Below are 1153433 nucleotides of genomic sequence, written 5' to 3'. Positions count from 1 at the left end.
AGGCTGCATCTGTCAGTAATGACAGGGCAGCCTTCACTGAACGGGATTGAGAAGTCAGAGAAAAGAGTGGTAGGGGTAAATACACATTTCATACCCTGCCATCCTCTTGCATTACCATCATACTGTAGGTACATAGCTGAATTTCTATGTTCAGCAACTCGAAATAGGTTTATTTTTCTACTGACGCATTTCGCATTGCGTTCATTCATGGTGTGTCCAATCAGGAGCTTATTGGGAACCAACTGGAGGTTAGGTAGCCAAATATAATTTGATTTGTGGTTGGTCTTACTGAAGTGTTTCCAATTTTGCAAATCAGGCCCAATGTGTGACACTGTCATTTGGACCTTAAAGGGTTTAAGTGCACATATTTTCTACTAAAATCTTTTTTTTCAGTTGGGTTTATATAAATTTGTAATACTGTTTGAAATCTGTAGCCTGTGTGTTTTCCACTGTCTGTTGCTGCCTGCAGAATGGTCTCATGGGAGGATTTGCAATTCTTTTATCTGTCTTTCTCTGAGTTCCTCCAACTGATTTCTGACCATCGACCACTTCACAGTTAAGTGTGCAGGGAAACAAAGAGCCTGTGAATGTCAAACAGGGCAAACATTTTAATGAAACCCAATTGCAAAATTGAGTTTTAGACCCAAATACACGAATTTAAGTATAAAAAAAGAAATTGTTCCAAAAGTTTGAACACCGTCTTAACCAGTTCAGGATTGGGTCATTTTCCCTTGTTCATGACCAGGCACAATTTAATTTTTGTCTCTCCAGTTTTATAAAACTTTTTGCCTCTTTTTCATATATACAAGTGCTTCTCACAAAATTAGAATATCATCAAAAAGTTAATTTATTTAATAAAAAAAGTGAAACTAATATATTATATAGAGTTATTACAAACAGACTGATCGATTTCAAGTGTTAATGTTGATGATTATGGCTTACAGATTGGTGAAGTAAGTATTGAGCTTTAAAAAAAAATTGTGGACGTGAACAACCCCTTTTCTGCTTTCCACTGTGTTACACATTAAACAAATCATACTTTCTACATAATAATTTCCCATAGCACATACTGAAAATGAAATGAGTTTATGGTTGACAGATTACTCAGTACTAAAATGTCTATCCAGTAGGAATTGTCTCTAGTAATTGCGCGAGCCTTGGATCATCAGCTTGCTTTGGGTGGATCAACCTTGTCTGACTTGAAGTGGACAGGATTAACAGCAATGTGTCATCTTTAACAACTATTACTTAACATTTTTTTAGGCAATCCATAAAACCAAGTCTCTACTTAGAGATGTCAATCACTTTCGCTTAAGTTTCTTTTCATATGCAGCGAGGTCAGTGAATCGGTCAAGAGGCAAATGTCGCTGAAAATGAAAATTCATATAATTTAATTTCAGAGGCAACTTCAAGATTTGACTTTGACAGAGGTTCTTAATGTTAAGTGAAAACTATTAAAGGTCCGATGGAGAAACTCCTACTGCACATACGTATTTTTCATGGTTGACCACCAAATGTAACTTTTTTTTTTTAACGATGGCCATTCTCTGGTCTTTTTTGCAATATGCATCTGTTAAGGATCAATCATATTTGAGAAGTTTGGTAAGGTCATCACTATACCACTTAGTTTGACTGTAAAAAGTATATATCCTTATTTTGCCAGGTTCTGAGCTACTACCAAAAAAGCCTCAATTATTACAATTATCACTATAATCTTGGCTGACCTAACAGCCTCCATACACATTAGAAAAAAGTCTATCAAACTCACCTGCTTGCGGGACTGGATGGCCATCTATTGTGTATTGGGATCCCTCAAATCATCCAGATCATTTCAGAGGCGAGGAAGAATGGCATGATGAATTTCTTTTTCTCCTGGCGTGGCAGCGGCCATTCTCCCGATTGAGGAGATATACATGTTCTGCCAACAAGTGTCTGTCAGACAGATATCTATGGTGTATGGGCATCTAAAGGTACTTGATCAAACTAGTCGCATAATAAAAAGACCAAGATAGCCTAAGATTAATGACTAGGATTTAAAGATCATTGTCTATCTATAAAAGATTATTGATCGCTGAGAGTATTGCATTAGCTTCAATACAATAGAACATTTCATTTTAGTAGAATAATGGCTTTACTTGGAATCATCATTTATCTTAAAGGTGTTGGCCATGTTTGGGAAGAAAGTGTGCACCGTAGGAATGCGAATTTCATACATGCAGTCACATGTCAATTAGACATTCATGGCCCCACTCAGATCACTTGCATTGAGCAAAGCAGCTCATGTCTAATTGAAATGTGGCCAGAAATCAGCAAATTGCATACTTGTGGTCACGTAACATTTTCACCAGACTGTGCAATGTGCACGCTGTGAGGATTCAGAAGTCTGCAGTCACATAGAGTGAATGCAGACTTTCATCTAAAACGTGGACAACCTCTTTCAGTCTAGACTTCTGGTAAGTTTAGACACTGATGATCCTGTTCCCACATGGCACAGACAGGAATGATTTTATTTATTTGGTGACTATATTATTTGGGGCAGTTTTCTGAATGCTTATTTTTTTCATTTTGCTGTTTTGCTTTATTCCGCTTTATTCCTTTCTTTTTCTTTTTTTTTTTGTTTTCATTTCTTCTGTTTGATTATCTCTTATTCTTTTGTATGTATTCATGTTTTTATTTATTTATTTATTTTTTAAATGCCACATTGTAATTTGGTGCCATGTGAGAGTTCCCAATTTGACCATGACTTGGAGCCACGACTTGCGCACTTTTTAAGCTTTATTTTTTATTGTTTTTAAAAAACTATTGTAATTGTTGCCTTCTAAATTGCACTCATATGTTCAGTATAATAAAAGCTCCTTTCTTGTAACCTTGAATATGCAGCCTTCTATTTGTGGGTGTTTGTTCTTCGTGGTACTAATGTGATTTATTGACACACGAAGGTCTAGGGCTCCATTTCATTATCTGTGGCATCTCTTTGGCTTCGGTACATTAGGTGTTCTATTTCAAAGGTAATAAAAATTTCATAACGCACATAGCAAACTAAGCAAAGGCTGTTAAAAATTCATACATTTATTGACAAACCAAAAAATAGGGAAATCTTAGCTGATGTCTGTAATAAAAAAATTGGGGGGATGATCTGGGAATTTTTCAGAGCTAGAGACGATTGTGGAGATTATTGTGATCATAAAATCATCATTTTATAGGTCACAGTAAATGCTTTATACTAGTATTCATACTTCTATTCCATATTAATCCCTTTCTTTCCCCTTACACCTGTGAACACTTTTTCATTATGTAATTGTTTTCTATTTGTTGGATTTGGTTTTAAAAGCATGTATGCCTTGACCGAAATCACTCCTTGAGAAAGCTTAGTAAGGCGAAACGTTCGTCTGAGTTCTCACTCTGTTCAACTCCTCATTTGACACATGGTGTTAGCATTTCATAGCTACATCTACTTGCACCTCAACCCATTGTGGTGTAGTATAATGTACATATACTATATATTGTATTTATTACATATATCGTATTTATTATCACTCCATTCATAGATTGTCTATCGCACCGGCACTTTATATAATATTGAGCATTTTTTAACCATTTATGTTATACCTATATTTATGATATTTTTTTCACAATTTTCCTCTTTATGACTCTTTCCATTTTTAACATCGCTTTTTATGTCATTTTTTGTATGTTCTAAATAAATTGAATTATAGTTGCTATTTATTCTTTGTAGATTCCTACAGTCCAATAACCACTCACTTTCTAATTGATTGATCTAGTTTTTTGTAGGTAATATTCATGCCCATAGACATTTTTTCCTGTTTTTATAATTGTTTCAGACTTTTTGGTTTATTTATCCAGAAAAAAATAAATTAAAGCTTTAGTCACACTAAACGACTTACCAACGATCACGACCAGCGATACGACCTGGCCGTGATCGTTGGTAAGTCGTTGTGTGGTCGCTGGGGAGCTGTCACACAGACAGCTCTCTCCAGCGACCAACGATCAGGGGAACGACTTCGGCATCGTTGAAACTGTCTTCAACGATGCCAAAGTCCCCCTACAGCACCCGGGTAACCAGGGTAAACATCGGGTTACTAAGTGCAGGGCCGTGCTTAGTAACCCAATATTTACCCTGGTTACCATTGTAAAAGTAAAAAAAAAAAAACACTACATACTCACATTCTGATGTCTGTCACGTCCCCCGCCGGCGTCCACAGGGTTAAAACTGCTTTCGGCAAGAGCGCTGCTAATGCACGCGCTGCTGCCGAGAGCTTCCCTGCACTGACTGTCAGCGCCGGAAGTAACAGCGGTGACGTCACCGCTGTGCTCTGCTTTACGGCCGGCGCTAACACATTAACAGCGCTCCTGCCGAAAGCAGTTTTAACCCTGTGGACGCCGGGGGACGTGACAGACATCAGAATGTGAGTATGTAGTGTTTTTTTTTTTACTTTTACAATGGTAACCAGGGTAAATATCAGGTTACTAAGCACGGCCCTGCGCTTATTAACCCGATATTTACACTGGTTACCAGTGAACACATCACTGGATCGGCGTCACACACGCCGATCCAGCGAAAAAATGGTCATGATCATTCCCCAACGACCAACGATCTCCCAGCAGGGGCCTGATCGTTGGTCGCTGTCACACATAACGAGATCGTTAGCGGGATCGTTGCTACGTCACCAAAAGCGTGACGTTGCAACGATATCGTTAACGATATCGTTATGTGTGACTCCAGCTTTACTAATCCGAATTTGGACATTGAAGTTCAACATCACCTTTTTTACCAGGTGTAAATGCCACTGGTTTCTTAAATCCGGCGTTTCCTTTCTTTTGTTCCTGCACCTCTCCATTCTGTTTGACAAATCTTGCATTTTAGCCAGGTGGGCATGGTTAACAACGTTTCATGCTGGCCACTCTCAGTTGGCTAACAAGACAAGATTTTTCTACAGGTTTACATACAGAGAAGAGAGAACAATTTCTCAGGAACAATGAGGAGCAGGAGAAAAAAAACAATTACAAATTCCGGGAAACAGAACAATTTACACGAGGTTAAAGGTTAAAAAGAATACATGAATGAAGAATAACAATGTATGCTATATTATGCTTGTTGTAAAAAATGCTGGATCAAACAGGAACCCTGCCCAAGAGTGAACAGTGATACAAGTGTCAATGGCCATCTGGGGTCTACATAATTGATCTTATTGGATAACATTAATTAGATTGGCAATATCACAATATTTGTTTTTAAAGATTCTTCACATCAAACTAATTATATCATTACAAGACACTAGAGATGGGCGGACCCTGGATGTTCGGTTCCAGCCGAACAGTTAAAAAAAAGTTCAAGTTCGGGTACCAGAACAGTACCTGAACCCAAACCCGGATCCCATTCACTTGAATGGGGTACCTGAACATCCAGTGTTTGCCATGCTGTCATGTGCATGATAGTGCGGCAAACACTGCCTCTGATAGGAGGCAAAATCAAATGACAGCATGAGCCCGCACTGTGATCAGCGGTAAAAAGTTTACCTACGATCACAGTAATTGCGTAATTTGACTACTACTCCCATCAGCCTACACTTGCTGCCACTAATAACAGTGAAAGAAGGTGGTTGCTGATGGGAGTGTACATCAGCCGGCGCCTGCGCTATTAATAAATAATTTTAAAGAAATGGGGTGGGTTCCCCTGTATTTTTTATAACCAGCCAGGTAAAACTGACAGGCTGCAACCCTCAGCTGTCAGCATTAGCAAGGCTGGTTATCAAGAATAGGGAGGCCCCTACACAATTGTATTAAATTATTTAAATAAATTACTTAAAAAAATAGCGTGGGGTTCACCCCCATTTTTGACAACCAGCCAAACTAAAGCAGACAGCTGGGAGCTGGTATTCTCAGTCTCGTAAGGGGCCATAGGTATTGGCTTCTCCAGCCTAAAAATAGTAGCCCGCAGCCAACCAGAAAAGGCGCATCTATTAAATGCGCCAATTCTGGCGCTTTGCCCGGCTCTTCCCACTTGCCCTGTGGCGGCAGCAAGTGGAGTTCATATTTGTGGGGTTGATGTCATCTTTGTATTGTCCGGTGACACCAATTCTATGACTTAGTATTGGAGAAGCCTCTATACATAGACATGGGTTACGGCGTGGGACAGTACAACGGACAGGTGTGTGTTGTTTTTTATTTTTGTTATTTTACAGTAGACTATGGAATTGGGCATTAGGTGAATATGACTGTTTTTGTTATTTTTAAATAGAAAAGTAAAAGTGTCTTTTTCTTATATCAAAAATAATTCTGGCTGTGTGTTTATTTACAAAATTACTAGAGATTTAGTAATGGATAAGCATATTATACATGCCTCTCCATTACTAAGCTGTGCGCTTGATGCCACTGGGCAATACAAAGGTGACATTAACCCCACTTGCCACCGCCACAGGGCAAGTGGGAAGAGCCGGATTGGGTACAAGAATTGGTGCATCTAATAGATGTGCCTTTTCTGGGTTCCTGCGGGCTACCATTTATATCAACTAGCCCCTTACAAGACTGAGAATGCCAGCCCCAGCTGTCTGCTTTATCTTGCCTGGTTGCCATAAGTGGGGGAGATCCCAAGCCATTTTTTAAAATGAGTTATTTAAATAATTTAAAAAAATGACGTGGGGACCCCCTCTATTTTTGATAACCAGCCTTGCTAACACTCACAGCAGAGTGCTAACTCTCACATCCACCCGCTATTGATTTGAATAGGGGCGGCTCTGGCCACTATACAGTCTACTGAGCTGTGCAGCTCCACAACTGAGCAGTTCCGACCTCTGCCGACACCAGGAACAGTTGATCAGTGGGTTTACAAGTATCGCACCCCCACTGATCAGAAATGGATGACCTATCCTAAAGATATACCATCGATGACCTTCCTTAAGGATAGGCCATCAATGTTAATGTCCCGGACAACCTCCTGAAAATCTCAATTACGGTACACAACAACTGAAACAAAATCAGGTTCAATTATAGAAAACCCACCGCAAACACAGGGTAATGGATTTAGCGCTATTCTTCATGCAACATTTATTATTTCCTTCTCAACCTATCAAACCACGAAAAGAAGCAGCTTTTGGAATAACAACCCGGAATGTCAAAATATTGCTAATTTCTGTTTACGTCTTGGTTTAATTGCTGCCATTCTTGATGATGATTTTAATTACTTACAGATGTTCGAGGGCTGAACTCATTTAGCTGATACCTAGTTTTCCTTCTCTTATGTTTTTTTTTTTCCTTCCAGTATATTTTACACAGCAATTGCAAGGTTCTTTAATTAAAAAAAAATGTGCCTTTTGTCTCGGAATTACGCGGAACACACTGGTGCGATACTGCGCAACGCCTTTAGGCTTATGACCAATTAATAAGCTATTTTAAGCCACTTCCTTGCAGTACCGTGATATGTAACAAAATTGGGCAACAGAACAATAATTTGTCTTCAATTTGGAAAATAGATGCGAGGGACAATAAGGTCACATATCTATTCAAAAAGACAGCTGTAGCCTACGAGATTTCTGTTTAATAATAATAGCCTGGTTATAGCAAACCACACCATGGCTAAAATGTGAAAAGGCCTTTTCTGATAAGCTAAAGAGATTATGAGAAATCAGGCAGATTCTGAAAGAGAATGGTGTGTAAATGAGAGGTTTTATCTAACTCAATCTGGCAGCTCCATTTTTGTTATGGGGAAAATATCTGTATTATTTACTAAGGAGATTAAGACTGAATTGGAAGAGAGGCCGGTTGTTGTGTGGAGATACAGATAAGATAAGGGAACTTTACCTTCCCAGCACAAGGCCAAATGCAAGACACACAGGGATGTTATCAGGCTGAGAGCCCTGGCTGACACATTAAAGGACCAGTTTTATTCAGACAGAGAATTTTTTTTTTCTCCGAACTAAAATGCCTTTGCTTTCGCTGCTATATCCAGATCATAAAAGTGAGTTTCCATTCTGGAAAAAAAAATATAGCAAATATCATACAATGGAAAGCAATATAACTCTGGGGATTATATAATAGAAACAACATCAGAATGTTAATAATTTCCAGTAAGAAAAACCAAACAAACAAATTGTGAATCTATCATCAAATTCTGATGCTTTTAAATTGTTTAGTGTTTGCTTTTTATTTGTTCTTTTAATTTATTTTTATTGAAGCAAAAATTAGTTAAAAAGCTATTGCTATTTTTTACATTCATGGCTATGGATATGGATGGTGTGAGGCAGTGCGGGGGAACATATGCGAGGGTCGATCCCCAGGATGCGGACGGAGTCCTATTAAACCCGCTTGAGTGTCCAAATAGTTCACCCAGTCAGATTTTTAGGAAAACTCGTCAAGTATTTTTAGAGGAATTTACAGGTTGGGTAGTGGGGCGAAACTCTCTCTCCACTCCGGGTTTTGGAAGTGGCTCGGTGGCTGCGATTCCATTTAAATATGTCAATTTTGACTTGGGTGTGTCAGTTTGGAGTTTGCAAGCTGCAGAGCAGGAGGCTCTGTGCACCCAGGCCTTTGTGGAGCTAACACTGGAACTTCAAAGCGGCTGATACACCCAAGAGACACGGCGGTGCCATTTCCCATGGCAACAGGTTTTGAACACGGACTGTATTTGTGGAAACTCTGCTGCGATCCTGAGGATATCACTCCTGGTATGTGAGTCTGAGAATAAAGACACTCTTTATGTTGATCTTTTTGTGGTCCCTGCCTATCTGTCACACTGCACCATCCCCGCTGCACTGCAATGAATTTATGGATATGACATAAATGCATTGATATTCATCTACAGGTGCTTCTCACAAAAATAGAATATCATCAAAAAGGTAATTTATTTCAGTTCTTCAATACAAAAAGTGAAAATCATATATTTTATAGAGTGATTACAAACAGAGTGATCTATTTCAAGAGTTTATTTCTGCTAATGATGGCCTACTGAAATGTATGTTCAATAAATGCACGAAGGCGATCAGCCTGTGACACTGCTGGGGTGTTATGGAAGCCCAGGTTGCTTTGATAGCTGCCTTCAGCTCGTCTGCATTGTTGAGTCTGGTGTCTCTCATCCTCCTGTTGACAATACCCAGAGATTCTCTATAGGGTTAATGTCAGATGAGTTTGCTGCCAATCACGCACAGTGATACTGTTGTTTTCAAACAAGGTATTGGTACTTTTGGCAGTGTGGACAGGAGCCAAGTCCTACTGGAAAATTCAATCTCCATCTCCAAAACGCTTGTCACACCTTGTACACCTAATGCAGCTTGGATTGTGGTCTCTCCACTCTTCCTCCAGACTCTGGGACCTTGATTTCCAAATTAAATGCAAAATTTACTTTCATCTAAAAACAACACCTTAGGCCACTGAGCAATAGTCCAGTCCTTTTTCTCCATAGGCCATGTCCTGAATACGTCTGTGTGTGTGGTGACTCTTGAAGCAATGATTCCAGCAGCTGTCCACTCCTTGTGAATCTCCCCCAAATTTTTGAATGGCCTTTTCTTAACAATCCTTTTAAGGCTGCGGCTTGTGCACCTTTTTCTACCACACTTTTTCCTTCCATTCAACTTTCCATTAATATGCTTGGATACAGCACTCTGTGAACAGCCAGCTTCTTTAGTCATGACCCTTTGTTGCGTACCCTCCTTGTGGAGTTTGTCAGTGACTGCCTTCTGGACATCTGTCAAGTCAGTAGTCTTTCCAATGATTGTGGAGCTACTGAAACAGACTAAGGGACCTTTTTAAATGCTTTGGAAGCCTTTGCAAGTGTTTTTTGGTCATTATTCTAATTTACTGAGATAATGACTTTTGGGTTTTCATTGGCTGTAAGCCATAATCATCAACATTAACAGAAATAAACACTTGAAATAGATCACTCTGTTTGTAATGACTCTATATAATATATATATATATATATATATATATATATATTATATAAGAATCACTTTTTGTATTGTAGAACTGTAATAAATTAACTTTTTTATGATATTCTAATTTTGTGAGAAGCAACTGTGCCTACATTGAAGGACCATGTATCAGGCTCCATCATCCTCTGCTGTCAGTGGAGAGGTGGTCGTGCATGAAGGACTCACTCTACTTGCTCGGCAATTTTTGGATTTCCAAAATAAATCAATGGGAAGAGTTACACTCGGCCGCCAGCCACCTCTTTGCTGGTAGAATCTGGACAATAGGGTCTTTCTCGTGAGACAGATGTGGTCCCCAGTAGTGAAACACTTGTCTATTACACATTTATGATATATTCTGTGTACAAGATATGAGTAATTATATATTGCCAAATGTAGTGTTTTCTCTCCCTCTACAGTGAATAATGGCCACTGAAACAGCAAAAGAAAAGTTATCCTACCTCTCAATATTTTATAGAGGAACGATGCATGGACCAATGTCTAAATTGATAGTTGGCCAAGAAGTAAGATCTTCTATGATTAGACATTAATCATTGGCATATCCAATCAGTTAGCTCTTAAAGAGCTATAAAAATAATTTTCCTTTAACAGAGCCATCTGCATTAAAGGTTATAAAAGTTTGAATACTATCCCATTGAAATTGAGGGCACAGGACCACCACTCTTGTGACTTTTGGGGATTGGAGCTGTCACACCTTTATCCGCTATACTATGGATAAAGGTTATTATTATGATCTATTATTATAGTGCCATTTATACCATGGCGCTTTACATGTGAAAAGTGGTATACATAATAAAAAACAAGTACAATAATCTTGAACGATACAAGTCATAACTGGTACAGGAGGAGAGAGGACCCTGCCCGTGAGGGCTCACAGTCTACAAGGGATGGCTGACAATTCAGTAGGTGAGGGTAGAGTTGGGCATGCAGCGGTATGATGGAACAATGATTACTGTAGGTTGTAGGCTTATTGGAAGAGGTGGGTCTTCAGGTTCCTTTTGAAGGTTTCCACGGTAGAAAGAGTCTGATATGTTAAGCTAGAGAGTTCCAGAGTAGGGGGGATACACAGAAAAAAAAACTTTTATGCGATTGTGGGAAGAGAAGATAAGAGGGGAGTAGAGAAGGAGATCTTGTGAGGATTGGAGGTTGCGTGTAGGTAAGTACTGGGAGACGAGGTCACAGATCTATGAATGAGAAAGGCTGTTGATGGCTTTGTATGCCATGGTTAGAGTTTTGAACTGGAGTCTCTGGGCAATGGGGAGCCAGTGAAGGGATGGACAGTGGGGAGAAGCCAGGGAATAGCGGGGGGGGGGGGGGGGGGGTTGGATTAGGCAGGCAGCAGAGTTTAGTATAGATTGGCACGGGTGTAATAGTAAGGGAGGCCACAGAGCAGAAGGTTGCAGTAGTCGAGGCGGGAGATGATTAGGGCATAGACTAGAGTTTTTGCAGATTCTTGATTAAGTACTGCTTGGTTCTGGGAAATATTTTTCAGTTTGAGTTAGCAGGAAGTGGAAAGGGCTTGGATATGTAGTTTGTAGGAGAGTTCAGAGTCCAGGGTTATGTCGAGGCAACAAGCTTGCAGGACTGGGGAGAGTGAGCAGCTTTGACTTTGATGGATTGGTCTGTTGGGGTAGTTGAGTGAGATGGGAAAAGATGATGAATTCTGTTTTGTCCATGTTAAGTTTTAAAAAATTAGCAGAGAAGAAGTAACAGTGGAAAGATATTTTGGGATTCTGGCTAGTAAGGAGATCATATCGGGTCCAGAGAGGTAGATCAACATAGCGGTGATGGTAAAAGCTCTCGGAGTCTATGAGCTGTCCCAGGCTGAAGGTGTAAATGGAGAAGAGCAGGGGCCTGAGAGCTGAACCTTGGGGGACTCCGACAGATAGGGGCCAAGATGAGGAGGTGGTGTGTGAGTGGGAGATGCTGAATGTCTGGTCTGTTAGGTATGAAGACATGCAAGATAGGGCCAGGTCTGTGATGCCAGGACTTGCGAAGAATCTGTAGTTAGAGGGAATGGTCGATTGTGTCAAAAAGAGAGAACAGAGTAGTGTCACTTGGATTTAGAAGTTAGTAGGTCATTGGTGACTTTAGTCAGGGCAGTTTCAGTGGAGTGATGCCGTCAGAAGCAAATGGTCAAGTAGGGAGCAGGAGGAGAGGTGGGAGGACAGTTCAAGATGGAGCGTGCTGTTCCATTAGTTTTGAGGCATAGAAGAGAAGTCATAGGGGTGATAGCTAGACACAGAGGATGAGTCAAGAGAGGTTTGTTCACACTGCACAATTATCATGATTAAGTGTTTCCAAGAATGCTTGTTTCACAAAAGTCATGTAGTCTAAGCTAAGCTGCCAATATCCCAAACGTACAAGCAAAGTGCCCAAAAGGCATCGTTCTCGCATCACATCAACTTGTGTAAATAAGATCTGTGCTACCGAGAGCAATGTCAGCCAATGTGCGCTGGCCGATTATGGTAAATATAGAATCAGATGGTGGTCATTTAGTGCCGCTAGTCGTTAGTCGTAAATGTGCTTTAAAGTGGTTGTCGGGGACTTTAACATTGGTGGGGGTGCGACACCCAAAACCTATGCCTATCAGCTAAGGATAGGCCATCAATATTAAAGCTCGGACAACCCCTCTATGTTGTGGCTGTGGTACAAGCTCTTAAGGTAAAATTTCTTTTCTGAAAAAAAACTGTCTAAGCATGATAGTGTGTATATACACAAATCTGTTTATATATATATATATATATATATGTACATGCCACATATTTTTTATTTCTAATTCTAACCCTTCATTACTAGTTCTAGTTATCATTACAGCTTCACAACCATATGCCGCTCTTATCAGTTTATATGCCGCCAATACATGCTGCAATAATTGAAGCACTGTCAGGCAATTGTCCTGATATTGTAGTTTGGGGCTGTCACAGAGACCATTGATTGAAAGTGCCAGAGTTAAATGGTGTAAAAACTGGATCATCATCCAGACGGATCCTTAGACAACACTTGTTAATCAGTTCAAAAGAACTTCACCTATCATTTGTAATGTTGGCAGCTGGATATTCATAAGGAGCTTCACTGCTGCGATGATGGAGACACCTCTTTTTTTTTTGGCAGAATTTCTTTAGGTCAATGGAAATGAATGTATTTGTATCATGTATTACATTATGTTCTGTTCTGTTATATTGAATTTTGCACTATATCTATTTATTTTTGGAATTATGTTCCATTACAATTGTTATTCAGCAGATCATTTTCTACGTGGGCAATGATGAGTAAAATGGCATTATTTGTGACAAAACCTTATGCCTGATCTAACATCCAGGAAAATCTTTAATAAAAATAAATCTTTCCCTTAAAAAAAGACAAGTTTAGTCTTAAAAGGGATTGTAAAACTTCTACATGTAAGCATATGAATGTGGGTGGGGATCTGCAGGGTGATTGACAGTTCTGATCCAAGATCCTGTGCCATGCTTGTCCTACTCTACCAGACATCGCTATTATAAAAGACAAAGAAGCATAACTAGATACAAACCATTAATAGGTGTCCTTCACAATGAGGTATCCAAAAAACTTATAAAAAAAAAACTTAACAAATCTGACTGTTCAATTTGGATAATTTTTCCATTTTTTTCCATTGTTGTTGCTGTATAGTTTCATTTTGCTCCATAATTATCAGTTTGTCTATTGTTCATCCACATTTGTTTAGTTTTTTTGTTAAAATGTTGATATTTTTTATTGTTTTTATAATGTATCTGACGTTATAGATGAATTAAATACTTACCTGCAAAATTAGCAAAAACAGAACTTGCGCGTTTAAAAGCAATTAAAGGACTTCAGTGGTTAATAAACATGAGCCACACAGATTCATTGGAATATTCTGTTTGTGCAGGTATATGCCATGAGCTAAAAGGCTCTTTCAGATGTCAGTGTGTCTGGTACGAGTGGTGACAGTTTTCACACATTTCGGAGACACTTACACATGTAGACCCATTCAAGTGAATCGGTCTGTGCACATGTCAGTGTTTCCAGGGACCAGGTGTCATTGAGCAAAACACGCTAACATTTCCGATTTTTAACAGCAGCACGGGTCACAAAACGTTCAGCACTAATGCACACTGATGACACACGGTTGTCATCAATGTGACACGTACCGGCTCCCGGCAATCAGCGGTACTGTTAGAGCTGTTCCCAGGCACTGGGTGCTGAAGACAGCAGTCATCATTTTCACCTGCTAATGTTACGATCAGCGGTAGCAGTGGAGAATGTTGAGAGTTGCATTCAGCTGATAATAGCCTGCATTATAAATAAATACAGTGGGGCAAAAAAGTATTTAGTCAGTCAGCAATAGTGCAAGTTCCACCACTTAAAAAGATGAGAGGCGTCTGTAATTCACATCACAGGTAGACCTCAACTATGGGAGACAAACTGAGAAAAAAAAATCCAGAAAATCACATTGTCTGTTTTTTTAACATTTTATTTGCATATTATGGTGGAAAATAAGTATTTGGTCAGAAACAAAATTTCATCTCAATACTTTGTAATATATCCTTTGTTGGCAATGACAGAGGTCAAACGTTTTCTGTAAGTCTTCACAAGGTTGCCACACACTGTTGTTGGTATGTTGGCCCATTCCTCCATGCAGATCTCCTCTAGAGCAGTGATGTTTTTGGCTTTTCGCTTGGCAACACGGACTTTCAACTCCCTCCAAAGGTATTCTATAGGGTTGAGATCTGGAGACTGGCTAGGCCACTCCAGGACCTTGAAATGTTTCTTACGATGCCACTCCTTCGTTGCCCTGGCGGTGTGCTTTGGATCATTGTCATGTTGAAAGACCCAGCCACGTTTCATCTTCAATGCCCTTGCTGATGGAAGGAGGTTTGCACTCAAAATCTCACGATACATGGCCCCATTCATTCTTTCATGTACCCGGATCAGTCGTCCTGGCCCCTTTGCAGAGAAACAGCCCCAAAGCATGATGTTTCCACCACCATGCTTTACAGTAGGTATGGTGTTTGATGGATGCAACTCAGTATTCTTTTTCCTCCAAACACAACAAGTTGTGTTTCTACCAAACAGTTCCAGTTTGGTTTCATCAGACCATAGGACATTCTCCCAAAACTCCTCTGGATCATCCAAATGCTCTCTAGCAAACTTCAGACGGGCCCGGACATGTACTGGCTTAAGCAGTGGGACACGTCTGGCACTGCAGCATCTGAGTCCATGGTGGCGTAGTGTGTTACTAATGGTAGGCCTTGTTACATTGGTCCCAGCTCTCTGCAGTTCATTCACTAGGTCCCCCCGCGTGGTTCTGGGATTTTTGCTCACCGTTCTTGTGATCATTCTGACTCCACGGGGTGGGATTTTGCGTGGAGCCCCAGATCGAGGGAGATTATCAGTGGTCTTGTATGTCTTCCATTTTCTAATTATTGCTCCCACTGTTGATTTCTTCACTCCAAGCTGGTTGGCTATTGCAGATTCAGTCTTCCCAGCCTGGTGCAGGGCTATAATTTTGTTTCTGGTGTCCTTTGACAGCTCTTTGGTCTTCACCATAGTGGAGTTTGGAGTCAGACTGTTTGAGGGTGTGCACAGGTGTCTTTTTATACTGATAACAAGTTTAAACAGGTGCCATTACTACAGGTAATGAGTGGAGGAAAGAGGAGACTCTTAAAGAAGAAGTTACAGGTCTGTGAGAGCCAGAAATCTTGATTGTTTGTTTCTGACCAAATACTTATTTTCCACCATAATATGCAAATAAAATGTTAAAAAAACAGACAATGTGATTTTCTGGATTTTTTTTTCTCAGTTTGTCTCCCATAGTTGAGGTCTACCTTTGATGTAAATTACAGACGCCTCTCATCTTTTTAAGTGGTGGAACTTGCACTATTGCTGACTGACTAAATACTTTTTTGCCCCACTGTAAATTAAATTAACGGCATGGGTTCCCCTGTATTTTTGATAACCAGCCAGGAAAAACCATCAGCTGTGGTCTGCAACCCTCACCTGTCAGCTTCAGCAAGGCTGGTTATCAAGAATACAGGGGTCCCAAGCCGTTTTTTAAAATTATTTAAATAAATAATTAAAAATAACAATGTGGGGTCCCCCCATTTTTGATAACCAGCATTGCTGAAGCAGACATCTGGGAGATGGTATTTTCAGGCTGTAAGGGGCCATGGATATTCCCCTCCAACCTAGAAACAGCAGCCCGCAGTCACCCAAAAAAGGCGCATTTATTAGATGTGCTAATTCTGGTGCTTTGCCCAGTTCTTATAATTTGCCCAGTGGCGGTGGTAAGCAGGGTACATATTTCTGGGGTTGATGTCATCTTTGTATTGTCTGGTGACATCGAGCCCACGGATTAGTAATGGAGAGGCATCTATAAGACACCTATCCATTACTAATCCATTACTAATTCTATGGTTGTATTGTAAATAAACACACAGTCAGAATGAAGTCTTTTACTTGAAATAAAAACAAAACACACTTTTACATTTTTAATTAGAAATAACAACCACAGTTATACTCACCTAACTCCTATTCCACAGAAGCCTTCGTCCTCCTGTAATAAAACAAGAATAAAAAACAACCATATCCCTCCCCTGCCTGACGTTCTGTCCCATGCTGTATTCCATGTCTGGGGATAAACAGTTTTCAGCCTGAGCAGTGACAAGATGCGACCATCTAGGCTGAGACCAACTGATGAATGAGATGCTGCGAATGCAGAATCAGTGACCGGCGGTGATGTAACATAGTAACATAGTAACATAGTTAGTAAGGCCGAAAAAAGACATTTGTCCATCCAGTTCAGCCTATATTCCATCATAATAAATCCCCAGATCTACGTCCTTCTACAGAACCTAATTGTATGATACAATATTGTTCTGCTCCAGGAAGACATCCAGGCCTCTCTTGAACCCCTCGACTGAGTTCGCCATCACCACCTCCTCAGGCAAGCAATTCCAGATTCTCACTGCCCTAACAGTAAAGAATCCTCTTCTATGTTGGTGGAAAAACCTTCTCTCCTCCAGACGCAAAGAATGCCCCCTTGTGCTCGTCACCTTCCTTGGTATAAACAGATCCTCAGCGAGATATTTGTATTGTCCCCTTATATACTTATACATGGTTATTAGATCGCCCCTCAGTCATCTTTTTTCTAGACTAAATAATCCTAATTTCGCTAATCTATCTGGGTATTGTAGTTCTCCCATCCCCTTTATTAATTTTGTTGCCCTCCTTTGTACTCTCTCTAGTTCCATTATATCTTCCTGAGCACCGGTGCCCAAAACTGGACACAGTACTCCATGTGCGGTCTAACTAGGGATTTGTACAGAGGCAGTATAATGCTCTCATCATGTGTATCCAGACCTCTTTTAATGCACCCCATGATCCTGTTTGCCTTGGCAGCTGCTGCCTGGCACTGGCTGCTCCAGGTAAGTTTATCATTAACTAGGATCCCCAAGTCCTTCTCCCTGTCAGATTTACCCAGTGGTTTCCCATTCAGTGTGTAATGGTGACATTGATTCCTTCTTCCCATGTGTATAACCTTACATTTATCATTGTTAAACCTCATCTGCCACCTTTCAGCCCAAGTTTCCAATTTATCCAGATCCATCTGTAGCAGAATACTATCTTCTCTTGTATTAACTGCTTTACATAGTTTTGTATCATCTGCAAATATCGATATTTTACTGAGTAAACCTTCTAGCAGATCATTAATGAATATGTTGAAGAGAAAAGGTCCCAATACTGACCCTTGCGGTACCCCACTGGTCACAGCGACCCAGTTAGAGACTATACCATTTATAACCACCCTCTGCTTTCTATCACTAAGCCAGTTACTAACCCATTTACACACAATTTCCCCCAGACCAAGCATTCTCATTTTGTTTACCAACCTCTTGTGCGGCACGGTATCAAACGCTTTGGAAAAATCGATATATACCACGTCCAATGACTCACCGTGGTCCAGCCTATAGCTTACCTCTTCATAAAAACTGATTAGATTGGTTTGACAGGAGCGATTTCTCATAAACCCATGCTGATATGGAGTTAAACAGTTATTCTCATTGAGATAATCCAGAATAACATCCCTCAGAAACCCTTCAAATATTTTACCAACAATAGAGGTTAGACTTACTGGCCTATAATTTCCAGGTTCACTTTTAGAGCCCTTTTTGAATATTGGCACCACATTTGCTATGCGCCAATCCTGCGGAACAGACCCTGTCGCTATAGAGTCCCTAAAAATAAGAAATAATGGTTTATCTATTACATTACTTAGTTCTCTTAGTACTCGTGGGTGTATGCCATCCGGACCCGGAGATTTATCTATTTTAATCTTATTTAGCCGGTTTCGCACCTCTTCTTGGGTTAGATTGGTGACCCTTGATATAGGGTTTTCATTGTTTCTTGGGATTTCACCTAGCATTTCATTTTCCACCGTGAATACCGTGGAGAAGAAGGTGTTTAATATGTTAGCTTTTTCCTCGTCATCTACAACCATTCTTTCCTCACTATTTTTTAAGGGGCCTACATTTTCAGTTTTTATTCTTTTACTATTGATATAGTTGAAGAACAGTTTGGGATTAGTTTTACTCTCCTTAGCAATGTGCTTCTCTGTTTCCTTTTTGGCAGATTTAATTAGTTTTTTAGATGAAGTATTTTTCTCCCTATAGTTTTTTAGAGCTTCAATGGTGCCATCCTGCTTTAGTAGTGCAAATGCTTTCTTTTTACTGTTAATTGCCTGTCTTACTTCTTTGTTTAGCCACATTGGGTTTTTCCTATTTCTAGTCCTTTTATTCCCACAAGGTATAAACCGCTTACACTGCCTATTTAGGATGTTCTTAAACATTTCCCATTTATTATCTGTATTCTTATTTCTGAGGATATTGTCCCAGTCTACCAGATTAAGGGCATCTCTAAGCTGGTCAAACTTTGCCTTCCTAAAGTTAAGTGTTTTTGTGACTCCCTGACAAGTCCCCCTAGTGAAAGACAGGTGAAACTGTACAATATTGTGGTCGCTATTTCCTAGATGCCCGACCACCTGCAGATTTGTTATTCTGTCAGGTCTATTAGATAGTATTAGGTCTAAAAGTGCTGCTCCTCTGGTTGGATTCTGCACCAATTGTGAAAGATAATTTTTCTTGGTTATTAGCAGAAACCTGTTGCCTTTATGGGTTTCACAGGTTTCTGTTTCCCAGTTAATATCCGGGTAGTTAAAGTCCCCCATAACCAGGACCTCATTATGGGTTGCACCTTCATCTATCTGCTTTAGAAGTAGACTTTCCATGGTTTCTGTTATATTTGGGGGTTTGTAACAGACCCCAATGAGAATTTTGTTACCATTTTTCCCTCCATGAATTTCGACCCATATGGACTCGACATCCTCATTTCCTTCGCTAATATCCTCCCTTAAAGTGGACTTTAGACAAGACTTTGCATAGAGACAAACCCCTCCTCCTCTCCGATTTTTACGATCCTTTCTAAACAGACTGTAACCCTGTAAGTTAACTGCCCAGTCATAGCTTTCATCTAACCATGTCTCGGTTATTCCCACTATGTCAAAGTTACCTGTAGATATTTCTGCTTCTAGTTCTTCCATCTTGTTTGTCAGGCTTCTGGCGTTTGCGAGCATGCAGTTTAGAGGATTTTGTTTTGTTCCAATCTCCTCGCTGTGGATGTCATCGAGGTTACCGTGGGTCACTGAGGCTGCATTCTTAGTCAGGATGAACTGTGGTGACCTTAGCAAAGTGAGAAAAAGTCACTGAGTTCACCGCAGTTCAGCTCAGTGAATTCACTAAGATCACCGTGAGAATGGTACTGGGACTGTTTTTTCCGGTACCGGCAATATCAGGATGTGTGAAAGAACCCTAAGAAAGCATGTAAAAAATAAAAATGTGAATAAAACCATTAAAGGGAATATGTCACCAAGTTTTTGCTATGTAATCTGATAGCAGCATGATGTAGGGTAAGTGTTGTGAATTCTGTTGTCGAGCTCCCTCCTGTGGTCATGAATGGTACTTCGGTGAGTTCAGTCCGTGGGCTCCCTCTGGTGGCTGTGAGTGGAGCTGCTGCTTCTGAGGTTCCTTACACAGGTGACGTGGTTTATCCTTTGGTTGGCTTCTCTATTTAACTCCACTCAGATCAATTAGGTTCTGTAGAAGGACGTAGATCTGGGGATTTATTATGATGGAATATAGGCTGAACTGGATGGACAAATGTCTTTTTTCGGCCTTACTAACTATGTTACTATGTTACTATGTTTCTCCATGCCAGCTGTCAATGTTTTAGCATTGGTTCAGTTCGCTCCTGGATCTGTCTGGTGTCCTGTCTTCTCCTGCAGAAGCTAAGTTCCTGATTGTTATTATTGTTCTTGTTTCTTTGTCCAGCTGGTTATCTTGATTTTGTCTTGCTAGCTGGAAGCTCTGGGATGCAGGGTGGCACCCCCGCACCGTGAGTCGGTGCGGAGGACCCTTTTGCACACTCTGCGTGGTCTTTTGTAGGTTTTTGTGCTGACCGCAAAGATTCCTTTCCTATCCTCTGTCTATTTAGTAAGTCGTGCCTCCCTTTGCTGAAACCTATCTCATTTCTGCGTTTGTGACTTTCATCTTTACTCACAGTCATTACATGTGGGGGGCTGCCTATTCCTTTGGGGAATTTCTCTGAGGTAAGGTAGGCTTTATTTTCTTCTCTAGGGCTAGCTAGCTCTTAGGCTGTGACGAGGAGGCGCCTAGGGAGCATCGGGAGCGCTCCATGGCTATTTCTAGTGTGTGCGATAGGTTTAGGGCTTGCGGTCAGCAGAGCTCCCACATCCCAGAGCTCGTCCTGTATGAGTTTAACTATCAGGTCGGGTGCTCCTAACCACCAGGTCATAACAGGTAAGAGACCCTAATTCCAGAGATGTGTTACTTAATAGGCTGGGTGTTGTTGTTTCAATAAGATCAGCCCTCACCAGCTTTCTGTCAACATACAGTGTACACAGAAAGCAGCCAATCAGTGGTGTGGGTGGGGTTATACAGGGTTAAACATCCAGAAAACTGGTAGATCTGCAGCAGAGAAAACTTTGCATCAAAATGACACCAAGCAGTCCAGTAAGTGACACATCGCTGGAATCAGAGTCTCTCCATCATGCTGCTCTCCAATTACATAGCAAAAACTTGTTGACATATTCCCTTTAACATAAGATAAATTAATGGATTCACATTACTTCAAAGATCTGTACAGGGTAGAGCCTAACTTGCATTTCAGAGCCCTGTTCTCAGAATCGGTCAAACACCCATTGTTCTGCAAGTTATTAGACATTAATGAATCTCCCAAAATTTTTTGGAGGGCAGAATTTGTCCATCACATTCACTTGTGTTCAAATAAAATCTGTTGAAATCAAAAGTCCCAAAAAAGACATCTATTATGCTCTGCTTTGAGGAGTCTCCTTATCTTACAACATATTAAATGGAGGGGTGGGAAGTGATAAAACAATAATAAACATTATTTACTCAAGCCTTCTAGGCTGCACCTTATCTGCCCTTATGCCACCGAAGCACCAAGGTTCCCTGAGCTGGCCCACTGATTTTCCCACGTACCCTTCCAGGTGCTAAGACCAATGATTTGCCTCACTAGGTTACTCTCCCCTGATGAAGCTGGCTTGACCAGTGAAACATGTGGTGATTAATCTCTGGCATTCTTTCATATTGACTTGGATCTCACATTATGAGTTTGACATAATTAATACCAGAGTTATACTTTATCCTACAGAGTATATAGCATTATATTATTACATTATTGACCAATAACCAGGTTCTTTATTATTACTATTTTCATTAAAATCAATACAACAGAAACACCTGAGAATCCCACCTTCATATAAAATTTAAATAAAAGACTATACATATGTGTATACATATAGTGATTACACAGGTGCTCTGTGAAAGTGAGTGAGGATCACTCAAATAATAGGGAACCAAGAGAAAATACCCAAGACAGTTGACTACCAGGAAATAAGAGACAAGGAATATTCTAATAAAATTACCTTTATTTCACAAAATTGGCAAACAGTAGTACTACATAAAAAGTATGTGCACGTATTAGGATTATAAATAAAAAAAATATACAAAAAAGTAAAAATGTATGTATAGATCCAATACTATAAATGGCGGACCAAAGGAATTGGACACATATAAAACAATAATTACCGTATATACTCGAGTATAAGCCGACCCGAGTATAAGACGACCCCCCTAATTTTGCAACAAAAAACTGGGAAAACTTAATGACTCGAGTATTAGCCTAGGGTGGGAAATGCAGCAGCTACCGGTAAATGCCAAAAGTAAAAATAGATACCAATAAAAGTAAAATTAATTGAGACATCAGTAGGTTAAGTGTTTTTGAATATCCATATTGAATCAGGAGCCCCATATAATGCTCCATAAAGTTTGATGGGCCCCATTAAATGCTCCATATTAAAATATGCCCCATATAATCCTACATAAAGCGTAATAAGGGCCCCATAAGATGCTCCATAGACACATTTGCCCAATATAATGCTGCACAAACGTTATGGCCCCATAAGATACTCCATACAGACACTTGCCCCTTATAGTGCTGCACAATCGTTATGGCCCCATAATGATCCATACAGTCACTTGCCCCATTATAGTGCTGCACAATCGTTATGGCCCCATAAGATGCTCCATACAGTCACTTGCCCCTTATAGTGCTGCACAATTGTTATGGCCCCATAAGATGCTCCATATAGTCACTGCCCCTTATAGTGCTGCACAATCGTTATGGCCCCATAATGATCCATACAGTCACTTGCCCCATATAATGCTGCACAAACGTTATTGCCACATAAGATGCTCCATACAGTCACTTGCCCCTTATAGTGCTGCACAATCGTTATGGCTAGTGTTGAGCGATACCTTCCGATATCGGAAAGTATCGGTATCGGTTTGGATCGGCCGATATTCAAAAAATATCGGATATCGCCGATACCGATACCCGATCCCAATGCAAGTCAATGGGACCAAAATATCGGAATTAAAATAAACCCTTTCTTTCCTTGTAGGTTCATTCTACCTGAAGGAAAACAACTAAGAATAATGTAGGATGTATGGGGGAGGTGGCGGAGACATTAAAGGCAATGAGGATTAGTCCAATCAAATAGAATAGCATGTTTTTTTTTTTTTTTTAAAGACGTTCGGATTGAAAAAGATATTGAGTATGTAAATTTTTTTTATTTTGTCAGATATTGATGTTTCACTATTCCACGCCCTTCCCCTTCTTTTTTTTCTTTTTTTTTTTTTCTTTTCCCACACTTTCATCTTCATCATCATCAGCATCCTTGACATCAACTTCTTCACCTTATTCATCTTCTTCTTCATCTTCTACCTATTTTTTTTTTTTATTACATTCTTCATATTCATTTTCTTCAACTATTATTATTCTTCCTATTCTACATATTCTTTTTATTCCACTGTTATTATTCTTCCTATTCTACTTCTTCATCATATTCTCATTTGTGACAGGCATTCCCGTAGTTGTTATCTATAAAAGTTGGAAGATTACACCTTCCGTTCTGCCAGTCACAAAAGTTACATTTGTCCGCGTTCAGTTTGGCCTGCAGCATCAGGCTTTATCCAGGGGCACCACGAGGAGGAACGGACTCACCCCCATACACTGCTTAGTCTTCTTCTGCATATAATTTAGATAATATCTTTTGCTCTGATATTAAGTCTTATGCTTAATGTTCTTCTGCTCTTTGTTCTGCAGCCTCTTGTTCTTCTGCTTCTCGGTCTTCCATGTTGTCGTCTCCAGGGTCTTCGTCTCCAGTGTCGTCATCTCCGCCGTCGTCGTCTCAGCCGTCGTCGTCTCCGCCGTCGTCGTCGTCGTCGTCATCGGGGTGGTCTTCCGGGTCGTCGTCATCGGGGTGGTCTTCCGGGTTGTCGACGTTAGGGTCTTCAACTTGGAAATGTAGCAGAAGGTACAAGAAGGCTGAGAAAATGCCAAGAACCAGCTGATGGAACTGGAACTCGGATGGCTACCCGAAGGTTCAAGAGCCTATGGAACTACCGAGGACCAGCTGACGTTACTGGAACCCGGTTACTAAGCAGGAGGTACCCGTGCTAAAAAGCACTACCAAGGACCGCCTGACGTTGGCGGAACTCGGATACCCAGAAGGAGGCACCTAAGCCAAAGGCTCTGCCCGGAACCAGATGACGTTACTGGAACCAGGATGGGGAGCAGAAGGTACAAGAGCAAAAGACACTGCCGAGAACCAGCTGACGGTACTGGAACCCGGATGGGTAGCCGAATGTCCAAGAGCCAATGGAACTACCAAGGACCAGCTGACGTTACTGGAACCCGGTTACTAAGCAGGAGGTACCCGTGCCTGAAAGCACTACCAAGGACCACCTGACATTGGTGGAACTTGGATACCCAGAAGGAGGCACCTAAGCCAAAGGCTCTGCCCGGAACCAGCTGACGGTACTGGAACCAGGATGGGGAGCAGAAGGTACAAGAGCAAAAGACACTGCCGAGAACCAGCTGACGGTGCTGGAACCAGGTGGTGGACCCGAAGGCCCACAGGAGAGGAGAGAACAGCTAGGCCGCGAGGCAGCCGCAGTTACCGAACCCCAACAGTCCTACAGGGGGAGCTGGGCCTACTGGCACTACAGAACCAGCCTTGACTACCAGTTCACGCAGCCCACATAGGAAGCTCCTAAACTGGAGGCACCCTGGAGTTGGCTAACTCGACCGCCCCACGACGGGGCAAGCATAGGCGTCTCAGTGAAGTTGACACAACCCGGAAACAGCTGACGGTGCTGAAACCAGGCTTGGCACGAGGGAGTACCTGTGACAAGAACACTGCCGAGAACCAGCTGGCGGTGCTGGAACCCGGATGCGTTGCCCCAGTGTGCAAGAGCCAATGGCACGACCGAGGACCAGCAGACGGTGCTGGAACCCGGTTACTAAGCTGTAGGTGCCCGCGCTTAAAAGCACTACCAAGGACCGCCTGGCGTTGGCGGAACTCGGATACCCAGGAGGAGGCACCTAAGCCAAAGGCTCGGCCCGGAACCAGCTGACGGTGCTGGAACCAGGTGGTGGACCCGAAGGCCCACAGGAGAGGAGAGAACAGCTAGGCCGCGAGGCAGCCGCAGTTACCGAACCCCAACAGTCCTACAGGGGGAGCTGGGCCTACTGGCACTACAGAACCAGCCTTGACTACCAGTTCACGCAGCCCACATAGGAAGCTCCTAAACTGGAGGCACCCTGGAGTTGGCTAACTCGACCGCCCCACGACGGGGCAAGCATAGGCGTCTCAGTGAAGTTGACACAACCCGGAAACAGCTGACGGTGCTGAAACCAGGCTTGGCACGAGGGAGTACCTGTGACAAGAACACTGCCGAGAACCAGCTGGCGGTGCTGGAACCCGGATGCGTTGCCCCAGTGTGCAAGAGCCAATGGCACGACCGAGGACCAGCTGACGGTGCTGGAACCCGGTTGCTAAGCTGTAGGTGCCCGCGCTTAAAAGCACTACCAAGGACCGCCTGGCGTTGGCGGAACTCGGATACCCAGGAGGAGGCACCTAAGCCAAAGGCTCGGCCCGGAACCAGCTGACGGTGCTGGAACCAGGTGGTGGACCCGAAGGCCCACAGGAGAGGAGAGAACAGCTAGGCCGCGAGGCAGCCGCAGTTACCGAACCCCAACAGTCCTACAGGGGGAGCTGGGCCTACTGGCACTACAGAACCAGCCTTGACTACCAGTTCACGCAGCCCACATAGGAAGCTCCTAAACTGGAGGCACCCTGGAGTTGGCTAACTCGACCGCCCCACGACGGGGCAAGCATAGGCGTCTCAGTGAAGTTGACACAACCCGGAAACAGCTGACGGTGCTGAAACCAGGCTTGGCACGAGGGAGTACCTGTGACAAGAACACTGCCGAGAACCAGCTGGCGGTGCTGGAACCCGGATGCGTTGCCCCAGTGTGCAAGAGCCAATGGCACGACCGAGGACCAGCTGACGGTGCTGGAACCCGGTTGCTAAGCTGTAGGTGCCCGCGCTTAAAAGCACTACCAAGGACCGCCTGGCGTTGGCGGAACTCGGATACCCAGGAGGAGGCACCTAAGCCAAAGGCTCGGCCCGGAACCAGCTGACGGTGCTGGAACCAGGTGGTGGACCCCAAGGCCCACAGGAGAGGAGAGAACAGCTAGGCCGCGAGGCAGCCGCAGTTACCGAACCCCAACAGTCCTACAGGGGGAGCTGGGCCTACTGGCACTACAGAACCAGCCTTGACTACCAGTTCACGCAGCCCACATAGGAAGCTCCTAAACTGGAGGCACCCTGGAGTTGGCTAACTCGACCGCCCCACGACGGGGCAAGCATAGGCGTCTCAGTGAAGTTGACACAACCCGGAAACAGCTGACGGTGCTGAAACCAGGCTTGGCACGAGGGAGTACCTGTGACAAGAACACTGCCGAGAACCAGCTGGCGGTGCTGGAACCCGGATGCGTTGCCCCAGTGTGCAAGAGCCAATGGCACGACCGAGGACCAGCTGACGGTGCTGGAACCCGGTTGCTAAGCTGTAGGTGCCCGCGCTTAAAAGCACTACCAAGGACCGCCTGGCGTTGGCGGAACTCGGATACCCAGGAGGAGGCACCTAAGCCAAAGGCTCGGCCCGGAACCAGCTGACGGTGCTGGAACCAGGTGGTGGACCCCAAGGCCCACAGGAGAGGAGAGAACAGCTAGGCCGCGAGGCAGCCGCAGTTACCGAACCCCAACAGTCCTACAGGGGGAGCTGGGCCTACTGGCACTACAGAACCAGCCTTGACTACCAGTTCACGCAGCCCACATAGGAAGCTCCTAAACTGGAGGCACCCTGGAGTTGGCTAACTCGACCGCCCCACGACGGGGCAAGCATAGGCGTCTCAGTGAAGTTGACACAACCCGGAAACAGCTGACGGTGCTGAAACCAGGCTTGGCACGAGGGAGTACCTGTGACAAGAACACTGCCGAGAACCAGCTGGCGGTGCTGGAACCCGGATGCGTTGCCCCAGTGTGCAAGAGCCAATGGCACGACCGAGGACCAGCTGACGGTGCTGGAACCCGGTTACTAAGCTGTAGGTGCCCGCGCTTAAAAGCACTACCAAGGACCGCCTGGCGTTGGCGGAACTCGGATACCCAGGAGGAGGCACCTAAGCCAAAGGCTCGGCCCGGAACCAGCTGACGGTGCTGGAACCAGGTGGTGGACCCCAAGGCCCACAGGAGAGGAGAGAACAGCTAGGCCGCGAGGCAGCTGCAGTTACCGAACCCCAACAGTCCTACAGGGGGAGCTGGGCCTACTGGCACTACAGAACCAGCCTTGACTACCAGTTCACGCAGCCCACATAGGAAGCTCCTAAACTGGAGGCACCCTGGAGTTGGCTAACTCGACCGCCCCACGACGGGGCAAGCATAGGCGTCTCAGTGAAGTTGACACAACCCGGAAACAGCTGACGGTGCTGAAACCAGGCTTGGCACGAGGGAGTACCTGTGACAAGAACACTGCCGAGAACCAGCTGGCGGTGCTGGAACCCGGATGCGTTGCCCCAGTGTGCAAGAGCCAATGGCACGACCGAGGACCAGCTGACGGTGCTGGAACCCGGTTGCTAAGCTGTAGGTGCCCGCGCTTAAAAGCACTACCAAGGACCGCCTGGCGTTGGCGGAACTCGGATACCCAGGAGGAGGCACCTAAGCCAAAGGCTCGGCCCGGAACCAGCTGACGGTGCTGGAACCAGGTGGTGGACCCGAAGGCCCACAGGAGAGGAGAGAACAGCTAGGCCGCGAGGCAGCCGCAGTTACCGAACCCCAACAGTCCTACAGGGGGAGCTGGGCCTACTGGCACTACAGAACCAGCCTTGACTACCAGTTCACGCAGCCCACATAGGAAGCTCCTAAACTGGAGGCACCCTGGAGTTGGCTAACTCGACCGCCCCACGACGGGGCAAGCATAGGCGTCTCAGTGAAGTTGACACAACCCGGAAACAGCTGACGGTGCTGAAACCAGGCTTGGCACGAGGGAGTACCTGTGACAAGAACACTGCCGAGAACCAGCTGGCGGTGCTGGAACCCGGATGCGTTGCCCCAGTGTGCAAGAGCCAATGGCACGACCGAGGACCAGCTGACGGTGCTGGAACCCGGTTACTAAGCTGTAGGTGCCCGCGCTTAAAAGCACTACCAAGGACCGCCTGGCGTTGGCGGAACTCGGATACCCAGGAGGAGGCACCTAAGCCAAAGGCTCGGCCCGGAACCAGCTGACGGTGCTGGAACCAGGTGGTGGACCCCAAGGCCCACAGGAGAGGAGAGAACAGCTAGGCCGCGAGGCAGCCGCAGTTACCGAACCCCAACAGTCCTACAGGGGGAGCTGGGCCTACTGGCACTACAGAACCAGCCTTGACTACCAGTTCACGCAGCCCACATAGGAAGCTCCTAAACTGGAGGCACCCTGGAGTTGGCTAACTCGACCGCCCCACGACGGGGCAAGCATAGGCGTCTCAGTGAAGTTGACACAACCCGGAAACAGCTGACGGTGCTGAAACCAGGCTTGGCACGAGGGAGTACCTGTGACAAGAACACTGCCGAGAACCAGCTGGCGGTGCTGGAACCCGGATGCGTTGCCCCAGTGTGCAAGAGCCAATGGCACGACCGAGGACCAGCTGACGGTGCTGGAACCCGGTTACTAAGCTGTAGGTGCCCGCGCTTAAAAGCACTACCAAGGACCGCCTGGCGTTGGCGGAACTCGGATACCCAGGAGGAGGCACCTAAGCCAAAGGCTCGGCCCGGAACCAGCTGACGGTGCTGGAACCAGGTGGTGGACCCCAAGGCCCACAGGAGAGGAGAGAACAGCTAGGCCGCGAGGCAGCCGCAGTTACCGAACCCCAACAGTCCTACAGGGGGAGCTGGGCCTACTGGCACTACAGAACCAGCCTTGACTACCAGTTCACGCAGCCCACATAGGAAGCTCCTAAACTGGAGGCACCCTGGAGTTGGCTAACTCGACCGCCCCACGACGGGGCAAGCATAGGCGTCTCAGTGAAGTTGACACAACCCGGAAACAGCTGACGGTGCTGAAACCAGGCTTGGTACGAGGGAGTACCTGTGACAAGAACACTGCCGAGAACCAGCTGGCGGTGCTGGAACCCGGATGCGTTGCCCCAGTGTGCAAGAGCCAATGGCACGACCGAGGACCAGCTGACGGTGCTGGAACCCGGTTACTAAGCTGTAGGTGCCCGCGCTTAAAAGCACTACCAAGGACCGCCTGGCGTTGGCGGAACTCGGATACCCAGGAGGAGGCACCTAAGCCAAAGGCTCGGCCCGGAACCAGCTGACGGTGCTGGAACCAGGTGGTGGACCCCAAGGCCCACAGGAGAGGAGAGAACAGCTAGGCCGCGAGGCAGCCGCAGTTACCGAACCCCAACAGTCCTACAGGGGGAGCTGGGCCTACTGGCACTACAGAACCAGCCTTGACTACCAGTTCACGCAGCCCACATAGGAAGCTCCTAAACTGGAGGCACCCTGGAGTTGGCTAACTCGACCGCCCCACGACGGGGCAAGCATAGGCGTCTCAGTGAAGTTGACACAACCCGGAAACAGCTGACGGTGCTGAAACCAGGCTTGGTACGAGGGAGTACCTGTGACAAGAACACTGCCGAGAACCAGCTGGCGGTGCTGGAACCCGGATGCGTTGCCTTGCCTATTAAAGATTGTCTTCCTAGAGCCCCAACTAGCGGTGTTGGAGCAAAGGGTAAGCAGGGGGAGATGAGTGTAGGCCGAAGCCTGCACTGGAGGCAGCTTTGTGTCTGCGTTGCGTTTGCAGGACACTTTGCCGGCTACACACTGGGGGAACAGCTGGCGTTGCTGAACCCCACTAACACAATGGCGTGTGTTTTTATCTGTGCAGCTAGCACTTGCGGGCAAAAACTAGCGATGTTAGAGCCCGTGTTGAAGCAGGAGGAGGAGGAGAGGAGCAGAGTGTAGGCCGAAGCCTAGTTGAACCAATTTCAAAGGAAACCTTTAACCCCCCCCTCAGGTGTTACAAAGTACAAGAGACACACCTTGTGCAGTATTAATGCTGCACAAGTGAAAGGTTGCTCTATTAATTTGTCTACTTGCACACGCTGAATGAAAGACATACACAATTTACCCCATTCTACAGTCAAACTGTAGTGGATGCGTGACTTGGTTTTTTGATGAGACGCAGCACAGGTGTCCAAAATAACGCCTTGGTGCTTGGCGCAGCTTCCTGAGCGTTGTTATTTGCTGTACAGGAGTCTGCGCTCTTGTGTTATCCCTTGGCAATGCCCTGTTAGCGCTGCCCATCTTATGACCTCATTTCATGTTGGCCGGTGCGGTTAACGATGGCCATAAATCCCAGACCCACAGTGTCTTTTCATAAAGCCACACTGCGGTGCTGGGATTCGTGGCCTTGAGCAGTAAATATTTTGGCCGCTCACACACGTCCTTACACCTGCTTCAGACTGGGCGGCCTCTGCTGATCCCTTCTCGCATGCCGCGGCCATGAGGCTGCACAGTCTGAAGAAGGCGGAAGGAGATGAGTTAAGACAGGCGAAGATATGCACTGCTCGTGCCCATCAATCACACCCTCGCAGTCAAAATAATTAAGACAACGAGGAGCATTTTATTCAGGCAGGGCGGACGAACAGGCGCAAGTAGCCAACCAATGATGTCAGAAGACGGGAAGCGCTACCAAGGGGGGTGCTGCGTATCATTAGAAAGGAAAGTCACACCTCAGGGACAGTGGAATGGTCTCAAAGAGACACATTTTGTACGTGTTGAGTTCCACGTGGGCAAGGAGAAAACATCAGCCACCTTGTACAAATGCAGCAGTACTGCTGTACAAGGTGGCTGTTATACATAGAAACACCTGGGGGTGGGGGCCAGGCTCCCTTCAATTTCAGTTCATGTGCCTGCGTGGCGTTTGCAGGTCACGTTGCAAGCTGCACAGCAGGGGAACAGCTGGCGGTGCTGAACCCCACTAACACATTGGCTGGTGTTTTTCTCTGTGCAGCTAGCATGTCCGGGCAGAAACTGGCGTTGTTTGAGCCCAGGGTCAGCAGGAGGAGGAGAGGAGCAAAGTGTAGGCCGAAGCCTGCACTGGTGGCAGCTTTTGTTCTGTTGTGCCAGCGTGGCTTGTGCTGGACACGTTGCCGACTACACAGCAGGGGAACAGCTGGCGGTGCTGAACCCCACTAACACATTGGCTGGTGTTTTTCTCTGTGCAGCTAGCATTTCCGGGCAAAAACTAGCGGTGTTTGAGCCCAGGGTCAGCAGGAGGAGTAGAGGAGCAGAGTGTTGGCCAAAGCCTAGTTGAACCAATTTCAAAGGTTACCTTTAACCCCCCCCTCAGGTGTTGCAAGGTACAAGAGCCACACCTTGAACAGCATTATTGATGCACAAGTCAAAGGTTGCTCTATTTAATTTTGCTCCTTGCACACGCTGAATTAAACACGTACACTATTTAGCCCATTATACTGTCAAACAGTAGTGGAGGCGTGACTACTAGTCTTTTTAAGGAGACGCAGCACAGGTGTACAAATTTACACCTAGGTGCTGTGCGCAGATTCCTTACCGTTGTTATTTGCAGTACAGGAAACTGCGCTCTTGTGTTATCCCTTGGCAATACCCTGTTAGTGCAGGCCGTCTCATGACCTCATTTCATGTTGGCCGGTGCGGTTAACGATGGCCATAAATCCCAGACCCACAGTGGCTTTTCCTAAAGTCACACTGCGGTGCTGGGATTCGTGGCCTTGTGCAGTAAATATGTTCGCCGCTCACACATGTCCTTACACCTGCTTCAGACTGGGCGGCCTCAGCTGATCCCTTATCGCATGCCGCGGCCATGAGGCCGCACAGTCAGAAGAAGGCGGAAGGAGGGGAGTGAAAACAGGGGAACATATGCACTGCTCGTGCCCATCAATCACACCCTCGCAGTCAAAATATATGAGACAACGGGGGGCGTTGTGTCGGGCAGGGGGGACGCACAGGCACAGCCAGCCAACCAATGATGTCAGGAGACGGGCAGCGCTAACAATGGGGGTGCTGCGTGTCATTAAAAAGGAAAGTCACACCTCAGGGACATTGTAATGGTCTGTAATGAGACACATTTTGTACTTGTTGAGTTCCACGTGTGCAAGGAGAAAAAGTCAGCCACCTTGTACAAATGCAGCAGTACTGCTGTACAAGGTGGCTGTTATACATAGAAACACCTGGGGGGGTGGGGGGCAGGCTCCCTTCAATTTCAGTTCATGTGCCTGCGTGGCGTTTGCAGGTCACGTTGCAAGCTACACAGCAGGGGAACAGCTGGCGTTGCTGAACCCCACTGACACATTGACTGGTGTTTTTCTCTGTGCAGATTGCATGTCCGGGCAAAAACTAGCGGTGTTAGAGCCCAGGGTCAGCAGGAGGAGGAGGAGAGGAGCAAAGTGTAGGACGAAGCCTGCACTGGTGGCAGCTTTTGGTCGGTTGTGCCAGCGTGGCTTGTGCTGGACACGATGCCGGCTACACAGCGGGGGAACAGCTGGCGGTGCTGAACCCCACTAACACATTGGCTGGTGTTTTTCTCTGTGCAGCTAGCATGTCCGGGCAGAAACTGGCGTTGTTTGAGCCCAGGGTCAGCAGGAGGAGGAGAGGAGCAAAGTGTAGGCCGAAGCCTGCACTGGTGGCAGCTTTTGTTCTGTTGTGCCAGCGTGGCTTGTGCTGGACACGTTGCCGACTACACAGCAGGGGAACAGCTGGCGGTGCTGAACCCCACTAACACATTGGCTGGTGTTTTTCTCTGTGCAGCTAGCATTTCCGGGCAAAAACTAGCGGTGTTTGAGCCCAGGGTCAGCAGGAGGAGTAGAGGAGCAGAGTGTAGGCCGAAGCCTAGTTGAACCAATTTCAAAGGTTACCTTTAACCCCCCCCTCAGGTGTTGCAAGGTACAAGAGCCACACCTTGAACAGCATTAATGATGCACAAGTCAAAGGTTGCTCTATTTAATTTTGCTCCTTGCACACGCTGAATTAAACACGTACACTATTTAGCCCATTATACTGTCAAACAGTAGTGGAGGCGTGACTACTAGTCTTTTTAAGGAGACGCAGCACAGGTGTACAAATTTACACCTAGGTGCTGTGCGCAGATTCCTTACCGTTGTTATTTGCAGTACAGGAAACTGCGCTCTTGTGTTATCCCTTGGCAATACCCTGTTAGTGCAGGCCGTCTCATGACCTCATTTCATGTTGGCCGGTGCGGTTAACGATGGCCATAAATCCCAGACCCACAGTGGCTTTTCCTAAAGTCACACTGCGGTGCTGGGATTCGTGGCCTTGTGCAGTAAATATGTTCGCCGCTCACACATGTCCTTACACCTGCTTCAGACTGGGCGGCCTCAGCTGATCCCTTATCGCATGCCGCGGCCATGAGGCCGCACAGTCAGAAGAAGGCGGAAGGAGGGGAGTGAAAACAGGGGAACATATGCACTGCTCGTGCCCATCAATCACACCCTCGCAGTCAAAATATATGAGACAACGGGGGGCGTTGTGTCGGGCAGGGGGGACGCACAGGCACAGCCAGCCAACCAATGATGTCAGGAGACGGGCAGCGCTAACAATGGGGGTGCTGCGTGTCATTAAAAAGGAAAGTCACACCTCAGGGACATTGTAATGGTCTGTAATGAGACACATTTTGTACTTGTTGAGTTCCACGTGTGCAAGGAGAAAAAGTCAGCCACCTTGTACAAATGCAGCAGTACTGCTGTACAAGGTGGCTGTTATACATAGAAACACCTGGGGGGGTGGGGGGCAGGCTCCCTTCAATTTCAGTTCATGTGCCTGCGTGGCGTTTGCAGGTCACGTTGCAAGCTACACAGCAGGGGAACAGCTGGCGTTGCTGAACCCCACTGACACATTGACTGGTGTTTTTCTCTGTGCAGATTGCATGTCCGGGCAAAAACTAGCGGTGTTAGAGCCCAGGGTCAGCAGGAGGAGGAGGAGAGGAGCAAAGTGTAGGACGAAGCCTGCACTGGTGGCAGCTTTTGGTCGGTTGTGCCAGCGTGGCTTGTGCTGGACACGATGCCGGCTACACAGCGGGGGAACAGCTGGCGGTGCTGAACCCCACTAACACATTGGCTGGTGTTTTTCTCTGTGCAGCTAGCATGTCCGGGCAGAAACTGGCGTTGTTTGAGCCCAGGGTCAGCAGGAGGAGGAGAGGAGCAAAGTGTAGGCCGAAGCCTGCACTGGTGGCAGCTTTTGTTCTGTTGTGCCAGCGTGGCTTGTGCTGGACACGTTGCCGACTACACAGCAGGGGAACAGCTGGCGGTGCTGAACCCCACTAACACATTGGCTGGTGTTTTTCTCTGTGCAGCTAGCATTTCCGGGCAAAAACTAGCGGTGTTTGAGCCCAGGGTCAGCAGGAGGAGTAGAGGAGCAGAGTGTAGGCCGAAGCCTAGTTGAACCAATTTCAAAGGTTACCTTTAACCCCCCCCTCAGGTGTTGCAAGGTACAAGAGCCACACCTTGTGCATCATTAATGCTGCACAAGTTAAAGGTTGCTCTATTTGTTTTGCTCCTTGCACACGCTGACTAAAACACGTACACTATTTAGCCCATTAAACTGTCAAACAGTTGTGGAGGCGTGACTTGTCTTTTTAACGAGACGCAGCACAGGTGTCAAAATTTGCACCTAGGTACTGGGCGCAGATTCCTGAGCGTTGTTATTTGCTGTACAGGAGTCTGCGCTATTGTGATCCCTTGGCCATGCGCTGTGAGCGCTTCCTGTCTTCTGACCTCATTTCATGTCGGCCGTTGCGGTTAGCGATGGACATGAATCCCAGACCCACAGTGTGTTTTTAAAAAATCACACTGCGGTGCTGGGATTCGTGCCCTGGTGCACTAAATATGTTTGCCGCTCACACATGTCCTTACACCTGCTTCAGACTGGGCGGCCTCATCTGATCCCTTATCGCCTGCCGCGGCCATGAGGACACCCAGTCTGAAGAAGGCGGAAGGAGATGAGTGAACACAGGCAAACATATGCACTGCACATGCCCATCAATCACACCCTCGCTGTCCAAAAAAATAAGACACCGAGGGCCGTTGTTTCGAGCAGGGGAGATGCACAGGCGCAGCCAGCTAACCAATGATGTCAAAAGACGGGCAGCGCTAACAAGGGTGGTGCTGCGTGTCATTACAAAGGAAAGTCACACCTCAGGGACATTGTAATGGTCTCTAATGAGACACATTTTGTACGTGTTGAGTTCCACGTGGGCAAGGAGAAAAAGTCAGCCACCTTGTACAAATGCAGCAGTACTGCTGTACAAGGTGGCTGATATACATAGAAACACCTGTGGGTGGGGGGCAGGCTCCCTTCAATTTCAGTTCATGTGCCTGCGTGGCGTTTGCAGGTCACGTTGCAAGCTACACAGCAGGGGAACAGCTGGCGTTGCTGAACCCCACTGACACATTGACTGGTGTTTTTCTCTGTGCAGATTGCATGTCCGGGCAAAAACTAGCGGTGTTAGAGCCCAGGGTCAGCAGGAGGAGGAGGAGAGGAGCAAAGTGTAGGACGAAGCCTGCACTGGTGGCAGCTTTTGTTCTGTTGTGCCAGCGTGGCTTGTGCTGGACACGTTGCCGACTACACAGCAGGGGAACAGCTGGCGGTGCTGAACCCCACTAACACATTGGCTGGTGTTTTTCTCTGTGCAGCTAGCATTTCCGGGCAAAAACTAGCGGTGTTTGAGCCCAGGGTCAGCAGGAGGAGTAGAGGAGCAGAGTGTAGGCCGAAGCCTAGTTGAACCAATTTCAAAGGTTACCTTTAACCCCCCCTCAGGTGTTGCAAGGTACAAGAGCCACACCTTGTGCATCATTAATGCTGCACAAGTAAAAGGTTGCTCTATTTGTTTTGCTCCTTGCACACGCTGACTAAAACACGTACACTATTTAGCCCATTATACTGTCAAACAGTTGTGGAGGCGTGACTTGTCTTTTTAACGAGACGCAGCACAGGTGTCAAAATTTGCACCTAGGTACTGGGCGCAGATTCCTGAGCGTTGTTATTTGCTGTACAGGAGTCTGCGCTATTGTGATCCCTTGGCCATGCGCTGTGAGCGCTTCCTGTCTTCTGACCTCATTTCATGTCGGCCGTTGCGGTTAGCGATGGACATGAATCCCAGACCCACAGTGTGTTTTTAAAAAATCACACTGCGGTGCTGGGATTCGTGCCCTGGTGCACTAAATATGTTTGCCGCTCACACATGTCCTTACACCTGCTTCAGACTGGGCGGCCTCATCTGATCCCTTATCGCCTGCCGCGGCCATGAGGACACCCAGTCTGAAGAAGGCGGAAGGAGATGAGTGAACACAGGCAAACATATGCACTGCACATGCCCATCAATCACACCCTCGCTGTCCAAAAAAATAAGACACCGAGGGCCGTTGTTTCGAGCAGGGGAGATGCACAGGCGCAGCCAGCTAACCAATGATGTCAAAAGACGGGCAGCGCTAACAAGGGTGGTGCTGCGTGTCATTACAAAGGAAAGTCACACCTCAGGGACATTGTAATGGTCTCTAATGAGACACATTTTGTACGTGTTGAGTTCCACGTGGGCAAGGAGAAAAAGTCAGCCACCTTGTACAAATGCAGCAGTACTGCTGTACAAGGTGGCTGATATACATAGAAACACCTGTGGGTGGGGGGCAGGCTCCCTTCAATTTCAGTTCATGTGCCTGCGTGGCGTTTGCAGGTCACGTTGCAAGCTACACAGCAGGGGAACAGCTGGCGTTGCTGAACCCCACTGACACATTGACTGGTGTTTTTCTCTGTGCAGATTGCATGTCCGGGCAAAAACTAGCGGTGTTAGAGCCCAGGGTCAGCAGGAGGAGGAGGAGAGGAGCAAAGTGTAGGCCGAAGCCTGCACTGGTGGCAGCTTTTGGTCGGTTGTGCCAGCGTGGCTTGTGCTGGACACGATGCCGGCTACACAGCGGGGGAACAGCAGGCGGTGCTGAACCCCACTAACACATTGGCTGGTGTTTTTCTCTGTGCAGCTAGCATGTCCGGGCAGAAACTGGCGTTGTTTGAGCCCAGGGTCAGCAGGAGGAGGAGAGGAGCAAAGTGTAGGCCGAAGCCTGCACTGGTGGCAGCTTTTGTTCTGTTGTGCCAGCGTGGCTTGTGCTGGACACGTTGCCGACTACACAGCAGGGGAACAGCTGGCGGTGCTGAACCCCACTAACACATTGGCTGGTGTTTTTCTCTGTGCAGCTAGCATTTCCGGGCAAAAACTAGCGGTGTTTGAGCCCAGGGTCAGCAGGAGGAGTAGAGGAGCAGAGTGTAGGCCGAAGCCTAGTTGAACCAATTTCAAAGGTTACCTTTAACCCCCCCCTCAGGTGTTGCAAGGTACAAGAGCCACACCTTGTGCAGCATTAATGCTGCACAAGTAAAAGGTTGCTCTATTTGTTTTGCTCCTTGCACACGCTGACTAAAACACGTACACTATTTAGCCCATTATACTGTCAAACAGTTGTGGAGGCGTGACTTGTCTTTTTAACGAGACGCAGCACAGGTGTCAAAATTTGCACCTAGGTACTGGGCGCAGATTCCTGAGCGTTGTTATTTGCTGTACAGGAGTCTGCGCTATTGTGATCCCTTGGCCATGCGCTGTGAGCGCTTCCTGTCTTCTGACCTCATTTCATGTCGGCCGTTGCGGTTAGCGATGGACATGAATCCCAGACCCACAGTGTGTTTTCAAAAAATCACACTGCGTGGCTGGGATTCGTGGCCTTGTGCAGTAAATAGGTTTGCCGCTTACACATGTCCTTACACCTGCTCCAGACTGGGCGGCCTCAGCTGATCCCTTATCGCCTACCACGGCCAGGAGGCCGCACAGTCTGAAGAAGGCGGAAGGAGATGAGTTAAGACAGGCGAACATATGCACTGCTCGTGCCCATAAACCACACCCTCGCTGACAAAATAAATATGACAACGAGGGGCGTTGTTTCTAGCAGGGCGGATGCACAGGCGCAGCCAGCTAACCATGATGACAAAAGACGGGAAACGCTACCAAGGGGGGTGCTGCGTATCATTACAAAGGAAAGTCACACCTCAGGGACAGTGGAATGGTCTCAATGAGACACATTTTGTACGTGTTGAGTTCCACGTGGGCAAGGAGAAAAAGTCAGCCACCTTGTACAAATGCAGCAGTACTGCTGTACTAGGTGGCTGTTATACATAGAAACACCTGGGGGGGTGGGGCCAGGTTCCCTTTTAATTTCAGTTCCTGTGCCTGCATGGCGTTTGCAGGTCACGTTGCCGGCTACACAGCAGGGGAACAGCTGGCGTTGCTGAACCCCACTAACACATTGGCTGGTGTTTTTCTCTGTGCAGCTAGCACTTCCGGGCAAAAACTAGCGGTGTTTGAGCCCAGGGTCAGCAGGAGGAGGAGAGGAGCAGAGTGTAGGCCGAAGCCTGCACTGGTGGCAGCTTTTGTTCTGTTGTGCCAGCGTGGCTTGTGCTGGACACGTTGCCGACTACACAGCAGGGGAACAGCTGGCGGTGCTGAACCCCACTGACACATCACCTAGTGTTTTTTTCTGTGTAGACAACACTTCCAGGTGGCAACTGACAGTGTTGAAACCCAGGGAATCAAAGAGGAGCAGAGTGTAGGCCGAAGCCTGCAGTGGAGCAAGTTGAAAGGGAACCTTTAACCCCCCCCCCCAGGCATTTGTTGCTGAAAGAGCCATCTTGTACAGCAGTAATACTGCACATGGAAAATGGTGGCTCCGAAAATTATGCTCCTTGCAAACGCTGAAGTACACACTCATATAATGTGTCCCCTCACACCGTCAAACCATCCCGGAAGTGGGACTTTCCTTTGTAATGTGACACAGCACAGCCGTCATTCCAACCCCCTTGGTGCCGGGCACCACCTCCTCAACGTTGTTTGGTTCTGTCACGGAGCCCGCACTGTAATGTTATCCCTTGGCCATGCACAGTTAGCGGTGCCCGTCTTCTGACATCATGTAGGTGTCAGGCTGGCAGTGCCTGTGCGTCCAAGCTGCCCGAGATCCAACCTTGCAGTGTCATCTAATGTAGTCCCACTGCGGGCCAGGGATCCATGGGCATGCGCAGTGCATATCATCGCCTCTCACTCACCTCCTTCCTGCTTCTTCAGACTGTGCGGCGTCACGGCCGTGGCATGCTATTAGGGATCAGCTGACGCCGCCTAGTCTGAAGAAGCGTGAAGAAGGGGAGTGAGAGGCTAGTATATGCACTGCGCATGGCCATGGATACCAGGCCCACTGTGGGATCACATTAGACGACACTGCGAGGTGTGATTTCGGGCAGCGTGGACGCACAGGCGCAGCCAGGACGACAACAAATGATGTCAGAGGACGGGCAGCGCAAACTGTGCATGGCCAAGGGATAACATAACAGCGCAGGGTCCATGACGGAATCAAACAACGCTAAGGAGGCAGCGCACGGTGCCAAGGGGGTAGCAATGACGGCTGTGCTGCGTCACATTACAAAGGAAAGTCCCACCTCCGGGACGGTTGGACGGTGTGAGGGGACACATTACATGAGTGTGTAGTTCAGCGTTTGCAAGGAGCATAATTTCAAGAGCGACCTTTCCCTTGTGCAGTATTAGTGCTGCACATGGTGGCTCTTTCAGTAACAAACGCCTAGGGGGGGCGGGGACAGGTCCCCTTACATTTTAGTTGTGCCAGCGTGGCGGTCGCATGACACGTTGCCGGATACACAGCTGGGGATCAGCTGACGTTACTGAACCCCAATAACAGAGGAGCGACTGTTGACTGTGCACACAGCACTTCCAGGCACCAACTGGCGGTGTTAGAGCCCAGGGACAGCAGGAGGAGCAGATTGGAGGTATTGCCGCACACACAGCTGGGGATCAGCTGACGTTACTGAACCCCAATAACAGAGGAGCGACTGTTGACTGTGCACACAGCACTTCCAGGCACCAACTGGCGGTGTTAGAGCCCAGGGACAGCAGGAGGAGCAGATTGGAGGTATTGCCGCACACACAGCTGGGGATCAGCTGACGTTACTGAACCCCAATAACAGAGGAGCGACTGTTGACTGTGCACACAGCACTTCCAGGCACCAACTGGCGGTGTTAGAGCCCAGGGACAGCAGGAGGAGCAGAGGAACAGAGTGTAGGCCGAAGCCTGATTGGAGCAAGTTGAAAGGAAACCTTTAACCCCCCCCCCCAAGACGTTTGTAGCTGAAAGAGCCATGTTGTGCAGCACTAAGGATGCAAAAGGAAAAGGTTGCTCTTTTAATTATGCTCCTTGCAAACACCGAAGTAAACACTAAAAATGTGTCCCTTTATACCGTTAAACCGTTCCGGAGGTGCGAATTTCCTTCGTAATGGGACACAGCACAGCTGTCATTCCTATCCCCTTGATGCCGTGCGCTGCCTCCTCAGCGTTGTTTTAAGCTGCCACGGAGCCTGCGCTGTTCTGTTAGCCTTTGGCCATGCCCAATTAGCGCTGCCTGTCTTCTGACATAATTTGGTGTCAGGCTGTCAGTGCCTGTGCGTCCACGCTGCTCCAGATCCCACCTCGCAGTCTCATCTAACGTAATCCCACTGCGGGCCTTGGAACCATGGGCATGCACAGTGCATAACCTCGACTCTCACTCCCCTCCTTCCCTCTTCTTCAGACTGTGCGGTGTCACGGCCGTGGCATGCTAGGGATCAGCTGACGGCGCACAGTCTAAAGAAGGCGGAGGGAAATGAGCGAGAGCCCGAGGGGAAGATATGCACTGCGCATGCCCATGGATCCCAGGCCCGCAGTGTGACTCAATCAGAAGACACTGCGAGGCGGGATCTCGGGCACCGCGGCCGCACAGGCGCAGCCAGCCTGACACCAAATTATGTCAGAAGACAGGCAGCGCAAATAGGGCATGCCCAAGGGATAACAGAACAGCGCAGGCTCCGTGACAGCTTAAAACAACGCTGAGGAGGCAGCGCATGGCACCAAGGGGGTAGGAATGACGGCTGTGCTGCGTCACATTACGAAGGAAAGTCCCAGCTCCGGGACGGTATAACGGTATCAGTGAACACATTTTATAAGTGTTAAGTTCTGCGTGTGCAAAGAGCTAAAAAAAAAGAGCTACCTTTTCCTTGCGCAGCATTACTGCTGCACAAGATGGCTCTTTCAGTAACAAACGACGGGGGGGGGGGGGGGGAGAGGTTCCCTTACATTTAGGTTGTTGTGCCAGCGTGGCGGTCGCAGGACACATTGCCGGCTACACAGCTGGGGATCAGCTGACGTTACTGAAACCCAATAACACTGGGTCGTATGTTTTTACTGTGCAGCCTGCACTTCTGAGCCGCAACTGGCGGTGTTGGAGCCCAGGAATAGCAGTTCAGGTGGTAGAAAGATGAACACAGCAGGAGACCTGGATGACACCCAATTACTTAATCAGGCAGAGGAGTGGCAAATTCCTGCGAGATCCAGGCCTGGTTCATTTTCAGGAAAGTAAGCCGGTCAACGTTATCGGAGGATAGTCGCATGCGACGGTCTGTTAGTACACCACCTGCGGCACTAAAGACACGTTCCGATAAGACACTAGCCGCAGGGCAAGCCAGCACCTCCAATGCATACTGGCTTAGCTCTGGCCATGTATCCAGCTTAGAGACCCAAAACTTGAACGGGGAAGAGCCGTCTGGGAGTACAGTAAGAGGGCAAGCCATGTAGTCTGTCACCATCTGACGGAACCGTTGCCTCCTGCTGACTGGAGCCGCCGGTGATGGTGTAGACATTTGGGGCGGGCACACAAAAGTGTGCCAGAGTTGTGCCATACTGGGCTTGCCTTGGGCAGAGGCACTGCTTCTGCTCCCTCTTTGGGCAGAGCCTCCCCCACTGCCTCGACGCACTGAGCTGCTTTGTAAAGCACTAGCAGCACTCCTCTCAGTTGGACAGGAGAAGATGATGGAATTCACCAGTGTGTCGTGGTACTCCCGCAATTTACGCTCCCGGGTCAACGCAGGGATGAGGTTTTGGACGTTGTCCCGGTAGCGAGGATCGAGGAGGGTGAACACCCAATAATCAGGCATGTTGAGAATGTGGTCGATGCGGCGGTCGTTTCTCAGGCACTGCAGCATGAAATCCACCATGTGCTGCAGAGTGCCAACCGGCCCAGAAACGCTGTCCCCTGCTTGAGACATGATCTCTGCCCGCTCGTCATCACCCCACCCTCGCTGTACACACTGACCACTGGACAATTGTGTCGCTCCCTCCTCTGGACGGAGCTCTTCCTCCTCCATTGACTCCTCCTCATCCTCCTCACAAATTGGCCCCTGCGTACCCCTTTGTGAGGAACCACGTGGCGCTGACTCTCCAGAAGCTGATGGAAAAGGTGACTCCTCATCCTCCACCTCTTCCACCACATCATCCCTTAACCCTTGCAAAGTTTGCTGAAGCAGGCAGATAAGGGGGACAGTCATGCTGACTAGTGCATCATCTGCACTTGCCATCCGCGTGGAATAATCAAAAGGACGCAAAACCTGGCAGACGTCCTTCATAGTGGCCCACTCTGTGGTTGTGAAGTCTGATCGGCGCTGACTGCGACTTCTTTGCGCCTGATGCAGCTGGTACTCCATAACTGCTTGCTGCTGCTCACACAACCGCTCCAACATATGTAACGTGGAATTCCACCGGGTAGGTAGGTCACATATGATGCGGTGTTCCGGAAGGCGGAATCGGCGCTGCAGAGCAGCAATGCGGGATCTGGCCAAGCTGGAACGCCGCAAGTGAGCACACTCTAGGCGGACCTTGTGCAGCAGGGCATCAAGATCCGGATAGTCCCTCAGAAAACTCTGCACAACCAAATTGAGCACATGTGCCAGACATGGGATGTGAGTGAGGTTGCCAAGGGCCAAAGCTGCCACCAGATTTCGGCCATTGTCACACACTACCATGCCTGGCTGGAGATTCGCTGGCAGTAACCACACATCGCTCTCCTGCTTTATGGCATTCCAGAGCTCCTGCGCTGTGTGGCTTCGATGCCCCAATGAAACTAGTTTCAAGACGGCCTGCTGACGTTTGGCCACGACTGTGCTCATGTCGGTCATAGGTAAACGTTCACGGGTCCATGTGGGGGTGGACTGTGACGGATCCTGCAGAGAGGAATCAGAGGAACTGGTGTAAGAGGAGGAGTCGATGCGTACAGACTGGATTCCTGCAATCCTTGGAGTGGGCAGGACACGTCCTGCGCCACTCGCACGATCTGTACCTGGCTCAACAACATTAACCCAATGGGCAGTGAGGGAAACATATCGCCCCTGTCCATGCTGACTGGTCCACGCATCGGTGGTGAGGTGGACCTTGCTACTGACGGCGTTCAGTAGCGCATGTTTTATGTTTGCCTCAACATGCCTGTGCAGGGCAGGGACAGCCTGCCTGCTGAAGTAAAAGCGGCTGGGCACCTTGTACTGTGGGACTGCCAATGCCATCAAGTCACGGAAGCTGTCAGTCTCCACCAGCCTGAACGAGAGCATTTCCAGGGACAACAGTTTGGCAATGCCTGCATTCAGAGCCTGTGCTCGGGGGTGGTTGGCCGAGAATGCCCGCCTTTTCTCCCATGCCTGGACTACCGATGGCTGTAGAGTAGACTGGGAGTGTGAGGATGACTGGGAAGGTGGTGCTGTGGGTGGAATTACACTAGGTCTCTGGGAGGAAGCCAAACCAGCTGTGCGTGAGCTGGAGGAAGAGGCAACACGAGCTGAAGAGGTGGTAGCTGCCGCTGTTGGTTGGCCTACATCTTCAGTGTGTTTCTGTAACTCCACCGCGTGCCTGGTCCGCACATGTTTCCACATATTTGTGGTATTGAGGTTGCTGACATTTTTCCCTCTTTTTACTTTATGATGACACAGCTTGCATTTGACAAAACAAATGTCATCTGCAACTGTGTCAAAAAAGGACCAGGCACTGCAAGTCTTGGGAGCGCCCTTTTTGGCTTTGGAAAGAGACAGGCTCCTAACGGGTGCCAAAGTGGAGGCTACAGGCTCCGCAGTCTTCCCCCTCCCTCTCCCTCTTTGGCCCGTAAGAGGAAGCTCTTCCTCTGAGCTGCTCCCACCACCTTCCTGTTCCTCACGCCACGATGGGTCAAGGACCTCATCATCTCCACTACCCTCTGCCACCAACTGCTCCTCCTGGGTAGTCTCAGCAGCACAGTACGCACGAGAAAGCGGCACCTGAGTTTCATCATCAGATGCGTACTGCGCTGTGGTCACCGGAGGCACTGGCCCACCTGCCTCTTCAGAGTCAGAGAGAAAAAGGTGTTGGGCATCACTGCACACTGCCTCTTCTTCCATTTCTCCAATGCTGCTTGGCTGGCCCCCTGTTTCCAAGCCAAGAGATTCAGAGAACAGAAGTAGAGACGGCTCCTGTCCTGGGCTCTCTGACTGCCTGGCCAATTTGGCAGGTGGTGAAGAGACAGATGGCTGCTCTCCAGTGCTCTGTGCCTGAGAGGATGTGGCACTAACTGAAGTCGATGCCGAGGCGTTAGCTGCCATCCACCCGACAACGGCTTCAATTTGGTCTTCACGCAGCAGCGGTGCACGGCGCTCTCCGACAAAGCTGCGCATGAAGGACTGTTCCCTGCTGAAACTGAGTGACGACGAGTCACCGGCGCCCGCAGCAGGCACAGAATCACCACGTCCTCTCCCTGCTCCTCTCCCTGCTCCGCGCCCACGCCCACGTGCCTTACTCCCTGCCCTCTTCATCTTGGTTGACAGATAAAGATAAGCAGAAAAGTACTAAGGCCTTAGTGTGCTTATTCCTGTAATGCTCCTCCTAACAGGTGTAAGAAACACTAATGTTGTAAATTGTGGACTAAACTTTATTATTTTTCAAATGTGGCCTACACAAGTGTAAGTTGTGTTTGGTGAACTTAACCTTTTTTTTGGTGCAGATCGGGCTACAGAGCTAGTTTAAATCACACGGAGACCGTGCAGACAGCCGTAAACGGCGCTGCAAGGCCAAGAAACCCTCCTCTAGGTTATCCTATATAGTGTTTTTCCACTATTTAGCTGGATACAAGTGGAAAGACACTAATAGGAATTTTTTTTTTCAAATTTTAAACTGGCTGCACTATTTGAAAAAAAGGAAATTGTTTTTCAAGGTATGAGGCAGTAACGCACCCTGAGCTGAATCCAACCGGCTATGGCTGCACACAGACTACAGGGCGAGCTGCGCTCACACAGAGACCGTGCAGACAGCCGTAAACGGCGCTGCAAGGCCCCCAAAAAAACCTCTAGGTTATCCTATGTAGTGTTTTTCCACAATTGAGCTGGAGACTGGTGGAAAGACACTAATAGGAATTTTTTTTTTTTTCAAATTTTAAACAGGCTGCACTATTTGAAAAAAAGAAAAATTTTTCTCAAGGTATGAGCCAGTAACGAACCCTGAGCTGAATCCAACCGGCTATGGCTGCACACAGACTACAGGGCGAGCTGGGCTCACACGGAGACCGTGCAGACAGCCGTAAACGGCGCTGCAAGGCCAAAAAACCCTCCTCTAGGTTATCCTATATAGTGTTTTTCCACTATTTAGCTGGATACGAGTGGAAAGACACTAATAGGAATTTTTTTTTCAAATTTTAAACAGGCTGCACTATTTGAAAAAAAGGAAAATTTTTCTCAAGGTATGAGCCAGTAACGAACCCTGAGCTGAATCCAACCGGCTATGGCTGCACACAGACTACAGGGCGAGCTGGGCTCACACGGAGACCGTGCAGACAGCCGTAAACGGCGCTGCAAGGCCCAAAAACCCCCCTCTAGGTTATCCTATGTAGTGTTTTTCCACAATAGAGCTGGAGACTGGTGGAAAAACACTAATAGGAAATTTGAGAAAAAATGTGCAGCAGGCTGCACTAAGAGCAAAAAAGAACAACTGTGTGAGGCAGTGTGAACCCCCCCTGAGCTGAATACAACCGGGTATATGGCTGCACACAGACTACAGAGTGAGCTGCACACACACACACACACACACAGAGACCTTGCAGAACGCTGTTAAAACAGCGCTGCAAGGCAAGAGCAAGGTGAACAGTGAAGAACACACAGCGTTTTGCTAAATTAGCCTTTGGAAAGGAAAATAAAGCAATTAGCTAGCTCAACTGGCCCTCAGTTAGAACACAGCGTCCTGTCCCTAACTGAAATCACAGCAGAGTGAGCGCAAAATGGCGGCAGCGCTTTTTTATAGTGCAGAGTGACATCATTTCAGCAGCCAATCCAAGCCTTGCCAGTACTTACATGCCCACCATGCTAAACAGGATGTGCCCACACTTTCATTCATTCCTCATTGGCTGCTGCGTTCAATTTGAATTCTGGGAACTTCCGATTCCGGTATCCGATACGCGGGAAGTATCGGAATTCAGTATCGGAATTCCGATACCGCAAATATCGGCCGATACCCGATACTTGCGGTATCGGAATGCTCAACACTAGTTATGGCCCCATAAGATGATCCATACAGTCTACAGTCACTGCCCCTTATAGTGCTGCACAATCGTTATGGCCCCATAAGATGCTCCATACAGTCACTGCCCCTTATAGTGCTGCACAATCGTTATGGCCCCATAATGATCCATACAGTCACTTGCCCCATATAATGCTGCACAATCGTTATGGCCCCATAAGATGCTCTATACAGACACTTGCCCCATATAGTGCTGCACAATCGTTATGGCCCCATAAGATGCTCCATACAGTCTACAGTCACTGCCCCTTATAGTGCTGCACAATCGTTATGGCCCCATAAGATGCTCCATACAGTCACTTGCCCCTTATAGTGCTGCACAATCGTTATGGCCCCATAATGATCCATACAGTCACTTGCCCCATATAATGCTGCACAAGCGTTATGGCCCCATAAGATGCTCGTTTGGGTGCGGCTCCGTCTAGCACTGACGTTCAGCAGAGGGCGCGCACTGACCACGTCATCGCGCCCTCTGACCTGAGCGTCACAGCCAGAGGATGCTGATGACGGAGCCGCACCGGAACGAGGAGAGGTAAATATCGCGCAGCGCTGCGCTCCCCCTCCCCGTATACTTACCTGCTCCTGGCGCAGTGCAGTCCCTGCTTCTCCCGGCGCTGCATATTCTTCCTGTACTGAGCGGTCACCGTTACCGCTCATTACAGTAATGAATATGCGGCTCCACCCCTATGGGAGGTGGAGCCGCATATTCATTACTGTAATGAGTGGTACCATGTGACCGCTCAGTACAGGAAGAATATGCAGCCCTGGAAGAAGCAGGGACCTGCAGGGACCGCGCCAGCAGTAGGTGAGTATAATTAGATAGCCCCCGCTCCCCCTCCCCTGCCGACCCCTGCGTATGACTCGAGTATAAGCTGAAAGGGGGACTTTCAGCCCCCAAAAATCTCGGCTTATACTCAAGTATATACGGTAGTTAAAAAATATACATGATCTCATACAGGGCCCCAAAACAATTGATTGAAAATACATATATAAAAAATATATATAATATATTTATATAAGGAAAGCCACAAAGGAGACCACAAATAATAGTGATTCACATCATCAAAAAATGTATATCTAGGGAAGTGAAAAATAAAAACTGCCAAAAGAAATAATCAAAATAAACATGTGGGGAGAGCTCACTCTCCAATAGAAACGATTTAAAGTGCAAGAAGCAAAAACAAAAGAGAGGCTAATGCAAAACATTAAGTGCTTTAAGTGCAACAAGTGAAAATGCAGAATCAATAGAAGGGGCTGTATACCTGGTCCGCCGGTTCCTAATAACACGCACACTCCTACGCGCGTTTCAGAATTAATTCCTTCATCATTCCCCTTTGACCAGTTTCCTGTGCCTTTGTAGCTCCCATGTGCAGCTTCCGGGCTGATGAGTGCAAATTTGCCTCCAGTATTTGCTGATAACGTGCTGCATTCATCTTTCCTTCAACTTTGACCAAGTTTCCTGTGCCTTTGTAGCTCACACATCCCCAAAACATCAGCGACCCACCTCTGTCCTTTACAGTAGGAATGGTGTTCCTTTCATCATAAGCCTTGTTGACATCTCTCCAAATGTAACGTTTATGGTTATGGCCAAAAAGTTCAATTTTTGTCTCAGCACTCCAAATTACCTTGTTCCAGAAGTTTTGAGGCTTGTCTCTGTGCTGTTTTCCCTATTGTAGGCGAGATACTTTATTGCATTTGCGCAGTAATGGCTTTCTTCTGGCGACTCGACCATGCAGCCCATTTTTCTTCAAGTGCCTCCTTATTGTGTATCTTGAAACAGCCACACCACCAGTTTTCAGAGAGTCCTGTATTTCAGCTGATGTTATTTGTGTGTTTTTCTTTAACATAGTAACATAGTTAGTAAGGCCGAAAAAAGACATTTGTCCATCCAGTTCAGCCTATATTCCATCATAATAAATACCCAGATCTACGTCCTTCTACAGAACCTAATAATTGTATGATACAATATTGTTCTGCTCCAGGAAGACATCCAGGCCTCTCTTGAACCCCTCGACTGAGTTCGCCATCACCACCTCCTCAGGCAAGCAATTCCAGATTCTCACTGCCCTAACAGTAAAGAATCCTCTTCTGTGTTGGTGGAAAAACCTTCTCTCCTCCAGACGCAAAGAATGCCCCCTTGTGCCCGTCACCTTCCTTGGTATAAACAGATCCTCAGCGAGATATTTGTATTGTCCCCTTATATACTTATACATGGTTATTAGATCGCCCCTCAGTCGTCTTTTTTCTAGACTAAATAATCCTAATTTCGCTAATCTATCTGGGTATTGTAGTTCTCCCATCCCCTTTATTAATTTTGTTGCCCTCCTTTGTACTCTCTCTAGTTCCATTATATCCTTCCTGAGCACCGGTGCCCAAAACTGGACACAGTACTCCATGTGCGGTCTAACTAGGGATTTGTACAGAGGCAGTATAATGCTCTCATCATGTGTATCCAGACCTCTTTTAATGCACCCCATGATCCTGTTTGCCTTGGCAGCTGCTGCCTGGCACTGGCTGCTCCAGGTAAGTTTATCATTAACTAGGATCCCCAAGTCCTTCTCCCTGTCAGATTTACCCAGTGGTTTCCCGTTCAGTGTGTAATGGTGATATTGATTCCCTCTTCCCATGTGTATAACCTTACATTTATCATTGTTAAACCTCATCTGCCACCTTTCAGCCCAAGTTTCCAACTTATCCAGATCCATCTGTAGCAGAATACTATCTTCTCTTGTATTAACTGCTTTACATAGTTTTGTATCATCTGCAAATATCGATATTTTACTGTGTAAACCTTCTACCAGATCATTAATGAATATGTTGAAGAGAACAGGTCCCAATACTGACCCCTGCGGTACCCCACTGGTCACAGCGACCCAGTTAGAGACTATACCATTTATAACCACCCTCTGCTTTCTATCACTAAGCCAGTTACTAACTCATTTACACCTCGAAAAATTGCATCTCGAAAAATTTTCCTGGCAGTTGTGGATAACATTTTTGTTGGTCTACCTGACCGTGGTTTTGTTTTTACAGAGCCCCTGATTTTCCATTTGTTAATCACAGTTTGAACACTGCTGACTGGCATTATCAGTTCCTTGGATATCTTTTTGTATCTCTTTCCTGTTTTAGACAATTCAACTACCTTTTCCCGTAGATCCGTTGACAATTCTTTTGCTTTCCCCATGACTCACGATCCAGAAACGTCAGTGGCTGGATGAAAGATGCAAGAGTCTGTCTGGATCCCAGAAACTCACTCAGCTTTTATGCACACACACTGATTACAAGCAAACAGGTCACAGGTGAGGATGTTACATTTAGTAGCCATTCAAACCCATTTGTGTCAACTTCTGTGAATGTTATCAGGCCAAAATCACCAGGGTATGTGAACTTTTGATCAGGGTCATTTGATTGTTGTGGGTCATCATTATGATTTAAAAAGAGAAAACACAGTAGTTTGACAATAAATGGCTTCACCCAACCACTAACCATGAGTGGAGAAAGTTTTGGTGTTATCATTCATATTCTCTGAAAAAAGGCCAAGAAAGCAAAAATTCTGTCAGAGTAAGTAAACTTTTGAGCACAACTGTATATATATTAATATATTAAAAATGAAGAATAATATGTATGAAAAATATAAAATATTTGTAACTGCCGTGTGAAAATATTTGCAATGTTCACACTGGCCACTGGGGCATTTTTTCAGACTCCAACTTCCTGTTGGTTCAGGAAATGTACATTAGCCACAATGAACAGAGTCTGACACTATCTTTCTTGGATGCTTAAAATAGAAGCATCTAATGATCGTGTGCAAAGGTCATTAAGTGAAGGTGAGCTTTGACATGATCTATTGTGATTGGTGGATCCTGTATTATCAACTATGTGAAGAGGTGCTACATGTCATTGTAATCCTTGCCTCTGATGATAATGAGACTGCTGAAGACTCTTCCTTAAAGGACAGGAAGTATGAGTCTAAAGGCCCCTTCACATTAAGCGACGCTGCAGCGATACCGACAACGATCCGGATCGCTGCAGCGTCGCTGTTTGGTCGCTGGAGAGCTGTCACACAGACCGCTCTCCAGCGACCAACGATGCCGGTAACCAGGGTAAATATCGGGTAACTAAGCGCAGGGCCGCGCTTAGTAACCCGATGTTTACCCTGGTTACCATGCTAAAAGTGAAAAAAAACAAACGCTACATACTTACCTACCGCTGTCTGTCCTCCAGCGCTGCGCTCTGCTTCTCTGCTCTCCTCCTGTACTGGCTGGGAGCCGGAAAGCAGAGCGGTGACGTCACCGCTCTGCTTTCCGGCTCACAGACAGTACAGGAGGAGAGCAGAGCACAGCGCTGGAGGACAGACAGCTGTAGGTAAGTATCTAGTGTTTGTTTTTTTTTACTTTTAGCATGGTAACCAGGGTAAACATCGGGTTACTAAGCGCGGCCCTGCGCTTAGTTACCCGATGTTTACCCTGGTTACCAGTGAAGACATCGCTGGATCGGTGTCACACACGCCGATCCAGCGATGTCTCCAGGGAGTCCAGCGACGAAATAAAGTTCTGGACTTTATTCAGCGACCAACGATCTCCCAGCAGGGGCCTGATCGTTGGTCGCTGTCACACAGAACGATTTCATTAACGATATCGTTGCTACGTCACAAATAGCAACGATATCGTTAACAATATCGTTATGTGTGAAGGTACCTTAAAAATGTCTGAAACTGGCAAGTTTAATCATTTTTTTTTTCAGAAAAATTATGGTGTTAGAAAAGATATTACCATTTTTTAAAAATATACATGTAACACACAAATCTGATTTAAATAATAGGTCATTTTTTGATTATAGCTTCCCTTGAATTATTTTTAATGTTTTGGTAAATTGGATGTATTTTTCTGAACTCTGTTGAGCTCAAAAAGGTACAGTAAAATAAGTGACAGACGTGCCATGGAGATAAATATGTAGTAAATAGGTGAAGTCCATCTATAGCATTTATCTGTAAATATCTTGAGATTCCTACTAAGCACCAGCCAGTCACAGAGTATCAGACTGTCCTGATTCCTTGGCTCTATAAGCCCGTCTGAGCATGTATGTTACCTCACTGTAGAGATCAGCGGGGGGATTAGTGCAAAATGTCAACATGAACCATGTTTCAAGGGCTATAAGTGATGTTGAAGGGAAACTCGGGATCACAACTTGATCTGCAGCATCTATGGAACATGAAAGACAATCATGATGAAACAGCATTAGCAGCAGAAGTCTTAGGATAAAACTGTTCCTCTACCCTACAATAAGTAACTATTTCTGCTGAAATAATAATGACAATATTTTACAAAAAATAAACAAAAATCTCAAGATTTGTGAATTTCCCACCAATGTTTAGCAAGAGGAGTAAAGTTACAAACAAAATAAATATGTAAAGTGTTAAAAAAAACCTAATAAACGGAGATATGAAATATAGCTTAGGTCATATTGATGTCATAGAGTTACATGTAATATTACATATAAGAAAAGTATGTCCTGTTTTTAGCTGAAGGATTTGTGAAGTCAGACCTGAAGCCAGACTTTATAAAGAAGAAAAAATATGAGGGATAAGGCATGCTTTGTGTGAAGAAGATTTTCATTTCTTATTAAGAACATTTTAATCCTTAAAGAGGTTGTCTGAGATATTTCAAAAATTGGCCAGGAGAAGGAAATGTGTTAAAGGGAATCTGTCAGTAGGACAAAACTTTCTAAGTCATATATGTGGACATTGGTCATTCCTGTGACCTATAGGAAGTTGAATAAAATTATATCTTGATATTTGCAATTCGATGTTTTATTCAAGAGTAATCCAAATTTTTCTTCTGGAGGCAGATTCTCAGGCAGATCTATGTCCAACCCATATATCAGCTCATTTATATATTAAAAAAATGTACCGTAGATTAAGTAAGGCATCAGATCACAGATATCAAGGTATGATTTTATTCAAGCTTCTATGACTTACATTACCATAAGGATGGTTTAGAGGGTTGATCCTACTGATAGATTCTCTTTAAATTAATATAATTACTTGCTTAACATCCCACTGGTATAGCTGACCCACTCTATAATTTTGGTGGCCACCACCGAACTTGCAGTAATGATGTTGCATCAATCATTCATGTGGCTGTGCGTTATGTGTCGAGTTCCCACCTCTGCACAGGGGGAATCTCAAACCACCTCCACTGCAGTCTCCCATTCTTCTCCAGCTGCAGTGGAGCCTGCTCAGTGGAGATGTCGATCCCAGCATCTAGCTCAGGTTGATACTGGGCGACTGGTTACTACTGTTCTTCCAGGCTCTGCCTTTGTAGCCAGTATTGGTCAGCGGCAGACGTCTCTGGGACTAAGTCCTGCTTTTACCCTTCTGAGCATGCCCAGGGTAAGACCTCTCATTGGAGGTTGGGGGTCACATGCTCAGATACTGCAGCAGCTCCCATTGGTCTTCTAGGAAGGTCCTGAAGTTGCTGCAGCTATAAAAGGTTCACATGGCCACACGGCCATGCGCTAGTATCAAAACAATGTCTATGAGCTCAGTGCCAGTGTGGTCATGTCTGGAAGCAGTTAGGGTTTGGCTGAAATAAGCTGCTCGAATACCTGTACCTCCGGTGAGGAGTTGCTTGTCTGTTTTCTCTGACTGCATGAACACAGCTCTGGTTGGTAGCTGCGTACGTCTGTAAGGTTAACAGGGCACAGCATCTTGTTCCTAGCGAATCTGTGGAGTTAACAGAGTTAGCTTATACCGCCATATAGCGCCGCCATTTGCCAGCAGAAGGTTCCTCTCCTGCACGGTGGACCCCAGGTTGCAAACACACCTAATAATACATATATATATATACTCGGTGCGTTCCGCCAACCCTAACTTAATACTAGCACCAGGGTCTTGCTACTAAATGGTGGATGAACAGCAATCCTTGCAGAACATCCAGCAGCTAGAGGGTAGGTTGGCGGCTCTCGAGCGCACAACCTCAGCTGCAGATGTTACTGCGGTTGCTTTTCTGTCTGCTAGCATGGCTGCAGCAACCTTGTCCACGGTCACCACTATTCCGACTCTATCTCGCCTCCCACTGCCAGAAAATTTTTTTGGTGATAGTAAATCTTGTAGGGGTTTCGTGAGCCAGTGCTCTATACATCTTGAGCTCCTGTTGGCACGTTTCCCCACACAGCGGGCAAAGGTGGGATTTATTGTGCCTCTCCTGTCCGATAGGGCGTTGGAGTCAGCTACCCTGCTATGGGAGCATGGTGTTCATGTGGTGCCGAGTGCTCTGCTGTTCTTGAGCACTCTGAAACAGGTAATTTTAGGGACTCGAGTCACCCATGATACGGTGCTCCAACTGTTGGCATTGATTCAGGGCTCGTCCTTGGTCAGCCATTTTGCTGTCCACTTCCGCACCCTAGCATCTGAGCTGGAGTGGTCGGATAAAGCCCTTATCCCTATATTTTGGAGGGGGCTGACTGACCACATGAAGGATGCTCTGGCCACAAGGGAGATTCTTGCCACACTGGAGGAGTTAATAGCTGTGTCTACCCGTATTGACCTCCGTTTTCACGAGCGGAGGTTAGAGCGGGCCAAGTGCAGGCAGAGGTTTCGGCTGGCTACCTCCTTCGCCAAACATTTGGAATCTCCGATCCTGGTCCCTGAGTGACATGAGGCCATGGAAGTGTCACGAGCTGGATCTAAGTCCCGGACCCCTCATGCATTCAAGGTCTGCCATGTTTGCCAGCAGTCAGGACATCTTGCCACCAGATGTTCACAGCAGTTGAGGAAACGTCAGCGTCTAGTGGTAGTATTTGGAGGTACGCTAGACACGACGACGTTTGCCTCCAAATTGTCCTTTAAGGTGACAATTACAATAAGCTCATTCACTCACTCAGTAGAGCTCTGCATGGATTCTGGAGCGGAGGGCAGTTTTATGTCTTCTGCCTTCGCCCAACATCATGCAATACCCCTGGTAATGCTAGCTCAATCAGTAACTGTACGAGTGGTGAATGGGTCGACAATGCCCTCACAGATTACACACCAGACCATCCCTTTCACTCTGTCCTTGTCGCCATCTCATCAGGAGATTATATCTCTGCTCATCATTCCTGAGGGAATTGATGAGGTCCTGTTAGGGATGCCTTGGCTACGGTATCACTCTCCTCATATCGAGTGGTCCACAGGCAGAATTTTGGGATGGGGTGAATCTTGTGGGGGTAGATGTCAGAGGGAGAGCGTTCAGGTTGCTACAACTGAGGTACCCGCAGATCAATCCTCTCTGCCCAAGCAATATTGGCCCTATGCGGACATGTTCTCCAAAAGGGCTGCGGAGACCCTTCCACTTCACTGTCCCTATGACTGTCCTATTGACCTCTTGCCTGGTGCTGAGCCTCCCCGGGGTTGAGTCTATCCGTTATCTCTCCCAGAGACAAAGGCAATGTCTCAGTACATCCAGGAAAATCTGGCAAGAGGATTCATTAGAAAGTCAGTGTCACCTGCAGGGGCTGAGTTCTTCTTCGTGCAGAAGAAGAACGAAGAACTACGTCCATGCATAGACTACAGGGGTCTTAACGCTATCACCGTTAAAAATAAATATCCTCTGGTTCTGATATCTGAGCTTTTTGATTGGCTTCTGGGAACAAGGGTGTTTACTAAACTAGATCTGTGGGGTGCTTACAACCTGATTCGCATCCGTGAAGGGGATGAATGGAAGACGGCTTTTAACACCAGGGATGGGCTCTATGAATATCTAGTGATGGCCTTTGGGTTCTGTAATGCCCCAGCCATTTTCCAAGACATTGTAAACGATATCTTCCGGGATATGCTCTCCACCTCAGTCATAGTCTATCTGGATGATATTCTCATCTTCTCTCCAGATATTGACTCCCACCGGAGAGACGTTTGCAGTCTTTGACCTCTTACAAACTAACTCCCTCTACGCCATGTTGGAGAAATGTGTGTTTGAGCAGGAGTCCTTACCTTTCCTGGGCTATATCATCTCTACCCAGGGATTGGCTATGGATCCTGCCAAACTACAGGCTGTGATGGACTGGCAAGAATCCCATTTTCTTAAAGCGGTGCAGTGCTTTATGGGGTTCATGAACTATTATTGCCAGTTCATCCCTCATTTCTCAACTTCGGTAGCTCCCTTGGTAGCCCTCACCAAGAAGGGAGCATATCCCAAATTGTGGTCTGAGGAAGTCTCCAAGGCCTTCACTTCTATTAAATCTCATTTTGCTAGCGCTCCAATCCTACATCGCCCCGATGTAGATAAGCCATTTATAATGGAGGTGGATGCCTCATCCGTTGGTGCTGGAGCAGTCCTCTTCCAAAAGGATGCTCAAGGTCGGAAGCATACTTGCTTCTTCTTTTCCAACACCTTCACACCAGCGGAGAGGAATTATTCCATTGGGGACAGGGAGTTGCTAGCAATGAAGTTGGCCTTCTCAGAGTGGAGACATCTCTTGGAGGGAACTCGCTTTCCCTTCCAAGTGTTCACAGACCACAAGAATTTGGTTTTTTTACAGACCACCCAGCGGCTAAATTCTCGCCAGGCCAGATGGTCCTTGTTCTTCTTTCGGTTCCATTTCACCCTCCATTTTTTTTCCTGGGAGAAGAACATTCATGCCGATGCTCTCTCTCGCTAGGTTGTATCATCTGAGGAGGAGGAAGAGGAGCCTTGGCTTATTGTCCCTTCTGAGAGCCTGAGAACTGTGGCCTCGCTTTCACTAGAGTCTGTGCCTCCGGGCAAGACTTTTGTACCATCCAGTTATCATCTGGAGGTTCTCTCTTGGGCTCACTCGTCTAGGGTGGGTGGACATTTCAGGACCAAAAGGCCATCTGAGCCACTGGCGAGGACACATTGGTGGCCGCATATGGCCCGTGACATCACAGACTATGTTCGGGCATGTGTCTCCTGCGCCAAGAACAAGTCTCCTCATCAACGGCCAGCTGGGTTGCTTCACCCCCTGCCGGTGGCAGACAGGCCCTGGGAGATGGTCGGGATGGATTTCGTGGTGGGCTTACCAAAGTCTCGTAGCTGCACCATTATTTGGGTGATCACCGACCATTTTTCCAAAATGGTTCATTTGGTGCCTCTTCCATGGCTACCTTCTACACGGGCTCTGGCGGCGTTGTTTATCAAACACATATTTCGCCTACACGGTATGCCAGACAAAATTGTCAGTGATCGGGGTCCCCAGTTTGCGTTTCGATTCTGGAGAGAGCTTTGTCGTCTATTCAGCATTGAGTTGAATCTCTCCTCAGCATATCATCCCGAGATGAATGGGTTGGTAGAGAGGGCCAACCAGACCCTAGTCACATATCTGCGACATTTTGTTTCTGCCAGGCAGGATGACTGGGCATTCTTGCTACCATTCGCGGAGTTTGCGCTTAACAACGCTGTAGCCGACTCCACCGGTCAGACTCCTTTCCTCCTTAATTACAGCCAGCATCCGCGGGACATTTGGAACCGCACTCAGGATGCCATCCGGGCCTCCAAGGAGAGAATGAGGTCCTCCGCCGATGCACATCGGCACCCTGCTCGAACCTTTGCTCCTGGCAACTTGGTGTGGCTTTCCGCCCGTAACATCAGGCTGCAAGTTGAGTCCACTAAGTTTGCACCTGGCCACTTGGGTCCCTTCAAGGTCCTCGAACAGGTTAACCCTGTGGTCTACCATCTGGTACTCCCTCCACACCTAGTTATCACCGACACCTTTCATGTGTCTCTCCTGAAGCCCACATACATGTCTCGGTTTTACGAGTCATCTGCCAGGACATCGGGTTCGTCTTCGGATGATTAGGACGTGAACGCCATTTTGGGGTGCAAGGTGGTACATGGCAAAAATTTTATTTGGTGGGCTGGAAGGGTTATGGGCCAGAGGACAGGTCCTGGGAGTCTGCTCAGCACATTAGAGCTCTGCAGCTCATTGCTGTCTTCGAGCTTAGCGAGGTCCAAGGAGGGGGGTAATGTTAGGTGTTGAGTTCCTGCCTCTGCACAGGGGGAATATCGAACCACCTCCGCTGCGGTTTCCCATTCTTCTCCAGCTGCAGTGGAGCCTGCTCATCGGAGACGTCGATCCCAGCGTCTGGCTCAGGCTGATACTGGGCGACAGGTTACTACTGTTCTTCCAGGCTCTGCTTTTGTAGCCAGTACTGGTCAGCGGCGAGCCTGCTTTTTCCCTTCTGAGCATGCCCAGGGTAAGACCTCTCATTGAAGGTAGGGAGTCACATGCTCAGATACTGGAGCAGCTCCCATTGGTCCCCTAGGAAAGTCCTGAAGTTGCTCAGGTACTGTAGCAGCTCCCATTGGTCCACTAGGAAGGTCCTGAAGTTGCTGCAGCTATAAAAGGTTCACATAGCCACACGGCCATGCGCTAGTATCAAACCAATGTCTATGAGCTCAGCACCAGTGTGGTCATGTCTAGATGCGGTTAGGGTTTGGCTGAAATAAGCCCCTAGAATACCGGCACCTTTGGTGAGGAGTTTGTATGAGTGTATTCAGGGCCTTGGCTGAAATAAGCCACTAGAATACCGGCACCTCCGGTGAGGAGTTGTTTGTCTGTTTTCTCTGCCTGCATGACCACAGTTTGCTCTGGTTGGTAGCTGTGTACCTCTGTGAGGTTAACAGGGCACAGCATCTTGTTCCTAGCGACTCTGTGGAGTTAACAGAGTTCGCTTATACCACCATATAGTGCCGCCATTTGCCAGCAGCAGGTTCCTCTCCTGCACGGTGGACCCCGGGTTGCGAACGCACCTAATAATACATACTGTATATATATTTATATATATACTCGGTTCATTCCGCCAACCCTAACACTGTGGCTGTCAATCAGTGGCCACAGCAGTCATGTTTGCATGTATAACTCCTTTGAGCTGAGTGAAGTCAATGTAACGTGGTGCAGGGCAGTAGCTGTGGGAGAGTACTCGTCTTCCAAGCCCTGGCATTCTACATGAAAATGAGGGTCTTGGCTGTGTGTGTGTGGCTCTTATTACCTGGACGATATGCCTGCAGACTGCATGGTGCCACTATATTAGGCAGGCCAGGACCAGATGTTAGAGAATGAATTGAGGGATACAAAAGTCCAACATTAAACTTGTTTTTACTGAATATGACCTGGAAAATAACTATGTACATCAGATAATAGTCATGTTTCATCACAAAGGTTTGTCTTGATTTAACCAGGCATGGACACTTCTCAGTTACATTTAATAACACTTTGTTTTTCTTGCACTTCACAGTTTTGCGTCTCATGTTTCTCTCCATCACGTTTCCTTGGTCCTTAGGATATATTATTTGATGTCCTTGGGTCTTCCCTCTTCACACACAACTAGTGATGAGAGTGTATACTCATTGCACGCTCGGGTGGTCTCCAAGTATTTGTTAGTGCTCGGAGATTTAGTTTTCGGGGCCACAGCTGCATGATTTGTGACTGCTAGACAGCTTGAATACATATGGGGATTCCGTAACAACCAGGCACCCCCCACATGTACTCAGGCTGGCTAGTAGTTGTAAATCATGCAGCTGCATCAACAAAAACTAAATCTCTGAGCAGTCATGAATAGGGTTGAGCGACTTTTACTTTTTTTGGATTGAGTCGGGTTTACCGAAACCCGACTATCTCAAAAGTCGAGTCGAGTGAAATCGGCCGATTATCGCAAAAAGTCGGGGATCGACCGAAACACGAAACCCAATGCAAGTCAATGGGGAAGCATAGTCGGCAGTGAGTGGGGGCCAGGAAAACACCTACAGTGCCCATTTTAATGGCAAAAACATCCATTCTTGTTACTGAAGCTTGTCAATCTTAATTTACCTTATAATAATAGTTAGGCATTGGAAATTTGGGGTCATTTGGCTAAAGTTGTGGGGGGTAGGGCTGGTTCAAGTATTTAGTGGGCCCAGGAAATGTGGACCACGTCACGGCAGTGGAGCAGGAAGAGGTAAGTATTTAAACTTTGCAAGTGCTTTGATCCTGAGCAAGCAGGGGGGGCCCACTCGTTGGCATTGGCACTGGCACAGGGCCCCTCAAAGTACGGCGATGTGTTTGCACGACCGGGGCGCCTCCCACCGGCAGCGACACTTTTGCGTACTATGAGGGGCCCTGTGCCAGTGACGTCGCCAACGAGTATTCCCCCCTACCTGATGAAGGAACCTGCACTTTCATCTGCACCTTCCTCTTTGTCCCCGTGTAAGGTGGTATGGTATGCGGGAAGAGGAACCTGACTTTCAGCAGGGTCACATTCTGGCTGTGTAGCGTGCACGGGGAATGTAGCGTTCTGGGTCAATGTACCAGCAGACTCATCTATCACTGGCTGGGCAATGGGCAGGATGAGGAGGAAACACAGATATAGGCCCAAAGAATAAAGTGGGCTAAATGCAGTTCAAAATTGGTAACAGGACTAACCAGGGGGCATTGCTTTGTTCAGTGGAGGACAACTGTAATGAGAGGCTGACACAGTGAGTAGGCCCAAATCAGTAAGTAGGCTAAATGCAGTTCAAAATTGGTAACAAAAGTAAACAGGCGGCACTGGTTTGTTCAGTGGACGAGAACAGCAAGGAGCGGCAGTTACTTCCTCTACTCTTTGCACAGCCCAGCAGACTACTTCAGAATCTTCCCTCGTTCTCAATAATGTTACTACCGTCCAGTAAGGAACAGTCCTTAACTCTATCTCTAACCCTCATCCCTTTCTCTGTAGGAGAATTTTCTGAGCCAATATGGCGGCTACTCAGCTTCTTTTTCTACTAATGCCTCTGGACTACCACATGGTGCATTTTCCCTTCATGTCGCTTCACTTTCCATTTTTGTTTCATTACCTTTCTGGCAGATAACTCCTTACAGTCCTGCTTGACTTCCTGCCCCAGGCCCAATACTTCTCCCTTCGCTTTCTCACTATTTCTGTCCCAACTCCAGACCTTTCTCTCCCTCTTGCCACAGGGACATCCACTCCATGTGGTTCTAGTAACTAGCCAGAACTGAGGTCTGCTACAGCTGCAAGCTATCTGACGTTCAACCAGGAAGTCTCCCCATATCTTTTCACTTAGCCCCATCATCATGGGCTAGTCCCAACTGTTAACTCTGTTGATTCCTACTCACTACCTGTCAGAGGGCAGAACACAACTTCATCACATGACAATACAAAATAGTAAATGTGCCAAACAATGCATTATATCAACGCAGATTCTTCAAGGGGTGTGAGCAGCATGTCCACCTCCAGACAAGACATAAGCAGATCGTTGAGCAGTGTCGATGACCCTGCTTACCTGTCTAGCTGCCCTGTGGCCATCATTGGGCTGTGAGCACAGGATCTGGAGGGGAGTCAGAGCAACGACATTAATAATGACTTTTTTTAATTGAGCTCCTCAATGTGCAGTGAGGTTGCCTACCTCCGCCTATCCTTCGTCCCAGCCCTGGTTGTTGGCCAACAGTATCAAGCCTTAACCATAGTGTCTTAACATGTGTTTTTTTTATAGATATAGGACAGTTCTAGGAAGAAAATACATTCACTACAATCCTTCTCCTCGACCCATTACATAAACCCCTAAGAGTTCTCAAAAGTAACCTCTGATAACTGATTTATCAAAGCATAAAAAATAGTTACTAAAGTAAAAATCAAGAGTCATTTTCAGTTCATCTTAGAAACTTTCCTGATGTATACCAAAATGACAATGCAGTGACTTAGTGACTTAATATATTGGAATATTTGTGATCGACTAGACAGATATGTGGAGGGGAGTGCATCAAAACATTCTTACTTGTTGATGTCTTGGAAATGTGGCGTACATGAGCAGAAAACACATTTTTCTGTATCACTCTCCGCTATGTTTTCTATTCTGACCAACGCAAACATTATGTTTTCAAACAAAGAGGAGCTAGACTTTAGAACATATGCTTCTGACTCGTTCTAAGAAGGTAACAAAGGATATATTCTATTTTCTTGTTGACCTTTGGAAAATGAATGGCATAAGAAGCATTAATTATTTCAGTTGCTATTGTGTCTGCTCTGCAGAAGACTTGTAAGAGCCCTTTAGGCAGACTCTGCAGCCTTCAGCAGATTAAAATCACCAGCCTTCCCATCAAGCGTTGGAGCAGCGAGTCCTTCACATTAATGGGGTCAGGGGGGGATGTTGATGAATACGTTGCACCTTACATCCAAACTACCGCAAAATCATATTCACTCAATCCCAAGAATATTCATCATCAAAAGGCTAGTCTGGTCATCTGGTCAAAAAAAAGCACAAACAAGAATAATTCAAGAATAATTCATCTAAAGCTAAAGCTACATATCAGATATATTTAAGGATACAGGGAGATTTAAAGCAGATTTGTTAGTAGATTTCACAATACAAACTTTATACACTTTCTTGCAAAAACAAATCATTTGCATGCTTTGCAGCCATATAGCTCTCTAAGACCTGATGAGCCCAATGTACTTTTAACATTTTTGTAAGTATAGCTGTACAATCCTGTATAATCCTGATCTTAAGGCAGGCACTTGAATTGGTCATATCAAATCAAATAGATATTGTTTAACCCCTTAGTGACAGAGCCAATTTTGCACTTAATGACCAGGACAATTTTTACCATTCCGACCACTGTCACTTTATGAGGTTATAGCTCTAGAGCGCTTCAACGGATCCCACTGTTTCTGAGAAAGTTTTTTCGTGACGTATTGTACTTCATGTTAGTGGTAAAATTTCTTCGATATGACTTGCGTTTATTTATGAAAAAATTGAAAATTTGGCAAAAATGTAAAACATTTTGCAATTTTCAAACTTTAAAATTTTTGTGCCCTGAATTCTGAAAGTAATATTGCACAAAACAGTTAATAAATAACATTTCCCACAAGTCTACTTTACATCAGCACAATTTTGGAAACATATATTTTTTTTTCATTAGGGCGTTAAAAGGGTTAAAAGTTGACCAGCGATTTCTCCTTTTTCCAACAAAATGTACAAAACCATTTTTTTTAGGGACCACATCACATTTGAAGTGAGTTTGGGGGGGTCAATATAACAAAAAAATACCCAAAAGTGACACCATTCTAAAAAAATCACCCCTCAAGGTGCGCAAAACCACATTCAAGAAGTTTATTAACCCTTCAGGTGCTTCACAAGAACTAAAGCAATGTGGAAGGAAAAAATGAACATTTTACTTTTTCACAAAAAGTTTACTTTGGGGCCAAACTTTTTTATTTTCACAAGGATATCAGGAGAAAGTGGACCACAAAATGTGTTGTGCAATTTCTTCTGAGTACGCCAATACCCCATATGTGGGGGAAATCCACTGATTGGGCGAGTGCCAGGGCTCAGAAGGGAGGGAGCATCATTTGACTTTTTGAAAGCCAAACTGACTGGAATCAATGGCAGGCGCCATGACGCATTTGGAGACCCCCTGACATGCCTAAACAGTGGAAACCGCCCCATTCTAACTCCAACCCTAACACAGCCCTAACCTCTACCCTAACTCCAGCACACCCCTAACCCTAAGCCCAACCCTAACACAACACTAACCCCAACACCCTAACCCCAACACAACCCTAACCCCAAAACAACCTTAAACCAAACCATAACCCTAGCCCCAAACCTAACCCTAGCTCTAATCCTAGCCCCAACCCTAACCCTAGCCCAACCCTAACCCTAGCTCTTAACCCAACCCTAGCCCCAACCCTAACCCTGGCTCTAACCCTAACCCTAGCCCCAACCCTAACCTTAGCTCTAACCCTAACCCTAGCCCTAACCCTAACCCCAACCCTAACCTTAATGGAAAAACGGAAATAAATACATTTTTTTTAATTATTTTACCTAACTAAGGGGAAGATAAAGGGGATTTGATTTACTATTTTTTTTTAATTTTGATCACTGTGATAGGGTCTTTCACACTGATCAAAATGAACCAATAGGAGAAATCTCCCATTGTTTACGGGTGCCAGCAGGCAGATCTCGGTGGGTGCATTGCGCATGCACCCGCCATTTTCATCCCAGAAGAAGACGCCGAGGGCTGGGGGACATCACCTGGGAATGCAGGAGGTGCTGGAGGGGGCTCGGGGAACCCATTTCTCTTTCCTCTGATGTGCTAGATCATATCAGAGGAGAGTGAAATAAATAGGAAATCAGACTTTTTTTTACAGTCCCCATTATTCTGAGAATAATGGTGATCACAACACTTGGGATGGTTAAAACCAATCCGAATCATGTTCCGGGGTAGCTGAGACCCTGGAGAATTTCCAACGCTGGGGGCGTTATAATCTTATTTCTCAGCGCCATTAAATAGCGGCGCTGAGGAATAAGTACCTTTAACTGCTGCCATTAAAAGGCGCATTGGTGGTCTTTAAGGGGTTAACACTCTACGCAGTTTATATTGTAAAATATTTTGACTTGAGATGAGCAGATCACTTCATGGAGGATTGAGTTTGATTCAAATTTCCTGAAATTTACGGTTTCACGAGAATTTGAATAGCTTGAGATTTGATTTGAATATAAAAAAAACTTGCCCAGCCCCATTTCTCAACCTGCGGAAGCATCTGATAGTGGGATAATATCTTTTTGTGTGGCCTCCCCATGATGGGCTACAGCTATGACATCTAGCAGATTATCATTCCTTGAACAGTGGTGGTCATACTGGGGCTATCACACATCAGTGGTTCCCAGCGGAGCACAGTCTGTACGACATTCGTTTTCCTTCTGCAGAGTCACTGGGTCAGTCTCTCTCTTATAGAGTGTAAGATTTTATGATCAGTGGGGGTCTTCTTGCTCTCCTGTAGAGTGCATGCTCTAATGGGCAGTGGGGTCCTGACTCTCTTTCACATAGGGTGTAAGGTATTATGGTCAGTGGGGTCCTTTCTCTCTCTTGTAGAGTGTATGCTCTAATGGCCAGTGGGGTCCTCTCTCTCCTGTATAGTGTAAGCTCTTATGGTCAGTGAGGTCCTTTTTTTCCTGTAGAGTGTAAGCTCTTATGGTCAGTGGTGTACTCTCTCTCTCGCCACCCCCATCTTGAGCGCTACACATCCTTCCCTAATGCTTATTAAAAGTTGTTGCAGCTGTATCCTAGAGATTTGTGGCATAACCATGGAAAGAAACAAGAGTCTCACAGAAGTGGAACTCACACCTACTGTATATCGAGAATCAGGTCCTCTGATTCCTATTTTATGTACTCTGGAAAGGGGGAGCTTTGGAAAGCAGATAGAAGAGAGAATGCTATTGTTAGTATGACTTCTACAATATGGAGACACTATGCCCCTTGATCTCTTCTGCTACTTATGGGATATGCCACAAATGTCCAATATGGGAATGATTATAAAATCAACCCGGCACTCAACTTATGGTGAATCTATGGTAACGTGCTGCCTCCTGGAGCGGTGAATGGTGAGGCAGTGAAATTCTGCCAGTCCACCGCTTCGCCAGGACATATCTGTACCACAGCTCCTCTCAGGTCACCCACGTTACTCCAGACCCTGTCTCAGTCGGATCCTGTGAGCCTGCATTTATCTACTTCCCGAACTTACAACACTGGCCGAATTTCACTGCCTCACCATTCACCGCTCCAGTAGGCAGCACGTTACTGAGAAAGGCCAACATAGGCCGAAACGTTTATTTTCTCTCTTGCAAATAAATCCCAAGAGATTCACCATAAGTTGAGTGCCGGGTTTATTTTAAATTGATATATGGTGTGGGATCCTACCCGGGCACCTTCACAGGGTAGTGCATACGGTTTTCTTCCCAATATGGGAATGAGTCTTAAAGGTAAGGTCTACAAAGCAAGATTTTGTGGTACAGAATTTGATTCTCCATTGGATTCTTCAAATAAACACTAGTGATGAACGAGTATACTCGTTACTCGGATTTCCCTGAGCATGCTCGGGTGGTCTCCGAGTATTTTGGTGTGCTCGAAGAATTCCCTAACAAACAGGCAACCCCCACATGTATTCAGGCTGTCTAGCAGTCACAAATCATGCGGATGCGGCGATGAAAACTAAATCTCCGAGCATGCCAAAATACCACCCAAGCATGCTCGGGGAAACTCGAGTAACGAGTATACTGACTCATCACTAATAAGCACAACTGCAAACTTACATATTATGCAAAGTTGCAAAGTTTCTAGCTTTTTGAGAAAGCCAAAAGATTACTAACAATATTGTAACATTGAAGTTACATTCAAAACAAGGCTAATGCTGTGATGCTACGACGGCTTCTGCATTACCAATTGCCACTTGTAAACCCAGCCTAACTGAATATAAATTAAACTATGCAAATTACTGAGCAAAGAATAAATGTGCAACCTTACTGCTTTTAAATGATTCTGCTACCTTTAGATAACATTTTTAGTTGTAATCTGTTACATCTCCAGGTTTATGAGCAAAAATAATGAAGCCAAAGTAGTATGAAATTAGAATATTGTAACGCTGTCTGGGTTAATTTCCAATCTATATTTGAACGCAACGTTTGAGATGTTTTATAACATTGAGTGGTGGAATAAAATATGCTCCTGGATATGAGGATAGTAAGAGCTTTGTATTGAGCTGCAATGAAGTTTGATTAGAGGTGTATGAACCTCCCAACTCATAGGGAAGCATACAAAGGTGTTTTCGTTTCGAGTCTGTACAACTTCAAGAGAAGAAATTAAAGTCCATGAGTGTGGAAGGAAGTATCCTTCCTAGAAACCTTACATCTAGGGAGGAATATCTACATACAGAATCTGACAATGGCAATATGGCATCTCATCAGTGGGGTAACTAAAGTCTGAAGGGCCCGATGCAAGATTTCGACCGGGCCTCCCCATCCTGATTATATATGTCCTCCATCATGGTATATATGTCCCTTAGGCCGGAGTCACACTACAGCGAGATACGGCAGAGTCTCGCAGGTTAAAACCAAGCTCTGGCACCGGCACTCCGGAGCGGAGCGTGCGGCTCCATGTGTTGCTGTGCGGCCGCATGCTCTGCTCTGGAGTGACGGTGCCAGAGCTTGGTTTTAACATGCGAGACTCGGCCATACCTCGCTGTGTGTGATCCTGGCCTTATTCTGATATACACTGCTCAAAAAAATAAAGGGAACACTTAAACAACAGAATCTAACTAAAAATAAATCAAACTTCTGTGAAATCAAACTGTCCACTTAGGAAGCAACACTGATTGACAATTTAACATGCTGTTGTGCAAATGGATTAGACAACAGATGGAAATTATTGGCAATAGGCAAGACACCCTCAATAAAGGAGTGGTTCTGCAGGTAGGGACCACAGACCACATCTCAGTACCAATGCTTTCTGGCTGGTGTTTTGGTCACTTTGAATGTTGGTTGGGCTTTCACACTCGTGGTAGCATGAGATGGACTCTACAACCCATACAGGTGGCTCAGGTAGTGCGATGCCACATCAATGCGAGCTGTGGCAAGAAGGTTTGCTGTGTCTGTCAGCGTAGTGTCCAGAGGCTGGAGGCACTACCAGGAGACAGGCCAGTACACTAGGAGATGTAGAGGGGCCGTAGGAGGGCAACAACCCAGCAGCAGGACCGCTACCTCCACCTTTGTGCAAGGAGGAACAGGAGGAGCACTGCCAGAGCCCTGCAAAATGACCTCCAGCAGCCCACAAATGTGCATGTGTCTGCACAAATGGTTAGAAACTGACTCCATGAGGATGGTCTGATGGCCCAATGTCCACAGATGGGGGTTGCGCTCACAGCCCAACACCATGCAGGTCGCTTGGCATTTGCTACAGAACACCAGGATTGGCAAATTCGCCACTGGTGCCCTGTGCTCTTCACAAATGAAAGCAGGTTCACACTGAGCACATGTGACAGATGTAACGAAGTCTGGAGCTGCCATGGAGAGTGATCTGCTGCCTGCAACATCCTTCAGCATGACTGGTTTGGCAGTGGGTCAGTAATGGTGTGGGGTGGCATTTCTTTGGAGGGCCGCCCAGCCCTCCATGTGCTAGCCAGAGGTAGCCTGACTGCCATTAGGTACAGAGATGAGATCCTCAGACCCCTTACAAGACCATATGCTGGTGCGGTTGTAATAGTTAAAATAGGAGGGGCATGTTTGTTAAGGCAGGAAGAACTTCCTTATAGATCTCAGTTGGGGCCAGGGCGACCGTGCAGCTCACTTGGGCTAACTAGCCCCGGGCAACACCATGTCACGCAACGTTGGAGCAGTATAAGGCCCAGCCATATAGCATCCCTGACCAGGACTACATCAGAAGGAGCAACAGCAACAGTGCTAGTGGTGCAGTATTAGTTGCTAGAAAAGGCTAAGCAGTATGGGCAGGTCGCTCATCATGTGGCAGATTATTGTGTGGACTTACATCCTCAGAAGTGGAGCGAAATGGCTGAGGGAGTCCCCAAATGGAGTAAGGCTGAGCAGAGCGGACGCTGAGGGATCGAAAGGTACATTCTGTTCCGGAAGCGAGCTTAGCGACAGAGAGAGAAGGACAGGGACAGAAGGAGAGTTCCACGTTGTAAAACCTGATGTTGATACTGGACAGAATTTGGATATGCTGGGTACAGAACCAAGTAAAGCTCTTGTTGTTAAAGTTGAACTGGACTGTATCTCCGTTTGTGCGGTACCGTCTACCAGAAGATTCCGACAGCCCAGAGTGGACCCAGATGTTGCGGAGACCCAGATCACAGGTATGCAGAAGAATGGACATTGTTGTATTGTGAGGGGAGGCCAGGGTGTGATACAGGGTTTGCTCTTAGCCATGACTACCGCCCTGGCTCACCCTAATACTGTATATATATTTATATATAGTTATGCTCAAAAGTTTACATAGCCTGGAAGAATTTTTGCTTTCTTGGCATTTTTTCAGAGAACATGAATGATAACACCAAAACTTTTTTGCTACTCATGGTTAGTGGTTAGGTGAAGCTATTTGTTGCCAACCCAAAATATCCAAATGAACCTGATCAAAAGTTCACATACCCCATTTCTTAATGCAGTGTATTGCCCCCTCTAACTTGAAGTCTTTTGTGGTAGTTCTTTATTTTATCAGATGTAAAGCTGCCCATTCTCCTTGGTAAAAAAGACTCCAGTTCCTGTAAATTCCTGGGCTGTCTGGCATGAACTGTGCACTTGAGATCTCCCCAGAGTGGCTCAATGATATTGTGGTCAGTAGACTGTGATAGCCACTCCAGAACCAGAATCTTCACTTTGTTCTGCTGTAGACAATGACTTGGCCTTGTAATTTGAATTGTTGTCATTTTGGAACGTCCAAGTAAATCAAATGTGCAGCTTCCGGGCTGATGAGTGCAAATTTGCCTCCAGTATTTGCTGATAACGTGCTGCATTCATCTTTCCTTCAACTTTGACCAAGTTTCCTGTGCCTTTGTAGCTCACACATCCCCAAAACATCAGCGACCCACCTCCGTGCTTTATGGTAGGAATGGTGTTCCTTTCATCATAGGCCTTGGTGACATCTCTCTCCAAATGTAACGTTTATGGTTGTGGCCAAAAAGTTCTATTTTGGTCGCGTCACTCTAAATTACCTTGTTACAGAAGTTTTGAGGCTTGTCTCTGTGCTGTTTTGCGTATTGTAGGCGAGATACTTTGCAGCATTTGCGCAGTAATGGCTTTCTTCTGGCGACTCGACCATGCAGCCCATTTTTATTCAAGTGCCTCCTTATTGTGCATCATGAAACAGCCACACAACTAGTTTTCAGAGAGTCCTGTATTTGAGCTGATTTTATTTGTGGGTTTTTCTTTGCATCCCGAACATTTTTCCTGGCAGATGTGGACAACATTTTTGTTGGTCTACCTGACCATGGTTTTGTTTTTACAGAGCCCCTGATTTTCCATTTGTTAATCACAGTTTGAACACTGCTGACTGGCATTATCAATTCCTTGAATATCTTTTTGTATCTTTCCTATTTTATACGCGGTGATTGGGGATCATAGGGATGGGGAGCAGAGGGATGGTGAGTCTTTTTTTTAAATCAGTGAGTGCACGGTGGCCATTTTACTACAAGGATGGCTATGGACTGTGCATTAATGTATATACACGAGTATAAGCTGAGTTTTTCAGACCATTTTTTTGTGCTGAAAACACCCTCTTAGCTTATGCTTGATTCATTGTCCCAGAAGATGGAGGGAGAGTGGAAGTGGTGGAGCAACGGGTCACAGGAGGCAGGAGACGGCTGCTGCAGCTAACTTAAAATTTATATAATTTATACAATGTGATTTTCTGGATTTTATTTTTGATATTATATCTCTCAATGCTAAAATTAACCTACCTGTAAAATTATAGATTGTTCATGTCTTTGTCAGTGGGCAAATTTACAAAATCAGTAAGGGATCAAATACTTATTTCCCCCACTGTATGATGGGCCACATATATTGCTCCAAACAGGATTGGCCCCATAAGATGCTCCATATGTAATTGACCCCATAAGATGCTCCATATGTAATTGGCCCCATATACTGCTCCATTTGTAATCAACCCCATAAGATGCTCCATATGTAATTGGCCCCATATACTGCACAATATATGTAATTGGCCCCATAAGATGCTCCACATGTAATTGGCCCCATAAGATGCTCCAAATAGTAAAAAAAGAAATTCTCACCTCTCCTCGCTGGCCACTGCTCTGTTCCAGACCTAACAGCGTCACCGTCTTTCAGCTCTCTACACTGTGACTGCTAAGGCAGAGAGCACACAGTACTGACATCATTGTGCCCTCTGACCTGAACTTCACAGTCAGACTCGGCAGAAGATGTCGCAGCAGTGGAACCGAGAAAGGTAAGTATCGCAAGTGCCAGGGTCCGGAGCAGGCGGGGGGCCCTGGCACGCCCGTGTCCCTGATGGCAAGTGGGCCTCCCTGCCTGCTCAAGGCCCCTGCACTTGCCCTGGTCCACCGGGTGCTGACAAAGCTCTGTCTACAACCCACAGAAGTTGCTCAGGTAGTGCAGCTCATCCAGGATGGCACATCAATGTGAGCTGTGACAAGAAGGGTATATGTGTCTGTCAGCACAGTGTCCAGAGCATTGAGCAGATACCAGGAAACAGGCCAGTACACCACGAGACGTGGAGGGGGCCGTAGGAGGGCAACAACCCAGCAACAGGACCGCTGCCTCTTTTTTTGTGTTTTGTGCAAGGAGGAACAAGAGGAGCAGTGCCAAAGCCCTGGAAAATGACATCCAGCAGGCCACTAGCATCAATTTGTCCACTCAAACTGTCAGAAACAGGCTCCATGAGGGTGGTACGAGGGCCCGACATCCACAAGTGTGGACTACATGCAGGGTGATTGTCATTTGCCAAAGAATACCGAGATTGGCAGATTAGACATTGGCGCCCTGTGCACTTCACAGATGAGAGCAGGGTCACTCTGAGCAGATGTGAGAGATGTGACAGAGTCTGGAGATGCCTTGGAGAAAGTTCTGCTGCCTGCAACATCCTCCAACATGACTGGTTTGGCAGTGGGTCACTATTGGTATTGGGAGGCATTTCTTTGGTGGGTTGCTCCACCCTCCATGTGCTAGCCAGAAGTACTCTGACTAACATTAGGTACCGGAATGACACTCTCAGACCTATTGTGAGACTATATGCAGGTGCAGTGGGCATTGGGATTCTTCCAATTCATGACAATGCTAGGCCTCATGTGGCTGAAGTTTGTCAGTATTTCCTACATGATTAAGGCAATGATGCTATAGACTGACCTGCCTGTCCCCTAGACCTAAATCCAATGAAGCACATCTGAGACATCATATCAAATTACATATACCAATGCCACGTTGCACCAAAAACTGTCCAGGAGTTGACTGATGCTTTAATCCAGGTCTTAGAGGAGATCTCTCAGAAGACCATCCGCCGCCTCATCAGGAGCATTCCCAGGAGTTGTAGGGAGGTCATACTGGCACGTGGAGTTTACACACTCTTCCGAGCATCATTTCCTTGTCTTGAGGAATTTCCATTGAAGTTGGATCAGCCTGGAATTTGATTTTCCACATTGATTTTGAGCATCATTCCAAATCCAGACATCCTTGGGATATTAATTTTGATTTACATTGATCATTTTTATGTTTTATTGTTCTGAACGCATTCCAAAATGAAATGAATATAGATTTTCAACTGGAATATTTAATTTGGTGATATCTAGGATGTAGTATTTTAGTGTTCCCTTATTTTATACCTATATAAACTGCTCAAAAAAATTAACACTAAAATACCACATCCTAGATATCACTGAATGAAATATTCCAGGATGCAGAGCATATATCTATATATATGTTTATATTTGTTCTGCATCCTGGGGTTCTGGCTTGTTTCCCTGTTGTATCTGCCTACAATTGTGTTTGCTCACTGATATGGTATCCGTTGTTTCAATCATGGTTCCAATTTAACTAAATCCGTTGTCTGGATCCAACAACTATTGGAAATCATTATAAGGGTTGCGACTTTCGTACATAACAGTTTCGGACTTTAAAGCACCATAAGGGGGACGCTGCACCTCAGGCTAGTTGGCATCAATTTTGTATATTTAGAATCAATAATGGGAACCAAATCATAAGTAACAGATGTGGAAATCCCATATGTGCAATCTACAAAGAGACCCTGTAGGCAAGTGGGCCTAATGCTATTTAATAAAAAGAAGAAAAATGGGGCTCCCTAGTATCTAATTGGGGCTTATTTTATTTACATTGATGTCTTTTATTTATTGGGGCAACAGCATCAAAAAAAGATATATTTAGATCGCAATGATTATGATAGTCTAAATCATCAAATTAGTAGTTGGAAAGGGGCACATGCCATACTGTTCTTGCCTAGGAGCCCATTTCCTGTTAATGCTTGCCCTTCTTAGTGGATCATAGCTGCAATGACAAAAAATCTACAGTATAAGTGGAGAACTTTTTATCTAATATTTGCACCACAGTCCTGTGGAGCTTGAATAGCATGGATGTAGCCATGACTGAAGTGCGCATCCTCACCCCACTATGCTAAAGGATTATGGGGATCCTGGCTGGGTGTGTACGCTACTACCTTGGTGATACACCGCTGCAGACCTCATGCTGCATCTTGACATGGCAGACCATGGCCAGATGGTATAGAGATGAATGAGAGAGGCCAAAGTCCAAAAATAAACTTTTCTCTTTCGAACAACTTGTTGAGAAATATATACATCAGATATCAGGCACAACAATTCATGAACGCTTCTTCTGCACAATCCAGAGGTGGGAACTTCATTGTGACATTACAGTGCATTACTTCCAATGCATGTTAAATAAGTCCTGCAAACTATTATGGGAAGGTCTGTCTTCCTCTATGGAACTGAAAAGGTCAAGGCGTGTCTCTACAGCCTCTCACTGCTAGTGACAACTCCAAGTTGATTTGTGAGGACATCACTGGCTGAGGTGTATCACTACAACTCCTCACTACTACTCTAAAAGTCCATTCGATGAGGGTCACACACTCCTTGCATTGTCACTGCATTTTCAGTTCTTTGTAGGAGAACTTGTGTCCCAGCCTGGCCATCTTTTCCTCTATGTCCCTCAGTCCTGACTACACTTTATCTTTTTATCTGTATAGATAATCGTTTGCTTAAAGGTACCTTCACACATAACGATATTGTTAACGATATCGTTGCTATTTGTGACGTAGCAACGATATCGTTAATGAAATCGTTATGTGTGACAGTGACCAACGATCAGGCCCCTGCTGGGAGATCGTTGGTCGCTGAATAAAGTCCAGAACTTTATTTTGTCGCTGGACTCCCTGGAGACATCGCTGGATCGGCGTGTGTGACACCGATCCAGCGATGTCTTCACTGGTAACCAGGGTAAACATCGGGTAACTAAGCGCAGGGCCGCGCTTAGTAACCCGATGTTTACCCTGGTTACCATGCTAAAAGTAAAAAAAAACAAACACTAGATACTTACCTACAGCCGTCTGTCCTCCAGCGCTGTGCTCTGCACTCCTCCTGTACTGGCTGTGAGCCGGAAAGCAGAGCGGTGACGTCACCGCTCTGCTTTCCGGCTCCCAGCCAGTACAGGAGGAGAGCAGAGAAGCAGAGCGCAGCGCTGGAGGAAAGACAGCGGTAGGTAAGTATCTAGTGTTTGTTTTTTTTAATTTTAGGATGGTAACCAGGGTAAACATCGGGTTACTAAGCGCGGCCCTGCGCTTAGTTACCCGATGTTTACCCTGGTTACCGGCATCGTTGGTCGCTGGAGAGCGGTCTGTGTGACAGCTCTCCAGCGACCAAACAGCGACGCTGCAGCGATCCGGATCGTTGTCGGTATCGCTGCAGCGTCGCTTAATGTGAAGGGGCCTTTAGACCCACTTGTCTGAGGTAAGAAATCCTTCCTCCACTTAGTCCATGCTTTGGGCCCCCTTGCCTAAGGCTACTTTCACACTAGTGTTTTCTGCAATCCGTCACAATGCGTCGTTTTGCAGAAAAAACGCATCCTGCAAAAGTGCTTGCAGGATGCGTTTTTTCCCCATAGACTTGTATTGACGATGCATTTGCGACGGATTGCCACACGTCGCATCCGTCGAGCGACGGATGCATCGTGCTTTTGCAGACCGTCGGGAGCAAAAAACGCATGCGCGGCCGGAACTCCGCCCCAAACTCCCCGCACCTTACAATGGGGCAGCGGATGCGCCGGAGAAATGCATCCGCTGCCTCCATTGTGCAGTACGTTAAACGCTAGCGTCGGAATCTCTCCCCGACGCATTGCGACAGGGAGATTCCGACGCTAGTGTGAAAGTAGCCTTAGTTAAGGAATCCTTCAGCCACTAGGTCCTTGCTTCCATCAGAACGTGTTATCCGATATATGGTCTCCCCCTTCCTAGATCCGTTTCAATGCAGGGCTGCTACATTAGGTCCAAAGGTCCTCTTCCCTATCTGACTAGCAGAAAACTACATTTCCTTGTTCCCATGAACTTCCCCCATCCTGGGCTGAACCCAATAGTTAACCTTGTCTGCAGCTAACCCACAGCTGCAGACCACAAACCAGATAAAACAAAATTTAAAACATAGCAATGTATTACAATTGTGCTCAAAAGTTTACATACCCTGGCAGATTTTTGCTTTCTTGGCCTTTTTTTTCAGAGAATGTGAATGATAACACCAAAACTTTTTCTCCACTCATGGTTAGTGGATGGGTGAAGCCATTTATTGTCAAACTACTGTGTTTTCTCAAGCGGGTGTGGGCAGTTTCTCCACTCCTTTACATACAGTGGGGCAAAAAAGTATTTAGTCAGTCAGCAATAGTGCAAGTTCCGCCACTTAAAAAGATGAGAGGCGTCTGTAATTTACATCATAGGTAGACCTCAACTATGGGAGACAAACTGAGAAAAAAAAATCCAGAAAATCACATTGTCTGTTTTTTTAACATTTTATTTGCATATTATGGTGGAAAATAAGTATATGGTCAGAAACAAAATTTCATCTCAATACTTTGTAATATATCCTTTGTTGGCAATGACAGAGGTCAAACGTTTTCTGTAAGTCTTCACAAGGTTGCCACACACTGTTGTTGGTATGTTGGCCCATTCCTCCATGCAGATCTCCTCTAGAGCAGTGATGTTTTGGGCTTTTCGCTTGGCAACACGGACTTTCAACTCCCTCCAAAGGTTTTCTATAGGGTTGAGATCTGGAGACTGGCTAGGCCACTCCAGGACCTTGAAATGCTTGAAATGCTTCTTACGAAGCCACTCCTTCGTTGCCCTGGCAGTGTGCTTTGGATCATTGTCATGTTGAAAGACCCAGCCACGTTTCATCTTCAATGCCCTTGCTGATGGAAGGAGGTTTGCACTTAAAATCTCACGATACATGGCCCCATTCATTCTTTCATGTACCCGGATCAGTCGTCCTGGCCCCTTTGCAGAGAAACAGCCCCAAAGCATGATGTTTCCACCACTATGCTTTACAGTAGGTATGGTGTTTGATGGATGCAACTCAGTATTCTTTTTCCTCCAAACACGACAAGTAGTGTTTCTACCTAGAGTTGAGCGACCTTGACCTTTTTAGAGTCGAGCCGGGTTTCGCGAAACCCGACTATCTCAAAAGTCGGGTCGAGTGAAATCGGCCGATTATGACGTAAAGTCGGGATCGACCGAAACACGAAACCCAATGCAAGTCAATGGGGCAGCATAGTCGGCAGTGAGTGGGGGCCAGGAAAACACCTAGAGTGCCCATTTTAATGTCAAAACCATCCATTCTTCTTAATGAAGCTTGTCAAGCGTAATTTACCTTATAATAATTGGAAGGCATTTGAAATTGGGGGTCATTTGGCTAAAGTTGTGGTGGGTAGGGCTGGTTCAAGTAATTAGTGGGCCCAGGAAATCTGGACCACGTCACGGCAGTGGAGCAGGGAGAGGTAAGTATTTCAACTTTGCAAGTGCTGTGAACCTGAGCAAGCAGGGGGGGCCCACTCGTTGGCATTGGCACTGGCACAGGGCCCCTCAAAGTACAGCGGTGTGTTTGCACGGCGGGGGCGCCTCCCACCGGCAGCAACACTTTTGCGTACCATGAGAGGCCCTGTGCCAGTGACGTCGCCAACTAGTATTCCTCCCCCCACCTGATGAAGGAACCTGCACTTTCATCTGCACCTTCCTGTTTGTCCCCGTGTAAGGTGGTATGGTATGCGGGAAGGGGGACCTGACTTTCAGCAGGGTCACAATCTTGCAGTGTAGCGTGCACGGGAAATGTTGCGTTATGGGTCAATGTACCAGCAGACTCATCTATCACTGGCTGGGCAATGGGCAGGATGAGGAGGAAACACAGATATAGGCCCAAAGAATAAAGTGGGCTAAATGCAGTTCAAAATTGGTAACACAGGACTAATCAGGGGGCATTGCAATGAGAGGCTGACACAGAGAGTAGGCCCAAATCAGTAAGTAGTCGAAATGCAGTTCAAAATTGGCAACCGTAGTAAACAGGCGGCACAGCTTTGTTCAGTGGAGGAGAACAGCAAGGAGTGGCAGACACCGATAGTAGGCCCCAACCCAACTAGTAGGCCAAATGCAGTCTAACATTAACAACTACTTAACGAGCGCCTGAAAACGGAATTTTAGGACAGGAAACCAGGAGAACAGCAAGGAGCGGCAGACACCGATAGTAGGCCCCAAACCAACTAGTACGCCAAATGCAGTTGTTCCGTTTAACCACAATTTAATGAGAGCCTGAAGATAGAAGTTCAGGAAAGGCAACCTGGAGAACACCTTGGAGTGGAACACACCATCTCTCTACACCCCATACCCAATTTGTAGGTCTAATGCAGCGTAGTTTCCAACAACTACTAAACGAGAGCATGATGATCGAAGCATTGGCGAGGAAACCTGGGGAACACCTTGGAGTGGAACACACCATCTCTCTACACCCCATACCCAATTTGTAGGCCTAATGCAGCGTAGTTTCCAACAACTACTAAACGAGAGCATGATGATCGAAGCATTGGCGAGGAAACCTGGGGAACACCTTGGAGTGGAACACACCATCTCTCTACAGTGGAACACACCATCTCTCTACACCCCATACCCAATTTGTTGGCCTAATGCAGCGTAGTTTCCAACAACTACTAAACGAGAGCCGGAAGATCGAAGCAATGGAGAGGAAACCTGGGGAACACCTTGGAGTGTAACACACCATCTCTCTACACCCCATACCCAATTTGTAGGCCTAATGCAGCGTAGTTTCCAACAACTACTAAACGAGAGCCGGAAGATCGAAGCAATGGAGAGGAAACCTGGGGAACACCTTGGAGTGTAACACACCATCTCTCTACACCCCATACCCAATTTGTAGGCCTAATGCAGCGTAGTTTCCAACAACTACTAAACGAGAGCCGGAAGATCGAAGCAATGGAGAGGAAACCTGGGGAACACCTTGGAGTGTAACACACCATCTCTCTAAACCCCATACCCAATTTGTAGGCCTAATGCAGCGTAGTTTCCAACAACTACTAAACGAGAGCCGGAAGATCGAAGCAATGGAGAGGAAACCTGGGGAACACCTTGGAGTGTAACACACCATCTCTCTACACCCCATACCCAATTTGTAGGCCTAATGCAGCGTAGTTTCCAACAACTACTAAACGAGAGCATGATGATCGAAGCATTGGCGAGGAAACCTGGGGAACACCTTGGAGTGGAACACACCATCTCTCTACAGTGGAACACACCATCTCTCTACACCCCATACCCAATTTGTAGGCCTAATGCAGCGTAGTTTCCAACAACTACTAAACGAGAGCCGGAAGATCGAAGCTCAGGAAAGGCAACCTGGAGAACACCTTGGAGTGGAACACACCATCTCTCTACACCCCATACCCAATTTGTAGGCCCAATGCAGCGTAGTTTCCAACAACTACTAAACGAGAGCCGGAAGATCGAAGCAATGGAGAGGAAACCTGGGGAACACCTTGGAGTGTAACACACCATCTCTCTACACCCCATACCCAATTTGTAGGCCTAATGCAGCGTAGTTTCCAACAACTACTAAACGAGAGCCGGAAGATCGAAGCAATGGAGAGGAAACCTGGGGAACACCTTGGAGTGTAACACACCATCTCTCTACACCCCATACCCAATTTGTAGGCCTAATGCAGCGTAGTTTCCAACAACTACTAAACGAGAGCCGGAAGATCGAAGCAATGGAGAGGAAACCTGGGGAACACCTTGGAGTGTAACACACCATCTCTCTACACCCCATACCCAATTTGTAGGCCTAATGCAGCGTAGTTTCCAACAACTACTAAACGAGAGCATGATGATCGAAGCATTGGCGAGGAAACCTGGGGAACACCTTGGAGTGGAACACACCATCTCTCTACAGTGGAACACACCATCTCTCTACACCCCATACCCAATTTGTAGGCCTAATGCAGCGTAGTTTCCAACAACTACTAAACGAGAGCCGGAAGATCGAAGCTCAGGAAAGGCAACCTGGAGAACACCTTGGAGTGGAACACACCATCTCTCTACACCCCATACCCAATTTGTAGGCCCAATGCAGCGTAGTTTCCAACAACTACTAAACGAGAGCCGGAAGATCGAAGCAATGGAGAGGAAACCTGGGGAACACCTTGGAGTGTAACACACCATCTCTCTACACCCCATACCCAATTTGTAGGCCTAATGCAGCGTAGTTTCCAACAACTACTAAACGAGAGCCGGAAGATCGAAGCAATGGAGAGGAAACCTGGGGAACACCTTGGAGTGTAACACACCATCTCTCTACACCCCATACCCAATTTGTAGGCCTAATGCAGCGTAGTTTCCAACAACTACTAAACGAGAGCCGGAAGATCGAAGCTCAGGAAAGGCAACCTGGGGAACACCTTGGAGTGTAACAAACCCTCTCTCTACACCACGGAAGGGCTGATTCTTAGGAAGGAAGGCTGTCGGAAAGAAGCAGGGCGCGTCCGAGGGTGATTATATTCTTATTAGGTATATACTCACCCTCGGACGCGCCCTGCTTCTTTATTTGTAATGAATGTTTATTTGCAATGTGGTTTTGACTTACTCTATTTTTTTGGTAAATAATGATTTTATTATTTTCATTGTTTTGCATCTTCTTGGCAATAATATAAAGAAGACGCGACAGGACAACACTCGGTGGATGCCATATCGGTGTTTAAAATTGAAAAAACCTTTCAGTTAACTACTTGCAGGAGAAAGTTATTGTAGCTGGTGGCCATTTTTAGTACTGTACCAGATTTTTGTTGTATGTGTTTGTTTTTAATGTTAAAATGTCTGCATTTGATATCTCTCCAGTATTTTCTTTTTTATAAGCAAAATACTTATTTTTATATTTTCTGATGTTGGTTCCAGGGGTACACGGGCAGCAGTGGTGTGGTCAGTGGAGGCCTAGTGGAAGGAGTGACCGCAGACAGGCATCGAAGGCCTAAAATAATAACACATGGCTGTAGGCAATTTTAAATTGGTTACAGGGGTACACGGGTAGCAGTGGTGTGGTCAGTGGAGGCCTAGTGGAAGGAGTCACCGCAGACAGGCATCGAAGGCCTAAAATAATAACACATGGCTGTAGGCAATTTTAAATTGGTTACAGGGGTACACGGGCAGCAGTGGTGTGGTCAGTGGAGGCCTAGTGGAAGGAGTGACCGCAGACAGGCATCGAAGGCCTAAAATAATAACACATGGCTGTAGGCAATTTTAAATTGGTTACAGGGGTACACGGGCAGCAGTGGTGTGGTCAGTGGAGGCATATTGTAAGGAGTGACTGCAGACAGGCATCGAAGGCCTAAAATAATAACACATGGCTGTAGGCAATTTTAAATTGGTTCCAGGGGTACACGGGCAGCAGTGGTGTGGTCAGTGGAGGCCTAGTGGAAGGAGTCACCGCAGACAGGCATCGAAGGCCTAAAATAATAACACATGGCTGTAGGCAATTTTAAATTGGTTACAGGGGTACACGGGCAGCAGTGGTGTGGTCAGTGGAGGCCTAGTGGAAGGAGCGACCGCAGACAGGCATCGAAGGCCTAAAATAATAACACATGGCTGTAGGCAATTTTAAATTGGTTCCAGGGGTACACGGGCAGCAGTGGTGTGGTCAGTGGAGGCCTAGTCGAAGGAGTGACCGCAGACAGGCATCGAAGGCCTAAAATAATAACACATGGCTGTAGGCAATTTTAAATTGGTTCCAGGGGTACACGGGCAGCAGTGGTGTGGTCAGTGGAGGCCTAGTGGAAGGAGTCACCGCAGACAGGCATCGAAGGCCTAAAATAATAACACATGGCTGTAGGCAATTTTAAATTGGTTCCAGGGGTACACGGGCAGCAGTGGTGTGGTCAGTGGAGGCCTAGTGGAAGGAGTGACCGCCGACAGGCATCGAAGGCCTAAAATAAAAACACATGGCTGTAGCCAATTTTAAATTGGTTCCAGGGGTACACGGGCAGCAATGGTGTGGTCAGTGGAGGCCTAGTGGAAGGAGTGACCGCAGACAGGCATCGAAGGCCTAAAATAATAACACATGGCTGTAGGCAATTTTAAATTGTTTCCAGGGGTACACGGGCAGCAGTGGTGTGGTCAGTGGAGGCCTAGTGGAAGGAGTCACCGCAGACAGGCATCGAAGGCCTAAAATAATAACACATGGCTGTAGGCAATTTTAAATTGGTTCCAGGGGTACACGGGCAGCAGTGGTGTGGTCAGTGGAGGCCTAGTGGAAGGAGTCACCGCAGACAGGCATCGAAGGCCTAAAATAATAACACATGGCTGTAGGCAATTTTAAATTGGTTACAGGGGTACACGGGCAGCAGTGGTGTGGTCAGTGGAGGCCTAGTGGAAGGAGTGACCACAGACAGGCATCGAAGGCCTAACATAACAAAAATGTCAATACAATGGTATTGTCAGTGGCAGGCATTGAAGGATGTCAGCGCATAGACTAAACATTGGTGGAGCTGTGAGATAATTTTGCAAGTGGTAGAGCACTGTTTGAGCTGGGGTGGGGGGAAACTGTCTTGTGGCCGGCGGTACAGGCCCAGGGCCCCTCATATTACAACGGTGTGTCTGACGTTGGGTGCGCACCACCACCGCCAGAGACACTTTATTGTACTAGGAGGGACCCAGTGGCAGTGCCGTCGACCAAAAGCGGGCTCACCCACCTCTTCAGACAAACTGCACTCTCACGGGTGCTGTCGCCAAGTGTCGATACCACGGCCCCGTGTGGGGAGTTTGGCCATTTAGTGAGGTGTAAACATGTCGTATGCTGGACAATCAGGTGCAGAAAATTACGAGATTGGAAAAGGCATTCAGAATAGTCCACAGGCAAGACCTTTTCATAGGAAAGCTAGGTGTCAGCCGGGCAAGGTGGGGCAAAAGATTTCGAAATCCAGTTGTGGTTCATTTTAATGAAGGTTAGATCATCTACATTTTGGGTAGCCAGACGAGTCCTTTTTTCTGTTAGTATTGAACCTGCAGCACTGAATACTCTTTCTGATAGGACACTAGCTGCCGGGCAAGCAAGCTCCTGCAATGCATATTCTGCCAATTCTGGCCAGGTGTCTAATTTTAATGCCCAGTAATCAAATGGGAATGACGGTTGAGGGAGAACATCGATAAGGGATGAAAAATAGTTTGTAACCATACTGGACAAATGTTGTCTCCTGTCACTTTGAATTGATGCTGCAGTACCTGTCCTGTCTGCGGTCATAGCAAAATCACTCCACAACCTGGTCAGAAAACCCCTCTGGCCAACGCCACTTCTGATTTCTGCCCCTCTAACTCCTCTGGTCTGTTGGCCCCTGCAGCTCGTGTGAGAACGATCACGGGCGCTGTGTGCAGGGAATGCCAGAAGCAAACGGTCAACAAGAGTTGATTGTTTGGTTGCTAATATTAGTTCCAAGTTCTCATGTGGCATTATATTTTGCAATTTGCCTTTATAGCGAGGATCAAGGAGGCAGGCCAACCAGTAATCGTCATCATTCATCATTTTAGTTATGCGTGTGTCCCTTTTGAGGATACGTAAGGCATAATCCGCCATGTGGGCCAAAGTTCCAGTTCTCAAATCTGCGGTTGTGCTTTGTTGAGGGGCAGTTTCAGGCAAATCCACGTCACTTGTGTCCCTCAAAAAACCAGAACCCGGCCTTGCCGCGCCACCAATTTCCAGTGGCCCCGGAAAAGCTTCCTCATTAAAAATATAATCATCCCCATCATCCTCCTCGTCCTCCTCCTCCTCTTCGCCCGCTACCTCGTCCTGTACACTGCCCTGGCCAGACAATGGCTGACTGTCATCAAGGCTTTCCTCTTCCTCAGCTGCAGACGCCTGATCCTTTATGTGCGTCAAACTTTGCATCAGCAGACGCATTAGGGGGATGCTCATGCTTATTATGGCGTTGTCTGCACTAACCAGCCGTGTGCATTCCTCAAAACACTGAAGGACTTGACACATGTCTTGAATCTTCGACCACTGCACACCTGACAACTCCATGTCTGCCATCCTACTGCCTGCCCGTGTATGTGTATCCTCCCACAAAAACATAACAGCCCGCCTCTGTTCACACAGTCTCTGAAGCATGTGCAGTGTTGAGTTCCACCTTGTTGCAACGTCTATGATTAGGCGATGCTGGGGAAGGTTCAAAGAACGCTGATAGGTCTGCATACGGCTGGAGTGTACGGGCGAACGGCGGATATGTGAGCAAAGTCCACGCACTTTGAGGAGCAGGTCGGATAACCCCGGATAACTTTTCAGGAAGCACTGCACCACCAGGTTTAAGGTGTGAGCCAGGCAAGGAATGTGTTTCAGTTGGGAAAGGGAGATGGCAGCCATGAAATTCCTTCCGTTATCACTCACTACCTTGCCTGCCTCAAGATCTACAGTGCCCAGCCACGACTGCGTTTCTTTCTGCAAGAACTCGGACAGAACTTCCGCGGTGTGTCTGTTGTCGCCCAAACACTTCATAGCCAATACAGCCTGCTGACGTTTGCCAGTAGCTGCCCCATAATGGGAGACCTGGTGTGCAACAGTGGCAGCTGCGGATGGAGTGGTTGTGCGACTGCGGTCTGTGGACGAGCTCTCGCTTCTGCAGGAGGACGAAGAGGAGGAGGAGGGGGTGCGAACGGCTACAGCCAATTGTTTCCTAGACCGTGGGCTAGGCAGAACTGTCCCAAACTTGCTGTCCCCTGTGGACCCTGCATCCACCACATTTACCCAGTGTGCCGTGATGGACACGTAACGTCCCTGGCCATGCCTACTGGTCCATGCATCTGTTGTCAGGTGCACCTTTGTGCTCACAGATTGCCTGAGTGCATGGACGATGCGCTCTTTAACATGCTGGTGGAGGGCTGGGATGGCTTTTCTGGAAAAAAAGTGTCGACTGGGTAGCTCGTAGCGTGGTATAGCGTAGTCCATCAGGGCTTTGAAAGCTTCGCTTTCAACTAACCGGTAGGGCATCATCTCTAACGAGATTAGTCTAGCTATGTGTGCGTTCAAACCCTGTGTACGCGGATGCGAGGCTAAGTACTTCCTTTTTCTAACCATAGTCTCATGTAGGGTGAGCTGGACTGGAGAGCTGGAGATCGTGGAACTAGCGGGGGTGCCGGTGGACATGGCAGACTGAGAGACGGTGGGAGATGGTATTGTTGCCACCGGTGCCCTAGATGCAGTGTTTCCTACTACGAAACTGGTGATTCCCTGACCCTGACTGCTTTGGCCTGGCAAAGAAACCTGCACAGATACTGCAGGTGGTGCGGAAAATGGTGGCCCTACACTGCCGGAAGGGATGTTGCGTTGCTGACTAGCTTCATTGGCCGAGGGTGCTACAACCTTAAGGGACGTTTGGTAGTTAGTCCAGGCTTGCAAATGCATGGTGGTTAAATGTCTATGCATGCAACTTGTATTGAGACTTTTCAGATTCTGACCTCTGCTTAAGGTAGTTGAACATTTTTGACAGATGACTTTGCGCTGATCAATTGGATGTTGTTTAAAAAAATGCCAGACTGCACTCTTTCTAGCATCGGATACCTTTTCAGGCATTGCAGACTGAGCTTTAACCGGATGGCCACGCTGTCCTCCAACAGGTTTTGGCTTTGCCACGCGTTTTGGGCAAGATACGGGCCCGGCAGATGGAACCTGTTGCGATGTTGATGCCTGCTGCTGCCCCTCCTCCTCCGCTTCAGAACTGCTGCCGCCTGCACCCTGTTCCCCCAATGGCTGCCAATCGGGGTCAAGAACTGGGTCATCTATTACCTCTTCTTGTAGCTCGTGTGCAACTTCATCTGTGTCACCGTGTCGGTCGGTGGTATAGCGTTCGTGATGGGGCAACATAGTCTCATCAGGGTCTGATTCTTGATCAGCACCCTGCGAGGGCAATGTTGTGGTCTGAGTCAAAGGACCAGCATAGTAGTCTGGCTGTGGCTGTGCATCAGTGCACTCCATGTCAGATTCAACTTGTAATGGGCATGGACTGTTAACTGCTTCACTTTCTAAGCCAGGGACGGTATGTGTAAAGAGCTCCATGGAGTAACCCGTTGTGTCGCCTGCTGCATTCTTCTCTGTTGTTGTTTTTGCTGAAGAGGACAAGGAAGCGACTTGTCCCTGACCGTGAACATCCACTAACGACGCGCTGCTTTGACATTTACCAGTTTCATGAGAGGAGGCAAAAGAGCTAGAGGCTGAGTCAGCAAGATAAGCCAAAACTTGCTCTTGCTGCTCCGGCTTTAAAAGCGGTTTTCCTACTCCCAGAAAAGGGAGCGTTCGAGGCCTTGTGTAGCCAGACGACGAACCTGGCTCCACAGCTCCAGACTTAGGTGCAATATTTTTTTTCCCACGACCAGCTGATGCTCCACCACTACCACTACCCTCATTACCAGCTGACAATGAACGCCCCCGGCCACGACCTCTTCCACCATACTTCCTCATTGTTTTAAAAACGTAAACAAACTAACGGTATTTGTTGCTGTCACACAAATTACACGGTGAGCTATAACTTCAGTATGATTTAGCTACCCCTTTACAGGTGAGTGAGACCACAACGAAAATCAGGCACAATGTTACACACTCTGTTGTTGGTGGCAACAAATGAGAGAGATGCCACACACGCAGGACTGTCACTGAAGCACAAATGTAAATATTAATCTCCCACTGATTTGATTTTTTTTTTTTTTTAAGGGAGACTTTAGGAAAAAAAAATAATAGAATAAAATGATTTTTTCAGGAAGAATTTAGAAACCAAATAAAATAAAATGATTTTTTCAGGGAGAATTTAGAAAACAAATAAAACAAAAAAAGGCTTTCTATGGCCCACTGAATGAGAGATGACGCACACAGGAGTCAGGAGTGGCACACAAGCCCAGAGGCCAATATTTATCTCCCACTGATTGATGTAGTGATTTTTTCAGGTAGATTTTGGAACCCAAATCAAGCTAAAAAAATAATAGGCTTTCTATGGCCCACAATTGGAGAGAGAGAGAGAGATGGCACACCCAGGAGTCAAGACTGGCACACAAGCAGAAAGGGCAATATTAATCTCCCACTGATTTGTTTTTTTGTTTTTTTTTTTTCAGGGAGACTTTAGGAAAAAAAAAAATAGAATAAAATGATTTTTTCAGTAAGAATTTAGAAACCAAAGAAAATAAAATGATTTTTTCAGGGAGAATTTAGAAAACAAATAAAACAAAAAAAGGCTTTCTATGGCCCACTGAGTGAGAGATGACGCACACAGGAGTCAGGAGTGGCACACAAGCCCAGAGGCCAATATTTATCTCCCACTGATTGATGTAATGATTTTTTCAGGTAGATTTTGGAACCCAAATCAAGCTAAAAAAAATAATAGGCTTTCTATGGCCCACAATTGGAGAGAGAGAGAGAGAGATGGCACACCCAGGAGTCAAGACTGGCACACAAGCAGAAAGGGCAATATTAATCTCCCACTGATTTGTTTTTTTTTTTTGTTTTTTCAGGGAGACTTTAGGAAAAAAAAAATAGAATAAAATGATTTTTCAGGAAGAATTTAGAAACCAAAGAAAATAAAATGATTTTTTCAGGGAGAATTTAGAAAACAAATAAAACAAAAAAAGGTTTTCTATGGCCCACTGAGTGAGAGATGACGCACACAGGAGTCAGGAGTGGCACACAAGCCCAGAGGCCAATATTTATCTCCCACTTTTTTTTTTTTGTTCCAGGGAAAATTTATAAACCCAATAAAAAAAATAATAAATAGGCTTTCTATGGCCCACTATCTGAGAGACAGAGAGAGATGGCACGCTTAGGACTGGCACACAGAAGCCCAAAGGCCAATATTAATCTCCCTTTTTTTTTAAGGGAGAATTTATAAAACCAAAAAAAAATAAATAAATAGGCTTTCTATGGCCCACTATTTGTGAGAGAGATGGCACGCTCAGGACTGGCACACAAGCCCAGAGGCCAATATTAATCTCCCACTTTTTTTTTTTTTCCAGGGAAAATTTATAAACCCATTAAAAAAAAAAAAAAAAAAAAATAGGCTTTCTATGGCCCACTATCTGAGAGAGAGAGATGGCACGCTTAGGACTGGCACACAAGCCCAAAGGCCAATATTAATCTCCCTTTTTTTTTAAGGGAGAATTTATAAAACCAAAAAAAAATAAATAAATAGGCTTTCTATGGCCCACTATTTGTGAGAGAGATGGCACGCTCAGGACTGGCACACAAGCCCAGAGGCCAATATTAATCTCCCACTTTTTTTTTTTTTCCAGGGAAAATTTATAAACCCATTAAAAAAAAAAAAAAAAAATAGGCTTTCTATGGCCCACTATCTGAGAGAGAGAGAGATGGCACGCTTAGGACTGGCACACAAGCCCAAAGGCCAATATTAATCTCCCACTGATTGATTTATTGATTTTTTCAGGTAGAATTTAGAACCCAAATAAAGCAAAAAAAAAAAAAAAAAGGGCTTTCTATGGCCCACTGAGTGAGTGATGATGCACACAGGAGTCAGGAGTGGCACACAAGCCCTGAGGCCAATATTTTTCTCCCACTGATTGATGTAGTGATTTTTTCAGGTAGATTTTATAACCCAAATCAAGCAAAAAAATAAATAGGCTTTCTATGGCCCACTGAGTGAGAGATGACACAGACAGGGATGGCACTCTAGCAGAAATGTCAATCTTAATCTCCCACAAAAAAAAAAAAAAAAAACAGGGAGTGTCCTTCAATTACTATCTCCCTGCAGTAATCTCAGCCAGGTATGGCAGGCAGCAATAAGGACTGGACTGATGCACAAATTAAATAAAAAGTGTGTACAAACCAAAAAGATAGCTGTGCAGAAAGGAAGGAACAAGAGGATTTGTGCTTTGAAAAAAGCAGTTGGTTTGCACAGCGGCGTACACACAGCAATGCAGCTATCAGGGAGCCTTCTAGGGCAGCCCAATGAGCTACAGCGCTGAGGGGGAAAAAAAAAAAAATGTAGCTTCCACTGTCCCTGCACACCGAAGGTGGTGTTGGGCAGTGGAAATCGCTACAGCACAAGCGGTTTGGTGGTTAATGGACCCTGCCTAACGCTATCCCTGCTTCTGACGAAGCGGCAGCAACCTCTCCCTAAGCTCAGATCAGCAGCAGTAACATGGCGGTCGGCGGGAACGCCCCTTTATAGCCCCTGTGACGCCGCAGACAGCAAGCCAATCACTGCAATGCCCTTCTCTAAGATGGTGGGGACCAGGACCTATGTCATCACGCTGCCCACACTCTGCGTTTACCTTCATTGGCTGAGAAATGTCGCTTTTCGCGTCATTGAAACGCGACTTTGGCGCGAAAGTCGCGTACCGCATGGCCGACACCGCACAGGGGTCGGATCGGGTTTCATGAAACCCGACTTTGTCAAAAGTCGGCGACTTTTGAAAATGTTCGACCCGTTTCGCTCAACCCTATTTCTACCAAACAGTTCCAGTTTGGTTTCATCAGACCATAGGACATTCTCCCAAAACTCCTCTGGATCATCCAAATGCTCTCTAGCAAACTTCAGACGGGCCCGGACATGTACTGGCTTAAGCAGTGGGACACGTCTGGCACTGCAGGATCTGAGTCCATGGTGGCGTAGTGTGTTACTTATGGTAGGCCTTGTTACATTGGTCCCAGCTCTCTGCAGTTCATTCACTAGGTCCCCCCGCGTGGTTCTGGGATTTTTGCTCACCGTTCTTGTGATCATTCTGACCCCACGGGGTGGGATTTTGCGTGGAGCCCCAGATCGAGGGAGATTATCAGTGGTCTTGTAGGTCTTCCATTTTCTAATTATTGCTCCCACTGTAGATTTCTTCACTCCAAGCTGGTTGGCTATTGCAGATTCAGTCTTCCCAGCCTGGGTGTTTCTGGTGTCCTTTGACAGCTCTTTGGTCTTCACCATAGTGGAGTTTGGAGTCAGACTGTTTGAGGGTGTGCACAGGTGTCTTTTTATACTGATAACAAGTTTAAACAGGTGCCATTACTACAGGTAATGAGTGGAGGAAAGAGGAGACTCTTAAAGAAGAAGTTACAGGTCTGTGAGAGCCAGAAATCTTGATTGTTTGTTTTTGACCAAATACTTATTTTCCACCATAAAATGCAAAAAAAGATAAAAAAACAGACAATGTGATTTTCTGGATTTTTTTTTCTCAGTTTGTCTCCCATAGTTGAGGTCTACCTATGATGTAAATTACAGACACCTATCATCTTTTTAAGTGGTGGAACTTGCACTATTGCTGACTGACTAAATACTTTTTTGCCCCACTGTATGTAGTCTTTCAGACGGCCATCCAAAGTTAAAAATCTCTCTTAAAACCGCCACTTAAAGAGGAGGATTTCGGAAAATCTACTCTACTAGAACTTCTAACATTGTGTCCATAGTATCCCCCCATGTACATTAGATAACTGCGGGCCAAATGATGATTCACTCTCTCCTAATATCCTCCATAAGTAAAGACGATCAGCTTATCCAATAAAGCTGGTAACAGACTCCTCCACCGTTGGAAATATTTCACTCCCTCATCATCATCTGTTGGTGGCGAGTCGGGAGGCCCTCTAATTTTACATTAAAGACGATCCAACTGGCGAATTTGGACAACTTGAGCCTTAAGCGTAACAAGAATAAAGCATTTTAAAAAGCTATCCAAAAGTCAGCATTTGCACATATTAGAAGTAAAGAATAAAGAAAAGAGTACAAAGTATTCTAATCAAAGCATTAACTACAGATGGCTGCTAAAGATCTGACCCATAGCCGTGGATAAATCCAGATCATTTTCAAAATGAAAAATGAATAATATCATTTTTATGGTCAAAGTTCAGTGTAAGGTTTAATAGAAATCACATCAATTACCTTCATCTTTCTCAACAGTCCTGTGTAGTACCTTGGTCACAATTAATTTAATACGGATTATAAACTTAAGTGATTATAAAATTAAATATGCCGTGCGTCTGCATTTTCTTTTACAGCTTTTACTAGCTTCATATTGGAATGTTTCCTCGGAAGACATATAATTAATATTTTTGATATACAAAGAACATTAACAGATTTTTTATGTACTTTCCATTTTATTCTTGGATGCTGATTTGTGGTGCGAATGTTGGAGAAAAACACAGTGGAGCACACCATATGGGTTACACGGCGGCTACGATTTTCCCCTGTAGTCCAGGGTTCGAATCTGACAAAAGACAAACTCTGCATTGAGCTGATGTGTCCACTGTGTGTTTGCAAAATGTGTCTTCAGTGAAGACATATTTTCTCATTACTGAGACAGGAGATGACAATTGATGCTCATTAAGTTTTATGGAGAATTGTAAAGCTATGTTCACACGTTGCTTTTTTTTATTAGTTTTTTTCCACAAGCAAAACCTGCTGAAATAAGCAACGTTAAAAAAGCAGGTGAGTGTTTGCTGCGTTTTGGGTGCCTTTTGTTACCGCGTTTTTGTCAGGGTACATTTGTCTCATGTGCATGCTGATAAAGTTTAGTGCATAAAAAATAATCTGATTCAACTTCATCAGGTTTTGGCACCAAAAACTCAGCAAAACCTGATACCTGCGTTTTTTTTTCAGCGTGTTTTGCACTACCCATTGCTTTCAAGGGGTGAAAAACGCTGCAAAAGCACTGAAAGAAGTGACATGCTGCATCTAGCAAAAACACAGCTCTTTGACAAAACAGTCAGAAAAAAACCCAAGTTGGTTGCATGAGATTTCGTCTTAAATCTCATAGACTTTGTTGGTACTATGAAATGTAGCTGAAAATTTGCATTAAAAAACGCTGCAAAAGTGCAACTTGTGATCGTAGCCTAACTGTCGCTTAATGAGAAACAGCAGCAGAATGTCTGCGTTCTGTTTGCTTCTAGCTCCTCCCTTCTGCTTCCTCCTTCCTTCTCCATGGATTTTTAAAAGCACCAACCGCCATCTCCTATCTCAGTAAGGCCAATCTCACACGTCCAGATAATTCCGGTACCGGAAAAATCGGTACCGGAATTATCCGTGTCCGTGTATCCGTGTGCTCCCATGGTACATCAGTGTGGTACAAGTGCGGCACACGTGTGCCGCCCGTGTGCCGACTGGGTACCACACGGAGCATGCAGGAGACAGCGCTAGAGATAAGCGCTGTCCCCTGCATCTGGTGCTGAAGCAGCCATTCATATCTTCTCTCCAGCAGCGTTCGCTGGAAAGAAGATATGAAAAATCCTTTTTTTTTTGTCCTTGTGTTTAAAATAAAAATCCCTGTCGCCAAACCCCCTCCCACCCCCTGTGTGCCCCCCCGCTGTTACTAAAATACTCACCCGGCTCCCTCGCAGCATCCTGTCCTCGCCGCACCTTCTCCTGTATGAGCGGTCACATGGTGCCGCTTATTACAGTAATGAATATGCAGCTCCACCGCTATGGGAGGTAGAGCCGCATATTCATGACTGTAATCGGCGGCCCCACGTGACCGCTCATACAGGAGAAGGTGCGGCGAGGACAGGACGCTGCGAGGGAGTCGGGTGAGTATTTTAGTAACAGCGGGCGGGCGCACAGGGGGTGGGAGGTGGCTGGTGACAGGGATCTTTATTTTAAACACGAGGACAAAAAAAAAAGGATTTTTCATATCTTCTTTCCAGCGAACGCTGCTGGAGAGAAGATATGAATGGCCGCTTCAGCACCACGTGGGGGGGACAGCGCTTGCAGTAGCGCTGTCTCCTGCACGGCACACAGACTGCACACGGACAGCACGTGTTTTACACGGACCCATTGACTTTAATGGGTCCGTGTAATCCGTGCGCTCCCACGAACACTGACATGTCTCCGTGTTTTGCACACGGACACACGGTCTGTGAAAACACGCTGACATGTGCAGTGACACATTGATTTCAATGTGTCTACGTGAGTCAGTGTCTCCGGTACGTGAGGAAACTTACCTCACGTACAGGAGCCACTGACGTGTGAAACCGGCCTCATGAGAAAGCCTCTCTAAATTGAATACAGATTTTGCCTATAAATTGAGAGTGATAGATCAGTCCAGGAGGGGAAAGAACACATTTCTCTGATAAGATATACTACAAAGTTGCTTATTTTCATCTGTTCTTTTGATTTATGAAATAAAAATGAAGACTCTAAATAATCTGTGCGAAAGTTGTTGGCCAGAAACACTGCTTAAACTTTTGCTAAGTGCTAAATCTTAACCCCTTAACGTCCAATGATTGACACCGTCCGTCATTGGACGCCTCCCCCTGTTTGGTGCGGGCTTCTGCGATGAGCCCGCACCTTTCCCGGCACATGACAGCTGATCTGTGCTAGTGCTGTATAAATCGAGGTAGAAGTGATCAAGCTGTATATAGTCTACTATATAAAGCTGAATGTGTGTGTGTGTGTGTGTGTGTGTGTATGTCCGGGATTGGCATCTGCACCGTCGCAGCTACAGCCACAAAATTTTGCACAGTCACACATCTGGACCCCGAGAGCGTCATAGGCTATGTTGTGAGGTGAAATTTTAACCCCGCGCGTTCCAATTCATCAAACAATTTTGCCCCTATCTACATAATGGGGAAAAAAGTGAAAGGAAAAGTGTTGGAAGCGTCGCAGCTACAGCAACGAAATATTGCACAGTCACACGTCTGGACCCTGAGAGCGTCATAGGATATGTTGTGTTTGGTGATATTTTAACCCCGCGCTTTCCAATTCACCAAACAATTTTGCCCCTATCTACATAATGGGAAAAAAGTGAAAGGAAAAGTGTTGGAGGGGTCGCAGCTACAGAAACAAAATTTTGCACAGTCACACGTCTGGACCCTGAGAGCGTCATAGGCTACGTTGTGAGGTGAAATTTTAACCCCGCGCTTTCCAATTCACCAAACAATTTTGCCCCTATCTACATAATGGGGAAAAAGTGAAATGAAAAGTGTTGGAGGCAAATCGACAGCTGCCAGATGTGAACAAGGGGGACTTAAAGAATGAGAGCGATGGCGCCAAAGAGTATATACCGATCAGTTGCTAAGGTGGGGCCCCGACATGGGATACTCACCACACATGGGGATATGAACACACACAAAATGCGCCACACACTACCACGTGCTTGAACACATATACCACTCTCAGCACACATTTCACCACACATACACTAACCTCGCCACATAAAAGTCGAAACACAAAAGTCGCCGCTCAAAACTCGCCACGCGCAAAACTCGCCACATGCAAAAACTAGGCTCACGCAAAACTCGCCACAAGTGCAAAACTCACCTCATGGAAAACTTGCCACACGCAAAACTTGCACACGCAGAAAAATTGCCACATGCACAAAATTTGCAACACATGCAAAAGTTGCCTCACACAAAACTTGCACATACTCAAAAGGCACCAGACATAAAACTCACCACGCGCAAAACTCGCCATGCGCAATACTTGCTGCACACAACTTGCTACACTAACCTGTTACATGCAACTCGACACACAAAAAGTTGCTACACGCATGTTGCCACACAAAACTCATCTCACAAAAGTCGCTACATGCATGTCGCCACACAGAACTCAACACACACAACTTGACAAACGAAACTCGCCCTAAAACACACACAAGTCTGGTATTAGCCTTCAAAAATAAAAATCTGATTAATAAGCAGACAAACTACAAGAGCAACAAATGTACCATATAGGAAATACAGTAGCTGTCAGTCACATGACCTGTCTATTATGTGTATGTGTGAGCTAATATATACTGCCAGGGGGAGGGCTTCCTGTTGGCTGGGGATTTATCAGGCTGCCAATTTATCTTACAAATACTGAAGTAAAAATACTGAGCAAATAACGTGTTAACGAGGTCTAATACAGGAGATCACACAGGTATATACTATATACAGGGGAGATGACACACAGATATATACTATATACAGGAGAGATAACACACAGGTATATACTATATAGAGGAGGAGATGACATACAGGTACATACTATATACAGGAGAAGATGACATACAGGTATATACTAAATACAGGAGGAGATGACACACAGGTATATACTATATACAGGAGCAGATTACCTACAGGTATATACTATATACAGGAGGAGATGACATACAGGTATATGCTATATATAGAAGATGACATACAGGTATATACTATATACAGGAGGAGATGACACAGATATATACTATATACAGGGGAGATGACACACAGGTATATACTATATACAGGAGGAGATGACATACAGGTATATACTATATATAGAAGGAGTTGACATACAGGTATATACTATATATAGGAGGAGATGACATACAGGTATATACTATATATAGGAGGAGATGACATACAGGTATATACTATATACAGGGGAGATGACACACAGCAGGTATATACTATATACAGGGGAGATGACATACAGGTATATACTATATACAGGAGATGACATACAGGTGTATGCTATATATAAGGGAGATGACAAACATGTATATACTGAGGTGAAAATGAGAGGTGTGAGGTGAAAATGAAAAGGTGTGAGTACAAAATGAGAGGAGTGAGGGAAAATAGTGTAGTGATCGGAAAATGACAGATGTGAGGTCGAAATGACAAGTGTTAGGGGGAATGAGAGGTGTGAGGGAGAAAATGAGAGATGTGAGGGGGAAAATGAGAGGCGTGATGGGAAAATAAGAGAAGTGACGTGCTATAACTAACCACAGATATTTACTATGCTCAGGCAACGCCGGGCTCTTCAGCTAGTCTAATATATAAAGCTGAATGTGTGTGTGTGTGTGTATGTATGTCCGGGATTGGCATCTGCACCGTCGCAGCTACAGCCACAAAATTTTGCACAGTCACACGTCTGGACCCCGAGAGCGTCATAGGCTATATTGTGAGGTGAAATTTTAACCCCGCGCATTCCAATTAACCAAACAATTTTGCCCCTATCTACATAATGGGGAAAAAAGTGAAAGGAAAAGTGTTGGAGGCGTTGAAGCTACAGCCACAAAATTTTGCACAGTCACATGTCTGGACCCCGAGAGCGTCATAGGCTATGTTGTGAGGTGAAATTTCAACCCCGCGCGTTCCAATTCACCAAACAATTTTGCCCTTATCTACATAATGGGGAAAAAAGTGAAAGGAAAAGTGTTGGAGGCGTCGAAGCTACAGCCACAAAATTTTGCACAGTCACACGTCTGGACCCCGAGAGCGTCATAGGCTATATTGTGAGGTGAAATTTTAACCCCGCGCGTTCCAATTAACCAAACAATTTTGCCCCTATCTACATAATGGGGAAAAAAGTGAAAGGAAAAGTGTTGGAGGCGTCGAAGCTACAGCCACAAAATTTTGCAGTCACACGTCTGGACCCCGAAAGCGTCATAGGCTATGTTGTGAGGCGAAATTTTAACCCCGCGCGTTCCAATTCACCAAACAATTTTGCCTCTATCTACATAATGTGGAAAAAAGTGAAAGGAAAAGTGTTGGAGGCGTCGAAACTACAGCCACCAAATCTTGCACAGTCACACGTCTGGACCCTGAGAGCGTCATAGGCTATGTTGTGAGGTGAAATTTTAACCCCGTGCTTTCCAATTCACCAAACTATTTTGCCCCTATCTACATAATGGGAAAAAATGAAAGGAAAAGTGTTGGAGGCAAATTGACAGCTGCCAGATGTGAACAAGGGGGACGTAAAGAGTGAGAGCGATGGCGCCAAAGAGTATATACCGTACAGTTGCTAAGGTGGGGCCCCGACATGGGATACTCACCACACACGGGGATATGAACACACACACAAAATGCGCCACACACTACCCCGTGCTTGAACACATATCACCCTCAGCACACATTTCACCACACATTCTCCAACCTCGCCATATAAAAGTCGAAACACAAAAGTCGCCGCTCAAAACTCGCCACGCACAGAACTCACCACATGCAAAAACTAGGCTCTTGCAAAACTCGCCACAAGTGCAAAACTCACCTCATGGAAAACTCGCCACACGCAAAACTTGCACACGCGGAAAAATTGCCACATGCACAAAAGTTGCAACACATGCAAAATTTGCCTCACACAAAACTTGCACATACTCAAAAGGCACCACACACAAAACTCGCCACGCGCAAAACTCGCCATGCGCAAAACTTGCTGCACACAAGTTGCTACACTAACCTGTCACATGCAACTCGACACACAAAAAGTTGCTACACGCATGTTGCCACACAAAACTCATCTCACAAAAGTCGCTACATGCATGTCGCCACACGCAACTCAACACACACAACTTGACAAACGAAACTCGCTCTAAAACACACACAAGTCTGGTCTTATCCTTCAAAAATAAAAATCTGATTAATAAGCAGACAAACTACAACAAATGTACCATATAGGAAATACGGCAGCTGTCAGTCACATGACCTGTCTATTATGTGTATGTGTGAGCTAATATATACTGCCAGGGGGAGGGCTTCCTGTTGGCTGGGGATTTATCAGGCTGCCAATTCAGCTTACAAATACTGAGGTAAAAATACTGAGCAAATAACGTGTGAACAAGGTCTAATACAGGAGGAGATGACACACAGGTATATACTATATACAGGGGAGATGACACACAGATATATACTATATAGAGGAGGAGATGACATACAGGTACATATATATACAGGAGGAGATGACATACAGGTATATACTATATACAGGAGGAGATGACACACAGGTATATACTATATACAGGAGCAGATGACCTACAGGTATATACTATATACAGGAGGAGATGACATTCAGGTATATGCTATATATAGAAGATGACATGCAGGTATTTACTATATACAGGAGGAGATGACACACAGATATATACTATATACAGGGGAGATGAGACACAGGTGTATACTATATACAGGAGGAGATGACATACAGGTATATACTATATATAGAAGGAGATGACATTCAGGTATATACTATATATAGGGGAGATGACACACAGCAGGTATATAATATATACAGGGGAGATGACATACAGGTCTATACTATATACATGAGATGACATACAGATGTATACTATATATAAGGGAGATGACAAACATGTATATACTGAGGTGATGAGGTGAAAATGAGAGGTGTGAGGTGAAAATGAAAAGGTGTGAGTGCAAAATGAGAGGAGTGAGGAAAAATAATGGAGTGATCAGAAAATGACAGATGTGAGGTTGAAATGACAAGTGTTAGGGGGGAATGAGAGGAGTGAGGGAGAAAATGAGAGATGTGAGGGAGAAAATGAGAGATGTGAGGGGGAAAATGAAAGATGTGATTGGGAAAATGAGAGGTGTGATGGGAAAATAAGAGAAGTGAGGTGCTATAACTAACCACAGATATTTGTTATGCCCAGGCAACGCCGGGCTCTTCAGCTAGTTAGGTTATATAAGTCAATAGTCAGTTAAACCTAAACTTTAACAGCTCCTGTGTTTATGGCTTTTTGTGAATATATTTTTGTGCTCTAGTAGCAATGCTAGAAAAAAAAAAGTATTTTTAAAAAGTCCCCAAACAAGCTTAATCTCATTAGGAATTTGACTAGAGCTTTGAATACCATTCATATATAGGTGTTACATTACATAAAATGAAGTTGGACGCTGCAGTTGGGTTTATTCTATGCTGAAGAATTAATAATTAATCAAAGCTGTAAATACAGAAAACACAGCACATCCATTAAAGCATGAAGATAAAAACAATAATAAAACATCAAATGACTCACGTTGAGGAGCTTGATTGCAGGCTCTACATATACCCCCTGGGTGTGCAGGATCATAGTCTTGAGTTATTCATGATGTTAGAAGAGATGCTTATGGCCCCGGATGGTAGAAATCCAGCAGGACTGCACTGTGTGAGCCCAGCCTTACAGGAACGAAAAAAGCAAAACATCTAAAAATGCCATTTTTTGAATAAAGGAGAAGTTAACATCACTCTCATCACTGTGTGTATTAGCAGGCTTGGACTGGCCCACAGGACAACAGGGGAATTCTCCGGTGGGCCACCACCCTCGTATATGAACAGCACTTGGAACTATATACTGGAATCAATATGTGCAGGCAAAGGTGACATCATATCTACCCCAAAATTATATCAACAGAAACATCAGCTCTTGTTGCAAAAAAATAAGCTCCAGATCCTGAAAATTGAAAATGTTATGGCTCTCTGAAAATGGCAATACAAGTGATATTTTTTTTTTTACAATTTTTAAAAAATGTTTCACCACTAAAATAAAAGTTTGTACTGACCTGGAGAATTGACAGATCATTTTTAATGCAAAATGAAGAAGGTAAATAAAAAAAATTGCAAAAATGCATTTTCTCTTGCTATTTTGCCACACTTTTTTTCTGCTTTCCAATGCATCAAGTAATAAAATGCATCGTGTCATTCAAAAGTACAACTTGTCCCCCTAAACACAAGTCCTCATACGGCCATGTTGATGGAAAAATAAAAAAGTTCTGACTCTTGGAATATGGATGGGGGAAAAATTAAAAGCGCAAAAATGAAAAACCGCCCAGTCCTTAAGGAGTTAAGAAGTGATAAAAAGAAAGTTTACCAACTACGCTGTGACTAGTTTAATGCTAAAGTTTTATGTTAAATGGAAAAATATTTAGAATTGAGAGTCCTCAGTGGTTGATACCTTTTAATGGCTAACTGAAAAGATGGTAACAAATTGCAAGCTTTCGAGACTACATACGTCTCTTCATCAGGCAAAGACTAAAACAAATTCTGAAGAATCACATATTTATGCTCAAGATAGTATAGAAAAAAAAGAGGGAAAAAAACCATGGATAAGCCAGGTGACATGAAGCAGAATTACCATGGGTGATAAACAGTTACGTCCATAAATATTGGGCCAATTCTTAGATAAGGATTGTTTTATTGTCCTGTGATTAGGGTCTCTGTTGTGATGACCCCACATGATCTGATGGGCAAGTTCCTTAGTTGATGTAAAAAGACATAAATCCGTGCGACACATTCATTCCTGCAGTTAGAGTGTCAAAGGTCGTCATCAGTTTATATTCCCAGACTCTTCTGTCTTTCTGCGATTTGAAGTTACCTTTTAGTACAAGTAATTTCATGTCCATAATGTTATGATTTGGGAGACAGAAATGTATTGCCACAGGTAGATCCATCCTTTTTTCTCTTATTGTATGGCGGTGAGAGTTCATCCTTGTTCTCAGTTTCTGCCCTGTCTCCCCCACATACAGACATACGGTACCAAGATATATTTCTTTCCTGTATGATAAATGGAAGAATTTTTGAAACATGAAACAACCAATGAAAGATAAAACTAAGAAAAGCAGTGAACAGATATTGAGAAAACTGCAGCTCTCCACAACCATAAAATAACTCTAGGACAGCCTAAAATAAGTAGTCCACAAATATTAAAAAAAATGGCATCCCCTTTAATATAAAAAAAAGACTATTTCCTCCATTATGTAATATGGAATAGGACACTCACTACTGACACTTATTTAATAAGATATTCTCACTTGCTACATGACTGCAGACTGTACGAGCATTAAAAAAAAATAATAAACTAATAAAAAAAGGTAAAAAAAAGGTCGAAAAATATTAATGGTAAATGTTAATTTCAAGTATCTTGTAGCTTTGCTGCTCGCTGCGTGACATTCTCGGTTTATTGTCGTCGGTGTTCTGAAAACCAGGTTGCCATCTCCAGCTGGTTGACCTTGTTGTAGGTATAATTAGACCACCTTTTAACGCCTGCTGTGAGGTGTGACAAGACACGGTGTAACACCAGCATTTATTCAATGCGTCTAACACCGCTGCTGCAAATGGAGATTTTCTTCGGTACAAAGAAAAAAAGAATAATCAAACCATTTATGAATTAAGAGCAGTAGATATATGTGTATTCTTAGGGGAAAAAATGTATACCTAGTAAATAAGTACACCTCTATAAATCTGCTAACCTGGGGAATGACAAAGTACTGGACTAGTTTTAGTCCAAAGTTTGGTTAAAATCATTTTGTTATCATTTTATTTTATTTTTTTTTCCAGAATATTGTCATAGGTTGTTTTTTTGACAGTGTCTAATGCCAGCAGTACACTTGAGAAAATCAAATGTCTGGCAGCTATTTCTCCCACCTTATCCCCCGACACGCTAGGTATGTTCCTTTCAACAGGGAGACTTGAGTAAGACACTTTTAGGCACTTCTAGTAGCAAAACATGCCCCTCATGAACAAAGGATCTGGCATGTTGAAAATCCATCATGGCTGATCCACCATTACCCCAAATGCTCCAGTTAGGATACATTTAGGAAGTCAGAATTCTGACTTCTATCTCAATTTTCTGGCCAGCTTAACCTACTTGTGTCCAAAGCTCCTTACCCCTGATCATAGGATCCTTCGAATTTCCTGCTTCTTTACTTAATATTTCACAAGTAGAAATTTTCTGACCTTAAATATGATCCACTATCGTGATTGGTAAAAATTTGCCAGTGAGGAGACTTATAAGTCATGCATGCGCCTCTGGGAAATTATATATGCAAATTGTCTAATACAATATGCAAGAAGCAAAAGAGAGCACTCACCATCCGGAGAAAACTTCAGTCTTTATTGTGGCAATAAAACATAGCAAGGTCTTACAGGAGAACGAAAGGTGTCAAGAGACGACGGCCGTTTCGCGCTGCCGCGCTTCTACGGGTCTGAATTTGATATATGCAAATTGTCTCTTCAGAGACAAAGAGGACTGGAAATGTTGGCACTAGAGTTCCAGTTCTCTTCCTGTCTAAAGAGACAATTTGCAGACTTTATTGAAAAATGTTTTTTTTTAAGTTCGTTTTTTTTAATATATACACTGTACTTTATTCGATGCACCTCTACATCAGTTCTTCATATGAGATGTAATCGATCTGCAACTCAAGATATAAAAGTATCCAATCATGGCCTAGAGGTTTGGTTGCTGTTCACACCATAAATCTGAATCAGGAAAAAATGTGGTCAAAGCAAAGTTGGATGAGGCCTGGCCATGAACAAAAAATTGGTATCAGGGAGATGAGGCCTGGCCATGAACAAAAAATTGGTATCAAGGAGGAGACATAAATGCAAGCAATTCTGGAGGGTCACTGCTAAGTTCTGTTGCTTGGAGTAACTGCAAAGTACTGGCAGAACATGGTGGGGGTAGGGAGGTAACTCTAAGGGATGCAGAGGTATTAGTCACTCTGACCACCCTGATCCCTAAGGAGATCCAAAGATCCTTGTCCACATAAGAAGTCACAAATGTTATAAACATCACATGATATATTGTGGCCATACAAAGATTTTGTATTGGAGCTCAGTAACGTGGTGCCAGGCTTGATAAAGGCACGTGGACAATTCCTTTTTTTCTTCTACCTATATTACATCCCTTGGTCTTAAGTGATTATAACTATAGAATAATTATTGATTCAATATGAAGTATATTGTTCATTTCAAAAAGTGCTGGCTTCCTATAATTTTCATTCATAGTAATATGTAGTGATTCCAAAGAATGGACCTCAGGACATAAAAAACATTCAGTGAGTTCTCAAGTTCTTATTATTTTTCTTGCTTGCAATTTGTTACCATCTTTTCAGTTAGCCATTAAAAGGTATCAACCACTGAGGACTCGCAATTCTAAATATTTTTCTATCTACTGGCTAACACGGTACCAAGATATTTATCTTTCCTGTATTTTTCTTGCATGCAGTTTTAATTTTTCTCTTGTTTTGTTATTCTAATATTTTTTGCCTATTTTGTTTGTAATTTTTTTTTATTTATATAGCGTCAAGAGAAAAAAACAAAATATGTGTCTGTTTTTCATTTTGTTCTAAAGTGCTAAGTGGTAAATGCTACTGAAATACATCTTAATTTGTGTTCTCCTTTCTGTTGCAAATATTTTTATAGGGGGTTTGATTAAAACAGGTAGTGCCTTTCTTCTTTTTTATATTTTGTTTTATTTCTTCATTTTTTTATTTCATTTTTCTTTATATATTGCCCCTTTGGGATCATCTAACCATTAATATGTATGTATTATTACTTTGTATTATTTTACTATTTTCGTTATTTTATATAATTATATATAATTATATAATAATTATATATATACTTTCTATATATATGTGTGTATATATATGTATGTACTGTGTATATATATATATATATATATATACAGTGGGGCAAAAAAGTATTTAGTCAGTCAGCAATAGTGCAAGTTCCACCACTTAAAAAGATGAGAGGCGTCTGTAATTTACATCATAGGTAGACCTCAACTATGGGAGACAAACTGAGAAAAAAAAATCCAGAAAATCACATTGTCTGTTTTTTTATCATTTTTTTTGCATTTTATGGTGGAAAATAAGTATTTGGTCAGAAACAAACAATCAAGATTTCTGGCTCTCACAGACCTGTAACTTCTTCTTTAAGAGTCTCCTCTTTCCTCCACTCATTACCTGTAGTAATGGCACCTGTTTAAACTTGTTATCAGTATAAAAAGACACCTGTGCACACCCTCAAACAGTCTGACTCCAAACTCCACTATGGTGAAGACCAAAGAGCTGTCAAAGGACACCAGAAACAAAATTGTAGCCCTGCACCAGGCTGGGAAGACTGAATCTGCAATAGCCAACCAGCTTGGAGTGAAGAAATCAACAGTGGGAGCAATAATTAGAAAATGGAAGACATACAAGACCACTGATAATCTCCCTCGATCTGGGGCTCCACGCAAAATCCCACCCCGTGGGGTCAGAATGATCACAAGAACGGTGAGCAAAAATCCCAGAACCACGCGGGGGGACCTAGTGAATGAACTGCAGAGAGCTGGGACCAATGTAACAAGGCCTACCATAAGTAACACACTACGCCACCATGGACTCAGATCCTGCAGTGCCAGACGTGTCCCACTGCTTAAGCCAGTACATGTCCGGGCCCGTCTGAAGTTTGCTAGAGAGCATTTGGATGATCCAGAGGAGTTTTGGGAGAATGTCCTATGGTCTGATGAAACCAAACTGGAACTGTTTGGTAGAAACACAACTTGTCGTGTTTGGAGGAAAAAGAATACTGAGTTGCATCCATCAAACACCATACCTGTGTGCCTTGTTATCTGCTCATGTTTAATGTATTTGTCTATATTTGCCCCGTATTCACATGTAAAGCGCCATGGAATAAATGGCGCTATAAAAATGTATAATAATAATAATAATAATACCTACTGTAAAGCATGGTGGTGGAAACATCATGCTTTGGGGCTGTTTCTCTACAAAGGGACCAGGACGACTGATCCGGGTACATGAAAGAATGAATGGGGCCATGTATCGTGAGATTTTGAGTGCAAACCTCCTTCCATCAGCAAGGGCATTGAAGATGAAACGTGGCTGGGTCTTTCAACATGACAATGATCCAAAGCACACCGCCAGGGCAACGAAGGAGTGGCTTCATAAGAAGCATTTCAAGGTCCTGGAGTGGCCTAGCCAGTCTCCAGATCTCAACCCTATAGAAAACCTTTGGAGGGAGTTGAAAGTCCGTGTTGCCAAGTGAAAAGCCAAAAACATCACTGCTCTAGAGGAGATCTGCATGGAGGAATGGGCCAACATACCAACAACAGTGTGTGGCAACCTTGTGAAGACTTACAGAAAACGTTTGATCTCTGTCATTGCCAACAAAGGATATATTACAAAGTATTGAGATGAAATTTTGTTTCTGACCAAATACTTCTTTTCCACCATAATATGCAAATAAAATGTTAAAAATACAGACAATGTGATTTTCTGGATTTTTTTTTCTCAGTTTGTCTCCCATAGTTGAGGTCTACCTATGACGTAAATTACAGACGCCTCTCATCTTTTTAAGTGGTGGAACTTGCACTATTGCTGACTGACTAAATACTTTTTTGCCCCACTGTATATATATATATATATATGATAAGGCTGGTCGATTCTCTCCAGTTACAGGGCAAAGTCAGCATATTATATCCACTACAGACCTGATCATCTGTTAAGACCCAGCAGCATCTGCTTCTTTACAGAACTCAGCAATTACATGATAGCTGGGATGAGAGAAGGAAGCCATGTTTGTGCTTCCTATAATGTATGCACATAGTTTATTCAACAATGTGTATACAGCAAAAAGGAAGGCAGAGATGGTTAAAGGGAACCTGTCACCCCCAAAATCGAAGGTGAGCTAAGCCCACCAGCATCAGGGGTTTATCTACAACATTCTGTAATGCTGTAGATAAGCCCCCGATGTATCCTGAAATTTGAGAAAAAGAGGTTAGATTATACTTACCCAGGGGCGGTCCCGGTCCGGTTCTGGTCCGATGGGCGTCGCGGTCCGGTCCGGGGCCTCCTATCTTCTTATGATGACGTCCTCTTCTTGTCTTCACACTGCGGCTCCGGCGCAGGCGTACTTTGTCTGCCATGTTGAGAGCAGAGCAAAGTACTGCAGTGCGCAGGCACCGGGCCTCTCTGACCTTTCCCGACGCCTGTGCACTGCAGTACTTTGCTCTGCACTCAACAGGGCAGGCAAAGTACGCCTGCGCCGTAGCCGCAGCAGGAATGCAAGAAGAGGACATCATCGTAAGAAGATGGGAGGCCCCGGACCGCGACACCCACCGGACCAAAACCGGACCTAGACCGCCCCTGGGTGAGTATAATCTAACCTCTTTTTCTCATCTTTCAGGATACATCGGGGGCTTATCTACAGCATTGCAGAATGCTGTAGATAAGCCCCTGATGCTGGTGGGCTTAGCTCACCTTCGATTTTGGGGGTGACAGGTTCCCTTTAAAGATAATCTCTATTTTCTCTATGGTGATTTTGGATGTCTCTAACAATCAACTCCCAACTTCTGCAGCTCCAGTATCTCCGTTGAGCTGCTGAATCTGCATTATTACATGGGTGAACATGTATGTCATTATAGGATCTGGAATGCTACAATGGCCCATACATCTGAGCAACATGCAGTTGGGGCCCCGGTGAAAATTTTGCATTGGGGTCCAGCAGGCTCTAGTCAAGCCACTGATTCTAAATATTTGTCTATAAGAAACTCTTGTGACCTCAGACACCCAAAAATTTGAAACATTAACTTTACTATGGACAGCAAGGCCAGATTTTCAAAAGTTTTGAGACATAATTCTGAGACATAATGCAATCTTTAGTATTGTCATATCTATCAGTAAATTATAGGAGCCAGTTCTACTTTTACGTGGCAAAATCGTAAGAACTTATTGATATCACTAGAAAACAACCCCAAACCATAGATGTCAATATGTCAATCCAAAGCATATTGAAGCCTCTTGTATTTTCTTAACTAAGGTTCACTTTCCTTTCCATCACTGTCTCCTATCAGTAAATAATACAGTATTTGATTCTATTGATTTCTTGAAATGACATGACACATGACACAGATGCTGCTGCCACTTTTTATAACACCACAATAACAACAACACTCGATTCGGCCACCCCACTCATGCATAGTAAAACTCGTACAATTAACAGGCAGCCCTGGCTGACCAGCCTGACCAAGGAATTGAGACGGGCTTCCAGGATTGCTGAGCGGAGATGGAAGCGATCCCACTCTGCCGACCACTTCACTGCATACAAGCAGTCCCTCGCCAGCTTCAAGTCTGCGCTCACTGCCGCAAAACAAACTTACTTCTCATCCCTCATATCCTCCCTGTCCCACAACCCTAAACAGCTTTTCAACACTTTCAATTCTCTACTCCGTCCCCCCGCACCTCCTCCCTCCCCCCTCATTTCTGCTGATGACTTCGCCTCTTTCTTTAAACAGAAGATCGATACGATCAGAGAAAGCTTTGGCCCACAGCGCCCACTGCCCCTCTTAGCTGCTCAACCCTGCTCCTCCAAAACCAGCTTCTCCACCATGACAGAAGATCAGCTCTCCACCCTCCTGTCAAGATCACACCTCACCACCTGCACGCTTGACCCGCTCCCATCACACCTCATCCCTAACCTTTCCACGGTCTTCATCCCAACCCTAACACACCTCTTCAACCTCTCACTCACAACAGGTGTCTTTCCCTCATCCTTCAAGCATGCCAAGATCACACCCATCCTCAAAAAGCCCTCCCTCGACCCATCCTCTGTGTCTAGCTATCGCCCAATATCTCTTCTCCCTTATGCCTCCAAATTGCTGGAGCAACACGTCCATCTTGAACTGTCCTCCCACTTCTCCTCCTGCTCCCTCTTTGATCGGTTACAATCAGGCTTCCGTTCCCATCACTCAACTGAAACTGCCCTAACTAAAGTCACCAATGACCTACTAACTGCCAGGAGCAAGCGACACTACTCTGTCCTCCTTCTCCTGGACTTGTCTTCTGCCTTTGACACTGTAGACCACTCCCTTTTGCTACAAATCCTCTCATCCCTTGGCATCACAGACTTGGCCCTTTCCTGGATCTCGTCATATCTGACAGACCGAACATTCAGTGTCTCCCTCCACCACACCACCTCCTCACTTCGCCCCTTGTCAGTCGGTGTTCCTCAAGGCTCTGTTCTAGGACCCCTACTCTTCTCCATCTACACTTTCGGCCTGGGACAGCTCATAGAATCCCACGGTATGCAGTACCATCTCTACGCTGACGACACGCAGATCTACCTCTCCGGACCTGACCTCTCCTCCTTGCTTACCAAAATCCCGCACTGTCTGTCTGCCATTTCAGCCTTCTTTTCTGCTCGCTTTCTACAACTGAACATGGACAAAACAGAATTCATCATCTTTCCCCCATCTCACTCTACCCCTCCACCAGACCTATCCATCAATGTCAATGGCTGCTCACTATCCCCAGTCCCACACGCCCGGTGCCTCGGGGTGATCCTCGACTCTGCCCTCTCTTTCAAGCCACATATCCAAGCCCTTGCCTCCTCCTGTCGTCTCAAACTCAAAAATATTTCCCGGATCCGTGCTTTCCTTGACCGCAACACTGCAAAAACGCTAGTGCATGCCCTTATCATCTCCCGCCTCGACTACTGCAACCTCCTACTCTCTGGACTCCCCTCTAACACTCTGGCACCACTCCAATCCATCCTACACTCTGCTGCCCGACTAATCCACCTGTCCCCCCGCTATTCCCCAGCCTCTCCCCTGTGTCAAGCCCTTCACTGGCTTCCTATCGCCCAGAGACTCCAGTTCAAAACCCTCACACTGGCATACAAAGCCATCCACAACCTGTCTCCTCCATACATCTGTGACATGGTCTCCCGGTACCTACCTACACGCGACCTCCGATCCTCCCAAGACCTCCTTCTCTACTCCCCTCTCATCTCTTCTTCCCATAACCGCATCCAAGACTTCTCCCGTGCTTCCCCCATACTCTGGAACTCTCTACCCCAACACATCAGACTTGCGCCTACCATAGAAACCTTCAAAAAGAACCTGAAGACTCATCTCTTCCGACAAGCCTACAGCCTGCAGTGATCCTCAACCTACTGAACAGCCGTACAGCCAGCTCTTCCCTCTCCTAGTGTATCCTCACCCACCCCCTGCAGACTGTGAGCCCTCGTGGGCAGGGTCCTCCCTCCTTATGTACTCGTGTGCCTTGTTATCTGCTCATGTTTAATGTATTTGTCTATATTTGCCCCGTATTCACATGTAAAGCGCCATGGAATAAATGGCGCTATAAAAATGTATAATAATAATAATAATGAATAGTCTAAAAACCTGTGTTCACGCGTATGTTCACTCCATCTCAAACCTTACAGGCCTTATTTGAAGTCATTCTCTTTTTCCCCCCTCTAATTATTTACTAAAATTGAAATCCTTATTGTTTACAACTCGGGGTCATTGAGATTCCGCGATGGACAGATATAGCTCGTTTACACCAGTGTCAAGATCTTAAAATGAGTTTGTATGAGCAAATGCACAATTACCATTGAACTGTGAAGGCTGGCGGCTGATGACATTCCAGGCATTTTGTGAAGAAATTGTATTGTTCTCACACGTTTATTGTGTATTTTGTATTGTAGAAAAAGTTCAAAAGTTCGAGTTCTAAGTGTAGAAAAAAAACATGAATTGTAACACCTTAGGGTTATAACTGTCTATGGTGTCAATCTCATTGCTGAGTGCCAGAATCAAATTGCTCTTAATTTTCTAGAAATCAGTGAAAGCTAATAGAAAAGGTAAAAAAAATCAAAATAGTTCTATTTTGTTTATTTATGTTTTACAAGAAAGCTACAATTTTGCCAACGCAATTGGTGAATTTCGCATTACCAACTTTGAAAAGCAAATGTCCAACAGATAAGTGGTAATCTACCAATGTTACCTACACACTACCTTTCCATGTTTTTGGAGATACACATAAGCAGGCCAACATCATTCATCAGACCGTTATCTCTCCTGATTCTCCCATACTTGGCTAAACATGTTTTCAATGGGAATCAGGAAAATAACAACATCAGGCATTAAAATTTCGACCTTAATGTTGTTGGCTTGTGATGCCAAGATCATCGGATTTGGTAGACGTTCATTAGATATGGGGGTTTTTGAAGAAGACCTCCCTCTTTGAATCAATTTTCTATACGTGGATCATTTCTGGAGGGTTGTCCCTTGCTAAATAACCACTTTAAAGCATAAACAATTATCCCTGATATTTTGGGCTGAAAACTTCTGATACAAAAAAGCCTATCATATAGTTTTGCAGCATGATATCACCCAAATTGATGCTTGAATTAACATTTAAAAACAAGAGAAGAAATACTTAAAGATGTATACTCTTTGTAAACCAGTTTTAAGGCGATATTTAAAAAAATAAAACTAATAAGTGTGCAATTAATCTTGATTAAAAATGTCCCCTTTTTGTGTACATGTAGACTTACGTATCTCCATTTTTGGAAACTGCAAACAAATTCTGCAAATAGTCTGATCCTGAATTATGTGTTACTATCTTCCATCTCCTACTGTTTGACTGTGTGTAGGTTACCAATAACTGGGAGTAGAGGGATTGGAATAAATCTGGTCACATATATTTAAAAGGAACCCAACAGCTGATATATGCTGCCCAAGCTATGAACAGCATGCATCAGCCAGGGCAGCATGTATCAGTCAGGGCATCATGTATCAGTCAGGGCAGCATGTATCAGCCAGGGCTGTATGTATCAGCCAGGGCAGTATGCATCAACCAGGACAGCATGTATCAGCCAGGGCAGCATGTATAAACCAAGACAGCATGCATCAGCCAGGGCAGCATGTATCAGCCAGGGCAGCATGTATCAGCCAGGGCAGCATGTATAAACAAGGACAGCATGTATCAGCCAGGTCAGCATGCATCAGCCAGGTCAGCATGCATGAGCCAGGTTAGCATGCATCAGCCAGGTCAGCATGCATCAGCCAGGTCAGCATGTATCAGCCAGGGCAGCATGTATCAATCGAGGCAGCATGTATCAGTCAGGGCAGCATGTATCAGCCAGGGCAGCATGCATCATTCACTAGCCAAAGTATGCCATCCAGGTATGTCTTACTCTGAAACACTAGTGGGCAGGTCCCCAGCGGCTTCTCCCCACCTGTTGAGCATGACTGAGAGGTCTCTACCTTATGTGCACATAGGCAGAGACCTGTCAGTCATTGTGCAGGGAGAAGTCGATGGGAACACACTAGTCTGACTAGTTCTTGGTCCCTGTCAGCTAATAAGGCATGTTTTTCTCTGAAACGCTGCATCATTTCAGTGACAAACATACCTGGCTGGGATATTACAGCCAGTGACTGATACAGTGCCTTGCGAAAGTATTCGGCTTCCTGGAACTTTTCAACCTTTTCCCACATAATCATGCTTCAAACATAAAGATACCAAATGTAAATTTTTGGTGAAGAATCAACAACAAGTGGAACACAATTGTGAAGTTGAATGAAATTTATTGGTTATTTTAATTTTTTGTGGAAATTCAAAAGCTGAAAAGTGGGGCGTGCAATATTATTCGGCCCCTTTAGCTTAATACTTTGTTGCTCCACCTTTTGCTGCGATTACAGCTGCAAGTTGCTTAGGGTATGTCTCTATCAGTTTTGTACATCGAGAGACTGAAATTCTTGCCCATTCTTCTTTGGCAAACAGCTCGAGCTCAGTGAGGTTTGATGGAGATCGTTTGTGAACAGCAGTTTTCAGCTCTTTCCACAGATTCTCGATTGGATTGAGGTCTGGACTTTGACTTGGCCATTCTAACACCTGGATACGTTTATTTGTGAACAATTCCATTGTAGATTTTGCTTTATGTTTGGGATCATTGTCTTGTTGGAAGACAAATCTCTGTCCCAGTCTCAAGTCTTTTGCAGACTCCATCAGGTTTTCTTCAAGAATGGTCCTGTATTTGGTTTCATCCATCTTCCCATCAATTTTAACCATCTTCCCTGTCCCTGCTGATGAAAAGCAGGCCCAAACCATGATGCTGCCACCACCATGTTTGACAGTAGGGATGGTGTGTTCAGGGTGATTGGCATTGTTGCCAAAAAGTTCGATTTTGGTTTCATCTGACCAGAGCACCTTCTTCCACATGTTTGGTGTGTCTCCCAGGTGGCTTGTTGCAAACTTTAAACAACACTTTTTATGGATATCTTTGAGAAATGGCTTTCTTCTTGCCAGTCTTCCATAAGGCCAGATTTGTGCAGTGTACAACTGATTGTTGTCCTATGGACAGACTGTCCCACCTCAGCTGTAGATCTCTGCAGTTCATCCAGAGTGATCATGGGCCTCTTGGCTGCATCTCTGATCAGTCTTCTCCTTGTTTGAGAGGAGTTTAGAGGAATGTCGGGGTCTTGGTAGATTTGCAGTGGTATGATACTCCTTCCATTTCAATATGATCGCTTGCACAGTGCTCCTTGGGATCTTTAAAGTTTTGGAAATTATTTTGTATCCAAATTTGGCTTTAAATTTCTCTACAACAGTATCACAGACCTGCCTGTTGTGTTCCTTGGTCTTCATGATGCTCTCTGTGCTTCAAACAGAACCCTGAGACTATCACAGAGCAGGTGTATTTATGCGGAGACTTGACTACACACAGGTGGATTATATTTATCATCATTAGGCATTTAGGAGAACATTGGATCATTCAGAGATCCACAATGAACTTCTGGAGTGAGTTTGCTGCACTGAAAGTAAAGGGGCCCAATAATATTGCACGCCCTACTGTTCAGTTTTTGAATTTCCTCAAAAATGTAAAATAACCAATAAATTTCGTTCAACTTCACAATTGTGGTCCACTTGTTGTTGATTCTTCACCAAACATTTACATTTGTTATCTTTGTGTTTGAAGCATGATATGTGGAAAAAGGTTGAAAAGTTCCAGGGAGCTGAATACTTTCGCAAGGCACTGTTCATGTTGGCCATGGTTTGGAAAGCATGTATCAACAGTCAGGTTCCTATTTGACTCCTCAAAGAAGCGAGGATCCATTTTTACCCTATTTGGTAAAGTAAAAAAAAAATGGTTTGGCAGCGGCATATCCTTTGTGGAGAAAAATAGAATCGACATGGTGAAATCCTGTACGCCTGATGCTTTGTTCCCTGAACACCACCTCTTAAGGGACATTCAGGAGGCGCCTGTGCAAAGGCAAGTCCGGCTAAAATATCAGATAAATAGCCAGCTTCAGGATTCGACTACACAGAAGGTTTGTGTAGTCTGTGACCATGGAGACATATAGATAAGCATTGGAGCTGTGGATACAAAATGGTATAATGGTTATAATCAAAACTAAGAGCAAACTTGCTTCATTGCTTATTTCAGATGTATCCAACGAATGTAAAATAGTGCATTTCCTTTTTAGCATTAGCTGAAAATGTATAATTAGAAATTGAAATTGTAATGTAAACTCAAAAAAGGTTTAAAAATTAGAATGACCTTTTCTTGCCACCAAACCTTCCAGTCCTCACCCTGGATGGTTTACACTTCCTTCCTTATGACCAAAGGGTAGACCCCTGCAGCTCACACTAATCCTGGATACCACATTCCTAGCACATGTATTCACACATAACCCTTTGTCCTTTTACCCGACTCTCTGCATTTCTGACTTCGTTTTCAAAGAGGATTACCATACAGTGATACCATAAAATGTGCATGTATACTCATAAGAAGTTTAATGAAATCTTTGCCAGCTCCACAGGTAGAACAAATGAAGCTCTAATAATCACCTGACTTCTTATTTTAGTCATAGAAGAAAATGCATTGAGATCTAGTATAGGGCATTACAATGCACTTATGAACTTCAATATATTTCTTCAGGGGTAGTTTTCTAAGGGTTATCATGTTGCATTCCAAAGGGTGTGCATGCCACCTGCTTTCTTAAGGCAGCCGCCATCAATTGTAACACAGATTTAACCAGAATACCTTTCATGAAAGCACTAATCCATGCTGGATAAAATAAGTAATGCAATGTTATAGAAATAAGGATTGAAATCCTAAAGTCCATGAATTGTGGACTTCATGGGCTTTATGCAGAGATGGAGATGTTTAAGATCAGTCATAATAATTTTAAAAAGTTATCTTATGAAAACAACCATTTTCCATATGCCCTATTCAGTAGAGACGAGCAAATAAGTTAGAGTGGAATTGAATTCTAGTCAAATTTTAAAAAAATCTGCATTCAAGAAAATGCAAATTTTTAGTACCTCGCTACCACACAAACTCAGCAAAATGTAGGCCAGTTTTCTCAACCATAAACAACCATCAAAATGTTAACAAAAAATCTTTATACTCGCCATACTTCACCTCTCCTGCCCATTACCGTTACCCATTCCAGTCTTCATTACATCTTCTGATCCTCACCGCTAATGCTGAAATCCAAAAGGCAGTTATGTGCGCACAAGGTCACAGCACATGTCATAGTGCTGTGGCCTTTCCCCGGACTTCTGCAGAATCCTCTAAGGCCTTATCAGAGCCAAGCTGTCATGATCCAGACTGGGTTTTGAGTCCTGTTTTCCCTTTTACCTGGCCTGGTCATGTCAAGAGTTAACCTTTCTCAGTCTCTTTCTGGGTTCAGGTTGGCTATTTATTGCTGCTGCTTTCTGCAGGCAATATCAGTTATAGTTTTTGCCTAATGCTGCTGTAGCTGACTCTGATTGCTCTGATTTGATCCTGCAGCGTTTGCTGTCTGAACCCGTGTCTCTGTTTTCCCCATTCCTGTCTTGACTCCGTGTTTCCCTTTAGTGTGTGCTGACTCCCTGGTTTTGACTTGGCTTGTATCCTGACCTGTTTCTGCCCTTTGTCTTTTGGCTTTTCTGCTCCTGACCGTTACTGACCCCCTGGCTTGTCTCTGACTGTGAGTTTGCTTATTCCTTTGGTACTGCGCTACAGTTTAAGATTTTACCCGACTTGTTTGACTAATCTGCTGCCACCTTTGGTGGCCTCACTGCTGCACTGCAGGCCAGCTCTGTTTAGATACAGTCCTGCTTCCACTCTACTGCCATCTGGTGGAGTCTGCACCTACCTGCATTGCAGCAGCGTGACACAGGCATTGCAGTATAGTGGAAGAGGCCTGGGAATTTCAGCATGAGTGAAAGGGATCAGAAGATGTGACAAGGACCGGATCGATGATGGTGAGGAGTGGATGGCTGGAGAGGTGAGTGTAAGGATATTTTTTATTTTTTACACCTAACATTGATTGTGCTCTGGGATCTAGAAAGATCCTAGAATTAGAGATGAGCGACCCCATGGATGTTCAGGTTCTCCAGGTTCTACGAATATACAGTTCGGGGCCAAATTTATCCTCGAACTTGACCACTGACCTGAATCAATACTGTAGAAGTCAATGGAGACCTGAACTTCGGTGCTTAAAATGGCTGTAAAATGGTCATAGTCAGGGATAGGGGGCTGCAAAACGAAGCTAAATGGAGTAAGAGCAGAACAATTGCCCAGGCCAATAATAGGAAGAAATTGAGTGCACTGATGCCCAACCACTTGTTCTGTTGGAGTATTAGTACTTGGGAGGGGTAGTGCACACTGTCAGTGGACCACTGCAGCACATCTCTGATGACGATGAAACACAGGTGTCAACTCCTGCAGCTCTCTGCTATGTGTAGTCTGGCAAGGAGAGCAGGGATAGGGACTAGGTAGAAAATAATGCAGAGGATTATTATTATTAGTAAACTTTTTTAGGGCACCATTGATTCCATTGTGCTGTACATGAGGAGAGGTTACATGCAAAACGCAAATAGAAATTACAATGAACAAACTAATAGTGACAGACAGGTACAGAAGGCAAAGACCCTACCCATGTAACCTTATATTCTACAGGATTTAGGGGTAAGGAGACAATAGGTTCAGGGGCTGCAGCAGTTCTAGTGTTATTGAGGTGGATGCAGGTCATTGCAGGCTGTAAGCTGTTCTGAAGATATGGGTTTTCAAGATCCGCTTGAAATTTCAGAATGTAAGGGATAATCGGATGTGTTGGGCCACAGAATTCTACAGGATGGGGGATACTTGGGAGAAGACTTGCAGGCAATTGGATGAGGAACATACAATTGTGGAGGAGAGAAGGAGGTCTTGGAATGACCAGAAATTACGTGGTGGGAGATATCGGGAGATTAGTTCAGATATATGTGGAGGAGACAGATTATGGATGGCTTTGTAGGTCAATGTTTGAAGTGGATATGTTGTAGAACTGAGAGATAATGAAGTGATTAGAAGAGGGGAGAAGCGGAGGTGTAGCAATGACACAAGTATATTAGTAGGGCAACAGAGTTAAGGACAGGCAGGAGAGGTATGATGATACAATGGGGGATACTGAGGTTGTAGACCCCACATGGAATCTAAGCCATCCGAGTGATGGCGACAGATTGTAGGAAGAGGTGATGATCACGCTGCCCCAGTTGCACAACAAAAGAGGAAGGAGGGTGCAAAAGCGCTGAGGCTGGCCCCTAGTCATTAAGTTGGCTTCTACTGTGCACTGTAGCCAGCCCATAAACATTAAGTCAGCTTTATCTGTTCAAGTTGCCGCCTTCTCTTACTCCGCTTCCTCCACCATCTCCTCATCTGGTCACAAATTGCGGGCCGTCTATGCACACTCTTGTCGTTCTCACTCAGCTACCGCTTGCCTGTCTGCAGTGCAGCATCACTTCTGCAATCATGCTCCCGCCTCATATGTGACATACCAGCAAAGTGAAACTCCACCTTGCATATGCTAGAGAGACTGTGCGAGTAGCAGCAGGCGATAGTGGAGTTTGAGGTGCAGCAAGCACTGGTGAGTCATTCTGTGGAAGAACACCACTTCATAACTAAAGAGTGAGACGCCATGTAGGACATGTATGTTTCCGTGCGCTGCTTCGAATACTCCACAAACATGGCCAACACTGATGATGGCATCATCTTTGTTACTATCCTACTTCTATGCCTCCTAGAAAGACAAAGCTTTAGGCGTTCATGGATGAGGTGGTGGCACAGGAGAAAGAGGAGGAGGAACTGGGACCATTCACACCATTACTAGGCCAGGCATCCACATATGTCTTGGATGATGGGTTCCTGTTCCAACAGTGGCCAGATACACAAATATCCAACTAAGGGACAGTTTTAGAGGAGGAGGAGTTGGAGGAGGATGAGGAACAATTGTGTTCACAGCAGGGTGATACTCAGAGCAGCTCACAGTCTTCACTGGAGTGTGGCTGGGGGAATACAGACAATACAAAGGATTCAGATGATACATCACCCACCAAAGATAGCTTGTCCTTGCCTCTGGGCAGTCGGACACACATGAGGCAATACATGCTGCTGTACAAAGCCCAACGACCGCCGATTTGGCAGGATTGTTACAAGTGCTGACAGGGCCGGCTCCAGGTTTTCATGGGCCCTGGGCGAAAGAGTGACAGTGGGCCCCTTTAACACATTCCACAATTCACAATACTGCACCGATACGGCAGAGAAATAAAAGTATGGTACAATGCCAAAGATTTCACTTACTTCTTACATTACATGAGTGATATCTATTGTACATTCTACATTAGCTCAGAAACCGGACAGTATAGTTCTCTATACAGAATAATGAGCCCCATATATTGCCCCATACAGTATAATGGCCCCGTATAGTGCTCCATAGAGTATAATTGGCACCACATAGTCCTCTATACAGAATAATGAGCCCCATATATTGCTCCAAACAGAATAATGAGCCCCATATATTGCCCCATACAGTATAATGGCCCCATATAGTGCTCCATATAGTATAATTGGCACCACATAGTCCTCTAAACAGAATAATGAGCCCCATATATTGCTCCTAACAGAATAATGAGCCTCATATAATGCGCTCCATACAGTACAATGGGCACCACAGAGTGCTCCATACAGAATGAGCCGCATATATTGCTCCATACGGAATTGACCCCATATAATGCTTCATACAGTATAGTGAGCCACATATAATTCTCCATACAGTATATGATGGGCCCCATCTATTGTTCCATATATAATGGGCCTCATATAATGCTCCAGACAGTATATGATCGGCCCCATACAGTATACTGAGTCCCATATATTGCTCCATACAGAATGGGTCTATATAATGCTCCAAAAATAATTAACCCCATAAGATGCTCCATGTATAATGGGCCCCATATAATGCTCCATATATAATTGGCCATATAAAATGCTCCATATATAATTAGTCCCATAAGATGCTTCATATATTATTGGCCCCATATACTGCTCCATATGTTATTGGCCCCATATACTGCTCTATATTGAATTGGCCCCATAAGATGCTCCATATTAAACTGGCCCCATATAATGCTCCCTATAGAATTGGCAACATAAGATGCTCCCTACATTATTGGCCACATAAGATGCTCCATGTAGAATTAGCCCCATATAATGCTCCATATATGGGTCCCTTCTGATGGTCCCCATATATTGCTCCAAATATTAAAAAAAAATGAAATACTCACCTCTTGTTGCTTGATGCTGCTGCTCTGCTCTGGACTCCTCACCGTCGGCGTCTTCCTGCTCTCTGTGCTGCGACTGCTCAGGCAGAGGGCGTGCACTGGTGACGTCATCGTGCCCTCTGACCTGAACGTCACAGTCAGATGATGGAAGACGCTGCAGCGCTGGAACTGGGAGAGGTAAGTATCGCAAATGCTGGGGCCCGGAGCAGGTGGGGGGTCCACTCGCGGGGGCTGGTACTATAGCACGCCAGTGTCCCCGATGGCGAGTGGGCCCCCTGCCTGCCCGGGTGCTGATGCCAGCCCTGAGTGCTGATTACTGTGTGGCCACCCTGTTGTATTCCCACTACAAGCTCAACATGCCATCCTTACTTCAGTCACTACAGCGAGATTGCAAAATGTGGGAATGCAAGTGCACGCTGATAGATGCACTACTGAAGGCGTCCTCACCTAACAGCAGGGACTCAGTGTAAGCAGAAGGAAGTCACCAACAAAGCTGTGGAACTGTCTCCATCGCGGAATGGATGATTAGCATGGCAGAAATGGGTAAAACCTTACTCAGCACATCGCAACATCCAGCACCACCATCTGATATAAGTTCATATTAGCAGGAGGCAGAGTTTACATTAAGCCTGTGTAGCAAGTCACTCGGGATTAATAGGTTAGACACTAAAAAAAAAAACTATTGAGCCTGCCGGTTCCTGTACAGACTAGATATCCTGACACCGCAGTCCCTATTGGTGCTTGCAGGTACAAAGATAGCCCTAGCCAAAGAACTATTAGATGGGGACTGGGACCTAAACTCCCTAAATGTCTGTTGAGTTGCTTCACATTCCTCCTAAAGAACCAGAGGGCAGAACAGAGTGTGGACTAACTACTAGAGGAGAAGTGTGCTGAACAAAGGAAAGATGTTACAGTGAGTAAAGTAAATAACAAAATACCAATAGCATAATAAAGCATTTATTCTTAACAAATATACAGCCTACTTACTTAAAAAGAAGAGAGTATAGCAAGGAAACGACAAGGTGAAAATCATTAGCTCAAAGCTCACAGGCTGGCTCCAAACATCAATACATTGTCAGAACATTTAAAGAAATCTATCACCACGAGGAAATGCTCACCGGTGGAACAAAATATAAAGCTGCACTCAAAATATTGGTGGTGATAGGTGGACAAAGTAAAACACCTGTGTTAAGCTAGACAGACTGTAGCCAGAAAACAGAACCCAAACACACAGAGAAAAGGTGTGTTTCCTGTGTCCTGTGGCTCGGCAGAGCGAGAAGCTGACCACAAAACAAGCTCAAAGGATCAAATCCATGAGCATTACAGTTTTAAAAACATGGTGTAAGGGTACCGTCACACTATACCATTTTGATCGCTACGACGGTACGATTCGTGACGTTCCAGCGATATCGTTACGATATCGCTGTGTCTGACACGCAGCAGCGATCAGGGATCCTGCTGAGAATCGTACGTCGTAGCAGATCGTTTAGAACTTTCTTTCATCGCTGGATCTCCCGCTGTCATCGCTAGATCGGTGTGTGTGACACCGATCTAGCGATCTAGCGATGCGATCCAGCGATGTGTTCGCTTGTAACCAGGGTAAACATCGGGTAACTAAGCGCAGGACCGCGCTTAGTAACCCGATGTTTACCCTGGTTACAAGCGTAAAACTAAAAAAAAAAAAACAGCACATACTTACATTCTGGTGTCCGTCAGGTCCCTTGCCGTCTGCTTCCCGCACTGTGACTGCCGGCCGTAAAGTGAAAGCAGAGCACAGCGGCTGTGCTTTCACTTTCACTTTACGGCCGGCAGTCACTGAGTGCGGGAAGCAGACGGCAAGGGACCTGACGGACACCAGAATGTAAGTATGTGCTGTTTTTTTTTTTTTAGTTTAACGGTTGTAACCAGGGTAAACATCGGGTAACTAAGCGCGGTCCTGCGCTTAGTTACCCGATGTTTACCCTGGTTACCCAGGGACCTCGGCATCGTTGGTCGCTGGAGAGCTGTCTGTGTGACAGCTCTCCAGCGACCACACTACGATTTACCTACGATCACGGCCAGGTCATATCGCTGGTCGTGATCGTAGTTAAATCGTATAGTGTGACGGTACCCTAAGAGTATGGGTCCACACCTCTCCACTTACTAATTGATTTAACTTCTGGGTCTCCAAATTGGACACATGGCCTGAGCTTGCCCTTTATGCCTTGTTGGTGCTGGCCTGCCCTGCGGAAAGTGTACTGTTGGAACATATGTTTAGCATGAAAGGAGGTGTGATCACAGACAAGCGCATGTGACTGTGCACCACAGCCGTGTACAAGCTAACATTCATTAAAATGAACCAGATGTGGATTTCACAGGACTTGTCCATACCTTTGGCTGAATATAGAAGTATGTTATCCACACCCAATCATTATTAGACTGCACCGCAATTTGTTTGTGCTATTTTCCTTTTAAAATGTTTTGTGGCTTACCCAAATAGAAAAAGAGAGTGTTTTGCAGAGTACACCCACACAGGCTGTTTTGCAAAGCAGCCCAACAGAAGCTTACACACAGTACTGGCACAGGATTCCCACAGGCACGGGTGCAGAGTATAACTATTTTGTGGACACACAACTCTTACAGACACATCGGCAGAGTATAATTATTTTGTAGGCACACTACTCGCACAGACAAAGCTGCAGAGTACACAGAGAGGATTTTTGGCACAGTACACACATAGGCTTAGTACTCCCAGATGCTTTTTTGGCGCGCAGTACCAGATACGTTTTAGTTATTTTTTTGGCACAGCTACAACTCCTATACATTTTTTTAGACACTACTCACAAAAAGACAGCTGCACAATAAAGTACCTTTTTTGAAACAATACACGTATAGACACAAAGGTAGAATAAAATTATTTTTTTCAGTCCACGAAAGGGAAAGAAACGACTGCAGAGTAGTTTTTTTTAGACAAACTACTCTAAAAAAACACTGCAGAGTACACTTATTTTTTTACACACACTACTTGCAAAAAAGCTGCAGAGTAAACAGATTTTTTAGACACACTACTTGCCAAAAACCGCTGCAGAGTACACTAATTTTTTACACACACTACTCATATAGACACAGTGGTACAGTAGAATTATTAGTTTCGCCTAGAAATGGCAAGGATACGGATGATGACAAATGTTTATTTCAGACTACTAAAAAACACACACTGGTCCAAAACAATTTAGTTCTTTCGCCTTCAAAAGGCAATGAGATGGCTGATGACAATTGTTTTTTTCCAGACTATTAGAAAACACACACCAGTCCTGGAAAATTATTTCTTTGACAACTAATGAGACATCTGATGCTACTTATTTATTTCTCAGACCACTACAAAACACACAACATTCTAGAAAAATGCTGGTATTATAGGGGCTTATTTCAGCCAGGCCCTGAATCCACTCAGACAAAACTCCTCACCGGAGGTGCTGGTATTCTAGGGGCTTATTTCAGCCGAACCCTGAAACCACATACACATGACCGCACTGGCGCAGAACACACAACTTTGTTGATACTAGCGCATGGACGTTCGGCCATGCGAACCTTTTATAGCTGCAGCAACTACAGGACCTTCCTAGAGGACCAACGGGAGCTGCTACAGTACCTGAGCCACTTCAGGACCTTCCTAGAGGACCAATGGGAGCTGCTGTAGTACCTGAGAATGTGACCCCCGACCTCCAATGAGAGGACTTACCCTGGGCATACTCACAAGGGGAAAAGCAGGACTTAGTCCCAGAGATGTCTGCTCGCCGCTGACCAGTACTGGCTACAATGGCTGAGCCTGGAAAGGCAGCAGTAACCATCCGCACCATATCAGGATGAGCCAGATGCTGGAACTGAAGTCTCTGCTGAGCAGGCTCCAGAGTGGCTGGAGAAGAATGGGAGACCGCAGCAGAGATGGTTCGAGATTCCCCCTTTGCAGAGGCGGGAACTTGACCCCTAACAGATGGCTAATGCAAATTATTTATTTGTCAAAATACTAGAAAACACACACCGTTCCTGAAAAAATATTTTTGGGCCTATAAATGGAAATATGATGGTTGATGACAGCAGAGACGTCAGTCCCAGCTTCTTGCTCAGTCCGACTCTGTACAAAGAGTAACTACTGCTTTTCCTGCTTCTGCCATTGAAGCCAATGCTGGGCGTTGGCGAGCAGATACTTCTAGGACTAAGTACTGCTTTTCTCGTTCTGAGCATGCCCAGAGTAAGATCACTCAGTGGAGATCGAGGGTCGCATGTTCAGATACTGCAGCTAAGTCCATTGTTCCTTCTAGGAAGGTCCTGTAGGTGCTCTGGCTTTGTGGCAGCCTCTCATTGGTCCTTCTACTTGCTGCAACTATAAAAGGCTTGCATGGCCACACGGCCATGCACTAGTATCAATCCTAATATGTGCTTTGCGCCAGTGTGGTTATGTGTGAACGTATTCAGGGACCCGGCTGAAATAAGCCCCTAGAATTCCGGCACCTCCGGTGAGGAGATTGCGTGTGTGCATAACCACTGACTGCTATCAGTTCAGCAGCAAGCTTGTGCTCCTGTGAGGCTAACAGGGCACAGTGCTTTCCTCTTACGGCTACTCTTTGAGTTAACAGAGCTAGCCTATACCACCAAACAGTGCCACCATTCACTAGCAGCAGGTTCCTCCTGCACGGTGGACCCCGGGCTGCGAACGCACCATTTTTAATAAACATCTATATTTTCTTGGTGCGCTCCGCTAGCCCTAACAACTAGAAAGCACACACTATTCCTGAAAAATTATTTATTTGGCCCACTAATGGCAATGAGACAGGAGATGTCAATGACTACTACAAAACACAGTGGCTTAAAGAAACAGTACTCACACAGGCGGAGTGTGGGGGTGCAGAGTATACACATCAGCGTAAAGGTCAGTACTCCCACAGATATGGGTGCAGAGTACACACAGTGGCTTAAAGGACATTATTTCCACAGTCAGGGGAGTGTAGAGTACACACAGCTGCATAAAGGACAGTACTCCCACAGGGGGAGGTGCAGAGTACACAAAGTGGCTTAAAGACAGTACTCCCATAGGTTGGGGGATACAGAGTGCACAGAGGCTGTTGACACAGTGAAAGCACAGTACTACCACAGACATGGGAAGCAGAGTACCCACAGCATTTTTTTGCTGAGTGCACAGTCACTATCCATCCCTCATTCCAGCTGTGTCCTATCCCTTCACCAATGGGAGCATAATGATGGTGGCACTCGTGATCTGGCCTTTATACAGGCTGGGTCACGTGCTGCACCATCCAATCATAGCAATGCCAATATTTGGCATAGCTGTGATGGCTCTGGAAGTGCCTACAGTCTAAAAGCTTTTTGATTGGCTGTGCTGCAGCCTTTCAACAAGCTTTATTAGACTGGGGAACCAGAACAGGAAAACAGACATACAGTAAAAGGTTTGCTTATGCCTATCCATAACATAAGGGACATTAAATTCACAGAGAGTAGCTTCTCTATGAATCACATTTCCTGGAAAAATAACAATGCAAACAGGTGAATTCAAATTTTATCCGATCTCTTAATCTCTACTGTTCAGGCATGAAGCGGGCCGTAGAAGCCGTTTCCACAGGTGCAATATTCTTAGGGGTACAACATTTTGAAAGAAAAACAAACAAACAGAATGTACTACTTTCTTTTTTTTCTTTTGAAAATTTGTGCCCCTAAGAAATGGCCTGGTGAGTAGGCACAGGGGGCGCAGAACAAAGGTATCATTATTCTTTTGGAGCAGGCTCTCAGAAGGCATCACTGGTTTTGAAGGGGGTATTAACACTTTCTAAAGTGGCTAGTTAGGGGTTAGTATTTATCTCAAGAGCATACTCAGGGGGCATTATTATTGGCTATGGATGCAAGGATGGATGCAAGGGTATGGATGCAAGCTTATTTTAAATGAAGGTATGAGTTATCAGTGTGAGACATGTATATCAGGAGAGCAGACTGTCAGTCATTACATGTCTCACACTGGTAATTCCTCCTTCATTAACATAAGTTCCGGAGGCAGAATCTCCGGGAGACCTATGTGCGGTTCATAGATCTTAACACCTCATTTACTAAATAAGAAAACATGTTCTCTCAAGCATAAGACATGAGAACCTAGATATCAAGGTATCATTTTATTCAGCTTTCTATGACCTGCATGTCCATGTAGACTGGTTAGGAGGGTTTGATCTTACTGACAGGTTCCCTTTAATGACTCGATCTTGAGAAATCAGGACCCTAGACTTTTGTGACATGAGCTTAATTTTCAAAACTGGGTAACAATGCCCAGCAGGGAGGTTTAAAACTTATGGATCTCAGAAAAAAAATTAAAAACTCTTATGCCTTTAAAATTCTTTGAATAGCCAATCGGACACAGATGGCAGGCATTGGAACCAAAGATCATTTTCCCTGCAGTACATGACTTTGGCCATGTAAGGTTGAGTTCACATGATACAAATAGTAGCAGATTTTTTGCTATGATTTTCCAAAACTGCTGCAAAAATGTTGGTAAATTATGGTTAAAAAACTCTTTTCTCCCATCCTAACAGTGGTGCCCAGTGACTAATTGATACTCATGCAGTGGTGTGCTGGTGAATATTTCATTAATTTGAATAGGGCTTTAAAGGGAATGTTACATTTTTTTTTTCATATTGCTATCTATAGTAACTATAAAAACTTGATTTTTTTCATACAGGATTTTGGGGACTTTTTCAATTCATCCTTTGTGTTCTTTCAGAAAATATACACATACATTAGCTGCAATGAACAGACCCTGATCTAATCTTTTGCATTGAAGCATCTAAAGAACATGTGCAAAGTTCATCGTGAGGGAAGGGGGACCAGGGTCAGCTGTGACATCGCCCTTTGTGATTGGTGGATCCTGTGTTATCGTTTGTGTATAGAAGTGTTACCTTTCATTGGAATCCTACGCCTCTGCAGGTAAGGAGCCTGATGAAAACTATTCTTGTAAGGACAAGAATATGAGTCTAAAAATGCTGCAATGAATACTGTGAAAATTGCAAGATTACTAATTTGGGAAATGGCTAGGGGCACATTAAAAATGCAGTAGGGTGTTATCCAGATTACAGCGTGATGCAAAAGGCATTACCACTCACCTGATGTAGTTTTGTGAGACACAACAATGAAAAAGTATTATACAGGATTCCCTGCCGTCCCACAGGTTGGCAGATCCAACGTAGCATTTGGGCAGTTTGGAGATAGCAGGTAACGTGCACTGCTTGTATTTTAACCAATAAATTAGACCAATTTTTGAGAGAGGGTGTCAGTGCGGTTTATTCTTGTTGTGTTTCGCAGTGCTTCTTCTTCAGGACGCCCACAGAGGTATGGTTCTCCTGAGGAAGTATGAATACTTCGAAACGCGTTGAGAATAAACAACGTTGACACGTCTCTCGAATTGGACTCATTTATTGGCTGCAATACCAGCAGCGCAGGTTACCCGCTATCTCCAAACTGCCTAAAGATTAATAATTTAGTTTTTTTTTTTTTTAAATACAGATTGTGAGTGACATTAAAAAAAATGCTAAAAAATGAGAAAAAGTACACGTAGCACTAAAACCTGATTTAAATAGGTGATTGTTTTCAAGACCCATTCACTTTAACCCCTTCGTGACCTTGGGATTTTTTGTTTTTCCGTGTTCGTTTTTCGCTCCCCTCCTTCCCAGAGCCATAACTTTTTTATTTTTCCGTCAATTTGGCCATGTGATGGCTTATTTTTTGCGAGACGAGTTGTACTTTTGAACGACATCATTGGTTTTAGCATGTCATGTACTAGAAAACAGGAAAAAAATTCCAAGTGCGGTGAAATTGCAAAAAAAGTGCAATCCCACACTTGTTTTTTGTTTGGCTTTTTTGCTAGGTTCTCTAAATGCTAAAACTGACCTCACATTATGATTCTCCAGGTCAGTACGAGTTCATAGACACCAAACATGACTAGGTTATTTTTTACCTAAGTGGTGAAAAAAAATTCCAAACTTTGCTAAAAAAAAAAAAAAATTGCGCCATTTTCCGATACCCGTAGCGTCTCCATTTTTCATGATCTGGGGTCGGTTGAGGGCTTATTTTTTGTGTGCCGAGATGACGTTTTTAATGATAGCATTTCGGTGCAGATACGTTTTTTTGATCGCCCGTTATTGCATTTTAATGCAATGTCGCGGCGACCAAAAAAACGTAATTCTGACGTTTCAAATTTTTTCCCGCTACGTTGTTTAGCGATCAGGTTAATGCTTTTTTTTAATTGATAGATCGGGCGATTCTGAGCGTAGATATTATATATATGCGTAGATTTTATATTTTTTTTATTGATTTATTTTGATTGGGGCGAAAGGGGGGTGATTTAAACTTTTAAGTTTTTTTTATTTTTTTCACATTTTTTTTAACTAGTTTTTTTTACTTTTGCCATGCTTCAATAGCCTCCATGGGAGGCTAGAAGCAGGCACAACTCGATCGCCTCTGCTACAATGCAGCGATCTGCTGATCGCTGCTATGTAGCAGAAATGGAGGTGTGCTGTGAGCGCCAACCACAGGGTGGCGCTCACAGCCTCCGGCGATCAGTAACCATAGAGGTCTCAAGGACCTCTATGGTTACAATGGAGACGCATCGCCGACCCCCGATCATGTGACGGGGGTCGGCGATGATGTCATTTCCGGCCGCCCGGCCGGAAGCGGTAGTTAAATGCCGCTGTCTGCGTTTGACAGCAGCATTTAACTAGTTAATAGGTGCCGGCAGATCGCGATTCTGCCCGCGCCTATTACGGGCACATGTCAGCTGTTCACAACAGCTGACATGTCCCGGCTTTGGTGCGGGCTCACCGCGGAGCCCTGCATCAAAGCAGGGGATCTGACCTCAGACGTACTATCCCGTCCAAGGTCAGAAAGGGGTTAAGGAATCCATGAATATGTTGCACAAAAAGCTTATTTGACTGTATAACATAGATTTTTTTTTATTTTTCAGTCGTATAAATGTCTGCCTCAAATCTGCTGCCCGTGAACTCACTCCAAAATCCTTTAACAACATAAAATCAGGATCGTTCGCTTTAATTAGTGAATGAATTAATCACGGCTTTGTTTGTTATTTCAAGAATTCAGTTGACAAATCATTTTATAAGAGCGAGTATTTTCTTCTAGATGGTTTTCCCACATTCCAGGGCTATTATGTAGTTTCAAGTATGTCACAAGTCAGTCTTGTCAGGCTCATTTACAGATGACGTCTCAATTTATCTCACATGAATGAATCTTTAGAAAGGCCTGAAAATTACGTTAGGCCCAACTAGCAGCCAATACTCCGACATGAGGTCAACGTGTCGGACAGCTCTCTTAGAAAAGACAACAAAATGTCTTCAACTTTTCAGGGAGTGCTGGCAATTCCTGAATGAATAGATCTGGTTTACCTATGGGATTTCCTTCCTCTTTCCTCCATTTTTATTTTGCCATAGGGTTAATAGCTATACCGTGCAGGGTCATGGAAGACATCTGTGTCTCAGATAATATGCTTACTGTGATTACCACACATAATTGACTGACCTTCCCTCATTCTCTTGCTGCTGCAGGCCATGACTGATAGGCTGAGATGTTCATGAAAAGTAGATTTTCCATCTCTCTCCATTGTGTCACTGAGCAAACATTTTAGCGAAAGGTTTCAATGAATCACCTTTTCAAGCTCTTGCCTTAATAAGGAGACTGTGACCAATCTCATGACATTGGGCTTGAAATCTCGATAGTGAATTTCACGTTCGTCTAAACGAATTTACGTCGAGGCCAGATATAGAGCAATTTTCCCTTAATGCTTAGGTTATTACTGCCAATATACTGAAATCAAGCAAAATTTTGCAAAAAAAATAGCATTGTATGAAACGTACCTTGGGTTGAAACAACGGGAAAAACTGATCAATGCACATTTGTGTCAGACATCACACTTATGCCATAAATGTATCAGGAAAACATTTATCATTTATCAAGATGTTCTATCACTTTGTTGAAGGCTAACCTTTTTTTTTGCACAGATAGGGCTTGTTCACATGCTGTATTTTTGACACTTTTGTTTAATGCGTATTTTACAGTACCAACAAAGTGAATGAGATTTCTGAAATCTCGTGCACATGTTGCTTATTATTTCCTTGTACATTTGAACCTTCAAAAAGTCTTTTCAAATCTGGAGCATATTTCAGCCTTTTTGGACCATTTTTCACGCTATTGAATGAAAGGGACAAAAACATATGGAAAAAATGCATCAAAAGCGTACAGAAAAATCCAACTATTTTACACGGCATTTTTCCTGACAACGCTCTGGTTTTTGCTGCAATTTGCTGCACTTACCCTTAACATATAGGATAGATGTGAAATCACAGTGCAAATTCTTTGCATTACTTATCATATACTGATTTACAGTCTGTATTATAGTCCATTGCTGCACTCACCCTTCTAACAGCTTTGGAGCTGAAATCTTACAGCAATTGTTACAGTCTGTATAAAGCTTGCACTTGAGATCTGCTTTCTGGAAAATGTCATCAGGAATCCACAGTAGGTAAAACTAACTAGCTGGACAACATAATATATTTACAAAGTCACAATTATCCATATATATTGTGTTCAAAGATGACCTGTCAACAATTTTCACTCTTTATTTCTTCCTCTCCTCTGAGTATGCAATTTTTTTTTTACTCCACTGTATGGATCCAGAGATAAGTGTCCTTTTACTTATACCACCCAATGTATATAATTAAAAAAGCCTTCCTTCTCCCATCAATATTCTTATCCTCTTAATATATTGCATTCATCATATTATATAGCGCTGTGTACTTACAATTGCTCATTTTGCCTTTCTACCCAGGTAATTCTTCTCTTTTCCAATAGTATGTCTACGACATCACATGATTGAAAACTGACTAGCTGAATCCTTCTAAGCTCTATGAAAAAACAGGAAGTGTCCTTCCCCTGCATGAGTCATGAGTCACTGTAAAAGTCCCTGGCAGGGGAAGAAGGGAACAGCAGGGTAAGGAAATGAAGAGGAGGATGACTCATGCTAGGAAAACAGACTTCTTTTGTCTACATGGAGCAGAAAAAAGAAGCATTAAGTGGATTGAAAGGCAAAATGAGCAATTGTAAGTACAGAGTGCTAAATATGATGATTTCAATATATTAAGATGGCAAAAACTTTGATAGGAGTGTTGTTTTAAATTCTGCACAGAAGCCTAAAGATAGGGATCAGAAAATTGTTCCCCTCTTTTGAAAGACCTTAAAGATTAGCAAATTGAGATCATTAAATAAAAAGCAAATTTATGTATAGTTTTATAGGAAAAGATTTAGTATAACTTGTAATGCATTTATTCAAATTTCAGCTCTTTTTATGCTTGGAAGTCAAGTATGGGGTACTGCTAGCGATTGACAACTACTGTACCTCTGTCCTAGTCCTATAGCTTGTTAATCACAGAACAGGACCACCCACTGGTATACATGTAACACTATATGTCAATCTGCTCAGCTCCTTCTGATCTATAACAAGCTATCTACAGATCAGACACCATATTGAGACCTATTTAGCGGAATACATAATGGTCCTATAAATGATAAGGTCCCATACATATAGCTGTTGGTCAAACAATCTTTGGTTGGCAGATGACTCTCTCTTAGCCAAGCACTAATGTTCTTTAAGAGAGAGCCACTGCCATGCTACTCTGGCAGAGACTTATCTCCCTGCCCAACAAGAACTTCTACCTATGAAATTTTAATGACCAAATTCTTTCTTTCCCAACATCACCTGTCTGGGTAAAGTCCTCTCAATGCCATCATACACATTAGACTGTTGGTCAACCCTACCAAGTTTGTCCAATTTTAGTGTGTGTGCCACTAGACTAAAACAGTGGTGTTATCCCTATGCCTATAAGGTTTTTATAAACTCCAATGTTTTTCCATGATCTGGTTTACAGTAGATTTCCAATATTGTTGGCTATTTCACAGTAGTGGTATTTGTAATTTGCAATAAAAGACTATAAACTTACCTTAAACTCAAGATTACACTACTATTTGTGAAAATCTCAATCTTCGAAGGAGAGGCAAATAAAACACTAAAATCCCTGCCTAGTATAATATTCTAGTGTCTGTAATGGTTATTTCATTTGTACCTCTCCACAGGCTCAGTGTTCCTTGGGGCAACTTCCCACAAAGTTATGAGTTATCAGTAAATCCAGGAAACAGTATTTCCAAGGCACCAAAGTTATAGTTTCAGCCCTTTATTATCCAAAATTCATAATCTTGGTGATGTTTCAGCCAACAAGCGACCTTCTTCAAGTATAAGCAAATGGCAAATAAAGTGTTCTGCTTCTGCTTAAAAGAGGCTATTTGTTGGCCAAAACGTTGCCAAGATTATGCATTTTTGATAATAAAAGAACTAAACTACAACTGTCTTGGAAATATTCTGTTTTCTAGTACAATATTCTAGTTACAGAGTTACATTGACTCTTTTGCCAAACGTCTTTTTGAAGAAGAAATCAGTTTGTCATGGACAATAAAAAGAGCCAAGTCTGTATACATTGGTCCTGAGGAACCTCAAGGTCATTGCTCTTCAAAGTTTCCAGAGGTGGAGTTATGTGAAATACAATAGAGGAAGACTACAGCGTCCCCTCATCAGTGTAAGTGGCATTTTTTCCGATGAATACAGATTGAATTAAAAGGCAGGGTAAAGACAGAGACCACAGATTTTAGTTTCCTTTTAAACCCACACATCAAGCATGTCGATCAGTCTAAATGAATCCTAGATTTGTTCTCAATATTTGATCATGGTGCTTATGTTTTTTTTTTAAAAAGTCACTTAGAGTGTTCAGAAGATCTACAGGGTGGGCTATTTATATGGATACATCTGGGTGGGCCATTTATAAAGTTGCATTAAAAAATGGCTGACTTCAAAATGGTCGCCATGATCACCACCCATTTTGAAAAGTTTTCTCCCTCCCATATACTAATGTGCCACAAACAGATAGTTGATATCACCAACCATTCCCATTTTATTTAGGTGCATCCATATACATGACCCACCCAGGTGTATCCATATAAATGGCCCACCCTGTACTATGGTTATATGATTAATTACCTTCCCAATCCTTAAAGGAGTTGTCTACTACTAGGATAACCCCTTCTTGGTGTAAATAAAAAAGCTTATACTCATGTCCTGGCACCATTTCAGCCGTGTCGGCACTAGCGGTTCTTGTGTGGTTGTATGACACATGATGCCCAGCATCTAATCAGCGCTGGCGTCACTGTCACAGCGTTCGGACATTTTGAACATGAAGAGGAAGTCTAAGATCAGTTGCAATTCTGACTTCCTCGTCAAGTTCAAAACGTCTGAAAGCAGGGACAGTAACACCAGTGCTGATTGGGCACCAGGTTCTTATGTTAATAACAACCGCATGAGAGCCTCGGGAACACAAGCGCCAATACTTCTGGAATCGCAACAACAAGTGAGGTGAGAATAGGCTTTTTTATTTTATCGAGACCAAACATTTAGGTCAAGAAGGGGTTATCCTAGTAGTGGACAACCCCCTTAGGGGAATTAATTTGCACAAAGAGTTTTTTTTATTTGTGTTTTGAAGCCTCTTCACTTCAAATCAACAACAAAACTCTTTGAATATACTCTGACGTAGATTTCAAAGCAGATTAAAAAAACTCTGTGCGAACATAACCTAAATATCCATTTACACTGCCCAATGTTCAGCATTACACGACTGCCAACCGGTTACATGTTTACCGATTGGCTGTCATTTACTTGCCTATTTATGCAGACTGACCTTGGTTGATATAAGTCAAAATGATCTGTAATAGATCGTTAAGTGTGCATAGTCTGCAATTGTTCTTAGGAACACAGGTCCTCTTTACACAGGGTGATGTGCTACCGAGAACGATGATTTTATGCAGCAGAAAAGATAATTTCACTCGATGAACCAACATTTTGCTTGCATGTTGGGTGATCAGCACTCTGTTTAAATTGGCCAATTATTGTGAATGAGCATTCTTAGGAAAGTACAGTGTAACGGGACCTTCATTCTTTATGGGTAGGTCTTTTGCTGTTGTTCTGTATGGGGAAACTTTAAGCTGTTGATACATCAATAGATGGTTGCAGGCCGAACAATGATTTGGCCGATAATTAGGCCAACAGCTATCTCAGCCAACACTCCCATACACAGGAGCACACATTTGGCTGCATGTTCCCGTGTTCTCTATGAGAAGGTTGGCGACTGACATGTTAGCCAGTGGCTTATTTCTGGGAGAACAATGCAATTGACAGTCTGAAATTGAATATGCACAATCAACATCTCTCCTGACTACTAGCCAGCTGGCGCCATACACATTAGACCATTGTCCAAATCTATCGATATTAGCGGGTTTGGCAAATATTAGTCTAATGTGTACGGGGGGCCTTTTTTTAGTAACCACCTGGCCTGAATTACACAGGCATATTGTATCTGTGTTTATGTACCTGTATTTCCAATGTGATCCTCTGATTCGGACCCCTAACAGTTCGAATGGGCAGAGCATAGGGATCTATGAGTATTCCAGTCTAGCAGCACCAAGGGTGGCCCAGATGTGTCGCCCAAAATACGGAAAGTTAAACACGGGTAAAACATGACTGAATGAGTCCTACGGATTACACATTAGCCTATCTGAATTCTCATTTTTAATGCATTTTCATACTCCCTTTAAGCCCCACCAAGTAGCTTCAACATTAATATCACATTCACATTAGTACAATGCAAAATTCCAAGCTGTAATTACATCCTATCAGAATTTATCACGAATTGTTATCTTATACAAATTTTCCGGCTTATTCTTTTTACAAAAAAAACAAAAACAAAAATTGATAGTTTAAGAAAAAAAAAAAAACACTTTAAAAAGGAAAAAAAAAATATAAATATGGCAAACATAGGGGTGATCTTTAGAAATTGTCAGCATCACTTCATAATTATATACTACAAGTTTTAATTAACTAAAGCTCTGAAAATCATAATGCCTTATTAAAATGCAATTAATCCTTTGATTAAAAAACAAAAAGCACAAGTATTTACAACAAAAACACAAGTAGAATAATTACAAATATCATGTACCCATTTCTTTTATTTTGGTGTCACTTATAATGTCGCTATTCCCTTCATTAATTCAAATACACACATTATCTCAAATCCACAGCAGACTGACTGACAGTGGCCACCAAACACACAGAACTATATCCTATTGATTTTCGCAAATCCCGAACAATACCATTTGCATGCTTGTTTCTGTAATAATAAAGATATGCCATTCAGAATTAAAACACCGGCCAGACTTTTGGCAACTAATTGTGTTGTATGTAATGAGTGCAATTTCAATTTGATATAACCCTCAGCTTTTCTTGCAGCACTCGCTAAGTACTTTCAAGTCTTTGTGGGGAAATAATTGATTTTTTTGTGCTATGGGCACAAGAAAATTATTATGATCTTTTGAATAATGCCAAAGAAAGAACCATGAATGATTTAAATTGGTGTATGTAGAAGGCTTCACCGTGGCTGGCAGTTTGACTGACAATCTGCTAATGTAGCATCTAGATTAGAACATTTTAAGGAGGCAGCTAATGCAGAATTGGTAAAAACACATTTACACATATTTATTGATTGCTTTTGTCTTTTGTTGTATTTACAGCCGGGGATTTAGCAAATATTTCGCTGCATTTTAGACCATTTCCTTAGTGACTGCTGAGTATTTTTCAATTTTTTTTTTTAAAGAATCTCACATTACAGACATTTTTTTTTTTCAAACCAGTATCTGACATCCTAAAAGCATAGGTTCTATGAGGTTGTAATGCTAACACATAATCAAAACCTAATAGGGTAACTGGTAGAAAGCTGTGACATGCAAAAAAATAAAAAATAAATAAAAAAAAACATATATATATACATATATATATATATATATATATATATGTATATATATATATATTATATATATGTATATATATATATATATATATATATATATATATATAAAACACTTGCTCAGTAATATATTAAGCTAAAAAAGTGTAATTCTAATAATATAAATTGTAAATTCTAATACATTATTTAACCAATGTTGGAGGCATTATTTCTAGATTTTTTTAAATTATTTTTTTAATTTATTTATAATTTAATTATTATAATAATTTATTTATTTTTTAACATTTGTTTCAAAGTTTACAATGAAACTGATTTATTTATTTACAGTTACATTATTAATTTATTTATATATTACATTTTTAAAAAAGGTTTATTTTTTTAACTAATTTACTGAGTTATCTATCCATATTTTTTTTACAATTAAAAGTTTTATTTTTTATCTATTGATTCACAATTCAACAATTCATTCATTTAAGTTTAACATTGAAACTAATGATTTATTTATTGAATTGGCGTCTAATTTTTTTCATTTTTTTAATTGTCTTTGTTATACTTTCATTAATAGCTACTTTTAGTTTTTTTATTATCAGATGCAGATATTTATTGCATTTCTTATTAAATGTAGGTATGGTATTGATGATGATTTTCTAAACACGATAGCACATTGAAGGTTTTTAAGAGAAGTTTATCTTTAATAAGTTTTCAATAGAACAAAACGTATATAATGAGATTTGAGATTTAAATTCTAAAATTATTTACTTTGATTTAATTCTTTATGTTAAATATGACATAACTTACGATATATATTCTAAATAATCATGTTTTTGCTGTTATTGCTCTTTTTCTTATGACTACACTAATTTATTTTTTTAAAGTTATTGAGCAACAGTAAGCCACCTAAAAAGAAATTTGCCGAGACGAAATGTGTTAAAGCTTTTTTTTTTTTTTTTTACAAATTGAACTTTTTACTTTTTTTTTTTTCAATCATATTTTTTAAAGGAGAGAATCTTGTTAATTTACTTGGTCATAACTAAATAGTTGCTAATCTGGGGCAGGAGTCTGCTGAGAATATTGGACAGTTTAAAGGTTAATCACCGTCGCCTAGTTACATGAGTGAGGCAGAACTAATTCTTCCAAAGGCAAATGGCTTGCCGCTTTATCAGCGGTGCAGATTAGAAGTGTTAATATACAGAATAGAATGGATGCTCAAGGGCCAGTTTTCCCTTATCGGCAAACTTTGCAACAGAACTGAGCTACAGCAAAACCTCTGCACTTTCTATAATAAGGCCCCTCATTTTGCCTCTCGAGCAGAACTATCAAACAATCCTCCCCAAACTACTGCCACCAAAATCAGGGTATTACAGACCACAGCTAATTGGAAGATCACTATAATGAAGTAAAAGATAAAATACATTGGCTGCCGGCCTAAAACGTGGATCAGCACCATACTGGAAGCTATCTTGCAATGTCACACTCTGAGAGATTTACATAAACAATACACTAGAACCAAATGCCCTGAAAAAAAATACATCTCTGTCGATGACAACAAAATCTTCCTCAAACCTGAGCTGTAGAAAGGAATACATGATGCATTGGATTGCAAGCAACTTATTTTCCGCTTGGCTTGTTAAACATGGCACAACGTAAAGCTCTGTCCCCTTCCAACTCACCAACATCTTCATTAATAATTAATGGGGAAACTTTAAAGAGATACATTTTAATTCTAATTATCTGGATTTTTTTTAATATAATTTATAAACATTCAATATAATAATTCAATATTATCACTATTTAGATTATTTCAAGAACTCTGGCTTAAAATGTTATAAAGACTACATCATGAATACCGTTACATAAACTTGACTTTAACGTGAACCTAATTATTATAGATATTGATAAATACCAAAGATTTTATGTGTCAATACTGCTAAATAGACCTACTATACAATATAAAATGATATGTAATCATATAATACCCTAAAATACAAATTTTATTAAATATTATTAAAATGCCAACAACCTATGGCTTAAACACAGGCTCACAACCTATCGAGATGCATGACATGAAATCGGGCCTCCTGATGAGCCAGAGAGGCGAAACGCGTTGAGGCTAATTATATACTAGGCGGGCTGCATTGCACGTGAACGATGAGTATCAACTCTATTTATATGCTCTAGCTCCTGCAATGTATTGTGCATTTGAATTTGGCAGAAGCTTATTGGCTATAGATTGATCAAGTATATCTGCATTGTTTGGTGTTCACCTTCTTTTCTATTCAACATGATGTTGGCATGAGATATATATTTATTTGTGATCTAGTCCAGAGAGCATTTATCGTTGGTTTTCTGGTCACAACTTAAGGTACCTTCACACTAAGCGACGCTGCAGCGATACCGACAACGATGTCGATCGCTGCAGCGTCGCTGTTTGGTCGCTGGAGAGCTGTCACACAGACCGCTCTCCAGCGACCAACGATGCCGGTAACCAGGGTAAACATCGGGTTACTAAGCGCAGGGCCGCGCTTAGTAACCTGATGTTTACCCTGGTTACCATCCTAAAAGTAAAAAAAACAAACACTACATACTTACCTACCGCTGTCTGTCCCCGGCGCTTTGCTTCTCTGCTCTGGCTGTGAGCGCCGGGCAGCCGGAAAGCAGAGCGGTGACGTCACCGCTCTGCTTTCCGGCCGCTGTGCTCACAGCCAGAGCAGAGAAGCAGAGCGCCGGGGACAGACAGCGGTAGGTAAGTATGTAGCGTTTTTTTTTTTACTTTTAGGATGGTAACCAGGGTAACGATGCTGAGGTCCCCGGTAACCAGGGTAAACATCGGGTTACTAAGCGCAGGGCCGCGCTTAGTAACCCGATGTTTACCCTGGTTACCATCGTAAAAGTAAAAAAAACAAACACTACATACTTACCTTCAGCTGTCTGTCCCCGGCGCTCTGCTTCCCGCACTGACTGTGAGCACAGCGGCCGGAAAGCAGAGCGGTGACGTCACCGCTGTGCTTTCCGGCTGACCGGCGCTGACACATGATGCAGGACTGCAGAGAAGCAGAGCGCCGGGGACAGACAGCGGAAGGTAAGTATGTAGTGTTTGTTTTTTTTACTTTTACGATGGTAACCAGGGTAAACATCGGGTTACTAAGCGCGGCCCTGCGCTTAGTAACCCGATGTTTACCCTGGTTACCAGTGAAGACATCGCTGAATCGGTGTCACACACGCCGATTCAGCGATGTCTGTAGAGAGTCCAGCGACGAAATAAAGTTCTGGCCTTCTTGCTCCGACCAACGACATCACAGCAGGATCCTGATCGCTGCTGCGTGTCAAATTGAACGATATCGCTATCCAGGACGCTGCAACGTCACGGATCGCTATCGTTATCATTGTGAAGTTGTTTAGTGTGAAGGTACCTTTAATCCATTTGGTGAAAAATGTCATTTCAAATTGCATTGTAGTTAGGGTTAATGGAAATTGCAGTTATTTATACAAAAGACATCTTTGTTAAATATTATCTATCATCAGGGTTATAATTGCATTTTCATTGCCGTAAAACGCCTATGTACATGTTCTCTTATTGTTTTTATTTTGCACGGTGTGGGGTTTAGGTCTCCCTAGTTATAGGTGTGTTCTATGTATAGCCTATATGGGTACCTTTAGTGCATCATTGTGTGGGTAGAGGGACCCTGTGGGTCAATCAGGGTCAATCTAGGGACCCCAGGGCCAGCCATCGCGGAGCGGGGGCGCCAATACGTTTCCTCTAGGGTGCCAACCCCCGCAGACAGGCAGCTTTCAGCATAGACACACATTAGGGCATGTCTCTTTCCCTATCCCAGTTTTTTCACGTGTATTGTTTGTGTTTAAGCCATAGGTTGTTGGCATTTTAATAATATTTAATAAAATTTGTATTTTAGGGTATTATATGATTACATACAAAATTATTGCCCCACTGTATTTATTTAAACAATATAAAATGAGACTAAATGTATAGCAATAAGGACTGTAGCATGTCTTTTTGCTCTTTAGTAAGGATCAGGGCCAAATTTCCCATTTGGCACTAGAGGCTCCTGGTCTTTGAACTGCTGATTAATAGCTGTTGGATTGACAAACACTAACTTAATTATAAATATGATGCACTCAGAAATGTCATAGTACAGGGATAATGCACACAGTGTTGTCACAGTAGAAAGATAATAAAATATGAAAAAGTCTCGCACTCAACTTAAGCATCAATTCGTAGATTTATTAGTAGCTCTAGAAACGTTTCAGTCCAGAGGGACTTTCATCAGTCAAAGAATGCCGCTGTAATATAATATGATGTAGATAATAGAGAGAATGTTTTGAAGAAAACTTAAATGGTATGTAGTAGGCATGGAGCGAACACCACAGGAAGCCTATAGGTAAGCAGGGGCTACAGAGAGCCGTTAAGAGGTGAGGGGAACGTCCACCAGACACGAAATCCACCCGGAATTCTCCGTTGCGGTCTCCCATTCTTCTCCTGCCGCAGTGGAGTCTGCTCAGTGGAGGCTGCTCAGCGGAGGCGTGGGTCCCAGCGTCATGATCAGTCTGACACTGTGCGAAGGGTTACTGCTGTCCTTCCAGCTTCTGCCATTGTAGCCAGTACTGGTCAGCAGTGAGCAGACGTCTTTGGGACTAAGTCCTACTTTTCCCCTACTGAGCATGCCCAGGGTAAGATCTCTCATTGGAGATCAAGGGTCACATGCTCAGGTACTGCAGCTATTCCCATTGGTACTCTAGGAAGGTCCTGAAGGTGCTTAGGTTCTGTGGAAGTTTCCCATTGGTCCTTTTTTGGAAGGTCCTGTAGTTGCTGCAGCTATATAAGGTGCGCATGTCTGCACGGCCATGCGCTAGTATCTTTCTGAGTTATGTGCTTTGCGCCAGTGTGGTCATGTGAGACTGTATTCAAGGACCCAGCTGAAATAAGCCCCTAGAATACCGGCACCTCCGGTGAGGAGATTGTGTGTTTGAGTGTATTCAGGGACCTGGCTGAAATAAATCCTTAGAATACCGGCACCTCCGGTGAGGAGATTGTGTGCATGCATGACCACTAACTGCTCTCTGTTGGGCAGTTAGCCTGTGCTCCTGTGAAGTCTAACAGGGTGCAGTGCTCTCCTTTTATGGCTACTCTGTGAAGTAACAGAGCTAGTCTATACCGCCAAATAGTGCCACCATTTACCAGCAGCAGGTTCTCCTGCATGGTGGACCCCGGGCTGCGAACGCATCAATAATAATAAACATCTATATTTACTCGGTGCGTTCCGCTAGCCCTAACAGCTGTGATGTCACTAAAAATCCAACATGACACGGATATAGTTTGACCATTTGGTTAAGGATGGCACATTAGCATGGCATTGCACTGCATTTCCCACCTTTCATGCTCTGTGAGTAGTGAAGATAAGGACTTGGTTGCTTAGATTAGGCTTATTTTTAGTGGATTATGGTGCAAAGATGGCGTTAATAATTTGGAAGGGACACTAGTATTTTAACGTGGTTTTCCAGGCTTTTCACACAAATCTTCAGTTACTCTATTTGACTGCAGACTTGTGAGTCCTCACATCATGCGATTTTCTGATGCTGGCGGCAAGACTGAGTAGTCATGTGACTGGAAGTAGGCAATATGTATATGCCCAGCCACATTCTGATTAGATATGCACGGCCTCACTTAATTTACTAGTTGCATGTTATGTGAGGATTTTTCGGTGTTGGCCGCAAGTCCAAGCGGTCATGTTACCACAAGTATGCAGTATACCAACTCCCTCGCATTCCGGTTAGATGTGTGTGGCCTCACTCAATACAAGTGAATTGAGCAAGGCCCCTCACGTCTAGTTGGAATGTGGCCGGGAGTATGTATGTTGCATTTCTCCATGACAGCTGGGTCTCGCTGCTAGCACTGAGGAATCCTCACAGTGCTCGTTATGTGTAATTTGAAGATTCACGAGTCTGCAGTCACATAGACTTTTGTAAAAACCCTGTACAATTTTTTTAAGACTACTTTCATGGCCTGCTTGTTTCTTTTCTTGACATCATAGGAAAATCAAAATAAATCCACCAAGGCAAAAAGAATTGTCCCCTCACATCTTTGGGGGCAGTTTTGAAACTCTGAAAGTACATTTGTTCAAATGAGAATATGTAAGTGTAAGGGCACAGCATATTATGTTAATTAGCCAGATGTATATTTTCAGCAAGCCAGGAGACTGTTATCTATATGTTGACTTTTGAATTTATGTTTCGTTCTGGTTGGTCAAGAAAACACAGACTTTTGTTCGTATAAGCCTGTAATATTGACTTGTGAGTTGACATTTGATTTAACATATTGTGCTTTTATCCTGGATGACTAATAATGTTTGCTGATATGCTGATTAGACATTGTCCCAGCCAGTTAGTTTGTTGACTTGCAAAAGTGAGGAGGAAAAGCTATTCAAATAGATTACATAATCAAACAATGCGAGTTGATCTCGTCACCATTCTTCCCCGTTACCTGTGAATGCTGGCTTGAAGGACATTTGTTAACTATAAAAATGATTGATACCTCCATATACAGAGGTACTTCCAGACATTCAAACAGCCAACATATCCAGAGATCCAAAGAACCATAGACTCTCTACACGAGAGAAGCCAAGACATCAGGGTTCCATCATGAGGGACACAGATTTGTATTCTACAGAGGTCCAGCTTTGGGGACCATGGCCCTGGGTGGAAGAATACAGATCTGCTCCATTGACCATCGTGAATCCATGGTTTCATTTGGGGTAGTCAGGATTTGGACCCACAGGTCATCTGAGCCCCATGGATACGTTTGTGGGGGCCAAGAATGGGACCCACCGGTCACCTAGTTCCATGGAGCCTCAATGGACTTTCATCTTCCTAAGCTCTGTGTGTGCCGCAGGTGGAGTAGTCAGCTATTGAAGCTCTGAAGTAATCGCTGCTTTTATCCCTACAAGTCAGCAGAAGGGTGAGACTTTGTAATTTACACCATCTTGGGTATTTTTCTGAGACTGGTCTATGTCTGCTTTGTGGTTCAATAAAGTATTGCCACACTGTTTTACCCTCACCCTGTGTTGTTTGAGTAGCATTATGCCCACGGTAAAAGGAGAGCAGGCATTCGGTGGGATGATTCTTGGACCATAGCAGACTAGGTCACCCACTGACCCTCGTATCTTCACAGTAAGTTTATACATTATTGGACCATATCCATCATACTTTTCAAGAAGGAGACATGTTCTGTCTTCTAGAGATGTATCTACTTTGATGTGAAAAATACCAATCAATGCAAGAGCAGCAACAAACAATTCGAACCTGTAATGTCTTGCAACTTTTTAGAAACTGAAGGAAAAAGAAAAAGCATTGATATGAACTATGAAATGTGTCCCATATCAACCTTGGCTGAAAAGCTACTCAGCAAAGAAACCACTGCTCCAAAACAAGCATAAAACATAATGCTTGCAACTACATATGAGGCCAAATCATTTTTTTTTTTTTGAAAAGTCCTCTGATCTGAGCAACCAAAAATTCATTTTGATCATAATGACCATCATTATTTATGAAGGAAAAAGGTGGAGTAATCAAGCAAAAAAGCACCATCCCAACAGTGAAGCCTGGGCATGACAGCATCATGTTGTAGAAGTGTTTTGCTGATGGAAGGACTGGTCCACTTCACAGTATAAAAGGCATTATTAGAAAGTAAAATGATGTGAAGATTTAGAAATAACTAGACAAGAAGCCAAAGGGTGGGTACAAATGGGTTTTCCAAATGGACAATGATCTTAAGCATACTTCCAGAGTTGGGCAAAATGGCTTGAGGACAGCATTGTGAAGGCAATAGGTCACAAAGCCCTGCCCCCTACACAATAGAAAACTCATGAATCACTCCTTTTTTAAGAAAACAGTAACGTATACTACAAGACAAAAAGGTAATGTGACTTAAAGAAAAAAACAGATGATGAATCAGGCTATATATCTATAACTGTGAAGAGGAACATTTACATAGTGAAAATTTATGCTTTATGATATATTATTTCTCCCCCCAAAAAAATACAAAATATTAAAGCAGAGTTCAAGGTAGGTTTTCCTTTTCCCTGAGTTATGCAGATTAGCACTCTCACAGAATGAAATGTTCTATCTTGCAAAAAGTAACTACACTTTAGGTCAATGTCCAACCCATTAATGAACCTCGCTGCATGACCAGGGATAAATGTCAAGAGAAAAACTCATCTACAGACAACTGTTTCCATGTGTTTGCCCCTCATCAGCATAAAGCTGTTTGAGTGCAATGCCCCTGAGGCAACATGTGGGAAAAGTACTAGTCTTCTTAAAGGTAATGCTCCGTGGGAGAAAAGTATGAAAGTTAGCTTCTTTTATTCTACAATAGAGCCATCTTGCTAGTATAACCTAGAAGAGGAAGCCACCCTGTAGGTCAATTTTCAATCTTTAGGGAGCCTTACCCCATGATGAGGGATAAGCTGTAAGCCTGATATTCATCTACAGATAAACTTATCCAGGGTGTTTGCTGGCTGACAATGACACTCTTGAAGCAACAAGAGGTGCACCTTAAAGAGACCAGCTAAGTAATGAGTCTTAAAGACAATGTTTCATGAGAAAAATATGGAAATTAGATAGAATGAAGGAAACTATCAATCTATAAGTACCGACTGACCTTTTTACAATCTTTACAGCATTACCCGGGATAAATGTCCTCACTCATAACTTGACCAAATCTGCCTCAACTGTGCAACCTTCAGCCAGCCAGATTTTGCCCTACGCTGACGAAGGACACATTCTCCAAAACAACTGACGGTAGATAAGTGTTTTGCTTGGCATTTTTACAAATGGTATATGGTCATGACGTAAGGTTCTTTAAAGAGTAAGACATTGACTTATACGGTAGTTACCTCTTCCAAGTGGTGGAAGAATGATCTTCTGTGTCAGCATGAACACAATGGTGGAGCAGTGAGCCGTTAGCTACTTGCTCCACCATTCAGCTTATACAATTGATCCATCTCAGCAGATACCATGACATCACTAGATTGCACCTGCTGTATAAAGTCTCAGTCTGCATACAGCACAAACGGAAGCAGAGCATCATGAAAACAGGGCAAGAATTTTTTTTTTTTTTTAGAGTGACAGTGCATTTTTCTGATAGGGCAAAAAGGAATATTTCTGTATTGGTGGGAAATGTGGGAAAAGTATTCTGTTTTGGGAGGACACATTGAGGGCATCATACTGTATTGGGGACAAAATGGAGGCATCATACTGTGTTCAGAGGCACCTCGGGTGCATTATACTGTATTGTGTGCAAAATGGAGGCATCTTACTGTGTAGGGAAGCACAGTAAGGGCAACAAACTGTGCTGGGGAAACAGTGTGGGCATCATACTCTATCAAAGCAAAGCGAAAGTATCATCATTTATTGGGAGGTACAGTGGGGGCATCACGTTGTATTGGCATACACTGTGAGGGCATCATACTCTACTGGGGATGCACTGGAGGCATCATACTGTATTGGGAAGCACTATGAGTGCTTCATACCTTTCCTTTTTAATGAGCCACTGTGAGTGTATCATACTGTACTGGAGGCATACTGGTGACATCATCTCGTATTGGGAGCACAATTCTGTATTAAGAGGCATTGTAGAGGCAAAATACTGTATGGGGAGCACACTGCATCATATTGTTTTAGAAGCATGATGGGAGGATCATACTTTAATGAGGGCACTATCGGGGCATCATATTGTATTGGGGCATTGTGTGGGTGAATTCACAGTGGGGACAACACTGTTTGGAGGGACAGTGTGGAGCATCATACTGTGTTAGGAGGCACCATACTTTATGTACAGCATGAAAGGAGTATTGTACTGGGTGGGGACATTAAGTAATATATGTCATGGGGCAATTATTTGGTGGTGCCGTGACCCCACATGATACACTACTCAAAAAAATAAAGGGAACACTAATATACCACATCCTAGATATCTCTGAATTAAATATTCCAGTTGCAAATGTTTATTCATTGCATAGTGGAATGTGTTCAGAACAATAAAACATTACAAATATCAATGTAAATCAAAATGAATATCAAATGGAGGTCTGGATTTGGAATGATACTCAAAATCAAAGTGGAAAATCAAATTATAGGCTGATCCAACTTCAGTGGAAATACCTCATGACAAGGAAAAGATGCACAATAGTGTGTGTGGCCTTCAAGTGCCTGCATGACCTCCCTTCTGTACAATGCCTGGGCATGCTCCTTATGAGGTGGCAGATGGTCTCCTGAGGTATCTCCTGGACAGTCTGTGGTGCAACGTAATGTTAGTGGATAGAGTGAGACATGGTATCCCAAATGTGCTCAATGGGATTCAGGTCTGGGGAACAGGCGGGACAGTTCATAGCGTCAATACCTTCATCTTACAGGAACTGCTGACACACTCCAGCCACATGAAGTCTAGCATTGTCCTGCATTAGGAGAAACCCAGGGCCAACCGCACCAGCATATGGTCTCACAAGGGGTCTGAGGATCTCATCTCGGTGCCTAATGGCAGTCAGGCTACCTCTGGAAAGCACATAGAGGGCTGTGCGGCCCTCCAAAGAAATGCCACCCCACACCATTACTGACCCACTGCCAAACTGGTCATGCTGAAGGATGTTGCAGGCAGCAGATCGCTCTCCACGGCGTCTCCAGACTCTGTTACATGTGCTCAGTGTGAACCTGCTTTCATCTGTGAAGAGCACAGGGCGTCAGAGGCGAATTTGCCAATCCTGGTGTTCTGTCGCAAATGCCAAGCATCCTGCACGGTGTTGGGCTGTGAGCACAACCCCCATCTGTGGACGTCGAGCACTCAGACCATCCTCATGGAATCAGTTTCTAACCGTTTGTGCAGACACATGCACATTTGTGGCCTTCTGGAAGTCATTTTTGCAGGACTCAGTGCTTCTCCTGTTCCTTCTTGCACAAAGGCGGAGGTAGCAGTCCTGCTGCTGGGTTGTTGCCCTCCTACAGCCCCCTCCACATCTCCTGGTGTACTGGCCTGTCTCCTGGTAGCACCTCCAGCCTCTGGACACTACGCTGACAGACACAGCAAACCTTCTTGCCACAGCTCGCATTGATGTGCCATCCTGGATGAGCTGCACTACCTGAGCCACTTGTGTGGGTTTTAGAGTCCGTCTCATGGTACCATAAGTGTGAAAGCACAACCAACATTCAAAAGTGACCAAAACATTAGCCAGAAAGCATTGGTACTGAGATGTGGTCTGTGCCACTCTTTTTTTTGTGGATGTCTTGATAATTGGCAATAATTTCCATCTATTGTCTATTTGCACAACAGCATGTGAAACTGATTGTCAATCAGTGTTGCTTCCTAAGTGGACAGTTTGATTTCACAGATGTTTGATTTACTTGGGGTTATATTCTGTTGCTTAAGTGTTCCCTTAATTTTTTTGGGCAGTGTATATACTTTTGGGGAGGTGTCCCAAATGATAGTTTTGCTATAGGGCCCCACTATTTCAATGTGCACCACTAACCCTCACAAAAAGGATTGCTAGATCTCCTACATGGAACCCAGCATAGAGGAAATACCAGTAGTCTCACTATGGATATGTCCTTAATTAAACGCTATTGACAAGGCTATTGTCTTAGTTGTAACTATGTTCATAAAAACAAATGCATATCAAACTCCAACATTTAAAGGAAACCTGTCACCCCGTTTTTTGAGATTGAGCTATAAATACTGTTAAATAGGGCCTGCGCTGTGCGTTACTATAGTGTATGTAGTGTACCCTGATTCCCCATGTATGCTGAGAAATACATTACCAAAGTCGCCGTTTTCGCCTGTCAATCAGGCTGGTCTGGTCAGGTGGGCGTGTTCACAGCGCTCTTTTCTTCCCCAGCTTTCCGTTGGTGGCGTAGTGGTGTGCGCATGTCCAGAGTTCCGACTTCCCTGCGCCCACGTGAAGACACAGCGCGCAATCTGCGCTGTAATCCCTTGCATCGGTGGGGGCGGCCATCTTCCTGGGGCCGATGGAGTGCTCTGCTGCACGGGGCTTCAGGAAAATGGCCGCGGGATGCCGCGCGTGCGCATTAGAGATCGCGGCGGCCATTTTCCCAAAGCCGAGATGCAAACTCGGCTTTGGGAAAATGGCCGCCGCGATCTCTAATGCGCACGCGCGGCATCCCGCGTCCATTTTCCTGAAGCCCCGTGCAGCAGAGCACTCCATCTGCGCACGCACGGCCCCAGGAAGATGGCCGCCCCCACCGATGCAAGGGATTACAGCGCAGATCGCGCGCTGTGTCTTCACGTGGGCGCAGGGAAGTCGGAACTCTGGACATGCGCACACCACTACGCCACCAACGGAAAGCTGGGGAAGAAAAGAGCGCTGTGAACACGCCCACCTGACCAGACCAGCCTGATTGACAGGCGAAAACGGCGACTTTGGTAATGTATTTCTCAGCATACATTGTGGAATCAGGGTACACTACATACACTATAGTAACGCACAGCGCAGGCCCTATTTAACAGTATTTATAGCTCAATCTCAAAAAACGGGGTGACAGGTTCCCTTTAAATATAAAATAATAATAGATGTCAATTTGCTCTTCCTTCACCCAGTACCTGATTTATATTGCATGCATTTATCTATGTCTCAGGGTAGCCTTATAGCTAACCAGCATTTATGTTATTACACATTTAACCTCTAACCTCTGCTGAAGCTCGCTAATTTTCTATACGTTTTCAGCATGAAAAGGAAGCATAATAGACGTTTCATGTAACTTATTAAGATGCAAATGTTTTCTGCTGGCATACAGATGAAAAGGAGAAAGAGCAAGGCAGAGCGGCCCATAACTAATGATTTTATTTTCTGCAGGGTATTCGTAATATACATATGCCAAGCATGTTGCAGTAATTAGTTGATAGGTGAGTGCATAGCACCGCAGTCGGTTGCCATGGCTGAGGGCTGTGCGACCCTGTGATTGTGCGCTGCAAATTTATGTTTATTCAGGGATAATTCTCCTGCGGACAATGAGGGGGGTTTGTGTAGTGACACATTAGTGGTAGTCGGATCAGCCTTGAATAGTAAAGTCACAAGTCAGTGTCAGTGCAGCTCCATCTGGTAAATAATGGCTATAAAACGATGAATGGAGTGAATTATATTGCATCATACTTTGCATTAGATGCTAAAATTATTGTCAGGCAGTGCGATGCATTACTATAACCCTTGGGAAAATATAAATACTGGGTATCGTTCCGAGCTTTTAAGAAATTGCAACGTATTATTATTATTATTATTATTTTTAACTTATTTGTATAGATCTATTACCTTTTTTGAGAGAGCCATTCGAGCAGACAAGGAACTTTATCTACAGAGAGAGAAAGCTAACGCTCGGTAGCGCAAGACCAGCGCAAGACCAGGAAGGCATACAGTACCAAAGGATCAAAGAGATACGACGAAAGTTTCAACCAAACGTGATAGTGAATCAAACACCTTAAAAGGCGAAGTTGTTGCTGCGATAAAACTTTTGTCAAAAAACCAAGCGCCTGGGTATGACAATATTCCAATAGAGCTGAAGAAGCAATACTAAAAGTCAATATCGACTCTCTAATGAACTTAGGATAAAAGCCAAAACAAAAATCTCAATTTGCAGATACCGTGTTTCAGGGTTCTGCCCCCTCATCAGTGCAAAGTGTGTGATCTGGTTTGATCTGCAACATGTCAATTTTTATTGCGGGTACTCTGAGTTTTCTGTGCGGACTTTTCCCACAGACTTGCATTAGATGCGGAAAATCTGCAAGTAAAAAAACGCATGCAATCCGTACCTAAGTATATAAATAAAGTTTTGCCAAAGGTTAGAACGGAAAGTATAAAAAACAAAGCAGCTTTGACACAACCCACAAGAGACAGAAAACTCAGTCAAAAACATGAAAACGCATGTTAATAATAATAATCTTTATTTTTATATAGCGCTAACATATTCCGCAGCGCTTTACACACATTATCATCGCTGTCCCCGATAGGGCTCACAATCTAGAATCCCTATCTGTATGTCTTTAGAATGTGGGAGGAAACCGGAGTGCCCGGAGGAAACCCACGCAAACACGGAGAGAACATACAAACTCTTTGCAGATGTTGTCCTGGGTGGGATTAGAACCCAGGACCCCAGCGCTGCAAGGCTGCAGTGCTAACCACTGTGCCACCGTGCTGCCCAAAAAAAAAACACACACGAAAACGCAATGAAAAATGCAAGTAGCCTAATTTAAATAATTGGGCAGAAATGGTGCAAAAATTCTGCAGCTTGAAAAATGCTCCAAAAGCTCATCATGGGAACGTATCCTTAGAGTCCCAACAAAGAATGGTCACCTTGTTGTTGCTGGTGGGCACAGACAAATTGACCAATTAGTACACTAAGTGCCTCAATTTTAAAAGTAAACTCTATAAGGAAGTAATGCAGTTTATATTTCACACAATCAATGACTGCATACATCTTGATAGATTATAATGATGCTTATTTTTGTACCCAGATTAAGCTTTATCCCGCTCAATAGTGAACAGTGAGTATATAAAATGTCATGTATTGTTTGTATAGCATGCTGTCACTGTCTCATTTACATTATCATGCTGTAATCTTACTGTTATGTTAAGTCACTTTAAGCTTCCTCATCACGGTGTCATTTAGCTTAGTAAATGACACATTTGTAATGTGATGCTGAGGGACTTAAACATTCATTAAGTGTCTTCAGAATCTGGTCGATCTTGTCCCAATCTACCTTTTCACACCTTTCTGTACCTAATCCTAAATTAATTCCCTTATCTGTTTTGGTTCAGTATCTTTTGTTTAGTTAGATCCTTACCAATCAATCACCCAACTTATTTCTAGAATGATGTTTCATTTATTAATGGCTATAATAAATATTATTATTATGATAGATCTGTACAAACCTTGTTTTATGGCATTCTTGCCTATTAAATCACCTTATCTTGGGTTATCTTGACATTTGGGTCTCATACAGATGAATGTATTATAATGCTTTACACTTTTTATGAGGTACATATCTGTAATATGACAGTTATCCTATAAATATTTCAGTATTTCCAGGTAGAGATATGTTTTTTTGCAAAGACGTTTTGTATATTTTCTAGACCAATGTTCCTCAACTCCGGTCCTCAAGACCCACCAACAGGTCAAGTTTTCAGGATCTCTTAAGGTACTGTCACACTAGACGATATCGCTAGCGATCCGTGACGTTGCAGCGTCCTGGCTAGCGATATCGTCCAGTGGGACAGGCAGCAGCGATCAGAATCCTGCTGTGATATCGCTGGTCGGGGAAGAAAGTCCAGAACTTTGTTTCGTCGCTGGATCTCCCGCTGACATCGCTGAATCGGCGTGTGTGACGCCGATTCAGCGATGTCTTCGCTGGTAACCAGGGTAAACATCGGGTCACTAAGCGCAGGGCCACGCTTAGTAACCCGATGTTTACCCTGGTTACCATCGTTAAAGTAAAAAAAACAACCACTACATACTTACCTACCGCTGTCTGTCCCCGGCGCTGTGCTTCTCTGCTCTGGCTGTGAGCGCCGGGCAGCCGGAAAGCACAGCGGTGACGTCACCGCTCTGCTTTCCGGCCGCTGTGATGTCGGTATCGCTGCAGCGTCGCTAAGTGTGACGGTACCTTTAGTATTTCACAGGTGATAATTTCATCACCTGCTTCAGCATTAACTCCATCACCTATGGAAATCCTGAAAACATGGCCTGTTGGTGAGTCTTGAGTAGGGTTGAGCGACCTTCACTTTTATAGGATCGGGTCGGGTTTCACGAAACCCGACTTTTGGAAAAGTCGGGTCGAGTGTAATCGGCCGATCCTATAAAAAAGACGGGGTCGGGGTCGGCCGAAACTCGAAACCCAATGCAGTGCATTGGGTTTCCATGGTTCCCAGGGTCTGAAGGAGCAGAAACTCTCCTTCAGGCCCTGGGATCCATATTTAAGTGTAAAATATAGAATTAAAATAAAAAATATCCTTATACTTACCCTCTGACGCGCCCTGGTACTAACCGGGAACCTTCCTTCCTTAGAATCAGCCTTCCAGGACCTTCGGTGACGTCGCGGGTGACGTCGCGGCTTGTGATTGGCCGCGCGGCCGCCCATGTGACCGCTCGCGCGGCCAATCACAAGCCGCGACGTCACCCGCGACGTCACCGAAGGTCCTGGAAGGGCTGATTCTTAGGAAGGAAGGCTGTCGGAAGGAAGCAGGGCGCTTCCGAGGGTGAGTATATTCCTATTAGGTATATACTCACCCTCGGAAGCGCCCTGCTTCCTTCCGACAGCCTTCCTTCCTAAGAATCAGCCCTTCCAGGACCTTCGGTGACGTCGCGGGTGACGTCGCGGCTTGTGATTGGCCGCGCGAGCGGTCACATGGGCGGCCGCGCGGCCAATCACAAGCCGCGACGTCACCGCAACGTCACGGCAAGGTCCTAGAAGCGCGGATTCGAAGGAGGAAGGCTGCCGGTTAGTACCAGGGCGCGTCAGAGGGTAAGTATTGCAATATTTTTTATTTTAATTCTATATTTTACACTTTAATCTGAATTCCGATACCAATTCCCGATATCTTAAACATATCGGGAATCGGGATCGGAATTCCGATTCCAGATTCAAAAGATCGCCGACTTCATGGCCGACCCCCCCACTGGGGTCGGGTCGGGTTTCATGAAACCCGACCTTGCCAAAAGTCGGCGACTTTTGAACAATTTCGACCCGTTTCGTTCAACCCTAGTCTTGAGGACTGGAGTTGAGAAACACTGATCTAGACCATTTCAGAGACATGGCATGCACCATAAGAAGTTTTATGGAACGTGACCTTTTCCAATAGGCATCAACATAAACTCAAAACATTTTATCTTTCTATATGAACCTACAAAGACTACTACAATCAACAACAGTGAAATTGCAATCGCTGATGAGGATTGACCTCCTTTCCGGCCTCGATTGCTGTAGTGCTCTTCTCCATGATAGCCTTTGAGAGAGGTAGACTGAGGTCAATGAAGCACCTGTAGCTGGATGTGTGGTTTGTAGTCCAATATTGTGCCTTCCATTGGTGTGTGTTGACAATGTTTGATGCCTTAAACTTGGTATGTGATGTCGAATATCACTTGCAGTACAGAATAGATCAATTGTAGAATCCGTGGTACAACCAAATTTCCGAAACGTCCCAGGAGCCATTTTTCAACACAACAACAATAGGGCTGCATAATGCTCTTGCTACTGTGAGTAGTCTGCGCTCCTAAACCTGTTGCCATGACCTGTAGCATCTGTGGACTTGTCTCCCATCAAGCACTTCTGGGACATCATTGGTTGGCAATTGCAAAGAGAGCTGTCAGTAGTGGATCTTGATGATTAGTGTTCCCAAGTACATTCAACATGGCCCAACTATTAAGAACATCATACCATTTTGCTTCCAGTTTTTCATCATTTGTATATCATTATTATTGAATGTCTATCCATTCTGTGATTTCCCCAATTCTGCGACAATCCTTCTTGTACTATATTTGTGCCATCTCCCCTTTATTTTTAGACAAGATCCATACTAGACACCATAAAATTTTTTTAGTGAAAATGGTACCTGTATAGAATACCAAACACAATGGGACGCAATAAGAAAAATGTACATGTTTGTTTTTTTTCGGTCAGGACTAAAAGACTTAGTTTTCACAACTGTTTATTTGGTCTGTTGAATAGTTCTGGGGTCTTTTAGATTTGATGAAGGGTGCTGGGCTGTGCTTAAGGTTTTAAAGTCTGTTAGGTTTTAGGTCTGTTTGAAGATTCCTTGGGAGTGCTAGTTCTGTTTTAGAGTGATGTTGGCTGCTAATGATTATTGGATGCTAGTAAATGTCCCTGGAATAAGTTGTGGACGTCAAAAGGGTACTGGGCTCTGTTGAAGTTTGCTGGATTCTGTTGGGTCTGCTGGAATGTGCTCTGAAGTTTGCTTTCTGTAGCTGATTGGTCTGTTCTAGATTGCTATAGACTGCAGAAGGGTGGTGGCCTTTATTGAAGGTTGCTTGAGTCTGTTATATATCAAACCAAAAAAAGAAATGGATCTCAGCGCAATAAAAATTGAAATTTTATTGATGATTATATTAAAACAATTTTATCATCATACCAATGAATAAATACATTAAAAAAAACATATAAAAAAGAAACAAAAAGAAAAAGGGTTCAAGTGACACCTAGTGTCACGTCCGAAGGCGGTTGAATTGATCAAAAGGGCATAATTAAACTATATAAAAATATGTGCAAAAATAGCAAGATGAACAGTAAAGTTACTGATAAATAACATTTATAAGGCTACCAGCTACAAAGAAGTATGTGCAAAATGGCAAAAAAAGCAGAGAGGATAATGATTGTAAATATGTTGAATAACACTTATGAAACTGCCAAATACAGAAAATTCATAATGGCCTCCTATCCAATATAAAAATATAAACTAGCAAGTGCATAATATATATACGTACCCAAATGACACTCCGTTACCATGATAATTTACCAAAACCAGCCTGAAAAAGTCAGATTGTGATCCAATCCAGACCCCTTAAAGTGCATATGCATAATAGAAGGTAGCCATGATGAAAATCAAAATACCGATAGTAAACCAACCTTGAAAACGGACGTGGAAAACAGCCCTAAAAGACCCATCACCTTTTTTAAGGGTGATGGGTCTGTTATAGAATGCTGAAGACTCTTTAGGGCGGTGAACTTAGTTGAAAGCTGCTGGATTCTGTTGGTTTTGTTATAGTGTGCAGTGGGCTACTGAAGTGTGATGAGTGATGCTGACAATTGATGGGGTCTGTTGGTTCTGTTATAGAGTGCTTTGGACCTTTAAGGGTGTTGGCTGCTGTTGATTTTGGGTTCTATGGACTGTTGATAGATTGCAGAACTCTGATGATGGTTGCTGCTACCTGTTGATTCTGTCATAGGGAGGAATGTTGAACAATGATACAGTTAGGTCCATATATATTTGGACAGAGACAACATTTTTCTAATTTTGGTTATAGACATTACCACAATGAATTTTAAACAAAACAATTCAGATGCAGTTGAAGTTCAGACTTTCAGCTTTCATTTGAGGGTATCCACATTAAAATTGGATGAAGGGTTTAGGAGTTTCAGCTCCTTAACATGTGCCACCCTGTTCATAAAGGGACCAAAAGTAATTGGACAATTGACTCCAAGGTTATTTCATGGACAGGTGTGGGCAATCCCTTTGTTATGTCATTCTCAATTAAGCAGATAAAAGGCCTGGAGTTGATTTGAGGTGTGGTGCTTGCATTTGGAAGGTTTTGCTGCGAAGTAAACATGCAGTCAAAGGAGCTCTCCATGCAGGTGAAACAAGCCATCCTTAAGCTGCGAAAACAGAAAAAACCCATCCAAGAAATAGCTACAATATTAGGAGTGGCAAAATCTACAGTTTGGTACATCCTGAGAAAGAAAGAAAGCACTGGTGAACTCATCAATGCAAAAAGACCTGGGCGCCCATGGAAGACAATAGTTATGGATGATCGCAGAATAATCTCCATGGTGAAGAGAAACCCCTTCACAACAGCCAACCAAGTGAACAACACTCTCCAGGAGGTCGGCGTATCAATATCCAAGACTGCCATAAAGAGAAGACGGCATGAAAGTAAAAACAGAGGGTTCACTGCACGGTGCAAGCAACTCATAAGCATCAAGAATAAAAAGGCTAGACTGGACTTTGCTAAAAAAAATCTAAAAAAGCCAGCACAGTTCTGGAAGAACATTCTTTGGACAGATGAAACCAAGATCAGCCTCTACCAGAATGATGGAAAGAGAACAGTATGGCGAAGGCGTGGTCCAGCTCATGATCCAAAGCATACCACATCATCTGTACAACACGGTGGAGGCAGTGTGATGGCTTGGGCATGCATGGCTGCCAGTGGCACTGGGTCACTAGTGTTTATTGATGATGTGACACAGGACAGAAGCAGCCGAATGAATTCTAAAGTATTCAGAGCCATACTGTGTGCTCAGATCCAGCCAAATGCAGCCAAACTGATTGGTGGTCGTTTCATACTACAGATGGACAATGACCCAAAACATAAAGCCAAAGCAACCCAGGAGTTTATTAAAGCAAAGAAGTGGAATATTCTTGAATGGCCAAGTCAGTCACCTGATCTCAACCCAATTGAGCATGCATTTCACTTGTTAAAGACTAAACTTCAGACAGAAAGGCCCACAAACAAACAGCAACTGAAAACCACCACAGTGAAGGCCTGGCAGAGCATCAAAAAGGAGGAAACACAGCGTCTGGTGATGTCCATGAGTTCAAGACTTCAGGCAGTCATTGCCAACAAAGGGTTTTCAACCAAGCACCAAAAATGAACATTTTATTTAAAATTATTGAATCTGTCCAATTACTTTTGGTCCCTTTAAAAACAGGGTGGCACATGTTAAGGAGCTGAAACTCCTAAACCCTTCATCCAATTTTAATGTGGATACCCTCAAATGAAAGCGGAAAGTCTGAACTTCAACTGCATCTGAATTGTTTTGTTTAAAATTCATTGTGGTAATAATAAAAATCTTTATTTTTAATAATCTGGTAATGTTTGATAATATTTGGTAATGTCTATAACCAAAATTAGAAAAATGTTGTCTCTGTCCAAATATATATGGACCTAACTGTATACTCTATTGCTAATTGTTGGGGTTTCTTGGGTCTGTTAAAGGGTGAAGTGGGCTTCTGAAGGGTGCTGGGTGCTCCTCAAAGTTGCTGGGGTCTGTTGGGTCTTCTATAGTGTGCTGTTGACTTTTGAAGGGTGCTTAGCTCTTTAGAAGATTTCTAGTGTCTGTTGGCTTTTTTGTAGGATGTTGTGAACTGTTGAGGAATACATGTCTCTGTTCATGGTTGCTCAGCTCAGTTGGGTCTTATATAGGGTGCTGTGGGATGCTGAATGGCATTATAGTCTGGTTTCTTACATTTTGTGCCATGCGTAAAGACATATATATAGAACTGTTCTTGTCACTTCGAATAGTTCTGGTTCACAACCTTTCATTCAAGAGCACTTGTGGGTATTTTGGGAAAATGGCCTACACTGTCATGAGAATATTTGATTTCTATGGTTTTATGCATCAGGACATAACAAAATAAAATATCTAGTCCTTAGAAGGTTTTGAAAATAGATAAACCCAGCCTCAGATGAGCAGCAACATACAACAAATTACACCTTATCATTATTTGTTTAGCAAAAGGTATAACCAAATTGCAGGGGCAATGTGTAAAAATTATGTACACCTTTACTGCTTCCATAGGAATTAAGATGACGCTGCTAATCAAATACCTTTGATTAATTTTCACATTCAAGCTTGTATTAACAGAATGCCTGAGCAGAAAAACATCAGAGGTGATTTTCAAGACTATTGCTTTTGCCAAAGAATCTTGGAAAGGTTGAAGGTGCCTTTGCGAACAATTTGGTGTCCATCTTTCTACAGTGACAAAGACTATTCAATAGTGGAAAACATTCAAGATAGTTGACAACCTTCACAGAAGTGGATGTCCTTCCAACTCAAGGTCAGACCATGCAATAGCAAAAAAACAAAGTGATACAGCTCACACTCTAAAGGCCTTGGCATGTTACATGTTCAATATCATAACTGCACAATTAGAACAATATTAAACAAGTAGGGCTTATTTGGAAGAGTTTCAAGGAAAAAGCTTCTTATTTCTAAAAAAGAACATGGCAGCATGGCTAGTTTGCAAAGTTGCAGCTGAACAAATCACAAGACTTCTGCAACAATGTCCTTTGAGTAGATGAAACCAAAGTCCTGGATCTTTCAGCTCTTGCAATGGTGACAAAAAGGTGTGACGAGCAATGGACTGGTGACAGTGAGGTGAGACTGTAACTTTGAACTACCTTGGGTATTTTGCTGGGACTGTTCTATGCGTTATTTGCCTGTTTTGTGGTACAATAAATTATTGCCACACTGTTTTACCCCCTGCGTTATATGAGTAGTATTACTCTCAAAGTAAAAGGAGATCGGGAGTTCAATGTGATGAACCCTGATCCATGCAGCTTCAGCTAGCGGACTAGAGCACCCTCTGACCCCCCGTGTTTCCACACAATTCCATTATCCCTAGTTGAAGTATGCAGCCGTGGTTGCCTGCTTTGAACAATAATTTTTTAAAGGGAAACACTTTGGGCCCCCTGGACCCTAAGGCAACAGCACTGAGGAGGTGTCCCAAGGCAAAGGGACAAGCAGTGCCAGTAGCAAGCCTCGAGGAAGACCGCCAGCTGTATCCAAAATATAACTACCAGCTTTTTATCTTTCTATCTGTGCCTTCTCTACTGTATGCTACTGAAGATAAAAGTTTGGCTCTGTGGGGAAAATGTGAAAACAGGCTCTGTGAGTGACATTTTTAACTGGACTACCAATAGCAAACATGCGGTGGACCACTAGCTCGATCCAAGATCATACTTACAGAGGCGGCATTGGCAGCATTTGTAAAGTGCACTACGGATGCTGACATTTTGGAGCTGTAGGGGTACTCTGCCCCATGCTACATGGATGAAATTTATTATAAGGTTCTGTGGGGGTGCTATGCCCCATGCTTTGTGGGTGAAATGTGTAAGCTTCTGTAGGGGTACTGTGCCCCATGCTTTGTGGGGGAAATCTTTAACTGGATTGGCAGTAGCAAGCCTCAGTCTCTGTGATGAGACTGGTACATTTTTTATGTTATTCATTTACTGCCTATTTTACCATGATTGCTATGGTGACAGAATTCCTTTAAGTAATTTCCCCATCCACATTTGTTGGTAGGGTAATTGAACTTTTACCCCCATTTTTCTTCCTTTTGCAGCCCCTTAGCCCTTACTCTGTCAATTTTACAGCCATTCTACAGCACTGAAGTTCAGATCCCCTTTGACTTATATGGGGTTACAGGTCAGGAGTCAAGTTCGGGACTTTTTAAAAATTTGACCGAACCTGGCGAACCCGAACATCCACGGGTTCGCTCATCACTACTAGTAATTTGTCAAAAACAGCACAACTCTGCTTTGCTCAGATAATATAGACTGCGAGCACAGTGAGTAGTCTAGTTATACCTCCTGTGCAAAGAGGATCTGGGAGTAACATTGTAATGCAAGATGCAGTATACAGAGGGTTGAGAGAAGCAGTGTACTACAGGATGGGGCTGTATACAGAAGGGCTTAAGGAGAAATTTACTGCAGGATGGGGCTGTATATAGAGGGGGAGAGGAGTGATGTGCTGCAGATGAGGCTCTGTATGGAGGGGCTAACAGAAGTAACATATGTGGGAAACTGCTGTGTATAGGAGGCTGAGAGGAGTTGGGGGATGTCCAAAAAAGGGGAATTCTTAAAAAAAACAACTACAACAGCTCAGACAATACAGGCTGCCAGCACAGTCAGCTGTCTGGTAATACATCCTATTATCCTCTATGGAGAGCCAAAGAGGAGGATGAGCGAGGAGCAAAGTGAGAATACAGGGAGACACATAAAGATCATGCTGAGTTTTGTAACAAGTCAATTACAAATTATGAGATAGAGACTGCAGAGGGGAAAACTAGTGAACAGAACACTATAAAAGAAATCTAAAGGCCAGAATTCTTGTCATTTTTTTTATGCACACACTGGATAAGTTACTTAAAAATAAAGATACCCTTTAATAGAGCTGTGCATAAACAAATGCCAACGTTGTAAAAAAAAGTGGGCCAAAATTCCACCAAAATGATGTCAGAGACTGATAAAGCCAAACAAAAAAAAAAGATTACTCCAAGTTATTGCTGGCAAAGAGGGTTTAACAAGCTATTGATTCATGGGGCGTACTTATTTTTTCATACACTGTTTATCCATCTTGACTTAGTGCTTGTTACACTATGCAACTTATCATGTGTTGTTCAACTCATAATTCAACTTACCTAATATAAGAACCAGATTATTTTTTATTATTATTATTTCCTAATATATTAAACCTTAGACTCCAAAGGAGGTGTACTTAGTTTTTCTCCAGTCTGCATATAAATGGACAAAACTAGACCCGAACAGTTGGATCAAATGCAAGTAAAATTGCAAAGCAACATATCTTCAAGTTAATGGTCAGGCACAAAAACATAATGTCGCCATTTTTAGGGCAATAGTTTAGTAAGTAAAAAAAAATCTATCAATTGATTGCAGGATCAATGAGATTTTGTTGTTTCTTCCCATAAAACATTGCCGTGGAATAAACTGAAAAACAAAACATAGTTATTCCGGCAGAATATTTCCCCACCTGCTGTTCTGTATATTCAGTCCCTATCATCACTATGTAACCCTGCTGGGATCCGAGGTCTATCTGGTCATATATTTGCTTCATATTTCTATTCACGTTTATATCTTCACCAACTGTGTGGCTTGAAGGCTCTTTTCTTACCAGAAGTAAGATTCTATTGAAGCTGGGCTCTCCAATCCTCCCCAGACCAGGAGTGCGCATCTCTAATGTTCGACTACCTTTGTGTTGTTGTTTTTTTATTTTTTTTTTACTTACAATATGTATTAAGTTGTTTAAGCCCTAGGGTATATAACAATATGAGGCTGAAGAAGTGCTACCTCACATTAACCCAACCTCTGTGTGACCTTGCTCATTAGAATGGAGGAAATCCTAAGAAAATAAACACCAAAATGTCATTCTTTGACAATAAAATAGCTTTAACCTACGTGGCAAATAGCCAAAGAGATGACAATCAAAGCTATAATTAGTGACTGACTGTCATAAGGAATTTCCGAGGCAATCATTATTGTTTGCAGAAAATGCAAAATATTGAATACAGTACATATCAAGACGAAAATTCTTGTAAAATGACACCAATGGAATTAACAGAATTTTACTATTTTGCTGAACATTTTTATAGAAACGTTGTAAATCCAACAGTGCTCTGTACGTCAAATAAAATAAAGTATGTTCCAATAGTATTCTGCCGCAACATCCAAATCTGAAAGTCTTTTTTTAACCCTTTAATGACCGCCAATACGTTTTTTAACTGACCCGAGATATAAGAGAATAGCATCTCCATAGAGGTGAGAATCCAGCAGCTGTCGGCTGGACACTATAGATGACAACTCGCTGTATCAGCCACGATCAGTGTTTGCACCGTCCAAATCTGTTTAACCCCTGAGATGCTGCTGTCAATAGTGACTACATCGTTATAAATGGTTAACAGAGTGTGGCTTCTCCCTCTTTATCCCAATTGGTGCCCTCAGATCATGATTGTGTGGTCCTGATATTTGCAATGGCAATTCACAACCAAATATCGGCCTTACAGTCTGATGGCTGTTGTAACCTGTTCAGAAGTTAGTGGCATTTAGGTGGTTTTCATTTCTGTCATGCCACTTTTAATTAATCCCTGAAAAACACCTGAAGGGTTAATAAACTACCTGACTGCACTTTTCAATATGTCAGGGTGTGCTGTTTTTAAAATGGTATAACTTTTGGGGGTTTGCCAATATATAGGAGCCCTAAAGGCACTTTAATCCTGGATAGGTCCCTAAAAAAGTAAATTTTGTAAATTTCCTTGAAGAAATGAAAAAATGCTGCTACATTTTTAACCCCTTAGTGACCAAGCCAAATTTTTGAAATCTGACCAGTGTCACTTTATGTGGTAATAACTCTGCAACGCTTCAACAAATCCCAGTGATTTTGAGATTGTTTTTTCATGACACATTATACTTTATGATAATGGTAAATTTTGTTCAACATTTTTTGTGTTTATTTATAAAAAATATCAAAAATTTGAGAAAAATGTTAAAAAATTAGCAATTTTCTAAATTTGAATGATTATCCCTTTAATTCAGATAGTCATACCACAGCAGACCATGAATAAATAACATTTCCCACATGTCTGCTTTACACCAGCACCATTTGTAAAATGTTATTTTATTTTGTTAGCATTTTAGGAGGTTTAAAAATGTAGCAGCAATTTTTCATTTTTTCAAAGAAATTTACAAAATTTATTTTTTTAAGGACTTATCCATGTTTGAAGTGACTTAAGGGGTCCCATATATTGGGAAACCCACAAACGTGATACCATTTTAAAAACAGCACCCCTAAACATATTGAAAACTGCTGTCAGGTAGTTTACTAACCCTTCAGGTGCTTTACAGGAATTAATGCAAAGTGGTATGACAGAAATGAAAATGTGTATTTTTACCACCTAAATGTTGCTAACTTCTAAACAGATTACTACAGCCGTCAGACTCTAAGGCCACTATTTGGTCATGAATTGCCATGGCAAACATCAGGACAACAAAATCATGATCTGAGGGCACCAATTGTGACAAAGAAGAAGCCCCCACACTCTGTTAACCATTTATAATGATGTAGTCACTATTGACAGCAGCATCTAAGGGGTTAAACAGATTTAGATGGTGCAAATACTGATCGTGGCTGGTACAGCAAGTTGTCAGCTATAGTGTACAACCGACAGATGCTGGATTGTCATCTGTATGGGGATACTATTCTCTTATATCTAAGGTCAGTTAAAAGACGTATTGGCGGTCATTAAGGGGTTAAACCTCCTAAAATGCTAACAAAATAAAATAACATTTTACAAATGATGCTGATGTGAAGCCGACATGTGGGAAATGTTATTTATTAATGTTTTTGTGTGTTATGACTATCTGGATTAAAGGTGTAGCCATTCAAAGCTTGAAAATTGCTAATTTTTTACATTTTTCTCAAATTTCTGATATTTTTTATAAATAAACACAAAAAAGATATCGATCTAAAGTTACCATTATCATAAAGTATAATGTGCCACGAAAAAACAAACTCAAAATCACTGCGATATGTTGAAGCATTCCAGAGTTATTACCACATAAAGTGACACAAGTCAGATTTCAAAAATTTGGTTCCGTCACTAAGAGGTTAAGCTGAGTCAATATTGGTGTGCAGGATATGATGAATATGACCCTTCATTTTAGGTTTTCGTTACCTGTAAAAGAATAGAAAGCTAAAAAAAAAATGGTAACACATGGTGTTAGTTCTTTCTATGAATGAAAGATCAAATTTCTTCTTTTACAATCTAGGTTCCCAATCTAGTCAAATTTTCATATCACCAAAGAGTGTCAATCATCAGTAAATTTACGGACACTCAGCACAAAATAGGTGTTTTTTTCTACAGTCCGTATGGCAGAAAACAACACTATCTGTGATTTTTCAGAGCGCAGTCAGCATGAATGCGTACTCCCCCTTTGAAAAGAAGTAAAACTTTAATGAATATTTCACTAAACACAAGAACAATTTTCAAAATTTCACAACACCTGAGTTTCATAGAATATTTTTTTTTTTTATCCGTAACATGAAAGTAAGGTTTATAACATAACTTTCATTACAAAATCTTAAGCTTTACTCAAATTAGTTGATGAAAAAAAAAGCAAGTTCCACATCAAAACTACCACATCTAGCATCATGTCTTCTAGGCATGGAATGAACAAATTGGCGACATATTGCAACATATTTTTCATATTTTTTTAAGAACAACCTCTTTAGAGCCTGGATGCTGGATGCAGAGTAAACTTGTCTCTTCAGAACTCTCCATAGGTGTTCGGTTGGGTTCAGATCAGGAGACACTGAATCACTTTCACATTGTTCGTCTTCAGAAATTCAACAGATTTGTGTATTGGATCACTGTTATGTTGGAAAAGTGCATGTCTACCAAGGGCACGGAGTGATGGTGGCATCTTCTATTTCAGTATATACCAGTACATCTGTGACTTCCTGATACCAGAAATGAAGTGTAGGCCTCTGACACCAGCAGAACTCATGCAGCCTCAGATAAGGACACTGACACCACCATGTTTCACTGTAGGCACCATGCATTTAGAAAAATGAATTTAGAAAAATGCAGACTACCTACAGTGAAATTGATTTTGTGTTCAGTGAGATATTTGTAAAAAATTTTCACTTTTCAAAGGGGCTGTGCTCATTCATGCTGAGTACTGAACACATATATGCATACACACACACATATATATATATATTTATATATATATATATATATATATATATATATATACTGCTTAAAAAAATAAAGGGAACACAAACAACAGAGTATAACTCCTAGTAAATCAAACTTCTGTGAAATCAAGCTGTCCACTTAGGAAGCAACACTGTTTGACAATCAATGTCACATGCTGTTGTGCACATGGAATAGACAACAGATGGAAATTATTGGCAATTATTAAGACACACTCAATAAAGGAGTAGTTCTGCAGGAGGGGACCACAGACCACATCTCAGCAACAATGCTTTCTGGCTGATGTTTTGGTCACTTTTGAATGTTGGTTGAGCTTTCACACTCATGGTAGATGAAATGGACTCTACAACCCACACAAGTGGCTCAGGTAGTGCAGCTCATCCAGGATGGCACATCAATGCGAGCTGTGTCAAGAAGGTTTGCTGTGTCTGTCAGCGTAGTGTCCAAAGGCGCTACCAGGAGGCAGGCCAGTATCCAAGGAGACGTGGATGGGGCCATAGGAGGGCAATAACCCAGCAACAGGACCGCTACCTCCGCCTTTGTGCAAGGAGGAACAGGAGGAGCACTGCCAGAGCCCTGCAAAATGACCTCCAGCAGGCCACAAATGTGCATGTGTCTGCACAAACGGTTAGAAACCGATTCCATGAGGATGGTCTGAGTGCCCAATATCCACTGATGGGGTTGTGCTCCCAACCTAACACCGTGCAGGATGCTTGGCATTTGCCAGAGAACACCAGGATTGGCAAATTCACCACTGGCACCCTGTGCTCTTCACAGATGAAAGCAGGTTCACACTGAGCACATGTGACCGACGTGACAGAGTCTGGAGATGCTGTGGAGAGCCATCTGCTGCCTTTAACATCCTTCAGCATGACCGGTTTGGCAGTGGGTCAGTATTGGTGTGGGGCATCATGTCTCGCTCCATCCACCAACGTCACTTTGCACCACAGACTGTCCAGGAGTTGGCGGATGCTTTAGTCCAGGTCTGGGAGGAGATCCCTCAGGAGACCATCCGCCGCCTCATCAGGAGCAAGCCCAGACATTCTACAATAGGGAGGTCATACAGGCACGTGGAGGCCACAGACAATACTGATCATCTTTTCCTTGTCATGAGGCATTTCCACCACTGAAGTTGGATCAGCCTGTAATTTGATTTTCCACTTTGATTTTGAGAATCATTCCAAATCCAGACCTCCATGGGATATTCATTTTGATTTACATTGATAATTGTTATGTTTTATTGTTCTGAACACATTCCACTATGCAATGAATAAAAATTTGCAACTGGAATGTTTCATTCGGAGATATCTAGTATGTGGTATTTTAGTGTTCCCATTATTTTTTTGAACAGTGTATACAGTTAGGGCCAGAAATATTTGGACAGTGACACAATTTTCGCGAGTTGGGCTCTGCATGCCACCACATTGGATTTGAAATGAAACCTCTACAACAGAATTCAAGTGCAGATTGTAACGTTTAATTTGAAGGGTTGAACAAAAATATCTGATAGAAAATGTAGGAATTGTACACATTTCTTTACAAACACTCCACATTTTAGGAGGTCAAAAGTAATTGGACAAATAAACATAACCCAAACAAAATATTTTTATTTTCAATATTTTGTTGCAAATCCTTTGGAGGCAATCACTGCCTTAAGTCTGGAACCCATGGACAACACCAAACGCTGGGTTTCCTCCTTCTTAATGCTTTGCCAGGCCTTTACAGCCGCAGCCTTCAGGTCTTGCTTGTTTGTGGGTCTTTCCGTCTTAAGTCTGGATTTGAGCAAGTGACATGCATGCTCAATTGGGTTTAGATCTGGAGATTGACTTGGCCATTGCAGAATGTTCCACTTTTTGGCACTCATGAACTCCTGGGTAGCTTTGGATGTATGCTTGGGGTCATTGTCCATCTGTACTATGAAGCGCCGTCCAATCAACTTTGCAGCATTTGGCTGAATCTGGGCTGAAAGTATATCCCGGTACACTTCAGAATTCATCCGGCTACTCTTGTCTGCTCTTATGTCATCAATAAACACAAGTGACCCAGTGCCATTGAAAGCCATGCATGCCCATGCCATCACGTTGCCTCCACCATGTTTTACAGAGGATGTGGTGTGCCTTGGATCATGTGCCATTCCCTTTCTTCTCCAAACTTTTTTCTTCCCATCATTCTGGTACAGGTTGATCTTTGTCTCATCTGTCCATAGAATACTTTTCCAGAACTGAGCTGGCTTCTTGAGGTGTTTTTCTGCAAATTTAACTCTGGCCTGTCTATTTTTGGTATTGATGAATGGTTTGCATCTTGATGTGAACCCTTTGTATTTACTGTCATGGAGTCTTCTCTTTACTGTTGACTTAGAGACAGATACACCTACTTCACTGAGAGTGTTCTGGACTTCAGTTGATGTTGTGAACGGGTTCTTCTTCACCAAATTAAGTATGCGGCGATCATCCACCACTGTTGTCATCCATGGACGCCCAGGCCTTTTTGAGTTCCCAAGCTCACCAGTCAATTCCTTTTTTCTCAGAATGTACCCAACTGTTGATTTTGCTACTCCAAGCATGTCTGCTATCTCTCTGATGGATTTTTTCTTTTTTTTCAGCCTCAGGATGTTCTGCTTCACCTCAATTGAGAGCTCCTTTGACCGCATGTTGTCTGCTCACAGCAACAACTTCCAAATGCAAAACCACACACCTGGAATCCACCCCTGACCTTTTAACTACTTCATTGATTACAGGTTAACGAGGGAGACGCCTTCAGAGTTAATTGCAGCCCTTAGAGTCCATTGTCCAATTACTTTTGGTCCCTTGAAAAAGAGGACGCTATGCATTACAGAGCTATGACTCCTAAACCCTTTCTCCGATTTGGATGTGGAAACTATCATATTGCAGCTGGGAGTGTGCACTTTCAGCCCATATTATATATATAATTGTATTTCTGAACATGTTTTTGTAAACAGCTAAAATAACAAAACTTGTGTCACTGTCCAAATATTTCTGGCCCTAACTGTATATACATATATATACTAGATGTTGGCCCGATTCTAACGCATCGGGTATTCTAGAATATGTATGTATGTATGTATGTATATAGCAGCCACAAAGTATACAGCACAGGCCACGTAGTATATAGGAGCCATGTAGTATATAGCAGACAAATACTACGTGGCCTGTGCTATGCCCAAACAGTATATAATACTGCCCACGCAGTATATAACACTGGCCACATAATATATAGCACAGCCCACGCAGTATATAACACAGCCCACGCAGTATATAACACAGCTCACGCAGTATATAACACAGCCCACGCAGTATATAACACAGCTCACGTAGTATATAACAGCCCACGCAGTATATAGCAGCCACAGGCAACATAGTATATAACACAGGCCACGCAGTATATAACACTGGCCACGTAATACATAGCACAGCCCACGCAGTATACAACACAGCCCGCATAGTATCTAACACTGGCCAGGTAGTATCTAGCAGCCACGCAGTATATAACACAGCCCACGTAGTATATAGCAGGGTGGGCACCATATCACTGTTAAAAAAAATAATTAAAATAAAAAATAGTGATATACTCACCCGTCGGGATCCAGCGAAGCTGTGCCGATGCGCGCGCGGCTGCCGCCATCTTCTGTTCCCAGGATGCATTGCGAAATTACCCAGATGACTTAGTGGTCTCGCAAGACCGCTAAGTCTTCTGGGTAATTTCGCAATGCATCTCTGGGAATGGAAGATGGCGGCAGCCGCGCACGCCTCGCCGGACGACGGAAGGTGAGAATAGCAGGTTTTTTGTTTTTTTATTGTTTTTAACAAACATCTTTGACATCTTTTTACTATTGATGCTGCATAGGCAATTATATATATAAAACAGCAGCTCTGGGAGGATATATGTATATATATATATATATATATATATATATATATATATATATACATATATCCTCCCAGAGCTGCTGTTTTGATGTGAACTGCCTCCCACCCTCATAGATCTTTTGCTTGTTGATACTCCAATCCAAAGGTTCTCTATGGGGTTGAGGTCAGGGGAAGATGGTGGCCACACCATGAGTTTATCTCCTTTCATGCCCATAGCAGTCAATGACTCAGAGGTATTCTTTGCAGCATGATATGGTGCGTTGTCATGCATGAAGATGATTTTCCTCCAGAAGGCACGTTTCTGCTGTTTATACCATGGAAGAAAGTTGTCAGTCAGAAACTCTATATACTTTTCAGTGGTCATTTTCACACCTTCGGGAACCTTAAAGGGCCCTACAAGCTGTTTCTTCATGATTATGGCCCAAAACATGACTCCTCCACCTCCTTGCTGACGTCACAGCCTTGTTGGGACATGTTGGCCATCCACCAACCATCCACTACTCCATCCATCTGGACCATCCAGGGTTGCTCGACACTCATCAGTAAACAAGACTGTTTGGAAATTAGTCTTCTTGTATGTCTGAGCTCACTGCAACCGTTTCTGCTTGTGAACACTGTTTATGGGTGGCCGAATAGTAGGTTTATGCACCTCAGCAAGCCTTTGAAGGATCCTACACCTTGAGGTTCGAGGGACTCCAGAGGCACCTGCAGCTTCAAATAACTGTTTGCTGCTTTGTAATGGTATTTTGGCAGCTGCTCTCTTAATCCAATGAATTTGTCTGGCAGAAACCTTCCTCATTCTGCCTTTACCTGCATGAACTCTGTCTGTGCTCTGTTTCAGTCACAAATCTCTTCACAGTATGATGATCACTCTTAAGTTTTCGTGAAATATCTAATGTTTTCATACCTTGTCCAAGGCATTGCACTATTTAACGCTTTTCAGCAGCAGAGAGATCCTTTTTATTTCCCATATTGCTTGAAACCTGTAGCCTGCTTAATAATGTGGAACATCATTTTTAAGTAGTTTTCCTTTAATTAGATTCACCTGGAAAACTAATTATCACATGTGTTTAAGATTGATTTCAGTGATCCACTGAGCCCTGAGACACAATACAATCCATGAGTTTATTTGAAAAACAAAACAATTAAGTCTTTATTACACTTACTGTAAATCCAATTTGCATAATAATTTGGAACATGGTGTACATACAACCCCTGGCAAAAATTATGGAATCACCGGCCTTGGAGGATGTTCATTCAGTTGTTTAATTTTGTAGAAAAAAAGCAGATCACAGACATGGCACAAAACTAAAGTCATTTCCAATGGCAACTTTCTGGCTTTAAGAAACACTAAAAGAATTCAAGAACAAAAAATGTGGTAGTCAGTAATGGTTACTTTTTTAAACCAAGCATAGGGGAAAAGTTATGCAATCGACCTGTAAATTTTCATACCCAAGAATAACACCTGCATCAAATTAGATCTGCTCGTTAGTCTGCATCTTTTTAGAGTGATCACACCTTGGAGAGCTGTTCCACCAAGTGGACTGACATGAATGATGGCTCCAACAGGAGAGATGTCAATTGAAACAAAGGAGAGGATTATCAAATTCTTAAAAGAGGGTGAATCATCGCGCAATGTTGCAAAAGATGTTGGTTGTTCGCAGTCAGCTGTGTCAGATTCCTTACTGATCTTGTCGTTGGAAAAGCCCATTGGAAAACACATGAAAAACCACCATATACAAAGCATGCATGCAACACTGAAAAAAGTCACACAAATACATAATTTATAATTCATTTAAAACCTCCACAATGACTTACTGGTAACTTCCGCTGATAAAAACTCATTTAAAAAAATGCTATATGTGGAACCACCCTTAAAGATGACCTTTCATGGGATTTCCAATTGATGCTGACCCATTAATTCTGGAAGAAAAGTTTTTCTTTTTCTTCTTTACCCCTCTATTCCAAACTAATGCCCTCAGTAATAAAAGCGCTAATTTTCCCTTCAACCAACTGGGCGTGTAACACAAAACTTCTTTGTGGTGTTTACTTTTTCTCCTCTGATGCTGGCCAATCAAAACATTGCCATACCCACAAGGAAGTTCTGTAGTTCATGCCCAGTTAGTTCAGTGAAATATTTGCGCCATTGTTGCTGAGGCATAACATTGTAATGAAGGGACACAGAAAGAAAAGAAAAACTGTTCCAGAAAAAGTGGAGCAGCAGCAATTAGAGTAAGGACTCAGTTTAAGTTTAAAAAGGTCTTCTTCAAAAGCACCAGATGGTTCCCACATAATAGTACATTTTTCCCTAATACCGACATACACCATAAAATAATACTGCAATATTCTATTCCCATCATCAGGAGTACTTTGAGATATAGGGGTCTTTTGGGTGAGAGAGTTGAATTTTATTTGTTAATGTACTATCTATAAAAACACATGTAGATTGTGGCAGCATGTAACTATCATCGATGTATCCATACAAGAGAAGCTATGGTGATACACTATGATTGCATTCTCCGTTTTGTTTGGAAGGAAGATCAATAAAGGCTGCTATTTATGAATTATCACTGCGGAGTGCAGAGACGTAAAATCATCCACTTGTGATATTTTATTTCCTCAAAGAACTGCAATACTGGTCCCTGCTGATGTCTCATTAAAATATATCCACTTGTGGACAACAGAGCTGGGATGCTGCAAGCCTCCATTTAACTCCTACAAACACCACCCTATAATGTCAGCAGAGTGGGACTACGTCACGGACACCTGGAGTGTGACCTCAGGGGACGTGATTGTTAAACACATCATGAAGCTAAGATCTTCATTGTGCTACAGCACTAATTACCAAACTAATAATGCAAACTGTTTTGCAAGCAGATGAATAGATAGCCCAAGGGGGAAACCTAAGGTTGTCAGAATTACATTGATGCTCAATGGAGGGGCTAGTTAGCGTCTACCACCTTTCAGAAACAGCTTAAACCTTTTCTCTTGTTAATCAATTCTCCTGTTTGTCCTGAAACTCATGAGACACGTAATCAGGTGAATGGGAGCTGATATGCAATAATGTAAGTCTGGTCAACTGGAGAAGATACCAATGTACGTGAGGCCACCATCACACTAAGTTATGTCTAATTAGGCAAGCCTCTGTACCGGTCATTTGTGGTCCTTTACATGCAGTGATTATGAGATTGGTATTCCTACACCTTCATGTAAAAGTATGTAAATCTTGCCTTAAAAGGGTTCTCCAGCCAAAAATAAACTATTACACCAGGTGCCCTGATTCTCAGGTAGCGGCTTCAGTTATGAGCTCTTTACTTCCAGTCCTGTGCTAAGCACAAGACAGCATATCCTTTGTCACAACATGAGAGTTGTGTGTAAAAAGGGGCTGGCTGACTGCTCATTGACATTCAATCCATCAGCCATGACTCAAAAAAGGGGCTGGCTTAGAAATTAAAATTTGCCGTCAGCCAGCCCCTTTCACACAGAGCTCTAGTCACATGGTAGCACACGTAAAGCGGATAGGGAAACAGAGTGTCAACCTTATGAAGGGGGCACCTGGCATAACTTAACAACAGCAGCAGAAGCGGTGGCACAAGCTAAAATAGTCTGTGGCTCCACCAGGCTCAGCAGATTGGCAGCAGAACGATACAGTGACCGCTCTGCACACGTCTCCAAGCTGGAATGAGGCGGTGCAATGCGGTCGTCAAGAGGTCAGACTACGCACGTACTCACTGATTGGTGTGATCGGATGTCATTGTCCCATTGCGCCAATCAGTGGGGCTGCTGACACTGTTGTTCCCTAGCACCAGCCAATGATCGGTGCTGTTATAGCACTGATCATAGCAGGACATCAATGTTTCAGGCAATTCTATTTGTCGAAACATTGAAATCGCTGTGATTGGCTGTTCAGAATGGCTAAAATAATGAAGCAGGGACAAAAGTTGGAAATCTTTTCTTTTCCATTTCTCAAAACCGTGTTAAGAATTTAAACAATTGTCTAGATGAAATGCAAAAGTTACATCGAAGAACTTTACTTTCAAGCCATCTTTTAACAGAAATTCCCAACTGTGAACAACTAACGTAAAAAAACCTTTTGAAATGTCATATTTATACCTTTCTCAAGTCACCAACGTTACGAGCGGCATGCTGTGTATACGAATTACATGTGACCACACGCTCGGATATTAAAGATTGACAAACTAATGGCGAGTTACATAGGTTGCACTTATAGAAGGACCCACGGCTTGTCTACCACATGTCGCTTAATTGTGGAACAAAAATATACGTGTTGCATTGTTCCCAATAACTCACGTTTTATTCGCTGTTTACAGGTAAGTTGCCCACTGTGTGTAAAAGTCCCTCAAATTTTCTGTTATCATAAAGTATTATTATGTTCTATTTATTCCAGAACATCAAATAAAAAGGTTTGATTTGTCTAATGACGAATAAGAAAATCTCCAGTTCAAGCTAACATTTCACCATGTACACGGCTCAATCAATGTGATGTGTTAAAGGAATGGAAATGGAGAAAAGATTCTGAAATAACATACATTAGGAGTTTTTCGCTCAGCATTATATAGTGACTGAGAACAGGTTATATGGTATCATGGCACAACAAGTTTGATTAAAATTATACAGCGCAAAAGTGTTTTATACACAAATGATGCATATACTACATTCATAAGCCAGAATTACAGAACATTTAGAGTGCTTTAAAATGTGAAAAAGTGGTTTAAATAACATATTTTTCTGTCAACTCTGTGCCTCCGAGACAACATGTGAGCAGGAAGGAAGTTGTATCCTAGGGTATAGGCAAAAAAACCTTTACTTGTAACATCAGCAGTTATTATCTATCAATAGTGATACAGGTGCTTCTCACAAAATTAGAATATCATTAAAAAGTTATTTTATTTCAATTCTTCAATACAAAAAGTGAAACTCATATATTATATAGAGTCATTACAAACAGAGTTATGTATTTCAAGTGTTTATTTCTGTTAATGTTGATGATTATGGCTTATAGTCAATGAAAACCCAAGAGTCAGTAAATTAGAATACTTTATAACTTCAGCTTTAAAAATTATTTTAAAATCCAAAATGTTGGTCTACTGAAATGTATGTTCAGTAAATGCACTCAGTACTTGGTCGGGGCTCCTTTTACCTCAATTACAGCCGATTGAGCCAATCTACCACATTGTCTATTGTAATATCACTGTTTTAAATTATCCTTTTACTGTGATGTTCCGTTTGTTAGGAGAAACCAGCCACAAACAACTGATAACATACCTTTTCAAGCTTACTCGGGGGACCAGCAGTGTATGACTTGCAAAATCCTGGGTGCAACACCTGAAACAATCAGCATCATGGTGTAGAAAGGAGGACCGGGCTGCCAGGGCTGCTGAGGTGCCGGGTCTGCAACTGCTGGGGCCAAGCCTTCTGCTCCTGGGGGGAACGAGGATGCAGATGGAGCGAGCTGGTAACCATGGTGAAGGGGGCATAGCCAGGCTTAGTGAGGAAAAAGGGGTTGCATGGGAACTGCACAGGGCTTCCCGCCAGAACGCTGAGCAGGAGCGGATCGCAGCCACAGCAAGGAGGGCAGTACGCCACAGTGTGCAGTGACAGATCGGCTGCGTGAGAGACTCAACCACATCGGCGGGTGTGCAGAGGAATGCGCGAAACAGAGCATTGCAGCGCAAATGATCAGGTGTCGACTGACACACATAGGAGCACACAACGGGCAGAGAATTACAGTGCAGCTTTTCAGGTGACAGCGGCTTCTCAGGGAGACACGTATCAAGGGGACTCTTGGGAGAGCACTATCTTTTTGCTCTGCAGTTAAATGGACTAGGGGCTCAGAGGGCAAAACCAGTGACCACCCGCTGCCGCCAGAAGCGGGACTGTGTGTTGGGCGGGAACGCCTGAAGATTCTTCACCAACCTCCGCTGGTGTTCCATTGGCCACCGGACCTCCAGTGAGCAACAGACAGCGGAGCCACGATAAGTGAATCTGTTAAACAAAGGACTGTATAGTTAAACAACTGTCATACTGTTTTGTTTTGCAATCCTTTCCCCTGGATATCTCCCTGAGTACATCCCTATTGCATTATTAAATAATAGCTAACCACTGCTCTCCATGTCTTTGTCACTGCATCAAGTACCTATGTCTTACACTTGGCGTAGTTGGCAGGATGCAGTCCGTGGACACAGACGCTGCAGACCAGTCAACTATGGGTACCCCCCAGGTCCAGTTTGACTTTGGGGACAATGCTTAGTAACCTCCCAAAGTTCACGGGAAACAACATGATGTTATCGTATTGGACTTAAAGGGTCAAAAGCATGCTGCGGATGCCCCCATGACCCCTGCGCTGCAGGCAGAGATAGCGTCAATGACACTAGACTGTGAGACTCGGAGTTCCGTAATGTTCTGCCCTCCACGCTCATGTTGGAGAAAGTGGTACATATTTTGGAAGATATGCATAAGGATCCCACTGACGTTGGAGAGTTGCCCATGTGTTTAATTGGTTGCGTTCAGAGAGAAGGGGAGACGGTGGCGCATTATGTCAATGCATTGCAGGCGGTGCATGCACACATTATTAGAAGGGAAGACGTGGAAACTACCGAACCAGTATAGAGGAATCTAGTAATTACCTATTTACTCCCTCTCAATAGGGTGAGACCTCTCCTTTATACTGTATGTACTGTATAAATGCCTGTGTGTCGCATCGATCCCGTCAACAAAGTTGTGAAGGGTCTTCTACAGGAGTGCTGTTTACCATAGACTTACGGAAAGAGTAATGTGCAGGACTATACGCTGCTTAATATAGTTGACACCTCCTTAGGATTCACTTGTTACATACTCTGATCTTTGTTTTTGAGTGTGGTACTTGATAGCTCATTGTGATAATGTGGGACACACCATAAACTATAGGGTCTGACTGGTGGTAGCAGGTTGGCCCATGTACTCACAAAACCAGACTGCTTGCCTTAAAGGGATGACCATCTGACTGAAATGGTGCTAAGTATAAGCTGGCCCTGATCTAGCTGACCCTGATCTAGGTTTACATATATCCATTGCAGGAGAACCTTTGAGGGACTATTAATAATTGGATTATCTTATAATCTACTTTATTGTTACTTATCTATGGACATTATTAATGGTGGCAATAGCATGTGTATACATTGTTTTTTGGACACAGTATATACTATGTCTTAATCCTTGATTGAATTTTTTATTATTCTGTTGTTGGTATATAGCAAGCAATTTTGTATCATTGGTTTGTGGGTGTATGATTATTTGACTCTGTATTATGGATCTTTTTCTCAGTGCATTATCCACGTGTGATTTTTAAGTGTTTTTAAATGTACTGTTTGTTGCTTTCCAATAAAATTGTAATGGTGATCCATTGTGGGCTGCATATATCTTTTTCTTTTTCATTGAGACAGGTTGGTTGCGTGGCATGCCACTTTTTGTGCAGCACCTGCTATTTGTTTATGCATATGCCGATGTTCGAAGACTAGGGCAGGGTCTCTTGTGGGACATGAGAAAATAGCCTGCATAAAGTGGTCCATATAACCTGCCACATTGTGGTCTCTCACGGAGGCATAATTGTGGGACTTATACTTAGCATAGTTGATTGTTCCATACTTGCCTCCAAGTGATATTGTGTACAGACAAAGTTAGATATTGAATATAGAAAATATCAACTATTGCTATATATGGTATAACAAAAGGACTGGTGGTTCTTATAAAGAAGTCGTTCATAAATGATTGTGTTTAACCTGTTGGTGTTTGCTCCACTGTGTTTTTCCTAGCACCTTGCACTTTAGGAGAATAGAATTTTCCTTTTTTTGTGTTTTTAAAATTACTTATTAAAAGTTATATTTTATTCCAATACGCTGACATAACCAATATTAGTTGGATACAACCATTTGCTATAGAGAAATAAATGAATACATGGCTAAAAGAGATTTCACATTAGAAGAAGTGATAAGTATAATGTCCATCCCCAGATTTGCGATTTTAAGGGATTTTTCTGGCTACTCATTATTAGCAACTTAATGGGGTATTTTCAAGTATGGAAGTTATTCTTTATCTGTGAGGATAACTTCCTGATCACTTGTGGTCCCACTGATCCCAAGGTTCTGAAGAGCCCTGTGTGAATAGGTCAGAGGTCGATCATGGTTGAGACCGCTGTTTTCATTCTTATTTTATGGGAGTGCTGAAGACCGGCTGAGCATTCAGGTATCTCCAGTGGTCCTATTAAGAATAAATAGAGCAGCAGTGCACATGATCGACCACTGTGCTATTCACTTGGGGATCTTCATAACCCATGTGGTTATTGGTGGATGTCCCAACAGTCCAACCCATAATGATTTTACAGGGAATAACTTTTTAACTTGAGAATACCCCTTTTAGCAGAGCACATACATGAATTAATTTAAAAAAAATTCAAGCTCCCAGATACAATACATAGTTGTCTGCTGAAGGATGGTTTGGCCATTCATTCTGCTGGCAGCTATCTTTTCTGACTCCTCCACATACAGGAGCGCTCCGGTGTTCTCTATGAGAGCATCACTAGCCAAACTTATATGGGGGCAGCTTATCTCCTACAAAACAAAAGTATAAGCAAATGTAGCGCCCCTGAGGTCCGGTCGCCACAGATGTACTGCACCTCATCCAGAGGTGTGGCACTTCGCTCTCGGGTAAGGAGGGGACATTACCCAGGACCCACACACTTACATTCAACATCACATCACTTTAGCCTGGCAAGATGGGCAGACCCTAGAAAAAGGGGTGGGATCTCACTCAGGCAAGAAGGGTGGTGACAGTTGGAGGAGAGTGTGTAGTTAGTCTGCGGGGAGGTGGAGAGCAGAGCAGACATGATAGATTGTGAGAGGAAGTAGAACGAGTGAGACATGAAGATAGGAGCTCTGAGAGAGAGGGAGCTAGAGAAAGGTGAAGCTACAGAAAGAAGGTGTCCTAGGGGCACGGGTAGTGAGGAATCCACCCGTGGGGCCTGCATCCACGCTGACAATCGCCAGGTGGAGGGACTAGATCGCAGTGGGGGAACCGCCCCCCAAGACTAGTGGAGGACTACAAGGCTCAGCTAGCAAGCCGGAGGCTGTGGTATCTGTATGTGTCACATCAACACAAATTTGCTGGAAAGGCAGCCACATAGGACCAAGGGGACTAGACAGATGTCACCCAACAAGATCCGAGGTGGCTGGCTTGGGACACTGTGTGTGAAGGCGCAGGGCAAGAGGTGAGAGCCAGCGCAGCGAGACGGCCAGAAAGGAACATAAGAAAGGGGTCCTGGAAAAGTGCACCCAAACTACCTGAGATCAGGCTGGACCACAGACCTGGGGGGCACAGCACCCCGGCTGGGGACTGCATCTAAAAACTGTGAGTAAAGGTGTCAAAACTGCATCCTGCTGTGTCCTCTGAATTATTACTGTGTCACCTGCCCAGCACCAAAAACCACCATCACAGCTAAGGGTACCGTCACACTATACGATTTACCTACGATCACGACCAGCGATATGACCTGGCCGTGATCGTAGGTAAATCGTAGTGTGGTCGCTGGGGAGCTGTCACACAGACAGCTCTCCAGCGACCAACGATGCCGAGGTCCCTGGGTAACCAGGGTAAACATCGGGTAACTAAGCGCAGGACCGCGCTTAGTTACCCGATGTTTACCCTGGTTACAAGTGTAAAACTAAAAAAAAACAAACAGCACATACTTACATCTGGTGTCCGTCACGTCCCTTGCAGTCTCTGCTTCCCGCACTGTGACTGCCGGCCGTAAAGTGAAAGTGAAAGCACAGCCGCTGTGCTCTGCTTTCACTTTGCGGCTGGCAGTCACAGTGCTGGAAGCAGAGACGGCAAGGGACCTGACGGACACCAGAATGTAAGTATGTGCTGTTTGTTTTTTTTTAGTTTAACGCTTGTAACCAGGGTAAACATCGGGTAACTAAGCGCGGTCCTGCGCTTAGTTACCCGATGTTTACCCTGGTTACAAGCTAACGCATCGCTGGATCGCATCGCTAGATCGGTGTCACACACACCGATCTAGCGATGACAGCGGGAGATCCAGCGATGAAAGAAAGTTCTAAACGATCTGCTACGACGTACGATTCTCAGCAGGATCCCTGATCGCTGCTGCGTGTCAGACACAGCGATATCATAACGATATCGCTGGAACGTCACGAATCGTACCATCGTAGCGATCGAAATGTTATAGTGTGACGGTACCCTAACACCATAACTGCCCTGGGACTAAGCTCTACCTGTGGAGAGCTGTAACAACTCTGCTGCATCACCATCAGCCCCAGTGGTCTCTTTAGGCAGCGTTGGCCATCCCTAGCTGAGTACCACAGGTGGCGTCAAAAACTATTCCCCATAAACTTTATTTTCCCCTTTACTTGACTTTTTATTGGACGCCCTCTTCTGCAATCTTCACTCAGTGCAACAGATATCAAGGTGCATGTCATGAAGTGAAGATGTGCATCATGATGTCATGACGCACTTTCTTCGAACCCTACTCAGAACTTTAGGCAATTAATTTTGTGATGCACATGAGTCATATGTCAGTCACTATGCATGTCACCCGAGTCACTGACTAGGCCACAGGCAACCTCGTAATCACATCATGCAATTGTAATCTCTGAGACCTACTCATCGCCGGGCTTCTGAAGAATGTGGAAGGAGATGCTAGAGGAGGTGCAGTGAATCAGACGGTGAGCTGCAGTGGCTGGGAGATGTAAGTGGCAAACTGAGCTTTTTTCCCCCTCCATGTTTATTATGCTCTGGGGTCTATCTCACAATAAGGAACATTCAATTTGCATCAAATAACTATAATTAAAATTTCTTGCCAAATTTGGGCGATCTGCCGAATTTGAATATTGGCACATTCACTCATCTCGAGCAGTCTGAAATGAAACATGCCTAATCCTTCTTGACAACAAAATCTGCAGTTGGAGGAAATTGATTGGTTAGAACAAAATTGGTTAATCCAGGTGACTTTTTTCATGCCTACAGCTACCAAAATTGTATGTTTACATGGGAATGATACACCGTGGCCTTAATATTTTTGTTATTGTAGAAATGCCGCCGAATTGCAATATATTTGCAAAAGGTGAAATCCACTGTTAACTGGTTTAAAAATCCCTATTCAATATCAATTTATGCTTCAGATCACGTTTTTGGAGCATGCACATACTGTATTTGGAAAAAAAAATGGCCTCCACTTTGCTTGTGTTGTAATTAGTGTTAAGCGATACCTTCCGATATCCAGAAGTATCGGATTGGATTGGCCGATATCCAATAAATATCGGATATCGCCAATACCGATACCCGATACCAATGCAAGTCAAAGGGACACAAATATCAGAATGTAAATAAGCCCTTTCTGTTCTTCTACATCCTGATCCGGAGGGGGTAAGAGTGTGGGTGGTGCGTTGACGGACATTGTGCATGTCTGTGTATGCAGGCGGGGTCTGTGCATGCCTGATGGGGGTCTGTACGGGCCTGCTGGGGCTCTGTGTGGGCTGCGGGGGCTTTGTGCGGGCTGCTGGGGGTCTGTATATGCCTGCCGGGGGTCTTTGTGGGCCTGCCGGGGCTCTGTGTGGGCTGCCGGGGCTCTGTGCGGGCTGACGGGGGTCTGTACGTGTCTGCCGGGGCTCTGTGCGGGCTGCCAGGGCTCTGTGCGGGCCTGCCGGGGCTCTGTGGAGGCTGCCGGGGCTCTGTTCGGGCTGCCGGGGCTTTGAGCGGGCTGCCGTGGGTCTGTGCGTGCCTGCTATGGGCTCTGTGCGGGCTGCCAGGGCTCTGTGCGGGCTGCCGGCGCTCTGTGCGGGCTGCCGGGGCTCTGTGCGGGCTGCCGGGGGTCAGTGCGTGTGTGCAGGCATCGTCCGATGGGACTACAAGTTCCATCAGACGATGCCTGCTACAGTGACAGTGATTGACACATTAGCCAATGATGGGACAATAGTAGTCCCATCATCCGGCTAATGTGTTGAATGACAAAAAAAACACATACATACAACAAACATACTACATACATACTACATACATACATATATTACATACAATACATACATATAGACATACAGTACATTAAACATAGAGTACATACTCACTATTACTTGTCATTTTGATCCCCGAAGCCAGTGTCACCTGAAAAAAAGATGAAAATAACAAACAACCAATATACTACCTGTGCGCAGAAATCCACGAGCGTCCCACGACGATCTTCCGAGGAGAACGGCAGCATCAGCTGTTGCGACCGCTCTCCAGGGTCTCCAAGAACACAATGACGGGGGGAAGGTATCCTTCCGCACTGTATTCCTCCGCCGCTGTAAAAAAATAGTCCCTAGTCTCACTTTTCGCATTGCTGTGTGAGAAATTTTCCCATGCAACAATTGCCATAAAGTGAGACTTTGAACTAAAGTAACCTCAGTAATGTACTGCAGGAGCCATTGTCTCCTGTCAGTGTGTCACTGAGGGTCCTATAAAGCAGTGACATCACCTGATGTCACTGTTCTATAGGGGAGATCGTCATGGGACACTCGTTATTAATTGGACTACGGAGGACAGGTAGTGTACGGTTTATTATTTTACATTTTTTGCAGGCGCTGAAGTATGGTAAGTATGGTTAAATGAAGAATATTAAAATACTTTTTTCTTAATGTGTGTGTGTGTTTTATTAACCCTTTATTACTATTGGATTAATAATGGATAGGCGTCTTGTTGACGCCTCTCCGTTATTAACCCAGCTTAATTTCACCTTACAATAGCAAGGTGACATTAACCCCTTATTACCCCATATCCCACCACTACACGGGAGTGGGAAGAGAGGGGCTAAGTGCCGGAATTGGCACATCTTACAGATGCGCCATTTCTGGGGTGACTGCAGACTGGTATTTGTAGCCAGGGGGGCCAATATCCATGGCCCCTCTCTAGGCTATGAATATCAGCCCACAACTGTCTGCATAGCCTTTCTGGCTATAAAATATAGGTGGACCCCACATCATTTTTTGGGGGTCCCCCTATTTTAATAGCCAGTAAAGGCTACGCAGACAACTACGGGCTGATATTCATAGCAGGCTACAAATATTGGCCCCCGGCCCTCAGCTTTCCCCCTCTGGTGCAGAAAATTGCACGGGAGCCCACGCTGTTTTTTTCTGTTTTTTTTTTTTTTTTAAATTCTCTCGTGGATTTCTGCGGACAGGGAGTAAATTGGTTGTTTTTTATTGAAATCTTTTTTACAGATGACACTGGCTTTGGGGAACAAAGTGACAAATAATGGTGAGTATGTACTCTATGTTATATGTACTGTATGTCTATATGTATGTATTGTATGTAATGTATGAATGTGTTGTATGTAGTATGCATGTAGTATGCATGTATGTATGTAGTATGTATGTAGTATGTTAGTAGTATGTATGTAGTATGTATGTAGTATGTATGTATGTATGTATGTATGTAGTATGTATGTAGTATGTATTTAGTATGTATGTAGTATGTATATATGTAGTATGTATGTAGTATGTAGTGTATATGTAGTATGTATGTATGTATGTATGTATGTAGTATGCATGTATGTAATATGTAGTATGTATGTATGTATGTATGTATGTAGTATGTATGTAGTATGTAGTATGTATGTAGTATGTAGGTAGTATGTATGTAGTATGTAGTATGTATGTAGTATGTATGTATGTAGTATGTAGTATGTATGTAGTATGTAGGTAGTATGCATGTATGTAGTATGTTGTATGTATGTAGTATGTATGTAGTATGTAGGTAGTATGTATGTAGTATGTAGTATGTATGTAGTATGTATGTAGTTTTTTTTTTTCTACATTCAACACATTAGCCGGATGATGGGACTACTACTGTCCCATCATTGGCAAATGTGTCAATCACTGTCAGTGTAGCAGGCATCGTCTGACGGGACTTGTAGTCCCATCAGACAATGCCTGCACACACGTACAGACCCCCAGCAGCCCGCACAGAGCCCCGGTAGCCCACACAGAGCCCCAGCAGCCCGCACAGAGCCCTGGCAGCCTGCACAGAGCCCCGGCAAGCCCGCACAGAGCCCCGGCAGGCCCACACAGAGCCCCGGCAGCCCGCACAGAGCCCCGGCAGCCCCCACAGAGCCCCAGCAGGCCCGTACAGACCCATGGCAGGCACGCACAGACCCCCGGCAGGCCCGCACAGACCCCGCCCGCACACACACATGCAGTCTCCACCCACGCACCGCCCACACTCCACTATAGTGCATTATTGCACTATGGGAACTTCCGATTCCGGTATCCGATATCGCAAAAGTATCGGAACTCGGTATCGGAATTCCGATGCAGCGAATATCGGCCGATACCCGATATTTGCAGTATTGGAATGCTCAACACTAGTTGTAATATGTTGCGATTTTTCCATCCTGAATTCCCGAGGGCACAATCTCGATGTATGAACATCGCCTTAGAGTCTGAGCATTTACATTTTAACATTATTTCTTTTAAGTGCTGAAATTTGTTCCCATTCTAGAGACAATATGGAGCCCTGGAGGTAGAACATCCCTGATAACAAAGAGAAGGAGATTGTTTTTTTCATTCCTCTGTGGCTTCGCTTACAGTTAAACAGGCAGACACCTCATAAAATGTAATGTGATCTCTTAGGAAGAAGCTCCAGACATGAACATTCTTGTAGTGTTAGCCGGTGAAATCAGAGGTGCTGGCTTTACTCTAAATTGTATAAATGTGACATACCATCCTTTGGGCAAGATTACATTATGCAAAAGGAACTTTGCTTCTTTTCTTATACAGAGCTCCTAAAATTCTCAATTGACATTCAATTTAAAGAAGATTTCAGGCAATACCTTTTCTCTCACCATCGACTTTGCAAGGTTAAAATATTAATCTTATGTGTTACTCGCCTTCCCCAGGTCCTACACTGTATCTCCATCACTGCCTTGGCATTTGTTGACAGACTGCCTAACTACTGTGCACCAGACTGCTGCAGACGATCACTGGGCTCAGCGGCAAGTACCATTTACATTGGTAAAGCTGTAGATCCAAGCGATTAGCTGCAGCAACCATGTGAGCTCTAACATCCTGCATTGCAGCCTGTGAATAAATACCAATGCTGCCGTGAACATGCAGAACTGGACCTGGGGAGGATTACTAACACCTGAGGTTTTTATTTTAACCTAGTGGAAGTAGATGTGGTGGAAAAGATATTCTCAGAAAACATGAATTGCTAACTACCAACAGTATCCACTAGGGGGAGTTTAACAAGTTCCTGAGCAGTGTTTATATATTGAACTCAATAAAAAAAACAGTAAGCTACTAAACTCCCTCTAGAGGTGGCTAAAGAAAGTCAAAATTTTATCACTCACCTCTATGTTGGGAATTCATCAAGGACTGTATTCCACAATGCTGGTGTAAAAATAAAAAAATCTTACATTTGGGGACATGCTCCATTTTTTGCTACAACTTTTTTTAGGTTTTATGCTGCTCTTGCCATTTTTCAAAACATGTAGAGGGCTTAGCAGGATGATGGGTCCAATCATAGCTACACAAGCGACTCTAAAAAAATGTAGTCACTTAGTGAATCTTACTCTAGACTAGAGGCTTTTGTTTTAGTCTGTCAAAGAAACCCCATTCTTCATATGATCACCTCCTATATCAGAGTTTCGGACCTCTGGATGAAGATGGGTAAAAAGGGGAAAAACCTTCTTCCGAGGAAGCCCACTACGCAAAACGTGCGTCGGGGCTGCAGCAAACACGGTTCATCACATCTTCTCTCCTACATGGGTAAGCACTAGTGATTTATTGCACTATGAACAGCACTTTATACCTATGAAATGTAGATGCATACAAGTCATGTCATGCACCACTTTTTCATATGGCACTCTCCTATTTCTGGTTGTTACCTAATGCTACCTCTATGAGGTACATGTTTTAACTTTATTATGCTCTGTGCTGCTATTTTTTGAACATGAGACTTGCTGAAGATAAGTGTTGCTAGGTTTTTCCCCTTTTTACCCATCTTGTATTTTGTTTATGGGTTATTTACACCCTTACCTTGTATGTGAGTAAGTATTCAATAAAAATCTTTACATGTCACTGATATTACTGTCTCATCTCACTTCACGTCTCAGGGCACATTGCTCCATTGTTTTTGTAGGATTCTAGGATTTTGTAGGGAGTTGCCCTATTTTTGAACATTGGTTCTGGTCTGGAACTATACAAGTGCAGCGCCCCAGGGTCCTGGTCGTTGCAGTAATATCATTCTCCTCTAGGGGGGAGTGATGTTACGTTTGGAGGCAAAGAATGACAACCGAATCCAGGTATCACAAGCATACAACACATTTCGCACTCCAGGCCACCAGGGGGAGCTATGCTCCTATTTATTAGGGCACTCCTCACACTTAGGTAAAACTGGTTGCCTGGAGAGGAAGTTAGTTAGTTGCTGGCTGAGCTTCGCTCAGGTAGTTGGTCCCTGACAGGGGTGAGATCCTGTTAGAGGCCAAGACAGAAGGACACGGAGCTGCGCCTGTCCTGAGTACGGCAGTTTCTAGAAAGAGACATTGAAAGAGAACTGTATTGTAGAGAGGGTGAAGAAGTCGTAGCAAAGAAGTGGATATCAGAGGAGCTCTGCCCTGCACAGGCTGCCTCCTTCTGAGGCGCAAGATCCCGGTAGCCAGAACCCCAAGGGAGCAACAGTCCTTTATGCCTTGCTGCAGAGACCGGCAGGACAGCTAATTTCACGTTACCTGCCTGCCCTACACCCAGGAGGCAAGGTGGCACCCACGAGAGGCTGGGGCATGGTAGAGTCCCTGTAAAAAGCCTCAAGCCACCGGTCATACGGATTTGTCCTATCCATCTGGGGGACAGAGAGAGAGAGACATAACATCTGTAACATCTTCAACAGTTGTGAGGACCTTATGATAGGCTTAGCAGTAATGTACTACAACACACGGCGCTAGAGAAAGGCTACTGATTTCTACCTGGATAAGGGGACTCTGAATTTGCCTCCAAACCGGCCGGACTCTGCCTACCTCGTGGTCTGTACTCTGGACTGTGGATGCTGAAGCCTTCAGTAAAAGGTAAAGAGACTGCAACCTTGTGTCCTCGTTCTTCACTGCGCCTCACACCATCCACCATCTATACACTGGGAAGCCCAGGGGATACACTTCACCTGTGTGAAGGTATATCATCTAGCTTCCATAACATCACCCCAGCGGACCCCTTAGCAGCGTCGGTCACCCTGACCGAATACCACAGGTGGCATCATGAACATATCCCTTTAAAGACCTTTCCCTTTCACAAAACGGATGTCCCAGGGCCACAGACTGGGTCATCCACCATGACATCCCCCCGAGAACCGAAGGACCCGGTACCGAGTACCCCACTGCCCTTGGGGGCGCTCCACATGCACTAAGCAGTGAACAAAACATTTAATTGAAAAAGTTCCAAAATTAGAATATCATTTTTTTAGGGTTGCCTTGAAATCATACATAAATTCACAAGAGTATTATGTGGATATTTTGGACTGATTTTAATCATAAAAAATAATTAACATTATTCCAAATATTTTTTTTTATTTATGACCTTTAAGAAACAGCCATTGCAAGTTGCAAAAACCTATATTGAACTTGGGCCATCTTTTTATGTGAATGAACAGGGTAACACATGTCCTAATTAGATATGATCAAATCTTTAGAAATTCAAATTTGCCAATTTTGACACATTTTACCAAAGCCTCTAATTACCTTGAAAAGATGTGTATAGAATCTGAGATTTCTTAGGACTGAACCCAACTGTTTTAAAGTCCTTTAGCAAAAACACAGCCTTAGTAATGTCAAAGTGACCTCACCAGAAAAACAGTAGTAACCAACAGTCCTTTTAATAACACAGCACACTGATAGACTTAACATTAGTAATGAGCGAGTGTGCTCGTTGCTCGAGTTTCTCCGAGCATGCCCGGGTGGTCTCCGAGTATTTTGGCGTGCTCGGAGATTTAGTTTATGTCGACGCAGCTGAATGATTTGCGTCTGCTAGGCAGCTTGAATACATGTTGGGGTTGTCTGTTTGTTAGGCAATCCCCACATGCATTCAAGCTGTCTAGCAGCCGCAAATCAGGCAGCTGCGTCGACATAAACTAAATCTCTGTGCACACCAAAATACTCGGAGACCACCCTAGCAGGCTTGGAGAAACTCGAGTAATTAGCAAACTTGCTCATCACTACTTAACATGTTTTTTTAATTAAAAAAAATTGTCCAAAAATGATCCCTTTTAGTCATTTGTGATCAGACAGACCATTCTATGTAGAATACTAACTCAAACTTAAAGTGTCACTATCAGAGGTAACATTAGTGCTATGAGTGAGATGAGTACTCCATAACAACCTTCACTTCCTCCTCACTAATATACTTTCCAGAGGCAAAGGAGGTCAGTTGTTTCCTGCATTTGGTAGTACTACTGCCTGGATGTCTTATGCCAGTGGTGGTAGTGAATCTGCGGTTGCTAACAGCTGACACATTCTTAGTCATGGTATGTTTTTTTTACTGTTATCTTGTTTTCTTTTACTATACACTTCTCAAAAAATAAAGGGAACACTAAAATCCCACATCCTAGATATCACTAAATGAAATATTCCAGTTGTAAATCTTTATTCATTACATAGTGGAATGTGTTAAGAAATAAATAAATAAAACCTAAAAATTATCAACGTAAATCACAACTAATATCCCACAGAGGTCTGGATTTGGAATGATGCTCAAAATCAAAGTGGAAAATGAAGTTACAGGCTGATCCAACTTCAGTGGAAATGCCTCAAGACAAGGAAATGATGCTCAGTAGTGTATGTGGCCTCCACGTGCCTATATGACCTCCCTACAATGCCTGGGCATGGTCCTGATGAGGCGGCGGATGGTCTCCTGAGGGATCTCCTCCCAGACCTGGACTAAAGCATCCGCCAACTCCTGGACAGTCTGTGGTGCAACGTTACGTTGGTGGATGGTGCGAGACATGATGTTCCAGATGTGTTCAATCGGATTCAGGTCTGGGGAACGGGCGGGGCAGTCCATAGCTTCAATGCCTTCATCTTGCAGGAACTGCTGACACACTCCAGCCACATGAGGTTTGGCATTGTCCTGCTTTAGGAGGAACCCATGGCCAACCGCACCAGCATATGGTCTCACAAGGGGTCTGAGGATCTCATCTTGGTACCTAATGGCAGTTAGGCTACCTCTGGTGAGCACATGGAAGACTGTGCAGCACTCCAAAGTAATGCCACCCCACACCATTACTGACCCACTGACAAACCGGTCATGCTGAAGGATGTTGCAGGCAGCAGATTGCTCTCCATGGCGTCTCCGGACTCCATCTGTGAATGTTGGGCACTCAGACCATCCTCATGGAGTTGGTTTCTAACCGTTTGTGCAGGCACATGCACATTTGTGGCCTGCTGGAGCTTATTTTGCAGGGCTCTGGCAGTGCTCCTCCTGTTCCTCCTTATACAAAGGCTCAGGTGGCGGTCCTGCTGCTGGGTTGTTGCCCTCCTATGGCCCCCTCCATGTCTCCTGGTGTACTGGCCTGTCTCCTGGTAGCGCCTCCAGCCTCTGGACACTACGCTGACAGACACAGCAAACCTTCTTGCCACAGCTCGCATTGATGTGCCATCCTGGATGAGTTGCATTATCTGAGCCACTTGTATGGGTTGTAGAGTCCGTCTCATGCTACCACGAGTGTGAAAGCACAACCAACATTCAAAAGTGACCAAAACATCAGCCAGAAAGCATTCGTACTGAGATGTGGTCTGTGGCCCCACCTGCAGAACCACTCCTTTATTGAGTGTGTCTTTATAATTGCCAATAATTTCCATCTGTTGTCTATTCCATTTGCACAACAGCATGTGAAATTGATTGTCAAACAGTGCTGCTTCCTAAGTGGACAGTTTGATTTCACAGAAATTTGATTTACTAGGAGTTATATCTGTTGTTTAAGTGATCCCTTTATTTTTTGAGCAGTGTATATTTTGTACAAGTTTTGACAATCTTTTCAACCCAAATTATTCAACACTTGCCAAAAAGCAGGTAATAAGTTATGCTAAGTAGGTAGGTACATATACAGAAAGCAAAATGTAGCAGCAGGCCACAGGATAAGTGTTGCAAGTATGATTGTCATATTGCATTAGTAAAACAACTGTTCAACAATAGGGATGCACAGTTAAGGTACCGTCACACATAGCGACGCTGCAGCGATACCGACAACGATCCGGATCGCTGCAGCGTCGCTGTTTGGTCGCTGGAGAGCTGTCACACAGACAGCTCTCCAGCGACCAACGATCCCGAGGTCCCCGGTAACCAGGGTAAACATCGGGTAACTAAGCGCAGGGCCGCGCTTAGTAACCCGATGTTTACCCTGGTTACCATCCTAAAAAGTAAAAAAACAAACACTACATACTTACCTTCCGCTGTCTGTCCTCGGCGCTCTGCTTCTCTGGTCTGGCTGTGAGCGCCGGGCAGCCAGAAAGCAGAGCGGTGACGTCACTGCTCTGCTTTCCGGCTGACCGACGCTCACAGCCAGAGCAGGAGGAGAGCAGAGCACAGCGCCGGGGACAGACAGCGGTAGTTAAGTATGTAGTGTTTGTTTTTTTACTTTTACGCTGGTAACCAGGGTAAACATCGGGTTACTAAGCGCGGCCCTGCGCTTAGTTACCCGATGTTTACCCTGGTTACCAGCGAAGACATCGCTGAATCGGTGTCACACACGCCGATTCAGCGATGTCTACGGGGAGTCCAGCGACGAAATAAAGTTCTGGACTTTCTTCCCCGACCAGCGATCTCCCAGCAGGGGCCTGATCGCTGCTGCCTGTCACACTGGACGATATCGCTAGCGAGGACGCTGCAACGTCACGGATCGCTAGCGATATCGTCTAGTGTGACAGTACCTTTAAATGTCTACATTTTTTTCTTCTTAACAAAATTCAACACTCTTCACCACTAAAAATCAAGCACAAGCAATAGGGCTTTGTACCCGTGTTGCATGTGAGAAAATAAAATTTGACTAGTATTTGGCTAGTAAAACAAAAGTGCAAAAAAATTGCTTGTGACACACAAAATTTGTGAGGCTGACAGTCGCAGTTAGATAACTGGATTTGGGGAAATTTTCTTTTGTATTTTTAGAAAACAATTATTACCCCTTCACAAAAAAGAAATGCAAAATCTCAGTATGCTCGCTTGTGACAAGAAAGAACACCATGTGACATTTCAGATTTTCTTATCTCTGTAAACACTATTGTGCTGTCTTGCTACTGCTTTCCAGTGTATTAAGAAGAAAGAAAAAAAAATTCCACAAAACTGTTGTTTTAGCCCCATTTTTTTTTCATTTTCACAAGAATAGCAGGAAAAAGGGAACCCCCAAATTTGTTATGCAATTTCTTTCAATACAGTGATACCCCATATGTGGTTGAAAACTACTTTTGAGGCACAGTGCAAAGCTCAGAAGGGAAGAAGCTCATCATTATCCTCTCTGTTCTCAGACTTCTCACTCTGAAAGTCAAATTCCTCTTCCTAGCCTGAAAGCACAGTACAGTCCGTGTGTGCCTTGGGTATCTGCGCCTCATCAGAATCATCTCAACACCGAGAGTTAACGTCTGGTGACGAGGATTTGGATTCTGCTTGGACCCTACTTCTTCTGGTCCCGTAACCAACTGAAAAATTTTGGGGGCATTTATGCAGATGCTTTATTCCTCTTGAGTCTGTGAATCTTTGGAGCAGACCTTTGATGCCCATGGAATAGAATGTGTGAACAGCTCTACAGACTTGTACATTTGTGGCTCACCACAGACAGTTGGACAGTTGGAGAGTTGTGACGCTGGGGGTAAAAGGATAATTGGGGTGCCACCTCTAAGGACTGTACTGTGTGTGATGCTAATGTGGAGGAAGAGAAGAAGAGGTGACTTGATGCAGCGCCTGCCATCCACTGGAACACATGCTTTTTCTGGCCCTCATCTACAAGGCGTACCACTGCCAAACAAACTGTGTTGAGTAGCCCGTTCAGTAACAGAAGTTGTCAGTTTTCTTTGGATAGGACAAGCCTGCGTTTGTTCAGTAGAGCCTTCAGTAATATTACCACCTACTCCACGTATACTTTGAACACTAACCCTATTCCACCACGACCTCACTTTTTCCTACTCATGTTGGATGTACCCTTCCCCTTTTTTAACCAGCTGTTTCCCAACCTTGGATTCAGAAATGTGGCCTGGTGTCTGGACCACACTATTAGCAGAAATAATTTATATTCAGAAATGTAGTCTCTTGTCTGGACCCACTATTATCAGAAAGGATTTAGATTCTGAAATGTGTACTCCTGGCTGGACCAAACCATTAGCACAAACTAGATTGTGAAATGTGTACTCCTGGCTGGACCAAACCATTAGCACAAACTAGATTCTGAAATGTGGACTCCTGGCTGGACCACACTATTAGCAGAAAGGATTTAGATTTTGAAATGTGACCTGATGTTTGGACCACACTATTAGCAGAAAGAATTTAGACTCAGAAATGTGGCCTGGTGTCTGGATCACACTATTTGCAGAATGGATGTAGATTCTGAAATGTGGACTCCTAGCTGGACCATACTGTTAGCACAAATGATTTAGATTCTGAAATCCTAACTGCACCACAATATTAGCACAAATGATTTAGATGCTGGAAGGTCGATTTGACATAAGATCCTATCTAGCTGAACTAGCTGATAATAAACCACCTAGCTAACTATCTGACTACTTGCAGCAGCCTCACTGTGCTGTTACACTGACAAAATAGCATGAAAACAATGTGTCCGCATTTTAAATGGAGAGGAACATGTGACTTCGGCAGCAACGTCCCCCTGCTCATCATACAGCACCATTTTGCGTTTGGCGAACGTTTTCCAAACAAGTTCACTCATCTTTACTTTTTAATTTCTGTAAAATGATGAAAAGTACTTTGTCAGCAGATTATAACATGCTAAGGACTGATTTCTCACAATCAGTGGTTTATGCTGCGAAAAATACTGATAATGAGCCCTAAACTAACACATAAGACCCCAAACACTAAGTTGATGCAAAACATTAACTACAAAAGGCATATAATTAAAGGGAATCTTTCAATAAAATCTCCCTCCAAAAAACAAACCTGTAGTGAATATATGGGCAGTTGAAATGTAAATCATTCAACTCCTTTAAATGTTCTGTTGCTGCATTCCAGAGTAGTTAGAGTATCTATATATATAATTGTCTAAGGGGCACTTCCGTCTTTCTGTCGGCAACTTCCGTAACGGAAATCCCACGTCGCTGATTTGTCACGCCAGCTGCCTATCATGGCTGCCGCGACTAATCAGCAATGGGCACAGTCCAATTAGTCCCTCCCTACTCCCTGCAGTCAGTGCCCGGCGCCCGCTCCGTAATCCCCTCCAATCACCATCCCCTACTCCCCTGCAGTCAGTGCCTGGAGCCCGCTCCGTAATCCCCTCCAGTCACCGTCCCCTACTCCCCTGCAGTCAGTGCCCGACACCCGCTCCGTAATCCCCTCCAGTCACCGTCCCCTACTCCCCTGCAGTCAGTGCCCGGCGCCCACTCCGTAATCCCCTCCAGTCACCGTCCCCTACTCCCCTGCAGTCAGTGCCCGGCGCCCGCTCTGTAATCCCCTCCAGTCACCGTCCCCTACTCCCCTGCAGTCAGTGCCTGGAGCCCGCTCCGTAATCCCCTCCAGTCACCGTCCCCTACTCCCCTGCAGTCAGTTCCCGGCGCCCACTCCGTAATCCCCTCCAGTCACCGTCCCCTACTCCCCTGCAGTCAGTGCCCGGCACCCGCTCCGTAATCCCCTCCAGTCACCGTCCCCTACTCCCCTGCAGTCAGTGCCTGGAGCCCGCTCCGTAATCCCCTCCAGTCACCGTCCCCTACTCCCCTGCAGTCAGTGCCCGACACCCGCTCCGTAATCCCCTCCAGTCACCGTCCCCTACTCCCCTGCAGTCAGTGCCTGGAGCCCGCTCCGTAATCCCCTCCAGTCACCGTCCCCTACTCCCCTGCAGTCAGTGCCCGACACCCGCTCCGTAATCCCCTCCAGTCACCATCCCCTACTCCCCTGCAGTCAGTGCCCAGCGCCCGCTCCGTAATCCCCTCCAGTCACCACTCACACAGGGTTAATGCCAACGGTAACGGGCCGCGGGTACCACACTCCATTACCGCTTCTATTAACCCTGTGTGTCCCCAACTTTTTTACTATTGATGCTGCCTATGCAGCATAAATAGTAAAAAGATGTAATGTTAAAAATAATAAAAAACAAAAAACCTGCTATGCTCACCTTCTGTTGTCCGATGATGCGCCGGCCGCCATCTTCTGTTCCCAGAGATGCATTGCAAAATTACCCAGAAGACTTAGCGGTCTCGTGAGACCACTAAGTCATCAGGGTAATTTTGCAATGCATCTTGGGAACGGAAGATGGCGGCAGCCGCGCGTGCATTGCCAGAGTTTCGCTGGATCCCAGGGGGTGAGTATATAACTATTTTTTATTTTAATTATTTTTTTTAACAGGGATATTGTGCCCACACTGCTAAATACTGCGTGGGCAGTGTTATATACCGCGTGGCTGCTATATACTACATGGGCAGTGTTATATACTCTGTGGGCTGTGTGATATACTCCGTGGGCTGTGTGAAATACTCCGTGGGCTGTGCTATATACTACATGCCCTGTGTTATATGTTACATGGGCTGTGTCATATACTGCGTGGCTGCTATATACTGCGTCGCCTGTGTTATATTCTGCGTGGCTGCTATATACTGTGTGGGCTGTGTTATATAGTATATGGGCTGTGTTATATACTTCGTGGGCTGTGTGATATACTGTGTGGGCTGTGCTATATACTACGTGCCCTGTGTTATATACTGCGTGGCCTGTGTTATATACTGCGTGGCTGCTATATACTGCGTTTGTTGTGTTATATACTGTTTGGGCTGTGTTATATACTGCGTGGCCACTGTTATATACTGCTTGGCCTGTATTAACGCATCAGGTATTCTACAATATGTATGTACGTATATAGCAGCCACATAGTATATAGCACAGGCTATGTAGTATTTGCTATACACTACGTGGCCTCTGCTATATACTATGTGGCTGCTATATACATGCATACATACATATTCTAAAATACCCGATGCATTAGAATCAGGCCACCATCTAGTTTATCCATATGCAAATGAGGTGTTAAGAGCTCTGGGTGTGATGGAGCACTTAAAAAGACTCTGCCTTCCAAGATTGCTTACACGCCCAGCAGCAGCCTCTTTAGTTTAGTTGATAGTTGCCTGTGTGAAGTCAACTGGCATGTAAAGAAATCAGACAGTGAGCTATCAAGTATTTTAAGTGCTCTGTCACACCCAGAACACTAAATACATATTTTGCGTATGAATTAAAACACTAATAATTACTAATTAATGCAGCAATAGATAGAAGATGCTGATGGCGGTGTTGATGGACTTACATTTCAAATACTGCATGCCCATATATGTAGTTTGGAGGGGTTTAATTATATCCCCTTCGCAGTGGATATTATGCACTATCTTACTGACAGATTCACTTTAGCTATCTCTCTGATTTCTTAAAAAATGTTTATTTATAATACGGTAATAATTATTATCATCATCAAATGTTCACATGAAAAACTAAAAAGAATGGAATTTATTCTTCGGTGCTTACAGTTTCAATGCACACATATATTTATTCAGTAAAATAATGACATTCTCGATACAGTCTTTTAAGATTTTTGCAAATTTCCTAAATTGTACCATAAGTAAAAGTTTCATTACAATTCCATTATTACTTCACGTGATCCTTATAAAAATCACACCGCAAAAGTAACAAGCATTCAGAAATAGAGCAGAATTTTGACTAAAGCAGCAATGCTAAATATTTCATAATCTCATGGTGGTAAAGCACTGTGTTATTCTGGATTTACATGGGACTACAGGTAATCCTTCTGATCCTATCAATAGTATCTCAATAGCCATCTCATATCTATCTACCTATCAAGCTATTAATCTGTCTAATCTCTAAGTAGATGTGTAACTATATCATATATATCAATGCTTATTGGCAAATTACAAAATTAGACACACTTTGAGGGGGTAACTCTTTGTATAATCTATCATACAATGTCTGTCTACCTATCTGTCTATTTAAATGTATCCACCCATCCATCCAATTTCAGCATATGTCTCATAATAGTATGACATATTGACATATGGACTTGCTTTTTAACCCCTTTACCTCCTCAAGCCTGTTTTCACCTTCATGACCTAGTCAACTTTTACAATTCCGACCAATGTCATTTTGGAATGCTTCAACGAATCGCACTGATTCGGAAACTTTTTTTTTAGATATATTGTACTTCAATTTAGTGGTAAAATTTCCTCTATATGATTCACTATATGTGTGAAAAAATGTAAATTTGGTGAAACTGTTTTGAAAAATTTGCTTTTTTCAAGCATTTAATACCCTTAAATCGGAGAGTTATTTAATACAAAATAGTTAATTAGTTACATTTCCCAGATGTCTACTTTACATCAGCACAATTTTTGAAACTTTTTTGTTAGGAAGTTATAAGGATTAAAAACTGACCAGCAATTTCTAATTTCTTCAACAAAATTTACAAAACCATTTTTCTTGGGACCACATTACATTTGGTGTGACTTTGAAGGGTCTATATGACAGAAAATACCCCAAAATGACACCATCCTAAAAACTGCACCCCTAAAGGTGCTTAAAACCATGTTCAATAATCATTCCGGTGCTCCATATGAATTTTTGGAATGTGGAAGGACAAAATAAACGTTTAATATTTTTTTCACAAAAATTTCACTTTAGACCCACATTTTTTTATTTTCACAAGGATAACAGGAAAAAATGAACCCCAAACTTTGTTGTAAAATTTCTCTTGAGCATACTGATACCCCATATGTAGGGGGAAAAAACAATGTTTGGGCACATGGTAAGGCTTGGAAGTGAAAGAGCGCCATTTGAAATTTTTAATGCAAAAGTTGCTGGAATTTAGCATTTTCACAAGAGTAGCAGGATAAATTGCACCATACAGCTTGTTGTGTGATTTCTCCTCATTATGCTGATACCCCATATGTGGGGGAAAACTACTGTTTAGGTGCATGGCAGGGCTCGGAAGGGATGGAGCGCCGTTTGACTTTTTGAATGCAAAATTTGCTAGAATAATCAGCGGACGCTATGTCGCATTTAGAGAGCCCCTGATGTACCTCAGCAGTGAATACCCCACACAACTGACATCATTTTGGAAACTAGACTCCACAGGGAACTTATCTAGATGTGTGGTGAGTACCTTTAACCCCCAGGTGCTTCTCAGAAGTTTATAACATTGATCAGTGAAAATAAGAAATTCACATTTTTTACCACAGAAATGTTTATTTAGCTCCAAATTTTGCATTTTCATAGGGGTAACAGGACAAATTGTGCCATTCCATTTGTTGTGCAATTTCTCCTGAGTAAGCTGATACCCAATAGGTGGAGGAAAACCACTGCTTGGGCGCACAGCATGGCTTGGAAGGGAAGGAGTGGTATTTGATTTTATGAAAGCAAAATTTGCTGGAATAATTAGAGGACGCCATGCCGCGTTTGGCCAGCCCCTGATGTTCCTAAACAGTGGAAACCCCACACAAGTGACACAATTTTGGAAATTAAACCCCTCAGGGAACTTATCTAGATGTGTGGGTGGTGAGCACTTTTACCCTCAGGAGCTTCTCAGAAGTTTAGAACATTGAGCTGTGGAAATGAAAAAAATCAAATTTTTCCCACAAAAATATTTTTTTAGCCCAAAATTTTGCATTTTTGTAAGGGTAACAGGAGAAATTGCACTATATAGTTTGTTGTGCAATTTCTCTTGAGCATGCCGATACCCAATTTGTAGGGAAAAACTACTGTTTGGGTGTACAGCAGGGCTCAGACAGGAAGGAGTGACGATTTGGCGTGCAGACTTTGATGTAAATGCGTGTGGGTGTCAAGTTGTGTTTGGAGAGCCCCTGGTGTGCCTAAACAGTAAAAAACACAAATAACACCATTTTGGAAACTAGACCTCTCAGGGAACTTATCTAGATGTGTGGTGACTCACTTTTAACCCCAGGTGCTTCTCACAAGTTTAGAACATTGAGCCATGGAAATTAAAATAATCACATTTTTCCTACAAAAAAGTTTTTTGGCTCAAAATTTTGCAGTTTCACAAAGGTATCAAGAGATATTGCACCATACAATTTGTTGTGTGATTTCTCCTGATTACGCCGATACCCCATATGTGGGGGAATACTACTGTTTGGGCTAAGGATGGGGCTTGGAAGAGAAGGAGCACTATTTGACTGTGAATCCAAAACTTGCTGGAATAATTAGGGAACACCCTGTTGTGTTTGAAGAGCCCCTGAAGTGCCTAAACATTGGAAATCCCCCACAAGTGACACAATTTTGGAAACTAGACACCTCAGGGAACTTATCTATATGTGTGTTGAGAGCCTTGATCCCCCAGGTGCTTGTCAGAAGTTTATAATATTGAGCCATGAGAATAAAAAAAAATCACATTACTCCCACAAAACAATTTTTTAGTCACAAATTTTGCATTTTTGTAAAGGTAACAGGAGAAAATACACCATAGAGTTTGTTGTGCAATTTCTCATGAGTATGCCGATACCCAATTTGTAGGGGAAAACTACTGTTTGGGTGCATGGCAGGGCTCAGACAGAAAGGAGTTACATTTTGGAGCGCAGACTTTGATGGAAATGTTATGTTGTGTTTGGAGAGCCCCTGATGTGCCTAAACAGTTAAAAAAAACACAATTGACCCCATTTTGGAAACTAGACCCCTCAAGAAATTTAGCTAGATGTGTGGTGAGCACCTTGAACCCCAATGTGCTTCACAGAATTTTACAACATTGATCTGTGAAAATGAAAAAAAGCAATTTCCCACAAAACTGTTGTTTCAGCCCCAAGTTTTTTCATTTTCACAAGAATAGCAGGAGAAAATGTACCCCAAAATTTGTTGTACAATTTCTCTTGAGTACAATGAGGCATAGTGCACAGCTCAGAAGGGAAGGAGCTCCATATTGGAGTTTAGATTTTGTTGGAATGGTTTGAGGGTGCCATGTCACATTGGCAGTGCCCCTGAGGAACCAGAACAGTAGAATTCCCCCTTATGTGATATATTTTACAAACTATATTCCCCAATGAATTCATCTACGGGTACAGTGATCATATTGACACCACATGTGCCTCACAGAAATTTATACTATTGGGCTGTGAAAAAAGAATAATTCAATTTTTACTACTAAAATGTTGTTTTAGCCCCTAGTTTTTAATTTTCCTAAGGTCTAACAGGAAAAAGTGGACCTTAGTAACATAGTAACATAGTTAGTAAGGCCGAAAAAATACATTTGTCCATCCAGTTCAGCCTATATTCCATCATAATAAATCCCCAGATCTACGTCCTTCTACAGAACCTAATAATTGTATGATACAATATTGTTCTGCTCCAGGAAGACATCCAGGCCTCTCTTGAACCCCTCGACTGAGTTCGCCATCACCACCTTCTCAAGCAAGCAATTCCAGATTCTCACCGCCCTAACAGTAAAGAATCCTCTTCTATGTTGGTGAAAATACCTTCTATCCTCCAGACGCAAAGAATGCCCCCTTGTGCCCGTCACCTTCCTTGGTATAAACAGATCCTCAGCGAGATATTTGTATTGTCCCCTTATATACTTATACATGGTTGTTAGATCGCCCCTCAGTCGTCTTTTTTCTAGACTAAATAATCCTAATTTCGCTAATATATCTGGGTATTGTAGTTCTCCCATCCCCTTTATTAATTTTGTTGCCCTCCTTTGTACTCTCTCTAGTTCCATTATATCCTTCCTGAGCACCGGTGCCCAAAACTGGACACAGTACTCCATGTGCGGTCTAACTAGGGATTTGTACAGAGGCAGTGTAATGCTCTCATCATGTGTATCCAGACCTCTTTTAATGCACCCCATGATCCTGTTTGCCTTGGCAGCTGCTGCCTGGCACTGGCTGCTCCAGGTAAGTTTATCATTAACTAGGATCCCCAAGTCCTTCTCCCTGTCAGATTTACCCAGTGGTTTCCCGTTCCGTGTGTAATGGTGATATTGATTCCTCTTCCCATGTGTATAACCTTACATTTATCATTGTTAAACCTCATCTGCCACCTTTCAGCCCAAGTTTCCAACTTATCCAGATCCATCTGTAGCAGAATACTATCTTCTCTTGTATTAACTGCTTTACTGTTGAAAAAAATTGTGAGTGCGCCAATACCCTACATGCAAACAGGAAACACTTTTCAGGCACAGTGCAAAGCTCAGAGGGGAAGGAGCACCAAATTATATTACAGATTTTATTGTTATGGTTTGCGGGTACCATGACCCACTGGGAAAGCCCGTGAGGTGCCAGAGCAGCAGAACTCCTCATAAATAACCCCATTTACAAAATACATCTCTTAATGAATTAATCTAGGGCTGTGAAGACAAAATAATTACATTTTTACCACAAAAAATTTGTTTTTGCCTCAGATTTTAGATTTTCACCAAAATTTGTCACACAATTTCTTCTGAATGTAGAAATACCCCACATGTGGCTGTACAGAACTGCTTAGTCATACAGCAAGATTGGGAGGGCCATAGTGCTATTTGCTTCCTAGAGAGCAGATTTTTCTAGAATAATTTGCAGACTACATATACAGAGCCCCTAAGTGCTATAAGGGCACAATCCCTGAGGGATCTAATCACTATAAGTAGGCAGCAGAATTAGGCTGGGGTCACACTAGAGAGAAATACAGATGAGGGAGAGGCGCAAAAACAACGCATGGCACACAGACCAATGTTTCTCTATGGGGCAGCTTCCATCAGCCATATATTTCTCGGCTGTATTTTATGGGCTGAGAAAATCGCAACATGCTGCGATTGTCAGTGTATTCCTCCAAAAATACGCCAATGAAAGTCTATGGAGGCGAGAAAAATACGGATTACACACGGACCATGCGTGTGACTTGCGAGAAATACGCAAGACTTTTCCACATGACAGGAAATGGGTGAAGCCATTATCAGGAAGCTTAGACATGCAAATTAGCTCAAAAACCACTCCAGATATCCCGGAAGAACGCCTCCACGGAGTCCTGCAGCATGTCCTCATTTATCAATGTCATGGCCTCATTACATGCCTGGTTAACTGAAAGGCCTCATCTGCAACAAGGACATATGGCACAGATTCTTGATTGGAGCCTGGAAGCTGACATGGTGGTAGGTCCAACTGGTTATTGCGCAGCTGCCGACCCATAATGGAAGAATTGAAGACTCCAGTTCTCCCACAGGCCCCAATGTCTACAATTATAAACCTGTAGTGTCTGTCAACCAGAGCCAACAACAGAACAGAAAAATATTGTTTATAATTCTATAATTGGGACCCCGAGTTTGGCAGCTTACACACACGGATGTGTTTTCCATCAAGGGCTCCAATACAATTTGGAAATTGGCATTGCTCCTCAAATCCACAGGCAATCCGCAACCAATCTTCCATCTTGGGCACAGGCATGGCCACTTGAAGAAGTCTGGACCAGATTACAGAACAGGTAGCCCGGACTATGCCTGAGATTGTAGGCCTCCCAATCAAAAATTCATGATGGAGTGCTGCATACGAAAGTCCTGTTGTCAGGAAGCTGAAAGCACAAAAAAAGCATTTAAAATGTTTGAATGATTTATAACATTCATATAGACCACAAATACTGTGTTGAACTAACAAGACTGGCTATCAGTACCTTAAAAAATTTACACTGGCTATGTGAATTTAACATTAATAACATATTCTTAGTACTAGTTAGTAGGGTTGAGCGACTTTTCTTTTTATAGGATCGGGTCGGGTTTCACGAAATCCGACTTTTTCAAAAGTCGGGTTGAGTGAAATCGGCCGATCCTATGGAAAAGTCGGGGTCGGGGTCGGCCGAAACACGAAACCCAATGCAGTGCATTGGGTTTCTAATGGTTCCCAGGGTCTGAAGGAGAGGAAACTCTCCTTCAGGCCCTGGGATCCATATTTAAGTGTAAAATAAAGAATCAAAATAAAAAATATTGATATACTGTATTTTCTGGCGTATAAGACTACTTTTTAACCCCTGAAAATCTTCTCAAAAGTCGCGTATCGTCTTATACGCCAGGTGTCGTCTTATAGGGCAGATGCGGAGTAATCTGCAGTCGCCGCATATTGTGGAGGGAGCGACCCCAATGACAAGGAGAGGGGGCACCTCACCGGGAAGGTGTAAGTGAAGCAGAGGCAGAGAAGGAGATAATAGGATACAAGGGCGAGCCAGATGAGTGAAAGAGGAGTGTTTTTCTAGGCACAGCACCGCTCTCTCTCTCTTATTTGCATAACCCTGGCATCCCAGACGCTGACAGTTTGCTTCACTTACACCTTCCTGGTGAGGCGCTCCCTTACCTCGTCATCGGGACCACTCACCCCCACTATATACTTCGACTGCAGATTGCTCCGCACCCACCCTATAAGATGACACCCGGCAGATAAGACAACCCCTGACTTTTGAGAAGATTTTATATTTTAACTGGAAAAGTTGGGGGTCGTCTTATATGCCCAGTCGTCTTATACGCCGGAAAATACGGTACTTACCCTCGGACGCGCCCTGGTTCTCACCGGCAGCCTTCCTTCCTAAGAATGAGTGCCTGAAGGACCTTCGATGACGTCGCGGCTTGTGATTGGTCGCGTGAGCGGTCACATGGGCGTCACGTGACCAATCACAAGCCGCGACGTCATCTAAGGTCCTTCAGGCGCTGATTCTTAGGAAGGAAGGCTGCGGGTTAGAACCAGGGCGCGTCCGAGGGTGAGTATATCAATATTCTTTTATTTTTATTCTTTATTTTACACTTAAATATGAATTCCGATACCGATTCCCAATATCTTAAACATATCGGAACTCGGTATCGGAATTCCGATTCCAGATCAGAAGATTGCCGACCTCATGGCCGACCCCACACAGGGGTCGGGTCGGGTTTCATGAAACCCGACTTTGCCAAAAGTCGGCGACTTCTGAATCTGGCCGACCCGTTTCGCTCAACCCTACTAGTTAGTAGAAATTTTAGATATATTAATAATAAATTACGGTAACATCAGCTGGTAAGCATAACTAAATAACACATTTTTTAGAGACACATCATCTGAAAGGTTATCCCAGGGCGCACTCTTTCCAACAAAATATCAAAAGTGGCAAGGCTCATGCGACAATATTGGGAAAACTTGTCAGGATGTGTCCGCAGAGATGCATAGAGACGGTGGAAATGACCTTTAGTGAAGCATTGCCTCAAAAGCGGATGCACCCACATTCGTCTCCTCCTCCTCGGATCCACTATCACTGGGTATGGCTGGCCAAAGCGGCATGACAAAACCCAGTTGTATAAGACATGCTCAGTTGGGGTGAAATGAAGTAGGTCTGACATGTTGCCAACAAACCACCAATACACCAACACAAGCACAGCAACAAAATGGGCAGATTGGAGGCTGCCACCTGTTGTAGAGGCAATAAATAGGGTCGCTGATGATGATTTAAATTATTTTCAGGCCTCAAAACCGTTAAATGTCCATTTTGGAAGGTTGCAAGAAAAAAACGCTATACGGAAGACATACGGATGACATAAGGAGGATTACATGCGCAAAATATGCAACCACACCTTGCCAACAGATGATATAGATCACTGTTCAGGGAACATTTCTGCATATTAGGCCCGTAAAAAACGGTCCGTATTTTTATACGTTAGGTCTGACCCCGACCTCACTCTGGACTCTGTCCTCTGTTCAGCGGTGTCGTTCTTTTCAAAAGTGCACAAAACTATTTGGGACCCCGTTTTTATGCATGACTAAAAAGACGCACACTGATGGATTTATAGGCTAGACAGCGTCCAGAGTGTCTCGTTATGGGGAATCTATCTCCATGGATTCCATCTGAATCTTGTATTTCGAGATTTACGCGAAAACCTCAATGTAGAGTGCAGGATAAATGTGCGCCAAGCCTTACTGCGCTCTTTGGGAGGCAGAATCAAAAAAATCAACAGCAGGTGAAGAATTGTTTTATTTACTTTTTACGCCTTTCCTCGTGCGGTATAAGTGATTAGGTGACTTTATTCTTCGGCTCGGTGTGATTACAACGATTACAGATTTGCATAATTCTTTTATGTTTGACTGCTGTCACACACTAAAAGACGCTTTTTATTGCAAAAACGTATTTTGAGAGCTATACTTTTTCCATATTTAGGCTGACGAAGACATGTGAGGGCTAGCTTTTTGTGGGACGAGTTGACATTTTTATCGGTACCATTTTCAGTCACATAACATTTTTTGATCGCTTTCTACTCTGATTTTTTTGAGACAGAATGAACAAAAACCAGCAATTCAGGAATGGTTTTTTGCGAGTTCTTTTATGCCGTTTTGTGTGTGGTAAAATTGATAAGGCAGCTTTAGTATTTGGGTCAGTACGATTACAGCGATACCACATTTATATTTTTTTATGTTTTGACACTTTTACACAGTAAAAACTATTTTATAGAAAAATTATTATTTTTGCATCTTAGTATTTTGAGAGCTATCACTTTTTCATTTTTCAACTGGTGGAACTGTATGGTGGCTTGTGGAGCTGTATAGCGGCTTGATTTTTGCGGGACAAGATGATGTTTTCAGAGATACCATTTATATTTGCATTCAACTTCTTGATCGTGTTTTATTCCACTTTTTGTTCACCTATATAATGAAAAAACATGGTTTTTCTCCCCCTTCTTTTTCATGGTGTTCACTAAAGGGGTTAACTAGTGGGACAGTTTGATTGGGCGGATTGTCACAGACGTGGTGATATCAAACATGTGTACTATTTTGTTTATTTTTTTACATAAAAATAGAAATTTATCAGTACAATATATATTTTTTATTATGATTATTTTCTGATTTTTTTTCTATTTTTTTAAATCTTTTTTTTTTTTTAACTTTTTTACTTTGTCCCACTATGGGACTTTCACTTTCACCAGCCTGGTCACAGTTATCCATTGCAAAGCACGAGCAATGGATTAAAACTGTCATCTACGACACAAGGCCCTGAGATCATGCTATGAGCATGGTCTGAGGGACTTGCCATAGCCCGGTGATGACTGGGCTCCTGCCAATTGGAGTGCAGAGTGGGCTCTTTCACTCTGCATGCCTGGTAAATGCTGCAGTGGGTAGCGATCACACAGCATTTATGTGGCAGTAATTGTGCATGCACAGCTCGGTGCATGCAAAAATCACCTGGACATACTCAGTACATCTAAAGTCTCCAGGTCATTATGAGTTCACAGACACCAAACATGTCTAGGTTCTTTTTTATTTAAGTGGTGAAAAACAATCCAAAACTTGAAAAAAAAATAAAAATGGTGCCATTTTCCGAGACCCGTAGGGTCTCCATTTTTCGTGATCTGGGGCTGGTTAAGGGCTTATTTTTTGTGTGCTGAGCTGATGTTTTCATTGATACAATTTTGGTGTAGATACAATGGTTTGATCTCCCGTCATTGCATTTTATTACAATGTAACGGTGACCCAAAAACAGTAATTCTGGAGTTTTTAATTATTTTTCTCGTTACGTCGTTCAGCGATCGGGTTAATTATTTTTTTATATTGATAGGTCGGACGATTATGAACACGGCGACACCAAATATGTGTACATTTCAATTTTTTATTGTATTATTTTGAATGGGGCGAAGGGGGGGTGATTTGAACTATTACCGTATATACTCGAGTATAAGCCGACCCGAGTATAAGCTGACCCCCCTAATTTTGCCACAAAAAACTGGGAAAACTTATTGACTCGAGTATAAGCCTAGGGTGGAAATGCAGCAACTACCGGTGAATTTCAAAAATAAAAATAGATCATTATTTCCCCATAGCTGTGCCATATAGTGCTCTGCACCGTTCATTGTGCCCCCTAGCTGTGCCTTATACGGTGCTCTGCACCGTTCACTGTGCCCCATAGATGCTCCACATTAATCTGTGCTGCCGCTGCTACTGCTGCAATAAAAAAAAAAAAACACATACTCACCTCCCTTGATTGCAGCTCCCAGCGTCTCGTTCCGGCGCCTCCATCTTCCCGGCGTCTCTGCTCTGACTGATCAGGCAGAGGGCGCCGCGCACACTATATGCGTCATCGCGCCCTCTGCCTGATCAGTCAGAGAGCGCAGACGCCGGGAAGATGGAGGCGCCCGGCGGCTGGAACGAGGACAGGTGAATATGCTATACTCACCTAGTCCTGGCGATCCTCGCGCTGTCCCCTCCTGTCTTCGGTGCTGCAGCTCTTCCTGTCAGCGGTCACCGGCACTGCTGATTAGAGAAATGAATAAGCGGCTCCGCCCCTATGGGAGGTGGAGCCGCTTATTCATTTCTGTAATGAGCGGTCCCACGTGACCGCTGAAGAGAGGAAGAAGCTGCAGCGCCGAAGCCCGTGGGACGGCAGGGACAGCGCGAGGATCGCTGGGACTAGGTAAGTATACCCCAGCGCCCTCAGCCCCTCACCTGCCGACCCCACCGCTACCGTGACTCAAGTATAAGCCGAGGGGGGCACTTTCAGCCCTAAAATTTGGGCTGAAAATCTCGGCTTATACTCGAGTATATACGGTACATTTTTTTTTACATTGTAAAAAACCTTTTTTTACATTTTGGCATGCTTTATTAGTCTCCATGGGTTGGGAAACTAAAAGCTGCAGTACTTTAATCCCTTCTGCTACACATATGCGATGAACAGATAGCCTGTGTGTAGTATAAATGCTCACTTGCTATAAGCGCATATACATTGTTTTTATATATAAGATTTTTTTTTCTGCAGTGGAGAAGTATTTGATACACCGCCGATTTTGCAAGTTTTCCCACCTACAAAAAATTGAGAGGTCTGTAATTTTTATTGAACTTTTAATTGAAATTTTTATTCGACTGTGAGAGACAAAATCTAAAAAAGGAAAATCGCATTCTATGATTTTAACATAATTAAATTGCATTTTATTGCATGAAATAAGTATTTGATACAACAGAAAAACAACTTAATATTTGATTTGCAATTACAGAGGTCAGACTTTCTTGTAGTTCTTGACCAAGTTTGCGCACACTGCAGCAGGGATTTTGGCCCACTCCTCCATAGAGATCTTCTCCAGATCTTTCAGGTTTTGGGGCTGTTGCGGTGCCACTAGAGTTGAGCGACCTTGACCTTTTTAGAGTCGAGCCGGGTTTTGCGAAACCCGACTATGTCCAAAGTCGGGTCGAGTGAAATCGGCCGATTATGACGTAAAGTCGGGATCGACCGAAACACGAAACCCAATGCAAGTCAATGGGGCAGCATAGTCGGCAGTGAGTGGGGGCCAGGAAAACACCTAGAGTGGCCATTTTAATGTCAAAACCATCCATTCTTCTTAATGAAGCTTGTCAAGCGTAATTTACCTTATAATAATTGGAAGGCATTTGAAATTGGGGGTCATTTGGCTAAAGTTGTGGGGGGTAGGGCTGGTTCAAGTAATTAGTGGGCCCAGGAAATCTGGACCACGTCACGGCAGTGGAGCAGGGAGAGGTAAGTATTTCAACTTTGCAAGTGCTGTGAACCTGAGCAAGCAGGGGGGGCCCACTCGTTGGCATTGGCACTGGCACAGGGCCCCTCAAAGTACAGCGGTGTGTTTGCACGGCGGGGGCGCCTCCCACCGGCAGCAACACTTTTGCGTACTATGAGAGGCCCTGTGCCAGTGACGTCGCCAACTAGTATTCCTCCCCCCACCTGATGAAGGAACCTGCACTTTCATCTGCACCTTCCTCTTTGTCCCCGTGTAAGGTGGTATGGTATGCGGGAAGAGCAACCTGACTTTCAGCAGGGTCACAATGTTGTTGTGTAGCGTGCACGGGGAATGTTGCGTTATGGGTCAATGTACCAGCAGACTCATCTATCACTGGCTGGGCAATGGGCACGATGAAGTGGAAACACAGATATAGGCCCAAAGAAGAAAGTGGGCTAAATGCAGTTCAAAATTGGTAACACAGGAATAACCAGGGGGCATTGCAGTGGAGGACAACTGGAATGAGAGGCTGACACAGAGAGTAGGGCCAAATCAGTAAGTAGTCGAAATGCAGTTCAAAATTGGCAACCGTAGTAAACAGGCGGCACAGCTTTGTTCAGTGGAGGAGAACAGCAAGGAGTGGCAGACACCGATAGTAGGCCCCAAACCAACTAGTACGCCAAATGCAGTTGTTCCATTTAACCACAATTTAATGAGAGCCTGAAGATAGAAGCTCAGGAAAGGCAACCTGGGGAACACCTTGGAGTGTAACACACCATCTCTCTCCACCCCATACCCATTTTGTATGGCCTAATGCAGTGTACTTTTCTACAACTACTAAACGAGAGTCGGAAGACCGAAGCAATGGCAAGGAAACCTGGGGAACACCTTAGAGTGTAACACACCCTCTCTCTACACCCCATACCCAATTTGAAGGCCTAATGCAGTGTAGTTTCCAAGAACTACTAAACGAGAGCCGGAAGATCGAAGCTCAGGAAAGGCAACCTGGGGAACACCTTGGAGTGTAACACACCCTCTCGCTACACCCCATACCCAATTTGAAGGCCTAATGCAGCGTAGTTTCCAACAACTACTAAACGAGAGCCGGAAGATCGAAGCTCAGGAAAGGCAACCTGGGGAACACCTTGGAGTGTAACAAACCCTCTCTCTACACCCCATACCCAATTTGTAGGCCTAATGCAGCGTAGTTTCCGACAACTACTAAACGAGAGCATGAAGATCGAAGCTCAGGAAAGGCAACCTGGGGAACACCTTGGAGTGTAACACACCCTCTCTCTACACCCCATACCCAATTTGTAGGCCTAATGCAGCGTAGTTTCCGACAACTACTAAACGAGAGCCGGAATATCGAAGCTCAGGAAAGGCAACCTGGGGAACACCTTGGAGTGTAACACACCCTCTCGCTACACCCCATACCCAATTTGAAGGCCTAATGCAGCGTAGTTTCCAACAACTACTAAACGAGAGCCGGAAGATCGAAGCTCAGGAAAGGCAACCTGGGGAACACCTTGGAGTGGAACACACCATCTCTCTACACCCCATACCCAATTTGAAGGCCTAATGCAGAGTAGTTTCCAAGAACTACTAAACGAGAGCCGGAAGATCGAAGCTCAGGAAAGGCAACCTGGGGAACACCTTGGAGTGTAACACAACGTCTCTCTACACGACGGAAGGGCTGATTCTTAGGAAGGAAGGCTGTTGGAAATAAGCATTGCGCGTCCGAGGGTGATTATATTCTTATTAGGTATATACTCACCCTCGGACGCGCCCTGCTTCTTTATTTGGAATGAATGTTTATTTGCAATGTGGTGTTGACTTTCTCTATTATTTTGGTAATTAATGATTTTATTATTTTCATTATTTTGCATCTTCTCGGCAATAATATAAAGAAGACGCGACAGGACAACACTCGGTGGATGCCATATGTGTGTTTTCAATTTAAAAAAACTTTCAGTTAACTACTTGCAGGAGAAAGTAATTGTAGCTGGTGGCCATTTTTAGTACTGTACCAGATTAGAGTTGTGTGTTTGTTTTTAATGTTAAAATGTCTGCATTTGATATCTCACCAGTATTTTCTTTTTTATAAGCAAAATACTTATTTTTATATTTTCTGATGTTGGTTCCAGGGGTACACGGCCAGCAGTGCCCTGGTCAGTGTAGTAGTAGTTGAAAGAATGGACCGCAGACAGGCATCGAAGGCCTAAAATAATAACACATGGCTGTAGGCAATTTTAAATTGGTTCCAGGGGTACACGGACAGCAGTGGTGTGGTCAGTGGAGGCCTAGTGGAAGGAGTGACCGCAGACAGGCATCGAAGGCATAAAATAATAACACATGGCTGTAGGCAATTTTAAATTGGTTCCAGGGGTACACGGGCAGCAGTGACCTGGTCAGTGTAGTAGTAGTTGAAAGAATGGACCGCAGACAGGCATCGAAGGCCTAAAATAAAAAAATTGGGCTGGCTGTAGGCAATTTTAAATTGGTTCCAGGGGTACACGGGCAGCAGTGGTGTGGTCAGTGGAGGCCTAGTGGAAGGAGTGACCGCAGACAGGCATCGAAGGCCTAAAATAATAACACATGGCTGTAGGCAATTTTAAATTGGTTCCAGGGGTACACGGGCAGCAGTGACCTGGTCAGTGTAGTAGTAGTTGAAAAAATGGACCGCAGACAGGCATCGAATGCCTAAAATAATAACACATGGCTGTAGGCAATTTTAAATTGGTTACAGGGGTACACGGACAGCAGTGACCTGGTCAGTGTAGTAGTAGTTGAAAGAATGGACCGCAGACAGGCATCGAAGGCCTAAAATAAAAAAATTGGGCTGGCTGTAGGCAATTTTAAATTGGTTCCAGGGGTACACGGACAGCAGTGGTGTGGTCAGTGGAGGCCTAGTGGAAGGAGTGACCGCAGACAGGCATCGAAGGCCTAAAATAATAACACATGGCTGTAGGCAATTTTAAATTGGTTCCAGGGGTACACGGACAGCAGTGACCTGGTCAGTGTAGTAGTAGTTGAAAGAATGGACCGCAGACAGGCATCGAAGGCCTAAAATAAAAAAATTGGGCTGGCTGTAGGCAATTTTAAATTGGTTCCAGGGGTACACGGGCAGCAGTGACCTGGTCAGTGTAGTAGTAGTTGAAAGAATGGACCGCAGACAGGCTTAGAAGGCCTAACATAACAAACTTGGGCTGGCTGTAGGCACTTTTAAATTGGTTCCAGGGGTACACGGGCAGCAGTGGTCTGGTCAGTGGAAGTCTAGTGGAAGGAGTGACCGCAGACAGGCTTCCAAGGCCTAACATAACAAACTTGGGCTGGCTGTAGGCACTTTTAAATTGGTTCCAGGGGTACACGGGCAGCAGTGGTCTGGTCAGTGGAAGTCTAGTGGAAGGAGTGACCGCAGACAGGCTTCCAAGGCCTAACATAACAAACTTGGGCTGGCTGTAGGCACTTTTAAATTGGTTCCAGGGGTACACGGGCAGCAGTGGTCTGGTCAGTGGAAGTCTAGTGGAAGGAGTGACCGCAGACAGGCTTCCAAGGCCTAACATAACAAACTTGGGCTGGCTGTAGGCACTTTTAAATTGGTTCCAGGGGTACACGGGCAGCAGTGGTCTGGTCAGTGGAAGTCTAGTGGAAGGAGTGACCGCAGACAGGCTTCCAAGGCCTAACATAACAAACTTGGGCTGGCTGTAGGCACTTTTAAATTGGTTCCAGGGGTACACGGGCAGCAGTGGTCTGGTCAGTGGAAGTCTAGTGGAAGGAGTGACCGCAGACAGGCTTCGAAGGCCTAACATAACAAAATTGGGCTGGCTGTAGGCACTTTAAATTGGTTCCAGGGGTACATGGGCAGCAGTGTATGGTCAGTGGAAGTCTAGTGGAAGGAGTGACGGCAGACAGTCTTCGAAGGCCTAACATAACAAAATTGGGCTGACTGTAGGCACTTTTAAATTGGTTCCAGGGTAACACGGCCAGCAGTGGCCTGGTCAGTGTAGTAGTTGTAGAAAGAAGGGACCGCAGACAGGCTTCGAAGGCCTAACATAACAAAAATGTCAAAACAATGGTATTGTCAGTGCCAGGCATTGAAGGATGTCAGCGGCTAGACTACACATTGGTGAAGCTGTGAGAGATAATTTTGCTAGTGGTAGAGCACTGTTTGAGCTGGGGGGGGGGAACTGTCTTGTGGCCGGCGGTACAGGCACAGGGCCCCTCATATTACAACGGTGTGTCTGACGTTGGGTGCGCACCACCACCGCCAGAGACACTTTATTGTACTATGAGGGACCCAGTGGCAGTGCCGTCGACCAAAAGCGGCCACACCCACCTCTTCAGACAAACAGCACTCTCAAGGGTCCAAGCGCAAAGTGGCGATAGCACGGCCCCGTGTGGGGAGTTTGGCCATTTCGTGAGGTGGAAACATGTCGTATGCTGGACAATCAGGTGAAGAAAATTACGAGATTGGAAAAGTCATTCAGAATAGTCCACAGGCAAGACCTTTTCATAGGAAAGCTAGGTGTCAGCCGGGCAGGGTGGGGCAAAAGATTTAGAAATCCAGTTGTGGTTCATTTTAATGAAGGTTAGATCATCTACATTTTGGGTAGCCAGACGAGTCCTTTTTTCTGTTAGTATTGAACCTGCAGCACTGAATACTCTTTCTGATAGGACACTAGCTGCCGGGCAAGCAAGCTCCTGCAATGCATATTCTGCCAATTCTGGCCAGGTGTCTAATTTGGATGCCCAGTAATCAAATGGGAATGACGGTTGAGGGAGAACGTCGATAAGGGATGAAAAATAGTTTGTAACCATACTGGACAAATGTTGTCTCCTGTCACTTTGAATTGATGCTGCAGTACCTGTCCTGTCTGCGGTCATAGAAAAATCACTCCACAACCTGGTCAGAAAACCCCTCTGTCCAACGCCACTTCTGATTTCTGCCCCTCTAACACCTCTGGTCTGCTGGCCCCTGGAGCTCGTGTGAGAACGATCACGGGCGCTGTGTGCAGGGAATGCCAGAAGCAAACGGTCAACAAGAGTTGATTGTTTTGTTGCTAATATTAGTTCCAAGTTCTCATGTGGCATAATATTTTGCAATTTGCCTTTATAGCGAGGATCAAGGAGGCAGGCCAACCAGTAATCGTCATCGTTCATCATTTTTGAAATGCGTGTGTCCCTTTTGAGGATACGCAAGGCATAATCCGCCATGTGGGCCAAAGTTCCCGTTGTCAAATCTGCGGTTGTGCTTGGTTGAGGGGCAGTTGCAGGCAAATCTACGTCACTTGTGTCCCTCAAAAAACCAGAACCCGGCCTTGCCACGCCACCAATTTCCCGTGCCCCCGGGAAAGCTTCCTCATTAAAAATATACTCATCCCCATCATCCTCCTCATCCTCCACCTCCTCTTCGCCCGGTACCTCGTCATGTACACTGCCCTGACCAGACAATCGCTGACTGTCATCAAGGCTTTCCTCTTCCTCTGGTGCAGACGCCTGATCCTTTATGTGCGTCAAACTTTGCATCAGCAGACGCATTAGGGGGATGCTCATGCTTATTATGGCGTTGTCTGCACTAACCAGCCGTGTGCATTCCTCAAAACACTGAAGGACTTGACACATGTCTTGAATCTTCGACCACTGCACACCTGACAACTCCATGTCTGCCATCCTACTGCCTGCCCGTGTATGTGTATCCTCCCACAAAAACATAACAGCCCGCCTCTGTTCGCACAGTCTCTGAAGCATGTGCAGTGTTGAGTTCCACCTTGTTGCAACGTCTATGATTAGGCGATGCTGGGGAAGGTTCAAAGAACGCTGATAGGTCTGCATACGGCTGGAGTGTACAGGCGAACGGCGGATATGTGCGCAAAGTCCACGCACTTTGAGGAGCAGGTCGGATAACCCCGGATAACTTTTCAGGAAGCACTGCACCACCAGGTTTAAGGTGTGAGCCAGGCAAGGAATGTGTTTCAGTTGGGAAAGGGAGATGGCAGCCATGAAATTCCTTCCGTTATCACTCACTACCTTGCCTGCCTCAAGATCTACAGTGCCCAGCCACGACTGCGTTTCTTGCTGCAAGAACTCGGACAGAACTTCCGCGGTGTGTCTATTGTCGCCCAAACACTTCATAGCCAATACAGCCTGCTGACGTATGCCAGTAGCTGCCCCATAATGGGAGACCTGGTGTGCAACAGTGGCAGGTGCGGATGGAGTGTTTGTGCGACTGCGGTCTGTGGACGAGCTCTTGCTTCTGCAGGAGGACGAGGAGGAGGAGGAGGAGGGGGTGCGAACGGCTACAGACAACTGTTTACTAGACCGTGGGCTAGGCAGAACTGTCCCAAACTTGCTGTCCCCTGTGGACCCTGAATCCACCACATTTACCCAGTGTGCCGTGATGGACACGTAACGTCCCTGGCCATGCCTACTGGTCCATGCATCTGTTGTCAGGTGCACCTTTGTGCTCACAGATTGCCTGAGTGCATGGACGATGCGCTCTTTAACATGCTGGTGGAGGGCTGGGATGGCTTTTCTGGAAAAAAAGTGTCGACTGGGTAGCTCGTAGCGTGGTACAGCGTAGTCCATCAGGTCTTTGAAAGCTTCGCTTTCAACTAACCGGTAGGGCATCATCTCTAACGAGATTAGTCTAGCTATGTGGGCGTTCAAACCCTGTGTACGCGGATGCGAGGCTAAGTATTTCCTTTTTCTAACCATAGTCTCATGTAGGGTGAGCTGGACTGGAGAGCTGGAGATCGTGGAACTAGCGGGGGTGCCGGTGGACATGGCAGACTGAGAGACGGTGGGAGATGGTATTGTTGCCGCCGGTGCCCTAGATGCAGTGTTTCCTACTACGAAACTGGTGATTCCCTGACCCTGACTGCTTTGGCCTGGCAAAGATACCTGCACAGATACAGCAGGTGGTGCGCTAAATGGTGGTCCTACACTGCCGGAAGGGATGTTGCGTTGATGACTAGCTTCATTGGCCGAGGGTGCAACAACCTTAAGGGACGTTTGGTAGTTAGTCCAAGCTTTCAAATGCATGGTGGTTAAATGTCTATGCATGCAACTAGTATTGAGACTTTTCAGATTCTGACCTCTGCTTAAGGAAGTAGAACATTTTTGACAGATGACTTTGCGCTGATCAATTGGATGTTGTTTAAAAAAATGCCAGACTGCACTCTTTCTAGCATCGGATACCTTTTCAGGCATTGCAGACTGAGCTTTAACCGGATGGCCACGCTGTCCTCCACCAGGTTTTGGCTTTGCCACGCGTTTTGGGCAAGATACGGGCCCGGCAGATGGAACCTGTGGCGATGTTGATGCCTGCTGCGGCCCCTCCTCCTCCTCTGCTTCAGAACTGCTGCCGCCTGCACCCTGTTCCCCCAATGGCTGCCAATCGGGGTCAAGAACTGGGTCATCTAATAACTCTTCTTGTACCTCCTGCGCAACTTCGTCTGTGTCACCGTGTCGTTCGGTGGTATAGCGTTCGTGATGGGGCAACATAGTCTCATCAGGGTCTGATTCTTGATCAGCACCCTGCGAGGGCAATGTTGTGGTCTGAGTCAAAGGACCAGCATAGTAGTCTGGCTGTGGCTGTGCGTCAGTGCACTCCATGTCAGATTCAATTTGTAATGGGCATGGACTGTTAACTGCTTCACTTTCTAAGCCAGGGACGGTATGTGTAAAGAGCTCCATGGAGTAACCCGTTGTGTCGCCTGCTGCATTCTTCTCTGTTGTTGTTTTTGCTGAAGAGGACAAGGAAGTGACTTGTCCCTGACCGTGAACATCCACTAACGACGCGCTGCTTTTACTTTTACCAGTTTCACGAGATGAGGCAAAAGAGCTAGAGGCTGAGTCAGCAAGATAAGCCAAAACTTGCTCTTGCTGCTCCGGCTTTAAAAGCGGTTTTCCTAATCCCAGAAAAGGGAGCGTTCGAGGCCTTGTGTAGCCGGACGACGAACCTGGCTCCACAGCTCCAGACTTAGGTGCAATATTTTTTCCCCCACGACCACCTGATGCTCCACCACTACCACTACCCTCATTACCAGCTGACAATGAACGCCCCCGGCCACGACCTCTTCCACTAGACTTCCTCATTGTTTTAAAAACGTAACCAAACTAACGTTATTTGTTGCAGTCACACAACTTACACGGTGAGCTATAACTTCAGTATGATTTAGCTACCCCTTTACAGGTTGGTGAGACCACAGCGAAAATCAGGCCCAATGTTACACACTCTTTTTTTGGTGGCTGCAAATTAGAGAGATGCCCCACACGCAGGACTGTCACTGAAGCACAAATGTTAATATTAATGTCACACTATTATTTTTTTTTTATTTTTATTTTTTTCAGGAACACTTTAGAAACCCCCCAAAAAAAAAAAAATAGATTTTTGCAGGGAGAATTTAGAAAACAAATGTAACAAACTATATGCTTTCTATGGGCCACTGAGTGAGAGATGACGCACACAGGAATCAGGAGTGGCACACAAGCCCAGAGGCCAATATTTTTCTACCAATGATTGATGGAGTTATTTTCTCTGGTAGATTTTGGAACCCAAATCAAGGAAAAAAAATGTAGGCTTTCTATGGACCACAATTGGAGAGAGAGAGAGAGAGAGATGGCACACCCAGGAGTCAAGACTGGCACACAAGCAGAAAGGCCAATATTAATCTCCCACTGTTTTTTTGGTTGTTTTTTTTTTTTTTTTTCAGGGAGACTTTAGAAATAAAAATAATAAAAAAAATATGATTTTATCAGGAAGAATTTAGAAACCAAATAAAATAAAATGATTTTTTCAGGGAGAATTTAGAAAACAAATAAAACCAAAAATATGCGTTCTATGGCCCACTGACTGAGAGAGAGAGAGAGATGGAACGCTTAGTACTGGCACACAAGCCCAAAGGGCAATATTAATCTCCCTTTTTTTTTCCAGGGAGAATTTCTGAAACCCAAAAAAAAAATAAAATAGGCTTTCTATGGCCCACTATTTGTGAGAGAGATGGGACGCTCAGGACTGGCACAGATGGCACGCTCAGGACTGGCACAGAAGCCCAGAGGCCAATATTAATCTCCCTTTTTTTCTGGGAGAATTTATAAAACCAAAAAAATATTTAAATAGGCTTTCTATGGCCCACTATTTGTGAGAGAGATGGCACGCTCAGGACTGGCACAGATGGCACGCTCACAACTGGCACACAAGCCCAGAGGCCAATATTAATCTCCCTTTTTTCAGGGAGAATTTCTAAAACCCAAAAAAAAAATAAAATAGGCTTTCTATGGCCCACTATTTGTGAGAGAGATGGGACGCTCAGGACTGGCACAGATGGCACGCTCAGGACTGGCACAGAAGCCCAGAGGCCAATATTAATCTCCCTTTTTTTCTGGGAGAATTTATAAAACCAAAAAAATATTTAAATAGGCTTTCTATGGCCCACTATTTGTGAGAGAGATGGCACGCTCAGGACTGGCACAGATGGCACGCTCACAACTGGCACACAAGCCCAGAGGCCAATATTAATCTCCCTTTTTTCAGGGAAAATTGATAAAACAAAAAAAAAAATTAAATAGGCTTTCTATGGCCCACTATTTGTGAGAGAGATGGCACGCTCAGGGCTGGCTGGCACAGATGGCACGCTCAGGACTGGCACACAAGCCCAGAGGCCAATATTAATCTCCCTTTTTTTCTGGGAGAATTTATAAAACCAAAAAAATATTTAAATAGGCTTTCTATGGCCCACTATTTGTGAGAGAGATGGCACGCTCAGGACTGGCACAGATGGCACGCTCACAACTGGCACACAAGCCCAGAGGCCAATATTAATCTCCCTTTTTTCAGGGAAAATTGATAAAACAAAAAAAAAAATTAAATAGGCTTTCTATGGCCCACTATTTGTGAGAGAGATGGCACGCTCAGGGCTGGCTGGCACAGATGGCACGCTCAGGACTGGCACACAAGCCCAGAGGCCAATATTAATCTCCCTTTTTTTCTGGGAGAATTTATAAAACCAAAAAAATATTTAAATAGGCTTTCTATGGCCCACTATTTGTGAGAGAGATGGCACGCTCAGGACTGGCACAGATGGCACGCTCACAACTGGCACACAAGCCCAGAGGCCAATATTAATCTCCCTTTTTTCAGGGAAAATTTATAAAACAAAAAAAAAAATTAAATAGGCTTTCTATGGCCCACTATTTGTGAGAGAGATGGCACGCTCAGGGCTGGCACAGATGGCACGCTCAGGACTGGCACACAAGCCCAGAGGCCAATATTAATCTCCCTTTTTTTCAGGGAGAATTTATAAAACCAAAAAAAAAAATAAATAGGCTTTCTATGGCCCACTATTTGTGAGAGAGATGGCACACTCAGGACTGGCACACAAGCCCAAAGGCCAATATTAATCTCCCACTGTATTTTTATCAGGGAGAATTTATACACCCCACAAAAAAAAATACAGAAAAATGAAAAGGCTTTCTATGGCCCACTATGTGAGAGAGATGGCACACACAGGGATGGCACTCTAGCAGAAATGCCAAATTGCCAATCTTAATCTCCCACCAAAAAAAAAAAAAAAAAAAAAACAGGGAATGTCCTACAATTACTATCTCCCTGCCTGCAGTAATCTCAGCCAGGTATGGCAGGCAGCTACTATCTCCCTGCCTGCAGTAATCTCAGCCAGGTATGGCAGGCAGCAATAAGGAGTGGACTGATGCACAAATGAAATAAAAAGTGTGGACAAACAAAAAAGATAGCTGTGCAGAAAGGAAGGAACAAGAGGATTTGTGCTTTGAAAAAAGCAGTTGGTTTGCACAGCGGCGTACACACAGCAATGCAGCTATCAGGGAGCCTTCTAGGGCAGCCCAATGAGCTACAGCGCTGAGGGGAAAAAAAAAAAAAAAAAAACTTCCACTGTCCCTGCACACCGAGGGTGGTGTTGGACAGTGCAAATCGCTGCAGCACAAGCGGTTTTGTGGTTAATGGACCCTGCCTAACGCTATCCCTGCTTCTGACAAAGCGGCAGCAACCTCTCCCTAAGCTCAGATCAGCAGCAGTAAGATGGCGGTCGGCGGGAACGCCTCTTTATAGCCCCTGTGACGTCGCAGACAGCAAGCCAATCACTGCAATGCCCTTCTCTAAGATGGTGGGGACCAGGACCTATGTCATCACGCTGCCCACACTCTGCGTTTACCTTCATTGGCTGAGAAATGGCGCTTTTCGCGTCATTGAAACGCGACTTTGGCGCGAAAGTCGCGTACCGCATGGCCGACCCCGCACAGGGGTCGGATCGGGTTTCATGAAACCCCGACTTAGCCAAAAGTCGGCGACTTTTGAAAATGTTCGACCCGTTTCGCTCAACCCTAGGTGCCACATTGAGTTTCGTGACCTTCTCCCATGCATCCTCTCGATCATCCAGATAGTCATTGCCAAGCTTCCAACAGGCCTGGATATGTGCTGGCGTGAGCAGGGGGACCCTCTGTGCTCTGCAGGACTTTACTCATTGACGAAGTAATGTGTTACTAATGGTAATGTTTGAGACTGTGGTCCAAGCTCTCTTCAGGTAATTGACCAGGTCCTCCATGTAGTTCTGGATTGATTCCTGACCTTTCTCAGATCATCCTTACCCCACAAGACGAGATTTTGCATAGAGCCCCAGACTGAGGAAGATTGACAGTCATCTTGTGTTTCTTCTATTTTCTAATAATTGCGCCAACATTTGTTTCCTTCTCACCTAGTTGCCTATTAGCTTGCCTATTGTCCTGTATCCCATCTCAGCCTTGTGCAGGTCTACAATTTTGTCCCTGGTGTCCTTAGACAGCTCTTTGGTCTTGGCCATGGTGGAAAGGTTGGAGGGTGATTGATTGAGTGTGTGGACAGGTGTCTTTTATACAGGTAATGAGTTCAAACAGGTGCCATTAGTACAAGTAATGAGTGCAGAGTAGGAAAGCTTCTTAAAATAAAACGAAAAGGTCTGTGAGAGCCAGAATTCTTGCTGGTTGGTCGGTGATCAAATACTTATTTCATACAATTTAATTATTTAGAAATCATGCAATGTGATTTTCTGTTTTTTATTTTAGTTTCTATCTGTCGCAGTTGAAGTGTACCTATGGTAAAAATTACAAACCTCTCCATTCTTTGCATACTTGCAAAATCGTCAGTGTATCAAATATTTATTTTCCCCACTGAAAATATATATATGTGTGTGTGTATATATAAATTTATCATACTAATTTGGTATGTATATATATATATATACAGTATATATAAACAGAATATAGAGTACCGCCTGGAGGATAACGGGTCAGAGCTCAAGGGGTTAAACAGGCTGATGGTCAGAACGAAGTCCAAGGTCAGGCAACAGATAAAGCATATATAACTCAAGGCACAAGGAGCACAAAGCACAAACCTCACAAGATGAATGTACCTGTGGCAGTGGTCTGGGAGAAACTACTCAGTTAAGTAGGCATGGCCATTACCCGGGATAGTGAACACCTGAGACAGCCGATGCCTCCCAGTTACAGATTGGCTAGTTGAGCTGTCAGTCAACACACCAACAGCTCAGCATGCCTCTGAATCAGACTGGATGGTCATGCTGTCAATCAAAGTTCTGACAGCTTCAGCATGCCCTGTACCAGATTGGATGGTCGAGTTGTCAGTAAATGCATCCCAGACACCCTGAGGGGTGGACCCGTGACATATATATATAGTAGGTGAAATAAGTTTTGAACGCCTCACCAATTTTCTAAGTAACTATATTTCTAAAGGTGCTATTGACATGAGATTCTCACTAAATGTCGGTAACAATCTATCCAATCCGTTTACTGAAATTTAATGAATACTCTGTACAAAAGTCTTTGTTGGTGATAACAGCTTGAAGATGCCTCCTGTATGGAGAAACTAGCTGCATGCATTGCTTAGGTGTGATTCTTCTACACAAACACTCTTCAAATCTTGAAGCTTCCATGGGTTCCTTCTAGGAACTCTGAGCTTTAGTTTCATACATTTTCTATTGAATTCAGGTCAGGTGATAGGCAGGGCCATTATAGAAGCCATATTTTTTTTCTATGAAACCAATTGAGTTTCCTTGGCTGTGTGTTTGGGATCAATGTCTTGCAGAAATATCCACCCTCATATATAAGATTAAAAACACTTAAAAAGGAATTCACAAACAGAAATAATACACGTAAACCCAAGAAAAACCACACAGGATAATCTGCCCTCGCCTCCCTTTCCCACCGAGCAAAACCTTTCCTACTAATAATAAAGCGACAAATATCACCTAGTAATAGCTAACCCAAATGCATCCTAAGCCTCTATATATATATCGGTGCCGACAGAAACAAAATTCTAATCCAGGCAAAGTAGAGACAGAGCTATTACAGAGCTATCAATATAGGTGCTACATATGTAGACCCCTAAACACAAAAGTGCAGTGTACCTATAATGGACAAGTTCATATCGCATACTCAGGGTTGAATCATACCGCTCAGGAGGCACCAAAGGGAGGGGAGGGCCAGTTCCCGTGTGGTCAGCCCGACGCGTGTCGTCACAAGAGTGACTTCATCAGGGGTAACATGAACAATGTGGCTAGCACACACTAGACTATATAGTACTTACTCAGTTGTTGATCAAAAACAGCTGTAAAGAGATTACCGCATGGAGCCAAACATCTTCGTACCATCACAAACCATCAGCGTCCCGGAAATAGTGACTGCGCATGCCTGGTGGTCGCCTAGGTAACCTGGTTACTCCATACAGCGCACTCATAAATATAACTAGACTAATATCGTAGAGACCATCCCGACAATATACGTCAGTGTCCCTCCAAATCCCCCACTCAGAGCCCCCGTACCGCTGCTAATATACCAATCCCGAATATTGCTGATCAGGATCCCCGGGGGAGAGACATCCCCGCACATGACCGGAAATAGCCCATACCGCCGCAACACACGGAAATGGTTGCCCTAGCAACACACCAACAAACCCCATATAACTATGCTCCAAATCACCGGCGCCGAAGCTCACCGCCCGCAGGTACCTTGAAGGGAGGGACAAACATCGGGGCGGTGCGCCGCTGCGACAGGCCTCATCGCGCAAGCGCACCGCCCACAATTGGCCCAGTTCCAAGATACGAGCATCGCTACATTCAATAAAATAACCCAGTGCCATAAGCTCCTTATACCAGACTCCTAGAGCCGCAAAGAGGAGATATATGAGGATCCCAAATATATATACATCAACTATATAGGTACCCCTGGATTCCATAAAATCATATGATGTCTTAGGCTCCTCCTAGCGGACTCCTAGAGCCCCAAACAAGGCAAAGAGTCCCAAACATGAAGTATACATGGAAAAGTTGGTACTCAATACCCCCATATTGCTGCTAGTATAATAATCCCGGATACTGCCCATCAGGATCCCGGGTGAGAAATATCACCACCCATGACCGGAATTAGGCCATGTCACCGCGGCACATGGAGATGGTTGCCATGGCAACACACCAAAAAAGCCCCTTTATATACAAGCTCCAATCTACCACCATAGAACCGGCACCAAAACTCACCGCTCGTAGGTATATTAAGGGGAGGGATAAATATCAGGGCGATGCGCCGCAGCGACAGGCCCCATCGCGCAAGCGCACCGCCCACAAATGGCCCAATTCCAAGTCATGTGCACCGATAAGTTCAATAAGGTAATCTAGTGCCATAGGCTCCTCCTCCCAGACTCCTAGAACCCCCAAACGGAGATAAATGAAAAAACATCGAATATATTGATATCGCTGGATTCTATAAAACTGTCTGATATCATAGGCTCCTCCTAGCGGACTCCTAGAGCCCAAGACAAGGCAAAAAGTCCCAAACATCATACAAGTGGAAGCAATAAAAAAACGATGAATCACTGCTCCTATAGTCTCTCATTAATGTCAAACATATGGCCAAAAAAGGGATAGATGAATACTCGGAAACTCCAACCAACTGGATCAGAATTCTTCAACCTCATAATGCAGTCTAAGGTCATATAGGAAGGACACCCTATCAGGTAGATTTTTAAACTGCAGAACCCACACATTTCTCTTCCTTTTGCTCTTTGTCTTTTATTTTTGTTTACTAAATATAAGTATCCCATAGGGGGTGAAAAAAGACCAATACAAAGTCACAATATGCCGACCGAACCATTGGGGCACAAGATGCTATCCAAGCGGCAATAGATAGAGATGGCTGAAAATACTTTCCCAGTCATAACATTTACCCTAAGATGTTACAATAATGCAGCTAATATAAACATAAACTAGCTCATACGGATTCCATCACAATGCTATTTGTTCAAACCAAATCTTAGTCATCAAATAAAACTGAGAAAAAGGTACAATAAAAGAAAGAAACAAATGCTTCTTAAAGTTGTTTGTAGAACCCCGTAAATAAGAGTTCCTCATTTAGTCCTCTTGGTGCGAGACTCCTCAGCCTGTAGATCCATTTGGATTCGCATCGCAGCAGTCGATTGGTCAAATTACCCCCCCTGATGGTATCGTTGACATTCTCAAGTCCCATCACTTTGAGACCTCTGGGGTTACCCCCATGTATTTCCAGGAAATGTCTTGCCACTGATGTCAATTTCTTCCCCCTTGAGAGGTCCTGTCTGGCCATGTTGATATTTGAGATATGCTGCTGACACCTCCTCCTCAGTTGTTGGGAAGTCTGGCCCACATACGGTTTGGGGCAATCACATAGTAACACATACACGAGATTAGTTGACCTGCAGTTAAAGTAAAAGTTACATTTAAGCGGAGATGGTAATGTATCAATTATAATTTCCTCTCGTGCGATCATAAACTGGCACACATTACACCCCCCACAAGGAAAGGTGCCTCTTATCCTCTGTCCCGTCCTCAATCTACTCTTGGGGCGTTGGTAATGACTATGGCACAATTGGTCCTTCAAATTAGTTGCTCTTCTTGCCACCACTTTGGGGGACGGTGTGATATGTGGTGTCAATTTTGGCTCACTAAGAAGGATGTTCCAATTTTTATTTAGAATTTTATATACCTCAGACCACTGGTTGTTATAAGTGGTGATCAGGCAGAGTGGTTGAGTTGATTCACGCTCCTGCCGGCCGAAAAGGCTGGATCTATCTCTTTGTTTTGCCGCCTGAAAGCCCCGAGATACAATTTTCCGCGGGTATTGCCTGCTGGTAAAGCGTGTGGTAAGGTCTCCCGCCAGTCTTAAAAAATCATCAGTTGAACTACAGTTTCTACGAAGTCTCAAAAACTGACCTTTAGGGATCCCATTCTTCAGATGTGTCGGATGAAAACTAGAATAATGAAGCAGATTATTTGTAGCTGTCAATTTCCGATACAGGCAAGAGGAGACTCGGTTTTCTTCTATGGTAAGCTTGATATCCAAAAAGTCTATGGTATTCGGGGAAATAACAGAGGTCAGCTTTATATTAAGAAGATTTAAATTCAGATCTTGAATAAACTCCTCACATGCAGAATATGACCCCGTCCACAGAAACACCACATCATCTATATACCGTCGCCAAGTGGCGACGTTACTTGAAAACATTACATGTTGGTAAACCACAGTCTCCTCCCACCACCCCAAAAAGAGGTTCGCGTACGAGGGCGCACAACGCGCCCCCATCGCAGTCCCGGAAATTTGTCTATAATATTTTCTGTCGAAGACGAAATAGTTCTTATCAAGGACAAAATGCAACAATTCCAATAGAAAGAGGTTATGCTCACCGTTCCCTTGATGTTTATTCAGGTAGAAGGAGACCGCTTGAATGCCAAGATCGTGAGCTATACTTGTGTATAAGGATTCTACATCCAAACCGACCAGTAAGGTACCCTCCAGAATCGTCAAATTTTCAAGATGCGTCATTAAATGTGCTGAGTCCCTTATATACGAGTCCAAGGACAAGGCCAAGGGTTGCAGGAAATGGTCTAAGTAAATACAGGGTCTTTCCATGATGCCACCAATGCCAGATACTATCGGCCTTCCCGGGGGCCTGTCGGTTGACTTGTGGACTTTCGGTAATATATAAAACGTAGGAACCACCGGGTGATGTGTTACAAGAAATTCCGCTTCTCTTTTGTTAAGGATACCTTCTCTGGTGGCCTCCTTTATAAGGTGATCCAATTTGCCCTTAGGCCTCTTTCACACTTCAGTCTTTTGGCGTCAGTCACTACCGACATAGTGACGGATTGACGGATCCGTCACAATTGTTGCGAAAACGGTTCTAACGGATCCGTTTTTTTGACGGATCCGTTACTTGGGGGTTGTCTGGGAGAAGTATCTACTTTTTGGAGCATGCGCAATTGAAAAAACGGATTGGGGCGACGGATCCGCCGAAAAAACGGTTGCGGCGGATCCGTCGCCCATAGGCGCCCATTCTATGGAATGGCGGACGCGACGGATCCGTCGCGATCCGCCATTTCGGCGTTGACAAAAAACGTTCCAATGTCCGTCTATTTTCAGAAAACGTCCGCCAAATTTCGACGGATCCGTCGCATGGCGGATGGAACGGACGACCATCCGTCACAATCCGTCACTAATGCAAGTCTATGGGAAAATAACGGATCCGTCAAAAAAAATGACGGATCCGTTATTTGAGGAAAATGGCGGTTTTAGACTGACGCCAAATAACTGAAGTGTGAAAGAGGCCTTAAAGACCCACGTAGGGTCTGAGGGAAGGACATGGTAATTACTGGTGTTATTTAGTTGCTGCAATACTTCAGTGGAATACATTTCATGAGGCCAAAGCACAACATTCCCTCCCTTATCCGCTTCGCGGACCAGGAACTCCGAGTTATTACACAGTTCCTTCAGGGCTCTCCTTTCTTCAATACTTAGATTGTTGTGTCTTAGACTATCCAGTCTTAGATCCTCTATATCCCTGCAGACGCTTTCAAAAAAAATGTGTACAGCTGGAAAAAGTGAGAGCGATGGTGTCGCCTGTGAGGGAGACCTCCTGACAAATCTGGTACGGTCTGGTATGTTCTCATTTTCCTGTAACAATTCCAGGAGATCCCTAAAAGTCTGTCTCTCATCCTCAGGGAGTGAATCCACCAGAGAGGGTTTATGATACAGAAGTTTAAACGTCATTTTACGACAAAACAAATACAAATCTTTTACTAACGTAAACTTATCCAAGGGGTTCGTAGGCGAAAACGATAGTCCTTTCATCAATACAGACTTTTCTGGATCCGACAGAATATAAGAAGAAAGGTTAATAATTTGTAGTCCTTCAATCTTTGAGCGTGTTGGCATTTTTCCAGGAACTATCGCCTCAGATTGAACCTCGTCTCTCTCTTGTGTATTGGTGACCAATTGTAACGATTCTTGCCTTTTTGCCGTACAGGTCCGTGACTTACGTCTCCCCCTCCTCCTCCTACGGCGCCCGCAGCTCCCTCCGGGTCGCTCATGTCCGAGGATAAAAAATCACTAGAGGATAATTCGCACCTGGGCATTTGTACAGAACCATTACCATTAGGGCCTGCTTGGGTTCTGCTAACATACCGTCTGTTACCATGATGTACCCACTTGAAGGCTTGATCTTTACTAAAGTCCATTTTATCCCTAAAGAATTTGTTTCTCTTCCCACTGATAATATTTTTCTCAAACTCATCCAATGTCTTCTTCAATTTTACCAGGAAAGGGTTGACCAACAATTCCTTATCGAAAGCCTCCAATTTACTTTCACTGACTTTAATATCCTCCTTTATTTTCACTAAGAGCGTTTGATCATGTTCAATGAGCATGTCCATTAAAATCCCAGAGCACTGCAACAGCCCTGTCTCCCAAACCTTTTTAAAAGGCCCCGTGACCTCCCAGGCCGGGAAGATCTGCACCCGCAGACCCCTTGGCACCAAACCTGTTTTCTTATATTCCCCTAAACTCCTCACATTCCACCATACACGGGTCAGAGTTTTATGCAAATTAGTGATCTCCATTGAGACCGTTTGAAAATCTGGATTCCCACTAGACGCTATTGCCCCATCACCAGACGCTGAAAAAATACCATGTGCCTGTTGGCTCCAAGCATCCTCCCTCGCTGTCAGATCCATCATATAAATATAATTTAATAACAATGACCACACTAATATTATGGTAAAGATGTGCCAACACTCCAGAAACGGGGGTCACAAAAACCACCCCAAACCAGTACACTAGTAAACTACCAAGAAGGAGGGCACCATCCAATTTTATAATAACAGTGCTCAACCTGCTGCATGTCAAACACAAGACATAAGAAACCAGAGGAAAAGAAACATGCAGAGAAGCAGGGATCACAAAAATATAACAAAATTTATTTTTAACATGTCACAAGCCACATATATAAGATTAAAAACACTTAAAAAGGAATTCACAAACAGAAATAATACACGTAAACCCAAGAAAAACCACACAGGATAATCTGCCCTCGCCTCCCTTTCCCACCGAGCAAAACCTTTCCTACTAATAATAAAGCGACAAATATCACCTAGTAATAGCTAACCCAAATGCATCCTAAGCCTCTATATATATATCGGTGCCGACAGAAACAAAATTCTAATCCAGGCAAAGTAGAGACAGAGCTATTACAGAGCTATCAATATAGGTGCTACATATGTAGACCCCTAAACACAAAAGTGCAGTGTACCTATAATGGACAAGTTCATATCGCATACTCAGGGTTGAATCATACCGCTCAGGAGGCACCAAAGGGAGGGGAGGGCCAGTTCCCGTGTGGTCAGCCCGACGCGTGTCGTCACAAGAGTGACTTCATCAGGGGTAACATGAACAATGTGGCTAGCACACACTAGACTATATAGTACTTACTCAGTTGTTGATCAAAAACAGCTGTAAAGAGATTACCGCATGGAGCCAAACATCTTCGTACCATCACAAACCATCAGCGTCCCGGAAATAGTGACTGCGCATGCCTGGTGGTCGCCTAGGTAACCTGGTTACTCCATACAGCGCACTCATAAATATAACTAGACTAATATCGTAGAGACCATCCCGACAATATACGTCAGTGTCCCTCCAAATCCCCCACTCAGAGCCCCCGTACCGCTGCTAATATACCAATCCCGAATATTGCTGATCAGGATCCCCGGGGGAGAGACATCCCCGCACATGACCGGAAATAGCCCATACCGCCGCAACACACGGAAATGGTTGCCCTAGCAACACACCAACAAACCCCATATAACTATGCTCCAAATCACCGGCGCCGAAGCTCACCGCCCGCAGGTACCTTGAAGGGAGGGACAAACATCGGGGCGGTGCGCCGCTGCGACAGGCCTCATCGCGCAAGCGCACCGCCCACAATTGGCCCAGTTCCAAGATACGAGCATCGCTACATTCAATAAAATAACCCAGTGCCATAAGCTCCTTATACCAGACTCCTAGAGCCGCAAAGAGGAGATATATGAGGATCCCAAATATATATACATCAACTATATAGGTACCCCTGGATTCCATAAAATCATATGATGTCTTAGGCTCCTCCTAGCGGACTCCTAGAGCCCCAAACAAGGCAAAGAGTCCCAAACATGAAGTATACATGGAAAAGTTGGTACTCAATACCCCCATATTGCTGCTAGTATAATAATCCCGGATACTGCCCATCAGGATCCCGGGTGAGAAATATCACCACCCATGACCGGAATTAGGCCATGTCACCGCGGCACATGGAGATGGTTGCCATGGCAACACACCAAAAAAGCCCCTTTATATACAAGCTCCAATCTACCACCATAGAACCGGCACCAAAACTCACCGCTCGTAGGTATATTAAGGGGAGGGATAAATATCAGGGCGATGCGCCGCAGCGACAGGCCCCATCGCGCAAGCGCACCGCCCACAAATGGCCCAATTCCAAGTCATGTGCACCGATAAGTTCAATAAGGTAATCTAGTGCCATAGGCTCCTCCTCCCAGACTCCTAGAACCCCCAAACGGAGATAAATGAAAAAACATCGAATATATTGATATCGCTGGATTCTATAAAACTGTCTGATATCATAGGCTCCTCCTAGCGGACTCCTAGAGCCCAAGACAAGGCAAAAAGTCCCAAACATCATACAAGTGGAAGCAATAAAAAAACGATGAATCACTGCTCCTATAGTCTCTCATTAATGTCAAACATATGGCCAAAAAAGGGATAGATGAATACTCGGAAACTCCAACCAACTGGATCAGAATTCTTCAACCTCATAATGCAGTCTAAGGTCATATAGGAAGGACACCCTATCAGGTAGATTTTTAAACTGCAGAACCCACACATTTCTCTTCCTTTTGCTCTTTGTCTTTTATTTTTGTTTACTAAATATAAGTATCCCATAGGGGGTGAAAAAAGACCAATACAAAGTCACAATATGCCGACCGAACCATTGGGGCACAAGATGCTATCCAAGCGGCAATAGATAGAGATGGCTGAAAATACTTTCCCAGTCATAACATTTACCCTAAGATGTTACAATAATGCAGCTAATATAAACATAAACTAGCTCATACGGATTCCATCACAATGCTATTTGTTCAAACCAAATCTTAGTCATCAAATAAAACTGAGAAAAAGGTACAATAAAAGAAAGAAACAAATGCTTCTTAAAGTTGTTTGTAGAACCCCGTAAATAAGAGTTCCTCATTTAGTCCTCTTGGTGCGAGACTCCTCAGCCTGTAGATCCATTTGGATTCGCATCGCAGCAGTCGATTGGTCAAATTACCCCCCCTGATGGTATCGTTGACATTCTCAAGTCCCATCACTTTGAGACCTCTGGGGTTACCCCCATGTATTTCCAGGAAATGTCTTGCCACTGATGTCAATTTCTTCCCCCTTGAGAGGTCCTGTCTGGCCATGTTGATATTTGAGATATGCTGCTGACACCTCCTCCTCAGTTGTTGGGAAGTCTGGCCCACATACGGTTTGGGGCAATCACATAGTAACACATACACGAGATTAGTTGACCTGCAGTTAAAGTAAAAGTTACATTTAAGCGGAGATGGTAATGTATCAATTATAATTTCCTCTCGTGCGATCATAAACTGGCACACATTACACCCCCCACAAGGAAAGGTGCCTCTTATCCTCTGTCCCGTCCTCAATCTACTCTTGGGGCGTTGGTAATGACTATGGCACAATTGGTCCTTCAAATTAGTTGCTCTTCTTGCCACCACTTTGGGGGACGGTGTGATATGTGGTGTCAATTTTGGCTCACTAAGAAGGATGTTCCAATTTTTATTTAGAATTTTATATACCTCAGACCACTGGTTGTTATAAGTGGTGATCAGGCAGAGTGGTTGAGTTGATTCACGCTCCTGCCGGCCGAAAAGGCTGGATCTATCTCTTTGTTTTGCCGCCTGAAAGCCCCGAGATACAATTTTCCGCGGGTATTGCCTGCTGGTAAAGCGTGTGGTAAGGTCTCCCGCCAGTCTTAAAAAATCATCAGTTGAACTACAGTTTCTACGAAGTCTCAAAAACTGACCTTTAGGGATCCCATTCTTCAGATGTGTCGGATGAAAACTAGAATAATGAAGCAGATTATTTGTAGCTGTCAATTTCCGATACAGGCAAGAGGAGACTCGGTTTTCTTCTATGGTAAGCTTGATATCCAAAAAGTCTATGGTATTCGGGGAAATAACAGAGGTCAGCTTTATATTAAGAAGATTTAAATTCAGATCTTGAATAAACTCCTCACATGCAGAATATGACCCCGTCCACAGAAACACCACATCATCTATATACCGTCGCCAAGTGGCGACGTTACTTGAAAACATTACATGTTGGTAAACCACAGTCTCCTCCCACCACCCCAAAAAGAGGTTCGCGTACGAGGGCGCACAACGCGCCCCCATCGCAGTCCCGGAAATTTTTTTAATCTTATATATGTGGCTTGTGACATGTTAAAAATAAATTTTGTTATATTTTTGTGATCCCTGCTTCTCTGCATGTTTCTTTTCCTCTGGTTTCTTATGTCTTGTGTTTGACATGCAGCAGGTTGAGCACTGTTATTATAAAATTGGATGGTGCCCTCCTTCTTGGTAGTTTACTAGAAATATCCACCCTCGTTTCATCTTCAATATCCTGGTAGATGGCAACGGATTGTTATCAAGAATGCGTTAGTACATTTGTCCATTCATCCTTGCTTCAAGCAAGTTTTCCAGTGCCGTATACTGAAAACAGCCCCACACCATGATATTCCCACCCCAGACTTCAGTGTTGGAATGGTGTTTTGGGGGTGATATACAGTTTATTTTTGCCTTTTTGCCTCCAAACATGGTGTGTAATGTGGCATCCAAAGAATCCAATTTTGGTCTCATCTGACCAGACTGTATCCTCACAGTATTTCACAGGCTTGACTAAATGTTGTTCATCAAACTTTAAAGATGCTTGAACATGCTTTCTGTTCCGTAATTGAGTCTTGTGTGGTGAGCGTGCATACAGGCCATGGAGGTTGAGTACCTTACTTATCCTTTTTGTTTTAAACAATTGTACCTGCTGAGTCCAGGTCTTTCTGTAGCTCTCCACAGGTGGCTCTTGGCTATTGGACAACTCTTCTGATAATTATTTTCACTCCTCTGCCTGAAATCTTGCAGGGAGTACCTGGTCGTGGCCGGTTTATGGGGAAATGATGTTCTTTCCACTTCCGAATTATGGCCCCAACAGTGCTCACTGGAACCTTCAGTAGTTTAGAAATTCTTCTGTAACCAACACTATCAGTATGTTTTGCAACAATAATGGTCTTGAGACAGCTCACTGGTCTTACCCATCACGAGATGTTTCTTGGGCACCTTGGTTATAAGACATGTTTGTTTTTATAGGCCAGCAATTGAAGCAGCTGATATTATTTTTCACTAAGTGGCAGGATTACTTTCTAATTACTAATAGATTTCAAATGGTGTCATGACTTTCCATGGCTTTTTGCTCCTCTCTTTCTTCATTCATTCAATACTTTTTCCCTATGTCATTTCTCATCATTACACATAACTTAATGTATGGACATCTATAGTTTGATTTAATTGCCTGTGTGGATTGGATGGGTTGCTACCGACATCTGGTGATAATTTCATGTCGATAGCACCTTTAGAAATATGTTTACTTAGAAAATTACTGACATATTCAATACTCATTTCACCCACTGTATCTATCTATCTATCTATCTATCTATCTATCTATCTATCTATCTATCTATCTATCTATCTAGGTAGTCAAATGTCTCACTGCAACAGGAACACATATGGACTTCCTTTAGACTCCTGATTCTTTTTCTAAGAGTATCAGACCATTATATATCCATTTTTGTACACATTTTTTTTCTCTTTATGTCTATATATTTTCCATGTAACTGGGTATATATGTCATATATCTCTCAATTACTGTATATGTCTTTATAAGTCCAAATTACTCAGTAAGGTGCACATTCAAAGGGTAGCATTTTGGTTAAAATACAAAAACACAAATTAAGCCACGGTCAAATGAAAAAACTTCTGGTGATAAGCGTTAGATGACACAATTACAGACTCCCTTTATTTTGTGCCAATTTTAAATAGTAGTAAAAATGAAGTGAAGGATCAGGCTATAAATGGATTTTAAAAATATCTAATATTCATATAATCTTTATTTCACCTGGATCATTTTCTTTCCTTGACAAATACATTTAGATTCCAATTGACACTGAAGTAATTCCATAAATATAGAAAGAAGACTTTATTTTATATGATAAAGCAAGACACAAATATATATATATACATATATATATACCTAGATAGATAGATAGATAGATAGATAGATAGATAGATAGATAGATAGATAGATAGATAGACAGATTTTTTTACTGTTATATTTTTGCATTTAAAATTGCATTTCCATTATCCATTAAACCCTGACTTGCTACAACATAAAGGAAAAATGTAGCAGTTAGCATAATAAAATATGTAATAACATCAATAATAATTTCTAAACTAAGATTTACTTTTAAAAATATGTTATACTAAAAAATATATAAGTGCATACATAAATAACAATAGCCTACATTCGCTTGGACTATGAAATAATACATTTTGTGCTAATTTTTAATTATTTGGGCAAATTTAGGGAAAAAATCTATACTGACTGTTTGGACGTACCCAAATGTAGCTGCCATAAGAAATTAAGCTTCTAAAATGTAAATATTTTAAACAAATATAAAAATAAAGCTATAGTTAAGTCTAAAGTTATAAGTCATGAAAGTTATAAGTCTCCCTTGTGGTCAGAATCAGTGTACAAGGCAATCAACATGTAAAGCAAATGAGAAACTACTGCAAAAAAAATCTGTATGAAAAGGAGAAAGAGCAGTTACCTGATTACTGGATAATACAGGAACAGAAGCAATTAAATAATAGAACAAAAAAGTGTATATCGCTTATATTAAAACAAGATACTAACAATAATGTATTAATAGGCGAGAGAGAAACAAGCATTTAGATATTAGATCATAACAATGATCAACACAGACATGGATCATATGATAGATAATAGATAGATCTATAGATAATAGATAGATAATAGATAAATAGATGATAGAAAGAAAGGTAATAGATAATAAATAATAGCTAGATAGATTATAGATAGATGATAGATAAATGATAGATAATAGATAGATAGATAGATAGATAGATATAGATAGATAATAGATAGATAATAGATAAATAGATGATAGATAATAGATAGCTCAATAGATAATAGATAGATATAGATCTATAGATAATAGATAAATAATAGATAAATAGATGATAGATGATAGATAATAGAAAGATAGATAGATAATATATAGATAATAGATAGATAGATAATATATAGATAATAGATAGATAGATAGATAGATAGATAGATAGATAGATAATATATAGATAATAGATAGATAGATAGATAGATAGATAGATAGATAGATAGATAGATAGATAATATATAGATAATAGATAGATAGATAGATAATAGATAGATAATAAATAGATAAATAATAGATAGATAGATCACTGACCAATCAGATAATAACAACTATTGGATAAGTAGGTATAGACAGATGAGATCAGGCAGCTAAGTTCCAATAACCGTATATACATCAACTAGTGTTGAGCATTCCGATACCGCAAGTATCGGGTATCGGCCGATACTTGCGGTATCGGAATTCCGATACCGAGATCCGATATTTTTGTGATATCGGGTATCGGTATCGGTAGTGTAAAATAAAGAATTAAAATAAAAAATATTGTTATATTCACCTCTCCGGCGGCCCCTGGACATCAGTGGGAGGATCCGGCGTCCGGCACGGCTTCTTTCTTCAAAATGCGCGCCTTCAGGACCTGTGGAATGACGTCCCGGCTTCTGATTGGTCGCGTGCCGCCCATGTGACCGCCACGCGACCAATCAGAAGCCGCGACGTCATTCCTCAGCTAAAGTCCTAGAATGAGCGCCTTCTAGGACCTGAGGAATGACGTCGCGGCTTCTGATTGGTCGCGTGGCGGTCACATGGGCGGCACGCGACCAATCAGAAGCCGGGACGTCATTCCACAGGTCCTGAAGGCGCGCATTTTGAAGAAAGAAGCCGGGCCGGACGCCGGATCCTCCCGCTGATGTCCAGGGGCCGCCGGAGAGGTGAATATAACAATATTTTTTATTTTAATTCTTTATTTTACACTTTAATATGGATCCCAGGGCCTGAAGGAGAGTTTCCTCTCCTTCAGACCCTGGGATCCATGAGGATACATTCCGATACTTGATGTCCCATTGACTTGTATTGGTATCGGATATCGGTATCGGCGATATCCGATATTTTTCGGGTATCGGCCGATACTATCCGATACCGATACTTTCAAGTATCGGACGGTATCGCTCAACACTAACATCAACTATTAAATTAGAATAATATTTTTTATCTCAGTTGAACTAAGTTATACATGACATTCATCTAACTTGTCATTTTCCAATTAAGATAATTATTGCAAAATATGAATATGCAATCAGACCCACATACAATGTGAGTTATAAGCATCAAAGCTGTGTTTATGGGCAACACCTTGTGGGTGTTACCCGTCACATCAAAACGCACCTGTACAAATATAAAATGTGTCTACGAGTTGATCCTGGAGCCATAGAGCATGAGTCACATAATGCAAGGTAGTTATAAATAGAAAAATACTTGTCATAAAAGTGATTATGAGTGAGAGATAAATAAGGAAAATCGATCCATAGATAGATAGATAGATGATAGATAGATAATAGATAGATAGATAGATAGATAGATAGATAGATAGATAGAGATAATATATAGATGATAGATAGATAGATAGATAGATAGATAATAGATAGATAGATAATAGATAGAAGGATAGATGATAGATAGATGATATATATAGATAGATAATAGATAGATAGATAGAGGATAGATAATAGATAGATAGATAGATAGATGGATAAAAGATAGATAGATAGATAGATAGATAATAGATAGAAGGATAGATGATAGATAGATGATATATATAGATAGATAATAGATAGATAGATAGAGGATAGATAATAGATAGATAGATAGATAGATAGATAGATAGATAGATAGATAGAGGATAGATAATAGATAGATAGATAGATAGATAGATAGATAGATTAATATATAGATATAGATAATATATAGATAATAGATGGATAATAGATAGATGATAGAAGGATAGATGATAGATAGATGACATACATAGATAGATAGATAATAGATAGATTAATAGATAGTTTTTATTTAGATAAACTACAATTCTATAGATAGAATAATAACTAGATTAAGATGGATGGATGGATGGATGTATTAATGTCTGCATATATTGCTGCATGTTATGTGACTTCCATCCCGTAGTATATACCTCGCCAGGTTTTTTCTATGTCAGTACTTGTGTCTATAGAATATGTATGTGGTCTTCATCTAGTTAGCACCTAATCCCCAGCACGTATAATGGACATAATGAAGAAGTGCACGGCCGCCGTATGTTCACCACTGATAGCCGACACATTTTTCCAAGAGCACATACATAGGACGAAAACACCTTTAACCCCTTCCCCGCTGCACAAGAAGCGCAGAGAAAGCTTCGGGCCCATTTCCCTCTTGAGCTTTGAAAGGATTAGCGTGGTGTCTCCAGCTCGTCCTCCCCATCCTCCCCGCACATCATATTGCAGGGCCATTTTATCTTACCTTAATGATTGTAATCTTTCATTTAGCAGCTTGCTCTAGATTTCAGTGTGCAAACAAAGGTAATGGGGATGACTTAGTCCTGGGGACCTACCCTTCCTCTAACAGCTGTGGAGACGATAGACCATTACAAAGATTTTTGCCCCCTTGCGAAGCTGTCAAAAGCAATAAATATTTTCTTTTTTTTTTCCATCATTAGACTGCCCTAAGAATGTGTCTCCATTGTCCGCCGTCATTCCCAGAACCCAGTGGGCAGGAGCCTTATTGTGTAAAATGAATCCTGAAGTGTGAAGAATACTAGAAAAAGCAGCTACACTTTTTTTTTCCCCCTAAGGGTGTAACGATTTGGAATGTGGAGCTCCCCCATAGACAACTTGGCCAAAAGAACACTTGTATTTTTTAACACTGCTTTTTCAGAAGGATGCTCAAGTTAAAGCATTGTTGCCCACCATAAATAGATGCACTCACTAGAATCAGGCTTCTTCTTTCCTAATTAGGGAAGTAACTCCGGGAAGACAGAATGCCACTTGCAAGACTGGAGACATTGTTGGAATTGTCCCTCTCTCCACAATGTGAGGTAATTGGAGTTGTACCTTTTAGAAAGCTGCTACTTTCACATAGGAAGTGCTAAAAAGACCTTTGTATACCATGTTTTCCTTCTCCCTTTTTAAGGAAGTTACAGACCTCGAGTACTGGGAATGGCTGGGCCAAGGCCTGAAGAAGGAAACCGCAGTAATGAACCACTTCAACTTGCCGTTAGAAAAGGGATGCCTAATTCCCGAGGCCTGAGAATACTGAGAGATACAAAAGGTTCTGTTTAAGCTTATTATACAGAACATTCTTCCTGCCTACACCGCTTTCCTTGAAATGACCCTCTCAAAATAAGTGCACCAAGTTTGAGCAAATAGACACACACAACTTTGCCGAGCTGGATGTTAGAGTTTTCTTAGTAAAGCCATCTCTATAATTCACGGGGCATAGGACCAAGTGACTAGGAGAGCAGAAGAAAAACAATGGGTTCTAATGAGAGTGGATTGCAGGGTGATTTTGGCAGGACGTGGGGGGTTGTCTTATGAATCTGGGGTATGGATATACGATTGGGAATTATAGATCTTCATTTTAGTTTCATCAAAATCTCTAAAGACAAAATTTGGCAAATTTTGATAAGTCAACAAGAATGATTTTACTAGAGTTGATTTTCAGGAATCTGGTCCATTGGTGACGATTGTATTCCATGGCCACTGGACTAAAACACAGTATATTTTGTTTCACTTGCCAAAAACTTTGGTATTTCTTCTGCTTTTTTATGCTGCAGCAATGGCACAGGGCCTACTAGTCAGAAGAGGTGCTCAGGATGCGACAGGTAGTAGGAAGTTCTCAATGCTTAGGTCCAGCTGCCAATAAGTACCAATGTGGCCCCTGGAACAGGGCTTTACGCTTACAGAAGTGGCAGAGCTGGGTCATAAAGATGGCCATATGCATTAAAGTGTGGTCAGCCAAATCCACAAATTTAGCAGGACCACCTGACCATCTTACTGTGGACTGGATATTCTGCACATGCTCATTTGGCCTATTTCTACAAAAAAGGATCAAATATGTTGAATTTCAACATTAAAGGGTTCTAAATTTCACCTTTAGGAGCACACCAATCCCCTGACTCCTGGCTCCGTATTGGTTGGGATGGTGCAACCCTGAAGATGGACAGTTCAGACAGCATATTTGCACCACTGGTCCGAACAGTGCATTATCCAGCATAAGTGGAACGCAGAGACACTAAAGCTGTCTAGATTGCATGCTCCAACATTCCCACAAGCTTTAGATCAGTGCTTACAAGCCCTATAAGTCAGGAGGAATAACAATTGGCCGGTTGACCTTTGGCCCACAGCTTAGGGCATTAGGGGCATTTGTAACCTCCATTATATATATATTAAAAGAAGAATATCTACAAAATAGTTTTTCTATCTCCTGAGTTCCCAAACTGTCCATACTGTTCATCAACAGCACACAGTACACTGAAGAATGAATTTTGCTGGCAAGTTTGCACAGTTAACAGCTGATTTCCAGGGTCCAAATTTTGGAAAAATCCAATCATGAATATATTAAATGGAGACCCTTCTAAGAAAACATTATTAACCATAGCTAGCATCTTCCTTTACATTGTTTTCTGTTTCTAAAATGGCAAAAAGATGTATCCCCAAAATTGGAGAACAGATTCACAATGCAGTAATACAACATTGTAGTATTAATATTAGGGTCCTATCACACTACATTATTCACCACCTTCAGTGGTCCCATTGGGGCTTAAGTCTGAACCCATCCGCAAAACAGGTTTCGGGCATATGTGCTGACGAGGCCATTGGCTATAATGGTGCCAATGGAGTCAGTGTGTGCTCTGTTGTGCATCATTTTGAGCGTATATGCCTAATGGAGGCAGTCTACTACATCTGAGTGTCCGTCTCCAATAGGCGTATACACCAACAAATTATGCACAACAGAGCACACTTTGACTTTATCAAAACCATAATAGTTATTGGCCCCGTCGGGGCATATGCCCAAATCCCATTTTACGGTGGATTCAGACATAAGCCCTGACGGGAGCAATGAACAGTTTGAAAGGACAGTTTGAAAGGATCGTTAAAGTGGTCACTTTAGAAAGATGGCAGCCAAAAGATCCCTACCTCATTAATTTTATGGCTAAGTTTTCTTGTACTTTCTATAGTGAAGTGAGTTAGCTGCTGCCTCCCACATCCACCGGGAAACAAAGGCTTAGGCTTGTGAAAACTCAACATGCCAAACCTTTCTTTTTCGCAACATCTCCTCTTGGGGGGGACAGTCTGCATACCCCAATACATATTAAATAGTTGGCCAATCCCACTAAATAAAAGGAGCCCCAGCATAGTTATCTATTGTCCAAGGCCACATTTACAGCTCCAGCTCCTGGATTTTTAGGAGATGTGGTTAAGAACTTCATGGCTTCAGGGTGTTGCAATCATCATACAGAGACACTAAAATGATGTTTTTATTCTAAGTTTACATCTTAATAAACTGATAATAATGTAATAAAAAACTGAAGATATAAGTTACCAATAGTGTTGAGCGATACCTTCCGATATCGGAAAGTATCGGTATCGGTTTGGATCGGCCGATATTCAAAAAATATCGGATATCGCCGATACCGATACCCGATCCCAATGCAAGTCAATGGGACCAAAATATCGGAATTAAAATAAACCCTTTCTTTCCTTGTAGGTTCATTCTACCTGAAGGAAAACAACTAAGAATAATGTAGGATGTATGGGGGAGGTGGCGGAGACATTAAAGGCAATGAGGATTAGTCCAATCAAATAGAATAGCATGTTTTTTTTTTTTTTTTAAAGACGTTCGGATTGAAAAAGATATTGAGTATGTAAATTTTTTTTATTTTGTCAGATATTGATGTTTCACTATTCCACGCCCTTCCCCTTCTTTTTTTTCTTTTTTTTTTTTCTTTTCCCACACTTTCATCTTCATCATCATCAGCATCCTTGACATCAACTTCTTCACCTTATTCATCTTCTTCTTCATCTTCTACCTATTTTTTTTTTTTATTACATTCTTCATATTCATTTTCTTCAACTATTATTATTCTTCCTATTCTACATATTCTTTTTATTCCACTGTTATTATTCTTCCTATTCTACTTCTTCATCATATTCTCATTTGTGACAGGCATTCCCGTAGTTGTTATCTATAAAAGTTGGAAGATTACACCTTCCGTTCTGCCAGTCACAAAAGTTACATTTGTCCGCGTTCAGTTTGGCCTGCAGCATCAGGCTTTATCCAGGGGCACCACGAGGAGGAACGGACTCACCCCCATACACTGCTTAGTCTTCTTCTGCATATAATTTAGATAATATCTTTTGCTCTGATATTAAGTCTTATGCTTAATGTTCTTCTGCTCTTTGTTCTGCAGCCTCTTGTTCTTCTGCTTCTCGGTCTTCCATGTTGTCGTCTCCAGGGTCTTCGTCTCCAGTGTCGTCATCTCCGCCGTCGTCGTCTCAGCCGTCGTCGTCTCCGCCGTCGTCGTCGTCGTCATCATCGGGGTGGTCTTCCGGGTCGTCGTCATCGGGGTGGTCTTCCGGGTTGTCGACGTTAGGGTCTTCAACTTGGAAATGTAGCAGAAGGTACAAGAAGGCTGAGAAAATGCCAAGAACCAGCTGATGGAACTGGAACTCGGATGGCTACCCGAAGGTTCAAGAGCCTATGGAACTACCGAGGACCAGCTGACGTTACTGGAACCCGGTTACTAAGCAGGAGGTACCCGTGCTAAAAAGCACTACCAAGGACCGCCTGACGTTGGCGGAACTCGGATACCCAGAAGGAGGCACCTAAGCCAAAGGCTCTGCCCGGAACCAGATGACGTTACTGGAACCAGGATGGGGAGCAGAAGGTACAAGAGCAAAAGACACTGCCGAGAACCAGCTGACGGTACTGGAACCCGGATGGGTAGCCGAATGTCCAAGAGCCAATGGAACTACCAAGGACCAGCTGACGTTACTGGAACCCGGTTACTAAGCAGGAGGTACCCGTGCCTGAAAGCACTACCAAGGACCACCTGACATTGGTGGAACTTGGATACCCAGAAGGAGGCACCTAAGCCAAAGGCTCTGCCCGGAACCAGCTGACGGTACTGGAACCAGGATGGGGAGCAGAAGGTACAAGAGCAAAAGACACTGCCGAGAACCAGCTGACGGTGCTGGAACCAGGTGGTGGACCCCAAGGCCCACAGGAGAGGAGAGAACAGCTAGGCCGCGAGGCAGCCGCAGTTACCGAACCCCAACAGTCCTACAGGGGGAGCTGGGCCTACTGGCACTACAGAACCAGCCTTGACTACCAGTTCACGCAGCCCACATAGGAAGCTCCTAAACTGGAGGCACCCTGGAGTTGGCTAACTCGACCGCCCCACGACGGGGCAAGCATAGGCGTCTCAGTGAAGTTGACACAACCCGGAAACAGCTGACGGTGCTGAAACCAGGCTTGGCACGAGGGAGTACCTGTGACAAGAACACTGCCGAGAACCAGCTGGCGGTGCTGGAACCCGGATGCGTTGCCCCAGTGTGCAAGAGCCAATGGCACGACCGAGGACCAGCTGACGGTGCTGGAACCCGGTTACTAAGCTGTAGGTGCCCGCGCTTAAAAGCACTACCAAGGACCGCCTGGCGTTGGCGGAACTCGGATACCCAGGAGGAGGCACCTAAGCCAAAGGCTCGGCCCGGAACCAGCTGACGGTGCTGGAACCAGGTGGTGGACCCCAAGGCCCACAGGAGAGGAGAGAACAGCTAGGCCGCGAGGCAGCCGCAGTTACCGAACCCCAACAGTCCTACAGGGGGAGCTGGGCCTACTGGCACTACAGAACCAGCCTTGACTACCAGTTCACGCAGCCCACATAGGAAGCTCCTAAACTGGAGGCACCCTGGAGTTGGCTAACTCGACCGCCCCACGACGGGGCAAGCATAGGCGTCTCAGTGAAGTTGACACAACCCGGAAACAGCTGACGGTGCTGAAACCAGGCTTGGCACGAGGGAGTACCTGTGACAAGAACACTGCCGAGAACCAGCTGGCGGTGCTGGAACCCGGATGCGTTGCCCCAGTGTGCAAGAGCCAATGGCACGACCGAGGACCAGCTGACGGTGCTGGAACCCGGTTGCTAAGCTGTAGGTGCCCGCGCTTAAAAGCACTACCAAGGACCGCCTGGCGTTGGCGGAACTCGGATACCCAGGAGGAGGCACCTAAGCCAAAGGCTCGGCCCGGAACCAGCTGACGGTGCTGGAACCAGGTGGTGGACCCCAAGGCCCACAGGAGAGGAGAGAACAGCTAGGCCGCGAGGCAGCCGCAGTTACCGAACCCCAACAGTCCTACAGGGGGAGCTGGGCCTACTGGCACTACAGAACCAGCCTTGACTACCAGTTCACGCAGCCCACATAGGAAGCTCCTAAACTGGAGGCACCCTGGAGTTGGCTAACTCGACCGCCCCACGACGGGGCAAGCATAGGCGTCTCAGTGAAGTTGACACAACCCGGAAACAGCTGACGGTGCTGAAACCAGGCTTGGCACGAGGGAGTACCTGTGACAAGAACACTGCCGAGAACCAGCTGGCGGTGCTGGAACCCGGATGCGTTGCCCCAGTGTGCAAGAGCCAATGGCACGACCGAGGACCAGCTGACGGTGCTGGAACCCGGTTACTAAGCTGTAGGTGCCCGCGCTTAAAAGCACTACCAAGGACCGCCTGGCGTTGGCGGAACTCGGATACCCAGGAGGAGGCACCTAAGCCAAAGGCTCGGCCCGGAACCAGCTGACGGTGCTGGAACCAGGTGGTGGACCCCAAGGCCCACAGGAGAGGAGAGAACAGCTAGGCCGCGAGGCAGCCGCAGTTACCGAACCCCAACAGTCCTACAGGGGGAGCTGGGCCTACTGGCACTACAGAACCAGCCTTGACTACCAGTTCACGCAGCCCACATAGGAAGCTCCTAAACTGGAGGCACCCTGGAGTTGGCTAACTCGACCGCCCCACGACGGGGCAAGCATAGGCGTCTCAGTGAAGTTGACACAACCCGGAAACAGCTGACGGTGCTGAAACCAGGCTTGGCACGAGGGAGTATCTGTGACAAGAACACTGCCGAGAACCAGCTGGCGGTGCTGGAACCCGGATGCGTTGCCCCAGTGTGCAAGAGCCAATGGCACGACCGAGGACCAGCTGACGGTGCTGGAACCCGGTTGCTAAGCTGTAGGTGCCCGCGCTTAAAAGCACTACCAAGGACCGCCTGGCGTTGGCGGAACTCGGATACCCAGGAGGAGGCACCTAAGCCAAAGGCTCGGCCCGGAACCAGCTGACGGTGCTGGAACCAGGTGGTGGACCCCAAGGCCCACAGGAGAGGAGAGAACAGCTAGGCCGCGAGGCAGCCGCAGTTACCGAACCCCAACAGTCCTACAGGGGGAGCTGGGCCTACTGGCACTACAGAACCAGCCTTGACTACCAGTTCACGCAGCCCACATAGGAAGCTCCTAAACTGGAGGCACCCTGGAGTTGGCTAACTCGACCGCCCCACGACGGGGCAAGCATAGGCGTCTCAGTGAAGTTGACACAACCCGGAAACAGCTGACGGTGCTGAAACCAGGCTTGGCACGAGGGAGTACCTGTGACAAGAACACTGCCGAGAACCAGCTGGCGGTGCTGGAACCCGGATGCGTTGCCTTGCCTATTAAAGATTGTCTTCCTAGAGCCCCAACTAGCGGTGTTGGAGCAAAGGGTAAGCAGGGGGAGATGAGTGTAGGCCGAAGCCTGCACTGGAGGCAGCTTTGTGTCTGCGTTGCGTTTGCAGGACACTTTGCCGGCTACACACTGGGGGAACAGCTGGCGTTGCTGAACCCCACTAACACAATGGCGTGTGTTTTTCTCTGTGCAGCTAGCACTTGCGGGCAAAAACTAGCGATGTTAGAGCCCGTGTTGAAGCAGGAGGAGGAGGAGAGGAGCAGAGTGTAGGCCGAAGCCTAGTTGAACCAATTTCAAAGGAAACCTTTAACCCCCCCCTCAGGTGTTACAAAGTACAAGAGACACACCTTGTGCAGTATTAATGCTGCACAAGTGAAAGGTTGCTCTATTAATTTGTCTACTTGCACACGCTGAATGAAAGACATACACAATTTACCCCATTCTACAGTCAAACTGTAGTGGATGCGTGACTTGGTTTTTTGATGAGACGCAGCACAGGTGTCCAAAATAACGCCTTGGTGCTTGGCGCAGCTTCCTGAGCGTTGTTATTTGCTGTACAGGAGTCTGCGCTCTTGTGTTATCCCTTGGCAATGCCCTGTTAGCGCTGCCCATCTTATGACCTCATTTCATGTTGGCCGGTGCGGTTAACGATGGCCATAAATCCCAGACCCACAGTGTCTTTTCATAAAGCCACACTGCGGTGCTGGGATTCGTGGCCTTGAGCAGTAAATATTTTGGCCGCTCACACACGTCCTTACACCTGCTTCAGACTGGGCGGCCTCTGCTGATCCCTTCTCGCATGCCGCGGCCATGAGGCTGCACAGTCTGAAGAAGGCGGAAGGAGATGAGTTAAGACAGGCGAAGATATGCACTGCTCGTGCCCATCAATCACACCCTCGCAGTCAAAATAATTAAGACAACGAGGAGCATTTTATTCAGGCAGGGCGGACGAACAGGCGCAAGTAGCCAACCAATGATGTCAGAAGACGGGAAGCGCTACCAAGGGGGGTGCTGCGTATCATTAGAAAGGAAAGTCACACCTCAGGGACAGTGGAATGGTCTCAAAGAGACACATTTTGTACGTGTTGAGTTCCACGTGGGCAAGGAGAAAACATCAGCCACCTTGTACAAATGCAGCAGTACTGCTGTACAAGGTGGCTGTTATACATAGAAACACCTGGGGGTGGGGGCCAGGCTCCCTTCAATTTCAGTTCATGTGCCTGCGTGGCGTTTGCAGGTCACGTTGCAAGCTGCACAGCAGGGGAACAGCTGGCGGTGCTGAACCCCACTAACACATTGGCTGGTGTTTTTCTCTGTGCAGCTAGCATGTCCGGGCAGAAACTGGCGTTGTTTGAGCCCAGGGTCAGCAGGAGGAGGAGAGGAGCAAAGTGTAGGCCGAAGCCTGCACTGGTGGCAGCTTTTGTTCTGTTGTGCCAGCGTGGCTTGTGCTGGACACGTTGCCGACTACACAGCAGGGGAACAGCTGGCGGTGCTGAACCCCACTAACACATTGGCTGGTGTTTTTCTCTGTGCAGCTAGCATTTCCGGGCAAAAACTAGCGGTGTTTGAGCCCAGGGTCAGCAGGAGGAGTAGAGGAGCAGAGTGTAGGCCGAAGCCTAGTTGAACCAATTTCAAAGGTTACCTTTAACCCCCCCCTCAGGTGTTGCAAGGTACAAGAGCCACACCTTGAACAGCATTAATGATGCACAAGTCAAAGGTTGCTCTATTTAATTTTGCTCCTTGCACACGCTGAATTAAACACGTACACTATTTAGCCCATTATACTGTCAAACAGTAGTGGAGGCGTGACTACTAGTCTTTTTAAGGAGACGCAGCACAGGTGTACAAATTTACACCTAGGTGCTGTGCGCAGATTCCTTACCGTTGTTATTTGCAGTACAGGAAACTGCGCTCTTGTGTTATCCCTTGGCAATACCCTGTTAGTGCCGGCCGTCTCATGACCTCATTTCATGTTGGCCGGTGCGGTTAACGATGGCCATAAATCCCAGACCCACAGTGGCTTTTCCTAAAGTCACACTGCGGTGCTGGGATTCGTGGCCTTGTGCAGTAAATATGTTCGCCGCTCACACATGTCCTTACACCTGCTTCAGACTGGGCGGCCTCAGCTGATCCCTTATCGCATGCCGCGGCCATGAGGCCGCACAGTCAGAAGAAGGCGGAAGGAGGGGAGTGAAAACAGGGGAACATATGCACTGCTCGTGCCCATCAATCACACCCTCGCAGTCAAAATATATGAGACAACGGGGGGCGTTGTGTCGGGCAGGGGGGACGCACAGGCACAGCCAGCCAACCAATGATGTCAGGAGACGGGCAGCGCTAACAATGGGGGTGCTGCGTGTCATTAAAAAGGAAAGTCACACCTCAGGGACATTGTAATGGTCTGTAATGAGACACATTTTGTACTTGTTGAGTTCCACGTGTGCAAGGAGAAAAAGTCAGCCACCTTGTACAAATGCAGCAGTACTGCTGTACAAGGTGGCTGTTATACATAGAAACACCTGGGGGGGTGGGGGGCAGGCTCCCTTCAATTTCAGTTCATGTGCCTGCGTGGCGTTTGCAGGTCACGTTGCAAGCTACACAGCAGGGGAACAGCTGGCGTTGCTGAACCCCACTGACACATTGACTGGTGTTTTTCTCTGTGCAGATTGCATGTCCGGGCAAAAACTAGCGGTGTTAGAGCCCAGGGTCAGCAGGAGGAGGAGGAGGAGAGGAGCAAAGTGTAGGACGAAGCCTGCACTGGTGGCAGCTTTTGGTCGGTTGTGCCAGCGTGGCTTGTGCTGGACACGATGCCGGCTACACAGCGGGGGAACAGCTGGCGGTGCTGAACCCCACTAACACATTGGCTGGTGTTTTTCTCTGTGCAGCTAGCATGTCCGGGCAGAAACTGGCGTTGTTTGAGCCCAGGGTCAGCAGGAGGAGGAGAGGAGCAAAGTGTAGGCCGAAGCCTGCACTGGTGGCAGCTTTTGTTCTGTTGTGCCAGCGTGGCTTGTGCTGGACACGTTGCCGACTACACAGCAGGGGAACAGCTGGCGGTGCTGAACCCCACTAACACATTGGCTGGTGTTTTTCTCTGTGCAGCTAGCATTTCCGGGCAAAAACTAGCGGTGTTTGAGCCCAGGGTCAGCAGGAGGAGTAGAGGAGCAGAGTGTAGGCCGAAGCCTAGTTGAACCAATTTCAAAGGTTACCTTTAACCCCCCCCTCAGGTGTTGCAAGGTACAAGAGCCACACCTTGAACAGCATTAATGATGCACAAGTCAAAGGTTGCTCTATTTAATTTTGCTCCTTGCACACGCTGAATTAAACACGTACACTATTTAGCCCATTATACTGTCAAACAGTAGTGGAGGCGTGACTACTAGTCTTTTTAAGGAGACGCAGCACAGGTGTACAAATTTACACCTAGGTGCTGTGCGCAGATTCCTTACCGTTGTTATTTGCAGTACAGGAAACTGCGCTCTTGTGTTATCCCTTGGCAATACCCTGTTAGTGCCGGCCGTCTCATGACCTCATTTCATGTTGGCCGGTGCGGTTAACGATGGCCATAAATCCCAGACCCACAGTGGCTTTTCCTAAAGTCACACTGCGGTGCTGGGATTCGTGGCCTTGTGCAGTAAATATGTTCGCCGCTCACACATGTCCTTACACCTGCTTCAGACTGGGCGGCCTCAGCTGATCCCTTATCGCATGCCGCGGCCATGAGGCCGCACAGTCAGAAGAAGGCGGAAGGAGGGGAGTGAAAACAGGGGAACATATGCACTGCTCGTGCCCATCAATCACACCCTCGCAGTCAAAATATATGAGACAACGGGGGGCGTTGTGTCGGGCAGGGGGGACGCACAGGCACAGCCAGCCAACCAATGATGTCAGGAGACGGGCAGCGCTAACAATGGGGGTGCTGCGTGTCATTAAAAAGGAAAGTCACACCTCAGGGACATTGTAATGGTCTGTAATGAGACACATTTTGTACTTGTTGAGTTCCACGTGTGCAAGGAGAAAAAGTCAGCCACCTTGTACAAATGCAGCAGTACTGCTGTACAAGGTGGCTGTTATACATAGAAACACCTGGGGGGGTGGGGGGCAGGCTCCCTTCAATTTCAGTTCATGTGCCTGCGTGGCGTTTGCAGGTCACGTTGCAAGCTACACAGCAGGGGAACAGCTGGCGTTGCTGAACCCCACTGACACATTGACTGGTGTTTTTCTCTGTGCAGATTGCATGTCCGGGCAAAAACTAGCGGTGTTAGAGCCCAGGGTCAGCAGGAGGAGGAGGAGAGGAGCAAAGTGTAGGACGAAGCCTGCACTGGTGGCAGCTTTTGGTCGGTTGTGCCAGCGTGGCTTGTGCTGGACACGATGCCGGCTACACAGCGGGGGAACAGCTGGCGGTGCTGAACCCCACTAACACATTGGCTGGTGTTTTTCTCTGTGCAGCTAGCATGTCCGGGCAGAAACTGGCGTTGTTTGAGCCCAGGGTCAGCAGGAGGAGGAGAGGAGCAAAGTGTAGGCCGAAGCCTGCACTGGTGGCAGCTTTTGTTCTGTTGTGCCAGCGTGGCTTGTGCTGGACACGTTGCCGACTACACAGCAGGGGAACAGCTGGCGGTGCTGAACCCCACTAACACATTGGCTGGTGTTTTTCTCTGTGCAGCTAGCATTTCCGGGCAAAAACTAGCGGTGTTTGAGCCCAGGGTCAGCAGGAGGAGTAGAGGAGCAGAGTGTAGGCCGAAGCCTAGTTGAACCAATTTCAAAGGTTACCTTTAACCCCCCCTCAGGTGTTGCAAGGTACAAGAGCCACACCTTGTGCAGCATTAATGCTGCACAAGTAAAAGGTTGCTCTATTTGTTTTGCTCCTTGCACACGCTGACTAAAACACGTACACTATTTAGCCCATTATACTGTCAAACAGTTGTGGAGGCGTGACTTGTCTTTTTAACGAGACGCAGCACAGGTGTCAAAATTTGCACCTAGGTACTGGGCGCAGATTCCTGAGCGTTGTTATTTGCTGTACAGGAGTCTGCGCTATTGTGATCCCTTGGCCATGCGCTGTGAGCGCTTCCTGTCTTCTGACCTCATTTCATGTCGGCCGTTGCGGTTAGCGATGGACATGAATCCCAGACCCACAGTGTGTTTTCAAAAAATCACACTGCGTGGCTGGGATTCGTGGCCTTGTGCAGTAAATAGGTTTGCCGCTTACACATGTCCTTACACCTGCTCCAGACTGGGCGGCCTCAGCTGATCCCTTATCGCCTACCACGGCCAGGAGGCCGCACAGTCTGAAGAAGGCGGAAGGAGATGAGTTAAGACAGGCGAACATATGCACTGCTCGTGCCCATAAACCACACCCTCGCTGACAAAATAAATATGACAACGAGGGGCGTTGTTTCTAGCAGGGCGGATGCACAGGCGCAGCCAGCTAACCATGATGACAAAAGACGGGAAACGCTACCAAGGGGGGTGCTGCGTATCATTACAAAGGAAAGTCACACCTCAGGGACAGTGGAATGGTCTCAATGAGACACATTTTGTACGTGTTGAGTTCCACGTGGGCAAGGAGAAAAAGTCAGCCACCTTGTACAAATGCAGCAGTACTGCTGTACTAGGTGGCTGTTATACATAGAAACACCTGGGGGGGTGGGGCCAGGTTCCCTTTTAATTTCAGTTCCTGTGCCTGCATGGCGTTTGCAGGTCACGTTGCCGGCTACACAGCAGGGGAACAGCTGGCGTTGCTGAACCCCACTAACACATTGGCTGGTGTTTTTCTCTGTGCAGCTAGCACTTCCGGGCAAAAACTAGCGGTGTTTGAGCCCAGGTTCAGCAGGAGGAGGAGAGGAGCAGAGTGTAGGCCGAAGCCTGCACTGGTGGCAGCTTTTGTTCTGTTGTGCCAGCGTGGCTTGTGCTGGACACGTTGCCGACTACACAGCAGGGGAACAGCTGGCGGTGCTGAACCCCACTGACACATCACCTAGTGTTTTTTTCTGTGTAGACAACACTTCCAGGTAGCAACTGACAGTGTTGAAACCCAGGGAATCAAAGAGGAGCAGAGTGTAGGCCGAAGCCTGCAGTGGAGCAAGTTGAAAGGGAACCTTTAACCCCCCCCCCCCAGGCATTTGTTGCTGAAAGAGCCATCTTGTACAGCAGTAATACTGCACATGGAAAATGGTGGCTCCGAAAATTATGCTCCTTGCAAACGCTGAAGTACACACTCATATAATGTGTCCCCTCACACCGTCAAACCATCCCGGAAGTGGGACTTTCCTTTGTAATGTGACACAGCACAGCCGTCATTCCAACCCCCTTGGTGCCGGGCACCACCTCCTCAACGTTGTTTGGTTCTGTCACGGAGCCCGCACTGTAATGTTATCCCTTGGCCATGCACAGTTAGCGGTGCCCGTCTTCTGACATCATGTAGGTGTCAGGCTGGCAGTGCCTGTGCGTCCAAGCTGCCCGAGATCCAACCTTGCAGTGTCATCTAATGTAGTCCCACTGCGGGCCAGGGATCCATGGGCATGCGCAGTGCATATCATCGCCTCTCACTCACCTCCTTCCTGCTTCTTCAGACTGTGCGGCGTCACGGCCGTGGCATGCTATTAGGGATCAGCTGACGCCGCCTAGTCTGAAGAAGCGTGAAGAAGGGGAGTGAGAGGCTAGTATATGCACTGCGCATGGCCATGGATACCAGGCCCACTGTGGGATCACATTAGACGACACTGCGAGGTGTGATTTCGGGCAGCGTGGACGCACAGGCGCAGCCAGGACGACAACAAATGATGTCAGAGGACGGGCAGCGCAAACTGTGCATGGCCAAGGGATAACATAACAGCGCAGGGTCCATGACGGAATCAAACAACGCTAAGGAGGCAGCGCACGGTGCCAAGGGGGTAGCAATGACGGCTGTGCTGCGTCACATTACAAAGGAAAGTCCCACCTCCGGGACGGTTGGACGGTGTGAGGGGACACATTACATGAGTGTGTAGTTCAGCGTTTGCAAGGAGCATAATTTCAAGAGCGACCTTTCCCTTGTGCAGTATTAGTGCTGCACATGGTGGCTCTTTCAGTAACAAACGCCTGGGGGGGGGGGACAGGTCCCCTTACATTTTAGTTGTGCCAGCGTGGCGGTCGCATGACACGTTGCCGGATACACAGCTGGGGATCAGCTGACGTTACTGAACCCCAATAACAGAGGAGCGACTGTTGACTGTGCACACAGCACTTCCAGGCACCAACTGGCGGTGTTAGAGCCCAGGGACAGCAGGAGGAGCAGATTGGAGGTATTGCCGCACACACAGCTGGGGATCAGCTGACGTTACTGAACCCCAATAACAGAGGAGCGACTGTTGACTGTGCACACAGCACTTCCAGGCACCAACTGGCGGTGTTAGAGCCCAGGGACAGCAGGAGGAGCAGATTGGAGGTATTGCCGCACACACAGCTGGGGATCAGCTGACGTTACTGAACCCCAATAACAGAGGAGCGACTGTTGACTGTGCACACAGCACTTCCAGGCACCAACTGGCGGTGTTAGAGCCCAGGGACAGCAGGAGGAGCAGAGGAACAGAGTGTAGGCCGAAGCCTGATTGGAGCAAGTTGAAAGGAAACCTTTAACCCCCCCCCCCCCAAGACGTTTGTAGCTGAAAGAGCCATGTTGTGCAGCACTAAGGATGCAAAAGGAAAAGGTTGCTCTTTTAATTATGCTCCTTGCAAACACCGAAGTAAACACTAAAAATGTGTCCCTTTATACCGTTAAACCGTTCCGGAGGTGCGAATTTCCTTCGTAATGGGACACAGCACAGCTGTCATTCCTATCCCCTTGATGCCGTGCGCTGCCTCCTCAGCGTTGTTTTAAGCTGCCACGGAGCCTGCGCTGTTCTGTTAGCCCTTGGCCATGCCCAATTAGCGCTGCCTGTCTTCTGACATAATTTGGTGTCAGGCTGTCAGTGCCTGTGCGTCCACGCTGCTCCAGATCCCACCTCGCAGTCTCATCTAACGTAATCCCACTGCGGGCCTTGGAACCATGGGCATGCACAGTGCATAACCTCGACTCTCACTCCCCTCCTTCCCTCTTCTTCAGACTGTGCGGTGTCACGGCCGTGGCATGCTAGGGATCAGCTGATGGCGCACAGTCTAAAGAAGGCGGAGGGAAATGAGCGAGAGCCCGAGGGGAAGATATGCACTGCGCATGCCCATGGATCCCAGGCCCGCAGTGTGACTCAATCAGAAGACACTGCGAGGCGGGATCTCGGGCACCGCGGCCGCACAGGCGCAGCCAGCCTGACACCAAATTATGTCAGAAGACAGGCAGCGCAAATAGGGCATGCCCAAGGGATAACAGAACAGCGCAGGCTCCGTGACAGCTTAAAACAACGCTGAGGAGGCAGCGCATGGCACCAAGGGGGTAGGAATGACGGCTGTGCTGCGTCACATTACGAAGGAAAGTCCCAGCTCCGGGACGGTATAACGGTATCAGTGAACACATTTTATAAGTGTTAAGTTCTGCGTGTGCAAAGAGCTAAAAAAAAAGAGCTACCTTTTCCTTGTGCAGCATTACTGCTGCACAAGATGGCTCTTTCAGTAACAAACGACGGGGGGGGGGGGGGGGGGACAGGTTCCCTTACATTTAGGTTGTTGTGCCAGCGTGGCGGTCGCAGGACACATTGCCGGCTACACAGCTGGGGATCAGCTGACGTTACTGAAACCCAATAACACTGGGTCGTATGTTTTTACTGTGCAGCCTGCACTTCTGAGCCGCAACTGGCGGTGTTGGAGCCCAGGAATAGCAGTTCAGGTGGTAGAAAGATGAACACAGCAGGAGACCTGGATGACACCCAATTACTTAATCAGGCAGAGGAGTGGCAAATTCCTGCGAGATCCAGGCCTGGTTCATTTTCAGGAAAGTAAGCCGGTCAACGTTATCGGAGGATAGTCGCATGCGACGGTCTGTTAGTACACCACCTGCGGCACTAAAGACACGTTCCGATAAGACACTAGCCGCAGGGCAAGCCAGCACCTCCAATGCATACTGGCTTAGCTCTGGCCATGTATCCAGCTTAGAGACCCAAAACTTGAACGGGGAAGAGCCGTCTGGGAGTACAGTAAGAGGGCAAGCCATGTAGTCTGTCACCATCTGACGGAACCGTTGCCTCCTGCTGACTGGAGCCGCCGGTGATGGTGTAGACATTTGGGGCGGGCACACAAAAGTGTGCCAGAGTTGTGCCATACTGGGCTTGCCTTGGGCAGAGGCACTGCTTCTGCTCCCTCTTTGGGCAGAGCCTCCCCCACTGCCTCGACGCACTGAGCTGCTTTGTAAAGCACTAGCAGCACTCCTCTCAGTTGGACAGGAGAAGATGATGGAATTCACCAGTGTGTCGTGGTACTCCCGCAATTTACGCTCCCGGGTCAACGCAGGGATGAGGTTTTGGACGTTGTCCCGGTAGCGAGGATCGAGGAGGGTGAACACCCAATAATCAGGCATGTTGAGAATGTGGTCGATGCGGCGGTCGTTTCTCAGGCACTGCAGCATGAAATCCACCATGTGCTGCAGAGTGCCAACCGGCCCAGAAACGCTGTCCCCTGCTTGAGACATGATCTCTGCCCGCTCGTCATCACCCCACCCTCGCTGTACACACTGACCACTGGACAATTGTGTCGCTCCCTCCTCTGGACGGAGCTCTTCCTCCTCCATTGACTCCTCCTCATCCTCCTCACAAATTGGCCCCTGCGTACCCCTTTGTGAGGAACCACGTGGCGCTGACTCTCCAGAAGCTGATGGAAAAGGTGACTCCTCATCCTCCACCTCTTCCACCACATCATCCCTTAACCCTTGCAAAGTTTGCTGAAGCAGGCAGATAAGGGGGACAGTCATGCTGACTAGTGCATCATCTGCACTTGCCATCCGCGTGGAATAATCAAAAGGACGCAAAACCTGGCAGACGTCCTTCATAGTGGCCCACTCTGTGGTTGTGAAGTCTGATCGGCGCTGACTGCGACTTCTTTGCGCCTGATGCAGCTGGTACTCCATAACTGCTTGCTGCTGCTCACACAACCGCTCCAACATATGTAACGTGGAATTCCACCGGGTAGGTAGGTCACATATGATGCGGTGTTCCGGAAGGCGGAATCGGCGCTGCAGAGCAGCAATGCGGGATCTGGCCAAGCTGGAACGCCGCAAGTGAGCACACTCTAGGCGGACCTTGTGCAGCAGGGCATCAAGATCCGGATAGTCCCTCAGAAAACTCTGCACAACCAAATTGAGCACATGTGCCAGACATGGGATGTGAGTGAGGTTGCCAAGGGCCAAAGCTGCCACCAGATTTCGGCCATTGTCACACACTACCATGCCTGGCTGGAGATTCGCTGGCAGTAACCACACATCGCTCTCCTGCTTTATGGCATTCCAGAGCTCCTGCGCTGTGTGGCTTCGATGCCCCAATGAAACTAGTTTCAAGACGGCCTGCTGACGTTTGGCCACGGCTGTGCTCATGTCGGTCATAGGTAAACGTTCACGGGTCCATGTGGGGGTGGACTGTGACGGATCCTGCAGAGAGGAATCAGAGGAACTGGTGTAAGAGGAGGAGTCGATGCGTACAGACTGGATTCCTGCAATCCTTGGAGTGGGCAGGACACGTCCTGCGCCACTCGCACGATCTGTACCTGGCTCAACAACATTAACCCAATGGGCAGTGAGGGAAACATATCGCCCCTGTCCATGCTGACTGGTCCACGCATCGGTGGTGAGGTGGACCTTGCTACTGACGGCGTTCAGTAGCGCATGTTTTATGTTTGCCTCAACATGCCTGTGCAGGGCAGGGACAGCCTGCCTGCTGAAGTAAAAGCGGCTGGGCACCTTGTACTGTGGGACTGCCAATGCCATCAAGTCACGGAAGCTGTCAGTCTCCACCAGCCTGAACGAGAGCATTTCCAGGGACAACAGTTTGGCAATGCCTGCATTCAGAGCCTGTGCTCGGGGGTGGTTGGCCGAGAATGCCCGCCTTTTCTCCCATGCCTGTACTACCGATGGCTGTAGAGTAGACTGGGAGTGTGAGGATGACTGGGAAGGTGGTGCTGTGGGTGGAATTACACAAGGTCTCTGGGAGGAAGCCAAACCAGCTGTGCGTGAGCTGGAGGAAGAGGCAACACGAGCTGAAGAGGTGGTAGCTGCCGCTGTTGGTTGGCCTACATCTTCAGTGTGTTTCTGTAACTCCACCGCGTGCCTGGTCCGCACATGTTTCCACATATTTGTGGTATTGAGGTTGCTGACATTTTTCCCTCTTTTTACTTTATGATGACACAGCTTGCATTTGACAAAACAAATGTCATCTGCAACTGTGTCAAAAAAGGACCAGGCACTGCAAGTCTTGGGAGCGCCCTTTTTGGCTTTGGAAAGAGACAGGCTCCTAACGGGTGCCAAAGTGGAGGCTACAGGCTCCGCAGTCTTCCCCCTCCCTCTCCCTCTTTGGCCCGTAAGAGGAAGCTCTTCCTCTGAGCTGCTCCCACCACCTTCCTGTTCCTCACGCCACGATGGGTCAAGGACCTCATCATCTCCACTACCCTCTGCCACCAACTGCTCCTCCTGGGTAGTCTCAGCAGCACAGTACGCACGAGAAAGCGGCACCTGAGTTTCATCATCAGATGCGTACTGCGCTGTGGTCACCGGAGGCACTGGCCCACCTGCCTCTTCAGAGTCAGAGAGAAAAAGGTGTTGGGCATCACTGCACACTGCCTCTTCTTCCATTTCTCCAATGCTGCTTGGCTGGCCCCCTGTTTCCAAGCCAAGAGATTCAGAGAACAGAAGTAGAGACGGCTCCTGTCCTGGGCTCTCTGACTGCCTGGCCAATTTGGCAGGTGGTGAAGAGACAGATGGCTGCTCTCCAGTGCTCTGTGCCTGAGAGGATGTGGCACTAACTGAAGTCGATGCCGAGGCGTTAGCTGCCATCCACCCGACAACGGCTTCAATTTGGTCTTCACGCAGCAGCGGTGCACGGCGCTCTCCGACAAAGCTGCGCATGAAGGACTGTTCCCTGCTGAAACTGAGTGACGACGAGTCACCGGCGCCCGCAGCAGGCACAGAATCACCACGTCCTCTCCCTGCTCCTCTCCCTGCTCCGCGCCCACGCCCACGTGCCTTACTCCCTGCCCTCTTCATCTTGGTTGACAGATAAAGATAAGCAGAAAAGTACTAAGGCCTTAGTGTGCTTATTCCTGTAATGCTCCTCCTAACAGGTGTAAGAAACACTAATGTTGTAAATTGTGGACTAAACTTTATTATTTTTCAAATGTGGCCTACACAAGTGTAAGTTGTGTTTGGTGAACTTAACCTTTTTTTTGGTGCAGATCGGGCTACAGAGCTAGTTTAAATCACACGGAGACCGTGCAGACAGCCGTAAACGGCGCTGCAAGGCCAAGAAACCCTCCTCTAGGTTATCCTATATAGTGTTTTTCCACTATTTAGCTGGATACAAGTGGAAAGACACTAATAGGAATTTTTTTTTTCAAATTTTAAACTGGCTGCACTATTTGAAAAAAAGGAAATTGTTTTTCAAGGTATGAGGCAGTAACGCACCCTGAGCTGAATCCAACCGGCTATGGCTGCACACAGACTACAGGGCGAGCTGCGCTCACACAGAGACCGTGCAGACAGCCGTAAACGGCGCTGCAAGGCCCCCAAAAAAACCTCTAGGTTATCCTATGTAGTGTTTTTCCACAATTGAGCTGGAGACTGGTGGAAAGACACTAATAGGAATTTTTTTTTTTTTCAAATTTTAAACAGGCTGCACTATTTGAAAAAAAGGAAAATTTTTCTCAAGGTATGAGCCAGTAACGAACCCTGAGCTGAATCCAACCGGCTATGGCTGCACACAGACTACAGGGCGAGCTGGGCTCACACGGAGACCGTGCAGACAGCCGTAAACGGCGCTGCAAGGCCAAAAAACCCTCCTCTAGGTTATCCTATATAGTGTTTTTCCACTATTTAGCTGGATACGAGTGGAAAGACACTAATAGGAATTTTTTTTTTCAAATTTTAAACAGGCTGCACTATTTGAAAAAAAGGAAAATTTTTCTCAAGGTATGAGCCAGTAACGAACCCTGAGCTGAATCCAACCGGCTATGGCTGCACACAGACTACAGGGCGAGCTGGGCTCACACGGAGACCGTGCAGACAGCCGTAAACGGCGCTGCAAGGCCCAAAAACCCCCCTCTAGGTTATCCTATGTAGTGTTTTTCCACAATAGAGCTGGAGACTGGTGGAAAAACACTAATAGGAAATTTGAGAAAAAATGTGCAGCAGGCTGCACTAAGAGCAAAAAAGAACAACTGTGTGAGGCAGTGTGAACCCCCCCTGAGCTGAATACAACCGGGTATATGGCTGCACACAGACTACAGAGTGAGCTGCACACACACACACACACACACAGAGACCTTGCAGAACGCTGTTAAAACAGCGCTGCAAGGCAAGAGCAAGGTGAACAGTGAAGAACACACAGCGTTTTGCTAAATTAGCCTTTGGAAAGGAAAATAAAGCAATTAGCTAGCTCAACTGGCCCTCAGTTAGAACACAGCGTCCTGTCCCTAACTGAAATCACAGCAGAGTGAGCGCAAAATGGCGGCAGCGCTTTTTTATAGTGCAGAGTGACATCATTTCAGCAGCCAATCCAAGCCTTGCCAGTACTTACATGCCCACCATGCTAAACAGGATGTGCCCACACTTTCATTCATTCCTCATTGGCTGCTGCGTTCAATTTGAATTCTGGGAACTTCCGATTCCGGTATCCGATACGCGGGAAGTATCGGAATTCAGTATCGGAATTCCGATACCGCAAATATCGGCCGATACCCGATACTTGCGGTATCGGAATGCTCAACACTAGTTACCAATGTTCCTAGATGAATATTTATCTTATATGGGACCAATGAGCACATTTGCCATTAGCCATTTACCAGTACACATGGACTTTGCCTGTTGCCAACCGTGCAGGGTAGGATGCCCTCAGGGAAAAGGTCAGATTGTATATTATTCAGTTGTATTAGGGGAAGTACTTTATGAATGGAGGCTGCATATTTGCATTCAGTGTAGCTCTATGTTGTATGCAATGCACTGATAGAAGACTACTTAGGAGTACTAAACCCGACTATCTGTGTACTGCTGGCTGTGTATTTTTTGTCTGAAAATTTAAGCTAAGTACTTCTAGGACCCTTAAGAAGGAATCCCATTAAAGGTAATTAATCTGTCATTAGGATAAGCCATCTACTGGCCTACGCAGGTCATAGAAAGTTTAATATAATGATACCTTGATATCTGCGATCCGATGTTTTATTCCAGAGAAATCTCTGTTAATATGTAAATGGGCTGTTAAGATCTATGTGCCGGACATAGATCTCCCCGAGAATCTGCCTCCAGAGCTTATTATAAATGAATGGGGGAGTTATCAGTGTGAGACATGTAATGACCGACAATCTGCTCTCAAGATCTATATGTCTCACACTGGTAATGCTCCTTTAATAATAAAATAAAGTAGGTAGATTGGCAGGGAGATCTATATCCCACCAATGTTTCTTAACAGCTCATTTACATATTAAGAAAAATGTGGCTTTCTTTGGAATAAGACATCCGATTGCAGATATCAAGGTATTATTTTATTCAGCTTCCGATTACCTGCATGTCCATATAGACGGCTTTGGAGGGTTGATCCTACTGAGATTCCCTTTAAGGTCTCAAAATAAAATTTTGACTGAACCTCTCTAAAGCCTTAAAAGGTGAAATTTATATAACAAGTGTCTAATATCAGTCACACATGTAAAAGTTTTTAGACACCTTTCTGGTGATACCTGTGATAAAAAAAAATATATTTTGGGACAGAATTTTTTTATTTTTTTTACATACTACATTTTATTTTTTTTGCATTTTATAAGCAATTATAAAATAGAATATAGATGTTATGTCCCTTTATTGACTGTGATTCAGACTAATTTTTTTAATTTTTCTATTTTGTTTATGGCATCCAAGATCGTAAAATGGAATTTTTTGTTTCATTGTTTTTTATGCGTTGTTTCTTTTTTATTTTTGCATCAGTACGAGACCTTGTTCTTTGTAGGATGTATTGTACTTTCTATTTTTAATTATTTTGAGGTATGAAAACATTAACCCGTGGGACATCTGCCAATCAGAACGATAAAGGGGCAAGAGTGCATCTTCAGAGAACCTCAATAAATGAGTATACAAGGGTGTAACTACAGGGGATTAAGAACATGCAGAGAATCCCAGCTTGGATTCAGTATCCAAGAAAGATCTATGGCCTTTTATTTGGTTTACACATCCTATTGGGATACATTTGTAACAGATCCAGTAGAAGAAAAATGCCAGCTAGAGATGAGTGGATTGCTTCACGTGACACTGGTCCATGGTCCAGGTCTCTGGCTGTGAAGAGGAGTTGCATGAATTTCCTTACATTCTACACTTATGATTAACCAGGCTGGTGAGATGTCTGCTATCCAATTTTCTTGATGGACAAAAAACTTGTACAGACCAGGTTTTTTTAGTCAGGTGGTCCTTGGCTCTTAGATAACTCTTCTGATAATTCTTTCCACTCATCTGTCTGAAATCTTGCGGGGAGCACCTAGTCATGGCTGGTTTATGGTGAAATTACCGTATATACTCGAGTATAAGTCGACCCGAGTATAAGCCGAGACCCCTAACTTTGCCACAAAAAACTGGGAAAACTTAATGACTCGAGTATAAGCCTAGGGTGAAAAATGCAGCAGCTACCGGTAAATTTCAAAAATAAAAATAGATACCAATAAAAGTAAAATTAACTGAGATATCAGTAGGTTAAGTGTTTTTGAATATCCATATTGAATCAGGAGCCCCATATAATGCTCCATACAGTTCATAATGGGCCCCATAAGATGCTCCATGCAAAATACGCCCCATATAATGCTCCATAACATTTATGATGGGCCTCCATATTAAAATATGCCCCATATAGCTCCATAGAGATATTTGCCCCATATAATGCTGCACAAATGCTGATTATGGCCCCATAAGATGCTCCATAGAGATATTTGCCCCATATAATGTTGCATAAATGCTGATTGTGGCCCCATAAGATGCTCCATAAAGATATTTGTCCCATATAATGCAGCACAAATGCTGATTATGGCCCCATAAGATGCTCCATAGAGATATTTGCCCCATATGCTGTTGCTGTGATTAAAAAAATGACATACTCACCTCTCATTGCTCAGGCCCCCGACACTTGCATTATTTACCTGTTCTCGTTCCACCACCGGGCGCCGCTGTGTCTTCCACGTCCTCTGCACTCACATTCAGGCAGAGGGCGTGCATTAACCACGTCATCGCGCCCTCTGACCTGAGCATTACAGCAGAGGATGCGGAAGATGGAGCCCGGCGGTGGAACGAGGACAGGTGAATGTCACGCAATGCTGCTCACCCTCCCCATTATACTCACCTGCTCCAGGCGCGGTCCCTGGCAGCTTCCCTGATGGTCTTCTCCGGACGCTGACTGCTTCTTCCAGCGTTGAGTGGTCACCGATACCGCTCATTACAGTAATGAATATGCGGCTCCACCCCTATGGGAGTGGAGTCGTGTCCATATTCATTACTGTAATGAGCTGTACCATGTGACCGCTCAACGCTGGAAGAAGCTGTCAGTGTCCAGAGATCATCGGAGATGCAGGGACCGCACCAGGAGCAGGTGAGTATGTCACAGCTGCCGCTCCCCCTCCCCCGCCGCTCCCCCTGGGACAATGACTCGAGTATAAGCCAAGAGGGGCACTTTCAGCCTAAAAAAATGGGCTGAAAATCTCAGCTTATACTCAAGTATATACGGTATGCTCTTTCCATTTCCAGATTATTGCCCCAACAGTGTTCATTGCACACTGCTTTTTGGCTTGTAAAAGGCCTTGTGTGGCAGAAACATTGCATGTCAGAATTTCTTATTTCTAATTTTCTTATGTGTACCCTGTGATCTTTGGAGTGCTCATTGGAACCTTCACCAGTTTATGTTTTGCAACAGTAAGGTTGCAAAGGTCTTGAGACAGCTCACTGGTTTACCCATCATGAGATGTTTCTTGTGTGGCACCTTAGCAATGAGACACATTTTATAGCCATCAGTTGAACCAGCTGAATTTTTTTTCACTAAGTTGCAGGTTTGCTTTCTAATTACTGATAGATTTAAGCTGGTGTTATGACTTTCCATGGCTTTTTGCACCTCTCTTTCTTCATGTGTTCTATACTTTTTCCCTGTGTCATTTATTATCATAACACATAACTCAATTCATGGACATCTATAGTTTGATTTCTTTTTCTGTGTAGATTGTATGGGTTGTTACCGACATCTGGTGAGAATTTAATGTCAATAGCACCTTTAGAAATATATTTATTTAGAAAACTGGTGGTATGTTCAATACTTATTTCACCTGCTGTAAAAACTGCACATGTAAACAGAGCCTATGGGAAGCATTTCAAGGTTGAGGGTCTGATCAAAACTTCAAGTTACACCTCTATGAACAGAATTTGACAAGTGAACACAGCGCACAGATGGGGGCAAGTGGGGAAGATTTTATGTATTTTTTTTCTATTAAACTATTTAAATAATTTAACTTATTTTAAAAAGAATAAACAAATAAAAACATTTTAAATAAATCCTTTGCAGTGAAAAGAAGAAAACATTTTTTTGAATGTAATTGTTAAACTCCAATCGCTGAAACTTTTTAATGCATTGTAGACTTGTGCATTGTTGGAAAAAAATATTGACCTTTGTTGATAAATAGAAAAATAAAATTAACAGTCCAATATCAAATGAAACAAAATCACAAGCAACCGCAGCTCTGGATACCATTTTCTGTTCCAGTCATTTGTACAATAACCAGGGCAAGGTTACACCAGACAATAGCGCGTACATTTCCACATATCTTTCTTTTTTGTGTTTGTCGTATAACTTTTGAAAACCATTGAATGGATGCATAAACATGTGACCTTCCTTTAAGCTTTTTGATACCTAAAAGAACTGCAGTCTGATCCATCCTTTAAACAGTAATGAATTCTATTTTGTTGGATAAATGAAGCTAAATTTTAATACACAGATGTGACATTTACAAAGCCGAGAGAAGCTTTCCTCTTCTTTAGAAATAGCCTGAGCACGTTGTCTTTGGTGAGGATAATTAAAATTGAGATTGAAAGTAACAAAAAGAATAAAATGATACAAAATAATAACAAAAAGCGAAATAGTAGAATAGGAATAGCAAGAATTCAAAACTAAAAATGTAAAGAAAATGTCATAAAATGCACAATATATAAATGTATATAAAAATATTTAGAATTCAGAGTCCTCAGCGGCTGATACCTTTTAATGGCTAACTGAAAAGATGGAAACAAATTGCAAGCTTTCGAGACTACACAGGTCTCTTCATCAGGCATAGACTAAAGCAAAATCTGAAGAAATCAGATATTCATCCTGCATCTAAATGTATATATACATTTTTATTCTTGAATTTGAGGTGTTTATATACAATTTTGAGCTGTTATTTAGAATATTACGTTATATTTTTAATATACGGTATACACGGATATATAATTATTAGTGATGAGTGAGTATACTCGTTGCTCGGGTTTTCCCAGGCACGCTCGGGTGATCTCCGAGTAATCTCCGAGTATTTGTGACTGCTTGGAGATTTATTTTTCATGGCTTTAGCTGAATGATTTACAGCTACTAGCCAGGCTGAGTACATGTGGGGGTTGCCTGGTTGCTAAGGAATCCCCACATGTAATCAAGCTGGCTAGTATACCTCCATATAAATATAACAATATCAAAGTCGTATTTTATTGAATTGGCAAAAACCTCAAAAACTGCATATATGTACACACAAAGAACAACAACACACAATGCAATTAAAAACACTTAAAAAACGCAAAAATGCACCAACATGCCTATTGATGTGTCATATCCTGGTATAGGAAAAATGACAACGCACAAATCATGTATCACCCACAATAAAGATGTTACAATAATCTAACTGCAAAGACATAAATAATGCAAAAATCAGTAACCTAACCGCACCATGCAATGGATATAATGGTGTCAATATTGCAGTACCATACATCCCTATAATAAGGTGCATAATTTGCGTGCAGAGATATTTTATTGTTTCAAGACTTCAAACACATGGCAAAAAAAAAAAATTACAAACGGTACAAAAAAGCGTACAGAGAATGAATTAAAAAAAAATGAATAAAGAGATAGGAAAATATAATATCTCAATAGTGGTACGCATCAGAACTGCGGGAGGGGGGAGGGAGAGGGGGAACTAGAAAATACAAGATCCCAAAACCTCAATCCCAAAAAAAGAAAAAAAAACCATCATACCCGCAGTCCAAAGTCATGGAGAGAAGTCTTGTAAAGTGGGGAAGCAGAATGTGGGGTAGGCTCCCACGCGTATCGCCGCCTGGATAGCGGCTTCCTCAGGGAAAGGATATCATGCTGTGTGGAGCATTCTCAGTGATAATATATACAAGTCTCTAATAGTACTAAGAGTGTTCACCTGTGTGGAGAGATTTCGGGAGGTACACATGTGAGATACAGCCGCGGCCATCTTGTTAGTGTTTCAATCTAAGTTGGTATAATTAAGTTTCGTCAAATGGCTCATGCGCGTGTGCACGAACATAGATGCGATGTGCACCAGCAGCCCGAAGCCGACTGACAGAAAATGTGCAATCTGCATTCAAACAAAATTTGACAGGTGCATAAGTATGGGCACCCCACCAGAAAAGTGACATTAATATTTAGTAGATCCTCCTTTTGCAAAAATAACAGCCTCTAGTCACTTCCTGTAGCTTTTAATGAGTTTGGACACACCTTCTGATTTAAAGATTTTTCTGTATTTTCATGACTATGAAAATTGTACTTTTACACTGAAGGTATCAAAACTATGAATTAACACATGTGGAATTATATACTTAACAAAAAAGTGTGAAACAACTGAAAATATGTCTTATATTCTAGGTTCTTCAAAGTAGTCACCTTTTGCTTTGATGACTGCTTTGCACACTCTTGCCATTCTCTTGATAAGCTTCAAGAGGTAGTCACCCAGAATACTCTTCAAACAATCTTGAAGGAGTTCCCAGAGATGCTTAGCACTTGTTGGCCCTTTTGCCTTCACTCTGCAGTCCAGCTCACCCCAAACCATCTCGATTGGGTTCAGGTCTGGTGACTGTTGAGGTCAGGTCATCTGGCGTAGCACCCCATCACTCTCCTTCTTGACCAAATAGCCCTTACACAGCCTGGAGGTGTGTTTGGGGTCATTGTCCTGTTGAAAAATAAATGATGGTCCAACTAAACGCAAACCGGATGGAATAGCATGCCGCTGCAAGATGCTGTGGTAGCCATGCTGATTCAGTATGCCTTCAATTTTGAATAAATCACCAACAGTGTCACCAGCAAAGCACCCCCACACCATCACACCTCCTCCTCCTCCATGCATCACGGTGGGAACCAGGCATGTAGAGTCCATCCGTTCACCTTTTCTGCGTCGCACAAAGACACGGTGATTGGAACCAAAGATCTCAAATTTGGACTCATCAGACCAAAGCACAGATTCCCACTAGTGTAAGGTCCATTCCTTGTGTTCTTTAGCCCAAACAAGTCTCTTCTGCTTGTTACCTGTCCTTAGCAGTGGTTTCCTAGCAGCTATTTTACCATGAAGGCCTGCTGCACAAAGTCTCCTCTTAACAGTTGTTATAGAGATATGTCTGCTGCTAGAACTCTGTGTGGCATTGACCTGGTCTCTAATCTGAGCTGCTGTTAACCTGCGATTTCTGAGGCTGGTGACTCGGATAAACTTATCCTCAGAAGCAGAGGTGACTCTTGGTCTTCCTTTCATAGGGCGGTCCTCATGTGAGCCAGTTTCTTTGTAGCGCTTGATTGTTTTTGCCACTGCACTTAGGGACCCTTTCAAAGTTTTCACAATTTTTCGGAGTGACTGATCTTTATTTCTTAAAGTAATGATGGCCACTCATTTTTCTTTACTTTACTGCTTTTTTCTTGCCGTAATACAAATTCTAACAGTCTATTCAGTAGGACTATCAGCTGTGTATCCATCAGACTTCTGCACAACACAACTGATGGTCCCAAACCCATTTATAAGGCAAGAAATCCTACTTATTAAACCTGACAGGGCACACCTGTGAAGTGAAAACCATTCCCGGTGACTACCTCTTGAAGCTCATCAAGAGAATACCAAGAGTGTGCAAAGCAGTTATCAAAGCAAAAGGTGGCTACTTTGAAGAACCTAGAATATAAGACATAATTTCAGTTGTTTCACACTTTTTTGTTAAGTATATAATTCCACATGTGTTAATTCATAGTTTTGATGCCTTCAGTGTGAACATACAATTTCATGAAAAATCTTTAAAAATAGAAGGTGTGTCCAAACTTTCGGTCTGTGCTGTATGTATGTATGTATGTATGTATATATATATATATATATATATATATATAATATATATATATATATATATATATATATATATATATATATATATATATAATATATATATACATATATTATATATATATATATATATATATATATATATATATATATAATATATATATATACATATATTATATATATATATATATATATATATATACATACTGTGAGGTGCCAAGGGGAGAAGTACTAGAAAACAGATATGTTTCTCCCCGTTTCATTTCATATGTATCACGGTATGGATTGTGAAGCTGTTTATTTCTCTGTAATCCGGTCCTGGTTTCTTTAGTGATCAGCCTGAAAGCTCTGGTGCTTCCCTTCCACATACGATCCAGCTTTTGCTTCAGCTGATATAATCAAGGGACTGCTGGGATCTCAGTCTCTCATCTGCTGGTCTGGGAGCTGACACAGTAAGGTTGCACAAACTTCTTTCTTGTTGTATAGGTTTATTTTGCAGTTAGTATCTTGTTGTTAGTTAGTGGCCAGACGGCCTTAGACATTTTATTTCATGTTTGGCACGTGTAACATTGTACGGCAAATGTGTACAATAAATACACCTGACACATACCTGTGTGGAACTCGCTAGCCTGCTATTGTTCGTTGTGACTCCATAGCCACCTGCTTGGGCCAAAGCAGAGATCCCTGATGAGCTATATTCCCACAAATGGTTTTGAGAATGCGGGCATAGTGGCTGTTGGACTGTGACTGCAGATAAAGTGCTCTGTGTATGTCCTGGTTGAAAGCTCATGTGCTTTTGAAGAGCCAAGAGTCCAGTAATATGGAGGAACTAGTGAAACAGTTATTGCAGGCAAATGTGCAACAACAGCAGACCAATACTTACTTCCAGCAAGCCCTGGACCAGCAAAACCAGATTCAGCAAGAGCAGTTGAATGCAATAAAGCAGGCTTTGATTCGGCAGCCCCGAGATGAGAGGGATCATGCACAAAGTGTTGCTGGTGCACGGAAAGCCGTACAAAAAACCTTGCTTAAAATGACTGCTGACGATGATGTAGAAGCGTACCTCACCGTATTTGAACGTATTGCAGAACGTGAACATTTACCGGTGGACACGTGGGCTGAAGTGGTTGCGCCATTTCTGAGTGGAGATCCACAAAAGGCCTATTACGATTTAAGTGGAGTGGATGCTATGGACTATACCAAATTAAAAGGCGAAATCCTGGCAAGGCTGGGAGTAAACACATATGTACGAGCACAGAGGGTACATTTATGGACTTTTGTGGAAGATCAGCCAGCCCGCTCACAAATGCATGATCTTATCCATCTAGTAAAAAAATGGCTGCAACCAGAGATTTTGACATCTGCAGAGATGGTGGAACGTGTTGTTCTAGACAAGTACCTGCGGTCCTTGCCCCCTAAGTTACAGAGGTGGGTTGGACAAGGTGACCCATATACAGCCGACCAGTTGGTGAATATGGTCGAACGCTACCATGCTTCCGAAAGCCTACTTCAAGGGACGTTATCACCTCGCTGGGCTCCCAAGAAATCGCCAGAAAATACTGCGAGACCTACTTCATCTTCAAAAGAAGAGAACGTTGCAATAAAGGGTAGCATACCCACAAAGAACTATGGAGGCGGTACAGTCTCACAGCAATTCAGCAGACCCTATCAGGCGTCTCCGGCGAGGAAGCAAGGACCTATACAATGTTGGAGATGTCGCGGGCTTGGCCATGTAGCAGCTAACTGCCCAATGACTACAGAGCCAATTGACTGTAACGCTATGAGACGCCTTTCGTTATATGTACAGTCAGTCTGTGTTGCAGAGGTCCTCACAGGAAATGAACGACACGTGTGTTGCCTCGAGGTCGACAGCCATAGTGTGAATGCCGTCTTGGATTCCGGCAGTCAAGTAACTCTGGTACATGCCAGTTTGGTGGACCCTAGAGCCCTAACGAACTCAACCCTGGGCATTAGTTGCATCCATGGCGATATAAAAAACTACCCCACTGCCTGGGTCACCCTTGCCACGCCAGTAGGAACCAAAAGACATCAAGCGGCAGTCCTAAAGTCTATGGGACATGATGTAATATTGGGGAGAGACTTTCCCTTATTTTGGGACTTGTGGAACCTTAAAAATGGCATGAGCACTCTAGTTGAGGAGGGTGCCGTGGGGCTAACCCCAGAGCTATTGCAGCAAGAGGGGGGGGGGAGTCCATCTCAGAGGTAACTCCAGAATCTGTAGACTCACCTCTGGCTGTATATGCAGGCGACGCAAGTGAACTAGAGGAGGCTATAGAAATGCCAGGTCTTGAGGTGGCCCGTGGTAAGTTCGGGACCGCTCAACACCAGGACCCTACTCTGACAAGGGCATGGGAAAATGTAAAGGTCTCTGAGGGAAGACCATTGTACCCAGGGGCTCAAAATGAGTTCCCACACCTAGCTGTGCAACAGGGTATGCTGTATCATATAGACAAAGTGCGGGGGGTGGCGGTAGAGCAACTAGTGGTGCCCAAGTCCTTTCGCCAGGTAGTTTTGGAACTGGCACATAAACATCCCTTGGGGGGACACCTGGCCGGAGAAAAAACAAAACACCGTATTCTGCAGCGTTTCTTTTGGCCGGGTCTAGGGGGGGACGTGACCCGGTATTGTCAGTCCTGTCCTAAGTGTCAATTGACCACACCTATGTCACATTTTAGAAGCCCCCTTGTGCCCTTACCAATAATAGAGGTGCCCTTCGAGAGGATAGCAATGGATATAGTGGGTCCATTAGTTAAATCTGCCAGGGGACATCAGTACATTTTGGTAGTACTAGATTATGCCACTCGTTACCCTGAAGCAGTGCCTCTGCGGAATGCCAATGCGAAAGCAATTTCAAAGGAGCTTGTTAATATGTTTTCTCGCACCGGCATTCCGAAAGAAATACTAACAGATCAGGGAACCCCCTTTATGTCTCGAATACTTAAGGACTTGTGTAAGCTACTAAAAATCTCCCATTTGCGTACTTCAGTATATCACCCTCAGACTGACGGGTTGGTGGAGCGATTTAATAAAACCCTGAAGGGAATGTTGAAAAGGGTGGTAGATAAGGACGGGAGGGATTGGGATGCTCTCCTACCATATCTCCTGTTCGCTATACGGGAAGTATCCCAATCCTCCACAGGCTTTTCGCCTTTTGAGTTAGTTTACGGGCGATGTCCTAGAGGCCTGTTAGATATTGCTAAAGAGACTTGGGAACAAGAGGTGACTCCTTATCGCAGTGTAATTGAACACGTAATGCTTATGCAAGATAGAATTGAGGCGGTCATGCCAATAGTTAAAGAATGTTTAGAACGTGCGCAACAGGCCCAAAGCACGGTATATAACCGAGCGGCTAAAACACGAGTCTTTCAACCCAGGAGACAGGGTGTTAGTATTGGTACCCACTGTAGAAAATAAATTTCTTGCGAAGTGGCAGGGCCCATACGAGGTGTTGGAGAGAATAGGTGAAGTGAATTATAAGATATATCAACCAGACAAGAGGAAAACCGAACAAATCTACCACATAAACTTGCTTAAGGCCTGGCGGGATAGGGAGAGTCTAATGACAAAAGCCACCCTTAATGATGGACCTCGTAGGGCACCCCCATCTGTGGTAAATGACCCCCAGGTAGCATTGCCAGAGGTGAGTATTGCAGAGACACTATCCGAAAGTCAAAAACGAGAGACTAAGGAATTTATACAGAAAAACGCAGAGGTTTTTTCAGAGCTTCCTGGTCGTACTCACTTAATTAAACACGACATTGTTACTGATCCACAGGTCCGTGTACGACTAAAACCATATCGAATTCCGGAGGCTCGGAGACAAGCCATTGCCCAGGAAGTCGAGAAAATGTTAGAACTTGGAGTCATTGAAGAGTCCCGGAGTGATTGGGCTAGCCCAATCGTGCTAGTGCCCAAACCCGATGGGACTATTAGGTTTTGTAATGATTTTCGGAAATTAAATGAGGTATCAAAATTCGATGCCTACCCGATGCCGAGAGTTGATGAACTTATAGAGAGACTGGGTTCGGCCAGGTACATATCTACTATCGACTTAACAAAAGGTTATTGGCAGATTCCCCTCACGGATTCAGCCAAAGAGAAAACGGCCTTTGTAACGCCCCAGGGACTGTTCCAGTACCGTGATATGCCATTTGGGTTGCATGGTGCTGCAGCCACCTTCCAACGTCTAATAGATATTGTCCTTAAACCCCACGTCCGGTATGCGTCCGCATACTTGGACGATATCATTGTCTTTAGTGATGACTGGGACACACATTTGTCAAAAGTACAAGCCGTCTTAGACTCGATAAAAACTGCTGGGTTAACTGCCAATCCTAAGAAATGTACCTTGGGATTGGAAGAGGCTCGCTATCTGGGATATAGCATAGGGCGAGGAGTCGTAAAGCCACAGACCAATAAAGTGGACGCTATTCAGAATTGGCCACGACCGGTCAACAAAAAACAGGTCGGAGCCTTTTTAGGGATCGTTGGCTATTATAGGCGCTTCGTAAAAAATTTTGCCACCATCGCGGCCCCTCTCACTGAGCTTACCAAGGGCTCAAAATCTATCACAATAAAGTGGAACGCAGAAGCAGAGAAGGCCTTTCAGTATTTGAAAACGGTCCTCTGTGACCAACCAGTGTTAGTTGCCCCTGACTTTAAACGGGAGTTTATTGTCCAAACGGACGCCTCTGGTGTCGGCCTCGGTGCAGTGTTGTCACAGGAAGTGAATGGCGAGGAACACCCAGTAAGCTATCTGAGTAGGAAGCTTACCAGGGCAGAAAAGAATTATAGCGTGGTTGAGCGCGAAGCCCTGGCTGTGAAATGGGCCCTATTCACCTTACGCTATTATTTACTAGGTCGCCAATTTAGGCTAGTAACGGACCATTCACCCCTAACATGGATGTCCCGCGCAAAAGAGGGCAATGCGAGGGTGACACGCTGGTTCTTGGCATTACAACCTTTTAACTTTTCCGTTGAGCACAGGGCAGGTGCAGCGCACGGGAATGCAGATGCGTTATCCAGAACACACTGCTTAGTGACTCATTGTGTCCGACCCTACAGGCTCGAACAAAGGAAGGGGGTATGTGAGGTGCCAAGGGGAGAAGTACTAGAAAACAGATATGTTTCTCCCCGTTTCATTTCATATGTATCACGGTATGGATTGTGAAGCTGTTTATTTCTCTGTAATCCGGTCCTGGTTTCTTTAGTGATCAGCCTGAAAGCTCTGGTGCTTCCCTTCCACACATACGATCCAGCTTTTGCTTCAGCTGATATAATCAAGGAACTGCTGGGATCTCAGTCTCTCTCATCTGCTGGTCTGGGAGCTGACACAGTAAGGTTGCACAAACTTCTTTCTTGTTGTATAGGTTTATTTTGCAGTTAGTATCTTGTGTTAGTTAGTGGCCAGACGGCCTTAGACATTTTATTTCATGTTTGGCACGTGTAACATTGTACGGCAAATGTGTACAATAAATACACCTGACACATACCTGTGTGGAACTCGCTAGCCTGCTATTGTTCGTTGTGACTCCATAGCCACCTGCTTGGGCCAAAGCAGAGATCCCTGATGAGCTATATTCCCACAATACAAACACATCTGTAGAATATATATATATATATATATATATATATATAGTGAAGTGAAAAAATTGGAACAGCATCAAATACTACCTTACAAGGCATGCAGAGCTCTTCCGACCAGCAATCCAATGGTCAAAAAGTAATAAACTAAAAAAAAGGAAAAGCAGCGCAAAATAATTGAAAAAAAGTGGACTTTCAATGCCTGAACGGCGTGGCAACGTTTCGGATGTGTTATCACTTTGTGTTATCCTTTATATATAGAATAAAAATTTGGAATAGCACCAAACAATTACCTCAATAATTGTACAAAGCCTTTCCAACCAACAGTCCAATGGCTTTTCTCAACATATATACTTATCTTTTCTTTTGGGCTATGTTTATTTTACTATTAGGCATTATGGGATATTTCACTTTTTGCTATTATTTTTAATTATTTTTGTATTTTTGCTACTTTTAATTCTAGAATGTATATAAAAAATACTGTATATATATATATATATATATATATATATATATATGTGTGTGCGTGTGGGCATATATATATATATGTACTGTATATATATATTTGACTTTTCTGTTTGCTGCAATTGATCGAGACCTCAGCAAAGAGCCAAGTGGCACCACTATGTAACTGGGTTGTATTGACAGGAACTGTGAGGGCCTCCAAAAGTGACTTCAATTTCCGCCGAGCTTTTGTCTATCAGATGTCCTCTTTGAAAAGCCCAGTTAGGTATTGTTGCAAAGAGAAGTCTACATCCACATCTATTCCCCTCTAATTCATACTCAGCATTGTAAGTTTTGCTTTTCAGAGATTGATTAAGAAACAGCACAAAGAATAGACAAGTGATTAGTCTCTCAGCATGGGCCCGGATTGTGGGTATAAACCTGGGGATAGGTTTAGAATTCACTGTGGCATTTGGCTTCCTTAGAGTCCTTCTGGCTCCTGATATTTTATGCCTCCTTGACTGCAGGTAATGCATTCCGACATACCAGGAAACTGAATCCTTATAATTAGACGGCACAGTAGTTATGAACTCCCACTCATTTTCTTCCCGCTAGCCTGAATGGAGAAAGTTCGTACCCCCTGGAAGCTCGTTCTATTGAAGCATTCATATGTGACCTCTGATCAGTTTATGGAGGAATAGAAGACTATTGACTCTTCTACTGAATTCATTGTCTTTACAGTTATTCGATCTTGGTTTCTTATTGATTTTCATAAATATGTCAAATAAATTCATTTTTTTATAAGACTTGAAAATATGATTTGCTACACAATATCAGACATAAAAATAAGAGTTTCATATGTTGAGGAAATGATAGAAATAATGCTATGATTGTGTGTTGCAGGTATGGTCACATTTAGAAAGACCATTAAATTCCCTATTGTGATAACACTGGGGGGTCATACGTTTAGGAGCTTATATCTGAGCCAGGTCAGTGAATGGCTACCAAGAACATCTCTCATTCTGGAGGACCCAACCTGTCCATGCATTTCACAGAGACTTGAATTTAATGGAGGCCATGTAATACTTAACTTCTCCAGTGGTGGAGCTGCAAGGAAATTGAACAATTACACCCTGAAGATCACAGCTAAATAATAGGGGTCCCTGCATCAATGCGGCGCGGCATGAAGGTACTCAGCTTGTGGGACTTGCTATGGAAATTTGGTTTGGATAAATCTATCCCTGTGTGTGCTGCGGCCGTTCCCAATAAGACTGAGTATTTTGAGCGCTCATCAAGAATGGACTGTACACCATTGTGACAGAAAAGCATTCCATCAATACTGACGATTTATTGTACATATATAGTTTTATAATCGCATATAGAAAGGAGGTGGTTAGGGGTGGTTAGTTAATTACCATATTGTCTAGCTCCTCTGTTATCGGTTATCTAAATATATATGGAATATTGTGATTAATGCACATATGAATGCTGATTAAGCAACTAAAATGTAGCTCTCTGCATCTAGGACAAAGTTGAGACATCTGATCAGCACTTAATACATCTGGCGTTGTTCCGCTTTTTGGGTGTCTGGAAAGCACCGAGGAACCATCTGGCCTAGCTCATGTGGTCAAATCGAGCAATTGATTATAAACTAGCTGAGTATATATTAGCTGTGGATATATGAGTATATATGATTATAGAGGAGTATACATGCAAGTGAGATCTTCATGATATATATATTTCTATCACAAGCCCCCCTTAGATATCACTTGCCCTAATCCTAGCCTCCTGTCCCAAAGCGCTGCAACTCTTTTATGCTGCCGGTGAACTGATGTATGCCTAGCGCATATGCCCCACTCCGTACAGACTTTTCACTAATTGACGGTCAGGAGATCTGTCCCTAACGGGGGTTTGTTGCAATCAGTCTCTTAGTCAATAGCATGTGTAGTGTATTCTTTATCACAGAGGTCCCCAACTCCAGTCCTCAAGGCCCACCAACAGGTCATGTTTTCAGGATTTCCTTTGCATTGCACAGGTGATGCAATTATTACCTGGGCAAGACTAAGGAAATTCTGAAAACATGACATGTTGGTGGGCCTTGAGGACTGGAGTTGGGGACCCCTGCTTTATCAGGTAGGTCATCTATTCGGTCAGGCAGGGCATCCACAACATCATTCTTGCTTGGGTGTCATTCTCTGGTAGGGGAGCTTTCTTGCAATGCGATGAGTGGATCCAAGTGGGTCTTCCCTCCAGCTTCACAGAGGTTTGTGTCATCAGCGGCACTTGAAAGACCATCAAATCTCGGATCGAGTGGTGTTCTCCTTACAAACTTTTTTTTTAACCAACACCCAATCTCCTGGCTTCAAGGAGTGCGTACCGGACACTGAATCTTGATCTGTCAATGAAGAAAAAAACTCGAGAATGGATATTAGCAAGTTTCTTGGTGAGTTCAATTACATAAACAGACAAAGTATCATATTGCATAGTCAGCTGCTGAGGGAAAGAATACCCCTAACCTGGGACCAGAATTTCATATGGTGACTGCTTTCTTGGGCCTCTGGAAGTGTGCCTTAAGGTACTGTCACACTAGACGATATCGCTAGCGATCCGTGACGTTGCAGCGTCCTCGCTAGCGATATCGTCCAGTGTGACAGGCAGCAGCGATCAGGCCCCTGCTGGGAGATCGCTGGTCGGGGAAGAAAGTCCAGAACTTTATTTCGTCGCTGGACTCCCCGCAGACATCGCTGAATCGGCGTGTGTGACACCGATTCAGCGATGTCTTCACTGGTAACCAGGGTAAACATCGGGTAACTAAGCGCAGGGCCGCGCTTAGTAACCCGCTGTTTACCCTGGTTACCAGCGTAAAAAAACAAACAGTACATACTTACATTCAGCTGTCTGTCCCTTGCCGTCTGGTTCCTGCCTTGACTGCTGGCCATAAAGTGAAAGCAGAGCACAGCCACAGCGGTGAGTCACCGCTGTGTGACTCACCGCTGTGCTGTGCTTTCACTTTCACTTTGCGGCCAGCAGTCAGTGCAGGAACCAGACGGCAAGGGACAGACAGCTGAATGTAAGTATGTACTGTTTGTTTTTTTACGCTGGTAACCAGGGTAAACATCGGGTTACTAAGCGCGGCCCTGCGCTTAGTTACCCGATGTTTACCCTGGTTACCGGGGACCTCGGGATCGTTGGTCGCTGGAGAGCTGTCTGTGTGACAGCTCTCCAGCGACCAAACAGCGATGCTGCAGCGATCCGGATCGTTGTCGGTATCGCTGCAGCGTCGCTAAGTGTGACGGTACCTTTACACTAAGTAGTGTGATTGGGAGTGTCTCCTTCCATGATTTGTTTGTCTCTTGGGCAACTTTCAACATCCGGTTCTTAAGTGTCCCATTCAGTCTTTCTACTTTCTCGCTACTCTGGGGATTGTAGGGAGTGCGTAGGCCTAAATCTGACCCTACTGCTGACCAGATCTCCCGTGTGAGATTTGCTGTGAATGCAGGTCCCTGGTCACTCTCTATCACTTCTGGGACCCTGTATCTGCTCATCTCTGAGAGTAGCTTCTTTTCAGTAGTCTTTGCTGACGGTTCCTCAATGGGAAAGCTTCTGGCCATCCTGAGAACACGTCGATGACCACAAGGGCATATTCGAATCCTCCACTTGGCGGCATCTGGATGTGGTCTATCTGGATCCTCTGGAAGGGGTACAGTGGTCTGGCAAGACGATGGGTGGGAACTTTCTCCATTCTTCCAGGGTTGCATTTGCTGCAGGTCAAACAGTGAACCTGGCTGTTAGGGTGGAGATCCCTAGAGCGAACCAGTAAGCACCAATCAGATCATTCTTCTGTGTCTTTGATCTGTGTGTGGGCCCATGTGCCCACTGGACCACCATAGGGTACATGCTTTGAGGAAAACAGGGTTTGTAGTCCATTGCGTATACCCTTCCTTCCTCTTGTGTGTTGCTCCCTTCCGCATCCAGCATTCCTTCTTGTCCTTTTGGGGCTTGCTCTTGCAGCTTCTTGAGCAGATCCCAGGATGTCATCTGGTCAGGTTTCTCGTCTTCAGTCATCATGTAGTAGCCGTCTGGCTCTACGACCTCTCCCACTTCTCCATATTGTCTTCCTTTGGCTGCTTCTTTGGCTGCCATATCGGCCATGTTGTTGCCCCATGCCTCTACTGTGTTCAATTTTCCATGTGCTTTGACTTTTAGTACTGTCACCATTTTTGGAGGTTGGAGTGCGTCCAGCAGGTCCTTGATGGTTCCATAATGCTTCACGGTTATTCCGCTTGCTGTGATGAAGTCTCTTGCAGCCCAGATGGGTCCAAAGTTGTGTGCTATGGGTGCCATAGCACACAACATTGAATCGGTATATATGTTTGCAGTTTTGCCTTCTGCAATCTGGCAGGCCTTCGTCAGCACTGTCAGTTCCGCTTCCTGGTCTGACAGACTAAGCGGCAGACTTCTGGACTACAGGATCTCTTGATTGCTGGTCACTGCACATCCTGTGTGGAATCTTCCTTCATCATCTGCAAATCTGGAGCCATCCACATAGAGGATCAACTCTGGGTTGGTCAGTGGCTCTTCTGCCACCTTGGGTAGTCCTGGTGTTTCCGGTTGCATGATATTATGGTCATCCGTCCGGAGCAAATCCAGATCCCTGTGGAAGGTATCATGCAGATTTTGATCAGACTTTTGATCCGAGGGTCCATAGCTGTATCCCCCTTGGGAGTGGGAGTAGAATGGACGGGTTGAGGACTGTACATCTGGAGATGGTGACACTGTCGGGCAGGAGTAGAGAGCACTTGAGGCGAAGATACCTGGCAGTGGAGAGATGTTTTGGCTGGATTTGGTTGAGGATTTCTGAGATGTCATACGGAGCCAGAATTTCCAATCTGCAATTCAAGAATGATGTCAGCAGTCTTGTCCAGGAGGGCGTGTGCTGCAAATGCTGCTCTCATGCAGGAGGGGGCTTCCTTTGCAACTGGATCCAGGCGGCTGAAAAGTAGTCCAAAGGTTTCTGCTTTCCCCCCTGAAGCTGCGTCAGGACTCCAGTAGCAAGGCCTTCTTTTTCCATCAGGTAGAGACAGAATGGCTTCTCGTAGTCAGGTAGGCCTAGTGCTGGCGCTGAGACTACAGAGCCTTTTAACTCCTTGAACGAGCTGAAGGTTGCATCTGTCAGGAGGAACGGGGTTACATTGATGCAATCATACAGAGGCTGCATTAGGACTGAGGCATCAGAGATCAAGGCTCTGCAATACGAAACTAGACCAAAGAAGGCCTGTAGCGCCTTTGGAGTTGTTGGAGGAACCATCTTCTCCACTGTGGTCTTCCGGTCATCTGTCAGGTGTTTCGTGTGGTAAGCAATACAGTGTCCCTGGAACGTAACTTGCTTCAGACACCACTGGACAGGTAGAGTAGGAGAGACAAGGAACGGGCTTTTTTCACGTGTCAAAGTCATCTGCACAAAGGAGTAGATCGTCCACGTATTGTAGCAGGGTTACTTCTGCATGTTCTGTGACCCAGTTGGTGAGGCCTATGGACATTGCTTTGCTGAACTGTGAAGGGCTCTTCTGGGTCCACTGTGGCATCACTGTCCATGTGTGCTGTCCCCGCTGGTGTGTTAAGGCAAACAGGTACTGGTCATCCGGGTGAAGGGGAACACTGAAGAAAACATTAGCCCGGTAGGTCACTGTGAACACTTTTGCTGTGGCAGGCACATTTGAGAGCAGAGTGTGCGGATTCGGTACAATTGGAGTTTCAAACACCGTGACGTCATTCACAGCTCTTAGGTCATTTACCATTCTGAACTTGGCTGGCTCTCCTTTTACGGTCTTTTTCTTGACAGGGAAAAGCGGGGTATTGCAAGGCGATGTGCAAGGAACAATGATTCCTATTTCCAGGTAGATCTTCGGTTGGTCAGAGACAGCTTGACTCTGGGTGATGGGCAGGGGATACTGGGCCTTACGAGGATATGGAGTGCCTGGCTTGAGTGATACCCACACTGGGGCAACTTGAAGTTTTTTCCACGTCTTGGGGTCCCTTACACCATAGACTTTCTGGTACTACGTCCAGTACCTCCTTGGGTAGGCCTCCGTCTGTTGTTTGAGGTTCCTGTAGGGCCGCCAGCATGATTCTTCTTGGGTCAGGGATGAAGAAAGTGTCATGGTCCCATCTTCCTGGAATACTGTGGTTGCCTTCAGCTTCTGCAGTAGGTCCGCTCCCAGCAGGTTGAGTGGCAGGTCCCTGAGGCTTTGTAGGCTGGGAATGTCTGACTTGACCATCAATGCCCACGCAAGACACAGAGGATTCTGATAGGCAGGTGGGATCGGGGAGTTCCACAGGTCTCATCATACTTCTGGCTGCATCAGTCTGCAGAAGAAAAGATCTGACAACGCCATCCACTTTCAGAGTAATTTGAGGTATTGGTCCTGCAGATGGGGTTTTACAAGTCAGGAGCATAGTGTCTTGCAGACCTGACTTGCTTGCCCCTATCCTATGGACAGGGTACTTCACTGCTTTCTGTACTTCTTCCTTGACCTGTTTCTCTGGACCAACTCTTGGGTTGCATGAGTGCTCTGCACTGGTTCCGGAAATGGCCAAACATGCCACAGTTGTAACACTTGATACTTCTTCTGTCTTCATAGGGTGGTTGTGCTTCCAGGTCAGTGGTCACCATGAGAGGGGCCGTCTTCTGCACTCCTGGTTGGGACTCAATCTCTTTGGCTACTGTGGACAACGGCATGATGGGCACTTTAGCGGCAGTGGGGTCTGGCCTGCTGATTGAAGCTGTGGGCCCTGCGCGGCCTGGTGGTAAGATGGGGTCTGCAGGTGCGTCCGTGGCGAGGCCCGGGGGTGCCATGAGACCGGCGGCTGCATCCAACCCGAGGTCTTGGGGCATTACAGGGGCTGCGGCTGCATCTGCCATCACTTCTTCCCCCTGGTTTGACATAGCTTCTCCCCTTTGCTAACCTTATTGAGGTCGGTGTCTCCTTTCCGGAGTCTGCAGCGGTTCTTCCGGTGTGTCACTCAGCACTTTGCAGCGTTTTCACTTCTGGCTCCCCTTCCGGTGTTCTCAGCAACGCGGCACCCGTTTCCTTCCTCGCACTCTTTGTGGTGTTATCATGGCGGCAGTTTTGGCGACAATTGGCAATAAACAGTCTCCTAGGCGCACATAACCCGTTTTGCTGGGTCAGTCCACTGCAATTGACCTGTTCTAGGGCCTAGCCACTATCAGTGGTTTCCTGATTGGCTGTCTCAGTCCATGCACAAAGGCCTGTGCCAACATTTGCCTGTGTATCTGGTCATGAATGGTGAAGCCCAAGTCTTGGAATACTTGCATTACTCTGCCATGAAACTTCTTTACAGACTCTGTCTTGTGTTGGCTCATGTCATGTAAGCTGAGGGCTTGTCCTGCCAATCTGCCTTTGACCCACTCTCTGAGCTGTTCAATTAGCTGTGACCCTGACTCCCAAGGGTGTACATCTAATTCTGCTGGAAGTTTGAATTGTTCCTTCATGATTGGCCAGAGTTTATCACCTGCTTTTATTTCCATTTATGGCTCAGAGATCATTCCAGGTGGCTATATATGTTCACTGGTTCTACTACATTCTTCGGAAAAATGGCATGGGATGCATCTCTGGGTCTAGAAGATTGTTGAGAATGCTGGTCACCTGACTTGGGGTGAAGTGCACATAGTGCCCCTGCATTCTTGGTGCCTGTGGGTTTTTATTCCTAGTGCTGGGCAGCATGTATGATGTTCCTTCCTCATCTTCACCAGAGGAATAGTTGTGATAGCATGTGCTGGGGTCATACACTGGCTGATTTTTGGACTTAGAAGTTGCTTTTTTGTGTGTGGCTATCTCCCCCCTTGCTGAAGCATAGGCTTATAGTTCTATGTTGATGTGAATGTAGGCAGCTCTGACCGGTGCTGAAGTTGTACATTATCAGCAGATGATGATGATGATGATGTCAGTCCTCCCCCCTCTGCACCGAGGGCTGAAGTCTGCTGCCTGATGTGTCTGGGGGTTGCCTACTGCATTGTGTGTAGGGGGATTTTCACCTTCTTCCCCCAATATCACAACTGGCAATGGCTGGACTATGCCAGGGACATAGAAGGGGTGCCTTGTGCTGTAAGCACTACACTGTTTAAATTGGGCGTTGGCCCAGCCAGCAACACAGAAGAAGAAGAATCTGAAACAGGAGGATATATATGGGGCAGAGAAGAAGAGATCCAGCAGAGAAGAAGGAGGAGATGAAGAAGAAGAAGGAGGGGTTGATGAAAGATGTATAGGAGGAGGTGAGGAGTGAGGAAAAAAGGAACAGAGGGAGGAGAAGATGGGCGGTGTGGAGGAGAGAGAAGAGCAGGAGAAGAGAGATGTGGAGATGGGTGTGGAGAAGGAAGAGCAGGAGGAGATAGATGTGGTGGGGGAGTGAAGAAGGAGGAGAGAAAAAGGGTGAGTGAAGGAGGAAAGAGGTGTGGAGAAGAAGGAGAAGTAGAGGAGAGAGATAGAGATGTGTGGAGGAGAGATGGAGAGAGGGAAAGAGAGAGAAGAGAGGGAGAGAGAGGAGAAAAGTGTGGAGAAAGAGGAGAGGAAAGGAGAGTGAGAGAGGAGAAGGAGGAGAGAAAGAGTGACAGAGAAAAAGGAGGATATAGAGGAGAAAGATGGAGGAGAAAAACATGAAGAGAAATCCTTCTTCTTTGATGCAGCCTGAGACCGCATGGTCAGAGCAACAGTGCCATCTCCCTGTACAAAGGTTGGGCGGGGCTCACCACATACTGTGCAAAAACTCCCTATACCATGGAATCTGTTGACAGCAGACTGCACATGCCTAATGTATGGGGAGGCGCTGATGGCTTAATACCTTTCCCCATTTTATACACATAAAAATCATTTCCTGGTTTGCTCACATATCTTTCTGTACCACCTAAGCGATGTAAGCTCTGCTGCTCTTCAGCAATTTAACATCAGCTAACTTCCCTTATTTTCCTTGCTACGTCATGCCACTCCGCAGCTTGAATTCTGTCATTCTGATGCATTTCACATACTTTATACCTTCCAAAATTCTTCACATACTTAAAGGGAACCTGTCATCTGAATTTGGCGGGACCAGTTTTCGGTCATATGGGCGGAGTTTTCGGTTGTTTGATTCACCCTTTCCTTACCCGCTGGCTGCATGCTGGCCGCAATATTGGATTGAAGTTCATTCTATGTCCTCCGTAGTACACGCCTGCACAATCCAATATTGCGGCCAGCATGCAGCCAGCAGGTAAGGAAAGGGTGAATCAAACACCTGAAAACCCCACCCATATGACCGAAAACCGGTCCCGTCAATTCAGGTGACAGGTTCCCTTTAACACCTTCGTGTTCTGCCACTATCTGGGGGGCCGTTTTCTCATCAGGAACATGGCAAAAACAAAAATGAAAAACAAACAAAAAGGAAAAAGAAAAGAACAACAAACTTAAAAAAAATTGCTATATAAAAAAAACACAAAAAACAAAAAGAAAAGAAAACTTCAAAACGTTGGTACAAGAAGTTGAAACCAAAACAAAAGAAAACCATCAAAAACTTGGTACACAACCAAAAACTTAAAATTTTGATACTGAAGGAAAAACTTTGGAAAACTTAAAAAAAACTTTAAAATGTAAAAAGACAGAAGGAAAACCTTCAAAAGAGTAAAAAGTTAAAACAGCTTCTCTTTTTTTCCCTCTGTGCTCAAACGCAGCCAGACACACACACTTCCCCTTGTCTTATGCTGCTGTATCCAATGTCACTAAAATCATGTATCTGAAAACGAGTATGTCACAGGAAAAATTATAGATACCATTTAGTTTCACTTCCTCAAAAATTGCTACTGTAGCACTATTCAGAATGCAGAAACAGGAATCTTTGTAAAAACAGATGTGACAAGTGTGATTTACAATGGATATATCTTTGCTACAACAGAAGGGGAAGAAAAAAAGAGGAAAAAAAACCTCTATACAATTGTATGCTCTTAAAGCAGCAATACGTGACACGAACAGAACAGATACAAACGTCTGGGAGACCCCGATGCCCTTTTTATTATTCTGTGACACGTGCAGGCCGTTCTGGGAACAGACAAGTATCAATCTCACTGGGCATACATATGCCTGGGAATTCTACCACCCTCCGCTCTGGTCGTCCTGACTGGCTCGCCGGCTATGGGAATCTGTGGCAGCCCTCTAAGCTATCACCATCCGAGCCTGGAACATGGGACTACCTGTCCCGGGACCACCTGTCCCTCCTGCTGCATGGGAATCAGTGATAGCTTATTGAGCGATTTGACCTCCTGCCGTCTGTTACCCAGCAACCACAAACAAAACAGTCACCGCTCCAAATGTCTCCCGTATCCGTATCTTACACAAACATGGAACACATACACGGCACACAGCACACACTTTGACTTATATCCCAGGGTTTGGATACGGGCTTGGACTTTTTACACTACCTGGGAATGCGGTGGTGACCACACCTGACCAGCAAGAGGTATAGACCCGGACTGGGCACAGGGGACTTTCAGGTAAGATGATAACATTTTCTTACCTTACTTATGGAGCTGTGCAGTCTCCGTCCCGTGAACCAAGGCCATGGCCAACACCTCCGTCTCTCCGGTCAGCAGGGTCCCCGTGTGTTTCGTCCACGCCCCGCGAGCAGACGCCAGATGTTATGGAAATTTGGTTTGGATAAATCTATTCCTGTGTGTGCTGCGGCCATTCCCAATAAGACTGAGTATTTTGAGCGCTCATCAAGAATGGACTGTACACTATTGTGACAGAAAAGCATTCCATCAATACTGACGATTTATTGTACATACATAGTTTTATAATCGCATATAGAAAGGAGGTGGTTAGGGATGGTTAGTTAATTACCATATTGTCTAGCTCCTCTGTTATTGGTTATCTAAATATATATGGAATATTGTGATTAATGCACATATGAATGCTGATTAAGCAACTAAAATGTAGCTCTCTGCATCTAGGATAAAGTTGAGACATCTGATCAGCACTTAATACATCTGGCGTTGTTCCGCTTTTCGGGTGTCTGGAAAGCGCCGAGGAACCATCTGGCCTAGCTCATGTGGCCAAATCGAACAATTATAAACTAGCTGAGTATATATTAGCTGTGGATATGAGTATATATGATTATAGAGTATACATGCAAGTTAGATCTACATGACATATATATTTCTATCACAGACTGCTGAAGTTTTATGTAAACCCAGGTTGTTTTGATAGCAGCCTTCAGCTCGTCTGCATTGTTGGGTCTGGTGTCTCTCATCTTCCTCTTGACAATTAGGGATTCTCTATGGGGTTGAGGTCAGGCGAGTTTGCTGCCAATCAAGCACAGTGATACTGTTGTTTGTAGACCAGGTATTGGTACTTTTGGCAGTGTGGACAGGTGCCAAGACCTGCTGGAGAATGACATTTCCACCTCCAAAAAGCTTATCGGCAGAGGGAAGGATGAAGTGTTCTAAAATTTCTTGGTAGATGGCAGCGCTGACTTTGGTCTTGAGAAAACACAGTGTACCTATACCAGCAGATGACGTGGCCCCCAAACCATCACTGATTATGAAAACTTCACACTAGACCTCAAGCAGCCTGGATTGTGTGCCTCTCCACTCTTCCTCCAGACTCTGCCACCTTGATTTCCAAGGCCTCATGTGAAGCATCCACAATTAATGATGGTTTTGGAAACCATGTCATCTGCTGATTGGCTACCGTGCTGTTGTGAATTCTGTTATCGAACTCCATCCTGTGGTCATGAATGGTACTTCGGCGAGTTCTGTCCATGGACTCCCTCTGGTGGCTGTGAGTGGAGCTGCTGCTTCTGAGGTTCCTTCCACAGGTGACGTAGTTTATTCTTTGGCTGGCTGTTCTATTTAACTCCACTCAGATCATTACTCCATGCCAATGTCAATGTTCTTGTACTGGTTCAGTTCACTCTTTGATGTTTCTGGTGACCTGTCTGCTCCAGCAGAAGCTGTCCCTGCTAGTTAATTATTTGTTCATTGTTTCCTTGTCCAGCTGGCTATGATGATCTTGCCTTGCTAGCTGGAAGCTCTGGGATGCAGAGTGGCACCTCCGCACCGTGAGTCGGTGCGGAGGTCTTTTTGCACACTCTGCGTGGTCTTTTTGTAGGGTTTTGTGCTGACCGCAAAGATACCTTTCCTATCCTCAGTCTGTTTAGTAAGTCTGGCCTCCCTTTGCTGAAACCTGTTTCATTTCTGTGTTTGTGACTTTCATCTTATCTCACAGTCAATATATGTGGAGGGCTGCCTTTTCCTTTGGGGAATTTCTCTGAGGCAAGGTAGGCTTTATTTTCTATCTTTAGGGCTAGTTAGCTCTTAGGCTGTGAAGAGGCGTCTAGGTCATGTTAGGTACGCTCCACGGCTATTTCTAGTTGTGTGATAGGATTAGGGGTTGCGGTCAGCAGAGCTTCCACTTCCCAGAGCTTGTCCTGTGTGAGTTTAACCATCAGGTCGTTCCGGGTGCTCCTAACCACCAGGTCCATAACACCGTGCCATAGATTGTAAACTTCTTAATTGTGTTGAGCACTCTGGACAAAGGAACATCAAGATCTCTGGAGATGGATTTGTAACCTTGAGATTGTTGATAATTTTCAACAATTATGGTTCTCAAGTCCTCAGACAGTTCTCTTCTTCTCTTTCTGTTCTCCATGCTTAGTGTGGCACAAACAGACGCACAATGCTAAGACTGAATCAACTTCTCCCCTTTTTATATGGTTTCAGGTGTGATTTTCATATTACCCACACCTATTACTTGCCACAGGTGAGTTTGAACGTGCATCACATGCTTGAAACAAAGTTGTTTACCCACAATTTAGGAAAGGTGCCAACAATTTTGTTTGGCCCATTTTTGAGGTTTTGTGTGAAATTTGCCTTTTTTCCCTCTTTTTTTATATTGTTTCAAAACACACAAAGGAAATAAACATATGTATAACAAAACATGTGCTATTACAATAATTTTCTGGGAGAACTACTTCATTTTCTGGAACAATTTCAAGGGTGCCAACACTTTTGGCCGTGACTGTATTTTTTCCAGTGAATATATCAAACATTTTATTTTTCTCACAATAAGAATAAAAAATGTGATCCTCAATTTGGTAATATTGTAAGCTGCTGGAAAGGTATGCTGGTATACATGAATACAAGTTACATTCCCTTTAAGAAATCTCAAGTTTAATCAATTTCATAAAGGCAAAATAAAAAAATAACTTTGTATGTTAGAATCCAGGTAACATTTCTTTCATTACCTTCCCAAGAAGTAAAGGAACAATAAGCAAGGCCATAACCTTTACAACCTGTGCTTTTAGCCAAGGACATCTATTATAACAGGAGCAATAGAAAGTAATTGAACAGAACCATATTATAAAGGAAATATTAGTTATTTCAACAACAGCTGAGACATAGAATTAATCATTTGAAACATTTTCCAACTATTGAAGACTTTGCAATGCTTTTAGATATTGTTCATCTATTTCTTTTTTACCCGTCTCTATACACAATGTCGTCTGATGGAGTGTTTGTAGGATTTGTCTAGAAAAAAAATGTCGGAACACGTTTCCTTTCCTATTTAAACATTTCTTTCAGGTGGATGTTCTGATGTACAGAAAGAGTAAACTAACTTACAAATCAAGTACAGGATAAGGAAAACTGATAATATAAGAAAGCAATGGGATCTGTGTTCAAAATCCGTTTCATGTCTATGAGCAAATGGTTTGTCTCACATTAAACAAAATGGGTAAATTTGTTCATTTATTTTATTTAAATAGCGCCACTTTTGTCAATAGACGTTTCTGCTATTGCACCTCTAACCTGTTCCCCTACTAAGGATAAACTGCAATAGCAAAAATAACCAATAGAGGACCATGATCCTTATATTTTGATGTGTTTTTTTTGTCTGCTGTAGAATTGTGTCAATTATGTATTATATGGCACTGCAAAAAGGCTTAAAAGCATGGAAAATACTTCAAGAAAGGCTTTAAAGGGGACCTTTCACTGGATATTTTCATTTAAATGGAGTCCCTACTCCTGTCGACGCACCTCCAGTGATTCTGGAACAGTTTTTCTTTTTCTTCTTTGCCCCTCTATTCCAAAGGTATGCCCCTCAGACGTAAAAGTCCAAATTTTTCCTCATCTAACTGTAAGCATACCTCAGAACTTCTCTGCGGGGGTGGCCATGTTTTCATTGGACAGTAACAGGAGAAAAACCAAATGCCAGCAGAAAACTTTTGTGGTACATGCCCACAATTTGTTAAAGAAAAAATGTGCACGATTATTAACGGGGGTGGGGGGCGCATAATTTAGGAAAGGAACTGTACAGAAAAAAAAAATGAAAAACTGTTCTAGAATCACTGGAACAGCAGCTATTTGAATAGGTACTCAGTTTTATATAAAACAAAAATCCAGAGAAAAGTCCTCTATAAGGTGCCCATACACAAACCGCTGTCGGATAATAATGGCTTAGTACCTACCGCTTCCTTCCAACCACATCCATGCTTGGGTCTGCTGAATGTGCATGTGTTCTGTTTGGGGTGAGCAACATAAGGGCCTTCAACCAATTGGACAGTTAAAATTCAATCACCTGATCTTTTATGTTTGGCATGGAGATAAGCCACTGCCAGAGGAGTCTGGCAGAAGCTCTCTTATCATAGGAGTTCCTCTTTATGGGGGACTCAGTGGATAACTATCTAATGCATAAATGCGAATAGTCAGCTTTAGTTCTGCCAGTTCAATCTGAAAAGGGAGCTATTCTGAGAATAATCTGAAGAGAAGGCATTATGTAAAGTGTAGAAGGATGGTCACAGTTAGGTTCTTCTCACTTTTTTCATTGAGCAATGAGTGGGAATACTCTACTGAGAGCATAGCACCAAAAGATTGAATGAGCCCTACAAGCTTTAAACCACCATAGTCCAACATATATGATCATCCAACTCAATCCCCCAGACTGATTGTAGTTCTGTGTAAAAGGTAGGACAATTTATTCTCTAAAGAGGAATATATGTGGGATCCGAATGAGGTTAGGAAGAGGACTACTTTATTGGAAAACACAAGAACAATGCATTTCGGCTTTAATGAATGAGCCTTCATTATAAATAACTGTTATGAAAGTGTAGTAACTCACTCGGGAAAATAGGTAACACACTAAAAGCTGCAACTGACCCTGCCGATTCCTGTACAGACTAGGGATCCTGACCCTGTAGTTCCTGCATGGGCTGAGATAGCCCTAACCACAGACTAGATGATGGCAAGTTGGACCTGATGAAAGGCCATTGAACTCTTCACGTTCCTCCTAAAGAACCGGAGGGCAGAGCGGAGTGCAATTACCTACAGAAGGGATCATTTGCTGAATCAGAAAGAGATCTCAGAGTGAGTAAAATGGCATGAAATACAAATTAAAGGATTAAGTGTGTACTGTTAGAGAATATGCCACCTACTTCCTAAAAAGAAACAGAAGATAGGAGCAGGGAAAAAAACATAAGCATCAGAGAGATAAACCCTAGCTGGTCTTTCCCTGACTGGCTTAAACTACAACAGTATAGCTGAACATCCAAATGAGACTATCACCAGCAGGAAATAGCAGCAGGGTGAAAGTATATGAAGCCGCACCTGAAAGGTGATAGGGAAGACAAATGAGTAACTGAAAATACCTGTTACTCTGTTACCCTGAAAAGACTAAAGCAAGGATAACAGAAGCTAAAAACCCATAAAAAAGGTGTTTCTGCTGTGGCTCAGCAGACAGAGAAGCCGACCACAAAGCACAGGCTCAGAGGTTAGAACCAAGACGCAATGACAGTAACCTTATATTATTGCATATATATATATATATATATATATACACTCCCCTTATCCCCTTAGATAAACTTAAGAAAGGGTCCAAACCAGAGCTTCATATCAACTGCAATTGCATAAAACACAAAAAAGTGGTCAACAACAGTAAATATTTGTATTGTGCTTTTTTCACAATCGACGCAAAGAGTATGGTCTTTGAAAAGTTGGTTATGGTGCAAAATGGGACCACTAGATTAATAAGTATAGGGTCTAAAATAACAAAACAAAAAAATCAGGCGGTATACTTTTTTTTGCTGCTGTTATTATTACCATAGTTATAATAGACGACATTATTGATAAGAAATCAAGTCTTAATCTATAAACCGATCATTACAACTTATCCATAAAACACTGGATTATTACTTGTATTCAGAGAAAAAAAAACATTAGTCCTCGGCCAGCTAAACCATTTTTCGTCTCATAGAAGATACAAGACATCCGTCTCTAGTTTCTAATCAGAGAAGATTGCAGAAGGTTCTGAATTTATATGACAAGTGGCATTCATATGGCAAGAAATAGGGACTATGGGGAAGGACCTCCATTATATTATTATGGCAGACAGCAAAGCCTTTTTCAGAAAGCAATCACCCTAAAACCCCATGAATGGCCACCAAATTTTGATAGATTCTGCTAAAGTCAAGTAATCACACAAAGCCTGCCTGCTTTGAGTTTCCCAGTCAGCTCTTCTGCCCTACAAGTGACAGTCAATTCCATAAATTAACTGAAAATCCCTCTTCTCAAGAGCTGGGTTATCTCTTCTTTGCCTGCAGCTCTGCTTAAGAATGGGAACTTGCTTGTTTACTATCTTAATTAATACCCCTTTTCAAAAAGAGACAGGAGAAGGGAAATGAAGTGACTCGATAAACAGGTGTAGCTGTTATTTGTTATATTTGGGATCATTCGGGGCTTGGAGCAGATTAATCAGGCTTGACTGGACATGAACCTTCTCACTGCTAAAAAAAAGTTTGCTCAGCACCGCTGGATACCCAGTAGGTGAGTATTTTATGAACTACCACTGTTTGATTAAGGAGGCTTTGGAGGACAATTGACAGGAAGATTGCATTAAGTTACATAAGAAATCTCGCTCATTTCCATCTTTTTTTTTTACCAACATACAGGACAAATATGCATAAAAAATCTGAAAACTTAACTCAGTGTCTAAAGGTGTCCATATACCTCTAATAGCTGTAGATGAATGCTTTTATGGCTTACAACTATTCCTCCTACTAGAGATGAGCGGATCTTTTGAAATTCAATTCGACGACTTCTCCTAATTTCACCAATGAATCTATTTGCAGCCATTAAATTTGCAATACTGGAAAGCTTGTAAGACTGTGTTCACATGGTACGTTTTTGCGGCATTTTTTCCACATGGAGTTCGTCCAAAAACACTAGGGAATCTTAATGCCAGCAAAGTTAATGAGAATCCTGAAGTGTTGTGCGCATGATCAGCATTTTTCCTTTCAGGATTTGCTGAGCTTTTAAATCCACAGCAAGTAAATTCATTGTGCTATTTTGCCTCATTTTACACCCAATAAGTCAGTCAAATATGCAGCAAAAACGCAGGTGTAAAAATGTTTGCGGATTTGCTTTTTGTGTTTTTGCTCCTATATGCGTATTTTGCTCCTATATTGGGTGTTTACCACCCTTGTCACAAGCATCAGCTGATGAGAGACTACTACTTCCATCAGCCTATGCCTGCTGTCGCTAATAACAACGAGAGCAGGCGCCACTGATAGGAGTAGCCATCAGCCAGTACCTTTGCTCAAAGTTAAGAAAAAAAAAGGTTAAACAAATATTTAAATATTGAAATAAAACACAGTTATACTCACCTTAACACCTAATCCCTGAAGCTTTTGTTCCGCATTGTGATACAGTAACCAGCATTGTTGTAAATGGCTGTTATGTGTCACAGAGGAGGTCCTCTGCGCTATAAGCGTGAAATGTTGCCCTGGGACCTGTAGTTCCATGAGCCTTGTTTTTGTTTATACAGGGGGCTTACAGGGTAAGATGGAGAGCTGGGCGGGACTGGCTAACTACACACACCTCCCACCTATGGGGGTGGTTGCAACTACATAATGTGACTGTGGTTAGATCACATGATCTGCATTGTAAGGTCCTGAAAGAGGACAGGTCCTGCGAGTGGACCGGAATCCTGAAGAGCACATGGTGAGGCCATGTACCTGGATGGTCTCTGTGTTGGAAGGTCCTGCGAGTGGACTGGATTCCTGAAGAGCACAGGGTGAGTCCATGTATGTTATGAAAGGCAATTCAGTACCACAATGGACATAGCGGTCAGAGCACATACAGTGATCTGACAATAACCCAAAATCATAGAACGAGCTCTGAGACGTGGGAACTCTGCAGACCGCAATCCCTAATCCTCTCCAAACAACACTAGAGGCAGACGTGGATTGCACCTAACTCTGCCTATGCAACTCGGCACAGCCTGAGAAACTAACTAGCCTAAAGATAGAAAATAAGCCTACCTTGCCTCAGAGAAATACCCCGAAGGAAAAGGCAGCCCCTCACATATAATGACTGTGAGTTAAGATGAAAAGACAAACGTAGAGATGAAATAGATTCAGCAAAGTGAGGCCCGACTTTCTTAACAGAGCGAGGATAGAAAAGGTAACTTTGCGGTCGACACAAAACCCTAAAGAAAACCACGCAAAGGGGGCAAAAAGACCCTCCGTACCGAACTAGCGGCACGGAGGTACACCCTTTGCGTCCCAGAGCTTCCAGCAACAAATTAGACAAGCTGGACAGAAAAAATAGCAAACAAATAGCAAAGAAGAACTTAGCTATGCAGAGCAGCAGGCCACAGGAATGATCCAGGGAAAAGCAAGTCCAACACTGGAACAGTGACAGGAAGCCAGGATCAAAGCATTAGGTGGAGTTAAGTAGAGAAGCACCTAACGACCTCACCAGATCACCTGAGGGAGGAAACTCAGAAGCCGCAGTACCACTTCCCTCCACCAACAGAAGCTCACAGAGAGAATCAGCCGAAGTACCACTTGTGACCACAGGAGGGAGCTCTGCCACAGAATTCACAACACATGTACTTGCAGCATCTGTGACTGCTAACTGCATTGGGGAAGCTACTGACCTTCTGAGGGTCTGAAACTGTCGGGTTTGGCCTGTGGAGCAAGTCATCATCCGGAACAGTGATCCCAGTTAGGCAGCTTCCTGTTGTGAATTCTGTTGTCAAGTTCCCTCCTGTGGTCATCAATGGTACTTCGGCTGGTTCTGTCCATGGGCTTCCTCTGGTGGTTGTGAGTGGAGCTGCAGCTTCTGAGTTTCCTTCTACAGGTGACGAGGTTAATTCGTTAGCTGGCTGCTCTATTTAACTCCACTTAGATCTTTGCTCCATGCCACCTGTGAATGTTCCAGTATTGGTCTAGTTCTCTCCTGGATCGTTCTTGTGACCTGTCTTCCCAGCTGAAGCTAAGTTCCTGCTTGTTTTTCTCTGGTTTGCTATTTTTCTGTCCAGCTTGCTATTTTGATTTTTGTCTTGCTTGCTGGAAGCTCTGGGATGCAGAGGGAGCGCCTCCGCACCGTGAGTCGGTGCGGAGGGTCTTTTTGCGCCTTCTGCGTGGTCTTTTGTAGGTTTTTGTGCTGACCGCAAAGTTACCTTTCCTATCCTCTGTCTGTTCAGTAAGTCGGGCCTCACTGTGCTAAATCTATTTCATCTCTGTGTTTGTAATTTTCATCTTTACTCACAGTCATTATATGTGGGGGGCTGCCTTTTCCTTTGGGGAATTTCTCTGAGGCAAGGTAGGCTTTATTTTTCTATCTCTAGGGCTAGCTAGTTTCTTAGGCTGTGTCGAGTTGCATAGGGAGCGTTAGGAGCAATCCACGGCTATTTCTAGTGTGTGTGATAGGATTAGGGATTGCGGTCAGCAGAGTTCCCACGTCTCAGAGCTCGTCCTATATTATTAGTAACTATCAGGTCATTCCGTGTGCTCTTAACCACTAGGTCCATTATTGTCCTTACCACCAGGTCATAACAGTACAGGTGGCCCAAAGTATTAATGCATCTCAATAGAGGGATAAGAGAAGTTCTGAGACCATTTTTTTTTCTTTGCAGTGTGTTTTGTCTCTCTTTTCCCCTTTACCTCTGGGTGGTTCAGGATACAGGTGTAGATATGGACATTCAAGGTCTGTCCTCTTGTATGAATAATCTCACTGCAAGGGTACAAAACATTCAAGATTTTGTGGTTCAGAATCCGATGTTAGAGCGTAGGATTCCAATTCCTGATTTGTTTTTTGGGGATAGATCTTCGTGGTGCGTATAATCTTGTGCATATTAAACAGGGCGATGAATGGAGAACAGCATTTAATACGCCCGAGGGCCATTTTGAGTACCTGGTTATGCCATTCGGGCTTTCCAATGCTCCATCAGTATTTCAGTCCTTTATGCATGACATCTTCCGAGAGTACCTGGATAAATTCCTGATTGTATATTTGGATGATATTTTGGTCTTCTCGGATGATTGGGAGTCTCACATGAAGCAGGTCAGAATGGTGTTCCAGGTCCTTCGTGCGAATTCTTTGTTTGTGAAGGGGTCAAAGTGTCTCTTTGGAGTTCAGAAGGTTTCATTTTTGGGTTTCATCTTTTCCCCTTCTACTATCGAGATGGACCCTGTTAAAGTCCAGGCCATTTATGATTGGACTCAGCCGACATCTGTGAAGAGTCTGCAAAAGTTCCTGGGCTTTGCTAATTTTTATCGTCGCTTCATCAGTAATTTTTCTAGTGTTGCTAAACCGTTGACTGATTTGACCAAGAAGGGTGCTGATGTGGTCAATTGGTCTTCTGCGGCTGTGGAAGCTTTTCAGGAGTTGAAGCGTCGTTTTTCTTCTGCCCCTGTGTTGTGCCAGCCAGATGTTTCGCTTCCGTTTCAGGTTGAGGTTGATGCTTCTGAGATTGGAGCAGGGGCTGTTTTGTCGCAAAGAAGTTCTGATGGCTCAGTGATGAAACCATGTGCCTTCTTTTCTAGAAAGTTTTCGCCTGCTGAGCGCAATTATGATGTTGGCAATCGAGAGTTGTTGGCCATGAAGTGGGCATTCGAGGAGTGGCGTCATTGGCTTGAAGGAGCCAAGCATCGCGTGGTGGTCTTGACGGATCACAAGAATTTGACTTATCTCGAGTCTGCCAAACGGTTGAATCCTAGACAGGCTCGTTGGTCGCTATTTTTCTCCCGTTTTGATTTTGTGGTTTCGTACCTTCCAGGCTCTAAGAATGTGAAGGCTGATGTCCTGTCAAGGAGTTTTGTGCCCGACTCTCCGGGTGTTCCTGAGCCGGCGGGTATTCTCAAAGAGGGGGTAATTTTGTCTGCCATCTCCCCTGATTTGCGGCGGGTGCTGCAAAAATTTCAGGCTGATAGACCTGACCGTTGCCCAGCGGAGAAACTGTTTGTCCCTGATAAATGGACTAGTAGAGTTATCTCTGAGGTTCATTGTTCGGTGTTGGCTGGTCATCCTGGAATCTTTGGTACCAGAGATTTGGTGGCTAGATCCTTTTGGTGGCCGTCTTTGTCACGGGATGTGCGTTCTTTTGTGCAGTCCTGTGGGACTTGTGCTTGGGCTAAGCCCTGCTGTTCTCGTGCCAGTGGGTTGCTTTTGCCCTTGCCGGTCCCGAAGAGGCCCTGGACGCATATCTCTATGGATTTTATTTCGGATCTCCCTGTCTCTCAAAAGATGTCGGTCATTTGGGTGGTTTGTGATCGCTTCTCTAAGATGGTCCATTTGGTACCCTTGTCTAAATTGCCTTCCTCCTCTGATTTGGTGCCATTGTTTTTCCAGCATGTGGTTTGTTTACATGGCATTCCGGAGAACATCGTTTCGGACAAAGGTTCCCAGTTTGTTTCGAGGTTTTGGCGAGCCTTTTGTGCTAGGATGGGCATTGATTTGTCTTTTTCCTCGGCTTTCCATCCTCAGACAAATGGCCAAACCGAACGAACTAATCAGACTTTGGAAACATATCTGAGATGCTTTATTTCTGCTGATCAGGATGATTGGGTGTCCTTTTTGCCTTTGGCTGAGTTCGCCCTTAATAATCGGGCCAGCTCGGCTACTTTGGTTTCGCCGTTTTTCTGCAATTCTGGTTTCCATCCTCGTTTCTCTTCAGGGCAGGTTGAGTCTTCGGACTGTCCTGGTGTAGATACTGTGGTGGATAGGTTGCAGCAGATTTGGACTCATGTGGTGGACAATTTGACATTGTCTCAGGAGAAGGCTCAACGTTTCGCTAACCGCCAGCACTGTGTGGGTCCCCGACTTCGTGTTGGGGATTTGGTTTGGTTGTCGTCTCGTTATGTTCCTATGAAGGTTTCCTCTCCTAAGTTTAAGCCTCGTTTCATTGGTCCGTATAGGATTTCTGAGGTTCTCAATCCTGTGTCGTTTCGTTTGACCCTTCCAGCTTCTTTTGCCATCCATAATGTGTTCCATAGGTCATTGTTGCGGAGATACGTGGCGCCTGTGGTTCCATCCGTTGATCCTCCTGCCCCGGTGTTGGTTGAGGGGGAGTTGGAGTATGTGGTGGAGAAGATTTTGGATTCTCGTATTTCGAGACGGAAACTCCAGTACCTGGTCAAGTGGAAGGGTTATGGTCAGGAAGATAATTCCTGGGTCTTTGCCTCCGATGTTCATGCTGCCGATCTGGTTTGTGCCTTTCATTTGGCTCGTCCTGGTCGGCCTGGGGGCTCTGGTGAGGGTTCGGTGACCCCTCCTTAAGGGGGGGTAGTGTTGTGAATTCTGTTGTCAAGCTCCCTCCTGTGGTCATGAATGGTACTTCGGCTGGTTCTGTCCATGGGCTTCCTCTGGTGGTTGTGAGTGGAGCTGCGGCTTCTGAGTTTCCTTCTACAGGTGACGAGGTTAATTGGTTAGCTGGCTGCTCTATTTAACTCCACTTAGATCTTTGCTCCATGCCACCTGTCAATGTTCCAGTATTGGTCTAGTTCTCTCCTGGATCGTTCTTGTGACCTGTCTTCCCAGCTGAAGCTAAGTTCCTGCTTGTTTTTCTCTGGTTTGCTATTTTTCTGTCCAGCTTGCTATTTTGATTTTTGTCTTGCTTGCTGGAAGCTCTGGGACGCAGAGGGAGCGCCTCCGCATCGTGAGTCGGTGCGGAGGGTCTTTTTGCGCCCTCTGCGTGGTCTTTTGTAGGTTTTTGTGCTGACTGCAAAGTTACCTTTCCTATCCTCTGTCTGTTCAGTAAGTCGGGCCTCACTGTGCTAAATCTATTTCATCTCTGTGTTTGTAATTTTCATCTTTACTCACAGTCATTATATGTGGGGGGCTGCCTTTTCCTTTGGGGAATTTCTCTGAGGCAAGGTAGGCTTTATTTTTCTATCTCTAGGGCTAGCTAGTTTCTTAGGCTGTGTCGAGTTGCATAGGGAGCGTTAGGAGCAATCCACGGCTATTTCTAGTGTGTGTGATAGGATTAGGGATTGCGGTCAGCAGAGTTCCCACGTCTCAGAGCTCGTCCTATATTATTAGTAACTATCAGGTCATTCCGTGTGCTCTTAACCATTAGGTCCATTATTGTCCTTACCACCAGGTCATAACAGCTTCCCCAGGAACCTAGGACTGACAAGAAGTCAGCGTGTGGAGCGGAGCTCCTGGAAGGTAACCCAGAGTATGGGGGGACTGTGTGCACTGAAGAGGGTCAGTTAATGAACTGTGCCATCACCCATGGTAACTAGACAAAGAGAAGTCTGGCGTGTTTAGTAACTGCGTTTTAAAGCCATGTAATATGAAGTGCTATGGACTATATGTTAGGTCTGTGATATATAACATGGCCTACAGTGGTTTAGAAGTGTATAATAAACTGCATGGACTGTTTGAGTGGAAAAAACATTCCTGTGTGCCTTAATCCAGTTGCCAAGAGAGTATCCCCAACACATTCAGTAAGCATTGCATTACTTTATATAAAAATATTTAAAAAACATTAATACTTACCTTATGGCTTAATTCCCAATGCCCATGGCACCTACCCTCACCTATCCACCATAATCTATACTGTCTCATGATGACACGGATCACTGGCAGAGCGGTCACATCAGCTGATGCAACTGCTCTACCCTACAGCTGGCTCCACACTGACAGGGGCATATAATCGCTTCTGCAGTGTGTAGCGCTGAGCTATGGTGAGAAATTTCACTGGTGTTCATCAGCTGATGAGCCATATTGATCTCACTTATGGCACCACCACTGCATGAGAAAGTTTTCATGCAGCAGTGCTGTTAGTGAGTTTATCGGGGTTCATCAGCTGATAAACTCTGATGAATTTTCTCACCGCAGCTCAGTGCTACACACTGACACAGGAGCGATTACTTCCTGTGTCAGTGAGAGCCTACTGTCCTTGATAGTAGTCATATCAGTGATTGCTGATGTGACTGCACTCAAAGTCATCAGGATCATTGCGTGACATTATGGATTATCTCTTCATTTCAGACAGGTGAGTATTATGGTTGTTTTTTTACAGGGGATAATGGCATCAGGGATTAGGAGTTAAGGTGAGTATAATGTGTTTTTTATTTTTAAATAAATTTGGAAACCATGTGGACATTTATTTCAAATAAATGATGTTATTCTGGGTGATTTTTTATTTACAGCATATCAGAGCAAGTGGGAAGAGCGAAGCTAAGTGCTAGATTTGGTGTGTTTTATTGATGCTCCATTTCTGGGGCGGCTGAGAGCTGATGTTTTTAGTGTGGGGGCAATAACCATGGCCCTTTCCTAGGCTATTAATATCAGTATACAGCTGTCTGTTTAGCCTTTGCTGGTTAGAATTTATAGGAGGACCCTATATCAATTTTTATCTGGGGTTCTCCTTTAAACTATCCAGTAATGGCTAAGCAAACAGCTGTGAGCTGATATTAATAGTCTGAGAACCTTTGGCTATTGGCTTCTTCCTAGAATACTAACATCAGCCCTCAGCCGTCAGCTTTCCCCCTGCTGGTTCTGAAAATTATGAGGGAGCCCACACTCTTTTTAATAAATAATAAAGTCAGTATGGGAGATCGCCATTATGAACTCATATAACCCCATGCACGTCACCGCCGCCAGGTATAAGTCCTGTCAGTTGCTGTTTGGTTACAGCCTATGTAGGTTCATTCTGTGAGCGCTCCTACATAGGCTACTGACAACGTGGGACAACATTTTAACCCTTGGATTACCGTCGGACCTGGGGTGAGTATATTGGGTTAATTTAAATGATTAAAGAATGTGTTTGCTTTATTTCAAATAAAATGTATTATTCTTGGTGTGTGTGTTTATTTAATTCTTTACTTACAGGTTTAGTAATGAGGATTAGTGATGAGCGAGTGTACTCGTTGCTCGGGTTTTCCCGAGCACGCTCGGGTGACCTCCGAGTTTTTATGACTGCTCGGAGATTTAGTTTTCATTGTGGCAGCTGAATGATTTACAGCTACTATCCAGGCTGAGTACATGTGGGGGTTGCCTAGTTGCTAGGGAATCCCCACATGTAATCAAGCAGGCTAGTAGCTGTAAATCATTCAGCTGCCACGATGAAAACTAAATCTCCGAGCAGTCATAAATACTCGAAGGTCACCCGAGTGTACTAATGAGGATGTCTGGCCGACTCTGGCTGACACATATTCTTCATTACTAAACTTATAGCTTGGTGTCAGTGACAGCTGCTGTCACCAACCCCTAATCCCATTAGCCCCATGTGGCTGCTTCCCTTCTGGATATTGGGAAGAACATGGGCTAAGTGCCAGAATTGGCACTTCAAATATGAAGTGCCATCTGGGATGGGGCAAATAAGCATGAAAAAAGGAGTTGAACAAGAAAATTACATCACAAAACTGCTTTTTTCTTTTTTTTCAAATATCTTTAGCTCCAAAAAGCATTTACCGTATATACTCGAGTATAAGCTGACCTGAGTATAACCCCGACCCTAATTTTGCCACAAAAAACTGGGAAAACTTAATGACTCGAGTATAAGCCTAGGGTGGGAAATGAGGCAGCTACCGGTAAATGTCAAAAGTAAAAATAGATACCAATAAAAGTAAAATTAATTGAGACATTATTATTATTATTATTATTATTTATTTATATAGCACCATTGATTCCATTGTGCTGTACATGAGAAGGGGTTACATACAAGTTACAAATATCACATACAGTAAACAAACTAACAATGACGGACTGATACAGAGGGGCGAGGACCCTGCCCTTGCGGGCTTACATTCTACAGGATTATGGGGAAGGAGACAGTAGGTTGAGGGTTGCAGGAGCTCCGGTGTTGGTGAGGCGGTAGCTCCGGTGTTGGTGAGGCGGTAGCTCCGGTGTTGGTGAGGCGGTAGCTTCGTTGGTGATGAGGCAGCAGCGGTGTCAGTGCAGGCTGTAGGCTTTCCTGAAGAGATGAGTTTTCAGGTTCCGTCTGAAGGATCCGACTGTGGTTGTTAGTCGGACGTGTTGGGGCAGAGAGTTCCAGAGAATGGGGGATATTCGGGAGAAGTCTTGGAGGCGATTGGATGAGGAGCGAATAAGTGTGGAGGAGAGAAGGAGGTCTTGGGAGGACCGGAGGTCACGTGAGGGAAGATATCGCGAGATTAGTTCAGAGATATATGGAGGAGACAGGTTGTGGATGGCTTTGTAGGTCAGTATTAGCAATTTGAACTGGATACGCTGAGGGAATGGGAGCCAGTGAAGAGATTTGCAGAGGGGGAAGCAGAGGAGTAGCGAGGAGAGAGATGGATTAGTCGGGCAGCAGAGTTAAGGATGGACTGGAGAGGTGCAAGGGTGTTAGCAGGGAGGCCACAGAAAAGGATGTTGCAGTAGTCAAGGCGGGAAATGATGAGGGCGTGCACAAGCATTTTAGTAGATTGGGGGTTGAGGAAAGGACGGATCCTGGAGATATTTTTGAGCTTGAGGCATCAGTGGGTTAAGTGTTTTTGAATATCCATATTGAATCAGGAGCCCCATATAATGCTCCATAAAGTTTATGATGGCCCCATAACATGCTCCATATTAAAATATGCCCCATATAATCCTGCATAAAGGTTAATAATGGCCCCATAAGCTGCTCCATAGACACATTTGCCCCATATAGTGCTGCACAAACCTTGATTATGGCCCCATAAGATGGTCCATACAGACATTTGCCCCATATAATGCTCCACAAACGTTAATTATGGCCCCATAAGATGCTCCGTAAAGATATTTGCCCCATATGGTGCTGCACAAACGTTATGGCCCCATAAGATGCTCCATACAAACACTTGCCCCGTGTAGTGCTGCACAAACGTTATGGCCCCATACAGACACTGGCCCCTTATAGTGCTGCACAAATGTTATGGCGCCATAAGATGCTCCATACAGCCCCATTTGCTGTTGCTGCGATAAAAAAAAATATACGGTATATACGGTATTTCTGTACAAAAACGCATAAAAAACGCATGGAAAAATGTGTTGATTTTTGCTGCCAACAAATTCCTAGCGATCCAGAAACGTTGCAGAAACTTCTGCAATCAAATACTCAACATGTGCACATATCCTAAGAGCTTACACTCTACAGGATATAGAAAGATAGATCATAAGAATTTACACTTTACAGAAAAGTGAATAAGGGTCCTGCTGACTATAAGAGCTTACACTCTATTGGAGAGAGAGGACCCCGCTGACTGTACAGTAAGAGCTTACACTCTACAGGAGAGAAGACCTCACTGATCATAAGAGCTTACACTCTACAGGTGAGAGAGAGGACCCCACTGACCATAAGAGCTTACACTCTACAGGAGAGAGAGGACCCACTGACCATAAGAGCTTACACTTTACATAAAAGTGAGAGAGAGGACTCTGCCGACTATAAAAGCTCACACTTTACTGGAGAGAGAGGACTCCGCTGACCATAAGAGTTTACACTTTACAGAAAAGTGAGAGAGAGGATCCCGCTTACTATAAGAGCTTACACTCTACCGAAAAGAGAGAGGACTGCACTGACCATAAGAGCTTACACTCTGCTGGAGAGAAAGGACCTCACTGACTATAAGAGCTTACACTTTACTGGAGAGAGAGGACACTGCTGACCATAAGAGCTTACACTCTACTCTATAGTAGAGAGAGAAGACCATAAAAGCTTACACTATGCGATTTGCATACTTCTGGCTAGACCTATCCAGCCTCTCTCAATACTCTTGCATTGAACAGGCTACACATGTCTAGTCGGCATATGATTGCATGTATGCAAATGGACTTTTTTTATGGTCACACTTCTGCTGCTCCCGGTGCCAACACCGGGGAATCGTCACAGAGTGCAGTGTGCGTAATGTAATGATTCCCAAGTATGCAGTCACACTGAGTGACTGCAGACTTGTAGCACTAAGGCCAGACAACCCCTATAAACTGTATCTACACTGATAAATCGTAAATTAGTGCTCTTAAAAATGATTATCTTTCAGTGTAAACAGGTTGCCAATAATCTGAGAATAAAAGCAAAACGCTTGTTCATTGGGTGAAATGATCTTTTGCGCAGCGTGAAAAATCATTGTTCTCGGTGGTGCATCATCCTGTCTAAACACAACTTGCGCTGCCAAGAACTAAGGCAGCCTGCATGCACTGAGCGATACATTACAGATCTATTACAGATTGCTCAGTGAGCATTATGTATTGTGGCCTGTGTGTGTAAAGATGTCTAGATCTGTAGTTGTTTAGTGCCACTGATCGGTCTGTGTAAAGAGAAATTTAGATTGTGAGCTCCAAAGAAGACAGTGATGATAATTAGTGATGAGTGAATATACTCGTTGCTCGGGTTTTCCCGAGCACGCTCGGGTGGTCTCCGAGTATTTGTGACTGCTCGGAGATTTAGTTAAGTAAATAAGGCAGCACACTGCAGCGCTAGAACATACAAACTTGAAAAGCAAAATTTGAACTGCATTACTGCACTAGAAATATGAAAAATGAGAGCTTTTAGCGCATAAAAATGGCCAATTTTATGTGTACCTGGTAGCCCCGTTACAGCATCTCTCTTATACCAGGTCCTACGCTTGCCTTACCTCGCTGAGAATAAACGTCTCCATCTGAATGGGTACATGTGAAACCTCTTCCTAGACTAAAATTCTCTCTCTCTGTGGAGGGGTATTGGACCTGCTGTAATTAAAACACCTGAAGCTAGGAGGCGGAGCGCATGATCAGAAGGCTAAAGAATACATTTCAAAAACCTGACCTGCACATCCAAACATAGACACAGTGTGAACAGGTGCTGAACCCAGAGTTGCCAACTCGTATATAGTTAAGTAAATAAGGCAGCACACTGCAGCGCTAGAACATACAAACTTGAAAAACGAAATTTGAACTGCATTACTGCACTAGAAATAGGAAAAATGAGAGCTTTTAGCGCATAAAAATGGCCAATTTTATGTGCACCTGGTAGCCCCGTTACGGCATCTCTCTTATACCAGGTCCTAAACTTGCCTTACCTCGCTGAGAATAAACGTCTCCATCTGAATGGGTACATGTGAAAACCTCTTACTAGACTAAAATTCTCTCTCTCTGTGGAGGGGTATTGAAATGCTCGGAGATTTAGTTTTTGTTGACGCAGCTGCATGATTTACGGCTGCTAGCCAGCCTGAGTACATGTGGGGGTTGCCTGGTTGCTAGGGAATCCCTACATGTAATCAAGCTGGCTAACAGATGTAAATCATGCAGCTGAGGCGAAGAAAAATAAATCTCCGAGCAGTCACAAATACTCGGAGACCACCCAAACATGCTCACGAAAACCCGAGCAACGAGTACACTCGCTCATCACTAATGATAACGTCTATACAACACCGTGGAATATAATAGCGCTATATAAGTGCATAAAATAAATAAATAATACATTTGGACACATGGTGGACTTGTCCTTCCTCTGATAAATGACATGTAATTATAGGCAGAGAGCTCTAAATTTTGCATTCAAGTTACGCCTCAATTCGTCTTCGTTCCCACTGTTGACTGTAACAATCCGAGGATTACTTCCGTCTGGTTGTACATTTTTTATGCTTTTTCTTCTGGAGTTTCAGTACGTTACCCCATGCTGTGTAAAAATGTAATGTAAACTGATATAAGAAATGTAATTACAGAAAGTCAAGTTTTTCCTTAATATATTGTACATTATAAATTATGTCCCTCAAGAAGGTTAAAAAAAAGAGAAGCAGAATAAAGGGAGCTTTCTGCGGGGATGTGCTAACAAGATGATTCTATTCTCACAGATCAATAGCCAGTCAATTTCTTTTTTCATCACAAAATCACAGCCGAGAAAAATCAGATGAAGAAAGAAAAAAAAAAGTGGGTCGTTAACGACGGAGATCAGAATGCCTCCAATGACACAGTCGACATTTTTTTTCTTAGAGTGGAATGTCCACAAAATATTTCTCAAATGCTTTGTACCTTGAAAAGAAAGTGTTCTACTCAAAGCATATATTTTCCTTCATTATATAGATAATAGTATAATTACACTAGCGACATAATCTCTAATACTTAGCCTTTAAAACCTTGGTATGCTGATGTATAAGATAACTTTGCCAGTGTCAAGCATGCCTGCTTTGTTACAAAAACAGCATCACCCATGAGTATAGACTTTATTTGGTATTGCAACTCGACCTCATTGAAGAAAATTGGCCCCCTTTCTGGCCTCGTACCAACCATGCTCTGTTCTTGCCCAATAAATGTGCCTCTGGACACAGAAACTCGGCATCATCACAATGGAAAAGATAGGGGAGCACTGTTTTCATGGGGGATGCACGAGGCTTCTATGGCAACCAGGAGCCTCCAAGATGTCCCAAGAGTTGACATACCGGATAAAAAATTTTTGCATAGTCCTGACCAATTTCTGGTAGCCCATGCTCCATCTATACCCCGATCCTGCTCACTGAATATGCCTCCAGACACATGAGCATGGAAAGGGTTAGGAAATTGTGTTTTCTGGGTTGTTGCAGGAGGCTCTTGTGGTGCCTGGTAGACCCCGGTAGAACCCCAGATGGTTCTCTGAGAGCTGGCAAAAATGTTTTAAAAGGATAATTTATAGATACAAATTTAAAAAATATAGAATATAATAGTTTGAAAAATGCCAAAGTTAGCAACATAGCGCCAGTCTTGCTGTAACCAGTCTAGTCTGACAGCATGGTTGCTATGGATATTCATCCTGACAACCACATAATTTTAGGAGGGATGTAAGGAGGTAGCACATCTCTAGTTACCAGTCTGTCAGAGATTATTTAATTTCTCAGCACTCAGCAAAGGAAGAAAGGGGCAAAGAAGAAGGCAGAAAAGGGGAAAAGATAACTGTCTGGTCACACATGACAAATTTGGTAAATTTTGGAATTTCTTTCCCATATATCTGAATGCAGATTTTAAAAACTTCAGATTCAGAAACAACCTATAGATTTTGTAGTCACAAAACATACTGTTAAGCTTTAGATGACTATACACTTTAGATGAACGTCATTCAACCTGGCAATTTTGGAGAAACTGGCCAGCCAACAAATCGGACACTTCTGCAATGGCTGATGGTGAGGGGAAGAAGGCCCAGGCATGTTGATTTTGAACATGCCCAGTCCTATTATGCTCACCTGGGAAAAGCTGATGTCAGAGGTGTCTGATGGTGGCTTATTGCTCAGCCGTGTTAGGAGAATATCAGACAGTTCAGCAAACATTCGGCTCACATATGCCTTTGCATTTTCCTTTATGTTTCTAACAAAAATTTGGATATTTTTGAAATCTAAACTTATGGCACATTCAGAGGACTATTGTATTCCTCAATGCTCCTCTAATCCAGGGACAAAATAAACCTATTGATCAGAAAAGGGATTGCATAAATTAAATAAATATTACTCAATGGTCCTTGCACTCTCCATGTGTGGGCAGCATAACCCTCAATGGTATGTTTATGAAAGAGGATGTTACGCACACAGGTGGCACATGTGGTTCGTGGACCCATTGAGACACGGTGCTGAGCTTGCATAGGAGTGGTGTAGCTATGTGGCTACCCAGTGTTCATTGGATATCCTGATGATAGAGTCAGGCGTGAGTTGCAGGTAGCTGCCAAGTATTACTTCTAGGCAGGCCCGTTACTACAACTGCTAACCCAAGGGTTCAGGTACACAGACAAGGATACAGACTCATACTCCATTCAGACTACGAGGTTCTGGATTCTCTGCAGAATTGTCGGTGACATGGAATGGACTTGGGCTCCATTCAGACTACTAGGTTCAGGATTCTCAAGTAGAACAGTTACTGGTTCAGTTACTGCCGGAGCGGATTCAGGACTGGCCACACAAGGAATAGGGACTACAGGTTCAGGACTGGCCGCACAAGGACCAAGGACTTTGGCTTCAGGACTGGCCGCATGAGGACCTGGGACTCCGGGTTCGGGACACTGGCCACAACAGGACCAGAGGACTTTACAACTCACTAGTAGACCACCACACTACCTAATGATACAATGTTGCTTGGAACCTCCCTATTGGGGATGGTGCCTTTTAAACAAGATGCCACCCAGCTATTGGTGGCGCTGGCACTTTAAGCACAGAACAGCATGCGCGCTCCGCCTGGACTCAGAAAATGGAAGAAAGCACGGAGAATGCCGAGAGACACACCAGGAAGCTTGGACAGTAAGTATGTCAGATTTCTTGCATGTAGGGGAAAGGGAGCCATGCAGGAAAGCCGGCAGCGGCGTTACAGAGGACTGTGAGAAGACCGAGTTCTGCCACTTCAAGCTGTAAAAGCTGATCACCCTCAATGATTGAGGCTTATAGGGGAGGAGCTTCCTGTTTGCAACACCCATCTTTTATGTGTTGATAATGCCAACATTTAAAATGCAGAATTTAAGACATTTAAGCCCTTCCCTGAGATTGCCACCAAGAATGCCCAGGAAATACCTCCAAAATGTACAGGAACACATCCAAATGGGCACTTTTTGGCATGACTTTGAAAGGTTCATATTTTTGCCATTTTGTTTCTGACAAAAACAAGGACTGTTGGAAGATGTGTATGGCTGAATCTCAAGGAATCAAAATCTATCTGCACGAATTGGTGTTCACCAGTCCAGAGTCCATTTATGCAGAACCTTGAGGAACCTATTGATACATTGGACCTTACAACAACCATCTAAACTTATTGACTACTCAGTTACTAAGGGTTACTGAATTCTCTGCAAGTGACATGGGATTACACATCCTGGGATTCATTTCTAACCAATGCCCGCGGGTGCATGTTATGGCAGCACGTCCTAACAGTAGCTAAGGTACATAACAGCATTCCAAAACATTTCATTGAGTGCCAGATCTATTGTAAAATGCTATACCCTTATATCAACCTTTCAAGTTCGCTCTCAAATCCACTTAAAGTCTTGACTATTTTGTACAAACAGATAATATCAAGACAGTGTCAAAGGTTTTAAAGAAATGAATCAACTGATCCCTATAAAAGCAAACATGTTCCGGCAACACAGGAGCAACCAAGAAAAATGCTTATTATTCTGCTAGTATGATAGGGGTATACGCAACGTACCAACACAAAATGTGAGAAGTCTAGACATGTGTCACCTACAATATATACTCTTATACTATATACCTATATATACTCTTCCCAAAGTGTTCAGGTCCTTTCATTGGGCCAAACAATCACTGTGTAAAAGGATAATTGTCCACTGGGAATGTGTGCAGCAATGAAACACCAAACGTTGACCAAGATCGCAGTCAGCAAAATGACCAACCAAATTATTGTTCGCTCGACAGCAATCTAATGCGTCTCGCCAGCTATAGACTATCAGATAAATGTTTCATTATGGATATGTTGCAAAACCCTGACTTAAATGTTTTGGATGATTTTGCAGTCAATGCTATTGTCCGAATTTAATATCTGCATTTCCTAGAATGGAAAATTTGTGGCGGATCAATGCTAAATGTTAAAATAAAGAAGGACTAACCAGGGATGATTTGGAAGCATGTCCTGTACATTTTCCAATAAATGAAAAGGATTTATAGGAAAAAATGTGATTAGATTGAACAAGAAATTCTGGCAACTTCTTTAAAATCACTCATGCTCGATTTGTCAATCTTGTAGATTAACTTAAAATGCAGGAAACCGCATTACTCGAGATTTGAGACCTGTTCCAACTTTACTTGAGTGCGAAGTACCTTCATTTTACAACTATAGTTGACTGTATAAGGCAATAATGCAGTTTATATTTCACATATTCAATGTTTGCATACATCTTTGAGCATAAATTGTGCTGCTGTATTCTTTGGTTCCTATCTATCTAATATCTATCCATATTATTATATTTTCTATATATCTTTTATCTAACCCATACACTAAATGAACAAAATTATTTCACACTCACCATAATCATTGAATTCAGGTTTCTCATTCAGTCCCATTGTGTATAACATCCAGCCTCTCTCCCCCCAATGTATAACATCTGTCCCTTCGCCCCTGGTGTATAACATTCGCCCCCTCCGGACTCTGAAGCAGTGGAAACGTGTTCTGTGCAGTGATGGATCACACTTCCATATCGGGCATTTCATGGATGAGTCTGGGCTTGGTGAATGACAGGAGAACGTTACCTGCCTGACTGAATGGTGCCAGCTGTAAAGTTTGCTGGAGGAGGAATAATGCTATGGTTTTTTTTTCAATAATCAGTCAAAGCCCTTATGTTCCAGTAAAGGAAAATCTAAATCCTCCAACACTAATAATGCTCTGTAAAATGAATGAGCAAAACATTCCACAAACCCCTACAAAATCCTCTGGAATACATTTCCACAAAGGCTCGCTCACACCGCTGTATTTTCATTTTGAGTGCTCTCCGACAAAACATCAGATCAAACTCGGACCATTGGTATTCTATGAGGACGTGCACATGGCTGGCTTTTTTCCTTCGACCAAGTTTGTTGGAGGAAAAAATTGTAGCATGTCTGAGTTTGATCTGATATTCGGATCGCACTCGGCCATGCAAGTCAATAAGTGTGAGGAAACCATCAGACTGTCCTCAGATGACATCTAAGTACAGTCCAATTTCCATGCACTGATAGAATGGAGAAGATGGAGACATTCTGCCCTCCACTGTGATGGAAAATATATATATATTTCATATAGATATCATTTGCATATACAGTAAACTCATACATACTCACAACTAATATATATATACACTACAATCAATTGCTTAAAATGGCTGACATAAACTGATACTATTATTATTTATTGTTATAGCGCCATTTATTCCATGGCGCTTTACATATATGTAGGGGTATACATAATAAAAACAAGTACAATAATCTTAAACAATACAAGTCATAACTGGTACAGGAGGAGAGAGGACCCTGCCCACGAGGGCTCACAATCTACAAGGGATGGGTGAGAATACAGTAGGCAAGGGTAGAGCTGGTCATGCAGCGGTTTGGTCAATCGGTGGTTACTGCAGGTTATAGGCTTGTCATATATATGATATGTGATATAAGCCAGACAGACTGTTTGGGGCTTTCCAGGCAAAAGCGGAACAGCACCAGATGTACTAAGTGATGATCAGATGTCTCAACTTTGTCCTAGATACAGAAAACGGAGACAGCTACACTTTAGTTGCTTAATCAGCTTTCATATGTGCATTAATCACAATATTCCATATATATTTAGATAACCAATAACAGAGGAGCTTGACAATATGGTAATTAACTAACCACCCACTTACTATATGCAATTATAAAACCATGTATGTACAATAAACTGGCAGTATTGGTGGAATGATATTCTGTCACAGTGGTGTACAGTCTCATTCTTGATGAGCGCTCAAAATACTCAGTCTTATTGGGAACGGCCGCAGCACATACAGGGATAGATTTATCCAAACCAAATTTCCATAACACCACGTTCTCCACATCTGAGAGAATTGGATCGCATTTTGATCATGCTTTGATCAAACTCAGATCAGAGCATCATTAGCATAATCAACCAAATTCTCTTAGATGAGACATTCTGTTGTCATGTGACCCTGCCCCAGGGCCAGGACAAGTGATGGGCAGGGTAGGCGTTGGCTTAGGATGCTAACCTCCTGCCTACCTAAGGGGGGCACACTTTAAAAAAAAAACACCTTGAGGTGGCAACCACAATAATATACTTCTGAGACATGAAGCCAAATGGATCTTGCACACAAAAGCGCAGGGTCCAATTGGATTAAATGATAAATTGAATCTATCCATTTTCCTTTAAAGTTACGATATATCTGTTAAAAAAGTAATTACTTTGCATTTTGTATGTCTATAAGGTAACACAGCATATCTATTTCACTTGAACACTTTTTGTCCAGCCCTTTATAAGGGAGTGACTTTTAGTAATTGCACACCTGGTCCAGTTAAAGCGTTATTGCGCGAAATGGCCGTGTTCCATACTGTCTCTCCCTGCATGCCTCCGTAACATGCGCGTCATGTTAATGTCCTGTATCCGCTGAATGGAATAAAAGGACTTTTTTTTATCACTTGAACTGGTGAATGCTGCATAAATTCTTTGCATCTATACTTGAACATTGTGTACCCTGTGCAGAGCAACTAACATCGTTCATCTAGCCGCTGTAGCTCTATAGTGTTGGATCTTTGTCATCCTTCCACAGATCATTACTATGTTATCTGGTGCCACTACTTTTGTCTTTAAACATTTTATATTAATTTCAATATATTTAGAATGGGAAGTCATTAAAGCTCCTGTAGGTGCTCTGTCCTTATAAATTTTATTAGACCATGCATTATGAAGATTTCTCAGACTTGCACGGAATCAAATGTCAATTTTGCTTTCCTTAATCCAGCCATTCATTACTGATAATGCAAGGATTAATGTGGCTGTACACTGTAGAAGAGGCACAGGGAAGGGGAAAAAAAAGTCATTGGGGCTGATTGTTTTACAGTTGGAAGTGGACTTATTAGTGTTTGAATTGCCATGTGTTAAGGGCAGCTTGATTCTGTTTGTTCTGCCACATAACTTGCTTTTCTTACCACTTAGTTATAGCAGCAGTTAATCTATTGACCAATGGCTTAACCAGCAGGTGGTCCTAAAACCTATAGGCCAGTTCTAACAAGGCCAGTAGAAATTCCTCAAGTTTTTTTTTTGTTACCTGGACTGAAACAGAGAAACTTCTTGTTTAGAAAATGTTTCCCCTCCCACAAAACATCTTCTGCATTAAGAGTCTTTTGTTAGAATAAGTCTGAAGAGAGGGATTATGAGGGATAGTCTGTCGCACAAATTGTTTTCTCGCAGACATATAATTCATCCGACATTCAAAGTTTACAAGCTCACCGAATGAAGAGATCGCTCCCCAAAACAATGGAGGCACAAGGGGATGACAGTGAGCTCCGAACACACAGAAAACTTAGAAAAATATCCAATGACCTCTCATACCGCAAATTTTCTTTAAAAAAAACACAACATTTGAATAAATATTACAAAGTTTAGAAAATACAAAAACTTATAGTTTTGCATAATAACCTAAATATTTAAATTTTTTGTATTTCGGAATTTCATTTACTATTTATTTATTTACTTTTTTATACTTATGAATATGATATACTGTATTTCTATAGTAGCATTGGTGATTTTCCTACTTTCCTGGCCCCTCTACCTACCTTACCCACACAGGCCAGAGCAGACGGCCAGGTGGCGTCAATGTGGAGGAAGTGGTCTTTTGTGCAAACAGAAGGTAAACCTTTAAAAACTCTTGCGACCCAGGCACCTGTCCCTAATGGGCATGTTGACCACCCAGAAGAAACCAACTGCTTGGAATAATCCACAGGGGACAAGCCATTCGAAGTTCCGGCAGCTCCTGGAAAGCACAGCTTTTTAAAAGGATTCACAGGGTGAACGACAATTATGGTTTTGAAATGTGATCCATGTTAAAACTTAATGGAAAAGGAGATGAAAACCGATTTGTGTCAAAAAGGTCTGCTGATTGTATATCATTAGAAACACATGGTGCAAGCAGTATGTTGTATCATGGCGCACATAATCTACAATGTATATAAAATATCCTGTCGTTACTTAAAGAAAATCAATAACATTTTGTGATGTTCTGCCGCATCCTTCGACATTATGTTTATTAAAAAAAATAATAATTTGTGCTATAATATTTACATTAATACAAATCATTATTTAATTATAAAATCTGATTAAAAGCAGTTGATTGTCCTGAAGTTACTGATGATTATTATTTTAATATCTTAATGTCTTTCCAGTGGTTATTTACAATCAATATAAATATATCACACAGTTATACCTGATAGAATTATATTCGTTAAATTAATTAAAAAAATAAAAAATAAAAGATTGCAAAGGGATACAAAGTTAAGGCTGTCACACTGAAATTTAGAATTGAGATTTAATTCTGTTTTCAAACTTATGGGGAACAATTTACCAGAGCTTCTAACACTCATAATTAGTGTTGACCAACCCCCCCTAGTGTTCGAGTTCAGTTTGGTTTGTCGAATTGGGGCATGATCGACGAATGTTCGACGAACACCGTCGAACCCTATTGAAACCAATGGAAGGCAAACACAAACACATACAAACACATAGAAAACACCTTAAAAGGTGTCCAAAAGCTGACAAACTGCTCAGAAGACACAACAAACACATGGAAAAGTCACAAGTACATATAGTCATGTGATAAGAAAAGAGGTGGAGGAGTAAAAGGAGGAGGATACACAGATATAGGCATGTCATGCCCTTCTAAAATCAAGAACGGCTGGAGTAAAAATCTAAAATCAGCCTACCAACACCCAGATGTCGTGACAAAAAATTTAAAAAAGAAATATCTTTAGGTAGAATGGCAGGTCCATTCAGAACACTTTCCTTAGAAGACGTAGTAGTATCCCCATTGGGAGTCGTGCCAAAAAAGGAACCCAATACATTCAGACTAATCCACCATTTGTAATATCCAAAGGGCAGGTCAGTAAACAACAACACCACGCGGAACCAAGTACAGTACTATATACTGCACCTCCTTTGACGAGGCAATCAGGCGGGTCAAGAAGTTGGGAAAGGGCACCCTAATGGCCAAAACAGACATTGAGGGGGCGTTCCGGTTACTACCTGTGCCTCCGAATAGTGTCCGCCTATTGGGCTGCTTCTGTGAAGGAGCATACTACATAGATCGCTGTTTGCCCATAGGGTGCTCCATATCCTGCTCACTATTTGAGGCATTTAGTTGCTTCCTCGAATGGGTCGTCATGGACTTTTCTAAAGGGGCACATATTATCCATTACCTCGACGACTTCTTATGCCTGGGCCCAAAAGATTTGCTACAGTGTGAATACATGTGGTAGTCCACCTGTGAGAAGGAGAGAGCTGGAGCGAGAGCGGACACCCCAGAGCCGATGGGTTAGATTGAGAAAGGAAGAAGGCGGTGCAGCTTGCTTCATGGGTGGGGTACTCTGCTGAGTAGCAGACACTGCTACTAGGCCCAAAGTATTGCCTGGGCTAGATGCAGTTAAAAATTAGTAATTAGATAAATAGGCGGTGTAGCTTGCTTCATTGGTGGGGTACTCTGCTGAGTAGCAGAAACTGCTACTGGGCCCAAAAGGATTTCCTGGGCTAGATGCAGTTAAAAATTAGTAATTAGATCTACAGGCTATGTAGCTTGCTTCATGGATGGGGTACTCTGCTGAGTAGCAGACACTGCTACTAGGCCCAAAGTATTGCCTGGGCTAGATGCAGTTAACAATTAGTAATTAGATAAACAGGCGGTGTAGCTTGCTTCATGGGTGGGCTACTCTGCTGAGTAGCAGACACTGAAGCTTTGGAGCACACCTCTGAATCCCAGGCCATAGTGTGAGTAAACAGCTCTGCAGACTCAACCATATGTGTTACCCCAAGCCATAGTGTATGTAGTTTCTAAAGGTTAAAGGGGGGGACAACCCCACCCACCTGGAATAGACGATGCCAATGTAATGTAAAACAAAGCAAGGGGACTCCAAAAAGAGTCTCCATTTTTTCCAAAAATTGAGTCACAGACACCACTTAAGTGGCATCAATTTCCCCAGAGTGTCTTAAAATGGTTGGTGAGGTGATTTTCAAAAATCATCAAGCTTTTAGTCTCCGCAGGATGACACAGGGGTAGAAAAGTCCTTGCGGATCCAGGATTTGTTCATCTTGATGAACGCTGGTCTGTCTACATTCTCACTGGACAGCCGCGTGCGCTTATTTGTCAGCACACCACCATCAGCGCTGAACACACGTTCAGAGAGAACGCTGGCTGCGGGGCACGACAAGATCTCCAAGGCGTGAGTGGTGAGCTCAGGCCATTTTTCAAGATTGGAGGCCCAAAATGAGCAAGGGTCCAGTTCCACAGTCATGGCATCAATGTTAACTTGGAGAGACTCCTGCATCATCCTCTCTAGGCGTTGGCTATGCATCAGACTTCTTGTCTCCTGTGGCCTTGCAAAGGATGGTCTAAAAAATTCTTGAAATGATTGGAAAAAATTGCTGTTACCACCAGATACGATGTTACTGTTATGGTTTGAGTGATGACTCGACAGTCCCACGGTTGGCAAGTTAGAACTCAGAGATTTACTACGTGCACCACTGGTGTATTGTGGAAAAGCAGATGTAAGATTCTGTAACAGTCTCTTCTGATACTTTCTATGGCAGTAATTATTTCACCAAATTTACTTTTGTACCGGGGATCTAAGAGTGTGGCAACCCAGTAGTCGGCATTACTTCGGATTCTGACAATCCAACGGTCATGTTGCAGGTAGTGCAGCAAGAAGACACTTTTGTGTCTTGCACATCCAGGAGGACCAAGTCCTTGTTGTTTTGGTGGTGGCGAGGTGAGAATCATGCTTTCTTCCTCTGCTCCCTCCCCCCAATCTCGCACAACAGAAATTTGATCAAGGTCTCCCTCATCTGATGAGTCTTCCATGCCCAGCGCCAGTTTGTCCTCCACTTCTTCCTCAGCTCCTGCACCTTCCTCAACAGTTTGGCAGCTACCATGCGCCCTCGGTAATCCCTCTCTCCCACCCTCCAATGCCAGCCGCCTTGGTGCTGCCGACCATCTGGACCTTGGAGATATTATCCCTTCCGCATACGACTCCTCCTGTTCCTCCTCCTCCTCCTCTTGTCCCACCACCTGACTCTGAATACTGTTTAAGGCTACGTTCACATTAGCGTTGCGCGCCGGTGCGTCGGCGACGCAACGGCGACGCAACGCGCGACGCACCAAAAACGCGCGCAAAAACGCTGCGTTTTGCGACGCGTGCGTCGTTTTTTGACGAAAATCGGACGCACGAAAAATGCAACTTGTTGCATTTTCGTGCGTCCGACGCAAGCGTCGAAAACGACGCACATGTCGAAAAACGCTAACAAAAAAACGCACGTGTCCCCTATGTTAAACATAGGGGCGCGTCGCCGCTGCGTCGCCGCTGCGTCGCCGACGCAACAGCGACGCACATTAGCGTAACGCTAATGTGAACGTAGCCTTAAGGTGTGCTCCAGCATGTAAATGACTGAAGTAGTCATGCTGATGATGGCATCGTCAGCACTAAACATCTTCGTCACTATTTCAAAACTGTGCAGATGGGTGCATAGGTCCCTGATCTGATACCACTCCTGCAGCGTGATTTGCCCCACCTCTGGATCTTGTTGGCCCAGGCTATACGTCATAACGTATTGCACCAGCGCTCATCAGTGCCACAGTCGCTGCAACATGTGCAGAGTTGAATTCCACCGTGTGGGCACATCGCATTTCAGCGAGTGAACAGGCAGGCCCAACGACTTCTGTACAGATGTAAGTCATTGAGCTGCGGGATGCGAATGGCGGAAGTGAGCTCACAGCAAACGTGCCCTCTGCAGAAGCCCATCTAGTCCGGGATAATGGGATAAAAATTGCTGGACAACCAGGTTCAAAACGTGAACCATACAAGGCACGTGTGTGACATTGCCCCGGCGAAGGGCCGCACCCAGGTATGCAGCCTTGTCGCACATGGCCTTCCCTGGCTGCAGGTTCAGTGGAGACAACCATTGATGGAACTCGGTCTCCTCTCCAGAGCTGACCACAACTCCTCAGCTGTGTGACTCACATTTCCCAGATATTTCAAGGTAAACACCGCCTGATGCCGTTGAGCCCAGGTGACAGCATAGTAAGGAGGTGTGCAGGATTCCTTCTGTGCAGTTAGAATGCGGGTGGCATTACCTGACAGGCTTTGGGTGCAGGTGGAGGACCGAGAGGAGGTTGAGGAGGCAGAAGCAGTGGAGGTACTTATAGATACAGAGGATCAACGTGCAACTCATGGGGACGGCAAGACTTGGACAGCAGCCCCTTCTCCTGCTGTCACCATAGTTACCAGTGCCCAGTCACCGACATGTAACGCCCCTGTCCATGTCTACTCGTCCAAATGTCTGTGGTGAAATGCACCGTGTCACACACAGAGTTTCTCAAGGAAGCGGTGATGTTGTGTGCTACATGCTGGTGTAACGCAGGCACAGCTTTCTTTGAGGAGTAGTGGTGACTGGGCATCTGGTACTGGGGCACTGCGACGGACATAAGGTCTCGAAAATCCTCTGTGTCCACCAGGCAGAAAGGCAGCATTTCTGTAGCCAACAGCTTGCAGATGATGAAATTCAACCTCTTAGCTTTGTCATGGCTAGGAGGAAATGGTCTTTTACTTGTCCACATCTGAGGGACCGAGGGCTGGCTGCCATGCTTAGATGGGATTGAGTAGGGTGTCCACGGCAAACTGCTGGTCTGTGAGGAAGGTGCATGCAGAGATATTATGTTGCCTTGATCAAAATGTGGTGGTCTCGATGTTGGAGAGCGCTCAACACCAGCAGGTGTTTCTACTTGCAAATGTACTGACGACCTGCCAATCACACTGGCTGTTGCGGGTAAAGAGGTGGAAGGTCTGCATCCAAAACCATGTGCGACTGCTGTCCCCACAGTCGCAGAGGAAGAAGAGGCTGCGGATGCACTTGATGGGGCAGACGGTAGTTGGCCCGGCCCACTGGGCCGCATTGTAGCACAGTGAGCTTCCCACTGCAACTTATGCCTCATATCCATGTGACGGTTCATGCATGAAGTACTCAAACTATTCATTTTCTGGCCTCCACTGGGATTTTGGTGACAAATCTTACAGACAACATGAGTTGGGTCATCCTTTACGATGTCAAAAAATGCCCAGGCTATGCAAGGCTTAAGCCCATGTGACCTGAAGAGCCAACACAACTTGTGCTCAGGGGCACAGTTGTGGTTGAGGATGCAGTTATTGATGTGCTTCCAGTACTCCGTCTCTGTCCAGGAAAGCGCAACCTAACCTCGTCATCACTAGCATCCTCCTCCACTTCCTCTGCTGACCTCATGGACTGGCGGACTGTGGGTTGACAGTAAGTGGGGTCTCCAACCTCATCATCATCACCCTGTGTGTTCTCACACCCATTGTCCTCAGAGCCAACCTCTTCCTGCCCTGACCGAAAAGTCAAGTTTTCGTTCCAATCAGGTATCTCAATCTCATCATCATCTTCCTCATTGTCTCCACCAACAGGAGTTACAGTTTGGGAACGAGGGTCTACATTATGCTCAGAACCTTCTTCATCTGGGCCTGGATCCGACTCACAAAGATTCTGGGCATCAGTGCAGATCATTTCCTCATCTGGATTCACAGAAGCTCTGGAGCAGACCTCTGATTCCCAGGCTATAGTATGAGTAAACAGTTCTGCAGACCCAACAATCTGTGTTACCCCATACTCGGCTTCAGACTTGGGAGCTGTGAGGAAGCAAGTGCGATTGGGGTGACACCTCTGAGGACTGGAGTATTTGTGATGTTGAAGTTGAGGTGGAGGAGAGCCCACTTGTACAGGCACTTGATATCTGTTCAAGCACCTGCTGTTTTTGTGCCTCATCTGGAATTTGTGGCGATGCTCATAGCGATGGTCATAAGAAAGGGATCATATCAGATTGTCCAAGAAAATTAGTAGACATCTTACTTTGGCTGGAAGATTGTCTTTCATCTGCAGATGTTACTGTTGCTTTACCACCTACACCACGGACACAACCTTTTCTCCCTTTCCAACACACCTATTCCCCTTTCCACCAGCAGCAGGCCTTTTGCCACTCATTTTGGTGCTTAACTAATTGGCAACTCTGTAGTTGTTGGCACAAAAAACGATGAATGGAAACCGAGCAGAGCTGAGAGGCCAAACTGTGGTACTAGCCCAAAAGGATTTACTTGGTTAGATGCAGTAAAAAATTATTAGACACACAGGCGGTGTAGCTAGCCTAACAGGCGGGCTACTCCGCTGACGTGCAGACACTGCCACTAAGCCCAAAAGGATTTACTGGGTTAGATGCAGTAAAAAATTATTAGATACACAGGCGATGTAGCTAGCTTCACAGGCGGACTACTCAGATGACTACCAGACAATGCTACTAGCCCAAAAGGATTGGCTGAGCTAGATTACAGCAAATGCTGTGACAAACACTTGCACAGCACTGGCACAGACCTGCCTGGCAAAAAGTGCTATGAACTGCTGTAACCTACCCTGAAAAGGGCTGATATTACAACTACATTTCAAAAACCTGACCTGCACATCCAAACATAGACTCAGTGTGAACAGGTGCTGAACCTAGAGTCGCCAACTCGTATATAGTTAAGTAAATAAGGCAGCACACTGCAGCGCTAAAACATGCAAACTTGAAAACACGAAATTTGAACTGCATTACTGCACTAGAAATATGAAAAATGAGAGCTTTTAGCGCATAAAAATGGCCAATTTTATGTGTACCTGGTAGCCTCTTTACGGCATCTCTCTTATACCAGGTCCTACGCTTGCCTTACCTCGCTGAGAATAAACGTCTCCATCTGAATGGGTACATGTGAAACCTCTTCTTAGAATAAAATTCTCTCTCTCTGTGGAGGGGTATTGGACCTGCTGTAATTAAAACACCTGAAGCTAGGAGGCGGAGTGCACGATCAGAAGGTTAGAGAATACATTTCAAAAACCTGACCTGCACATCCAAACATAGACTAAGTGTGAACAGGTGCTGAACCTAGAGTCGCCAACTCGTATATAGTTAAGTAAATAAGGCAGCACACTGCAGCGCTGAAACATGCAAGCTTGAAAACACGAAATTTGAACTGCATTACTGCACTAGAAATATGAAAAATGAGAGCTTTTAGCGCATAAAAATGGCCAATTTTATGTGTACCTGGTAGCCTCTTTACGGCATCTCTCTTATACCAGGTCCTACGCTTGCCTTACCTCGCTGAGAATAAACGTCTCCATCTGAATGGGTACATGTGAAACCTCTTCTTAGAATAAAATTCTCTCTCTCTGTGGAGGGGTATTGGACCTGCTGTAATTAAAACACCTGAAGCTAGGAGGCGGAGTGCACGATCAGAAGGTTAGAGAATACATTTCAAAAACCTGACCTGCACATCCAAACATAGACTAAGTGTGAACAGGTGCTGAACCTAGAGTCGCCAACTCGTATATAGTTAAGTAAATAAGGCAGCACACTGCAGCGCTGAAACATGCAAGCTTGAAAACACGAAATTTGAACTGCATTACTGCACTAGAAATATGAAAAATGAGAGCTTTTAGCGCATAAAAATGGCCAATTTTATGTGTACCTGGTAGCCTCTTTACGGCATCTCTCTTATACCAGGTCCTACGCTTGCCTTACCTCGCTGAGAATAAACGTCTCCATCTGAATGGGTACATGTGAAACCTCTTCTTAGAATAAAATTCTCTCTCTCTGTGGAGGGGTATTGGACCTGCTGTAATTAAAACACCTGAAGCTAGGAGGTGGAGTGCATGATCAGAAGGCTAGAAAATACATTTCAAAAACCTGACCTGCACATCCAAACATAGACTCAGTGTGAACAGGTGCTGAACCTAGAGTCGCCAACTCGTATATAGTTAAGTAAATAAGGCAGCACACTGCAGCGCTAAAACATGCAAACTTGAAAACACGAAATTTGAACTGCATTACTGCACTAGAAATATGAAAAATGAGAGCTTTTAGCGCATAAAAATGGCCAATTTTATGTGCACCTGGTAGCCCCGTTACGGCATCTCTCTTATACCAGGTCCTAAACTTGGCCATTTTTAGGCACTAAAAGCTCTCATTTTTCATATTTCTAGTGCAGTAATGCAGTTCAAATTTCTTGTTTTCAAGTTTGCATGTTTTAGCGCTGCAGTGTGCTGATATTACAACTAGTCCCTACTCCCTAAACCTATCTCTCTCTATCTAACTGCAAAGTCGCTCGCAATTCACACTCTTATACTGTATAGCGCCCACAGCAGCAGCGGTGCTGTCTAACACTAAGCTGCAGCAGTAAGGGAATGGTGGTGATGGGGAAAATGGCTGGTTATAATAGGGCAAGGACATGTGACATACACAGCCAATGACACATGCCCTTGCTTGTGTGCATCACATGCACTTTGCTCTGTGTGTGTGCAATGCTGATAGGCTGAGAGACTGCACCGCCCCACTATAAATGCGGGAAAGAAAAAAAATGGAGATCGGCATTATTTCAGCACAGATCTATCCCCCGCCCCCCCCTGCAAACTATACACTGATACAGTCTATTAACATTGATAAACAGTTTTAATATGAAAATCAAGTTAGGGTTTTGGTGAACGAACAGTTATCGAACAGAAACTCGAACAGATAAATTTAAAGCTAATTGTTCGAGTTTGTTGAACGACTCGAACACCCCCCAAAACAGCTCGAATTTGAAATTGGCGAACAGTTCGACTCGAACACCGCTCATCTCTACTCATAATCTTATAATACTGCTAACATTGACCTACAAAGCTGTCTATTTTCTGTTTCCCCCATATATCTCCAAACTAATTTCCTGAAATCTTCGACGACTTCTGGTCCTCTTAATACCTCCTTCTCTGCACCGCACTTGTACCTTCCTCACCCAATCGCCTGTAAGACTTCTCCCGAATATCCCCCATCCTCTGGAATTCTGTGCCCCAACACGTACGGTTTTCCACAACACTTGAAACTTTCAAATGGAACATGAAAACCCATTTCTTCAAGAAAGCTTACAGCCTGCAATGACCCTGCTGCTACCTCACCACTACCAGAGATTCCGCAACCCCCCAACCTACTGTCTCCTTCCCCATCATCCTGTAGACCGAAAGCCCGCAAGGGTATGGCTCTTTCCCGTCTTAACCAGTCTGTCATTGTTAGTCAGTACATTGTAATTTATTTGTATTTTGTGTCTAACCCCTTCTCATGTACAGCATTATGAAATCAATGGTGTTCTAAAAATAAATAATAATAATAAGCCAGAGCAGAGAAAAAAGAATGGTGCTACCATATTCAAAATATCAGATATGGGCCAATTCTTCTTTCTGATGGGAACCTTTCCTAATTTTTAGCTATGTGTAAATGCATTGCAAGTTATCAATGATTACTGTTTTGTTGACTTTTTGTGTTATTTTTTTTTTTTCATATTGTACTTATAGAATTCTCTGAGTGGTGATGAGAATCATTATCTCTAAATTAAACTTTCCGAACTAGTCCTGGATTAAGCTTGGTGACAGCTGAAACCCTTGATCCTTTGACAGCTATCTCTCCCAACTCCCTTATTATTATTATTATTATTATCACTATTATTATTATTATTATTAATAATAATAATTCTTAGAGCACCATTGATTCCATGGTGCTGTACATAAAGGATTACATACCAAATACAAACATGATCCTTCAACTCTTCCGAGGATTCATATGTGTTCAATGGAGAGAGCGGAGAAAGACACCGTTGGAATATATCCCAGAGCGCTAAATGGTTGGTGTTGAAATTACAACCGCCCAATCCTTCTCTTCTTCAACATCAACTTTCAGGGAAAAGTCAGGAGGCCTCCATATGAAATAGTCGGTTAATACATCTGATATTGGCAAATTTGGACAATTATTATGTAATTTGCTTGGGGACCTCAAGACAAAAATAATATTTGTTACTGGAAGTTTAATTAGCAAGGTATCCAAGGAATGACAATTTGGTCATTACTGAACAGGTTATGGTACTATGACGTGTATAAGTTAGCTGTTGGAGTTCCTCCCGTAGAGATGTCCATTTTTTCTTAATTTAGAGGATTGTCTCATCAGTGACATATTCCCTTTCAAAAAGCAACGTTGAACGGCTGATTTTCCATGGAAGGATTCAGCCAGCAAGACATTATGGTGGTTATTGAGATGAATAGGTGTCCCGTTCGACAGGATGGGAGCTGATTTTTTAGATACCCACCACCAACTATGTTGTTGATATGGAAGGGGGTTGTCCTAATGAGATAACCCCATTCCAGATTACTTGGAGAATTATAAGATTATTGGCAACATGCCTTGTTCATGTCATAATCATAATATTTTATTTCCATCTTATCTTACATGCTATCACAGTCCAGAAGTATAGGATATGGATAAAGTTGGGCTGGTGTATCTCAGTGCCTAACACAGACAGAGAGTAGCCCAGTTATTGAAAAACTCTTGGTGCTATCTACGGGCTATGGGAAGTAACCAAAAGAAAATTAATTCTTGATATTTTGGCAGCATTACATTGGTATTTAATTAATTGTTTTGATTAGTAAACTTCATTTGTTTCATTTTTTAAAATAATTTGTAAATGGGGACTGGTGGAGGTGCCCAATTGGTAGAGGTCCCAATGGGTAATTGCCCCATTTGTTCATTCAGCAATTGGTCTCCAATTTGGCTCCCACTTAGGGTAATTTCCACGATGAATAGATGTTTTTCATATAAATCAGATTATGTGTTTGTAACGGGGTCTACCAAGCTGGGGTACCTCTTTCAGTACCACCCCGTGTTTAAGGAGGTCCACTCTGCTTTGGCTGGAGTATGAATGAAGGACGCTGGCTGGAATTGCTTGGTTACATGGGCGCATATAAAAGATCACTGCTTCTCTACGTATTTCCAGTCTGACAACACTTTACTCACAGGACACAGAATATATCACACAGATACAGAGGGCAGGCCAATAGAAAAGCGGCAGGCCAGACATACATTACAGCCGCAAGTGGCCGAAGCCTGCTGACATTTACTGTGGGAATTACAAAGGTGGGGGGCGGATAAAGGGGGAATATCGTGTCCCTTCTGCCCAGGGGCGCAGACTGTGGGCTGATGCATTAGGGACATGAATCTCACATGGAACCTATTATACATACATATAACTGCACAACATATTCTGGGTGCTGAGTGGTTCCGTAACACGTAACAGAGTTTATCTAAGTATTATTCCCATTAATAATGACACAATGAATAATCAGATCTGCGTTAAGCCCTCTCTTGTAGAACTTTTCTATCAAGGTTACAATATAAAACAGGCTTATAAGGTGCGAAAGCAGACAATGCACCAAGGTTAAGCAAGCACCATGAACAATGCGAATAAATAGGACTATACTGTGCATTAAATGCTAACATGATGTTTTAGAATGATTGATGAATAATGTCAATAATTATTACGGCTGATAACCCGATATTGTAATATGGTAAAATATTAGGTCTCACGTTAATAATGCAGTTTAATGTGTGAACCGTTTCCCAACGTGAGCATTACAAATATTTTAGCATTAACATAATGACTAGTGCAATCACTCGTACTGCAAAGAAACTGCATTCCCCTAATGTACAGTTTTCTAGAATGAGAGAAAATGCAAATCATTTTCTTTGTATAAAAAGTGTAATTTGAGTAAATGGATATTTTGGGGCTTTTTTGAAAACTTGCATCGAGCTTCCCCTTAAAGTTGTTTCATTTAGGATTTTATGGATTTAGGATTACGTAAAAAGAAACAAAATGCCTAATTTTTAATATTCAAATGGAAAGTTTTAAAGGATTAATATCAGAGCCGAGGAAAAAGGGAAGGTGGAGTCAAAAGGCATCATTGCGTAAAAGAGGTTGAGCAATATGCAATTAAAAAAAAAACCTTTGCCTTTAAAGTTTGTTTTTTTTTTTGCCTAAAATTACCAATCTCTGAAGTCACCACCACTGATACATCCTAGTAACCTGGATGAAGATCGATTAGCGTGGCATGGTCGTGGTCAGCTCCGTAGAAATCCAGATGTTCCACTCATTCCAGTCAATGGGATGATGCATGGCCTAAAAATGCCTGAACATATAGAAAAAATAATTTTCTACACACAATTCAAGGTAAATATATTTTTAGAATTCCTTCCTGAATAATTAATTCAACTTCTCTACCCTATTAGGGAAGGAAAATGATTTCAGTTGTTGCACTAAAAAAATAAATTGTTTACCTACATTTAAATACAAATTTTTTCATGGTGGCCTGTCTTTCCAAAATCATTAACCAAAATGTAAAAAAAAGATGATTTACCCTGAATTACACTGTCCAAAGTTGGACCTCCCCTATCATAAACATGACTTGTAGGGAATCTCTAAAGCTATGTTCACATGTCCAGTAATCATCCATAGAATGGATCCACCGACAATCTGTTAACATAAAAACTTGTGCAGACACAAGTTTTTTTGTCTAGCTAAATAGCCATCCATTTGAAACTGATCCAGAAAGCAAAAAAAAAATGGATCCTTTTCAAAGGAAAGAAAAATGGATGGTTAACTAACGATCAGTTATCCATAGACTTCAATGATAACAAAAAATGGATCCAGCTGAAATCAGCTTTTTAAAAATGGACAAAAAAGTTATGTCTTCACAAATGTTTTGTTAACTGATTCCACCTGGATCCATTCTAACGGATGATTACTGGACATGTGAACATACCCTGAAAAAAACTAATTTCAACTGGATCCATTTTTTGGAAAACATCCAGTAAATAGCTATCTGTTAAATAACCATCCATTTTCTTCCATTTGAAACTGATCCAGTAAGAGACAGATCCTGCTCAAATAAAAGAAAAACAGATGGCGATTTAACTGATCCATTTTCCATAGACTGCAATGGTAAAAAAATTGGATCCAGTTGAAATAATTTTTTAGCTGTTAATGGATTGCTGCTGGACCTGTTTTAATGAATGATTACTAAGGCTACATGCACATGTCCAGTAATCTTCTGTTAGAAAGATAGAGCAAAGAGGAAGAGTGATTAAGGCCACGTTCACACGTTAACTATTTCGTCAGTATTTTCCATCAGTATTTGTAAGCCAAAACCAGGAGTGGGTGATAAATACAGAAGGGGTGATGTGTTTTTATTATACTTTTCCTCTGTTTGTTCCGCTACAAGTTTTGGATTACAAATACTGATGGAAAATACTGACTCACATGTCATACTCAACGTGTGAACATGGCCTAAAAGTGTGACTCAGAAAGACAAACTTGATTGTGAGCTCAACTGGTGAGGGACCTGTCATGATCCAAGCTGGGGTTTGTTTCATGTTATTCTCTTCCCGGTCTGGTCATGCAGGGGTTAACCTTCTCTGCCTCGTTTTGGGTTCTTAGTGGCTATGTCAATCTGCTGTGACCTGCAGACCAATGTCAGTGATAGTTCATACTCCCAGGCTAGAACAGCGACCCCTTGATACCATGTTTTGTTCTCTGCTCGTTTACTCTGTTCCTGTGACTTCCCTCTCCTGCCACCCCGCTTGTCTTAGTGTTCGCTCCCTGTGCTTGGACCTCTTGGTATGTGACCTGGCTTGTCTTCTGACCTGTTTGAATGTCTCTCGTCTCGGTTATCTCTGCTCCCGTGTGGCTATGACTTCTGGCTTGTATTTGACCACGTGTATTGCTGTGACCTCTGGTACTTCCTGTCCTGATGGTTTCTGACTCGGCTCGTCTGACCACTCTTTTGCCACTTGATGGCGCTTGTGCTGCTGCTCAGTGGGGTTACGCTGTGTGTGCAACCTTTCGTCTCTCACCAGCATCCCCTGGTGGAGGTTGCGCTATACTGCACTGCAGCAGCAGTACAGGACCAAAGTGTATCTTTCCCAACAGAACATTAAGAGATTCTCCAGTTGATCAAGATACCCAACCGATCATACTGTAAGCACTGTTGTGAGTTCTGTTTTTGGGCTCCCTCTGGTGGTTACTGATGGTACTTGGTGACTTGTCTTTCCTGGGTTTCTGGGTTCCACCTGTTCCATCAGCATATGGGAGTTTCCTATTTAACCTGGCTTTGCTGGCATTTCCTCGCCGGTTATCAATGTATCCAGTGTGTCTTGTTACCTCTGCTCCCTGCTCCTAGAACCTTCTGGACAAGCTAAGTTTGGATTTTCCTGTTTTGTGTTTTGCTTAATTTGGTTTTTAGTCCAGCCTGCAGATATGTGATTCTCTGCTGCTGGTTGCTCTAGTGGGCTGAAATTGCTTTTCATGTACCATGAGTTGGCACATGAGTTCAAGTAATTTCAGGATGGTTTTTTGAAGGGTTTTTCGCTGACCGCGCAGTTCACTTTTGTATCCTCTGCTATCTAGCTTTAGCGGGCCTCATTTTGCTGAAACTGTTTTCATACTACGTATGTGCTTTCCTCTCATTTCACCGTCATTATATGTGGGGGGCTGCTATTTGCTGTGGGGTATTTCTCTGGAGGCAAGAGAGGTCTGTGTTTCTTCTGATAGGGGAAGTTAGATCTTCGGCTGGAGCGAGACGTCTAGGATCATCGTAGGCACGTTCCCCGGCTACTTTTATTTGTGTGTTAGGTTCAGGGTCGCGGTCAGCTCAGGTTCCATCGCCCTAGAGCTTGTTTGTATCTGTGCTTGTCCTTTTTGTGATCCCCTGCCATTGGGATCATGACAGTATAACCGGCCCACAAAGTGTTAATTGTATTGGCTGAAGTAGGAGGATAAGTAGTCTGAGGAAGTTTTTTTTTTTTCCTTCTCTTTCCCTCAGAGTTTGCTGCCTAGCCTTATTGCAGCCTGGCTACTTCCTCCTCCTCTTAATCTTTGAATGGCTCTGATCTCAGCTGTTTATTATGGACGTCCAGAGTTTGGCTTCCAGCCTGAATAATCTTGCCACTAAGGTTCAAAATATACAGGATTTTGTTGTACATGCTCCTATGTCTGAACCTAGAATTCCTGTCCCAGAGTTTTTTTCTGGAGATAGATCTCGTTTTCTGAATTTTAGGAACAATTGCAAGTTGTTTCTTTCTTTGAAATCTCGCTCCTCTGGAGACCCTGCTCAGCAAGTCAAGATAATTATATCTTTCCTGCGGGGTGACCCTCAGGATTGGGCATTTGCATTGGCACCAGGGGACCCTGCGTTGCTTAATGCAGATGCGTTTTTTCTGGCATTGGGTTTGCTCTATGAGGAACCTAACCAAGAGATTCAGGCTGAAAAAGCTTTGTTGGCCCTCTCTCAGGGGCAAGATGAAGCAGAAATTTATTGTCAAAAATTTCGGAAGTGGTCGGTACTTACTCAGTGGAATGAGTGCGCTCTGGCTGCAAAGTTTAGAGATGGCCTTTCTGAGGCCATTAAAGATGTTATGGTGGGGTTCCCTGCGCCTGCTGGTCTGAATGAGTCTATGACTATGGCTGTTCAGATTGATCGGCGTTTACGGGAGCGCAAACCTGTGCATCATTTGGCGGTGTCGTCTGAACCGTCACCTGAGATAATGCAATGTGATAGAATTCAGTCCAGAAGTGAACGGCAAAAGTATAGGCGGAAAAAAGGGTTGTGCTTTTATTGTGGTGATTCAGCTCATGTTATATCAGCATGCTCTAAACGCACAAAAAAGGTTGATAAGTCTGTTGCCATTAGTACTTTACAGTCTAAGTTCATTCTGTCTGTGACTCTGATTTGTTCATTATCATCCATTTCCGTCGATGCCTATGTGGATTCAGGCGCTGCCCTGAGTCTTATGGATTGGTCATTTGCCAATCGCTGTGGGTTTAGTCTGGAGCCTCTGGAAGTCCCTATTCCTTTGAAGGGAATTGACTCTACACCTTTGGCTATGAATAAACCTCAGTACTGGACACAAGTGACCATGCGTATCACTCCCGTTCATCAGGAGGTGATTCGCTTCCTGGTACTGTATAATTTGCATGATGTTCTAGTACTTGGTCTGCCATGGTTACAAACTCATAATCCAGTCCTTGACTGGAAATCAGTGTCTGTGTTAAGCTGGGGTTGTCAGGGGGTTCATGATGATGCACCTCCGATTTCTATCGCTTCATCTACTCCTTCTGAGATTCCTGTGTTTTTGTCTGACTATCGGGATGTTTTTGAGGAGCCTAAGCTCAGTTCGCTTCCTCCTCACAGGGATTGCGATTGTGCTATAAATTTAATTCCGGGCAGTAAATTTCCTAAAGGTCGTTTGTTCAATCTGTCAGTGCCAGAGCATACTGCTATGCGGGATTATGTTAAGGAGTCCTTGGAAAAGGGACATATCCGTCCATCTTTGTCCCCTTTGGGAGCAGGTTTTTTTTTCGTGGCCAAGAAAGATGGTTCCTTGAGGCCTTGTATAGATTATCGTCTTTTGAATAAGATTACCGTAAAATATCAGTATCCTTTGCCATTGTTGACTGATTTGTTTGCTCGCATTAAGGGGGCTAAATGGTTCACTAAGATTGATCTTCGGGGTGCGTATAATCTTATACGAATAAAGCAAGGTGATGAGTGGAAAACCGCATTTAATACGCCTGAGGGCCATTTTGAGTATTTGGTAATGCCTTTTGGACTTTCTAATGCTCCTTCAGTCTTCCAGTCCTTTATGCACGATATTTTCCGTGAATATCTGGATAAATTTATGATTGTGTATTTGGATGATAGTTTGGTTTTTTCTGATGACTGGGAGTCTCATGTTCAGCAGGTCAGGAAGGTGTTTCAGGTCCTGCGGGCCAATTCCTTGTTTGTAAAAGGCTCAAAGTGTCTCTTTGGAGTCCAGAAGATTTCTTTCTTGGGGTATATTTTTTCCCCTTCTACTATTGAGATGGATCCCGTCAAGGTTCAGGCTATTTGTGACTGGACGCAGCCTACATCTCTTAAGAGTCTACAGAAGTTCTTGGGCTTTGCTAATTTCTATCGTCGTTTTATAACTAATTTTTCTAGTATTGTTAAGCCTTTGACGGATTTGACTAAGAAGGGTGCTGATGTTGCTAATTGGTCTCCTGCGGCTGTGGAGGCCTTTCAGGAACTTAAGCGCCGGTTTTCTTCTGCTCCTGTGTTGCGTCAGCCAGATGTTTCGCTCCCTTTTCAGGTTGAGGTTGATGCTTCCGAGATTGGAGCGGGGGCGGTTTTGTCACAGAGAAGCTCCGATGGCTCAGTGATGAAGCCATGCGCGTTTTTTTCTAGAAAGTTTTCGCCGGCTGAGCGGAATTATGATGTTGGTAATCGGGAACTTTTGGCCATGAAGTGGGCATTTGAGGAGTGGCGTCATTGGCTAGAGGGTGCTAGACATCGTGTGGTGGTCTTGACTGATCACAAAAATTTGATTTACCTTGAGTCTGCCAGGCGTCTGAATCCTAGACAGGCTCGTTGGTCACTGTTTTTCTCTCGTTTCAATTTTGTGGTTTCATACCTGCCAGGTTCAAAGAATGTGAAGGCGGATGCTCTTTCTAGGAGTTTTGTGCCTGACTCCCTTGGAAATTCTGAGCCCTCTGGTATCCTTAGGGATGGGGTGATTTTGTCTGCTGTCTCCCCAGACTTGCGACGTGCTTTGCAGGAGTTTCAAGTGGCTAAACCTGATCGTTGTCCGCCTGAGAGACTGTTTGTTCCGGATAATTGGACCAGTAGAGTCATCTCCGAGGTCCATTCTTCTGCGTTGGCAGGTCATCCTGGAATATTTGGTACTAGAGACTTGGTGGCCAGGTCTTTTTGGTGGCCTTCCTTGTCGAGGGATGTGCGTTCTTTTGTGCAGTCTTGTGAGGTTTGTGCTCGGGCTAAGCCTTGCTGTTCTCGGGCCAGTGGATTGTTGTCACCTTTGCCTATCCCGAAGAGGCCTTGGACGCACATTTCCATGGACTTTATTTCGGATCTCCCCGTCTCTCAAAAAATGTCCGTCATCTGGGTTGTGTGTGATCGCTTTTCTAAAATGGTTCATCTGGTACCCTTGCCTAAGTTGCCTTCCTCCTCTGAGTTGGTCCCTCTGTTTTTTCAGAATGTGGTTCGTTTGCATGGGATTCCTGAGAACATCGTTTCTGACAGGGGATCCCAGTTTGTGTCTAGATTTTGGCGGACTTTCTGTGCTAAGATGGGCATTGATTTGTCCTTTTCGTCTGCATTCCATCCTCAGACGAATGGCCAGACTGAACGAACTAATCAGACCTTGGAAACTTATTTAAGGTGTTTTGTTTCTGCTGATCAGGATGACTGGGTTACCTTTTTGCCGCTGGCCGAGTTTGCGCTTAATAATCGGGCTAGTTCTGCTACCTTGGTTTCTCCTTTCTTTTGTAATTCGGGGTTTCATCCTCGTTTTTCCTCTGGTCAGGTGGAACCTTCTGATTGTCCTGGAGTGGACATGGTGGTGGATAGGTTGCATCGGATTTGGAGTCATGTGGTGGACAATTTGAAGTTGTCCCAGGAGAAGGCTCAGCAGTTTGCTAATCGCCGTCGCCGCGTGGGTCCTCGACTTCTTGTTGGTGACTTGGTGTGGTTGTCTTCTCGTTTTGTTCCTATGAAGGTCTCTTCTCCTAAGTTCAAGCCTCGGTTCATCGGTCCCTATAGGATCTTGGAAATTCTTAACCCTGTGTCGTTTCGTTTGGATCTCCCGGCATCGTTTGCTATTCATAATGTGTTTCATCGGTCGTTGTTGCGGAGGTATGAGGTACCTGTTGTTCCTTCTCTTGAGCCTCCTGCTCCAGTGCTGGTGGAGGGAGAATTGGAGTATGTTGTGGAGAAGATCTTGGATTCTCGTGTTTCCAGACGGAAACTCCAGTATTTGGTCAAGTGGAAGGGTTATGGTCAGGAGGATAATTCTTGGGTGGTTGCCTCGGATGTTCATGCTGATGATTTGGTTCGCGCTTTTCATAGGGCTCATCCTGGTCGCCCTGGTGGTTCTCGTGAGGGTTCGGTGACCCCTCCTCAAGGGGGGGGTACTGTTGTGAGTTCTGTTTTTGGGCTCCCTCTGGTGGTTACTGATGGTACTTGGTGACTTGTCTTTCCTGGGTTTCTGGGTTCCACCTGTTCCATCAGCATATGGGAGTTTCCTATTTAACCTGGCTTTGCTGGCATTTCCTCGCCGGTTATCAATGTATCCAGTGTGTCTTGTTACCTCTGCTCCCTGCTCCTAGAACCTTCTGGACAAGCTAAGTTTGGATTTTCCTGTTTTGTGTTTTGCTTAATTTGGTTTTTAGTCCAGCCTGCAGATATGTGATTCTCTGCTGCTGGTTGCTCTAGTGGGCTGAAATTGCTTTTCATGTACCATGAGTTGGCACATGAGTTCAAGTAATTTCAGGATGGTTTTTTGAAGGGTTTTTCGCTGACCGCGCAGTTCACTTTTGTATCCTCTGCTATCTAGCTTTAGCGGGCCTCATTTTGCTGAAACTGTTTTCATACTACGTATGTGCTTTCCTCTCATTTCACCGTCATTATATGTGGGGGGCTGCTATTTGCTGTGGGGTATTTCTCTGGAGGCAAGAGAGGTCTGTGTTTCTTCTGATAGGGGAAGTTAGATCTTCGGCTGGAGCGAGACGTCTAGGATCATCGTAGGCACGTTCCCCGGCTACTTTTATTTGTGTGTTAGGTTCAGGGTCGCGGTCAGCTCAGGTTCCATCGCCCTAGAGCTTGTTTGTATCTGTGCTTGTCCTTTTTGTGATCCCCTGCCATTGGGATCATGACAAAGCACCAAAGACTTCACAGAAGCAACTGACTTTATGTTTGATTCACAACTAGAGGTCAGTTTACATTAAATGATTAACAACCACCGATTGGAAAATATTTACCATTCGATAGCTATTTAGCATCCTATTTACACAGGTAAACTGCAGAAGCACACTGGATGATCTATATAGATTGATCAGTGCACATAGGCTACCATTAGTGACAAGCAAACATGCTCGGATAAGGTGTTTGAGTCCACACGTTGCATGTGTTCCCATGGTCGAACAGCCACGAGTCAAGCAGGCGCGAAGACTTGACTATATTATTCAAGCACGCCAAAGACACTCGGCTTGCACTCGAGCATGCTTGGATAACACCTTATTTGAGCATGCTCCCTCATTAAAAGCTGCCATTGTTGCTAGCATTCATGTGACCATGATTTTTACTATGCACAGCAGTATTGTAGTTTCACTGTGTATAGTACAAGCGATCAGATGACAGCAAGTTCAAGTCTCCTAAAAGGACTACAAAATACAGTGAAAAGTTAAAAAATAGATTTTGAAAAAATATATAAAAGTTCGAAATCATTTCCCTCATTAAAAAAAAAAGAAATTTAAAAAATGCACATATGTGGTACAGTATCTCTACATCTGGAAAATTCCAATCTATAAAAATATAAAAGTAATTAACCGAATCGTTAAACAGCACAATGAGAAAAAAAAAATCAAAAAGTCAGAATTGCGTTATCTTGACCACCGCAAAACCTGAAAAAAATTAAATAAGAGGCGATCGAAACATCATTTCTACTACAAAATGGTATTGAAAAAAACTTCAGCTCAGAGAGCAAAAAACAAGCCCTAACAGAGCTCTGTTGACCAAAAAAATGAAAACTTTACAGTTCACTGAAAATGGTGACACAAGTTAATGTTTTTTTTTTCTTTTTCGATATTTTGATTTTTTTTTCCTTGACTTCAATAAAAAATAAATTATGCACATTTGGTATCGCTGTAATTGTTCTAACTTGGAGAATCATATTGCTGGGCAATTTTTACCGTATAATGAAATTGTAAAAACAAAACCCAATCGCATATTTTCTTGTACTGGAATTTTTTTTTCTCCTGCTTTACAGTACAACACATGATAAAATGGATGGTGTCATTCAAAATTACAACTTGTCTAGAAAAAAACAAGCCCTCATATGGAGACTGTGCTACTGTATACTGCAATAGGGTTGAGCGAAACGGGTCGAAATTGTTCAAAAGTCGCCGACTTTTGGCAAGGTCGGGTTTCATGAAACCCGACCCGACCCCAGTGGGGGGTCGGCCATGAAGTCGGCGATCTTTTGAATCTGGAATCGGAATTCCAATCCCGATTTCCGATATGTTTAAGATATCGGGAATTGGTATCGGAATTCAGATTAAAGTGTAAAATATAGAATTAAAATAAAAAATATTGCAATACTTACCCTCTGACGCGCCCTGGTACTAACCGGCAGCCTTCCTCCTTCGAATCCGCGCTTCTAGGACCTTGCCGTGACGTCGCGGTGACGTCGCGGCTTGTGATTGGCCGCGCGGCCGCCCATGTGACCGCTCGCGCGGCCAATCACAAGCCGCGACGTCACCGAAGGTCCTAGAAGGGCTGATTCTTAGGAAGGAAGGCTGTCGGAAGGAAGCAGGGCGCTTCCGAGGGTGAGTATATACCTAATAGGAATATACTCACCCTCGGAAGCGCCCTGCTTCCTTCCGACAGCCTTCCTTCCTAAGAATCAGCCCTTCCAGGACCTTCGGTGACGTCGCGGGTGACGTCGCGGCTTGTGATTGGCCGCGCGAGCGGTCACATGGGCGGCCGCGCGGCCAATCACAAGCCGCGACGTCACCGCGACGTCACGGCAAGGTCCTAGAAGCGCGGATTCGAAGGAGGAAGGCTGCCGGTTAGTACCAGGGCGCGTCAGAGGGTAAGTATTGCAATATTTTTTATTTTAATTCTATATTTTTCACTTAAATATGGATCCCAGGGCCTGAAGGAGAGTTTCCGCTCCTTCAGACCCTGGGAACCATGGAAACCCAATGCACTGCATTGGGTTTCGAGTTTCGGCCGACCCCGACCCCGACTTTTTTATAGGATCGGCCGATTTCACTCGACCCGACTTTTCCAAAAGTCGGGTTTCGTGAAACCCGACCCGATCCTATAAAAGTGAAGGTCGCTCAACCCTATACTGCAATACTAAATTGCAGAGTATAGTACAAGCAAACAGACAATTGCAGGCTCAAGTCCCTAGAGATACTAAAAAGAAAATAAAGTAAAAGTAAAAAAAAATGTATTTAAAATATTTTACAAATAAAAACAATATAAAGGTTTGACATTCCCTTCTTTTCCCTAAATATAAAGTAACGTCAATAAATAAAAAATAAACACAAACTGTATCATTATGCCCCTAAATGTCCAATGCCAGAATTACCTAAATGTCCAATGCCAAAATTACCAATTTTCTCCAAACCTTCTTAAAATGAAACAAAAAAAAAAGTTAAGGGTTCCTGAAGCTGGCAGCAAACTATATTTTTTGTTTTGTAACAAAGTTAAGAATTTTTTTAAGCCACTAAAATAATAATTTAAAAAAGCAACATACGTTTTGGTATTGCCATAATCATGCTAAGATGAAAAATTATGTTGCCAGGTCATTTTTACAGAGTGCTGTAAAAACAAAAAACCCCAAAACCAATGATGGAATTTGTCAGTTTTTTTCACCATTTCATTCCACTTGGAATTATTTTCCCCTGTTTTTCAGTGCATCATATGGTAAAAAGAATGATGACATTCAAAACTACAAACTGAAAAACAATCCGTCATATGGTTGTGTCAATGGAAATCCAAAAAAGTTAAGTTATAGCACTTGGAAGAAGATGAAGAAAGAAACTATTGCAAATAGTGATTACGAATTTCAACATAATTGTAGCACAAATACTTAGGAGAAAGACTATCCTTGAAAAAATCAGAAATTCTCCGATTGGTCAGTAGACCCACACACAAATTAGGTTGGGTTCACACACATACCATGCTCTCTGCTGAAAACTGTATTGGAGTTTCCATCGAAAAACAGGATTATGCCATAAAACAAAGCACGAACAGAGCGTTTCACATGTATGAAGCTGACACGTTGGACACGGTCTGACTTCTATCCTGACAGTGGTCGGCTCAGAGCACTATATGTGTGAACTTTGCTTAATCTATCATTCAATTGGGCTAATCTGAGGCTTTTTGTTGTCAAATTTGCAGCAATAAAGATCATTTTGTGTAGAGTTGATTTTTTTCTAAATTATATACTGTAATTCCCATTTTATAGGCATAGTTGGTGGGATCTAGAAGGATTTAGTAGCAGAATTTATGTGAATGTTTTCCATACACATTAGATGAATGTTGGCTAAACCCAATGATTGTGGTCAGACCAGCCAACCATCTAATGTGTATGGGGGTCTCCTGATTCTCCGCTGAACACGGTTATCAGGTTGGGCATGATGGATTTCAATCTGCATAATCTAATAACTACTGACACTCCTCTGTCTATTGACAATACATGCACGCTTAGCTAAGCCAGGTGTGCATGTGTATGTGTATGGGAGGTTGGAAGTAGTAGTCTAAAATCCCTGCATACACATTAGACCATGGTCGGCTGAATTTGCCGATATGGACAGGTTAGGCCGACCGGCTAATGTGTATGGGGGTGCTAAACAACTGATGATCAGGAGAGATGTTGATTGTTTATATCCGATTTCGGCAGGGTGGATTTGATTTAAATCTAACTGATTTAAATCATGATTTAAATCATGATTTAAATCACTAGTCAGTAAGGCTTGATTTAAATCAGTGATTTAAATCAAAGTTTCTACCTAACTGAATTTGATTCCGCAGAGGTCCCAGCCTCTTCTTCACGGCAAAAATGTTACAACATGAACAGAGTTGAGAAAAAGACCTTAATCCTATTGTTCTACAAACCTATGAATACAGAATCAACCCCTTCAGTGTCAAGTCCAAGAAGTTAGATAATATGTTTCTGATTGTTTGGAGTGGAATAGATCTGCACAACACAAGAAGAATGTGAATCTAAGTGTGAGGAGGAGGATGAAGATGAGTCATCTTCATCACCGCACTTCTCATGATGTTGCCTCATTCGCGCCACCAGGCCTTGCATCTCTTTGTTGCATCGTTTGCATTTTGCACGCATGCCTGCCTTACCGATAGGTGAAGGAGCTTCATTAAAATATTCCCAAACTGGGTCTCTTTTACGGCCTGCTGCCATTATAAGGAAAGAATGTAATAAACCTCAGATCGTACACACAAACAGATCCAGACTTGTCTGTCTGTGGCTATGTTGCAGTATTGTGCTCAAAGTTTCACTTTCATTTTCTTGTCTGCTTGCCCTTCCTCCTCCTCACACTTAGATTCACATTCTTCTTGTGTTGTGCAGATCTATTCCACTCCAAACAATCAGAAACATATTGTCTAACTTCTTGGACTTGGCACTGAAGGGGTTGATTCTGTATTCATAGGTTTGTAGAACAATAGGATTAAGGTCTTTTTCTCAACTCTGTTCATGTTGTAACATTTTTGCCGTGAAGAAGAGGCTGGGACCTCTGCGGAGTCAAATTCAGTTTTGAGAACTGCGTAAGTAAAGCGAGTGTTATGATAGGCAATTCAGTAACACAATGTACATAGCGATCAGAGCACATACAGTGATCTGACAATAACCCAAAATAATAGAACGAGCTCTGAGACGTGGAAACTCTGTAGACCGCAATTCCTGATCCTCTCCAAACACAACTAGAGGCAGCTGTGGATTGCGCCTAACGCTCCCTATGCAACTCGGCACAGCCTGAGAAACTAACTAGCCTGAAGATAGAAAAATAAGCCTACCTTGCCTCAGAGAAATACCCCAAAGGAAAAGGCAGCCCCCCACATATAATGACTGTGAATAAGATGAAAAGACAAACGTAGGGATGAAATAGATTCAGCAAAGTGAGGCCCGATATTCTAGACAGAACGAGGATAGGAAAGATAACTTTGCGGTCTACACAAAACCCTAAAGAAAACCACGCAAAGGGGGCAAAAAGACCCTCCGTACCGAACTAACGGCACGGAGGTACACCCTTTGCGTCCCAGAGTTTCCAGCAAAACAAATAGACAAGCTGGACAGAAAAAATAGCAACAAATAGCAAGAAGCACTTAGCTATGCAGAGCAGCAGGCCACAGGAATGATCCAGAGAAACACAAGTCCAACACTGGAACATTGACAGGAAGCATGGATCAAAGCATCAGGTGGAGTTAAGTAGAGAAGCAGCTAACGACCTCACCAGATCACCTGAGGGAGGAAACTCAGAAGCTGCAGTACCACTTTCCTCCACAAACGGAAGCTCCCAGAGAGAATCAGCCGAAGTACCACTTGTGACCACAGGAGTGAACTCTGCCACAGAATTCACAACAGTACCCCCCCTTGAGGAGGGGTCACCGAACCCTCACCAGAGCCCCCAGGCCGACCAGGATGAGCCACTTGAAAAGCACGAACAAGATCGGGAGCATGGACATCAGAGGCAAAAACCCAGGAATTATCTTCCTGAGCATAACCCTTCCATTTAACCAGATACTGGAGTTTCCGTCTTGAAACACAAGAATCCAAAATCTTCTCCACAATATACTCCAATTCCCCCTCCACCAAAACCGGGGCAGGAGGCTCAACAGATGGGACCATAGGTGCCACGTATCTCCGCAACAATGACCTATGGAATACGTTATGTATGGAAAAAGAATCTGGAAGGGTCAGACGAAAAGACACAGGATTAAGAACCTCAGAAATCCTATACGGACCAATGAAACGAGGTTTAAACTTAGGAGAGGAAACCTTCATAGGAATATGACGAGAAGATAACCAAACCAGATCCCCAACACGAAGTCGGGGACCCACACGGCGTCTGCGATTAGCAAAAAGTTGAGCCTTCTCCTGGGACAAGGTCAAATTGTCCACTACCTGAGTCCAAATCTGCTGCAACCTGTCCACCACAGTATCCACACCAGGACAGTCCGAAGACTCAACCTGTCCTGAAGAGAAACGAGGATGGAACCCAGAATTGCAGAAAAACGGCGAAACCAAGGTAGCCGAGCTGGCCCGATTATTAAGGGCGAACTCAGCCAAAGGCAAAAAGGACACCCAGTCATCCTGATCAGCAGAAACAAAGCATCTCAGATATGTTTCCAAGGTCTGATTGGTTCGTTCGGTCTGGCCATTAGTCTGAGGATGGAAAGCCGAGGAAAAAGAGAAGTCAATGCCCATCCTACCACAAAAGGCTCGCCAAAACCTCGAAACAAACTGGAAACCTCTGTCAGAAACAATATTCTCTGGAATGCCATGCAAACGAACCACATGCTGGAAGAACAAAGGCACCAAATCAGAGGAGGAAGGCAATTTAGACAAGGGTACCAGATGGACCATCTTAGAAAAGCGATCACAGACCACCCAAATGACTGACATCTTTTGAGAAACGGGAAGGTCAGAAATAAAATCCATAGAGATATGTGTCCAAGGCCTCTTCGGGACCGGCAAGGGCAAAAGCAACCCACTGGCACGAGAACAGCAGGGCTTAGCCCGAGCACAAATCCCACAGGACTGCACAAAAGTACGCACATCCCGCGACAGAGAGGGCCACCAAAAGGATCTAGCCACTAACTCTCTGGTACCAAAGATTCCAGGATGACCAGCCAACACCGAACAATGAAGTTCAGAGATAACTCTATTCGTCCACCTATCAGGGACAAACAGTTTCTCCGCTGAGCAACGATCAGGTTTATTAGCCTGAAATTTTTGCAGCACCCGCCGCAAATCAGGGGAGATGGCAGACACAATTACTCCTTCCTTGAGGATACCCGCCGGCTCAGATAAACCCGGAGAGTCGGGCACAAAACTCCTAGACAGAGCATCCGCCTTCACATTTTTAGAGCCCGGAAGGTACGAAATCACAAAGTCAAAACGGGCAAAAAACAACGACCAACGAGCTTGTCTAGGATTCAAGCGCTTGGCAGACTCAAGATAAGTCAAGTTCTTATGATCAGTCAATACCACCACGCGATGCTTAGCTCCTTCAAGCCAATGACGCCACTCCTCGAATGCCCACTTCATGGCCAGCAACTCTCGTTTGCCAACATCATAATTTCGCTCAGCAGGCGAAAACTTCCTGGAAAAGAAAGCGCATGGTTTCATCACCGAGCAACCAGAACCTCTCTGTGACAAAACAGCCCCTGCTCCAATCTCAGAAGCATCAACCTCGACCTGGAATGGAAGAGAAACATCTGGTTGACACAACACAGGGGCAGAAGAAAAACGACGCTTCAACTCTTGAAAAGCTTCCACAGCAGCAGAAGACCAATTGACCAAATCAGCACCCTTCTTGGTCAAATCGGTCAATGGTTTGGCAACACTAGAAAAATTGCAGATGAAGCGACGATAAAAATTAGCAAAGCCCAGGAACTTTTGCAGACTTTTCAGAGATGTCGGCTGAGTCCAATCATGGATGGCTTGGACCTTAACCGGATCCATCTCGATAGTAGAAGGGGAAAAGATGAACCCCAAAAATGAAACCTTCTGCACACCAAAGAGACACTTTGATCCCTTCACAAACAAAGAATTAGCACGCAGGACCTGAAAAACCGTTCTGACCTGCTTCACATGAGACTCCCAATCATCCGAGAAGATCAAAATGTCATCCAAGTACACAATCAGGAATTTATCCAGGTACTCACGGAAGATGTCATGCATAAAGGATTGAAACACTGATGGAGCATTGGCAAGTCCGAACGGCATCACTAGATACTCAAAATGACCCTCGGGTGTATTAAATGCAGTTTTCCATTCATCGCCTTGACTGATTCTCACCAGATTATACGCACCACGAAGATCTATCTTAGTGAACCAACTAGCCCCCTTAATCCGAGCAAACAAATCAGATAACAATGGCAAGGGGTACTGAAATTTAACAGTGATCTTATTAAGAAGGCGGTAATCTATACACGGTCTCAGCGAACCATCCTTCTTGGCTACAAAAAAGAACCCTGCTCCTAATGGCGACGATGACGGCGAATATGCCCCTTCTCCAGGGATTCCTTCACATAACTGCGCATAGCGGTGTGCTCAGGCACGGATAAATTAAACAGTCCACCTTTTGGGAATTTACTACCAGGAATCAAATTGATAGCACAATCACAATCCCTATGCGGAGGCAGGGCATCGGACTTGGGCTCATCAAATACATCCCGGTAATCAGACAAGAACTCTGGAACCTCAGAAGGGGTGGATGACGAAATTGACAGAAATGGAACATCACCATGTACCCCCTGACAACCCCAGCTGGACACCAACATGGAATTCCAATCCAATACCGGATTATGGGCTTGTAGCCATGGCAACCCCAACACGACCACATCATGCAGATTATGCAACACCAGAAAGCGAATAACCTCCTGATGTGCAGGAGCCATGCACATGGTCAGCTGGGTCCAGTATTGAGGCTTATTCTTGGCCAAAGGTGTAGCATCAATTCCTCTCAATGGAATAGGACACTGCAAGGGCTCCAATAAAAACCCACAACGTTTAGCATAATCCAAGTCCATCAAATTCAGGGCAGCGCCTGAATCCACAAACGCCATGACAGAATACGACGACAAGGAGCATATCAAGGTAACGGACAGAAGAAATTTTGACTGTACAGTACCAATGGCGGCAGACCTAGCGAACCGCTTAGTGCGCTTAGGACAATCAGAGATAGCATGAGTGGAAGCACCACAGTAGAAACACAGCCCATTCAGACGTCTGTGTTCTTGCCGTTCAACTCTGGTCATAGTCCTATCGCACTGCATAGGCTCAGGTTTAATCTCAGGTAATACCGCCAAATGGTACACAGATTTACGCTCACGCAAGCGTCGACCGATCTGAATGGCCAAAGACATAGACTCATTCAAACCAGCGGGCATAGGAAATCCCACCATGACATTCTTAATGGCTTCAGAGAGACCCTTTCTGAAAATGGCTGCAAACGCAGATTCATTCCATTGAGTGAGCACGGACCATTTTCTAAATTTCTGGCAATATAGCTCTATCTCATCCTGAGCGTGACAAAGAGCCAGCAAATTTTTTTCTGCCTGATCTACTGAATTAGGCTCATCGTACAGCAATCCAAGCGCCAGGAAAAACGCATCGATATCACTCAATGCAGGATCTCCTGACGCAAGAGAAAATGCCCAGTCCTGAGGGTCGCCACGCAAAAAAGAAATGACGATCCTAACCTGTTGCGCTGGGTCACCAGAGGAACGAGGTTTCAAAGCCAGAAACAGTTTACAATTATTCTTGAAACTCAGAAATTTAGTTCTATCTCCAAAAAACAAATCTGGAATAGGAATTCTCGGTTCTAACAAAGAATTCTGAACCACAAAATTTTGAATATCTTGAACTCTTGCCGTGAGCTGATCTACACATGAAGACAGACCTTTAATGTCCATTGTAACACCTGTGTCCTGAACCACCCAAATGTCTAGGGGAAAAAAAAGACAAATCACAGTGCAAAGGAAAAAAAATGGTCTCAGAACTTCTTTTTTCCCTCTATTGAGAATCATTAGTACTTCTGGCTTCCTGTACTGTTATGATAGGCAATTCAGTAACACAATGTACATAGCGATCAGAGCACATACAGTGATCTGACAATAACCCAAAATAATAGAACGAGCTCTGAGACGTGGAAACTCTGTAAACCGCAATTCCTGATCCTCTCCAAACACAACTAGAGGCAGCTGTGGATTGCGCCTAACGCTCCCTATGCAACTCGGCACAGCCTGAGAAACTAACTAGCCTGAAGATAGAAAAATAAGCCTACCTTGCCTCAGAGAAATACCCCAAAGGAAAAGGCAGCCCCCCACATATAATGACTGAATAAGATGAAAAGAGAAACGTAGGGATGAAATAGATTCAGCAAAGTGAGGCCCGATATTCTAGACAGAACGAGGATAGGAAAGATAACTTTGCGGTCTACACAAAACCCTAAAGAAAACCACGCAAAGGGGGCAAAAAGACCCTCCGTACCGAACTAACGGCACGGAGGTACACCCTTTGCGTCCCAGAGCTTCCAGCAAAACAAATAGACAAGCTGGACAGAAAAAATAGCAACAAATAGCAAGAAGCACTTAGCTATGCAGAACAGCAGGCCACAGGAATGATCCAGAGAAACACAAGTCCAACACTGGAACATTGACAGGAAGCATGGATCAAAGCATCAGGTGGAGTTAAGTAGAGAAGCAGCTAACGACCTCACCAGATCACCTGAGGGAGGAAACTCAGAAGCTGCAGTACCACTTTCCTCCACAAACGGAAGCTCCCAGAGAGAATCAGCCGAAGTACCACTTGTGACCACAGGAGTGAACTCTGCCACAGAATTCACAACAAGCGAGCATCTGTGATAATATAGGAGAGAAACTGCCCACTAATCCTACGGAAACCTCTGGAAGAGCATGGCATTGTGAATGTTACACATATACAGCCTTTATTCTACTGAGTTAAACAACTCAGCTTTATCTCATGATGGAAGAACCTTTGGATGGTAAAATATTTTCCTCAAAAAGCAGTTTATTGAAAAAAATCCGATTTAAATAAAAAAAATCCGATTTTTTTGATTTTTTTTAAAAAAACATTGATTTTTATCCACCCTGGATTTCGGACTGCCGATCTCATTGTTCTCTTGACAAGCTACCGGCCTAGAGAGCAATCTTGTGTATGTGAATGTCGGTAGAGATGGCTGTCGGCCGGAGTAACGTTCGGCCAATAGCCATTTAATGTGTATGGCCAGCTTCAAGTTTTTTTTGCCTTAATAAGCACTTAGAAACAATTTATGAAGTCTGCACTCATTTGCTATAATTTTCATTGAACAATAATCTTGGGGGGATTCATAAGAACAAACATGTGATCATCTATCCCTCTTACTTTTACAATTGTTGACCTCACATCCCTTTTTACACAATGGAGTGTGCTGATGTGCAACAATAATTTTCAGGACATATTAACGATGCAAGTATATGAAAACTCCGCACTCAAAAGGATGAAGTGAAGCAAAAAAAATATTTATTAATGCAATCCAATATATCCAGAAAATGTATCCAGAATTTTTAACGTCTTGGACCTTTATCCAGACCTTCATCAGAAAGGTGCAGATTGCTAGGGTAGCTGTTAGCGATGAGCGAGTGTGCTCGTTACTCTAGTTTTCCTAGCATGTTCGGGTGTTCTCATAGTATCTTGGCCGTGATTGTAGATTATGTTTGGGTCTGCATGATTTGCGGCTGTTAGACAACCTGAACACATGCAGGGATTGCCTGTTCATTAGCACACCCAAGATACTCGGAGAACACCCGAGCATGCTCGGAAAACTCGAAACAAGCACACTCGCTCATCACTAGTAGCTGTGAAAGTGAACTGTGTGTACTTATGTGGTGGATTCTACCAACATTGTTGACTATAGGGCACTGATTTTCTGGATATATTGGATTGCACGAATAAATATTTTATTGGCTTCATTTCATCTTTTGAGTGCTGAGTTTTCATATACCTGTTATTACGGATTGGAACCCTACTCGGACATCAACGCATCGATGCAGAGTGATGTATATCATCACCTACTAGTATAATCGTCGCCTTCGAAATGACGTGCTGGAGAAGGATGTTATCAATACCATTGATGGCAAGAATAACAAACAAATCAATCTTGGAACAAATCAAGTCAGACAAGTCACTCGAAGCAAGGATCACCAAGTTACGACTTGCCTACTTTGAACACATCACATGATACAATCACTGGAGAAGGACAACATAGTTGGAAATATAAAAGGAACAAGTGGAAAAGGAAGACCAGAAACCTGATTGCTTGATGCTATCAATATAACAGTGTAGAAGACCCTGGTGGACCTATCTATGCTCATACAAGATCGATCTTCCTACAGATCGTTCATCCATCAAGACGCCATGGCTTGAGATCGACACAAAGGCCAATAAATAAAAGTACTAGTATTAAAGATGCAACCAGCCAATAAATGTATGCATGTTCTTCATCTGATCGCTGGGCAAGTTTACACAGGACGATGATCGAGAATGAACGTCCCTATGAATGTTTGTTTGGCCGATGTAAAAGGTTCTTCAAGTTATGCAAACCCAACAATCTCTAATTGCTGTGTTTCTGTATTGCAAAGTATCCATTTCTATTTATATGAATGTCTTATCTTGTATCCCATTATGAAATCCCCTGTAACATCCCCTCTTAAAGCCGTTATCCCCTACTGTAGATGGAACTGATATCTTCAAACACAATGCAGATTGTGTCCACCTGTAAATCTCACCACTTTACTCCATTTCCCACCTTAGTTGTCCAAGTTAATCTTTCACACCTTCTCCCAGCCAGAAACTACCTTGTGTCACCATTTTCCCATTGCATCCATTTAACTGTACATCTTTGCTACAAAATTATCCACTATTTAATTTAACTTGTTTGGTTTGCAGATTTTTTAAAATGCTTCCTCATGTCAACAATGGCACAGCATTCATATTACACCTAGCCAAACAAAAGAGTTGGTGATTTGCTTAATCCTGAATCTCTGGTTGAACAGATGTGGTGCTTCAGAAATAATGAATCTCCCCCACCTGAACAGGATGCTGCCTCATTGTCTATCTTCACATAACATGTGTGGTCTCTTCACATTGGCAGCATCAAGTTCCCCTGAGCCGTGTGGAACTCCCAGCCAGAGATACTGTTGTCTCTGCACACTTATACCCCTTCAATTCATCTAATAGATGGGTCATAGAAATCACTCATTTGTTATACTAAGCCATTAAGTGACATGGGGATTGTGCAAAGCCTTTTAGACAATCACTAAATTGTACCACACACTGCAACACTGCCTATCGCAGGCTGCAACAGGGTATTGCGTCCATTAAGTACGCTTGGAATTTTAATTCAACCATAAAACAATTTAGACATTCAATATTTGAACGTAGGAGACGATCTATTCGTAAAGAAGAAAACATGATTTTCTAATTTACATATTTACATTTTTGCTTAATAATAAGTTAAAAATGAGGGAAAAATAGGAAATTTAAAAAAAAAAAATAACGATCAATAACTGAGAGACTAACCGAATCTCGTTAAGCTGCAGGTTTATCCTGCCATCAGCGTTGGGGACAGGAAGTAGCTGTCTGAAAAAAGCCAATGCCATCCATGTTATCAATCATGAGCAGAGGAGTAGTCATAAAATAGTGCAAAGAGAGCTGCAAGAAGCATGTGAAGAATGCCATAAATGGCACTGAGCACACCAAACTGGAGCTTAAAGAGATTGTCTCAACGCCATAAATGGTTAAAACATTCAACTTGGCAACTTATTTTGTACAAAAAAAAATGTTCTGTTTTCAAGAATGAAAGGAGTTTTAATTTTATGATTTACTGCTCACTGCCTAGGTGAGCAGCCACCGCTGTAGAGGTGGGTGGTCTGCTAACCAAGGAGCACAGTACTTACAAGCCTTTTCTAAAAGAGCTTGTAAGTGCTGATCCAAAACTGGCCAAAGTACTGGATCCAGCCATCTTCAGCACCAATGCACTCTTCCTATCATGTAGGGACAAAGCTGTCTCCGTTTTGCAGCATTGGCGAGCACACTGTTTGGACCAGCGGCATGACAGTGCTGCTGGTGCAAACTGTCAATCAAGCAGGAGCACCCCCCCCCAGCAAGTAGGACGTTAAGAGTGTTGACTGCCCATTGAACACATCATCTAATTGGTCTGCTGACTGGTGCAACTGGATGGTCAGCAAGGATGAGTGGATTGGCCAGAACAGTTGTCTGCCAACCCACTTTGGTAGCTTTGGTAGCCCAGTTTACTGTGACCACACCATCCTGCATCTTTACCAGATGACTAAAGCTGTACCAATGGGCAAAAATGAGCAATAATGAAGCACAGCAAGATAAGTTCGTAACCTCAGTGTTAAACAGCTTGCACCCAACAACTGGAACTCATATTATTCTTTAACCCCTTAAGCCCCGAGGGTGGTTTGCACGTTAATGACCGGGCCAATTTTTACAATTCTGACCACTGTCCCTTTATGAGGTTATAACTCTGGAACGCTTCAACGGATCTTGGCGATTCTGACATTGTTTTCTCGTGACATATTGTACTTCATTTTAGTAGTAACATTTATTCGATATAACTTGCGTTTATTTGTGAAAAAAACGGAAATTTGGCGAAAATTTAGAAAGTTTCGCAATTTTCCAACTTTAAATTTTTATGCCCTTAAATCACAGAGATATCTCACGCAAAATACTTAATAAGTAACATTTCCCACATGTCTACTTTACATCAGCACAATTTTGGAACCAAAATTTTTTTTTGTTAGGGAGTTATAAGGGTTAAAAGTTGACCAGCAATTTCTCATTTTTACAACACCATTTTTTTTTAGGGACCACATCTCATTTGATGTCATTTTGAGGGGTCTATATGATAGAAAATACCCAAGTGTGAGACCATTCTAAAAACTGCACCCCTCAAGGTGCTCAAAACCACATTCAAGAAGTTTATTAACCCTTCAGGGGTTTCACAGGAATTTTTGGAATGTTTAAATAAGAATGAATATTTAACTTTTTTTCACACAAAATTTATTTCAGCTCCAATTTGTTTTATTTTACCAAGGGTAACAGGATAAAATGGATGCCAAACATTGTTGTACAATCTGTACTGAGTACGCTGATAGCCCATATGTGGGAGTAAACCACTGTTTGGGCGCATGGCAGAGCTCGGAAGGGAAGGAGCGCCATTTGACTTTTAAATGCAAAATTGACAGGAATTGAGATGGGACGCCATGTTGCGTTTGGAGAGCCACTGATGTGCCTAAACATTGAAACCCCCCACAAGTGACACCATTTTGGAAAGTAGACACCCTAAGGAACTTATCTAGATGTGTGGTGACCACTTTGACCCACCAATTGCTTCACAGAAGTTTATAATGCAGAGCCGTAAAAATAAAAAATCATATTTTTTCACAAAAATGATCTTTTCGCCCCCAATTTTTTATTTTCCCAAGAGTAAGAGAAGAAATTGGACCTCAAAAATTGTTGGCCAATTTGTCCTGAGTACGCTGATACCCCATATATGGGTGTAAACCATTGTTTGGGCGTATGGCAGAGCTCGGAAGGGAAGGAGCGCCATTTGACTTTTCAATGCAAAATTGACTGGAATTGAGATGGGACGCCATGTTGCGTTTGGAGAGCCCCTGATGTGCCTAAACATTGGAACCCCTCACAAGTGACACCATTTTGAAAAGTAGACCCCTTAAGGAACTTATCTAGATGTGTGGTGAGCACTTTGACCCAACAAGTGCTTCACAGAAGTTTATAATGCAGAGCCGTAAAAATAAAAAATCTTATTTTTTCACAAAAATGATCTTTTCGCCCCCAATTTTTTATTTTCCCAAGGGTAAGAGAAGAAATTAGACCACAAAAGTTGTTGTGCAATTTGTCCTGAGTGCGACGATACCCCATATGTGGGGGTAAACCACTTTTTGGGTGCATAGCAGAGCTCGGAAGGGAAGGAGCGCCATTTGACTTTTCAATGCAAAATTGACTGGAATTAAGTTAGGACGCCATGTTGGTTTGGAGAGCCCCTGATGTGCCTAAACATTAAAACCCCCCACAAGTGACACCATTTTGGAAACTAGACCCCATAAGGAACTTATCTAGATGTGTTTTGAGAGCTTTGAACCCCCAAATGTTTCACTACAGTTTATAACGCAGAGCCGTTAAAATAATTTTTTTTTTTTTTTTCGCAAAAATTATTTTTTAGCCCCCAGTTTTGTATTTTCACAAGGGTAACATAATAAATTGGACCCCAAAAGTTGTTGTCCAATTTGTCCTGAGTACGCTGATACCCCATATGTGGGGGGGAACCACTGTTTGGGCGCATGGCAGAGCTCGGAAGGGAAGGAGCGCCATTTGGAATGCAGACTTAGATGGATTGGTCTGCAGGAGTCACGTTGCATTTGCAGAGCCCCTGATGTACCCAAACAGTACAAACCCCCCACAAGTGACCCCATATTAGAAACTAGACCTCCCAAGGAACTTATCTAGATGTGTTGTGAGAACTTTGAACCCCTAAGTGTTTCACTACAGTTTATAACGCAGAGCCGTGAAAATAAAAATTCTTTTTTTTTTTCACAAAAATGATTTTTTAGCCCCCAGCTTTGTATTTTTACAAGGGTAACAGAATAAATTGGACCCCAAAAGTTGTTGTTCAATTTGTCTTGAGTACGCTGATACCCCGTATGTGGGGGGGAACCACTGTTTGGGCGCATGGCAGAGCTCGGAAGGGAAGGAGCGCCATTTGGAATGCAGACTTAGATGGATTGGTCTGCAGGCGTCACGTTGCATTTGCAGAGCCCCTGATGTACCCAAACAGTAGAAACCACCCACAAGTGACCCCATATTGAAACTAGACCTCCCATGGAACTTATCTAGATGTGTTGTGAAAACTTTGAACCCCCAAGTGTTTCACTACAGTTTACAACGCAGAGCCGTGAAAATAAAAAATCCTTTTTTTTCCCACAAAAATGATTTTTAGCCCCCCAAATTTTTATTTTCCCAAGGATAACAAGAGAACTTGGACCCAAAAAGTTGTTGTCCAATTTGTCTCGAGTACGATGATACCCCATATGTTGGGGTAAACCCCTGTTTGGGCGCACGGGAGAGCTCGGAAGTGAAGGAGCACTGTTTTACTTTTTCAATGCAGAATTGGCTGGAATTGAGATCGGACGCCATGTCGCGTTTGGAGAGCCCCTGATGTGTCTAAACAGTGGAAACCCCCAATTATAACTGAAACCCTAATCCAAACGCACCCCTAACCCTAATCCCAACTGTAACCCTAACCACACACCTAACCCTGACACACCCCTAATTCTAATCCCAACCCTAATCCCAACCGTAAATGTAATACAAACCCTAACCCTAACCCTAGCCCTAACCCTAGCCCTAACCCTAACCCTAATGGGAAAATGGAAATAAATACATTTTTTTTAATTTTATTATTTTTCCCTAAGGCTAGGTTCACATTGCATTAGGGAAATCCGTTTAGCACTAGCGGATTGCGCTAACGCAATGTCTTTTTAGGTGTCGTGTTTAGTGGTCGCGTTAACGTCCCCGCTCTGGAAGATCGGGGATCGGACCTCGGGCGCGCCGCGGACGCTGCAAGCAGCGTCTGAGGCGCGCCACAAAAGAACGGCACCTTGCTAGCGCGAGCCGAAAATGGCACGCTCTAGCGATGCGCTACACCCGAAAATCACATTGCTGTCAATGGTTGTGCTAACGGACCCGTTGCACGGCGTTAATTGTGACATTTTCGCCGTGCAACGCTGTCCGTTAGCGTTAACCCATTAACGCAATGTGAACCTAGCCTAACTAAGGGGGTGATGAAGGGGGGTTTGATTTACTTTTATAGCGAGTTTTTTATATCGGATTTTTATGATTGGCAGCCGTCACACACTAAAAGACGCTTTTTATAGCAAAAAAGTTTTTGTGTCTCCACATTTTGAGACCTATAATTTTTCCATATTTTGGTCCACAGAGTCATGTGAGGTCTTGTTTTTTGCGGGACGAGTTGACGTTTTTATCGGTTACATTTTCGGACATGTGACATTTTTTTATCGCTTTTTATTCCGATTTTTTGTGAGGCAGAATGACCAAAAACCAGCTATTCATGAATTTCTTTTGGGGGAGGCGTTTATACCGTTCCGCGTTTGGTAAAATTGATGAAGCAGTTTTATTCTTCGGGTCAGTACGATTACAGCGATACCTCATTTATATCATTTTTTTTATGTTTTGGCGCTTTTATACGATAAAAGCTATTTTATAGAAAAAATAATTATTTTGGCATCGCTTTATTCTCAGGACTATAACTTTTTTATTTTTTTGGTTATGATGCTATATGGCGGCTCGTTTTTTGCGGGACAAGATGACGTTTTCAGAGGTACCATGGTTATTTATATCCGTCTTTTTGATCGCGTGTTATTCCACTTTTTGTTCAGCGTTATGATAATAAAGCGTTGTTTTTTGGCTCGTTTTTTTTTTTTTTTTCTTACGGTGTTCACTGAAGGGGTTAACTAGTGGGCCAGTTTTATAGGTCGGGTCGTTACGGACGCGGCGATACTAAATATGTGTACTTTTATTGTTTTTTTTGTTTTTTTTTTATGTAAAGAAATGTATTTATGGGAATAATATTTTTTTTTTTCTGCTTTATTTAGGAATTTTTTTTTTTTTTTTTTTTACAAGTGTGGAAATTTTTTTTTTTACTTTTTCACTTTGTCCCAGGGGGGGACATCACAGATCACCGATCTGACAGTGTGCACAGCACTCTGTTAGATCGGTGATCTGACATACAGCCGGGCAGGATTAGAGCTGCAGCTGCAGCCTGATCCTGACCCGGAAGTGCTCCCTGCAGGACCCGGATGCAGCCCGGCGGCCATTTTGGATCCGGGGACTGCAGGGAGAAGACGCTCGGTACACGGTGAGCACATCACCGTGTACCGATCGTCTCAGGGAAGCCCGCAGGGAGCCCTCTCCCTGCGCGATGCTTCCCTGCACCGCCGGCACACCGCGATCATCTTTGATCGCGGTGTGCCGGGGGTTAATGTGCCGGGAGCGGTCCGTGACCGCTCCTGGCACATAGTGCCGGATGTCAGCTGCGATAGGCAGCTGACACCCGGCCGCGATCGGCCGCGCTCCCCCCGTGAGCGCGGCCGATCGCATATGACGTACTATCCCGTCCATGGGAATTAAGTCCCAGGTCACCTGGACGGGATAGTACGTCATATGGGATTAAGGGGTTAATGATATAATATTGCTGCTTCCAGTCGTGCTACAAAAATATACTGAGTTCTGTGGCAGTAATTCTGTGCAGCGCTGAGGGTTAAACTACAATACTCTGTGCTAACAAACAGTATCTACAGAGACTCATACCTATGTAGACACTGAGTTAGACAGTATCACCTGCCTTTCATATTGGATAGCTGTCACCTAGTCTCATTAAAGGGGTCATAAAACACTTGAATACATTTTTTTGTAGGCTCAAATGGTTTTAAAGTAAAAAAAAATTGAGGCATACTAACCACCAGAGGTTTGAGCTGGCTCCGGAAACTATGTCTGCTCCATTCAGAAGTTATCAAGCCCTCTGCAGCATGTGATTGGCTGCAGAGGTCTGGTGAAATAGAGGAGTGCATCATTGGATGTTTCTCTGGAAATATGCTCATCTACTATCCTGACTACTGCAGACAATCATAGGCTGCAGCGGTCCTGGGTACATCTGAATGGAGCAAAGTACTGAACTAGCAGATAAAGCTTTCATACCTAGTATAAAAATGTATTCATGTGTCAGACAACCATTTTACGTAACATTTTACATGAGGCAAGGAATCTGGACAGGGAGGACACTGAAATGCCGTATGAGACGGTAGGACCAGAGCTCGAGCCGCGTGACGAGGAAAGAAAGAGAGGGTAAGCTGCAGTGACGTCTAATGTAAAACCCAATGTATCTGTTGTAATGGAACTGGATGAGCTGCGAAGGAATGAAAGTCAACTGTTGTGCTCGAAGTTATACTTGGACTGTGTCTCAGTTATTTCCAAAGGTACCGGAGCAGTCCATCTGGAGCCGAACCGAAGATCGCCCTGTGCAGAGAATTGAACAGCAGGTGAGCTGTTAAAGGGATATGACGTTTATATGGAGGGAGGCCAGGGCCTGCAAAGCCTGAGTAACTCAGCCACGACTACAGCCCTGGCCAACCTGTACACCTTTCCAAGTCAAGTCCTATCAGTTTAATTAAACACAGCTGGACTCCTACAAAAGAGTAGAACCATCTCAACGAGGATCACAAGGAAATGGACAGCACGTGACTTAAATATGAGGGTCTGAGCAAAGGGTCTGAATACTTATGACCATGTGATATTTCAGTTTTTCTTTTTTAATAAATTTGCAAAAATTTCTACATTTCTGTTTTTTTTCAGTCAAGATGGGGTGCAGGGCGTACATTAATGAGAAAAAAATGAACTTTTTTGAATTTACCAAATGGCTGCAATGAAACAAAGAGTGAAAAATGTAAAGGGGTCTGAATACTTTCCATACCCACTGTATGTATATATATATATATATATATATATATATATATATATATATATATATATATACATATACATATATATATTCTCTTCGACACATGATGTGCAATGCCTTCATGCTGTGATGTGACCATGATTCTAGAGCACCAGACCCTTTAAGAGAAGTCCTTAACATTTTGAGATCCAGTGCTGTAATCTTGGGTGTTGGTGGAAGTGACACTTCAATATTTAAAAGAACAACAGATCAATGACAAAATACATGTAATCAGAACAATTAATACACTCTGTATTTACCAATCAGCAGGACAGACACAGCAAAATATGGAGTTGTGGGACACACAATGCACTTATAAGATGCCTTGGCATGCACAGTAGGTATTGACTGGCCAATCACGCACATCATCAGTTTATGGAACTGGAACAGCACAGCTCTGTACACTGAGTAGTTGGTGGTCTTGGGTTCTGCCGCTCAACTTCTATTCACTTCAATACACTATGTATATCTAGCCAAAGTGGGAGCTACAAACAACTGATCTTTGGGGCGCTGAGAATTGGACCACCACAAGTGATGAGCGAGTATACTCGTTACTCAAGTTTTCCGAGCATGCTCGGGTGTTCTCCGAGTATCTTGGGTGTGCTCGTAGATTATGTTTGTGTCCCCCGTAGCTGCATGATTTGCGGCTGTTAGACAATCTGAACACATGCAGGGATTGGCTGTTTGTTAGGTAATCCCCACATGTATTCAGGCTGTCTAGCAGCCGCAAATCATGCAGTTGCGGAGACTCAAACATAATCTACGAGCATGCTCGGAAAACTCAAATAACGAGTGTACTCGCTCATCACTAACCACCACAGATCTGATGTTACTAGAAGGTAAAGAATGTCACATTTGTACACACAGTTAACCAAATAACAATGCTCCTGCGCTTAGTAACCCGATGTTTACCCTGGTTACCAGTGAAGGCATCTCTGAATCAGCGTCACACACGCCGGATCAGCAATGTCAGTGTGAGATCCAGCGACGAAATAAAGTCCTGGACTTTCCCCAGCGACCAACGATCTCCCAGCAGGGGCCTGATCGTTGGTCGCTGTCACACATAACAATTTAGTTGCTACATCACAAAAAGCAACGATATCGTTAACGATATCATTATGTGTGACGGTACTTTAAGGCATTATCTAATATACTTGCTTTAAAAATATCCTATCCTTCTCTAACTACAGTATCTAACTGCTAGTCTATTTTTTTACTTCCTGTCTGATAATGGAAAATGACTCTGTCAACTGTTGCACCGCTGGGATATGCTGATCTGTGATGGCCGGGGTACTGACCACCACTATACAAGGAATAATAATTTGTAAAATGTCATAGTTATAGGGCATTATGGGAAAGTCATGCAACAACGCAAAATGGTGCTAGCCTGCTATTTCATGCTTCAGCAGTGTGAGAAATGGTGCTGGGCAAATAAATGAGAATTAAATCTCAAAATTTTCGAATTTGCATGAATCTGCATATTTCAGGAAATTTGACTTTGAACTCGGTCCTCCATGGATTGATCCACTTATTTCTAGTTCAAATGATAAGTTAGGGGTAAGCTTAACCAGCAAATATTGAATGGACTCCATTTGAGAACAAGGAAAGTGCAATATTTTGTATTAAGCTTCCAGGTTCCTTGTGCAATATGTGTTTCCATGACAATCAAACTAAATTCTGCCTTTAAAAAAAAAAGGGGGAAAGTATTTTACAAGGCAAAATGCCCAATGCAAGGCATAAATATTAAACACAGTAATGTCCCGCTCACAGTAAATGCCGGAATTGTTGACTTAGCCCAGTGTGTTTATAGAATGCCAATTTCAACGGCTGGGAAATGTGGTGGTCATTTCATGGCAGTTTATCAAGCTGTGACCCTTTGCAAAACTAGGCTGATATGTAAGATAATGGGAGTAGTGAAAAATATGTGCAAGGACATAAAAGCATTTGCGGCATGCAATAAACCAAAATATGTTTGTGGCATTAAGGCTGAAAAGTTGGAATGTTTTAGTATCAATTAAATTCTAAGACTTTTACATTTGTATTGAGACAAAATATACAGGAAACATTTGGGTGGGCAGAGAACAAACCTAGAAGGTAGCGACCAGTACAAAGTAGCTTACTAAGTCACCTATTAGGATGTATATATAGCATATACAGGTGCTTCTCACAAAATTAGAATATCATCAAAAAGTTAATTTATTTCAGTTCTCCAATAAAAAAAATTGATACTCATATATTATATAGAGTCATTACGGAGTGATCTATTTCAAGTGTTTATTTCTGTTAATGATGATTATGGCTTACAGCCAATGAAAACCCAAAAGTCATTATCTCAGTAAGTTACAATATTTTATAACATCAGCTTGAGAAATTATTTTAAAATCCAAAATGTTGGCCTAAGAGTAATATATGCAATAATGAGTTCATGTCCGAAATTGTATATTGAATACACTGACCTAGTGGACAGCAAATTTTTTGTGTTGAAAAAATGCTAGTTGACACCGCTCTATAGTATAACATTGGAGCGTGTGCTATACTATGAAACACTGAACAACGCTCATCATAATTATAGACTGGCCCCTCGCCAGTGTGAGCGAACCCTTAAAGTAAGTCATATAGTGAGATGAGGATATATTTGTGGTGGTGTTATTGTCTTCAGCCACGGTAAATTAAATAGAGGTATGGTGGGGAAGGATTGTTGAAGTTGTACCTAATGGTTTTGTGTTAAACGTCCTGACAAGTCCACTATTTAGAGCAAATGGGATACAATTTGGTATCCATAGGGATCTGGAAGGACTAGGCCTCCTGTGGTTTTTCACATGTAGAGTTTAAAACCAGTTAGTTGTGGCGAGCTGGGGTGCCAGAGAAAATTAGTCCAAGAGCTACATAAAGAGCACATATATATATATATTTGAAGTACATGTATTTCGAGGGCTGGCAATACTTAATATAGACATACAAAATGTACCTGTATTGCACAAGCTACAATCTTCTTGATTTTTTTTTTACCATAGGGGTGAAGTGGAGATTAAAAATTCAGGGAAGATTTGATGGCCCCACATATGTAGTTGCTTAATCTGTTAATTTAAAGGCAAAATTTGAATCTAAGAGAATAGAGGGGTGGAAAGGAATATCAATAGGCAGTGCCTCAGATTGTATCATAAACAGGACAGTGTAACATATCCTCCCAACCCTGTTAAGATAATGGCGAGGGAAATATGAGGGTTAGTAGGTAGAGATGAGCGAATTTGCTCTGGTTCCCTCTTATTCGGAAAGCTATAGCGCTTGCTGAATAAGCTGCAGCGGGAACCTGGCTTCCTGGATCGTGCCGGCTGATCAACTGATCGGCGCCACAGCTGCATGTGTCGCGGCTGTGTGACACTCACAACACATGCATAGAGAGCCCAACAAACAGGCACCCCATGCATGTGTCGTGACTGTGACACATCCGCGACACATGCAGCTGTGGCGCCGATCAGTTGATCAGCCGGCACGATCCAGGAAGCCGGGTTCCCGCTGCAGCTTATTCAGCAAGCGCTATAGCTTGCCAAATAAGAGGGAACCCAAGCAAATTCGCTTATCTCTATTAGAAAGGAATAATAGTATATTGTCTGCAAATGCTGAAAAGGGTCAGAGAAGAATCCATTCACTTTAACTGTCATGGTGGTGGGGTCAGAGAGAGAGCCATTACCCACGAGAGCATTTGGTGATGATTGAAGGCCAAAATTGTAGCAAAACAATGTAAATACATTTTGGGCATATGGCATTTAACAAGCAAGACAAGACTAAAATGTTTTAGACGTAATAAACATAATAGATCTAAGAGTATCTGTGTTGGGCCCCTATCATATTTAGCAAAGTTTGAGTCTTGGAGCATAGAAGGAAATTCTATAATGGCACTGAATTCTGAAAGGAAGTGGTGGATGAAGATGTAGAAAGATTTTCTTGTACTAAAGGGAAAATCCATCAAGGTCCAGAACCCTGCCACCTCAAAAATCTGTGAAGGCTTTAGCTAGTTCCAGTGCCTTGAGAGGTTTTTCCAGAATGTCCTGAATGGTACTATTTTCCTCTCATCTGCTCCTGCACGGAAGGTGGAGCACACAGTCCATAGAAAAAGATGCAAAAAAATCCAGCAGGATTAAGACGTCAAGTCGAAACGCGTCGGAATAACGCTGCTACTCCATGAACTCTTAGTGCATGAAGCTGTAAGATAAGTTTTATCTTGTATTTTCTTTGAGTGGATTTTTAAAATGAAGAAATAAACAAAAATGTTTTATATAGACTCGAATTGCGGTAAATATTATACTGGCATAGAAGTCAGGGAAGGTATTGCTATCATCTTGGGTGTATGTTTCAATCTGCTTTATCTTGAAGTTAGAAAGTTTAGTTTCAATTGTTTTGAGCATGCAAATTGTTTCTTCAGAGAGGAAGAGGACCTGAACTATAGTGCCACCTATTGGAATCAGCCATCTTAAAAGTCAATATCAATCCTTCAACGAGACTTGCAACATGACTTAATAAGTTAAAAATGTGTAATCTTGTTTTGTGGGAGGTAAGAAGTGCAAAGCATCCATGAGCTAGTTAGAGTGAAGAAGGTTTCAAAAGCAATACCGAGTCTTGCTTGGGTCTCAGAAAGGTGGTGTCTCTTCAGAAGGATTCTTTCCTCGGCAGCAGATACAATCCGAATACACCCAAATAATCTATAAACACAACATCATGCAAAAATTGCAGTGACATTTCTAAGATAATTCTTAATTTTTATTTATTTATTTTACTCACTAATATAGAGCCAATAATTCCACAGCACTTTAAAAACATCAGTTCTTAGGAATAAAGTTTTAAGATCACATTCTCTCCAGACTTTTATGGATGAATAAAGTAAACAAACAATTTAAAGGTATGACCTCTATCAGCCAAGAAAATCTAGCAAGAAAAAAAAAATGGTAGAGAGAAAAGTAGATGAGGACAAGAATAGCAGTTAAGTTTTTCTGACAGATTTAAGAAAGTGAAAGACAGTAAATGGCATGATTTGCCTTTAGGATACTCCCAAATGAGCCAGTTTTATTAAGCAGCAAGTTCCTTTACTCCACTGAACTTCATTTTAAGACATAGGATCCTCCTTGGTTTATCAGTGTTCAGCTCCCAGTGTTATATACCAGGCTTAGGGATACGTGTTGGCTGGTCATCTAATAATAATAATCTTTATTTTTATATAGCACTAACATATTCCGCAGCGCTTTACATTTTGTACACATTATCATCACTGTCCCTGATGGGGTTCACAATCTAAATTCCCTATCAGTATGTCTTTGGAATATGGGAGGAAGCTGGAGTGCCCGGAGGAAACCCACGCAAACACGTGGGTGTAGTCCAGTTGCAGATGTTGTTCTTGGTGGGGTTTGAACCCAGGACTCCAGCGCTGCAAGGCTGCAGTGCTAACCACTGTGCCACCATGCCACCCGCTTTTCTGCTTCTCCGTGTTCAGCATATTATAATTGAGAAAAGAGACTGACTTATAGGTCTTTACCTAGGCACAAGGAGCCACTCATTAGACAGTTCTCTCAAGCCCAGCATATAACTTGACCATGAGGCATAGTTACAATTTGATTTCCTCATGGTCCATGAGCCATGATTAAAGCTAGACTTTCTCCTAGTCCATGAGCAATCTTGCCTTGTGCAGGCGTGTACTATGGAGGACAGAAAATGAACTTCAATCCAATATTGCAGCCAGCATGCAGCCAGTGGGTAAGGAAAGGGTGAATCAAACACCCGAAAACCCCGCCCCTATGGCTGAAGATTGTTCCCTCCAAATTCAGGTGACAGAGTCCCTTTAAGGTTAAATTAGAAGTTAATTACAATCATGTTAAGTCTTCATTACAATCATGTAAAGTCTTGTCTAAAGTCCACTTTAAGGGAGGATTTTAGCGAAGGAAATGAGGATGTCGAGTCCATATGGGTCGAAATTCATGGAGGGAAAAATGGTAACAAAATTCTCATTGGGGTCTGTTACAAACCCCCAAATATAACAGAAACCATGGAAAGTCTACTTCTAAAGCAGATAGATGAAGCTGCAACCCATAATGAGGTCCTGGTTTTGGGGGACTTTAACTACCCGGATATTAACTGGGAAACAGAAACCTGTGAAACCCATAAAGGCAACAGGTTTCTGCTAATAACCAAGAAAAATTATCTTTCACAATTGGTGCAGAATCCAACCAGAGGAGCAGCACTTTTAGACCTAATACTATCTAATAGACCTGACAGAATAACAAATCTGCAGGTGGTCGGGCATTTAGGAAATAGCGACCACAATATTGTGCAGTTTCACCTGTCTTTCACTAGGGGGACTTGTCAGGGAGTCACAAAAACACTGAACTTTAGGAAGGCAAAGTTTGACCAGCTTAGAGATGCCCTTAATCTGGTAGACTGGGACAATATCCTCAGAAATAAGAATACAGATAATAAATGGGAAATGTTTAAGAACATCCTAAATAGACAGTGTAAGCGGTTTATACCTTGTGGGAATAAAAGGACTAGAAATAGGAAAAACCCAATGTCGCTAAACAAAGAAGTAAGACAGGCAATTAACAGTAAAAAGAAAGCATTTGCACTACTAAAGCAGGATGGCACCATTGAAGCTCTAAAAAACTATAGGGAGAAAAATACTTTATCTAAAAAACTAATTAAAGCTGCCAAAAAGGAAACAGAGAAGCACATTGCTAAGGAGAGTAAAACTAATCCCAAACTGTTCTTCAACTATATCAATAGTAAAAGAATAAAAACTGAAAATGTAGGCCCCTTAAAAAATAGTGAGGAAAGAATGGTTGTAGATGACGAGGAAAAAGCTAACATATTAAACACCTTCTTCTCCACGGTATTCATGGTGGAAAATGAAATGCTAGGTGAAATCCCAAGAAACAATGAAAACCCTATATTAAGGGTCACCAATCTAACCCAAGAAGAGGTGCGGAACCGGCTAAATAAGATTAAAATAGATAAATCTCCGGGTCCGGATGGCATACACCCACGAGTACTAAGAGAACTAAGTAATGTAATAGATAAACCATTATTTCTTATTTTTAGGGATTCTATAGCGACAGGGTCTGTTCCGCAGGATTGGCGCATAGCAAATGTGGTGCCAATATTCAAAAAGGGCTCTAAAAGTGAACCTGGAAATTATAGGCCAGTAAGTCTAACCTCTATTGTTGGTAAAATATTTGAAGGGTTTCTGAGGGATGTTATTCTGGATTATCTCAATGAGAATAACTGTTTAACTCCATATCAGCATGGGTTTATGAGAAATCGCTCCTGTCAAACCAATCTAATCAGTTTTTATGAAGAGGTAAGCTATAGGCTGGACCACGGTGAGTCATTGGACGTGGTATATCTCGATTTTTCCAAAGCGTTTGATACCGTGCCGCACAAGAGGTTGGTACACAAAATGAGAATGCTTGGTCTGGGGGAAAATGTGTGTAAATGGGTTAGTAACTGGCTTAGTGATAGAAAGCAGAGGGTGGTTATAAATGGTATAGTCTCTAACTGGGTCGCTGTGACCAGTGGGGTACCGCAGGGGTCAGTATTGGGACCTGTTCTCTTCAACATATTCATTAATGATCTGGTAGAAGGTTTACACAGTAAAATATCGATATTTGCAGATGATACAAAACTATGTAAAGCAGTTAATACAAGAGAAGATAGTATTCTGCTACAGATGGATCTGGATAAGTTGGAAACTTGGGCTGAAAGGTGGCAGATGAGGTTTAACAATGATAAATGTAAGGTTATACACATGGGAAGAAGGAATCAATGTCACCATTACACACTGAATGGGAAACCACTGGGTAAATCTGACAGGGAGAAGGACTTGGGGATCCTAGTTAATGATAAACTTACCTGGAGCAGCCAGTGCCAGGCAGCAGCTGCCAAGGCAAACAGGATCATGGGGTGCATTAAAAGAGGTCTGGATACACATGATGAGAGCATTATACTGCCTCTGTACAAATCCCTAGTTAGACCGCACATGGAGTACTGTGTCCAGTTTTGGGCACCGGTGCTCAGGAAGGATATAATGGAACTAGAGAGAGTACAAAGGAGGGCAACAAAATTAATAAAGGGGATGGGAGAACTACAATACCCAGATAGATTAGCGAAATTAGGATTATTTAGTCTAGAAAAAAGACGACTGAGGGGCGATCTAATAACCATGTATAAGTATATAAGGGGACAATACAAATATCTCGCTGAGGATCTGTTTATACCAAGGAAGGTGACGGGCACAAGGGGGCATTCTTTGCATCTGGAGGAGAGAAGGTTTTTCCACCAACATAGAAGAGGATTCTTTACTGTTAGGGCAGTGAGAATCTGGAATTGCTTGCCTGAGGAGGTGGTGATGGCGAACTCAGTCGAGGGGTTCAAGAGAGGCCTGGATGTCTTCCTGGAGCAGAACAATATTGTATCATACAATTATTAGGTTCTGTAGAAGGACGTAGATCTGGGGATTTATTATGATGGAATATAGGCTGAACTGGATGGACAAATGTCTTTTTTCGGCCTTACTAACTATGTTACTATGTTACTATGTTACTATGTTATCAGTCAGTATGTAACACTGTCTTCAATTATGTCAATTTGAGCCTATGGACAGGTTTCCTTCAATATAACGCTAAAATAATTTCCAACTTTGAATGATTGGCCTCCATAAGGTGTATTATTGCAGTGTGATTTATTTATTACCAACATTGACGGTGTCAGGTGTCGAGTTCCTGCCGCTGCACAGGAGGAATCTCGAACCATGTCCTCTGCGGTCTCCCATTCTTCCCCAGCTGCAGAGAAGTCTGCTCAGCAGAGATGTCGATCCCAGCATCTTGCTCAAGCTGATGTTGTGCGGCTGGTTTCTACTGCCATGCCAGGTTCAGCTATTGTAACCAGCATTGATCAGCGGCGAGCAGATGCTCCAGGGACTAAGTCCTGCTTTTTGTCTACTGAGCATGCCTGTGGGACGACCTCTCAATGAAAGTTGGAGGTCACATGCTCAGGTTCTGAAGCAGCTCTGATTGGACCACAGGGAAGGTCCCGGAAGGCTGCAACTATAAAAGGTTTGCATGGCCGCTCGGCCATGCGCTAGTATAAACTAAAATTGTGTGTGGATGTGTGTTTGATATCTGGTGAAAGCTCCTAATCATCCTCCTCCCTAGCGTGGTTGCATGTGGTTGGGTGTTTGAGCTGACTAGTGCCAAATTGTGCCATCAAGCACAAGGCACGAGCATACAGTGTGAAATAAGCAGCGTCTGCCAGTGCGGCGCCGTGCGCAATTAGTGCACTTTCCTGGCCCTAGTTAGGGTGGTTAGTGGAGTCCACCAGAGCAGCGCTGTGCGCACTTAGTGCGCTAAATCTATTAGCGTTAGTTTCTTCCTGGCACCACAGTGCTGAGCTGAGCATTAGGCCTGTCCCACACGTCCAGATAATTCTGGTAACGGAAAAATCGGTACCAGAGTTATCCGTGTCCGTGTGCTCACATGGCACATCAGTGTGGCACACGTGCGGCAGCCGTGTGCCGTCCGTGTGCTGACTGGGTACCACACGCACCGTGCAGGAGACAGTGCTACAGTTAAGCGCTGTCCCCTGCTTTGGGTGCTGAATCCAGAATTCATTCCTTCTTCCAAGCAGCGTTTGCTGGAGAGAAGGAATGAAAAATCATTTTTTTAAATTTTTTGGGGTTTTTAAAATAAAGTTCTGGCATTAAAATACTTACCCAGCTCCCTCGGCGCTTCCATCCTCTCAGCGTTGCAGCTCTTCCTGTATGAGCGGTCATGTGGTGGCGCTTATTACAGTGATGAATATGCGGCTCCACCCCTATGGGAGGTGGAGCCGCATATTCATCACTGTAATGTGCGGCACCACGTGACCGCTCATACAGGAAGAGCTGCGACGCTGAGAGGATGGAAGCGCCGAGGGAGCTGGGTAAGAATTTTAATGGCAGCGAGCGGGCGCACAGGGGTTGGGAGGGGGGAAATTACCGGGAACTTTATTTTAAAAACAAAAAAATTTAAAAAAATGATTTTTCATTCCTTCTCTCCAGCTAACGCTGCTGGAGAGAAGAAATGAATGGGGCTTCAGCACCACAAGCTGGGGGGACAGCGCTTACAGTAGCGCTGTCTCCTGCATGGCACATGGACTGCACACGGACAGCATCCGTGTGCAGTACATGTTTTACACGGACCCATTGACTTTAATTGGTCCGTGTGATCCATGCGTTCCCACAAACACTGACATGTCTCCGTGTTTTTCAAACGAACACACTGTCCGTGAAAACACACTGACATGTGCAGAGACACATTGATTTTAATGTGTCTACGTGAGTCAGTGTCTCCGGTACATGAGGAAACTGTCACCTCACGTACCGGAGCCACTGATGTGTGAAACCGGCCTTAGTGGGTCTAGAAGGCTCTAACCCTGTGTCCTTGGGGAAGAGTCCTATGACCGAACACTAACACTAAAATAGTTTCCAACTTTGAATGATTGGCCTCCATAAGGTGTATTATTGCAGTGTGATTTATTTATTGCCAACATTGACGGTGTTAGATGTCAAGATCCCACCAGCTGCACTGGGGGAATCTGGAACCATGTCCTCTGTGGTATCCCATTCTTCCCCAGCCACAGAGAAGTCTGCTCAGCAAAGACATCGAGCCCAGCGTCTTGCTCAAGTTGATGTTGTTGATTGTTTGAGCTGACTAGTGCCAGATTGTGCCATCCAGCACGAGTATACAGCGTGAAATAAGCAGCATTCGCCAGTGCGGCGCCGTAAGCAATTAGTGCACCTTCGTGGTCCTAGTTAGGGTGGTTAGTGGCGTCCACCAGAGCAGCGCTGTGCGCACTTAGTGCGCTAAATCTTTTAGCGTTAGTTTCTCCTTGGTACCACAGTTGCAGAGCTGAGCATTAGTGGGTCTAGAGGGACTCTAACCCTGTGTCCTTTGACCAAACATTAGCATTCACTCAGCGGTATAGCGGCTCTGTGATGCAACAGGGTTCGCCTCCTTACATACCCGGTGAGATTAACCCGTGTGTATTCTCATTATACTGCCATATACTGTTCGCCTTTACCGAGTAGCAGGTGTCATCTCTGCACGGTGGACCCCGGGCTCGAAACGCACCTTATATCTTCCTTTATATTATTTAGTGTGCTCCACCAGCCCTAATAGATGGTTTCAGGAGGCTTTTGCAGCCACTAAGGGATTTTCCACCTTTTCTTGGAGTCTAGGTAGTCTTCCATGTTTGTGGGAGCCTCACAGACTTTCTAGGAGATTTCAGAGCCAAGAAATAAATGCAAAAATCACAATGATAAATGGTGAAGACATAATAATGATCCATAACGAATGTGTCTAGTATTAAAGGGTGTGACTATGAACCATCAATAAGTTGACAATACAATCATTGTACATTATGTCTTATTATATGAGTTCAAGGGTCTAAGCTTTCATGTATCTCTCAGAAATAAAAATCGGTTACTATAAACATGAATTAAAAAGAGATGAAAGTACAACATAACTTGAATGGAAGATCATTGGGAATAAAATGTAGATTTGATTGAGTTACGTGTTTCTGCTCCTTTCTCCCAGTAACTGAGGGGTTGTCTGCTGTTCACCACAGGAGATTGTCCTACCATTAAAAAAAATGCTTCTCCACACCCAAACCCCTAGGTGCTTTCACTAAATACAAATTCTAATCTTGCAAAGGTTTTGCAATTTACTTGTGTAATTGTCCATGGCTGAGACATTTATTTAAACCTCTTATGTGACATTACCTGGCTTTAACAAGATGTTAATAACTACATTAGATAGATCTAGCACAAATGTAGCTCTTACCACACCAAGAACACCTGTGTCCAAAGTGTACTCCATAGCGTTAATGTTTTTTTATGCCAAAATTTGCCATTATTTTCTGCATATTTACTTATACTAACCTCACAAGTAATAACATACTGCAAAAATTCCCAATGCAAAATATTATTCCCCAAAAATGTAATAAAAAAGAAAAATGACGAAAAGTAATAATAAACATTAAGCAAATGAAATTAAGTACAAAAGAAATAAAAAAAAACATTGATTTAATTTAAAATTATAAAGTGTTTCAATATTTAAATTATTTTCCTTTAAAATTTATCAAAATATTTTAAACATTTCATTTTCAACAGGATTTATTTGACTAAATCTAGTCTTTTTAAACTTTGCAAAAAAAAAAAAAACAAACCAAAACCTTAAACCGGAATTTTGGTTTAAGCTGGAAGCATTTTGCTAAGAACATTGCCGAGTTTCAGAAAAAGGGGGCAAGTTCAGAAACAAGCGCCGTGTGAACAATGAAAGCTTTTTTTTCTTCTTTTTTTTTTTTGTAAACTTCCATGTAACAGTGGGAGAGTTGCTGCAAAAAAATCTGAAAAGGTATTAATCAGAAGTGGCTATAAATTCTCCGGAGTCTTGCTCTTATAAAACTCCTTAGGAAAAAAAAAAAAAAGTCTTGAAGGAAATGCAGGTCAAAGCCCCCCCCCAAAAAAGCTCTTGATCGGAGATTGCTGGAGAAAAATCTTCCCAGATGCCGTTTAATAGACGGCAATCACCCCAGGAGTGGGGAAGCCAAGTAGGCTTGAAACATGGTTGCAATTCCTAATAGGTCTTGTCACACTTAAAGCACTGCAAGTGTTATCCAAAGAACAGCTGAAGCTGACTGGCAATTCATAAAGCCAACAGTTTAAAGTTTATTATGATGAAAGCACTTAATGACAGCCATCGCAAGGGGCCCATCATTTATAAAGCTGTGCTGAGTATTAGACATGTAGCATGACCACCAATTTCGTGACACAATTGCTACCATAAAATGACCTTTGGTGATTTTGTACTGCATGTGGTGGACAGCTCTTTTTTCACATTAGTGCTCTGTGGCTTTTCTTCTTAGACTATTATGCTGTCTGAAGCTTATTTGGCACTGCCGTGAGCCTCAACCCTTATCATTACCGTATCCCAGCCGACGGTAAAAAAAAAAAATCCCTTATGTTCTGTTTTGGCCTTATAGACATTCTCTAGGGCTTACTCAACTTTGATTCGAGCCAAAAAAAAAAGAAACAAAAACTTAATTCCCCAATTTGTTTTGTGGTCACCCTTTTTTTTTTTTTCAACGAACACCAGTAACCAGATTTTATCCGACGGTGGCAAGAAAAGTGAATTTGTTTATTTTTACAACTACATCAAAAAAGGGAGGAAGAAGATATGTTGTACGATAAGTAATTAATTTTTAAAAAAATGTAGACGTCGTTTGTGGTTTTTGAATTTGTGATTTCTGCTCTGGTCTACTAGTGTTAACAAAAAAGGAGAAAGGGAAAAAATGTTTTGAAAATTTCAACAAATACAGTAGACAACAGAGGAAATCAACAGAATAAAAAAAATATATATTTATTTTTTGTAATCCAAGATGAATAAAAAGAAAACCATGTATACTAAAAAAAATTATACAATTGTGTGTTTGAAAGGTAGACAAAAATATGAATAACTGACGTTAAATGATAGATGTGGGGCTATGGGTAGGTGTGGTGAATAGACAGCGCCTGCCCCCATCACAATACCATTAAATTGTACATAAATGCAATTTAGATTCTGCTTCAAGTAACCAAAACACTAGTGGGGAACACAGCAATTTTGGTGGCTTCTAAATGTGTGATTTCCGCTCTTGTCTACTGTATTGGTTTTCATATAAAGCTTCTTCATTTTTTTTTTTTTCATTTTTTTTGTTTAATAAGGCAAATTGTTACATGACAAACTCATCATCTACCATTATCATCTGCTGTTTGTGTTTAACAACAGGAGTCCTGGTCTAACAAAATGTTGTAATGGCTGTACAAATTACTCAGCTGAAAGCTTTTCACCAAACCAAACAGTATTAATCAGTAGTTCTTGGGGAAGGTGCTAATTAAAAACAATTTTCTTACTTGGTTTGCACTGAACAGCTATCTTCATTTGCACGGTTTCCTAGATTCAGTTACGGTATACTTTGTGTAATCCATTAACCATTGAATATCTAATTTAACGATCTTAATTTTACCAGCAATATTTTTACAATCCTTTTCTATATTTTGCCAGTTTAGAATTTTCAAACACTTTACCTATTTTAACAGCTGAACCCAAAACACTACTGTAGCTTTAGGAAATGGAATCAAAGGATTGAGGGGCTGTAAGGCTAAAGGTATACCTAAATATGTAGACTGTCACACTACATGTTATGTTATTATGTCACCATCCACATGTGATGATGTCATACTACATACAATGTGATTGTCAGATTCCCTATGTGATGATGTTAAACTACATAATAATTGATGATGTCATGTCAAACAACACAGCATGTGATGACATAGCACTACATCATATGAGATGATGTCTCACTAATAAGTGATGAAGTCCCAATTTAAATGTGATAATGTCACTGAATATCATCTGATGTCATAATCCATACGTGATTTCACACTACATATGTGATGAGGTCACATTACATAAAATGATGATGTCAGAATCCACATGTGATGATGTCACACTGCCTATGTGATGATGTCAGAATCCACATGTGATGATGTCACACTGCATATGTGATGATGTCAGAATCCACATGTGATGATGTCATACTACATATATGATGATGTCATAATCCACATGTGATGATGTCACACTACATGTGATGATTTCGGAATCCACATGTGATGATGTCACACTGCATATGCGATGATGTCAGAATCCACATGTGATGATGTCACACTGCATATGTGATGATGTCAGAATCCACATGTGATGATGTCACACTACATATATGATGATGTCAGAATCCACATGTGATGATGTCACACTACATATGCAGTGATGTCATAATCCACATGTGATGATGTCACACTACATGTGATGATTTCAGAATCCACATGTGATGATGTCACACTGCCTATGTGATGATGTCAGAATTCACATGTGATGATGTCACACTACATATATGATGATGTCAGATTCCACATGTGATGATGTCACACTACATATGCGGTGATGTCATAATCCACATGTGATGATGTCACACTACATATATGATGATGTCAGATTCCACATGTGATGATGTCACACTACATATGCGGTGATGTCATAATCCACATGTGATGATGTCACATTACATGTGATGATTTCAGAATCCACATGTGATGATGTCACACTACATATGTGATGATGTAAAAAAACACATGTGATGACACCACACTAGATAGGGTGAGATGATATCGCCCTACTTAATAAGCCCCAATTTATATGTGATGATGTATTTGTATATCATTTGATATTGTCAGAATCCACATATGATGATGCTGTACTTCAGAAAATGTGATGATGTCAGAATCCACGTGGTGTGATGATGCCGTACTACATATGTGATCTCAGATTCTATACGTGATGATGTCATACTGCATAATGTTTGATTATGTCTCATGACATAGCATGTGATGACATCACACTACATAAGATGAGATGATGTCACACTATATAATAAGTGATGATGTCCTAAATTTATATTTATATGTGATGATATCATACTAGATCATGTGGTAATGTCAGAATCCATATGTGATTATGTCAGAATACATAATATGTGATTTCACACTACATAATGTGATGGTTTCACACTACATAATGACTGATGTTATCACAATTTATATTTGATGATGTCACTCATATCACTTTTGGTCATGGCCAAAAGTGTTGGCACCCTTTACATTGTTCTAAAAAATGAAGTATGTTTCCCTGAAAACTATTGCAATTATATATGTTTTTTATATACATGTTTATTTAATTTCTGTGTATTGGAACAACACAAAAAAGGCAAATTGGAATGTCACACAAAACCCCCAAAATGGGCCAAACAAAATTGTTTGCACATTTCTAAAATTGTGGGTAAACAACTCTGTTTCAAGCATATGATGCTCGTTCAAACTCACCCGTGGTAAATAACAGGTGTAGGCAATATGAAAATCACACATTAAACCAGAATAAAAGGGGAGACATTGACTCAGTCTTTGAACTGTGTGTGCCACACTAAGCATGGATAACAGAAAGAGGAGAAGAGAACGGTCTGAGGGCTTGAGAACCAAAATTGTTGAACAATATCAACAATTTCAAAGTTACAAGTCATCTCCAGAGATCTTAATATTCCTTTGTCCTCAGTGCACAACATAATAGAAAAGTTTAGTACCCATGGATGTGAAGCTAATCTCTCTGGATGTGGTCAGCAGAGACAAATTGATGAAGGTTAGAACGCAGGATAGTCCAGATGGTGGATACACAGCCCTAATCAAGTTCCCAAAAAATGCAAGCTATCCTGCAGGTTCAGGGTGCATCAGTGTCAGTGCGAACTATCCATCGACGTTTGAATGAAATTAAACGCTATGGCAGGACATCCAGGAGGACCCCTATGCTGACAAAGAGACATAAAATAGCTAGACTGCAATTTGCCAAAATGCACGTGAATAAGCCAATATACTTCTGGGTAAGTGTATTTTGGACAGATGACACCCAGATAGAGCTTTTTGGTAAAGCACATCATTCTACTGTTTACCGAAAATGGAATGAGGCCTACAGTCAAATATGGTGAAGGCGCAAATATGTTTTGGGGTTGTTTTTTTGTCTCTGGACTAGATGCCTTGACTGTGTGCAAGGCACCATGAAATCTGAAGATTATCAAAGGGTTTTGGGTCGCAATTTAGTGCCAAGTGTCAGAAAGCTGGGTTTGCATCCTAGGTAACAAGTCTTTCAGCAGGAAAATGACCTCCAAAGAACTTTGGGAAGCACCCAGAAATGGATGGGAACAATGAACTGGAAAGTTCTGAAGTGGCCAGCAATGAGTCCAGATCTAAATCCCTTTGAACATCTGTGGAGAGATCATAAAAATTCACCAAAAGGCCTACTTAAATAACAAACAAATGACACTATTACACAATAAAGTAAATGACCACAATAAAACTTAACATTTACTAATTCCTAATAAAACAGAACAGTACAACATACACGACCTAAAAACCCGTATGGCTGCAAAAAGTTACAGGGTGCAAAAATATAAGAATCAGAAGGCTGATAATGACCGGCAGGTTTGGGATGGACATTGTTCCCCACTGCGATAGAGGGCACACCGCTTCAGTGTGAATCATCCCATGTTTATATTCAGATAAGTTTTCGTACTTTAATATCGAATGTTTACATAAGTATGTCTCCTGATGAACCGACATAGGGGAAACGCGTGGAGTTTAGCATACTTGGTACCGTTATATTTAATGTCACTGGAGAGCTTTTTTGCACTGCTTTGTACATACTTTTATTATATACCTTACCCACTTTTTGGATTTTTTCTGCCAATAGCTTTTTTTGTCTGTACCTAAGTCCAGTATTAGGGTGTATTAGGGTCAGACGACGGGAGCGGGGGCACCATTTGCGCAGGAATCTAGGGTGCCAACCCCCGCAGGCAGGTAGTACGCATCTCGGTACAGTGCAGGGGTATTGGCTTTACTGCCTTAGTATAGGTTTAAGGGAATGTGCAATATATAAGTGTGCAATATCGCTATAATATTTATAAGCACACATTTGCACAGGCCCTAACTTATATTTTTGTTCCATCTTAGTATAGGCCAATATATAACATTAGTGTGCAATATCGTTCTAATATAATAAGCACACTTTTTTGCACAAGCCTTGAAATTATGTTCCTGTGACATTTATTGTTTGTTTGAAGTGTATGGTCTGCTGATTGTTCTCTATTTTCGCACGATAGGGTCTATTAGGGTCAGTTAGGGCAAGCCTACGTTGAGCGGGGGCGCCACTGCGCAGGTTTTAGGGTGCCAACCTCCGCGGTAAGGTAGAACACAGATAGTTGTCCCTTTAGGGATTTAGTGCACCCTGTAACTTTTTGCAGCCATACGTGTTTTTAGGTCGTGTATGTTGTATTGTTCTATTTTATTAAGAATTAGTAAATGTTAAGTTTTAGTGTGGTCATTTACTTTATTGTGTAATAGAGTCATTTGTAGGTGAATCACTTTATTTAAGGCACTTGTATTTGAAATTCTGTGAATTTTTGTACTTTGTACTTAAATAACAACCATCAACAACCTCCAGCCATGCAGCAGAAGCTGGCTCTGACAATGAGTGCTGACCAGGGACCAAATTATATAGGAGATGGGAGTGGCCAATAGTGAACAGGTGAGCCTTAATACAGGAAAGCTTCCAGGAGCTCTCAACTGAGCACTGCTAAAAGATACTTACACCGTTTAATATAAAGGTGAAGTGATACTAATCAGGGCAGGAGTAGGAGAATTCAGATGCTGCAGTCTTCTTGCTCCTCTCTTTCATGGAAAAGCCATGAAACTAACCTGCTGGAAGGAAGATGTCCTTGGTCATTGGACATCAACCATTACACCTAAAGGTACTGTCACACTAGACGATATCGCTAGCGATCCGTGACGTTGCAGCGTCCTCGCTAGCGATATCGTCCAGTGTGACAGGCAGCAGCGATCAGGCCCCTGCTGGGAGATCGCTGGTCGGGGAAGAAAGTCCAGAACTTTATTTCGTCGCTGGACTCCCCGTAGACATCGCTGAATCGGCGTGTGTGACACCGATTCAGCGATGTCTTCACTGGTAACCAGGGTAAACATCGGGTAACTAAGCGCAGGGCCGCGCTTAGTAACCCCATGTTTACCCTGGTTACCAGCGTAAAAAAACAAACAGTACATACTTACATTCAGCTGTCTGTCCCTTGCCGTCTGGTTCCTGCACTGACTGCTGGCCGTAAAGTGAAAGCAGAGCACAGCCACAGCGGTGAGTCACCGCTGTGTGACTCACCGCTGTGCTGTGCTTTCACTTTCACTTTACGGCCAGCAGTCAGTGCAGGAACCAGACGGCAAGGGACAGACAGCTGAATGTAAGTATGTACTGTTTGTTTTTTTACGCTGGTAACCAGGGTAAACATCGGGTTACTAAGCGCGGCCCTGCGCTTAGTTACCCGATGTTTACCCTGGTTACCGGGGACCTCGGGATCGTTGGTCGCTGGAGAGCTGTCTGTGTGACAGCTCTCCAGCGACCAAACAGCGACGCTGCAGCGATCCGGATCGTTGTCGGTATCGCTGCAGCGTCGCTAAGTGTGACGGTACCTTAAGGGGCAGGTAGGTTTTCAAACAATATACGATACAATCTATATTTGTTCAAATAACATCAACACTGAAGATCGCTGGTGTGACAACACAGCATTTAATCTTAATTATGCCAGATGTATATTTTAAGTACGCCAGGAGACATAGACTATTGTTCGTATGAGTCTGAATGTTGACTCTTGAATTGATGTGTTTTTCTTTGGTGGATCAAGAGACATAGACTATTATCTGAAAGTTGACTCTTGAATTAATGTGTTTTTCTTCGGTGGATAAAGAGACAAAGACTATTACTTGAACGTTGACTCTTGAATTGATGTGTTTTTCTTCAGTGGATCAAGAGTCATAGACTATTGTTCATATGCATCGTAGTTCATATGATAAAGTATGCAAATTGATTAAATACTCAATGTCATGAAGTGACTGTCCAAGCGTGACACGACCCAACGGGTGGTCGGTCACAAAGCGGCGAGACTCACAAGGGAACACCGGGGACACTTTAACAACGGTGGGCCCTGTTGGTAGGAAACGGGGAATGGGCACCTCCTGCACTCACCTGAGGATGTGCCCTGCTCTTTCTACCATCCCTATACGGGTTCTTTCAACCTGTCACCGACCAGGATACCTAGTCCCTCACTTGCCCTGCATTTATCCCTAAGTAGGGAACTGGCAGGTGAGAGCACTGGTCCCACCGCTGCACTCATAAAACACAAAGGGAAAGTTTAGACAAACAAGGTAAGCAAACAACACTTAGCTTATTGCTGCAAAGCACAGCACAGCGTGAAAGAAGCACCAGATGCACCGGACTCAGCTGAAGAACTACTGCTCCCAGCCAGCTCTTTCTCTCACTTGGTTGATCTCCAGAAGGACCTCTATATAACCAACAGTCAGCTGATGCATCAGGTGACCTTATGAAGGATGGTGGGAGTGGTCATCACCAACATCAGCTGACCCAGCAGCAATGCAATGCAATAACACCAGCGGCCACCGGGGGAAAACTGCATTAACCCCAAATGACAAGAAAGGAAAAAAGGTTTTAATCAGAGGGAAACCAGATCTGCCACAGATCCAAACATGGATTGTGACTAGGGTTGAGCGAAACGGATCGGACAAATTAAAAAATCGCCGACTTTCGGCAAAGTCGGGTTTCATGAAACCCGAACCGATCCTATTGTGGGATCGGCCATGAGGTTGCCGATCTGCGCACAAAAGGCTCATTTCATATGACGCTTTCAGCCACATTTTTCAGCCAATGAAGGAGGACGCAGAGTGTGGGCAGCGTGATGACATAGGTCTCGGTCCCCACCATCTTAAAGAAGGGCATGACAGTGATTGGCTTGCTTTCTGCGGCATCACAGGGGCTATAAAGGGACGTGCACACCGACCGCCATCTTACTTCTGCCGATCTTAGCATAGGGAGAGGTTGCTGCAGCTTCATCAGAAGAAGGGATATAGTTAGGGAGGGAAGATTAACCCCCAAACTACTTGTGCTGTAGCGATTTCCACTGTCCAACACCACCATTTTTTTGCAGGGACAGTGGAGGCTATATTTTTGTGCATCAGCTCTGTAGCTTATTAGGCTGCCCTATAAGGCTATGTGCACACGTAGGAAGGGGGCTGCGGGTTCTCCCGTGGGTTTTCCCACAGCGGATTTGATAAATCTGTGGTTATCCCTGCAGATTTATCGCGGTTTGTGTTGCGGGTTCCGCTGCGGGTTTAATCCTGCACTTGTTTTACTATTGATGCTGCATATGCAGGATCAATATTAATGTTAAAAATAATAAAAATAATGATATACTCACCCTCTGACGTCCCAATCTCCTCGGCGCTGCACGCGGCGGTCCGGTTCCAAAGATGCTATGCGAGAAGGACCTTCGTGACGTCACGGTCATGTGACCGCGACGTCACCGCAGGTCCTGCTCGCATAGCAATCTTGCGACCGGACGGCCGCGTGCAGCGCTGAGACTTCAGAGGGTGAGTATATCATTATTTTTTATTTGAATTCTTTTTTTTTTACACAAATATGGTTCCCAGGGCCTGGAGGAGAGTCTCCTCTCCTCCACCCCGGGTACCATCTGCACATTATCTGCATTACTTCCCGCATGGTGGGCACAGCCCCATGCGGGAAGTAAGCGGATCAATGCATTCCTATGGGTGCAGAATCGCCGCGATTCTGCACAAAGAAGTGACATGCTGCAGATTGTAAACCGCTGCGTTCCCGCGCGTTTTTTCCCACAGCATGTGCACAGCGGTTTGCGGTTTCCATAGGGTTTACATGTTACTGTAAACGCAATGGAAACTGCAGCGGACCCGCAGCGGCAAAATCGCCACAGTTCCGCGGTAAAAACCACAAAGTGTGAACATGACCTAAGGCTCCCTGATAGCTGCAGGGCCGCCATCAGGGCATTACAGCCGTGACTGGCGTAAGGGGCCCGGTGAGCAGAGGGGGCCCGCATCGGGCCCCCTCTTACCTGCTCACCGGGCCCCTACCGGCAGCCGCAGGCTGAACCGGGCCCTTAGCGGCGGCCGGCGCTGCAGCTGTACGCTATTGACATGCGGGCCCGCGCCCGCACGTCAATAGTTAACAGCCGCCAGCCGCAGCGTGCATGTCGCCGGCGTCTGACGTCATTGTCAGTCGCCGGCGAGTGCACAGTGCAGCTGCGTGGAGAGATCAGGAGCGCGGCAGGTAAGCAGAACTTTTTTTTTTTTCTATTGAGAGCGGCGATCGGGGGGGGGGGTTTGGGCAGAAGGCTGGACACAGAGGGGGCAGAAGGCCTCTGGACACAGGGGGGCAGAAGGCCTCTGGACACAGGGGGGCAGAAGGCCGCTGGACACGGGGGCAGTAAAGCTGGACACAGAGGGGGCAGAAGGCAGCTGGACACAGAGGGGGCAGAAGGCAGCTGGACACAGAGGGGGCAGAAGGCCGCTGGACACAGGGGGGCAGTAAAGCTGGACACGGGGGGGGCAGAAGGCCGCTGGACACAGGGGGGGGCAGTAAAGCTGGACACGGGGGGGCAGAAGGCTGGACACGGGGCAGAAGGCTGGACACATGGGGGCAGTAAAGCTGGACACAGAGGGGGCAGAAGGCCGCTGGACACAGGGGGGCAGTAAAGCTGGACACAAGGGGGGCAGTAAAGCTGGACACAGGGGGGGCAGAAGGCCGCTGGACACAGAAGGGCAGTAAAGCTGGACACAGGGGGGGCAGAAGGCTGGACACAGGGGGGCAGTAAAGCTGGACACAGGGGGGGCAGAAGGCTGGACACAGAGGGGGCAGTAAAGCTGGACACAGAGGGGGCAGTAAAGCTGGACACGGGGCAGAAGGCTGGACACAGGGGGGCAGTAAAGCTGGACACAGAGGGGGCAGAAGGCCGCTGGACACGGGGGCAGTAAAGCTGGACACAGGGGGGGGGGGAGAAGGCCGCTGGACACAGAAGGGCAGTAAAGCTGGACACAGGGGGGGCAGAAGGCTGGACACAGGGGGGCAGTAAAGCTGGACACGGGGGGCAGAAGGCTGGACACAGAGGGGGCAGTAAAGCTGGACACAGAGGGGGCAGTAAAGCTGGACACAGAGGGGGCAGTAAAGCTGGACACGGGGCAGTAAAGCTGGACACGGGGCAGTAAAGCTGGACACAGGGGGCAGTAAAGCTGGACACGGGGCAGTAAATCTGGACACAGAGGGGGCAGTAAAGCTGGACACAGAGGGGGCAGTAAAGCTGGACACGGGGGGGCAGAAAGCTGGACACAGAGGGGGCAGAAAGCTGGACGGGGGGGCAGAAAGCTGGACACGGGGGGGCAGAAAGCTGGACACGGGGGGGCAGAAAGCTGGACACATGGGGGGCAGAAAGCTGGACACGGTGCAGAGTGCTGGACAGAGATGGGGCAGAGTGCTGGACAGAGATGGGGCAGAGTGCTGGACAGAGATGGGGCAGAGTGCTGGACACAGATGGGGCAGAGTGCTGGACACAGATGGGGCAGAGTGCTGGACACAGATGGGGCAGAGTGCTGGACACAGATGGGGCAGAGTGCTGGACACAGATGGGGCAAGATTGGAGACAGATGGGGCAGGATGGATACGATGGAGACAGATGGGGCAGGATGGGGAGATCATATGGGGCAGAATGGATACTCATGAGGGCAGGATGGGAGAACATATGGCTGGAGCCTGGAATGAGACACACGGGGGCTAGGATGGCGAATATTACCATAGGGGCTAATTAAGGGATATTATTATTGCAGTGATGTATTTATTTTATTTTTTGAGTATACTGTTTTAAATGGGGGGGCGGTCCTGTTACTGTGTAGAGTGATACTATGTTGCCTTCTTCATGTGGTGTAATGTAGAAGTTGGGAAAATTAAGTAATGTGTTCTACAAGCGGAACTCGAGATAACTGTTTTATTTCCTGCAGAGACGAGTCCTGGCTGGATAAAGTGATGGCGGTCTGTGCTGGATGAAAGATGAAGGACTTCACCTAGAGACGTCACTGGTGAGTCAGTGTTACCTATACACTTACACTATACACTGTATACTATATACAGAGGTCCTGTGTACAATGTCACCAGTGATCACTGTATTATCTATACATTATATACAGAGCTCCTGTGTGTAATGTCACCAGTGATCACTGTATTACCTGTACACAGACACTGCTTACTAATTACAGATCTCCTGTGCATAATGGCACTGATGGTGATAGTATTGTGGGTTTTTTTTTTATTACTGATCAGTATTGTAGTATTCAGTCATTGTTGGTAATATGTGGTCTGGTCATGATGTGGTGGTAATATGTGGTCTGGTCATGGTGTAGCGGTATTTGTTCCTTGTATTTTATATTATTCGATCACTGTGGTGGTAATATGTCATCTGGTCATAGTGCTGTGGTATTTGTTCCTTGTATGTAGTATTATAGGTCATTTTAAAAATTGAAAAAATAAAAATATACCTAAATTGTATTGCATATTTTAACAAATATTTAGTAGGTTACAGTAGAGTAGGGCCCGGCCAAAAGTGTCTACCTTGTTGTGGTGGCGGCTTAAAAAATCTTTTGGCCAAAACAAAAGCTGCCGGCTATATGTGTGATCTGGTGATGGGAACTGTTAATGTGTGATAGGTGAGAAGTGGAGATTTTCCAAGAGAGAGCTGTGGGACTGTGGACAGTTCGTGGGGTGGAGCCTGGAGGCGGGGCTGTGGTGGAGCCTGGGCGGAGTTTCAAGGGGGCCCCGAAAATTTTGCCAGTATGGGGCCCCAAAATTTCTAGTGGCAGCCCTGGATAGCTGCATTGCTGTTTGCACGCTGCTGTGCAAACCAACTGCTTTTTTAAAAGCAAAAATCCTGTTGCTCCTTTCTTCACAGTTATCTTGTTTATTTGTCCACACTTTAGTGTGCAGCAGTCCTTTTTATTGCTGCCATACTTGTCCTGAGATCATTGTAGGGAGATTGAAATTGTACTACAGTCCTTGTATTTTTTCATATATCTTCCAGCCACTTTCTGCCACTTACATTGTGTTGTTTTATACACTGGGCCTGAGGTTTGGTTTAGTCTCCCAAAAATAAAAGGGAGATTCAAATTCTCACAAAGTGGATAGTCTTCAGTCCTGTTAGTTTGTCGTATATCAGCCAACCACTTTCTGCCACTTACATTGTGTTGTTTTATGCACAGGGCCTGAGTTTTGGTTCAGTCTCCCCCCAAAAAAGGGAGATTTAAATTCTCAACAAGTTTATATACACCTTCTACCTTGTTTTACAGTACCATATAACGGTTGTTATTTTGGTTAGATTTTCCAAAAAATGAGGAAGTCTGGTGGAACCTGGCGCAAGCACCCGTGCGAGTGCCGTTTGCCTGGACAGGTGTGTGGGCCCACTCTTGGGCGACGGCACTGGCACAGGGTCCCTAATAGTACAATGAAGTGTCTCTGACGGTGGTGGTGCACAACCAACGTCAGACACACCATCGTAATATGAGGGGCCCTGTGCCAGTACCGCCGCCCACGAGAGAGTGTTCCCCCAGCTCGAACAGTGCTCTACCACTTACAATACTTAAAATAAGGATAAAATTAAACACACCAGTAGCGCTTCAGTAACTCTGAATCCTGCAGCGGATACAAATACAGTGCCACCCCTCTGTATTAGTAGCTATAAACAAATATATATAAACAATCCGCGCTGGATTCTGTAGTTTTATGACCCCTAAATCCCTCCAAAAAAGAAAAAAAAATAGAAAAAAAGAGAGAAAAAAAAACAAACAAAACTGAGTGTTTGCACTTTTTAATAACTATTTAAAAATAAATATGTGTTTGTTTAAAATAGCTCCGCCATGGAGCACAACATTGTCCAAATAACAAAAGAGGTTCTGAGCGATGTAAACTGTCCTTTAGAAAGACTTTAAATTTTTACCTGGTCCAGTATAAATGGTAAGGTCCTCAGTTCCCTTTAGTCAATCTTTATACAAGTCCAAATGTGGAAGAGTGCGGCTTCAGTGGAGTTTATTTCTTCTTCCGCTTTCCCGTGAGCGGGCTCCAGGCAGTGCCCCGGCCGGCGGCAACCAGCCCTGTGCTCACCCACTCCTAACAGCGACTAAGCGCTGTTGTATAGCTCTCGGTTCTCTGCCACTGCAGGACCTTGCGTGACGTCACGGTCATGTGATTGCTCACGTGACTTGCTATGGATAGCGTTGTGGACCAATTTCCTACTAGTTTCGGAATAGGACGTATTCCTTCATCAGGGAATTCCCTGATAGGATAGTCGCTGTTAGGAGTGGGTGAGCACAGGGCTGGTTGCCGCCGGCCGGGGCACTGCCTGGAGCCCGCTCACGGGAAAGCGGAAGAAGAAATAAACTCCACTGAAGCCGCACTCTTCCACATTTGGACTTGTATAAAGATTGACTAAAGGGAACTGAGGACCTTACCATTTATACTGCACCAGGTAAAAATTTAAAGTCTTTCTAAAGGACAGTTTACATCGCTCAGAACCTCTTTTGTTATTTGGACAATGTTGTGCTCCATGGCGGAGCTATTCTAAACAAAACACATATTTATTTTTAAATAGTTTTTAAAGCCATATAAAAAGTGCAAACACTCAGTTTTTTTTTCTCTCTCTCTTTTTCTTTTTTGGAGGGATTTAGGGGTCATAAAACTACAGAATCCAGCGCGGATTGTTTATATATATTTGTTTACACTTACAATACTTACCTCTCCCTGCTCCACCACTGTGTAGTCTATGCTGTTAAATCCTTCAATGGCACTGCCAATACAAATTTGTTGAAATGATAGATGATAGTTAAAATATACAGGGGCCCTGGCCTCCATTTTGACCAGTTAATACTTTGCGCCTACTACCACTGTCTGCTACTCAGCAGAGGAGCCCACCCCTGTACCTAGCTATGCCACCTGTTTTTTTATGGAAACAGGAACACATGGGCTACTTGCACAGTGAACAAGTCTGTAAGAACATGTTCACACACCACCAAGAAACCTGAAGACACAAAAGAGAATGGTAAAACCAAAAACACTCAGTTTGAAAAAATGTTTGCAGTAATCCGCAAGTGCTAGTAAAAGATGTAAATAACAGGGTATTTGGTTGATACGTTTTTTGCAAAAAATGTATACTAAGCTGCTCTACCAATCTTCACGGTATACCCATATCAGAGCAGTCCTAACTAATGTATGCAATCCCTATCTGATGTATTTAAAAACCTGATCATCTGTATATTACCTGTGTGAACAGGGTTCAGAGAGGAAAAATCCATGTGTGCATACAGGGCAGAACAGCTTTTGTGCAGCTAGCCCAAGAGGAGTGGTGGAACTCCCCAGTCTTGTAGACACAAGAGAACAATCATGTCCATGATGTGTTCCTGTTTCCATGATTGTTCTCTTGTGTCTACAAGACTGGGGAGTTCCACCACTCCTCTTGGGCTAGCTGCACAAAAGCTGTTCTGCCCTGCATGCACACATGGATTTTTCCTCTCTGAACCCTGTTCACACAGGTAATATACAGATGATCAGGTTTTTAAATACATCAGATAGGGATTGCATACATTAGTTAGGACTGCTCTGATATGGGTATACCGTGAAGATTGGTAGAGCAGCTTAGTATACATTTTTTGCAAAAAACGTATCAACCAAATACCCTGTTATTTACATCTTTTACTAGCACTTGCGGATTACTGCAAACATTTTTTCAAACTGAGTGTTTTTGGTTTTACCATTCTCTTTTGTGTCTTCAGGTTTCTTGGTGGTGTGTGAACATGTTCTTACAGACTTGTTCACTGTGCAAGTAGCCCATGTGTTCCTGTTTCCATGATTGTTCTCTTGTGTCTACAAGACTGGGGAGTTCCACCACTCCTCTTGGGCTAGCTGCACAAAAGCTGTTCTGCCCTGTATGCACACATGGATTTTTCCTCTCTGAACCCTGTTCACACAGGTAATATACAGATGATCAGGTTTTTAAATACATCAGATAGGGATTGCATACATTAGTTAGGACTGCTCTGATATGGGTATACCGTGAAGATTGGTAGAGCAGCTTAGTATACATTTTTTGCAAAAAACGTATCAACCAAATACCCTGTTATTTACATCTTTTACTAGCACTTGCGGATTACTGCAAACATTTTTTCAAACTGAGTGTTTTTGGTTTTACCATTCTCTTTTGTGTCTTCACCTGTTTATTTATGAACAATTTTTTGGCAGACATTTAGCCCACTTTATTATTTGGGCCTACTAACTGTGTCTGCCACTCATTACAGTTTTCCTCCACTGAACAAAGCAATGCCGCCTGTTTAGTCCTGTTACCAATTTTGGACTGCATTTAGCCTACTTTATTATTTGGGCCTATATCTATGTTTCCTCCTCATCCTGCCCATTGCCCAGCCATTGCTAGATGAGTCTGCTTGTACATTGACCCAGACCACTACATTCCCCTTGCACTCTACACAGCCAGAATCTGACCCTGCTGAAAGTCAGGTTCCACTTCCCGCATACTATACCACCTTACACGGGGACAAAGAGGAAGGTGCAGATTAAAGTGAAGGTTCCTTCATCAGGTGGGGGGCATACTCATTGGCAACATCACTGGCACAGGGCCCCTCATAGTACGCAAAAGTGTCTCTGCCAGTGGGAGGCGCCACCCACCGACAAACACACCGCTGTACTATGAGGGGCCCTGTGCCAGTGCCAGCGAGTGGACCCCCCCTGCTTGCTCAGGATCACAGCACTTGCAAAGTTGAAATACTTACCTCTCCCTGCTCCACCGCCGTGATGTATTCCGCGTTTCCTAGGCCCACGAAAATCTTGAGCCAGCCCTACCCCCTACAACTTTAGCCAAATGACCCCCAGTTTTCAATGCCTAACTATTATTATAAAGTAAATTAAGATTGACAAGCTTAAGTAATAAGAATTGATGTTTTTAGCATTAAAATGGGCACTGTACATGTTCTCCTGTCCTCCACTCACTGCCGACTTTGATTCCCCATTGACTTGTATTGGGTTTCGTGTTTCAGTCGGCCCCCAACTTTTTGCAATAATCGGCCGATTTCATCCGACCTGACTTTTGACAAAGTCGGGTTTCGCGAAACCCGACTCGATCCGAAAAAAGTTAAAGTCGCTCAACTCTAATTGTGACAGTACCCCCCTTTCAATGAGGGACCTCTGGACACTCAACATCGGACCTCACCAGATAACAACCTACAGTGAGGATGCCTCGATCCATCAGAGTTCACCTCGGCAGTCACCTGACTCTCAGGTTTATGGCAAACACGGCCTGATGAAAATGTGAACAACGTAGTCTCCAGAGGCGCCACAAATCTCAAGAGCACCGACCTGGGGAATGAGTTGTGTACATGCATAACTGGGGGTAACTCCAACTGAAAAGTCCCCGGGCTGAGAATGGCCAACACCCGATATGGCCCAATCACCCTGGAACTCCAGGTCCCAGTTGCATACTTCCACCTGATGTTTTTGATGGAAACCCATATGTACTCATTCACACACAGGTCCGGACCTGAACGTTTATTTTCATGCATGCGTCTGCCACAAGATGGTGAACTCTTTACAGAACCGACAACATAGGTGTCCCCCTGTGTCACCAAACTCACCCCCCCACTACGCACCGAGGGAGCCACCACCCTCCTCTGACCCCTCCTCCTAAGAGGTCTCTGACCCACCGGGTTAGCATGTAGTGAGGGTAAAGTCTTGTCACTACTTCCTGCCAGCACCTCTGCTGCCCCCACTGGAGAAGGAGTAGGTTGTAGAAGAACGGCAGAGATCGCAGCTCCCGGGCACCTTACACGACTGACCCCAGCTGACTACTTCACTGGACCACCAGTCTATGACTGGGTTGTGTCTTTTCAACCAAGGGAGTCCTAAAACCATGGGAGTTGGTATGCCCTCCAAGACGTAGCATGATAAAGACTCTTCATGACAAGCCCCTATACGCAGATTATGTTGTCTGCGACTTACGTAATGCTCCCCTGGCTGGGTGGAGCAAAGTCAATGGCCTGGAAGCTTAAGGGTCTCGCTAGCATCCTACTGATCAGGCCATGGGTCTGGACAAAATGAGCATCCACCAAATTAACTCCTGCTCCACTGTCCAGAAGCACCGGAATATTCTCAGTTACCCTACCAATAACCACCTCAGCAGGTAAGGTACACTGAGATGAAAAAATGGAGGAAATATACACACCCTGGTCGCCTTCCTCCACACAACCAGGGGGACGCGGCTCTTTAGAAGGTGCAGGTACTTTGGCATGCAATGGGCAGACATTGATAAAATGACCGGTCTGCCCACAGAAAAAACAAGCCCCCGCACCACGGCGAACCACAGGCAACCCCTTTTGGGAACCAACTCCTCCCACCTGCATGGGTTTGTCCGCCTGCTCAGGTATCCACACCTCCCTAGCAAGGACTACAAGGGGCACATTTGATGTATGCCTCTCCCACAAGCATCTATCCACCCGGATGGCCAGGGACATGGCGGCCTCCAACGATCTGGGGGCGGCTTACTGCACCAGAGTATCTTGCAACCTAGGGGACAAATCCTGCACAAAATGGCTCCTAAGGGCAGGGTCATTCCACTGTGTGTCTGTGGCCCACCTTCTGAACTCTGAACACTACTCCTCAGCCAGCTGCCCCCACTGCTTGATCTCACGGAGTCAGGATTCTGCCAGGGAGACGCCATCAGGGTCACCATTCACCAACGCCAGAGCTGTAAAAAACTCGTCCATTGACCATAGGGATGGTGAACCGGCTGGCAGGGAGAAAGCCCAGGATTGGGGATCACCCTTAAGAGGGGAAACAATGATTCCCACCCGTTGCTTCTCACTCCCCGATGAACGACGGCGGAGCCTGAAGTATAGCTTGCAGGCTTCCTTAAAAACCAAAAATGTATCTCTCCCTCCAGAGAACCTGTCAGGGAGAGATGTCTTGGGTTCTGGACGAGCCTGTACCTGAGCCGAAGCCCAGAACCCCAACAATTGCTGCAGCTGTTGCACCATCTCTCCACGCAGCACCTTACACTCCTCGGTGAGGGTTTGAAGCAATTGGGCAAAGGCTTGCATTTGAGCCATGGCTCACCAGAAAAAAAGGGATGGTTGGTTATAATGTCACAAAGTGACTGTCCAAGCGTGACACGACCCAACGGGTGGTCGGTCACAAAGCGGCGAGACTCACAAGGGAACACCGGGAACACTTTAACAATGGTGGACCCTGTCGGTAGGGAACGGGGAATGTGCACCTCCTGCACTCACTTGAGGATGTGCCCTGCTCTTTCTACCATCCCTATACAGGTTCTTTCAACCCATCGCCAACCAGGATACCTAGTCCCTCACTTGCCCTGCACCTATCCCTAAGTAGGGAACTGGCAGATGAGAGCACTGGTCCCACCGCTGCACTAATAAAACAAAAAAGGGAAAGTTTAGACAAACATGGTAAGCAAACAACACTTAGCTTATTGCTGCAAAGCACAGCACAGTGGGAAAGAAACACCAGATGCACCGGACTCAGCTGAAGAACTATTGCTCCCAGCCAGCTCTTTCTCCCACTTGATCTCCAGAAGGACCTGTGTAACCAACAGTCAGCTGACCTTATGAAGGATGGTGGGAGTGGTCACCACCAACATCAGCTGACCCAGCAGCAATGCAATGCAATAACACCAGCGGCCACCAGGGGAAAACTGCATTAGCCCCAAATGACCAGAAAGGAAAAAAGGTTTTAATCAGAGGGAAACCAGATCTGCCACAGATCCAAACATGGATCGTGACACTCAAGCATTGAGCGTTAATCTCATCCTGCCTTCCCCCTGACCTGTGGATGATGGTTTGGAGGACAGTTGTGGGCTTCAAAAGGATCTCTATTCTTTTTCAATTAAACTGTACAGAACAACAGCCAATGCACCATGGCTCCATCAAGAGTATTACAGATTTGACATTCTACAGGATGTGAGCTTAAGGACCACAGCCCTACCTGGAAGAATTCAGATCTGCTCCATTGACCATCACTGAACCCATGGAGATGTTCGGAAAAGACAGGTTGGGACCCTCCAGTCACCTGGCCACATAGCTCAATGGATTATCAGCTTCCTAAGCTTGTCATTACCTCATCTCAGTGGGTGCCCACCAAAAGCAAGATGCCACTGGTGAGGGTAGTTGGCCCTGGGAGCCCCGAAGTCCCGGCTGCTCTAATCCCGGCGAGCCAGTGGAAGTGTGAGACTCTGTAATTTTCACCATTTTGGATATTTGCTGGCACAGTACTATATGTTTTTGTGAGTTGGTGGTTCAATACATTATTGCCACACTGTTTTACCCTCACCATGTGTTGTCTGTGTGGTATTATGTCAAAGAGAAATGAGCATGGCTGTTCAGTGAGATGAGCCCTGATCCATGTGGTCTTTCTAAAGACAGTCGGGCCAGCGGACGAGAGCACCCGCTGACCCTCGTGCCTCCACACTTGGGATAGGCCTAATTCTGTCAAGTGCTTGGTTAGGATAAGTGGCAATTTATAGAAAGGAAAAATAAACTAAATTAGCCTAAAAACTCTATAAATTCAAGAGAGACTTACTCCACTGTAGGAGGTAATAGATACACATTGACTTACCTGTTTCCTGGATCACTGATAGGCATGATACACTGAAATCTATATGTATTACTTCAATGCATCCCAGAACAACATATTGCTAGACACTTCAATGCTAATTAAACAACATGAAGATATTCTAACTCTAACTCAACTTTGTGAAAAAAAAATAAAATATTCATTTATTGCTTCCACATTGCGTCAGTTTTCTTGAAGCATCTAAAGAGTTAAATAACTTATTGAATGTGGTTTTGAACACCTTGAGAGGTTTAGTTTTTTAGCGTGGTGTCACTTTTTGGTATTTTTTTGTCATATAGACCCCTCAAAGTCACTTCAAATGTGATGTGGTCTCTAAAAAAATTTTTTGTAGATTTTGTTGGAAAAATGAGAAATTGCTGATCAACGTTTAACCCTTCTAACTTCCTTACAAAAAAACCTATGTTTCCAAAATTGTGCTGATATAAAGAAGTCATGCGAGAAATTTTATTTGTTAATTATTTTGTTTGACATAACTCTCTGGTTTAAGGGCACAAAAATGAAAAGTTTGAAAATTGCAAAAAATTCAAAATTTTTGCCAAATTTCCATTTTTTTCATAAACAAATGTAGTTTGTTAGCAAGGCCGAAAAAAGACATTCATCCATCCAGTTCAACCTATATACCGTCAGAATAAATCCCCAGATCTACGTCCTTCTAAAGAACCTAATAACTGTAAGATACAATATTGTTATGCTCCAGGAAGACATCCAGGCCTCTCTTGAACCCCTTGACTGAGTTCACCATCACCACCTCCTCAGGCAAGGAATTCCAGATTCTCACTGCCCTAACAGTAAATGTTCTATGTTGTTGGAAAAACCTTCTCTCCTCCAGATGCAGAGAATGCCCCCTTGTGACTGTCACCTTCCTTGGTATAAACAGATCCTTGGAGAGATATTTGTATTGTCCCCTTATATACTTATACATGGTTATTAGATCGTCCCTCAGTCATCTATTTTCTAGACTAAATAATCCTAATTTTGCTCATCTCTCTGGGTATTGTAGTTCCCCCATCCCTTTTATTAATTTTGTTGCCCTCCTTTGTACTCGCTCTAGTTCCATTTTATCCTTTCTGAGCACCGGTACCCAAAACTGTACACAGTACTCCACGTGCGGTCTAACCAGGGATTTGTACAGAGGCAGTATAATGCTCTCATCATGTGTATCCAGACCTCTTTTAATGCACCCCATGATCCTGTTTGCCTTGGCAGCCGCTGCCTGGCACTGACTGCTCCAGGTAAGGTTATCATTAACTAAGATCTCCAAGTCCTTCTCCATGTCAGATTTACCCAGTGGTTTCCAGTTCAGTGTGTAATGGTGATATTGATTCCTTCTTCCCAAGTGTATAGTTATTATCATATTAAGTGACATCGGTCGGAAAAGTAAAATTTGGCTTGGTCATTAAGTTCAAAATTGGCTCTGTCACTAAGGGATTAATCATCACATCACTAACTATATGCTACTAGATGGTGGCCCGATTCTAACGCATCGGGTATTCTAGAATATGTATGTATATAGCAGCCACATAGTATATAGCGCAGGCCACGTAGTATATAGGAGTACTACGGGGCCTGTGTTATATACCATGTGGCTGCTATATACATACATACATATTGTAGAATACCCGATGCGTTAATATAGGCCACGCAGTAAATAACACAGCCCACATAGTATATAACACAGCCCACGCAGTATATAGCAGCCACGCAGTATATAGCAGCCACGCAGTAAATAACACAGCCCACGTAGTATGTAACACTGGCCACGTAATATATAACACAGCCCACATAGTATCTAACAGTGGCCACGTAGTCTATAGCACGCAGTATAGAACACAGCCACATAGTAACATAGTAACATAGTAACATAGTTAGTAAGGCCGAAAAAAGACATTTGTCCATCCAGTTCAGCCTATATTCCATCATAATAAATCCCCAGATCTACGTCCTTTTACAGAACCTAATTGTATGATACAATATTGTTCTGCTCCAGGAAGACATCCAGGCCTCTCTTGAACCCCTCGACTGAGTTCACCATCACCACCTCCTCAGGCAAGCAATTCCAGATTCTCACTGCCCTAACAGTAAAGAATCCTCTTCTATGTTGGTGGAAAAACCTTCTCTCCTCCAGACGCAAAGAATGCCCCCTTGTGCCCGTCACCTTCCTTGGTATAAACAGATCCTCAGCGAGATATTTGTATTGTCCCCTTATATACTTATACATGGTTATTAGATCGCCCCTCAGTCGTCTTTTTTCTAGACTAAATAATCCTAATTTCGCTAATCTATCTGGGTATTGTAGTTCTCCCATCCCCTTTATTAATTTTGTTGCCCTCCTTTGTACTCTCTCTAGTTCCATTATATCCTTCCTGAGCACCGGTGCCCAAAACTGGACACAGTACTCCATGTGCGGTCTAACTAGGGATTTGTACAGAGGCAGTATAATGCTCTCATCATGTGTATCCAGACCTCTTTTAATGCACCCCATGATCCTGTTTGCCTTGGCAGCTGCTGCCTGGCACTGGCTGCTCCAGGTAAGTTTATCATTAACTAGGATCCCCAAGTCCTTCTCCCTGTCAGATTTACCCAGTGGTTTCCCGTTCAGTGTGTAATGGTGATATTGATTCCTTCTTCCCATGTGTATAACCTTACATTTATCATTGTTAAACCTCATCTGCCACCTTTCAGCCCAAGTTTCCAACTTATCCAGATCCATCTGTAGCAGAATACTATCTTCTCTTGTATTAACTGCTTTACATAGTTTTGTATCATCTGCAAATATCGATATTTTACTGTGTAAACCTTCTACCAGATCATTAATGAATATGTTGAAGAGAACAGGTCCCAATACTGACCCCTGCGGTACCCCACTGGTCACAGCGACCCAGTTAGAGACTATACCATTTATAACCACCCTCTGCTTTCTATCACTAAGCCAGTTACTAACCCATTTACACACATTTTCCCCCAGACCAAGCATTCTCATTTTGTGTACCAACCTCTTGTGCGGCACGGTATCAAACGCTTTGGAAAAATCTAGATATACCACGTCCAATGACTCACCGTGGTCCAGCCTATAGCTTACCTCTTCATAAAAACTGATTAGATTGGTTTGACAGGAGCGATTTCTCATAAACCCATGCTGATATGGAGTTAAACAGTTATTCTCATTGAGATAATCCAGAATAACATCCCTCAGAAACCCTTCAAATATTTTAGCAACAATAGAGGTTAGACTTACTGGCCTATAATTTCCAGGTTCACTTTTAGAGCCCTTTTTGAATATTGGCACCACATTTGCTATGCGCCAATCCTGCGGAACAGACCCTGTCGCTATAGAGTCCCTAAAAATAAGAAATAATGGTTTATCTATTACATTACTTAGTTCTCTTAGTACTCGTGGGTGTATGCCATCCGGACCCGGAGATTTATCTATTTTAATCTTATTTAGCCGGTTTCGCACCTCTTCTTGGGTTAGATTGGTGACCCTTAATATAGGGTTTTCATTGTTTCTTGGGATTTCACCTAGAATTTCATTTTCCACCGTGAATACCGTGGAGAAGAAGGTGTTTAATATGTTAGCTTTTTCCTCGTCATCTACAACCATTCTTTCCTCACTATTTTTTAAGGGGCCTACATTTTCAGTTTTTATTCTTTTACTATTGATATAGTTGAAGAACAGTTTGGGATTAGTTTTACTCTCCTTAGCAATGTGCTTCTCTGTTTCCTTTTTGGCAGCTTTAATTAGTTTTTTAGATAAAGTATTTTTCTCCCTCTAGTTTTTTAGAGTTTCAATGGTGCCTGTTGTGAATTCTGTGGCTGAATTCACTCCTGTGGTCACAAGTGGTACTGCAGCTTCTGAGCTTCCTCCCTCAGGTGTTCTGGTGAGCTCGTTAACTGCTTCATTACTTAACTCCGCCTGATGCTGCTATCCTTGCTCCTTGTCAATGTTTCAGTGTTGGATCTGAGCTTCTCCTGATTGTTCCTGTGACCTGCTGCTCTGTATGGCTAAGTGCTTTTTGCTTTTTTGTTGCTTTTTTTCTGTCCAGCTTGTCTTTTGTTTTGCTGGAAGCTCTGAGACGCAAAGGGTGTACCGCCGTGCCGTTAGTTCGGCACGGTGGTTTTTTCTTTGCCCCCTTTGCGTGGTTTTGCTTTAAGGTTTTTCGTAGACTGCAAAGTTCGCTTTACTGTCCTCGCTCTGTCCTAGAATATTGGGCCCCACTTTGCTGAATCTATTTCATCCCTACGTTTTGTCTTTTCATCTTACTCACAGTCATTATATGTGGGGAGCTGCCTTTTCCTTTGGGGAATTTCTCTGGGGCAAGTCAGGCCTATTTTTCTATCTTCAGGCTAGCTAGTTTCTTAGGCTGTGCCGAGTTGCCTAGGTAGTTGTTAGGCGCAATCCACAGCCGCTTTTAGTTGTGTTTAGGATAGGATCAGGTGTGCAGTCTACAGAGTTTCCACGTCTCAGAGCTCGTTCTTGTATTTTTGGGTATTTGTCAGATCACTGTGTGCGCTCTGATCGCTAAGCACACTGTGTTTCTGGATTGCCTTCATAACACCTGTCATTAGCAAACATAACAGTACAAGGAGCCACACTAATGATTCTCAATAGAGGGAAAGAAAAAGTTCTGACATCATTTTTTTTTTTTTTTTCTGCTCTGTGTTCACTTTTTTTTTTCCCCTAGACATTTGGGTGATTCTGGACACAGGTGTGGACATGGATATTCAGGGTCTGTGCTCTTCAATGGATAATCTCGTTATAAATGTACAAAAAATTCAAGATACTATTGATCAGAAATCTATGTTAGAACCAAGAATTCCTATTCCTGATTTGTTTTTTGGAGATAGAACTAAGTTTCTAAGTTTCAAAAATAATTGTAAGCTATTTCTGGCCTTGAAACCTCATTCTTCTGGTAATCCTATTCAACAGGTTTTGATTATTATTTCTTTTTTGCGCGGCGACCCTCAAGACTGGGCATTTTCTCTTGCGCCAGGAGACCCTGCATTGAGTAGTGTCGATGCGTTTTTCCTGGCGCTCGGATTGCTGTACGATGAGCCTAATTCAGTGGATCAGGCTGAGAAAAATTTGCTGGCTTTGTGCCAGGGTCAGGATGATATAGAAGTATATTGTCAGAAATTTAGGAAATGGTCAGTACTCACTCAGTGGAATGAATCTGCGCTGGCAGCTTTGTTCAGAAAGGGTCTCTCTGAGGCTCTTAAGGATGTCATGGTGGGATTTCCTATGCCTGCTGGTTTGAATGAGTCTTTGTCTTTGGCCATTCAGATCGGTCGACGCTTGCGCGAGCGTAAATCTGTGCACCATTTGGCGGTACTGCCTGAGGTTAAACCTGAGCCTATGCAGTGCGATAGGACTATGACTAGAGTTGAACGGCAGGAATACAGACGTCTGAATGGTCTGTGTTTCTACTGTGGTGATTCCACTCATGCTATTTCTGATTGTCCTAAGCGCACTAAGCGGTCCGCTAGGTCTGCCGTCATTGGTACTGTACAGTCCAAATTCCTTCTGTCCATTACCTTGATATGCTCTTTGTCGTCGTTTTCTGTCATGGCGTTTGTGGATTCGGGCGCTGCCCTGAATCTGATGGATTTGGATTATGCTAAACGTTGTGGGTTTTTCTTGGAGCCTTTGCGGTGTCCTATTCCATTGAGAGGAATTGATGCTACACCTTTGGCCAAGAATAAACCTCAATACTGGGCCCAGCTGACCATGTGCATGGCTCCTGCACATCAGGAAGTTATTCGCTTTCTGGTGTTGCATAATCTGCATGATGTGGTCGTGTTGGGGTTGCCATGGCTACAAACCCATAATCCAGTATTGGATTGGAATTCCATGTCGGTATCCAGCTGGGGTTGTCAGGGGGTACATGGTGATGTTCCATTTTTGTCGATTTCGTCATCCACCCCTTCTGAGGTCCCAGAGTTCTTGTCTGATTATCAGGATGTATTTGAAGAGCCCAAGTCCGATGCTCTACCTCCGCATAGGGATTGTGATTGTGCTATCAATTTGATTCCTGGTAGTAAATTCCCTAAAGGTCGATTATTTAATTTATCCGTGCCCGAACACGCCGCTATGCGCAGTTATGTGAAGGAATCCCTGGAGAAGGGACATATTCGCCCATCGTCATCACCACTGGGAGCAGGGTTCTTCTTTGTAGCCAAGAAGGATGGTTCGCTGAGACCGTGTATTGATTACCGCCTTCTTAATAAGATCACTGTTAAATTTCAGTATCCCTTGCCATTGTTATCTGACTTGTTTGCTCGGATTAAGGGGGCTAGTTGGTTCACTAAGATAGATCTTCGTGGTGCGTATAATCTGGTGAGAATCAGGCAAGGAGATGAATGGAAAACTGCATTCAATACGCCCGAGGGTCATTTTGAGTATCTAGTGATGCCGTTCGGACTTGCCAATGCTCCATCTGTGTTTCAGTCTTTTATGCATGACATCTTCCGTGAGTATCTGGATAAATTCCTGATTGTTTACTTGGATGACATTTTGATCTTCTCAGATGATTGGGAGTCTCATGTGAAGCAGGTCAGAATGGTTTTTCAGGTCCTGCGTGCTAACTCTTTGTTTGTGAAGGGATCAAAGTGTCTCTTCGGTGTGCAGAAAGTTTCATTTTTGGGGTTCATCTTTACCCCTTCTACTATCGAGATGGATCCAGTTAAGGTCCAAGCCATCCAGGATTGGATTCAGCCGACATCTCTGAAAAGTCTGCAAAAGTTCCTGGGCTTTGCTAATTTTTATCGTCGCTTCATCTGTAATTTTTCTAGCATTGCCAAACCATTGACCGATTTGACCAAGAAGGGTGCTGATTTGGTTAATTGGTCTTCTGTTGCTGTGGAAGCTTTTCAGGAGTTGAAGCGTCGTTTTTGTTCTGCCCCTGTGTTGTGTCAGCCAGATGTTTCTCTTCCGTTCCAGGTCGAGGTTGATGCTTCTGAGATTGGAGCAGGGGCGGTTTTGTCACAGAGAGGTTCTGATTGCTCAGTGATGAAACCATGTGCTTTCTTTTCCAGGAAGTTTTCGCCCGCTGAGCGTAATTATGATGTGGGCAATCGAGAGTTGCTGGCCATGAAGTGGGCATTCGAGGAGTGGCGTCATTGGCTTGAAGGAGCTAAGCATCGCGTGGTGGTATTGACTGATCATAAGAACTTGACTTATCTCGAGTCTGCCAAGCGCTTGAATCCTAGACAGGCCCGTTGGTCGTTATTTTTTGCCCGCTTCGACTTTGTGATTTCGTACCTTCCGGGCTCTAAAAATGTGAAGGCGGATGCTCTGTCTAGGAGTTTTGTGCCCGACTCTCCGGGTTTATCTGAGCCAGCGGGTATCCTCAAGGAAGGAGTCATTGTGTCTGCCATCTCCCCTGATTTGCGGCGGGTGCTGCAAAAATTTCAGGCGAATAAACCTGATCGTTGTCCAGCAGAGAAACTGTTCGTCCCTGATAGGTGGACTAATAAACTTATCTCTGAACTTCATTGTTCGGTGTTGGCTGGTCATCCTGGAATCTTTGGTACCAGAGAGTTAGTGGCTAGATCCTTCTGGTGGCCATCTCTGTCACGGGATGTACGTACTTTTGTGCAGTCCTGTGGGATTTGTGCTAGGGCTAAGCCCTGCTGTTTTCGTGCCAGTGGGTTGCTTTTGCCCTTGCCGGTCCCAAAGAGGCCTTGGACACATATTTCGATGGATTTCATTTCTGACCTTCCCGTTTCTCAAAAGATGTCAGTCATTTGGGTGGTCTGTGATCGCTTTTCTAAAATGGTCCATCTGGTGCCCTTGGCTAAATTGCCTTCCTCCTCTGATTTGGTACCTTTGTTCTTTCAGCATGTGGTTCGGTTGCATGGCATTCCTGAGAATATTGTTTCTGACAGAGGTTCCCAGTTTGTTTCAAGGTTTTGGCGAGCCTTTTGTGGTAGGATGGGCATTGACCTATCCTTTTCCTCGGCTTTCCATCCTCAGACTAATGGCCAGACCGAACGAACCAATCAGACCTTGGAAACATATCTGAGATGTTTTGTTTCTGCAGACCAGGATGATTGGGTGTCCTTTTTGCCGTTGGCTGAGTTCGCCCTTAATAATCGGGCCAGCTCGGCTACCTTGGTTTCTCCATTTTTTTGCAATTCTGGGTTCCATCCTCGTTTCTCTTCAGGACAGGTTGAGTCTTCGGACTGTCCTGGTGTGGATTCTGTGGTGGATAGGTTGCAGCAGATCTGGACTCAGGTAGTGGACAATTTGATCTTGTCCCAGGAGAAAGCTCAACTTTTCGCTAATCGCAGACGCCGTGTGGGTCCCCGACTTCGTGTTGGGGATCTGGTTTGGTTATCTTCTCGTCATATTCCTATGAAGGTTTCCTCTCCTAAATTTAAACCTCGTTTTATTGGTCCGTATAGGATTTCTGAGGTTCTCAATCCTGTGTCTTTTCGTTTGACCCTCCCAGACTCCTTTTCCATACATAATGTATTCCATAGGTCGTTGTTGCGGAGATACGTGGCACCTATGGTTCCATCTGTTGAGCCTCCTGCCCCGGTTTTGGTGGAGGGGGAATTGGAGTATATTGTGGAGAAGATTTTGGATTCTCGTGTTTCTAGACGGAAACTCCAGTATCTGGTTAAATGGAAGGGTTATGCTCAGGAAGATAATTCCTGGGTTTTTGCCTCTGATGTTCATGCTTCCGATCTTGTTCGTGCCTTTCATGCGGCTCATCCTGGTCGGCCTGGGGGCTCTGGTGAGGGTTCGGTGACCCCTCCTCAAGGGGGGGGTACTGTTGTGAATTCTGTGGCTGAATTCACTCCTGTGGTCACAAGTGGTACTGCAGCTTCTGAGCTTCCTCCCTCAGGTGTTCTGGTGAGCTCGTTAACTGCTTCATTACTTAACTCCGCCTGATGCTGCTATCCTTGCTCCTTGTCAATGTTTCAGTGTTGGATCTGAGCTTCTCCTGATTGTTCCTGTGACCTGCTGCTCTGTATAGCTAAGTGCTTTTTGCTTTTTTGTTGCTTTTTTTCTGTCCAGCTTGTCTTTTGTTTTGCTGGAAGCTCTGAGACGCAAAGGGTGTACCGCCGTGCCGTTAGTTCGGCACGGTGGGTTTTTTTTTGTCCCCTTTGCGTGGTTTTGCTTTAGGGTTTTTTGTAGACTGCAAAGTTCGCTTTACTGTCCTCGCTCTGTCCTAGAATATCGGGCCCCACTTTGCTGAATCTATTTCATCCCTACGTTTTGTCTTTTCATCTTACTCACAGTCATTATATGTGGGGGGCTGCCTTTTCCTTTGGGGAATTTCTCTGGGGCAAGTCAGGCCTATTTTTCTATCTTCAGGCTAGCTAGTTTCTTAGGCTGTGCCAAGTTGCCTAGGTAGTTGTTAGGCGCAATCCACAGCCGCTTTTAGTTGTGTTTAGGATAGGATCAGGTGTGCAGTCTACAGAGTTTCCACGTCTCAGAGCTCGTTCTTGTATTTTTGGGTATTTGTCAGATCACTATGTGCGCTCTGATCGCTAAGCACACTGTGTTTCTGGATTGCCTTCATAACACCTGTCATTAGCAAACATAACAGGTGCCATCCTGCTTTAGTAGTGCAAATGCTTTCTTTTTACTATTAATTGCCTGTCTTACTTCTTTGTTTAGCCACATTGGGTTTTTCCTATTTCTAGTCCTTTTATTCCCACAAGGTGTAAACCGCTTACACTGCCTATTTAGGATGTTCTTAAACATTTCCCAATTATTATCTGTATTCTTATTTCTGAGGATATTGTCCCAGTCTACCAGATTAAGGGCATCTCTAAGCTGGTCAAACTTTGCCTTCCTAAAGTTCAGTGTTTTTGTGACTCCCTGACAAGTCCCCCTAGTGAAAGACAGGTGAAACTGCACAATATTGTGGTCGCTATTTCCTAGATGCCCGACCACCTGCAGATTTGTTATTCTGTCAGGTCTATTAGATAGTATTAGGTCTAAAAGTGCTGCTCCTCTGGTTGGATTCTGCACCAATTGTGAAAGATAATTTTTCTTGGTTATTAGCAGAAACCTGTTGCCTTTATGGGTTTCACAGGTTTCTGTTTCCCAGTTAATATCCGGGTAGTTAAAGTCCCCCATAACCAGGACCTCATTATGGGTTGCAGCTTCATCTATCTGCTTTAGAAGTAGACTTTCCATGGTTTCTGTTATATTTGGGGGTTTGTAACAGACCCCAATGAGAATTTTGTTACCATTTTTCCCTCCATGAATTTCGACCCATATGGACTCGACATCCTCATTTCCTCCGCTAATATCCTCCCTTAAAGTGGACTTTAGACAAGACTTTACATAGAGACAAACCCCTCCTCCTCTCCGATTTTTACGATCCTTTCTAAACAGACTGTAACCCTGTAAGTTAACTGCCCAGTCATAGCTTTCATCTAACCATGTCTCGGTTATTCCCACTATGTCAAAGTTACCTGTAGATATTTCTGCTTCTAGTTCTTCCATCTTGTTTGTCAGGCTTCTGGCGTTTGCGAGCATGCAGTTTAGAGGATTTTGTTTTGTTCCAATCTCCTCGCTGTGGATTGTTTTAGAAATGTTCTTACCTCCCTTCTGAGTATGTTTTCCAGGATCTTCTTTGTTCAAGTCTAATGTTTTTCTTCCCGTCCCCTCTTCTTCTAGTTTAACGCCCTCCTGATGAGTGTAGCGAGTCTTCTGGCGAATGTGTGTTTCCCAGGTTTGTTGAGGTGTAGTCCGTCTCTGGCGAGGAGTCCATCGTACAAGTAATTCACACCGTGGGCCAGGAATCCGAATCCTTGTTGTCTGCACCATCGTCTTAGCCAATTGTTTGCATCAAGGATCCTGTTCCATCTCTTGGTGCTATGCCCGTCTACTGGAAGGATAGAAGAAAAAACTACCTGTGCATCCAGTTCCTTTACTTTCTTTCCCAACTCTTCAAAGTCTTTGCAGATTGTCGGTAGGTCCTTCCTTGCCGTGTCATTGGTGCCAACATGTATCAGAAGAAATGGGTGGACGTCCTTGGAGCTGAAGAGCTTTGGTATCCTATCGGTCACATCCTTGATCATCGCACCTGGAAGGCAGCATACTTCTCTTGCGGTTATGTCCGGTCTGCAGATGGCTGCTTCTGTGCCTCTCAGTAGTGAGTCTCCCACCACCACCACTCTTCGTTGCTTCTTGGCTGTACTTTTTGCTGTCACTTGTTGCTGTGTGCCCTTTTCTTTTTTGCTTGCTGGTATTGCTTCATCCTTAGGTGTGCCATCTTCATCCTCTACAAAGATTTTATATCGGTTCTTCAGTTGTGTGGTTGGTGATTTCTCCATGGTCTTCTTGCTTCTTTTGGTCACATGCTTCCACTCATCTGCTTTTGGAGGTTCTCTGACACTTTTTTCACCTTCTGTGACCAGTAGAGACGCTTCTGTTCTGTCTAGAAAGTCTTCATTCTCTTTGATGAGTTTCAAAGTTGCTATTCTTTCTTCCAGACCCCGCACCTTTTCTTCTAAAAGGGCCACTAGTCTACACTTCTGACAGGTGAAATTTGATTCTTCTTCTGGTCGATCTGTGAACATGTAGCACATGCTGCAGCTCACCATGTAGGTTGTCACATCTGCCATGTTGCTCCTAGATCCTGCTGACTTGCTGTGTGTTATCCTTCTTGTGTAATCTACTCAGCCAAGCTCTCTTGCAATAATGACCTACAGGCAAAAATTTGCGCGCCTTACGGCGCGCGGTTTGGTGATGCTTTCCAAGCAGCTGGTCCCGGCTGTACCCAACGATCTTCTAGCTTAGGGAGACTCTTCGCTCTTCCCAGAAGGCACCTGGAATATGCAAATTAGCCTCTTCAAGCCTGAATCCCTGGTTTGGTGATGCTTTCCAAGCAGCTGATCCCGGCTGTACCCAACGATCTTCTAGCTTAGGGAGACTCTTCGCTCTTCCCAGAAGGCACCTGGAATATGCAAATTAGCCTCTTCAAGCTTGAATCCCTGGTTTGGTGATGCTTTCCAAGCAGCTGGTCCCGGCTGTACCCAACGATCTTCTAGCTTAGGGAGACTCTTCGCTCTTCCCAGAAGGCACCTGGAATATGCAAATTAGCCTCTTCAAGCTTGAATCCCTGGTTTGGTGATGCTTTCCAAGCAGCTGGTCCCGGCTGTACCCAACGATCTTCTAGCTTAGGGAGACTCTTCGCTCTTCCAAGAAGGCACCTGGAATATGCAAATTAGCCTCTTCAAGCTTGAATCCCTGGTTTGGTGATGCTTTCCAAGCAGCTGGTCCCGGCTGTACCCAACGATCTTCTAGCTTAGGGAGACTCTTCGCTCTTCCCAGAAGGCACCTGGAATATGCAAATTAGCCTCTTCAAGCTTGAATCCCTGGTTTGGTGATGCTTTCCAAGCACCTGGTCCCGGCTTTACCCAACGATCTTCTAGCTTAGGGAGACTCTTCGCTCTTCCCAGAAGGCACCTGGAATATGCAAATTAGCCTCTTCAAGCTTGAATCCCTGGTTTTCCCTGGTAGTATATAACACTGCCCACATAGTATATAGCAGCCATGTAGTATATAACGCAGCCCACGCAGTATATAACACTGGCAACGTAATATATAGCACAGCCCATGCAGTATAGAACACAGCCCACATAGTATCTAACACTGGTCAGGTAGTATATAGCAGCCACGCGGTATCTAACACAGCCCACGTAGTATTTAGCCTTGTGGGCACCATATCCCTGTTAAAAAAAATAATTAAAATAAAAAATAGTTATATACTCACCCGGCGGGATCCAGCGTAGATCCAGTGAACCTCTGGCGATGCGCGCGGTTGCCGCCATCTTACGTTCCCAGGATGCATTGCGAAATTATCCGGATCACTTAGCGGTCTCGTGAGACCGCTAAGTCTTCTGGGTAATTTCGCAATGCATCTCTGGGACCGGAAGCTGACGGGAGCGCATCGTCAGACTACGGAAGGTGAGAATAGCAGGTTTTTTGTTTTTTTTATTATTTTTAACATTAGATCTTTTTAATATTGATGCTGCATAGGCAGCATCAATAGTAAAAACTTGGTCACACAGAGTTAATAGCGGCGGTAATGGAGTGAGTTACCCGCGGCATAACGCGGTCCATTACTGCTGGCATTAACCCTGTGTGAGCGGTGACTGGAGGGGAGTATAGAGCAGGCGCTGACTGTGGGGAGTATGGAGCAGGCGCCGGCCACTGACTGCAGGGGAGTATGGAGCGGGCGCCGGCCACTGACTGCAGGGAGTATGGAGCGGGCGCCGGGCACTGACTGGAGGGGAGTAGGGAGGGACTAATCGGACAGTGGCCGTCGCTGATTGGTCGTGGCAGCCATGACAGGCAGCTGGCGAGACCAATCAGCGACTTGGATTCCATGACAGACAGAGGCCACGACCAATGAATATCCGTGACAGAAGGACAGACAGACAGACAGAAAGACAGAAGTGACCCTTAGGCAATTATATAGTAGATAATGAACACAATTTATTGTGCACAGTTAATGCTGTGGAAAAAAAAATATATAAAAAAAATTGCCAGAAAACCTATTTTTGTTCATCCCATCTAATAAAAGAATTAAAAAGTATTTGAAAAATTATATCCACTTCAAAACGAGTCCTGACATTAACGGGAAAATAGATCTTCAAGTGCAGCTACACAAAAGCAATTTTTTTGTAAAAGTGATTTTATTGTGTAAAAGTGATGAAACAAAACTTATATAAATGTAGTATTTCCCTAACTATAATAACATGTAGAATCAAGTTATCATTGTATATACCACTCAACAAAGTTACAAAAACAATGGCACATTTTTCACTAAAGTATATATCTCAAAATGGAGATATTAAAAGAACAAATAAGGGAGGGCTCTTTATAGCAGATCAATAGAATAAATTTAGTTTTGTCTGTTGAAATATGGAGATGAAAAACCTAGAGAAATGCTGAGCCCTCTCACCTGGACGCAGCTCTCACTTCAAGTGCTTTAGGTCTTAATCCTCTAAAATTATATTTAACAAATGGGTTGGAAACAAGAAGAGAATTCACACAGCTCATAGCGGAAGATAAGGGAATTCATACTATATTTGACACCGTAATTCTTGTTTAGTATAAATTACCATTGAAACATGGCAATGATTTGAAAGGTACATTCCTTATACTATATCATAAAACATTTCCATTTATAGGGTTAAATGCTTTATAAACTTTGACTTGAAAGCTAAGCACAATCAGGGCTTTTATAAATGATACATGTTTTTATTCTTCTATCACCGACCTTGGAAAATAGAAAGATTAGGAAGAAAAAACATTTGAGTTTATTTGTGACCTTCTGGAAATGGAATCTACAATGGCAACAATGACTAATATAGCATAGCAAACCAAACCATCGTAACATTTCATCGAAGACAGAAAACCCACCAAACAATAGCATTGTCCTTTCTTGTTTCTTCAAGAAATACATTATGCTTTGTCTATACATAGAAATATGCAAATTTCTATTTTATAGTCTGTTTTTATTTTTTGAACATAAATATTTTTATTATCTTCTGTACATTAATATGGGGGTGGCTATCAGCACAACATCTGGAAGGGTTGTAGCCCAGAGACCTATCTTAAAGGGAACTTGACATGCCATCCAAATCACCAGCATTTCTCGATTCCTGTAGCTTCTTCTCTGCACTCGGACATGCGCAGTTTCCCTCTGAAGCCGGGAATGTACACCAGGCTTCAGAGGCGCAATGATGTGAATGAAAGTCATGCGGGTTTTGCAGAGAGCTGGCGATGATGCTGACTCTTGCAAATCATGTTATCAAGTGCCCACAGAGGTGTAATAACATGCTGAGTGGGATGACTAGTCTGGGGAAACAAACGCCCCATCGACTATTGAAAAGGTGACTGGCTAATGATAAACGGACTTTAGAAATACTTTTCCTAAAGATCTGTTGTAACAACTCTGCTGGCATCACGGTATGGCCTCTCATTTCTCACACTATCTTACCCACTGCTCCAGGCCATGATGTGGTTTCTGTTTCTTGCCAGCTCCATGTTCTGTTCCTCTGATCTCTGCATGCTTCCTGGCTGTGTGTATAGGGGGGCAGCGCCTGAACTCTCTGGTTCTTATAGATATCAGGTGCACCTGTCTAATCTGTTCCTGACCAATTACCAAGAGACCTCCAGTATTTAGTGCAGCTCCACCCGGTGATCTGGGCCTGTGCAATGTGTTAGCTCAGTTTGTGTTTAGCTTCTGAGTTTGCCAGGCCTTGCTCTGTGTTACTCCCTCTCTAGTTGTCTTTCGCTGTGTTCTTGCCTTGATCTTGTTGTCCGCCCTCCAGGAGGCAGAATATCCTGGTCCCTGTGTCCTTTGTCCTACCTCTGTCTCCTTGTCTGTGGCTTCCTTCCCTGCTGTGTCTTTCCTTGTGTTCTCAGTCTGCTTACGCTCCGCACTCTTGCGGCTCTCCCTGCTCTGTGCCTTTGTGACTTTACCTCTGCTCCGCACTCCTGCGGCTCTGCTCTGCTCCGCTCCTGTTACTGCAGTAATCTCTTGCTGCAGCTCCTCTCCGCATTCCTTGCGGTTCTGCTCTGCTTTTCTGCTGCAGAAACCTCTTGCTGCAGCTCCTCTCCACATTCCTTGTGGCTCCGCTCTGCTTAGCTTCTGCAGAAATCTCTTGCTGCAGCTCCTCTTCGCATTCCTTGCAGTTCTGCTCTGCTTAGCTTTTGTTGCTTACCTCTTGCTGCTCTTCCGCTCCTATCTGCAACCTTGCACTTCTCTTCCTGTGTGAAAAGGTCCCAACCTGTTCCTTCATTCTCCTTTCCTTCTGGCTTTTTTCCGTACCTGCATCTCCCGTGTGAACAGGTTCCAACCTGTTACTTCATTCTCCTTTCCTTCTGGCTTGTTTCCTTACCTGCATGTCTTGTGTGAACATGTCCCAACCTGTTCCTTCATACTTCATTCCTTTCTGCTTGTTTTCTTACCTGCACCTCCAGTGTGAACAGGTCCCTAATTGTTTCTTCATACTACATATCCATACCTGCACCTCCTGTGTGAACAGGTCCCTACCTGTTCCTTCATACACCACACCTTCATACACTGTGCCTTCCAGCCCTGTGTTCTCTGCCATGCCTGCCAGCCCTGTGTTCTCTGCCTGATGCCCGCACCTGTCCTAGTGTTCCTGTTCTCCAAGTGGGATCAGCAGCCACAGCCAGACACCACCCTGGAGTAGCCCCTTGCAGCTGCCTGCCGCACAAGCCTGACCTCACCATCAGAGGCTCCAGTGAAAACCCAGGCAGCTGTCATAGTCCCGCCCCTTCCAGGGTAGTCTGGTTTGTGGCACAGTGGGGCCACAAACCCCCCGAGCTCATGCCCACCAGTCAGGGCGTGAGTGTGACATCTGTTAATATGTCAAACACTATAAAGGGCTTCTTAAGCAAGGAATTTATACAAGAATAGAGAAATGCTGGTTGTTTGAGGGGCATGAGGAACCTGTAAGGTTCCCTTTAATGTCCAAACCAGTCATATGGACATCTATGATCCAAAATGAATAGCAGCTCTCGTGACCTACAAAAATCATGCATGAAATATGACATTCCTAACCTGAACGCAGACAACGGGCTATACTGGATGGCAGAGGAACAATCAAAGCAGGTTACACACCAGAATCAACACAATCAGGAAGGCAGATGAAGAGGATAATGGCAGGTTGTAGTCTAAAGCAAACAGATTCTAAGGAAAGTGTGTGATGCTTACAGCAAATGATGGATTAACCAGAACAGATGCAAGATATATAATCCACAGTAAATTGTAACATAATGGAAACATAAGTTCATGATGCTTACAGAAAAGAATGCGTTAACAACCAGGTCACAAGGGAGCAGATGCAATTATAAGAAATTGCAGAAGTCAGACTAAATGATAGCATCAAAGGGAACAGAATGGTGGAAAATTCCAAACAAATGAAAACTGAATACATTACAGTCTCAGTAATGAGAATGAGAGTTTCTAATTTGGATCCTAAAAGGTCTTTGGAAGTGATGTCTCTGCAGAATGCCAGGCCACGAGTAACACCTGACATGATACACAACAAAGCGTGGCAGACAAGAAGGAAGAGAGCAGTGACAGGCCCTGAAGATGAGATAATTGAGTAAAAAAAACTTTACAATGGTCTTATTTTGGTGTGAAGTTTTGTGAATCTGTCCAAAAAGAAATGATTTCTATAATTTCTCTTAAACCATCTGGTCACCTCGTATTGCGTCTGGTCATCTAAGATATTTCAGTAAAGCACAGAAATGTAAACTGTTGGTGAGGTCTTATGTAGGATTTCATAAAATATGTTACTATATTCTTATCTTCTATAATTTTAAACAGATTTGTCTTAATTCCATTCCCAATAATAAAAATGAAACTAATTAGAGGCTGCACCCAATCATTGTTAAATTCTTCAATTTCCAAACAGGAAAGATATAAATCTTGGTACCGTGTTAGCCAGTAGATAGAAAAATATTTAGACGTGAGAGTTCTCAGTGGTTGATACCTTTTAATGGCTAACTGAAAAGATGGTAATAAATTGCAAGTTTTCAAGACTACGTAGGTCACTTCATCAGGCAAAGACTTTGACATTGTGCAGAATCATTGTACTTTTCGTATAGTCCAACAGTTAGTTCCATTCATTTCTGCTTGTTAAACTAACAGACTGTTAACCATTTTAGGATAGTTTTATAGTTTTAATATTGAAAGTAGACAGAAGTCCATCAAGGTCAACACATAACCTAACATGTTGGGGAAGACAAAAACTCCTTGAGACATATGTTAATTACTATCTATTAGGGTAAAAATTCCTTCCTGACTCATATAAGGCAATAAGACTAGTTCCCTGGATCAACCATTACAACATTATGTAGCAGAGAGTTTCAAAATGTCACTGCTCTTACAGTAAATAATCACTGTCTCTGATGATGCTTAAACTGTCTTTCCTCTAGATGCAGAGGATGACCCCTTATCACTATTGCAAGCTTGAGTGTAAAGAAGATCATTAGAAAGATCTCTGTACTGTCCATTCCTATATTTGTACATAACATACTGCAAAAAGGGTGGTTATTGCATCTGTATGCTTTGATCTTAAGAAAGAGTTGCTGAGAATCAGGGGGGCGCCTCTGCTGCCTGTCCATCAGGTAAACTGTTTGTACCTGTGAATCTCCATCTGAGATTTCTTAGTGAACATCATGATTCGGTCTTGGCCGGACATCCCAGTAATACAGCCACCAGAGATCTAACTCAGCGATTTTGGTGGTCAGAGGTACATCTGAATGTTTGGAAGTATGTAGCCGCCTGCATTGTCTAAAACCTTTCATATTCGTCTGTCTGGGTCTCTCCAACCATTGGCTATTTCCAGTAGACTTTGGACTCATTTATCAGTCACTTTTATCACTGATCTACCTGTGTCAGCAGGTAATAGTGTAATCTTGGTGATGGTGGAAAGATTCAGTAAAATGTTACATTTCATAGCGCTACCCACTTTATCGAATGCCAAGACCTTGGCGCAAATTTTCATCAGAGAGATAGTAAAATTACATGGGATCCCTACCAATATTGTTTATGATTGTGAGCGCAGTTTATTTCCAAATTTTGGAGGGCATTTTGCACTCATTTGGGGATCCATCTGTTGTTCTCTCAGCTTTTCACCCACAGTCTAGTGGGCAAACTGATTGGGTTAACCAGAACCTTGAGACTTATCTTATGTGTTTTGTGTATGAGAATCAGGAGGATTGGGTTACCTACTTACCTCTAGCTGAATTCATGGTAAATAATCTGGTAAGTGTTAGGTATCGAGATCCCGCCTCTGCACAGGGGGAATCTCGAACCATCTCCGCTGCGGTCTCCTATTCTTCTTCAGCCACAGTGGAGTCTGCTCAGCGGAGACGTCGGTCCCAGCATCTAGCTCAGGCTGATACTGGATGACTGGTTACTTCCGCCTTTCCAGCTTCTGCCATTGTAGCCAGTACTGGGCAGCGGCGAGCAGATGTGTTTGGGACTAAGTCCTGCTCTTCCCTTTCTGATCATGCCTAGGGCAAGATCTCTCGTTGGAGATCAAGGGTCACATGCTTAGATACTGCAGCAAATCCCATTTGTCCTTTAGGAAGGTCCTGAAGGTGTTCTTCTGTGGCTGACTCCCATTGGTTGTTCTGGGAAGGTCCAGTTCTTGCTGCAGCTATAAAAGGTTTGCATGGCCGCACGGCCATGCGCTAGTGTACATTTGGAATCGTGTGTGTGTTGATGAGTGCAAGTCGTTCTTTAAAATCCCCTCCCTTGTGTATGACTGTTCGCAGAAGGTGGATGCTTGCTGTCTAGCGCCCGACACAGCTGTCAAAATAAAGACACACGATACAGCGTCTATTGCTGTAACCGCCAGTGCGGCGCTGTGCGCTTATAGAGCGCTTTCCTATCCCAAGTCTGGGTGGTTGGTGGCGTCCGCAAAAGCAGCACAGCATGCACTCTTGTGCTTTAAGTTATATTTTCTGTTACGTTGACACCCCAGTTGCGGTGTCGAGTGCAAGTGGTCTGAACGTACTCTAACCCTGTGTCTTGGGATAGAGTCCTGAGACTCCTTGCTTGCGCTCTTGGTGCGGTACTGTGGCCCTGTGATGCAACAGGGTTTGCTACCTTCACACAGGGTGAAGTTAACCCGTGTGTGTATCCACATTGTACCACCATATAGTCCATCATTACTCAGCAGCAGGTTCCATCTCTGCACAGTGGACCCTGGGCTGTGAATGCACCTTATACCATCTCTCTTATAATTTGGTGCGTTCCACTAGCCCTAACAGTAAGTCCCCATTCTTTGGGGCATACAGGTTTCATCCTCAGTTCATTTAATAGGAATTGTTCTTCTGGAATACCTGAAGAAGAATGGATTTCTTCATCAATGATGTCTTTGTGGCAAGGGGTTCTTGATAATTTGAGGAAAATGGGGTCCAAATATAAGAGTGTGGCTGATCGAAGATGTTATGGATCTGCAACATAGGACTAAGATAGAAGGGGGAAAACTGACCCTGCACTATGACTGGGCTGAAAACCTGTGACGGAGTGGGCGACCCATTCTTAGCGAATAGACCCACCGACGATCCTAGGTTAATCTCAAGCGAAAACCTATAGATAAGGGAAAGGGGTGCCCTAAAAGAACTAAGGACTGGGTACAAAAACGGGTCACCTCCTAGTAGAAAACACAGAGAAGGCTGCAGAAACCAATAGAAAACAGAAACTAAGGCTAGCAGAACCAGAGGTACTAGCACTGCACAAATAACACACACAGAACACAAAGCAAAGCACCAAGCTAGAGCTCTAGCAGATTAACACTGTTGTCCAGCAAGGACTGGGAGGCAGGTGCTGGTTAATAAAGAGTGATACAAACACCTGACCCAAGACAAACCCATCACCAGAGGAAAAGGACCAGCTGCCAGAACTCCACAAGAAAATGGTGGATAGTCACAAACTAAACAGATTCTAACAGATGTTTGGTGATTTGGTGTGGTTGTCCTCAAGGTATATTAAGTTGAAGGTTCCCTCTAGGAAACTGGGTCCCACTTTCATCGTTCCTTATAAGATTGCGACCGTCATCAATCCTGCAGCATTCTGCCTTGCTTTGCTGCCCACCTTTAGGATTCATAATGTGCTCCATCAATCTCTACTCAAAAAATACATTATGTCCTCTATACCATCACCGCTACTGCCATCTCCAGTCATTGTGAATGGAAATTTTGAATTTCAAATAGCTACGATTGTTGATTCTTGCTTAGTTTGTCGGTCACTTCAGTATCCGGTACACTGGAAGGGATATGGTCCTGAAGAGAGAATGTGGGTGCCAGCATCTGATGTCCATGTGGCCAGGTTGATCTGGTCTTTTCATGTGGCACATCCTGATAAAATCAGTTCTGAGGTTCCGAATGTCCTTCATAGAGGGGCATACTGTCACAGGTTTACCATGACAGAGAGGAGTCAGAAGACTGCAGCATCTGATTTCTCCTACTCCTGCACTGTGTAGAAGTACTTCACCTTCATATTAAATGGTACAGTTTTTTTTAGCAGGGCAGAGGTTATTCTGCTCAGTTGAGAGCTCTTGGAAGCTTTCCTGCATTAAAGTTCTCAGCTGTTCACTGTTAGCACTTCCATCTCCTATATAATCTGGGCCCTAGGAAGCACTCATTGCCAGAGTAGCTTATGCTGCATGGTTAGGAGATGGTGTTTTTGTCTGGTTGGTGTATTACGGTACATTACTACTTCTTTTTCCCTAGGTTGGGGAAAGGTACAGACTGAAGGAGGATTCAGGAGTTAGAGCAAGGCACGTGGCCTTGGAGTCTTCACCATCAAAAGTAATCCAGGGAACAAGGTGAGCTAGGGCACCCCTAGCGTTAAGGACAGAGAAGGAGCCCTTGGTCCCAGGACACCTGGCAACAGAGTTGTGAAAATATCGCACCAGGTCAGAGATTTTATTTACTGTAAGACTCGCTTTGTGGTCTATATTATCTTTGTCCTTGTGGGTTATTTTATATTGGTAAGATGATCAGAGTCCACTCTTTATTTGTTTTAGGGAGCACCACAGATCCATTATTACAGGTAAGAGGTCCTCATGTTTGATAGAACTTATGAGGGAGTGGCATAATTCTAAACCAGAATCTTAATATTTTGCTGGAGGGAAGGTAAATGGATTCTTCGTTCCCGAGCACAAAGTGCGCTTGGATTAAATGAGAAACTTTTGATTCTATAGTTTTCTTTTGTGAGTTTTTATGTATTTTGTTGCTAAATGTTGGCTTAGGCTACTTTCACACGAGTCCGTCGATACGGGCCATCGCAAACCGTCGGCCCGATGTACCGACGGACAGTGTGATTGATTAGCACAACGTGGGCGATGGATGCAGTTTCCAACGCATCCGGTGCCCATTGTGAGTTCCGGGGAGGAGGGGGCGTAGTTTTGGCCGCGCATGCGGCGAAAATGGCGGATCCAACGCACAAAAAAACGTTACATTGAACTTTTTTGTGTGTCGCGGCCACCAAAAACACGACGCATCCATCGCATGATGGATGCGACATGTGGCAATACGTCGCAATGCGTCGCTAATGGAAGTCTTTTGAGAAAAACGCATCCTGCGTGCAACTCCAAAACGACGCATTGCGATGTCCGTCACACGACGCTAGTGTCAAAGTAGCCTAACATGTTTCATACATAGTTAATAACGGTTTTTGTAAGTCATTAGAGGCGTGTTTTTTAAAAGAAGGTAGCATCTAGTTACCTTCATGCTAGTACCTTTTGACGCTACAGACTGCATGAAACATGCAGTCATCCAAATGTGTTTGTTCTCTCTCCGCTACCCGATGTTTGCTAAGAAATAAAGAATGTTATGGAGCGGTGAGTGGGTCCTTTTCATTCTACTTGGCTACATAGTTCATTAATCTTTCACTGTTTGAGCACCTGAAGCTCCGTGGCTGCAGCTTAGTCTGAGATAGTAAGTTTCTACATAAGAGATTCTGAAGTAGGTTACAAATAATATGGTGCCAGCATTTCTCTCTGATGTCCATAAAGTGTAAAGCATGAGGGGCAACAAAGTAATATAAAGACAACCAGGAAAAATGGAAGGGGTAAACCAAACGCCGCTCGCAACTACTTTGGAAATAAACATTACACCAAAATGTGTTCACCTCTCCAGCATAAAGCATAGGGAAAGAACAGACATTACTGGCTCTCCTGCAGCAAGTGACCACGGGCAATCTATAAGCTAAGTTCATCAAAGAGGTAACTTCTTCTAACCCGACTAGGTGCTTTAGGAATAGGGAAGGAGCCCCTAGTCCCGAGAAATCCTGCAAAAGCTTTGTGACACTGTCACACCTCAAAACACTTTAAATCTGCAGCTATGACAGCCAGCTCAGTAGTGCATCAGTGGTTACAGCTGCCGCCCACTATGTGCTGAGCAGTGATTCTGTTAGGATCTGTTTAGTTTGTTACTATCCGCCATTTTCTTGTGAAGTTTTGGCTGCTGGTCTTTTTTCTCTGGTGCTGAGTTTGTCTTGGGTCAGGTGTTTGTATCACTCTTTATTAACCAGCACTTGCCTCCCAGTCCTTGCTGGACAACAGTGTTAATATGCTAGAGCTCTAGCTTGGTGCTTTGCTTAGTGTTCTGTGTGTGTTTTGTGCAGTGCTGGTACCTCTGGTTCTGCTAGCCTTAGTTTCTGTTATATATTGGTTTCTGCAGCCTTCTCTTTGTTTTCTACTAGGAGGTGACCCGTTTTTGTACCCAGTCCTTAGTTCTTTTAGGGCACCCCTTCCCCTTATTTATAGGTCTTTGCTTGAGATTACCCTAGGATTGTCGGTAGGTCTATTCGCAAGGAATGGGTCGCCCACTCCATTGTAGGGTTTCAGCCTACTCATAGTGCAGGGTTTCAGTTTTCCCCCATTTACCTTAGTCCTGTGTTGCAGATCCGTAAGAGACTCAGCCTCACCGGTTGCGCTTCTATGACAAAGTCTAAGGTTGTCGGGAGGAATAAAGAATACTTCCATCTGGTAGCCATGCTTTCAGTGCAGTGGCCAGGCAGCTATGGAATGCTATTAAACTGCAGATTAACGCCATATCTGTAGATTAATAGTGTTTTGGGATGTGGAAGATTCCCTTTAATACTAGAGGAGGTTTGGACTCTGAAGTTGTGTAGTCAGCAGAGCGTTGGTAACTTTTTCGCCCTCAGCTCGTCAGCAGTCAGTGACCCCGCTCTGTAACTTTGTGATGGAAGAATATTTAGTCATGAAGTGACTTTTTACAATGGATTCCCATTATAGGGCAAAGCTGGTATCAGTGAGATCTTTGGAAAGACCCTTTCTTTCACATATGTTTCTAAGTAATGTCAGACTGCATGATGGGGGGCTGAATATAATACACCTATGGCAATGGGACTGGATGGGAAATCAGAATCCCATGCTTAAAACCTGTATCCCAATACTTTTGTTTATATAGTGTATAAATTAAAAATCAACTAATACTAAAAAGAATCAGGTATAATTGGCTCCACGGTAATTTTGGAATGTGATTGTCTTCTGCTGGATCTTCATCAACTATTATTTTGTCAGAGCCTAGTTCCCCCAAAAGATCTATCTGCTTTCGTGGTCCAAAAAAGAGGGTGATTAGCACATCTCCCTTTTTTATGGGTTATATGACCCAGCACTCAATATCCTTCTGTAGTGTCACAAAAACTTTAGCAAAACAAATCAGTCCGTAGAAGGTGGAGGCTGAGAAGGAGCATAATAAGGGTATCGGGACACATTGAGTAAAATTTCTGCACCATTTCTGCAGCTCTTGGCATGAAAAATGCAGGTTTTTGAACCTTTTGTGGTGCATTTTTCCTGTGTTTTTTCCTTGCATTTTTGCTCTGCGTTTTATAATGATTTGAGTGCAGTCAATGGTGAAAAACGCAGGGCAAAAACGCTCAGAGAATTCACGTGCTGAAAAATACTCAATGTGTGCATGACACTTCAAGTTTCTCATTCACTTTGCTGGCTTCAGATTTTGCTCCATGTTTTGTCACAAATCCGAGCAGAAAAACGTGACAAAAACGCATAAAATCTGCAATGTGTGCATACAGCCTAAGACAAAATGGCAGTGTACTTAGAAAGTAAAGGATCCTCACTAGTGGAGTATCGGCCGATATTCGCTGTATCGGAATTCCGATACCGAGTTCCGATACTTTTGCGATATCGGATACCGGAACCGGAAGCTCCCGTAGTGCAATGATGCACTATAATGGAGTGTGGGCGGTGTGTGGGGGGAGACTGCGTGTGTGTGTGTGGGCGGGGTCTGTGCGGGCCTGCTGGGGGTCTGTGCGTGCCTGCCGGGGGTCTGTGGGGGCTATTAGGGGTCTGTGTGAGCCTGCCGGGGCTCTGTGCAGCCTGCCCAGGGTCTGTGCGTGCCTGCCGGTGGTCTGTGCAGGCTGCCGGGGGTCTGTGCGGGCTGCTGGGGGTCTGTGCGGGCTGCCGGGGGTCTGTGCGGGCTGCTGGGGGTCTGTGTGTGCCTGCCGGGGCTCTGTGCAGGCTGCCAGGGCTATGTGCAGGCGGCCGGGGGTCTGTACGGGCCTGCTGAGGCTCTGTGCGGGCTGCCGGGGCTCTGTGCAGGCTGCCGGGGGTCTGTGCATGTGTGCAGGCATCGTCCGATGGGACCACAAGTCCCATCAGATGATGCCTGCTACAGTGACAGTGATTGACACATTAGCCAATGATGGGACAGTAGTAGTCTCATCATCCGGCTAACGTGTTGAATGTAAAAAAAAAAAAAATACTACATACATACTACATACATACATACTACACACATACATAAAACATACTACATATATACTACATACATACTACATACATACTAGATACATACTACATACATACATACTACATACATACTACAAACTACATACATACTACATACATACTACATACTACATACATACTAGGTACATGCTAGATACATACTACATACTACATGCATATTACATACATACTACATACATACTACAAACATACATACTACATACATACTACATACTACATACATACATACATACTACATACATGCTACATACATACTACGTACAATACATTCATACATTACATACAATACATTCATACATTGCATACAATACATACAGACATACAGTACATAAAACATAGACTACATACTCACCATTACTTGTCACTTTGTTCCCTGAAGCCAGTGTCATCTGTAAAAAATATTAAAATAACAAACAAACAATATACTCCCTGTCCGCAGAAATCCACGAGTGTCCCACGACGATCTCCCATGGAGAACGGCAGCATCAGCTGATGCGACTGCTCTCCAGGGGCTCTAAGAACACAATGACGGGAGAAAGGTATACTTCCGCACTGTATTCCTCCGCTTCTGTAAAAAAAAATAGTTCCTAGTCTCACTTTTTGCATTGCTGTGAGAGAAATTTTCCCACGCAGCAATTGCCATAAATTGAGACTTTGAACTATAGTAACCTCAGTGATGCACTGCAGGAGCCATTGACTCCTGTCAGTGTGTCACTGAGGGTCCTATAGAGCAGTGACATCGCCCGATGTCACTGTTCTATAGGGGAGATCGTCATGGGACACTCGTTATTAATTGGACTACGGCGGACAGATGGTATACGGTTTATTATTTTACATTTTTTGCATGCGCTGAAGTATGGTAAGTATGGTTAAATGAAGAATATTAAAATACTTTTTTCCTAATGTGTGCATGTTTTTTTAACCCTTTATTTCTATTGGATTAAAAATGGATAGGCGTCTTATTGACTGCTCTCCCTTATTAACCCGGCTTAACCCCTTTCTGACATTGGACGTACTATTCCGTCCATGTGGGGTGGGCCCTAATTCCAAGGCCGGAATAGTACGTTCAGCGCGATCGGCCACGCTCACGGGAGGAGTGCGGCCGATCGCGGTCGGGTGTCAGCTGATTATCGCAGCTGACATCCGGCACTATGTGCCAGGAGCGGTCACGGACCGCTCCCGGCACATTAACCCCCGGCACACTGTGATCAAACATGATCGCAGTGTTCCGGGGGCATAGGGAAGCATCGCGCAGGGAGGGGGCTCCCTGCGGGCTTCCCTGAGACGATCGGTACAAGGCGATGTGCTCACCTTGTACCGAGTGTCTCCTCCCTGCAGGCCCCGGATCCAAAATGGCCACGGGGCTACTTCCGGGTCCTGCAGGGAGCACTTCCGGGTCCAGAGCAAGCTCTGGTAACTAAGCAGCAGGGCACGCCAGATCGCTGATCTGACACAGTGCTCTGCAAAGTGTCAGATCAGCGATCTGTCACTATACAGTGATGTCCCCTCTGGGACAAAGCAACAAAAGTAAAAAAAAATTTTTTTAGATGTGTAAAAAAAAAAAAAAAAAATCCTAAGTAAAGGAAAAAAAAATATTGTTCCCATAAGTACATTTCTTTATCTAAATTAAAAAAAAACAATAAAAGAACACATATTTAGTATCGCCGCGTCCGTAATGACCCATCCTATAAAACTGTCTCACTAGTTAACCCCTTCATTGAACACCGTAAAAAAAAAAAAAAAAAACGAGGCAAAAACAACGCTTTATTATCATACCGCTGAACAAAAAGTGGAATAACACACGATCAAAAAGACGGATATAAATAACCATGATACCGATGAAAACGTCATCTTGTCCCGCAAAAAATGAGCTGCCATACAGCATCATCACCAAAATAGTAACAAAGTTACAGTCCTCAGAATAAAGCAATGCAAAAATAATGATTTTTTCTATAAAATAGTTTTTATCGTATAAAAAGCGCCAAAACATAAAAAATGATATAAATGAGGTATCGCTGTAAACGTACTGACCCGAAGAATAAAACTGCTTTATCCATTTTACCAAACGCGGAATGGTACAAATGCCCCACTCCCCAAAAAGAAATTCATGAATAGCTGGTTTTTGGTCATTCTGCCTCACAAAAATCGGAATAAAAAGCGACCAAAAAATGTCACGTGCCCGAAAATGTTACCAATAAAAACGTCAACTCGTCCCGCAAAAAACAAGATCTCACATGACTCTGTGGACCAAAATATGGAAAAATTATATGTCTCAAAATGTGGTAACGCAAAAAATATTTTTTGCAATAAAAAGCGTCTTTTAGTGTGTGACGGCCTCCAATCATAAAAATCCGCTAGAAAACCCGCTAGAAAAGTAAATCGAACCCCCTTCATCACCTCCTTAGTTAGGGAAATATAAAAAAAATTTAAGAAATGTATTTATTTCCATTTTCCCATTAGGACTAGGGTTAGGGTTAGGGCCAGGGTTGGGGCTAGGGTTAGGGCTAGGGTTAGGGTTGGGGTTAGGGTTGGGGCTAAGGATGGAGCTAGGGTTGGGGTTAGGGTTGGGGCTAGGGTTGGGGCTAGGGTTAGGGTTGGGACTAAAGTTAGGGTTGTGTCATGTCGGACGCTGTTCACACTAGGGTGTCCGACAGACAGCGGTAATTCCACATTTGTCCACTATACGCTCAGTGGCGCCGGATAGATTTTATCCAGGTTATCCAGGGTTAATCTGGCTGGTAATCTGGTTGGAAGTTGGGTCACGCCCGTGGCCTTTAAATAGTCATTCTGGACTTTGGGCATCGCCGATTATAGCTTGTGTCTTGTGCCTGGTGATCTTGGTCTGGAGTGGTGGTCTAAGAGTTGAAGTATCATATCTGGTGGTGTATTATCCTTTGTCATATTTCTCCTTCCTATATCTGTGTTTATTTTTGCCCTGTGCACATTATAGTGTTTTCCTGTGTGTCTGCGGCGAGGTGCGTTTTTAGTTTTCCCTGTCTGTACTTTCTGTGTAGGTTGGTGTGTGGTCTTATCACTGGGTGGCGGGTGGAGGTTTCAGCATAGGGCTGAAACAGGAGTCAGGGTCAGGCCTGGTGGCCCAGACAAGCACACCATCAGTGTAAATTCTGGGAGAGGGACAGACAGGGTTTTCCCTAGTCTGAGGGATATCGCAGGGTCCCATGTAATCAGCTTTAGTCTACCCAATACCCCCATGACAGGTTGGGGCTAAAGTTAGAGTTAGGGTTGGGGCTAAAGTTAGGGTTGGGGCTAAAGTTAGGGTTGGGGCTAAAGTTAGGGTTAGGGTTACATTTACGGTTGGGATTAGGGTTAGGGGTGTGTCAGAGTTAGGGGTGTGGTTAGGGTTATTGTTGGGATTAGGGTTAGGGGTGTGTTGGGGTTAGGGTTTCAGTTAGAATTGGGGTTTCCACTGTTTAGGCACATCAGGGCTCTCCAAACGCGACATGGCGTCCGATCTCAATTCCAGCCAATTCTGCATTGAAAAAGTAAAACAGTGGTCATTTCTTTCCCAGCTCTCCTGTGCGCCCAAACAGGGGTTTACCCCAACGTGTGGGGTATCAAAATACTCAGGACAAATTGGACAGCAACTATTGGCATCCAATTTCTCTTGTTACCCTTGGGAAAATAAAAATTTTGGTGTCTAAAAAAAATTTGGGGGGAAAAAAATTCATTTTTATTTTCACGACTGCGTTATAAACTGTAGTGAAACACTTGGGGGTTCAAAGCTGTCAAAACACATCTAGATAAGTTCCTTAGGGGTATACTTTCCAAAATGGTGTCACTTCTGGGGGGGTTTCTACTGTTTAGGTGCATCAGGGGCTCTGCAAATGCAACGTGACGCCTGCAGACCAATCCATCTAAGTCTGCATTCCAAATGGCGCTCCTTCCCTTCCGAGCTCTGCCATGCGCCCAAACGGTGGTTCTTCCCCACATATGGGGTATCAGCATACTCAGGACAAATTGGACAACAACTTTTGTGGTCCAATTTCTCTTGTTACCTTTGGGAGAATAAAAATTTGGGGGTCTAAAAAAAATTTTGTGGGAAAGAAATTCATTTTTATGTTCACAACTGCGTTATAAACTGTAGTGAAACACTAGAGGGTTCAAAGTTCTCACAACACATCTAGATAAGTTCCTTGGGGGGTCTAGTTTCCAAAATGGTGTCACTTCTGGGGGATATCTACTGTTTAGGTGCATCAGGGGCTTTGCAAATGCAACGTGACGCCTGCAGACCAATCCATCCAAGTCTGCATTCCAAATGGCGCTCCTTCCCTTCCGAGCTCTGCCATGCGCACAAACGGTGTTCCCCCCCACATATGGGGTATCAGCGTACTCACGACAATTTGGATAAGAACTTTTGGGGTCGAATTTTTCCTGTTACACTTGGGAAAATACAAAACTGGGGGCTAAAAAATAATTTTTGTGAAAAAATTTTTTTTTCATTTTCACGGCTCTGCAGTATAAACTGTAGTGAAACACTTGGGGGTTCAAAGCTGTCAAAACACAGCTAGATAAGTTCCTTAGAGGGTCTACTTTCCAAAATGGTGTCACTTCTAGGGGGTATCTACTGTTTAGGTGCATCAGGGGCTTTGCAAATGCAACGTGACGCCTGCAGACCAATCCATCTAAAATGCTCACCACACATCTAGATACATTCTTTAGGGGGTCTACTTTCCAAAATGGTGTCACTTGTGGGGGGTTTCAATGTTTAGGCACATCAGGGGCTCTCCAAATGCAACATGGCGTCCCATCTCAATTCCAGTCAATTTTGCATTGAAAAGTCAAACGGCACTCCATCCCTTCCGAGCTCTGCCAAGTGCCCAAACAGTGGTTTACCCCCACATGTGGGGTATTGGCGTACTCAAAACAAATGGCACAACAACTTTTGGGGTCCAATTTCTTCTCTTACCCTTGGGAAAATAAAATAAATTGGAGCTGAAGTAAATTTTTTGTGAAAAAAATTTAAATGTTAATTTTTTTAAAAACATTCCAAAAATTCCTGTAAAACACCTGAAGGGTTAATAAACTTCTTGAATGTGGTTTTGAACACCTTGAGGGGTGCAGTTTTTAGAATGGTGTCACACTTGGTTATTTTCTATCAAATAGACCCCTCAAAATGACTTCAAATGTGATGTGGTCCCTAAAAAATATTGGTGTTGTAAAAATGAGAAATTGCTGGTAAACTTTTAACCCTGATAACTCCCTAACAAAACAAATTTTGGGTTCTAAAATTGTGCTGATGTAAAGTAGACATGTGGAAAGTGTTACTTATTAATTATTTTACATGACATATCTCTGTGATTTAAGGGCATAAAAATTCAAAGTTGGAAAATTGCAAAATTTTCACAATTTTCGCCAAATTTCTGTTTTTTTCACAAATAAATGCAAGTTATATCGAATAAATTTTACCACTATCCTGAAGTACAATATGTCATGACAAAAAAACAGTGTCAGAATCACCAAAATCCATTGAAGCGTTCCAGAGTTATAAAGGGACAGTGGTCAGAAATGTAAAAATTGGCCCGGTTATTAACGTGCAAACCACCCTTGGGGGTAAAGGGGTTAATGTCACCTTACAATAGCAAGGTGACATTAACACCTTATTACCCCATATCCCACCGCTACACGGGAGTGGGAAGAGAGGGGCTAAGTGCCGGAATTTGCGCATCTAACAGATGCGCCATTTCTGGGGCAGCTGCGGACTGGTATTTGTAGAGCCCCGGCAGGTCTGTACAGACCCCCGGCAGCCCGCACAGAGCCCCAGCAGGCCCACACAGAGCCCCAGCAGGCCCGTACAGACCCCCGGCAGCCCGCACAGAGCCCCGGCAGCCCGCACAGAGCCCCGGCAGGCCACACAGAGCCCCGGCAGGCCCTTACAGGCCCCCGGCAGCCCGCACAGAGCCCCGGCAGGTCCTCACAGAGCCCCGGCAGGCCCGTACAGATTCCCAGCAGCACGCACAGAGCCCCGGCAGCCCGCACAAAGCCCCAGCAGGCCCATACAGACCCCCAGCAGCCCGCACAGAGCCCCGGCAGGCCAGCACAGACCCCCGGCAGCCTGCACAGAGCCCCAAGAAGCCTGTACAGATCCCCAGCAGGCCCGCACAGACCCCGCCCGCACACACAGACACGCACAGTGTCCGCCCATGCACCGCCCACACTCTCTTCCCCTCCGGAACAGGATGTAGAAGGACAGAAAGGGCTTATTTACATTCTGATATTTGTGTCCCATTGACTTGCATTGGTATCGGGTATCGGTGATATCCGATATTTTTTGGATATCGGCCGATCCAATCCGATACCGATACTTCTGTATATCGGAAGGTATCGCTCAACACTAATCCTCACATAATACAGTATAGTGTATGCCAAAATGTAATTGAAACTGTATATTGCCCTAACCCTACCACCTGGTATATTTTACAGATTTCCTTTCTGTTTTGCACATAATACCCCTTGCTATTATGATTAAAAAAAAATAGACAAACTATAGAGAGTGTTGATATTTTAAAAGGTTTCTAGATTGTATCATAGTGTTCATCTGCCAAGCACACTTTATAGGATTGTAAGGCAAAACAAGCAGCTGAAATCCATATTGTTCAGTCTCAATTGTGGGTTGAAAAACTAGAAGTTCATGACCTTGCCTCATTCATCTTTCATATCCATCATCAATTTTGTCATTGTGAAAAGACTGAACAAATAAAGAGGAATATTAGCAAGGTCGTACTTCCTAAACCCTGAACTGAAACAAGCACTACGGAGGAACAATAAAGAGATTCTTTCTCTGAAACACCTTTGAATCCACTTTACTAGTAGTTGATCTTGCATCGTTGAACTGAAATTGATTTACAGAGTATTTTGAAGTAGTGCCGCTTTCATTCTAAAGACATATTTTATTTCACTATGTCTATGGTATTGCAAAAGCTTTTTATCAAAAAACTAAATTGTCAACATATTTAAAGACGACAATAAAAAAAAGGTGCCGAACCCCGGATTTTGGTTTTCAAGTCAGAGAATGTACAAGAAAAAAGGAACATTTTCTATATACAATAATTTGTATAATCGTATTTACTTTCTTGTATAATTCTTGTAAATATGAGGATCAAATGTAAATGTGGGACTAGAATATCAAGGCAACATTATTTACAATGAGAGATTTTCTGATATCCTTCGTATAATTTGATTTGACTAGGCAGGAGATGTAGGGCTTAAAAGCGTTGACTCACAAAAACATCCTCTGTCTTCATGCCCTCTTACGGATTATGAACATTATAGTTTGGGTTGCATGTAACCGATGCTTTCAGAATTCCACAGGCTGGGTGACAAATTAACTCTTTCGGATGAATGGAGCGGATTTTCAGTTGCATAAGTTTGTAAATATATCATTAAATAGAGTTACATATCTATAAAATCAGGCTGTATAGTAGAGCTATTTAAGTAAGTGTGGTGCTGCCCCCATCAAACAATTGAGAGTTAGGCCCCCAAGGATCTAATATAGAACCATCTCAATTGGGTAGACCTGAGTTTTACGCTTTTTCATCAAAATAGTGTTAACTAAGTACCCTATGTAATTTACATGTACTTACTATTTACTTATCTACTTGCTACAGGGTGTATGCTATATTTTTGGTGGGGGGTTGGCTGTGAAATGACCACCGTGCGAACTTGTGTCAACATATTGCACTTATACCAACTTATTTTCCAGCTCAATTTTGGGGGGTTTTGCTGTAGTTTCTTGTACTTTGTACATACACGGATGTGGCTCCCCCATTTTGGGCATTTCATCTATATAGCATCCTATGGACAGGTATCTGAACAGTCAGGCGTGTATTCTGCTCTGCCCTTATCTATATTGAGGTCGGCAGACACAAGGTAAATTTTTTAATGCCGGAGAAAGGATAGGACTGTCGCGATTGGTCTCCTCTTCTCGCAGTGGGATGGCTTTCATGGTTTTTTGATCAAAATAGTACTTTTTAAAAAAAAAAAATAATTTGTCAAGTGAGGCATTGTTCCCTTCAAACAAGTGAGAGTTTGACATTCATAGATCTAATATTCATGGCCTATATACACTTACTCTCAACGTGTGATGTACATATGGTGTCAACCTTATAGTGATGTAAACATAGCCTTATATGAAATGAAAATGGAAGAAGACAGCTCACAGTCTACCTTCCTCCGGAACATGGAATAGGAACACAGCAAGAGATTGGAAACAACTATGTATAGTAGAAAAGGATCCAGCTCAACAGATAAAATCTTCAGATTCAAAACTTACAATTTTTGTAAAAGCTCCCCTGATTTTACTGCTCTTTACCATCTCTTGCAGGGTCACTCCATTGCAGCAATATTCACATTTGTTGCTTTTGGGGAGCAATATGTGAAATTTCTGCTTGCACTCCCAGTGGTCGATTCTTCAGAGTCTTGTCTGGGTGTGTGCATGCACCTCTCCCTCCCAGACACTGCCAATCACAGCTTGGCGGCTGTTTTAGAAGTCTCAGATGCTGCTGAGTTGTGTGCATCTGAAGATAAGGTTGAATGCCCACTTCTCCAGAGAAGATGCTGAAGAAATGCTCAGTTGAACTGCAGTCAGAGATTTCACATACTGTGCTCCAAAACCAATAAATGTGAGTATCCTTGCAATGGGGTGATGCAGCACAAAACCAAAAAAGCAGCAGAATCAAGGGACTTTTACAATGTTTTTAACTTTTTAATTTTTGAGCATTGATAAGCTCACAACAATCTGTCCAATAACTCTAACAGTGAGACTATAAGGTAGGGTAATATATGTGGTGGAGGGAAGTAAAGTCATAGAGTACCATTAAAAAATAAATGTGTCATCAGAAAATGACCTACTGTTTAAATCATCATATTACTTTTTTATTATTATAAATTATTAAATCACTACATTAAAAAAGTAAAAAATTTTGACATTTTCATTCTGGCTACTAGGCTTAATATTTGACTTCTTCCTGTTCAGTATACAGACATTAGCAGAAATAGTCCAACTAGGTCGGAGTTTCAGCAGTTTTTTTTTTTCACTGATGAGGAAAAAAAAGTTTCTCCACCTTCTTCCATCTATCAGTCAGTGAAAAACGAACACCACACAGATGTCATCCGAGTGCTGTCAGATGTTTTCACTGACCCATAGACTTACATTGCCGATTTTATCCAACATTCAACTCAATATCGGACATGTCTCTGCGATTTGGAACTGATCACTGGTTCCGAGAAAAAAAATCTGACATGTGAACAGCCCCATAGACTTTCATAGGTACGAGTGCTTTCCGTGAAATAAAAAGGATAGCACTCGTTTGTCAAAAACCGTTGTGTGAATTAGGCCTAGGTCTCATCTGAATTGTATTGAAGTACTTAATGAGCAAGCTTTCATCAAGGAAAATGTAGATGTGAAGTGAGGGGATGTTGTGAACTGCGACATCAACTATTGTCAATGGTACCAGCTGAATATAAAGGTGTTACGCTGTTATTTCCGGTATCCCACATTGTTATGTGTCTTTTTTCAATTGGTCTTTTGGTGGGTAGTGGGTATGTTTATAGGCATTTGGTCAGGATACTGTTATAGTATATTTATCGGGGGCTTTACAATATCTGTCCCCCATTTCTGAGCAGTAGATGCCGCTATGGCTGCAAAATATGTGGCAAGTGTATTATAGTATGTGCACCTAGACACTCACACTTTACAGGTCTGTGTGGTGGCGCACGGCGCGCATGCGCTGCATCGCCGCTGTGGAGAGGCGCTCTCTGGCTGCGATGCGTCGTCCTGGTTACCTGCCGGGTCATGTGACCCGGGCATGTGACCGGATGACGCACGTACTGAGCGCTGTCTCTCTCAGTGACGATGCATCATGGCGGCGGTGCGCAACTTCCCACACATGGCAGCAATCAAGGAATACATGACCGCTATAAAAAGACCAGGGCAGCACCAGGACTCCACCTCCTGACGAAGCCGGTAGCCCGGCGAAACGCGCGTCGAGGTGCGCTCCAGGCTGTGTGTCCCCCCTCTTCTGTGTCTGACCAACATGACTACAGGTATTATTATCACCACAATTACTTCATCATATGTGCAGCCTTTGCCACGTATTTAGCACCTGATCAACTAGTATGAGCTATTATATTTAGATTAGGTTTAGGCTTTACATGTGGTGTATCTACTAAGCTGCACCATTGCACCAGTGACTTGCTATGATAGAATGCTATGTGTGTGCAGCTGGATTAGTTAAACCTTGATCTGTAGTCATTCTATTGGAGGGAGGGTATGCCAGCCTCTGGCTCTGTGACGACTCCGTTCGTGTGACCTTTACTCACTTTATTATTGTATGTGTTATGTCATGTTGTTTTTATATTTTTGTAACTAATAAATAGATGGTTTTTATAGTTTAACTTACTTATGATCCAGTCTCTTCAATTTTTCTCTATTTATGCCCGTTACCTTTCATTCAGTAGGGGACACAGACAAAATAGGGCCCACTCATCATAATGCACAATTCCACTTGCTTTAAAGGTGGTAATGGGCCCTTTTTTTACCTCTTGGGCCCCTGTTCAGCTGCACATGGCGCACCAATAAATTGTAGGTTTAGCCCAGAGTGACATGTTTGTCCATAATCGTAGACTGGTGGCCCAAGAGTGGCATGTACGGTAGAGTAGGACCCATCAGAGGGAGATCACCTTGCCGTGGTTGATGGGCACACATGAATTGGCCAATGTATGCGCTAAGAATCTTCATTTTATCTATAACTAAGTTTTATGAAAAAAACATTTTTGAAATTTTTTTTATGAAAAAACATTTTTGAGAAGTATAATTCATATCGAACATTTGTCTGTGTTTTCACATGGCCTAGATTCATGTACATGTGCTGCTGTGTTCTTTTATATCTATATCTATCTATCTATCTATCTATATATATATATGATATGGAACATTTAAAATATATATTATAAAAAGTATATTAAACATAAAAATCCGATTTAAACAATAGGTCATCTTCTAATGACACTCTCCTTTTAATATTAACATTTTTGAACTGCTAAAGAATAAAATGTGAGACTTCTTCTCAATTTTTTTTTATTAAAATGTATCTGTTGTTTTAATTTTCATATTATAAATCAATAGGACACATGAAAATAAGAAACTATGCAATATATCTTATCGGAGATCTGCTTTTTTCTCCACCAAGACTGATCATTCATTCTCAAAATTCTCAATTCACAGGTAAAATCTGTATACGGCGAAGACAGATTTTTACATTACTGAGATAATAGATGCCAGTTGATATTAATAAGATTCTATATAGTGGATAGGGGAGGAGAAGGGAGGAGCTCTGCCTCCAGCTTCCTGGTCCTTCTCCTCCTGTCTACATAGAATCTTACCAGTAGCAACTGTCATCTCCTATCTCAGTAATGGGAAAGTCTGTCTTCACTGAATACAGATTTTACTCTAGAATTGGGGTCTAAGGGGTAACCATTCTCCTTGTGGAGAGCGACAAGCCAATCCTGGCATGTGAGAGTGAGGAGACTTATAAGCTATACAATGCTCCTTTGGTAAAATAAATATGCAAATTATCTCTTTAGAGAGGAAAAGGAGTAGAACTCAACTGAGATTTTGGTTTGGCTTTTAACCTAAGTCATATTGCAAGGCTCATTAACAAGATGTATCTATTAAGATATATTGCAAAATGTATTCTTTTTCATGTATTATTGATTTATGTATTAAAAATTAAAATGACTATTAATCTTTAAGAGAGTGATATGGAACATTTTAAATATCCATTGTAAACAAGTGAAAAAAATATATTTAACATAAAAACCTGATTTAAACAATAGGTCATTTTCTGATATCACGATCTATTTAGCTCCTTAACGACCAGGGGTATTTCAGTTTTTGAATTTCTGTTTTTTGCTCCCCTTCTTCCCAGAGCCATAACTTTTTTTATTTTTCAGCCAACACAGCCATGTGTGGACTTGTTTTTTGTGGGATGAGTTGTACTTTTGAATAACACCATTGGTTTCAACATATCAAGTACTGGAAAACGGTGCGGTGAAATTGCAAAAAAAAAAAAGCAATTTCACAGTTGTTGTTTTTTTAACATGTTCACCAGATGCTAAAACTGACCTGCCATTATGATTCTCCAGGTCATTATGAGTTCATAGACACCAAACATGTCTAGGTTCTTTTTTATTTCAGTGTTAAAAAAATTCCCAAATTTGTTAAAAGAAAAAAGCGCCATTTTCTGAGACCTGTAGTTTCTCCATTTTTCGTGATCTTGGACTGTGTGATGGCTTATTTTTTGTGCGCCAAGCTGATACTTTTACCACAGAAAAAAGGGGGGATGCAAAGCTATATAATCCAAATAGTAATGGGGTGCAACATCATGCATAAATAGAACATGAAAAGAGAAAAGAAAAAGAAATGCAATAGTAATGTGCACACCTCATGTCATAACCATAAAAAAGACACACTTTATTAATCAATCGTATAAATAAATATAAAAACAACAACACAACTTGATGCACATATGGAAAACCTATGTGAGAACCTGTCATATAGACACCACGGCATAAATAGAAAGCCAAAGCCTATGGGGATAGACCAAGATGACCAATAATAAGTCTGAGGCCACTCACAAACAATGCAATTCCACAGATCATATATTAATTAAACATAAGGTGCTAAGTGCAGATAAGGTGCAATTCTAACAGATATAAGGTAGCTGGTACAATAGTAAAATAGCTCTATAATACATATTCTTTTATCCTAAGTAGTGATGAGCGAGTGTACTCGTTGCTCGGGATTTCACGACCACGCTCGGGTGGTCTCCGAGTGTTTATGACTGCTCAGTGATTTAGTTTTCATCGCTGCAGCTGAATGATTTACAGCTACTAGCCAGCTTGATTACATTTCGGTATTCCCTAGCAACCAGGCAACCCCCACATGTACTCAGGCTGTGTCGTAGCTGTAAATCATTCAGCTGTGGCGATGAAAACTAAATCTCTGAACACTAACAAATACTCGTAGATCACCCGAGCGTGCTGGGGAAAACCCGAGCAACGACTATACTCGCTCATCACTAATCCTAAATTGTAGATAACAACAATGAGCAACCTAAATCTAAGTCCTTCTATCGGTCAAAGTAAGGCAACATATTAATAAAGATGTATGAAACCCCATGATATTAGCATGCCAGACACAAGGCAGGGGTAAAATCACCCACTAAAACCCATCTGGTGTGTACTCCCAGACACCCCACGCGTATCACTGTGGAATACAGCTTCATCAAGGAGATTGTGTGGGAAACAGTGTGCCAAACACAATATATATATACATTCTTAATTAGTTCTAATCAGTTACCAGTGGCTGGAAGGCTGTACCGAAAGAATAGGGTCCACAAGAAGTAACACTAATGGAGCCATAGTAGATGCCTAGCACATGCGCATGATACACACCGGTGGTTGCCGGATGTGTATTACCGCTAGTTGTTGTCATGAACTCTGGGAACTCCTCAGTGTCCTCCATCAGTGCAGATGCAGAGGCGGTGACCGGAAGCGCGTCACCGCTCATTGTCAGAGATGTCAGGACTTCCTCAGTGTCCTGCGCTACATCATCCATCAGAGCAGATGCCGAGGAGTGCACTAATGTCATCAGCAGTGCCGCAGGTAAGGCACTGCTGGTTACAGCATCCAGCCCACAGCTAATACACCGTGATAGAGGCTGAAGAACAATCCCAGATAACCGGTGAGCCAGGCACATAAAGCAACATTGACCCACCAATTATCCTTATCAGATTAAAGGCATATGTATGCCCATATAAGAACTCCAGAAGAGGCAGCTTTAGCCAACAATTGTAGACACTGATGCCTGCCAAATAGGCATCCATATAACCATAGGATACAGACCAAAATAGCCAAATTGTGAATGCCACATTTGACTTAATGTGGTGAGTATACTGTATCAACTTGGTTTGATTTTTATGGTGCAACATATATCGTTCACATTATAGTATATGACAATAAGAATGAAATTTGTAAAAGAACCTAATACCAAGTATACCATTTATATAAGCTGTAAGACTACCAAATGGTTATGACATACCTTCTTAAGGTGAAAGTTCCAATAGGTGAAGAATTACTTAGATGAAAAACGTCTCCCATTTAATATCCCCATAATTGTAACATAGAAAAAAAGGCTGTTGGGTGGGACAAAAAACCATATGTAAGCAAAGAGCAACCACAGGGAAAATAATAGACCCAAGAACACCACCAGAAGTTCAAGAAATAATAATAAGAGTCCACAAAAAGGGCAACTTGTAGAGTGTCACAGTACATTCTCGAAAGAGAAGAAGGTTATCACGTCGGATGTGGGTCATTCAAATGAGATGTTTAGGAATAAATGCTCTTGTCCAATCCATACTTCAGACGCAGTTCTGAGGGACTATGAAGATGAAATATTTAAGGATAAATGTCCTTTTCCAATCCATGCTTCAGACTTCAGATGTAATTCCAGGGCCTCCACCACTAATCTGAATATTGAAGGTCTAAGCAAGAGAATGTCTGTGTAGATAGACCAAACAAATCCAATCAAAAACAAAATCATACAGGTTATGGTAATATACTAGAAAATTTTGCCTATCTCTTTCTTAGAATACTTCAGCCCAAAAAGCCAGTGAATAATTTTCTTCTGCTACACACAGGCGATGATCAGATCGCTTGTGTGTAACAAAAATGCTCACTTGCTATGAGTGCTGACCATAAGGTAGCGCTCATAGCAATCTGCCAATGGCAACCATAAAGGTCTGCTGCACACCTCTGGTTGTTATGCCGACCCATCGATGACCCGTGATCATGTGACGGGGTCACTGATGGGCGGGATTAGGAACTCGCTTCCAGTAAGTGCGAGTGAAATGCCACTGTCAGAGATTGACAGCGGCATTTAACTAGTTGACAGCCGCGAGTGGATCAACATTCCACCTGCAGCTGTTGGAGGCACATGTCAACTGTATAAATCAGCTGGCATGTGTCCTGAAAGGTGCGGGCTCCTGCGCACTCCAGGGAAATCTGGCTTGGGCGTACTATTACACCCAATATGGAAAAGGGGTTAATATAAAAAAAAACTTCTGAACTGTTAAAGATTAAAATGCGAGACTTATTATTTTTCCCCTTTAAAAACTAATAATATTAAAGGTATTAGAGGAAAATATGCTGTGCATGCTCAGTATTGTGAAGCCTTGTTTACTCATCAAAGGGTCTCATCTGAGCTTAGAAATTATTATTAAATGGAAGGGAAAAAACCTTCACCATTTTTTTGTGTTGTATATAATTATGTTTGGCCATGAAATAAATATCAATGCTGGGCATCGTTCAATTTACAGGTACAATTCATCCAGTTCAACCAGTAATTTTCTCTATTTATGTGTAAATATTATTATCAATAGACAATTTAAAAATATATATATATATACTGCAATAACTATTTTCTGGAAGACTATTGTATAGATATTGTAGCACAAGTAAAGATGTAGGAGAGCTAAATCTCTCATTATCTTTTGATTTGTATTATCACTCATGAAGGAAATGGACTGTTAAAACATTGCTTATATCATGATATAACAATGAGTTATGATAATTCATAGTCAAGTCCACTACACTTAAATCCATCAGTAATTTTGGAGTAAATCCAGACAAAACTCGAATTATTCTAAATCCTGTTTACAATGTGGGCTATTTCTACCTCATATTTTTGAAGCAGTCAGTATTTGTTATATTGAAGGACTTGACAGAAGGACTAGACACCAGGGAATCTATTTCACTAACCCATCTTCATATTTCTAGCAATCATGGTATGAGTTGCTTCTGACTCCTATGTGTGAGCAAGTGGAAAATAAAACCATGTGAAAGGATTCGGAAAGGCAGTAGTTCCGCATAGTCTATTAAAGTGTCCGAAGAAATGCACTTTAAATTTTCAGCCAAAGAATGACCAATAGTATGGTAAACATAAAAACATCTAAAAGTTTGCTTTCCTGTAAGGAGCTCAATATTTTCATCTTCTGTTGGATAATATAAATAGAATAATAGAATCATAGAATGTTTGAGTAGGAAGTGACCTCCAGGATCAGCATGTCCAACCCCCTACTCAATGCAGGATTCACTTAACTATCTCAGACAGATATCTGTCCAGCCTCTATTTGAAGACTTCCATTGAAGGAGAACTCACCACTAGGGTTGAGCGACCTTGACCTTTTTAGAGTCGAGTCGTGTTTCGCGAAACCCGACTATCTTAGAAGTCGAGTCGAGTGGAATCGGCCGATTATGGCGAAAAGTCAGGTATCGCCCGAAACACGAAACCCAATGCAAGTCAATGGGGGAGCATAGTCGGCAGTGAGTGGAGGCCAGGAAAACACCTACACTGCCCATGTTAATGGCAAAAACATCCATTCTTGTTACAGAAGCTTGTCAATCGTAATTTAGCTTATAATAATTGGAAGGCATTTGAAATTGGGGGTCATTTGGCTAAAGTTGTGGGGGGTAGGGCTGGTTCAAGTAATTAGTGGGCCCAGTAAATCTGGACCACGTCACGGCAGTGGAGCAGGGAGAGGTAAGTATTTCAACTTTGCAAGTGCTGTGATCCTGAGCAAGCAGGGGGGGCCCACTCGTTGGCATTGGCACTGGCACAGGGCCCCTCAAAGTACAGCGGTGTGTTTGCACGGGGGGGCGCCTCCCACCGGCAGCAACACTTTTGCGTACTATGAGAGGCCCTGTGCCAGTGACGTCGCCAACTAGTATTCCTCCCCCCACCTGATGAAGGAACCTGCACTTTCATCTGCACCTTCCTCTTTGTCCCCGTGTAAGGTGGTATGGTATGCGGGAAGAGGAACCTGACTTTCAGCAGGGTCACAATCTTGCTGTGTAGCGTGCACGGGGAATTTTGCGTTATGGGTCAATGTACCAGCAGACTCATCTATCACTGGCTGGGCAATGGGCAGGATGAGGAGGAAACACAGATATAGGCCCAAAGAATAAAGTTGGCTAAATGCAGTTCAAAATTGGTAACACAGGACTAACCAGGGGGCATTGCAGTGGAGGACAACTGGAATGAGAGGCTGACACAGAGAGTAGGCCCAAATCAGTAAGTAGTCGAAATGCAGTTCAAAATTGGCAACCGTAGTAAACAGGCGGCACAGCTTTGTTCAGTGGAGGAGAACAGCAAGGAGTGGCAGACACCGATAGTAGGCCCCAACCCAACTAGTAGGCCAATTACAGTCTAACATTAACAATTACTTAACGAGAGCCTGAAAATGGAATTTCAGGACAGGAAACCAGGAAAACAACAAGGAGTGGCAGACACCGATAGTAGGCCCCAAACCAACTAGTACGCCAAATGCAGTTGTTCCATTTAACCACAATTTAATGAGAGCCTGAAGATAGAAGTTCAGGAAAGGCAACCTGGAGAACACCTTGGAGTGTAACACACCATCTCTCTACACCCCATACCCAATTGGTAGGCCTAATGCAGTGTAGTTTCCAACAACTACTAAACGAGAGCATGAAGATCGAAGCATTGGCGAGGAAACCTGGGGAACACCTTGGAGTAGAACACACCATCTCTCTACACCCCATACCCAATTTGTAGGCCTAATGCAGTGTAGTTTCCAACAACTACTAAACGAGAGCATGAAGATCGAAGCAATGGACAGGAAACCTGGGGAACACCTTGGAGTGGAACACACCATCTCTCTACACCCCATACCCAATTTGTAGGCCTAATGCAGTGTAGTTTCCAACAACTACTAAACGAGAGCATGAAGATCGAAGCAATGGAGAGGAAACCTGGGGAACACCTTGGAGTGGAACACACCATCTCTCTACACCCCATACCCAATTTGTAGGCCTAATGCAGCGTAGTTTCCAACAACTACTAAACGAGAGCCAGAAGATCGAAGCTCAGAAAAGGCAACCTGGAGAACACCTTGGAGTGGAACACACCATCTCTCTACACCCCATACCCAATTTGTAGGCCTAATGCAGCGTAGTTTCCAACAACTACTAAACGAGAGCATGAAGATCGAAGCAATGGAGAGGAAACCTGGGGAACACCTTGGAGTGTAACACACCATCTCTCTACACCCCATACCCAATTTGTAGGCCTAATGCAGTGTAGTTTCCAACAACTACTAAACGAGAGCCGGAAGATCGAAGCTCAGGAAAGGCAACCTGGAGAACACCTTGGAGTGGAACACACCATCTCTCTACACCCCATACCCAATTTGTAGGCCTAATGCAGTGTAGTTTCCAACAACTACTAAACGAGAGCATGAAGATCGAAGCATTGGCGAGGAAACCTGGGGAACACCTTGGAGTGGAACACACCATCTCTCTACACCCCATACCCAATTTGTAGGCCTAATGCAGTGTAGTTTCCAACAACTAGTAAACGAGAGCATGAAGATCGAAGCAATGGAGAGGAAACCTGGGGAACACCTTGGAGTGGAACACACCATCTCTCTACACCCCATACCCAATTTGTAGGCCTAATGCAGCGTAGTTTCCAACAACTACTAAACGAGAGCCAGAAGATCGAAGCTCAGAAAAGGCAACCTGGAGAACACCTTGGAGTGGAACACACCATCTCTCTACACCCCATACCCAATTTGTAGGCCTAATGCAGCGTAGTTTCCAACAACTGCTAAACGAGAGCATGAAGATCGAAGCAATGGAGAGGAAACCTGGGGAACACCTTGGAGTGTAACACACCATCTCTCTACACCCCATACCCAATTTGTAGGCCTAATGCAGTGTAGTTTCCAACAACTACTAAACGAGAGCCGGAAGATCGAAGCTCAGGAAAGGCAACCTGGAGAACACCTTGGAGTGGAACACACCATCTCTCTACACCCCATACCCAATTTGTAGGTCTAATGCAGCGTAGTTTCCAACAACTACTAAAAGAGAGCATGAAGATCGAAGCAATGGAGAGGAAACCTGGGGAACACCTTGGAGTGGAACACACCATCTCTCTACACCCCATACCCAATTTGTAGGCCTAATGCAGCGTAGTTTCCAACAACTACTAAAGGAGAGCCAGAAGATCGAAGCTCAGAAAAGGCAACCTGGAGAACACCTTGGAGTGGAACACACCATCTCTCTACACCCCATACCCAATTTGTAGGCCTAATGCAGCGTAGTTTCCAACAACTACTAAACGAGAGCATGAAGATCGAAGCAATGGAGAGGAAACCTGGGGAACACCTTGGAGTGTAACACACCATCTCTCTACACCCCATACCCAATTTGTAGGCCTAATGCAGTATAGTTTCCAACAACTACTAAACGAGAGCCGGAAGATCGAAGCTCAGGAAAGGCAACCTGGAGAACACCTTGGAGTGGAACACACCATCTCTCTACACCCCATACCCAATTTGTAGGCCTAATGCAGCGTAGTTTCCAACAACTACTAAACGAGAGCATGAAGATTGAAGCAATGGAGAGGAAACCTGGGGAACACCTTGGAGTGTAACACACCATCTCTCTACACCCCATACCCAATTTGTAGGCCTAATGCAGTGTAGTTTCCAACAACTACTAAACGAGAGCCGGAAGATCGAAGCTCAGGAAAGGCAACCTGGAGAACACCTTGGAGTGGAACACACCATCTCTCTACACCCCATACCCAATTTGTAGGCCTAATGCAGTGTAGTTTCCAACAACTACTAAACGAGAGCATGAAGATCGAAGCATTGGCGAGGAAACCTGGGGAACACCTTGGAGTGGAACACACCATCTCTCTACACCCCATACCCAATTTGTAGGCCTAATGCAGTGTAGTTTCCAACAACTACTAAACGAGAGCATGAAGATCGAAGCATTGGCGAGGAAACCTGGGGAACACCTTGGAGTGGAACACACCATCTCTCTACACCCCATACCCAATTTGTAGGCCTAATGCAGTGTAGTTTCCAACAACTAGTAAACGAGAGCATGAAGATCGAAGCAATGGAGAGGAAACCTGGGGAACACCTTGGAGTGTAACACACCATCTCTCTACACCCCATACCCAATTTGTAGGCATAATGCAGTGTAGTTTCCAACAACTACTAAACGAGAGCATGAAGATCGAAGCAATGGAGAGGAAACCTGGGGAACACCTTGGAGTGGAACACACCATCTCTCTACACCCCATACCCAATTTGTAGGCCTAATGCAGCGTAGTTTCCAACAACTACTAAACGAGAGCCAGAAGATCGAAGCTCAGAAAAGGCAACCTGGAGAACACCTTGGAGTGGAACACACCATCTCTCTACACCCCATACCCAATTTGTAGGCCTAATGCAGCGTAGTTTCCAACAACTACTAAACAAGAGCATGAAGATCGAAGCAATGGAAAGGAAACCTGGGGAACACCTTGGAGTGTAACACACCATCTCTCTACACCCCATACCCAATTTGTAGGCCTAATGCAGTGTAGTTTCCAACAACTACTAAACGAGAGCCGGAAGATCGAAGCTCAGGAAAGGCAACCTGGAGAACACCTTGGAGTGGAACACACCATCTCTCTACACCCCATACCCAATTTGTAGGCCTAATGCAGCGTAGTTTCCAACAACTACTAAACGAGAGCATGAAGATCGAAGCAATGGAGAGGAAACCTGGGGAACACCTTGGAGTGTAACACACCATCTCTCTACACCCCATACCCAATTTGTAGGCCTAATGCAGTGTAGTTTCCAACAACTACTAAACGAGAGCCGCAAGATCGAAGCTCAGGAAAGGCAACCTGGAGAACACCTTGGAGTGGAACACACCATCTCTCTACACCCCATACCCAATTTGTAGGCCTAATGCAGTGTAGTTTCCAACAACTACTAAACGAGGGCATGAAGATCGAAGCATTGGCGAGGAAACCTGGGGAACACCTTGGAGTGGAACACACCATCTCTCTACACCCCATACCCAATTTGTAGGCCTAATGCAGTGTAGTTTCCAACAACTACTAAACGAGAGCATGAAGATCGAAGCATTGGCGAGGAAACCTGGGGAACACCTTGGAGTGGAACACACCATCTCTCTACACCCCATACCCAATTTGTAGGCCTAATGCAGTGTAGTTTCCAACAACTAGTAAACGAGAGCATGAAGATCGAAGCAATGGAGAGGAAACCTGGGGAACACCTTGGAGTGTAACACACCATCTCTCTACACCCCATACCCAATTTGTAGGCCTAATGCAGTGTAGTTTCCAACAACTACTAAACGAGAGCATGAAGATCGAAGCAATGGAGAGGAAACCTGGGGAACACCTTGGAGTGGAACACACCATCTCTCTACACCCCATACCCAATTTGTAGGCCTAATGCAGTGTAGTTTCCAACAACTACTAAACGAGAGCATGAAGATCGAAGCAATGGAGAGGAAACCTGGGGAACACCTTGGAGTGGAACACACCATCTCTCTACACCCCATACCCAATTTGTAGGCCTAATGCAGTGTAGTTTCCAACAACTACTAAACGAGAGCATGAAGATCGAAGCAATGGAGAGGAAACCTGGGGAACACCTTGGAGTGGAACACACCATCTCTCTACACCCCATACCCAATTTGTAGGCCTAATGCAGTGTAGTTTCCAACAACTACTAAACGAGAGCATTAAGATCGAAGTAATGGCGAGGAAACCTGGGGCACACCTTGGGGAAGCAGACACCGTTAGTAGGCCCTACCAAAGTTGTACCCCCAATGCAGTTTTAAAATTCCTAGAGGCTGAAAACAAGACTATTGACGCTCAGCTTTTTTCAAAGGAACACAGCTGAATTGAGTGGCGCAGACAGACACAGGTAGTAGGACTTAAACCAAAAATGTGGCTCACTGCAGCTTAAAAAAGTTACAGGGGTACACAAGCAGCAGTGCTCTGGGCAGTGGAGGACAATTTCAATAGTGGACCGCAGACAGACTTTGTACGCCTACTATTAAAAAAAGGATGCTCTATGCAATTAAAAATAGGTTCCAGGGGTACACGGCCAGCATTGGTCTGGTCAGTGGAGAACTATTGGAAGGAAGGACCGCAGACAGGCTTCGAAGGCCTAACATAATAACAGATGGCTGTAGGCAATTTTAAATTGGTTCCAGGGGTACACGGGCAGCAGTGGTGTGGTCAGTGGAGGCCTAGTGGAAGGAGTGACCGCAGACAGGCATCGAAGGCCTAACATAATAACAGATGGCTGTAGGCAATTTTAAATTGGTTCCAGGGGTACACGGGCAGCAGTGGTGTGGTCAGTGGAGGCCTAGTGGAAGGAGTGACCGCAGACAGGCATCGAAGGCCTAACATAATACCAGATGGCTGTAGGCAATTTTAAATTGGTTCCATGGGTACACAAGCAGCAGTGGTGTGGTCAGTGGAGGCCTAGTGGAAGGAGTGACCGCAAACAGGCATCGAAGGCCTAACATAATAACAGATGGCTGTAGGCAATTTTAAATTGGTTCCAGGGGAACACGGGCAGCAGTGGCCTGGTCAGTGTAGTAGTAGTAGAAAGAACGGACCGCAGACAGGCTTCGAAGGCCTAACATAAAAAAATTGGGCTGGCTGTAGGCAATTTTAAATTGGTTCCAGGGGTACACGGGCAGCAGTGGTGTGGTCAGTGGAGGCCTAGTGGAAGGAGGGACCGCAGACAGGCATCGAAGGCCTAACATAAAAAAATAGGGCTGTTGGCAATTTAAAATTGGTTCCAGTGGTACAAGGGCAGCAGTACAATGGTCAGTGGAGGCCTAGTGGAAGGAGGACCGCAGACAGGCTTCGAAGGCCTAACATAAAAAAATAGGGCTGTTGGCAATTTAAAATTGGTTCCAGTGGTACAAGGGCAGCAGTACAATGGTCAGTGGAGGCCTAGTGGAAGGAGGGACCGCAGACAGGCTTCGAAGGCCTAACATAAAAAAATAGGGCTGTTGGCAATTTAAAATTGGTTCCAGGGGTACACGGGCAACAGTACAATGGTCAGTGGAGGCCTAGTGGAAGGAGGGACCGCAGACAGGCTTCCAAGGCCTAGCATAACAAAAATGTCAATACAATGGTATTGTCAGTGCCAGGCCTAGACCGTGGGCTAGGCAGAACTGTCCCAAACTTGCTGTCCCCTGTGGACCCTGCATCCACAACATTCACCCAGTGTGCCGTGATGGACACGTAACGTCCCTGGCCATGCCTACTGGTCCATGCATCTGTTGTCAGGTGCACCTTTGTGCTCACAGATTGCCTGAGTGCATGGACGATGCGCTCTTTAACATGCTGGTGGAGGGCTGGGATGGCTTTTCTGGAAAAAAAGTGTCGACTGGGTAGCTCGTAGCGTGGTACAGCGTAGTCCATCAGGGCTTTGAAAGCTTCGCTTTCAACTAACCGGTAGGGCATCATCTCTAACGAGATTAGTCTAGCTATGTGGGCGTTCAAACCCTGTGTACGCGGATGCGAGGCTAAGTACTTCCTTTTTCTAACCATAGTCTCATGTAGGGTGAGCTGGACTGGAGAGCTGGAGATCGTGGAACTAGCGGGGGTGCCGGTGGACATGGCAGACTGAGAGACGGTGGGAGATGGTATTGTTGCCGCCGGTGCCCTAGATGCAGTGTTTCCTACTACGAAACTGGTGATTCCCTGACCCTGACTGCTTTGGCCTGGCAAAGAAACCTGCACAGATACTGCAGGTGGTGCGGAAAATGGTGGCCCTACACTGCCGGAAGGGATGTTGCGTTGATGACTAGCTTCATTGGCCGAGGGTGCTACAACCTTAAGGGACGTTTGGTAGTTAGTCCAAGCTTGCAAATGCATGGTGGTTAAATGTCTATGCATGCAACTTGTATTGAGACTTTTCAGATTCTGCCCTCTGCTTAAGGTAGTTGAACATTTTTGACAGATGACTTTGCGCTGATCAATTGGATGTTGTTTAAAAAAATGCCAGACTGCACTCTTTCTAGCATCTGATACCTTTTCAGGCATTGCAGACTGAGCTTTAACCGGATGGCCACGCTTTCCTCCAACAGGTTTTGGCTTTGCCACGCGTTTTGGGCAAGATACGGGCCCGGCAGATGGAACCTGTTGCGATGTTGATGCCTGCTGCGGCCCTTCCTCCTCCGCTTCAGAACTGCTGCCGCCTGCACCCTGTTCCCCCAGTTGGTTTGCACAGCGGCGTACACACAGCAATGCAGCTATCAGGGAGCCTTCTAGGGCAGCCCAATGAGCTACAGCGCTGAGGAAAAAAAAAAAAATGTAGCTTCCACTGTCCCAGCACACCGAAGGTGGTGTTGGACAGTGCAAATCGCTACAGCACAAGCGGTTTGGTGGTTAATGGACCCTGCCTAACGCTATCCCTGCTTCTGACGAAGCGGCAGCAACCTCTCCCTAAGCTCAGATCAGCAGCAGTAACATGGCGGTCGGCGGGAACGCCCCTTTATAGCCCCTATGACGCCGCAGACAGCAAGCCAATCACTGCAATGCCCTTCTCTAAGATGGTGGGGACCAGGACCTATGTCATCACGCTGCCCACACTCTGCGTTTACCTTCATTGGCTGAGAAATGGCGCTTTTCGCGTCATTGAAACGCGACTTTGGCGCGAAAGTCGCGTACCGCATGGCCGACCCCGCACAGGGGTCGGATCGGGTTTCATGAAACCCGACTTTGCTAAAAGTCGGCGACTTTTGAAAATGAACGACCCGTTTCGCTCAACCCTACTCACCACCTCTCGTGGCAGCATGTTCTATTCATTGATCACCCTCACTGCCAAAAAGTGTTTTCTAATATCTAGTCTGTGTCTTCTCCTTTTCAATTTCATTTAATTGCTTCTCGTGTTTCCATGTGCAAATGAGAATAAGAATGATCGCTCTAAACTGTGACAGCTCAACAGATATTTGTAGACAGCTATTAAGTCTTCTCTTAGCCTTCTTTTTTGTAAGCTAAACATTCCCAGATCCTTTAACTGTTCCTCATAGGACATACTTTGCAGTCTGCTCACCATCCTGGTAGCTCTTCTCGGTACTTGCCTCAGTTTTCAATGTATTTTTTAAAATGTGGTGCCCAAAACTGGACGCAGTATTCCAGATGAGGTCATACCAAGGAGGAGTAGAGGGGGATGATTAATTCATGTGATCTAGACTCTATACCTCTCCTAATACATCCTTGAACTGTGCTTGCCTTTTTTGCTGCTGCATCTCACAGTTGACTCATGTGCAGTCTGTTATCTATTAGTATGACCAAGTCTTTTTCACACCTAACCGCAGCCTTGTCAATGCAATATATACATACATATGAAATAATTTATCAAATACTTTGCAGAAGTTGAGATTTAATATCTACCGCGTTTCCCTTATCCACCCAGTCAATGATTCCATCATAGAAAGAAAGTTTTGCATTTAGCCCAAAAGTTCAACTTTGGTCTCATCTGATCAAAGTACCTTCTTCAAGTGCAGTCACAGGCCCAAAAGTGCTCCTGCTCTCCTCACCAAGCTCAGCATAACTCCTCTCCCTTGACCTTGATTTACAGCTATTTTACTTACCTAGGTCAATTTCTTCTTCAGTGAAATCTTACACATGCATCTTTTGTTATGGGCTAGAACATGCACAGTAATCTCCATGTTTTGAGAACCAGCCTCACACCCATGAGCCCACAGAAGGGCTAGAGCTTGACTCATAAATTTCCTATTTTAATTTGAGGCAAGAAAACTTTCAAAAACGGCTCTACCGGTATGCTAACATGGATTTTCCACCATCCGCCTCAGGCCTAAAAAACCTATTTAATAAAGTATGCAGTTTATAGGATATCTGGTGAGAGATCCTGTATAATTTGGGAGATGCTTGATTCTTGTAAACGACAAAACACCAATAAAAATGTTCACCATACTCTCCAGACTTTTTATGTTTTATTATATAAAGTATATCGATACAGCTCCATGAGTGATTTGTGTCTCAGGTAAAAAAAACATTTAAGAAAGAGACATAATATCATTACAAGAAACTTTTTCTTTTAAGCATGGTGGCTCTTGAAAAACCTTTGCATGATGTTCCTTGCTTGGCTCTTCAATTATTCATATTGGCATTATTCCATCACTGAATTCCAACACTTGCTTCTTATTTGCTATGATTGCAGATTCAGCTTGTCTGTCCTAACTCCAATTTTCCAACTAACTATCTAAATTGGTTTTGCTATTGATAACTATTGCCTTTCTAGCCCTAAATTTGACATTTATTCTTCTAATTCTTGTCATCTGTCATGGCTACAATGCCTAGCCACTAATTATACAAATGACATCCGCTAATAGTATTGTATGTGCTTCATAAATGCAAATGGACAAAACAAGTCCAAACCATAATGATAAAGGATCGAATAGAGAAGAGATCCACAGTACAAAATACTTCATTTTATTTAATCATACATATTAAAATAATTATGAACAAAAGGAGAATTTTTGATAAGCAGAGATGCCAAGAAAATGGACACACAAAAGAAGCGATGAAGGTAAGGTCAGGATAATATAATATATTTCAGTAATGCTGTGGCTTTATAATCTATTGTATACTTGTTGCTAAACAGGTAAAAAAATATACAAAACGGCACACTGGGTAGTGTGAGGTAAAATATACAGTATACTACACTTTCAGTGGTCAGTAGACACTTGTACATACCCTCATGGCACAGGGATTAGATATGAGATGGTGCAGAGTTTCAGAATAATAACTTGTAATGCTGCAGTGTGCAAATAGTATAGGAAAGCTAAATTAATGCATCCTCTATAGGTGTATCCAGTGGCCAAACTGTTACCCTGTGGTCATGCCATGAGATGACAGATAGTGGTATAAAATGTTAATAAAGTGCTCAGATCCGTATTACCTGCCGAGACAGTGGCTGTGTAAGTCCTGCGAAAGAGATCACCTCAGCGTCCCCTCACCCCGACGTGCGTTTCACCACCAGCTTCTTCTGGCGGCATCTCTGCTTATCAAAAATTCCCCTTTTATTGCTAATTATTTTAATATGTATGATTAAATAAAATTAAGTATTTTATACTATAGATCTCTTCTCTATTCGATCCTTTATCATTATGGTTTAAACTTGTTTTGTCCAATGCCTATCCACTGCCAGCTCTGTGTTATGTCTACAGTTATTACCTTCAGTCTTATAAACTACACCAAGGCTTCAGATACTACCTAAAAAGGAACCTGCCACCAGAAAGAATGCTATTTGTGAGGTGTCGAGATCCCATCTCTGCACAGGGGGAATCTCGAACCATCTCCGCTGCGGTCTCCCATTCTTCTCCAGCTGCAGTGGAGTCTGCTCAGCGGAGACGTCGGTCCCAGCGTCTAGCTCAGGCTGATACTGGATGACTGGTTACTGCTGCCTTTCCAGCTTCTGCCATTGTAGCCAGTACTGGGCAGCGGCGAGCAGACGTGTTTGGGACTAAGTCCTGCTCTTCCCTTTCTGAGCATGCCAAGGGCAAGATCTCTCATTGGAAGTCAAGAGTCACATGCTTAGATACTGCAGAAAATCCCATTGGTCCTTTAGGAAGGTCCTGAGGGTGTTCTTCTTCTGTGGCTGACTCCCATTGGTCTTTCTGGGAAGGTCCTGTTCTTGCTGCAGCTATAAAAGGTATGCATGGACGCACGGCCATGTGCTAGTGTACATTTGGAATCGTATGTGTGTGTTGATGAGTGCAAGTCATTCTTTAAAATCCCCTCCCTTGTGTATGACTGTTCGCAAAAGATGGATGCTTGCTGTCTAGCGCTTGACTAAGCTGTCAACATAAAGACACATGATACAGCGTCTATTGCTGTAACCGCCAGTGCGGCGCCGTGCGCTTATAGAGCGCTGTCCTATCCCAAGTCTGGGTGGTTAGTGGCGTCCACCAAAGCAGCACAGCATGCACTCTTGTGCTTTAAGTTATATTTTCTGTTACTTTGACACCCCAGTTGCGGTGTCGAGCGCAAGTGGTCTGAACGTACTCTAACCCTGTGTCCTGGGATAGAGTTCTGAGACTCCTTGCTTGCGCTCTTGGTGCGGTACCGCGGCCCTGTGACGCAACAGGGTTTCCTTTCTTCACACAGGATGAAGTTAACCTGTGTGTGTATCCACATTGTACCGCCATATAATCCGTCATTACTCAGCAGCAGGTTCCATCTCTGCACGGTGGACCCCGGGCTGCGAACGCACCTTATGCCATCTCTCTTATAATTTGGTGCATTCTGCTAGCCCTAACACTATTAACCTGCAGATATGGGGTTAATCTGCAAGTTAATAATGATATTAATTGGTCCAGCGCCCGCACGTAACAAAATGCTGTGCAGAGAAAGTGAACTTTACTCGTTACGGCACATTCCGGTTTTAGACAAGGGGCGGCATCGATGTGGATTCAGTCACTGCTCTGAGTATACCGAGAGTTGGCTCAAACCGTGCCCCCAGCCCTAACTGACACAGGCTCAGGGTCAAGGGTGGGGATACTAAAAGCAGAGACTGAATCCGCGCCAGTGCCGCCTCTGTGACTGAAACCCAAACCTTGCCAGGGGCAAAAGGTTAATTTTCTCCCCACAGCGTTTGACTGAGTACAGGCGCTGGACACGTTAGTAATGCTATTAACCTGCAGATTAACCCCATATCTGCAGGTTAATAGTGTTTTTCTGGTGATAGGATCCCTTTAATTCTGATACCTTTTGACCATTTGCCGTTAGTTTCCTTTCATCATACCTAAAAGATTGTATAAAATAAAAAAGCTTTTAAATCACATCTCTCTTGCAGTGTGCAGCAGAGTTTCTTCCAGAATTTTCCAAATATTTTGATACATTCATTTTACACTCTGCATTAATGCATGTCTTTAACAAAGGAAGATTTACCCTTGTCACAGAGTTGCCTAGATTAATTTATTCTCCCATTTTAGCTAGTAAGTTGACTTATTGGCAGCTAGATGTCTTAGATATAACTGGAATGACACTAGAATATCTTAAGGGGCTATTCTCAAAAAATCAAATGATCCCCTATCCATGTAGGAAGAGAGAAAGTCAGGTTACCGGCAAGTAGTGTTCATCACTGCATGTATCTCCCTGGCGGTGTTAGAGCAACATCTGTTGTAATCCCCCCAAATGGGAAAAAGATTAAATGTCCATTTAGGACCTGCCTGGACCTTGGATCTTTTCTTCCCTTTTTTATGATCCCCTATCTGTAAATTGTTGATCACTGTTGGTCCATATGCTGTGACTCCAAAGATCCCGAAACAGGGGCTTTGGAACTCCAAGTGGAGTGTTCTACAGCCACATCCTGAATGGTAGAGACCCGTGTAGGAGTGGCTTCTGCTTCATTCATTGTCTATAGGACTAAAAAATATAGTTGAGCATTGGCATTCCTTTAGACAATGAATGGAGTGCTGGCCATGCCATTCAGGTACACTTCCACTCTATTCAAGATGGGGTTTCAAAACCCATTCTTAGGGTTCCAGAGCCCAGTTCCTGGTATCACTGCAGGTCCCAGGGATTGGACCGCCAGCAATCAGCAAGTAGGACTGGGGATGTCTTAACTTATTGGGACTGATCCTTTACGTTTCTTACTGGGAAATTCAACTAACTCCTTAAGTTTTACCTTAATAAAGAAGTGTATGTTTGCAAATATACATTGATACCAACAGCAGATTACTTTTACTGCTTAAGTAAAGTCAAACGTGTGGGAACAATATGAGAGGACCATGACGGCCTACTAATCACAAGCTCTTCAGTTATTATTCAGCCCACCAGTACATAAGGTTGTCCCTTGTCTTGTAATCCAGCCCCTTCAGTCTGCTGATTGGGGTGGGGTCCTGATTATCGGTCCACCACTCATCATGCATTGCTCACTTATCTTAAGAATTCTTACATATGGATGATATATATTTCCGATATGGTTTCCTACATAAGCCACTCCACATAAGGAGTAAGTCCGTAGAATTCATTTGTGTCCCTTTTTATTTTTCAGGCAGTAATTTCTTAGATCGCTCAAAAAAATACTTCCTTCTATTCTCCAAGGCTATCTTATTGTACGCGCTGTTAAGAAGCTCGTTATGAAATCAGTGACTTGGCACACCAGGTCAACAAAGACACATACTGTGGATGGCACCATTCCCAATTTATGCATTCAGATCCAAATACAGTAGCAGGTGCCACAAAGAATTGTCCAAAATTTCCATTTCAGCACCCTGCATATTTTGTTTTTGAGTTGTTACTTCCCACTGAAAACGACTGGAAAATTACTACCTTTAATTTTCCACAGCCAATTATTTTTCTTCTAACCGTTAACTATTGTTTCCGTAACTTCAGGACTCTCCAAAGTTGGTACAATGGGATGTCAGCCTCGCCAACGCTTAAAGACCATTTGAAAGCGCGGCAGGAATGGTACCATGCACTGCATGAGGACTGCATAGTAGTTATCCATTAGAGGTAACATTTTACCTTTAGGGGAAATTATCTTTTATTTTTATAACAACGTATTTCTATCACTGGAAAATTCCACAAGATGTGTGTATACTTTGGCAAATCCTACTTTGAAGAACCTCTGAAAGGCAAAGAGAATAAGCTGTTTTTCCAGGTGCAGCTAACACTACAGGCACTGGCGAAATTGAAAAGATGAAGCAATTAACTCTTAATTTTGCTAAGAAGAATTCAAAATCCCTCCACACCCTACAACCTACAAATATAGCCTCACATTAGTAATAATTATTCTCCAGTCAACCGAGCGTAATTTTATTTTGAAATAATAAATTTGTACACCTTCGTAAAAAAAAAAAAAAGTATATTATTTTCGCTCTTATTTTTAATCTAAATATTTAGTGCACATAATTGAACCTAAAAAAATGCAAATGTCCTACATTTTCAAAGTCTCAAATCTCCTAGATACCTTATACATTCCAGTTAATTGCATAAAAAATTAAAATAAAATGTTATTATAATCGATTGACTCCTAAAAAGTCCCATCACCTTCTAAACTAAAATGAAATATAGCAATCCTTAATGAAATGTCCGTGATATAAAGTTGTGACCTTATACTACAGTTTTCTGGAGCAAAAAATGTTATAGAGTAAAAATAATCTAAAAGAATAAAATAAACGAGTGAAAAAATTATTACATTTGTTATCCAAATATTTTAATTCATTTTCTGTTTTAAGACCAACACTTTGTTATTTTACGACTATCTTGATCGGAGGACCTAGATTATTTTTGTACTAATGTTTGGGCACATAGATCGAGCAAGTCATTTTTTTTTATTTTTTATCATAAGCTTGGCTTACAATAATATATATATTAAGATCATATAATATATAATATATTATGTTAACATTATAATATATTCTATAATGTCTTATATATTATAATATATTATATCAAATAGAAATATGTAATGTATTATAATATATTAAGTATAATATATTATATAAAGTTTAAATATGTAATATGTTATAATATATTATATACAGCATAAATATGCAATATATTATAATATATTATATAAAGTATAAATATGTAATACATTATTATATATAAATATATAATATATTATATTATATAAAATATAAATATGTAATATATTATCATATATTATACATTAAAAAATATCGAACCTTTTTTCTGTGAGCAGGCGACAATGTCAGACAATGCAACAAAACAACCAACATGATATTTCAATTTGACTGTTTGCAAATAAAATGTAGAAATGTTCTAAAAAGACTTTAAAAAATATCCTATATTACAAATTGTAAATAAAATAAAAAAATAAATAACAATAATTGCTGAATTGTCTTGTTCCCACCTTTCGCACAACAGGAATCAAAATCAAGTTTTGTATCGGGGTACAACAGGGGGCCATTGTACTATATGTCTGCATATACAGTATGTCTTTTAACAGGTACAGATAAGTTGTACATGCATGCAAATATTTGGAAATAGTATGTGAGTTATACAGACTATGAGTTTTGAAAAAAATATTTTGGTGATAATACTAATTTATAATTGAACCATAAGTATGTCTACTAAAATTATATTTATTAAAAGCCCTGTTGATTTCAAACCCTGTGTACTATAAAGGCACCTAAAGAAGCCTAAGAAAAATTGTGCTATATCTCAGTGTTTAAAAAATATAAAGTAACCTGACAGCGATTTAAAACAAAAATGGAAAAATCACCAAAAGAAATTAAAAAAAAACACAATATTCTTGAATCTCACAATTTAGCCAATTCAGTCCAAAAAGTTGATTACAATTTTTTTAAATGAAGAAATTAAATAATTGAACATCCTTATGTCTGCTCTCCTCTAAATCACAATGTAGGCTTTTTTAATTAAAAGCTTGTTTGGCCTAAAGTGATTTATTGATCAATGGGTTTTCTCTCAGTCCTTATTAATTCTTAATAAATAATGAACTGTATTAACAAAAAGCATCAATACATTTACTGGTCCTTTGTTAATTGACTATTTTCGTTAATCCTTCTCTATTCAATTACAAAAAAACAAAAAAAACACCTGTTGGTACAAAATCTTTATGAAACGACTGTGTTATATGTTTCAGAAATAAGCAGTGACAACCAACATGACTACTAGAAGTACAGAATATTGTTCTCCTTAAAGGAGTACTCCTTAAAGGAGTATTCCTATCTGAGATGTCTTGAAGCATAGCTACATAAAGACCACCATGCTTACTGTTAGGATTGCGACTGGTTGGTACATTCATGGATGCAGCTTTATTTCACAAAACAAAATGTATTTATTGGTCATTTAGACCTAATGAGACTAGAGTGCTTACTTTCACCACCCAAACACCTAGCTTGATTGACAAGCTCATTATATTGTCCCTCTTCCACTGCCGATGCTAAAATCTGACACTGCTCAGTACAAGCTGCTGCAGGCAGTCATACAGGCTGTGCGGAGACTAAAAGTTTAGTTCATGAATGCACTTGGACTCATGAGATCCCTCATTCCTTTACTAGGGTCAAACTTTCTAATAGTCTCATACAACCCTTTGATAACAGATTATACAAGTAAGTACAGTGGCCTCCTCGGGGCTACAAGATTTATTTAGTTTGGAGCTACCTTTTTAAAGAATAAAAAAGTAGGAAGCTCAACTAGTGATTTTATTAAGTATGCAGTAAATTAGTGTCCAAAGTGGTCATCAGTGCTCCTTATCCCAGCTAGCAAAGTTGGGGTCGAACTTCCATGTTGTGGGATCCCCGCATAAAGAACACAATACAAATTATTACTGACAACAGATTTAAAGAGGACCTTTCACCAATTTTTTCATGTAGAACTCGGCACACCATGTGATATTGCACAGCAGAATATTTTTTTTTAAATTTTGCCTCTCTTTTGCGGAAATATTAGCAATCAAATATTTGGCACTTAATGAGTTAAATTTAGTTTAGCTCAAGTGGGTGTTATCATATATTTTTCACTGGGGGCGTGTACTTCTTCCGCCTGTATAATGTTGACCAATCATAAGCAGGCAGTAATATAAAAGTGCAGAAGGAGCTGTGATGATGTCATCAGGGACAGTATCATACTGGGAAAAGTACATGCCCCCTGAAAACAATCTGATAACACTTACTTGGAATTAACGTAATTCATTAGGTGACAAATATGTGATTGCTAAAAAAGGGGCGATAAAAAAAAAGTTTTATTCCACTCTGCAGTCACTATTAAATGCTGTGCATAGTTCAACATCAAAAAACTGGTGAAAGTTCCTCTTTAATAAAGGTCAGTGAAGTTTATGAAGTTTTGGCACAGTTTCATGTATGCTGGAAAAAAAGCAAAAAAGGCAAAAATGCACCCAGTTTAATGCAAACTGGTGCAAGGCAGCATCAAGTGCCGGTTAGGTGCCAATTTACAGTAAACGCGTTGCAGTGTTTTCAATTGCTCATATCTATACAGCTGCATTTTTTCTGGCATGGTTTTGCAATAAGTGACATGTATGTGAGCGCAGACCCGCGTTTTTGATACATTTTTTCCAGTCGACTTTTTGGGGGGCACAAACAACGCAAGTGTTTTACAGCAAAATGAACGAGATTTCTGAAATGTAACTCACAGATTCCAATTTTATTCCCGTGTGTAAATTGACCTCCAGTGCATTTATCCTTAAACCTTGCATTTCAATTATATGAACTTTTGACTTTTGTTTTTTGTTTACCATTTTTTTCCCAATTGAGATGAAAAAAATCAGTACAAACTCCACACAAGAAAATGCATGAAAACCACATAAGAAATGTACAATGAAAATCTTCACATTTCTCATGGTTTACTGCATTTTATTCTGGAGGTGTGGGGATACATAAAGAATGCTACATATGAACATACACTTAATGAGAACAATAGAGCATTTTATGTTTTCAGAACTTTGTGTTGTGATATTTCTTTTGTTAATTAACTGTACATACAGCTATATATTTTTTTCAACTTGGTGTTACCATTGTTCTTGTCATTGGGGCACTTCCCTACACCAGGGATCCATAACCTGTTGCTCGTGGGGCCCTGCTGTGTGTCTCAAAACTATCTGCTTCATCAGCGCGTTGATGCAGTGTAAAGCAGACAGCCACGAGCAGGACAAAGTGCAGGAGGAGGAGCCATGATGAGGTTAAGGCTGCTTCCTCCTCCTTCCTGGTGACATCATTCCCCTCTGCATACAGCCGGCTCAGCCTTCTGATCTGTCTGCATGCACTGAGCATTGCAGGACAGTGAGAGTAGCTGCATATCAGTGATTGGAGAGCACAGACACTTTACACGGACTGTCTCTACTGCTTATCTAGTGACTAAAAGCCTGTGCAGACACTGAGACAGCTGTCAGCAGAGATGTCTCTGCACAAAATGAACTGTGGAGGAGACATCCTTGGGCTGGTCAGCAGAGATGAGGAGCAAGACACAATCAAAGTGTATGTGGATCTCCTCGCCCGAACTTATCAGTTTCATGAGGCTGTTGAGTTCAGGCCAAAAGTTTCCAATGAAGCTGTTGAGTTCAGACCAGGAGTCCAGCGGTCCGTCTGAAATATCATGGTCTGTGCTGGAACTATGATATATGGATGTCTTAATTCAGCCTTAAAGGGAAACTCTCATGTGAAAAAATGCTATTAACCTGCAGTTAATGGGTTAATCTCCAGGTTAATAGCTTTCTGGGTCTGTGCAGCCACCACACTGAAAGGCCGACTGCCGGGAAGAAATTAACTTTTTCAAAGAGATGCGACTTCAGTGACCACTCAGCACACAGTGTGCGGCTGTGACCACGCCCCGACACTGACTGACAGACAGTTTTCTACTGTAGAGCCGACTGTCAGTCAGTGTTAGGTTGTGGTTACATCTGCTGCTCAGCGTGTACTAAGCGGTGACTGCAGCTACACCTCGTGACTGCTGGAAAATAATGTTCATTTCCTCCCAGCAGCCGAGTTTTCAGCGCGGCATCCGCACGACGTCAGAATGCTATTAATCTGCAGATTAACCCCATATCTGCACGTTATTAGCGTATTTTTTCACAAGACATGTTCTCTTTAAGGTAGATTCAAACTTATTTTCAGCCTGTGAACCGTCAAATGTCAATCTATGTGCTGTGAAAAAAATTGAACACTGTAATCTGGTCCGTTTTACAGGCCAGACTAATGCATATAAATAGCAGAGAGTACCCGCACCCGTCCGCCATGTAGAGCTGCACACAAAACCAGTCAAGTTCTAACTTTGTGGACATGACTGGCACAATCTATGCAATGGCTATACGAAAGATAGAATTGTAGATAGATTTGCCCTCTGACCCACAACAACTAGAATAACCCTCTCACGACCAGTGATAACCCTTTAATAACTAATTATCCATGTTATCATGTGTACTGGAAAGGAGGAAAAATATTCCCAGTGTAGCAAAATGATAAAAAAAAGTGAAATGACGCAATTGTTTTTAATTTATTTATAGTGGTTACTATACAGTAAAAATGACCTGAAAATATGATTCTCCAGGTCTGGTAATTTTTTCTTTCTGTTGCCATTTTTCAAGAGCTGTAATGTTTTAACTTTTTTGAGTAATGGAGCTGTTGGAGGACTTGTTTTTTGAGCTCTGAGCTTATGTTTTTTTTACACCATTTTGGGGGAGATAAGATGTTGAATAACTGCAATTCTGGAATTTTCTATTTTTTTTTCTTATTATGCCATTACTCGATTGGGTTAATTGATAGATGGGAATTTTACGGATGTAACAATTCAACATACTGTATATTTTTTTATTATTAATTTATAATGGCGTAAAAAATGGGGTGATTTGAATATATTTTTTTGAATATTATTTTTGTAAAACTTTTTATTGTTTGTTAGCCTTAGGGAACTTGAACCTATCATCATCCGATCACTTGTGCTATATACAGCAATGCCACACAAGCAGCCTTTAACAGGAGTACCTTCATGATAGGGATTATTATTATTATTATTATTGATTTTTAAGGCGCCATTTATTCCATGGCGCTTTACAGGTGAAAAAAGGGGCATACATATAGAAGTGCAATAAACATGAGCAATACAAGGCACACACAAGTACAGAAGGAGAGAGGACCCTGCCCGCGAGGGCTCACAGTCTACAGGGAATGGGTGAGGATACACTAGGAGAGGGTAAAGCTGGTTGTGCGGCGGTGCAGGAGACTGAGGATCACTGCAGGCTGTAGGCTTGTCAGAAGAGGTGAATCTTCAGGTTCCTTTTGAAGGTTTCTGTGGAAGGCGAAAGTCTGATGTGTTGGGGTAGAGAGTTCCAGAGTATGGGGGAAGCACGGAAGAAATCTTGTATGCGGCTGTGGGAAGAAGAGATAAGAGGGAGAGGTAGAGAAGGAGATCTTGTGAGGATCGAAGGTTGCGTGTAGGTAAGTACCGGACGACGATGTCACAGATGTATGGAGGAGACAGGTTGTGGATGGCTTTGTATGTCATAGTAAGGTTTTTGAACTGGAGCCTCTGGACAATAGGAAGCCAGTGAAGGGCTTGGGGGTCTTCAGCAGATGACAATCCATTAGCGCCCAACAATAATGTTGCAGAAGTGCTGATAGGAGGTTAGAACAGCGCACCCCCCTGGGAGACGCTCCGTAAATGCTGCAGTCACAGATTGACAGCCATCATCTACCGGCAAAGATGTGTGTTTAGTTCCTGAGCCTGCATTAAATTCAGGGAAAGGAGCCAGTGTCGTATGCTGGTAAGGGGATAAAGGTGAATTGGTCACAGTTGCAAATCTCTTTAAATTAGACTACGTTTATAATATTGCACTACCATCATCAGCTTGTTACTGTTGCTAAAATGCACCGTTATGGGATTTAATTCAACTGTCAACAGAACATTGCTCCATTCTGCTTAAATATCATAAAGATGTTCATTTTTCACTAAACTTTAGATATCTTGTTATAATATACTCAAAACAGTTGTGCTCAAAAGTTTGCAAACCCAGGCAGAGTTTTTGCTTTCTTGGCCTTTTCTCAGAGAACATGAATGATAACACCAAAACTTTTTCTCCACTCATGGTTAGTGGTTGGGTAAAGCCATTTATTGTCAAACTACTGTGCTCTCTCTTTTTAAATCATAATTACAACCCAAAACATCCAAATAACCCTGATCAAAAGTTCACATACCCTGGTGATTTTGGCCTGATAACATGCACAGAAGTTGACACAAATGGGTTTAACTGGCTACTAAAGGGAACATCCTCACCTGTGACCTGTTTGCTTGTAATCCGTGTGTGTGCATAAAAGCTGAGTGAGTTTCTGGGATCCAGACAGACTCTTTCATCATTCTTCCAGCCACTGACATTTCTGGATTGTGAGTTGTGGGGAAAGCAAAAGAATGGTCAATGAATCTACGGGAAAAGGTAGTTGAACTGTATAAAACAGGAAAGTGATACAAAATGATATCCAAGGAATTGATCATTCCAATCAGCAGCGTTCAAACTGTGACTAACAAATGGAAAATCAGGGGCTCTGTAAAAACAAAACCATGGTCAGGTAGACCAACAAAGATGTCATCCACAACTGCAGGAAAATTGTTCGGGATGCAAAGAAAAACTCACAAATAGCATCAGCTGAAGTACAGGACTTTCTGAAAACTAGCGGTGTGGCTGTTTCAAGATACACAATATGGAGGCACTTGAAGAAAAATGGGCTGCATGGTCGAGTCACCAGAGGAAAGCCATTACTGCACAAATGCCACAAAGTATCTCACCTACAATACGCAGAACAGTACAGAGACAAGACTCAAAACTTCTGGAACAAGGCAATTTGGAGTGATGAAATGAAAATTGAACATTTTGGCCGCAACCATAAACGTTACATTTGGAGAGAGGTCAACAAGGCCTATGATGAAAGGAATACCATTCATACTGTAAGGCTTTGTGCCCACGTTGCTGATTTTTAGCATTTTTTTCGTGTTTTTTCGCCATAAAAATGTTATAAAACCGCAAAAGAGCATACATTATGCATCCCATCATTTAGAATGAATTCCGCAATTTTTGTGCACATGATGCTTTTTTTCCACGAAAAAAACGCATCGTGGTAAAAAACGCAGCATGTTCATCAATTTTGCGGATTTTTTGCGGATTTCCCACTATATAATGCATTGGGAAATGTCCGGAAAAATCCGCAAAAAAAATGCACCAAAACGCGCAAAAAACACATGCAGATTTCTTGCAGATTTCTTGCAGAAAATTTCAGGTTTTTCTCAGGAAATTTCTTCAAGAAATCCTGAATGTGTGCACATAGCCTAAAACACGGAGGTGGATCGCTGATATTTTGGGGATATATGAGTTACAAAGGCACAGGAAACTTGGTCAAAGTTGAAGGAAAGATGAATGCAGCACATTATCAGCAAACACTGGAGGCAATTTTGCACTCATCAGCCCTGAAGCTGCACATGGGACGTACTTGGACGTTCCAACATGATAACGATCCAAAACACAAGGCCATGTCAACCTGTCATTGGCTACAGCAGAACAAAGTGAAGGTTCTGGAGTGTCCATCTCAGTCTTCTGACCTCAATATCATCAAGCCACTCTGGGGAGATCTCAAGCACGCAGTTCATGCTAGACAGCCCAGGAATTTACAGGAACTGGAGGCTTTTTGCCAAGAAGAGAGGGCAGCTTTACCATCGAGAAAATAACGAACCTCATCCACAACTACCACAAAAGACTTCAAGCTGTCATTGATGTTAGAGGGGGCAATACACGGTATTAAGAAATATGGTATGAGAACTTTTGATCAGGGTCATTTGGATCTTTTGGGTTGTCATTATGATTTAAAAAGAGAATATTATGACAATAAATGGCTTCACCCAACCACCATGAGTGGAGAAAAAGTTTTGGTGTTATCATTCATATTCTCTGAAAAAAGGCCAAGAAAGCTAAAATTCTTCTGGGGCATGTAAACTTTTGAGCTGAACTGTATAATTATGTCTAGCTTTAAAACCTTACTTAGTAAATAAAATGGGACAATTTGGGGGTAACAATTCAAATAGCTGATGAGACTGTTCTATAATTTGATTCCTTAGAGATTCTGAATAAATAAGCATTACTGCTTGATGGTAGTCAATAGACATGAGTGGATCAGGTAACATTCAAATAAGTTTGTTCGTGCAGAAAAGTTACTATCCTCGATTGTCCATTATTATACTCTAGGGTCTCTCCAGACCTTAGAACAAAATAAAAATGTAAACATTAAAAAGAATCCCTATACTCACCTCACTGCTGACCTCTTCAGCCCCTCTGCTCCTTATTGTCTGGTCTCTATCCCATCTTCTGATTCATGCTTTAAGTGCTGAAATCCATGCTCTGACGAAGCCCAGGAGGGTTCTGCGCAAAAGGTGATAATGTTATGACAACCCAATGTGCGTCGTGACCTTACACACTCATGCACAGAACTGTCCCAGGAGTCATCAGAGCAGGATTTTGTGATGAGGTCCGGATGGGTGATGGTGAGGAACAGATGGGTGGGAGTGGGGAACCATGAGGTGAGTAAAAGGACTTGTTTTAACCTTTTGGATGGCCGTTTCCAGTTCAGAAAAATGGCAGCCAGTGGTAGCTTTAGTAGTCCCAAACAATAGATATTTGTCACCCAAGTCGTAAGTGAGTGCAAATGTCACTGGTGGACAATCAGAAGACAATCAGTTTGGGATGACTTTAACAAAAAATGTTATGAGTATAACAATCAAAGTTTTTAAAGAGAACCTATCACCTTCAAAGACAATATTAACCTGCTGATATAAGGGTAATCAGCAAGTAAATGGCATTTAAATAATGCCTGGCTGCCTTAATAGAGCAGAGACTACTGGGAGAAAATCAAGTTATATTCTCCCTGCAGGCGCTTGCTTCCAGTAGTCTAGGCGATGCATGGAGAGGTTAGAGTCATCGCTTGTTACACAATTAATGTTTCTGTAATCTTGAGTGCTTGCAATGTGCTTACTGTATAGTGAACTATAACTGCTGCCTGCACCTCCCCAATGACAGAGTGGCTGCAAGGAGAATATAACTTCATTTTCTCCCTGTAGCTGCTGTTACACTAAGGTACCAAGGAATTATTTAAATGCTCTTTAACTGTAGATTATCTCTATATTTGTAGGTAAGTAGTGTGTTTGGATGTGTCAAGACTGATCGGCACAATGCAGAGCCCTAATTTTGGGATTGTGGGGATCCCTGTGACTGGCCCGACAGTAATCAGTAAGTTATCCCCTAACCTATCCTTAAAACAGCACCTTATCTGGGACATTCATGGTTATCAACAGTATATGCCATAAATCTTCAATTGATCTAGGCTCTACATCTATCTTGGGGATGGAGCCTTGCTATACACTGGCAGGAATGGCGATATGGCTTTGCATTGCGGCTCTCTCCATTAATTTTCAATGGAGCTCTACATGGGCAGACTTCATTTACACCAAGCCGAATTATATTTTGGTAAACAAATTCGCATGGGCACTGACGGGAGAATAGGTGAGACTTATAGTCTGGATCTAATTTGTATCCTATTATTTGCTGTATTTCAGTTGAAGGCGAGACTAAGCTATGTGCATCTAATTTGTATTCAAGATTGGGCACAAAATTGTTAAACTATCAAGTCAAATTAACTTCTGTAAATTGGTCCAAGTCTGTGTGTGACTAAAGGCTTCCATACACCTTAGTCTAATGTCGACTGAACCCACTGATATTGAAGAGTTTGATCAACAGTATAATGTGTATTAGGGGTCTTGTCAGTGGTCAGGAATGGTTGGGAAAGATGACGAACACATATGTCTGTTTTCAGATTGCCAATCACAATAATCTCCCTGAGATAAGCCACTGGCCTCAGGAGTACTTGGCCGAGTGAGCTCTCCTGTGTATGGGAATGTTGGGCAACACGGTGGCTCAGTGGTTAGCACTGCGGCCTTGCAGCACTGGAGTTCTGGGTTTAAATCCCACCAAGGACAACATCTGCAAGGAGCTTGTATGTTCTCATCGTGTTTGCGTGGGTTTCCTCCGGGTTCTCCGGTTTCCTCTCATATTCCAAAGACATACTGAGAGGGAATTTAAATTGTGAGCCCCATTGGGTACCACGATAATGTGTGCAAAAAACTGTAAAGCGCTGATGAATATGTTGGCGCTATATAAATAAAGAGATTATTATGTTGGTTGAGATGGCCGTTGGCTGAACAATTGGCCGAAGGATCATCCGGCAGATAGGCATCTAATGTGTTTGCCCAACCTAAGGCTAGCTAGACTACTGTTAAAGACCATAACAATGGGCAAGAAAGCCCATCACGATGACACTGATGTAAGGAATGAACCTGTGACATTCAAGTAGCAGTGTCAAATCCGACTAGATGGCTGCAACACAACTGAGACGATCAGATGAAGATACATTTTGACTGCCGTCCACTTTGAATATCTCTATGCATTGCACATCATTGGGGATTTCACGGTGTGTGAGAATCTTTCCTTTTATCCTGTGAGTTTGAATGATTATTTGGGGATACAATTTCTACTTTTGCTTTCAATAAGAGGGCAAAAAACTCTTTGTTAGGGTCAGAAGGTCACATAGCAACAGCACCCATTAGCGTCTAATAAACCTTAAGCCTTTCCTGATTCATTCTCTTCGCTTCTTTTGTCCAGGAAGACATTCTAGACCTAAACTATGATGACTGACTCTGATTAATGCAACCACAGCGAGCTGCTCTGTACATGACATCATGCAAAAAGCAACAAGTGGGCAGTATAGTAAGGAAAATAATCTGCTAACCAAAGACTAATCTGAAATACTTCAACAATGCCAGGAAATGCGAGTATTTTTATTAACCTTGAATCATCTTGAATCATGAGCTCCAAATTCTTCTATTCCAGGCCAGAACCTGACCTGCACATATACTTCATCTTTTCTAAAATCTCCTAGGGTTTCTAACTTCCAATTAGATGCCCAATTCGATCTATTATCCAAAAAGGAAAAAAAAAAAAAAGAAAAGAAACAGAATAACATAAAAGAAAATCAATTTATTTTGGGGAGGCGTCCAAGGGGTGTTACTGGATACCCAATTCTATTAATTATCCTAAAATTGTAAAAAAAAGAAAAAAGTGTAACATAATAGGAAATCACAATCGGTTCTTTTAAACATTTTCTTAACTAGAAAAAAAATGTTCTAAAAAAAAAAAAAAAACAATTTGCCAGAAAATAATATACTGGTAGATTTTAGCCCACGTTGGGTCTTTGATTTGAATTTTCACAATAGGCCATTGTAGCCTAGAAAATAGTCACCCGAGCACCGAACAACATTACATTGTAATCACATACAGTGGTAAATATTCATGAGAGCTTTGCCTGATTTGATTATAGCATTTATCTGTACTGTAGAATGCAACATTTCCATAAATAAAACAAGGTGTGTTTTGGTAAGATTTCGAAAAGAACACCCATTTTCTTTGGGGATCTGATTAGAGCTCACTTTTCATCTTAAGAGAGGCCCTAAATGTGCTCTTCTTCTACCTAAACAGATAATAAGCACTCGGTGTACTCCCCCTTCTTGACTCAACATACTGAGACTAATCGCAGATAATTGAGGAGGAGGAGCAGAGGGCCGGGTGAGCCTTTGTGTCCACAGGACAAATGGTCAGTTCATGAGGCTTTTGTCTGATCCACTGATTTCTTATAGTTTACGGCAGAAGGGTCGAAGAACAAGAAAATGTAAAAAAAATATATACATATATTTATATCTATTTTTGCTATTTTTTTTTAAATGTTTTATGTTGTGGTGTGCGGAATAACACAAACTCTGGTTTAATTTTATGTTTTATTTTATGTGAATTTAAAAAAAAAACACAACAAAAAAACAAAACAACATTAAATGCCCTTGAATATACATGATGGTGCGTCAGAAGAAAAGTCACTTGTTAAGATTCTCTGATTCCACGCATGAACGTCACTATCTTGATGTGAGGATGAGTAGTATTGGATAATGGATATCTGGGTGATAAGCTTCACTGGCTTCTTCTTCAATCTGTAATAAATAAGAATAAAAAAAAAAAAAGGATAAGGGAGTATAATACAAGAATACCTCCTCCATAATGCAATGGGATCTGAGTGCTGCAACAAACAAGAATAGAGACAGTAAACAGGTTGTGAAGAGTTGTGTCCTCAGCACCAGTAATATAATACAGTATACAACCATCGATCTTCTATAGAGGGGCCTTACCTGAACATTTTATTTAATAACGTCACAAATTGAAAAAATAAATACATATAAAAAAAAATGCAGAAAAAAAATAAATAGAAAAAAATAAATGAATAAATATAAAAAGTACACACACATATATATAATAACATATACATATATATAACATATATATAAAATATATATATATGTATATACCGTATATTTTAATTCAAATAAAGAATATTATACAAGTATATGGTGTGACATTATCTTTTTACGCTAAAGCTTTTGACCTATTTGTAGAAAAACGTATGGTTTCAAATGCAAAAATACTATTTTTCTTTTTGTCACTAACCAAGTTCAGCATAAAAGTCCGAAAATAATAAATTGTGGATACTATATATATATATATATATATATATATATATATATATATATATATATATATCTATGTATATATATATATAAAATAATCTTTATTTATATAGTATATATACATATATATTACGGTATATATACACACACATATAAAAGTATATACATATACACACATGTATGTGTTGTGTGTATATATATATATATATATATATATATATATATTTATTTATTGCTGGCTATCTACCCAATCCGGGCATTAAGAGATCATCATGATTCCGCAATTATCTCAAGGTAGGTGAAATACATAAAGCGGCTGGTATATTGGCTAGAGATTAAATATAGAAAAGCATTATAGCATAGCTGAGACAGGAGAGGACGAAGGGGGGAGAGAAAGAGAAGTCACGTGACAGACAGTAAGCGGAAAGCATGGACTACAGGTGATGTAATTGCATTATAATATCTGTCGTTTACAATGTTATCGCCTCGCAATGAATTTTCCCCTTAAATGACGATTCTATTTATTTAGTTACAAAGACAGACTAATTCTACAAATAGTCTAAAATTATAATAATATTTTTTTTTTTTACATCCACTTCACTTAGAAAATATTTATTGGCAAAATTATTATTTTTTTTGCAAGATAAATAGCAGTAAAAAATAAATGTAAAAAAGGAGCCTTGAGACTTCTAGTGTAGGTGTTTAGCATCGGGAGAAAATATCTTTTGTGTAAAAATGTCAAATAAATTGCCTGCTGTACGGAAAACACATTTCTCTAATTAAAAAAACACTTTTATTGTTTCAGATCGGCGAAACGTAAAAAAAATAAAAACAAAAACCCCGGTTTGAAAAGAAAGCGATTTTCCAATTTGACACGCAGAATAAGGTCGAAGAAAGCAGCCAAGGAGGCAATAATATAGTTGCTATTAGTAGCTTTATGGGTTACAGTGTAATTGGATGTAGCAGGCTCAGACCCACCGGGTGAACAGCAGCTGCCGGATAGAGGGGGTGGTGGGGGGGATTGGTGGGTTTCATACTGTTTACCTTAAAGACAATTCACAATTATCAACAACACTCTGCAGAGATTGGAAATATCGGCCACTAGGGATGGTATTTGAATAAGTAAATGGAGGCGAAAAAGTCTTAAGTCTTTACCCCGTACCCCGTGATAACGGAACTCAGATGCATTACTATAAGAATATGAATAGTTTTTTTTTTTTTTTAAATTAATAAACAAATGCACTTTTTAATTTATTTACTAAAGACAAATAGACAAAAAAAATAAATAAAAAGTGGCAACATACCTTTCCTTTTTATTTTTGCCTTGTTCCTAGAAGATGGTGTCGGTACGTTTGGACAAAAAGCGCCGGCATATAGCGTAGCATTGCACAGTTTTGATTACAGGCTTTGCTTTTTTTTTTCTTTCTTTTAACGGAAATAAAATTTCACAGCTAACAATGAAAGGTGAAAAGTTTAAGAGGCAAAGCTGTTCCTCCTGATCACTGACTGTTAATCAGCTTCATGGGTGGCTGCCTAAATCGGTGGATTTTTTTTTTCCTTCTTTCCCCCTGTAACTTGCTTTACTGCCAAGATTGTAACTAATTTCCCCCCCCCCCCCCCCCCCCCCGTTGTAGGAGGAGGAGAAAACATCTCCCCGTAGAATGCAGCTGCATATGAGTGACGTGACGCGCTAATGCAGAGGGCAAAAATTAAAATTCATGAATCTCTTCACAACCATTTGTGTAACAAGATTAAGACGAGACAGCAGAAAATAGCTGCATTATCAGACTTCTTACAGTTCTCCAGCTGGTTACGCTCTATTCCAAAACAGTAGGGATAAGAGGATAACATGCAGCCTCAAGGAAAACGCCTCTTCTTATTTTTGGGAGCAAAAAAAATCATCCTCGGGAAGATGAGGCATGAACGATACGTACAGGCAGAAAAACGCAATCCTGCCAAACAGGCAGAAATATTGAGTTGTACTTATCAGCGTGAATGTAAAACGTAACAAAAGCCTTTTTCCGATGAACAAGGGACCTGCAGCTAACAATTTACACAACAATGTTGGACAAAACACACTGGTGCATTGAAAAGAAAAGAAATTGCAGCTCAGGATGGCGATGACAAGAAGCCAGGGCAAGTCGGTCTTTATTACGACACTTGTAACAAATGAATAAAATGAGATGTAGTTTTAAGTGTAGAATATACAATAAACTTCACTCGACATAGTGCGCATGCAAGCAGAAGATATTCTGTAGATTACTTACGGATAAGAGGAGCCAAAAAAAAATAAAGAGAGGTTCAATTAGAAGAACCCCCCTCCCCCCGCTTCTAAAAATATGGAAGAACAAAAATAAAAACAGCTTAAAAACATCCAACTAAAAGAAACAGATGTTAAATAAATATATATATATCTATATATATTATATTAAGAAAATGGAGGCAGCACATCAAATGAAAAAGTGAAAGAATTTGTGCTTCTAATAGTCCATAATGGCGACATTTTGGTTCTTGATGAGAACCTTTTTCGAAGCATCTCATAAAGAATCACATCGTCGCTCGCCATTATGGACTTAAAGTTTTTTTTAAATTTTTCATTTGGTGTCCTGCTTTCATTTTTCTTATTAGGTTTGCACTTAGTCCGTCTTTTGCCTGAGCATCTAATTTTCATTTATGTAGAACTAAGAAAAAAACCAGTCAAAGGAGACAAAACTAAAAAAAAAAAAAGTTTTGTTTAGAAGAAATCATAGTCCATAAATAAAGCTTCAAATACAAAAATATAAAACGTGTTCTGTAACTAAGTAAAGAAGATCGCATTTTTTTATTTTGTTTTGTGCATTTTCAAGTTCAGTTAGAGGAGTGAAACACATAGGGTACCGTCACACACTGCCATTTCGATCGCTACGACGGTACGATTCGTGACGTTCCAGCGATATCGTTACGATATCGCTGTGTCTGACACGCAGCAGCGATCAGGGATCCTGCTGAGAATCGTACGTCGTAGCAGATCGTTTGGAACTTTCTTTCGTCGCTGGATCTCCCGCTGTCATCGCTAGATCGGTGTGTGTGACACCGATCTAGCGATGCGTTCGCTTGTAACCAGGGTAAACATCGGGTTACTAAGCGCAGGGCCGCGCTTAGTAACCCGATGTTTACCCTGGTTACAAGCGTAAAACTAAAAAAAAAACAAACAGCACATACTTACATTCTGGTGTCCGTCAGGTCCCTTGCCGTCTGCTTCCCGCACTCAGTGACTGCCGGCCGTAAAGTGAAAGCAGAGCACAACGGTGACGTCTGTGCTTTCACTTTCACTTTACGGCCGGCAGTCACTGAGTGCGGGAAGCAGACGGCAAGGGACCTGACGGACACCAGAATGTAAGTATGTGCTGTTTGTTTTTTTTTACGCTGGTAACCAGGGTAAACATCGGGTTACTAAGCGCGGTCCTGCGCTTAGTAACCCGATGTTTACCCTGGTTACCCGGGGACCTCGGCATCGTTGGTCGCTGGAGAGCTGTCTGTGTGACAGCTCTCCAGCGACCACACTACGACTTACCTACGATCACGGCCAGGTCGTATCGCTGGTCGTGATCGTAGGTAAATCGTATAGTGTGACGGTACCCTTAGTCTACAAATGAGAAGCTTGAAGTTGAATGTTTTTAAAGGTTTCCTATGATGTGGTGATAAAGTAGAACAATTACAGTCAGGCTCTTCCTAGCCTAAAATGGCTGCTTACGCTGTAAGCACATGATGTACAGTAGTAAAAGGCAAGCAATACAGATAAGACTTCACTCTCAGAATGCAAAATCTGTGCGGCAAAGAAATACGGCGTGTGTACAAGGACCCTTATGGGTAATAATAACATGTATGTAACATGGACTACAAATAGAGATAACATTAGGATTATTTGTACATTCCATTTAATACTTTGGACAAGTCAAAACCTCAATAGATAGAGAGCCACTAAACGCTGTACATTTCTATAAATATGATATAAATATATGAAATTAGGCTTTCTTTCCATGAATTTAAATGATGAGTGTCTGGAATATCTGCTTGGAGTGTCACGCGTAACCCACGCCAACTAATAGAGTAGTGACCCCCAAAAGTTGCACTGGAGATCTAATTTTCATATCCTTTTCCTATGCATGTCGAAGCAGACCTCCGTTGAAAGCCTCTCACAAAACCAACCAGTTCCAGGTTCTGTAAATAAAGGAGGGCAAGAACTCTGGAAAATCTGTCTCATTCATCCTTTAGGAGGAGATTCCACATTGGCTTAGTTTCCTTAATCATGTTTCAAAACTCTTTAAAGGGTCAGACTTTGACTTAGGCCGGAGTCACACTACAGCGAGATACGGCCGAGTCTCGCAGGTTAAAACCAAGCTCTGGCACCGGCACTCCGGAGCGGAGCGTGCGGTTCCATGTATTGCTATGCGGCCGCACGCTCGGCTCTGGACTGCCGGTGCCAGAGCTTGGTTTTAACCTGCGAGACTCGGCCGTATCTCGCTGTGTGTGATCCCGGCCTTAAGCTACGTTCACATTTGCGTCTTTGGGCGAAGCGTCGACTTAATGCAAAACGCATATACACAACGCAGCGTTTTTTTACGCATGCATTGTCCTCAAATGCTTTTACTGTCTAGACACTTCATCAATGGGTTTTTCTTAAAAGGCACATGCATTGTACAATGCAGGTCAACGCAGGCACCTGCGCCCTATGCGTTTATCATAGACACTAATGTGTTTTATTTACGCATGTACGACACAAGTGTGTTACATGCGTTTTTGATTGGAAATTTGGCGCAGGCAATATGCTACATGTAGCGTCGCCCGCGCCCTGTCTGGTGCACCCAAATGACGCATGCGTCGTACAACGCATCACAACGCATACCAGCGCCTGTCCATGCGCCCCCATGTTAAAGATAGGGGCGCATGACGCATGCGTCGGTATCCGTCGACGACGCTGCGCCCAAAGACGCAAATGTGAACGTAGCATTACAGAGTGACTACTGCCAAAATGCGGAACCGAAGAGACTGCTTTCTTTCTCCTGAAGAAGAGATAATTTGAATACAATTTTCCCATGAAGCATTAGCTTGGCTAATAAATCTCCCTTTGCCAGCTGATGGTTGTTGCAAGGAAAAAAGTATACGGCCTAAACCTCAGTCCCAATTTTGGCAGAGAGATAATTTGCATACCCTTTTCCCAGATAACATTGCTCAGCTTATAATATTCTTTGCCAGTAGAAAGGCTCCACAAGTCAAAACAGTACCTACCTTGACCTCTGTCAAAAACTTTCACCCAGCACCTTGCTCTGCAATAACAGGGAGTCAAGAACCCTGAAGTAGACTTTATAGAAAACTTATTTATCTACCACTATAATTTTGAATGTAGAAAACCAATCAGACTACATGGAGGGAAACCTACGTTGTCGCAGGGAGAACATACAAACTCCATACAGGTGTTCCTCTGGTTGGATTCCCCATGAAGACCTCATAGTGTAGCCAAGAAGCCAACAGAAAGCAATGTAATCTGAATAAAATTGTGTTCTTTGAAGAAAAAACTTGAATATGCAAGAACTAAAAAAGGTAATTAAATATAATAACCTATAAGAAGCTATAGAGAGAACATACATGCCTCTAGGAACTGTAGAAAGCACAAGGACCTCTAGGAACTGTAGAGACCACACTTACCTCTAGGGGGCTTTAAAGAGCAGCCAAACCTCTAGGTGGCTGTAAAAAGCACACAATCCTATAAAGCAGGGGTGTCAAACTGCAATCCTCAAGGGCTGCAAACAGGTCATGTTTTCAGGATTTCCTTGTACTGCACAGGTGATAATTTAATCACCTACACACATAATGATTACAGCACCTTGTGCAAAGCTAAGGAAATCTTGAAAACACGCATGGTTTGCAGCCCTTGAGGAATGCAGTTTGACACCCCTGCTATAGAGGGCTGTAAAAAAGCACACAAACTTCTAGGGGTATTCAAAAGAGCATACAAACCTCAATAGGGCTATAGAAAACACACAAATCTCTAGAGAGGTGTAGAGAGCACACAAACCTCTGGGGGGCTGTAGTGAGCATACAAAAATCTAGAGGGATGTAGAGAGCACAGAAACCTCTAGAAACATTATAAAGCACACAAACCTATAGGTGTTTGTAGAGAGCACACAATCCTCTGAGGGGCTGTAGGGAACATACAAACGACTAGAAACTACAGAGTCCACACTAACGTGTAAAGGGCTGTAGAGAGCACACAAACTTCTAGGTGGCTGTAGAGACCACACAAACCTCTAGGGGGCTATAGAGAACCAAAGTCTCTAAGGGGCTGTAGTGAGCATACAAACATCTAGAGGGATCTAGAGAGCTCAGAATCCTCTAGAAGCTGAAGTGAGCATACAAACCTCAGGGGGCTGTAGTGAGCATACAAACATCTAGAGGGATCTAGAGAGCTCAGAATCCTCTAGAAGCTGAAGTGAGCATACAAATCTCACAGGGCTGTAGTGAGCATACAAACATCTAGAGGGATCTAGAGAGCTCAGAATCCTCTAGAAGCTGAAGTGAGCATACAAACCTCTGGGGGCTGTAGTGGGCATACAAACATCTAGAGGGATCTAGAGAGCTCAGAATCCTCTAGAAGCTGAAGTGAGCATACAAACCTCTGGGGGCTGTAGTGAGCATACAAACATCTAGAGGGATCTAGAGAGCTCAGAATCCTCTAGAAGCTGAAGTGAGCATACAAACCTCAGGGGGCTGTAGTGAGCATACAAACATCTAGAGGGATCTAGAGAGCTCAGAATCCTCTAGAAGCTGAAGTGAGCATACAAACCTCTGGGGGCTGTAGTGAGCATACAAACATCTAGAGGGATCTAGAGAGCTCAGAATCCTCTAGAAGCTGAAGTGAGCATACAAACCTCAGGGGGCTGTAGTGAGCATACAAACATCTAGAGGGATCTAGAGAGCTCAGAATCCTCTAGAAGCTGAAGTGAGCATACAAATCTCACAGGGCTGTAGTGAGCATACAAACATCTAGAGGGATCTAGAGAGCTCAGAATCCTCTAGAAGCTGAAGTGAGCATACAAACCTCTGGGGGCTGTAGTGGGCATACAAACATCTAGAGGGATCTAGAGAGCTCAGAATCCTCTAGAAGCTGAAGTGAGCATACAAACCTCTGGGGGCTGTAGTGGGCATACAAACATCTAGAGGGATCTAAAGAGCTCAGAATCCTCTAGAAGGCTGAAGTGAGCATACAAACCTCAGGGGGCTGTAGTGAGCATACAAACATCTAGAGGGATCTAGAGAGCTCAGAATCCTCTAGAAGGCTGAAGTGAGCATACAAACCTCTGGGGGCTGTAGAGAACACAATTCTCTAAGGGGCAGTAGTGAGCATACAAACATATAGAGGGATCTAGAGAGCTCAGAATCCTCTAGAAGGCTAGAAGGCTTAAGTGAGCATACAAACCTCTGGGGGCTGTAGTGAGCATACAGACATATAGAGGGATCTAGAGAGCTCAGAATCCTCTAGAAGTCTGAAGTGAGCATACAAACCTCTGGGGGCTGTAGAGAACACAAGTCTCTAAGGGGCAGTAGTGAGTATACAAACATATAGAGGGATCTAGAGAGCTCAGAATCCTCTAGAAGGCTGAAGTGAGCATACAAACCTCTGGGGGCTGTAGAGAACACAAACCTCTAAAGAGATGTAAAGAGCACCCAAACCTCTAGGCAGCTGGAGAAAGTGCACAAACCTTTATCTGGTGAAATACATACTGACTTCAACAAGTTACATTAGATTTCATCAGGTTATTTCTAAAAACCATAAAATAACTCTCTTCAGTAAGTTAACAAGAGAAGCACGAAAATTTACATATCAGAGATGGCAGTTCTTGCATGGATAGAAATATTGCCTCCTAATTTTCAGAGGAAATAAGTTGGTTTATAGAGAGTTAGTGCAATCACATCTCACTAAGTAACCCTAATAAGGAAAAAAAGGCCTACATCTAGTTCAAGAAGAAAAACGATGGCAATGCAAGTTGTTCACATACCAAGAAAGTCTTCTTCTTTGCTAGTAATCTATAGTAAATTCTTATTACAATGCATCCTCTTCCAAATTGTTCTTCCAGTTATAATCATCTTCAGTTGAATTGGATATTGTGGGTCGAGACAAGCTAAAGCATAAACGGCACCCATACTGAGCAGTTGTACGAGACTCCCACAGCGGCCAAATGTGCACAGTTTGGGAGCTGACATGCAGTACCGAAGAATGCTTACACTGGTCATCGGTCATGGGGTGGGCTTCAAGCAGCTGACTAGTACATGGTTGTCAGGCATCGGACCACCACTGATTTGATATTTACAACAGTTTCTAATGCTAGGACTCCATATCAAATCCTTGGAAAGCCCTTCAAAGGGTATGTGTTAGGTGCCGGGATTCTCCCACTGCACGGGGTAGATCCCAAGACTTGCCTGCATCAGTGGCTCCCATTCAGCTTTGACTGCTGCGGGTGCTGCTGAGCATAGACATCGGTTCCAGCGCCTTGCTCAGGCTCATGCTATTCGTCTGGTTACTGCTGGCTCTTCAGCCAAGCCTATGGTAACCAGCGGTAGTCAGCGACGAGCGAACACTCTGGAGACAAAGTCCAGAGATCACCCTACTCAGCATGCTCGTGATGTGGCGACGTCTCATTGATGGTCGGTTGTCAGCTGCTCTGGTGATGTGGCAGCTCCGGATTGGTCCACGGGCAAGGTCCTGTCTGACTGGACTTGAGCTGTATGTATAAAAGGTTCTCAGAGGCGCACGCCTATGCGCTAGTATCAACCATTTTCCGTGTGTGAATGGACTTTGCAACTGTGTAGTCTGTGTCAGCATGTGCTCAGGGTCGGCTGTATAGCCAGTAGAATTCCGGCACCTCTGTAGAGGAGTTTGTGTGGATTAATAATAATAATCTTTATTTTTATATAGCACTAACATATTCCGCAGCGCTTTACAGTTTGCACACATTATCATCACTGTCCCCGTTGGGGCTCACAATCTAAAATTCCCTATCAGTATGTCTTTGGAATGTGGGAGGAAACCGGAGTGCCCGGAGGAAACCCACGCAAACATGGAGAGAACATACAAACTCTTTGCAGATGTTGTCCTGGATGGGACTAGAACCCAGGACCCCAGCGCTGCAAGGCTGCAGTGCTATGATTCAAGACTAGCGTATAGCCACTAGAATTCCTGCACCTCAGGAGAGGAGTTGTTTTGAGTGCAGTTGCGGACTGTTTGACCACTGTTTGCTACCTGCTCCGTTAGTGAGCTTCGGTCTTCTGTGAAGTTAACAGGGATCATGTCTAGCATCATATCTATCTTTACTGTGTGTGAGTGACAGCTCTATTGCAGAGCATCTGCTCCGTTACTGTGTGCGAGTGACACAGCTCTATTGCAGAGCATCAGCTTCGTTACTGTGCGTGCTGTTCACTGAGTGACGTCTAACTCAGTGAGAGCTAGCAATCGCTCAATGCGTTCTCCATCATTGTTCACATTAGCTGCAGTTTTACATCTCTGCACAATGGAACCCGGGTTGAAATTACACTTCCTCATTAAATTTATTTAGTGCAGTCCACCAACACTAACAATATGTGCACACAACATCTTTTACACGCGGGTGAACCTGCCGAGTAGTCCAAAAGGAATACACTTCAAGACATGCCATTAGTTTTGTCCTGAAGGGTCTTACATTACATTTTTTGGTCATTTTCTCAGTACTTATTCTTCATTTTGAGGATGCCTGAAGACTGGTCAATTCAATTCTTTTAGCCTCTCGGTGTCTTTTTAAACATGAAGCAGTTAAAAGATGCTCAAGAGCTTGATCTTATGAACAGCAAGTCATTTTATGGAGAAAATGCATATTGATCTTTTTGAGACTTTTCTAAGTTCTTTGTCAGGTGGGTTTCAGAGCAGATCCACCCAACAAAAACATTGTGTGACACATACCCTAACACTCCTCATACACAGACTAAGGCCGGTTTCACACGTCAGTGGCTCTGGTACGTGAGGTGACAGTTTCCTCACGTACCGGAGACACTGACTCACGTAGGCACATTGAAATCAATGTGTCTCTGCACATGTCAGCGTGTTTTCACGGACCGTGTGTCCGGGTGCAAAACACGGAGACATGTCAGTGATCGTGGGAGCGCACGGATTACACGGACCCATTAAAGTCAATGGGTCTGTGTAAAACACGTACCGCACATGGACGCTGTCCATGTGCAGTCCGTGTGCCGTACAGGAGACAGTGCTACAGTAAGCGCTGTCCCCCCAATGTGGTGCTGAAGCTGCCATTCATATCTTCTCTCCAGCAGCGTTCGCTATGAAAAATCCTTTTTTTTTTTCGTGTTTAAAATAAAGATCCCTGTCCCCACCCCCCCCCCCCCCCCACACCCTGTGCGCCTGCCTACTGTTAACAAAATACTCACCCGGCTCCCTCGCAGCGTCATCTCCGCCCGCACCTTCTCCTGTATGAGTGGTCATGTGGTGCCGCCGATTACAGTCATGAATATGCGGCTCCACCTCCCATATGAGTGGAGCTGCATATTCATGACTGTAATGGGCGGCACCACGTGACCGCTCATACAGGAGAAGGTGCAGTGTGGAGAGGAGGCTGCGAGGGAGCCGGGTGAGTATTTTATTAACAGTGGGCGGGCGCACAGGGGGTGGGAGGGGGGTGGGGACAGGGATCTTTATTTCAAACACGAAAAAAAAAAAGGATTTTTCATATCTTCTCTCCAGCGAACGCTGCTGGAGAGAAGATATGAATGGTGGCTTCAGCACCAGATGCAGGGGACAGCGCTTATCTCTAGCGCTGTCTCCTGCAGGCTCCGTGTGGTACCCAATCGGCACACGGGCGGCACACGTGTGTGCCACACGGATGGCCTACGTGAGCTCACGGACACACGGACACGGATAACTCCGGTACCGATTTTTCCGGTACCGGAATTATCTGGACGTGTGGGACAGGCCTAATGTTGGCCAAATCCACCGATATTGATGGATTCGGCCTTCAGTCTGACACATATGGTTGTCAGTAAGTTAACAATGCAGCATGTCTGGAAGATAAGCCGTATTTTCCAAGATGAAGACACTTCAGGACAAAACGGCATTTCTTGTTCTGAGCGATCTTTTTTCCATTATTTTTGACCATTAACATTTGTTTGAAAATGTGTCCATCATATTTGGGTTGTATTTTGCAGTGTCATTTTCCAGTCGCATTATTTTTTAATTCATTCAACAATGAATTGATGTTCTTTCGTAGATCACACAGTAGTGTTGAGCATTCCGATACTGCAAATATCGGGTATCAGCCGATATTCGCTGTATCGGGATTCCGATACTGAGTTCTGATACTTTTGCGATATCGGATACCGGAATCGGAAGTTCCTATAGTGCAATGATACACTATAATGGAGTGTGGGCGGTGCGTGGGCGGAGACTGCGTGTGTGTGTGCGGGCGGGGTCTGTGCGTGACCGTGGGGGGTCTGTGCGGGCATGCGATGGGTCTGTGCGTGCCTGCCGGGGATCTGTGCGTGCCTGCCGGGGCTCTGTGCAGGCCTGCCAGGGGTCTGTATGGGCCTGCCGGGACTCTGTGCAGGCTGCCGGGGCTCTGTGCGGGCTGCCGGGGCTCTGTGCGGGCTGCCTGGGCTCTGTGTCGGCTGCCGGGGCTCTGTGCGGGCTGCCGGGGGTCTGTGCATGTGTGCAGGCATCGTCCGATGGGACTACAAGTCCCATCGGACAATGCCTGCTACAGTGACAGTGATTGACACATTAGCCAATGATGGGACAGTAGTAGTCCCATCATCCGGCTAATGTGTTGAATGTGAAACAAAAAAAATACTACATACATACATTTTTTAAATTGAACGCTCATTAAGGACTCTTTCACACTTGCGTCAGTACGGGTTCGTCGCTATTCGTCGGGCCGACGTAGCTCTATGTCACTGCTCTATAGGACCCTCAGTGACACACTGACAGGAGACAATGGCTCCTGCAGTGCATCACTGAGGTTACTATAGTTCAAAGTCTCGCTTTATGGCAATTGCAGTGTGGGAAAATTTCTCACATAGCAATGCCAAAAGTGCGACAAGGGACTATTTTTTTTACAGCGACGGAGGAATACAGTGTGGAAGGATACCTTCCTCCCGTCATTGTGTTCCTGGAGCCCCTGGAGAGCGGTCGCATCAGCTGATGCTGCCATTCTCCACAGGAGATCGTCGTGGGACACTCATGGATTTCTGCGGACAGGGAGTATATTGGTTGTTATTTTAATATTTTTACAGATGACACTGGCTTCGGGATCAAAATGACAAGTAATGGTGAGTATGTACTCTATGTTTAAAGTACTGTATGTCTGTATGTATGTTTTGTATGTAATGTATGAATGTACTGTATGTAGTATGTAGTATATATGTAGTATGTATGGCTATTTTTTTCATTCAACACATTAGCCGGATGATGGGACTACTACTGTCCCATCATTGGCTAATGTGTCAATCACTGTCACTGTAGCAGGCATCGTCCGATGGGACTTGTGGTCCCATCGGACGATGCCTGCACACACGCACAGACCCCCAGCAGCCAGCACCGAGCCCCAGCAGCCCGCACAGAGCACCAGCAGCCCGCACAAAGCCCCAGCAGCCCGAACAGAGCCCGGGCAGGCCCGTTCAGACCCCCGCCAGCCCGCACAGAGCCCCGGCAGCCCGCACAGAGCCCCAGCAGCCCGCACAGAGCCCCCGCAGGCCCACACAGACCCCCGGCAGCCCATACAGAGCCCTGGCAGACCTGCACAGAGCCCCGGCAGGCCCGCACAGAGCCCCGGCAGGCCCGCACAGACATGCACAGTGTCCACCCAGACTCTTCCCCCCTCCAGAACTGGATGTAGAAGGACAGAAAGGGCTTATTTACATTCCGATATTTGTGTCCCATTGACTTGCATTGGTATTGGGTATCGGTATCGGCGATATCCGATATTTTTTTGGATATCGTCCGATCCTATCGGATACTGATACTTCTGGATATCGGAAGGTATCGCTCAACACTACACAGGAGGGCTCCTGTGTATGGGAGAGGCAGTCAGGATAGCTGCCACCAAACAATCAGCTGACTCAACATTTGGCCGACAGGCATATAATGTGTATTGCAGGCTTAAAGCAGAATTCTTATCAAAGTTTTTATCCTCTTAATAAATTGCAGTCATCATATTATATGGTACTGTGTCCTTACAATTGCTCATTTTGCCTTTCTACCCAGCTAATTCTTCTCTTTTCTCTGCTCTATGTGGAAACAGGAAGTTTCTTGTCCCTGCATTTATCATTCCCCTCTTCATCTCCTGACCCCAGCTGCTCCTTCCTCCCCTGCCATAGACTTTTGCAGTGACTCACAACTTGTGCAGAAAAAATTGACCTCCTGTTTTTACATAAAGCTTAGAAGGATTCAGCTAGTCAGTTATTAATCACGTGATGTCATAGACCTAATGGAAAAGAGAAGAATTAGCTGGGTAGAAAGTCAAAATGAGCAATTGTAAGAGCACAGTGCCATATAATATGATGACTGCAATACATGAAGAGAATAAAAAACTTTGATGGGAGCCCTTCTTTAAGTCTGACAAAATCTGATGCAGCAAAGGGGTTGTCCGTCCTTGGGGTAGTGTATACTTTCACTCACATGCCTCCCCACTCCCGTCACCAGAAAATCCTCACAGTGAACAGGGTTTACAAGTTTACAGTGATATAAACAGCTGAAGAGAAAATAGTGCAAAATAGGGTTTTATCCAATAGTAATTACTAAAAATTGTATTGCAGCGCCCCAGAGACCTGGTCGTTGCAGTAGTGTTGCTCTGCCACTAAGGGGAGTGATGGTACGTCTGATGGCACTAAAGGAGTTCATCTGACCAGGTATCACGAGCACACATTACACTTCACACTCCGGCCACTAGGGGGAGCAAAAGGTTTTATTTATTAGGCCACTCCTCACACTGGTAAAACTAGGGGTTGGATAGGAAGTTAGACAGAAGCTGACTGGGTTTCGCCCAGGCAACATCCCGTGGCAGGGGGTGTTGCAGGGGAGACTTCAGAGGGGTCCCTGTCAGGTGTGGGAACCTGGCAGAGACTTAGCGACAAGAACAGAACGAAACGGAACCGCGCCTGCGCTACCTTGCGGCGGTATCCTTAGAAAGGACACGAAGCAAAGGATATTGTGGACAGTGAAAAACGAGATCAAGCACAAAGGAGAGCCAGTAGGAGTCGTGCCCCGAGAACGGCAACATCCTACTGAGGTGCATAGCCGGTGACCGGAACACCGAGGAAGTAACTGACTTTATGCCTTACTTCAAATACCGCAGGACAGTTAATTATAGGTTGGCTGTCTACCTTACATCACCTAAGCAGACATAGGGGGCAACCGTGGAGAGGGGCGTCTCTAGGGTCCCAGAATAGCTTCGAGCCTTCCCGTCAATTGGGTGCGTCCTAGCCATAACAAACTTGGGGGACGGAGAATAGAAAGAACTTGAAAGAACGAGGACAGAAGTTGTGAGGACTATCCCGAATGCTCAGCAGGGAAGAACTACAACACACAGGCGCTAGTTGGTAGGCACTGATTTCCACCTGCAAAGGGAACTCTGGATGTGCCTTCGGACCGGCCGGTCTCAGACAGCCCTGTTAACAGTGCTCTGGATTGCAGATCCCGAAGCCTTCTGTAAAAGGTAAAGAGACTGCAACCCTGTGTCCTCGTTATTGACTGTACCTCACACCATCACCACCTACACTACCGGGAAGCCCTGGGGACATACTTCACCTGTGGGAAGGTATACCATCTAGCTGCCATCACATCACCCCAGTGGACCCCAAGCAGCGTCGGTCACCCTGACCGAATACCACAGGTGGCATCACGAAGCCTTAGCTGACATTTATCATCTCTTTTATTGGACACCCCTTAGCAGGGTCACGGACTGGGTCCGGCCACCGTGACATCCCCAGAACTGAGCCAGAGAGGACCGGTGCCGAGTAACCCACGGCCCTGCGTCTAGGGGTGCTCTAGTATCAATATATACTGACCTGATCCCAGGCGGTATAGCTGCTGCAGATCCATGGGTGATTTCACCAGAGAAATATGTTAAAAATGGAAAGTTTGTGGTCTGTATCCGCGCTGCCAGGTGACGAAAAAACATCAAATGCCGGAGATAATGTAAATGAAAAATTAATATTTTTTTTCCTTACACATTTTGAAGTGTAGCTCACTTCTTTAGGAAACAGAAACCATATCATCTGGCTATCATGATATGGTTTTCTTTCCTGAAGAAGTGGGTTACACTTTGAAACATGTAGAAAAATTTAAAAAAAACTTTTTTTTAACATTATCTCCGACATTTGATGTCTCTTCATCACCTGGCAGCGCGGATACAGACCACAAACTTTCCATTTTTTACAAGTCTGCAGTCACAGAGTGACTACAGACTTGTAGCATAAGTTCGGACAACCCCTTCAAGAGGCATCTATCTCAATGAATTTGGAGCATCTTACAGCTGGTATGGCTGGCAAAATAAATGTCCTTTTGCAAAATATACTTTGAGAAAGCTGACGAACCGTGAGTGCCCCTTTTTTGTTAAGCTCTGCCCATTTTTCAAAAACTTAGCAGAGGTGATGTAAAACTCAAAAAGTAACCATATTTTTTCATATTTTTGCCACAAAGCTTGTGCAGACTGCTTGATGAATTGGGCCCGATGAATTTTAAATTTAACACCATTTTTTATTGTTGCCATATACCTTATTGGCTCAAATGCATGTATCTCTTAAACTAAGCTCAGTGGCTAAGGACGTTTCTGACAACAGCCTGTTGACTAATTCCACTAGTCGACCAAAACATTTGGGCATGTCTGACAACAGCCTCTAGACTGATTCCACTAGACGACCACAACATTTGGGCGTGTCTGACGACAGCTTGTTGACTGATTCCACTAGACGACCACAACTTTTGGGCGTGTCTGACGACAGCCTGTTGACTGATTCCACTAGACGACCACAACATTTGGGCGTGTCTGACAACAGCCTGTTGGCTGATTCTACTAGACGACCACAACATTTGGGCGTGTCTGACAACAGCCTGATGACTGATTCTACTAGACGACCACAACATTTGGGCGTGTCTGACAACAGCCTGTTGACTGATTCTACTAGACGACCACAACATTTGGGCGTGTCTGACAACAGCCTGTTGGCTGATTCTACTAGACGACCACAACATTTGGGCGTGTCTGACAACAGCCTGATGACTGATTCTACTAGACGACCACAACATTTGGGCGTGTCTGACAACAGCCTGTTGACTGATTCTACTAGACGACCACAACATTTGGGCATGTCTGACAACAGCCTGATGACTGATTCTACTAGACGACCACAACATTTTAAATACAAATTCAGATTACAGCTCAGGACCAAAGCAAGTTTTGGGGTGTTTTTTTAATAAAAAAGCAGTGCACAAAGTTTGTAAATTTTTTATGTTTCTTTACACAAGTGACACGTGATGCTCGAAGGTGAAACAACAATTCAACAGCTTTTTTAAAAGGTTTACACAGCATCAGAAAAAAAAGGATTATGCTTTTTTTGTCTCCGGCAACAGCTCCACACAATATTGTGACTCGGATCTTTTCAAGTGAGAGTTGCGTAGCTGCAATACCAGACAATGCCCAAGGATAAAAGTGGCACTGTTTCTTTAGAAAAAAAATCATTATTACTAATCCCTTACAACCTCTTTAATAAATCTCACATGTAATCGTCTTACTCAAACAACAAACCCAGCACAAAAAAAGGGAACCGCACAATGTAAAATATCTTGAACTTAACATAATTGTACTTGATGATCTGGAATGTACAGAGCTATTCTTTTGTATGTACAGTAAATTTCTGGGCAGACTGAAGAAAAAAGAGATTAGACGCTTTCTTTTCAGTGTGCTTATTATCTTTAATAACTGTATAAAAACTAATTAATAGATTCATTCAATTAGCACTATGTAGATATGGAGGGCTGATAACAACATCATTTTTTCCCCTTTATTTTATGTGCCAAAACTTTGCGGTCCATTGTTCACTGCTAATTAATCATTTGTGCAAAGTGCACCCGGATCAAATAAAAATGCTCCATACATGATATAAGATCTAGCTTCCCTCAAGAAAAGACAGCGACTGCCTTTGTATCAGTGTGTCTATACAATTAAGACTGAGCGCCAACATATCATTCCCTTAGATTTAAAATCACAATTAACACCGAAGAGAAAAAATATTAAGTGTGTCAAAAATTGCAACTTAAACCTATGAACTATCAGACATTCAGAGCCCCAATTTATAATTTGAGTTTTGTTTTTTTTACGTCAATTTTCTTATTGTTTATTTAGGTTTTTTGCTTCAGCTTCTTGTGATAGATTCTTCCAAATGGCGCACTCGGTTCATAAATTTTGTGCAAAGTCAAAAATAATCCAATTTTTGTCTTTTCTATAGCAAGAAGGTGCAAGTATTTGCACCAATGTTTAGACATAAATAACATCACTCTATGGTGGGAATGGAGTATAGTATATATGGAGTATAAATATACAGGGTGGGCCATTTATATGGATACACCTAAATAAAATGGGAATGGTTTGTGATATCAACTTCCTGTTTGTGGCACATTAGTATATGGGAGGGGGAAACTTTTCAAGATGGGTGGTGACCATGGCGGCCATTTTGAAGTCGGCCATTTTGGATCCAACTTTATTTTTTTCAATGGGAAGAGGGTCATGTGACTCATCAAACTTATTGATACAAAGAGAAGAGCAAGAAGACATGCATGACAGCAGGGATCAACATGTAAAAATAACAAATTTTATTAATGTCCATTAACAACACAAATTTTAAAAACATAGAAATACAAATATTGCACCCATAGGGGGCACGAGCACTGACTGCTAGCTGACACCTCATGAACCTCACAATATAGTTTCCTGGGTCATTATTGTATAACATACAAAATAGAGTGCAACTCAATCTGTCAATATACATCAGAACCCATGCTCATTAGGTATTAAGAACATTGCCAATCAAAAATGCAAATATGCTAGAGGGAAGGTTATTTATACAGCATTACCTTCCTACCAGATAACAAGAGATTGGTACCCAATATAAATAAATGTAAATACACATACAAGAAGAAAATGCCTAATAGAAACCAAAAGGTATTAGAAAGGCAAATGTAATAGGGACCAATCAGTAGTGTACCGTATCCAGCATTTGCAACAAACCTTAACAGGCAGAGAAACCATGCCAGTGTCCGTCTTACAAATCATATGTCCCTCATCCTGGTATCTATATAACCTGCTGGCAGGCACATGCCCCCCTGTCCTGCTGGCAGGCACATATCCCCCTGGTCACTATATGCCCCCCTGTGTTGCTGGCAGGCACATGCCCCCCCAGTCACAATATGCCCCCCTGTGCTGCTGGCAGGCACATGCACCCCCCGGTAACAATATGCCCCCCTGTGCTGCTGACAGGCACATGCCCCCCTGTGCTGCTGGCAGTCATATGCCCCCCGGTCACTATATGTCCCCCTGTGCTGCTGACCGACACATGCCCTCTCCCCGTCACTCTTATATGCCCCCTGTGCTGCTGGCAGGCACATCCCCCCAGTCACTCTTATATGCCCCTGTGCTGCTGACAAGCACATGCCCCCATGTGCTGCTGGCAGTCACATGCCTCCCCAGTCACTATATGTCCACCTGTGCTGCTGACAGGCACATGCCCCCCTGTGCTGCTGGCAGTCACATGCCTCCCCAGTCACTATATGTCCCCCTGTGCTGCTGACAGGCACATGCCCTCCCCGTCACTCTTATATGCCCCCTGTGCTGCTGGCAGGCACATCCCCCCGGGTCACTCTTACATGCCCCCCTGTGCTGCTGGCAGTCATATGCCCCCCCGGTCACTATATGTCCCCCTGGGCTGTTGACCGACACACGCCCTCTCCCCGTCACTCTTATATGCCCCCTGTGCTGCTGGCAGGCACATCCCCCCGGTCACTCTTATATGCCCCCTGTGCTGCTGACAGGCACATGCCCCCCTGTGCTGCTGGCAGTCACATGCCCTCCCTGTCACTCTTATATGCCCCCTGTGCTGCTGGCAGGCACATCCCCCCGGGTCACTCTTACATGCCCCCCTGTGCTGCTGGCAGTCATATGCCCCCCGGTCAGTCTTATATGCCCCCTGTGCTGCTGACAGGCACATGCCCCCCTGTGCTGCTGGCAGTCACATGCCCTCCCTGTCACTCTTATATGCCCCCTGTGCTGCTGGCAGGCACATCCCCCAGGGTCACTCTTACATGCCCCCCTGTGCTGCTGGCAGTCATATGCTCCCCGTCACTCTCATATGCCCCCTGTGCTGCTGGCAGGCACATCCCCCCGGTCACTCTTATATGCCCCCTGTGCTGCTGACAGGCACATGCCCCCCTGTGCTGCTGGCAGTCACATGCCTCCCTGTCACTATATGTCCCCCTGTGCTGCTGACCGACACATGCCCTTTCCCCGTCACTCTTATATGCCCCCTGTGCTGCTGGTAGGCACATCCCCCCGGTCACTCATATGCCCCCTGTGCTGCTGACAGGCACATGCCCCCTGTGCTGCTGGCAGTCACATGCCTCCCCAGTCACTATATGTCCACCTGTGCTGCTGACTGGCACATGCCCTCCCCGTCACTCTTATATGCCCCCTGTGCTGCTGGCAGGCACATCCCCCCGGTCACTCTTATATGCCACCTGTGCTGCTGAGAGGCAGATGCCCCCCTGTGCTGCTGGCAGTCACATGCCTCCCCAGTCACTATATGTCCCCATGTGCTGCTGACCGACACATGCCCTCTCCCCGTCACTCTCATATGCCCCCTGTGCTGCTGGCAACCACATCCCCCCGGTCACTCTTATATGCCCCCTGTGCTGCTGACAGGCACATGCCCCCCTGTGCTGCTGGCAGTCACATGCCTCCCCAGTCACTATATGTCCCCCTGTGCTGCTGACTGGCACATGCCCTCCCTGTCACTCTTATATACCCCCTGTGCTGCTGGCAGGCACATCCCCCCGGGTCACTCTTACATGTCCCCCTGTGCTGCTGACCGACACATGCCCTCTCCCCGTCACTCTTATATGCCCCCTGTGCTGCTGACAGGCACATCCCCCCAGTCACTCTTACATGCCCCCCTGTGCTGCTGACAGGCACATGCCCTTTCCCCGTCATTCTTATATGCCCCCTGTGCTGCTGGCAGGCACATCCCCCCGGGTCACTTATATGCCCCCTGTGCTGCTGGCAGGCACATCCCCCCAGTCACTCTTACATGCCCCCCTGTGCTGCTGACAGGCACATGCCCTTTCCCCGTTACTCTTATATGCCCCGTGTGCTGCTGGCAGGCACATCCCCCCGGGGTCACTCTTATATGCCCCCTGTGCTGCGGGCAAGCACATGATAAAATAACAAACACTTAAATCACCGATGATGGCTCCCTGCTCCCAGCTCCTAGGTTGTGCTCCTTGTTTCCCAGGCATCGGATCATGTGACCTGGGCACACAGTGATGTCATCATTGTGCTGTGCCGATCACATTATTGGATGTCAGCACAGACATAGGAAGCGCAACTGAGAGAGGAGCTGGGAGCAGGGAGCCATCATCGGAAGGTGAGTTAAGTGTTTGTTATTTTATCATGTGCCTGCCAGCAGCACAGGGGGCATATAAGAGTGACCGGGGGGGATGTGCCTGCCAGCAGCACAGGGGGCATATAAGAGTGACGGGGAGGGCATGTGCTTGTCAACAGCACAGGGGGACATATAGTGACCGGTGGGCATGTGACTGCCAGCAGCACAGGGGGGCATGTGCCTGTCAGCAGCACAGGGGGCATATAAGAGTGACCGGGGGGATGTGCCTGCCAGCAGCACAGGGGAACATGTGCCTGCCAGCAGCACAGGGGGCATATAAGAGTGACCGGGGGGCATGTGCCCGTCAGCAGCACAGGGGGACATATAGTGACCGGGGGGCATGTGACTGCCAGCAGCACAGGGGAACATGTGCCTGCCAGCAGCACAGGGGGCATATAAGAGTGACCGGGGGGCATGTGCCCGTCAGCAGCACAATGGGACATATAATGACCGGGGGGCATGTGACTGCCAGCAGCACAGGGGGCATATAAGAGTGACTGGGGGGCATGTGCCCGTCAGCAGCACAATGGGACATATAATGACCGGGGGGGATGTGCCTGCCAGCAGCACAGGGGGCATATAAGAGTGACCGGGGGGGATGTGCCTGCCAGCAGCACAGGGGGCATATAAGAGTGACCGGGGGGGATGTGCCTGCCAGCAGCACAGGGGGCATATAAGAGTGACGGGGAGGGCATGTGCTTGTCAACAGCACAGGGGGACATATAGTGACCGGTGGGCATGTGACTGCCAGCAGCACAGGGGGGCATGTGCCTGTCAGCAGCACAGGGGGCATATAAGAGTGACCGGGGGGATGTGCCTGCCAGCAGCACAGGGGGCATATAATAGTGACGGGAAGGGCATGTGCCCGTCAGCAGCACAGGGGGACATATAGTGACCGGGGGGCATGTGACTGCCAGCAGCACAGGGGAACATGTGCCTGCCAGCAGCACAGGGGGCATATAAGAGTGACCAGGGGGCATGTGCCCGTCAGCAGCACAATGGGACATATAATGACCGGGGGGGATGTGCCTGCCAGCAGCACAGGGGGCATATAAGAGTGACCGGGGGGCATGTGCCCGTCAGCAGCACAATGGGACATATAATGACCGGGGGGCATGTGCCTGTCAGCAGCACAGGGGGCATATAAGAGTGACCGGGGGGCATGTAACTGTCAGCAGCACAGGGGGGCATGTGCCTGTCAGCATATAAGAGTGACCGAGGGGGAGGTCCATATTCATGATGGGAGGGGGGGAGAGTGCAGGTACATGCAATATTCGCTGCCCCCCTATCAACCAACTTGCATGGCTTCAGCACCAAGGTGATGAACAGTTGGTGCAGTGAATATTACATGAGGCTAATGAGAGGGAGCATGTGACCTCCTGCTGTCTCAGCAGCCTGCAGCCAGCCCACTTCATCCCCCTGACACCACCCTAGAGCTGCCCCCCCCTCTCTACAGCACAGCACACAGATTCGGATTATAAGACGCACCCCCCACTTTTCCCCAAGAATTTGGGGGAACAAAAGTGCATCTTATAATCCGAAAAATATGGTACATTTATTTACATTGGGTACCAATCTCTTGTTATCTGGTAGCAAGGTAATGCTGTATAAATAACCTTCCCTCTAGTATATTTGCATTTTTGATTGCCAATATTCATAATACCTAATGAGCAGGGGTTCTGATGTATATTGACAGATTGAGTTGCACTGCATTTTGTATGTTATACTATAATAACCCAAGAAACTATATTGTGAGGTTCATGAGGTGTCAGATAGCAGTCCGTGCTCGTGCCCCCTATGGGCGCAATGTTTGTATTTCTATGCTTTTAAATGTTTTAAAATTTGTGTGGTTAACGGACATTAATAAAATTTGTGATTTTTACATGTTGATCCCTACTGTCAGGCATGTCTTCTTGCTCTCCTCTTTGTATTAGTATGTTTTTGACATGCTGCAGGTTGAACACATGAATTATGATGTTTGATGGTGCCTTCTTTCCCTAGCTTCTTCTTGGTATACACATCAAAATTATTGAGAATTTCACAAGAAAAACAATGGTGTGCTTGGTTTTAAAGTAACTTTATTCTTTCATGAGTTATTTACAAGTTTATGACCACTTATAAAATGTGTTCAAAGTGCTGCCTATTGTGTTGGATTGTCAATGCAACCCTCTTCTCCCACTCTTGACACACTGATAGCAACACTGCAGAAGAAATTATAGCACCGGATTCCAGTATCCGTTGCTTCAGATGCTGCACATCTCGTATCCTCACAGCATAGACAATTGCCTTATGATATGAGATGTATAATAATGATGATGATGATGATGATGATGATGAATCAGTGGTGAGCATAAAAAACCAACAGGGAACCACATAAAATAAACCTGAAAAAAAGCCACCAATGAAAAGATGTATATAGTGCAAAGAAAAAGTCTCAAAAGGCTAAAAATGTAACAAAAACAGGTGCTAATACAATAGTGAATCGGACGCTTATTTATATAATGCCAACATATTCTGTACACTGTACAGACATCAGTCCCTTCTCTTTTCCTAAAGCCGAGTTTTACACATTAGATGATTATGGATTGTGATGTCTGAACTGGTAGTTGGGCCTCCAGACCCAAATTCAATTGCCTCATAAGCATATATAGTCTAGATATAATGGTTGCTACTTGGACCTTGGATATTGGATATCTGAAACAGGACTAATAAGACTGAAAATCTAACGAGCTCATCTCTGGTACCTGATTTCATGGGAAACCTTTTGAAACAGCCCTGAGCTGAGCAAAACGAACATGCAATGGAATCAATTACTACTAATATTATACAAATAGGTGCTCAGTCACGGCCCCCAGATGGTCCCGGCAGGGTGGGTCTGAGTTCTCAGTGATATGATTGATGCACTGTTCACTTCTCCATGCTTCTCAAGATATAATGCTGTATTATCTCCGAGTTCCACTAAAAATAATTGAGAATTCTTTTTCTTTGAAACCTACAATGGCTAAAAATAAATGCACACCATAGACCAAAAAAATCTCATCAACGTAAACTGATATGGGACAACGTTAGGTCACCAAAACTTTATATTTCCATAGATACAAATAGTGAGTAATATAAACTCACATCCTATTGCTGAGAAAATTATATCAAACCAATGAATAAGCAATAGGGATGAGCGAACGTGCTCGGTGATACTTGGATATCACTTGAGTATTTGGGCGCTCGAATGTGCTTGGCATTTGGCAAACATTAGTCGTGCTCAAATTTGAAACTCAAGTTCCCTGCCCCGCATGTTTGGCGCCTGTTACACAGCCAATAAGCATGGAGGGATTGCCTGCAAGGCACTGTAATGGCATTGCCATCCTGGTAGTGACATTACTGTGATTGGCTGGCCGCATTACCTTATCAAAGGTTATAAATTGACCGGAGCCATCATGCTCGGCTCACTGATGCCATTGCACAGCTCAGCGACAGTTCTTATTGGAATGAGAGAGTGTTTGTCCAGGCCTTTTTGTACACAGTTTAATGAGTCCTCTAGTGTTGATACTGATGCTGAACCATCATACTAACAGTCCTTCTGAGGGCTAATCTTGTGCTTTACTGTTTGCATCAGATACATTCTGCATTTAGCCTAGGGAAGGACAGTTGCAGGAGCAGGGCGAGTGGCTGAATGCAGTCTCTAGGCAGGGCTTAGGGCTTTGCAGTTGGTAGCAATATATAGAGTATTGTGTGCTCTGTGGTACATTTCTCTGCTATATAACACTCCAAAAAAAGTTGAAAAATTATTCTGGATTCAATTGCTCATCCACAGAGTATCACTTGCTTTGTGGTACATTTTGGTCTTATATAACACTATAAAAAAAGCATTGAAAATTTTTTTATGGGTTCAGTTACTCATCCATAGAGCATTACATGCTTTGCAGTACATTTTGGTGTTATATAACACTCCAAAAAATCGTTGCAAAATTTTTCTGGATTCAGTTACTCACCGATAGAGTATTATGTGCTTTCTGTTACACTTCAGTTGTATATAACACTCCAAAAAAGCTTTAAAAATGTTTTCTGGACTCAATTAGCCACCCAGATAGTGTAACATGCTTAGTGGGCAACAAGGTGACAAAGATGGCAGAATCCAGTGAGACTCCCGAGGGAGTGAACGGAGTAATAACTGAGCCATACCAAGCTAGCTTGAGACCGAAGGTGGCAGGAACCTGTGGTCCTGAACCGCACACTTTCCCAGAACTGCCAAGGCCCAAACCCAAGCAGAAGCCTTCACTGCTGGAGTTCTTGCGGACTACAGATGGGAGAGCCAGGATCCAGCAACTATTGAGTGGACTACAAAGCCTAGGCTGGTTGGAAGAGAGAAGGAGGCGAGGCAGGCCCAGGGCTAGAGATATGCTAGTGCGCCTGCTAGCCACAAGGTACTTGGAGTTGGCATCCCAGGCCGAGGTTGTTACGTAAGACTGGCAGCGGAGATTGGGGTCCATAAAAGAGTTTCAGACCAGTCATCACATCTTGTTCAATCAGCGGGCAGTAGAGACAACACACTTGCCTCAAAGGTTGCAAGAGCTGACAGCTAGAACTAGGGTCACACTCCTCAAAATGGAGAGGCAACAACCCTGGTATGCGGAGGGTGTGATCCGAGAAGAAAGGGAGCAGGATGAACCCTTCTAGCAAAATGAACAGGCCTGGGAGAGGCTCCTAGATGCTGCTTGAGACTGGGCTACCACCAAGAGATCGGACTGTCCTTAGGGTCTTCCACCTCCTATGCAGGAGCAGACGATGGTGCAGGTGACAGAGATGTCGAGGACTCCGGCACTACCAGAAGCTGGGTCACTTAAAGCCCAGGCACCTGGGGATTGGAATCCAAGAAGCAGGTGGGGGCAGTCCCCAGGAAGGAGAAGGAGAAGAAGAAGAAGCAGAACCCTGAAGAGGATTACTGTGGTACCCTCCTTATCTTATATTTTTTTCCTGGCTTTGCACTTTGTGCAAAAATGAACAAAGCTTAGATTAGCCCCAACTTTTCCACACCACCAGATGACAGCAGTACATAAAGTATTTTTAATCTTCAATATTTGAATGAGACCTGCCAGTTGTTACCTTTGAAAGGTCTATGCATGATCATATGTAAAATTTTTGCCTGGCTTTGCACAAAGTGCAAAGCCTTTATGAGTGTAGGAGTACATCAACTACACTTTCAAAATATTAATATAGATAACTGTATTATCCTCCTTTTCATTTTGTCATGGCTTTGCACTGTGTGCAAATTGTTTGAGTGTTGAAGTGCCACAACTACACTTTCTTAATTTTTTATGAGGAACTCCAGTTGGTGTCTTCAAAGGTAAATGGATGACACTGCTTGTAATTTTTGGCAGGCTTTGCACTGTCTGGAGAACTTTTATAACTGTAGAAGTACCACAACTATACTTTGTTCACAATATTTGAATGAGTTACCACACTTGGTGACTTTAAGAGTGTATGGAAGACACTGCTTATAATTTGTGACAAGCTTTCCACATCACACCTAGAGTTTATGAGTCTAGGAGTACCACTACATGACAATTTGAACAGAATGTGTATGAGGCCCGCCTTTATCTCTAATACAAGGTGTATCTGAGTACATCATCTATGACATTTTTGGCAGTTCTTGCTTCCTTCATAAATTACACTGAAATTTACAATGTTTTAATAAAACTGTCAATTTTGGTTTACTTAAATTATTATTTTTAAGTCATTTTTAAATTTTGCTTTATATATACGTCATTATACAGGAAAAATGTTTCGTAACATTTTTTTCCCTGTAAACTCCAATTTTTTGGCAATTTTGAAGGTTTTATTGCCAGTTCTTAAAGTGGAGTAAAAGTGTGACATCATTGTTCTCAGCAGCGATCTGGGAGTCAGAGATGCTTCCTGGAATCTTCCCCGTGCTGCTCCCCTTCCATTCAGCACTTTTTTCATTCATTTCAACATTTTCACGGCCTCCAGACCTCATTGTAGAGTCTGTTGAAAAAATTCTCAGATTTCCCATTGACTCCCATTGTACCCGTTAGCATGCCCCAAAAACACATATTTGTAGACTGCCCATTCACAGTCCATGAAGTAACTCTTTTTCAATTTACGGAAGAAGAGTAGGTTATGTGAAATAGCTGTCGCTCATTCATTCCTTATGTCTTTACTCCTCAAAAAAACCTGCTACTATTTTGCACAACAGTGGTGAGTGCCACTCATTTTCTACCTCCTTCCATTTTTGCATTGTCTTATGGTGCTTTTGCGGGCTAAGCACCACCATATTTGCCTGCCCGCTGAACGATTTGCCTCATGTGAAAACTTCCGAATTTAAAGTTGCACAGGTGTGACAGAAGTGCCAGCGCTTCTACCTCCTTATTCATACATGTTGAATCTTCTCCAATTACCCTTTCCACATTATTCTTCAGAATCTGATTCTTTAAAGTGATCCTTCACCCTGTGCTTGAAAAGTGACTATACATTTCACAAACAGTGGCTTGCAAAAGAATTCACTCACCTTGAAATTTTTTTTTTGTTTTTTTGCTACCTCACAAACTGGAATTTCAGTTTTTTTAGGGTTTGCATCAGTTCATGTAAAGAACATGCCCACAACTGTGAACATTTGGTTTTCTTTTTATTGTGAAGCAAACAACAAATATGACAAAATAACTGAAAACTTCACTGTGCATAACTATTCGCCCCCCCCTTAAAGTCAATAATTTGTAGAGCCTCCTTTTGCGACAATTACAGCTGGAAGTCACTTTGGATAAATCTCTATAATCTTTCCACATCTTGCCACTGGGATTTTTGCCCATTCCTCAAAGCAAAGCTGCTCCAGCTCCTATAAGTTAGATGGTTTCCTCTAGTGGGCAGCAATCTTCAAGTCTGCCCACAAATTCTCAATTGGATTATTGTCTGAAATTTGACTAGGCCTCTCAAACATATTTACACGTTTCCCCTTAAACCACTCGAGTGTTGCTTTAGCAGTATACTTTGGGTCATTGTCTTGTTGGAAGGTGAATCGACTTGTCTTGTTGGAAGGTGACCAGTTCCTCAGGCGTAGCTGTTGTCTTCAAAAGTCAAAGTCCAAAATATGAAAATTTATACTCTGTTCGACCCTCTTTCTAGTGGCTTCCAATTTTTTTGTCGAACACAAAAGATTTGTAAAGTACATTGTGCTGTTTTTATTTTCAATTACTCCTCCAGCAAGTAAATTTCAAGAAAAATTTCAAAACATTATATGTTCCTCTAAATGGTGCTATAAAAAACTACATCATGGATATGACACTGAAAAAATAAGTCTCTCATGGTTCTCGGAGAGAAAAAAAAACAGTATGTTATGAATGCTAACAGTATGTTATGAATGATGAGGGGCTAAAGGGTTAAGAAGAATTTAAGAAAAAAATCCAGGCACTTTAAAAACAAATGTAATACAATGGCCACATTTCTTCCAGTATACATCAACAATATACTACGTATTCTGGTTGTCCTCGCAGCGGTGCACTCCTGTGAAAGTGTGTATTGATTATAGCTGTCATATTAATAAGTGTATCGACACACGGCTTTATGAAGTAATGACAATATACAAAACTAAATTATAAATGAAGAACATTATTGTTGGGTGCCGATTTCACGCTACCAATGATTTTAGTTATCCAATAATCACCCGGCATTTAGGGATGAATTATTATTACTATAGCAAATGGCAGAAAATGAATAAAAATTGAATAAAAAAAAAAAACTGTAATATATTCAGAAGTGACTAGATTTTAGTGGCTTAACCATTGAACTACGGTTGATATGAGCATTTATTGATGGACGCTATTAATTTTTCCCTACTAGTACAGTGTATACCGCCTTAGGTGTTGGATAGAACCAGATGTGACACATGTTTTCTTTTGAAATGGGGGGTGGTATACAAGGGTCTATGCTCTTATGTAAAGGTGCAGAGCGGTACATACATATAAAATGCTCCCAAGGAAAACTGCTATCAATCAATAAGTCGCTTTCTTTCTAGAGATAAAAAGGTACAATGGAAACAACTTTCCTTACAACTAGTGTTGAACAACCATAGAAATATTGAAAACTAGGCCAATATATTCAATATCATGTGTTCCACATAGAGTGGTGGGGTAGATGAGCTCTCAAGGTACTGACCACAAAGTAATATATCTTCATTTTACATGGTCCCTTGAACAGCGTTCAAGTAAAGGTATGTGCACACTGAGTTCTTTGAGTAGTCTTGGGGTATGTGCACAGGGCATCATTTAGGCGCTGAGTTTTTCCATGAATAACGCCGGTGGACGTTTTCCTGGCAGCTCCGCCACTGGTGGCTTTCACTCTATACTGTTAAAGTAAAAAGAGTTGGCAGTTTCCAGCCAATTTTGCATTCAAAAAGTCAACCTGTGATCTTTTCATTCCGAACCCAGCCATGTTCCCCAACAGTGGTTTTGTACTCAGGAGAAATTGCACAACAAATTTTGGGGTCCATTTTCTCATGATACCCTTGTAAAAATTGGGGCTAAAAGAACATTATTGTTGAAAGATTTAGATTTTTTATTTTATCAACTCAACATTATAAATTTCTGTACAGCATCTGGGGGTTCAAGGTGCTCACCACACATCTAGATAAGTTCCTTGACGGGTTTAGTTTCCAGAAAAGAGGTCCCTTGTGTGGGGTTTCCACTGTTTAGGCACATCAGGGACAGTCTAAAGGCAACATGGCGTCTGCTCTCGATTCCAGACAATTCCAGAGAGTGCCGACACTGCGGGAACAGCGCCGGCATGGAAGGGGAGTATAAGCTTTATTATGTTATCAGTGCCAAGCAAGGAGAATCAGAAGGCTTGTCCTAGTAGTGGACAACCCCTTTAAGGCTGTTGACATTAAACCGCATAAACGTGGATCTGCACCCATCATTCTTTCTAAATGACAGCGCAGATTAACGCATTACTTTCAGTTTTGTTCCATTCACTATAATGAGACACACAGAGTCTCTCTGTACTCCATTTGGCCTCCATTTGATGGTAAATGTATTTTTAGGTTGACAGACAAGAGTAGTTTAACATGCTATAACGTTCACATAAAAAATATGGACACTGGCAGAAGAGAGGCCAGATGGAGTACAAAGTGACTCATTATAGTCAATGGTTCAATCTGAGCTCATTCGGGGTGCCAGTCTGAATCACATTTTTGGGGGGGTTCAGATGGAACCTCAACAGAGTCATGAATATTTGGACCAAATGTGATGTGAGAAGGCTCTTAGCCTTTCAAAATAACATTCTCTGCTGCACAAGACAACCCCTTTGGACAGGAAAACCATGTAAGGATAGATTTAGACAGTCTTAGATTCTCATCAGGCATATTATGCAAATGACACTGATTACAATTTGATCACAGCTTGAACAGAGTGTGAACATTGTGTGATCTTATTCTCTTGGACAAGAGAATTGGAGCACACTGTGAGGAGAAGATAGACAATAAAATTTCTCCATCTTCTTCATTGTGTCAGTGAACAAAAATGTCATCCGAGTGCAGTCGGATGATTTCCACACCATCAATAATTTGCATGGCAAAGTACGATACGAATATTGGTTCATACTCTCACAAGCTGCTTATTTTTTTCCTTCTCGGTCTAAAAAAAAGAAAAATCAGAAATGTGCACAGCACCATAGAACAACAATGGTCCGAGTGTGATCTGATATTATGTCGGATAGCACACGGATGGAAAGTACGATGGTGTTAGCGAGCCCCAATTCACGTTAGGGCAGCACGGTGGCACAGTGGTTAGCACTGCAGCCTTGCAGCGCTGGAGTCCTGGGTTCAAATCCCACCAAGGACAACATCTGCAAAAAGTTTGTATGTTCTTCCCGTGTTTGCGTGGGTTTCCTCCCGGTTCTCCGGTTTCCTCCCACATTCCAAAGACATACTGATAGGGAATTTAGATTGTGATCCCCATCTGGGACAGCGATGATAATGTGTGCAAACTGTAAAGCGCTGCGGAATATGTTAGTGCTATATAAAAAAATAAAGATTATTATCTTAGGTATTTTACCTATGAGCGTGGAGGTTTAGCACATAGGAGAACTTCCTGTGTACTGGCAGGATCTAATTTACTGTATCATTATTATGGCAGTCAATCACGGGAAAGCTAGAATAAATGGTATGCCGGTCCATGACAACATAATCTGCATAAGCTTAGCTCACTTTCATTAAAAGGGCAATTAAAATCTACTGTACGTCTAATAAATATATAACACTTCCCCTAGATAATGCAAACGGTAGCACAGCCATTCATTCCTATCACGCCTTTCATTAGTATCTACCTACAAATAACAAGAGTATAACCGAAAGCAGCGGCTTTATGTAAGCAAGCTTAGAAATCACAGATAAGTGCTTTTGACCTAAATCTTACGGCGCCTCAATCTGACATCTAACCTCACAGCTGTGAAATTCTGTGTCGAGATTTAGCAGTTTGAATCTGCCAAGTGACCCAACCATAAAGCAACTAGAGATAAGGATTTAAGGTATGATATGACACAATTAGACATTAGCCGTCTGTTTGTTTCAACACATTTTGTTTCTAGATTAGCCGAACATTTGGGTTTGTTTTATTTACAGTCGTTTTACCCGCTTGTTGACTTTGGACGGTCTACAGCGTGTCATACAAATAGCCACGAGCGGGATGATGATTATTTTATTTTTTTTTTCCCTATGGTAACTCAGCTAGGAGATTCTTATGTTAAACCCTGCTAGACATGGAGAGATAAAGGGTGGTTTAACAGCAAAAACTAATCACATATAAAAATAGCTGTTTAGAAGCAGCTCACCTAAGGACCGCTTTAATCAAATGTTTGTTACCTGCCAAAAAGAACCATGATCTTTTCAAAATGCAATGTGGATTAAAGTATTATCTGTCGCAAGCAGAGAACCAACCTTGGAGTGGAAGTTGGAAATGTGCTCATCATAATTTTCATGTCTTTGGATAGAAAAGCCAGCCGCTTCTGCTAGATTGCAAAACTGGTTTAACGTGTTCCCTCTTGGTGGAGCAAACACCATCGCTTTTCCCTGCAAATTAAAAAAAAATGGAGAGAAAGAAAGCACATTTGTGAAAGAATGCTGAGCAAATGTCCAGATATAAGTCCGAATATAAGTAGAGCAAAACAAAATGTTGCTTCTCTGAGGCTACGCTCCCATTTAGCATTTTTACTGTAGACCTTCCTTAGCGATACCGGCAGTGGTTAGAGATGAGCAAACCTGAACCTAAAAGTTCGGGGTTCGTACCGGACAGTTAATGTCCGTTGTTTTCTATGGGGTTCGGGTAACATAGTAACATAGTAACATAGTTAGTAAGGCCGAAAAAAGACATTTGTCCATCCAGTTCAGCCTATATTCCATCATAATAAATCCCCAGATCTACGTCCTTCTACAGAACCTAATAATTGTATGATACAATATTGTTCTGCTCCAGGAAGACATCCAGGCCTCTCTTGAACCCCTCGACTGAGTTCGCCATCACCACCTCCTCAGGCAAGCAATTCCAGATTCTCACTGCCCTAACAGTAAAGAATCCTCTTCTATGTTGGTGGAAAAACCTTCTCTCCTCCAGACGCAAAGAATGCCCCCTTGTGCCCGTCACCTTCCTTGGTATAAACAGATCCTCAGCGAGATATTTGTATTGTCCCCTTATATACTTATACATGGTTATTAGATCGCCCCTCAGTCGTCTTTTTTCTAGACTAAATAATCCTAATTTCGCTAATCTATCTGGGTATTGTAGTTCTCCCATCCCCTTTATTAATTTTGTTGCCCTCCTTTGTACTCTCTCTAGTTCCATTATATCCTTCCTGAGCACCTTTGCCCAAAACTGGACACAGTACTCCATGTGCGGTCTAACTAGGGATTTGTACAGAGGCAGTATAATGCTCTCATCATGTGTATCCAGACCTCTTTTAATGCACCCCATGATCCTGTTTGCCTTGGCAGCTGCTGCCTGGCACTGGCTGCTCCAGGTAAGTTTATCATTAACTAGGATCCCCAAGTCCTTCTCCCTGTCAGATTTACCCAGTGGTTTCCCATTCAGTGTGTAATGGTGACATTGATTCCTTCTTCCCATGTGTATAACCTTACATTTATCATTGTTAAACCTCATCTGCCACCTTTCAGCCCAAGTTTCCAACTTATCCAGATCCATCTGTAGCAGAATACTATCTTCTCTTGTATTAACTGCTTTACATAGTTTTGTATCATCTGCAAATATCGATATTTTACTGTGTAAACCTTCTACCAGATCATTAATGAATATGTTGAAGAGAACAGGTCCCAATACTGACCCCTGCGGTACCCCACTGGTCACAGCGACCCAGTTAGAGACTATACCATTTATAACCACCCTCTGCTTTCTATCACTAAGCCAGTTACTAACCCATTTACACACAATTTCCCCCAGACCAAGCATTCTCATTTTGTGTACAAACCTCTTGTGCGGCACGGTATCAAACGCTTTGGAAAAATCGAGATATACCACGTCCAATGACTCACCGTGGTCCAGCCTATAGCTTACCTCTTCATAAAAACTGATTAGATTGGTTTGACAGGAGCGATTTCTCATAAACCCATGCTGATATGGAGTTAAACAGTTATTCTCATTGAGATAATCCAGAATAACATCCCTCAGAAACCCTTCAAATATTTTACCAACAATAGAGGTTAGACTTACTGGCCTATAATTTCCAGGTTCACTTTTAGAGCCCTTTTTGAATATTGGCACCACATTTGCTATGCGCCAATCCTGCGGAACAGACCCTGTCGCTATAGAGTCCCTAAAAATAAGAAATAATGGTTTATCTATTACATTACTTAGTTCTCTTAGTACTCGTGGGTGTATGCCATCCGGACCCGGAGATTTATCTATTTTAATCTTATTTAGCCGGTTTCGCACCTCTTCTTGGGTTAGATTGGTGACCCTTAATATAGGGTTTTCATTGTTTCTTGGGATTTCACCTAGCATTTCATTTTCCACTGTGAATACCGTGGAGAAGAAGGTGTTTAATATGTTAGCTTTTTCCTCGTCATCTACAACCATTCTTTCCTCACTATTTTTTAAGGGGCCTACATTTTCAGTTTTTATTCTTTTACTATTGATATAGTTGAAGAACAGTTTGGGATTAGTTTTACTCTCCTTAGCAATGTGCTTCTCTGTTTCCTTTTTGGCAGCTTTAATTAGTTTTTTAGATAAAGTATTTTTCTCCCTATAGTTTTTTAGAGCTTCAATGGTGCCATCCTGCTTTAGTGGGGGTTTGTAACAGACCCCAATGAGAATTTTGTTACCATTTTTCCCTCCATGAATTTCGACCCATATGGACTCGACATCCTCATTTCCTTCGCTAATATCCTCCCTTAAAGTGGACTTTAGACAAGACTTTACATAGAGACAAACCCCTCCTCCTCTCCGATTTTTACGATCCTTTCTAAACAGACTGTAACCCTGTAAGTTAACTGCCCAGTCATAGCTTTCATCTAACCATGTCTCGGTTATTCCCACTATGTCAAAGTTACCTGTAGATATTTCTGCTTCTAGTTCTTCCATCTTGTTTGTCAGGCTTCTGGCGTTTGCAAGCATGCAGTTTAGAGGATTTTGTTTTGTTCCAATCTCCTCGCTGTGGATTGTTTTAGAAATGTTCTTACCTCCCTTCTGAGTATGTTTTCCTGGATCTTCTTTGTTCAAGTCTAATGTTTTTCTTCCCCTCCCCTCTTCTTCTAGTTTAACGCCCTCCTGATGAGTGTAGCGAGTCTTCTGGCGAATGTGTGTTTCCCAGGTTTGTTGAGGTGTAGTCCGTCTCTGGCGAGGAGTCCATCGTACAAGTAATTCACACCGTGGTCCAGGAATCCGAATCCTTGTTGTCTGCACCATCGTCTTAACCAGTTGTTTGTATCAAGGATCCTGTTCCATCTCCTGGTGCCATGCCCGTCTACTGGAAGGATAGAAGAAAAAACTACCTGTGCATCCAGTTCCTTTACTTTCTTCCCCAACTCTTCAAAGTCTTTGCAGATTGTCGGTAGGTCCTTCCTTGCCATGTCATTGGTGCCAACATGTATCAGAAGAAATGGGTGGACGTCCTTGGAGTTGAAGAGCTTTGGTATCCTATCGGTCACATCCTTGATCATTGCACCTGGAAGGCAGCATACTTCTCTTGCAGTTATGTCCGGTCTGCAGATGGCTGCTTCTGTGCCTCTCAGTAGTGAGTCTCCCACCACCACCACTCTTCGTTGCTTCTTGGCTGTACTTTTTGCTGTCACTTGTTGCTGTGTGCCCTTTTCTTTTTTGCTTGCTGGTATTGCTTCATCCTTAGGTGTGCCATCTTCATCCTCTACAAAGATTTGATATCGGTTCTTCAGTTGTGTGGTTGGTGATTTCTCCATGGTCTTCTTGCTTCTTTTGGTCACATGCTTCCACTCATCTGCTTTTGGAGGTTCTCTGACACTTTTTTCACCTTCTGTGACCAGTAGAGATGCTTCTGTTCTGTCTAGAAAGTCTTCATTCTCTTTGATGAGTTTCAAAGTTGCTATTCTTTCTTCCAGACCCCGCACCTTTTCTTCTAAAAGGGCCACTAGTCTACACTTCTGACAGGTGAAATTTAATTCTTCTTCTGGTCGATCTGTGAACATCTGTGGTACCAGAACAAAACTCTGGAATAAAGTTAAAGTCGGGTATCAGAACCCGAACTTCCATAGGTCCACTCATCCCTAGCAGCGGTATTTACCGTTGCGTCCATCATTGCCGATAAAGGTGCGGGCATTTCACCCTATTCAATGCGAAGGATGAAACTTGCTAGTGCTTTATATCCGCAGTTTAATAAAACCAAAAGCTATTGTCAAGTTATGCTGCTGATAATGGATTTAATTCACAGCATGTGCACTATGCTGATCGTGTAAATCGCAGCAAATTTTCTACAAGAAAAATACAATGGAAAATCTGCTGTTTTTTTCCCGTCATGAGAACTCAGCCTTAGGCAAGCGTATGAAAAGTCATCTGATTCTCATCTACAAAACTTGAACGATTTTCATCCGTATTATCATCCGTGTATCCATATTTTACGCCTTTGTGCCACTGATTTTTTGACATCAAGATTTTAAAATGTAATCATATACAGTTTCCTAGGTTTATGATGGCAACACATTCATCAAAATCAGATGTAAAATACATGGTCCGCATGGGATCTGATTTTTTGTGCCTCAATAAACTTGAACAAGAATATTGCATGCTGCCATTTTTTTATTACCTGAACACTGTTTTTTACCTGAACAGCTAGCTATGTTGATTTATTCTGATGAGTGTGCTGTTAGATTTTTACTCAGAGCGCACATGTCTGTACTATATGCTCATCTGAACGCGTTCTTAAAAGGATTTCCTGGATTAAGAATACATGGTTATTTTTTTTTCCAAAAAGAGCACCACAAATGTCCAAGGATTTGTTTGATATTACTGTCTTGCTTAAAGGGGTTGTCCAGTTTTTTACTACAAGTCTGCAGTCACTATGTGCTGCAGACTTGTGAATCTTCACAGCGCATTCACTGTATGTGATTTTCACTCATGCGGTCACATTCCAACTAGACCGTATCCGGGCTTGCTTAATGGAGTGTACTGAGTGCGGCAAGACACATCTAGTTGGAAAGTGGGCAGAAGTTTGCAAATCGCATACTTGTGATCACATAACCGCCCGCTCCTCGGCGCATGCAATCGAGATTCCTATGAGTGTGTGCAATGTGAGGATTAACAAGTCTGCAGCCAAATGTAATGACTGCAAACTTATATTTTAAGATTGGACAATGATTTTAAGAGTGCGTAGGGAAGAACTATAATACTACACACAGTCTGTGGACAGGTGTGGCACTGTTCTAGGAAGAAAATTTTAACATTGGACAACTGCTTTAAAGAATACTCAATTTAAAGAAATGATTAATTCTTCTCATTGCATCTTTGTATATGTAATTTATCCAGACCTGTGTAACTATGTTATTTTGTAATTCCCACTTTTTTTTTTGTTGAGTTTTCAAAATGGTACAAACAAAATAAAGGAATAGCAAATACATAACATTTTATGTCACAGGTTTGGCTGGACAATAACATAAATCAAGTATTCACATTGTAGAAAAGTGCAATACAATACTTGGTAGACAGAGAAATTAAAGTCACTCTACGTGACTGCAGACTAGTGAATCCTCACATCACGAGATGTGCGCTGTCAGGATTCTCTGGTGTCAGGAATGGGAGGTCATGTGACAGCAAGTATGCGATATGCATACTTCCGCCAACTTTATGACTAAACTGTGCTTGGGCAGGTGCAAAAATTTGCGAGACCAATCTATCTCTTAACTCCAATTATGAAAAAGCTAGTTAATAGGAGTGCCCCAAATCCAGTCCCCAGATTTCACTGATGCAACCCCCCAACCATACTTCAAGAAGACAATATATGAACACAAGACCATAGACCATGAAAAAAATCAATGAAAGGTGGTTTACATTTGGGGCAAGCAGTTATGCTGTCAAGTTTGAGTTTTCTAGTGCGCTCCCTCCATACTTCATCCTTTTCGTATTGTTGGCAGTATATCTTTATGATCCGTTAACTGTTTCACTGTTGTGAATTCTGTGGCAGAGCTCCCTCCTGTGGTCACAAGTGGTACTGCTGTGTTGTGAGTTCTGTTTTTGGGCTCCCTCTGGTGGTTACTGATGGTACTGGGTGACTTGTCTTTCCTGGGTTTCTGGGTTCCACCTGTTCCATCAGCATATGGGAGTTTCCTATTTAACCTGGCTTTGCTGGCATTTCCTCGCCGGTTATCAATGTATCCAGTGTGTCTTGTTACCTCTGCTCCCTGCTCCTAGAACCTTCTGGTCAAGCTAAGTTTGGATTTTCCTGTTTTGGTGTTTTGCTTTATTTGGTTTTTAGTCCAGCCTGCAGATATGTGATTCTTGCTGCTGGTTGCTCTAGTGGGCTGAAATTGCTCCTCATGTACCATGAGTTGGCACATGAGTTCAAGTAATTTCAGGATGGTTTTTTGAAGGGTTTTTCGCTGACCGCGCAGTTCACTTTTGTATCCTCTGCTATCTAGCTTTAGCGGGCCTCATTTTGCTGAAACTGTTTTCATACTGCGTATGTGCTTTCCTCTCATTTCACCGTCATTATATGTGGGGGGCTACTATTTCTGTGGGGGATTTCTCTGGAGGCAAGAGAGGTCTGTGTTTCTTCTAATAGGGGAAGTTAGATCTTCGGCTGGAGCGAGACGTCTAGGATCATCGTAGGCACTTTCCCCGGCTACTTTTATTTGTGTGTTAGGTTCAGGGTCGCGGTCAGCTCAGGTTCCATCGCCCTAGAGCTTGTTTGTATTTGTGCTTGTCCTTTAGTGATCCCCTGCCATTGGGATCATGACAGTATAACCGGCCCACAAAGTGTTAATTGTATTGGCTGAAGTAGGAGGATAAGTAGTCTGAGGAAGTTTTTTTTTTTTTTTTTCTTTCCCTTTCCCTCAGAGTTTGCTGCCTAGCCTTATTGCAGCCTGGCTACTTCCTCCTCCTCTTAATCTTTGAATGGCTCTGATCCCAGCTGTTTATCATGGACGTCCAGAGTTTGGCTTCCAGCCTGAATAATCTTGCCACTAAGGTTCAAAATATACAGGATTTTGTTGTACATGCTCCTATGTCTGAACCTAGAATTCCTGTCCCAGAGTTTTTTTCTGGAGATAGATCTCGTTTTCTGAATTTTAGGAACAATTGCAAGTTGTTTCTTTCTTTGAAATCTCGCTCCTCTGGAGACCCTGCTCAGCAAGTCAAGATAATTATATCTTTCCTGCGGGGTGACCCTCAGGATTGGGCATTTGCATTGGCACCAGGGGACCCTGCGTTGCTTAATGCGGATGCGTTTTTTCTGGCATTGGGTTTGCTCTATGAGGAACCTAACCAAGAGATTCAGGCTGAAAAAGCTTTGTTGGCCCTCTCTCAGGGGCAAGATGAAGCAGAAATTTATTGTCAAAAATTTCGGAAGTCGTCGGTGCTTACTCAGTGGAATGAGTGCGCTCTGGCTGCAAAGTTTAGAGATGGCCTTTCTGAGGCCATTAAAGATGTTATGGTGGGGTTCCCTGCGCCTGCTGGTCTGAATGAGTCTATGACTATGGCTGTTCAGATTGATCGGCGTTTACGGGAGCGCAAACCTGTGCATCATTTGGCGGTGTCGTCTGAACCGTCACCTGAGATAATGCAATGTGATAGAATTCAGTCCAGAAGTGAACGGCAAAAGTATAGGCGGAAAAAAGGGTTGTGCTTTTATTGTGGTGATTCAGCTCATGTTATATCAGCATGCTCTAAACGCACAAAAAAGGTTGATAAGTCTGTTGCCATTAGTACTTTACAGTCTAAGTTCATTCTGTCTGTGACTCTGATTTGTTCATTATCATCCATTTCCGTCGATGCCTATGTGGATTCAGGCGCTGCCCTGAGTCTTATGGATTGGTCATTTGCCAATCGCTGTGGGTTTAGTCTGGAGCCTCTGGAAGTCCCTATTCCTTTGAAGGGAATTGACTCTACACCTTTGGCTATGAATAAACCTCAGTACTGGACACAAGTGACCATGCGTATGACTCCCGTTCATCAGGAGGTGATTCGCTTCCTGGTACTGTATAATTTGCATGATGTTCTAGTACTTGGTCTGCCATGGTTACAAACTCATAATCCAGTCCTTGACTGGAAATCAATGTCTGTGTTAAGCTGGGGTTGTCAGGGGGTTCATGATGATGCACCTCCGATTTCTATCGCTTCATCTACTCCTTCTGAGATTCCTGTGTTTTTGTCTGACTATCGGGATGTTTTTGAGGAGCCTAAGCTCAGTTCGCTTCCTCCTCACAGGGATTGCGATTGTGCTATAAATTTAATTCCAGGCAGTAAATTTCCTAAAGGTCGTTTGTTCAATCTGTCAGTGCCAGAGCATACTGCTATGCGGGATTATGTTAAGGAGTCCTTGGAAAAGGGACATATCCGTCCATCTTTGTCCCCTTTGGGAGCAGGTTTTTTTTTCGTGGCCAAAAAAGATGGTTCCTTGAGGCCTTGTATAGATTATCGTCTTTTGAATAAGATTACCGTAAAATATCAGTATCCTTTGCCATTGTTGACTGATTTGTTTGCTCGAATTAAGGGGGCTAAATGGTTCACTAAGATTGATCTTCGGGGTGCGTATAATCTTATACGAATAAAGCAAGGTGATGAGTGGAAAACCGCATTTAATACGCCTGAGGGCCATTTTGAGTATTTGGTAATGCCTTTTGGACTTTCTAATGCTCCTTCAGTCTTCCAGTCCTTTATGCACGATATTTTCCGTGAATATCTGGATAAATTTATGATTGTGTATTTGGATGATATTTTGGTTTTTTCTGATGACTGGGAGTCTCATGTTCAGCAGGTCAGGAAGGTGTTTCAGGTCCTGCGGGCCAATTCCTTGTTTGTAAAAGGCTCAAAGTGTCTCTTTGGAGTCCAGAAGATTTCTTTCTTGGGGTATATTTTTTCCCCTTCTGCTGTTGAGATGGATCCCGTCAAGGTTCGGGCTATTTGTGACTGGACGCAGCCTACATCTCTTAAGAGTCTACAGAAGTTCTTGGGCTTTGCTAATTTCTATCGTCGTTTTATAACTAATTTTTCTAGTGTTGTTAAGCCTTTGACGGATTTGACTAAGAAGGGTGCTGATGTTGCTAATTGGTCTCCTGCGGCTGTGGAGGCCTTTCAGGAACTTAAGCGCCGGTTTTCTTCTGCTCCTGTGTTGCGTCAGCCAGATGTTTCGCTCCCTTTTCAGGTTGAGGTTGATGCTTCCGAGATTGGAGCGGGGGCGGTTTTGTCACAGAGAAGCTCCGATGGCTCAGTGATGAAGCCATGCGCGTTTTTTTCTAGAAAGTTTTCGCCGGCTGAGCGGAATTATGATGTTGGTAATCGGGAACTTTTGGCCATGAAGTGGGCATTTGAGGAGTGGCGTCATTGGCTAGAGGGTGCTAGACATCGTGTGGTGGTCTTGACTGATCACAAAAATTTGATTTACCTTGAGTCTGCCAGGCGTCTGAATCCTAGACAGGCTCGTTGGTCACTGTTTTTCTCTCGTTTCAATTTTGTGGTTTCATACCTGCCAGGTTCAAAGAATGTGAAGGCGGATGCTCTTTCTAGGAGTTTTGTGCCTGACTCCCTTGGAAATTCTGAGCCCTCTGGTATCCTTAGGGATGGGGTGATTTTGTCTGCTGTCTCCCCAGACTTGCGACGTGCTTTGCAGGAGTTTCAGGCGGGTAAACCTGATCGTTGTCCGCCTGAGAGACTGTTTGTTCCGGATAATTGGACCAGTAGAGTCATCTCCGAGGTCCATTCTTCTGCGTTGGCAGGTCATCCTGGAATATTTGGTACTAGAGACTTGGTGGCCAGGTCTTTTTGGTGGCCTTCCTTGTCGAGGGATGTGCGTTCTTTTGTGCAGTCTTGTGGGGTTTGTGCTCGGGCTAAGCCTTGCTGTTCTCGGGCCAGAGGATTGTTGTCACCTTTGCCTATCCCGAAGAGGCCTTGGACGCACATTTCCATGGACTTTATTTCGGATCTCCCTGTCTCTCAAAAAATGTCCGTCATCTGGGTTGTGTGTGATCGCTTTTCTAAAATGGTTCATCTGGTACCCTTGCCTAAGTTGCCTTCCTCCTCTGAGTTGGTCCCTCTGTTTTTTCAGAATGTGGTTCATTTGCATGGGATTCCTGAGAACATCGTTTCTGACAGGGGATCCCAGTTTGTGTCTAGATTTTGGCGGACGTTCTGTGCTAAGATGGGCATTGATTTGTCCTTTTCGTCTGCATTCCATCCTCAGACGAATGGCCAGACTGAACGAACTAATCAGACCTTGGAAACTTATTTAAGGTGTTTTGTTTCTGCTGATCAGGATGACTGGGTTACCTTTTTGCCGCTGGCCGAGTTTGCCCTTAATAATCGGGCTAGTTCTGCTGCCTTGGTTTCGCCTTTCTTTTGTAATTCGGGGTTTCATCCTCGTTTTTCCTCTGGTCAGGTGGAACCTTCTGATTGTCCTGGAGTGGACATGGTGGTGGATAGGTTGCATCGGATTTGGAGTCATGTGGTGGACAATTTGAAGTTGTCCCAGGAGAAGGCTCAGCAGTTTGCTAATCGCCGTCGCCGCGTGGGTCCTCGACTTCTTGTTGGTGACTTGGTGTGGTTGTCTTCTCGTTTTGTTCCTATGAAGGTCTCTTCTCCTAAGTTCAAGCCTCGGTTCATCGGTCCCTATAGGATCTTGGAAATTCTTAACCCTGTGTCGTTTCGTTTGGATCTCCCGGCATCGTTTGCTATTCATAATGTGTTCCATCGGTCGTTGTTGCGGAAGTATGAGGTACCTGTTGTTCCTTCGCTTGAGCCTCCTGCTCCAGTGCTGGTGGAGGGAGAAGTGGAGTATGTTGTGGAGAAGATCTTGGATTCTCGTGTTTCCAGACGGAAACTCCAGTATTTGGTCAAGTGGAAGGGTTATGGTCAGGAGGATAATTCTTGGGTGGGGTTGCCTCGGATGTTCATGCTGATGATTTGGTTCGCGCTTTTCATAGGGCTCATCCTGGTCGCCCTGGTGGTTCTCGTGAGGGTTCGGTGACCCCTCCTCAAGGGGGGGGTACTGTTGTGAGTTCTGTTTTTGGGCTCCCTCTGGTGGTTACTGATGGTACTGGGTGACTTGTCTTTCCTGGGTTTCTGGGTTCCACCTGTTCCATCAGCATATGGGAGTTTCCTATTTAACCTGGCTTTGCTGGCATTTCCTCGCCGGTTATCAATGTATCCAGTGTGTCTTGTTACCTCTGCTCCCTGCTCCTAGAACCTTCTGGTCAAGCTAAGTTTGGATTTTCCTGTTTTGGTGTTTTGCTTTATTTGGTTTTTAGTCCAGCCTGCAGATATGTGATTCTTGCTGCTGGTTGCTCTAGTGGGCTGAAATTGCTCCTCATGTACCATGAGTTGGCACATGAGTTCAAGTAATTTCAGGATGGTTTTTTGAAGGGTTTTTCGCTGACCGCGCAGTTCACTTTTGTATCCTCTGCTATCTAGCTTTAGCGGGCCTCATTTTGCTGAAACTGTTTTCATACTGCGTATGTGCTTTCCTCTCATTTCACCGTCATTATATGTGGGGGGCTGCTATTTCTGTGGGGGATTTCTCTGGAGGCAAGAGAGGTCTGTGTTTCTTCTAATAGGGGAAGTTAGATCTTCGGCTGGAGCGAGACGTCTAGGATCATCGTAGGCACGTTCCCCGGCTACTTTTATTTGTGTGTTAGGTTCAGGGTCGCGGTCAGCTCAGGTTCCATCGCCCTAGAGCTTGTTTGTATTTGTGCTTGTCCTTTAGTGATCCCCTGCCATTGGGATCATGACACTGCTGCTTCTGAGTTTCCTCCCTCAGGTGATCTGGTGAGGTCGTTAGGTGCTTCTCTACTTAACCCCACCTAATGCTTTGATTCATGCTTCCTGTCAATGTTCCAGTGTTGGACTTGTGTTTCTCTGGATCATTCCTGTGGCCTGCTGCTCTGCATAGCTAAGTGCTTCTTTGCTATTTGTTGCTATTTTTTCTGTCCAGCTTGTCCATTTTGTTTTGCTGGAAGCTCTGGGACGCAAAGGGTGTACCTCCGTGCCGTTAGTTCGGTACGGAGGGTCTTTTTGCCCCTTTGCTAGGTTTTCTTTAGGGTTTTGTGTAGACCGCAAAGTTATCTTTCCTATCCTCGTTCTGTCTAGAATATCGGGCCTCACTTTGCTGAATCTATTTCATCCCTACGTTTGTCTTTTCATCTTACTCACTGTCATTATATGTGGGGGGCTGCCTTTTCCTTTGGGGTATTTCTCTGAGGCAAGGTAGGCTTGTTTTTTCTATCTTCAGGCTAGTTAGTTTCTCAGGCTGTGCCGAGTTGCATAGGAAGCATTAGGCACAATCCACGGCTGCCTCTAGTTGTGTTTGGAGAGGATCAGGGATTGCGGTCTGCAGAGTTCCCACGTCTCAGAGCTCGTTCTATTATTTTGGGTTATTGTCAGATCACTGTATGGGCTCTGACCTCCATGTCCATTGTGATACTGAATTGCCTATCATAACAGTACAGGAAGCCAAAAGTACTAATGATTCTCAATAGAGGGGAAAAAGAAGTTCTGAGACCATTTTTTTTTCTTGGCTTTGTGTTTTGTCTTTTTTTTCCCCTAGACATTTGGGTGGTTCAGTACACAGGTGTAGCGATGGACATTGGAAGTCTGTCTTCATTTGTGGATCAGCTCTCGGCAAGAGTACAAAAGATTCAAGACACTATTGATCAGAAATCTATGTTAGAACCAAGAATTCCTATTCCTGATTTGTTTTTTTGGAGATAGAACTAAGTTTCTGAGTTTCAAAAATAATTGTAAGTTATTTCTGGCCTTGAAACCTCGTTCCTCTGGTGATCCAGTTCAACAGGTTTTGATTATTATTTCTTTTTTGCGCGGTGACCCTCAGGACTGGGCATTTTCTCTTGCGCCAGGAGATCCTGCATTAAGTAATATCAATGCGTTTTTCCTGGCGCTCGGATTGCTGTACGATGAGCCTAATTCAGTGGATCAGGCAGAAAAGAATTTGCTGGCTCTTTGTCAGGGTCAGGATGAGATAGAGGTATATTGCCAGAAATTTAGAAAATGGTCAGTGCTCACTCAATGGAATGAATCTGCGCTGGCAGCTATGTTCAGAAAGGGTCTCTCTGAAGCCCTTAAGGATGTCATGGTGGGATTTCCTATGCCTGCTGGTTTGAATGAGTCTATGTCTTTGGCTATTCAGATCGGTCGACGCTTGCGTGAGCGTAAATCTGTGCACCATTTGGCGGTATTACCTGAGCTTAAACCTGAGCCTATGCAGTGCGATAGGACTTTGACCAGAGTTGAACGGCAAGAACACAGACGTCTGAATGGGCTGTGTTTCTACTGTGGTGATTCCACTCATGCTATCACTGATTGTCCTAAGCGCACTAAGCGGTTCGCTAGGTCTGCCACCATTGGTACGGTACAGTCAAAATTTCTTCTGTCCGTTACCTTGATCTGCTCTTTGTCATCATATTCTGTCATGGCGTTTTTGGATTCAGGCGCTGCTCTGAATTTGATGGACTTGGAATATGCTAAGCGTTGTGGGTTTTTCTTGGAGCCCTTGCAGTGTCCTATTCCATTGAGAGGTATTGATGCTACGCCTTTGGCCAAGAATAAGCCTCAATACTGGACCCAGCTGACCATGTGCATGGCTCCTGCACATCAGGAGGATATTCGCTTTCTGGTGTTGCATAATCTGCATGATGTGGTCGTGTTGGGGTTGCCATGGCTACAAGCCCATAATCCAGTATTGGATTGGAAATCCATGCCGGTGTCCAGCTGGGGTTGTCAGGGGGTACATGGTGATGTTCCATTTTTGTCAATTTCGTCATCCACCCCTTCTGAGGTTCCAGAGTTCTTGTCTGATTACCGGCATGTATTTGATGAGCCCAAGTCCGATGCCCTACCTCCGCATAGGGATTGTGATTGTGCTATCAATTTGATTCCTGGTGGTAAATTCCCAAAAGGTCGACTGTTTAATTTATCCGTGCCTGAGCACACCGCTATGCGCAGTTATGTGAAGGAATCCCTGGAGAAGGGGCATATTCGCCCGTCATCGTCGCCATTAGGAGCAGGGTTCTTTTTTGTAGCCAAAAAGGATGGTTCGCTGAGACCTTGTATAGATTATCGCCTTCTTGATAAGATCACTGTTAAATTTCAGTACCCCTTGCCTTTGTTATCTGATTTGTTTGCTCGGATTAAGGGGGCTAGTTGGTTCACCAAGATTGATCTTCGTGGTGCGTATAATCTGGTGCGAATCAGGCGAGGCGATGAATGGAAAACTGCATTTAATACGCCCGAGGGTCATTTTGAGTATCTAGTGATGCCATTCGGACTTGCCAATGCTCCATCAGTGTTTCAGTCCTTTATGCATGACATCTTCCGAGAGTACCTGGATAAATTCCTGATTGTGTACTTGGATGACATTTTGATCTTCTTGGATGATTGGGAGTCTCATGTGAAACAGGTCAGAACGGTTTTTCAGGTCCTGCGTGCTAATTCTTTGTTTGTGAAGGGATCAAAGTGTCTCTTTGGTGTGCAGAAGGTTTCATTTTTGGGGTTCATCTTTTCCCCTTCTACTATCGAGATGGATCCTGTTAAGGTCCAAGCCATCCATGATTGGACTCAGCCGACATCTCTGAAAAGTCTGCAAAAGTTCCTGGGCTTTGCTAATTTTTATCGTCGCTTCATCTGCAATTTTTCTAGTATTGCCAAACCATTGACCGATTTGACCAAGAAGGGTGCTGATTTGGTCAATTGGTCTTCTGCTGCTGTGGAAGCTTTTCAAGAGTTGAAGCGTCGTTTTTCTTCTGCCCCTGTGTTGTGTCAACCTGATGTTTCTCTTCTGTTCCAGGTCGAGGTTGATGCTTCTGAGATTGGAGCAGGGGCTGTTTTGTCGCAGAGAGGTTCTGATTGTTCAGTGATGAAACCATGCGCTTTTTTTTCCAGGAAGTTTTCGCCTGCTGAGCGGAATTATGATGTGGGCAACCGAGAGTTGCTGGCCATGAAGTGGGCATTCGAGGAGTGGCGTCATTGGCTTGAAGGAGCTAAGCATCGCGTGGTGGTATTGACTGATCATAAGAACTTGACTTATCTCGAGTCTGCTAAGCGTTTGAATCCTAGACAGGCTGGTTGGTCGCTGTTTTTCGCCCGTTTTGACTTTGTGATTTCGTACCTTCCGGTCTCTAAAAATGTGAAGGCGGATGCTCTGTCTAGGAGTTTTGTGCCCGACTCTCCGGGTTTATCTGAGCCGGCGGGTATCCTCAAGGAAGGAGTAATTGTGTCTGCCATCTCCCCTGATTTGCGGCGGGTGCTGCAAAAATTTCAGGCTAATAAACCTGATCGTTGTCCAGCGGAGAAACTGTTTGTCCCGGATAGGTGGACAAATAAAGTGATCTCTGAGGTTCATTGTTCGGTGTTGGCTGGTCATCCTGGAATCTTTGGTACCAGAGAGTTAGTGGCTAGATCCTTTTGGTGGCCATCTCTGTCGCGGGATGTGCGATCTTTTGTGCAGTCCTGTGGGATTTGTGCTCGGGCTAAGCCCTGCTGTTCTCGTGCCAGTGGGTTGCTTTTGCCCTTGCCGGTCCCGAAGAGACCTTGGACACATATCTCTATGGATTTTATTTCAGATCTTCCCGTCTCTCAAAAGATGTCAGTCATTTGGGTGGTCTGTGATCGCTTTTCTAAGATGGTCCATCTGGTACCCTTGTCCAAGTTGCCTTCCTCCTCTGATTTGGTGCCATTGTTCTTCCAGCATGTGGTTCGTTTGCATGGCATTCCAGAGAATATCGTTTCTGACAGAGGTTCCCAGTTTGTTTCGAGGTTTTGGCGAGCCTTTTGTGGTAGGATGGGCATTGACTTGTCTTTTTCCTCGGCTTTTCATCCTCAGACTAATGGCCAGACCGAACGAACCAATCAGACCTTGGAAACCTATCTGAGATGCTTTGTTTCTGCCGATCAGGATGACTGGGTGTCCTTTTTGCCTTTGGCTGAGTTCGCCCTTAATAATCGGGCCAGCTCGGCTACCTTGGTTTCGTCATTTTTCTGCAATTCTGGGTTCCATCCTCGTTTCTCTTCAGGACAGGGTGAGTCTTCGGACTGTCCTGGTGTGGATACTGTGGTGGACAGGTTGCAGCAGATTTGGACTCATGTAGTGGACAATTTGACCTTGTCCCAGGAGAAGGCTCAATGTTTCGCTAATCGCAGACGCCGTGTAGGTCCCCGACTTCGTGTTGTATTCCTATGAAGGTTTCCTCTCCGATGTTTAAACCTCGTTTCATTGGTCCTTATAGGATTTCTGAGGTTATTAATCCTGTGTCTTTTCGTCTGACCCTCCCAGATTCTTTTTTCATACATAACGTCTTCCATAGGTCATTGTTGCGGAGATACGTGGCACCTATGGTTCCATCTGTTGACCCTCCTGCCCCGGTTTTGGTGGAGGGGGAATTGGAGTATATTGTGGAGAAGATTTTGGATTCTCGTGTTTCAAGACGGAAACTCCAGTATCTGGTTAAATGGAAGGGTTATGCTCAGGAGGATAATTCCTGGGTTTTTGCCTCTGATGTCCATGCTCCCGATCTTGTTCGTGCCTTTCGTGTGGCTCATCCTGGTCGGCCTGGAGGCTCTGGTGAGGGTTCGGTGACCCCTCCTCAAGGGGGGGTACTGTTGTGAATTCTGTGGCAGAGCTCCCTCCTGTGGTCACAAGTGGTACTGCTGCTTCTGAGTTTCCTCCCTCAGGTGATCTGGTGAGGTCGTTAGGTGCTTCTCTACTTAACCCCACCTAATGCTTTGATTCATGCTTCCTGTCAATGTTCCAGTGTTGGACTTGTGTTTCTCTGGATCATTCCTGTGGCCTGCTGCTCTGCATAGCTAAGTGCTTCTTTGCTATTTGTTGCTATTTTTTCTGTCCAGCTTGTCCATTTTGTTTTGCTGGAAGCTCTGGGACGCAAAGGGTGTACCTCCGTGCCGTTAGTTCAGTACGGAGGGTCTTTTTGCCCCTTTGCGTGGTTTTCTTTAGGGTTTTGTGTAGACCGCAAAGTTATCTTTCCTATCCTCGTTCTGTCTAGAATATCGGGCCTCACTTTGCTGAATCTATTTCATCCCTACGTTTGTCTTTTCATCTTACTCACTGTCATTATATGTGGGGGGCTGCCTTTTCCTTTGGGGTATTTCTCTGAGGCAAGGTAGGCTTGTTTTTTCTATCTTCAGGCTAGTTAGTTTCTCAGGCTGTGCCGAGTTGCATAGGAAGCGTTAGGCGCAATCCACGGCTGCCTCTAGTTGTGTTTGGAGAGGATCAGGGATTGCGGTCTGCAGAGTTCCCACGTCTCAGAGCTCGTTCTATTATTTTGGGTTATTGTCAGATCACTGTATGTGCTCTGACCTCCATGTCCATTGTGATACTGAATTGCCTATCATAACATTTCACCCAATTTGAAATAGGTTTCAGTAAGGACGTCTATCAAATCGCCTCTCATAAAATTATGTAAACATGAGATATGAGACAAACAAGAATCTGGTCCAATAACTGGACGAAAAGTATTTTGAGATTGCTCTCAAGAAAATATTTCTTGGCTGTTCTGTAATAAAATGTTTTACGTATTGAATATATTGACCAGTGTTTAATTGACACATTGTCGTTATTTAATCTCTAGTGAACCATCTAGTATGGCTTGGTCAAACAGTTGAGAGGCTACCTGTAGATATTTCCTGTTCTATTCATCAAAAAGCCTATTCTCCATTCCCAGTTCATAATCTGGATTGGCCCAAAAGAGGATATATTTAGAGATTATAAAAGATAATTTATATATTTTTTTCTCATTTCCTTCCAAACTGTTATAGTGTCCCTGAATAGCAATGAGTGTTTAAGTTGAGTGGGAAGCCCAGGGTATTGTTGGGCATGTAGCAGGGCAACACCGAGGCTGGGCATAGCCAAGTTCAAGTGCTGAGGCAGAATGAGAACTGGAATTATGAACCTAATCAATCAAGTGTCTGGTCAGGCCCGTAAAATTATAATTCCTGATAATAGGTAGATTGATACTTCCATTAGCTTTAGTGACCCTCAGTTTTTTAAGGCTTATGTATGGGCATTTGCCTCTCCACAGAAAATGCCTTATTTAACGTGTCTACATCAAGAAAAGGTGTACAGTCTAGAATTAATACAGAATTGATACAGCAATTTAGAAACGCTCATTTTGACCAAGTGTACTTCACCTAGTTGGGATAATGGTATATCCTGATAATTCCTATTTCCGTAATGAAAATATTTAAAAAGGAAGGAATTGTACCCATCTTTTTACCTAGGTAGGGTTTATGTGATCTTGGAATTGACACTTCACAAGTACCCCACCAGCTCCCTCTTGGAACTCCACCAGCTTCTGTAATTTTAATAGTTCATATTTTGAGGTATTGATCTTAAATACAAAATACTTCCCAAAAGACTCTAACAAAGTCTCACCCTATGGACTAGATCTCAAAAGTCCTGTTTTAGGAGTTTTTACAGCATTTTTCTAGTCTTTAGTTTTTAGGCAAGCAAAAATAGGACATCAACAGGCTCCTTCGGTTCTCTCAGCCACAAGTCTCAGCAAGCTTGGGTGCCCATGTCTTCTGGGGCTACCCAGATGCTGTACAAAGAGAGATGCTGCCTTTAGCATAATAAAAGTATAGAAAGTGCTATAAGAATGTGTGAGTCTTAGTACTGCTGGGTATCTCAGATTGAAAAGCACATTTTCTGGTGCAGTGTAGAGCAAATTGAACTGAATGCTCTGCATCTTCAAGTGATCTAAGCTGAGAAGTCTTCAAAAAGAAGGAGCTTTGTGCCCTGAACCATAAGTAGGCCACGGAGCCTCCAACAGACAAGGATGATGTAATTTTTATATGTAAATTCTAAATATTTTGCTATAACTTGTCTTGTGCGTTTGTTGCCCATGTCTGGATTTATTATCAGGGGACTTACCCTTGAACTCTTTCTATTTTCCTGTGCTTAGAAATGCCCAAGACTTTAGGAAGCTGCATACCACAGATATAGAGAAGCTCTTTTTGTGGAGAAGACTCTGTCGGGTCCACAATACTTAAGTTGTTTCTTTGGGATCTGTTCTCCAGATCATCAGTATGGTCTCTGAGAATAATTTTCACTTTAGTTAGCCAGAAAAGAGAGACATGGTCTGAATGGGCATGATCATCAATGATGGAGATTCTAGATTCTATTTCAGTAATCTGATCAGCATTCTCATCTACCTGCTACTGCTACAGCATTCTCTGAAGTGCCAATGTTACTGAATTTTGTAAGGTGACTATTATTTCAGGTAACAATATGCTGTCAACTTTGGAAGCCAGTGTTTTGTAATACTTCACAGGTAAGCAATTAATCAGTGTCATATCTTGTTCATCGTTAGATTCCTCATGTTTGCGTTGATCCTCAGAAATCAGTGAGGTCAACACAATGAGAGATGCAGACACCATTTTGTTTCTTAGCTAATTGGTATTGTCTGTGTGAGTCTAGGATTATTTAAAATTTGACATGCTGCACAAGAGATACTGTTCTACAGTTGTGGAACAGAGATTGGGGCAATCAGAAACTTATTTGGGCTGCTGGTGAGGGTGAGCAGACGGGGGTGATGATGGAGACAACAATGCAAAAGAGCCAAGTCTTCACATGGCCATGGCCACTGCTGGCACCATAAGTTTCTATTTAAAGTTTATGCACTACCATGTAAAAGTTTTGGGTAACTTAGAAATTTCCTTATTTTTGAAAGAAAAGCACAGTTTTTTCCAATGAAGCTGACATTAACTGATTCAGAAATACACTCTATACATTGTTAATGTGGTAAATGACTATACTAGCTGTAAATGTCTGGTTTGTAATGCAATATCTTCATAGGTGTACACTGTGTGCAGAATTATTAGGCAAGTTGTATTTTAGAGGATTATTTTTATTATTGATCAACAACTATGTTCTCAATCAACCCAAAAGACTCATAAATATCAAAGCTTAATATTTTTGGTAGTTGGAGTGGTTTTTTTTAGATTTGGCTATCTTAGGAGGATATCTGTTTGTGCAGGTAACTATTACTGTGCAGAATTGTTAGGCAACTTAATAAAAACCAAATATATTCCCATCTCACTTGTTTATTTTTACCAGGTAAACCAATATAACTGCGCAAAATTTAGAAATAAACATTTCTGACATGCAAAAACAAAACCCCCCAAAATTCGTGACCAATATAGCACCTTTCTTTATGATGACACTCAGCAGCCTCCATCCATAGATTCTGTCAGTTCCTTGATCTGTTTACGATCAACATTGTGTGCAGCAGCCACCACAGCCTCCCAGACACTGTTCCGAGAGGTGGACTGTTTTCCCTCCCTGTAGATCTCTTTTTTGCCCAACAAGCTTCTTGCCACCCTGTTGGCTATTTGCCATGAAATGCTTGATTGTTCAGTGATCAAACTTCAAAAGTTTGGCAATTTCAAGACTGCTGCATCCCTCTGCAAGACATCTCACAATTTTGGATTTTTCAGAGCCCATCAAATCTCTCTTCTGACCCATTTTGCCAAAGGAAAGGAAGTTGCCTAATAATTAAGCACACCTTATATAGGGTTTTGATGTCATTAGACAACACCCCTCCTCATTACAGAGATGCACATCACCTGATTTACTTAATTGGTAGTTGGCTCTCAAGCCTGAACAGCTTGGAGTAGGGACAACATGTATACAAAGTATCATGTGATCAAAATACAACTTGCCTAATAATTCTGCACACAGTGTATAGAGGCCCATTTCCAACAACCATCTCAGCAGTGTTCTTATGGTAATTTGTGTTTGCTAACTGTGTCAGAAGGCTAATGGATGGTTAAAATACCCTTGAAAACCCTTGTGCAAGTATGTTAGCACAGCTGAAAACAGTTTTGCTGATTGGAGAACCTATAAACCTGACCTTCCTTTGAGCTAGTTGAGAATCTGGAGCATTGCATTTGTTGGTTCCATTAAACCTTCAAAATGGCCAGAAAAAAGAACTGTCATGTGAAACTCGACAGTCTATTCTTGTTCTTAGAAATGAAGGCTATTCTATGCAAGAAATTGCCAAGAAACTGAAGATTTCCTACAACGGTGTGTACTACTCCCTTCAGAGGAGAGCACAAACAGGCTCTAACCAGAGTAGAAAGACAAGTGGGAAGCCCCGCTGCACAACTGAGCAACAACACAAGTACATTAGAGTCTGTAGTTTGAGAAATTGATGCCTCACAGGTCCTCAACTGGCAGCTTCATTAAATAGTACACGCAAAATGCCAGTGTCAACGTCTACAGTGAAGAGGCGACTCTGGGATGCTTGCCTTCAGGGCAGAGTGGCAAAGAAAAAGCCATTATCTGAGACTAACTAATAAAAGGAAAAGATAATATGGGCAAAAGAACACAGACATTGGACAGAGGAAGACTGTAAAAAAGTGTTGTGGACAGACGAATCCAAGTTTGAGGTGTTGGATCACACAGAAGAATATTTGTGAGACACAGAACAATTGAAAAGATGTTGGAAGAGTGCCTGACACCATCTGTCATGCATGGTGGAGGTAATGTGATGGTCTGGGGTTGCTTTGGTGCTGGTAAAGTGGGAGATTTGTACAAGGTAAAAGGGATTTTGAATAAGGAAGGTTATCACTCCATTCTCTGACCGCTCCTTCACTGTATCTTTTGCCGGCTTCTCTTCTTCTCCTCGTCCCCTATCGCTGTTCCACAGGGCTCAATCCTAGGCCCCCTCCTCTTCTCTCTATACACTGCCCCTATTGGACAAACAATCAGCAGATTTGGGTTCCAGTATCATCTCTATACTGACGACACCCAATTATACACTTCTTCCCCTGACATCACCCCTACCCTAATTCAAAATACCAAGGATTGTCTGTTTGCTGTCTCTAACATCATGTCCTCCCTCTATCTGAAACTAAATCTCTCCAAAACGGAACTTCTTGTGATTCTCCCCTCTTCTAACCTTCCTCGACCTAACATCGAAATTACCCAGGAGGGTTCAACCATAACTCCCAAGAAGCATGCCCGCTGTCTTGGGGTCATATTCGACACAGAACTTTCCTTTACTCCCTATATCCGATCACTCACTCGCTCCTCTCACCTGCATCTTAAAAACCATCTCCAGAATCCAACCTTTTCTCACCTTTGAAACTGCTAAGACTCTTACTGTCGCTCTTATTCATTATCGCCTGGACTACTGCAACTCTCTTCTGATTGGTCTCCCTCTTACCAAACTTTCTCCTTTCCAATCCATCTTGAATGATGCAGCCAGGGTCATATTTCTGTCCAGCTGCTTCACCGATGCCTCCATCTTGTGCCAGTCATTACACTGGCTACCAATTCACTACAGGGTCCAGTATAAACTGATCTCTCTGACCCACAAAACTCTCCACAGTTCTGCACCACCTTATATCTCCTCTCTCATCTCTGTCTATCGCCCTACACGTGCCCTCCATTCTACAAATGACCTAAGATTAACATCCCCCGTAATCCAAACCTCGCACCTCCATCTCCAAGACTTCTCTCGTGCTGCGCCAGCTCTCTGGAATGCACTTCCCCAGACGACCAGACTGATACCAAGCCCCGACCTATTCAACTGCGCTTTGAAAACCCATCTCTTTAAACAAACCTACCACATCAACTACTTAGAAAACTAACTTTGCCCTGTTCCCTCCTTCCAAATATTATTCTGAATCTGCGCTCTACTATTTATCTGTCTCCACACCCTTCATGCACACGATAACTGCACTTGATACTTGACTATTGCACTTAAACACACGGGCTGATGACCGGATCATGCAGCTTTATTATAATTGCCAGATCAGAAATAACAAGCACTTTTCACCTATTGTGTCCCCCCATTTCCTTGTAGATTGTAAGCTTGCGAGCAGGGACCTTACCCCTAATGTCACTGTTTAAATTGTCTTAACTCGTATTGAATTTATTGTCTGTACATGTCCCCACTTAAATGTAAAGTGCTGCGGAATATGTTAGCGCTATATTAATAAAAATTATTATTATTATTTTGCAACGCCATACCATACCCTATGGACAGCGCTTGATTGGAGCCAATTTCTTCCTACAACAGGACAATGACCCAAAGCACACCTCCAAATTATGCAAGAACTATTTAGGGAGGAAGCAGGCAGCTGGTATTCTATCTGTAATGGAGTGGCCAGCGCAGTCACCAGATCTCAACCCCATTGAGCATTAGTGGGAGCAGCTTGACCGAATGGTCCTCAAAAAGCGCCCACCAAGCCAAACCAACCTGTGGAAGGGGCTTCTGGAAACATGGGGTGAAATTTCTCCAGATTACCTCAGCAAATTAACTGCTAGAATGCCAAAGGTCTGCAATGCTGTAATTGCTGCAAAGGGAGAATTCTATGACGAAAGCAAAGTTTGAAAGAGAAAATTATTATTTCAAATAAAAATCTTTTTTTCAAACCTTGTCAATGTCTGGACTAGATTTTAAATTAATTTGGCAAATCATTTGATTAATAAAAGTATGAGTTTTCATGGAAAACAAAATTGTCTGGGTGACCCCAAAATTTTGAATGTTTGATATTAAAGAAATTATCAATTATCTATCATACAGGAGATAACAGTAAGATCGGTTTACGTCTGATCCGCACTGATGATCACTAGAATTGAATAGATCACTTGAACAGGGATCACATGTCCCCCTTTCCACCTGCTAGCCTCAAAACTGTGGCTAGGATAAGCTTAACACTGCTGTTGAAGTGCGCACCTTGCTACTTGACTCAAAGTCAGTGGTACTGACAAAGATAGCAGAGTTTTTGTGCAAGCAGATCACCGTTTCACTTCTCACTATGGTCTTGAGGCTGAGCGACGAGTGTGGCATAGGATCACTGTTTTGGCAATCAATGGAGGGCACATCATTCGGACCCACACTGATCTAACAGTCACCTATGTCCTTTCCATTAATGCTTAGGTTAAGCTGAGAAAGTGAACCAACCACCCAAATAAAGCAAAGGGATATGTATAATAAAATCTATTAGTATGTAGAGCCATCAATGTATTGATTTTTACAATCACAGGCTCTCTAAAGTTTTGAAAAAAAGAGGTATCATAACAACTTCTTCCCATGATTAGGACATAAGGGCATAAAAAAGTGGGTTTCTCACTTGGGATCCTCCTCTTTGAGCCATACCCAACGGGTGGATCTGACCCACCCATGTATTACATTGTTAGCAGTTCATTTCAATGTAATACTTGTCTGCAAAGAAAGTCATTGCACAGGAAATATGTGGGCAAGCATAGGTTCCAGTCATTTCTTGCGAGAGATGTTGCTGGAGAACACGGACACTCCTCATCGCATGGTTGCACCATGTGATCTATATGCAATGTTCAAAATTAATAATTTAGGGAATATAATCCACAAAGCCAGTTCTGAATATTCAAGTGTGTAACCACTAGTTTTTATCAGTCAAGGTTGTAGGATGTAACCAAGGAGCCCATGACAAAATTTGATACCAGGCCCGCTTCCACTGGGAAAAACTTAAGCTTATTTTGATCTCCACCCTGTCGCTGTTGCTTCTTTTTCCTCTTGGTGGTCTTCCGGTCTTCTGTATTGATTTTCAGACTTTCTCCTTGCGTCAACTACACATATCACTAACTGAACATCACCTACGCTTGTAAATTGTCCCTGTTAGGTGCTTGGCACCTATCTTGCAAATCTACATTTCTAGGTCATGCATTTCCTGCAGTTTTATGCTTGTATTCTGTTTCTTTTGTCATACAAGGATCTTGAACAAGCATACAATGGACAACAGTAAAATAAAGAAACAAGTGGAAATTGTGTTTGGCCTTGTAATGGAGTCAATTGTGTTTAAGATGAAAGAACATGTACAGCTTTATTTCATCTAGTAAAAATACAACTAGGAAAGCATGCACACCACAAACGCCCTTCTTAGGCTGCTTTCACACTAGCGTCGGCACGGGGCCGTCGCTATACGTCGGCGCGACGTGCCGACGCACATTGTGAAAATAATGCCCGATGTGGGCAGCGGAAGCAGTCTTTTGATGCTTCCGCTGCCCCATTGTAAGGTCCGGGGAGGATGCACGGTCGAAAATGGCGGACACGACGCGCAAAAAAACATTACATGTAACTTTTTTTGTGCCGACGGTGCGCCAAAACATGACGCAACCGTCGCACAACGGTTGCGACGTGTGGCCATACGTCGCAAATGTTAGTCTATGGGGAAAAAACGCATCCTGCAGACAACTTTGCAGGATGAGTTTTTTCTCCTAAACGACACATTACAACGTGCAGCCAACAACACTAGTGTGAAAGTAGCCTTAAGCATCTCAGACACAGTATTTGTTCTTAGCCAAAGCCAGTATAAATGTGCCCAGTGTATGATCATAAGGGGCAATGGGCTGAAAATTTTCCATCCGGATTCCTCAGAGAAAAAAATTAGCACACTGCTACAGTATCGGCTAAATGAAAAATTAAATCTCATCAACAAGCTACATGAAAAATCTGTGCAAAATCCATAAGGAAAATTACCTGTGAGACATATTTTAAAGCCACAGTATGCCAGTGTTGCTGATTTAAATATTTGATAAATCTGGAGCAAGATCCACTGTAAATTAGCATCTGCAAGTTGTCAAGTCTTGCAGAGGATACTTTGCAAAATCCACTCAATTTAATTCCCATGAGGAAATGACCTTACCACACAAAAGCATAATTTGTGAAGGTATGAACAGCAGAGAAGACCATGGTGGACTTATCTAGACTTGCACAAGATCGATCTTCCAACAGATCGTTCATTCATCAAGTTCCCATTGCTCGAGAATGAACTGAAGGCTGTTTAAAAAAAAAAGATGGGGGTTGACATAAGAGTATGTTTCCTACAGATATTTTTGATGGTGCAGTCTTATTCGGATGATAGAACTGTGCACGGTTATGAAATTGTACCGAGAAGATCGAAATTAAAACTGTAGAAAAAAGACTGTCTCCATTTTAATTTGTGGAAAGTCTGATTGCTTAACTAGTCTAGGAATTGACATTATGGTGATCTTATCAGGGTGATAAAAGGAATTGCTGATCTATTTATCAACTGTATCTTGTATCTAAAGATCATAGATTTTTCTTATGTCCCATCTCAAAAGCTGGCAAATATAGGAAATCAGTAGGTCTGGGTGACTGTGGATGGCTTTTTCTTCATCAACCTGATCATTTTTTCTTCTTAGCCAAAAGAAAGTTGTACAATTTGCGCAGTAATTCAACATTCAAGGCTGAATAAAAAAAATGCTGCATGCAACATTTTATGATCTGGATCTATACCTAATCCAATGCAAGAACTGGAGCACCGAATGACTCGGAATGATCCTACAGTATATGGAATCAGTTCAGACATCAATATGCATCCAGAGAGGAAAAAGCACTGGATGGCCTACGACATGGAAACTAAGCTAGGACCATCTGTCAGACATATACAAGAAAGACCGAAAACAGTGAAGTAAGAAAAGAAATAAATATATAATTCTAGAGATGAGAGAACAAATCAAATTTGTTACAAATTTTCCCCAAAATTTGGATTTTGACCAATCTGAAATTTTTGTGATCCCATTTGTAAGAATCCAGCAAAATAGCAGTTAGCCAGTTATCATTTTGATAGATTATTGTTAAGGTAGGGAATGGGCAAAAATATGTAAAAAACTAATTGAAGACCTAGCAGGAACTGCGGCAAAAGGAGGCATAAGGAGTCAGGGGAAGGGCTCCAAAGGTAAGTTTAACGTGTACTTTAAGTTTTTTACCTCCTTCCCTCCTCTGTTTTTATGTTTTGGGATCTAGAGAGACCTTAGAGCATAATAAACCGTCTTTTCACCGCAATCAAGGCAAAATTAGATTCATCCCCATTTGGATGGAGTTGGATAAAGCTTAGTTGCCCAAAATGAATTTACGTAGATTTTCTCATCGCTAATTTCCTACTTTCAGAGTACAAACATAAAACAAGAAAACTCTACATATTTGTAGACAAGCGTGTGATGGTTAACCCTGCTGGAAACTGTTTCTAAATGTGTGTTAAGAGTTATATGTTAGTGAAAAAATATCATAACAATTGGGGCCATTTCACAGAGCGAAGCAGCGATACATAACCTTACAAAGCGTAAGAATGAAACCCTAACCTGCGACGCTCGGGAAAATCTTATATTTTCCAGTACCAAGCTGAAGATGAACTCAGTGTCCCATCGGAACTGTCTCTCAGGTGGTGAGCATTGCTGTGTATTAAAAACTCAAAGTCTATCCGTGAAATACTGCAGAGAGCTATGGCAGAAGGAGAAATAAACTCACAATCAATTCATGGAGAACAGCGGGGATATACTTTAGCAGCACATTGCAGCATACTGAAGGCATAACCACCAGCACGCCTTTCATCTCAAAGTTAAAGTGAAAACCTGTGTTCTATCAGAACGGCTTCACAGGTGGCGAGAATTGTGAAAACAAATCAGGCAACGCACGGCCCTTTCACAGTACAATCCACTTCTGCTAGAATTCCCTTTCTTCAAACCTGTTGCTGATCCTGCGGCTGTACCCTTAAATACCTCCCGCGAGTATAATTTCATTCTCACAAATACATTAACGCTGCTTAGTATCCTCATAAATAAATGGCTAGCAACTAAATGTGTTCCCTATAGTATGCGATAAGGCTTTTTATGCAATATATATGGATTGGATGGTTTCACACACAACTTTTTATGTAGTAGTTTTTGATACGTTTTTCTGAGTCAAAGCTCGAAGTGGATCCGGCAAGACAAATAAGAAAAAGTCCCGCTCTAGACTAACAATTCCTTTTGAATCAACTTTGAGGTTGACTCAAAAATTGCAGCAAAAACTGCAGCAGCGTTTTCAAAATTACTGTATTTAAAACCATCCTTACTTAGGCTATGTGCACACAGATGTTTTTAGGAGGTTTTGGTCCAGAAACTGAGTGAAAACTGAAACTCCTCAAAAACTTTTCCACTCCAAAGGGAATGTGGACACTGGGTTTTTCAGACTCTGAAGTAGCTGCTGAATTTTCACCGGCAAAGCAGTTTCAAGTTAATATCAGCTGACGTTTTCCTGAGGCGGCTTTGCCGTCGTCCTCACGGTGACTTTCGCTCAACACTTTCTGTAAAGAGAGTGGGCAGCTTCTGAAAGGAACAATACACTTCTTTTACCCGCTTCAGGGTTTCCGAACCCTGAAGCCGATAGTAGAAGTGGCATAAGACAGAAAATGTGCACAGCATTGCATTGCTGTGCACGTTTCGTCTTATATCACTACTTTCAAACTGTTCAGAAACCCTGAAGCGGATAAAAGAAGTGATTTGCTCATTCTTAGAGAGGCCTCCACTAGCCGCCCGCAATCTATACTTAAAGGGGTTTTCCAGGGTTTGGCACGAAAATCGACACACAGAGTGAATGCCGATTTTTCATTCCTCACAGCAAGCAAGGCACGCTGACAGGATTCTCAATGCCAGGAGAGAGCAGCCATGTGACCGCAAGTATTCAACATATCCTCAATTGAGTGATTATATATATATATATATATATATCCACTGCTCAAAGAAATAAAGGGATCCCTAAAATACCACATCCTAGATATCACTGAATGAAATATTCCAGTTACAAATCTTTATTCATTACATAGTGGAATGCGTTGAGAACAACGAAATATAAAAATGATCAATGTAAATCAAAATTAATATCCCATGGAGGTCTGGGTTTGAAAAGTTATTCAAAGTCAAAGTGGAAAATCAAATTACAGGCTGATAAAACTTCGTTGAAAATACCTCAAGACAAGGAAATGATGCTCAGTAGTGTGTGTGGCCTCCAAATGCCTATATGACCTCCCTACATCAGTCACGCTCCTGATGAAGCAGCGGATGTTCTCTTGAGGGATCTTCAGCCAGATCTGGATTAAAGCATCCGCCAACTCCTGGACAGTCTGTGGTGCAACATGGCATTGTTGGTAGATGAAACGAGACATTGTTACACCCGCTCCGGCCCCTGTACGGGACTCCCACTCTGTGCCGGCTCCATGCTATCCTGCTGCAGCCTCTGCTTCCCCTCCCTCCTCTGCCTCCTGGCGCACGGCCAGCAGGTCTCCGGGTAGAGTGCTTAGGTTGCACGCGCGCACGCTCCCGGTCTCTTAAAAAGAGACAGTGCGCATTTTTAAAAAAGTACTTCTGATTAATGGCGTGTTAGTGATCACTATTAATATATTCTAGCCATTCCACCATAGGGAGGGTGCCTAAGCAACAAGTATCCACTGTTGCTAACTTCCAGCTAGTTTGTGCTTCTGTTTCTGAAGTATTCTGCCAGTGCTCCGCTTACACTGTTTGTCTCCACAGACTATCAGCTACCTGTTACCCAGCTATCCTGGGCAACATCCGTTCTGTCTATGCCAGTTCTGTCTCGTCCCGCCATTCAGCCATCCGTACCTCAGAACAATGCCAGTACCACCGATATCAGCACCTACCCGTACCCCTGAAACCCACCGGTCAGCTCCATGTCATCTGCTAACCCTGCCTGTCCGTCTGTCCCACTGGGACAGCTGCCACGAGTCCGGGGTCTAACTGGGGTAGCACCCGTGTCCCCCAGGCATTCCAATCTGATCCTGTTCGAGGGGACTTACCACGGGTGTCTGGGGCTCATGTAGTCACGCCCCCTTCGGAGCCCCCTGGACCATGGTCCCGTGGTTCCACGAAAAGTTTCAATAGAAACAAATGTGAACTTTACCATCTATGCCTCCATTTCCATTCGTTACAGACATGATGTCCCAGATGTGCTTGATTAGATACACGTCTGGAGAATGAGCAGTCCAGTCCATAGCAAAGCTTTCATCATGCAGGAACTGCTGACACACTTCAGCCTCATGAGGTCTAGTATTGTCATGCATCAGAAGGAACCCAGGGCCAAGTGCACCTACATATGGTCTCACAATGGGTCTGAGGATCTCATCCTGGTACCTAATGGCAGTCAAGGTACCTCTGGCTAGCACATGGAAGGCTGTAAGGCCCTCCAAACAAATGCCTCATCACACCATTAGTGACCCACTGCCAAACCAGTAATGCTGGAGGATGCTGCAGGGAGTATAACGTGCTCCCCGGCATCTCCAGACTCTGTCACATGTGCTCAGTGTGAACCTGCTCTCATCTATGAAGAGCCCAGGGTGCCAGTGTCGAATCTGTCAAACTTGGTGTTCTCTGGCAAATACCAATCACCCTGCACAGTGTTGGGCTGTAAGCCCAACACCCACGTGTGGACTTGTGCCCTCATAACACGCTTATGGAGTCTGTTTCTGACAGTTTGAGCAGACACATGGATGTTAGCAGCCTGCTGGAGGTCATTTTGCAGGGCTTTGGTACTGCTCCTCCTGTTCCTCCTTGCACAAAGGAGGAGGTAGTGGTCCTGCTGCTGGGTTGTTGCCCTCCTATGGCCCCCTCCATGTCTCCTGGTGTACTGACCGGTCTACTTGTATCTAATTCATTCTCTGGACACTGTGCTGACACACAAAGCTACCCTTCTTGCCACAGTTCACATTGATGTATCATCCTGGATGAGCTGCACTACCTGAGCAACTTCTTTGGGTTGCAGACACCACCTCATGTTACTGTGCAGTACCTCTAGAGGTAAGAGCAATGACAAAATAAAAAACTGACCAAAACAAGAGCCAAAAAAGATGAGAATAGAGGAATGGCCTGTGGTCACAATTTGCAGAACCACTCCTTTATAGGGGGTTGTCTTACTAAGTGCCGATCATATCTACCTGTTGTCTGTTCCATTTGCACAACATCAGGAGAAATTGATTCACGATCGGTGTTGCTTCTAACAGGTTGATTTCACAAACGTCTAATTGACTTGGAGTTACATTGTGTAGTTTAAGTGTTCCCAAGTATGAAGAAATGTGAAAAAACTATTGAACAAGTCACCAATTTTCTAAGTAAATACACTTCTAGAGATGCCCATCCAATCCACACAAATAAATCAAACCATAGATGTCCATAAATTAAGTTATGTGTAATAATGAGAAATGAAATATGGAAAAATGATTGAACATGCTTGCCAAAATGTAATTAATAATTTGTACAAAAGCCTTTGTCAGGGATGACAGCGACAAGATGCCTCCTGTATGGAGAAACTAGTCGCATGCATTGCTCAGGTGTGATTTTGGATCATTCTTCCACACAAACACTCCTTCCTTCTATGAAATCTGATCTTTAGTTCTTTCCATAAATTGTCTATTGGATTAAGGTTAGGTGATTGGCTAGGCCACTCTAGAAACCAATTCAGAGTTTCATTGGCTGTGTGTTTGGGATTATTGTTTTCCTTAAATGTCCACCATCATTTCATCTTTATCATCTTGGTTGATGGCAGCAGGTTTTTATCAAGAATGTCTTGGTACATTTGTCCATTCATCTTTTCCTCAATTATATTAAGTTTGCTAGAGCTGTATGAGGAAAAACAGCCCCACACCATGATGTTCCCACCTCAGAACTTCACGGGTGGTATGGTGTTTTGGGGGTGATATGCAGTGCCTTTTGGCCTCCAAATAGGGCTCCATAGAGTTCAATTTTGCCCTCATATGACCAGAATATATTCTCCCAGTATTCCACAGACTTCTCTAAATGTTGATGAGCAAACTGTAAATGCGCTTGAATATGTTTTTTATTCAGTAATGGAGTCTTGCATGACGAGCATGCATACAGGCCATGGAGATTAAGTGCATTACTGTACCTGGTGATTCCTGGTCTATTTGTAGCTCTTGGGAAACTCTTCAGATAATTCTTTTCACTCTGTCTGAATTCTTGCGGGGATCACCTAGTCATGGCCAGTTTATGGTGAAATAACTTCTGGATCATGGCACCAACAGTGCTCACTGGAGTCTTCAGTAGTTTAGAAATTCTTCTGTAACCAATGCCATCAATACTGTATATTTTGAAACAATAAGGTTGCAAAGGTCTTGACAAAGCGGTCTGGTTTTACCCATCATGAGATGTTTCTTGTGTGACACCTTGGTAATGAGACATCTTTTTATAGGACATTAGTTTAACAAACTGATATTATTTTTCACTAAGTGGCAGGATTGCTTTCTAATTACTGATACATTTCTGCTGGTGTCATGACTTTCCATGGCCTTATGCACCTTTATTTTTTCATGTGTTTAATACTTTTTCCTTGTGTCTCCCGTCTGCAGGGGAGAAGATCATTTGATTTTCTGGTTTATTTTTGTGGAATGTGGTACAATTGTGGTATCATTACTTTTGGAGTTGGCACCCAGGTGGGCTTCATTTTAAGGGGGGAAAATTAATACTTTCTAAAATGTGCTTTTTTAAAGGGGGCATTATTACTTGCTTTGCCACTATTCTGTGCTCATGCACTATCTGTCTATGCCTATCATATGCTCATGGTGCCCAAATGTATCGTGTTGAACTCAAAAGACTGGCATTTATTTACACACATAATAAAAGCTCCACTAGGTACACTGACAGTTTATGTGTTTGGAGAGGTGTCCTTTGAACATAAACCTCACCGTTGGCACATTGTAAAAATAAACATGGCCGTACGCTTTGATACAAGGCAGAACAAAGTGTTGAAGAATACAACGCGGGGTAATCCGGGCATTAAATAATCCATTAAAACTTAAGCCTTTCTCTCTGCAAACAGCAGATAATGAGATATTTAAGGTGCGTTTTACCTAACCATGGATCCACATGCATGCCAGCTGTATTATAAGGCTGTATCCATACAAAGTAACATCTCAGGCCATGTTTGTGTTTCCATTGTTAAAAAATGTTATTCAAGTGTTGACTCACAAAAGTCTAAAGTAAACTGGTGAATCAAACTGCAACTAACTTTGAGTTATGGTATTCATACGGGGTGTTTGCGGCAGTCATCCTTTGATAAGCAACTGCATCGGAGTGTGCCAAAGTCAAGAGAGTGACAAGCTCATATCCCCACCTTATACTCAGTTCTTATGCTCCCAACATAAAGTTTAGGAAACACACTACTCATTAAAGGAACACTCTGTGATATCCCTATTCTTGGCCTTAGTGCTTTTCTTTGACTGGGTCCTTGCTTGAGGTGAAGCGTGCGGGACCATTTGGTCATGGTATTTAGAAACTGGGTTTGGACATCTCCGTGGCATATTTCTTGTAAACATTTCTGCTGCTGCCTGATTTCTCTGAATGGAGCATATAGAATATATTTACAGATACAATTTTACCTTGGTGAGGGAAAACCGACCAACAACTCTAATTCGCTAAAAGACTTTGGCCCCAAAAAATACATGATTATTAGTGATGAGCGCGTATACTCTTTTTCCCGAGCACGCTTGGGTGATCTCCGGTTATTTGTTAGTGTTCGGAGATTTAGTTTTTCTTGAAACAACTGCATGATTTACAGCTACTAGCCAGCCTGAGTACTTGTGGGGGTTGCCTGGTTGCTAGGGAATCCCCACATGTAATCAAGCTGTCTAGTAGTTGCAAATCATGCAGCTGTGGCAAGGAAAACTAAATCTCCGAGCACTACAACAAGACTGCACCTGATTATAGTGAATGGCTCAGTTGAGAGCACATTTAAGTCATTTTATTTTGCGGGTTTGTGTGAATGAGTGGCCTGAACGTGATGTGAACAGCGCTTAACATTGGTCTAACATTTTACTATAGTCTCCTTGTCACGTGTATCATAAGTTTTATCTTAATATTAAAACTTTCTAAAAACACATAGAGAAGTTAGGCTACTTCCTACAGCAGTCACTTAAAGCGGACCTGTTATCAGGTCAAAAGTGTCCAGTTTTTGCTCTCATTTTATTCCTACCACTTCCCGGAGTATTCTTTTTTTTCTTTTTTTAAAATCCGCCACATGGTTCCAGAGATATGGATGTTTTTGCTTTGTGCTAATATTGATTGTCTTTACAAGGGGGTGTAGCTTATTATTATGCATAGCAGCCTAAAGAGACACCCCAGAGGAACTGTGAGTCACGTCTCCTTGGAAAAAACCATACATATTAGCACAAAATAAAAAGGCAAACATTTCTGGAACCATTTGGCAGATTTTAAAAACCAAAACAGTGGAATACTTAGGGAAGCAGCAGGAATAAAATAAGAGCAGAAACTGGACACTTCAGATAAATAATTATGGCTGTTCATGCAATACTAAGATGACCCAAATCCACCACAGTAACGCTAGTGTTCAAGCAGGTTAGGGCTATGATTACAGTGAACCTGTCACATGAAAAAATGCTAATAACCGATAGATATGGGGTTAATCTGCAGGTTATTAGAGTTTTGAGCCTGCCCGTGTCCTCCACTTAGACCCCAGCTGTCGGGGGACACTAACTTTATTCCTCCTGGCAGCATTCGGCGTTCAGTCACAGGGACGGTGCCGAGGCATGCTCAGTGTATAGAGAGCGAACTGTAAGTGTAACTGAGCAAATCAGCATTAGACCCTGCCATCAATCAGTGTGGGGGCATGGTTACAGCTGCCGCTCTCGATACACAAAGCGGTGACTGAACACAATGTGGCGCCGACCAAGTGACTGAAACCCGGAACGCTACCGGGAGGAATGAAGTTCATTTCCTCCAGGCAGCGAGGGTCTAAGGGCGGCGGCGGGCAGGTTTAAAACACTATTAACCTGAGATAAACTTCATTCTTGCAGGTTAAGGCTACGTTCACATTAGTGTTGTGCGGGGCAGTGTCGGTGACGCAACGCACAACGCATGCAAAAACGCATGCACAATGCAGCTTTTTGTGACGCATGCGTTCATTTTTGCATGATTTTTGGCACAGAAAAAACTGCATCATGCAGCGTCCTCTGCGCCCTGACAGTTGCGCTAAAATGACTCATGCGTCACAAAACGCAAGACAACGCATGTCCATGCGCCCCCCCATGTTACATATAGGGGCGCATGACGCATGCGTCGCTGCGGCTGCGCCCGACGCTGCCCTGCACAACGCTAATGTGAACGTAGCCTAACAGTGTTTTTTTATGTGACATGTTTTAGGTAAATTTTGTATTAGCTTATCCCCTTAAATTATTTTAATGAAAATGTTCTACATAACATACAAGTTCGATCTAACACTCGTGAAAAAAAAAATCACCATCTTGCTTTTACAAATGCAAAATTATCAAAGAAAAATACTCTACAAAACGTTTCATAAAAAAAAATATAATCTCATTCTATCTTTGAAGCGGTTTCATTTATTTTGCTTCCCACTGTGAGCCTTATCTGAAGGCCAAGTAGAAGAAGTTTCCCTAGTTTATGATTAGGAAAGAATCTGATAGATTAGAAGACTCAATTGAAGTTGGACATAATAAGTATTACAGTATTACATGACATTAATCCTGCCATTCCATTACTTTCTCAATCATTGTGCAGAGACTAATTATTCTGAAGCCAGTGATCAGGAGAAAATAGAAACATACTTACACTGGGCTGGAGTAATCTCTTTATTGCATCAACAAGGCAGGCTCTGTACTGGTCCAGAAACAGGCTGACATTCAGAAAAAAAACACATTGTGGATTACAGGGGGTCAGACATTTTAATGATACAAGAAAGACAAATATTAAACCAACTAAATTCATTTAGTAGAGATAATGAGACATTTAACTATTCAATTAGTTTTAAATTAGTATCTGCTACACAAAAAGTTACACAAGGCTGTGATTACGCGCAATGGATGGGTTTGCGGTCGAAAACCAGAGTGACCCTGAGCCGCCACGGTCTTTGAACTGCTTGATGCAGGCTAACCGTTGTCTTGCAAAAACGTACAGCCAATTGTTGCAATCACCTGGTTTTGCAGGTCAAAAAGGCTATTTCCCTGCAACCTTAAAGCATCAGTCTAGCATTTTCTTCTAATTTATCCACTGGAGTGGCACCACTAATCTAAGTTCCCTGCAGCTAATATCATACTTATATCAAACGGAGGAATCAGGAGCAATTAGGTATAAAAAATAGTAAATGTATTAATAATTCAAGCAATCAACATAATAAATCATATCATCCAGTAAGGCTGGTTTCACACTTGCATTTCAAAACGCATCTGTTTAAAAAAAAAACAAAAAACGCATGGTGAAAAAACGCATGTAAACGCGTGCAAACGCTGCTTTTTTTTACGCTTGCGTTTTTGCATGTGGTGAAAAAAACGCGGCGTTTTGACGCATTTACATGCGTTTTTTCATGCGTTTGCGTTTTTTAAACGCATGCAGATAAATGTGTAACAGCTGCCAATCATTAAAATAAAGTAAAAAACCCACTATAAACAGAAAGAGCTAGGGTTAGGGGTAGGGGTAGGGTTAGGGGTAGGGATCCTAACCCTAAAGGGATCCTAACCCTAACCCTATCCCTACCCCTAACCCTAAAGGGATCCTAACCCTAACCCTACCCCTAACCCTAAACCTAACCCTAAAGTGATCCTAACCCTACCCCTACCTCTAACCCTACCCCTAAACCTAACCCTACCCCTAACCCTACCCCTAATCCTACCCTTAAAGGGATTAGGGTTAGGGGTAGGGTTAGGGGTAGGATCCCTTTATTAATTTTATGGTGTGGGGTGGTTTATCAGTGTGTTTTTTTTTTTTAAACGCATGCATTTTTAACGCATGCAAACGCATGTGGTTAAAAACGCATGCATTTACATAGACAGCAATGCATTTTTTTGGCGCAAAAAACGCATGCGGTTTTTTGCGGCAAAAAAAAAACGCCGCTAAAAATACTACATGTTGCATTTCTGCAACAAAAGCATGCAGAAAAAAAACGCATGTGTTGCAAAAACGCGTCAAAACGCATACAAAAAAACGCATGCGTTTTTAATGTTAAATATAGGGAAAAACCGCAAATATGAAACCACCCTAAATCAAACACAAATCTCTGCAGGAAAATGACACAGAAAAAGAGGACCCTGTTAATTGCACATGCCCACTCTGTGCAATAGTTGCATTAAATAAGGTGCAAGTGCAGTAGTACATCACTCATAAATGGCAAGCCAAATAACCCAGCCATAACTCTCAGATCACTCTGTCAATGTGCAGATGGGTTTCCCTTGAGAAAGCGGTGTTATAGACAGGCGAAACGCGCGTCGGGGTATTTGGGGGACACACCCGGTCTAGGACCCTTTCTGCCTTTGGTAAGCACCTTTTTAACTCCCTGGTCTGCACATTGACAGAGTCCTCTTTTTCTGTGTCATTTTCCTGCAGAGATTTGCTTTTGATTTACTGGATGATATGATTTATTATGTTGATTTTTTGAATTATTAATAAATTTACTATTTTTATACCTAATTGCTCCTGATTCCTCCGTTTGATATATACTAATTTTGGAGTTGGTTTGTTTTTTGTTTTTGAATGGGCTATTTTAAGGCCCTATTGTAATGTTTACAATATGCTATTGAGGTTTTTGTTTCTAATATCATACTTATCAGCCTCGGTCTTGATCTGTTATCGGTGCCACTCCAGTCATTTTCTGCAGGTTGTGACCCTCAAGATCATTCCAAGGCTAGAACAAGGATCTTATAGATCCGGTAAGTCAGAAGTTGCAGTCACAAGATAGCAGAGAGGGACTGGGGCAGTCCCAGGAAGAGCTGAAGACAGTGAATCATTAAGTATAATATTAGGGTTAGGAAACACGTTAGCGCCACCACTTCAGCGCCAAAATAAGAAAAAATACTGGTTGGTGCTTTAAGTGTTCTGTACTGAGGAATTCAAGGACTGTGGCAGCTCAAACATGTCCACCGTGTGTGTACACAGCTCAAAGGACCCAATGAGCATTTCTGCCTAAAATAAAAACATGACATCACAAGTAAATGAGCCCACACATTCTAAGCTGGTCATACACATGAGACAGTTGTTGGACGAACATATACACCAGAGCAAATCCCCTTGCCGAGCATTTATGTGTTTTCAATGAAGTGGGAGGAGAAAGGTGCTGCCATAGTCCGCCGGCAGAGTCTTATGTCTTCTGAAAAAATGATATTGAATGGTGGTATTGAACTTTGAATTACCTAAACTTATCTAGCCAAACATTGCCTGTCAGGGGAGAATCATGAGGCACCCATACACATCAGCAGGTCAAACCGTGGGGAGTTCGGCAGACTATTAACTAATGTGTATGGAGGTCTTTAGATAGCTTTGCTCATTTGACAGCTGTTCTCATCTACTCCCCCAAACACATGATCATGCAACTCAACTTAGTGTGCATGTGTTTTCTACATTGATCAGGAGGTAAGTTGATGTCATTATATTCTGGTGATGGCTTTTCTTCCAAGAGAACACAAAGCTCAGGTGTTGAAATTCAACAATCTTTGATTCTTCTTTCTTCTTTCAACCAACATTACCTGACAGGGTAGTATTTGGTATTCATGGATTCATGGATTCACAAAACATTGGCGTGTGAGCCCGCAAAAATTTTTGAACTTGGCCAAAGTGTCTTTTAGGAATATAGAGGCCTTCTGTCTTTTACATAGGATAGGCTTGTCTATTATTCTATTAAGAGTCTTGTTTACACTCCATTTATTAAAAATGAGCCTTGGAAATAGGGGCTGTTATAGGTTCTGAAAATAGATATCACCTAGAACCATCAGACAAATGTCAGCAAGCATTGGGGTGGATTGACTCACAGGAACTGGTCTATCAGCCATGGTAGCAATCTATGGCTGCTGGATAGGAGCCTTGACAACCACCTCTTACCTTTTGGCATCCAAGGCTATTTTCTTGATTATTCTGCCTGGCGAAACATCATTGTTGCGGTGTGACGTACATGTGATAAGCTAGCTAATCAGAAGAAGAACTGCGGATGCCATCAGGTAGGAGATGTTTCTCAGGACTCATATACAGTGCCCATAAATTTGTCATGTGGCTGGTGGACAAAGTCCTGCGAATTAATTTGCACCAACTCTAGAGTCAACCACTATAGAAACTTTAAGAATTGCCAATTCCTGTCAATTTTAAGAGGTTTTCAAGCTTGCACCGCCACATAGCACAATATGGGTCAGAAGAGTGTATCATCAGAGCCCTATTGCCAGGCATCGTCACTTTCATCATGTCATTACCAAGGAGAGCCACTGGCAAATGAATTAAAAGGAATCAAACATTGCACATGAGAGGATTCTTCCAGAAGAAGAATGGTTGTTTACAGCAAAGAGTACTTCTTCCCCGAACAATAGTGGGAAGTTCTGAGTAGAAGACACCCCCCATTTATTTCCTCCACATGCCCCATCACGACATAAGCACCCCCTTAAAAAGGGAGGAGCAAAAAGAACTGGAAACTGGCTGAATACAATTTTTATAACCCAAAATGATTTTTATTTTAAATATCAATTGTGCCTACCAACATATGTTACATAAATTCCTATAAGTAGGGTACGCGGCTTCAGTGCAGCATTAGGTTAAACTCTTGATTGATGTATGAATCAGGTTAAGTGTTCAAGAGCATTATATAACTGTGACTGTAAAGAGGTTTGATGTACTAGAATAACGTGCCTGGAATAGGAGAATTATGTTGGTTATCATTATGAATGGTTAGAACATAAAGCCCTCATCACCGAGTGCAGAGGTGAATGGAAAAGGAGACAAGTCTCAGCTAAGACCTCAGATTGAGAGGAGCGTTGAATAAAACAACACCCGGAAAGACAAGTCTAGTCAGCAATATCCCCAGCAGACAAATTGGATGAAAGACTCAGAAGTAATTCAAGAAGCCTCGGCACAGCTGCTCAATAACAACGGCGAGGTAAAAGATGTCATTCCCTGAAAATAGTTAAGGATCTAGCTACTAGGTCATAATACGGCTTATTCAAGACCTCTCAGAGGTCATGACTTCTTAGGCTAATGCCAGTATGTCGGTCAAGACGTTTTATGAAAGATTAATCAATTCATTATCTTTCTAGATTTTTCTAAATGTTTAGAAATGAATCTCATATCTATCTACAATCTATTAGTCTGTACTTCATCAAAATATTTATCTAATATCAAAAACTCTATAGACCAGTCAGCTATATATTTATCTGTCAGCTACATATCGTATCTATCTATCTATCTATCTATCTATCTATCTATCTATCTATCTATCTATCTATCTATCTATCTATCCCTGATTCATCAGTTTTCTCTGAATTCTGACATCTACCTGTTTAACCCCTTAACCCCCAAGGGTGGTTTGCACGTTAATGACCGGGCTAATTTATACAATTCTGAACACTGTCCCTTTATGAGGTTATAACTCTGGAACGCTTCAACGGCTCCTGATGATTCTGACACTGTTTTCTTGTGACACATTGTACTTCATGAGAGTGGTAAAATTTCTTTGATATTACCTGCTTTTATTTGTGAAAAAAAAACAGAAATTTGGCAAAAGTTTTGAAAATTTCGCAATTTTCCAACTTTGAATTTTTATGCCCTTAAATCACAGAGATATGTCATACAAAATACTTAATAAGTAACATTTCCCACATGTCTACTTTTCATCGGCACAATTTTGGAACCAAAAATTTTTTTGTTAGAGAGTTATAATGGTTAGAAGTTGACCAGCAATTTCTCATTTTTACAACACCATTTTTTTTTTAGGGACCACATCACATTTGAAGTCACTTCGAGGGGTCTATATGATAGAAAATAACCAAGTGTGACATAACCATTCTAAAATCTGCACCCCTCAAGGTGCTCAAGACCATATTCAAGAAGTTTATTAACCCTTCAGGTGTTTCACAGGAATTTTTGGAATGTTTTAAAAAAATGAACATTTAACTTTTTTTCACAAAAAAATTTACTTCAGCTCTAATTTGTTTTATTTTACCAAGGGTAACAGGAAAGTAGACCCTTTAAGGAACTTATCTAGATGTGTGGTGAGCACTTTGACCCACCAAGTGCTTCACAGAAGTTTATAATGCAGAGCCGTAAAAATAAAAAATCACATTTTTTCACAAAAATGATATTTTCGCCCCAAATTTTTTATTTTCCCAAGGGTAACAGAAGAAATTGGACTGCAAAAGTTGTTGTGCAATTTGTCCTGAGTATGCTGATACCCCATATGTGGGGGTAAATCACTGTTTGGGCGCATGGCAGAGCTCGGAAGGGAAGGAGCGCCGTTTGACTTTTCAATGCAAAATTGACTGGAATTGAGATGAGATGGGACGCCATGTTGCGTTTGGAGAGCCCCTGATGTGCCTAAACATTGAAACCCCCCAGAAGTGACACCATTTTGGAAAGTAGACCCCATAACAAACTTATCTAGATGTGTGGTGAGCACTTTGACCCACCAAGTGCTTCACAGAAGTTTATAATGTAGACCCTTAAAAATAAAAAATCATTTTTTCACAAAAATGAATTTTTCGCCCCCAATTTTTTATTTTCCCAAAGGTAGCAGAAGAAATTGGACCCCAAAAGTAGTTGTGCAATTTGTCCTGAGAACGCTAATACCCAAAATGTGGTGGGAAACCACCGTTTGGGAGCATGGCAGAGCTCGGAAGGGAAGGAGCGCCGTTTGGAATGCAGACTTAGTCTGCAGGCGTCACGTTGCATTTGCAGAGCCCCTGATGTACCTAAACAGTAGAAACGCCCCACAAGTGACCCCATATGGAAAATAGAACCCCAAGGAACTTATCTAGATGTGTTGTGAGAACTTTAAAGCCCCAAGTTTATAACGCAGAGCCGTGAAAATAAAAAATAATTTTTTCCCACAAAAATGTTTTTTTAGTCCCCAAAATTTTTATTTTCCCAAGGGTAACAAGAGAAATTGGACCCCAAAAGTTGTTGTCCAATTTGTCCTGAGTACGCTGATACTCCATATGTTGGGGTAAACCCCTGTTTTGGCGCACGGGAAAGCTCGGAAGGGAAGGAGCACTGTTTTACTTTTTCAACGTAGAATTGGCTGGAATTGAGATCGGAAGCCATGCCGCGTTTGGAGAGCCCCTGATGTGCCTAAACAGTGGAAACCCCCAATTCTAACTGAAACCCTAACCCAAACACTCCCCTAACCATAACCCTAACCACACCCCTAACCCCAACACACCCCTAACCCTAATCCCAACCCTAACCCTAATCCCAACCCTAACCACACCCCTAACTCTAACAAACCCCTAACCCTAATGCCAACCATAACCCTAACCACACCCCTAACCCTGACACACCCCTAACTCTAATTCCAACCGTAAATGTAATCCAAACCCAAACCATAACTGTAGCCCCAACCCTAACCCTAACTTTAGCCCCAACCCTAACCCTAACTTTAGCCCCAACCCTAACTGTAGCCCTAACACTAACTTTAGCCCCAACCCTAACCCTAACTTTAGCCCTAACCCTAATGGGAAAATGGAAAAAAAAAGTTTTTAATTTTATTATTCTTCCCTAACTAAGAGGGTGATGAAGGGGGGTTTGAATCACTATTTATAGTGTTTTTTTAGCGGATTTTTATGATTGGCAGCTGTCACACACTAAAAGGCGCTTTTTATTGCAAAAAATAGTTTTTGCGTCTCCACATATTAAGAGCTATAATTTTTCCATATTTTGGTCCACAGAGTCATGTGAGGTCTTGTTTTTTGTGGGATGCGCTGGCATTTTTATTGGTATCGTTTTCGGGGACGTGACATTTTTTGATCGCTTTTTATTCCGATTTTGTGAGGCAGAATGACCAAAAACCAGTTATTCATGAACTTCATTTGGGGGGGCGTTTATACCGTTCCAAGTTTGGTAAAATATATAGAGCAGTTTTATTCTTCGGGTCAGTACGATTACAGCGGTACCTCATTTACTTTTTTTAATGTTTTGGCGCTTTTATACGATAAAAACTATTATATATAAAAAATAATTATTTTTGCATCGCTTTATTCTGAGGACTATAACTTTCTTATTTTTTCGCTGATGATGCTGTATGGCGGCTCGTTTTTTGTGGGACAAGATGACGTTTTCAGCGGTACCATGGTTATTCCACTTTTTGTTCGTCGGTATGATAATAAAGTGTTGTTTTTTTGCCTCGTTATATTACGGTATTCACTGAAGGGCTGAAGGGGTTAACTAGTGGGACAGTTTTATACCTCGGGTCGTTACGGATCCGGCGATACTAAATATGTATACTTTTATTGTTGCTCTGAGCAGGCGCTTGCAAGCCACCTCCCTGCAGGACCCGGAAGGGTCATATCGCGTTGCTCCGAGGGTCCCAGGGAAGCACGCAGGGAGCCCCCTCCGTGCGCGATGCTTCCCTGTGCCGCCGGAAAGCTGCAATCATGTTTGATCACGGTGTTCCGGGGGTTAATGTGCTGGGAGTGGTCCGTGACTGCTCCTGGCACATAGTGGCAGATGTCAGCTGTAATAATCAGCTGACACCCAGCGGCGATCGGCCGCGCTTCCCCCGTGAGTGCGGCTGATCGCCCATGACGTACTATCCCAACACTGGGAATTAAGTCCCAGGTCACCTCGAAGGGATAGTACGTCAAATGGAATTAAGGGGTTAAAATGGTGCTAAACTCGTACCTGCACTACAATTTTTCCAACATTCCTCTAACCAGCTCCAATAGCTTTTTGAAAACTCTGTGACACTTAAAAGGAAGGGAGCGTGGATGAAAAATTCATACAAATATATGCCAGATAAGTGGTATGAACTATAACAGAAATGCACCCACAGACATGAGATTTTGGATCATTTTGTTTAATAAAATTAATAAATGAAAAAGTCTAATATTTTTTTACTCATTTGTTTGATTTGGTTCTCTTCATCTACTTTTATGACTTGTGTGAAAATCTGATGTAGTTTTAGGTCCAGTTTAAACAGAAATATTGAATTCTGAAGGGTTCAAGTCCCTCTGTATAATCTATTTATTCTTTGTCTCTAATCTAGCTATAGTCTATCACTCAATCTAACTATACTCGATTATCTATCTATCTATCTATCTAATTATCTATCTATCTAACCATCCATCTATCTAGCCTTTGTTCAACGCAGCAGAAGTAGAAACATTTTTTTAGGAATTCCTCCATATAGTTATACTGTTAAAGAACCAGTAATCTAAGTATGATATTGTGCTTCTCACAAAATTAGAATATCATCAAAAAGTTAATTTATTTTTGTTCTTCAATAATACTTTTCTTAGCAATCCTTTCAAGGCTGCGGTTATCCTGGTTGCTTGTGCACCTTTCTTTACTATAATTTTTCCTTCCTCTCAACTTTCCATTAATAAGCACTCTGTGAACAACCAGCATGATATGTGCTGAGAGCAATCCAGTCTCTATATGGGCCTGGCTTTCATGGTGGGTAGGTCAGAGATGGGTGGGACACCTACCCACCATATCTCCTGTTATGACCTGGTGGTCAGGACAATAATGGACCTGGTGGTTAAGAGCACACGGAATGACCTGATAGTTACTGATAATAAAGGACGAGCTCTGGGACATGGGAACTCTGCTGACCGCAATCCCTAAACCTATCAACCACACTAGAAATAGCCGTGGATTGCGCCTAACGCTCCCTATGCAACTCGGCACAGCCTAAGAAACTAGCTAGCCCTGAAGATAGGAAAATAAAGCCTACCTTGCCTCAGAGAAATTCCCCAAAGGAAAAGGCAGCCCCCCACAAATAATGACTGTGAGTAAAGATGAAAATACAAACACAGAGATGAAATAGGTTAAGCAAAGTGAGGCCCGACTTACTGAACAGACCGAGGATAGGAAAGGATACTTTGCGGTCAGCACAAAAACCTACAAAAAGACCACGCAGAGGGCGCAAAAAGACCCTCCGCACCGACTCACGGTGCGGAGGCGCTCCCTCTGCGTCCCAGAGCTTCCAGCAAGCAAGACAACAAATTAAATAGCAAGCTGGACAGAAAAATAGCAAACCCAAGAAATACAAGCTGGAACTTAGCTTCTGATGGGAAGACAGGTCACAAGAACGATCCAGGAGTGAACTAGACCAATACTGAAACATTGACAGGTGGCGTGGAGCAAAGATCTAAGTGGAGTTAAATAGAGCAGCAGCTAACGAATTAACCTCGTCACCTGTGAAAGGAAACTCAGAAACACCCACCAGAGGAAGTCCATGGACAGAACCAGCCGAAGTACCATTCATGACCACAGGAGGGAGCCCGACAACAGAATTCACAACAATCTCCACCTCCAGGGTGTGGCTGGAAGGAGTTAGTTAGGAGCCAGTTTTTTCCTCTGGTTGTGTTGTGAGGAGGAAGGAAGTCTCCATACTGAAGCTCCTGTGAGAGCTACCATAGGTGTTGCCCCAGAAGTACTGGGCAAGACTGTGTATGAACTTTTTACTTTCTTTTGAGCCAGACAGACTGTTTTCTGTTACCAGTTTGGGTTCCTTGTTCATGACGCAATAAACCACCCAGAGTCTTTAACCAAACGTGGTCCTCTGTCTACCTTGAGGAGCAGCTAAGCGTGTCGACCCCTCACAATACAAAGAGTAAGAATCTCTTACCACCCATCAAAAGTCTATTTCTTTTCCTCTGTCTGCTATGGTGACTGCACATCTTCTTGTCACAGTGTTTTTTTCTTCACCTCCACCCATACAGCACATCATTTCCAATGCTTAACACAATTGCCATTCAGTGCCGAGTAAAAGCGGTTCTAGGATGGGATGCAAACCTCCTTCTGATGCCGTTTTCTTGTGCCGTTCTACCGGCACTGATAACGTAAGGATAGGGAAAATAATAACCCTGCAGTATTTTTACACATGTAACTGCTAAGTGTATCCTCGGATGCCAATAACTTCTTGAAAAGAGTACTCGAGTCTTACAAGTGTTTGTGAATGTAAACATGGAAATATATGAATGTAATCATGTATATACATGAACTCAATCTGCTTCTTTTTTTTTTTCTTTTTTTGTACAGTGGCTTTGTGAAAGGACGTTGTTTTCATGTAAATGAGTGCAGAATGTAAAACTGGCTCACTATTCAGACAGTCAGACAATACCACCCTGGCTGGCAAAAAAAAATACAGAATTCAATCAAGCAATATACAAGCTGGTGCTTAGGCAGTTTCCTGAAGAGAAAAAAAAAGTGGTTTGCTAACTTGACAATAAAATATATCCTGCACATTTGCATCTGTGTGCATTAAATATGTGAATGTTTAGCACAAAACAAGAAAAACATGAAGTAAAAATAGGAATAAACAATCAATGTGTTATTCTGTACTTGTCCTTAACCAGGGGCAAGGAACCGGATGTGGCTCATCATGATAGCTATGTGAGTGCATACAAGATGACATCCACATTATCGATAATGTAGACATATCCTAACCCTAAGGGAAGGTGCAGATGGCCGTATTGTTTCTCTGAGTGTCATCCGACATAACATTGGATTACACTCGAACCAATGTTATTCTATGGGGATGTGCATATTCAGAGGAAAAAAAACACTTGAAATTAAAGCACCAATCCAGTGTTTTTTTTTTTTTTTACATTTTACCACTGAGTGGTGCCACTTATCTAAGTTCCCTGCCCTTAGTCTCATACTTTCCAGTCACAGTGTTCATCATTTATTGGTGCCACTCCAGTCGGTCTTCCGCAGGTAGTGACTGTTAGGAGTCGAGTTCCCGCCTCTGCACAGGGGGAATCTCGAACCATGTCTGCTGCGGTCTCTCATTCTGCATCAGCCGCAGTGAAGCCTGCTCAGCGGAGACATCGGTCCCAGCGTCTTGCTCATTCTCACTGTGTCCAAAGGGTTACTGCTGCTTTTCCTGCTTCTGCCATTGAAGCCAGTGCTGGGCAGCGGCGAGCAGATGCTTTTGGGACTAAGTCCTACTTTTCCCCTTCTGAGCATGCCTAGGGCAAGATCTCCCGTTGGAAATCGAGGGTCACATGCTCAGATACTGCAGCAGATCCCATTGGTCCTCCAGGAAGGTCCTGAAGGTGCTCAACTTCTGTGGCAGCCTCTCATTGGTCCTTCTAAGAAAGTCTTGAACATACTGCAGCTATAAAAGATTTGCATGGCCACACGGTCATGCGCTAGTATACAATTGTAATCGTGTGTGTATTGATGAGTGCAAGTCCTTCCTTAAAAAAACCCATCCCTTGTGTATGACTGTTCGCGTAAGGTGTATGGCTGCAATATAGCGCCTGGCTGAACTCACAGCGTTAACACACGAAACAGCGTCTACTGTTGTGACCGCCAGTACGGCGTCACATGCCATTAGAGCGCTTCTTTAGCCCAAGTCTGGGTGGTTAGTGGCGTCCGCCAGTACGGCACAGCTCGCACTCTCGTGCTATTTAATTATTAGTTTTGTTACGTGTGGTACTGCGGCCCTGTGACACAACAGGGTTTGCTCCTTTCACACAGGATGAAGCTAATCCGTGTGTGTATTCACATTGCACCGCCATATAGTCCGTCATTGCTTAGCAGCAGGTACCAACTCTGCACGGTGGACCCCGGGCTGCGAACGCACCTTATTCCTTTTCTCTAATTATTTGGTGTGTTCCGCTAGCTCTAACAGTGACCTGCCGGATCGTTCCAGTGTTAACTGGGCGATCCAGAAGTCCCAACTCAATGTAAGTCTAGGAGAGCCAGAACAAGGCTCTCCTAGACTTACCAAGAGCTTGTGACCATTACCTCTGACTTTCAGTCAGTCAGAAGTTGCGGTCACAATACTGCACCACGGGACCAGATCCACATAAGGGAAGACTTTAAGACAGCAGCTGGCAAGCATAATACTATGGTCAGGGAACTAAGCAGTACAGAGCTACTAAGTTCCCTGACCATAGGGAACTTAGTAGCACCACTAGTTTGAGAGCTATGGAAATAGATTGCTTATGAATGGGGAACCCATGTTTGGGGAATGCGTCATCTTATCTACCAATTAGAACCAGATTATTTTCTTCTCCTTTTCTGATTGTAACTTTTTCAAAATTGTTTTTATTTCTGATTTTTGTTAATTTTCAATTCACCATAACAAATTACAATAACAAAGCAGAAGTATAACTAGCCAAGGTTAAAAAAATAATTATTCTTTTCAAGAGTTGGAGTTCAGTGGAAGTTGGTCGAAGTTGTGAGGGAATCTTTTAGGTTCATTAATAAAATTTCCAGGTTGCAGAAACTAAAGGGTTGGAGGAAAGATGGAAACCAGAGAAGAGGTAGCAAGACCACGTCGGTGACAGTGATGCGACTTAAGTCCTGAGCCTGGAGGAAATCCTGCAGTTCAGATAGATCTGGAAAAACCATCGACAACCTGATAAAACAACAACGGTATTCCTACAAGAAATTGACAAAACAAAGAATATAGACGGCACCAGGCTCAAAATGCACCCAATCTTTGACGCAAAGCAGCACAATGTCTGCGCAGGATTCGTGTAGCAAGCACAGATAAAGCAGACTACGGCGGTGCTCCACATAGAAAAATCAAGTCCATTCCATATAGTAAAAAAGAAGAATATGTGGCACTCACCCAGAAAAGCTGCTGAATTAAAGTCCTTTATTCATGATGCGATAAAACGGAACACTTTTGGAGAGGCGGCTGGGATCGGGAGATGGTGCTAGGAGGAGGAGAGGTGGACGACGATCGTTTCGCGCAGATGCGCTTCAACGGGTCCAGGTCCCGTTGAAGCGCATCTGCGCGAAACGATCGTCGTCCACCTCTCCTCCTCCTAGCACCATCTCCCGATCCCAGCCGCCTCTCCAAAAGTGTTCCGTTTTATCGCATCATGAATAAAGGACTTTAATTCAGCAGCTTTTCTGGGTGAGTGCCACATATTCTTCTTTTTTACTATTCCTACAAGAAAGTCTCTATAAATCCTGTCTGAATTTAGCGGAGATTACATAGTCAATATTGATCTATAAATGTAAGGAGGTCCAGGAGGCGTGTAGTCAAGTCTACACTGGCAAAGCCACAGAGATCAGTGATTGGCTGCAGCCATTATTAGATATCGGGCCCAACACCGGGACCAGGGAAACGAGCAATGCGCAGTTTTTCTGATGATGATTTTTTTTTAAAGGGGACAACTGTTTCTCTGGTGGAGACCTAGCGGTGGACTCTGAGATCTTGACTAATATGCAGCTGGACTTTTTTTTTCATAACAAACTGCGCCCAGGGACTGGAATTATCAACGCTCCTTAGCCATTTATATGGGCACTTAGGTCATAGAAAGTTGAACAAAATGATAACTTGATATCTGCCTTCAATGTCTTATTCCACAGATATCCTAATTTTTCTTAACATGTGAATGAGCTGTTGAGATCTATCTATAGATCTCCTCAAGAGTCTGCCTCCAGAACTTATGTTAAATTAAAGGGGGGGGGGGGGGGGGGGTTGGTATTGTGATACATGTAATGACTGACAATTTGCTCTTCTAATCTACATTTGTAACGTCTAGTGATGAGCGAGTGTACTCGTTGCTTGTGTTTTCCCGATGGTCTCCAAGTATTTGTAACTGCTCGGAGGTTTCGTTTTTGTTGACACAGCTGCATGATTTATGGCTGCTAGCAAGCCTGACTACATGTGGGGGTTGCCTGGTTGCTAGGGAATACCCACATGTATTCAAACTGTATCGGCTGTAGATCATGCAGCTGAGGCAGCGAAAACTAAATCTCCGCTCATCACTAGTAACATTCCCTTTCATTTAAAATAAGGTCTGGAGACACATTCTCAGGGAGATCTTAAAGGGGTTGACCAGTCCAAATCGATAAGTCTTCAGTCACTCTGTGGTGGCAGCAGACTTGTGACTCCATTGAGCGCACGCACTGTGCGCTGTTAGGATTCGCCAGTTTCTGAGCCGGGATTGGAAGGTATGTATGCATTACACATACTCCCAGCCAGAGCCCGTCCAGTGGTCGCGGCCTCACTCCATACACTTGTATGGAGAGAGGTTGTGCCCTGTAGTCGGCAACGCCCACTGGACGGTACAGTCCCTAGTTGGGATGCGGCATCGCTCAATATAAGCATGTGGAGCAAGGCCGCAACCACTCGATGGGCCCTGACTGTTATGTATAACACATACATACTCGCCAGTCCTGAATCAGAAACCAGAAAATCTCTTCCCATAAGAGTGACTGCAGACTTATCGATCTGGACTTGACAACCCCATTAACAACCCATTTACATATTTAAAAAAATGTGGACTTCTCGAGCATAAGACATCAGATCGCAGATATCAAGATATCATTTTGTTCAACTTTCTATGATCTGCATGTCTATATAAATGACTTAGCAGGGTTAATCCTACTGACAGATGCCCTTCAAGCAAACGAGATTTGAATGGGGCGGAGGTGCACATGCTCGATGTTCACTCAATACATTACCTATGGGACTGCTGGATACAATTGATCACTGTGCTTGAGGTCAAGCATCCATACCTCCACCCCATTCCAGATGGGTCCCTGAAGAGCACAGTACCTGGGTTACAGAACTCTTTTCTCTGGATCACTGGCTGTTCAACCACAGCTTGATCATAGTTTGGGAATAACCCAAACTAAATGGGGCTAAAATGTTAGATACAACCCTTGGACAAGCAAAAGGCTAACCACTTTGTGCATTAACCCATGAGAGTGACAGTATCTAGATTTGTTAGGTGTTTTTTACATTCTGACCTCTGACAAAAATTGAACAAAAAAATACAATCAGGGTGATTTGTACTGGTAAAATAATAATGCGAAAAAGCCTTCGGCCATCAGCTCTATGAATTATTTTTGCAAATTGGATGACACGGTGTGAGTATCATGAGCAGGAGAAGATGGCAAATGCCAGAGTTGTTTTGATATTTGTGTGAAGAGCAAATTTAACTCTAAATCTGTTGGCAAGACCTTGCTTCACCCACGTAATCTGGAAAACATCCATATGTGAGCCTAGTCTAAGCCTATGAGAAGACTGTTGCCCTCCTGCTCATGTCCGCCAGCTCTCTGATCTGACTTTCATACTTAATCTGGTCTAATCCTACCAAGCATTAACTTCATCTGTGCAATGAAACCTGTAGTATCCATTCTAATATTTGGTGAGGAAGGCATTTACTAAATTACTTGCTGAAATCATATGGTGTTGTTTAGCTGTTTATTTTAATCAGATGATGCATCTCGGGAACACATTATCAGCGGTTTAACTGGAAACCCAGGTTTGTTTTTTTACAAACGATAAACTATTCTGATTTTCCAGATACGATCACAATGGGTTTTTTTTCACGGAACGCATCAACACACAAACAGAATTATATTCTATCTCTCGATGTTAAAATTAACCTACCCTTAAAATTATAGACTGTAAAAATGTATATGACTTTTTTTTCAAAGAAAAATGTAAACTATATATAAATAAATAAATATCAGCCATACCCTATCATTGATATTAGTCATTCATTCTGGAGCAAAATAATAAAACAAGTATATGATAGCTATAAAGAAACATTTGTGTGTATATATAGGTATATGTATAATATTTATTTATTGGATGGGTGTATATACACACACACACAAAATATATATATATATATAGATATATATACATATGGGAAATTTTTACAAAATACATACATTTCTTTTCTAATCAAAATATGGGATAAAAATATAGGACACGTAATAAAACTGATTTAGAACATTCTTTCTGAATTAAACAGTCATCCATGCACCCTAGTGGAAACTAGAAAAAAAAATCTAAACCTTTCGCCTAATATATGTAAAATACAAGCAGAGCTGCGAATTAGATGACAACGGTGAAATGCTTGATTAACGCTATTTCTGTCAACTCCGGTGAAATAATACCTGTTCTCTTAATTACATGTTACAGTATGTCGTAGGATGATTTATACGGAGAATAAAGAACATGATACAATGTTCCTCCCCATTACTTTGCCATTAATAACTGTCTACTTAACTTCAGCAGTCTTCAGAAATATCAGATATAATTTGCCTCTGATCTCAAGCGATTGACGTGTAACAAGTTCCCGAGTTTGCCAAAAGGCCTCGTATATATTTAAAGCACTCTAAATAGCTATTAGAATTCGACTGAAGACCACGGATCACTCAACGACATTTTCTTATACATGAATTATTCTGGACCCCACTTTAGATAACTCGTGTCACAACACATTGTTACATCTCGTACAGTCTTCCGTACAGAACATGATTTGGGCGATCACTTTTATGCAAAAAAAAAAAATTGCACAACCTTGCTTGTGCTAATATCAGTAGTCAGATATTTAGTAACAAGTAAGTTAATTGAGCTGTTTGTGTTGATAAACTCCCTTTCCTTCAGACTGTTCCTCCCTGAACCATAATTATTTGCAATTTGCTTAAGTCGTCCATTTACTGATACGTCAAGCATGAAACAGAGGCAATTTCGCAAAATGGAAATGCTTCTCAAAATCAATCTTCAGGAAATAATGTGGTAGAAGTTACTCTCTGATAGAAGACTACCTCATGACTGTCACATAGAGATGAATATTAATTTGTTGAGGTTAAGGCGGTTTAGTGCTTCATTTGTTGACTTTGTTCAGCCGTCAGAGAGCAGAGCAGTGCAATTATTTCAACAAATCTATTTCTTTTTTCCCCCCCCGTTCCGCCAGTTACCATTTTTTATGTACTTACCAGTCAGCACACATAACAATGTCAAAATGTCCTTCCAGTTGAGAGACATCTGTCTCATTATCCCATCGTAAAACGCTAAAGGAGAAAAAAATAAAAACACAAAAAAAGTCAATTTAATTTTTTTTTTTTTAACATCGAGGATTTTTCATGACATTCACTTTGATAGTGTTAAAAGCAGATCGGATGTTTGCAAACATATCTCAAGACCACTTTTATCAGGTCTGTAAGGAATCAAGTGAATATACAGAAGGAATGAAGTGTTTTACTTTTAAGCAGCAGGGTAACGTGCAGATTTGGGGTCCAGTGTAAAATCTGGGATAGGGTCTCTTTCTAACCTGTGCCAGTTAAAAGAGAGGGAACTCCGTGCACCCTTGTTGTGGCAAGTTACATGCACTTTCCCACCTAGGTGTTTTCGCTCTGTTTTCAACACACCTCTATTTTGATTGACAAGCAGAGATAGATGGAAAACAAGCAGATGGGAAGATGAACTGAACTAGTGGGCCACACTAAGGCTACTTTCACACTAGTGTCGTGCACTGCACGTCGCAATGCGTCGTTTAGGAGAAAAAACGCATCCTGCAAAATTGCTTGCAGGATGCATTTTTTCTCCATTGACTAACATTAGAGACGCATTGCGATGCTTTGCCACACGTCGCAACCATCGCGTGACGGTTGCGTCGTGTTGTGGCAAGACCGTCAGCAGCAAAAAACGTTACATGTAATGTTTTTTGCTGCGTTGTGTCCGACATTTCCGACCGCGCATGCGCAGCTGGAACTCCGCCCCCACCTCCCCGCAACTCACAATGGGGCAGCGGATGCGCTGGAAAAATGCATCCGCTGCCCCCGTTGTGCGGGGCTTGCACAGTATGCGTCGGTACGTCGGGCCGACGCAGCGCGACGGCCCTGTACCGCCGCTAGTGTGAAAGTAGCCTTAGGGTGCAATGATCGCTTGTACTTGGTGTGAACAGTCATTTTGTGCTCACACACTCCCTTTAAGGTCTCCTAGGGCCCAAATGTGACGGCTGCCGCTACACCCCTACAGCTTATGCCCCAATGTTCCACTATAAATTATTGTTTATCAAAAAGAAATGTCATTTCAGCCCAAAAATAAAGCTGGATAAGAGACACCCCAGAAGTCCGTTTTTCTCAGGTCTATAAGAAATCAAATAAGGAACCAAATGATGAAAATGTTTTTGAATTTTTTATTCCGCAGCGTGACTTTCAGATTCTGATCCCGACGAAAAATCTGGGACGAGGGTCCCCTTCTAATGTGCTACTTAAAATATTAGGGTCTTTTTGTCTGACAGAGTGGCCTTAAAAGGGGTTGCTTAGATTTGTGCTGAAAGTCTTTTGAATCCTCACAGCGTGCACATCATGCGTTATAAGGATTTTCTGTAGTGATTGAAAGTAGGCCACATTCCGACTAGCCGTACACAGCATCACTCTATACAAGTGAATTCAGTGCGGACACAAGTCTAGTCGGAATGTGGCTGGAAGTATGCATATTACATACTTGTGATCACATTGCTGGCACCAGAAAACCCTAACAGTATGTGGTGTGCGCTGTGAAGATTCACAAGCCTGCAGTCACATAAAGACAAGACTGCAGTCTTTCATTGCAAACCCTTTAAGTTCTCCTCAGACAACAGGCCCCAGATTGAACCATTCCTTCTACCCACCATCACAGTTATGCCACAATGTTCTTTTATGATGTAAAGTTTATCAATAGGAATAAATGTCATTTCAGCCCTCAAATAAAGCTTCATAAGAGTCGTGAAGGGGTGGGAGGTGTGTTTATATTACAGGCATCATTCATTGCACTTTTATTTCAATGCTTCTCTGCGGTGTTAGTTAGCTATAAGATTATAAATAACTATAAGCAATCGAATTGCTAAAAATCGTCTGCAGTGACTGACTAGATCCTAAAAGAATAGCTCCTCTTTCACTCTACTATGCGACTCTGGCAGCTATAACAATTTTCTCTACATGATACAATCAGATTTCTTCAATAGTCAGCTACGTCAAGTGAAGGCTCAAAATGTATCTCTACGCTGCAGAAGTTAAAAAAAAAAATCAGATAATCGCTGTTCCATATAAAAAGTGACTGGTTAATGCTAGTGAAGTTTTAGAATGGGTAATTTTATTTAAAAAAAAAAAAGATTATTTTTGAGCGTAACTTTTTATCTGAGTGCTTGACTGGCACCCTGCTGGTATTTTTTTTTACAGGGGAGGTAATGATGGATTTGAATGATCAAAACTAACGGTAAATATCTTTTATCATATAGTAGATTTAAGTTGGACGTACTTTTTGAAGCCTGATTGAGTATTCTGTGGGATCTTTCTAAAATGTCAAACTGTGCTTTTAACCAGGAGAACAAGACAGTGACATCCATTTTTAGGCATCTTGCATACAACAGTATTTTTGCTTTGCACCAGTACCACGAGGTGACGAGTGACTGCTTAAAACAAACCAGGCAAACTGCAATGCAGTCAGAATCAACAGAAAGGGTTAAAGCACCAATAAACAAGTACAGTGGGGAAAAAAGTATTTAGTCAGCCACCAATTGCACAAATTCTCCCAATTAAAAAGATGAGAGAGGCCTGTAACTGACATCATAGGTACAGTAGACCACAACTATGAGAGTCAAAATGAGAAAACAAATCCAGAAAATCACCTTGTTGGATTTGGCAAGATTTATTTTTTAAATTATGGTGAAAAATAAGTATTTTGTCACCTAAAAACATGCAAGATTTCTGGCTCTCACAGAGCTCTCAAGATTGCTTTGCGCAGGCGTGTACTATGGAGGACAGAGAATGAACTTCAATCCAATATTGCGGCCAGCATGCAGCCAGCGGGTAAGGAAAGGGTGAATCAAACACCTGAAAACTCCGCCCATATGACCCAAAACCAGTCCCGCCAAATTCAGGTGACAGGTTCCCTTTAAGAGGCTCCTCTGTCCTCCACTCATTGCCTGTAGTAATGGCACCTGTTTGAACTTATCAGTATAAAAGACACCTGTCCACAACCTCAAACAGTCACACTCCAAACTTCACTATGGTGAAGACCAAAGAGCTGTCGAAGGACACCAGAAACAAAAATTGTAGCCCTGCACCAGGCTGGGAAGACTGAATCTGCAATAGGCAAGCAGCTTGGTGTAATGAAATCAACTGTGGGAGCAATAATAAGAAAATGGAAGACAAACAAAAGAACTGATAATCTCCTTCGATTTGGGGCTCCACGCAAGATCACATCTCATGGGGTCAAAATGATCACAAGAACGGTGAGCAAAAATCCTAGAACCACATGGGCGGACCTGGGGAATGACCTGCATAGAGCTGGAACCACCATAACAAAGGCTACCATCAGTAACACACTACGCCGCCAGGGACTCATTAGATCCTGCAGTGCCAGACATGTCCTCCTGCTTAAGCCAGTACATGTCTAGGCCCATCTGAAGTCTGCTAGAGAGCATTTGAATTATCCAGAAGAGCATTGGGAGAATGTCATATGGTCTGATGAAACCAAAGTAGAACTGCTTTGTAGAAACAAAACTTGTCATGTTTGGAAGAGACAGAATGCTGAATTGCATCCAAAGAACCCCATACCTACTGTGAATCATGGGGGTGGCAACATCATGCTTTGGGGCTGTTTCTCTGCAAAGGGACCAGAACAACTGATACATGTACATGAAAGAATGAATGGGGCCATGTAGCATGAGATTTTGAGAGCAAACCTCCTTCCATCAGCAAGGGCAATGAAGATGAAACGTAGATGGGTCTTTCAGCATGATAATGATCCAAAGCACACAGCCAGGGCAAGGAACAAGTGGCTTCGTAAGAAGCATATGAAGGTCCTGGAGTGGCCTAGCTAGTCTTCAGATCTCAACCTCATATAAAACCTTTGGATGGAGTTGAAAGTCCATGCTGCCCAGCGACAGGCACAAAACATCACTGCTCTAGAGGAGATCTGCATGGAGGAATGGGCCAACATACCACCAGCAGTGTGTGCCAGCCTTGTGAAGACTTACAGAAAAAGTTTGACCTCTGTCATTGCGAACAAAGTATATATAACAAAATATTGAGATGAACTTTTGTTAATGACCAAATACTTATTTTCCACCATAATTTGAAAAATAAATCTTGCCAAATCAGACAAGGTGATTTTCTGGATTTGTTTTCTCAATTTTGACTCTCATAGTTGTGGTCTACCTATTATGTCAATTACAGGCCTCTCTCATATTTTTAAGTGGGAGAAATTGCACAATTGGTGGCTGACTAAATAATTTTTTCCCCACTCTATTTACATTTATCCCTGTATATCTTCCCTTGTTAGTCTGGTTTGTATATTCTTACATACAACTACTCCTCACTTCCCTGGGAAGGGAATTAGACAGATAACGGATAATTCAGGAGCTCGCAAGGTACGTGGCCCCGGCATCTTCACAACTAGAAGTAATCAGAGGAACAGGGATAGCTAGGACCCCTAGCTTTAGTGATAAGGAAGGAGCCCCTAGCTACTCCCAGGTAACCCCTAGTGGAGCCCAAGGTTACTTTGCCTGACAGGTTCTCTGGGGGGCGTGACAAGTTTGCTGTTTTCAGGGAGGTCTGTAAACTTTATACAGAGGAGTTAAGAATGGGAAGCATAATTCCGTTCCTGTAGGGTGACCCCCTAAGTCTGGGCATTTTCTCTCCCGGCAGAGTCTCAGTCGATTTGGACAGTTGAGGATTTTTTTTAGGAGCTGGGTCACAAATACAATGACCCTGATCGTGTCTACCTCGCCGAGGCTACGCTACATCAGCTTTGGTATGGAAACTGACCAGCAGAAGAGTCTTTCTCCGAGTTTTGGAGGTGGTCCACTGACACTAAGTGGAATGATTCGGTGCTACATAGCCAGTTCATTAAATGGCTTTTTTGTGAGGGTAAAAGATGCCTTTGCTCTGTTTTAGATTCCGGTTTCCTTTGAGGCGGCCATGTCTCTGGCAATATGCGTGCACCACTGTCTCTGCGAGAGACAAAAGGAGACACTCCAACTTGTGGGGGCCTGGGGTCAAGGGAACCCAGGTCTGAGTTAACTGAGGAACCCATGCAGTTGGGTGTGACAACTCGTTCTGTTGGTTCAACTGTAGTTTGGCATAAAAGGATATTTCTTCTGTGGTGGAAATGGCATGTTGTGGGTGCTTGTCCATCCATTTGACACCGTAAACAGCTGCCAAAAAACTAAGGAGTCCGGGTTGCAGGGAGGTTAGCAACTTCGGTGTATATATTTCCTCTGTGGGTAAGTCACAATTTTTTTTTACAGCCTAAGATCCATCCTGGCAAAAAGAAGGTGGTTATTTAAGCCTTTCTGTACAGTGGAGCAGTTGATTAATGCCAAGTTCGTGCAGCTCCAGGGCATCAAATCCCATAAACTGTCTAGACCAATACCCATAATCGACGTTAATCTTATTCCTATGGCCAAACTGCCAAAAATAGATTTTATAATAGAGGGGCAGGCCATGAAGGACCATATTGCTGAAAGTATGGCAAATGGACGTATCAGACAGTGTTCATCTCATGTTGCAGCTGGGTTTTTGTTTGTCAAGAAAAAAGATGGGGGTTACGCGCTTGCATAGATTTTTGTGAACTAAATCAGATCACGGTCAGGGATCCATATCCTCTCCCTCTCATCCTGGACCTCTACAATCAGATCGTAGGAGTCAAATGGCTTAATAAATCAGATCTTAGAGGGGCATACAATCTCATTCACATTAAGAAGGGGGATGAGTGGAAGACAGCCTTCAATACACCTGAGGGAAACTATGAAAACCTAGTGATGCCATTTGGGTTGACTAATGCTCCCGTCATCTTTCAGCATTTTGTTAATGACATTTTTAGTCACTTGGAAGGTAGATTTGTTGTGATCTCTCTTGATGAGGAAGCAACGTATTTTTTGAGTAGAGACCGTTGAAACACTTTATGAATCCTAAAAGTGGGTGGCAAAGCAAAGGGGAATGCTATGGGATTAATGACAGACACAAGTTTAGAAGGACAGATGAACCTGGGTCCCTGTTTCCAGGAAGAAACCTTCAGTTTAATGTTCCTAGAGGACAACCACACCAAATCACCAACACACAGGTCTGGACCCACCAAACTTCCCTGATCAGCAATACATTCGTATTGGACACCATCTTCTTCAAATTATTAAGAACCCCTTGAGATACAGATGTAATAGAAGATGGAAACTGTTCCTCTTCAGGTATTCCTGAAGAACTTTCATCTAATTTGCATTGCCAGTGCAAGACATGACTCCTGGACCAAACTACACACGGGGTATACTTGAAATCTGTTACCACACACCAATGCCAGAATTTTTAGATTCGCCATACAAATTAGTTAGAAGTAGGTTGCTGATCGAACAACCATTGAATGAATGATCATATGTTGCTTGATCATTTCACTGATGCAAACATACGCACCTTAGTCTACACAGGCTGTTGCAGATGTTCAACCTGACCATACTTGTCAATAAAACTGGGCAAAGGAGGAACTATCATTGGAGGAATGTAGATTCAGGGAAAGATTGTTTATCATCTTTTGCCCAAATGATGATCAAAAATGTCAAACATAGTCATCAGCCAGTTGTCTACAGTGATCTTAGCTGTTAAATCTCACCCAAGGAACGTTGGAGTCATTTATACGTTGGTTAATCTCATACATGTTCATCAACATTAGTCTAATGTGTTTGGGTATCTCATATATAGTATAACAACATATCACAGTTGTAATTAAGCTTCTTAAAGAATAATAAAGCATTCATAAATCATAATAACACAATACAACAATACACTTCAAAAGGAAATAAATTATATTAATGCTACTAGTTTGTTTGCTGAATAATCAGGATATCCATCCGCTACAACAAAAAGGCTGAGTTAATGCACCAGCTTTCATCTTCAGCAGTTCTAATACTTGTTTATAGCTTTAGATGATTTAGAAATGCATGCTCATAAATGTCTGAGTCACTTCAACAAACATACGTGTACAGAAATGATCATATACAGCTCTGGCAAAAATTAAGAGACCACCACATCAAAACCCTGTCATGGGCAGCCCAATCTCCAGACATGAACCCCATTGAAAACCTCTGGAATGTAATCAAGACGATGATGGATAGTCACAAGACATCAAACAGAGAAGAACTGCTTACATTTTTGCGCCAGGAGCAGTGTGTTAAAGACTGGTGGAAAGCATGCCAAGATGCATGAAAGCTGTGATTAAAAATCATGGTTATTCCACAAAATATTGATTTCTGAACTCTTCCTGAGTTAAAACATTAGTATTGCTGTTTCAAAATGATTATGAACTTGTTTTCTTTGCATTATTTGAGGTCTGAAAGCACTGGGCTTTTTTCAATTTTGACCATTTCTCCTTTTCAGAAAAAAAAATACAAAATTTACTGCTTGAAAATTTGGAGACATGTTGTCAGAAGTTTATAGACTAAATGAACAATTTACATTTTACTCAAAAATATACCTATAAAGCGAAAAATCAGACAAACTGAACATTTTGCAGTGGTCTCTTCATTTTTGCCAGAGCTGTATGTATGGACGTATGGACACAAATGCCTATATTGTCACTGAGGTTAATAGCTTACCATGCGACACTTTACAAATCTAATCGTAACTAATAAGTAAAAATGTCACAGGTTAATGCAGCAGATATTATCCTGCAATTTATGAAGATATATGTATTCATGTTTTGATCTTTGCATGGCCCAATGTCAAATGCAACATTCAATCATCGCCACCTCCCTGATAGCCTTTGAAGACTGAGCTACTGTGACGCCAGGACACCACCATGTATCCTTTCCTTCATACAGAGGGCGATTCAGTCCAAAAAAAGGATTCAACATCTCATGATGAACCCACACATCAGTAGGAGGAATGTGTAGAGACTCGGACATCGGACCATTAACTGAGATTTTCCTATTGAGATATCTTCTATTCTATGAATACAAGGGGACCCCTTATATTAAAGCTAAATACTATTTTTTATCTATCCGCTTTTTCCTTACTTAGGGTTAAGCATAGGGTTACGTAGTTAGGGGCATCCCCCTTTGAGTGGAGACACCATATCGCAAAATTAGTGTGGTTTCTAGAAATGTGCTTCAATGAGCATCTTACAAACCAACCTCTCCTCCCATATGGTCCCTGGAGGCCTTTGTTAGGCTGCACTTCATAATTAAGCTTTAAATAATTGGCCATATCCATGCTGACTCTTTCAATCATACCCGTATATAGGATATAATATAGGACATTCATTAGGCGATACATTTAACAGCTGGAAGTGGTAGCCGGAGGAGAACTTTACAAAGGAGACCTAGTGTCCTACAGAAGCTCTGGAGCACCTGTTTTACCAATTTTAGTAATACTTATATTTCTTACAAGACTGCAGAAAAGCACTGTAGGTACGGAGTATGCATTAATGTATTAGTTTCTTTTAGGAGTATAATTTGTACAATTACTCATCTACCTTTTTTAGTAGAGTGAATTAAATACAGTAATTAGAATGGGTCATACTTTCAAAATACAGAATTCTATAAGACTTCTTTTAAGAAGTCAAGAAGTTGCAAATAAACTTTTTTGCCAATTTCGAGGGGCATCACATATTTCCAACACTTTTCAATGAAATAGCAACTAAAGCTTGGATTACGAGCACCTCTCAAGAATTTGTTTTATATTTTGCAGACATTTTTTATATGTTATGGGGCTATAATTTTTTTTTTATTTAGCAATCTGATCAAAGTAACCGAAGACATAGCATACGTGGTGCAGAGGGCAGGCACTGAGTCTGGACCTTGATACCTAAGGAGATCTGATGGCCCTTCTGATAAGATGACATCAGTACCATAGTGGAATCATGCTAGGTTGAGACTTTTTTACCCATTTTACATTGGGACGCAAAAATGGAAAAAAACTAAAAGTGAGTTGCCCTACGTAAGCATATCCGTAAAAAAAAACAACACATAAAGACACAACACATGACCCCAAAAAACAGTCACTACTCTATACATAACAGAGTGCAACAGCTATAGCAATGTTCCTAAGGCTTTATGACAATGACCATACACATGCAACAACTGTTGGCCAACAGTTATTTCAGCTGACGATTCCAAACACATATGCTCGGCTAAACTGAGCATACAGGTTTATTTTAAAGGCAAATAAGCCAGCACCAGACACTTCTGGCAGTGCCATGTCTTGTGATAGTAGATAGTTGGGCACGAAGATTGTACACTTTTTGATCTCTATTTCCTCCCCTTCTTTCCCCATCTATCATCTATTACTAGAGGATGGTTAGGAGGATCTCATGCACATCGGTCAGTTCAGCTGACTTTTATGGCCACTTTACATACAGTACAGACCTAAAGTTTGGACACACCTCCCCAGGAAAGGAAGACCAAGAGTCACCTCTGCTTCTGAGGATAAGTTTATCCGAGTCACCAGCCTCAGAAATCGCAGGTTAACAGCAGCTCAGACTAGAGACCAGGACAATGCCAGACAGAGTTCTAGCAGCAGACACATCTCTACAACAACTGTTAAGAGGAGACTTTGTGCAGCAGGCCTTCATGGTAAAATAGCTGCTAGGAAACCACTGCTAAGGACAGGCAACAAGCAGAAGAGATTTGTTTGGGCTAAAGAACACAAGGAATGGACATTAGACCAGTGGAAATCTGTGCTTTGGTCTGATGAGTCCAAATCTGAGATCTTTGGTTCCAACCACCGTGTCTTTGTGCGATGCAGAAAAGGTGAACGGATGGACTCTACATGCCTGGTTCCCAACGTGAAGCATGGAGGAGGAGGTGTGATGGTGTGGGGGTGCTTTGCTGATGACACTGTTGGAGATTTATTAAAAATTGAAGGCATACTGAACCAGTATGGCTACCACAGCATCTTGCAGCAGCATGCTATTCCATCCAGTTTGCGTTTAGTTGGACCATCATTTATTTTTCAACAGGACAATGACCCCAAACACACCTCCAGGCTGTGTAAGGGCTACTTGACCAAGAAAGAGAGTGATGGGGTGCTACGCCAGATGACCTAACCTCCACAATAACCAGACCTGAACCCAATCGAGATGGTTTGGGGTGCGCTCGACTGCAGAGTGAAGGCAAAAGGGCCAACAAGTGCTAAGCATCTCTGGGAACTCCTTCAAGATTGTTGGAAGACCATTCCCAGTGACTACCTCTTGAAGCTCATCAAGAGAATGCCAAGAGTGTGCAAAGCAGTCATCAAAGCAAAAGGTGGCTACTTTGAAGAACCTAGAATATAAGACAATTGCAGTTGTTTCACACTTTTTTGTTAAGTATATAATTCCACATGAGTTAATTCATAGTTTTGATGCCTTCAGTGTGAATGTATAATTTCCATAGTCATGAAAATACAGAAAAATCTTTAAATGAGAAGGTGTGTCCTAACTTTTGGTCTGTACTGTATATATATGATAATTATTTCTGAGAAAGACATCGGTCAATTAACGTCATCCTCAACAATTATCATAGACAAGAATACTTTTAAAAAAATATTTAAGTTTCGTCTCTCGGTCTAATGGTTTCTATAATCTTCCACCACTTTGGAATCAACAGCATTCCATCTCAGTTAGCAAAAAAGCGTTTAATTTTTTTTTCCCCCTTTGTACCGATCAAGTGTATTTATTTTTAGATTGAAGCCTGAAATGTTAACATATAGACGAGGAGATTAATGCTTTCAGTTAAGAATAATATCCACATTCAGAAAGTTGAGGAATGTTTTTAATTGGAGATTAATAACACCCAGTAAACAAAAATTATGTCCTTTGAAAAAATAATCTTGCTTCCCAGCATGGGGTTGCAATCTATTATTCCCTACCTCCATATGTTGAAACACACTCAAATAATGGCAAGTGACCCTAAGACTTACATTAATGTAAATCAGCGCAGTGTAGGAAATTTGCTTTTCAATGATATTGCAAAGATTAGATCCTGAATATGTGAGAAGTAGATTCCCCACACGAAACACTCAATTAGAAAAATCTGTGAATAAAAAAAAAAAAAAAGAAAAAAAGAAAATACAAAACGCAAATACACACACACACACACAAAACAACAACCACCAGATATCACATTAGCAGATGAGACCTTGTGTCTTCACATTGAAGTTTAATGAATGGGGTGGGTATGCGGAGTCTTTATTTCTTAAGTAGTTCTACTGAATCCAGTAATGATTGAAAGTACTGTGCATTTATAACCACCTAATGAATGAAAACATGTTCTCGGTTCCACGTGTACCAATATGATTTTCACTGTGTCAGAATATAATTACGGTGCCCATTAAAAATAAACTCGTGGCATTCTCCTGCTTTTTCAATTACCGATCCTTCATGTATTGAACTGATCACTAAGAGATTTCTCAAGTGGAATAAGACAATAATTATAATTTCAAGGAAAAGGAAGAAAAAGGGAGGCAAAAACAAAGGAATTTTCCCAAGTGTTTACTACTAACGATCTGCATTTTTTTTTAACAAAAAAATTATATTATATATACTGTATATATATCTGTCATGAGTGGTTCTTTCATTGCAGACTGCACAGTATATCGGTATTATTACATTTTCCTCTAGTAATGAATAGCCACTTGGTGCTTCCGCCAAGAAGAACTGTTGTGTCAGCAACTTGTTTGGGATACCCTTCTAGTGAAAGGGGATTGTCCAACACATACAACCACTTTAACCCCTTAACGACCAGAGGTATTCCCATTTTTGTGTTTCCGTTTTTTTGCTCCCCTTCTTCCCAGAGCCATAACTTTTTTTTTATTTTTCTGTCAATATGGCCAAGTGAGGGCCTATTTTTTTTTGCCGGAAGAGTTTTACTTTTGAAAAACACCATTGTTTTTTCCATACAGAGTACTGGCAAACTGGCAAAATATTCTAAGTGCGTCCTTGAAAGCCTGAGAAATATGGGTCGTTTAAGACATTGTTCAGAAGAACAGCGTACTTTGATTAAAAAGTTGATTGGAGAGGGCAAAACTTATAAAGAAGTGCAGACAATGATAGACTGCTCAGCTAAAATGATCTCCAATGCTTTACAATGGAAAGCCAAAACAGAGCGACGTGGAAGAAAGCCGAAGACTACCATTCGAATGGATGGAAGAATAGCCAGAATGGTAAAGGGGAAACCAATGATTGGCTCCAGGATGATCACAGACAGTTTCAAGTTACCTGTGAGGCCTGTGACAGTTAGCAGATGCCTGTGTGACACTAATCTATTAGCAAGAAGTCCCTGCAAAGTCCCACTATTAAAAAAGACATGTACTGAAGAGTATACAATTTGCCAAAGAACACATCAACTGGCCTAAAGAAAAATGGAGAAACATTTTGTGAACTGATGAAAGTAAAATTGTTCTTTTTGGGTCCAAGGGCCGCAGACCGTTCGTCAGACAATCCCCAAACTCTGAATTCAAACCAGAGTACACTCTGAAGACAGTGAATCATGGTGGTGCAAGCATCATGATATAGGCATGTTTCTCCTACAATGGTTCCAGACCTATTTACCGCATACCAGGGATCATGAACCAGTTTGCATATATGAAAATACTTGAAGAAGTCATGTTTCCTTACACTGAACAGGATATGCCCTGGAAATGGGTGTTTCAACATGCCAACGAACATAAACACACCAGTAAACAAGCAAAATCTTGGTTCCAGTCCAACAAAATTGAGGCCATAGAGTGGCCAGCCCAATCCCCGGCCGTTAATCCGATAGAAGACTTGTGGGGTGACATAAAAAATGCCGTTTATGCGGCAAAGACAACAAATGCCAAAAAATTGTGGAATGTAGTCAAAACATTCTGGGTTTGAAAAACAGCTGACAGGGGCCAGAAGATGGTTGACTCTATAACAACATAGATGTGACGTAGTTCTAAAAAAACTGGGGGTAACAACTAAATATTAGGTTAGTGAGTCACAGAATGCTAAATCATCATAAAAATTGTACATATTGTGAGCTTGCAAAGACAAATGCAGACACTATTTTTTTGAGCAACCCAATGTTCATTTTTTGTCATTTTCTGTAAAGTAGTTAAAAACTATATTCTTTTTCTTCATGATTTGAATTAGAACACAATGTGCAATGTTCCCAATGCTGGAAATAAAAACTTGTATAAAGATTTTGTGATTAACTCATGTTTTTGAACACAGTGCTATTATTTTGAACACTACTGAACCTAACTGGTAGTACTATTCTAACTCCAGCTTACCATATTTATCCCCCCAAGTATATGACAATCCAAATTTGCTCTTCCGTGCGGCACGACTCATAAAATTCACCATCAGGAGATCTGCTCTTCATAGATGTTTGCTAAACTTGAAGCTGATTCACACAAGCTGGCAAGCAGCCACAAGCCACACATCAAGGGCCCGCGAACCACAGCTTGGGGACCCCTGCTTTATAGTATGGGTTAAGTAGGGGGCTTGAACTTAGAAACTTCTGGAATCCAGCAGCAGGAAGGCAGAAAAAAAGGAGACATTGACACAGAAGTTAAAAGTGATGAGAGGAGAAAACAACACATAACGGGGAAATGATGGAGAGTGTAAAGGATTCATAATATACTGATTTTACCATGTTTTTACGGCCATTTTGCTTTCAAAACTCAGTAGGACGGTTAAAGTCAATATTCAGTCATGAACCAGAAAAATGGTCAAAGATGAGATTTGACCAATGCCTGATCACTGCTCTTTTCCAACTGGAGACAAGGAACCCTAAAATCTCATGCTCAGTGGGAGCCAAACCAGTAAAAACCCCATTGATCAGACACTTATCACATAATAAAATGCTAAAATGGTTAAAATACACATACAGATGTTTCAGACATCAATTAGTATCTACGTCATGTTCCTAACAGTTGACGATCAAGAATTTGTGGTCCCATTGTAGTTTTGGAGGCTAAGGTTTCCCAAAGCACGAAAGTCTTTCTGCCCTTTTAGAAGATGTATACTACAAATTGTGTCTCATAGTCATGAGGTCCTGCTACAGATTTTGCTTTGTGGTGCCCAGAAATGTCAAATTATGATACCTTCTAAAATATAAACCAGTCCACTTGCTCAAAAAACATTACGCATTTGCAAAATTCTTACAAAAGTAAAGAGATGTATTAATTATATATTAATCCTTCATTTATTAATTGAACCTTTTGTGACATGATCATAACATATATTCAAATGCAAAGCTGCAGAATATTCATCATTCTCAAGTGCTTTGTTTAAATATAGAACATTGTAAATGTGCGATTTATGTAGCTGGGCCAGCCATGGATGAGGAAAATAGATCAACTTAAACTTTAAACAGATGCTCTCTTTGTAATTTGTTACTAACTTGCATTCTAAGCACTTTTAAGAAATGAGAAAATGATGTATACTGCTAAATAGTCTTAAATAAAACAGATCCTGGGATGTTTCTAAGGTTTTTGGGGCCAGTATTCAACTTTCAGGCTTATTTTTTTAAGGTTGTAGGACACTTCTTCCTTTTTCGCATAAAATCTTTGTTTGATTTGCTTCTTTATATGCAATATAAGTGGTCAACTTTAGAGTCTATTTTTTAGGGTCAAAAGTATTCCAGAAACCCTTGGAGAAAAGCTATTATCAGTAGAGGAACCTTTATTTAACCACACAGTATATTTTTACTGCAAATAAAAAGCACATTATGGTGGCCACTCGGACAGAGCAGGAGCTCTCCATTAAGACTTTTATGTCCATACTAGATGGTGGCCCGATTCTAACGCATCGGGTATTCTAGCATATGCATGTCCACGTAGTATATTGCACAGCCCACATAGTATATTGCCCAGCCACGCAGTATATTGCCCAACCACGTAGTATATTGCCCAGCCACGTAGTATATTGCCCAGCCACGTAGTACATTGCCCAGCCACGTATTATATTGCCCAGTCACGTAGTATATGGTCCAGCCACGTAGTATATTGCCCAGTCACGTAGTATATTGCCCAGTCACGTAGTATATTGCCCAGCCACGTAGTATATTGCACAGCGACGTAGTATACAGCACAGACACGTAGTATATTGGCCAGTCACGTAGTATATTGCTCAGCCACGTAGTATATTGCCCAGCCATGTATGCGTTGCACACGGCAGCTTCCGGTCCCAGGGTTGGCATGAGCGCAGGACCTGTGATGACGTCGTGATGACTGTGACGTCATGGAAGGTCCTTCTCACATAGTATCCTTGGCACCGGAACCTGCCGCTTGCACTGCCGAGGACACCATGCACGTCGAAGGGTGAGAATAACGTTTTTTTTTAATTATTATTATTTGTAACATTAGATCTTTTTACTATTGATGCTGCATACGCATCATCAATAGTAAAAAATTGGTCACACAGGGTTAATAGCTGCATTAATGGAGTGCGTTACACCGCGGCATAACGTGGTCCATAAACACTGCTATTAACCCTGTGTGAGGGCTGACTGGAGGGGAGTATGGAGCGGGTGCTGACTGCGGGGAGTATGGAGCGGGCGCCGGGCACTGACTGCAGGGGAGTAGGGAGGGACTAATCGGACTGTGGCCGTCGCTGATTGGTCGCGGCAGCCATGATAGGCAGCTGGCGAGACCAATCAGCAACTTGCATTTCCATGACAGACAGAGGCCGTGACCAATGAATATCCGTGCCAGACAGACAGAAGGACAGACGGAAGTGACCCATAGACAATTATATAGTCGATGTTCTAACAGTTTTATCTTGAAGACATTAGAGATAGTTGTACATCTTAGGTATTGTCTGACAAATGGTCAAGAAGTTGACAGCTATTCTTCCCCACATCCCAAACGCCTGCATAATAGACTCGGATGAGCATTCATTTGCAATTGGGTTAAGGCAGTAAACTGATGCCAGACTTCTCTGCTTGCAGTTTATCCTCAGTAATACCACGATGGAACATGTCAAATTCCAATATATCAATCCTTTTCCTTCCATACATCTGCAACCAGTGCAAAGTTGCAACAAAAAGCATCACATTTTGCAAATCTAAACCAATGTTTGTGAGCACAGTTTTTACACTGCATTTTGCAGTGTAATTAGATGTCTAGAGGATTTAAAAATGTATGCAGGATGCTACTATATCTGTTAGCCATAGGTGTTACACCTCTGTCCAGGGTATCCCGGGCTCTGCTTCCTTCACCTAGGTCTACTGCTCTCTGTTGTGCTCCACGTCGGGTTATGGAGGTTGGCTCAGTGACATCATCTTCATAATCCCATTCAAGGCCCATTTGGACACACAACTGTGTTTTATGATTGAGATTATATACTTTACTTGGGTGTACTCCATCCTCTTTGTACACTGTGCCTTATATTGCTTCAATCCCTGCTGAGCTCCACTGAATTCATCCTGCTGCTCCCAAGACTCTTGAATGTGTCAAGTCCTCGCTTCCCGTGTGCCTTCCTGCTTGCCGCACCAACGTCCGGGCTCCGTAAGCCCACCCAGACCTGAGGCTTAGAGGATCCACCTCACCAAGTGAGACAAAATAATAGGCTAATAAATGTAATTAAATGTATATCTTGTAGTATGTTTTTTAAGTGAATGCCTCTGTATGAAATAATGCAGCCTGATAAACCATTTAACACAGCAAAAAGATACCATAAGAAAAAAGATTCCATGCTGTCCTGGCACTCTTTTGGCCCCCACAGAGTGAATACAGTTCTAGGATGTATTAAGGGAACAATAGAGTCTAGATCACGTGAAGTAATTATCCCCCTCTACTCCTCCCTAGTCAGGCCTCATCTGGAATACTGTGTCCTGTTCTGGGAACCACAGTTTAAAAAAGATACTGAAAAACTGGAGAAAATGCAGAGAAGAGCGACCAGAATGGTGAGTGGACTGCAAACTATGTCCTACGAGGAATGGTTAACGGATCTGGAAATGTTTAGCTTGCAAAAGAGAAGGCTAATAGGAGACTTAATAGCTGACTGACTGAATATCTGAAGGGATGTCACAGTGTAGAGGGATCATCATTATTCTCATTTGCACATGGAAACATGAGAAGCAATGAAATGAAACTAAAAGAGAGAAAATACAGATTAGATATTAGAAAAAACTTTTTGACAGTGAGGGTGATCAATGAGTGGAACAGGCTGCCATGAGACGTGGCGAGTTCTCCTTTATCTGTCTGAGATGGTTTAGTGAATCCTGCAATGAGCAGGGGGTTGGACATGATGACCCTGAAGGTCCCTTCCAACTTGATAAGATGATTATAATAGTGGCCTTTAGATATGTTTGATACTGTCACGGATCCCCACTCCATGGTGTCACTAATTCGTCACGTATCCGCTCTCAGCACGTGACTTGGGGTTGTGCCTGTAAGGGTTAATCTATCTCCCCACACTCAGTCCAGCATTCAACCTCTGTCCTATGCTGTAACTGTAGCATAAATCACACACCGACCCAGGTTACACACCCGCTCATACACGCTGCCACCACTCATCGAACATACGGGCGATGAGTCCCGGAAATATTAATAATAATATTGTCTACCACTCATAAGGCTCACACACCTTAGGCTATGGATTCGTTAGAACATTCAAGGTTCAACTTGTTAAAGTTTATATACAGGTCTAATTTATATCTTTGGTCTGGAGGTCAGATTTCTAGACCAGACCCTCAGGTTAATATCATAATTGTCTGTTTTTGATTGGACCACGGCTGCACTACCAATTAATGTATTATTTTCTCTTGAGATCCTCTGTGTAAACGTTCTAACAGAGATACTATAAGGCCGTAATTGACATCTCTCTTCCAAGAGCTAGGAGGTGTCAAGTGTTACCCTTTCTTCTTGCAGAAATCCAAAAAGAATTAAACTGCACCCTATGTCCATACAGCTTCAATACGCAAAGTGGCGCAAGTCAGTGCCAAGGGGTCCAACCCGGCTACAAGTCCATATCCCAAAGTAGAAGAAAGACAGTGCCACAACGGCCAGTGATGAAAACCTACGTATCTGCCTCCTGCGGCGACGTTTCGGTACAATGACCTTTATCAAGCTTGATAAAGGTCATTGTACCGAAACGTCGCCACAGGAGGCAGATTAAATACGTACCCTTTCTTTTTGGTCCTAGCTAGACCCCCTGGTGAGATTTGGAGACAGAAGTCTGCTTGTCTCAGGAAAATACATATTAACACCTGGGTGAGACATGCAGCCTGCAGGACAGATGTTACTAGGCTCACAATACCTATACATAGGTCACTGCACACATATATATACATATATTTCACCACAGATACATGTGCCAAGAACGCTGCACAGTTAAAGTAGAAAAGTAGGCTAACCCATCTCAAATGCCAAGTGCATTTAATCACGTCTGGCAAGTCAGTTTTGAATACATTGAAAAACCTAGTTAGATCGGATTGCCTAACAACCACTTTTCTTTGTTGTATGGCTGGCCACTAGCAAAAAAAAAACATACAAAAACCATGACAGAAAGTATGATCTACTTTCTAAAGATTCCCACTGTGTTGTGTTTCTTTAAAAGGGGTAGTTTGATAAAGACAACCTCTTGCACATGCCCAATTAGGACATGGATTAGAGAAATATTCCTTGATCAGGACCCTTCGCTTCCAGCAAGAGCAAAGTTAGTTACAAAGAGTTGCGTTCACTCTGGTTTACCCACCACACAAATAGATTATATGATTGGCCTTCTTTTTAAATAACCAGCATGTAGTGCTACATTTCATCTGCACTTATCTCCATCTGTTCGTTGGATAAGCTTCCATTTATAAAGCAGCTGTTTTGCCTGAGACAGCACTTTTTAGAGCTTCATACAAAATAAATAACAAATCATTGTGCTTTTGGATAAATAAAAAGTACCAAGGCACTGTAACTTGATATCCACTTTATTTTCAGTAGATATTTCTTCTTCATCACCATTCTACCAGCAATACAGGATCTGCAACTTCCTTTCCCTCACTTCTCAGTATGCACTGCATATACGATTGTCCAATTACTTGCCTGAGCTGAACTGAACTCCCTTCCACTCTGTATGTAGTTTGACAGACGTGAGAATAGGAACCAAGAAACAAAGACTTGCTCCCATTTTCTGCAGAGAAACAAGACCTGCTCCCACTTCCTGCAGAAAAACGAAGACGTGCCCCCATTTCCTGCAGAGAAACAAAGACCAGCCCCCATTTCCTGCAGAGAAACAAAGATCAGCCCCGATTTCCTGTAGAGAAACAAAGATCAGCCCCCATTTCCTGCAGAGAAACAAAGACCTGCCCCCATTTCCTACAATGAAACAAAGACCTGCCCCATTTCCTACAGAGAAACAAAGATTAGCCCCTATTTACTGCAAAGAAACAAAAACTTTTCCCCATTTCGTGCAGAGAAACAAAGACCTGCCCCCATTTCCTACAGAGAAACAAAGTCCTACCTTTATTTACTGCAGATAAACAAAGACCTGCCCCATTTCCTGCAGAGAAACAAAGACCTGTCCCCATTTACAGCAGAGACACAAAGACCTACCTCCATTTCCTATAAAGAAACAAAGACCTGCCCCCATTTCCTACAATGAAACAAAGACCTGCCCCATTTCCTACAATGAAACAAAGACCTGCCCCATTTCCTACAGAGAAACAAAGATTAGCCCCTATTTACTGAAGACTTGCCCCCATTTCCTGCAGAGACACAAAGACCTGTCCCCATTTCCTGCAGATAAACAAAGACCTGCCCCCATTTCCTGCAGAGAAACAAAGACCTGTCCCCATTTACAGCAGAGACACAAAGACCTACCTCCATTTCCTATAAAGAAACAAAGACCTGCCCCCATTTCCTACAATGAAACAAAGACCTGCCCCATTTCCTACAGAGAAACAAAGATTAGCCCCTATTTACTGAAGACTTGCCCCCATTTCCTGCAGAGAAACAAAGACCTGTACCCATTTCCTACAGAGAAACAAAGTCCTGCCTTTATTTACTGCAGATAAACAAAGACCTGCCCTCATTTTCTGCAAAAAAAAATAAAGATCTGCCTCCATTTCCTACAAAGAAACAAAGAGCTGTCTCATTTCCTGCAGAAAAATAAAGACCTGCCCCCATTTCCTGCACATAAACAAGAACTTCCACCACTTCCTGCAGAGAAACAAAGACCATCCTACAGAAAGACAAATAATTGCTCCCACTTCCTCAAAAAAAAACTCCTGACCCAACTTCTTGCAGAGAAACAAAGAACTGCCCACTATTCATACAGAGAAACAAAGACATTCCCCACGTCCTGTAACCTGTGGTATCTTTGCTGCTAGAGACAGATTAAACTTTACAACAGGCAGTGGACAGGAGGTTAGACACACTGAAGTGACGTATTGGCCAGGATTTTTTTGTTAATTTTCCCATGATGTTTCTAGAAGAAAGCAGAACTTTCTATTTTTTTTTTAATTTTGAATATTCCCTTTAAGATATCCTCATTAACAGATAATTCTCTCATCCCATTTGCTGTAGGAACTTTTTTTTGATAATAAACCTGCAGAGCTGTCATGAATTTCATTCAGATTTCTTTAAATCTTAATGACTAGGTATGGAGTTAAGCACGTAGCGGCCTTCACTGTTGCCTATGGTGCTACCAATTTTCTGCTCAGTGCCATTCCCATCAGAAGCAGTTGTGGCCTATCATTTGGAGGGCCAGTTGCCTTGCATAACGGCTCCAGTCCTACGCTGGTATAATTGCTTATGCTATATGATAAATATGATTTCCGCTTCATTATTATTTATGAGTATAGCTGTTTTATTTCTGCCCCATCTCCCATCATTGTGCGAGGCGTTTATAACTGTAAAACATGGGGATGATACTTGATGTAAATATCTCCTAGGCTTATTCCCTGTGATAAGGGGCTTATTCACATTAGTTCTGCACAGGGCTGTCAATAACTGTTTGGAATCCTGCTGATGTCTGACAATTGATGGACCGGCTATTACCTATCTGAATTTGAGTTCACTCACTGTAAACACATCTTATTTATATGCAAATAGATCCTTGAAGGGAAATTTGTACACTTCTTCGGTTGTCAACAGTATTTTTCTATGCAAACTTATAATAAAAGCGTGCCTGTATGATCACTAGAAATTATAAAGACTACTAAGCAGATTTATGAAAATCAGCACAAAGTACACAAAAGCCATTTATGGGACTTTTAACCCGCTTGTCTATCAAATTGTACGACTTCCTGTCTTTTTGCTAAAGACTTTTAATAAGAATTTTTCTTTTTTTAATTTTTTTATCATTAGTGAGGTAGTAGCCCTTATTGGGGTGCAACTGTACACAATATTGCGATATTAAAGGATCAATCCAACCATACATTTATCTCCTCTCCTGAGAATAGGTGATGATGACATTTTCATCACTGGGACGTAGAATGGCAAAAATGGGGGAGCCGAATACCCATTCTGGAAGAGCTTGAGTAGAACCGTGGTCATGCATACCTTCTGCGGCATTAATCAATGTGTATGGGACTGATGGACATAGCAGGGGACAGTGCTCAGCTAATTTTATGGGCAGCACGGTGGCTCAGTAGTTAGAACTAGCTGGAGCCCTGGGTTCAAATCCCACCAAGGACAACATCTGCGAGGAGATTGTATGTTCTCCCCGTATTTGCATGAGTTTCATGACATGAGTTTGCATGACAAAAACGAAATTTGTACAAAGCAATGCAGATATTCTCTATTTCGGATCTGGGACAACCTTTATAGCCACAGAAAGGGAAGATTCGCACACAGGGAATGCTCTGTCTGGCCGTCCACTGTGTAGAAATACATGCTGTCCGCTGGCCAGTCCGACCATTGAGTTGCGATGCTCGTCCGAGTTATACGACCTAATAGTGGTTAATACTGTTTGTCAATCAATTAAATATTATTAAATTACTTCAAAGACCCAGTTTTATTTTACACCCAATGGTTGAATTCTAGGCATTGATCGGCTGTTTCTGTATATGCCATTTACAATGCCCACAGTCAGCACGATAACTATGTCAGCCCCCGCCTGACATTGATATGATTAATAGTATATATGAAAGCCTTCCTTTTTTCTAGAGATAGCCTTTTTTTATTGTTCCCTCACAATAGTTCAGCATGATTTCATGAAGACAAACTCTAAAAATGACTCCTTGTAATGAGCAGAAATAACTGACCTGGTGGATATCAAGCGGCTTTTAAATCCCTCCGTCCGCTCATGTCTCTTGATGATGCGCGACACATCTGTACAGACTTTGTTAAGGAGAACATTTTGGAATTTTTCATTGCTCCTTAGCAACCAATTCACTCAAGATTTATACCTTGCGCCCAGTTGGTCCTAAAATCGAAGGATTATATAAGTGCTACAGACTATTCATTCAATATTAGCCAATGTGCGAATAAAAATAGTAGCAAGGTATAAATAGGGAAAGAACAGGTTTTTTTTACCAAATATCATTTTCAAAAATGAAATCAATGTGACTGCGTGGAGTTAGTCTTTTCAGCACAATGCCACCTGTGATTTTTAGCTTATATACTGAGACTGATGCAATAGTGTTTTTTTTTTTTTTGTTAAATCTAGGCCAGGATGTAAAAAGCCACTCAGCAGCGCTGACAAAATGCTTTCTTTGTACTCAAACAATCCGTAATGCAAAGACAAATACTGTATAAAGCACAACATGTTATTTTACGCCAAAGAACCTAAAATTCACCTACACTAGCTGAAAAATATAGCATGTGTATATTATACATCTATCCACTAGAACATTAAAACCACATGCTTCATCTTAGGTAGGTTCCTTTGTGCCACCAAAGCGGCTCTGACCCATCAGGCATGGACCACTAAAGGCCTCCCGTGGCATCTGGCACCAAGATCTTTTTATTTCCTATAAGTTGTGAGATGGGGACCTCTATGGATTGGACTTGTTTTCTCCCCCATTGAGATTTTGGTAATTTGAAGACAAGCCTTCAGCTTGAGCCCTTGACATGTTCCTCAAATAATTCGTGAACGTTTTTTGTAGCACAGAATGCTATTCCATTAAATAATACCATTGCCATAAAACAACTTACTGGGCATAATAATGTTAGGTAGCTGGTAAGCTTTGAAATCCACATGAATGTGAAGACTCAAGATTCCCAGCAGAACGTTGCCCCATCACACTGCTTCCATAGGCTTACCTTCCTTCCATCGTGCATCTAGGTGACACACACACTCGGCCATCCACATGGACCTTGGCCATCCATGGACCATTTTTGGACCATGGTTTGCACGCAGTGGTTATAAAAAGTCTACCACCCCTGTTAAAATGCCAGGTTTTTGTCATATAAAAAAAATATATATACCAAGAAGAATCATTTCAAAACTATTTTCTACCTTTAATATCACCCATAATTTGCACAATTGAAAAATAAACTGTAAGCTTTTTGGGTGGAAAAAGAAAAATAAAGAAATAAAATAAGGTAGTTGCATAAATATGAACACAAACTAATACTTTGCTGAATTACCCTTTGTATGTATAACTACCATATTATTATTAGGAGCACTCCTATTAATTTTTTTTCGCTAAACCTGTGTAAATGTTATTGTTGTGTAGTGTCAGTGTGTTAATATACTCACTGATCCCGGTCTTGTCTAGTAACCAGTGCTGCTCCGGTCCTCTTCTGTGTCTTGTGATCGCTCTACCGACTTTCTGGTTCACGTTGCGCTCTGTGTGACCCGAAAGTGGCTTTTACGACGTAAGTCTTTATAGGTTTACACTGTACGCCCTCTTTCAGACATCAGTCTGTCCAGTACGTGGTGACAGGTTTCACACATACCGGAGATGCGTAGACCCATTCAAATGAATGCGTCTGTACACATGTCAGTGTTTCCACGGACCGTGTGTCCATGAGCAAAATACATTGACATGTCCGTTTTTACCAGCAGCACGGGCCGCCAAATGTGCTGCACACGGATGACACACAGGGATGTTATCAATGTGACACGTACCAGCATCTGGAATGCAGCGGTACAGTTAGCACTGTTCCCCGGTGCTGGATGCTGAAGACAGCTCTCATCTTTCTCCCCTGCTGGCAATCGGCACGAGCAGGGGAGAATGATGAGAGTTATATTCAAGTGACACAAGTGAGAGCAGGTGGCGGCTGATGGGACTATTACTCCCATCAGCCTACACCTGCTGCCCCTAATAACAGTGAGAGCAGGCGCTGGTTGATGGGAGTATTTATCAGCAGCCCCTTGAGCTATAAATAAATAAATAAAACAACGTGGGTTCCCCTGTATTTTTGATAACCAGCCAGGCAAAACTGACAGCTGCGGGCTGCAACCCACAGCTGTCAGCTTCAGCAAGGCTGGTTATCAAGAATAGAGGGGTCCCCATGTTGTTCTTTTTAATTATTTAAATAATTTTTAAAAACGACACAGGTCCTGCCCATTTTTGACCACCAGCCTTGCTAAAGCAGACAGCTGAGGCCTGGTATTCTCAGGCTGGTAAGGGGCCATGGATATTGACCCCTCAGTCAAAAATAGCAGCCCACAGCGGCCCAGAAAAGTGTCTCTTCCCACTGAGGGTTACAGCCCACAGCTGTCAGTTTTGCCTGGCTGGATATCAAAAATACAGGGGAACCCACGCCAGTTTATTTATTTATTTATAGTGCAGACGTTGGCTGATGAATACTTCCAATGAATATGCCTGCTCTCACTGTTAATAGCGGTAGCATATGTATGCTGATGGGAGTAATAGTCCCATCAGCCACCGCCTGCTCTCACTGTTATCACTTGAATATAACTCTCATCACTTGAATATAATTGCCAACGGGACATACTTTGAACAAAAATGTGCATAAAAAATACATTACAATAGAAGACTGTTGTAGGCCAAAAATATGCAGTGAACCGAGGCTTCCACAACCTCACCCCACTGGGTGATAAGCAATTTTTGGGGCTTGTTTTTTAAATAGGAATGTCTGTATAACATTTATATACCGTACATAATACATACTTCCTCAGGATTTAAGTGGTATTGTATTTTGGAGATATGATCATTTAGAAGCCATAATTGCAGTGGAATAACAATTTCATCTTCCTTGGCAATTCACGTTAAATGAATCAAGAGAACAAATGCAAATAGACATCTTCCATTTCCTCTCTTAATCTCCAACAGCTTCACTGTAGAAATCATTCTTCGTGCCAGTCGTACTATTCAGTGCAGCTGCAAATTACTCTTCCCACTGTACAGTTCAATTTTCCTGTCGTCTGTGTACACAGCAAAGCGGTGTCACATAAAAACCACTTGGTTATGCTATTCCTAATAGCATAAATTAACAATACAGAGAGTGGCTGGCTATATGTATAAATGTAGATATACACACATTTATAGGTTAATCAGGTTTTTCCGAACTATTAATATTCTTCTTATTATTCACATGTTCCTTCCAGATACTGTATAGTCCTCACTTAAATGGAAAAAAAATCGATAAAATTATATATGTGGAAAAAATGGATAATATAATTTTATAGCCACTGATCACGAGTGGTTAAAATAATAATCGATCTAGGCTTGTGGTATATGTACTCCAAGAAAAACAAACATTTATACTACGATGCCAATACCTTTCATAAAATACATGAGTGGGTTTGAAAAAAAATGGCCCAATTTCTTAAGGGGTTGTCAAGGAACTATATTATTTTTTTCACTATGAGCCAAAATACGAATAGACAGGTAGTTGCTAAGTACCTGTCTGTTCTATCTGGCACAGGCTCATAGTGGTCACTGATTGCTCCGGACGGGGATTCATTTAGTTCACATCAACATAGCAGCTCATCCTTTAGCGAGCTGTTCTGTCGACGGGGTGTGACTACTGACTTCATGTTGATTGACAGCTGGCTTCCCGCAGTTAGAAAATGGGGATTCAGTTGATTGTGACTTGTAGGATTGCTGCTTCCAACAGGTGGCGCTATAGAGTTCAAGTCCTCTTTTTCTCTGAAGGGGCAATTTGCATATTAAATTTTCCAGAGGAGCATTGCACTGCAAATAAGTCTCCTTACCTTGACAAGCCAGAGCTGGTATGTCACTCTCCACAAGGAGAAACGTTACTCTTTAGACCTCAGTCCAAAACCTCTCATCAGATCTCATACTTTGCACTGATGAAGGCCAATAGCCCGTAACACCGTTTCTTCAAGTCGAGATTCTGATTTGGCTTTTATCCTACGTCATATTACAAGACTCGTTAAAGGGTCTTGTAGGATCGCTGCTTCCAACAGGTGGTGCTATATAGAGTTTAAGTCCACTTTCTCTTTGAAGATGCATTTTGCATACCCTTTAAAAATGTCATCCACCTAAAAATAATTGTGGGGATTACGGCTGCTAGGACCCTTACCAGTCCTGAGAAATGGGATCTGAAATGCCCTCCTACAGCTTCCTTCACATCTCTGGATGCATCATGAAGAATGAATGGATCAGTGACCCACATGCTAGGCCACCACTCCATTCCGAGAAAGCATTTCAGAGGTCCATTCTTGGGAATAGTGGGAGACCAATGTGGGGGTACCAACTTTCAATGTTGGAATAACATTTTAAGAATGAGTAAAATAGTAAGTGGTACAACTAGCTGATTTGCTTCTACTATTACAGGTGCCCAAACTCCGAACTTCAGCTATCACCTCCAGTCCCATGCTCCGCACCTTCCATTGTTGGCACATCTTCAGCGCCATGTGTGAAGACTAGTTGACGGCTCAATTCAACAGCTAAGCTAGCCCCCTTGTCAGTCTAAGCATCGGCTGTGACAGAGAAGGGGACTGACTTTTCTGTTAAAATGATCAACTTTGCTTCAGTGGAAGAGCTACACCTGGAAACCCCATTTTTGTTTTTTGTCATCAGTGTTGTATTTGCCTATATACAACTGTTTTGTGTTAGTTCATAATCCTTTGGTTTAAGACTTTCTCACTGTTTTGTTCTTTTCTTCCATGGCAACCCCCTGTGGACTCCCGTGGATTTCTACATAATTTGTAATCAGTTATTTTGTTTATTATGTCTACCTATAATAAGCTATTGCATATTAGCTATGGTATAATAATCTTGTAGCAAAATACATTAATATGACCACTCATATAGTGACAGTTAGTTAGTTGGTTAGCGGTTAGTGGTCATAATCATGGATACTTAAGCTACTTAAGAACTATACTACATTTCTAATTGAAGGTATTTGCTAATATTATTATACCTACTACATATTGGGATAGGATCTTGGAGATGGGAATACCCCTTTAAACACCGTATAACCCCTCCCACACCTCTGACTGGCAGCTTCCTGTTTAATGTGAGCAAGCTTCCAATCAGTGGTGGGGGGGCGGGGATACACATATTGGCCTGACTTGGTTGCACATGAGCTGTAGTCCTGTAGTGTAAATCTGCTAATTAAATGCTGCTAATAAGTGACATCCTTCGAATAAGGGTCTCCTGTCCTATAGAATACTACTCTCAGGTGAAATAGCAAAAACCTGCTGACAGATTCCCTTTAAAGGGGATTTCCACTTTAAGAAAAAGATGCTGTTATACACGTAACATAACAATCATAGCAGGTATTCACCCTACCCGGGTCCAGTGCTGCTCCGATCTCTGTGTTTTCACCAGAGCAGTAGTAAAGAAAAGCACAGGAACCAGAGAACGAGAGTACCTACTCTTTTATTAAAAAAAAAACTTGTGGGGTCCATGTTTCTTAAGGTGGGAAACCCCTTTAAAGTGATACATTTTTTGAACAATAATAAAATTAGGCTCTCATGACACCATGTTTAGGAACTATTTTTGATGTATGGTCCTATTGAATACAAAACATAAGTATAGGGCCTCATGCAGTTGGCATATGTATCCTTTCGGCATAAGACCAGGTTGGCATGCGTTGACAAGTATATTTTATTTTATCGGTTTCACAGAATAGCATAGTAGATAACACTATTATGTGCAGTGGTATACAGTAAAAATGCATATAACACAGTTTTTATTAACCTTTTTTCAATGGTAGAATATTGGCAACATATCCCGCTGTAGGCGAATGTGAGCAATCAAAAAAAATCTTCAATATTTGTTTTTCCTTTAGAATGTATTATTGCCAATACTCGATAAGATGGAGAGACACACGCCATATTTCCCTCATCTTAATAAAGGATACTTGTAATGGCCTTTTCATTACCATCTGTTAGGAGAACTTCTTTGGCTTCAGCAGAAACGGCAACCTATAGGGAAAGAGGAATAGAGGATACGAGTGAGGAAACGCAGGCAGCACGGAAGTAGACCCGGGAGTGACAAGCATTCAGTATCATGCCTCTTCCACTATTTCTCCGTAACAATCTTCAATCTTTTTCATTTTATGTCTGCATTATTTTAATCATTCAATCAAATCAGTCAATACTTTTATCTTTCCATTTGCGGGAGTCTCTATCTTGCTATCATTCTGTTTGGTAATTGCATTGTGACAACGGATGATGGTATTCCGAGAGGCTTTCATTTGCGGGTTCTGTTTATCTAGTAGAACCATCATACCAGGCCTGTCATTCTGCCTTTCAGCCTCTTTCTGTCTGGCTGCCTGGTGCCCTTCATATAACTTTGCATTGCAAGCTGATGGCTTTGTGAGGGTAATTTTTTTGTGAGCTTGACATCCTCGCACATTGGGCTGTAACCTCAACACATTGTATAAATGCGACAGGTTTGTCAAATGCCAATCAGTGTAACAATATGCCTTTATTTGCCGAGACATAGAAACTTGTCTAATGCACAGGGCTGCTACATAATATCTCCTGAATACATGACTCGCGAACCGAAGAATGGTCACCGACTCTCCTGAATGGCCAATCTAATTCAAAAGAATCTAATTACCGAGAGCTCTGGATCATGTTTGTTGGTGTAATAATGCAGGCAAAACATTAGCAGCTATATCATAGTGCTCCAACTGTGATTCGCAAGGCTATTCCTGTATTTTAGCAAATGGGACTATAATCTAAGGTGGGGGGGTGAGAAGAAAGCTTCAACTATGGCAAGACGTAACATATTGTGGATTGGAATGTCACAACAAGAGATATCGACTACTCTCAAGGAAAACGTTTCTGCTCTCCGAGGCAACCATAAAATCAATACGAGACGAAAGCAAGGCAGCCGGGAAGATCTCTCAAGACTGCAGCTTGACCGCAGCTGAGGCTGTTGACAGTTCTCTGACCCAGCGGTTGGTGGCAGTGGAACTGTTTCCCCCTTTTGTTCCTGTCTTGTGAATGGAATTGGAATTGAGAAAAAAAAAAAACCTACCATGAGACCAGCCAAGCATGTCATGCCACCCCCTAGCTCACACACAGCAAGGTCCCTGAAAAACAGAAAAGAAACTATGCAAACAAGAAGAAAGATGGGCCGACATATATATATGTGTTACAAGAAGAAATTGCCATCTGCGGTGGAGGTTAAAAAAACAAAAAAACAAACAAACAAAACAAAGTTGTCAGGAAGTTGTAGGAACACTACCGGGCGACCTCATGGCGTTTTGCGTTTTAAAAATAATTATGATAAAGAAAAGTCACAAAGCAGGCAGAGCCATGGGGGTTCCCTCATTAGTGTTTTCTGCAACAGTACCACTGCTGAGCTGGAAAAAAAAAAATCCAATTTTTTTTTCTTCTTCTTTTCCCTTTTTCTCTTTTGTCAGTAGTATTAAAACTGAAACTTGAGAAATATAATTGTTTGAGCGAAATCCTTTTTTTTCCGCTTCTTGCCGTCAACCCAGAACTTTTCCACCAAAATTTAGCAAAAAATCACTTATCTCGCTCAATTTGTTATTTTTTAGACTTTTTTTTTTTATAATTTTTCTTTCCCCAAATCTAACAGCTTTGTATTCGGCGAGCAATATCACGTTACAATTAAGAACTGTGTGACTGTCGATGGCTTTACAAAAGGAGCATGGTCTACTTCTCCCCGGTGGGAAGGACTATATTGGGCCTTTTAAATGGGAATTGCTTCAGTGCTGGCACGGCACCAAGGTATTAAAAGTAGGAAAATACACAGTCTGCTGATATGGCCATTGCCGGCAGACACAACTAAATGATATGGTATTTTTATTGCCTAATGCTCAATAGTTCTAATGACAGAAAAGAGTTGACAAAATGCCTGTTATTCTCCCTGACCTTCACAATACGCATTGATTGACTGAAGACTCACTTTTGTTTCCCAAAAAATCAAAGTGAAATAAAATGCCTGAAGTGGAAATCAGAATTCTTTGACGTACAGCAAAGCTTGCTGTGCAATATTAGCACCTACAGGCAGTTTAGCATGACTTGTTAGCAGCAACACGTTGTCACCTTGTACTTCTTTCTCTCCATACATCATAAGCAATCTAACAGAAAGGAGACATTACGACTACGGTACATGCAAGAACATTATTCCTCACCTGAACCGGTCTTTGTGTTTCAGACAGTAGTAGGCCAATACTTCTTCAGAGGGCCAGATACCTGAGGGGGGGAAATAAAATTGAATTTTATATTCCTAATTGGACATATTTGGAAATGTGTAGAATGCTAATAAGTCACAATATTGGTTACACTCATTCAGACTCGAGTTCTATTATGAAAATGAATTGTTCTTTAACATTCTAATCGCCTAAATCAGACTTTGTTATGAATTTTTTTTTTAAATTTAGTTTTTTCTATTAAATTCATTTTTACATAACTATTCACATTAAAGAATCACTCCCATCAAAGTTTTTATCCTCTTGAAGGGGTTGTTCACTACTAGGACAACAGCTTCTTGTTCTAAATGTATGGCCTCGATAAAATAAAAAAGCCTATACTCGCCTCCCGTTCCGGAGCAGTTCCAGCGGTGTAGGCACTCACGGTCCCAGGGCTCTTGTTCGGTAGCATGACACATGGTGCCCGGCGCCCAATCAGCGCTGGCGTCGCTGTCGCCGGCCCCGCCTTCAGACAAATTAAACATGAACAGGAAGTCAGAAAGTAGATGCAGCCCTGGCTTCCTCTTCATGTTCAATTTGTCCAAAGGTTGAGGACAGTGACATCAGCTCTGAATGGGCGCTGGGCATAACGTGTCATGCAACCACACGAGAGCCCGGGACCACAAGTGCTGTAATGTCTTTTTTTATTTTCACGGGGCCAAACATTTCGATGAAGAAGAGGTTGTCCTAGTAGTGGACAATCCCTTTAATATATTGAAGTCATCATATTATACAGTTAGGGCCAGAAATATTTGGACAGTGACACAAGTTTTGTTATTTTAGCTGTTTACAAAAACATGTTCAGAAATACAATTATATATATAATATGGGCTGAAAGTGCACACTCCCAGCTGCAATATGATAGTTTCCACATCCAAATCGGAGAAAGGGTTTAGGAATCATAGCTCTGTAATGCATAGCGTCCTCTTTTTCAAGGGACCAAAAGTAATTGGACAATGGACTCTAAGGGCTGCAATTAACTCTGAAGGCGTCTCCCTCGTTAACCTGTAATCAATGAAGTAGTTAAAAGGTCAGGGGTGGATTCCAGGTGTGTGGTTTTGCATTTGGAAGCTGTTGCTGTGAGCAGACAACATGCGGTCAAAGGAACTCTCAATTGAGGTGAAGCAGAACATCCTGAGGCTGAAAAAAAAAGAAAAAAACCATCAGAGAGATAGCAGACATGCTTGGAGTAGCAAAATCAACAGTTGGGTACATTCTGAGAAAAAAGGAATTGACTGGTGAGATTGGGAACTCAAAAAGGCCTGGGCGTCCACGGATGACAACAGTGGTGGATGATCGCCGCATACTTAATTTGGTGAAGAAGAACCCGTTCACAACATCAACTGAAGTCCAGAACACTCTCAGTGAAGTAGGTGTATCTGTCTCTAAGTCAACAGTAAAGAGAAGACTCCATGACAGTAAATACAAAGGGTTCACATCTAGATGCAAACCATTCATCAATACCAAAAATAGACAGGCCAGAGTTAAATTTGCAGAAAAACACCTCAAGAAGCCAGCTCAGTCCTGGAAAAGTATTCTATGGACAGATGAGACAAAGATCAACCTGTACCAGAATGATGGGAAGAAAAAAGTTTGGAGAAGAAAGGGAACGGCACATGATCCAAGGCACACCACATCCTCTGTAAAACATGGTGGAGGCAACGTGATGGCATGGGCATGCATGGCTTTCAATGGCACTGGGTCACTTGTGTTTATTGATGACATAAGAGCAGACAAGAGTAGCCGGATGAATTCTGAAGTGTACCGGGATATACTTTCAGCCCAGATTCAGCCAAATGCTGCAAAGTTGATTGGACGGCGCTTCATAGTACAGATGGACAATGACCCCAAGCATACAGCCAAAGCTACCCAGGAGTTCATGAGTGCCAAAAAGTGGAACATTCTTCAATGGCCAAGTCAATCTCCAGATCTAAACCCAATTGAGCATGCATTTCACTTGCTCAAATCCAGACTTAAGATGGAAAGACCCACAAACAAGCAAGACCTGAAGGCTGCGGCTGTAAAGGCCTGGCAAAGCATTAAGAAGGAGGAAACCCAGCGTTTGGTGATGTCCATGGGTTCCAGACTTAAGGCAGTGATTGCCTCCAAAGGATTTGCAACAAAATATTGAAAATAAAAATATTTTGTTTGGGTTATGTTTATTTGTCCAATTACTTTTGACCTCCTAAAATGTGGAGTGTTTGTAAAGAAATGTGTACAATTCCTACATTTTCTATCAGATATTTTTGTTCAACCCTTCAAATTAAACGTTACAATCTGCACTTGAATTCTGTTGTAGAGGTTTCATTTCAAATCCAATGTGGTGGCATGCAGAGCCCAACTCGCGAAAATTGTGTCACTGTCCAAATATTTCTGGCCCTAACTGTATAGCCATGTGTACTCAGAATTGCTCATTTCCCTTCTACCCAGTTAATTCTTTTGTTTTCCATTACATTTATGACATTACGTAATTAACAACAGACTAGCTGAATCATTCTAAACTCTATGTAGAGACAGGAAGTCAATTTTCCCTGCATTTATCACTCCCCTCTTCAACTCCTGATCTAGCTGCTCACTCCTTCCCTTTTGTCAGCGATCCAGAATAGAAGTTCTAATGATGACTCATGTATGGAAAAGAGAACTGACCTGTTTCCATATTCTCTTTTATATAAGATCTATGACATCACGTGATTAAAAAGAGACTAGCTTAATCCTTCCAAGAAGGTGGCAGAGATGCTTAAAGGGAACATGTCATGTTCAAAAATTCAGTTTACAAAGTTAATCTGCAAATAAATAGCGTTAAAATGCTGACTGTCCGCCTTAATGAAAGCACAGGTACCAGTTGAAAATGAACTTATAAAGACATCCCAGTTTCACGTGACTTCTAAGACTTAAAAGTACGATATTGACAGAAATTTGCTATAGTTTAAATCAGGTTTTTGTGTTTTTTTCTCTTTTCTTTTGCACACATTCAATAGATGTATCAGTGCAAAAGATAACATCTGAGTCAGTTTACTTCTGCTAATATATGTGTGCATTTTCCTTAAAAAAAAAAACAGGAAGTAGGAATCTTGTTGAGCCCAGTAGCCATTATTTCCATTTTACATTCGTTTTCATACAGATTATGATGTGGAAAAAAAAACCTTGCAAAAAATGTAAAAAAAAAAAAAAAGCTAACATAAAAACCTGAAAAAAAAGTAGGATATTTTCTGATGTCACATACTGTACATCTACTTTAAAAATATATATATTTATTTATTTATTTTACTCACTTATATAGCACCATTAATTCCACAGCGCTTTAAATACACTATTGGCACTGTCCCCATTGGGGGTCACAATTTAGATTCCCTATTAGTGTTGAGCCACCCCCCTAGTGTTCAAGTTCGGTTCGTCGAATTGGGGCGTGTTCGACGAATGTTCATTGCACGTTTGACGAACACCGTCGAACCCCATTGAAATCAATGGCAGGCAAACACAAACACATACAAACACATAGAAAACACCTTAAAAGGTGTCCAAAAGCTGACAAACTGCTCAGAAGACACAACAAACACATGGAAAAGTCACAAGTACATATAGTCATGCGAAAAGAAAAGAGGTGGAGGAGTAAAAGGAGGAGGAGACACAGATATAGGCATGTCATGCCCTTCTAAAATCAAGAAAGGCTGGAGTAAAAATCTAAAATCTGCCTACCAACACCCAGACGTCGTGACAAAAAAATAAAAAAAAAGAAATATCTTTAGGTAGAATGGCGGGTCCATTCAGAACACTTTCCTTAGAAGACGTAGTGGTATCACCATTGGGAGTCGTGCCAAAAAAGGAACCCAATACATTCAGACTAATCCACCATTTGTCATATCCAAGGGGCCGGTCAGTAAACGACAACATCGACGTGGAATCAAGTACAGTACTATATACTGAAACTCATTTGACGAGGCAATCAGGCGGGTCAAGAAGTTGGGAAGGGGCATCCTAATGGCCAAAACAGACATTGAGGGGGCGTTCTGGTTACTACCTTTGCCTCCAAATAGTGTCCACCTATTGGGCTGCTTCTGTGAAGGAGCATACTACATAGATCGCTGTTGCCCATGGGGTGCTCCATATCCTGCTCACTATTTGAGGCGTTTAGTTGCTTCCTCGAATGGGTCGTCATGGACGTTTTTAAGGGGCACATATAATCGATTACCTCGATGACTTCTTATGCCTGGGCTCAAAAGATTCGCCACAGTGGTGTAGGAAGGAGGGGTTTGGGTTCCTGCAGAACTGGGCCGACTTCTCAGTTGGCTACAGGCTCTACGCTAGGGACGGGCTGCACCTCAATGGGGAGGGTGCAGCTGTGTTGGGGGAGAAAATGGCTAGAAGGTTGGAGGAGTGTTTAAACTAGGAATTGGGGGGGGAGGGTATTCATTTTATAGGAGGGGAAGATAGTGCAGATAGAGACCTGGGCACAAATAAGGAACATGGGGGTGGCGGTGGCATGGGGGGTGGGGTTAGAACAGTTAATAATTTAAGAAATAGAAGTACAGAGAGGAACATCAAGTGCATGTATACTAATGCCAGAAGCCTCACCAACAAAATGGACGAATTAGAACTAATGTTGTTGGAGCATAATTATGACATGGTGGGGATATCTGAAACGTGGCTGGATGAGAGCCATGACAGGGCTGTTAACTTGCAGGGCTGTTCAGAAATGACCGTACAGATAAGCGAGGGGGAGGGGTGTGTCTGTACGTAAAATCGTCCTTAAAACCCATCCTGCGTGATAATATAGGTGAATTTAATGAAAATGTAGAATCCCTGTGGGTAAGGGGAGGGGGAAAAATAATAAATTACTGATAGGGGTTTGTTATAAATCTCCAAAAATAATGGAAGCAATGGAGAATATCCTCGTAAAGCAAATAGATGAAGCTGCGACTCAAGGAGAAGTCATTATTATGGGGGACTTCAACTACCCTGAAATAGATTGGGGAACAGAAACCTGCAGTTCCAGCAAAGGTAATCGGTTTTTGACAACTATGAGAGACAATTACCTTTCACAACTGGTTCAGGACCCAACAAGAAGGGGGGCACTGCTAGATCTAATATTAACCAACAGGCCAGACCGCATAGCAAATATAAGGGTTGGGGGTCACTTGGGAAATAGCGATCACAAAATAATAAGTTTTCATGTATCCTTTAAAAAGATGTGTAGTAGAGGGGTTACACGGACACTAAACTTCAGGAGGGCAAATTTCCAACGGATGAGAGAGGATCTTGGTGCAATTAACTGGGACGATATCCTGAGACACAAAAATACACAAAGAAAATGGGAGACATTTATTAGCATCCTGGATAGGACCTGTGCACAGTATATACCGTATGGGAATAAACATACTAGAAATAGGAGGAAACCGATATGGCTAAATAGAGCTGTAAGGGGCGCAATAAGTGACAAAAAGAAAGCATTTAGAGAATTAAAGGAAGTAGGTAGTGAGGAGGCATTAAATAAATACAAAAAATTAAATAAATTCTGTAAAAAGCAAATCAAGGCAGCAAAGACTGAGACAGAGAGACTCATTGCCAGAGAGAGTAAAAATAATCCTAAAATATTCTTTAACTACATAAATAGTAAGAAACTAAAAAATGATAGTGTTGGCCCGCTTAAAAATAGTCTGGGTGAAATGGTGGATGAGGATGAGGAAAAAGCCAATATGCTAAATGACTTTTTTTCATCAGTATTTACACAAGAAAATCCCATGGCAGACAAAATGACTAGTGATAAAAATTCCCAATTAAATGTCACCTGCTTAACCCAGCAGGAAGTGCGGCGGCGTTTAAAAATCACTAAAATTGACAAATCTCCGGGCCCGGATGGGATACACCCTCGAGTACTGCAGGAATTAAGTACAGTCATTGATAGACCATTATTTTTAATCTTTAAAGACTCCATAATAACAGGGTCTGTGCCACAGGACTGGCGTATAGCAAATGTGGTGCCAATATTCAAAAAGGGAACAAAAACTGAACTCGGAAACTATAGGCCAGTAAGCTTAACCTCTACTGTGGGTAAAATCCTGGAGGGCATTCTAAGGGACACTACACTGGAGTATCTGAAGAGGAATAACCTCATGACCCAGTATCAGCACGGGTTTACTAGGGACCGTTCATGTCAGACTAATTTGATCAGTTTCTATGAAGAGGTAAGTTCCGGATTGGACCAAGTGGATGTAGTGTACAGTGGGGCAAAAAAGTATTTAGTCAGTCAGCAATAGTGCAAGTTCCACCACTTAAAAAGATGAGAGGCGTCTGTAATTTACATCGTAGGTAGACCTCAACTATGGGAGACAAACTGAGAAAAAAAAATCCAGAAAATCACATTGTCTGTTTTTTTAACATTTTATTTGCATATTATGGTGGAAAATAAGTATTTGGTCAGAAACAAAATTTCATCTCAATACTTTGTAATATATCCTTTGTTGGCAATGACAGAGGTCAAACGTTTTCTGTAAGTCTTCACAAGGTTGCCACACACTGTTGTTGGTATGTTGGCCCATTCCTCCGTGCAGATCTCCTCTAGAGCAGTGATGTTTTGGGCTTTTCGCTTGGCAACACCGACTTTCAACTCCCTCCAAAGGTTTTCTATAGGGTTGAGATCTGGAGACTGGCTAGGCCACTCCAGGACCTTGAAATGCTTCTTACGAAGCCACTACTTCGTTGCCCTGGCGGTGTGCTTTGGATCATTGTCATGTTGAAAGACCCAGCCACGTTTCATCTTCAATGCCCTTGCTGATGGAAGGAGGTTTGCACTCAAAATCTCACGATACATGGCCCCATTCATTCTTTCATGTACCCAGATCAGTCGTCCTGGCCCCTTTGCAGAGAAACAGCCCCAAAGCATGATGTTTCCACCACCATGCTTTACAGTAGGTATGGTGTTTGATGGATGCAACTCAGTATTCTTTTTCCTCCAAACACGACAAGTTGTGTTTCTACCAAACAGTTCCAGTTTGGTTTCATCAGACCATAGGACATTCTCCCAAAACTCCTCTGGATCATCCAAATGCTCTCTAGCAAACTTCAGACGGGCCCGGACATGTACTGGCTTAAGCAGTGGGACACGTCTGGCACTGCAGGATCTGAGTCCATGGTGGCGTAGTGTGTTACTTATGGTAGGCCTTGTTACATTGGTCCCAGCTCTCTGCAGTTCATTCACTAGGTCCCCCCACGTGATTCTGGGATTTTTGCTCACCGTTCTTGTGATCATTCTGACCCCACGGGGTGGGATTTTGCGTGGAGCCCCAGATCGAAGGAGATTATCAGTGGTCTTGTATGTCTTCCATTTTCTAATTATTGCTCCCACTGTTGATTTATTCACTCCAAGCTGGTTGGCTATTGCAGATTCAGTCTTCCCAGCCTGGTGCAGGGCTACAATTTTGTTTCTGGTGTCCTATGACAGCTCTTTGGTCTTCACCATAGTGGAGTTTGGAGACAGACTGTTTGAGGGTGTGCACAGGTGTCTTTTTATACTGATAACAAGTTTAAACAGGTGCCATTACTACAGGTAATGAGTGGAGGAAAGAGGAGACTCTTAAAGAAGAAGTTACAGGTCTGTGAGAGCCAGAAATCTTGATTGTTTGTTTCTGACCAAATACTTATTTTCCACCATAATATGCAAAAAAAATGATAAAAAAACAGACAATGTGATTTTCTGGATTTTTTTTTCTCAGTTTGTCTCCCATAGTTGAGGTCTACCTACGATGTAAATTACAGACGCCTCTCATCTTTTTAAGTGGTGGAACTTGCACTATTGCTGACTGACTAAATACTTTTTTGCCCCACTGTATATGGACTTTTCAAAAGCTTTTGATACGGTGCCACACAAAAGGTTGATACATAAAATGAGAATAATGGGGATAGGGGAAAATATGTGCAAGTGGGTTGAGAGCTGGCTCAGGGATAGGAAACAAAGGGTGGTTATTAATGGAGCACACTCGGACTGGGTAGCGGTTAGCAGTGGGGGTACCACAGGGGTCAGTATTGGGCCCTCTTCTTTTTAACATATTTATTAATGACCTTGTAGGGGGCATTCAGAGTAGAATTTCAATATTTGCAGATGACATTAAACTCTGCAGGGTAATCAATACAGAGGAGGACAATTTTATATTACAGGATGATTTATGTAAACTAGAAGCTTGGGCTGATAAATGGCAAATGAGCTTTAATGGGGATAAATGTAAGGTCATGCACTTGGGTAGAAGTAATAAGATGTATAATTATGTGCTTAATTCTAAAACTCTGGGCAAAACCGTCAATGCAAAAGACCTGGGTGTATGGGTGGATGACAAACTCATATTCAGTGGCCAGTGTCAGGCAGCTGCTACAAAGGCAAATAAAATGGGATGCATTAAAAGAGGCATAGATGCTCATGAGGAGAATATAATTTTACCTCTATACAAGTCACTAGTTCGACCACACTTAGAATACTGTGCACAGTTCTGGTCTCCGGTGTATAAGAAAGACATAGCTGAACTGGAACGGGTGCAGAGAAGAGTGACGAAGGTTATTAGAGGACTGGGGGGTCTGCAATACCAAGATAGGTTATTACACTTGGGACTATTTAGTTTGGAAAAACGAAGACTAAGGGGTGATCTTATTTTAATGTATAAATATATGAGGGGACAGTACAAAGACCTTTCTGATGATCTTTTTAATCATAGACCTGAAACAGGGACAAGGGGGCATCCTCTGCGTTTGGAGGAAAAAAGGTTTAAGCATAATAACAGACGCGGATTCTTTACTGTAAGAGCAGTGAGACTATGGAACTCTCTGCCGTATGATGTTGTAATGAGTGATTCATTACTTAAATTTAAGAGGGGACTGGATACCTTTCTGGAAAAGCATAATGTTACAGGGTTTCTACACTAGATTCCTTGATAGGGCGTTGATCCAGGGAACTAGTCTGACTGCCATATGTGGAGTCGGGAAGGAATTTTTTTCCCCAATGTGGAGCTTACTCTTTGCCACATGGGTTTTTTTTTGCCTTCCTCTGGATCAACATGTTAGGGCATGTTAGGTTAGGCTATGGGTTGAACTTGATGGACTTATAGTCTTCCTTCAACCTTAATAACTATGTAACTATGTAACAGTGTGAATACACGCGGTAGTCCACCTGTGAGAAGGAGAGGGCTGGAGGGAGAGCAGACACACCAGAGCCGAGGGGTTAGATTGAGAAAGGAAGAAGGCGGTGTAGCTTGCTTCATGGGTGGGGTACTCTGCTGAGTAGCAGACACTGCTACTAAGCCCAAAGTATTGCCTGGGCTAGATGCAGTTAAAAATTAGTAATTAGATAAACAGGCGGTATAGCTTGCTTCATTGGTGGGGTACTCTGCTGAGTAGCAGACACTGCTACTAGGCCCAAAAGGATTTCCTGGGCTAGATGCAGTTAAAAATTAGTAATTAGATAAACAGGTGGTGTAGCTTGCTTCATGGGTGGGGTACTCTGCTGAGTAGCAGACACTGCTACTAGGCCCAAAAGGATTTCCTGGGCTAGATGCAGATAAAAATTAGTAATTAGATCTACATGCGATGTAGCTTGCTTCATGGGTGGGGTACTCTGCTGAGTAGCAGACACTGCTACTAGGCCCAAAAGGATTTCCTGGGCTAGATGCAGTTAAAAAATAGTAATTAGATCTACAGGCGGTGTAGCTTGTTTCATGGGTGTAGCACTCTGCTGAGTAGCAGACATTGCTATTAGGCCCAAAGTACTGCCTGGGCTAGATGCAGTTAAAAATTAGTAATTAGATAAACAGGCGGTTTAGCTTGCTTCATGGGTGGGGTACTCTGCTGAGTAGCAGACACTGCTACTAGGCCCAAAGTATTGCCTGGGCTAGATGTAGTTAAAAATTAGTAATTAGATAAACAGGCAGTGTAGCTTGCTTCATGGGTGGGCTACTCTGCTGACTAGCAGACACTGAAGCTTTGGAGCAGACCTCTGAATCCCAGGCCATAGTATGAGTAAACAGCTCTACAGACTCAACCATCTGTGTTACCCCAAGTCATAGTGTATGTAGTTTCTAAAGGTTAAAAGGGGGGTGGAGCGACGCCACCCACCTGGAATTCACGATGTCAACGTCATGTAAAATACAGAAAGGGGACTCGAAAAAGAGTCTCCACTTTTTCCAAAAATTGGGTCACAGACACCACTTAAGTGGCATCAATTTCCCCAGAGTTTCTTAAAATGGTTGGTGAGTCGATTTTCAAAAATCATCAAGATTTTAGTCTCCCCAGGATGACACAGGGGTAGAAAAGTCCTTGCGGATCCAGGATTTGTTCATATTGATGAATGTTAGTCTGTCTACATTCTCACTGGACAGCCACGTGCGCTTATCTGTCAGCACACCACCAGCAGCGCTGAACACACTTTCAGAGAGAACGCTGGCTGCGGGGCACAACAAGATCTCCAAGGCTTGAGTGGCAAGCTCAGGCCATTTTTCCAGATTGGAAACCCAAAATGAGCAAGGGTCCAGTTCCACAGTCATGGCATTGATGTTAACTTGGAGATACTCCTGTACCATGCTCTCTAGGCGTTGGCTATGCGTCAAGACTTCTTGTCTCCTGTGGCCTTGCAAAGGATGGTCTAAAAAATTCTTGAAATGATTGGAAAAAATTGCTCTTACCACCAGATACGATGTTACTGTTACGGTTTGAGTGATGACTCGACAGTCCCACAATTGGCAAGTTAGACCTCAGAGATTCACTACGTGCACCACTGGTGTTTTGTGGAAAAGCAGATGTAAGATTCTGTAACAGTCTCTGCTGATACTCCTGCATGCGTGAATCCCTTTCTATGGCAGGAATTATTTCACCAAATTTACTTTTGTACCGGGGACGTAAGAGTGTGGCAACCCAGTAGACGGCATTACTTCGGATTCTGACAATCCGAGGGTCATGTTGCAGGTAGTGCAGCAAGAAGGCACTCATGTGTCTTGCGCATCCTGAAGGACCAAGTCCTTGCTGTCTTGGTGGTGGCGAGGTGAGAATCATGCTTCCTTCCTCTGCCCTCTCCCCCCAACCTTGCACAACAGAAATTTGATCAAGGTTTCCCTCATCTGATGAGTCTTCCATGCCCAGTTCGTCCTCCACTTCTTCCTAGGCTCCTGCACCTTCCTCAATAGTTTGGCTGCTACCATGCGCCCTCGGTAATCCCTCTTCCCCACCCTCCAATGCCAACCTCCTTGGTGCTGCCGACCGTCTGGACCTTGGAGATGTTATCCCTTCCGCATACGACTCCTCATGTTCCTCCTCCTCCTCTTGTCCCACCACCTGACTCTGAATACTGTTTAAGGTGTGCTCCAGTATGTAAATGACCGGAATAGTCATGCATAATAATGGCATCGTCAGCACTAAACATCTTTGTCGCTATTTCAAAACTGTGCAGAAGGGTGCATAGGTCCCTGATCTGAGACCACTCCTGCAGTGTGATTTGCCCCACCTCTGGATCTCGTTGGCCCAGGCTATACATCATAACGTATTGCACCAAGGCTCGTTGGTGCTGTCACAGTCGCTGCAACATGTGCAGAGTTGAATTCCACCTTGTGGGCACATCGCATTTCAGCCGGTGAACTGGCAGGCGCAACAACTTCTGTAGAGATGTAAGTCGTTGAGCTGCGGGATGCGAATGGCGGAATTGAGCACGCAGCGACCATGCCCTCTGCAGAAGCCCATCTAGTCCGGGATAGTGGGATAAAAATTGCTGGACAACCAGGTTCAAAACGTGAGCCATACAAGGCACGTGTGTGACATTGCCCAGGCGAAGGGCCGCACCCAGGTTTGCAGCATTGTCGCACACGGCATTCCCTGGCTGCAGGTTCAGTGGAGACAACCATTGATGGAACTCGGTCTCCAGAGCTGACCACAACTCCTCAGCTATGTGACTCACATTTCCCAGACATTTCAAGGTAAACACCGCCTGATGTCGTTGAGCCCTGGTGACAGCATAGTAAAGAGGTGTGCAGGATTCCTTCAGCGCAGTTAGAACACGGGTGGCACTACCAGACAGGCTTTGGGTGCAGGTGGAGGACTGAGAGGAGGTTGAGGAGGCAGAAGCAGTGGGGGAACTTATAGATACAGAGGATCGACACGCAACTCGTGGGGACGGCAAGACTTGGACAGCAGCCCCTTCTGCTGTCACCATAGTTACCCAGTTCCCAGTCACCAACATGTAACGCCCCTGTCCATGTCTACTCGCCCAAGTGTCTGTGGTGAAATGCACCCTGTCACACACAGAGTTTCTCAAGGAAGCGGTGATGTTGTGTGCGACATACTGGTGTAGCGCAGGCACAGCTTTCTTTGAGAAGTAGTGGCGACTGGGCATCTGGTATTGGGGCACTGCGACGGACATAAGGTCTTGAAAATCCTCTGTGTCCACCAGGCGGAAAGGCAGCATTTCTGTAGATAACAGCTTGCAGATGGTGAAATTCAACCTCTTAGCTTTGTCATGGCTAGGAGGAAATGCTCTTTTACTTGTCCACATCTGAGGGACCGAAGGCTGGCTACCGTGCTTAGACGGGGTTGAGAAGGGTGTCCCCGGCAAACTGCTGGTCTCTGAGGAAGGTGCAAGAGGAGATATGTTGCCTTGATCAAAATGTGGTAGTCTCGATGTCGGAGAGCGCTCAACACCAGCAGGTGTTTCCACTTGCAAATGTACTGATGACCTGCCAATCACACTGGCTGTTGTGGGTAAAGAGATGTGACTGCTGTCCCCACAGTCACAGAGGATGATGAGGCCGCGGATGCACTTGATGGAGCAGACATTGGTTGGCCCGGCTCACTAGGCCGCATTGTAGCACAGTGAGCTTTCCACTGCAACTTATGCCTCATATCCATTTGACGGTTCATGCATGAAGTACTCAAACTATTCATTTTTTGGCCTCTACTGAGATTTTGGTGACAAATCTTACAGACAACATGAGTTGGGTCATCCTTTGTGATCTCCAAAAATGCCCAGGCTATGCAAGGCTTAGAGCCCATGCGACCTGAAGAGCCACCACGACTTGTGTTCAGAGGCACAGCTGTGGTTGAGGATGCAGTTGTTGATGTGATTCCAGTATTCCGTCTCTGTCCAGGAAGGCGCAACCTAACCTCGTCATCACTAGCATCCACCTCCTCTGCTGACCTCATGGACTGGCGGACTGTGCGTTGACAGTAAGTGGGCGTCTCCAACCTCGTCATCAATTCATCACCCTGTGTGTTCTCACACCTGTCGTCCTCAGAGCCAACCTCTTCCTGCCCTGACTGAAAAGTCAAGTTTAATTCCAATTAGGTATCTCAGTCTCATCATCTTCCTCATTGTCTCCACCAACAGGAGTTACAGTTTGGGAACGAGGGTCTACATTATGCTCATAACCTTCTTCATCTGGGCCTGGATCCGACTCACAAAGATTCTGGGCATCAGTGCAGATCATTTCCTAGTCTGGATTCACAGAAGCTCTGGAGCAGACCTCTGATTCCCAGGCTATAGTATGAGTAAACAGCTCAGCAGACTCAACCATCTGTGTTACCCCATACTCGGCTGGAGACTTGGGAGCTGTGAGGAAGCAAGTGCGATTGGGGTGATACCTCTGAGGACTGGAGTATTTGTGATGTTGAAGTTGAGGTGGAGGGAAGCCCACTTGAACGAACACTTGATATCCATTCAAGCACCTGCTGTTTTTGTGCCTCATCTGGAATTTGTAGCGATGCTCGTAGCGATGGTCGTAAGAAAGGGATCATATCAGATTGTCCACGAAAAGAAGTAGACATCTTACTTTGGCTGGAAGATGGTCTTTCTTCTGCAGATGTTACTGTTGCTTTACCACCTACCCCATGGACACAACCTTTTTCTCCCTTTCCAACATGCCTATTCCCCTTCCCACCAGCAGCAGGCCTTTTGCCACTCATTTTGGTGCTTAATTATTTGGCAACTCTGTAGTTGTTGGCACAAAAAAACGATGGATGGAAACCGAGCAGAGCTGAGTGGCCAAACTGTGGTACTAGCCCAAAAGGATTTACTTGGTTAGATGCAGTAAAAAAATATTAGATACATAGGCGGTGCAGCTAGTTTCATAGGCAGGCTACTCCGCTGATGTGCAGACACAGCTACTAGGCTGTTGTGAATTCTGTGGCTGAATTCACTCCTGTGGTCACAAGTGGTATTGCAGCCTCTGGGCTTCCTCCCTCAGGTGTTTTGGTGAGCTCGTTGGCTGCCTTGCTATTTAACTCCACCTGAGTCTGTCTTCCTTGCTCCTTGTCAATGTTCCAGTGTTGGATCTGAGCTACTGCATCTTTCCTGTGGCCTGCTGCTCTGCTAGATAAGTGTTACTTTGTTTTGTTTCCGTTTTTTCTGTCCAGCTGTGCTATTCTCTTTTGCTGGAAGCTCTGAGACGCAAAGGGTGCACCGCCGTGCCGTTAGTTCGGCACGGTGGGTCTTTTTGCTCCCCTTTGCGTGGTTCTGCTTTAGGGTTTTTTGTAGACTGCATAGTTCTCTTTGCTATCCTCGCTCTGTCTAGAATATCGGGCCTCACTTTGCTGAATCTATTTCATTCCTACGTTTTGTCTTTTCATCTTGCTAACAGTCATTATATGTGGGGGGCTGCCTATTCCTTTGGGGTATTTCTCTGAGGCAAGTCAGGCTTGTATTTCTATCTTCAGGCTAGTCAGCTCCTCAGGCAGTGCCGAGTTGCATAGGTAGTGTTAGGCGCAATCCACTGCTGCTTTTAGTTGTGTGAGGATAGGTTCAGGTATTGCAGTCTGCAGAGATTCCACGTCTCAGAGCTTGTTCTATTTGTTTTTTGGGTTATTGCCATATCACTGTATGTGCGCTGATTACTGCACACTGTGTTGCCTGATAGCACAGCATAACACTAGGCCCAAAATGATTTACTGGGTTATATTTAGTAAAAAATTATTAGATACACAGGCGGTGTAGCTAGCTTCACAGGCGGGCTACTTAGATGACTACCAGACAATGCTACTAGCCCAAAAGGATTGGCTGAGCTAGATTACACCAAATGCTGTGACAAACACTTGCACAGCACTGGCACAGACCTGCCTGGCAAAAAGTGCTATGAACTGCTGTAACCTACCCTGAAAAGGGCTGATATTACAACTAGTCCCTAAACCTATCTCTCTCTAACTGCAAATTCGCTCGCAATTCACACTCTTATACTGTATAGCGCCCACAGCAGCAGCGGTGCCGTCTAACACTAAGCTGTAGCAGTGAGGAAATGGTGGCGACTGGGAAAATGGCTGGTTATAATAGGGCAAGGACATGTGACATACACAGCTAATGACATATGCCCTTGTTTGTGTGCATCACATGCACTTTGCTGTGTGTGTGTGCACTGCTGATAGGCTGAGAGACTGCACCGCCCCACTGTAAATGCGGTAAAGAAAAAAAAAATGGAGATCGACATTATTTCAGCACAGATTTATCCCCCGCCCCCCCTTCCCCGTACACTATACACTGAAACAGTCTATTAACATTGATAAACAGTTTTAATGTGAAAATCAAGTTAGGCTTTTGGTGAATGAACAGTTAACGTACAGAAACAAGAACAGGCGAATTTTAAGCAAATTGTTTGAGTTCGTCGAACGACTCGAACACCGCCCAAAACAGCTCGAATTTGAAATTGGTGAACAGTTCGACTCGAACACCGCTCATCTCTACTCCCTATCAGTATGTCTTTGGAGTGTGGGAGGAAACCGGAGAAACTGGCGAAAACCCACACAAACACAGGGAGAACATACAAACTCCTTGTATGTCTTTGGAGTTTGGGAGGAAACCGGAGAACCGGGAGGAAACCCATGCAAACACGGGGAGAACATACAAACTCCTTGCAGATGTTGTCCTTGGTGGGATTTGAACCCTGGACCCCAGCGCTGCAAGGCTGCAGTGCTAACCACTGAGCTACCGTGCTGATTCTTCATTTTCTCTCTGACATTCCCACCATCATCATTGGTGACTTCAATATCCCCATTGACACCTGCCAGTCACTAGCCTCCAAACTCCTGTCACTCACTTTATCTTTTGGACTTACTCAGTGGTCCTCCTCAGCCACCCACACAGACGAACATGCATTAGACCTGGTCTTCACCCGTCTCTGTTCCCTATTAGTGATGAGCGAATATACTGGTTACTCAAGATTTCCCGAGCATACTCGGGTGTCCTCTGAGTATTTTTTAGTGTTCGGAGATTAAGTTTTCATCGCGGCAGCTGAATGATTTACATCTACTAGCCTGCTTGATTACATGTGGGGATTTCCTAGCAACCAGGCAACCCCCACATGTACTTATCCTGGCTAATAGCTGTAAATCATTCAGCTGAGGCGATGAAAACTAAATCTCTGAGCACTAAAAACTACTCGGAGGACACCCGAGCGTGCTCGGGAAATCTCGAGTAACCAGTATATTCGCTCATCACTAATAGGGAACAGAGACGGGTGAAGACCAGGTCTAATGCATGTTCGTCTGTGTGGGTGGCTGAGGAGGACCACTGAGTAAGTCCAAAAGATGAAGTGAGCGACAGGAGTTTCCATGTTCAACAACTAGCGCACCCCCGCAGAAATCTCACACTTCTAGACACTCACACACTCTCTGACTCTATTCTACGACTGGCATCCATATCTTCACTCCACGACACAGACACTACTTTCTACAATGCCACATCAACTTTTGAATCGGTCACTTCTCTCATGCATAGCAGAGTGCGAGGAATCAATAGACGTCTCTGGCACAATAACATCACTAAAAAGCTTTGGCAATTATTCAGGGTTGCAGAGCGGCGTTAGCAGAAAACGCATTTACAAGATTTTACTGCATGCAAACAAGCAACACTCGCGATCAAATGAGCCCTCACCTCTGCTAAACAGGACTACTTTACATCCCTCGCATCTTCCTTATCCTACAACCTCAAACAGCTATTCAACACTTTTAACTCCCTCCTCCGCCCCCCACTGTCCCCTTCAACTTCCCTAATCTCTGCTGAGGACTTTGCCATGCACTTCAAAAATGAGATAGATCAAACAAGGCAAGTATTTATTGTTCGACCACCACAACCCCTTTGTGTACCAGACCAATGCTTTTCCCCCATAACCTCCCTCTCCAACATCAGCGAAAGAGAGCTTACTTATCTGCTCTCCAAATCACACCTCACAACTTCTGCACTTGACCCCATCCCATCCCACCTCCTCCCCAATCTCACCACCACACTTATCCGATCGCTAACCCATCTCTTCAACCTATTACTAACTTCTGGTACCTTTCCCTCTGCTTTCAAACATGTCACAATCACACCTATCCTCAAAAAGCCACTCCTTTGACCCAACCGCTATGTCCAGCTATAACCCCACATCGCTGCTCACACTTGCTTCCAAGCTCCTAGAGCAGCACGATCACGCTGAACTTTCCTCTCACTTTGCATCTAACTCACTCTTCGACCACCTACAATCTGGCTCCCATCCCCATCATTCCACTAAAACTGTCTTGACTAAAATTACTAACGACTTACTTACAGCCAAAGCTAACAGACAATTCTCTATACTCCTCCTTCTAGACCTGTCCTCAGCTTTCGACACAGTTGACCACTGCCTCCTACTACAGATCCTCACTTCCTTTGGCATCAAAGACCTTGCCCTATCCTGGATCTCCTCATACCTTATCAACTGCTAATTTAGCGTCTCCTACTCCCACACTATCTCCCCATCTTGCCCTCTCTCTGTTGGTGTCCCTCAAGGCTCTGTCTAAGGACTCCTACTCTTCTCCATCTATACCCTTGGCCTGGGACAACTCATAAAGTCCTATGGCTTCCAGTACCATCTATATGCTGATGACACTCAGATCTACCTATCTGGCCAAGATGTCACCTCTGTGCTATCCAGAATCCCAGAGTGTCAATCAGCCATATCCTCTTTTGTGAATTCTGCTTTTGAGCTCCCTCTGGTGGTAGTAGATGGTAATGCAGTTGTTTCTGGGCTGCAGTATTGGACAGGTGTATCTGCTAATTGCAGTTCTGACTGGGGTATTTAGGCTTGCAGGACTCATTAGTCCTTGCCAGTTGTCAATGTTTTTTGGGATATGATGGATCTCTTTCTGGCTTCTCCTGCTTGGTTGCCATTTCAGCAAAGATAAGTGTCTGTTTCTTTTTCTGTGGCACACAGGCTGTGTGCTTGTTTTTGATTGTATTCCTGCTCTGAATGTAGGATTCGCTGGAGTTGCAGATTTACGCTCCTTCGTCTTTAGTTAGATGGAGGAAGTTTTTGTTTATTCTGCTGTGGATATTTTTGAAGGGTTTTAATACTGACCGCACAGAACTCTGTCCTATCCTGTCCTATTTAGCTAGAGTGGCCTCTTGTGCTAAATCTTGTTTTTCTGCCTGTGTATGTTTTTTCCTCTCCGACTCACCGCCAATATTTGTGGGGGGCTGTCTATCCTTTGGGGTTCTGCTCTGAGGCAAGATAGTATTCCTATTTCCATCTTTAGGGGTAATTAGTCCTCCGGCTGTGACGAGTTGTCTAGGATTCGTTAGGTACACTCCACGGCTACTTCTAGTTGCGGTGTTAAGATCAGGATTTGCGGTCAGAATAGTGACCACCTACTCCAGTGAAAGTTTTCATGCTGCTCCAAGGTCACCGGATCACAACAATCCTCCTTCTTCTCTTCTCTTGCTTCCTCAAGCTGCTCAATGTGGACAAATCTGAACTAATTATCTTTCCTCCATCTTGCATATCTTCCCTTCCTGATCTATCGATCACAATAAATGACATCACGCTTCCCCTGTACCGGAAATCCGCTGCCTCGGAGTAACCCTTGACTCTGCACGATCATTAAAATCGAACATCCAAGCTCTCGCCACCTACCGCTGCCTCCAGCTCAAAAATATTTCCTCAACCTACTAAAATGCTTGTACATGCTCTAGGGATTTCACTCACTCAGGTGCGGCAGCTGACACTCAGGAGGCACGTTCCTTTAAAAGTTCACAGTGTTTATTGCTTCATAAACCACATGGCAAAATAATAGCAAGCAAATAGCCTTTGGCTCAGGAAAAGAAAAGCAAGTGTCCAGTCCTTCAGGCTCAGTCCTGGAGCCTTAACACACTCAGGAGGGTTTCACCTCCACACATATCTGCACGATCATTAAAATCGAACATCCAAGCTCTCGCCACCTACCGCTGCCTCCAGCTCAAAAATATTTCCTCAACCTACTAAAATGCTTGTACATGCTCTAGGGATTTCACTCACTCAGGTGCGGCAGCTGACACTCAGGAGGCACGTTCCTTTAAAAGTTCACAGTGTTTATTGCTTCATAAACCACATGGCAAAATAATAGCAAGCAAATAGCCTTTGGCTCAGGAAAAGAAAAGCAAGTGTCCAGTCCTTCAGGCTCAGTCCTGGAGCCTTAACACACTCAGGAGGGTTTCACCTCCACACATATCTGTCATATATAGAGCTAACCACACCCAGAAACCCATCACATGATTAGACATGTGGTCTGACATCACCACAGGTCCTGAAACACATATATATACATGGTTATGTGAAATAAAGAAAACACTCCGGGCTACATCACAGCGACAAGCCACCTATGTGACACATACCTCCTGTCGACTACACACCCTTTAGCCATGCTACAATGCCCCAATCATCTCCTGCCTCGACTACTGCAACATCCTCCTCTGTGGCCTACCTTCTAACACTCTTGCACCTCTCCAGTCCATCCTTAACTCTGCTACCTAACTTATTCATGTCTCTCCTCGCTACACTCCTGCTTCACCCCTTTTCAAATCCTTTCACTTGCTCCCAATTTCCCAGCATATCCAGTTCAAACTACTAACACTAATCTACAAAGCCATCCATAACCATTCTCTTCTGTATATCTCAGAATTAATCTCCTGATATCTTCCCTCGTGTAATCTCTGGTCCTCCCAAGACCTCCTTCTCTCCTCCACACTTATTCGTTAATCACCCAATCGCCTCCAAGACTTCTCCCGAATATCCCCCATCCTTTGGAATTCTGTCTCCCAACACATCCGATTATCCACCACATTCGGATGTTTCAGACAGAACCTGAAAACCCACCTGTTCAAGAAAACTTACAACCTGCAGTGACCACGCTGCCACCTCAACACCAGCTGTCTCCTTCCCCATCATCCTGTAGAATGCAAGCCCCAAAGGCAGGGTTCACTCTGTACCAGTCTACCATTGTTAGTTTGTCTACTTTAAGTGATATTTGTATTTTGATGTAACCCCTTCTCATGAACATCACCATGGAATCAATGGTGCTATATAAATAAATAATAATATCCAATAGGGATTTTCACTCCTGCTTCACACAACGTTCATAATGGGATAGCAACTGCCCACTGTAAATGATGATAGGAGGCATAATAATTGGGTGGGGGGTTTCCCATGAAAGTATAAAAGCACGAGCGCGTTTATCCATGTAACACAACATATTCCGTAGAAAGGACAATTAAATACACCCCTGATGCTGAACTTTTTTATGAACAGTAAACAGAGCCTCCTGTTCACCACTCATAGAAATATAACTTACTGGCAAGAAAACTGCAGCATTCGAGTATTATTATGATGACCTGTAGCTGGTAAGTCGTGTATTATGATGTTCTGCAGCAGCTGAGGCATAGTACTGTATAAGGAGAGAGTGCTACATGTTAGTAAGTGCATGGAACAGTGATCTGTGAAGACGTGAGTAGTGTCGATGCCATGCTGCTCAACTCTGTATCAGGTTCTGATTGTGATGTTTATATATTATACACATGGTAATGGAACATTTCTAGTGTATCACAGCCATGAACGCTCCATACCACCCTCATTCCTTACAGCAATCTGCTGCAACCGAACTGAGAAAGCATTTGCAGCTCTAATAGCTAAACGTGATGAGCGATAGTTCTCCTGTGTCACGTATACAGCCGTGTAATAGAGCGCAGTTACCGAGCTCATGAAACGCACTGCTCTCCTACATTATTTGCACGTCTGCTGTTTGCCGCATGCTTGCAATGGGAAAGAAAAGATTGTCAGTGAGCAGAAATTGAGAAGCCTTCTATCTCACTCCCCGGTGTTCCGATAACTTCCTAATGTTGTGTGGTTTGCAACAGAGGAAGAGATAGATGTTCTGGTGCAGGTCTATAAAAGTATCAGCAATGAAAACCTAGAAATTACATTTTCGCAAAAAGCATTATAGAAATCCATATACCCAAAATGTACCATACCAAAACACCATAGTAGAAAAATCGAGACTGGACATTTCATTGATATAAATCTTTTCAGATCCAACAGTGTTTAACTCTTAATGGCGTTGACCCATCGGTTTTTAGCCATCAGTTCATGGTTCCGGAAAATGGAAACTTTGGTGGAGGGAATCAGTGGTGTTTGCACACTTCTGTTGTTGATCTACGAGGTAAAGTTTCTCCTTAAAGGGGTTATCCAGGTCTATATTCATTTTTTACTGTGGGCCTAAGAACTAAACAGGCAGGTAGATGTTAACCATCTGCTTGCTCTGCCCAGCACTGGTTGTGATTCTGCAGTTTCTGCTGACATCAAATCAATAGAGCAGCGGCTTCTCTTCTGCTCTGTTGACGGGGCGTGAGTGCTGATGTCATGCTGATTGAGAGTATGCTCTCTGCCTGCAGGGAGCCGGCTGTCAATCAGCATGATGTCGGTAGCAACGCTCCATCGACAGAGCAGCCCGGTAGAAGAAGAGCTGCTTTTTAACCTGGAGTAGTTGGTGACCTCTTTGAGCCAACGCCGGGTAGAACAGACAGGTAGTTAGCAACTATAGGCCTGCTAGTTTTTTTGACTCATAGTAAAAAAATAATTTAGCCCTGGATAAACCCTATAAGAAGAATGTGAATAGGTAACATAAGAAACCGGGCTCGCCTCCTCTGTGAAGAGGTTATTTGCATACTTAATTTCCCATAGAAACTTGCATGGCTAATACGTCTCCACAGATCAATTTGGCAGTTTTCGTAAGTAGAAATTTTACTCTGTAGACCACAGACCAATTCCTCTCAACCAGGCAGCCAGTCTCCTACTTTGTAGTTATGAGGGGAAAAACCCAGATTCAGCAGTATGCTTTATCAATTATTATTATTTCACTTATAAAGTGCCATCATATTCTACAGAACATTACAGACATTGTCCTAAGACTTTATATCCTAAGTTATGTGGTAAGGCTCTTGAATGGTTTGACGTGGACTTATAAGATTGCTACTTCCATTCAGTGTGATTGGTGACCCTTTCCTCTTCTATCGTGAAAAGACTATTTGGAAATTTTTTCTTGAGGAGCCTTACTAGGCCAATAGATCTACCTAGGTTAGCTTAGCGGTCTCCTTAAAGCACCAATCCAGCACTTTTTACTTATTGCACCGCTGGAGTGGTGCTTCCAATCTAAGTTCACTTAGTCTTGTGCTTATCAGCCTCTGTCTTCATCTTTTATCAGCGCCGCTCCGGTTAGTGTCCAGCAGTTTGTGACCCGCATGATTGCATCAGTGTTTGCTGGAGCAATCCGGAAGTCACAGCTCAATGTAAATCTATGAGAGCTAGAACGAGGCCAGAACACGGCTCTCATAGACTTACATTGAGGACTTGTGAGCATAACCTCTGACTTCTGGCCATCAAAAGTTGGGGTCACAATATGACAGCATGAGACTGGAGGGGCGCTGGGAAGAGCAGAAGATGATGGGTAGTAAATATAAGATTAGTTGTAGGAACCTTTTGTTCGTAGCACCACTCCAGCTCTGCAGTCCAAAAAAAGCTAGAGTGGTGATTTAAGGAAAATCTTTACACCTTAGATCTGGGGATGCTTTCAGGTAAGAAGTTCACAGGGATGCTTTTGCATGCAGCAGATTACTCTATTCCATACAGCAGAAAGCATATATATATATACTGACAACTGCAAAAGAGATGGAGGCCAAGATGACTCATTTTGCCTCAGGTGAGTAAATAGGGGACTAGATATATTTGTTATGTGCTCTGGAATTTTTCTGGTGTTTACTACAAATGAACACTGCAAAACACAATGTGAACCCAGCTTTATATGATAGTTATTCTGATACATGGCCATCCATGTAATATATGGCCTGACAGAGTTCAGCAAAGTTAAATGCCTCAGTCAGTAACTCCTCTCGAAATAGACACAGAAATAATTTGTCTTCAGGAGACAACACATTTAATGGGGATGGCCATTGTGTATGTTATTGCAGCTTTCCTCACAAACTGACAATAAAATTACCACTGATGGAGAAGCATGCATGTGACCAGACCTGTCCATCTGCCTCCTCCAATAGACAACGGCTTTCCTATCCTTTGTGATGTGATTTACAATAGGAGGAGGCTGACGGACTGGCCAAGTCTCATGCTCCTCCATCATCAGCCATTTTACAGACAGAAGTTCTGGTCAGTTTGTGAGTAAAGCTACACTCATGGCAAAAAGCGGCCAATCCCTTAAAAGGGGTATCCTTCTGTTATTTACGGTAATTGCTTCAGTTACTTAGCCAGAAAATAAGCAATTTTCAAATTCATATTTCTCCTGTCTTTCTCCAGAGCTTTTATTTTACATATTGCACAGTGTGTTTCCAAAGAGCTTGGCCACTAGAGCCTGCCTAGGACCTGGCCAAGTGTGTGCAGTAGAGGTTAGCTCCTAACATACCAGCCACCTCTATCCAGCCAGTTGATTTATATACAGAAGATAGCTGTTGACCTCCCTCCACCTTAACTCATGACAAGCTGCTGTTATAAAGCCTGCAAAATCCCTGATCCTCACCATTGGCTGCTCCCAGAGCAAGTTGTCTAATCACAACTCTCACTGAGCTGTGTGCTTGTTCAAATTCCCTATTATTTCTAAGTGTAAAAACAGTAATTGCAGTGTAGAATCCAGAACAAGCCATTGGTAGCTGAATATGGCAAAACAGAACTTGTGCTGATCTTTATTGATCTATTAATACTACAGTTCTGTTACTCACTAGAACTATCACTCACGGAGGAAAAACTGCCATGCCAAAAAACAGTAAGTGAAAGAGACTGGAAAGCTGTGAGCTGCCCAAGAGACAACTTGAGAATAACCCTTAAAGAATTACACCAATGATAAAAAGGGTAACAATGTTTTGAGCTATTGACTTTCAGGCTCCATATCTCACCATCCACTACTGCTGCTAACGTGAGACTACCATCATTTTATAGACCATCATCTGGCTATATCATACATGTATTTGATTTGCTACTATTTTGCATATGATTGGTAATGTAGATTCTTGTCATGTCATTGGATTGTTGCTGTTTTGCTCCTGGTGGTAGAAAAATCTTTTTCTTCCAGTATACTATAAAATACAATCTGTTATAACATTCTCTAATAGATCAGTGTGTTATTAGGCTGATTCCCAAGTGAAAGGTCATTGGTTTAAATCAAGGAGTAGCCATGAAGAAAAAACTTTTCCAATGACAGTTGGAAAATACTAAATGAATTCAGTCCATCCATTCAATAGCTGAAAAGTGGACGTCTGGGCAAAATATTGGACTCAACAAGTCGGCTCATCACAGGGTCTATCAGTTCTGGCACAATAAACATGGTAGTGGAGGTGGCTTGTATGATTTGTAATTTGTAAGATCACAGACATCAATGCAAGCACCATGCGATGCACGTTACACAAGTCTGGAAAGGTGGCCTGAAAAAAGGTGAAGAAGCCTCGATTTCAATATCGTCATAAGAAGAGTCGGTTCGAGTTTGCAAGAGAGTACAAAAAGTGGACAGTAGAAGATTGGAAACAGGTGATTTGGAGCAATGAGCCGAAAGCCAATAGACTAGGCTCTGATAGGTGCAAATGGGTCTGGATGAAATAATGTAAAATGGGGCTAACGGATCGAGAAATTGAAGGAACTGTCAAGTTCGGTGGCAGAAGCCTGATACCAGGTTGTTTCACAGCCAAAGGCATTAGATCCTTGACCAAGATCGATGAAGATCTCAATGCTGGGCTGTATGTGAGTATCCTTTTAGGACGAGTTACTTCGTACACTCGAGTACTATGGGTATGAAAAGGATGACAGTGTTCCAGCAGGACAACGACCTGAAGCATACATTGAGATTGGAAAGAAAGGATTCAATGACAATGAAGTAGAGGTGCTGGATTGGCCTCCACAGTCCCCAGACCTCAACCCAATTGAACACTTGTGGGTAGAGTTGAAGAAAAAGCTGCATACATACCCAAGTGAGGCGATCAGTATGAACCAACTTTAGGAACATGAAGAAGAGATTTGGGATCAGATTTAGGTTGAGACATGCTTGAATCTGGTAGAGAGCATGCCCAGGAATCAGGCAGTGTTGAAAGCCTTAAGGTTGATTTACAAAATACTGACAAAATAATAAAAATTTAAATTTAGATTTTTAGGGGTAAAACAGTAGCAATGCAGTGACAAGAATGTTTATAACTAACAATATGCTAAATAGTTGCAAGTCAAATTTATGTATGAGACAGCCAAGATGGTTGTCCATAAAATGATGGTAGATTCAGGATCAAAGCAGTAGTGGATGGTGAGATATGGAGCCTGAAAGTCAAAAGTTCAAAACATTGCTACCCTTTTGCTCGTCAGTATATATCAAGATTAACAAACTTTTTTTACTACGGCTCCTCTGCAGACAATGGATCCATTAAGACTGGCATTGTGCGGTCTAGTCTTAAAGAAGGGCTCGCTGTAGTACAATACCCTTAATTCATTAATCATCAAATGACAATTAATGAATCAGGAGTATCTGTTAATCTGCATTCATCGCCGCCAGTAGATTTCTGTAAATTTTTAAAAAATGCTGACGCTTTGTACTCCAGAAATGCTATTTGGAGTAGTATTTTTGGGTGACATAAGAGGTGCATGCCACTCAGAAGAGGTAATGAAATCATTAAGCAATGTGCACTTCTTAGCAAATTTGGCACATTGTACTCCAGCGAGCCCCTCATTAGGACTACCATGCACAAAGCCGGTCTTAATGAATCAGCCCATTTGGCCCCGATTCATCAAAAGTTTGTGGGAGAAAATTTAGCATAAAACAGGGGCAAATATGAAAAAATGCATGCTCAAAATGTTACAATTCTAGGTATTTTTACACGAGCTTAGCAAACTTTTTGAAACGTGGGTGAAGTTTAGCAGAGGGGACTTGGCCTAGCACTGCCCGACAAATTACCGTAACTCTACTTTTCATCCCAGGGAATAAATTATAGCATCAATGTACTTCAATCCATGGCTTTAATTTCATTCTGTCTTTGGTGCATGGTAGCTGAAAAATGTGCCAAATTTATTAAGGAGCACACGCTTTTTAATGGACTTGGCTCTTCTTTTTCCAGCAGATTCTGCAACTAGACTGATGCACAAAACACCAGTCTTGATGAATCAACCCCTTAGTTGCCATGGGAGAGGTAGAGAAGAGGCTCTATGAAATATTTAATGTAGATTAAGTAAAGTAGCTTCTTTTCACATTTATTTTGGCAATTAAAAAAAAACAAATTGGGTTACACAGATGTGGGTTGTATTTCCATCTCTGTAAATAATTTTATAGCACTACACTTTGATAGACCACCACTTAAAGAGGGTATCCATCACAAAAAAAGTTGTGTCCAAACACTTCTATACATCTAAAACAACAAACACAGATTGTACTCACCCACCCCAAGTCCAGCGCTGGCTCTTTGCCTGCCAATCCGATCTTCATCTACTGCAGAGGTAACGTCAAAACGACAATGTGAAAATTTTGACACTTTTTTTTAAAATCCTGAAACAGCCCTTTAGTAATAGCTGTGAATCAAACCATGGGGACCCCCGCTGATACTGAGAATGAAGGGGCTACCACAGTATTTTATTATTATTTATTTATATAGCACCATTAATTCCATGGTGCTGTACATGAGAAAGGGGTTACATACAGGGTTATAGATATCGTTTACAGTAAAAAGGTTTACAGTGACGGACTGGTACAGAGGGGAGAGGACCCTGTCCTTGCAGACTTAGATTCTATGGGATAGTTGGGAAGAGACAGAAGGTAGGGGTGAGGCGGCGGCTCTGGCGGTGATGAGGCAGCGGCTCTGGCAGTGGTGAGGCGACGGCTCTGGCGGTGGTGAGGCAGCGGCTCTGGCGGTGGTGAGGCAGCGGCTCTGGCGGTGGTGAGGCAGCGGCTCTGACGGTGGTAAGGCAGCGGCTCTGGCGGTGGTAAGGCGGCGGCTCTGGCGGTGGTGAGGCGGCAGCTCGGTTATTGTTGGCTGTAGGCTTTCCTGAAGAGATGGGTTTTCAGGTTCCGTCTGAAGGATCCGAGGGTGGTGGATAATCGGACATGTTGAGGCGTGGAATTCCAGAGGATGGGGGATATTCGGGAAAAATCTTGGAGGCGGTTGTGTGAGGAACGAATAAGTGTGGAGGAGAGTAGGAGGTCTTGGGAGGATCGAAGATTACATGAGGGAAGATATTGGGAGATTAGTTCAGAGATATAGGGAGGGGACAGGTTGTGGATGGCTTTGTAGATCAGTGTTAGTAGTTTAAACTGGATTCGTTGGGGAATTGGGAGCCAGTGGAGGGATTTGCAGAGGGGAGAAGCAGGGGAGTAGTGAGAAGAGAGGTGGATTAGCCGGGCAGCAGAGTTGAGGACAGATTGGAGTGGTGCAAGAGAGTTAGCTGGGAGGCCACAGAGGAGGGTGTTGCAGTAATCAAGGCGGGAGATGATGAGAGCATGCACAAGAGTTTTGGTAGATTGTGGGCTGAGGAAGGAATGGATTATGGCAATAATTTTGAGTTGGAGGCGACAGGAGGTGGCAAGAGCTTGGACGTGAGGTTTGAAGGACAGGGCAGAGTCGAGAGTTACCCCAAGGCAGCGGATTTCAGGTGCAGGAGAGAGCGTGATGCCGTTTACCATAATAGATAGATCGGGTAGGGGGATGCATGAGGTGGGGGAAAGATGATGAGTTCGGTTTTGCCTACATTGAGTTTTAGGAAACAAGAGGTGAAGGAGGATATGCCTGACAGACACTTCGGGATTCTGGACAGCAGGGAGGTGACATCTGGGCTAGAGAGGTAGATCTGAGTGTCGTTTGCATACAGGTGGTACTGGAAGCCAAGACACTTTATGAGTTGTCCTAGGCCAAGGGTATAGATGGAAAAAAGTAGGGGCCCTAGGACAGAGCCTTGAGGGACTCCAACAGAGAGAGGGCGGGATGAGGAGGTAGTGTGGGAGTGGGAAACGCTAAATGTGCGGTTGGACAGGTATGAGGCAATCCAGGACAGGTCAAGGTCTTTGATGCTAATGGAAGAAAGAATCTGTAACAGTAGGCAGTGATCGACTGTGTCGAAGGCAGAGGACAGATCAAGAAGGGGGAGGATGGAGAACTGTCTGTTAGCTTTGGCTGTGACTAAGTCATTAGTAATTTTTGTCAGGGCCATTTCGGTGGAGTGGTGGGGCGGAAGCCAGATTAGAGGATGTCAAGGAGAGAGTTAGATGAGAGGTGGGAGGAAAGTTGAGCATGGACATGCTGCTCAAGGAGGTTTGAAGCAAACAGGAGCAGTGATATGGGGCGATAGCTGGACATAGTGGTTGAGTCAAGGTTAGTTTTTTTGAGGATGGGTGTGATGGTGGCATGTTTAAAGGCAGAGGGGTAGGTACCAGAATGGAGCGATAGGTTGAAGAGATGGGCTAGGGCTGGAATGAGCGGGTTAGTGAGGTTGTGGAGCAGGTGGGAAGGGATGGGGTCAAGTGCACAGGTGGTGAGGTGTGATTTGGAAGAGGCGAGTAAGCTCTCCTTCAGTGATGCTGGAGAGGGAGGTTATTAGGAAAGGGCAGAGGTCTGATATATGGAGTGGTTGGGGTGGTGGACAAGTAAAGGTTTGCCTTGTTTGGTCGATCTTGTTTTTTGAAGTAGGTGGCAAAGTCCTCGGAAGAGATGAAGGGAGTTGGAGGTGGCAGTGGTGGGCAAAGGAGAGAGTTAAATGTGCTGAACAGTTGTTTTGGGTTGTAGGATAGTGAAGATACAAGGTTAGTGAAATAGGTCTGTTTAGCAGAGGTGAGGGCTGATTTGAAGTCAAGTGTAGCTTGTTTAAAAGCAGTGAAGTCGTCTGGCAGGCCTGTTTTCTTCCAACGCCGCTCCGTGACCATGGATGCTTGTCGAAGTTTTTTTGTGCGATTGTTATGTCAGGGTTGCCTATTAGTTCGTCGCACTCTGCCATGCATGAGAGGGGCGACTGAGTCTATGGCTGATGTGAGGGTGGAGTTATAGAAAGCGGTGGCACTGTCCGTGTCGTGGAGTGAAGATGTGGAGGACAGGGGTAGGAGAGAGTCTGAGTGTCTGTGAATGTCTAGGTTTGCGAGGATTCTGCGAAGATGTGGTAATGGCTGAACCTGGGGGGCAGGTGAGGAGGACAAGGATGAGAAGGTGAGTAGATGGTGGTCAGATAGGGGGGAGAGGTTGTGAGATTAGATAAGGAAGAGAGGCGGGTGAAGATGAGGTCTAGTGTATGTCCGTCTGTGTGGGTGGCTGTGGAGGACCACTGGGTGAGTCCAAAGGATGAAGTAAGGGCCATTTATCTGCATAATGGTGCTTGAACCCAACCTCTGTAGTATGACTATACAGGTGAATGGTGGGTAAAAACTATGTCGTGGACGAAGTGTTGCACCTTTTATTCTCATGATCGATGGAGGTTTAAAGGGTTGAACCTGCAGCAATCATTAGGGCGACATCTAATAATCATATTAATTAAATTTATTTGGGAGAAAGAAAAAAAAAGGTTGTACCAGAAGATTATAAATGTACTTACTTTTCAGTTATTAACTGTAGAAAGTTAGTACCCCCTTAAATTTCATAGGATTTTTTTTTTGCTCATAAAATAGTAACAATGGCAGTCTGGTGTGATAATCATCTACATGACAGTGGTGACATCTGAAATCATCTCCTCCACTGTACTACGATCCGAGATAGATAAGATAAATGCATTTGTATTGTTAAGTCTACAGAAAGGGTTTTCTGAGATCACATGACAGCTCAAAGGCTATTTTGCATATATAATTCATGGCTACCTTGACAAAACTAATAGATGAGTTTGTACGTCCATCATTTATAGACACACTGTGTTTTAAACCGCATCTCTGCAATTAGTAAATGATGTTCTCTATATGGATATGGAGCGATAATTCATTTGTCCTTAACATTATGCATAAAAGATTATATTTCTTTTCCCCTAACATTAAAACTAATTAAATGAATTTTATATCAATGTACAAATTTCATTTTGGAGTTTATGATGGAGATACTAGCATATCTCTATTATATTTTATTGAATGATTATGGATAGTCAGTCTAGAGATAAATAAAATAAAATAAAAATAAGTAAAAAAAAACCCTGAATGAGAAATTTTAATAAACACTTGGACAATTAAATAATTAAATGCAAGTCTCCTAAAACCATATTTTAGAACAATGTAAAATAAATATATGTGATTACTCTACACAAATGAAAATAAGTGTACATTATTTTATTCAAACTAGCTGCCATTAAAATCCCGATACGTAGATAAGCATCTTCATTTACCGTAAATGTGGCCCAAATTTTAAACACATAGCACAACTACCTCTATTGTTTTGGTTCCTTTGAAAATTTACAAGAGAACGGTCGTAATGATAGATCACATTAAACTTACAGAACAATACTCTTGATTTTTGCAAGTTAAATTAAAAAAATTAAACTTTTTTTTGTTATTTTTCTTTTTTCTTTCTTTTTAAGGATGGGGGATTTAAAAAAAAATGTCAATTAAGAATAAAATATTTTTTCTATTCTTTATAAAAATGATTTAATACATAGATAATAAGATACAATCAGGAAATCAAGGACTGCTCCATCTCAGGTTGTAAAACCCCCTGAAAGAACAACCGTTCTAATATTTCTAGGTTATAATTTTAGAATAACATTTCAACTAAAATTTTAAACTCATGACATTCTTTTAACTTATGCCATTTGGACCTCTCAGAAAAATTATTGCATACAGTATATAGGGGTGCGGTTTTTAAATTAATGTGATTTATAAATGGTTTAAAATATATATATATATACAGTGGGGCAAAAAAGTATTTAGTCAGTCAGCAATAGTGCAAGTTCCACCACTTAAAAAGATGAGAGGCGTCTGTAATTTACATCATAGGTAGACCTCAACTATGGGAGACAAACTGAGAAAAAAAAATCCAGAAAATCACATTGTCTGTTATTTTAACAATTTATTTGCATATTATGGTGGAAAATAAGTATTTGGTCAGAAACAAAATTTCATCTCAATACTTTGTAATATATCCTTTGTTGGCAATGACAGAGGTCAAACGTTTTCTGTAAGTCTTCACAAGGTTGCCACACACTGTTGTTGGTATGTTGGCCCATTCCTCCATGCAGATCTCCTCTAGAGCAGTGATGTTTTTGGCTTTTCGCTTGGCAACACGGACTTTCAACTCCCTCCAAAGGTTTTCTATAGGGTTGAGATCTGGAGACTGGCTAGACCACTCCAGGACCTTGAAATGCTTCTTACGAAGCCACTCCTTCGTTGCCCTGGCGGTGTGCTTTGGATCATTGTCATGTTGAAAGACCCAGCCACGTTTCATCTTCAATGCCCTTGCTGATGGAAGGAGGTTTGCACTCAAAATCTCACGATACATGGCCCCATTCATTCTTTCATGTACCCGGATCAGTCGTCCTGGCCCCTTTGCAGAGAAACAGCCCCAAAGCATGATGTTTCCACCACCATGCTTTACAGTAGGTATGGTGTTTGATGGATGCAACTCAGTATTCTTTTTCCTCCAAACACGACAAGTTGTGTTTCTACCAAACAGTTCCAGTTTGGTTTCTTCAGACCATAGGACATTCTCCCAAAACTCCTCTGGATCATCCAAATGCTCTCTAGCAAACTTCAGACGGGCCCGGACATGTACTGGCTTAAGCAGTGGGACACGTCTGGCACTGCAGGATCTGAGTCCATGGTGGCGTAGTGTGTTACATATGGTAGGCCTTGTTACATTGGTCCCAGCTCTCTGCAGTTCATTCACTAGGTCCCCCCGCGTGGTTCTGGGATTTTTGCTCACCGTTCTTGTGATCATTCTGACCCCACGGGGTGGGATTTTGCGTGGAGCCCCAGATCGAGGGAGATTATCAGTGGTCTTGTATGTCTTCCATTTTCTAATTATTGCTCCCACTGTTGATTTCTTCACTCCAAGCTGGTTGGCTATTGCAGATTCAGTCTTCCCAGCCTGGTGCAGGGCTACAATTTTGTTTCTGGTGTCCTTTGACAGCTCTTTGGTCTTCACCATAGTGGAGTTTGGAGTCAGACTGTTTGAGGGTGTGCACAGGTGTCTTTTTATACTGATAACAAGTTTGAACAGGTGCCATTACTACAGGTAATGAGTGGAGGAAAGAGGAGACTCTTAAAGAAGAAGTTACAGGTCTGTGAGAGCCAGAAATCTTGATTGTTTGTTTCTGACCAAATACTTATTTTCCACCATAATATGCAAATAAAATGATAAAAAAACAGACAATGTGATTTTCTGGATTTTTTTTTCTCAGCTTGTCTCCCATAGTTGAGGTCTACCTATGATGTAAATTACAGACGCCTCTCATCTTTTTAAGTGGTGGAACTTGCACTATTGCTGACTGACTAAATACTTTTTTGCCCCACTATATATATATATATATATATATATATATATATATACCGTATATATATATATATATATATATATATATATATATTCAGTGCTACGTATAAATGAGTATACCCCCTTTGAAAAGTAAGATTTTAATCAATATATCACTAAATACAAGAAAAATTTCCAAAACTAGAGGTTCATATGTATATTAACTGTGCAATTGTTTTTTTATCAATTAACAAAATGCAAAGCGAATGAACTAAAGAAAAATCGAAATAAAATCAATATTTGGTATGACCACCCTTTGTCTTCAAAACATCACTTCTTCTACGTAAGCAAAGTCAGGGATTTTGTAGGATTATAATCAGCTGTATAAGTCACTACATTATACCAATTAGGTGATAAAGATTATCATTTTCAAATGTAGTTTGATATACAGTCATTTGATGATACGGAAACAGTGGAGGAGGAAGCGTAAAATAGAGTGAGCACATCATGCTTAATTCTCTTCAAAACTGGAAGATGTCCAGCAGTGCCATCAACTCAGAAGTGGGAGCAACCAGTGGGACCCAGCTATATTCATGTACTGTTTTGGAGAAGTCTGGCAAGAAGTGGCCTTCTTGGAAAAATTGCAGCCCAAAGCAAGACCAATCGACTCAACTATGCGTAAAAACATAGTAACTGGGGTGCAGAAAAATGGCAGCAGATGCTCTGCACTGTCTAGTCAAAATGTGAAATATTTGGCTGCAACAGAAGGCAACTTATTTGCTGAAGGGTTGGAGAGTGGCACAATAATGTGAGTCTGCAGGCAGCAGTGAAGCATGGTGGAGGCTCCCACTAGTTTGGTGCTGCAATTCAGCAAATGAAGTTTGGAATTTGGTCAGGAACAATGGTGTCATCAATACTGAGAAATACAGGCGAATAGTTACCTATCATACAATACCATCAGGGAGGCATCTGATCACCTTCAAATTTATTCTGTAGCACGACAACAACCCTAATCATTCAGCCATCAGCACAAAGAAGAACAAGGAGTCCTTGAAGTGATGATATGGCTGCCACGAAACCCTGATCTCAACATTATTGTGTTGATCTGGAAGTATATGAACAGACAGAAATGTCTGTGCAAGCCTACATCCACAGAGGATACAACCACAGAATTAATTTTATATAAGGGAGAAAAAAGTGGTGATTCAATTTATTTTATTTCTTAATTTCTTAGTGCCTTTAAGAGACTAGAACCTGTGATCATCTAATCACTTATTCCATTTACTGGTATATACCATATGTGTATATATATATCACAGTCTCTATAAGCACCAACCACAGACTGTATTCCACAGGAGTGCTGTCATGATAGCCATGAAGTCTTCAGCAGACCCTCGGCTCTCATAGTATCATGGCTACCCATCAGCTCCTCTAGATCTTGCTGCTAGGGAGCCGATAGGCACTTGGAACAGTGCTCCCCCATGCCACACCTTGTAAATGTTATTGTTGGATGCAGACTCAGAAGCAGAAAAGGACCCAACATATGAAGAACCAATACATCATATATTGGGAAGGAGTGAGGGCTACATTCACACAACCGTGTGTTACCATCCGAGAGAAACCCAGGTTGTCCAAGTCTATCAGGATTCTCTGATGCTGAGCACGTCTAGTTGGAATGTGGCCGGAAGTATACATATCACATACTTGCGGTCACATGCCTGCCCAGTCTCGACTGGCACCGAAGAATCCTAGCAGTTCACACAGTGCGCAATGTGAAAATTCACAAGTCTGCAGTTGCATAAAGCGACTGCAGACTTGAACCCCCAAGCCTGTACAACCCCTTTAACAATGTAACAGTTAAAATCAGAATAAAATTGGATAGATCTCTGAAGTACAAAGTCTGTCTTCCTTCTGTCTAGGTCTTTGGCAGTTAAAATAATCAATACATATTTTGCAATTATACTGTGGAGAAGCCAATAAGACATTATCCTTCCTCTGTCAACCACTAATGTCACATTTGCTGTTGATCACAAATGGGTAACACGGAGAGGAATATAGTTTTTGCAGGATGGTGGCAGTTGTATGGCCCTGATTTATCAAAGTTTTACGCCAGAAAACTAAAGCAAAAAGCTTTGAAAATTCACCAAAAAAATTTAGCAACATGAGGCTGTGCAACATTTTTGAGACTTTTGGTGTTTTTGTGCTACTTTAGCCTAGCTTCTGCAAAGTAGGTGGAGCTGTGGCATGACGGGGCTGCCGCTCATCAAGTTCATGACGGTAGTGGCGCAACTTAAGCCACAAATCTTAGTCCGCCTCAGACCTCGTCTGATTAAGAGGGGTGCGCCCTTATAATGAAACATGCGCCTTGTACGCTATCCTGCTCCCACACCACGTCCAATGTGAAAAACACTGGTCATAATGAAACGGCCTAAGTTTTCAACTATTGCTTATGGCCCGAGCCATTATCATTCTCCAACATTATGGGACTTGACATTTCCACCTATCATGTAGTAGTATATCATGGGGCAATAAGGTGTAAAGAAGTATGCTGACATCAGAAATGTTTCACCTATTCACAAAAGAGATGATGTCTGATCACGTGGGACCTCATAACTACTAAAATTGTGATCCCAAGGCCCCTATTTCTCTTTACTGCAAGACCACAGCGAGAAGGAGTTTATATGGACCAGTGGTTGAAGATTCATGTTGCTGTTCCATTCAAAGTCTATGGCACTGACATTGACAGGCAGAGAACTACAAGTACACCACTCAACTAACAAAACTGAAGATAAAAACAAAATGAGCAAATACCCTGCATTCAATAAATATATAGCAATAGTGCATGAAAATAATATTGGGTGCTTGGTTAACATAATTTTGATTAAAAAAAAACATAAAAGTCATCCCACCATGTCACGGTGACCATATTCGGGATGGTTCTAACCTCAAGTATTAAAAACTTACCATGTGTCTAATGATGTAAATGTGAATAAAGGACAAGAAGGACTAAGGCTTCTTTCACACTAGCGTCGGAATCTCCCCGTCACAATGCGTCGGGGAGTGATTCCGACGCTAGCGTTTGCTGCATTGCACAATGGGTGCAGCGGATGCATTTTTCTGGCGCATCCGCTGCCCCATTGTAAGGTGCGGGGAGGTGGGGGCGGAGTTCCGGCCGCGCATGCGCGGTCAGAAAAAGCGGTCCGTCGGGAGAAAAAAAGTTACATGTAGGGTTTTTTCTCCCGACGGTCCGCCAAAGCACGACGCATCCGTCGCAAGACGGATGCGAAGTGTGGCAATCCGTCGCAAATGCATCGTCAATAGAAGTCTATGGGGAAAAAAAGCATCCTGCACTTTTGCAGGATGCGTTTTTTCTGCAAAACGACGCATTGTGACGGATTAAAAAAAACGCCAGTGTGAAAGTAGCCTTAGTCGCCGACTAATGGACACCCAGCGGTAGAGAGCTATATAAACGTAATGTCCAGCTAGAAGAAAAGGCACACTTAGGCTATGTTCACATGCTGCCTTTCTGCAGCATTTTTTATGCAAATTTTCTCCTGGGTTTCACAGTATCAGCAAACCCTATGAGATTACAGAAATCTCATGCACACTCCTTGTTTTTTTTTTTTTGCCTGACTGCTCTGTGCAGCGGTAGGTGCATATTCACACTGGCCACTAAACAGACAAAACCTAAGATAAAACCAAAATGAGCAAATCCCCTGCAGTAAATAAATGGCAACAGTGCATCAAATTAATATAGGGAACTTGGTTAACATAATTTTGAGAAAAAGAATTGTAAGAGCCATCCCACCACATCACTCAACTGCTTCTGTCAGCCTCACGGGCATTAAAGGGTTATTCCCACAATATCAATCACAGCTCAATGGCTTAAAAAATTCCAAAACTGAAAACAAACTATTAATACATTCATATGGGGAACTCACACCCTATTAAAAACAATCCTACTTGTAGTACAAATATTACTTATTTTTGGTTTATTAAAACACAGGAATATTATACTGTATACAGTTGTGCTCAAAAGTTTACATACCCTGGCAGATTTTTTTGCTCTCTTGGCCTTTTTTTTCAGAGAATATGAATGATAACATCAAAACTTTTTCTCCACTCGTGGTTAGTGGTTGGGTGAAGCCACTTATTGTCAAACTACAGGGCGGGCCATTTATATGGATACACCTAAATAAAATGGGAATGGTTGGTGATATCAACTTCCTGTTTGTGGCACATTAGTATATGGTAGGGGGAAAACTTTTCAAGATGGGTGGTGACCATGGCAGCCATTTTGAAGTCGGCCATTTTGGATCCAACTTTATTTTTTTCAATGGGAAGAGGGTCATGTGACACATCAAAGAAAAACGATGGTGTGCTTGGATTTAACGTAACTTTACTCTTTCATGAGTTATTTACAAGGTTATGTCCACTTATAAAATGTGTTCAAAGTGCTGCCCATTATGTTGGATTGTCAATGAAACCCTCTTCTCCCACTCTTGACATACTGATATCAACACCACAGAAGAAATTATAGCACAGGCTTCCAGTATCCGTTGTTTCAGATGCTGCACATCTTGTATCTTAACAGCATAGACAATTGCCTTCAGATGACCCCATTCCCATTTTATTTAGGTGTATCCATATAAATGGCCCACCCTGTACTGCGTTTTCTCTTTTTCAATCATAATAACAACCCAAAACATCCAAATGACCCTGATCAAAAGTTCAAATACCACATTTCTTAATACTGAGTATCGCCCCCTCTAACATCAATGACAGCTTGAAGTCTTTTGTGGTAGTTGTGAATGAGGTTCTTTATTTTCTCAGATGGTAAAGCTGCCCACTCTTCTTGGCAAAAAGCCTCCAGTTCCTGCAAATTCCTGGGCTGTCTAGCATGAACTGCGCACTTGAGATCTCCCCCAGACTGTACAAGTTTCTTCATAAAAATCTTTGTTCTGATACGTTAATAGATATTATTTACGGGTGTCCAAGGGCTGAGATTCCAATAATTGCTCGTATAAAGGGATTCTTGTACTAGTCAGGACACAACGCCCATTCAGTTATCACCTCATCTAACAATGGAAGTGAAATTGTTGGGAGTCAAATGGATAAGATAACTCTCCAAACATCAACGAAGACCTAAAGTTTGGTATAATTCGATTTTCAGGACCAGATCCAGCAGCCACATAATTCATCTGGGGTCATGTGACAGGACGCCTGTGAACCACCTCCTACCTCCCAGCATTTGAGGGTCTTCTCTTGATCAACCGGCCTGGCACGAAGTCACGTGCACCATGCTGCCACGATGATGTCATGCCAAGCCTGCTAATCAAAAGTGCCAGTGATGTCATCAGGCAGAGGCAATCCACACCATCCAGCGGCCACTAATTATTGATGTGGAATATGGATCGGTTTCTGAAAATCTAATCGCCACATGCCTACACCTAGCATTTCTCTAATAACTTTCTATGGCACTAAACGACCAGCCAATTATTATGGCCTAAAGATGTTCCTGATGATTCTCTTGCCTATTGTAAAACCAAAAGTGCATCTGATTAATTATCATCAGCTACAATTGTTTCTTGCAGGTTTTTATTTATGTTAAAATCACAGCATAAAAGAGTATAATGAGCAGAAAACATGGAAGATACTCTTTGTGCCATTACTCAGGGACAGCTAAAGTATTTTTTACAATTATTTTATTGAGCATCATTTTGCATTGAGACGAACAGAAGTTCAAAAAAATTTTGGCTTGCAAGCTGTAACTTTAACAAACATAAATAATAATAATAATCTTTATTTATATAGCGCCAACATATTCCGCAGCGCTTTACAGTTTAACAGTTTCAAACACAACAGTCATAAGTAACAACGTTAACAATACAATAATTAAAGCGAAATAAGATGACCCTGCTCATGAGAGCTTACAATCTACAATGAGGTGGGGGAGATACAAAGCATGATGGTCCAGCCATCTTCAGGGGGTGGGGGATAGATGGAGATAGTGAATGGGCTACACACACACACAAACATGACTTTGATTACTGAACGTGGTAGGCTGCTCTGAACAAATGTGTTTTGAGCGAGCGCCTAAAACTAATATCTTGGGGTAGAGCATTCCAGAGGATTGGCGCAGTGCGGGAGAAGTCTTGGAGTCGGGAGTGGGAGGTACGGATTAGTGCAGAGGTTAGTCGAAAGTCATTTTCAGAGTGCAGCAGTCGGCTAGGCCAATAAACCGAAATGAGGGAGGAGATGTATGGGGGTGCCGCACTGTGGAGAGCTTTGTGGGTAACATGAGGTTAAACATACAGGTGCTTCTCACAAAATTAGAATATCATCAAAAAGTTAATTTATTTCAGTTCTTCAATACAAAAAGTGAAACTCATATGTTATACAGAGCCATTAGTTCTGGTTCTTTTATGGCTTAATCTCCTTGTGGAGTGTGTCAATGACTGCCTTCTGAACAGTCTTCCCCTTGATTGTGGAGCCTATTGAATCAGTCTAAAGGACCTTTTTTCAAACTTAGGAAGCCTTTGCAGGTACTTTTTGTTAATTATTCTAATTTACTGAGATGACTTTTGAGTTTTCATTGGCTGTAAGCCATAATCATCAACATTAACAGAAATAAACACTTGCAATAAATCACTCTGTTTGTAATGACTCTGTATAATATGAGTTTCACTTTTGTATTGAAGAACTGAAATAAATTAACTTTTTGATGATATTCTAATTATGTGAGAAGCACCTGTGGTTCTGACTTTGGGCAGACGTTATAGCTTAAAAAAAATAGTACCAAAGGTACCAATACATGAACAATCCCTTTTACAATAACAAAGGTATCTATCTTCTTTATATACACACGGTGCTGCAGTGCTGCCGTCAAGACTACAGCACGTGACCATCGTAGTTAATCAGCTGCCATCATGCGAAGGTAGATGCTACAGGGTTTGCAATTGCACCTAAGCCTTGGAGCCTAAGGGGGCCCTAAAGGTTTCCTTGGCCCATATGAAAACACTATAACTATTAAAGATCCATTAAAGATCAGGGCCCTATTGGAAATTTTGGATTGGGCTCTCGAGCTTCAAGTTACGTCACAGAGTAGAATGCTGAGCCCAGAAATTGGTTACATGCCGTGACTGCAATCTCACCAAAGCCGACAAATCAACGGGGAGCAGTGGAAAGTGGGAACTGTAGAAGCAGTGGTTAAGTAATGATGATTCCCTTTCGAGAAGACCCAACTAACATAATTCAGTGGCCAACTACTCTTACTTATTCAATGCCTTTTTACCCTTAAACCAAATGATAAGTTGTTCTGTATCCTTTACGGGACATCAAGTAGTTTGTTCTCTGTTCTCTACCTTGTATCCCGTGTTTTCCGCTTATCCAATGAAAATGTTCTTGTACAGATCTCTTTGACCAGCACAAATATGTGGACAGACACATTTACTACATGATAAAGAGCCACAGTACCACATCGATACAAGAATCAAGCGTCAATCTAATGTTAATTCATGTCAGATCCTACCAGGGGCATATCCAATACTTGATTCCATGATGTCTTTAGGAACCATTACACTTAGCGCTACTTTCCCTCCTATTCTCCCCACATATCTATGTTCAGAACTAATTTATATATACATATTTTTTAGGATATACATAAGGCACAGAAATGGTATGTAGCAAAGAAGAAACAACCATATCACACACAAAAAAAGAACCAACTGGCTCATCAAAGCAAATCACAAGATTTCTGTACTTTTCAAATAATAAAAAAAAAAGACAAACGTCGACTTCTAGGCACTCACAGTGACCATGATCCTGCGGCAAACAACAAATTAGACTTTTAAATGCACATGGCATTGTAGATGTAAATTACAAAATTTTACATTCAAGTATATTAAAACATCTCTTCCAAAATGATTACCAGTTGTAAAAAGCAGACACCCTTATCACTTGCTGTCAGTTGTTCTAGTCTAGTTAAGCAATAATGTGCTAAAACTGCTCCTTTGTTTTGTGTAAGAATTTTGGCAATAGAAGAAATGAACACTCGTTTTATACAGAACTCGCTCTGCTTTTTCGTTGCTTTGATGGGTGGTGGGGTGGGGGGGAAGCAGCTGCCTGTTTTTCATTTTCTGCCGAGTAGCAAAACCCATCAGTATAATAAGCAGCTTAGGTGCATCCATCCACAGCAACTGTAAGGCTATAGGACTATTCGTTCAAAACCAATCCTTGGTTTAATTTTAACAAAGATGTGTAGGACATATTTGAAAATGTGCTATTACAGATCTTCGGAAAATGCCCACCATTTCCTATTATTTCCCCCATCTCTTTTAATGTCAATTTGGTAAACCTCAGGAGCAAGTCTTGCAAAAGTTCAAAAACTTCTGCATTGAAAAAAAAAGAAAGAAAAAAGCCTTTTATATCCAAAGCGAGAAGTGCGCTGATGACTCCAGGGGGTTAAAACATACCCAACATTGTATAATCCTTCTGTATCTACCTTAATATTATCTTCTCCATCACTTGACATGAGGAAAATACATCATTTCTTCAATAAAGAAATCTTTAGAGCATTTTTCTTTCCCATTACAAATGCTATAATTTACATTATACAATTACACTTCATTAGACATACATCACGCGTGGTCTTTTATTAAAGGTGTAATTCATTTTAACTACTTCAAAGAATTATTTATGAAACAGAATTTTTTTTCCCCCCCTCTTCAATACAATTCTAAAATTATTTCCGAGCTATGGAAAATACGCTGTATTTAAATAAGAAAGACAGAAATCCTGTACATTTCCTAATTCCATACACAGCCGCTCTTAGGCATTGTAATAATATGTAGAATTTCAAAACACGTCTAAAAGCATTCATTAACCACTTCAATATAAATCACACCTTTACATTCTAAAAGGACAACAACACTTTAGGTTTTAATGTAAGATTTTTTTTTTCCCTATTAAAAGCCCCGAGATGTTATTACTATTTTGGTTCAATACAGACTTCTAGGCACTGTAGAGCCGAGCCTTTCAGATGATTTCAACATTAACTAAGAAGTCAGATAATTCGTAATCCGTCTCTCTTGCAGATCCAATAATAGATAAGGAAGCATCTTAGCATGATCAACTAGCAATCTCGACAGTAAGAGTGGCAGGATACCTGAATTTAGAATTAACAAATGTATTTTTTTCATATTATCTGATTGAAATAAACCTTCGTTACTCAGGCAGCGAAAAAAAAAGAAAGAAGAAAAATGAAAAGACATCCGTGTGGATCGTGACGACTTAAAGATATTATTTATGCGAGAAAATGAGCTGTGATTAATTCCAGTAGCAATTCATGGATTTCAGATTTCGAAGTTCTCTAAAAATATAAACTATCATAAGTGATTTTGTAGGTTGCATTAAAGGTATTATTTTTGGCAAAAGCTACGGTTCGATTGGTCACTATTGTGTAAGAATGAGGACAATTTAGCTTTGGTGTTTGAGCGCCTTGAGGTTATATGTAGGGTGGCTACAAACAAGAAAGAGTCTTCTCAACCACAACATTTCTCGGTTGTCTGCTTGTTCTTTCATTCCATTCTTGTTTCAATCCATCAGGCAATAAATTTAAACCAAGTCTGGAACAGGTAGGATCACACTATTAATTTGTGTTGACAGACTGTCTTTAAGGTGGTTGTCAACTGGTTGGACAACCCCTTCTTAATCAGCATGTTTGAACCAGTAAAATATACTAATCCTATACTGGTGCCCTTCGGTCTGTGCCAGTACATGCTCTACGGGTTGGCGTTACATTGTTATGTCATGCAAGCCCTGTGCCCAATCAGTGCTGGCTTTATTCTCCTCGCCTTCGGATTAAACAGTTATCAAGACAAAGTGAGAGCTGCTGAAGGCCGCTCACTACCTCTTGAAGTTTGAGTGGTCCGAAGCGGGGAGAGTGAGGCCAACGCTGATTGGGCGCAGGACTTGTGTAACATAACAATGAGATGCAATCCCCGGAGAGCGAATGCTGGCACTGCTAGAATGGCACCGACACCGGAGGCGAACATAAATGTTATTTTAAGCGAAAAGAAAGCGGCAGCACTCACCGGTCTTCTTGCAGGTTATTTATTGGTGAGAAAAATCTTCACGGCACGGGGGTGTGTGGTTACAAAGACATGTGGGGGCTGAACGACGGCCGTTTCGCACCTCCCAGGTGCTTCAACGGGTTCGAAACGGCCGTCGTTCAGCCCCCACATGTCTTTGTAACCACACACCCCCGTGCCGTGAAGATTTTTCTCACCAATAAATAACCTGCAAGAAGACTGGTGAGTGCTGCCGCTTTCTTTTCGTTTATACTCCACATGGCATGTTTTCAGGCTATTAGCACCCGAGGTCTGCGATCCAGCGTAGGTGATCTGACCAGGAAGTGACCACAGTGGGTGGTCGGTGGTGCGGGTTGCTGTTTTCTTTTACGATTTATAAATGTTATTTTACTGGCGCAAACATGCTGATTGGGCAGGGGTTGTTCAAATAGTGTACAACCCCTTGAAAAGGGAGATTATGATATTTCATGCAGGCAGCACAGAGTTACACACAACGTGCCTACAGGTCAGTTTTTCAGCCACTCAGGTATTCCATGCATAAGAAGTGCAAAGTGACAAACAGCTCATCCCATTTCTTGTAAAGGAGTCATGTAATTTTTCACATCTTTACACACAATACTTTGGACTACGTTTCTCCAGGTTTTTTACGCCCCAGACTGGACTGAGAATTGCACTTTTTTGGATATAAGGCATTAATCAAACATCTGGCATACATCTCCTCACCTGGATAACCACACTCTCTTTCCCACTTAGATTTAAAAAATGTCGAGAGTGATGTAAAATCACAAAAAAAAGTCTTTCCAGCAGAAAACCCCATACAAGGGGCTTAATAAATCATCTCCTATGTTTATATTCCACAAAATGTGAAATATATATTAAAGTAACAGTGATATCCGATTGTTGAGGATCCAATTCGCGGATCACATGACGATCAGCAGAAAGACTGGGCAACAGTGCTCTGGCGAGTGCCACTCACTCTTTATCATAATGGTTGTCCAGGGACCTGGGGGCTGGAGGCTCGCCCATCACTTTACACAAGAATAATGGAAAGGTTGTGAGGCATTTCCTAGCACATTAAAATGTATGGCCCTATGCCTGTATGAACAGTGAAGAGGCACTCCACTAGCTGGAGCACCAGAAATCCACAAAACATGGCCTATCGAAATGAAGGATGAAACATTTTGAGCCAAAAAGGTCATATCTGGTTGCAAACTATGCCACTAAAAAATATTGTCTAAGGGGTGTATGCGTGTGTGTGCGCGCGCGTGCGTGTGTGTGGAGAGGGGAGGAGGGGCAAAAGATCTCTTTGGCTCATATGAGAAGTCCAAAATTATTAAAGACATGTGATAATTAGGGACCTTTTGGGATTTTGCACTGGCGAACACAAGTTTCATATTGTGCCACTATAGAACCATCATTATGGGAAAAATTTTCAGAAACTTTTATTTTTTTATACGTTGGCTTCTCAATTTTTCTATATTCTCAACAATTCATTTCAGTAGTCTACAAGCGAAAACCCCATATTCTCTCAGCTACTCGTGGCCCAAGAAACAATATAATGCAGCAGAAGATTGATGGTGGTGAACTGTCGAGACATGCCTTGAATCTGTACAAGGTATCTTTGCCTCAAGGGCTTTGGATGGTGTAGCACCAACCAATGTGATGTAACTATTTTTTCCTAACACATATGTCTATATTCTACTGTTTGAGTAGCTCCACAAAACAAATAGCTATCATCATCCTCGACTCTTTGGTCTCTGGGCATCCATTCTAATATCTTTCCATTTCAAGAGCCTTTTCCTGCAGTCTAATCTCTGAAATGAGGATCTCAAAACCATAATGAAAATCTCCTCAGGCATTCAGTGTCAGGATCATTTGTATCTCATGCTAATCCCTGTGCTGAAAGGCCACACCTCGGGAAACAAAAATCAGATGCACAAGTAAAAAGCCATACAGGAGGATTACATTATTAAACTTTCATTGCCCCGAAATATACTACAGTTCAAGGCACATTATGGCTTCCTAGTTCTAGCAAAAGCTTTTTAAAAATATTAACTAAATCAGACAAACCAAGATACATTTTAATATCTGAAAATTTTCAAGAGTTGTCTAACTTAAAAAATCCATTTTGCACAAGCTATTTAGGGACTAGAAAATTGCGGCGTTCGGTTTCACGAACTCCTGCACTGGTTAGAAGTACTTCACCATCTTTTTAAACAGTGCAGTTTTTTTCCTTGCTGGCAGTGCAAGGGTTAAGCTGTTCAGTTGAAGCTCCTGGCCCTTTCCTACCTTGATTGTCTAAGCTGTTCAGTGCTTGCCACTCCCCTCTGCTATCTATGCTTTCCTCTGGAACTTAGGAGTTACTAGTGTTAGTTCTCACTGCCTGGATTGGAGTTGGCAGTGTAGTTCATGGTTGGAGTTGGTGTTAGATTTATTCAGGAGATTGTGCACATCCTCATCCTCTCCTATTTGGCTTCTCATTCCTTTTACTCCCCTGTGTTCCACTCTGTTGTTTGATGAGTGTATTTTGAATGATTGTAATTTTCATTTATCCCTGTCCATCTTCCCTTGTTTGTCTGGTTAGTGTTATTCTATACACTTTAGCTTCTCACCTGCCTGAGTGGGGGAGAGGTCAGAATAGGTTTGATATAGGAGCATAGCAAGGCATGTGAACCGGCCTCTCCACTTCAGGAGTAATCTGGGGAATAGGGATAGATTAGGGCACCCCTAGTTCTAGGGACCTGATTAGCGCCCACAGTACTATGGCATTGTGTGACACTTTTATAGCATTCTATGCCAACAGAGAGGTCTTTTAGTCTAGACTTACACTAAATAGCATGAGCAGACAAAAGTGGCAAAGAGCATCTCTATGAAGGACTCAGTATGTCCATACAATTCAACACTGCTGGACACAGGCAGAAATGGGTCCCTGTGCATGGACAATATATAGACCCTTTCCAGTCAAAAGCTCATCATAACGAACGATTTCAACTGTTTTGGAGATAGAAATGGACCCCCTTACCTCTTGGTCCCCTGTGTGGCTGCAAAGGATGAACCAACAATGTGTCCACCCCTGCAATTCAAGGACATTGAATAGATCACTTTGGGCACTGTGTAATGCCTTAATTTGCATGTAATGGTGCTCTAGAAGAAATGAACAATGAACACAAAATGGTTGAAAGGAAATATACTGTTCAAGGCAAACTAGATTACTTACTGCTAACCCCTCAGTCTGTGGAATCTCATCTATACAGTAATGTGTACTGAATTTGAAAACTCCTTAGACAATATTATGACAGAGTTTCAGGTTAAAAAAATATATACAACTTGATGTATTTGACTGATCTGGCACCTATTGCTTGTCCTCCCTAGCTAATTGTTCTGTTGGTGTCAATATGAGCTGGATGCTTTGCGGCGAAAAAGGGGGCAATGCAAAGTCAAAAGTTGTATGTTAGCATCTCTCATATACTTTTGAGCTGAATCATTAAAGGGAATATGTCAGAAGGTTTTTTGCTATGCAATCTGAGGATTGACAAGTTGGTCACACTTGTCAAGCATAGTGTTTGACAAGTGTGACCAACTTTTTACTATTGATGCTGCCTATACATTAACAGAAATAAACACTTGAAACAGATCACTATGTTTGTAATGACTCTATATAATATGTGACATTCACTTTTTGTATTGAAGACCTGAAATAAATTAACTTTTTGATGATATTCTAATTTAGTAAGAAGTACTTGTAGTTGATGTCTGAAGCCCTGTGCACATTCCTATCAGGTGAATAACTTCAGATTCTGATGTACAATAAAAAAATTGTACTGTGGTACCGTATGACCCATAAAAATCGATGTAAATAATTTGACGCCTAAAAAGGACAATCGTATTCTTGGAGTGATACCTTTATTTGATTTCCTAATACCTGGTTTGATCTCCTTGGCTTATCTTTAAGAGGCATCACCGCTTCCACCTCATGAACAAATGTCCTGTAATATCTTTTAAATGTTATGTTCTTGACTTATTAATTAATTTGTAAACCAGACTGAATAAGGAGCCCCTGTACTCTGAAAGCTTGAAAATATATTTTTTTGGTTAACAAATAAAAAGTATCACTCCAACAATACTTATGTCATTTTTCGACATCAAAGTAATTTACATCAACTTCAGATTCTGAAATATGATTGTTAGGACAACGTCGGTGCCCCTGCAGTGTCCTTTCTCTTCTCCCTGCAGGTATGCCAGCGTGTTTACAGTACTTACCAATCCACGCTCCCACAGCGTCTGCTCCTAGGTCCTGAGCGTGGCACGCAAGTCTCCAGGAAGTGGGTTTAGAGGGTGTGCACGCTCCCTGATTCTTAAAGGGCCAGCGCACGCTGCTAAAGACGTCCCCACCCAATAACTGGGAGACGCCTTGTATATAAGGCATCTTCCCCCATTGGGAGGTGCCTTAGTAACTTAGTTATTCCTTGTGATTCCACTAGCGATTTGTTCTTTTGATCCATTCCCTCCTTTCTGCTCCTGTTCCAGTCCACCCTTCTATTCCCATACCCGAATCCGTCCTGCCTGTTCCTGAACAGTCTGTCCTGTTCCCGTGCCACTTATCTACCCAGTCTAAACTTGTACCTGAGAGCCTGCATCTTGATCCCATATTGTGGCCATCTAGTGTTCCTGCTCCAGTCCTGCTTGGACCGTACCACCTCGCTAACCTGTTTTTAGCGGTCCTGCTTCCCTGTTCCCCATGGTGTTCAACTGCCATGGCTCCATGAGTCCAAGTCTAACCCCACCATTGGAAGCTCTGGCGAACAGTCAGGTGTGCGCTTCAGGCTCTCTATGGACCATGGCATAGTGGTTCCACAACCATGTGCATAACAATGATGCTTACTATTAGATTATTAATGTAATCACTGAGCCACAGTGGGGTAAGATACTGGCTCAGTGGATAGCACTATAGCCTTCCAGTGCTACGGTCCTGGGTTCAAATCCCACCAAGGACAACATCTACAAGGAGTTTTTATGTTCGCCTCATGTTTGTACGGGTTTCCTCCACATATTTAGGTTTCCTCCCACATTCCAACGCTCCAAAGACAAAATGATAGGGAGTTTAGACTGTGATGTAAGTGAGTAAGATAAATAAAGTTAAATCAACATTATGAATCCCCGCTGATCCCAAAAACCCTGTCTGACTTGAGTGAGGATGAAGCATGAGCCTTTGCTTCATTCATTGCCTATTGAATTGTCAGAGATGGTCAAGTACAAAACTCATTGGAAATATGTCTATAGATACTACAAAACATACCTATCCCCCAAGAAAAAAAAATTAAATACAGATACAAGTAATAGTAATATAGAATGTAAAATATTTTAATGATAATAAAAGCAGACTTTACAAAAATAACCTGAGTGCCACTTTCGAGAAAGCACAAAATAAAACTAAATAGACAAAAAAGTGTGTAACAAAAAACAAAACCTCTTTGTGTTTATACCATCAAAAATAATGTATGAATGCACACAAGCATACTCACATATCCATACTCATGACACACATCGGTATATGTGTACACTCTCTACGTACATATATGCGCACACACATTGCTCACACACATGAAGACACACTTATTACATACATGTTGGTTGTGTTCTAAGTCGGAACACAACCACCATATATATATATACAAGCACACATAGCCATGGAATAGTAACTAGATGCCTCTACCAACCACCACGATGGATGCATAATAAGGAGGGGATGGGGGTTTAGCTGAATTTAAGATCTTTATAGTTAAAAAATATATATTTTAATTTCTGGACCAAAAAGTTTTGATTTCTTACTAAAATGTAAAGATTCCGTTAACATAAATTCAAATAAAGTTAAACTTAAATATGATTCCCTTGTTCTATAACCTAATCTTTGTCATAGTTATCCAAGTGTAGTCTATGACATTACTACAAGGAAAAAGGCCTCGCTGACCTCCTTTGTTATTATCAACAGCTTGGTGTGGAAACTGCGCTTTGATCTTTAAATGACCCCCGCAGAATTGATTCAGTAAAGACATACATTTTCTAAATGAGAATTGACTTGGTATTTTAAGGCTTGTACACAAAAACCCAATCACTCAGCTCTATAGTGGTATTACTGATTGAACCACTGTGTTTATTTCATTAGCCAAATGTAAAAAAATATGTACACGTAGGGGATATTGAAAATAAGATTTAAAAAACTATCGCTTCTGTATGGTGATAGCTGTGATACATTTGTATTGTATGCTTCCATTATTATTGGAGAGGTAAGGTCTAATTACATAAATATCTCCTACATTATATTTCTACATTATAATATTTTTCAAATAGTCACTGCACATTCAGACAACATAACAAAACACAAGGAAATACATAATCTGCAAATCATTATTCGTAAAAAATGTTGTCTTACTCAAACTTATTACAAAACACTTCATTTAAGAGTCTCCCTTCTTCATAACTTGATTTTCACTGCCTGTTGTAAAGTGCAATCATCTCTAGAATCTCCTGTCTTTGACACTGGGTAAAGGCACCACAGATAGGTGAGCTTTCAAGTCATAGCAGGCAAGTTATTGGATAGTAGCAGAAGCAATGTATGCTAGGAAGCAACTTCAGGGCTTATAGTTCTGACAGAATATTGAAGAAAAGGAACCATCCACTTAAATAGAGTGGAAGGCAAGTTATAGAATGTGAGAATTGGACCAGTCCCTGGACATATGTGCAATGAATGAAAAGGGTTCTAACTTATTTAAATGGTTAAGTAAGGAAAAAGTTTAAAGAATTTACCAAAGCGTATGATTTCTAATAATCTCTGACATTTATAAAACTTGAACAGCGCCTCACTAAGGGAGAATTCATGCACATAGTTTCTAATAGTCGGAATGTGGCTAAGTTTTTAGTTATCACATGGTACCTATAAGTTTGATTCTTTTTGAATCTTTGACAGTTATTTTGCATCTTTTTTTCTCAACACGCTTTTTCTGCATCCCTGTTGACTATTTACAACAGAACATTCGAAGGCTCTGTGATCAAGCCTCAATATCTTAGCAAATTCAAGAGTTCAGCATCCCTCTGACAATTTTTGACTTTTCAGAGTAAACTCTTTTTTTTTAGGCCCATTTTGCTTGAGGAAAACAAGCCACCTAATAATTCTGCACACCTTGATAAAGTTGTATCCTTAGGCCGCACCCTCCTCTTTACAAAAATACACATCACCTGATCTGCTTCATCCAATAAGCATTCACGCTTATACAGGAAGGAGTTGGAAAATGTGCATAAAAATGATGATATGGTCAAATACTCACTTGCCTAATAATTGTGCACAGTGTATATACTGTATACGTTATTAAATAGATTTCTTAGACCTGTTGATGTTGGTGTATTTAAAATGAACATTTCATGAGTTCATCTCTAGCTGGACTCATTAAATGTTAATTTCAACTGCTTGGAAATGGCATTAAAGCCCTTCACCGATTGATTGACAACAATAAAATCATTGCAGTTTTTAGTCCTTAACATTAGCCTGGATGCTCCAGACCAGCAAACTTCTGCTTTTATAGAGGAGGTCACCATTAGTGATGAACAATTAATCAAGGACGTTTTATTAGCAGCACCTAACTGCTACTTACTCTCTTAATTCCTACTTCTGCTACTAAGCATATGTGGTCACCGCCACTTGACACATCAAGTGAACTTTCTAGGAAATGAATTAAAAAAAACACTAGACACACTTACAAGTATGTAACAGCTATATCTACACAAAGGAGTCTTTTTTTTTTAAAACTGGTCTTCCAGAAAACTTATGTTTTGCATAAGATACATAATTGTAGGGTAACTCCTGTAAAAGCAAGATTGCATGACATAATTCTCCACCTGTTGCCAGTCTTCTTAAATATTAACTTAACTAGACATCACTGTGAGGGAAGCAATTGGCTCCTGCACTCAGTTCCAATTTATAAACCTTAAGGGTATGTGCACACGATGCAGATTTAGTGCAGAACTGCAGCAGATTTTTCTGCAGCAGAAACGCTGCAGAACTGCACTGTGATCACAGTACAATGTAAATCAATGTGAAAAAAAAGCTGTGCACATGGTGCAGAAAAATCTGCGCAGAAACGCTGCAGATTTCAAAGAAGTGCATGTCACTTCTTTTGTGCAGTTCTGCAGCGTTTCTGCACCCCTCCAGAATAGAAATTTGCAGGTGCGTTTTTGATGCGTTTTTTGTGCAGATTTGTGCTCAAAAAACGCATCAAAAACGCATCAAAAACGCACCTGCAGATTCTGCCAGGAGATGCAGATTTAGTGCAGAACTGCAGCAGATTTTTCTGCACCAAATCTGCATCGTGTGCACACAGCCTAAATAGAGCCTGCGTAAGAGAGGATTCGTCATGGCCACCATTTTGCTTGATTGTTCTCAGGGCCAAGAATGGTTTAAAAAATATTTTAAAAAATGCACTCACCTAGTCTCTCACCTGTCCGGATGCTGCAGCTGCCTGCCCAGTCCTCCACGTGTTCACTTCCTCCCTCTGGCTTCACACTTGTCTTCAGTCTTCTTTACTGGTTGGCGCTTCTGGGACTGACTAGGTCTAATATGACATCCTGACACTGCATGGTGATGTACGGCCTGATATCTCATGAGGTCTAGTGAGCCCCAACGGTGCCAAACATTGAAGGAGACTGAAGACGAAAGAGAAGACACAAGCAGGAAGGAGGTAGCGAGCCAGAGGAGGATCAGGCCTGGAGCTACGGCACTTGGACAAGAAAGGGTCAAGGTGAGTATATTTTATATTTTTTAACCTCTCTGTTCATTATGATCTGTGGTCTGGAGAGAATTCAGAGGATATGTGTTTCCTTGAGCAATTTGATTTCTGTGAAATAAATTTAACAAAATTTAACTGAATCACCAGATTCAGTTATCACAATGTTCATTTCTATACAATGAGAATTTGAGATCTATAGAGAGCATCAGAACAAATAAACTGAATTGAATTTTTCGGTTAAAGAGGAGCTTTCACCAAATATTTCATGTTAAACTGGATACATGATGTAACAGTGGTTGTCGAGCGAATTTTTTTTTTCTTATTTCACCTCTCCGTTTTGGAAATATTAACAAAGTATTTGGCACCTAATGAGGTGTTTTAGATAACTTTAGTTAGGTCCAAGTGGGTGTTATTAGATATTTTTCACTGGGGGTGTGTACTTCTGCCTCATTTATGACACTGACCAATCATAAGCAGCCAGCAACATAGAGGTGCAGAAGGATTTGTGGTGATGTCATAAGGGTCACATGACCTGAGTTCACAGGTCATACTAGCAGGAGCATGAATTTCAGAAAGGTTGAAAAGATACCTGAATCCCGTTGACGTGTCAGTTAGATGCAAAACGGCTGTAGTCCTTCAGGTGACCGGCTTATCTGCATCCATGTTTTAACTTGCTATTATAAAGGAGGGTTTTTAAGGGACAAAGAATGCCACCGTTTCATCCTCTCTGTGATTACATCCATAAAACATTGTTCAAATAGTTTTCTGGCTTGTTCACGTGATCTTTAGAAAACTGTAGATGGGCAGCAATGTTCTTTTTATGGAGCAAAGTTTTTCTAATTGCAATCCTGCCATTCACACTATTGCTTTCAGTGTCCAACTGATGGTCTATGCATGAACATTAACATTAGCTAATGTGAGAGAGGCATTTAGTTGCTTAGAGATTATCTTGGGTTCCTTTGTGACTTCACATACTATTACAAGACTTGCTCTTGGAGTGATGTTTCTTGGTCAACCACGTCTATTGATGGTCTTGAATTTCCTCCCAGAGTACAAAATCTGTCTGAGTGGATTGTTGTAGCATAAACTCTTTAGAGATCGTTTTGCCTTTTCCAGCCCGATGAACATAACTCTTCTTCTGAGGGACTCATTCTCCTTTGCTCATGCCACGATACACATTAATTTTGTTATGTTCATCAGAGATTTATGCATCCTTGTTCTATAAATAAAAACAGTTGCCTACTAAAACCTGATTTTGATCCCATTAATTTAAAACACCAGACTCTAATATCACCTTCATTCTTTATGCCAATACTAGAGATTCACATACTTTTACCACTCATAGGCATGTGAAAATGTATCACTTTCCACATTTAAAAAATTACAAAGGCTAATATTTTTGACTCAGTTGATTGAATTGCTTCTCTTTGTCTGCTTTCATGATTTGTTTTAAAATCTGATTTAGTTTTAGATCAAATTTATGTAGAAATATGGAAAATTCTTCACAAACTTTGAAGCACCACTGTGTGCCTTTAAGAAAAATGATACCTTACTTAAAGGAATGGCCATTACATTTTTATGGATGGCCTGTACTCAAGATAGGTAATCAATATCTGATTGTGGGGGTGCAAAACCCGGTACCCATGCCAATCAGCTGTTACCGATGGTGCCAGTGACGAGAAGTTCTCGGATTCTGCTGGTACATAGAAGTCCCATCAAAACTAGAGGTGGAAGAGCAGTATACTGCTTCAGTCACCATAGAAACGACAGAGATTCTGTGTTCTGGTAGCATATGAGAACTTCTGTCCGGCACCGGTAACGGCTGATCGGTGGGGTGCCAGGTGTCGAACCCTCACAGATCAGATAGTGATGACTTATCTTAAGAATTGGCCATCAATAAAAAATAGTAGTGGCCAACACCTTTCATCTGGTATTGGACATTTTTGCAGATTTATACACTGTACTTTAATTATAATATGTTTCCCTAAACATGTCTTCTATATTCCATCCTAAGGTTTTTGATTAACGAAATATTAAAGGGAACCTGTCACCCACAAAATTCTGTAATGCTGTAGATAAGCCCCCGATGTAATCTGAAAGAGGAGAAAAAGAGGTTAGATTATACTCACCCAGGGGCGGTCCCGCTGCGGTCTGGTCAAATGGGTGTCTCAGGTCCACTCCAGTGCCTCCCATCTTCATTCCATGATGTCCTCTTCTGGTCTTCATGCCACGGCTCTGGCGCACGCATACTTTGTCTGCCCTGTTGAGGGCAGAGCAAAGTACTGCAGTGCGCAGGCGCTGGGCCTCTCTGACCTTTCCGGCGCCTGCGCACTGCAGTACTTTCCTCTGCCCTCAACAGGGCAGACAAAGTATGCGTGTGCCGGAGCCGTGGCATGAAGACCAGAAGAGGATGTCATAGAATGAAGATGGGAGGCGCCGGAGTGGACGTGAGACACCCATTTGACCAGACCGCAGCGAGACTGCCCCTGGGTGAGTATAATCTAACATCTTTTTCTCCTCTTTCAGGTTACATCAGGGGCTTATCTACAGCATTGCAGAATGCTGTAGATAAGCCCCTGATGACGGTGAGCTTACCTCACCATCGATTTTGGGGGTGACAGGTTCCCTTTAAACATTTGATGACATTCAAATTTATAAGGAATTAAATTTATTGCAGAAAAGTAGAGTTAATTATAATTTCCATAGATATTACTTACAGTAAATTATTTTAGAACAAGTTTTCATTTTCTTTTTCTTGATGGGTTACTTAATTTTTTTCCAGCATTCCTTGACTGTCACAATGGATGGGCAATTCTCTATTTGGTATTTATCCCGGGCTGTGATGGTTCCATTACCTGACTCCAAATGGCAAGATATGAGGAAATCTCATCATACAGACACCAGCTTCATGATGGGCAGTTAATAGATATATCAAACCTTGGGATATATGCTAAGCTGAGGAGATGATTGGTTCGTTGATACACTGATTGATTAGCATAGGGAGAATGGCTTTCTTCTTGACAACCTAAGATTATGTCTCAGCTAAGCTCAAATTGCTTACTCCTCTTCTATTGGCTTTAAAATTATAGCCCTGTCATCCAGAATCTCACTTCAATGAAATTTTTTACCATATATAAAAGTTAAAGAGAAAAAAAAAAGAAAAAGAAAAACAAAGTTGATGCTTGGAATGAGAAGAAGTGGTGTGGCGATATTCATGGAAACCTCTAAGGACACAATTAAGAAAAGTTGTAGAAGTCTGTAATCATGTCTCTTCTCAAAAGCTGAATTTGTTAAATAAAAATGTTTATTCATCATGGTGCATTCATACCAAGATTAGGATGGGTAAACACAGCGCCTCCAAAAATTCATGTGTGATTTGGCTGGCGTTCCTGTATATTAGAGGCTAAGTATTTTGTGCTTAAAAAGATTTTACTGGCAAGGAAAAAAATTAATAAATACAACATCCTTCATAGGCAGCGTTTTCCAATACAGGAAAATATACTGTATGAGTATATTTGTAAAAAAACAATTGCACACCTTGGCATAATATATAGGTAGGAAGACAAAAATATAATGTATGTGTGACATGCATACACAATCGCACACAAATATGTATATTATACATCTATATACACGTATATACATAAACACTTCACGTCCAAACACATACATTAATGTTAAAGATCACATTTAATGGCAAAAATTGAAACTGTCCTGTTTAGGTAGGCTGAGTGGTGAGAAAGACGAGACTTGGGATTCCAAATAGGTTTTTATTAATACCAACGCGTTTCTGTGCCAGACTGGCTTCTTTCTCTAGGCATAAAAAGGGCTGTAATTAATAAAAACCAGTTTGGAATCCTAAGACTCTTTATTCCCATAGAGCAGTTCACCTAAACGGGACCATTTCCATCAGCCACAGGGCAGCAGTAATGGCTTTCCACTCTTTTGTAGGTGTTGTGCCTGCACACAACACCTTCAGGTAAGAGCTACCATCACTTTTACTTTACCAGACTGTATTGCCCTATTTTATGTGCGCTTCTGTTCCTCTCCAGACCTTCTTAATAGACAACATTAACTAAGCTCTACTAACCTTTTTTAAAAGTGCCAAAGACGGCAGAAAAAGAGCAAATTACTGGCCAAGTATGGCAAGTGACAAGGTAGTCACCTCACAACACTCATCAACATTGAAATTTCAACACCATAAGGATAGGTCAAAAAGTCATGGAATTATGGAAATCACAGGATGGATAGACATGTTAAGGATTTGCTGATGATAACATGGAAACAAAAATTTGAAACATCTCAATTTATTCAGTATTGAGTATGAGCGCCATATGCAGAAATCCTTGAACTTATAGTTTTAGCTGCTATCAAGGAGGTTATTAATGGTTGTCTGAGGAATGTTCAGCTTAGCTTAATGCACTTGGGAAAATCATCAAGATCCGCTGCCTTTAGCTCCTTTTGGAACTACAGACCAATGACGTCCTAGATGTGCTGAATGGGAGATAAGTCCGATGATGCTCCAGACCATTGTAGTATGTTTCGACCACGCAAGCTGCTCACAGCTGCACGAGCAACATGTGGCCTCTTCCAGGTGTCACTCACGTGTTCATCAGATTAATCTCCGGCTATCATTATGTGCAAGACCAAAGCAGTACTCATCGCTGAAAAGAATAGATTTCCCTTTCAGCCCCCATTACTGTCTTGCTTTGCACCATGATAGCCTTTGAGGCTGACACTGTGAGGTCAATGGAACTCTTGTAGCTGTTTGTGTGACTTGCTGCCTAATTCATGCAAATGCCTTCTGATGGTTTGTGTAGACACTGTTTGACAGCTTAGGTTTAGCATTTGATGTCAAATTTTACATGCAATATATAATAAATCACTACTCACCATTCTTTAATTGTGACAATCCGCCTGTGCAAATGTTCACCTCCATGCACCTGTCGTTCCAGTTCACTATTGTTCTCCCAATCACTAGGACATGCAACAATGAACAGTACTGCCATCTCAGCCTTCATACGTGGCAATCTGCCATAGAAATAACCCATGGTGTCTTATCGCAATCTGAGAGATCCAGAATCCTTGCACTAAGTGACGATTATTGGTAAATCAACAATCAGGAAGCTTCGCATAATCCACAAGACTTGACCCAATTTTTGTGTTTTATGCTCCTACATGCAACAGATTGGGGTGATGTGCTAGAAAATGTGATCATTTGCACATCTTTTCGACACTGGCTACTTCTTCAATGTGCACAACTTTACAGTTTGTCCTTCTTGGTGCTGTAATTTAATTGTTGAGAGTGGTGTATATTTACGGAAAATATAAAAATATATACACAGTGGCATAACTTGAAGCCTGTGGACCCCAATGTAAAATCTCTACCAAGGCCACCAACTAACCTGGGTCTTCAATAGTAATAGTCTTTTCATATTGGGCAAAGAGATGTCTTGGACTCCCCCTAGTCTCCAGAGTCCAAAAACAACTAGAAACCCCAAATCTTGCCCACAGTGGTGAACATTAAAAAACAAACAAAAGTGACCACACGTAAAATATTAAAAAGGCACAAATTAAAAGAATGCAAATGCAATAGTAAATTCACATATACACTGCACACCAACACAAAAGTATACATCTATACACTCATTAAGACAAATGTTATTAGGAGCTCTGTGTTATTTGCATTGAGCGGGAATTATTATTGGGTGTGCTACAGCAATAGCATAGTGGTTATGCTCATGACTCGTGCATCTGTATATGCTATAAATATATGCACAATACACATACAAATATAAACTATAAATGTGCACACGCTTTGGATATCTAAACACAAGCTCATATGCACATATACAATATGTAGCTTAGTAATAGACTATTACACATAGGCCCTGGTTCATCAAGCTTGGCGATTTTCACATCAGTCTTGATGAGGGGGTGTGTTGGGAGTCAAAAGCTCATGATACATTAAGAGGCACACACCATTTAATGAATCAGGAGAAATCTGACAAGCGTCTTGTGCCTTCATGTACCACTTTAACCCCTTACCGGCATCGGACGTACTATACCGTCCGATGCCGGCTCCCCTGCTTTGATGCAGGGCTCCGCGGTGAGCCCGCACCAAAGCCGGGACATGTCAGCTGTTTTGAACAGCTGACATGTGCCCGTAATAGGCGCGGGCAGAATCGCGATCTGCCCGCACCTATTAACTAGTTAAATGCCGCTGTCAAACGCAGACAGCGGCATTTAACTACCGCTTCCGGCCGGGCGGCCGGAAATGACGTCATCGCCGACCCCCGTCACATGTCCGGGGGTCGGCGATGCGTCTCCATTGTAGCCATAGAGGTCCTTGAGACCTCTATGGTTACTGATTGCCCGTCGCTGTGAGCGCCACCCTGTGGTCGGCGCTCACAGCACACGTGCAATTCTGCTACATAGCAGCGATCAGCAGATCGCTGCTATGTAGCAGAGCCGATCGTGCTGTGCCTGCTTCTAGCCACCCATGGAGGCTATTGAAGCATGGCAAAAGTTAAAAAAAAAAGTTTAAAAAAATGTGAAAAAAATAAAAAAAACATAAAAGTTTAAATCACCCCCCTTTCGCCCCAATCAAAATAAATCAATAAAAAAATATCAAATCTACGCATATTTGGTATCGCCGCGCTCAGAATTGCCCGATCTATCAAATAAAAAAAAGTATTAACCTGATCGCTAAACAGCGTAGCGGGAAAAAAACTCGAAACGCCAGAATTACGTTTTTTTGGTCGCCGCGACATTGCATTAAAATGCAATAATGGGCGATCAAAAGAACGTATCTGCACCGAAATGCTATCATTAAAAACGTCATCTCGGCACGCAAAAAATAAGCCCTCAACCGACCCCAGATCACGAAAAATGGAGACGCTACAAGTATCGGAAAATGGCGCAATTTTTTTTTTTTTTTTTTTAGCAAAGTTTGGAATTTTTTTTCACCACTTAGATAAAAAATAACCTAGTCATGTTTGGTGTCTATGAACTCGTAATGACCTGGAGAATCATAATGGCAGGTCATTTTTAGCATTTAGTGAACCTAGCAAAAAAGCCAAACAAAAAACCAATGTGGGATTGCACTTTTTTTGCAATTTCACCGCACTTGGAATTTTTTTCCCGTTTTCTAGTACAAGACATGCTAAAACCAATGATGTCGTTCAAAAGTACAACTCGTCCCGCAAAAAATAAGCCCTCACATGGCCAAATTGACGGAAAAATAAAAAAGTTATGGCTCTGGGAAGGAGGGGAGCGAAAAACGAACACGGAAAAACGAAAAATCCCCCGGTCATGAAGGGGTTAAAAATCTTACTGCAGTGGGGACTGAAGAAAGATTTTTGATGGAAGGAATGAATCACATGAGTTGTGGAGTCACACCCCAAAACACCTTGATGATGTAGAAAACACAGCTATCATGTGGAAGAAAGTGGTCTGGTGAGATGAAACCAAATAAAAATTTTGGGGAATAGATGCAAATTGCTATGTATGATAGAAAACTAACACTGCATGGTACCCTCAAAACACCATCCTCACCATCATACATGGTGGTGGCAGCATTACGCTGTGGGGAGACATTCCTTCAGCTGTGACAAGTAAGCTGGTCAGAGTTCATAGTAAGATGGATTGAGATAAATATAGGACAATTCTGGAGTAAATCCTGTTAGAGGCTGCAAAAGATTCGGGACTGTGGCCTCAATTCACTTTCAAGCAGGACAACAACCCTAAACATACTGACAGAGCTAGAATGGAATGTTTTAGAGCAAAGCATATTCATGTGTGTGAACGGTCCTGTCATCGTCCAGACCTAAATCCCATTGAGAATTTGTGATAAGACATGAAAATTGTTGTTCAGACAACTCCATCCAATTTCACTGAGCTGGTGCAAATAACGCAAATGCAGTAGCAGTTGTTGCAGTGAAAGGTGGTCCTATGAAGTATTGATTCAAGGGGGATGAATACAAATGCGCATCGCAATTTTCAGATTTATATTTTATAAATATTTAGAAAATCATGTATCATTTCCTTTATACTTCACAAATGTGAATGTCACATAAAATCCCAATAAAATACATTTAAGTTTGTGGATGTAACGTGAAAAAAATGTGTAAATATTCATGGGGTATGAATACTTTTTCAAGGTAATATATATGTGTATATATATATATATATATATATATATATACACACACATTAAGATATATAAACAATATGAAGTGACTCTCTCATACGGTGTATACATACACATGTATATACACAAACATGAAGTGTTAAAATCATCATAAGCAACATATTGTCATGTATAACAACATATAAAATTATTTGGATTAAACTCAAATAAATAATTAAAAAAAAAAAATCATCCAATATACCAGCCCCAGTGGAGAAATTTTTTTTTTTTTTTCAAGCTAAAATTTAGTGCTTTGAAGCATAACCTTTCGTCTGCTTGAGTGGGCAGGGATTTGGTTGTCATCTAAGTCTGGTTAAGTGGTTCATTGAGAATGTTAAAATCTGCATTAATAAATAGAACTGGCCTTCTCTGATTTCCCCCCTTTCCTATCAGCTATGAGCGGTAGGAGATCAGCTGCAAACTAAAATCCCCAGCTGAACAATCCAAATTCATCTGAGTGAACAGACTTAAAACAAGGCCACTTATTGGTGCCGGTTACGCAAACAAAGCATCCAAGTCTTCGAAACAGATGTCAACTGAAGCACATGCTTACTGTAAACTAGGATGTGAATGTTTTTTTTTCTTTCTTTCTTTCATTCTTTTTTTTTTTACTATAAAAAGCAGGCCTTCAGAGAAGACTCCCTATGAGCTACGACCTAACTTGATTTGGCCTTAAGCCGAAAAATGATAAACAGGCTGATAGACCAAGGTCATAGGAATTAAAATAAAATAAAGAAATAAATTGCCAATAAATGAGAATGCATTGGAGCAGCTCCCAGAAGCAATTTTGTAGATTTTTCGTGCCCAAAAATAAAAGAGAAAACAAAAATTATGGGAAAAGCTTTGTCCAGGAAACCCACGAGATATTGAGTTATCCATTTTATACCACTCAGGGTAAAAAGAAGACTTTACGTTCAGGTGTCGAGATTGGAACTGCGCTTTTTTTTTTCCTTACCTCTTCTCACATCTTGATGCCTTTTAAATGTCACTTATTTTACATGAGGCAGTTGGTGGAGACATGAGTCAACAGCAATCAAAGCCATTATCCCCTGCAGCGAGTCCTGGTCCTAATGCATTATGACACCTTAGCTGGCCAGTTACCGATTTACCTTTCTGCTTCTCAGGGATTTAAGTGGCATCATGTGAAAATGGTTGTGATATGAACAGCATGGGCATAATTGGTATTAAATTTACCTCTCGGCCTAAGTGAATTCTCCTCACATGTGACTAATCAAAATGAAAGCTGTGGACACAGGCGGATCAGGCCGGCACATCTCCACCCCTGGGACTGTGGCTATTTTGTTTTATCTTTTTGTACAAGCTGGCAGAGGTTTAAAGTGAAGAGGATAATCCAGCATGGGTGTCTTTATGAAATAACATCCTTACATGAAGAGGCTTTTAACTGTCTGTCGCTGCACCTCTCAGCGAAAAAGGAAAAGTGTGACAATCTCATTCTGCCGAGAACCCTCCCATGAAAAGAGGAAATAATAAGCGGAACGGTGACGACTATTACCGACCTCACATGGTCCATTAACTGCTAAAGGTTTAGGAAGAACATTACAGGGAATCAAAGTAATGCCCCAATCCTCGTCACATTCCAATTATAGTTTTTCCGATTTTGCAAGTTACAAATTTTTGGATTCAATTTTTATTTTTTTTTAAAATAGTATATTATTTTTTAAATTATACACGATGCCCAAAAATAATAGAATTTTAACAGCTATGGATTAAGTATTTGAACAGTTACGCTGGATTAAGGTATCCATGTGTCTCGGTTCAAAATTCCTGAGTCACATAGATGACAATGAGGCTGTTGAGTGTTGGGTCCAGGTCAGAAGAACCTCAGCCGGTCCGTGAAGTATGCACGGGTGTATAAAGCGTCAGGCATGGATCTAAACTTTTTCAACTTCTGTACTGAATTTTTTTGGGAATCTTGACTGATACGTTACAAATTATGGAAATGTTTGAATATTTAAAATCGAATAATTAAGTATTTTCCAAAATAAGCAGTGCTTCATAGAAAAATAACAGATTAAAAAGATTTAATAACATTGATCCAATAAATAATAATTATAAAAAAAAAGGTCCCTATTATTCTTAGCTTTCTAGACTGCTCCTACCATAAAAGAATAAGGGAAATTTTGGAAAGATTATGAGAAAGTGCCCATGAGATATAAACGGAGATGAAAAATCAGCACCAAATCGGCGTCAAAAACTGCACTAGGGCTCGTGCACACGAGCGATTTTCTCAGATGAGTGCTCTCCATGATTTTCAAGGATAGTGCTCGTACTCATGTTATTCTTTGGGGTCTGTGCGCATGTGCAACGTTTTCCTCGGACCGAAGGTCAGCAAAATAAATTGGAGACATGTCAGATTTTGATCCAAGGGGTCGGATCAAAATCAGCAATGCAAGTTTATGGAGCCGAGATGCCATTCCAATGCCGTCCGATTTTCACAGACTAACAGAATGGAGGTGGAGAAACCTTTTTATTCTCTCTACGTCCAAGAAAAACTGATGCCACTCTGTTCAAACTCTGATCAAGGTTAGAACAGAATAATAGGACCCTTTTTTCTCAGACGTGGGAAAATCTTTTCTGTGAATCTACCCATAGTTAGCTATCAGTATTGGGTCAGTATTATTCATCAGTATTTGTACGCCTAAACCGGTAACGGAACTTACAGAGAAAAACTTTAGATGAAAAATTGACAACTGTTCTGTTATATTAGAAACACTCCTGGTTCTGGCATAGAAAAACTGATCAAAAATACTGATGTGTGAATAAACCCTTTACACGGATACATCTCTGATTTTGTAGTAGATTTAGCTATGTGCATATGGTAAAATCTGCTATATAATTTAAAATGCTACAGATTTAAAAACTGAACCGGTTCCAGTATTGGTATGCTAAAACCAAGAGTGTTTCCAAAATACCGAACAGGCCTGTCAATTAGTGATGATCGAATGTGCCCAGATAAGGTGTTGTCCGTGCTAACCGAGTGTCTTCAGCATGCTCGAAAAATATGTTAAAGTCCCCGTGGCTCCTTGTTCGGCAATCCTTGCATGTGATGCGGCTGTCGAAAACCCGCGAGACATGCAGCCACGGGGACTCAACTATATTTTTCGAGCATGCCAAAAACACTAGGTAAGCATAATCTTACAATTATAGCTTTTCTCTCTAAGAGTTCGTTCAGATTTGCGTTGTTGGGCGCAGCGTCGTTGACGCATCCCAAAATGCATATACACAATGCAGCGTTTTTGGACACATGCGTTGTCATAAAATAATAAAGTACAGGAAATTGGGCGCAGGGAAAACGCTACATGTAGCGTCGTCCGCACCCTGTCTGGTGTGTCAAAATAACGCATGCGTCGTAAAACGCATAACAACGCATACCGGCGCATGTCCATGCGCCCCCCATGTTAAAGATAGGGGCGCATGACGCATGCGTCGGTATCCGTCGACGACGCTGCGCCCAACAACGCAAATGTGAACGTAGCATAAGCTCCACTCCTGGTTTAGGCATACAAAGGGCAAGAATATAAATCGGACGAGTGGTATCCAATTTTTTATGCTGTTGAGTGACCCTAGCCAAATACTGACGAAAAATACTGATGTGTGAATAAACCCTTACTCTGCAAAAATAAGACTCCACTCAAAAAAAGAATGATCAAAACGGTACAGAAAAAAAAAATGTAAACAAATATAATAAAATGGTCAATAAAACTTTTTTTTTATTAATAAATGTTGGGATCGGGTCAACTTTAAAACAAATGAAGGTAAATGAACAATCAAAGAGGAAAATCCTTCAAAAATCTTCAAAAGTGCTTGACATTCATAGGAAAATACGCTTTACTAACCACTTAGCTGAGATCAGTAGGTGCCAAAGGAAGCGCATACAGAGCAATTATCAGCTCGCACAGTCAGACTGATGTTTATTCACAAGCAAGAGTGGCTTGCGTTCTGCTATGAGCCAACTGTGCATGTTGCTGATAATATACAGTAGGCTATGTAACAGTTAGGAAAATAATGTTCTACGTTTACCATTAATACCATATTCGCTAGAAATTTAATAGTCACCCCTTCTAGGATTTAACCCCCTCTGCTAAAAGAAACAAGAAACAAGAAACAAGGAACGCATTTCATAAAGTCAAAATAATACCTAATTCAAGTATGATACAAAAACGTGATACATATTTAAAATGATTAATGTTCTTTCAGTGTTTTTTTATTTTTTGCTTTTTAGGCATCCTGTGTTTACAAATTTATATTATTTTAGATCATTATTTAAATTATTTAAACGATTTTTCCAATAGTTTTTTTTTTTAATTTTTTTGTTAAATAAGGTAAATTTGCCAATAATAATAATGAATAAATATTTTTAAAAAAATACGAATAAATGTTAGCTTGGAAAAATAGTTTCATGTTCAAAATATAAAAGCCGTATGTTAGCGTTGGATAACAAAAAAAAAAGGCGTAAATTTTATTTTTCAATAAACTTAACCAAACATAAAATTGGATCGCCACTATAATAAAACGAGAGGGGATTCGAACTAATCTTCTGTAATGCATGGAAAGCAGCTCTTGTCATTCAAGGGGAAATTTTTTTTTTTAGTGGGCAAAGTGCCCAGAAAAGAGGAAAGACAAGATATTATAATAAAACTGCATGGAGGGAAAAGTTGTTACTTTGTCCGAAATACAAAAATCTAAGTGTTTGAAATTACAAGCCGGTCTGGGTGTTACGCGACTTTTGGAAACGACAGACTCATTATATGTAGTTTTGCACAACACGACAACACTCTATTAAATGACACAATACCGATGCGTTTAGCATGAAGCTAGCTAATTTTGCAAAATTTATTTGGAGTAAATCCCAGGTGTAATCAATGAGGTTACAGTAGAGCTGAATCCAGAACACAAGCTCTTTTGAATTTTCGAGAAATAAGTCATTACGGGTGTTGTGGCAAATACATAGGTGAGCATATACAATGGCATGTAAAAGTTTAGGCACCCCTGGTTAAAATGAGTTTTATTGTGAACAGTTAAGCAAGTTGAAGAATAAATAATCTCTAAAAGGCCTAAAGTTAAAGACGACACATTTCCTTTGTATGTTAGGCAAAAAATTATATACATATTTTAATCTTTTACATTTTAAAATGAACAAAAAGGAAAATGGGCAGATGCAAAGGTTTGGGTACCTTGCATGGTTAGTACATAGTAGCACCCCCTTTTGAAAGTATCACAGCTTATAAACGTTTTTTGTACACAGCCTTTCAATTCTTGTTTGAAGGTTTTTCATTTATTCTTCTTTGGAAAATTCTTCCATTTCTGTGATATTCCTGGGACATCTTGCATGCACTGTTATTTTGAGGTCAAGCCACAGATTTTCAATGATGTTCAGATCAGGGGACTGTGAGGGCCATTGTAAAACCTTCAGCTTGTGCCTTTTGAGGTAGTCTATGTGGATTTTTGACGGGTGTTTAGGAACATTATCCATTTGTAGAAGCCATCCTCTATTCAACTTCCGGGGTTCTGATTTGCCTCTCTAGCAATCCTACGAGCGTCTCTCACTGAAATTTTGCTTGGTCTTCCAGAACTTATTGTCATGGTTAATTGTTGTGCCCTCCTTTTGGATCTGGGAGGGATATTTATACCCACGCTGGAATAGGATTCTGTCAGTTATACTTTCGTTTTGTCTGTGTGCTTGACCCCCTGGTGTGCGTGTGCATACTGTGTTGTTTGTTTGCTCTCCGTGCTTGATCTGGTCTGTTTAATCATCTCGGCTTCTCTGCTTAGTGTTTCAATTCATTCACTTACTCGGCCTTTTGACCTTCGGCTTCCACCTGACTATCCTTCTGTCTCACCGGCCAGTACCTCGTTTGTCCCCTGATTATTGACCTCGGCACGTTTGACTACTCTCCGGCACTGTTCGCCTCCTTTGCACCCTGGCGCCTGGCTCCGCCCCTAGCCATTCCCCCTCTGTCACATGGTTCAGGTCCTGCCTGGTACCCGGTGAGTTAGTTCTCCGCCGTTCTGCTCTGGGCTCCCTTACTGCAGCGGCTAGCCTTCCAGCAGTAATTACACCCGGGAGCCTTGACACTTATCTTAACCTCTAATGTTCCTGTTAACTGACATTTCTAAATTTCATATCGTACTGAGGAATTAGCAACTTGAAAATGCTTTGCAATCGTCTTATAGCCTTGTCCTGCTTTGTGGGCCTCCACCATTTTTATTTTCAGAGTGCTAGCCAGCTGCTTAGAAGAACCTTGGGGAGATCAAGGTGTAGCGTGCCACGAGGCAGGAGGATAGCGATACAGGTAATATGTACCGGGCAGTGTGCCCAGGATGTTTATAAGGCATATGGTCACTGGACATGTTGGGAGTATGATCTGTGCTATGATTCAGTGATCTACAGCTGGGGACCCCCTGGGTGTTTTTCTGACGGGTGTTTCTGCCGTGTAATTATGAGGATGGGGGCACGGCTCCTATATGCAATACGACTGTTTCCCAGTGTTATACTATCCGCACTGAAATATTGATTTTGGGCTTTTTTTTGGTCTATGGGGATTAACCCTGTGTGTGTGGAGTAGATATGAGGAAGGGAGCACGGCTCCTATGTGCAATATGATTGGTTCCTAGTATTATACCTTCTGCTCCGAGATGGTGATCTCGGGTTTCTCTGTCTATGAGGATTAACCATTTGTGTGAAGAGCAATTATAATTGGTATGGTCAAATAGGAGGGACATTTCCTTACTGTAATGTGACGACTGCTGGGGATACTTTCCCTTGTAGCCTCAATTATAGAATATATTTAAGAGTACTTACCTGTAAATCATGCCGCTCACCTTGATTGAGTATTTCATCGGATTGTGAGGCACTATTTTATATTTGTACGTTTTAGGTATGTTAATAAAGATTGTGTTTTAAAATATACACTTCGTGACTAAGGTTTTCTATCCGATAGTCAATATGTTTATATTGTGCTTGGAGTGTGGCCCATTGTTGACTTGAGGAAATGGGCTGGTGCGTTTTGTTCATTAGAAGAACCCATGTCTGCTGGTTTTTGGCACAAGGTTAGAAGGGGCTGGGTTTTTATAAAGCTGGGAAATTTGCATCATCTGGCCTTTCCTAATGATGATAGTGAGCAAACTATAACCCTAACAGGCTAATTAAGGTCTGAAACCTTGATCAAAGTTAACTGAGAACACAAAGCTCCAAAAGTGCCCAAACTTATGCATGGGCCCATTTTCATTATTATCTTTTTTGAAATGTAAAAAATGGCAATATATTATTATTCTTTTGCTTAAAATACAACAGCAATGTGTCATCTTTAATTTTAGGCCTCTTAAAGCTTATTTCATCTTCATGTTGCTTAACTGTTCGCAATATCTTTTGCATACCACTGTGAAAGTAACTCATCTATAGTAACATAGTAACATAGTAACATAGTTAGTAAGGCCGAAAAAAGACATTTGTCCATCCAGTTCAGCCTATATTCCATCATAATAAATACCCAGATCTACGTCCTTCTACAGAACCTAATAATTGTATGATACAATATTGTTCTGCTCCAGGAAGACATCCAGGCCTCTCTTGAACCCCTCGACTGAGTTCGCCATCACCACCTCCTCAGGCAAGCAATTCCAGATTCTCACTGCCCTAACAGTAAAGAATCCTCTTCTATGTTGGTGGAAAAACCTTCTCTCCTCCAGACGCAAAGATTCCCCTCTTGTGCCCGTCACCTTCCTTGGTATAAACAGATCCTCAGCGAGATATTTGTATTGTTCCCTTATATACTTATACATGGTTATTAGATCGCCCCTCAGTCGTCTTTTTTCTAGACTAAATAATCCTAATTTCGCTAATCTATCTGGGTATTGTAGTTCTCCCATCCCCTTTATTAATTTTGTTGCCCTCCTTTGTACTCTCTCTAGTTCCATTATATCCTTCCTGAGCACCGGTGCCCAAAACTGGACACAGTACTCCATGTGCGGTCTAACTAGGGATTTGTACAGAGGCAGTATAATGCTCTCATCATGTGTATCCAGACCTCTTTTAATGCACCCCATGATCCTGTTTGCCTTGGCAGCTGCTGCCTGGCACTGGCTGCTCCAGGTAAGTTTATCATTAACTAGGATCCCCAAGTCCTTCTCCCTGTCAGATTTACCCAGTGGTTTCCCGTTCAGTGTGTAATGGTGATATTGATTCCCTCTTCCCATGTGTATAACCTTACATTTATCATTGTTAAACCTCATCTGCCACCTTTCAGCCCAAGTTTCCAACTTATCCAGATCCATCTGTAGCAGAATACTATCTTCTCTTGTATTAACTGCTTTACATAGTTTTGTATCATCTGCAAATATCGATATTTTACTGTGTAAACCTTCTACCAGATCATTAATGAATATGTTGAAGAGAACAGGTCCCAATACTGACCCCTGCGGTACCCCACTGGTCACAGCGACCCAGTTAGAGACTATACCATTTATAACCACCCTCTGCTTTCTATCACTAAGCCAGTTACTAACCCATTTACACACATTTTCCCCCAGACCAAGCATTCTCATTTTGTGTACCAACCTCTTGTGCGGCACGGTATCAAACGCTTTGGAAAAATCGAGATATACCACGTCCAATGACTCACCGTGGTCCAGCCTATAGCTTACCTCTTCATAAAAACTGATTAGATTGGTTTGACAGGAGCGATTTCTCATAAACCCATGCTGATATGGAGTTAAACAGTTATTCTCATTGAGATAATCCAGAATAACATCCCTCAGAAACCCTTCAAATATTTTACCAACAATAGAGGTTAGACTTACTGGCCTATAATTTCCAGGTTCACTTTTAGAGCCATTTTTGAATATTGGCACCACATTTGCTATGCGCCAGTCCTGCGGAACAGACCCTGTCGCTATAGAGTCACTAAAAATAAGAAATAATGGTTTATCTATTACATTACTTAGTTCTCTTAGTACTCGTGGGTGTATGCCATCCGGACCCGGAGATTTATCTATTTTAATCTTATTTAGCCGGTTTCGCACCTCTTCTTGGGTTAGATTGGTGACCCTTAATATAGATTGTTTCGTTGCACCCTCCATTGACAACATCTCTGGAAGACAATTCATTTTTCAATGTTATTTTTGGTTTTCAACTGAAAGAGGATGTATTATAAGGTCAAAAATGGCCAAGTTTTGCTCTTATTTTATTCCAGAGGCTCCCTTGAGTCTTCAATTTTTTTATACAGACACAGGCCTTTTTAAAGTGAACATTTGTATGGTCCTTACAAGGAGGCATGGCTCACAGGATCCTCTTGGGCATGTTTTTAGGCCGCTCCCCATTATTACAATACGAGCAATGCCCCCTTGTTAGTGACCTTAAAAATAAGCACTAAATAAAAAGTCCCATATCTCTGGAACCATAGGGTGGATTTACAAAAAAATAAAAACAGCATACTCCTGGGAGCAATGGGAATAAAATTAGAGCACAAACTGGCCACTTTTGCTCTACTAACAGGTCCTATTTAATGATTCCTTTGTCACAATTCCTCCTGAGTGTCTGGATGCAGTGAATGACAGTTCTGTCACCCAATCTAGGAATGGGATTTTGCAGTGACTTATGACTGATGCAGTGAAAATAGACTTCATGTTTCTACATGGAGCTTAGAAAAATTTAGCTGGTCAGTTTTTAATCTGGGTAGAAAGGCAAAATGAGCAATTGTAAGTACACAATATATTAAGAGGATAACATCATTGATGGGAGTGAGTTTTAAACCAATATTTTGCGAAAGAAAAGATTAGTGGCACTCACATATCATTGTTTGAAACTAATAATAAATACAGTCAAAATCCAGGTGTATGAGAGAAGTGCTTCTCCCGCAGCCACACTCGGCCTAAAACAATGTAAATTACAAAACAACAATGCTAGCCATTGAGCCACCATGCCAACTATAATCATATTATAGCTAGGAAAAATTTTTAAATTTAAAACTTTTTTTAATAAAATGGTGGTGCTTCTTATAATCCATGCGTCCTATTGCTTACCGGGGGTGGTGGCTGCGGTGAAGTGGGGGTCCCTGGGTCGCTGGTGGAGTAGGCAAGAGTGGAGCATTACCACAGGCTGGGATGAGTGGGTGTTCCAAAGTGCGGCACGCCGCTGCGGGTGTCCCGGTGGCGGTGCTGTGCTGTGTCCTGTTGGTGGTGTTGCGCTGTGTCCCCGTTGCTGCAGGGGGCTCTGCTGGCATTTTGTGAAAGGCTAGAGCCCCCCGCAAGTTCTTCCATGGTTTCCTGACTCCTGTGCGGCAGTGGACTCCGGAAAAATGGCCGCCGGGATGCGGCGCATGCGCAGATCGAGATCTCCACGCCGAGATCTCGGGAGATGAGATCTCACTGCTGAGGGTGGCTCTGGCCTTTCATGAAATGTCGGCAGAGCCCCCGCAGCATCGGGAAAACAGCGCAACACAGCCACCGGGACACAGTGCAGCACCACCACCGGGACACAGGGCAGCACCGCCACCATGACACCCCCAGTGGCACACCGATAAGATATATCCGCATTATAAGACGCACCCCCTTTTTCCCCCAAAATTTTTTGGGGAAAAAGTGTGTCTTATAATCCGAAAAATATGGTATATGCTATGGTTTTGGTTTTTTATTTAAAATAATTTAGTTAAGTAGAAAATTTTAAAGTACCAGTAATAACCCTTGGCATGAAAACCAAAAACATGCAGCATTAGAGGAAATCACATTCTTGGATATTGTAATACAAGTGTTGTCCCATTAACAATTTACACAATCTACCTAACTTCTACCTACGAAATAGATGATAAATGTATGAATGCTGGAAGTCCCATTACTGGGATCCTCAGTAATGAGAAGAAAGTTTGTACCAAAGTCCCCAGTATGAATAAAGTGGACTACACCTCTATTCACACAAAGCGCTTTGGATTGGTGATACATGTTCTTTATGGAATGCCCCCCTTTACAGTTATAAAAAATATCTACATTTCAGCACCTTTGATTGGCTTGCAGATTTTTGACCACACACCGCCATCCATAAGAATGACCATGTTCAACATTCACTGAATGACAATTCGATATTCACTGAATGACAATGGGGCTAGTCCTAGAGCGGAACTGAGGAAAAACTGAAAGCGTCAGCAACCGTTTCCTAAAGAAAAATACAATTCAAATTTGCCATTGGGTAAATCCTCAACATTTGACCCTAACGTAAAGGTAAAAGATAGGCAGCTATGATATATGGTCATGATGTCCGGACTGGCCAAAGGTCTATTTATCCAAAATCAGCAGCCTCATATATGAGGCTGATGAGATCAGGCAAGAAGATCTGCAGCTGGTCTGGACATCATGGTTTGCAATTAGAAGAGTGTGCTTCCCCCATGTCCGAATTTGGCCTTAGAACAAAAAACAAGTATAAAAAGGGAGGCACAGTACAGGAAGAACTATAAATCACGCAGCAAGTGTACACTGAAAGGGAAGATTACTTTTAATACAGAGTTCAAACATTTGAGTTTTTACAGCTTGTAAGATAAGTGTTTAATCTATAAAAAAAAACTAAAAATTGACAAAATTGTCAGAAAAATAACTAATCAGTGGAGACTGAGGCCTTTGTTTCCATCAATCATTAATGAGGTGTTTGAGCATTTCATGATGGAAACTAAACAGTCTAATGAGGTTTTGGAGGCTGGCTTTTCAGATTCTGCTAGAAGCAGATAAGATTCGTGAAATTCTCAGGAACTTTTATGTATTCTAATATCATTTCTCAAGAGAATTTATTTTCTCAAATTCTTAATATTGATCAGAGACTCTGAGGCTGGTATTGAAAATGGAGTTCACCACGATTAGCCTATACCACCACCTTACTGCCCCTCAGAAGCCAATACACACTGAAACCGACAAAAATACCCGTCACAAAAAGTCTTCAAATGTCTTTGGAAAAAGTATGTCTCTTATTATTCAATATTATAAAAAAATCAACACTTATTTGTTGGTAACACAATATACTGTATATAATGAACCTAAAAGATAAAAACACAAGAATGAAACACTGCACACAATACGTGGCTTGCTTTGTCCTAACAGTTCCTAAATAATGATGCAACACTAATATAGATCTGGCAAAGATCTCTATACAGTATACATGAAAAACCTGACATAAAACCACTTTCCGCTAAGAGTAGGAAAAAACAAGCAAAACAAAATATCAATTCATGTGACCAGATTTACAAATAGACATAGTGCCAAGTAGGATATCCTACATAACGTGGTCACATAAAACCGTTACGTATAAAAACTCTGTTCTCATCTTCAAAGTGGTTTTCGTCATAAATTTCAACTACAGGGTCATTCCATGGTAACTTACGTTACATTCACAAGCCAAAAACTGGCTACAGACTGTTCTTTGAAGGCAGGCACAAAAAGGAGTGAATGTATATTGTACATTAAACTATGCTCAATAGATTTCAACACAGTTTGATTTTTCAACAATAAAATTAAATACAAAATACAGTGTTATTACTTGGTAACTTACGTTACAAAAAAAGGATAGGCAATTGGCCTTCATGAGTCTGCCAAATTTTCTGTTCTGATAAACAGAGGAGAAGCAATATGCTTATTGTATTAAAACACCATAGTCCCAGCAACTTTAAAAAAATGTATTTTAACCTCTCAAGTTAAAAGCAACTGTTTTTATGACAAGAAATATAGATAACTTACGTTACCGCACAGTATAGTAGCTTTCGTTACTAAGCTGATGGTAACTTACGTTACAATATGTTACCATCCATTGGATTAAACTTATTGTAAAGTAAGTTACCATCAACTTTGTAATGTAAGTTACTATATTGTGTTGTAACGTAAGCTACCATGGAATGACCCTACAACTTTGAGTTCACAAAGATGACAAACTCTACAAAGGAGGTCTGAAATGGAGTCTCCGATGCAGACAAGGACATAGCCTACCCCATTTACATTAAAGTCTCATAAATAGGGCCATATGATGGATCCAGGATATAACCCTAGAAATATAAGGGCCTATGCAAAGATTTTTCTTTTTTTTTCAATGCTTCATCTAAAATTCAGGAGATAAAAAACCATGACAGAGACACTGGGTGCCTAAAGCTCCCTAATACAGAACTGTACATATAGCCTGTATAAGTCTCCTAGCCAAAGTGCATGTTAAAGGTTGAGAAAGCAGAAGAGTTAAAGTAGATGTAAGTTTCAGAAATTAAACTTTTAAAGAGGACCTGTCGCTTTCCATCAATATGTAATTTTTGTTTTCAATGACCTTGACTCAATGGTGACCTGATGGATGAGCGATCTGTAGGAAATCGATTTTGTGCAAGTACAGATAGGTCTACCAGGGTCTTTTTTGCTGTTACCTTGCATTTATCAAGCCATCATGTTGCTGGTCTTCCTCTTTGCCTTGTTCCTTCTATCTTCTGACCATGATGTCCTTCTCCAGTGATTGTTCTCTTCGATATGTCCAAAGTAGGCAAGTCGTAGTTTGGTGGTCCTTGCTTTGAGTGACATGTCTGGCTTCATTTGTTCCAAAATTGATTTGTTCTTTCCTTCTTCTTTCTGCAGCACCACAACTCAAAGGCGTTGTTTCTTCTTCTGTCTTATTTATGGTTCAGGTTTCGAATCCGTATGGTACCACAGAAAAGACCAAACTGTGTACGATCCATGTCTTCATCACCAGTGAAATGTTCCTCAATTTGGAGAACTTGTCTAGTGACTTCATTGTTGATTTGCCCATAGCTATTCTCGTATTGGCTTACAGTGTCGTCGCTGTATCTTGAGTGATCATTGAACCGATAATAATAATCATCGACCCGTTGTTGTTGTTTTCTTTTTGTTCCTGCGCCTCTCCATTCCTGAGATAGGAATGTGAATCTCGATTGTTATTTAAGATGGCATGGTGCTCATAAAGACGCAAAAAATAATAGTTGAGAATCACGCCGCCCCTGAACTAACAAGACTAAATAAGTGAGGGGGCGACAACCTAGATTTCATGAATGGAGAGGCGTAGGAATAAAAAAAAAAAAAAAAAATGCTAGAGTCGGGAAAACATCTGCATTTGTAGCAGGTTACAATTTTTTAATTTTTTGGCAAGTGACGGGTGCATCTGAAAGGGAATCTGTCACCAGATTTTTGTCACATAATCGGATAGCAACATAATGTAGCAGTTGATTATAACTAGAGGACTAGTAAACCTGCTGCCAGGTAGTCCAACCTCAACCCCAACCACTGATTCGCAGCTTTCTATGCACAGTGTACATGGACAGAAAGCTGCCAATTAGTGGTGTGCTGGATAAATGTGATCCCAAATGTTATGTAAAATGCTCCCAAAAAAAAGGTTCAACTCAATCTACAAAAAAAGCAAGTCCCCACTCAGGTCCATCATCTATTATCAGAAATATATGGGGCTTCCACGTTAAAGGTAGTACAAAGGCTCTGGGAAAGAGCTATAGCTCCTCGCCCCCAAAAAGAAATTCAGCAAATTCTGTGCTCCCAAATCCAAATGCCCCCTCCCATCTGAGCCCCAGTGTGCCTAAACCACATTTAGCGTCCACATGTTTGGTATTTTTGTACTGATGAGAGTGCGCCTAATTTATGGATGCATGTCTCCAAAAGCATAAGCTGGACATAACATACTGGTCACTACAATGTAGTGGTCACTATAACGTACTGGTCACTGCAATGGCAGTTTGCTGTTTACTCAGTAACAGCCACTGCTGCTTGTTTCTGGAAAATGCCCATGGAGTCAAAATCATCACTACACCTGCAGATAAATTACCAAAGGGGTTTCATTTCCAAAATGGGGTCACTTGAAGGGGGATTCTGTTTTTCTAGCACTTATGGGCTCTGAATATGAGTCCGCAAACTATTCTAGGAAAATCTGAGCTCCAAAAGGCAAATAACGCTCCGTTCCTCCCGAGTCTAACCTTATGGCTAAGCAGTACTGTACAACCACATATGGGGTATGTCTACATTCAGCAGAAATTGTGGGACACATTTTGGTGCCCTTTTTTTTGCCTATTTACCCTTGTAAAAATGTAAAATCCGGGGCTAAACTAAATTTTGGTGATTAAAATGTAATTATTTTTTCCTTGCTGCCCAATGGTATAAGATTCTGTAACACAACTGTGGTTCAATATGATCACTGGACTGCTAGATGAATTCATTGAGAGGTGTAGTTTTTAAATGTGGTCACTTATGTGGGGGTTATTCTGTTCTGGCACCTCAAAGGCTCTGCCAATGTGACATGGCACCCTCAAACCAGTCCAGCAAAATCTGAACTCCAATATGGTGCTTCTTCCTTTCTGATCTTTGCACTGTAGTTTAAAAGTAGTTTCCGATCACATATGGGGTATCCGTGTATTCAGGAGAAATTGCACAACAATTTTTTGGGTCCATTTTGTCCTCTTACCCTTGCGAAAATAAAACATTTGGGGATAACATAACATTTTTGTGGGAAAATGTTGATTTTTTTATTTTCACGACTCCACATTATAAACTTCTGTGAAGCACCTTGGTGTTCAAGGTGTTCCCCACAAATCTAGATACATTCCTTGAAGGGTCAAGTTTCCAAAATAGTGTCACTTGTGGGGGGGGTTAGGTCCGTCAACGGCTCTCCAAATGCGACATAGGGTCGGCTTATTATTCCAGCAAGCTTTACTTTCAAAAACTCAAATGGTGCTCCTTCCCTTCTGAGCCCTGCCATGCGACCAAACAGTGGTTTTCCCCATATATATGGGGTATTGCCATGCTCAGGAGAAGTTGCACAAAACATTTTGGGGTCCATTTTTTCCTGTTAGGCCGGTTTCCCACTTGCGCTCCCCTGATGTGCAGCAGGCTGCGGACTTCCTCCGTGAAGCCCCGCCCTCGGCCGCACCTCCCCGCATGCGACTTGCATACCTATATTTAACATTAGGTACGCAGGTTGTGCGGCTGTATGCGGATGGTGCCGCATGCGTCGTTTTGATGATGCGGCGACCAGCGGAGACGCAGCCATGTAGCATTTTTTTTTTTTGCCACATCGTCAAAACAACGCATGCGGCACCATCCGCATACAGCCGCACGACCTGCGTACCTAATGTTAAATATAGGTACGCAGGTCGCATGCGGGCTGCATACAGATGTAGGCGGAGATAACAGTGGAGGTGCGGCCAAGGGCGGGGCTTCACGGAGGAAGCGCGCCGCACATTAGGGGAATGCAAGTGGGAAACCGGCCTTACTCTTGCAAAAATAAAAAAAATTGGGTCTAAAGTAAAATTTTAGTAAAAAAAAAAAAAATTAAATGTTCATTTTTTTCATTCCACATTCCATTAATTCCTCTGACACAAAAAAGGAAGGAGAAGACCGGGTTTCTCAATGTATCTGCGCTGACCACACACGATGGAAATGTTCTTAAAAGCTTTATTGTGCCTGTGAAGCACCTGAAGGGTTGATAAACTTCTTGAATGTGGTTTTGAACACTTTGGGGGTAAAGTTTTTAAGAATGGTGTCACTTTTGGACATTATCTGTCATATATGCCCCTCAAAGTCACTTCAAATGTGATGTGGTCCCTACAAAAAATGTTTTTATTTGGAAAAATGAGAAATAGCTGATTTTAACCCATATAACAAAAAAAAATTATGTTTCAAAACGTTATTGATGATTTTGTTTGGCATAACTTCTTATATAAAAATTAAAAGTTTGAAAATTGCAACATTTTAAAAATTTTCGCCAAGTATCTGTGTTGCTCACAAATAAATGCAAGTCATATAGAAGAAATTTTACCGCTGTCATGAAGTACAATATGTCACGAAAAAAGAATCTCAGAACGAGTGGGATTCGTTGAGTCATTACCACATAAAGTGACACTGGTTAAAATTGCAAAATTTAGTCTGGGCATGAAGGTGCAAACAGGCCTGAGAGGTAAAGGGGTTAAATAGAAACTTCTAATGAAAATTAAAAAAGCAAAATACAAATGTTTTTAACAGTGTAAAATTTTTTTGGGGGGACAGACGTAACCACCCCCTTTATCTGTGTACTCCATGTAAATTTGTACAGCTCAATTGCTACAGATCATTTGGAGAGGTGACAAAAGTTTTTACTGTAAAAAAAAAATACAAGGTAGTTTGTATAATGGCTAGGTGGCATAAAGTATACGACATGGACTACATAGTGAATTTTTTAGCAAACTTAAAAGGGGGAAAAAATAAAAACAAGAAGAAAACACATTGGCATTTTATTTGAGTGCTGTAGAGTCTGACAGTTCCTTTCACATCAGACCTTCCAAAATAACATCAAAGTTTAAATAGAATGTTTTAGTATAAAGTTTAAGAGTTCTACAAATGTATTCAAAATGGTGCTTTTCTGCCACATAAAAGGCAAAAGTCCTTTTAAAAATGAGAGGAGGAAGTAGTGACCATATTTCCTTAAAAGCCAAGAACCGTAATTTTCACAGCAAGCAATCAGAGGAATAAGGTTACATAAGAATAGGACCTTTTAAACGCCACCAGAAAAGCCAGAAAAGTGACAGGTCTTTTGTTAATGCGAAAAATATCTATTTTTTTTTATTTATTTTTTTCGCAAGGTGTTATCTCTGTTAAATGCTAAAAATAGTTCAACAAAATAATTTAAAAATGTCAAAAAAAGGCTAACGTTAATGAGGATGATCAAAAAATTACAAAATAAAAAAAATTACAGCTTATTTTTTTATATACTATTTATGCTAGGCAACAGCACATTGAGCTTATACAGTCGATCAATATTAACATATCAGTTTACAAAAAAAAAAATTGGCATCAAATTATGTGACATGGGGCACATTATGGCACCAGTAAAGACCGCTGGAATCAATCATGCAGTCTTTAACGCTATTTTGGTGCAGTTCACATTTTGAGACAAAAGGAACGGGAAGTCTAATATATGTGCTACCTTTGGGATCCACTTCTAGATTTGGTATGTAGCATTTCTGCCAAAAGTTGGTCATAATCTTGGCAAGAATAACCTTTATAATATAAATAATAATAATAATAATAATTTTTATTTATATAGCGCCAACATATTCCGCAGCGCTTTACAAATTATAGAGGGGACTTGTACATACAATAGACATTACAGCATAACAGAAATACAGTTCAAAACAGATACCAAGAGGAGTGAGGGCCCTGCTCGTAAGCTTACAAACTATGAGGAAAAGGGGAGACACGAGAGGTGGATGGTAACAATTGCTATAGTTATTCGGACCAGCCATAGTGTAAGGCTTGGGTGTTCATGTAAAGCTGCATGAACCAGTTAATTAATTTTTTTTTTTTTTTTTAATATAGGCCACACAGGGATCGTTAGGTTAATGCATTGAGGCGGTAGGCCAGTCTGAACAAATGAGTTTTTAGGGCACGCTTAAAACTGTGGGGATTGGGGATTAATCGTATTATCCTAGGTAGTGCATTCCAAAGAATCGGCGCAGCACGTGTAAAGTCTTGGAGACGGGAGTGGGAGGTTCTGATTATTGAGGATGCTAACCTTTCAGAATTTTAAAACAATTTTCCTATTAACAGACACAATCAGGTGGACTGATCACCCACATTAAACTACATGGAAGAGGAAATGCTAAAGCCTTCATTCCCGACTAATATAGGCAGAAGAACAAATGGAGCCGCCGTGATAAAAATCAAATATGGCTGATCGTATTTCCCCCTGAAAACAGAGTTCAAGGAAGCCTGACAATTCTTAAATGTAATAAATTATGTACAGACTATTTAAAGGCGTTAATTAAAGCCTTCATTTGAAAACCAAAAAATGTTCACAATCCATAAGCAACAATTAAAATTAAATTTTTTTTTATTAATAACTATTAAAAATTATACATAATTAATACAGAACACTGTTTAATTGGAATCAAGTAAGATGCAGACCACATAACAGCAGATTTATCTTCAAATATATATACAAATTGTGTAGTATGTACCCATATATATCAGAATAAGATGCCAGTATTTCTAAAGGGACAAAATAATATATAGTACTAAGTAAAAGAAGGGAATGTCTAGTGCTTATCCATAATGTGTTAATGGGCTATGTGTTATGATCCGGTGATCTAGGAGCAGCATGAAAACTTTCACTGGAGTAGGTGGTAACTATACTGACCGCAAATCCTGATCTTAACACCGCAACTAGAAGTAGCCGTGGGGTGTACCTAACAAGCCCTAGACACCTCGTCACAGCCGGAGGACTAGATACCCCTATAGATGGAAATAGGAATACTACCTTGCCTCAGAGCAGAACCCCAAAGGATAGGCAGCCCCCCACAAATATTGGCTGTGAGTAGGAGAGGAAAGACAAACACAGGCAGAAAACAGGATTTAGCACAAGAGGCCACTCTAGCTAAAATAGGAAAGGATAGAACAGAGTCCTGTGCGGTCAGTATAAAAACCCTTCCAAAAATATCCACAGCAGATTATACAAAAAATTCCTCCATCTAACTAAAGACGTGGAACGTATATCTGAAACTCCAGAGACTCTTACACTCAGAGCAGGAATACAATCAAAAAACAAGCACACAGCTTGTGTGGCAATAGAAAAAGAAACAGACACTTATCTTTGCTGAATTGGCAGCTAAGCAGGAGAAGCCAGACAGAGATCCAACACTTCCCAAGAAACATTGACAACTGGAAAGGACTAATGAGTCCTGCAAACCTAAATACCCCAGTCAGAATTGCAATCAGCAGATACACCTGTCCAGGACTGCAGGCCAGGGACAACTGCATTACCACCTACAACCACCGGAGGGAGCCCAAACGCAGAATTCACAACAGCTATGACATGATGCCCACAACATTTTGTGTGCGTTGCTTTCTCAAGTACTCCCCTTGAGTAAGCAACTTAAGCGAAACGCGCGTCAGGGTGTTTGTGGAGGACCTCATATCATAACACATTATCATTAAGCACTAGACATCCCCTTCATACACATACTATTTATCTTGTCCCTTTTGAAATACTTACTCTGACTGTTCAAAGTAAGCACAGATACCCAAAATTCCCTTGGCATGGCTGAATACTTCAGTGTACCTTTTTGCTTTTCATCTATCTTCGCCCTTCTCTGGCTCCTGTAAATCCAGAGCTGTCAATCATCAAAAAGGAGAGCAGAGACTGATGCAAAACAAGTTGGTGAGAAGGTGCAATGAACTAGCTGACCACACGAAGGCTGCATCAAGTGTCTGTGCTTGGTTTGAAAAGTCATTGTACTGATAAACCAGTGTAGAAAAAGGCCCCGCTCGTTCTAACAGGGACACTTTGTGCTCACGTACCTAAGATTTCTTTTCGGGCAGCGCTCTGTCTGCCAAAGAGCGGTCAACCAACATAGAGGGAGGGATGAAACCTAAATGCTAATTTAAGGGTGGAGCGATGAGCTAGGGATTGTGTTCAAGCCAAGAGTGCACCGAACACCCCAATTTGAATATCAGACTGCAGGGAATGCAAGGACCCCCTGCTCACGCCAGCACTTGTCCAGGCCAGTTAGAAGTTTGCCAATGACCATCTGAATGATTCAGAGGCATGGGAGAAGGTCATGTTGTTAGATGAGACCAAAATAGAACTTTTTGGTATCAACTCCACTTGCCGCGTTTGAAGGAAGAAAGATGAGAACAAAGGTTTCTGTACCAAATATTAAGTTGTTTTTCTTTGCATCAAATACATATTTCAATAAAATGCTAATTAATTATGTAAAAATCATATAATGTGATTTTCTGTTTTTAATTTTTTGATGCTGTCTCAATTGAAGTGTACCTACGATAAAAAAATTATAGACCTCTCCATTCTTTGTAGGTGGGAAAACTTGCAAAATTGGCAGTGTATCACATACTTTGTTCCCCACTGTACATCAAAGGCTGTGATTATTACTTCAAAGGAATGCACTTAAAGGGGCCAAGTCTCCTCTATGACCACATGGTTAGTTTAAAAAAGAGTTTTTTTAAGTTGAAAGTCTCCCTTTAAATCTACATATAAAATAATTATCAAGATCCTAAATAGAAGAAAGGATATTACCTTGAAACCCCTCATTTTTCAAAGTCATTTTACAGACATTGTTAATAAAGATAATTAGTTGGAAAAATATAAGAATTAGATTTGTATTAAATATAATTGAGGCATAATTACACTTTGTGCCTGTATGACAGCTCTAAAGCGATGAGGTGTCTTTTCAACTATACACAATCAAACGATTAAGTAAAAATGTAATAAACTGAAGGCCGAGTTATAAAAACAATGAACATATCACTAGATAAGAGTGATAGATCAACGGTGCTGTTTGAACAATTAATAAACTTTACTGGATTATTGCCCATTATGACTGATTTTCGAAAAAGTTATATTACAGAGTCTATGGCCCATCACGGTGTAATTCTTGTGTAACAAAGCTTCAAATGTCATAAAATGATTGAGTAATACAAAGATGAGCAGCTTTTGCCGTTTTCACACCTGTTTTGGCCAGCTTAGCCAAAATTGGTAGAGTTGGCGAGGAATTGGACATGGTTTGCCTGACTAATTCATTAACAGCGGTGGAGTATCTTACTCTCGAAATGTTCCTCCAGTCTCTGGAGTATGGTTTCTAGCTAGGCTCCAGGAGGTGGATGACACTGATTAGATGTGTCTACTTGGTTAAGTGGTGTTTTCCTGTTAAAAATTTGGCATGTCTTATTGCTGGATAACAGTCACTAGGAATGGTGTACCGAACACCAGTCCTAATGAATTGGGGACTAAATGTCAGAATATTCTTATATAGCAGTGTTATGTGAGACGCCAGCACCATCGGACAGTCCCCTATCACCATAATGACGTCTGTTTGGTTTACGGCATACAGAATTGTTTTTCTCAAGATCTGCTAAGGGTATGGGGCCAACATATAATTAGTTGCTGAAGGAGCCAAGGATCCGGTATGTTCAATTTTGGACTACTCCTCCAGAGATACCACAGGAATGCTTGGCCAAGCAATTGCTCTTGCTTATGGGAAAGTTGGCCAAGATAGCTGCTGGCCAAATCATCGTTTAGCCAACATCTGTCTAAAGAGTTTGGTGAGCTGTAGACACGCAATGGAAGTATTGTGTGGTATCTCAATTCCGGCGACTGATAGCGATTACAACAGTCAGACCCCAGCCATCATGCACTTTTCATCCATCCTGTGGAAAAATGTTAATTATGAGACCATTTATCAAATACGTTCTCCCATTTTACCTAAATTGTAGCCCCCCCATAACTACACCTTAAATGATGACAAAGAGCCTTTGTCTCTTACAGAACTGGTACATCCATTTTCCGCATAGGGTTGCGCTACCTAGAATTTTCTTTGAAGCTGGGTATATAATGGAAAGAGACTAAACTAAAAATTTAAGCAGAAATAGTTTAACACTAGCACTTCGGAAAAAAAAAAAGAAAGAAAATTGCCATAAAGTGGCCATCGCCAGTTTCTTGATTATCAGGTTTTTCAATGATCAAGGGAGAAATACATTTTTACAGTTCCTGTCCATTATTTTACTTGCAATGGTCTTTATTTCTGGGAACAAATACAAATTACTATTTTAAAAGTAAGAACATTCAAGAACGGAAGCTTGGCAATAACACACTATTTTGGGCTGTGACAGCTGCCAAATCTTTCTTAAATGGCCACTAAACTTAAAAACATTCTGTCAAGGAAAGACAGGATTTACTGTATGCCTGCCTGTGAGTCAGAAGCATTAAGGAGTATATGGAAAACTCCTTCATGTACTTAAAGGGAGTCTATTTTAAAAAATACATTTCAAAAACCTGACCGGCACATCCAAACATAGACACAGTGTGAACAGGTGCTGAACCTAGAGTCGCCAACTCGTATATAGTTAAGTAAAAAAGGCAGCACACTGCAGCGCTAGAACATACAAACTTGAAAAACGAAATTTGAACTGCATTACTGCACTAGAAATATGAAAAATGAGAGCTTTTAGCGCATAAAAATGGCCAATTTTATGTGTACCTGGTAGCCCCGTTACGGCATCTCTCTTATACCAGGTCCTAAACTTGCCTTACCTCGCTGAGAATAAAGATCGTGCACTCCGCCTCCTAGCTTCAGGTGTTTTAATTACAGCAGGTCCAATACCCCTCCACAGAGAGAGAGAATTTTAGTCTAGTAAGAGGTTTTCACATGTACCCATTCAGATGGAGACGTTTATTCTCAGCGAGGTAAGGCAAGTTTAGGACCTGGTATAAGAGAGATGCCGTAACGGGGCTACCAGGTACACATAAAATTGGTCATTTTTATGCGCTAAAAGCTCTCATTTTTCATATTTCTAGTGCAGTAATGCAGTTCAAATTTCGTTTTTCAAGTTTGTATGTTCTAGCGCTGCAGTGTGCTGCCTTTTTTACTTAACTTAAAAGGGAGTCTGTCACCACAAAGTCACTATTTAAACTAAGCCTATGGTCACATAGGAGACTCAGTAATCGTTAGAACAACATTTTGTATGTTGCGCTAATTAAGGTGCTTGGTGCACCCATAGCATGGCCAAGATAATTGGTGCACTATTCTTGGCCCCTCATTTTCATTAAAAGGGTTGTCCACTACTTTACCACTGATGACCTAGCCTTAGCATAGGTCATCAATGTCCAATCGGTTGGGGTTCGACACCTGGCACCCCCAACGATCAGCTGTCATTAGTGTCGGCAGCGACCGTCGGTTGGAAGTACTCACTTGCAGAGCTGTCCAACTTCGACGTGGACGAGGCTTAGTACTACACATCCGCCTCCTACTCAAATCAATAATACCCTGCTGCAGTCACTGCCAAAAGATGAAGCAGCTCCGTAAGTGAGTACCTCCGGCCGGCGGACGCCGTCACCACCGATGACAGCTGATAAGCGGTGGTGCCGGGTGGTGGACCCCGACCGATCAGACATTGATTACCTATCCTAAGGATAGGTAATCAATGTTAAAGTAGTGTCTAAGGACTCACTCACACGAGCGTATAACATGGCCGAGTGCCATCCGATGGTCTATAGGATAGCACTCGCATCAATGTTATACTATGGGACAGTGCAGTTCTGCCATTATTTTCTCATGCCAATTCGGCATGAGAAAACAATTGCAGCATATTGCGGGTGCATCCGATGATAGGATCACACACACCACTACAAGTCTGTAGGTGCATGTGGGACGTCGGACTGCACTCCGATGTCATCCGAGAGCAGTCCAACATCCGTAGACAATGGAGAAGATGAAGAAATTATTATCTCTGTCTTCTCCTCTCACATTAGAAAATTGACGGCCATGTGACACCAGACTGAAAAGAATCCTCCAGCAAGCACACACACACCATGTAACAACAGGAGCTAGCATGCATGCTCATAGACCTGTCTCCTCTCTGCTGCAGTCAGTCATTTCAGATACATTCAGAAGGGGGCACCTTTAGAAAGAGGATAAGAGGGTGAAGGATAGGGTTAGGGTTAGCATTGTGTGAGCACTCTGACTCCTGCCGTTTTATCTATATGTGCGCACTCTGAAGGAATTTTTTTAGGCTCCCTTAAGTAAAGCAAGCACTGTCAATCAACATAGAGAAGGTGGCATTTCATGCAAATTGAGGGAGCGGAGAGGTGCACCAAATCTCTTGGCCACGTCAAAAGTACATCAAGCAAAATGCTTTTTATGCACAGCAAAGTTAGCGTTTAATAGAACAGAGGCATGGTTTTTATAGTCCCCTATACAGAAATTATATGGGCTTAGTTTAAAAGGATCTATCAGCAGGATAAACTCTACTAAGCCATCTACAAGGGTATGTAGTTAATACAAAGTTAAATAAAATGATACCCTACTGTCTGTGATTTAATGTTTTATTCCAAAGAAATGCAGGTTTTTCTTTTATGCAAATGAGCTGCTAAGATCTATGGGCTGGACATAGATCTCCCTGAGAATCTACCTCCAGAACTTATTTACATGAAAGGGGGAGTTACTAGTGTGAAACATGTAATGACTGACAGTCTTCTCTTATAATCAGATACAGCTCTGAAGTGAGATCAGAACTAAAACAGTACAGCACAAGTAAACTTTGTCTCATTACAAACATTTGCAGAAGCAGTTGTCCTCTCACAGTGCAGGCTGCTCTCCTGGAGAGCTGTCCCGATTATACCTAACACAGTACAGCAGAGTTGAACCTTGTCTCATTGCAAATATATGCGCACTGATGACAGCTCTGCTCAACTGCCCCTTCCCCCCTACACTGGCTGCCTGCGAGGTGGAGCAGAAACACAGAGGACACCTGCAGTACCAATTTGTTAGTACAACAGAAGTGAACTCTGTCTCGCTACAGTGTTAGCTCTGCTGTACTATGTTAGGTCTGATCTCACTGCAGAGCTGTACGACAACATGAGAACAAAGAATGAGAGCAGACTGTCAGTCATTACATTTTTCACTCTAACTCCTCCTTTCATGTACAATAATCTTTGGAGGCAGATTCTCATGGAGGTCTATGTCCGGTCCATAAATATTAACAGCTCATTTGCATACATGAAAACATGGATGTCTTAGGAATAAGACATTGAATGGCATATACAGTGGCATGTAAAAGTTTGGGCACCTCTGGTCAAAATTACTGTTATTGTGAACAGTTAAGCAAGTTGTAGATTAAATGATCTCTAAAAGGCCTAAGGTTAAAGATGACACTTTTCCTTTGTATTTTAGAAAAAAAAAATATGTTCTTCTTTTACATTTCAAAAATTACAAAAAGGCAAATGGGTCAATGCAAAAGATTGAGCACCTTTGGATATTTGTGTGCTTAGATAACATTGACCAAGGTTTCAGACCTTAATTAGCCTGTTAGGTTTGTGGCTTGTTCACTATCATCACTAGGAAAGGCAAGGTGATTTTCCAGCTTTCTAAAAACCCAGCCCCATCTAATCTTGTGCCAAAAAAGAGCATCCATGGGTTCTTCTAAGCAGCGGCCTAGCGCTCTGAAGATACTGGAGGCCCACAAAGCAGGAGAAGGCTATAAGAAGATAGCACAGCATTTTCAAGTTGCCATTTCCTTAGTTCGAAATGTAATTGAGAAATGGCAATTAACAGAAACAGTGGAGGACAAGGTAAGGTCTGGAAGGACAAGCAAAATTTCAGTGACAGTTGCTTGTAGGATGGCTAGAGAGGCAAATTAGAACCCCCACTTGACTGCAAAAGACCTTCAGAAAGATTTTGCAGACTGTGGAGTTGTGGTACATTGTTGTACTGTTCAGAGACACCTGCACAAATATGGCCTTCATGGAAGAGTCATCAGAAGTAAACTTCTACTTTGTCCTCATGATAAAATTCAGAGTCAGATGTATGCAAAAGAACATCTATGCAAGCCTGATGCATTTTGGAAACAAGTCCTGTGGACCGATGAGGTTAAAATAGATCTCTGTGGACACAATGATGAAAGGTGTGTGTGGAGAAAAAAGTTAACAACATTTCAGGAAAAGAACATCTTGTTAACCATTAAGCATGGGGTCAAAAAATCATGCTTTGGGGTTGTGTTGCAGCCAAGGGCAATAAGAACATTTCACGGTCAGAGGAAAGAATGGATTCAATGAAATGTCAACAAATTCTTAATGCAAACATAACACCATCCGTAAAAAAGCTAAAGTTGAAAAGAGGTGTAAGCTGAAGGTTTTACAATGGCCCTCACAGTCCCCTGATCTGAGCATCATCGAAAATCTGTGGCTAGACCTCAAACTAGCAGTGCATGCAAGACGACTCAGGAATCTCAGAGAAGTGGAAGAATTTTTCAAGGAAGAATGGATGACAGCCGTGAGCCACACATAATGGGCCCGCAAGCCACATATGAATCTCGAGATACAGGTTGAGGACCAATGGCATAGATGATGTTAAAAGATGAGTGCCAGCTGATCAAGAATACGGACCCACAGAAATTTGTAAATTACTGATACTGAGATGGCTGTATTTAAGGGATTAACTTGAAGAGACTTATCTTGTAAGTGGATCATAGAAGCATACAAAAATGTGCAAAGGCCTATAATAGATTCAAAATGCTTATTATAAAGTGTCAATACAGTTTAGAATGTTATAATACCAATGGTTATAAAGGAATTAAAATGCTGCGCTCCGACCAAAAAAGCACAAGATGTTCATTCTTTTCTTGGTGGTTTTGGCAACTTTCCTTGAATTTAGACAGCCCTTTATAGAGTGATAGACAGATTCAAAAACCTCCTCTTAAAACATCCCTGATTTCACAAGTTATAACACAGGCATGAGTTGTTTTTAAAGGAGTTGTCCCACAAAGAAAGTACATTTTAATCGACAGCTCTTGGAATAATAATAATTTCCACAACTGGATATCTTAAAAATAAAATGTTCCTGTGCTGAGATAATCTTATAAATGTGCCCCTTCTGTGTACTGTGTAATGGCTGTGTCTGACCGTACAGGAACATGGTCTGATCATACCACATCTCCTGGGCAGGGGAGGAAGCAAAAGAGAATATACAGACAGGGCAGCGTGGGAGCGCAGCTGATTCTATTTTTTGAGGCCACATACACACCTTCAGTATTTGGTCAGTATTTTACATCAGTGCTTATAAGTCAAAAATAGGAATGGTACAATCAGAGGAAAAGTACAGGGTGGGCCATTTATATGGATACACCTAAATAAAATGGGAATGGTTTGGTGATATCAACTTCCTGTTTGTGGCATATTAGAATATGGGAGGGGGAAACTTTTCGAGATGGGTGGTGACCATGGCGGCCATTTTGGATTCAACTTTATTTTTTCCAATGGGAAGAGGGTCATGTGACACATCAAACTCATTGAGAATCCTCTTCTCCCACTCTTGATACACTCGTATCGTAAGGCAATTGTCTATGCTGTGAAGATACGAGATGTGCAGCATCTGAAACAACTGATACTGGAAGCCTGTGCTAGCATTTCTTCTGCGGTGTTTCTATCAGTGTGTCAAGAGTGGGAGAAGAGGGTTGCATTGACAATCCAACACTGTGCAATGGGCAGCACTTTGAACACATTTTATAAGTGGTCATAAACTTGAAAATAACTAATGAAAGAATAAAGTTACGTTAAAACCAAGCACACCATTGTTTTTCTTGTGAAATTCTCAATAGGTTTGATGTGTCACATGACCCTCTTCTCAGTGGAAAAAATAAAGTTGGATCCAAAATGGCTGACTTCAAAATGGCCGGCATGGTCACCACCCATCTTGAAAAGTTTCCCCCTCCCATATACTAATGTGCCACAATTCCCATTTTATTTAGGTAAATCCATATAAATGGCCCACCCTGTATATTAGAATTCCCGTCACAATTTCTGTATTTATCACCCACTCCTGGTTTTGGCTTACAAATACTGATGTAAAATACTGACCAAATACATGTGAATGTGGCCTGATGGCCTGATGTACAACAATGGCCTGTGGCCTGTGGCCTGATGTACAACAATTCCAAGCCTGTTCTTAAACATTTTATTGTCTCACAAAAAGAATAATCTGCGATCCCCTAATGACCTGTCTGTGTATTCTCTTTTGCTTCCTCCCCCGCCCAGGAGCTCAGATATTATCAGACCATCTTCCTGTACAGTCAGACGCAGCCATTACACAGTACACAGCAGGGGCACCTTTATAAGATTATCTCAGCACAGGAACATTTTATTTAAACGCATCCAATTGTGGAAATTATTATTATTCCAAGATCTAGTGATTAAAATGTATTTTGTTCGTAGTACATAATCTTTAAATTCAGAATCACAGGACGAGGGTGAAATACATACGGGCGTGCCAGGATTCCAAATGTCAAGGTGTTACACCAAAGAGCAGTGTCCTGTAATATTTCCGCAAGCAGCAGTTAAAACTGATTGCTTACAGCAGCAAAAAAAAAAAAGGTAGGAAAAAAAAATGTAGAAAAGCCGTATTGCTGACCTGTGCAAAATGTGCTTTTAAATAAATATTTCAGCGGTTCATATGAATATTTTAAGCGTGACAACTACACATAAACACAAAGAGAGAGTGCTCAAATTCACTCAGGAAAGACTATTAATTCATCAACCGGCTTCTGACAGGATCCACTGTATATGGCAACAGTGAGAAGCCGGGAGACAGTTACAGCGATTTCAAGACTGCTAATTTAACTTGTCTTGAAACCAACCAATACTCAACGTGTCATCGTCACTGTCACTGCGCTGAAGTCTGAAAAGCCTCCAACCTAAAGCAGAAAAGGTCTTCAAGTGCCACCCTTCTTGTCTGCCGGTTGAAAATCTAATTGGTTCTGCTGACAGGCTGGGGAATTGTAAGAGAAGATGATCAGTTAATCTCCAAGGGCTAGCATGGAGCTCGGTATCTGTCTCTGAGCTTTGGCTCCTTGCTTGTCGTGAAATGACTCTGATGGCAGTGCAGGCTTGTCTGTTTCAGCAGTCTTGTGACTCCCGTTAAGTCAAATTCAATAAAGTTTGTCACTCAATAATCCGAGAGGCAGACAACAAAACCTCTTTGATCAATAACAGCTTGCTTCCTTTGCGCTCGGGAAGGTGACCTATTAAAGATTAAAACCACACCTGCTGCTTTCAGCGCGGAACATCATTTTTACTTTAAAAAAAGGAAGAAAAAAAAGAAAAATCCATCCATTACGAGATGTTTAGCTATTACTAGTGCACATAAATATTTCATAATTGAAACTGAATATATGATTAAACGTTAGCAGGGAGAGCGCGCTATGCTGAGGTAGAAAAAAAAAACTTGAAGTCTTTCTCTTAAAACCCAAGATCTACTATGAGAACTGTAATTAATGTACGCAGTCCCCGTACGCCTTGAAAATTATTCAGTACCGCAGTACTTATAACATATACTTTCAGCTATCACAGATGCACAGGTATTAAGGGACGTTTCATTTTAGTGTACATTAGCCATATGCCAGCGGTGCGGAGCAGTGGACTTCATGGTAGAGAATGCTAAGGCTTCTTTCACGCTTCCGTCGGTATGGGGCCGTCGCTAAGAGTCGGCCCAACGTACCGACGGACGTTGTGCAAATTCTGCACAACGTGGGCAGCGGACGCAGTGTTTTAACGCGTCCACTGCGCACTGCAAAGTCCCAGGGAGGAGGGGGCTGAGTTCCGGCCGCGCATGCGCGGTAGGAAATGTAGGACACAACGTATGAAAAAACGTTGACTTGAACGTTTTTTCGATACGACAGCCAGCCAAATACCGACGCATCTAGTGCATGACGTATGGAACGTGTGTCCATACGTCGCAATGCGTCGGTAATACAAGTCTATGTGCAAAAAACGCATCCTGCGGGCAACTTTGCAGGATGCGTTTTTTCCACAGAACGACGCATTGCGACGGCCCCTAAACGATGGAAGTGTGAAAGAAGCCTAAGTGGTTTACTATATGGTCTGGGTATGACCAGGACAGTAAAGAGTAAAGTAAAGAGATCACGGCACGGCTATGAAGATAGATAGATAGATAGATAGATAGATAGATAGATAGATAGATAGATAGATGCACATAGTACCCAAATTCTACAATTATAGTCTATATAACAGTATTGTAGTTCAAACTTCATATACTGGGGTAAATAAGTATTTGATACAGTGCCAATTCTGCAAGTTTTCCCACCTACAAAGAATGGAGAGGTTTGTCATTTTTTATACTTCAATTATGAGACAGAAACTAAAAAAACAAAAAAAAAAACTGAAAATCGTATTGTATTTTATTCATGAAATAAGTATTTGACACCTACCAACCAGCAAAAATTCTGGTTCTCAAAGACCTGTTAGTTTTTCTATAAGAAGGCCTACTACTCTGCACTAATTGCCTAAATTAATTGCACCTGTTTGAACTGTATTAAAGACACCTGCCCACACACTCAATCATACTCCAACCTCGCCACCATGGCCGAGCTATCTAAGGACACCAAGGACAACATTTTAGACCAGCACAAGGCTGGGATTGGCTACAGGGTGATAGGCAAGCAGCTTGATGAGAAGACAACTGTTGGCACAATTATTAGAAAATGGAAGATTCACAAGATGACTGTTAATCTTCATCGTTCTGGGGCTTCATGCAAGACCTTGTCTCGTGGGATAGGGATGATTCAGAGAAAGGTCAGGAATCAGCCCTGAACTCCATGGAAGGACCTGGTCAATGACCTGAAGAGATCTGGGACTACAGTCTCAAACAATCCTGTTAGTAACACACTACACCGTCATGTATTAAAATCCTGCAGGCACACAAGGTCCCCTTACTCACGCCAGCACATATCCAGGCCCATTTGAAGTTCGCCAATGACCACCTTGATGATCCAGAGGAGGCATGGGAAAAGGTCATGTGGTCAGATGAGACCAAAATAGAAATTTTTGGTATCAACTCCACTCGCTATGTTTGGAGGAAGAATGAGTACAACTGCAAGAACACCATCCCAATCTGAGGGAAATATCATATTTTGGGGGAGTTTTCCTGCAAAGGTGACAGGACAACAGCACCTTGTTGAAAGGAGGATGGATGGGGACATGTATCGCGAGATTTTGGTCAACAACCTCCTTACCTCAGTAAGAGTATTGAAGATGGGTCGTGGCTGGGTCTTCCAGCATGACAATGACCTGAAACACACAGTGAGGGTAACGAAAGAGTGGCTCTGTAAAAAGCATTTCAAGGTCCTGGAATGGCCTAGCCTGAACCCAGTAGAAAATCTTTGGAGGGAGCTGAAACTCAATGTCGCCCAGTGACAGCCATGAAACCTGAAAGATCTGGAGAAGATCTATATGGAAGAGTGGGCCAAAATCCCTGCTGCATAGTGTGTAATCTTGCTCAAGAACTACAGGAAATGTCTGACCTCGGTAATTGCAAACAAAGGTTTCTGTATTAAATATTAAGTTTTGTTTTATATTGTATCAAATACTTATTTCATGCAATAAAATGCAAACTAATTATATAAACATGATAAAAAAATCAAGAAAATTACATTGTAAGATTCAGTCTCTCACAGTTGAAGTGAACAAATGATAAAAATTACAGATCTCCCCATTTTTTGTAGGTGGGAAAACTTGCAAAATCGGCAGTGTATCACATACCCATTTTCCCACTGTATATTCAGTCTTCTTATATACTTTACGCTTGATGTGCTGCTTTAGTTGCTAGCATATTATTTCAGTAACAGCAACGTGCACTTGTTCACATTTACCTAATGTTGTCAGAAGGTGATGAGCAATTTTGTTTTTCTATAGTAGTAGTTTATATTTGGAGGTAGTGACTGCCTCCATAATTGGCCGAGCGCTCTTCCCATCATTCTAAAAGAAGATACAGATGGCCATATATAACTTGGACGAGGATTGCAACGCAATGCTTGGACTGGCAGTTAACTCTCCTGACCCAAGTGTGACAGAATGTATTTCTATGCAGCTGTCACAGCTCAGATGCCCCAAGCCAGTTAGAGCATTGCAATATGTTCCCCGTCAGAATTATACAGGCCGTGTAACTCTTTCCTAAAGCTGTTTTTGTTAGCAGGGTTGAAACGAAACTTCTGGAGATGAGCGAATAAATTAGCAGGACCTTGATCCGGCAGCCAGGTCAGTATGCCATGGCCTCTTGATGGGAGTCATGAAAAATGCCTCCAACCTGCCAGCATCCGCAGTTCTATTTTGATTTTTCGGCCTTTACACGACGCTGTGTGTATATGCCATGCAACAATGATGATGTCCCACTAAGCCTGCTAATTAAAAAAGGAGGTTGAGATGAGGCATTCCTCAAGGCTCCCATCCAACTGATTCAAAATACTGACCTGGCCGAAGGTCCAAGACCCTGAAAATCTATTTGCACATCTATACTATCATCACTGTAAGTTAGTAGACCTTACCTGTTCTGGGCTATGTTTAAATTTGATAGTAACATAGTAACATAGTTAGTAAGGCCGAAAAAAGACATTTGTCCATCCAGTTCAGCCTATATTCCATCATAATAAATCCCCAGATCTACGTCCTTCTACAGAACCTAATAATTGTATGATACAATATTGTTCTGCTCCAGGAAGACATCCAGGCCTCTCTTGAACCCCTCGACTGAGTTCGCCATCACCACCTCCTCAGGCAAGCAATTCCAGATTCTCACTGCCCTAACAGTAAAGAATCCTCTTCTATGTTGGTGGAAAAACCTTCTCTCCTCCAGACGCAAAGAATGCCCCCTTGTGCCCGTCACCTTCCTTGGTATAAACAGATCCTCAGCGAGATATTTGTATTGTCCCCTTATATACTTATACATGGTTATTAGATCGCCCCTCAGTCGTCTTTTTTCTAGACTAAATAATCCTAATTTCGCTAATCTATCTGGGTATTGAAGTTCTCCCATCCCCTTTATTAATTTTGTTGCCCTCCTTTGTACTCTCTCTAGTTCCATTATATCCTTCATGAGCACCGGTGCCCAAAACTGGACACAGTACTCCATGTGCGGTCTAACTAGGGATTTGTACAGAGGCAGTATAATGCTCTCATCATGTGTATCCAGACCTCTTTTAATGCACCCCATGATCCTGTTTGCCATGGCAGCTGCTGCCTGGCACTGGCTGCTCCAGGTAAGTTTATCATTAACTAGGATCCCCAAGTCCTTCTCCCTGTCAGATTTACCTAGTGGTTTCCCATTCAGTGTGTAATGGTGATATTGATTCCTTCTTCCCATGTGTATAACCTTACATTTATCATTGTTAAACCTCATCTGCCACCTTTCAGCCCAAGTTTCCAACTTATCCAGATCCATCTGTAGCAGAATACTATCTTCTCTTGTATTAACTGCTTTACATAGTTTTGTATCATCTGCAAATATCGATATTTTACTGTGTAAACCTTTTACCAGATCATTAATGAATATGTTGAAGAGAACAGGTCCCAATACTGACCCCTGCGGTACCCCACTGGTCACAGCGACCCAGTTAGAGACTATACCATTTATAACCACCCTCTGCTTTCTATCACTAAGCCAGTTACTAACCCATTTACACACATTTTCCCCCAGACCAAGCATTCTCATTTTGTGTACCAACCTCTTGTGCGGCACGGTATCAAACGCTTTGGAAAAATCGAGATATACCACGTCCAATGACTCACCGTGGTCCAGCCTATAGCTTACCTCTTCATAAAAACTGATTAGATTGGTTTGACAGGAGCGATTTCTCATAAACCCATGCTGATATGGAGTTAAACAGTTATTCTCATTGAGATAATCCAGAATAACATCCCTCAGAAATAGTATAGTATAGATAGTATATGTTCTCAACTAAAGGGTACGTCGTGGCTGATGGGCGCACATGAATTTATTCATTTTGTGGGCAGACTACCTCAATTCTGTATGGATAGTTTATACAGCAGAAGTACAGTTCAATCATAACTCATATTTTATATTCATATTTTAGCATGTTCTGTGTCGGGTTATAACCAAAATACCATCACTATGTGGTTGGATGACCAAGTGCCATGCTAAGACATTTATATCCACTGTGTCGAGTACAAAAGGCAGACAGCACCGCCGGCTTCACTGGATCTATACGCCTTGAGTGCAATGTACTGATTAGAGCTGTGCCTTAGGATCTCGAGTGCTCCTCAGAAAAAAGCATGTGAATACTGTCCATCAAGACAAAGAAAGGTAGGTAGCACTCACCGATCCTTAAAATTTCATCCTTTATTCAGTCACGATTAAAAAATCTTCATGGCCCGGGAGTGTGAGGGCAGGAGTGTGCAGGTGCTGATGACGGCCATTTCGCGCTGGTGTAGCGCTTCTATGGGTCAATCCGTAGAAGCGCTACACCAGCGCGACATGGCCATGGTCAGCACCTGCACACTCCTGCCCTCACACTCACGGGCCATGAAGATTTTTTTAATCGTGACTGAATAAATGATGAAATTTTAAGGATCGGTGAGTGTTACCTACCTTTCTTTCTCTTGATGGACAGTAAGACATTTATATGTGTGGGCCAATAGAGGGGTGTGTGACACCTAATTGTTTATACTTTAGAGGACACTATGGCCCACAATCACCAGCCGGCTGGGAAGAGGGCGAGTTCATGGAGAATGAAGCCACGCTACCCACTCACCGGTGTAGCGGAAGGTGGCTCCTGATCCACTCACAGTCCGTGCCCACATCGAAGTGCCGTACAGCGTACCAAGCAATGGGTGGGAGAAAGTATATAGTGTGTATACTATTCAATTTTTAGTAGTAAAAGAAGTTTTACTATAGATAAATATAAAAAAGTTAAATTCATAAGATATAGACAGACACAGGCACAATCATAATTCAGAATATATTATTTTGTATATTAAAAACCTGGAGGAGATTAAAGGAAACCATAACACATCATACTGGATCATGAGGGATCATAACGGATCAGCCGTGGATCAGTAGAAACAGAAGTTATGACAACAACAAATGCATAAAATAACCAAGCAAATGTCACCAAATAAGCATTTTGTTGGCTACTCTGACCTACTACTTTTAATTCTCGTGGAGATGTCGCATTCAGCAAATACTGATCACAGGTTTGATCACGTGTGACTATTCCCTAGTCTTTGAATGTGCCTGACAGCTCTAGGAAGATGTCCTTGTTATTCAAAGTGTCTGTCTAAGGCTACACTTTTACACTACACAGCTACACTTGCTGTGTCTTTTGCGGCCGGTTATTGCGGGCCGTATCGCGGCAATTTTCAAGGTTTGCCGCAATAACGGACCGCTAAAAACTTGTGGATCGCCGTTTTTCATGATTCCAATACTATGGAAATAGTATTGGGGAAAAAAAACGGCGTTCCGCAAAACCGGAAGTCACGATGTACCGCAAAAACAAACTTCCTTTGTTTTTGCGGCGCCATTGTTTTTCAATGGGGGCTATATCAGTAAACCGGGAAAAAGATCGAACAGGTTCAATCTTTATTCACGGCCGTAAATACGGCCCTCATGGCCATAAGGCGCATCTTGAAATTATTGCGGACCGTTTTTGCGGCCCCATAGAAATCTATTGAGGCCGCAAAAACGGGCCACAAAACAACGGCAAGTGTAAAAGCAGCCTAAAGGATACCTATGTCTAATATGTTACAGAACAAACTCCAAAACTTACACCCCAACAACAAAGAATAAAAAACAAATATGCTAAAAATTTCACAAAGTATGAACAAGTAATACGACAAAAATAATTTCAATGGCCATCTGCTATAGTCTGTGCTACGATACAAATTTTCACAAAGACAAGATATGACTTTTGATGGGTGATTTAAATTACAGTAGAAACATCCAATGAGAAATTAATAATTTTTTCCCAAAAGTTATATTCTCTATTAAAATTCTTGTAATATATTGTAAACTTGATGGAAAAATACTTCAAGTTTATGAGAAGTGTAAGAGAACTGGTGATTCTTCTGGACCAACTGCGGTTAGATATACAAAAGGGTGGGCAAGACGAACATGTAACCTACTTCTTAAAGAGAACCTGTCAGCTGTAAACTAAAGTAAAGGCATGGCTGTAATACTGATTACATTGATACCTTTTGTGAAGAAATACGCTTTGTGGTTCTTCTTTAATCACCAATGCTAATTAGATTTTGGTGCACAGGGGCCGGACTGTGCACCGAGTCTTCACCTCCCCATCTGTGATTCCCTGGCCCCCCGCCTGTCTCCAAACTGTGATTCCCCAGCTCCTCTGCATGTCTCCAGACTGATTCCTCGGGCACTCCTCCTGCCTCTGGTCTGTGATTCCCCAGCCTCTCCACCTGTCTTCAGACTGTGTTTCCTTGGGCATTCCTCCTGCCTCTGGTCTGTGATTCCCCAGCCTCTCCACCTGTCTTCAGACTGTGATTCCTTGGGCACTCCGCCTGCTTCCGGTCTGTGATTCCCCAGCCTCTCCACCTGTCTTCAGACTGTGATTCCTTGGGCATTCCTCCTGCCTCTGGTCTGTGATTCCCCAGCCTCTCCACCTGTCTTCAGACTGTGATTCCTTGGGCACTCCGCCTGCTTCCGGTCTGTGATTCCCCAGCCTCTCCACCTGTCTTCAGACTGTGTTTCCTTTGGCACTCCGCCTGCCTCTGGTCTGTGATTCCCCAGCCTCTCCACCTGTCTTCAGACTGTGATTCCTTGGGCACTCCGCCTGCTTCCGGTCTGTGATTCCCCAGCCTCTCCACCTGTCTTCAGACTGTGTTTCCTTGGGCATTCCTCCTGCCTCTGGTCTGTGATTCCCCAGCCTCTCCACCTGTCTTCAGACTGTGATTCCTTGGGCACTCCGCCTGCTTCTGGTCTGTGATTCCCTGACCCCATCAACTGTCTCCAGAATGTGATTCCTCAGACACTCCGCCTGCCTCCAGTCTGTGATTCCCCGGCCCCTCCGCCTGTTTCAAGACTGTGATTCCTCGGGTACTTTTCTGCCTCCAGTTTGTGATTCCCTGGCCCTTCCGTCTGCATCCGGTCTGTAAATGATCTGGCAACTCTGTTTGAAATCTCAGCAGTGACCTGTCATTCACAAATCAGAGGCAGGTGGAGGGGCTGGGGAATCATAGACAGGGAAAAGAAGACCCAGTGCACAGTCTGGCCCCTGTGCACCAAAATCTAATTAGTAGAGAACTTTAGATAGTGATTTCTTCATCAAAGGTATTACTGTAATCAAGATTACAGCGCCATTACAGCCATGCCTTTACTTCACATTACAAAATCATGCTGACAGGTTCTCATTAAGCTAACATGTATAACTACTTCAAGTTGGGGTACCCATAATGCTCTCATAACGCTTGGACATCTAGCTATTAACAATCAGCTACTTTACCCATGAAACCAGTGACATTTCATGGCCAAGATGGGAACCAGGCAAACTGAGGAAGATTCCACCAACCAGTGAGTAAACATGCTCTATTTTTGTCAATTAAATGGTGAGATAAAGAAGGGGAACCAATGGTACATGTTTGCTAAGGAACGGATATACACCTACCATCAGTATTGGGATGTATCTTTTTCAGCTTCTGTTGGACAGTATTGAGAAAACCGAAATGTATCCATCATGCAAGTTTTGGATCTACCATAATAAACATTATTATTATTATTATTATTTATTTATATAGCACCATTGATTCCATGGTGCTGTACATTAAAAACATATCTAGCAGTGCCTTTGACCCTTCTGATGTACTGGACCTTGATGGGTCAGGGTGAAGTCTACCCCCAAGCTAGCACAGCTTTATCTCACCTGGTGCACAAGATACTTATTTGGATATACAAGTGATCTAGACTTTCTTTGCACCTATAAACCATCTTAGGATATATGCACACAAAGTCATTCAGACGCTGGTGCAGCCACCGAGTTTTCCTGAGACTATGCCGCTTCAGGGAAACATCGGTGGAATCATCTCACCTGAGAGAATCGGGCCAGGAATGTAAATGACACTCTGATCAAACACTGATAAGAGTTTGATCAAAGTGTGAACATAGTGGGATCCAATTTTCTCAGATAAGGAAAAGATGGAGAAAAAAATATCTCCATCGTCTCAATTGTGTCACTGCTCGGAAATCTGCCAACGCACTCATTGCTCATTGACTCGCATGGCCGAATAGGAGATCAAACTCTAGTATGCTGTGATTTTTTTCTCGGACAGGTTCTGTCCAAGGAAAATATTGCACATGTGCACAGTAGCATACACTGACACTGATCTGAGCGCAATCCGATGTTTTAGTTGCCCTTACTGAAGGCAAAAGTGCTATTAACTACCGTATTCTACTTTACGACTGACACGTACACTTGAAAAAAACAAACGTGTTCTCCAAATGTTAAGTCCTCGTGCATACAACTGTATAATAAAAAATTGCATAAGTCTCTACCCCAAAAAAATGGAAAAAAAAGTCCAAATGCAAGATGCAGAGTTTTCTATGCTTTTCAATATTGCAAAACAGAATACAATGCTACAAAATACTAGAAGAACATATGTCAGGAGGACACTCATTGACACAAGTTGAGTCAAGAGAAACCTTTGGATCCCAATGGTGTCGTTATTGGGAGTATTCTTGGCACATATGCCACACAATGAAATAAAATGTAAAGTGAAAACAGAATAAAGGCCCCCATACACATTAGACCAAAGTAGTCCTAAATAGACCATTTCGACCAAATCGATCATTCATTGTATTTTTTTTCGGTGGCTAGCTATCGACTTTTGGGAGACAAAATATCATAGTTGTCCAAATGATCGATCAGGCATGTCTCATATGTTCCTATGACTATCGGGCATGGCATAATATGTATGTGCTGATCGTTCAGAATTTTTAATTTCATTAACTCCAGCCAACTGATTATTGAATGTGTTTGTTCGCTATTCATAGCTATTCATGGCTTCATCTAAAAGATATTTCTACAATGTAATTGAACTTTTTCATGGTGCTGTCGTGTAATTGACAAGTGATCTTTCTTTGGTTTGTCATCTCATGTGTATGGCCAGCTTAAGCCACAATGGTGCCCAAGACGAGATTATCTTCTTCCTGATAATTTTCACTCCAGTTTCTATTACGACTTTACAATCAAATTCATAACACTAGAAAATAATATGTTGACTGATATGTTGAACTGTTGAACTAGATGGTGGCCCGATTCTAACGCATCGGGTATTCTAGAATATGTATTTATGTATGTATATAGCAGCCACATAGTATATAGCTCAGGCCATGTAGTATATAGGAGCCATGTAGTATATAGCAGACAAATACTACGTGGCCTGTGCTATATACTATGTGGCTGCTATATACATACAGATTGTAGAATACCCGATGCGTTAATACAGGCCACGCAATATATAACAGTGGCCACGCAGTATATAACACAGCCACATACTGTATAACACAGCCCACGTAGTATATAGCAGCCACGCAGTATATAACACAGGCGACGTAGTATATAACACAGGCAACATAGTATATAACACAGGCCACGCAGTATATAACACTGGCCACATAATATATAGCACAGCCCACGCAGTATATAGCAGCCACGTAGTATATAACACTGCCCACGCAGTATATAACAGTGGCCACCTAATATATAGCACAATTCACGCAGTATATAGCACAGCCCACGGAGTCTACCACACAGCCCATGCAGTATATAACACTGCCTATGTAGTATATAGCAGCCACGTGGTATCTAACACTGCCCACGTAGCATATAGCAGTGTGGGCTCCATATCCCTGTTAAAAAAATAATGAAAATAAAAAATAGTTATATACTCACCCCTGGGATCCAGCGAAGCTCCGGCGATACGTGCGCGGCTGCCGCCATCTTCCGTTCTCAGGATGCATTGCGAAATTATCCAGAAGACTTAGCGGTCTCGCGAGACCCCTAAGTCTTCTGGGTAATTTCGCAATGTATCGCCGGGAACGGAAGATGGCGACAGGCACGTACGGCTCGGCGGACTACGGAGGGTGAGAATAGCAGGTTTTTTGTTTTTTTATTATTTTTAACATTACATTTTTTTACTATTAATGCCGCATAGGCAGCATCAATAGTAAAAAGTTGGGGACACATAGGGTTAATAGCAGCGGTTATGGAGTGCGGTACCCGCGGCGTAACGCGGTCCGTTACCGCCGGCATTAACCCTGTGTGAGCAGTGACCGGAGGGGAGTATGCGGGCGCCGGGCACTGACTGCCGGGAGAAAGGAGCGGCCATTTTCTTCCGGACTGTGCCCATCGCTGATTGGTCGTGGCTGTTTTGCCGCGACCAATGAATGACACAGAGGCCGCGACCAATGAATATCCGTGACAGAAAGACAGACAGAAGGAGAGACAGAAAGACGGAAGTTACCCTTAGACAATTTTATAGTAGATGAAGAGTAAAGTCGTAGAATATTTTTTCAAAAAAACATTGAATTTTCACCGCGAAAACCTGTCCTGTGATACCCGCAATGCTGATATAATTTCACTGTCGCTGAAAATAAAATGTTATATAAAAAAAAAAATAAAAGTATCCATTATAAAGCCAACAAGCGCTAAGATTTTTGGTTGGTAGTGTACAAACTATTGGACGTGATTCCTGGCAGATGAGACATGCTAACAAAGTTAGCAGCCATCAAATGCAAACATGCAAGTAATAACCCATTATCAATGTTCTCCTACTGTTTTCATTTATTCCACTTCTGTAAACAAGGTGTATGTAATGTTAGGTGTTGAAGACATTGTCATACATTACAAAGCTTTTAGTTGGCCAGTTGAGGCATGAAAACATCTCTCGTTTCAATTCAAAGAGTGAGTCTCCGGCTTTCAAAAACTATGCGTGCGAATGGATGTAAATGAATTTCTTATGTTTTATAAATGGTGGAAAGAAACATCGCTACCTATATTTATAGGAGATAAAAATAGTTATTTATACTGAATTAATACCGTAAAAGCATAAGAAAACTTTTTTTTTAACCTTGAAAAATTCAAAAAATGTAAAGCCTTTGAGGAACTGTAAAAAAATGAGAAGGTGGCTTTTTTGTTAAATCTGACAATGACCCATGCGAGCAAGCCATTGATCAGTGGTTAACAAAATTATTAGATAACTTACAGGCCATTTCTTATGCTGAAAAATGTAAAAAAATAAATATTAAAAATTAGTTAAACGTACAAAAAAAAAGTTAAAACTTTGAGACACCATAGTACGGAACGAAAAGGGATTATCCACCACTAGGACAACCCCTTCTTGTATTAAATGTTTGGCCCCGATAAAATAAAAAAAACTATACTCACCTCCCATGTTGGCTCCATTACAGTGTTCTTGGCACACGCGGTCCCGGAGCTCTGATGCGGTGGAAAGACATATGGTGCCTGGCACACAATCAGGGCTGGCGTCATTGTCTCTACCATTGTACGGATTGGACACGAAGAGGAAGTTGGAGACCATCTGAAGTCCTAGACAACCCCTCTAAGCGTCTCAATGTCTGCTGTATGGTGCCACGTACAGTGCCAAAATATTCTCTGCTAGAACAAATACATGTGGTGTCATACATGTAATGGAGTTGTCAGCCTCTTATTTTTGTTATTTTTTTATTCCGTAGGCTTACCGTATGGAGAAATAAAGTCAGCTGTACTTACCCCCTGCTGCTTCTGCGTCGGATCTCCGTTGCTGCCCCAGTCTTTGTTGAAAATTAAAACCTGCAGCTTTGATGTCATGATTACATCAAGTGACCGCTGCAGTCAATCACTGGGCTAAAAAGGTCTTGGCCTCGTTGCAAAGTCTAGTGGTTGGTTTCACTGGTCACATGATGTTGTGAAGTCATCTCTTTAGCCTTAGCCCCAAAGACCAAAAAGCTGGCACTGGAGTGGCGAGAGGCAAATACAAATGGCTTTGTTATTTTTATATACAGGAAGCCTGTGGAATGGAAAAAAAATAAAGATGGAAAAAACCTTTTAATTTTCATTTGGTAGATATCTATGGAGTCTGACAGAAAAAAAATCTTTTTGTATGCCTCAATAGGAAAGTAAAGATATACAAGTGGTGTTGCTTCATACAACTTAGAGCAAGAACGGGTGGTCTTAGGGGTCCCATGTGGGCCTTCCTGCTACTTAGGAACAAGAGGGCTTATAAAGAAGTGTTGAAATATTATTGAAACAATACATAAAATAAATGTATAAACTTAAGCTGTTCCAGCCAGAAGTGTTTTTTCACCTATTCACCAGATTAGGTGTGATCTGTCACCGGTTACTTATTCCCTGTTGAATGGACTATCCTTTAAACATTGCATTTAAATGCCTAAAATGCCCTAAAAGAACCATGATTTGCACTGAGGAGGGGCAACGCCCTGAAACACGTGTCTGCAAATTGAGATTCTGGTTTGGCTTTTTTATTAAAGGGACACTGTCACCTGGATTTGGAGGGAACAATCTTCAGCCATGGAGACGGGGTTTGGGGTTTTTTGATTCACCCTTTCCTTACCCGCTGGCTGCATGCTGGCTGCAATATTGGATTGAAGTTCATTCTCTGTCCTCCATAGTACATGCCTGCGCTGTGCAAGATTGCACCTTGTGCAGGCATGTACTACGGAGGACAGAGAATGAACTTCAATCCAATATTGCAGCCAGCATGCAGCCAGCGGGTAAGGAAAGGGTGAATCAAAAACCCAAAAACCCCGCCTCCATGGCTGAAGATTGTTCCCTCCAAATCAAGGTGACAGTGTCCCTTTAAGTCATTTGGCAAGGTTCGTTAAGGGTCAATATTGACTTTTTTGGATTTCAACTTCCAATACATGGCACTAGAGATCAAGTCCTCTTCCTCTCTGAAGAAGCAATTTGCATATTTAAATTTTCCATAGGAGTACTGCATTGCCTGTATGTCTCCTTACATTGGTGTGTGAGGCATGTCGCTCTTCACAAGGAGAGACGTTTCCCCTTAGACCACTAAAAGAATCAAGAACTTTTCCTAAACTAATAAAACATTACAGAGATAAAAAGAAGTATCAACAAAAAAACATAGCCAGGCTCTAGAGCAATAAAAAATAATAACAGATATCATTTTAACCGGAAGAAGAAAAAAAACACAACACAGACATTTTTACAACTGTGCGCTTTGTTTGGTGAACAGCCAAAAAAAAATAATTCCCAGATAAATGTGTATTTTTTAAATCCTTTACCATTTCTTAACCCTGAAATATCAATGTTTGTAAACCAAAAAAGTTAACGAGATCTTAAAGTATTTCTTACAAGGGTCCTGTAGTAGTAATAAATTGATCACAAAGCATTTATTTGCTGGGATCCCAAATCAGATGTAATCTGTAGTAAGCGTTCACTTTCCCTACAGCGCCACCACAGGAGGAATGAAGCATTACATAAAATCAATTAAAATCAATTTGTTGCCTGTGAGGATGGGAAACATGCTCTTTATTGCAGCTAACAAATATGGCCAAAAAGATGGGGACCCCACCAACGAGGGTAAATGACAATGGGTCTTTAAAATATAAAAATTCAAAGAACACCTATATACTTGTATATTACTAAGCAAGAGAGCTGCATAAATCTCTGCGGTTTACTATAGATTACCAGCTCCATAAGTCCTGAAATACACAATTTCAATTTAAAGTCCCATGAGGGAGGACACTCACCTGCTACGAGCAACAAATCCTTAAAGGCGCATTAAGAAAGATTTACCCAAAACTAATAAGATGACTCAATTTATATAATGTGTTCACTCGTCCTGTTATAAGAGGCAACTTTTGACAGCTCTGTAGCTTTTAGTGAAGAAATACTGGAAATAAAAGATTAATTTTGAATAAACTAGATGGGGCTTTGCACCTGTCTCTTTGCCAATCGGGAAGATTTATAGCATTAGCACAAGCATTAAAGGCTCAAGACAATGCGCACTTACTGAAATGAGAATTTGCCTTCTTAATACTGAGCTTTTATTCATAATTTTCATCATAAAACAGAAACTATCCTCTAGTGAAAAAAAAACAAAAAAAACGCAATAATAGGATTTAATTATGCCAAAATATTCGATAGTTCAAGAGGTGGTCCACCACTATGTATATTGTGCATATCGATTTAAACTGTTCAAATAAGTATTTTTGCAAATACGAAAAAAATGAAAACACTGGCGCTCCTAAATAGAAATGAGAATTTATTGGAAAAAATATAACGTACATCTCCCGATTTGACACACACGGAATGTGAGGTGTTAATCAAATATTAACAATTATTTTTATCTCACAGCCATTTCAGGCAGTTATAGATATTTTTAAATAATAAGAATAAGGGTATAAAAAAAACATTTTTTTTTCTATGTCCATACATTTATTTATACTTTTTAAATCTAATGTTTGCTAATAAAGTTTTTTCATACAAATATGTACATTTTTTTTACTACATCTTAAACTTGTTAATTATATCAAGCACACGTCACAGTCCCCACAGTCAGGATACATGTGCAGCACACGGTCCATTCCAAGTCAATTAGCATACTATTAACCTCATTACATGGCTAGCACACTGCCCTTTATGAGTCAATTGGGTCATGATTAACCACTCTAGTGATCCAATTTAGCCAATCAATTGAACATAGCCGACAAAGGCTGAATAAGATCAGAGGGGTGGGAACGGCATATCGCTATATAAGGTCAGGTTTGGGCGCAGACAGTCATTACCCTGACGAAGAGGGCTAGAGCCCTTAAAACACGTTGGTTGGCTGTCCACAGCACACCTGTCCTACGTAGCTCGGTGATGTCACCCCTAGCTCCACCCACCCTTCTCGACCGCTACCTCTGCGCTGCTTCCGGCCGGGGCACACGAGGCTTTTCTCGGTCCTGTGGCTCTCGCCGTAGCTTCACCCGCAATCTATCTCACAAATCACAGCGGCAACCCGCTTGCGATCTGCACGATATCCAGGCCCTGAAGCACGGGGAATCAGTGAGTATCCGTCACTGCAGTGGGCGCTATAATCATGTGTGCATGTTGACTTGTATGCTATAATGGCACATTCACTCTATCAGGGAGGCGATCCTCCTAAACTCAATCACACAGCACATACACATTTTGACCGCCCATCAAGAGTGAGTACACCCAAACCCACATTTCTAGGCTTTATATGGACTAGTGCAATCATAATCTACTAGATGGCAGCCCGATTCTAAAGAATCGGGAGTCTAGAATCCATATATACTTTATTTATTCAAATGTAAGAATAATACAATTAATAAATAATAGTAAGAAAGAACAAAAAATGGCTGCACTCACCAGCTCTTGACAATTCTTGTTATTTAAGGTACAGTTACCCAGGATCCATGAACATGCTTATGAGGGGAGGGATGAAAGACATCAGACGACAACTTTTGCGTGTATCCTCTGTACTCTTGTTAGCACGCTGTTTGCGCTTACGTGCGGCATCGGCGTCTTTTTGCTCTGCATTATTAGTATACTTTCTATCAGACCTAATCTTACGTGCGCCATCAGCAGCTTTGGGCTCTGTGTCATTAGTATCCTTACTATTAGAGCTCATGTTGGCTAAGCTAAACAGCTTTAAGCGTGGTGGTGGCAAACAACAGGTTAATAAGAGGCAGTGTCAGGTAGTAGGAAAATAGCCAGTTAATAATAGGCAATAGTTCTTTGCAGGAATGCAGATATTAATAAATAGGCAGTTTATATTGCAGAGAAATTGCTGGGCAATAATGGACAATGTCCTTATGTGGCAAATAATAGAGCAATATACCCAATGTGGCAAAGAAGAGGTTAATAAACGGCAGTCTCTCAGTATAACAGTCAGTGAATAATAGGCAGTATATGGAGAAAACACCAAACAAAAGTTCAAAATTGGTGTGAAAATGTCACTGAACCACTTCACAACTAAATATATATAGTTTTGGTAAATGGTATTATCATTTTTTTGATGAAATTCGGCAGGAGCTTGAAGAGCAACGTCACTGGGCCCGCCTCCACGCAGTAGAAACTTGCTGTGAGGTAAAAATTCAAAAATCACACCAAAATGGCGGGCGGAGTGTGTCACAGTACGGCACGTTTCTGATTGGTCGCTCGCAGCAGGCGGCAACCAATCAGACACTGGACACTGTTGACGTCACTTATCTCCGGACATTAGCTCCGGACATTAGCTCCGGACATTAGCTCCGGACATTATCTCCGGACATTATCTCCGCACATTAGCTCCGGACATTAGCGCCGGACATTAGCTCCGGACATTAGCTCCGCACATTAGCTCCGGACATTAGCTCCGGACATTAGCTCCGGACATTAGCTCCGCACATTAGCTCCGGACATTAGCTCCGGACATTAGCTCCGGACAAAGCCACGGAAGTTGGCACAAATTGCAGGAAGTAGTATTCTAGGCAATTAATCTCCGGACATTAGCTCCGGACATTAGCTCCGGACAAAGCCACGGAAGTTGGCACAAATTGCAGGAAGTAGTATTCTAGGCAATTATATATTAGAAAAGGTGTATATTTATCCCTCAGAGGGAACCGTAAGCCGATACAAGAACGAACATCCTCAAACACCTGAGCATCTGCAAATAGCACAGTACCCATATTGGCACCAATAACTTATAACGCCACCTGCAACGGGCACCAAACAGGATCCGGAGTTTATCCCTATTTTTCCAACATTAGCAAATTGTAAGTGGTTTCTAACCCGCATCTTATTTCTAACCCATATCCCATTTCCACATTTCCACCCTATTGTAGTTAGCGCAGGTGAATATTACTCCTACTAGTAACCCACCATTTTTGCAAATACATTATGTTGATATATTTGCCTCTGAGCGGCGTCATAGCTGCTCGCTCATTCGAGTTCACGTTGCCTCTAGCTGCAGTCGCCACTGGCATCCGGAGATATCACATCAACTTCTGGATTCTGGAAGTTGACACTGCATCACCGAGGCATGACCCAGTCTCACGCACTTTCACTGATTGACTGGGCTGTGGATGGTGTTTCACCGCACGTCAGGGCCCAGTATCCAGCATGTGTTGTAGAAGCTTTCCCTCTCTCCTCTGCTTTCACTGGCAGAAGGGGCTGGATACTGGGCTGTGACGTGCGGTGAAACATCACCCACAGCCCTGTCAATCATGGGAAGTGCGTGAGACTGGTTCACGCCTCGTTGATGCAAGGTCAACTTCCAGAGTCTAAAAGTTGACGTAATATCATCGAATGTCAGTGGTGGCTGCAGCAAAGGGGTCACGTGATCGGGACTGAGCGAGCAGCTATAGCGCCACTCAGAGGCAAATATGTCAACATAAGGTATTTGCACAAAGACTTATATGAAAGGTTTAAATCAATATGCACAATATACATTGTCATGGACTACCCTTTAAAGTCCAATAAGAAAATACTGACTCACTACAGTGGAGGCAAAAACACAATTTCACATTGATCAAGTCTGTGCATTATTAGGTAAAGTTAACATCACTATGAAAAAAGAGATTTCTCATGTTCTAAGCCAACCAGTTTGGGGCAAGCCAAACTTCAAAACTTCAAAGAAATTCAATGCATTTTAGCTTTTTGGCTTTTTTTTTTTTTTTTACGCAAATGTCCATCTGCTATCATTTCTAATAGATAGTAGTGGATATACGGCACTCAAAAAAAAAGAGTATAGGTGCTCGAGGAAGGATTATAAGGATTCGTGCAATAGTAAATATAACAAGATACTTGGCAGTCCAAAGTATGTGATATGTATTTTATGTAGGCAATGGATTGCTTAAATAACATACATATCGCGTACTTTTGGAATGCCAAGCATCTTGTTATATTTATCATTTCTAATAGAGTTATGGAAGAATTTAGCCAGTAGCCATTCAAGAGAAAGTGGGTAACGTACTTTAACTTCATGTTTAAAAGTAGCATTAAAGTGTGAAACCTTTTTGGGTTCCATATGGTCTGACAAATACCTTACCAAATACCTGCAGAACTGCTCATTAAAAGAGGAAATGTCATGAAAATACACCTCTTTAATTGAGGATGTCTAATGGAGGTTCTAACTGCAACTAACAGTCACAAGCTTTCAACGTAAGTCTATGAGAGCCATTTTCTGGCTCACATAGGCTTACATTGAGAAGTGACCTCTGGCTCACCCAGCAAACCTTGGGATCATCCGATCATTGTGGCTTGTCCTGATGAAGACCGTAACAATGTCACTGGCAAAGTACTGGAGGGGATATATACATCACTGAGTTTGTTAGCTTCAGTGATTTGAACCTAGGAAAACGCTCCAGTACACTAAATGGTTAATTGGCCATGTTTAAGGGCTAGGTTTAGTGAACATCTGTAGAGTTGGTGGGAGGCAGTTCACCATATTACCACCCCACAGTGGAGTACGTACAGAGGATAGATACACAGCCAAGGTAGAGAAAAAGGGGGTGGTTTCTTTTAAGATTAGAGTCCATGGAAGGCAAAACCGGTGGGTACCATGTCTCCAGCTGGTGAAAATAAGAGGGAGAGCGGCAGTTCCAGCGGCTGAATAAAAAAAGGATTTTATTTAGCAAGCCATAAAAAATGACAAACATGGTTAAAAAACTGACATATTTCTAATGTTCAGGACGCCCTGAGTCATAGTATGAAGGAAGCCAGAAACGCGTCAGATTTTTTCCTGTTTGTTTTCGGAGCAGGCAGATCCCCGTTAGGACAGAAATGCCTTATTTATGTTGCCAACACTGCCTGGTTTATGCTGCAGCTAAATAAACCAGTGAAAAAAATTAAAGAGACGCGTTTCTGTGTCTAGCTCAATGAGCAGCCGAGTAGCCGATCTACCACAAGACGTGGCTACTCCGAAATGCGTTGACAAATAAAAAGTGCATTTAAACTATTTTTCACTCTAGTCTTTCACTCTGTTCTGGACCATTGGCAGCGCAGATTTATACTTACTCACTCCCAGTTCAACGAGCTTATCCATGTTGTGGATCTGCAGCAGCCAACCTTCTAAGCTGATATAGAAGTTATAACTCCCACAACCCCACAAGGTGAGAATAATCCGCTTTATACCTTCCTTTTTTAAACTAGATATGAACCTATTGCGCTTATTGTCTCTCCAGTTTTTCATCCACTTGCACCCTTACCAAATGGTAAGAGCTAACAGTCACAAACTCTCAACATAAGTCTATGAGAGCCTAATTCTGGCTTACCTAGCTTACCCAGCAAACACTGGAGCGAGCCGGCAGGTCATAACAGCAGAAGACAACCAGGGCGGTGCCAAAAACAGGATAGGATGGAAGGATGTCAATTGGTAAGTACGGTATATTACTAGGTACAGGGAACTGACATTGTGACACCACTCCAGTGGTAAAATTGAAAAAAATGCTAGCGTGGAGCTTTAAAAGGAAAGTATCCTGTTCATTCACTTTTTTCCTTGCATATCCTCCCTTCTTGGTTAGTTTACATGCAAAAAATAGCAGCACTGCCCTATTCAAATGAAAGAAGCCTGCTGCATCTCCTTGCACTGACAAATGGGCAGAAACCAGCTGCAGAACTATAGCCATAGCAGCAATAGCTGCCGCCTCGGGACAGGGCCTGCAGGGGGCCCAGGAAGCCAGCAATGGATTTAGAGACTTGTGCATGGAGAGAGCCACAACACTACCCAATACATTATATGTCCTACTTTGTGCCACACAGTCAACGTCAAGACAATGGACGAACCTTATAGAGGGGCCATATTTGAAAGTTTTCTATAGGACCCTGGATTTTTTAATCTCAGCACAGAATAAGATGAAGGCTTCATTCTTTTGCGAAGGTGAGTAGATTTATTACATGCATCTACCATGACGCCATTCATGATCATATACAGATGTCCTTGAAAAAAAACATTGCACTTGTCAAACTGTTGGACTTTTGTCTGTTTTAATTAATGCTGGATACCAATAAATATACCCCTGCATAAGCATCAAGTTTTCATCTTTTTCTGTTCTGAGGTTACAGGACCACTGTCCTTTCCTACTAAGCATTAAACTTTTACTACAGTATTACCAAGCCCTTTACCATCTGTGACCCTGGCTTTTATAGTCAAGCCCCTGACAAGAGCGCTGCTGCGCAGGGAAAACTAAGAAGGGGATGCCACACTAAAGTAGTACTGCAGCCCATTAGTCTTAGAATTGGTGGTGGCCTTGGATGGCCTAGTGATATGCACATTACAAGATGAGCGTAACCCTTGAATCAGTTCAGTATGGAGTGGTACAAGACAGTATGGAGTGGTACTGCCTCAATAGCCAACAATTTTTGAATGAGACCAAAGGGCCATTCTAATTTACCCTTATAGCACCACACAATCTGTTGTAAATCAGCTACGAGGGCCCTTTAATGACTGTTGTGTAGTAAGGCCTACAGATTCAATAAAAGGTCTGATATACAAATCTTGTTTTTCCCCTACGGATGCTCATTAACCAATAATGAAAAACTGTAAATTACGTCATTCAATCTTGTATCCACCCCCTGCTAAATTATGCCTGTTATGCCTAAATTTTATTAATAATTCAGTAGCCGAACTTGGATTAAACTTTTTTGAACAAAAGCTTCTTATGAACATACGATTCCCATGCAACTTTGCGAGGTGAATATTCAAGGTGATAAATGGCCATCAGTGTAATGCATATGAAAGCTGGGTCCACCAGAACTTCTCTGTTCTGTCTCCTAGAGGGAGGCATTCACAGATGGGGATATGGCTCAATGGCAACCATATGACCTAATAGCTCTGATATACTGGAGGTATCTCCATGAGACATCTCCATTCACTGGTTCCATTAATTCTCATCATGCATTTATGACTTATATATGTACAGTTAGGTCCTTATATATTTGGACAGAGACAACATTTTTCTAATTTTGGTTATAAACATTACCATAATGAATTTAAAAAAAAAACAATTCAGATGCAGTTGAAGTTCAGACTTTAAGCTTTCATTTGAGGGTATCCACATTAAAATTGGATGAAGGGTTTAGGAGTTTCAGCTCCTTAACATGTGCCACCCTGTTTTTAAAGGGACCAAAAGTAATTGGACAATTGACTCCAAGGCTATTTCATGGACACGTGTGGGCAATCCCTTCGTTATGTCATTCTCAATTAAGCAGATAAAAGGCCTGGAGTTGATTTGAGGTGTGGTGCTTGCATTTGGAAGGTTTTGCTGTGAAGTAAACATGCAGTCAAAGGAGCTCTCCATGCAGGTGAAACAAGCCATCCTTAAGCTGCGAAAACAGAAAAAACCCGTCCGAGAAATTGCTACAATATTAGGAGTGGCAATATCTACAGTTTGGTACATCCTGAGAAAGAAAGAAAGCACTGGAGAACTCATCAATGCATAAAGACCTGGGCGCCCACGGAAGACAACAGTGGTGGATGATCGCAGAATAATCTCCATGATGAAGAGAAACCCCTTCACAACAGCCACCCAAGTGAACAACACTCTCCAGGAGGTCGGCGTATCAATATCCAAATCTACCATAAAGAGAAGACTGCAGGAAAGTAAATACAGAGGGTTCACTGCACGGTGCAAGCCACTCATAAGCATCAAGAATAAAAAGGCTAGACTGGACTTTGCTAAAAAACATCTAAAAAAGCCAGCACAGTTCTGGAAGAACATTCTTTGGACAGATGAAACCAAGATCAACCTCTACCAGAATGATGGAAAGAGAAAAGTATGGCAAAGGCGTGGTACAGCTCATGATCCAAAGCATACCACATCATCTGTAAAACGCGGCGGAGGCAGTGTGATGGCTTGGGCATGCATGGCTGCCAGTGGCACTGGGTCACTAGTGTTTATTGATGATGTGACACAGGACAGAAGCAGCCGAATGAATTCTGAGGTATTCAGAGCCACCATACTGTGTGCTCAGATCCAGCCAAATGCAGCCAAACTGATTGGTCGTCGTTTCATACTACAGATGGACAATGACCAAAACATAAAGCCAAAGCAACCCAGGAGTTTATTAAAGCAAAGAAGTAGAATATTCTTGAATGGCCAAGTCAGTCACCTGATCTCAACCCAATTGAGCAGCATTTCACTTGTTAAAGACTAAACTTCAGACAGAAAGGCCACAAACAATCAGCAACTGAAAACCACCTCAGTGAAGGCCTGGCAGAGCTTCAAAAAGGAGGAAACACAGCATCTGGTGATGTCCAGTTCAAGACTTCAGGCAGTCATTGCCAACAAAGAGTTTTCAACCAAGTACTAAAAATGAACATTTTATTTAAAATGATTGAATCTGTCCAATTACTTTTGGTCCCTTTAAAAACAGGGTGGCACATTTTAAGGAGCTGAAACTCCTAAACCCTTCATCCAATTTTAATGTGGATACCCTCAAATGAAAGCTGAAAGTCTGAACTTCAACTGCATCTGAATTGTTTTGTTTAAAATTGATTGTAGTTATGTCTATAACCAAAATTTGAAAAATGTTGTCTCTGTCCAAATATATATGGACCTAACTGTATATGATTTAGAATGATTTAGTTTAGTCTATTGATGAAGGACCTGCTGACAAAAAAGGTGAAATTCATCTATAGCAACTTGACCTATATTCACATAGTATGAGTCATCATCAATAATTTCTAACTGCAGGCAAAACATGTGACAGATTACTGGAAAGAGAGAAGCATTGATGCCTCTCAATCTAGGAGAAATACATAAACAATTACAAATGTACTACATAATGGATTGTTATGTGGAATGGTGAATAAATTAGGTTCCATTACTTCTATTACCATCATAGCCTTGAAAAGGCGTCAAGGCTTAGAGGGACAGACTTTAACATCTAGTGTTATGAGATGCCCTAAGGAAAATAAGCTACTGGGTAGTGCTGCTCTTGGCAAGTGCCCCTAATGTCCAGTATACGGTGCCACTATAAACCCTTCTGTTAGGGCATTCTTAAGTTCTTAAATTGCTTTGATTAGACAGCATGGAAATAAGTTTGAAGTTGACTCACTTTTCCCATCTACTGTTATTTTCCTGCAATGAGAGCTTTTAACTTTCATAGTGTACAGCTGGTTTCCATGGAGTTCGGTCATTAGTGCCTCACCAGACCCTGGCCCAGAGTGTGTAATAGCTACATTGCACGACAGGGGTTAACTCCTAATATCCCAGCCACCTTTCTCAAGCCCATTGATTTCTCTATATCAGTTATTTGTTCACCTCTCTCCACCTCCCTTTCAGTTCCTGACAAGCTGCTGTTATAAATCCTACAAAATCACCAGTATCGCAGCTTTCAGAGCAGGTCTCCTAACCATGACTCTTGGGTCTCACTGTTCTTACCCATGTGCTTGTTCAAATGCCACTTTATCTCTATATGAAAGTACAGTGATAGTAGTGTAGACTCAGGACAAGCCACTGATCGATGAATGTGTTACAGCAGATCTTGTGCTGAGCATTATAGCTCTACTAATTCTACAGTTCTATTCATCAGAACGATCACTTAACAAGGACAGCCCACCCTGCCAGAAACCGGTAAGTAAGGAGACTATAAAAAGACTGCATTGCTGTGAGCTGAAAACCTTGAAAATACCCCTTTAATCCAAAAATGGCTACTATCGGAACATCTAGGGTAATTCTGAATTATCAAATGGTACTCTATTTTCTAAACAGCTTAGCTTGCTCTAAGCGTCTTGACGTCCTCTCTATAACAGTCACTTAAAAGAATTGTCTAAAAATGACAACCCTAGTCCATATTAAGCCATTTGAATGGACCGAGTGGGGAGCCCTGCATTGTAGCCTCTTCCTTTCTGAAGGGCAGAAAAAAATCAAAGGCTTTCCATGTCTACGAGAACTGAATCTGCTGATCACTTAAATGGCTCTGACATTAAAAGGAGTTTCACACCACAAACAGAGAGCGGTAACAGAGAGCGGCGAGAGAGGAAATGGTGCAGCCCATCGGCCACTGTCCAAGCCCTTTGGCTGTCTAGGCCAGACTGAAAAAGCCAGAGGGTTAAATATTGCCCACGGGCTGCACTTTACCCAGGTCTGTTCTAGGCCAAAGTCATCACTCCTGGATATAAGCTGCGATGTGACTTGCACTTGCCTCCATTTGATATGCACGTATTGCAAGGGTTTTTTCACAAGTTGCATTTTTGCTGCGTTTTGTCGGTGTTTTTGCTAAGAAAGACCACAGCGTTTTACAGTGCCAGCTACTTATTTTTTCCTTGCAGATTTGAAGACATTTCAAATTTGCATCATGTCATATCTTTTCAGTGTTTTTGCAGTTTTTTTTCCACCCATTCAAATGGAATAACAAAAAAATGCATTTAAAAAAAAAACAGCAAAAACATCTGCTGCAAAGACTGGAGTGTTGGGAAGAAAAACGCTGTGTGCATACACATCATTTTCCCGCGTTTGTGATGCTTTCTTGTATGCATTTTTCCCATTCATTTGAATGGGTGAAAAATGCAACAAAACCGCTGTAAGATACGACATGATGAAGATTTCAAACGGTTTTACATATGCAAGGAAAAATACATTTTAGAAATCTTATTCACTTTGCTGGTACTGTAAAGTGCGGGGTTTTTTTGCAGTAAAAATGCAACACGTGAACAAGCCCTACACTTCACTTTCCAGAGCTTGCCAGTGCGAAATAGATTTAGCCAAGATTTAGCCAAGACTGCGACTGCATGACAAACTTCACAACTGCAAACCCCAGATGATTACTCAGTCATGTCGTACCTACAGTAGTGCATGCATAATGTACAGAGGGTGCCAAAGTAAGTACACATAGCTTTTCTCCATGTGAAAGGGAGACACAACTTTAGCCCAGACTGCACGACTATTCCCCACAATGGCACCACCCGGATGACTAGTAACAGATACTTGGCCTCAGTGGCGGACACAGACAGATGGCCCCCTATGCAAGAACTGTATATTGACCTGTTGCAGTTTCTTGGCTCACCAAAATACACAATTCCACCTGCTTTTGGGTTTGAATTCAGCCTCCTTACCTCTTGGGCCCCCGAGTGGCCTCATAGGTTGCACCAATAATCTGGGCAGCCCACTGGCTCAGTGGTTAGCACTGCAGCCTTGAGGACCTGGGTTCAAATCCCACCAAAGAGTTCGTATGTTCTCCCCGTGTTTGCGTGGGTTTCCTCCAGATTCTCCAATTTCCTCATAAACTCCAAAGACATACTGATAGGGAATCTAGATTGTGAGCCCCAATGAGGACAGTGATGCTGATGTCTGTAGAACTATAACTCCATTATCTTATAGTTTATGTAAATGCATGATACTTAATAACACAATAGTGGTGGATTTGAATGTAAATCAACCCCACAGGTTACCTTCAGTGAATACAACTTCACTGATTAACTAGCTGACCATCAAAGAGGTCAGCCCTGAGGACCCCTTATTATCTGGGCTCATGGGGCAATGGCCAAGCCACCCCATCCTTCATGGAAAATATATGTATGCCATTAAAGGCCTAATTAAACTAATTATTAGCTAAAGATTATTAAAGCCTTATACACTCCCTGACAGACGTTATGTCGCTTATCCATGTTATGTAAATAAAAGCTTATAACCTGTCGTTAAATTCTTCCATTGGTTCTATAAATTATTCTTTTGAAGGCTGAAACTCTCCGAAATGTGGTTTAGGTTAAGAAAATAAATTGGCATCAATGCAGAAATATTGATCATTTAATGGACACAGAATGGTCAGATATTGGTAAGACAAAAGTTTTGTCGCCTGATCATATAATGTACCCAATTCTAGTTTACATCCTCACCTGTGCTCAGTAAATGATCGGTTAATTAGTGTGTGTATAAAAAGAAACCAAGCACCCCAGACCTTCACTTAAACTGCAACTTCAGCTCTGACAACATGCCAAAAAATCCACCCTGCGACCTAAGCCTGGATTATCAAGAGGCTGAAGACCAGATCCACTGCAGAGGTGGCTGGCACCATTAATATGTCTCAGCGTCAAGTACAAAGAATTAAAAAAAGATTTGAAGAGACTGGAGATGTGTTTGACAAGCCCAGGTCTGGCAGACCCCGCAAGACAACTGCTCAGGAGGAACGTTTGTTGGTTAGAAAATCCAAAGCAAGCCCTTTTCCACTGCAGCAGAGCTCCAACAGGCCTGGTTACCTCAAGTCCCTGTGTCAACTAGAACAGTTTATAGGATTCTGTCTCAAAATGGCCTCCATGGTCGAATCAGTGCCCAGAAGCCAGTACTAAATAAAAAAACGTATGGCATTTGCAAAGTCCCACAGCCTGCTAAACAGATGGACACTGGAAAAGTGGCAGAAGGTGGATTTCTCTGATGAATCTTCAGTAGAATCACATCACAGCCGCCGCAAATACTGCAGGAGACCTACTGGAGCCCGTATGGATCCAAAATACATCCAGAAAACAGTTACATTTGGTGGTGGAAAGATCATGGTCTGGGATTACATTCAGTACGGGGTTGTGCGAAACATTTGCAAGGTGGAAGGCAATATCAATAGCCTAAAATATCAAGAAGTATTAGCTACCTCGTATTTCCAAATCATAAAAAGGGGTCAAATTCTGCAGCAGGATGGTGCTCCATCTCATACATCCATCTCTACAACAAAGTTCCTCCAAGCAAAAAAGGTCAAGGTGCTCAAGGACTGGCCAGCCCAGTCACCAGACATGAACATCATTGAGAATGTTTGGGGTAGGATGAAAGAGGAAGCTTGGAAGAGAAAACCAAAGAATCTAGATGAACTCTGGGAGGCATGTAAGACTGCATTCTTTGCTATTCCTGATGACTGGATACACATGATGAGAGCATTATACTGCCTCTGTACAAATCCCTAGTTAGACCGCACATGGAGTACTGTGTCCAGTTTTGGGCACCGGTGCTCAGGAAGGATATAATGGAACTAGAGAGAGTACAAAGGAGGGCAACAAAATTAATAAAGGGGATGGGAGAACTACAATACCCAGATAGATTAGCGAAATTAGGATTATTTAGTCTAGAAAAAAGACGACTGAGGGGCGATCTAATAACCATGTATAAGTATATAAGGGGACAATACAAATATCTCGCTGAGGATCTGTTTATACCAAGGAAGGTGACGGGCACAAGGGGGCATTCTTTGCGTCTGGAGGAGAGAAGGTTTTTCCACCAACATAGAAGAGGATTCTTTACTGTTAGGGCAGTGAGAATCTGGAATTGCTTGCCTGAGGAGGTGGTGATGGCGAACTCAGTCGAGGGGTTCAAGAGAGGCCTGGATGTCTTCCTGGAGCAGAACAATATTGTATCATACAATTATTAGGTTCTGTAGAAGGACGTAGATCTGGGTATTTATTATGATGGAATATAGGCTGAACTGGATGGACAAATGTCTTTTTTCGGCCTTACTAACTATGTTACTATGTTACTTGATTAATAAATTGTATGAATCATTGTTGAATCGCATGGATGCAGTCCTTCAAGCTCAGGGAAGTCACACAAAATATTAAATATGACTCTAATAGCACCACAACTTCATTCACGAATGTTATGCAACATATATTTATATTTTAATTTAATTGTTTGAATATAACATTACTTTCTGTGGGCGACAAAACTTTTGTCTTGCCAAAATCTGACCATTCTGTGTCCATTAAATGATCAATATTTCTACATTGATGCCAATTTATTTTCTTAACCTAAACCACATTTCGGAGGGTTTCAGCTTTCAAAAGAATAATTTATACAACCAATGGATGAATTTATTGTCAGGTTATAAGCTTTTATTTACATAACATGGATAAGCGACATAACTTCTGTCAGGGAGTGTATATTATTATTATTATACCATTAAAGTCTTAAATATTAACAAGGAATAAAAAATAAATAAACTACAATATATATTGTACAGTAGGAGTCATTTTGATTCCAAAAAGATTTGCTTGGCTGTCTTCTGGTATCTATTCATGCAGACCCGTCATGCTGCAACGTAGAGTGGTCATTATTGTTCCCACCCAGTGCTCTTTAAAGGATACACAAGACTCATTACCCGCTCTATGCAGATACACAAGCGATAAAAAAATGGCGCCCCGTGTTCCGTTTTTAAGTTAGTATTCCGCTTGTCGTTAGTGGAGTGGCGACAGAATGCACCGAGATCATATATATATATATATCTTATAAGAGCAGTCTTTTTTGTAAGCAGATACCCAAATTATTGGCCATGTGGGCAGCTTTAGAGGATAGCATTCATATTCTTTCTAATGGCACTGTGTCTTTAGTGATCAAATGGGGTCAGCAAACTAAGTACCAATCCCGCCGGGATATACGGCACAAACGGCGGGGTCCAGGTCAACAGGCAACCAGCCAATTATTTGCCCAACAACACTGAATTTTCATCTGCCCGCAGCCTCCATCTACTGATTATACAATCAATACTGCTCAGATGAGGAGAACTAACAACTGGCCGAGGCGGATCAATGACAGCAAATAAGAGATTCGTGAGCAAAACTTTCATACCGTTCTACAGCAGTGTAAATGCTGTTTCTATTGCAAAGGCATTCATGATGATACTTCTATGATTGCACTGTTATTATAGGTTTAATGTTAGGCAATCAAGCTGCAGTGGTCTAGATATCAACAAACAGCATCAAAAGAAAACACAAAATTGTCCTTATTCTTTTGACACCGTAGCCAAAGCGGTTTTCTTTCTTTTTTTTTTCCCGACGTTAGTGGCCTTGAATGAACAATAATAAGTGACAATTTACTGAAAAGCACTATTTTTACCGATAACAAAAGTCATGCAATATAGATTGATATAAGTATGATTATTGCTAGACCCACACGCCAGATCTTCTTGAAACAGATAATTTAAATAAATTCAATATTGTGACAGTCGGCTCTTTTTATTCGCAGATGTCATTGGAGAAAAGCGGAGATCTATTTTTTTGGGACAAGCCAGTGTTGCTGCTACTTTGACTCCCAATACATTTATTTATATATATATATATATATATATATATATATATATACACACATAAATAAATATATATTTATATATACAGTATTTATTTATTATGTATATAAAAGGCAGACATCTATTTTTTTGGACAAGCTATTGTTGCTGCTACTTTGACTCCCAATAGATTCATATAAATAAATATATATTTATTTAATTATTGCGTGTGTGTGTTTCTGTATATATATATATATATATATATATATATATATATATATATATATATATATATATACATATAGAAGAAAAAAAAATCAGCACTTCCAATGTGAACACGTGCAAGCTGCAAACTGCAACACAGAGATAAAAAAGACCGCAGCAGCACATGTACATGAATCGGCCATGTGAAAACACAGACAAATATACATTTCACAAAAATATTTTTCATAAAAATTTTCTCAAAATTTTTTTTTTCATAAAACTTACAGTAAAATGGAGATTCTTAGCGCATAAATTGGCCAATTCATGTATGCCCATCAACCACGGCAAGGTGATCTCCCCCTAATGGGTCCTAACTCTACTGTACATGCCACTCTTGGGCCACCAGCCTACAACTTCGGACAAACATGTCACTCTGGGCTAGACCTACAATTTATGGGCAGGTAGAGTTAGGACCCATCAGGGGGAGATCACCTTGCCGTGGTTGATGGGCATACATGAATTGGCCAATTTATGCGCTAAGAATCTCCATTTTACTGTAAGTTTTATGAAAAAAAAAAATTTTGAGAAAATTTTTATGAAAAATATTTTTGTGAAATGTATATTTGTCTGTGTTTTCACATGGCCGATTCATGTACATGTGCTGCTGCGGTCTTTTTTATCTCTGTGTTGCAGTTTGCAGCTTGCACGTGTTCACATTGGAAGTGCTGATTTGTTTTTTTCTTCTATTTGTATGGATGTGGCAACATCCAGACTTATCTTGCACTTCCCCCATTGATATTGCAGGTGGCGGTAATTAACTCTACCTGCCCATAAATTGTAGGTCTAGCCCAGAGTGACATGTTTGTCCGAAGTTGTAGGCTGGTGGCCCAAGAGTGGCATGTACAGTAGAGTTAGGACCCATCAGGGGGAGATCACCTTGCCGTGGTTGATGGGCATACATGAATTGGCCAATTTATGCGCTAAGAATCTCCATTTTACTGTAAGTTTTATGAAAAAAAATTTTTTGAGAAAATTTTTATGAAAAATATTTTTGTGAAATGTATATTTGTCTGTGTTTTCACATGGCCGATTCATGTACATGTGCTGCTGCGGTCTTTTTTATCTATCTATATATATATATATATATATATATATATATATATATACAGCTCTGGCAAAAATTAAGAGACCACTGCAAAATGTTCCGTTTGTCTGATTTTTCTTTTTATAGGTATATTTTTGAGTAAAATGTAAATTTTTCTTTTATTCTATAAACTTCTGACAACATGTCTCCAAAGTTCCAAGTAATAAATTTTGTATTTTTTTTCTGACAAAGAAAAATGGGCAAAATAAAAAAAAAAAAGTTCAGACCTCAAATAATGCAAATAAAACAAGTTCAAAATCATTTAGAAACAACAATACTAATGTTTTAACTCAGGAAGAGTTCAGAAATCAATATTTTGTGGAATAACCATGATTTTTAATCACAGCTTTCATGCGTCACCAGTCTTTCACACTGCTCCTGGCGCACTATCCATCGTCCTCTTGATTACATTCCAGAGGTTTTCAATGGGGTTCAGGTCTGGAGATTGGGCTGCCCATGACGGGGTTTTGATGTGGTGGTCACTTAATTTTTGCCAGAGCTGTGTATAAGTACATATATACAGGTGCTTCTCACAAAATTAGAATATCATCAAAAAGTTAATTTATTTCAGTTCTTCAATACAAAAAGTGAAACTCATATATTATATAGAGTCATTACACACAGAGCGATCTATTTCAAGTGTTTATTTCTGTTAATGATGATGATTATGGCTTATAGCCAATGAAAACCCCAAAGTCATCTCAGTAAATTAGAATACTTTATAACATCAGCTTGAAAAATTATTTCAAAATCCGAAATGTTGGCCTACTGAAATGTATGTTCAGTAAATGCACTCAATACTTGGTCGGGGCTCCTTTTGCATCAATTACTGCATCAATGTGGCGTGGCATGGAGGCGATCAGCCTGTGCCATTCCTGAGATGTTATGGAAGCCCAGGTTGGTTGATATCAGCCTTCAGCTCGTCTGCATTGTTGGGTTCGGTGTCTCTCATCTTCCTCTTGACAATATCCCATAGATTCTAAATGGAGTTAAGGTCAGGCAAGTTTGCTGCCAATCAAGCACAGTGTGGATAGGTGTGAAAAACGTGTTGCATCAGTTCCAAGAAGACTCATGGTTGTACTAGCTCAAAAGGGTGCTTCACCTCAATACTGAGCAAAGGGTCTGAATACTTATGTCCATGTGATTCAGCTTTTCTTTTGTATTAAATTTGCAAAAATTTCTACATTTTTGTTTTTTTTAGTCAAGATGGGGTGCAGAGTGTACATTAATGTGAAATTTTTTTTTTTTATTTACCAAATGGCTGCAGTGAAATAAAGAGTGAAAATGTAAAGGGATCTGAATACTTTCCATACCCACTGTATATATTGTGGAAGGTCGGCTCACTTAGCTGCTTCTCGGGGTAGACACAGGCACACATGGGGTTAAAATCCCTGGGGGGTTTATTGTATCATAAACCAAAAACCCAAAATGGTAACAGACAAACAGCTTGTCCAGCTCAAATGAAAATAAAAAGTTCATATACCGTCCTGCCCAGCACTTCTGGGATAACACATATGGCAGCTCTCACAGGAGCGTCAGCATAGAGGCTTCCTTACCTCTACACAACACAGAGGAAAAAAAAGTGGCTGGACATTTATTTCCCCAGCCACACCCTTGAGGTGGAGATATGGCGAGTAGGCGTCTCGCCCATCTCTTTACCTACTCACCTAAAAACCCACCCATAGCATGGCCGCTTAACTCCTTCAGCACATAGCATGCTGAAAAGAAAGTTAGGAATTTCTAGATCATGGAGGAAAGCAATCTCCGTGATACATATCTCCTCTCACATACCGTGCCTGTGACTCGGTCACAATATATATTTTTTTACAACAGAGTATTTTTGACCTCACTGTGCTCTTTTGTGTCTTCAAGTTTCTTGGTGGTATGTGAACAGGTTCCTACAGACTTGTTCAATGTGCAAGTAGCCCATGTGTTTCTGGTTCTATAATTGTTCTCTTGTTTCTACAAGACTGGGGAGTCCATCACTCCTTTGTGGGTCATTTGCATCAAAGCTGTTCCAACCAGCATGTCCACATGAAAATTCCCTCTCTGAACTCTGCTTATACAGGTACTATACAGATGATCAGGTTTTTAAATACATCAGATAGGGATTATATACATTAGGTAGGACTGCTCTATATGGGTATACCTTGACGATTGGTGGAGCAGCTTAGTGTACATTTTTTTGCTAAAAAAGTATCAACTAAATACCCTGTTTTTTCCATCTTTTGACTAGCACTTGCTTATTACTGTGATTTTTTTTACAACAGAGTATTTTTGACCTCACTGTGCTCTTTTGTGTGTACAATATACTGTATATATATATATATATATATATATATATATATCCACACTTCTTGACCATTTGTTATCCTGTACATCATTCTTTATTGATAATATACATGTACGTAAAGTTTGCAAATCAACTTCCTTGCTTTGCAGTTTCTTGGAACATATATTTGCACACTACAGGCTGCCATAAAATTGTCCCAGACCTCGACAGCACCGTTATCACTTTCCAGGATATTATGCAGATACTATTTCTTCTTACCCTCCCAGAATAAATGGGTTGTATCCATGCAACAATATCTTTTCTTGAAAAGACCTTATCCCAGTAACCAGTTGATCACCACAGGATTACTCAGCAAGGCGTTAATATCAAGGGGGAAGATTCTGTCACAACAGATTTACCCTGCAGTGACCACTACTGGAGAAATGTAGTATTACACCTGCAAGGAGTTTGTATGTTCTGCCCGTGTTTGTGTGGGTTTCTTCCGGGTTCTCTGGTTTCCTTCCTCACTCCAAAAACATACTGATAGGGAATTTAGATTGTGAGCCCCATCGGGGACAGCGATGACAATGTGTGCAAATTATAAAGCGCTGCGGAATATGATAGCACTATATACATAGATTATTATTTATTATTATTACACTCCATCTACTGAAATGAAAGTAGTTGATCATTATTTTCAGCTTCAGGCAGTCACTGTGTGAGGTGGGTCACCGCTGCAACCAAATATTGGCTGAGAGGTCACTTTGCATGTGGCAAAAAAAAAGTATGAAGTAGAGGCCTATACAGGATCTGGCAAGTATCATAACAAAAGGGAAAGAGATAGATCAAAATTAGTGATGAGCGAACATACTCCTTACTCGAGATTTCCCGAGGCTCTGGGGTCCTACGAGTATTTTTTAGTGTTCAGAGATTTAGTTTTTCTTGCCGCAGCTGAATGATTTACATTAGCCAGCATAAGTACATGTGGGGATTCCCTAGCAACCAGGCAACCCCCACATGTACTTATGCTGGCTAACAGATGTAAATCATTCAGCTGAGGCGATGAAAACTAAATCTCCGAGTACTAAAAAATACTCGGAGGACCCCCGAGCGTGCTCGAGAAATCTCGAGTAACGAGTATATTCGCTCATCACTAGTCAAAATAGAATAACTTTTTGATGACATTCTAACCATTTAATAAAAATTCCACAGTGGGCAATCATTTTAATATTACTTTTTTGCTCATGGCGTATCCTTAAAATAGGTAATCACTACTGATCAGTGGAGGGACAACACCTGACCTCCCACCAATCAGTTATCCCCGGGTGCAGACAGATGTGCTCAGTTGCAGAGTGGAAATACACCGCTCCATCAACTGTATAGTGGCTACAGCCGGGTACAGAACATCTGCCCCCTATATACTATTATGATCATCACATAGTCTTCCATACACTATTATGGGCGCCACATAGTCCTCCTCCATACAGTAATATGAGCACCACATAGTCCTCCATACAGTAATATGAGCACCAGTTAGCCTTCCATAAAGTATTATGAACCCCATATATACCATGTTCCAAATTATTATGCAAATGATATTTTTCTCGAATTTTCCTAAATGGTCGGTGCAAATGACAGTCAGTCTAATAAAAGTCATCACCCGTTAGATTATACATCGAATTTTATTGAAGAAACCTCCCAATGATAACAGTATAATCTCCAAAATAAATAAAAACTCAAAATGCACTGCTCCAAATTATTAGGCACAGTTGAATTTCTAAACATTTGATATGTTTTAAAGAACTGAAAATGCTAATTTGTGGAATTTGCAGCATTAGGAGGTCACATTCACTGAACAAAAAAGCTATTTAACTCCAAAACCTCCTAACAGGCCAAGTTACATGTTAACATAGGACTCCTTTTTTGATATCACCTTCACAATTCTTGCATCCATTGAACTTGTGGGTTTTTGGAGAGTTTCTGCTCATATTTCTTCCCTCCCAGAGCGGCTGTTTTGATGTGAACTGCCTCCCACCCTCATAGATCGTTTGCTTGATGATAATCCAAAGGTTCTCTATGGGGTTGAGGTCAGGGGCAGATGGTGGCCACACCATGAGTTTATCTCATTTTATGCCCATAGCAGCCAATGATTCAGAGGTATTCTTTGCAGAATGAGATGGTGCATTGTCATGCATGAAGATGATTTTGCTCCTGAAGGCACATTTCTGCTTTTTATAGCATGGAAGAAATTTGTCAGTCAGAAACTCTATATACTTTGCAGAGGTCATTTTAACACCTTCAGGAACCTTAAAGGGCCCTACCAGCTGTTTCCCCATGATTCCGGCCCAAAACATGACTCCTCCACCTCCTTGCTGACGTCGCAGCCTTGTTGGGACGTGGTGGCCATCCACCAACCATCCACTACTCCATCCATCTGGACCATCCAGGGTTGCTCGATACTCATCAGTAAACAAGACTGTTTGGAAACTAGTCGTCATGTATGTCTGGGCCCACTGCAACCGTTTCTGCTTGTAAACACTGTTTAGGGGTGGCCGAATAGTAGGTTTATGTACCACAGCAAGCCTTTGAAGGATCCTACACCTTGAGGTTCGAGGAACTCCAGAGGCACCAGCAGCTTCAAATAACTGTTTGCTGCTTTGTAATGGTATTTTGGCAGCTGCTCTCTTAATCCAATGAATTTGTCTGGCAGAAACCTTCCGCATTATGCCTTTATCTGCATGAACTCTGTCTGTGCTCTGTTTCAGTCACAAATCTCTGATGATGAAGATCACTCTTAAATTTTCATTAAATATCTAATGTTTTCATTCCTTTACCAAGGCATTGCACTAATTGATGCTTTTCGGCAGCAGAGAAATCATTTTTCTTTTCAATGTTACTTGGTAAACTGTGGGCTGCCTAATAATGTGGAACACCATTTTTAAGTACCGTATATACTCGAGTATAAGCCGAGATTTTCAGCCCAAATTTTTGGGCTGAAAGTGCCCCTCTCGGCTTATACTCGAGTCAATGTGGGTGGGAGGGTCGGCGGGTGAGGGGGTGAGGGCGCTGAGGTATACTTACCTAGTCCCAGCGATCCTCGCGCTGTCCCTGCCTTCCTCCCCGTCTTCTGTGCTGCAGCTTCTTCCTCTCTTCAGCGGTCACGTGGGACCGCTCATTACAGAAATGAATAAGCGGCTCCACCTCCCATAGGGGTGGAGCCGCCTATTCATTCCTCTAATCGGCGGTGCCGGTGACCGCTGACAGGAAGAGCTGCGGCACCGAAGACCAGGCAGAGGGACAGCGCGAGGATCGCCAGGACTAGGTGAGTATGTCATATTCACCTGTCCTCGTTCCAGCCGCCGGGCGTCGCTCCATCTTCCCGGCCGGCGCCTCCATCTTCCCGACGTCTGCGCTCTGACTGTTCAGGCAGAGGGCGCGATGACGCATATAGTGTGCGCGGCGCCCTCTGCCTGATCAGTCAGAGCAGAGACGCCGGGAAGATGGAGGCGCCGGAACGAGACGCCGGGAGCTGCAATCAAGGGAGGTGAGTATGTGTTTTTTTTTTTTTATTGCAGCAGCGGCGGCGGCAGAGATTTCTATGGGGCACAATGAACGGTGCAGGGAGCAGAGCTGTGTATATATGTGGGACATGCAGGGAGCAGAGCTGTGTATATATGTGGGACATGCAGGGAGCAGAGCTGTGTATATATGTGGGACATGCAGGCGGCAGAGCTGTGTATATATGTGGGACATGCAGGGAGCAGAGCTGTGTATATATGTGGGACATGCAGGGAGCAGAGCTGTGTATATATGAGGGACATGCAGGCGGCAGAGCTGTGTATATATGTGAGACATGCAGGCGGCAGAGCTGTGTATATATGTGGGACATGCAGGGAGCATATGGCACCGTATATGGCACAGCAATGGGGCACAATGAACGGTGCAGAGCACCGTATATGGCACAGCAATGGGGCACAATGAACGGTGCAGAGCACCGTATATGGCACAGCAATGGGGCACAATGAACGGTGCAGAGCACCGTATATGGGCACAGCAATGGGCACAATGAACGGTGCAGAGCACTATATGGGGCACAGCTATGGGGAAATAATGAACGGTGCAGAGCACTATATGGCACAGCTATGGGGAAATAATGATCTATTTTTATTTTTGAAATTCACCGGTAAATGCTGCATTTCCACCCTAGGCTTATACTCGAGTCAATAAGTTTTCCCAGTTTTTTGTGGCAAAATTAGGGGGGTCGGCTTATACTCGGGTCGGCTTATACTCGAGTATATACGGTAGTTTTCCTTTAATTAGAATCACCTGGAAAACTAATTATCACATGTGTTTAAGATTGATTTCAGTGATCCATTGAGCCCTGAGACACAATACCATCCATGAGTTTATTTGAAAAACAAAACAATTAAATCTTTATGACACTTAAATCCAATTTGCATAATAATTTGGAACACGGAGTATTGCTCCATTCAGCATAATGGGACCCATATACTGCTCCATACAGAATAATGGGCCCTATACATTACTCCATATAGAATAACTAGATGGTGGCCCGATTCTAATGCATTGGGTATTCTAGAATATGCATGTCCACGTAGTATATTGCACAGCCCACGTAGTATATTGCCCAGCCACGTAGTATATTGCCCAACCACGTAGTATATTGCCCAGCCACGTACTATATTGCCCAGTCACGTAGTATATTGCCCAGCTATGTAGTATATTGCCCAGCAACGTAGTATATTGCTCAGCCACGTAATATATTGCTCAGCCACGTAGTATATTGCCCACCAACGTAGTATATTGCACAGCAACATAGTATACAGCAGAGCCACGTAGTATACAGCACAGATACGTAGTATATTGCCCAGCCACGTAGTATATTGCCCAGCCACATAGTATATTGCCCAGTCACGTAGTATATTGACCAGCTATGTAGTATATTGCCAAGTCACGTAGTATATTGCCCAGCCACGTAGTATACTGCAGACACGTAGTATATTGCTCAGCCACGTAGTATATTGCCCAGCCACATAGTACATTGCCCAGCCACGTAGTATATTGCCCAACCACTAGTATATTGCCCAGCCACATAGTATATTGCCCAGCCACGTAGTATATTGCCCAGCCACGTAGTATATTGCCCAGCCACGTAGTATATTGCTCAGCCACGTAATATATTGCCCAGCCACGTAGTATATTGCCCAGTCACGAAGTATATTGCCCAGTCACCTAGTATATTGCCCAGTCACGTAGTATATTGTCCAGTCACGTAGTATACAGCACAGAGCCAAGTAGTATATTGCCCAGCCACGTAGTATATTGCCCAGTCACGTAGTATATTGCCCAGCAACGAAGTATATTGCACAGCGACGTAGTATACAGCACAGACACGTAGTATACAGCACAGCCACGTAGTATACTGCCCAGTCCCGTAGTATATTGGCCAGTCACGTAGTATATTGCCCAGCCACATAGTATATTGCCCAGACACGTATGTAACAGGGTAAAAAAGAGTTAAAATAAAAAATAAACATATACTCATCTTCCAAGGGCCCCTTGTAGTCCTGTCGCCTGTGTGCGGTGCAGGCGGCAGCTTCCGATCCCCGGGTTGGATGAGCGCAGGACCTGTGATGACGTCACGGTCACATGACCGTGACGTCATGGAAGGTCCTTCTCGCATACCATCCTTGGCCCCGGAACCTGCCGCTTGCACTGCCGAGGAGAGGACGTGACGACGAAGGGTGAGAATAGCAGGTTTTTTTTTAAATTATTTTTAACATTACATTTTTTTACTATTGATGCCGCATAGGCAGCATCAATAGTAAAAAGTTGGGGACACACAGGGTTAATAGCAGCAGTTACGGAGTGCGTTACCCGCGGTATAACGCGGTCCGTTACCGCCGGCATTAACCCTGTGTGAGCAGTGACCGGAGGGTAGTATGCGGGCGCCGGGCACTGACTGCGGGGAGTAAGGAGCGGCCATTTTCTTCCGGACTGTGCCCGTAGCTGATTGGTCTTGGCTGTTTTGCCGCGACCAATCAGCAACTTGGATTTCCATGACAGACAGAGGCCGTGACCAATGAGTATCCATGACAGACAGACAGAAAGACAGACAGACGGAAGTGACCCTTAGACAATTATATAGTAGATGGGCAGCATATAATGCTTCATACAGAATAATGAACCCCATATAATGTTCAATACAGAATGTGCCCCATATAATCCTCCAAACAGAATGGGCCCCAATGCCCCATATAAAGCTCCATACAGAATAATGGGCCCCATATAATGCTCCATACAAAATGGGCCCCAATGTCCCATATAATGCTCCATACATAAAAAATAAATAATAAAATACTCACCTCTCCTCATTCCTTGCTGGCTGCTGCTCTGGTCTCCTCAGCGTCTTCTGGCTCTTCACTGCTTGGCATATGGCATGCTGCAGTGATATCATCGTACCTTCTGCCCTGAGACGTCACAGAACCAATAGACACAGAAGAGACCGGAACTGTGGAGGAACAGGGAGAGGTAAGTACTTCAAACAGTTTAAAGCAAGGGGGTGGTGCTGGTGCCGTAGGTTGCAAAGGTGCCTGGGTGCGCCAGTTGGTGACGCCAGCCCTGACTAGCTGATTGGTGAGAATGTTGTGTATCGCATGCCAAACAATCAGGATAGGCCATCAATATAAAATTCTGGACAACCCCATTATACCCTTCCCACTTTGTAATTTTATATTTTTGCAGTTTCGTCTTTTGCTCCCCCTTCTTCCCAGAGCCATCATTTTTTTTTATTTTACCTTCAATATTGTCATATATGAGCTTGTTTTTTGAATTACACCATTGATTTTACCATACAGTGTACTGGAAAACACGGAAAAAATTTCCACATACAATTAAATTGCAAAAAAAAGTGCAATTCCACAATGGTTTTTTCAGTTTTTTATTTACCATGTTCACTAAATGCTAACACCGACCTGACAGTAGGATCACACAACTCAGCACGAGTATGCAGATATCAAACATGTTTAGGTTCTATTTTATTTAAGTGGCGACAAAATATCTGAATTTTGTTAGAAAAAAAATTATAATTTTGCAGCACGCAAAGACACTCGGTTAGCACCCGAGCATGCTCGAATAACACCTTACCCAAGCATGAGCGCTCATCACTAGTGATTGCCCTTTGCCTTTGTTCATTCAATTTGTTAATTCAGATAAAACTTTTAGCACTTCTGTATTTGAAGGCATTGTTATTTTGCACGCAAATATCCTCTTCAGGAAGGAAGAGGACTACAACCCTAGCGCTAGGTACTGTCACATGGTTTATAATAAAAAGCCAAACAAGACACTCAAATTGCAAATAAGTGTTTACCCCTCATCAGTGCAGAGCAGAAGGTCCGATTCTAAGGCTAGGTTCCCATTGCGTTAATGGGACCGCGCTAACGGACAGCGTTGCACGGCAAAATTAACGATGTGCAACGCGTCCGTTAGCGCGCCCATTAACAGCAATGGGGACGCGCATCACTAGCGCGTGCCATTTTCGGCATGCACTAGCGATGTGCCGGTGTTTTGTGGCGCGCCGCGGACGCTGCTTGCAGCGTCCGAGGCGCGCCCGCGGTCCGTTCCCCGTTCTCGCAGATCTCCGAGCAGGGACGTTTAACGCGACCCCTTTATATCACATTGCGTTAGCGCAATCCGCTAGCGCTAGGCGCTAAACGGATTGCACTAACGCAATCTGAACCTCGCCTAAGGGTATGCTTCCATGTTCAGGAAACGATGCATGTTAGACGCTGCATAGAGACGCAGCGTCAAACACGCAGCGTCCAGATGTTACAGCATAGTGGAGGGGATTTCATGAAATCCCGTCTCCACTATGTGTGGTAACACGCATCCGGCGGCCCTGCGATTCCGGACATGCGGCGCGTCTTTTTAGCTCGCAGCATGTCCTTTTACCTTGCGGCGCCGCTGCGCCGCCGCAAGGTATAACACAGGGCCCTATGTGTGGGGTGCGATGATTCCGGATTTGTGCAATGAACACATCCGGCATCATCGCGTCTCCAGAAGGGGGCGAAGCTGTGGGCGGAGCGAGTTCGCCGCTCCGTCAAAACCGCCGGCCATCCTGAACGTTGACACGTACCCTAAGTGAGATAGCCGATACTGACTTTTAGGATTGCTACCCCCAATAGATGGCGCTCTTCCAATTCTAGTCCTCCTCAAAGAAGAGAATATCTGCGTATTCAATTGATCAGAGGAGCATTGCATGGCCTATAAGTCTCCTTACATCTGCTGGATACTCACCACAAGGAGAAATGTTCCCCTTTAGGCTTCTTAATTTGCAACATTTCTCCACACCTCCCTAAAAGTTTTCAACAGTAATAATTATATATTATTATTATTATACATTATATATATATACAGTGGGGCAAAAAAGTATTTAGTCAGTCAGCAATAGTGCAAGTTCCACCACTTAAAAAGATGAGAGGCGTCTGTAATTTACATCATAGGTAGACCTCAACTATGGGAGACAAACTGAGAAAAAAAAATCCAGAAAATCACATTGTCTGTTTTTTTAACAATTTATTTGCATATTATGGTGGAAAATAAGTATTTGGTCAGAAACAAAATTTCATCTCAATACTTTGTAATATATCCTTTGTTGGCAATGACAGAGGTCAAATGTTTTCTGTAAGTCTTCACAAGGTTGCCACACACTGTTGTTGGTATGTTGGCCCATTCCTCCATGCAGATCTCCTCTAGAGCAGTGATGTTTTTGGCTTTTCGCTTGGCAACACGGACTTTCAACTCCCTCCAAAGGTTTTCTATAGGGTTGAGATCTGGAGACTGGCTAGGCCACTCCAGGACCTTGAAATGCTTCTTACGAAGCCACTCCTTCGTTGCCCTGGCGGTGTGCTTTGGATCATTGTCATGTTGAAAGACCCAGCCACGTTTCATCTTCAGTGCCCTTGCTGATGGAAGGAGGTTTGCACTCAAAATCTCACGATACATGGCCCCATTCATTCTTTCATGTACCCGGATCAGTCGTCCTGGCCCCTTTGCAGAGAAACAGCCCCAAAGCATGATGTTTCCACCACCATGCTTTACAGTAGGTATGGTGTTTGATGGATGCAACTCAGTATTCTTTTTCCTCCAAACACGACAAGTTGTGTTTCTACCAAACAGTTCCAGTTTGGTTTCATCAGACCATAGGACATTCTCCCAAAACTCCTCTGGATCATCCAAATGCTCTCTAGCAAACTTCAGACGGGCCCGGACATGTACTGGCTTAAGCAGTGGGACACGTCTGGCACTGCAGGATCTGAGTCCATGGTGGCGTAGTGTGTTACTTATGGTAGGCCTTGTTACATTGGTCCCAGCTCTCTGCAGTTCATTCACTAGGTCCCCCCCGCGTGGTTCTGGGATTTTTGCTCACCGTTCTTGTGATCATTCTGACCCCACGGGGTGGGATTTTGCGTGGAGCACCAGATCGAGGGAGATTATCAGTGGTCTTGTATGTCTTCCATTTTCTAATTATTGCTCCCACTGTTGATTTCTTCACTCCAAGCTGGTTGGCTATTGCAGATTCAGTCTTCCCAGCCTGGTGCAGGGCTACAATTTTGTTTCTGGTGTCCTTTGACAGCTCTTTGGTCTTCACCATAGTGGAGTTTGGAGTCAGACTGTTTGAGGGTGTGCACAGGTGTCTTTTTATACTGATAACAAGTTTAAACAGGTGCCATTACTACAGGTAATGAGTGGAGGAAAGAGGAGACTCTTAAAGAAGAAGTTACAGGTCTGTGAGAGCCAGAAATCTTGATTGTTTGTTTCTGACCAAATACTTATTTTCCACCATAATATGCAAATAAATTGTTAAAAAAACAGACAATGTGATTTTCTGGATTTTTTTTTTCTCAGTTTGTCTCCCATAGTTGAGGTCTACCTATGATGTAAATTACAGACGCCTCTCATCTTTTTAAGTGGTGGAACTTGCACTATTGCTGACTGACTAAATACTTTTTTGCCCCACTGTATATATATATATATATACATACATACATACAGCACATATAAATTCTGTTGTTAAGAAACAAGTGCCACATATTCATTATGACTTTTCTTTCCAATGAGATACTGATCTTCTGGCTGCCGGCTGGATCTGAGGATACATTATACAGGTCAATACATTCATCTCTGACTTGAATTAAAGCAAGTGTTAGAGCAAATTGCAGCACTTTACTCAAACCACCTCTTTGATTTCTAATACTCTCCTTTGTTGGAAATGTACATTGTGGCACACAGAAAAAGCAATGAGAAAACACAAGTGAGATCACTGGTTCAACTCTTCACCTTTTCCTGCCTGAATTCCAAAAATTGTGGTTCAGCATTTACTCCAAAATCATCTTGTCTGACAGAGAGACGGTTCTTGCTGACAGATTCCATCCAATATGTGAATTTCACATCTTACATACTCCATTACATTGTGTCAGTACTTTGACCTAATTATTTTCACATTTCTGACAGGAATAATGTGGTTGTGATAAATGTGACAGTCAGAAGAGTGAATTATCATCTTCTATACGACTACGACTAAGCTTCATTGACAGCCGCAACTTCGAAAGTAACCAAAATTGTCTCTGACCGTTGAGGTGTGTAGCTTATTTTTCAAGCTTTGCAAATGTTATGATCGCACATTTCCAAGATGCCATGATTTTTTAGGTAATGAGACTCCCACTGTACTGACTTCATCGTCTTCTGTAAATTACACGAACAACTAGTTATCAAAAGGCAAAAAAATACAATGAATATCACTGATACAGAAATCCAACCCTCTACTGTTAGAAAGACCACACAATGGTCCACATTTACTAAATAGTATATACCAGATTTTGGCATAAAACAGTGCAAAAAAACAAACAAACAAACATCTTTTCCCAACACAAGTCACCATGAATGGCATCACTTTTGGGAAAAAAAAATACTTTCATAATGAGGTTTTATGAAAGCGTAGCAAATGATTTACACCAAAATCATACGTTGACCTAATACCGTTAGACAAAAATGTAAAAATGGAACACAAGGTTCTTAGTTAACATTCTAATCAGACTGTATGAAGTCCACTGCTACGTCACGGCGAACCTCTCAGTCGATCCCAAACTTTTGTAGCCTTAAAAAGGTGCAGTGCTGTGCACCAACCACTGCCACAGCGACAGTATTCGAGCAGGGCAGGCGACCAGGTGCCTCACACCACCCATGCTGCAAGGCAGAGACCCCATGACTCCAGGACAAACCGCCCCACAGACACAAAGCCATTGCAACAATGGCCGCCACAAAACACCAAGTGAAAGGAGTTAGAAAACTCACCTTCCACAAGCTATTAGACTTGAACCAGCACTCCTCCCATTTGGCCCAAGCATTTTTAATTAGCATGAGACTGCAAGAGGGTTTCCGTCTATTTTTGCCGTCAGTTCGTAGCCTGATGCCATGTGGGAGTCTTTTAGTGCCTTTTATGTTGCATGGTGACCATTGTTGTTGTGGTTTTGTCATACCGCTCAACTTCTGAAGAACAGAAAGAGGAACAGATCATGAGGTGGGCGTAGCGCGTCATGGCAAATTTTAGCCACGCCCCTGGTCACACCCCAATCCATGCTCATTTATCATTTCTTTTTACCCTAGCAGGAGGAGATATCAAAGGGGCTGTGGTAGTGAGAGAAATTCATCAGATGCCCAAGACTGCAGGGCTTAGACCCAAATCCGGGACTGTTCGCTGTACCCTGGGCAGTTGGGACAAGAGACGAGCGGATGGATTCACGGGTCTCTGGTCCAGCATGAAATTCAGTTCTACCTGGAAGATGGACAGGAGTTCGCAGATCACCTTCCAGCGTCCCTGGTGCAGCTTTTTATTAGCCAGAACTGGAAGGACGTCATCTGTGCATCCTGCTCATCTCTAGTTGGGACCTGTGCATTTACTTTTTGTTCATTCATTCAGTTGGAGACGCCAGAACTTTCTCATTTTTATGTAGCTTCACTATAAGACGTCTGGCTTTTTTGTGTCTGTAAGGCCAAGTTCACACATTGCAAAAATATTGTTTTTGGTTTTCTGCAGATGCTCGCACCAAACTACATAACAACCATATTTTCCCCCTTATTTGATGCATTTCCGATGCAGATGTGAAGATTCGTTTTTAATGTGTTTTTTATAGTTCAGATAAAGATTTGATTCTGCACTTAAAAGTATCTGCAGTTTTTTACATGCATTTTATTTAGGCTTCACATAGAAGACAACAGAGAAAAACAAAGCACCAAAACTGCACAGATCAGCAGCGTCTTAAGATGACATGGGGCGCAGTTTTTATGAAATCACATCAACTTTGCTTGGACAAACAGATCAGAATTTTTATGCAAAAAAAGCAGCAGAAAATACCCAGCATTTACACAACATGTGAATAAGGTCTAAATTTAAAAGAAAGGTGGACGTGATTTCGTGAAATCTGCGCCCTTTGAGGTCTGAAGACGCTGCTGTACTCTGCGGTTTTGGTGCATTTTTTCTCTATAGGCTTCTTCTGAAAAAAAGCACATAAAAAATACTACAGCACGTAGATGCATATGGTGGGTAAAGACCCCTAGAAGCAGTATACCCCTCTTTCCAGTAGGTAGCGATACAAATCGGGCTATATAAAGATATTAATGCACATTAGTGCATGACACACAATAGCGCAACAAACTACTCAGGGTTAATCGTGAACGTAGCCTGACGAAGAAGGACGCTGTTCATTTGAAACGCGTTGGTAGCCATCTTGTCCCAGTGCCGCTCCGAAGCTCTGCAGCTATGACGTCACACGCTTAGTTCCCTGTTGGCCATCTTCCCTCGTGCTCGTATCCAGGGACGCCACCGGCCGGGGCTTTCCCTGGCTCTACGCAGCCTCTTCGCAGCACCTCTGTGCTGCAGCACTTCCGCATTTGCCTGCCCGCTACTCTATCTATACACCAGACACCGGGCACTCCATCTAAAAATCCCACGCCCAGCTCCGTACCTGGTGCCGCTGTGTCTGGACTCTCGCTTTTCATACAGCCTCATCCACCGGAAAACTCACAGCCTCTTCATGTGTAATACATGACCCACAGGTACGTTCACCGTTAACCCTGCGTGGTTTGTTGCACTATTGTGTGTCATGCACTAATGTGCATTAATATCTTTATATAGTCCGTTTTGTATCGCTACCTACCGGAAAGAGGGGTATACTGCTTCTAGGGGTCTTTACCCACTACATGCATCTACGTGCTGCAGTATTTTACACATTTTTTTCTGTTCTTTTTGTCTTTAGTTTAGTTTATGGGCGGTTTGTACTTTTTTCTATTTGTATTGTGCATGTCAGGATTGGGGTCCACCTGCCTCGATTCCAGCTGCTAAGGTTATTTTCTACGTGATTAGCGCTTGTGTGTTTCCATTACACATTAAAAATTAAATTTTTTCATTATCAAGTGTTTTTCATTATTATTTTTTAGTAATTTCATAGGATGAAAAAATCTCTTACTCTCCCTCTAGAATACAAATACATACATTGTACATAGCAGCGTATTTCTATCAGTATAATTTGCTTGTAGAGTCAGAGCCTGCAATACAAATCAAGTACACAGAATACTTCTCATTAAATCATCAGAGCTTGTTGCTCTGTAGCATAAGCTCCTACCCGTAGCGTTAAAGTTGTGGGTTCGATTACCTACTCACAGAAAAAAAAGACATTTTTGTAATTGCTTATTTTTATTACTTTTATAGGAACAAAAAAAATCTTTTTCCTCACGTCAGTAGACAGAGACCATAGAAATACATTGCTATACACAATGTACTATGTAGATGTATAACCTGCTTCTGGGTTCATCTGCAATAGAAGTCAAGATTACTAAATTCTCCTATCTAAATCATTGTGGACTGTGGCTCCTAGATAGAGCAACAAACTGTGGACATGGAGACGTGAATTTGAGACGAGTTCAGGATGGAGAAGAAGTGAATAATTTAATTTATGCAGCGAGCAGCCCCACCCCTGAGGAGGAGCTACAGAGCGAGAAAGACATCGGAGAGAAGAGAAGTGAGAATAGAAGTCGAGATGCGGGACTGAGTCCTTAAATCAGGACAGTCTTGCTGAATCTGGGATGGATGGGAGCTGTGGTTTTGTGCCTGTGGAGTGCCCGGAGTAATGGCGACTGGGCCTTGCACCATGGGTGCTGTAAGGCACCAGGTCAGCGGCCCTGCTGGTGCACTGTCCATGCAGGAGTGGTTGGCACACAGCTATAAAAAGTTAGGGACCTATTGAGAAGTTCACCGTGATGTTGCTTACATGTGTAAGCAGGTTGTGGGATGCATTGACAAACAGGAGGCAGAGCAAGGGTTAACAAGATGTAACAATTTAATAAAACAATTAAATTAATCTCCTAGCAGGGAGATTAATGTTTAAAGAGGGATAATAGAGGTAGCACCTGTAAAACAATAGCAGTCCAATGAAAGAACTTATCATGTCCTGTATGGTCCTCTGCAGCAGATAATCCCGCAGGGGGGATGTAGAACAGGCAGCGGCCAGGCGATGTCCTCAGATGGGGTCTTTTAAACGATGGTCTGTCTTCTGGCGGCAGCGGTCGGTCTCCGGTATCTTCCGCTGAGCCCTTAGTCCATTAGCACGTGCGACCGAAACAAACAAGGCCGCAGCACTCTCAGAGTCAAACGTAAACGGAAGGGAAGCAAGTGGCAGGTTAGTCCGCAAAACTCTGTCCGGTACTCGGCCTTCTCTCCTCTGCGCATGCTTGGTACTCACAGTCACTGAGCGCGCACACTTCTCTCTGCAGCGATCCCGTTGGAGGCGGTGGGACCAAGCAACGCAGCCGGTCGCGGTGCCGATGCTCAAAGGATGGAGCACGCTGCTAACCCGGCTGGGCGCTGCTAGTGATTCATTCCCCAGGCAACAAGTTCCGGACTTGGTTCGGTACAGGTACCCGCGGTCCGGTCTTCCTCCTTACACAGACGGGAGGTCGCGAATCTTCCGGCATCTTCAGCACAGGATTTGATTGATCAGGGCTGGCGCCACATCATCTGTGCGTCACGTCACACAGATGACGTCACGCCAATCCTGGCTTATCAAAAGGCACGCTGGGGACGTCGGAAGGGAAATGATTCACAGGCCTCCCGTCTAGCCGCCAGCAGGTACCAATGACCTGGACACTGAACCGGAGCCCAGCAAATAGATCCTCTCATATTTCAGTAAACCTCTGTTGCCTGGCTGCAGTTATTTATTAAAAGGTGTGGTTTACTCACCCTCTCAAGGGTCCATCACTGAGTCTCAGCTGCTGCTCCCAGTGTCTGCAGCGCTGACATCACTTAAACAGTACTGCGGCCAATCACTGAGCTCAGAAGCTATGAGCAGTTTGTGAAACAACTCGAGCAGCGCTGCGGAGCTCAATTATTGGCTGCAGCGCTGTCGATGTGACATCAGCACTGCAGACACTAACAGACACTGTGAGAAACAGTGGAGACTCAAAAATGGACCTGGGGAGAGCGAGTAAAATGCAATTAGAAATTTTTTACAACAAAATGCAGCTGGGAGAGAGAGGTTTTCTGAAATCGAAAAACCTCTTTAATGGGTATGTAAAGGCAATTTTAAAAAAAACTAATAATATCACAGCTCTAACTCAACTTTCTTAAACTCTTAGAAAACCCCTTTAAATATATCAACCGTCACTTTAATAGTCCTCCCTTTTACTGTCATATACTGCATGTACTGTAATATATTTTTTCTTTTCAACGAGCAGCCTAATGCCGTGATACACGGCGTCCTGAGAGGCTGCTTAGAGACACAGCTGAGGTCAGGAAATGAAAGGAGGATACGTCTTAAGACTCAACCTTTTCTGCTCTATTAATCCTGAAGTCACCTGCACCCTTGTCTGTACAGAGACTTAAGAAACACTGATCCCACTCAAGTCTAATTATTTCTCTTGAAACACGGGAAGACGCTAACTAGCTCCCAAGCCAGACCAACCTGGATATTGGATTTAATACATTTGTGTAATTATGACTCCTTCAGCTTTTACTGTGTTTACATTAAACATAATTGAAGAGATAAGTCGGCGACATTGTACATGAGAATGGAGATTTATTTTTCCTTCCTTAGAAATCCTACAGCAGAATATTATAGCGGTAATAAATCATATTTGATTGCAAATTACTTAAAAATTCTAAGAAATGTTGAGGATTGTGTTTTACATTAAAAGCAAATGACGGTAATGTAATACTGTTAAAGGATACTAAAGACAGAATAGAAATAGAAAAAAAATTGAAAAAAAAGGGCGCATTGGCTACCCCGCTGAAAGCGACATCTCAGATAGCCTGGCACCCAATTCTTAGTATTAAAGGGGTTGTCCAGGCTTAGGGTTGAAGTCTGCAGTCACTCTTTCTGACTGCAGACATGTAAATCCTCAGAGCGCAGTGTGCACGCTGTCAGGATTCTCCAGTGCTGGTAGTGGATGAGCGAGCACAAGTATGTGATTTGCATACATGCGGTCACAAGCCAACTAGACATGGACAAGTGAATAAAAGCTGGGCACGTCTAGTCGGAATGTGACCTGAAGTATGCAACTCACATGACCGTCCATTCTCAGAGCCGAAGAATCCTGACAGCGCACAATGTGCATGATGTGAGGATTCACAGGTCTGCAGTCACATAGCGTAACTTCAGACTTGAGCCTGAGGCCTGGACAACCCCTTTAATCATATAGTAGTATTAGTGGTCCATTATGTGTACATGTTAACTTCCCTACTTTATGTATGGCTCTTGGATACTGTATGTGGATATGATTTTGTCACTGTATCACGGTACTGCATTAAGACAGGGATATATCTGCCAATTAATTGAGTGCTGGTCACCTATATACTAGTCGATCGGTGCTCGTCTAACCTCTTAAATGGGTGTTCTCTAGTGATGAGTGAGTATACTCGTTACTTGGGTTTTCCAGAGCACGCTCGGGTGGTCTCCGAGTATTTGTGACTGCTCGGAGATTTAGTTTTCATCGTCGCAGCTGGATGATTTACAGCTACTAGCCAGCTTGATTACATGTGGGGATTCCCTAGCAACCAAGCAACCCCCACATGTATTCAAGCTGTCTAGTAGCTGTAAATCATTCACCTGCGGCGATGAAAACTAAATCTCCGAACACTAACAAATACTCGGAGATCACCCGAGCGTGCTTGGGAAAATCCGAGCAACGAGTACACTCGCTCATCACTAGTGTTCTCATGTTTGAAAGTTACCTCATATTTATGGAGGTCGGGGCTAACTTCCCGATTGATGGGGGTCCGACTGCAAGGATTTGAGATCCAGGGCTCTGGACAGCATAGTATGAATGGAGTGATAGGCAATCATGCGTACTGCCGCTCCATTCATTCTTAATAGGACCACCGTAGATAGAAGAGCTCAGCACTTGAGTGGTCTTCAGCAATCCCATTAGAATGAATGAAGAGGCAGTGATTGACCACCGCTCCATCCAAATGTGGCTCTTTAGAGTCCAGGTTCTCAGGATCGGTGGGAGTCTCAGCGATCAGACCCGCAGCGATCAGGAAGTTATCTCCTGTTCTATGGATAAGGGAGAACTTCCAAACTTGAGAATACCTCTTCAGGGACCCAGACAATTTTTCCAAGTTCTCATTTTTGAACTTTGCTTTTATATCTTCTTCTAAGGCTCTTAATAACTTCTTTTTTATTTTTCAGTTAACACAGCCATATGGGCCCTTTTTTTTGTAAGACAACATGTAGTTTTGGATAACATCACTCCCTTTACTATGTAATGTACAGAAAAACAGGAAAAAAGTTACATGTGTGGTGTGATGAAATGATAAAAAAAAATACTCCATTGTTTCTGGGGTTTTATTTTATGGCATTCACTGTATGGTGAAAATGACTTGGCAACATGATTCTCCAGTTGAAGACGATTATGTCAACAACAAACTTGTATATTTTTTTTCTCTTTTCAGAGGTAAAACAAAAATTCTAAACTTTGTATAAAAAAAAAAGTTTGCTTTTTGTCACCATTTAACGAGACCCATAACTTTTCTTATTTTTCTGTTGTTAGAGCGGTGTGAAGGCTTGTTTTTTGGATGCTGAGCTCTAGGTTTTACACCATTTTATGTGCACAAATGACAGTGCAATGATAAGTGCAAAGACGGAAATACAAAAATTAAAAATTAAAAATACAATTTATGGGTTTGCGTTCTTATTTACTGGCCTAATGGGTTAAATAATTTTACATGTTGATAGATCAGAAGACTTATACGAATGTGCATTTTTTCTTTCTGAATTGCAATACATGAATATTGCAGAGCATTAGACCAGTGATCAGAGTATTCCATTTTCAGGTCCCCCAAAACTTCTAAAAATATATATATATATATATACTGTATATATAAAATAAAGAATAAAAAAATATTATTGAACATCCAAAGAAAAAAGAAAAGGTGGCACTCACCAAGCGATGTATTTAAAATCCTTTATTCTTCCATATATCGAAGTAAGGACATGCCTTTCGGGCTGCAGGTAAAACGAGAGGGTGCAGGGAGTGAACCGGACGACGGCCGTGTTATGCACGATGCGACGATGCGCTTCAACGGGACCCGTTGAAGCACATCGTGCGCGAAACGGCCGTCGTCCGGTTCACTCCCGTTTCATGCATGATGCGACGATGCGCTTCAATGGGACCCGTTGAAGCACATCGTGCGCGAAAAGGCCGTCGTCCGGTTCACTCCCTGCACCCTCTCGTTTTACCTGCAGCCCGAGAGGCATGTCCTTACTTCGATATAAGGATTTTTAATACATCGCTTGGTGAGTGCAACCTTTTAGTTTTTTTCTTTGGATGTTCAATACGAATTACTGTTTGGTAGAGCACCACAATGCGATTGTATTCCACCGTTGGTCCGATTGCTATGAGAGACTTTGATTGTTGCAGTAAATTGCTCACTTGAAGGCCATCTAAAACCACCTATCCTGGTGCCGTCATACTTTCTTCTTTTTATATGGAAAAAAATATTATTTTACTTATGTATTTTTATTTATGTTTGTATGTGCAAAAAGTGGGTGTCTATTTTATTTCATTTAATATTTTTACTTTTTGCTGCATTTTTTTAGTCCTCGTAGGGGACTTGAATCTGGATATTACAAACTGCAGTACTTCTGTATTGTAGTATATAGTGAAATTTAGTTTCCAAAAGAAGCCAAGCTTGTGGCTGGGCTTTACAAGAGCACCAAAATGCTGGAGGTGTGCCTCGTTCAGCAAGCCCTTGGCTTCCATGACAGCTCATCAGCAAAATGTGATTGCATCACAGAAGGGGAGATGGATGCATTATCAGGATCGCACTATATACAAAGACAGACAGGTGCATTTTAAGTTTTTAACCCCTTAATGACCGCCGATACGTCTTTTAACTGACCTGAGATATAGGAGAATAGCCTCCCCATACAGGTGACAATCCAGCATCTGTCGGCTGGACACTATAGCTGACAACTTGCTGTATCAGCCACGATCAGTGTTCGCACCGACCATATCTGTTTAACCCCCTAGATGCTGCTGTCAAAAGTGACTACATCATACACATGGTTAAAGAGTGTGGCTTCTCCCTCTTTATCCCCATCGGGACCCTGAGATCATGATTGCGTGGTCCTGATGTTTGTCATGGCAATTCACCAGCAAATAGCGGCATTAGAGTCTTGCCGGCTGCAATGACCTGTTAAAAAGTCAGCGACATTTAGGTGGTAAAAATCAACTTTTTCGTTCCTATCATGCCACTTTGTATTAATTCCTGAAAAGCACCTGAAGGGTTAATGAACTACCTAACTGCAGTTTTCAGTATGTCAGGAGGTGTTGTTTTTAAAATAGTATCAGTTTGGGGTTTTTTCCAATACATTGGACCCCTAAAGTCTCTTCAAATCTGGATAGGCCCTTAAAAAAAAAATAATTTTGTAAATTTCCTTGAAAAAATGAAAAAATCACTGCTACATTTTTAAACCTCCTAAATGTTAATAAAATAGAATAATATTTTACAAATGGTGCTGATGTAGAGCAGACATGTGGGAAATGTTACTTATTAAAGTTTTGCTATGGTACGAATATCTGAATTAAAGGGATAATCGCTAAAAGTTTGAAAATGGGATTTTTTTTTACATTTTTGTCAAATTTCGGATATTTTTTTATAAATAAACACAAAACATATCAATCTAGTTAAATGCTACAGTAACGCTACATCCACAGTGATATCAATCAGCTTGATCAGCTTCTGCAGTCTAGATTTGGGATGGGACTGGAGGTGAATGAGAATGGGAAGTATATAAAAAAGTTGTCATTCTTTCATTTTAGATTACGACTATTTAGGCAAAAAAAAAAGGCCTATAAATTTAATTTCTCTCCCCCTTAAAATATTTGCTAGCCAGCTAATGCGATCAAGAGAAATGGGTTAAAAAAAAACAAGACATTGACTAAAGAGATTGTTAGAAAAGGAAGGATAAAAGATCTCTTTGATCACTGGGAGGACTGGTGTCACTCAAGTGGAAATATACTGGATAATGTAAAGCTAGAGAAGATTTGATCCAATTTACAAAGACGGGTCCCTTTAAATTAGTTAAATTAGGAAATCCCTAAGATTAGCGAGTGGATAGACTTACGCACTAAGTAAAATTTAGCTCTGTCTCTTAAAGGGGTTGTCAGGTCCAAAATGATAAGTCTGCAGTCACTCTGTGTGACTGCAGACTTATGAATCCCCCCAGCGCATGCACTGTGCTCTGCAGGGATGCGCCGGTTTATGAGTCGGGACCGGAGCGTTATGAATACTCCAGGTCAGAGCCTGACCAGTAGGCGCAGTCGCGCTCCATACACTTGTATGGAACAGGGCCGTCCACGTCTAGTGACGCGGACGTCCACCTGGCGTGGCCAACATCATCCTGTGGCTGCCTTAAAGTAGAGGGATCTGTTTAGACGAGGATGAGTGATAGATGTCCTTTAATGTGATTAAAACCCCATTTTTAAACTCAGTTTAGGCCCCCTACAACTTATTCCAACAGTTCTGGGTTATAGTGGAAAAATCTCACTCACCCACGACATTCATTTTGATTCTAGTGAAAAATATGTGCCAGGTCCACCAGCCTACCATGTGACATTTATAGTACAGGTGTCAAAGGATTTTTTTTGTCTTTCGTTGGATGCCAGGGCTAGCTTTTGACCTGTTATGACATGTAGCCATGGGCTAGGTGCTCGTCTTTGGCGCCCTGGCACGTTACTGAAAATGTGGGCCTTGTCTGGGTGTGCGGACTTGGGCTCTGAGGGTATTACGCCCATGCAGGCCGCAGGCAATGGATGGTGTGGGTTTGGCAGGACCAGGTGTTCCACAGTAAGGAGGGAGACCGCCGGTCCAAAAATAGCTCTTTACTAAACGTTAACTGGATAAGGGTTATGTATAGCGAATAGCGGGAACAAATTCATATGGACGTTTCCTTGACGGTATGGAGCATTTTCCACACAGTATCCTTCCTCTGTAGTTTACTCCAAGGCTAGGGAAGAGCACCGCTTCTCCCAACTTCACCACCACCCAGCCATAACGCTACCGTCCTGATCAGCAAATCTTACTTGCTCAGCGTTTCCACATGCTATTTCTTCCACTAGTGGCTACCTGGATCTATTACTTGTAACCCCCACTAGTCCCACGTGATCAGCGTTGTTTAGACCCATTACTTTCTATGTTACAAGCTTGAGGGTCTGTGACTAAGCTTCCTATCCAAGGATCCTTCTCCGGAAGGCCACTCTGTCTCGTCAGTCACTCTTCTTTAGGATCACACTATTCCTTGTCATTAGTATCTTCTAACGGTGAGTTACCCCTTTGCAGCTGTGCCACGTTGCACTTCAAACTCTAACTGCCCAAATAACTACCCAACAGTCTCTTTCCCTAATACTAACCCCTCCCCTTGTGGGCTAATCCCAAACATTAACTGTCTCTGAGTAGCAACAGCTGGAATGCTGGACCCATAGTCATAAAAAAAAGTCAATCACCACCAGACGAAGCTATACACAAAACGCACGCTGGTGTACTGGGCAGTGTTGGTTCTTGTGTGCACGATGGCACATGGTGGGTATGGATGTCTGTCTTTATTATCTTTACCATGTATACGGTAATATAGAGGGTCGGCTGACCTTTTATGTTAATAACCATTAAAAAAAAAGAAAGTTCATTTTCTCCCAGGTACCGCACTATCAGTACAGAGGCCGGCACATTCACAACTTTATTTCCTTGCAGATTAACCCTATATCTGTAGATTAATGCCGTTATCCCAAATGACAGCTTCCTTTTAAATCCATTACAGGTAAAAGAAAAAAAAGAAAAAATCGCTTTTTCCGAACAGCAGCATCGATGCTCCACTAGCATGAACTGTGAGCTCTCCGATGTGCCAAGAGCTTCTACAGCAATGGTGGAGCACACCAGTGGATAGATCCAGGGATCCGGACAGCTTCAGAGCAGCACTTACAAGCTCTATAGAAAAGTGGTTGCAAGCGCAGCGTTGGCAGGTAAACTTTGAAACAAGCCGTAAACTAGAAAATTACAAATTACTCCGTTCTTGGGAACAGAGAAGATTTCAAATAACGAGTTAATTTCCTTGTTCATCTGATCACTTTGCAATTTTAACCCATGAGAATAACCCTCTAAAATGCATTTACATAGTCAGACCATATAATTTAAACAACACAAAAGATGCCATAAAAAGGACAAATACAAATAAAGACAAAAATTACAAATGCTTATCTGAACTCGAGCCTGCTCCAATACACCAGATGCACTTTTCTATTCAGAATGGCACAATTTACTTAAAATAATTGCAAGCTCGACAGGCATGTAAGGTAATATATTAACATTAAAGGAATTGTTTAAAAGTATTCATTTCAGTGGCCTGTGTTTCAGTGTAAACCTCACATTTATTACTGCTTTTACTAAATAGATTTATGGTGGATTAAATAAATACCTGATTGAAGGGTAATCCTGTTAAAAGAGAAAATTATCCTGTCTGCATGAGCTCTGTATTTGCCATAAAATCTCCCTAAATTGATATTGAGGACTGTAATAACTTTGAAATCTGTATAATCCATTTGTACTAAATACTCTCAGAAACTAAACATTTATATATATATATATATATATATATATACATATATATATATATATATACACAGTACACATACATGTATATATTTACATATAAATGCATACACTATATTTTTAGAACTGTAGGACATACAAAAAGATACACCCCTAGTTTAGACAGAAGAAGGTAGGAAAATCATGTTCCTTACTAATTAAAATATCCTTGGCAGTTTAGAGAAGTGGAGGGGTCAGTATCACTAATATGAACGTTCTAGGGCAGAATATAAACATAGTACACTCAGCTCTACTCCATACACACAGCTTTGCAACATATATACACACGTCCTTTTTATATGGGAAGGTGATGATGTTTCACTGGACCTGTTTTTAAATACACTTAATGTTAATGATTTTTATCTTAAATTCTCAGCAATAACTAATAAAGAGAGTATTCGTTTTTTAGATTTAAATATTTTTATTGAAAGCGGAAAAATTCAGACACGAACATATAGCAAACCAACGGACTCAAACAGCTATATCTCCATGGATAGTTGCCATCTTCCAAGATGGCTACTTAATGTCCCACGTAGCCAATTTATGCGGATAAATCGGAACTGCTCCAGACATACTGACTTTACTGATGAATCGGATATTCTTATAGAGAAATTTGCAAAGAAGGGATATAACCATAAATATTTGCTGGAAACTAGGAACGATGTCAGCAGCATCCCTAGGGAGCAACTCATCACTGATAAGATTGAGACGGAGAATAATCCTAATGAGAGTGATAATAAAATATTTATTCCAATTATTATACAATATAATTCTAACATCCAGATTCTGAGAAAGATCGTTAAAAAATATTGGTTTCTTTTACAAGATGATAAAATTATTGGGGATAAATTACAAAACTTTCCCCGTTTTGTCTTTAGAAAAGCACGAAATCTGGGTTCTCTGGTTGCCCCTACTGTGCGATGCCCAGCTCCAACACTGAAATATATGGGCCCTTTTAAACAAATTATAAAAGGCTTCTTTCCATGCCAGACGTGCAAGATGTGTAAGTCGTTGCATTTAACTAAACAGAAATTTATAACATCCCGCAATGGCACACAAGTAGAAATTACTGATTTTATTACCTGCACTACCAGAGGAGCTATCTACGCAATCGAGTGCCCCTGCAAAAAGTTGTATGTGGGGCGAACCAAACGCCCCCTATACAGGAGGATTCAAGAACATCTACGGAATATTAAGAGGAAATATGACGAGCATCCCCTTTCCAAACACTTTGCAATTTACCACGGAGGCTCTATAAATGGAACAAAGGTAACCGGGATCAAATTAGTCCACAAAGACTGGCGTAATGGAGATTATATTAAAAAAATGTCCAGGGAAGAGACCCGACTTATTTTTGAATTGGATACCCTTAAGCCCAAGGGGTTAAATAATGGAGTTGAATTGTTTGCCTTTGATTGATACAAGGTAGGGAGCCAAACCTATATAAACCAGCAGAGCACAGCGGGAGCCTACCCTGAAGAAGGAATCCGTGTTATTCCGAAACGCGTTGGTTGGTTAATCTTGGCTCCCACAGTGCTCCGTACCGCCGACAGGGGCACCACGTGACATACCGGACACGTGACCCGAATTGAACGCAGGTCCTGCCATCTTCAGCGTTGCCGAGCGCGGCGCGCTTTCTACACACGTTCCTCCGATACAGGCGGCTGTCACCGGCCGGGACAGCACGCCGTGAACCTCCGTCAGCAACTCTAATCCTCGCAAGACCAGCGAAGCTAAGTATTCAACAGCTCGCACTGGCATCTGGTACTTTCACCGCGTGTGTACCCTTCGGCAGGTATGACTTTTTCCCAGTTAGCTTTGTATGTGCTTCTATGAGGACGGAATTACCTCATTGCTAGATTCGGATTAGTACTTCAGATAGCTGTTTTAGAGGGTTTATATTCCTGAATACACTGAATATATCTATCTACTTGTCTTTACCTTTAGACCTGGAATAGTGCACCTATATCCATATGCAAGCAACTTTACATCTATTAGTGCTATTTCCTCCCCATCAGGTAAATTATTTATATATATATATATATTGTTGGGCTTCATCTGCATGCATTTTCTAGCGCAAGTTTGATTGATTATTTTATCATTCATATATTATATACACACCTCGCCTACATGCTAACACATTTTCAGCTCTGCTACATGTGCACACACAACTTAGCTACATTAACACACACAGCTTAGCTACATCAACACACACACAGCTCAGCCTCATCAACACACACAGTTCAGCTACATCAACACATACATCTCAGATACATCAACACACAGCTCAGCTACATCAGCACATGCATCTCAGATACATCAACACACAGCTCAGCTACATCAGCACATGCATCTCAGATACATCAACACACAGTTCAGCTACATCAACACATACATCTCAGATACATCAACACACAGCTCAGCTACATCAACACATGCATCTCAGATACATCAACACACAGCTCAGCTACATCAACACATACATCTCAGATACATCAACACAGCTCAGCTACATCAACACATGCATCTCAGATACATCAACACACAGTTCAGCTACATCAACACATACATCTCAGCTACATCAACACATGCATCTCAGATACATCAACACACAGCTCAGCTACATCAACACATACATCTCAGATACATCAACACACAGCTCAGCTACATCAACACATACATCTCAGATACATCAACACACAGCTCAGCTACATCAACACATACATCTCAGATACATCAACACATGCATCTCAGATACATCAACACACAGCTCAGCTACATCAACACATACATCTCAGCTACATCAACACACAGCTCAGCTACATCAACACATGCATCTCAGATACATCAACACACAGCTCAGCTACATCAACACATACATCTCAGATACATCAACACACAGCTTAGCTACATCAACACATGCATCTCAGATACATCAACACACAGCTCAGCTTCATCAGCACATGCATCTCAGATACATCAACACACAGTTCAGCTACATCAACACATACATCTCAGATACATCAACACACAGCTCAGCTACATCAACACATACATCTCAGATACATCAACACACAGCTCAGCTACATCAACACATGCATTTCAGATACATCAACACACAGCTCAGCTACATTAACACATACATCTCAGATACATCAACACACAGCTCAGCTACATCAACACATACATCTCAGATACATCAGCACATGCATCTCAGATACATCAACACACAGTTCAGCTACATCAACACATACATCTCAGATACATCAACACACAGCTCAGCTACATCAACACATGCATCTCAGATACATCAACACACAGCTCAGCTACATCAACACATACATCTCAGATACATCAACACACAGCTCAGCTACATCAACACATACATCTCAGATACATCAACACACAGCTCAGCTACATCAACACATACATCTCAGATACATCAACACATGCATCTCAGATACATCAACACACAGCTCAGCTACATCAACACATACATCTCAGCTACATCAACACACAGCTCAGCTACATCAACACATGCATCTCAGATACATCAACACACAGCTCAGCTACATCAACACATACATCTCAGATACATCAACACACAGCTTAGCTACATCAACACATGCATCTCAGATACATCAACACACAGCTCAGCTTCATCAGCACATGCATCTCAGATACATCAACACACAGTTCAGCTACATCAACACATACATCTCAGATACATCAACACACAGCTCAGCTACATCAACACATACATCTCAGATACATCAACACACAGCTCAGCTACATCAACACATGCATTTCAGATACATCAACACACAGCTCAGCTACATTAACACATACATCTCAGATACATCAACACACAGCTCAGCTACATCAACACATACATCTCAGATACATCAACACATGCATCTCAGATACATCAACACACAGCTCAGCTACATCAACACATACATCTCAGATACATCAACACACAGCTCAGCTACATCAACACATACATCTCAGATACATCAACACATGCATCTCAGATACATCAACACACAGCTCAGCTACATCAACACATACATCTCAGATACATCAACACACAGCTCAGCTACATCAACACATGCATCTCAGATACATCAACACATGCATCTCAGATACATCAACACACAGCTCAGCTACATCAACACATGCATCTCAGATACATCAACACACAGCTCAGCTACATCAACACATACATCTCAGATACATCAACACACAGCTCAGCTACATCAACACATACATCTCAGATACATCAACACACAGCTCAGCTACATCAACACATACATCTCAGATACATCAACACATGCATCTCAGATACATCAACACACAGCTCAGCTACATCAACACATACATCTCAGATACATCAACACACAGCTCAGCTACATCAACACATGCATCTCAGATACATCAACACACAGCTCAGCTACATCAACACATACATCTCAGATACATCAACACACAGCTCAGCTACATCAGCACATGCATCTCAGATACATCAACACACAGCTCAGCTTCATCAGCACATGCATCTCAGATACATCAACACACAGCTCAGCTACATCAGCACATGCATCTCAGATACATCAACACATACATCTCAGATACATCAACACACAGCTCAGCTACATCAGCACATGCATCTCAGATACATCAACACACAGTTCAGCTACATCAACACATACATCTCAGATACATCAACACACAGCTCAGCTACATCAACACATGCATCTCAGATACATCAACACACAGCTCAGCTACATCAGCACATGCATCTCGGATACATCAACACACAGTTCAGCTACATTAACAGATACATCTCAGATACATCAACACACAGCTCAGCTACATCAACACATACATCTCAGATACATCAACACACAGCTCAGCTACATCAACACATACATCTCAGATACATCAACACACAGCTCAGCTACATCAACACATACATCTCAGATACATCAACACACAGCTCAGCTACATCAACACATACATCTCAGATACATCAACACACAGCTCAGCTACATCAACACATGCATCTCAGATACATCAACACATACATCTCAGATACATCAACACACAGCTCAGCTACATCAACACATACATCTCAGATACATCAACACACAGCTTAGTCACATAAACACATACACCACCGTTGCACAGTGTACAGACTACCACAATTTGAAGTTCCTTCCAAGCATGTAACTAATCACATGACATGGAAAGTTCTTTAGTTAGTCAGTATTGATAAGCGAACGAGCTTGAATAAGGTGCTATCTGAGCATGCTCGGGTGCTATCCGAATGTCTTCTGCGTGCTCGAATAATATGTTTGAGTCCCTACGGCTGTATGTCTCGTGGCTGTTAGCCGCTACACATGCCTGTTGATAGCACCCAAGCATGCTCAGATAACACCTTATTCCAGCACATTCGCACAACACTATTAGTCAGGATTTGCAGTCTACTGCTAATTTAAGAACACCTCACAGAATGGCACTATAATCCCAATTTTAAAATGAGCATTTTATGTATCGATCCAGTTAGAAAATCTTTAAAAAAAGCATCAGAGAGCCATTATGATATGGGTTTTCAAAGTAATCACACCAGTCTCATGGGGTATTTAGTTTGACTTTTTACATTTGGTAACAGATCCTCTTTTATATCTTTCTGAAACACAAAGTTGGAAAAACACAAATAAGTAAAGATAAAACATAGTCTCCGTATAAATAAGAGAAAACCCATTTGTCTGATAGCATTGCAACCTGGATCGATACATAAACAAAAAAAAAAACCTGAAATTACAATGTTTCAACATCTCAATGGTGCAATCTAATGAACTGCTCCGTGTGTCATCTTCTGTATAGAGGCACCTGTCAGGGACTCAAAGAAAACAAGGTTATTTCAGAGGGCCATCAAAAACGGTCACTGGAGAAGCTGCACAGAACAATGTAGCTGCATGTCTCCAGCCACACTGAATGCAGCAAGGACAGAATTCGCCAAATATTAGATATTTAAGGTTATTAATAGTGAGTGTCCGTACATAACCCTCCTCTAAGCGTGCATTGCAAAACAATGTAAGGGCTAAATACTTGAACGGGATCTACCACCAGATTTCACAAAACAAACTACATACATGATTAAGTAGATTTATAAAATCTGATGAGGCTGGTGTAGTTACTTTGATAAATGTCAGAATTGCTATATAATCCTGCAACTAAAAGGAGCATTTTATGAGTCCAGTTAATAAATGAAAGAGCTCATGAGTTCAACTGCATTTAGTCAACACTCAACCTAACCTGACAGCTGCAGCTTGTACTGAGCAGTGTGAGACCTCAGCAGCAGCAGGGAGGAGGGGCACTGAGGAGCTGTCAATCAGGCTAGGTGGGTGAAGATTCAGCAGCAGGGAGGAGGGGCACTGAGGAGCTGTGAATCAGGCTAGGTGGGTGAAGATTCAGCAGCAGGGAGGAGGGGCACTGAGGAGCTGTGAATAAGGCTAGGTGGGTGAAGATTCAGCAGCAGGGAGGAGGAGCACTGAGGAGCTGTGAATCAGGCTAGGTGGACGAAGATTCAGCAGCAGGGAGGAGGGACACTGAGGAGCTGTCAATCAGGCTAGGTGGGCGAAGATTCAGCAGCAGGGAGGAGGGGCACTGAGGAGCTGTCAATCAGGCTAGGTGGGTGAAGATTCAGCAGCGGGGAGGAGGGGCACTGAGGAGCTGTGAATCAGGCTAGGTGGGCGAAGATTCAGCAGCAGGGAGGAGGGGCACTGAAGAATTGCCAATCAGACTCATGTTGACAGAGACTGACTTTAAAATTGAATCAATCATTATGTCATGCATTTTCAAAGTAAGTACACCAGCCTGCTAAATTTTAAGACTAATTATGTATTTTTTACTGTGAACAATAGTAATTAATTTTCTCACAAACACTTTTTTAAAATGGAGCCCAAGAGGCAATCAGTTGATCACCATAGTTCTGTCTGCTCTCACCTTCAAGAGTCTGCTGGAATTACTATATAAGCAAATGACCAACCATCTATGTAATTCATGGCTGTATTATGTCTGCCACATTGGCACTTTTCTTCTCCACATAGAGGGGGTATAAAGTGGAGAAAATCAATATTGCACTTATATGTCCTAAAAGGGCATCTGGACAGGGGTTGTTGTTATCATAGGTAACTCCTTTAGTGCAAAGTGACGAACATGTGAACATGTTTAGAGGAGGATCAAAAGCCGAGGTCTCTCCTCACTTGGTAGGGACTGGCTACATTACAAAGCCGGTATCTGTATCAGTCAGCAGCAGACGGAGATTAGCTTTGATGGCTGCTGTTAACAATTTAGATGCTGCTGTCAATCTCTGACAGCAGAATTTAAATAGATCACAAGGCAGCGATGAGTCATCACGTCAGTTGTGGACCTGCTGAAGGCCCCTGTGGCTACCATCATGGCACTTTAGTGAAGCTCATTAATGGGCTGAGCTTCACAGAAGAAGGGCCATTTTCACCATATACTGCAATGGAGTCGCAGATTCAAGTGCCCTAAAAAGATTAGAAAAAGTTTTAACAAATATAACAAAAATGTTTTCCCATTAAATGTTTAATGTTTTAATGTTTTCCCATTAAAAACAAATACCGTAAATAATAATAATAAAGTTTAAATAAAATACATATTTCGCATCGCTGTGACCATAATCAAAATATAAAATGAATTCAACGATATGGTATTTAGCTGATGACTTTTTCATTTCCTGAATTTTGATAATGATAAACAAGCCCAAGTTCTATCAGAATGTTAATCCAGACGTAAAAAAAAAAAAAAACACTTGAGGACCCCTGCATCATCCATTAGAGGAATTGTACAGAATTAATAATTTAATGACCAATTATTTTTTTTCATTTTTGTCTCTCAGCTTTCAGTAACTATAACTTTATTAACTTTTCACTGACATGGCTGTAGGTGGATTGTTTTACCTCGGTCAATTCCGGTCATTTTCTGAGCTATTTTGGGGTACACATACATTACTGTGCAACTGATATATTCTATAAAGAATAAAAGCATTCTCTATGTTTTATTTTAGTTTTTTTGTTATATTATTTCACAGCACACAATTGTATGGATAACCAATACAAGTACCATGGGTTTTTTGTTTATTTATTATATGTACCGGTATATAAGAGATAACTTGATTCCTTCACTTTTTTGCGATGGGAGCTAATGTTAAAAATCACCTTTTCATATACCACACATAATATATATTATATATTAAGTACAAATAATATATATATATATATATATATATATATGTGTGTGTGTGTAAGAATAAATGAGAAATTAACCCCTTCACGGCGTGGCCAATTTCCATTTTTGTGTTTTTGTTTTTTCCTCTTTTTTTATTCTTCTGTCCACATAGACATACAAAGGCTTGTCTCTTGCAGAAGGAGTTTTGCTTTTGAGTGGCACCATTCAGTAAACCACGTAATGTATTGGAAAACATGAAAAAGAAAAATACAAGTGGGGAGAAATCTTTAATAAAAAAAAAAACGCAATTCTGATTTTTTTTTTGAGAATTATTTTTTACGGGGTACATTTTGTGGTAAAAATGACCTCGCAATATGATTCTGCTCATCAGTACGATTTTAGCGATACCCAACATGTCCGTTTTTTTATTATTATTATTATTTTAGAGGTGAAAAAAAAATCAGAAGTTAAAAAAAATAAAAAGGGGCGGTTGTATAACGATTTTAATGTTTCCATTTTTCGGTCGATGGAGCTGTGCGTTGAATTATTTTTTTTGCAGGGAGAGACAACGTTTTTATTGATACCATTTGAGATAGATGTAAAGGTTTGATAGCTTCTTACAATATTTTTGTGGTATTGCAGCAACCAAAAAAATATAATTTTGGCATTCTATAATTTTTTTTACGGTGTTTACAGATCAGGTTAATTGTTTTAGATTTTGATAGATCAGACCTTTCTGAAGCTGCGATACCACATATGGGCATTATTTAATTTTTTTATTATCTTTATTTTTAATGGGGGGAAAAAGGGAGTGAGTTGAACTTTGATGTTTTTTTATTTTTCATATTTTTTAAATAGGGGTCTTGAAGCATTGCAGCATATAGGGAAAAATCAGGGTATACTTTGAAGCCCGGCCACAGGCAGAGTTTCAAAGCAGCTCGGCAATGACAAGCACGGAGGTCTTCAACAGACCCCTTGCTATCATAGCAACATCGGTGTCTTGCCATCACATCACGGGTGCGCCGATGGGCACATGGAATGACTAGACCCCATGCTGCTGCGTGTTAAATGCTACTGTCAAGAGTTTGACAGTGGACCTTAAAAGGTTAACAATGGCTCCACCCATGCTCGTTAGCGGTAGATCCTGGCTGTAAACCCGTGAGCCCGCTTCATACAACTGCTTCTAATTTGCGGTGTACGTGTGTGACGAAGGCATGACGTGGTTAAGGGTGAAGGGCCTAACGAGCAAAAATACAATTGTAATAGTATAATAAAAAATAATAAAAAGAGGTACTATGCCAATAAATGCGCAGAGAAAAAAGTGGACTTTAATTAGCCCATGTGGCAATGTTTCGGTTTACAGAACCTTTCTTTAATAAATATATTTGAGCTGGAGCTGAAGATTCTATGGGTGCCCCAGTTACAGAGGAAACAATGAATAAGTAAAAGAAAAGGAAATCTTGTATGATCACTTGTGTAATCAAATATTATATGCATACTGTATATTATATACATATACTGTATGTATGTTCCACAAGTGAACATACAAGATTTCCTTTTCTTTTATCTATTTATTATTTCCACTGTAACTGGGGCACCCATAAGATCTCCAGCTACAGCTCACTACAACGACACATGTCACTGGAAGATCTGAGCTGGATCTGCAAGGACCCAGCAGCTCGGCAATGCCAGGCAGACATCCGGCGATCAAGTGATCCCCAAGTGCAAAAAAAAACCAAAGGTAATGCCGATGTTTTTATTTACTACATAACGCTTCTTAGCACTTTGTAGCTGGCACAGGAGAAGACGGAAGCAGTAATAAACCGATTCTGTCTTTTCTTTGTGCCCCCCCCCCCACTGGAGACCAGATGTGCTCCTGCCAGACTTCAGAAGCTTTAGGCTATGTGCACACGTTCAGGATTTCTCGCAGAAAATTCCTGAGAATTCCGGACATTTTCTGCAAGAAATCCGCAAGAAAACCGCATGCGTTTTTGCAGCGATTTTGCTGCGGTTTTGACGCGTTTTTGCCGCGGTTTTTTCCGGACACTTCCCAATGCATTTTGGAGTGGGAAATCTGCAAAAAAAATGGAAAATTAATGAACATGCTGCGTTTTTTACCGCGTTGCGTTTTTTTCGCGGAAAAAAAACCCATCATGTGCACAAAACATGCAGAATTCATTCTAAATGATGGGATGCTTATTGTATGCGTTTTTTTTTGCGGTTTTATAGCGTTTTTATCGGGAAAACCCGCGATAAAAAACGCGAAAAAACCGCAACGTGTGCACACAGCCTTAATCGAATGCTGCAAATGTACAACGGCAAAGAATTAGAGTGTAGGACCAAGCGCTGAAAACATTTACGGCTCTTGATCATTTTTCACATTTTATAGTGTTACCGGTATTTTAAATGGCAGGAAATGGTATAAAATGAAAAATTGAAACCACCTGTTAATTTCTCTCCTGCTCTAATGATCTCCATTGGTCCTTGATTACTTTGCAAACATCCCATCCACAAGACCACTGCAGACAATCCCAGTCTCCTACATACGCACCGATATGACTCCTGTGGCCAGTGATTTGCTGCAGTGGTCACGTGGATGTAAGACTCGTGATCACTGCAGCAAAAACAATTCGAGATCGTTGGAGTGGTGACAAAAGAGCATTTTTTGGTGCATTTTGTTTTTTTAATCAGTCTGTGCAAAAAAAAAATCACGGTCAACCCCCTTTAAATATTAATAATCTTAAAAAAAAAATGTCTTATATTAGAAAGCAAAGAATGAAGTGCAATCTTGCCTTCCATCTGATATAATACATTCTATTGATTCTGCATTACGGACGTTAATACTTTGATGGCCCCCGTAATCACATCTTGACCTATTAATCTCCAGCGTAGTGGCATCTGATTATACATCTAAATATTATATTGTCTTATAATTCCATAATCTGTCCTAGCTCCTTCACTTTCATCTGATTATATACACTCTATATACCTATCTATAAGATGTAGGTCAAATTAACGTATTACATGGGCCTGAAATAGTCAGGGGCTTTTGTTATTTTTCTTTCCCAGTCCATCGCAGTATATTAGCTTCTACTGATTTCTTTTGCTCAAATTCCCTGCAGACAATTTATGCCCTTATATTACGGATCTTAAAGGGCTGCGGAAAAAGCGGTCTTACTCTCAAGACACTGTCATTTCTCCAAGCACAACTCCCGCTTCTGTACCTTAGCTAAATGCCTTAAATTGCAATTTTGATGACCCGAGCTGTGAATAGCACTTTCTTTGAATGTTGTTCTTGAGTGCTGAAACTAAGCACTTTGACAGGGAAGAAGTGGACCTAGCAGCCCTGTAACTTTTGCGCACCACAAGATAAGTACCTCTTTAATATCTTCAAGGATTTTAACTTTCTTATTAGCGCCGCTGACAGTTCTATACAATATATACTTTATATGTTCTATGCACAAATAACCTTGGCGACTGCTCAATCACCTATAAATGTCAACTACCAGGCCGGTGAATTACAAGGCATGAAAAAAAAAAAACGTGGCTAACACTTTTCCGATCACAGAGACTACTATATATGAGGCCATTGTGCTGGGAAATGTTTGTCTGGCATTTAATTCTTGCTATAATTGGCAATTTTCATGGTGGCAAGAGTTAAGATAGAAAAAAAAAGCAACAAAAAAAAACTTAAATCATGAGGTTATAAAATACAAGGATCAGAAAAAAGGGTAAGATTTTATTATTTTATTACGGTATTAAGGTTTTTTTTTAATTTGTGTTTTGGGGTGAAACATTTTTCATAAATATTTCAAAATAAAACACGTAGACAACTACACTTCTTAGGATAGCAAAATTAAAAATAAAAAAAGAGGGGGAGCATAAGTTGGTACACATTTAATGCACAGGAGCACGTTCACACTGGGGCATTCAACAGGCAAAACCCAAGACAAAAGCAAAAAGAGCATATACTCTGTAGTAAGTAAAAAGTAATAGTATACAGTGAAGGAAATAAGTATTTGATCCCTTGCTGAGTTTGTACGTTTGCCCACTGACAAAGATATGAACAGTCTATAATTTTAAGGGTAGGCTCATGTTAACATTGAGAGATAGAATATCAAAAATAAAATCCAGAAAATCACATTGTATAAATTATATACATTTATTTGCATTTTGCAGTGAGAAATAATTATTTGATCCCTTGTTAGCAAGCAGAGCAGTCAGACATTTTTTTTGTAGTTGATGATGAGGTTTGCGCACATCCATAGACAGCACCTCAAAAGTTTAGTGAAAAGAAAATCAAATTTATATAAATGTGATTTTCTTTTCACCAACTATTGAGGTGCTGTCTCCTTCATCTATGGATATTGGACATTTTTTCCAAGAATGACTCCTTGGACAGGACGAGCACTTCACTTATGGGTAAAACTGACCCTATAGTCCCATAAGGTGCTGTGCACCATCATTTATTGAGTTTTGCGCACATGTCAGGAGGAATTTTGGTGCACTCCTCTTTGCAGATCATCTCTGAATCTTTGCAACTTGGAGCTTCAACTTGTAGCTCCAACTCCCTCCATAAGTTTTCTATGGGATTAAGGTCTGGAGACTGGCTAGGCCACTACTTGACCATGATCAGCAAGGTATCAAATAATTATCTCTTTCACTGTATGTAAATAACATGGGGTACTAAGTTATCACTATTCTAATCCCACCGCGACAAGGTGTATCCAGTCGGGACTGTCCTGTCTAATATTAAAGCTTCACATTGTGTCAGCCAATCTCAATATAGATGGGTGCAGACTAGGACTCAGGTCCCACTGTGCAGACAACTGGCCTTTGGAAGCTATATAGATGAAACACAGAGCTCCAAAAGAGGGAGCCAAACAGTGTGCTCCTGCACAATATATATGTACCAAGTTATGCTCCGGCTAATTTCTTTGACTTTGCTTTACTTTCTTCTACTTTGTACAAACAGGGGCATAACCTCCCATTTTAGGTAGGCATTTCATATATTTAGCTTCCCATGGCCCGGTATGTGCACTATCGGACCTGAATCCTATTCTGTCCCTATCTATATTGAGGTCGGCTGGCACATGGTGAGGCTTTAATATTAGATAGGACTGTCTCGACTGGGTACACCTTGTTGCGGTAGCATGGCTTTTACGCTATTAAAAAAATATATACCGGTATATTGTTAGCTAAGTACCCTATGTTATTAACATGTACTATTAACTTATTTACTACAGGGTATATGCTCATTTTGTTTCTGACTTCTTAGGATAGATCATCAATATCTGATTGGTGGGGGTGAGACATAGCTGTTTCGGGGGTGAGGCATAGCTGTTCCTGGTGCCGGCAGCATGTGCTCAGTTGCAGAGCTGCACAGCTCTGGCAACTATATAGATACATCTGCTCCTTTTTTTTTTTTTTTTAACAGGAACCCATTCTTTTTCTCCTTAGGGGCTCAGTGTAGTCTGTGTCTGATATGTTGTAATGGATATTTATCCAACCCACAAAAAACGTGAGCTAAAAAAAACCCACCCACCCACTGATGGAACTCCAAAGAAGTGAAATAGCAATGGTTGTGCATGCACAGTACTGCTCCCGTCCCACACAGAACTAAGGGACTCATGGATCTCAACAGGGTATATTTATCCCCTGTCCTGTGGATAGATTATACATCTATTTAGAATAGAGTTGAGCAAAAAAATTTGCAGGACCCTATTCCAGCGGCCACGTTGGTAGTCCATGGCTGCCAGACCAAACCTCCTCCTACCTGCTGGCATCCCTGACTCTCTCTTCTATAAAGTAGGTCCACACAGACGTCATAGTGATGTTTTGCCAGGTCTACTCTTCAGAAGAGGCATCGGGGATGCCGGTAGGCAAAAGTCAGTTCCCATGGCTGTTTTCTGGTAGAACAAAAGCAAAAAAAAAAAAAATCACATCAGCTCACACGGACCAGGTATCATCTAATCAAATAAAAATGCGGTGCATAAACAAGGACCATGGACCGGCTCCTGGGTGAAAATGAGCAGGTAGGAGGCAGGAAGACATCCAGCAACCGCAAAGGGAAGGACTATAAAACATTATTTATTAGTAGATATTAAAATATCAAAGAGGGAAAAAAATAAAAATAAACTAGGCCTACGCGTTTTGATCATTCAGGCTCTTAATGATTAATAGCCTTACTGCTGGAAATGTGTAGGCCTAGTGGGTTTATGCTTATGTTTTTCCCTTTTAATATTTTAATACCTACTATTAAATACTGTTTTTATACTCCTTTCCATTGTGGTTCCTGGATTTCTTCCTGCCTTCTACTTCATCTTTTCTGGTAGACATGGACTACTGATGTTGCCGTTGCCTACAAATCTTTTTGCTCGACTCTAATTTGGAAGGGAAATCCTCATTCCATGTTCAATAAATGCAAAATATAAACTTGTCCACTTAATTCAAGTATCTGATTTTTTGGCGGGGCAAATGCACGTCCAATCCATCACTTCCTGCGATAGGATTAAGCTGCTGAGAAATCCCGCACAGCTCAGATGTAAATAACATGCAATGCAGCATTGATTTACAATTATGTAATATGAGTCCAAACAGTTATGACACGGCTCAATGACATGTCAGCGAAAATTATAGCAAAGTCATGTTTCCCTTGCAAAAAGCGACGGAACAGTGATCATTGTAGTCGACCAAAAAAACATGAAAGTAGTTTCAGCCGTGACAGCATTTCACAGCAGCATGAGGATTTAACCGGTGCCCTGACCTACGGGGCCACCCTCTCGAAAATAAAATGTGATTAAGACTCTATTGCAGCTTAGCACCAGAATCCTCCAGAGAAGGGACTTTGTCACTCACGCAGAACAGTGGTGATAATAAGTGATTGCTTTGTGATGTGTGTTCACTACACTCAGGCCTCTAGGGTGCGAATGTGAAGAATATTTATCTGGAAAAGCCTAAAATCTTGGGGAGTAAAGAGGCAAAAAAAAAAGGAAGATATCTACTTTGCTCTTTGGAGCTGCAGGCTAATGGAAGAGTCTTCGGTCATGGTGTCGTTTTGTAAATGCAAAAATAGTTTTTTTGTTTTTTTTTTTAAAGTCTAATGAGAACGCCGAAAAAATAGCAAGACCCAAATGTATAATATTGTATACTATGTAATTTAGGATTATCATGCATGTAAAAAACAAGAGTCATGGTTGGATTACAAAAATGCCAGATTATTTCACCTACTAAATTAATTTTTTTTTGCCAAAGTTATACAATTTTTATGCTTGTGTGAGGTTTATATGCGCTGGAGTCTAAAGTTTTAGCAGATAGGGGTTTAGAAATGGTGAAGGGTAAGTTATAAATAAACTTGCTGAAATATTAAGATAAGGCCGCTAGAGCATTTATGGCCAGTGGAAAGAAAGCGGGGGGCAGACAGACTTTGCAGGTTCCTCTGACTATCTTGATTAAGGTTTAAAGATTAAAATTAAAAAAAAGTAAAAAAAAGACATCAAACTGTTCCAAGGCTATATTAGGAAATTAATCAGCACAGAGTTTTGGAACTTAAAATAATGCTGATGAAAGGTGGTGATTAACTTTAAAATTGTTCTTGTAAATTCAAAACAATTTGATCTCATTAGATACCTTAATGCGATAAACAGACAATTAGCAAATCACTTTATTTAATAATCACATTGTATAACTGAGAAAAAAATCACTCACAAGTGCCTTCTGGTTAACTTACTGTTCACTGCCTGTTGTCAAGTGTAATCCATCTCTACCAGCAAAGAGATCGAGACAGTTGGCAGGAAGTGGGGACTAGCCTTTACTTCAGCGCAGACAAGCCAATGGGGAACTTCAAGAACAATGCATGCTGGGAAGTGAGAGAAAGCAAGTTCCTGCTGCTATAGTCCTGGCAGACTACTGATTAATAGGAACGACAAGTTGAAAAAGAGCGGATGAAAAGTTAGGCCTCATTTAGATGAGTTTTAGATACATGTTATTTTTTTCATGGAAAGAACTTGTGCCCATTTATTATGGACCTACAGTTAGGTCCAGAAGTATTTGCACAGTGATCTTATCCTCACTACTTTTTATTTAAAATGAAACTACTGAAATGCAATTGAAATGTAGACTTTCAGGTTTAATTAAAGTTGTTGACAAAAATATTCTGTGAAACATTTGGGAATTGCAACCATTTTTCCTCAAAGCTTCCTCATTTCATTGGCTCAAAAGTTAACTTTACCATAAATAAAATGTTCACTTTTAATATTCTCTGGAGAATCCTTTGTAGGCAATGGCTGCCTGAAGTCTGGACGCAATAAACATCACCAAATGCTGGGTTTCCTCCTTTGTGATGCTTTGTCAGCCTTTTCTGCAGATTACTTCAGTTGTTGCTAGTTCATGGGTATTTATGCCTTGAATTTTGTCGTAAGCATCTGAAACGCTACTCAATGGGGTTGGTTATTGACTCAGCTATTTCAGAATATTCCACTTGTTTGCCTTAAAAAACTGCTAGGTCGCTTTTGCACTAATTTTTGGGTCATTGTCCATAATACTGTGAAGCATTGTCCAATCAACCTTGCTGCATTTGGTTGAATCAGAGCATAAAGTATCATCCTGTACAATTCAGCAATCATCCGGCTGTTTCTGTCTTCAGTCACATCATCAAATACTGGTGACCCAGTGCTATTGGAAGCCATGCATGCCTATGCCATCACACTGCCTCCACCATGTTTTACAGAGGATGGGGTGTTCCCGTTCCAAGCCTTCTCCATATGATCCAGTTGTTCTAAGCCTTCTCCATACTTTCTTATTCCCATCATACTGTTGCAGGTTAATCTTAGTTTCATCTGTCTAAAGAATGCTTGGCTAGCTTCTTTTGATTTTTTTTTTGCAAAGTCTAATCTTGCCTATTTTTAAGGCTGATAAATGGTTTGCACCTTGTTTTGAACCCTCTGTATATGCTCTCATTAAGTCTTTTCTTTATGGTAGACTTAGATACTGAAACATCTACTTACTGGAGAGTGGTCTTCACTTGGGCGGATGTTGTGAAGGGCTTTTTCTTCACCATGGAGAGGATTCTGCGTTCACCCAGCACTTTTATCTTCTGTGGATGATTGGACTTTTTGAGCTCCCAAGCTCACCAGTGCGCTCTTTTTTGCAGTCTGTATAAAACTGTTGATCCGGCCTCTCTTAACACTTCTGATATCTCTCGGATTATTTATTTTTTCAGCCTAATGATGATCTGTTTCTATTCCCTTTAGTTCTGCTTTGACCACATGTTGTGGGTTTACAACAACAGTTTAAACATGCAAATGCCACACAAAACAGAAGTAGTTAAATTATAATATGGTGTAATAGTTAGAATAAGGTGTAATGGTTGAGTTCCTGCAATAATTATAGAAAGAAACAATGCAACCAACTTTCCCACAAATTTTGGTTGGGCTTGAGGTACTCAACAGATCCCAAGGTTTGTTTCTCAAACTAAATTAAAGAAATTGGTACAGCTGCTATGGACAAAGACAAAATATAAAAAACTCACGAAATGTACCTGGAAGAATATAATGTAGAAGCATGTCCAGACAGAAATCCGCAAGAGACACCAAGCACATACAGATAACAAAGTGTATCCGATACAGTGTGAAAAGCAGCTATAGACATGATGGCTAAAGGTCTGGTATAATAGCTTAGCATATCCACAACTTTATTGGTAAACTTGTGTAAAAAACAAGCCAGCAACTACACTACAAGGTTCACATGAACCTTCGTCAGGAGAGATATTTCTTAACTCAGTGGATTTTCATGAAATGCTTTGATAAAAACCATTGTTCAAAAAAAGTTAGCTGGAAGTTTGAAATGCGTTAGCTGAGGAAGCGGCCACGTGAACTTTTGTAAATGCAACAATTATGGATTTTACAGACAATCTGGATTAAGACTATGTTCACGTAGTAAGCTATTGGGAGTCCGTGCAACTGAGAATGCTGATAACTTCAGCTGACTGAATCTTGTGGGAATCGGTGAGCAGAAAAAAAGTTTTGCTGTCTGACAAATGAAGTCATACAGTAGAGAGTAATCAAGGAATGTAGTCGGACAAGCCAAGCCAAGGATTTGGTAATATTGGTCTTGTAGAGAAGGATATCCAGTTACAGTTTCTTAGGATGTGGTGCAGAAAAAGACAAAGATATGACATATATGTTCCCATTTAGCTAGACAGATGTGTGTTCTGTTCATGTGCCAACCGCGCTACAAGAATTATTGTGGCAGCTGCTGGCGCTGACTGGCAGCGCTGGATGACGGAGGGGTGAATCCATTTCAATATAATGCGCATAGATAAAGAATAGTGAGCGAACAATTTCACTTATCCCCTACATCAGTCAATGGAATCTTAATGGATATCCCCACCAATAAGTAATTCTACAAGATAATAGTCAACGGTGACCCTCGATATGACAGACATAGGGATACCTCAAGCCTAGGGATACGTCTAGCTATATTTTGTGATTAAAGAATTTCTGCAAAAAAAATAAAATAAAATAAAGTATTGTTGCAAAATATGTTAGAAAGAGTCCTTCTCTTTTTACGCCTGACCCCAACTGACTGTGGTAAGTGTGCGAGAGGGGGTTGATAATGACTAAATACCCATTCCTGACAGGTGCCCGAGGCATGCTACCATTTACAGCAATAAAACTTCTCGGCTCACTTACTGAACACTGAATATTGATTTAGATCATGAGTGCTGTCAAACACTGAGTACAGACCTGAGATATGTCCTGGCAGCTCTGCGGGATTGCCAAGTGGAAATAGGGGTCGTGGATTAAAGTACTACTAGTCGTTAGAATCCGCTGAAGCTGATAATTTGTAAAAGACAAAGGCACAGCTACATATTCTGTATGATACTGAATATTTCTAAACACAGAAATAAGAAAATTAACTAAATATAATATAATTGTAAAAAGGAATCCTCCATGATCTTATGCAATGCCCTCCAATAATCCCCCAGCGCCAAGAAGCTGGGATATGGCGAGTTTGGAAGGATTATTCTGCTAGCATGGTCATGGGTTAGTTCACTTTTCCATAATATTACAGTCATGGTTCTGTAAGTTAAAGGAGTCAAAATTAATCTACAAAAAGCTGTCTTATACATGAGGCATATGGACATCATGGAAGGTGGGACCACCTTTGGGACCCCCCCCCATGAGCCAGAACAAAGAGCCACTCAGGCATACTGTTGAATGGAAGCCATGTAATACTACCCTACACGGTTGACCGTGACTTCCTACGGCAAAACCAGTTTTGGGGAGCTGATCGTCCTGGATTCTGGTTTCAGAAAAATCTATCTCTGATGAGACAAGCCAGCTACTCATGATGAAGGAGTAACCCAAAACGCGTCGTGTGTTACCGTTTCCATGACACGTGGGGTGGATATCTGAATGTTTTAATCGCATAAAATAAATATTTTTAATGGATTCCTGTTGCCAGATACATGTTTTCCAATGACTCCTACTATTGGTGGATGCCTCTGACTCCTTCATATATGAATCCTTAAGAAGCAACAAGCGACAAATGGGTGAGCTGACCATTTGCACCTTCCTTTTGAATCTAAAAAAATGGCATCTTATCGTTTAATACTAGGATATATTGGGATCCTATCCCAATGTGTAGTAGGTGTCATAATAATAATATTAGCATATGCCGCCAATTAGAAATGTAGTATAGTTTTTCTGATTCGCTATGTCTCTTTCCTCATGTGCAGGCATTGCAGGATCTTATGTATCCATGGTTACGTCCAATGATAAAGTGACAGCTAGTTGCTAGTGGTCATAACCATGGATACCTAAGGTCCTGCAATCAGAAAAAGAACTATACTACATTTCTAATTGGATGTATTTAATATTATTATTATTACACCTACTACATATAGGGATAGGATCTTGGTGATGGAAATACTCCTTTAATCAAGTAAAAATCATTCAAAAATAAGTATAAAAAAACAAGACAACAAAAGATGACAAGGACACTTGTTGCCACACATGTCAATCACATAGTTACCATATATCAGGGATAAGTTCAGTAACATCTATCGTAGAAGGTAACTGAACATTTACATGGATTAATCCTGTACTATAGTCAATGCCTCAGATGCCTGACACTACCATTCCGGGTCCTGGTTGCTTCGCATTCAGTCTGTTGTTCTACGCAGGACAGCATCCCCTATGTCAGCACATGACCAGAGCGGGTGCTGAAGGGGGCTGGCTACCCGCTTAACTGCATTGTTCAAAAATCATATATGTCTCAGAGAAAGGACAAAATGCGTTGGCGTTAAATGTGTCTGGAACTGAAAAGTCATATTTTTTAATGACCTTTGAATAAAGAAGATTTGTTTTATCACCAAGGCTGCAAACCTAATTCTTGATTATTTGAATAACTAAGCCTGTGCCCTTCTCAGTCAAAGATGATGCATAAGCACGGAAGAACACTGGCTTAGCAAGTCAGACATTCCCCTTCACACACTGCTACGATTATGTGCCAACGTAAGAAATGCTGTCCAGTTTCAAGGTGTCAGAAAAGAAATGGCCAGAATGTGAAGTGGTTCGCAGAGAATTAAGGCACCTGATCTAATCCCATTAATAAGTTATATAACATAATTATTTCAAAACTTATTTAGCTATAGTTTAGGAGTTCTGGAAAACTCATTTAAGGGGGTGTTCCCAATATTTTTAAAATATTTCAGTCTGATTTAAAATAATAAAAGAAATGGAACAAATTGTGAGCTTACCACATTTCAAATCACAACTTCCATTGGTAAAATAATAAATCTTTATTTTGGATACATTAAAAAAGTATTGCCATATGGTAGAACAAATCTGATGCAGAAAAATGGCTCCGTGGTTAGCACTGTACAGTGGCTCAGTAGTTAGCATTGTTGCTTTGCAGCATTGGGGTCCTTGGTTCAAATCCCACCAAGGACAAAATCTGCAAGGAGTTTGTATGTTCTCCCCGTGTTTGCGTGGGTTCCCTCCGGGATCTACGGTTTCTTCCCACATTCCAAACACATACTGATAGGGAATTTAGAATGTGAGTCCCAATGGACAAGGTGCTTACTTGTTCCACAAATACTGACCTGACGAAGGAATTGTCCGAAACGCGCGTCGGGGTGCGTTACCACTGGACACAGCTACCCAAGGTATTTACCGACATTAATATTATTTTAGGTCCCCTCCGTGCACTTTTTGTACACTTAGTTGTCTGGGTGCATATAAGCACTCCCAGGAGCACATGTTACTCCTTGCACATAGCACTTTGTTGTTGAGCTTATGATTGCTGGCCATATGTATAGCACCTAGCACTTGTACACTTAGTTTTTTTGGGCTCAGGTCCGTTGGTGCATACAAGCACTACTAGGAGCACATGTTATTTATCATTTTTTGCACATAGCACTTTATTGTCAGGCTTATGATTGATGACCATTTGCATAGCACTTAGCACTTTTTTAAGTTCAGTATTTGTGGAACAAGTAAGCACCTTTAGGAGTATATGTATTTTATTTTTGGCACATAGTACCTTGTAATAGGGCCTATGCTTGCCAGTTATATGCATGCACTTTTTATATTTATGCAATCTAATCCTTAAAATATTTTGCACCTTATATTGTGTGAATTATGAAATATATATTTTTTATGTTATATTGCACAGTTCTTACTTTGGTGGGGATCTATTGATGTAATATCGGGTGTGCTGTTATTTTAACATTCTTATATGTCCTGTGGTATGTACTAATATGTGATTTTATATGATACATATTTTTATGAATTATTTGTTGCCATTTGAATTGTGTAATAAAGGCAGATCTTTAAATATTATTCCTGGTGTGGTGCTAATCTCTGGTGTGTCTGTAATCAGGGTGTTTGGGATTGTTCATTCCACGTGGTGATGGTAATCACACAATTGCACAGAGTACCTGGGATTGATATATGACTTATGTCGGATAAAAATAGATATATAATACATCTCTTGTCATCATATGGTACTTCTGTGTTTTAATATTAATACTATGTACTCAGCCTGGCTAATAGCTGTAAATCATTCAGCTGAGGCGATGAAAACTAAATCTCCGAACACTAACAAATACTCGGAGGTCACCCGAGCGTGGTCGGGAAAACCCGAGCAACGAGTACACTCACTCATCACTAGTCACCACTGGTCTTCACTAGTAGTGGTCGTAAATGTTCATTCTGCAAATCACTGGCTGCAGCGGTCATCTGCCTCCACCAGTGTGAGGTATTACAAAAAATTATGGATAACACCATGGACACTGCCAACACGAAAGGGTCACTCCACATATGGCAATATCAAGGAGCTGCCAGATAGTAGCTCTCTGACAGTATTAGCTTTGTGTCTTGAGTGCAAATCCCAGAATAAAGAAGGCCACCATTTCTTGTAGTAATACTGAGACAATGGCTGGGCATTAGCCATAGAAATGATAGAAAGCGAGCATTTGCAGACTATAATTGTTGCTAATTAGCCTGACTGCAGGTATCAGAGTTCAGAGGCCAAGCACAATACAATGTCGTGTTTTCAACTCCTAATCTGCTCTTCAAAATGCTCAAGGTTAGGCATTAAAATAGCTCTTAACATCACATATTCATCAAGCCAGTCTGTTATACATCCGTGAATGTAAAGTCAAGTAGCACCTTGGGACCTGTACAGTCAAAACAATAGTAAATAAAAGGAGCGCGTTATACTGGTTTTCCCTGTACTGAACAATACAGATATAGCAGCACAGATAATAAATGGAAAAACTAAAGTACTTATCACACATAAATCGACTATTTCTCCTTTATCGAGGTCAATATATGCTGCACAATCTGGATTTAATTACTGAAAAACACTTTGAGATTGTAAGTACTCGGGCAGAAATCCGAGAGTGGACCCTCTGGGTCGTGACTCTAGAGCCCCCGGGGTCGAGCGGACCAGATGGAATCACCCCCTATACAGGGAGTGTTAGGAGCAGGACCTCGGGGGAATGGAGACACAACAGCTAGAGCCAAAGGGGCGACCCAAGATAAAGAAGGAAACCAAAGGCTATAAGGATGGCAGGGAATAATAGGAAAACAAGACTTAACTGAAAATGACTGGAACACGGAACGGCAGAACACAGCAGGAACACGGACTGGCAGGACTCAGCAGGAACACGGACCGGAAGGACTCAGCAGGAACACGGGCTGGCAGAACACAGCAGGAACACGGACTAGCAGGATACAGCAGGAACACGGACTGGCAGGATACAGCAGGAACACGGACTGGCAGGATACAGCAGGAACACGGACTGGCAGTATACAACAGGAACACGGACTGGCAGGATACAGCAGGAACACGGACAGGCAGGACACAGCAGGAACACGGACTGGCAGGATACAGCAGGAACACGGACAGGCAGGACACAGCAGGAACACGGACAGGCAAGACACAGCAGGAACACGGGCTGGCAGGACACTAAGACAAAGTAAAGACTGGGCTGAGAGAAGACACTGGTGCAGGGGAGCCTAGGGCATAGGGACACTGACGGCAGACAGTGCACCTACAAAGCAAAGGCGTCTTACCTAGGGAGACGCCGGGAAGAAATACCCGATGGGCGCCGCCATGTTGGGGCGGAGCCACCGGGTCGCGACCTCCCAGAAGGCTCTGCGATGGAGGAGACGCGACCGCGCATGCGCAGAGGAACCGGACGCCGTGAGCCGGCGAAGGAGGAAGCAGAGCGGCACTGGACAGGATCGCGAGTGCGCCGAGGGACGGGAGAAGCCGGGTAAGTATGCGCAGCGTGCGCAGCGTACGTAACAGTACCCCCCTCCTTAGTCCCCCTCTTTTTAAGGCTAGAAAGGAATCTTTTCATGATAAGAGGAGCATTGATGTTCTCTCGGGGCTCCCAGGACCTCTCCTCAGGGCCAAATCCCTCCCAATCAATCAAAAAATAAGTTTTACCCCTAACTACCTTTTTGGCAAGAATGTCTTTAACATTAAAGATTCCATCAGAAGTACAGAGCTGAGGAGAGGAAGAGGTAGCGGAGTGAAAACGATTAAAGACTGCAGGCTTGAGAAGAGACACATGGAAGGCATTGGGAATGCGTAAAGAGGCAGGCAACTTCAACTTATAAGAAACATCATTAATGCGACTCAAGATAGGAAAAGGACCAATATAGCGGGGACCCAGTTTGCAAGAGGGAATTTTAAGCTTGATATAGCGAGAGGAAAGCCAAACTTTATCACCCGGAGAATATGGCGGAGCATCCAAACGCCTTTTGTCAGCAAACTTTTTCATATTAAGGCTAGCTCTCTCAAGAGCCACTTTGGTCTCACTCCAAATCGTAGAGAATTCCCGGGACAAGAAATCCGCTGCCGGTACCCCCGAGGAAAGAGAAACAGGAAGAGGAATGTTCGGATGTTGACCATAGACTACAAAAAAGGGGGTTTTGGAGGAAGACTCGCTGGGAAGATTGTTATATGAGAATTCGGCCCAGGGGAGAAGAGAGACCCAGTCATCTTGGTGTGCATTGGAGAAATGTCGCAGATATGTAGTCAGGACTTGATTAACTCGCTCCACTTGTCCGTTGGACTGAGGGTGATAGGCGGAAGAAAAGTCCAAGTTAACCTTTAATAGACTGCAGAGAGCTCTCCAAAAACGTGAGGTAAATTGTACTCCACGGTCTGAGACGATATGATGAGGAAAACCATGAAGACGGAAGACTTGGTGTAAACAGATCTTTGCCAACTCAGGAGCGGAAGGCAGACCAGGTAATGCGATGAAGTGAGCCATCTTGGAGAACCGATCTACAACAACCAAGATGACAGAGCAATTCGAGGAACAAGGTAGATCAGTGATGAAGTCCATAGCTATATGACTCCAAGGAACGGAAGGCACAGGCAGAGGATGCAGGAGACCGGAAGGAAGCTGCCTAGGGACTTTATTTTTTGCACAAGAAGGACAAGAAGCGATGAATTTGGTGATGTCTTGTCGGAGAGATGGCCACCAGTAATGCCGAGAGATAAGAGAAAGTGTCTCCTTGACTCCTACGTGACCTGCAATTTTGGAGGAGTGACCCCAACGTAAAACTCTCTCCTTGTCTTGGTTAGCCACAAGAGTCTTGCCAGGAGGAGTTGAAATCACTCTTAGAGGAGCAAGAGTGACGATCTTCGCAGGATCAATGATGTGAGCCGGAGAATCCTCTAGGTCCAGAGGCTGAAAGGATCTTGAAAGAGCATCTGCTTTGACATTCTTATTTCCGGGTCGGAAATGAAGTTCAAATTCGAATCGTCCGAAGAATAAAGACCATCTGGCCTGTCGTGGATTTAGTCTTTGGGCAGACTGAATATAGGCCAGATTCTTGTGGTCTGTGTAAATGGTGAATGGATAAAGAGCCCCCTCAAGGAGATAACGCCATTCTTCCAAGGCTAGCTTGATAGCCAAAAGTTCTTTATCTCCAATAGAGTAGTTGCGCTCAGGAGCGGAAAAGGTTTTAGAAAAAAAACCACAGGTCACCAAACGTCCGGACGAGGATCTTTGCAAAAGTACAGCACCAGCTCCAATAGAGGATGCGTCGACCTCAAGGACAAACGGTCTATTAGCATCAGGACGATGAAGCACAGGGGCCGTAGCGAAGCTTTGTTTAAGAGACAGAAAGGACTCTTCAGCCTCAGGGGTCCAAAGACTGGAGTTGACTCCCTTGCGAACTAGAGCAGAGATAGGCTTGGTCATGGAAGAAAAATGAGGAATAAATTGTCTATAGTAGTTGGCAAAGCCAAGAAAACGTTGGATTGCTTTTGTTCCAAGAGGACGAGGCCAATTCAGGACAGCAGAAACCTTCTCTGGATCCATCTCTAAGCCAGATCTTGAGACAATATATCCCAGGAAGGGAAGAGAAGATTGTTCAAAGACGCACTTCTCAATCTTAGCGAACAGATGATTCTCTCTTAGCCTTTGCAGAACACGACGGACATCTCGCCTGTGAGTGGAGAGATCCGGAGAAAAGATGAGAATGTCGTCAAGGTAAACTACGACCGAGGAGTAGAGAAGATCCCGAAATACATCGTTCACAAATTCCTGGAAAACCGCGGGGGCGTTGCAGAGACCAAACGGCATAATCAAGTACTCGTAGTGACCATCACGAGTATTGAAGGCAGTCTTCCACTCATCGCCTGCACAAATACGAACCAAATTATATGCGCCACGTAGATCTAATTTGGTAAAAATTTGCGCACCCCGAAGACGGTCGAAGAGTTCCGGAATGAGTGGCAGAGGATATTTGTTCTTCACCGTGATGTTATTTAGGCCTCGATAATCAATGCAGGGACGGAGAGAACCGTCTTTCTTCTTCACGAAAAAAAACCCTGCTCCGGCCGGAGAAGAAGACTTGCGAATGAATCCTTTAGCAAGATTTTCTTGAATGTACTCAGACATAGCTTGAGTCTCAGCAGGAGAGAGAGGATAGATCCTGCCCCTGGGCGGGTTAGTTCCAGGCACGAGATCTATGGGACAACCATAGAGCCGGTGAGGCGGAAGAACCTCAGCCTCCTTCTTGTTGAAGACATCAGAATAAGCGCTGTAGACACAGGGTAAGGCGGGAAAAGAAGAGGAAGGAGAAGAATTAGAGGAAGATCCCACAGGACGCACCGGCAGCAGACAACGTTCCCGACAAAGCTCACCCCAGCGCAAGATATTACCATTGCGCCAATCTAAAATGGGCTCGTGGTTCCGTAACCAAGGAAGACCTAAGAGCATAGGATGAGACAGACCCGCTAAAACATAAAATGCAATTCTCTCCTTGTGTAGAGCCCCAACCTGAAGTTCCACCTCAAGTGTTACTTGAGTAATGGTCTCCTGTAACGGTTTACCATCCACAGATGCAAGAATCACAGGAGCCTCTAAGATTTTGACTGGAACGGAGAATTTCAAAACCTCCTCCAACCTAATAAAATTCCCTGCTGCGCCCGAATCCACATACGCATCCAGAGAAATGCCTTTGCCCGCAATATGCAAAAGAACGGACAAAGTAAGGGGTTGAGAGGGATCACACACACCTAGGGAGGCCTCTCTTACCTGACCTAGGCGGAGGAGTTTTCCGGACGTTCAGGGCAAGAGCGTAATAAATGAGCAGCACTCCCGCAGTAAAAGCATAACCCCTGAGTGCGCCTCTCTTTACGACGTTGTTCGGACATCTTAAGACGGTCCACTTGCATAGGTTCCGGTGCGGACGCCTGAGAGGAGGTTCTAGGCTGAGGACTGAGTGGCTTACGGGTGGCAGAAGAAGGACGAAGAGACCTCCGCTCACGGGCGCGTTCTTGGAACCGAAGGTCAATACGGGTAGCTAAGGAAATTAATTCCTCCAAAACAGTAGGGGTGTCCCGACCGGCTAACTCATCTTTTATGCGCCCAGAGAGACCCCGCCAAAAAGCACCCACCAACGCCTCATTGTTCCAGCCCAAGTCAGAGGAGAGTGTGCGGAACTGAATAGCGTACTGGCCTACTTATAACGACCCCTGATGGAGAGAAAATAGAGCTTCAGTTGTAGAGGCCAGACGTCCAGGTTCGTCAAAGACAAGACGGAAAGTCTCCAAAAATTCAGACAACCGGGAGACTAGAGGATCGTCTCGCTCCCAGAGTGGATTAACCCATGCCAAGGCGTCACCCTCCAGATGGGAAATCAAAAACGCAACTTTGGACCGATCCGTCGGGTAATGCTGGGGCAGAAGCTCAAAGTGAAGACGGCATTGGTTTAGAAATCCTCGGCAGGACTTAGGATCCCCATTGTACCGAGGCGGTTTAGCCAAGCGGGGTGGAGGGTGGGACGCAGGAGCAGACGTAGAAGCGGCTGTCTGGATGGGAAGCAGCCGATCGTCAATAGAAGACATATAACTAAGTATATGGGCCTGGGTGTCACGCTGCTGAGCTAACTCTTGCTGTAAGCCAACGAGTAGAGCGGCGTTGCCAGGATCGGAGGACTGGAGCGTGGACAAACAAGAATCCTTAGCTTTCATAAAAGACATCATGCGGGACTGATTCTCTCGCAAAAAGAGTAGCTCTTTCTGCGCAGCAGAGGCCCCAGCGGGGTCCATGGCCTTTGCTTACTGTAAGTACTCGGGCAGAAATCCGAGAGTGGACCCTCTGGGTCGTGACTCTAGAGCCCCCGGGGTCGAGCGGACCAGATGGAATCACCCCCTATACAGGGAGTGTTAGGAGCAGGACCTCGGGGGAATGGAGACACAACAGCTAGAGCCAAAGGGGCGACCCAAGATAAAGAAGGAAACCAAAGGCTATAAGGATGGCAGGGAATAATAGGAAAACAAGACTTAACTGAAAATGACTGGAACACGGAACGGCAGAACACAGCAGGAACACGGACTGGCAGGACTCAGCAGGAACACGGACCGGAAGGACTCAGCAGGAACACGGGCTGGCAGAACACAGCAGGAACACGGACTAGCAGGATACAGCAGGAACACGGACTGGCAGGATACAGCAGGAACACGGACTGGCAGGATACAGCAGGAACACGGACTGGCAGGATACAGCAGGAACACGGACTGGCAGGATACAGCAGGAACATGGACTGGCAGGATACAGCAGGAACACGGACAGGCAGGACACAGCAGGAACACGGACTGGCAGGATACAGCAGGAACACGGACAGGCAGGACACAGCAGGAACACGGACAGGCAAGACACAGCAGGAACACGGGCTGGCAGGACACTAAGACAAAGTAAAGACTGGGCTGAGAGAAGACACTAGTGCAGGGGAGCCTAGGGCATAGGGACACTGACGGCAGACAGTGCACCTACAAAGCAAAGGCGTCTTACCTAGGGAGACGCCGGGAAGAAATACCCGATGGGCGCCGCCATGTTGGGGCGGAGCCACCGGGTCGCGACCTCCCAGAAGGCTCTGCGATGGAGGAGACGCGACCGCGCATGCGCAGAGGAACCGGACACCGTGAGCCGGCGAAGGAGGAAGCAGAGCGGCACTGGACAGGATCGCGAGTGCGCCGAGGGACGGGAGAAGCCGGGTAAGTATGCGCAGCGTGCGCAGCGTACGTAACAGAGATCTCCACTATGTATAATTTTGGTAACATCCCAAATTTCTGATGATGAAGAGTTGACAAAGCTTCGGGAGAAAAATGGTAAGATGATGCAATGATAGGGTTTAGCACAAGAGAATAGATCAACTTTGCAGCCCAACTGACCTTAAGGAGGTATTCTCATATATTTATGACATACACACATATTATGTCAAAAAAGTGTGGTACATGAACGTTCCACAATGGGACATGCATCTCGCGTGTCACTGTCTTTACATTCATGTGTATAAGCATTTTTGACCACTTCTCCACTGGTAGACATGAACTAAGGGTTCCCATTGTTGTGATAGATGCAGGTCCCTTTGGAGGTTCTCCCATTTACACTGGGCCCGTTGGAGGGGGTCTCATCTACATTAGGCCCATTGGAAGGACTTCCGTCTACACTGGGTCCCATTGGAGAGACTCCCATCTACACTTGATCCTATTGGAGAGGCTCCTATCTACATTGCGTCCCATTGAAGAGACTCCCATCTACACTTGATCCCATTGGAAGGACATCCATCTACATTGTGTAAAAATATACTTGGCATGCAAGATGTGATCAGAAAAAGAGTTTTAATGCAGTCCAAGTTGTAGTAATAAACAAAAACATTTCGGTCTAATTCAGTTAGATGACCATTCATTGACCAGCGGTGGACACCGTGTCATGGCAGGCACTGGGTTTACCTATGACACGGGTATTTACCCATTATAAGGATCTCTGATGTAGCCTCTCCGTCCTCCATGTCATCATAGTGACAACTCCACAAATTCCACAGCAGTCGGTAACTGAAGAAGGCCAATTAGACCGAAACATTTTTGTTTATTACAACTCCATGGACTGCATTAAAACTCTTTTTCTGATCAGATCTTGCATGTCAAGTGTACTTCTACTCAATAACGGTTTGGGAACCTACTTGAGCACCAATTACAGTAGTGCATACGGTTTTTGTTTACATATTATATTCCCATCTACACTGCGTCCCACTGTAGAGACTCCCCTCTACACTGATACCCATTGGAGAGACTCCCATCTACACTGGGCCCCAATGGAGAGACTCCCATGTACATTAGGCACACTGGAGGGGCAACCACCAAAAAGTATCAACTGGAGGTCTCAATTCAAAGCAGAAAAATGATGGACGCCTAAAATATAACTTTTCATTATAAAGTTAAAAACTAAGAACCTTAACAGTCCATGTTTCAACAGATACATACAGTACAGACCAAAAGTTTGGACACACTTTCTCATTTAAAGATTTTTCTGTATTTTCATGACTATGAAAATGGTAAAATCACATTGAAGGCATCAAAACTGTGAATTAACACATGTGGAATTATATACTTAACAAAAAAGTGTGAAACAGCTGAAAATATGTCTTATATTCTAGGTTCTTCAAAGTAGTCACCTTTTGCTTTGATGACTGCTTTGCACACTCTTGGCATTCTCTTGATGAGCTTCAAGAGGTAGTCACCGGAAAAGGTTTTCACTTCACAGGTGTGCCCTGTCAGGTTTAATAAGTGGGATTTCTTGCCTGATAAATGGAGTTGGGACCATCAGTTCTGTTGTGCAGAAGTCTGGTGATACACAGCTGATAATCATACTGAATAGGCTGTTAGCTGCTTTTTCTTGCCATTATACAAATTCTAACTATGTAAAGAAAAACAAGTGGCCATCATTACTTTAAGAAATGAAGGTCAGTCAGTCCCAAAAATTGGGAAAACTTTGAAAGTGTCCCCAAGTGCAGTGGCAAAAACCATCAAGCGCTACAAAGAAACTGGCTCACATGAGGACCGCCCCAGGAAAGGAAGACCAAGAGTCACCTCTGCTTCTGAGGATAAGTTTATCCGAGTCACCAGCCTCAGAAATCGCAGGTTAACAGCAGCTCAGATTAGAGACAAGGTCAATGCCACACAGAGTTCTAGCAGCAGACACATCTCTACAACAACTGTTAAGAGGAGACTTTGTGCAGCAGGCGTTCATGGTAAAATAACTGCTAGGAAATCACTGCTAAGGACAGGCAACAAGCAGAAGAGACTTGCTTGGGCTAAAGAACACAAGGAATGGACATTAGACCAGTGGAAATCTGTGCTTTGGTCTGATCAGTCCAAATTTGAGATCTTTGGTTCCAACCACCGTGTCTTTGTGCGACGCAGAAAAGGTGAACGGATGGACTCTACATGCCTGGTTCCCAACGTGAAGCATGGAGGAGGAGGTGTGATGGTGTGGGGATGCTTTGCTGGTGACACTGTTGGGGATTTATTCAAAATTGAAGGCATACTGAACAAGCATGGCTACCACAGCATCTTGCAGCGGCATGCTATTCCATCCGGTTTGCGTTTAGTTGGACCATCATTTATTTTTCAACAGGACAATGACCCCAAACACACCTCCAGGCTGACATATTTTCAAGACATATTTTCAGTTGTTTCACACTTTTTTGTTAAGTATATAATTCCACATGTCTTAATTCATAGTTTTGATGCCTTCAGTGTGAATTTACCAATTTCATAGTCATGAAAATACAGAAAAATCTTGAAATGAGAAGATGTGTCCAAACTTTTGGTCTGTACTGTATATATATATTTTTTGCCAGAGCTGTATGTATATATATATATATATATATATATATATATATATATATATATATATACATACAGCTCTGGCAAAAAAAATTAAGAGACAACTGCACAGTTTTATAAAAATCAGCTTCTCTACATGTCTGACAGCCGTTCCGGTGTCAGTTGAAATCCAACCAGAGTACACCGCATTCTACTTAATGTGCTTTTGATTAGGTATTAGGTAATCATCTGAACCAAATCTTATTTAACGACGGAAAGTATAATAAAACCCTGCTGTAGTGTTCACAATCCTCTTTCAATAGGACAAGCTGGATGGCAAAACAAGTGCTAGTAATATCCCCAAAGTAATAGGAATGAAAAAAAAACTTGTAACCATGCCGAAGGAGTTGAAAAGAAAAGTCTTGAGTGAGGAAAAGAAGGGCTCAATTCTCGCTTTACAAGCAGAAGGATACAGTGAGCGTCATGTTGCCTCCATCTTTATAACTTCTAAGACGGCAGTCCATTACAACAAGGTCAAGCAGCAGACATTGGGGACAACAAAGCTACAGACCGGCAGAGGGCGAAAATGACTCTCCACTGATGGGGATGACTGCCATCTTATTCGAATGTCACTCAGCAACCGCAGGATGACATCAAGTGACCTACAAAATGAATTGCAAATGGCAGCTGGGGTGAAGTGCACGGCAAGAACAGTTCATAACAGGCTCCTAGAGGCACGACTCAAGTCATGTAAAGCTAGAAAAAAGCCTTTCATCAATGAGAAGCAGAAGGAGAGCCAGGCTGAAGTTTGCCAAAGACCATAAGAATTGGACCATAAAGGACTGGAGTAAACTAATCTTCTCTGATGAGTCTAATTTTCAGCTTTGTTCAACACCTCATCGTCTAATGGTTAGACGGAGCCCTGGAGAGGCATACATGCCACAGTGTCTTACACCCACTGTAAAATTTGGTGGAGGATCGGTGATGATCTGGGGATGCTTCAGCAAGGCTGGAATTGGGCAGGTTAATCTTTGGAAGGACTTATGAATCCAGCCGCATACAAGGTTATCCTGGAAAAACAGTTGATTCCTACTGCTCAGGCAATGTCCCCCAACTCCGAGGACTGATTTTTCAGCAGGACAATGTGCCATGCCATACAGCTAAGTCAACCAATGTGTGGATGAAGAATCACCACATCAAATCTCTGTCATGGCCAGCCCTATCTCCAGACCTGAACCCCATTGAAAACCTCTGGAATGTAATCTAGAGGAAGATGGATAGTCACAAGCCATCAAACAAAGAAGAACTGCTTACATTTTTGTACTATCACTGATTGTGGAAACTTCACACTAGACCTCAAGCAGCTTGGATTGTCTGTCTCACCACTCTTCCTCCAGACTCTGGGACCTTGATTTCCAAGGTCTAGTGTGAAATATCCACAATCAATGATGGTTTTGGAAGCATATCATCTGCTGGTGTAGGTACACTGTGTTTTATCAAGACCAAAGTCAGCGCAGCCATCTACTAGGAAAATTTAGAGCATTTCATGATTCCCTTTGCCGTCAAGCTTTGGGAGATGGAAATTTAATTCTCCAGCTAGACTTGGCACTTGTCCACACTGCCAAAAGTACTAATAACTGGTTTAAAAACAACACTATCACTGTGCTTGATTGGCCAGCAAATTCTTCTGTCCTTAACTCCATAGAGAATCTATGGGGTATTGTCAAGAGGAAGATGAGACCAGACACAACAATGCAGACGAGCTGACGGCTACTATCAAAGCAACCTGGGCTTCCATAACACCTCAGTAGTGCCACAGGCTGATCACCTCAATGACATGCCGCATTGATGCAGTAATTGATGCAAAAGGAGCCCCAACCAAGTATTGCTCCATTACCCAGCAGTCCATTCACCATCGCTCCTTGTGATAGCTGGAAGTCCCAGAGGTCATACCACCCTATGATGTTACCTCTTAATAGATGTTATTTTTAATGTTTTCATTAATTTCCCATTTTATGATCTGAATTTAAAAATATATCTTGTCATTTTTCCACTGAACTTTGCAATAGTCTGACACTGTTGTGCAGAGATCATTTTCCAGCAGTCATTTCATTATCATCACAGACAGGGTTACAATGATAATATACCTTAGTTATAGAGCTGGGGGCACCATAATCCATAATTAACAGTAGGTGATGGACACAGCTCACCTTCCCTCCTTCCTGCAAAATGACCTCTGCTCAGATCAAAAACCACCTCCCTCATTACAAACATCAAACGTGTGTTTTACTCTACAATGCTGAGTCGTTTTAGGGAAAACATAGTTATAGGTGCAGCCCAGGAGTAGGACTAGTGGCGGAGGTATGTCCCCGCTGGCTTCTCCCCGTCCACTTGACCTGTCTGTCTAGCTGAGCGGCAGGGAGAAGTCCGCGCGACGTACGTCTAGCACTAGTGATCTCATCCAGGGGGCGGTTTTACATTTGTAATGAAGAAGGCGGTCACTGAATCACACTGCTTTTGAATCAGGTAGCATGACCCATAGGACATATTCTCTTAAAGACGACCTGGTGAGTATTCGGGGACTTTTATTTTTTTTTATAAATCTGCCATACAGTTCCAGGGATTTTGGCCTTTTCACTTAGTGCTAATTTGTATTGTCTTTACCAAGGGATCGTGGATAATAATAATAATCTTTATTTTTATATAGCGCTAACATATTCCGCAGCGCTTTACAGTTTGCACACATTATCACTGCTGTCCCTGATGAGGCTCACAATCTAAATTCCCTATCAGTTTGTCTTTGGAATGCGGGAGGAAACCGGAGAACCCGGAGGAAACCCACGCAAACACGGAGAGAACATACAAACTCTTTGCAAATGTTGTCCTTGGTGGGATTTGAACCCAGGACTCCAGCACTGCAAGGTTGCTGTGCTAATTACTGAGCCACCGTGCTGATCACAAGATTCTCTGCATTATTGTATTGTGCTTAACACCACCTTAGTTAAAACCATAAAATTAGGATATCAGGAGCACTAAATTAAAAGGCCAATAATTCTAGAACAGTAAACTGAATAATAAAAGAATACTCTGTGTAGCAGCAGGAATAAAAAAAGAAAACGAAAAATTGGACTATTTTGACCTTTTTAAGTAAAGAGCAGCAAACGCAGTTCAGATCATCACTGATCAGTTCCCTCACTGACCCCATGTACAGTCTTATCGGCTCCAAACGCGTTATGTCTGCCCCTGACCTCCATGTACATGTAGTAAAGTGTGTATGAAAGTGCATAATCTGTGGACATTCACTCATAATTACTACCCATGAAAAGTTCTTAAAGACAGTTAACACTTTCTGTAGAAATCGAAATTAAAATAAACCACTTGGTTGTTATAGGGGTTGTCCACTGTATGGGCAAAGTCTCGAAATGTACACTATAGATGAATATGTGCAACTTATTCATAAATTCCGTCTTGAAGTTTAGCACCATTTGAAAATGGAAAAAAAAAAAAGAAATGATCCGTAACACATGTTGGTATAAGTACAATATGTAGGCGCACATTCATACTGTGGCCAATTAAACAGACAAAACCTAGGTTAAAAAAATGAGCAAATACCTGCAGGATATAAACAGTAATTGACATGTAAATAACATATGGTTCTGAGTTGAAAATATTTTGATAAAAAAGCGTAAAAGTCATCCCACCGCAACAATGTGTACACTATATGTAGAAAGTACAAAAAAAAACTAAAGGAAGACAAAAGAAATGAGCTGGAACATACAGCTCTGGCAAAAATTAAGAGTCCACTGCAAAATGTTCCGTTTGTCTGATTATTCTCTTGATATGTAGATTTTTGAGTAAAATGTAATTTTTTCTTGTAGTCTATAAACTTCTGACAACATGTCTCCGAATTTCCAAGCAATCAATTTTGTATTTTTTCTGACAAAGAAAAATGGTCAAAATTTTAAAAAATCAGTTCTTTCAGACCTCAAATAATGCAAAGAAAAAAAGTTCATAATCATTTAGAAACAACAATACTAATGTTTTAACTCAGGAAGGGTTCAGAAATCAATATTTTGTGGAATAACCATGATTTTTAATCACAGCTTTCATGCGTCTTGGCATGCTGTCCACCAGTCTTTCACACTGCTCCTGGCCCCAAAACGTAAGCAGTTCTTCTTTGTTTGATGGCTTGTGACTATCCATCATCCTATTGATTACATTCCAGAGGTTTTCAATGGGGTTCAGGTCTGGAGATTGGGCTGCCCATGACAGGGTTTGGATGTGGTGGTCTCTTAATTTTTGCCAGAGCTGTATGTTGGCATTAGTACAATGTGTAAGTGTGCATTCATACTGTGGCCATTTGAAAATGAGGCAGAATTTTGAAAATTACATTTGAAAGGCCCTGTCCTACTCTCTAAACATCATCCGGGAAGTCCCATTGGCCATCAGATGGTAATGTAGTCGTTTATCCAACTCGTGTTTTGGGTTCGTAAAGGTAGAATCTTACTCCCATAATCAGCTGTTAGATTTAATTCATATCGATACCCTCTCTGATCCTATCTGCACACCACATGAGCTCCGACAACATTCAAGGCGCTCGTAACCAGCGCATGAATCTGATAACAACTAGCGCTGCATTTATCATTTGTGTTTTAACTTCTTATCGAAAGGTTCGGCTTCTGCCCATACATACGGCAAAAATGTAATCTTTACGCAAGCTCTGTCTCTTTGTACTTCCTTCGCTGTTATAGTGTAATTCTATATCTTGCAGGGATAGGTAATAACTGGGCTGTGTAGAAGCAACGTGCAATCATTCAGCCTCCATTTAGATCCAGAAAATCTGTTTTTAAACCACCGGGGAACAGTAGGATGAGACGCATTAACCTCTAGGGTGCCAGTCTGTCAAACAATGCACACCTAAGGTATACAAGAGGGTTAAATGAGGAACCATAGACCACTAGTCAACCTGGTGACCGACTCAGTTTCTACTGTATGAAAGACATGATGTTTGGCCAATGTATTTGATAAGTGAACAGATGCTACAGTTCTCTTCACAAAATTAAGAATTAATCCTCCTGTCCTATTAACATCAGCACCAGATAATAATTGCCGGGGTGAAAACCTCATGCTGGGATTTGTAACAGAAAGCTTGGGGAATGATACCAAACAAAGACATCTTCTTTCTCGGAAATCTAATAGGCAAGCTGTTGCTGTCACCTCCGGCATTTAGTTTCTGATTCTGCGAGGACCATTTAATGGTAACATTTAACACGAGTTTTATTTATTGTTTAATAAGTGCAAATTATATGCAATGAGATACTTAAAAATATAATTTGCAAAGCAGAAACATTAATGTGAAAAAAAAAACTATTAATGTAATTCTGAGTGGATAAAAAGTCGATAACAGAGAATAATCTACAATGGGCTCATCTTGCATTAATTATCTGCAGAACTGAATGTCATCATACAAATAAATCCTTGACCCAAATGGGTCTCAAACTGATTTCCTTATCTCAGACACACACTGGGACAAATTTTGTACTTACCAGTATATTTTTGGAACTTGGTGGGAAATCAAAAAGAACCCAAGAAACACAACAAAAATATACAAACTCAATGCAGACAATGCCTTTGGTCGTATTCGAGCACAAGTGTTTACTCCATGTCTTCTCAGTAATTCAATGTATTCGAGTAGTTGACGTTCCTGTATCACCACTGTAAATACAGCTGTGCTATTCCAGTCATTGTGGTCCCAGAGCTGCTACATCAAACCCTGATAGACAATTTTGTTACATCACTGTGCCAGCTGGGTTGCACTGGGTCTCCATTGAAAACTCAGAATTGCTACACAGGTGTCATGACTCTGTTGCCAGATTACCAGGGGCTCCTTCCCTGTCCTTAATGTTAGGGGAGCCCCAGCTTTCCCTGCACCCTGGATTACTTCTGATGGTGAAGACACCGAGGGCCATGTACCTTGATGAACTCCTAAATCAGCCATATATCTGTCCCCTTCCCCCATCCAGGGAAGTGGGAAACAATAGTGTATGAATATACACAAACCAGACAAGCAAGGAAGTACAGGGATAAAGGACAATAACAAATCATACACATATGCACTCACAGACAACACAGGGGAACACCGGGGAGAAAAGGAATGTAAACCAAATAATAGAGGTAGAAGATTTGAAAAGAGCCAAAAAGTTCAAGCAAGAGTGGTGGTGGTGGGAGACTCACTACTGAGAGGCACAGAAGCAGCCATCTGCAGACCGGACATAACTGCAAGAGAAGTATGCTGCCTTCCAGGTGCGATGATCAAGGATGTGACCGATAGGATACCAAAGCTCTTCAACTCCAAGGACGTCCACCCATTTCTTCTGATACATGTTGGCACCAATGACACGGAAAGGAAGGACCTACCGACAATCTGCAAAGACATTGAAGAGTTGGGGAAGAAAGTAAAGGAACTGGATGCACAGGTAGTTTTTTCTTCTATCCTTCCAGTAGACGGGCATGGCACCAGGAGATGGAACAGGATCCTTGATGCAAACAACTGGCAAAGACGATGGTGCAGACAACAAGGATTCGGATTCCTGGACCACGGTGTGAATTACTGGTACGATGGACTCCTCGCCAGAGACGGACTACACCTCAACAAACCTGGGAAACACACATTCGCCAGAAGATTCGCTACACTCATCAGGAGGGCGTTAAACTAGAAGAAGAGGGGGCGGGAAGAAAAACATTAGACTTGAACAAAGAAGATCCAGGAAAACATACTCAGAAGGGAGGTAAGAACATTTCTAAAACAATCCACAGCGAGGAGATTGGAACAAAACAAAATCCTCTAAACTGCATGCTCGCAAACGCCAGAAGCCTGACAAACAAGATGGAAGAACTAGAAGCAGAAATATCTACAGGTAACTTTGACATAGTGGGAATAACCGAGACATGGTTAGATGAAAGCTATGACTGGGCAGTTAACTTACAGGGTTACAGTCTGTTTAGAAAGGATCGTAAAAATCGGAGAGGAGGAGGGGTTTGTCTCTATGTAAAGTCTTGTCTAAAGTCCACTTTAAGGGAGGATATTAGCGAAGGAAATGATGATGTCTAGTCCATATGGGTCGAAATTCATGGAGGGAAAAATGGTAACAAAATTCTCATTGGGGTCTGTTACAAACCCCCAAATATAACAGAAACCATGGAAAGTCTACTTCTAAAGCAGATAGATGAAGCTGCAACCCATAATGAGGTCCTGGTTATGGGGGACTTTAACTACCCGGATATTAACTGGGAAACAGAAACCTGTGAAACCCATAAAGGCAACAGGTTTCTGCTAATAACCAAGAAAAATTATCTTTCACAATTGGTGCAGAATCCAACCAGAGGAGCAGCACTTTTAGACCTAATACTATCTAATAGACCTGACAGAATAACAAATCTGCAGGTGGTCGGGCATCTAGGAAATAGCGACCACAATATTGTACAGTTTCACCTGTCTTTCACGAGGGGGACTTGTCAGGGAGTCACAAAAACACTGAACTTTAGGAAGGCAAAGTTTGACCAGCTTAGAGATGCCCTTAATCTGGTAGACTGGGACAATATCCTCAGAAATAAGAATACAGATAATAAATGGGAAATGTTTAAGAAGATCCTAAATAGGCAGTGTAAGCGGTTTATACCTTGTGGGAATAAAAGGACCAGAAATAGGAAAAACCCAATGTGGCTAAACAAAGAAGTAAGACAGGCAATTAACAGTAAAAAGAAAGCATTTGCACTACTAAAGCAGGATGGCACCATTGAAGCTCTAAAAAACTATAGGGAGAAAAATACTTTATCTAAAAAACTAATTAAAGCTGCCAAAAAGGAAACAGAGAAGCACATTGCTAAGGAGAGTAAAACTAATCCCAAACTGTTCTTCAACTATATCAATAGTAAAAAAATAAAAACTGAAAATGTAGGCCCCTTAAAAAATAGTGAGGAAAGAATGGTTGTAGATGACGAGGAAAAAGCTAACATATTAAACACCTTCTTCTCCACGGTATTCACGGTGGAAAATGAAATGCTAGGTGAAATCCCAAGAAACAATGAAAACCCTATATTAAGGGTCACCAATCTAACCCAAGAAGAGGTGCGAAACCGGCTAAATAAGATCAAAATAGATAAATCTCCGGGTCCGGATGGCATACACCCACGAGTACTAGGAGAACTAAGTAATGTAATAGATAAACCATTATTTCTTATTTTTAGGGACTCTATAGAGACAGGGTCTGTTCCGCAGGATTGGCGCATAGCAAATGTGGTGCCAATATTCAAAAAGGGCTCTAAAAGTGAACCTGGAAATTATAGGCCAGTAAGTCTAACCTCTATTGTTGGTAAAATATTTGAAGGGTATCTGAGGGATGTTATTCTGGATTATCTCAATGAGAATAACTGTTTAACTCCATATCAGCATGGGTTTATGAGAAATCGCTCCTGTCAAACCAATCTAATCAGTTTTTATGAAGAGGTAAGCTATAGACTGGACCACGGTGAGTCATTGGACGTGGTATATCTAGATTTTTCCAAAGCGTTTGATACCGTGCCGCACAAGAGGTTGGTACACAAAATGAGAATGCTTGGTCTGGGGGAAATTGTGTGTAAATGGGTTAGTAACTGGCTTAGTGATAGAAAGCAGAGGGTGGTTATAAATGGTATAGTCTCTAACTGGGTCGCTGTGACCAGTGGGGTACCGCAGGGGTCAGTATTGGGACCTGTTCTCTTCAACATATTCATTAATGATCTGGTAGAAGGTTTACACAGTAAAATATCGATATTTGCAGATGATACAAAACTATGTAAAGCAGTTAATACAAGAGAAGATAGTATTCTGCTACAGATGGATCTGGATAAGTTGGAAACTTGGGCTGAAAGGTGGCAGATGAGGTTTAACAATGATAAATGTAAGGTTATACACATGGGAAGAAGGAATCAATGTCACCATTACACACTGAATGGGAAACCACTGGGTAAATCTGACAGGGAGAAGGACTTGGGGATCCTAGTTAATGATAAACTTACCTGGAGCAGCCAGTGCCAGGCAGCAGGTGCCAAGGCAAACAGGATCATGGGGTGCATTAAAAGAGGTCTGGATACACATGATGAGAGCATTATACTGCCTCTGTACAAATCCCTAGTTAGACCGCACATGGAGTACTGTGTCCAGTTTTGGGCACCGGTGCTCAGGAAGGATATAATGGAACTAGAGAGAGTACAAAGGAGGGCAACAAAATTAATAAAGGGGATGGGAGAACTACAATACCCAGATAGATTAGCGAAATTAGGATTATTTAGTCTAGAAAAAAGACGACTGAGGGGCGATCTAATAACCATGTATAAGTATATAAGGGGACAATACAAATATCTCGCTGAGGATCTGTTTATACCAAGGAAGGTGACGGGCACAAGGGGGCATTCTTTGCGTCTGGAGGAGAGAAGGTTTTTCCACCAACATAGAAGAGGATTCTTTACTGTTAGGGCAGTGAGAATCTGGAATTGCTTGCCTGAGGAGGTGGTGATGGCGAACTCAGTCGAGGGGTTCAAGAGAGGCCTGGATGTCTTCCTGGAGCAGAACAATATTGTATCATACAATTAGGTTCTGTAGAAGGACGTAGATCTGGGGATTTATTATGATGGAATATAGGCTGAACTGGATGGACAAATGTCTTTTTTCGGCCTTACTAACTATGTTACTATGTTACTATGTAACAGTTACAAAAAAATACTCCAAATGCCTTTACCAACAACCGACTCCTACACTACACACCAAACAGTACAAGACTTTACACTGGCAATCCAGATTTCCAGAGCTGAGCATATATAGCACAGGGGAGTGGCCAACACTGCACAGCAGAGATCATACAAGCAGGGAGGCTTCAGAGCATCTATGCTGAACAGTTTAACCCCTGCACTGCTAATAGAAACCTGCACAGTTTAATATGAAAGAGACGTACTTATAATCAGTGCAGGAGTACATGAAATTAGATGCTGAGGTCTTCTGGCCCCTCTATGTTGTGGTAAACCCAAGACAATACCTCCCCTTCTAAGAGTGACCTCCGGAACTTCAGGGCTGGGTTTATCAGGGTACTGAAGAAACCAACGAAGCAAGCGAGAATCCACGATCATAACTATCTGAAGCTACCAAATCCCCTCAGGAATGACAGGAGATGGAGGTGGTGCTGATGGTTGAGAGGACGCAATGTATTTTTTGAGCAAAGACAGGTCAAACACATTATTAATCCTAAAAGTAGGTGGCAAAACAAGGCGGAATGCTACAGGATTGACGATGGTCACAATCTTATAAGGACCGATGAACCTGGAACCCAGTTTACAAGAAGTGAATTTTAACTTAATGTTCCTCGAGGACAACCACACCAAATCACCAACAGACAGGTCCGGACACACCAAACATCTCTGACCAGCCACTCTCTTATTTTTTGGACCCAATTTTCTTCAAGTTATTAAAGGTAACTTGTCACCCCCAAAATTGAAGATGAGCTAAGCCCACCAGCATCAGGGGCTTGTCTACAGCATTCTGTAATGAGGTAGATAAGCCCCCGATGTTTCCTGAAAGATGAGAAAAAGAGGTTAGATTATACTCACCCAGGGGTGGTCCCGATGCAGTCCGGTCCGATGGGCGTCGCGGTCTGGTCCGGGGCCTCCTATCTTTATAGGATGACGTTCCTCTTCTTGTCTTCACGTTGCGGCTCCGGCACAGGCGTACTTTGTCTGCCATTTTGAGGGCAGAGCAAAGTACTGCAGTGCGCAGGCGTCGGCAAAGGTCAGAGAGACCCGGCGCCTGCGCACTGCAGTTCTTTGCTCTACCCTCAACAGGGAAGACAAAGTACGCCTCACCGGAGCCGCAGCGTGAATACAATAAGAGGACATCATCGTAAGAAGATGGGAGGCATATCAGACCGGACCGCCCCCCAGGTGAGTATAATCTAACCTCTTTTTCTCATATTTCAGGATACATCGGGGGCTTATCTACAGCATTACAGAATGCTGTAGATAAGCCCCTGATGCCGGTGGGCTTAGCTCATCTTCGATTTTGGGGGTGACAGGTTCCCTTTAAGAATCGTTTGCAACACAGACGTAATAGATTATGAAAACTGTTCCTTTTCAAGTATTCCTGAGAAGCAATTCCTATCAAAAGAACAGAACTGAGGAGTAAACCCGAATGGGGACTTACCAGTAGAGTCATGACAATGGTTATTCACCACAAATTCAGCTAGAGGTAAGGCTAACACTGAAAGAGAAAAATTATGATCCCTACTCGTTGCTCCTCTATTCCAGAGGAGTGAGAACGCAATTTAAAATAATGCTTACAGGCATCCCTGAAAGCAACAAACCTGTCACGCCCTCCCCCCCCAGAGAACCTCTCAGGCAATGCGACCGTTCGCTCCACCAGGGGTTGTCTGGGAGTTGCAGCCACCAAACCAGACATGTTTGGGTGGTGAAAAACAACAGAGCAAAGATCTGCCACATCCAGACTGAACTGCTGCAGTTGGCCAGCCAGAGCAGTAATAGGATCTATGATGAATCAAAAAATAGTATGGGCATGTGTTACTGTCACGATTCTGTTGTCAGATAATCCGGGGCCAGAGGCTCCTTCCCTGTCCCTAACGCTAGGAGCGCATTAGCTATCCCTTCTCCGTGGATTACTTCTGATGTTGAAGACACTGGGGCCACATACCTTACTGAACTCATGAATCAGTTCTGTATCTGTCCCTCTCCACCACCCAGGGAAGTGGGGAGTAATTATTAGTCACAAAGTCCAAAAAGGGATTCAAATGGCGCTTCTCCGAGATTAATGCAACACAGGTTTTGCCAAAGGTAACTGGCAAAAATAAGGAAGAGATCCATAGGAAAAAAAAATAACAATCTTCATTGAAATTCCTATAAAAACATATTAAAAAAACAGAAATGCCAAAAAGTGGACACTGCTAGGTTCTTATTATAATTGATGTCAGGTATATCCAATCAATTTATAATTTTACACGTGATATGATATCAATCATATGTTTCTTCCAGGGCAAGCAGGTGGTGAAACGCGCGTTGGGGTGAGATGACGATGTGTTGGTCCACATTATTTCCACTTCTGGGTATCTATTTTTAGGTGTCACAAGGTATGAAAAATAATTCCAATTATTGGAAGCATCTTTATGATTGAGTGCCTTTACTGTCATGTATATATAACATAGATCTCTCTAGTCCTGGTTTATTGCAACCCCTTTTTCCTTACACTGACTATGGGACTCTTGACAGCTGTAATTATTCACTGACTCCTTATTTGCATTCATCCTGTTATAATTAAATGACATAAAAATAACTATTTGCACTGAAGTTGATATTGGGTTTCAAAGTTAGAGAGATTCATATTCTTATGATAGGACAATGCAAAAAAACAGTCACTAGACCTAATATCACTTGAATAAAATTGTATTTTGCTGTCTTTTCATGGGAGTAGACATACCTTATGTATTGATCTATGATATAATAATGAGAGAATAGACAGGCACTATACCTGACTCCATTTGATTGACATCATGTCATGTGTAATGTTATAAATTGATTGGATATACCTGACATCAATTTTAATAAGGATCCAACAGCTGTAGATAAGCCCCCGATGTATTCTGAAAGATAAGAAAAAGAGGTTAGATTATACTCACCCAGGGGCGGTCCCGGTCCGGTCCGATGGCTAACGCGGTTCGGTCAAGCGCCTCCCATCTTCATCAGATGACATTCTGTTCTGGTCTTCACACTGCGGCTCTGGCGCAGGCGTACTTTGTCTGCCCTGTTGAGAGCAGAGCAAAGTACTGCAGTGCGCAGGTGCTGGGCCTCTCTGACCTTTCCCGGCACCTGTGCACTGCAGTACTTTGCTCTGTCCTCAACAGGGCAGACAAAGTACACCTGTGCCGGAGCCGCAGCATGAAGACCAAAAGATAACGTCATCGTAAGAAGATGGGAGGCCACGGACCGGACCCCGACGCCCATCGTACTGGGACCGCCCACCCAGGTGAGTATAATCTAACTTCTTTTTCTCATCTTTCAGGATAAATCGGGGGCTTATCTTCAGCATTTCAGAATGCTGTAGATAAGCCCCTGATGAAGGTGGGCTTAGCTCACCCTTGGGGGTGACAGGTTCCCGTTAATATTGGCCATCTAAATTGCCAGAGGTGACTATATATAGCCATCTCTGTGACACATACCTCCCATCGACTTTGCGACCATTAGCCACACTAGAGCAAGCATAGAGTCACTAAATTACCCAATTTAAAATATAGGTATCATCTAAAAACAATAAACACTATACATGCCCTCATAATCGGTGTCCATATCTTCTATACAAACCAATACTTTTAAACAGTACCCATACATCCAAGACCATCCTGAGCCATATTGCCAAGCATCAACGTTACAAAGCTTGACAGATTAGAAAACCTGTTTTCAAATATCCTATTGGAGTTAAAAGATTTGGGCATACCATGCAGCAGCTTTACTTACAGGAAGAGAAGAGATGCGTCACAAAGAACATTTATCAGTATGGATGGGCGAACCCGAATTGCAAAGGTCGGGACCGTACCGAACACAATGTTCGGTCACACAGTCCCAAACACGGGTTTCCATAGGAAACCCGTGTTATAGTTCGGTTCCAGTTCGGGCTGTAAAAAAAAAAAACAAAAGCAGAAAATTAATAATAAACATTACACTCCCTGACAGAAGTTATGTCGCTTCTCCATGTTATGTAAATAAAAGCTTATAACCTGACAATAAATTCATCCATTGGTTGTATAAATTATTCTTTTGAAAGCTGAAACCCTCCGAAATGTGGTTTAGGTTAAGAAAATAAATTGGCATCAATGCAGAAATATTGATCATTTAATGGACACAGAATGGTCAGATTTTGGCAAGACAAACGTTTTGTCGCCCACAGAAAGTAATGTTATATTCAAACAATTAACTTAAAATACAAATATATGTTGCATAACATTGGTGAATGAAGTTGTGGTGCTATTAGAGTCATACTTAATATTTTGTGTTACTTCCCTGAGCTTGAAGGACTGCATCCATGCGGTTCAACAATGATTCATACAATTTATTAATGAAGTCAACAGGAATAGCAAAGAATACAGTCTTACATGCCTCAAAGAGTTCATCTAGATTCTTTGGTTTTGTCTTCCAAGCTTCCTCTTTCATCCTACCCCAAGCATGCTCAATGATGTTCATGTCTGGTGACTGGGCTGGCCAGTCCTTGAGCACCTTGATCTTTTTTGCCTGCAGTAACTTTGCTGTAGAGATGGATGTATGAGATGGAGCACCATCCTGCTGCAGAATTTGACCCTTTTTATGATTTGGAATATAGGAGGTAGCTAATACTTCTTGATATTTTAGGCTATTGATATTGCCTTCCACCTTGCAAATGTTTCGCACACCCCCGTACTGAATGTAACCCCAGACCATGGTCTTTCCACCACCAAATGTAACTGTTTTCTGGGTGTATTTTGGATCCATAAGGGCTCCAGTAGGTCTCCTGCAGTATTTGTGGCGGCTGTGGTTTAATTCTTCTGAAGATTCATCAGAGAAATCCATATTCTGCCACTTTTCCAGCGTCCATGTGTTTAGCAGGCTGTGGTACTTTGCAAATGCCGCACAGTTCTTTATTTGCCTTTTGTTTAGTGCTGGCTTCTGGTCACTGATTTGACCATGGAGGCTATTTTGAGACAGAATCCTACAAACTGTTCTAGTTGACACAGGGACTTGAGGTGACCAGACCTGTGTGAGCTCTGCTGCAGTGGAAGAGGGGCTTGCTTTGGATTTTCTAACCAACAAACATTCCTCCTGAGCAGTTGTCTTGTGAGGTCTGCCGGACCTGGGCTTGTCAAATACATCTCCAGTCTCTTCAAATCTTTTTTTAATTCTTTGTACTTGACGCTGAGACACATTAAAGGTGCCAGCCACCTCTGCAGTGGATCTGGTCTTCAGCCTCTTGATAATCCAGGCCTTGGTCACAGGGTGAATTTTTGGCATGTTGTCAGAGCTGAAGTTGCAGTTCAAGTGAAGGTCTGGGGTGCTAGGTTTCTTTTTACACACACACTAATAAACCGATCATTTACTGAGCACAGGTGAGGATGTAAACTAGGATTGGGTGCATAATATGACCAGGCAACAAAACTTTTGTCTTGCCAAAATCTGACCATTCTGTGTCCATTAAATGATCAATATTTCTGCATTGATGCCAATTTATTTTCTTAACCTAAACCACATTTCAGAGAGTTTCAGATTTCTAAAGAATAATTTATACAACCAAATGGATGAATTTAACATTAGGTTATAAGCTTTTATTTACATAACATGGATAAGCAACATAACTTTTGTCAGGGGGTAAAGAATTATACTTACCTGTCCAGCGACGCGTCCTTCCGTCCCGCTGTCTCCCGGACCCATCTGCTTCCGTGGCCGCTCATTACCTTCTGCCTGTATTCACTGCATTCGGCAGTCTTCAGCTTTTTCCTGGCAGTGACCGTGCGGAGACATCACCGCACCAACACTGCCGGAAAAGCTGAAGACTGCCGAGTGCAGTGAATACTGCCGGCTGTTAATGAGCGGCCCCGGAAGCAGATGCGGCTGGGAGACAGCGAGATGCATCGCTGGACAGGTAAGTATAATTCCAATCCCTATTATTCATTTTCTGCTTTTTTTTTACAGCTCCCCCTCTGTTATGAATAGGTAATTCAGAACCACAATGGACCTTGAAGTTCAGAGCACACAAAGTGACCTGACAATAACCAAAAAACATAGGACGAGCTCTGAGACGTGGGAACTCTGCTGACCGCAATCCCTAATCCTATCACACCACACTAGAGGTAGCCATGGATTGCGCCTAACGCTCCCTATGCAACTCGGCACAGCCTGAGAAACTAGCTAGGCCTGAAGACAGAAAAATAAGCCTACCTTGCCTCAGAGAAATTCCCCAAAGGAAAAGGCAGCCCCCCACATATAATGACTGTGAGTAAGATGAAAACACAGACACAGAGATGAAATAGATTTAGCAAAGTGAGGCCCGACTTACTGAATAGACCGAGGATAGGAAAGATAGCTTTGCGGTCAACACAAAAACCTACAAACAACCACGCAGAGGGGCAAAAAGACCCTCCGTACCGACTAACGGTACGGAGGTGCTCCCTCTGCGTCTCAGAGCTTCCAGCAAGCAAGAAAAACCAATAAAGCAAGCTGGACAGAAAATATAGCAACAAAAAGTAACACAAGCAGAACTTAGCTTATGCTGAGCAGACAGGCCACAGGAACAATCCAGGAGGAAGCAAGACCAATACTAGAACATTGACTGGAGGCCAGGATCAAAGCACTAGGTGGAGTTAAATAGAGCAGCACCTAACGACTTAACCTCATCACCTGAGGAAGGAAACTCAGAAGCCGCAGTACCACTTATGACCACAGAAGGGAGCTTGACCACAGAATTCACAACAGTACCCCCCACTTGAGGAGGGGTCACCGAACCCTCACCAGAGCCCCCAGGCCGACCAGGATGAGCCATATGAAAGGCACGAACAAGATCGGCAGCATGGACATCAGAGGCAAAGACCCAGGAATTATCTTCCTGACCATAACCCTTCCACTTAACCAGATACTGGAGTTTCCGTCTCGAAACACGAGAATCCAAAATCTTCTCCACTATATACTCCAACTCCCCCTCCACCAAAACCGGGGCAGGAGGATCAACAGATGGAACCATAGGTGCCACGTATCTCCGCAACAATGACCTATGGAATACGTTATGGATGGAGAAAGAATCTGGAAGGGTCAAACGAAAAGACACAGGATTAAGAACCTCAGAAATCCTATACGGACCAATGAAACGAGGCTTAAACTTAGGAGAGGAAACCTTCATAGGAATATAACGAGATGACAACCACACCAAATCCCCAACACGAAGTCGGAGACCCACACAGCGCCTGCGGTTAGCGAAACGTTGAGCCTTCTCCTGGGACAAGGTCAAATTGTCCACTACATGAGTCCAAATCCGCTGCAACCTGTCCACCACAGTATCCACACCAGGTCAGTCCGAAGACTCAACCTGCCCTGAAGAGAAACGAGGATGGAACCCAGAATTGCAGAAAAACGGCGAAACCAAGGTAGCCGAGCTGGCCCGATTATTAAGGGCGAACTCAGCCAACGGCAAAAAGGACACCCAATCATCCTGATCAGCAGAAACAAAACATCTCAGATATGTTTCCAAGGTCTGATTGGTTCGTTCAGTTTGACCATTTGTCTGAGGATGGAAAGCCGAGGAAAAAGACAAATCAATGCCCATCCTAGCACAGAAGGCTCGCCAAAACCTCGAAACAAACTGGGAACCTCTGTCAGAAACGATGTTCTCTGGAATGCCATGTAAACGAACCACATGCTGGAAGAACAATGGCACCAAATCAGAGGATGAAGGTAATTTAGACAAGGGTACCAAATGGATCATCTTAGAGAAGCGATCTGTTATGAAAGGTAATTCAGTACCACAATGGACATAGAGGTCAGCGCACATACAGTGACCTGGCAATAACCCAAAAAACAAGAACGAGCTCTGAGACGTGGGAACTCTGTTGACCGCAATCCCTAATCCTCTCCAACCACACTAAAGGCAGCCGTGGATTGCGCCTAACGCTCCCTATGCAACTCGGCACGGCCTCAGAAACTAGCTAGCCTGAAGATAGAAAATAAGCCTACCTTGCCTCAGAGAAATACGCCAAAGGAAAAGGCAGCCCCCACATATAATGACTGTGAGTTAAGATGAAAAGACAAACGTAGAGATGAAATAGATTTAGCAAAGTGAGGCCCAACTTTCTGAACAGAGCGAGGATAGGAAAGGTAACTTTGCGGTCAACACAAAACCCTACAAAAACCACGCAAAGGGGCAAAAAGACCCTCCGTACCGAACTAACGGCACGGAGGTACACCCTCTGCGTCCCAGAGCTTCCAGCAAGCAGTAAAAAACAAATTGACAAGCTGGACAGAAAAAAACAGCAAACAAATAGCAAAGAGGAACTTAGCTATGCAGAGCAGCAGGCCACAGGAACGATCCAGGAGAAAACAGGTCCAATACTAGAACATTGAATGGAGGCCAGGATAAAAGCACTAGGTGGAGTTAAATAGAGCAGCACCTAACGACTTCACCACATCAACTGAGGAAGGAAACTCAGAAGCCGCAGTACCACTTTCCTCCACCAACGGAAGCTCACAGAGAGAACCAGCCGAAGTACCACTTGTGACCACAGGAGGGAGCTCTGCCACAGAATTCACAACAGCGATCACAAACTACCCAAATGACCGACATTTTTTGAGAGACGGGGAGATCCGAAATAAAATCCATAGAGATATGTGTCCAAGGCCTCTTCGGGACCGGCAAGGGCAAAAGCAACCCACTGGCACGAGAACAGCAGGGCTTAGCCTGAGCACAAATCCCACAGGACTGCACAAAAGAACGCACATCCCGCGACAGAGACGGCCACCAAAAGGATCTAGCCACCAAATCTCTGGTACCAAAGATTCCAGGATGACCAGCCAACACCGAACAATGAACCTCAGAGATAACTTTATTCGTCCACCTATCAGGGACAAACAGTTTCTCCGCTGGGCAACGATCAGGTTTATTAGCCTGAAATTTTTGCAGCACTCGCCGCAAATCAGGGGAGATGGCAGACACAATTACTCCCTCTTTGAGAATACCCGCCGGCTCAGGCAAACCCGGAGAGTCGGGCACAAAACTCCTAGACAGGGCATCCGCCTTCACATTTTTAGAGCCCGGAAGGTACGAAACCACAAAGTCAAAACGGGAGAAAAACAGCGACCAACGAGCCTGTCTAGGATTCAACCGTTTGGCAGACTCGAGATAAGTCAAGTTCTTGTGATCAGTCAAGACCACCACGCGATGCTTAGCTCCTTCAAGCCAATGACGCCACTCCTCGAATGCCCACTTCATGGCCAGCAACTCTCGATTGCCAACATCATAATTTCGCTCAGCAGGCGAAAACGTCCTGGAAAAGAAGGCGCATGGCTTCATCACCGAGCAATCAGAACCTCTTTGCGACAAAACAGCCCCCTCTCCAATTTCAGTAGCATCAACCTCGACCTGGAATGGAAGCAAAACATCTGGTTGACACAACACAGGGGCAGAAGAAAAACGACGCTTCAACTCCTGAAAAGCTTCCACAGCAGCAGAAGTCCAATTGACCACATCAGCACCCTTCTTGGTCAAATCGGTCAATGGTTTAGCAATACTAGAGAAATTACAGATGAAGCGAAGATAAAAATTAGCAAAGCCAAGGAACTTTTGCAGACTCTTCAGAGATGTCGGCTGAGTCCAATCATAAATGGCCTGGACCTTAACAGGGTCCATCTCGATAGTAGAAGGGGAAAAAATGAACCCCAAAAATGAAACCTTCAGAACACCAAAGAGACACTTTGATCCCTTCACAAACAAAGAATTAGCACGCAGGACCTGGAACACCATTCTGACCTGCTTCACATGAGACTCCCAATCATCCGAGAAGACCAAAATATCATCCAAGTATACAATCAGGAATTTATCCAGGTACTCTCGGAAGATGTCATGCATAAAGGACTGAAATACTGATGGAGCATTGGCAAGTCCGAATGGCATAACTAGGTACTCAAAATGGCCCTCGGGCGTATTAAATGCAGTTTTCCAATCATCGCCCCGTTTAATACGCACAAGATTATATGCACCACGAAGATCTATCTTGGTGAACCAACTAGCCCCCTTAATCCGAGCAAACAAATCAGATAACAGCGGCAAGGGGTACTGAAATTTGACCGTGATTTGATTTAGAAGGCGGTAATCAATTCAAGGTCTCAGCGAACCATCCTTCTTGGCCACAAAAAAGAACCCTGCTCCCAATGGCGATGACGACGGGTGAATATGACCCTTCTCCAAAGATTCTTTTACGTAACTCCGCATAGCGGCGTGCTCAGGTACAGATATATTAAACAGTCGACCCTTAGGAAACTTACTACCAGGAATCAACTCGATAGCACAATCACAATCCGTATGCGGAGGTAGGGCATTGGACTTGGGCTCATCGAATACATCCCGGTAATCAGACAAGAACTCTGGGACCTCAGAAGGGGTGGATGATGAGATAGACAGAAATGGAACATCACCATGTACCCCCTGACAACCCCAGCTGGACACAGACATTGATTTCCAATCTAATACTGGGTTATGGACTTGTAGCCATGGCAACCCCAACACGACCACATCATGCAGATTATGCAACACCAGAAAGCGAATAACCTCCTGGTGCGCAGGAGCCATGCACATGGTCAGCTGGGTCCAATACTGAGGCTTATTCTTGGCCAAAGGCGTAGCATCAATTCCTCTCAATGGAATAAGACACTGCAAGGGCTCCAAGACAAACCCACAGTGCCTAGCAAACTCCAAGTCCATCAAATTCAGGGCAGCGCCTGAATCCACAAATGCCATGACAGAATAGGAATACAAAGAGCAGATCAAAGTAACGGACAAAAGAAATTTCGACTGTACCGTACCAATGGTGGCAGACTTAGCGAACCGCTTAGTGCGCTTAGGACAATCGGAGATAGCATGAGTGGAATCACCACAGTAGAAACACAGCCCATTCTGACGTCTGTGTTCCTGCCTTTCAGCTCTGGTCAAAGTCCTATCGCACTGCATAGGCTCAGGTTTATGCTCAGATAATACCGCCAAATGGTGCACAGATTTACGCTCACGCAAACGTCGACCGATCTGAATGGCCAAAGACATAGACTCATTCAGACCAGCAGGCATAGAAAATCCCACCATGACATCCTTGAGGACTTCAGAGAGACCGTTTCTGAAAATAGCTGCCAGCGCACATTCATTCCATAGAGTGAGGACGGACCACTTTCTAAACTTCTGACAATAAATCTCTATCTCATCCTGACCCTGACACAGAGCCAGCAAATTTTTCTCTGCCTGATCCACTGAATTAGGTTCATCGTACAGTAATCCGAGCGCCAGAAAAAACGCATCAATATTACATAATGCAGGATCTCCTGGCGCAAGGGAAAATGCCCAGTCTTGAGGGTCGCCACGTAATAAAGAAATAATGATCTTAACTTGTTGAACTGGGTCCCCAGAGGAACGAGGTTTCAACGCCAGAAACAGTTTGCAATTATTTTTGAAACTCAGAAATTTAGCTCTATCTCCAGAAAACAAATCAGGAATAGGAATTCTTGGTTCTAACATAGAATTCTGAGCCACAAAGTCTTGAATATTTTGTACTCTTGCAGTGAGATGATCCACACATGAAGACAGATCTTTAATGTCCATCACTACACCTGTGTCCTGAACCACCCAAATGTCTAGGGGAAAAAAAAGGCAAAACACAGTGCAAAGAAAAAAAATGGTCTCAGAACTTCTTTTTTCCCTCTATTGAGAAGCATAGTACTTTGGGCTTCCAGTACTGTTATGAATAGGTAATTCAGAACCACAATGGACCTTGAAGTTCAGAGCACACAAAGTGACCTGACAATAACCAAAAAACATAGGACGAGCTCTGAGACGTGGGAACTCTGCTGACCGCAATCCCTAATCCTATCACACCACACTAGAGGTAGCCGTGGATTGCGCCTAACGCTCCCTATGCAACTCGGCACAGCCTGAGAAACTAGCTAGACCTGAAGACAGAAAAATAAGCCTACCTTGCCTCAGAGAAATTACCCAAAGGAAAAGGCAGCCCCCCACATATAATGACTGTGAGTAAGATGAAAACACAAACACAGAGATGAAATAGATTTAGCAAAGTGAGGCCCGACTTACTGAATAGACCGAGGATAGGAAAGATAGCTTTGCGGTCAACACAAAAACCTACAAACAACCACGCAGAGGGGCAAAAAGACCCTCCGTACCGACTAACGGTACGGAGGTGCTCCCTCTGCGTCTCAGAGCTTCCAACAAGCAAGAAAAACCAATAAAGCAAGCTGGACAGAAAATATAGCAACAAAAAGTAACACAAGCAGAACTTAGCTTATGCTGAGCAGACAGGCCACAGGAACAATCCAGGAGGAAGCAAGACCAATACTAGAACATTGACTGGAGGCCAGGATCAAAGCACTAGGTGGAGTTAAATAGAGCAGCACCTAACGACTTAACCTCATCACCTGAGGAAGGAAACTCAGAAGCCGCAGTACCACTTGTGACCACAGAAGGGAGCTCGACCACAGAATTCACAACACCCCATCCCATACATGTAAAGTCCAACTTTGGGGTTCGGACGCAAGTTCGTGACATCTCCGGCCCCGAACTCGAACCTTACAAAAAACTCAGGCGAACTCAGGTGTTCGCCCATCACTATTTATCAGTTTAAAGAATCCAAGAAGTTCATGTTTGCACTGTATAATACTTTATTTTACATGTTATGGTACTTTAAGAGAATTGAACTCTTACTATGAGATATCTCTGCCACACCTATCTCCACCAATTAATTAATTGCAGACGGTTCTTCACCTACAGGAGCTATCTTTCATCAGACCTAGGTGGGTCAATTTAGCGGGAGTCAAATGCCACCTGGTCAAGATTTTATAAGAGTTTTCTTGAAGTAAAATGCAGCGGGAGAATCCCTGAGCGTTAGCTAGGATTTTGGAAATTTGAGTCTCCGTGAAATCAACCCCCATCTCCTTTTCCCAGGAGTGGATAAATGCGGGTTTGTATTGGTTGTTAGAGGAGTTAAGTTGAGAGTAAATACGAGAGACCCTTTTCATTTCAGGGTGGGGGATTTTAAACAAAATGTCGAGCCAAGACCAGTTAGATTTATGTGGAAACTTTTTCTTGAAATTAATAAGCGTGCGTCTGATATGTTGTGTTTGAAGAAAATCCTTTGGCCGCGAAAGGGAACCTGGGGGCCAGGACCCTCTATGAGTTCCTCGGAATTTCTGAACCCACCAAATCAATTCAGATTGATTCTCAGTGCCCCTCCTCCCTGCTAACCTGAATCTCTACCCACCCAGCTCCACAGTGTCTGTCCTCCCCAGGGTTGATAAATCTGCTCCCATTAATCCTGAAAGAAAACCATTTTTTTCGCTCTACTCTGCTTCTCTGAATCACTGCCCACCTAGCCTAATTGACAGTTTCTCAGTGTCCCTCCACCCTGCTGCTGCTAAACCTTCACCTCCTAGTCCTCTTGATAGCTACTCGGTCTCTTTCCACTCTGTTCCTCTGAATTTCTGCCCACCTAGCCTGACTGACAGTTCCTCAGTGTCCCTTCTCCCTGCTGCTGAGATCTCACACTGCTCAGTACAAGCTGCAGCTGTCAGTTAGGCTGGGTCGATGGAAATTTGGTAAAGACAAAGTTATCAGATATCCACATGACAACTTCCACATCCACATAAAAACTTCTAGATCAGTGGGGGGTCCAACCACTGGGACACTCACCAATGGCCAGAATGAGAATGAGGCATTTTTCTCAACATCAGAATGAAGCAGCAGTGCGTTGCGCTACTGCTGTTCCATTCATTCTCTATACGACTGCCGGAAAGCTATACTTGGCTTTCAAAAGCAGTCCCATAGAGAATTACAGCGTGGAGGTTGGGCATGCTCCATGCTCTTGCTCCATTCTAATAGGGAGAATCTTACCCCATTCTAGACATTGGTGGGGGTCCAGGTGGTTTGGATACCCACTGATCAAAAAGTTTTCACCTATCCTGTGGAAAGGTTTACATTTTTCCCACCAGAATACCGCTTTATCAGAAATCAAAGACTGGTGCACCATTGCACAAATATAAAGAGCAGGATAATAAAGTTACTGCTCTAACAGTATTTGCAGTTTCAATAAATGATAACAATCCTGCATCTAAAGTAAAAATACAAGGTGGGCACCACTAAAATTCTGAGAACTACCTAATCCTTATACGTATACATAGAAAAAAAGAAATGCAAAAACAGGGATCTCTCAAAAATAATTGACATATTATTAATACAAAGAACAAGCCAAGGAACTCAGCTGACAGATTCAGCTCCTTTGCAATGTCTTTGGAATATTTTTAATTGTCTGCACAAGCGCGGACTGAGACGTCGGCGCATGCGCATTCGTATGCATTTATCCTGTCACCATTCCTCTGCTCAGAGTTTCTGGAACTCATAGATGGACAACTCTGTCATCCTATCCTGTGCTGGGCGTACTGAGCTATCAGTGCTTTGATTGACAGCTCGGTTGACTTATCTGACTGGGAGGTGTAGAGATTTCCACATGTGCTCCCTGGTTTTAGTAATTGCCCTGGTATTTAGGTGAGCTGTCTGGCCCAGATCACGGTCAGTCAAAAGCTTGTTCTACGCTTGCGCTCCCTGGTGTGTTCGCCTGTACGCTGTGCTGTAAGTTCTGATCTTCTGCTGCTGACCTTTGAACCGTGTTCTGACTACCCGTTTGTTATTGCCCCTTTGCTTGTCCACTATTTCTCTGGTATTCTGACCCTGGCATGTGACCTGACTTACGACTTCGTATTTTTCCTTGGTTTACTACATGCTGTTTTGGTATCAACCCCAGAACATCTGACTTCGCTGACTTACGGCCTGTCCGTGGGTTGTGACTAGCGTCACATATCCCTTGTCTTGTATTGCACCGTGACTTCCGGCTCTTGGCATGGTTACACGCACAAGAGCACTCGCGGATAGTTATATATGTGACGCACGCCATATACTTGGTTACACGGATGGTTACATGTGCGACCTCCGCATTCACTGCCGTAAACATTTGTCACATATGTGGTTCATCATCATACTGCCTTTGGCCTTTTTGACTGCGCCAATCATGTGACTGCGGTGAACACTGTGCGCCACCTATCTATACTATGCATCATACTGCACATGCGCAAATAAACATGAGGGACGCCGAAACAGCTGATCTCCTCACTGCCAGCTGGTAGATATTTATTATTTATTAACATATATAGATTGAACGGGCTATCTTTATTTGCACTATTGCCCCTGAGGAAGAGACAGAAGTGCGGTGATACACGTAGGTACTGATCACTTTTTCAATCCTATGACAGACACAGATTTTATCTCATCTGTTGTATTTCATGGATTATCAAGTCCATTTATACTTTTTTTGTGCAGGGAGTCTATCATTTTTTTTTTCACCTGCATATTTACTTAACCTCTGCCTTCTATGCGTCAATGGACAAATACTAGTTGTCTTTTCTCATGTGACATTTTTCTTCAAATGTTTATTATACAGGATTCATTTACTATTACTGTACATATGAACTTTTACCACTTTAAAGGTCTCCCTACAAGCATTATACGTTGCACTAATTTGACCATCATTTATTGTGCTTGCACATTTTGCTATTCACAACTTATTGTGGCAGTTGTATTGCTATTTTTCACTCTAATAATATTTTTTCTTTAGTCTGCTGATGCACATTGACATTACATAACCCGTGATTGTGTTTATTATGACAGTAGTCCTTGTTGTATTCAAGACTATGGAAACTGGTATTTTATTTCATTTTTGTCTATTCACGTTTTGTCATATGGTTGCTAGGGTATGCTGCAAATCTATTTTGGGTTCAGCAGTTGTTGTCGTAATGGCCTTTGGGCGTTTTTAATTTTTTTTTAATTTTTTTTGGCTTGTTTGTATTAATAAAATGTCAAATATTTTTGAGAGATCCCTGATTTTGCATATTTTTTCTTCTTTCTTACTGGCAATCCTCAATCTAAGGCATAATGTTATTCAGTCTGCTCCATGGTCGGCTGCTAGTACAGGTGCTTCTCACAAAATTAGAATATCAACAAAAAGTTAATTTATTTCGGTTCTTCAATGCAAAAAATGAAACTCATATATTATATAGAGTCATTACACACAGAGTGATCTATTTCATGTGTTTATTTTTGTTATTGTTGATGATTATGGCTTACAGCCAATCAAAACCCAAAAGTCATTATCTCAGTAAATTAGAATACTTTATAACACCAGCTTGAAAAAATGATTTTAAAATCTGAAATGTTGGCCTACTGAAATGTATGTTCAGTAAATGCGCTCAATACTTGGTCGGGGCTCCTTTGGCATCAATTACTGCCTCAATGTGGCGTGGCATGGAGGCGATCAGCCTGTGGCGCTGCTGAGGTGTTATGGAAGCCCAGGTTGCTTTGATAACAGTATTATTCCAACATGTGCTTCTGCTCATTTTTTTTTTTAACTATTTATTCTACATTAGTTGAGTGGCTCTGCAATAACAAAGTAAATACTTGTACAGGATTCTACATGAATGTTTTTATTAAGTATAAGCTTTTATCTGAGAAATGATTCACTCTACGCAGATTCCCAACGACAAACCAGCTCTAGTTTTCCGTCTTTGGATGAATTACCCGATTAGAGTTCTATTATACATCAGATGCATTATCAGATGTTCAGACGTCAATCCGTAGAGCGATTCACGCCTTTGAACACATGAAGATTGTAGATCAATCTGATTGAGCCGTAAAATATTATTTAGTGAATTTTAATTTAGATTAAATGCGTCACATCACGCTGGCTTTCATTGCCGCGGTTTATTTATCCGCCTCGTAGTACATATGACATTGCCTTCAGTTATTTTTTTTTTCTACTGTTTATTAACAAGCCCTTGCAATTAACTGGCTTTTAAATCAGAAGTATGATACTATTTTAATTTCCTTTATGCTTTCTAACCTATCATTTGAAATCACATTGAGCTGACTCTTAAGAGGCCACCTGGTGTAATAATGTCACATTGAAATGACTTGTTTTGGTATGCAGAAAACAGTGGTTCTGTTCAGGGTAAAGAAAAAAAAAGATTTTTTTTTTCCTTTTTGACAACAATGTTGGAATAAAATGAACAAGCATGGTTCATAGACATTATAGACACTACCACAGGTTAGGATAAAAAAGGACTCGCAGACGAATGCAGTTTTTTATGCTTCCTTACAAACCAAATGGCTTCTAACCTCATTTGTACAGTTGTGTCCCAATAGACTACAGGCAGAATCTAGGAAATTTGGGACCTCTCTGAAAGGGAAGATAGACCGTTCTTATACCATTTGTGACCACAATCAACCAAAAGTGCCCAATTTTCATATAGTACAAAAAAAATAACCATATACTGCACTTATGCTAAAAAGATAAACTTGACTTTATGCTGGAACTTTTACTACTTTACAATTCACACAAGATCATATTAAAATTCTATTAAGTCAAAGTGCTATTCCCATCTGGCAGGGATCTAAGGAATAACATGTCTCCTTGACGAGAGTGACATTTCTGACATGCCAGTGTAAGGAGACTTGTAGGCCATGCAATGCTCAGCTCGTAAATTCAATATGCAAATTGCCTCTTCTGAGATGAAGAGGACTTGAACACTAGTGCCACCGATTGGAAGTAGCCAAACTGGAATCTCAATTGGCATGTCATGTGGCAGGGCTCATTAAAGGGTCGATGTTGACGGTTTGAATTGCTACCCCAATAGATAGCACTGGAGTTCAACACCTCTTCTTGGAATATTTAATTCCCCAGAGGAGCATTGCATGGCTTATAAACTTTATTACACTGACATGCCAGGCATGTCACTCTCCACAATGAGAATCGTTACCACTTAGATCCCAGTCAGAGGGCCTCTCGTACAGCCACATCAGATCTCTTGCTTTGCATGGATGAGGAGCAGAGCATCATGTCTGCAAATTAGGATTCTGGTTTGGCTTTAATCCTATATCATGTGGCAAGGCTCATTAAAGGATCAATATTAACTTTTAGGATTTCTGCTTCCAAAAGGTGGCGCTAGAGTTCTAGTCCGCTTCCTCTCTGGAGAGGCAATTTGCATAATCCCATCAGGGGCATTTATGACTTATCCATCATCTTGAGACTGGGTCCTTGATGCTCAGTAGACAATGGAGAGGTGGCAGTGCGTGTGTGACTCTCTCAACCTGCTTGTATGGTAGTTCCTAAAAAGGTCAGGCAAATGTGTTCAACAAGTTTCCCAGTGGTCTGGGCAACTACCCAAAAGATTGCTTTGGTACTGTGTATGATTCGAAATTTCCCAGCTTATTTCGAAAACTGTTCATTCACTAAACCAAATGATCCATTCTACAGGACAAAAAGTAGACCATGTGTGTTGAGTTTTTATAAGATAATCTTGTTCTCCCTGTTAAATAGAAAGTTATCCCCTATCCAAGAACAGGGTACAGAGCCCCATCTTTAACGGAGCGGAGATGCCCATGTCTAACATCTGCTCCACTCCTTGTCAATGGGATTATCGAAATAAGGGAGCGCTGTACTCCACTTTCCCTAGCAGACCCATAGATGAATGGAACAGAGGCCAAAAACATCACTTCCACTCTATTCAAGTTGGGATTCTTCAGAGCCCCAGTCTCAGGGAATCTGCTCTCAGGATCACTGGGGATCAAATCAACAAGCAAGGGTCACTCAAAAAGCTCCAAAATCGGGGGGCTATTCCTGGTAGCTGCTCTCTGCTCAGGGTAACCGAGAAAGGAAGTGGAGGACATCTTTTTGATATTTATATGTCCTAATAGCCAGACAGACACCTCCAAAAATATGCACAAAACAATGTAATTCATTTTCTGTCTCAGTTACTGTTGCTTCATAATTTCACATTATTAGTAATTCTATGGTACTTTTATGTAGACATTTTTCTTAATCAGTAAATTAATACTCATGAAATAACCATTTTCCTAAACGAGTTGTCCAGTCTTCTGCTTACAGTCTTTTTTGTGACTGCAGATGTCTGATTCTGACAGTGTGCGTTGTGCGGTATTACCGGTCAGAGCGGGCAATCATGACCGCGAGTATGCAATTTTCATACTTTTATATTTTCATACTCCCAGCCATATACCGTCTACACGTGCCTGGTTTTTCTCAATACAAGTGAATTGGGAGAAGCAGAGTATGTCTAGTCGCATGTGACTATGTCTATGCAAATCGCATATTTGCGGTCACATGGTGCAAAGGTGCTGTATATTCATGAACACTCATAGCTGCCTAAGTCGGCCTTTAAATGTCTTGGGTGATGAAATGCTTGCCCGGTTATTGAAGGGAGCAAGGCCCATTTTGCATTTTTTCTTTTACTGGGGAAACCCTGTATTTTGGGGAAGTTATTTTTACTGTTTGTTTGAAGAAACTTTTTTTTTTACATTTTTTAACAATGTGTTTTAGCTTTTCAAGAAAACATCAACACGCATTGCTATGAACACACACAGAAAACACACTGCACTGCATACAGTACAGACCAAACGTTTGGACACACCTTCTCATTTAAAGATTTTTCTGTATTTTCATGGCTATGAAAATTGTACATTCACACAGAAGGCATCAAAACTATGAATTAACAAGAGAATGCCAAGAGTGTGCAAAGCAGTCATCAAAGCAAAAGGTGGCTACTTTGAAGAACCTAGAATATAAGACATAATTTCAGTTGTTTCACCCTTTTTTGTTAAGTATATAATTCCACATGTGTTAATTCATAGTTTTGATGCCTTCAGTGTGAATGTACAATTTTCATAGTCATGAAAATACAGAAAAATCTTTAAATGAGAAAGTGTGTCCAAACTTTTGGTCTGTACTATATGTAGTGTAGGGCATGACCTCATTCTCTCAGTGGAATATTTGCAGTTAACCCATCACACACGGTTTCTGCTGGATCTGACAGGCTGCAGTCAGGGGGTGATGATCGCGGTCCCAGAGGTTGCGACAGATGCGGGTGAGGGGTCCGCCAAAAAAAACCTTAACTGGATGGTCGTCCTCGTGCAGTCAGCGTGCACGTAACTGTGGTGCGCATGGCAGTGACATCATGTGTTCCCGACGCTTGCATGCTGGAGTCAGCTGCCAAATTCAGAGGAGGACGCAGCACGGCGGAGGAGCAGAGGGAAGGTGAGTATAATTGTTTAGTTTGTTTTTCTATGCATTAAAAAAGAGCGGCAGAATGGAACACATATACCAGGATGGGGATATATATATATACAGTGGGGCAAAAAAGTATTTAGTCAGTCAGCAATAGTGCAAGTTCCACCACTTAAAAAGATGAGAGGCGTCTGTAATTTACATCATAGGTAGACCTCAACTATGGGAGACAAACTGAGAAAAAAAATCCAGAAAATCACATTGTCTGTTTTTTTAACATTTTATTTGCATATTATGGTGGAAAATAAGTATTTGGTCAGAAACAAAATTTCATCTCAATACTTTGTAATATATCCTTTGTTTGCAATGACAGAGGTCAAACGTTTTCTGTAAGTCTTCACAAGGTTGCCACACACTGTTGTTGGTATGTTGGCCCATTCCTCCATGCAGATCTCCTCTAGAGCAGTGATGTTTTTGGCTTTTCGCTTGGCAACACGGACTTTCAACTCCCTCCAAAGGTTTTCTATAGGGTTGAGATCTGGAGACTGGCTAGGCCACTCCAGGACCTTGAAATGCTTCTTACGAAGCCACTCCTTCGTTGCCCTGGCGGTGTGCTTTGGATCATTGTCATGTTGAAAGACCCAGCCACGTTTCATCTCCAATGCCCTTGCTGATGGAAGGAGGTCTGCACTCAAAATCTCACGATACATGGCCCCATTCATTCTTTCATGTACACAGATCAGTCGTCCTGGCCCCTTTGCAGAGAAACAGCCCCAAAGCATGATGTTTCCACCACCATGCTTTACAGTAGGTATGGTGTTTGATGGATGAAACTCAGTATTCTTTTTCCTCCAAACACGACAAGTTGTGTTTCTACCAAACAGTTCCAGTTTGGTTTCATCAGACCATAGGACATTCTCCCAAAACTCCTCTGGATCATCCAAATGCTCTCTAGCAAACTTCAGACGGGCCCGGACATGTACTGGCTTAAGCAGTGGGACACGTCTGGCACTGCATGATCTGAGTCCATGGTGGCGTAGTGTGTTACTTATGGTAGACCTTGTTACATTGGTCCCAGCTCTCTGCAGTTCATTCACTAGGTCCCCCCGCGTGGTTCTGGGATTTTTGCTCACCGTTCTTGTGATCATTCTGACCCCACGGGGTGGGATTTTGCGTGGAGCCCCAGATCGAGGGAGATTATCAGTGGTCTTGTATGTCTTCCATTTTCTAATTATTGCTCCCACTGTTGATTTCTTCACTCCAAGCTGGTTGGCTATTGCAGATTCAGTCTTCCCAGCCTGGTGCAGGGCTACAATTTTGTTTCTGGTGTCCTTTGACAGCTCTTTGGTCTTCACCATAGTGGAGTTTGGAGTCAGACTGTTTGAGGGTGTGCACAGGTGTCTTTTTATACTGATAACAAGTTTAAACAGGTGCCATTACTACAGGTAATGAGTGGAGTAAAGAGGAGACTCTTAAAGAAGAAGTTACAGGTCTGTGAGAGCCAGAAATCTTGATTGTTTGTTTCTGACCAAATACTTATTTTCCACCATAATATGCAAATAAAATGATAAAAAAACAGACAATGTGATTTTCTGGATTTTTTTTTCTCAGTTTGTCTCCCATAGTTGAGGTCTACCTATGATGTAAATTACAGACGCCTCTCATCTTTTTAAGTGGTGGAACTTGCACTATTGCTGACTGACTAAATACTTTTTTGCCCCACTGTATATACCAGGGTTAGGGATATATATACCAGGGTTAGGGTCATATATACCAGGGTGACGGACATATATACTAGGAAGGATCCCAAGATGGGGGACATTAATACATAACAGGAGAGGGTGTACAACTTGTTTGTCCTTATAGGATTTAGAACACTATTAGGGCCCATACATCTGCCAACATGCATTGGGGTGGAGGTGTAGGGCCAAATTTTGCATCGGGCCAATCGAACTCTAGTTTCACCTTCATTGTCAGGCCTCCATTTGCAACAGCAACTAATTGATTGTGCTGTTAAGGTGTCGAAGAGCGGACAGAGGGAGCATTCTGGAATTGGCGAGAACACCAATGCCAGCATTTACAGCAGGAGTCTGACTATGTACATCAGTTAAGCTCCTGCAGATGATAGCATCGGTACAGAACTGGTAGTGTGTGATCACCATTACATTTATATTTGTCATGGAGCACAAAGAAACTTGCCCATGACATATGTATGTCAAAAAGTGTTAAGGTATAAGCAAGACATACGGAGGAAACTTACCATGGAAGACCAGTCTTCTAGTAATAGAAGCTTGTTGATCTTGGACCTGATGCAGAGAACATACTGTTCTTGGAACAAATCGTCCTGGAATAAACGTTCTTTCCCCCTTACTTTATCTGGACATTCCTGACTCTTTGCCTCAGCACAACACATTCCAGTTTTTGCTGGCATACATTTTTTTTTACTGTGGTATTTCGGTTGACCTCGACTACTGACACTTTTTTGCCGGCCATATTGCCGTAATTTTCACGTTCTGCAACAAAAACGGGCCGCAAAAATCTTCTCGGAACGCCGATTTTCTGGTTTGGAATAGATTTTGAAAAGTAGGGGGAAAAACCAGGAAAATGTAAATAAAATTGAAAAAAAAAAACAGGAAATGGAACAATAAAAATAAACCACCTCAAAGAAAGGATCCGCCCTTTCTCCAGTGCCATTTTCTTCTGGTCTTCACAGTGTGAAATTCGGCATTCCGCAAATACGGTCTTCACGGTGTACCACAAAATCAACACACTGGGCAAGCTTCCGTTGTTTTTGTGGCCCCATTGATTTCAATGGGGGCTGTGTCCGTAAGCCGTGAAAAATATCAAGCATGCTCGATATTCTTTCACGGCCGTAAGGCGCTCCGACTAATTTTTACGGCCCATTTTTGTGGCCCCATAGAAATCTATTGGGGCCGCAAACATGGCTCAAAAAAACACGGCAAGTGTAAAAGAAGCCTTAATGTTGCACCTAAGAATGCACAACATGGACAGGTGAACAGACACCCTTATATCATGAACGTTTAAGGGAAGCGGACAGCTGATGCCCAGGTGAGCCATGACAGCATGTCTCACATACTTGCTCTATAATTTCAGTCAGGTTTGTTTTACTCTGAGACATCATAAAGCCAGTCAGGGACTAAGCAGTAAGGGTAACTAGTCTAAAGGGACGGTTCCCGGAGATTTTTCCAGCTCCGTTTGAGTGGCAGATGTCACCCTGTACACACGCTTTGTTCGAGACCAATAGCGGGCGGGGAGATGCCACTGAGCAGTATCTCATACATGTTGCGCATGGTACAGGCAGCATGTATGAGATGTCAAGATCCCTTTAACACTGTTCCTACTGTACTACCCTATAGAGCTCCTTGCCTTTTTTTTCCAGCTATTAAAAAAAGTGATCTCTACAGAACAGGATTTTTTATTCATACGCATCATCATTAAAACCATTCCTTAAAATGTATTCTTCGTTGGTGACAGACATGCTCTAATACAACCGTGATGATCTGACAACCAAAAACTGGAACGTACGGTGACTGTATCGATTTCTGATCCACTGCACTTTTTCCAAATGCCATAGATATGAACAAAGCAGCCATTTATAAGACCACAAGCTTTGTTTTAATATTCATAATCCAACCATGTTCCAAAAACATATCGCTTTCACCTGACTTACATTTAATCTCCAACTAAGTCAATTCAATTGAAGATCAGAAAATCACTTTCGACGGGCAGGCGGTGAAACCTTTCTTCTTTCAATAATCGTCAGAAATGCACAATTATTTATTTTACATATATTTAGAAGAAAATGAGCCATCTCTAAGAGTAGACGTTATTTTTTACATTAGCGCCACAGGATCCTGAATCTTTAGTATAATTGAGGACTCGGTTTGCATGACAACTATTCCCCGGTTGTGATTTAATTTTTAGCTTCATAGGGTACTAATTAAGAATGTGTTGCCTAGCTTTTAATCTGAAAATGATATCTTCTCGGGATAGGCTATCTATGGCAGGAATAATTCTGCAAATAAATGTATCTGGGGTAAAACGGCATTAAGCAGGGAGCAATATTTATTTCAAATTGTGTATACATACTGAGATGCAACCTCCTGGGATTTACGGTCATTACATCTTGAAAAGTCGTGGCTCATAAATTTGAATACATAAAAGAAGCTTGCTAATAATGTATCATAAAGAGGTAGTAAAGGGTTAGAAAAAATAGAGCTGGTTTTTTCCAAAGACAGCAACACCTTTATCCACAAGTTATTTATGGTATTGCATCCTAGTCTCATTTAAAGGGGTTGTGCAGGCATGGGGTTCAAGTCTGCAGTCACTCTGTGTGTGTGCTGTCAGGATTCCCCAATGTCGGCCCCGGGAGAAAAGAGGCGTTGCGATTTGAATACATGCCGACTAGATATGCTCAATGCAAGTGAATTGAGTGAGTTTAGACCCGTCTAGTCTGAATGTGACCATATTTGCAATTACATAACCACATGCCCCCGGCGTACTGTGCCCATAAAGTACAGACTTGAATTCCAAGACTGGATAACCCCTTTAATTAAAAAAGTTTTCACATCTGGGACATTAGTGGCATATCCAGGGGACATGGTATAAAAGTCTAACAGAAGTGCAGCTCTCCCAACTGATTAGAATGAGTCTTCCCATTTCCTTGGCAATTTTTTTAAACTCTAAAGGTACCGTCAAACATAACGATATCGATAACGATATTGTTGCTTTTTGTGACGTAGCAATGATATTGTTAATTAAATCGTTATGCGTGACAGCGACCAACGATCAGGCCCCTGCTGGGAGATTGTTGGTCGCTGGGGAAAGTCCAGCACTTTATTTCGTCGCTGGATCTCCCGCTGACATCGCTGAATCGGCGTGTGTGACACCGATTCAGCGATGTCTTCACTGATAACCAGGGTAAACATCGGGTTACTAAGCGCAGGGCCGCGCTTAGTAACCCGATGTTTACCCTGGTTACCAGCGTAAAAGTAAAAAAAAAACACTACATACTTACATTCCGGTGTCTGCTCACGTCCCTCGCCTTCAGCTTCCCGCACTGACTGTGATCGCCGGCCGGCCGGCCGTAAAGCAAAGCACAGCGGTGACATCACCGCTGTGCTTTACGGCCGGCGCTCAGGCAGTGCAGGAAGCTGAAGGCGAGGGACGTGACCAGACACCGGAATGTAAGTATGTAGTGTTTTTTTTTTTTACTTTTACAATGGTAACCAGGGTAAACATCGGGTTACTAAGCGCTTAGTAACCCGATGTTTACCCTGGTTACCCGGGGACTTCGGGATCGTTGGTCGCTGGAGAGCTGTCTGTGTGACAGCTCTCCAGCGACCAAACAGCGACGCTGCAGCGATCGACATAGTTGTCTAGATCGCTGCAGCGTCGCTTAACCCCTTCATGACCCAGCCTATTTTGACCTTAAAGACCTTGCCGTTTTTTGCAATTCTGACCAGTGTCCCTTTATGAGGTAATAACTCAGGAACGCTTCAACGGATCCTAGCGGTTCTGAGATTGTTTTTTCGTGACATATTGGGCTTCATGTTAGTGGTAAATTTAGGTCAATAAATTCTGCGTTTATTTGTGATAAAAACGGAAATTTGGCGAAAATTTTGAAAATTTCGCAATTTTCACATTTTGAATTTTTATTCTGTTAAACTAGAGAGATATGTGACACAAAATAGTTAATAAATAACATTTCCCACATGTTTACTTTACATCAGCACAATTTTGGAAACAACATTTTTTTTTGTTAGGAAGTTATAAGGGTTAAAATTTGACCAGCGATTTGTCATTTTTACAACGAAATTTACAAAACCATTTTTTTTAGGGACCACCTCACATTTGAAGTCAGTTTGAGGGGTCTATATGGCTGAAAATACCCAAAAGTGACACCATTCTAAAAACTGCACCCCTCAAGGTACTCAAAACCACATTCAAAAAGTTTATTAACCCTTCAGGTGCTTCACAGCAGCAGAAGCAACATGGAAGGAAAAAATGAACATTTAACTTTTTAGTCACAAAAATTATCTTTTAGCAACAATTTTTTTATTTTCCCAATGGTAAAAGGAGAAACTGAACCACGAAAGTTGTTGTCCAATTTGTCCTGAGTACGCTGATACCTCATATGTGGGGGTAAACCACTGTTTGGGCGCACGGCAGGGCTTGGAAGGAAGGAGCGCCATTTGACTTTTTGAATCAAAAATTGGCTCCACTCTTTAGCGGACACCATGTCACGTTTGGAGAGCCCCCGTGTGCCTAAAAATTGGAGCTCCCCCACAAGTGACCCCATTTTGGAAACTAGACGCCCCAAGGAACTTATCTAGATGTATAGTGAGCACTTTGAACCCCCATGTGCTTCACAAATTGATCCGTAAAAATGAAAAAGTACTTTTATTTCACAAAAAAATTCTTTTAGCCTCAATTTTTTCATTTTCACATGGGCAACAGGATAAAATGGATCCTAAAATGTGTTGGGCAATTTCTCCTGAGTACGCCGATACCTCATATGTGGGGGTAAACCACTGTTTGGGCACATGGTAAGGCTCGGAAGGGAAGGAGCGCCATTTGACTTTTTGAATGAAAAATTATTTCCATCGTTAGCGGACACCATGTCGCGTTTGGAGAGCTCCTGTGTGCCTAAACATTGGCGTTCCCCAAGTGACCCCATTTTGGAAACTAGACCCCCCAAGGAACTTATTTAGATGCCTAGTGAGCACTTTAAACCCTCAGGTGCTTCACAAATTGATCTGTAAAAATGAAAAAGTACTTTTTTTTCACAAAAAAATTCTTTTCGCCTCAATTTTTTCATTTTCACATGGGCAGTAGGATAAAATGGATCATAAAATTTGTTGGGCAATTTCTCCCGATGAACGCCGATACCTCATATGTGGGGGTAAACCACTGTTTGGGCACACGGCAGGGCTCGGAAGGGAAGGCGCGCCATTTGACTTTTTGAATGGAAAATTAGCTCCAATTGATAGCGGACACCATGTCGCGTTTGGAGAGCCCCTGTGTGCCTATGCATTGGAGCTCCCCCACAAGTGACCCCATTTTGGAAACTAGACCCCCCAAGGAACTTATCTAGATGCATATTGAGCACTTTAAACCCCCAGGTGCTTCACAGAAGTTTATAACGCAGAGCCATGAAAATAAAAAATGATTTTTCTTTCCTCAAAAATGATTTTTTTAGCCTGGAATTTCCTATTTTGCCAAGGATAATAGGAGAAATTGGACCCCAAATATTGTTGTCCAGTTTGTCCTGAGTACGCTGATACCCCATATGTGGGGGTAAACCACTGTTTGGGCGCTCGGCAGGGCTCGGAAGGGATGGCACGCCATTTGGCTTTTTAAATGGAAAATTAGCTCCAATCATTAGCGGACACCATGTCACGTTTGGAGAGCCCCTGTGTGCCTAAACATTGGAGATCCCCCAGAAATGACCCCATTTTGGAAACTAGACCCCCAAAGGAACTAATCTAGATGTGTGGTGAGGACTTTGAACCCCCAAGTGCTTCACAGAAGTTTATAACGCAGAGCCATGAAAATAAAAAAAAAAATTATTTTCTCAAAAATGATCTTTTAGCCTGCAATTTTTTATTTTACAAAGGGTAACAGGAGAAATTTGACCCCAAAAGTTGTTGTCCAGTTTCTCCTGAGTACGCTGATACCCCATATGTGGGGGTAAACCACTGTTTGGGCACATGCCGGGGCTCGGAAGTGAAGTAGTGACATTTTGAAATGCAGACTTTGATGGAATGCTCTGTGGGCGTCACGTTGCGTTTGCAGAGCCCCTGATGTGGCTTAACAGTAGAAACCCCCCACAAGTGACCGCATTTTGGAAACTAGACCCCCAAAGGAACTTATCTAGATGTGTGGTGAGCACTTTGAACCCCCAAGTGCTTCATAGAAGTTTATAATGCAGAGCCGTGAAAATAATAAATACGTTTTCTTTCCTCAAAAATAATTATTTAGCCCAGAATTTTTTATTTTCCCAAGGGTAACAGGAGAAATTGGATCCCAAAAGTTGTTGTCCAGTTTCTCCTGAGTACGCTGATACCCCATATGTGGGGGTAAACCACTGTTTGGGCACATGCCGAGGCTCGGAAGTGAAGTAGTGACGTTTTGAAATGCAGACTTTGATGGAATGCTCTGTGGGCGTCACGTTGCGTTTGCAGAGCCCCTGATGTGGGGGGTTTCTACTGTTAAGCCACATCAGGGGCTCTGCAAACGCAACGTGACGCCCACAGAGCATTCCATCAAAGTCTGCATTTCAAAACGTCACTACTTCACTTCCGAGCCTCGGCATGTGCCCAAACAGTGGTTTACCCCCACATATGGGGTATCAGCGTACTCAGGAGAACCTGGACAACAACTTTTGGGATCCAATTTCTCCTGTTACCCTTGGGAAAATAAAAAATTCTGGGCTAAATAATTATTTTTGAGGAAAGAAAACGTATTTATTATTTTCACGGCTCTGCATTATAAACTTCTATGAAGCACTTGGGGGTTCAAAGTGCTCACCACACATCTAGATAAGTTCCTTTGGGGGTCTAGTTTCCAAAATGGGGTCACTTGTGGGGGGTTTCTACTGTTAAGCCACAAGTGACCCCATTTTGGAAACTAGACCCCCAAAGGAACTTATCTAGATGTGTGGTGAGCACTTTGAACCCCCAAGTGCTTCATAGAAGTTTATAATGCAGAGCCGTGAAAATAATAAATACGTTTTCTTTCCTCAAAAATAATTATTTAGCCCAGAATTTTTTATTTTCCCAAGGGTTACAGGAGAAATTGGACCCCAAAAGTTGTTGTCCAGTTTCTCCTGAGTACGCTGATACCCCATGTGTGGGGGTAAACCACTGTTTGGGCACACGTCGGGGCTCAGAAGGGAAGTAGTGACTTTTGAAATGCAGACTTTGATGGAATGGTCTGCGGGCGTCACATTGCGTTTGCAGAGCCCCTGGTGTGCCTAAACAGTAGAAACCCCCCACAAGTGACCCCATTTTAGAAACTAGACCCCCCAAGGAACTTATCTAGATATGTGGTGAGCACTTTGAACCCCCAAGTGCTTCACAGACGTTTACAACGCAGAGCCGTGAAAATAAAAAATAATTTTTCTTTCCTCAAAAATGATGTTTTAGCAAGCATTTCTTTATTTTCACAAGGGTAACAGGAGAAATTGGACCCCAGTAATTGTTGCGCAGTTTGTCCTGAGTATGCTGGTACCCCATATGTGGGGGTAAACCACTGTTTGGGTGCACGTCGGGGCTCGGAAGTGAGGGAGCACCATTTGACTTTTTGAATACAAGATTGGCTGGAATCAATGGTGGCGCCATGTTGCGTTTGGAGACCCCCTGATGTGCCTAAACAGTGGAAACCCCTCAATTCTAACTCCAACACACCCCTAACCCTTATCCCAACTGTAGCCGTAACCCTAATCACAACCCTAACCCCAACACACCCGTAACCCCAACACACCCCTAACCCTAACCACAACCCTAATTCCAACCCAACCCTAGCCCTAAGGCTATGTGCCAACGTTGCGGATTCGTATGAGATTTTTCAGCACCATTTTTGAAAAATCCACGGGTAAAAGGCACTGCGTTTTACCTGCGGATTTACCGCGGATTTCCAGTGTTTTTTGTCCGGATTTCACCTGCGGATTCCTATTGAGGAACAGGTGTAAAACGCTGCGGAATCCGCACAAAGAATTGACATGCTGTGGAAAATACAACGCAGCGTTCCCGCGCGGTATTTTCCGCACCATGGGCACAGCGGATTTGGCTTTCCATATGTTTACATGGTACTGTAAACCTGATGGAACTCTGCTGCGGATCCGCAGCGGCCAATCCGCACCGTGTGCACATAGCCTAATTCTAAAGGTATGTGCACACGCTGCGGAAAACGCTGCGGATCCGCAGCAGTTTCCCATGAGTTTACAGTTCAATGCAAACCTATGGAAAACAAAAATCGCTGTACACATGCTGCAGAAAAACTGCACGGAAACGCAGCGGTTTACATTCCGCAGCATGTCACTTCTTTCTGCGGATTCCGCAGCGGTTTTACAACTGCTCAAATAGAAAATCGCTGTTGTAAAACCGCATTGAAATGCGCAGAAAAAACATGGTAAATCCGCCATAAATCCGCAGCGGTTTAGCACTGCGGATTTATCAAATCCGTAGCGGAAAAATCCGCAGAGGACCAGAATACGTGTGCACATACCGAAACCCTAACCCTAACCCTACCCCTAACCCTACCCCTAACCCTAACCCTACCCCTACCCCTAGTTCTTACCCCAACCTTAGTGGAAAAAAAAAAAAATTGCACATGCGCCCGCCATTTTGGAAGATGGCGGCGCCCAGGAAAGAAGACGGACGGTCCCCGGGAGGCCAGGTAAGTATAAGGGGGGGGGGAGATCAGGGCACGGGGGGGGCGTCGGAGCACGGGGGTGGATCGGAACACGGGGGGGTGGATTGGAGCACGGAGTGGGGGATCGCTGTGCGGGCGGGTGGATCGGAGCATGGGGGGGGAATCGCTGTGCGGGGGGGAATCGCTGTGCGGGGGGGTTTGATTGGAGCACGGGGGGATGTGATTGGAGCACGGGGGGAGCGGACAGGAGGACGGGGGAGTGGAGCACAGGACCGAGGGGAGCAGACCACAGATCGGGGAGCTGGGGGGGGCGATCGGAGGGGTGGGGTGGGTGCACATTAGTGTGTCCAGCCATGGCCGATGATATTGCAGCATCGGCCATGGCTGGATTGTAATATTTCACCATTTTTTTAGGTGAAATATTACAAATCGCTCTGATTGGCAGTTTCACTTTCAACAGCCAATCAGAGCGATCGTAGCCACGAGGGGGTGAAGCCACCCCCCCTGGGCTAAACTACCACTCCCCCTGTCCCTGCAGATCGGGTGAAATGGGAGTTAACCCTTTCACCCAATCTGCAGGGACGCGATCTTTCCATGATGCATATGCTGCGTCATGGGTGGAATGGCACCGACTTTCATGACGCAGCGTATGCGTCAAAGGTCGGGAAGGGGTTAATGTGACGGTACCTTAAGGCCGGGGTCACACTTGCGAGTGCAATTCGAGAAACTCGCGTGAGTCTCTCACATCCTCAATACTCGGCACTGCCGCAGACACTCGGGACCGTAGTGTGCGGCTGCATAGAAATACATGCAGCCGCACACTCCAGTCCTGAGTGCCGGCGGAAGTGCCGGGTATTGAGGTGAAAGACTCACGCAAGTTTCTTGCATTGCACTCGCAAGTGTGACCCCGGCCTTATAAAAAGGAACAGGAGCCATGCATGCATTGCCTCTATCTATCCCCGTTGACACACAATGGCCCCCTCTTTCAAGATTATTATTATTATTTACTAGATGGTGGCCCGATTCTAACGCATAGGGTATTCTAGAATATGTATGTAGTTTATTTATGAAGTTTTCAGAATAATGCAATTTATACACAGGATTCGGCCGGCCGCAACCAATTAGCGAAGTGTGGTGCAAATTCTGCGCCAATTCGCGGGCAGACTGCACCTGTCGCTGATTATTCGTGGCCGGACGTGACCAATCAGTGAAGCCAGGGCCGGCTCCAGGTTTTTGAGGGCCCCGGGTGAAAGAGTCTCAGTGGGCCTCCCTCTTTAACACATACCACTATTCATGATGCACAGATACAACAGAGAAATATAGCACAGCCAAGTATCGTATAACTTAGCCCACGTAGTATATAACACAGCCCACGTAGTATGTAGCACAGCCACGTAGTATATAGCACAGACATGTAGTATATAACATAGCCACATAGTACAGCCACGTAGTATATTGCCCAGCCATGTAGTATATTGCTCAGCCACGTAGTATATTGCCCAGCCACATAGTACAGCCACGTAGTAAATAGCAGACGCGTAGTATATTGCCCAGCCACGTAGTATATTGCCCAGCCATGTAGTATATTGCTCAGCCACGTAGTATATTGCCCAGCCACGTAGTATATTGCCCAGCCATGTAATATATTGCACAGCCACGTAGTATATTGCACAGCCACGTAGTATATTGCACAGCCACGTAATATATTGCACAGCAACGTAGTATATTGCACAGCCACGTAATATATTGCACAGCCGCGTAATATATTGCACAGCCACGTAGTATATAGCACAGCAACGTAGTATATAGCACAAAGACGTAGTATATAACACTGCCCATGCAGTATATAACCCAGGCCACGTAGTATAGAGCACAGCGATGTAGTATACTGCCCAGCCACGTAATATATACCACAGCCACATAGTATATAGCACAGCCCACATAGTATATAGCACAGAGATGTAGTATATTACACAGCCCACACAGTATCTAACACAGCCCACGTAGTATATAGCAATGTGGGCACCACATCCCTGTTAAAAAAAGAATTAAAATAAAAAATAGTTATATACTTACCCTCCGTCGGCCCCCCGGATCCAGTCAAGGCTTTAACGATGCTCCTTGTGACGCTCCGGTCCCAAGAGTGCATTGCGGTCTCGCGAGATGATGACGTAGCGGTCTCGCGAGACCGCTACGTCATCATCTCATGAGACCGGAATGCATGGACCGGTCACTGGAGCGTCACGAGGAGCGGGAAAGGCCTGGGCTGGATCCGGGGGGCCGACGGGGAGTGAGTATATAGTGATTTTTTATTTTAACATTAGATCTTTTTTCTATTGATGCTGTATAGGCAGCATCAATAGTAAAAAGTTGGTCACACAGGGTCAATAGCAGCGTTAACGGAGTCCGTTACACCGCGGCATAACGCGGTCCATTAACACTGTCATTAACCCTGTGTGAGCGCTGACTGGAGGGGAGTACGGAGCGGGCACTGACTGCAGGGGAGTAGGGAGCGGCCATTTTGCCGCCGGACTGTGCCTGTTGCTGATTGGTCGTGGCTATTTTGCCATGACCAATCAGCGACTTGGGATTTCCATGACAGACAGACAGACAGACGGAAGTGACCCTTAGATAATTATATAGTAGAATTATATAGCACCATTAATTCCATGGTGCTGTACGTGAGAAAAGGGGTTACGTACAGGGTTATAGATATCGTTTACAGTAAGCAAATTTACAATGGCAAACTGGTATAGAGGGGAGAGGACCCTGTCCTTGCGGACTTACATTCTACGGGATAATGGGGAAGAGACAGAAGGCAGAAGGTCGGGGAGGCAGCAGCTCTGGTGGTGGTGACGTGGCAGCTCTGGCAGTGGTGATGCGGCAGCTTGGGTGGTTGGTGGCGCGGCAGCTCTAGCAGTGGTGATGCAGTAGCTTGGGTGGTTGGTGGTCATTATTGGGCCCAAAGATGTCTCTACATACCCCACATACAACAGCATATCGTCAGCATAAAAACATACTTTTTCCTCTATAATATTATACCTAAAACCTACAAAGTTGCTTGCATCCCTCAATCTACATGCCAAAGGCTCAATCGTCACAGCAAAAAGGAGGGGCAAAAGTTGGCAACCCTGGTGCGTGCCCCTTGATATGTCCGTTAACCTTCAACCTAGCCATTGGTGACCGGTACAGTAATTTGACACAATTTGTACTTTTCAAGCCAAATCCCATTTTACTCATGACTTCCCATAGATAATTCCACTTGACACTGTCGAAAGCCTTCACAGCGTTGAATGACATTATTGCTCTATGCCCCGTTTCCGCACTATACAATTACATGTTAAGATATAAACGTCTAATATTGATAGCCGTGGATCTATTTGGCATAAAATCGGTTTGATCTTAATACACTAGATCCGTTATTATTTAATTTTTAATCTTTTCAATTGCAACATAGCAAAAATAAACAGTGATCACAGTGACTCTCAGGTCTGGACCCAGGGATACCACAGAACTAGCTGTGGTCATTGCAGATTGGCCAAGAGCCACTGGAACCAAATATTCTGCAGAAGGAGAATAGACTTCCGAAAAGTTTTGCCTAAGACATGGGAGAATTCCTTCCTAAACATATTGCCTAATGAACTGGCAATCCATGCATGTGTTGCGGCTGTTGAACTAGATTCACACAAAATGTGTAAGTGAAATAATACAGAGAACTTGAACAATTTGTACCAAGTTTTAAAGTTATACCCTTTCCATAGATTAAGGGATAACTAACTGATCATTGGAGGGGTGACTGGTGGGTCTTCTGGCGAACCCAAAAATGGAGCTCTGAATGGAGGGGAGGTTGAAAATATAAACCTCAACACATTTAATCCACTATGGGATTGAAGAAAGCCATAATAGATAGAGGGGTGGGGGAACAGCTTTAAAACTTGGTACAAACCCTTGAAATAAAAAAAATATATATATAAGATAGCAAAAAAAAACCACAAGATATCACAAGATCCTCCTTTTGTGACAATTACAGCTGCTGGTTGCTTTGGTAAGTCTCTATGAGCTTTCCACATCTTGCCACCGGGATTTTTGCCCATTCCTCAAGGCAAAACTGCTCCAGCTCCTTCAAGATAGATGGTTTATTTTGCAATCTTCAAGTGTGACCACAGACTCTCAATTGGATTAAGGTCTAGGCTTTGACTAGGCCGCTCCAAAACATTTCAACGTTTCGTCTTAAACCACCTTTTTCATATTTGTTTCTACACTACAAACTTACTAATAAAATTAACTCCTATGTCTCCCTCCCATGTTTCACCAGCTAAACTGGCTTCATCAGGCTAGACTAGACTGGATATAGGTAGCGGCCGCACCATTCCTACAGATTAAAATCCATTAGATTAGATGACTTTAAAACATCCTGGTGATGGATACACACTAAGTTAGCGTCTTTTAATCGTTCTTATAGGTTCATTAAAAGTTATGTTTTATTATAGTCTTTAGTTAGGGTCTTGTTCAATTTGGCAACTTGGACTTCTAGTTTTCAAGAGTAAACACTTTTCGATGCATCAGCCCTTATGAGTTCTCTGTCTAAAGTTGATCACTCTGTGAAGGTCCTGAGGTAAGAACTTTTCAATGCCCTTGTCTTGGATTATAATGTTATATGTACCTGAATGGTTGATTCGACATGACCAATTTTTCATACAGCTAATAAATACTGTACTACAAAGTCAACTACTGAGTAAAAGTTCTGCCAGCGTGCAATACAAAAAAACGGACATCCATAAGATTGGAGCTGCTCGTTCCACTTTAATTCTCAAAGGAGTTTTCCATGCAAGACATAGTCTCTCTTTCTAGTCACCGGTTAAAATTCTGTAAAGAATACTTTAGATAACCCTATAACCTCGTAAACCTAAGAACACCACCAAATTTACATTTAATATTTTTGGTTGTATTTATTTACATTTTAACTATTGTGGTTTTGTATTCATCTTGTAAATTTATTATATTTATTCTAACTTGATCCTTTTATTTTATTTTTTCCTCCGTGGTCCACATGAGCCGCGCACAGCTGTATTTTATATGGGCCCATTCTGCTCACTGAGTTTCTGATCAGCAATATTACTGCACTTGAGAGGCTGCCAGCAGCTCTGATTTCCCATCTTGGACCATGTTTTATTAAAGCATTTGTGTTTCTATTCTTTATTTATACAGATAAATCGTACATGAACAGATGTCTGAAAGTTAATGATTTTTATGTATTCCAAAGAAGTAGCTACGGGCATATTCTCTCGGATTTGCACTCATGCAGTCAGTGTTCGCACAAAAACGGGTGACTTACATGTGGCATTTATGTCTTATAAGTCAATTACATAGGTTTATTTAAAAACAAAGAATACACAAAACACTTAATTGAAAAATGCAATTTCTAAAATCCTACATTGCTTCGATGCTTATAGTTTGATTTACTTGATCCATAGTTGAGCTAGGATTTGCAGATTTAATAAGGATGGTCTAGAAAAAAAAGAAATCAGACCCTCACACCTTTAGCATTATATTTATGTACAGGTGCCCAATACACTATGTGGCCAATATACAAACATAAATGTACACAATGCGTCAGCAACTGCGACTAATGAATACATGAACGCCATTCCTGTAAATGCTAAAAATGCAAGGTATTTAGTGTTTTTTTTAGATCAAAGAACGCAAAAGCCATCCAACCACATCAAGGTGTACCTAAATATGGATAGTCTCGATCACTAATATTTCACCATGTGCCAAGCAATGTCTCATCTGAACTGGGGAAGTGAAAGACAACCAGGAGCAGCATGCAATTAAAACCTTGTATTGGAAAGATGGTTGGATAAGGGTGCAGAGCCCTGAAGGGGGCCACATCCCCCAATATATAATACATTAATTTAATACTGAACATGTGCAGGCCCTATTTTTTTGTTGTTGTACATATTGTTGGATGTGACCGCATTCAGGGCTTGGCACTCTTATCAAATCATATAGATTGTGAGCGAAAGAGAATGTGCCCTCTTATCACTCTGCTAGCTCTCTGCAATGAGATCGTAGAGAGCCGACAGCGGCTATGGCAATCCAGAGACTTGAGGATGAACTCTGTCTGCAATGCTCTGTGCTGTATATGCAGTACAGAGCATTACCAAAGTGATCAAGGTATTTTTAGTTCAAGTCCCCTTATGTGACTAATAAATATGGGAAAAAAATAAAAAAGGTTAAAAAAAATGTAACTGTTGAAACAAACAATGAAAACTCAGTGCCAGGGCATGGTTACAGCCGCTGCTCACAATGTACTGACGCCACGCCCCTATGACTGAAAGTCTGAGGCTGCTGGGAGGAATAAAGTTAATTTCCTCATTGCAGCTGGGCTTTCAGTGTAGAGGCCGAACAGCTAGAGAATGCTATTAACCTGCAGATTAACCCCATACCTGCAGGTTAATAGTGTTTGGGGACATGACGGTTCCATTTAAAGGAGTTGGTTGCTCAACTTAAGCATTATGTGTAATCACGGCAGAAAAATAATTGCTGGTTACAAATAACTGCACACTATCAATATTTTGGTCTAACTTAGTAAACAGTGTGTGAGAAGATGATAGCTTTTATACCTTCAGTACTATAGACAAGGAAATTGTAATTCTTATGTATATAGAATCCTACGGCAAAGTTTCAAGCAGGTGTGGAAAAAATGCTACAAATGTAAGAATGCTTTTGTGACGACACAGTATTTTATCTTAATTAACCAGACATCCATTTTCAGTAAGCCAGGAGTCATTGACTGTTATCTATATGTTGACTTTTGAATTTATGTGTTTCTTCCTGGCTGGTCAAAAAAAAACACAGACTTTTGTTCGTAAAAGCCTGTAATATTGACTTGTTAGTTGACATTTGATGTAACATATTGTGCTGTTATTTTGTATAACTAGAGACGCATGAAAATTGAATAATGATGTCTGCTGATATGTTGATCACACATTGTCCAGGCCTGCTAGCTTGTTGACTTGCAAAACAGAGGAAAAAAAACTATGCAAATAGATTAAATAATCAAATAATGTGAGTTGATTTCATCCCCATTCTTCCTCTTTACCTCTGGGTGCTAGCATGAAGGACAGTTATTAACTATAAATAGAAGATATATACGCCTCTGTAACAGATACCTCCAGATACAGAGATACCTCCAGATACAGAGATATCTTCAGACATCCAAAGAACCAGAGACTCATTACAAGACAGCTACCAAGACATCATGGCTCCATCACGAGGGATACAGATTTGACATGCTACAGGATGCCAGCTTAGGGGACCAAGGCCCCGGGTGAAAGAATACACATCTGCTACTGAACCATGGATACGTTTGGAGTAGTCAGGACTTGGACTCACCGGTCCCCTGAGCCCCATGGATACATTTGTGAAAGCCAGAAATGGAACCCACCTGGCTTCATGGTGATGTTCAAAGAAGCCAAGCTGTAACCCTTTGGTAAACTGACCTTGTGTACCTCAATGAATCTTCCTAAGCTTGTTGTTACCCGCCAGAGGTGCGTTGTTGGCTCTGGAAGCTCTGAAGTCACAGCTGCTCTTATCCTGGCGAGTAAGCAGAAGGGTGAGACTCTGTAATTTGCACCATCTTGGGTATTTTGCTGGCTGTTCTATGTGTTATTTGCCTGTTTTGTGATTCAATTAAGTATTGCCACACTGTTTTACCCTCATCCTGTGTTGTCTGAGTAGTATTATGCCCACGGTAAAAGGAGAGAGAATGTTTGGAGGGATGATCCCTGGACCATGCGGTTTCGGCTATCGGACCAGGGCACCCGCTGACCCCCGTGTCTCTGCAGCTTTCAATTATAGAAGTGTTAATAGTGTATTCTTATGAATTAACAAAATTCAAAGTGAACGGAAAAAAAGAGAAATCTAAATCAAATAAGTATTAGTTGTGACCACCCTTCACCTTCAAAAAAGCATCAGTTCAAGATAAGCTTGAATTTGCACTCAGTTTTTACAGGAACTCGGCAGGGAGGTTGTTCCAAATATTTTTGAGAACTAAACACAGTGGATTTAGACTCATTTTTATTAGTGATGAGTGAGTGTGCTGGTTACTCGAGTTTTCCGAGCATGCTCGGGTGTTCTCTGAGTATCTTGGGCGTGCTTGTAGATTATGTTTGAGTCCCCACAGCTGCATGATTTGCGGCTGCTAGACAACCTGAACACATGCAGGGATTGCCTGTTTGTTAGGGAATCCCCACATGCATTGCAGCTGTCTAGCAGCCGGAAATCATGCAGCTGCAAGGACTCAAACATCTACGAGCACGCCCAAGATACTCAGAGAACACCCGAGCATGCTCGGAAAACTGGAGTAAGGAGCACACTCGCTCATCACTAGTTAGGATAAATGGTGTCCTCAATGCTGAAAAATACAAGCAGATACTTATCAATCATGTAATACCATCAGGGAGGTGTCTGATTAGCTTCAACCCCAAACGTACAGCCAATTTCATTAAGAACAATCTTCAGCGTACAGAAGAAAGAGGAGTCCTGAAAGTGATGATATGGCCCCTACAGAGCTCTGATCTCAACATCTTTGTGTTTACCTGGGATTACACAAGGAGAGAGTAGGATCTGCATCCACAGATCTGTGGTTAGCTCGCCAGGATGTTTGGAACAACCTCCCAGTCAAGTTCCTTCAAAGACTGTGTCCAAGTACATAGAAGAATTGATGTTGTCTTGAAGGCAGAGGGCAGTCACACCCAGTACTACTTTGATTTTGATTTTTCTTCTGTTCATTCACTTTGCATTTTGTTGATTGATAAAAATAAACTATTAACAATTCTGTTTTTGAAAGAATTTGTAGCATTTTCTCCATTCCTTCCTAAAACTTTTGCACAGTATTTTACTCAACTTACACTAATTTGATCAATTTCATTGGAATTATCTTTTAAGTTCATGTATCTTAATTTCTGGGATGAAAATACAATTCATGATTTATTAATCAAAAGCCAGATACATAAAATGTTAAAACTACAATAATGTTAAGGGAAAAAAAAAACATATAAAATGCAGTAATAAAACAAAGGATTTCCTCGAGTCTTCTTTTACAAGAATTGCACAATATTCTCAGAGGCTGAAGCTTATTAATTTAACATTGGAACATATGAAACAGGGAGTCATGCATTATCATGATTTGTCAATATTTGTGCATACAGCCATCCATCTAGTCATTTATCAATTGCGGTGATAATTTAATATCCATACAACCCGAGGGGATGACTATGCAGCTGCGGGATATTAATCAACCCTCCTGTGATTTCTTATTGTTGTTCCTAGCTCTGTACAATATGTCTATGAACATAGAAGAACATCTTTCCGTTCAGCAATAAGGCACCCTAGGGGGTGTATCGCTCCTAAGTGAAAAGAATTGTGCAATATTGTAAAATATATGACATCTCCGCACTCTTTCTACACTGATCTATCATTATTTCTGTAACTATAAAGGGTGAATTTGCTACTCTGGAACGGTTGGGGGTATTTAGCCTTACTACTTAGAAACCAGCTGTCCTTCTTGTAGATTATCGACTATTCCGCTGATCATTGACTGAAACAATACCGCTGTAGGATGCTGAGCATTATGGAAAGAATGGGATGGATCAATGCATTTAGCTGGTGCCAACCCATTCTTCAAGAATTCAATGCAAAGGGAAAAAATAATTGATACTTTTGTAGGTCTTTGGATAAAGTCTAGAACTAATGGATTATCTAAAAAGTTAATTAGTTATGCAGATTTTGATCTTGCATATAATAAGGAAATCAATTGACTATCGACAGAGCAAATGGCACCATAAAAAAGCAATGGACTATCGACAGGGCAAGTGGCATTATAAAAGAAACCCATATTGGGCATCAAGGAACTCTTATGGGTAAATGGCAGTCATTTGCAAAAGGTTAATTGGTAACACATAACTGATCCAAGATTGTTGAGACTGTCTATCAAACGAAATATGTAAGAGGATCATAGTTGAATGTAAGTTTAGATCGTGGTTGGTTATGATTGGTGTTACTCATTGATAAGAGATTTCGAGCATCAATGATGATCAAGATTGAGATTAGAATTGTTTGACCTCATTCTGAGGCCAACAGTACACCAAACTAGACTCTATAGTGCCAATACACCTTTAGTAGCTAAGCCCTTGACTAGAGATGGGAGGATCAATTGGAAGAAGTCTGGTCCATCGGCCAGGTCAGTAGTCTCTGGCCTCTGGACAAGAGGCTCGCAAATCTCTTACCTATCCGAGATCCCTGGTGCAGCTTTTGATTAGCTTGGCTGCTACATCATCTGTGCATCACGTCACAATGAAATACCAGCCCTGGCTAACTAAAAGCCACGCTGGGGATCTGGGAAGCTAAGAAGGTCAGGAGCCTCCCATCCAACATCCAGAGGCTACTGACAGGCCCAATGGAACGAAGTCCCTCAAATCGAACCAACTATCTCTACACTTTATTGCTCTTTGTTGGTTCAGCTGAATCTGCATGTGCTTTCATAGAGGAAAGGGTAGCAAACCACCACCAAATCTAGTGGTCACTTATCTCCTCTAAAAAACAAAAGAATGCGATATTGAAACAGAATAGACCCCCATCCTTACTTCCGAAAAGTAGGGGGGGCACCATTATCAAAGAATTGTGTGAAAATCTCACTGAAGTTGACAGCTCCTATGTGTATGAAAACCTTAATACTAGGGGTTCCAATTCTTTGCTCAAAATACTGTTTTTCACACATACAGGGCAATTCTATGTCAAGAGCTATTGTTAGATTTAAAAAAAAAATCACAGAAAAAAAGAAGCCATAATTACCAATACCTGGTCACAATACTAATATACTGCAGAATAAAGCAGGCCCCCTTGATAAAGGGCGAAGGAAGTAAATTACTATTTTAGTGTAGGGACTCGCAAGACAATGAGAACCCTTGATGAAAGTTGTCCGTTTACGTGTTTTAACCAAAATATCAACTAATCAACTAAGTATTTTTTCATCTTTGCTGGGTGCAACCAGGATCTGTATTAGTGGGGGAATTTGGTTGTCTGTCCTTGTTGAGTGTACTTGCATAGTCCTGGACAGACCGCCTGATCTAATAGTATGGGCATCACCCAAAGGCTGTAAGCTGGCATGGTGCACTACACATACTGTATCTGTGTGACTATAACGTCATACAAGCCTCATCTGTGTGCATATATTATACTAACCAACTGCCCTCTTCATAATTGTAAAGGCACAGTCAGACGGCCAAATAAATCAGACCGAGATCAGATCACAATGCTCGGACTGGCAGGTGGCTCTCCCAACAAGACCATGACAGATTATATGCAGCGGTCACTTTCGGGTCAGGAGAGCGGCCAGATAGCCCAAACGTTGTAATCTGATCTCGCTCTAATTTCTATGGCTGTCTGACTGTGCCCTTAAGTGGGTGATTCTACAGTATTGTGCACTTATATTGCCTCTATCTCTTGCACCCTGCAGTTTATTCATCTTATGACCAGGTAAGAGTGGTTGAAATTTTTGTGATTTTATTTTTCTTCCATTCCTCAAATCTGAACAGTCAAATGTTGGAAAAGAAACGTGGACATAGCATAAGACATGAAAGCTGGCAAAACACAAATTACTCAAAATTGTATCTTTAATATGGATACACAGGCGTATATTTATGAAACTGATAGGGTCATGACTGATGTGCTAGTCGACCTCCACCGATCAGAAAATTATGGTACAGCCTAGTAATATGCCATGAATGTCTGTTTTATTTAACAGCTATGGCAATCACATCCTTGCCTAAAGCAAACTTGTCAGGAGGGTTATCACTTCAGTTTATACCATTCTCAAAACAAAATGATAAGTGTTTAACCTTAATACATAACCCATATGAAAGTGAATTTGTAGGGGGGAAAAATGCAGAAATGGTTCATTAAAACTCCTGACTATTCAGATTATGGCTGTGCTTCTTAGATTTATAAATCTACTAAATAAATAAAGAAAACTTTTGGAATGTGTCCAGGATCCTAAACACGCAGATACTGAACCCCATATGCACAGACTAGTTAGACCCAGATGGCAGGGAATATGTGACTACTGTCGTGGAAAGTCACTCGCTGCGTTCTAGCCAAAACCACATTATTATGACACTGAATGTTATGGTCAGCAGGCGTTGGAATAACTCCAACAATGATACTGTATGGAACGTACTATCAACCAAGCATCTATAATCTATTCACTTATCTCATATCTTTTATACCAATCTATTTATCTAGTACCTATAAAAAATGATGGTACTCCCAATGGCAAATTGAAATATAAAGTGGATACTTACCAATGTCGTAGATAAAAATGTATGAATCCCTATTCTTTCACCTGCACTATGAAGTACTACTGTTTTTTACACTTACTATTTGTAAAATCTGTTTCCTTTTCCTTCTCCTTCAGCTTTGGACTCTGTTGAAAGCAACAGACCTTTTTTATTCCTGGGACTTTTGGTTCCACTAAATTAGGGAGCTATGGGGTTAAGTCTTGTCTAGTTCTGATTACGCCTTCCAATGTGCCCTGGGTGGGGCTCTCTGCTATTTAAACTCCTGAACCTCTGACTTTCACTGACAGTCAATAGATTCAGCTTACTTGATCTGTAGTCCTAATCCTTGCTACTGTTGTGTCTCCTGATTTGTCCTGTTTTCTGACCTTGGCTTGTACTTTTTGCACCCGATGCTTTCTCATTTTGTCCCTGACGTGACCGCTTGGTGTCAACCCCATGTGATGGCCTTTCTTTCTGCAAGCTTGCTCCTCCGGTCAGCAGTTGACTCCATGGCCCCAGCTCAGCGGTCTGTAAGTCCAGATACCTGTACAGAGATTAAATGGAGTGGCTTGCGCTAAACCTGTCCATGGCAGCTTTATTAACAGCTGCCAGGCATCCAAGAACAGTACAACCGTGACACTATTTGGAAGGATCTCAAGTTGGTATCACTCACTAAGCACAGTGCTGCTTTATTTTACATTATATCCATCTCATACCTATCTAATATATGTCCATTTATATATCTATCAAATCTCATATTTAATTGTATTTATTTAAATGGTCAACGTCGTTTAAAAAACTTTGCATTAAAGCAGTAGTACAGGTACATATAAGAAACTTGTCATATGGATAACAAGATAGAGTGGCGTCAGATGGTGACAAATACACCTGCAGTGGTTCACCGTCCTATTAGCAGTTGTGGCTTTTTTTTTTGCTCTGCTGCTGCTGAAAGGGTTAAACTGCTTAGCTGGACTCCTGGAGTTCTCCGTCTTGGGTTGTATCAGCTGATCTGAGTTCGCTACTCCCAGCAGGTATAAGAACCCTCCTGTTTGCTTCTGACCTTGCCAGTGATAGTTACCACTACTTGGTTTAGAGCTGAAGGAGAGAGTTCAGTGTTTGGAGTAGGCGGTTGGAGATTGATGCGTGAAATTAGTTTGCATGTTTATCTTTATCCTCTCCCATTTGGTTTCTTCTTTCCTATTCCTTTCACACTTTGCTGTTTTGGGAGTGTATTTGTGTGATTGTAATTTTCTTTTATCCATGTTGGTTTACCCCTGTCTGTTTGGTTAGTGTTTACCTATACACTTTGGCCTCACACCTCTCTGAGTATGGGAGGGAACAGATAAGAGTAAGATGGAAGCATAACTGGGTACAAGACTCTGGCATCTCAACCATCCATGGTAATCCAGGGGGTACTGGGATAGCCTAGGACGCCCCTAGGTCAAGGGATCAGGTAGGTGCCCAGAGTGTTATGACCTGGTGGTAAGGACAATAATGGACCTGGTGGTTAAGAGCACACAGAATGACCTGATAGTTACAAATAATATAGGACGAGCTCTGAGACGTGGGAACTCTGCTGACCGCAATCCCTAATCCTATCACACACACTAGAAATAGCCGTGGATTGCTCCTAACGCTCCCTATGCAACTCGACACAGCCTAAGGAACTAGCTAGCCCTGAAGATAGAAAAATAAAGCCTACCTTGCCTCAGAGAAATTCCCCAAAGGAAAAGGCAGCCCCCCACATATAATGACTGTGAGTAAAGATGAAAATACAAACACAGAGATGAAATAGATTTAGCAAAGTGAGGCCCGACTTACTGAACAGACTGAGGATAGGAAAGGTAACTTTGCGGTCAGCACAAAAACTACAAAAAGACCACGCAGAGGGCGCAAAAGACCCTCCGCACTCACTCACGGTGCGGAGGCGCTCCCTCTGCGTCCCAGAGCTTCCAGCAAGCAAGACAAAAATCAAAATAGCAAGCTGGACAGAAAAATAGCAAACAAAGAAAAACAAGCAGGAACTTAGCTTCTGCTGGGAAGACAGGTCACAAGAACGATCCAGGAGTGAACTAGACCAATACTGGAACATTGACAGGTGGCATGGAGCAATGATCTAAGTGGAGTTAAATAGAGCAGCCAGCTAACGAATTAACCTCGTCACCTGTGGAAGGAAACTCAGAAGCCGCAGCCCTACTCACAACCAACAGAGGAAGCCCATGGACAGAACCAGCCGAAGTACCATTCATGACCACAGGAGGGAGCTTGACAACAGAATTCACAACACCAGAGTCCCTTGTTACTAAGTGACAAAACTTTGTACTATATCTTATTAAATAAATATGCTTCTTTTGCTACTTATAAGCCATTTCTTTCCCCTCACCATCTCCTGAAATCATCACTCAAAAACAGCTCAAATCAATTTTGGTCAATGCAAGGACAGCCGGCACAGTGAGGTGTCAGGTTATAGAGCATACTGAAGTCTATCAAGAATGGGAGGGGGAAAAGGAATGAGGACCAGTCAGCACTGTCAAAGTCAGATTTAGAATATGCTGAGACTTCTAGCAAATGTATTTAAATTCTGTGATGGATTCACAGCCATACAGCTCAGTACTACTGTACTTAAATGTCTTACATGCTGCTGTTGTACCTGCATGCCACATAGAAAGAAGAGCAAGAATCCCTCTCTCTATGCGTAATGTATGGAAGATATCATAGCAACTAGGCTTTAGCCACTAGCTCAGAGTAAACTGCAAATTAGTGGTCGAGCCTGCAGATTGGAAAAATAGTGAATCAAACAGGATACAAGTTTTCTAATTGCCATAGTGTTTTTGCATGTATATACACACATGGCAGCTTATTCCGGAAAGTTATCTGAAACAACAGGTACATTTTCAATTATTATTATTATTATTCATTTTTATAGCGCCATTTATTCCATGACACTTTACATGTAAAAAAAGGGGCATACATAGACAAGTTCCATAAACATTACCAAAACAAGGCACACACAAGTACAGAAGGAGAGAGGACCCTGCCCGAAAGGGTTCACAGTCTACAGGTGATGGGTGAGGATACACTAGGAGAGGGTAGAGCTGGTCATATGGTGGTTGTACGGCTTGTCGGAAGAGGTGGGTCTTCAGGTTCCTTTTGAAGGTTTCCGTGGTAGGCGAAAGTCTAATGTGTTGAGGTAGAGAGTTCCAGAGTATAGGGGAAGCATGGAGGAAGTCTTGTATGTGGAGCATCCCCAGTAGGGCAGTGCGGTATTCGGAGCCGGGCCCTTCGGTTCTCAAGGGGGATGTCACGGTGGCTGACCCGGTCCGTGGCCCTAGGCGACGTCCGTTGTAAATTGGGGGAAAGGTCTTTAAAGGGATAATGTTCGTGATGCCACATGTGCTATTCGGTCAGGGTGACCGATGCTGCTTAGGGGTCCGCTGGGGTGAGGTTAAGGCAGCTAGATGGTATACCTTCCCACAGGTGAAGTATGCCCCCAGGGCTTCTGTTATGAAAGGCAATTCAGTATCACAATGGACATGGAGGTCAGAGCACATACAGTGATCTGACAATAACCCAAAATAATAGAACGAGCTCTGAGACGTGGGAACTCTGCAGACCGCAATCCCTAATCCTCTCCAAACACAACTAGAGGCAGCCGTGGATTGCGCCTAACGCTACCTATGCAACTCGGCACAGCCTGAGAAACTAACTAGCCTGAAGATAGAAAAAATAAGCCTACCTTGCCTCAGAGAAATACCCCAAAGGAAAAGGCAGCCCCCCACATATAATGACTGTGAGTAAGATGAAAAGACAAACGTAGGGGTGAAATAGATTCAGCAAAGTGAGGCCCGATATTCTAGACAGAACGAGGATAGGAAAGATAACTTTGCGGTCTACACAAAACCCTAAAGAAAACCACGCAAAGGGGGCACGTCACGGAGGTACACCCTTTGCGTCCCAGAGCTTCCAGCAAAACAAATAGACAAGCTGGACAGAAAAAATAGCAACAAATAGCAAAGAAGCACTTAGCTATGCAGAGCAGCAGGCCACAGGAATGATCCAGAGAAACACAAGTCCAACACTGGAACATTGACAGGAAGCATGAATCAAAGCATTAGGTGGGGTTAAGTAGAGAAGCACCTAACGACCTCACCAGATCACCTGAGGGAGGAAACTCAGAAGCAGCAGCACCAGTTTCCTCCACAAACGGAAGCTCCCAGAGAGAATCAGCCGAAATACCACTTGTGACCACAGGAGGGAGCTCTGCCACAGAATTCACAACAGTACCCCCCCCTTGAGGAGGGGGTCACCGAACCCTCACCAGAGCCCCCAGGCCGACCAGGATGAGCCACATGAAAGGCACGAACAAGATCGGGAGCATGGACATCAGAGGCAAAAACCCAGGAATTATCTTCCTGAGCATAACCCTTCCATTTAACCAGATACTGGAGTTTCCGTCTTGAAACACGAGAATCCAAAATCTTCTCCACAATATACTCCAATTCCCCCTCCACCAAAACCGGGGCAGGAGGGTCAACAGATGGAACCATAGGTGCCACGTATCTCCGCAACAATGACCTATGGAAGACGTTATGTATGAAAAAAGAATCTGGGAGGGTCAAACGAAAAGACACAGGATTAATAACCTCAGAAATCCTATAAGGACCAATGAAACGAGGTTTAAACTTCAGAGAGGAAACCTTCATAGGAATATGACGAGAAGATAACCAAACCAGATCCCCAACACGAAGTCGGGGACCCACACGGCGTCTGCGATTAGCGAAACGTTGAGCCTTCTCCTGGGACAAGGTCAAATTGTCCACTACATGACTCCAAATCTGCTGCAATCTGTCCACCACAGTATCCACACCAGGACAGTCCGAAGACTCAACCTGTCCTGAAGAGAAACGAGGATGGAACCCAGAATTGCAGAAAAATGGCGAAACCAAGGTAGCCGAGCTGGCCCGATTATTAAGGGCGAACTCAGCCAAAGGCAAAAAGGACACCCAGTCATCCTGATCGGCAGAAACAAAGCATCTCAGATAGGTTTCCAAGGTCTGATTGGTTCGTTCGGTCTGGCCATTAGTCTGAGGATGAAAAGCCGAGGAAAAAGACAAGTCAATGCCCATCCTACCACAAAAGGCTCGCCAAAACCTTGAAACAAACTGGGAACCTCTGTCAAACGATATTCTCTGGAATGCCATGCAAACGAACCACATGCTGGAAGAACAATGGCACCAAATCAGAGGAGGAAGGCAACTTGGACAAGGGTACCAGATGGACCATCTTAGAAAAGCGATCACAGACCACCCAAATGACTGACATCTTTTGAGAGACGGGAAGATCTGAAATAAAATCCATAGAGATATGTGTCCAAGGTCTCTTCGGGTCTGGCAAGGGCAAAAGCAACCCACTGGCACGAGAACAGCAGGGCTTAGCCCGAGCACAAATCCCACAGGATTGCACAAAAGAACGCACATCCCGCGACAGAGACGGCCACCAAAAGGATCTAGCCACTAACTCTCTGGTACCAAAGATTCCAGGATGACCAGCCAACACCGAACAATGAACCTCAGAGATCACTTTATTTGTCCACCTATCCGGGACAAACAGTTTCTCCGCTGGACAACGATCAGGTTTATTAGCCTGATATTGTTGCAGCACCCGCCGCAAATCAGGGGAGATGGCAGACACAATTACTCCTTCCTTGAGGATACCCGCCGGCTCAGATAAACCCGGAGAGTCGGGCACAAAACTCCTAGACAGAGCATCCGCCTTCACATTTTTAGAGCCCGGAAGGTACGAAATCACAAAGTCAAAACGGGCGAAAAACAGCGACCAACGAGCCTGTCTAGGATTCAAACGCTTAGCAGACTCGAGATAAGTCAGGTTCTTATGATCAGTCAATACCACCACGCGATGCTTAGCTCCTTCAAGCCAATGACGCCACTCCTCAAATGCCCACTTCATGGCCAGCAACTCTCGATTGCCCACATCATAATTCCGCTCAGCAGGCGAAAACTTCCTGGAAAAAAAAGCGCATGGTTTCATCACTGAACAATCAGAACCTCTCTGCGACAAAACAGCCCCTGCTCCAATCTCAGAAGCATCAACCTCGACCTGGAACGGAAGAGAAACATCAGGTTGACACAACACAGGGGCAAAAGAAAAACGACGCTTCAACTCTTGAAAAGCTTCCACAGCAGCAGGAGACCAATTGACCAAATCAGCACCCTTCTTGGTCAAATCGGTCAATGGTTTGGCAATACTAGAAAAATTGCAGATGAAGCGACGATAAAAATTAGCAAAGCCCAGGAACTTTTGCAGACTTTTCAGAGATGTCGGCTGAGTCCAATCATGGATGGCTTGGACCTTAACAGGATCCATCTCGATAGTAGAAGGGGAAAAGATGAACCCCAAAAATGAAACCTTCTGCACACCAAAGAGACACTTTGATCCCTTCACAAACAAAGAGTTAGCACGCAGGACCTGAAAAACCGTTCTGACCTGTTTCACATGAGACTACCAATCATCCGAGAAGATCAAAATGTCATCCAAGTACACAATCAGGAATTTATCCAGGTACTCTCGGAAGATGTCATGCATAAAGGACTGAAACACTGATGGAGCATTGGCAAGTCCGAATGGCATCACTAGATACTCAAAATGACCCTCGGGCGTATTAAATGCAGTTTTCCATTCATCGCCTCGCCTGATTCGCACCAGATTATACGCACCACGAAGATCAATCTTGGTGAACCAACTAGCCCCCTTAATCCGAGCAAACAAATCAGATAACAAAGGCAAGGGGTACTGAAATTTAACAGTGATCTTATTAAGAAGGCGATAATCTATACAAGGTCTCAGCGAACCATCCTTTTTGGCTACAAAAAAGAAGCCTTCTCCTAATGGCGACGATGACGGGCGAATATGCCCCTTCTCCAGGGATTCCTTCACATAACTGCGCATAGCGGTGTGCTCAGGCACGGATAAATTAAACAGTCGACCTTTTGGGAATTTACCACCAGGAATCAAATTGATAGCACAATCACAATCCCTATGCGGAGGTAGGGCATCGGACTTGGGCTCATCAAATACATCCCGGTAATCAGACAAGAACTCTGGAACCTCAGAAGGGGTGGATGACGAAATTGACAAAAATGGAACATCACCATGTACCCCCTGACAACCCCAGCTGGACACCGACATGGATTTCCAATCCAATACTGGATTATGGGCTTGTAGCCATGGCAACCCCAACACGACCACATCATGCAGATTATGCAACACCAGAAAGCGAATATCCTCCTGATGAGCAGGAGCCATGCACATGGTCAGCTGGGTCCAGTATTGAGGCTTATTCTTGGCCAAAGGCGTAGCATCAATACCTCTCAATGGAATAGGACACTGCAAGGGCTCCAAGAAAAACCCACAACGCTTAGCATATTCCAAGTCCATCAAATTCAGAGCAGCGCCTGAATCCACAAACGCCATGACAGAATATGATGACAAAGAGCAGATCAAGGTAACGGACAGAAGGAATTTTGACTGTACCGTACCAATGGTGGCAGACCTAGCGAACCGCTTAGTGCGCTTAGGACAATCAGAGATAGCATGAGTGGAATCACAACAGTAGAAACACAGCCCATTCAGACGTCTGTGTTCTTGCCGTTCAACTCTGGTCAAAGTCCTATCGCACTGCATAGGCTCAGGTTTAAGCTCAGGTAATACCGCCAAATGGTGCACAGATTTACGCTCACGCAAGCGTCGACCGATCTGAATAGCCAAAGACATAGACTCATTCAAACCAGCAGGCATAGGAAATCCCACCATGACATCCTTAAGGGCTTCAGAGAGACCCTTTCTGAACATAGCTGCCAGCGCAGATTCATTCCATTGAGTGAGCACTGACCATTTTCTAAATTTCTGGCAATATACCTCTATCTCATCCTGACCCTGACAAAGAGCCAGCAAATTCTTTTCTGCCTGATCCACTGAATTAGGCTCATCGTACAGCAATCCGAGCGCCAGGAAAAACGCATTGATATTACTCAATGCAGGATCTCCTGGCGCAAGAGAAAATGCCCAGTCCTGAGGGTCGCCGCGCAAAAAAGAAATAATAATCAAAACCTGTTGAACTGGATCACCAGAGGAACGAGGTTTCAAGGCCAGAAATAACTTACAATTATTTTTGAAACTCAGAAACTTAGTTCTATCTCCAAAAAACAAATCAGGAATAGGAATTCTTGGTTCTAACATAGATTTCTGATCAATAGTGTCTTGAATCTTTTGTACTTTTGCGAAGAGCTGATCCACAAATGAAGACAGACTTCTAATGTCCATCGCTACACCTGTGTACTGAACCACCCAAATGTCTAGGGGAAAAAAAAGACAAAACACAAAGCAAAGAGAAAAAAATGGTCTCAGAACTTCTTTTTTCCCTCTATTGAGAATCATTAGTACTTTGGGCTTCCTGTACTGTTATGAGAGGCAATTCAGTATCACAATGGACATGGAGGTCAGAGCATATACAGTGATCTGACAATAACCCAAAATAATAGAACGAGCTCTGAGACGTGGGAACTCTGCAGACCGCAATCCCTAATCCTCTCCAAACACAACTAGAGGCAGCCGTGGATTGCGCCTAACGCTACCTATGCAACTCGGCACAGCCTGAGAAACTAACTAGCCTGAAGATAGAAAAAATAAGCCTACCTTGCCTCAGAGAAATACCCCAAAGGAAAAGGCAGCCCCCCACATATAATGACTGTGAGTAAGATGAAAAGACAAACGTAGGGATGAAATAGATTCAGCAAAGTGAGGCCCGATATTCTAGACAGAACGAGGATAGGAAAGATAACTTTGCGGTCTACACAAAACCCTAAAGAAAACCACGCAAAGGGGCAAAAAGACCCTCCGTACCGAACTAACGGCACGGAGGTACACCCTTTGCGTCCCAGAGCTTCCAGCAAAACAAATAGACAAGCTGGACAGAAAAAATAGCAACAAATAGCAAAGAAGCAATTAGCTATGCAGAGCAGCAGGCCACAGGAATGATCCAGAGAAACACAAGTCCAACACTGGAACATTGACAGGAAGCATGAATCAAAGCATTAGGTGGGGTTAAGTAGAGAAGCACCTAACGACCTCACCAGATCACCTGAGGGAGGAAACTCAGAAGCAGCAGCACCAGTTTCCTCCACAAACGGAAGCTCCCAGAGAGAATCAGCCGAAGTACCACTTGTGACCACAGGAGGGAGCTCTGCCACAGAATTCACAACAGGCTTCCCAGAGTGTAGATGGTGGATGATGTAAGGCACAGTGAATAACGAGGACACAAGGTTGCAGTCTCTTTACTGATGGCTTCAGTATCCACAGTCCAGGGTAGGGACCACAGGGTAGTCCAGCCGGTCTGAAGGCAAATCCAGAGTCCCCTTATCCAGGTGGAATTCAATAGCCTTCCTCTAGCGACTGAGTGTTGTAGTCCCTACCTGGTGAGCAACTCGGTAAGGTCCTCACAACTATTGTAGGTGTTAAATCTCTTCCTCTCTGTCCCCTTGATGGATAGGACAAACCCATATGACTGGTGGCCTGAGGCTTTTTATAGGGACCCTAGAGACGCCCCGGCCCCCACAAGTGGCCACCGTGCCTCCTGGGTATATGGTCAGGCAGCCAACGTGGAATCAACTGTCCTGCCAGTCTCTGAAGTAAAGCATTGAGATCCTTACTCCCTCGGTGTTCTGGCTACCGGTTACTGCACTTCAGAAGGAGGCAGCCTGCTTCTAGCTGGTCTCCCCCCGATGTTTCTCTCCTTTTGCTATGACTTCGTTTCTCACTCACTGCAACAAAATTCCTTTCAATGTCTCTTTCTTTGGATGCTGCCACACGTGGGGCATGCGCAGCTCCGTGAACCCTCGTTCTCCCACAGACCTCTCCTCTCCTCGCTCTCGTTCTGACTAACTTTCTCTCCCGACTACCAGTTTTACCTAATTGTGAGGAGTGCCCTAATAGATAGAAGCATGGCTCCCCCTGGCGGCCAGGAGTGTGAAGTGTGTATTGTGGTTGTGATACCTGGACAGAAAATCTCATTCATCGCCCTCAGACTTAACATCACTCCCCCTTGTGGAAGAAAAACATTACTGCAACGACCAGGACTCTGGGGCGCTGCACATGCGGTTGTGGGAAGATGAGATAAGGGGAGTAGAGAAGGAGATCTTGAGAGGATCGAAGGTTGCGTGTAGGTAAGGACCGGGAGACCATGTCACAGATGTATGGAGGAGACAGGTTGTGGATGGCTTTGTATCATAGTTAGGGTTTTGAATCCGAGCCTCTGGACAATAAGAAGCCAGTGAAGGGCTTGGCAGAGAGGAGAAACTGGGGAATAACGGAGAGACAGGTGGCAGCAGAGTTTAGGATAGATTGGAGTGGTGTAAGAGTGCTAGGGGGGAGGCCAGAGAGTAGAAGGTTGCAGTAGTCAAAGCGGGAGATGAGGGCATGCACTAGTGTTTTTGTGGTTTCATGGTCAAGGAATACACGGATCCAGGAAATATTTTTGAGTTTGAGATGGCAGGAGGAGGCAAGAACTTGGATATGTGGCTTGAAAGAGAGGGCATGCAAGGATCACCCCAAAGCACCGAGCATGCGGGACTGGGGAAAGTGAGCAGCCATTGACACTGATGGATAGGTCTAGTGGAGGGATAGAGTGAGATGGGGGAAAGATAATGAATTCTGTTTTGTCCATGATCAGTTTTAGAAAGAAGTCAGAAAAGAAAGATGAAATAGCGGACAGACATTGAGGGATTTTGGTCAGTAAGGAGGTGATGTCAGGTCCAGATAGGTAGATCTGCGTGTCTTCGAAGTAGAGATGATACTGCTAAACGTGGGATTCTATTAACTGTCCGTGGCCAAAGGTGTAGATGGAGAAGAGTAGAGGTCCTAGAACTGAGCCTTGGGGAACACTGACAGACAGGGGGCGAGGTGAGGAGGTGGAGTGGGAGAGGGTGACACTGAATATCAGGTCAGTTAGATATGACGAGATCCAGGATGGGGCGAAATCTTTGATGCCAAGAGATGAGAGAATCTGTAGCAAGAGGGAATGATCCACAGTGTCAAAGGCAGAAGAGAGGTACAGGAGAAGGAGGACAGAGTAGTGTCGCTTGCTCTTGGCGGTTAGTAGGTCATTGGTGACTTTAGTTAGGGCAGTTTCAGTTGAGTGATGCAGTCAGAAGCCAGATAATAAGCAGTCAAAGAGGGAGCAGGAGGAGAGGTAGGAGGACAGTTCAAGATGGACATGCTGTTCCAGTAGTTTTGAGGCATAAGGGAGAAGTGATATCGGGCGATGGCTGGACACAGAGGATGGGTCGAGGGAGGGCTTTTTGAGGATGGGTGTGATTGAGGCATATTTGAAGGATGAGGGGAAGACACCATTTGCAAGTGAAAGGTTGAAGAAATGTGTTAGGGTTTGATGAAGACTGTGGCGAGGTTAGGGATGAGGTGGGACGGGAGCGGGTCAAGCGTGCAAGTGGTGAGATGTGATCTTGACAGAAGGCTGGAGTTTTGATCTTCTGTCATGGTGGAGAAGCTGGTTATGGAAGAACAGGGCTGAGCAATGAAAATAATATTAACGCATGCTATAAAATAATTTATACTATTCATTATGAAGCTTGAGAATACGCTATACTGTGAGAAGTAAATTGGCAGATGTAAGGACCTACATGGGGATCTCTTATTTGGTTTACATTCAATACAAAACTTATTTTTATCATTAAATGACTGTTTATTAACATCTTAATTTTATACATTTTTATTTTTTCCTCTGATTTATAAATTGATAATTATTACTTTTTTAAATTATATTTTCTTAATAGGTTTTGGATCTGGCATTTCTACTTTTCTCTACATTGTAACAAGCAATGATCTTCGTCTTGTGCAGAGATCCCGTTGTATATATACATCTGCTCCACGATGACATCTACAGATCACACAGACACATCTACCAGAATAACATTTTTTAGTTGTGGAGTTATTTTTGAAATCATCGACTGATACATTTATCTGCAAGCAGATCTGATAATTGTGCTCCAGCTTATTTGTATGGGTTGATACCGTAACACTGTACGTCTACCATGTCGGGTATGAAACAGCAACACTTGTCCAACCATCAATGCTCACATCTCTGTTCACCTTTATGTTTACTGATATTATCATATACACTTGAAAGTATCTAGAAAGGAATCATCCACCGAGCTCTTCCATGTGCTTATCAGTCCATTAACACATGCACCCCATGGATCTGCATATCTACAGTAAATGCATACATTGCCTCTGCTTTGCACATCTCTTTGCAACATCCTTTCCTCACAGCGTGAAGATTCAGGCGCTGCCGTTTCCAACCGTTTGCATTATACACAGACAAAAAAAAGTCCATAAATAAATTATGCACATTATCATTATTATACAGGACATCCGGCAAAATCCTGGAATATGCATCTAATCGACAGATATACATATAGCGTAAAAGTATTCAAAAGTCAGCAGATTTGGCAAAATAATACAGGTTGTTCCAGGTAGCAATTTTTTTTTAGGTGAATTTCTACACTGGGGTACTATATTTTTTATTATTATTAATTTATTTTTTTCTTTTAATCTTTGATGATTAAAGGGAATTTGTCAGCAGGTTTTTGATATGAAATCTGAGAATAGGGAATTTGAGTGATTGTAAAGTGCTGTGGAATATGTAGGTCCTATATAAATAAAATTCCTATTATTATTAGAATAACATGATGTAGGGGCAGAGACCCGGATTCAAGCAATGAGTCACTTACTGGGTTGTGCGTTGCTGTTTCAATAAGATAACAGAGTTATCAGCATGAAATCACTACAGGACTAGATGTCTTGTGCCTCCTAGTCCTCCTGCTCTGTATAATCCCGCCCATACCACTGATTGGCAGATTTTCTGTGTGCACTGTACATTGACAGAAAACTACCAATCAGTAGCGGGGACCGCCAATACTCCCGTAGTCTGTTTTTGTCTGCAGCGCCAATGTCATCTTAGCTCGGCGGCTCTGCCCAAGTTGATGGCACAAGTTGCTCCGAGCCACTGAGCTCAGTGATTGTCTGCAGCACTATTAAAGTAAATCAGTGCTTGCAAATAATAACAATCACTGAGAGCAGCGGCGGCAACTTGGAGCTGGACCCACAGAGGGCGAGTAAAGAGCAGTTATATTTTAAGACACGGACAGGGGTTAATTGGCCATGTTGGGAGCTCTGGAACCTAGGGCTCTCAGCTGAGCATGGTTAGCCACTCCTATCTCCTATATAATCTGCGTCCTGACTGAAACACATCGTCAGAGCTAGCTTTTGCTAGCTTTTGCTGCATGGCTTGGAGGAGAGGTGTTTGGTCGTTATATGACACGCGTTTGTAAGTGTTATAATTCCTTTTCCTCCTCTTACTTTGTTTTTTTCCCATCCTCCACTCCCGAATGCATTCCTCTGTTACATGTGAGTGAATATTTGTATGCCTGGTATTTTCAGTTGCCCTTGTTCGTGTTGCCTTGTTTGTCTGGTTGTTGTACTGCGGTGCACGGTTGTTCCACACTTCCCTGGGAGGCGGAAAGGAACAGACAGAGGGCGGAAACAGGAGATAAAGCAAGGTTGGTGGCCCCAGCATCTTCACCTTCAGAAGTATCCCAGGGAGCAGAGCAAGCTAGAGCGCCCCCTATTGTTAGGGATAGGGTAGGAGCCCCTGGTTGTGACAATTGCAGCCTTGCCAGGTGCCATTATCATAAGATAATCAATATTATTCCATTCAAGCTGTGATTTTAAGGGGTTGTCTAGAAAGGAAAAACAAACAAACAAAGGGACCAGTATGGGTTAAAAATAGAAATGAAAAATGCAATACTTACCATTCCCTCTCTGGTCTCCATTTTCTGTTACAGCGATGATGTCACAATAGAGGGAAATGAGACCACTGAGGCAATCACTGGAGGTGGCGGTCACCACTGCAGTTGATATTTGACTCAAGTGGAACTTTTTTTTAACTTATTTTGTAAAAACAGATTTTACTCAGTAGACAAAAGTTTCAATGCTATGGCTGTTCGGAGTATACCGATCACTCGATTTACAAATTGTCATGTATGTTAACCTTCCCCTGAATAATATATTTTTACAATATGAGACGTTAACATGTATGAAAAGACTGAAGAAACAATTACCACAATGCGCTGTATGAGGCAGACTCTACCCGACTCCATCAGTCATTCATTTACCTGTCATGCCCACACACGTGGCTTGTACATTACACACTTTAAAAGTGTTCTGTTAGCAAAATCACAGCTTTCCCTCCTAGTGTGTGTCCCATAATGGGTTTACCTATCTGATACTTCAGGTTTGACGTGTGTTCCATTGTTCCGAACAGTATGTAACATCTATGCACACATGATCACGCTCCATATTTCAGAAAACATAAAATATAAAAAATGATTATCCTTATTTTTGCATCTTTTTAGCGTATGTTCCCATCTCTGTCTGGGATCCGGGTGTAATGGATCGAGTTAAGAAAACACTAATTTCCCTGCAGATATTTATTTTACTCACTTAACTAGCGCCATTAATTCCACAGCACTTTACAGACATCATTATCACTGTTCCCATTGGGGCTCACAATCTAGATTCCTTATCAATATGTTTTTGGAGTGTGGGAAGAAACCAGAGAACCCGGAGGAAACCCATGCAAACAAAGGGGTTCGGCCAATCAGTTAAAAAAAAGTTTGGTTCGGGGACCAGAACAGTACCCGAACCTGAACTCAGAACCCATTCAGATGAATGGGGGTCCTGAACATCCATTGTTTTTCCCACTGTCATCTGCATGACAGCCCAAGAAACACTGCCTCTGATTGGCGGTAAGATCATTACCGTCAGAAAACTGCGGTTTCAGCGCTGTCATCTCAAATCGTGAATTAATGGAATATAATGTATATAAAGGTATACTCACTGTGTACACACATATATACAGTCATGGTCGAAAGTGTTGGCACCCTTATTTATTTATTATGCCTTGCTTATATGGCGCTCTCATACTCTACAGCGCTTTACAGACATCATCATCGCTGTCCCCATTTGGGCTCACAATCTAAATTCTCTATCCGCATCTTTGGAACGCGTGGAGGAAACCCACACAAATGTGGGATGGGCAATATGAAAATCACACCCGTAACCATATAAAAGAGGAGAAAAGTTGACTCAATCTTTGCATTGTGTGTCTGTGTGTGACACACTAAGAATGGAGAAAAGAAAGAGGAGAAGAGAACTGTCTGAGGACTTGAGAACCAAAATTGTTGAAAAGTATCAACAATCTCAAGGTTTCAAGAGTGCCAACCAACACTTTCAGCCATGACTATCTATATATATAAACAGAAAAAATCATTCTCGGGAAAGTAACGGATCCAAGTGCTAAAGCAATTAGTACTTTCATGGCTGCAGCTCCAAGACAACTAAAATCTACAAAGTCTACGGAGTCTGTGTCAATCCTCGAGTTGTCTAGTGTCAAGTACAAATGCTTAGAGATAAATGAATCACAACTAGGAAGAATAGGTATCTTAACAAGACAATTGAGTGAAAAACACAGCACATGAGTCACTGGAAACTGACATTTTTACGACCAAGATTGCTGCACACTGCACCTCCTGCACTTGACTGCTGACATCTCTTGACTAAACCCCGAGGGAGGTTTTTTTTTTTTGTTGTTACGATTTATTATTTTTTTTCCCATTATTATTTATATTATTTTTTTTTTTCCTCCAGTCGAGATTTCTGTATGTCAGGTTGAAAAGAAACACAAAGTGACAGAAAAATAACTTGAAATTGCCATAAATTGAATAGAATTTCAAAATGCACAAGCAAACAACATACTCTTTTAATGTAACATTTCTCAACTTGGCAGCCGCTTAAATCGCGTATCACTGAATTCCACTAGAAAAAAAGGACAAGCCGGGTGACTGCTCGACAATGAGCACAATGTAATGTCGCCGAGTGTAAAAATAAAACGGCACATATCTTTATCATTAAAAGGAAAATGTGACGCTATTGAAATCAAAATATGCATCGGTGGACCAAAAAAATGCTTCCCATGTCAAAAGCAAAAGGTAGATGTAAAAGAAAATGTAGGAATGAAAAAAATAAACATATATACACTCTCTCTAGCTATATACAGTACATCATAATGAATGGCCCTCTTTATCCTACATGTATACTATACATATATGTATGACACCTGCTCTTACATGCTTGGAGCTCCCCTACACATGACTCAGGGACAAAGCATACAGTCTAGTTGTTAGGGCTAGCGGAATGCACCGAGTAAAAAGAGATGTTTTTATTGATATTGGTGCGTTCGCAGCCCGGGGTCCACCGTGCAGGAGTACTTGCGGCTAGCAAACGGCGGTACTATATGGCGGTATGGACTAACTCAGTTAATTCACCGAGTAGCCTTGAAAGCAAAGCACTGTGCCCTGTTAGACTCCACAGAGGCACAGGCAGGCTAACTGCCCAAACAGAGAGCAGTCAGTGGTCACGCATGTACACAAAACTCCTCGCTGGAGGAGCCAGCATTCTAGGGGCTTATTTCAGCAGGGTCCCTGAACACACTCTCACGTGACCACACTGGCGCAAAGCACATAACAAAAGACAATACTAGCGCATGGCCGTGCGGCCATGCGAGCCTTAAATAGTTGCAGCACATTTAGGACCTTCAAAGAAGGACCAATGGAGTTGCTGCCGTACCTGAGCATGTGACCCCAGATCTCCACTGAGAGATCTTGCCCTGGGCATGCTCAGAGTGCAAAGCAGGACGTAGTCCTAGCACCTATAAGGACCTTCCAAGAAGGACCAATGACCTTAGCTGCAGTATCTGATCATGTGACCCTCGATCTCCACTGAGAGATCTTACTCTGGGCATGCTCAGAACGTGAAAAGCAGGACTTCGTCCCAGAAGCGTCTGCTCGCCGCTGCCCAGCCCTGACTTCAATGGCAGAAGCAGGAAATGCAGCAGTAACTCTTAGCACAGAGTCAGACTGAGCGAGACACTGGGATCGACGTCTCTGCTGAGCAGGCTCCATTGCGGCAGGAGAAGAATGGGAGACCGCAGCAGAGATGGCCCGAGATTCCCCCTGTGCAGAGGCAGGAACTCGACCCCTAACACTAGTGAACATGTTTTCCTTGGCTCCTCAGTTTAAAGTGGATTATTAATTTTTTTTAGCCATGGATTGATTAAAAATAATAAAATAGAGGCATACTTGCCTTCCAAAGGACCCTCGATCCACTGCAGAGGTCTCCACAGGCTCCAGAAGTAGTGTCTACCCCATATGGAAGTTTCAGCACCATTGCAGCCTGTAATTGGCTGCAGAGGGCAGGTGGCTAGAGTAGAGAGCATCATCGGATGTTGCTCTTCTAGTCACTTGTCCACTACAGTCAACTACAGGCTGCACCCGTGCAGGGGCTTTCAAACAGGTAGACACCATTTTAGGAGCAGTGTCTGACCTCACAAATGCTCTTTTGGATGAATGGGCAAAAATCTCCAGACACCTCAAATTTTTTTTAGAAAACCTTTCCTAGAAGTGTGGAAGCTCTTATAGCTTCAAAGAAGCCAACTCCAGATTAAAGTCCATGGATCTAGAATGGGAGGTCAAGTGAAAACCATTCGGAAAGTCCTCTACTGGATCTGTAGGATTGCTGGAAATAAGTATGACACTAATTATTATTTTTAATCGTTTCATAGCTAAAAAATGTTTTTGACATTTGGAAAACCACTATAATGTGATTCCACATTAGAATGGGAAAATTGAGCACAGTGAGCTACTTCCAAAGAGCTATGGCTATTTCTGCTAGACTAGTTGGGTCCAAGGTGTCATAAAATGTCATCCTTTACACCAAGGATAGTGTGATTGAGGAAAAACATTCAGTGATAAGGAATCATGTGGACACAAACAAGCCAACTTCAAAAATGGTCAGAGGAGGATATCGAGATTCATTCTAAAGAAAGGAGTTGTCACGCTGTGACGGTCTTCAGAAAGGAAGAGTGGCTTCAAACTGTTCCTGCAGCTGGAACCTTAACTATCCCTGTCTTGGGGGTACTCTTAATGGTAGAGAGGCCTGAGTCTCCGACCTTACTATGCTCATGTAAAAACTCTAATCTGTCCCCTCCCCCACCCCATGAGGCATGGGACAGAAATTAAAGGTAAACCAGACACAAAGATAAAACAGGGATAACAGAAAACCTCTATCATACAAAAGCACTCAACAACAAATGGGAGGAGGATAGGGACAGGGAGGAATAAACTGAATGGGAAAAGGGACCAGGAGATAAACCCACACATACAACAGCAACCTACAGAACACCACAACTCCAACTTCAAACTTCAACTACTTAGCTTTAGCACACAGCACAGGAAGATGAATCTCCAATACACAAATTCCTATTCAGCACAGCTTCTAAGGGTGCCTGTCCACGGTCTGGATTGTCGGCGCATTGGACAGACCGGAAAACCCGCTCTGCCCAAAGCACCACCTCCTTCTGTACGCGCAGTGATTCCGGATGTGTTCATTACACACATCCAGAATCGCTGCACCCTATAAATAGGACCCTGTTATTTAAACAGACATGCTGTGTTCTAAAAAGACGCACCGCATGTCTGTAAACGCAGGGCCGCCGGATGCGTGCTCGCATGCATAGTGGAGATGGGATTTGATAAAATCCCCTCCACTATGCTGTAACATCTGGACGCTGCGGGTTGAACATTGCGGTTGTACGCATTGTTCAATCCGCAGCTAATCCGGATGTAATCCAGTCCGTGGACACATACTTTAAGAGCAAGGAAGCAGAACTTTCACTGGCAGGACAGAGAGGGTCTGGCCAGGTTTTATAGGAAGAGCTGACAACCAGATCAGAAGCAGGTGAAATGGAGCTGCATGTTTCTGACCAGAATAGAAAGGGTTGTTAACTTCTTCAGCACCAAAGGAAACCAAATTCATTTAATATGGGATCCAAACACACAGGTTAAATGGAAGATCTGTGATTCACAATATGCAGTGATCTTCACCCCCAGATCTGCCAGGCTGGCGTGACACACTACTGACAGGAGAATTTTATTGTGCAGTCAAAAAAACTGCAGCCAACTACAATGCTGGAAATCGAACCAAGAAACAACCTGTTGGATCGTAGTACAGATGGGCTGACAATCATTTGTAGCACCATTGCTGTAGAAGGACACAGAAAGACCCCAGCTGGCAAAAGTGCTCAAACATTGGATCATTGAGCAGTCAGATGAAACCAAATACTATATATATTTGAGTATAAGCTGAGACTTTCAGCCCACTTTTTTGGGCTGAAAGTAACCCTCTCGGCTTATACTCGAGTCATACCCAGGAGTCAGCAGGGGAGGGGGAGCGGAGCTGTGTATTAATACTCACCTGCTCCTGGCGCGGTCCGTGCACGTCTTTTCCCCGGCAGCTTCTTCCTGTAGTGAGCGGTCACGTGGTACCCATAGGGGTGGAGCCGCATATTCATTACTGAGTAATGAGCATATCGGTCGCATATTGTGAAAAACTGATGCGACTGATTCGTTTTTTCGACGGATCCAACTAGCGGATCTGGCTAATTGGATACTATATAAATCGGAACATGCTCAGTTAAAAAAAAAACAAAATCCGTCGCCGGATTCCGTTATTTGACGGATCCGGCACTCATAGGCCTCCATTTGAGCAAATGACGGACAGCGACGGATCCGTCGCTGTCTGTTTTTTCGACGTACACAAAAAAAACATTATTTTGTCCGTTGTCTCCAGCCGCCGGACAAACAATTTTCGACGGATCTGGCAAATGACGGATGAAACGTGAGGCCATCCGTCACAATCCGTCGCTAATACAAGTCTATGAGAAAAAAACAGATCCGGCGGCATCAGTCGCCAGATTCGTTTTTTTCAAAATTCGATGGATTGTGACTGATAGCAAAAAACTGATGTGTGAAAGGGGCCTAAGGTTTGCCTAAAGGCCGCCACACACTTTAGATGGCAGCCAGTCGAACGATGCTTTGGTTGCTGGTCAGCAGCTTATGAGAACATAGGAATAGGCAGTCTGAAATCAGACATGTTGGATTCTCCTCTACCCGACAACCTATTCATTGGGACTCGCATACACATTAGACTGCCGGCTGAACCTGTCAATTTCAGAGGGTTCAGCCGACATTAGTCTAATGTGTATGGGAGTCTCAAACATTGTGACCAAGTTCAACTCTTCATAGCAGAAGGAAACTTTCAGCATTATGGCCCAATACACAAGGGTCTTATGGTCATGGATTGGTTCTAAGAACATGGCAGCAAATTTTCACAGATTTGGTCTTCTCTGTCTCCAAATCTTTATCCTAGAGCATCTCTGGGATAATGTAGAACAAGCTGCTCAAAGAATATCAGTATCTCCATCAAATCTGTGGCAACTGCGAGAACGTATCCTGTCTGCATTTGAATTCCTGCTTTTACTATGTTTAGGAGTCCGGTGGGTGGTCTTACTTTGCGATTGACATGTTTCCTGCAGATTAACAACATCTTGAAGCGATAGGTTTCCTGCTGTTGTCTTCGGTCTGGGGAGACTGATTTAGAACTTTGGTACTTTTTGGGGTGTTCAAGATGCGGTTCTGAAACTTGTGGTTAATTGACTTAAATGAGGATGGGTCGGTCGGCCACGGGTTTCAGAGCCGCATCTTGAATATTTTAAAGAATATTGAAGTTCAAGGTCGTCGTTTTCGACCGAAGACAACAGCAGGGTTAAAAGGAATTTGTCAGTGATACTTTTACTACAGAGTCCATTTTACTCAATGGACTCTGTATAAGGCCAGTTTCTTAGATCTCAGGTCTTCTTACCCCATTGTACAGCGTTATAGCAAAATACGAGGTTGTAAGTTCGGATCAGCAGATCCCTGGGCAGCCATCTGACCTTATTTTGATATTTTACCCTAGAAATTTGACTTTTAGTAATTCAATTAGACTGAATCACTGTATGGCGGTGAGTTTGTTATGCACATGAGGTCTAAAACCCCATTCAGTGACTTAATATCCCCTTCTAAAATCAATGTGATAACTTTTTCTCAGATATAATGATGCATTATAGAAGAATTAAATAATTTTTAGAATATTTCTGAGCATGATACCAACTACAGAAGAGCAGAGGTTGATTTGTACAAACGTAGACATCCCTGTGGGTTGAAATTGCACAGTTGCCATCTTTACAGAACATTGGGGACTGCCCTGGGGAAAGGATGGCCATGGAAATGGAGTTTTAGGCTAATCGAGTTCTTAGCCATAAGAGGGCAGTACTCAGTTGGGGGTGGTATAGCCTAAAATATAGGGTGTAGAAATGTGAATGGCGCATAATGTGCTGGTACATTTCTATCACAAGACGGATGTCGGTAATGTGGACTTAGGATACTACAGTAGGAAAAGATTGGATTTGACTCCTTTCCAGAAAACATAATTCTTCCAAATTGGCAAACCTGAATGTCCTGGATGAAAAAGAAAAAAAATAGTACAACATGTAAAACAAAAATATAAAATCTGTCTTTGGCTTGAAAAATATGTCAAATAATGATCAGATTTCAACACACACTCATCCATCTTCCCAATGTCTTATTATGAAGTTTACAACGTCTCCAAAATCACCGACTCTGTCGAGAGAAGGAATAGGTCGGATGACCTACCCCTCTGGACCATCATTATAGATTGTGATCTCAAAATGTGCCTGTGCCATAAGGAGATAAAGGAACTTGCCCACGGTCATAAAACTGTACAACGACACCCATAGCAGCGGCTGGAGACAATCAGGAAAGCTCTTTGCGTGGAGACGTGAAAGGCACTGGATTAATACGGTACTTTTATTTCGGCACCTTCTGAACTCTGTACCCTGGGTCACATGACTGGCTGAAAGATGCAAATTCACTTCAACAAGCAAACATTTGGACTTGCTTTGTATAGAAGTAGAGAATAAAATAAATACCAAATTCAATAGGGGATTTATTTGCAGTATATTTCTAGCAATAGACAGTGCAACATAGCAGCTATAGAAGGTAAGCAAGGCAACATTTTTTAATGAAACCTAGTTGCAAAAATAGCTTTGTAGCAAAAAAATACATGCATTTAATTTATTGAAAAAAGGTCACCAAGGGTGCACAAGAAAAGTCAAAGGTGCACAAAATAAGTCACCAAAGTTGCACAAGAAAAGTCAAAGGAGCACAAAAAAAGTCACCAAAGGTGCACAAGAAAAGTCAAAGGAGCACAAAAAAAGTCACCAAAGGTGCACAAGAAAAGTCAAAGGAGCACAAAAAAAGTCACCAAAGGTGCACAAGAAAAGTCAAAGGTGCACAAAAAAAGTCACCAAAGGTGCACAAGAAAAGTCAAAGGTGCACAAAAAAAGTCACCAAAGGTGCACAAGAAAAGTCAAAGGAGGAAAAAATAAGTCACCAAAGGTACACAAGAAAAGTCAAAGGAGCACAAAAAAGTCACCAAAGGTGCACAAGAAAAGTCAAAGGTGCACAAAAAAAGTCACCAAAAGTGCACAAGAAAAGTCAAAGGAGCACAAAGAAAGTCAAAGGTGTACAAACCCTTCACATTTTCAGAAAATATTTGTCATCTTTTTTTTAGAAAAGCTTGAAATGGATAAGTGGCTGATGAATGTTGGGGCGAGATTATGATTGAGCCTCTAAAGTGTGATAATTTCTTTACAAGGAGATACGCACATAACATTTACGCTTCTCACTTCAGCCCTGGCTTAAAGAAAGTGTGATACTGGTAGAAGGGGCAAAGTGTATTCAGCGAGCAGATCATAGTCTAAAAATGTCCCAGAGGAACAATGTTTATCGCTACTGGGATTGTGTTAATGGAGAACAAACTAGAGAAACTGCAAAATGTAGATATTGATAAACTGTAAAGCTGTTTAAGGGGTTGTCTGGCATTATTCTAAGTCATGAGCAAGGATAAAAAACTAGATGAGACACCCGTCACCATTGGCAGCTACTCGGCCCTGCGCAGTCCGCTCTGGTTGTCGGCATCGGCTGTGGAAGCAATAACTGTGCCAAAAAGAAGTCATCACAACTCCTGAAGCTTCAGAAAGGGTGAAACAGCCTGAACTAGACAATACCTAAAATTATGTGTGATCATCTGACTGGATGGATGGATGGACGGACAGACATAGAAAGTCGCAAAAAGTACAAAAAAGGAATCAATGGTGAAAAAGGAAAGGAAGAGAAAGAATTGAATGAAAGAGAGAGATAAAGAAAAAAAAAATAAAGGAAGAAAAACAGCGAAAGAAAAATAAAAAAGAGAAAAAGGCAAGAAAGCAAAACGAAAATACAGAAATAAAGAGTGAAAGAAAAGAAAGAGGGAGAAAGAAAGAGAAAGAAAGAAAGAAAGAAAGAGAGAAAGAAAGAAAGAAAGAAAGAAAGGAAAGAATGGAAAAGAGAAAGAGAAAAAGAGAAAGAAAGAGAAAAAGAGAAAGAAAGAAAATAAAGAAAATCCCTCAAACTGTTCACTGTCAGTGGTACAATGTCTACATTGATAAATGAGTGAACTCCAGTTACTATGTTACTATAGAACTAAGTAATGTAATAGATAAACCATTATTTCTTATTTTTAGGGACTCTATAGCGACAGGGTCTGTTCCGCAGGATTGGCGCATAGCAAATGTGGTGCCAATATTCAAAAAGGGCTCTAAAAGTGAACCTGGAAATTATAGGCCAGTAAGTCTAACCTCTATTGTTGGTAAAATATTTGAAGGGTTTCTGAGGGATGTTATTCTGGATTATCTCAATGAGAATAACTGTTTAACTCCATATCAGCATGGGTTTATGAGAAATCGCTCCTGTCAAACCAATCTAATCAGTTTTTATGAAGAGGTAAGCTATAGGCTGGACCACGGTGAGTCATTGGACGTGGTATATCTCGATTTTTCCAAAGCGTTTGATACCGTGCCGCACAAGAGGTTGGTACACAAAATGAGAATGCTTGGTCTGGGGGAAAATGTGTGTAAATGGGTTAGTAACTGGCTTAGTGATAGAAAGCAGAGGGTGGTTATAAATGGTATAGTCTCTAACTGGGTCGCTGTGACCAGTGGGGCACCGCAGGGGTCAGTATTGGGACCTGTTCTCTTCAACATATTCATTAATGATCTGGTAGACGGTTTACACAGTAAAATATCGATATTTGCAGATGATACAAAACTATGTAAAGCAGTTAATACAAGAGAAGATAGTATTCTGCTACAGATGGATCTGGATAAGTTGGAAACTTGGGCTGAAAGGTGGCAGATGAGGTTTAACAATGATAAATGTAAGGTTATACACATGGGAAGAAGGAATCAATGTCACCATTACACACTGAACGGGAAACCACTGGGTAAATCTGACAGGGAGAAGGACTTGGGGATCCTAGTTAATGATAAACTTACCTGGAGCAGCCAGTGCCAGGCAGCAGCTGCCAAGGCAAACAGGATCATGGGGTGCATTAAAAGAGGTCTGGATACACATGATGAGAGCATTATACTGCCTCTGTACAAATCCCTAGTTAGACCGCACATGGAGTACTGTGTCCAGTTTTGGGCACCGGTGCTCAGGAAGGATATAATGGAACTAGAGAGAGTACAAAGGAGGGCAACAAAATTAATAAAGGGGATGGGAGAACTACAATACCCAGATAGATTAGCGAAATTAGGATTATTTAGTCTAGAAAAAAGACGACTGAGGGGCGATCTAATAACCATGTATAAGTATATAAGGGGACAATACAAATATCTCGCTGAGGATCTGTTTATACCAAGGAAGGTGACGGGCACAAGGGGGCATTCTTTGCGTCTGGAGGAGAGAAGGTTTTTCCACCAACATAGAAGAGGATTCTTTACTGTTAGGGCGGTGAGAATCTGGAATTGCTTGCCTGAGGAGGTGGTGATGGCGAACTCAGTCGAGGGGTTCAAGAGAGGCCTGGATGTCTTCCTGGAGCAGAACAATATTGTATCATACAATTAGGTTCTGTAGAAGGACGTAGATCTGGGGATTTATTATGATGGAATATAGGCTGAACTGGATGGACAAATGTCTTTTTTCGGCCTTACTAACTATGTTACTATGTTACTATGAAATGCAAAGATTTCAGAAAAGAAAGAGGGGATCAAAAAAATAAATCCTACAGAGATACAAAGAAATAAACCTGAAACTGAGAAATTCTAGATAGAGATAAGACAGAGAGCACAACATACAAAGATAGGAAGACCAATAACTATAACTATGATAACTATCGATAACGATAGAGGTAGTTAGATATAAAAAAGAGGAACTAGCAGCACAAATCAATACAGGAAATGGTGCACGTCCAGTTATAGAGCAAACAACTCGTATAGTAGGAAAGGCCAAAAACATTGGCAGAGCGGTGGTGCACACATGTGTAGTCTGCCCCATATATATGGGCAGATAGATAGATAGATAGATAGATAGATAGATAGATAGATAGATAGATAGATAGATAGAAAAAAATGAAGGCAGCACTCCAATTGTTTCAGGTGGAAAAAAGAGAAAAAAAAAATATTCTGCCCCACTTATACTGGGCAACGTGTCGGCTCCTCCTGGGCCTTTGTCAAGCTCAGGAGGAGCCGACACGTTGCCCAGGATGAGTGGGGCGGAATAAAAATGTTTTCCCTTTTTTTCCACCTGAAACAATTGGAGTGCTGCCTTCATTTTTTTCTTCTCTTTAGTTTGGCAAGTATTAGACTGTTTGCCTGGAGGCCTGGCACCCACTGTGAACTATTGTGCTGTTCCTTTTTTACTATATAGATAGCTAGATAGATAGATAGATAGATAGATAGATAGATAGATAGATAGATAATAGATAGAGGATAGATAGATAATAGAAAGATAGATAGATAATAGATAGATAGATAGATAGATAGATAGATAGATAGATAGATAGATAGATAGATAGATAATAGATAGAGGATAGATAGATAATAGAAAGATAGATAGATAATAGATAGATAGATAGATAGATAGATAGATAGATAGATAGATAAAAAGAAAGAAGAAAAAAATTGGAACAGCACTAAACACAGTTAAAAGCACAACATAACCACAACAGACTTGGAAAAAGAGGCAAATGATCGGCCGAATGAAGCCGATCTTGCGCACTTGTATTTTCAGTGGAAGATAAATCCAACCTAACAGATCACGGTGTTGTCAGCAGCAGTCAGTCATTGACCACTGTGAACAATCGTTATGGTAAAATGTACCAGGAGCGGGTGGTGGCCACAATTAGCGGTGTTCACAGACTTTGGCAGCTTTACTGTATGTGCATGTGATTCCGTACCTGAAATCCACCTAAAAAAAGTGTTTAAAAAAAGCTACAAAGACTTAACCAGACGCACTGCAATGTCACAGAGCCCTACTGTGGCCACGTTCTGTCTTTTTGGGCTTCTTTAAACCACTTTAGTCTTCAAAATCCGTGAAGCGGTTAAAAGAAGTGAGCAGGTCACTCTCTAGGCGGCTCCTGTTTAAGATCCACGATTAAAAAAATAATTAAATACAAAATAATATTAAAAAAAAAAAAAAAAAGGCGCAGCAAAAATGACCAAAAAAACACCTGCTTCAAAAACTCAGCGAATACGTCGGCGTCTAAGAAATGTCGCGTGCTCGTTCCCTTGAGCTAGAAACGTGCTGATACAAATGGTTCTGCACTACTACACCTATTCTTTGCTTTCCAGAAGGGGTTCATGGCTTATTTTCTTGTGATACAATTTTGGGCAAGGTTTGAACACCACAAAAAGATTCGTTCTGTGATTTTTTTTTTTTCCTGCCTAATTTTACAGTAACCGTATTTTTTGAACGTCACCCGCCCTGGCAGACAATGTCCGTGATAATACTCGAGAAGTCTTAGTCGTGCTATTGGCCTCTCACCTTCTCTCAAGTTATCGGGTGATATGTAATTAAAAGTGTGACATAGGACTTTTAAGAAAAGATAAGCTACTTAAAATTTTTAAAAAGAAACCAAAAACTTCCCCTTGCGATCCTATTTCGCAGACGATCCCGCAGTTTATTCTCCGCGTTTTTCCATCTTGGCAAAAGTAAAGCCATTTAAATTTACAGTAACTGCTGCCATCTATAGGACTCTGCCGGTACTGCACTTTTGCTTGTTAGTTCCCTCTATTGGGGACGGATAAGTGTACCAAATCTGCAAACACTTTTCCTAACAGCAGGTGTCCTCACTTTTACTGCAAATTTACTTCAAATACATTAGTTTAAAAGCTTTTCCATGTTTTGTAAAGCAAACACTAACTTCTATTTGAAGGAGTGGGGGGGGGACGTATCAAGGTGGTGTAAAGAAGCAAAACATGACCCTTGAAACTTTGCAATTCATTTCAGTTTTTGAAGAAAATGAGATTGCGGGTAATAGATGTAAATCTTCCCTTGGTTTTCTGGCAGCCACAGGGAAGCCTTGCTGATTTGCAGGTGTTAGATTAATTGGGATTGAACCAGTAAATTGGACAAGAAAACATAAATAGTATAATAAGTCATCGGAATACAAGGGAGAGATGCGGTGAGGCAGGGCAAGTGCGCAAGATGGCAGGAATAATCATCAGCACGCAGACACTGAGTAAGCACTAGACAGATAGATATATGACAAGGATATGCAAGAAATAATGACATCAGTGCTTATATTTAAAGAGAATCTGCTACTAGGATTTTGCCACCAGCATAATGTGGAGAGACAGACCCTGATTCCAGCGATATGTCACTTACTGGGCTGCTTACTGTATTTTTTTTATAAAATCATTGTTTTATCAGCAGGAAATTATCACAAGAGGACTAGTAAATCTGCTGTAAAGTAGCCAAACCACGCCCCCCACCATCGATTGGCAGCTTTCTGTGTACAGTGTACATGGACAGCCAATCAGTGGTGTGGGCGGGTTATAAACAGCTCAGTATTCAGAGAACTGCTAGATCTGCAGCAGAGAAAACAAAGATTTTAACCAAATTGCAGTAAGCAGTCCAGTAAGTGACACATCGTTGGAATCAGGGTTTCTGTCTCTTCAAACCTGAGTAGATAGATGATGCATAGACATCAGTGGTTGATCACGCTTTTGTGCGCGCCTCAGAAAGGCAGACAATGCCCAAAGACAGAGCAAAGTGACTCCATTTGGCTCATTAAAGGTAATTGTCCCTTCAGAGGTTCCACTTGACTTCCATTTTTAGGGGCGTCAGACAGAAGCCCCAATGGAGCCACTGACGTGTGTCTTTGGACCCCTGTTAGCCAATAAGTCCTATTAGTGGGAAGCCACCAAACCTTGCTATGATGCCATCTAAGGCTGGTTTCACATTCGCGTTTTTTGCCGCTGCGTTTTAACGCATATAAACACATGCGTCTTATTTTCCTATGTTTAACATTAAAAACGCATGGTTTTTTTTGTACGCGTTTGGCCGCGTTTGACGACGCATGCGTCGTTTCGATGCTTGCGTTTTGGTGCGGAAATGCAACATATAGTAATTTCTAGAGGCGTTTTTGTGCCGCAAAAAAACGCCTGCGTTCGATTGCATCAAAAAAAGTATTGCTGTCTATGTAAACGCATGCGTTTTTAAGCACATGCGTTTGGTTGCGTTTTTGAATGCATGCGTTTCAATAGAGAAAAACAAGTCTAGACACTGATAAGCCACCCCCCACCATCAAGGTGATAAAGGGATCCAAACCCTAACCCTAGCCCTAACCCTACCCCTAACCCTAGCCCTCACCCTAGCCATAACCCTAACCCTAACCCTACCCCTAACCCTACCCCTAACCCTAGCCATAACCCTAACCTTACCCCTAACCCTAGCCCTAACCCTAACCCTGCCCCTAACCCTAGCCCTAACCCTAGCCATAACCCTAACCCTAGCCATAATGGGAAAATGGAAATAAATACAATTTTTTAATTTTTCCCTAACTAAGGAGTTGATGAAGGGGGGTTGATTTCTATTTATAGCGGGTTTTCTAGTTGATTTTTATGATTGGCAGCTGTCACACACTAAAAGACGCTTTTTATTCCAAAAAATATTTTTTGCATTACCACATTTTGAGAGCTACAATTTTTCCATATTTTGGTCCACAGAGTCATGTCACACGCCCTCTGTAGTCCCATTGGCGGTGTCTGGATCTTGATTTTTCTCTTGTGAAATTTCTCATCATGCGTACCAAAAGCGCAAATGCAGGAAAAAACGCATGTAAACGCGTACAAATGCGGCATTTTTTTTAACCGCATGCGGCACCGCATGCATCTAAAAAACGCAGCGTTTGTACGCGTTTACATGCGTTTTTTTCACCACCTGCGGGTGCGTTTTAAAGTCTGCGTTTTTAAACGCAAATGTGAAACTAGCCTAACAAACATCATTCACTGGGTGTCACAATCCATTTTTGGATTTGTGGCCGATCTGGAATTGTCAACTTAAAACTTTTTTCCTTTCAGGCCATCGGGGGTTAATGCAGTTTTTCCCCACTGGCCTGCTGGTGTAATTGCATTGCTGCTGGGTCAGCTGATGTGGGTGGTGACCACTCCCACCATCCTTCAAGAGGTCACCTGATGCATCAGCTGACTGTCGGTGTTCAGAGCAATCTTCAGTGACCAAGCCTGAGTGAGGAGCTCTCTGGGCGCAGCGGTGCTTCTGTTGAGTTCGCTTTTCTGGTGCCTTACCCTGCTGTGTGGTGCTTTTCAGCACAGGGAGCCAAGTGTTGCATTTTGTGTCCTGTCCCTTTTGGTGTCTGTCTTACCTTACCTTTTGTTGTATTAGTGCAGTGGTGGCACTGCCAGTTCCCTACTTATGGACAAAAGCAGGGCAAGTGAGGGATTAGGTATCCTGCTCGGCGAGGGGGCGAAAGAACCCATATAGGGACGATAGTGAGATCAGGGCACATCCTCAGGTGAGTGCAGGAGGTGTCCATTTCCCCGTTCCCTATCGGCAGGGCCCACCGTTCTCATTGTTTCCCTGGTGAGTTTGTGACGTCCGTTGACCAACTATTCGTGGGGTCGAGTCACACCGCTTCAGTCACATCGTGACACTGGATAATTTAAAAATAATAAGATGAAAACCAGAAACCTCTGACGATTTTACATGCATTATTAAATAGGTCTCTTAGGCCTGTTGAAGCCGATGTATTTACGTTATAAATCCAATAGTGTCTTCCGAGCGTTTTAACTGATAGGTGGTTGAGTCTCAGGACCTGGTACCCCACCGATCAGTCAAAACACTGCTGTGCATGATCTGCGTCCCCAGCACACTGTACAGGCTCAATAGTCCATCTAAGGGCCTGTGTACACCTCTGTGCAGACCTATAGACGTACTATCGAGCTGATACAATGGTCTGTGTTCTGTGCGCACAGTTCATGCGGAAGCTCAGCACTTCATAGTGGACTGATCGGTAGGAGTCTCAGGAATCGATCCCCCGCCAATCAGAAATATTATGCAGTGCTTTTAATATATAAAAAAAAATACCAAAATGATAGTAACACTTAAAACTCAATCTCTGCCCCCTTGGCCTGATTGACAGCCCCTCAGTGTCCATCCTCCCTGCTGCTGCTGAAATCTCACACTGCTCAGTACAAACTGCAGCTGTCAGTCAGGTTAGGTGGGCAGAGAATAAATACACTTGGACTCATCAGCTCTCTTACTCTTTAGCTGGACTTTAAGCAGAATTTTACATTCCTTGTGTAATCGATTCCTACGTTCCTTCTGTAATGGATTTGCATAGTAAATACACCAGCATGATCAGGTCCATGATATTTAGAGTATTTAATGTTGTATTGTGACATTTTCATTTAGGAGAATACAATTGCTTTCGTTTTCTTGGTTTTACATTGAGATGTTCACTAGTATTAAAGGGGTTTAATAACTTACAAAGTACTGGAAAATATATGTCTGTTTTTTTTCCCCAAAATTGAAATAGAGGGTGGGCTCAATGAGCTGCACTATAAGACATAACCCATAATTGTGATTTCTGGTAGAAAACATATGTGTGTCTAATCCAGGACAATCCCTTTATGACACTCGTACAAAAAATATTATAGATGTCTGATAGGTAAAAGTCCAACATTTTACGAGAAGAGGGTTCCCCAAGATGTATTAGATGGCAGAATGGAGAGGTGACCGGCCACCAATTACAACAGCTCTCCAGTGATGTCTATAGAGGTTTAGGAAACAGACGAGCACTAAGACGTGGAAGGGTCCTGGAGGTGGGACCCTCATTGAAGAGATTTAAGGAATAAAAAACATTTAATCTGATGATGATGATGATGATGGTGCTTATAATAAGTAGTAGTATTATATCTGTAATGCTCTTCCATCACATTTTTAGTCTGCTGTAAAGTGAGCAACGTCTTGCTTTATGGCTGCTGTAAAACACTTCTCTTTACTTTATGTATGGCTATATTCTAAGGGGGGATGGAGAGTTTCTATCACTGTAGATGAAATTCGGATCTTTTTCTTTATTATTTGCATAAAGCTTCGCATGCAAGATGTATATTGACCAAACCCGAGACTGACCAACCATCTAACATGTACAGGGGCTTCCCAACTCCACATGTGAAGTTACGAGTCCTTTTGCTCTCAAGAAAGTAAAACGCTGCCAAAGTCCTTATATGTTTAGGAACCTTAATCCATTGCTAAAGTTGCCTGAACCGGCTGAATATGGAGGGACCGGCGGACCATGTGTTTGGCCGAGGATGTAGAGGGATGGAATGTTGGGGAAGTTTGAATTTAAACACTTGATCCGTTAGTTCTCTGGGAGATAAGCCGTCGTCGGTTGTGAAGAAACGGTCAACTACCCCTTCCCTTTAAAACCGTATGAACATTCGGCCATGGGTGCATGGGCATCTTTATTCCCTTCTTCCTACTGAGAACACATACATGTTCGGCTGAGCAAGTGAAAGGGATCCAAATATGGCTGTAGGCCCAACAAGCGTTTGACTTACTGCTATCTATTGTAGATGGCCAACCTAAAAAGTCGAATTTTCTCAGTTCCAGCTGACAGATACGAGCAATTATATGATCCGTTAAAACTTTTACTTTGCCTTTTCTGGTCTAAGACCAGGTTTACCCCAGATGATCCGCGGCGTTAAACGACATGTTTGCTGATCAGCAGTCATTTAAAAGTCTCTTCACCCTAGTTTGTAATGTGCATAGGACGATCAGTAAAAGACCGTTCAGTGCACAAAGGCGGTCATTCTTCTCGGCAGCACATGTCCTGTTTACAAAGGACAAAGCACTGCTGAGAACGATGATCTTTTCAGCAAGAAAACAAGATTAGTTTATTTGTAAAATGAGATTCTGCTTGTTTGTTGGGGTAATCGGCAGCCTGTTTACACTGCATAAGTATCAGGAAACGATAATCATGCGGTGTAAATGCACCTTTAAGGGACCCTGTACTATCCGATAATGCTATTAATCTGTAGACATGTGGTTATCCCACAGGTTAATAGCTTTATGAAGGTACAGTTATATGAAAAAGTTTGGGCACCCTTATTAATCTTAAGCTTAATGTTTTATAAAAATTGATTTTTTTGCAACAGCTATTTCAGTTTCATTTATCTAATAACTGTTGGACACAGTAATGTTTCTGCCTTGAAATGAGGTTTATTGTACTAACAGAAAATGTGCAATCTGCATTCAAACAAAATTTGACAGGTGCATAAGTAAGGGCACCCTTATCATTTTCTTGTTTTAAATACTCCTACCTACTTTTTACTGACTTACTAAAGCACTTTTTTTGGTTTTCTAACCTCACTGAGCTTTGAACTTCATAGCCAGGTGTATGCAATCATGAGAAAAGCTACTTAAAGTGGCCACTTGCAAGTTGTTCTCCTGTTTGAATCTCCTCTGAAGAGTAGCATCATGGGCTCCTCAAAACAACTGTCTAATGATCTGAAAACAAAGATTATTCAACATAGTTGTTCAGGGGAAGGATACAAAAAGCTGTCTCAGAGATTTAACCTGTCAATTTCCACTGTGAGGAACATAGTAAGGAAACAGAAGAACACAGGTACAGTTCTTGTTAAGGCCAGAAGTGGCAGGCCAAGAAAAACATCAGAAAGGCAGAGAAGAATGGTGAGATCAGTCAAGGACAATCCTCAGACCACCTCCAGAGAGCTGCAGCATCAACTTGCTGCAGATGGTGTCACTGTGCATCGGTCAACTATACAACGCACTTTGCACAAGGAAAAGCTGTATGGGAGAGTGATGCGAAAGAAGCCGTTTCTGCAAGCACGCCACAAACCGCGTCGGCTGAGGTATGCAAAAGCACATTTGGAGAAGCTAATTTCTTTTTGGAAGAAGGTCCTGTGGACTGATGAAACCAAGATTGAGTTGTTTGGTCATACAAAAAGGTGTCATGCATGGCGGCCAAAAAACACAGCATTCCAAGAAAAACACTTGCTACCCACAGTAAAATTTGGTAGAGGTTCCATCATGCTTTGGGGCTGTGTGGCCAATGCCAGCATCGGGAATCTTGTTAAAGTTGAGGGACGCATGGATTCCTCTCAGTATCAGCAGATTCTTGACAATAATGTTCATGAATCAGTGACAAAGTTGAAGTTACGCAGGGGATGGATCTTTCAGCAAGACAATGATCCAAAACACCGCTCCAAATCTACTCAGGCATTCATGCAGAGGAACAATTACACTGTTCTAGAATGGCCATCCCAGTCCCCAGACCTGAATATCATTGAACATCTGTGGGATCATTTGAAGAGGACTGTCCATGCTCGGCGACCATCAAACTTAACTGAACTAGAATTGTTTTGTAAAGAGGAATGGTCAAAAATACCTTCATCCAGGAACTCATTAAAAGCTACAGGAAGCGACTAGAGGCTGTTATTTTTGCAAAAGGAGAATCTACTAAATATTAATGTCACTTTTCTGGTGGGGTGCCCATACTTATGCACCTGTGAAATTGTGTTTGAATGCAGATTGCACATTTTCTGTTAGTACAATAAACCTTATTTCAAGGCAGAAACATTACTGTGTCCAACAGTTATTAGATATATGAAACTGAAATAGCTGTTGCAAAAAAACCCAATTTTTATAAAACATTAAGCTTAAGATTAATAGGGGTGCCCAAACTTTTTCATATAACTGTATCCGACCACAGTACTGGGGCGGCACACAGGTAAAAATTTACTTTGTTTCTCCCGGGAGCCGACAGCTTTCAGTCATGAAGGCGGACACTGAGAGCGGCAGCTGTGAGCACGCCCCGACACTGATTGACAGTCATAAATTCAAGGGAATGGAGCACACTCAGCAAATCAGGTGGTGCAGGCTGTACTTGGGAAGAACCCAATGCCAGTCAAATAAGCGAGAAAACAGCCGCACTCTCTCGGGTTATAGCTTGCAAAGTGGTGTATTTATTCACATGTGTTTGACATTCAAATATATGTACACATACAGCAGGATAAGAAAAAAAGTGACGTTTCGACCCAGTTCCGGGTCTTTCTCAAACTGAGTAGCTGATACTGTTTGAAAGTTTGAAATTTCAAACTTTCAAACAGTATCAGCTACTCAGTTTGAGACGGCCAAGGAGAGGTGAGTATTAAAGTTTGTTTTAAACCCCTGCTAGATTCTATTCGCACCAAATTTATTCTGTGCAAATTGTATTTTCCCTTTGAATTAAGTTAATCTGCCGAATACAAATTTTGAGAAATTTGCCCAACTCTACCACTGCCCTCTAACATGAATGCGGTCACTTCTACCAATCTTGTCATGATCAATTTTGCATTTATTTATTTTTTTGCATATGATTTTTGTTACAAAAAGTAATAGCGATCATACCGGTTATTTTTGGCTACACAAATATGAGATATGAGGTTGTCATATATATTGCTTAGATTAGTGACACACTGGGATTGATGCACATTAATATACAATCGTGACCTTTAAATTAATGCCATATCCGTTTTAGGGCTTCGAATAGATTATAGTATTACTAATGATAATACTTTAGGATTCATTTAGTACATAATTTCAGAATTTCTACAGCGTCTTCATTCTGAAAGCACTTTGTAGATACTATTCAAAAACTGTAATTTTCTCTGCGAAACTACCACCAAATTACAATATCTACTCAAGACGAGCACTAATACGCCGCTGCCCCTAGGACAAAATGCATTTTAAATGTCTGGAAATGTATCATGAAGAAGCTCTGCCCTTTTTTTCTGCAGCTGATTGTAAATGTATACTATTTTTATTTTATAATCCCTTTATAGAGGCAACTAACAAGCCTTTTTCTGCGCTAACTAAAAGTGAATACTAAGAGAAGCGTGAAACAGACCCGCTGAATTACTATAGCATTTACGCATCAAATCAAACATTCACAGAGAAATATGCAGACGTTTGAACTCTTCCAAAGCAAACTGTGTAAAATGAGTGTTGTCAATTACAGGCAAGCATAAAAGATGATCTGACATGTACTTAAAAAATACCTTGTAAAACCCCCTGGGTTTTCCTGAATCCAACGCTCTTTTTCATTTTGTGCTACGTCACTCCATTGCCGAGATATTCGCATTTGTTTCTTCTGGAGCGCAGTATGTGAAATCTCTGGTTTGCAGTTCAACTGGGTGTTTCTTCATAAACCTCTCTGGGGAGGCGTGCACTTTCACCCCTCCCGTCCAAATGCTGCCAATCACAACTCTCCAGCATCTGAGACTGCTACACTTTTAGATCAGCTGCTGACGTGTGATTGGTTGCATCTGGGACAGAGAGGTAAAAGAGCACACCCCCAGAGTAGACTCTGAAGAAACGCCCAGTTGGATTGCAAGCAGAAATTTCACACAGTGTGCACCAAAAGCAATAAAGGAATATCTCTGCAATGGAGTGAGGCACAGCTATAATAAAAAGAGCGACAGAATCACGGGACCTCAGAGACTTTTACAGGGATTTGTTTTAGCAAGTGAAAGGTCTTCTTTAAATTACCCTTGATGGACATATCGGTAATATTATATAGCAGTAAAAAACCCTTTAAATCTTTCCATGATTATAATTATTATGTCTGTAGTGCTCTTACTCACATTTTCAGCCTGCTGCAAGAGGAGCAAAGTCGTGTTAATGTTAATTGATCTGTTAATGATTATTGCTATAATAATACTTCAATAAAAAGATATTTTAAAAAGTTATCAGAGAAATCAGCTTCTTTCTCATCCTGGATTGATTTTCACTGTTCATGGATAAAATCTGTAAAATTTGTATTGAGTGAATACAGACTGTCAAATAACTGAGAAGGTAGATGACAGTTGGTGCTGGGATTAGGAAGAAGGAAGTATAGACAGACACAGACATTCTTCTAAAATTAAAGTTTTAGTTCTCTATAGAACTTTATGAGCACCAACCATCATTTGCTTTCTCAGTAATGGAATCATCTGTATTCACTAAAGACAAATTATACCCACAAACTGAAAATTTTGAGAATGAAGGTTCAGTCCTGGAGGACAAAAAAAGTGGATTTCTGTAAATAAGAAATATATATTACAAAGTTTCTTATTTTCACATGTACTAATGATTTATGACAAAAAAACGACGGTTACTCTCGCTGTCTGAATCTGATAATCTTGGTGGGATTGTCAAATCATCTAATGTATATAGAGATTGATGTCAGGGGAAAGGAGGATTGGATATTATAATTTAAAGAGTAACACATTTTTTTTTTTACGTAATTATTAATCAGTCTTGTGATGCAGTGACCCCTGTTACAGCTAGGGGGAGCTGTATGTTCTCCTCAGAATACACACGGTGGCGTATTGAGGCTATGGGAGTGCATGGGAGTAGTGGGCGTAACTGTGATGGTGAGACAGTGACCGGCGTCATTGAGAATGGCCGGTATGTGTCGCAGAGGAGATCCTCTGTGCTGTAAGCTAGTAAAGTTTTCTGGGACCTGAAGTCCCACAAGTGTTTGTGTAGTTTAATAGGGAGGCTTACAGGGTTAGTCAGAGAGCTTGGGCGGGTCTGACTAACCACACACACCTCCCACCTGTGGCGGTGGCTACAGTGATAGAATGTGACTGAGGTCTGGTCACATGGTCAGAGTGTGTGGACCTCTATTGTCAGTGTGTAATGTCCTGGATGGCCTGTGTGTTGGAATGTCCTGGGAGTAGGACTGGATTCCTGTATAGCACATGGAGAGGCCATGGACCTGAAGGCCGGTGTGTTGGGCGATCCTATGAGTGCACGGACATTCTGAATAGCACACGGAGAGGCCACGGACCTGGATGGCCTCTGTGTTGAAAGGTCCTGGGAGTAGGACCGGATTCCTGAAGAGCACGGGGTGAGGCAATGGGTCCTGCAGAGCCTGTGATGGCTACTGTGTTGAGGAAGCTACCATGCTTCTGCAGGTCTGGAACTGTCGGGTGTCCTGGTGAGCAAGACATGGTGCGAGATGGTGATCCCAGTTAGGCAGCTTCCCTAGGAGTCAGGACTGACGAGGAGTCAGCGTGTGGAGCAGCAGCTCCTGTAAGGTAACTCCAGATAAAGGGGGTTATGGGCAGATGAGTATCTGCCAGTAGAACAGATTGTTCAATGGAAGTTAATGAACTCTGTGTTCTCCCACGGTAACTGGACGGAGGGAGGTCCGGCATGTTTAGAGACTGTAACCTAATGTCGTGTAATGCTATGTGGGCAGAAACATTGATACGGCGCACGGACACCCCGGGAACTAGTCAGAGGAGAACTGGTGGGTGTAGTGTCTGTCAAATGAAGGAAGCCGTGTACTATGAACTGTATGTGTGTGATGTGTAACATGGCGGTTTATGATGCCTAAATAGACCACACAGACTGTAAGTGGAAAGTGTTCCTGTGTGCCTTAAATCTCGCAGCCAAGTGAGTGTCCCCCAATCCATTCAGTAAGCGCTATCTTACAGTCTTTACAAAGTTATAAGTGAATCTTTGTGATATACTCCATTACCTTTTCTCGCTTTCCTTTCTCACAACCTGTGTGCAGAAAGAGCTGTTATATCTGACTCGTTCATGCTCTTAGAGAAGCTGTTTTGAATTGCAGGTCTAGCAGATATCCGTGTTGGGATAACCTCTAGGTTCAGGTCAGACAGGGAGAGATTTTGTGGACATTGTCTGACCATGCAGGGGAGGTGCAGAGCATCTCACTTAGGAGTAGGGATATTTGCTACACCTGGAGTTGAAAAACAGCTAACTGCATGAATGAGTCACTTAAAACAGCCCTTTCTACATAGAGTTTGGGATAAAAGGAATCTTGTTAAAGGGGTTACCCAGTCTACAATGAAAAATAAGGTGTCATTCTGTGTGACTGTAGACTTCTGGATCTCCTCAGCGCATGCACTGTGCGCTGCAAAGATTCACTGGATTCTGGATTATGCATGATCCTGGGCAGAGCCCATCTAGTGGGCATGGCCTCGCTCCATACACTTGTATTGATCAAAGCCACACCTTGCCTAGTGATGCGGCTGTCCAGTGAGTGTTGCCTCGATCAATACAAGTGTATGACGTGAGGCCGTGCACACTAGACGAGTTCTGTCCGAGAGTAATCATAACACATACGTACCCGCCGGTATCAGCTAACAAACCTGCAAATCCTCGCAGTGCAGTGCATGCACTGGGGGACTCAGAAGTCTGCAGTCATAAAATGTGACTGCAGAGTAATGAATTTAGACCAGACAATGCCTATAATGTAATGGAGCAGAGTATGAACATTCATAACTTTGCAAAGACTAATTAATAATAAATTAGTTTCTCTTTAAAACACTCTATATTTTTTTCTCCATAAAGATAAATGGCAGCAGGTGTGTGGCAGCGGCTTACTCCCCCTTCCCCACTGAAAATACATGAACATTCAACTAAGAATTCAGAATGAATGCACGCTTGGCTGAGCATGTGTACATCAGAGTCATGAGGGTGCCGGTACCCAAAGCATCCCCAGACATAATCATCTCCTAGGTCCTGCCCCGGTGTATCCAGAAGATTGTGGCTGGAGCAAAGCTGCATTACACAGATCTGCTCCAGACACAAATGCAGGGATCAAAGATAACTCCAATCCCAGTAGTTAAGAGTCTTAGACGCTACGGTCAATAGAAGGAGGGAGTTACCATAGAAAGTGGCGTAATGTACAGCGTACCACTGACAGGCTATAATCAGTGTTCCCTCCAAGCTGAGCAATCTGGAAGCGTTAAAACAACCTAGTAATGAGGTCAATGAGCCCAATTACAGATATACCTGTCTACAGAGTGTGGTATTTTTAATTCTACCATTTCCAGAGTGCACAGCTTAGAGGGAACAAAGGCTACAAGACTTTGAAATATTAGAACACCAAGAAAGAACAGTATGTATATAACATAAGACATCTCCAAAGAGACATGTACAGAAGCAATAAAAAGGACAAGGAGATACAGCCTTGGTTGCTATAAAAGAAGTGTTTAACACAAACACTAACCAAAATACCTCCTCCTCAGTAGAATTGAAGGACAGCATCCAAACTTGAGTGAAGTCAAAAATCTTCTTTTTACTCTGCCAAATACAGTGCAATGCTTCGGCAATACCAGTCTTTGTCAAGCATACCTGATGTCGTCGATACGTTGCACTGTGTTTGGCAGAATAAAAAAAGATTTTGGACTTCACTCAAGTTTAGATGCTGTTCTTTAATTCTACTCACGACTAATTCATCCAAGTGAGCTCCTTGGAGATTGGGACGCTGCATCTGTGTGGGTATGATGATCTGGTACCTGGAAGTCCTTATAGAGTCCTTCAAAATATCTCCTCCTGTCTGTCACCAGAGGAAGATCAGGACCTCCAGGATCTGATCTCAGTGTAAAGGTACCTTCACACATAACAATATTGTTAACGATATCGTTGCTTTTTGTGACGTAGCAACGATATCGTTAATAAAATCGTTATGTGTGACAGCGACCAACGATCAGGCCCCTGCTGGGAGATCGTTGGTCGCTGAAGAAAGTCCAGAACTTTATTTCGTCGCTGGATCTCCCGCGGACATCGCTGGATCGGCGTGTGTGACACCGATCCAGCGATGTCTTCACTGGTAACCAGGGTAAACATCGGGTAACTAAGCGCAGGGCCGCGCTTAGTAACCCGATGTTTACCCTGGTTACCATCCTAAAAGTAAAAAAAACAAACACTACATACTTACCTAACGCTGTCTGTCCTCCAGCGCTGTGCTCTGCACTCCTCCTGCACTGGCTGTGAGCGTTGGTCAGCCGGAAAGCAGAGCCGTGACGTCACCGCTCTGCTTTCCGGCTGACCGACGCTCACAGCCAGAGCAGGAGGAGTGCAGAGCACAGCGCTGGAGGACAGACAGCTCTAGGTAAGTATGTAGTGTTTGTTTTTTTTACTTTTAGGATGGTAACCAGGGTAAACATCGGGTTACTAAGCGCGGCCCTGCGCTTAGTTACCTGATGTTTACCCTGGTTACCGGCATCGTTGGTCGCTGGAGAGCTGTCTGTGTGACAGCTCTCCAGCGACCAAACAGCGACGCTGCAGCGATCCGGATCGTTGTCGGTATCGCTGCAGCGTCGCTTAATGTGAAGGGGCCTTTAGATGAACAGGAGTCCAATACTTCCATTACAACACCCACACATCTTTATAGACGATCACAAAAATTTCACCACTTTCCTCTCTTGTCGACAAGATGACATCTGCATGAAACTGCTCAAATTTGAATTAAAATCACAATAGGTCCAATTCATCAAGAGCAGCATTGTTCAAGCTGGTCTTGATGATGAGGTGAGCTGGATGGGCTCTTGATTCAATAAGGCCTCTTTCACACTTCCGTCTTTTTGTTTCCATCAAAACCCGTCAGTTTGTGAAAAAAACGGATCCAGCAAGTTTGCCCGCTGGATCCGTCTTTTTCTCATAGACTTGTAATAGCGACGGATTACGACGGATGGCCTCACGTTTCGTTCGTCGTGCAGTAGATCCTTCGGAATTTGTGCATCCGTCTGGAGAAAACGTCCAAAGAGACATTTTTGTCTGCGTCGGAAAATCAGACATCGACGGATCCAGCGACGTCCGTCGTTGGCTATAATGGAAGCCTATGGGCACAGGATCCGTCACTGTTCATCAAAAGATGGAATCCAGCGACGGACTCTGTTTTCTGAAACTGAGCTTGTCTCTCTCTCTTCCTCCAGAATTGTCTTCCTTTAAATTCTGGCAGATGCAGCTCTGACGGATCCGTCAAAAAACAGGATCCAGTGCATCCGTTTTTTACAATCTGCACAGGATCCGTCTTTTCAACACTTTGACGGATTGTGACTGATTCTAAAAAACGGATGTGTGAAAGAGGCCTAACAGGCATACACCTCTTTATGAATCGGGCGCGTTGGACGAGTGAGGTACAACTGTGTGTACTTCGCTACAAATCCTACTCCAGTCCCTGAAACAGTAAGATTTGTGGCATAGTGAACGCTGCCGCTTGTCATGAATTAGAGGAGCGGCAATTGGCATGCCCCCATCGTGTCCTAGCTCTATCCACTTTGTAAGAGCTGGGTGAAAATGGCGCGAGAAAGCAAAAAGTCAAATAATTTTAGTGCAGCCGCCAGTTGTGCCAAAATAATTGGACTTTTTAATGCTTTTTTTATGCTCGAATACTGGTGTAAAAGCTTGGCATGGCCTAATTAGGAATAATTCTCTACATTCATACAAAGATAATCTTACACATCTAGCAAGGCGATTCCTGAACTCGGTAATATAAAACATGTGGTTATTAAAAAAGCAGAAATGTCATGATATGGCCGATACTCTTAAATGAAAAGAGGGTGTTTTGGCACTTAAACATGATAGTGTTACATGAAATTGACAAATATCCAACAGAAATGTCCATACTTGAACTTGATAAACTGCTTGTAGAAGCAGAAACTACCAAGACTGTAATTTCCAAAATGAGTGAAGGCCTTTCAGTAGGTTTCCCCACAGTACAAACATTTTACTTATTACCTAAAATTCACAAACATCCCACCAATCCGCCGGGACTCGCTATAGTCTCAGGGATTGGTGGTTTATGTACGAATATCTGACACTTTATTGACTTCTACCTACTAAAGTGTGTAGAGACCCTACAGATGAAAATATGTTACAGGTCAGTGGTGATGTACAGTACCTGTACATGCCAATATGTCATGACTAGGGACTATGTGAGTCACATTTTTTAGAGATGACAAATTTGGACAGTCAATTGGTCGATGTAATTATTTTTTTGTTACAATCTGCCTTAACGCACAATTACTATACCTTCAAAGTCCACTTTTTCCTACAGCTCCAGGGAACTGCTATGGGGGCGTCTTCTGCATTCTTGTATGCTAATTTGCTCTTGGGGTTGTGGTAGAGAGAGATTGTCCAGAATACTACAGGATATGATGCCATAGTCCAGTGGTCTTGATACATTGATTGTTCATGTGGCAGGGCTCCAAGTTCTAGCTGCTTGATTTTCTTAACTCCCATAATGTTAATAACTTTAACACTCGGTTAACATGGAAATTAAGTCACATTAAGGTAGAATTTCTTGACATCCTAAAAAAAAATGGATGGATTTTGACTACCGATGTTTATCGTAAAGCTAGCCTCACCAATTTTCTTTTACACGCTTCATCGTTACATTACTCTAAGGATGTTAAATCTATTCCGGCTTATCAGTTCTTCTGCATGTGCTGGATCTACTCACGTGACTTGCTCTTTGAAAAGTAAGCCAAAGATCTATCTGCAAAATTCTGAGAACGAAGCTATAGACAGAGATGAATCAAAGAAGACTATTGGTGCCCCAAGAAAACCTACTGGAATGCTTTACTGGTAGGTTTTACTAACTCTACTAAAAAGACTGGCTATAAATACACTGCTCAAAAAAATAAAGGGAACACTAAAATGCCACATCCTAGATATCACTGAATGAAATATTCCTGTTGTAAACCTTTATTTATTACATAGTGGAATGTGTTGAGAACAATAAAATCTAAAAATGATCAATGTAAATTACAACTAATATCCCACGGAGGTCTGGAGATGGAATGATGCTCAAAATCAAAGTGGAAAATGAAGTTACAGGCTGATCTAACTTCAGTGGAAATGCCTCAAAACAAGGAAATGATGCTCAGTAGTGTGTGTGGCCTCCACGTGCCTGTATGATCTCCCTACAATGCCTGGGCATGCTTCTAATGAGGCGGCGGATGGTCTCCTGAGGGATCTCCTCCCAGACCTGGACTAAAACATCCGCCAACTCCTGGACAGTCTGTGGCGCAACGTGACGTTGGTGGATGGTGCGAGACATGATGTCCCAGATGTGTTCAATCGGACTCAGGTCTGGGGAACGGGCGGGCCAGTCCATAGCTTCAATGCCATCATCTTACAGGAACTGCTGACACACTGCAATCACATGAGGCCTGGCATTGCCCTGCATTAGGAGGAACCCAGGGCCAACCACACCAGAATATGGTCTCACAAGGGGTCTGAGGATCTCATCTTGGTACCTAATGGCAGTCAGGCTACCTCTGGTGAGCATATGGAGGGCTGTGCGGCCCTCCAAAGAAATGCCACCCCACACCTTTACTGACCTACTGACAAACCGGTCATGCTGAAGGATGTTGCAGGCAGCAGATCGCTCTCCACGGCGTCTCCAGACTCTGTCACGTCTGTCACATGTGCTCAGTGTGAACCTGCTTTCATCTGTGAAGAGCACAGGGCGCCAGTGGTGAATTTGCCAATCCTGGTGTTCTGTGGCAAATGCCAAGCATCCTGCATGGTGTTGGGCTGTGAGCACAACCCCCATCTGTGGACGTAGGGCACTGGGACCATCCTCATGGAGTCAATTTCTAACCGTTTGTGCAGACACATGCACATTTGTGGCCTGCTGGAGATCATTTTGCAGGGCTCTGGCAGTGCTCCTCCTGTTCCTCCTTGCACAAAGGCTGAGGTAGCGGTCCTGCTACTGGATTGTTGCCCTCCTACGGCCCCCTCTACGTCTCCTGGTGTACTGGCCTTTCTCCTAGTAGCGCCTCCAGCCTCTGGACACTACGCTGACAGAGACAGCAAACCTTGCCATAGCTCGCATTCATGTGCCATACTGAATGAGCTGCACAACTTGAGCAACATGTGTGGGTTGTAGAGTCCATCTCATGCTACCACCATTTCCTTATAAATTCGTCCATATGACATGTTTTGTATCATTTTACATATTTATGCATCATCACTAAGTGTCAGAACTTCCGATCCCCTAGAGTGGACCCACAGTACCGTGACAACGAACCTCCCAAGGGTGAGCTAACCAGATGGACCACCCCCTATACAGGGAGCATTAAGAGACAGGCCCAAGGGAGACTAATGCCGCGGAAGCTGATACTGGGGAACAGGAAGCAGGACAGGAAAGACGCGGAAGTGGCTAAGGCGGAGACACAGCACAGAGTGACAGTGACAAACAGAGTGGACTGGATATGGTGGACGACCAGGACAGGCATGGCATGGCGGAAACACAGGACGGACTGGATTAGGCATACGCCCAGGACTGGCATGGTATGGCGGAGACACAGGACGGAGTGGATATGGCGGACGCCCAGGACTGGCAGGGAATGTCGGAGACACAGGACGAACTGGATATGGCGGACGCCCAGGACTGTCAGGGAATGGCGGAGACACAGGACAGAGCAAGGTAAGGAGCACAGGACAGAGCAAAGTATGGAGGACCTGGGTCAAATGAGGACAAATGACAATCAGGCAAGGAGTATGGGGAAAGGCTACCTGATATAGAAGGAGTAGTGAGCACTTTCGGGTCAGGAACCTCCAGGATCAGGAAGGGGAGGAGCGGAGACCAGCCTGTGGGAGTGCGCGTGCGCCGCCAGAGCAAGAAGGTGAAGTGCGCATGCGCCGGTGCCAAGGACCAGGATTCTGCGCAGAGAGAGGAAAAGAGTAGTCCAGGCGGTGCGCGGAAAATCCGGGAGCGCGCAGAGATGGACACGCACGCCGGGAGCCCGGAGAAGACCCAGCAGAAGCAGCAGAAGCGGCAGAAGCGGCAGCAGCAGCGCGCCGGGACAGGTAAGTATGAAAAGAGCCAGAGGGAGATGCGGGAGGTGTGACACTACAGTTTACTGTTTATTGTACCTGATCCTCCCATTTATCTCGAGAGATTATATATATATATACAGTGGGGCAAAAAAGTATTTAGTCAGTCAGCAATAGTGCAAGTTCCACCACTTAAAAAGATGAGAGGCGTCTGTAATTTACATCATAGGTAGACCTCAACTATGGGAGACAAACTGAGAAAAAAAAATCCAGAAAATCACATTGTCTGTTTTTTTAACATTTTATTTGCATATTATGGTGGAAAATAAGTATTTGGTCAGAAACAAAATTTCATCTCAATACTTTGTAATATATCCTTTGTTGGCAATGACAGAGGTCAAACGTTTTCTGTAAGTCTTCACAAGGTTGCCACACACTGTTGTTGGTATGTTGGCCCATTCCTCCATGCAGATCTCCTCTAGAGCAGTGATGTTTTTGGCTTTTCACTTGGCAACACGGACTTTCAACTCCCTCCAAAGGTTTTCTATAGGGTTGAGATCTGGAGACTGGCTAGGCCACTCCAGGACCTTGAAATGCTTCTTACGAAGCCACTCCTTCGTTGCCCTGGTGGTGTGCTTTGGATCATTGTCATGTTGAAAGACCCAGCCACGTTTGATCTTCAATGCCCTTGCTGATGGAAGGAGGTTTGCACTCAAAATCTCACGATACATGGCCCCATTCATTCTTTCATGTACCCGGATCAGTCGTCCTGGCCCCTTTGCAGAGAAACAGCCCCAAAGCATGATGTTTCCACCACCATGCTTTACAGTAGGTATGGTGTTTGATGGATGCAACTCAGTATTCTTTTTCCTCCAAACACGACAAGTTGTGTTTCTACCAAACAGTTCCAGTTTGGTTTCATCAAACCATAGGACATTCTCCCAAAACTCCTCTGGATCATCCAAATGCTCTCTAGCAAACTTCAGATGGGCCCAGACATGTACTGGCTTAAGCAGTAGGACACATCTGGCACTGCAGGATCTGAGTCCATGGTTGCGTAGTGTGTTACTTATGGTAGGCCTTGTTACATTGGTCCCAGCTCTCTGCAGTTCATTCTCTTGGTTTCCCCGCATGGTTCTGGGATTTTTGCTCACCGTTCTTGTGATCATTCTGACCCCACGGGGTGGGATTTTGCGTGGAGCCCCAGATCGAGGGAGATTATCAGTGGTCTTGTATGTCTTCCATTTTCTAATTATTGATCCCTCTGTTGATTTCTTCACTCCAAGCTGGTTGGCTATTGCAGATTCAGTCTTCCCAGCCTGGTGCAGGGCTACAATTTTGTTTCTGGTGTCCTTTGACAGCTCTTTGGTCTTCACCATAGTGGAGTTTGGAGTCAGACTGTTTGAGGGTGTGCACAGGTGTCTTTTTATACTGATAACAAGTTTAAACAGGTGCCATTACTACAGGTAATGAGTGGAGGAAAGAGGAGACTCTTAAACAAGAAGTTACAGGTCTGTGAGAGCCAGAAATCTTGATTGTTTGTTTCTGACCAAATACTTATTTTCCACCATAATATGCAAAAAAAATGATAAAAAAACAGACAATGTGATTTTCTGGATTTTTTTTTCTCAGTTTGTCTCCCATAGTTGAGGTCTACCTATGATGTAAATTACAGACGCCTCTCATCTTTTTAAGTGGTGGAACTTGCACTATTGCTGACTGACTAAATACTTTTTTGCCCCACTGTATATATATATATATATATATATATACACACACACACACACACAGTACAGACCAGAAGATAGATAGATAGATAAATGATAGATAGATAGATAATAGATACAGTACAGACCAAAAGTTTGGACACACTTTCTCATTTAAAGATTTTTCTGTATTTTCATGACTATGAAAATTGTACATCCACACTGAAGGCATCAAAACTATGAATTAACACATGTGGAATTATATACTTAAAAAAATGTGAAACAACTGAAAATATGTCTTATAGTCTAGGTTCTTCAAAGTAGCCACCTTTTGCTTTGATGACTGGTTTGCACACTCTTGGCATTCCCTTGATCAGCTTCAAGAGGTAGTCACCGGAAATGGTCTTCCAACAATCTTGAAGGAGTTCCCAGAGATGCTTAGCACTTGTTGGCCCTTTTGCCTGGACTCTGCGGTCCAGCTCACCAGTTCAGGTCTGGTGACTGGAGGCCAGGCCATCTGGCGTAGCACCCATCACTCTCCTTCTTGGTCAAATAGCCCTTAAACTGCCTGGAGGTGTGTTTGGGGTCATTGACCTGTTGAAAAATAAATTATGGCCCAACTAAACGCAAACCGGATGGAATAGCATGCCGCTGCAAGATGCTGTGGCAGCCATGCTGGTTCAGTATGCCTTCAATTTTGAATAAATCCCCAACGGTGTCACCAGCAAAGCACCCCCACACCATCACACCTCCTCCTCCATGCTTCACGGTGGGAACCAGGCATGTAGAGTCCATCCGTTCACCTTTCTGCGTTGCACAAAGACACGCTGGATGGAACCAAAGATCTCAAATTTGGACTCATTAGACCAAAGCACAGATTTCCACTGGTCTAATGTCCATTCCTTGTGTTCTTTAGCCCAAACAAGTCTCTTCTGCTTGTTGCCTGTCCTTAGCAGTGGTTTACTAGCAGCTATTTTACCATGAAGGCCTGCTGCACAAAGTCTCCTCTTAACAGTTGTTGTAGAGATGTGTCTGCTGCTAGAACTCTGTGTGGCATTGAGCTGGTCTCAAATCTGAGCTGCTGTTAACCTGCGATTTATGATGCTGGTGACTCGGATAAACTTATCCTCAGAAGCAGAGGTGATTCTTGGTCTTCCTTTCCTGGGGCGGTCCTCATGTGAGCCAGTTTCTTTGTAGCGCTTGATGGTTTTTGCAACTGCACTTGGGGACACTTTCAAAGTTTTAGCAATTTTTCGGACTGACTGACCTTCATTTTTTAAAGTAATGATGGCCACTCGTTTTTCTTTACTTAGCTGCTTTTTTCTTGCCATAATACAAATTCTAACAGTCTATTCAGTAGGACTATCAACCGTGTATCCACCAGACTTCTGCACAACACGACTGATGGTCCCAACCCCATTTATAAGGCAAATATATATATATATATATATATATATATATATATATACTAGATTGTGGCCCGATTCTAATGCATCGGGTATTCTAGAATATGCATGTCCCTGTAGTATATGGACAATGATGATTCCAGAATTCGCGGCAGACTGTGCCCGTCGCTGATTGGTTGAGGCAACCTTTATGACATCATCGTCGCCATGGCAACCATTATGACATCTACGTCGATACTGTGCCAGTCACTGAATCAGAAACGTGAAATGTCTACGTCCTTTATGACATCATCGTCGCTGTGCCCGTTGCTGATTGGTCGAGGCCTGGCGGCCTCGACCAGAGACGCGGGATTTCCAGGACAGACAGACAGACAGAAAGACAGACAGACAGACAGACAGACGGAAAAACCCTTAGACAATTATATATATAGATATATATATACAGTATATGGGCTCTACATCCCACTGCCCATTCCTCCTCTATTTCACCCACTATTTTTTACAAATTACTATCTATATACCTCTCTTTAAATAAAGTATAATCTTATTTAACAAACTAAACTATGTCTTCTTGTCCTCTTATGGGTTCGATATTTTAAAATGCTATGTATTCCAAAACATTACTCAATTGGTCAGAGGATTGCTGATTCAAGTAAAATTAACTTCTTAAAAGTTTTAAAAAAAATCCCCTTAATTAAAACAACTTTTTAATGTATTATTTTAAAAATGGATCCTAAAAAATATTATATATGTATTGTAATGCAGTGTTTTTGTACGGCATTGCGGTAATGAGGCAGTGACCCAGGTTAGTCCAACCTAAATGTCTCTATTTTATTAATTTACAAAAATAACTCAAACTTTATCCTCCGTTTCACATAACAGGCCATGGGCCACTGCGCCACCATATCACTCGTGGGTGCATCAATGGCTTTGCCTTCTCTGGCCTGTGTCCAGTCTCTCACAGACCTTTCTGCACAGAGCCTCCTTTTCTGCAAACCAAATATTAACATACCCAAACCTCAACTGAAAGTTTAAATGGGAATCGTGGATATGGGCAACTCACAAGACACGGAGTGGACGGAGAGATCCATCCCACTACTATCCTACAGATCTCTCCAAAAATAAAAGCCCATGTCAGGTTCTCTTAAATCTGACTTGGTGAAATAATTTGACCAAATCCACGCACTCTTTCAGTTTGCATTGTAACCACACATGGCCATCCTGGGGGACACATTACAACCCTCGTATATGATTCCCCTCACCTCCTCACAATACATATATATATATATATATACTAGCTGAAGAGCCCGGCGTTGCCTGGGCATAGTAAATATCTGTGGTTAGTTATAGCACCTCACTTCTCTTATTTTCCCATCACGCCTCTCATTTTCCCAATCACATCTTTCATTTTCCCCCTCACATCTCTCATTTTCTCCCTCACACCTCTCATTCCCCCCTAACACTTGTCATTGCGACCTCACATCTGTCATTTTCCGATCACTCCACTATTTTCCCTCACTCCTCTCATTTTGCACTCACACCTTTTCATTTTCACCTCACACCCCTCATTTTCACCACACCTCTCATTTTCCCCTCAGTATATACATGTTTGTCATCTCCCTTATATATAGTATACACCTGTATGTCATCTCCTGTATATAGTATATACCTGTATGTCATCTCCCCTGTTATAGTATATACCTGCTGTGTGTCATCTCCCCTGTATATAGTAAATACCTGTATGTCATCTCCTCCTATATATAGTATATACCTGTATGTCATATCCTCCTGTATATAGTATATACCTGTGTGTCATCTTCCCTGTAAATAGTATATACCTGTATGTCATCGTCTATATATAGCATATACCTGTATGTCATCTCCTCCTGTATATAGTATATACCTGTAGGTCATCTGCTCCTGTATATATTATATACCTGTGTCATCTCCTCCTGTATATAGTATATACCTGTATGTCATTTCCTCCTGTATATAGTATGTACCTGTATGTCATCTCCTCCTCTATATAGTATATACCTGTGTGTCATCTCTCCTGTATATAGTATATATCTGTGTGTCATCTCCCCTGTATATAGTATATACCTGTGTGTCATCTCCTCCTGTATTAGACCTCGTTCACACGTTATTTGCTCAGTATTACCTCAGTATTTGTAAGCTAAATTGGCAGCCTGATAAATCCCCAGCCAACAGGAAGCCCTCCCCCTGGCAGTATATATTAGCTCACACATACACATAATAGACAGGTCATGTGACTGACAGCTGCCGTATTTCCTATATGATACATTAGTTGCTCTTGCAGTCTGTCTGCTTATTAATCAGTTTTTTTAAGGATAATACCAGACTTGTGTGTGTTTTAGGGTGAGTTTCGTTTGTCAAGTTGTGTGTGTTGAGTTGTGTGTGGCGACATGCATGTAGCGACTTTTGTGAGATGAGTTTTGTGTGGCAACATGCGTGTAACAACTTTTTGTGTGTCGAGTTGCATGTGACAGGTTAGTGTAGCAAGTTGTGTGCAGCAAGTTTTGCGCATGGCGAGTTTTGCGCGTGGTGAGTTTTATGTCTGGTGCCTTTTGAGTATGTGCAAGTTTTGTGTGAGGCAACTTTTGCATGTGTTGCAAAATTTGTGCATGTGGCAATTTTTCCGCGTGTGCAAGTTTTGCGTGTGGCGAGTTTTCCATGAGGTGAGTTTTGCACTTGTGGCGAGTTTTGCGTGAGCCTAGTTTTTTGCATATGGCGAGTTTTGCACGTGGTGAGTTTTGAGTGGCGACTTTTGTGTTTCGACTTTTATGTGGCGAGGTTGGTGTATGTGTGGTGAAATGTGTGCTGAGGGTGGTATATGTGTTCAAGCACGTGGTAGTTTGTGGCGCATTTTGTGTGTGTGTTCATATCCCCATGTGTGGTGAGTATCTCATGTCGGGGCCCCACCTTAGCAACTGATCGGTATATACTCTTTGGCGCCATCGCTCTCATTCTTTAAGTCCCCCTTGTTCACATCTGGCAGCTGTCAATTTGCCTCCAACACTTTTCCTTTCACTTTTCCCCATTATGTAGATAGGGAAAAAATAGTTTGGTGAATTGGAAAGCGCGGAGTTAAAATTTCACCTCACAACATAGCCTATGACGCTCTCAGGGTCCAGACGTGTGACTGTGCCAAATTTTGTGGCTGTAGCTGCGACGCCTCCAACACTTTTCATTTCACTTTTTCCCCATTATGTAGATAGGGGCAAAATTGTTTGGTGAATTGGAAAGCGCGGGGTTAAAATTTCACCTCACAACGTAGCCTATGACACTCTCAGGGTCCAGACGTGTGACTGTGCAAAATTTTGTTGCTGTAGCTGCGACGGTGCAGATGCCAATCCCGGACATACACACATACACACATTCAGCTTTATATAGTAGATATATATATAGCACTTCTGCGATCATGAGACATAGTTAATTTTTATGTTCCATGACACCTTATTTATTATATGAATAATTATTCATTAATTTTTATATTTGTTAAGATATTTTGCACACTTTATTCTGCAGATTGATTTTATGATGTATAGTCTACCTCTATGGCTCTATTGCCACATCTATGCTGTGCATTCTTATTGGGTGACAAGAGCTGCTTAGAGCAACGCATGGTCTACTTTTTACCTGCGTGTAAGCTCTTATGTGCAGGGTCCTCTCTCCTGTAGAGTGTCAGCTCTTATGTGCAGGGTCCTCTCTCCTGTAGAGTGTCAGCTCTTATGTGCAGGGTCCTCTCTCCTGTAGAGTGTAAGCTCTTATGGGCAGGGACCTCTCTCCTATTGAGTGTAAGCTCTTATGGGCAGGGTCTTCTTTCCTGTAGAGTGTCAGCTCTTATGGTCAGGGTTCTCTCTCCTGTACAGTGTCAGCTCTTATGGGCAGGGTCCTTTCTCTCCTGTAGAATGTAAGTTCTTATGGGCAGGGACCTCTTTCCTGTAGAATGTAAGCTCTTATGGGCAGGGTCTACTCTCCTGTAGAGTGTAAGCTCTTATGGGCAGGGTCCACTCTTCTGTAGAGTGTAAGCTCTTATGTGCAGGGTCCTCTCTCTCCTGTAGAGAGTCAGCTCTTGTGGGCAGGGTCCTCTCTCCTGTAGAGTGTAAGCTCTTATGGGCAGGGTCCTCTCTCCTGTAGAGTGTCAGCTCTTATGTGCAGGGTCCTCTCTCCTGTAGAGTGTAAGCTCTTATGGGCAGGGACCTCTCTCCTATTGAGTGTAAGCTCTTATGGGCAGGGTCTTCTTTCCTGTAGAGTGTAAGCTCTTATGGTCAGGGACCTCTCTCCTATTGAGTGTAAGCTCTTATGGCCAGGGTCCTCTCTACTGTATAGTGTAAGTTCTTATAGGCAGGGTCCTCTCTCCTGTAGAGTGTAAGCTCTTATGGGCAGGGTCTTCTCTCCTGTAGAGTGTAAGCTCTTATGGGCAGGGACCTCTCTCCTATTGAGTGTAAGCTCTTATGGGCAGGGTCTTCTTTCCCGTAGAGTGTAAGCTCTTATGGGCAGGGACCTCTCTCCTATTGAGTGTAAGCTCTTATGGCCAGGGTCCTCTCTACTGTATAGTGTAAGTTCTTATAGGCAGGGTCCTCTCTCCTGTAGAGTGTAAGCTCTTAAGGACAGGGACCTCTCTCCTGTAGAGTGTAAGCCCTTATGGACAGGGTCTTCTCTCCTGTAGAGTGTAAGCTCTTATGGGCAGGAACCTCTCTCCTATTGAGTGTAAGCTCTTATGGGCAGGGTCTTCTCTCCTGTAGAGTGTAAGCTCTTATGGGCAGGGTCCTCTCTCCTGTAGAGTGTAAGCTCTTATGGACAGGGACCTCTCTCCTGTAGAGTGTAAGCTCTTATGGACAGGGTCCTCTCTCCCATTGAGTGTCAGCTCTTATGGGTAGGGTCGTCTCTACTGTATAGTGTAAGCTCTTATGGGCAGGGTCCTCTCTCGTGTAGAGTATAAGCTCTTATGGGCAGGGTCCTCTCTCCTGTAGAGTGTAAGCTCTTATGGACAGGGACCTCTCTCCTGTAGAGTGTAAGCTCTTATGGACAGGGGCCTCTCTCCTATTGAGTGTCAGCTCTTATGGGCAGGGTCCTCTCTCTCTTGTAGAGTGTAAGCTCTTATGGGCAGGGTGCTCTCTCCTGTAGAGTGTAAGCTCTTATGGGCAGGGACCTCTCTCCTATAGAGTGTCAGCTCTTATGGGCAGGGTAGTCTCTACTGTATAGTGTAAGCTCTTATGGGCAGGGACCTCTCTCCTGTAGAGTATAAGCTCTTATGGGCAGGGTCTTCTCTCCTGTAGAGTGTAAGCTCTTATGGGCAGGGACCTCTCTCCTATAGAGTGTCAGCTCTTATGGGCAGGGTCGTCTCTACTGTATAGTGTAAGCTCTTATGGGCAGGGACCTCTCTCCTGTAGAGTGTAAGCTCTTATGGGCAGGGTCTTCTCTCCTGTAGAGTGTCAGCTCTTATGGGCAGGGTCCTCTTTCCTGTAGAGTGTAAGCTCTTATGGGCAGGGTCCTCTCTCCTGTAGAGTGTAAGCTCTTATGGGCAGGGACCTCTCTCCTATAGAGTGTAAGCTCTTGTGGGCAGGGTCTTCTCTCCTGTAGAGTGTAAGATCTTATGGGCAGGGTCCTCTCTCCTGTAGAGTGTAAGCTCTTGTGGGCAGGGTCCTCTCTCCTGTATAGTGTAAGCTCTTATGGGCATGTTCCTCTCCTATAGAGTGTCAGCTCTTATGGGCAGGGTCCTCTCTCTTGTAGAGTGTCAGCTCTTATGGGCAGGGACCTCTCTCCTGTTCAGTGCCAGCTCTTATGGGCAGGGCCCTCTCTCTTGTAAGGTGTCAGCTCTTATGGTCAGGGTTCTCTCTCCTGTACAGTGTCAGCTCTTATGGGCAGGGTCCTTTCTCTCCTGTAGAATGTAAGTTCTTATGGGCAGGGACCTCTTTCCTGTAGAATGTAAGCTCTTATGGGCAGGGTCTACTCTCCTGTAGAGTGTAAGCTCTTATGGGCAGGGTCCACTCTTCTGTAGAGTGTAAGCTCTTATGTGCAGGGTCCTCTCTCTCCTGTAGAGAGTCAGCTCTTGTGGGCAGGGTCCTCTCTCCTGTAGAGTGTAAGCTCTTATGGGCAGGGTCCTCTCTCCTGTAGAGTGTCAGCTCTTATGGGCAGGGTCCTCTCTCCTGTAGAGTGTAAGCTCTTATGGACAGGGACCACTCTCCTGTACAGTGTAAGATCTTATGGGCAGGGTCCTCTCTCTCCTGTAGAGAGTCAGCTCTTATGGGCAGGGTCCTCTCTCCTGTAGAGTGTAAGCTCTTATGGGCAGGGTCCTCTCTCCTGTAGAGTGTAAGCTCTTATGGACAGGGACCACTCTCCTGTACAGTGTAAGATCTTATGGGCAGGGTCCTCTCTCTCCTGTAGAGAGTCAGCTCTTATGGGCAGGGTCCTCTCTCTCCTGTAGAGTGTAAGCTCTTATGGGCAGGGTCCTCTCTCCTGTACAGTTTAAGCTCTTATGGACAGGGACCACTCTCCTGTACAGTGTAAGATCTTATGGGCAGGGTCTTCTCTCCTGTAGAGTGTAAGCTCTTATGGGCAGGGTCTTCTCTCCTGTAGAGTGTCAGCTATTATGGGCAGAGTCCTCTCTCCTGTAGAGTGTAAGCTCTTATGTGCAGGGACCTCTCTCCTGTATAGTGTAAGCTCTTATGGTCAGGGTGTTCTCTTCTGTAGAGCGTCAGCTCTTATGGGCAGGGACCGCTCTACTTTTGTCTCATTGATCATCTGTTCTGATTACTAGTAATTGTACTTGCTTGTTATTTCCCTAATTATTATGTTGGATGCTACCTAAATAAAATAATTTGTTATCATTGATATTACAATATTAAAAAGACAAATGTTAAATAATTTTACTGGTTTGGAAATAAGGTAAGAAACACAGACAGTTCTTTTATTTGCAATGACTGGATGCGCATGTACCGAGCGAGTTGTAAAACAAAGACCATCGACAAATAGAACTTCACTTCAGGAGTGTTTTCTGTTTTGAGACTGACTGTTGTTAACAAGTACGGCAAACCGTTAGGAGACGCCTGCCTTGCAGTATCAGTTTGACCTAGCTTCTAGTGGTTAATGGTCCCCCAGGCGAAAAGCGAAAGCTGATCTATCAGACTTACATTAGCATAGAATAACACTGAATGCTTACTGATGTGCACGCAGTGTAACTACCACCCCCGGCACCCAGCTTAGTCCATTATTTTCATTTTATCTCAAGTCATTTGTATGGTTGTCTGCCCCAGTTAAAGCAATGGATAAGACTGGTACTTAAATGAATTTGTGAAAAAAAAGTCAGATGCCCTCTGAACTTCAAACAGTTTTCTAACACCGCTTTCTGCTGAAAAATACGCTCATACCTTTGGTCTATTTAGAAAATGCATGAAAAATTATTTTAAATAAGGGAAAATCACGGTGGATTCTATTAAAGGAAGTTAAGTGTGAAGATTAAATGATTTTTTTGTAAGTGTCTAAGTATTTCCATAGCGATGTTCTAGGAGAAAATTCATAGAAAAACGTTTACTTGTGCAATCAAATTGCTTTCGCTCGGGAAAAAAAAATTAAATAAAATCTAAAACAAAATATCTAAAATTTATTTCAAACTAGAAATTAATTAAACCATAAATTCTGTTTTGTATTTAGATATTTTGAAGACTATTACAGATTTGGTTTACACACATGTAATGACCAATGATGGCCCCAAGGTGTCCCTCCAAAAAGTTTCACTTTGATTATTATTATATAACAGAGATTGATCTTGTACAAGCCTAGATAGGTGCACCAAAGTCTTCTCTGCTGTTATCTTGATAGTATCAAGCTATTGGATTGCTGGTCTTCCTCTTCTCCTTGCTCCTTCTATTCTTCCGACCATGATGTCCATCTCCAGTGATTGATCTCTTCGTATGATGTGTCCAAAGTAGGCAACTCGTAGCTTGGTGATCCTTGCTTCGAGTGACACGCCTGACTTGATTTGTTCCAAAATTGGTTTGTTCTCCTTGCATCTGTAAGGTTTGGCCAGGACTGTAGTCATGGCTGGAGACACCGGGGCTTTTGTGTCCTGGTCTCCCCTCACAGAAAAAACATTCCTCTGTCAGCATACCTGTGTCTTCTCTCACCACACCATCAAGAGCTCCTCTGCGATGTTGGGAACTTTCTGTAATCGACTTCACAAGAACTGAAACACAGTCCGGTTCAATTGCAAAACGAAGAACTTTACTCGATATACTGTGCAGCACATTCTTGTCAGAATCAGCATAAACGTCAGGCTCCACACAGTACACATCCTGCATCTTCCCTGTACTCAATCCTACAGCCTTCAGTACATTATGGGGTAATAATGCCTTAGGCGGTACCGTAGCATTCTCCTTGTCCAGATTCATTATGTCTGGGATTTTCCTCATCCGTTTCGCCCCAGATCTGAGAGTATCTGCCCATGCAATGATCTGCCACATCTTGAATCTTCTGCGCCCTGTAATTACCTAGACCTCTTTCTTTCCTCCATTCCAAACTGCTGTAGCTATGCTGCTGTACACTGTCCTTCTGTCCCTATAGAATTCTGAATGGCTGTGTTCTCTTTTCAAACATTACGTGGCTGCTGCTGTGTCCTGGGCTTAATGCCCATATGGACACTTTTGGCGCCTAGGCCCTACTGAACTCACCTAACGTAACACATTCGCTTACCACACAGCAACCCCTCCTACAATTAACCGTCTACTCACACTAAGTTCCTGTATACACTATGAATACTATAGTGCCCTCATCTAGTGGCCATAACTAGGCACTACGCTTTCCCTATTCTATACATGGAAACAATACAACAGTATAACATATATTTAACAGGACACGGTAATACACCTAACAGTGTAGCAGTACCATTGAATAAGAGTGGTAATACACTAAATCGTGTAGCAGTACCAAAATTCGTAAACAAATAGACCAACACTGATCTACAGCAACGGGACGAGAGGAAAAAGCAAAGATATAAACGTAATATATCAAACCCCCAACACATCCATGGTATTGATAACATCTTTCTCTAGCATATTTTGAAGACGTTGATTCTTCTTCTGTCTTGTTTCTTTATCGTCCAGGTTTCGCATCCATATATTACCACAGAAAAGGCCAGACTATGCACAAGCCGTTTCATTGCCAAAAAAATGTTCCTTGATTTGAAGACCTTGTCAAGTGACTTCATTGTTGATTTGCCCATAGCTATTCTCCTATTGACTTTCGGTATTGTCACTGCATTTTGCATGATCATTGATCCGAGTAGTTCAAAGTCCTTTCCAATTTCCAGTTTGCCGCCATCCATCTCAACTGCGTCCTGGTCGTGCCTTGCCGTAGTCAATATCTTTGTCTTCTTTGGCTTGAGAAGAAGTCTTATGTTTGAGCTTTCCATCTTGACACTCTGTAATACGTCCAACATTCCATATACGCTTGTTGAGCTATCAATGTTCCATCGTCTGCGTACTTAAGATTGTTGATTCCTACAACTTTGATTCCTCCTTATTTTTCACACTGACATAAAAGTATATTATATTTATGGCAGAAGGAGTGATACATACATTGGCAATTCATAGTAAATGATACAGTACCCAAACTATCTCAAATTATACACTAATAAAAAGAGATACCATATATACTGCATCAAAATTTAATACTAGTTTTTGTTAGATATATCTTCACAAAAAAATTGTATATAAAAAAACATGTAAAAAGGTGGGGAAAAAAATCACAGACAGAAACAGAGGGCCGACGGCTGGCTTGTATGGAACACAATACACGTCACATAAAAATGTTAATTGGTTAAATATAATAAATAAATAAATGAATTAAGCATAGAACCAAGAAAGCACTAAACAACAAATTCACAAGTGCATATGTCAAAAAATATGAAGTACCAAACCAACACTGAAGGGAATAAATCTGCATTAACTAAAAAGGCAAAATAGAATATGTGAATTCTGACTTGTCCCAATGCACACAGTAAATTTAAAGAATTATCTCATCAAGTCAATGTTTGTTCGCATGCCACACTGATGAATTTGGATGGGGCATGGCTCACAGGATCCTCTGGGGCGTGTCTTTAAGCTGCTATGCATAATTAATTACCCTAAAATATGAAACGAGGGAATTATTTGGTCCCATTGCGAGATTAACATATAACATATAATACTGGTATTACTATTACATAGTGTATGTAACATACTCATAAACCGAAGAGAGTGGACCTTATACTTCCGAAATAGGATAGTCGGTACATTACCAAAAGAAAAAGAAAGAAAAAATCTGACCATAAAAGTCCCAATACATTAGAGTTGGTGAAACCGAATTATATTTTATTAGGAACAGGTGACAACACATAGAAGAGCAAACCAATGTCATGAAACCACAAAGGATGAAAAGAGTGTTAAAAACAAGGGGCGCACACCCACAAAGGTATTGAGAAAAGGACAAATGTCCAGAGGAGAGTAGTAAAGTCGAGATCAAGTAAAAAAAAGTACATATATGAAGTCCAAAGAAATTGGCATATTTAGATGTCACAAATATAATTCTTGTATAACTGATATCCGTACAAAATCTAAAAAAGTTTGTATGCAAGATGCTAGTGCAAAAAATATACTGTATATATTTTTGCATAGTCCTATAATGTGTAGTATATATAGAAGGTGCTAGTGCATCAGCTGATGCATATGAAATCCCCATGCGTACGAAGTGCCAGTGCAAAAAGCAAGGTTACAACAAAAGCATTGTTGAATATAATGAATTCGGAACACTATCTAGGTCCCTCTTCCGAGTGCCATCAACCTCGACGCGCGTTTCAGGTGTAACCTTCATAATTACCCTGTAGGCCATGCCTCTTTGCAAAAAAATAAATAAATAAGAAGGCCCATACTCTAGAACAGTATCACAGATTTGTAAAAAAAAAAAAAAAAAAAAAGTCCACTTTTGAACTCTTGACAGGTTGTCTTTAAAATAAACACATTACAATTGATGATGAGTGATGTCGAGTCAGGTAGTGGGATCATCCAAGACCTTTTGATTGTGGTGGGCTTCACTGCTCAGTGATCACATGATCAACTGGTACTGTCGAATGTATCTCTATGTTTACTTGGTTAGTAAAATTAATTACAGTGTATTCCTTTTAATAGGACATATGAAATGGTTTAAAACCTGTGGGACTTCAGTACGATTTCTCAACATACCCCCCAAAAAAAAAAAAAGAGAATGTCCACACAAAGAAGCTGGCCATACACATGCTTACTCAACTGTCCCGATTCCCCAATACAGGGGAATGCTCACTCAAAAAGTTCATGTGCTTTCAATGGACATAGGGGAGAAAGTTGCCCCAAGATACCTTTCTTTGCAGCTAATCTACCCTGAAAACAAAATGCCGGCGATAATCAGCCAATCCTGCAGAAGTTAGTGCATTCGGATAACTTTCACCTAACTTTTCTGGGGGCTCTTCGAGTTTCACGTTTAATATGGGAATTGTATTATTTTGTAATATTTTTAGTTAAAAATTCCAAGACAAAGATAACCATTATTTATGTGGAATGTCTTTATGAGCAAACTTGCACCCTGATATTCGTATTAAACTTTTAAAGTAATCACTCAAAAATGTCACAATGATATGGGAAATTATGTCTCCATTAAAATAAGCCAAAAAGAAAATTAAGATTATAAAAAGGAAAAATGCAAGAGAATATTTTCTTGAAAAAAAAAAAGCATCCACTTCTTGAGCAAAAAAAAAAGGAAGTGTGTAACAAAAGATCAATGTAAAAAAAAAGTAAAAGTCATGAATTTACAAAAAAAATGCCTCCGTTAAGCCCAGCTATTCAGGAACAGAACAAAATAGCACAAACAAAAGCGTATAGTATTTAGCGGCTCGGCAAGAAAAAGGATTTAGGGAGAAAGTAGATTCTTCAGAGAGTTTAAAAGAGACCGGATAAGTGCCTATTGGGGAAAGGATTGAAATTCCATCCTCAGTCCAGCACCAGAAGTCTGGTAAGTATGAATGACAAGACATAACCAGAAAAAGAGGTGAGACTGGGGTCACAGCCAGGATGGAGAAGATGCCTGGAGGAATATTAGGGGAAAAAAAGAGATGAAATGTCAGAGGCTACTGGTTTAAAGGTGAAATATATTTAACCCATCATTACAGCTCCTGTTTCCTTCAAAGAAAAAATGCACAAAGTTTGGTGTACAAACTTTAATTATAGGTACAGGATCATTTCCCTTCATCCCTTGAGAAAGGGGTCATTTAGATGGGCCGATAATCAGGAAATGAGCATTCATAGGAATGTTTGTTCTTGATTATTGGCCTGGCTAAACAAGCCAACAAACAGCTGATGAATGAGCAAAATGCTCGTTTGTAGAGTGCGATGATTTTTAAGCAAACCTAAAAACTATCATTTTCGGCACCTCATCATCTAGTGTAAACAGGGTAAGTGCTGTCAAGAGCATGCTGTTCTATGCACACAGAACAATTGTTATGTAAGTAAGTTCGGTCCGTTTAAATGGACCATGAAAAGGGTTATCCGGGACTATTTAATTGTTATTTACTACGGGCCTAAGAACTAACATGCAGGTAGTTGATAATTACCTGTCTGTTGTGCCCGATGCCGATCTCTGCCGCTCCTCTTTGCTCTTTGGGATTCAGCAGCTTCCGCTAACATTCCATCCAAACAGCAGAAGCTTCTCTTCCGGGCTGCTCTGATGATTGCTGACCACATGTTGATGGACAACCAGATCGCTCCCTGCTGCCTAACTACGGTGAGCTGGCAGTCAATCAGCATAACACCAGCAGTCACGCTCTGACTTAAAACCTTAGTCCTGGACAACTCCTTTAAATGACCACAGATCAGCTTGCATGTAACTGGTAGGGGCCCGCCGACGCCACTAGAAACTTCAACTGGATGGGCGTCCTCGAACGTGTGCTCAACCTCACTACATTATTGATCCATAATGCCAGCTTAGTGTTTTATCTCATAATTCAATTCCTTAATATAACAAAATTACATAACACTGTGCAAATGGTTGTCGGTAAGTGGAATTCCTATGTTGAAAAATATGAAATGTAGATCAGACCAACCAAACCAGAGACCCACCTGTCAACAGCGCTGTTTCAGGCTTTTTGCTGCTCATCTCAACAAAGCATGCTACTGATGCATGAATGAGACACCTAGACTCATGAAGACTACCGATTCTCATCGAAGAGGCCCATTATTTCCATTGCCTTGAATTTAAGTCCAAGTACATACTTCGGTCTGTGAAATGGGGCCGGGAATCAGGATTTTTATTAACTAAATTACAGTGCCACAGTTGCCATTTAACACTGATTCATAGCAGCTCCAATAATTAGGCAAAAGTTCCCAGCATAATAGTAAAATCACCGTCTTAATAATGAGAATCACATATTACAATTGGCTTGACTAGTCCAAGAGGAGCGGACTTAGTGAGCACCAGCCCCTCAAGTCGATGTCATGCCCACAAAGGCGTGATTGACATATCTGCTGTGCCTCTCTGCCTCCTCCCTAAATCCTACAAATGCAGGATAGTTGCAAATAGGTAGAAGTTTACTGTACATGCCCACGGTTCATGCCACTATTTTGCTGGCTTAGCACTATAAGTTAGCAGCGCGGCACATCTGTGGTGAGATCGCAGAAGGAACACCTTGGTCAGTCTGACCTTGGTCATGCCCAAAGTCATGGCTGTGACCACACATTTTCAGAATTTAGGGAGCAGGGAGGGCCATTGTGGGCGTGATATTGGCTTTGTGGCCGGACGGCTTTGTACTAAACATACTCCTCTTGAACTAGTCAAGTTAATTAGACTATTCCTGTGTCTTCTCTCACCACACCAACAAGAGCTCCTCTGCGATGTTGGGAACTTTCTGTAATCGACTTCACAAGAACTGAAACACAGTCCGGTTCAATTGCAAAACGAAGAACTTTACTCGATATACTGTGCAGCACATTCTTGTCAGAATCAGCATAAACGTCAGGCTCCACACAGTACACATCCTGCATCTTCCCTGTACTCAATCCTACAGCCTTCAGTACATTATGGGGTAATAATGCCTTAGGCAGTACCGCAACATTCTCCTTGTCCAGATTCATTATGTCTGGGATTTTCCTCATCCGTTTCGCCCCAGATCTGAGAGTATCTGCCCATGCAATGATCTGCCACATCTTGAATCTTCTGCGCCCTGTACTTACCCAGACCTCTTCCTTTCCTCCACTCCAAACTGCTGTAGCTATGCTGCTGTACACTGTCCTTCTGTCCCTATAGAATTCTGAATGGCTGTGTTCTCTTTTCGAAGTAGTCAAGTTAATTAGAATATGTTGCCCCACAATAATAAAAACGTCAGGTTAGTAGCAGAAATATAGAGGACACCAAACAAAAAAAAGCTTGTGCTGTTAATAAGTTAGAAAAACAGAAAAAGGCCCCATTCAGACATCAAAAATGGTACTGATCTCGTTCATGTTTTAGATCAGTGTGTCATCAGTATTTTTCACAAATGGATAAATAAATTACAAAATTTCTTCTATCCTTTGCAATGTTAAATTCAGACAGAACATGGATGGCACATGGATGTCATCCGTATGCTGTACGTGTTTCTCACTGACTCATGGACCGGCACTGGCCATTTTCATTTGTGATACTTGAAAAAAAAAAAAAGCGGCATGTCTCTGTGAGTTTTGCACCGACACACGATCTGTGAAAAAACTAGGACATGTGAAAAGACCCATAGACTATAAAGGGGACATGTTGCATATGTGAAAAAAAAAACGGATAGAACACGTAAGTGCAACAATATTGTAATGCATTAGGTGGGACAAATGAAGCCAATGTTCACGTCCTTTGTACCCTGAAACACACACTCAGTAAAGTTCTGTGAAGAGGTCTGCAGAGTGATACTGGCCTTCAGATAGAGGCGCAAATGGACCTCGAATCGAGGATAATATTAGCCAGAAAAATTTGTGATCTTTTTTATTAAATTAATTAAAAAATGTATAGTCTCAAACTACAACGCGTTTTGGGGTGCTCAGTCTCTTTTTTTTTTTCAAAAGGGGATAATAAATTAAACAATTTATTCTTAAATATATTACTTTTCTTTTTTTATGAAGACATTGACTAAACGACTACCTATTGTCTAGGAAGACAAGAGGATAAAGTACTTTACAAGTGCATTCCACATTCGCCGCTGGACCTTATAACGTGCTCGAATAGCGATGATTTAAAGAGTACAAGAAAACCGAGGCACAAAATCTTTGCTACATGACGTCTATGATACAAATTTCTTTAAACTAAACTGAAATCCACTCTCCACACTAAATAAGATAAAAATTATGCCACTAGCTGAATTTCATTGCCAACCTGTCAACTTGAATTTCCTCTTCGTAAAAATAGCTGTTCATTACATTCGGTAATAGCCTGTCAAGCCACTAGCATTCCCAACCTATATCATACACACAAGCAATTGGGCAATGTGCATTATTATGGTTACATTACTAGCATTCCTTACAGGACCCTTGGGCGAATCTACGACAAAAAAAAAGAGAAAGAAAAAGAAAAAAAAAATAGGATAAAAAGAAACACTGAAACAAAGAACTATGGAAGAGCTGTGCAGATTATCTGAGGAAATGTTTGCTTATTCGGTGAATAAAACATTTAAAAAGAAGGGTCAGGCAACCAACAGAGAGATAAATCAGAAAAAAATAGGCAATATATTTTACGAGTCAAACATTCCCAACATTAAACGTACCAGTATTCCCAATTCCAAAAAAAGGGGATAAATTGAGGATTGGTGAAAATTCTACTCTGGACCTTTCAAAGTTTTATTCCCAGGTTGTGGTATGTTGTGTTCAAACTATGGATATTTTTTGTGCATATTTTTTTTCCAGCTATCTGATTAGCAGGTTTAATAGTTGGAAAATGAAAAATATTGTCTTATGTAATCAAGAAACCTTACCAATACCATAATTCTTAAAATAGATGTTGACCAATAATAATCCATATAATTTTTTATAATAATGTAATAATTTATTATAACAATCGATTTGGTCCAGCGACCACATCAGTAGCCAGATAGGAGCCGTGAGAACTGCCTCTTGTGTATCTGTACTCATGGCTCTTGATTAGCCTGTTTGGCACGATGTCACAAGTACATCACACCACAATGCTGAGGTCTCCCCAAACCGACTATTCAAGAGGTGACATTGACAGCTTTGCCCATTTACCTGTGCAACAGTTCGTCAATACTAGAAGACAGGGTACATTTCAATGATTAGTCTGCGCCGCCTGTTCAAACGTCATCAAAAAATCCAATATTGGGCATCGACATACAGGTAAATCCTATCCAATAAATGACCATTTCACACGTGACTCCAAAAATGTGGTCTACTCGATTAAGTGTCCGTGCTGTCTCTTATATGTTGGTGAGACTACCCAACATCTAAGAGACCACACAGCGAGTCATAAATCAACAATTAGGAGTAGAATACTTTATAACACCAGCTTCATAAATTATTTTAAAATCCAAAATGTTGGCCTACTGAAATGTATGTTCAGTAAATGCACTCAATACTTGGTCGGGGCTCCTTTTGCATCAATTATTGCATCAATACAGCGTGGCATGGAGGCAATCAGCCTGTGGCACTGCTGAGGTGTTATGGAAGCCCAGGTTGCTTTGATAGCAGCCTTCAGCTCATCTGCATTGTTGGGTCTGATGTCTCTCATCTTCCTCTTGACAATACATCATAGATTCTCTATGGGGTTAAGGTCAGGCGAATTTGCTGCCAAATCAAGCGCAGTGATACTGTTGTTTTTAAACCAGGTATTGGTACTTTTAGCAGTGTGGACAGGTGCGAAGTCCTGCTGGAGAATTACATTTCCATCTCCAAAATGTTTATCGGCAGAGGGAAGCATAAAGTGCTCTAAAATTTCCTGCTAGACGGCGGTGCTGACTTTGTTCTTGATAAAACAGAGTGGACCTACACCGGCAGATTACATCGCCACTCATACCATCACTGATTGTGGAAACTTCACAGTAGACCTCAAGCACTTTGGATTGTGGCCTCTCCACTCTTCCTCCAGACTCTGGGACCTTGATCTCCAAATGAAATGCAAAATTTACTTTCGCCTGAAAACAACACCTTGGACCAATGAGCAACAGTCCAGTTCTTTTTCTCCTTGGCCCAGGTAAGACTCTTCTGATGTTATCTATTGGTCATGAGTGGCTTGAACCAAGGAATGCGACCCTTGTAGCCCATGTCCTGGATACGGCTGTGTGTGGTGGCTCTTGAAGCAATGACTCCAGCAGCAGTTCACTCCATGTGAATCTCCACCAAATTTTTGAATGGCCTTTTCTTAATAATCCTTTCAAGGCTGCGGTTATCCTGGTTGCTTGTGCACCTTTTCCTACCACACTTTTTCTTTCCACTCAACTTTCTATTAATATGCTTGGATATAGCACTCTGTAAACAGCCAGCTTCTTTAGCAATGACCTTTTTGTGGCTTACCCTCCTTGTGGAGTGTGTAAATGACTGCCTTCTGGTCATCTGTCAAGTCAGCAGTCTTCCCCATGATTGTGGATCACAATGGTGTGCAGACTAAGGAATCTTTCCAAATACTTGGGAATCCTTTGCAGGCGTTTTTTTGCTAATTATTCTAATTTACTGAGATAGTGACTTTTGGGTTTTTGTTGGCTGTTAGCCATAATCATCAACATTAACAGAAATAAACACTTGAAATAGATCACTCTGTTTGTAATGACTCTATATAATATATGAGCTTCACTTTTTGTATTGAAGAACTGAAATAAATTAACTTTTTGATGATATTCTAATTTTGTGAGAAGTACCTGTATACAGTATACCGTATTTTTAGCTTTGTAAAACGCACTTTTTTTCCCCCAAACTTGGGTGGAAAATGGGAGTGTGTCTTAGAAAGCAAACATGCCTTACCGGGGGGGGGGGGGGTAGGTTGTCCGGGTGTCTCTGGGTGCCTGGCCCTTGCTGGCAGCGGCTGCGGGTGTCTCCGGTACCCAGCGGTGCTGCATAGGTGTCCGGCACTGCCCGGGGCTCTGGCCTGTCGCAAAATGTCGGCAGAGCCTCGGGCAGTGCCGGACACCCACGCAGCACCACTGGGCACTGGAGACACCCGCAGCAATGGCCAGCAACCGCCGGGCCCCCGGAGACACCCGGTAGCAGCACAAGCACCCCGCAGCAGCACAAAATCCCAGCAGCAGCGCGCCACACATCGGAGCCCCCACTTATTCCTGCCTGTGGCCTGGAGCATCACCCCACCCCTGCCTCCTCCAGCAGCAACCCTGGGACCCCGCTTCACTGCAGCCACCACCCCCGGTAAGCAATAAGATGCAAGGATTATAAGAAGCACCACCAATTTATTAAAAAATATATATTTTTTTATTTTCTCCTCAATATTTGGGGTGCGTCTTATAATCCGAAAAATACGGTAATATATTATGCATATAATAAATCATTATCCCATTAACTACAGTACCCATATGTGAATCCTAGTAATTATGTCAAATACCTTTTAGAGGAAGAATCATCCTAAGATATCTGGCAAACACCTGACAAATATATCATACCAATAATTTAAAGGAGTTACCGATCCAAATCGATGTGTGACTTCAGACTTATGAATCACCCTGGAGCACTCACTGTGTGCTGCAGGGATTCGCCGGTTTCTGAGCCAGGAGCGGACGCTATGTATGAGTTACACATACTGCCATCCACTTCTATGACTCGAGGCCGCTCCCTCTAGTCAGCCACGCCCACTGGACTGCCGCTTCTCAGTACAAGTGTATGGATAGCAAGGCCGCGCCCACTGGCCGGCAGTATGTATAACGCATGGTCCTGGCTCAGAAACCGGCAAATCCTCGCAACGCACAGTGCGTGCTCTGGGGGATTCATAAGTCTGCAGTCACACAGAGTGACTGCAGACTTATCGATTACAACCTTTTTAGTGGCTTAGCAGTACGGGATAGAGAAAATGTAGCAAGCAAGTCAAAGAAAACGAGCCCACAGTAACCAAATGTGATTCCTAGTAACTATGCCTAATACCTATTAGAGGGAGAATCATCCCTAAATATCTGGTAAATACCCGATAAATATATCATACCAATCATTTAAGGGTTCAGCAGCATGGGATCCAGAGACCAGAAAAATAGCAAGCAAGACAGGGAAAACAAGCCGCTTCCTTAGGGGAAATGCAAGAATGCACAGAAATCTACAAATTATATAGTGTCCATTAAATGAGAGAAGTGGTTACTGGTGGTGGGGAAAACGGTCGGCGTCATCAGAAATGCATTGACCGATCACAAATGGATATACATTGTGCATTCGTTGTAGTGGTTGCAAACAGCAAAGGGCAAAGTAAGTTCCCATTTTGTAATGTGTCTACATGGAGATTCATTACAAGAAAATGCTTTAGTGAATGAAATTTAAAGCGAGTCAAAAACTGAACAATGCTTTCATTTAGTATATGGATATGAAGGAAGTATATCCTGTAAGACCCAGCTATAATAAAGTTTCAGTGGAGCAATTAGTACAACTACATGAAAACCGTAAATTTTTCCATCTCTGGTTATTTATCTCACAATAACTGATGAAAATAAGCTAACTACTTGATATATACAAAAATACATTTCTGACATTTCAAATAAAATATATCAGTGCCCAATATAGCAATATGGCCGCCCTTTTTTTCAGTAACAGTCAAAAGATCCATCCACAGAGTGTCAGTTTCTTAAAGGGAACATGTCACCAGAAAGAAAAAAAAAACGTTAACCTGCAGATACAGTTGTTCTCAAAAGTTTATATAACCCCGGAGAATTTTTGCTTTCTTGGCCTTTTCTCAGAGAATATGAATGATAACACCAAAACTTTTTCTCCACTCATGGTTAGTGGTTGGGTGAAGCCATTTATTGTGAAACTACTGTGTTTTCTCTTTTCATAATCATAATGACAACCCAAAACATCCAAATGACCCTGATCAAAAGTTCACATATCCCATTTCTTATTACCGTCTATTGCCCTCTCTAACATCAATGACAGCTTGAAGTCTTTTGTGGTAGTTGTGGATGAGGTTCTAAAGTTACCAACTCTTCTTGGCAAAAAAAAAAGCCTCCAGTTCCTGTAAATTCCTGGGCTCTCTGGCATGAACTGTGCTCTTGAGATCTCCCCAGAGTGGATCAATGATATTGAGGTCAGGAGACTGAGCTGGCCACTCCAAAACCTTCACTTTGTTTTGCAGTAGACAATGACAGGTCGACTTGGTCTTGTGTTTTGGATCGTTGTCATGTTGGCACGTGCAAGTACGTCCCATGCGCAGCTTCCGGGCTGATGAGTGGTAAATTGCCTCCAGTATTTGCTGATAATGTGCTGCATTCATCTTTCCTTCAACTCTGAACACGTTTCCTGTGTCTTTGTAGGTCACTCATCCCCAAAACATCAGCAATCAACCTCCATGCTTTACAGTAGGAATGGTGTTCCTTTCATCATGGGCCTTGTTGACCTCTCTCCAAATGTAACGTTTATGGTTGTGGCCAGAAAGTTCAATTTTGGTCTCATCACTCAATATTACTTTGTTCCAGAAGTTTTCAGGCTTGTCTCTGTGCTGTTTTGTGTATTGTAGGCGAGCTACTTTGTGGCATTTGCGCAGTAATGACTTTCTTCTAGCGACTCGACCATACAGCCCATTTTTCTTCAAGTGCCTCCTTATTGTGCATCTTGAAGCAGTCACAATGCTAGTTTTCAGAGAGTCCTGTCTTTCAGCTGATTTTATTTGTGGGTTTTTCTTTGCATCCCAAACAATTTTCCTGCAGATGTGGATGACATTTTTGTTGGTCTACCTGACTGTGGTTTTGCTTTTACAGCGCCCCTGATTTTCCATTTGTTAATCACAGTCTGAATGCTGCTGACAGAAAGTCACTCAGCTTTTATGCACACACTGATTACAAGCACACAGGTTAGGGTGTTACCTTTAGTAGCCCTTCATACCCATTTGTTTCTACTTCTGTGCATGTTATCAGGCCAAAATAATAGCGTTACTAAGGCTACTTTCACACTAGAGTTTTCTGCAATCCGTCACAATGCGTCGTTTTGCAGAAAAAACGCATCCTGCAAAAGTGCTTGCAGGATGCGTTTTTTCCCCATAGACTTGTATTGACGACGCATTTGCGACGGATTGCCACACGTCGCATCCGTCGAGCGACCGATGCGTCGTGCTTTGGCGGACCGTCGGGAGCCAAAAACGCTACATGTAACGTTTTTTGCTCCTGACGGACCGCTTTTTCCGACCGCGCATGCGCGGCCGGAACTCCGCCCCTACCTCCCCGCACCTTACAATGGGGCAGCGGATGTGCCGGAAAAATGCATCCGCTGCACCCATTGTGCAATGCAGCAAACGCTAGCGTCGGAATCTCTCCCCGACGCATTGCGACGGGGAGATTCCGACGCTAGTGTGAAAGAAGCCTAACCTGCCCAGCGCCTGCACTTAGCTAAACTTTGTGAGTAGAAGATAAACTTTTTTCTCCCTGGCAGTTCCGGTTTCAGTCACAGAGGCAGAGTATACAGAGCGGCGGCTGTAACTGCATTCCTGGCCCTGACTGACAGCCGACCTCAATGCAGAGCAAGTGTCAGTCAGGGCACGGATACAGCGGCTGTTCTGTATACTTAAGAGTGGTGACTGAACCCGAGCCGCTGCTGCCCCTGTGACGGAACGATGCCAAGGGGAATAAAGTTCATTTTTTCCCCGCAGAGTTCAGGTGGCAGGCAGGAAAAAAACGCTATTAACCTGCAGATTAACCCCATATCTGCAGGATAATAGAGTTTGCTCTGGTGACCGGTTCCCTTTAATTTGTTAACTATCCACTTTTTGGGCAGCCCTATCTGCAGCCTCCCAGACACTAATGGGCCCACAAGTTCTCAACAGGGTTTAGGTCAGGACGGTGTCATGACTCTGGACAGGATGGTGCCACCTCCATCCTGGTCAGGTCAGGGTTAGTTTTTGTCTGCCTCTCTTTGGCTCTGGGGCGGCTATTTAATGTTGGCAGTTCCTGGATTGTGTGTCGGTGATACTTCCATATACTCGGCTTGTGGTTGCTGACCCAGGTTCTCGTCCGTAATCGTTGTGCCACTGTGCTGTTGTGCCTTGCTGTGTATAACTCGGTTTTGTTCTCTGACTTTGCATTCTGCTTTGTACTGCTGTCTCTCCTGGTTATCAGACCCCTTGGCTTGTCCCTGATTACTCTTTGTCTTATCCCTAAGGTACCTTCACTCCTTCCTGGCTTTGACCCTCGGCTCTATTTGACAACATTTTCTTTCTGTGCCCTGCACACTGTGTGCTCAGTGTCATTCCCTACACTCACGTGTTGTGGCTCCGTCCCCTGGTCACCTGACAGCTCTGTGCCAGGTCCTGTGCTCACTGCATTAGAGTAAGGTCCTTGAGTTCGGCGTGACTTGTTTCTGCACTCACTACGTTTATTTGTGCCCCCCTGATAGCGCCCCCAAGGCAGCACCAGTGACACCTTAGGTGTCAGCACAGACAGTAGTGTGACCCTAGCCTAAGGAGGAGTGTATGGGGATTTTTGATCATGCCTAAGGGAGAAATAATTAGGGTATCCAAGGCAGGTTTAGTTTAGGGGGAAAGATGAACTAGTTCTGCCTCATCCACCAAGCTGTGGAAGTAAGGTATGTTTAAAAAAAACAGCAGCATTAGTACGGCACAAAAAAATACCTTATCATAATAAAATAATTGTGCAATATGCTATCGTAGCAGGTGGGATAATCAGGAGACTGGCGGCGAAACGTGCGTCGGGGTGAGGGGACGCCAAGCATATTCTCGTGGCCACCTGTTTACTGGTACTGTTTACCTTTATTATTTTTCCTGGCCTTGTATTCATTGGAAAGCTTTGTTACAGCTATTATAGCAAATATACGATTAGTCTAGCTACCATTTGCAAGTTGGAAGGGGTTATATTTCATTGATTGCTAGTTCACTTACCTGTTCCGAGGTGGGGCTACGTTAGTGAGGTACTACTATTATTATTAAGCTCTACATTTCAGAGCATATTTATCTTCTTCATAGGGGGAGTTATCTTACGTGTATTTACCCCCTTTGCTATTTTTTGTACTTTGACTTACCTCACTATGTGTCATCCGCTACATAACATCGACCGTTACCGAAGTGCAATGGTAAGTATGTAAGATCTTATACAGAGGGAAACATGATCGTCATCTGTCCTCAAGGTCCCACAGAATAATCATCCATGAGAAATGATCAGGATCACTCAGGAGGTAAGTCTGTGCCAGGCAATCAGTATCTATAGGATTGTGAAAAATATTCCGTCTTCAATAGTCCTTACAATCTGCTACAGGACCGGCCGTCTCTCTGGGATTCCTGATACAAGCAAAGAAACACTAACTTTGGAAAGACCATTGTTTCCATCACAAAATGTGACTTTTTAAAAAATATATATAAAATCAAAACTTTAAAAAATTTTTTAAAAAAATCAGAATTTCGATTTCAACATTTTCTGAAATACCTGAACAAAACTTGTCAAAAGTGATTTTCAGCAAAGTGTTCGGTGACCGTGAACACAAAAGAAGGTCGCTGCGCTAGCGGTGACTAAAGATCTCATATGGACTTATAAAAAGTCTCTAATTCATGGCAGGAAGTCTTCAGAAGAACTAAGCGGCCACCACACGACAAACTGCAAATTGCTGTGAACTCTAGATTATCGGGATAATAAATGCAGTATATGTGAGATGATAACTCTCTTTTTTACTTAATTGCATGCATTTAGGGATACAAATGATTTTTGCATTTACGTTACAATAAATAAATTTGCACCGTTTGCCTTCTATAGCCTCTGTGTGATGCATTTTCTATTATTGGCTGCAGAATGAGTTAACTGAGAAACCGACAGTGAGCTCGTTCTGAGAGTCTTATGGGATCTTTTATCTGTATTTTTCTGGACACCTCTTATGACCTCATCACAGGTACATTCACACACACACCTGTGTCTTAGGATTTAGACTCTGGTGTTCCTTGTTTGGTATGCTCCATTATCTGCAGTACTATGCTTAAATTAGCATTCATGCCCGATGGGTACCACTCCATCTGTGTGCCCCCGTTTCCAGCTAGTCCCCACAAATCCATGTGTCCTCTGAAAGCTGCACGAACACCTGGAGCCATGTGCCCACCCGGACCAGAGTCTTAGCATATATACATCACCTGATGAACCCTTACACAGAGGTATGTACTGCAAATCGTAGAACAAAGATCTGAATGCATGCAGGGTCTCCTTATGCCGGCTTGGCACTCTCCGCAAGGAGCAACGCTCCCCCTTAGACCCTGACCCAGCGGCTTATCACCCAAACAAATCAGATCTCATACTTTGCACTGAGGAGGAGGCAAACCCCTGAAACACGTTTCTAAAAAAATTGAGATTCCGGTTTGGCTTCTTATCCTATGTCATGTGGCAAGGCTCGTTAAAGGGTCGATACTGACTTTTAGGATTGTTACTCCCAACAGGTGGCGCTAGAGATCAACTCATCTTCCTTCGGAAGAGGCAATTGGCATATACATAACTCGTCGTCCTAATCCCCTTTATAAGACCACCATTAATAAAATGACAGGGAAGACTATGTTACAGTCTCATAATAGGTTTTTTTTGTATTTATTGGCATTATCTCGATCTGCGCTGATACAAGAATGTATTTCTTATGTTAGCATAACATGAATTAAAACGCAATTTTAAAAAATAGTCAACTTGCCTAAAACATCAGAAAGTCACTTTTAATTTATTCCACCATTGTAGTATTTTCTTTCTTACTAGATTTATTAAAAAGGAAGGTCAGTCGCGGAAATATGGGGACAAAAGCGCTCTACATATGCATTAGGACTGAAAGCCACGCTCCCTCAACGACAACAATGCGCCATTTAATGGTAATTTTTTTTTCCCTTTTTCCCTTTCGCGGCCGTAAGATTAACTCGCCGTGTTATTTTGATTTCACGTTCTATAGACACGGCATCATTATTATGTTACAAATCATGTAATCAGATAATATTTACTGCAGACAGTCGATAAACAGGGAGCGGAGGCTGGCGATGGGGAAGGACTGCGCCTGGGGCGGGTAGGAATAATCGATATTTCACTCTGATGGTTCAATTTCACTTTTTTTTTTTTTTTACTTTGGAGCATCCTTTGATAGCTGCAGAGGATTCGGTATGAAACGCTATTTACAAAGACATAAAAGGAGACAAAGAGCTGAAACGAAACCATTTGCCCACGGCGTAATTTACAACATAGGGCATTTACGTTAGGCTTAAGGATAAAAAAAAAAATGTTAAAAAAATTACATAATGCAGAAAAACGAGCAGGACTGCCATGTTAGGAAGCAAACTGGGTAAAACTAAAAAAAAATCAAAAATATTTTGCCAATAAAAAAAACCTGTTAAACCACTAACTAGTTAAAGGCATTTCCCATCCAGTAGGACGCTTTTTAATCAAGTGAGTAAAGTTGAACTGTAATAACAAACAAGGCCCATGGGCAAAAGTGGCGCTGTTAAAAAAAAAAACAAATAAAAAAAAACTAATATTTTATTTAAAGGGAATCCACCAGCAGGTTTTTATAATGTAATCTGACATCAACATGATGTAGGGGCAGATCCCCTGATTCCCGCGATGTGTCACTTAGTCTACTGGCTGTCACTGTTTTTTTCTGCTGCAGATCTACTAGAGCTCGGAAAGCTGGGCTGTGTATAACCCCGCCCTCGTCACTGATTGGCTGCTTTCTGTGTACATTGTAAATTGGCAGAAAGCTGCTACTCAGTGCTGGGGGCGTGGATGGACTAGAAGGCATGAGACACCTAGTCCTGTAGTGATAATCTCTTGCTGATAAAACACCGATTTCACTGAAACGGTAAAACACAGCCCAGTAAGTGACACATCTCTGGAATCAGGGTTTCTGCCCCAACATCATGCTATGCTGCTCTCAGATTTCAAAGCAAAAACCTATTGACAAACTCTGTAAAGGGAACACATGATCAGAAAATGACTTATTGTTTATATCAGGTTTTTGTGTTAATCTTCACATTTTTATCAATGCTTTTTTTTTCTAATTTTCCCAATACATATTGAAACCATTGAACTCCCTTCCATATATGTGCATTACAGTCAGGGTGCGCAAGTATTGGATCAGGCTCGGGAGCAGGGCAAACAGGGCAGATGCCATCTTTACTTCATAGCTGGCATCTGCCTGTAAAAGCAACATTCGGCGATGTCCACAATCCATGTTAATTATTTAATTGTCACTGTCAAACACTGATAGCGGCATTTAAATAGCGCAACCACCCGTGACGTGGAAGTGGGGGACTGATGGTTTACCATGTCAGCTATAGGCTTAGTGAAGGAGAAGGCAATTTACACTATATACTGCAATACTGTGATATTGCAGTATAAAGTGTGCTGTAAGTGATCAAAAGATTGCAGGTTAATGTTCTCTAGGGGGATTAAAAAAAAAAGTCATGGCTCAGTTTCAGGACTTAATTCGGTGACCTCTTGCTGCATGGTCAGTTTCCTTCTCTGCTGAGCCAGAGCCTGTTCGATCTCTGTCCAACTGCTGATAATTGTATTTTCTTTCCTTTCCTTGGTTTCCTTCTCTTCAGGTGTCTCGCACTTCCTCATTTGGTTCTGTCCAGATTGCCCTATCACATCTTGGGAGGGGTTATTTATACTCACTTTGCAACTGCCTTCTTTGCTGGCTATACTTCAAGATTGATAGATGTTTGGAGTTTCAGCTCCTCATCTAGGGATTATCTTGCCTGGTTAATCTATGTTGTTTTTCTTGTGGTTTGTTTGTAAGGGTACCGTCACACTATGCCATTTCGATCGCTACGACGGTACGATTCGTGACGTTCCAGCGATATCGTTACGATATCGCTGTGTCTGACACGCAGCAGCGATCAGGGATCCTGCTGAGAATCGTACGTCGTAGCAGATCGTTTGGAACTTTCTTTCGTCGCTGGATCTCCCGCTGTCATCGCTAGATCGGTGTGTATGACACCGATCTAGCGATGCGATCTAGCAATGCGTTCGCTTGTAACCAGGGTAAACATCGGGTTCCTAAGCGCAGGGCCGCGCTTAGTAACCCGATGTTTACCCTGGTTACCAACGTAAATGTAAAAAAAAACAAACAGCACATACTTACATTCCGGTGTCCGTCAGGTCCCTTGCCGTCTGCTTCCCGCACTCACTGACTGCCGGCCGTAAAGTGAAAGCAGAGCACAGCGGTGACGTCACCGCTGTGCTGTGCTTTCACTTTACGGCCGGCAGTCACTGAGTGCGGGAAGCAGACGGCAAGGGACAGACACCGGAATGTAAGTATGTGCTGTTTGTTTGTTTTTTACGCTGGTAACCAGGGTAAACATCGGGTTACTAAGCGCGGTCCTGCGCTTAGTAACCCGATGTTTACCCTGGTTACCCGGGGACTTCGGCATCGTTGGTCGCTGGAGAGTTGTCTGTGTGACAGCTCTCCAGCGACCACACAACGATTTACCTACGATCACGGCCAGGTCGTATCGCTGGTCGTGATCGTAGGTAAATCGTATAGTGTAACGGTACCCTAAGTCTTCCTCCCCAGCACCCTTCCCTTTCTTTTACATTTAGGGTCTGGGAGGTTTCTACTTGTTCCATTTGTTTTTTAGTTTTTATCATATACCATCTTTCCTGTGTGACTGTGCGGACATGTTCATAGGCCTGGGTCTCATCCTCAGAGTTATGTGTATTTCATTTTCTAGTTATTGCTTTAGTGTTGCACAGGGTCTATTGATAGGGTGCAGTCAAGGACATTCAGAGTCAGTCGACATCGAGTCAAGTTAAGCATACAAGATAAATGAAAACTTCAGTTTGCATAACAACTCATCCTCCTGAAGTCATTAATTTGCAGAGCCTCCTTTTGCAGGTGCAAATAACTTTGGAAAAGTTTCTCTGAGCTTTCCACATTTTGCCACTGGGATTTTTGCTCATTTCTCAAGGCAAAACTGCTACAGATCCTTCAAGTTAGATGGTTTTTCTGGTGAACAGCAATCTTCAAGTCTGATCACAGATTCTCAAATGGGTTAAGGTTTGAGCTTTGTTTAGGCCAGTCCAAAATATGTACACGTTTCCCTTAAACCACTCAAGTGTTGCTTTAGCACAGAGGTGAGGAACCTTCTTTCTGCCAAGGGCCATTTATATATTAAAGCCATCCTTCAGGGGCCGCACAAATTATTCACTAATTCCGCTCACAAAGATAGTCTTGATGCTAGAAATGGTGTCAGGACATAATCTTTCATTGCACACTCCTCAGCATTCAGTAATGAATGCTGTGTGTGAGCTCACAGAGCAAGAAGAAATTAAACGGCCAACGGCTAACAAAATACAGTTGCCGGCCCAAGCACTGTGGTCCCCAGGAATCTGCCCCGGGATTGGAGAAAAGGTAATCGCAAGCCGTAAAAGGCCCTTCGGCCTGAGGGTCCGAGCCCCTGCTTTAGCAGTATACTTTGGGTCATTGTCTTGTTGGAAGGTGAACCTCTATCCCAGTCTCTATCCCTGTATTTCGCACCACCTATCTTCCTCATGAATTGGAAAATTTTTCCAGTCCCTGCTGCCGATAAAAAAAAACACAGCATGGTGCTGCCACCATCATGTTTCACTGTGGGGAGGGTGTTCTTGGGGTGATGAGCTGTGTTGGTTTGGTTCCAGACATAGTGCTTATCTTGGTGGCCAAAAAGTTCAATTTCGGTCTCATCTGACCACAGCACCTTCCTCCATACATTTGGTGAGTCTCCCACATGTCTTTTGGCAAACTCAAAATGAACCTTACCATTTTTGTGTGCAAGTAAATACTTTTTTTCTGCACACTCTTCCCTAAAGGCCCCTTTATGTAGCATCTAGCATATTGTGGTCATATGGACATATACTCCAGTCTCTACTTGGGAACTCCGCAGCTCCTCCAGGGTTACCTTTCGTCTCTGTGCTACCTCTCTGATTAATGCCCTCCTTGTCTGGGCTGAGAGTTTTGGTGGGCGGCCCTCTCTTGGCAGGTTTGCTGTGGTACCATGTTCTTTCCATTTGATGATCATGGATTTAATGGTGCTCCGGGGATCATGAATTTTAAACCCAACCCTGACTGGTACATATCAACAACTTTGTTGATGACTTGTTTGGAGATCTCCTTTGTCTTCATGGTGTTGTTTGGTTATATATACAGTATATATACTGTAAATATCATTTTCTTTTTTTTTCCTAGTTTACCATTTTGGAGTTTTCACACTTTTAATTGCAATTATCAATATTATATATAAAAAACACACTGTAATAATGTGTAAGCACGTCTATAGTTATGATGTACATACAAGCCTCAGCTCTTAAGTTAATTCACATCTTTATCCGGTTTATGTCTCAATATTATTTTGGGTTATTTTTTTTTAAGCCGTGACACATATTTTCTTCGTAATCGAAATTTGAATTTCACATGTATTGCTCAAATATTACTGAGATTGCCACCATCACCAAAATATTTTACAGAATTAAAAGAAAAATGTTACTATTTATTTGCTTTTGGGACAATGTTTGAAGGACACAAATCTCTTGAGTTATCAGGTCCGTCCTAAGACTTACTTTTTGTATTCAGTCAACTTGCAAAACAATTTCTAGCTTTGTTCACCTAACGGTCCTTTTATATTTTTTCTTTTTTCCTATCTGCAACTCCAAATTGGGAATTTGTAAGTGAATCGTCAGTATTTGGTGTAATTAACCCAAAGGTCTCCAAAACCCAGTGACTGAAAATAATTGCTCCTCTCTTTTCTTTACTGAGTAATTTGAGGCCCAACCTAAAGATTTTAAGCTGACTGGACAAACATAAAGGACGTCAGAAACGGTGACCGCTGACAGACCATTCCAGGCACACGGAAAGGCTTCAGGCTTGATTGCTTGTAACCCTCTCATTGGTAAGATCAGCTATCAGTGAGACACAGTGTAAGTCAGCACTATTCATTGAGCCTGCTATGACCTTAAAATCATTGCTCCTGGGGCATGCTCATCCACCAATTAGTTTATGTCCTCGTTGCAAATCCATTGCTCAGTAAATGCGCTGGGCTCTCATTCCACAGTGTTGATGAAGTGTGTGTGACGGCTTTTTTCTTCGCAACTTGACCCTTCGAACCGATCCATCTGGAACTGAAGCATTCATGCTGTTTGAGCATATCCCGCTTTACTTTCTGGGTGTTTTAATGAAAAATACTTAACAAATGTATGTGTTTTACTAATGCCGACTGAAGAAAAAAATATATAAATTTATTGACATGCTAATGTTCTTGAAAATAAACTCAAAAATTTGTAGAGAAGAACAAAACCGCCGAGAATCAAAGTCAACGAATCGCGAGAATTTTAATTTCCACCAAAGTTGTTCGATGGAAATTGAATGTTCCTTATCATGTTCTTCAGATCTCAGAGCATAATAAACTAAATTACAAAAAATGAAATAGCCAACTGCTCACTTGTCCTACCGCCCTCGCAACTGTACATCTGGTCCTTCATGCTTCTTCTTTTCACTTTCCCTCGTCTTAAGCATCTTCTTCACTTTGCTTCCTTCCAAAATTGATGCTTTAGGTGCTGACTAGTCCTCTGACAATTTCGTGCTGAGCCAACAGGAGTGCAGTGAGGTCACGACATTAGAACATCCGTCATTCAGCACTAAATTGGTGCCAGAAGGTCCGGCGTAGAGCGAAGCAGGTCAGAGAAGATGCGTGAAATGGTGGAAGGAATAAAAGAAGAGACTCAGAGGACTGGATGGCGGGCCGTGGGGCAGGAGGACAGCTGAGCGGTGAAGTGAGTATTCATCTTTTACCATTGATCTACATTCAGTGTAGTGGTGGCTAGCTGAGCGCCATTTTGCTGAATTCGCACTGAGTAAATTACTAAAAATGAATCTGTATCATGGAGACTACAAATTAGATGGTCCTCTGATCCCACCACAATCGGCATTTCAGCTGACTTTTATCTGGTATATTCACTAGTGATGAGTGAGTATACTTGTTGCTCGGGTTTTCCCGAGAACGCTCGGGTGATCTCCGAGTATTTGTGACTGCTCGGAGATTTAGTTTTCCTTGCCTCAGCTGGATGATTTGCGGCTACTAGACAGCTTGATTACATGTGGGGATTCCCTAGCAACCAGGCAACCCCCACATGTACTCAGCCTGGCTAATAGCCGTAAATCATCCAGCTGGGGCAAGGAAAACTAAATCTCCGAGCAGTCATAAATACTCGGAGACCACCCGAGCGAGGTTCGGAAAAACCCGAGCAACAAGTATATTCGCTCATCACTAATATTCACGTTTTTGTTTTTTTTTAACGTGGCTCTTAAAGTGAATCCCCTCAAACTATGAATGAAAAAGTGTTTTGAATACTATTTGATTTTGTAAATATTTTTCCCAGCAAAATGCACTCATGTAGGATGATGATCAGTGATGAGCGAATATACTCGTTACTCGAGATTTCCCGAGCAAGCTCGGGTGACCTCCAAGTATTTTTTAGTGCTCGGAGATTTAGTTTTCATTGCCGCAGCTGAATAATTTACATCTGTTAGCCAGCATAAGTACATGTGAGGGTTGCCTGGTTGCTAGGGAATCCCCACATGTACTTATGCTGGCTAACAGATGTACCGTATATACTCGAGTATAAGCCGACCCGAGTATAAGCCGACCCCCCTAGTTTTGCCACAAAAAACTGGGAAAACTTAATGACTAGTATAAGCCTAGGGTGGAAAATGCAGCAGCTACCGGTAAATTTCAAAAATAAAAATAGGTACCAATAAAAGTAAAATTAATTGGGACATCAGCAGTTTAAGTGTTTTTGAATATCCATATTGAATCAGGACCCCATATAATGCTCCATACAGTTTATGATGGGCCCCATAAGATGCTCCATATTAAAATATGCTGCACAAATGTTGATTATGACCCCATAAGATGCTCCATACAGACATTTGCCCCATATAATGCTCCACAAATGTTGATTATGGCCCCATAAGATGCTCCATACAGACATTTGCCCCATATAATGCTCCACAAATGCTGATTATGGCCCCATAAGATGCCCCATAGAGATATTTGCCCCATATATTGCTGCACATGGCCACATAAGATGCTCCATACAGATATTTGCCCCCATATAATGCTGCACATGGCCCCATAAGATGCTCCATACAGATATTTGCCCCATATAATGCTGCACATGGCCACATAAGATGCTCCATACAGATATTTGCCCCCATATAATGCTGCACATGGCTACATAAGATGCTCCATACAGATATTTGCCCCCATATAACGTTGCACATGGCCCCGTCCTCTGCACTGACGCTCAGGCAGAGGGTGGCACGCACACTAATCGCGTCACCGTGCCCTCTGACCTGAGTGTCACTGCAGAGGATGGGGAAGACGCATTGGCGCCGATGGTGGAACGGGGAGCAGGTGAATATCGTGCACTGCCCCCGCCATACTCACCTGCTCCTGGCTCGGTCCCTGGTTCTCCGGGCCCCGGCAGCTTCTTCCTGTATTGAGCGGTCACATGGTACCGCTCATTACAGTAATGATTATGCGGCTCCATCCCTATGGGAGTGGAGCCGGGTCCATATTCATTACTGTAATAAGCGGTACCATGTGACCGCTCACTACAGGAAGAAGCTGCTGGTGCCGGAGAACCAGGGACCGCGCCAGAGCAGGTGAGTATTATTACACAGCTGCCGCTCCCCCTCCCCTGCCGACCCCTGGGTATGACTCGAGCATAAGCCGAGAGGGGCAATTTCAGCCAAAAAAATGGGCTGAATTCTCGGCTTATACTCGAGTATATACGGTAAATCATTCAGCTGCGGCAATAAAAACTAAATCTCCGAGCACTAAAAAATACTCGGAGGACAGCCGAGCGTGCTCGGGAAATCTGGAGTAACGAGTATATTCGCTCATCACTAATGATGATGGAACTCAATATTCTGATTCAAGGATGATTTTTATTTCAAACTAAAATACATATTGTCTATGGAAGCAGTGTTCAGTTCCCAGATGTCTGCAGCAAACTGAATGAAAGAGGGACGGAGTGATCCATGGACTGGATCTATACGCAGTATAACAAGACTCCAAAAAGGTGAGTGGAGTACACACCTTTGGAAACTAACTACTACGCTCAGAAGTCTGCGCTTCCCATTCCTCTGCCTATAATCCCCTCTTGTTTTATATGAATACTATTTGATGTCGATTTTAAAGCAGATCTGCTTCAAAATCCAGAAAAAAAGAAATCTTTATGTGAAAGGGGTGTCCATATATGTTTTTTTGCTTTGTTTTTTTCTTAAGGGGAACCTGGCATCAAGATTTTATACCCAAAACTAATAGCTTGTATATAAGGGCACTCTAATGCTGAGTAAATCCTGACCTTGCAGAAATCCATTTTGTGGTTTTAGAGAAATCCATGGTTGAAATTGTATGGTAACGAGACAACTGCAGTTCTGCTGCCCTGCTTCCCTATTCCCCGCCCTCTTACCTCCAGTCTCTGGATACCGGAGGCAGGCAGCGGGCCCGGAATAGGTTCCCTTTAAATTAATGTATGTGTGGATAGAAATAATTTTTTTGCAAGTGGGTTTTCATTATTTAACCCCTTACCGACATATGACGTACATTGCACATCATATACCATCTCCTGACTGACTGTGATGTGGGTGTGTACAGCGCACATCACGGGGAGTGTGCTATTCTAACCTCCCAATGGCGGTATATAGAACAAACAATTGCAGGTTCAAGTCCCCTAAAGGGACTAAAATACAATAAAAAGTTGTATAAAAAAAAAAGTATAAAAAAAAATTCAAATCTCCGACCATTAAAAATTATGAAATAAAGAAAAAAAAACACATTAAAGTACGATCAATGAAAATGTAAAATGAATCGGTAAATGGTGTAATGAGAAAAAAAAATTAAAAGCAAGAATTGTTGCTTTTCGCCCATACAACAGCACAAAAAAAATGCAATAAGAGGCAATCAAAACATCATATCTACCCCAAAATGGTATCAATAAAAACATTGTCTCGGGGCGCAAAATAAAAAAACAAGCTCTCACACGGCTCCATTACTCAAAAGTTGAAAACGTTACGGCTCTCGGAAAATGGCAACAGAAGCAAAATGTTTCTTTTTTTTTTTTTTTTAACAAATTTCTATTTTTTTTACCACTTAAAAAGGACAAAAAAAACAAATCTATGCACTATTGGTATCTCTGCAATTATACTGATCTGGAGAATCATATTTTCAGGCAATTTTTACCGTATACTAAATGCTGAAAATAAAAAAATAAAAAAAACTATTGAGGAATTTCGCTTTTTCACTGCACTTGGAATTTGTTTCCCGTTTTCCAGTATATCATATGATAAAATCGATGGTGCCATTTAAAAGTAAGACTTGCCCCGTAGAAAAAAAACCAAAACAAGCCCTCAAATGGTTATGTCTAGTGATGAGTGCATGTGCTTGCATAAGGTGTTATCTGAGCATGCTTGGGTGATAACCGAATGACTTCGGCATTCAGGCAATCGTTGCAAGTGTTGCGATTGTCGAAGAGCTGCGAGACATGCAGGCGCAGGGACTCGACCATATTTTTCGAGCATGCCGAAGACACTCTGTTAGCCCCTGAGCATGCTCAGATAACACCTTATCCCAGCACGTTCACTCATCACTAGTTATTTTGACTTAAAAATACAAAAGTTGCGGCTCTTGAAAGAAGTGGAAAAAAAAAAACAAAGCGCAATAATGGAAAAAAAAAATCAATAGCTCGGGAAGGGGTTAATTTTGCACCATTTGGCTGTTACAAGATCAATGATTCCCAGCACATTCAACTTTGATTAACCCATTCTACAGCCAGTAATACACAGTGCAACACGCAGAGGCTATAGAAGGTAAATAGTGCCAAATTTTGAATGAAACCCCCCAAAATAATGTTTAGCTCCAAATGAATACAGTTAAGTAAAAAAAAAAAAAAAAAATTAAATAAAAAAATTGCTACTTTAGGCGAACAACCCCTTTAAGCTTCAGATGTTAACACTTCCAATAAGGCGTTTAAAAAAAAAATGTATTCAAACATTTACAGAAGGGTAAATTATCCTTTTATTACTGAATATCATCAAGGAAAAGACAAGTGAACAAACACGATCTGTTAGAAAAATTCCTCACCTCCTTAATTAGTCTTCAATTGGCAAGGGTACAAAATACTCAAAGCAAATTAATCATTTTAAACAATGACCTTCATTTACATTCATTTGCCTCTGAAACTCTACTCCGCTATTTTGCTGCTACATTTTATAAAGCCTAAAAAAAAACAAAAACAAAAAAAACAACGAACCACTAAACAGGCAGCTCTGAAAATAGATTTATAAACCCCCCCACTAATCACAGTGGGCACCACCCTGTAAGTAGCTGGCAGTGTATGGGCTGAAGTCACTTTCATACTGCTTAAAAAGAACATTTGGCAACAAAGTTCACCCCGGCAATTTGTAATATCATATTCTAATCTCTTGGGAAGTCTGCCGAAGAGCCGCCACTACCTGGGGTGTGATATACAGTCACCGTGTCATGTCAAGCCAAAAGTCTAATCCTTAACACGGCATTCGGATTAGTGATTGCCTCTAATTCTTTTCTGCTAAAACATAATTTATCAGTGCAATACAAAATACACTATATTCCAACTACAAGTCTCCAGTATAAAACCTTAGATAAAAATCACATACCCCCCACCAGTGTTGTGGAGTTGGAGTGAGAGTCGTGGAGTCAGAGTCGGAGCCCATTTTGGAGGAGTCGGAGTCATGGAAATTGAGGAGTCGGAGGTTTGGCTTACCAACTCCACAGCCCTGGCAGGACTGTGGAGTCGTGGAGTCGGAGCCCATTTTGGAGGAGTCGGAGTCATGGAAATTGAGGAGTCAGAGGATTGGCTTACCGACTCCACAGCCCTGCCCCCCACGGAAATTTTGGGACAGCAGGGTTTCACACTCTTACCTTAACGCAATATGAACCTGAGCTCAAATCTGCCCATGGACAAATCTGGATGGAGCCTGTGATAGGAGAACATATTCGCAGGATTCCGGACCATCGATCAGGTCAGAAAAATTGGGACTGCTGGAGAGCAGACCTGAGAATCTCCTTACCTTCCGGAATTCCTGGTTCTACTTTTAAAGAGCTGGGATGGCACAATATTGTATGTGCAACACGCTGTAATCAAGATGTCGCGCCTGTCCGGCTAATCAGAAGAAGAGCCGAGAATGCCGGAAGGTAGGAAGATTACAGAGGTCATACATTACACAGGTCTACAAAAAAAAACATTTCCAGGTGCCAAAGCTTTTTGAATGGACTTGAGGTAATTTGCGGGTGTTGAATTAAAAAATCCAATTACTTTGGTGAATTGTTTTTAGTTTTTTTAGATTCATTCATGAAAATAACGCATTCCCCGAATGTGACTTGAGTGTGAAAAAACTGGAGCAAGTACGAAAAAAAGATACCAGGATGGTGAGCGGACTGCAAACTATGTCCTACAGTTAAATCATCTGGGAATCTTTAGCTTGCAAAAAAGAAGACTAATAGCTGTCTACAAACATCTGAAGAGATGTCACCGTGTAGAGGGATCATCATTATTCTCATTTGCACATGAAAACACAAGAAGCAATGGAATGAAACTGAAAGGGAGAAAATACAGATTAGATATTAGAGAAAACTTTTTGACATTGAGGGTGATCAATGAGTGGAATAGGCTGACTCGAGAGGTGGTGAGTTCTCCTTCAATGGAAGTCTTCAAACAGAGGCTGGACAGACATCTGTCTGAGATAGTTTAGTGAATCGTGCATTGAGCAGCAGGTTGGACATGAGGACCCTGGAGGTCCCTTCCAACTCTAACATTCTATGATTCTATGATAACAAATACAATAACTTTTGGTTGACCGCAAACACACCTCCAGGCTGTGTAAGAGCTATTTGACCAAGAAGGAGAGTGATGGGGTGCTACGCCAGATGACCTGGCCTCCACAGTCACCAGACCTGAACCCAATCGAGATGGTTTGGGGTGAGCTGGACCGCAGAGTGAAGGCACAAGGGCCAACAAGTGCTGAGCATCTCTGGGAACTCCTTCAAGATTGTTGGAAGACCATTCCCGGTGACTACCTCTTGAAGCTCATCAAGAGAATGCCAAGAGTGTGCAAAGCAGTCATCAAAGCAAAAGTTGGCTACTTTGAAGAACCTAGAATATAAGACATATTTTCAGTTGTTTCACACTTTTTTGTTAAGTATATAATTCCACATGTGTTAATTCATAGTTTTGATGCCTTCATTGTGAATGTACAATTTTCATAGTCATGAAAATACAGAAAAATCTTTAAATGAGAAGGTGTGTCCAAACTTTTGGTCTGTACTCTATTACTCTTTTTTTGGAGAGAGAAAGATGAGTAATTACCATTTAATTATTGCCATGCTGTCTTATTACGCCACATTATATAGTTATATACTATTATTTTACCTTTATCAATTTTATATGTCTAATGCACGGCCACTCTACCAATTATAGAGGTGAATACTGATCATTTACAATATCCCCATACCTGATATGTTTTCCTTGAACGCATATTTTAATGGACTTTTGTTGAATATTTAATACTTTAATAAAATTAAATTTCTAGTTCTCGTTTGAGTGGCTATTTATTCTTTATAGTTCTCCATACTTTCTTCGTGTTAACAGTTTTTCTTGTGTGCCATATTGATGTTATATTATTTACAGTATCAGTAGATATTGCGTATACATCAATAGTATATTCAATTTTTAAAAATATTGGGTAAGAACTCAAGAAAGACACCGGATGTTTTTTTTTTACATATTAATTGTATTGATATTGGATTAAAGTTTCCTTTCTTATTGGAATAAATCATTCTTTTTTTGCAGATTGATGTGGATCTGTCACCAGACATCAAAAAACAAACTGCATAAATGAGGAATAGGTCTCTTAGACCTGGTAAGGCCGCATTCGTATAAATCGGTACAAGATTGGATGGCAAACAACAGACTGGCCAGCGGGTTTCCCAATACGACCATGATGGCTTCATATATTTCTATGAAGCTGCCACGCTCGGGTCGGGAGACCCGCCGGCCAGTCTGTGCATTCCGCTCCGATTTATACGGTTGTCCGACTGTTACCCAAGGATGATAATCCAAATTACTTTGATAATCCATTTCAGAATGGCTAAATAATCCTTTATGAACGTTGGTCAGTATTTTACTTCACTATTTTTAAGCCAAAATCAGGAGTGGAACAATCAAAGGACAAGTATAATAGAAACACGTCACCGCTTCTGTATTTTTCACCCACTCCGGGTTTTAGCTTACAAATACTGATGTTAAATATGGACCAAATGCGGAATGAGTGAATGTGTCCTAACTCAATCGCCACCCTTTTAGCCCGATTGACAGCTCCTCAGTGGCCCTCCTCCCTACTGCTGCTGAATTCAGTACACGCTGCACAAAGTTTGGCTTACACATGGACTTATAAGTTCCCTCGCTTTAAATAAGACTGATAAAATTCTTATCTAAATAAATATCAGAAGAATGCAGCCGTTCTGACATGGATTTTTAAAGTAAATAAATTAGTCTTATCAAGTCTAAGACATCTATTTAAAGAAGATCTAAATGTTTGTCCTCTTAATATATTGCAATCATCATATTATACAGCACTGTGTACTTACAATTGCTCATTTTGCCTTTCTACCCAGCTAATTCTTCCCTTTTCTATTAGGTCTATAACATCACGTGACTACAAACTAGCTGGGGAGTAGCTGGGTCGGAAGTTGAGGAGAGGAATGATAAATGCAGGGAAAAGAGACTTCCTTTTTCTACACAGAGCAGAGAAAAGAAGAATTAGCTGGGTAGAAAGGTAAAATTAGCAATTGTAAGTACGCAGTGCTATATAATATGATGATTGCAATATATTAAGAGGATAAAAACTTTGATGAGAGGAGGAGGGCTTCTTTAATAAAGTATGCAATTTCCACTGTGACATCTGGGCACAGGTCCACCTTAAGACTTTAGTGGCTGACTGCTTTAGGAAGTCCAAAATAAAATGGTTGGATGTAAAATAAGATATAGTCTAAAGCTTGCCACACATGTTAGATTGCTATCGACAGAATGATCCTTGAGCCGGTAGCCATCTTAGACGACTCTCCCACATACTGTATATGAATGCCCAGTGGGCTGAGCACACCTGTGTCCTCTATGGCAAAGCCACCGGCTCACACATCGGCCAGTGGCTTACCTTAGAACAATGCAATCGAAGGTCTGATATCGGACAGCCTGATTGACATCTCTCCTGACCATCAGTTGACCAGTGCCCCCATACACATTAGACCATCGACCAAACTGGTTGATATCAGCAGATCCAGCCGACATCAGTCTAATGTGTATGGAGGCCTTAAGTCTTCATAATGAGTTGTGTTATGAACAGGTAATTCAGAACCACAATGGACCTTGAAGTTCAGAGCATACAAAGTGACCTGACATTTACCAAAAACATATGACGAGCTCTGAGACGTGGAAACTCTGCTGACCGCAATCCCTAATCCTATCACACCACACTAGAGGTAGCCGTGGATTGCGCCTAACGCTCCCTATGCAACTCGGCACAGCCTGAGAAACTAACTAGCCTTGAAGATAGAAAAATAAGCCTACCTTGCCTCAGAGAAATTCCCCAAAGGAAAAGGCAGCCCCCCACATATAATGACTGTGAGTAAAGATGAAATACAAACACAGAGATGAAATAGATTTAGCAAAGTGAGGCCCGACTTACTGAATAGACCGAGGATAGGAAAGATAGCTTTGCGGTCAACACAAAAACCTACAAACAACCACGCAGAGGGGCAAAAAGACCCTCCGCACCGACTAACGGTACGGAGGTGCTCCCTCTGCATCTCAGAGCTTCCAGCAAGCAAGAAAAACCAATATAGCAAGCTGGACAGAAAATATAGCAAACAAAAATAACATAAGCAGAACTTAGCTTATGCAGGAAGACAGGCCACAGGAACGATCCAGGAGGAAGCAAGACCAATACTAGAACATTGACTGGAGGCCAGGATCAAAGCACCAGGTGGAGTTAAATAGAGCAGCACCTAACGACTTAACCTCATCACCTGAGGAAGGAAACTCAGAAGCCGCAATACCACTCTCATCCACCAAAGGAAGCTTATAGACAGAACCAGCCGCAGTACCACTCACGACCACAGGAGGGAGCTTGGCCACAGAATTCACAACAGTACCCCCCCCTTTAGGAGGGGTCACCGAACCCTCACCAGAGCCCCCAGGCCGACCAGGATGAGCCACATGAAAGGCACGAATCAGATCGGCAGCATGGACATCAGAGGCAAAGACCCAGGAATTATCTTCCTGACCATAACCCTTCCACTTAACCAAATACTGGAGTTTCCATCTCGAAACACGAGAATCCAAAATCTTCTCCACAATATACTCCAATTCCCCTTCAACCAAAACCGGAGCAGGAGGATCAATAGATGGAACCACAGGTGCCACGTATCTCCGCAACAATGACCTATGGAACACGTTATGGATGGAAAAATAAGCTGGAAGAGTCAAACGAAAAGACACAGGATTAAGAACCTCAGAAATCCTATATGGACCAATGAAACGAGGCTTAAATTTAGGAGAGGAAACCTTCATAGGAATATAACGAGATGACAACCAAACCAAATCCCCAACACGAAGTCGGGGACCCACACAGCGCCTGCGGTTAGCGAAACGTTGAGCCTTCTCCTGGGACAAAGTCAGATTGTCCACTACATGAGTCCAAATCTGCTGCAACCTATCCATCACAGTATCCACACCAGGACAGTCCGAAGACTCAACCTGCCCTGAAGAGAAACGAGGGTGGAACCCAGAATTGCAGAAAAACGGCGAAACCAGAGTAGCCGAGCCGGCCCGATTATTAAGGGCGAACTCAGCCAAAGGCAAAAAGGATACCCAATCATCCTGATCAGCAGAAACAAAACATCTCAGATACGTTTCCAAGGTCTGATTGGTTCGTTCAGTCTGGCCATTTGTCTGAGGATGGAAAGCCAAGGAAAAAGACAAATCAATGCCCATCCTAGCACAAAAAGCTCGCCAAAACCTCGAAACAAACTGGGAACCTCTGTCAGAAACGATGTTCTCTGGAATGCCATGTAAACGAACCACATGCTGGAAAAACAACGGCACCAAATCAGAGGAGGAAGGCAATTTAGACAAGAGCACCAAATGGACCATCTTAGAGAAGCGATCACAAACCACCCAAATGACCGACATTCTTTGAGAGACGGGGAGTTCCAAAATAAAATCCATAGAGATATGTGTCCAAGGCCTCTTCGGGACCGGCAAGGGCAAAAGCAACCCACTGGCACGAGAACAGCAGGGCTTAGCCCGAGCACAAATCCCACAGGACTGCACAAAAGAACGCACATCCCGCGACAGAGACGGCCACCAAAAGGATCTAGCCACCAAATCTCTGGTACCAAAGATTCCAGGATGACCAGCCAACACCGAACAATGAACCTCAGAGATAACTTTATTCGTCCACCTATCAGGGACAAACAGTTTCTCCGCTGGGCAACGGTCAGGTCTATTAGCCTGAAATTTTTGCAGCACCCGCCGCAAATCAGGGGAGATGGCAGACAAAATTACCCCCTCTTTGAGAATACCCGCCGGCTCAGACAAACCCGGAGAATCGGGCACAAAACTCCTAGACAGGGCATCCGCCTTCACATTTTTAGAGCCCGGAAGGTACGAAACCACAAAGTCAAAACGGGAGAAAAACAGCGACCAACGAGCCTGTCTAGGATTCAACCGTTTGGCAGACTCGAGATAAGTCAAGTTTTTGTGATCAGTCAAGACCACCACGCGATGCTTAGCTCCTTCAAGCCAATGACGCCACTCCTCGAATGCCCACTTCATGGCTAGCAACTCTCGATTGCCAACATCATAATTTAGCTCAGCAGGCGAAAATTTCCTGGAAAAGAAGGCGCATGGTTTCATCACCGAGCAATCAGAACTTCTCTGCGACAAAACAGCCCCTGCTCCAATTTCGGAAGCATCAACCTCGACCTGGAACGGAAGCGAAGCATCTGGCTGGCACAACACAGGGGCAGAAGAAAAACGACGCTTCAACTCCTGAAAAGCTTCCACAGCAGCAGAAGACCAATTGACCACATCAGTACCCTTCTTGGTTAAATCAGTCAACGGTTTAGCAATGCTAGAAAAATTAGCGATGAAGCGACGATAAAAATTAGCAAAGCCCAGGAACTTCTGCAGACTCTTCAGAGATGTAGGCTGAGTCCAATCATAAATGGCCTGAACTTTAACAGGGTCCATCTCGATAGTAGAAGGAGAAAAAATGAACCCCAAAAATGAAACCTTCTGAACACCAAAGAGACACTTTGACCCTTCACAAACAAAGAATTAGCACGCAGGACCTGGAACACCATTCTGACCTGCTTCACATGAGACTCCCAATCATCCGAGAAGACCAAAATATCATCCAAGTATACAATCAGGAATTTATCCAGGTACTCTCGGAAGATGTCATGCATAAAGGACTGAAACACTGATGGAGCATTAGAAAGTCCGAATGGCATAACCAGGTACTCAAAATGGCCTTCGGGCGTATTAAATGCTGTTTTCCATTCATCGCCCCATTTAATACGCACAAGATTATACGCACCACGAAGATCTATCTTGGTGAACCAACTAGCCCCCTTAATCCGAGCAAACAAATCAGACAGCAGCGGCAAGGGGTACTGAAATTTGACCGTAATTTTATTTAGAAGGCGGTAATCAATACAAGGTCTCAGCGAACCATCCTTCTTGGCCACAAAAAAGAACCCCGCTCCCAATGGCGACGATGACGGGCGAATATGACCCTTCTCCAAAGACTCCTTCACGTAACTCCGCATAGCGGCGTGCTCAGGTACAGATAAATTAAACAGTCGTCCCTTAGGAAACTTACTACCAGGAATCAAATCGATAGCACAATCACAATCCCTATGCGGAGGTAGGGCATTGGACTTGGGCTCATCGAATACATCCCGGTAATCAGACAAGAACTCTGGGACCTCAGAAGGGGTGGATGATGAGATAGACAGAAATGGAACATCACCATGTACCCCCTGACAACCCCAGCTGGACACAGACATTGATTTCCAATCTAATACTGGGTTATGGACTTGTAGCCATGGCAACCCCAACACGACCACATCATGCAGATTATGCAACACCAGAAAGCGAATATCCTCCTGGTGCGCAGGAGCCATGCACATGGTCAGCTGGGTCCAATACTGAGGCTTATTCTTGGCCAAAGGCGTAGCATCAATTCCTCTCAATGGAATAGGACACTGCAAGGGCTCCAAGACAAACCCACAGCGCCTAGCAAACTCCAAGTCCATCAAATTCAGGGCAGCGCCTGAATCCACAAATGCCATGACAGAATAGGAAGACAAAGAGCAGATCAAAGTAACAGACAAAAGAAATTTCGACTGTACCGTACCAATGGTAGCAGACCTAGCAAACCGCTTAGTGCGCTTAGGACAATCGGAGATAGCATGAGTGGAATCACCACAGTAGAAACACAGCCCATTCTGACGTCTGTGTTCTTGCCTTTCAGCTCTGGTTAAAGTCCTATCGCACTGCATAGGCTCAGGTTTATGCTCAGATAATACCGCCAAATGGTGCACAGATTTACGCTCGCGCAAGCGTCGACCGATCTGAATGGCCAAAGACAGACTCATTCAGACCAGCAGGCATGGGAAATCCCACCATGACATCCTTAAGGGCTTCAGAGAGACCCTTTCTGAAAATAGCTGCCAGCGCACATTCGTTCCATTGAGTGAGCACGGACCACTTTCTAAACTTCTGACAATAAATCTCTATCTCATCCTGACCCTGACACAGAGCCAGCAAATTTTTCTCTGCCTGATCCACTGAATTAGGTTCGTCTGTTGAGATAGGCAATTCAGTATCACAATGGACATAGCGGTCAGAGCACATACAGTGATCTGACAATAACCCAAAATAATAGAACGAGCTCTGAGACGTGGGAACTCTGCAGACCGCAATCCCTAATCCTCTCCAAACAACACTAGAGGCAGCCGTGGATTGCGCCTAACTCTGCCTATGCAACTCGGCACAGCCTGAGAAACTAACTAGCCTGAAGATAGAAAATAAGCCTACCTTGCCTCAGAGAAATACCCCAAAGGAAAAGGCAGCCCCCCACATATAATGACTGTGAGTTAAGATGAAAAGACAAACGTAGGGATGAAATAGATTCAGCAAAGTGAGGTCCGACTTTCTTAACAGAGCGAGGATAGGAAAGATAACTTTGCGGTCTACACAAAACCCTAAAGAAAACCACGCAAAGGGGGCAAAAAGACCCTCCGTACCGAACTAACGGCACGGAGGTACACCCTTTGCGTCCCAGAGCTTCCAGCAAAACAATAAGACAAGCTGGACAGAAAAAATAGCAAACAAATAGCAAAGAAGAACTTAGCTATGCAGAGCAGCAGGCCACAGGAATGATCCAGGGAAAAAACAAGTCCAACACTGGAACATTGACAGGAAGCATGGATCAAAGCATTAGGTGGAGTTAAGTAGAGAAGCACCTAACGACCTCACCAGATCACCTGATGGAGGAAACTCAGAAGCTGCAGTACCACTTTCCTCCACAAACGGAAGCTCCCAGAGAGAATCAGCCGAAGTACCACTTGTGACCACAGGAGGGAGCTCTGCCACAGAATTCACAACAGTACCCCCCCCTTGAGGAGGGGTCACCGAACCCTCACCAGAGCCCCCAGGCCGACCAGGATGAGCCACATGAAAGGCACGAACAAGATCGGGAGCATGGACATCAGAGGCAAAAACCCAGGAATTATCTTCCTGAGCATAACCCTTCCATTTAACCAGATACTGGAGTTTCCGTCTTGAAACACGAGAATCCAAAATCTTCTCCACAATATACTCCAATTCCCCCTCCACCAAAACCGGGGCAGGAGGATCAACAGATGGAACCATAGGTGCCACGTATCTCCGCAACAATGACCTATGGAATACGTTATGTATGGAAAAAGAATCTGGGAGGGTCAGACGAAAATACACAGGATTAAGAACCTCAGAAATCCTATACGGACCAATGAAACGAGGTTTAAACTTAGGAGAGGAAACCTTCATAGGAATATGACGAGAAGATAACCAAACCAGATCCCCAACACGAAGTCGGGGACCCACACGGCGTCTGCGATTAGCGAAACGTTGAGCCTTCTCCTGGGACAAGGTCAAATTGTCCACTACATGAGTCCAAATCTGCTGCAACCTGTCCACCACAGTATCCACACCAGGACAGTCCGAAGACTCAACCTGTCCTGAAGAGAAACGAGGTTGGAACCCAGAATTGCAGAAAATTGGCGAAACCAAGGTAGCCGAGCTGGCCCGATTATTAAGGGCGAACTCAGCCAAAGGCAAAAAGGACACCCAGTCATCCTGATCGGCAGAAACAAAGCATCTCAGATAGGTTTCCAAGGTCTGATTGGTTCGTTCGGTCTGGCCATTAGTCTGAGGATGGAAAGCCGAGGAAAAAGACAAGTCAATGCCCATCCTACCACAAAAGGCTCGCCAAAACCTCGAAACAAACTGGGAACCTCTGTCAGAAACGATATCAGGAAGAGATGGCAGACACAATTACTCCTTCCTTGAGGATATCCGCCGGCTCAGATAAACCCGGAGAGTCGGGCACAAAACTCCTAGACAGAGCATCTGCCTTCACATTTTTAGAGCCCGGAAGGTACGAAATCACAAAGACAAAACGGGCAAAAAACAGCGACCAACGAGCCTGTCTAGGATTCAAACGCTTAGCAGACTCGAGATAAGTCAAGTTCTTATGATCAGTCAATACCACCACGCGATGCTTAGCTCCTTCAAGCCAATGACGCCACTCCTCGAATGCCCACTTTATGGCCAGCAACTCTCGGTTGCCCACATCATAATTTCGCTCAGCAGGCGAAAACTTCCTGGAAAAAAAGCGCATGGTTTCATCACTGAGCAATCAGAACCTCTCTGCGACAAAACACCCCCTGCTCCAATCTCAGAAGCATCAACCTCGACCTGGAACGGAAGAGAAACATCTGGCTGACACAACACAGGGGCAGAAGAAAAACGACGCTTCAACTCTTGAAAAGCTTCCACAGCAGCAGAAGACCAATTGACCAAATCAGCACCCTTCTTGGTCAAATCGGTCAATGGTTTGGCAATACTAGAAAAATTGCAGATGAAGCGACGATAAAAATTAGCAAAGCCCAGGAACTTTTGCAGACTTTTCAGAGATGTCGGCTGAGTCCAATCATGGATGGCTTGGACCTTAACAGGATCCATCTCGATAGTAGAAGGGGAAAAGATGAACCCCAAAAATGAAACCTTCTGCACACCATAGAGACACTTTGATCCCTTCACAAACAAAGAATTAGCACGCAGGACCTGAAAAGCCGTTCTGACCTGCTTCACATGAGACTCCCAATCATCCGAGAAGATCAAAATATCATCCAAGTACACAATCAGGAATTTATTCAGGTACTCTCGGAAGATGTCATGCATAAAGGACTGAAACACTGATGGAGCATTGGCAAGTCCGAATGGCATCACTAGATACTCAAAATGGCCCTCGGGCATATTAAATGCAGTTTTCCATTCATCGCCTCGCCTGATTCGCACCAGATTATACGCACCACGAAGAACTATCTTGGTGAACCAACTAGCCCCCTTAATCCGAGCAAACAAATCAGATAACAATGGCAAGGGGTACTGAAATTTAACAGTGATCTTATTAAGAAGGCGGTAATCTATACACGGTCTCAGCGAACCATCCTTCTTGGCTACAAAAAAGAACCCTGCTCCTAATGGCGACGATGACGGGCGAATATGACCCTTCTCCAGGGATTCCTTCACATAACTGCGCATAGCGGTGTGCTCAGGCACGGATAAATTAAACAGTCGACCTTTTGGGAATTTACTACCAGGAATCAAATCGATAGCACAATCACAATCCCTATGCGGAGGTAGGGCATCGGACTTGGGCTCATCAAATACATCCCGGTAATCAGACAAGAACTCTGGAACCTCAGAAGGGGTGGATGAGGAAATTGACAGAAATGGAACATCACCATGTACCCCCTGACAACCCCAGCTGGACACCGACACGGATTTCCAATCCAATACTGGATTATGGGCTTGTAGCCATGGCAACCCCAACACGACCACATCATGCAGATTATGCAACACCAGAAAGCGAATAACCTCCTGATGTGCAGGAGCCATGCACATGGTCAGCTGGGTCCAGTATTGAGGCTTATTCTTGGCCAAAGGCGTAGCATCAATTCCTCTCATTGGAATAGGACACTGCAAGGGCTCCAAGAAAAACCCACAACGCTTAGCATATTCCAAGTCCATCAAATTCAGGGCAGCGCCTGAATCCACAAACACCATGACAGAATACGATGACAAAGAGCAGATCAAGGTAACGGACAGAAGAAATTTTGACTGTACTGTACCAATGGTGGCAGACCTAGCGAACCGCTTAGTACGCTTAGGACAATCAGAGATAGCATGAGTGGAATCACCACAGTAGAAACACAGCCCATTCAGACGTCTGTGTTCTTGCCGTTCAACTCTGGTCATAGTACTATCGCACTGAATAGGCTCAGGTTTAATCTCAGGTAATACCGCCAAATGGTGCACAGATTTACGCTCACGCAAGCGTCGACCGATCTGAATGGCCAAAGACATAGACTCATTCAAACCAGCAGGCATAGGAAATCCCACCATGACATCCTTAAGGGCCTCAGAGAGACCCTTTCTGAATATAGCTGCCAGCGCAGATTCATTCCATTGAGTGAGCACGGACCACTTTCTAAATTTCTGGCAATATACCTCTATCTCATCCTGAGCCTGACAAAGAGCAAGCAAATTTTTTTCTGCCTGATCCACTGAATTAGGCTCATCGTACAGTAATCCAAGCGCCAGGAAAAACGCATCGATATTACTTAATGCAGGATCTCCTGACGCAAGAGAAAATGCCCAGTCCTGAGGGTCGCCACGCAAAAAAGAAATGACGATCCTAACCTGTTGAACTGGGTCACCAGAGGAGCGAGGTTTCAAAGCCAGAAATAGTTTACAATTATTTTTGAAACTCAGAAATTTAGTTCTATCTCCAAAAAACAAATCTGGAATAGGAATTCTCGGTTCTAACAAAGAATTCTGAACCACAAAATCTTGAATATTTTGAACTCTTGCCGTGAGCTGATCCACACATGAAGACAGACCTTTAATGTCCATTGCTACACCTGTGTCCTGAACCACCCAAATGTCTAGGGGAAAAAAAAGGCAAAACACAGTGCAAAGAAAAAAAAATGGTCTCAGAACTTCTTTTTTCCCTCTATTGAGAATCATTAGCACTTTTGGCTTCCTGTACTGTTGAGATAGGCAATTCAGTATCACAATGGACATAGCGGTCAGAGCACATACAGTGATCTGAAAATAACCCAAAATAATAGAACGAGCTCTGAGACGTGGGAACTCTGCAGACCGCAATCCCTAATCCTCTCCAAACAACACTAGAGGCAGCCGTGGATTGCGCCTAACTCTGCCTATGCAACTCGGCACAGCCTGAGAAACTAACTAGCCTGAAGATAGAAAATAAGCCTACCTTGCCTCAGAGAAATACCCCAAAGGAAAAGGCAGCCCCCCACATATAATGACTGTGAGTTAAGATGAAAAGACAAACGTAGAGATGAAATAGATTCAGCAAAGTGAGGCCCGACTTTCTTAACAGAGCGAGGATAGGAAAGATAACTTTGCGGTCTACACAAAACCCTAAAGAAAACCACGCAAAGGGGGCAAAAAGACCCTCCGTACCGAACTAACGGCACGGAGGTACACCCTTTGCGTCCCAGAGCTTCCAGCAAAACAATTAGACAAGCTGGACAGAAAAAATAGCAAACAAATAGCAAAGAAGAACTTAGCTATGCAGAGCAGCAGGCCACAGGAATGATCCAGGGAAAAAACAAGTCCAACACTGGAACATTGACAGGAAGCATGGATCAAAGCATTAGGTGGAGTTAAGTAGAGAAGCACCTAACGACCTCACCAGATCACCTGAGGGAGGAAACTCAGAAGCTGCAGTACCACTTTCCTCCACAAACGGAAGCTCCCAGAGAGAATCAGCCGAAGTACCACTTGTGACCACAGGAGGGAGCTCTGCCACAGAATTCACAACATTCGTCGTACAGCAATCCGAGCGCCAGAAAAAACGCATCAATATTATATAATGCAGGATCTCCTGGCGCAAGGGAAAATGCCCAGTCTTGAGGGTCGCCACGTAATAAAGAAATAATAATTTTAACTTGTTGAACTGGGTCACCAGAGGAGCGGGGTTTCAAAGCCAGAAATAGTTTACAATTATTTTTAAAATTCAAAAACTTAGCTCTATCTCCAAAAAATAACTCAGGAATAGGAATTTTAGGTTCTAACATAGGATTCTGAACCACTAAATCTTGAATGTTCTGTACTCTTATAGTGAGATTATCCATCAAAGAGGACAGACCCTGAATGTCCATGTCCACACCTGTGTTCTGAACCACCCTGATGTATAGGGGAAAAGAAAGACAGAACACAGTGCAAAGAAGAAAAAATGGTCTCAGAACTTCTCTTTTCCCTCTATTGAGAAGCATTAGTACTTTGGGCCTCCAGTACTGTTATGAACAGGTAATTCAGAACCACAATGGACCTTGAAGTTCAGAGCATACAAAGTGACCTGACATTTACCAAAAACATATGACGAGCTCTGAGACGTGGAAACTCTGCTGACCGCAATCCCTAATCCTATCACACCACACTAGAGGTAGCCGTGGATTGCGCCTAACGCTCCCTATGCAACTCGGCACAGCCTGAGAAACTAACTAGCCCTGAAGATAGAAAAATAAGCCTACCTTGTCTCAGAGAAATTCCCCAAAGGAAAAGGCAGCCCCCCACATATAATGACTGTGAGTAAAGATGAAATACAAACACAGAGATGAAATAGATTTAGCAAAGTGAGGCCCGACTTACTGAATAGACCGAGGATAGGAAAGATAGCTTTGCGGTCAACACAAAAACTTACAAACAACCACGCAGAGGGGCAAAAAGACCCTCCGCACCGACTAACGGTACGGAGGTGCTCCCTCTGCATCTCAGAGCTTCCAGCAAGCAAGAAAAACCAATATAGCAAGCTGGACAGAAAATATAGCAAACAAAAATAACATAAGCAGAACTTAGCTTATGCAGGAAGACAGGCCACAGGAACGATCCAGGAGGAAGCAAGACCAATACTAGAACATTGACTGGAGGCCAGGATCAAAGCACCAGGTGGAGTTAAATAGAGCAGCACCTAACGACTTAACCTCATCACCTGAGGAAGGAAACTCAGAAGCCGCAATACCACTCTCATCCACCAAAGGAAGCTTATAGACAGAACCAGCCGCAGTACCACTCACGACCACAGGAGGGAGCTTGGCCACAGAATTCACAACAGAGTTGGGATAAAAGTCCGTCAAACCCATTAGATGGCTGTGGGCCGAACAGTCATCTCGGGCCAGCATTCCTATACACAGGAGCGTTCGCTCAGCCAAGGGTTCCTATTTTCTCTGAGAGAGACATTCCCACACGTTTGGTGGCAGTTTATTTCGGAGAGAACAAAGAGATCGGCAATCTGAAAACTTACATTCTCCATCGACATTTTCCCCAACAATCAATTGTCCGGGGCTCCCAAACACATTAGACTCTCTGTCTAACCTGGCGATAGCACTTGGTTTCAGCTGACATGAGTCTAATGTGTGTGGACACCTTTTGGCAACTCTTTCTGCCATTCAGTACAATGCACTGGAGTCACAAGGGGCAAAATCGCGAAAAGAGTACTGTAAAATACAGATAGCTCTCTAGATTGGTTGGTATAAGGTACTTTGCAAATGTTTTTCTCATAGAGTATTGCCTTGAAAATAAGTCTCCATACATGGTTGGGTCTCGTCAATAAGATCCAGTACCTCTCCTTAAGCCAAGTCTGATCTAAATAGAAGTATCCTCTATACATATCCTCTCAATATTGTTTTTACTGTGGATTATCAGATTGCAAAAAACATACAAAAAAAAAGACATTTGTGGACACAGAGGTAAAAGAGGAATTACTCATGAAAATCAGTATGGACCAATTGTCTGAAAGCAATTTGTGAGTCCTGCAGGGTAATCGTATATATGTGTGTATATATATATATGTATATATATATATATATATATATATATATATATATATATATATATATATATATATATATATATATATACACATACATATATATTTCAATAACTCCCTGCATTTATTATTTTTAGGACTTAAAAAATAATGGGTAAATAAAACAAAACTTTAAAGTAACAATATATTTCCATTACATAAGCTACGGAAGAATGACAGTAAGTGACAAAGACAAATAAATAATATGTCACGTGCAATAAAAGTGATTGTTTTAAAATGTCGACCCAAAAATACGAGCCTGATATTCAGTTCTATGCGAAGAAGAAAAAAAAATCTAGTACAAAGCTTAGGGGGGAAAGTTGGTAGCTGCAGCCAAAGGCAAATTAGGTAGTCCAATTTTTTGTTCACAAATACTCCTTGTTATTGTACATGTTGCATTATTAATGTCTCAAAGTGATTCCCTGCTAATCTCATAACCCCTTATAAAAAGGGAAAGCCTGCTGAAAACCATGGCAGTTAGAGGGGCACAACACACGGTATTAAAGCGCACAATGGCAGCCATTTGGAACGGTTTCAAGATTCACAGTATTAATCAGAAACTACACATTCACTCTGTGACATTTCGCTATGCTAAACATCCCACTGGATTCTTTCACTTCCATTATTAAAGAAAAACAATTTTCCCAGTTTCCTTGTGACATGTTTGTAAAATTGCAGCAAAGGCACACACACACAAAAAAACATGTACAAAATGAAACCTGCCAATACGACTCAAATGACACCGAAAATAATAATAAATATTGTCAACTATTTCTCTGGTAAAATTTGCATTACAGTTGAAGTTTAAATAATACAATTCTAGCAAAAAAAAAAAAAAAGATTTGACTAATGGCTTAGAGGCAGGATACATACCGTTTTCAAAATAGATTACAATTTCAGTAGAATAAATAACTTTTCGCAGGAAAAAAAAAAAGAATAACGAAACTCTTTAGCATCAAAACTAATATTATTCACAATTGGGAATATGTTTTACCTCTGCCTTTATACATAGTACAGGTCTTTGTTTTTGTCCACAAAAAAAATGGTAAAAAATATATTTCAGAATATGGGCAAATTTGGGAAAAATAATAAATAAGTCAACCGAGAAGAAAATCAAATTTTCACAAAATAGCTTGTGTTAAACAGACCTTCCTTTCATCTACAAAAGTACAGTCATGGCCGAAAGTGTTGGCACTCTTGAAATGGTTTCAGAAAATAAAGTATTTCTCCCAGAAAATTATTGCAATTACACATGTCTTGTTACACATGATTATTTCCTTGGTGTGTACTGGAACAGCACAAATAAAACAGAGGAAAACAAGGCAAAATGGACATAATTTCACACAAATCACCTCAAAAAGGGCTGGACAAAATTGTTGGCACCTTTACAAAAATGTGGGTCAACAACTTTGTTTCAAGCATGTGATGCTTGTTCAAACTCACCTGTTGTAAGGAACAGGTGTGGGCAAGATGAAAATCACACACCTGAAACCAGATAAATGGGGAGAAAATAACTGTCATGGTTCGCAAGTTAGGTGGCTTAAGAGTTAATGTGGATGGACTCTCTTTGGGATCTTGGGAGGGTTCTTATAGCCTCATTGTGGGGTCATTCTCTGTTTAAACTCTGAGCTGAGTGTCTGACCCTGTTCTGCCTGTGATTCGTGCCTATCATTGTATGTCTGCTTGGTTTCTGATCTCGTCCTGTCCCTGTTAAAGTCTTCCGTCTGCTGATTCTGTACCTCGCCGCCCTCTTTGTGTATGACCTTTTGGCTATGTCTTGATCTCCCTTTGGTTGTCCCTGCTGTACTTCGCCGCCCTCTTTGTGTATATGACCTTTGGCTACGTCCTGACCTCCCTCCGGCTGTCCCTGCTGTACCTCACTACCCTCTCTGTGTATGACAATATTGCTTTGCTGACCTGACTATTGTTTCATCCCATTCACCTTTGTTTCCTGCGCTGCTGTTGGGTCTTAGTGGGGCACTGTAGTAGCTCCGTCCTCTTCTCTGACGCGCGGTCACGTGACCGCAAGTCCTGTTGGTGCTAAGTATTCCACAGCACCTCCAGTCTCCAAGTCCCAGCTCCTGGCTGCTCATACCTACGCTAGACACCGGACCCTTGACCCCTTGTAGCTGCGGGTAAGAGGGTAAGAGTCCTCAGGATTTCCCTGTCTGCGTCCTCTGTAGTCGGGGTAGTAGTTACCAAAGGTCCTCACCTTACATTATAAATGACCTTTACAGTTTTGTGTTGCATCAGCGGGGAGGAGAGTGTTTGTTCCAAAGAAAAAAAAAACTTGTATCATGGATCCCATGCAGGTGTTGTCAGATCAACTAAAACATCTGACACAAATGTTCCAGAAACTAATCGTAGAACAGCGCACAATGGTCCATACCCAAGCAGCAGTTGGTGGACACTGTGCAGGGGGCTGTCTCTGCGGGGGCTCTTGGTTCTGGGGGTAGGGATGTATCACTTATGTCCCCCAAATCTCCGGTTAAACTGCCCGACCCCTTCTCTGGGGATAAAAAAAAAATTCAGGGCTTTCAGGGAGGGATGCAAGCTGTTTTTCTCCCTGAGGCCCTGTTCATCTGGGGAAGAAATTCAGAGGGTGGGGGTCATTATTTCCCTTCTTCGGGGTGCCCCACAAGCCTAGGCTTTTTCTCTTGCTTCCTCTGCTCCTGGACAGATGACTGTTGATGCTTTCTTTGAGGCTCTGGGTCACATCTATGATGAACAATTATTGTTATTGAATTAATGCACGTCAGGGTCGACACTCAGCTGAGTGGTTTTGTTCGGAGTTCGGACGGTGGGCAGCAGATGTCTTCTTGAATGATGCCGCCTTTCAGGGGCTATTCCGCAGTGGCCTATCCGAACGCCTTCAAGACGCTCTGGGTAGGGTAGTGGTCGAGGAGGTTGCCCAGACCTTCAGGTACTTCTTTGTTCATGCCCTAAAATTTTGCTTAACCCCTTCACCCCAAAGCCTGTTTTCACCTAAGTGACAGGGCCAATTTTTACAATTCTGACCACTGTCACTTTATGAGGCCATAACTCTGAAACGCTTCAACGGATCCTGGTGATTCTGACATTGTTTTCTCGTGACATATTGTACTTCATGATAGTGGTAAAACTTCTTCGATATGACTTGCATTTATTTGTGAAAAAAACAAAAATTTGTCGGAAATTATGAAAATTTAGCAATTTTCAAACTCTTAGTTTTTATGCCCTTAAATTAGAGAGTTATATCACATAATATAGTTAATAAACAACATTTCCCACATGTCTGCTTTACATCAGCACAATTTTGGAAACATAATTTTTTTTTGTTAGGACGTTATAAGGGTTAAAAGTTGACCAGCGATTTCTCATTTTTGCAACAAAATTTGCAAAACCATTTTTTCACGGACCACCTCACACTTGAAGTGACTTTGAGGGGTCTATATGACAGAAAATGCCCAAAAGTGACACCATTCTAAAAACTGCACCCCTCAAGGTACTCAAAACCACATTCAAAAAGTTTATTAACCCTTCAGGTGCTTCACAGGAATGTTTTGAATGTTTAAAAAAATTGAACATTTAACTTTTTTTTCACAAAATTTTTACTTCAGGTCCAATTTGTTTCATTTTACCAAGGGTAACAGGAGAAATTGGACCACAAAAGTCGTTGTACAATTTGTCCTGAGTACGCCGATACCCCATATGTGGGGGTAAACCACTGTTTGGGCACATGGCAGAGCTCGGAAGGGAAGGAGCGCCATTTGAAATGCAGACTTAGATGGATTGGTCTGCAGGCGTCATGTTGCATTTGCAGAGCCCCTGATGTACCTAAACAGTAGAAACCCACCACAAGTGACCCCATATTGGAAACTAGACCCCCCAAGGAACTTATCTAGATGTGTTGTGAGGGCTTTGAACCAACAAGTGTTTCACTACAGTTTATAACGCAGAGCCGTGAAAATAAAAAAATTTTTTTTTCCACGAAAATGATGTTTTATCCTCTATGTTTTTATTTTCCCAAGGGTAACAGGACAAATTGGACCCCAATAGTTGTTGTCCAACTTGTTCTGAGAACGCTGATACCCCATATGTTGGGGGGAACCACTGTTTGGGTGCACGGCAGAGCTCGGAAGGGAAGGAGCGCCATTTGAAATGCAGACTTAGATGGATTGGTCTGCAGGCGTCATGTTGCATTTGCAGAGCCCCTGATGTACCTAAACAGTAGAAACCCCCCACAAGTGACCCCATATTGGAAACTAGACCCCCCAAGGAACTTATCTAGATGTGTTGTGAGAGCTTTGAACCAACAAGTGTTTCACTACAGTTTATAACGCAGAGCCGTGAAAATAAAAAATATTTTTTTCCACGAAAATGATATTTTATCCCCTATGTTTTTATTTTCCCAAGGGTAACAGGACAAATTGGACCCCAAAAGTTGTTGTCCAACTTGTCCTGAGAACGCTGATACCCCATATGTTGGGGGGAACCACTGTTTGGGCACACAGGAGAACTCGGAAGGGAAGGAGCACTGTTTTACTTTTTCAAAGCAGAATTGGCTGGAATTGAGATCGGACGCCATGTCGCGTTTGGAGAGCCCCTGATGTGCCTAAACAGTGGAAACCCCCAATTATAACTGAAACCCTAACCCCAACCCTAACCCTAGCCCTAACCCTAACCCTTGCCCTAGCCCTAACCCTAGCCCTAGCCATAACCCTAGCCCTAATGGGAAAATGGAAATAAATACATTTTTTTACATTTTATTATTTTTCCCTAACTAAGGGGGTGATGAAGGGGGGTTTGATTTACTTTTATAGCGTTTTTTTGGCGGATTTTTATGATTGGCAGCTGTCACACACTAAAAGACGCTTTTTATTGCAAAAAATTGTTTTTGCATCACCACATTTTGAGAGCTATAATTTATCCATATTTTGGCCCACAGAGTCATATGAGGTCTTGTTTTTTGCGGGACGAGTTGACGTTTTTATTGGTAACATTTTCGGGCAGATGACATTTTTTGATCGCTTTTTATTCCGATTTTTGGGAGGCGGAATGAACAAAAACCAGCAATTCCTGAATTTCTTTTAGGGGGGGCGTTTATACCGTTCCACGTGTGGTAAAATGGATAAAGCAGTTTTATTCTTCGGGTCAGTACGATTACAGCGATACCTCAGTTATGTAATTTTTTTTATGTTTTGGCGCTTTTACACAATAAAAACTATTTTATATAAAAAAATAATTGTTTTTGCATCGCATTATTCTGAGAGCTATAACTTTTTTATTTTTCTGCTGATGATGCTGTATGGCGGCTTTTTTTTTGCGGGACAACATGATGTTTTCAGCGGTACCATGGTTACTTATATCCGTCGTTTTGATCGCGTGTTATTCCACTTTTTGTTCGCCTGTATGATAATAAAGCGTTGTTTTTTGCCTTGTTTTTTTTTTTTTTTTTTTTTGCGGTGTTCACTGAAGGGGTTAACTAGTGGGATAGTTTTATAGAGCGGGTCGTTACGGACGCGGCGATACCAAATATGTGTACATTTATTGTTTTTTTTTTTTTTTACATAAATAAATGGATTTATTGGGAAATGTTTTTTATTTTTTATTTGGGGATTTTTTTTATTTTTTTTTACACATTCTATTTTTTCTTTTTTTTTACTTTCTAACATTGTCCCAGGGTGGGACATCTCTGTATTAGATCAGATCGTTGATCTGACACTGTGCATAGCACACTGTCAGATCAACGATCTGACAGGCAGTTTAGGTGGCTTTCTGGCGCCTGCTCTCAGCAGGCGCCGGCTAGCCAGGTCACTTCATGACCCGGAAGGAGTCCGGCGGCCATCTTGGATCCGGGGACTCCTTCCGGGTCACCGGAGCAACGCGATCTCATTGCGTTGCTCCGGTGGGAGAGCGCAGGGAGCCCCCATCCCTGCGCGATCCCCCTCTATGCCGCTGTCACTACTGACAGCGGCATCAGAGGGGTTAAATGCCCGCGATCGGCGATAGCGCCGATCGTGGGCATTGCTGCGGGGTGTCAGCTGTCATATACAGCTGACACCCGCACCCGATCACCGCGGCGCTCAGCGCGAGACCGCGGTGATCGGTGCGCCGTACTAGTACTGCTGCTGGCACTAATGCAGTGCCGGCAGCGCAGTACTAGTACGGCGCATGTCACGAAGGGGTTAAGGTGGAACTGTTGGTAGAAAATTGTCGTTTTTTTTTCTACAGCACTGGTGGACTGTGGTTCATCTCTCAATCTGGTCAGCTCCTGTATCGTCTCCCAACACAAGATAGGGACAGTTAGGCTGGAGACTCCACTAAAAATTGTGGCCATCGACTCTTCCCCCCTCACCCGTACAGGGATCCTTTATGTTTCAGAAAGTTTTTTTCTGCAAATTGGTTCTTCTCATCAGGAAGAGATAAAATGTTTTGGCCATGCCATGGCTTCAATGGCACAATCCGGTGATTGGGAAAAAGGGGAGATTGTTAAATGGGGGTCCAAATGTATTGACTGTTGCTATAAATCTGTTCTTTGTGTGACACCTGTAAAATCTGTCTCAGAGTCTTCTGTCGGTCTGGAGGGTATTCCGGAGTACCTAAAAGACTTTGAGGACGTGTTTTCTGAAAGTGAGGCAGAGGCATTACCCCCGCATAGGCCATTTGATTGTACTATTTGTTAGGAGTCGAGTTCCCGCCGATGCACGGGGGAATCTCGAGCCATGTCTGCTGCGGTCTCCCATTCTGCTTCAGCCGCAGTGGAGCCTGCCCAGCGGAGATGTCGGTCCCAGCATCTCGCTCAGCCTGATACTGTGCAAAGGGTTACTGCTGTCTTTCCAGGTTCTGCTTTTGTAGCCAGTACTGGTCAGCGGTGTGCAGGCTTTTCTGGGACAAAGTCCTGCTTAGCACACACTGAGCATGCCCACGTGAGGACCTCTCATTGGAGGTCGGGGGACACATGCTCAGGCCCTGTAGCAGCTCCTATTGGACCACTTGGAAGGTCCTTGTCTGCTACAGCTATAAAAGGTTTGCATGGCCGCACGGCCATGCGCTAGTATCAAACCAAAGTCTATGAGCTCAGCGTCAGTGTGGTCATGTCTGGGTGTGGTTAGGGTTTGGCTGAAATAAGCCCCTAGAATACCGGCACCCCCGGTGAGGAGTTTCTATGTGTGTATTCAGGGCCTTGGCTGAAATAAGCCGCTAGAATACCGGCACCTCCGGTGAGGAGTTTGGTAGCTGTGTACCTCTGTGAGGTTAACAGGGCACAGCATCTTGTTTCTAGCGAATCTGTGGAGTTAACAGAGTTCGCCTATACCGCCATAGAGCGCCGCCATTTGCCAGCAGCAGGTTCCTCTCCTGCACGGTGGACCCCGGGTTGCGAACGCACCTATTAATACATATATATATACTCGGTGCGTTCCGTCAACCCTAGCACTATTGATCTTATTCCGGGGGCCAAAATGCCGAAAGCTTGTATATTTAATTTGTCAGGCCCAGAGCGTCTTGCCATGAAAGAATATATTGCTGAGAGTCATAGTAAAGGTCATAAAAGACCTTCAGTTTCCCCGGTAGCAGCAGGTTTTTTCTTTATTAAAAAGAAAGATGGCGGCCTACGTCCCTACCTCGATTTTTGAGAACTTAATAAAATTACTATCAGGAACACATACCCCCTGCCCCTTATTCCAGATCTTTGTAACCAGCTCTCTGGAGCTAAATTGTTTTCCAAATTGGACCTTAGAGGGGCCTATAACTTGATAAGAATGAGTGAAGGAGACGAGTGGAAAACAGCTTTTCTTACGTCAGAAGGAATATTTGAGAATTTAGTGATGCCGTTTGGCCTCACCAATGCAACAGCTGTTTTCCAAAATTTCATCAATGTAGTATTTGTGGAGCTCATTGGTCACTTTATGGTTATCTATTTAGATAATATCCTAATATATTCTGCTGACAGAGATTCTCATTTATTGCATGTTAAAACTGTGCTTCAAAGACTTAGAGAAAATCAATTATTTGCCAAGCTTGAGAAATGTACATTTTTGTTCAGGAATTGACATTTTTAGAGCTCGTAATTTCACCACAGGGGTTTCGGATGGATCCCAAGAAGGTGCAAGCCATTGTGGAGTGGGTCCAACCTCAGGACCTTAAAGGACTCAAACGCTTCTTGGGATTCGCAAACTACTATCGCAGGTTTATCAAAGGATTCTCGCAGATAGTTAAGCCCCTCACTGATCTCACTTGTAAAGGGGCTGATGTAAGGAATTGGCCCCCTCTAGCTAGACAATCTTTTCTATTTCTGAAAAATTGCTTCATGTCCGCTCCAGTCTTGGTTACACTGGACCCATCCACGCCATTTGTGGTTGAAGTTGATGCTTCAGAGGTGGGGGTGGGGGCTGTGTTGTCACAGGGTTCACCCACACTGACTAACCTTGGGCCTTGTGCCTATTTTTCGAAAAAAGTTTCTCCAGCAGAGAGAAACTATGACATAGGCAATAAAGAGCTTCTAGCAATCAAATTGGGGTTCGAAGAATGGAGGCATTTTTTGGAGGGGGCGGCTCACCCTATCACGGTCATCACTGACCACAAAAATTTGGAGTATATTAAATCTGCTAAAAGACTGACTCCCAGGCAGGCCCGCTGGTCACTTTTTTTTCCTGATTCCAATTCTCTATTACTTTTCGTCCAGGGTCTAAAAAACGTGAAGGCAGACGTTCTATCACGTAGTTTTGAGCCGCTGTCCGCCCTCGACCTGCTGTACTCCATCCTTCAACCCGGGGTGGTTATAGCCGAACTGTCATCGGAATTGGAGCAGGAGATTATGGAGGCTCAATCTTTAGCTCCTAGGTCCAAACCTGAAGACAAATTGTTTGTTCCACAGCATTTGCGCACCAAACCCCTGAAGGAGTTCCATGACTCAAAATTGGGTGCTCACCCAGGTATTACAGTCACGCGTGAAGCACTAATGAGGGTCTTTTGGTGGCCGTTAATTTCTTCTGAGATTAAGAAATACATCGCTGCGTGTGGGGTATGTGCCCGTTCCAAGAGCTCTCATTGCCGGCCGGGGAATTGGTGCCCTTACCAATTCCGAGGAGACCTTGGAATCATTTGTCCATGGACTTCATTACCAATCTTCTTTCATCCTGGGGTAATACCGTAATTTGGGTAATTGTAGACAGATTTTCTAAGTTAGCACATTTTGTACCCATGGCTAGTTTACCGTCAGCAGAAACCCTCTCTAGGCATTTCCTCTCTCAGGTTGTTCGTCTACATGGGGTGCCTATGAACATTTTATCAGATAGGGGAGCACAATTCGTAGCTAAGTTTTGGCGGGCTTTTTGCAAAAAGTTTGGGATATCTCTGTTTTTTTCCTCAGCTTACCATCCGGAAAGCAATGGGCAAACTGAGCGCACCAACCAGTCGCTTGAACAGATCCTCTGTTGTTTATACTCTGAGCTGAGTGTGTCTGACCCTGTTCTGCCTGTGCTTCGTGCCTATCTTTGTATGTCTGCTTGGTTTTTGATCTGGTCCTGTCCCTGTTAAAGACTTCCGTCTGCTGATTGTGTACCTCAAAGCCCTCTTTGTGTATGACCTTTTGGCAATGTCATGATCTCCCTTTGGTTGTCCCTGCTGTACTTCGCCGCCCTATTTGTGTATGACCTTTGTCTACGTCCTGACCTAGAGAACTGTCTGTGGACATGAAAACCAAAATTGTTTAAAAATATCAACATTCTCAATGTTATAAGTTCATCTCCACAGACCTTGACGTTCCTTTGTTCACAGTGCGCAACATACCGTATATACTCGAGTATAAGCCGAGATTTTCAGCCCAAATTTTTTCTCTCGGCTTATACTCGAGTCAAGGTGGGCGGCAGGGTCGGTGGGTGAGGGGGAGAGGGCGCTGAGGTATACTTACCTAGTCCTGGCGATCCTGACGCTCCCCCTGCCGTCCCACGGTCTTCTGTGCTGCAGCGTCTTCCCCTCTTCAGCGGTCACGTGGGACCGCTCATTAAAAAAATGAATAGGCGGCTCCACCTCCCATAGGGGTGGAGCCGCGTATTCATTTCTCTAATCAGCGGTGCCGGTGACCGCTGATAGAGAAAGAGGCTGCGGCACCGAAGACAAGGCAGAGGGAGCGTCAGGATCGCTGGGACTAGGTAAGTATGTATTATTCACCTGTCCGCGTTCCAGCCGCCGGGCGTCGCTCCATCTTCCCGGCGCCTCCATCTTCCCGGCGTCTGCACTCTGACTGTTCAGGTCAGAGGGCGCGATGACGCATAGAGTGTGCGCGGCGCCCTCTGCCTGATCAGTCAGAGCAGAGACGCCGGGAAGATGGAGGCGCCGGGACCGGACGCTGGGAGCTGCAAGCAAGAGAGGTGAGTATGTGTTTTTTTTTTTTTTTATTGCAGCAGCAGCAGCAGCACAGATTTATGTGGAGCATCTATGGGGCACAATGAACGGTGCAGAGCACTGTATATGGGGCACAGCTATGGGGCACAATGAATGGTGCAGAGCACTGTATATGGGGCACAGCTATGGGGCACAATGAACGGTGCAGAGCACTGTATATGGGGCACAGCTATGGGGCACAATGAACGGTGCAGAGCACTGTATATGGGGCACAGCTATGGGGCACAATGAACGGTGCAGAGCACTATATGGGGCACAGATATGGGGCACAATGAACGGTGCCGAGCACAGTATGGGGCACAGCTATGGAACAAAATGAACGGTGCAGAGCATTGTATATGGGGCACAGATATGGGGCAACAATGAACGGTGCAGAGCACAGTATGGGGCACAGCTATGGGGCACAATGAACGGTGCAGAGCACTATACGGGGCACAGCTATGGGACAAAATGAACGGTGCAGAGCACTATATGGGGCACCGCTATGGGGCAATATGAACGGTGCAGAGCACTATATGGCACAGCTATGGGGAAATAATGATCTATTTTTATTTTTGAAATTCACTGGTAAATGCTGCATTTCCACCCTAGGCTTATACTCGAGTCAATAAGTTTTCCCAGTTTTTTGTGGCAAAATTAGGGGGGTCGGCTTATACTCGGGTCGGCTTATACTCAAGTATATACGGTAATCAATAATAGATAAACACAACAGTGATACCCAATGGTATTATAGGAATACTCTATTATTTTTGAAATATTTTACATACCAACAATTAAATACCACAAGATCACCTGTTTGTGCAGAATTTATAGTGGAAGCCACTAAGAGGGAAAACAATAATCTGTGTTCCAAACATGAAAAAACCAAGACCCACCCAGGCAGAGAATATATAACAAAACAGTATATCTTTATTGAAAATAGTATGACAATAGAAAAAGTATACAAAAACATACAAAATATATGTATGTATATATATATATATATATACATACATATATATATATAGATACACATTATTTGTGAATCATACCTTGTCCGCTATATGCAAAAATGGTGTTTATTTTTTTCATTATTTTTTATTTATTTACCATATATATTTTTCATGTAATTTTCTTTTGCGCATTCTTGATGCGTGAATAATTTTTGTATATTATATTTTACAAAATTTAATATATATTTAATTTATTATAATATACAAAAATTATTCACGCATCAAGAATGCGCAAAAGAAAATTACATGAAAAATATATATGGTAAATAAATAAAAAATAATGAAAAAAATAAACACCATTTTTGCATATAGCGGACAAGGTATAATTCACAAATAATGTGTATCTATATATATATATATATAAAAATATATATATATATATATTTTGTATGTTTTTGTATACTTTTTCTATTGTCATACTATTTTCAATAAAGATATACTGTTTTATTATATATTCTCTGCCTGGGTGGGTCTTGGTTTTTTTCATGTTTGCAACATAATCAAGAAGTTTAACCCATTGAACTGTAGATAATCTCCTTGCACATGGATGGTAGAGAGAAATTGATGAAAAGTTGCAATGCAACGGCCACAATCAAGTTCCATAGAAATTCAAGCTGTCCTGCAGTTTCACGGTGCATCAGTGTGAGCGCAAACTATCCGTCGACATTTGAGTGAAATGAAATGCTATGGCAGAAGACCCAGGAGGACCCCACTACTGACACAAAGACATAAAAAAGCTAGACAGAGCTTTGCCAAAATGTATGTGAGCAAGTCAAAATCCTTCTGGGAAAGCAGCTAGTGGACAGATGAGACCAATATAGAACTTTTTGGTAAGCATATAATTCTACTGTTTACCAAAAACGGAATGAGGCCTACAAAGAAAAGAGCACAACACCTACAGCAAAATATGGTGGAAGTTCAAAGATGTTTTGGGGATGTTTTACTGCCTCTGGCACTGGGTGCCTTGACTGTGTGCAAAGCAGCATGAAATCTGAAGATTACCTAAGTATTTTGGGTTGCAATGTAGTGCCCAGTGTCCAGCAGGACAATGACTCCAAACATACTTCAAGAACCCCTCAGATATGGATGGAAACAAAGAGCTGGAGAGTTCTGAAGTGCTCAGCAACGAGTCCGGATATAATTCCCATTAAATTCCTGTTGCCAGATCTTAAAATTGCTGTTGGGAGAAGGCAGCCTTCAAATAAAAGAGACCTTGAGCAGTTTGCAAAAGAACAGTGGTCCAAAATTCCTATCGAGAGGCGTAAGAAGCTTGTTGTAATTGAAGAGGTGTAGTTGAAGCTTGTAATTGCAATAATTTTCTGGGAGAAAAACTTCATTTTCTGGAACAATTTCAAAGGTGCAAACACTTTCGGCCATCATTGTATCACTTTGTAAAATAAATTGCAGTATACTTAATGGCTTATGATTTACAGATAAAGAACATAAAAAATAATAAAAGTAAGCTATAGGGCAAAAATACAATATTGTTAAAAAAAATTGTCTGTTTGAAAAATATAAGTCACTATTGCCTTTGAGCCAGTCTTTTTGTCCAGTTTTGCATCTTGTTTTTTTGTTTGCACCCAATTCATTGTTTTATTTTGTACCTTTATTGAAGTCTATTTTATATGTTCTCACCCGTTTTAGTTTTGTTTTTTTCACTATGTGGGCGGATTTTAACAATTCCAGATGCTGTCAGCTGATTCTTTATGTGCGACTATTTAAAAAGTTGCAATATTTGACACAACTTTGCTCCAGTTCGTCCTCTAGTTTGTTTTTCAGTATGGCCATTTTTTTTTTTTTGGAAGGGGGGGTATGCAAATTTTTCCATTATTTTACAAAAATGTGCAACTTTTTTTCACTGCAAGTCCACAAAAACAGTTCAAGACAGAAAAAAAGAACATTTCGAAACTTTGGACCAAATTCATGTACCGGTTTGAAAAATTTGGCAAAATAAATGCGACAAAAAAAGGAAAAAAAAAACAAAACAGAAATGTTAAATTGTGGGGCTTATGTATTGGGCATATGGACAATGCAAAAAAAAAAGTTCTGAAATAGCAACACAGTAAAACGCAAAAAAATTCTGTAAATTTTAAAGGGTTTATCCAACTTTTTAAAAACGGTTCTAAATTATATACAATGCAGAAACAATGTTCATATAGTTTTTTTCTCTTACCGATCCAGCTGGGAGACATTTTTTTGGTGCTCTCGGTATTGTTTAGAAGCCGCCAATACTTGACCGGTGCTTGTAAACAATGACCTGGAGGATCACCAGAGCATCAGCACTGGATTTGGAGGAGAAATGGAGGATATTTCTTTTTTTTTCTCTACTATTTTCTGATGTTTTTAACATTTTTTTTTTTAATTTTTAATAAATTATTTATTACGAATATTGGCTTGTTCTTCAGGGGGTTACTAAAAGACTCATTTTATTGGAATATGCTAAAAAAAAAACTCAGAGTGCATGTGCAGAACAATCATTTCTATTAAGTCTCTGCATTTTTTCTCCTCTCTGTATACAGAAAACTAATTATACAAACAGCAAAGAGAAAAGACGGATATTCTCTGTATAATGCTGCCCCATAAAGGCAGAATATGGATCCAAGAATGTCAGACGGCAGCATTCTCCCCAATGCAATGTTAATTACAGCCCACACTGAAAATGTCTAAACAACTGGCAACAACTAGCAAAACACTGGGAGCAAATTATGGAGAAAACACAAACTTAATGTTTATTTGGTTCAGTGAATAAAATAAATAAATGAACTGGTCTCCTGCGGAATAAAACACGAAGACCGAAGAGGCGAGGACAACGCTAAGTCACTGGGAAAACACTGGACTGAATTCGTGTAGGTTGCAGTCATACGACCGACCTACGCTACTAAACTCGCCTGGCAAAAATGTAACAAAAAAAGTAACTATACCAGAAAAAAAACAAAAACAACTAAAAGTTTATCACAGGGTTAATGGCGTTTATGATACTGGAAAGAAGGGTAATTTCTTCTAAAATCAGGGCCACACGCGCTAATTGGTTATCTCTAGTGATGAGTGAACGTGCTGGGATAAGGTGTTATCGGAGCATGCTCGGGTGCTAACCGAGGGTCTTCGGAGTGCTCGAAAAATATGTTAGAGTCACCACGGCTGGATGTGTCGTGGCTGATCAACGGTAGGGATTGCCTACCGAACAGGAAATCCTTGCATGTGTTGTGGCTGTCGAAAAGCTGTGAGACATGCAGCTGCGGGGACTCGAACATATTTTCGACCAGATTTTGTCAAAGCCAAAAACCGTAAGTATCTAAAACAAACCAGCTTTACATAAAACTTGACAAACCAAACAGAGTCACAAATGCGATATAAACGGACGCAAAGTAATGAACTAAAAAATGTGAGGCTACGTGCCCACGATGAGCTTTAGTTGAGTTTTTGATGTTGCAAAAATTTCTGCACTTATTATGTAAATTGGGTTAGTTGTAGTGATAAGCGAGGGTTTTCCCGAGCACGCTTGGGTGGTCTCCGAGTATTTGTGACTGCTCAGAGATTTAGTTTTCGTTGCCTCAGGTGCATGATTTACGGCTACTAGCCAGCCTGAGTACATGTGGGAATTTCCTAACAAACAGGCAACCCCCACATGTATTCAACCTGCCTAGCAGCCGTAAATCATGCAGCTGTGGGGGGGGGGAAAAACTAAATCTCCGAGCACTAACAAATACTCGGAAAAAACCCGAGCAACGAGTATACTCGCTCATCACTAGTTAGTTGCGCTTTTTGTGGCATTTTTGTGTGCTGTTTTTTAACATGTATTTTTATCGCGTTTGTCATGCTTATGTTTTCGATACTTCCTGGTATTTGGCTTTGATCGTATAACATATTGTCCCCTTAAAAATATAGCCAACGGTAGCACTGATAGTCAACGGTAGGTGCTGGTACACATGCACAATCAGGTAACCAGAAATAGATGGTTCAAAAGACAGCCAATAGAGAGGGTGTTAGCTCCCCCAAAAAAACACAACACTTAGCTGTCAACAAACGCCCCGACGCGTTTCCCCGTCATACGGTTCCTCAGGGGGCAAAAAATGATGATGAACCGGAGGTCAAAGATACAAGTGCCCTGATGCCTAGGACTAGAGTTTTGGGAGAATGTCCTATAGTCTGATGAAACCAAACTGGAACTGTTTGGTAGAAACACAACTTGTCGTGTTTGGAGGAAAAAGAATACTGAGTTGCATCCATCAAACACCATACCTACTGTAAAGCATGGTGGTGGAAACATCATGCTTTGGGGCTGTTTCTCTGCAAAGGGGCCAGGACGACTGATCCGGGTACATGAAAGAATGAATGGGGCCATGTATCGTGAGATTTTGAGTGCAAACCTCCTTCCATCAGCAAGGGCATTGAAGATGAAACGTGGCTGGGTCTTTCAACATGACAATGATCCAAAGCACACCGCCAGGGCAACGAAGGAGTGGCTTCGTAAGAAGCATTTCAAGGTCCTGGAGTGGCCTAGCCAGTCTCCAGATCTCAACCCTATAGAAAACCTTTGGAGGGAGTTGAAAGTCCGTGTTGCCAAGCAAAAAGCCAAAAACATCACTGCTCTAGAGGAGATCTGCATGGAGGAATGGGCCAACATACCAACAACAGTGTGTGGCAACCTTGTGAAGACTTACAGAAAACATTTGACCTCTGTCATTGCCAACAAAGGATATATTACAAAGTATTGAGATGAAATTTTGTTTCTGAATAAAATACTTATTTTCCACCATAATATGCAAATAAAATGTTAAAAAAACAGACAATGTGATTTTCTGGATTTTTTTTTCTCAGTTTGTCTCCCATAGTTGAGGTCTACCTATGATGTAAATTACAGACGCCTCTCATCTTTTTAAGTGGTGGAACTTGCACTATTGCTGACTGACTAAATACTTTTTTGCCCCACTGTACATGGTTCACTTAAGATTGAACCAGGTCATCTGTTAACTATATATCTTCCCTCCTACTATCATCCCGTTATTTATGCACACAGCTGTGCAGTAGGATCGTTATATCAAAACGCTATGAGCACATGATTTTTTTCGCTCCTATAATGTTTTTTAGCGTTTTAAACGTCCTACACGGGACCCTTATGCAGGAGGTGGATATAATAATTTTTTGTGCACCTTAGTTTTTTCTTACCCTACGCTTTCTTTCATTTCTTTTATTTTCTCATTGTTTTCCCTCCTATAGTTTGTTAGTTACTTAACAGGGTGAGCAGGTGTTAGCCGCCGCGGAGTGGGCGCGCCAAATAATCTATCAGGGTGCCAACCTCCACTGTTAGGAAGGGACAGCAGGTAAGCGCAGGGCTAAGGTGTGAGGACAGGTGCACTAGCAGATTCATATATATATATATATATTTATTTTTTTCTGTTTTCACTGGGAAATGGTATTTTTAAAGATTATTTGATTAAAAATATATTTTTAAGGGGACAATATGTTATACGGTTTTTGAATTTCCCTACTGTTTATCTTTTTTACTTTGGAAAAACAACAAGAGAAAGAAAGCTATGCAAATAGGGTGCACGCCCAAAAAATACAAACTGAATAGCAAAAAATACAAAAATAATTTATTGAAGAAAGAAACAAATGCACAAAAATAAAAACATATAAAATACAACAACCACACTACTGGTCCCAAGATATTCATATATAAACAGCCCAAATATAAATGATATTAAACGACAGCAATAAAGACATGCCACAATTGGATTGTTATACCATAGAAGTATATGCATGAATATATATACATACCTTTCCCAAAACAATATATGGGAAAGGCCTATAATATGGGAAAATAAGAACCCCCTGATACTTATATAGGTAAAATATGACTCAATATTTCAAATGGCCACAATATAACAATATCTATACAAATATAAACATATATGAGCATAAAGAGTCTGGGCGTCCCCAGACAACCTTGCAATAAGAACCGGACAGAGAGTGGACCCTCTGGGTCACGGTACTGATACACCCAGGGGCGAGCGAACCCGCGATGACAACCCCTATACAGGGATAGTTGGGGAGCAGGCCCGAGGGGAACAATACCGCAACAGCTGGCACCAAGAGGGACGGCTCTGGAAAGGACAGAAGGGAAGGACGGAAGTGGAGGAGAAATCCTGGGAATGAAAGTAAAAGGGAGAGGGGAGGAAGGGACGAACCAAGGGAGACAGGCTGGGAAAACGGAGGGAAGACAGGAGGAGAATGAGCCTGAGAAAACGGACCAGACCGAAGCAGAAAAGGATCTGAACCAGACAGGGCCAAACGAAGGTACAAACTGCACACAACAATCAGGCACCTCCATTATGGAGGCGAGGCCTGATATAGCCCAAAGAAGTACCTGACTGGAGGAGACAGGAGCAGGGAGGGTCCGAAATGGTTAACTGGAGGAAGAAGTGCACGCCCGCGTCCTAAGGCGCATGTGTGGAGCAGGTACAGGACGGGAGGGAAGAGGAGCGCGAACCCCACGCCGAAATCCCCGAGCAGCAGGAAGAGGACGCGGGGAACCGGCGCGACACTGAGAGTGGCGAGGAGAAATGGAGAGAGCGGGACTGATAGGAGAAGCGGCCGCAGCATAAGAGGAGGCCGGTATGACAGTACCCCCCTCCTAAGACTCCCCCCTCCGAGATTGGCTGTGAATCTTCTCCCAATCCGTGGAGCATTAACGTTCTCCCTAGGCTCCCACGACCTCTCCTCAGGACCAAACCCCTTCCAATCAATAAGATAGAAGACCCTTCCTCTAACCCTCTTCATGGCCAGAATATCCTTTACTTCAAAATCATTGTCAATGCTAAAGGGCTGAGGGGAGTCCATGGGTGCAGGAGAAAATCGATTAAGAATGAGAGGTTTCAAGAGCGAGACATGGAAGACGTTAGGGACTCGGAGAGAAGCCGGCAATCTCAATCTATAGGCCACGTTGTTAATACGTCCCAAAATCTCGAAGGGACCGATGTATCGAGGACCCAACTTGTAGGAAGGAATCTTCAAGCGAATGTGTTTAGTTGAAAGCCAGACCTTGTCACCAGGATGATATGGTGGAAGATCCCTCCTCCTTTTGTCGGCGTGTCTCTTCATCTGGGCTGCAGTCCGAACGAGAGCCTCCTTGGTCTCTCTCCAAATTTGGGAAAATTCAGAAGAAAAGGCGTCTGCTGCAAGGGGAAGACATAGGAAGAGGTATTCCCGGGTTCAGACCAGAAACCACAAAGAATGGAGATTTAGAAGTTGCCCCACTAGGATGATTATTATGGGCAAACTCAGCCCAAGGAAGAAGAGTTACCCAGTCATCATGATGAGCGTTGGTAAAATTGCGGAGGTAGGAGGTTAAGATTTGATTTATCCGTTCCACTTGCCCGTTGGTCTGAGGATGATAGGCGGAGGAGAAATCCAGCGAAATGCCCAAGAGCTTACAAAGTGCTCTCCAGAACTTGGAGGTAAATTGGACCCCTCGATCCGACACAATTCGCTGAGGAAGTCCATGTAATCTGAAGATCTGATGGATGAAAATTCTTGCCAATTCTGGAGCCGAGGGTAATCCAGGCAATGGAACAAAATGGGCCATCTTGGAGAACCGATCCACCACCACCAGGATGGTTGTGCATCCAGAGGAACGAGGCAAATCTGTAACGAAATCCATAGCTTTTTGTTGCCAAGGGGCCTCGGAAACGGGTAACGGATGCAGGAGACCGGAAGGTTGCCCTCTAGGTACTTTGTTTTTAGCACAAGTCATGCAGGAGGCCACAAAATCCGAAGTATCTTGTCGGAGAGACGGCCACCAATAGTACCGGGAGAGAAGAGCGAGAGTCTTCTTGGTGCCGACATGTCCAGCAACTTTGGAAGAATGTCCCCAATGCAATACCTCTGTTTTCTTGTCACACGGGACAAAAGTTCTGCCAGGGGGAACAGAGAGGAGGTTAGAGGGAGCCACCATGATGATTTTGGCAGGATCAATAATATGTGAAGGACCTTCTTCTGTCTCGGGAGATTGCAAGGATCGGGAAAGTGCATCCGCTTTAGAATTCTTATCTCCGGGTCGAAAATGAAGCTTAAAATCAAAACGAGAAAAGAACAAAGACCATCTGGCCTGTCTGGAATTAAGTCTTTGGGCGGATTGAATGTAAGCCAAGTTTTTGTGGTCTGTGAAAATTTTAAAGGGATGAATGGCCCCTTCCAAGAGATAACGCCACTCCTGTAGAGCCATCTTTATAGCTAGTAATTCTCGATCTCCAATTGAATAATTGCATTCCGCGGGCGAAAATGACTTCGAGAAGAACCCACAAGGAACCAGACGACCGGAGAGAGATCTTTGGGAGAGAGTTGCCCCAGCACCCGAAGAGGAGGCATCCACTTCAAGGATGAAAGGCCTGCTGGCCACAGGCCGATGAAGAACAGGAGCAGATGTGAAGGCCCTTTTTAGGGAGAGAAAGGCGTCTTCTGCCTCCGGAGGCCAAACATTGTGAACCGCTCCTTTCCGGGTAAGAGCGGCGAGAGGCTTGGTCACAGAAGAGAAATGCGGAATGAATTGTCTATAGTAGTTAGCGAAGCCCAAAAATCGTTGGATAGCCTTCACTCCAATAGGACGAGGCCACTTAAGTACAGCAGATAGTTTCTCAGGATCCATCTCCAACCCCATGTCAGAAATAATATATCCCAAGAAAGGCAAAGAAGTCTGTTCAAACAAACACTTCTCGATCTTTGCGTAGAGGCGATTCTCCCGAAGACGCTGTAGAACCAGACGAACACTTCTTCTGTGAGAGGACAAGTCGGGTGAAAAAATAAGGATGTCGTCAAGATACACCACCACACAAGAATACAGTAGATCACGGAAGATCTCATTCATAAATTCCTGGAAGACCGCTGGAGCGTTACAGAGACCAAAGGGCATGACCAGGTATTCATAGTGGCCATCCCGGGTGTTGAAGGCAGTCTTCCACTCGTCTCCAGCGCGAATTCGGATCAAATTATAGGCTCCGCGTAAATCTAGTTTGGAGAAAATTCGGGCTCCTCTCAGTCGGTCGAAGAGTTCAGGAATCAGCGGTAGGGGATACCTATTCTTGACTGTGATGGCATTCAGACCTCGGTAGTCTATACATGGCCGAAGGGATCCATCTTTCTTCCGAACGAAGAAAAAACCAGCTCCAGCTGGAGAAGAGGACTTCCGGATGAAACCCTTGGCTAAATTCTCTCGGATGTATTCTGACATGGCTAAGGTCTCTGCCGGAGATAACGGATAGGTTCTTCCCTTGGGAAGGGTAGATCCAGGAATTAACTTGATAGGGCAGTCATAAGCTCGGTGTGGAGGAAGAGACTCCGCCTCCTTTTTATCAAAAACATCGGCAAACGAGAGATAGGCAGAGGGAAGACTAGGAAGATTGATGGGTGCTTGGGGAAGACCTGGACGGGAGACGGACAGCAGACAACGTTCATGACAACCATGACCCCAGCGGAGTATCTCTCCAGAGCGCCAATCAAGAACTGGCTCGTGCGACCTGAGCCAGGGTAGACCCAAGAGCAGAGCGTGAGAAAGATTAGGCAGAACATAAAATGCTATCTTCTCCTGGTGTAGAGCTCCAATCTGCATGTCCAACTCGAGAGTGACCATCTTGATGGAAACAGGTAGGGGTCTGCCATCCACTGCAGAAATAAAACGCGGAGTCTCAAGAGTAACCACAGGTATCCGAAATTTGTTCACCTCCTCCTGCCGAATGAAATTACCAGCGGCACCCGAGTCCACATACGCCGCCACAGACTTACGCTCAAGACCTACAGAAATCAAAGCTGAAATAGTTAGGGGTAGAGAGGAATTTGAATCACCTAGGAAGGCCTCTCTTACCTGGCCTAGGTGGAGGAGTTTCCCGGCCTCTCTGGACAGGAACGCAAGAAATGATTTACTACTCCGCAATAAAGACACAAGCCCTGGGCCAACCTCTCCTTGCGACGCTGCTCCGACAACCTAACTCGATCCACCTGCATAGGTTCAGGAGCGGAAGAAGCAGAGGACTTGACCGAGGAGGAACCAGGCACCCAATTAGTCCTAAAGGATCTCCTCTCCCTGACTAATTCTCGAGAGCGCTCCTGGAAACGTAAATCAATACGTGTGGCCAGGGATATAAGGTCCTCCAGGATAGTAGGGGTATCCCGACCTGCGAGCTCATCCTTAATATTGGACGAGAGCCCTCTCCAAAAAGCCCCTACCAGTGCCTCGTTATTCCACCCAAGCTCAGAAGAAAGTGTCCGGAAACGGATGGCGTATTGTCCAACAGTAAGGTTCCCCTGTTGAAGATTAAAGAGGGATTCAGTGGTAGATGCCACCCGACCTGGCTCATCAAAGACCTTACGAAATGTGTCCAGAAAAATCTGTATACTGGCAACTACCGGGTCATCCCGCTCCCATAAGGGGTTAACCCAGGACAGAGCTTCTCCCTCGAGATGGGACACAATAAAGGCCACCTTAGCACGATCAGAGGGATATTGCTGGGGTAGGAGCTCGAAGTGTAGACGGCACTGGTTCAAAAAACCCCGACACAATTTGGGATCGCCGCTGTATCGAGGGGGCTTTCCCAAACGAGGAGGAAGGGGTACAGGATCTCGATGAGAGGCAGAAGCAGCGGCGGCAGACTGAAGAGAGTGAAGGCGGTCGTCAACCGACGCCATGTAAGTAAGAATATGGGACTGGGTATCTCGCTGCTGTGCGAGCTCCTGCTGGAGTCCCACCAGCAGAGGGGCGTTACCAGGATCCGAAGTCTGTAGGGCGGTTAAACGAGAGTCCATAGACTTCATAACAGACATAATACGGGTCTGATTCTCCTGTAAGAACAACAACTCCTTCTGGGTTGCTGCGGAGGCACCAGCGGGGTCCATGGCCTGATTGTACTGTGACAATCTGACTGTACTCTGATGTAATCTGAGCGCAGTCCTATAGTGACCGTGAGAACGGAAGACTGAGACAATCTGACTGCACTCTGATGAAATCTGAGCGCAGTCCTATAGTGACCGTGAGGACGGAAGACTGTGACAATCTGACTGCACTCTGATGATATCTGAGCGCAGTCCAATAGTGAGGACGGAAGAACCGGACAGAGAGTGGACCCTCTGGGTCACGGTACTGATACACCCAGGGGCGAGCGAACCCGTGATGACAACCCCTATACAGGGATAGTTGGGGAGCAGGCCCGAGGGGAACAATACTGCAACAGCTGGCACCAAGAGGGACGGCTCTGGAAAGGACAGAAGGGAAAGACGGAAGTGGAGGAGAAATCCTGGGAATGAAAGTAAAAGGGAGAGGGGAGGAAGGGACGAACCAAGGGAGACAGGCTGGGAAAACGGAGGGAAGACAGGAGGAGAATGAGCCTGAGAAAACGGACCAGACCGGAGCAGAAAAGGATCTGAACCAGGCAGGGCCAAACGAAGGTACAAACTGCACACAACAATCAGGCACCTCCATTATGGAGGCGAGGCCTGATATAGCCCAAAGAAGTACCTGACTGGAGGAGACAGGAGCAGGGAGGGTCCGAAATGGTTAACTGGAGGAAGAAGTGCACGCCCGCGTCCTAAAGCGCATGTGTGGAGCAGGTACAGGACGGGAGGGAAGAGGAGCGCGCACCCCACGCCGAAATCCCCGAGCAGCAGGAAGAGGACGCGGGGAACCGGCGCGACACTGAGAGCGGCGAGGAGAAATGGAGAGAGCGGGACTGATGGGAGAAGCGGCCGCAGCATCAGAGGAGGCCGGTATGACATCTTCCTCTCACTGTAGGATAAGAGGGGAGGTGCATAAGGCCCCAAATCTCAGCTTTTTCTGCCATTTGTTTTCTTTTTTTTTTTGCATTGTAATTTTTCCACGTGCATTTGTAAGACCAGTGGAAAGACCAGTGGGATCACCAAATTCGAGCAATGGGGTGAGTTTTATTATTTTAATACATTTCCTGCTTTAGGCCCAAAAGAAATTTTAGATATCCCCTTAACGAATACTAAGACAGGAACATGCAATTGTTAATGCAGGTACTTCATTATCCCAAGGCTAGAAGTGGATACACAAGGAAAGACAAGGTAAAAGTTTTTTCTTTGTACATGTCTCCTTGCTTTTGAATTTATTTACAGCTCAGAAACTGCAAGTGTGACTCCAGTATAGATAGGACCTGCACCAGGCATAACACAGTATATTAAACTAGCAAAGCCACTCCAAAAATTCAATAATATGGGCTGGCTGCATCCTGGAGTGCATGTGTTCAAAGACCTGGGCAGGTAAGAGGTGCTGCCTTTTTTTCTGTTGTAATTTCATAACGCAGTATATACAGTCATGGCCGACAGTGTTGGCACCCTTGAAATTGTTCCAGAAAATGAAGTATTTCGCCTAGAAAATTATTGCAATTACACATGTTCTGCTATATACACATTTATTCCCTGTGTGTGTATTGGAGCAACACAAAAAAAAATAAGAAAAAAAGGCAAATTGGACATAATTTCACAGAAAACCCCAAGATGGTCAGGAAAAAATTGTTGGCACCCTCAACTTAATCCTTGGTTAAACACCCGTTGGAATAAATAACTGCAATCGCTTCCTATAACCATCAACAAGCTTCTTACACCTCTCATCTTTTTTGCTTTCTCCATTTTTTTGTGTTGTTCCAATACACACAAAGGAAATAAACAATGTGTATAACAAAACATGTGTAATTGCAATAATTTTCTGGGGGAAATAATTTATTTTCTGGAACAATTATAGACTGCCAACCTCCGCCGATAGGCAGAGATCCAGAAGTTAAGACAATCAACAGGGTACAAACAGTACTTTCCAGCTATATTTTCTATCTGTTTTCCACAGTAAGGCTAGGTTCACATTGCGTTAGGGCAGTCCGTTTAGCGCATACGCTAACAGACTGCGCTAACGCAATGTCCCAAAAGGGATCGCGTTTGCCGATCCCGCTAGCGCAGATGCCCGATCTGCGCTAGCGAGGAACTGACCGCGAACGCTGCAAGCAGCGTTTGAGGTCCGTCACTCAAATGACGGCACATCGCTAGCGCATGCCCAATGTGGGCATGCACTAGCGATGCGTTTGCCATTACAAGTAATGGCGGCGTGAACAGACAACGTTACACCGCGTTATGCCGCGGTGTAACGTAGTCCGTTAAACGGGTTCACACAACGCAGTTTGAACCCAGCCTTAGATATCTGGTTTGACTTTCCTTTCCCCTTTGACTCCCACTAGCCTCCTACTGCTTTGTTGTTGTACGTGGAGGGAGGGCCGCTGAGCAAGGGCGCCATTGTCGCATTAAGAGGGTGCCAACCTCCGCTGTTTAGGCAGGTGTTCAGGAAAGGGTATCAAATAGGGCAAATCAAAGGATCCGGGATTATCTATACTATCTTCACATTTTATTGTCAAGTGTGTCTTTAATGTTGTTAGTCCTATTTTATTCAATTTGATTAATAAAAGGTAAATTTTTATTAATTAGAGGTTTATATATGTGAGATACTCATCGGAGACCGCTTTCTTTCCTTACCAAATAAATCTATTGGCACAGTTTACAACCCAAAGAAAATTATTTAAAAAAAAATACTCTTCAGGGAAAAGAAAAAACAAAAAAAATGCTAACTAGACATGAGTGATTTTATTTGCGGTACAGATGACGTCGCGCCAGCCCCGGCTAATGAAAAGCCGCGTAGGGAGTGACAGAAGGTTACAGATTTGCAGGTCTCCCGTTTAAGTTCCATTTGGACACCGAACCGGAGTCTCACGAATCGATCTACTTATCTTGAACGCTGATGTGCCTCAAGTGTCTTCCTCTTGAAAAACATGGCGGGTTCATCTGCCTCCGAAAAAACAAAAAACATTGAGTGCACATACCCTCACACTGGCCAACCTTTCAAACCAAGACAAATGATCAGAGGTATGAAAAAATATGCAATGAGGATCTGATCAATGCTGGTAGGAACAATCCTTTTAGCTCTCATTCACGTGACCACAGCTCAGACTAATCTCAGGCTTGGGAAAAGAGCCATGGGCTGGAGTGTGTCCATGAGATGTCCATTAAAAAACAGGAAAGCGCCCATACACATGTATATAGGTGGCATATACAACCGTCAGCCGATACTTCCCGACACTACAGACCGGCCATTTTCCGGCCATTTTCTTATTTGGACAGTAGAAACAAAGCTCCTGTAACCTAATAAACAATTCTTCATTTCCTCCTTTCGTCATTTACCCTCATTAAGTCCCCGGCTTTCAGAGATGCTACACTGACCTCCCAACGAGTAATTTCACTGGTCATTTACTATTAGCAGTATATAATCTGCCAGCAAAATCCAGTGTGAAGAGAAGGTCTAGTATTTAGCCAGCATTTCAGTGCCTTGAATAGATGCATTACTAAGAAGACCAAGAAACAAACAAAACCCCCTCAGGGGCTGGGGAGGTGCAATGTAACCAATTAGATTTAATTAAATCAAAAGAATAGAGCTTCCAGGCCTGATAATCAAAAGAACAAATTTGAATTAACACCTCGAAGCCAAACAAGGAGTTCCTAGGTTAGGCCCATGTCCAATTGTTGTCACCCATTTCTGACACTGAAGGGGGCCATTAGCTTAGTGCTTCCTAATTGTTTTCTGGCTGATGAAGAGCGACCTGATAATTTCATTCCATCCTGAAAAGAATCACACAGAATAAACAATACGGTTCCACTAAACACTGAGAAACAAACATTTACCAAGTGATCCACATTACCGGGCAGCAGCTAAAACCATGCATGATGTACAGAGCATCAGACTGTTTTGGCGCATTTTATTACATTTTTGTGCAATGAAATTGAATGCATATTTTATGAAGTTCCATTATTATAGGCACTTTATGACTCTGAGAAACAGAACCCCAAAACGCAGGTGTGAACAGGCAAGCTCTAACAACAGTTTTTGTCTCGATAAAGAAACGGACGCATAAGGGAAATGACGCTGACTCTATTATAGTTATGGCGGCCTTTTTAAGGGCGGAAAAAGTTGTGATGGGCACAATGATTGACGCGATCTGTCACACAAGGCATATTGCTTGGGTACAGCATCATGGAATCAATGGTGCTATATAAATAAATAATAATAATAATATGCCACAGTTTAATAATCGCTCGGGCCACAGCGCTGCTGTAGGGGATGTGAAATGGTTGGTGTTCCCTTTTCTCCCCAACCCCTCTAAGTGTGTAAAACGTTTGTTATTAATGTGTTCATACATGGTGGTACTGCTACACATAAAGTGTATTACCACCGTGTACAAGAGCATTGCTATACCTATTGTATATTGCTCTGAATGTTTGATTGTTCACATGCCATTGTATGCACACACATAGCTTATAGGGAAAGTTTGTCCCTGGGCCCAGTATAGTGTTAGGGGCGTAGTATCCATAGTTGGCCATTAGAGGTGGGCACTGTAGGATATGTAGTTAGAATAGGAGGGGCATGGTGGAAACAAGTTAGTGAGAGTTTCCTGGTTTAGTCAGGGTCTGGGCACCCGTGCAGCTCACTGGGCTGCTTGGCCAGGAATCACTGTGCCCCCCCACACTATTAAAGAAAGTGGCCCAGCATAGCCGACATAGTAACAAAGAATTCCTCTAGGAGGAAAGAAGTGCGACAGCGCTGCGGACGCAGCTAAAGGAGTCTGTCCCCATGGAGAGAGAAAGGAGATCGTTCAGCCGGGCAGCACAAGCAAGATGTGGCAGATCTTTGCCTGGGCGGCAGTTCTTAAAACCGGGGCGAAGCTGTGTAGGACTCCCCTAAGTGAGGCAAGAATTCCGAATGAATCAGATTCTGCGGGACCGGAAGATTCGGTCCGACCCGGGGCTGAGCATAGAGAAGGAAAGGACAGAGAAAGGGACAGAAAGGAAGAAATCAACTGTGATACTTGAAGTGCCTGTATTGGAACAAGCTGTGCTGAGTAAAAGAGTTAGCATTGAAGTTAAGCCAGAGTGTGTCTCCTTTATTGCGGGACAGTCTGTGAGGAAACGATCCCCGTAACAAGCAAGTCCAGATGGCGCAGAGAGCCAGCTACAAGGTATTGCAACAGAGAGATATGGTCCTATGCGGGAAGGGGTCCAAGGAGTGATACAGGGATTGCTGTCAGCCATGGCTACCTTCCTGGCTCCCCCTTCCTACACTGTTTCAGCACTATATCATAGTTTTCCCTATGAAATGACACCAGCCGCAGTTATCTGTGCATCCAGTTCATGATTTTTGAGGAAACTTAAAAATCAACTTAGATAAGATCAAAAAGTCGCATGTTTCGCAAGACAACGTAACAATTGCATAAAAAATCCAAGCGTACATCTGGAAATCTTAAACACCACCTATAATAAATAACTAAAAAAATACAGATGAACAAAATTAAAAGGGACTTTAAAAAGGTGGAACTGGAAAAAATGAGTAAGACGCAAATGGAAAAGAAGCACAAAACTACAGGAGACCAAAAAAAGGCATAAAAGCAATGATGAATCAGAGGGTGCGACCACGACCAGGACCGTGCGGGAGGATGCACATTCAGCTAAAATGTGTTGCTGTGCAAAGCTGTTTTCACTGCAATACACACCACCGGATAATCAGCTGACGTCAGCGTACCTGTCATGAGCGGTACATGACAGTGATGTCATGTCTGTGCCAGACAAGTCAAAGTCAGCTGGCTGTAAAAGAAGATGCCGCACGTCGTAGGGGCAGAGGAAGATGATAATTTTTTTTTCCTTTTAAATGTGTTAGAATGGAACGGGAAACATTATTAATGGAAAGGGCTCCAGATGAGGAACATTATACCAGAACGGGGCCGAGGATGAAAGACATTATTATTGTAAAGGGTTTAGGATGGGGGATATTATACCAGGAAGGGGACATTATTACTGGAAAGGGCTCATGATGAGAAACATTATGATAGGAAGGGGCAAAGATGGGGGACATTATACCAAGAAAGAGTCAGGATGGGGGACTTTATACCAATAAGGGGTTCAGGATGGGGGACAGGATTACTGGAAAGAGCTCAGGATGAGGGACATTATACCAAGAGGGTGCCTGGATGGGGGGACATCATTATATTGTGGGGAAAGGGGTGGACATATATGACTTTATAGGATCTAGAACACTACAAGAGCCCATATACAGTGCCTTGCGAAAGTAGTCGGCCCCCTGGAACTTTTCAACCTTTTCCCACATATAGTGCTTCAAACATAAAGATACCAAATGTAAATTTTTGGTGACAATGACGAATCAACAACAAGTGGAACACAATTGTGAAGTTGAAAGAAATTTATTAGTTATTTTAAATTTTTGTGGAAATTCAAAAACTGAAAAGTGGGGCATGCAATATTATTCGGCCACTTTACTTTCAGTGCAGCAAACTCACTACAGAAGTTCATTGTGGATCTCTGAATGATCCTATGTTGTCCTAAATGCCTAATGATGATAAATATAATCCACCTGTGTGTAATCAAGTCTCCGTATAAATGCACCTGCTCTGTGATAGTCTCAGGGTTCTGTTTGAAGCACAGAGAGCATCATGAAGACCAAGGCACACAACAGGCAGGTTCGTGATACTGTTGTGGAGAAGATTAAAGCCAGATTTGGATACAAAATGATTTCCAAAACTTTAAACATCCCAAGGAGCACTGTGCAAGTGATCATGTTGAAATGGAAGGAGTATCATACCACTGCAAATCTACCAATACCCGGGTGTCCCTCTAAACTTTCATCTAAAACAAGGAGAAGACTGATCAGAGATGCAGCCAAGAGGCCCATGATCACTCTGGATGAACTGCAGAGATCTACAGCTGAGGTGGGACAGTCTGTCCATAGGACAACAATCAGTCGTACACTGCACAAATCTGGCCTTTATGGAAGAGGGGCAAGAAGAAAGCCATTTCTCAAAGATATCCATAAAAAATGTAGTTTAAAGTTTGCAACAAGCCACCTGGGAGACACCAAACATGTGGAAGAAGGTGCTCTGGTCAGATAAAACCAAAACCGAACTTTTTGGCAACAATGCCAAACGATATGTTTGGCATAAAGGCAACACAGCTCATCACCCTGAACACACCATCCCCACTGTGAAACATGGTGGTGGCAGCATCATGGTTTGGGCCTGCTTTTCTTGAGCAGGGACAGGGAAGATGGTTAAAATTGATGGGAAGATGGATGGAGCAGAGATCCAGAAGTTAAGACAATCAACAGGGTACAAACAGTACTTTCCAGCTATATTTTCTATCTGTTTTCCACAGTAAGGCTAGGTTCACATTGCGTTAGGGCAGTCCGTTTAGCGCATACGCTAACGGACTGCGCTAACGCAATGTCCCAAAAGGGATCGCGTTTGCCGATCCCGTTAGCGCAGATGCCCGATCTGCGCTAGCGAGGAACTGACCGCGAACGCTGCAAGCAGCGTTTGAGGTCCGTCAGTCAAATGACGGCACATCGCTAGCGCATGCCCAATGTGGGCGTGCGCTAGCGATGCGTTCGCCATTACAAGTAATGGCGGCGTTAACAGACAACGTTACACCGCGTTATGCCGCGGTGTAACGTAGTCCGTTAAACGGGTTCACACAACGCAGTTTGAACCCAGCCTTAGATATCTGGTTTGACTTTCCTTTCCCCTTTGACTCCCACTAGCCTCCTACTGCTTTGTTGTTGTACGTGGAGGGAGGGCCGCTGAGCAAGGGCGCCATTGTCGCATTAAGAGGGTGCCAACCTCCGCTGTTTAGGCAGGTGTTCAGGAAAGGGTATCAAATAGGGCAAATCAAAGGATCCGGGATTATCTATACTATCTTCACATTTTATTGTCAAGTGTGTCTTTAATGTTGTTAGTCCTATTTTATTCAATTTGATTAATAAAAGGTAAATTTTTATTAATTAGAGGTTTATATATGTGAGATACTCATCGGAGACCGCTTTCTTTCCTTACCAAATAAATCTATTGGCACAGTTTACAACCCAAAGAAAATTATTTAAAAAAAAATACTCTTCAGGGAAAAGAAAAAACAAAAAAAATGCTAACTAGACATGAGTGATTTTATTTGCGGTACAGATGACGTCGCGCCAGCCCCGGCTAATGAAAAGCCGCGTAGGGAGTGACAGAAGGTTACAGATTTGCAGGTCTCCCGTTTAAGTTCCATTTGGACACCGAACCGGAGTCTCACGAATCGATCTACTTATCTTGAACGCTGATGTGCCTCAAGTGTCTTCCTCTTGAAAAACATGGCGGGTTCATCTGCCTCCGAAAAAACAAAAAACATTGAGTGCACATACCCTCACACTGGCCAACCTTTCAAACCAAGACAAATGATCAGAGGTATGAAAAAACATGCAATGAGGATCTGATCAATGCTGGTAGGAACAATCCTTTTAGGTCTCATTCACGTGACCACAGCTCAGACTAATCTCAGGCTTGGGAAAAGAGCCATGGGCTGGAGTGTGTCCATGAGATGTCCATTAAAAAACAGGACAGCGCCCATACACATGTATATAGGTGGCATATACAACCGTCATACTTCCCGACACTACAGACCGGCCATTTTCCGGCCATTTTCTTATTCGGACAGTAGAAACAAAGCTCCTGTAACCTAATAAACAATTCTTCATTTCCTCCTTTCGTCATTTACCCTCATTAAGTCCCCGGCTTTCAGAGATGCTACACTGACCTCCCAACGAGTAATTTCACTGGTCATTTACTATTAGCAGTCTCCTTTATTGCGGGACAGTCTGTGAGGAAACCATCCCCGTAACAAGCAAGTCCAGATGGCGCAGAGAGCCAGCTACAAGGTATTGCAACAGAGAGATATGGTCCTATGCGGGAAGGGGTCCAAGGAGTGATACAGGGATTGCTGTCAGCCATGGCTACCTTCCTGGCTCCCCCTTCCTACACTGTTTCAGCACTATATCATAGTTTTCCCTATGAAATGACACCAGCCGCAGTTATCTGTGCATCCAGTTCATGATTTTTGAGGAAACTTAAAAATCAACTTAGATAAGATCAAAAAGTCGCATGTTTCGCAAGACAACGTAACAATTGCATAAAAAATCCAAGCGTACATCTGGAAATCTTAAACACCACCTATAATAAATAACTAAAAAAATACAGATGAACAAAATTAAAAGGGACTTTAAAAAGGTGGAACTGGAAAAAATGAGTAAGACGCAAATGGAAAAGAAGCACAAAACTACAGGAGACCAAAAAAAGGCATAAAAGCAATGATGAATCAGAGGGTGCGACCACGACCAGGACCGTGCGGGAGGATGCACATTCAGCTAAAATGTGTTGCTGTGCAAAGCTGTTTTCACTGCAATACACACCGCCGGATAATCAGCTGACGTCAGCGTACCTGTCATGAGCGGTACATGACAGTGATGTCATGTCTGTGCCAGACAAGTCAAAGTCAGCTGGCTGTAAAAGAAGATGCCGCACGTCATAGGGGCAGAGGAAGATGAGAATTTTTTTTTCCTTTTAAATGTGTTAGAATGGAACGGGAAACATTATTAATGGAAAGGGCTCCAGATGAGGAACATTATACCAGAACGGGGCCGAGGATGAAAGACATTATTATTGTAAAGGGCTTAGGATGGGGGACATTATACCAGGAAGGGGACATTATTACTGGAAAGGGCTCATGATGAGAAACATTATGATAGGAAGGGGCAAAGATGGGGGACATTATACCAAGAAAGAGTCAGGATGGGGGACTTTATACCAATAAGGGGTTCAGGATGGGGGACAGGATTACTGGAAAGAGCTCAGGATGAGGGACATTATACCAAGAGGGTGCCTGGATGGGGGGACATCATTATATTGTGGGGAAAGGGGTGGACATATATGACTTTATAGGATCTAGAACACTACAAGAGCCCATATACAGTGCCTTGCGAAAGTAGTCGGCCCCCTGGAACTTTTCAACCTTTTCCCACATATAGTGCTTCAAACATAAAGATACCAAATGTAAATTTTTGGTGACAATGACGAATCAACAACAAGTGGAACACAATTGTGAAGTTGAAAGAAATTTATTGGTTATTTTAAATTTTTGTGGAAATTCAAAAACTGAAAAGTGGGGCATGCAATATTATTCGGCCACTTTACTTTCAGTGCAGCAAACTCACTACAGAAGTTCATTGTGGATCTCTGAATGATCCTATGTTGTCCTAAATGCCTAATGATGATAAATATAATCCACCTGTGTGTAATCAAGTCTCCGTATAAATGCACCTGCTCTGTGATAGTCTCAGGGTTCTGTTTGAAGCACAGAGAGCATCATGAAGACCAAGGCACACAACAGGCAGGTTCGTGATACTGTTGTGGAGAAGATTAAAGCCAGATTTGGATACAAAATGATTTCCAAAACTTTAAACATCCCAAGGAGCACTGTGCAAGTGATCATGTTGAAATGGAAGGAGTATCATACCACTGCAAATCTACCAATACCCGGGTGTCCCTCTAAACTTTCATCTAAAACAAGGAGAAGACTGATCAGAGATGCAGCCAAGAGGCCCATGATCACTCTGGATGAACTGCAGAGATCTACAGCTGAGGTGGGACAGTCTGTCCATAGGACAACAATCAGTCGTACACTGCACAAATCTGGCCTTTATGGAAGAGGGGCAAGAAGAAAGCCATTTCTCAAAGATATCCATAAAAAATGTAGTTTAAAGTTTGCAACAAGCCACCTGGGAGACACACCAAACATGTGGAAGAAGGTGCTCTGGTCAGATAAAACCAAAACCGAACTTTTTGGCAACAATGCCAAACGATATGTTTGGCGTAAAGGCAACACAGCTCATCACCCTGAACACACCATCCCCACTGTGAAACATGGTGGTGGCAGCATCATGGTTTGGGCCTGCTTTTCTTCAGCAGGGACAGGGAAGATGGTTAAAATTGATGGGAAGATGGATGGAGCCAAATACAGGACCATGCTTGAAGAAAACCTGTTGGAGTCTGCAAAAGACCTGAGACTGGGACGGAGATTTGTCTTACAACAAGACAATGATTACAAACATAAAGCAATATCTACCTTGGAATGTTTCACAAATAAACGTATCCAGGTGTTAGAATGGATCGAGAATCTGTGGAAAGAGCTGAAAACAGCTGTTCACAAACGATCGCCATCAAACCTCACTGAGCTCGAGATGTTTGCCAAGGAAGAATGGGCAAGAATTTCAGTCTCTCGATGTACAAAACTGATAGAGACATACCCCAAGCGACTTGCAGTGTAATCGCAGCAAAAGGTGGCGCAACAAAGTATTAAGTTAAAGGGGCCGAATATTGCATGCCCCACTTTTCAGTTTTTGAATTTCCACAAAAATTTAAAATAACCAATAAATTTCATTCAACTTCACAATTGTGGTCCACTTGTTGATTCTTCACCAAAAATTTACATTTGGTATCTTTCTGTTTGAAGCATGATATGTGGGGAAAGGTTGAAAAGTTCCAGGGGGCCGAATACTTTCACAAGGCACTGTATGTGATTAAGATGCAAGTGGGGGCCCAAGTCCAAATTTTGCACTGGGGACCATCCGACTCTAGCTATGCCACTGGTTGTGACATCTATGTATCAGCTCTGACAGCTAGATATATTAAGAAATCATCAGTACAGAACTTTAGCTTTTAAAACGATAAAACATTACATTATTATGTGTAGATTCACTTTAAGGCATTGTATTATCTATGATTGGAGTTAGATTCTGATTTTAGAGAACTGACTTCCAGAAACATTTTGTTTCCCCGCAATGAGAAAAGTTTAAGAAACTTTGGGGACAGGACATAAGTTGTTTGGGGTAGTGAGCACTCCATTAATAAGCCACTATGGTGGAAACATAAAGGCACAGAATACATCTCCTTATATCCTTTAGGTTTTTTTTGTAGAAAAACACAAGAAATAAAAGTTTTGTTTCCGCATGCTGTACATCCATGCAGCCCATTATTTTCATGGTTCAGGTCACTTTGTATAAGCGTCCAACAGCTGCCACTTCTCTTTTATTAACCGTAATCTATGAACTGGTGAAAACACACTATTAAAATAATTCAGGTGAGGGAAGAACACTATTGAGTTAAGCTTCCTATCACAAAGAAAAACATTTAGGAATAATCTTGATTAAGCTGCAAGTAATTACTTACACGGTGCTTAATACCATTTAGTCTATAATTTGTGTTTTGTCCCCTTGTACTATTGTTTAAAAATCCAAGAAACAAGAAAGACACAGCAGCGTTCTTTTCTACACGAGTACATTCAGAGTAATGGAAGACATACCATTAGAAAGAAACTGGTTTTTGATACATTGCCCAATTTATTTAAAAAAATAAAATAAAACAATCGATGTTTAGGGTGGTTGAAGATTATTTGGAAACTTTATCATTGACTAAAATGAAAAAAAAAAAATCACTTGCACCATAGCTGTCGGATGAAGTGTCCCTTCCATTCAACCAGTTACTATTCCACATGTTCTGTTCATTAAAGTGTTTGCTTAAGGCGAGGATTGCACCACGTTTCAGCCAAGTTTGTTGGGTTTTGTATGAACCTTCAAAAAACTCAGGTGTCGGATTCAAAAACTTAAATTATTCAATAGAATCGAAAAGTTGCAACTTTTAGACTCTGATGGGTTTTTTCCAGCTATATGTGTAAGGGTTCATAAGGTGAGGTGGATCTCCTAAGCCTATGATCTGGGTGGGCACATGGACCTTGGGAGCTGGTGCAGTTTTCAGAGGACACGTGGAATTGTGGGGACTGGTACAAACTGGAAACTCAGGAGCAGATGGACAGATGGAAGGGAACCCAGTAGGGATGGGTGCGAATTGAAACACAATAGTACAGATAATGAAACATACCAAACAAGGGACACTAGATTCTCAATCCAAAGACACAGGTGTATGTGTGTGTGTGTGTCCATGGACCTTAAATAGGTCTACGGAGATGATGTCAGAGGCAACCTGCAAAACCAGATGTGGAGCACAACAGAGGGCAGCGGTCCAAGGGGAAGGAAGCGGAGCCAGTGATACCTGGTAGAGGTGTGCAAGATTATTCACCTTTGAAATTGGAAGCAATTGCAAATTCTACTGCATCTCCCCCAAGGCCAAGTTCTCACGATGAGTATTTAGTAGTTTTTTTCTGCTGCATATTTTTGTGATAAAAAAACAACACAGTTTCAGTACGCACAGTTCCAGCAAAGTGGATGGGATTTATAGTAATCTCATGCCCACTGTGCTTTTTTTTTTTCCTTTCAAACTGCGGAAACTGACCTGTTTTGTGATTTCAAAATCTGCAAAATGTCAATTCCTCTTGCAGTAAGGCTACGTTCACATTGGCGTTCCGCCAATGTGCGTCGCTGTTGCGCCGGCGATGCAGCGGCGACGCAGCGGCGACGCGCCCCTATGTTTAACATAGGGGACGCGTGCGTTTTTTGGGTGGCGTTTTTCGACACTTGCGTCGTTTTCGACGCTAGCGTCGGACGCAAGAAAATGCAACAAGTTGCATTTTCTGTGCGTCCGATTTTGGTCAAAAAACGACGCACGCGTCGCAAAACGCGCGCGTTTTTGCATGCGTTTGCGCGTGTTTTTGCGTGCGTCGCGCGTTGCGTCGCCGACGCAGGGCGGCGCAACGCTAGTGTGAACGTAGCCTAAATATGCATTTTATTTACAGATTTTCCCCATAGACTTGGATAAGATGAGGAAAAAACGTATATGGGATTTTATTGCGTTTCTGTGGCGGTAATCCGCAAATGGCTTTATCATTAAAATTTTATCAAAACCAAGTAACAGGAAGTATCCAATGCAAAATAGTTTTATTTAAAACATGACCGTTCAAGTAGAGAAAAAAACCAACAAACAGATGAATAAACATAAGCAGCCTAATTTAATTAATTTGTGAAGAAAAAACTGCAATATCAAAAACGCACCAAATACTCATCGTGTGAACTTAGCTCAACAAAATCAAGAACGTGTGGATGAAACATGAGGTGAACATTACCTTCAATATAACAACATATGCTCTATAAAAGTATATGGTCATAATATAGGGGGTAGCCCCCAAATGTAGCACTGATAGCACATGTAATACTAAAATTACTCTGCGGTTGTCACAACGGTCAATTCTTTCCAACTCCTACTGCTGGACCGTGGAGAGATCTAGACGTATAAAAAAAATGTTACCTGTAACCGCAACCACTTCTACAGACCGTGCCATGTTTCTCAACCCTTCAATATGCAAAAGTGGAACCTCGAAATCTACCGGATCATGGCGCATCCCTGCACCACGGGTCAGAGATCTTCTAGAAGAGCTGGTTTCAAGCAAGTTTACGTAAAATTCCCAGAAGACTTACCCATTCTTCCAAACTGCTCAAAGCGGTCACTGATTATCACATAGCCTCTCAGTTGTTCCGGGAGAGTTAGCGAATACATACTTGTCTGGTGTTTGAGAACGGACTCTCATATTAAATGAAACCTGCCGCTGAATTCATGATGCCCAAACTGTATGAATCAAAGCCTTGCTTCATCATCTAAGCTCGGAACTTGTTTCTCTAAAACATTTCGGCATTTCAGAAGAAAGCATTAGTTTGAAGATCCAGACATGGACTACAGGCGGCGATAAGACTAGTCCAGTGTCACCACCAGCCGGCTTTTCCTTGCCCCGCTCTAGATTATTGACAGGGTTCATCAATGTCTGAACATAGGAAAATACCTGTCAATCAACCTAAATGGTGCAGGAAGAAGCCGGCCGGCTCTTCAAACTATGTAGTCAATGAAACTCCGGAGCATTTTAGTGAAAAATTTAACTCCCTTTAATTCATGCTGCCCGTGGTTTTGGCACCATGAATCGAGTGACAGGTTCCCTTTAAAGGGGCAGACTGTGATAAATGAGAAAACAAAACTGAATTATGCTTATGGTGATTTAACCATATATTGACTTGAAGACCTGATTTGATTGCTTGGTACTTGCATTGACAGTCAGGACGTACCTAACAATCAGTGTCTGAAATAAGTGAAAATTTGATCCAAGATAGAGGAAGTTCTTTCTTTACATTCAGAGTCTGACTCATGTGAGCATGCCCAAAAAGAACTTTTTAAAATATTCTGTAAAAAAATAAAATAAATCATGCACTGCCACTAACGATTTTATTCATTAAATGTGCGTGTACATGCATGTGTGAGTGTATGAATATACTCACCTACCGCCACTTTCTCCAGTGTCAAGCGTCGCTCCTATCTGACGTCACCGCTCAGCAAACTGCCGCGCTCCGTGCCCCAGAAATATAGTTTACAATGGAAGGCATACAACGAGGATCCATAGCGTTTCGTTGTTAAATAGACTTCCATCTCACGCATAGGGCGTATAACGAGCCAACTAGTCTGAATTGTGATGACGTCACAGAGAAGCAGAGAAGAACGACACTGGACACCGGAGAGAGCGGCGGGAGGGGAGTATATTAATACAATCACACTATGTGTACAAACACATTTAATGAATAAAAAAAGTTAGTGGGAATGCTTCTTTAAAATGGACATGCACTTCCAAATTGTCTACTTTAGTGGATTCTTGCATTCCCTATGACATACCAAATTTCAGGCATCTTTTCTCAGAACTCGGTGTTGTGCCGCCTGTTATTAGTTATCCGTTGTGCTACGCCGTTATCAGTGTCCGAACGGATTGGAGAACATTAGAGTATGTAGTGTAGACAGGCAACATGATGAAGACTTCTACCGACAAGTCTGAGATGGAGTGACGTGTCACTGAGGTACCCGGCCTCGGTGATATGACAGAGTGATATCATTAAGACTGTATAAGTCGAAACGCGTCGGTCAGGTCTGAGATGGAGTGACGTGTCACTGAGGTACCCGGCCTCGGTGATATGACAGAGTGATATGATTAAGACTGTATAAGTCGAAACGCGTCGGTCAGGTTTACGGTTATCCAGTGGTATGCCAGAATGCTAATTTTTATGATGATGGAATAAATGTGAAGTTTTATATATTTACCTACGCTGGAGAATCTCTTTTTTTTCAATCCCTACAGTAGGGACACTCCCTCAACTGAGAACACCCTTATGTCATTTTAGTCATACATTTTAGAGGAGGTTTAACACACGAATGTCCAGAGCTACATTCCAATATCTGATATAGTTTCGGCTATTGTGTATGGGGTGCCAGCTGACTGACTGCTGGATGAGATATCAATTGTGTATGTCCGGTTTCAGACGGCAGATCGCGTTCGTCTCCCAGAGATAATCTGCTGGCTGACAACAGTACAGACCAAAAGTTTGGACACACCTTCTCATTTAAAGATTTTTCTGTATTTTCATGACTATGAAAATTGTACATTCACACTGAAGGCATCAAAACTATGAATTAACACATGTGGAATTATGTACTTAACAAAAAAGTGTGAAACAACTGAAATTATGTCTTATATTCTAGGTTCTTCAAAGTAGCCACCTTTTGCTTTGATGACTGCTTTGCACACTCTTGGCACACGTACTCTAACTCACTAACATATTGCGGACAACAGGGACGGACGGGGTGGAGAAATGAAGATGAAACGCCGCCCATCGGACCGGTAAAAACTCATTTAAATATCCCGCCAATTTGAGGTGACAGGTTCCCTTTAACACCTCATTTGTGTATTAATAACCCTGCTGTTGTCTTCGGTCTGGGGAGACCTATTTTGAACTTTGGTATTTTTGGGGGTGTTCAAGATGCGGTTCTGAAACTTGTGGTTGATTGACTTAAATGAGGATGGGTCGGTCGGCCACGGGTTTCAGAGCCGCATCTTGAATATTTTAAAGAATATTGAAGTTCAAGGTCGGTCATTTTTGACCGAAGACAACTGCAGAGTTTTAATAAAACTGCTAACTGCAACAACAGATAGAAGATGTAAAAGTGTCCATGGATTTCTATTTCAAAAACCTGAATGCCCATATGTGCTTTTTCTCGAGAGGTTGATCTTTCTGACAGGTACACTTTAACGATCCAATAATTCTATACCGATGACAGAATTGCAAGGCAATGGCAGCATGTACATCATAAAAAGGCTCCAATTACTAAAGTAATACCATATTATTGGCATTTTAACAAATCTCTAAAATATTACTAAAGGTTCACTAAAGGTGAGGGTACTTAATCCGGAGGAACCATTGCAGGTGTAAACCCTCCTTTATTCAATGTTTCTCTATAGCATTTCTAATGTATCTTTAATAGGATACTTAAACCATGCTGCTTAATACTGTGGCAGCTGCAAGGGGGAATAAAAAAGGGAATGTATTTCATCCAGTGGGCGTCTGTTGTAGATGTGTGTGTAGGTGAGCCAAGGAACATGGACTGAGCGAGGCCGATCACTCAGTAAGTGGCGAATACCAGCTTCTCTCCCATCTACATACATGGAGTTCTCAGAAAGCACTTTATTGCTCAAGACTATGTCATCAGAAAAAAATGTTAACTGTGGGAAAGAAAATGTATAGATGGTCCTCTTGATATACTTAATTATAAGCGTCTCAGACAGCAGGCTTCAGGTTTTACTTAATAGAGGAATAAAAGCCACCGATCCGGCAGCGGCAGGGGTATTTTGTTTCAAAGAAAGAAGAAAAAAAAAATAGTGTGTAGGTGGGCAAACTATACTTGTCTGCGGCTAACCATAGTGTTTACTGATTGTACCAGTTAAACCTTTTATTCTTTTGCAATCTTAGAAAATGACTGATGCACCAGACCTTTCCCGCGCCCAATCAATGATATTTTTATGGTATTTTTTTTAAATACATTTATAAACATAATTTTGATCTACCCAGCACTTGGATATAATTAGGTTTTAACAATCAGTTTAACAAAAAATAATAATAATAAAAAAAAATATCCTCATACAATTATAATGACACAATAACGTCATCGGCTTTTTCAGGCGGATTCCGCGCCACAAGGCATGAACGCAATGTCAACACAACATTGTTGTACACATGTTCTGTCTTAGGCGACTTCTTTTAACCGCTACAGGGTTCGGAAGCCTTGAAGTAGTTAAAAGAACATCTTCGTTCATCAGGAAGCCACCTCCTGTATATACTCGAAAGTATAGCGTAAAGACGCTGGCGAGGGTGCTATAAGAAAATAGCCGCCTGCGTTTTCCAGAAGCGTCTTCGTCTTGGAAAACTCAGCAGTTCCCCCGCTGTCTTAAAGACGCTATGTGTATCTAAAGCCTAAAGATATTTTTATGCAATGATCCACTGGTTTTCTGCACTGCACGCCTCAGCTTGTTCTGACAAACAACTGTGACAAGGTAAAGCTACGTTCACAATCGCGTCTTTGGACGCAGCGTCATGGACGCAACGCACGACGCACGAAAGACGCATGTAAAACGCAGGCTTTTTTGACGCATGCGTTCATCCTTTTTTTTTATATATATAGGGTCTTTTCAGTGTCTAGACACCGTCTATACACTTATCCTATTTTTTAATTAAAGAACGCATGCGTCGTACAACGCACAACAACACAAGTACTTGCATCTTCTGCGTTGTAAATACACTTCAATGGGGGTTTTGACGCATCAACGATGCAAATGCGACGCAAGTGCAACGCATGCGTTTTTTTTAAAAATTTTGGACGCAGAAAAAATGCAACATGTTGCGTTTGCCGCGCCCTGCCAGGTGCGCTGAAATGACGCATGTGTCGCGAAACGCACCAAAACGCATGCCCATGCATCCCCAATGTTAAAGATAGGGATGCATGACGCATGCATTGTTTTGCTGCGACGACGCTGCGTCCAAAGACGCGAATGTGAACGTACCCTTAGTGCAGAACGAGGGATAGCCACTGGATTTTGTTTTCTACTACAGAATCGTCACACGGGGGACTACATTTCATTGATGGCATCATGAATTCACAGATGTACTACTCTATATTGAAATAAAAAATGATGCCATCACTTTGTGCCCTTGGTAGCCATTCATTTTTTCCAAAATGCATGGTGCCTACAGTGAAACATAGTGGTGGCAGTGTCCTTGTGTGGGGCTGCATGAGCGCTGCTGGTATAGGGGAACTACATTTCATTGATGGGATCATGAATTCACAGATGTTGTATTCTATAGTGAAAGAGAATATAGCACCATCAATCCGTGCCCTTGGTATTTGTGCACGTTTCCAAAATGACAATGATCCAAAATACTCAAACCGCACATTTAAGGTTACTGTTGCTTTTCTGAAAAAGAATAGGGTGAAAGTGATTCAGTGGCCGTGTGTCTCCTGATCTGAACCTAACCGAACACCTAATGGGAATTCTATAGAGACAAATTGTCATCACTCTCCATCCAGCACCCAGGTTCTAAGGCCGGTTTCACACATCCATTTATTTTCGGTACCAGAAAAACCGGTATCGGAGATATCCATGTCTGTGTGTGTACTACATGTGGCACACGTGTGGCAACCATGTGCCGCATTAGTACCACACGGACAGCCGCCGGAAAAGAAGCTCTACAGTAAGCGCTGTTCCCTGGCGGCTACAGTAAGTGCTGTTCCCTGGCAGCTGTGTCATGATTCCAATGGCAGGGAATCACAAAAGGACAAGCACCAACGAGCTCTAGGGTGATGGAACCTGAGCTGACCGCGACCCTGAACCTGAACACACAAATAACAATAGCCGGGGAACGTGCCTACGTTGATCCTAGACGTCTCGCACCAGCCGAAGATCTAACTTCCACTATTAGAAGAAACACAGACCTCTCTTGCCTCCAGAGAAATACCCCACAGAAATAGCAGCCCCCCACATATAATGACGGTGAAATGAGAGGAAGGCATATACACAGTATGAAAACAGATTCAGCAAAATGAGGCCCGCTAAAACTAGATAGCAGAGGATACAAAAGTAAACTGCGCGGTCAGCAAAAAACCCTTCAAAAAACCATCCTGTAATTACTTGAACTCATGTTCCAACTCATGGAACATGAGGAGCAATTACAGCCCGCTAGAGCAACCAGCAGCAAAGAAACAATTATATGCAAGCTGGACAAGACAAGAATAAAGCAAAACGTGGAACAAGAAAATCAAAAACTTAGCTTGTCCTGAAGATTACTGAAGCCAGAAGCTGAGGAAACAAAACACTCTGATAACCTTGATAGCCGGCGGGGAAATGACAAGAAAGCCCGGTTAAATAGGAAACTCCCAAATCCTAATAGAACAGGTGGACACCAGAGACAGCAGAACACAAATCACCCAGTACCATCAGTAACCACCAGAGGGAGCCCAAAAACAGAACTCACAACAGTACCCCCCCCTTGAGGAGGGGTCACCGAACCCTCACGAGAACCACCAGGGCGACCAGGATGAGCCCTATGAAAAGCGCGGACCAAATCATCAGCATGAACATCAGAGGCAACCACCCAAGAATTATCCTCCTGACCATAACCTTTCCACTTGACCAAATATTGGAGTTTCCGTCTGGAAACACGAGAATCCAAGATCTTCTCCACAACATACTCCAATTCTCCCTCCACCAGCACCGGAGCAGGAGGCTCAAGCGAAGGAACAACAGGTACCTCATACCTCCGCAACAACGACCGATGGAACACATTATGAATAGCAAACGATGCCGGGAGATCCAAACGAAACGACACAGGGTTAAGAATTTCCAAGATCCTATAAGGACCGATGAACCGAGGCTTGAACTTAGGAGAAGAGACCTTCATAGGAACAAAACGAGAAGACAACCACACCAAGTCCCCAACACGAAGTCGAGGACCCACGCGGCGACGGCGATTAGCAAACTGCTGAGCCTTCTCCTGGGACAACTTCAAATTGTCCACCACATGACTCCAAATCTGATGCAACCTATCCACCACCATGTCCACTCCAGGACAATCAGAAGGCTCCACCTGACCAGAGGAAAAACGAGGATGAAACCCCGAATTACAAAAGAAAGGAGAAACCAAGGTAGCAGAACTAGCCCGATTATTAAGGGCAAACTCGGCCAGCGGCAAAAAGGTAACCCAGTCATCCTGATCAGCAGAAACAAAACACCTCAAATAAGTTTCCAAGGTCTGATTAGTTCGCTCCGTCTGGCCATTCGTCTGAGGGTGGAATGCAGACGAAAAGGACAAATCAATGCCCATCTTAGCACAGAACGTCCGCCAAAATCTAGACACAAACTGGGATCCCCTGTCAGAAACGATGTTCTCCGGAATCCCATGCAAACGAACCACGTTCTGGAAAAACAGAGGGACCAACTCAGAGGAGGAAGGCAACTTAGGCAAGGGTACAAGATGAACCATTTTAGAAAAGCGGTCACACACAACCCAGATGACGGACATTTTTTGAGAGACAGGGAGATCCGAAATAAAGTCCATGGAAATGTGCGTCCAAGGCCTCTTCGGGATAGGCAAAGGTGACAACAATCCACTGGCTCGAGAACAGCAAGGCTTAGCCCGAGCACAAACCTCACAAGACTGCACAAAAGAACGCACATCCCTCGACAAGGAAGGCCACCAAAAAGACCTGGCCACCAAGTCTCTAGTACCAAATATTCCAGGATGACCTGCCAACGCAAAAGAATGGACCTCGGAGATGACTCTACTGGTCCAACTATCCGGAACAAACAGTCTCTCAGGCGGACAACGATCAGGTTTACCCGCCTGAAACTCCTGCAAAGCACGTCGCAAGTCTGGGAAGACGGCCGACAAAATCACCCCATCCCTAAGGATACCAGTGGGCTCAGAATTTCCAAGGGAGTCAGGCACAAAACTCCTAGAAAGAGCATCCGCCTTCACATTCTTTGAACCTGGCAGGTATGAAACCACAAAATTGAAACGAGAGAAAAACAGTGACCAACGAGCCTGTCTAGGATTCAGACGCCTGGCAGACTCAAGGTAAATCAGATTTTTGTGATCAGTCAAGACCACCACACGATGTCTAGCACCCTCCAGCCAATGACGCCACTCCTCAAATGCCCACTTCATGGCCAAAAGTTCCCGATTACCCACATCATAATTCCGCTCAGCGGGCGAAAATTTTCTAGAAAAGAACGCACATGGTTTCATCACCGAGCAATCGGAGCTCCTCTGTGACAAAACCGCCCCCGCTCCAATCTCGGAAGCATCAACCTCAACTTGGAAAGGAAGCGAAACATCAGGCTGACGCAACACAGGAGCAGAAGAAAACCGGCGTTTAAGTTCCTGAAAGGCCTCCACAGCCGCAGGAGACCAATCAGCAACATCAGCACCCTTCTTAGTCAAATCCGTCAAAGGCTTAACAACACTAGAAAAATTAGTTATAAAACGACGATAGAAATTAGCAAAGCCCAAGAACTTCTGCAAACTCTTAAGAGATGCAGGCTGCGTCCAGTCACAAATAACCCGAACCTTGACGGGATCCATCTCAATAGTAGAAGGGGAAAAAATATACCCCAAGAAAGAAATCTTCTGGACTCCAAAGAGACACTTTGAGCCCTTTACAAACAAGGAATTAGCCCGCAGGACCTGAAACACCTTCCTGACCTGCTGAACATGAGACTCCCAGTCATCAGAAAAAACCAAAATATCATCCAAATACACAATCATAAATTTATCCAGATATTCACAGAAAATATCGTGCATAAAGGACTGGAAGACTGAAGGAGCATTAGAAAGTCCGAAAGGCATTACCAAATACTCAAAATGGCCCTCAGGCGTATTAAATGCGGTTTTCCACTCATCACCTTGCTTTATTCGTATAAGATTATACGCACCCCGGAGATCAATCTTAGTGAACCATTTAGCCCCCTTAATGCGAGCAAACAAATCAGTCAACAAAGGCAAAGGATACTGATATTTTACGGTAATCTTATTCAAAAGACGATAATCTATACAAGGCCTCAAGGACCCATCTTTCTTGGCCACGAAAAAAAAACCTGCTCCCAAAGGGGACGAAGATGGACGGATATGTCCCTTTTCCAAGGACTCCTTAACATAATCCTGCATAGCAGTATGCTCTGGCACTGACAGATTGAACAAACGACCTTTAGGAAATTTACTACCAGGAATTAAATCTATAGCACAATCGCAATCCCTGTGAGGAGGAAGCGAACTGAGCTTAGGCTCCTCAAAAACATCCCGATAATCCGACAAAAATACAGGAACCTCAGAAGGAGTAGATGAAGCGATAGAAATCGGAGGTGCATCATCATGAACCCCCTGACATCCCCAGCTTAACACAGACATTGTTTTCCAGTCAAGGACTGGATTATGAGTTTGTAACCATGGCAGACCAAGTACTAGAACATCATGTAAAATATACAATACCAGGAAGCGAATCACCTCCTGATGAACGGGAGTCATACGCATGGTCACTTGTGTCCAGTACTGAGGTTTATTCATAACCAAAGGTGTAGAGTCAATTCCCTTCAAAGGAATAGGGACTTCCAGAGGCTCCAGACTAAACCCACAGCGATTGGCAAATGACCAATCCATAAGACTCAGGGCAGCGCCTGAATCCACATAGGCATCGACGGAAATGGATGATAATGAACAAATCAGAGTCACAGACAGAATGAACTTAGACTGTAACGTACTAATGGCAACAGACTTATCAACCTTTTTTGTGCGTTTAGAGCATGCTGATATAACATGAGCTGAATCACCACAATAAAAGCACAACCCATTTTTCCGCCTATAGTTTTGCCGTTCACTTCTAGACTGAACTCTATCACATTGCATTGTCTCAAGTGCCTGTTCAGAAGACACCGCCAAATGGTACACAGGTTTGCGCTCCCGTAAACGCCGATCAATCTGAATAGCCATAGTCATAGACTCATTCAGACCCGTAGGCGCAGGGAACCCCACCATAACATCTTTAATGGCCTCAGAAAGGCCATCTCTGAACTTTGCAGCCAGGGCGCACTCATTCCACTGAGTAGGCACTGACCATTTCCGAAATTTTTGACAATATATTTCTGCTTCATCTTGCCCCTGAGAGAGAGCTAATAAAGCTTTTTCAGCCTGAATCTCTTGGTTAGGTTCCTCATAGAGCAAACCCAATGCCAGAAAAAACGCATCCACATTAAGCAACGCAGGATCCCCTGGTGCCAATGCAAATGCCCAATTTTGAGGGTCACCCCGCAGGAAAGATATAATAATCTTAACCTGCTGAGCAGGGTCTCCAGAAGAGGGAGATTTCAAAGAAAGGAACAGCTTGCAATTGTTCCTAAAATTCAGAAAACTAGATCTATCTCCAGCAAAGAACTCTGGAATAGGAATTCTAGGTTCAGACATAGGAGCATGTACAACAAAATCTTGTATATTTTGAACCTTAGCAGCAAGATTATTCAAGCTGGAAGCTAAACTCTGGACGTCCATGATAAACAGCTAAGGTCAGAGCCATTCAAGGATTAAGAGGAGGAAAAAAAAAAAAAAAATCAGCCAGGCTGCAATTAGGGCTAGGCAGCAACCTCAGAGGAGAAAAAAAAAAAAAAAAAAAAACTTCCTCAGACTACTTTTCCTCCTACTTCAGCCCAAACATTTTTGGCCGGCTATACTGTCATGATTCCAATGGCAGGGAATCACAAAAGGACAAGCACCAACGAGCTCTAGGGTGATGGAACCTGAGCTGACCGCGACCCTGAACCTGAACACACAAATAACAATAGCCGGGGAACGTGCCTACGTTGATCCTAGACGTCTCGCACCAGCCGAAGATCTAACTTCCCCTATTAGAAGAAACACAGACCTCTCTTGCCTCCAGAGAAATACCCCACAGAAATAGCAGCCCCCCACATATAATGACGGTGAAATGAGAGGAAGGCACATACACAGTATGAAAACAGATTCAGCAAAATGAGGCCCGGTAAAACTAGATAGCAGAGGATACAAAAGTAAACTGTGCGGTCAGCAAAAAACCCTTCAAAAAACCATCCTGTAATTACTTGAACTCATGTTCCAACTCATGGAACATGAGGAGCAATTACAGCCCGCTAGAGCAACCAGCAGCAAAGAAACAATTATATGCAAGCTGGACAAGACAAGAATAAAGCAAAACGTGGAACAAGAAAATCAAAAACTTAGCTTGTCCTGAAGATTACTGAAGCCAGAAGCTGAGGAAACAAAACACGCTGATAACCTTGATAGCCGGCGGGGAAATGACAAGAAAGCCCGGTTAAATAGGAAACTCCCAAATCCTAATAGAACAGGTGGACACCAGAGACAGCAGAACACAAATCACCCAGTACCATCAGTAACCACCAGAGGGAGCCCAAAAACAGAACTCACAACAGTACCCCCCCCTTGAGGAGGGGTCACCGAACCCTCACGAGAACCACCAGGGCGACCAGGATGAGCCCTATGAAAAGCGCGGACCAAATCATCAGCATGAACATCAGAGGCAACCACCCAAGAATTATCCTCCTGACCATAACCTTTCCACTTGACCAAATATTGGAGTTTCCGTCTGGAAACACGAGAATCCAAGATCTTCTCCACAACATACTCCAATTCTCCCTCCACCAGCACCGGAGCAGGAGGCTCAAGCGAAGGAACAACAGGTACCTCATACCTCCGCAACAACGACCGATGGAACACATTATGAATAGCAAACGATGCCGGGAGATCCAAACGAAACGACACAGGGTTAAGAATTTCCAAGATCCTATAAGGACCGATGAACCGAGGCTTGAACTTAGGAGAAGAGACCTTCATAGGAACAAAACGAGAAGACAACCACACCAAGTCCCCAACACGAAGTCGAGGACCCACGCGGCGACGGCGATTAGCAAACTGCTGAGCCTTCTCCTGGGACAACTTCAAATTGTCCACCACATGACTCCAAATCTGATGCAACCTATCCACCACCATGTCCACTCCAGGACAATCAGAAGGCTCCACCTGACCAGAGGAAAAACGAGGATGAAACCCCGAATTACAAAAGAAAGGAGAAACCAAGGTAGCAGAACTAGCCCGATTATTAAGGGCAAACTCGGCCAGCGGCAAAAAGGTAACCCAGTCATCCTGATCAGCAGAAACAAAACACCTCAAATAAGTTTCCAAGGTCTGATTAGTTCGCTCCGTCTGGCCATTCGTCTGAGGGTGGAATGCAGACGAAAAGGACAAATCAATGCCCATCTTAGCACAGAACGTCCGCCAAAATCTAGACACAAACTGGGATCCCCTGTCAGAAACGATGTTCTCCGGAATCCCATGCAAACGAACCACGTTCTGGAAAAACAGAGGGACCAACTCAGAGGAGGAAGGCAACTTAGGCAAGGGTACAAGATGAACCATTTTAGAAAAGCGGTCACACACAACCCAGATGACGGACATTTTTTGAGAGACAGGGAGATCCGAAATAAAGTCCATGGAAATGTGCGTCCAAGGCCTCTTCGGGATAGGCAAAGGTGACAACAATCCACTGGCTCGAGAACAGCAAGGCTTAGCCCGAGCACAAACCTCACAAGACTGCACAAAAGAACGCACATCCCTCGACAAGGAAGGCCACCAAAAAGACCTGGCCACCAAGTCTCTAGTACCAAATATTCCAGGATGACCTGCCAACGCAAAAGAATGGACCTCGGAGATGACTCTACTGGTCCAACTATCCGGAACAAACAGTCTCTCAGGCGGACAACGATCAGGTTTACCCGCCTGAAACTCCTGCAAAGCACGTCGCAAGTCTGGGAAGACGGCCGACAAAATCACCCCATCCCTAAGGATACCAGTGGGCTCAGAATTTCCAAGGGAGTCAGGCACAAAACTCCTAGAAAGAGCATCCGCCTTCACATTCTTTGAACCTGGCAGGTATGAAACCACAAAATTGAAACGAGAGAAAAACAGTGACCAACGAGCCTGTCTAGGATTCAGACGCCTGGCAGACTCAAGGTAAATCAGATTTTTGTGATCAGTCAAGACCACCACACGATGTCTAGCACCCTCCAGCCAATGACGCCACTCCTCAAATGCCCACTTCATGGCCAAAAGTTCCCGATTACCCACATCATAATTCCGCTCAGCGGGCGAAAATTTTCTAGAAAAGAACGCACATGGTTTCATCACCGAGCAATCGGAGCTCCTCTGTGACAAAACCGCCCCCGCTCCAATCTCGGAAGCATCAACCTCAACTTGGAAAGGAAGCGAAACATCAGGCTGACGCAACACAGGAGCAGAAGAAAACCGGCGTTTAAGTTCCTGAAAGGCCTCCACAGCCGCAGGAGACCAATCAGCAACATCAGCACCCTTCTTAGTCAAATCCGTCAAAGGCTTAACAACACTAGAAAAATTAGTTATAAAACGACGATAGAAATTAGCAAAGCCCAAGAACTTCTGCAAACTCTTAAGAGATGCAGGCTGCGTCCAGTCACAAATAACCCGAACCTTGACGGGATCCATCTCAATAGTAGAAGGGGAAAAAATATACCCCAAGAAAGAAATCTTCTGGACTCCAAAGAGACACTTTGAGCCCTTTACAAACAAGGAATTAGCCCGCAGGACCTGAAACACCTTCCTGACCTGCTGAACATGAGACTCCCAGTCATCAGAAAAAACCAAAATATCATCCAAATACACAATCATAAATTTATCCAGATATTCACAGAAAATATCGTGCATAAAGGACTGGAAGACTGAAGGAGCATTAGAAAGTCCGAAAGGCATTACCAAATACTCAAAATGGCCCTCAGGCGTATTAAATGCGGTTTTCCACTCATCACCTTGCTTTATTCGTATAAGATTATACGCACCCCGGAGATCAATCTTAGTGAACCATTTAGCCCCCTTAATGCGAGCAAACAAATCAGTCAACAAAGGCAAAGGATACTGATATTTTACGGTAATCTTATTCAAAAGACGATAATCTATACAAGGCCTCAAGGACCCATCTTTCTTGGCCACGAAAAAAAAACCTGCTCCCAAAGGGGACGAAGATGGACGGATATGTCCCTTTTCCAAGGACTCCTTAACATAATCCTGCATAGCAGTATGCTCTGGCACTGACAGATTGAACAAACGACCTTTAGGAAATTTACTACCAGGAATTAAATCTATAGCACAATCGCAATCCCTGTGAGGAGGAAGCGAACTGAGCTTAGGCTCCTCAAAAACATCCCGATAATCCGACAAAAATACAGGAACCTCAGAAGGAGTAGATGAAGCGATAGAAATCGGAGGTGCATCATCATGAACCCCCTGACATCCCCAGCTTAACACAGACATTGTTTTCCAGTCAAGGACTGGATTATGAGTTTGTAACCATGGCAGACCAAGTACTAGAACATCATGTAAAATATACAATACCAGGAAGCGAATCACCTCCTGATGAACGGGAGTCATACGCATGGTCACTTGTGTCCAGTACTGAGGTTTATTCATAACCAAAGGTGTAGAGTCAATTCCCTTCAAAGGAATAGGGACTTCCAGAGGCTCCAGACTAAACCCACAGCGATTGGCAAATGACCAATCCATAAGACTCAGGGCAGCGCCTGAATCCACATAGGCATCGACGGAAATGGATGATAATGAACAAATCAGAGTCACAGACAGAATGAACTTAGACTGTAACGTACTAATGGCAACAGACTTATCAACCTTTTTTGTGCGTTTAGAGCATGCTGATATAACATGAGCTGAATCACCACAATAAAAGCACAACCCATTTTTCCGCCTATAGTTTTGCCGTTCACTTCTAGACTGAACTCTATCACATTGCATTGTCTCAAGTGCCTGTTCAGAAGACACCGCCAAATGGTACACAGGTTTGCGCTCCCGTAAACGCCGATCAATCTGAATAGCCATAGTCATAGACTCATTCAGACCCGTAGGCGCAGGGAACCCCACCATAACATCTTTAATGGCCTCAGAAAGGCCATCTCTGAACTTTGCAGCCAGGGCGCACTCATTCCACTGAGTAGGCACTGACCATTTCCGAAATTTTTGACAATATATTTCTGCTTCATCTTGCCCCTGAGAGAGAGCTAATAAAGCTTTTTCAGCCTGAATCTCTTGGTTAGGTTCCTCATAGAGCAAACCCAATGCCAGAAAAAACGCATCCACATTAAGCAACGCAGGATCCCCTGGTGCCAATGCAAATGCCCAATTTTGAGGGTCACCCCGCAGGAAAGATATAATAATCTTAACCTGCTGAGCAGGGTCTCCAGAAGAGGGAGATTTCAAAGAAAGGAACAGCTTGCAATTGTTCCTAAAATTCAGAAAACTAGATCTATCTCCAGCAAAGAACTCTGGAATAGGAATTCTAGGTTCAGACATAGGAGCATGTACAACAAAATCTTGTATATTTTGAACCTTAGCAGCAAGATTATTCAAGCTGGAAGCTAAACTCTGGACGTCCATGATAAACAGCTAAGGTCAGAGCCATTCAAGGATTAAGAGGAGGAAAAAAAAAAAAAAAATCAGCCAGGCTGCAATTAGGGCTAGGCAGCAACCTCAGAGGAGAAAAAAAAAAAAAAAAAAAAACTTCCTCAGACTACTTTTCCTCCTACTTCAGCCCAAACATTTTTGGCCGGCTATACTGTCATGATTCCAATGGCAGGGAATCACAAAAGGACAAGCACCAACGAGCTCTAGGGTGATGGAACCTGAGCTGACCGCGACCCTGAACCTGAACACACAAATAACAATAGCCGGGGAACGTGCCTACGTTGATCCTAGACGTCTCGCACCAGCCGAAGATCTAACTTCCCCTATTAGAAGAAACACAGACCTCTCTTGCCTCCAGAGAAATACCCCACAGAAATAGCAGCCCCCCACATATAATGACGGTGAAATGAGAGGAAGGCACATACACAGTATGAAAACAGATTCAGCAAAATGAGGCCCGGTAAAACTAGATAGCAGAGGATACAAAAGTAAACTGTGCGGTCAGCAAAAAACCCTTCAAAAAACCATCCTGTAATTACTTGAACTCATGTTCCAACTCATGGAACATGAGGAGCAATTACAGCCCGCTAGAGCAACCAGCAGCAAAGAAACAATTATATGCAAGCTGGACAAGACAAGAATAAAGCAAAACGTGGAACAAGAAAATCAAAAACTTAGCTTGTCCTGAAGATTACTGAAGCCAGAAGCTGAGGAAACAAAACACGCTGATAACCTTGATAGCCGGCGGGGAAATGACAAGAAAGCCCGGTTAAATAGGAAACTCCCAAATCCTAATAGAACAGGTGGACACCAGAGACAGCAGAACACAAATCACCCAGTACCATCAGTAACCACCAGAGGGAGCCCAAAAACAGAACTCACAACACAGCTGGTGCTGAAGCCGGCTGTCCTCATTCTCCCCTGTTGTTACCCCATCATCGGACACCTGCTGCCGCTAATATCAGTGACAGTAGGTGCGGATGATCAGGGTATCCCACAGCCACCAGCTACGATCGTTCGGAAATAAATGATGCGGCCAAGATGCGACCGTCCAGGCTGAAAACCACTGGGGAATGAGATGCTGAGAGCGCAGCATCATTCACCAGTAGTGACATTATCATGGCCGGCATGAACTGAGGTGACCTCTGGACCGTGGGAAAAAGCCAGTGATGATGTCACAGCTCGTGAATGCTTCTGCGTTCGCAGCTGTACATTCACCAGTGGTTTTCAGCAGGGACAGTCGCATCTTGGCACCGTCCTGGTTGAAAACTATTTAGCCCCAGACATGGATTACAGCGTTGGACACAACGACAGACAGGTATGGTATATTGTTGGTTTATTATTTAAATTTTATTACAGGAGATCGAGGGCGTCGGGGAATTAGGTGTTGCAGTAAGTATGGTTTAATTTAGAACATTAAAGGAGTCTGTGTAATTTTTTCAAATAAATGATTTTATTATGGCCTTATCTTTATTTAACATTACAACTATAGGATTAGTAATGGATAGGTGCACAGACCCATTCATTTGAACTGGTCTATGTGTGTACGTGTCTCCGGTATGTGTGAAAACTGTCACCACGTCACGTCACTGTCACACGTACCGGAGACACGGACGTGTGAAAGGGGCCTAAAAAGGTTATTTTTGAAAAGCAGAAATATATAGATATTGCAATATGTCGCCAAATTGTTTATTCCATGCCAAGAATACTTGGTGCTGTCCTTAAAAATACAGGAGTTCATACAAAATACATGTAGTAGTTTTTAATGTGGGGTGTACTCATTTTTGCATCAATTAATTTGAAAAAAAAAACAGTACATTTTATAATAAAAGTTATATTGATCTTACTTTCAGGCTATGGATTAAAAAAAATTCTATGAAACTCAGACTTATCAAAATTTTGGAAATTGTTGTATTCAGTGAGATATTGAATAAAATCTTACTTTTCAAAGTGTGTTTACTCATTAATACTTAGCACTATGTATGGGTATACATAGAGTGGGTGAAATAAGTATTGAACATGTCATCAATTTTCTAAGTAAATATATTTTTAAAGGTGCTATTGACATGACATTCTTACCAGATTTTAATAACAACCCATCCAATCCACATAGGAAAAGAAATCAAACTATAGATATCCAAAAATTAAGTTGCGTGTAATAATGAGAAATGACATAGGGACAAAGTATTGAACACATGAATAAAGAGAGGTGCAAAAAGCCATGGCAAGTCATGACACCAGCTGAAATCTATCAGTAATTAGAAAGCAATACAGCCACTTAGTAAAAAATAATAACTCGTTCAATTCATGGTCTATAAAAAGGTGTCCCGTTAGCAACATGCCACACACCAACCATCTCATGATGGGTAAAACCTGTGAGCTTTCTCAAGATATTCACAACCTTATTGTTGGCATTGGTCACAGAAGAAATTCTGCACTACTGAAGGTTCCAGTGAGCATTGTTGGGGCCATAATCCGAAGTGGAAAGAACACCATTTCACCATAAACCTGACAGGACCAGGTGCTTAGCGCAAGTTTTCAGACAAAGAACTGAGAATAATTAACAGAAGAGTTGTCCAAGAACTAAGGATCACCTGTGGAGAGCTACAGAAAGACCTTAAATCAGCAGGTACAAATGTTTCAAAGAAAACAATAAGTGTAACGGCTGCGACCGCAGTCGAGGCCCAGCCAACGCCTCCATGTAGCCAGGCCTCAACTACGTGGGGCGAGCGTCCCAAGTGGGAACGGAATGTGGACCCACTGGACCACAGTAGGGAACCTGGACCTACCCAGACTAGGGAAGGGCAGCGAGCAGGTTCTGTGGCTGCTGAGCTTGTGTATAAGATGATGACTTGCAGAACTAGATAACACTGCACAACTGCAGGTATGAAGAAAAATAAAGTTTACTCAAACGAAATCACAGTACATAAACAGAACATAACTATGCCAGGATCCCTATTCAGCACATCAAGAGATCCTGTCGTCTTAGGGAAACAGATGAAGGCAGGAGGACATCACGGGTTGATGCAGTCCAGGGTTATCTGGCACGGGCATACTAGGAAGGCCTCTCTCTCAGGCCTCAGGCATAACACAGGCTCAGTGGGAGAACATCAGACACCGACCTCGGACAGACTTCAGACGATGGCAAAGGTCATCACGGGTTGATGCAGTCCAGGATTATCTGGCACGGGCATACTAGGACGGTCTCTCTCTCAGGCCTCAGGCGTAGCACAGGCTCAGCAGGAGAACATCAGACACCAACCTCGGACAGACTTTAGACGATGGCAGGGGTCATCACGGGTTCATGCAGTCCTGGGTCATCTGGCATGGGCTTACTAGAACGGCCTCTCTCTCAGGCCTCAGGCCTAGCACAGGCTCAGCAGGAGAACATCAGACCCTGACCCAGGACAGACGTCATCACAGGGTGGACCCCGGAGAACCGGTGGAACATTGGGTCACAGGCAGAACATCAGGACACAGGCTGGACATCAGGACATCTGGACACAGGCTGACATCAGGACATCTGGACACAAGCTGGGCATCAGGACATCTGGACACAGGCTGGACATCAGGACATCCGGACACAGGCTGGACAACAGGACATTGGACACAGGCTGGACATCAGGACATCGGACACAGGCTAGACATCAGGAAATCTGACACAGGCTGGACATCAGGACATAGGATGGGCATCAGAACATTGAACACAGGCAGGACATCAAAACTCCGGCGTGACGGCCTAGGTCATCGGCTGGGAGACAGATGGCACAGAACCGGGCAGCGGTGGTCGGGCTCCAGGAACCACACAGTGATGGCCAAACTCCGGCCATTGGACACCATCTAGAGGCACAAGGCAGCAATCATCAGTTTCCTAACTACGGCCGTCAGGCTCCGGGCATTGGACCTAGGAAGGAACTCAAGTGGGATGGTGCAAGCACCACTATTTGGCAGGGGCCAGACAGAGTTAGCACCACATAGCAGGCTGAGCACAGCATAGTAAATGCTCAGCAAAAACACCGGACGCTATCTTTAAAAGATGAACCCAGGTAGTTCACAGTCACTGGGTACAGGGTTCCAGACACAGGACTTCAGGAACATAACACAGAGGACACAGTTCAGACAGGGTCAGGTACTGAAATGGAAACATGATCAAGAGTTCACACCTGAAAATGCAGCCCTCAGGGAGGCGGGAAAAACAAAACTCAAACAGAAACGGATCTGGGTACTCAGCCCCCAGGGCAGGTGGATTTACAGGCATCAGCTTTCCCAGAACTGAACTGTTATGATCTGGTGGTTTAGGAACAACATGAGACAAGCTCTGAAGGAGGTGGTATCTGTACTGACCGCAGACCCTGAACCTAGCAGCGCAACTAGAAATAGCCGTGGGGGGTACCTGACGCACCCTAGACCCCTCGGCACAGCCTAAGATCTAACTTCCCCTAAAGATGGAAACAGGAAACCTATCTTGCCTCAGAGAAAATCCCCAAAGGAAAGATAGCCCCCCACAAATATTGACGGTGAGAGGAGGGGAAAATAACATACGCAGAGATTAAATCAGATTTTAGCATAGGAGGCCAGTCTAGCTTGAAAGATAGGACAGGAAAGGATACTGTGCGGTCAGTATAAAAACTACAAAACAATCCACACAGAGTTTACAAAATCTCCACACCTGACTAAAGGTGTGGAGGGTAAATCTGCTTCCCAGAGCTTCCAGCTAACAGAAAAAATCCATAATAACAAGCTGGACAAAAATAGAATGCACAGAACAATAAGTCCACAACATGGAGACTGAAATGAGCAAAGCCAGAACTTATCTTTGCAGAACTGGTCAGGAAACCAGGTGAATCTAAGCAGAGATATGAATCCAGCCAGAGAACATTGACAAGTGGCATGGGCTGAAGACTAGAGCCAGGTTAAATAGCAGAGCAGGAGAGACGATTAGTGAAAGTAGCTGCTAAAGCTAAACCCAAGGAGCGGCAGTACCACTCAAAACCACCAGAGGGAGCCCAAGGGCAGAATTCACAAAAGTGCCATTTACAACCACCGGAGGGAGCCCAAGAACGGAATTCACAACACTGAATGTAGGCAGAACAGGAGCTGAACGCCTCGCACACAAAGCAATACTCAGAAACATAATGCGATGCTCTGGCAATGCCCAACAGGAAAAAGGGAGTTTATATAAGAGCTGCCCCTCAGTAATAGGCTGGGGAAAGCAAACAGAAACCATGACAGAACAGTCAGCAGAAGGAACTGAGGCTTAGGGCACCTGGCAGCGGCTGCAAGCCTGAACACATGTGGAAAGTCATGCACCAGCTGCAGAGGACCTTGCAACCTGCGGATAGCTTCCACAGCAGCAGCCAGGAACCGCACATGCGGATGGTCATACAGCAGAGCAAAGACATCACAACACATGTACAGCTGCGCAGCAGAGCAAGGAACTGAGCAGCATCCATACAGGTAACAGACAACAGTATCCCTGCTAGTTAGGGGGAGAGGAACAAAGGGTTAAAGCAGAGACTTCCATAGTAACGCCGGAGAAGCAAGGTACAAACCCACCGGCGTTACAAATGCACTCATCATCCATGGCCTGTATGCACGCTCACCACGCAAGTCTCCATTGCTTAGCAAAAAACATGTTTAAGAGCATTTAAAGAATTTCTCAACAACATTTAGACAAGCCTGTGAAATACTAGGAAAATATTGTCTGGTCAGATGAGACCAAAGTTGAACTCTTTGGATGCCATAATAGACTCCATGTTTGGATGACAAAAGGCACTGTATATCACCCCAAAAACACAATACAACTGTGGAATTTGAAGATGGGAATATCATGAAGTGCGGCTGTTGTTTAGCATATGGCACTGACAGACATCATATGGAAGGATGGAAGGAAGGATGAATGTATCACAACATTCTAGATAAAAATCTGCTGCCATCTACCAGGATAATAAAGATGAAACAAGGGTGGACATTTCAGCAGGACAATGATCCCAAACACACAGCCAAGGAAACTCTCAATTGGTTTTAGAGAAAGGAAATAAAGCTGCTAGAACGGCCCAACCAATCATCGGACCTAAATCTAATTGAACATTTACGAAAGAAACTAAAGCTCAGAGTTCATAGAAGGAGCCCACGGAACCTTCAGGATGTGAAGAGTGTTTGTGTGGAAAAATGGGCCAAAATCACACCTGAGCAATGCATGCGACTAGTTTCTCCATACAGTAGGCATCCTGAAGTTTGAATCACCAACAAAGGCTTTTGTATGAAGTATTAAAGGGATTGTTCACTACTTGGACAACCTCTTAAACTAAATGTTCAGCCCCAATAAAATAACAAAGCCTGAATAAGAAGAGGAAGTCAGAGATCAGCTGTAGACCGGACTTCCTCTTCATGGTCAGTTTGTCAGAGGGCGAAGACAGTGACGTCAGTGTTGATTGGGACTGGGCATCACGTGTCATTTCACCACATCACAGCCCTGGGGAGAGCGATTGCCGACACAGCGGGAAGTAAGGCGGTACAGGAGGTGAGTACTGACTATTATTTTTTCGGGGCATGACATTTAGTTTGAGAAGTTGTCCTAGTATCCTAGTAGTGAACAACATCTTTAAATAAATTTCAGTAAGCGTGTTCAATACTTTTTGCCTGTGTCATTTCTCATTATTACACAACTTAAATTTATGGACATCTATGGTTTGATTTCTTTTCCTGTGTGGATTGGATGGGTTGTTATCGACATCTGGTGATAATTTCAGATTTAACTTTGAAAATTGGTGACATGTTCAATGCTTCATTCACCCGCTGTATTTGTTTTATGGATCCAAATATGATCGAAAAAAAAAAAAACAATAAGCCGAGATTTTCAGCACAGTTTATTGTGCTGAAAACGCCCCCTCGCCTGATACACGAGTCATGGTCCAGAGGGGGAGCGAAGGAGCAGCGTCAGGAGCCGGCTAACAGAAGACGTCATACTCACCCTCCTCGTGCTGTCGCTGCATCTCCGTCCCGGCACCGGAGGCTCTTCCTGTGCAGAGCGGTCACGTGGTACCACTCACTAAGGTAATGAATATGCACACATCTCCACTCCCATAGGTGTGGAGGCATATTCATTACCTTAATGAGCGGTACCACGTGACCGCTCAGCACAGAAGAGCTGCCGAGCTGGGACAACGGAGATGCAGTGACGGCGTGAGGAGGGTAAGACGGGGGGGGGGAGCCATGCGGGACCAGGGAAGCCATGCATACATTAGGGGGAGCCACACATACCAGGACAGGATGGGCGGGAGCCACACATAGCAGGACGCAGGACAGGACGGGGAGCCACACATACCATGACAGGACGGGGGGGAACCACACATACCAGGACAGGACGGGGGAGCCACACATATCAGGACAAAACGGGGTAGCCACATACCAGGACAGGATGTGGAGCCACATACCAGGACAGCAAAGGGGGAGCCACACATAGCAGCACAGGACGGGGGGAGCCACACATACCAGCTCAGGATGGAGGGGAGCCACACATACCAGCACAGGACGGGGGGGAACTACACATACCAGGACAGGACGGGGGAGCCACACATACAAGGCAAATCGGGCTAGCCACATACCAGGACAGCATGGGGAGCCACATACCAGGACAGTAACGGGGGAGCCACACATAGCAGCACAGGACGGGGGGAGCCACACATACCAGCTCAGGATGGAGGGGAGCCACACATACCAGCACAGGACGGGGGGGAACTACACATACCAGGACAGGACGGGGGAGCCACACATACAAGGCAAATCGGGCTAGCCACATACCAGGACAGCATGGGGAGCCACATACCAGGACAGTAACGGGGGAGCCACACATAGCAGCACAGGACGGGGGGAGCCACACATACCAGCACAGGATGGGGGGAACCACACATACCAGGACAGGACGGGGGAGCCACATACCAGGACAGCGATGGGGGGAACCACGCATACCAAAATAGCGATGGGGGAGCCACACATAGCAGGACAGTGACAGGGGGAGCCACGCATAGCAGGTCAGGGATGAGGGGACAATGCATACCTGGCTTAAACTTGAGTCAATAAGCTTACCCAGTTTTCCGTGGCAAAATTAGGTGCCTCGACTTATACTTGGGTTGGCTTATACTCGAGTATATATGGAATAAAAAAATTAAACAGCACACCATTAAATCAGTGGGTGCACAGGCAAATTATCCGTATATTTACCAAAAATATAGAAGTAAAAAATGGGAAGAAGCACTCCAATAATTACCAAAGGTTTAGGTGGACTTTATTTGGCCCACATCCAAATCCCCTTAAATATATACATAAAATACATGAAACAATTCACTTTACATATGTAAATTGAATATAGAAGACAAATCTATGTACATAAAGTGAATAAAAATATTAGTCGATCCCATATAGAATTTGATGACAGATAAACTTGGAAATATTAACATATCTAGAAATGAGTGAGGATGATAAAAAAAGGAATCATACCACGGAGGAGGTGTTGTGAAATCTGATGAATTTACATTTGCCCTTGAATAAAGAAGAAACAGAAAGCAACAGAAAAACAAAAAAAATTGTACGCACCATCCATAACATGAATACAAAAACATGTGCAATGGGGGAAGGAAGGTCACGCAGATACAGGGCTGCCTCCTGTTTACTTGTGCAATGATCTAAACATCAAACACATAATTAACTATTGTACAGAAAAAAATATATAACGTTTAAAAGGGAATTTATACTGTATAAGGCTCAAGGTTTCGGCCCCTGCCGGCAGATGTTGACTAAACAAGTGACCTTGTATAGATCATTCTCCTCACTGAGCAATGCAGATTACAATCATTATGCATACAAAAATCCATTTTATCATTTAACGTATGACTTATCTCACATTCGTAATATCTTCTTGCTCCATTAATTGTTTTATTCGGGTATTCATTGACTGATAATATAATGACAGGAATCAAAGAGCGAAGGTACGATTTAAAAAATAAATAAATAATGGTAGAAACGAAGCGCAAATACAACTATAAGTACTGTATGCTAATATCTATTTCAATTTTCAGCTAAAATTCCATGTAAATATCTTTCTGCCCAGAAAAGACAAAAGTATTACTTTCAGAATACTTTTGTCCTTTTTGGGCATTCTAAAATCTTTAAAAAAAAAAAAAAGTGTGATCCTCAACTTGTAGAATCTATTTTATCTACTGCTTGTTTGTGGTCATTTGTAATGAACCGTGCCATTTTTTTTTTACTAATTAGTAAAAACTTGGTAAAGGCTATGTATGTATGTGCACATAGAGCTTAGGCTCCTAAATCCTCCTCAAAATTATATTTTATTAAAGGGGTTGTCTGGGACTTTAACATTGATGGCCTATGCTTAGTTTAGGTCATCAATATCTGATCGATGGGGATGTGACACCCGGCCGATCGGAGAACCCCTTTAATTTCTATTGGAAATTCACTTTGTTGTTCACATGAGGAGTTTTCTGAATGTTTTTTTTTTTTTTTTTTAACCCCTAGTGGGTAAAAGAAAATGCATGTTATTGTGGTGAAATTTACTCCAATCCACATGATAATTTAAAAAGCTACTAAAAAAAAGAAAAAACTTCTCCAAAACCGCTTCAAGAAATGAAAATTACAACTCCTCCAAAATTTTTTCCAAAAAAGGAGCGTTTCTTTAAAAGGTGTATGCACACAGAAATTTCTCGAGGCAGTCAAAAGTGACTTTTTTAAGTGAAAAAATACTAAAAACTAAGAGTCCTTAGTGGTTGATAGCTTTTAATGGCTATCTGAAAAAATGGTAACACATAGCAACGTTTCCACACTACTCCGGTGTCTTCATCAGGCATACTGTAGTGTAACAAACAAATCTGAAGAGTAACATACAGTCAAGGCTGAAAGTGTTGGCACCCTTTAAATTGTTTGCAGAAAATGAAGTATTTTTCCCATGAAACTGATTAATCACAACAGGACACAGAAATAATGTAATAGATAAGGCTAATGACGTGAAGCAGAACTATCAACATGGGAAGGGGAAAAACAATTGTGGCAGTAAATATTGGAGCAGTTCATAGATATGAAGTGTGTAAGATGTAGACACGCTCGTTACAAGTCGGCGTCCTCGGGGGGCCAAGGTCAAGGAAGCAAACGCGAAACGCGCGTAGGATCTGTGTATACATCTATGGACATAGATATGGGTAAGAGCTAATGATGAGAATAATAGCTCCTCCTATTCATGAGTTCTTTTATTGAGTGGTCACTGACCTTAAAAAACTCTGGTATATCCGAATGACCATACTTATGTGGCAGCAGGGAGCTTGCCACCCCCTAATATAGATTGCTGCACTGTCACTTTATACATACTTATAGTTTAGTAAAGGGGTTACTTTGGCTCTGGGATTATCCTTACTCGATTCGCATGTCTGTGATGTAACACCATTTTTACTGGTGCACCGTTATTAAAACTATATCATTTTAACAAATTACGCAATTCTTGGTGGTTAATACGCTCCAGTTTTCTGTACTTCAACCCAATTTTGTGTAGTAGCGTGTCATCAGTGCCTAACAAAAAAAAAAAGCAAATTCATAAAAATAAAAAGGCACAATTAGACTAAGAATTCGGTACAAAAAAAAAAGAAGCAAAACATACAAATCTACACAAAAAAACAGGCGCAAGAGGCAATGAATCGGTACCTATATACACTGCTCCAAAAAATAAAGGGAACACTAAAATACCACATCCTAGATATCGCTGAATGAAATATTCCAGTTGCAAATTTTTATTCATTGCATAGTGGAATGTGTTCAGAACAATAAAACATAACAATTATCAATGTAAATCAAAATAAATATCCCATGGAGGTTTGGATTTGGAATGATACTCAAAATCAAAGTGGAAAATCAAATTACAGGCTGATCCAACTTCAGTGAAAATGCCTCATGACAAGGAAAAGATGCTCAGTATTGTGTGTGGCCTCCACGTGCCTGTATGACTTCCCTACCGTACAACGCCTGGTCAAGCTCCTGATGAGGCGGCGGATGGTCTCCTGAGGGATTTCCTCCCCGACCTGGACTAAAGCATCCGCCAACTCCTGGACTGTCTGTGGTGCAACATGACGTTGGTGGATGGAGCGATAAAGGCACATCCTTCATAGGATGCTGCCCTTCCCGTGGTTGTTCCTTCCCGGGGAAAGGCCTGGCTATTCACTGCTTGCGTCGAGAAACACGTGATGGTGTCTCCGCAGCTTCTTTACATGCATCTGCATATTTCCCATAAGGGATGGGGGCAGTGTTCTGGAATCACTGCGTTGAGAAACACGTGATGGTGTCTCCACGGTGTTGGATGTTTTGGTCTCCCTGAGGCCAATCATCTGTGCCTTTATAGCCTTTTTACTAGGCACTGCTCCTAATAGCCAGATTCCTACTCCACACTGATGAGGGGCAAAAACCCCAAAACAGCTGTCTGTGGATGGATACCATGCTTGGCATAGGTGGCTTTCCTTCATAGGATGCTGCCCTTCCCGTGGTTGTTCCTTCCCGGGGAAAGGCCTGGCTATTCACTGCTTGCGTCGAGAAACACGTGATGGTGTCTCCGCAGCTTCTTTACATGCATCTGCATATTTCCCATAAGGGATGGGGGCAGTGTTCTGGAATCACTGCGTTGAGAAACACGTGATGGTGTCTCCGCGGTGTTTCATGTTTTGGTCTCCCTGAGGCCAATCATCTGTGCCTTTATAGCCTTTTTACTAGGCACTGCTCCTAATAGCCAGATTCCTACTCCACACTGATGAGGGGCAAAAACCCCGAAACAGCTGTCTGTGGATGGATACCATGCTTGGCATAGGTGGCTTTCCTTCATAGGATGCTGCCCTTCCCGTGGTTGTTCCTTCCCGGGGAAAGGCCTGGCTATTCACTGCTTGCATCGAGAAACACGTGATGGTGTCTCCGCAGCTTCTTTACATGCAGGTGGATGGAGCGAGACATGATGTCCCAGATGTGCTCAATCAGATTCAGATCTGGGGAACAGGCGGGCCACTCCATAGCTTCAATACCTTCATCTTGCATGAACTGCTGACACACTCCAGCCACATGAGGTCTGGCATTGTCCTGCATTAGGAGGAGCCCAGGGCCAACCGCACCAGCATATGGTCTCACAAGGGGTCTGAGGATCTCATCTTGGTACCTAATGGCAGTCAGGCTACTTCTGGTGAGCACATGGAGGGCTGTACGGCCCTCCAAAGAAATGCCACCCCACACCATTACTGATCCACTGCCAAACCGGTTATGGTGAAGGATGTTGCAGGCAGATCACTCTCCACGACATCTCCAGACTCTGTCATGTCTGTCACATGTGCTCAGTGTGAACCTGCTTTCATCTGTGTAGAGCACAGGACACCAGTGGCAAATTTGCCAATCCTGGTGTTCTGTGGCAAATGCTAAGCGTCCTGCACGGTGTTGGGCTGTGAGCACAACCCCCATCTGTGGACGTCGGGCACTCAGACCATCCTCATGGAGTCAGTTTCTAACATTTTGTGCAGACACATGCACATTTGTGGCCTGCTGGAGGTCATTTTGCAGGGCTCTGGCAGTGCTTCTCCTGTTCCTCCTAGTACAAAGGCTGGTTGATGCCCTCCTACGGCCCTCTCCCTGTCTCCTGGTGTACTGGCCTGTCTCCTGGTAGAGCCTCCAGCCTCTGGACACTACACTGACAGACACAGCAAACCTTCTTGCCACAGCTCGCATTGATGTGCCATCCTGGATGAGCTGCACTACCTGAGCCACTTGTGTGGGTTGTAGAGTCCGTCTTGTGAGTGTGAAAGCACAGCCAACATTCAAAAGTGACCAAAACATCAGCCAGAAAGCATTGGTACTGAGATGTGGTCTGTGGTCCCCACCTGCAGAACCACTCCTTTATTGAGTGTGTCTTGATAATTGCCAATAATTTCCATCTGTTGTCTATTCCATTTGCACAACAGCATGTGAAATTGATTGTCAATCAGTGTTGCTTCCTAAGTGGACAGTTTGATTTCACAGAAGTTGGATTTACTTGGAGTTAGATTCTGTTGTTTAAGTGTTCCCTTTATTTTTTTGAGCAGTGTATTTATCCAAATGAGGGTCATCTTGGCCATCATGATCCCCCTTCCTTCAGTCAAGGGGCTTCTGAATCTTCTATGTCATTAAAATATTTTCTCATGCGTAGTCTACTGAAGTAATTTTCCATAACGCTGCAGCCCTGGACACTTAAGCCCTAGATAAAACACAGTCAGTGTTTTCCTGAAGCGCCATACGCTTCAAAACCTATGCGGGTACGCTGGCATCTAACAGATGTGTGCGCATACCCTTAGAGAGTGTTTTTTTCCTGAAGTGTTTTTTTTTCAGCCATTTGATTGGACAGTACCTAGTTTGGAACGTTTTCCATCAGGAGATTGTTCAAAAGAACTGAAATGTACTTTCTTTCTAAAACCAGGCATTTTTGAAAACCCAACTATAATGGGTACATGGTCTATCTCTTCGAGAAACCCAACTCTTCCATAATAATATTCTGCCGATAAAATGAAGGGCACATCACAACGGTACAATAAACACAATTTATAGAGGTCCTCTAAAATAAATAAATAAAATGAAAACCTCCCTCAACCGAGATGGATGTCCTATAACCCAAACATGTAAAACAAAACGTTACAAGGGGTAACCGGCTTTCACATCAAAAATAGAGTTCATAAAAAGCGCTAGTTTCATCAGTTCGGTTCGCGAGGGTGCTGCATTTTCTTTGATGCAAAACTAGAAAAAAAAATTACAAACATAATGATTGTTCTTAATATCTGTGCCTTAGCGAGTTCAGTACGTCTGTCCCTTTCAATAAGGGTGATATTTTAAGCTGAATGACAACATTTATAATTGTTACAGAACCAACGGGAGTCTGAATGAATAAATGGTAGGAAACATCAAGCCATTCCACCTGTAAACTAAACATGACTACCACTCAAGAGACAAATCCGGTAATTAAATGCGTGATTACCTGTATTTTAATGTGAATAGAAAGCTTGAGTAACTAACAATGATTCTAGTTTCAGCAAAATAGCTTCATAAAGCTCTCTCTTTAGACACACAATGCACTACGAGAGCAAAACATTGACTCTCAAAAAGGCTGACGGCTCCGTTTAGCTCTTTGGCACAATTCAAGTGACAGCTTATAAAAGAGAGGAAAAAAAAAGGACAAAACACTGAGAAAAGAAAAGTTATTGTCTTTGTAAGATTAATCCAAACACACGGCAATAAGACAAGTTAACAGATTACGCGTACTGAAATAGAGAGAGATACATAAAACTAAGCCTGAAAGTAAGGAGCTCAATAGAACGTCACCTCTTCGGGGTCCATTGTAGAAAGGAAGATTTACGTCTGTGTTGGGTTCATTGTGTACCCATAAACATAAGGGTGGCAAGGTGATGACTTAAAAGGGAAACGGTCACCAAGAAAATGCAGTCCAGACACCATACGATAAAGCAGGGGGAGCAGAGTTAATTGACTTATAGTTTTGTAGGAAAAGATTCAGTATGACCTGTGTTTTCATCATTTAAATATCTGCATTTCCTGGGATTTTTGGTGATCCGTGAGATGTTCAGAGATTGGGCCCACTTTTCTATAACCTAACCCTGCTTTATTCTTCTGCACAACTTTATCCCTGACCTGTCTGGTGAGCTCCTTGGTTTTCATGATGCTCTTTGATCTCTAATGTTCTCAGACAAACCTCTGAGGCCTTCACAGAACAGCTGAGAATAAATTATGTGCAGTTTACATATTATGGGATTTCTGAAGGCAATTGATTTTATTTAGGAGTATTGGGGGGGGTGTTGTGAGTTCTGTTTTTGAGCTCCCTCTGGTGGTTACTGATGGTACTGGGTGACTTGTCTTTCCTGGGTCTCTGGGTTCCACCTGTTCCATCAGGATATGGGAGTTTCCTATTTAACCTGGCTTTGCTGGCATTTCCTCGCCGGTTATCAATGTATCCAGTGTGTCTTGTTACCTCTGCTCCCTGCTCCTAGAACCTTCTGGTCAAGCTAAGTTTGGATTTTCCTGTTTTGGTGTTTTGCTTTATTTGGTTTTTAGGCCAGCCTGCAGATATGTGATTCTTTGCTGCTGGTTGCTCTAGTGGGCTGAAATTGCTCCTCATGTACCATGAGTTGGCACATGAGTTTAAGTAATTTCAGGATGGTTTTTTGAAGGGTTTTTTGCTGACCGCGCAGTTCACTTTTGTATCCTCTGCTATCTAGCTTTAGCGGGCCTCATTTTGCTGAAACTGTTTTCATACTGCGTATGTGCTTTCCTCTCATTTCACCGTCATTATATGTGGGGGGCTGCTATTTCTGTGGGGTATTTCTCTGGAGGCAAGAGAGGTCTGTGTTTCTTCTAATAGGGGAAGTTAGATCTTCGGCTGGAGCGAGACGTCTAGGATCATCGTAGGCACGTTCCCCGGCTACTTTTATTTGTGTGTTAGGTTCAGGGTCGCGGTCAGCTCAGGTTCCATCGCCCTAGAGCTTGTTTGTATCTGTGCTTGTCCTTTAGTGATCCCCTGCCATTGGGATCATGACAGTATAACCGGCCCACAAAGTGTTAATTGTATTGGCTGAAGTAGGAGGATAAGTAGTCTGAGGAAGTTTTTTTTTTTTTCTCTTTCCCTCAGAGTTTGCTGCCTAGCCTTATTGCAGCTTGGCTACTTCCTCCTCCTCTTAATCTTTGAATGGCTCTGATCCCAGCTGTTTATCATGGACGTCCAGAGTTTGGCTTCCAGCCTGAATAATCTTGCCGCTAAGGTTCAAAATATACAGGATTTTGTTGTACATGCTCCTATGTCTGAACCTAGAATTCCTGTCCCAGAGTGTTTTTCTGGAGATAGATCTCGTTTTCTGAATTTTAGGAATAATTGCAAGTTGTTTCTTTCTTTGAAATCTCGCTCCTCTGGAGACCCTGCTCAGCAAGTCAAGATTATTATATCTTTCCTGCGGGGTGACCCTCAGGATTGGGCATTTGCATTGGCACCAGGGGACCCTGCGTTGCTTAATGCGGATGCGTTTTTTCTGGCATTGGGTTTGCTCTATGAGGAACCTAACCAAGAGATTCAGGCTGAAAAAGCTTTGTTGGCCCTCTCTCAGGGGCAAAATGAAGCAGAAATATATTGTCAAAAATTTCGGAAGTGGTCGGTGCTTACTCAGTGGAATGAGTGCGCCCTGGCTGCAAAGTTCAGAGATGGCCTTTCTGAGGCCATTAAAGATGTTATGGTGGGGTTCCCTGCGCCTACTGGTCTGAATGAGTCTATGACTATGGCTATTCAGATTGATCGGCGTTTACGGGAGCGCAAACCTGTGCATCATTTGGCGGTGTCGTCTGAACCGTCACCTGAGATAATGCAATGTGATAGAATTCAGTCCAGAAGTGAACGACAAAATTATAGGCGGAAAAAAAGGTTGTGCTTTTATTGTGGTGATTCAGCTCATGTTATATCAGCATGCTCTAAACGCACAAAAAAGGTTGATAAGTCTGTTGCCATTAGTACTTTACAGTCTAAGTTCATTCTGTCTGTGACTCTGATTTGTTCATTATCATCCATTTCCGTCGATGCCTATGTGGATTCAGGCGCTGCCCTGAGTCTTATGGATTGGTCATTTGCCAATCGCTGTGGGTTTAGTCTGGAGCCTCTGGAAGTCCCTATTCCTTTGAAGGGAATTGACTCTACACCTTTGGCTATGAATAAACCTCAGTACTGGACACAAGTGACCATGCGTATGACTTCTGTTCATCAGGAGGTGATTCGCTTCCTGGTACTGTATAATTTGCATGATGTCCTAGTGCTTGGTCTGCCATGGTTACAAACTCATAATCCAGTCCTTGACTGGAAATCAATGTCTGTGTTAAGCTGGGGTTGTCAGGGGGTTCATGATGATGCACCTCCAATTTCTATCGCTTCATCTACTCCTTCTGAGATTCCTGTGTTTTTGTCTGACTATCGGGATGTTTTTGAGGAGCCTAAGCTCAGTTCGCTTCCTCCTCACAGGGATTGCGATTGTGCTATAAATTTAATTCCAGGCAGTAAATTTCCTAAAGGTCGTTTGTTCAATCTGTCAGTGCCAGAGCATACTGCTATGCGGGATTATGTTAAGGAGTCCTTGGAAAAGGGACATATCCGTCCATCTTTGTCCCCTTTGGGAGCAGGTTTTTTTTTTTCGTGGCCAAAAAAGATGGTTCCTTGAGGCCTTGTATAGATTATCGTCTTTTGAATAAGATTACCGTAAAATATCAGTATCCTTTGCCATTGTTGACTGATTTGTTTGCTCGCATTAAGGGGGCTAAATGGTTCACTAAGATTGATCTTCGGGGTGCGTATAATCTTATACGAATAAAGAAAGGTGATGAGTGGAAAACCGCATTTAATACGCCTGAGGGCCATTTTGAGTATTTGGTAATGCCTTTTGGACTTTCTAATGCTCCTTCAGTCTTCCAGTCCTTTATGCACGATATTTTCCGTGAATATCTGGATAAATTTATGATTGTGTATTTGGATGATATTTTGTTTTTTTCTGATGACTGGGAGTCTCATGTTCAGCAGGTCAGGAAGGTGTTTCAGGTCCTGCGGGCCAATTCCTTGTTTGTAAAAGGCTCAAAGTGTCTCTTTGGAGTCCAGAAGATTTCTTTCTTGGGGTATATTTTTTCCCCTTCTACTATTGAGATGGATCCCGTCAAGGTTCAGGCTATTTGTGACTGGACGCAGCCTACATCTCTTAAGAGTCTACAGAAGTTCTTGGGCTTTGCTAATTTCTATCGTCGTTTTATAACTAATTTTTCTAGTGTTGTTAAGCCTTTGACGGATTTGACTAAGAAGGGTGCTGATGTTGCTAATTGGTCTCCTGCGGCTGTGGAGGCCTTTCAGGAACTTAAGCGCCGGTTTTCTTCTGCTCCTGTGTTGCGTCAGCCAGATGTTTCGCTCCCTTTTCAGGTTGAGGTTGATGCTTCCGAGATTGGAGCGGGGGCGGTTTTGTCACAGAGAAGCTCCGATGGCTCAGTGATGAAGCCATGCGCGTTTTTTTCTAAAAAGTTTTCGCCGGCTGAGCGGAATTATGATGTTGGTAATCGGGAACTTTTGGCCATGAAGTGGGCATTTGAGGAGTGGCGTCATTGGCTAGAGGGTGCTAGACATCGTGTGGTGGTCTTGACTGATCACAAAAATTTGATTTACCTTGAGTCTGCCAGGCGTCTGAATCCTAGACAGGCTCGTTGGTCACTGTTTTTCTCTCGTTTCAATTTTGTGGTTTCATACCTGCCAGGTTCAAAGAATGTGAAGGCGGATGCTCTTTCTAGGAGTTTTGTGCCTGACTCCCTTGGAAATTCGGAGCCCTCTGGTATCCTTAGGGATGGGGTGATTTTGTCTGCTGTCTCCCCAGACTTGCGACGTGCTTTGCGGGAGTTTCAGGCGGATAAACCTGATCGTTGTCCGCCTGAGAGACTGTTTGTTCCGGATAATTGGACCAGTAGAGTCATCTCCGAGGTCCATTCTTCTGCGTTGGCAGGTCATCCTGGAATATTTGGTACTAGAGACTTGGTGGCCAGGTCTTTTTGGTGGCCTTCCTTGTCGAGGGATGTGCGTTCTTTTGTGCAGTCTTGTGAGGTTTGTGCTCGGGCTAAGCCTTGCTGTTCTCGGGCCAGTGGATTGTTGTCACCTTTGCCTATCCCGAAGAGGCCTTGGACGCACATTTCCATGGACTTTATTTCGGATCTCCCTGTCTCTCAAAAAATGTCCGTCATCTGGGTTGTGTGTGATCGCTTTTCTAAAATGGTTCATCTGGTACCCTTGCCTAAGTTACCTTCCTCCTCTGAGTTGGTCCCTCTGTTTTTTCAGAATGTGGTTCGTTTGCATGGGATTCCTGAGAACATCGTTTCTGACATGGGATCCCAGTTTGTGTCTAGATTTTGGCGGACGTTCTGTGCTAAGATGGGCATTGATTTGTCCTTTTCGTCTGCATTCCATCCTCAGACGAATGGCCAGACTGAACGAACTAATCAGACCTTGGAAACTTATTTGAGGTGTTTTGTTTCTGCTGATCAGGATGACTGGGTTACCTTTTTGCCGCTGGCCGAGTTTGCCCTTAATAATCGGGCTAGTTCTGCTACCTTCGTTTCTCCTTTCTTTTGTAATTCGGGGTTTCATCCTCGTTTTTCCTCTGGTCAGGTGGAGCCTTCTGATTGTCCTGGAGTGGACAAGGTGGTGGATAGGTTGCATCAGATTTGGAGTCATGTGGTGGACAATTTGAAGTTGTCCTTGGTGTGGTTGTCTTCTCGTTTTGTTCCTATGAAGGTCTCTTCTCCTAAGTTCAAGCCTCGGTTCATCGGTCCCTATAGGATCTTGGAAATTCTTAACCCTGTGTCGTTTCGTTTGGATCTCCCGGCATCGTTTGCTATTCATAATGTGTTCCATCGGTCGTTGTTGCGGAAGTATGAGGTACCTGTTGTTCCTTCGATTGAGCCTCCTGCTCCGGTGCTGGTGGAGGGAGAATTGGAGTATGTTGTGGAGAAGATCTTGGATTCTCGTGTTTCCAGACGGAAACTCCAGTATTTGGTCAAGTGGAAGGGTTATGGTCAGGAGGATAATTCTTGGGTGGTTGCCTTGGATGTTCATGCTGATGATTTGGTTCGCGCTTTTCATAGGGCTCATCCTGGTCGCCCTGGTGGTTCTCGTGAGGGTTCGGTGACCCCTCCTCAGGGGGGGGGTACTGTTGTGAGTTCTGTTTTTGGGCTCCCTCTGGTGGTTACTGATGGTACTGGGTGACTTGTCTTTCCTGGGTCTCTGGGTTCCACCTGTTCCATCAGGATATGGGAGTTTCCTATTTAACCTGGCTTTGCTGGCATTTCCTCGCCGGTTATCAATGTATCCAGTGTGTCTTGTTACCTCTGCTCCCTGCTCCTAGAACCTTCTGGTCAAGCTAAGTTTGGATTTTCCTGTTTTGGTGTTTTGCTTTATTTGGTTTTTAGGCCAGCCTGCAGATATGTGATTCTTTGCTGCTGGTTGCTCTAGTGGGCTGAAATTGCTCCTCATGTACCATGAGTTGGCACATGAGTTTAAGTAATTTCAGGATGGTTTTTTGAAGGGTTTTTTGCTGACCGCGCAGTTCACTTTTGTATCCTCTGCTATCTAGCTTTAGCGGGCCTCATTTTGCTGAAACTGTTTTCATACTGCGTATGTGCTTTCCTCTCATTTCACCGTCATTATATGTGGGGGGCTGCTATTTCTGTGGGGTATTTCTCTGGAGGCAAGAGAGGTCTGTGTTTCTTCTAATAGGGGAAGTTAGATCTTCGGCTGGAGCGAGACGTCTAGGATCATCGTAGGCACGTTCCCCGGCTACTTTTATTTGTGTGTTAGGTTCAGGGTCGCGGTCAGCTCAGGTTCCATCGCCCTAGAGCTTGTTTGTATCTGTGCTTGTCCTTTAGTGATCCCCTGCCATTGGGATCATGACAGGGGGGGCTTAATAAAAAATGCACGTCACAATTTTCAAATTTGTATTTTCAAAACATTTAGAAAACTATTTAAAATTTCATTTACACGTCAGAAATATTTGCTACTTAGTCATGGCATGTCACGTAAAATCCCTATAAAGTACATGTAACAATGTGGGTGTAAGTTTTCAAAATTGTGTAAAAGTTCAAGGAGTATGCATAAGGAGCGCCCCACCAGGCCAGCGGGGTACTCGGTATACCGGGTCCGGTCATAAAGGGGATGTCACGGTGGCTGCGACTCGGTCCGTGGCCCTGGGTATCCAATAAAAGGGGGGAACGGTCTTTAAGGGAAATGTGTTTATAAGTCTGTCGTGACGCCACCTGTGGTGTTCGGTCAATAGTGGGACCGACGCTGCGTTAAAGGGGTCCTCTGGGGGATGTTATTGCAGCACGGATGGTACACTTCCCACAGGTGAAGCGGGGTCCCCAGGGGTCCTAAGTTGTAAGATGTAGGTGGTATGTGCCGGTAAATAAAGATAGGACACGAGTTGTAAGTCTTTACCTGGTTTACTGTAGTTGGCAGGCCACAGTCCAGGGTACCAGGCACGGATGATGGTATGGCCCGGACGGCCCAGAGGCAATGGAGGGTTCCCTTGTTCCAGTAGAGTTCCGTGAGCCTTTCCAACTAGTGCTTGCTGTATATGAGGTCCCTGCTGCCTGAAGCTTCCTGCAGAGTCCTCTAAATCCCCCTGTCCTGAGACAGGTACCTGCATGACGGGCAGCTTGAGCCTTTTAACAGGGACTCTATCATGCCCCGGGCTCCTAGGTGCTGCTGCGTCTCAGGTGTGGTGTGGGCAATGTCTGTATGATCTTATGCCCTCCAGTTCTGCCAAGTGTCGTACAGTTCCACTAAGGCCTCGGTCTCCCGGTACCCGGCTACTGAGCTCTGGCTCTGAGGGTATCCTTCTGCTGTTCCCCTGAGCCCTGTTCTTCTCCTTTGCTCCTTCCCTTCCGGCTACTCCACATTCAACCCCTCGGGTTATCTGTCCTTTCCAGAGGCTGCAGTTCCCTTGTGGCTGCCAGCCCTCTCTGTCTGCACTCAGTTCCAGACTTCTTTCTCCTTCAGTGTCTCTATCAGAGCGGCCTAGCTCCTCCTCCAGGTCAGGATACATATAGCTCAGTGACGCTCCCCTGAATTCGGGTCCTGAGCTCCCCCTCCGGGCCTGGATTTGGAATAGGTTGTGTGTGGGTGCCTTACCTGGTGAAGAGAACTCCATTGCCCCTGAGTATGACATTACCCTCCCCGAAGGAAAAGCAACATCACTGCAGCAGCCGGTTACCTGGGGTGCTGCACATACTTTTTCAAGGCACTGATATATATTTATTTAGTGTGGTGGTTAGTGATGCTTACAAACAAGCAATCCCTGTATGTGTTGCGGCTGTCTAACAGCAGCGGGACATGCAGCCAAGGAGACTAAAAAAAAAAATTGCAGCACTTTTCTCTTGAGCCCCTTTGATATAACATGGGTCTCATATTATAGGTTAAACAAAAAAAATAAATTGAGATTTTTTTTCTATGCATCTCAACAGATCAATCATGCCTCCCCGGTTCCTCCTCGCTGTACTCTCTATGGCAGTAGGACAACTGGCTGCAGCAGGATCCTCCCCCCTCTGCCTTTTTTAAAAGACAAAAGTAATGTAAAAGCCTGACACCTCAGATAAACTCTCAGATGAAAATGCACACATCCTTCTCTGTGAGGGTATGTGCACACGTCAGGATTTCTTGCAGAAATTTTCCTGACAAAAACCGGACATTTCTGCCAGAAATCTGCATGCGTTTTTACCGCGATTTTACCGCGATTTTGACGCGTTTGTGACGCGTTTTTTTCCCAAATGCATAGAATTGCGGGGAAAACGCAGAAAATCCGCAAAAATAATGAACATGCTCATTTTTTTACCGCGATGCGTTTTTTTCGCGGAAAAAAAACGCATCCATGTGCACAAAACATGCAGAATGCATGCTAATTGATAGAATGCATAATGTATGCGTTTTTAATGAGTTTTTATAGCGTTTTTAGCGCGAAAAAATGCGAAAAAACCTGTACGTGTGCACATAGCCTGACAGACAGAAAATACTAGAAATCCTGTACAGAATACAATAGTTAAAATTCCTTTCAAAAAAGGGAATTCATGCATTTCTTCTTGATCTCCTGTGATCTAATAAGGTGTCTTGCAAATGAATCTGAGAAATATGTAAAGAATTATTTTCTATATATTGTATCAGAAAAAAAAAAGTTCAACACCTCCTCCTCACTGTCCTCTCTGTGGCAGTAGTACAACCAGCTGCAGCAGGATCCTCCCCCCACTGGCTTATCTAAGTAATAGAACAAAAACATTGTCACCTCTGATAAAATTACCCCATCAGTCATTCATCAGATGAAAATGTTACGAGACAAATCCACATTTTTTTTATGACGGCACATATTTTTTATGATGGCACACATCTTGCACGGCGGCTTCTCTGTGAGCAGTGTTGCGTCTAATAGAAAATACTTGTGCTAATGGCCATGCGTTGACAAACACATTTGTTAGATATGATTACGTAGGAGAAAAATCTAAGTAAGTTACTAAATCTAAAGTAATCTACTTTACATTATAAGATATATGGAGGTCCACTATGGGTCCACACCCGGGATCAGGTGCCTTAATACTGATCTACAGAAGAAAAAAAAATGTAATGTACTTGTTTGCTTGGGTCTTTAAACATTATTTAGAGATAATTTTTAGCTTTTTTTTTTATTATTCTCTAGTCTCTATATATACAAAGATCCTTATGATTTCATAATATACAGTAGGGCTCTATTACATGAAATTCTGCGTTTTTTACAGTTATGTAGCAAAAAAAAAAAAAAAAAAAAATTAGACAAAGAGGTTAAAACAGCAGTCTAAATAGCTGCAAAAAAACAGGACAATGAAAAGCTGAATTTGCTGTATAACGCCGCCCGGCCTTACCTCACCGCTCTCATACATGCCATAGTGACAAGTGCTGTGGCTGCAGCTCCCTCTGCTGCCTTCTGCCCCATCACGCAGGTAAGACTTCAGTGACAGCCACACGCAGGGATACACAGTCATATGGGTGGCGTGGTGGTGTGTAACATCGGCCACTGCTCCGTTTTTTGGCATCCGTGTAATTCCCGAAAAATCATCAAGATAAATCCCATCCCATGGGAGAGGTAATAACTTCTAAAGCGGGAAATAACCCTTTAACTAAAAACAGATTTGTCACCAAATTTTACACTAAAAAATGAATACGTTATTCAAAAGATCATCTAGACCTGATGAAGCTGATGTACTTACTTAGAAAAAATATATATCCGTGGCAGAATTGTTGTATATTCCTAAATATTAAAATTGGCTACCGTAAGACTCATACAATGTTAATTTTCATAGTTAAAAACGGCTTATACAGCCATTTTGACATGGATAATTCACAGTAAGTACACCAACCTCATCAGGTCTATTTAATAACATATGTTGCTTTTATTGTGAAATTTGGTGGCAGATCTGTTTGAAAGCTACTCATCATTGGTCTGATCACTCCTTACTAACTGAAACGCTTCTCCAAATTATATGTTGTATTTCCTCCTGTGTAGTTGCACCAATATGTAGCTAAGACTTTAAAGAGGTGATCTGTCTTATAAGACTTTGTTAAAAGAGTTCAGCCGAGAAAAGCCACAAAGTATTTCTGGGAAACCTTGCACAAACTGTAGTGTGAATTAAACAGCTTCTCCTTGAACAATAAGGCTGCAGATGGACGAAGAATACCGTAATTATCTCTCTAGTTAGTAAGTGGAGCTCTGCCTGTCAAAAGCAGGAAATGGGTTGTGCCGGTCCAGTAACAGGCATTTATTTCATGTTACTTTCCGACTGGTTGATACAACATGAAGAGTAGAAAAAGGACATGCTGTGCAGGTGGAAGGACAGACAGACTGACATTGTCTGTGGGGAGGGAGTAATGGACCCCCTCATACACATCAGTCGGCTGGACCCGTCAATAGCTGATTTTGATATTGTTGGTTGAATGAGAATTGGCACCTTTAGTTTCCAGAACAATTATGGATTGGCGGCAATGGTCCTGTGAGGCATGCTTAGGATCGAAACCAGGAAGTTATCAACAGATGAGTAGTCAGGACTTTGGAATGAGTCTGGTGTCAATGAAGTCTGGACCAGAGACAGAAATACTACAGGCATAACAATATCCAAAGGTCAAGTCAGAAGTGTATTCAGGAACAGCCAGGATTAATATTACAGGTACTAGTTGTAGGACACAAGGGTCGAGGCAAAAAGTAATCAAGCAACAAGGTCAGGAACACAAACCAGAGCAAAGAAATCAAAATGCACAGAAACAAGAGCACGAGAAGGATAAACCTAAATAACTAGCCACTGAGCATGACACCTGTCTGTGTTTAAAGGGGCTCTATGCAGAAGTGAGTGCAGTGAGACACCCCTTTAAGTAGCAAGCCTTGATGACATCATTAGAAGCAGCCAAGAAGGAAGCATCATGTTGTAGCAGCATGGCGTAACTCAGACCTTCATCAGAAGGATATTCAGATAAAAAATCGTGAAGAAGCGCTGGGTATGAAACCTAAATGGTTTGTACTAATAGATTGCTCGCAGATCATATGGGTTGTTTCCCGCTTCTTACCCAACACTTCTTCCCGATTCTTTTCGTGAACAGCAATCCATGTGATGAAGGTCTGAGCATTAGAACGAAACGTTATCCTCTTTTTTTGTACTCTAATTCTCAGACGTTTATCACATGGATTGCTGCTCACACAAATAATCGGGAAGATGCGCTGGGTAAGAAACGGTTAGCAGCCCAAATTGTGCTCATGGATTGCTCGCAGACCATTTGGGCTGCTACCCGTTTCTTACCCAGCTCTTCTTCCCGATTCTTTGTTTGAATAGCAATCCATGTGGTGAAGGTCTGAGAATTAGAACGAAACGTTATCCTCTTTTTTTGGATTCTATTTCTAACAACGTTTCATTCTAATTCTAGACCTTCATCAGACGGATTACTATTCAGACAAAGAATTGGGAAGAAGCGCTGGGTAAGAAATAAGTAGCAGACCAAAAGATCTGGAGGTGATCTAGTAGTGCAGATCATTTGGGCTGCTACCCGTTTCTTACCCAGCACTTCTTCCCGATTCTTTGGCTGAATAGCAATCTGTCCGATGAAGGTCTCAGTATTAGGCCGAAACGTTGGAATCCAAAAAAAGTGGTTAATGTTTTGGTCTAATACTGAGACCTTCATCAGACGGATTGCTATTCAGACAAAGAATCGGGAAGAAGCGCTGGGTAAGAAACAAGTAGCAGACCAAAAGATCTGGAGGTGATCTAGTAGCGCAGATCATTTGGGCTGCTTCCCGTTTCTTACGCAGCGCTTCTTCCCGATTCTTTATCTGAATAGCAATCTGTCCGATGAAGGTATCAGTATTAGAGCGAAACGTTGGAATCCAAAAAAAGAAGTTAACGTTTCGGTCTAATACCGAGACCTTCATCGGACGGATTGCTATTCAGACAAAGAATCGGGAAGAAGCGCTGGGTTTAATAACGGGTAGCAGCCCAAATGATCTGCTCTACTAGATCACCTCCAGATCTTTTGGTCTGTTACTCGTTTCTTAGCCAATGCTTCTTCCCAATTCTTTGTCTGAATAGTAATCCGTCTGATGAATGTCTGAGAATTATAACGAAACGTTATTATAAATAGAATCCAAAAAAGAGGATAACATTTTGTTCTAATTTTCAGGATTACTATTCAAGGAATCCAAAAGAAGCACTGGGTAAGAAATGGGTAGCAGCCCAAATGATCTCCACTACAAGATTGCCTCCAGATCTTTTGGGCTGCTACCCGTTTCTTACCCAGCACTTCTTCATGATTCTTTGTCTGAATAGCAATCTGTCCGATGAAGGTCTCAGTATTAGACTGAAACGTTTGAATCTAAAAAAAGAAGTTAACGTTTCGGTCTAATACTGAGACCTTCATCGGACGGATTGCTATTCAGACAAAAAATCGGGAAGAAGCGCTGGGTAAGAAATGGGTAGCAGCCCAAATGATCTCCACTACAAGATTGCCTCCAGATCTTTTGGGCTGCTACTCGTTTCTTATCCAGTGCTTCTTCCTGATTCTTTGTGTGAGTAGCAATCCGTTCGATGAAGGTCTCAGTATTAGACCGAAACGTTGACCTCTTTATATGGATTCCATTTCTACTAAAGCATGATCTTCTTTTATGAACACTCGAGAGTGCCGAAACCTTTTTGCCGATCAGTATGTTCTCTAGAGCTAGCTGCGCTTCAAATTATCGAGTGCTACATAACAAACACATTCCAGATCGGAATTCTGGGCAAGAAAACATACGGTCAGCACTTCTACCGCTCGGCAGATCTCCCTTCAGCTATTGTTTTTGCCACATCACCCTCGCAGATTTCTCCTGTCATCGTCAACTTTTTTCTCCTTTTTTTTTTTTTTTACTCGAAGCGAAGAATTCCCCCAGTTTGGAGAATCGCGGGTATAATGTAGACATATTTATACAAAGCTTAGCACATCTGCCTGTTATTTGACCTCCGAGATAAATATGCCATTCATAAAGCTTCTTTTTTTTTTTTGCCCGCGGCCATACAAACTGTTAGCGCATATTCAGTTAGCAGGCTTTAGCTTCTCATTCCAGCAGGCTTTCCTGCGCCCTAATCTATGTGAATGTACCAGCTGCCTCACATTCATGCTTGCAAAACCTGTCAAAACGTATGCAGATCATTCATAATAGAAGAAACCCCAGCGTGAATTATACAGAACCGCCGCGACGTAGGAATCGGAAAACAATTGGGCATCAAGAAATTATCACAATAAAATCGCACAACTTTTGTCATGTAAATCTGCCCGACGAGAAAACAATGCTGAGGATTTCCAGCGACAATGGGAATAGGACTTACACACGTTTCCAGTGTTGTCAAAACTCGTCAGGATGTCAGAAACATTTAAAGCTCCGCGGTTTTGCCTGAAATAATAGATCGGTTCACAATTAATATTAATTTTAGGTACATTCAAACACTTATATTTGAAAAACCCTCAAATCTTCCCCCCAAATAAAAGAAAAAATAATCACATTCTGTCCTTGTCTTTGTCAGTCCCACTACCCGATAATGTGCCATTAATAATAATACTCAGTAACATACCCTAGGCTCCGGTTAGACCAGCAATACCTGGTCAGTGGCGGTCCAACTCCCAGCATTCCTGTCCCTACGTTGTTCAGCAGGCGCCGCTACATACCTGTAGTTTTTGTAGTGGCTATGCCTGGTGCTGCAGTTCAGAAATCAGAAATAAGCTGCAATGCCAGGTTTGGCCACTACAAAACCTACGGCGCTGTTCCCAAACAAAGAAGAGCCGCTAGGCAGCAGTTGGACCGCCGCCGATCCTACACTGATTTTTTACAATAGAGTTTCTATATTCTAAACATGGAAAACCCCTGTAAGTACTAGTGGAAGTTAGTAATTGCTTCAAAAGTACTGCAAATGGGAAAATTCAACCAAGGACGGGTCAGACTTGCCTGCGAGACAGAAGGTCTTGGTTAGAAACTCTCTACATGGGGATGTGGCGTTGTGTGAGACAACCCTCAACCTTGTCTTCGGCAGCGCACAACTTCCTTCCCGTGGGGCAGTTCTGGCCAGCGGCGTTGTCACACCGGAGGCCTCAACTGTGCCCGAGCAGCATAGGAGCGCCAGGGTGCAGAAGCTAGCCAAATCCATCCGCCTACAAGCTCCTTGCCTAGGAGACGAGACATCTCTATAAACATCTTCCCCTTTCCCGCGCTTCCTGGTACAACCTTAGGCCTATCGTCAACAGCCCCAAAAATCTGCTTAGCAACTACTGGCTGCACGGTGACCAGAAACCGACCGGAATTGGCCGAATTGGACATTTTTCAGCTGTTTCCAGTATGTCGAAGACAGGACCGGGACGCAGAGATCAGCACCAGTCGGGTCAAAACCTGAACGGGATCTACGAGGGTGCGTAATATTTAAGGAAAAATGGTTCCATTTAAAGAAGAAGCAGCAGGTGAGACCTCCAACGCATCAGGCATTTATGGCACATTTTTAGGAATACCCCTTTAAAAAGCAAAAAAACAGAAAGTTGCTTAAAAAAAAAAAAGAATTGGAGAATCATACAGAAGAAAATAAAAAGTTTTGGCCGGAAAAAAAAAATAAATAAATGCGACTTTATAGAGGGCAAAAAATATTTTTTTGTTTTTGATTTTTTTACTTCCCCATTGGTTGCCAACTGTGACCTACTGTACGGCAAACTGGAAACACTTTTGCCTTCCGTTGGAAAATCCTTATAGGGAATCCGTCGACAAGTTTTTGCTATGTAATGCGAGAGCAGTATAACATAGAGGCAGAGTGCCTGATTCTAGCAATGTGTCACTTACTGTGCTGCGTTTTGCCGTTTCAATACAAATCAGTGTTTTATCATCAGCAGATTATCAAGACGGGACTAGACGTCTCGTGCCTACTGGTCCAACCCCCCCCCCCCCCACCACTGATTGGCAGATTTCTGCCAATAAACTGTGCACACAGAAAGCTGCCAATCAGTGCTGTGGGCGGGGTTATACAGGGATGAGCATTCCGAGCTCTGCTAGATCTGGAGCAGAGAAAACTGTGATTCTATCGCAACTGTTGCACCCAGTAAACTAAATAATACATCGCCGGAATCAAGGTCTCTGCCCCTACAACATGCTACTGTCAGATTACATAGTAAAAACCTGATAACAGATTTCTTTTAATTGACCCACATTCACCTCTCCATTGTCAAGAGCAAATACAACTATCTAACAAAGTCCTCGCACAACAGCACTAAGCCCAAGTCACTTTTCAGATTGCTTTTTCCACCAGGACTCGAATCACCTGGTAAACAGCAATCTCCGGCGGGCACGTTGCTCTCCCCCGAGAAGCTTAAGGTCTTAAGTTTATTTGTGGCCTCTCTATGCCTCCTTACCAATCAAGCAGAGAGTTTTAGCGATCTGGGAATTATTTCAATACATCCTCAAATCTCAATGCATTCCGAAATCACCAGCACAAAAAAAAAAAAAATAAAATCTGGGCTAATCTTGGTGTCACTTGGAAAGAGCAGACGGGCTTAGCAATGTGAGGAGGAGAGGGTTTAGGCGGAATTATCACGTTTAGCCACTAGAGGGGGGAGAACCGGATTTTTTACACGTGTGAAACGCACAAAACTGGGGCGGAATTACTCATTTTGTATTTAACGTCTCGTTTTTGGCGAAAGCAAAGAACCGAGGAGAGTTCCGTTACAGCGTGACATTTTCTTTCAGGCGATTTTATTGCAATAATGTAAATATTGCAAAAAAAAATGCATTGTATAAGGCTTTAAAGGGGCGTGTACCTTTAAAAAAAAAAAACAGGAATCCAGAAGCTTTTATAAAAATAACAGAAAAGGCAGGTAGTCACCCTCCCAAGGTCCAGTGCTGGCCCTCTCTCTTTCCAGCTCCTCCATCGACTGCAGCGCTCATCACGCTGCAGCCAATCACTCAGATCAGCGGCTCATGCAGTGTAGATCAGCAGAGCCGCTAAGCTCAGTGATTGGCTGCAGCGTGATGGGCACTGTAGCCGTCACGTCACCGATGCAGCCAGGAGGAGCAGAAGAAAGTCACCGATAGACCGGGGGTAGGCGCGTACCTTCTGTGCTTTTTTTTAAATTTTGTACGTTTGGGGCCGAGTAGAAAAATCTGGGTTGTTGATCTTTTTTTGGTGGAAAAAAAAATCTTACGTAAATGCATGTATTTTGGGCTTAAAATGATTTTTGGCATTGGGCTGCATTAAAAACGTTAACCCCCTTTGCCTTCTATAGCTAGTGTTTCGCAGGCTGCAGAAAGAGTTAACTGAGAGCTCATCAGTGAGCTCATTAGGAGTGTTTGTGACTTTGATCTGTCCTGCCAGCTGATTTATAACCATGGATCACATCAAAATGTTATTTGCAGGGATCCTAAAACCCCATAAAAGCCAAAACGGTGCAAAATTTTTAATGAAACCAAATTGCAAAAATGATTTTTCGTGTTTTATGAAGTCGGGGGTGTCACAAAATTTGCAGAAATATATATATATTTTTTTTACAGACAAGTCCCTGAGCGGTTTGTTCTCCGACCTAGCACATATCCACTCGGGGGCACAGAATATGAAAATGTTCTGCTATCGGTTAAGAACCATTGGTCACTGAGCCGCAGCATCTGCTGCTTTTAATATAATCACTTCCTATTGAAAAGAAGGAGCCGCGCACATCGCAGACATATGTATTATTGACATCCTAATGTGTACGATGTCAAAGGAGACATTGTGTGCATTATACTGTCATAGGCAGCGCGGCTCCGACCGCAGGAAATGATCCGATTCTCCCGGCATATACATCTGTTACCATGGCGACGGCTGAATGCGTCCCCCATGTGATGCACTTAACCCAGGACTCATCTTTGGAGTGTAATAAATGGTCTCAGGGTCGTGGAAAAAGAAAGGTTTCAATGCAGGAATAGATTTCAGGAGAAATTTAAAGAAAAGAAAATTATCTTAGGTCATATTCTTGGCACCGCAACTTCAGAAAAGAAATCGGTACAATGCGATGCGCGATGTTCTCAGTAAAAATAATAACACTCCAAAAAATTCATGGCTATTTTTTAGGTCACAAAATTGAGGCTTTTATTTGAATTATTACAGTCTGGCCTGAGAAATACGACCCCGGATGTATAATAGCCGACCCCTCTCCCCCAGTGTATAACAGCCGACCCCTCTCCCCCAGTGTATAACAGCCGGCCCCTCACCCCCCAGTGTATAACAGCCGAACCCTCTCCCCCCCAGTGTATAACATCCAGCCCCTTACTCCAGTGTATAACATCCGGCCCCTGTCCCCTCAGTGTATAACAGCCGAACCCTCGCCCCCCCAGTGTATAATAGCCGACCCCTCACCCCCCAGTGTATAACAGCTGAACCCTCTCCCCCCCAGTGTATAACATCCAGCCCCTTACCCCAGTGTATAACATCCAGCCCCTGTCCCCTCAGTGTATAACAGCCGAACCCTCGCCCCCCAGTGTATAATAGCCGACCCCTCTCCCCCAGTGTATAACAGCCGGCCCCTCACCCCCCAGTGTATAACAGCCGAACCCTCTCCCCCCAGTGTATAACAGCTGGCCCCTGTCCCCTCAGTGTATAACAGCCGGCCCCTCACCCCCCAGTGTATAACAGCCGAACCCTCTCCCCCCAGTGTATAACAGCCGGTCCCTCTCCCCTCAGTGTATAACAGCCGGCCCCTGTCCCCTCAGTGTATAACAGCCGAACCCTCTCCCCTCAGTGTATAACAGCCGGCCCCTGTCCCCTCAGTATATAACAGCCGGCCCCTCACCCCCCAGTGTATAACAGCCGAACCCTCTCCCCCAGTGTATAACAGCCGGTCCCTCTCCCCTCAGTGTATAACAGCCGGCCCTTGTCCCCTCAGTGTATAACAGCCGAACCCTCGCCCCCCAGTGTATAATAGCCGACCCCTCTCCCCCAGTGTATAACAGCCGGCCCCTCACCCCCCAGTGTATAACAGCCGAACCCTCTCCCCCCAGTGTATAACAGCTGGCCCCTGTCCCCTCAGTGTATAACAGCCGGCCCCTGTCCCCTCAGTGTATAACAGCCGAACCCTCGCTCCCCAGTGTATAACAGCCGGCCCCTGTCCCCTCAGTGTATAACAGCCGAACCCTCGCCCCCCAGTGTATAACAGCCGGCCCCTCGCCCCTCAGTGTATAACAGCTGGCCCCTGTCCCCCCAGTGTATAACAGCCGGTCCCTCTCCCCCCAGTGTATAACAGCCGGCCCCTGTCCCCTCAGTGTATAACAGCCGAACCCTCGCCCTCCAGTGTATAACAGCCGAACCCTCGCCCCCCAGTGTATAACAGCTGGCCCCTGTCCCCCCAGTGTATAACAGCCGGTCCCTCTCCCCCCAGTGTATAACAGCCGGCCCCTGTCCCCTCAGTGTATAACAGCCGGCCCCTCACCCCCCAGTGTATAACAGCCGAACCCTCTCCCCCCAGTGTATAACAGCTGGCCCCTGTCCCCTCAGTGTATAACAGCCGGCCCCTCACCCCCCAGTGTATAACAGCCGAACCCTCGCCCCCCAGTGTATAACAGCTGGCCCCTGTCCCCCCAGTGTATAACAGCCGAACCCTCTCCCCCCAGTGTATAACAGCCGGCCCCTGTCCCCTCAGTGTATAACAGCCGGCCCCTCACCCCCCAGTGTATAACAGGCGGACCCTCGCCCCCCAGTGTATAACAGCTGGCCCCTGTCCCCTCAGTGTATAACAGCCAGCCCCTCACCCCCCAGTGTATAACATCCTGTCCCTTGCCCCCCAGTGTATAACAGCCGGCCCCTGTCCCCTCAGTGTATAACAGCCGTTCCCTCGTCCCCCAGTGTATAACAGCTGGCCCATCGCCCCCCAGTGTATAACAGCCAGCCTTTCTCCTCCAGTGTATAACATCCGGTCCCTTGCCCCCCAGTGTATAACAGCTAGCCCCTGTCCCCTCAGTGTATAACAGCCAGCCCCTCACCCCCCAGTGTATAACAGCCGGTCCCTCGTCCCCAGGTGTATAACAGCCGGCCCATCGCCCCCCCTAGTGTATAACAGCCAACCCTTCTCCTCCAGTGTATAACAGCCGGCCCCTCGCCACCGATGTATAAGAGCCGGCCTCTCGTCCCTAGTGTATAACAGCCAACCACTCGCCCCCGGTGTATAACAGTCGGTCCCTCGCCCCCCAGTGTTTAACAGCTGGCCCCTCTCCCCTAGTGTATAACAGCCGGTCCTTTGCCCCCCAGTGTATAACAGCTGGCCCATCGCCCCTTAGTGTATAACATCCGATCCCTCGTCCCCTCGTGTATAACAGCCAGCCCATCGCCCCAATGTTTAACAGCCGGCCCAACATCCCCGGTGTATAAGAGCCGGCACCTCGCCCCTAGTGTATAACAGCCGGCCCCTCGCCCCCGGTGTATAACAGCCGGCCCTTCGCCCCCAGTATATAACAGCCGGCCCCTCGCCACCGGTGTATAAGAGCCGGCCTCTCGTCTCTAGTGTATAACAGCCGGCTCCTCGCCCCCGATGTATAACAGCCGGTCCCTTGCCCCCCCGTGTTTAACAGCTGGCCCATCGCCCCCCCCCCCAGTGTATAACAGCCAGCCCTTCTCCTCCAGTGTATAACAGCCGGCCCCTCGCCACCGGTGTATAAGAGCTGGCCCCCGATGTATAACAGCCGGCCCTTCTCCTCCAGTGTATAACAGCCGGCCCCTCGCCCACGGGATATAACATCTGGCCCCTTGTATTCACTGTATAACATAAGCCCCTCAGCCCAATGTATAACAGCCGACCCGTCATCCCCGGTGTATAAGAGCCGGCACCTCGCCCCTAGTGTATAACAGCCGGCCCCTCGCCCCCGGTGTATAATAGCCGGCCCTTCTCCTCCAGTGTATAAGAGCCAGCCCCTCGCCCCCAGTGTATAACAGCCGGCCCCTCGCCACCGGTGTATAAGAGCCGGCCCTCGCCCCTAGTGTATAACAGCGGGCCACTCACCCCCCGGTGTATAACAGCCGGCCCCTCGCCACCGGTGTATAAGAGCCGGTCCCTCGCCCCCCCAGTGTTTAACAGCTGGCCCCTCTCCCCCAGTGTATAACAGCCGGTCCCTTGCCCCCCAGTGTATAACAGCTGGCCCATCGCCCCCTAGTGTATAACATCCGGTCCCTCGTCCCCCCGTGCATAACAGCCAGCCCATCGCCCCCAAGTGTATAACAGCCAGCCCTTCTCCTCCAGTGTATAACAGCCGGCCCCTCTCCTCCAGTGTATAACTGCCTGCCCCTCGCCCACGGTATATAACATATGGCCCCTTGTCCCCACTGTATAACATCCGGCCCCTCACCCCAATGTTTAACAGCCGGCCCAACATCCCCGGTGTATAAGAGCCGGCACCTCACCCCTAGTGTATAACAGCCGGCCCCTCGCCCCTACTGTATAACAGCCGGCCACTCACCCCCGGTATATAACGGCCGGCCCCTCGCCCCTAGTGTATAACAGCCGGCCACTCGCCCTCCCGGTGTATAACAGCTGGCCCCTTGCCACCGGTGTATAACAGCTGGCCTCTCGCCCCCTATGTATAACAGCCGGACCCTCATTCTGGGTGTATAACTGCCGGTTCCTCGCCACCAGTGTATAAGAGCCGGCACCTCACCCCTAGTGTATAACAGCCGGCCCCTCGCCCCTACTGTATAACAGCCGGCCACTCACCCCCGGTATATAACGGCCGGCCCCTCGCCACCGGTGTATAAGAGCCGGCCCCTCGCCCCTAGTATATAACAGCCGGCCACTCGCCCTCCCGGTGTATAACAGCTGGCCCCTTGCCACCGGTGTATAACAGCTGGCCTCTCGCCCCCTATGTATAACAGCCGGACCCTCATTCTGGGTGTATAACTGCCGGTTCCTCGCCACCAGTGTATAAGAGCCGGCCCCTCAGCCCCCGATGTATAACAGCCGGCCCCTAGCCACCGGTGTATAAGAGACGGCCCCACGCCCCCAGAGTTTAACAGCTGGCCCCTTGCCCACGGTATATAACAGCCGGCCCCTTGCCCCCGATGTATAAGAGCAGGACCCTCGCCACCGGTGTATAACAGCTGGACCCTCGCCACCGGTGTATAACCTCCGGCCCCCTCACCATGACATATGACAAAATGCCTTCGAGTAAAGAGCTCCCTGATACCAGCGCCGTTCTGTAATAGGAGTCACCGATCAGGTCACGACATTTCTTCTCTCCTAAATCTTCCCCGTCACCTGTGAGTGATATTATTGAGAAGTTTAAAGAACAGCAGCAACTCAGCCATGAGGTGAAGACCCAGTAACATTACAAAGTGGGGGGCCGAGTGCCGAGAAGCAGAGGGCAGAAAAGTCACCAACGCCCTGCTGACTCCATAACTGCAGAGTGCAGACCTCCTCTGGTATTGTCATCAGCACAAACACTGCCCCACCCCCGGGGGCTTCATGGCCAAGGAGCTGCATGCAGCCTTACATCACCAAGCACAATGCTAGGTGTTGCATGGAGTGGTGTAAAGCCGCCACCACTGGACTCTGGAGGAAACATGTTCTGTGTAGTGACGGATCACACTTCTCTATCTGGCATCTGATGGTGGAGTCTGGGTTTGGTGAATGCCGGGAGAACGTTACCTGCCTTATTGCACTGTTCCAACTGGAAGGTTTGATGGAGGAGGGATAATACTATGGGGTTGCGTATTAAGGGCCGTCCGAGGTCCCCCTTTTCCCGGCTGAATTAAAATCTTAATATAATAATTCAAAGTTCGCTTGTTTTTTAGGTCGTTTTTATGTCAGCAAATTCCATTTAAACTAGTGATTTTTCTAGCACCGACAGTCACTGGGGTCAGTATGGAAGCCACCTAACAGATGTCATGTCATGGTGTAACAGACAGCTTAAAAAAATAAAATCAGACAAAAAAAAATCACCATGAAAGAAAAGAAAATTCTCGTACCTCAAACATATACTGTGCTCAGGATAGAAGATGCTGGTGTATTTCATCCAGGAACGCTCGTCTTCTTCCTTCTCCTCCTTTGATAATTCCGTTATGGAAAAAAGTTGGAATGAATTAAATCTTCTTACGGACGCTGGGTGAAGATTCTCTTCGTCAGGACATTTCCTTCTTAGGGCCTAGAATCCAAATATACCATGTCAATTAGTAAACGGCAATGTATAGAACTCTCAATGTATAGAGAGAAAGAAGACTTGAATTCTAGCACCACTTACTGGAAGTAGCAGTCCTGAAAGTCCCATATCGAGCCTTTAAAGAACCGTGTCACATGACTTAGGAGAAAAGTCAAACTGGAATCTCAGTTTTCAGACTCATGTTTCAGTTTGTTGCCCCTCCTCAGTGCAAAGCATAAGATCTGATTTAGGCTGGTTTCACATTTGCGTTTAAAAATGCAGCGTTTTAAACGCAAACGCATGTGGTGAAAAAAACGCATGTAAACGCGTTAAAACGCCGCGTTTTTTAGACGCATGCGTTTTTGCATGTTTTAATACAAACGCGGCGTTTTGACGTGTTTACATGCGTTTTTCCTGCGTTTGCGTTTTTAAAACGCATGATGAGAAGTGTCTGACAGCTGCCAATCATCAAAATCAACAAGAAAACCCACTTTAAACAGAAAAGCTAGGGTTAGGGTTAGGATCCCTAGTAACACTAGGGATCCTAAAGGCCCCTTCACATTTAGCGACGCTGCAGCGATACCGACAACGATCCGGATCGCTGCAGCGTCGCTGTTTGGTCGCTGGAGAGCTGTCACACAGACCGCTCTCCAGCGACCAACGATGCCGGTAACCAGGGTAAACATCGGGTAACTAAGCGCAGGGCCGCGCTTAGTAACCCGATGTTTACCCTGGTTACCATGCTAAAAGTTAAAAAAAACAAACACTAGATACTTACCTACAGCTGTCTGTCCTCCAGCGCTGCGCTCTGCTTCTCTGCTCTCCTCCTGTACTGTCTGGGAGCCGGAAAGCAGAGCGGTGACGTCACCGCTCTGCTTTCCGGCTCACAGCCAGTACAGGAGGAGAGCAGAGCACAGCGCTGGAGGACAGACAGCGGTAGGTAAGTATCTAGTGTTTGTTTTTTTTTTACTTTTAGCATGGTAACCAGGGTAAACATCGGGTTACTAAGTGCGGCCCTGCGCTTAGTTACCCGATGTTTACCCTGGTTACCAGTGAAGACATCGCTGGATCGGTGTCACACACGCCGATCCAGCGATGTCAGCAGGAGTCCAGCGACGAAATAAAGTTCTGGACTTTATTCAGCGACCAACGATCTCCCAGCAGGGGCCTGATCGTTGGTCGCTGTCACACAGAACGATTTCATTAACGATATCGTTGCTACGTCACAAATAGCAACGATATCGTTAACAATATCGTTATGTGTGAAGGTACCTTTACCCTAACCTTAACCCTATCCCTAACCCTAAGGGATCCTAACCCTAAGGGATCCTAACCCTAACCCTAAGGGATCCTAACCCTAACCCTAAGGGATCCTAACCATAACCCTAAGGGATCCTAACCATAACCCTAAGGGATCCTAACCCTAGCCCTAACCCTAAGGGATCCTAACCCTAACCCTTAGGGTTAGGGTTAGGATCCCTTAGGGTTAGGGTTTGGGGTTGGCTCATTAGTGTGTATTCTTGTGTTTTTCTATTAAAACGCAGGCAAACGCATGTGCTTAAAAACGCATGCGTTTACATAGAGAGCAATAGGTTTGTGACGCTGTAAGAATCTGGCTGCACTCGGATGTCACCCGAGTGCAGTCCGATTAGAGCATGTATATTCAAACGGAGAGTGGACCCACTGGACCGTGATGACGAACCCCTCTCGGACGAGCTGACCAGGTGGACCGCCCCCTATACAGGGAGAGTTAGGGGCAGGCCCATGAGGGACTATCGCCACGGAAGCTGGAGGGTCGACTGAGAACAGATGGGAACACAGCAGGCACAAAGGGAAAGAGGGAACAGAAAGGAAATACTGAGACAAGGGAGAAGATGGGAACGCTACAGAGGCACGGAGACTGGCAGGACAATATGGAGAGACCGAGGCTGACGGGAGCAAGGAAAAGATATAGGAGCCGGGCAGGTACTGCAGAGGAAAAGGAACTGAAGGAACAAGACAGGAACACAGGAAACAGGCAGGCACTGCAGAGGGCGGAGGAGACCCAAAGTCAGAGAGCTAGGAACGCTCAGAGACCACAGGTGGCCAGAAGCACTTGTAAACACAAATGAACATCAGGCACAGAGAAGCAGCAGGAAGCAGTTTACATAGCAGCATGGGAGCTACTTCCGGGTTACAGTCCTCCAGGATGACAGAGAGGACAGGAAAGAGCGCCAACAGAGGAATCAGATGTGCGCACGCGCAGAGCTGAATGCGGCGCGCGCGCGCACCCGGCGAGCTGCAGTGGGAAGAGCCGGCGGCAGCAACGGCATGACAGTACCCCCACCTTTACGCCCCTCCTTTTTAAGACTAGAAAGAAACCGGGACAAAATACGAGGAGCCCGAATGTTCTCTCGAGGCTCCCAGGACCTCTCCTCAGGACCAAAACCCTTCCAGTCAACCAAAAACAAAGTTCTCCCTCTGAGTTTTTTCATGGCTAAGATGTCCCTAACCTCAAAGACATCATCCTCGGAAACAGGCGAAGGAGAACAAAGGTTAGAAGAATGAAACTGATTAAAAACTACAGGTTTAAGGAGAGACACATGAAAAGAATTAGAAATACGCAGAGAGGCAGGCAACTTAAGTTTGTAAGAAACGTCATTAATAAGAGACAAAACTTCGAATGGACCGATATAGCGAGGACCCAGCTTATGTGAAGGGATTTTGAGACGGATAAATTTAGAAGAAACCCAAACCTTGTCCCCAGGATGGAATATAGGAGAATCAAGACGTCTTTTGTCCGCATGTCTCTTCATCCTAACTTGAGTCAACTCAAGGGCGGACTTGGTCTCCTGCCAGACCCTGGAGAACTCTCTAGACAGAAGATCAGCCGCTGGTACAGTAGAGACAGGAGGAACCGGAAGAGGAAGACCAGGATGTTGACCGTAGACGATAAAAAATGGAGATTTGTTAGTAGCTTCGCTGGGATGGTTATTGTAAGAAAACTCAGCCCATGGCAGTAAGTCAGACCAATCATTCTGATGAGAATTGGAGAAATGGCGGAGATAAGTTACCAAGGTCTGATTAGTACGTTCCACCTGGCCATTGGACTGTGGATGGTAGGCCGAAGAAAAATCAAGCGAAATGTTCATAGATCTGCAGAGGGATCTCCAGAAGCGGGCGGTGAATTGAACACCTCGGTCAGAAACAATATGTAAAGGAAGACCATGAAGACGAAAAATATGGTGAACAAAAATCTTTGCCAATTCGGGAGCAGAAGGTAAACCTGGGAGAGCGATGAAATGAGCCATCTTGGAGAAACGGTCCATGACCACGAAGATGACGGTGGAACCAGAAGAATGAGGCAGATCAGTGATGAAATCCATAGATAAATGTTGCCACGGAGAGGAAGGTACTGGCAAAGGATGTAGAAGCCCAGAAGGTAGTTGCCTGGGAATCTTATTCTTGGCACAGGGAGGACAAGAGGCGACAAAACTTTGGACATCCTTAGACAACGTTGGCCACCAGTAAAAACGAGAGATCAAACGAAAGGTTTTTTTGAAACCAACATGTCCAGCCAGTTTGGAGGCGTGACCCCAAAGTAAGACACGTCTCCTGTTCCCTTCAGCGACAAAGGTCTTACCCGGAGGCAACGAAGTAAGAGAGACTGGAGCAACTGTGATGACTCTGACAGGATCAATGACGTGTGCAGGCTCGTCCTCCAAATCCACCACCTGGAATGACCTAGACAGAGCGTCGGCTTTGGAGTTTTTATTTCCTGGCAAAAAACGAAGTTCGAAGTCAAACCTGGCGAAAAACAAGGCCCACCTGGCCTGCCGAGGATTAAGTCTTTGCGCAGAACGAATATACACCAGATTCTTGTGATCGCTGTAGATTATAAAACGATGTAAAGCCCCTTCTAAGAGGTACCGCCACTCCTCTAATGCCAACTTGATTGCCAACAGTTCTTTATCACCGATGGAATAATTTTTTTCCGAGGAGGAGAAGATCTTTGAGAAAAAACCACAAGGCACAAGACGACCAGAAGAGGATTTCTGCGAGAGCACAGCTCCAGCTCCAATTGCAGAAGCATCTACTTCAAGGATGAAGGGTTTATTGGCCACTGGACGATGAAGAATAGGAGCTGAGGCAAAGGCTTGCTTGATGGACCGGAAAGCCTCTTCGGCCTCAGACGACCACAGATGAGGATTGGCACCCTTCCGAATCATGGAGGAGATTGGAGCTGAAAGAGAGGAAAAGTGAGGTATAAACTGCCGATAGTAGTTAGCAAATCCAAGAAATCGCTGAATTGCTTTCACTCCAAGAGGACGCGGCCAGTTGAGCACGGCAGAAACTTTTCCCGGATCCATACACAAACCAGCGTCGGAAATGATGAAACCCAAGAAGGGTAGAGATGACTCTTCGAAGACACATTTTTCCAGTTTTGCATACAGCCGATTCTCTCTCAAACGCTGAAGTACTTGCCGTACATCTCTTCTGTGAGTAGACAGATCTGGAGAGAACACAAGGATATCGTCCAAGTACACTACAACACAGGTGTAAAGTAGATCCCGAAAAACATCATTTACGAACTCCTGGAAGACTGCGGGTGCATTGCATAAACCGAAGGGCATAACCAAATATTCATAATGACCATCTCTGGTATTAAACGCAGTCTTCCACTCGTCACCAGAACGGATACGGATCAAATTATAAGCTCCTCTGAGATCCAATTTGGTAAAGATTCGTGCTCCACGCAGACGATCAAAGAGTTCTGGTATGAGAGGAAGTGGGAACTTGTTTTTGATCGTGATGGTGTTGAGACCCCGGTAGTCTATACATGGGCGAAGAGAACCGTCCTTCTTTTTAACGAAGAAGAACCCAGCTCCTGCAGGTGAGGAAGACTTTCGAATGAAGCCTCTGGCCAGATTCTCTTGAATATATTCGGACATGGCTTGCGTCTCGGTAGGAGACAATGGGTAAATACGACCCCTAGGTGGAGTAGAACCAGGAACAAGGTCTATCGGGCAGTCATAAGAACGGTGCGGCGGCAAAATCTCCGCTTCCTTCTTGTTAAAGACGTCCGAGAAAGCGCAATAGGCAGGAGGAATTCCCATGGATTCCGAAGCAGACCAAGAGGAGGACGCAGGCTTGACGGGAAGCAGGCACCTGTTCAGACAAGACTGTCCCCACCGTAGAACATCTCCAGTACGCCAGTCCAGCGTGGGTTCGTGATCTCTCAACCAAGGAAGACCCAAAAGGAAAGAATGAGACAAAGAAGGTAAAACATAAAAGGCCGGTTTCTCACGGTGAAGTGCTCCAATCTGAAGTTCGACTTCCTCCGTAACCAAGTTGACGGTCTCCCGCAAAGGCTGACCATCGACAGAAGCTATTTGTCTAGGAGTCTCCAAGGGTCTAACAGGTATCCCAAGCCTGTTAACAACCTCGAGCTGAACATAGTTCCCAGCCGCTCCTGAATCAACATAAGCCTCCAGAGAAAAGTGATGGGAACTTAAATGAAGAATAACAGACAAAACCAGAGGCGGAGAGGAATCATAACCACCTAGGAAGGCCTCTCTTACCTGTCCTAGGCGGATGCGTTTCCCGACTTCTGAGGACACGCGCGTAAGAGATGAGAGGCACTGCCGCAGTAAAAACAAAGACCTTGTGCGAGTCTCTCTTTGCGGCGTTGCTCAGAAGACTTAAGGCGATCGACCTGCATGGGTTCAGGAGAAGATGAAGAAGCCACCGGGGCTGCTTGAGAAAAGGAAGTCCCTCGAGCAACAGTGGTCTGGCGAAGAGGTCTCCTCTCTCTGGCAAGCTCACGAGTGCGCTCCTGAAAGCGCAGATCAATGCGTATGGCCAAGGAGATAAGATCATCCAAAGAGGTGGGAGTGTCCTGTCCCGCCAACTCATCCTTAATCCGTGAAGACAAACCACGCCAAAACGCTCCAACCAAAGCCTCATTATTCCACCCAAGGTCTGAGGACAGAATCCGGAAACGGATGGCGTACTGGGCTACTGAGAGAGTACCCTGGTAAAGGTTAAAGAGGGACTCAGTGGTAGAGACCAGACGACCAGGTTCATCAAAAACCTTACGGAAGGTATCCAGGAATGGATTGAGTTGGGAGACCAAAGGATCATCACGCTCCCAGAGGGGATTAACCCATGCCAAAGCCTCACCCTCCAAATGGGATACTATAAAAGCAACCTTAGCTCGGTCGGTAGGATAAAGTAGCGGAGACAATTCAAAATGCAACTGGCATTGATTAAGAAAGCCACGGCACGCTTTAGAATCCCCACCATACCGAGGAGGTCTAGCAAGTCGGGGAGAGGGTTGTGGCGCAGAGACAGGAGTGGAACCAGAGGCCACATTCTGGAGGGAGCGAAGCCGATCATTAATGGAGGCCATAAAATTCAAAATATGGGACCGAGTGTCCCGTTGTTGATCTAGCTCCTGCTGAAGGGCAACCAACTGCGGAGCAATACCAGGATCAGAAGGCTGTAAAGCCGCTAGGCGAGACTCCATATTCTTTAAAAATGACATGATCCTAGTCTGGTTTTCACGCAAAAAGAGTAACTCCTTTTGAGTGGCAGAGACTCCAGCGGGGTCCATGGCCTGATGTTACTGTGACGCTGTAAGAATCTGGCTGCACTCGGATGTCACCCGAGTGCAGTCCGATTAGAGCATGTATATTCAAACGGAGAGTGGACCCACTGGACCGTGATGACGAACCCCTCTCGGACGAGCTGACCAGGTGGACCGCCCCCTATACAGGGAGAGTTAGGGGCAGGCCCGTGAGGGACTATCGCCACGGAAGCTGGAGGGTCGACTGAGAACAGATGGGAACACAGCAGGCACAAAGGGAAAGAGGGAACAGAAAGGAAATACTGAGACAAGGGAGAAGATGGGAACGCTACAGAGGCACGGAGACTGGCAGGACAATATGGAGAGACCGAGGCTGACGGGAGCAAGGAAAAGATATAGGAGCCGGGCAGGTACTGCAGAGGAAAAGGAACTGAAGGAACAAGACAGGAACACAGGAAACAGGCAGGCACTGCAGAGGGCGGAGGAGACCCAAAGTCATAGAGCTAGGAACGCTCAGAGACCACAGGTGGCCAGAAGCACTTGTAAACACAAATGAACATCAGGCACAGAGAAGCAGCAGGAAGCAGTTTACATAGCAGCATGGGAGCTACTTCCGGGTTACAGTCCTCCAGGATGACAGAGAGGACAGGAAAGAGCGCCAACAGAGGAATCAGATGTGCGCACGCGCAGAGCTGAATGCGGCGCGCGCGCGCACCCGGCGAGCTGCAGTGGGAAGAGCCGGCGGCAGCAACGGCATGACAAGGTTTTTTTGCCGCAAAAAAAAAGCATGCGTTTTTTCGCGGCAAAAAGACGCCGCTAGAAATTACTACATGTTGCATTTCTGCAACACAACGCATGCATAGAAAAGACGCATGCGGCGGCAAAACGCATGCAAAAAAAGCATGCGTTTTTAATGTTAAGTATAGGAAAAAAAACGCATGCTTTTTTGCGCTAAAACGCAGCGGCAAAAAACGCAAATGTGAAACCAGCCTTAGATGTATGAGAGGCTTATGCTTGGGATCTAAGGGGTAATGTTTCTCCTTGCGAAGAGTGACTGTCAGTGTAAGGAAGCTTGTAGGCCATGTAATGCCATCTATAGAAGAGAGAAGGGACAGTGACCCCTGAGCCGCCTCACTGCTCTAAAAAAATTCAATGTGCAGGTGAAGTCATACGAAGAGGGTTATCTCACTCTCTCTGACTGCTGTAGTGTCTATCTTTATGGTCCAAACATGATACATTCCTGTTTTATGGCAAATAAACATCACCATCAAGGTTGTCCACTTTTGGGGAGTTTTGCATGTATTTGGGGTTAAAAACAATTTTTGCAAATGGGCTTCAATTAAAAAATTTCCACCGACGGGTTTTACATCCTCCGTGTTGAATTGTCTATTGCTGGCTGCAGAATGAGTTAACTGAGAATCCATCAGTTTGTTCATTCTGACCGCCTTATGGAAGAGTTTGCAATGAAATAATAATAAAAATAAATAAAAATAATAATAAAAAAATACATAAAAATAATAATATGTCCCCCTTCCCAGCCCACCCCCAAGGTGGACAACACCCTTAAATGAATCACAGAATCTCTGCAAATATTTTTACTGTACTGTTAGCAACAAAATATTAGCAAAAATCTATAATATGCAATGATCCCTTTGTCATAACATCTGGCACATCGGTGGAGGTCCTAACTTTTGGACTCCATTTACTCTGGATCAGTAGGGCCAATACATTAAACAGTTTTCAGCAAAATTCTGGCATAAAATGATCTGGAAGGGGAGTTGCCGAATGCAGATGACAAATTCACTACAATTTTTGACAGGTGAAAGACGCGCCAAATACATCGTGGCCCCAACGATATGATCAAAACTAGAGACAAAATTGTGGCAACAAAAAGAAAAAGATAAATAAACAACGATCAGGCTTCCTATAGTTAAGGAACTACATTACATAGATTCAAAAGAATCGGATTCCTATCTACACAAACCCTAACAGACAGTTGTCCAACACTCATGCAATTTTTTACCGGTTTCTAACTTTTTTTTTTTTTTCTTGCTATCTATGACTTATACTATTAAAAGTCTAACTGGTTCCTACAGCATTTTATAGAGTCTCTAAAGGAGTTGTGGGAAGCTTTTTATTGCTAATGTGTTTGATGATGCAATTGAAATCAGTGCTGTGCAATCAGAATTGGAGTCGGTATACAATAGACCGACTCCTAAAATATATAATAAATTGGGTACCGTAGGTCAATGCAGTTTATTTTTTTCATAAGAATTTGGGAAAGTTATCAAATCTACTATATAATTGCCACTTCCGTCTTTCTGTCTGTCTTTTTGTCTGTCTGTCACGGATATTCTTTGGTCGCGGCCTCTGTCTGTCATTGAAATCCAAGTCGCTGATTGGTCGTGGCAAAACGCCCACGACCATTGCCACGACCAACCAGCGACGGCCATAGTCTGGCAGCGAAATGGCCGCTGCTTTACTGCCCTGCAGTCAGCGGTGAGCGCTCACGCAGGGTTAATGCCAGTGGTAACGGACCGCGGTGTAATGCACTTCGTTAACGCGGCTATTAACCCTGTGTGACCAACTTTTTTTTACTATTGATGCTACGTATGCATCCATCTTGGCGCCTCGGTTGACGAGACTTCCGGGTCCTGATCTCCGGCGACATGTGCCATTAATGGCGATTCTCCACAGCTGTGTAGGTTTTTTATTTTTCATAAGGGATACAGGAACAGATCACACCATCTCAGCCCCCCTGACAAACCCCATGCGAAACGTGCGTAGGGGTTACACGTGCGACGGGCATCACAACTATGGGTAAGAATTACTGAATTACTGAAGTAATGTGATTTCTAGTGGATGCCATGTGTTAATACGGATTGGATTACATTTATTATATGTCACATTGACCGTACTTTAATTGATATGGCTACCCTTTATCACTATCTAAATTCTGGGTATATTTGAAGGCACTGTCACTTTACTAGTAATGGTATATCATTGTACTCTATCCTTTTTGGTTGTGCTGTCTGTATGCATGTGATTTGCCCCACATGAGCCTTTGTCTTGCTTCAAACTCTGTATGATATGACTATGTTTTTATGCCATTTCGGTGCCTTACATCTACTAGTAGAAATAAAATTATTTTGATTTTACTTCTTTTTGCATTGTGGTACTCCAATTTCTTTCTTGTCTAAAATATTTTCACTGTGTAGACACATCAAGGGATCTCCAAACGTCACATGGTATCCGCCAATTACTCCAGCCAGTTTGAGTTTAAAAAGTCAAATGGTTCTCCTTCTCTTCCAAGCCCTACCATGCGCCCTAACAGTAGTTTTCCCCCAACATAAAGGGTATTGAGCGCTCGGGAGAAATTGCAACAACACATTTTGGTGTCCATTTTGTCCTGTTACACTTGCGAAAATAAAAAAATGTTGGGTCTAAAATAAAATTTTGGGGGAAAAAAGTTAAATGTTAATTTTGTACCTACCATATGTCATTGATTCCTGTGAAGCACCTAAAGGGTTAATAAACTTTTTGAAAGTGGTTTTAAGCACCTTGAGGGGGTGCAGCTTTTAGAATGGTGTCACTTTTGGGTATTTTCTGTCATATGGACCCCTCAAAGTGCCTTTAAATGTGATATGGTCCCTAAAAAAATGGTTTTGTAACTTTAGTTGAAAAAATTAGAAATCGATGGTCAGCTCTTAACCCTCCTAACGTCCTAACAAAAAAAAAAATTATGATTCCAAAATTGTACTGATGTAAAGCAGACATGTGGGAAATGTTATTTATTAACTATTTTGTATGACACAACTCTCAGTAGTGGATGTTGCTGAGTGAAAATGGTAAACTTCCGTTGTAGTGACCAGTACATAGAATCATGGAATCTTAGAGTTGGAAGGGTCCTCCAGGGTCATCGTGTCCACCCCCTGCTCAATGCAGGATTCACTAAACCATCTCTGACAGATGTCTGTCCAGCCTTTGTTTGAAGACTTCCATTGAAGGAGAACTCACCACCTCTCTTGGCAGCCTGTTCCACTCATTGATCACCCTCACTGTCGAAAAGTTTTTTCTAATATCTAATCTGTATCTTCTCCCTTTCAGTTTCATTCCACTGCTCATTGCCCATTTCTCCATTGCCCAGCTCATACTTCTGGAGACACGCACCTGTACATTAGGCGGGCTCTCATCACTACAGCAATGTCTAACATGTGGGTGCTAAATGTGGTTTAGGCACACTGGGACTCAGAAAGAGGGGGCATTTGGATTTGGGAGCGCAGAATTTGCTGAATTTTTTTTGCAGGATCACATGTCCACAATGCCTCCATCTGCCTCATTAGTTATAGGAAATCTTCCCTGGGAGTTCCGTCTGAATCAAGTATTTCAAAGATTTACATGGAAACCCCGATGTAAGCACTTAGCGTAGAGTGCAGGATAAATGTGCGCCAAGTCTTACTGTGATGTTTAGGAGGCAGAATAAACAAATCAACAGCATGCGAGGAATTGGTTTTATTTACTTTTTATGCCGTTCCTCATGCGGTATAAGTGATTAGGTGACTTTATTCTTTCGGTTGGTGTTATTACAGAGATACCAGATTTATATTGGGTTATGTTTCGCTGCTGTCACACACTAAAAGACTTATTTTTGCAAAAAAACAAGTTCTCGCATCCCCACATTTAAACAGCTATAATGTTTCCATATTTCGGCCAACAGAGTCATGTGATGGCTTGTTTTTTTGCAGGACAAGTTGACGTTTTTATTGGTATCATTTTCTGTCACATTACTTTTTTTTTATTGCTTTCTATTCTGATTTTTGGGAATTAGAATTAACAAAAAACAGCAATTCAGGAATTGTTTTTTGAGGTTTTGTTTATTCCGTTCCGTGTGTGGTAAAATTGATAAAGCAGCTTTATTCTTCAGGTCAGTATGATTCCAGCGATACCCTATTTATATATTTTTTTAATGTTTTGGCGCTTTTACACAATAAAAATTTTTATAGAAAAAAATAATTTTTGTATCGCTTTAGTATGAGAGCTATAACTTTTTTCTTTTTTCGGCGACAGAGCTTTATGGCAGCTTGTTTTTTTGCGGGACAAGATGACATTTACAGCCGTACCTTTTTTTATTTACATTCGTCTTTTTTATCGCATTTTATTACACTTTTTTTGGTCGGCGGTATGATCATTAAGCATTGTTTTTTGCCTCGTTTTTTATTTTTTTTTTTTTACGCTGTTCACTGAAGGGGTTAACTGGTGGGTCAGTTTTATAGAGCGGGTCGCTTCGAATGCAGCACTACCAAATATCTGTACTTTTTTGGTTTATTTTATTTTTTTGATAAATGTATTTATTGGATTCATATTTTTCTTTTTTTCGACGTTCTTTATTTAGGGATTTTTAAAAAACTTTTTTACATTGTCTTTGCATTTGCACTGCAGAATTTGGAGCAGGCAGGAAAGGAGGCGTCTCAGCTCATTCTCTGACCAGGCACTACGCCACTTTCCTTGAAGGACCTGACAGCCATCTTGACGGCCATGGGAACCATCAGCACAACGCGCTCGCATCGCGTTGTGTTGATGGGAGACTACTCCCTGTGCGATGCTCCATAGAATATCTTAAGCACCAACTGTCATCTCCTATTTCCGTAATGTTAAAGCCTGTCTTCACTGAATACAGAAGTTACAGATGTTTCACCATGATTTGAGAGTGAAAGATCAGTCCAGGAGGCTAAAGAAGCAGATTTCTCTGATAAGATAAACTATAAAGTTTCTTATCTTCATGTGCGCTATTGATTCATGACAAATGAAAATGGCAGTTACTCATTCAATCCCATGGTACTACCCCGGTGTATGCACGTCATTAGTCATCTGGTGTACACATGGAAAACTTATCTTTCACAGTTATTGTACTTCTGGCTCCCAAGTGCCACTAAAAACATGAAAGGGTATTATCATCTGAGACATTTCTGGCTTATTTAAAGAGGTTGTTCACTTATCCGACAATTCCTTCTCAATCTCTATTTTTCCCCCTTGTAAAATAGTAAGCGGGGGTAGAGTAAAGTAAGTGTTGACTGGCCGCAGGCATTGTGTGACATAATGTCAGGCGATCACCGGGAGAGCCAGTGCTGACATCGATGGAACGGTGGCGACACCAGAGGCGAGTATAGGTGTTATTATTTTACTGGGGAGAATCAAAGAGATTGAGAAGGGGTTGTTTGAGTACTGGAAAACCCTTTTAAAATATATGCCATAAATGCCTGATAGATCATGATAGTGCAAGTATGGGAAGAATAAGGATCGATTTTTGCAATCATGGAGGAGGCCATGATGGCACGTGTCTCTCCCCATCGTAACCTCAACTGTCGGGAACTACAGAGAAAAGAGCCACATGCCTAGACTGCCACCTGTAGCTCATATGCCCCTTTGTGGATTGCCAAATAGGGATCCCCATTCTCCGAAAAGTTTATTGGGAGCGAAACAGAGATGGTAGCCTCCTCCTCCTACATGTTAGCAGCCGCACAATAACAAGCATGTCTATGACCAAAGGTTTGGGGGTGCACACAACGGCAATGATGGCCACGTATGGCCCTCCAAGGTCGCAGGTATTTAATGGTATCGATCTGACTTGCTGCAGTCTTGGATGTCTCCCAAAGCTCCCATACATTAGACTTTGTATGTCTTACACTGGCTATGCTTCTGTTGAGTATAGGCTATGCTTCCGTTGAGTATAGGCTATGCTTCCGTTGAGTATAGGCTATGCTTCCGTTGAGTAAAGGCAATGCTTCCGTTGAGTAAAGGCAATGCTTCCGTTGAGTAAAGGCTATGATTCCGTTGAGTATAGGCAATGCTTCCGTTAGGTATAGGCTATGCTTCCGTTGAGTATAGGCAATGCTTCCGTTGAGTATAGGCTATGATTCCGTTGAGTATAGGCTATGATTCCGTTGAGTATAGGCTATGCTTCCGTTAGGTATAGGCTATGCTTCCGTTGAGTATAGGCTATGCTTCCGTTGAGTATAGGCTATGCTTCCATTGAGTATAGGCTATGCTTCCGTTGAGTATAGGCTATGCTTCCATTGAGTATAGGCAATGCTTGCAGTTTTTTCTGCCCCATTATAGATAGATTTTATGTCCTCAGACTTTAAGGATCCTTTCACGGCTTCTTTATCTTTAGACGCTAGCGATCAGCATATAGAATTCTGTATCTTCGTTTAAGCAATGAAAATGATCATTGAGGGTTTTCTATGTTTTTTTTATTTTTATGAACTGTAATAAACCTCACAAAGAGACGGCACATTAAGAGCCCATCATCCTATTGACTATCTGTTGACAGCAGATGGGGCTCAGAATGGATTCCTGCCTATACAATTCTTCTCAATGTCACATCATGGCAGACAATAAAACGACAAGCACTTGACCTCGCCGAACAACGGATTAAGTGTTCACCCTCTCATGTCATCAAGAACGTAGGAGAAGAAATATTTTATGGATTTCAGAGAGCTGCTTTCCTCCTACCAGAAAACTAATAGCTCAAGTCATTAGCAGTCAGATAACTCTGTGCCTCCGCATAACCTCCTGACGGATCCATAAAGCCAATGAGATCCACTTCACATCTCTACAAGGTCCAATCGTGACTTGTGTAACCAGAGGAGACGGCAAGGATAGGAAATATTAATTCTTCAGTCTCAAGCACGAACGACGGTCACTTTTTATTTTTTACATGTACTGTATGTGCAGAGATGACTGTGACTATTTTTCCTGACAGTTTACATAAATCTAAAGCTTTTGTGTAGTCTAAACAGATTAGAAAACTGTAAAATGAAATATATGAAGAGTGTATAGTAACTAAGGCAACCAATTTATAAAATGCACTACAGTGGGAATGTTTAATCCTCACCTACTCCTCAGGGGCTGGCCTCAACTAAAATACATAAATAGGTGCAAAAAACAAACAATACACTCCCTTACCATACACCCACTGCTCTTCCACACCAGTTTTCTTGCTGATTTTCCCCGCCAGTTTCCTTGTTTCTTCTTCCATCGAGGGGTGTCAGGTGACCACAACAGTCAATCAGTGGCTGCTGACTGGCGGCAGTGGTCATGTTCTGTGTGAGCTGGAAGAGCCAGCTCCACCCTTGCTCACATCTACTACAGTCCAGCTCCACCACTGCTCACATCTACTACAGTCCAGCTCCACCACTGCTCACAGCTACTAAAGTCCAGTTCCACCCCTGCTCCAGTCCAGCTCCACCACTGCTCACATCTTCTACAATCCTGCTCTAGCCTTGCTCCCATCTGTATTACAGTCCAGCTCCACCCCGTTCATATCTACTACAGATCAGCTCCACTCTCACTCATATCTACTACAGTCCTGCCCCACCCCTACTCACATCTACTACAGTCCTGCTCTACCCCTGCTCACATCTATTCTACAGTCCAGCTCCACCTGTGCTCACATCTATTCTACAGTCCAGCTCCACCTGTGCTCACATCTACTACAAAGCAGCTCCACCCCTTTTCACATCAACTACAGTCCAGCTCCACCCCTACTCACCTCTATACTACAGTCCAGTTCCACCCCTGCTGACATCTATACTACAGTCCAGCTCCACCCCTGCTGACATCTATACTACAGTCCTGCTCCACCCCTACTGACATCTATACTACAGTCCTGCTCCACCCCTGCTGACATCTATACTACAGTCCTGCTCCACCCCTGCTGACATCTATACTACAGTCCTGCTCCACCCCTGCTGACATCTATACTACAGTCCTGCTCCACCCCTGCTGACATCTATACTACAGTCCTGCTCCACCCCTGCTCACCTCTATACTACAGTCCATCTCCACCCCTGCTCACATCTCCTACAGAGCATCTCCACCCCTCCTCAAATATATACTACAGTCCAGATCCACCCCTGCTGACATCTATACTACAGTCCTGCTCCACCCCTGCTCACCTCTGTACTATAGTCCTGCTCCACCCCTGCTCACCTCTATACTACAGTCCTGCTCCACCCCTGCTCATCTCTATACTACAGTCCAGCTCCACCCCTGCTCACCTCTATACTACAGTCCAGCTCCACCCCTGCTCACCTCTATACTACAGTCCAGCTCCACCCCTGCTCACCTCTATACTACAGTCCAGCTCCACCCCTGCTCATCTCTATACTACAGTCCAGCTCCACCCCTGCTCACCTCTATACTACAGTCCTTCTCCACCACTGCTCACATCTCCTACAGTCCTTCTCCACCCCTGCTCACATCTCCTACAGTCCTTCTCCACCCCTGCTCACATCTCCTACAGTCCAACTCCACCCCTGCTCACATCTCCTACAGTCCTTCTCCACCACTGCTCACATCTCCTACAGTCCAGATCCACCACTGCTCACATCTCCTACAGTCCTTCTCCACCACTGCTCACATCTCCTACAGTCCTTCTCCACCACTGCTCACATCTCCTACAGTCCAGATCCACCACTGCTCACATCTCCTACAGTCCTTCTCCACCCCTGCTCACATCTCCTACAGTCCTTCTCCACCACTGCTCACATCTCCTACAGTCCTTCTCCACCACTGCTCACATCTCCTACAGTCCTTCTCCACCCCTGCTCACATCTCCTACAGTCCTTCTCCACCACTGCTCACATCTCCTACAGTCCTTCTCCACCACTGCTCACATCTCCTACAGTCCTTCTCCACCACTGCTCACATCTCCTACAGTCCAGATCCACCACTGCTCACATCTCCTACAGTCCTTCTCCACCACTGCTCACATCTCCTACAGTCCTTCTCCACCCCTGCTCACATCTCCTACAGTCCTTCTCCACCACTGCTCACATCTCCTACAGTCCAGATCCACCACTGCTCACATCTCCTACAGTCCTTCTCCACCACTGCTCACATCTCCTACAGTCCTTCTCCACCACTGCTCACATCTCCTACAGTCCTTCTCCACCCCTGCTCACATCTCCTGCAGTCCTTCTCCACCACTGCTCACATCTCCTACAGTCCTTCTCCACCCCTGCTCACATCTCCTACAGTCCTTCTCCACCCCTGCTCACATCTCCTACAGTCCTTCTCCACCACTGCTCACATCTCCTACAGTCCTTCTCCACCCCTGCTCACATCTCCTACAGTCCAACTCCACCCCTGCTCACATCTCCTACAGTCCTTCTCCACCACTGCTCACATCTCCTACAGTCCAGATCCACCACTGCTCACATCTCCTACAGTCCTTCTCCACCACTGCTCACATCTCCTACAGTCCTTCTCCACCCCTGCTCACATCTCCTACAGTCCTTCTCCACCCCTGCTCACATCTCCTACAGTCCTTCTCCACCCCTGCTCACATCTCCTACAGTCCAGATCCACCCCTGCTCACATCTCCTACAGTCCTTCTCCACCCCTGCTCACATCTCCTACAGTCCAACTCCACCCCTGCTCACATCTCCTACAGTCCAACTCCACCACTGCTCACATCTCCTACAGTCCTTCTCCACCCCTGCTCACATCTCCTACAGTCCAACTCCACCCCTGCTCACATCTCCTACAGTCCAACTCCACCCCTGCTCACATCTCCTACAGTCCTTCTCCACCCCTGCTCACATCTCCTACAGTCCAGATCCACCCCTGCTCACATCTCCTACAGTCCTTCTCCACCCCTGCTCACATCTCCTACAGTCCAACTCCACCCCTGCTGACATCTCCTACAGTCCAACTCCACCCCTGCTCACATCTCCTACAGTCCAACTCCACCCCTGCTCACATCTCCTACAGTCCTTCTCCACTACTGCTCAAATCTCCTACAGTCCTTCTCCACCACTGCTCACATCTCCTACAGTCCAGATCCACCACTGCTCACATCTCCTACAGTCCTTCTCCACCCCTGCTCACATCTCCTACAGTCCTTCTCCACCCCTGCTCACATCTCCTACAGTCCTTCTCCACCACTGCTCACATCTCCTACAGTCCTTCTCCACCCCTGCTCACATCTCCTACAGTCCAACTCCACCCCTGCTCACATCTCCTACAGTCCTTCTCCACCACTGCTCACATCTCCTACAGTCCAGATCCACCACTGCTCACATCTCCTACAGTCCTTCTCCACCACTGCTCAAATCTCCTACAGTCCTTCTCCACCACTGCTCACATCTCCTACAGTCCAACTCCACCACTGCTCACATCTCCTACAGTCCTTCTCCACCCCTGCTCACATCTCCTACAGTCCTTCTCCACCACTGCTCACATCTCCTACAGTCCTTCTCCACCACTGCTCACATCTCCTACAGTCCTTCTCCACCACTGCTCACATCTCCTACAGTCCTTCTCCACCACTGCTCACATCTCCTACAGTCCTTCTCCACCCCTGCTCACATCTCCTACAGTCCAACTCCACCCCTGCTCACATCTCCTACAGTCCAACTCCACCCCTGCTCACATCTCCTACAGTCCTTCTCCACCCCTGCTCACATCTCCTACAGTCCAGATCCACCCCTGCTCACATCTCCTACAGTCCTTCTCCACCCCTGCTCACATCTCCTACAGTCCAACTCCACCACTGCTCACATCTCCTACAGTCCTTCTCCACCCCTGCTCACATCTCCTACAGTCCAACTCCACCCCTGCTCACATCTCCTACAGTCCTTCTCCACCACTGCTCAAATCTCCTACAGTCCTTCTCCACCACTGCTCACATCTCCTACAGTCCAGATCCACCACTGCTCACATCTCCTACAGTCCTTCTCCACCCCTGCTCACATCTCCTACAGTCCTTCTCCACCCCTGCTCACATCTCCTACAGTCCTTCTCCACCACTGCTCACATCTCCTACAGTCCTTCTCCACCCCTGCTCACATCTCCTACAGTCCAACTCCACCCCTGCTCACATCTCCTACAGTCCAGCTCCACCACTGCTCACATCTCCTACAGTCCAGATCCACCACTGCTCACATCTCCTACAGTCCTTCTCCACCACTGCTCAAATCTCCTACAGTCCTTCTCCACCACTGCTCACATCTCCTACAGTCCAACTCCACCACTGCTCACATCTCCTACAGTCCTTCTCCACCCCTGCTCACATCTCCTACAGTCCTTCTCCACCACTGCTCACATCTCCTACAGTCCTGCTCCACCCCTGCTCACATCTCCTACAGTCCTTCTCCACCCCTGCTCACATCTCCTACAGTCCTTCTCCACCACTGCTCACATCTCCTACAGTCCTTCTCCACCACTGCTCACATCTCCTACAGTCCTTCTCCACCACTGCTCACATCTCCTACAGTCCTTCTCCACCACTGCTCACATCTCCTACAGTCCTTCTCCACCCCTGCTCACATCTCCTACAGTCCTTCTCCACCCCTGCTCACATCTCCTACAGTCCTTCTCCACCCCTGCTCACATCTCCTACAGTCCAACTCCACCCCTGCTGACAGAAGAGTGTAGTGCTATACTGAAATCAGCTATGAGCAATGGCGGACCTGGACAGCAATCAGCCAACAGAAGACAGTGGAGCTGAACTGTAGTCTAGCCCTCCTTTCATGCAGCCATAGAGCTCTGCCCCTACTCACACCTGACTGTACCAGCTTCACCACCCACCCACAGTCCCATAGGGTAGAATACGGCATCGACAATCTTTACCCAATGGATTGGAAAATTAACTTTTTTGGAACCACGGATGAAATGTTTTTAAACAGGACTTATCCAGCAGAGACCCGTCATTTGTAGATAGATTTCCCTCGACCATCTAGTGAACCCCCCAGACTGTGGGTCATTCTTCATAGTTTGGTGGGATTTTCCACACATGTGTTTCTTATTGTTCAGGGCATTAGTAGTTTTATTCATGATCAGCTTCAGAAGACACAACTCTAATTCATTAAGGGCATTCTTCAACTATAGGCTAAACACAAACTAAGATTATATGAGCAGCTGTACAAAACTGCATGACCCCTTTAAGGATGTACAAGAGTGGATGACCCCTTTAAGGAATCACTACAGGTGGCCAGAAGGGTCATAATTAACCATGTGGGAGCGGGAGCTTTCCATTACCTACAGGTAGCCACAAGGGCCAAAACACATCATCATTATTTCAGCTTTCCATTACCTGCCCGAGCATTTTCCAGCGAGCTCTTGCAGCGCCGTGTCTGCCTCTGCTTGCCGCATCCTCCTCCTGCTTTCGCGCTGTGTCACTCGGGGTTGCCGCTCCGTCAGGTGGAGTCCTCCTTTGCTCTTCTCTTTCACCCTCCATCTTCCTATTACTGTCTTTTTTTTTTCTTGCCCGACCGCCTGTCAAAAAGCGACCAGGCTGCTTCCGAAAACAAACAACACGCGATCCGCTTGTAAACACGCCCCCTTTCTCCAATGAAGCAATCAGAGCTCAAGGTTGCATTAAATGCCGGAAACTGGTGTCTAACTTGTCTGACGTCATCAGAAGGCGACTCTCACGTGTGTAGAGCGTGACAATGGTACTGTGCTGCGTGGTTTTCGTTTCTCGCTAGTGCGCGGCTCCCGGCATCTGTGCGCCTTGCGGTGACCCGCAGCCATTTACACTGCTGAGGCGCAGAGAGCAGTGATGGAGCGATGTCGGGGCTTAGTGGGCCGCTCATCTGCATTGCTTTCCATGCACTACCCCAGTTTTCATATGTCTTAAAGGGGTTGTCAAGGATTTTCCAAAATTGGCGTTAAAGGGGTATTCCAATCACAATATGTAGCGGATGTAATAATAGCAACTACCTCCAATTGGCAAATCAGAAGAACTGCACTACAGTTCCATTTCTCTCACCCAATGTGCAAGCGACTGCAGTAGCTTAGGTATCCATGGTAATGACCACTAGCTCGCTGTAAATGTGGCCAGAACCATGGATGCCTAAGCTACTGCAATGCCCTGCACATGGGGTAAGCAACATGGCTAATCAGAAGAACTATGCTATGTTTCTAATTGGAGGTATTTGCTAATACTATTACACCTACTATATATTGAGATGGGATCCTGGAGATGGGGAATACCCCTTTAGAATAGAGAGTGTTCTAAAATAAAGACATGGCCGTTAAATTTGCCTTGAAACATTCGTCCCTGTGGTGGCCGGTGACCGAATAACTGCAAATTACACTTTTTTTTTATTTCTACATTGTTTATACAATGAGTTGATTTTACGTTTATATTGTCATAGACTGGACTTCTGCAGGTATGCAATAGTGTATATTTAAATTATTTTTGTATTTGGGGGGGATTAAAGCTTTTTGTTTGTTTTTTTTATTTGTAAAATCTTAATTTTTTTTTTTATTTTAGTCCCCATAAGAGACCCGCACTCTCAATCACTTTATACGGCAATACTACAGCAGTATATAGTGACATTCACTCTTTCCTATCAAGCCAAAGTACAGGCTGGCAGTGACAAAAGGTCCATAGCTGCCATGGAAATCTCTAGGTCAGGGGTCCCCAACTCCAGTCCTCAAGGCCCACCAACAGGTCATGTTTTCAGGATTTCCTTAGTCTTGCCCAGGTAATAATTGCATCACCTGTGCAATGCAAAGGAAATCCTGAAAACATGACCTGTTGGTGGGCCTTGAGGACTGGAGTTGGGGACCTCTGCTCTAGGTGATTGCTTTGAGGTGGCTGCGGACATAGGAATGGACTCCTACGTACCCCACAGTGTAACAGTTAAAGTGACTGTGAAATCCAAGTACAGGTGCTCGGTGCTTCGCGGCGGGGCCGATCATTGATATTCATCTTCCCACCTGCTTATTTTCCCTTTATCTCCTCCCCCCTCTTCTGTGATTGACAGCTCTCTCTCATAGAGGCAGAGATAGAGGTACATTAAACGGGGAAGAAGGTGGATATAAATGATTGGCCCCTCTGAGAAGCACCGAGCGCCTGTACTTGGCTTATAAACAGTCATTCTGTGCTGACCGTCCCTTTAATGAGAGCCAGTCATGTTAAAAAAAAAAACAAACCTGCAGATAGAGGGTTAAGAGTGCAGGTTAATTGCGTATTGAAAAAATATGAAAAAGTGGCACTCGCCATCCATAAAGTCTTCCTTTATTTTCATAGCATTAAAACAGGGACAGGAGGAATCGGGGGTTGTGTACTGGACGACGACCTTTTCACATAACACAATGCTTCTAGGGGTCCTTACTAAGAACTTTATTCCTCCCGTCAGTCCCGGACTTTGAATCTTAGGGATGTGACTGGTGTGGATTCTGTACATGGTCATTGGCTGTACCCACACCCCATCACTGTCTGACAGCCGGCTCGGCAATAGAGCATGCTGAGCAGTGTATGACTTCACAGCACTGATTGGCAGTTTCCTGTGTACACTCCAAGTGCAGATTTGCTGCACGGCCTGCCATGTGACACCTAGTCCTCTCGTGATAATGTCCTGCTGATAAAACACTGATTGTATTGAAGCTACAGCCTAATACATGATACATCCCTGAAATCCGGTTCTCCGCACCTACATTATGCTGCACTCAGATTAAGTGCACAGACAGAAGGCCATATATCTAGTTCAAGGATCGCGTCACTGTGCACAGACTGGCCCGGCATCTGTCTTCACCTAAGCGTCACAGCGTGATGTATTTCTAGGTGTCAAACTCGGGTCAGTCCGAGGATTGTAATGCAACCCTTGCATGAGAAAATCGGCCGTCTGTCTGCCCCCTAATGTCAGAAACCTGCTGAGTGATTCTCTGTAAGGTCTCATAAATCTGATTTACTTGCAACTGATGATATTTTCTTTTGCACCATCGTTATAAATATTCCCCCACCTTCCCCCTGTTGTCTCTTTCATAGAAAAGAAATCGTTTTGGAAGTCTGCTCCATTAGCTCTACTTATATTCTGCCTACTCAGTAACTGTGTCCTTAGTGCTCCTGTGTCAAGTCCTGGGAGGTGTTGGCCATGAGCGCTTGAAGCAATGAAGCTCAGGTTACTTGTGAGTCCAGCATCATGGCTCCTCTGCACACGTGGGATCCGACATAGAACAACAGAGCAAAAATTATTCTTCACGTCATGGAGCAACGATTGCTCGGAGATCCACAGAGACCGGGCCAGAAGCAGACTGAGGGGCATGAGCTCCTGGCAGGTAAGGGTCTTGCGTTACTGTGTAAGTCTGTGTACTGGTGTTTTCTGTGAATCCTTAAACTGTGAGAATAAACCTTTATTATGTAATGTTTTACTTTACAAAGACCATGTTGGAGTGTGAACGGAAACGTTGGGAGGCCGCCTGTGTGACTTACAAGGATCTAACTACACTGCTGAAAATTCGCTTGGAGGACATGCACCACAAGTATCCCATAAGAAGGGAGCGCCACATGGTGAGCAGGGGGTCACATAGTTATATGAATCCAGCAGTACAATGTTAAAGGGAACCTGTCACCCCGTTTTTTTCAGTAGGAGATAAAAACACCGTTAAATAGGGCCTGAGCTGTGCTTTACAATAGGGTATTTTTTTGTCCCCTGATTCCCTACCTATGCTGCCGAAATTAACTTACAAAAGTGGCCTTTTTCGCCTGTCAATCAGGCTGGTCAGGTCGGATGGGCGTGGTCACAGCGCTGTTTCTCCCCCACATCTTGCTTATGTTCCCGTTGGTGGCGTAGTGCTTCTCGCATGCGCAAGTGCCGAATGCACTGCGCAGCTGTAGAAAAAGAGCGCGCTCGCCGCTATTCAGCAGTTTCTCGGTGGGCGCGGCCATCTTCCTGAGGCCGCGCGTGCGCAGATGGAGTCTCCTGCTTCCCGGGGCTTCAGGAAAATGGCCGCGGGATGCCACATGTGCGCAGATGGACATCGTGGCGGCCATTTTCCTGAAGCCGAGTTCGAATCTCCTGCTTCCCAGGGCTTCAGGAAAATGGCCGCCGCGATGTCCATCTGCGCACGTGCGGCATCCCGCGGCCATTTTCCTGAAGCCCCGGGAAGCAGGAGACTCCATCTGCGCACGCGCGGCCTCAGGAAGATGGCCGCGCCCACCGAGAAACCGCTGAATAGCGGCGAGCGCGCTCTTTTTCTACTACTGAAGAAACGGGGTGACAGGTTCCCTTTAAAGAACATTGCTCAAAAACGGACCGCTTTCTTCTCTTAGCTGCCATAGACTTGAGAGAGATGTTGGCGGAACGTTTAGGAGACCGCTATCTCTCCTTAGTCCCCCATAGAATTCCTACTGCCCCAACATCAATAGTCAGGAGTGAGTTTGGAGACCCCCAAACACATCAGATGGTCACCTGTTTTGCTTGACCTCCATCTAACGTATAGTGGGGCATTTAGAAAATGGCAGCCAGAAAAGATTAAAGTTGTTGGAGGTCCAGACCTAGAAATACAAATTATGGAGGGTCCCCATAAGAATTTTTATTAAAGGAGGTCTCTCTGCCGTTTTGACCCTACAAAACTCTATGGATGACCCAGGCAGGAGACGTGGTACAGCTTAAACGTGCCTTTATGTAGAGCCATGTTCCTTTAATTTATTCTGAGCTTTAACACCAATTTGTTTTATATTTACAATAATGTGGATTTCTTAATTTTCAGATTAAATGCGGAGATTACGTGTATTTCGATGAGGACTCCTGTGTCTATCGTTTTCAGAAAAGCATCGGTAAGGTTGCTCCATTTAGTGATCTAGATATAGAAAATCGACCAGCACAGCTAACATATAATCTCTAGGTTCTATGTGCTCACATTGTAAAACAAAAAAGCAGCATTGTGCTACACCCAGAAATTGAACTGGCTCTGCAAAAGTGGCCAGAAATATCCCCCGTAACCAAACACAAAAACAGACTTCTTTACCTACCACAAAGTGTAATTATATGATGTAACAAAGCATCCCCCTGATGAAGCCACCTGTAACATGGCGAAACACGTGGGGACGTGCAAACCTCCATACTTCCTATAAGGATCTCTGTGATCTTGTATAGTATTTATTTCATGCACTAACCTCACTTTATAGCCGGATGTTGGGTTTCATATTATATGAGTTTGATATATCTGCTTTAATATTTGCATACGCTTTGTTGCATTTCCTAACTGCATTTTATACTGTCTGGTATCTATATATTTATTTTTAGTGTATTTTTCTTAGGTCTGGTGTTTTGTGCAGAGATACTGGGGAAACGTGTAGTAAGCTGCTCCCCCTTAATAAATTTAGCGCATCTTGCAAATGTGCGCCCTCGCCAGTAATGTTACTCCAGCCATGGTCCGGGATACATCTGACATACAAATAGGATTCCAGCATCTGCAGAAAAAGTCAGTGGAAGTAAAACATCATTTATTTGTATCACTGGTTGTGGGATGATTTCCAACATATCAGGAAATGTGATCTTAAAGATTTCTTTGCCACTAAGGGTATGGCAGTGCTTTGGACGCAGCACATATTTGCTGCGTCCAAAGCGCTGTCATCTATTGAACGCCAGTGAATCCACATGTGATCGCTGAATTTTGCGGAATCACCGCGCCCAATACATTGTACGAGAGAAATTTTATCTTGTGGAGACTTGCTTCTCTGCCATATAAATAGACCTGCTGCAGTCTGGAAAGACGCGCCACTTGTCCGTCTCCGCGGCTGAGTCGTGGGCATCTCTGGACACATAGTGGACATGGGATTTCTTTGACATCCCATCCACTATGCTGTAACATCTTTAACTTATCAGGTGCACATACTCTTTTATAAACACAATCCATCTATTACTTAATTTAAACAAAGGCAAGCTATTTCTCAAATATGAGACCATTTTAACCCCTTCACGATATGCGCCGTACTAGTACTGCGCACGTTGTGTCTCCCCCTTTGATGTGGGCTCCGGCGGTGAGCCCACATCAAAGTCGCGACATGTCAGCTGTTTTGTACAGCTGACGTGTGCACGCAGTAGCGGCGGGTGAAATAATGATTCACCCGCCGCTATTAACTTGTTAAATGCTGCTGTCAAACGCTGACAGCGGCATTTAACTACTGCTTGCGGCCGGAAATGAGCGCATCACCGACCCCGTCACATGATCGGGGGTCAGCGATGCATCAGGATGGTAACCATAGAGGTCCTTGAGACCTCTATGGTTACTGATGCCGGCCTGCTGTGAGCGCCACCCTGTGGTCGGCGCTCATAGCCTGCATTTCAGCTACATAGAAGTGATCTGATGAAAAAAAATATGAAAAAATAAAAAAAAGTTTAAATCACCCCCCCCCCTTTCGCCCCATCCCAAAAAAAAAAAAAAAAATCAAACCTACATATTTGGTATCGCCACATTCAGAATCTATCAATAGAAAAAAAAAAAAAGGATTAACCTGATAGCTAAACAGCGTAGCGAGAAAAAAAATTAGAAACACCAGAATTAAATTTTTTTGGTCGCTGTGACATTTCATTAAAATGTAATAACGGGCGATCAAAAGAACGTGTCTGCACAAAAGTGGTATCATTAAAAACGTCATCTCGGTACGCAAAATATAAGCCCTCATCCGACCCCAGATCACGAAAAATGGAGACGCTACAGGTATCGGAAAATGGCTCTTTTTTTTTTTTCCTTCTTCACATAGCACTCGTCCGTAAACAATGGTAGAGTGACCCCGGCCTAATAAAGGATGTCATATTATCCATAGCAGGTTAGTGTCCAGAGGATATAGTAGATCATGACTAGCCCAAGCCGTAGCTAATTCTGAGACTCGCCAGCAGTTAGTGCGCAACACTAAGCGCAATAATAGTAGTAGGGAGGGGTGAAGTGATTTTTCTAACTTCACCTTCATCACCTCATTTAGTGTGGACTACGAGCTATGCTATCGATATTTCAATACCGGTTTTCCCTCTTCTACATCCCGATGATATTTGGCACACTTCTATCTTCTGAAGTCACCTAGATCAGGGGTCCCCAACTCCAGTCCTCAAGGCCCACCAACAGGCCATGTTTTCAGGATTTCCTTAGTATTGCCCAGGTGCTAATTGCATCACCTGCACAGGCAATAATTCCGTCACCTGGGCCATACTAATGAAATCCTGAAAACATGACCTGTTGGTGGGACTGGAGGACTGGAGTTGGGAACACTGCCATAGAGCAATTTCCTTCTGCAATATCCTTTCACAAAGTCTTTTTCACTAACAGACTGTTTCCATACGTCATGTTTGTCGAGCAAAGGTTCTTTTTAAATGCGGATTGTCAAAGTGCAGCCTTTGCAGAGTACTGAAAAAAAAAAAAATTTTTAACTTTTCCAGATTCACCTACAATGTGGCGTCATCTATGACCTGTAATACTGTGCATGGTATTTATCTGGTAGAATGCCGCTAGACCTGTGCTATGCAATATGTAGGTTGCATGACCTGTAAACCCGAAACCAGAGTAGCGGAACATATACACGATGCCATTCCCAACCCCTTAGAGACAAACGCTCCATGTCAGGAGTATTCAGACATTTTCTGGATAAACATCCGTGTGACGCCACTAACCTGACGGTCACGGGCATAGAAAAGGTTAATCCGACCTTATATATCTATATTAACATTACAATAAGATCTATGTTATATTTTTTGCAATTTATAAGAGGGTTTTTTTTTTTAAGTTAATTTGCTTTGTTTGATATCCTATGTTTGTGATAACGAGAATTTGCTGCAGTTTTATTTTTCTTCCTTTTTTTTTTAATTTTTTTTTTATATTGCCTATGAGAACTATACAGGGTTAATCTTTTCCATGAGTATTTTTACAGGGCGTATCTTGACACTTATTGGCTTTTCGTTTTTCAGGGTTTTATATAAATTTTCATCTAGATGAGACATACTTGGTGAAGACTAAGAGCGGTTAGCCCAAAATGCGTCGCCGTAGTCTCCCCAATTTCCATTTTCCATCATATTTTTAATTCTCTCTTGTTTTTCAATGTTACAAATAAATGCGATGATGTAATTCCATTCACTAATTTTTTTTTGCAGATGCTGGAATCATTTCATTTTTATTCGTTGTGTATAGGCTGCGTTCCCACAATGAGCTCTTGGTGCCTTATGTTTCATAATTTCTGCACCTATTGTTTAAATTAGGTTACTTGCATTTTTTTAACTTGTGTTTTTGACTCTTTTGTCTGTCTGGTGTGTCATGATTTAAATAAAACTGCTTTGTTTTTGACATTTTGTGAAAATTTTTTTTTTTTTTTTTTTTTTTTTTTTGTTTTCTTTGTCACACTTTGGATGTGGATCACATGCTTTTTTTTTATGCATTTCCATTGTGGAAACTCGCTAAAAGTGTGTGTGGTTTTTTTTTAATATATATTTTTAATATAAATTTTATGGGGAAAATCGACACAAAAAACTCAGCAAGACAAATTGATATGTTGCAATTTGAAAACACACCGTGGGTCAGTTTATGTATCGTGAAAAAGAAGCAGAGTGGACATGAGATTTATGTAAATCCCATCCACTTTGCTGGAACTGTAAAACCTTGTGTTTTTGGTGCAGCAAAACGCACAGCATCAAAAAAAAGCACCAAAAGCTCATTTGTGTGAACGTAGCCTTATTGCCTTGAAGCTGATCTGGAGCCTCCTTGCACCGCACCCCAATCACGTTATGTCCCGTATCTTCCTCTCACTCCAGCTAAAGCAACTTTGACAGAGCTGGCCTGGACTGTAATAAAAGCAACAAAATTTCGAAAATTTCAAGATGTTTTATGCCAGAATTCTGGTAAAGAAAAAAAAAAAAACATTGAAGAACCATGCCCCAGATATTTTTACATTCGACACTCCCACCCCACCCCTAAACCTCTGAAAGGGCATTATCATTCATTTAGGATGTCCATTTTTCATGCTTTACTTGCAGGAGAAGATGGCATAGAGACATTGTTCAGTCCTGGAGATGCTTGGTTTCAGGATTATGTAATTCAGCGCATCCGGGTTTCTCCAGCTCAGACTTATTTGGCTGTTACACTAAAAGGCTTGGATCGTGAAGAGTCTACTTGTGTAGTGGTGAGAATGGAGGGACAACCACAGATAGTATGCAGCATACCCAATGTGTTTAGTTGCGGTAAGTGAAAGAGCCATGAGTACGACACTCACGCTAACGTTCTGTAGATACTGGCGTGGCCAATATAAGCCGGCGTCAGATATTCTATTACTTACATTGCGTGGATATGTCGGCAGACATGTTACATTCTGTTTTTCAGTCACCCATGACAGAACCACGATAGAGAAGGGATCCGCCCTTCAAGATAAAAAAGCGGCTCCTCTCTTCGCATCAGTTGGTTTCCTGTCCTTGATAGCGAAACCCTCAGTAAAGCCTCATAGTGGACACTTTCAGGATGAAATGGACCTCAGGACTATTCTATGCCTTTTCTCTGATCTGTCTCATCCCGGCTGTCTTTAGGGAGATCCGAGAAGACAGTGAGGGTCGTCCTGATAGCTCCCTTTTGGTCAAAGAGGCCGTGGTTCTATTGGCTGAGGACCCGTAGGTCCTTCCGGAGGATCAGTATCTTCTGTCCCAGGGGCCTTTTCTACATCCTCAGATGTCCATGCTGCATTTAACAGCCTGGAATTTGAGAGGTCCATTTTAGAGAAGGGTTTCTCTGCTAGATTAATTTCTACCCTGCTTGATAGCAGGAAACTGGTGACCACTAAAATCTGTGGGAGGACTTGGAGAACTTTCCCTTCCTTTTCAGGGACATAACCGGGGGGGAGGGGGGCTCCTGTTACATCTATACTAGAGTTCCTCCAGAAAGGGCTAGAATTAAGGTACCTTCACACATAACGATTTCGTTAACGAAATCGTTATGCGTGACAGCGACCAACGATCAGACCCCTGCTGGGAGATCGTTTTTCGCTGGGAATGATCAGAACCTTTTTTTTTTTTTTTTGGTCGCTGATCACCCGCTGTCATCGCTGGATTGGCGTGTGTGACGCCGATCCAGCCATGTGTTCACTGGTAACCACGGTAAATATCGGGTTACTAAGCGCAGGGCCGCGCTTAGTAACCCGATGTTTACCCTGGTTACCATTGTAAAAGTTAAAAAAACAAACACTACTTATTCACATTCCGGTGTCTGTCACGTACCCCAGCGTCGGCTTCCCTGCACTGTGTCAGCGCCGGCCGGCCGTAAAGCAGAGCACAGCGGTGATGTCACCGCTGTGCTTTACGGCCGGCGCTGACACAGTGCAGGGAAGCTGACGGCGGGGGACGTGACAGACACCGGAATGTGAGTATGTAGTGTTTTTTTTTTTTTTTTTTGTTTGTTTTTTTAACTTTTACAATGGTAACCAGGGTAAACATCGGGTTACTAAGCGCGGCCCTTCGCTTAGTAACCCGATATTTACCGTGGTTACCAGTGAACACATCGCTGGATCGGCGTCACACGCGCCGATCCAGCAATAACAGCGGGTGATCAGCGACCAAAAAAAAGGTCCTGATCATTCCCAGCGGCCCTGCGCTTAGTAACCCGATGTTTACCCTGGTTACCCGGGGACTTCGGCATCGTTGGTCGCTGTGTGACAGCTCTCCAGCGACCACACAACGACGAAACAGCGACGCTGCAGCGATCGGCATCGTTGTCTATATCGCTGCAGCGTCGCTAAATGTGACGGTACCTTTAGACTTCTCTGTGAGGACCCTTAAGGTTCTGGTCTCGGCCCTGGGGGCGCTGTATAACTGAGACCATGCGGGCAATAGATGGGTCTCCAGGTTTATTAAGGCCTGTAGAAGAGCAAAGTCGGTGCCTACGTGTAGAACCCCTCCATGGGATATGAATTTAGTGTTAAATGTGCTGACAGAGAGCCCTTTGAAGCCGTTGCATTCGGTCTCAAAAGATTCTCACTAAAAAACATCCCTACTGGTGGCACTTACTTCAGCCCGCAGGATTAGCAACATACACACTTTATCAGCGGATCATCCTTAAGGTACCATCACACATAACAATATCGTTAACGATATCGTTGCAACGTCACGCTTTTGGTGACGTAGCAACGATCCCGCTAAGGATCTCGTTATGTGTGACAGCGACCAACGATCAGGCCCCTGCTGGGAGATCACTGGTCGTTGGGGAATGATCAGGACCATTTTTTGGTCGTTGATCACCCGCTGTCATCACTGGATCGGCGTGTGTGACGCCGATCCAGCGATGTGTTCACTTGTAACCAGGGTAAATATTGGGTTACTAAGCGCAGGGCCGCGCTTAGTAACCCGATATTTACCCTGGTTACCATTGTAAAAGTTAAAAAAAAAAAAAACACTACATACTCACATTCTGATGTCTGTCTCGTCCCCCGGCGTCACTGCTGTGCTCTGCTTTACGGCCGGCGCTGACAGTCAGTGCAGGGAAACTCTCGGCAGCAGCGCGTGCATTAGCAGCGCTCTTGCCGAAAGCAGTTTTAACCCTGTGGACGCCAGCGGGGGACATGACAGACATCAGAATGTGAGTATGTAGTGCGTTTTTTTTTTTTTTTTTTTTTTTTTTTTTTTTTTACAATGTTAACCAGGGTAAATATCGGGTTACTAAGTGCGGCTCTGCACTTAGTAACCCGATGGTTACCCGGGTGCTGCAGGGGGTCTTCGGCATCGTTGAAGACCGTTTCAACGATGCCGAAGTCTTTCCCCTGATCGTTGGTCGCTGGAGAGAGCTGTCTGTGTGACAGCTCCCCAGCGACCACACAACGACTTACCAACAATCACGGCCAGGTCGTATCGCTGGTCATGATTGTTGGTAAGTCATTTAGTGTGAAGGTACCTTTACGCTCAGATCATGGAAGATAGGCTGATTAAGATGAGACCCAGCATATCTCCCTAACCTGGTTACCAGATTTCATAGGACTCTGGAGATAGTATTGCCATCCTTTTGTTCCAATCCCAGCAATCAGAAGGAGGAGAGGCTACACACCCTTGATGTCAGGAGGTGCTTACTGCAGTATCTAGAGATGACAGAACCCTGGAAGGAAGCAAAGGGCCCTATTTTTATCTTTCCAAGGAGCTAGGAAGGGCTTTAGAATGTCTAAATGGACCTTAACGAGATGGGTTAGAGAGGCCATCAAGCTAGCCTATGTTAATGCAGCCAGGGCCATTCCTGAAGGTCTAAAGGCCTATTCCACAAAAGCTGTGGCTGCATCCTGGGTGGCGAAAGCAGACACCTCCATCAACCAGATCTGTAAGGCGACAACATGGTCCTCTCCGTCCACCTTCTTTAAGCACTACAGGCTGGAACTATTGGCCTTCTCTGACCTCACGTTCAGGAGAAGGGTTCTACAGGCTGTGGTCCCGCCCTAAGAACATAAGTCTCTGTAATTCTCTCGTGGTGCCTTCATGGGTGACTGAAAAACACGACTATTACTTACCGGTAATGTGGTGTTTTGTAACCCATAACGGCACCCTTATATTCCCTCCCTATCTAATCACTCTTTCTCCTTCGCCTCATTGGGGGACACAGACCGGGGATGTATGCTGCTGCTGCCACCGGGAGGCTGACACTAAGTGATACAGAGAAAGTTCGCTCCTCCCCTACAGTATACACCCTCCTGCTGGCTCTCAGAGAACTAGTTCATGCTTAGTGTCTGTAGGAGGCACACTGGGGTCTCTTATTCAGACCATGCTTTTTTTTTATTTTTTTTCCCCCTTGTCAACAATTCCGGCTCTTCGCCATTCAGGTACAGCTTTTCAGTTCAGGGTTTTGTCTATAGGCCTTGTCACCGCTCACAGAGTGATTCTCAAGGGTCATGGTGGCTGTCGTGTCCATCTTTCACTCTGGGGATGTGGTCGTCCAGCTCTACCTGGACGACTCTATATTATCAAGGGACCGTCCTTCCAGGACTGTGCTGAGTCTGTCTGTATTAGTATTACTTGCAACACCTTGTCGCCTGGGCTGGCTGATAAACTTTAAGCAAGTCTTCCCATTTCCAGCCCAGCAGATATCCCTTTTGCAGATGATCCTGGACATCTCTAGAGGATTGGTGGCCCCCAACAGAGAGCTTGCGCTCTTTCTCTCGTTCCCTCATTCCATCCGATTGGCTATGAGGGTTCTGGGGAAAATGGTGGCGGCAATGGGAGCAGTCCCCTTCGCTCTGCTTATCTCTGCGGATCACACTTGGGGGGACTCTGAGCTCCTCCATCATCCAGGGGAGATCCTGTCTTCTGGTTTAACTGTTAGTAGTGACTACTGATTCCAGCCTTCTAGGCTGGGGAGACATCAACATAGTGCTCAAAGCTGCTGGTCTACTCTCAGAACTCCTGATCAATGCTTCCGGAGATGCGAGCGATAAGGCTAGTCCTATAGCAGTTCCACTGTCTTCTGGCGGGTCACCGCATCTAAATTCATTCAGATAGCGCCGTGGCGTACATCGATCTTCAGGAGGGTACCCACGGCCATGGCTGAGGTCGCTCTCATTCTCCGATGAGCAGATCAATCACTCGGTGATCTCGGCGGTGCAAGAAAACTGGGCGGCAGACTCCCTTAGCTGCCAGAGTCTGGCCTCCGGCAAGAGCGTACTTCTTCCGGAAGTCTTCCAACAGATTTGCCTTCGCTGGATGGTGTCTGGACTTAATGCCAAAGTACTAGAGTCCATAGCTCAGTCTCGAGATCCAAAAGCCATCGCTGTGCATGCTCTGGTTCTTCCATGGTACCAGTTCCGCTTCCCCTCTTCCGTTACTTCAGAGTGTCTTAGGAACGGAAGGACTCCCAGTGCTCCTGTGCGATCTGGTCTGACCACCTGTCAGGTGTGGTTTGCGGAGCTAGTACAATTCATCACCGTCTTTTTCTGGCGGTTGTCAGATCGTCCAGTTCGGTTCTCCAGGATCCATTTCACTTGGGGTAGGCGTCAGACTTCTGCAGATGAGTCTGGGCAGATGGGCTCTGCAGGCCGCGGTAACGCACTTTTCAGGTAGCAGTTACACAGGGCCTGATCTGTTGTCCCCACCTAGGGACTGCTTTGGGACGTCCCATGGTTTGTGTCCCCCAATGAGGCAAAGGAGAAAGATTTTTTTTCTTCGAGCCATTCATTGGGGGACACAGCTCCCACCCTGTTACTAGCTTGTGCTTGTTCTATAATTTGACATGTTATACTCTTTTGTTATTGATCTCCTACTGCTTTTGCACTGAACTGGTTCTCTGAGGGCCATCAGGAGGGTGTATACTGCAGGGGAGGAGCTAACTTTCTTCGTATTACTTAGTGTCAGCCTCCTGGTGGCCGCAGCACCCACAGTCCTGTGTCCCCCAATGAATGGCTCGGAGAAAAGGATTTTACGGTGAGTACACAAAAATCCCTATTTTTGGCTCGGTGAGTCTTCATTTTCATTCACTCCCTTTGGGTTTTGGTGGTTATTAATGAATAAGGATATAGATATGATTTATGTGTATACACTAACCTGGGAGTTTCCTCTCGTGCTCTGTAAACCATCTGATGCGGAGAGGAGTCACACTTTTTTATCTTGAAGGTTTCCGGTCTTTGAAGGGCGGATCCCCTCTCTCCCGTGGTGCCATCATGGGTTACGAAAAAACACATTGCCGGTAAGTAATATCAGTGTTTTGCATTGACTAATGGTGCACGTTATTGACGTCTCATTCCCTGGTCCTCTCTACAGAGTGGATTGCAGACAGTGTCCTGTTTCACACCAGGCAGGATAATCTCCAGTGTCGTTCTGTGTATGCAACCGAATTTAGTGGCGAGAACAGCACCAGACTGGTTTACCACGAGAAGGATCCCAGGTAATTGGAGGAGAACCTTACTGAAGGGATAAAATAATAAGTCGTAGCCATTCTTTCCTTTTCTTCATTGCTGTTTTGGTTCATTTTACATTTAAAACTGAAAAATATGAGTAAAGTTTAGTCATGTCTGTCTTAATTGCTTCATTGGGGAACACAGGTAACCATGGGTGTATGTCACTAGGAGGCAAAAACAAGTTAGCTCCTCCTCAACAGTGTACACCCACCGACTGGCACAAAGCATGTCAGTAGGAGGCTGACCAGGGTCTGATCCCAGATCCGTCATTTTCTACTTGGGTCACCTTGTTGTTTTGAATTCATCTTTTCCCTTTTTGTTTATCAGGTTCTTCTCTTCAGGGTAACGGAGTGTAACGTCTCACCCTGTTTTCAAGGAAAATAAGCGACCGAGAGAACAGTGTGCTGCCGTCCACATCATACCCTCTCTGGTCTGTGGGGCAGGACCTTACCCACTGACACTTGTCTCACATGTCTCAAGGTGGTTCGAGATGGTTGATCCTCGCCTATTCCCCACCACAGCCCTCTACTCGTAGCGGGTTGGCAGGAAAACTGGTCATTTTCTCAGTGATCCTCCTTCCTCAGTGATGGCACCATGTGGGACCACGACTGTGCAGGAAGGAGGATGCCTTTTTCCAGTGACCTCCTCCCCCTCCTGACCTGAAGGCTCCTGATGCCGTCCTCTGGATGGAGAAGTCAGGACCTCAACCAGTACCGGTATTGTCCCTCTTTCTCCATAGTCCCTCTTCAAGGCGGCAGGAGGCATCAGTAAAGATGGAGAACCCAGCTCCTCTGCTCTTTCATCGCGATTTCAGACACATTGAAAACTACATAAATTTAATCCCCGCCTTTCTAAAGCTTCCACTCTTTGTTCATAGCCCCCATTCCCCTTGATCACCAGCCAATCGGCACAATCTTTCGCTTCCATGGGAGCGCTTGTTTCATTCTTCTTTGGCCTTGCTCACGCCCGCCTCATGTGCGCCAGCATGCTTTCCTTCCTATGTGAGCACTTGTTTCATTTCCCAACTTGGGCTTTCAGCTCGCCTTGTCTAGTTTTTATTTCTTACTCTGGTTCCAGCGGTGTTACATTTCCAGCTGCGGCTCCATGGCGTGGTGTTGTGTTTTTTTTTTTCCCTCCCTCCCACACTGTCATCCACTATGCCTGTGCCCTCCTCCAAAAAAAAAAAAAAAAGTGGCCCACAGATCAGGCCTTGGCTTTCTGCCTAAATTGCAGCCCATCCACCATGCAAGCCTCCCACTGCTCGGGATGAGAGCACACCCCCTCCCCTGTAGTGGGTTGTTGATATTTTTCAATCAGTAACTGACCTAAGGGTACCGTCACACAGTGCAATTTTCATCGCTACGACGGTACGATCCGTGACGCTCCAGCATCGTAACAATATCGCTCCAGCGTCGTAGACTGCTGTCACACTTTGCAATCTACGACGCTGGAGCGATAATTTCATGACGTATGTGCGATGTAGAAGCTGTTGGTTACTATGCGCACATCGTATACGATATATGTTACACCATGCGATCATGCCGCCACAGCGGGACACTAGACGACGAAAGAAAGTTTCAAACGATCTGCTACGACGTACGATTCTCAGCGGGGTCCCTGATCGCAGGAGCGTGTCAGACACTGCGATATCGTAACTATATCGTTCGAACGTCACAAATCGTGCCGTCGTAGCGATCAAAATTGCACTGTGTGACGGTACCCTAACAAAGGTGTTCTAGTCCCTGCTACAGGTCCTTGAATGTTTACCTAACCTTTCAGCCGCCACCAGTGCTCTGATTGATCGTTTCTCAGAACAAATCGCAGGCACCCACTCAACAGCCTCAGCATGGCAGATCAAAGATAAGGTCTTAGAAGCAGGCACATTCCAATTACTTGTCTGGTTACCTTCTCCTTCCACATCCTCCTGGATGCCCTCAGTTTCTGACTCCTCCTCCCCTGAGGTGGCCACGGGGTCCGACCTTGATTCCGAGTCAGAATCTGATCCTGACGAGAACCGAACTCCAGGATATGGTTGACAGTTTCATATCTGCCATCATCAGACCCTTCAGATTAAGAAGGAGGCGTGTCTTTCCCCGGATCACTCTCTTTCAAAAAGGCAAAACTTCCTCCCTCGGTGTTTTCCAACTACAAGGAATTTGAGGGAATCTTTACAAAACACTGTGAGACCCTGGAAAAGCGCTTCCCAGGAAGAAAGCTATTGGATATTTTTATATTCTTTTGGTCCTGATCTCCTTAGCAAGTGGGTAGAATCCCTGGCTGTGGACCCACCAGTCTCACTCCTCTCCACTAAACCGGTCTTGTCACCCCCTGATGGTTCCTCTCTCAATGACTCCACTGACAGACTGAGGCCCTAGCCAAGGATGCCTATGTGGCTGCGTATTCCTCTCTGTGTCCTGTCTTTGCTTCCACATGGGTAGCCAAGTCTTTCTGCCTGGCCAAAACTCCTTTGGCATGGCATCTTATCAGCAGCCACTCCAGACCAACTGGCTGATCTTGAAGACCAGATTTCCAACACAGGTAAATATTTGCTAGCCGCTGCCAGCTGTCCCACACATGTTACTAGCAATATTTTATCCTTACACAGAATTCTCTGGCTCAAGGTCTGGAATGTGGACCTGGCTTCCAAAAACTCCCTTACAAATTTCCCCTTAAAAGGATCATAACTCTTTGAGTTTAAGCTGAACCATCTCATCTCGGATGCTACTGGCGGTAAGAGTGTCTCTCTTCCCCAGCCTAAGCCTAAATGTCCATTCACCAGGAGACATCCTATTAAGTTTCTCCCCTTTTGTCACTTCTAATCCCCTGGGACCTCCTTTCAGCGAGAACGGTCTCTTGCCCAGTGAGAGAAGACAGCTGCCCTTCAAATCTGCCTCATCAATGAGCACAAAGGGTCGCTCTACCAAGCCCTCAGGGTCCTGATCCAATAGATTCTCTTCCGCATGATGGGTCACCACCACCTGGGAATCCTCAGGGTGGTTGGTCGTCTTCTTTACCAGCATGCGTGGCTCTCCATAGTTGACGATGCCTGGGTCAGGCAGATCGTTACCACAGGCTGCAAGATTGAATTTTCTTCCCTCCCATGCAGACATTTTTGTCCTGCGCCTCCAAGGGTTTCTTCTCAAGTCCCCTGGTTTCTTTCAAATCATAGCCTCTCTCCTCTGGTCAGGTGTCACCGTAACTGTAGCCTCTCAAGAACTCTTCTCGTGTTTCTATTCCAACCTCTTCTTAGTTCCAAAGAAGGACTTCTCACTCTGTGGGATCCTGGGTCACAAGCTACTAAAACGGCGGGTACGCCTCCATTTCAGGATGGAATCCCACCGCTCAGTGATTTGCCTCAATGGAACCCGAGGAGTTTCCCTGCTCAGTGGACATCCAGGATGCTCATCTCCACTTTCCGATTTGCGTAACGCAACAGAGGTTTCTCTGCTTAGCGGTCCAGGGAGAGCCTTACCAGTTCACTTCGGACTGGCCTCTGCCCCCAGAGTGTTTACGAAGATTATGGTGGACGTCATGGATATTTTTGACTCCAAGGGGGAAGGTAATCATCCTCTATCTAGATGACCTCCTGACCAAGGGCCCATCCTTCAGAGACTGTTGCCAAAGTCTTCAGATCACACTAAACGCTGTTAACCATCTAGACTGGATAGTCAACACTGCAAAATCGTCTCTGATCCTGGGCCAGCGCCTAGTTTTAATAGGCATGTTTTTGGATACTGCTCGCGCCAGAATCCTTTTTTCAGAGAAGATCTCTGCACTCCGCCTGGGGATTCCTTCTCTAAGGCTAGGTTCACATTTGCGGTTGAGTCCGCAACTTTTCGTACGCAACCGCAAAACGCATGCAAACACAACACTTCATTTTTTTATCCGCATCAACTTATGCATGACGGATAAAAAAACGCAATGTTTGCATGCGTTTGCGTTATTTATGCGCATGCGTTTGATAGGAAAAATGGGGTTTCTGTATATAGACCCTTGTGCAAATGCAAGCGAACGCATGTCCTTGCCTTCTCATAGACTGTAATGCGTTTATTTGACACACTCCTTCCGCAAGCGTCCGCATGCGAATGGAGGCGGAAATTTGCAGCCACAAAAATTCTAACGTGGGGCGTCCGCTGCGCCCAGCTGCAGACTGCGAAAATATGCATGCGTAAGCAAATTGGGGGAACGCATGCACCTGCGTCTACAATGTTTAAAGATATGAAATGAAGACGCATGCGGATGTATGCGTCAAACGCTGCGGACACAACCGCAAATGTGAAACCAGCCTTAGAAACCCATCCCCACTCTCTTTGACTTTGCTTGAGCGTTCTAGTGAAGATGACTGCCGTCCCTTTTGCATAGTTCCATACCCGTTCCCTCCAACTGGCCCTCCTGTCAGTCTGGGTTAAAAGGATCACTTCTCTGGATTGCCCCATACTCTTGCCTCTCCCAGTGAAGCAGTCATTGGCATGGCGGTGTCTCTCCCCTTCCATTTGGCACAGGAGATCATTCCTTCCCCTCCACTGGCAAGTTCTCACGATGGATGCCGGTCTCCTCAGATGGGGGGGGCAGTCTTCCTTCGACACAGTCCAGCTACCCTGGACTATCGGGAAACCTATCTTCCCATCAACCATTTGGAAATTGGGGCTATTTACCTCTCTCTCCTCCACTGGCAGGACATTCTAGCTGTACAACCAGTTCTCATACAATCCGACCTTGAGGTCATGGCGTACATAAACCACCAGAATGGGGCATGCAAAGAGTCCATCCTGTTTAGAGGGCTCACGGATTCTGGCAATGGGCAGAGAGGCACGTGCCGACAATATCAGCAGTACACGTTCCAGGTGCGAACAACTGGGCCACCGACTTCCTAAGTTGTCAGGGACTCTCCTCGGGCGAGTGGTTCCTCAACCCCTCTCTGTTAGATTAGATCTGTCAGAGGTGGGGCTCTCCCGACGTCGATCTGATGGTGTCTCAGATGAGTCGCGAGGTCCCTCATTTTGTGGCCAGGTCTCGTGACACCCAGTCAGTTTAGGACCCCTTGGACATTCCAAGGTCTTTTTCAACTTCCATACTTTTTCCCACCGTTTCCCCTGAACCCCAGACTCCTCTAAAAGATCAGTTCTGTTTCAACGGAATTTGGCCCCTCGTCCGTTCACTAAGCGCCACCATATCGTCCCCCCTGTGGACCTGTGGGAGCTTAACCTAGTTTTAAGCGTCCTTCAGGGATCTCGCTTTAAACCAATTCTGGACATTGTGTCTTCCTTTCTCTCCTGGAAGGTGGCCTTTTTGGTTGTGATCACTTCCAACTCAGAATTAGCAGCTCTTTCCTCGTTCTCTACCAGGAAAAGTGGTCCTACAGCCAGTTCCTTCATTCTTGCCTAAGGTAGTCTCTCCTTTCCATATCAGTGAGAATATTGTCCTTCCTTTCTTCTGTCAGTGCCCTGCCCATCCCCTGGAAAGGTCTCTCCACAAGCTAGACCTAGATGGAGCCTTGCGTCTCTACCTCTCAAGGATACCATTCTTCAGACGTTTGAATGCCTTAGTCATTCCTGAGAGTCGACGTAAGAGACTTGGATACAGGTAGTCTATCTCCCGCTGGATCTGCTCGGTTATATTGGAGGCTTGTCAGGTTAAGAATAGACCACTCTCCCGTGTGGTGGGGGACCTCGTCGGCCGTTCGCCACCAGGCCTCTGCAACCCAGATTTGCAAGGCAAATGGTCATCCCTTCTTATATTTGCAAGATTCTGCAATGTACATGCTTATGCCTCTGCTGATGCTGGCCTAGTTAGAAAGGTGCTGCAAGCAACGGTCACCCTACCTGATGTGAAGACGACAGTCTGTTCCCTCCTTTGGCACTGCTTTAGGATGTCACATGGATACTTGTGTCCCCTAATGAAGTGATAAAGGAGGGTCTTTGATACTCAAAGTAAAATCTTTCTTGGAGCCTTCTTTCGGGCACACAGTACCTACCCTTGTTTTGTGCCTATGTTGGCCCTGAATGCGCCGGTAGGGCCTGTATATTGTTGCTTCTCCTACTGCTTTTTCACGAACTGATGAGCTTTGGGCCAGGGGGAGCTAACTTTTTCTGCCTAGTGTCAGCGTACTAGCGACCGCAGCATACACCCCTGGTTACTTGTGTCCCCTAATGAAGGCTCCAAGAAAGAGAGATTTTACAGGGATTACCAAAACTCCTTATTTTTCCTCCTCTTTCCTGTAACGCGACTGTCTGCAGCAGGAGCCTCTCCCCTCTGCAAAAAAAAAGTCTCTTTGGAACGGATAATCAGGAGATTAACTTTTTTACCATAAGCACTTCTCTTTTTCTACCTTTTTTTTAGGTTTTTTGTAGACCTATATATCACCAGAGACCACCACTTTCTCACCATTAATTGTAATAGTAAAACGTCTTCTGAGGTCTGGCTTATTGACTCTAGCGCCCCTTTCAAACCCCCCGTCCTGGTGCAGACAAGACTGCCTGGTGTCATTTATCACGTGGAGCACAAAAAAGGCTTTCTCTATATACTCACAACATACGGAGAACCGGCAGAGTACAAGGTAATTTCTGTCTGCAAAACAGGTATAGCAAAATAATTCAGAAAGGCACTAATATGCAGGTTATGATGGGGGGGGTATACCTGGGGTCACTTATGATGATGCATTCATTGGGGGGAAGGGCCCAACATTGGAAAATTACACCCGTGACTTGACACTTAAAAGGTTTATTCCCATCTTCATAGATGGATATTATCGGATAGTCATGAGTAAGACTGCCTAGTGCATTCGAACCACGTCGACTGGGTCATGTCGACAATGTACATTTTTCTTTTGTATGCGCTATAATTTCTTTTGAAAAAGAAAAGGAAAATCCAGTCCTGTTGAGCCGGACTCCAATGTTTTTTCTTATTCTCGGATAGACCTCGTAAATACACTTAACATTTGCAATTTACTCCTTTTTACAATTTACATCTCTTGAGATATTGACAGTTTTCAATTGTTTATATCTTGTTGTCTAGGAGAGCAACCCCCCCCCCCTTTCCGCTGCAGTCTAGCGTGTAAGCATTGCTTTAAAGCTTGGCAGGATTAGGAGGCACCCAAGCGCTCCATCAATCCTGGTCAGCTTCATAACAGTGCTCACAAGCTCAATAGAAAAGAGGTGGTGGTGGTCGGTCTCCTAGGCAACAAACTGTAAACAAGTGTTAATATCGATAGAACGGATGAAAATTTTAATAAGCAGTAAATTGCAAAAGTGATTGAATTTACAAGCTCTGACAGTAATCCTTTATGAAAATGGGAATAACCTCTTTAAAGGGGGGCCGATCAGCAAGTCACACATAGGGAGAACAACCACGAGGGTATGATAAATCATCTATATTAACCCCTTCATGACCTTGGGATTTTTCGTTTTTCCGTGTTCGTTTTTCACTCCCCTCCTTCCCAGAGCCATAACTTTTTTTATTTTTCCGTCAATTTGGCCATGTGAGGGCTTATTTTTTGCGGGATGAGTTATACTTTTGAACGACATCATTGGTTTTAGCATGTCGTGTACTAGAAAACGGGAAAAAAATTCCAAGTGCGGTGAAATTGCAAAAAAAGTGCAATCCCACACTGGTTTTTTGTTTGGCTTTTTTGCTAGGTTCACTAAATGCTAAAACTGACCGGACATTATGATTCTCCAGGTCAGTACGAGTTCATAGAGACCTAACATGACTAAATTATTTTTTTATCTAAGTGGTGAAAAAAAATTCCAAACTTTGCTAAAGAAAAAAAAAAAATTGCGCCATTTTCCGATACTCGTAGCGTCTCCATTTTTCATGATCTGGGGTCAATTGAGGGCTTATTTTTTGCGTGCCGAGATGACGTTTTTAATGATAGCATTTTGGTGCGGATACGTTCTTTTGATCGCCCGTTATTGCATTTTAATGCAATGTCGCGGCGACCTAAAAAACGTAATTCTGGCATTTCGAATTTTTTTCTCGCTACGCCGTTAAGCGATCAGGTTAATGCTTTTTTTTTTTAATTGATCGGGCGATTCTGAGCGCTGCGATACCAAATATGTGTAGATTTGATTTTTTTTTTAAATTGATTTATTTTGATTGGGGCGAAAGGGGGGTGATTTAAACTTTTATATATTTTTTTTTTTTTTTTTCACATTTTTTTTAAACTTTTTTTTTTTTTTACTTTTGCCATGCTTCAATAGCCTCCATGGGAGGCTAGAAGCAGGCACAACTCGATCGCCCTGCTACATAGCAGCGATCTGCTGATCGCTGCTATGTAGCAGAAATGGAGGTGTGCTGTGAGCGCCGACCACAGGGTGGCGCTCACAGCCACCGGCGATCAGTAACCATAGAGGTCTCTAGGACCTCTATGGTTACCATCCTGACGCATCGCCAACCCCCGATCATGTGACAGGGGTCGGCGATGACGTCATTTCCGGCCGCCCGGCCGGAAGCGGTAGTTAAATGCCGCTGTCTGCGATTGACAGCGGCATTTAACTAGTTAATAGCTGCGGGCAGATCGCGATTCTGCCCGCGCCTATTACAGGCACATGTCAGCTGTTCAAAACAGCTGACATGTCCTGGCTTTGATGCGGGCTCACCGCGGAGCCCTGCATCAAAGCAGGGGATCTGACCTCGGACGTACTATCCCGTCCGAGGTCAGAAAGGGGTTAAAAATGTATAAAAGCGAAGAAGAATAAAACAGTTGAAGGAATTGCTCTGAATAGATCCATGTGTCACTGCTGCTGTGTCCGGACATCTAACCTCAGACGTCTCCATTGCAGCTCATGAAGGCTCCGCTGCACAGTGGTATACAGCACTGGACGCCCATATACCAGTTACCTGCAGATTCCCGGCTGTTGGACATGGAGATGTTGGAGGATCATTGTGTCATGTTCCTAAGACAGAACACTGAGCTGCACGTGGCCGTGACTTCCCTCTCCGGAGAGACGGTTCCTCGCTCTGTAAAGGTGCGCTCTCTCCTATAACCAGGACAGATTACCAATGCACTAGGCAGGGTGCAGCAGACCCCCATGATAAAGGCGGGGGGCGGCATGGGTGCAAAATACTGATGGAGCAACCACTCACAAGCCTTCCAATTCATGGAGGCGGTGGCTGTGTAATATTAAACATGCGCACAGATGGAGCTTACATAGGACGCCAGTCACACAGGTACATCCTATTAGTGACCCCATACTATTAGATCAGGCGGGCTGCCCAGCACTATATAAGTGCACCCCACAAGAGACCCCAGTTCTCCCAACCAACACTAAAGGGCCTGGCTGCATCCTGCATAAAAATGTGCAATTAAAAGATGAAAAATAATGAGGTATTGGTCGATATTTTAGCCAAAGTATTCAAACTCGCAACCTGCGTCAAGGATCCTCATACTTACAAGTCCTAACACTAAAATGCGTTGTATCCAGGACTCTTCAGCTGGTCCTGGGCATTAGTCTAAACACTTGGAAGGAACATGTTGGCTCTTTTCACTTTTACCTTTTACCATAAACTATACCGGTCTCTTCACACAAGGCCAAAAGAAGCGCATGGTCTTGCCATCGCCATCCTTCAAGACCTTTTAAAACTACTTTTGGTGCCCAAATTGTGTGCAGGGAATGTCTTGATTCTCCTGCTGTGCAACTTGTCATCCATGTTTGTTTGTTTTTTGTTTTTTAATGGACAGTTCCTCTTTATTGACATTCTGCCAGCACTATCAGTACAGGAACGTCCTTTTTCCACATTTCTCAGCATGTCTTGTTCTTTGTATTTGTCATTGCCCAGTGGCTTTGTCACCTGAAACTGAAAGCCTTTATGCTTTGTCTGTATTCAGTTTGCCAGACAGAAGAGCAGAGACATAGGGATGTAGCTTGGGGGGAGGTGCTGAGATAATGGGATGTTTTGGGGGGGCAACTAATTGGTCCTCTGCCTGCTCATAGTTGCTATATTGCTGGTATAGGCTACGGATCTGATTGAGGGATATCCCCACCACTTATGGTCTTGGCTGAGACCACTTGGACACAAGGGAGGGGAGGTACAATGGTCCTAAAAGTCCTAAAATACTTCTATAAAACGTTCCCTCTCAGCAGCATCATTGTTTGGTGCTGAGCTTATGTTCTATAGCTGCTTTCTACCGTAGCAGATGGATTAAACGCTGGTCTGGGCCATATAACCCCTTAGAAGCTATGGTCACTAGTGCAGCACCCAAGGGGGTTTGTAAGCTTATTATTGGAAGATGGTTAAAAAAAAAAAATTAAAACCCTACTTATTTGGTAGTGCCGCATCCATAAGAAACCGACTTATAGCAACAACAAAACAATTATGGATTTTTTTTTTTTTTTTTTTTATCATGCCTCAAAAAAAAAAATAAAATAACAAGTGGCCAAAAAAGTCATATGAACCCCACCACAGTGCCTATAAAATGTTTGCGTCCTCTAACAAAAAAACCCTGAGCTTCTGTAAAGAGAAATTAATCTTATCTCGCATCTCAGAATAACAAGTGAGCGTTCTAAGAAATGATGCCCCAGAATTGTTTTTTTTTTTTTGGGGGGGGGGGGGATTAGCTCAGATGTGATTGGAGAGGTGACAGGTTTTCTCTTGATAGACTGTGTGTAATGCATCATCTCTCCTGTGGCGGCGCTGCAGGGAAAGTAGACTCCTCCTACTGGACTCCTCCACAGGTACAATTGATCATTGGCTGTCCCAGCTGCCGATTACCCTGTGCTCAGCGTCATGCCAGGTTCATCGACCTAACAAAAAGCCGACTTCTCCAGCGCGACCAAAACGTCTGAAAGACTGACCAACAAGTTGTACAATCACTGCCCTCCAAAACCTAATGTCCACAAAAAATGCGTGGTTTCTATAACCTACCGTTGATTCTCCTCTTACACAAGTCATTGTGTTTTACTGTCATTTTCTTAAAAAAACTAAATAAATTCCCCTCGATTATTCCAGGTAAATGCATCCACTATTGCAATATCTACACCCCATTTATATACCGTACTGGCTTTCCATCTTCCCCTATTTTCTGGCTGCCTCTTGCTAACAAATGCTTCCCCCCCAAAAAAAAATAGAAATCAGCCCTTAGATTAGCTCCTATTTGCTGTGGTGCATTTATAATAATATATATATATATTTTTTTTTTGTCTGCTATGAAATTGTAATATTTTGAAGAATGGCCGTTTTGGCTTTTCAGCAGCTGGCAGAGATTGAATGCTGATTTTTATTTTTTTTATTTTTTTTTTCTCCCCCGTCCCCCTTTCTTTCCTTGAGAATCTTACACATAATAGCTACAAACCTCCAAGTGTACATGTGCCAAGAAAAAAGGGTTATTGTGTTCTTCAATGGTTTTTCTTCAGCTCTCCGGTCCAAGGCACCAATTTCAAGAGACTGAATGCTAAAGAGCCTAACCTGTAGCACGAGATCGCTAGCGGGAATCAAACTGGCTAGATTACAAGAGCGGCTCGGTCAGGGCGTATAATCAGAGACGGAGCAGGGGAAATAATAGGACTGAATAGAATTGCTTGCTGAATATAATGTTGTTTATCTAGAATGGATTATTTTCAGATTTTTTTCATTTTTTTTTTTTTTTATACCCCCTAAATGCATTACTTTGCTCAAAAATCAATAAATCGGTAAATTGACGTTCCGAGAATTTCTCATCTCATTATTTATTATATATATATATATATATATATATATATATATATATATATATATATATATATATATATATATATATATATATATATATATATATATATATATATATATAATTTTTTTTTTTTTTTTTTTTTTTTAAATCAAACACGTCTTATGGTTCGAGATGGGGGTTTGTTTGTTTTTTTTTTGTCTTGTTTTTTGTTTTTTATGGTTTTTACTAAAGGGGCATTGTTTAAAAGCTAATAATACACCCTGAAGATACGCCCCAGAGCTGCCTAAGGACACGCCCCCAAGGATCCCATAAAGATTACCCCAAATTCAAAAAGCCCATAAATCCTGAACCATCTGATGGATTTAAAAAAATAAATACAAAAAAAATAGACTGTAAGTAGTGGAAATAAAAATAAGTGCAAGAAAACGGCAACTTTTGACTTGGCGGCAGATCCTCCTCTAAGGGCAGCAGGACACAATGACAGACCTGAATCCCTGCCTGACCTCGCTTTCAGTAGGTAGAACAGTCAACATTTTCCACCCCTTTTTTTTTGCTGATGAAATGTGACTTTAAATATCACTTCACAGAGCAAATTTAATTTGACAAGTAAATCACGACTTGTTTCGTAGTTTTGCTTTTTAATTGAAATAGTGAATAAATTTCATTATGGGGTTTAAATAAAAAGGTTATTAACAAGTTGAGTGCAATGAACCATTTATGCTCTGCCTCTGTCAACCAGGGTTTTGTTCTGTGAGCGGAAGCCTTTCTTTTGCTCTGATATCCTTATATATAATTATCATATGAATTGAGGTGAAACAGCTTTCCAGATTAAATCTATCGTTCGTAGACGGGGATTTTTTTTTTTAAAGGGGGGGATTGGAAAACAATGAATTTTTATAAATAAATAAATTCTACCGCATCGGGTATTCTAGAATATGTACAGCCACGTAGTATGTTGCCCAGCCCAGCCACGTAGTATGTTGCCCAGCCACGTAGTATGTTGCCCAGCCACGTAGTATGTTGCCCAGCCACGTAGTATGTTGCCCAGCCACGTAGTATGTTGAACAGCCACGTAGTAAACAGCACAGATCCACATAGGATACAGACTTAAAACAAAAAATTAACATATACTCACCCTCCGTTGAAGTCCTGGCCCTGTGTGCGGTGCACGTGGCAGCTTCCGGTCCCAGGGTTGGTATAGGCGCAGGACCCGTGATGACGTCGCGGTCACATGACCGTGACGTCATGGCAGGTCCTTCTCGCATACCATCCTTGCAAGCACTAGACTCTAATGTGTAAATATAAAACTTCAATTTTTATTAGTACCGTCTAAAATATAACAATGTGTGAATAAACACCAACACCAATAAACTAAAATACAGAGGCTCCCCGGGGAGGTGCCTGACCCTATATATCCTATCTCGCCCTGCCTGACAGCGGAGGTTGGCACCCTATAACCTGCGCTTTGGCGCCCCCGCTCGTCGGCGGCTCTCCCTTTCTGCCCTATTACACCCGACAAATGGCAGGGGCGCCAAAGCGCAGGTTATAGGGTGCCAACCTCCGCTGTCAGATCTTTTGACTATTGATGCTGCATACGCATCATCAATAGTAAAAAGTTGGTCACACAGGGTTAATAGCTGCATTAATGGAGTGCGTTACACCGCGGTCCATTAACGCTGCCATTAACCCTGTGTGAGCGCTGACTGGAGGGGAGTATGGAGCGGGCACTGACTGCGGGGAGGAAGGAGCGGCCATTTTTCCGCCGGACTGTGCCGGTCGCTGATTGGTTGTGGCTGTTTTGCCGTGACCAATCAGCGACTTGGATTATATATTTTTTTTTTTTTTTTTTTTTTAAATTTATTTATATTTTTTTTTTTGGTCTTCTCATATTTCTCTGTAGCTTCCATCATGGGCCTGTGCATTACAAGCTGATTTGTACCCAGAGGAGAGGACGAACACGCTCTGCTTTTACCTTGAGTCTCCTGTTCATCACCCGGTCATGTTTGCCTATTCTGTACCAGAAGACAGATTGTCAGTAGAAGCCGATTACAACGGAGAAAAAAGTGAACCTCGCATTGTGCGATTGAAAGCCAAGAGTAAGGTCTGCATTCATTCTTTTACTAAGGGTCATGAAAAAAAAATTGCTAAAGCATTACAAAAGGAAAAATGGGATGAATGCACAGTGTTCAGCCTGTAAATTTCCAATTTCCTCCCTTCTTTAAGTTGGTTTTGCGTGTTGTCTTTGAAGAAAGGCGAGTGCAACCATTTAACACCATTTTATTTTATTTTTTAGACCTGTACAAATTGGTGGCATTATACTATGTAATATTTTCTCCTTCGCCTCATTGGGGGTCACAGCCCGTGGGTGTATGCTGCTGCTGCCTCTAGGAGGCTGACACTAAGTGATACAAAGAAAGTTCTCTCCTCCCCTGCAGTATACACCCTCCTGCCGGCTCTCAGCTCCCCCCTGCAGTATACACCCTCCTGCCGGCTCTCTGCTCCTCCCCTGCAGTATACACCTCCTGCTGGCTCTCTGCTCCTCCCCTGCAGTATACACCCTCCTGCTGGCTCTCAGCTCCTCCCCTGCAGTATACACCCTCCTGCTGGCTCTCGGCTCCTCCCCTGCAGTATACACCCTCCTGCTGGCTCTCGGCTCCTCCCCTGCAGTATACACCCTCCTGCTGGCTCTCGGCTCCTCCCCTGCAGTATACACCCTCCTGCTGGCTCTCGGCTCCTCCCCTGCAGTATACACCCTCCTGCTGGCTCTCGGCTCCTCCCCTGCAGTATACACCCTCCTGCTGGCTCTCGGCTCCTCCCCTGCAGTATACACCCTCCTGCTGGCTCTCGGCTCCTCCCCTGCAGTATACACCCTCCTGCTGGCTCTCGGCTCCTCCCCTGCAGTATACACCCTCCTGCTGGCTCTCGGCTCCTCCCCTGCAGTATACACCCTCCTGCTGGCTCTCGGCTCCTCCCCTGCAGTATACACCCTCCTGCTGGCTCTCGGCTCCTCCCCTGCAGTATACACCCTCCTGCCGGCTCTCGGCTCCCCCCTGCAGTATACACCCTCCTGCCGGCTCTCGGCTCCTCCCCTGCAGTATACACCCTCCTGCTGGCTCTCAGCTCCTCCCCTGCAGTATACACCCTCCTGCTGGCTCTCAGCTCCTCCCCTGCAGTATACACCCTCCTGCTGGCTCTCGGCTCCTCCTCTGCAGTATACACCCTCCTGCTGGCTCTCAGCTCCTCCCCTGCAGTATACACCCTCCTGCCGGCTCTCAGCTCCCCCCTGCAGTATACACCCTCCTGCTGGCTCTCAGCTCCTCCCCTGCAGTATACACCCTCCTGCCGGCTCTCAGCTCCCCCCTGCAGTATACACCCTCCTGCTGGCTCTCGGCTCCTCCTCTGCAGTATACACCCTCCTGCTGGCTCTCAGCTAACCAGTTCTTGCTTCGTGTCCGTAGGAGGCACTTGGGTCTGGTTCAGACCCCATTGTTTTTAATTTCTACTTTTCTGTAAATTTTTATTTTTTAATTAACGGAGTGAAGGGGTGACTGATCCTTTCAAGGTTCCGATCTCCCCCGAACCATCAACAGGCGAGTATATACCTCCCCGTACCCTCTCCTGCGACGTGGGAAGCCATGCCTGAGCTCACTTCAGGGGCGACGGTTCCTTCACGGTCCCGATCTTCCCACACCAGCAGCAGGCGAGCACATGGAGTGTCGCCTCCATGTATCCTCTCCTGGAGCCAGGCCTAATGCTGGGTATGGCCCTGTCCACCCGGACTGAACTCCGTGGATGTACAGAGACCCCTCTCTATGGCGTCCGAGCAGCCCCCACTGTCCCAACACTGTGAAAGCGGATGGCACATGGGGGCGGACGGTTCCTCTCCACCTCCCTAACAAAGGGATGGTCGATTTGAGGTTTATCCCGCTATCCCTGCACCTGCAGCAGAACAGTAGAGTGCGCGCACTTTCCTCGGCGCTGAAACCCAGTCATCGCGGCGGCTCCATGCCGGGAAGCGCACCGATGGTGAGTGGATCAGCGATGGTTTTCTGGAGTGGGATATTCATATGCTGACATGCAGCCTCAGCTTCCCTGTGGCCCACCTCCCTGAGGTAACGCTCCGGCTGGCTGCAAAAATTTAGCCCTCTGCTTCGGCCGATGTGTAGGCCGCATCCCGGAAGCCGCGCCCGCACTATGGCGTGCTAAGGCAGCTCCGCCCACCTTTTCTGGCGCTTCTTCCCTGGCACGGGAGCGATCGCTTCCCTCAGCAACGCTGGTATTGGTCACGCCGGCTGCAGAAATTTAGGCCCCGGGTTGGGCCTATTCATGGAAGTCAGAGGCTCCGCCCACATCGTGACTGTGGCTCCGCCCCCAAATTGGCACAGGACCAGTATTCCCTGTCTTAAGAGCACATGACCAGTCTGAAGCCAGTCACCCTAAATGAGCTCAGGAGCCCTCCGCCGCCGATCCCAGCTTATCCCAGAGTACCTAGTTCCCTGAGTGGGCTTCATCACTGCCGCAACCCATGGTTCTCTGACAAAAGATTGAATCCCTCCATGAACCCTCTGTGGCTCGGAGTGCTCGCAGGACCAATATAGATGTCTCTTTCCTTCATGCGAGCCGTCTGCTAGCAGGAGCCGTAAGTTTTCTAGAAACGTGCACGCACCTAGAAAACGGAAGCTTCATTTCCTGATCCCTCACCAATGATTTGCTGAGAACAAGTCTCTGAATATGGATCGGTTATTGCCTTGGTTCTGGACTCACCCCAACTTCAGAAGAGGATGGATTCGCCTATTTATATAATCAACCAATCTCTGTAGATTGACGAGGGCTACGGTTCTACTCTAGATCACGCAGCGTCCCTCATGAGGAAACTAAACTCCATCGCAGAGCATTTGCCATTCACCCAGACAGGTAGCGTCCGGATAAGCGATTCACTGGACAGAAGCCTCTGCAAGCGCAGTATCCATTTTTCAGCCAATATGCAAACACGTGGGGTGTACGCTAGGGTTGAGCGAAACGGATCGGACAAATTCAAAATCGCCGACTTTCGGCAAAGTCGGGTTTCATGAAACCCGACCCGATCCTAGTGTAGGATCGGCCATGAGGCCGCCGATCTGCGTGCAAAAGTCGGGTTTCATATGACGTGATATGACTTTTTCAGCGCCATTTTTCAGCCAATGAAGGTGGACGCAGAGTGTGGGCAGCGTGATGACATAGGTCTCGGTCCCCACCATCTTAGAGAAGGGCATGACAGTGATTGGCTTGCTTTCTGCGGCGTCACAGGGGCTATAAAGGGACGTGCACGCCGACCGCCATCTTACTTCTGCCGATCGTAGCATAGGGAGAGGTTGCCGCAGCTTCATCAGAAGAAGGGATATAGTTAGGGAGGGAAGATTAACCGCCAAACCGCTTGTGCTGTAGCGATTTCCACTGTCCAACACCACCATTGTTTTGCAGGGACAGTGGAGGCTATATTTTTGTGCATCAGCTCTGTAGCTTATTAGGCTGCCTTATAAGGCTCCCTGATAGCTGCATTGCTGTTTGCACGCTGCTGTGCAAACCAACTGCTTTTTTAAAAGCAAAAATCCTGTTGCTCCTTTCTGCACAGTTATCTTGTTTATTTGTCCACACTTTTGTGTGCAGCAGTCCTTTTTATTGCTGCCATACTTGTCCTGAGATCATTGTAGGGAGATTGAAATTGTACTACAGTCCTTGTATTTTTTCATATATCTTCCAGCCACTTTCTGCCACTTACAGTTATATGAAAAAGTTTGGGCACCCCTATTAATCTTAAGCTTAATGTTTCATAAAAATTGGGTTTTTTGCAACAGCTATTTCAGTTTCATATATCTAATAACTGTTGGACACAGTAATGTTTCTGCCTTGAAATGAGGTTTATTGTACTAACAGAAAATGTGCAATCTGCATTCAAACAAAATTTGACAGGTGCATAAGTATGGGCACCCCACCAGAAAAGTGACATTAATATTTAGTAGATCCTCCTTTTGCAAAAATAAGAGCCTCTAGTCGCTTCCTGTAGCTTTTAATGAGTTCCTGGTTCCTGGATGAGGTATTTTTGACCATTCCTCTTTACAAAACAATTCCAGTTCAGTTAAGTTTGATGGTCGCTGAGCATGGACAGCCCTCTTCAAATGATCCCACAGATGTTCAATGATATTCAGGTCTGGGGACTGGGTTGGCCATTCCAGAACAGTGTAATTGTTCCTCTGCATGAATGCCTGAGCAGATTTGGAGCGGTGTTTTGGATCATTGTCTTGCTGAAAGACAACTTGCTGCGTAACTTCAACTTTGTCACTGATTCATGAACATTATTGTCAAGAATCTGCTGATCCTGAGAGACCTTAACTATTTTGATTTCCTATAGACTCAACCAACAGCGGATCAATTATCCAGGACGGTCTAGATCTAAGGGATCTTGGTTCCAAAATGGGGACCGAAAAGTAAGACCGACCCTGAATCTCAAACTTCTACCAAGCTTGACAAGGTTCCCTTGTTCAGATGGAGTTCCTCTGCTCAGCCATTACTTCAACGGAAAAAGGTGGAGTTTCTGGCATTCACCGACATTCAGGATGCTTACCTTCACATTTCTATTTTTTCCCTCTTCAAAAACTCCTTCGCTTTCCCTTTCGCGAACAGCATTTCCAAATCACTACCTTATCCTTCCGCCCTGCTACCACACCCAGAGTGTTCTCAGGGGTTATGGCGGCTGTCCCGTTCCTCTTGCACCCTAGAGGCGTGGTCATCCTGCCCTATCTGGTCGACTTTCTAGCCGCTCTTCCAGCCCTGCGCTGAGTCGTCTATATCTCTTGCTATACCCTCTCTCTCCTGGGCTGCCAGCTAAACTTAGACAAGTTTTTCCCTCTTTTCCAGCCTAGCAGATATCCTTTTTTGAGGATGATCCTGGAATCTACCAGAAGGTTGATGATTCTCCCTTGAGACAAGGCCGTGGCCCTTCAACAGGGAGCTTGCGCACTTGTTCACTCATCCCATTCGATTTACTAGGAGGGTTCTGAGGAAAATCGGTGACCACAACAGAAGCATTTTCCTTCGCACCTCTCGTTTTCTGCAGGTCAGTCAGGCTTTCAGAGGGTAGTCTGAGCTCCTTCCTCATCCAGGGGAGATCCTTTCTCCCGGTTCAATAGTTATTAGTGACTACCGATGCCAGTCCTCTTCTCCTGATCATTGTTCTGGGGATCCGAACGGTATGGCTAGTTCTACAGCAGGTCCCCTACCTTCTGGCGGGTCACCCCATCCGCTGCAATCGGACAATCCCACGTCTGTCCCATACGTCAATCATCTAGCAGGTACCCACGGTCAGGCGTCATGGCCGAGGTACCTCACATTCTCCGTTGGGCCACGATCTATCATCTGGTGATCTCTGCACTACACATCTTAGGAGTAGAACTCTAGGCGGTGGACGCCGTCAGGGTCCCGCCTCATGTAAGTGGGAACTTCACCCGGAAGTCTTCCATCAGATCTGTCTTCCCTGGAGCACTCCAGATGTAGGTCGGATGGCGTCCAGACTGAACGCCAATGTACTAGAAGTTCATGGTTCGGCCTCCAAGTCCAAAAGCCATCGCAGTGCATGCTCTGGTCCTTCCATGGTACCAGTTTCCTTCACCCCTCTTCCACTACTTCCGAGATCTTTTCGGAAGCAGGAAGGGCCCCAGTGATCCTGGGAGATCCACACTGACAATGTCAAGTTTTCTCGTTTGCGGAACTAGTATTTTTCTGTCTTATTGCAACAAAACTGCAAATATGGACTTACTCGCAGAGAGTCTTCACATGTGGTTCTTGCCTATCGCATACTGTTAGATCTTTAGGACCTTAATGATCCTGGGAGTCTTACAGTAGACTCCTTTTGATCCGGACAGACTTTACTATCAGGGAAGATCGCTTTTTTTTTTTCTCTGCGATCTCCTCATTCTGATGAGTCTTCGGAGCTAGCCCCTCTGTTCTTTCAGACCTTTTTCCCTTATTACAATCAAGGCAAGGTTGTCCACAGGCCATCCACGTCTCTTGTTACCAAGGTGGTATTGTATTCCCACAGTTGAGGGCATCGTTCTTCCCTCATCTCTTTCCGCACCAGTCCACATAACGGAATGGGTTCCCCATATTCTGAACTTGGTGAGTGCTCTGAGTAGCTACGTCTCGAGGACGGCGTCCTTCCGAAGGTTGAACACTTGATTTGGGCTACCTCACTGTAAGAGTACGACTTCCAGACGGTTACAGAAAGGGTTTCGCTGTTTCATCGGCCATGTTAGCCTGGTGGATTTGTTACACCATCCAGGAGTCCTTCAGTGTTAGATGTCAGCCTATCTCCCTGTCTATCGAGGTTTCTTGGATTCTAGGCACCAGGCGTTGGCACAGCACGTCTGCAAGCTTGCGAGGTCGTCCAGTCCATATGCATTCTTGAAGCTCTATAATTCCCAGACTTCCACAGATGTGAGTCTGGACAGGCGGGCTCTGCAGGCTGCGGTGTCGCACTTGTAAGTAGCGGTTACACAAGGCCTGATCTGATGTTGTCCCCACCCAGGGACTGCTTTGGGACGTCTTACGGTCTGTGTCCCCCAATGAGGCGTAGGAGAAATAGGGATTTTTGTGTACTCACCGTAAAATCCTTTTCTCCGAGCCATTCATTGGGGGACACAGCTCCCACCCTATTATTTGCTTGTGCTTGTTTTATAATTTAACAGGCTATACTCTCATATATAATGTGACATGTTATACGCTCATATATTGTTTATTGATCTACTGCTTTTGCACCGAACTGGTTAGCTGGGAGCCAGCAGGAGGGTGTATACTGCAGGGGAGGAGCTAACTTTCTTTGTATCACTTAGTGTCAGCCTCCTAATGGCAGCAGCATACACCAACGTCTGTGTCCCCCAATGAATGGCTCGGAGAAAAGGATTTTACGGTGAGTACACAAAAATCCCTATTTTCTGCTCGCTGACACTATTTATCTGGATACTCTAAGGCACGATTTATCTGGGCATTGTACTATTTCCGCTCATTCGATTTTCACGTACGAGTGCTATGCGCTCTTTTCCCAGATGGCATTCATACCTGTGATAGTCTATGGGGTCAAATGTATAATTTTTGATTTGGGGGTTGGATGAAAATTGTCAATGGGTCCATGATGAATCCGACAATGGGTCCGATGTTGAGTGCGGTCTGATTTTCACGGACTAGTGGAATGGAGAAAATGGAAAAACTTATCCACGTACAAGAATAACGGACGACACTTGAACCACAATCTGTCCATTTTACTCATGTGGAAACATTGGACGTGTAAATGAGCCCTTAGGGAATATGCCCACGTAAAGTGTTTGCTGCAAACATTTCTGCATCGAAAAATGCAGCATAAAAAATGTGCTTTTTTTTTTTTTTTGTTTTTTCTCCCATTCAATCGAACGGATGAAAGAATTGAGATGCTAAGGATCTGAAAAGGCTTCAAATCTGCAAAAAAAAAAAAAAAAAAAGCAACATGTGCATGAATTTTTACTAATCTCACTTTGCTGGGACCGTAAAATGCAAATTATGTATTTTTAACACCCTTTTTTTTTAGTTTTCATTTTGGTTCTCCTTCTGAGCAGGATGGGGCGTCGGTGCCAGTGACAGTTTTTTACAAAGAAGACATTGGCCTTAGTGAAAGACCCCTTTTAGTCCATGTCTATGGGGCGTATGGCGTGGATTTGAACATGAGCTTTAAACCTGAGAATAGATTGCTGGTTGACGATGGCTGGATCTTGGCCTACTGCCATGTAAGGTAGGGCTCAAATATTGTAAAAGTAGAAAATTTTAACAGCAAAATTGGATCATTTCTTTGAGAAATTCTACAAATGAGCTGATTAAAGGGTGTACGTACCACTGCTCAGAACCCAAACGATCATCTGTGGTCCTGGGTAGGCACCTCCTGCAGTCTGGATTTATTTTGCTCTTTTTAACAAGTAAAAATAGCAGCAACAACAACAACAAAAAATTATCAAAATATATTTTATGAAAGTAAACCTATGGCACATTGTCACAATTGTAATAGAAAGATAATCCAGCTCAACTAACCGTGAATAGGCTTTTATTCACACAAAGTGCATAACAGAGGACAACATCAGCTAGAATAAATTCTACATCAACGCGTTTCGGGTGACAGTCCACCCTTAGTCATGAGATTTTAACTTTTAAGACTTCAACTTTTTAAAATCTTTTGTTCATCTAATTTCTACTCCATTCACAACTTTAGCCCCAACTTGATTGAAGATCTGCTGAATCCATATGTCCTACTTATTTTATTATGCTTTTCTTTATATAGCGCCATCATATTCTGCAGCACTTTACAGACATCATTATCGCCATCCCCATTGGGGCTCACAATCTTCTTGATTCCCTATCACTACATCTTTGGTGTATTGGGAGGTAGCCGGAGAACCCAGAGGAAACCCACGCAAACATACAAACTCCTTGGATGTTGTCCTTTAGTCGACTTTGACCTAGCCTCTTACTGCTATAATGACCTCTCATCCTGGGCCCCTTCCTGCTATAATGACCTCATCCTGGGCCCCTTCCTGCTATGACCTCTCGTCCTGGGCCCCTTCCTGCTATAATGACCTCTCAGCCTGGGCCCCTTCCTGCTATAGTGACCTCTCAGCCTGGGCCCCTTCCTGCTATAATGACCTCTCAGCCTGGGCCCCTTCCTGCTATAATGACCTCTCAGCCTGGGCCCCTTACTGCTATAATGACCCCTCAGCCTGGGCCCCTTCCTGCTATAATGACCTCTCGTCCTGAGCCCCTTCCTGCTATAATGACCTCTCAGCCTGGGCCCCTTACTGCTATAATGACCCCTCAGCCTGGGCCCCTTCCTGCTATAATGACCTCTCGTCCTGAGCCCCTTCCTGCTATAATGACCTCTCAGCCTGGGCCCCTTACTGCTATAATGACCCCTCAGCCTGGGCCCCTTCCTGCTATAATGACCTCTCGTCCTGAGCCCCTTCCTGCTATAATGACCCCTCAGCCTGGGCCCCTTCCTGCTATAATGACCTCTCGTCCTGAGCCCCTTCCTGCTATAATGACCTCTCAGCCTGGGCCTCTTACTGCTATAATGACCTCTCAGCCTGGGCCCCTTCCTGCTATAATGACCTCTCAGCCTGGGCCCCTTACTGCTATAATGACCCCTCAGCCTGGGCCCCTTCCTGCTATAATGACCTCTCGTCCTGGGCCCCTTCCTGCTATAATGACCCCTCAGCCTGGGCCCCTTACTGCTATAATGACCTCTCAGCCTGGGCCCCTTACTGCTATAATGACCCCTCAGCCTGGGCCCCTTCCTGCTATAATGACCTCTCGTCCTGGGCCCCTTCCTGCTATAATGACCTCTCAGCCTGGGCCCCTTACTGCTATAATGACCCCTCAGCCTGGGCCCCTTCCTGCTATAATGACCTCTCAGCCTGGGCCTCTTACTGCTATAATGACCTCTCAGCCTGGGCCCCTTCCTGCTATAATGACCTCTCAGCCTGGGCCCCTTACTGCTATAATGACCCCTCAGCCTGGGCCCCTTCCTGCTATAATGACCTCTCGTCCTGGGCCCCTTCCTGCTATAATGACCCCTCAGCCTGGGCCCCTTACTGCTATAATGACCTCTCAGCCTGGGCCCCTTACTGCTATAATGACCCCTCAGCCTGGGCCCCTTCCTGCTATAATGACCTCTCGTCCTGGGCCCCTTCCTGCTATAATGACCTCTCAGCCTGGGCCCCTTACTGCTATAATGACCCCTCAGCCTGGGCCCCTTCCTGCTATAATGACCTCTCGTCCTGAGCCCCTTCCTGCTATAATGACCCCTCAGCCTGGGCCCCTTCCTGCTATAATGACCTCTCGTCCTGAGCCCCTTCCTGCTATAATGACCCCTCAGCCTGGGCCCCTTCCTGCTATAATGACCTCTCGTCCTGAGCCCCTTCCTGCTATAATGACCTCTCAGCCTGGGCCTCTTACTGCTATAATGACCCCTCAGCCTGGGCCCCTTCCTGCTATAATGACCTCTCGTCCTGAGCCCCTTCCTGCTATAATGACCCCTCAGCCTGGGCCCCTTCCTGCTATAATGACCTCTCGTCCTGAGCCCCTTCCTGCTATAATGACCTCTCAGCCTGGGCCTCTTACTGCTATAATGACCTCTCAGCCTCTGTGCCGCAGTACACTTCAGCCACATGTATACCCGATGACGTGTGTCCAGCTAAAATAGGTGCTGGTGTTGGCAGGCCCCCTTCCCACATGGGCCCAATCCCTCCCTCTGCAACTGCAATTGTTACACCCATGGCCACTGGTCCTTCTTTTTTTTATATAACACTGTAGCTTCCAGTTTCAGGAAATAAACTTACATTAGCCACAGTAAAGACCATGACCCCATCCTTTTGTATTGAATTGTCTAATGAGCGTGTACAAAGGTCGTTTTGAAGGGGAGCAGGGTCAGCAGTGACATCGTCTTTTGTGATTGGTGGATCCTCTGTCATCCGCTGTGTATAGAGGTATTATCAGTTAGCATCCTGCCTTTGGTTATTAAAAAACAAAGATCAAGATATGAGAAAAAATTAAATTCAGGTGACATTTTTCTGATGCCTCACTTTAAATTGCAAGTGTACACTTTAATCAAATCATATGTTTTATATTTTCTCCCCCATTTTTTAATACAAAAGCCAAATTATGAAAATTCTGTCCAAATGATTGGGTATAAATGTGTTCTTGGGTGGCTGCCATTATTTCCACTGCTTCCTCCAGTGCCTGCTCTGTCTTTACAGAGGTGGTGGCGAGTTGGGCTGTACCTGGCATAAGCAGGGTAATCTGGAGAAGAAGCAGAATAGTCTGGATGACCTGGAGGCTTGTATTGTTCATCTCCACAATGTTGGATTTTCTCAGCCCTGTCGGACATCCCTTGAAGCTGCCAGCGCCGGAGGAGTCCTGGCCGGAGCTCTGTACAATTCTAGGCCGTGGCTTTTCCAAGCGATGATCTTGGAGGTACCACATTATGTTACATACTTCAAAATGGTTTTGTAGACTTTGCCACTAATGGCCAGTCTTTAGGATATGACGTTGTTGTGCTATTGGTGGGGTTGGATTACACATGACTTTACGGTGACTGGTGAAACAATCACGCGAGTGCTTCGGCCCCTTTGGACAGACCCTCGATGTGAAGACCAAAGGCTAAACCAGCAATCGAGACCCCATTATATCTAGAGAAATGCATACCTTTTTATATCGGACAAGTGTACTGTCCTTTACTATTAATGAGAAGATGCGGTACCAAGAACAGTCAGAACCGCATGAATGGGCAAATCCATGGCCGAGCACTGCCTCCTCTTTCCTGCCAATGATCAGCCGTTGTGACAAACGTTGGACGCCATCGATCAAATATTGATGACCTATGTGAAGGATAAATATATATATAAAAAAAAAACACTGCACTTCCAAACCGCAAAAGACAAGTGTGAAGAGGTGCAAGCTAAGAGGGCCAGTCCATATGCCTAACAAAGCTGCACTCTGAAACGGTATAATATGTAAATGTGGAATATATGAAACTGGAATTGCATTACTGCTGTAGAAAACGGGTTGAAAAATGAAGGCACTTTGAGCATAAATTGGCCTAATTCGTGTAAGGCTACTTTCACTCTAGCGTTAACTGCAATCCGTCACAATGCGTCGTTTTGCAGAAAAAATGCATCCTGCAAAAGTGCTTGCAGGATGCGTTTTTTCCCCATAGACTTGTATTGACGATGGATTGCCACACGTCGCATCCGTCGTGCAACGGATGCGTCGTGCTTTGGCGGACCGTCGGCACAAAGAAACGCTACATGGACCGTCGGCAGCAAAAAACGTTACGCTTTTTCCGACCGCGCATGCGCGGCCGGAACTCCTCCCCCACCTCCCCGCATCTCACAATGGGGCAGCGGATGCGATGAAAATCTGCATCCGCTGCACCCGTTGTGCGGCGCTTACAACGCTAGCGTCGGTAACCTCAGCCCGACGCACTGCGACGGCCCGAGCCCGACGCTAGTGTGAAAGAAGCCTAAGCCCAACAGCCAGCGACAAGGCGTACCCCTTTGATTTTGGGACCCCAAACCTAACATGTCGCCTCTCCTAGGCTTTTTTTATATTGGTAATACACGCCTTCTGACTCATCCTCCCATCAGCCTATGGTGGTTTTAAAAAGAGTTTTATCCCACCTGACCATATTATTGTAGGCTTTTTGCCCAAGAGAGGCATCATGTTAGGTCGGTGTCTCAACATTGGGGTACGCCTTGTGGCTGGCTTTTGGGCTCAAACGAATTGACCAATTTATGCGCCAAGTATCTTCATTTTTTTTAAACCTATTTTCTTCAGCGGTAATGCAGTTCTAATTTTATATATTCAGTGTCTATTTACTATAGCACTCCAGAGTGCAGCTTTAATTTAACCATGCTAAAGGTAACCCATTAATACAATAATACACCTTTCCATGCCTAGAACGTAATGGTACATCATGGGGTGTGCAGGTGTATGGTGCAGGCTCGGGAATTGAGCCTGTTCTGGATAGATGCGAGCTATCTTAAAGGAAAAACAATAAATGTTTGGTATTGCTACATCTATAAACTTCCAATTTATCAAAATGCAATGTCTCGTAACTAGAGATGGGCAGACACCTGGATGTTCAGATCCGGCGGGTTTGGCCGAACAGTTACAAAAAGTTTGGGTACCAGAACAGTACCCGGACCCCATTCACTTGAGCATCCAGTGTTTGCCACACTGTAATATGCATGAGAGCGCGGCAAACACCGCTTCTGAACGGCGATGAAATTTATTCTGGCTGTGTCTTTATTTGCCATGTAACTGTAGGATTAGTAATGGATAGGTGCCCTATAGACTCCTCTCCATTACTAAGCCGTGGGCTTCATGTCACCTAACAATACAAAGGTGACATCAACCCCACAAATATTAACCCCACTTGCCACTGCTACAGGGTAAGTGGGAAGAGTTAGGCAAAGCGCCAGAATTGGCGCATCTAGTAGATGTGCCTTTTCTGGGCGGCTTTGGGCTGCTATTTTTAGGCTGGGGGGGTGATATCCATGGCCCCTTACCAGACTGAGCATACCAGCCTCCAGTTGTCTGCTTTAGCTTAGCTGGTTGTCAAAAATGGGGGGACCCCTCGCTGTTTTTTTTTTTTTTTTTTGTTTTGTTTTTTTTACTTATTTGTTTAAATAATAAAAAAAAAAATACAACGTGGCGACCCCTCTATTCTTGATTACCAGCCTTGTTGCAGCCCCCAGCTGTGAGTTTTGCTGGCTGGTTATCAAAAGTGCAGGGTAACCCAGGCCATTTTTTTTTTTTTTAATTATTTACAGCGCAGGAGCCAGCTAATGAATACTCCCATCCGCCGCTCCTGCTCTCGCTATTAGCGGCAGCAGGTGTCGGATGATGGGTGCAGTAGTCCCATCAGCTGACTGGAGGTAAATTTTATACCTCCGATCACAGCTGCGTCTTCACGCTCTCTTTTGACAGCGTGGGAACTGCGGCTCTCTGACCTGGGGGATGATTTTACCACCGATCAGAAGCGGTGTTTGCTGCGCTGTCAAACACCCGGTGTTTGGGCAGCCGAACCCGACCAGTAACACGGACTTCTTGGTGAAGTCCATGTTCGGTGTCCGAGCCCAAACAGTAAGTGTTCGGTACGGACGCCAATCTTTACTGTTTGGATTTGCCCATCTCAACTGTTAACCAAAAATGTAAATGCTGCAAAAAAGAAAAATTTAAAACTGCCATTTATTCTTTAGTGAGGGGTCGCTGCATTTCCCTCCCACAAAATGCAATATTAAAAAATTGTATGTTCCATAAATTGGAACCAATAAAGACTGCAGCTCTCCATGCCAAAAAAAAATATATAGCTCCATCTATACAGAAATGAAAAAGTTACGGGTCTTTTTTTGTCACTTTTATATAATACCTTTACTTGAATTATTTATTTTTTTTATCTCCATATTCGTACTGAACTAGAGCACAATAAATGACGAAAAAAAGAATGATGGGTCGACCACTAGGAACTACACTGATCACAAGTACAGGGGTCCTGTGTCCCCTGTGTGAACGCGCTGGAGCCATGGTGCACGTGTGTGACTACTGCTCCATTCTCGGTCTATGGGGAGCGGTGGTCACCAATGTGCACTACAGCTCCCATAGAAGTGAATGGAGTGGTGGACTCGCATGCACATGGGGACCTTGTTCTCGTGCTTCGCTTTCACCTTAATTATTAACATATTGCCCATCTACAAAGTGCAGTAGTACATTGACCATGCTGGTTTCTTCATTAGGCGCCTTTCCTAAATGTCTTGGCTACAATGATGGACCCGTCTTTACCACTCACCATTGAAGAGCAAGAAGAATGGGGCGATCCTCAGACTAACGCGCAGCACTACAGAGCCATACGGGCTTACTGCCCTTATCAGAATATCACTCCGCAGGTAGGAGCGACACTGCCGCCTTTTATTTCCTTGGTTTTATCTTTATAAATCTGCAGTTTTCTTTAAAATTTGGGCAAAAAGAGAGAGTAGGCACTAAAGCTTTGTGCAGACCTCATCAGTCTATCCCTGACCGGTCATTAAACTCTGCAGAAGAGCGAATATGTGCGATCATGAGAACGGACAGCGGCTGGATTGCCAAATATTCTGGATTATTGGACTGTGCATAGAAAAGTGTGTGACCAGTTCTGATCCTATTACGCTGTCATGTCCGTGTCTGTTTCTTTGTCCTGTTGTAGAATTATCCCTCAGTTCTGATTACAGCTTATGAGAATGATCAGCGCATTGTGTTAAGTGGATTACTGCAGTACGTGAAAAAGCTCCGGACAGCTGCCCTCTGCCATTTTCAGGCATCGGCATTGCCCGGTGAGTAGGTGTCAGTAAGTAAGCGGCGCCTCCATGTATATTTGACTTTCACTTGCATGCTCAATTCTAGAAGATCTGTCAACACCATCCTCTCCCCAATACTGGAGCGTTTTACCTTCGAACTCTGTATTTGGCTATCCCTCTGTTATTCCTCCTGGAATCCTATCACTAAATTGACAGACGTTTTCATTTCTCTTACTTGTCCAGATTGTCCATTCTTACTCTAAGGGTCACATTCACACAAATGTGTGTTTCGCCCATGTAATGTCCACGTGTGCAAAAACGGGCTACAATTGCTCTGTGTGCTATCTGCTAGACCACATGGGCAAATATCCCCACGGACCTCAGGACGTTGGTGGATAAAAGTCAGTTTACACCAGTCTAGTGCAATAATATAGTGGGCATATTTCTGTGGATGAGCACACTGAGCATGTCTGCAGTTTTCAGATAATAATAATTATAATAATAATCTTTTTATATAGCGCTAACATATTCCGCAGCGCTTTACAGTTTGCACACATGATCACTGGTCTGATCCGGTCAGTGCTCTTCTGGACTTGTTGACGTAGGGCTAAACAATATGGCTGGGCAAATCTTTGGCAGTGCTACCGCCACACCACCGTCGCTCCGTTGGTCTGACATTAGTGTTGCTTGTTGGAGAATATTCGGACACAGTCCAAGTTTTTGGTGAAGTTTACTTTAAAAAACTGACACAAGCCGACTGATAACATCAGTGTGCCTTTGCTTGTTAAAAACAAAAAAACACTTTTTGGTCATTAACCATGAGACACTTTTTTTTTTTTAGAAAGTGCCCATATGGGAATTGGGAATAGAAAGACTCATGTAATTGTAGAATTGTTAAGAAGAAAAATAAACCGTGTATAATATAAACAAATACTGGTGATTGTTTTTCATAAATATGTAAGTATATTAATTTTTTTATGTTGGAATTATGATACTGTTTCAGATTGGAGGATGCCCAATATATTGCTGGACGTTCATCCTGGAGGTAGTCACACTGATTCATTATCTTGGGAAGATTCCTTGAAAAAGGTAACGTAATATACACCTACCTCACACAGTCATTTTGTGTTCTTAAAATCGCAAGTAAAATTAAAGTAACGCTCCAGCAAAGTTGATGGTGCAGCCTGTGTGGTTCAGGGGCGGTGAATCCCTATCATGCTCCACCCCTGAGGTCTGCACTTTGTAGAATATAGTGTATCAGTTTTGCCCAGAGGACCTTTCACCGTACTTTTTATACTTTTTTTTTTTTTTTTCCCCATTTTGCCTCTCCGTTGCGGAGATTAGTAATTTAAGCGAACCTTTCACCAGGTTTGGCCGATGTGAGATACGGCCACCACCTTTTTAAAGCCTCATATACACCATTCTATAATGTTGTATATATATGCCTCCAATCCAACCTGTATGATGAAAAATAGCTTTTATTATACTCACTAGCAGGGCAGTTTGGTCCTAGGGGTGTCTATATTCTTGGTTCGGTGTTTCCCATCTTCTTGCGATGCCGTCCTCCTCCTCCTTTGTGTGGATGACGTGTCCCTGCGTCATCCAGAAAAGTCTCCTTGGCATCGCGCTCCTGCGCAGGCGTACTTCTCTGTCCTGTTGAGGGCAGATCAAAGTACTGCAGTGCGCATGCGCCGGGAAAGGTCTCGTTCAGCTGAAGTAGGGTCTGGAGTCGGCGGGACCCTCACCTTCTGGGCTGGTCGCAGCGGTGACTACGGTCGTTATGAACCTGGCCTAGACTTATGTCTACATTTCATCAAATTATCAGGACAGGAGACATTTTAGAAGTTTGCATTAGTTCATGTGGAATGAAAGAAGAAATTAAAAAATGCGAGGATACCGGAGTAACATATTACATAGTAACATAGTTAGTAAGGCCGAAAAAAGACATTTGTCCATCCAGTTCAGCCTATATTCCATCATAATAAATACCCAGATCTACGTCCTTCTACAGAACCTAATAATTGTATGATACAATATTGTTCTGCTCCAGGAAGACATCCAGGCCTCTCTTGAACCCCTCGACTGAGTTCGCCATCACCACCTCCTCTTATTGTTATGCTTTATCTAGTTTTTTTGTTTGTTTTTTCTTTCTTAGGTGGCCGCACATCTTGCTTTTCTTCACAAGGAACTGAAACTTTAGGAGAAAAGAGTTCAAACATTACAGAGGAAAACCATGAAATTGCAGTACATAATGAAGAGGAAATAACGTGATTACCGCGCCTCTATCTCCTTTAGTTCATATTCAAATGTAGAAGATTAATTGCAGAAGTTTTCTGCGTTTTCCATGCATTGAAATAGTGACTGGCGGACACAGAACCTGCGGCTACTTCTGGAGGACTGAGCTCATGTTTTGTAATCCTGAATCGTCCCCTTTGGTTGACTGAGCATTAGAAGAAAAATAAAATCTGACATTTATTTGGATCCGACCTGTCACATGATCATTTATCGTTTATCCAGTATCCAGATTTTAGATTTCTCCAAGAAAAAAGTTTCTTTTCGTTTGGGCTAGACATGTAATTGGCAGCCTCATAACTAAAGCGAGAAAGGTAGCGTAATGTAGATGCTTTACTACCTGTTGCACTAGTTCTATAAATCTTCCACCTTTGAGACTCCAGAATGAATCCTGGTACGTACTGTACTATATTACAGTTGTGCTCAAAAGTTTAAATACCCCGGCAGAATTTTTGCTTTCTTGGCCTTTTCTCAGAGAATATGAATGATAAAACCAAAACTTTTTCTCCACTCATGGTTAGTGGTTGGATGAAGCCATTTATTGTCAAACTACTGTGTTTTCTCTTTTTAAATCATTACGACAACCCAAAACATCCAAATGGCCCTGATCAAAAGTTCACATACCCTGGTGATTTGGGCCTGATAACATGCACAGAAGTTGATTCAAATGGGTTTGAATGGCTACTAAAGGGAACATCCTCACTAGTGATGAGCGAGTGTACTCGTTGCTCGGGTTTTCCCCAGCACGCTCGGGTGATCTCTGAGTATTTGTTATTGCTCGGAGATATAGTTTTCATCGCCTCAGTTGCCTGATTTACGGCTGCCAGATACGCTGAATACATGTGGGAATTCCCCATCTGGAAGCCGTAAATCATGCAACTGAGGCGATGAAAACTATATCTGCGAGCAGTTACAAATACTCGGAGGTCACCCGAGCGTGCTGGGGAAAACCCGAGCAACGAGTACACTCACTCATCACTATTCCTCACCTGTGAGTACCTCCGAAATGCCTCACACTCTGTACATTAAAGCTGCACCACTTTAGACACTGCAACATTATGGTGAACGAACACTTCTAGAAACATCACTTTACAATAATCTTTCCATCTGAACAGGCTGCTGATGACTGGACGAACGAACAAAACACTCATTTGTAGAGTGAACTTATCCTTTGGACTGTATTAGGCCCCCTCTCACACAGCCTTAAAAAAAAAAAATATGCGCAAGGCGGTCCGTTTCTTACTATTCGTGTGGTTTTGTCGGCCATCCGTGTTGCACATGCCGGAATAGAAATTACAGGTTTTTAAGTGATCTGCAAAGTTATAGACAGATAATAGAATGGATAGTTAGATAGCTTGTAGTGCTTTCTATTAAGCCACATAATTAAATGGAAAAAAAAAATCCTTTTGATAGGTCATCAATGAAAAAGTAGTGTACAACCACTTTAACTTATTGTGTCATTATGCAGTAAGCTTTCAGGTGATAATTTACAGTTTTGTTTGACATACTTGTTTTTAGTAAACTTTAAAAGATTGCAAAACTCCTGCAAGACAAAGCTCTAAAAATTAGAGGTAAATGCTATCCTAGAATCTAGCGTATCGCCAAAAGGTAACGTTTTCTTACTAAACTAGGATCTGCTATCAGAGTGCATTGCTCCCAATGATTGGAGTTTACGCTTTTTGGATCAAAACGATGTTTACTAAATACCCTATGGTATTGTATACACTATTACTCTGTACCCTGTTGTAGGTATATGTTCACTTTGTTTCTGTCTTAGGTTTGGTATGTTAAATGGCCACAGCAGCTAAAAAAACAGACACACGGTCCGTGCTTTGCACACTGATGTGTGCGCAGACCTATTCACTTAAATGGGTCTACATGTGGAGACTATCACCACACTTACCGGACACATTGACGTCTGAAAGAGGCCTTATACTCCAGCTCATTTCTTTGGTTTTAATTTTTGTTTTTTTTGTACTTTATACAGACTGGTGTAGCTCCATTTTTGGTTGGGCATTTCATCCCTATAGTTTCCCATGGCCAGGTGTCTGACCAGTTAGATCCTGATCCTTCTCTGCCCCCTCTACATTAAGGTCGTCTGTGTGAACATGCTCTCATACGATGCATGTATACCAACTAGTGCTCTGGCTGATTTATTTGGCTTTGCTCCCAATGATTGCTAAAAAGAAGTAGATGTGCAAGAAAATCTGTTTTTGTTTTCCAAATATGGTTATCCATTGACTACGATGTGCCACCAATGTGGCTTTGAAAGCTGTCAGGAATTGCAGAGTTTCCTAGTACTGCTAGTACAGTGCCCTGCGAAAGTATTCGGCTCCCTGGAGCTTTTCGACCTTTTCCTACATATCATGCTTCAAACATAAAGATACCAAATGTATATTTTTACCTTCCCCCGATGATGGCACACCTGAGATGGGATCTGCCCAGTCAGGACAGGAAACCCTACTGAAAATAAAAGGGCGGTACCTCTCCGTCGATTTAGTTGGGTTTCCTGTCCTGACTGGCTTTTTTCGTCTGAGCGGGCGTCGGTGCAGCATGGTCGGATGTTCCGGCTCCCTCCGTGGCTGCCGCAACACCCTCCTCTCTGCTGGCGTCCAGGTGCGACGGCCGCTTCCGGGTCGCCCGTGTGACATCACGCGCAAGGCACGCTGGGAATGGGCGTGCCCGCGTGACGTCGGGGGCGGGCGCCGGATCCAAGATGGCGGTGCCCATGAAGAGAACGCCGGCCGATGGGGAAAGACTCCGGTGGTGTGGCAGAGGAGGGGAGGGACCACCATTAGGCACCGGAGGAGGCGGGGAGTGCAGTGGATCCCCCATAAAAGGGGGATGACCACAGAAGATGCACTCATGCCCAAAAACTTCATCATGGAAGTGGTGCAACAGGAGGAGCATCAGCAGCTGCCGTCACAGCAGCAGCATCATCAAGAGCACTCGCCAGATGCTTTGCCGAGCCACCAGCATACCAGGATAAGCAGCCGCTCAAGTGGTAGGAGCAGCAGTCGTCTTGTCCGGCAAGACTCTTCGGCGTCCAGAAGGGACGCTGCACGTGCATCTGTCCAGCCTCTGAAACCGATACCTTTGACTGTCGGCGATGGTGAGTAATCTACGTGAATGTCACCCTTATGGTAACAGGGTTGATTTTTTCTGTTTGATCACTTGGGGTCAAGGAAGTCTAGCGGCAAAACAAAGAACCGAGAATGTGCCCTTTGTAAAGTCCCGCTTGCAGTTCAGCGGCAGAAGGATCTTTGCGCTAACTGCATTAATAAAACTATACAGGAAGAGACCCCTAATTTCGCCACTAGCCTTAAAGCCATAATTTTGTAATAATCCTAGAAATCCTGGGGAACAAAAGTTCCATATGTTAGATGTAAGAAGATCTATGTTACAATACATGTCCATGACTAGTCAGTTGAGGAAAGACCAAACCCTATTTGTAGCCTTTCAGGGTAGTAAAAAAGGTGTGGGGTAGCTAAAAGTACCATTGCTAGATGGATCAGGGAGACCATTAGCTTATCCTACTCTACGAGTGGCACTACGGTTCCTGAAGGCATCAAGGCTCATTCCACCAGAGCTGTGGCTACCTCCTAGGCAGAAAAGGCTGAGGTATCGATTGATCAAATTTGCAAGGCCGCTACCTGGTCCTCACCCACAACTTTTTTCAAACACTACCGGCTAGATCTTTCTTCCTCTGCTGACCTAACCTTTGGAAGAAGGGTACTGCAAGCGGTGGTCCCTCCCTAAGGTTTCATTCTACAAAAGTCCCTCAGGTGTGCTGTCACGGGGGAGGGGAACACACCAAGGTTACTTACCGGTAGCCGTTTTTTCCGGAACCCATGACTGCGCCTGTATATTCCCCCCCCCCTCCCTTTATCACCCCTTTGGTGTGCACTATAGTTTTTGGTGTTTTAGTTCATATGATGTGATGGATTTGCCATGTGTACTAACCAGGGGGGCCTCTCATGCTCTGAAAACCAATGGAGAGGTACCCCCCTTTATTTGCAGTAGGGTTTCCTGTCCTGACTGGGCGGATCCCCTCTCAGGTGTGCCATCATGGGTTCCGGAAAAACCGGCTACCGGTAAGTAACCTTGGTGTTTTGGTGAAGAATCAACAACAAGTGGAACACAACTGTGAAGTTGAACAAAATTTATTGGCTATTTTAAATTTTTGTGGAAATTCAAGAACTGAAAAGTGGGACGTGCAATATTATTCGGCCCCTTTACTTTCAGTGCAGCAAACTCACTCCAGAAGTTCACTGTGGATCTCTGAATGATCCAATGTTCTCCTAAATGCCTAATGATGATAAATATAATCCACCTATGTGTAATCAAGTCTCCGTATTAATGCACCTGCTCTGTGATAGTCTCAGGGTTCTTTTTGAAGCACAGAGAGCATCATGAAGATCAAGGAACACAACAGGCAGGATTTGGATACAAAGTGATTTCCAAAACTTTAGACATCCCAAGGAGCACTGTGCAAGCGATCATATTGAAATGGAAGGAGTATCATACCACTGCAAATCTACCAAGACCCGGCCGTTCCTCTAAACTTTCATCTCAAACAAGGAGAAGACTGATCAGAGTTGCAGCCAAAAGGCCCATGATCACTCTGGATGAACTGCAGAGATCTACAGCAGAGGTGGGACAGTCTGTCCATAGGACAACAATCAGTCGTACACTGCACAAATCTGGCCTTTATGGAAAAGTGGCAAGAAGAAAGCCATTTCTCAAAGATATCCATAAAAAGTGTTGTTTAAAGTTTGCAACAAGCCACCTGGGAGACACACCAAACATGTGGAAGAAGGTGCTGTGGTCAGATGAAACCAAAATCAAACTTTTTGGCAACCATACCAAACGATATGTTTAGAGTAAAGGCAACAAGCTCTTCACCCTGAACACACCATCCCCACTGTCATACATGGTGGTGGTAGCATCATGGTTTGGGCCTGCTTTTTATTCAGCAGCGACAGGGAAGATGGTTAAAATTGATGGGAAGATGGATGGAGCCAAATACAGGACTATTCTTGAAGAAAACCTGTTGGGGTCTGCAAAAGACCTGAGACTGGGAAGAAGATTTGTCTTCCAACGACACAATGATTCCAAACATAAAGCAAAATTTACAATGGAATGATTCACAAATAAATGTATCCAGGTGTTAGAATGGCCAAGTCAGAGTCCAGACCTCAATCCAATCGAGAATCTGTGGAAAGAGCTGAAAACTGCTGTTCACAAACGATCTCCATCAAACCTCACTGAGCTCGAGCTGTTTGCCAAGGAAGAATGGGCAAGAATTTCAGTCTCTCGATGTACAAAACTGATAGAGACATACCCCAAGCGACATGCAGCTGTAATTGCAGCAAAAGGTGGCGCAACAAAGTATTACCATATATACTCGAGTATAAGCCGATATTTTTAGCCCATTTTTTGGGCTGAAAGTCCCCCTCTCGGCTTATACTCGAGTCATACCCAGGGGTCGGCAGGGGAGGGGGAGCGGGGGCTGTGTAATTATACTCACCTGCTCCTGGTGCGGTCCCTGCAGGTCCCTGGCTCCCAGGCGCCGGCAGCTTCTTCCTGTACTGAGCGGTCACATGGTACCCATAGGGGTGGAGCCGCATATTCATTACTGTAATGAGCGGTAACTGTGACAGCTCAGTACAGGAAGAAGCAGCAGCGCCGGGAAAGCAGGGACTGCATCGCGCCAGGAGCAGGTGAGTATAACGGGGAGGGGAGCGCTGCGCGATATTCACCTGTCCTCGTTCTGGGCGCCGCTGCGTCTTCTGCAGTGACCCTTAGGTCAGAGGGCGCGATGACGTGGTTAGTGCGCGTCCTCCGCCTGAACGTCAGTGCAGAAGACGCTGAAGATGGAGCGGCGCCGGAATGAAGCCAGGTGAATATTGAAAGTGCTGGGGGCCTGAGCGACGGAGAGGTGAGTGTGATTTTTTTTTTTTTTTTTATCGCAGCAACAGCAAATGGGGCAAGTGTCTGTATGCAGCATCTATGGGGCCATAACGTTTGTGCAGCACTATATGGGGCAAATATCTTTATGGAGCATCTTATGGGGCCATAATTAACATTTGTGCAGCATTATATGGGGCAAGTATCAGTATGGAGTATCTTATGGGGCCATAACGTTTGTGCAGCACTAAATGGGGCAAATATCTTTATGGAGCATCTTATGGGGCCATAATTAACATTTGTGCAGCATTATATGGGGCAAGTATCAGTATGGAGTATCTTATGGGGCCATAACGTTTGTGCAGCACTATATGGGGCAAATATCTTTATGGAGCATCTTATGGGGCCATAATTAACATTTGTGCAGCATTATATGGGGCAAGTATCAGTATGGAGTATCTTATGGGGCCATAACGTTTGTGCAGCACTATATGGGGCAAATATCTTTATGGAGCATCTTATGGGGCCATAATTAACATTTGTGCAGCATTATATGGGGCAAGTATCAGTATGGATTATCTTATGGGGCCATAACGTTTGTGCAGCACTATATGGGGCAAATATCTTTATGGAGCATCTTATGGGGCCATAATTAACATTTGTGCAGCATTATATGGGGCAAGTATCAGTATGGAGCATCTTATGGGGCCATAACGTTTGTGCAGCACTAAATGGGGCAAATGTGTCTATGGAGCATCTTATGGGGCCATTGTTAACCTTTATGCAGGATTATATGGGGCATATTTTAATATGGAGCATCTTATGGGGCCATCATGAACTTTATGGGGCTCCTGATTCAATATGGATATTCAAAAACACGTAACCTACTGATGTCTCAATTAATTTTACTTTTATTAGTATCTGTTTACTTTTGACATTTACCAGTAGCTGCTGCATTTTCCACCCTAGGCTTATACTCGAGTCATTAAGTATTTCCAGTTTTGGGGGGGCAAAATTAGGGGGGTCGGCTTATACTCGAGTATATACGGTAAGTTAAAGGGGCCGAATAATATTGCACTCCCCACTTTTCAGTTTTTGAATTTCCACAAAAATTTAAAATAACCAATAAATTTCGTTCAACTTCACAATTGTACTCCACTTGTTGTTGATCCTTCACCAAAAATTTACATTTGGTATCTTCATGTTTGAAGCATGATATGTGGGAAAAGGTTGAGGCTGGTGCGGATTCTGCCTCTCCTAGCAGAAAACGCAGCTGCGGATTTTGTGTGGATCCGCAGCGTTTTTTGTGCGTTTTTTTTTTTTTGCGGATTTGCTGCGTTTTTTTACCCCTGCGGATTTCTATAATGGAATGGGTACAAAAACGCTGCAGATTTGCAAAAAAGTGACATGCTACTTCTTTTAAACCGCAGCGTTTCCGCAGCGGAATTTCCACAAAGTGTGCACAGCTTTTTTTTTTTTCTCATTGATTTACATTGTATTGTAAATCAACTGCCGATCTGCAGCGTTTCTGCACTGCAAAAAACGCTGCGGATCTGCAGAGAATCCACAATGTGTGCACATAGCCTGAAAAGTTCCAGGGAGCCGAATACTTTCGCAAGTCACTGTATTTGTTGGGATTAAAGTGGTCTGATCCTTCCGAAATAGAGTGCAATTTTTAGCCCTCTTGAGTTGCCTACTAGTGGTGAGCGAGCGTGCCCGGATAAAGAGTTATCTGATCCTTCTCTGGTGCTATCCGAGTGTCTTCGGTGTGCTCGACAATATTTTCGTGTCCCTGTGGCTGCATGTCTCGTGGCTGTTCGACAGCTGCAACACATGCAGAGATTACCTGTTTGTTAGGCATTTCCTGCATGTGGTGCAGCTGTCGAACAGCCGTGAGACATGCAGCCGCGGGGACGCGAACATATTTTTCGAGCGTGCCAAAAACGCTCTGTTAACACCCGAGCATGGCGGATAACACCATCACAATTGCCTACACAAGTGTAGCCTTGTCAAAGGAAATGCAACAGGATAAGATTGGGAGAGACGACTAAGCCTTGTATGTTTCGTGATTTAATACAGTTTTTCTTTGGGAAAATCATCAAGGTAGAAAATTACAATCTGTAGGAATAAAGAAGTTTTGGGGTTTTTTTTGGTTTACTTCCTATATGTTACTATAAAGCAGATTCACCTTTTTGAAGCACGACCTCCACAATTGTTAACTACATTAGTTGAACAATTAATTTCCTATCACGTTCCAATCTTGTCTTTTGGACAAAAAATGTATGAAAAAATTAGTCACCCTCTCCTGTTTTTCTGATGGGGCCAAGTTCACACATGCGGTTTTTTTGTATTGCACAGCTAATGTTAAATCATTAAATCAACTTTATTTATTTTTTTCAATCTCTATCTTGAATACTAAAACAATGAACATAAACATTTTCAAGTACCAAAACTTTACTGTTTATTCTTCCTGTATTGTATATGTACACAAGTATGTTTTTGTTTAGTTTTTTTGTTTTTTGTTTTTTAATGGCACATAGGCTATATTCCCACCACGTTTGTGTCCTACGCCATGAATCTTCATGTTTTTGGAATAAAGATTAAAAAAAATTACAAGAATTTTGAGATTTTTCAGAATCCCCTAATGTGTAAAACTGGCAAAAAAAGGCTAAAATACCCAGTTTTTGCACACCTCTACATGTCTGATGGAGCCCAAAGCATAGATTACATAGAGCCTTACAGCAAAACGTTAGCAATTCTTGTACAGTAAATCAAAGGCGCTGGAATAGCAGGCTTTCTCTGAAATGAAGCATCGGTCCTTGAAGGCCGCGTTGCTGTGCAGTGGTTTGCCGGTGCTGTACTCCAGGATCAGACCCTCTCCTTTCTCCGTATTAATGCTATTCATATTGACCGTTTTCCCGTTATTGGTGGATTTTGTACTTAATCTGATTTTTGCCTGTGTCGGGAGGTCTTGGATTTCATCTTTGATATTTGTAGTTGTTGTCGCACCAAAATTGAGCACCATCATGAATACTTTGTTCATCCCGTTTATTTCTCGCACGTAAGCGAAAACATTGGCATCATTCCAGGCGTAACACAACCATCCCCTGTGAAGGGGCAACTCTTCCTTCCGTAGCTGGATTATATCCCGGTACAAGTTCAGTGTTGAATTTGACTTGGTCTTTTGAACCTACGAGTGGGATTATTAACATTATTACTTCAATATTGTAAGAGATCCAAGGATACAGATTCTGCTAACCCAGGGGTGTCAAACTGCATTCCTCGAGGGCCGCAAACCATGCGTGTTTTCAAGATTTCCTTAGCATTGCACAAGGTGCTACAATCATTATGTGTGTAGGTGATTAAAAGGAACCTGTCACCTGAATTTGGCGGGACCAGTTTTGGGTCATATGGGCGGAGTTTTCAGGTGTTTGATTCACCCTTTCCTTACCCGCTGGCTGCATGCTGGCCGAAATATTGGATTGAAGTTCATTCTCTGTCCTCCATAGTACACGCCTGCGCAAGGCAAGATTACCTTGCGCAGGCGTGTACTACGGAGGACAGAGAATGAACTTCAATCCAATATTGTGGCCAGCATGCAGCCAGCGGGTAAGGAAAGGGTGATTCAAACACCTGAAAACTCCACCCATATGACCCAAAACTGGTCCCGCCAAATTCAGGTGACAGGTTCCCTTTAAACTATCACCTGTGCAGTACAAGGAAATCCTGAAAACATGACCTGGTTGCAGCCCTCAAGGAATGCAGTTTGACACCCCTGTGCTAACCATTACCCTCCACTAATTAATTGGCCTGGCTTTGACCCCATTCACACTCTGTTTGGAGCCTCTGTTAGCTCTTCTATTAGATTTGACAAGAAGACCACAGTATGAAACGGGGCAACTCCGACCAACCCTATTTTAAGTCTGTTGGGTCCACCAGGTGATGTTGAGATCAGTTACATTAAGTAAGACAGATTTTGCTGCAAATTTTTAGGCCATTCCCGTCACCAAACCCATTTACCATTTCATCCCTCCTGGGCCACATAGAAAGTGGCAAATCTTGCTAACACTACAAACGATGAATACTGTAAAAACAAAACCCAAAAATCCTGGCGTATTTAACTATTTTTATTTTTTTTCAGCATTTCATCCTACTTGCCCTTTTCCCCATTTTTCAGTATATTGTATGGAAACCTATATGATGTCCTTCAAACAGTACAGCCCCCACCCCCCCCCCCAAAAAAAAAAAAAAAAATCTCATATGGCTACGCAAACAAAAAAATAAAATTGGAAGAATGGAGGGAAACATGCTAACCGTAAAAAAATAAAAATTGCCTGTGGTAGTGTTGGTGATTTAAAGGGTTTTACAGGTTGGGGACAAAAGGCTTCAGCTACTCTACATGGCTGTCACAATTCAGCGGTGTGCATGCTGTCATGATTCACCGGTGTTGCTGATGTGAGCAGATAATCACATGTCTGCATGTATACAATTTACATACCAGTGTTCATGTGCAAGCTAGACCCATAAGGCTTATCTCCATTCGCTTCCATAGAGAATGGCGGGACGTGTCTAGTTGGCATGTCGCCACATGTAGGCAAATCACATACATGCAGTCATTTGCCTGTTTGCATTGGCAATACCAGGAATTTGTGACATAATTCGTTAGGCTCCAATCACATGGAGTTAAAAAAGAACAGCACATAGAGATGTAGCCACAGAGAACTTCTATCCTCCATATTGCATCCTGTGGCTGACAGATAAGGCTGCTGCCTACCGTGCAAGAGGGCATGAGTTTGACTCCTGGTGACCACCGTCCCCCCCCCTCCTCAAGAAAAACTGGATGATCACAGCAGTGCTGTATAGGATGTCCTGACTTCAGCTGAAGTTGGGACTTATCTATAACCTCCCAGGACAGCAGGACATCTCCCCCAATCTGGGACAGTTGGGTGGTATGTATCAAGCAATGCACTTGGGCTTCTGTTATGATTTAACTAGACCCTTATAGGTTTGGTACTTACTTCGACATTTACTTCTTCATAGTCCTTGTTGACAGGCAGCCATGTTTTGTTGGCACCACTAAAGCCAGAATTTGAGCTCGTATCCCACTGCATAGGTGTCTTCTCTGCATACTCGGTCTATGAATTGAGCAAATAAAATATAATTTTGACCATTTATACTTTAAAGTATTATCACTGTGGTCCAGTGAGTGTTATGACATGGCAAAGTTTTGAGTTTTTTTCAAAAGGAAATTGCTTAAAAACATGCCATCCCTTGATGTGTTGTGGCTGTCAGACAGCTGTGAGACAAGCAGCCGCAGGGACTCGAACATATTACATTGGTCAACAACAACAACAAAAAAATTCTGGCATGGACTTTAAGAACAGTTTTAGACTAATTTGAGGGTGCTGAATTCAAAGCTGATCTTATAATTTCTCTATCACATCACGTTTTTGCCCATTTTCATGAATTCCATGATAAATATAAGTAGTGTATGAAAAGTGCCGGTTTATAGGGTTCACTAAGGTAAATTTAGATTTCATTTAGTCTCCCAATAAATGTGAGAATATCTTTGTTTTCTTTGAACATGCATAATTCCCATTTGTTATGATAACACCCTTGTTTTCTGTGCTACTGGGACAGTAGAGCTACAGCAGAGCATTGATTGAAAACTGAATGGCCTCAACGACAGAGTTTGGCATCTGGCGATAAGAATGTCATCCATGATCCTCTAGTGGATAGGAAGGACATTGTCTTTCCTCCCTTACACATAAAACTCGGATTGATGAAGCAGTTCGTCAAAGCTCTCAATCACAGTGGAGAATGCTTTAACTATATATGTTCAACTTTTCCTGGTCTTAGTGAAGAGAAGAAAAAGGCTGGAATATTTGATGGACCTCAAATAAGAACACTTATGAGAGACCCAAATTTTATCACATCAATGAATGAGGCAGAAGAAAGAGCTTGGAATGCATTTTGTAATGTGGTGCAGACTTTTCTAGGGAATAAGAAAGCAGACAACTATGAAGAGATTGTGGAAGAGCTACTAACGAGTCTGCGAAATCTTGGATGTAGAATGAGTATCAAGATTCACTATTTACACAGCCATTTGGACTTTTTTCCAGAGAACCTTGGGGATGTGAGCGAGGAACAAGGGGAGCGTTTTCATCAGTACATTAAAACAATGGAAGAACGGTATCAAGGCCGGTGGGACTCACATATGATGGCCGACTATTGCTGGAGCTTGATGAGAGACAACCCAGAAGCCGAGCATCACAGATCAGCCAAGAAAAGAAAGTTCAAATAATAACGGCCATGTGTCATTCATCGGTGTGCCATATATATGTGTTTTTATATTTTGTAGTTTAATTCTGTAAGTATATTTGATTTTCTGTACATAGACTTTGTAGTCTTTGTTATTCCTTGATTAAAAATATACAAAATGTAGCACAGAAAATCATGTGCTTTTATCATAAAACATTAGGAGTAATTTTCATCAAAAATTGAAAATATCGCCAGAAAAAATTGTGTTGACCAGTGTTATTCAAGCACTCCATCGACGCTCTGTTAGCACCCGATCATGGATAACACCTTATCAGAGCACGTTCGCTTATCGCTAATAATGTCATGGAAGACAGGGTGCCAACGTCGCTTGGATGGAACTGAAGACAAGTATGTATAATTTTTATTTTACACTGGGGAATACAGTATATAAGAATGAGTTCTTTGAGTAGTGGACAACTTCTTTAAACTAAACCTACTGCATGCAGGGTATATAGCCCCTAGAAAACCTACTCTTGCTTTTGAAATCGCCTCCTCCAATATCCAGCCAATATAATTTATTATATATGCTAATTAAGGAGATCAGTTCACTGATCCTCCCACTGTTATTTGCATGAAGTTGCCTCCCCCTCTTGATTGACACCACTTGCTTGCCTGGAACTAGCATTGTTTGCAAAGAAAGCTCATTCATGCGATCACCGTGTGAGGTCCGGCGCAGTGCACACAGTCCTCTCTGCTCTTCTGCGGCCGCTCTTGTACATTTCCAGGTGTAACTGTGTAAAGTCGCCTCATGCCTAAGGGCCGATAACACCTTAGACGCAAGGCGATTCTCAGAAGATATACTGAAACCTAGTACACAGGTGCGATCCAGCTCACTCTGGTTGAAGTAACCAACGATCCTTGGCTCGGAAAGAAAACCACTCCTGCTCAGTGCTAGCAAACGAAGTAGAACGTAGGAGGAATCCGGCCATTTTTGGATAAAATATGTGCAAAACTTTATTATAAATTCAGATAAGACCAGAAAAATTAGTTTTTCCTACTCGTTTTAGACTAAAATCTGGAAATGAGAAATCCATGATAGTTTTAGTCTGAAACGCGTAGGAAAATTTTTTTTTTTCTTGTAACAGAAGTGGCACTGTGTAGAAAGTCCCATTAGTTAGCGGCTTTGTAAAGTAATAGTGAATTGGGCCTCTACCCTTGGGATTGAGCGGGGCTGCAGAATATGCTAGCACTATATAAATATTGACTGTTATACCACTTTTTGGGATTAATTTCAAGCATGAATTCCCCCCTTTTATACTTTGTCCTTAACCTTATACATTCATTACATAGAATCCCTCATAATGGAGAAACATGAGAATTTGGAACCTTCCGTGCATCTATAAAATGGTTCTGATCACGAGCCGTTACTCACCGGATTATGTTCACCGGATACACTTTCATCGTTATTTAGTGTAACGTTGTCTATCATCCCCAATTCTTCACCATAATAAGTGGTAGGGGTGCCGGGAAGAGTCAGCAAGAGCATGTTAAAAACATTCACATATTCCGTTCCCACCCGAGAAGCAACACGAGAATTGCTGGGGCTTCCAACCTAAAAGAATTATTAGAAAAAATGTAATGAACTGCCAGATGTATACATGACCATTGGGATGGGCAACAACCAGATCATGGATGCAGAGATTAAAAATAAAAATGTCCTCAATTTTGGGACCAGACTGGTGGTAGTCAAATGTATTTGGCTAAAAAAAAAAACATAACCTTTAAAATATAGGGTCACACTAAGGCTTCATTCACACCGTAGCATGTTTTATACATGAATTTATAACCCAATATCTGATGATAGAAAAAAAAATCTTTATTCTGGACATTACGGGTCACAGTGTAAGTTGCAAAATTCTAATATCAAGTTCCCTTAAATTTGGTTTTGCAGAAAAGAAAAAGTTTATATTTTATGCCAAGAATATTTTGCAATTCACGATTGAGTCGTTTCATCTGAAAAAAAACAAAAACAAAAAAAACAGAAGGTACGGAAGTAGAAAAACTTTTTTATTTTTAAACTAATTTATTGAAAATGAAAGACTTAGAAGGTCCTGTCCTGCATTACACAGACAAGCACTTGAGCAAAGAAATTAGAAGGATCATGGCCTAGTGGCCGTGTTTATAATGCTCTGCGATTTTTTTTTTTTTTTATTTTCTTTATTTTTTTTTTGTGTTTTCGATTTTTTTTTTTTTTCCTCCCCTTCTTCCCTGAGCCATACCTTTCATTTATTTATTTATTTTTCTATTTCTAAGCCAATATAGCAGTACAAGGGCTTGGATTTTTTATTTACCATGTTCACTATATGGTAAACCTAACTTGCCATTATGATTCTCCAGTTGAGTACAAGTTTGCAGCTGCAAAACAAGTATTGGTTCGGGGTTTGTTTGTTTTTTATTTAGTGGTGAAAAAAAATCTGAATTTTATAAGAAAAAAACATTGTGTTTGCCATTTTCTGTAGCATTTTCATTTTTCGGGATCTGGCGCTGAGTTAGGTCTCAATTTTTTAGCACCCTGTGCTGATATTTTTATTGATACCATTTTGGGGGTAGATACGATGTTTTGATTGAATCTTATTATATTTTATTGCAACATTGGTTGCGGTGTCCAAAAATTAAAAAAAAAAGGTAATTCTGTCATCCTGATTTTTTTTTCTCGTTACGCCGTTTACCGATCAGATCAGTTGCTTTTATATTTTGACAGATCGGACATTTCTGAACGTAGCGATACCAAACGTGTATTTTTTTGTTTGTTTTATTTTCAATCTGGCAAAAGAGTGAGGATTTGAACTTGTTTGTTTTTAAAAGGTTTTTAAATAATAGGGGAAAAAAAATTAATTTAACATTCATATCACAATCTCTTATGAATGTCCGGCACGAGCCAGTGTTCTCAGGCTTGAACTGGCCCACAGGAGAATCCTCCGGCGGGCCACCATCCTCTTTATATGAGCAGTACCGTATTTGGCACTACAGCTCTGGCAAAAATTAAGAGACCACCACATCAAAACCCTGTCATGGGCAGCCCAATCTCCAGACCTGAACCCCATTGAAAACCTCTGGAATGTAATCAAGAGGATGATGGATAGTCACAAGCCATCAAACAAAGAAGAACTGCTTACATTTTTACGCCAGGAGCAGTGTGAAAGACTGGTGGAAAGCATGCCAAGACGCATGAAAGCTGTGATTAAAAATCATGGTTATTCCACAAAATATTGATTTCTGAACTCTTCCTGAGTTAAAACATTAGTATTGTTGTTTCTAAATTATGAACTTGTTTTCTTTGCATTATTTGAGGTCTGAAATGACTGTTTTTTAAAAAAATTTTATTTGGACCATTTCTCCTTTTCAGAAAAAAACAACAATGTATTGCTTGGAAATTCGGAGACATGTTGTCAGAAGTTTATAGAATAAAAGAACAATTTACATTTTACTCAAAAATATACCTATAAACAGAAAAATGAGGCAAACTGAACATTTTAGCATTGGTCTCTTAATTTTTTTTAATTTAATTACCAATCTACCCAGTTTCTTGTTATATAAATTTGTGATTGAGGATAAAGTCACATTTGCATGTAGTTGAAAAGTGGCGCCCTGAAGTTGGTTACTGATAGGCCCTTGGCTCCCCAGTCTGACACTATTCATAAGTCAGACCCCCGGCTGTCATAAAAACCCATCGGCGCCCTGCGATCATGTGCCAGGGGCGTCTATGGGTGGGATTAATTACGCACTTCCGGGCAGCACATGTTAAATCCCACTGTCAGTTTTTGCCTCTAAGGCTATGTTCACACTTTGCAGATTCCACTGCGGATTTTTCCGCAGCAGAATTCCAATATCCGCAGTGAAAACCCGTCGCGTTTTTTACTGCGGATTTATCGCGGTTTTTACTGCGGTTTCTTCTGCGGATTTTCATCTGCAGTTTTCTATTGGAGCAGGTGAAAATCCGCAGAAAAGAAGTGACATGCTGCGGAATGTAATCCGCAGCGTTTCCGCGCGTTTTTTTCCGCAGCATGTGCACTGCGTTTTTTGTTTCCCATAGGTTTACATTGTTCTGTAAACTCATGGGAAACTGCTGCAGATCCGCAGCGGTCAAATCCGCTGCGGATCCGCAGCAAAATCCGCAAAGTGTGAATATAGCTTAAAAGCCTGTGGGCATCAAAAGCACTTGATGGCTGATAAAAATGGCCATCAAGTGCGGAGAAAGATGCGGGCTCAGCGCCTGAGCTCACATCGAAGGCAGGGTCACGACCTCTGATGTTTGAAACGCGTTGGCGGTTTCATTGCGTGCTGCATCCTTATATTTTAGTCATACCAATATATTTTGAAGCTTATACGCCTGAAGCTGAATTGTTTGGCGACATTATTACTATATTGGTACAGCGTTGCGTTGCACTTTTTTCTCATGTATTATCTCCATTGTTTCGTACCATCCAGTGGGGCCACTTCCCTTTAGGCATCGATTTCATCCAGAGATCCACAACATCAAATACGGATTTTCCTGTGAGATCTTTTTTCAAATCGAACAGGTAGAAATTGAGCGGAAAGTCGGCTTCCTGGATGAAGGCGTTGCCGTAATACATCATTGTTTTTGCCACTGTTTTCTGATCATCGGATTCGGTTCCCATAAACCTGCAAAAAAAAAAAACAATCGCCCTGTGTGAGTAAACTGCATACAATCTATTTGAAGGCACACGGAGGGGTAACGTCGTGTACGTTGGGCTACCTGTAACGTCCGGGTTCTCTGCTGTATGTATTCATGGTCTGACGAAAATCTCGCAGGATGTCGTGCATCCCGACCTGTGTGGTTGTGTAATCATGATATAGGTCTCCGTAGGATAAAACTGTGCTCTAAAATGAAATGACAGAAGATATTAAAGTGATTCACAACTGAATATCTCCAAGCTCCTTCCTTTAGGGGTTGTCCAGTATTCTAAAAACATAAATTTTCTTTCAGCAACAGCGCCACACCTTCCTACAGGTTCTGTCTGGTACTGCAGTTTAGCCACATTCACTTCCAACAGAGCTGAGTTGCAATGACAGCCAAAGGACATCTGTTTTGTGAAAGAAAGACTCCTTAAAAAAAAAAGAAAAAAAAAAAGTCTTCTAACTTATTCAGACCTGTTGGAGACAGCACGGGTGGAATCTTTAGGGACTTTCACGCAACCTCGTGTTTACATGTTACAATGATACCTGGTGATGAAATCTGTCTTGTGGTTGTTGTTTAAGGCTACTTTCACACTAGCGTTTTCTCTAATCCATCACAATGCGTCGTTTTGCAGAAAAAACGCATCCTGCAAAAGTGCTTGCAGGATGCGTTTTTTCCCCATAGACTTGTATTGACGACGCATTTGCGACGGATTGCCACACGTCGCATCCGTCGAGCGACGGATGCGTCATGCTTTTGCGGACCGTCGGGAGCAAAAAACACTACATGTAAAGTTTTTTGCTCCTGACGGACCGCTTTTTCCGACCGCGCATGCGCGGCCGGAACTCCGCCCCCACCTCCCTGCACCTTACAATGGGGCAGCGGATGCGCCGGAGAAATGTATCCGCTGCCTCCGTTGTGCAGTACGTTAAACGCTAGCGTCGGAATCTCTCCCCGATGCATTGTGACGGGGAGATTCCGACGCTAGTGTGAAAGTAGCCGAAGCTTTATTTTCAGTTAATGAGATTCTCGTGCTCCAGGGCGGTCTGAGGGTGGGGCTATGGGCGTGGCTGGGGGTCTTTATTTGGTGGTCTGCTTAGCTATTCATACTGATCCTTCAGTGACCTGCCCCCTTATTTTACATACTGAATATTATATGTATTGAAAAAAAAAAAATCACATTCAGCAGGCCGGCACTGCAGCACGATCACATGTATGATATGCATTAAATTATTGTATTTAGTGATATAATTTTTCTGAAAAAAAAAGTTTTTTGAGTTTTTTTTGTTTTTTTTTGCAGAATAAATATATATCCCTAAACACAATAATTCATATTATAGATGCGATCATGCTGCAGCGCAGGTGCTGCCTGCTAAATGTGATTTTATTTATTTTTTCCTTTTTTTAATACATATTATATTCAGCATTATTTTGCTGCATTTTGTTGTCTCTTGTACATGTTGATTTAAATTTAGTTCGCCCCCCAGAAAATCATGATTCCTTAAGGTTTTTACACCCAAAACACAGCAAAACCTGATACCTTTGCTGCATTTTTGCACTTAGAAAGTAATGTGTATGCGTGAAAAAATGTTGAAAGAAGTAACATGCAGTTTCCCAAATCAGTCAGGAAAAAAAATCCCAATGTGTGCAGGAGATTTCTGAAATCTCATAGCTTTTGCTGGTACTGTAAAACTCAGTTTAAAATTTGCAGCAAAAACTCAACGTGTGAGTTATACGGCTGGGATTTAATTTTTTCCTGATCCACCATTACTGCAGGAAGGCCGTTGGTAATCACCATGACTTACAAAAACTGATGGCAATGCCTATAAACTACCATTCTTGTAATACATGTACAGTGGGGCAAAAAAGTATTTAGTCAGTCAGCAATAGTGCAAGTTCCACCACTTAAAAAGATGAGAGGCGTCTGTAATTTACATCATAGGTAGACCTCAACTATGGGAGACAAACTGAGAAAAAAAAATCCAGAAAATCACATTGTCTGTTTTTTTATCATTTTTTTTGCATTTTATGGTGGAAAATAAGTATTTGGTCAGAAACAAACCATCAAGATTTCTGGCTCTCACAGACCTGTAACTTCTTCTTTAAGAGTCTCCTCTTTCCTCCACTCCTTACCTGTAGTAATGGCACCTGTTTAAACTTGTTATCAGTATAAAAAGACACCTGTGCACACCCTCAAACAGTCTGACTCCAAACTCCACTATGGTGAAGACCAAAGAGCTGTCAATGGACACCAGAAACCAAATTGTAGCCCTGCACCAGGCTGGGAAGACTGAATCTGCAATAGCCAACCAGCTTGGAGTGAAGAAATCAACAGTGGGAGCAATAATTAGAAAATGGAAGATATACAAGACCACTGATAATCTCCCTCGATCTGGGGCTCCACGCAAAATCCCACCCCGTGGGGTCAGAATGATCACAAGAACAGTGAGCAAAATCCCAGAACCACACGGGGGGACCTAGTGAATGAACTGCAGAGAGCTGGGACCAATGTAACAAGGCCTACCATAAGTAACACACTACGCCACCATGGACTCAGATCCTGCAGTGCCAGACGTGTCCCACTGCTTAACCCAGTACATGTCCGGGCCCGTCTGAAGTTTGCTAGAGAGCATTTGGATGATCCAGAGGAGTTTTGGGAGAATGTCCTATGGTCTGATGAAACCAAACTGGAACTGTTTGGTAGAAACACAACTTGTCGTGTTTGGAGGAAAAAGAATACTGAGTTGCATCCATCAAACACCATACCTACTGTAAAGCATGGTGGTGGAAACATCATGCTTTGGGGCTGTTTCTCTGCAAAGGGGCCAGGACGACTGATCCGGGTACATGAAAGAATGAATGGGGCCATGTATCGTGAGATTTTGAGTGCAAACCTCCTTCCATCAGCAAGGGCATTGAAGATGAAACGTGGCTGGGTCTTTCAACATGACAATGATCCAAAGCACACCGCCAGGGCAACGAAGGAGTGGCTTCGTAAGAAGCATTTCAAGGTCCTGGAGTGGCCTAGCCAGTCTCCAGATCTCAACCCTATAGAAAACCTTTGGAGGGAGTTGAAAGTCCGTGTTGCCAAGCGAAAAGCCAAAAACATCACTGCTCTAGAGGAGATCTGCATGGAGGAATGGGCCAACATACCAACAACAGTGTGTGGCAACCTTGTGAAGACTTACAGAAAACGTTTGACCTCTGTCATTGCCAACAAAGGATATATTACAAAGTATTGAGATGAAATTTTGTTTCTGACCAAATACTTATTTTCCACCATAATATGCAAATAAAATGTTAAAAAAACAGACAATGTGATTTTCTGGATTTTTTTTTCTCAGTTTGTCTCCCATAGTTGAGGTCTACCTATGATGTAAATTACAGACGCCTCTCATCTTTTTAAGTGGTGGAACTTGCACTATTGCTGACTGACTAAATACTTTTTTGCCCCACTGTATGTAATTTTGGCTAAGGGGGTTAAAGGGAATCTGGCCGTAGGCTCAACCCTCCTAACTTGTCTATATAGGCATGAAGGTCATAGGAAGCTGAATAAAATTATACCTTGGTATATAAGATCCACCGTCTTATTCCAGAGAAATCCATGTTTTTCTTAATATGTAAATGAGCTGTTAAGATCTATGGGCCGGACATAGATCTCCCCGCGAATCTGCCTCCAGAGCTTGTTTTAAATGATGTTGACATTACGAATGTGAGTGAGACATGTAGAGAAGACTATCAGTTATTACATGTCTCACACAGGTAACTCCCCCTTTCATTTAAAATAAGCTCTGGAGGCAGATTCTCAGGGAGATCTATGTCCGACCCATAGATCTTAACAGCTCATTTACAGGTGGATTTCTCTGGAACAAGACACTGGATTGAAGCTATGAAGGTATCATTTTACTCAGGCTCCTATGACCTACATGTCCATATAGATGACTTAGAAGGGTTGTTCCTACTGACAGATTCCTGTTAATATTTCCATTCTATACGTCTGATAAGATGTCAACAGCGCCTATATAGAAATTAAGTCTTTTCATATTAATTTTGCAGAAAGCAACACAGATTTGGTATCAATCACTGCCCAATTGGCTACTACACCGCTTCCTGTGGACACTGACTGTCTTTTAAAGCGAAGGTATCATCAGAAAATGACCTACTATTTAAATCAGGTTCATGTGTTACATTTAGACTTGTACTTTGTCCATTTTAGGAAAAGTTTTAGGCAGGCTCCTTATCAATCACAGATAGGATTACAATGGCAGGTAAAACAGGATCCCCCAATCACAATAGATGATGTCGCAGCTCCTCCTGTTCTACTCCCTTCACTGTGACCTTTGCACACGCTCATTAGATGCTTCACTACAAAATATGGGTCGGGGTCTGTTCATTGTGGCTAATGTACATGTGCGGTTTCCTGAAATAACTGGAAGATATAGTCTAAAAAAAAAAAAATTAAAAAAAAGAATTGGAAGATTTCTATTTGTTATTTTTAATACAGATTGTGATATTAGAAAAAAGAAAATCCATAAAAAAAAATTCATTAAAAAAAACATATTTAACACAAAAACCTGATTTAAAGAATAGGCCATTTTCTAATTGTAACTTCCTTACTTTATGGTAGAGTTACATTCCTCTCTCCTACCGATCTGCCTGCGGTCACGGTTCTGGCGTAGTGTTGGAGAATAATATATAGGTACTTTCCAGACACACTTTCCTTATCTATTACCATTATTATTATTTTTATGCTTAATGACTATGAACAATGTAACATTTCTTCTCACTGCTTATGTCGAAACGGCAGCGACACGACACATACCGTATTTTGTAGTTTGTCGACCTGAGGCTCATCTCGGAGGTGTTCTGCTTCCAGGAGGAACTTAGCAGCATCGACTGTAAAACCATCAACACCTTTCTCCAGCCAGAATTTTATAATATCCTGAGATAAACAGATTTATGTAATTACTAGGGGGGAACGGTATCGATGGAGATATAATCCTTCTAATTTCCATCTGGTGAAACATTGAAACAAAAAAACGACGTAGATATAAATTGAAAACTATCGAGACATGAAACTAAGCCATTACCTGAAACCTCCCATCAGTAATCACAGAAGTCGTGTTGCTCCATGACCCAGCTGTTTGACATCCACGAGACATGCAGCCGCGGGGACTCCAACATATTATTCGAGTGCGCCAAAGTCACTCGGTTGGGATGCAAGCATGGCGGATAACACCTTATCTGAGTATCTTCGGTCATCACTAGTGGCCAGAGGTGGAAAGTAGTCCATACACTGCCAAGAGGTTTTCTGCAACTACCATAGAACTAAATGGATCTGATTTGCAATGTTACTGCCTCTTAACCCCTGAAGAAGGCAGTTCTGGTGAAACATGTCAGTAGGTCATGAATGCCTAAGATCATCAGAGCCGAATAGCGAGAATGTATTCAACCTATCTAGATGCGATGAAGTATTTGCTTCACAATAAACTAATATGAGCCAGCACGTCTTTCCGTATAAGTTCTATTGGTAGGTTTGCTTTTGTTCCTTGTACTCTATACGTATGGGGGCGTACCACTCCCGTCCTGTTTGGGCTGTGCACCTTGTCTAATTAGCTTTCCACAGGCAGGCGTAAAGCAGTCAGGCTCAGGTCCTTCTCTGCCCTCGTCTAGTTTGAGGCCTGCAGGCATGTAGTGAGGCGAGAAACTAGAATTGGGTAAGTCTTGTTGCGGTGGGATGGCTTTTTTTTACGTTTTCTTGATCAAACGAGTGTCCGCTAATTACCCCCTTGTGTTTTTTTTACACGTATTGCTCCATCTAATTATTTAGTTACTGCAGAGGACATATTTATTGGTTTTATTCTAGGATATGTGTTGATAATTCACTAATTAATATTATTGACCTCATCCAGAGTGATCTATAAAGCCCCATTCACACGTCCATAAAACGCAGTCCAAGCAGGTGCTGTGATGTACGAACTGGCCAGGATTCACAAGTCTTAAGAAAGGACAATTCCTTTGACTCAAAAATTCCCTTACTGGGGACATGAAAATAGGTTTTCTCAATGAGTTATTCTTGTTTATTGAACCGTGTACTTTGCTCTGTGTGAGCGCTCAGACAGGACCTGTCTCCCGAGTTCTCTCTTCTTAGCTGCCTTTTTGGGAGATCGGTGGAGTCTGAGGACCCGGACTAGGGCCAATATGTAGGCAATAAAAGTGCATTACGAAAAATAAAAAACCTGCTAAATGTTTAGTTACTCTTTAAAAGTTTCTTTTGCGGAGATAATGTGAGATTCTCTTATATGAGTGACACAAATTGGCAATTAAAAGTTAATAATTATCAATCAGCCAATCTCGTCTCATAGTTTTAAAGGTTTCTTGGATGACTTGTCAGCAGTTTGAAGAACGTGTACAGTGACTAATTTTATAATTATGGCCTAATGAGAAAACCGGCAGGTGTAAAGTTCATCGGCTTTCCGAGTTATTCACGCACCTATTTAACTGTTTGAGAGATAAACTTATTCACCTTTCTGATTTTTAAAGCTAATTCTCCATCCTGTGATAGAAAGCATGTGACACCGGGAAAGATACTGGACAGGACTGATCACCTGTCATAATCTCAATTGGAGTGAAATCAAAATGATCTCATAATTTAGCTACAGGTAAAGTTGAACTATTTTATGCGAGTTTTTATTTTTTAGACCGGACAATCCCTTTAAGTCTCATTCAGTGATTTTTTTTTTTCTGTATGCAAAACATGGACTGATTCTTGAAGAGTGCCATTTCTGGCCGATGGCATGGCTGAACTGCTGTCCTGAACTGCCCTTTTCTACTGTTGCAAGCAGAGGCAGCTTTGCATCTGCAGTATAGGAGGAACGCAGAGGCACTAGAGTTGGCCCATTCCAGCTATTTCACCAGCTTCAGACAACCCTTACAAGGATCCTCTGAGGTGGCCGGCGGCATGGCTGAACTGCTGTCCCGTACTGCCTTTTTTTCACTGTTACAAGCAGAGGCAGCTTTGCTTCTGCAGTATAGGAGGAAGGCAGAGGCACTAGAGATGGCCCAATCCAGCGATCCCACCAGCGTTAGCTAGCCCTTACAAGGATCCTCTGAGGAGGCTGTTGACCCTGGCATGGAGCTGTACACTGTCAAATTAAAAATCCCACAGTTCTTGAGAATGGAGAGGTTTGTTTTTTAAGAAGAGTTTAAGTGTAAAGTTTCTTGTTTTTACAAGCACTTTGTGATAACTTCTAGATAACCTGTTTTAACCCCGTTTAAAACCTCTGTACAAACTAGATAAAAGTTGGCTGTTCCTGGTGGGTTTACCACCCTCTTTTGAAGATGATGGGGGAGAGAAGGGACGGGCAGGTAAAATTCACATGGCTCATCCTTCTGTTTTCAGGGGGATAAGACGCTGATGCAGGTTTCTGATAGCAGCTTTCTCACCTTTGCCCATTGACAATACATAAATCCTAGGGCAAATTGAGAGTTTCCATGCAAATTAATGGAGACCTCTACCAGTGTATTAAGTACCATCTGATTTGGACCAGCAGCTCCTCATTCTCACAGTGCCACCACTAGTCATGAAAATATTTTCCTGGTGGATGCAGGTGGGAGTTGGTATGTTTTTAATACTAAGGGTGCTTGCCGCTGTGTAATTACTAACCACAGCTTGTACGGCCCAGGATGCAGTGTGGACACAGCCCGAGAGCTTATCACTGCTGACTCCTGAGTTATGGAGGTAGCACCTAGACCTGCTCCTATAACAGGGCTGTGGGTTCTCACCAATTACATACCGTATATTAACTTACCAATATTTCCTTCTCTACATCAGGATTGTGGAAATTTAAGTCTGGCTGCTCTTTTTTGAACTGGTGCAGGTAGCATTGCTTCCTTACTTCATCATAGTCCCAGGCAGAGTCTCCGTACACGCTCACCTGAAATGGGCAGATTAAGGTCTATGAGGAAAAATGGTGCACTTTTAACTGGCACTATATGAATGGAATACTACTCCAATTAAATATTTAAAAAAGCAATGTGCCTCTGAATGTAGCTTGGAGGTATACACATTGTAATCTGATCCAATGATATTCAGCATGTAGCTGTTACACACCTATCTCTGGCTTCGCTTCCTTCCCCCTCAGGCCGCTATCCTCTGTTGTGCTCCACATCGGATTTTGAAAGTTGCCTGGTGTGACTCGATTAAATCATTTCCCTAGGACTATTTCAAGCCTACTAATGAACACACCTGGGTCTTGGGGTTGAGACTCTAGTCCTGTGTTTGGTGTGCTCCACCAATTGTGCACATTGTGCTTCAACTTTTATTCTTCCCTGCTGGTTTCCGCTGTCCTACTCTTCCTGAGATTCCTGCTTGTTCAAGTCCTCATGCTTCCGGACTGAACTAATTGGCTACACCAATGTTGCACCAATGCTTGTTTGACCAGTCATTTCTTGCTGAGAAACTCACACGTGCCCAATGGTTTTGGGCTACATGATCTCTTATAATAGCCAACGAGGATCAAGTTTCTGCAAAGACTAAATGTCGGCAATATTACACTACGTAGATGAACCGTATGTGGAATTTTTTTTAAACATACCCAGTTATTGGGAGGGGTAACCTGGCCTCCGGTAAATTCACAGTCATGCCAAATATAGTAGTCAATGTATTTCTCAGTTCTATTCCTGCTTAACTGGAACCAGTTGTGTTTATTGCTGGTGTGATTTGGGATTAGGTCAATGATTAGTTTTATACCTATTGGATAAGAAGACATAGTGACCGTTTAGATGTAGGTAAATCAGGGTTTAAGAAATGACAATGGAATAAGCTTGTAAATCACCTTTGTCATGAAGAGCAGCAAGTAGGTCCTCAAAATCACTCATGGTCCCAAAAGTTGGGTCAACAGATCGGAAGTCATCGACAGCATATCTGTAGTCTTTCAGCGTGGACTTGTAAAAAGGAGCAACCCAAACAGTGCTCACATCCAGATACACAAAGTGATCAATCTTTTCCTGGACTCCTAAAGAGTTTTAAAACCAACTCGATGTTATGAAAATTATTCAAAACAGTAGACCAGAGGGAAAAATGGTCATAAGAGCTAAAGAGGTGAGTGGGAGAAAGGTGAAAATGTGAATAAAATTTTATTTTTTTCATTGTAAAATTATAGGGGTTTCACATCTACAAAGATTGCAATCCTTTTCCCTCTCCAGTAATGGTCCAAAGATACTTTTAAGTTATTTGAGAAAATGATTTGGTCTACCCACCATCTTTACCCCAAGTCTTTTTTTGTTGTCAATACCACAGAGGACATATCACCAATAAGACATAGTATGTTAAATTGGTGGTAAGTGAGTGCATCAATGTGACCTCTAAATAGAGGTTGTCTTTCACTGGACCTTCAGGATTCATTGTTGAGGTAAAGGCTAGGCTCTCCCCAATCTCCTCTGGTGTTCTGGTGGACCTATCCAGCTTTTGTACCTTCCAACCTGCTGATATCAGTCACATGATGCAGTTGTAATCTACACCTTGAGAACATCACTTACACATGATAGCCCCACATGAGGAGCTCTGGCTGGTTGTCCTCAACATGGAGGCTTGGGCTCTACAGGTTGAAAACTCAACAGGTATTTTATATGGATGCTAACATTGCTACAAAACCTTAGTTATGGTTTGCTATCATACAGCATCCGTATATTATTATTTTTTTGTGGTGTCTTTTGAGATTCAGTGGAGACTGTATTTGAGATATTACGGCAGATCTGTAAACTTGTCTTTATTTCACTTTTAGGCTATGTGCACACGATGCGGCTTTTGCTGCGGGTCCGCAGCAGTTTCCCATGAGTTTACATTACAATGTAAACCTATGAGAAACAGAAAACGCTGTGCCCATGCTGCGGAAAAAACCGTGTGGAAACTCGGTCCACAGAGGACCAATCTACGTGTGCACATTCCCTAACGGTCACTACAAAAGTGTTAGTGACCCCAAGTAGTGTATGCAGATTACCACTAATTGAAGGCTGCACCTGTACTTGCAACTTGAAGCAAAGGCCAGTCTAAGTGCTGCTTGGCAATTATCAGTAAGCCACAAGTTCTACCTGCAGCCATTAACCACACTACACCATGGGTTGTTAGGTCCCCTGACAAAGCCCAGAGAACTTCTGGGTGAAACACTTTGGTGGCACTTTGCTGAATTAATTTGTGGATTTTCACATACCAAGGTCCATGAATAAGGCTGCAGTTGCCCAATTCACTATATAAAGATAATTTCCAGGGAAATGTGATTTTTTTTTTCTTGTTACAGGAATGACCCGCAAAGCCAACCGGTTTATATGGGTATAGGACCACCAAGAAGAGTGTCCTCATTTCAAGATTCAAGAGCTAGCTTTCTCAATTTGGCTTGCCTGTTCTGTCAATGTATTGCATTTACATGTTGTCCAGATCCTCAGGGTTAGGAAAGTTCAACCCTGTGACTATCAGCTGAATTCTTTTTTTTATTTTTTTTTTTTGTAGGGATGTTTTCATGATTTGAGTTCAAACTACCTTAAAATTGTGTAATTAAGTTCTTACCCTCCAGTCAATCCAACATTTATATTTTTTATTTATTAAAGGACCATAAATGTGCAAGGGATGTATAAAAAATTTTTAGCCTATAAATCAACAATATCAGAACATTTGTCCCTATTAACGCGATCCTGGAAAAATCAAGGAATTGCCCCCCCCAAAAAAGAATATAACATAATTATTAATTATTTGAGAAGATAATCCTAGTAAAAGTCTTTCAGCTAGTCATATCCGGTCATAAAACAATAAACCCAATACAAATGCTGTATTGTCATCATGTGGCATCAGATTGTGCGCCCTGTACAGCCATTCTGTACTTTAGAGCACTAATCCACTGGGAGCTCATCCTGCTCTATAACATGATGTAGGTACATTGGACAACATGTTCATGGTAAAAAGTTCCCTTTAACCCTTTCAGAATGGTAAGTTCTCTCAATCAAATTGGGGGGCAGTTTACAACAAATACGTCCTTTGGCCCACAAAGGGTTAACCTGACAAACTTCCATAAGGCCCAGCCAGTATAACAAATCTGCACTGTATAATTATAACTTTACAGAGCTGTTTCCTCATTTTAGCGCACGGTATGAAAATTTTGTGTTCATGATCGAAATCGAACCTACTTTTATGTGCATTAAATTTTTCACGGCAGTAAACAGACGTTGTTTCTATATGACATTTTGAGATTTAAAAAAAGCATGTGATCCTCTAAGACTATGAAGAACTATGGTCCCAAATAACGTTTTCCGATCCAACGTCCAAACTCTTTCGACTTTATGGTTCTCCTGTTCAGCTCAGATGTCGGAAGTCGTGAAACACATTTTTTTTTATTGCATTTGTTTGGCTTTGTAATTACTTTAGCCAGCAGATAGCACAGGTTATACTCTTTGCCTGTCGGTAGGTCATGTGTTTTGAAAAATTGGTGAATTTTTTTTAAATTTGGAACGATTAAGACTTGTGTTTCATATAGGGTTGAACAAGAATAAGATGTGCCAAATTCAGAGCGGACACAGATAGAAAAGAGACCACTGTGCAAGAACAGTAAATGGGCCCTTTGAGGTACAATAGTTCTGTCTATGAGAGAAGCTGCTTTGGAGGTGGTAGTGGCCCCCTTATCTCTTGGGCCCCTGTGCATCTCGTGGCCAAATTCATTTTTATGCGCACACTACTTAATGAATTTGGCCCATCTTCTCAGTGATGGACTGAAGTAACATTTCTGGAGTAAGAGACGTCACACCTCTTCCTAGCTTTTCGAGAGCTCTCCTCATTTTGGCAAAGTAGCTTAAAACTGCCATGAAAACACAAATTTTCAACATTCTTGCTCAACTCTACATTCCAGCTATACTGGCCCAATGTCTCACTATCCCATGAGCACTCAATAAATGCCCTATAATACTGTACATCTCTGTGTGCAATGTTCAGCAATGGTACGACTACGACCGTTCATCTTACCGAGCATCGACCCTTAAGAAAATTCTGATATAGCACACTCATACCGTGAAATAATCCTCGCAAAAGTTGGAAACCTGCATCTGGGTGCCGGATTTGTGAGAAGGTTATTATGATTAGGCCCAAATACTCTCATTCATTACCATACACCCTTTACGAATTATGTTTTTCAGTTTCTAGAACACAAACACTGAGAAGTTAAAAAATATACAGAATATATATATTTTGAGATTGATAAAAATATGTAACATAACACGTACCCTTAAGGTCACCAGAGCCATCATTGTCACTGTCTCGGAAGGACTTTGGATACACTTGATAAATTGGACTTCTCTGCCACCAGTCAAGACATTTGGGAGAAAGGGCAATAATTGTGATGGTGGCTGCTATAATGGCCAGTGTTGCTATGATGATGAGCCAGAAGAGAATCTCTCGGGTCACTTTGTAGCATGCTTTATTTGAAAATTGTAGTAGAACCTCTTTAGGCATCCCTGCATATGGCTTCAGGGGTAATGGGTCTTCACAAGAATCCAGTTTAATCGTGTAAATCTGGTCTTCGATCTTGCTACTTTTCCTGCTTCCTGACATCGAATGTTCATCATTCCCCTGATCAGCAACAAAACCATTGTTCTCCACTCCTGTCTTCTTCAATTCAACTGCATTTACCTCCTCAGTCATGGTCACAGCTAAGCCGGTCTCTGATCCACAGACAGTCAGCTGTGGCAATGATCAAAAAGCAAAGTTTACCTGAGGTCTGCAAGCCAGCTTCTGCAAATTCCCTTTAAATACCTGATCGTAGGTCAAGGTACAGAGAGGCAGAATAATACAAAGTTCTGGTAATCATTGATGGACCACAGCAGCATAACGACCTGGATTATTGGGTGTCTGCAATCCCTCTGTAGTGTGGCGATGATAGGAGTAGCATTCGTCTGTTGATTGCGGCTAGGAAACACATAGTGAAGTACAAGTCATTCTTGGCAGTGTGCTCTCTCCGAGTGAGAACAATGGCTGTTTGATGCACATAAATTCCTGATGAAGGGCACACAATGGCTCCATTCTAAAGATGGATTTGAATTTCAAATATTTTGATTATGAGAGTTACTTAGCCTTGTTCTGAATGACTGCACAAAGGTACGATGAAGCTAGAGCCAACTGTAAGGTGAAGTGCAGATTGCGCCATTCTATTTACGTTCTACCAATTCTTCATTACACTTTTGAGTGTGAGCTAGTGCTGATCGAGCACTGAAATGCTGAAATGCTCAAGTTCTCATTACTCGAATCAATTATGTCGGACGCTCGGACGTGCTCAACTCGAGTAGCAAGCATAGTTGAAGTGAACGGGAAACTCAAGCTCTTTTCCCGAGGGGTCTTGGTTGGGGTCTTTCTCTCCTCTGGGGTGCGGCTCAGATGATTCCATTGATCATATTACAAGGACATAAGCACTCGCGATACTCAGCACTGCTCCATACTCGATTGAGCACTAGAATCTTTGATAGAGTATCGGGAAGTGCCGAGCATGCTCACCAAGGGTGAACATATCATTGGTGCAACTGTTGCACAGGGGCCCTAGAAGTAAGGGGTCCATTTCTACCTCCAAAGAAGCAGAGGGGGCAGTTGCCTGAGTCCCAGCACTCTGAGGCCCCCCAGAGCTACACTACTGTAACTGCATAGGCGTGTGCAGCGCGCCCATACAGTTACACTCTGTGGCAGAGCAGGGAGACTCAATCTCCCTGCACTGCCACCTGGCCGCTAAGGGGCCCTTGAGCAGTAAGGTGGGGCCTGGTGCCAGAAGCTGCAACCCCAACCGTCATTGCAAGTTTGACTGTATTGGTTGGATGCCGATACAGTTGAAAGCAAGGATTAGACAGGGAACGACACCCTCTCTCTCCCATCACTCCTCCTCTGCATCTGACGTCAATGACGCAGAAACTGACAGTGGGTATGATGACGTCTCTACATGTCGCCCACTGTCCTGAGACGTGTGGGCACTCGGAGCAGCGACAGAGACGAGGAGGAGTGATGAGTATTGTGTTTATTCATTTATTTTTATGGGGAATGCATTATACTATATAGATGCCTTTGGGGAGTGCATTATACTGTTTAGAGGGCTATGGGGAGTACATTACACAATATGGAGGCCTATGGGGAGTGTTTTATACTGCATAAAGGACTATGGGGAGTGCATTATACTGTTTAGAGAGCTGTGGGGAGTACATTACACAATATGGAGGCCTATGGGGAGTGTTTTATACTGCATAAAGGACTATGGGGAGTGCATTATACTGCATAAAGGACTTTGGGAAATGAATTATACACTGTGTGCAGAATTATTAGGCAAGTTGTATTTTAGAGGATTATTTTTATTATTGAATAACAACTATGTTCTCAATCAACCCAAAAGACTCATAAATATGAAAGCTTAATATTTTTGGAAGTTGGAGTGGGGTTTTCTTAGATTTGACTATCTTAGGAGGATATCTGTTTGTGCAGGTAACCATTACTGTGCAGAATTATTAGGCAACTTAATAAAAACCAAATATATTCCCATCTCACCTGTTTATTTTCACCAGGTAAACCAATATCACTGCACAAAATTTAGAAATAAACATTTCTGACATGCAAAAACAAAACCCCAAAAAATTAGTGACCAATATAGCCACCTTTCTTTATGATGACACTCAACAGCTTTCCATCCATAGATTGTCAGTTGCTTGATGTGTTTACGATCAATATTGGGTGCAGCAGTCACCACAGCCTCCAGACACTGTTTCGAGAGGTGGACTGTTTTCCCTCCCTGTAGATCTCACATTTTATGAGGGACCACAGGTTCTCTATGGGGTTCAGATCAGGTGAACAAGGGGGTCATGTCATTATTTTTTCTTCTTTGAGACCTTTACTGGCCAGCCACGCTGTGGAGTAGTTGGAGGCATGTGATGGAGCATTGTCCTGCATGAAAATCATGCTTTTCTTGAACGATACCATCTTCTTCCTGTACCACTGCTTAAAGAAGTTGTCTTCCAGAAACTGGCAGTAGGTCTGGGAGTTGAGCTTCACTCCATCCTCAACCCGAAAAGATCCCACAAGTTCATCTTTGATGATACCAGCCCATACCAGTACCCCACCTCCACCTTACTGGTGTCTGAGTTGGAGTGGAGCTCTCTGCCCTTTACTGATCCAGCCTCTGGCCCATCCATCTGGCCCATCAAGAGTCACTCTCATTTCATCAGTTCATAAAACCTTTGAAAAGTCAGTCTTAAGATATTTCTTGGCCCAGTCTTGACGTTTTATCTTATGTTTCTTGTTCAAAGGTGGTCGTTTTTCGGCCTTCCTTACCTTGGCCATGTCTTTGAGTATCGCACACCTTGCGCTTTTCGTTACTCCAGTTACGTTGCAGCTCTGAAATATGGCAAAACTGGTGGCAAATGGCATCTTGGCAGCTTCACACTTGATTTTCCTCAATTCATGGGCAGTTATTTTGCGCCTTTTTTACCCAACACGCTTCTTGCGACCCTGTTGGATATTTGCCATGAAATGCTTGATTGTTCGGTGATCACGCTTCAAAAGTTTGGCAATTTCAAGACATCCCTCTGCAAGACATCTCACAATTATGGACTTTTCAGAGCCTGTCAAATCTCTCTTCTGACCCATTTTGCCAAAGGAAAGGAAGTTGCCTAATAATTTTTTTTTAACAGGGATATGGTGCCCACATTGCTATATACTACGTGGGCTGTGTTAGATACTACGTGGCCTGTTATATACTGCGTGGCCTGTGTTATATACGGCGTGGGCTGTGCTATATACTGCGTGGGCTGTTACATACTATGTGGGCTGTGCTATATACTATATGGGCTGTGTTATATACTACATGGGCTGTGTTGTTGGGTTGAACAATTAATAAAATGTTCACTTCAGTTGCCTACTCCTGGCCTAATGGATATTGATCAGGTGTACACTAAAGAAATAACATATGACACACAGTCAGATGTAAATTCTCCTAGATCAATCTATGGCTCAGCTCCAAAGGGCTTTATTTAGGCAGGACACAGATTTATATATCCCCTGTAAGGGGGCTCAGTTAGCTTTAAAATGGGAGTGATCGGATGCATTCCATTGGTTAGTGGGTTGGGCAATGAGCAAGTCCATGGGAGGATCCATGAGGTCATCAGGGTGGGTTGGTTCATGAGGTCATCAAGGTGGGCGTCACTGTGGGTTGGTCCATGAGGTCATCAAGGTGGGCGTCATCTTGGATACAAGCACATGGCTCTGATACAGGAAATGGCAGCCATCTTTAGTGTCTTACTTTCATCTGAAAAAACTTATGTTAGGTTAAACAATACACGTTATGGGTCGCTTCTCTCAACCTCTTATGTCTTGAGGTTAATTAAGTATTTGATCTTATGGCTCTCCTCAACAGTGTTATATACTACGTGGGCTGTTATATAATGCATGGGCTGTTATATACTACGTGCCTGTGCTACATACTACGTGCCTGTGCAATATACTACGTGACTGTGTTATATTCTGCGCGGGCTGTGCTATATACTATGTGCCTGTGCTCAATACTATGTGGGCTGTTTTATATACTACGTGGGCTGTTATATACTGCGTGGGCTGTTATATGCTGCGTGGGCTGTGCTATATACTACGTGGCTGTGCAATATACTACGTGGCTATGCTATATACTACGTGGGCTGTGCAATATACTATGTGGATATGCTATATACTACGTGGCTGTGCATTCTAGAATACCCGATGCGTTAGAATCGGGCCAACATCTAGTGTAACATATAATCAAAGTAACAAAATTATTACCAAATCATAACCCCTAAAAGATAACTCAAACAAAAATAATAAATACTGTGTCATAGAATACTGTGTCCACATGAGACGAGCCTGTCTGTACCCGAGAAATTGCAGGATGGCAGAGTGTAGTAGCCCTCCAAATACTATAAAACCACATGGGATCAGCACCTTAAAGCCATCCAATAGGCCCCACATGTAAGCACCCCCATTTATTGGGCTGTGAAATGCCCAGGGGATTTGAGCCTAGTAAGGATGCAGTAATGCAGGTGGTCAAAAGCAGAAATACAGAAGTTAAAGCTGGTCAGAGGTATAGAAGCAAAAATCATATACAGAACTTTCAGCCCCATCTTTGTGACATTTATTTTGCAGGGCTTATGATTTGGTAATAGTTTTGTTACTTTGATTATATGTTACATGGTTTATATATTTGCATAGCCCCATGCTTTCTGATTGTCCATTTATATTACTTATTTTTGGTGTGGTGTGCTGTTTGTACCCTGTATTTGTGACCTATATAGGTCTCTACCATTAGTGTCTTTGTTATGGGTATTACCTTACCATGGGCAATAACTGTATTTGCTTAGTCACGTGTGACATTTTTAAAATGTTTTTAAGCGTGTTGGTTTTACGTTTTTACACTCAATAAAATTTTGATTATTTATATATTGGGTGGCGATCACCGTATTTGTGGCCTCAACTTTTTTCTTTTGTGCATCTACTGTTACTATCTGGGCCCTGGGTTGATCCCCATTATTATTGCTCTGTGGTGCCCTCCATCTTTGGTTGTTTCGTCAGCTGGAAATCACCTTCAATTCCCTTTAAAAAAAAACAAAAAAAAAAAACTAAAAATCAGATATCCGGGATTTTGAAGGAATAGGGAGAAGGAATATCCATGTGGACATGCAGGATGGAACAGCTTAAATGCAAATGACCCACAGAGGAGTGATGGACTCCCCAGTCTTGTAGAAACAAGAGAACAATTATAGAACCAGAAACACATGGGCCACTTGCATACTGAACAAGTATGTAGGAACCTGTTCACACCATCAAAAAACTTGAAGACACAAAAAAGAGCACAGAGAGGTCAAAAAATACTCTGTTGTAAAAAAAATCACAGTAATAAGCAAGTGCTTGTTAAAAGATGGAAAAAACAGGGTATTTAGTTGATACTTTTTTTTTGCAAAAAAATGTATACTAAGCTGCTCCACCAATCATCAAGGTATACCCTTATAGAGCAGTCCTATCTAATGTATCTAATCCCTATCTGATGTATTTAAAATCTGATCATCTGTATAGTACCTGTATAAGCAGGGTTCAGAGAAGGAATATCCATGTGGACATGCAGGATGGAACAGCTTAAATGCAAATGACCCACAGAGGAGTGATGGACTCCCCAGTCTTGTAGAAACAAGACTTCTCTGAACCCTCCTTATACAGGTACTATACATATAATCAGGTTTTAAATACATCAGATAGGGATTATATACATTAGATAGGACTGCTCTATAAGGGTATACCTTGAATATTGGTGGAGCAGCTTAGTATACATTTTTTTACAAAAAAACGTATCAACTAAATACCCTGTTTTTTTCCATCTTTAAATAAGCACTTGCTTATTACTGTGATTTTTTTTACAACAGAGTATTTTTGACCTCACTGTGCTCTTTTTTGTGTCTTCCTGTTTTTAAACCAGGTATTAGAACATTTGTCAGTGTGGACAGGCGCCGAGTCCAGCTTGAGAATTACATTTCTATTTCCAAAAAACTTGTCGGCAGAGGAAAGCATGAAGTGCTCTAAAATTTCCTGGTAGAAGGCTGTGCTGACTTTGGTCTTGATAAAAAACAGTGGACCTACACCAGCAGATGACATGGCTCCCCAAACCATCACGGATTGTGGAAATTTCACATTAGACCTCAAGCAGCTTGGATTGTGGCCTCTCTACTCTTCCTCCAGACTCTGGGACCTTGATTTACAAATGAAAAGTAAAATTTACTACCTTCTGAACATCTGTCAAGTCAGTAGTCTTCCCCATGATTGTGGAGCCTACTGAAACAGACCATGGGACCATTTTAAATGCTTAGGAAACTTTTGTAGGTGTTTTTTGTTAATTGTTCTAATTTACTGAGATAATGACTTTTGGGTTTTCATTGGCTGTAAGCCATAATCATCAACATTAACAGAAATACACACTTGAAATAGATCACTCTGTTTGTAATGGCTCTATATAATGTGCGTTTCACTTTTTTGTATTGAAGAACTGAAATACATTAACTTTTTGATCATATTGTAATTTAGTGAGAAGCACTTGTACATGCCGATTGGACATCAGTTACAGGTAAAGTATGGCTTCAGGAGTGCGGTTTAGAGGGCAAGAGGAACAGAGCTATTACATCTTATATTTGATTCAGAACGATAGGCAGCATTTATAAAAATAAACAAAATATTTTACAAATGGGACAAAACAATACAGCATAAGAAATTACATAAAACGGAATAATGAAAGAAAGTCACTAAACCTGGTAACGGAAATGACTCAGATTTATGGAGGGAAGAACTCTGGTGAAAACATCCTGTGAAAGCATGGATCAATTCCTACAGGGCAATGGAAGACATCCTGGCATTGAACAAATATAATTGGCATTGCCTTTTTATTAGCCCAAGTTACACACATCTCCCCTCTGGTGACGTCATAACAGGACTGGACTTCAGAGAAACATAGGATGTGTCTCAGAAAATTATGAGATTCTCAGCTTTTACGATGCCATTTGGCGGTACGCCGGCCACTGCCCAGCACTGTGAAACGATGCTTTGTGTTCGCCATTTCATGATGTTTCTGAAAATATGACTTCCTATCTATTATATCGATAAAAACCTCACTTCATAATTTCTGTAACGTAGTCAGAAACATATTTAGAATTGAGAGTCCTCAGTGGCTGATACCTCTTAATGGTTAACTGAAATGATGGTGACAAATTCAAGCTTTTGAGACTACTCAGGTCTCTTCATCAGGCATAGACTAATGCAAAATCTGAAGACTCACATATTTATACACAACACAGCACAGAAGTAATGCAATAGATCAGACAAGTGACGTGAAGCAGAACTATCAATATGGAAGAGGGATAAAAAGTTGTGGCCATAGATATTGGAACAGCTCATAGATAAGGAGTGTAAAAGTTTTATTGTTCTCTGATTGGGGTCTTGTTCTGTGTTGTGATGCCCCCACAAGGTCTGAGGAGCAAATTCCTTAATTGATTTAGAGACATAAATCCATGCGACACATTCATTCCTGCACTGAGTGTGTCAACAGATGTCATGAGTTTGTACTCTCCGTGTGGTGGATGCCTAGATCCTCTCTACTCCTATTGGTAAGGAATGTTATTTCCATTTTCATTATATCTAATATGTATTTGTAAAAGGGTTGAGTAAAATGTGCTGGATGTCCCATCGGCCTTAGAGTTGATTACTCTATTAGAAATGTGTGTGCCTTCATAATGTTACTATGTATACCTAGGCTTATTTGATGGGTATGTCCCGCTACACAGGATATATTTTCTGCTACAATCTGCAGCATAGTGCTGGTTTATATTGAGTAAACCGTGCCACCCTGTGGTTTGTTACATGTTATTTAGCATTTTTTATGACCTTGTTTGGTCTTGTCACTCTGCGTCAGGGAAGAACGGTGCCTGGCAAAACAGGCAGGTAAGTAGCAACTACCTGCCTGTTAGTGCTTAGGTGCTTTTTTTTTTGTAAAGTCCTGGATATACGGTAATCTTGATGTAATGTCCTTAGAAATGAGCGATGGCAACAAAAAGTATCTCATGCTCCTTAAGTGGTAAAGTTGCCTATAGCCTGTGTATCTGAACACAATTATCTGATACAATAACGATATGTCAGGTACATGACGAGGACTGTATTGTAGCATGAAAACTGCTGCTGTAAACCCTTAGTCAATAGATTTCCGTTCTTGTCGGAATCACATTCCATTCACTTTATGACACCGTTCTGTGAAACATTTAGCCTGGCATGCTTTATGGCTGCATGTTTTCTCTTTTTATCTGAAGAATTTATGGTGCTTTGGACTCAGTGCTATGCCATTTAATTTTATTATGTATTTACATTAAAGATGAGTCTTGGAAATATATTCTTTTCTCCGCTATAAAGGATTAGAAAACTATAGATTATTTCAAAAACAGTGCCATGCCCGTTTAGGGGCTGTGTCTGCATTTTCAGCTTATTCGCCTCAACAGAAACCCATTCAAAGATTATTATGAAAGAAAGCCGCCATATTTCTCATATTCTGTACAACTTGTTTCATTGCTAATAATGACCAAAGATGATTCACATTGATCCATGTGTCGGATATTTTTCCACCAGAAAATTTGGCCTCTAGAAAGGAAAACCAAGCAGAAAGGAAATGCTTCCCGGATCATGTACTTATTTCCAGACTGACAACTTCTTTGTTTTAATTTTAACAATTAAATGGAATGTATCTTCAGAAAGTGACTTAATTTTGAAGGGCTTCAATTTAAAAAACAACTTTGGTGTGTGTTTTTTGTTTTGTTATGCCGTATACTGTAGGGCATATAATGTTGCACAATGCTAGGAACACCAAGAATAAAAGTCATACATTGCCCTTTCACGACTTCCACTGGACTTAAAACAGCATCAGTTCCTTTCATTTCCTAAGTCACTGTCTATATTAAAAATAAATCTATAAATATTTTAATTTACACCCTGGCCACTAAGCCTTCAAAAAAGGCTAATGCCCCGATTCAATAAATAGTTTTTGTCGAAATCATGATGTAAATGTTTGAAATTTTGCTAAACTTTTGTGAAATTAGTATTTGCACAAAACATTTGCAGCATTTGGCTTCTTTTACACCAATCTCGGCTAGCTCTGCTACTTTTTTGAAAATGAATTGCTCCATCGCACTCTTCACCAAAACTTTAATGCAAAAAAGGCCTAAAACTTTTAGAAATTGCTTTTTTTTTTATGTTAGAACTCTAGTGCCTCCTATTGGAAGTAGCAATCCTAAAAGTCTATGTCGGCCCTTTAACCCCTTAAGCCCCAAGGGTGGTTTGCACGTTAATGAAAGGGGCCAATTTTTACAATTCTGACCACTGTCCCTTTATGAGGTTATAACTCTGGAACGCTTCAACGGATCTTGGCGATTCTGACATTGTTTTCTCGTGACATATTGTACTTCATGATAGTGGTAACATTTCTTCGATATAACTTGCGTTTATTTGTGAAAAAAAACGTAAATTTGGTGAAAATTTTGAAAATGTCGCAATTTTCCAACTTTGAATTTTTATGCCCTTAAATCACAGATATATGTCACACAAAATACTTAATAAGTAACATTTCCCACATGTCTACTTTACATCAGCACAATTTGGGAACCAAAAATTTTTTTTGTTAGGGAGTTATAAGGGTTAAAAGTTGACCAGCAATTTATCATTTTTACAACACCAATATTTTTTAGGGACCACATCACATTTGAAGTCATTTTGAGGGGTCTATATTATAGAAAATAACCAACTGTGACACCAATCTAAAAACTGAACCCCTCAAGGTGCTCAAAACCACATTCAAGAAGTGTATTAACCCTTTAGGTGTTTTACAGGAATTTTTGGAATGTTTTTAAAAAAATTAACATTTTACTTTTTTTTCAAAAAAAAACTTACTTCAGCTCCAATTTGTTTTATTTTCCCAAGGGTAAGAGAAGAAATTGGACCCCAAAAGTTGTTGTGCCATTTGTTCTGAGTACGCCCATACCCCACATGTGGGGGTAAACCACTGTTTGGGCGCACGGTAGAGCTTGGAAGGGAAGGAGCGTCGTTTGACTTTTCAATGCAAAATTGACTGGAATTGAGATGGGACGCCATGTTGCGTTTGGAGAGCCCCTGATGTGCCTAAACATTGAAACCCCCACAAGTGACACCATTTTGGAAAGTAGACCCCCTAAGGAACTTATCTAGCTGTGTTTTGACAGCTTTGAACCCCCAAGTGTTTCATTACAGTTTATAATGCAGAGCTGGGAAAATAAAAATTATTATTTTTTCACAAAAATTATTTTTTAGACCCGTTTTGTATTTTCCCAAGGGTAACAGGAGAAATTCGACCTCAAAAGTTGTTATCCAATTTGTCCTGAGTACGCTGATACCTCATATGTGGGGGGGGGGGGGGGGAACCACGTTTGTGCGCATGGCAGAGCTCGGAAGTGATGGAGCACCATTTGGAATGCAGACTTAGATAGATTGGTCTGCAGGCGTCACGTTGCATTTGCAGAGCCCCTGATGCACCTAAACAGTAGAATCCCCCCAGAAGTGACACCATTTTGGAAAGTAGACCCCCTAAGGAACTTATCTAGATGTGTTTTTACAGCTTTGAACCCCCAAGTGTTTCACTACGGTTTATTAACGCAGAGTTGTGAAAATAAAAATTAATTTTTTTCCCACAAAAATGTTTTTTTTAGAACCCCCACATTTTTATTTTCCCAAGGGTAACAAGAGAAATTGGACCCCAATAGTTGTTGTGCAATTTGTCCTGAGTATGCTGATACCCCATATGTTGGGGTAAACCCGTTTGGGCGCACGGGAGAGCTCGGAAGGGAAGGACCACTGTTTTACTTTTTCAACGCAGAATTGGCTGGAATTGAGATCGGACGCCATGTCGCGTTTGGAGAGCCCTGATGTGCCTAAACAGTGGAAACCCCCAATTCTAACTAAAACCCTAATCTAAACACACCCCTAACCCTAATCCCAACCATAACCCTAACCACACCCCTAACCCTGACACACCCCTAACCCTAATCCCAACCGTAAATGTAACCCCAACCCTAACTTTATCCCCAACCCTAACTTTAGCTCCAACCCTAACTCTAGCCCCAACCCTAACTTTAGCCCCAACCATAACCCTAGCCCTAACCCTAATGGGAAAATGGAAATAAATACATTTTTTAATTTTTTTTATGTTTCCCTAACTAAGGGGGTGATGAAGGGGGGTTTGATTTACTTTTATAGCGGGTTTTTTAGCGGATTTTTATGATTGGCAGCCGTCACACACTGAAAGACGCTTTTTATAGCAAAAAATATTTTTTTGCGTTACATTTTGAGACCTATAATTTTCCATATTTTGGTCCACAGAGTCATGTGAGGTCTTGTTTTTTGCGGACGAGTTGACGTTTTTATCGGTAACATTTTCGGGCACGTGACATTTTTTGATAACTTTTTATTCCGATTTTTGTGAGGCAGAATGGGGGCGTTTATACCGATACGCGTTTGGTAACATGGATAAAGCAGTTTTATTCTTCGGGTCAGTACGTTTACAGCAATACCTCATTTATATCTTTTTTTATGTTTTGGCGCTTTTTATACGATAAAAAGTATTTTATAGAAAAAATAATTATTTTTGCATTGCTTTATTCTGAGGACTGTAACTTTTTTTTTTTTCGCTGATGATGCTGTATGGCGGCTCATTTTTTGCGGGACAAGATGACGTTTTCAGCGGTACCATGGTTATTTATATCCGTCTTTTTGATCGGGTGTTATTCCACTTTTTGTTCGGCGGTATAATAAAGCTTTTTTTTTTTACGGTGTTCACTGAAACTGGGACAGTTTTATGGGTCGAGTCGTTACGGACGTGGCGATATTAAATATGTGTACTTTTATTGTTTTTTTATTTAGATAAAGAAATGTATTTATGGGAACAATAGATATATTTTTTTCTTTATTTAGGAATTTTTTTTTTTTTACATATCTAAAAAAAAATTTTTAAACTTTTTTACTTCGTCCCAGGGGGGACATCACTGTGTAGTGATAGATCGATGATCTGACACTTTGCAGAGCACTGTGTCAGATCAGCGATCTATCATGCCCTGCTGCTGGGTTACCAGAGCCTGCTCTGCACCCGGGAGTACTCCCTGCAGGACCCAGAAGTAGCCCCACGGCCATTTTGGATCCGGGACCTGCAGGGAGGAGACGCTCGGTACAAGGTGAGTACATCGCCTTGTACCGATCATCTCAGGGAAGCCCGTAGGGAGCCCCCTCCCTGCGCGATGCTTCCCTATACCGCCGGCACACTGCGATCATGTTTGATCGCGATGTGCCGGGAGCGATCCGTGACCGCTCCTGGCACATAGTGCCGGATGTCAGCTGCGATAGTCAGCTGACACCTGACCGCGATCGGCCGTGCTTCCCCCGTGAGCGCGGCTGATCGCGTATGATGTACTATCCCGTCACTGGGAATTAAGTCCCAGGTCACCTTCACGGGATAGTACGTCATATGGGATTAAGGGGTTAACAAGCCTTGTCACATGACTTAGGATAAAAGACAAAACCAGAATCTCAGTTTGCAGACTGTGTTTCAGGGTACTGCCCCTCATCAGTGCAAAGTGTGAGACCTAGTTTGACTGCGCTGAGGCGTCTAACAGTGATACAAGTAGTAACATATCTCCTTACGGAGAGTGACATGTTAAGCATGCCAAGATGAGGAGACTTAAAGCTGCAATGCTCCTCTGGGAAATATGCAAATAGTCTCTTCAGAGAGGACTAGAACTCAAGTGCCACCTGTAGTGAAATACAGTTAGGTCCATATATATTTGGACAGAGACAACATTTTTTTAATTTTGGTTATAGATATTACCACAATGAATTTTAAGCAAAACAATTCAGATGCAGTTGAAGTTCAGACTTTCAGCTTTCATTTGAGGGTATCCACATTAAAATTGGATGAAGGGTTTAGGAGTTTCAGCTCCTTAACATGTGCCACCCTGTTTTTAAAGGGACCCAAAGTAATTGGACAGATTCAATAATTTTAGATAAAATGTTCATTTTTAGTACTTGGTTGAAAACCCTTTGTTGGCAATGACTGCCTGAAGTCTTGAACTCATGGACATCACCAGACACTGTGTTTCCTCCTTTTTGATGCTCTGCCAGGCCTTCACTGTGGTGGTTTTCAGTTGCTGTTTGTTTGTGGGCCTTTCTGTCTGAAGTTTAGTCTTTAAAAAGTTAAATGCATGCTCAATTGGGTTGAGATCAGGTGACTGACTTGGCCATTCAAGAATATTCCACTTCTTTGCTTTAATAAACTCCTGGGTTGCTTTGGCTTTATGTTTTGGGTCATTGTCCATCTGTAGTATGAAACGATGACCAATCGTTTTTCCTGCATTTGGCTGGATCTGAGCACACAGTATGTCTCTGAATACCTCAGAATTCATTTGGCTGCTTCTGTCCTGTGTCACATCATCAATAAACACTAGTGACCCAGTGCCACTGGCAGCCATGCATGCCCAAGCCATCACACTGCCTCCGCCGTGTTTTACAGATGATGTGGTATGCTTTGGATCATGAGCTGCACCACGCCTTCGCCATACTTCTCTCTTTCCATCATTCTGGTAGAGGTTGATCTTGGTTTAATCTGTCCAAAGAATGTTCTTCCAGAACTGTGCTGGCTTTTTTAGAGTTTTTTTTAGCAAAGTCCAGTCTAGCCTTTTTATTCTTGATGCTTATGAGTGGCTTGCACCGTGCAGTGAACCCTCTGTATTTACTTTCATGCAGTCTTCTCTTTATGGTAGATTTGGATATTGATACGCCTACCTCCTGGAGAGTGTTGTTCACTTGGTTGGCTGTTGTGAAGGGGTTTCTCTTCAGCATGGAGATTATTCTGCGATCATCCACCAATGTTGTCTTCCGTGGGCGCCCAGGTCTTTTTTGCATTGATGAGATCACAAGTGCTTTCTTTCTTTCTCAGGATGTACCAAACTGTAGATTTTGCAACTCCTAATATTGTAGCAATTTCTGTTTTCGCAGCTTAAGGATGGCTTGTTTCACCTGCATGGAGAGCTCCTTTGACCGCATGTTTACTTCACAGCAAAACCTTCCAAATGCAAGCACCACCCCTCCAATCAACTCCAGGCCTTTTACCCGCTTAATTGAAAATGACATAACGAAGGGATTGCCCACACCTGTCCATGAAATAGCCTTGGAGTCAGTTGTCCAATTACTTTTGGTCCCTTTAAAAAACTGCATCTGAATTGTTTTGTTTAAAATTCATTGTGGTAATGTTTATAACCAAAATTAGAAAAATGTTGTCTCTGTCCAAATATATATGGACCTAACTGTATGTATAAATATATGTGTGCAGTGAACTATTACAGCCTGACACTATCTGTGGGAAGCTTTACACAAAGAATCTCAGAGAAAATAATATATTCATTTGGGGAGAGGCCGTGGTCCAATCAAAAACAAGCAATTAAAATATCAAGTTGAGAGGCTGGTCTAGAAATCTGACCTCCAAGGTGACTCTATAAATTTGGCTTGTATACATTCAAAATTGTTCACATGTGAGGGCAGCCTGGGAATTTGATGTGATCCAGTCTATATTCATCCTACACTCCGGGAGCAGAAGCAGACTACAAGTTAGCTATTTCTGTAACTTTTCTCCTGTTTATTTTATACTGTTTTGCATAGTTGTAGGTATTTTTATTACCATATTTTTATACCTTTTTCTTTACTGTAAGCACTGAACCTTTTTGTATTAAATCATAAACTTTAACAGTTGAACCTTGTATGTTCTAAAGAATCCATAGCCTAAGGTGTGTGACCCTTATGAGTGGTAGACCGTATTAGTAATATTTCCAGGACTCATCGCCTGTGTTTCGGTGAGTGGTGGCAGCGTGTATGAGCGGGTGTGTGGCCTGGGTCGGTGTGTGATTTATGCTCCAATTACAGCATAGGACAGAGGTTGAATGCTGGACTGAGAGGGGAGATATATTAATCCCTGCAGGCACAACCCCAAGTTACGTGCTGAGTGCAGGCACGTGACAAATTAGTGGCAGCGCGGAGAGGGATCTGTGACACCACCTATTGGCCTTGTCAAATGACTTAGGATATTTGCATATTTCCCAGAGGAGCATTGCAGCTATAAGTCTCCTCATCCTGGCATGCTTAACATGTCACTCTCCATAAGGAGAAGCACTACTACTTGCATCACGGTCAAACGCCTCTCACACATCCAAACCAAATCTCACACTTAACACTGATGAGAGGCAGTGCCCTGAAACACAGTGTCTGCAAATTGAGATTCTGGTTTGGCTTTTATCCTAAGTCATGTGACAAGGCTTGTTAAAGGGCCGACATTGACTTTTAGGATTTCTACTTTCTATAGGTGGCACTAGAGCTCTAGTCCTCTTTCTCTCTGAAGAGACAATTTGCCTATTTCCCAGAGGAGCATTGCAGCTTTAAGACTCCTCATCTCGGCATGCTTAACATGTCACTCTCCATAAGAACCATTACTACTTTATTTTGATAATAGAAAAAGGGATGACCCTGCCCCCAGAGTACTATGCATCAGTCTCGGCTTCAGGGCTGGACTCTGCTACCTTACACTGTGACCACTGCCATTTGCTGTGCTCCACATCAGGTTTTAACAAGTTGCCTTGTATACTCCAGTAACATCACCCAAGGTCTAAAACATGTGTCTACATAATGACCAGCAATGTGATCAGTTAGTGTTGTGTTCAGTTGCTGTTTGTTTTATAGAAGCCAGCATCCAGTTCCTATGGCTGTAATCATCTCTACAGACTTTAGCTCAGTGGATAGAACTGCAGCCTTGCAGCGCTGGGGTCCTGGGTTCTAACCCCACCCTGGACAACATCTGCAAAGAGTTTGTATGTTCTCTCCGTGTTTGCATGGGTTTCCTCCGGGCACTCCGGTTTCCTCCCACATTCCAAAGACATAATGATAGGGATTCTAGATTGTGAGCCCCATCGGGGACAGCGATGATAATGTGTACAAAACTGTAAAGCGCTGCGGAATATGTTAGCGCTATATAAAAATAAAGATTATTACAATTTGAATCTACTGCTCCCCAGGCCTGCTGATTAACTCATTTGCTATAAGCATTACGAACAGATGAGTCTGCTCACATTATACAGCAGTTATCCTAGTAAGTTCCTATATTTCTTCAACCTGCATCTACATCCTCGTTCAGACTTTCCATTTAACACTTCATCTACTTTCCGGTTTGTCTACACTCCTGGCTCTATGGCTTCCGGTGTTTCCTGCTCCACATGCTGTCCTACATCTCCAGTTATTCAGGTGTTTGTCACTGTGCCATTGCCCTAAATCTGTCTGACATACCGGTTAGTTAGTGGATCCATCTCACGAGGTGAGACTTAACACAAAAGGCTTTATTAAAACGAAAGGTAACAGGGTAATACTAGCATAGTAATGTTCTAAATATGGCTAAGGTCTGCGCTTTGAGCACAGATCCTCAATAAAGCAGTTTTCCAAAATTATAATAAGAGTGTACCTACACCCATTAGCTGAATGATAAGTTGTTGCCTTGTGAACACAGGCACAGTGCCGGATATTTGGCTGTGATTGGGCAGTTCCATGCACCCCTTTCTTCAGTTGGTGAGATTTGGACCCATTTAAGTCCAGGGAGAACAACTAGATTGTAAGAAAGGCCACTTAAGAGCCATTAATGGATGTGGCGTGGTAGCCGACTAGAAGTATTTATCGTTGTTAAAGGAGAATTTTCATTATATTATAAATGACCAATCATGGAAACCATAATAAGCAACCCGTTGTACTGCACAACACAAAATCAAGAGGAAGACCCAAAGCTAGTGACTTAATGATAGTTCTACTTATAAAAAAGCAATGGGCTTTAGCATGGAGTTTAAATTGATGTATTTATTTCACGTCCCCTTTATCCGTTTGAACATGAATGATGAAGTCTGCTTGTTTGCACATGGTCTCTTGCCCAAGAAAAAACTCAATTAACCACACAAATACATAAAATGAACCCAAGCAATTAAAGTGTAGACATTTGATGACAGTGCATAGCCGCAGAGCGTTGCCCGTTATAGGCAATGAGAATGCCTTTTTGTTTAGCAGCATCACACATGTTGAATATTTTACCATTAATAACGATACACAAAGGGCTTGTTCAGACGACTATATTATTGGTCCAAGTGCAATCTAGCAAAACATCGCACATGGACCAATGTTAGTCTGTGTACTCTGCAGCCATGTCTGTACGAGTAGTGTGCTTTAAAATAATTATAAGCCACGTCTGTATGAATAGTGGACCTAAAAAATAATTATACTCTGCCGCTGTGTCTGTACAAGTGCACCGCCACATTGGACTTCACCACCTCCTCCTGCCGTTGGACCTTCATTCTCCCCCCCCCCCCCCCCCCCCCCGTTCTAGACTGCCATTTTTGGGGAGTAAAGTCTATGTACTTTTAACCCCTTAGTGACAAAACTAATTTTTACTTTAATGACCAGGCCACATTTTTGAAATATGACCAGTATCATTTTATCTGGTAATAACTAACGCTTCGACTGATTTGGAGAATGTTTTTTTCATGACATTGTATTTTATGTTTTTTATGTTAGTGGTAAATATGATTTGCATATATATGAAAATATCGAAAATTTAAAATTATTTTTAAATTAGCAGTTTTCAAATTTAAAATTTTTTGTGACCTTAGATCTGATAATTAAACCAAACAAAATTAATTAGTAGACAACATTTACCATACATATACTTAACATCTCCATTTTTTAAACCTAACTTTTTCTTGTTAGGAAGTTAGAAGGGTTCAAAGATGATCAACAATCTCATTTCTCCAACAAAATTTACAAAACCATTTTTTCAGAGACCACATCAAATTTGAAGTGACTTTGAGGGGACTATAAGACAGAAAATATCCAAAAGTGACAGGATTCTAAAAACTGCAGCCATCAAAACCATAGTCAAGAAGTTTATTAACCCTTCAGTGAGGAGATTGGAACAAAACAAAATCCTCTAAACTGCATGCTCGCAAACGCCAGAAGCCTGACAAACAAGATGGAAGAACTAGAAGCAGAAATATCTACAGGTAACTTTGACATAGTGGGAATAACCGAGACATGGTTAGATGAAAGCTATGACTGGGCAGTTAACTTACAGGGTTACAGTCTGTTTAGAAAGGATCGTAAAAATCGGAGAGGAGGAGGGGTTTGTCTCTATGTAAAGTCTTGTCTAAAGTCCACTTTAAGGGAGGATATTAGCGAAGGGAATGAGGATGTCGAGTCCATATGGGTTGAAATTCATGGAGGGAAAAATGGTAACAAAATTCTCATTGGGGTCTGTTACAAACCCCCAAATATAACAGAAAGCATGGAAAGTCTACTTCTAAAGCAGATAGATGAAGCTGCAACCCATAATGAGGTCCTGGTTATGGGGGACTTTAACTACCCGGATATTAACTGGGAAACAGAAACCTGTGAAACCCATAAAGGCAACAGGTTTCTGCTAATAACCAAGAAAAATTATCTTTCACAATTGGTGCAGAATCCAACCAGAGGAGCAGCACTTTTAGACCTAATACTATCTAATAGACCTGACAGAATAACAAATCTGCAGGTGGTCGGGCATTTAGGAAATAGCGACCACAATATTGTGCAGTTTCACCTGTCTTTCACTAGGGGGACTTGTCAGGGAGTCACAAAAACATTGAACTTTAGGAAGGCAAAGTTTGAACAGCTTAGAGATGCCCTTAATCTGGTAGACTGGGACAATATCCTCAGAAATAAGAATACAGATAATAAATGGGAAATGTTTAAGAACATCCTAAATAGGCAGTGTAAGCGGTTTATACCTTGTGGGAATAAAAGGACTAGAAATAGGAAAAACCCAATGTGGCTAAACAAAGAAGTAAGACAGGCAATTAACAGTAAAAAGAAAGCATTTGCACTACTAAAGCAGGATGGCACCATTGAAGCTCTAAAAAACTATAGGGAGAAAAATACTTTATCTAAAAAACTAATTAAAGCTGCCAAAAAGGAAACAGAGAAGCACATTGCTAAGGAGAGTAAAACTAATCCCAAACTGTTCTTCAACTATATCAATAGTAAAAGAATAAAAACTGAAAATGTAGGCCCCTTAAAAAATAGTGAGGAAAGAATGGTTGTAGATGACGAGGAAAAAGCTAACATATTAAACACCTTCTTCTCCACGGTATTCACGGTGGAAAATGAAATGCTAGATGAAATCCCAAGAAACAATGAAAACCCTATATTAAGGGTCACCAATCTAACCCAAGAAGAGGTGCGAAACCGGCTAAATAAGATTAAAATAGATAAATCTCCGGGTCCGGATGGCATACACCCACGAGTACTAAGAGAACTAAGTAATGTAATAGATAAACCATTATTTCTTATTTTTAGTGACTCTATAGCGACAGGGTCTGTTCCGCAGGACTGGCGCATAGCAAATGTGGTGCCAATATTCAAAAAGGGCTCTAAAAGTGAACCTGGAAATTATAGGCCAGTAAGTCTAACCTCTATTGTTGGTAAAATATTTGAAGGGTTTCTGAGGGATGTTATTCTAGATTATCTCAATGAGAATAACTGTTTAACTCCATATCAGCATGGGTTTATGAGAAATCGCTCCTGTCAAACCAATCTAATCAGTTTTTATGAAGAGGTAAGCTATAGACTGGACCACGGTGAGTCATTAGACGTGGTATATCTCGATTTTTCCAAAGCGTTTGATACCGTGCCGCACAAGAGGTTGGTACACAAAATGAGAATGCTTGGTCTGGGGGAAAATGTGTGTAAATGGGTTAGTAACTGGCTTAGTGATAGAAAGCAGAGGGTGGTTATAAATGGTATAGTCTCTAACTGGGTCGCTGTGACCAGTGGGGTACCGCAGGGGTCAGTATTGGGACCTGTTCTCTTCAACATATTCATTAATGATCTGGTAGAAGGTTTACACAGTAAAATATCGATATTTGCAGATGATACAAAACTATGTAAAGCAGTTAATACAAGAGAAGATAGTATTCTGCTACAGATGGATCTGGATAAGTTGGAAACTTGGGCTGAAAGGTGGCAGATGAGGTTTAACAATGATAAATGTAAGGTTATACACATGGGAAGAAGGAATCAATATCACCATTACACACTGAATGGGAAACCACTGGGTAAATCTGACAGGGAGAAGGACTTGGGGATCCTAGTTAATGATAAACTTACCTGGAGCAGCCAGTGCCAGGCAGCAGCTGCCAAGGCAAACAGGATCATGGGGTGCATTAAAAGAGGTCTGGATACACATGATGAGAGCATTATACTGCCTCTGCACAAATCCCTAGTTAGACCGCACATGGAGTACTGTGTCCAGTTTTGGGCACCGGTGCTCAGGAAGGATATAATGGAACTAGAGAGAGTACAAAGGAGGGCAACAAAATTAATAAAGGGGATGGGAGAACTACAATACCCAGATAGATTAGCGAAATTAGGATTATTTCGTCTAGAAAAAAGACGACTGAGGGGCGATCTAATAACCATGTATAAGTATATAAGGGGACAATACAAATATCTCGCTGAGGATCTGTTTATACCAAGGAAGGTGACGGGCACAAGGGGGCATTCTTTGCGTCTGGAGGAGAGAAGGTTTTTCCACCAACATAGAAGAGGATTCTTTACTGTTAGGGCAGTGAGAATCTGGAATTGCTTGCCTGAGGAGGTGGTGATGGCGAACTCAGTCGAGGGGTTCAAGAGAGGCCTGGATGTCTTCCTGGAGCAGAACAATATTGTATCATACAATTATTAGGTTCTGTAGAAGGACGTAGATCTGGGTATTTATTATGATGGAATATAGGCTGAACTGGATGGACAAATGTCTTTTTTCGGCCTTACTAACTATGTTACTATGTTCAGGTGCTTCATACGAATAGAATGTGGAAGCAAAAATTAGTTTTTTCCTAAAAAAAAAAAAAAAAAAAGTTAGTTTAGCTCCAAATTGTTGAACTGTATTACTGTATGTAACTGCTTTCTCATGTACAGCACCATGGAATTAATGGTGCTATATAAATAAATTGTTTACTTTCACAAAGTTATCAGGAGAAAATGAACCCCAAAATTTGTTGTGCAATTTCTCCCAAGTACGCTGATACGCCATATATGGGAGAAAACTACTGTTCGGGCGCACGACATGGCTCAGAAGGGAAGGAGCACCTTTTGACTTTTTTTTTTAAAGCAAAAATAGCTGGAATCAAGAGTGGATGTCATGTCATGCTTGAAGAGCCCCGATGTGCCTAAACAGTGCTAACCCCCACAAAGGACTTCATTTTGGAAACTAGCCCCCTCCAGGAATGTATCTAGATGTGTGGTGAGCACCGTGAACCCCCAAGTGCTTCACAGAAGTTTAAAACTTAGAACTGTGAAAATAAAATTTTGCATTTTCACAAGGGTAACAGGAGAAAATGGATCACAAAATTTGTTGTGCAATTTTTCCCGATTATGCAGTTACTTCATGTGGGGGGGAAAGTACTGTTTGGGTACACGGCAGGGCTCAGAAGGGAAGGAGCACTATTTAACTTTTTGAATGCAAATTTGCTGAAATCATTACCGAACGCCATGTTACATTTGGAAAGCTCCTGATGTGCCTTACCATTGGGAACCCCCCCCATAAGTGACCTCATTTTAGAAACTAGACCCCTCAAGGAATGTATTTAGAGGTTTGGTGAGCAACTTTAACCCAAAGGTGCTTCACAGAAGTCTATAACGTTGAACTGTGAAAATGAGAAAAAACAAAATTTTCCTGAAAAAAAAAAAATGTTGGTTTTACCCCAAATCTTTAATTTTCACAAGGGTAACAGAGCAAAATGGATCATACAATTTGTGGTGAAAATTAAACCATATATGGTCGAAAACTTTTTTTTTTTTTTTAGGCACAGTGCAAAGCTCAGAAGTGCCATTTTGGAATTAAGATTTTGCTGGAATGGCTTGAGGGTGCTATGTTACATTGGCAGAGCCCCTGAGGTGTCAGAACAACAGAAACCCCTGAGAAGTGATGTTTTACAAACTACACTTCTCAATCAACTCATCTAGAGAAACAAAGGAGGCAAAACAAGAAACAGGAATTCTTGCAATATTTTTCTAGATTCATTCAGTGAGGGCACCAGCACTGTGTGCAAGATGTCAGCTATCAGAATCAGCTAACACCCGGCAATTAAAATGCTAGGGTGGCCCTTTAAAGATCCACTGAAAGGAATTACTGTCAACCCAACTTTGCAAATATAATGACAGAAAATAGAAAAAAAAAGAAAAAAGAAAACCACAGACAACACCGTTCAACCAATTCTTTATTGAATGTAACAAGTTGGTTATGTTCACTGTATTGTATGAAACATCACAATGTGGTACTGGAAGTTGTACATTTGGACCAGAGTGGACACTTATCAAGCTTCTCTGCATTTTTTTTTCTCTCCCCAAATAAAACTAGAAGAAAGGGAAAGAGGAAAAAAAAAATAAAAAATAAAAAAACAAAAAGCCCAGCCAATGGACAAGTAGAACTCTGCATTATTATGGAGAACACTTAAACTTACAGACCTAAAATCTAAATGAATGAATAAATAAAAATATGGTAGCAATAATCCTAAGACAATAAAACACAGGAATAAAGACAGAAAATTAAAGTAATTATTGGCAGAACCGATCTATCTATATGTACCAGTATGTAAATAGATTTCCAAAATTTCAGCAAGGTATCAGTTACAAGAGAATACCATAAATTTTCTGTAAAAACAAAAACCACACAAAAACAGAAGAGAACTTGGTTCAAAACATGAAAATGGAACATTCTTGCTGAGAAAAACAAAAAGGCATCCACAGCATGTAAATCAATCTATACACTCCTCGTTTCTTCTCCAATATTTTTTCTTTTTTTCCTTTCTTAGATAAATACTTTTACTCCACGTTCAACATTTGACAGTATGTCGAAGATGCACAACTCGAATGAAAAAAAAAAAAAAAGCAGTCAAGGTTATTGCAAAAATAGAATTAGACGATATTCAAGTACCTAACAGCCACTCTTGTACCATGCCCATTGCTTTGAAAATGGAAAAAAAAAATTCATGAAAATATCTGTATTTGCTAAGATTTAAAATAGATTATTTGCTTTATATCTATATTCATATATAGTCATTTCAAATTGGTAAGTTGAGCTCTGAAAAGGAGTGGAGAAAAAAAAAAAAAAAAAAAAAAAAAAAACACTATATCCATATTACACAGTGCTACCATATTACAATGAAACCAGAGGGGTAAAAAATAAACCTAGAACTCCACTTGAACAAAAATCACAAATATACATTATAAAATGAGGCTTGGGTTTTAGCTTTAAAAAAAAAAAAAAATATTATTTATATATATATATATATATATATATATATATATATATATATATATATATATATATATATATATATATATATATATATATATATATATATATATATATATATATCTATATATATCCTGAAATTGTGGCAGGGCTGTCCTAGCTCTGAGTGATCTGTTCCAGAATAGAAGCCAGCTGTTGGCTTTTCAATTGATGTGAAGGTACCAAAAAGTAAGGACAAGGGCTCCCACAACAAAAATCAAAGTGGTAATCAGATCTTTGAAAATTATAATTTTGGGGAGGGAATCAAAGGCAATAGTATAACATTTCTTTCAAACAACTAAACTCAAAATCATGAAAAAAAAAAAAAAAAGTAATGTCTCATACAATTAAGTGTTTTACATGCGTGTGGAGTTTAGTTTGGAAGTGCTGCACCTTTAAATGTACAAAACGACATGCACCTCGATACATCTAATAAACTGCATGAGGCATCAGATTTCTTCCTAAGCTCTTTAGCACCAAAGGTGCCCGGCAAGACGATGCACCGCAGGGCCCTCCAGTTGTAAGTGTTAAGGAGTAATGTTGCGGAGACGTGATCAGAAATCCTGAGGCTGGCAAAAAGAAAAATACTGCTAAAGTGTGACAATGTTATAAAACAAACCGATAAATGGTGCAAAATACTAATCATTTCTCATTTTGCCCATTTGTGTTTTTTTTTTTTTTTTTTATTATTACATAGCTGACGCTCCACCAGAATCTCTTTGTTGGTTTGAAGAGAACCGTGATTTTTAAGTTTTTTTTCCCCCTTTAGTCCAGACCAAAACATAAGGAGTTCTGAAAGGCTACCATGGGTCTTCTAGATCACCAGCACCCTACAGGGAAAAAAACAAAACAAAAAAGAAACAAAAAGCATGACTTATTTTTGCACAGTTTGCAGTGAACTTAGATGTTAGCCTCATCAGATAAGATAGGACATTACCATGTAAGAAATTCTAATTGGCTGAATAAAGGGAGGCACATTGCACAAAATGATTGTTCCAACCAGTCATAGTTCAGCCCAGCCAGTCAGAGTCCATCAGTCCCAGCCAGTCAGAGTCCATCAGTCCCAGCCAGTCAGAGTCCATCAGTCCCAGCCAGTCAGAGTCCATCAGTCCCAGCCAGTCAGAGTCCATCAGTCCCAGCCAGTCAGAGTCCATCAGTCCCAGCCAGTCAGAGTCCATCAGTCCCAGCCAGTCAGAGTCCATCAGTCCCAGCCAGTCAGAGTCCATCAGTCCCAGCCAGTCAGAGTCCATCAGTCCCAGCCAGTCAGAGTCCATCAGTCCCAGCCAGTCAGAGTCCATCAGTCCCAGCCAGTCAGAGTCCATCAGTTGGGTGCAGATTACCATCTAATTGTTTTCCCATTTATCACCACCCTCTCTTCATTGATTGACAGCTCTGACATTGCTGGAAACTTTAGAGAGTAAAGGAGGCCATCTGTCCAAGAAAAAAAAGTATTTGCAAAATCATTAAAATATGGATGAAAGACTTGCAGGTGCAAGAGATGGGCGACGGCCGTTTGGACCCATTGAATCACTGTGCTAAACACCTGTTGAAGCATCTGTATGTGAGAATTGGCCATCCATCTCTTGCACCTGCATTCTCCTGCATCCATTTTTAATGATTCTGCAAAAAAAAAAAAAAAAACACTTTCTGGAACAGAGTGCCGCCTTTCTGCTCTCTGAAGTTCCACGAAAATCTTGCATTTGGTGAAGCCCGAATAATTGCGTGGTGTGAGCAGTTATTTAAGTTGTGCGAGTTACAAATAGTGCAGTTTTTTCCTTTTTTTGTACATTGTTTGGCATTGCAGGAGGTAATGGGGGGGGGGGCAGAAATAGATGGAAAAAGAGGAGAAAGGGTGCACTGAACTGTTCGGCCAAACAGTGGGTGCACTGAGCACCTGTGCTTGGCTTGAAGAGACATTTTATTGAGTACAGACTCTTGATCTGACATTCATTGTGGGGCAATGCCCAACTAAATGCTGCGTGGTGCAGTTGCATGGTAAACGTTGAACAGCTGACAGCCGCCGCGCACGGACGCTATTTAATCAGTAGGACCAAACTTGACAACGTCACTGCACAATTGCGTCTCTTCACATACGAGGTCCAATAAGGTGGGAGATATATATGGCGGTTTTCCCAAGTGGCGACGGCATATTAATTTTAGGAAGATTACTGTAGATTACAAGATTACCGTACAATAGATTCTCAGAATGAAGGGGCCAGTGTTCTAAATCTGAGGGGTTGTCCACGATTTATGCTTAGAATAAGTAATCCTTGGGTAAGCCCAATAATATTTTTTCGTTGGGATCTGGCACGCAGCATAACCAAAAATCAGTTCTCGGCAGCTCCTTCAGCGGATGAATGTACACAGAGCCAGTACAGCCATCTGTACATTGTGTAGTAGTTAATTCTTGGGTGCTGATACTCAGCCTCCCGCAGTCCTGGACAACCTCTAAGCATTGCAGCTCCTTTACAGTGTGTCCCCAACCACCCATCGTTCAGGAGCTGCAGCACCGTCCCATTAATGTCACTAGAGCCATGTTGCAGATCTCTTCACATCAAGAGACTGGAGGGCAAGTGTGCAGATAAAAGGCTAAGGGGCCTCTGTCCCTTCATAACCAGTGGGGTCCACAAGGCAATGCATCATGACATTACATGATGGGGATACCCCTTTGTACCGGTCAGTCTTACTAACTGAACAGTCTTTTGTGCAGAGTCAAACACACACATAAGTAGTTGGGAAAGTGTTCAGCAAGGGTGAACTGAGCTCCTGTACTTGGTTTGAAAATTAATTTGGTGCCGACAGGCTCCCTTTAAGGGGACTGTACGCACAGAATGACTGTTCAAGCCAAGTACAGGAGCTCAGTGCTTCACGGCAGAGCCAATCATTTAACTACACCTTTCCATCTATCTCCTCCCTTCTGACTACAACCCCTGGCAAAGATTATGGAATCACCGGCCTTCGAGGATGTTCATTCAGTTTCATTTTGTAGAAAAAAAGCCGATCACAGACATGGCACAAAACTACAGTCATTTCAAATGACAACTTTCTGGCTTTAAGAAAACCATTACTGACTACCACATTTTTTGTTCTTGATTTCTTTTAGTGTTTCTTAAAGCCAGAAAGTTGCCATTGGAAATGACTTTAGCTTTATGCCATGTCTGCGATCGGCTTTTTTTCTACAAAATTAACCCCTTCATGACCCAGCCTATTTTGACCTTAATGACCTGGCCGTTTTTTGCAATTCTGACCAGTGTCCCTTTATGAGGTAATAACTCAGGAACGCTTCAACGGATCCTAGCGGTTCTGAGATTGTTTTTTCGTGACATATTGGGCTTCATGTTAGTGGTAAATTTAGGTCAATAAATTCTGCGTTTATTTGTGATAAAAACGGAAATTTGGCGAAAATTTTGAAAATTTCGCAATTTTCACATTTTGAATTTTTATTCTGTTAAACCAGAGAGTTATGTGACACAAAATAGTTAATAAATAACATTTCCCACATGTATACTTTACACCAGCACAATTTTGGAAACAACATTTTTTTTTGCTAGGAAGTTATAAGAGTTAAAATTTGACCAGCGATTTCTCATTTTTACAACGAAATTTACAAAACCATTTTTTTTAGGGACCACCTCACATTTGAAGTCAGTTTGAGGGGTCTATATGGATGAAAATACCCAAAAGTGACACCATTCTAAAAAATGCACCCCTCAAGGTGCTCAAAACCACATTCAAGAAGTTTTTTAACCCTTCAGGTGCTTCACAGCAGCAGAAGCAACATGGAAGGAAAAAATGAACATTTAACTTTTTAGTCACAAAAATTATCTTTTAGCAACATTTTTTTTATTTTCCCAATGGTACAAGGAGAAACTGAACCACGAAAGTTGTTGTCCAATTTGTCCTGAGTACGCTGATACCTCATATGTGGGGGTAAACCAATGTTTGGGCGCACGGCAGGGCTTGGAAGGGAAGGAGCGCCATTTGACTTTTTGAATGAAAAATTGGCTCCACTCTTTAGCGGACACCATGTCACGTTTGGAGAGCCCCCGTGTGCCTAAAAATTGGAGCTCCCCCACACGTGACCCCATTTTGGAAACTAGACGCCCCAAGGAACTTATCTAGATGCATAGTGAGAACTTTGAACCCCCGGGGGCTTCACAAATTGATCCGTAAAAATGAAAAAGTACTTTTTTTTCACAAAAAAATTCTTTTAGCCTCAATTTTTTTCATTTTCACATGGGCAACAGGATAAAATGGATCCTAAAATTTGTTGGGCAATTTCTCATGAGTACACCGATACCTCACATGTGGAGGTAAACCACTGTTTGGGCACATGGTAAGGTTCGGAAGGGAAGGAGCGCCATTTGACTCTTTGAATGAAAAATTATCTCCATCGTTAGCGGACACCATGTCGTGTTTGGAGAGCCCCCGTGTGCCTAAACATTGGAGCTCCCCCACAAATGACCCCATTTTGGAAACTAGACCCCCCAAGGAACTTATCTAGATGCATATTGAGCACTTTAAACCCTCAGGTGCTTCACAAATTGATCTGTAAAAATGAAAAAGTACTTTTTTTTTTCACAAAAAAATTCTTTTCGCCTCAGTTTTTCATTTTCACATGGGCAATAGGATAAAATGAATCCTAAAATTTGTTGGGCAATTTCTCCCGAGTACGCCGATACCTCATATGTGGGGGTAAACCACTGTTTGGGCACACGGCAGGGCTCGGAAGGGAAGGCGCGCCATTTGACTTTTTGAATGGAAAATTAGCTCCAATTGTTAGCGGACACCATGTCGCGTTTAGATAGCCCCTGTGTGCCTATGCATTGGAGCTCCCCCACAAGTGACCCCATTTTGGAAACTAGACCCCCCAAGGAACTTATCTAGATGCATATTGAGCACTTTAAACCCCCAGGTGCTTCACAGAAGTTTATAATGCAGAGCCATGAAAATAAAAAATAATTTTTCTTTCCTCAAAAATGATTTTTAGCCTGGAATTTCCTATTTTGCCAAGGGTAATAGGAGAAATTGGACCGCAAATGTTGTTGTCCAGTTTGTCCTGAGTACGCTGATACCCCATATGTGGGGGTAAACCACTGTTTGGGCGCACGGCAGGGCTCGGAAGGGAAGGCACGCCAATTGGCTTTTTAAATGGAAAATTAGCTCCAATCATTAGCGGACACCATGTCACGTTTGGAGAGCCCCTGTGTGCCTAAACATTGGAGATCCCCCACATATGACCCCATTTTGGAAACTAGACCCCCAAAGGAACTAATCTAGATGTGTGGTGAGGACTTTGAACTTCCAAGTGCTTCACAGAAGTTTATAACGCAGAGCCATGAAAATAAAATAAAAATTTTATTTTCTCTAAAATGATCTTTTAGCCTGCAATTTATTATTTTCCCAAGGGTAACAGGAGAAATTTGACCCCAAAAGTTGTTGTACAGTTTCTCCTGAGTACGCTGATACCCCATATGTGGGGGTAAACCACAGTTTGGGCACATGTCGGGGCTCGGAAGTCAAGTAGTGACATTTTGAAATGCAGACTTTGATGGAATGCTCTGCGGGCGTTACGTTGCGTTTGCAGAGCCCCTGATGTGGCTAAACAGTAGAAACCCCCCACAAGTGACCCCATTTTAGAAACTAGACCCCGAAAGGAACTTATCTAGATGTGAGGTGAGCACTTTGAACCCCCAAGTGCTTCACAGAAGTTTATAACACAGAGCAGTGAAAATAATAAATACGTTTTCTTTCCTCAAAAATAATTTTTTAGCCCAGAATTTTTTATTTTCCCAAGGGTTACAGGAGAAATTGGACCCCAAAAGTTGTTGTCCAGTTTCTCCTGAGTACGCTGATACCCCATATGTGGGGGTAAACCACTGTTTGGGCACACGTCGGGGCTCAGAAGGGAAGTAGTGACTTTTGAAATGCAGACTTTGATGGAATGGTCTGCGGGCGTCACGTTGCGTTTGCAGAGCCCCTGGTGTGCCTAAACAGTAGAAACCCCCCACAAGTGACCCCATTTTGGAAACTAGACCCCCCAAGGAACTTATCTAGATATGTGGTGAGCACTTTGAACCCCCAAGTGCTTCACAGACGTTTACAACGCAGAGCCGTGAAAATAAAAAATCATTTTTCTTTCCTCAAAAATGATGTTTTAGCAAGCAATTTTTTATTTTCTCAAGGGTAACAGGAGAAATTGGACCCCAGTAATTGTTGCCCAGTTTGTCCTGAGTACGCTGATACCCCATATGTGGGGGTAAACCACTGTTTGGGCACATGTCGGGGCTCGGAAGTCAAGTAGTGACGTTTTGAAATGCAGACTTTGATGGAATGGTCTGCGGGCGTCACGTTGCGTTTGCAGAGCCCCTGGTGTGCCTAAACAGTAGAAACCCCCCACAAGTGACCCCATTTTGGAAACTAGACCCCCCAAGGAACTTATCTAGATATGTGGTGAGCACTTTGAACCCCCAAGTGCTTCACAGACGTTTACAACGCAGAGCCGTGAAAATAAAAAATCATTTTACTTTCCTCAAAAATGATGTTTTAGCAAGCAATTTTTTATTTTCTCAAGGGTAACAGGAGAAATTGGACCCCAGTAATTGTTGCCCAGTTTGTCCTGAGTACACTGATACCCCATATGTGGGGGTAAACCACTGTTTGGGCACACGTCGGGGCTCGGAAGGGAAGGAGCACCATTTGACTTTTTGAATAAAAGATTGGCTGGAATCAATGGTGGCGCCATGTTGCGTTTGGAGACCCCCTGATGTGCCTAAACAGTGGAAACCCCTCAATTCTTACGCCAACACACCCCTAACCCTTATCCCAACTGTAGCCGTAACCCTAACCACAACCCTAACCGCAACACACCCCTAACCACAACCCTAACCCCAACACACCCCTAACCCTAACCACAACCCTAATTCCAACCCAACCCTAACCCTAAGGCTATGTACCCACGTTGCGGATTCGTGTGAGATTTTTCCGCACCATTTTTGAAAAATCCGCGGGTAAAAGGCACTGCGTTTTACCTGCGGATTTCACCTGCGGATTCCTATTGAGGAATAGGTGTAAAACGCTGCGGAATCCGCACAAAGAATTGACATGCTGCGGAAAATACAACGCAGCGTTTCCGTGCGGTATTTTCCGCACCATGGGCACAGCGGATTTGGTTTTCCATAGGTTTACATGGTACTGTAAACCTGATGGAACAATCCGCTGCGGATCCGCAGCCAAATCCGCACCGTGTGCACATAGCCTAATTCTAAAGGTATGTGCACACGCTTTGGAAAACGCTGCGGATCCGCAGCAGTTTCCCATGAGTTTACATTTCAATGTAAACCTATGGGAAACAAAAATCGCTGTACACATGCTGCGGAAAAACTGCACGGAAACGCAGCGGTTTACATTCCGCAGCATGTCACTTCTTTCTGCGGATTCCACAGCGGTTTTACAACTGCTCCAATAGAAAATCGCAGTTGTAAAACCGCAGTGAAATGCGCAGAAAAACCGCGGTAAATCTGCCATAAATCCGCAGCGGTTTAGCACTGCGGATTTATCAAATCCGCTGCAGAAAAATCCGCAGAGGACCAGAATACGTGTGCACATACCGAAACCCTAACCCTAACCCTAACCCTACCCCTACCCCTACCCCTAACCCTACCCCTAACCCTACCCCTACCCCTACCCCTAACCCTAACCCTAACCCTACCCCTAACCCTACCCCTAACCCTAACCCTAGTTCTAACTCCAACCTTAGTGAAAAAAAAAAAAATTCTTTATTTTATTATTGTCCCTATCTATGGGGGACAAATGGGGGGGGGTCATTTACTGTTTTTTTATTTTGACCACTGTGATAGATTATATCACAGTGATCAAAATTCACATTGGAACGAATCTGCCGGCCGGCAGATTCGGCGGGCGCACTGCGCATGCGCCCGCCATTTTGGAACATGGCGGCGCTCGGGGAAGAAGACTGACGGACCCCGCCAGGATCGGTAAGTATAAGGGGGGGAGATCAGGGCACAGGGGGGGGAGATCAGGGCACGGGGGGGCGTCGGAGCACGGGGGGGGAGGGATCGGAGCACGGGGGGAGAGTGATCGGTGTGCGGGCGGGTGGATCGGTGTGCAGGGGGGGGGGATCGGTGTGCAGGGGGGGTGGTTCGGAGCACGGGGGGGGATCGGAGTGCGGGGGGGTTTGATTGGAGCACGGGGGGGTGTGATTGGAGCACGGGGGAGCGGACAGGAGGACGGGGGAGCGGAGCACAGGACGGAGGGGAGCGGGCCACAGATCGGGGGGCTGGGGGGGCGATCGGAGGGGTGGGGTGGGGGCACATTAGTATTTCCAGCCATGGCCGATGATATTGCAGCATCGGCCATGGCTGGATTGTAATATTTCACCATTTTTTTAGGTGAAATATTACAAATCGCTCTGATTGGCAGTTTCACTTTCAACAGCCAATCAGAGCGATCGTAGCCACGAGGGGGTGAAGCCACCCCCCCTGGGCTAAACTACCACTCCCCCTGTCCCTGCAGATCGGGTGAAATGGGAGTTAACCCTTTCACCCGATCTGCAGGGACGCGATCTTTCTGTGACACAGCATATGCGTCACAGGTCGGATTGGCACCGACTTTCATGACGCATACGCTGTGTCACAGGTCGGGAAGGGGTTAAACAACATCCTCCAAGGCCGGTGATTCCATAATTTTTGCCAGGGGTTGTATAAGGCCAGAGCTGTCAGAGTAGAGGGAGGATGAAGATTGAGGGAAAACAAGCAGGTGGAAAGGTGTATATAAATAATTGACACCGCCAGAAAGCACCGAGCGCCTGTGCTTTGTTTGAACAGTCAGTCTGTGCTGACAGTCTCTTTAATAACATGTAGATAGTGACTGTTGAACAGGTGACTACGGCTACAAGAATGGGTTACAAAGAAAGAAACTGTAAACCACTGGAGCATTTACTTTATTGATTGCAGTTAGAACAAAGTCATCTACAAGAGATAAAAATGACATTCATACCAACAGTCTACAATAAATCAAAGTACAAATCCAGTACATAAAAAGAGTAACATTATGATAAAGGTCCTTACTAATATATCTACCTTCCAAGAAGGACAGATGGCATTATAATAATTGGTGCAATACTTAGAAAGTGGTGTTGAATTTTATTTTATTTTTTAAAGGAACTACCAACTATCTGAAACCCCAACAAACCCTGCAGGATATCAGTAAGTATCATGCCTGTACAGGATTCCAGTACTTTCTCCTCCCCACTTGAACAATGAAAAAGAAGCAGAGTCTACAAAGGATCAGAAAGCTTAAATGGAAGCGCTGAATACTACAAAAAACAACCAAGAAAACTTGCATCCAAGTCGGCATAAAATCAACTAAAACATGGTAACTTTTTTTTTTTTTTTAGCAAAGGTAGCAGACGGGTCCTATGGGAGATGGGTGGGTAATGGTGATGAGCGAGTGTACTCGTTGCTTGGGTTTTCCCGAGCACGCTCGGGTGACCTCCTAGTATTTATGACTGCTTGGAGATTTTGTTTCCATCATCGCCTGCTTGAATGATTTACAGCTACTAGCCAGGCTGAGTACATGTGGGGGTTTCCTGATTGCTACAGAATCCCCACATGTGCTCAGCCTGGCTAGTAGCTGTAAATCATTCAGCTGCCGTGATGGAAATAATCTCCAAGCAGTCAAATACCGAAAGGTCACCCGAGCAACGAGTATACTCGCCCATCACAAGCGGTAACGTTTGATGCACACCAGACTTTATATATTAGTAAATGCCTCTATGGGGAACAAAACTGTATACTTAAGAAAAAGCCAGCCTAAAAAGGAAAAAAAAAAAAAAAAAAAGGAAAAACTTTAAGCAAGGGATGGACACGCCCTGTGGGGAGTGATGCAGACTTAAGTCTTCCATTGTGTTCACTTTGACACAACCTCGCATGCAGATTTACTATGTAAGAGGGGGAAGCGAATCATGCCGTGCACACTTTATTCCACAGGAGTGTGGCTTCCAGTTACTGTGTCGCTGGCCGCACCATCAGAAGCAGGAGATTCTGGAGATCCGGCAGAGGACTCGTCGCCCTGCATTTTACCTAGCCTGTAACTACTCAGCATTTCCTCCAGGAGTTGACGGCAATTTCCCCTATGATTAATCCTCAGCTCCCTGAGAGCTTCCACCAACTTCCCATTCGCTGCATTGTCCGCTGTTCCAGTAGGGCCCTTGTTTTAGATTAAAGACCCCAATCAGTAAGTAAAAAATATAAAAAATAAAATACTATATAGTAACTTATATAGCAAAACACATAAAACCTAAACATGGATTACCACTTCATCAAGTTTTAGACCAATCACATCATATAAGCATTTCATTTAATATGTTATTCGCTACAACCATGCATACATGGAAAACGATAGTATGCGGATGTGAGAGAGAATGGTTCCTAAATGCATTGGTCAATGTATATTTTCCTCTCATACATAAATGGGAGGTAACATTAAATGGCTGATTTCATCCCGTACTGGCACATGAGCCATTGTTGGTGTTCCTACAGCAAAGAGTCTGAAAGTGTCAGCAGTCTCCACCCTACAGAATGGGGAACAGTGATCGAGACCCGCGTAAACACACAATGTTAAGGCTATGTTCACACGTTCCTGATTTCCCTGCTGTTTTTTCTGCACTAAAAACCGCAGCTCTTGGCAGAAAACGCAGGTGCGTTTTTTGATGCGGTTTTTTATGCAGTTTTCTCTGCAGAGTGTGTGTTTTCTAGGAAGTTTTTTTAGGGTTAAAATGGCTGAAAATACCCTAACCCTACCCCTACCCCTAGTTCTAACTGTAGTGGGGGGAAAAAAAAAAAATTCTTTATTATTGTTACTACCTATGGGGGTGATAAAGGGAGGGGGGGGGGGGTGTCCTTTAACGAACGAATCTGGAACGAATCTGTCGGCCGATTCGGCGGGCGCACTGCGCCCGCCATTTTGGAAGATGGCAGCACCCAGGGAGAAGACGGACGGACGGATACCGGGAGGCCCGGTAAGTATAAGGGGGGAGATGAGGGCGCGGGGGAGGAAAAGGGGGGGGGGGGGGGGGGGGGGGCTGGCGTCGGAGCACGGGGGGGGGGGGGGGGGGGGGGAGAGGGTGGCATCGGAGCATGGGGGGGTGGGATTGGGGCACGGGGGGGACAGCCACACTCCGCCCACGCACTTCCTGCTGCAGCGGTTCTGCACCACAAACCGCAGAAAACCCACAGATATTTTTTTCGTCTGCGGGTTTTACCCTCACAATGGAGGTCAATGGGTGCAGAACCGCTGCAGTTCCGCACAGAGAAGTGACATGGTTCTTTTTTACCGCAGCTATTCAGCGCGGCTTTTTTAGTGAATTTCCGCATCATGTGCACAGCGGTTCCTGTTTTCCATTGGGTACATTGTACTGTACCCTGCATGGAAAACAGCTGCGGACCCGCAGCGGCAAAATCGCGGCAGTTCCGCAGTAAAAAACGCATAGTGTGAACATGGCCTAAACCCCCTTCAGGACTCCATTTTCATTTTTGCACTTAAAGGGACTCTGTCACCTGAATTTGGCGGGACTGGTTTTGGGTCATATGGGCGGAGTTTTTGGGTGTTTGATTCACCCTTTCCTTATCCGCTGGCTGCATGCTGGCTGCAATATTGGATTGAAGTTCATTCTCTGTCCTCCATAGTACACGCCTGCACAAGGTAATCTTGCCTTGTGCAGGCGTGTACTATGGAGGACAGAGAATGAACTTCAATCCAGTATTGCAGCCAGCATGCAGCCAGCGGGTAAGGAAAGGGTGAATCAAAAACCCGAAAACTCCGCCCATATGACCCAAAACCAGTCCCGCCAAATTCAGGTGACAGAGTCCCTTTAAGCTTTTTATTTTGCAATGGCTACCCTCAATCACACCACTGGTGGGGCTGACTGGCGGAAGTACACGTGTACCAGCTACCAAACCATTTAAATGCCACTGTCAGTTTAACCCCTTCACGACCTTTGACGTACGTGTACATCAAAAGTAGTGTCTCCGCCTTTGATGTGGGCTTGCATGCAGAGCTTGCATTGTTCCCATCAGACGATGGCGGATTTAATCAGCCATCATGTGCCCTTAGCAGCGGAGTGGAGCGGACTTCCGCCCACAGCCATTAACCTGTTAAATGCTGCTATCAATCTCTGACAGTTGCCTTTAACATGCACAAGCAGGGAGAGCGTTATTCCACACGACCATCGTCCCGCCCGTGAAATGATCTCGGGCGCTGATGGGCTGCCATGACAGCAGGGGTATACTGAAGACCTCAGTGCTTGTCATGATGATCCTCCTGTGAAAGGCAGCGTTTATAGGAGATCGTGATTTTTTTCTATACATGGCAGTGATATAGTACAAGCATCTACAGTACAATTGTCTATGTATAGATGATCACAGATTCTAGTCCTCTAAGGGTATGTGCACACGCTGCAGATTCGCAGCAGTTTTCCATGCGTTTACAGTACAATGTAAACCTATGGAAAACAAAATCTGCAGTGCACATGCTGCGGAAAAAAAAATGCGCGGAAACGTAGTGTTATTCAGCAGCATGTCCATTCTTTGTGCGGATTTCGCAGCGGTTTACACCTGCTCCATAGTAGGAATCCGCAAGTGTAAAACCGCAGGTGAAATCCGCACAAAATCCGCAAAGAAAACGTGGTAAATCAGCGGTAATTCCTCAGGTAATCCGCTGTGCGGTTTACCTGCAGATTTACCAAAACCGCTGCGGAAAAATCCGCAGGGGTTCTATCTACGTATGCACATACCCTAAAAGGGACGAACAGTAAATTTACAATTCGACCCGCAAGAAAAAACAACAAAAGCCCTTATATTGCTATGTGAACAGAAAAATAAAGTTATGGCTATTGGGGGATGAAGAGGTTGAATGGATAAACAGCAGCAATCAGAGCTCCTGCCCCTGCTGTTAGAGGCAAGACCTGTTCTGTACACAGCACATGAGCCCACTCCATAGACACGAATCCCAAGGCTGGCAAACATGTAGGGCAGGGAGGGCAGAGAAGCTAATGCTGGCACAAGTGCTCACCAGTCTCTAGTGGATGCTAATAAAACCCCTCCCTTTGAACTTGAATTACGACTTTGGAGCCCAACCAGAAAACCACTACGGCCATCAATCAAAAGTACAGGGAGGGGGTAGTGAAGCGCTCACTGCCAAGTCTGGAGAGCATTTTAGAGTTAGAGATCACCCTCACGCCTAAACAAAACGTCACTTCAGGAGCGGCAACTGAAACAACGCACACCGGCATATTTATATTTACGCTGGTCTCCAATCTATCACTGTCAGCAGTTTTCCTGGGTCAAGTTCCTTTTAAGGATATGCCCTTTAAACGGGGTGACTCCATATAGAAATTGGTGGCAAGGGTCCGACGGGTGTAGCTCATTAATGCTGCTTTCCCACATCACTGTGAAAGGTTCGTGTGCTGCCCGATTTCTATCAAAAGGAACACGGACCCATAAAAGTTTCATGGATCTATTCACAAATCTGTGATACCAATTGCATCTGATTTTGAGGATTAGAAGAGGACGCTCGGTGGATCTGTGTCCTAAATTAATAAATCACACCGCACACCGACACTTCACAATGATGTGTGCTTGTAGCCTAATTGTTAGTATGAAGTGGTACCTGTGAAGATTTATAAAAGTCTCATTAAAAAGGTAATATTGCAATCAGTTATACTGGAGGGTTTTTTTTTTTGCAACTTATGACATTTTTATCCTTGCTATTATGAAAATCTCAGCATGCACATATACCATGGCGTGCTCGTCATGGGCTCCTGCTTACACAGGTCAGAGGTGCATATGGAACTTACCCCATCGGTCTCTCTATGTGGATTCAACCTATTATAAACATCTTCAATAACACTGCGTCTATAGAAATGGGGAAAAAAAAAAAAAAAAAAAAAAAAAAAGGTGAAAGAGAAAAATCAACAATTCCATATTAGAAAGTGTACAGGAGTTATGTTCCTTCGCCCCCACATTACAACTAACTTGCATTGATTATGTGTAGGAGCCCTAAAGGGAATCGCTCACTAGTCATGCTGTCCCAACCATGGCAGCGTGAATCAGAATAGTTGCATGAATGCAGATAATATTCCCTAAAATCGCTCTGGCATTTCAAGGAGAATATAGCGTGAGCCGCCTTATCCCAGCACTGCCTGGGTGATTGGCAGGTCCCTTGCCAAGTACACACAATGGATATTCCTGCCAATCTATGAGGGACACAGGGAAGAGGATCTTCAAACTATAAGTTTCCCTGAAGCACCAGAGGTCCAATCCGATGGGTGTCGTAGGTCCTGGTCCGGCGCCTCCAATCTTCTTACGATGCCGCCCTCCTGCTTTATTCATGACTCCCCAGCATTGTACTCCTGAGCAGGTATACTTATCTGTCCTGTTGAGGGTAGAGCAAAGTACTGCGGTGCGCAGGCGCCAGGGAAAAGTCAGAGGCCCAGCGCCTGCGCACTGCAGTACTTTACTCTGCCCTCAACAGGACAGATAAGTATACCTGCTCAGGAGTAGAATGCCAGGGAGTCATGAAGAAAGCAGGATGGCATCGCAAGAAGAAGGGAAGCGCCGCACCAGGACCTGCGACACCCATCAGATCGGACCGCCCCCCGGGTGAATATAATACAAGTTATTTTACTTCTCTTGCAGGTCGGATCGGGGGCTTACCTACAGTATTATAGAATGCTGCATATCAGCCCTGAAAGGCAGTGGCCGTAACTCATATCAGCCAAACCTGGTGACGGATTCCCTTTAACCCTGCTGTTCTGTTGGTCAAAAATGACCGACTTTGAACTTCAATATTCTTTAAAATATTCAAGATGCGGCTCTGAAACCCGTGGCCGACCGACCCATCCTCATTTAAGTCAATCAACCACAAGTTTCAGAACCGCATCTTGAACACCCCAAAAAATACCAAACTTCAAAATAGGTCTCCCCAGACCGAACAGAACAGCAGGGTTAAGAAAAGAGTTAATAAACGCAGTTGTTTTTAGGCCAGGGCTCCACGCCCATTTACTACATTTGATAGTCACCTAGGAAAACATCACTACATGTTGTGTTTTTGGTACAAGATTGCATGTGTACATGTAATTTTGGCAAAGTTAAAAAAAATAAAAAAAAATTATATATATATATATATATATATATATATATATATATATATATATATATATATATATATATATATATATATATATATATATATATATATATATATATACCGTATTTTTCGCTTTGTAAGACGCTCCGGATTATAAGACGCACCCCAAATTTTGAGGAGAAAAATAGGAAAAAACTATTTTTTAATAAATTGGTGGGGCGTCTTATAATCCATGCGTCTTATTACTTACCAGGGGTTGTGGTTGTGGTGGATCAGGGTCCCAGGCTCGTTGCCGGAGGCGGGAGTGGAGCATTGCTGCAGGCTGGGATGAGGGGGTCTGCAGGGGGCTCCTGTGCTGCAGGGGGGCTCCTGTGCTGCAGCCTGGGATGAGGGGTCTGCAGGGGGCTCCTTTGCTGCAGGCTGGGATGAGGGGTCTGCAGGGGGCTCCTGTGCTGTAGGGCTGTCTCCGGTGCTGCGGGGGGCTCTGGCGACATTTTGTGAAAGACCAGAGCCCCCCGGCAGTTCTTCCATGCGTTCCAGTATGACTAATTCCGGGAAAATGGCCGCCGGAATCTCGAGAGATGAGATCTCAGCGCTGAAATCTCATCTCCCGAGATTCCGGCGGCCATTTTCCCGGAGTCAGTCATACTGGAACTAACTCCGGGAAAATGGCCGCCGGAATCTCGAGAGATGAGATCTCAGCGCTGAAATCTCATCTCCCGAGATTCCGGCGGCCATTTTCCCGGAATTAGTCATACTGGAACGCATGGAAGAACTGCCGGGGGGCTCTGGTCTTTCACAAAATGTCGCCAGAGCCCCCCGCAGCACCGGAGCCTTCAGCATCACCCGGGGCAGCAGTGGACAACCCCGGCAGTGGCGGCGGACGACAGCGGCGGCAGGCGGTAGCGGCGGCGGACACCCCCTCCTCCCAGCCTGTAATGGTAAGCGGTATATCCGCTTTGTTAGACGCACCCACATTCCCCCCCCAAATTTGGGGGAAATAAAGTGCGTCTTACAAAGCGGAAAATACGGTATATATATATTTTAGAATTCATAATACAAGTAGCAAAAAACTGGAGGCAGAATGTATCAATAAAACTTGGAAAAATATTTATTCCATGCCCAAAACATGAGACATATCGGCTCAATAGAAGGCTCAATGCTAGAAGTGAAACGTCACATGCCTTGGGTATGAAAAATATTTCTCCAGGTTTTATTGATAACTTGAGGCAGCATGTCTATCAATAAAACAAGGCATGCAATGTTTCACTTCGAACATTGAGCCTTCTATTGATCCGATGGGTCTCATGTCTTGGGCATAGAATAAAATATTTCTCTAAGCTTTATTGATAGCCCTACTGCCTCCAGTTATTTTTTATTTTTTTGATACTTATATTTTAGCATCCAAAAGCCAGGTGCTTTGGAGGCTGGCACCTGAATGGCAGAATTTTTTGTGGTTCTCTTTTTCTTATAATGTATGATGATTTCTATTAATCACAAAGCCAACGGAGAACTATACACATTTTTGATAGAGGGTTTGGTTCCATTGAGACAATCCCACTAAAAAAAATCATATGCAACTGGAAATAAAACATACTTCTGGGGATATATACATATTACTAAATTGCAATGAAGGAAACATACCCAAAAGTATTTGTATTTGGCTTCTGTTTGTTAATTCGGACCTTACATGCCTATTTAAACCTCAAAACGGATGCCATTAGCACGATGTGAATAACAGGACCTGACCCACAAGACATTATACACACTCACTCACTTTCCAGCTAAACCACCTCCAGGTGGTAAATGTGGTATGTTCTCTGCTGATAATATGCGCATTACATGAGTGAGGTCTGGCATCCCTTCCTCCCCAGCAGTTGTCATGATTTCTAGAAGACAGACATTTGCATCTTAGATCACTTGGCTTGTGATTCCAGTGACATATACAGAACAGTATGCAGTAGTAAGTTATAAAACGGTGTATTGTGCTTGCGCACCATCTCTAGATTTGGTCATGCCAAATGGTGCACTCTATATGCATATAGGACCATCCTACGATGACAACCCCAGTCTATGCACCCTACTAAGCCAAATGGACATCATGGGGGCGAGGGGGCAAAGGGTCTGCTGCCCGTCACATCAAAACAAAGAAGCTGCAAAGTGTGGAGCACGTCCACAAACCACAAGAGGGTCACCCATTTATACTACGTATGCTGCCACATTGAACTGGGGGTTTGAGAAGATTGCCATGGGTTTGTGATTCAGAGAAGGCATTACCCAGATGGAATAAACCCTTTAAGGATAATCTGTCAGTAGGATCAGCCCTCCTAAGCAGTCTATATGGGCAAGCAGGTCATAAGACGCTGAATAAAATAATACCTTGGTATCTGCGACCCCTATGTCTTATTCCAGAGAACATCATGATTTTCTGATATGTAAACGAGATGTTCAGATCTATGGGTGGGATATAGATCTCCCTGATAATCTGTCTCCAGAGCTTATTTCAAGTCAAAGGGGCATTACCAGCGTGAGACATGAAGGTCAGGGGATCCCACTGTCAGTCATTACATGTCTCACACTGGTAAAACCTCCTTTCTTTAGTAATAAGCTCTGGAGGCAGATTCTCAGGGAGACCCATGTCCCACCTATAGATCTTAAAGGGAACCTGTCAAAACTTTTTTGCTCTATCAGCTAAAAATATCATTTAATTGATAGTCAGGTATGCATTCCACATCTACATTTGAAACCCCCTGACACCCCATGCATCACCCATAAAAACCTTTTTTATTTGTCGCGCGCTGTATGTTAATCCGTTCAGTCCGGTCCGATGGGCGTTGCCTCTGTTCCCTCACTCCACCCCTCCTCGGCTTGCTGTACGCATTCTTCGCCTTACTGCTTTTTGACTTTGACCGCAATCGGGCAAGCATACTGCGCACGCGCAAGGTCACATTGAAATGCGCTAAATCTGTACGCGCTCTGCAAGATTCACGGCGAAGAATGCGTACAGCAAGCCGAGGAGGGGTGAGGGAACAGAGGCAACGCCCATCGGACTGAACAGATTAACATACAGCGCGGGACAAATAAAGGTTTTTATGGGTGATGCATGGGATGTCAGGGGGTTTCAAATGTAGATGTGGAATGCATACCTGACAATTAAATGATATTTTTAGCTGAGAGCAAAAAAAAAAAAATGGTGACAGGTTCCCTTTAACAGCTCATTTACATATTAAGAAAAAAGTTAATTTCTTGGGAATAAAACATAGGATCACAGAAATCAAAGTGACATTTGCATTTTATTCAGCTTTCTATGACCTACCTGCCCATATAAACAGCTTAGGAGAGTATGTAGGACTACTGAAATGTACCCCCAGCTTTCCCAGTGTCAGCAGCAATCTCAGTATGTATCACGACTGAAATATACCCCAGCTTTCCTAGTGTCAGCAGCAATCTCAGTATGTAGGACTACTGAAATGTACCCCAGCTTTCCCAGTGTCAGCAGCAATCTCAGTATGTAGGACTACGGAAATGTACCCTAGCTTTCCCAGTGTCAGCAGCAATCTCAGCATGTATCACGACTGAAATGTACCCCAGCTTTCCTAGTGTCAGCAGCAATCTCAGTATGTAGGACTACGGAAATGTACCCTAGCTTTCCCAGTGTCAGCAGCAATCTCAGCATGTATCACGACTGAAATGTACCCCAGCTTTCCTAGTGTCAGCAGCAATCTCAGTATGTAGGACTACGGAAATGTACCCTAGCTTTCCCAGTGTCAGCAGCAATCTCAGTATGTATCACGACTGAAATATACCCCAGCTTTCCTAGTGTCAGCAGCAATCTCAGTATGTAGGACTACTGAAATGTACCCCAGCTTTCCCAGTGTCAGCAGCAATCTCAGTATGTAGGACTACGGAAATGTACCCTAGCTTTCCCAGTGTCAGCAGCAATCTCAGCATGTATCACGACTGAAATGTACCCCAGCTTTCCTAGTGGCAGCAGCAATCTCAGTATGTAGGACTACGGAAATGTACCCTAGCTTTCCTAGTGTCAGCAGCAATCTCAGTATGTATCACGACTGAAATGTACCCCAGCTTTCCTAGTGTCAGCAGCAATCTCAGTATGTAGGACTACTGAAATGTACCCCAGCTTTCCTAGTGTCAGCAGCAATCTCAGTATGTATCACGACTGAAATGTACCCTAGCTTTCCTAGTGTCAGCAGCAATCTCAGTATGTAGGACTACTGAAATGTACCCCAGCTTTCCTAGTGTCAGCAGCAATCTCAGTATGTAGGACTACTGAAATGTACCCCAGCTTTCCTAGTGTCAGCAGCAATCTCAGTATGTAGGACTACTGAAATGTACCCCAGCTTTCCCAGGGTCCTCCTCGCCCACTTCTCATACACCGACAGAAGCGGGTGCAGTGAAGTTAAGCCCAGGGCTACTGGATAGCAGTGCAGACAGTATTGCTTCCCTCCTGATCCTATATCTAAATAGATTAAGACTGCTGCTCTGCACTATTGCAGTTTTAGCATTCATCTTTTCCATATTCAGCATCTGATTGAGTATAGCAGTATAGTAAAGGATAGAGGGGTTAAATGAAACAGGTCAGAAAAGAAAACAAACACAAAAAAACACAACTGTACCTTCAATTTTCAATTCTAAATATTTATCCAGCTCGGCATCTTTCTTGATGGCTTCGTCTGAAACTTTAGGAGCATTTTGAAGACAAACCAGTACGATACTCATGTTATCACGACTTCCCTGTGGAGAGGAGAGAAATCTTAAACTTCCAGGATACACTACATCCTAAATGTTATACCAGATGGTATGGCCCCAGAACTGCTTGTGTGCGGTGGCTCTACACCACTGTGGATTGAAGGGGTGATGTTGGAATCCACACTTGGCTGCTCCAGCATTAAACACAGCAAAGCCGCAGCATGGAGGCAAATTCTGTCGTGTATCCCTTAGTAACAGCCGTTCTCACGTTTTATGGTTGTAGATCTGCCAGAGAATAATAGGTCCATGGACGTCAGTGGACCCAACAGATGCTGTGTGTGTCCTTTTCAATACTAATTTACCCCTGACAAAAATGCGTACAATCGTTAAATGGGCGACACATGCAATTAAAGTGGTATTACAGATGAATATGTTGAGATTATATGTCTGGGGTGTATGCCCTATGTACACTACAAACAGCATACATTACCCACCTTGCTGCACTCACCAACAGGGAGTTCGTTTCATGACCGCAGCCAACCTTGTAGATCGCATCTGGGGGTACAGAGGCCTCATAGAACGGCCGTCACTAGAGACCCCGGACTTCTACCGGTATATGAGCGTGCCAACTATCTCTAACAGGAAAGGTGGATTACTGTGCAGGACATCAGCAACCAGAATGTGCCTGGAGCAGCCACAGCGAGATCTCCGACATGTGGAGTGTACAAGGAGTAGTCATTAGTGTTAAAGGGGTTGGTGTATAAACGTGTAAGGAAGTGAAAAACGGCAGGCACCCTTACTGTAGTGTACGTATTAGAAATGCTGCACTGTTCTAGAACTGAGGCAACACCCCCTTAGCAAAGTCATCCCCCCCCACACCACCCAGCAGCATGTCACAAATGGAGAGCGATGCGACACGACAAATCCATCTGCGCCAGTCAAGCTTAGCAGTACAATGACCAAATAATTTAGCTGACCACTCACTAGATCTGGGGAATCTCACCAGTGTGATCCGCCAATCTGCAAGTCATGGAGTGACTGCTAAAATTTACCTCGGAAAACACCTTTAAAAAACAGCAACGTGGCTGAAAAATACCACAAAATCAGCATAGCAAATAAAAGGGATTTTCCACTTGATTAAATATATGATCGTTTCGGGGCAAAAATTAAACACCCAGCTGTCCATCACGTCTAGCAGCGCCAGGAGGCAGACCGTCTCACAGAATAATACACCTGGCACCGCTCACAGCCAGACTGCCACTCATGATGCCCGCAGTGCTCTCCTCACCTTGCGGCCAATTTCCGGTTTTTCCTCCCTTTCTTCCCAGAGACATGACTTATTTTTCTGTTCACATACATTGACATAAGAGAGCTTGTTTTTTTTTTTTTTACATGAGACATTTTCTACTTTTGAATAACACAGTTCATTTTAACACATAGTGAACTGGAAAATAGTTAAAAAATAATATTCAAAATGGTGAGAAATTGTGAATAACCCTGCAATTTACATTTTGGGGGAATTTTTTTTACGATTTATATATATTGTGGTGAAAGTGACCTTGCAATATGATTTTCAATACGTTTACAGCGATACCCAACATGCCCAGTATTTTTTTATTAATCGAGAAAATATATATATATATATTCATTCTATCTTTTGCTATCTCTTTCACAAGCCCGACATATGAGACATGGTTTACATACAGTAAACCATCTCATTATTTTGCATATTCCACACTACTGTTAGTAGTGTGTATGTGCAAAATTTGGCCGTTCTAGCTATTAAATTTAAGGGTTAAATCACGGAAAAAATTGGCGTGAGCTCCCGCACAATTTTCTCCGCCAGAGTAGTAAAGCCAGTGACTGAGGGCAGATATTAATAGCCTGGAGAGGGTCCATGGTTATTGCTCCCCCCCCCCCCCCCCCTCCCGGCTAAAAACATCTGCCCCCAGCCACCCCAGAAAAGGCACATCTGGAAGATGCGCCTATTCTGGCACTTGGCCACTCTTCCCACTCCCGTGTAGTGGTGAGATATGGGGTAATGAAGGGTTAATGTCACCTTGCTATTGTAACATCTTCCAGATAACCATGGTCCCTCTCTAGGCTATTAATATCTGCCCTCTGCCCTCAGTCACTGGCTTTACCACTCTGGCGGAGCCCACGCCAATTTTTTCCGCGATTTAACCCTTAAATTTAATAGCTAGAGCACCCAAATTTTGCACACACACACTACTAACAGTAGTGATCGGCACATGATGAAAAAAGTCTCCATATAATAACCAGGATTCATTTCCCACGTGGTGCTACTGCTACCCCGCACTCCAACGCGCGTTTCACACGTTGCTTCGTCAGGGAGTGAGGGCGAAGCAACGTGTGAAACGCGCGTTTGAGTGCAGGGTAGCAGTAGCACCACGTGGGAAATGAATCCTGGTTATTATATGGAGACTTTTTTCATCATGTGCCGATCACTTTTCTATTAGGGATTACTATATTTGATTTAACCATGTGCACTTTATGAATATACTTGGAGGTCATATATACCTTGTTATTTATGCACGTTATACAATACTATCTAGGATTTAGTTGTATACCTACAAACACTTTATTAAATATTTATGAAATTTTTTATATGAAATATATGTTTCCCTATCTATGGCAGCTGAATCTGTATAGTACCATACACTATTTTGATTAATTATTCAGATTACGGGTGGTGCCCTGCTTCCTCTGGTTTTTAGTATGTCGTATATGTTTTTTTTATCATGTGTTTGTGTTAGATTGGATTGGTGTCCTTAATAAAATTATTTATATTTTGAACATAATTGTTTTTGGATTTAGTTATTTATTTAGATTTTTATACATTACTTTTCAAGTGGTTCTTTTTTGGTATCATGTCGGGTTTGTGAAGGAGATGGCAAAAGCGGTGTGTGTGTGTGTGTGTGTGTGTGTGTGTGTGTGTGTGTGTGTGTGTGTGTGTGTGAGATAGATAGAGATATATATATATATATATATACACACACACATATATACCCACCGTATTTTCCGCTTTGTAAGATGCACTTTATTTCCCCCAAATATGGGGGGGGAAATGGGGGTGCGTCTTACAAAGCGGATATACCACTTACAGGCTGGGATGAGGGGGTGTCCGCCACCGCTGTCACCTCGCCCGCCACCACTGCAGCCCCGGGTGATGCTGGAGGCTCTGGCGACATTTTGAGATTTCAGCGCTGAGATCTCATCTCTCGAGATTCCGGCGGCCATTATCCCGGAGTCAGTCATACAGGAACGCATGGAAGAAGTGTCAGGGGCTCTGATCTTTCACAAAATGTCGCCAGAGCCCCCCGCAGCACCGGAGACAGCCCTGCAGCACCGGAGCCCCCCTGCAGACCTCCTCATCCCAGCCTGCAGCACAGGAGCCCCCTGCAGACCCCCTCATCCCAGCCTGCAGCACAGGAGCCCCCTGCAGACCCCCTCATCCAAGCCTGCAGCACAGGAGCCTCCTGCAGCACCAGAGCACCCCTGCAGACCCCCTCATCTCAGCCTGCAGCACAGGAGCCCCCCTGCAGACCCCCTCATCCCAGCCTGCAGCAATGCCCCACTCCTGCCTCCAGCAACGACCCTGGGACCCTGATCCACCGCAGCCAACACCCCTGGTAAGTAATAAGACGCATGGATTATAAGACGCCCCAAAAATTTATTAAAAAGTTTTTTCCTATTTTTCTCCTCAAAATTTGGGGAGCGTCTTATAAACCGGAGCATCTTACAAAGCGAAAAATACGGTCTGTGTGTGTGTGTGTGTGTTTATGTGTGTATATGTATGTATGTGTGTATATGTATGTATGTGTGTATATGTATGTATGTGTGTATATGTATGTATGTGTGTATGTATGTATGTGTGTATGTATGTATGTGTGTATGTATGTATGTATGTATGTATGTATGTATGTATGTATGTATGTATATTCATTCTATGTGTATATTCATTCTATGTGTATGTTCATTCTATGTGTATATATCTAATCTAACCTGTCAGTGTGATTTTACTGTACACTGCGCTGGATTACAGGCTTTTCAAAGGACACCGATGCGTTAAAAATCGGACAGCAATACGGACGTCATACGGATGTTGCAAAAAAAAAAAAAATAAAAAAAAAAATCGCATGACAATCGCATACGTTACATCCGTTTTTTCGGTCCGTAAATCGGACCTCTTTTTGCTGCCAAGTGGAAAGGAGCCCTTAGAGTGGAGGGCTTATTGGTACCCGTGTCAGATTTTCTATGAGCTTTAGCACTGATGAAGGGCGCACAGTTCTTGGCCGAGCATTAATGGCCCATTCACTGAAGCAATTCTGGAAGACAATTGGGAGCTGCCACTAAGTGTATGGTGCCTTAGTCTTCTTTCCCACTTGCATCGGTATGGGGCTGTACTGAGCCCACATCAAAAATGCAATATGTCAGCTGTTTGTACAGCTGACATGTGCACGCAATAGCGGCAGGTGGAATCGCGATCCACCTGCCGCTATTAACTAGTTAAATGCCGCTGTCAAACTCTGACAGCAGCATTTAACTACCACTTCCGGCCATCGGGCCAGAAATGCGTGCAGAAAGTGCTATCATTAAAAACGTCAGCTTGGCACGCAAAAAATAAGCCCTCACACCCGACCCAAGATCCCGAAAAATGTAAACGCTACGGGTATTGGAAAATTGCGGCATTTTTTTTTTTTTTTTTTTTTTAGCAAACTTTAGAAATTTTTTCACCACTTAGATAAAAGAGAACCTAGACATGTTTGGTGTCTATGAACTCGTAATGACCTGGAGAATCATAATGGCAGGTCCGTTTTAGCATTTAGTGAACCTAGCAAAAAAAGCCAAACAAAAAACAAGTGTGGGATTGCACTTTTTTTTGCAATTTCACCACACTTGGAATTTTTTTCCCCCTTTTCTTCTACAAGACATGCAAAAACCAATGGTGACGTTAAAAAGTACAACTCGTCCTGCAAAAAACGAGCCCTCACATGGCCATATTGACGGAAAAATAAAAAAAAGTTATGGCTCTGAGAAGGAGGGGAGCGAAAAATGTAAACGCAAAAACGAAGAAGGGCTGCGTCTTGAAGGTGTTAAAAGTACTATCCCATTAACATTTATCAATACACAGGATAGATCTATAATCTGTGGGTTTCCACTGCTTCAATACTCCCATTCTTATGCTCAGAGGTTGAATCCCATGTGGGAAAATTACTGCTAGTCCTTCATGCTACGAGTACGAGTTTGTGTGTTGGGTGGGGCCCACAGCGATCACACATTAACTATACTATGGACAGATGATAAAAGGGGTGTTACATAAACCTTTAAACAACCAGACACACTAATGATGGTAGCAGCAAAAAAAACAAAAAACAACAAGACTTTAGTTCCATTTAGGACCATCTTTGCACACATCTTTCTCTAGTCACTCACCTTATGTAAACAGGTGTCCACTACAGAATTGCACACTTTCTCGAGGTCATCGGTGAGCTGAAGCCTATAGTCGACAAATTCACAAAGCTCTTCATTGCTCATGACATCCCAGATGCCGTCGCAGGCTAGAATTATAAACTCGTCATCTTCTGCTCGTACAATCTCATACACCTCAGGCTCGGGAGAGACGAGCTGCTCGGTAGGACCCTTGCCATCGACACACTTGTAGTCATAGTCCCCAAGGGCACGAGAAACTGCTAACGATCCATTGACGCGCTGGATCATGACGCTGCCGCCAGCATTTTGAATCCTTTCTTTCTCCCTCGGATTGCAAGGTTTGTGATCCTGTGTGGAAAAGCAAACTTGTCCACTCCTATACAACACAGACCTAGAATCCCCACAGTTGATGAAATACACATGGCTTGGCGAAATAAGGACGGCCACAGCAGTAGAGCCGCTTCTGTCCATGCCATTCCTTAAATCGGCAAAGTTGCGCATATACTCGTCAATTTTTAAAAATCCAGTTCGTATGCCGCTTTTAACATTTTCTACAGAAGGTTCCACGTTGGACCCGGACATTTCAGTCACCCTGAAGTCCTCATTATCTGTTATATGCTCTAACAAGTGCGACGAGCAGTAATTTGCAACACGAGATCCAGCATGCCCATCATAAACGGCAAAAAAGGACCAGTCTTCCAGGCCATGAGGGATCCCCACCACAGCGGTGTGAGCGTCTTCCATTTCAACCCGCCAGCCCTGCATGCTGCTCAGTCCATATCGCAAACCATTTCCGGCTCCGTGAGCGTTGTGTTTCTCCGTTTTAGGTTTGTCCAAAAATGCCCCCATGATCAGTAATTAGCCTGCAGAGAAGAAAAAAAAGGCAAAAAAGGGTCAAACAACACTAGATAGAAATAAATAAATACGGTCACTTTTAGAAAATCTCAGTCACTGGTGTCTGGATCCCAAATCCTGCCAACATCCTCCACTTTTAACCCCTTTACCCCCAAGGGTGGTTTGCACGTTAATGACCGGGCCAATTTTTACAATTCTGACCACTGTCCCTTTATGAGGTTATAACTCTGGAACGCTTCAATGGATCCTGGTGATTCTGACATTGTTTTCTCGTGACATATTGTACTTCATGACAATGGTAAAAATTCTTTGATAGTACCTGCGTTTATTTGTGAAAAAAAACGGAAATTTGGCGAAAATTATGAAAATTTCGCAATTTTCCAACTTTGAATTTTTATGCAATTAAATCACAGAGATATGTCACACAAAATACTTAATAAGTAACATTTCCCACATGTCTACTTTACATCAACACAATTTTGGAACCAAAATTTTTTTTTGTTAGGGAGTTATAAGGGTTAAAAGTTGACCAGCAATTTCTCATTTCTACAACACCATTTTATTTTAGGGACCACATCTCATTTGAAGTCATTTTGAGGGGTCTATATGATAGAAAATACCCAAGTGTGACACCATTCTAAAAACTACACCCCTCAAGGTGCTCAAAACCATATTCAAGAAGTTTATTATCCCTTCTGGTGCTTCACAGGAATTTTTTGAATGTTTAAATAAAAATGAACATTTAACTTTTTTTCACAAAAAATTTAATTCAGCTCCAATTTGTTTTATTTTACCAAGGGTAACAGGAGAAAATGGACCCCAAACATTGTTGTACAATTTGTCCTGAGTATGCCAATACCCCACATGTGGGGGTAAACCACTGTTTGGGCGCATGGCAGAGCTCGGAAGGGAAGAAGCACTGTTTTACTTTTTCAACGCAGAATTGGCTGGAATTGAGATCGGACGCCATATCGCGTTTGGAGAGCCCCTGATGTGCCTAAACAGTGGAAACCCCCCAATTATAACTGAAACCCTAATCCAAACACACCCCTAACCCTAATCCCAACAGTAACCCTAACCACACCTCTAACCCAGACACACCCCTTACCCTAATCCCAAACCTATTCCCAACTGTAAATGTAATCTAAACCCTAACCGTAACTTTAGCCCCAACCCAAACTGTAGCCCTAGCCCTAACCCTAGCCCTAACCCTAACCCTAGCCCTAACCCTAGCCCTAACCCTAGCCCTAACCCTAGCCCTAACCCTAATGGGAAAATGGAAATAAATACATTTTTTTAATTTTTCCCTAACTAAGGGGGTGATGAAGGGGGGTTTGATTTTACTTTTATAGCGGGTTTTTTAGCGGATTTTTATGATTGGCAGCCGTCACACACTGAAAGACGCTTTTTATTGCAAAAAATATTTTTTGCGTTACCACATTTTGAGAGCTATAATTTTTCTATATTTTGGTCCACAGAGTCATGTGAGGTCTTGTTTTTTGCGGGACGAGTTGACGTTTTTATTGGTAACATTTTCGGGCACGTGACATTTTTTGATCGCTTTTTATTCCGATTTTTGTGAGGCAGAATGACCAAAAACCAGCTATTCATGAATTTCTTTTGGGGGAGGCGTTTATACCGTTCCGCGTTTGGTAAAATTGATAAAGCAGTTTTATTCTTCGGGTCAGTACGATTACAGCGACACCTCATTTATATCATTTTTTTATGTTTTGGCGCTTTTATACGATAAAAACTATTTTATAGAAAAAAATTATTTTGGCATCGCTTTATTCTCAGAACTATAACTTTTTTATTTTTTTGCTGATGATGCTGTATGGGGGCTCGTTTTTTGCGGGACAAGATGACGTTTTCAGCGGTACCATGGTTATTTATATCTGTCTTTTTGATCGCGTGCTATTCCACTTTTTGTTCGGCGGTATGATAATAAAGCGTTGTTTTTTGCCTCTTTTTTTTTTTTTTTCTTACGGTGTTTACTGAAGGGGTTAACTAGTGGGCCAGTTTTATAGGTCGGGCCGTTACGGACGCGGCGATACTAAATATGTGTACTTTTATTGTTTTGTTTTTTTTATTTAGATAAAGAAATGTATTTATGGGAATAATATATATATTTTTTTTCATTATTTTGGAATATTTTTTTTTTTTTTTTTTTACCTGTTTGAAAATTTTTTTTTTTACTTTTTTACTTTGTCCCAGGGGTGGGACATCACAGATCAGTGATCTGACAGTTTGCACAGCACTGTCAGATCACTGATCTGACATGCAGCGCTGCAGCCTTCACAGTGCCTGCTCTGAGCAGGCTCTGTGAAGCCACCTCCCTCCCTGCAGGACCCGGATCCGCGGCCATCTTGGATCCGGGGCTCGAGCAGGGAGGGAGGGAGGTAAGACCCTCGCAGCAACGCGATCACATCGCGTTGCTGCGGGGGGCTCAGGGAAGTCCGCAGGGAGCCCCCTCCCTGCGCGATGCTTCCCTGCACCGCCGGCACATCGCGATCATCTTTGATCGCGGTGTGCCAGGGGTTAATGTGCCGGGGGCGGACCGTGACCGCTCCTGGCACATAGTGCCGGATGTCAGCTGCGATAAACAGCTGACACCCGGCCGCGCTCCCCCCGGGAGCGCCGCCGATCGCGCTGGACGTACTATCCCGTCCATGGTCATAGGGGCCCACCCCACATGGACGGGATAGTACGTCCGATGTCAGAAAGGGGTTAAAAGAATAGATTGTACAAATTGATACAGTAAATCCATGACCGGATGTGGAGACTCATGATGCAGGTTTCACATCAAAAATCTGCAGGAAGGCATAATATAATACATGTGGATGGTGCTCTAAAGTGACATTTACAAACAAACAACAACAAAAACAGGGGGATATTTAACCCCTTTGCGACATTAGTTCCAATACGTCCTATTTTGAGGTGCGTTCACGCAAATGGACGTTACGGTAAGTGATAGCCGAGACCCTGCAGTCATAGCCAGGAGTTGAGCCCGCACCATCCCCACCTGTTTAAACCCTCTAAATGTTGTGATCAACAGCGATCTCAGCATTTAGAAGGCAGCGAGAGGGAAAGCACACTCTCTCGTCCGATCAACACCCCAGCAACATCATCGCAAAAACCCAATCATTGTCATGGCAATTCCCAGGGCAAATGACAACCGCTGGGTCACCCAGCTACGGTGGCCTGCTAAGACCATGCAGGCAGCACGATCCAAAAAGCGATCAGAGTTGAAAGGGATAATGCATTGCAATGCTGGTACATAGAAATGCATTATACCAGTGATCAGAGTAAGAAAAGTCCCACAGAGTAAGTGCAGGGGGAAAAAAAAAAAAAAAAAAAAAAGCACATTTGTTCTTGCTGTGTCCAGAAAGACTAGACATGCATACCAATCATACTAGTTAACCCCCTCAGTGAAAATTTTTTTTTTTTTTTTTTTTTAAATAAAGTGGCAAAAAACAGCTTTTTCATCACACCACCGAACAAAAAATGAATTAAAACGCGATCAAAATGACAAAACGTAAGTAAAAATGGAATCTCTGAAAACTATCTTGTCCCACAAGAAAAAACACCATACAGATCCATCAGGAGAAATAGAAGCTCTAGCTCTCAGAATATAGGAGATGCAAAACACCAATATACCGGTAAACAAAAAAAAAAAAAATTGTTTTTATTCGGTAAAAGAGGCAAAACATAATATAAAGTGATACAAATGTGGTATCGCTGTAATCCTACTAAAGACCTAAAGAATTAAGCATTTTCAGATTTACCACACTAAGGCTATGTGCACACGTTCAGGATTTCTGGCAGAAATTTCCTGAGCAAAAACGGACATTTTCTGCAAGAAATCCACATGCGTTTTTTTCCCGTACAGTTTTGACGCGTTTTTCCCCAATGCATTAAATAGCGGGAAAAATGCAAAAAAATCCTCAAAATTAATGAACATGCTGAGTTATTTTACCGCGATGCTTTTTTTTTTTTTTCGCAGAAAAAACGCATCATGTGCACAAAAATTGCGGAATGCATTCTAAATGATGGGATGCATAATCTATGCGTTTTTATAGTGAAAAAACAGCGAAAAATCCGCAACGTGTGCACACAGCCTACATGTCATTAAAGGGAACCGGTCATTCTGTAATGCTGTATATAAGCCCCCGATGTATCCTGAAAGATGAGAGAGCGGTTAGATTATCCTCACCCAGGGGCGGTCCGGTCCGTGGCCTCCCATCTTCTTACGATGACGTCCTCTTCTTGTCTTCACGCTGCGGCGCAGGCGTACTTAGTCTGTCCTGTTGAGGGCAGAGCAAAGTACTGCAGTGCGCAGGTGCCGGGAAAGGTTAGAGAGGCCCAGCACCTGCGCACTGCAGTACTTTGCTCTGCCCTCAACAGGGCAGACAAAGTACGCCTGCGCCGCAGCGTGAAGACAAGAAGAAGATGTCATCGTAAGATGGGAGGCCCCAGACCGGACGCCCATCGGATAGGACCGCCCCTGCGTCAGAATAATCTAACCTGTTTTTCTTATCTTTCAGGTTACATTGGGGGCTTATCTACAGCATTACAGAATGCTGTAGATAAGCCCCTGATGCTGGGTGGGCTTAGCTCATCTTCGATTTTGGGGATGACAGGTTCCCTTTAAAAAATATATATATATTATATATATAAAATTATATGTGAAAATGTTATGCTGCAAATAAAAGCTTCAACTCGATACACAAAAAAGCAAGTCCCCACTCACGTCTGTCATCCGTCAAAGGAAATAGGGGGGTCTTCATGTTACAAAAAGCACAAAGCCTCTGGAAAAAACGCTATGGCTCCTAGCCCACCAGAAGAAATCCAGCTAATTCTGGACTCCCAAACCAAATTGCCCCCCTTTTTACTGAGCCCAAGAGCATATAGTCACACAGCCGTATTGCTTGGGTGAGGATTGCATTGCATCTTCTCTCCTGACAGCATGTTTTGCTATGCAGCTGATGGCCAGACTAAGGTTTGTGATGCGATCCCTGTGCGAGTAATACAGCTGCCCCACTGCGCCTTCATACACATTTAGGCCTCTTTCATACTTACGTCTTTTTCCGTCACAATGCATCGTTTTGAGAAATTTAAAAAAAACAAAAAACGGATCCAGCAAATGTTTCTGCTGTATCCGTTTTTTTCTCAGACTTGTATTAGCGACGGATAGCCATCCGTTTCATCAGTCGTGCACTGGATCCGTCGTAAAATTGCTGTCCATCGGGCGGAGACAACGCACAGAGGAACGTTTTTTGTGCACGTCGGGGGGGGGGGGGTTGGGGGGGGGGGGAAGGAGAAAAAAAAAAAAAAAAAATAAATAAATAAAAAAAAATAAAAAAAAAAATCGCTCAGCAACAGATCCTGCGCTGCCCATCATTGGAAATAATGGAAGCCTATGGAAGCAGGATCCCGACCATCAAAAGCAGGAATCCAGCGACTGATGCCGTCTTTTGAAACCGAGCATGCGTGGAAGAATTTCCAGTCAGGGAAATGCTCGCTCTCTTTTTACTATTGATGCTGCCTATGCCTTAGCGTCCACGTTTGCCATTTCTGTAGCGATGAGGGGCCGCTTAATTTATGGGTACATGTCTCCAGATCCAGAGGGGATTCGGACTTCTAGCTCTTAGGGGCTCTGTATATGGAGTCTGCAAACTATTCTAGAAAATCTGTGCAGGAGGCAAAGAGCGCTCTGTCCCGTTCCAGTCTTGCCGTGTGGCTAAGCAGTACTGTACAGCCACATATGGAGTATTTCTACATACAGCAGAAATTGTGTGAACAATTTTGGTACCACTAACGCATTTCCCAGTGTGCACAACAAACTAAGGTCCATTTGTTCCTATTGGCCCTTATAAAAATTAGGTCGGGGCTAGGTATCAGTCTGATCGTCTGGGGAAGTGCATTCCAGAGAGCTGGCGCAGCACGAGAGAAGTCTTGGAGACAGAGGTGCGAGGTTCGGATTACGGCGGATGTTAGTCTTAGGTCATTTGTAGAACGGAGGGCACGTGTAGGGCGATAGACAGATGAGAGAAAAGATATAAGGTGGTGCAAAACTGTGGAGAGCTTTGTGGGTGAGAGAGATGAGTTTATACTGGACCCTGTAGCGAATGGGTAGCCAGTGTAATGACTGGCACAAGATGGAGGCATCGGTGAAGCGGCTGGACAGAAATATGACCCTGGCTGCCGCATTCAAGATGGATTGGAGAGGAGAAAGTTTGGTAAGAGGGAGACCGATCAGAAGAGAGTTGCAGTAGTCCAGACGGGAATGAATAAGAGCGACAGTAAGAGTCTTAGCAGTTTCAACAGTGAGAAAAGGTCGGATTCTGGAGATGTTTTTAAGGTGCAGGTAACAATAGCGAGTGAGTGATCGGACATAGCGAGTAAAGGAAAGTTCGTTGTTGAATAGGACCCCAAGACAGTGGGCATGCTGTTTGGGAGTAACATGCGACATGTTACATGTATGGCCATACGTTGCGATCCATCGGCAAGACAAGTCTATGGGCAAAAAATGCATCCTGCGGGCACATTTGCAGGATGCGTTTTTTCCCCCAAAAACGACGCATTGCGACGGATCTTAAGTGTGAAAGTAGCATAAGGGGACGAGGAGAGGAAGAGGAGCCGGCAAAAGATACAGTGAAGGAGCGGTCAGAGAGGTAGGAGGAGAACCAGGAGAGGGCTGTGTCCTTGAGGCCTATAGAATGGAGCATGGTGAGGAGGAGGAGCTGGTGATCCACAGTGTCAAATGCGGCAGAGAGATCCAGGAGAATCAACGGGGAGCAATGACCTTTGGATTTAGCTGTTATTAGATCATTAGAGACTTTAGTGAGGGCAGTTTCACTGGAGTGTAAAGAGCGGAAACCAGATTGTAAGGGGTCAATCAAAATTGGTATGTAGCCCAGGAAACATTGGATACCGCTGTGGATTTGCAGCAACATTTGTGGCAGAAAAATTCCATGTGTGAACCTGGCATAGGTTTGTTGGTGCAACTAGGAATAATGCAAGGCTGGTAATATTTCTTATTAGTAAGTTGAGGTCAATCATTTTAGAGGAGAATGGTAAACCATACCTTCACCACACTGGAATATATATGTGATTACTTTACACAATAATACATAACCGGCAGCAAAGTAACAAACGGGCTATTTGTAGTATAGACAACATTCCTTTCCAAATGAAGCAGCGCTGTCACCACATGATATTAACAAGTAAATGTCTGTTTGTACAATACTCTGGTCCTCGAATAAGGAATGTATACTGTTCATCTGAAGCATGGAGTGTTACGGTACTTGTGAAAAAGTTCACGCTGTAGTTTAGCCAAAAACTTGCAGAGCCGCTCCACAGTGCACTGTGATCATGACAAACTTTGTGGCTTTTTTTACGCAGAAAATCTGCTGCATTTAATAGTGCAAGCAAAGTGGATTGAATTTGTCCTCATTGTGCAGTGAAAGATTATGCTTCATAGGGGATCAAATGTGAAAAGTGTATTGTTGAGTCTGCACTCAAAACAAAACCACAAGATCAAAAACAAAAAAATAAAATGCCGGGGGAAAAAAAAAAAAAAACTGCAGATGTAACTAGAGCACATTGATATTTTGAAAAATAAAAAAACGAGAAGAAGTGCTAGGACAAAGTGAAATATAAACAGAATAAATATTTATTAATTTTGCTATGTTAAACAAAAGGGTGAAGGAAAAGAAAAACTCAGCAAGACAAAACAGAAATGAAAAGTGGGTGAGCCATACAGTAAGAAAGTTACCCTATTAAAAAAAAAAAAAAAAAAGGATGCAAAATGTAGCGAACAGGCAGAAAGTGTATGCACCCTCATGCCTAACCAAGATAAGTACCAGTATATGGGAGATGATTGTAAATTCCAAAGTATAAGCGATGGGCATATAGCAAAGTGTAATCACAAAATGAACAGGTATGTACAACCCCTGGCAAAAATTATGGAATCACTGGCCTTGGAGGATGTTCATTCAGTTGTTTAATTTTGTAGAAAAAAAAAAAGCAGATCAGACGTGGCACAAAACTAAAGTCATTTCAAATGGCAACTTTCTGGCTTTAAGAAACACTAAGGCTAAGTGCACAAGTTGCAGAATTGCCGTGGAAATTTCAGCGGCAATTCTGCGCCTCCTGCCGCGGGTATATCGCATGCGGAATTGGCATGCATATTCCCGCAGAAAACTAGCATTTTGCAAGCATAATTAGCTTGCAGAATGCTAGCATTTTCCAAGCGATGTGTAGCATCGAAGGTGAGTATATCACAATTTTTTTTATTTTAATTCTTTTTTTAAACAATTATATGGTGCCCAGTCCATGGAGGAGAGTCTCCTCTCCTCCACCCTGGGTACCATCCGCACATGATCCGCTTACTTCCCACATGGTGGGCATAGCCCCATGCGGGAAGTAAGCAGATCAATGCATTCTTAGGTGTGCGGAATCCCCATGATTCTGCAATTTGAATGAACATGCTGCGTTTTTTTCTGGAATGCGAATCCGCTCAGGAAAAAAATGCAGCATGTGCACAAAAAATGCGGATTGCATTCTATTAAATAGGATGCTTAATGTGAGCGTTTTTTTCGCGGTTTTATAGCGAAAAATCTGCTACGTGTGCACACAGCCTAAAAGAAATCAACAAAAAATGTGGTTACTTTTTTTAACCAAGCATAGGGGAAAAATTATAGAATCACTCAATTCTGAGGGAAAAAAAATTATGTTATCACCCTGTAAATTTTCATTCCCAAAACTAACACCTGCATCAAATTAGATCTTGTTAGTCTGCATCTAAAAAAAAGAGTGATCACACCTTGGAGAGCTGCTGCACCAAGTGGACTGACATGAATCATGGCTCCAACACGAGAGATGTCAATTGAAACAAAGGAGAGGATTATCAAACTCTTAAAAGAGGGTAAATTACGCAATGTTGCAAAAGATGTTGGTTGTTCACAGTCAACTGTGTCTAAAATCTGGACCAAATACAAACATGGGAAGGTTGTTAAAGGCAAACATACTGGTAGACCAAGGAAGACAAAGCGTCAAGACCGGAAACTTAAAGCAATATGTCTCCAAAACAGAAAATGCACAACAAAAACGAGGAACGAATGGGTGGAAACTGGCGTCAACGTCTGTGACCGAACTGTAAGAAACCGACTAAAGGAAATGGGATTTACATACAGAAAAGCTAAACGAAAGCCATCAATAACACCTAAACAGGAAAAAACAAGGTTACAATGGGCTAAGGAAAAGCAATCGTGGACTGTGGATGCCTGGATGAAAGTCATATTCAGTGAAGAATCGCGAATCTGCATTGGGCAAGGTGATGATGCTGGAACTTTTATTTGGTGCCGTTCCAATGAGATTTAGAAAGATGACTGCCTGAAGAGAACATGCAAATTTCCACAGTCATTGATGATATGGGGCTACATGTCAGGTAAAGGCACTGGGGAGATGGCTGTCATTATATCTTCAATAAATGCACAAGTTTATGTTGATATTTTGGACACTTTTCTTATCCAATCAATTGAAAGGATGCTTGGGGAGGATGAAATCATTTTTCAAGATAATGCATCCAGCTATAGGGCAAAAACTGAAAACATTCCTTGAAAAAAAAAAAAGATACAAAGTTAATGTCATGGCCTGCAAATAGTCCGGATATCAATCCAATTGAAAATCTTTGGTGGTTATCCCACCCCCAAGATATAGTTAACGAATTCGCCCACTTCTACCAAAAATTATATAACCTCAAATCAACTTTTTCCTCTTCACAACCCAACTCGTCAGCTATCAATGATTACCTCAACTCAATTAATCTTCCCTCTTTATCAACCGACGACTTAGCCTTTATGTCTGCCCCTTTTTCCCCTATTGAAATAGAAGATACTATTAACAAACTCCCCCTCCACAAATCCCCAGGCCCCGACGGTTTCAATAATTCATATTACAAAACCTTCAGTAAACTTTTATCTCCTCACCTTGCAGAAGTATTCAACTTCGCCGCCGACCGGGGGTTATTTCCAAAGGAAATGCTTGAGGCCTCGATTGTCCTGATCCCGAAACCTAAAGGTGACCCTGAACTATTGACCAATTATCGCCCTATTTCCCTCATCAACACAGACATAAAACTGTTCTCCAAAATATTAGCCAACAGGTTGAGTAATTTTCTCCCGTCTCTTCTGGCCAACGACCAAATGGGATTCACACATGGGAGACAACCCGCAGACGCCACAAGGAGATTGATAAACGCCATCAGGTACGCCAATTCAACAAAAACCCCAACAACTAATATCACTAGATGCCGAGAAGGCCTTTGACCGCATAAATTGGGACTTCCTTAGACACACTCTTTTCAAATTTGGATTTAATCAAAAACTAGTGACTACTATTATGGCACTATACTCAAACCCAAGCGCGAAAATAATCTCCAACAACCATATCTCAAACCCCTTTACTATCTCAAATGGCACCAGACAGGGTTGCCCCCTATCACCCCTACTTTTCAACTTGGCCCTTGAACCCCTAGCCGAACACATTCGTAGCAATGCCAAAATTAAAGGTATCCATACCCAACACAAGGAACACAAAATAAGCCTATTCGCAGATGATATTATTTTGACTTTAACTGACCCCCAAAACTCTTCATCTGAGGTTTTTAGTGAGCTGGACAAGTTCTCAGATTTATCCAACTACAAAATCAACCAGTCAAAATCGAACATCCTTCCCCTTAATCTTGACACTAAACAAACGAATGCAATAAAGGATAAAACATCCCTTAACTGGTGCAACAGAGAGATTACTTACCTAGGTATTACTCTCTGTAACAATCTCCAACTTATGGTGAAGATAAATCTGAGAAATTTGACAGATTCAATAAGCAAAGACTGCTTAATCTTTAAAGAAAAAAATCTCTCTTGGTGGGGAAAAAATTATATCCTTAAAACACATATCCTTCCAAAAATTCTATATGTTCTCCGATGCCTCCCTCTGCCTATCCCGGTCATACTCCTAACAAATATCCAAACCTTGTTCAAAACCTTCTTGTGGGGAGGAAAAAAAGCTAGGACTTCTTTCTCATCATTATACAGGAAGAAAGGGAATGGTGGGATGGGCCTTCCTAACATTATTGCCCATTATCAAACCCTTCTGATTAAACAAAGTGTCCATTGGATTTCCCAACGTGAACCTCCGGCCTGGTTTGACTTGGAATTATTTTTAAATAATGGCAAACAGTTAAGTAATATCATCACTCAAGCAATCTCAAACCATCTTCCTAACTTCAACGCTTGGCGTAAATTCTCCAAACCAAGCAGACGGACACACAAATTCTCCATTCTTAAAAACATACCCCTTACTCTTATCTTTAGTCTCTCTAATATAACCCTCCCTACAATTTGGCCAGAATTTAAAAATCACTAAATTGGGAGATATCCACAACGGCTCCAATTTCTTAAGGTACCTTCACACATAACGATATTGTTAACGATATCGTTGCTATTTGTGACGTAGCAACGATATCGTTAATGAAATCGTTATGTGTGACAGCGACCAACGATCAGGCCCCTGCTGGGAGATCGTTGGTCGCTGAATAAAGTCCAGAACTTTATTTCGTCGCTGGATCTCCCTGGAGACATCGCTGGATCGGCGTGTGTGACACCGATCCAGCGATGTCTTCACTGGTAACCAGGGTAAACATCGGGTAACTAAGCGCAGGGCCGCGCTTAGTAACCCGATGTTTACCCTGGTTACCATGCTAAAAGTAAAAAAAAAACAAACACTAGATACTTACCTACCGCTGTCTGTCCTCCAGCGCTGCGCTCTGCACTCCTCCTGTACTGGCTGTGAGCCGGAAAGCAGAGCGGTGACGTCACCGCTCTGCTTTCCGGCTCCCAGACAGTACAGGAGGAGAGCAGAGAAGCAGAGCACAGCGCTGGAGGACAGACGGCTGTAGGTAAGTATCTAGTGTTTGTTTTTTTTTACTTTTAGCATGGTAACCAGGGTAAACATCGGGTTACTAAGCGCGGCCCTGCGCTTAGTTACCCGATGTTTACCCTGGTTACCGGCATTGTTGGTCGCTGGAGAGCGGTCTGTGTGACAGCTCTCCAGCGACCAAACAGCGACGCTGCAGCGATTCGGATCGTTGTCGGTATCGCTGCAGCGTCGCTTAATGTGAAGGGGCCTTTAGACTTTTCATCCCTGAGGAAAAATTTTAACGTTCCTCACTCCTTTTTCTTAGAATTCATCCTCTTAAAAGATAATGTCCTCGCTTTTCTTAATTCAAAAATGAACTTTACCCACTCCTCAATTAAAGTCTTACTCAATCCTCACCATAAAATCTTCTGGAGTCATGGTTTTCTCTATGACTCTTTCAACAATGACGATAGTTTGTCAAAAAGCCCTTATATGATCACCTGGGAAAAAACCCTAAAATCCACCTTTTCTCCTGAGCAGTGGGAAGAAGCTCTCTCCAAAACGTACAACTCCACAATCTCATTCCCACTTCAAGAAACATACTTTAAAACTATTAGTAATTGGTACCTTACCCCGGCAAAATTAGCACACTTCGGTCCTTCAAACTCATCCTCACCCCTTTGCTGGAGAGACTGCGGCTTCAAGGGAGACCTATTACATATGCTTTGGGAATGTCCTAGAGTCAAAATAGTCTGGTCTTGGATCTCTACCACTCTCAATAAACTCTCTAACAAAACTTTAACCCTCACACCTCAAATGGCCCTTCTTTCCCTTAACTTGGACGAACTAGACTTGGCACTCCAACCCATTTTTATTCATCTTTGTCTTGTAGCAAAAAATCTCATCACTTTCCACTGGAAAAACAAAATACTCCCAAATCCAGAGGTTATCCTACACCTAGTCCAGCAACACAGATCACATGAACTGAAATTTGCTTTGATTAGCAATCAGTTTGCAAGATTTTACAAAAAATGGAATAAATGGGACATGGCCTTTCCGTCCCCCATTACTTAATTCCCTCACCACCAAATTCTAGGTGCAATACCATTTAATTGTATATTCCGTGTACTATCTAATGGTTCAATCCTGGTTAAATATTTGCTCACATATGATTGGCCTTAATTGGCTTGCAATCTCTCGTTTGTTTATTTATCTATGCGTTGGTTCGCAGTTGTTTCGTTTAAACCTTATGACCTGGACATTATGTACCCTATAAGTGTATATCACTGTTGCTATAATGTTGCATTGCTATTTTTCCCTATGCCCCTCCCTTCTTTCCCCTCCCCCTTATTACCCCCTTCCTCCCCCCCCCCCCCCCCCACCATCATATCCCGCCCTTATTCCCTTTTCTTGCCTGCTATTTTAAAATCCAAATAAAATCTTTGGAAAAGAAAATCTTTGGTGGAAGTTGAAGAAAATGGTCCATGACAAGGCTCCAACCTTCAAAGCTGATCTGGCCACAGCAATCAGAGAAAGTTGGAGCCAGATTGATGAAGAGTCCTGTTTGAAGTCCATGCCTCAGAGACGGCAAACTGTAATAAAAGCCAGAGGTGGTGCAACAAAACACTAGTCATGTTTTGGAGTGTTTTTTTGTTTGTTTTTCATGATTCCATCATTTTTTCCTTAGAATTGAGTGATTCCATAATATTTCTTCCCCTATGCTTGGTTATAAAAAAAAAAAAAGTAACCATTACTGACTACCATATTTTTTGTTCTTAATTTCTTTTAGTGTTTCTTAAAGCCAGAAAGTTGCCATTTTAAATGACATTAGTTTTGCGCCATGTCTGTGATCTGCTTTTTTTCTACAAAATTAAACAACTGAATGAACATCCTCCAAGGCCGGTGATTCCATAATTTTTGCCAGAGGTTGTATATGGTCACACAGCAAACGTAGGCATGATATAAATATTGAGGTTAGGGGTTAAGGTGCCAATGCTATGTAGAAGTCCCAAAATATAAAGTATGCAAGATGCAACAATACAGATAATCAGGACATATCAACAAAACACACTGAGGCTCACCCACCAACAATCCGACAAGTTTCACTGATGCTTCATCAGGGGACCCTGACCCTGGTTAGATATCAAGGTGCATACACCTTTTGCCTTTTAACTATTTTGCAACATCTTTAATTTTTCTCCCTGTATGGCTCATCCACTTTTCTGATCTGTATTTGTGATGTTGAATATTTTCCTTCTTCCACCCTCTTTTTATCATTTCACTTTAATAAACAGTATAAATACTTATAATTTGTCCTAGCACTTCTCATTGTTTTTTTGCATCCGTTCAGTGCAAATAGGACATTTACCCTGGAGAGGGGAGACACACACTCAGGAAACAAAGCTACGGGGCATACTCAGTGTAAAAGTGTAAAAATACTGGAATCGGTAGCTGGATCCAGTCATTTCACCTCACGTTTCATCCTTTAATAGCTGGAACCGTCGCTGTGCGTTTTCGCGCCGGACAGAAAAAAAACGTTCCTCTGTACGTTTTCTCCGTCAGCCGGAAAATTTGTGACGGATCCGGCAAAAAAAAAAAAAAAAACAAAACTCATGAAACGTATGGCCATCAGGCGCAATCCAGACATACAAGTCAATTTTTTCCAAAACTTGCCGGATTGTGCCTGACGGCAAAAACCTGATGTGTGAGAGCAGCCTAACAAGTCATGTGAGGGCTTGGTTTTTTGCACGACAAACTGATGTTTTTATTGGTACCATTTTTGGACACATGACTTTTTTTTTGATTGCTTTCTATTCTGATTTTTGGGAGACAGAATGAGCAAAAACAAAAAAAAACTACAATTCAGGAATTGTCAGGAAAAGCAGTTTTGTTCTTCGAGTCAATATTATTACAGCAGTACCTCATTTATATCTTTATATTTTAGCGCTTTTTACACATTACAAACTATTTTATAGAAAAAAAAATTGTTCGGCAATATGATAAAGCATTGTATTTTGCCAGTGTTTTTTTTTTTTTTACGGTGTTCACTGAAGGGGTTAACTACTGGGCCAGTTTCATAGAGCGGGTAGTTATGGACGCAGTGATCCCAAATGTGTACTTTTTTTTTATATTTACGGTGCATAAATATTTTTCCAATACATTTTTTTTTCTTTATTTAGGGAATTAAAAAAAATAAAAAAAAATAAAAATGCCTGCAATCGGTGCTAGCACCAATTGTGGGCATTACTACTGCGGGGTGTCAGCTCTCACACAGAGCCGACACCCGCAAGCGATCGCCACGGCGCAAAGAGTGAGGATGCGTGATTGCCGCGCTGTACATATACTGCTGTTTGCTGGAACGCGGTTCCGACAGAGCAGTATATGTACGGCGCACGTTGGGAAGGGGTTAAACAATTCTGGACTGCACATATGACAATGTCATGTGTTTGGAAGCTACTGTTTTTTGGCAACATCTGAGATAAAATACATTCACAGGAGTGGCTCTAATGCACACCTGAAACACACTGCTTTTTTGTGTAGCATCATGGGAAAGTCTCAAGAAATCAGCCAAAATATCAGGAAGAGAATTGTGGAATTTGCACAAGTCTGGCTCATCCTCTGGTACAATTTCAAGATACCTGAAGGTGCCTCGTTCATCTGTACAAACAATTATATGCAAGTACAAACAAGATGAGAATGTCCAGACAACATACTGCTCAGGAAGGAGACGGGTTCTGTGTCCCAGATATAACATGCTTTGGTCCGACATGTCCAAAGGACAAAAGCAAAAGACCTTGTGAAGATGGCGAAAGTTGGCAAGATTGTGTCAATATCCACAGTGAAACGAGTACTGTATCAACATGGGCTGAAAGGCCACTCTGCCGTGATTCTAAGAATTTTTTTTTTCCACAGTTTGTAACTTTAATGACAAAGCCCTTGTGATTAAGGTTGTACCTGATGGACCTAGGTCTTTTTTTAAACCTTTTTAACCAAGTACAAGCCGAGATTTTCAGCCCACTTTTTTGGGCTGAAAGTCTCCCTCTCGGCTTATACCCGAGTCATACCCAGGGGTCGGCAGGGGAGGGGGAGCTGTCTAATTATACTCACCTGCTCCTGGCGCGGTCCCTGCAGGTCCCCGCTTGCCCGACTCTGCAGCAGCTTCTTCCTGTAGTGAGCGGTCACATGGTACCGCTCATTACAGTAATGATCATGCGGCTCCACCTCCCATAGAGCCATAGAGGTGGAGCCGCATGATCATTACTGTAATAAGCGGTAACGGTGACCGCTCACTACAGGAAGAAAATGCAGCGCCGGGGAACAGACGTGCAGGGACCGCGCCAGGAGCAGGCATGACGGGGCAGTGCGCGATATTCAGCTTATACTCGAGTATATACGGTAACTAGGATTCTGCGGTTTTTCTTTTATCAGTAATGTGTCAAAAAAAGTACATTTAGATCCAATAGGTTTTGCTTCTTTATAGAAAAATATCTGAATTTTGATGGAAATGTACATTTGCAAATTTTAATAGTTGAATGACTTTAGACTTAAACCATTTTTCAGGTAAATTTACAAATCCTATTTTTTTTTTCAGACCTGTTCAGTTTTAGGCTGCCGTCACACTAGCAGTATTTGGTCAGTATTTTACATCAGTATTTCTCAGCCAAAACCAGGAGTGGGTGATAAATGCAGAAGTGATGCATATTTTTCTATTATACTTTTCCTCTAATTGTTCCACTCCTGGTTTTGGCTTACAAATACTGATGTAAAATAGCTGACCAAATACTGCGACCAAATACTGCTAGTGTGACGGCAGCCTTAGAGTGAATTTCAAGGAGCTACATAATGGAAAAAAAAAAAAAACTATAAATTATACAATTTTAAGAACTGCACCCTTATACTTATTCAAAAGTTTCCTACTGTCAGGAAATTTGTTAAGCCTTCAGGTGCTACACAAGAAATAAGGCAAAGTAGTGGAAAAACATGTCATTTTTCATTCCAAATATTGCTTTAGTCACAATTTTCTCAATGGGCAATAGGAAAAAAAAAAAAAAAACCAGACCCAAAAAACTATTATGGAATGTCTCCCAAACGGGGTAATATTTTAAGAAAAACTGCTGTTTGGGTGCATGACCAGGCTCAGAAGTACTACTATTTGACTTTTGAATTTGGCTAGAATAGATTGTGGGCACCATGTCGCACATGCAGAGCCTCTTAAATACCAAAAAAGCAGAAACCTCCATTAATGCAAGTGTGTGGTGACCATTTTTGCACATTTAGGTGCTTCACGGAATTTTATAACATTTGAGCGAGCCTTCGTCCACAGTGGCGCACCACCAGTGGCAGCAGGTCACGTGAATGCTCTGGGGCTTGTGAGCCTGGGGGCTCTTGTGTCAGCTCTCGCACTGGCCCCCCACATCCCCTTTCAGTTTGAGCAGTGATGATGGAGGAAGAAGCCTCACGTCTGACATGTCCGAGCAGCAGGCGCGCGTGGTGACGTCATTACAACGCACCCGCTGTACTAAGATGTGTGACGCTTCACACAACATGCTCAGGAGACCGGAGAATCAGGTGGAACGAGGAGGGGCGAGTATTGTATTTAGTTTTTAAAATCAGTGACTGGTGGCCATAACAGAGTATGGAGAACTGTGGGGAGTGCATGACATTGTATGGAGGACTATATAAGGCCCATTATTCCTTATGGAAGGCTATGTGGGGGGTAATTATACAGTATGAAGGTTTGTGTTGGGGCCATAATACTGTGTGGAAAGCTAAACAAAATGTGGAGAGGTGTGGAGCCATTATATTGTATGTAGGCTTATTAGCCATTACATCTAATGCAACTAAAGTAAAGTACGCGAGTCTCCAACTAATGTGCCGCTTCCTAGCATGGAATCCAAATAGCTGCCCCGCAGTATGTAAGCTAGTGCAGACATGTCCATGTAGCATACACAAATGCCATGGTCAACAGTTTATACAAGACATTCTGCAAGGCAATGTAAGCTTTCCAAAGCATCTCACCTGCACTCTGGAATCATCCCCAGCAACAATCAGCTAGAGCCAAAATAAATTTGCAAACACCAAGACTCCATTATTTAGGAAAAGGAATCATGCAAAAATTACGCATCCGAAAATTGACACTTTAGACACTTCTTTCTTCACTTTGGAGACGCATCTTGTAAGCTGAACACATCCGCTCGTTTTGGCGTAAATCAAAGTGTGCAATGTGCCTGCTGAACTACATAATAGCAAAGCAGTGAAGCAACCCAGACATGTTCTGGTAGTTGGGTGTCATCATCACGGTCTCCTTTCTACTGTCACCTGCAGAGCTGACATTAGTAACAGGAAGTCGTTATTTGTCAAAAGCACAAAGACCTTGAAAATTCCTCAGCACAATCTGCATTACTGTATTGGTTATGCCATTCCTGTAGACGGCTGTGGTCTGATCTGTGTTACACGGGAGCTTTACAGGCCTTCTGCAGCACTTCAATAGTAATTGTCATGCAATGTTATCAAGCCATGTCTGATATATTTTTAGTGCAGTCTAATAAAAACTTCACGTCCTAGGGCAGCTGTCGAGCTACAAAACGCGTGTGTACAGACTCTAACTCTTTGGCACCGCAGCCAGCGTCTTATCTTTGTTATTCAAGAACCTTTGGGGACAAGACTTAATTTTTAATAGCACTACTTGGGCCATTATGGTCTTAGGCTATGTGCACACGTTCAGGTTTTCGCGCTAAAAACTCATTAAAAATGCATATATTATGCATTCTATCATTTAGAATGCATTCTGCATGTTTTGTGCACATGGATGATTTTTTTCTGCAAAAAAAAAAAAAACGCATTGCGGTACAAAAATGAGCATGGTCATTATTTTTGCGGATTTTCTGCATTTTTCCCGCAATTCTATGAACGCGTGAAAAACGCGTGAGGATTTCTGGCAGAAATGTCGGGTTTGTCAGGAAAATTTCTGCAAGAAATCCTGACATGTGCACATACCCTTAAAAACAAACAAACAAACAAACAAACAAACAAAAAAACACATCATGTTCATTAATTTTGCTGATTTTTTGCAGATTCCCCACTATATAATTACATTGGGAACCTCTGGGGGGGCAAAAAATCCGCAAAAAACACATGCGGATTTCTTGCAGAAAATGTCCGGTTTTGATCAGGAAATTTCTGCAAGAAATCCCGACGTGTGCACATAGCCTTAAGCGTGATATTACTTTTGCTCTGATCTAGACCAATGTTGCTTAAGAACTTCCCCTGTGATGGAGTTGCAGGAGGTCTCCCTAAAATTCTTGGTGAGTGAATAAATTCATAGCACCCTGGTCCAGCTGTCACATCAGTAATCAGAGGTCCCAGGACCTGAGCTCTGAACGTTCTATCTGATTAGAAGGCCTGGCCTGACGTCATTGTTACAATTTGAAGAGCTCATGGCGTCTCTCTGTAGGGGTCAGGTTCCCAGGGCTCCTGTCTGAAGGCCACAGATTACTAGGTCCTGTGAATTTATTTACTAAAGGTACCTTCACACATAACGATATCGTTAACGATATCGTTGCCATTTGTGACGTAGCAACGATATCGTTAATGAAATCGTTATGTATGACAGCGACCAACGATCAGGCCCCTGCTGGGAGATCGTTGGTCGCTGAATAAAGTCCAGAACTTTATTTCGTCGCTGGACTCCTGCTGACATCGCTGGATCGGCGTGTGTGACACCGATCCAGCGATGTCTTCACTGGTAACCAGGGTAAACATCGGGTAACTAAGCGCAGGGCCGCGCTTAGTAACCCAATGTTTACCCTGGTTACCATGCTAAAAGTAAAAAAAAACAAACACTACATACTTACCTACAGCCGTCTGTCCTCCAGCGCTGTGCTCTGCTCTCCTCCTGTACTGGCTGTGAGCCGGAAAGCAGAGCGGTGATGTCACCGCTCTGCTTTCCGGCTCCCAGACAGTACAGGAGGAGAGCAGAGAAGCAGAGCACAGCGCTGGAGGACAGACGGCTGTAGGTAAGTATGTGCTGTTTGTTTTTTTTTACTTTTAGCATGGTAACCAGGGTAAACATCGGGTTACTAAGCGCGGCCCTGCGCTTAGTTACCCGATGTTTACCCTGGTTACCGGGGACCTCGGGATCGTTGGTCGCTGGAGAGCGGTCTGTGTGACAGCTCTCCAGCGACCAAACAGCGACGCTGCAGCGATCCGGATCGTTGTCGGTATCGCTGCAGCGTCGCTTAATGTGAAGGGGCCTTTATTCATCTCCACCATATATCCTACAAGAGAATACAGACATGTGCTTTCTTCATAAGAAGCAATATAAATGATACCTGTATTGTAGTAGTATGATGTGCCAGATGAAAAAAAATAAATATATAGATATCAAGCCATAATACACATTATACAATAAGCGCATTGGGGTGTGTCCAAGTAAACCAGCCCTCACCATTTCTCGCCCGGCACCCCTTTGTTCTTCCTGATTAAAGCGGTTGTCCAATAATTTATCATCGATAACCTATCCTTAGGATAGGTCATCAATGTCTGATCGGTGAGGGTGCTTGGTGTTGAACCCCAACCAATCAGCTCTTCTCGTTGTCCAGAAATGCTCCATTGCAGAGCTGCTCAGTCTCCCGATACTGGCCACGGCCGGGTACTGTACATCCACCTCCTATTCAAATAAAAGACAGAGCAGCTCCACAATTAATTTCCAGACGGCCGATGGCGACACTGAGAATAGCTTATCAGGGTGCCGGGTGTCAGACCCCGACCGATCACACATTGATGACCTATCCTTCAGATAGGTAGGTAATCGGTCCGGTCCGATGGGTGTCGCAGTTCCGGGTCCAGAGCCACCCATCTTCTTATGATTGCCGCCCTCCTGCTTGCTTCATGGCTCCCCGGCATCACGCTCCTGCACAGGCGTACTTATCTGCCCTGTCTTATATTGGACAAACTTGGTGACAGGTTTCCTTTAAGACCGTTCAATATTTTTTTAATGAAAATTTTCAGCTGTGTTTTACCGTATCAGAAAGTCTATGAGAGATTTTAGAAATCTTATGCACACACATTTTTTTCCCCCATCAGGATTTTGTGCTTTGCATTTTTTTTGCGCAATAGAGCATGTCACTTGCAGCGCTTCACTTATTGAAATGAATAAATGGTGAAGAAACGCTGAAAATCAAATACACAAAAAAAACACCACACAGATATAGGGTTTTGCTGCAGTTTTTGGGCCGAAACCTTATTCTATCAGCATGCACAAGAGAAATCTTGCATGCCAAAACTGCAGCAAAAAATAAAAACGCAAGGAAAACAAGTTTTTCTGCAGATTCTTTACTGCCAAAAGATCAGGTTTTGCTACAAAAAAAAAAAAAAAAAAAAAAAAATAGTGTGAACTTACCCTTATGGGAGTTTAAGTCACTTTTTTTTCTTGTGTAAGGCTGGGTTCACATTGCGTGACCCCCAGTCCGTTAGACGGACTACGTTACACCGCAGCATAACGCGGTGTAACGTTGTCCGTCAACGCCGCCATAGACTGCAATGTCAGACGCATCACTAGCGCACGCCCACAATGGGCGTGCTCTAGCGATGTGCCGTCATTTGAGTGACGGACCCGAGACGCGGGCTGCAGCGTTTCCGGGTCCGTCACTGCTAGCGCAGAGAGCTAGCAGAAGCTCCATCTGCGTAAGCGCTGTGCAAAAGTCGGCACTTACGATAACGCAGTCCGTTCAACGTATGCGTTGAACGGACTGCACTAACGCAATGTGAACCTAGCCTTAGTTTGCTTTATGTTCCAAATACTAAAACAAGGCATACACTTGTTATAAATTTTTGACCAAAAAAAAAACAAAAAACTCTTAAACATTGTATTTTACCTTTTTAGATCAAAAAGTACGGTAACTTCAACATTTGTGTAAAAATTTCTAGCATAAAAAATAAAACAAAACACACACAAATCCAAAACAGACTTCAAATCCGCTCCAACCAGGAAAAAATTTGTCAGAAACCAAGAGAAGGAAAAAAAAAAAAATAAAAAAAAAAAATGCATGCACATGAAGGTCTCAAAGGCCCGGCGCCTGCACACTTCAGTACTTTGCTCTGCCCTCAACAGGACAAATAAAGTACGCCTGCACAGCAGCAGGAAGAAAAGAAGAGGACGTCATCGTATGAAGATGGGAGGTGCTGGACCCGGACCGCGACACCCATCAGACCCAAACCCAACCGGGAATGCCCCTGGGTGAGTATAATATAACCTGTTTTTCTTATCTTGCAGGATACATGGGGGCTTACCTACAGCATTACAGAATGCTGTAGATAAGCCCCTGGTGGCTGCAGCTTAAGGTACCTTCACACTGACCAACTTCACAACGACATCGCTAGCGATCTGTGACGTTGCAGCGTCCTGGATAGCGATATCGTGTTTGACACGCAGCAGCGATCTGGATCCTGCTGTGACATCGTTGGTCGGAGCAGAAAGTCCAGAACTTTATTTCGTCGCTGGATCTCCCGCAGACATCGCTGAATCGGCGTGTGTGACGCCGATTCAGCGATGTTTACCCTGGTTACCAGTGTAAATGTAAAAGAAAAACAAACACTTCATACTTACATTCCGGTGTCTGTCGCGTCCCTCGGCTTTCTACTTCCCTGCACTGTCAGCGCCGGCCAGCCAGTAAAGCAGATTACAGCGGTGACGTCACCGCTGTGCTTTACGGCCAGCCAGCGTTTACAGTCAGTGCAGGAAAGCACAGCGGCGACGGGGGACAGACACCGGAATGTAAGTATGTAGTGTTTGTTTGTTTTTTATCATTAGCACTGGTAACCAGGGTAAACATCGGGTTACTAAGCGCGGTCCTGCGCTTAGTAACCCGATGTTTACCCTGGTTACCAGGGGACTTCGCATAGTTGGTCGCTGGAGAGCTGTCTGTGTGACAGCTCTCCAGCGACGCTGCAACGTCGCTAAATGTGACGGTACCTTTATAAGCGAATTTTGGGGCGAGATTCCCTTTAAACAGAAAGTGAACTTTCAGGCCACATTCACATGTCCCTTTCCACAGCGGCAATATCTGCAATAAATATTCAGATAAAGATATACCACAGACCTTGCCCTTTGGAGAGCAGTGAAAACTCTGTGGCAAATATATGCAGCAGAGTGTACCAATGTCACGTTTGTAGCACCAGCGTTATTAAAAATGATGGTTTTATGATATTATGATTTTTAATACGCTGTCATGGCTGCCGCGACCAATCAGCGACGGGCAGAGTCCGATTAGTCCCTCGCCTACACTCACTGCCCGGCACCAGCTCCGTAATCCCCTCCGCTCACACAGGGTTAATGGCAGCGGTAACGGCCCGCGGTGTAACGCACTCCGTTACCGCTGCTATTAACCGTGTGTCATTATATATATATATATATATATATATATATATATATATATATATTCTCTATATCTATATTTTTTTTTATTTTTTTTTTTAAATCGCAACATCCGTATGACATCCGTATTGATGTCCGATTTTAACGCACCGCTGTCCTTTGAAAAAGCCAGTAATTCAGCGCAGTGTACAGTAAAATCACACTGACAGGTTAGATTAGAGTAGCTATATACACATAGAATATCTATCTATCTTATATGCATTAGATGGTGGCCCGATTCTAACGCATCGGGTATTCTAGAATATGCATGTCCACGTAGTCTATTGCCCAGCCACGTAGTACGGTATATTGCCCAGCACAGAGCCAAGTAGTATAGAGACTTTAAGAAAAAAAAAAACACATATACTGACGTATACGGATGTAACGTATACGAATATATATATATATATATATATATATATATATCATGACAATCGTATACGTTACATCCGTTTTTTCGGTCCGTAAATTGGACCGTTTTTTTTTTTTCACACAAGTGGAAAAGAGGCCTAATCCTGAGAACTAACCCTATAACCCATTTACAAACTTTCCCTGGACAAACTAGAGTCGGCTCTAGTCATTTGACTAGAAAGCATGGGCAGGTGCCAAGACTATCCCAATTCTAGTTGTTGGGGTACAAGGGTTCAGACAGATACCAAATTAGCGGCCTACCCAAAATGAACAGAGCCTTAAAAGGGTTTTTCCCATTTTTGCCAAGTGGACCTCAAATGAACTCACCCTCCCTCGCTACCGTTCAGACCTCCGTTTCGACTGCAGCAGTGATTTCTAGTGGGAATCACTGCTGCAGGCAATCGCTGAGCACAATGGCGTTGCTGATGTAGATACAATGAGCTCAGCGATTGGCTGCAGCGGTAATGTGTACTGTCAATATTAAGTCATAGCTGCTGTCAAAACAGAAACTGGAGTAGACCAATTTGGCTATTTTACGTGCCTCACAGCTTTAGGGGTCAGTTTGCTAAAAGTGGAAAACACCTCAGATGGGCAAAACGATTGGAATAATGTCACACCTGCCCTTTTTGGCCAACCATCCAATATGAATAATTGCTCCAGACTTTATTTTTCAGGAGGAAATAAGATTTTCAACATGAGTGGCAGGCATACATGCAGAGTTTGCAGTTGCTCATAAGGGTAGAATATCATTAAAGTCACCCGAGAGTTGAGGGGCCTTCACGCAGATTTTGCAATGGGGCCCAAAACCTTCATGTTATGACACTAGGAAGCAATGATTAAATGTATGACTCTGCAGACTGTATCAGCACTATGTAACCAAATCTAAGGGCTCTTTTCCATTTGCGAGAAACATGTCCGTGTCTCGCATGTGAAAACCAAGCTGTGGCGCCGGCACTCCAGAGCGGAGCGTGCGGCTCCATGTGTTGCTATGCGGCCGCACGCTCCGCTCCCAAGTGCCGGCGCCACAGCTTGGTTTTCACATGCGAGACATGGACGTGTTTCTCGCAAATGGAAAAGAGCCCTAAGGCTCGGATTACATTTGTATGTCAAAAAAAGTACCGTATATACTCGAGTATAAGCCGACCCGAGTATAAGCCGACCCCCCTAATTTTGCCACAAAAAACTTGGAAAACCTATTGACTCGAGTATAAGCCTAGGGTGGAAATGCAGCATTTACCGGTGAATTTCAAAAATAAAAATAGATCATTATTTCCCCATAGCTGTGCCATATAGTGCTCTGCACCGTTCATATTGCCCCATAGCGGTGCCCCATACAGTGCTCTGCACTGTTCATATTCCCCATAGCTGTGCCCCATACAGTGCTCTGCACTGTTCATATCTCCCCCTTGGCTGTGCCCCATATAGTGCTCTGCAGCGTTCATATCTCCCCCTTGGCTGTGCCCCATATATGCTCTGCAGCGTTCATATCTCCCCCTTGGCTGTGCCTGTCTGATCAGGCAGAGGGCGCCGCGCACACTATATGCGTCATCGCGCCCTCTGACCTGAACAGTCAGAGCAGAGACGCCGGGAAGATGGAGGCGCCGGGAAGATGGAGCGACGCCCGGCGTGTGGAACGGGGACAGGTGAATATTACATACTTACCTAGTCCCAGCGATCCTCGCGCTGTCCCTGCCGTCCCACGGTCTTCGGGGCCGCAGCTTCTTTCTCTATCAGCGGTCACCGTTACCGCCGATTAGAGAAATGAATAGGCGGCTCCACCCCTATGGGAGGTGGAGCCGCCTATTCATTTCTCTAATGAGCGGTCCCACGTGACCGCTGAAGAGGAGAAGAAGCTGCAGCACAGAAGCCTGTGGGACGGCAGGGACAGCGCGAGGATCGCTGGGACTAGGTGAGTATGCGTCAGCGCCCTCTCCCCCTCACCCGCCGACCCCACCGCTACCGTGACTCGAGTATAAGCCGAGAGGGGCACTTTCAGCCCAAAAATTTGGGCTGAAAATCTCGGCTTATACTCGAGTATATACGGTATGTAGTCTTGTGCCTAACACTTCCAACTACATCTGCCTACACTTAAACAAACGCCATCTGTAATGAGGCAGTCTATGGTTTAAGATTAAAAAATAATTTTGTTCTAACCAGTTTACTGCCTAAGGGTATGTGCACACGTTGCGGATTCTCTACGGATCCGCAGCGTTTTTTGCAGTGCAGAAACGCTGCAGATCCGCAATTGATTTACAGTACAATGTAAATCAATGAGAAAAAAAAAAAAAGTTGTGCACACTTGGTGGAAAATCCGCTGCGGTTTAAAAGAAGTAGCATGTCACTTTTTTGTGAATCTGCAGCGTTTTTGTACCCATTCCATTATAGAAAACCGCAGGGGGTAAAAAAAAAATGCCGCAAATTCGCAAGAAAACAGCAGCAAAAACGCACATCAAAAAAAAAAAAAAAAAACGCTGCAGAACTGCACAAAAAATGCCACAAATCCGCAGGTGCGTTTTCTGCCAGGAGAGGCAGAATCCGCCCCAGAAATTCCTAAGCCTAATCCGCATTGTGTGCACATACCCTGAGGCTATGTGCACACGTACTAGGGTCCACTGCGGATTTTTCTGCAGCGGTTTTGATAAATCCGCAGTGGAGAGGTGCAGGGTTTGTAGCTAAAGCAAATCTTTTTCACCCCACCAAATTCATTAAAGATTAGGTTTCACAAGTTTTTACCAATACAGTTTACCAATACCAATACCTGAAGCCGAGATGCGAACTCGGCTTCAGAAAAACGGCCGCCACGATCTCCATCTGCGCACGCGCGGCATCCCGCGGCCATTTTCCTGAAGCCCCGGGAAGCCGAGAAGTACCATCTACGCATGCGCGGCCTCACAAAGATAGCCGCGCCCACCAATAAACCGCGGAATAGCACAGATCGTGCTTTTTTCCCCTTCACCTGCGCACTGGATTCGCCTGCTGGGCATGCGCACACCACTACGCCACCAACGGAGATCTGGGGGAGAAACAGCGCTGCCACCACACCCATATGACCAGACCAGCGTGAGTGACAGCCTAAAACGGCGACTTTACAAAGGTATTTCGGCAGCATAGGTGGGGAATAAAGGCTCCAAAAATACACTAATTTAAAGCACAGCTCTGCCCCTATTTAGCGCTATTTTTATATCATCTTGAAAAAACGGGGTGACAGGTTCCCTTTAAAACCACCACCTTTCAGGGCTGATATGCAGCATTCTATAATGCTGTATAAACCTAAAAAAGCCAGACACATCAGACCTCTAGGATAATATTTATATTGCTAGATCAAAACAGATCGTGCTTAAATAATTAGAAGGTCCATGCCAAAAGTAGAGGTCTCAGAGAAAATAATAAGTAAACAAAAATGCGTTTATTAACACTAAATATACATAAACTTAGTATAGCTAAATATAATATATGGACAAAAAAAAGTGAAAAGAAAGACAACAGCTAAAAGTAGCATGCATAGATGGCAAAAAAGGATGCTGAAAGATAACATCAAAATCCAAGCACCCTTGCTCTAACCACATACCAGCATGTACTGGATGATCACGCTTAAAGGGAACCTGTCACCTGAATTTGGCGGGACTGGTTTTGGGTCATATGGGCGGAGTTTTCGGGTGTTTGATTCACCCTTTCCTTACCCGCTGGCTGCAATAATGGATTGAACCTGCCCTACCCTCTCCTAATGTATCCTCACCCACCCCCTGCAGACTGTGAGCCCTCGCGGGCAGGGTCCTCCCTCCTTATGTACTCGTGTGCCTTGTTATCTGCTCATGTTTAATGTATTTGTCTATATTTGCCCCGTATTCACATGTAAAGCGCCATGGAATAAATGGCGCTATAAAAATGTATAATAATAATAATAAAGTTCATTCTCTGTCCTCCATAGTACACGCCTGCACAAGGCAAGATTGCTTTGCGCAGGCGTGTACTATGGAGGACAGAGAATGAACTTCAATCCAATATTGCAGCCAGCATGCAGCCAGCGGGTAAGGAAAGGGTGAATCAAACACCCGAAAACTCCGCCCATATGACCCAAAACCAGTCCCGCCAAATTCAGGTGACAGGTTCCCTTTAAGTTAAGACAGTCCCTAAGAGTTAAATCCTATAAATAGTGGAAGGCAGGGAGCACAGAATATGTTCCGGGTAACAAAACTGAGCATAGAAGTCACTGAAGTTAAATTAAGTTACCTTGCGACATGTTGGTATGGATGCCGGCGTGCAATGAGCAAGGGAGAGCCTCGACGCACGTTTCACCTGTCGGGGCTTCGTCAGGAGGCGTGGTTAATAAAAGGAGGGGCTGGGGTATATGTAGGGTATGAGGAGGCTCTCGGTCCAATCGGCGCACATTCCGGCATGATTTAATCGTCCACAGCCGGCGAGGGCGGCCGCGCGCCATACAGAATGGGCGGGAGGACGTGCGTCATCACGCCCATCCCCATGGCAACGCGGCCAATCCACAACGCCGCCAGGGACGACACAGCGCATGCGTGGAGTGCACTCCTGCCAGAGCAAGCAGGGACCAAATACAGACTGGATCAGATTTTACCGATACTTTAAAACTCGCTTGGGCATAGTATAATTATGTACTGTATTATTTAATCACACGCTGCTAATGTGTAATTACTATAACTGGCTGATTAGATTTTATCTACATCTACCCTTTTGACTTGTACATGATTGGTTTATACTATTCTTGGTAATGGGCGCTATATTGGCCTACTCCGTTTTCTTATATCTGACAATGTGTTATTGAGGTTTGTCTGGGAGTTTAGGCTTATTAATTTTATTATAGCTTTATTAGCCCAAGATATTTAATTAAGGTAGGCATAATGTTCAGCTACTTATTTTTCTATAATTCTTTATATTTTTCTATTGGATCCACGCAAAATCATCTTATATGTAAATCATCTTATATGTAATTTTAGTATGCGGTCTTTGCGTGCGGTTTGTTTTGCCTCTGCGGAGCTTTGATACACAATTTCTATACCCTAATATACCCGGCATTTGTCTTCCTTCCCTGCTCACACTGCCAGGAGCGCACCCCGCGCATGCGCCGTGTCGTCCCTGGCGGCGTTGCGGATCGACCGTGCTGCCATGGAGATGGGCGTGATGACAATTGCCCTCCCGCCCCCTCCATGTGGCACGCGGCCGCCCTCGCCAGCAGTGGATGATCGCACCATGCTGGGGGATGTCTCCATGTTCCAACATAGCCGTCAGTCATCTCCTCCCCCTGCTTGCTCTGGCAGGAGCGCACTCCACGCATGTGCGGTGTCGTCCCTGGCGGCGTTATGGATTGTCATGTCGCAAGGTAACTTAATTTAACTTCAGTGACTTCTATGCTCAGTTTTGTTACCCGGAACATATTCTGTGCTCCCTGCCTTCCACTATTTATAGGATTTGACTTTTAGGGACTGTTAACTTAGACAGAGTGCACTTTAGGAGCAATAACTTAAGCGTGATCATCCAGTGCATGCTGGTATGTGGTTAGAGCAAGGGTGCTTGGATTTTGATGTTCTCTTTCAGCATCCTTTTTTGCCATCTATGCATGCTACTTTTAGCTGTTGTCTTTCTTTTCACTTTTTTTGTCCATATATTATATTTAGCTATACTAAGTTTATGTATATTTAATGTTAATAAACGCATTTTTGTATACTTATTATTTTCTCTGATACCTCTACTTTTGGCATGGACCTGGATTTAAGCATGATCTATTTTGATCTAGCAATATAAATATTATCCTAGTGGTCTGATGTGTCTGGCTTTTTTAGGTTTATTCAGTATGGCCTAGGAGGTATGCCCTCCGCTGGCCAAGTGGGCATTTTTGTTTAGGTGCTGATAATGCTGTGTATCTGCCCCCCAGCCCGACCTGTAAGAAGAAAAATAACTTTTATTATACTCACCTGTGGGGTGGTCCGGTCCAAGGGGTGTCGCTCTTCTTTGTCGAGGGAGCCTGTGTGGATGATGCAGCGACAAGTCATCCACACGAAGAAACCGGGAGGGCGGCGGTCATAAGATAGGAGGCGCCGGACCAAGAAGAGTGACACCCCCCCTTGGATCGGACCGCCCCATAGGTGAGTATGAAAGGTATTTTTATTCTCTTACAGGTCAGGTTGGGGGCAGATATACAAAATTATGGAATGCTGTACATCAGCCCTGAAAGGTGATGGCCGTATCTTATATCGGACAAAACTGGTGACAGGTTTCCTTTAAAATCGTTATGTTGTTTACGTTTAAATTATACTGTAAATACCCCAAAGTAAAAATATCCAACACGAGTTATACCTATCAAAACAGTCAAAGAGAAAAATAATATATATATATATATATATATATATATATATATATATATATATATATATATATATATATATATTTTTTTTTTATTAATTTTTTTTTATTAACACCAAGGGATGGATTCTTTATTGCATTTGTATCCATTTTTTGTTAAGTCCAGCATTTTGCTTTTTTTTTTTTTTTTTTTTAATGACCCTCCTCCCCAGTCTATTTTAAAAAGGTATACCCCTGTGTATAATAATAAATTATTCCACTCTGGACAGGGTTTAAAGATTTCTGGATAACTTGGGCTACGTTCACATTTGCGTTGCGTCGGGCGCAACCGCGGCAACGCATGCGTCCCTATATTCAACAGGGGGGCGCATGGACATGCGTTGCACTTGCGTTCTGTGATGCATGCGTCACTGCAGCGCATGCGTCAGGGCGCAGAGGACGCTGCATGATGCAGTTTTTTCTGCGCCAAAAACCATGAAAAAGTGAACGCATGCGTCACAAAACGCTGCGTTGTGCCGCCGACGCAGCACCGCACAACGCAAATGTGAACGTAGCCTTACCCGACTCATCATTTGTGACTTTTACAGAAAAAGTCAACATTTATCACAAAAATGTAATCCAGTCCAATGTAGTAATTGAAAAAGAATTTCTCACATTTTTTTACCCTCTAAAAGGTGACACACAAAAAAAATTGTTTTTGTTTGTTCAAATTTGGTTGGTGAATTTAGTGCAGAAGGAGAGGGGGGGGGGGGGAAAGGGCAAAATATACTTACAGCAAAAAAAGATAACATGCAATTGAGCAATGATGCAGGGTATCTTGGCGATTGTAGCCCCCATATGGGCACATGTCCTGCAGAACACACTGTGCACATGTGACCCTTCCCCTTCTCTACATTTTCTTATCTAGATGCATGCAAGTACATGGAGGGAAGATGAAAACTTTCTGAAAGTATCCGTCTCGTTTAGCACCTGGCACCCAATCAGAGCGCAGCTTTCATTCTAAATTCTACTCGTGAGAAATGAAAGTTGAGCTGTGATTGGTTGCTAGGGGCACGTTACGTTTCCCTGCCAGGCGGAGTTCGGGCCCGGATAGGACCTGCTCCGGTGAGCGGCCATGACGGCCTGTGACAGCAGCCCCGGCCTGAGGTGTGTGTGTGACCTCTCGGTACGTCACTTACCGAACAGCACAAGTTTCAGTGTTCTCCTCCCTACACGGCCAGCGCACGCGGTCTCGTCTCCTGCTCCTGTCACACCAGGACGCCTTTTGAGGCCGCACTGAGGGAGGAAACCGCCGAGTACATCTTGGGCCAAAACGAAGGTTAAAAAAAAAATAGAAAAAAAATGAACGCCTCCCTGAGGAAGACCGGGAACCTTGCAGCGACAGGACGCTGAATTCACTGCTTCATCGTGACTGAGACGCACGCAGGCCTCACAACTGATATGACGTTACACCGGCCATTTAACGAACACGACTCTTCTCCTCCAACGACCGAGCGCAGCGGCGTGAGGGGGATGGGAGCCGAGATAACGCCGTCCCGCCTCTGATTGGACGAGCGCCGAACTAAACCGACACCCGATTGGCCAGAGAGCACGTCAATCAAAAGCGACGTTCCCTAGTACGACGCTTGCGATTGGCTGCCGCTTGCATAAGTTTTTACAGCCGCAGCCGTACAGCTATTTCTTTACCATATTAACCCGAACTACGCGCAGGTCAGTATTACACGACACGGTACGCTCCTCCGACTCCAGCTAGTTCGGTTTTGAGGCCCAAAGAGCTGAAGCAAGTTCTTGCTGGTCAAGAGTCAACGAACCTTGTTTGTCGCCGAGGAAGAGGCTGTCTTTGGGGTTTGAATTCGGATTGGTTAAGGCGTTTTGATTGATGGACAAATGGACCAATGGCTCTTAGCTGTAGGCTCAAGCTAGAGTGAGAGTCAAGAAACGCAGAGCGAATGTTGTTTTCCTCAATGCGAGTGGGGGGGAGGCGAGGAGGCCCGGATGTAACATGAGATCATCACTGGCCAATCAACAGCTGCGGTGACGTCATCGCCTTCGCCAAAACACTCGCCGGGCCTGTATGTCAGGGAGGACAAGGGGGCGTGGCCAGGAAGGAGTGAAGTTTACCAGCAGCAGCGCTGAGGGAATGTGCTGTTAGTATTGTGGCACATGAAGGGTTACTGAGCAGCGGGAGGCGCAGCTGCCGTGGGAACACGTGAGAGAACTAAAAAACAGCAAGTGTGTCAGAAGCACGGGGTTTACGTCTCTGTTCACACAGAGGAGTTTTTTTTACGCGGATTTTTTTTTTTTTTTTTTTTATGTGGATTTTGGGGCAGATTTCTCCTGAAATCCACATGAAAATGCCATTCAAATAGCGTCCTATTAATTTCAATGGAAAAAGAAGCGAGGTGGCCACTTTTCGGGTTTGTTCACAATGTGTTTTTTATAGAAAGAAAAACATCCGTTTTTTTTAAAGCTGAAGACGCGTCACGAGTACGGCCGCCGTTCTCTGCAGTTTTATACACATGAAACGTCTTTTTTTGGGGGCGTTTTTTGTTCGTTTGCTGAATGTTTTTGTAGTGTTTTTTTGTCACTGATGTTTCTTTTCCGCTTTTTGGGTGTTTTCTATTTGTTTTTGTTTTTCTAGCACTCCGATAAGACATGAAGAAGATGCAAGTTTTTTTTGCAGCGTAAACGTGAAACTAAAATGATCAAAAATCACCTCATGCGTCTTCATGGCTTTTCCAATGATCGTATTGAGCGTCCTCTGAGCCGCAAAGGACA

At 43.2% G+C, this 1153433-nt stretch overlaps 4 protein-coding genes across 7 annotated transcripts; 1 reads left to right on the top strand and 3 right to left on the bottom strand.

The window, feature by feature from the left end:
* Nucleotides 1–443290: 443290 nt before the first annotated feature.
* CAMKMT (calmodulin-lysine N-methyltransferase) lies at nt 443291–996375 on the bottom strand. Its single transcript, XM_069768616.1, has 11 exons — nt 996140–996375; nt 976303–976478; nt 967681–967745; nt 558343–558403; nt 557217–557271; nt 556090–556153; nt 550104–550170; nt 527917–527991; nt 510853–510916; nt 475700–475831; nt 443291–443505 (listed from the first exon to the last, which is right to left on the bottom strand). Exons 1-11 carry the CDS (start codon nt 996281–996283, stop codon nt 443431–443433), a joined length of 978 nt encoding a protein of 325 aa, XP_069624717.1. The 5' UTR covers nt 996284–996375; the 3' UTR covers nt 443291–443430.
* Nucleotides 996376–996461: 86 nt separating this feature from the next.
* Nucleotides 996462–1041676, top strand: PREPL (prolyl endopeptidase like). Of its 2 annotated transcripts, none has more exons than XM_069768615.1 (15): nt 996462–996500; nt 998825–999114; nt 999218–999346; nt 1000549–1000615; nt 1004799–1005002; nt 1010532–1010655; nt 1017008–1017224; nt 1019449–1019634; nt 1024216–1024416; nt 1031936–1032108; nt 1035119–1035335; nt 1038659–1038808; nt 1039105–1039231; nt 1040199–1040284; nt 1041351–1041676. In XM_069768615.1, the coding sequence occupies exons 2-15, from the start codon at nt 998947–998949 to the stop codon at nt 1041393–1041395; spliced, it is 2094 nt and encodes a 697-aa protein (XP_069624716.1). In that variant the 5' UTR covers nt 996462–996500; nt 998825–998946; the 3' UTR covers nt 1041396–1041676. The 2 variants fall into 2 exon arrangements, with proteins under 2 accessions (XP_069624716.1, XP_069624715.1); XM_069768614.1 differs by having other exon boundaries at nt 996485–997220.
* An 8157-nt stretch (nt 1041677–1049833) lies between these two features.
* On the bottom strand, nt 1049834–1071286 carry SLC3A1 (solute carrier family 3 member 1). Its single transcript, XM_069768613.1, has 10 exons — nt 1070622–1071286; nt 1067195–1067374; nt 1066955–1067109; nt 1066169–1066294; nt 1063180–1063299; nt 1058436–1058560; nt 1058140–1058341; nt 1055091–1055270; nt 1052416–1052532; nt 1049834–1050587 (listed from the first exon to the last, which is right to left on the bottom strand). The coding sequence occupies exons 1-10, from the start codon at nt 1071037–1071039 to the stop codon at nt 1050147–1050149; spliced, it is 2064 nt and encodes a 687-aa protein (XP_069624714.1). The 5' UTR covers nt 1071040–1071286; the 3' UTR covers nt 1049834–1050146.
* Nucleotides 1071287–1095050: 23764 nt separating this feature from the next.
* PPM1B (protein phosphatase, Mg2+/Mn2+ dependent 1B) lies at nt 1095051–1152610 on the bottom strand. Of its 3 annotated transcripts, none has more exons than XM_069768612.1 (6): nt 1151834–1152199; nt 1119725–1120584; nt 1114195–1114312; nt 1111335–1111446; nt 1108266–1108323; nt 1095051–1095219 (listed from the first exon to the last, which is right to left on the bottom strand). In XM_069768612.1, the coding sequence occupies exons 2-6, from the start codon at nt 1120568–1120570 to the stop codon at nt 1095190–1095192; spliced, it is 1164 nt and encodes a 387-aa protein (XP_069624713.1). In that variant the 5' UTR covers nt 1120571–1120584; nt 1151834–1152199; the 3' UTR covers nt 1095051–1095189. The 3 variants fall into 3 exon arrangements, with proteins under 3 accessions (XP_069624713.1, XP_069624712.1, XP_069624711.1); XM_069768611.1 differs by lacking the exons at nt 1095051–1095219; nt 1151834–1152199 and adding exons at nt 1103336–1104619; nt 1152467–1152610; XM_069768610.1 differs by lacking the exon at nt 1095051–1095219 and adding an exon at nt 1103336–1104619.
* Between the last annotated feature and the right edge of the window lie 823 nt (nt 1152611–1153433).

This window comes from Ranitomeya imitator, chromosome 5 (genome assembly GCF_032444005.1).
Source record: "Ranitomeya imitator isolate aRanImi1 chromosome 5, aRanImi1.pri, whole genome shotgun sequence".
Lineage (NCBI taxonomy): Eukaryota > Metazoa > Chordata > Amphibia > Anura > Dendrobatidae > Ranitomeya > Ranitomeya imitator.
This window is presented reverse-complemented; position numbering and strand designations above follow the sequence as displayed.

Excerpts from the sequence above, each read along its gene's own strand:
- SLC3A1 (XM_069768613.1), bottom strand. The coding sequence starts at position 1,071,039 with ATGACTGAGGAGGTAAATGCAGTTGAATTGAAGAAGACAGGAGTGGAG. Across the intron at positions 1,058,342-1,058,435 it reads AGAGAACCCGGACGTTACAG|GTTTATGGGAACCGAATCCG; the intron begins GTAGCCCAACGT and ends TTTTTTTTGCAG. Across the intron at positions 1,050,588-1,052,415 it reads ATGAAGAAGTAAATGTCGAA|GTTCAAAAGACCAAGTCAAA; the intron begins GTAAGTACCAAA and ends TCCCACTCGTAG.
- PREPL (XM_069768615.1), top strand. The coding sequence starts at position 998,947 with ATGAAGCTCAGGTTACTTGTGAGTCCAGCATCATGGCTCCTCTGCACA. Across the intron at positions 1,017,225-1,019,448 it reads GAGAACCGGCAGAGTACAAG|CTCATGAAGGCTCCGCTGCA; the intron begins GTAATTTCTGTC and ends TCTCCATTGCAG. Across the intron at positions 1,040,285-1,041,350 it reads GGGAAGATTCCTTGAAAAAG|GTGGCCGCACATCTTGCTTT; the intron begins GTAACGTAATAT and ends TTTCTTTCTTAG.
- CAMKMT (XM_069768616.1), bottom strand. The coding sequence starts at position 996,283 with ATGGAGGGTGAAAGAGAAGAGCAAAGGAGGACTCCACCTGACGGAGCG. Across the intron at positions 967,746-976,302 it reads GAGCACAGTATATGTTTGAG|GCAAAACCGCGGAGCTTTAA; the intron begins GTACGAGAATTT and ends CTATTATTTCAG. Across the intron at positions 558,404-967,680 it reads TGACAACACTGGAAACGTGT|GTATCTGGCCCTCTGAAGAA; the intron begins GTAAGTCCTATT and ends TCCCCCCCTCAG.
- PPM1B (XM_069768611.1), bottom strand. The coding sequence starts at position 1,120,570 with ATGGGGGCATTTTTGGACAAACCTAAAACGGAGAAACACAACGCTCAC. Across the intron at positions 1,111,447-1,114,194 it reads TTTAGAATTGAAAATTGAAG|AAATCATGACAACTGCTGGG; the intron begins GTACAGTTGTGT and ends TCTGTCTTCTAG. Across the intron at positions 1,104,620-1,108,265 it reads CACATAGAGAGACCGATGGG|GGCCCTACTGGAACAGCGGA; the intron begins GTAAGTTCCATA and ends ATCTAAAACAAG.